This window comes from Zymoseptoria tritici, chromosome 4 (genome assembly GCF_000219625.1).
Source record: "Zymoseptoria tritici IPO323 chromosome 4, whole genome shotgun sequence".
NCBI classification, from domain to species: Eukaryota; Fungi; Ascomycota; class Dothideomycetes; order Mycosphaerellales; family Mycosphaerellaceae; genus Zymoseptoria; species Zymoseptoria tritici.
In genome coordinates, this window is record NC_018215.1 from 672955 (window position 1) to 1596978 (window position 924024).

General features: G+C 51.8%; 257 protein-coding genes across 257 annotated transcripts; 125 read left to right on the forward strand and 132 right to left on the reverse strand.

The window, feature by feature from the left end:
• Positions 1 to 1443: 1443 nt before the first annotated feature.
• On the reverse strand, positions 1444 to 2967 carry MYCGRDRAFT_92363 (uncharacterized protein; the record flags this gene model as incomplete). Its single annotated transcript, XM_003853485.1, has 1 exon — positions 1444 to 2967. The coding sequence occupies one exon, from the start codon at positions 2965 to 2967 to the stop codon at positions 1444 to 1446; it is 1524 nt and encodes a 507-aa protein (XP_003853533.1).
• Positions 2968 to 3607: 640 nt separating this feature from the next.
• MYCGRDRAFT_92364 (uncharacterized protein) lies at positions 3608 to 4738 on the reverse strand (the record flags this gene model as incomplete). The annotated part of the gene is made up of 1 exon (XM_003853484.1): positions 3608 to 4738. One exon carries the CDS (start codon positions 4736 to 4738, stop codon positions 3608 to 3610), a length of 1131 nt encoding a protein of 376 aa, XP_003853532.1.
• Positions 4739 to 5706: 968 nt separating this feature from the next.
• MYCGRDRAFT_92365 (uncharacterized protein) lies at positions 5707 to 6084 on the reverse strand (the record flags this gene model as incomplete). The annotated part of the gene is made up of 2 exons (XM_003853483.1): positions 5707 to 5865; positions 5923 to 6084. 2 exons carry the CDS (start codon positions 6082 to 6084, stop codon positions 5707 to 5709), a joined length of 321 nt encoding a protein of 106 aa, XP_003853531.1.
• Positions 6085 to 31531: 25447 nt separating this feature from the next.
• Positions 31532 to 34360, reverse strand: MYCGRDRAFT_70800 (uncharacterized protein; the record flags this gene model as incomplete). Its single annotated transcript, XM_003853482.1, has 1 exon — positions 31532 to 34360. The coding sequence occupies one exon, from the start codon at positions 33790 to 33792 to the stop codon at positions 31732 to 31734; it is 2061 nt and encodes a 686-aa protein (XP_003853530.1).
• Positions 34361 to 34810: 450 nt separating this feature from the next.
• MYCGRDRAFT_40213 (uncharacterized protein) lies at positions 34811 to 36592 on the forward strand (the record flags this gene model as incomplete). Its single annotated transcript, XM_003852833.1, has 3 exons — positions 34811 to 36073; positions 36131 to 36439; positions 36482 to 36592. 3 exons carry the CDS (start codon positions 34811 to 34813, stop codon positions 36590 to 36592), a joined length of 1683 nt encoding a protein of 560 aa, XP_003852881.1.
• Positions 36593 to 38003: 1411 nt separating this feature from the next.
• Positions 38004 to 41133, forward strand: MYCGRDRAFT_92368 (uncharacterized protein; the record flags this gene model as incomplete). Its single annotated transcript, XM_003852834.1, has 4 exons — positions 38004 to 38930; positions 39036 to 39827; positions 39944 to 40261; positions 40786 to 41133. The coding sequence occupies 4 exons, from the start codon at positions 38004 to 38006 to the stop codon at positions 41131 to 41133; spliced, it is 2385 nt and encodes a 794-aa protein (XP_003852882.1).
• Positions 41134 to 41681: 548 nt separating this feature from the next.
• Positions 41682 to 42883, reverse strand: MYCGRDRAFT_92369 (uncharacterized protein; the record flags this gene model as incomplete). Its single annotated transcript, XM_003853481.1, has 3 exons — positions 41682 to 42069; positions 42125 to 42588; positions 42650 to 42883. 3 exons carry the CDS (start codon positions 42881 to 42883, stop codon positions 41682 to 41684), a joined length of 1086 nt encoding a protein of 361 aa, XP_003853529.1.
• Positions 42884 to 43607: 724 nt separating this feature from the next.
• On the forward strand, positions 43608 to 45728 carry MYCGRDRAFT_41032 (uncharacterized protein; the record flags this gene model as incomplete). Its single annotated transcript, XM_003852835.1, has 7 exons — positions 43608 to 44347; positions 44401 to 44540; positions 44585 to 44835; positions 44886 to 45012; positions 45070 to 45234; positions 45293 to 45448; positions 45499 to 45728. The coding sequence occupies 7 exons, from the start codon at positions 43608 to 43610 to the stop codon at positions 45726 to 45728; spliced, it is 1809 nt and encodes a 602-aa protein (XP_003852883.1).
• A 1142-nt stretch (positions 45729 to 46870) lies between these two features.
• On the forward strand, positions 46871 to 48678 carry FAE4 (putative ferulic acid Esterase/Feruloyl esterase precursor; the record flags this gene model as incomplete). The annotated part of the gene is made up of 1 exon (XM_003852836.1): positions 46871 to 48678. One exon carries the CDS (start codon positions 46999 to 47001, stop codon positions 48676 to 48678), a length of 1680 nt encoding a protein of 559 aa, XP_003852884.1.
• A 246-nt stretch (positions 48679 to 48924) lies between these two features.
• On the reverse strand, positions 48925 to 49749 carry MYCGRDRAFT_92372 (uncharacterized protein; the record flags this gene model as incomplete). The annotated part of the gene is made up of 2 exons (XM_003853480.1): positions 48925 to 49676; positions 49728 to 49749. The coding sequence occupies 2 exons, from the start codon at positions 49747 to 49749 to the stop codon at positions 48925 to 48927; spliced, it is 774 nt and encodes a 257-aa protein (XP_003853528.1).
• A 1886-nt stretch (positions 49750 to 51635) lies between these two features.
• MYCGRDRAFT_108995 (uncharacterized protein) lies at positions 51636 to 53750 on the reverse strand (the record flags this gene model as incomplete). The annotated part of the gene is made up of 2 exons (XM_003853479.1): positions 51636 to 52483; positions 52825 to 53750. The coding sequence occupies 2 exons, from the start codon at positions 53714 to 53716 to the stop codon at positions 51636 to 51638; spliced, it is 1740 nt and encodes a 579-aa protein (XP_003853527.1).
• A 334-nt stretch (positions 53751 to 54084) lies between these two features.
• On the forward strand, positions 54085 to 54978 carry MYCGRDRAFT_104063 (uncharacterized protein; the record flags this gene model as incomplete). Its single annotated transcript, XM_003852837.1, has 3 exons — positions 54085 to 54113; positions 54175 to 54284; positions 54340 to 54978. 3 exons carry the CDS (start codon positions 54101 to 54103, stop codon positions 54730 to 54732), a joined length of 516 nt encoding a protein of 171 aa, XP_003852885.1.
• A 603-nt stretch (positions 54979 to 55581) lies between these two features.
• Positions 55582 to 57358, forward strand: MYCGRDRAFT_70812 (uncharacterized protein; the record flags this gene model as incomplete). Its single annotated transcript, XM_003852838.1, has 3 exons — positions 55582 to 55829; positions 56038 to 56236; positions 56288 to 57358. 3 exons carry the CDS (start codon positions 55582 to 55584, stop codon positions 57356 to 57358), a joined length of 1518 nt encoding a protein of 505 aa, XP_003852886.1.
• A 267-nt stretch (positions 57359 to 57625) lies between these two features.
• Positions 57626 to 59092, reverse strand: MYCGRDRAFT_57709 (uncharacterized protein; the record flags this gene model as incomplete). The annotated part of the gene is made up of 2 exons (XM_003853478.1): positions 57626 to 58956; positions 59020 to 59092. Coding segments are annotated over 2 exons (1398 nt in total), but the record flags the coding sequence as incomplete, so codon positions are not given.
• Positions 59093 to 59446: 354 nt separating this feature from the next.
• On the reverse strand, positions 59447 to 60924 carry MYCGRDRAFT_108999 (uncharacterized protein; the record flags this gene model as incomplete). The annotated part of the gene is made up of 4 exons (XM_003853477.1): positions 59447 to 59993; positions 60048 to 60120; positions 60175 to 60607; positions 60662 to 60924. 4 exons carry the CDS (start codon positions 60881 to 60883, stop codon positions 59447 to 59449), a joined length of 1275 nt encoding a protein of 424 aa, XP_003853525.1.
• A 787-nt stretch (positions 60925 to 61711) lies between these two features.
• On the reverse strand, positions 61712 to 62636 carry MYCGRDRAFT_109000 (uncharacterized protein; the record flags this gene model as incomplete). Its single annotated transcript, XM_003853476.1, has 3 exons — positions 61712 to 62018; positions 62106 to 62365; positions 62445 to 62636. The coding sequence occupies 3 exons, from the start codon at positions 62625 to 62627 to the stop codon at positions 61712 to 61714; spliced, it is 750 nt and encodes a 249-aa protein (XP_003853524.1).
• Positions 62637 to 63821: 1185 nt separating this feature from the next.
• On the forward strand, positions 63822 to 65519 carry MYCGRDRAFT_109001 (uncharacterized protein; the record flags this gene model as incomplete). Its single annotated transcript, XM_003852839.1, has 2 exons — positions 63822 to 64083; positions 64174 to 65519. The coding sequence occupies 2 exons, from the start codon at positions 63822 to 63824 to the stop codon at positions 65517 to 65519; spliced, it is 1608 nt and encodes a 535-aa protein (XP_003852887.1).
• Positions 65520 to 66129: 610 nt separating this feature from the next.
• CYP-27 (putative P450 monooxygenase) lies at positions 66130 to 67830 on the forward strand (the record flags this gene model as incomplete). Its single annotated transcript, XM_003852840.1, has 3 exons — positions 66130 to 66558; positions 66611 to 66638; positions 66692 to 67830. 3 exons carry the CDS (start codon positions 66178 to 66180, stop codon positions 67828 to 67830), a joined length of 1548 nt encoding a protein of 515 aa, XP_003852888.1.
• Positions 67831 to 68960: 1130 nt separating this feature from the next.
• Positions 68961 to 72968, reverse strand: MYCGRDRAFT_109003 (uncharacterized protein; the record flags this gene model as incomplete). The annotated part of the gene is made up of 1 exon (XM_003853475.1): positions 68961 to 72968. The coding sequence occupies one exon, from the start codon at positions 72966 to 72968 to the stop codon at positions 68961 to 68963; it is 4008 nt and encodes a 1335-aa protein (XP_003853523.1).
• A 1163-nt stretch (positions 72969 to 74131) lies between these two features.
• On the forward strand, positions 74132 to 75526 carry MYCGRDRAFT_92382 (uncharacterized protein; the record flags this gene model as incomplete). The annotated part of the gene is made up of 3 exons (XM_003852841.1): positions 74132 to 74236; positions 74290 to 74331; positions 74690 to 75526. 3 exons carry the CDS (start codon positions 74132 to 74134, stop codon positions 75524 to 75526), a joined length of 984 nt encoding a protein of 327 aa, XP_003852889.1.
• A 3265-nt stretch (positions 75527 to 78791) lies between these two features.
• On the forward strand, positions 78792 to 80582 carry MYCGRDRAFT_40740 (uncharacterized protein; the record flags this gene model as incomplete). Its single annotated transcript, XM_003852842.1, has 1 exon — positions 78792 to 80582. One exon carries the CDS (start codon positions 78792 to 78794, stop codon positions 80580 to 80582), a length of 1791 nt encoding a protein of 596 aa, XP_003852890.1.
• A 2348-nt stretch (positions 80583 to 82930) lies between these two features.
• MYCGRDRAFT_92384 (uncharacterized protein) lies at positions 82931 to 84950 on the reverse strand (the record flags this gene model as incomplete). Its single annotated transcript, XM_003853474.1, has 5 exons — positions 82931 to 83506; positions 83559 to 83620; positions 83679 to 84072; positions 84125 to 84180; positions 84248 to 84950. The coding sequence occupies 5 exons, from the start codon at positions 84948 to 84950 to the stop codon at positions 82931 to 82933; spliced, it is 1791 nt and encodes a 596-aa protein (XP_003853522.1).
• A 693-nt stretch (positions 84951 to 85643) lies between these two features.
• On the forward strand, positions 85644 to 86716 carry MYCGRDRAFT_92385 (uncharacterized protein; the record flags this gene model as incomplete). The annotated part of the gene is made up of 2 exons (XM_003852843.1): positions 85644 to 86070; positions 86130 to 86716. 2 exons carry the CDS (start codon positions 85644 to 85646, stop codon positions 86714 to 86716), a joined length of 1014 nt encoding a protein of 337 aa, XP_003852891.1.
• A 504-nt stretch (positions 86717 to 87220) lies between these two features.
• MYCGRDRAFT_109004 (uncharacterized protein) lies at positions 87221 to 89238 on the forward strand (the record flags this gene model as incomplete). The annotated part of the gene is made up of 4 exons (XM_003852844.1): positions 87221 to 87786; positions 87839 to 88142; positions 88212 to 88866; positions 89138 to 89238. The coding sequence occupies 4 exons, from the start codon at positions 87302 to 87304 to the stop codon at positions 89236 to 89238; spliced, it is 1545 nt and encodes a 514-aa protein (XP_003852892.1).
• Positions 89239 to 89361: 123 nt separating this feature from the next.
• Positions 89362 to 90636, reverse strand: MYCGRDRAFT_70825 (uncharacterized protein; the record flags this gene model as incomplete). The annotated part of the gene is made up of 3 exons (XM_003853473.1): positions 89362 to 89509; positions 89565 to 90440; positions 90548 to 90636. The coding sequence occupies 3 exons, from the start codon at positions 90613 to 90615 to the stop codon at positions 89362 to 89364; spliced, it is 1092 nt and encodes a 363-aa protein (XP_003853521.1).
• A 3994-nt stretch (positions 90637 to 94630) lies between these two features.
• MYCGRDRAFT_40040 (uncharacterized protein) lies at positions 94631 to 96181 on the forward strand (the record flags this gene model as incomplete). The annotated part of the gene is made up of 1 exon (XM_003852845.1): positions 94631 to 96181. A coding segment is annotated over one exon (1551 nt), but the record flags the coding sequence as incomplete, so codon positions are not given.
• Positions 96182 to 97799: 1618 nt separating this feature from the next.
• PEP-S10.3 (secreted carboxypeptidase-like protein) lies at positions 97800 to 99949 on the forward strand (the record flags this gene model as incomplete). The annotated part of the gene is made up of 4 exons (XM_003852846.1): positions 97800 to 98020; positions 98083 to 98357; positions 98412 to 98827; positions 98893 to 99949. The coding sequence occupies 4 exons, from the start codon at positions 97840 to 97842 to the stop codon at positions 99947 to 99949; spliced, it is 1929 nt and encodes a 642-aa protein (XP_003852894.1).
• Positions 99950 to 100064: 115 nt separating this feature from the next.
• On the reverse strand, positions 100065 to 101358 carry MYCGRDRAFT_99841 (uncharacterized protein; the record flags this gene model as incomplete). The annotated part of the gene is made up of 2 exons (XM_003853472.1): positions 100065 to 100841; positions 100895 to 101358. 2 exons carry the CDS (start codon positions 101042 to 101044, stop codon positions 100065 to 100067), a joined length of 927 nt encoding a protein of 308 aa, XP_003853520.1.
• Positions 101359 to 101694: 336 nt separating this feature from the next.
• Positions 101695 to 102308, forward strand: MYCGRDRAFT_85593 (uncharacterized protein; the record flags this gene model as incomplete). Its single annotated transcript, XM_003852847.1, has 4 exons — positions 101695 to 101710; positions 101771 to 101977; positions 102031 to 102131; positions 102246 to 102308. 4 exons carry the CDS (start codon positions 101695 to 101697, stop codon positions 102306 to 102308), a joined length of 387 nt encoding a protein of 128 aa, XP_003852895.1.
• Positions 102309 to 112667: 10359 nt separating this feature from the next.
• Positions 112668 to 117017, reverse strand: MYCGRDRAFT_109009 (uncharacterized protein; the record flags this gene model as incomplete). Its single annotated transcript, XM_003853471.1, has 2 exons — positions 112668 to 113288; positions 113346 to 117017. 2 exons carry the CDS (start codon positions 117015 to 117017, stop codon positions 112668 to 112670), a joined length of 4293 nt encoding a protein of 1430 aa, XP_003853519.1.
• Positions 117018 to 117865: 848 nt separating this feature from the next.
• Positions 117866 to 118924, forward strand: MYCGRDRAFT_70836 (uncharacterized protein; the record flags this gene model as incomplete). Its single annotated transcript, XM_003852848.1, has 3 exons — positions 117866 to 118165; positions 118249 to 118470; positions 118526 to 118924. The coding sequence occupies 2 exons, from the start codon at positions 118348 to 118350 to the stop codon at positions 118922 to 118924; spliced, it is 522 nt and encodes a 173-aa protein (XP_003852896.1).
• Positions 118925 to 119619: 695 nt separating this feature from the next.
• Positions 119620 to 120782, forward strand: MYCGRDRAFT_109011 (uncharacterized protein; the record flags this gene model as incomplete). Its single annotated transcript, XM_003852849.1, has 2 exons — positions 119620 to 120144; positions 120305 to 120782. The coding sequence occupies 2 exons, from the start codon at positions 119620 to 119622 to the stop codon at positions 120689 to 120691; spliced, it is 912 nt and encodes a 303-aa protein (XP_003852897.1).
• A 916-nt stretch (positions 120783 to 121698) lies between these two features.
• On the forward strand, positions 121699 to 122818 carry MYCGRDRAFT_104068 (uncharacterized protein; the record flags this gene model as incomplete). The annotated part of the gene is given in 3 exon segments (XM_003852850.1): positions 121699 to 122102; positions 122154 to 122543; positions 122560 to 122818. 2 exon segments carry the CDS (start codon positions 121799 to 121801, stop codon positions 122462 to 122464), a joined length of 615 nt encoding a protein of 204 aa, XP_003852898.1.
• Positions 122819 to 123069: 251 nt separating this feature from the next.
• MYCGRDRAFT_57734 (guanine nucleotide-binding protein subunit beta-like protein) lies at positions 123070 to 124517 on the forward strand (the record flags this gene model as incomplete). The annotated part of the gene is made up of 3 exons (XM_003852851.1): positions 123070 to 123193; positions 123250 to 123694; positions 123888 to 124517. The coding sequence occupies 3 exons, from the start codon at positions 123114 to 123116 to the stop codon at positions 124311 to 124313; spliced, it is 951 nt and encodes a 316-aa protein (XP_003852899.1).
• Positions 124518 to 125652: 1135 nt separating this feature from the next.
• Positions 125653 to 125922, forward strand: MYCGRDRAFT_31129 (uncharacterized protein; the record flags this gene model as incomplete). The annotated part of the gene is made up of 1 exon (XM_003852852.1): positions 125653 to 125922. A coding segment is annotated over one exon (270 nt), but the record flags the coding sequence as incomplete, so codon positions are not given.
• A 3654-nt stretch (positions 125923 to 129576) lies between these two features.
• Positions 129577 to 130731, reverse strand: MYCGRDRAFT_24183 (uncharacterized protein; the record flags this gene model as incomplete). The annotated part of the gene is made up of 1 exon (XM_003853470.1): positions 129577 to 130731. A coding segment is annotated over one exon (1155 nt), but the record flags the coding sequence as incomplete, so codon positions are not given.
• A 458-nt stretch (positions 130732 to 131189) lies between these two features.
• MYCGRDRAFT_40793 (uncharacterized protein) lies at positions 131190 to 132905 on the reverse strand (the record flags this gene model as incomplete). The annotated part of the gene is made up of 2 exons (XM_003853469.1): positions 131190 to 131309; positions 131364 to 132905. 2 exons carry the CDS (start codon positions 132903 to 132905, stop codon positions 131190 to 131192), a joined length of 1662 nt encoding a protein of 553 aa, XP_003853517.1.
• Positions 132906 to 138775: 5870 nt separating this feature from the next.
• On the reverse strand, positions 138776 to 139653 carry MYCGRDRAFT_40713 (uncharacterized protein; the record flags this gene model as incomplete). Its single annotated transcript, XM_003853468.1, has 3 exons — positions 138776 to 139014; positions 139070 to 139160; positions 139213 to 139653. 3 exons carry the CDS (start codon positions 139651 to 139653, stop codon positions 138776 to 138778), a joined length of 771 nt encoding a protein of 256 aa, XP_003853516.1.
• Positions 139654 to 140815: 1162 nt separating this feature from the next.
• Positions 140816 to 142173, forward strand: MYCGRDRAFT_85597 (uncharacterized protein; the record flags this gene model as incomplete). The annotated part of the gene is made up of 4 exons (XM_003852853.1): positions 140816 to 140866; positions 140928 to 140995; positions 141137 to 142009; positions 142071 to 142173. The coding sequence occupies 4 exons, from the start codon at positions 140816 to 140818 to the stop codon at positions 142171 to 142173; spliced, it is 1095 nt and encodes a 364-aa protein (XP_003852901.1).
• Positions 142174 to 142625: 452 nt separating this feature from the next.
• Positions 142626 to 145283, forward strand: MYCGRDRAFT_85598 (uncharacterized protein; the record flags this gene model as incomplete). The annotated part of the gene is made up of 3 exons (XM_003852854.1): positions 142626 to 142646; positions 142708 to 145134; positions 145203 to 145283. The coding sequence occupies 3 exons, from the start codon at positions 142626 to 142628 to the stop codon at positions 145281 to 145283; spliced, it is 2529 nt and encodes an 842-aa protein (XP_003852902.1).
• Positions 145284 to 145817: 534 nt separating this feature from the next.
• On the reverse strand, positions 145818 to 146662 carry MYCGRDRAFT_104074 (uncharacterized protein; the record flags this gene model as incomplete). The annotated part of the gene is made up of 5 exons (XM_003853467.1): positions 145818 to 146045; positions 146172 to 146241; positions 146307 to 146328; positions 146448 to 146535; positions 146596 to 146662. 5 exons carry the CDS (start codon positions 146624 to 146626, stop codon positions 145855 to 145857), a joined length of 402 nt encoding a protein of 133 aa, XP_003853515.1.
• A 310-nt stretch (positions 146663 to 146972) lies between these two features.
• On the reverse strand, positions 146973 to 147979 carry MYCGRDRAFT_80351 (dynein light chain DYN2; the record flags this gene model as incomplete). The annotated part of the gene is made up of 7 exons (XM_003853466.1): positions 146973 to 147331; positions 147397 to 147466; positions 147529 to 147555; positions 147607 to 147641; positions 147694 to 147727; positions 147792 to 147814; positions 147871 to 147979. 7 exons carry the CDS (start codon positions 147926 to 147928, stop codon positions 147267 to 147269), a joined length of 312 nt encoding a protein of 103 aa, XP_003853514.1.
• A 187-nt stretch (positions 147980 to 148166) lies between these two features.
• Positions 148167 to 150867, forward strand: MYCGRDRAFT_85600 (uncharacterized protein; the record flags this gene model as incomplete). Its single annotated transcript, XM_003852855.1, has 4 exons — positions 148167 to 148771; positions 148834 to 148835; positions 148966 to 149183; positions 149380 to 150867. The coding sequence occupies 4 exons, from the start codon at positions 148167 to 148169 to the stop codon at positions 150865 to 150867; spliced, it is 2313 nt and encodes a 770-aa protein (XP_003852903.1).
• A 798-nt stretch (positions 150868 to 151665) lies between these two features.
• On the forward strand, positions 151666 to 153920 carry MYCGRDRAFT_92404 (Tec1-like protein; the record flags this gene model as incomplete). The annotated part of the gene is made up of 2 exons (XM_003852856.1): positions 151666 to 152113; positions 152170 to 153920. The coding sequence occupies 2 exons, from the start codon at positions 151666 to 151668 to the stop codon at positions 153918 to 153920; spliced, it is 2199 nt and encodes a 732-aa protein (XP_003852904.1).
• Positions 153921 to 154208: 288 nt separating this feature from the next.
• On the reverse strand, positions 154209 to 155719 carry MYCGRDRAFT_92405 (uncharacterized protein; the record flags this gene model as incomplete). The annotated part of the gene is made up of 2 exons (XM_003853465.1): positions 154209 to 154712; positions 155129 to 155719. The coding sequence occupies 2 exons, from the start codon at positions 155717 to 155719 to the stop codon at positions 154209 to 154211; spliced, it is 1095 nt and encodes a 364-aa protein (XP_003853513.1).
• A 273-nt stretch (positions 155720 to 155992) lies between these two features.
• MYCGRDRAFT_109018 (uncharacterized protein) lies at positions 155993 to 158310 on the reverse strand (the record flags this gene model as incomplete). Its single annotated transcript, XM_003853464.1, has 1 exon — positions 155993 to 158310. One exon carries the CDS (start codon positions 158278 to 158280, stop codon positions 156064 to 156066), a length of 2217 nt encoding a protein of 738 aa, XP_003853512.1.
• Positions 158311 to 159243: 933 nt separating this feature from the next.
• On the forward strand, positions 159244 to 160389 carry MYCGRDRAFT_92407 (uncharacterized protein; the record flags this gene model as incomplete). The annotated part of the gene is made up of 5 exons (XM_003852857.1): positions 159244 to 159280; positions 159541 to 159564; positions 159623 to 159681; positions 159967 to 160233; positions 160297 to 160389. The coding sequence occupies 5 exons, from the start codon at positions 159244 to 159246 to the stop codon at positions 160387 to 160389; spliced, it is 480 nt and encodes a 159-aa protein (XP_003852905.1).
• A 2669-nt stretch (positions 160390 to 163058) lies between these two features.
• Positions 163059 to 163663, forward strand: MYCGRDRAFT_104080 (uncharacterized protein; the record flags this gene model as incomplete). The annotated part of the gene is made up of 1 exon (XM_003852858.1): positions 163059 to 163663. One exon carries the CDS (start codon positions 163166 to 163168, stop codon positions 163367 to 163369), a length of 204 nt encoding a protein of 67 aa, XP_003852906.1.
• Positions 163664 to 165931: 2268 nt separating this feature from the next.
• On the reverse strand, positions 165932 to 167448 carry MYCGRDRAFT_109019 (uncharacterized protein; the record flags this gene model as incomplete). The annotated part of the gene is made up of 3 exons (XM_003853463.1): positions 165932 to 166721; positions 166773 to 167023; positions 167082 to 167448. 3 exons carry the CDS (start codon positions 167127 to 167129, stop codon positions 165932 to 165934), a joined length of 1089 nt encoding a protein of 362 aa, XP_003853511.1.
• A 268-nt stretch (positions 167449 to 167716) lies between these two features.
• Positions 167717 to 168425, forward strand: MYCGRDRAFT_109020 (uncharacterized protein; the record flags this gene model as incomplete). The annotated part of the gene is made up of 2 exons (XM_003852859.1): positions 167717 to 167786; positions 167841 to 168425. The coding sequence occupies 2 exons, from the start codon at positions 167733 to 167735 to the stop codon at positions 168423 to 168425; spliced, it is 639 nt and encodes a 212-aa protein (XP_003852907.1).
• An 806-nt stretch (positions 168426 to 169231) lies between these two features.
• On the reverse strand, positions 169232 to 171008 carry MYCGRDRAFT_21681 (uncharacterized protein; the record flags this gene model as incomplete). Its single annotated transcript, XM_003853462.1, has 2 exons — positions 169232 to 170280; positions 170345 to 171008. Coding segments are annotated over 2 exons (1713 nt in total), but the record flags the coding sequence as incomplete, so codon positions are not given.
• Positions 171009 to 171905: 897 nt separating this feature from the next.
• On the reverse strand, positions 171906 to 173134 carry MYCGRDRAFT_104082 (uncharacterized protein; the record flags this gene model as incomplete). The annotated part of the gene is made up of 3 exons (XM_003853461.1): positions 171906 to 172190; positions 172273 to 172346; positions 172484 to 173134. 3 exons carry the CDS (start codon positions 172784 to 172786, stop codon positions 172154 to 172156), a joined length of 414 nt encoding a protein of 137 aa, XP_003853509.1.
• A 433-nt stretch (positions 173135 to 173567) lies between these two features.
• On the reverse strand, positions 173568 to 173999 carry MYCGRDRAFT_104086 (uncharacterized protein; the record flags this gene model as incomplete). Its single annotated transcript, XM_003853460.1, has 1 exon — positions 173568 to 173999. One exon carries the CDS (start codon positions 173888 to 173890, stop codon positions 173573 to 173575), a length of 318 nt encoding a protein of 105 aa, XP_003853508.1.
• Positions 174000 to 174159: 160 nt separating this feature from the next.
• MYCGRDRAFT_109022 (uncharacterized protein) lies at positions 174160 to 175341 on the reverse strand (the record flags this gene model as incomplete). Its single annotated transcript, XM_003853459.1, has 2 exons — positions 174160 to 174571; positions 174634 to 175341. The coding sequence occupies 2 exons, from the start codon at positions 175026 to 175028 to the stop codon at positions 174160 to 174162; spliced, it is 807 nt and encodes a 268-aa protein (XP_003853507.1).
• A 934-nt stretch (positions 175342 to 176275) lies between these two features.
• Positions 176276 to 178180, forward strand: MYCGRDRAFT_92412 (uncharacterized protein; the record flags this gene model as incomplete). The annotated part of the gene is made up of 2 exons (XM_003852860.1): positions 176276 to 176318; positions 176370 to 178180. The coding sequence occupies 2 exons, from the start codon at positions 176276 to 176278 to the stop codon at positions 178178 to 178180; spliced, it is 1854 nt and encodes a 617-aa protein (XP_003852908.1).
• A 1866-nt stretch (positions 178181 to 180046) lies between these two features.
• Positions 180047 to 180490, reverse strand: MYCGRDRAFT_39970 (uncharacterized protein; the record flags this gene model as incomplete). Its single annotated transcript, XM_003853458.1, has 2 exons — positions 180047 to 180289; positions 180374 to 180490. Coding segments are annotated over 2 exons (360 nt in total), but the record flags the coding sequence as incomplete, so codon positions are not given.
• Positions 180491 to 181436: 946 nt separating this feature from the next.
• On the reverse strand, positions 181437 to 184625 carry MYCGRDRAFT_10165 (uncharacterized protein; the record flags this gene model as incomplete). The annotated part of the gene is made up of 1 exon (XM_003853457.1): positions 181437 to 184625. A coding segment is annotated over one exon (3189 nt), but the record flags the coding sequence as incomplete, so codon positions are not given.
• A 4068-nt stretch (positions 184626 to 188693) lies between these two features.
• MYCGRDRAFT_40062 (uncharacterized protein) lies at positions 188694 to 189142 on the reverse strand (the record flags this gene model as incomplete). The annotated part of the gene is made up of 2 exons (XM_003853456.1): positions 188694 to 188897; positions 188993 to 189142. 2 exons carry the CDS (start codon positions 189140 to 189142, stop codon positions 188694 to 188696), a joined length of 354 nt encoding a protein of 117 aa, XP_003853504.1.
• A 694-nt stretch (positions 189143 to 189836) lies between these two features.
• MYCGRDRAFT_92416 (uncharacterized protein) lies at positions 189837 to 193429 on the reverse strand (the record flags this gene model as incomplete). The annotated part of the gene is made up of 5 exons (XM_003853455.1): positions 189837 to 191438; positions 191491 to 191691; positions 191752 to 192117; positions 192175 to 192792; positions 193406 to 193429. 5 exons carry the CDS (start codon positions 193427 to 193429, stop codon positions 189837 to 189839), a joined length of 2811 nt encoding a protein of 936 aa, XP_003853503.1.
• Positions 193430 to 195008: 1579 nt separating this feature from the next.
• Positions 195009 to 196950, forward strand: MYCGRDRAFT_92417 (uncharacterized protein; the record flags this gene model as incomplete). Its single annotated transcript, XM_003852861.1, has 5 exons — positions 195009 to 195044; positions 195536 to 195649; positions 196104 to 196188; positions 196241 to 196458; positions 196519 to 196950. 5 exons carry the CDS (start codon positions 195009 to 195011, stop codon positions 196948 to 196950), a joined length of 885 nt encoding a protein of 294 aa, XP_003852909.1.
• Positions 196951 to 197916: 966 nt separating this feature from the next.
• MYCGRDRAFT_40691 (uncharacterized protein) lies at positions 197917 to 199307 on the reverse strand (the record flags this gene model as incomplete). Its single annotated transcript, XM_003853454.1, has 2 exons — positions 197917 to 198100; positions 198160 to 199307. 2 exons carry the CDS (start codon positions 199305 to 199307, stop codon positions 197917 to 197919), a joined length of 1332 nt encoding a protein of 443 aa, XP_003853502.1.
• Positions 199308 to 200759: 1452 nt separating this feature from the next.
• MYCGRDRAFT_70871 (uncharacterized protein) lies at positions 200760 to 201991 on the forward strand (the record flags this gene model as incomplete). Its single annotated transcript, XM_003852862.1, has 4 exons — positions 200760 to 200831; positions 200896 to 201112; positions 201175 to 201366; positions 201423 to 201991. 4 exons carry the CDS (start codon positions 200787 to 200789, stop codon positions 201989 to 201991), a joined length of 1023 nt encoding a protein of 340 aa, XP_003852910.1.
• A 461-nt stretch (positions 201992 to 202452) lies between these two features.
• On the forward strand, positions 202453 to 204473 carry MYCGRDRAFT_85608 (uncharacterized protein; the record flags this gene model as incomplete). Its single annotated transcript, XM_003852863.1, has 3 exons — positions 202453 to 203186; positions 203249 to 203404; positions 203486 to 204473. 3 exons carry the CDS (start codon positions 202453 to 202455, stop codon positions 204471 to 204473), a joined length of 1878 nt encoding a protein of 625 aa, XP_003852911.1.
• A 451-nt stretch (positions 204474 to 204924) lies between these two features.
• Positions 204925 to 205584, forward strand: MYCGRDRAFT_70873 (uncharacterized protein; the record flags this gene model as incomplete). Its single annotated transcript, XM_003852864.1, has 3 exons — positions 204925 to 205091; positions 205158 to 205232; positions 205291 to 205584. 3 exons carry the CDS (start codon positions 204970 to 204972, stop codon positions 205457 to 205459), a joined length of 366 nt encoding a protein of 121 aa, XP_003852912.1.
• Positions 205585 to 205839: 255 nt separating this feature from the next.
• Positions 205840 to 208146, reverse strand: MYCGRDRAFT_92420 (uncharacterized protein; the record flags this gene model as incomplete). Its single annotated transcript, XM_003853453.1, has 1 exon — positions 205840 to 208146. The coding sequence occupies one exon, from the start codon at positions 208144 to 208146 to the stop codon at positions 205840 to 205842; it is 2307 nt and encodes a 768-aa protein (XP_003853501.1).
• A 319-nt stretch (positions 208147 to 208465) lies between these two features.
• On the reverse strand, positions 208466 to 209308 carry MYCGRDRAFT_41022 (uncharacterized protein; the record flags this gene model as incomplete). Its single annotated transcript, XM_003853452.1, has 1 exon — positions 208466 to 209308. The coding sequence occupies one exon, from the start codon at positions 209306 to 209308 to the stop codon at positions 208466 to 208468; it is 843 nt and encodes a 280-aa protein (XP_003853500.1).
• Positions 209309 to 209732: 424 nt separating this feature from the next.
• Positions 209733 to 212013, forward strand: MYCGRDRAFT_104090 (uncharacterized protein; the record flags this gene model as incomplete). Its single annotated transcript, XM_003852865.1, has 1 exon — positions 209733 to 212013. The coding sequence occupies one exon, from the start codon at positions 209906 to 209908 to the stop codon at positions 211757 to 211759; it is 1854 nt and encodes a 617-aa protein (XP_003852913.1).
• A 197-nt stretch (positions 212014 to 212210) lies between these two features.
• Positions 212211 to 213614, reverse strand: MYCGRDRAFT_99852 (uncharacterized protein; the record flags this gene model as incomplete). Its single annotated transcript, XM_003853451.1, has 2 exons — positions 212211 to 212890; positions 212987 to 213614. 2 exons carry the CDS (start codon positions 213519 to 213521, stop codon positions 212211 to 212213), a joined length of 1215 nt encoding a protein of 404 aa, XP_003853499.1.
• A 327-nt stretch (positions 213615 to 213941) lies between these two features.
• MYCGRDRAFT_109027 (uncharacterized protein) lies at positions 213942 to 217137 on the forward strand (the record flags this gene model as incomplete). Its single annotated transcript, XM_003852866.1, has 2 exons — positions 213942 to 216588; positions 216980 to 217137. The coding sequence occupies 2 exons, from the start codon at positions 213942 to 213944 to the stop codon at positions 217135 to 217137; spliced, it is 2805 nt and encodes a 934-aa protein (XP_003852914.1).
• A 1617-nt stretch (positions 217138 to 218754) lies between these two features.
• Positions 218755 to 222707, reverse strand: MYCGRDRAFT_99853 (DNA-directed RNA polymerase II subunit RPB2; the record flags this gene model as incomplete). Its single annotated transcript, XM_003853450.1, has 2 exons — positions 218755 to 220292; positions 220364 to 222707. The coding sequence occupies 2 exons, from the start codon at positions 222705 to 222707 to the stop codon at positions 218941 to 218943; spliced, it is 3696 nt and encodes a 1231-aa protein (XP_003853498.1).
• A 519-nt stretch (positions 222708 to 223226) lies between these two features.
• MYCGRDRAFT_57777 (uncharacterized protein) lies at positions 223227 to 225399 on the forward strand (the record flags this gene model as incomplete). The annotated part of the gene is made up of 1 exon (XM_003852867.1): positions 223227 to 225399. A coding segment is annotated over one exon (2094 nt), but the record flags the coding sequence as incomplete, so codon positions are not given.
• A 1740-nt stretch (positions 225400 to 227139) lies between these two features.
• On the forward strand, positions 227140 to 229503 carry MYCGRDRAFT_70886 (uncharacterized protein; the record flags this gene model as incomplete). Its single annotated transcript, XM_003852868.1, has 8 exons — positions 227140 to 227341; positions 227398 to 228034; positions 228087 to 228467; positions 228519 to 228676; positions 228726 to 228996; positions 229052 to 229111; positions 229172 to 229264; positions 229319 to 229503. 8 exons carry the CDS (start codon positions 227201 to 227203, stop codon positions 229501 to 229503), a joined length of 1926 nt encoding a protein of 641 aa, XP_003852916.1.
• A 433-nt stretch (positions 229504 to 229936) lies between these two features.
• MYCGRDRAFT_109031 (secreted small alanine-rich-protein) lies at positions 229937 to 230525 on the reverse strand (the record flags this gene model as incomplete). The annotated part of the gene is made up of 2 exons (XM_003853449.1): positions 229937 to 230416; positions 230472 to 230525. The coding sequence occupies 2 exons, from the start codon at positions 230523 to 230525 to the stop codon at positions 229937 to 229939; spliced, it is 534 nt and encodes a 177-aa protein (XP_003853497.1).
• A 2379-nt stretch (positions 230526 to 232904) lies between these two features.
• Positions 232905 to 234672, reverse strand: MYCGRDRAFT_40363 (uncharacterized protein; the record flags this gene model as incomplete). The annotated part of the gene is made up of 3 exons (XM_003853448.1): positions 232905 to 234149; positions 234283 to 234329; positions 234411 to 234672. The coding sequence occupies 3 exons, from the start codon at positions 234670 to 234672 to the stop codon at positions 232905 to 232907; spliced, it is 1554 nt and encodes a 517-aa protein (XP_003853496.1).
• Positions 234673 to 236753: 2081 nt separating this feature from the next.
• Positions 236754 to 239479, forward strand: MgBGL9 (putative beta-glucosidase; the record flags this gene model as incomplete). The annotated part of the gene is made up of 9 exons (XM_003852869.1): positions 236754 to 237213; positions 237263 to 237439; positions 237496 to 237635; positions 237695 to 237896; positions 237944 to 238337; positions 238386 to 238422; positions 238480 to 238704; positions 238763 to 238928; positions 238995 to 239479. Coding segments are annotated over 9 exons (2286 nt in total), but the record flags the coding sequence as incomplete, so codon positions are not given.
• Positions 239480 to 241478: 1999 nt separating this feature from the next.
• Positions 241479 to 242672, forward strand: MYCGRDRAFT_104094 (uncharacterized protein; the record flags this gene model as incomplete). Its single annotated transcript, XM_003852870.1, has 3 exons — positions 241479 to 241751; positions 241805 to 242291; positions 242345 to 242672. The coding sequence occupies 3 exons, from the start codon at positions 241532 to 241534 to the stop codon at positions 242553 to 242555; spliced, it is 918 nt and encodes a 305-aa protein (XP_003852918.1).
• MYCGRDRAFT_70899 (uncharacterized protein) lies at positions 242673 to 243937 on the reverse strand (the record flags this gene model as incomplete). Its single annotated transcript, XM_003853447.1, has 2 exons — positions 242673 to 243080; positions 243159 to 243937. 2 exons carry the CDS (start codon positions 243935 to 243937, stop codon positions 242798 to 242800), a joined length of 1062 nt encoding a protein of 353 aa, XP_003853495.1.
• Positions 243938 to 244228: 291 nt separating this feature from the next.
• Positions 244229 to 244567, reverse strand: MYCGRDRAFT_41306 (uncharacterized protein; the record flags this gene model as incomplete). Its single annotated transcript, XM_003853446.1, has 1 exon — positions 244229 to 244567. A coding segment is annotated over one exon (339 nt), but the record flags the coding sequence as incomplete, so codon positions are not given.
• Positions 244568 to 249068: 4501 nt separating this feature from the next.
• On the forward strand, positions 249069 to 250189 carry MYCGRDRAFT_92432 (uncharacterized protein; the record flags this gene model as incomplete). Its single annotated transcript, XM_003852871.1, has 2 exons — positions 249069 to 249307; positions 249427 to 250189. 2 exons carry the CDS (start codon positions 249069 to 249071, stop codon positions 250187 to 250189), a joined length of 1002 nt encoding a protein of 333 aa, XP_003852919.1.
• Positions 250190 to 250606: 417 nt separating this feature from the next.
• MYCGRDRAFT_40933 (uncharacterized protein) lies at positions 250607 to 251408 on the forward strand (the record flags this gene model as incomplete). Its single annotated transcript, XM_003852872.1, has 2 exons — positions 250607 to 250964; positions 251020 to 251408. 2 exons carry the CDS (start codon positions 250607 to 250609, stop codon positions 251406 to 251408), a joined length of 747 nt encoding a protein of 248 aa, XP_003852920.1.
• A 75-nt stretch (positions 251409 to 251483) lies between these two features.
• On the reverse strand, positions 251484 to 252597 carry MYCGRDRAFT_104097 (uncharacterized protein; the record flags this gene model as incomplete). The annotated part of the gene is made up of 2 exons (XM_003853445.1): positions 251484 to 252183; positions 252282 to 252597. The coding sequence occupies 2 exons, from the start codon at positions 252383 to 252385 to the stop codon at positions 251520 to 251522; spliced, it is 768 nt and encodes a 255-aa protein (XP_003853493.1).
• Positions 252598 to 253001: 404 nt separating this feature from the next.
• Positions 253002 to 253492, forward strand: MYCGRDRAFT_39964 (uncharacterized protein; the record flags this gene model as incomplete). The annotated part of the gene is made up of 2 exons (XM_003852873.1): positions 253002 to 253221; positions 253338 to 253492. The coding sequence occupies 2 exons, from the start codon at positions 253002 to 253004 to the stop codon at positions 253490 to 253492; spliced, it is 375 nt and encodes a 124-aa protein (XP_003852921.1).
• Positions 253493 to 253949: 457 nt separating this feature from the next.
• MYCGRDRAFT_18718 (uncharacterized protein) lies at positions 253950 to 254533 on the reverse strand (the record flags this gene model as incomplete). Its single annotated transcript, XM_003853444.1, has 2 exons — positions 253950 to 254153; positions 254324 to 254533. Coding segments are annotated over 2 exons (414 nt in total), but the record flags the coding sequence as incomplete, so codon positions are not given.
• A 2439-nt stretch (positions 254534 to 256972) lies between these two features.
• Positions 256973 to 260645, forward strand: MYCGRDRAFT_92436 (uncharacterized protein; the record flags this gene model as incomplete). Its single annotated transcript, XM_003852874.1, has 7 exons — positions 256973 to 257054; positions 257163 to 258025; positions 258170 to 258388; positions 258590 to 258749; positions 258810 to 258832; positions 259099 to 260531; positions 260624 to 260645. 7 exons carry the CDS (start codon positions 256973 to 256975, stop codon positions 260643 to 260645), a joined length of 2802 nt encoding a protein of 933 aa, XP_003852922.1.
• A 56-nt stretch (positions 260646 to 260701) lies between these two features.
• On the forward strand, positions 260702 to 261153 carry MYCGRDRAFT_104099 (uncharacterized protein; the record flags this gene model as incomplete). The annotated part of the gene is made up of 1 exon (XM_003852875.1): positions 260702 to 261153. One exon carries the CDS (start codon positions 260915 to 260917, stop codon positions 261098 to 261100), a length of 186 nt encoding a protein of 61 aa, XP_003852923.1.
• Positions 261154 to 263593: 2440 nt separating this feature from the next.
• Positions 263594 to 266219, forward strand: MYCGRDRAFT_40386 (putative dehydropantoate reductase; the record flags this gene model as incomplete). Its single annotated transcript, XM_003852876.1, has 5 exons — positions 263594 to 263630; positions 263764 to 263884; positions 263938 to 263978; positions 264035 to 264467; positions 264524 to 266219. 5 exons carry the CDS (start codon positions 263594 to 263596, stop codon positions 266217 to 266219), a joined length of 2328 nt encoding a protein of 775 aa, XP_003852924.1.
• A 1245-nt stretch (positions 266220 to 267464) lies between these two features.
• MYCGRDRAFT_40947 (uncharacterized protein) lies at positions 267465 to 268370 on the forward strand (the record flags this gene model as incomplete). The annotated part of the gene is made up of 3 exons (XM_003852877.1): positions 267465 to 267919; positions 267980 to 268141; positions 268208 to 268370. The coding sequence occupies 3 exons, from the start codon at positions 267465 to 267467 to the stop codon at positions 268368 to 268370; spliced, it is 780 nt and encodes a 259-aa protein (XP_003852925.1).
• A 26848-nt stretch (positions 268371 to 295218) lies between these two features.
• Positions 295219 to 295524, reverse strand: MYCGRDRAFT_92439 (uncharacterized protein; the record flags this gene model as incomplete). Its single annotated transcript, XM_003853443.1, has 1 exon — positions 295219 to 295524. The coding sequence occupies one exon, from the start codon at positions 295522 to 295524 to the stop codon at positions 295219 to 295221; it is 306 nt and encodes a 101-aa protein (XP_003853491.1).
• An 18393-nt stretch (positions 295525 to 313917) lies between these two features.
• Positions 313918 to 314600, forward strand: MYCGRDRAFT_92440 (uncharacterized protein; the record flags this gene model as incomplete). The annotated part of the gene is made up of 2 exons (XM_003852878.1): positions 313918 to 314388; positions 314583 to 314600. The coding sequence occupies 2 exons, from the start codon at positions 313918 to 313920 to the stop codon at positions 314598 to 314600; spliced, it is 489 nt and encodes a 162-aa protein (XP_003852926.1).
• Positions 314601 to 315002: 402 nt separating this feature from the next.
• Positions 315003 to 315941, reverse strand: MYCGRDRAFT_39904 (uncharacterized protein; the record flags this gene model as incomplete). Its single annotated transcript, XM_003853442.1, has 3 exons — positions 315003 to 315550; positions 315611 to 315821; positions 315888 to 315941. Coding segments are annotated over 3 exons (813 nt in total), but the record flags the coding sequence as incomplete, so codon positions are not given.
• A 531-nt stretch (positions 315942 to 316472) lies between these two features.
• MYCGRDRAFT_70912 (uncharacterized protein) lies at positions 316473 to 317055 on the reverse strand (the record flags this gene model as incomplete). The annotated part of the gene is made up of 2 exons (XM_003853441.1): positions 316473 to 316587; positions 316637 to 317055. 2 exons carry the CDS (start codon positions 317053 to 317055, stop codon positions 316473 to 316475), a joined length of 534 nt encoding a protein of 177 aa, XP_003853489.1.
• Positions 317056 to 317724: 669 nt separating this feature from the next.
• Positions 317725 to 319229, forward strand: MYCGRDRAFT_92442 (uncharacterized protein; the record flags this gene model as incomplete). The annotated part of the gene is made up of 3 exons (XM_003852879.1): positions 317725 to 318092; positions 318143 to 318741; positions 319138 to 319229. The coding sequence occupies 3 exons, from the start codon at positions 317725 to 317727 to the stop codon at positions 319227 to 319229; spliced, it is 1059 nt and encodes a 352-aa protein (XP_003852927.1).
• A 1191-nt stretch (positions 319230 to 320420) lies between these two features.
• Positions 320421 to 322181, reverse strand: MYCGRDRAFT_70915 (uncharacterized protein; the record flags this gene model as incomplete). Its single annotated transcript, XM_003853440.1, has 4 exons — positions 320421 to 321170; positions 321227 to 321379; positions 321442 to 321913; positions 321997 to 322181. The coding sequence occupies 4 exons, from the start codon at positions 322173 to 322175 to the stop codon at positions 320421 to 320423; spliced, it is 1554 nt and encodes a 517-aa protein (XP_003853488.1).
• Positions 322182 to 323889: 1708 nt separating this feature from the next.
• MYCGRDRAFT_92444 (uncharacterized protein) lies at positions 323890 to 327761 on the forward strand (the record flags this gene model as incomplete). Its single annotated transcript, XM_003852880.1, has 6 exons — positions 323890 to 323908; positions 323998 to 324417; positions 324559 to 324609; positions 324679 to 325450; positions 326011 to 326702; positions 327010 to 327761. The coding sequence occupies 6 exons, from the start codon at positions 323890 to 323892 to the stop codon at positions 327759 to 327761; spliced, it is 2706 nt and encodes a 901-aa protein (XP_003852928.1).
• Positions 327762 to 333759: 5998 nt separating this feature from the next.
• Positions 333760 to 335008, forward strand: MYCGRDRAFT_92445 (uncharacterized protein; the record flags this gene model as incomplete). Its single annotated transcript, XM_003852881.1, has 2 exons — positions 333760 to 333796; positions 334116 to 335008. The coding sequence occupies 2 exons, from the start codon at positions 333760 to 333762 to the stop codon at positions 335006 to 335008; spliced, it is 930 nt and encodes a 309-aa protein (XP_003852929.1).
• Positions 335009 to 335935: 927 nt separating this feature from the next.
• MYCGRDRAFT_109040 (uncharacterized protein) lies at positions 335936 to 338188 on the forward strand (the record flags this gene model as incomplete). Its single annotated transcript, XM_003852882.1, has 2 exons — positions 335936 to 335982; positions 336259 to 338188. 2 exons carry the CDS (start codon positions 335936 to 335938, stop codon positions 338186 to 338188), a joined length of 1977 nt encoding a protein of 658 aa, XP_003852930.1.
• Positions 338189 to 338581: 393 nt separating this feature from the next.
• Positions 338582 to 341155, reverse strand: MgPP2AregA (MgPP2AregA, protein phosphatase 2A regulatory alpha sub-unit; the record flags this gene model as incomplete). The annotated part of the gene is made up of 7 exons (XM_003853439.1): positions 338582 to 338935; positions 338989 to 339572; positions 339628 to 340234; positions 340287 to 340438; positions 340497 to 340602; positions 340670 to 340872; positions 341073 to 341155. 6 exons carry the CDS (start codon positions 340730 to 340732, stop codon positions 338582 to 338584), a joined length of 1866 nt encoding a protein of 621 aa, XP_003853487.1.
• Positions 341156 to 341317: 162 nt separating this feature from the next.
• On the forward strand, positions 341318 to 343377 carry MYCGRDRAFT_99865 (phenylalanine--tRNA ligase subunit beta; the record flags this gene model as incomplete). The annotated part of the gene is made up of 2 exons (XM_003852883.1): positions 341318 to 343153; positions 343211 to 343377. The coding sequence occupies 2 exons, from the start codon at positions 341521 to 341523 to the stop codon at positions 343375 to 343377; spliced, it is 1800 nt and encodes a 599-aa protein (XP_003852931.1).
• A 687-nt stretch (positions 343378 to 344064) lies between these two features.
• Positions 344065 to 345104, forward strand: MYCGRDRAFT_70925 (uncharacterized protein; the record flags this gene model as incomplete). Its single annotated transcript, XM_003852884.1, has 6 exons — positions 344065 to 344101; positions 344205 to 344280; positions 344401 to 344438; positions 344492 to 344606; positions 344657 to 344838; positions 344896 to 345104. The coding sequence occupies 6 exons, from the start codon at positions 344065 to 344067 to the stop codon at positions 345030 to 345032; spliced, it is 585 nt and encodes a 194-aa protein (XP_003852932.1).
• A 1140-nt stretch (positions 345105 to 346244) lies between these two features.
• MYCGRDRAFT_70929 (uncharacterized protein) lies at positions 346245 to 348494 on the forward strand (the record flags this gene model as incomplete). The annotated part of the gene is made up of 1 exon (XM_003852885.1): positions 346245 to 348494. One exon carries the CDS (start codon positions 346773 to 346775, stop codon positions 348492 to 348494), a length of 1722 nt encoding a protein of 573 aa, XP_003852933.1.
• A 647-nt stretch (positions 348495 to 349141) lies between these two features.
• Positions 349142 to 349759, reverse strand: MYCGRDRAFT_40192 (uncharacterized protein; the record flags this gene model as incomplete). Its single annotated transcript, XM_003853438.1, has 1 exon — positions 349142 to 349759. The coding sequence occupies one exon, from the start codon at positions 349757 to 349759 to the stop codon at positions 349142 to 349144; it is 618 nt and encodes a 205-aa protein (XP_003853486.1).
• A 5834-nt stretch (positions 349760 to 355593) lies between these two features.
• Positions 355594 to 356664, forward strand: MYCGRDRAFT_41284 (uncharacterized protein; the record flags this gene model as incomplete). The annotated part of the gene is made up of 1 exon (XM_003852886.1): positions 355594 to 356664. The coding sequence occupies one exon, from the start codon at positions 355594 to 355596 to the stop codon at positions 356662 to 356664; it is 1071 nt and encodes a 356-aa protein (XP_003852934.1).
• Positions 356665 to 356704: 40 nt separating this feature from the next.
• On the reverse strand, positions 356705 to 357267 carry MYCGRDRAFT_40907 (uncharacterized protein; the record flags this gene model as incomplete). The annotated part of the gene is made up of 3 exons (XM_003853437.1): positions 356705 to 356764; positions 356834 to 357033; positions 357102 to 357267. 3 exons carry the CDS (start codon positions 357265 to 357267, stop codon positions 356705 to 356707), a joined length of 426 nt encoding a protein of 141 aa, XP_003853485.1.
• A 683-nt stretch (positions 357268 to 357950) lies between these two features.
• On the reverse strand, positions 357951 to 359930 carry MYCGRDRAFT_41155 (uncharacterized protein; the record flags this gene model as incomplete). Its single annotated transcript, XM_003853436.1, has 4 exons — positions 357951 to 358058; positions 358110 to 359176; positions 359258 to 359690; positions 359718 to 359930. The coding sequence occupies 4 exons, from the start codon at positions 359928 to 359930 to the stop codon at positions 357951 to 357953; spliced, it is 1821 nt and encodes a 606-aa protein (XP_003853484.1).
• A 1234-nt stretch (positions 359931 to 361164) lies between these two features.
• MYCGRDRAFT_57829 (uncharacterized protein) lies at positions 361165 to 362932 on the reverse strand (the record flags this gene model as incomplete). Its single annotated transcript, XM_003853435.1, has 2 exons — positions 361165 to 361530; positions 361586 to 362932. Coding segments are annotated over 2 exons (1668 nt in total), but the record flags the coding sequence as incomplete, so codon positions are not given.
• A 183-nt stretch (positions 362933 to 363115) lies between these two features.
• On the reverse strand, positions 363116 to 363928 carry MYCGRDRAFT_104107 (uncharacterized protein; the record flags this gene model as incomplete). Its single annotated transcript, XM_003853434.1, has 2 exons — positions 363116 to 363423; positions 363740 to 363928. Coding segments are annotated over 2 exons (495 nt in total), but the record flags the coding sequence as incomplete, so codon positions are not given.
• A 1329-nt stretch (positions 363929 to 365257) lies between these two features.
• On the reverse strand, positions 365258 to 366475 carry CTNS (Cystinosin; the record flags this gene model as incomplete). The annotated part of the gene is made up of 5 exons (XM_003853433.1): positions 365258 to 365436; positions 365498 to 365595; positions 365652 to 365749; positions 365802 to 366267; positions 366317 to 366475. The coding sequence occupies 5 exons, from the start codon at positions 366361 to 366363 to the stop codon at positions 365258 to 365260; spliced, it is 888 nt and encodes a 295-aa protein (XP_003853481.1).
• A 442-nt stretch (positions 366476 to 366917) lies between these two features.
• On the forward strand, positions 366918 to 370466 carry MYCGRDRAFT_40869 (uncharacterized protein; the record flags this gene model as incomplete). Its single annotated transcript, XM_003852887.1, has 2 exons — positions 366918 to 369367; positions 369425 to 370466. The coding sequence occupies 2 exons, from the start codon at positions 366918 to 366920 to the stop codon at positions 370464 to 370466; spliced, it is 3492 nt and encodes a 1163-aa protein (XP_003852935.1).
• Positions 370467 to 370737: 271 nt separating this feature from the next.
• Positions 370738 to 371670, reverse strand: MYCGRDRAFT_70943 (uncharacterized protein; the record flags this gene model as incomplete). Its single annotated transcript, XM_003853432.1, has 1 exon — positions 370738 to 371670. One exon carries the CDS (start codon positions 371668 to 371670, stop codon positions 370738 to 370740), a length of 933 nt encoding a protein of 310 aa, XP_003853480.1.
• A 1678-nt stretch (positions 371671 to 373348) lies between these two features.
• On the forward strand, positions 373349 to 374254 carry MYCGRDRAFT_92458 (uncharacterized protein; the record flags this gene model as incomplete). Its single annotated transcript, XM_003852888.1, has 1 exon — positions 373349 to 374254. One exon carries the CDS (start codon positions 373349 to 373351, stop codon positions 374252 to 374254), a length of 906 nt encoding a protein of 301 aa, XP_003852936.1.
• A 203-nt stretch (positions 374255 to 374457) lies between these two features.
• MYCGRDRAFT_70944 (uncharacterized protein) lies at positions 374458 to 376783 on the reverse strand (the record flags this gene model as incomplete). Its single annotated transcript, XM_003853431.1, has 2 exons — positions 374458 to 376370; positions 376490 to 376783. The coding sequence occupies one exon, from the start codon at positions 376366 to 376368 to the stop codon at positions 374791 to 374793; it is 1578 nt and encodes a 525-aa protein (XP_003853479.1).
• A 208-nt stretch (positions 376784 to 376991) lies between these two features.
• Positions 376992 to 377684, forward strand: MYCGRDRAFT_109048 (uncharacterized protein; the record flags this gene model as incomplete). The annotated part of the gene is made up of 3 exons (XM_003852889.1): positions 376992 to 377005; positions 377065 to 377366; positions 377438 to 377684. 3 exons carry the CDS (start codon positions 376992 to 376994, stop codon positions 377512 to 377514), a joined length of 393 nt encoding a protein of 130 aa, XP_003852937.1.
• Positions 377685 to 384071: 6387 nt separating this feature from the next.
• MYCGRDRAFT_109049 (uncharacterized protein) lies at positions 384072 to 385493 on the reverse strand (the record flags this gene model as incomplete). Its single annotated transcript, XM_003853430.1, has 1 exon — positions 384072 to 385493. One exon carries the CDS (start codon positions 385491 to 385493, stop codon positions 384072 to 384074), a length of 1422 nt encoding a protein of 473 aa, XP_003853478.1.
• Positions 385494 to 386677: 1184 nt separating this feature from the next.
• MYCGRDRAFT_70947 (uncharacterized protein) lies at positions 386678 to 387601 on the reverse strand (the record flags this gene model as incomplete). The annotated part of the gene is made up of 3 exons (XM_003853429.1): positions 386678 to 387214; positions 387271 to 387432; positions 387488 to 387601. 3 exons carry the CDS (start codon positions 387579 to 387581, stop codon positions 386877 to 386879), a joined length of 594 nt encoding a protein of 197 aa, XP_003853477.1.
• Positions 387602 to 387961: 360 nt separating this feature from the next.
• On the reverse strand, positions 387962 to 391075 carry MYCGRDRAFT_109051 (uncharacterized protein; the record flags this gene model as incomplete). Its single annotated transcript, XM_003853428.1, has 12 exons — positions 387962 to 388467; positions 388526 to 388720; positions 388848 to 388971; positions 389025 to 389157; positions 389210 to 389310; positions 389440 to 389722; positions 389906 to 390001; positions 390093 to 390122; positions 390222 to 390353; positions 390582 to 390604; positions 390710 to 390732; positions 390943 to 391075. 12 exons carry the CDS (start codon positions 391073 to 391075, stop codon positions 388145 to 388147), a joined length of 1596 nt encoding a protein of 531 aa, XP_003853476.1.
• Positions 391076 to 391800: 725 nt separating this feature from the next.
• MYCGRDRAFT_109052 (uncharacterized protein) lies at positions 391801 to 394245 on the forward strand (the record flags this gene model as incomplete). Its single annotated transcript, XM_003852890.1, has 7 exons — positions 391801 to 392035; positions 392089 to 392132; positions 392188 to 392569; positions 392627 to 393141; positions 393194 to 393705; positions 393759 to 393776; positions 394170 to 394245. 7 exons carry the CDS (start codon positions 391912 to 391914, stop codon positions 394243 to 394245), a joined length of 1671 nt encoding a protein of 556 aa, XP_003852938.1.
• An 813-nt stretch (positions 394246 to 395058) lies between these two features.
• MYCGRDRAFT_39862 (uncharacterized protein) lies at positions 395059 to 396019 on the forward strand (the record flags this gene model as incomplete). Its single annotated transcript, XM_003852891.1, has 3 exons — positions 395059 to 395380; positions 395446 to 395492; positions 395546 to 396019. 3 exons carry the CDS (start codon positions 395059 to 395061, stop codon positions 396017 to 396019), a joined length of 843 nt encoding a protein of 280 aa, XP_003852939.1.
• A 3734-nt stretch (positions 396020 to 399753) lies between these two features.
• MYCGRDRAFT_104112 (uncharacterized protein) lies at positions 399754 to 401333 on the reverse strand (the record flags this gene model as incomplete). Its single annotated transcript, XM_003853427.1, has 2 exons — positions 399754 to 401004; positions 401058 to 401333. The coding sequence occupies 2 exons, from the start codon at positions 401162 to 401164 to the stop codon at positions 399780 to 399782; spliced, it is 1332 nt and encodes a 443-aa protein (XP_003853475.1).
• Positions 401334 to 401816: 483 nt separating this feature from the next.
• Positions 401817 to 403265, reverse strand: SWDA2401 (COMPASS, Set1C complex protein; the record flags this gene model as incomplete). The annotated part of the gene is made up of 1 exon (XM_003853426.1): positions 401817 to 403265. One exon carries the CDS (start codon positions 403263 to 403265, stop codon positions 401817 to 401819), a length of 1449 nt encoding a protein of 482 aa, XP_003853474.1.
• Positions 403266 to 404149: 884 nt separating this feature from the next.
• MYCGRDRAFT_99873 (DNA-directed RNA polymerase II subunit RPB1) lies at positions 404150 to 410046 on the forward strand (the record flags this gene model as incomplete). Its single annotated transcript, XM_003852892.1, has 4 exons — positions 404150 to 404429; positions 404492 to 404562; positions 404634 to 409576; positions 409629 to 410046. The coding sequence occupies 4 exons, from the start codon at positions 404150 to 404152 to the stop codon at positions 409654 to 409656; spliced, it is 5322 nt and encodes a 1773-aa protein (XP_003852940.1).
• A 610-nt stretch (positions 410047 to 410656) lies between these two features.
• MYCGRDRAFT_70961 (uncharacterized protein) lies at positions 410657 to 411505 on the forward strand (the record flags this gene model as incomplete). Its single annotated transcript, XM_003852893.1, has 1 exon — positions 410657 to 411505. The coding sequence occupies one exon, from the start codon at positions 410657 to 410659 to the stop codon at positions 411503 to 411505; it is 849 nt and encodes a 282-aa protein (XP_003852941.1).
• Positions 411506 to 413364: 1859 nt separating this feature from the next.
• Positions 413365 to 416983, reverse strand: MYCGRDRAFT_109057 (uncharacterized protein; the record flags this gene model as incomplete). The annotated part of the gene is made up of 2 exons (XM_003853425.1): positions 413365 to 416743; positions 416799 to 416983. The coding sequence occupies 2 exons, from the start codon at positions 416981 to 416983 to the stop codon at positions 413365 to 413367; spliced, it is 3564 nt and encodes a 1187-aa protein (XP_003853473.1).
• Positions 416984 to 418215: 1232 nt separating this feature from the next.
• MYCGRDRAFT_41117 (uncharacterized protein) lies at positions 418216 to 420969 on the forward strand (the record flags this gene model as incomplete). The annotated part of the gene is made up of 3 exons (XM_003852894.1): positions 418216 to 418609; positions 418652 to 420363; positions 420568 to 420969. 3 exons carry the CDS (start codon positions 418216 to 418218, stop codon positions 420967 to 420969), a joined length of 2508 nt encoding a protein of 835 aa, XP_003852942.1.
• Positions 420970 to 443249: 22280 nt separating this feature from the next.
• Positions 443250 to 443576, reverse strand: MYCGRDRAFT_92472 (uncharacterized protein; the record flags this gene model as incomplete). The annotated part of the gene is made up of 1 exon (XM_003853424.1): positions 443250 to 443576. One exon carries the CDS (start codon positions 443574 to 443576, stop codon positions 443250 to 443252), a length of 327 nt encoding a protein of 108 aa, XP_003853472.1.
• Positions 443577 to 444354: 778 nt separating this feature from the next.
• Positions 444355 to 444711, reverse strand: MYCGRDRAFT_92473 (uncharacterized protein; the record flags this gene model as incomplete). The annotated part of the gene is made up of 1 exon (XM_003853423.1): positions 444355 to 444711. The coding sequence occupies one exon, from the start codon at positions 444709 to 444711 to the stop codon at positions 444355 to 444357; it is 357 nt and encodes a 118-aa protein (XP_003853471.1).
• Positions 444712 to 445331: 620 nt separating this feature from the next.
• Positions 445332 to 446723, reverse strand: MYCGRDRAFT_104114 (uncharacterized protein; the record flags this gene model as incomplete). Its single annotated transcript, XM_003853422.1, has 2 exons — positions 445332 to 446370; positions 446444 to 446723. The coding sequence occupies 2 exons, from the start codon at positions 446649 to 446651 to the stop codon at positions 446075 to 446077; spliced, it is 504 nt and encodes a 167-aa protein (XP_003853470.1).
• A 3007-nt stretch (positions 446724 to 449730) lies between these two features.
• On the reverse strand, positions 449731 to 450899 carry MYCGRDRAFT_41112 (uncharacterized protein; the record flags this gene model as incomplete). Its single annotated transcript, XM_003853421.1, has 2 exons — positions 449731 to 450666; positions 450762 to 450899. 2 exons carry the CDS (start codon positions 450897 to 450899, stop codon positions 449731 to 449733), a joined length of 1074 nt encoding a protein of 357 aa, XP_003853469.1.
• A 243-nt stretch (positions 450900 to 451142) lies between these two features.
• MYCGRDRAFT_70969 (uncharacterized protein) lies at positions 451143 to 452370 on the forward strand (the record flags this gene model as incomplete). Its single annotated transcript, XM_003852895.1, has 3 exons — positions 451143 to 451280; positions 451341 to 451782; positions 451875 to 452370. The coding sequence occupies 3 exons, from the start codon at positions 451249 to 451251 to the stop codon at positions 451992 to 451994; spliced, it is 594 nt and encodes a 197-aa protein (XP_003852943.1).
• Positions 452371 to 453307: 937 nt separating this feature from the next.
• On the forward strand, positions 453308 to 454921 carry MYCGRDRAFT_109061 (uncharacterized protein; the record flags this gene model as incomplete). The annotated part of the gene is made up of 3 exons (XM_003852896.1): positions 453308 to 454462; positions 454522 to 454756; positions 454907 to 454921. Coding segments are annotated over 3 exons (834 nt in total), but the record flags the coding sequence as incomplete, so codon positions are not given.
• A 1208-nt stretch (positions 454922 to 456129) lies between these two features.
• Positions 456130 to 456952, forward strand: MYCGRDRAFT_104117 (uncharacterized protein; the record flags this gene model as incomplete). The annotated part of the gene is made up of 1 exon (XM_003852897.1): positions 456130 to 456952. One exon carries the CDS (start codon positions 456487 to 456489, stop codon positions 456919 to 456921), a length of 435 nt encoding a protein of 144 aa, XP_003852945.1.
• Positions 456953 to 457769: 817 nt separating this feature from the next.
• MYCGRDRAFT_41318 (uncharacterized protein) lies at positions 457770 to 458623 on the reverse strand (the record flags this gene model as incomplete). The annotated part of the gene is made up of 2 exons (XM_003853420.1): positions 457770 to 458431; positions 458503 to 458623. 2 exons carry the CDS (start codon positions 458621 to 458623, stop codon positions 457770 to 457772), a joined length of 783 nt encoding a protein of 260 aa, XP_003853468.1.
• Positions 458624 to 459019: 396 nt separating this feature from the next.
• MYCGRDRAFT_70971 (uncharacterized protein) lies at positions 459020 to 460633 on the reverse strand (the record flags this gene model as incomplete). Its single annotated transcript, XM_003853419.1, has 1 exon — positions 459020 to 460633. The coding sequence occupies one exon, from the start codon at positions 460538 to 460540 to the stop codon at positions 459020 to 459022; it is 1521 nt and encodes a 506-aa protein (XP_003853467.1).
• A 582-nt stretch (positions 460634 to 461215) lies between these two features.
• Positions 461216 to 463179, forward strand: MgBGL3 (putative beta-glucosidase; the record flags this gene model as incomplete). The annotated part of the gene is made up of 5 exons (XM_003852898.1): positions 461216 to 461331; positions 461384 to 462168; positions 462362 to 462755; positions 462827 to 462904; positions 463035 to 463179. The coding sequence occupies 5 exons, from the start codon at positions 461264 to 461266 to the stop codon at positions 463177 to 463179; spliced, it is 1470 nt and encodes a 489-aa protein (XP_003852946.1).
• Positions 463180 to 466847: 3668 nt separating this feature from the next.
• MYCGRDRAFT_41050 (uncharacterized protein) lies at positions 466848 to 467282 on the forward strand (the record flags this gene model as incomplete). The annotated part of the gene is made up of 1 exon (XM_003852899.1): positions 466848 to 467282. One exon carries the CDS (start codon positions 466848 to 466850, stop codon positions 467280 to 467282), a length of 435 nt encoding a protein of 144 aa, XP_003852947.1.
• A 2388-nt stretch (positions 467283 to 469670) lies between these two features.
• Positions 469671 to 471129, reverse strand: MYCGRDRAFT_70976 (uncharacterized protein; the record flags this gene model as incomplete). The annotated part of the gene is made up of 4 exons (XM_003853418.1): positions 469671 to 470107; positions 470163 to 470289; positions 470344 to 470742; positions 470796 to 471129. The coding sequence occupies 4 exons, from the start codon at positions 470946 to 470948 to the stop codon at positions 469671 to 469673; spliced, it is 1116 nt and encodes a 371-aa protein (XP_003853466.1).
• Positions 471130 to 472121: 992 nt separating this feature from the next.
• Positions 472122 to 472588, forward strand: MYCGRDRAFT_104118 (uncharacterized protein; the record flags this gene model as incomplete). Its single annotated transcript, XM_003852900.1, has 1 exon — positions 472122 to 472588. One exon carries the CDS (start codon positions 472251 to 472253, stop codon positions 472578 to 472580), a length of 330 nt encoding a protein of 109 aa, XP_003852948.1.
• A 550-nt stretch (positions 472589 to 473138) lies between these two features.
• MYCGRDRAFT_70980 (uncharacterized protein) lies at positions 473139 to 474495 on the reverse strand (the record flags this gene model as incomplete). The annotated part of the gene is made up of 2 exons (XM_003853417.1): positions 473139 to 474160; positions 474252 to 474495. 2 exons carry the CDS (start codon positions 474337 to 474339, stop codon positions 473139 to 473141), a joined length of 1110 nt encoding a protein of 369 aa, XP_003853465.1.
• Positions 474496 to 474747: 252 nt separating this feature from the next.
• On the reverse strand, positions 474748 to 475603 carry MYCGRDRAFT_99880 (uncharacterized protein; the record flags this gene model as incomplete). Its single annotated transcript, XM_003853416.1, has 3 exons — positions 474748 to 475167; positions 475224 to 475460; positions 475514 to 475603. 3 exons carry the CDS (start codon positions 475601 to 475603, stop codon positions 474748 to 474750), a joined length of 747 nt encoding a protein of 248 aa, XP_003853464.1.
• Positions 475604 to 475765: 162 nt separating this feature from the next.
• Positions 475766 to 478157, forward strand: MYCGRDRAFT_70984 (uncharacterized protein; the record flags this gene model as incomplete). The annotated part of the gene is made up of 1 exon (XM_003852901.1): positions 475766 to 478157. One exon carries the CDS (start codon positions 475766 to 475768, stop codon positions 478022 to 478024), a length of 2259 nt encoding a protein of 752 aa, XP_003852949.1.
• Positions 478158 to 478642: 485 nt separating this feature from the next.
• Positions 478643 to 479545, forward strand: MYCGRDRAFT_92485 (uncharacterized protein; the record flags this gene model as incomplete). Its single annotated transcript, XM_003852902.1, has 1 exon — positions 478643 to 479545. One exon carries the CDS (start codon positions 478643 to 478645, stop codon positions 479543 to 479545), a length of 903 nt encoding a protein of 300 aa, XP_003852950.1.
• A 663-nt stretch (positions 479546 to 480208) lies between these two features.
• Positions 480209 to 482297, reverse strand: MYCGRDRAFT_70987 (putative FRE ferric reductase-like transmembrane component; the record flags this gene model as incomplete). The annotated part of the gene is made up of 2 exons (XM_003853415.1): positions 480209 to 480590; positions 480747 to 482297. The coding sequence occupies 2 exons, from the start codon at positions 482295 to 482297 to the stop codon at positions 480240 to 480242; spliced, it is 1902 nt and encodes a 633-aa protein (XP_003853463.1).
• Positions 482298 to 492645: 10348 nt separating this feature from the next.
• Positions 492646 to 494281, reverse strand: MYCGRDRAFT_57881 (uncharacterized protein; the record flags this gene model as incomplete). Its single annotated transcript, XM_003853414.1, has 3 exons — positions 492646 to 493578; positions 493692 to 494011; positions 494073 to 494281. The coding sequence occupies 3 exons, from the start codon at positions 494239 to 494241 to the stop codon at positions 492724 to 492726; spliced, it is 1344 nt and encodes a 447-aa protein (XP_003853462.1).
• A 721-nt stretch (positions 494282 to 495002) lies between these two features.
• MYCGRDRAFT_70993 (uncharacterized protein) lies at positions 495003 to 497623 on the reverse strand (the record flags this gene model as incomplete). The annotated part of the gene is made up of 8 exons (XM_003853413.1): positions 495003 to 495226; positions 495287 to 496283; positions 496337 to 496608; positions 496660 to 496761; positions 496810 to 496913; positions 496962 to 497058; positions 497082 to 497296; positions 497352 to 497623. 8 exons carry the CDS (start codon positions 497420 to 497422, stop codon positions 495003 to 495005), a joined length of 2082 nt encoding a protein of 693 aa, XP_003853461.1.
• Positions 497624 to 498488: 865 nt separating this feature from the next.
• Positions 498489 to 499748, forward strand: MgXDH1 (putative xylitol dehydrogenase; the record flags this gene model as incomplete). Its single annotated transcript, XM_003852903.1, has 2 exons — positions 498489 to 498608; positions 498699 to 499748. 2 exons carry the CDS (start codon positions 498597 to 498599, stop codon positions 499746 to 499748), a joined length of 1062 nt encoding a protein of 353 aa, XP_003852951.1.
• Positions 499749 to 500297: 549 nt separating this feature from the next.
• MYCGRDRAFT_92489 (uncharacterized protein) lies at positions 500298 to 501682 on the reverse strand (the record flags this gene model as incomplete). Its single annotated transcript, XM_003853412.1, has 2 exons — positions 500298 to 501581; positions 501650 to 501682. 2 exons carry the CDS (start codon positions 501680 to 501682, stop codon positions 500298 to 500300), a joined length of 1317 nt encoding a protein of 438 aa, XP_003853460.1.
• Positions 501683 to 502373: 691 nt separating this feature from the next.
• On the forward strand, positions 502374 to 504043 carry MYCGRDRAFT_41120 (uncharacterized protein; the record flags this gene model as incomplete). Its single annotated transcript, XM_003852904.1, has 3 exons — positions 502374 to 502469; positions 502535 to 503435; positions 503529 to 504043. 3 exons carry the CDS (start codon positions 502374 to 502376, stop codon positions 504041 to 504043), a joined length of 1512 nt encoding a protein of 503 aa, XP_003852952.1.
• Positions 504044 to 505312: 1269 nt separating this feature from the next.
• On the reverse strand, positions 505313 to 506128 carry MYCGRDRAFT_104122 (uncharacterized protein; the record flags this gene model as incomplete). Its single annotated transcript, XM_003853411.1, has 5 exons — positions 505313 to 505456; positions 505515 to 505573; positions 505620 to 505834; positions 505897 to 505906; positions 505959 to 506128. The coding sequence occupies 5 exons, from the start codon at positions 506045 to 506047 to the stop codon at positions 505329 to 505331; spliced, it is 501 nt and encodes a 166-aa protein (XP_003853459.1).
• Positions 506129 to 506319: 191 nt separating this feature from the next.
• On the reverse strand, positions 506320 to 507296 carry MYCGRDRAFT_71002 (uncharacterized protein; the record flags this gene model as incomplete). The annotated part of the gene is made up of 1 exon (XM_003853410.1): positions 506320 to 507296. The coding sequence occupies one exon, from the start codon at positions 507229 to 507231 to the stop codon at positions 506320 to 506322; it is 912 nt and encodes a 303-aa protein (XP_003853458.1).
• A 190-nt stretch (positions 507297 to 507486) lies between these two features.
• MYCGRDRAFT_80402 (uncharacterized protein) lies at positions 507487 to 508159 on the forward strand (the record flags this gene model as incomplete). Its single annotated transcript, XM_003852905.1, has 1 exon — positions 507487 to 508159. The coding sequence occupies one exon, from the start codon at positions 507505 to 507507 to the stop codon at positions 507946 to 507948; it is 444 nt and encodes a 147-aa protein (XP_003852953.1).
• Positions 508160 to 508540: 381 nt separating this feature from the next.
• Positions 508541 to 510640, reverse strand: MYCGRDRAFT_92493 (uncharacterized protein; the record flags this gene model as incomplete). The annotated part of the gene is made up of 4 exons (XM_003853409.1): positions 508541 to 508741; positions 508929 to 509861; positions 509912 to 510265; positions 510332 to 510640. 4 exons carry the CDS (start codon positions 510638 to 510640, stop codon positions 508541 to 508543), a joined length of 1797 nt encoding a protein of 598 aa, XP_003853457.1.
• Positions 510641 to 511109: 469 nt separating this feature from the next.
• MYCGRDRAFT_71005 (uncharacterized protein) lies at positions 511110 to 512183 on the forward strand (the record flags this gene model as incomplete). Its single annotated transcript, XM_003852906.1, has 3 exons — positions 511110 to 511312; positions 511378 to 511450; positions 511517 to 512183. The coding sequence occupies 3 exons, from the start codon at positions 511223 to 511225 to the stop codon at positions 511852 to 511854; spliced, it is 501 nt and encodes a 166-aa protein (XP_003852954.1).
• Positions 512184 to 512262: 79 nt separating this feature from the next.
• MYCGRDRAFT_40901 (uncharacterized protein) lies at positions 512263 to 514603 on the reverse strand (the record flags this gene model as incomplete). The annotated part of the gene is made up of 2 exons (XM_003853408.1): positions 512263 to 514325; positions 514387 to 514603. 2 exons carry the CDS (start codon positions 514601 to 514603, stop codon positions 512263 to 512265), a joined length of 2280 nt encoding a protein of 759 aa, XP_003853456.1.
• A 202-nt stretch (positions 514604 to 514805) lies between these two features.
• MYCGRDRAFT_109073 (uncharacterized protein) lies at positions 514806 to 520379 on the forward strand (the record flags this gene model as incomplete). The annotated part of the gene is made up of 2 exons (XM_003852907.1): positions 514806 to 515500; positions 516179 to 520379. 2 exons carry the CDS (start codon positions 514806 to 514808, stop codon positions 520377 to 520379), a joined length of 4896 nt encoding a protein of 1631 aa, XP_003852955.1.
• Positions 520380 to 520653: 274 nt separating this feature from the next.
• Positions 520654 to 521674, reverse strand: MYCGRDRAFT_104128 (uncharacterized protein; the record flags this gene model as incomplete). The annotated part of the gene is made up of 3 exons (XM_003853407.1): positions 520654 to 521074; positions 521186 to 521312; positions 521456 to 521674. 3 exons carry the CDS (start codon positions 521566 to 521568, stop codon positions 520910 to 520912), a joined length of 405 nt encoding a protein of 134 aa, XP_003853455.1.
• A 929-nt stretch (positions 521675 to 522603) lies between these two features.
• Positions 522604 to 524672, reverse strand: MgSte20 (p21-activated protein kinase; the record flags this gene model as incomplete). Its single annotated transcript, XM_003853406.1, has 3 exons — positions 522604 to 522705; positions 522757 to 524427; positions 524487 to 524672. The coding sequence occupies 3 exons, from the start codon at positions 524670 to 524672 to the stop codon at positions 522604 to 522606; spliced, it is 1959 nt and encodes a 652-aa protein (XP_003853454.1).
• Positions 524673 to 526672: 2000 nt separating this feature from the next.
• MYCGRDRAFT_40642 (uncharacterized protein) lies at positions 526673 to 528737 on the reverse strand (the record flags this gene model as incomplete). Its single annotated transcript, XM_003853405.1, has 3 exons — positions 526673 to 527169; positions 527275 to 527685; positions 527738 to 528737. Coding segments are annotated over 3 exons (1908 nt in total), but the record flags the coding sequence as incomplete, so codon positions are not given.
• Positions 528738 to 529329: 592 nt separating this feature from the next.
• Positions 529330 to 532410, reverse strand: MYCGRDRAFT_71018 (uncharacterized protein; the record flags this gene model as incomplete). The annotated part of the gene is made up of 2 exons (XM_003853404.1): positions 529330 to 529842; positions 531691 to 532410. 2 exons carry the CDS (start codon positions 532408 to 532410, stop codon positions 529330 to 529332), a joined length of 1233 nt encoding a protein of 410 aa, XP_003853452.1.
• Positions 532411 to 532646: 236 nt separating this feature from the next.
• Positions 532647 to 533893, forward strand: MYCGRDRAFT_41304 (uncharacterized protein; the record flags this gene model as incomplete). The annotated part of the gene is made up of 2 exons (XM_003852908.1): positions 532647 to 532889; positions 532943 to 533893. The coding sequence occupies 2 exons, from the start codon at positions 532647 to 532649 to the stop codon at positions 533891 to 533893; spliced, it is 1194 nt and encodes a 397-aa protein (XP_003852956.1).
• Positions 533894 to 534001: 108 nt separating this feature from the next.
• Positions 534002 to 535279, reverse strand: MYCGRDRAFT_109076 (uncharacterized protein; the record flags this gene model as incomplete). The annotated part of the gene is made up of 1 exon (XM_003853403.1): positions 534002 to 535279. The coding sequence occupies one exon, from the start codon at positions 535277 to 535279 to the stop codon at positions 534002 to 534004; it is 1278 nt and encodes a 425-aa protein (XP_003853451.1).
• A 448-nt stretch (positions 535280 to 535727) lies between these two features.
• On the forward strand, positions 535728 to 538991 carry MYCGRDRAFT_85666 (SNF2 family DNA-dependent ATPase domain-containing protein; the record flags this gene model as incomplete). The annotated part of the gene is made up of 9 exons (XM_003852909.1): positions 535728 to 535893; positions 535975 to 536181; positions 536231 to 536335; positions 536412 to 536570; positions 536631 to 537918; positions 537978 to 538090; positions 538149 to 538635; positions 538688 to 538787; positions 538866 to 538991. 9 exons carry the CDS (start codon positions 535728 to 535730, stop codon positions 538989 to 538991), a joined length of 2751 nt encoding a protein of 916 aa, XP_003852957.1.
• Positions 538992 to 540643: 1652 nt separating this feature from the next.
• MYCGRDRAFT_57911 (uncharacterized protein) lies at positions 540644 to 542264 on the forward strand (the record flags this gene model as incomplete). The annotated part of the gene is made up of 2 exons (XM_003852910.1): positions 540644 to 541114; positions 541175 to 542264. Coding segments are annotated over 2 exons (1170 nt in total), but the record flags the coding sequence as incomplete, so codon positions are not given.
• Positions 542265 to 543288: 1024 nt separating this feature from the next.
• MYCGRDRAFT_41259 (uncharacterized protein) lies at positions 543289 to 544209 on the forward strand (the record flags this gene model as incomplete). The annotated part of the gene is made up of 2 exons (XM_003852911.1): positions 543289 to 543511; positions 543569 to 544209. The coding sequence occupies 2 exons, from the start codon at positions 543289 to 543291 to the stop codon at positions 544207 to 544209; spliced, it is 864 nt and encodes a 287-aa protein (XP_003852959.1).
• A 105-nt stretch (positions 544210 to 544314) lies between these two features.
• MYCGRDRAFT_109078 (uncharacterized protein) lies at positions 544315 to 546534 on the reverse strand (the record flags this gene model as incomplete). The annotated part of the gene is made up of 1 exon (XM_003853402.1): positions 544315 to 546534. The coding sequence occupies one exon, from the start codon at positions 546532 to 546534 to the stop codon at positions 544315 to 544317; it is 2220 nt and encodes a 739-aa protein (XP_003853450.1).
• Positions 546535 to 546979: 445 nt separating this feature from the next.
• Positions 546980 to 549350, reverse strand: MYCGRDRAFT_57915 (uncharacterized protein; the record flags this gene model as incomplete). Its single annotated transcript, XM_003853401.1, has 1 exon — positions 546980 to 549350. One exon carries the CDS (start codon positions 549206 to 549208, stop codon positions 547073 to 547075), a length of 2136 nt encoding a protein of 711 aa, XP_003853449.1.
• Positions 549351 to 552774: 3424 nt separating this feature from the next.
• On the forward strand, positions 552775 to 555237 carry MYCGRDRAFT_85668 (uncharacterized protein; the record flags this gene model as incomplete). The annotated part of the gene is made up of 1 exon (XM_003852912.1): positions 552775 to 555237. One exon carries the CDS (start codon positions 552775 to 552777, stop codon positions 555235 to 555237), a length of 2463 nt encoding a protein of 820 aa, XP_003852960.1.
• Positions 555238 to 555502: 265 nt separating this feature from the next.
• Positions 555503 to 556751, reverse strand: MYCGRDRAFT_57921 (uncharacterized protein; the record flags this gene model as incomplete). Its single annotated transcript, XM_003853400.1, has 2 exons — positions 555503 to 555863; positions 555937 to 556751. Coding segments are annotated over 2 exons (1038 nt in total), but the record flags the coding sequence as incomplete, so codon positions are not given.
• Positions 556752 to 557879: 1128 nt separating this feature from the next.
• Positions 557880 to 559111, reverse strand: MYCGRDRAFT_57922 (uncharacterized protein; the record flags this gene model as incomplete). The annotated part of the gene is made up of 3 exons (XM_003853399.1): positions 557880 to 558362; positions 558456 to 558577; positions 558686 to 559111. Coding segments are annotated over 3 exons (927 nt in total), but the record flags the coding sequence as incomplete, so codon positions are not given.
• A 364-nt stretch (positions 559112 to 559475) lies between these two features.
• On the reverse strand, positions 559476 to 561090 carry MYCGRDRAFT_71033 (uncharacterized protein; the record flags this gene model as incomplete). Its single annotated transcript, XM_003853398.1, has 3 exons — positions 559476 to 560111; positions 560163 to 560920; positions 561009 to 561090. 2 exons carry the CDS (start codon positions 560910 to 560912, stop codon positions 559476 to 559478), a joined length of 1386 nt encoding a protein of 461 aa, XP_003853446.1.
• Positions 561091 to 562747: 1657 nt separating this feature from the next.
• Positions 562748 to 564333, forward strand: MYCGRDRAFT_92510 (uncharacterized protein; the record flags this gene model as incomplete). The annotated part of the gene is made up of 2 exons (XM_003852913.1): positions 562748 to 563806; positions 563857 to 564333. 2 exons carry the CDS (start codon positions 562748 to 562750, stop codon positions 564331 to 564333), a joined length of 1536 nt encoding a protein of 511 aa, XP_003852961.1.
• Positions 564334 to 565115: 782 nt separating this feature from the next.
• On the forward strand, positions 565116 to 569260 carry MgSCP160 (RNA-binding G protein effector of mating response pathway; the record flags this gene model as incomplete). Its single annotated transcript, XM_003852914.1, has 4 exons — positions 565116 to 565442; positions 565551 to 565802; positions 565852 to 568090; positions 568144 to 569260. 4 exons carry the CDS (start codon positions 565134 to 565136, stop codon positions 569103 to 569105), a joined length of 3762 nt encoding a protein of 1253 aa, XP_003852962.1.
• Positions 569261 to 569672: 412 nt separating this feature from the next.
• MYCGRDRAFT_92512 (uncharacterized protein) lies at positions 569673 to 570797 on the reverse strand (the record flags this gene model as incomplete). Its single annotated transcript, XM_003853397.1, has 1 exon — positions 569673 to 570797. One exon carries the CDS (start codon positions 570795 to 570797, stop codon positions 569673 to 569675), a length of 1125 nt encoding a protein of 374 aa, XP_003853445.1.
• Positions 570798 to 571042: 245 nt separating this feature from the next.
• MYCGRDRAFT_57932 (uncharacterized protein) lies at positions 571043 to 574186 on the reverse strand (the record flags this gene model as incomplete). Its single annotated transcript, XM_003853396.1, has 2 exons — positions 571043 to 571633; positions 571919 to 574186. 2 exons carry the CDS (start codon positions 574184 to 574186, stop codon positions 571097 to 571099), a joined length of 2805 nt encoding a protein of 934 aa, XP_003853444.1.
• A 7141-nt stretch (positions 574187 to 581327) lies between these two features.
• Positions 581328 to 582718, forward strand: MYCGRDRAFT_41058 (uncharacterized protein; the record flags this gene model as incomplete). Its single annotated transcript, XM_003852915.1, has 3 exons — positions 581328 to 581559; positions 581616 to 582023; positions 582078 to 582718. The coding sequence occupies 3 exons, from the start codon at positions 581328 to 581330 to the stop codon at positions 582716 to 582718; spliced, it is 1281 nt and encodes a 426-aa protein (XP_003852963.1).
• A 706-nt stretch (positions 582719 to 583424) lies between these two features.
• Positions 583425 to 584612, forward strand: CDC2 (cell division control protein 2 serine/threonine protein kinase; the record flags this gene model as incomplete). The annotated part of the gene is made up of 3 exons (XM_003852916.1): positions 583425 to 583524; positions 583581 to 583944; positions 584001 to 584612. The coding sequence occupies 3 exons, from the start codon at positions 583514 to 583516 to the stop codon at positions 584610 to 584612; spliced, it is 987 nt and encodes a 328-aa protein (XP_003852964.1).
• Positions 584613 to 585033: 421 nt separating this feature from the next.
• MYCGRDRAFT_71048 (uncharacterized protein) lies at positions 585034 to 586199 on the reverse strand (the record flags this gene model as incomplete). Its single annotated transcript, XM_003853395.1, has 4 exons — positions 585034 to 585408; positions 585466 to 585795; positions 585861 to 586099; positions 586155 to 586199. 4 exons carry the CDS (start codon positions 586156 to 586158, stop codon positions 585034 to 585036), a joined length of 948 nt encoding a protein of 315 aa, XP_003853443.1.
• A 407-nt stretch (positions 586200 to 586606) lies between these two features.
• On the reverse strand, positions 586607 to 591778 carry MYCGRDRAFT_92517 (uncharacterized protein; the record flags this gene model as incomplete). Its single annotated transcript, XM_003853394.1, has 1 exon — positions 586607 to 591778. The coding sequence occupies one exon, from the start codon at positions 591776 to 591778 to the stop codon at positions 586607 to 586609; it is 5172 nt and encodes a 1723-aa protein (XP_003853442.1).
• Positions 591779 to 592172: 394 nt separating this feature from the next.
• Positions 592173 to 593692, forward strand: MYCGRDRAFT_85675 (uncharacterized protein; the record flags this gene model as incomplete). The annotated part of the gene is made up of 3 exons (XM_003852917.1): positions 592173 to 592259; positions 592346 to 592390; positions 592442 to 593692. 3 exons carry the CDS (start codon positions 592173 to 592175, stop codon positions 593690 to 593692), a joined length of 1383 nt encoding a protein of 460 aa, XP_003852965.1.
• A 3317-nt stretch (positions 593693 to 597009) lies between these two features.
• Positions 597010 to 597882, forward strand: MYCGRDRAFT_92520 (uncharacterized protein; the record flags this gene model as incomplete). Its single annotated transcript, XM_003852918.1, has 1 exon — positions 597010 to 597882. One exon carries the CDS (start codon positions 597010 to 597012, stop codon positions 597880 to 597882), a length of 873 nt encoding a protein of 290 aa, XP_003852966.1.
• A 523-nt stretch (positions 597883 to 598405) lies between these two features.
• FLP (putative FLP FmtA-like protein, betalactamase) lies at positions 598406 to 600391 on the forward strand (the record flags this gene model as incomplete). Its single annotated transcript, XM_003852919.1, has 4 exons — positions 598406 to 598993; positions 599037 to 599303; positions 599365 to 599589; positions 599662 to 600391. The coding sequence occupies 4 exons, from the start codon at positions 598406 to 598408 to the stop codon at positions 600301 to 600303; spliced, it is 1722 nt and encodes a 573-aa protein (XP_003852967.1).
• Positions 600392 to 600452: 61 nt separating this feature from the next.
• On the reverse strand, positions 600453 to 601215 carry MYCGRDRAFT_80419 (uncharacterized protein; the record flags this gene model as incomplete). The annotated part of the gene is made up of 1 exon (XM_003853393.1): positions 600453 to 601215. The coding sequence occupies one exon, from the start codon at positions 601074 to 601076 to the stop codon at positions 600561 to 600563; it is 516 nt and encodes a 171-aa protein (XP_003853441.1).
• A 621-nt stretch (positions 601216 to 601836) lies between these two features.
• Positions 601837 to 602488, forward strand: MYCGRDRAFT_104142 (uncharacterized protein; the record flags this gene model as incomplete). The annotated part of the gene is made up of 1 exon (XM_003852920.1): positions 601837 to 602488. The coding sequence occupies one exon, from the start codon at positions 601872 to 601874 to the stop codon at positions 602082 to 602084; it is 213 nt and encodes a 70-aa protein (XP_003852968.1).
• Positions 602489 to 602915: 427 nt separating this feature from the next.
• On the reverse strand, positions 602916 to 604991 carry MYCGRDRAFT_109091 (lysine--tRNA ligase; the record flags this gene model as incomplete). The annotated part of the gene is made up of 3 exons (XM_003853392.1): positions 602916 to 602932; positions 603019 to 604606; positions 604692 to 604991. The coding sequence occupies 3 exons, from the start codon at positions 604962 to 604964 to the stop codon at positions 602916 to 602918; spliced, it is 1878 nt and encodes a 625-aa protein (XP_003853440.1).
• A 4754-nt stretch (positions 604992 to 609745) lies between these two features.
• On the reverse strand, positions 609746 to 611776 carry MYCGRDRAFT_71056 (uncharacterized protein; the record flags this gene model as incomplete). The annotated part of the gene is made up of 2 exons (XM_003853391.1): positions 609746 to 611293; positions 611438 to 611776. The coding sequence occupies 2 exons, from the start codon at positions 611768 to 611770 to the stop codon at positions 609746 to 609748; spliced, it is 1881 nt and encodes a 626-aa protein (XP_003853439.1).
• Positions 611777 to 618399: 6623 nt separating this feature from the next.
• Positions 618400 to 619954, reverse strand: MYCGRDRAFT_99904 (uncharacterized protein; the record flags this gene model as incomplete). Its single annotated transcript, XM_003853390.1, has 4 exons — positions 618400 to 619014; positions 619072 to 619477; positions 619529 to 619683; positions 619793 to 619954. The coding sequence occupies 4 exons, from the start codon at positions 619808 to 619810 to the stop codon at positions 618400 to 618402; spliced, it is 1194 nt and encodes a 397-aa protein (XP_003853438.1).
• Positions 619955 to 621293: 1339 nt separating this feature from the next.
• On the forward strand, positions 621294 to 621767 carry MYCGRDRAFT_40712 (uncharacterized protein; the record flags this gene model as incomplete). Its single annotated transcript, XM_003852921.1, has 1 exon — positions 621294 to 621767. A coding segment is annotated over one exon (474 nt), but the record flags the coding sequence as incomplete, so codon positions are not given.
• A 693-nt stretch (positions 621768 to 622460) lies between these two features.
• Positions 622461 to 624346, forward strand: MYCGRDRAFT_71062 (uncharacterized protein; the record flags this gene model as incomplete). Its single annotated transcript, XM_003852922.1, has 1 exon — positions 622461 to 624346. One exon carries the CDS (start codon positions 622539 to 622541, stop codon positions 624255 to 624257), a length of 1719 nt encoding a protein of 572 aa, XP_003852970.1.
• A 295-nt stretch (positions 624347 to 624641) lies between these two features.
• Positions 624642 to 625561, forward strand: MYCGRDRAFT_41407 (uncharacterized protein; the record flags this gene model as incomplete). The annotated part of the gene is made up of 3 exons (XM_003852923.1): positions 624642 to 624812; positions 624865 to 624954; positions 625010 to 625561. 3 exons carry the CDS (start codon positions 624642 to 624644, stop codon positions 625559 to 625561), a joined length of 813 nt encoding a protein of 270 aa, XP_003852971.1.
• A 247-nt stretch (positions 625562 to 625808) lies between these two features.
• MYCGRDRAFT_109095 (uncharacterized protein) lies at positions 625809 to 627840 on the reverse strand (the record flags this gene model as incomplete). Its single annotated transcript, XM_003853389.1, has 1 exon — positions 625809 to 627840. One exon carries the CDS (start codon positions 627795 to 627797, stop codon positions 625809 to 625811), a length of 1989 nt encoding a protein of 662 aa, XP_003853437.1.
• Positions 627841 to 628282: 442 nt separating this feature from the next.
• On the reverse strand, positions 628283 to 629927 carry MYCGRDRAFT_71065 (uncharacterized protein; the record flags this gene model as incomplete). Its single annotated transcript, XM_003853388.1, has 2 exons — positions 628283 to 628888; positions 628949 to 629927. The coding sequence occupies 2 exons, from the start codon at positions 629900 to 629902 to the stop codon at positions 628283 to 628285; spliced, it is 1560 nt and encodes a 519-aa protein (XP_003853436.1).
• A 190-nt stretch (positions 629928 to 630117) lies between these two features.
• Positions 630118 to 630681, forward strand: MYCGRDRAFT_104143 (uncharacterized protein; the record flags this gene model as incomplete). Its single annotated transcript, XM_003852924.1, has 1 exon — positions 630118 to 630681. A coding segment is annotated over one exon (522 nt), but the record flags the coding sequence as incomplete, so codon positions are not given.
• A 489-nt stretch (positions 630682 to 631170) lies between these two features.
• On the reverse strand, positions 631171 to 632749 carry MYCGRDRAFT_71071 (uncharacterized protein; the record flags this gene model as incomplete). Its single annotated transcript, XM_003853387.1, has 5 exons — positions 631171 to 631277; positions 631329 to 631410; positions 631466 to 631767; positions 631817 to 632419; positions 632476 to 632749. 5 exons carry the CDS (start codon positions 632747 to 632749, stop codon positions 631192 to 631194), a joined length of 1347 nt encoding a protein of 448 aa, XP_003853435.1.
• Positions 632750 to 633407: 658 nt separating this feature from the next.
• On the reverse strand, positions 633408 to 635409 carry MYCGRDRAFT_41337 (uncharacterized protein; the record flags this gene model as incomplete). Its single annotated transcript, XM_003853386.1, has 8 exons — positions 633408 to 633473; positions 633530 to 633684; positions 633744 to 633783; positions 633898 to 634002; positions 634049 to 634684; positions 634739 to 634784; positions 634835 to 635037; positions 635239 to 635409. Coding segments are annotated over 8 exons (1422 nt in total), but the record flags the coding sequence as incomplete, so codon positions are not given.
• A 537-nt stretch (positions 635410 to 635946) lies between these two features.
• Positions 635947 to 637287, forward strand: MYCGRDRAFT_40961 (uncharacterized protein; the record flags this gene model as incomplete). The annotated part of the gene is made up of 3 exons (XM_003852925.1): positions 635947 to 636536; positions 636594 to 636991; positions 637031 to 637287. The coding sequence occupies 3 exons, from the start codon at positions 635947 to 635949 to the stop codon at positions 637285 to 637287; spliced, it is 1245 nt and encodes a 414-aa protein (XP_003852973.1).
• Positions 637288 to 637545: 258 nt separating this feature from the next.
• MYCGRDRAFT_109098 (uncharacterized protein) lies at positions 637546 to 639901 on the forward strand (the record flags this gene model as incomplete). The annotated part of the gene is made up of 6 exons (XM_003852926.1): positions 637546 to 637595; positions 637646 to 637938; positions 637997 to 638102; positions 638155 to 638213; positions 638279 to 638394; positions 638782 to 639901. 6 exons carry the CDS (start codon positions 637580 to 637582, stop codon positions 639899 to 639901), a joined length of 1710 nt encoding a protein of 569 aa, XP_003852974.1.
• Positions 639902 to 641106: 1205 nt separating this feature from the next.
• Positions 641107 to 641813, forward strand: MYCGRDRAFT_41315 (uncharacterized protein; the record flags this gene model as incomplete). The annotated part of the gene is made up of 3 exons (XM_003852927.1): positions 641107 to 641397; positions 641458 to 641546; positions 641606 to 641813. 3 exons carry the CDS (start codon positions 641107 to 641109, stop codon positions 641811 to 641813), a joined length of 588 nt encoding a protein of 195 aa, XP_003852975.1.
• Positions 641814 to 642289: 476 nt separating this feature from the next.
• Positions 642290 to 643923, reverse strand: MYCGRDRAFT_71081 (uncharacterized protein; the record flags this gene model as incomplete). Its single annotated transcript, XM_003853385.1, has 2 exons — positions 642290 to 642613; positions 642669 to 643923. The coding sequence occupies 2 exons, from the start codon at positions 643620 to 643622 to the stop codon at positions 642290 to 642292; spliced, it is 1278 nt and encodes a 425-aa protein (XP_003853433.1).
• A 1069-nt stretch (positions 643924 to 644992) lies between these two features.
• CYP-36 (putative P450 monooxygenase) lies at positions 644993 to 646850 on the forward strand (the record flags this gene model as incomplete). Its single annotated transcript, XM_003852928.1, has 2 exons — positions 644993 to 645230; positions 645283 to 646850. The coding sequence occupies 2 exons, from the start codon at positions 644993 to 644995 to the stop codon at positions 646848 to 646850; spliced, it is 1806 nt and encodes a 601-aa protein (XP_003852976.1).
• A 452-nt stretch (positions 646851 to 647302) lies between these two features.
• On the forward strand, positions 647303 to 648151 carry MYCGRDRAFT_85689 (uncharacterized protein; the record flags this gene model as incomplete). The annotated part of the gene is made up of 3 exons (XM_003852929.1): positions 647303 to 647730; positions 647783 to 647950; positions 648004 to 648151. The coding sequence occupies 3 exons, from the start codon at positions 647303 to 647305 to the stop codon at positions 648149 to 648151; spliced, it is 744 nt and encodes a 247-aa protein (XP_003852977.1).
• Positions 648152 to 649538: 1387 nt separating this feature from the next.
• Positions 649539 to 650549, reverse strand: MYCGRDRAFT_22400 (uncharacterized protein; the record flags this gene model as incomplete). Its single annotated transcript, XM_003853384.1, has 1 exon — positions 649539 to 650549. A coding segment is annotated over one exon (1011 nt), but the record flags the coding sequence as incomplete, so codon positions are not given.
• Positions 650550 to 651068: 519 nt separating this feature from the next.
• MYCGRDRAFT_104147 (uncharacterized protein) lies at positions 651069 to 653940 on the reverse strand (the record flags this gene model as incomplete). The annotated part of the gene is made up of 1 exon (XM_003853383.1): positions 651069 to 653940. One exon carries the CDS (start codon positions 653918 to 653920, stop codon positions 651254 to 651256), a length of 2667 nt encoding a protein of 888 aa, XP_003853431.1.
• Positions 653941 to 654939: 999 nt separating this feature from the next.
• MYCGRDRAFT_109102 (uncharacterized protein) lies at positions 654940 to 657142 on the forward strand (the record flags this gene model as incomplete). The annotated part of the gene is made up of 2 exons (XM_003852930.1): positions 654940 to 656648; positions 657051 to 657142. 2 exons carry the CDS (start codon positions 654968 to 654970, stop codon positions 657140 to 657142), a joined length of 1773 nt encoding a protein of 590 aa, XP_003852978.1.
• Positions 657143 to 657694: 552 nt separating this feature from the next.
• On the reverse strand, positions 657695 to 658989 carry MYCGRDRAFT_71099 (chitinase glycoside hydrolase family 18; the record flags this gene model as incomplete). The annotated part of the gene is made up of 3 exons (XM_003853382.1): positions 657695 to 658195; positions 658246 to 658501; positions 658568 to 658989. The coding sequence occupies 3 exons, from the start codon at positions 658987 to 658989 to the stop codon at positions 657695 to 657697; spliced, it is 1179 nt and encodes a 392-aa protein (XP_003853430.1).
• Positions 658990 to 682702: 23713 nt separating this feature from the next.
• MYCGRDRAFT_92539 (uncharacterized protein) lies at positions 682703 to 684520 on the forward strand (the record flags this gene model as incomplete). The annotated part of the gene is made up of 2 exons (XM_003852931.1): positions 682703 to 682795; positions 682865 to 684520. 2 exons carry the CDS (start codon positions 682703 to 682705, stop codon positions 684518 to 684520), a joined length of 1749 nt encoding a protein of 582 aa, XP_003852979.1.
• Positions 684521 to 690396: 5876 nt separating this feature from the next.
• Positions 690397 to 692316, reverse strand: MYCGRDRAFT_71103 (uncharacterized protein; the record flags this gene model as incomplete). The annotated part of the gene is made up of 9 exons (XM_003853381.1): positions 690397 to 691197; positions 691247 to 691284; positions 691346 to 691494; positions 691550 to 691759; positions 691819 to 691892; positions 691947 to 692009; positions 692067 to 692080; positions 692137 to 692242; positions 692294 to 692316. The coding sequence occupies 9 exons, from the start codon at positions 692294 to 692296 to the stop codon at positions 690397 to 690399; spliced, it is 1458 nt and encodes a 485-aa protein (XP_003853429.1).
• Positions 692317 to 692628: 312 nt separating this feature from the next.
• Positions 692629 to 696043, reverse strand: MYCGRDRAFT_99912 (SNF2 family DNA-dependent ATPase domain-containing protein; the record flags this gene model as incomplete). Its single annotated transcript, XM_003853380.1, has 2 exons — positions 692629 to 693564; positions 693760 to 696043. The coding sequence occupies 2 exons, from the start codon at positions 696041 to 696043 to the stop codon at positions 692852 to 692854; spliced, it is 2997 nt and encodes a 998-aa protein (XP_003853428.1).
• A 588-nt stretch (positions 696044 to 696631) lies between these two features.
• MYCGRDRAFT_99913 (uncharacterized protein) lies at positions 696632 to 698687 on the forward strand (the record flags this gene model as incomplete). Its single annotated transcript, XM_003852932.1, has 3 exons — positions 696632 to 697184; positions 697244 to 697386; positions 697441 to 698687. 3 exons carry the CDS (start codon positions 696991 to 696993, stop codon positions 698685 to 698687), a joined length of 1584 nt encoding a protein of 527 aa, XP_003852980.1.
• A 1666-nt stretch (positions 698688 to 700353) lies between these two features.
• Positions 700354 to 701990, forward strand: MYCGRDRAFT_39937 (uncharacterized protein; the record flags this gene model as incomplete). The annotated part of the gene is made up of 3 exons (XM_003852933.1): positions 700354 to 700989; positions 701043 to 701657; positions 701706 to 701990. The coding sequence occupies 3 exons, from the start codon at positions 700354 to 700356 to the stop codon at positions 701988 to 701990; spliced, it is 1536 nt and encodes a 511-aa protein (XP_003852981.1).
• Positions 701991 to 702120: 130 nt separating this feature from the next.
• Positions 702121 to 705078, reverse strand: MYCGRDRAFT_92543 (uncharacterized protein; the record flags this gene model as incomplete). Its single annotated transcript, XM_003853379.1, has 3 exons — positions 702121 to 704525; positions 704631 to 704751; positions 705058 to 705078. 3 exons carry the CDS (start codon positions 705076 to 705078, stop codon positions 702121 to 702123), a joined length of 2547 nt encoding a protein of 848 aa, XP_003853427.1.
• Positions 705079 to 705392: 314 nt separating this feature from the next.
• MYCGRDRAFT_71110 (uncharacterized protein) lies at positions 705393 to 709063 on the forward strand (the record flags this gene model as incomplete). Its single annotated transcript, XM_003852934.1, has 2 exons — positions 705393 to 706240; positions 708825 to 709063. 2 exons carry the CDS (start codon positions 705565 to 705567, stop codon positions 709061 to 709063), a joined length of 915 nt encoding a protein of 304 aa, XP_003852982.1.
• Positions 709064 to 709821: 758 nt separating this feature from the next.
• On the reverse strand, positions 709822 to 713449 carry MYCGRDRAFT_92546 (uncharacterized protein; the record flags this gene model as incomplete). The annotated part of the gene is made up of 4 exons (XM_003853378.1): positions 709822 to 709918; positions 710029 to 711667; positions 711833 to 712179; positions 712254 to 713449. The coding sequence occupies 4 exons, from the start codon at positions 713447 to 713449 to the stop codon at positions 709822 to 709824; spliced, it is 3279 nt and encodes a 1092-aa protein (XP_003853426.1).
• Positions 713450 to 715024: 1575 nt separating this feature from the next.
• On the reverse strand, positions 715025 to 715789 carry MYCGRDRAFT_92547 (uncharacterized protein; the record flags this gene model as incomplete). The annotated part of the gene is made up of 1 exon (XM_003853377.1): positions 715025 to 715789. One exon carries the CDS (start codon positions 715787 to 715789, stop codon positions 715025 to 715027), a length of 765 nt encoding a protein of 254 aa, XP_003853425.1.
• Positions 715790 to 718665: 2876 nt separating this feature from the next.
• MYCGRDRAFT_71113 (uncharacterized protein) lies at positions 718666 to 719765 on the forward strand (the record flags this gene model as incomplete). Its single annotated transcript, XM_003852935.1, has 2 exons — positions 718666 to 718715; positions 718785 to 719765. 2 exons carry the CDS (start codon positions 718683 to 718685, stop codon positions 719763 to 719765), a joined length of 1014 nt encoding a protein of 337 aa, XP_003852983.1.
• A 244-nt stretch (positions 719766 to 720009) lies between these two features.
• On the reverse strand, positions 720010 to 721458 carry MYCGRDRAFT_40891 (uncharacterized protein; the record flags this gene model as incomplete). The annotated part of the gene is made up of 2 exons (XM_003853376.1): positions 720010 to 720183; positions 720283 to 721458. Coding segments are annotated over 2 exons (1350 nt in total), but the record flags the coding sequence as incomplete, so codon positions are not given.
• Positions 721459 to 722533: 1075 nt separating this feature from the next.
• Positions 722534 to 723329, forward strand: MYCGRDRAFT_109107 (uncharacterized protein; the record flags this gene model as incomplete). Its single annotated transcript, XM_003852936.1, has 1 exon — positions 722534 to 723329. The coding sequence occupies one exon, from the start codon at positions 722534 to 722536 to the stop codon at positions 723098 to 723100; it is 567 nt and encodes a 188-aa protein (XP_003852984.1).
• A 928-nt stretch (positions 723330 to 724257) lies between these two features.
• On the forward strand, positions 724258 to 726279 carry MYCGRDRAFT_92551 (uncharacterized protein; the record flags this gene model as incomplete). The annotated part of the gene is made up of 3 exons (XM_003852937.1): positions 724258 to 724430; positions 724727 to 724781; positions 724894 to 726279. The coding sequence occupies 3 exons, from the start codon at positions 724258 to 724260 to the stop codon at positions 726277 to 726279; spliced, it is 1614 nt and encodes a 537-aa protein (XP_003852985.1).
• A 1706-nt stretch (positions 726280 to 727985) lies between these two features.
• Positions 727986 to 728638, forward strand: MYCGRDRAFT_104149 (uncharacterized protein; the record flags this gene model as incomplete). Its single annotated transcript, XM_003852938.1, has 1 exon — positions 727986 to 728638. One exon carries the CDS (start codon positions 728156 to 728158, stop codon positions 728540 to 728542), a length of 387 nt encoding a protein of 128 aa, XP_003852986.1.
• A 1913-nt stretch (positions 728639 to 730551) lies between these two features.
• MYCGRDRAFT_99917 (secreted small proline-rich-protein) lies at positions 730552 to 732362 on the reverse strand (the record flags this gene model as incomplete). The annotated part of the gene is made up of 5 exons (XM_003853375.1): positions 730552 to 730922; positions 730977 to 731132; positions 731187 to 731285; positions 731338 to 732296; positions 732345 to 732362. 4 exons carry the CDS (start codon positions 731916 to 731918, stop codon positions 730826 to 730828), a joined length of 933 nt encoding a protein of 310 aa, XP_003853423.1.
• Positions 732363 to 734234: 1872 nt separating this feature from the next.
• On the forward strand, positions 734235 to 735456 carry MYCGRDRAFT_85700 (replication factor C subunit 5; the record flags this gene model as incomplete). Its single annotated transcript, XM_003852939.1, has 4 exons — positions 734235 to 734944; positions 734995 to 735163; positions 735213 to 735367; positions 735417 to 735456. 4 exons carry the CDS (start codon positions 734235 to 734237, stop codon positions 735454 to 735456), a joined length of 1074 nt encoding a protein of 357 aa, XP_003852987.1.
• A 3210-nt stretch (positions 735457 to 738666) lies between these two features.
• MYCGRDRAFT_71117 (MFS putative major facilitator superfamily transporter) lies at positions 738667 to 740759 on the reverse strand (the record flags this gene model as incomplete). The annotated part of the gene is made up of 11 exons (XM_003853374.1): positions 738667 to 738777; positions 738835 to 738896; positions 738950 to 739088; positions 739140 to 739183; positions 739232 to 739274; positions 739371 to 739626; positions 739682 to 739816; positions 739870 to 739992; positions 740044 to 740311; positions 740365 to 740662; positions 740733 to 740759. 11 exons carry the CDS (start codon positions 740757 to 740759, stop codon positions 738667 to 738669), a joined length of 1506 nt encoding a protein of 501 aa, XP_003853422.1.
• A 666-nt stretch (positions 740760 to 741425) lies between these two features.
• Positions 741426 to 743091, forward strand: MgABFA2 (putative alpha-L-Arabinofuranosidase; the record flags this gene model as incomplete). Its single annotated transcript, XM_003852940.1, has 4 exons — positions 741426 to 741849; positions 741899 to 741913; positions 741966 to 742095; positions 742152 to 743091. The coding sequence occupies 4 exons, from the start codon at positions 741426 to 741428 to the stop codon at positions 743089 to 743091; spliced, it is 1509 nt and encodes a 502-aa protein (XP_003852988.1).
• A 149-nt stretch (positions 743092 to 743240) lies between these two features.
• On the forward strand, positions 743241 to 744398 carry MYCGRDRAFT_104155 (40S ribosomal protein S6; the record flags this gene model as incomplete). The annotated part of the gene is made up of 3 exons (XM_003852941.1): positions 743241 to 743772; positions 743873 to 744046; positions 744102 to 744398. The coding sequence occupies 3 exons, from the start codon at positions 743317 to 743319 to the stop codon at positions 744195 to 744197; spliced, it is 726 nt and encodes a 241-aa protein (XP_003852989.1).
• A 275-nt stretch (positions 744399 to 744673) lies between these two features.
• Positions 744674 to 745872, forward strand: PRS4 (phosphoribosyl diphosphate synthase; the record flags this gene model as incomplete). Its single annotated transcript, XM_003852942.1, has 3 exons — positions 744674 to 744744; positions 744810 to 745629; positions 745680 to 745872. The coding sequence occupies 3 exons, from the start codon at positions 744674 to 744676 to the stop codon at positions 745752 to 745754; spliced, it is 966 nt and encodes a 321-aa protein (XP_003852990.1).
• On the reverse strand, positions 745868 to 747799 carry MYCGRDRAFT_109111 (glucose-methanol-choline oxidoreductase; the record flags this gene model as incomplete). The annotated part of the gene is made up of 1 exon (XM_003853373.1): positions 745868 to 747799. One exon carries the CDS (start codon positions 747797 to 747799, stop codon positions 745868 to 745870), a length of 1932 nt encoding a protein of 643 aa, XP_003853421.1.
• A 1494-nt stretch (positions 747800 to 749293) lies between these two features.
• On the reverse strand, positions 749294 to 751792 carry MYCGRDRAFT_109112 (uncharacterized protein; the record flags this gene model as incomplete). Its single annotated transcript, XM_003853372.1, has 1 exon — positions 749294 to 751792. The coding sequence occupies one exon, from the start codon at positions 751790 to 751792 to the stop codon at positions 749543 to 749545; it is 2250 nt and encodes a 749-aa protein (XP_003853420.1).
• A 7983-nt stretch (positions 751793 to 759775) lies between these two features.
• Positions 759776 to 762612, forward strand: MgSte11 (uncharacterized protein; the record flags this gene model as incomplete). The annotated part of the gene is made up of 2 exons (XM_003852943.1): positions 759776 to 760162; positions 760423 to 762612. The coding sequence occupies 2 exons, from the start codon at positions 759776 to 759778 to the stop codon at positions 762610 to 762612; spliced, it is 2577 nt and encodes an 858-aa protein (XP_003852991.1).
• A 1448-nt stretch (positions 762613 to 764060) lies between these two features.
• Positions 764061 to 765514, reverse strand: MYCGRDRAFT_104160 (uncharacterized protein; the record flags this gene model as incomplete). The annotated part of the gene is made up of 2 exons (XM_003853371.1): positions 764061 to 765243; positions 765296 to 765514. Coding segments are annotated over 2 exons (1401 nt in total), but the record flags the coding sequence as incomplete, so codon positions are not given.
• Positions 765515 to 766039: 525 nt separating this feature from the next.
• MYCGRDRAFT_92562 (uncharacterized protein) lies at positions 766040 to 767982 on the forward strand (the record flags this gene model as incomplete). Its single annotated transcript, XM_003852944.1, has 2 exons — positions 766040 to 766497; positions 766554 to 767982. The coding sequence occupies 2 exons, from the start codon at positions 766040 to 766042 to the stop codon at positions 767980 to 767982; spliced, it is 1887 nt and encodes a 628-aa protein (XP_003852992.1).
• A 532-nt stretch (positions 767983 to 768514) lies between these two features.
• MYCGRDRAFT_109115 (uncharacterized protein) lies at positions 768515 to 770184 on the reverse strand (the record flags this gene model as incomplete). Its single annotated transcript, XM_003853370.1, has 1 exon — positions 768515 to 770184. The coding sequence occupies one exon, from the start codon at positions 770066 to 770068 to the stop codon at positions 768515 to 768517; it is 1554 nt and encodes a 517-aa protein (XP_003853418.1).
• Positions 770185 to 771518: 1334 nt separating this feature from the next.
• Positions 771519 to 772679, reverse strand: MYCGRDRAFT_25082 (uncharacterized protein; the record flags this gene model as incomplete). Its single annotated transcript, XM_003853369.1, has 1 exon — positions 771519 to 772679. A coding segment is annotated over one exon (1161 nt), but the record flags the coding sequence as incomplete, so codon positions are not given.
• Positions 772680 to 773092: 413 nt separating this feature from the next.
• On the forward strand, positions 773093 to 775281 carry MYCGRDRAFT_71139 (uncharacterized protein; the record flags this gene model as incomplete). The annotated part of the gene is made up of 2 exons (XM_003852945.1): positions 773093 to 774715; positions 774770 to 775281. The coding sequence occupies 2 exons, from the start codon at positions 773155 to 773157 to the stop codon at positions 775279 to 775281; spliced, it is 2073 nt and encodes a 690-aa protein (XP_003852993.1).
• Positions 775282 to 775512: 231 nt separating this feature from the next.
• MYCGRDRAFT_71140 (uncharacterized protein) lies at positions 775513 to 776301 on the reverse strand (the record flags this gene model as incomplete). Its single annotated transcript, XM_003853368.1, has 1 exon — positions 775513 to 776301. One exon carries the CDS (start codon positions 776299 to 776301, stop codon positions 775513 to 775515), a length of 789 nt encoding a protein of 262 aa, XP_003853416.1.
• A 7555-nt stretch (positions 776302 to 783856) lies between these two features.
• MYCGRDRAFT_71143 (uncharacterized protein) lies at positions 783857 to 786071 on the forward strand (the record flags this gene model as incomplete). Its single annotated transcript, XM_003852946.1, has 6 exons — positions 783857 to 784350; positions 784420 to 784563; positions 784620 to 784779; positions 784835 to 784948; positions 784999 to 785686; positions 785813 to 786071. The coding sequence occupies 6 exons, from the start codon at positions 784069 to 784071 to the stop codon at positions 786069 to 786071; spliced, it is 1647 nt and encodes a 548-aa protein (XP_003852994.1).
• A 752-nt stretch (positions 786072 to 786823) lies between these two features.
• MYCGRDRAFT_71147 (uncharacterized protein) lies at positions 786824 to 788736 on the reverse strand (the record flags this gene model as incomplete). The annotated part of the gene is made up of 4 exons (XM_003853367.1): positions 786824 to 787143; positions 787201 to 788382; positions 788440 to 788496; positions 788555 to 788736. 4 exons carry the CDS (start codon positions 788621 to 788623, stop codon positions 787117 to 787119), a joined length of 1335 nt encoding a protein of 444 aa, XP_003853415.1.
• Positions 788737 to 789693: 957 nt separating this feature from the next.
• MYCGRDRAFT_80452 (uncharacterized protein) lies at positions 789694 to 790387 on the forward strand (the record flags this gene model as incomplete). Its single annotated transcript, XM_003852947.1, is given in 4 exon segments — positions 789694 to 789914; positions 789941 to 790279; positions 790309 to 790355; positions 790370 to 790387. A coding segment is annotated over 1 exon segment (339 nt), but the record flags the coding sequence as incomplete, so codon positions are not given.
• An 897-nt stretch (positions 790388 to 791284) lies between these two features.
• MYCGRDRAFT_99929 (uncharacterized protein) lies at positions 791285 to 792574 on the reverse strand (the record flags this gene model as incomplete). Its single annotated transcript, XM_003853366.1, has 3 exons — positions 791285 to 791453; positions 791720 to 791741; positions 791812 to 792574. The coding sequence occupies 3 exons, from the start codon at positions 792485 to 792487 to the stop codon at positions 791285 to 791287; spliced, it is 867 nt and encodes a 288-aa protein (XP_003853414.1).
• Positions 792575 to 792997: 423 nt separating this feature from the next.
• PEP-S8 (secreted peptidase S8, subtilisin-related protease) lies at positions 792998 to 794215 on the forward strand (the record flags this gene model as incomplete). Its single annotated transcript, XM_003852948.1, has 1 exon — positions 792998 to 794215. The coding sequence occupies one exon, from the start codon at positions 793139 to 793141 to the stop codon at positions 794213 to 794215; it is 1077 nt and encodes a 358-aa protein (XP_003852996.1).
• Positions 794216 to 797357: 3142 nt separating this feature from the next.
• MYCGRDRAFT_104169 (uncharacterized protein) lies at positions 797358 to 798891 on the reverse strand (the record flags this gene model as incomplete). Its single annotated transcript, XM_003853365.1, is given in 3 exon segments — positions 797358 to 797874; positions 797893 to 798378; positions 798438 to 798891. Coding segments are annotated over 3 exon segments (1317 nt in total), but the record flags the coding sequence as incomplete, so codon positions are not given.
• Positions 798892 to 799108: 217 nt separating this feature from the next.
• On the forward strand, positions 799109 to 800252 carry MYCGRDRAFT_85715 (isocitrate dehydrogenase (NAD+); the record flags this gene model as incomplete). The annotated part of the gene is made up of 2 exons (XM_003852949.1): positions 799109 to 799347; positions 799409 to 800252. The coding sequence occupies 2 exons, from the start codon at positions 799109 to 799111 to the stop codon at positions 800250 to 800252; spliced, it is 1083 nt and encodes a 360-aa protein (XP_003852997.1).
• Positions 800253 to 800986: 734 nt separating this feature from the next.
• MYCGRDRAFT_85716 (uncharacterized protein) lies at positions 800987 to 802132 on the reverse strand (the record flags this gene model as incomplete). Its single annotated transcript, XM_003853364.1, has 1 exon — positions 800987 to 802132. The coding sequence occupies one exon, from the start codon at positions 802130 to 802132 to the stop codon at positions 800987 to 800989; it is 1146 nt and encodes a 381-aa protein (XP_003853412.1).
• A 392-nt stretch (positions 802133 to 802524) lies between these two features.
• On the reverse strand, positions 802525 to 804352 carry MYCGRDRAFT_41169 (uncharacterized protein; the record flags this gene model as incomplete). Its single annotated transcript, XM_003853363.1, has 4 exons — positions 802525 to 802551; positions 802619 to 802717; positions 802774 to 802958; positions 803026 to 804352. 4 exons carry the CDS (start codon positions 804350 to 804352, stop codon positions 802525 to 802527), a joined length of 1638 nt encoding a protein of 545 aa, XP_003853411.1.
• Positions 804353 to 805258: 906 nt separating this feature from the next.
• Positions 805259 to 805867, forward strand: MYCGRDRAFT_85717 (uncharacterized protein; the record flags this gene model as incomplete). Its single annotated transcript, XM_003852950.1, has 1 exon — positions 805259 to 805867. One exon carries the CDS (start codon positions 805259 to 805261, stop codon positions 805865 to 805867), a length of 609 nt encoding a protein of 202 aa, XP_003852998.1.
• A 766-nt stretch (positions 805868 to 806633) lies between these two features.
• MYCGRDRAFT_58046 (uncharacterized protein) lies at positions 806634 to 808463 on the reverse strand (the record flags this gene model as incomplete). The annotated part of the gene is made up of 4 exons (XM_003853362.1): positions 806634 to 807183; positions 807231 to 807458; positions 807510 to 808241; positions 808342 to 808463. Coding segments are annotated over 3 exons (1392 nt in total), but the record flags the coding sequence as incomplete, so codon positions are not given.
• Positions 808464 to 808761: 298 nt separating this feature from the next.
• On the forward strand, positions 808762 to 812802 carry CPC2403 (condensin complex component SMC1; the record flags this gene model as incomplete). The annotated part of the gene is made up of 1 exon (XM_003852951.1): positions 808762 to 812802. One exon carries the CDS (start codon positions 808762 to 808764, stop codon positions 812800 to 812802), a length of 4041 nt encoding a protein of 1346 aa, XP_003852999.1.
• Positions 812803 to 813657: 855 nt separating this feature from the next.
• On the forward strand, positions 813658 to 817691 carry MYCGRDRAFT_71165 (uncharacterized protein; the record flags this gene model as incomplete). The annotated part of the gene is made up of 8 exons (XM_003852952.1): positions 813658 to 813945; positions 814003 to 814167; positions 814223 to 814331; positions 814388 to 814823; positions 814874 to 815030; positions 815091 to 815446; positions 815499 to 815831; positions 815879 to 817691. 8 exons carry the CDS (start codon positions 813658 to 813660, stop codon positions 817689 to 817691), a joined length of 3657 nt encoding a protein of 1218 aa, XP_003853000.1.
• Positions 817692 to 821777: 4086 nt separating this feature from the next.
• MYCGRDRAFT_109128 (uncharacterized protein) lies at positions 821778 to 823300 on the forward strand (the record flags this gene model as incomplete). Its single annotated transcript, XM_003852953.1, has 3 exons — positions 821778 to 822095; positions 822155 to 822477; positions 822581 to 823300. The coding sequence occupies 3 exons, from the start codon at positions 822078 to 822080 to the stop codon at positions 823035 to 823037; spliced, it is 798 nt and encodes a 265-aa protein (XP_003853001.1).
• Positions 823301 to 823467: 167 nt separating this feature from the next.
• MYCGRDRAFT_92578 (uncharacterized protein) lies at positions 823468 to 826812 on the reverse strand (the record flags this gene model as incomplete). The annotated part of the gene is made up of 1 exon (XM_003853361.1): positions 823468 to 826812. One exon carries the CDS (start codon positions 826810 to 826812, stop codon positions 823468 to 823470), a length of 3345 nt encoding a protein of 1114 aa, XP_003853409.1.
• A 457-nt stretch (positions 826813 to 827269) lies between these two features.
• On the forward strand, positions 827270 to 828635 carry MYCGRDRAFT_85720 (uncharacterized protein; the record flags this gene model as incomplete). Its single annotated transcript, XM_003852954.1, has 2 exons — positions 827270 to 828483; positions 828587 to 828635. The coding sequence occupies 2 exons, from the start codon at positions 827270 to 827272 to the stop codon at positions 828633 to 828635; spliced, it is 1263 nt and encodes a 420-aa protein (XP_003853002.1).
• A 1814-nt stretch (positions 828636 to 830449) lies between these two features.
• MYCGRDRAFT_92580 (uncharacterized protein) lies at positions 830450 to 830956 on the reverse strand (the record flags this gene model as incomplete). Its single annotated transcript, XM_003853360.1, has 1 exon — positions 830450 to 830956. One exon carries the CDS (start codon positions 830954 to 830956, stop codon positions 830450 to 830452), a length of 507 nt encoding a protein of 168 aa, XP_003853408.1.
• Positions 830957 to 831235: 279 nt separating this feature from the next.
• On the reverse strand, positions 831236 to 831813 carry MYCGRDRAFT_80455 (uncharacterized protein; the record flags this gene model as incomplete). Its single annotated transcript, XM_003853359.1, has 1 exon — positions 831236 to 831813. One exon carries the CDS (start codon positions 831770 to 831772, stop codon positions 831473 to 831475), a length of 300 nt encoding a protein of 99 aa, XP_003853407.1.
• A 498-nt stretch (positions 831814 to 832311) lies between these two features.
• MYCGRDRAFT_40830 (uncharacterized protein) lies at positions 832312 to 833295 on the reverse strand (the record flags this gene model as incomplete). The annotated part of the gene is made up of 1 exon (XM_003853358.1): positions 832312 to 833295. One exon carries the CDS (start codon positions 833293 to 833295, stop codon positions 832312 to 832314), a length of 984 nt encoding a protein of 327 aa, XP_003853406.1.
• A 638-nt stretch (positions 833296 to 833933) lies between these two features.
• On the forward strand, positions 833934 to 835218 carry MYCGRDRAFT_40222 (uncharacterized protein; the record flags this gene model as incomplete). Its single annotated transcript, XM_003852955.1, has 4 exons — positions 833934 to 834192; positions 834236 to 834331; positions 834395 to 834678; positions 834871 to 835218. 4 exons carry the CDS (start codon positions 833934 to 833936, stop codon positions 835216 to 835218), a joined length of 987 nt encoding a protein of 328 aa, XP_003853003.1.
• Positions 835219 to 835411: 193 nt separating this feature from the next.
• MYCGRDRAFT_109129 (uncharacterized protein) lies at positions 835412 to 836340 on the reverse strand (the record flags this gene model as incomplete). Its single annotated transcript, XM_003853357.1, has 5 exons — positions 835412 to 835531; positions 835638 to 835894; positions 835955 to 836059; positions 836166 to 836187; positions 836255 to 836340. The coding sequence occupies 5 exons, from the start codon at positions 836276 to 836278 to the stop codon at positions 835412 to 835414; spliced, it is 528 nt and encodes a 175-aa protein (XP_003853405.1).
• Positions 836341 to 837029: 689 nt separating this feature from the next.
• On the reverse strand, positions 837030 to 837639 carry MYCGRDRAFT_104171 (uncharacterized protein; the record flags this gene model as incomplete). Its single annotated transcript, XM_003853356.1, has 1 exon — positions 837030 to 837639. The coding sequence occupies one exon, from the start codon at positions 837285 to 837287 to the stop codon at positions 837129 to 837131; it is 159 nt and encodes a 52-aa protein (XP_003853404.1).
• Positions 837640 to 837909: 270 nt separating this feature from the next.
• Positions 837910 to 839073, reverse strand: MYCGRDRAFT_92583 (uncharacterized protein; the record flags this gene model as incomplete). Its single annotated transcript, XM_003853355.1, has 1 exon — positions 837910 to 839073. One exon carries the CDS (start codon positions 839071 to 839073, stop codon positions 837910 to 837912), a length of 1164 nt encoding a protein of 387 aa, XP_003853403.1.
• Positions 839074 to 844200: 5127 nt separating this feature from the next.
• MYCGRDRAFT_41234 (uncharacterized protein) lies at positions 844201 to 845998 on the forward strand (the record flags this gene model as incomplete). Its single annotated transcript, XM_003852956.1, has 2 exons — positions 844201 to 844582; positions 844644 to 845998. 2 exons carry the CDS (start codon positions 844201 to 844203, stop codon positions 845996 to 845998), a joined length of 1737 nt encoding a protein of 578 aa, XP_003853004.1.
• A 1964-nt stretch (positions 845999 to 847962) lies between these two features.
• Positions 847963 to 849025, reverse strand: MYCGRDRAFT_40170 (uncharacterized protein; the record flags this gene model as incomplete). Its single annotated transcript, XM_003853354.1, has 3 exons — positions 847963 to 848396; positions 848456 to 848915; positions 848972 to 849025. The coding sequence occupies 3 exons, from the start codon at positions 849023 to 849025 to the stop codon at positions 847963 to 847965; spliced, it is 948 nt and encodes a 315-aa protein (XP_003853402.1).
• Positions 849026 to 849955: 930 nt separating this feature from the next.
• MYCGRDRAFT_92586 (uncharacterized protein) lies at positions 849956 to 851839 on the forward strand (the record flags this gene model as incomplete). The annotated part of the gene is made up of 1 exon (XM_003852957.1): positions 849956 to 851839. The coding sequence occupies one exon, from the start codon at positions 849956 to 849958 to the stop codon at positions 851837 to 851839; it is 1884 nt and encodes a 627-aa protein (XP_003853005.1).
• Positions 851840 to 924024: the final 72185 nt, after the last annotated feature.

Sequence of the window (924024 nt, forward strand, 5' to 3'; positions counted from 1 at the left end):
GTGGGAAAAGAATGGGTCTCGGCATGCTGGCATCGGTGTCGCTGGTGTAGGTATCGAAAGGTCGTCTGTCCTTTGTCGCAGCTTGCATATCTATTATTGACTTCTCGCCACCTTTGTATGGGACCTGTGATCAGATGGGAGATTGATGAGGTGTAGAACAACAAAGGCACAAAATTTGAGCTGAATGACAATGAACATGAAAGAGAATTATTTTACCGCTGTCTCTCTGCAGGGAGAGAGATCCGTCCAAGCATTCGCAAGTGGACTCGCACAGCGTCGCACTCTTCCCTGTAAGTACGAACCACTCCTTGCGAAGTGAGTCTGAACAAGATCGTTGTGTCGAAAACCCGCACTTCGTATCAATCTGGCACCGAGTAGGCTCTTCCTGCGCTTGACACACCGAGTGCATGTGAATCCGTCCGCTCGCTTGCCGTCACCGCCAGCCTTCTTTCCGCTGGCACGGTGCCAGAAGGACGACGCTCATTGCCCGGCAGAAGGTCCGGGTCTGTACAATGTGATAGTGAGTTGCGCCGACTCAGATTCCCAGCGGTAGCCGAGCACGTCTCGTTCAATGAGTGCATTGATCAGTGGCTTCGCGGCTTGTAGCTTCTCGTACGTCATGCTCTCAATGACAAAGGTCTCCTGTATCTCCTATGTCGTGTAAGCCGAGCTTGAAGCCTTGAATTGTTCGAGAGATATTAACACACTTCCAAGGCCTCGGAGCCTTCGTCAGTAGCATGAGCATCGGTATCAGGCATCCTGTGTAGTATGGAGCGTGAATGTCGATGGACGGATGAGAGCGTGATCAGTGTTGGGTCTTGAGCTTGGGATCATGCCGAGCAGGAGGAGGAGGAGGATGCGAAACGGCGGCGACAGGTCCGCCCGGCTTAGTCACGCTGTGTTAGCGCCATCGTAGGCAAGGAGGTGTACCTTCCATTAGGTCTACCAACTTTCTACCTTTACTACCTCACCTTCCGATCGCTGCTATCGTGCGTATTACATACTTTTCTTGGATCGGATCACACGAGATGGCGATGAAGATTCGCTTGACCAGCACCTCGCCGCTCTCGACAGATATCCGTGTCTTCCTCGGTGTCGATGGCTTCTCTTCTAACACGTGGAGCTGTTTCTAGCGACAGACATCGGAGAACGTGCTGTTCATGAAGAGAGACGCACAAAGAACCACGATACCACCAAGGAACAGGCGAGCAAGGGAGCCTACAGAATGACACGGCCAGAGGGCTGATTTGAGAGACTCCACGGGTCATGGATCTGTACCACTTATTGCGCTCACGACAAAGGCCACGTAATGAGTGGCAACGGAGGCCTCGCGCCATTTTGCTATTTCTACCTGGCCTCTGAGTCGTGAGTGCTCGATGTCGCAATGCCAATTGTCCAGGTTATATTCATGGAGCACTTCGATATTCCATAAGCAATGGCATGTTAAACCAACTTCACGCCGCCGTCCTCTGAGTCGGAATCCGAGATCTCCGCTTCCCAGTCCTCCGCATCGTTAGAGCTGTCGCTCGAGTACTCTGGTGCAGCGTATGAGACTTTGAAGGCTTTCTGCTCAGTTCGAGGTTCCTCGGGCTTGTGAGAAGCGGCGTCGAGATCAGCCGGAACATCGAGCATATCATCGCCCGACTCGCCAGTAGACCTCCTTCCCGGAATTTCCCGCTCGTTGCTCGCGAGGGGAGGAAGTCGGAACTCCCCGTTGCCATCAAGTGGTCGAGCTTGTGCGAACACAAGATCCGTGTGACTCTCCGTGCGTACTCGCATCGCATCCAGGCTGTTCGATTCCAGGCCGGCCTTTGGGCCGGATTCCAGCCGTGCCACATGGGAGGTTGCCTGCCGCGTAAGGTAGCGTTTCTTGTCGTTCGCCTGGACATCCATCAACCTCTTGCGATTCTCCGCGCAGCTTCTCACCGCCTCTTCGACTCTGATAACCTCCTTGCCAGCTTCTTCCTTGAGCGGCACTCCGTACTTGCCGACTCCCAAATCTTTCAAAATCACTGAAATATCATGGACCTCCTTCAATATCTCTTCGGCTTCCCCGGCAACCCACAAAGCTCCGAGCGCATATCCCCAGTCGGTTGTACCACCATTGAGATAGTCCGCTACATGCATCAGACCAGCAATCAGGTCCATCACCTTTTCTCGACCCTCCACCGTCTGCAGTTGGAGATTGAATTCCCTGCTGCACCGACCAAAGATATCGTGCCATGTCTGCAGTTGGAGCCATGTCTTGTGGACTATCTCTGCGACTAGTTTGCGGTTTCCGCCGGGAGAGGCGTCAAAAGGTGACTTCGTGTCCATTGCAGAAGCGCGTGGATCCCACGATTTGCTGGATCCGAACGCAAAATTCTGCTCTGATTTTGTCTTTGCGTGCGTGGAAGCGAGGTTGTTCGCTTGGTTGGTGCCGAAGAAGCACAATCGTGGTTCTGAACTGCTGGCTGCGAGTGGCACGGAGACTTGATTGGCCCCGAAGATGAAGGGCTGCTGAACTACGAACGGCGTTGGAGACATGCCAGACGATTGATGCGGAAGGTGATCCCGCTGGACTGGAGTCGTCGCTCGGCGCTCAGTCAAATGAGGGGGAACGTCCAGCACCGACTGCATGGAGGGCAGAGGCTTGCTAAGCTGCGCCGGCTTGAGTGGATCCGGTCGGAGTGACGTGGAACTTCCTGTGCAATCTTCAGGAACGATAGTGGCAGCAGCAGCAGGGCCTTTGAAATCCGCTGCGATGGGAAAGGCTTCGAAGACTACTGGGATCGCCTTATCATTGTCTTCTGGTCCGCGTATGGGCGTCTCGTCTGCGCACGATGGAAGATCCTCGTTCGACACAGCCGGCGAAGTCGTGCGCACCGTCATCTTTGGCTTGAAGCGGAGTTTTGCTTCGCTGCGCACGGAGTCGCGCTCGCGAATGGTGTGGTAGGTCGCCGTTGTCTTCTTTCTGGCAGCCGCCATGGTTCAAGTCTGGCGCAGTCGCAGCGTAGTCGGAGCCTTGCGATGGGGATGGAAAGCGTTGAAGGCAAGAACTTGAAAGGGGGGCAGACAAGCCTGGCAAGTGCGCTAAATAGCTAGCGTGGACTCAGACGACGTGAATGACAACATTCACTTGTGCGGACACGACGGCGCCAGTTCCCGGTCCTTGGCACACACTGAATGCTACTGGATACTACTGGATGCTACTGGATGCTGGATACTCATGGCAGTTCGCCTGAAATACGTCTTCCTCTCTAGCCACGACAACTTGGCAAATCATGCCGCGAAAGGGCCATACAAGCGATATTGGATGAGAGCATGAGAAATGACTGCAAGAGAATAACTGGAATTTTCGTTACTTGGTTTGTGCACTCAAGGTCATTCAAGATGCGGATCCAAGGTGACTTCAGACTGTTCCGTCCTGTATGCGGTCTCTTCGTTCATTACCTCGCTGCAGACCTCCCGGCCGCTTTACGCTCGAAATTAAATCGCTCAAAACGCCAAATGCATGTACAACACTCAACTGCGCTCCGCCTATGCCAAAGTAACGCCGCCATCTTCTGAGTCCGAGTTCCATCCGGAGTCCACTTCAGCCTCGAGAGCTGCGTGATGGCCTGCGGACTCATCCTCGGCAGCGTCGGTCATGGCCTTCATTTGCAGCGCATGCCGGCACTTCGCTCTGGGTGGTGGTTTCTCCCTCTGCCTTCTCTGTCTGCGATGCGCCGACGCTGGACTGTTCGCTGAGGCTGACGGCAATGACGTCGACTTTCGATTCGGTCGCCTCAAAGTCAGTCGTGTCCTGCCGCTCCTGCGTAGGAGGCAGATTTTCAGACTCCATCTCCACGGCCACTGTCTTCGTGCCAACAATCTGTGCCCGTTCGCCCTTATCATCGCCCTTCTTCACCACACTTCTGCACTCCATGAACCGCTTAAACACCTTCTCGATCCTCCACAATTCCCTCCCAACTCCATCCTTGAATCGCAATCCATGGTATCCGAGCCCCAAGACTCGCAACGAATCCCACACCGGTTCAGTCTTCTCCAATATCTGGCGCACCTCGATCTTGTTCCACAGCATACCCAGGGTGAGTTCCTGCGCGGAGATGCCGGTCTCCATGAAGTCTGCGACGACTCGTAATTGTTCGACGAGGACCTCGACACGCTTCCAGAAAGTTGGCTTGGACAGGCGGAGCTGAAATTCCGAGGGCTTCAAGCTGAATGTTGAGTTCCAGGACTGCAGCTGCGAGCACGACGTCTGAATCTTGTCTTCGACGAAGGAGCGGGCTTCGGTGATGGAGAGGACCTCGGACGGATGGTGTGGAGATGAGAGATGAGTGAATGGCAGTGTTGGCTTGATCGCAGCTGCTTTCTCTGCGAAGACGAATGCTCGTTGAAGGGGAAGCTGAGGACGTCGAATCGATGAAGAGAGAGGCGTGGGTGCGACGGAAAGGAGCGCATCGAGTAGCGGCTGGACTGCGAAGCGGGACTGGTCTTCGATATGAAGAAGTCCAACTTGCGCTGCTGGTTCATGGACGATCTGTTGAAGCGCAAGAAGACGGTCGTTCCACGAATCCGCGTATTCGTCGTGCCGAATCGACTTGCGCGGATTCGTCTTGTGTATAGGACGCATACGGGAACTCTTTGCGCCGGCCGTGTGCGACACAGTGTTGATCGTGGACCCGAACGTGTACTGAACGCGCGGAGGCTCCTGGAAATCGCCTGACGCCTGAGCTTTCTCGATGTGTTCCGCCATGTTTTGAAATTCGGCGCAAGGTTGTCGATGGATTGCGGTGAAAAAGAAAGTCCAAGAAGAGAATCAAGAAGTGTAGCAAACGACACTGGAAAGCCGCGCCAGCACTAGCGTCGAAGTGACGTGAATTCGAACATTCACTTTCGCCGTTCACCTGGCGACGTGAGACTTGCATGCAGTGAGCTGAGCGGCGACACATACCGATTTCTTGACGACAAAGGCAAGGTCTCAGCCCACGGCGTACTGCAACTCAGATTTCGGTTTCACGCCAACGCTCGGAACGCTGGGGCGATCTTGGAACCCACACTCGAACCCGCTCAGCGCATGGGTGACAGGATGGCCAGAATGGGTTGTGTGACGGAGAGGCGCTTCGTGTTTGCTTTGATACGTTTTGCTGGGCTTGCATGTGTCTCGCCGAGGTGGTTTCGTGATGGATGAGCGGTACCAATCTGCTTGTACGCAGTAACTAACGCAGCTGACCGGCATAGGAGCGAGACCGGCAAAGGAGCCCGAACTCCCGCTCGCCTCTCGCCTGTTATTAGTCTCTCTTACGACTTTGTTGCCCTTGTGTGCTTGCGAGATTACTACGAGGTACTCGAAAGGCGTAGCGCGGGAGGGAGGGGCTGGCCAGCAGGCTCCTTCGCCGGTCGCGCTCCTATGCCGGTCAGCTGCGTTAGGCAGTATGGACATTGTTGCTATGACAAACGGTCTTGAAGTATTTGAAAACGATACTCGAATTGTCGCATTACCCTTTGTTTGCTCGCTTCACACAAGCGGAACCCCGACGCCTGTTCAAAATCACCCGACGTAAAACTACTTCCATCAAGCCGGAGGGCTTTCTTTCATCGAGGACAAAGAGGAGAAGAGAGTAAAGCGATTCCCGTATCCCGTCACACTCCGCTTCCATCCACTTCGCGCCTTGCTCAAGTGCAGACTTTGCAATACCAAACCATGCGCCTTAGCCAGATGGATCAGTTTGGATTAGCAATGCAGGCCCAGAACCCATCGTCGATTTGTGGGTTCGTATTGCTGTCATAGTGGCAGTAAAGTGGACCATCCCGTAGGGACTGATCATAGCGCTGGGAGTAATCGTGGGTGCAGTGCTGAGCGTTCCGTTTGGGGCTGTAGCACTGAGAGGAATATCAGCATTCGTCCCGCGAGGGCTGAGGGATGAAGTTGGTCCTTACGCATGCCCACAAGGATTGAGTCTCTTTCCCAGACCGGGCGTTGATGGTGGTAGGGCATAGAGCCGGGTCGGGGTTGCCAGTAGTTGTTCTTTCGTGATAAGGCAAACAACAGATCGCAGACACACTGCTCAGCAGTGAAGAGATGATGAGTAGTCCGAGCATCGTGGGCTGTTGAAACTTCGAAGGCGACTGGAGAGCGCGAGGGTTGCGAAGACAGTAATCAAGGTGGATTGCCAGATCTCTTTGACAGTTGGAGACGAGTTGGTGCAGGGCTTGACCTTCGATCTTCCGTGAAGAGCTGGTTGTAGACGATGAAGAGGAATCTTCGGACAAGGGGAAAGTGGTTGCAGGGCGTTGGTCGTGCACCCTACGATGTGGAAGACAAGTCACACTCAGGCTGATGAGATGCAAAGTGAGATCTACGTTTGAAGAGGCAGTCGTGGTTTATATGTGCTAGAAGTGATGCCGGCGCTGTGCACGGTCCACGCTGTGCACGCTCGAATTCGTAACACGTTACAATCTATGAAAACAATCAAACTTCCACGAATTAATATACTACAACTATAGCTCTAATGGACGACGCGTTAGACGAGCTAAGAGCGGCGAAGGTGAAGAATATTGCAGAAATCGCGACGAGGCATAGCGTCCACCGTAGCACGTTATCGAGGCAGTACCGTAAGGTTAACGATTCGAGAGCTCGACGCGACGAGAACAACATAATTCTCTTACACTAACAAGAACGCACCCTTGTAGGCTATATCGACACACTTATACGCAGAGGCATTCTACCGACTCCGGCAATAGTTCGCACGTTCGCTAAAGACATATTAAAGCACCTACCGAGCCGGCAATAGATCTCTGCCTTCGTCGGTAGACACGCTAATATTAATTCTAAATACCTCAATCTACTTAACAAGAACCGTAAGCAGGCAGACTCTATGCATTAGTATTAGTCCTATTACGACCTGCTAGAAGAGAAGCTAAAGAAGTACAATATTAAGACGTACAATACCTACAACATAGACGAGAAGGGCTTTATAGTTAGCATACTTTAAAAGAGCCGGAGGATCTTTACAAAGGAGTACTAGATAAGCAAGGCATTTATTAGACATATGCAGGATAGCAACTGCGAGTAGATAACATTACTAGCATATATCTGTGCTAATAGCTCGTTCCTTCTACCGTATCTTATTTATAAGGCAGAGACAGGCAATATCTAGTCCTTATAGCTTTAAGACTTCGAGGACATTTACGAGGCCTTCTTTACGTCCTTACCGAACGGCTGGACTAACAACAACCTTAGCTTGCACTAGATGAAGAAGGTATTCGAGCCGCTAATAAGAGAGAAGGCTAGTAGAGGTTACAGACTGCTAATTATTAATAGCTATAGCTCTTATGTTAACATGCCGTTCCTTAACTTCTGCGTATAGCACCGGATCCTCGTAGCTGTGTTTCTACCGCACTTAATACACCGGCTCTAGCCTCTTAATGTTAGTCTCTTTAGCCCTTTAGCTACCTACTATAGCATTAACCTCTCGAAGGAAATCTTTTACTTAGAAGGTCGCTCTACTACTAGCAAGCGTGATTTCTGGCGTCTGTTTTAGCTAGCTTTTTAGAAGGCGTTTACTATTACTAACATCTACAAGGCCTTTAAGAAGACAGGCTTGTTACTACTCGATTCTACCGTAGTGTTAAAGGCGTTTAAAGTTAAGAGCAAGGATAATAAGGGCAAGAAGAGCAACAAGAGCAAGGGCAACAAGAGCGAGGGTAACAAGAGCGAGCACGAGAGCAATAAGGACACTAGCAAGAGCAGACCGAGCATATCTAACACTACAACCTCCGTAATCTCTTTAAGCAATTAGCGACAGCTTAGGGCCCTTGTAAAGGACGTGGTTATCGAGGCAGTTAAGGACATAGATAAGAGAAGAATACAGAAGCTTAACAACACGATCCTTTACCTACAGACTAAGAATTAGCTCCTTAAGAGCCGGTGCTATGGCCTTACTAAATCCTTTAAGAATAAGAAGAAGAAACGACAGCGTAGCAAGCCTCTGCTTACAATCCCCTCCGGTTTAGCAGCTTAATTCTATTTACTAGCTAAACTAAAGGCTAGTATAGCTAAACTCGCTAAAAAGGAGCAATTAAAGGCTACTAAGAAGCAGCAGAAGGAAGCTAATGCGATTAAGAAGAAGGTAGATAAGCAACTAAGAGCTAAACAGCGGATATAAGCTAAGGTAGACAGGCAGGCTAAAGCGGTGCAGAAGAAGGCTAAGAAGGCTTTATTACTAGAGACGAAGAAGGCTAATTTATAGCTAAATACCGACCTTAGAGCCTCTGCTCGCATAGCCTCGCTAGCTAAGCGCTGCAGAAGGAAGGTAGTAGATAAACCGGTATTAATTGTAGTGTTAAAGGTGCCCTTACTGCGGAGGAAGGGTGCTAAGGCAGCTAAATCCTCTTAGCCTCTAACACGCATAACATTAAGGCAGAAGTTACAAGCTGCTTAGAGCTGATAGATATAATTAATGCGATAAATTTGAGCTATTAAACACCTTATTGTAACCACTAGTTGTAAAGATATTAGCCATTAAAGAGGTGTAAGAAATAAAGCCATACTCTCGTGTGGAGCGTGCACAGCGTGGACCGTGCACAGCGCCGGCATCACTTCTATAGCTTCAGGTGAGACTTGCAAAAGTTCATATGCCGACATGAGCGTGCGCGTTCTTGTGCAGGGACCAGACAGGGAACATTCTTGAGTCGGATTCCATTCAGCGGTGATTACCACCCTTCTTCCAATCGCAACAACGAGCGGTTTGCCATGGGGGTTTGCTTCATCGATGGGTAACGGAAATGTCCGTGCATGATAGTGACAAGGGAGGCGCCAGAGTTGGACAGGCCGTTCCAATCGCTGATGACCTTGATGGCATATGCACAGACGGTGGGTGCTTGCAAAGTTGCAATACGAATATACCTTGGATCTTAGTATAAGCGTCTGTAAGGTCGACGTACGACTTGAAGCGCCTAACTTGACCAGGCCAATCACTCTTCGTCGCTATTACGTCCAAATGCCCAAAACTAGCTATTGCTCGATGTTTGTTCGCAACGGCGCATCTCCAGCTCGCTTGTAAGTACCAGATTGCGGTCCCTACTCGCCGGACGGGGCCAACTCCTAGCACAGTCACCTCGCGGTCCTCACCAGTGCGATGGTGACCCATTTGAACCATGTCACATCCAAGGTGCCCTTGATGTGCGGGTTTAGAGCCTGCTAAAAGCCTTGCAAGCGCTGGAAGGTCCGAACCTGGTATCCCCCTTGTTGTTACAACGCACATGCGAGACCAAACCCATGGCAATGCCCTTGAAATAGCGACTGAGAGCGGTTTACCACCATCGGCGCTGCTACTTGACTCTACGTCCACCCTCTAGCACGCTTACAAGCAGCCAGCGAGCACGAACCCTACAAACCAAGATCCAGAAAGCAGTGGCCCAATGATGAGCACATCTCCGCCGTTGTCGAGCCAATGCGAGTCCTCGCGCGGACTGCCGACATAGTCACATGTGTATATAGCACATAGGTGTGTACATCGTTTTTCTACCGCGAAGATTTGCCGTCGTGTCACGCCATTCATGATTCGCGACAACTAGAACTATTGGCGGATTCGAACACGGCTTGATTTGGTGTGGCCTTGTCCAGTCACTCTGCCGATCCCGCTCATCAGAGTGAACATTCCAATTTGACAGTTTGATCGCAGAATAAAAGTCTCCCAGGCGGGCCTCTTACTTCGCTACATCCTACGTCTGGTCTGCCTCCGAAAGCATAGTCTAGCATATGCCCCTTCGTCCGAAAGAATAGGATATACTCACCCCAGAAACGACGCTATTGCTGCGAACATAGGCGAGGATGCTCACGAGGAAATAGAACATATTTATCGTCTTATTTCCTGTCCGAATCGACACAAGGTGGTTAGCGTGGTAATTAAACCTCCGGTCTATAAATAGCGTGAACTTACCTTATTTGACGCTTAACCTCGTATAGTAATCCGGTGCGGTAATCTAGTAACACCTCTAACTACGCTAGTCGGACAACTAACTAGCTCGTTAGCGCCGTAATAGGAATAGTAGATATTGTTGCCGCTAGAGCCGGAAGGTTATATATATATCGTATCGTTTACGCGTTACGTTAGCGTTCTCGTACACCCTTACTAATACTAACACTAGTACTACTATATACTCGTAATATAATTAGTTCGGCCCTTAAGCGGCTTACTATAGCGACTCGTTATTATAAGGGTAGCGGACGACACTACTATTACCCCCCTTAGTCTACTACGGCGACGTCCTTATCGGCAACATGTTTACCGGCTCGAGCCCTTTAGAGCGGCGTTAGTAAGGGTAGTAATACTATGCCTTCGAGTAGTAGCGCGCCTTCGAGTAGTAGCGCGCCTTCGAGTAATAGCGGCAATAGTAAGGATATCGCTACGAGTAGCTACGGCCGAGCTATTATAAACACTATTAAGTCTAGTATGTACTATTGCGCTATAAGGAGCATAATAGCGTTGTAACACTAGTAGGGCCTACGATTCGTATAGACTCGAGTCTATTACTATAGCCGCGACACTAATACTAGCCTATCGCTTACCGGCTAGTCGTAGAGCTAGTCGTAGTGCCGGTTAAAGGAAGCTCGGCTAAGCTAGTAGTACTTATGTCGGATAATTCCTAGGTAATAATAACGCTAGATCCGAGGTAGAAGTAGGAGGTAGAGGTAATAGATACGAGCAATCCGGACGAGGAAGATAATAGTAATAGATTGCTAGTTAAAATGCCGAAGATTAGTTAACGTAAAGCGGTGCTTAAGAAGCTAGAGTAGTAGCGTATTAACTATACGTACAATAAGTAGATTATAGTATAGTAGACGATCTTTAATTATATAGAAGCTGCTATTAAAGAGACTACTATTGCTAAGTTCTTTAAGACTATTAAGCTAGCTCTTATACGGTAGACTAATCCGCCGTATAAGACTAAAGTTTTATAAAGAACGGTGCTTAGTAACGCTACTTATAAGGGCTAGGTCCGAGAGTATAAGGATCTTATAAAGCGCTATATTATCGGCACTAGTAGGCTAGAGTCTTAGGCTTACTAGTTTTGTAGCTAGTAGATCGAGCTTATAAAGCGACGGAAGGAGTATTAGGACCGGAAGTCGAAGAGCGAATAGTAGCTAAAGGAGGAAGACGAGCGTAAGGAGCGTTACCGGACGCGGTCGTTAAAGAGGGCTCGCGATTAAGTAGATAGTGGGGATAAGGCCGGCGAGGCTAAGGATAGTAAGGATCGTAAGAAGTCTACTAAGGTTTAGTTAATACCGGACAGTCGCCCTAGAGGCAAACGTAAGTTAGTAAAGAAGGCTAAAGAAGAAGACCGTCGAATCCGAGCTAATACTACTACCGCTATTAACAGCGTAAACGCGTAGATAGCTAAGGGTCGTAAGGCTAATACTAAGGTACAGAAGAACATAATAGAGGTGCTAAATAGGCTCGTAACGATACCGGCGAACGACGCCGCTATTAAGGGCTTATCGAAGAAGGTAGATGTATTAATAGAAGTAGTAAGTAAGCTCGTTAAGAAGGAAGTAAGGTAAGGTACGCGGTTACTTAATTTGTAAGCAATATTAGTCGAGTGTTGCTAGAGATTTAGACGTTATAGTAGTTTTTTAGCTATTACGAGGAGGAGTTCGGAAATCTAGCGTTTAAAAACACCTTTACTAAAATTTATAGTATAGCTACTAAAAACAGCGCTAAGAACTTAAACTTTGGACTTACCGACTCCTTTACGTAACTCGAATATAATTAAACATAAAAAAGTGCAATATATTGTTCTTTACCTATCCTTTTAGACCCCTAAACGTACTAAAAGTCGAATATTCCTTTCTACCGCGGAGAACCTCCTTTTTTAATATAATAACGACGATACTACTACCCCTTCTACCGCCCCTTCTACCGCCGCCCTTAGTCCTATCGATATACACCGAGGTAATCTTTAAGAGACGGAGGTACGTACATAAACGTAGCCTAATATACGCTCTTAGCTCCGTCCTCGTATCTTATATATTAGATATAGTTCTACAATAACATCGATACTAAGCGGTAGGCTAAGTAAGGCTAGTACTCGCTTCTAATATTAGAGCCCTTATTTACGTATCCGAAGAGCTTCTAATTCGTACTAAAAGTATACTCTACGTATATCCGAGCCTACGAGTATAGGAAGTTAGCGCGCTACTAATTGCGACTTAGATAGATATAACTACCTACTACTACTGCCTATAGCTCGATAATAGTATAACAACTACGGTATGTACTATTACTATATATATATATCTCGCCTTCCGCTCGGCCCTCGAACAACCTCCTTAACCTCCTTTCTACGCTAGAATCTACGAACATCTAGAAGTTATTCTTAGGCCTAAGGAACGGCTAAGAGGCATACATAATTAGACTATCCGGTGCTACTATTACTTAGAACTTCTCGCTATAGTCCTTATAATAGCTAGTATAACACTCCCTCTATCGCTAATAGTTACTAGGCCGTACGAAGTCGAAGAACGTACTATCGATAAAGGCCTATACGTCCTTAAACCCTATATCTCTATAATACTGCTTATACCTCTTTAGCGTAGCGATGTTACGTAGCGGCGGCTACTACTCTAGCATCTTACCGAATATTTCTAATAATAGCTCTACCGTACTATTAAAGACTTAAGATATCTACGAATAAGCACGACCTATAGATAGGGCAGTATATCGAGTAGGAAACGCTATTCGAGCTAACATAAGATATAGAGCTTACTCTAGCTCTATAATATATCTATATAATCTAGAGCTAACAAAACGTAGGCGTTTATAGCTAAGGAGCAATAGTACTAGTCTACGTAGTTCTGCCTTCGACAGCCTTATCTCGATGTAGATATTATCGTCCTTAATAGCGTCTATCGTCTAGTAGAAATAGCTATACTTATATATCTTCCTTTTACTATATACCCTTACGCTACGCTATACTCTTACGAGTACTAATGCCTTATTCTTAGCCGCTCTTATTATAGCTAGCATAGTCTATAACAACCTCCTTCTACGAGCCCTCGCGCGAGCCTTATATATCTATATCTATAACACTATAACCGTAATAGCTAGCCGACGTCGATTATCTATAGATCTAGTAAATTTACGACTCTACGAGCGATAACGCGAGCGACAACATAACCTTAAGGACGACGCGACGAATATACGCTACTACCGGCATTACTATATCGAGCAAGCGTAAACGACAACTAAGGTAATAAACAAGGTTAACGACTAATAGTAAGCCGGCACCCCCTTAAGCATAAACTCTACCTTTAAGAGCGTACGAGCTATAAATATAGTGTTAGAATCGGAGCGATAAATATATTCTAATATATAGTAGGCTCGTACTATCTCTACCTCGCTATCCTAGCCTATTTACGTACACAAAATAAGGTATTCCTCCCGCTCGAGGCCTATCTAGCCCGTCTCGTATATACCCGGAAATAGCGTTAGAAAATCTTCTACTAATGTCCGTAGCGCGATTACCGCGACAAGGTGCTACTTTAATTTAATGTTAATGTTATCTATAGATTCTATAGAGCCTATCTTTACTTTCTTACTTTGTTATCGAAAGTCTCTCGTCTGTCCGAAACTATAAGCTTATATACCTTATCCTAGGAGGAAAGAACGAGGACACGGACATCTTAACCGGGTCTAAGGATTAATAAGCCGGTACGCTACGCTACGAGAGAACTAATTCTATCCTAGACATCCCTCCCCCTAAGCCGGTCGCGAGACTGTCTACTCTAATATTCCTTTAAATCTTATACGGTAGTCCGGTATAAAGCCGAGTAACCTTAGAAGGCGGCTGTTCCTTATTAGTCCCTAACTTTTACTAAGCGACTAGGGCGCGAGTAGAAGGAGAGATATAATAGCTATACCGTTCTAGTACAACGCTATTAGATAGCGCTACTATTCTAGTATATAGCGTATTAGTATATCGGAGTAGCTACCCGTTTTGTAGGCTTAGGGGGATTCCGAGTATTATAGGTAAATAATACATATACGAGAGTTTAGAGTCTATGTTAGATATAGTAAGTTCGATAAGGAAGTAGCCTAAAACCTCGCGGTAAGCGCAGAAAAGGATGTAGGCTACTAAGACAAAGTACGGGGTTGCGCTACGTATTATAGAAAGGGCGCTAGTTCCTTATAATACCCCCCTCCTCTCGGTACGCGGAAGTCGTCGGCAACCGACATAAAAGTAGCGGACTATTTACCCTCCTCCTTAGACCTACTATAATCGTCTAATTAGCTAAAATTTACTCCTATTATCCGCTCTTTTCCTAGTATTATCGTATGTCCGGGCGAAAACTATCGGATCCCAATATAATAAGCCCGCTACACTTTACTTTATCTCTTTACCTTTCTAGTATTATCGAGAAAGTAATAATATACGGAAAATACGCCCTTAGAGCCTAGGGCTATATATAAATACCCTGCCCCCCCCTCTTTTCTACTACTAGTATTACTAAATCGTTAAGGTAAGTTTTTAACCTAAAGGTTAAGGGTTCGAGTCCTTCGCTTTTATCTAGGACCCCGGTGCTTTTCTAACGGAGTCGTAGATAATGTCTATTTTCGGTAATAATAACAATCCTTAGAACAACAACCCGGGTCCCGCCCTTACCTTCCCGCTAGCTACTAATAACCCGCCGGCGCCCGCCCCCGCTCCTTCTCTAGCGGCTCCCGCTTAGAACTAGCCGCGTGCTGTTATCTATTACGAGCTATACGCTAAAAGCGGAATCGACTACGTCCTACCGGTAGTATAAAATGTATCCTACCTATTTTCCGCCGGACCCTGCTAATAAACCTAGATAGGCCGATCTCGCGCGTATAGGAGCTGTTACTCTAAGCGTAAGAATTACGCTAAACTATAAGTTATAACCGGGCTCCGCTCGAAAGTCGCTACTAACCGACTAGTCCTTAATTCGCCTATATCGCCTACGCCCTTTAGACCCGCGTAGGAACTTAGTAGGTAGCGTAAGTATTGCCGGCCTCCGCTCGAAACCTATCAGCTAATTAGACTATAGTAATAATGCTTATAATAGTTTAGGTACTACTCTTAAGGCTTAGAAAGCCCTAAAGCTACTATAGGTAGTAGGTTTACTCTCTACGTAGGCCGGCGACGAGGAACACCTGTACGCGGTGCCGGCTACGAACCTGCGATACTATCGCAGAGCTAAGTTTCCTCCGGAGGATTGGAGAGGCCGTCGATCCCTCTTCCCTTACAACAACAACACGACCTAGAGGCACGCCTCCCCTCGAAAACACAAGCTACAGAACAATAGCACGATTCGAACGAATAGCTCTCTACGCTACGAACAAGAAGAAGAAGAAGAAGAAGAAGAGGCAGTCTACTCTGTCCTATACGCGCACCTCCTCGAAATCCGAATCGAAATCGCATATCCCTTCTCTAGTAGAGACGTCGTTGCCCTCGAAAGGAAGTATACATGCACTTTAAAGAGCTAGAACTCGGTAGAATCTACAACTCTGCGATTAACCTGCGTAGCTGTATACGTTTAGAAGCGGCATACAGTTCTACAAAGGCATATTAAGGACAAGAGAAGACAGCGAGTTAGACAGCTGCTGCTGCTTTTGCACTGCTTTTGCATTCAAATTTGCAGCGTGCGTGCGAAGCGGAAGGATCCGCTGAAAATTCTGCAAAAAGCTTGGCGCGAAAATTCTGCAGCCCTAGGCTGCAATACTCGTTTGATTTCCTTTGTCTTGCGCTGTTTTAAAGTCCTTCGGCAGATTCTGCTTGTAGGTCCTGCCTTAGGTACGGGGTTTCCCCTAAGGTCAAAGAATACCAAAGAATCTAATTGTAACTAGATCTACTGCTTTGCCTTTAGGGCAAAGCCGTCCTACATAGTCTTAGACTCCAAAAGGACGTAAATGGAACAAACAAACAAACAAACAAACAATACTCTCTACGTAGGTTCTCTTATTATCTCCGATTAAGAAGCCCCGCTAACCGCTCGAAATAGTCCGGTAGCCTCGGAGATTACTCGTTCTATAGAGGAGGTTGTTGCGTAGTAAGGACAAACGTAAGTACTTCGCCGGTCTCCGTTCGGTACAACCCGCTAACTGCTTATTAGTCCTAGTAGCATTCCTACTACTCTCGTATTAGGTAGGCGTCGCTCCTCGTAGATAGCTACTTCCGCTCGTTCTTAGTCGGTTCCCGGTATAGAATATAGTAGTGCGATTGCTACTCTAAAAAGCAATTTATAAAATAAAAATTCTTACGTAACCTCTCGTTCTCCTCGTATATCTAGTTACTTCTTTTCGGTAACTGCTCTCTTTTTCCTCTTCTTAATACACTTCTCTTTTAGCCTATTATTAACTTTAGCATTTCTAAATTTTTGCTCGAAGTTATCTATAGCGATAGTGTCCGCTAGGTTATTTAAGGGCTCCTACGTTAGATCGTAGTAGCCGGTCTATTTAACTAGGACCTCCCTTCCCCCTCCTCTATTCTTTAGTACTATCCTTGTATATAGTAGTTCTTTTACATCCTATTCCTCGTACGACTTAATTAGTACTAGATCCGGCTAGTAATCGTCGGAGACCTAGCCTAGGAGAGGGTCGTCGCTCGCTAGTCTTAGTAGATCTAAATAGAAGACCGGATAAATATTGCCAGGGATCCTAGCTAAACGGATAGAAACCGGCGACAAGACCTTATTAACCGTATACTTCGCATTCTTATAATCTAGGCTTTCCTTAGGGCGATTAGTACGATAATTCCTTAAATCTAGCTATACCTTGTCGCCCTTCCGGTATATTAGCGCCGCGGTGCGCTTCCTATTAGCGGCCTCCTCCTACTTTTAAGTAGCGTCCGCTATACTTACCTAGTACAGGTCTATAATTCCCTTTATTTTCTCTACGAACTTCGAGGCTCTCTAGGCTACGGCTAGCATAGAGGGCTCCTCGCTATCCGGCTCTAAGGGTATAGGAGACGGGGCTTCGTATCCGTAAACTACGAAGAAGGGGCTTATTCCTAACCCCGAATAGTAACGGGCGTTTAGCGCTAATTAGGCCGTAGAGAGCTAGCGTTTCTAGTCGGACTACTCGTAATTAATATAGTTCCTTAGATAGGCTTAGACGTCCTAGTTTAGTTTCTCTAGGCCTCCGTCGGTTTAAGGGTAGTAAGCTAAGCTTAGTCGCTGCTATACTCCGACTAACCGGTAGAGTGTTTTCTAGAATGTGCTCGTCTAGTTCGTCCCCCTATCGCTCGTAATCGCGCTTAGTAGCCTATAATATCTTACCTAGTAGTCTAGGAAGGTCGGCGACGAGGAACACCTGTACGTGGTGCCGGCTACGAACCTGCGACGATACCGTCGTTGCAGAGCTAAGTTTCCTCCGGAGGATTAGAGAGGCCGTTAATCCCTCTTCCCTTACAACAATAACAACATAACCTAGAGGTACGCCTCCTATCGAAATACAAGCTATAACAGAACAACGGTACGATTCGAACAAACAGCCTACTACGCTACGAACGAGAAGAAGAAAGAAGCAGTCTACTCTGCCCTATACGCGCACCTCCTCGAAATCCGAATCGAAATCGCATATCCCTTCTCTAGAGACTTCGTCGCCCTTAAAGGAAGCATACATGCACTTTAAAGAGCTAGAACTCGGTAGAATCTACAACTCTACAATTAACCTGCGTAGCTATATGCGCTAGAAGGCGGCATATAGTTCTACAAAGGCATATTAAGGACAAGAGAAGGCAGCGAGTTAGATAGCTGCTTTTGCAGTACTTTTGCACGGCATTTTGCACTGCTTTTGCACTGTATTTCGAATTTCGAATTTGTAGCGTGCGTGCGAAGCGGAAGGATCTGCTAAAAATTCTGCAAAAAGCTTAGCGCGAAAAATCTGCAGCCCCGGCTGTAGACAACGAAGCTTAGCGCGAAAAATCTGCAGCCCCGGCTGCAGACAACGACACTCGTTTGATTTCCTTTGTCTTACGCTGTTTTAAAGTCCTTCGGCAGATTCTGCTTGTAGGTCCTACCTTAGGTACGGGGTTTCCCCTAAGGTTAAAGAATACTAAAAGAATTTAATTGTAAATAGATCTACTGCCTTGCTTGCAAGGCCGTCCTATATAGTCTTGGACTCCGAAAGGACGTAAATGGAACAAACAAACAAACAAACAATAGTAGTCTAGGAATCTCTCGGCGTACTCCTCCGCTTTTATACTAGGCATCGCCTCTAAAACGACGGACTTACTTAAACGGTCTTTAATAACCTATAGGTAATAGTTCCCCTTAGACTTAGGGAGGTCGGTTATAAAATCTATAGAGATCTCCTAGAAGAAGCGATCGGGAACCGGCAGAGGGCGTAGGAGTCCGTGTTTATGCTCTCTCTATACCTTGTTCCTTCCGTAGTAATCGTAGTTTCTTAAAAACCTCCTAATATAACGTAACTATAGGGGCTAGTAGAAGTTTCTCCCTAGTATAAAGGCCGTAGAGTCCCGCCCGGGGTAGCCGTAGACTAGGGAGTTATGTACGGACTAAATAATCTTAGTGCGGAGTTTATCGTTTTATAGAATCTTAGTATCCGCCGACTTATATTCGGCCTCCGACGTAACCGCCGCTCTAGGAACCTATAACCTGCCGCAATGCCTTAAGCGGCCCTTCTCGTCGATGCTACAATCCCTAATCTAGATTTTGTTATAGGCTAGGCCTAAGGCATAAACTCGGCTGTGCCGAGTCTTTAAAAGTAGGGCGCGGGTCGGCGACGAGGAACACCTGTACGTGGTGCCGGCTACGAACCTGCGACGATACCGTCGTTGTAGAGCCAAGTTTCCTCCGGAGGATTGGAGAGGCCGTTAATCCCTCTTCCCTTATAACAACAACAACATAACCTAGAGGTACGCCTCCTATCGAAATACAAGCTATAACAGAACAACGGCACGATTCGAACGAACAGCCTACTACGCTACGAACGAGAAGAAGAAAGAAGCAGTCTACTCTGCCCTATACGCGTACCTCCTCGAAATCCGAATCGAAATCGCATGTCCCTTCTCTAGAGACTTCGTCGCCCTCGAAGGAAGTATATATGCACTTTAAAGAGCTAGAACTCGGTAGAATCTACAACTCTACGATTAACCTACGTAGCTATATACGCTAGAAGGCGGCATATAGTTCTACAAAGGCATATTAAGGATAAGAGAAGGCAGCGAGTTAGACAGCTGCTTTTATAGTGCTTTTGCACGGCATTTTGTACTGCTTTTGTACTGCATTTCGAATTTCGAATTTGCAGCGTACGTACGAAGCGGAAGGATCCGCTAAAAATTCTACAAAAAGCTTAGCGCGAAAAATCTGCAGCCCCGGCTGTAGACAACGAAGCTTAGCGCGAAAAATCTACAGCCCCGGCTGCAGACAACGACACTCGTTTAATTTCCTTTGTCTTACGCTGTTTTAAAGTCCTTCGGCAGATTCTGCTTATAGGTCCTGCCTTAGGCACGGGGTTTCCCCTAAGGTCAAAGAATACTAAAAGAATTTAATTGTAAATAGATCTACTGCCTTGCTTGCAAGGCCGTCCTACATAGTCTTAGACTCTGAAAGGACGTAAATGGAACAAACAAACAAACAAACAAACAAAAGTAGGGCGCGGTCTAAGAACTCCGTTCTTAGATTCTAGTCTTTTAGCTTCCTTTTAGCCTAGTAGTAAAGCGCCCTACCCTAGAACCTAAAGGTCGCCGGTTCGAGCCGGAGCTTTCCGGCCGGACCCTAACATAATCTAAGAACTATAAGGGTCGTGGCTTGCACTACGGCTTATACGGATGCGATACGGTCGCATCGCGTAGGGGCTACTTTTAAAGCCCTCTCGAGTCTCTAATCCGTGCGCCCGGAAAGGACGCACGTATACCCCCTCGCCGGTGCCTATTAATAGGAGGGAGGGGGGTAGAGAGGGGGGGTAATGTTATAGGCTAGGCCTAAGGCATAAACTCGGCTGTGCCGAGTCTTCAAAAGTAGGGCGCGGTCTAAGAACTCCGTTCTTAGATTCTAGTCTTTTAGCTTCCTTTTGGCCTAGTAGTAAAGCGCCCTACCCTAGAACCTAAAGGTCGCCGGTTCGAGCCGGAGCTTTCCGGCCGGACCCTAACAGATTTTAACCTTTAGATCTAGTAGAATAGCCCGGGATCCGTCCTCGACGGCGCGGATTACTATCTAATACTAGGTGTCCTTTTTTAAAGTCGGACCCTATAGTTTATTTAACTCGCTGTCCTAAAAGGGTCCCGCTATAGCCGCGTCCTTACTATCGGAATTCGGCTCTAAAGCTACTAGCTATATTAGTATAGCTTATAGGTAGTAGAGTTAGATAGACGTAGCCGATAGGTTGTTAGCTACTACCTCCCTTTCCCCTCTAGCCGCCGGCTAATCCGGGGCTAGATTAGGTTCTAGGAACCTCCTAAACCGTAATATCTTGTCGTCCTCGCCTAGAGTGTCCTACTCCCTACGAGAAAGTGCGTCCGGCATAATCGCTTCGGTCCCCGGTCGGTATACGAGTTTAAACTAGAACAAAGTAATAATTTTAAACTATCGAATCTGCCTCTTACTTAGCTACCTCTTTGTTATAAAGTACTCTAGGTTCTTATAGTCCGTCTAAATAGTAAAGGGACTATACGTCTTTAGCTCGGGTGCCTAGAATCTTAGGTAGGACACTACTGCTAACATCTCCTTATCGTAAATGTTGTAGTTAATCTCGGCCTTATTAAGCTTCCGTAAAAAGAAGCCTACTAGCTTTAGGACCCTATTCGCTTCCTATAGGAGCGCGCCTCTAATCGCGAACCCGCTATAATCCGTCTCTAGGAACGTAGGAAGCCCCGGGTCCTAGTATATAAGTACTAGAGCCCTATAATACTTCCCCTTTAACCTCTCGAATACCTCCTCTTTAGGCTCTTCCTAGGAGAACGGCGTTCCCTTCCTAGTAAGCGCGGTTAAGGGAGCGGCGATCTTAGAGTAGTTAGGGATAAATATCCTATAGTAGTTAGTAAAACCTAGGAACCTTTAAACCTCCTTCTACGTTCGTAGTGCCTTCTAGTCTTCTACTACTTAAATCTTCTTAGGGTCGGGTCCTACACCTTTTCCGTTAGTATAAACGATAAACCCTAGGTACTTAACGGTCTTCTATACGAAAGCGTACTTTCCTAGGTCTAGGTATAGGCCCCTATCCTAAAGGGCCTGGAGGACTATACGAACCTTCTAGTAGTAATCCTCGAGCATACTATCGGAGTAGATAATTACATTATTACTATATACTAATGTAAAGTCGTCTAGATATTCCCGTAACAAATTGTTAATAAACCGCTAGAAAGTAGCTAGTGCCCCGGACAGACCGAACAGGCATACTAACTACTCGAACAGACTAAATCTAGTGCGGAAGGCTGTCTTATACTCTTCGCCGGCCGCTATACGAATGTAATAGAAGGCGGCTATAACGTCGACCTTCGTAAGCTATCGTAAGCCTATAAGGTTCCTTAGGGTCTCCGGAACTAATAGGAGTAGGTACCTATTATACTTCGTTAGGGCGTTTAGCGCTCGATAGTTATAGTAGAAACGTAGTCCCCCTCCCGGTTTACAAGCGAAAAGTACTAGTGCTACAGCCTCCGAGGAACTTAGCCGGATATATCCCTTCTATAGTAGGGCATCGATAACTTTTCTTAGGACTAGGAGTTCGTCCTTAGATATGCTATATAAGGGGCCCTAAGGCAATTAGGGTAGTAAACTATCGGAATTCGGCTAGAGAGTGATCTTATAGTCTAGATCCCCTCTATAAGGAGCAAGCTTATCGGCCTCCCGCGTCCTAAATAACGGTAGTATATCGTAAAGCTCCGGGGGGAGCCTACTCTTAAGCTACTTATCTATTAAGGGCTCCTTTACTTCTAAGGACTTCTAGATATCCTAAACTGTCGCTATAGCGAGGGTTATAAACCTCTTAGTATCCTAAAGGGTCTTCTTAACGTCCTTAACTAAAGCTATAGTAGCCGCTATAAAGCTACCGGAGTCCTTAATCCCCTCGTAGTTCCTCCCTTCCTCTACCTATTTATTAGCGATACTATAGTAGAACTAGTGTTCCTCTAGTATAGTCCGGATCCTATTATGCGCCTTCTAGGGGTTCCTAAGGATTAGAGGAAAGGCTAAGTTAGGTACGACGTAAGTATATACTAACTAGGTATATCCGCTTACTCCTATCCGGAACGCGACGACTCCCTTAATCTACGAGTTACGTATAGACGTAGTAGCGCCCTTAACGCCTCTCTTCTTATCGCTAACTAAGCTAAGCCCGAGGCCTTTAGCTAGGTCTCCGTTAATAGTAGCGTAGTATTAACATCCTTCGTCGATTAGGGCAAAGGTCCCGAAGGTTTCTTCTAGGACTACGTCGCTATAGATTAGGGTACCGTTTATCTTACTCTTAAACGCCTCCTAGCCTACTATCGTTACTACGGCTATACCGTTTCCTACCCTAGCACTTTAGGAAGGAGTTAGTCTTTTCCCGTCTCTACGGAATCCGACTCCTCTTTATCGTCCTCTAGAACTAGTCCCGCGCAGACTGCGTTTATTCTAGTAGGTAGCGTTACTACGGCGTAGGGACATTCGCGTATGCGGTGTCCGTCCGCTCTATAGCGGAAGTAGAGTCTCTTCTATCGGCGTCGCTCTCTTTCTACGTCGTCGACCTACTTTACTCTCTACTTCCCTCTAGCGTAACTATTCCGACTTCCTTAGCTTCTTAAGCGATTCCCGCTCGTCTAGGCCGGGGTTATAATAGTATCTCTATCGGCATCTACCTATACTCTTAAGGTACTCCTACCCTAAGAGCGCGCGGTTACTAGTATAGAAGAAACGGTGTCCTTATTCTTCTCTTTCTATTTTTTGTTAGTAGCCTTAAACTAGTTAGTAGCCTCTAGATTAGTTATTACCTACTTAACCTCCTTTATATAGTCGTTATAGTCCTTAATGTTTATAATAGAGGTAGTATATATCTTTGCGGGGTTCGAAAAGGTATATTTTAGGTATCTAATCTAGACCTCGTCTTTCTAGCTCGCTCCGCCGGTACTAAGTAGGAGATCGTTAAATCTTAGCTAGTAGTCGTGCTATAGCTAACTAAGTTTATGCCGGAGGTTTATAAGCTCTTCTAGTACGTTTAAGGCCTCTCTACTATCGCCGAAGACCTCTTCGAGTCGCGTAAAGAAAGCCTTAGGGTCCTATACTTCGTTCGCTCCTCCCGACTCTTAGAAATAACGTATACGAGATCTCTCCTTATAAGGGAGGGTATCGTAGATAGCGTCCTAGTAGTACGGGTCGGGGAGCGTTAGTTTAAGGCCGGTACGCACTCGAAAAGAGCTTCTTAGCCGTAGTAGATAGTCTCGGAAAGTACTCGACTTCCCGTCCTAGGCTGCCGGCTTCTAACCCTTAGGGCCCGAGGGTTTTAAGTCGTCGCCTATAGCCGGTCGACCGGAGATCGCCTAAGTTAGTGCTCGAATTAGGTGTTAGGATTGCCTCGTGATAAGGCAGGGAAAGACTGAAGTAGGGAAGTATCGAACAATAGGTTTCAGAATGTAACGACTCGATTCGTTAAAGGAGGGAATAGAGGAGGAGAGCCTCCTTCGCTATATACATAGCTACTGCTAGGTTCTATTCCCCTATCCTTTACTTCTCTCGTTATAAGCGGGATCGTCTGTCCCTTTATAGCCCTTCGATCCTTATCGTTAGGCATTAAGAGGCAAGCTAGATCGGACTGCCTTAATCCGTACGCTGTTGCGCTCTTCGCAACTAGGATAGCTCGTTGTTGTGTTCTTCGAAACTAGGTTAGCCCAGCTTAGGGGAGATAAGGCCAGACTGCGCTTACGTAAGGGGATCCTTACATTGCCCCCCTCCCCCCGGTGCAACTAACCTTAGTTGCGTACGCGAATCTTTAGCAGCGTTTAGCTGCAGGTTTAATTTACCAACTGCTAACGTTGCTAGGCTAGCTGCTTAGTATCCCGATTAGGAAATAAAAGTAGGTCCCTCGCGCATATACTACTCTTTCTCGCCCTCGAATTCTTCTCTTCTTACAAACACCTACTAAAAGTAAATACTAGCAGCTAGCTCTAGAACAGTCTAGATTAGCGCTAGATTAGCTAATATTGCGACTAGACTAGCATAATGTCCGGCGCACTCTACCATCTTCGCGACAAGTACTACAAGAAAGTCCGAGCTGGCAGGTAGAATAAGAATCCGTGCTCGTTATGCCTCTCTAGCGTTAAGGAGGGCTAGGACCTGTCTAAGATCTGCTAGATTATAGCAGAGAAGCCCCTACCTAGCAACATCCTAGCTAAGTATTCCGGATGCCTAACTAGCAAGAATGCGGACTGTCTTTAGGTAGGTCGGTTTAGTTAATTCTAGCGTGTTCTATCGCTAACTATCCTACTTAGATGCCGGTCGACTAGGAGCCCGCCTAGAAAGCTATTAAGCAGGATATTAACACCGTCTACGGCCGTACTACCTAGTCTAAGGCTAAGAAGGAAGACTTGCTAGATCGTGTTCTGTGTTTTACGGGCTCTATAGAGGCGTAAGTGTCCCTTTCTAGCGTGTTCTGGACTAGCAGCTAATTAGGATAGTTAAACAGGAAGTTAGATAGCAGTTTCCGTAGCGAGGACGGTCTCTCCTAGCACCCTAGCACTGCTACCTAGGAGGATACTAGACAGAAGGTGCCTAAGAGGGACCGCTCGGCTAGTGCGATCTTAGCGAAGGCTGTATGTACTATCCCTAGCTTAATCTAGCCCTTACTAACATTCTTTGTAGCAGTCTAGTAGCACCCCTAGCAAGAAGCGCCGCTTAATAGACGTGCGCGGCCGCAAGTCGGACTATAAGCGTGCTAAAGAGGCCGAGGATCGCCTAATCGCGGTTAGTACTGCCTTAGAGGCGTTTAACCGTATTGTTATAAGCGACTAGGCTCTAAAGAAGGGATAGTTGCGCAAGATGGTCTTTCTAATAACCGCTAAGGACCGTAGTAAGGTAGAGGACCCGAACTAGGGCGACTCCGACTTTAATTAAGCTATTCTAGACTAGAATAGCGGGCGTAGGTCTTCCGGGGCTAGGGGTATAACAGATAACGTCGACATAGCATATTAAGACTATAGCGGGGCCTAGATAGTTGTTAAATAGCGCAGAGTTAGTTAACTTAGACCAGATTAGACTAGAATAGAGCCGATTCCGCCCTTCGAATTTTCAAATTTAAGTAATTTTGTCTAAGTCCCTTAGAAATCCTCGGGATTTTTCTTACATCTTCCTACGCCTTTTTAGCTCCTTCTAGCCTATCTTGCGGCGGAATGCTCTTATTGCCGCCGGGCTTATGTTATATCTAGGCTCCTAGGAGTTCTCGTGCTCCCCGAAGCCCTTCTACTTAATTAGGTAACTAAAGTTATGTAGGTCGTCCTCTTTTTTATCTAAGATGTCTTCTACCTCCTATTCGTCCCTATCCCCTACGTCGTACCGCTTTATTTTGTCCTATTTGCGGCTAGAGTAGTCCAGGATAGACTTCTTAAGGAGCGAGACGTAGAAGGTAGGGTAGATACTTAGCGAGCTAGGAAGGTTAAGTATGTATGTTACGTAGTTAACTATTGCCTTAACCTTATATAGTCCGATATACTTATAGTCGAGCTTAGGTAACGGCCGTATAGACTTAATGTTCTTTGTGTTTAGGTAGACTTCGTTACCTACGTTAAAGGAGACGTCCTTCCTATACTTGTTCGCCTACTTAGCTATCTGTTTCTTTGTCTTAGCTAGTCTTTCGCGCATCTTCTTCTAGTTAGTAATTATCTGCTCTACGAGTTAGACAGCCTTTAGCGCCTCGCTATCTTTCTAGCGCATTCTAGGCTAGTAGGACCTTCGTAGGTCCCTCGTTGTGTATACTTAGAACGGCGTTAGCCCGGTTGCCGTATGTATACTATTATTGTAGGCGAATTCCGCTATCGATAGTAGAGAGGCCTAGTTGTCCTGCTTATAGTTGCAGTACGTCTGTAAATACTGCTCTAGTATCTGGTTCTACCTTTCCGTCTAACTATCCGTCTACGGATAGAACGCCGTACTTAGCTTCCGGCGTACCCCGAGGCAGTAGCAAAAGGTGCTCTAGAATTTAGAGGTAAGGATTAGCCCGCGGTCGGACGTAATCGTAGCCGGCTGGCTATAGAGGCGGACAACCTCTCTTATTATAAGTTTAGCGAGGTTAGCTAACGTAATCGTTTTCCGGCATAGCATGTAATAGACTATCTTAGTGCAGCGGTCTACTACTACTAGTATGCAGTTATAAGACTAGCTTAGGAACTTGCTCGGCGGGAGGTTAGTAATAAAATCTAGCGTAATGTCGGCCTAGGGAGTTAGCGAGGGGGGTTCGGGGTGCAGCAGGCCGTACGGTTTGTACCTTCGTAGCTTCGCTCTTTCGCACGCCTAGCAGGTCCTTACGAACTCCTTAACATACTTCCGCATCCTAGGCTAGTAGAAACTACGCTAAAGCAACTCTAGGGTCCTTATAAAGCTAAAATGTCCGGAGAGGGGGTCGTCGTAGCATTCCTAGAGTAGCTAGAGCCTTATAGCGCCTTCTAGCACGTATGCCTTGCTATTTATATACGCAACGCCCTCTTCTAGGGACTACCTCTCCGCCTAGAAGGCAGGCTCGGCGACAGCCTTCTCCTAGACTATCCTCTTATAGGTAGGGTCCTTACTAAGGGCTCTCTTAAGCCGCTCTAGAAGGTTCGGGGTCCTTACTACTGCCCCGACGTACTAGACTAGGCTATCCTGCCCTGTCGGCGGTGCAAATACCTTTCGGAAGAGGCGGACGCTAGCGTCTGCTTCCTCCTCGGTAGCCTATCGGCCCGAATGCGACTCCTTAGTAAGGTCTAGTCTCCTGCTAAGTGCGTCGGCGGCGCTATTCGCCTTACCTAGCCTATACGTAGTCCTAAAATCGATCTGCGACAGCTATTTAGCCTATCTAACTTGCCTCCTCGAGAGGGTCTTCGTCGTTATAAGGGTCTAAAGGTTCGTATAGTCGGTTAGCAACTCTACTTAGTAGCGGGCGCCCTCGAGGTAGTGCCTAAAGTGTTTAAAGGAGTCTACTATAGCAAGGAGCTCGCTATCTTCTGTTCTGTAGTTCCTTTCTGCCGCAATTATCTTCCTTAAGAAGTAGGCGACTAGGAACTACTACAGTTTGCCCCCCTCGTTATAAGGCTAGGATAGGATGCCCGATATTGCTTCCCCCGATACGTTAGTCTCTACCCGACAGGGGAGCTCTAGGTTATAGTAGCGCAGAACGGGCTCTTCTGCGAACTTGCGGCGTAGCTTATAGAAGGACTAGATCGCCCTGTCGTCTAATTCGAGATAAGTACGCTCTCTTCGGCGCTAGTTCGCCGACTTCTTGCCTTTAGTATAGCGGTTTAGGGCGGCCGCTAGCCGCGAGAAGCCCTTAATAAAGCGTCGGTAGTAGTTAGCAAAACTAATAAAGACCCTTATATTATAGATAGACGTAGGGACTAGCTACTCCTAGACCGATTTAATGCGTTCTAGGTCGATCCGCAGCCTATCCTAGGTAACTACGTAGCCTAGGTATTCGACCTAGCTTTTGTAGAACTCGCATTTAGCTAGGTTAGCGTATAGCTTATACCGTCGCAGCCGTTCTAAGACCTGTCGGACATAATCCTTATGCTCTTTAAGCGTTCTAGAGTAAATCAGGATGTCGTTAAGGTATACAACGCAGAAGACATTAACTAGTCCTACTAGGACGCTATTAATAAAGTTCTAGAACACTGCCGGGGCATTGCAAAGCCCGAATAGCATTACTATGTATTTAAAATGGCCGTACCTAGTCCGGAATGCCGTCTTCTACTCGTCGCCTTCCCTAATACGCACCCGATAGTACGCATAGTGTAGGTCGACCTTAGTAAAGTACCTAGTACCGGCTAGCTAGTCGAGGGACTCGCTAATAAGAGGTAGACCCCCCCTATTCTTAACTATTACCGCGTTTAGACCATAGTAGTCGATATATAGGCGGAGGGTACTATCCTTCTTCCGTACGAAGAGGACTAGAGCGCTAGCCGACGACGTCGACCGCCTAATAAACCTGTTCTTCAGGTGTTCAGGTAGCTAGGTCCGTATAGCCGCTATCTCTACCTCGGATAGGGCGTACATCGGACTAAAGGGGACCTTTCCTCCTTCTACTAGCTCGATCTTTAGATTATATAGACCGTAGGGAGCTAACTTGCCTACGAGTTCCTCCGAGAAGACATCCGCGAAGTTAGAGTAGGCGCTCGGAACACCCCCCTAACCCGGACTAGCTTCTTCCGACGCGTCCTAGATCGTTATAACATAAAGTGCCGCATTTACTTCGCTAAGGCACTCCCTGTAGAACCTCTCTAGCCTAACGACGGCTATCGCCTGTCGTTTTCGGGGCTTCGTTCTCTAGTTAACCCTTTTTAGGGTGAAATCTATGTTTAGATTGTATTTCTCGAGCTAAGGCATCCCTAAGACGACCTTATAGCTATAGATGCGCCCTACTCTAAAGGTGTCGACGCATCCGTACATTCGTCCTAAGTCGTCCCGGGCCTTATATAAGCTCCGCGTTTCGCTAAGGACCTAAAGGCTTTGCCTGTTTAGCGTCTTATACGCGACCCTAGCGGGCGGCTCCTAGATAACCTAGTCTATATCCTTTGCTAATAAGGAGTTACAGAAGTTATCCTACGCGCCGCTGTCGATTAGTCCCGCAACCGTTCTAGTCCTCCCTAGACTATTTAAGGTTAGCGTAACTTCGATAAGGCGCCTACGCTTATAGCAGCGCCGACCCGGCTCCGCCATCCTACGCTGCTCCTTAGTATAGAGAACCTAGCCTACTAAGACAGTAGCGTCTACTTAGGGGGCGCCTCTTTTTCCGAGTCCTTCTAGAGGGAAGGGTTAGGGTAATCGCGCTTAATATGCCTAACCTAGCGGCAACTGTAGCAAGTAGCCTTAGATAGGCCCCTCTAGTCCGATCTGTCCTCCGACTTAGACTTCTTAGAGTCCTAGTCGTCGATACTGTTACTTCTGCGTCTCTTTCGGTTGCCCTTGCCTCTTCTACGGCCTGGGTTGTCCCTTAACTCCTACTTCTAACCCTTAATAATCCTGTAGGTTTTATTAACCCTCTCTTAGGCCTTAATAAGCGTAGTAGCCGGAGCCGGGTAGTTAGAGAGGCAGGAACGGTAGTTCTATAGTAAGGAGGCCTTAAAGTTAAGGATCTTGCGCCCCTCGTTCTCTTCTTCTAACTCCTTCTAAAGGATCTTTAGCTCTTCGAGGAGCTAGTTAGGGGTACGGTCTCTAAGGGAGGCCTTCCGCAATTGTTCGTAGGCCTTCTCGCGGCGTTCCGCCTTTGTCCCTATAGAGTTAAGCATAACTCCCTTTATTATAGTCTAGGTTAGCGTAGTCTAGCTATCGAGCTAATCTACGTAGCGCTCCTAGTAGTCTTACTAGAGCTTACCTATATAGTCGGCGGCGTAGTCGACCTTTCGGTCCTCCCGGTTAGAGAATCTATAGTATCTACGGAAGTTGCGTTCTACTGCGCGGAGCTAGTCTTCGTAATTAGTACAGGTCTTCCCTTCGAATATAGGTAGTTCCTTAGACTTAGGGAGGCTGTCCTTGTTCTTGTCGAAATAGTCTGTTTCTGCGAAGAGTTTAGTAAGTTTCTCCCTCCTTAGGGTAATTAGGCTATATAAGGCTAGTTCGCTCCGGAGTTCCTTAATCTTTTGCTAGAGTTCGAGGAATTCGTATTCCGCCTAGGCTTCCTAGTTCCGTTTCTTACGGGTTAGTGCGTCCCCTTAAACTAGGTTAGCCTAAGTAGTCGAGTCGGTGCCTTCCTAGGTCGTTCCGGCATCGTCTACGGTTTCCGCGATAGAGGTAGCGCTTAGCTAGCGGGCGGCGGCGTCCGCGTCGGATTTAGCGGCTAGTATAGCACCCTACTAGCGAGCGGAGGTGTCGGAAGGAGATTCCTCGCGTCTGCGAGTAGCCTTAGGTGCTATATCGATCGGGGGTTCGATACCGTAGTACGTAAGTTTAAACGAATCGCGTATTAGGATTGCCTCGTAATAAGGCAGGGAAAGACTAAAGTAGGGAAGTATCGAACAATAGGTTTTAGAATATAACGACTTAATTCGTTAAAGGAGGGAATAGAGGAGGAGAGCCTCCTTCGCTATATATATAGCTACTACTAGGTTCTATTCCCCTATCCTTTACTTCTCTTGTTATAAGCGGGATCGTCTGTCCCTTCGTAGCCCTTCGATCCTTATCGTTAGGCATTAAGAGGCAAGCTAGATCAGACTACCTTAATCCGTATGCTGTTGCGCTCTTCGCAACTAGGATAGCTCGTTGTTATGTTCTTCGAAACCAGGTTGGCCCAGCTTAGGGGAGATGAGGCCAGACTGCGCTCACGTGAGGGGATCCTCACATTAGGTCGTTTATAGAAGGGGCCGCTAGATCTACTAGGGCTCCTCTAGTCTCGGCTACCGGCTACGGTATATTCCGCTCGGCTTCCGCCCGATTAATAGCGTTCCGCTAATATTCTAGCTCTACCTATATTATATATTAACGCGTATATAGTTACTAGAGGAACGTTTATAGATCGGGTGCACTCGGCTCCTCCGGATTAACGTTACTAGATCCTAAAGGATTTACGCCGTTGTCCGTTATATCGTTTATAGTAGGAGTTATATCGAGTAGATCGAACTTAATATTACGGGTAAATAATATATATACGAGAGTTTAGAGTCTATATTAGATATAGCAAGTTCGATAAGGAAGTAGCCTAAAACCTCGCGGTAAGCGTAGAAAAGGATGTAGGCTACTAAGACAAAGTACGGGGTTACGCTACGTATTATAGAAAGGGCGCTAGTCCCTTACACCGAGACGCAATTAGCTAGCATCCTAGTAAGTAGGCCGTTAACCTATAAGTAAGGTTAAACGGTAACTACTCCGATGTACTAATACGCTATAGTGCTAGTATATAGTGCCCGTTAAATCCTAGCCCTTATAGGTACCTGTCTCTACTGGATAAGTGCTTAAAGGGATAGCCTCGATGTTATATTCGATAAAACTTCCTACGGTAACTGCGGCAATTTCTTAAACGCTAAGTCCGCGTAGAGAGAGTTCCCTTGTGCAGCACCCGTCGTCGTACGATGCGGTTCCTGAGCGCTGCACTAGCGCTGACTAGCGTCAAACCTTGAGATTTCTTACAAGCATCCATCTATCCATCCCATTGCAAACTGCTCGGGTGGGTCCAGATACCTACTAGGGGTCCCCTGCTCCGGTCGACTATATGTTGCTCACACTGAAAAATTGCTTAAATCCGAGGGAGATCGCTTCCGCTAACCGTAGGCAGGGATCCTCGGCTTTTTACCGGAATCACCGCTTGAGAGGCAATGGGATGGATCTGACACCGGCAGCGGACACCGGCATCTACCCAGCAAACCCACGTTTCACCCACGCGGAGTTGAGTTCACGCAACAGAAAAAGGAAGAAACGGGGTTTCTTCTCGGAAGTCCCTCATCAAAAAGGGTTCTGTTGGTTTTTATCCAAAAAAGGGTTATGTACAGCCTTTCACCTCTTCATCCAACAAAAGTACAAGATGCAATCGTACACAGACAATCCATCGCCAAGTCGTCACGGTCGTAAAAAAAAAGGTTCAATCCTCCTCATCTCCTCATCCCTTCCTTCTATCAGGAATTCTACCACCTCGGCCCACCGGTAGCAGCTCTAGGCCCACCGCCCTGCGGTGGCTCGGGCCTCCTTATCGAACCCGGTCCCACCGGTCCATGATACGGCCTCTCCTGCCCTTGAGGACCACCCTGAGCCGGCAGCGGCGGTAGTAGCGGAGAAGGCTGCTGCCACGTTTGCCAATTCGTCTGCTGCGGTTGATTCGTAGTATACGCGAATTGTGGCGGCGGCGCGGTGGCGGATCGCATGGTCGGTGCTATACTGCTCGCATACGTGCTGGATGGGGCGTTGGTGTGGTATGAAGGCGGTGGGAGGACGCTGGTCATGGAAGGGTTGGCGCTGGGGTTGAAGGCGTGGTAGCCTCCTGCGACGGGATTCGTGACGGATCGGCTTGGTGCGGGAGGGTAGGTTGCGGTGGGAACGGTGTGGACAGGGGAGATTCGCATTTCGTATTGCTGATCGGGAGGTGGACCGGCGGTGGCGCTGCGTTCGGGAAGAGCGCGGCGGGCGAATTGTTGTGGGTGGATGTCTGCGGTGGCAGCGCGGGATGGCATGCCGGGTGGACCTCCAGGCGTGGGACGGGTGAAGTTGGGATTGTACGCGGCTTGGGGCGGAGCGCGAGGATAGCCGGGTTGTGGTGGGAGTGGCTGTTGAATCTGCTCAAAGCTGAAGCCTGTGTTGGAACGCTGAGGAGGCATTCTCGGACCAGGTCCTGGAGGTCCGCCTGGAAGGCCGCCTGGTCGATAGGATCGCTGAGAGTTTAATGTGCTTTGCGACTCGGACCTCATGTGAGGGAGGGGAGGTAGTGGACCGTCATAGTGGTTGTAGTCATTATCTGCGAATCCAGTATTCGACATCAGCGGCGCATTACTCGCGTAGCTGGGAGCAGCTGATGCAACAGAGCCTTGAGTCTCCGTTCGCAAGACGGGACGTCGAGGTACGTTTCCGACATTGGGTAATGTAGGCTGACGTGTGACTGCGTCGTTGCTGGTTGACGGACGTGATGTGTATGGCGGGAGGGTGGTCTCGGTATTCTGTCGTGAGATGCCATAGAAGTCCGGAACCTTGTCGGTGGATTTGCTAGACGGCGTTCGACCAATCTCGGGAAGAGTCGGCTGGCGCTTGAAAGATGACAGACTCGGTGGGGGAGGAAGCTCGCCATTCTTCTGGCGTCTCTGCTCTGCTTTTTGCTCAGCTTTCCGAGCTTCTCGTTCCTCCTCTTCAATCGCGGCCTTGACTTTGTGCTCCACAACCTTAGCCAGTCGCCTGTCAACCTTGCGCTTGCAGTAGACACTTAATCTACCATCGCGAGATGGAATATAGTGCCAGAGGAAGACGAGGTAGAGAATGACCGAGATGATGAGACTCAGCGCGGAGAACACCCAAATGACAAGCGTGAACAACATGGCAAAGTAGATGCAGGCTTGCAATTTGTCTCTCTCAGCGAGGACGCCAATGTTGAGCCAGAATTGCTCAAAGGAGGAGTGATCGGTTGCGTGCTTGACGGCAATGTCGGATTGCAGGACAGCCCACAAGGTCAGAGCATTCACGACTTGGCGTGGTCCTTCGGCGAGGATGACTCGGATGGAAGTTTTGAAGGAGAAGTAGACGAAGAGGGCGACGTAATCAGCGCCTTTCTTGCTCTTGGCCAGTGCGGAGAAGACGAGGAATCGCTTCCAACCTTGACTTCGCATGGATTGGAGATCGACTGCTAGCGGGTCCAGGAAGCTCTCGGCGACTCCTCCTCGGCGGATAACTCGAATCGCACGGATCCATTCGTAGAAGCACAGCACCCAGGAGATGATAATGCACACGGCAAAGATCCATTTGGAGTACTTGAAGGGTACCTTGGGCTTGACCTGGGAACTCCAGTTGTCATAGGCGAGGAGCTGCACGGCGGTAAAGGTATCGACAACGTAGACAGCCACGCCGACGATGGCCAGAAACCATAGCCATCCGTAGGCGAAATATGTCCAAGCTGATGTGCAGCGGAAGTCGGAGAGGGTGATGAAGTCCCATTTCTGAGACTCGTCTCGTGGACCTTTCTCACGGTCGGACGAACAGCAGCCCATGGTTGTGATGTGTATGGTGGGGTATCGTGGTGTGTCTGTTGTATTCGCTCAGTCCAGCGGAGCGAATGTGGAATTGAACTGTCGCAACTGCGATCTGGTCGCGTTTTTGTGGTCTGTCCGGCAGACGGGTTTTCTTCCGATTGTGTGAATACTTTTCGTGAATAGCGATCGCAGAAAGCGAGCGGTAAAGAGCGTGGGTGAATTGATCTCAAGCGAGGGAGCGGCTGGGAGGCATGTGGCGCATAGTCGTATCTAACGGCCAAAGTCGACCACCAAATATTCCCTCTTGTTTCTGCTTCCTTTGTGACGTCGGCTTCTCTTTCTTCCTGTCGAGGACAATGTGCGGAGGCACAAAGAGGTATGAGGATAGAATCGGAGGGTCGGACAAAGAGGGAGATGTCGGCGCTTCGAGGGAGTCGGATCCAAGGGAGGGAGGTAGTACGGCAGCGAGGCGTGAGGGGTGAAATGCGACAATGAGCGTGGTTTGAGCCTAGGATTGTGGCGACATGAATCAACGAGTGGGCGGGACCTGCAAGCCCGCGTGAGTGTGAGATGTCTGCGACAATGGGCGCGCGCTTAAAGAGTGAATGGATGTCTCTGTTGGTAACACCACGCGGAGGAGGGGAACACCGAACACTGGACTGGACCACCCGTTCAGACGCCGTTTCGTTTCACATTGGCCAGCCCGGATCTTGCCGCCGAACCTCATCAACGGCCATCACATCACATGGAGAGAGAGATCAACGACACAACCTAACTCCTATTGCGACATTGACGAGACTGACACGGCAAATCGACGGAGATGGTGAATCCTTCCCATCAATCTCGGTCATAGCGTTGTGTTTCAGTGAATGCACATGACATGCTTGGACCATTTTACCTTTATGCAAGCACTGCCCACCTCGACTTATGTCTCCCGGCCACAAGTCTTTGTATCCACGACCGACTTCCCAATCTGGACAATCTCAAATTTTGAACAAAACCATCTCCTTCACGGGTGGTGCTGTCGATTGTCAATATGTCTGAAGAAAGCGCTCCGGTCTTGTCCACGCCCGCGGACTACATTCTCGAGCCAGTAACAGCCGCGGGACCCACCAGTAGAGATGCATTATCAGAAGAACAGCTCCATCTGCAGTACGAGATCCGACGGACAATAGATGAGATTCGCCAAGGAAGATGGAGGAAGATCGCGCTGCAATTTCCGGATGACATGCTGAGGGACGCTCCGAGAGTGTTTGAAGCCCTGCGGGACGGTCTGGAACAGTCAAGGAAAGAGCCAATATCGAACCAAGACGTCGAGCATTCCACACAGCACGCCACAGTGGAAGCATCATCCGAAGTCCCCATCGACAACCCTGAAGAAACCATCTGCATCCTCGCCGACACTTCCTACGGATCCTGCTGCGTCGATGAAGTCGCCGCCGAACATTGCGATGCCGAGGTCGTTGTCCACTACGGTCGCTCCTGTCTCTCGCCCACCGCTCGCTTACCCGTCATCTACATCTTTACCTCTGCTCCCCTGGACCTACCATCTGTCATCACATCCTTCGAAGCAACATATCCAGACAAAGCGGAGAAAGTCTGCCTCATGGCCGACATCCCTTACGCCAAGCACTTACCAATCCTGCACTCCTCCCTCCTCTCTTCAGGCTACACCAATCTCTTCCTAACAGAAGTCGTCCACGACCCATCATCTCTCATTCCGAATCGGACAGTCCCGCCAGAGGCCCTTTCCGACCAATTCGCATTGAAGGCCTACTCCATCTTCCACATCTCTACACCACCCACCTCCCTCCTCCTCATTCTCACATCCCGCATCGCCGCCATGCACATATACCCCACTGCCACCACCTCACCTACAACGACCGCCCTCGCTCCATCGAATTACACCACACCCCTTCTGCGCCGGCGCTACGCCCTCTGCACTCGTCTCTCCACGGCCTCCATCTTCGGCATCCTGATCAACACACTCAGCGTATCATCTTACCTGCTCGCCCTGAAGCATTGCCAAGACCTCATCACCGCGGCAGGGAAGAAGTCCTATGTCTTTGTCGTGGGCAAGTTGAATCCTGCGAAACTGGCAAATTTCGCAGAGGTGGATGGATGGGTGGTCGTGGGTTGCTGGGAGAGTAGTCTGGTCGAAGGAGATGGGTGGTATAAGCCGGTCATTACGCCTTTTGAGTTGGAAATTGCTCTGCAAAGCGACGACGAGAGGAGATGGGGTGGAGAGTGGGTGGGTGATTGGAGGGGATTGCTGAAGGATGGGAAGAGGGAGGATGGTGTGGATGACGGAGATGAAAATGGCGTGGCTGTGACTGGTAATGCAGCATCTGACGAGCAAGAAAGCCTTCGAACAATCGACGACGCCGACCAAGAAATCCAAGACGACTCCGACTCCGAACCACCAGCCTTCGACCTCCGCACAGGCCGCTACGTCTCCACTTCCCGTCCAATGGGTCGACCCACCACCAGCAAGCCTTCGAACCCAATCAATGCCTCCATCACAAACACGACAAAGCCCTCCACAGATCTCACCATCCGCGCGAAAGAAACTCACCTCACGACCATCGGTTCCCGTCCCTCACCTGGCGCCGCGTATCTCAATTCGAAGCGTACATGGCAGGGTTTGGGAAGTGACTTTTCGGCTGTGGAGAGGGATGGAAGCAGTGGTGGCGCGGGCGGGGTGGAGTATGAACGGGATGAAGAGGGGAGGATTCGAGGGGCGGAGATGGAGAGTGGGAGGGAGGGGGTTGCGAAGGGGTATAGAAGTCATGTTGGGAAGGAGGGCGGCGGGAGTTGATTGTATGGAGGACTGTTCAGTCCACCCGCAACAGCCATCGAGCCGCGATTTGAGCTGAACGCCCATTTGCATGGCAATTGACGTGTGTGGTCGACGTGGATGTTGCTTCCCTCATGCCTGAAGCCAGAATTGCTTAGTCATGCAGTGGGTCTTCCATACGACTCGCCCACAAATCGACGACTCGCGTTGGCCTCCACTTGCTGAACAGTCGATGCTATTATTTCGCAGAGGTCGGTGTTGTCCTGGATCCTCTGGGTGTTCCGCCATCTTCAGCGTGAGAGGCATGGACGTCTTGCCGCGGCAAACACTCAAGATGCCAATACGATTCGCGAGCCGTCGGACCCGGGCACTGAAGCAGCCAATGCAAAGGTCTGCGAACGCATGCAGCTGCCAACTCTTCGCTACCTTTACGGGCCTTGATCATGCTCCCTACGACTGAAAAGACATTTCGCGTCCGCCGCTCACCAAGTGGACGCACGCTGAGTTTCACTAAAGCCGCGCTTCGCGATGTGCATCTCCGAGCTTGACGATATCCTGCTTCGGGTGCAGTCGCCTATCTGCAGTAGTCCGTCCTGTAAGCTGTCATGCAGGATGACAGTCCCTACGCGCTGACCACCTGCTTCGAAGGCCGCATCAATTCTTGATCTGAGTTTTGCGATTTCGTAGCTCGGACACTACTTTGGCTCATTCGTCGGCGCATGCGATTGAATGGACGGCAGCCCGCATCTACCTGATGTCCAAGAACCGGCACGGAAATGTGCCTACTGCAGCTTGACGCCGAAGGCGGTCTCCACTTGACCAAGCACGACCACGACCAGGAACTTGCACCATACTCACCTGGGGCGCAGATAACGAAGAGCTCACATGCCAGGAGGTGTCATCGGAAGCCGCGAAGAGCAAGGCTGGATTTGCCAAGGTCCGCTTCTGTGGCGAACAGGCGAAGAAAGATGGGCTCGAATACTTTTGGGTTGATTCCTGCTGCATTGACAAGACCAACGGACCGGAACTCTCCGAGGCCATTACGTCCGTGTTCGGATGCTACCAAAAGGCCACCAAGTGCTACGTCTATCTGCAGGACGTGCCTTCCCGCAAGCGTGACAATTGTGGTGAAAGCGCCAGCAACTGGGGAGCCGCATTCTGCAGTAGCCGCTGGTTCACCCGGGGCTGGACATTACAAGAGATGATCGCTCCACAATCTGTCCAGTTCTTCTCACGCCATCAGGACCTGCTTGACGACAAATCTTCCTTGGAGGCCGAGATTCAAACCGCGACAGACATACCGAAGACAGCTTTTCAGGGTGCTCGGTTGGCCCAATTTGAGCCCAGCGAGAGGTGACGGTGGGTTGCGAAGCGCCAAATGAAGAGAACTGAGGATAAGGCGTACTTTATGATGGGAATGTTCGGCTTCTACATGCCACCGAACTACGGCGAAGCGGAGTATGCATTCCATCGACTGCAAAAAGAGGTCGGGTCTTCGTGGACTCTTCATATCGTAGATGAACGCCGTCAGAAGCAAGTGAAGCTACACCGTGCAAAGCTGCTGAAGTCTCTGCACTACGAGCAGATGAACTCCAGACTTGAGAATATCAGAGACGCTCAGAGGAAGACATGCGAATGGCTGCTGGGACATTCTTCCTTCACAGCCTGGACTCAGGCTCATACGCAATCGGATCGGCAATTTTTGCTCTGGCTTAGTGGGAAGCCAGGAGCAGGTAAGTCTACGTTGATCAAATACGCTTACGCTCATGCGAAGAGAGCCGAGGCGGAGAACGAAATCTTGGTAGCGTTCTTCTTCCATGCTCGAGGCACTGAGCTGGAAAAGAGCGTCGTTGGGATGTATCGCGCTGTGCTGCACCAGATTTTCGAAGCAGCTCCCGATCTCCAACACCTTCTGGACAATATGGTTGAGCGCACGGAACTCACATGGCCACTTGACCGGCTGCAACGCCTCTTGTGGGCTCTTGTAGATAGCCTCGGAAGTCGACGTCTGAGATGCTTTGTCGACGCACTAGACGAATGCGACGAAGAATCCATCCGAGATATGGTGAACTTCTTGGACGAGCTTGCCCAAGAATCAGAACGACTTTACATTTGCTTTGCCAGTCGCCATTACCCAACCATCAGCATCCGTGGCCGGCGCAAGATGATTCTGGAGGATGCGACGGGGCATGGCAGGGACTTGGAAATGTACGTTCAGAGACGGCTCGAGGTTGGCGACGGACAGCCAGCGGACAATATCCGTAGGCAGCTGTTGAAAAAGGCGAACGGCGTCTTCATGTGGGTCGTTCTGGTTGTCAAGATCCTCAATAAAGAATATTCTGGAGGTCGAATCTTCGCGGTACAAAGCCGACTTTAAGCAATACCCGCGGAGCTCAGCGAGGTCTTCACGGATATACTGCACAGGGATAAGACCAATATGAATGAGCTGCTGCTAAGCATGCAGTGGGTACTCTACGCCGCGCGACCACTGCGTGTTGAAGAGTATTACTTCGCAATCATCAATGGTCTTCGAATGGAGGATCGAGAGGCCGAGAGTCTTGGACCCTGCGAACCGGGCGAAGTCACGATCGATGATATGAAGCGCTTCGTAACCAGTTCTTCCAAAGGCCTTGTTGAGACTGCAGGATCAGAGCCAGAAACTGTCCAGTTCATCCACGAATCAGTCCGCGACTTCTTATGCAAGTTTGGGAGTCTGGGCGATCTTTGGCCTGAGGCTGGCGATCAGTTGGCGAAATCCTCAGGGCATGATCGACTCAAAGATTGCTGTCACAAGTATCTGATTACAAGCTACCAATATCCTTGGTTCCGACAATGGCCTAACAGAACGAACGAGGCTGAGCTCTTGCGGTCACAGTTCCCGTTCCTCGAATATGCGACCCAATGCATCCTGCTTCACGCCGATAAAGCCGCAGTGACAATCGAACAGCGGACATTTTTAAGCAAACTTGCGCTCAGTGATTGGATCCACGCTTCAGACGCAGTGAAGCGAGATGGCGGCTTGCGCCACGGCGAAAATGCGTCTCTGCTTTCCTATCGCGCGCAGCGAAATCTGGATCATCTACTCACAGACATCAATCATACAGACCCATGGCAGCATTTTCCACAAGAAAGATACCAGTATGCTCCGTTGGTCGCCTTTGCGTACGGATGTCGAGAAGCCCTGCAAGCTCTGATGCCAGATGTGGAAGCTCAAGTCATGAGGATATGTCGACAAGCCCGAACTTCGGCAGAGCAGGTAGCTACCGCGAGTCCGTACGCTCTCTCCAACAACACCACAATTCTCTTGTCTGGGCCGCTGAGACCGATCTGGCACTATACGAATACTGCTGGACGGGCTCATCTCACTTCCAGGCTGGAAATGCGACGTCCCTACTACGAAGCCTCGAAGATTCTGCGGATTTCCTCCTGATGGCCTGGGACAACGGACCGACACATGTCTTCCACAGAATTTGCGCGAAGATACTCGATGCTGCGGGCGACTATCTTTCAGCACTCGCCATCGTTTTGCTCTTCGCAGCGGCGAGATGTCATATGCCCGATGCAATCCCCATCCTCTTCGAGCAGCATCGATTCGAACGGCGCGCTCACGACAGCCGCTGGAGCTCTCGACTGCAAGAAGTACAAGTATTATGGTCATGGATTTGTGCACCTTTGCTCAAGACGTCGTTCGTATGATGCTGCAGTATTTTTATCGTGGCGACCGAACAAGTGCGATGCAGATGCTGCTGAAACGGTATATCCTTCTTGTGAGACGATACTTTTCGACGCCCTTGCGACGGCCGTGCGGCATGGCGAACGGAGGGACTACCTGATTTGAGTCCAACTCCACGGCTCGCTTCCTACTGCGCATGACTCTGTACCTACTTGTCCGCTGCTGGCATTCTAGACAACCGAATATGGAGTCGTGCCAAGTCTCCTGGCCACATCCTCAAACGTTCTTTCTCCGAGATTCGATGCGGAATTGTTGTTACAAGCGTTCTTGGGAGTCCTTTGGAGGGCGGAAGGATCTCACGGCATCGAGTACGCTCTGCCCGGAGTCTAGGCGGGCAAGGATGTCGGCTGAACTCCGGCATGCTCTGCAGCACCTGCACAACCTCGAATCCCTGAGGGGAGGCGACAGGGATCGCAGATCCGCTGATGACAGGGTTCGAGCCTGAAGAGCACTGCTTGAAGCTCCCTGCGCATCTGACCAGTCGTATCTGCTCGTCCGCTGCGATCTTTCTGCTCAACCTCAGCGGACGGCCTCTCTGCGGCAGTTCAAGCGACCAGCCGCCTTTGAACACGCCTCATGGACAGTCACGGAGCTGACTCTGGGTCTCTGTACAGCCGCAGCGGGGAAGAATGCGGGGTTGAAGGCGGCGGGGAAGATGCAGGATGGGGTGATGGCGGTTCGAGGAGGAAGCGGCAGCGTCGGTTCACGGCCTCTGAGCGAGCACGACATCGGGTCATTGAGAAGGAACGGCGTGAGGCTTTTGGTGCTCATCTTCTGGTACGCTGACCAGCGTCAACGTGCTCTCCACAGCCCATTACACGATTGCTGACACTAACGCTGACGCTAGGAATTGGCCCAGCTCATACCAGCGCTGCGCGACACCAAGCAAAGCCTTCTGTCGAAGCATGTTATCGTTCAAGAAAGTATCAAACACCACCGAACCCAGCAAGAGGCGTTCAGACTGGCAGAGAGGAAGCTCCTGGCTGTCACAGCGGAGCGCGATGCATTGCTTCTGCAAATGCGCATATTTGGTATGGAGCATGTATCTGGGACAAGGAATCACGACACTTCACACGTATTGCAAGAAGCAGGACCGACGTCCATTACACAACGGCCGAACACAATATGCAGAACTCTGGAGCCTCTGGAGGCGACGGCGCAGGTTCCTGTCCCGCCTGCGCCGGAGCTGTTCTTGCATCAGACCCCGCAAATTCCCCCGGTCAATTTGATGCCTATTGTCGACATGGCCGCCGGTGGAAATCCAATGACTGGTCTCGGTGAAATCGAGGACAACACGGATCTTGATGTCTACATTCGACAAGCTATAGCAGATAGCATGCCATACTACATGCCACCTCCTTGAACCCGCAGCGCAAGCTATACCTCCGCGAATGCCTTCTCGATCTTCGCCTTGCTCTCCATCAGCCCGCCAGTGAACAGCTCCAGCGCATCCTTCAGCCTCTTGGTCGTCACTGGGTCAGCTTCGATAGCTTTCCTCAGCTCTTCGCCATTGTTGGCCAGATAGTCAGTCTCAGTGCTGGCTACCTTCGCACCAGGAGCCAAAGGGTCGACTTTCGAAACATCCTTCAAACGATCCGACGTCTGGTAGTTGGCATACATGTGCGCTGGCTTGGGCTTGCCTTCGCCAGGCTGCTTGGACCCATCGTACTGAAGACCAGCGAGCTCGTCCAGAACCTCCGGCGAGATGGTCGCGCTGTGGCAGCCGTGTTCTCCAGCTGCCATGGCTTCTTTCGCATTGATGAAGCTATGCCATTGTCAGCAAAAGGCTTCAGACCAGACCATGTCATCCTCCGACTCACCTCGCCTGCTTGAGCAGAGGCTGCTCCTTTCCAGTCTCCCGATACAGCCGCGCATACGTCTCCAAGATCTGCAGCGTCCTGGCGGACATGGTATGCTGCGTAGCTGGATCCTCCACATTCGGCCACAGGGTACGATCGTCGTGCGCTTTGACCTCGTTGAAGTACGGGCTGATGTAAAGGCACTCTGCTTGACTCGCAGCGATGGCTTGCGGGAGACTGAACAGCGCTGTGCCAAGCGTGCGAATGCCTTCTTGCTTCAAGATTGGACAGGCGTTGAGTGCTGGGCCGGTGCTTGGAATCTTGATGCAGTATCTGTCCTGAGAAATCCCCACTCTGGCGAACTCTTTGGCGTACGCACGAGCTGAGTCGAGGACTGCTTGCAAGTCATATGCCTCATTGGGGTAGACTTGGAGCAGGACACGGCCTTTGATGTTTTCGATGTTGTTCTTGCACATTTCGACCGCCTGGGATATATCGTCAGCTTGTGGTGTCACTCGGTTCGGGATCGGAATGAATCTTGCTCACAATGCGAGTGTACGCCGCTTTCCATCCCTCCGACTTGAGCTCCTTGCACACTTTTGAGAACATCTCCTTGTTCTCCGGATGCGACATTTGGATGTTGACCCAAAGGTTGTTGCTGGTCATGTCATTCGGAACGATCGAGAGGTTTTTGGAGTACGTGGGATCCATCCAGTCGACGTCGACGTTGAGCTGTTCCTCCAGCTTCTCAAGCCAGGTTTGGGAGGTTGGGTGAGGCATGATGATCTCTGGTGGGTATTGAAAAAGGCAAGTTGAATGGCGGACTTCCAAATTGTGGGAAGGCTGAGGTTATAGCAATTCTTGAATGCAGCGCTGAGACAATGGCTCGGCTAACTTGCTTTCCTCAACGCTTGCGTTGGAGCTGGCCTGTACAGGAAGCTGAGCTACCCTGTGCAGGAGTTCGGCAGTCTGTACAGGGAGAGTGACTTCCCCAGTTTCCTGCGCAGGTCCGAAGCATGGCGATCGGGCCATATGATCTGCTCGGAACCAATGATGGGCTGGCTCCACCTGAACGCTTCCCGTAATAGCCACAGTGGAAGAGGGGAAGACGTGGTGGCAGTGCCGGAGTACAGCTCTCCGCTTCCGATTTTGCAAGAAGTTTGTGGAGACCCCAGGATATACCAAGTTTACCCCAGTCATCCCCGCATCGTCCTGTACAGGTCGATGCATGGGCATCCAGGCAGGAACTGGGCGGACATCAGGATGGCCACGCGATCATCTGATCATTTCTCTAGCCGTAGCCGTCATTGGCCGTCCGAGATGGATTTGCTTCATGCTTGTTCCTGGGCGCTGACCGGAATCGGTTCCAGTACCAATGCAATTTGGAAGACCTCGTGTCTGTGTTGGATGAGCGTACTACTTAAGTCATGCCTTCCTCATGCCTCGTTGGCACAAGCCACGGACTGCCAGACAGTGAGATCAAGCCTTTCTCTTTACCATCATGATGGACAGCGGCTCCATCCACAAGTCGCCTCACAACGATGTCAAGTTCGACACCAGTCCTGAACACGTGGAGCGCCAGGACTCCTTGGACGCCAAACCCTACAACGATGCCACCATCCGCAATCCTCTCGCGCATCTAGCGAAGGACCAGCTCGAACAACAGGTATCCCAGTTCTGCGCAACATATGGATTCCAGGAACGATTGGACCTTTTCCAGAAAGCTGCTTTGGTTGCTCAACGTCCGGAGCACTTCGAGGAGATTCCGGAGCTCTCGGAAGAGGATAAATATGTTCTTCGCCGAGAAGTTACCCATCGATGGCATCTTCCATGGCGCCTGTACATGTGCATCGGCATCGTCTCGCTTGGGTCGGCCATCCAGGGATGGGACAATACCGGAGCGAATGGAGCCAACCTCTCCTTTCCCGAGGAATTCGGCATCGCCCACAAGTCATGGTTGATCGGGACCATCAATGCGGCTCCGACAATCTTCGGGCTTGCGAGCGCCTGGGCAGCCGACCCTATCAACAATCTGCTGGGTCGTCGCGGAACCATATTCCTGACCAATCTTTTCGTCGTCTTCCCTGTTCTAGCGCAGGCTTTCACACAGAACTGGCAAGGTCTGATGATTTGTCGTCTCTTCATGGGACTCGGAATGGGAGTCAAGATCTCGACGATACCGGTGTACACTGCAGAGGTGGCGCCTGCCATCATTCGAGGTGGTTTGGTGACGAGCTTTCAACTGTTGGTGATCCTTCAATATTGGTATACGGGACTCTGCTGACTTCATCCCGTAGCTGGGTCGCCTTGGGCATCCTCGTCGGCTTCAGCTCGAACTTGTGCTTCAAGGATATCGGCAAGAACGCATGGCGCTTCCAGCTCGCTGCAGCTTTTGCACCCGCAGTACCAATGCTGTTCATCATTTGGCTTTGTCCAGGTATGAGATGTGATCTCGGAATGCGTGTCACTGCTGACCATGAGCAGAATCTCCTCGTTGGTACTTGAAAAAGAACAAGTACCAAAAGGCCTTCGAATCCTTCTGCCGACTTCGCAACACCGAACTCCAAGCCGCTCGTGAGCTCTACTTCGCACACGTCCAGATCATGGAAGAGAAAGAGGTCTTTACGGGCAAGACGTTCTTCAACCGGGCTTGGGAGTTGTTCTCCATCCCTCGTCTGCGCAGAGCGACAATAGCATCAGCATGGATCGTCATCAGTCAGCAGTTCTCTGGCGTAAGTAGTCCTGATCGCCGTCGTTGTTCCTTGCAGCTGACGAATGACAGATCAACATCATGGCGTTCTACTCCTCCACCATCTTCTCCGCGGCAGGCTACAGCAAAGATGCTTCGTTGTGGGGTTCGTGGGGCTTCGGGTTGGTGACGTTGGTTTTCGCCTTGCCGGCTGTTTATAGTGAGCACATTATCAGCATCGTAGCTGAAATTCGATTGACTGACCTTTGCACTCTAGCCATGGACACCTTCGGTCGACGCAACCTTCTCCTGCTCACATTTCCCAACATGGCCATGTGTTTGCTCGGCGCTGGTCTCTGCTTCCTCTTGCCGGTTGGCGACAGTGCCCGTGTGCCACTCATTGCCTTCTTCCTCTATCTTTTCTCTGCACTTTATGGACCGGGTGAGGGAATCGTGCTCATTTATGTGTTGAGAAAGCCAACTGACTGTCCGCCTTCCAGGCATTGGCCCGATCCCGTCCATCTACTTCTCCGAAGCCTTCCCACTCTCCCATCGAGAGATCGGCGCTGCTTTCACCATCTGCGTCAACAATGCCATGGGCAGTGCACTGGGTTTGACGTTTCCCTCGCTTCTTGATGCGATTACTCCTACCGGTGGTAAGAGATTCCGTATTCCGTACCATTGATGCACACTAACGCGATGACAGCATTCGGCTTTTACGCCGGTCTGAATATGGTCGCATTCGTCGTCATCTTCTTTGTCGTCAGAGAGACCAAGCAACTTACCCTCGAGGAACTTGACGATGTGTTCAGCGTTTCGACAGCGAGACATGCATCGTACCAAGTTCGTGTCTGGCTGCCCTGGTGGATCAAGCGGTGGATCTTCTGGCAGCGGAAAGCCGTCCTTGAGCCGCTCTATCGTCGGGAAACAATCTAGGTTCTGTCGTTCAATGGAGTGCTACCGCTTTCAGCAGTGTTTTCAGGTCTTCGGCAGTTGTGTGACGACATTGCTGTATGCCCAGTTTAGCTTGGCAGAGGCACAGAAAGGATACTCCTCCATCCAGCATCACCTCCAGTAAATCGAACACCCATGCAAGGTCTGGAGCACAAATGCGACTCCTGCTGATAGGCACTGCAATAGAACAAGGATGTCCTCGGAGTATTTTTCGACGCAGCCTCGAAGACTCCTCTGCCGCACAAGCCAAAGTCCCTGAAAGTTCCTGGTTCCTGGCCATGTTAATGCGAAGGGTCCTATTCTTGGCCGACATTGAGGAGGATAAACCGAAGCGACCGAGGAAGGTGGCTATGCAGATTGGCTACCGAGCCAGGTACGCACGTATGAGTGACACCGTGCCGCATTGGTGGAACTCCGGATCCAAGAGCAGTTCGGTGGCCAATGGCACGTGTAGGCGATGTATACACGAGCATGACCAGCCTTGTGATACCGTTGGATGCATGTACAATTCCCAGAACCAGCCAGACTCCGGAGTAATGAGGCCTATGCTGTTCCAGCCTCGCGCAATCTGTAGGTAGACACCTCTTCGACTGGGATCTTGAAGAGTTTTGTACGACAGTGATCCACTATTGTACTCCAATGTATGCACTCACTGCAGGAACCCGCCCACTGAAAATTCTTCGCTTGCGGTGCTCTGCATGAAGAATTTCAGCTTCAGATTGAGTGTTTATGCAACGAACAGGAAAGAGCAGAGCAAGGAAGCCAGTGGCTTCCTCCACTCCACATCGGTCAGTACACACCATTCTTTCCTTCTTTTCCAACTCACAAAGAAACATCGTCCGGCGTAATGCGTTTCTCAATCCTTCTCGCGGCCATTTCCACGCTTCTCGGCCTTGCAGCGGCGGCGACAAGGGACCCCAGCAATCGGCGCCAACTCCCAGCCGACGAGAACTTCGAGCGCACTTCGACCAATCTGCAGCCCAATGTGGAAATCGGCGGGCTGGGGCCGATCATTGCCAGCCTGATTGATTCTATCTTTGCTCCTGCCTTGACGACTCCTTCGAGGAGTACGAGAAGTACTTCTACATCGACGGCCTCCTCTTCTGCCACGCCCGTTCGCATCACCACCACCATCACACAGTCGTTTTCTGCTTCGAGGTCAACCAGTCGCTCTTCTACTGCATCCTCCTTATCAACGACTGTCTCAACATCTCCATCGACCACGACCTCTTCGACTTCCACACGCTCTCAAATGGGATCCTTTCCATCCACACCGGTTCCATCGGTGCCGCCGAATTCCACAATGACTTGCGCAAGTCTTTGCTCTACACTCACATTTCCTCCGGACCTCGCCACCGATCTGGTGTCTTGCGTTCCATACGCAGCAAACTCAACGATAACGATTGAGGGCGGCCAGAGAGATGCAACATGCGGTACCACAGTCACACCGTCCGTTGATATCTGCCGAGTCGTGTTGAATGTCATTACGAGCAGTGAGTCGCAAACGTACATGGAAGTCTGGCTACCCGATGGCGAGACCGAATGGAATGGGCGCACCATGAGCACCGACAATGGTGGTGTCAACGGATGCGTCAAGTTTGTCGACATGAACTACGCTGTAGGCTTGGGATTTGCTGCCATCGGAGACAACGCTGGCCACAATGGATCGTCCTTTGATGGAAGCTGGTTCGCGGAGTCGAACGAGCTCATCCTCGATTGGGTTTACCGAGCACGCCATGCTTCTGTACAAGCCGGAAAGTCCATCGTGCAACAGTTCTACTCGGTACCCGCTGCGTACTCCTACTACATCGGATGCTCCGCTGGTGGTGCTCAAGGTCTCAAGTCTGCGCAGGTCTATCCTAATGACTTCGATGGCATTATATCTGGATCTGCTGCCGCCGACTTCAACCATCTGCAAGCCTGGTCTGGTCGCTTCGTTCAATTGACTGGCCTCAACACTACCGATCCAAAATTCCTCACCCAGGCAAACTGGATCACTGTTCAGGCCGCCATACTCGACCAGTGCGATGAGTCCATTGATGGTGTCGCCGATGGTATTCTTGAGGATCCAACGCAATGCGCCTTCGACTCTTCCGTGCTCTCTTGCACCAATAACGCAACCCTTTCCGGCTGCTTGACCGACACACAAGTCAACACCGTCAACGAAGTCTTCACAGCACTCTACGACACTGCCGGCGACCTTCTCTTCCCTGGCCTCCTCTACGGCTCCCAAGTTGACGCCTTCCGCCTCGGTCAGCTGTCCGGCTCTATCCAAGGAATTTCCAGCGACTGGTACAGACTTGCTGTCCTCAAAGATCCATCCTGGAACCCTCTCGACATGGACCAAGCCGACTACGCCCTTGCCGACTCTCAAGACCGCGAGCACGGTGGAGTCTCTGGATGGTCAGGCGACCTCTCGCAGTTCAACGCCGCTGGCGGGAAGCTTCTGATGTTCCACGGCATGGCCGACCCGCTTGTCGCTGCGTCCAACTCGCAACGCTACTACCTCAAGGTCGCCCAGACCATGGGTCTCGACAGTCCTCAGATGGATGACTTCCTGCGTTTCTTCCGCATTTCCGGCATGGCACATTGCGGTGTGGGAGGTATCTCTGGCGCGGGAGCCTGGATGTTCGGACAGAACAAGATCGCGAGTGCAGCATCGACGAATATCATCACTGAGCTGCAGAACTGGGTGGAGAATGATTCGGCGCCGGACACCTTGACTGGCACCAAATTTTGGTGGGATACACCAAGTTTGGGCATTCAATTCGAGAGGAGGCATTGCAGGTTCCCGTACCGCACAACGTTTGTCGGAGGTGGAGCGGATCCCAATTCACTGGACAGCTGGAGCTGTGTGAAGATTGATGATTGGCAGGAGTGCGCTGTCGGTGCGACGCCGAGGTTGTGCAATGCTGATGGGTCGTTCAAGTGAGGGAACAGTAATGGGAAGAGGCGTCGCCGAAGAGTGACGGAGGAAACAGATGGGAGAACAGCTGAGGTTCCTGTCCAAGTGTGCCTGCGGGCCAAGGGATACGAATATCATATACTTACATACAGACATACATAGAGACGGCAGAGATATCAGTGCTCAATAATTTAATGACATGACAGAATCGCAACTTTTCTCTCACGCTCCGTCAATTCTCGCCATTGTCATGCTCCGCTCAGTTCAAAGCCTTCACCATGGACCACGAGCTTTGTGCTGACCCTTTGGTACGTACGACACCATCTGCGAGAGCTGCACTCGCTTAGCTGTCTCCTGCTCGACCATGTCTTTCCACGCCACATTCAGCCGAGCCACGTACGTCTCCCGAAGACGAGGAAGAACACGCACATCATCAGCGCAATACTGCAGAGCTTCGACGTCAAGCGGTCGAGCGGCGAAGACATGAACGCCTTGCCCAGATCTGGTCGCATCGAACCTCGACGCCATCTTGCTCTTGAGTCCCTTCCACTTGGTGACTTCGCATGGGCTCAGCCCTGCGTCACGCTCGATGCACTTGCCAAGACCGGCTACGTAGGCTCGAAAGGTCCCACCGCGGCCGTAGTCGACTCGAGAGGCATTCTCCATGAGTTGAATGTCTTCGATGCCAGCTAGGGTAATGCCGAAGAGGAAGAACAATGCGTTGGAGTCGTTGCGGACATCAAAGAAGACTTTCGTGGTGCGATAATCCTCCAGGACGGACTTGAAGGTTGTGCCGTTGCGAGTCGGTGTGTGGAATGCGGAATTTCCAAGGCTCTGGATGTCGATGATGTAGACGTGGTTGAGTGGATGTACGAGTACGGAGATGATCGTGAGAGTGCCGTCTTTGCAGAGATTGTCGCCTTCCAGGTCGAGGTAGAGGGCTGGTGGATCGGTGGATAGATTGGTCAGGCTGTCCAGAAAGCTCACGAGCGCTGCCTCCGTGTCGACGAGAGTGTAGCCATCTGCTGAGGGGAATCGTTAGCTTTGTGTCAATCGTTCGGACGGAGGAGACCTACAGCCTGTTTCTGTATAATTCATGATGCGAAACGAGCTGAGACTCCTGGTAGATCGAGAGGATATCGCAGTGTCGCTCTTCGAATGAGACGGTAGGGAAGAGAAGCTGAGAGTTCCAGAAGGACTAGACCGACTTGAAAGATACACTGGCCATAGAAACGGCAACCGGAGAATAGACATCTGCGACGCCGATTGCACGACTGGCTTCGTCCACAGCGGTGAACGCGTCGCTGCATGCATCTCATATGCTTCCGGCCGGGCAATTCCAGCCTCCCGTCTTGAGTCGATTTTTGTGCACCACACTGTTTGATTGTCACCAGCGGTCAATGGCCGTCCTGGACAATGTGATAGCAAGCGAGAACAAGCCCGTGGTATGTGACAGGGCGATAGGATCCGCTCTGTATGCTACTTGTCATCGCAACTGCAATCATGGCGGAAGCGTGCAGTATGCATCACAATTGTTTGCAAGCGGTGAGCAGAAGCGCGATTCCAACCAGGATTGCGTTCAGAATGCATCAGGCGAATAGCATGGTCGGAGTGCGATGAGCTGGTCTGGATGGATCACTGTCCAGAAAGGTTGGTGTCCGATGTGTTGGGCATGTCAGTCAGCGTCCAGTATTCAAAGTCTTGACTGAAAGATTCATGGGGCGGCAGACGCTTCCAATCGACTCGCTCTTCTCCGGTGCGATAGTATGTAACGGCCGTGCTGGAGTCTACATCCACCCGGGCTCTGGTCCAGTCTCTCTAGCTATTGATGCAGCGATATGCGTGGTATGAAAAAGCTGAAGAGCTTAGACAGGAATAGTCGGGGAAGCCTCGGCAGAATAGCTGGATAGTATATTAACGCCGTCAGTCGCACCGTCTCCAACCAATCATCGGTTCCTTAGCGTGAGTCAGATCCTACGATCTTCCACTCCTCAGAATCACATCCTAACAAACTCCCAGTCAGTTGGTTAGAGCGTGGTGCTAATAACGCCAAGGTCGAGGGTTCGACCCCCTTAGGGGTATGTACAGACATGCACATACACCTACATTCACTGTACTAACCATCGTACAGACCATTGGGTTCGAAAGACTTCTTTTTTGCATTTCTGGGCCAGGGCTTGGGCGATGGCGAGCTGACAACACACGCTGTCTGTTGTAGCAACCTCCAGGCGTCTTTGCAATGGCTTCGACCGCCGTCGAGTTGTTGTTTTGCTCGAGGAAGCGTTGGAAGACATTTGGAGGCGTTAGTAGACGAAAAGGTCGAGTCGGGTAGATTTCGAGCGAAGTGAAGGTCGAACGGTATCTGCGCTGTCCAGAGAGCTCGGAGAGATCGACAGGATGCTATCAGTTGTATCCGCAATATTGTCCAGGTCCAGCGGGAATATAAAAGAGACCGAGGCGTCTCGCTGGACAATTCGCGATCCGAATCTGGTACGATTTTTAGCGTTTCTTCGGCTGACAAGAGGCGAGAGTGTCGATGTCGGCGGATCCAGTGTTGTATATATTGCTGCCATGAGCTCGGGGATCAAAGCGTCGAATTCTGTGTTCCTGTACCATTTGAAGCCTTGTGTATTTGATGTTCGTCCATAGTAAGTGCGGTAAAGGAGGAGGTGAGGTTGCGAAGTCTTATCATTGGCTCGGCTAGAAGCGCGCTAGCTTATGTTCGCAGATTGTGAGGGTTCGACCCCCTTAGGGGTATCCAGCTTCGCACTCATCGAATGAAATGTGACGGTCATTGCGAAGGTTAGTGGAAATGCCAGATTGAGTGTCAGAACTAGCTTCATTATCATCATCTTGTGAAACTCAACAGTACGGCAGCAACCTGGAATGAAACATTCTCCTCTCTTCCCGCCCATGTCGAAGCTCTGCCTTCGGCGAACACTCATCCTATTGGAACATCTGCTTCCGCCAATCAAGCCCTCAACCTATCCCGTCTCGACCTTGACCTCGCCCCTACCCTTCGAGCACTCGTAATGCTTTTTCGGCAACTCGATCGTCAAAAGCCCAGCCTGCAGCTTCGCCTTCAATTTCCCCATTTCGACATCCACATCGAAGTGAATCTCTCTCCGGAACGACCCGATACGCCGCTCTTCAACCGGAAGACGTGGGTAGATAGAATACACGCCTGCCTGCGTGCCGTCTCGGTCGTGAATGTGCGCCTGAGAGCGGTGGAGGGCATTCTTGTCTTCGCCCACTGCCTTTGCCAGACCTGTCTTTGCCGGCATCCGGTGCAAGTCGCCATTCAGCACATCCGACTGATCGTCAGGAACTCTCTGCTCTTGCATTTCATTCTCGCCGTCATCGACTTTCTCCCAGCTCCTCTTCGTCTCGCCACTCACAACCAGGAATCTCCAATTCTCCCACTGGAGCTTGATGCTCGACGGATCGTTGACTCCCGGAACTTCAATATCGATGCGGTACAAGTCTTCGGTGTCCAGAATGTCCATGTCGGCATAGTTGGGATGAGCTTTGGGATCCGCGTTGCGGCGAGCCAGAACGCCGAGGAATGAGTTGTGCTGGTGGAGACGGTCGTGAGGATGGTCGACCACTAGGGTCGGAGGAGCGTAGTTGTAGACGAGGGCCATTGCGTGGTCAGTGTTGATGATGTTGTATTTTGTGTGTCGAGCGATCAATCTGAGTGCGAGGTGCTTCGTTTGCGTTGCTTTGTATATTGACTGAAGGAAGAGACCAACGAGGAGTGATGACGGCCATTTATATCCGGCATCTTCTTCCATCGGTGAACTCTCCGACCTGGTGAGACTTGTCGGCACACCTGAGCCAGCCAAGACGCTGACAGCCAAGAACCAACTTCAGAGTGCTCGCAAGGTACGATGTCAGCAGAGAAGACGACATATCGCACCATGTATGGCGGGATCTGCAGGCAGTGTCTGGCAATCTACCGACAGAGGACGAATCATCGACAGCACGTGCTGCATGGCTGGACGCAAAGAAGGTTTAGAAGTGCTGACAGTGCTTCGCGGAGCAAGCTCCACACACTATGCGGCGCGCGTTGCTTGGTGTGATGTCGGAGAGATGTGCGATGTAGCGATGGTATTGATCGTTTGAAAAAAAGAAGCTCGCGTTGCACGCAAGATCATGTCGCTTTACCTTTACCTTTGCCATTGTAGGCAGGCTCAGATTGCGATGCCTTTGCAATTTCTGTCTCCTCCTCGTCATCTTCCGAATCGTCCTCATCTTCATCGTCCCAGCCAAAGAACGTCCTGCCAGCATGCGCCGAGCCCTCAGCGGCTACATTCTCGCTCGAACCAGAGCTCTCACCACCATCGTCTTCTTCCTCGTCACTGCCTTCTTCCACATCCTCTGAACTCTCACTGCCTGTCCTTCCTTCGTTCTGCAGCTCACGCATAGCCTTCAAGACGGCCTCCCGGGTCTTCTCCTCAGCCAACTCTTTGCTTTCAACGTACTCTGCATTCAGCCTACCGCTGTTCGCTCCTGCTTTGCCACTTCGAATCTCTTCCTCCTTCCGCTCTGCTGCCTCGACCACGGCTTCCCATCTCTTCTTCCGCTCATCCTTCTCCCGCTTTTCCATCTCGGGCTTGATCGCGAGGTACTCCGCCAGCCTCTTGGCCTCGTCCACGGTTCGCAGTCGTCGGCCGTCCAGATTTCTGTTGGATCCATTAGGGTTCTGGTTGCGGTCGCGGTTCTTACGACTGCTCATGCGACCACCAGCCGCACGAAGCTGGGAGCCGAAACCGCCCTTGCCACCACATAGTCTGCGGCTGAGGCGGAGGGAGAGCAAGTTGTCGTCGGATGAGCTGAGAAGCGTAGTGATCGGTGCATCGTTTGAGGGCGAGAGTTGCTTGTTGGAGACCGTGCTGATTATCAGTGAGTCGTCCAGATCTGGCAGACGGTCCAGTACTGAGGTGTAGACATCGCCGATAGAGGAGGATGCCTTTGTGGGCAGCGAGAGTGTCCGTGGGAGTCCGAGACCAGCGAAAGTCGCCAAGAGCACGTTGATCGTGCGATCGGAGTGAGTGTCGGCCATGGCGTGTAAATTCGTGTGTAGGAGTCGAGTGATGGTAGTTGTGTTATTGGTAGGTATAGTCGTGTGTGGGGCACAGAAGTGATCGTCAAGTTGAGTCAATTTGTTCTTGCCTCAGGCATCAACTTTCATAGACGAGAACCTGATAATACAACGTGCATGAGTTATCCACGACGAACAATGTTAGAGAGTCCTCTGTCTCCGAATGCCGCTCAGATCCATGCTTTTCAGCGAGACTTGTCCGATTCGTACCTGCTACACAACGTGCGCATTGAAGTTCGTGCCAAGGCCTGGAGCGGAAGGCCCCACCCACGAGCACATGGATAATTTGGTCGAACTTCAAATTGTTTGACGAACTTCACACCTCGACAATCAACAACCGCAAAGATGCTGATCCCAAGTACGTGTGGAATCTGCGCATGGCGGTGACAGAGAAGACAATAAACTAACAATCTCTTCAGAGGCCGACCGCAAGCTCATCCACGAGTACCTCTTCCGCGAGGGTGTTCTCGTTGCGAAGAAGGACTTCAACCAGCCAAAGCACGGCGAGATTGACACCAAGAACCTCTTCGTACGCGATCACCAGCTCCTCGACCCTACCGCCCGCTTCTAACATCCTCCTGCAGGTCATCAAGGCTTGCCAGTCCCTCACCTCGCGCGGCTACCTCAAGACCCAGTTCTCCTGGCAATGGTACTACTACACCCTCACTCCCGAGGGTCTCGACTACCTCCGCGAGTGGCTCCACCTCCCCGCCGAGATCGTTCCGCAAACCCACGTCAAGCAGCAGCGCTCGCACGCGCCTCCCCGTGGCATGCTCGGAGCCGATGGCGAGCGTGAGCGCCGTCCAGGTGGCCGTGGTGGTCCCCGTGGTGATCGCGAGGGTGGATACCGCCGCCGCGAGTTTGGCGACAACAAGGAGGGTGGATCCGGTGCTCCCGGCAGCTTCAACCCAGAGTTCCGTGGCGAGCAGCGCGGTGGTTTCGGTCGTGGTCGTGGTGCTCCACCAGCTTCGTCCTAGGAAGACAGCGGCTGGGGTACGGCGGATACCAACACCGGAGCTGACGCTGGAGGCGCGAAGTCGTGGGAGGAGAACACCACCCAGGCTGAGGCGGCGCCTGCTGCTGGTTCGTGGTAAACAAGTTCGAAGTGGCTACAAGGCCTGCACATCATGAGGATGCATAGCGGCAAAGAGATTCTGATTAGGCATTGGACTCGGCTCAACTCCTTATAAGCAAGAAAAACCAGTCCGCCTGGGCGTTCATTGCGCACTGTCTCACCTTTTCATGTTCTCATGTGGATGTCCTCCGTTGGGCCGCTATTCTCCCGGCCTGACCAGAAACTGACATCCAATCGTAAGAGTCTCCCGATTCTAGTCGTAGAAGGAGACTGTTGCGGCCTGTCTCGAGTTCAGACTCCAAGTGAAGGATAGGTTCTCCATATTCGGACCTTGTCCCTGGTGCGTCTTGATGGACTGCTTACGGCAAGGTCTGAACTCCTTCAAAGCCGCTATATATCCGCTCATGCTTCGTAAACTCCTCCATGCACGAGTCTGGCCGCAACACATAAGGAAGAAGACATCTTGCTCTCATTGACCTTATCAACGCCTCTTCGGCCGGCTTAGTCTAGACGTTATACTCCACACCTTTGGACGCCCGAGGCACAGGATAAGCTCTCTCGATGTTGTCGCAGTGAAGCTGAGAATCATACTTCGACACTCGTAGTCTGATCTACAGCATCTTCAATTCATGCACCTGAGAGACCTCCGCTGCGCCCATCGACGACTGTTTCTATTGCGGTCCTGAGTCGTCGTTCGGTTGCATTCGTGAGCACGGACGCTTGGCGCGGACCACTTCTCGAAAAAAACGCCATGTCGACCTTTGTTCTCACACGACACGCATTCACTTCAGCGATACGCCAATCACACCTGCCTCCAGCAGCATCGATATCTTTACGCACAACATGGCAGCGCAGGACATTCTCGCGCACGTCGTGGCTGGCCATCGCCGTGGCGGAGATGGCTGAGAAAGACTTCTCTTCGCTGCGGGTCAACCAGGAAAGATTGATGAACGACATCCACTCGACATCAGAATGGGGCAAAGGAGAGCGATGGGGAAGGTGAGAATTCCTGCTTTCATCCGTTCCTTCCGCATCAACCGTCGAAATGATGATATGCCAATATGCAATTCGTCTTAACCCATCAAAGGTCTTGATGATTTACCAAACCAATACTAAGAACAGCCAACTGATCACGACGTGACAATTTTCACCATGCACAAATGAGAGATATAATGAGAGAACTGGCTGACTCGATTTCCTCCAATAGTGGCGATACAGAGATCGGCATGTCTCGTCTGTCTCTGTCAGACACTGACAAGCAAGCCCGTGACTGGTTTGCGGAGACCACACAAGCTCTGGGATGCAAAGTGCATACGGACGCCATGGGCAATCAATTCGCTGTCCGTCCAGGGCTCAAAGAAGGACCTCCCACATACGCTGGCTCACATTTGGACACTCAGCCTTCGGTAGGTTGTATACCCTGCTGTCTGCACTTCGCAGTCTGACAGACCTTGCAGGGTGGCCGCTACGATGGCATTCTCGGAGTATGTGCTGGAGTCGAACTTCTCAAAGTCTTGAACGACAACTGGGTCGAGACGAACTATCCCGTGGGTATTGTGAACTGGACCAATGAAGAGGGCGCGCGTTTTCCCATGTCGATGATGTCCTCTGGCGTGTGGGCCGAGTCAATACCACTTGAAAAGGCACATAACCTCAAATCCGTGATCCCGGCCAACGATACTGCGACCGTAAAATCCGAGCTCGAACGCATTGGCTACCTGGGCTCTACACCCGCCAGCTACAAGTCTACTCCAATGGCTGCTCACTTTGAACTCCACATCGAACAAGGTCCAATACTCGAAGCCGAAGATCGCCGTATTGGAGTGGTCAAAGGCGTGCAGGCCTACAAATGGTTCACCCTCACCGTTCATGGCCGCGACGCGCACACCGGTGCCACAAGCTTCCAACATCGCGCCGACTCCCTCCTTACCGCCTCTAAACTTATCCTCGCCTCTCACCGTATTGCCCACCGCTACAAAGCTCTCGCATCCACAGGAATCTTGACCCTCAAACCCGGGTCCACCAATACTGTCCCAGGCTTCGTCCAGTTCAGCCTGGACATCCGCGCCCCGCGCAACGAGACCGTCGAGCAAGTCGAGCAAGAATGCCGCGTGGCGTTCGACCAAATCGCAGCAGGCGCAGATGCCGAAGGCGTAAACACCGGCTGCGCCATCTCCGAACGCGAATGCACCGTCGAATGGCAAACCGACTTCGAGAACCCAGCGACCTACTTCCACGACGACTGCATCGCCTGCGTCCGCAAAGCCGGCGCAGACCTCTGCGGCGACGACAAAGTCAAAGGGCTGAATCTCGGGAAATGGGGCAAGTTCATGACGAGTGGTGCGGGCCACGACTCTGTGTACACGAACAAGCACTGTCCGACATGTATGATTTTTGTGCCGTGTCGGGATGGTGTGAGCCATAATCCGGCGGAGTACTCGAGTCCCGAACAGTGTGCGGATGGCGCGAATGTGTTACTGGGAGCGGTGGTGAGGTATGATAAGCTGAGGGGAGAGAAGGCGAGGTGACGGTCAGGGTGGGCTTGGTACTGGAGGGATTTCGGGAAGAGGATGGCGTTTGCACTGCATAGATAACCAGTATCGCTTGGGAAGAGTTTGGCGTGCTTCTCCCATTGCTCAGACCAGATTCTCGGAATATCAACCCACGTCACAAACGATCCCGACATTGATCGTCGTTCCAATTTTAGGGATGAATACAGCTGCGTCTCCACGGTCTCAACTCCTGAACAGCATCAAACCTTCCTCTTCCAACACATCATCATCCCTCTCAACCTCCTCCTCACCCAATCCCACCCTCTGCCCAAACAGACTTCCAAACAACTCCTCCGCCTGCCTTTGACCCCATCTCCCCCGATCCTCCGGCGCCATGAAATTCTGCAGCTTCTCGTGCACCGTATACCTCAGCTTCCGTCCTTTACTCGCTTTGGTATCCACATTCTTCTTCGTCTTCGCTTCTTTCCGCACTTGATACCCGACATCGATGGCGCTGGCTGTGATGCTGTCAGCAGACTTTTGCTCTAGCAGCTCTTTCAGCAGAACGGAATAGAAGTCTGCGTCATCGTAGATTTTCGCGTCCGAGGAGAGGGATTGGGAGAGTTGAAGGGGCGCGCAGGAGCGCGGTTGTTGGGTTCGGGAGAGGAGTCGAGTAGGGTTCGAGAGGTGGGAATTCAGAACGTCGATGATGGTGGTTTGCGTGGAGGTTTGGGTTGTCAGACGGGAGGAGGAAGTTTGAACTGTTGGGCCTTGGGATTTCAGGGACCACTTCTGGAGGACAGCGTTGCGGTGCGGGAGGGAAGTAGATTCTTGGGTGGTGAGGTGGTCGAGGAGAGTCGAGGTCGGTGTAGAGGAGGTAAAGTGAGTTCGCTTGCGCTTCTTGCTCGGTGCACGAGCTGAGAGGAGGTCCTCGCGGAAGGTGTTGAGGGAGTTCCATAGGTTGAAGGCGGCGATTTCGGCTCCGAGCAGGGCGTCGTTCGCTTCCGACTTTTCCTCCTGGATCTGTTCAGCTGGGAGCCCGACGAGGGTATTCGTTGCGATGAGCGACTTCTGTAGCTTCATGCGGGCGTTGAGGAGCGAGTCGAATGCCGTTCGCTGCTTCTTGACTGCGCGACCCTTCTCAGCGTCCTCTTTGCTGGCTTGCGAAATTGATGCAGTCACAGATCGTTTCATGTCGTCGCCCATCGCCTTTGAGAGCTCCTTCTTCAGCTTCGAATCTTCTCTGTTGATGGCCTCTTCCTCCTCCCCATCCACATCACTCATCTCCGTGTCCGAGGTGCCATTCCCGACATCATCTTCGTCTTCCTCGCTGCCCTCTTCACTGCCCTCCTCTTCCTGTCCAAATCCATCCTCGCTATCCTCCTCCTCATCCTCGCTTCCCAATCTCTCCAATATATCATCATCATCCTCGCTCTCCAAAGCATCCCTTCCGACCTTTCTTCCAACATATGCTGGTCCCAGTGCGACCTCCTTCGGTTTCCTCAATTTACTCTTTCCCACTGCAACGTAATGTTCCCTGGCCGCCTCCTCGTCGTCATCTTCGTCGCTCAGGTCAGCATCGTCGTTATGGCTAGAGTCGTCCGCGGGTACATCATCTGCTTCAGGATCGAAGTCTAGACGCAAGGATCGTTAGCAGAGTTCGTCGTACGGTAGAAGGTGTTGCATGGAGACCTCACCCTTTCCGCCGGTCTCAACGAGGGCCTCAAATTCGGCAGCACGATTACGACCTCGATTGGGTGCCATGGTTAGGTATTGCGTAGATGCAGTCGGAGAATGCACTGGACGAAGTTGGGCGATGCTGAAGCTCGCGTGAGTGAACTTTTTCGATCGGCCGAAAATCGTGGCTTAACTCCGTTGTGGCGTCGCGAAGTGTGGCTGCAAGATATGGAGGGAAATATCGACGGCGACACTGCACTTCCTTTCGTTTGAGGGGTAAGTGACAATTGGAAGGCTTTTCAACATGATGTGCGGTCCCGTTTGACATTGCAATGTTTGCGGAGCCATATGGTCGCGGCGTGGTGAGTTCCTGAAGATTTCCCAATATATTCCGTCTGCACTGTCTAGCTATATCGCGCGCCTGGCTCCTTTTCTTCCCAGCATCAACTAAGCCTCCCCAATCAACTCCGGAATCTTCGTAGCAGGCGTTACATTGTCCGCACTAGCTCCGCGTCCTCCGAAACCCCATCGTATCTGGTTCGGCATCTGCACCTTGACATCCAAGTCGTCCGCCCACTGGAAAACCAATCCCGGGTTCTTCTGGAACGCCCTGCCAACGATGATCAGATCTAGACCATCCTTCTCCAATAGATCGTTCGCCAACTTCGCGCTATCGATGGATCCGACCGAGCTGACGGCCATGTTATGTCCCACGGCCTTCTTCGCTTCGATAGCGAACGGAGCTTGGTAAGCGGGCTTGCTGTGAGGATGTTGCTTGGGGTGGTTGCCTCCAGAAGAGACGTCGAGGAGATCGACGCCGTGCTCGGCCAGGATTGGCGCAAGCTTCGCGGTGTCTGCGGAAGTCCATGACTCCTTGATGTCGCTCTCCTCGAGCCAATCGGTGCCGGAGATACGGAGGAAGAGAGGCATGTCTTTGGGAATGATGCTGCGGACAAGGTCCACGACTTCGATTGTCAGACGAGTGCGGTTTTCCCTACACTACATTAGTCGTTGTAGTCACTTGAGGTTGGTAGACCTGTGCACTTACCAGCTTCCGCCGTATTTGTCGGTCCTGGTGTTGCTCACAGGCGAGATGAATTCGTGGAGGAGGTATCCGTGAGCTACATGATAATTCGTTAGCATTGCCACACTGCAAGTCAATCAGTCAGACTTACCATTGTGAATCTCAATAACATCAAATCCAGCCTTCAACGCCCGCTTGACTGCCTCACCGAACGCCTTCTTGAAAGCCTCGATGTCATCCAACGACATCTCCTTTGGAACAGCATGCTTCTCGTTCCACGGAATCGCACTGGGCGCCCAGACATCCTGTGGCCATCCGTTGACGTCCTCACCAGCAACATCGCCGCCGCTCAACCACGGTGCTACAGTGCTCGCTTTGCGGCCCGCATGCGCCAATTGAATCATGATTTTCTGATTCTGGGAGTGGGCAAACTCGACGACCTTGGCAAGAGGCTCGATCTGAGAGTCTTGCCAGATGCCAACGTCTTCAGGCGTGATGCGACCTTGAGGAGTCACGGCTGTGGCTTCAACGCAAGTGAGTCCGGGACCGCGTTGGATGATGCCGCCCATGTGGGTGTGATGCCACTGCAGAGGATGTTAGCCTAGAGTCTTTGAGCTATTGGGAAACGCTGGACAAACCATTGTGTAGTGTCCGTCGGGAGCAGAGTACTGGCAGAGCGGGCTCAACATAATACGGTTCTGGAGGGTAAGACCTCGGATCTTGAGGGGCCGGAAGAGCTTGGGAACAGCATCTTTCTTTCCGTCCTCTACCAAGGCGGTGCCGGCTGGAGGATCTTGAAGGGGAGTAAAGTATGGAGTGTTCGGTGCTGGACGGTTCACTAGATGAGCCGGAGTAGACATTGCGGATGTTGTATGTGGTGTGGTTTTGATAGTGACTTCTAGTATGGCAGCAGATGGTCGAGGATTCAAGTTTCGTATAGTAACAATCGTAGGAAAGAACGAAGGGCGGCACTTGGAACTTTATAGAAACATTCAACGCAGCTCTGCTCGGGTCCGTCATATGCCAATGGGCTTGCCTTACCTGAAGAAGACGCCTTACTAATGCTGTCCGTTGTACCCGTTTACACGCTTAGAACAGTGAGACAACTTTTCTCGAAGCTCAGTATACGTCATGCCTTATCCTTCCGCTTTCCTGAAGGAATGCAAGCACTCTTCACACGGACAACATGGTTTTCTTCGAGTGTTCGAGCGATTGCGCTGTCATTCATGGGTTGGCGAGCTCTATGATCGGCGTTTCCATGGAGTTCGCACGGCGAAAGTGGAAATGGTCGGGCGGCAGCAAGGCGGATGAGGTGGATGGAAACGTTCAATGCTGACCGAGCATGAGCTGGACCCTGTCTGTACATTCGCAGTAAACTCGGCATTCGACATTAAGACAACTCCTACCTAGTTTGGAGGTAAATCTCAGTGTCAACATGTCGCCCAAAGTTGGTATGCCGAGTCGTGCACAAAGCAGGAGCTCAGACATCCGTCGATGCACTCATCGAGCTGACGGACATTATCGCACACGGTCGATATTCCGAGATGCTTCGGATATGCGGCGACCTGAAGGAGCATCCATGTCTTCCATTTGGTCATATATCGTCGTGAGAGTATCCCAAGTCTTCACGAATGCGAGATCAATGCCCAGCACTGATTCGCAACCCATACGGCGAAGCGTTTCGTCCTTCAGAACTTCCCAGCACCCGCAGCACCACCACCACCATGGTATCCCGTCTCGTATTGGAACTGGCCCTCGGGCATGGTATATAATGGTCTCGCCGCATCCGGTACATTATCACCATACGGGCCCATCGAAGGTCTCGGCTCTTCCCATTCCGAACTCTCTCGTGGGAGCCTGCTGTCCCGCGAGAACGGAGCCGCTGCCCCTACCAACTGACGTTTGTTTTCCATGTCGTGAAGACGGTAGACGCCACGTCGGGTTTGGTTGCGGTGTACGTAGATGTCGAGGATGAACGCGGCGAGAGTGGAAAGGCTAGAAAGATATCTTGTCAGCAAAGTGCTCGCTGGGTATGGTGACCTTTTCTCCAGCAGAAGGGCATAAGATGCGTGGTGTACTCACAACCCGATCAGAGTGAACGTGAACAACGCCTTGTATATTCTGCACACCATTATTCCCATATCTTCAGTCCAATGCTCGACGTCACACGCATTGGCCAGGGTCGGGCTCATGAACCATGTCAACAGACTCCAGCTGAGCGTCCATAGAATGAGGAGAAAGCCATTGAGCGCGAGGTTGAGGCGCGGGTTTAGGCCGATGCAGCAGTGCAGCACAATGGTAAAGATCAAAGCGAGGATCGAGAAGAACGAGGCAGATGTGAGCTGTGTTCACGGGGGCGGTCAGCTTTATATTCTGGAGTGAAGGAGTCTCCAGCTGCCTAGGACCGCTAGATGTCCTTACCCAGATGAATGTCCACGGTACGGCGTAGTCCTCTCTTCTCAAATTGTAAATGTAATAGCACATGACCGCACCAACGACCAAGCTCGCCAGTAGCTGAGCTGAGCGGAGGCCATGGAACGGCAGTCGTGGGTAATGCGAAGGAGCGGTTTTCGCTTTCCGGTTGAAGATCTGGGTGGACCGCATCGTTCCGTGTTGACGAAGAGAGAAAGGAGATGACTGGTTGTCTTGTGGTGCTCGACAAGTGAGTTCAGCGGAGGGGATGGTCACACTGCTCAATCGGTGTAACGCTCAACGCCGGCGTTGCGCAAGGGATGGACAGACGAGGCTGAATTGCTACAATTCTGGAGCAAAAGAAGGAGAGGGCCAGGAAGCGAGAGTTGGCGTTGTTTGGTCTCGTATTCCATGGACAGGCGACCCATGTCCGGGGGCCCATTCGCGGGTGATCTTCGCATTGCATTTTGATGGTTCAGCCTCGTGGATGAAGCTCCATCCGATCGTCACAACCTTGTTAGCGGTGTTACAGATGCACAACAACACGGCATGAGACGGGACCACACGAACACATCCGCACGACCATTTGATGCGTCTTCCGATGGAACCTTCGATGCGGTTCATGGTCAAGAAGACGACATCTCGCGAACTCACGGAGAAAACATGATCAGGACGAGATGCTATTTTCCTAAGCCGATCATCACGACAGTCACTGGCCACGAGCCCACGAGTGTCCATCATGCCACAGCTTCCAGAAGGCAGATCCCAGCACCATGAGTTGGGTCCGACCAAACCTCACCTCAAACCAGTCTGCCACTGATGAGGCGACTACATCTAGACCGCCTGGCTGCCAAGGGCATATGCTAGAGTGGACAGCCAACTATCAGGCTGAAGCGGAGCCTGCAGAGCGAGGAGCGTGGCGCCGCCCAAGAGGCTGAGTGCAAGTACCCGGGTACTTGCTGCTGTGCATATGCGCGACAGCCATCTGGATTGACAGCCACCGGTGATAGACACTTGTCCCGTCAATATAGAATTTACCCTCTCAAGACGCGCGCTCTGCTCCACTCTCACACAGGCACCTTCCACGATCTTCGAACACTGGAGCATGCGACTATGTCTCTGGATTTCGAGCTCAGGGCTGCTTTGGACAGAGTCCATGCATACCTGGCGAACAACGCTCACACAATCGAGAGTCTTGAGTTACCGGTAAACTCATCTTCAGACGGATTCCAACACGCACCGCTTCGGTCGTCCGACGAGCTACGACTTGTCACCATTGAGCAAGACCTAGTCGACGGCCTGGTTTCCTGCCACCTTTCGCGAGAGGATATAAAAAGCGAGTACGCCGCCATCTCTTACGCATGGGGAGAAGATGATCGCGTCAGAATGATTTATCTCGATGGCAAGCCATTTGTCGTTCGCTTCAATTGCGAAATGCTCCTGCGCGCGCTGCGGTCTCAAGATCTACGGTACCAATTCTGGATCGATGCTTTGTGTATCGATCAAACCAACGTGCTCGAACGGAACGGTCATGCAATGCAGATGCAAGAAATATACCACGGAGCTCAGACGACGCTAGTCTATCTCGGCGAGCACGACTCGGACTCCGCAAACATCCTGCAGTCTAGGACGGCATCATCGCGTTCTGGTACGAGATCACATACGCGTTCCTGCCAATCTTTTGACTCGAATCTTAGGAGGCTGGACATCGAATCCTCGGATCTGTGTGCGTCAATAGATACTGGGCTCGGCAATGTTCACTCCTCTGTTTACAGGCGTGGGCGTCATGATGGCACCGCACTGAAGTACACTCAAGAGATCAACGCCATCTTCATGGGAAAGTTTCAGACTCGGCCCTGGTTCCATCGGCTATGGATGGTCCAAGAAGTCCTTTGGCCTGCCAACGTTGAATTCTTCTTGTCGAGCGAGTCCTGCGAGTGTTTCAATACCTGCGACAATTTCTTTCCCATGGAGAGCATTTTTCGCATCTGGATCGGTTTCGTACGGCAAGGCGATCATCAAGACGATGTCGTGGGTATCAGCAGCAGTAGCACCGACAATGCCAGGAGTGTTGTCAAGCCGGAAGTACCAGCCGTGATCGAATTTATCAAACGGCGGCGTACACGCTCTTCGACTAGCCACGGGAAAACGGGACGAATGCAGCTCCCTCTGTGGCAAGTTTTTGCTACCCTCGAAGCGACCCGCGACTTCCAGTGTACTGATCCGAGGGATAAGATTTTTGCGATCGGGTCTTCATTTGCGAAACCGATACCCGAATTACTACGACCAAGCTACGAGAAGTCCGTAATCCAGACATACTCCGATGCTATGTTTTTCATGATTAACTATATGACTTCGGAAGCCATCATGGCTGCTGGAACATCACAGCAACGCCAGACTGGCGACAGCCATGGTATCCTGCCAAGCTGGGTCATCGATTGGCGCGAGCCACGATACACTTCCGAAGTGGACATTCAGAACTGGCACGCGGGCTACTCGGAAGGGCACAAGCAAATTGTCGCTCATCGTGAGGACAACGTGCTGATCATGAGAGGACTCCTAGTTGAAGTAGTCCAGGCCCTGGCCGGCGAAGTTCCGATGATCGCGGACACTTCGGAGCTCCGAAGACTCAGGCGACTTCAAGAAGCAGGAGACCAACCCGCCAGCATCTATTGCCTGCTCATTAACGGTGACCTCGGTGTGGAGCGGGCGTCTTTCCTGGCTGCCCTGTGCACGGAAGGTACTATCCAGGGCACGGCGACCCCGGATCCCACTCAGACGCGGCAGGACACCGATCATCTTACGACCATCGCCGCACAGTGCAACAATCGTCGACTCTTACACCTTTCCAACGGCAATCTGGCCATCGGACCCGAAGGCACGCAAGCAGGAGATTGTGTTTGCGTGTTTCTGGGCGTTGAGACGCCGATGCTGATTCGACCGCTCGATGACCATTCGTGGCAATTGATCGGACAGTGCTTTGTTGCGGGAGTCATGCATGGCGAGGCCATTGAGAGGGTGGACTGGGAGACCGTTCAAGATCCTGTGCCGAAGTCGCCTTTGTGGGACTTCCGACTAGTGTGAACATTGCAGGATGCTTCATGTAGAGTCCCCTTATCGTACGTATGAGAAGATGGTGATGCCTCCGCAATGTCCGACAGGGCGAAGGGACGAAGGAATGAGGCAAGGAAACTTTGCTCGAATCTTGGTTTTCCTTATGGATTAGTTGAAAGGGTCGGCTTCAGACGGAGGACGTTGTACTTGGGCAGGTCGAGGGAATGTTGAAAATGGCTGGTTGGTCAACCAAGGAACGATCATGCTGCACACTATCGAGTTATGCCCATCTGATGCAGCGTACGGAGTGGAGTCCGGCCGCTCGTTATCGGGTGTTCGTGCGGGACATTTTGCAATCCCACCAGCACGTCCTGTCCCATAGACACCCAATCAAGACAAATTCGCTGTTAGGCTTCGCATACAATTGTCTGTCGTCGACATCGTGTCAGCATGCTCCGTCAGAGTCGCGGATGATGGGCGGACCGCTCTCACGTGCCTTTTGTGGAGAAGCCACCTCAGGCGGCACGCTCATCCAGCCACAACCGTAGAGGGGCAGCATCTGGACCACGCCGTGTGTACATCTACAATCCTTTCGCGTTGATTACGATAGCACATAAGCAGTGAGCGCCGCTTCCAACGCCTCCGTCTCTTTTTTTATTCTCGTCTTTTGCCTGCAATTTCTGCCATCATGGCCGACCTCACCAAGCTTTCCGCAACAGCCCAGCTCGCCACTGGCATAGCATGTCTCTACATCTTCTACCTCCTCACAACAACAACATCGATATGGCTCCGCCGACGCTCCTACAAGCGCTCGAAAGGCGTCATGCCGGCGGTTCGCATTCCGGCCAAAGACCCGATCATGGGAATGGACTTGTTCCTCCGCAACATCCGAGCCCTGAAGGACCATACGCTTCTCGAGCTGGGAATGGCGAGATTCGCAAACCTCAAAGCAAATACCATCCGTGGATTAGGTCTCGGTCGGGAGATCCATGGGACGATTGAGCCGGAGAATCTGAAGACGATTCAAGCGGTTGATTTCAAGAAGTGGGGTTTGGGAACCGGACGGAAGGTATGTGTTCGCAGAGGTCGACAGTGACGATCATTGCTAACTCGTACGCCAGACGGGTTTCCATCCGCTTCTTGGGCAAGGTGGGTTAGGATGAAACTTGACCTCCATGTCACCAGTCTAACCTCCATCAAAGGCATCTTCACATCCGACGGCCCAGACTGGCAGCACTCTCGCGACATGCTCCGTCCCAACTTCGTACGCTCCCAGATCGGCGACACTGAAACTTTCGAGAAACACATTTCCCATCTCATCGCCGCGATTCCCAAAGATGGCACCACAGTCAACTTATCTGATCTCTTCTTCCGCCTGACCATCGACTCCGCCACCGAGTTCCTCTTCGGTGAGAGCACCGAGTCTCTGACCAAAGACAGCACGGACGGCTTCGCCGAAGCCTTCAACAACGGCCAGGACTTCATCGCCAATAAAGCCCGCTGGGGTAAATGGGCACGCTTTGCGCCAAAGAACAAGCGCTTCGAAGCGGATCGTAAATTCGTGCACGACTTTGTGGACTACTACGTTGACAAAGGCCTGGCCAAGCGTGCTCAACTTCTCACCGAAGACAAGAAACCTCAACGCTACGTCTTCATCGACGAGTTGGTGCGGCAAACGACCGACCGCGTCCGCATCCGCAGCGAACTCCTCAACATCCTCCTTGCCGGCCGCGACACCACTGCCTCCCTCCTCACCAACGTCTGGTTCATCCTCTCCAAGCGTCCCGACATATGGGCAAAACTGCAATCGGAAGTCGGGCAACTGAACGGTGTCCGGCCCACATTCGAACAGTTGAAAGACCTCAAGTACCTCCAATCCATCCTCTCCGAGTCCCTGCGTCTGCACCCGGTCGTCCCTCTCAACAGCCGCGAAGCCCAATGCGACACAACCCTCCCTGTGGGGGGCGGACCATCCGGTCTGGCACCAATCTTCATTCCCAAAGGAGGCATCGTCTCCTGGAACGTCTACGCCATGCATCGCCGCAAGGACATATACGGACCCGACGCGGAAGACTTCACGCCCGAGCGATGGCTCGACGATCCTGAGACGGGTAAGAAAGGCTTAAGACCGGGTTGGGGATATCTTCCGTTCAATGGCGGGCCGCGGGTGTGTCTGGGGCAGCAATTCGCGTTGACGGAGGCGAGTTATGCGACGGTCAGATTGTGTCAGGCGTTCAGTGGGATTGAGAGCAGGGATCCGGAGGAGTGGAAGGAGTTTTTGATGTTGACTTGTGTGTCGTTGAATGGAGCGAAGGTCAAATTGACGCCGAGGGAGGGTTGATTCATCAAAGGTCGTACAGGTAATGGATCAGACGCATGAAGTCTTATCCGCGCTTCTGAAAAATGTTACTGGCAATCCCAAGCAGTGCAGATATGACGAGATCGCCGACACCGTCCGAAAGAGAGGGCGTCGATTGAGTTGGCGGCGTAAACACGACTTCCCGTGTGCAGAATACAGTCTGAAAGCTAAATGATTTGAAAACGGGAAATGAATCATTTCTTGCTTGTCTCCTGCGACTCTTAGACAGCTACACCGTCATCTCGGGAAACTGCTTGATGCCGCTGGTGATCTAGTTGCTGGAAATCGACGCTAATGGATAGCATGCAGCGTTTATTAGGCGCATCGGTCACCCTCATGGTTTCCCACTTGGACGTCAGACTAGGCCCTGGGCCCTCACGTGCGGCTTGAACCGTCGATCGCAGGCCAGGATTGACATGCGAATGGGCGTGCCGGGGTGAGTCGCGTGATAGGATGACAATAGGTAATATCTTACACTTCCAAAAGATCTCTGCCCCACTTTTCCCATACTCACACTCTTCTCCAACCGACCGAGAACAAACCCACGAACACAAAAAATTCACACGAACCATGCAGCACCTCCTACACCTTTCCGCCATGCTCTTGATGACCTCGTCCGCCATCGCAGTTCTCGTAAGTTCTCCGCCTACGACATCTCTCGCACGTCCGCAAACATCTGACCCACCGTGTCGACTAGTTCTGCGAGGTTGCGGACAAAGGAGACCCGGATCATGGTATCGGGCCAAACTACCCCAATGGATGGTGCTGGACGGGCGAGGACGAGCACGGCAATCCAACGCCAAAGACGAGTTGCGGAGATGTACGTGAAAGCGCAGCCGTTAACGCCACGCTGTCCATCCCGTGTTCTTGCCTGAACTGACATCTTTTGTTTCCGTGCAGTGGGGCCCCTGCAACGATGCTGGACATTGGTGCACGATCGACGGCGAGAACGACGAGGCGAAGTGCGATTGAACGGATCTGTATCGCGCGGTCCCACTCTTTCTGTCGGGATCGATACCACTCTTTGATGTCCGCTCTGGGTACGTTGAAGACGGGTAGACATGAGAGAGCGAGATTAGATGACTGTCGACCAACATTATACTCTACAATGCTCAAAATCCAAAACTATCCAACAACGAATTCGCATCCGGCTCCTTGAATTGCGTCGGTGGTGGTTTCGGCTTCTCGCTTACAGGTTTTGCTGCGGCCTCTTTCTTTGCCCTGAGTTTCTTAAGCAGTTCAGCCGCCTTTGCTTGTCGGTCGTTGGCATCGCTAGATGCGGCGTTGATTTCGGCTGGAGGCGTAGGACCAGCGAAGCTGTCCAGCAGCGAGGGTGGCTCTTGTGGAGTGGATGCACTGTCGTCGTCTTGCGCGGTCCCGATGCCAGCCGCCTGACCGACGCTATTGGCGCTGGACTGTTGCTCCGCTTCTTTCCGGAACTCCCAAGTGCTAACAAGATTCAGGGCAAGCAGCCACTGACCCATACGCCGAAGGATCCTGGCAGCTCTGAGCACAGCACTGTACTCATATGGCGACGCTACTTTGCGCAAGGTGCGGTAAAGCAATACCGTATTCGGATCGTCTTGCTGCCATGTTTTCGGGCCGTCCAGCGGCATGATAAGTGACTCTGCCGCCTGGTCTCTTTCGAGCAAGACTTCATGACACCAGCTCAACAGCCATCTATTGCCGTCCTTCTTCGCTTGTGGCATGATTCGATCTTCCAGCAGAGTTCTGAGTACAGGCGAGCCGTCGCCGCAATATAGACGTGCCACAGCAACCGCAAAAGCGGGATCCTCGCATTGTCCCGCGAGAATGCTGACGGCACTGGCTGCATCGTCTGCCAGCAGGAAGAAGGCAGCCGAATAATGGAAACGTCGCTTCCCCATCAACGCGTACGCATTCTTCCTGGCCGCCGTGCGTGCCTCGGGTTGAGCAAAGTCCTTCTTCAAGAAATTCATCGTCGACTTCTGCTCCCGATGCCATGTCGCAATGCGCCACAACGCTATCAAGGTAGCCTTCTTGTGAAGTGCGAGGAAGTAGATCGAAGCGTTGACCGGGTCGGGAGGTTGCTCGGAACGATAGGCAGACTGAGCGATCTGCTCGAAGATCTGCTCCAGAGCTGTACGGTCGGAAAGCCAGGCTGTAATTCCAAGGCGGCGTGCAGCAGGCCAAGTGATCTTGTTGTCCAGGTGCAGCAGTAAGATGTCAAGAAGAGCCTGCTGCGTAGTGCTGTGGTAGGCGAAGGCAACTTCGCGCCATGGCATGTTGGGCACGAATTGTGATTGAACTGCGCCGTTGGTCTGTCCTGCATCTGCGGATCCGTTCCTTGTGTCCTCTTGGTTGTAGAGCAGTTGCAATTTCCAGTTGAACAGATAACGTAGTGCGTTCTTGTCCAGAGTCCCAACGTGCTGATTCATATCTGCAACAGCGTCTATGACATGACCTAGCCGCCGCTGCTCTACAGTCGAGAGTGCAGGAAGATTCTTGCTGTCCAATTGCTCCTTCAGATCGGAGACTGTATCCTCGCCGAGGACTTGATGCTGCCTAGACGATTCTCGCATGTGACGTGTAAGCGGCTCATCCAGTGTCGAGTCGAGCTCTTCGTCAGGACCCCAGAACTTCAGCTTTTGCGACAGCTTTTCCAAGATCGAGGCGACAACACCAAGGTGGCCCTGCTGGACAAGGCGAGACAGTAGGCTAGGGTGCCAAGCGGGGAGAGCACTTTGCATCTGCGTTGCGACGTGTGCCAGACTGGAATTCTTCGCCAATGACTGATCGAGAACATGAGCTTCTTGAATTCCGATACTTAAGTTCGATATCTCGATCTCGGAGCTCGCGATGAAGACGCCGTTCCCAGCGGCGGCCGCGAGACTGCCGTTCGGACGCCACGCCATAGCTGAGACGTCGAGCCCAGTGCCTTCGATGGAGATCGTCTTGACTGAGATCCAAGTCGGCACTTCGGAGCTTGAGTGCTCATACCTTCCTTGAACCAGGACGTCTATGGTAGTACCATATCCGACTGCAAGATAGTTCTGACCAGAATCGGAGCTGAAAGCTTCAAGTCCAATCACATCCCTGTTCAGCACTTGGTTGTGCTCAATGTAGCCATCGTTGAGATGCACGATCGTCAGTGTGTTCGCGCTGTTGGAGACAATGGCAGCAAATTCGGTGCTCGCGGCGAATAGTGATGGGCCTTCGATGCCTGTCTCGAAGGTTGCCAAAGACACCAATTGTCCTTCGGAAGATAGCTTATCGACCACGATACGTCCACTCTTCCCAATGATGGTGATGCAGGTACTATCGAGCTCGCGCACTGAAGATACTGGCACTGCGAACAGGACGTCGGACCAGCCATGTCGCCCCGAGGTTGAGATAGTATCAATGCTTATAGCCGCGTTTAGCAGTGACTGCGCATCTTGCGAGACGATCTTCCACCGAATGACCTGTTGACCGTCGTCCTGGACGAAGACGCCTTCGCTGCGATCATCAGTGCTTACGCTGACATGTACTCTTCCCTTTCGCTCCATCGTGCAGGCTGTCTTCGCGACTAATTCACCGCTCGGTGCATGCGCGAGAAACTCGGATGCGGTGACCACGAGTAGCAGACCCTTTGAGGCGAGAACAGCCACAGTCCGGACATCCGAAGTTGTTGTGACCGACTGTTCCCAGCGGAGCGGCAAATCTCTATCTTCATTCCACATTGAGATGTCGCCGGACGACCATGATATGATGCCGGTTGGAGATGACCGGACATCCGCTATCGCGTTGTTGTGACCCGACCAGACGCCTCCGGGTGACAGTCTATCGTGGCCAGAGGCGGACGAAGAGAAGAAGTCTTCAACCTTGCCTTTCCACCATGTAATTTCTCCATTTGATACCAGACTGTGCGTCAGCAGATGGATCTCATCGTCCTGGAACCAAGTGCCACACGTAGCAGGACTACCACCCGGGAGCGTCATTTGAAGTTGTTCAGAGTGGGCAATGTGGAATGCTTGTGGCGTAATCGGTGTCTCGGACCTACGTCTGTGGCCGATGCTCTCTAGTCCCCATGCTGACATCCTTCCTTGTCCGTCGAAAGTCACAACCACATCCGCCTCGTGCGATATCATCTCTTTCAAAAGCTCTTTAGAATGGTTCACCTTCCCTTGCTGAGGCACACCGATGGCTGCGTTGACGGCAGTAGTGAAATCGTCCGACGGGATCATGACCGCGTACCTCGCAGGCTTGGGTCTATCATCGTCAAAGCCGCGACTGGTCAAGGTCGGTGAGTTTGGTATTGCGGCGACCAGATCTATCGTTGTGTGTAGAACCAGAATATCCAGGTCGTGGGACCCTCCAGTGCGCCATACCCGCAGTACAGCGTCCGTAGCAATGGTATACAGAACTTCCGGTCCATCATCGTGTCTGCCGCTGATACCACTCCCTCGTCTTTCCTCTGCATTGGCGTTAAGCGGACGCCATTGGAAATGGGTTACTGTCCCACCGTGTGGAAGATATGTGTGGTCGAACAGTCCTTCTTCAAATGATAGCCGCCGCCAGATTTTGACCAGTCTGTCGCAGCGCGCGCAAGTAGCGATTATCGACGAGCTTGGACTGAAGGCTGCCTGGCAGATAGGTGATGCTACAGCTTTCGACCACAACGGAGCTCGCTGCTCTGCTGTTTCGTCTACAATCCCGACCGGCGAGGCGGTCCGAGAGGACACCAGCGTAGAGAAAAGAGACAGCGCTTTGCTGCCTCCTACGAGCACCTCACCCTCATTGCCCCAGCTCACGCAGAGCGCCTTATCTTCCGCATCCGGTCTTACAAGGTAGAGCGTTTTGTCCCACCAGACTTTGTCCCAGCCTTCTGCCACAGGCTCCAGTACCCAAACATGACTTTTGCCAGCTACCGCAAGCTTCCCAGTCTTGCCGTCCGCTTCCACAGCTAGTAGTTGATGATCGAAGGATATCGCATGATTGAGGTTCGTGGGCGATGACAGCACGTTGAGCTGCGAGCCGGAGATATAGGCGACATAGCGCTTGAAGCGGAAGGTGAAGGTCGTGAATGACTGTAGAGAAGGAGAGGGCGATCCGGGTAGGACTTGTGTGAAGGCAGTGGGCCCGTGGGAGCTCGAAGGCATGGCGGCGCGTGTTATCGTACAGAGGTTCGCATTGTACTCGAGTATCGTGGAATGGGGAGATCGAGGAAATGTGACAAGCAGTAGAGAGGTATCTCGTTCCGGTCCAGACAGGCTACTTCGATGTCGAGAGCGGGCAATAGTCGTATGGATTCAATGAAGCTGTGAGTGTCAGGTACGATGACATGACTTCACGTGTCAATGTTTCATCAAAGCGTCGGAGTCGGCTCCGGCTGCAATAGCGTTCCACTCAACGCCGACATCACCTCTCCTCTCCTTTCCACCGACCTACCTACTTGAGATCCAAATATGACCCATCGTCTTCTGTGCGCATCTCAGCATTGCATTTCGTTTCGTGTTCACACAGCATTGCTATCGGCGCGACCTCCAGCATGCAGCATCATACCATCCTCTTCTCGTATGATTATTCCGCTCTTTTTCCTGTCGTCTGCCGTCGTTGAAATGCACAGAGGATAGGATGGTGACTCGGCTGGAGAGTGCAAGATTTGACGATGGATACCTGCCAACTACGGTGGCCAATAACGGAAGGCCACCTTACAGACACTCGACAATGGCGATGCACATGATGCAACATTCCTCTTGAGACCACCCGTACACCGGAGAGCGAAGTCTTGAATGCGCTGACATCCTGGTACAGCTATGCTTGAAGTGCAAAAAGAAACCAAGTTGAACTCACGACTCCATTCACCACGCCAACACCCAAATCCACCTCTGAAAAAAGTGCAAAAGAAAAACCCCTTTCTCAATGCCGAAGCAGAGATAATCGAAGGACAAAGAAACCCATTTACCCAATATACGGCACCGCCCCCCTCAAGGTTTGGCTGGTTTGCTATTGACTAATGCAACAAATCCCCACCGTTATGCGAATCCTCCGCTGTTCCTGGCCAAGTCGCCATATCACCCCATCACATAGAAAATGTTTACCAGCGCTCTCGACAGTTGACCCGCGCTTCTAACGCTGTACGGCTGAGACAGTATAAGTACTGGCTCTAGGGATTGTGCTGAGAGTGAGCGGGTTGGCGGGGTATATGTATCTTTGTTTGAGGAGGGAGGGCGGGATGACGTACTGGTCGGTGAGGACGGCGGATGAGAAGCCCGGGTCTTAGAACAGTTTTCTGGGTTGGAGTCGACAGTCTGGCCCTTTGATGTGGTTCACAGCGGTCTCTACGTTACAGCGCGCATTCACCTCACACCATGAGAAGAGGAAGGTTCGAGATAAGCTAGGCGATTGGAGTTTGCTGCAATACCGGGTAAGTGAGCCGTCAGGAACGCACTGGACGCAGTGAATTGCTCAATCTCTCAGTCTCGCTTCCGTTTCTTTCGCGCAAGACCATATCTTCTTAAGGTATGCAAGTATTCGTTTCTTGAGCTTTCCTCGGGCTCCTCTTTGCGCATCGAACACATCCGGCTGCAGTCCGACTTACATCTTGCATTTGAGACCGTTTTGGTGGAAAGCCATTTGAAGCGAGGTGCAATATGCAGGTAAGTATCGCTCTTTAATCGCTGTCCAGAAGCTCTACCAAGCGCCATGCACCGTCTCTCGTTTTGGCCCGTCCATTTGATCGGTAACGCCCTATCGCAGACTGCCGCCTCGGGGCAAGACATCGTTCAAGCAGCTGCCGTGCAAACGAAGTCGGCAAATACAGCTCCAAGCTTCCACCTTCATCATTCTGATCCGTTGATCTAACCATATCAACCAATAGTCCATCTTACCGCCAGCGATGTCCTTTACCTTCATTCGCAAGCAAGTACAAGCTAAACTGAAGAAGTCTCTTTACCACCCATGCCAGATCCGGGACTTCATGGAAATGCGCTGGACTCTCTTGCTGCTCATCACTCTTTTCCGCACCATGGCCGCCGAACGCGTTACAGATAAAGATACATGGGTCCGCAGGATCCTCGAGACCGCTGGAACAGAAGCTACCGATGGTGCAGTGCGAGTACGAACTGGACGAATCGTCGCCGACATCGTCGCCACCAGCCAGTGGGGGTTGCAGAGGACGACAAGCACCGAGCTTCACGACGTGGACCTCACGATCGACGCCATCTTCGCTGGAGTCGTGCAGTGGACCCGCGAAGTCAACCGCCTTCTCGACCAAAAAGTCTCCCTCGCCGACCAAAAGAAATACAATGTCGAAGAAGCATGCTCATCCAGTGAAGAGGAGGAAGAGTCCGACAATGAACCGATCGAGAACTACGAGCCATCCGACAAGGAAAATCAGTCACCCACCTCGAACAACAGCAACAGTCCTCACTCCCGAAACAAGAATAAGAACAGCAAAGACAAGAAGACTCCCAACATCTGCTACTGGACCCGCGAAGAGACTATCGCTTTGCTGAAGCAGTACCGCGACGCTCCACTCGATGTACACGGCAGACCAGCAACTCACCAGCAAGTTGCGGACTGGCACAACGAGGATTGGTTTCCAGATGGGGCGCACAAACGGACGAAGGTGGCGTTACAGCAGCAATTGAAGGCGTTGGTGAGGAGTGATCGGACGCTTATTCCGGCAAAGATCAAGGAGTTGGAGGACGAATAGGGGTAGAGGCATAGTGAGAAGGTGGACGATACAGATGAAGAGCGGGCCTCTAGACCGCGGCAAGAGATCAGATGTTGAGAGTGGCGAAGACGATATCATTCATGTCGGCGACAAACACTCCAGCAGACAGACGAGCTAGGGAACCAAGTTCGTGTTCTCGCGTACTCCACATTGAAGTACTTCATGGCTTCCTTCGTAGCTCATGACCCGACAGCTTCCTGTTCCAGAGCTTCCACCCAACAATGCCGCTCTTGTCGTCCTTAACATGACTCTTCCGGCCCGCACGAGCAGTTGGCGGTCCCGTCGACTTCGTTTGGGCCGCACTCATTGCCGTGCACTGGATCGCAAGCTTGAGACTGCCGAACAATTGGTCAGAGTGATTCCAAGATCGAGTCGAGCAGGCGAGGGGAGGAACTGTGACCGACCTGGCTACAAATGTAGAAGACCTCGTTGTCCTGGTTCGACGGGATCCGAGCGGCCTTTCTGCTGAAGCAACAGCCGAAATCTTCGGGACAGTATCTCCAAGCTGGGCTGTTGGGATCGGCGGCTACAGTTTTCTCCATGTCTGTGCGCATTTTATGGCCGTTCTTGACGCAGATCTGGACTCGCCAGTTGATTAGGCTACGGCGCGGAGAGCGATTGGGTGGTGGTTGTTACGTACGAAGTCGGCGATGGAGCTGCCGATCAGCACAGCGAAGACTGGAGCGAAACGCATTTGTGTGGCGGAAGCTGCGCGAGGAGAGGTTCAGGGGCACTGCAAAGACGTCGAAGGAGGAAGAAGAAGAAGATGTGGACGAGCGAAGAGATCGCGGTCGTAGTGATACAGTATGCCAGCTACATCCGTGCACGATCCGCGAGGATGGGGTTATCAAAATGAAAACTTGCCTTCCGCATTCTTCCGACTCAGGGGTGTATCCTGGACGTCCTACCGCTCTACAGCCTGTGGACTGCATACACAATGGCCTGCAAACATGGGCCTTTGTCGAATCAGAAGCGTCTCACCCAGGCGAGATCATGTAAACTTTGCATCAATTACCTTGTCCGAGATGACAATAGAATGGTCCCAAAGTGTAAACCAGAGCTAATTCTTGCTTTTGGTCCAGGAGTTGTACGATGGCCATTTCTGCTACGGATGACGATCGCAGCTCACGCCCCCTCAGGCAGGGATCATAACTGCATCGATCAGAAGAGAATAAAAGTCCAAGACATCAACGCTGCGACCGAAGGACTGGCCGCCCGAAGCATTTTGAGACCTCGCTCATCGGTATGTCCAATGGAAATATCCGCAATATTACAGTGGTACTTTGAACCGGTAAATAGAGTTCAGAGCTGCACAGCGGACGATGCCTTTTGATCCCTGAGCATGCCCTTGTGCGACCAATCCAATGGGATTGCACACGCTGTATCGCTGCATCAAGTCACTGAAATGATTGGGATTTGTCGGTCGAGCGTACGGTCGACTGCGCTCTTCAGTACCTCAACCTTTGGAAGCATCCCAGGTACTGCGTTTTGCCATGACGGAGGATCTCAGCAAAGGCAGCATCGATGGAACTGGACCGACCTCACGTCCACTGCGCTGGTCTCTCCATCCTCAGCTGCGAGAGCCTTGATTTTGGGTGATGTCCATGTCGGCGTGTCCCAAGACGTCGTAGATGTCTGAAATGTAGCGTGATATATCGATACAAGGAAACACTGGAAGGATGGAGATGTTGGTGAATGGTTTGAGTCGAAGAAGGGAGTAATAAAGTCAAGCACAACAGGCCGTGAAAAGGTAAGGAGGATTCTGGCTTGGCACTCTTCCCCGCAAGTCGGAGATTGTCGTGGTCTTCCTGTGGGCAGGACATCTACCCACTGCGACTTCACCACTTTCTCACGGTCATCGCGAATCAGATGGAGACTGGCAACCCTGCTGCTCGGCCGAACTCTTTCTCACTGCTGGAGCCTGGCCTTCCACCGGCAGCACTTCTCTCGGCCAAAAACTCTCAACTCCGGACGCGAACGGTTGATGGAGCAACAAACCAGCACAGGATCGCAAAGACATGCAGACTGAGGGGCGGGCTTACCGTAGCGGATCAAGCACTCCATAAATGCGCCCGAAACTTGTCGCCAGTGCATGATTCTCAAGCAAAGCTCTCAACCTTTGCGACAGGCATGGACCGCAAATTGACGATCCTGGTGTTTCACGCAGACCCATAGCACGCACTCAATCGCAGGAGCGTTTGGCGGTAATGTCGGCGTCCAGCTGGAGTCCGCATACCCAGAGTGAAGCGTGCTTCGTGGACCGACCAGCACAGAAGCTTGCCGGAAAGTAAACAGCGATCAGTTGACCTCCATGAAGGGACGGATCTTGCACGCAATCCTTATCTCTTGGGATGAGGAAGTCTGCTCAGTCATCTGATTCGCACAAGGACAGCCCATACATGCCCGTCACAGCGACGAACAGGAGCAAAAAGTGACATCAGGCCTCCGCCGTCCGGAGTCCATTCCGCAGCGCCGAAGCAAAAGTGAGCCCTACTGACTGAAAGACTCCACTTACAGCGTGAGTCGTTCCCGGACCGCGTCTGGACCTCGGTGAGCCGCAATCTATTTCAACGGACGAGACCGATGAGACGACCGCATGTCGCGAGGTGGTTCGAGCCGCTCAGCTTGTGGGTTTGTGCATGCGACAACGAGCACATCTTGACGCTCACACGACATCACTTCCCACGACGAACCTCGCCGGCCTTGGACGAAGTGAAGAGAAATACACTTTCCGACGTTCCGGTTCTCACTGTGGATTGGTGGCAATAGAGCTCCGCTACGCGCCGAGCCGTGCGAATGGATCGTCATTGTCTGCCGGCTTGCAAATCCCGAAGAAACTCCTCCGAACCCTCGGACGACCATTTGCACGCTACAGTGCAAGGCATCTCAAGGTCTTTTCGTCAGCTTCGTTGCGTGACGTTTTTCGGCTATCAAGCGATGATAGAGAAACAGTCGTTTCGTCACTCGATGGCCCACGGCCGTATACTCGTCAAGAGCATCCGGATTTCCCCTCGCACAGCTCACGGCGTCTTCTCGCTGCTTTCGGTGCCTTCACGGCGATAATATGGACGGCTCTGCTCTGGTCCACCATGAGATCATCCTCAACGCCATCCACTACGATAATAGTATCGTCAATTTTGAAAAACTATGCATCGCGTGGAGCACAAAAGGTAAGGTTTAGACCCTCTTTCTTGCCATCTTTCAATCATCCATTCTACCAACCATCTCTATCATTCATTCCACCATGTCGGAAGGAGGCCCCTCAAGAGCGAACAGCTTCTGGAGTAAGACTACAGCCGCTGCAGGACCATCAAGAGCTCCCAGCTTCTGGAGCAAGGCCACACCTGGACCATCTCGTAACAACAGCATCTGGAGCACTTCCGACAGCATAGTACCAACCAGGAATAACAGCACACACGCTCGAACCGAGAAATCAGCATACGTCCCACCAAACGATACACCTGAAGCGAGAGCGGAAACACAACAAGAGAAAGTCGACTTCGGTCTGGGCCGAATTGTGGGAGGAAGATTTATCGAGGGCAACAAGGAGGCAGTCTTGCACAGTGATCATGGACCCATGACGGAGGTCGACATCGACATGCCTCTCACACTCACTGAGGTCGTTCAAAAGGATGACAACGAATATATTGTCCTGTCGTTTGCCAAAGGAGATCCTGTCAATCCTTTCAACTGGTCTCCGTGGTACAAGGCCAGTGTCACAACGATGCTCAACCTGATGACTCTGTTCATTGGACTCGCGACCACGTCGTATTCAAGCGGCATTACGAAAATGACTGCTGAATTCGGTGTTTCAAATATCATGGGACAGCTCGGTCTTTTCCTCTTCAACATCGTCTGCGCAATTGCACCGTTGATCCTTGCTCCATTCTGCGAGCTGGTAGGACGCCGAGTGGTCTATGCCGGTGCCTACCTCTGCTTCTCCCTCTGCTTCATCGGACTCGCCCTCGGCCAGAACATCGGCACTATCCTCGTTCTCCGTGCTCTCCTCGGCCTTTTCGGTTGTGTCGGAACGATTCTCGTTGGTGGCACATTCGATGACATGTACCTACCGCGTCAACGCAGTCACCCCATGGCCGCGTTCAGCTGTATCGCCATCTTCGGCACAGTCGCCGCTCCAATCTACGCAGGCTTCATCGACCAAGCCATCGGATGGAGGTGGGTCCAAGGCATTCAAGGAATCGCCAACATTCCGCTCCTCATCTGCATCTTCGTCTTCTTTCCCGAGACACGAGGCGGCGCAAAACTTCATCAGCGCGCGATGCAACTGCGCAAAACCACGGGCGACGAACGTTACGTCGCAGCCGACGACATCGAGACTCCCGGCGTGAAAGAGATGCTCAAAGCCTCCTCCGTTAAAGCCATACGCATGCTCGTCACTGAACCGGTGGTCTTCTCATTCGGCTTGTGGATCGGCTTCTGCTGGTTCGTCGTCTTCCTTTTCCTGTCCGTCATCCCGATCACCTTCCAGGAGAAGCGAGGCTGGAGCGAAGGAGTCTCTGGTCTGCCCTACATCAGCTTAGCGATCGGCACGGTCCTCGGCTGGGCGGCGCATCACTTGCAAATGCGAAAGTACGAGAAAATCATGGAAGATCCAGACCGCAAAGCTACGCCTGAAGACCGGCTGTACGGAGCCATGTTCGGCGCAATCTGGTTCCCGATCGGATTGTTCATGTACAGCTTCACACAGTATGGCTATCTTCCTTGGATCGCGCCGACGATCAGCTTGGCGCCGATTGCATTCGGAATCTTCTTTGTATTCGAGAGTACATATTCGTACACGGCGGACTGTTATGGCGAGAGCTCGTCGTCTGCGATTGCTGGACAGGGCTTGATCAGGAATGCGCTTGGTGCGGTGTCGCCGCTGTTCGCGAGTCAATTCTTCCATGGGTTGGGAAGTCAGTGGGCGGGTTTATTGTTGGCTTTGTTGGGCTCTTTGCTGAGCATGAATGCGTTTGTGATGTTCAAGTTTGGTCCGAAGTTGAGGGCGAAGAGCAAGCGAGCGATCAGATATTGAACGGACTTGGAATGCGAACGTTGCTGTAGCATGTGTTGATGATGTCGATACGATGACTACTCTCTCTCGTGTTCGACGCCTATTACCACCTCCTCGGTGTATGACAGTTAGCGAGTTCGCGGCGTACGCTCGCTCACAGTACTTGAGGGTAATAGGGGATGTTCGCTGCGGGATTGCTCGGGTCAATGCGCATTTATTGGACGGCCATCAGCATTGGTCCCGCTGCTCGGTCAAGTTTGTCTTTCGCCGTGAATCTCCGAGGCTTGCAGTAGATCTATACTCTCAAGCTGTACGCATGGACTCGCTTATAGGTACATGGTGGGGAGGTGACACAGTGCTGGAACAAACACCCAAGAGGGAAGTATACTTCGACGTCCGGTACTGCCGACTCCCCTAGAACGGTGAGTAGAACGTAGCTTCGACGCCGGGAAACTAGAGGCGTTCGATCGCCCTGTCAGCTGAAAGGCAATGTATCCTTGACGCCACCGATATGTCTGACCATTCACGACTTCCGGTCAGCCGACCCGGCAGGCTCGTGAATGCATAACAGCTAGCAACGCCAGCGAATGCTGGGATATACCGCGCAGCCGGTACGTATGTCAAGGCAATGCACTGCATGTCGAAGCGAAGCGGCCTCTTGGTCGCTAGTCATATAAGCACATCTCCACTTCCAGACCGACTCGGCTCGCAACGACAATTCATCGCGACCAATTATAGCCATGCCGGACCGAGCGAGGAAGACCTATCGTGATCCCGACATCAGGGAGGTGATAGTGCCCATACCGATGTGCATCGAGCTGGGATGCCCGAATGACGCTGCCAAAACGCAGGCTAGGTTCTGTCAGGACCGTCGGTGGACCAGATAAGCCAAAGGAGCGTGCCTTGATGCTGACGAAACTCACACAGACCAATGCTCCGCGGACAAGTGCCTTCGTCCGGCACAAAAGGGACCCGGCGGGTCAGATCGATGTGCGAAGCATATGCTGTGCGCCCACAGTCAATGCCCAGAAGAGTTGACCCATGGAATGGAGAGCATAAAGAACTTCAGCTTCTATTGCCGCAATCATCGATGCTCCGAGAAGCCCTGCACGGATTTCGGTGCGAACGAAATATCGAAAGCCAAAAGAATGTGCCAGAAGCATTTTGAACAATGGCGGTGCTCGGAAGTAGAGCCTGCGCAATGTCCAGACCCACGAGATGACCACAATCCTGAGCTTCCATTCTGCCGGAAGCACGCATCTTGTCAGACAGATTTGCGAGAAAAGGGAAAAGTGGGACAAGAAAAGGAGACCGGATGGAAGATATTGTGCAGATCACACTTGCCTTCGCAAAGGCTGCAGCACGGAGGTCCATTGCCCCTTTACCTCCTGCGAGAAACACACCTGCCAAGGACATATGAACAAAGAGAAGCCGGACGAACGATGCAAGTTGCCCACAATTCCATTTACGGATTGTCACGTACCCGAGTGGCTGTGTTTCTGTGCAGTCCACATCTGCCAGATCGCGCTCAGATTTGAAAGAAAATGTGAGAGCTTCAACGAAAATAGAGCTTACTGTAAAGAGCATCGCTGCTCGTTTGTGGACGAGGAGTGCGACCGCCCGCGACTGCAGAATCCTGGAGGCAGTCCTGAGTCGCTGTGCAGCCATCATCTTCTCGAGGCTCGAGATCAAAGGCAGGCGGTCGAGGAATCCTTGAAGAAGGAGGAAGAGATAAGACCGCAAGGCGCGTCATTGAGGGTGCCGGGCTTCTTTTCGGGAAGCTGACAGATGAACGGAGATCCAGCTCCTTCGCCGAGCCGGGCTTTGTATGCAGCTTAAAGCTGGCATTGACGGAACCTTGACGATATCCAAGCTAAGCATTGAAGGAAAAGTGTCGGGGAATGAGATTTCATAATGGAAAGGGTTCATCGTCTCGGAGTTGTCTTTCTGCCCTGTTAATGTGGCCAGCACGCCGAAGTAAATCCACAGGCGTCCAGTTGACGAAGATGATTCCGCAATCTCGATGCTCTTGAGATCGTCTTGTTCCCCATGACTGGCACAGAAGCAGTTGTAATGGTCATTGGAAGAAGAAGGAAGAGGAAGATGGCCCGTGAAGTCGAAAGGAGAGAGACCAGCTGAGCACTCGCACAAACAAGTCGTGGACGACATTGGCCATATATTTTCTACACGCGCCCCTGTTCTCTCCAGTCGCGCGAGGTTCGCGTGGCTTCGACCCACCTCACTTCCAACATCGGACTCAGCATGGACACAGTCTCGAGGATACCTCATATTACTGCCCATGAGTATCTTCAAGATATCCGCGTCAAGAAGAACGATGTCGTGCAAACACGCATGCGAGGCGATCCCGCTCATTCTTCCTCCTCCATATCATCTGAGTCGTCCAGATCATCTTCTTCGTCCTCCAGTAACGGGGCGATGCCAGCTGCCATTCCGATCTGATACTTGTCCGGCAGTATCTCCAACTTGAACCAATCGGCCGAAATTGGAGCTCCCGCGCGAGAAGCCTTGATATACTGCGCCATCGCTGCCGGCAACCAGTCAATCGCATTGATCAGCGCGGTACGTAGTTGCGTTGACGACGGCCGCTTGCGCGGATCCCAGACCAAGCCACTCATGATGATTCCGAGGAGGGTGGGAGTGTAGGTCATCATCGTCCGTTGGCTCGTTGTCCAGGGGGCCTCTCCCGGCAAGAACTTCGGCTGACGGTTTATCTCATCATGCCCGACCAGCTCGAACATCAAGGCGCAGATGGCGTACACATTCGTACAGTCCGACATCTTGTGTTCGTCCATCGGCTCACCAGTCACGCTATTCACAAACGGCACTTGCTCAGGGGCCAGAAAAGGTGCGGTACCGGAGCCGAGGTAGAACTTCGGGTTGAGTGGGTCTTGTGCGTCGGTCTCAAACGCGAGTCCAAAGTCCGCCTGTCGATCGTCAGCTGTCGGTAGGAAATGTATCTGCAGAGACAAGGCTTACCATCTTTGGCACGGGATAGTGACGCCAGCTACTGTCTTGGCAAGAGTCCATGAACACATTGCCTAGGAGAAAGCGTCAGTGTGTGCTAGCAGCTTACTGTCTTGCCAAACCCCTACTGACTTGGTTTAATATCTCGATGAACAATCTGCCGCCATCCTGGTGCAGGCGGACCATCAATCGAGCCCTGCTGCATGACTATGCAGCTTTCTACCATTCGTAGCATTACCATCCAAAGGAAAGGCTCAGGATATGATCGCTGCGTGGAGTAATAGTCCGATAGCTTTAACAGGTCTCCCTGAGCGCAGAACTCGACGTAAATGCTCACGAAGAGGTTCTTGTGGTCTTGACGCCAAGTGCGAATGGCTGGGAAATGTTCATTCGCTGCGCGCCAGCATTTCTGTTGCAAGTGCGCCTCCAGAGGCAATCGCGCATCGATGTCGCTCGGATTCCCGTGCCAGTATTTTGACGACAGCCAAGTTGCACTATCCATGTAGCTATTCTTCTTCACAATTCTCTGTGTTGGATGATCAGCAGAATCCCAAGCGAATCCAGAAGTGCGGCCATACATCGTGAACGATATCGTTCTCATCGACCTGTACCCATATGCCGGCCTGAGACAGACCTTTGATTGCGGAGAGTGAAAGTCAGCGGACGTCCCAAGGGTGGCGAGAGAATATCATTTCAATTACCTCCGTTGAACAAGTCCATTAGTTTCCACCGGAGACTGGCTTCAGGAAGCTGATCGGCGTAAAGGCGCTCATATCGGAAACCATCCCGAAGAGCTGCCTTATCGGCTTCCTCTTTCTGCCAACGTTGGACGAACTTGCTGGCAGGAATTTTGCGGCCGACAGGGTCTCTTCGCGCTTCCATACCAGCAATTTCTTGTTCGAACCATGTCTTCTGTCGTTGTAGGATATGCACCTGATTCAAGGTCCACGCATGCGAGGCGGGATGCATTCCTATACGATATGTGTTCCGCTCGGAGATATCGAACATGTCGATCAGCGTCTGCGCAGCGAGTTTTGCAGCATTGACGCAATTTTTAGCCAAATCCTGGTAACGGTCGACGATTTGATGATCGACTGCGGGCTCGGCCAGCTGGCTTGCGACGGAGTTCTTGAACGTGGTCCATATCCTCTGATTGTCTTCATAATGCGCTTGAGCCGCATTCCACCGCTCAATGGCGGTCACAATCTGATTTCGATAGTCGACTGTCAAGCTGTAGAACTCGTTGTTCAGGTCGACTCCATTGACGGCTGCGACAGTTAGCGAAGGCCAACATGTGAATGGAAAGCACTGACCCTGACCCGCATGGCCGCCTCGTGCATATGTTTCGAAGTCAGTGAAGGTATAGAACGCTCCAGCTTGGTTATCGAGAGCGAGTCCTGCCATGCTGATTGACTGAGTTGGTGATTTTGAGTCGTAGATTGTTCCTTCTTCCGTCAAGCAATTCTAAAGACCCTGTAAAGCTTCAATGGTGTAGACAGTGTATCTCGAGGCTCCGCATCCGGTACTCGGCTTCGCCTGCTCATCTTTGTTACCTTCGAGACTATACTCTTACGTCTTGTTTAGAATAAAGGCATTAGAACAAAGGCAGTAATCCGTGAACTGGTCAGGAACGCCGGGACAAAGACATTTTCAACTTCGCAAATCGGCCGAAAGCGCAGCATAGCACGACCCAGGACGCTTCATTCCAGAGTAGCTCTGTTCAACAACAGCATATTGCTTGGTCTCGTGCTCATCGTGGTGGCGGCCTGAAGGATTGTTCCAGAAAGAGCTGGTCGCATACATCAGGACACTTGCGAACATCCCATTATCTGATGTGCTGCTCTTCATTGAGCGAACAAGTGGTGCCGATGTCAGTGCGGGTGTGAAGGAAGTGGTTTGGTTGACGATCGTGTCCGGGCTGAGGTGGAATCGCCGGCCCCCAAACAATGACTAAGCCGTCAGGCTCGCTTGCCAGGTGAGGTGCATTGCAGATGTGCCTCACCGTCACTTGCCGTCAACAAAAACGGATACCTAGATGTCCAGTGGTCTACGTCCGCAAGACACGTCCGTGTTTGAGCTGTCGTCACATGCGCCATCATGGAAGATGTGCCGTCGTACCGCTCGCAGCCAGCGCTGATACCTATGGTCGACTTCGAAATGGCGAACCCCTACACACCTCCACCATCAAGACTCCAGACCTTGCGACTCGAAGACAACAGCGGCATTCATGCCAGTAACTTCCATGTAGCATGTCAAGAAAAGGGCCTCACTCCACACTTCACGTTTCGTGAGCCTGCTCAGGGCGCTTTCATCATAACGTTGAGCATTGACGGTCAGAAGCTCGATGAGCTTGGACCGTATGCTTCAAAGAAGGATGCCAAAGAGGCCATCTGCAAATTGTGTGTGGCCAGACTTGGAGCGTTTGACAATCGTAAGAAGCGCAAGAGCGTCAGTCCGGAGACGGACGCTTTCGCTATGGTGCCCGCAACCTTGAACGAGGAGAACTGGACCAGCACTCTCCTTGGTGAGTCTGATGAGCTTATTCTCTTTCAAGGGCCTTCTGAACAACACTAATCGATACAGAATACTGTCAGGGCAATAAACTCCCGCAAGCCACCTACACTGAGAGCTGTACGCATCCGAGCCGCGGACCACATTTCTGCACAGTGCGGTTTCCGGGCAGTCCTATCACGCCATTCGGCTCGACTACCCTCGGATTCAAGAACAAGAAGGATGCCAAAAAAGCTGCATCGATGGATGCTGTCCTTTGGCTGCGCGGTCAAGGCAAACTCGAGGAAATTGGCAACGACCAAAGCATGACCTTGGACGGCACCGCAGATCCCGCAAACCCGCTTCCTACTTTTCACGATGCCATGGATGTGAATAGCTGCGGTATTGCGCCGCAAGGATCGATTGGGAAGCAAGTTCAAGACTTGTGCTTAGCATTGGGCTTCAGCCAGCCGGAGTTCGAGATCGAACCCCTTGCTGGAGCCTTCTGCAACTTGCACGCGCGATTCCTGCCGAGGGACGTGGCGCGCGAACCAAGACTCGCTGGGCCGATTGCGCCAGTAACCAATGTCTTTGGAAAGAGGGTAGCGAAAGAAGAGTGTTGGAGGGAGCTGTTGAAGATTCTGGAGGCTATTCGGAGGAGCCGGATGCATGCCGGTTGACGCTGCGTTCAATCGCGCAGCGCATACCCTCGTCAAGACTCGGATCGAGCGCCAAAACTGGCGAAAGAAGACCTGTTCCTTTGGGAGTGCACTCTCGATCGGGAGCACGCTGGATCGGTCGAAGCAAGTCTTGTCAGACCGGGCGAACGGCCGGTATACACACATACATCTTCGATGGTAGACTGGCGACAATTTGGCAGCGATACGCGCAAGCAACCTTGAGAAGAGTTGGACATTTTGGGAATGAATGAGCCTACGAATGCATTGTGTGGCATATGAACTAGAATAATTGAATGATAATTATGAGGGTATGGTGACCACTGCACTGAAATCACTCATCATCATACCTTCCGATCTTCTTAGACATTTATCGAAAACCCGGATATCCACGGCACGGAATATCCGTCCCATGACTAAATACAGCCCGGTATCCGACTCCTCCTTCCTTCGGCTACACCGCATTGCTCGACTGCGCCTCGAAGTGCCAACAACATGGCTTGCATCTCCCCTTTGCTCGTTCGACAATAACACATATTTCACCCGCCGTTGCAGCATTTTACCGAGCAAGGCTCCCCATATCGCGCCATGTCCGGCCCTTCATTGCCCCGTATCAACACCACGAATACCAGCGGCGAGATCACAGAATCCAGCGGCGACGAACACTTCTCCTCGGCCTCCGAAGGTTCGCCCAATCCAAAACGCCTCAGCAACGATGGCTCCCTGTCGCCAATTCCTATCACTCGTGTCGAGCGCGTAGACGATACAGCTGCCCACGGCGAGGTTCCAGGTACTCCTGCCTACGCGATGCGGACGCAAGACGCAGTGCCCGACGAGGTGGAGGTGGTTCCGGAAGGCCAACGGCCGCGGTCTGGAACTCAGAGTAGATCTCGGTCACACTCCGCGGTCTCTGCTAGCAGCCGGCCGGAGACTCCTGGCGGCTCGCAGATACCCAAGACCGTGGTAGAAAGAGTCGACGACAAGCCTGCGTACGGCGAGGTTGATGGGACACTGGCGAAAGAGATGCGGAGGGAGGATGCTGAGCCGGATGAGATGAGGACACTCGACGGTAGGTGAGTTGAATTGGTAACATTGCGTGTGAAGAGGTGCTGACACATTATGCAGCAGTCAACGAGCGCCTGGAGACTCGCAAATAGAGCAAGATCCGGAAGACCAGCAGGCATGGTTTCGATCAATGTGGGAGGGCAAAGCAGTCACTGAACAGCCCGCACCGACACCAGACGATGCTTCGAATGATGCCGACCAAGATGACGACGATGATTTCGGAGACGACTTTGACGAATTTGCAGAGGAGGCAGAGGACGATGACTTTGGAGATTTTGATGAAGCAACTCCTTCTGCGGAGGCTGCTCCTCCGTCAGTACCAGAGCCTCAAAGCGTTTCAACACAAAACATACTTGCAGGACTTGTAAGTAGCTGTTTAACGAATCTTTTGACATTCAACCCCGTACAGTTCATTCATACTAACGTCCTGAAGCCTCCCATCGACTTCTCGTCACAAATGTCCGCTTCAGATCTCGAAGGCACCATCACACCCTACCTAGACATGATCTTTCCAGACACCGAACCGCCGCCCGCAAATCTACCTCCTCTCGACATGGCGAACAGCTCTCCATTCCTCTCAGAGCGCTCTCTTTCCTTGTGGCAACAATTGGTATCTCCACCACCAATGCAGCCACCGAACTGGACCCGCAGCAGGATCCGACGACTATTCTTGGTATCCCTTGGAGTGCCAGTAGATCTCGACGAGATTCTGCCACCGTCGAAACAGAAACGCCTTGTGTTACCGAACATTAATCTGGTCTCTCCGCGCGCATCAACAACAGCACTGGACCGCATCAAGCAAGGAGGCGCTAACGACTCCTCGACCTCTGTTGATTCGAAAACCGGAGCGCCGAAACGCTCAAAACGTCAAGGGAATACCAGGGGTATACAACCTCCGCCGGACTTCGATGCCAATGCTGCTGTGTTGATCTGTCGTACGACTGACGAGGCATTGCACGGATTCGATGACGATGAGCTGAAAGCGCATCTCTCGACGCTTGAAGACTTGAATCGGAGGTCCAGTAGTGTGCTGGAATACTGGCTGCAAAGGAAAGACGAAGGGCTGAAGGAGAAGGAGGCTCTTGAAGGTGTGATTGAGAACCTAGTAGGATTTGTGAAAGGCAGAAGAGGGAAGTGAGGGAGCTTTGGGCCAGAGATGTGAGATTGTCGAGGAGTGTTCGCGGCTTGCAAAGCGGCACAGCATCGGAGACCCTTTGTTCAAAACTGACATAGCTCATACTAGGCAGCACTTGAGCCTGCTCTCCACCGAAATCTCTGCTTCACGCTTCACTCTGCCGATTCTGTAGTCGCCCTGAGTCCTCGCACACACTTGACACAACCATGAGCTGCTTCCTGCAGTCAAGTCCGCACGAGATCACACTCCGCATACCGAATTGGCACGAGAAGCGACGATGCTGCCGTTGGCGCGAACAGCCAACGGGTCGCGATATCGGTATTGAGACATCTCCTGGCTCCTGACGCCACGGAAATGAGGTTGTGGCCACAGCACTTCTCTGCCTTCCACGGTAGATTACAAAGAGTGCTCGAAGTAATCCAATCGATAGTCGCAATGTTCTCAGCAATCAAATCTTCGCTTGCTTCACTGGACGAATCACAAACCCCAGTCGTGGGAAGTGAATCCGCGTCTCGACAGTGGGCTGATTCTCGAGCGGTAGAGGCTTGATGACGACCTCCTCAGGCGAGAGCGCTACGAGCGTTCCTATCGTCGGACTAGAGTGTATTAATATTTAAACGCATTCGCAATCGCATCAGGTCCGCAACTCACTCGTCTCTTCCAGTATCATCCGGAGCCACTGACACCAATGCACCATCCACGAGTCCACACTTCGCATCGAGCTCATCATGTGTAGCTCTTGGCGTAGGCAGCAACATCGACTTCTTGCCCAATGTCGGGGACTTCTTCATCTGCTCAAGCACACTCTCAAACGAAGTCGTTCCGTCCTCTACGACAGGCAATCCTTCAAAGTATCGTTGGACCTTGTGATACCACGCCCATACACCTGGGTAACGCTTCGCATTGAAGACCGGTGTTGCACCTTCCATCTCGGTGTCAGGAGCACCTCCTGCCGTCAAATTCGCCACGAGGCGACCGGATGAGATCTCATTGCCCCAGAGAAGTTGGTAGTACACCGATACGTCGGCAAAGGACGGCGTTCTCGTCGAGAAGACCCAAGGCCCGTTAGTATCAGCGAACAACGGCTCCAACATCGACAACTGCATATCAAGTCGTGACAAGTTCTCAGGCAGTTTCCTCTCCAATTTGTCCGGGTCCAGCTTGTGCCCGATCAATTGCGCTCGATCAGTACCAAACGAACTCCGCCAGATACTCGCCGGCATCAATCCGCACGTTACACGGAACAACGGTCGATCCGTCCAGTATGATGCAAACCCTCGGATCAGAGGCCTGTAATTTCTGCCATCTTGTGAGGTAGGGTAGAGTGTTCTGTAGCCCTCGGCTTCCGGGAAGAAGTGCTCCAGAGCTTCACAAATGAGAGAGGTGTCACAGTAGATTTCTCGACCGATTGCCAGGACGGGGATCTTGCGATAGGTCAGGTGGAAGTTGTCCCGTAGTAGTGGTCGCGGCATCATGCTGGGGACTGTGACGAAAGTGTAGGGAATTTGCTTGAGCCGGAGGACGTGCCTAGGAACGGTCAGCAGTGGTCTGGACTCAAATGGTATAAGGGCAGTCTGAGATTCGCGAGCATAGCCCACGAGACAATCTCGGACAGCTGCAGGCACTCGACTTACCTTAGTTTGATAGTGAATGTTGAAGATTCGTAGCCAAACAAGGCTACTATCGGGGCAGACATGTTCATTGAAGTGTAGATCGCTGTGTTGTTCGAAAAAGGACGAATGTCAGCAACAGTTGTAAGGTAGTTGATCTGCTTCCCTCGGTCTAGATGTGAACTTTGCGGAGCCCCACCCAAACCGCCGCACGCCCGTGAACGACAGTCATTTCTCGGGCATCCTTGGTGCTTTCAGACCATCATAAAAGGAATCGAAAGTTGAAAGGAGCAGACAGAAATGCAGATGAAAGATCTTGCAACGCTATGAAAATGAACATCGTAAAGTTGGCGCAGAGTGGTATCGTAAGGCAATGAAACATCATCGAACAGTTCGCTTCGTAGCATCAAAGGAAAAGTTGCAGCTCGTCAGTCGGCCATTGGTCGTCTTGAGCATTCACGCCATTGCAGACTTGTTCTCCATCATGGATCTTCCACCTCGAATCCCAGCACATCGTTGCTCATCACTGCACAACCCAGCGCAGCAACCACAAACTCGCAATCGATAGGCCCCTCTCTATCAGCCTTCGGCGACACTTTGAATGCGTTCTCAGTTCCATGTCGGGGGTCTTTCGGAGTGGACCCTCTCATTTCCATCGCCAGGTCATCACCAAGCAATTCCACTTCCCCATTGTGCATAGCTTCCAGCACGGAATCATCGACCAGGACTTGCAGGAAGGAGAACACGACGTATGCGTGATCGGCAGTGAACTTCCATTCGTAGTCGGAGACGCTGATTTGCATCGTGTCGATGAGCCGCGCAAGGTTCTCGGGCAGAGGACCTGCATTGGGTATCAGGGAGTCTGTTCGTTGCGAGAGAAGGGAGTTCATCATGCGATGAAGCGTGCGCATATGTGCCATGGTCCACGGATGACGGTTCGAGAGGACGCCGTATCGATTGCGGATGTGCGCGCGCAGGTCGTGATTGAACATTGTTCTTTCTTCATCGAATGTGTGAATCGTGCTGAAAGTGACATCCTGCGCATTGACTGGCAGCTGGTAGTCGCTCGCTACGATCGATGTCGGCCCGGTAGGCCGCACAATGGCAGACCAGATTGTACTTGTGAGGCGTGATAGGAATCCAGGCTGGAATGTAGATTCTTTCGGAGGGCTCGTGTACGATGGTGTCCCGAACGCAATCGAAAAAGGCCGCTTCAACGACAGAAGAGAAGATGTGTCATTGAAGTTGACGGGAATCTTCTGGGGCGAGTCGTGGTTCAGGCGCTCTTCGTAACTGCGAAAGCCCTCGGCCGTTCCATTCGTTTCGTTTGAATATCCTGTCGAATCCTGTGCATAATAGGAATTGTGCAGCGTGCTGGATCGATCAGCGCCTCTAGACCAGCCGCGATGGCTCGCGGCGTTGTCACCTGCCGTACGCGATGCTTGTTGTAAATGAGAAGCTCCACTGCTACGTCGCATCTCTTGGAGCAGCTGCTGTTGGTCGCTCGCCTTGCTCGTAAAGCTATCTGTGAAGTCATTCGCTGTTTCCGCATGTAAACGAGGCTTGGAATGATGTGGGGCTCGAGTTGAGAACACTGGCATTGGTATCGCGCGATCCGAAGTGGCGGCATCGCTCCCGGGAGTATAAGTTTGCTTCGGCTTGGTACTTCTGAAGGGATTGGTCATGCCTCTGGTCTTGTCCTGTGAGGCTGGGCTGAGCTTCGCGACGCTGCCGGACGATTGACCATGATTCATGCCAGGCCTCGCTTCTGCTTCTCGAGCATGATCGGTCCCACTTTCTTGGAGCGCATCACGTCCACGCGGCTGATCCTTTGCCTTTGCAGGACTGCTGGCGCCATTGAGATTGAGCAGTTCCGTCAGATCCATGGTCTGTTTCCGAGCGGGTCTCCTGCGGGCTCGATTGTGCATGAGAGGCCGACTATTCTCCAAGGAGCGACCTGTGTTATCACGATTGTCGTGGTTGCTAGCGCCGTCCGAGTCAGGAGTATTGCTGTCCTCATCAGCGGACGAATGCGCTTCGCCAACTTCCTCCATATCCACGTGGTATCGAGTCGCTTCGGCGTCCGGCTGGGTGAGTTCACTTTGAGGGTCCGGCGCTTGCTGATTGTCGTAATCATCCTCAATCCCGTCTCCGCTGTCTCCATCCGTGCTAGGTGGTGTCAACACCCCGCCGCTGCCCTCTGTCGAATGCCTGCGAGATCCAGCATCTTGCGGCTCATGCGCAGGCGAGTCTATGTAAGAGAAGTCATTGCCTGACGATCTTCGCCAGGTCCGCGGGATCTTACCTCGCGCTGGTCGAAGCGGTTGGTCCGCGAAGAGATCTTCAAACTTTTCCGAGCGCTCATTCTGTCGTTCCGTTGGACCTTTAACTTGCGGTTCCTTCTGGACTTCAAACGACCGTGAAGCTTCGTCATGCCAGAGATCGGCCCCGTCTTGCTCAGAAGCGACGTCTGTATTGTCGTGTTGATTCTCGATGTCGGACGGTTCCTCATCCTCGGATTGGTCAACTTGTTGCCTGAGCCCGCTGAGCCCACGATGGGAGACTTCGGTCGGCTCAAGTTGCTGGGATGTGAGTTGTGCAGACGGCGTGGGGCTCTTCGTCTTTTCCATGCGACCCGCAATTGACACGGAGGTCACGCCTTGCCTCGATCTCGCATTCCCTGCGACAGCTCGTAGACCAGAAGTTTTGGCTTTTGGTGGCGACGATACCATTTGAGAGACGCTTGCGGTTGATTTGTCACCTTCAAATATGGCCGGCAAAATGCTCGAGATACTGGTATCTTTGGCAGTCTGTAGAGTATCCACAGAGATCATGCTGAAGTCTTCGTTGCGCGAGAGTGTCGCATCGCCGGGTACACCGTCGTGCATTCTGGGATCGGAGTCGTAGCCAACAGCGTCCTGCAGAGCCATGTCCAGTTCCTCCCGCGCCATACTAAGACGCTCGGAGCGCAGGGCCGGTGCGGACTGTGCGTTGAGAATTCCGATTCTACCGGAAGACCGCCGAGATCGGGATGGTCGAGAACGCACTGCTGGCACTGGAGGCGGCGGCATCACAGCATCGTCAAATTGTGGCTCTGGCACAGGCTCAAGATCCGTTTCCTCAGCAGGCTGCGCTTCCGGCTGTGGTTTTTGTCGCGTGGTTCGTCCTCGACGAATCGGTGTTCCCTTACGCTTCTTCAACACTCGGGGAGTGTCGGAAACTGTGTCTTCTCCTCCCTCGCCACGAATCATTGCCGAAAGCGCGCGCTTCACCGGACTGCCTGATCTTCTGCTGTCATCCAAAGGAATCGTCAAGGTCCTTGTTTTCTTCGACGGGCTTTTCTTCGCTGGACTCCTCTTCGATGGACTGCGACTGTTCTCGCGGGGCTCGGCCTCAACTGTAACTCGGATGCGCCAGGGACTCGTGTTGCCGGCTTGTGGAGTGTCCATTACTACTGACTTCGACCGTGATGTCCTTGTGCGATCTGATCTTCGAGGAGTCGGTCTACGAATATCGTTGGATTTGCGCGCGGATCGATTGCCTAGGGGCGAAGACGGCAGAGTGATTGGGTCAGGTGAAGTGTCCCTGCTGTCATCGGACATGTTGATATCCGCATCTGAGTCCATTTCTCTTTCTGTCCGGTGAATCACGTCGCGTGCGGCGAGCGCGACTGTCTCCGTTGTCCGCCGGAGCTGCTGCGTCGTAGGAGATGGTCATGGGGTCCAGTGTCGACCCATGTACGTCGTAGGTTAGACTCTGTTCGCGCGCATATTCTGATCGTGCACAGCGAGAAGGACGTCGTCTTCGCGGTAGTGGAGGGGTTTCGCGATTTTGAGTTCGGCACGCGTAAGGCAGGCACGCGGCGTTGTCATGGTAAAGTAGCGCGGTTTTTCGCATGTGCCGAAGGCAAAGACGACGACATTCACTTTTGCTTCCAACATGTGAAGTAGGGCCAGGCAGAGTGCTGAAGAGGATATCTTGGACTCAACATGTATACAATACGACCTTGAAGAGCACGCCTTGAGGTTCTTGGACAGCCATGGGTATCTCGGGGTAAGAGAATACCCTTTGAATGACATCTGTATACATGACTGACATTAGAACAGTATCTTCAAAGAGCTCGGCCCAGGTCAGCGCATCTCTCTCGTCAAACTCGCCGCCGATCATTACGCCGCCCACGACCGACCTTTCCGCCTTGCGATCGATATCTCCATCTGGCTCTTCCAAATCCAAGCTGGCAAAGGCGGCTCGAATCCAGCGCTCCGTACCTTTTACTATCGCCTCCTGCGCCTCCTGACGCACAACATCCATCCGTTGTTCGTCTTCGATGGCCCGAATAAGCCCACGTTCAAGCGGAACAAGAAAGTTGGTGGACCAGGAGTGCGAGTCGCTAGTGTTCCTGAGTTTCTTGCAAAGCAGCTGCTCAAACAATTCGGGTTCCCTTGGCATGTGGCACCCGGCGAGGCTGAGGCGGAGTGTGCTTTGTTGCAGCGAGAAGGAATCGTGGATGCCGTTCTGAGTGAGGACGTTGACACTTTGATGTTTGGCTCGGGTGTGACATTGAAGAGTTGGACCGCAGAGAGCAGTCAGAAGACTCCGACACACGTCACAGTCTACCGTGCTGAGGAGACAACAGCGAGAAGCGGTTTGGATACGCAGGGAATGATTTTGGTTGCTTTGATGAGTGGTGGAGACTATATCGTGGAGGGCATTCCCGGATGTGGACCAAAGGTGGCGTGCGACGCTGCAAGAGCTGGCTTTGGCAAGGAACTTTGCGATTTGGCAGCGAGGAAAGATGCGATGGGGTTGCGAGCATGGCGGGAGCGACTGCAACACGAGATCAAGACGAATGAGTCGAAACTCTTTTCGCGAAAGAACTCAAAGCTCGTAATCCCCGAGGACTTCCCAAATCGAGAGGTGCTGGGCTACTACACGCATCCATGCGTATCCACCGCTGACAAGCTGGCAAAGTTGAAGGACAGTTTAGCATGGGACCAGGACATCGATTTCGCGGCACTGCGGGGATTCACTGCCGATGCATTCGATTGGAGATGTCTGGGCGGAGCGAAGAAATTCATTCGTAATCTGGCACCTGCCATGCTTGTGCGGCAACTGAGGCTACGCTCCGACGAACCCACCCCATTTGAGACGGAGACTCAGGAAGCGCAAGAAAGGAGTCTAATCAGCGCCATACACGGCAAACGTAACCATGCGACCACAGATGGAGAGCTAGAGTATCGCGTGTCCTTCATCCCGCAGAATTTCGTGCCCATCGACCTCAGCACTGAAGATCCAGATGACGATTTCGTTCCGGCCGGCGGTGCCGAAGAGCAGAGCGAAACGGAAAATGACTGGGCGGCTCTTCCTGATAGCACTCAGCCTGTTGAAGAGGACGAGGAAGAGCCGTCCTCGCCCACGAAGAAGCGCAGCTTCAAGCCCTACTTTCCGGACCAACCTGAGAAATTGTGGATGCTCCGGACGTTCCTTAAAGTGGGCTGCCCGCTGCTCGTTGAGGTCTATGAGAATCCTCCACGAGATGCGAAGTCTTTCTTCAAGGCGAGGCGACAAGCAAAAGAAGCAGGCAAAGGAGATAGCTCCCAACCAAAGAAGAAGACGACGAGAAAGAAGAAGACAGCCGACATGCCTGCAAATGCTCTGTTGGCCTTCACATCGGTCGTCAAGTCTTCACAAGGAGCGCTCACGAGTTCGCAAAGCTCACAGGGCAGAGAACCGCTGAAGGCTATGACTACCGCCAACAGGACTATTCCGCCGTCCAAAACGAGCGGACCCTCAGTCATCGAGCTCGATGATGACGACACTACGGAGGCGCCGGCTTTCAAACGTCCCAGCACGAGCCTCTTTCAAGTGCCGTCATCCAGCATCGGTGCCCGTTCCACAGCAAGTGATGAGGAGGAGGATGAGGCAACTCCGCGACCGAATATCAAGAAGAGCGTTCCCAAGAGAAAGCCTGATACCCGCCCCGTTGCGACCCAACAACCATCTGAAGCATCAGCAGATGTTTCGAGAACACCGCAACGCCGTAAGAGGCCTGCGCCAAGTCTCCAGTCATCTCCTGCAGCAAGCCAAAGGACCATCAATTCGTACTTCTCACCATCTCCTCTGCGAAGCGCGCCGAGGATCTCAATGCGAGATCAATTGGCAGATGTTGTGAATTTGATCTCTTCGCCTGCAGCAGTGCCAAATTTTCCTTCGCAAGCCAGAACACCCACGCCTTCTACGCAAAGAGTCGCAGCGGACGACTACGACCTTGTTACCCTGCCGGAATCTGTTACTCGGAGGCGGCAGAGAGGTCCGCTGAAGCGAGCGAAGACGTCCCCTGCTATCTTCGTAGCTGATGATGAGCTGGACGCGGATTTACACCTGGACAGCCTTCCTCTCGAGAGATCCTTCTCTTCGACAGACTTGGGCAATGTGCTAAGTACACAAATCGTGGAGACCCTAGATCTGGCCGGCAACTCATCACCGGTGGTGAGTCGAACCAGATATACGGAGACTCCAGTCCTGGGCACGGCAACGAGACCGCCATCCAGGACAGAGCCATTACAAAGTAGTCGCTCCGTCGCCACGATGAGACAGCCCGGCAAACAAAGCAGAAGTGCTGCTGAGCGACAAACGCCGCCAGCTTCGACTACGTCCAAGACTATTGATAAAAAGCTATCAGCCATCCGTCGCTCTCCCCGCCAGGTTGCACAGCAAGAACAAATCAAACGACGAATCAAGCTACGCCAGAGTCTGCAGGGCGCATGGACAGAGGTCGAAGCGGAGACTATGGATCTGTCGGGCATCACGCCTCCTGCGAATGTGAGGCAAGGTCGTGGCAATGCGCGAGGATGGAGGAAAAGTGGCGTGGAGATTTTGGATCTCACTGGAGCTTGAAGTCTTGAAGCATTGTGATGAGCGTTTCGTTGGATCAGACAAGATGCAGACACGAATTTATGATAATGATGCTCGTGAAACAAGCGATGTGACAGTGTTGCTATCTTTCGCTCGCGTTGCTCTTCGTCATGAGCATTCACTTCTCTTCCGTTTGAGCTCTCACAATTTGAGCTCTCACAATTTGAGCTCTCACGATTTGAATCGACGACCATGCCACCTATGTCCTTGCTCTTGCTATATAGTTAGGTTGCGGAGTGGTGGGAGAAAGCCCGGAGTTCGGAATTGACGAACTCCGCTCGATCCCTCGACACACTATCAAAACTGGGAGCATCCCAATTCCCAGTGTCTCCGTCGCATATCTTCTCCTCCATTGCTTGGCTTTTGCTTGACCAGCATTCGAAGGCTTGTCGTCTGCAGCAATGGTACTGTCACTCTCTGGAGCATTGGTCCTGCTCCTCTCAGCAGGTCTGACAGACGCCCAATTTCCACCCACCCCGGAAGGCGTCACGACCATCAAGAGCAAACATCACAATGGCATCAAAGTGTCGTACAAGGAGCCTGGCATCTGCGAAACTACTCCAGGCGTAAAGAGCTATGCCGGTAAGCGCAACTCCATGCAGTCGAAAAGTCCTATCAACGCTGAGATGCCGTCTCCCATCAAGGCTATGTTCATCTACCAAAAGATGCTCTCAACGAGACACACGAGCACAATGGCTATCCCATCAACACCTTCTATTGGTTCTTCGAATCTCGCAAAGACCCCGCCAATGCACCTCTTGCCATCTGGCTGAACGGTGGACCTGGCGGAAGCTCTCTTCTAGGCGCTCTCGCAGAGAACGGACCCTGCTTCGTGGCCAACGACTCCAAGACCACCTATCTCAATCCCTACTCATGGAACAATGAAGCCAATCTGTTGTTCATTGATCAGCCCGTTCAGGTGCGTGTCGAAGTGCGTCTCATATCGGCTCATGATTACTCATATGAACGATAGGTCGGCTATTCTTACGATGTGCTCACGAATGTTACCGTCGATCTCGCGGCAATGTCCGCCGAAGAACAGGGAATTCATCACGCGGACTTCTCAAACGGCGTGCCGAAGCAGAACAACACGTTCCTTGTGGGAACTAGTTCGAGTCAAGATCAGCGTAGCACTGCCAACAGTACTCAGCATGCTGCCACAGCCCTCTGGCATTTCGCTCAGACCTGGTTCGAGGAGTTCCCGGCGTACAAGCCGAATGATGGGGGCATCTCATTGTTTACCGAATCATATGGTGGACATTATGGACCAGGCTTTATGGACTACTTCGCTAGACGCAACGTTGAGATCGAGAAAGGAAAGCTTGATGGCCACGTCCTGAAGCTGAGTACACTTGGAATCATCAACGGCTGTATTGACGCTCCGGATATGTAAGTCAAAGGTGTTTCGACTGCCATGTGAGGCTATTTGTACGGCACTGACCTTCCCTTGACAGGATCGAAACGGAGATCATCTTCTCATACAACAACACCTACGGCGTGGAGGCCATCTCCAAGAAAGAATACGAGAAAAGCATGCATGACTTCCACAAGCCGGGCGGAGCGAAGGATCTGATCGAAAAGTGTCGCGAAATGGAGCGAAAGACTGATCCGCACGACCATGGTGACGTCGCTGAGACGAACAAATTCTGTTCCCACGCAGCGGACTACGCGGAGAGTATCGCCGACGATGTTTTCGTCAATGCCAGTCGTGCTGGGCGGTTTGATGTCACCCATGATGCGAAGGATCCGTTCCCTCCACCGTACATGTTCGGATGGCTCAATCAGCATGAGACGCAGAAGGCGTTTGGAGTGCCAGTCAACCACTCATGGTCATCGCCCACTGTCGGCGAGGCCTTCCATAAGACCGGTGACTTGGTGAAAGGCAACCAATTGAAGCAGATCAGCTATCTGCTCGAGCACGGTGTCAGCGTTGCGCTGATGTATGGTGACCGAGACTTTGCCTGCAACTGGATTGGCGGCGAGCGATACTCGAAGAACATCCCTTGGACCCATCAAGACCAGTTCAAAGACGCCGGCTACACACCACTTCTCGGCTCCTCTCCCTACACGGAGTCGAGTGGACTTACGAGGCAGTTCGGTAACTTGTCGTTCACGCGAGTCTACCAAGCCGGCCACATGATACCATCCTACCAACCCGAAGCAGCCTACAACATCTTCATGCGCGCTCTCACAGGTCGCGATATCGCGACGGGTGCTGTGGACCTCAATAGCTACGCATCTTCTCACTCTGAGCAGTATAGCACCAAAGGCCCATCGGACACTTGGTGGATGAAGAACGACGTTCTTCCACAGCAGCCGCATGAGTGCTATATCTTGGATGTTGCATCGCGTTGCACGGACGAGGAAGCTGAGTGGATCAAGGATGGAACGGCTATCGTTAAGGATTGGATCTTGGTAGGGAGGAATGAAAGCGCTGCTGTGGAAATGGGCCAGAAGTTTCAAGATTTGCCGCTCATTGGCGGGCAGCATCCGCTCTTGGGAGACTGGTGATTGATGAATGTCCGTCGCATCGACAAGTATTTGGATGAGGTAATTGGTCGACAAGAATAGAGTGCGTAGACCGCATAGGTAACCACTGCTGAAGAAAATAATTAATATTCATGAGCTATTGATATGCTTTGCCACCGACACTCGCATCGAATGCCATCAGATCTTTCAGCCCGCAGGTCTCGAACAGTGCGCCCGGACCCATCTTCTGTTCTGCAGGCGGCTTTCCTGTCGTCTTCAAACTCTCCAGCGCCTGCCTCAAAGCGGGCACGACAGCTTCCATCCCAATGCATGGCCAGATGACGATCCTGAAGCCCAACCTGTTCGCCTCCTCATTACTGACGAGCGGCGTCCGTCCTCCCTGGACCATGTTCAACAGCACCGGAATCTTAGGCAGCCTGTCGATGACTTGCTTGCTCTCCTCTTCTGACTGAATCGCCTCGAAGAATAACGCATCCACTCCAATCTCCGCCGCCATCTTCAACCTCTCGATCGCTTCCTCGAAACCGCCGTTACCTTCCGTGTCCTTCCCAGCCCTCGCGTCTGTCCTGGCGATGATGACGATGTCGTCCCTCCCTTCATCTCTCGCTTTACACGCCGCTCGAAGTCGATTGTAATACACCTCACGACTCACAAGAAGCTTCCCCGACAAATGCCCGCATCGCTTCTCCTGGACTTGGTCCTCGATATGCAGCGCCGCGACGCCGGCACGGGCGTAGCTTTGAACTGTGCGGGCGACATTGATCGGTCCCCCGTAACCAGTATCTGCATCTGCGATCACGGGGACCGACGGGTTGATGGAAGCGATCATGGAGGCGTTGGAGAGCATTTCCGGGAAAGAGGCAATTCCCAGGTCTGCCATTCCGAGTTTGGACATGCTGGTGCCAGCACCGGTCTGGTCCGACTGGCTTAGTTGAAGATTGCGAGTGAGAGAGGAATGCATCGTACCATATACAAGCAATCGAAACCTGCTGCAAGGGCAAGCCGAGCGCTGATGCCATCGTATACTCCTGGAGCCACGACTGTGCGAGAAGGATCTGAGAGCATCTCTCTGAGACGGACCACGCCCGCGACAGGCTTTTGGGATTGGCCGTTCATGTTGCCTCGTATCGGATGTGACTGATAAATCTGGGGCGGCCAGGAGGACTGACAGAGGACGATTCGATTTTTGTTCTGAGGACTCTTGAAATAATCGAGCCGGCTATCGATGGCCAGAGATGTCAAGATATAGAAGAGGAACAGGACATGGGATTTACGAGACGACTTGGCGGCGTATCTTGCTGTAACTTATGCTCGAGAGTCTCGCCGATGCCGGACGCTGCTGGTCCACAGGATGATGTAGCTCTTATGCTCGCTAGAGGCCGTGGCGATCTCGTCTCGACAGACACCTACCCTGGTCATATCAGTCCACCGTCTCCAAAGCTTCATCAAAGTGATGTGCATCAGAGAACATTCACGCCAATTTGGAGGCAATGGCTTCTCAATGCAGCCTCAGGCATCGGACCATTTTGCGGCATGTTCCGTCTTCACATGCCTTCACATGACGACGGTGCTGCAAGGAGCCGAGGCAACTCGTTCACGTATAGCAGCGTGACTGGAGGAGTGCCTCGAGGTCATAAGCATAGCGTATTCTAGAACTACATCATCTTCAATCTTCTCCGAGTTTTATATTGGTCCTACTTCACCTGTTCACAATACCGTCGAGCACGCAAGCTTCCACAAGACTCCAATCCACCACAATTGCAAACATGGGACTCAAGGACGGTGAGCAACGAACTCCCTCACAGTGATCGCGTGCACCCAGCTGACTGGCTTCACTCTCAGACTCCTGGCCATCATCCGCGGCCTTTGATGCCATCTCAGACGCTCTCAACTCCGACAAAGAACGCAAGGATGCCGTGAAGCAGGGTGGCGCCGTCTTCGCTTTCAACCTCAAGAACGCACAGGGTCAGGAGCAGGCATGGCACATTGATTTGAAGGAGACTGGCAAGGTCGGCAAGGGCGCCGCGCCAGAGGGCAAGAAGGCGGATGGTAAGATGCTTGGACGGATACGATCCAGCGGGACGGATGCTGACATGCTGCAGTCACCCTCAACCTCACCGATGCGAGCTTCCAGCAGCTCATCGATGGCAAGGCCAACGCACAGAAGCTGTTCATGAGCGGCAAGCTGAAGGTCAAGGGCAATGTAAGTGGGACGCCGAGAGAGAGCGGAATGCATGCACGGCGGTAGTCTGCATTGCCGACTCTTCGTTCCTGTCAGGTCCCATGCCATGTCGCTAACAGCATCGCTCCATCGCAGGTCATGAAGGCTACCAAGCTCGACCCAATCCTGAAGAAGGCGCAGAACAAGGCCAAGATCTGAGGAATTTGTGGATATGTATGTTAGAGGACAACTTGAATGAAAGGAAATTACACGAACCTGGCCGGAACGACGACTTAGTGCTGCTGGAAGCATCCAGAGTTGATTGCAAATCCCTTCGCACGCGGAGCTTGCCAATATGACGGGAAGCTTTCCTGATGCAATCGCCTGTCCACGTCCCGGTGTTCCATGGGACCATGAGCTGGGTCAGGGCTTGTGCGAATCGTCCCTTTGTGCGCCCTCACATACGCTTCGTCGTTTGGCATGGCTGCTACTCCTCTCATCGTCAGAGTCTAATTTCTCTGCTTCTCGTCTCGACTAGGTATGCAGTGGAGCGTCATTTTACGTGACAAAGATGCGTCGCGTATGTTGGACATAAGTGTTGGCTCAGTCCCAGGTATAAAATATTGAACCACTCGTTGATCTCGCCCGCTGGACTGCATCACGACGGGCCCAAGCGTTCGGCTCAAAAGACGGGAACTTTGCACTTCATCACGTCAAACGCCCATCTTCACGAACAATAATAATTTGCCCACGAAAGTACCGCATCCCAAGAGCAGCGCGAGCATACTCTTGCAACGATCAGAATCGCATTTCAGATACACGTCAGCGAACGACTCTTCACGAACCACGAGACACGAAACACGAAACTCTCACCCGCAAATCCATAGCTCCTCCAGTGTCGCCAGCCGCAAACAACTCCGACGCGCAACGAACACACCAACGACGCGCGCAACCTCGTGCGCGGCGGTAGTATGAGCAAGCGCGGTGCCGGCGCGGGTTTTGGAGGTGGTGAAGAGCGCTACGGCGGAGAATCAGCCATGGACGTGAACGACAAACCGATGCAGGCCACGCAGGCCCAGATGGCCAGAAGAAAGTAAGCGCACGACCACTTCACGACTGCAAACAAAACATCTGCTGACTGATACAGAATCGCGGCCGCGAAGAAAACCGGACGGCCCGGTGCGAGTCGAGGAGCGTCTCCATTCACTCCCGCACCAGCTATCAACGCAAACACACCCGGCATGTTTGGCAACCCGATGCATCAACCTCAGGCGCAATTCAGCAGCAGCGTTGTCGACGGCTTCAACTTCGGGCAGAACAACCAGCAAGAGCAACAGAACGGAGGTTCACCGGCACCCTTCCAATTTCAGGGAGCTCCCACACAGCAGAACGGCAACAATCCGTTCGCACAGCAGAACACACAACAGAACACGCAGCAGAATAGCTTCGGATCCACTTTCAACTCGACCGCCCCACAATCACAGCAAAACGGCTTTGGTCCACCTGCAGGACTTTTCAGCCAGCCAGCCTCTGCAAATACCTCATCCTTCCAATTCTCCGCGAGCCAACCAAACGGGACGCCAGCTACAGCCACCACGAGCACGTTCGGTAGCTTCGGACAAAAGCCGGCAGAGAGCACGCAGAGCTCACAGAACAGCGCTTTCACGTTCGGCGCGCAGCAGCAAGAGAAGCAGAATTCGCAAACCACTGTGTTTGGAGGCTTCGGACAAACACAACAAGCTATGGAGAAAGCAAGCACCCCATCGTTCGCGTTCGGTCAGCAGGCGCAGACGAACGGTGACAACAAGGAGAGCACTCCATCGTTCGGTGGCTTCGGCCAGTCTCAAGCGGCGCCCGAGAAGGCGAGCACTCCTTCTTTCGGCGGTTTCGGTCAGTCACAGAAAGAGCCAGAGAATGCGACTACGTCAACGTTTGGCGGATTCGGCCAGTCGCAGAAGGCGCCGGAGAAAGCGAGCACACCATCTTTCGGTGCCTTCGGACAAACAGCGCCGACAAATGGCGCAAATGCAGCGACTCCGTCGCTGCCTAGTTTTGGCCAGTCGACAGCAGAGCCGGAGAAGAAGAGCAATCCGTTCAGCAATTTCGGACAGAAGCAGCAGGAGGAGAACGTCAAGAAGCCGAATCCATTCGCCAATTTCGGTCAGAAGTCGACGACGGAGGCCGTCGACAAGCCTCTCTTCGGAGCGTCTCAATCTGCGCAAGAGACTCCAAAAGCCACCACGAGCACAATGTTCGGCGCTTCTTCTCAGCCAAGCCAAACGAACGGAACCAGCAAAGGTCTGTTCGGTGCCAGCGTTGCGCCGCCGGCGTCGAGTAATACAGGCGGTGGGAGCATCTTTGACAGCATACCGAAGAAGCCATCGTCCAACTTTGTCTTCAGCTCTGCAGACCCGTCGCAGGTGTATCGTGAAGAGGACGACGAAGATGCAGAAGAGACAGCTGAGTCTCAGAAGGAGTTGAAGAATCCATTCGCGCAGCTCGGCAAAGCGCAGGCGACGCCAAAGCCCAGCTTGTTTGCTGGACTCAGTCAGCCGCAGCAGAACGGAGACAAATCTCATGAGACACCAAAGACCCTGTTCGGTGGTCTTGGCGCATCACACGCCGGTCAGTCGACGCCGTCATTCGGAGTCGCGCAGGCGGGACAGCAAACACCCAAGCCGGCAACACTCGGTGGACCTTTGTTCGGGTCGAGTACCGCCCAGGCGAACACGATCATGGAAACGCCCAGCGACAAACCTCAGCAGAGCTTGTTCGCGTCTGCACCTAGCGCGGTCGAGGACGCTTCATCGACATCACAGACACCCGCAGTCAAGCCTCGATCGCTGGCTGACCGTATGGACGATCCAAATGAGGCGTCGAGGAAGCTCGGTCGTCATGTGTCATTCGACAAGGCGAGCGATGCTCCAGAAGCGGCGGCTGCAACAACAGCAAGTCCATCGACCGCCAGACCGCTGTTTGGACAATCCAACTCTTCCGCCTCAGCACCTGCGCCTCCCACTTTCCAGCCACAGACTGCCGTTCCCAGACCGACCTCTCCACTGAAGAACATGTTCACTCAGTCTCCCGCTCCCACTCCTGTGCAGAACAACACTTCAACATCAGCACCGCCACCATCTGCGACATCATTTGAACAGCCACAGCCGTTGACACCCGCTCAGCAAGTCAGCATGAAGCGTTTAAACAACATGCTGCTGAACCATCTCAAGAACGCGGACATCAAGAAAGACTGGTCAAGTGTCTTTGACTTTGCTATCGGCGCGTCTGCGAGCATTCGAGGCGTGCCTCGGAATCAAGGCAACCCAGGGTCCGGCGCACCGCAAACAAGAAAGCGGTCGTCTGAAGAGAACCAGTTCGAGCCATCGCAGCCGGCCACGGAGAAGCGTCTCAAGCTCAATGGTCAGGCTACCCCAATCACGTCAAGCGGGCCTCCGAATCTATTCCCGGCTCAACATTTGAGTGCACCCAATGCCGGTGCGCCGAGCTTCGGCAATGCCGCACCTGCACTGAACGGTTTACAGACGCCACAGGCTGCTGCGAGCAACATGTTTGCGAAACCGCCAGCCACTGCACCGCAAGCTAGGAAGCGAGTGTTCGAAGAGGACGATGATGAGCCAGCCCAGCCTGCCACTGAGAAGCGCGCAAAGCCGAATGAGCCTTCGTATCCAAAGCTGCCGGACACTGCCAGTAAGACTGCCAAGTTGTTCCAAGCTACGCTCGAGAATTCCAACACGCCATCCGCGAAGAGCAGTGGATTCAATCCTTCCACTTCACTATCATCCGCAGCATCACCTGCAAAGTCCGCAGCAACACCTCAGGCGTCGCAGACACCTGCTGCTGCTCCGAAGGCTGCAGGATCCGTGCCCAGTGGTGGATTCACACCGAGCGGCGGATTCAAGCCGAGTGGCGGCTTTGCCCCTACCTTCACTTCAGCAGCTTCAGGAGGTGGCGGTTTCCTGTCATCCTTCGGTGCGAAGGCGAAGAAGACCGAAGACGAGGAGCGCAAGAAGCGTATGGACGAAGACTACGACAGCGATGACGAGACCAAGGAGCAATGGGAGGAGCGTGATCGCAAGGAACAAGAAGCCAAGCGACAGAAGATCATGGACGCTGCCAAAGCTTCGACCGGCTTCAAATTACCTGCCACAGCCAGTGCTACCAGTGCTGTCGCTGCGTCTACCGCGCCCGTTGCAGCGGAGAAGTCTCAGGGTTCTGGAGATAACACCTGGAAGCCCGAAACACCCATCAAATTCGGTGGATTCAATGCCACTGCTTCCACTACACCAGCAGTCCCGCCGCCATCTGGAGGTTCATTCCTCTTTGGCAAGTCCTCTACAAGCAGCTCGCTCGCACCGCCGCCAAGCACTCCTCTGTTCGGCCAGAAGTCGACCGAGAATTCTCGCGGCACGACGCCAGGAGTCACCACCGATGGAGAGGCGTCCAACGCCACCACTGGCGAGGACAAGAACGATGGTGCGGAGCCGGTCGAGGATGCAAGCGATCGCAAGGGTGAGGATCTCGGGGGACTTTTGCCAGAAGAGAAGCAGGACAACGAAGTCCTCGCTGAGCTGGAGAACGTGAAGACCTCCAAGCTGGAGGAGACCGACACCGTGGACCCCAAGACGGGAAAGAAGACGAAGGCCTGGATCCGCAAAGCATCTGGACGCATGTTCATCCTCAAGAACAAAGCAACGGGTAAGACCCGCGTCCTCGCCAAAGCGCCTCAAGGCCAGCCACTTCTCAACTACGTCGTGTTGGATGGGATGAAAGCCACCATTGGGGGTACGAAAAAGACGCAAGTCATGACCGGCTTCCACGATCACATTCATGTCAGCCCGCCGGCGTTTGGTCAATTTGCGATTGTGACTTCGAAGGCGGAGGATGCGCAAACTCTTGTGCGATTCTTGACGGAAGCTTCGTAGTGAGGAATGGTGATGGATTTCATGGAAGAGAAGAGAATAGCCTAGACTCCCTGCCCGAAAGGACGGGTTGAGTTGGCATTATTGGAAAAGAATAGCTTTGACGCACCGCCCGTAAGGATGGGTTGAGTTGGCTGGATTGGAAGATGACGGTTTTTGACTCCCCGCCCGCAAGGGAGGGTTGAGTTGGCTATTCTCAGCTGGGATGGAATCGATGGATACCTGTGAAGAGTTTGAGTGCTTTTTGATTGTTGCATTGCGAAAGGCGTTTGGGAACCGTGCTAATCGCACGAGGATCGTGCACAAGGGCGTGGCTTGAAGGAAGCAGGAGCGGGAGTTTTGATTTGCAGCGAGCATGGAGAACAGGATAGATTTGCTCACCCAGTGATGAATGCAAGTGTACATTGAGAGCTTTAGCAGTACCCGAATATGGAGACTGATTTGTTTTTCAAGCCATGTCTGTCCTCAACGGTGCTCGTGTGATGGAAAAACGTAGCCTCTGTCAATATGTACTACTCTGGTGGTCTCGCGAGACCTATCGGCATGTTCCCACGCTTCACGCTCGAAGTCGTCCAAGACATCCAAATCGCAGTTCTTCTTTTTACCCGCAACTCGCTCTGCCATGCTCATGAATGCGTCGGCACATCCTCCTCTTGATTCGAAGCTCTTCATACTCACTCATACAATACTATGAAACGCAGTCTCTTTCGTCCAGAGTACCTGCTCTGCATCACCTCGTTTTCCCATCCTTACAATCCCATACCTCACACCCAAGCCAACTCACCTCATCAGAACATATCTCCGTGCGCATCAATCGCCACTCCTTCGTTGACCTGTGTCCTCTCCTTCTCATTCTTGACCACGCCAACCTTCGGCTCGCACTGCAAACCCATCGGCCGCCCAGCGTCTAGCCTCCCCAACCCTTGACCCAGCGTGGTACTCACGATCCGATCACTGTTCCTCCACGACGGCAATTCTCGCGATCCCGTGCGGCGGTGTACACTTGGACCGCGGGAAATGTCGGACAGCGTCGGCGAGCTGCCACATCGACTTTCGTTCTCCTCTTGCTCCGAGACGGGTTGGTGATCTTGTTGGTTGCTTGGTTGAGGCGTGGCGCTGTTGGGTTGGGTGAAGGTGAAAAAGAGTTGAGAGATGTGGTTTTCGTTCTCGATCGGCGAGTGAGTGTGCGAGGATGGAGGATCGCGTGTAGAGGAGCTCTTCGACGAGGATGAGGACGAGGACGAGGAGTTCGAGGGTCGGCGGCTCTCGAATTGCTCTGTTGGCTCTGTGATACGGGCTGTGCTTGCATTGGGATCTGCCGGTGTTGGTTTCCGTGGCATGTTTGCGATCGGGGGTTGGTGCGTTCGCGAAGGTGGAGGTACTGTGATGGCATGGAATCGGGCTTTGTCGGTGTCCTCTAGCTCCAACGCGTTCTTCTTGTCGTTCAAGGCATACGGTCTGAGATTGTTTGTCCCAGCCACCTCGATGCCGTTTTCGACTTCGCCGCTGCCGAGTCGCTGTATGCCATGGCGACCTCGATATCCGAACGCGCAGCTCTGGATTCTGGGCCGAGGTGGAGGATCGTTGCGGGTGTTCTCTCGTCCCATCTTTCTCCTGCGATGCTCCGTGCGGTATATGAAGGCTCCGAGGGCGCCGAAGACGAGGACTGAGGGGACTGCAACGCCGACGATGAGGCCCACAGAGCTTGCCATTGAAGATGTATTGTCGCCGTGTTAGCCGAGCGATTTATAGACGCAATGCACGCGCTCAGGAGGGTTGAAGACCCGGTGGGTCCTCGTGAGTGAAGTCAATCTCCTGGCTCGTGGTGCGTTGAAAGCCAACCGTTTGCGAATTCAATGTGTCTCGAGCATGTCGAAGAAGATGGAAAGCCGCTTCCCCTGAGTCCAAGATGACAGAAAGAAAGACATGGTCGTAAGCAGCGATACCTGGGGACGGCACCGACGCGGCGGCGAGTGTTCGTCTGACAGTGTAGGTCTGGGCCCGTGTCGTTGATTGTCTACAGTTCCTACTGAGCAAGCTTCATGCTGTGAATGAACTGGAAATAGAGCCTGTCATCCCAACAGGTTCGCAGCAAGTCTGGCTCGCGCGCAATGGAACCGTGACTGATCAAAGCGAGAAGGGATTGCCCTGATGTGTCGGACCAACCCAATGGCGTGATTTAGGAGAGCCTTGAGCGAAACAAGGCTGTAGCATGGTAAGTCCCTGTCGGAAATCCGAACTCTAGTTGCAACCGGTCTTTTGCCGGTGAGATCGAAGGGACGGACCTTCGGAACCACACTTTGATCATGCGTGTTTTCTGGAGTTGCGTCCTTGTCTGTCGTGTCGCTTGGCCGTGATTGACGTCTCGTCCGGATCTGCACGTGTTCCATCTCGAGGCTGGAGATTCTGATCAGGTCTCCTTCAATGTGAAAATCCGGAGCAGATAGAAGTTGCAGCACCGATAATCTTTGATTTGCAAGGATGTCGGAGCCACTTCATGGTTGTTTTCTTTCCACGAATCAACCTGGTCAGGGATTCCCCAGCTCTGAATTTGACACCTCTGAATCGACCACAAGGTCTGACCCAACAGACCCCATGTCTCTACGACACCGGATGAGCATTGCAACCATGTCGGAGGTTTCATGCGGAACGGGATGTAAATCTGTAGCACTCACGACGTAGCTACGGAGCCCTCATTCAGGTCTCCTGCCACCTTTCTATACGGGGTCGCGGTGCCAGTCGCAAGCAGTCGCTCCCACTGTCGGTGGCTCCTGGCACAACACATCGAAGTCTCGGGACTGTGACATGCACTCGTGATCGTAAGTATTTTCGCGCGAGGTTTTCAAGGGACCCCGCAATGGAACTTGACGAGCCACGACGCATTCGTCGAAAGCATTCATCGAGGGCGATGTACGGGAGCCGAAGAGATCGCCGTCATCTCTTTCATCAAGGAAGACATTGGGTCGCCGTGGTATGAGTACATGAGGATCGAGATGGTCAGAAGCGGGAGTGGAAGGGAGAAGAGAAGGAAGGAAGCGAAGTCAAGTTGGAAGTTTCCCTTTCAACGTCACCTCTTGGCACTCCGCTGAGTCGGAGGCGAGTCCTCGACGACTATCAACCGAATCAATGCTACGCCACTTCTGCTCCGCTGTCTATCGAGTCCGTCCGCAGACAAGCCGGCGCCGATTAAGTCCCGGTCTGGACTATCACTGATAGTCTGCAGTCAAGTTTCGGCCGAGAGGAGTTCGTTTCGCTCTCGCTGCTGCTCACCGATTCGCTATGTTTTCAACGAACACAGCCACAGGATCGACCTATTGGGGAGGTCGAAGCGATGGACGGACAAGGGAGGAAGAAAAGAGGAGCTCTACTTGACCGTCGCTCGCGGTATTGCATTGGCATCTCCAGCTGCCAGAAGACGAAGTTCCCGTTTCCAGGTGCCATCGCCCTCAAGCCAAAGCCCGAATGATGAGCTTCATGTCCAGTCGGCGGAAGAGGCTTGGCTGTTTACAAGCCATACGACCAATGCTAGCCCAAGCAGAGAATCCGCCGCACACAAGCTCCTTTCATTTGTTTCAGTCCTCTCGCGAACGAACCTGACCGCCGAGCCGCTTGAGTCCTGCAACGGACGTACCAGATAGCATTCTGGTAGCAAGACCGACGCTACCAAGTTTTTCCTCCTTATGTTGCCATACCTATATAGGTCGGGCCTTTGCAGTCTCCCAATGTCTTTTCGTTCCATACCCTCCTCGCCAGATCTATTGCCTTCTCTTGTTATCCCACAACCCACTGAACATGAAGCTCTACGCATACGCAGTCATCGCCGTCACCCTCGCCCTTGGCGTCGCCGGTCAGGCGGAGGAAGATCCCAGTGGTCAGTTAGTGGGACGTCAGCGGCAGTGTCAAAACATCGATGGAGGTATATCTTGTTCCATGTCCTCCGAATCTATGCATGCTGACTTTGACGGCAGGCGATTGCCGATTCCAAAGATGTTGCGGCCCTCGAAATTGCGTGGATGCCTTCTGTCGCCGTTTGTCACTCTCTTCGCGCAAACTTACGGGCTGTTCTAACCAGACTCTAGATCAGTGCGGGAGTGGTGGAAGTTGGTGCCCTGCTGGCCTCACGTGCAGGAACCAAGGTGCCGGATGGCAATGCTACAGTGAGTGACAATCCTTTTGCTCGCTTTTCCAAGCGGTACTGACAGTCTGCAGTCACGTAGCGGCCATCGACTGAAGCCAGGAGTTCGACCCGTGCCTCCGTTCGACCACGGCGCGCACGGCGGTACTTGGTCATGCTCCTGTGAGGATCATCTTGTCGTGGCGCGTGCTTCAGAGTTATGCTGATGTGATATCACTATAGATTGAAAACGGCGACCGGTCGATACGCGGACTGAACACCCATCGATCTGTCCTGGCAATCCTGGCTCGCTAGGCACCCTCTACCCATCCTTGCAATCCATTCACGGTAAGGCATCCTCGCTATGGTTGCACCTTACGGGCCAAAAGCATGATTTTCTCCTCTCCACGCTTCGCAGCCGGAGCATTCAAGGAGACGGTAGTCATATCAATAGTTGTAATGGAAGTTTCAATACCACAAGGCGTGTGTACATCTTGTCAAAGCCTCGTATCGATTTTGCCCGACCTAAAGCACCGACTCACTACCGATCGCCAGCAATCCGAAAGTGCACATCGATAGAGAATCTCCATTGTCAGCCTACCTACCCTTGGACTCTGAAAAAACGTTCGGTCGCTCGCATTCTTGCCAGATTGAAACTCGTGAGTTGAAGCGCATCCAGCTGACGATGCGACCCTCATCGATCGACATGATGGCCAGCAGCAAATAAACAAGCAAAACACCCAGCATCCCTTTATGCTGCAATCTCGTGTCCAGCAAACCAGCAACCCCGGGACGACCCGCGCAAAACAAACAGCTACAAACATCCCCCCTCCAACCAATCAAGTAGAACCTCCCATTTGGCCGCTTCGTAAGAAATCGGGCTTGTAGTAATATAACGAGGTGGAAATCGGTTTTCTGGACTCGTGAGTTTCTTTTGCTGTTTCGTTCGTCGGGAAATTGGAAAAGGAGGTTTCTTTTTTTGGCCTGAGGATTCCGGTAAGAGTTCTGGTCTCTGCAACTGTATGTTCTCCTGAATGCCCTTTGATTCACCCAGCAGCCTCCTGCAAGGGCAACCAACGCTGCTGCGGCGCCCTTGACTGCCGTGTAGACAAAGGCTCCGAAGTCTGTGTCCAGATCTGCGAGAGAGGCGAAAAGTGGTGCTCGGACGATCTGGTGTGCTTCGTCGACACAAACAGGGGTACTCAATGCGTCAGTAAGACGCCCTCCTCACTGTGCCGCTATTGAGAAGGCATGCTGACTTCTCGTTGGAACCATGATAGTGTTGGCTCATTTCCTATCGCAGGATCGACCAAGATCCTTCAGGCGAAGATTCGTTCTCAGGCCAAAGCGCTCGTTCGGTGCTGCTATATATCAAGTAGTCAATGGGTATAATTCTTTCATCACTAATTCGTCAATTCATGTTCCATCCCTCTTTGAACCGATGCAAATTGTCCAAATGCCTGTGCAAACACACTCACCACCGCCCACGAGCCAGAATGTCGTTCAATCGCGAACGTCTTGCCGACCTCATTCCCGAATCGTCCCATAAACCCTCCCCAACGCTCCCCTCCCCGGGCCCGCTTGCCCACTCCTTCCCTGCCCGCCAGCACCACCCGCACTGGCCCCATCACCTCTCTTGCTAGCCTGCAAACTCTGCCTGACAATGGCCTCCGCCGCCGCCGCAGCCGCCAACCTCTCCTTTTGCCTGCTGCGATCTCTCAAATACCTCTCCGCCTCCGGTCTCATGCGCAAAATTCTCAACAGCATGTCGTCGTTCGGGTCGGCCTGCGCCTCTTTCCTCTTCTCCTCTTTGACCTTTTTGATCGTGCCCAAGTTCCGGCTTTGGAAAATACTCTTACTTCGTCGCGCGGTGCCTAGACCACCGCCTAGGCCAGGAGCGATGCCTGCCATGCCGCCGAGGTGGGCGGGTGCCGAGAGGCGATTCAGGCGGGCTGCGGTTCCCTGTTGGCGGGCGGCAGTAGCAGACGCCATTGCTTCGGAGGTGCGGATGAGGTTGTCGGTCGACTCGAAATAGAAGAAATTGAGGTTCTGCAGGTCGTGGTATTTGGGAGATTTGAGAATATCCTGAGGGACGCCGTCCGCAACGCCGGCTTCGGGATCAAAAGCCAGGAAGAAATCGAAGAGTATCTGTCATCTGATTAGCGTTTCCTGCAACAACGTTTGAAAGCATCTTTCTGCACTCACCTGTAGCCATCGATAAACGACATCGACCTCACTCGTCGTCAATGGTCGCTGAGCGCTCAGCTTGTCGCTTAACGGTGGCACCAGCAATCCCTCAATCGTTACGAGGACTTCCTTCCACAGCCTCGTCATAACCAAGATCATCGCGCTGTCCGTCAGCGTCTGCTTCAGAATTGCAAAGTTATCGTCAAAGTACTGCAGCAGCGGTTTCAGCGCATTGGTGGCCGACTCTGCGATATTGGCACCGGCGCCGGAAGGTGCAGCACTCGTCGGCACAGCGACGCTCATAGGACGCCCAGAGACCTTGGAGAAGTAGCCACGCATTGAATTAAGAGTAACGCCAGCTACGGCACCTGCGGTAGACGTCGTTGTCAGAGCGCGTAGAGTCCGGCGTGATAGACATTGTTGGATGTATGCGGAAAGCTTATCGGTGATCTTGCGAGTCATGTCTCGTTCTGTGCGCTTCAATGTGCGGAAGGCTTTCCCGAAGTAGAACTGGATGTCGTCTCTTTCTCCTTCCATCGTGACGCGGACCAACACACGACCTTGGGAGTCCAGATCCAGCCAGTACTCGCGCGGTAGGTAGTCATTGAAATGATTGGGGTCCAGTTTCAAGCTTGTGCGGCCCAGACAATCGTGGTCGCCGAGTGTATCCCAGTCCCATACTGTAGCGATGATATTCAGAGGGCCGGTAGTCAGAATGTCGACTGTCTCGTCCCAGCGAGGGTTGAGTGACTGATAGACAGTACGGGTCTTTGCCAATCGCTTCTGGTATTCATCCCCAAGAACAACGTACGGATCGCTCAGTCCGTTCATGTCTCCAGCTTTGAGATCCTCAGCCTCAATGATCTTGATCGTGAACATGAACTTGTTGACTTGACCGCGCTTTCGAACATTGGGAGGCGGTGGAGGGTCGTACTTCTGAATGGCCGCCACACATGCATCGACATTCATCTCTTGCTCGAGCTTGTCCAACTGGAGCGTTGCATATTCAATGTTGTTGATCTTGACAAAGCTCTCCGGCCAAAATTGAAATGGTTCGATTTTGGGACCTTGACCTCCCGTGGCCCAGACATCGCGTGCAACGGCGAGCCACTTTTCCTTTTGTGTTTGCTGCGCACGAGCTTCTTGCTCGGGTGTCTGACGATCCATTTCTTTCGTGAACTTTGCCTCCAACAGCTCACAGTATTTGGCAACGCCCTTGCCAATCGACTTGCTAATGGCAGTCATAAACTTGGCATACTGCAAGTCATCGTCCCAACTCAGCTGAATGATCTGGTCAATGCTTTGGTTGAAGATTCGATAGACGTCCACAGCACTTTGAGAGTGTCGCTCGTCATCGCTCGGAGGCTCGCCGCGTTGAATGGCCGAAGCGTCTTGTCGGACTTGGAATTCATCATGGGCAACAGCACCCTCGACCCAATCGAGCAGTTTATTGTCCGTCATCTTGATCCATCGCCAGACAAAGTCTTGCAAGAGGCCTTCAATGTGGAAGCCGAATGCGCGGCCCGGCAAAGCTTGTGCGTAAACTGTACGGATGTCGACGAGCTCTTTGTATAACTCGAATCCATCCTGCACAGGAACTTCCTCGCCGCGACTCCTACACAGTTCCATGATTCTTCCCACAAGCTCTTTGGCATCGCTGGCGAATGATGGAAGAATCTCCTCTACCAACACGGTCAATGGCTGGACGCCCATGATACTCGGATTTTTCCGATATCGCTTCTGGACTTTCTGACACAGTCCAGTCACAGCCTGTCCCAGTTTGATCACGTTGAAGAACTCCCAGGACGCAGAGTCGTCCGGAACGTGTGTGGCAAGGAGGTCATGGTACTTCTCCCGTGCTTTCTCCTTGAGCCGGTCACTCATCATCTGCGCAAAGGCATCGAGGTCTTCCTCATTCTTCCAAAATGATGGATCTTCATAGACGATCTTGTCGAGCGCATACATGACTTCTCCAATACTTGGTGGCTTGTTCTCGTAGCAGTGTTGGAAGACTTCGAACAGCTCCCGTCGGAACGCATCGTGCAGGCTGGACAAAATAGTCTGCATGGCAGAAAAATCCACGAGCGTCCATTTGTGTCGATCATACAATCCAGCTTGTATTAGTAGTGTGGCCGACTTGTTGTTGTTCTTCTTGGGTTCTGGGGTCGCCTCCCTGACGAATTCGAATGCAGCTTCCACTGTCGAGAGCGGGATCTCTGAGCTTTGGTACTTTTCCCGAATGACATCGAGGAATAGTACCATGCGGCTGAAACTTGGTACCCGCCACCGAAGAGCAATCTCGTTTAGTAGTTCAGCAGACTGCGATGATATGAGCTTCATCGCCGGCGGATCTTCGGCGTCAGCAGGTTGCTGCAGGTCCTCATCTTCAAGATCATGAGTCAAAGTCGCCTTCAGTACCGCACGGAAGTACAAGCGGACTTCTGGAGGCATAAAGGTGAAGTCGGTCTGACTGGCATCTACTGAACCAGTTCCGGAGTCCCTTGGCGAGGCGTCATCCAGATTCAAGCCGCTCATATCAATCGCCTGGTCAGCCATATATGCCGACTGGTTTTCACTAGCCGGATGGCGTCCACTGTCATTCTGCGACAGCGTAGGAGTGTGATATGACGCTGCATTGGCACCTGATGATGCTTTGGCTAGAGAAGGATCGGACTGAATCAATGCAAGCATCATCTGACTGAGCTCGCTGATCTCGGTCTTCCGCCACAGCTCGTAAGATTCGTCAATGTCAAAGTCGTCCGATGAAAGGGTCACTCGATCGTTGAGCATCATGTGAGTCTGATAGAGCTTGAGATCCTTCAGGGCCTCCTTTTCAGTCCATTCCTCTCTATGCGCGTTGATGTCGTTCTGTGCTTGCATCGTAGGCTGTGCAAAGATGCGGCAGACTCGGATCACCAGAGGCATATCTTTGACATCGTACGATCGAGGCACTTCAACTTCGACGCTCGTACCTCCTTGGCCACCATTCCGTTGGCTTGAATCGGCGAGGTCCGAGTCGTGTTGCAACAGCTTCGTCTCCAAAGACTTCAGCCGAGTTGTCAGTTCCGGTCGATCCCTCGTCCAATCATTATGGGCCAAAGTACTGCTGATCAACCGTACGAAAAGGGCGACATGGCGGTCCACCATCAACTTCCACCCGTCGTCATCCGCGGTCTTGCCCTTTTGCAGCTCACTTGTAGCCTTGGAGAAGAAAATCAACAGCAGGTCTTCCACCTTTCGATCTTTCTCCATGTTCTTGCGAAACGTCGGATTCTTGAACTCGTTCAAGAACGTCGCAAATGTCCGCTTGATCAATGCATCTTTGTATTCCGGCATCTTCTCTTGTCCAACCAACACACCAGTAATTCGCTTGTCCAATGCAGCCATGAATCCACTCGGAAATTTCGTGCTCTTATGATCTCGGATGTGACTGAAGTCCTTGACCATGTCGTTGATCGAGGTCGACGAGCGCTGAATCGGCTTGGAGATATTGGCGACATGCTGTACTCGCTTCTGGCGTGGTTGGAGGAGGTAGTGGAGGTAGGCGACCCTCAGGGCGTAGATATAGGCCTCCTGTCCACTAATTTGGGAGCGCTTGGCTTGGGAGATATTGCGCCGCATCGTCTCGCGGGCGGATTGTGGGTGATTGCGACGGCTAGCCGCCGACGACCGCCCCGAAGACCGCTCCATGTTGTCTGAGAGAACGGCGAGCAGTAGGAGGGGCGGTTTTGTGGGTTGGGAGAAGATGCGGCAACTGGGGCCTTTGCTGGAGGTGTCCGCGGAGGAGGTGGAGTCGTCTCACGCCATGTAAGATGTCTAAAAAGCAGAGTGCAGTCTGCACGAATCGTAGCGCTTGCCTTGCTTGACTCGCGATGTCTCTCTCTGTGCGGCAAGAGTGGTATGCTGGCTGCCCTCACGGCGGGTGCGGACGATGGAGCGATGCGAAACTCTGGCTGTGTTGAACAACAGCGGATCGTGATTCGTGTGAGGTTGTAGGGAACACGCAGTCAATGCTGAGAGAGAGAATCTCGGGTTGTCGTGGTGTTGAAGAAAAGCAAAAGATGCACGGCCTTGTGGTCAACAACTTCGACCTCAAAGTCTCCGAACCGCTCTTCCTCTCACAATAAGGTAGGGCTGACTTGTTAGCGCATCGTATCGCCTGTTGGCCTGCGTCATTCAAGAGGATCCAAATTTGGACATCACTGCATTTTCCACAAGAAGGGCAAGACTGTGTTATACACATGTCGGATGACTTGAGCCAGCGAGCTCCATCAGCTGCCATATTGTCACATGAGACTTCATTCGGATGATTAATAAGGTATCAATCAAGCACAACGACTCAGTCATCAATATGCCCAAAGTGATGCATGGATTGAGAATAGGTTGTTCCGATCACTGTTGGGCTGCGGGGGCACAGTCGAGGGGTGCCAGTTCACTCGGCCCGACGGCGGTTCGTAGCGCCCGCTCAAGTCCACTTTCACATGCCAATTGTCCCGACTTTCCGACTTCACATTTCCCAACTACACCTCAGCAATGGCATCTCAGACCTCCTCTACTTACACATTCCACGACATGCCGCATCGCGGGGAGACTCTCAGATGAGTCAAGCCAAGGCTTTGACCACGATTCACCATTAAAACACTCGAAGCTCGAGCTCCGCGCATACATTACCCTCTGGTTCTGGACCCCTCAACACGGATGCTCGTTTCCACGACGCCAAACTGTGCGCACACGCCGTGAGCCTTGACTTGAAAGAACACACTGTTGCCAATTTGCTCGACTGCCGAGATCAGAACCGAGGACGAGCCAGTAAGATTCATCGCCAGTCACTAATTCGAGTACGCCTCGACCTCGACATTCTCGGCGCGAAGTGACGAGTAATACGTGCCGAGCCCAGAGGACCCCACGCTGACTGATCCAGCCAGATAATTCCCAACTTCGAAACAAAACACATCTCGTTTGCACCGAAGCTTGCAAACGAACTTCCACCTACCTGCACCACCACCCTCACCCGACCACAATGAATGCCGGCTTAAACGACATTCACAACATTATAGCCCAAGACAGAGCGCGCCTCCGCACAAGCAGTCAATCGGCCGATCAGTCGCCATCCCACCAGCCTCCCTCGCCCGACATCAACAAGGTACTGCGCAAACGAGTCCACCTTCACCAGCTCTTTCCTTACTGACCGTGGCTAGCGTCCAACCTCCGCCGATAAGGCCAAATCAAGCAAAATGCCTGGTTCTCCCCATTCACCCACCAACCAGGCCAAGGCTCGTCTCACCAACGAGCAGAAGAAGAAGAACCACATTGAGTCGGAGAAGAAGCGCCGCGACGCCATCCGCGCCGGCTTCGACCGCCTCGCCGACGTGGTCCCCGGCATGCAGGGTCAAGGGCGCAGTGAGGCCGTCGTGCTCCAGCACACGGTCGCTTACATGAAGGGCATGATCGAGAAGCGCAAGGCCATCGACGCAGAGGCCATCAAGAAAGGCTGGAACGAGTCTCAAACTCTCGAGGTCTACCTCCAGGCCGAGCGCGAGGTCCGCGCCCGCGAGCAGGAATTCGAGGCCGCCAAGGCGAGGCAGCAGGGGAGGTAAAAGCGCGCTTCACAGATGAGAGCGCACACTTTGTGTGCACACTTTGACGGGATGCACTTTGAAAGGGACACGACACACTTGCGCACGGCTTGTTATTTCAGCGATTGGCTTTTGTTTTGGCTCGACTCGACTTTGGTGGCATTTGGCCTTACCAAAACTTATGAGCGACACACGTGCCGAAGAGCTGAACACTTTGCAAGCCGGCAAGCGCGCGAGACCCATGAAGACGAGGAGAACAGCACTTTGCAAGACGATTGAGAAGGATTGAGAAAATTTTGGCCACCCACACTGTTGGACCACTTGTTGAGGACGAGATACCCGAATGGACTACTTGCGCTACCACCGTCTCATCCTCCTGCCGTCTTGCACCGTCGTCTTGTCCGTCACTCGAGTTTGCCATCATACCAGATCCTGATGAGAGTCAGTCACCAGCCAAGGTCAGGCGACTTTCTTTGTTTGCGGTTCCTCATCACAGGACCGGCCACGTTGGAATGATTGTAAGACATCATTCCCCGAAACCGGCACGACAAAAGAAGAAGAACAAAGGACATCACCGTCCACCAATAAATCGACGCACCTCACATAATGCAAATGGATCATATAATGCAAGTCTCTCACATGCAAAGCAGATTCATCAGAAGCGCACCGCTACACTCGCGCGTCAATTTCAAAACACGCGCGACTTCGCAACAACAATGGCGACACCCCTGACCTACCTCCCCTCTTTTCTAACCCCCGCCACCCGCTCCGACATAGTCGACGCATACGCCTGGAAATCCTACTACCTCTCCCGCGCACACCTTCTCCCAGCAACCACCATTCAAGAACCTCATGTAGTCAGCGGAGAGGACGAGGATAATTGGCTCGACCGCGAACGAGCCACCACCAGACTCGCGGAGCAGATTGAAGCATATCTCATTGGTCTTGCTACTGAGGGTGCAGTGCCGGTTGAGCATTCGCCAGAGGTGATAGAGCCGATATGGACTACGAGAAGTCCGGTCAGGGAGGAGACCTTGGTTGAAAGGGCGCAGAGGCTGAGAAGAGAAGAGGTGGAGAACAGGAATGGTAGAGAGGAGAAGAAGGGGGAGAAGAACGAAAGGACATCATGGCCCACAAGGCCAGACGAAGGACCGAATGGAGGTGGAAGATTGCAGCGTCACCATTTCGAAATGGATTGGGTGAAAGATGGTGAGATGTTCTTCGCCAGGGGTATGCAGTCGGTTCGTATATCGCTAACAGTCGTGTTCAGAATCCGGATCTAGATCTCATCGACCAGGATCTCACGCCACTTGGCCCATGGCGGATCTCCTGACTTCCCTTCCGCCTTCTCCGGCGCGTCCTCCTTCCTCGCAATTCGTCTCTTCAACCCAACCCTTTCAGACGTCAAACCCTGGAGTTGCCACTGCTCAAACTGTGCACTGGCCGGTATTGCCCAAAACCTCGCCTCCACCAATACAACTCGTTCCTCGCAACCCCTACTCCACATTCGACTCCACGCTCGAAGCCCGGAACCTAATAGGCGAGCACACCGCGCGTAAGATGCAAGCCGAGCGGGATCAGCAGCAACTCGAAGCCACGATGCCGCATCAAGAGGCGAAGGAAAGAGCAAGGCGGGAATTCGAAGAAGCACAAGACCAGGCGGACATGGGGTTCCAGTTGGATTATGGGCTCGCATTGCAAGAGTGGGAGAAGGCGCATCCAGCGTGGAGTATGGGCAAGGGGAAGGGCAGAGCTGCGACCGTCGAGGACGAGGATGAGGAATTGTGATGCAGACGGGAGTCCAGGTCAAATGACCTAGGGTGGGACGAAGCTTCTGCCCTGCCCGATGATGATAGCCTGCTCGAGAACGACAAGAACGGCTGAGTCGCTCGAAGCTTGCATTCTTTCGCGCAGCATTCCTTGGTACCGCAGACCTGCTGGCTGTCAACCGAGTTTCTTTGACGATGCCGGCTTCAGCTTGACGGTCTGCCTCTGCTTCAGCCGCTGCGTCGCCGTCGTAGCCACGGGATCGTCGTCATCGTCGTCCAGTAGTTCCAGAACCTGGAATTCAGCATCGCCAGGTTTGTCGGCGATACGCCTTCGCTTGTTCTTCGTGCCAGCTCCAGTCGCAGCTTCGTTCGCAATCTGCTGCTGTTGCTGTAGTTTCTGCTGGTCGGACCACCTCTGGAGAATAGCGTCTTCTTCGGGGTTGTCCATGGAGTGGTAAGAGGCGTGGTGGCCGCAGCCGTCGCATTCAAAACTCGTTGCAGCCTGGTGAGATTGTTAGTCTGGCGGGGATTGCAAGTCCATCAGGGGGATGTTTTGGCTTACCTTGACGGGATGCAGCATGAATCGGAGGCATGGGCATGTTGAGAGATAGCCAGGTTTGTGGTTGCAGCGGCCTCGAGGAGGCGTGTAGGACATCGCTGACCAGACGCTGTTTTCGGGGGCGTAGTTGGCCATGGTTGGATCCTGTTGTGCTGTACAATTTTCGTGCGAATTTGAAGTTCCTGACAAGAGATACAAGAAGAGAGTGTGTTTGTAGTCTTACTGTACGAGTTACAGGATGTGGTTCAGTTGTGTTGATTTCTCCAAAAGTGCCCAAACACTGCACAGATCCATGGATGGCACGTTGATGACGGAAGGACGGGGCGACGTGAAGTGAATTTGGCTTTTTTTGGAGGCAGTCGCGAATGCACGTGATCACTAATCAAGATCCGAATCCGAGATCCCGGTCTTGAGCTTCGATGGTCTGTCTGCGGCTTTCGTCCTTCTTCGACAACCGCTCGCATTGCAGAGACACACTTCAACAATCCCGACCTCGCAACCCACGCACACGACGACCTTCGAAGTTCGATACGCGTATAAATCACACTCCTTTCGACCTTTGCGACTATGCCGAAATTCTTCTGCGACTACTGCGATGTCTACCTCACCCACGACTCGATGAGCGTCCGGAAAGCCCACAACAGCGGCCGAAATCATTTGCGTAACGTCGTGGACTACTATCAACAAATCGGACACGAGAAGGCACAAGCAGTAATAGACGGAATCACAAGCAGTTATGCTGCGGAAGGACAGAGTGTACCCATTGCGCCTGGCATGAACTTCGGTGCGCCTGGGCAAGGTCCTCCAGGATTTGGTCCTCCAAATGGCATGCCGCCGGGTTTCCCACCAATGCCAGGTGCTATGCCGCCAGGTATGAATATCATCCAGTCTGGCGATTTGAGACGGCACTGACGAGTCACAGGTATGCCGCCTATGCCACCAGGCTTCCCAGGCCTCATGCCAGGCGGACGAGGCATGCCTCCTCTCCCGCCAGGTTTCAATCCACCTCCTGGAGGCTTCCCGGCAGGCTTCAATCCCCCTCCCGGCATGCCAGCATTCCCACCGGGCGGCGGTCCAGGTCCTGCAGGATCACCACCAGGCAACATGCCCTTCGCACCTCCTGGCTTCCCTCCGAATATGCCACCGGGATTTTCCATGCCTGGCGGACCGAGTCCTGGGCCGGGAGGACATCAGCCGCCGCCTATGAGATACGGTGGACCGCCTGGGCAGTGATCAGAGAGCGATCTAACGGGGTCTTTTTTAGAGATGGGTCGCAGTGAATGCACAATCGCGATTCGGCTGCAAAACTGCGCTCTTCGATGCTGACACAAGAGTCTTCACCGCGAGTCAGTCGATGAGTACTGGGAATGTCTTTGCTATATTCCTCAAGAAGACGCGGCCGTTCGCGATTCTCAGGCGGGATCGCATGTTTCGACATGCAGTATTTCAGTCTGCGGTCTATGCGCGTGTGAAAGAGTCAAAACACACGGGCGAGTCTCGACCGGTGTGAAGCACGAGGAGGGAAGTGGAGCAAGGTATATGACGGGAACGCAGTCAAACGAAAGATGGAATACGCGTTCGTGGGTGATGATGAAGACGTAGAGATCCAGCTTGGATAGACGGATTCCCCCCATATAGACCTTAGACATGAATTCAGTCATTTTGAGGTCTTTCAAGACGCATTCGGAGCTGTCCCATCAATTGTCCTCTCCAAGCTTGAAGCGATCTGCACATGCAAGCGAAGATCTCGGCATTCCCGCGGGGACTACGGGCTGGCCCGCTTCGCACTCTCAAATTCCTCGACGACGGAGCTCGAACATTTCAACATTTCCATCGACTTCTCGACCACCGAACCTCACCCTACACACCATTCACCGCAATCATGGCTGAGCAACTCGTACTCCGCGGTACCCTTGAGGGCCACTCCGGCTGGGTCACCAGCTTGGCTACCTCGCTCGAGAAGTGAGAAACAGCCATTGAAAGAGCATTGAAGAGCAACACACTAACAGGCATACCAGCCCCAACATGCTCCTGTCCGGATCTCGTGACAAGACCTTGATCATCTGGAACCTCACCCGCGATGACACCAGCTACGGCTTCGCAAAGCGGTCCCTCCACGGACACTCTCACATTGTCTCCGACTGTGTGATCTCCTCCGACGGTGCCTACGCTCTCTCCTCGTCCTGGGACAAGACCCTGCGCCTGTGGGAGCTCTCCACCGGTCAGACCACCCGTCGTTTCGTCGGACACACCAACGATGTTCTCTCCGTCTCCTTCTCGGCCGACAACCGCCAGATCGTCTCCGGCTCGCGTGACCGCACCATCAAGCTCTGGAACACCCTCGGTGACTGCAAGTACACCATCACCGACAAGGGCCACACTGAGTGGGTCTCGTGCGTGCGCTTCTCGCCAAACCCTCAGAACCCAGTCATCGTCTCCGCTGGTTGGGACAAGTTCGTCAAGGTGAGCATAATCCTACATCCCTCTTGCGCCCCTTCACATGATGCTACACATTTAAAAAGTATTTGCTACTTTAGAGCTGCCATCTACGGCTATGAAACTACAACTTGCCTTCACCGGCGCACTGATTTTAACTTCGCGCGCTCGTTCATTCGATCAGCACAACGATTTAAGGACCTTGACTGACTCAATCCAGGTCTGGGAACTCTCCACCTGCCGCCTTCAGACCGACCACACCGGCCACACCGGTTACATCAACACCGTCACCATCTCCCCAGATGGCTCACTCTGCGCTTCCGGTGGCAAGGACGGTACCACCATGCTTTGGGATCTCAACGAGTCCAAGCACCTCTACTCTCTCAGCGCCGGTGACGAGATCCACGCCCTTGTCTTCTCGCCCAACCGCTACTGGTTGTGCGCTGCCACCGCCAAGGAGATTGTCATCTTCGATCTTGAGAAGAAGAGCAAGGTTGACGAGCTCCGCCCTGAGTTCCTCGAGGCCGGCGGCAAGGCCCGTGACCCAGAGTGTGTTTCCCTCGCCTGGTCCGCCGACGGCCAGACCCTGTTCGCTGGATACACCGACAACAAGATCCGCGCTTGGGGTGTCATGTCTCGCGCTTAGACGTCTTCGAAAGAGGATGGGAGTGCGGAGTATGAAGGGAGGCAGGAGTTGGAAAACGGCACGATGATGTCTCGATACGAGGATCGCTGGCACTGTCTTCACGAGCTGCAGTGGGAGTATGAGCCAGTCGAGATCCGATGAAAGGTCGAAGCGGTGCACGTGCCAAGTAGCGCATAGAAAAGTCAATGAATTGTTCTGTTCACCAAGAGATCCATTGTTTGTGCCATCCTTCGATTCCTGGTCTTGCTTGTCTTGGATTCCGCTGATCAGATCCCGTCTCAACGGCAAGGGTGTAATCGGCAGTCTACGAGACGTGATAGAAGGAGCTCTCGTAGATGTGTTCGCTGGAGCGCCTTTGTCACCTGTCGACCCGTATGCACTCTTCGCATTAGACAGGACAGGACAGGTGATATAGCAGACACGGTACAGGTCAACCTGCAGGACACGGTTAGGTAACTTCTAGCAGTATACCTCGATAGCAAGTACAAGTCACTTCAACAACGGAACCTTGTTGGAACATATTCACAAGCTGTTCCGTAAATTCAGCATACAAGCTAGAGGTAATCGACTTTGTTGACGTTCAGAGGCCTTGCCAAAGTACTTAGGTTCTCCGTCTTGGTGCGACCTTCCTCTACCTCCTAATCAAAGTTGCCCACGCGCCGAGGTCGTCAAGCGCCATGATTGGTCGAGCATCCTGGGCTTATTGAAAACATCGGCGCATCCCCGCCTCCTCGATTTCGTCTTCGTCCTCCATTTTCGAGTTCCCTCTCGGCTTGAAATTCTCCATCAACACTCGGTCACGTCCTGTCAATTTCGCGAAAATGTCCTCCAGAATTGACCCGCAACTTCAAGACTTTGATTTACAGAATACACCGCAACACATCATGCCAGCTCCTCTGGCTCATGCCCACTCCGGCGATATCGTTCAAATCGCCGTCTCGCGGCAGGCGTTCGTACACACAAGAAACGCGGTATGCACTCGATGTTCCCTTTGCGACAGCAGTCGCGTTGATCTAGCAAAGCTTCACATGCTAGATCAATACAATGACGCGTCGCAAAGCTCATAGCAACAACCCTACTGACACGCGCGCAGCTGAACAATGCGTTTATGAGCCTCAGCTCTGCAATCGACCGCGCCGTCAAAGCATATGCCGACCATACCGAAGTCGTTCTCGCCGGCGACGGCTCTCTGGACGTCAGCAGCCTACTCCAGCCCTTCAACTCCATCAACCAATTTGCACAGCAATTTCCACCAGCCTTCCTCGGACAGTATGGCGCGCCTGTCGAGTCCGCGGCGCCCGTCGCACCCATGTCCGCGGACGGCGTCAAACAACCCAAGCAGAAGCGCCAATACAAGCAGCGCGACATGAATGCGCCGAAGCGCCCATTGACCGCCTACTTCCGCTACCTGCGCGAACAGCGACCGATCCTCACCAGGGAAATGGCGGAGAACCCGGACACCGAAGGTACCAAGGCTGGCGACATCAGCAAGCTTGCCACCGAGCGGTGGAAGGCTTTGACGGATGCTGAGCGTGAGCCATACAAACAGGCATACCAGAAGGAACTGCTGAAGTATGAGACGGACACCAAGGCATACAAGGAGTCGCTCAAGGCGGACGGTCTGAAACCGGCCGACGATGATGCCGAGGGTGAGGAGGACGAATTCGAGGATGCTGTGGCCGCGCCTCCCGTGGTAGCTAGAGTCGACGATAGCACCGATTCGGGCTCCAGTAGCAGCGACGACGACAGCGACGAGGAGAGCGAAAGCGAGGAAGAGGCCCCAGTGAAGGCACCAAGTCCACCACCGAAGAAGAAAGTCAAGTCCGCCGGACCCAAGAAGATTACCGCCGGCCCAGACCCTACTCCCGCCCAGCAGCCACAGATGTTCAGCAGCATGAACCCGCCTCAGCCTTCCACCGCTCCTGTCGAGTCTGCTAAGAAGCGCAAAGCAGCTGCTGACGGCGACGAGGGATCCACCAAGAAGAAGCGCGGCCGTCCTACCAAGGCTGACAAAGCGGCTTCCGACGCGGCGGCTGCCGCAGCACAGCTCAACGGCGAGGCCGCAACGCCTGGCGCTGAGAAGAAGGCTAAGAAGGAGAAGAAGCGGAAGAGTGAGGCTGCTGCATGACCGTTGTTCAATGACAGTCCAATGCCAGTTCCTAGGAACAGGTTATCTGACGGTGTGAAGAGGGAGGGTGAGAGCCGTCGACGCAGTGGAGTCTACACGATGAGTTTTGGTACGGACGATTGAGCGCGGCGTTCATCTTGAAGTGTGTTGCGTTGTCGAGTCCCATTGCTGGCGGTCCTTCGAGACGAATTTGTAAAGCGTTCGGTACTGATACAGAGCTTTCTTGGCTCATGCCAAAAGCTAGTGCGGAGCGAGGACGCAGTGAGGGCGCGATCAAGTTCATATGACAGCTGACCGACACATGAAGAGCACATGTGAAGTTGAAAGAAACGCCTTCACAAGACGGTCTGTACTTTTGCTCTTACCGTTACTTCATCTGCTTCGTTTCCTCTTCTGCTGAACCAACAACACCACCCACATCTTCAACTATCATCGCCTCAATTACACAACACACACCGCTTGACCAGCATCTCTTCTCGCAATATCCTCTCGAAACTCTCCCCCAAACACTTTGCGCTCACAAGACCATGGACGCCTCCAATTCTGCCCAGGCGGCAGAGCTCAAGACATCCGGCACCATCAGCACTATCTCACAAGACGTTTCTACGGCCACGGCTCCGGCTTCACAGGATAGAACACAGACTCAGCCGCTCTCTGTGGTACTCGAAGCACGTTCGACCGTGACTGTGTCGAAGGAGAACAAGGGCTCATCGGATCAGACCTTTCGCCTCATGGACCTTCCGCCTGAAGTGAGAACTCACATCTACTCCCTCGCTTTCATCGCGAACATCAAGCACGTCAACGGTATTGACCACGGCGCCCACGATTGCAACACTAAATGCTACTGGACTTACTGGTCTCGCACGCGTAGCGAGCGCGAGATCAAGATGTTTGAGCAGAAGACCAAGAGCCTCACCGCCTTCCGTCTCCATCCGCTTACGCAAGTCTCGAGGCAATTGCGCGTCGAGACTCTCCCGGTCTTCTTTGGCGAGACCAACTTCGAGATCTGCCTGTATTCGAATTTCGAGGACCGCGCTCGAGCCAGACGCGGCGACAGTCTGAGAACTCCCCCGGCTCAGCTCAAAAAGATTGGAATTCTGGGCATGAGGGCTGAGGTCAAGACGAGGCTACGCAGCTTCAAGTCGGCCGCTTTTTTCCAAGATGTCACATTCAAAGTGGCCTCGAGGGATGCCGGCCGTACGCTTGTGTACGTCAGGATCGAATGTCTGGGTCGCATTGGCCTTCAGATTAGCAGCTGGGACGGTCCGGGCATGTGGAGCCTTGGACCAAATTACTTCGGTAGGGAGGGTGTGGACGCAACAGTCGAGGCTCTCAAGCATGCCGCGGAGGGCATCGCTAAGAAAGCGCTCTTCAGGGGGTTCACGCTTAGAGACGTGGAGGAAATGGCAAGGACCTTCCGTTTCAAGGATGGATGAGCTAGGGCCGAAGAAGGCAATCATAGACCCAGCGATGGCAATTTGCTTGCTTCACACGACTACGGATGAAGAGCGAATGGAAGACAAGGAGCGCAAGTCGGTCCGCTCGTCCCTATATAATCTTGCCCCAAAATTCAATAGAGGACAGCAAATGTTCATTCACCCACCAATTCCTACTAAGGCCATGATCACATGTCACTCTTGAAAGGAAACCCAACATGGACTCAATCTTCCATTGTCCGAGCTCAGCATTCAATGTCACCCATACTTTTTGATCATTGCAGCCGTACTCGGCATGGACTCTGGCGTGCACGCTGATATGTGCCGGTCGTTACAGTCGAAATTACAACTCGGTATGCACGCGTGTTCGCCTGTATGCGAAGCCGCCTGTGTGCGAAGTAAGAGGTGAAACAACAGTAGCTTGTTAACCAGACCGGCGAGAGGCAGGACGGCACGATAAGGAGAGGAGTGGAACCAACGCATTTGTAGCGGCGACGGAGTCCATTCGGTCAAAGGGTAACTCGCTGGCTTTGCCCGATCGCTTCTTCGATCAAATCCCACGAGATTGAATCCTTACATGCAGAAAAGGTGGAAGTCCGGTAGCTTCTTTGCTCAGGCCATTCCTCGGAGGCAAAGAGTCTGCCACACCCGTCGACCGACTGTCAGTGCCGTCAACTTCGCCTAATGACCAAACTTCGCTCAATAGCGCTGTGTTCATTTCGTCAGTATAACGAGTCTTGGCCAAGAGAATCGACGTAACCTATGTCCCGGCCAACAAGAGCTACGCAAGGCAGCCGAAGTCTACCGGACAAGATGAAGGGCGTCGTGTCCTCGAGACCACCAGGACTGACACAGTTCGGGCGATTCAAGGCATCAATCGTCGTCCGATTAGAACCACACCATCCTTCCCAAACGCGGATGGTACGGACAGGAAACAGGCTTCGATGGCTTGGCGCTCAAAGACCTCGAGGATCTGGTGAGAGGCTTCCGCTTCACGAGTGACTGACTGGAGGACTCAAGAGCTTGCTGATGGAAGGTGCCATCCGGGCGGGAGTGAGAGCCGGTGTGTTGGTATTGCGCAGCGACAGAGAGATGGGCCCTTTGCGGACGCAGCTGGTGACTGGAGGATGCCGCAGGTGACCTTGTGGAGCTCCACGTGAACGAGTATCTACCCAGTCAGCAGGACAATGGGAGTACCTTACTTTTGCAGGAGAGGAGACTCCGGTAGAATGCCCCGGTGCAGCTGAATCCACTGTACTCATCGACTCAACTTCCCATTCGACCTGCGTCCGCTGGGGAGAATTCCGAAGTCCTTCATAGAGATTCTCCTCGGCTTAGCCTGACCCTGGAGGTAGGACACAATGGCCCGTGGCCGAGATCACTTGTTCAAGAAGACCACCTCCCCAAACCTCCCACTCCTCAACCTCTCCAGCACCTTCTTCTCGCTGACATGCATCTCCGCACAAATCTGATCCATCGGATGACATCCATCCAAATAGAACCTCAACAGCTCATCCTCTTCACTCCTCGACTTCTCCGTACTCCGATAGCTCCTACCCATACTCGACGGCGGCGGACCATTCGGTGGCGTCATCCAGCCGCTCGTGAGCGCCGCTTTACGATACGCTCGATCGCACTCGCGCATTGCGTCGTCGCCGGAACGGGGCTTGGAGTGACTGCTGCCGCTGAGACGTTTCCCCGAGGCTGGGGCAGGAGTCGATCCAGGGAGGGGCTCGAGGGCGAGCGCGTATTTGTGGAGACGTTGGACGAAGCCCTTGATTACGCCGAAGGTGATGAAGCGGCGGATGTCAATGTGGGCGAGTTCGTCTTGGTGTGTGAGGCAGAAGTCGGCCAGTTGAATGCCGCGGTGGAGGGAGCTGTAGAGCTCGACCAGACTTTCGCGTGTTGGGCCGGGAATGCTCACGTCGCTGATGCTATGTCGATCGTTGGTTTCTACTACCTCTGGCTCCTGTGGGATCGTGACATATCGTCGACATTCGTCCTGTAGATCCAGATCTTGAACGAAAGCGCTCAGGTCGCGCGTGCAGGTGTATATCGCCTGGAAATGAAAGATGTCTAGCACCATGGCTCTACCATGCAAGACCAGCTCTTTGACCGCCCGCTTGACCAGCTTGACTTCCACATCTGCCAGCTCGGCGATCTTCTGCACATGCCGTATACCGTCAATATACATGTGTATCCGCTGTAGCGTAAGGTCCCACGTCCACTCCTCCCGACTCGGCAGAGACCTGATCAACAGCGGAACGTCCCAAGTATTCACTTTCGGCGGCGCCGACCTCTGGAACTCCAATCTCAGATTCAGCGTCTGCGAACTGTTGACCTGTATACACGTCTCACCATACGCGTTCAGATCCTCCAATATCCTCTCCAGCAAGGTATAGATACTCCCCACATCGGCAGGATAGCCTGCCTCGCCCGCCAATTTGAGTCCTTTCAAATCCTCCTCAATCTGCAACACGCAGTCCTCCGTCTCGATCGCCATAAGAAATCTCGCCGTCTTCCTCACGATGGATTCCCACGGATGTGCGTCTTCCTCTTCGGGTAGCACGAAGCAGATGTTGAACGTGAAGCGATTTCGGTCGTACTCGGCATCTTCGAGGGAGATTGGGAAAGCGAGGACGCGGTGGCCGGCGGTGCAGATGGAGAGAGATTGGTTGCAGAGGTCGTAGGGCGGGATGATGTAGGAGGATATATCGGCCCAGTTGATGAGTGGACGGCAAGGAGAACCAGGAGGGGATATGATCGAGCCGGCGGGATACTGGTGGATTACGGAGGGACCGCGTTCGGGGTGGAAACGGGCGTAGAAGATGGCTTCGAGCATGCTTTGAGGTACAAGACCGAATGGCCTGTATCAGCTGAGAGTCTGGTCACATCGTTGGCATTGTCGCGGTGATGGATCTTGAGAAAGTGAGGTGAATTGAAGTAGCTTTCTGATGTCCAAGCTGATTGGCAGATTGAGAACGGGCACCAAGGGGAGAGCTCAAATAAAGATTAAGAACATTTATCCTTATGTCTTAAGGTTATCTATAACGATTCAAGAGATATAAGGTTATATATAAGAATGTCTTGCACAGGAGAAGTCCCCGATCATGGAAAGAGAATGACAAGTGAAGCCACAGACATGCGTGCAAAGCGTTGTTTTCGTGTACGACACGATTGACGTTACGCCCTACTGCAGCCGTTCGACTTGCTCGACTGCAACGAGCAGCCTTGGTCGTCCCTTCTCGTGCTGACATCCTTCTTGCATCGCATCTTGAGCCGTTTTGTCTTGTACTGTTCATCTTCTTCCACTCACATCTTCACCTCCACTGGCGGGCTGATCTCCATAATGTCGATACCCTTTGCCAGCTCGCTCTTACTCGGCATCCTGCCTCTCCGCATGAGCTCTGCACTTTGTGTCATGTATGGATCCTAAGGAACGTCAGTAAGGGTATGGCTTGCCTCGCACAAGTAACAAAAACTCACCTTCGCCATGCTCGCAACAGCGTGCACCTCCTCACCCTTCGTGTAGTACGCAACGAAGCTCTGCTTGCCCTCGCTGGTATCAGTGTTACCCTGAATGATGACATCGTCGAAACCATCAGGGGTGTGACCGCAGTAGCGGAGTTGAGCGCCCACTGCAGACCAGAAGACTGGGATAAATGCCTTGGGCTTCGATCCAGGGCTGTTGATGGACCGGGCCACGCTACGTCCAGCATTCTGTGCCACGTTCCAGTGCTCGATGCGAACGGGCTTGCCGTTACCACCTGGTCCGTGGTACGGGTAGGTCGCGATATCACCAATGGCGAATACATCCTTCAGGCCCTTGATGGCAAAAGACTCGTCGACTGAGATTGAGCCATCCTTCTCAAGGTTGACAGAGCTGTTGTCCTTGAGGTAGTCGGTCGCCGGTCGGACACCAACACCCTCGACGACCAAGTCCGCTTCAAGTTTGGTTCCATCCTTGAGCGACACCGATCCGATCTTTCCAGCTGTGCTGCCTGCCTCGCCCTTCTCGACCGAAGCTCCCATGTAGAATTTCACACCATTCTTCTCCAACAGCTCGCGGAAGATCTTGCCGACCTTCTTGCCCATGACACGCTCCATTGGCTCATCCTCCATGCCGATGATCGAGACTTGGTGCTTCTTACCAGCGAGAGCGTTGCCGACCTCCATGCCGATGAAAGACGAGCCGATGACGACCACCTTCTTGCCACCATCTTCGCCGGCAGCGCCGAGAATCGACTGCACGTCTGAGATGAAGCGGAGAGGGAACACATTTTTGAGGTCACCCTTCAGTCCCTCCAATGGCAGGAGTCTCGGTGTACCACCCGAAGCCAAGATCAGCTTGGTGTAGCTGTACTCCTTGCCATCCTTGCTCTTCACCTTCTTACCGTCAAAGTCGATCGATGTCACCGTCCCGTTGACCATGTCAACATTGCCCTCCTTGTAGAACTCCGGACTCCGCAGAGCAACTTTGGAAGCATCGTTCATCAACGCCTTGGAAAGCTTCGTGCGATCGATAGCCATGTGTTCCTCGTCCGCAATGCATGTGATCTTGCCAGTGAAGCCACCCGACCTCAATCCTTCAATCGCACCCGTGGCACCACTTCCACGTCCCACCACAACGACTTGCTCCGAACCCTTTGTCGACCCGCACTTGATGTTGAGTGTCCTCCTGTTCGCCTTGATCGTCGCCTCGTCACCCTTGATGTACACGGCTCCATCCTTTTGCACGATCTCAAACTTCGCCAGCGGGTCAATAGCCGGTGCGTCCTCAATATCTCCAGTCTTGACACTGAAGCAAGCTCCGTGCCACGGGCATGTCAGACGTCCATCTCCTGTCAACACACCCTTTGACAGTGGAGCACCGTAATGTGTACATTTCGCACTCAGAGCGTGAACTTCATCTTGAACCTTGGCCAGCAGCACTTTGCCATCCTCGACGCCTTCGACTTCGACTTCTTGCGTTTGACCGTTCTTGAGATCGATGCTCGTCAGGCCCTTGAGCTTGAACTCGGTAGCCATGGTGCGGATCGTGGAGGAGAATGCTCTTCGTTGGGCGAATGCGGCTGTTTGATACCAGGTCGAGGATGTACGGAGGGATGAGGTGAACAGTCGTTGGAAAGGCATGTAAGACAAAGCGGAAGGAGGCGGTCAGGTTGACCGGGAAGAACACGAGCGATAATCGGGTTTACAGCGGAGTGGCATTGCCGTATTGATTTAGTATTGACAGCTACAGTGATAGCGTAATGTCCTGATCATCCATTGGACAGAGACGTCATTATTGGTGCTATAGCTGGTCGGGACTCAGCTCCGTTGCTTTGCTGACGCAGGCGTTCTCTCATTGGCTCGTAGCGAGACATGTACCCCACTTTCACATGCGCAATCAGTATTCACTTGCATAGATCTACAAAGTAGTAGGCGCAGAGTGTTGGCACGCAAGATGATACAGTGCTTCAGCCTGATCTCCTTCTGCTTGAGCAGCAGCGACTGCATTCTGGAATCTGCATTGCATTCTCAGTTGAAGGCAGTCCACTGCAGTCCTCATATAATTCGTGAAAAGCATTCATAACTCATTGAACTTTTGCCTCGACTCTTTGTCTCCTTTGCGTAGCTCGTACGATTGGTGCTTTGCGCACTGCTCCTCGCTTTGCTTCCGTGGATTTTTCTTCTTTGCTCTCTCTGGATTGAACCTGAGTAGCATGCTGCTTCGCGCTTTGTTCGGAGCATTCTCTCCAATCCTCCTGTTCCCAAACTCCTTTCAATCCTCTCAATCTCAACTGAGTGCCGATGTGAAGACGTCTCAACTGCCCTCAATCAAAACCATGATCCTCCATTCCCTCAACGCCCAAACTCCTCGTCACCCAACTCCTCAACACCCAATCACCATTTAATTCTTCCCAATCTCACCGACTCAACTTCGTCGCCAGCACAATAGCAATGACCAAAATCGCATAGCCCACCAGACTCAGCGGGAAATAAACACACAACGCCAGTCTCTTCTCCTCACTTCCCATCGTTAGAATCCTACCCGAAGTCTTTCTTCTGATCCACCAATCGAACCCGCCCAGTGCAAATGCAAGCGCTGTGAGCGGGAGAATCGTACTCAGCAACGCGCAAGTCTCCGAGATGCTCTTCTGCTCGTTGCGCGCGACGTTGTCAAACGGCACCAATGTGGGCTGACGACGAGGCACATGCGAACCACTGGGAAACTCAGTCCAATTTGGTTCGCGCTCGATGAGTTCGGCGTTAGTGTACGCGCGGCCAGGGGAGCGACGGGTGGCGTTCATATCTCTGATCAGGCGGAGTGGCTGCAACTCAATCTGAGATTCGATAGCGGGTCGAGGCGCCACGCGGTCGACGCGGGTGGTGCTGCGGAATTGGAGAGGGATTCTGGTCGTGGTGGTGGGACCGCGGGTCGGGGTGGGAAGGCCGAGCGCGGAGGCTGCGGCGGTATCTGACGGTGTAGGGAGGTTCAAGGCTCGAGCTGTTGGATTGGGGTCGTTTGGGTACCAGCCGTTGTGATCGCGGTCTTCAAGCGAGTCGACGTCGCGGATAGTGATGAACGTGCCATTGCTCTCGCTGAATTCGAGATTGCTTCTCATGGCAGGTCGAGCCGGGGACACAAGTCCGCGTCGAGAGGAAAAGGAGCCGTCGAAAGAGTCATTCTCGGTGAGGCTGCGATGATATCCGTTCGGTCTCTTGGAGTTGCGGAAAGGCCTGTAGAACTCTTGGTCGGGGTCTGGTTTGTCCATGCGCAACAGCTTGCGGACCTTCGAGAAGCTACTCTTGCTTGTTGTGTTTTGGATGGCAATCTCACACAGACGTTCAGAAGCTTCGCGGATGATGGTATGATCTTGTTGACGGAGTTCCTCCAATCTGTACATGTCCGCAATCTGTGTCTCCTTGTCTACTCGCATGTGATCTGGCCTCAGATGGACGCCGCGGTCCTCGAAGAAGACCTTGTCTTGCAAAATTCGCATCGCTTCTCGAACCTCATAGCGGATGCTGGGATCGCCTTTCTCGACACGGCTACGATTGAAGTCGTCGATCAGCTCCTGCCTGGTGAAGAAGCCTCGTGGAGATTGCACCTCTGGTTCGGCGGGTTGTGCTTCATCGTGGCTCAGGCGAATCGTGCTTCCGTTAGTGCTGGTATTGGCGTAGCTGGAACCATCGTCCTCGGAGTCTTCCGCTTCGGTCTGCCACACGCTGCCGTTTTCTGTGGCTGGGTAGACGCTGGAGGAGCGAAACATGTGCGGAGCGGACATTGTTGCGAGTCCGGCAGCGGTGTGAAAATCGTCGCTGGGGCTGTTCACAAGGCGAGGATGCTGGTGGTATGCATGTGATTGCGGGTTTGGTGCCATGCGAGGTTTCTGTGCTGCCCGTCGCTGCATCTCCGGGGTGATCATGAGCAGCTGGTTGGTCTCGCCGTACGTCTGTTCGCTGGTTGGGAGCTCGCTGCTGCGAGAGATGCGCCTGCCACCATATACTGGCGGTGGTACTGTCGGGAGAAGTGCGGTAATTCCGTAGTATGATGTACGGAAGGGTGTGCTGGCTGGGACTGGCGTGTAGAAGCCGAAGTCCCCTTCCTCGCCAGCACACCCCCCGTATCCCAGACCGCGCTCGATCTCCTCGATACTCGGCGACTCCGACTGCTGGGGCGGCAGCGATTGCCGGGTATGGTCGTACTTATTGAGGAGCGACCGCATTGCTGCGTCGGTCTCCTCGGAACTGTGAAGTAATGTATCTGGTAAGTGAATTCTTTAAACGGGTAGGGTGAGCTTTTTCAACATACGCCGGAACCGCCACCACCCCATCGTCTGTGGCCGCCGCAGCCACGCGCTCCCGCCCAAGGATCCCGTCGATCGACCGGAGTTCGACAATGTTGCCATTGTCGCTCACGGTCAAGTCGAACGGGTCCGAGAAGCGAGGCACAGCTGTGAGAAATAGTTAGCAGAAATCACACGCATACAGGAGCTTCAAACTCACACTGCGGCTGCCCTCTCTCTTCGACCACGTCTCCAGCACCCGACGACCGACCAAGCGAAGGGAGGCGGCGGAAGGGGTTTGTCCCGACCCTCCGCAGCGGAGAGTGCTGCTGCTGGAGGGCCGGAGACTTGCCCTTTCCTTCCCGGATGCCGGCCGGGCTTGACGAGCCATGCTCAACTTGGTTGGCAGAGCGGCTGTACACGACTGGAGAAGGCCTCGCGGGCTCGTTGTGCACGCCCAGGATGTTACGTCGGGCGGTATCGGCATCGTCGTAAAGGGTGCGGAGGGATTTTGAGTTCTCGCTTGGGACTCTTGGCGACGACTGCGATGGCTCTCCGGTGAGATGATTGTACGACATACTGGATCTCTGTGATTCGGTATTCTCGTTGTAGTAGTCGTCCAGCAGGCCGTCGATTTCTCCCGGCGTCTCGATGTCTTGTCTTTGGAGCAGAAAAGATGCGTGTGGGTTGATGAGGTCGAATGATGCGCCGCGGTAGAGTAGAGTCGCTGACGGCGATGTGGGTGAGCGTTCTACAAAGCAAAGTCAGCGCATATAAAGCTTTGCGTGAGGTGCTGAAGTTACTTGCCAGTCGCGCGTGTCCAATTATCCAGTCCAGGTGGAGCTGGGAATTCAAACTTCGAGAGAGAATAGATCGAAGTTGCCGTTGGATCTTTCTCAAGCTGACGAGTTGCGCTGCTAGAAGCACTGAAGCTGTGAAAGCCGCCTCTGCTCTTGATGTCGACTTCTTCAAAGCGTACTGATCGCTCGGCTCTTCCGGTCGGATATGCGTGCGTCCAGTCTTCCGCTCGCTGATTTTGCTGCTCAGGTGAAGCTCCCAGATCCTCCTCTATGCCCACAGATTCCTCCGCGATGCCACCTTGCTCTTCAGAAACATCAAACACCGCCGCGTAGACCTCCCATAAACCTCCGTCTAAACTACCGCTGTTGCTGCTTGCCGCTTGCCGCGGGAACCGCTTTGCCTTTTTGAGGCTGTCAAACTTACGTTTTGTCCGGAGCGGCTCCTTGAGCGCGGTCCTCTCGTCAATCCTCCGCTGCACGAAGTGCGTGTCGTCTCGGAGAATGGGCGTATGTGTGGGTGTGGACTGCAGGGTGGTGACAGTCGAGGACAAAGAAGGTGATGCAGGATAGGTGCGCGCGATGGGTGTCGTTGGTGGATGTGGATGGAAACGAGGCGGCAAGTCGCGTTGAGAAAACGAGTGAAGTGAAGGCGGCAAATTCGAGCTTGGCGCCCACTGAAAGTCGCCCTGCTGTGGACTCGCGGAGAGGTCTGCGATGGAGGGTTTCCGCCGTACTTTCTTGTACTCGAGCTCAGGAGAGTGTGAAAGAAGTGGTGAATGTTGCCATTTATGGTAATCGTGAAGACTCAAATGAGGTGATTCCTGGTGCGGTAGAGACGCTGCGCTTTTCGAAGACCTCAACAGAATCGTGGCGGGGCGATCAAACGCTGCATCGACCTGCGCGGGGGGCGGAACGTTGCCGGTCATGATGGCGTTGGGGTGGAATCGATCCGGTCCTAGCCGAGCACCTTGTTTTCTTTGAGAGCTTCGGTCGGCACAAGTCGAGCGATCAAAAGGGCGACATTCTCAGTTGGCCGGTTGTTGAATAATGTTTCTGTCGTTGCTGGATGTTTCAGACAGTCTCCAAGACTAAGCGCGGGAGCGTGACGATGAAGCGGGCTGTTAGAAGCCTTGATACCGAGCGAGGATGTCAGGCGATAAGCGTGGTGGGTTCTTTTCACCTGAGCCAGCGTGTGCGCGCTGAATGCATCGATGAAGCCGACTGTTCTGGGCGACGCATCGTGAGTCTGTGCCTTTCAATTCTCAATTGATCGATTTCCGCTCACCTCTTGCTCTCCCACTGATATCACCGATAGACACAAGCCGACTTTCCAAGCGTCAAGACCAATTCCCAAAAGCTCGGCCTTTTGCCCAACGCCCACCTCCAAGTGCTGGAATCCAAATGGTCCGACCCGATGGTAGATATTCGCCTGAGAAGCATTCTGGAGAGGAGGCAATGTTCACTCGCTGAAAAGAGAAGGCATTCGAGGAAGGGGAGTAAGGAAGGAATGAAGCCAAAGCGAAGGAGAGCGTCGGTTTGTCAGTGAAGGTACATGACCTCCGAAAGGAAAGACGAAAGGACACTTCACAGGCGTAGTGCGATGCTCAAAGCAGAAGGAACAGACCTGAGGTGAGAAGATGAGGTGAGGTGAGGTGAGCCACCACGCCATGTGCCTGCCCAAAAAAGCGTGCACATCTCGCACCACACACTAGGAAAGCGCAAAATCATCGCATCCATCATCGCCTACACCCACCTGACGACGACTATTGGTCGTCCGGCCTATTCGCGGTGCGTGAAAAGAGTGGACGAAGCAGCGTGGCAGCGCAAGAGAGAAGAGGTGAAGTCTGCTCTCCGATTTGCTGACGACTTTCACGGGCGCACGAGCCACCCGACCGGGTCCACGTTGTCGGCAGCCAACCACTTCTTCCATCAGCCTGCCGACATGAATGTACACGTCTTACCTATTGACAAGTGCCACGGACGACGCATCCACCTTGTGCTCTACCTGAAGCTGGCGTGATGCTATTCTGTGGGTGTCTTTGGTGCTAGAAATGCGGATGGAAGCCTATCAGACGGGTGAGGATTCGTTTCGCCTCACTTGACAAGGTTCGAGGACACCTTCTTGGGTTGAAATACGAGGATGACTACCGATCCATCCTGACCGGTCCATGAAGGAACACCACTTGAATGCCTGCGACTCTTCTGACTGGATCAGAACATGTTTGCTACAGACTGTTCCTGCGGCCGATTCGTGCTCGGCCTGCGTAAGCATGCCTCCAGCAGATCACATGCACAACACAATGCCGTGCATGCGCCGCTCCTAGGATCACACAATTCCCGAAGCATTCACACCCCTCACAATGCCATAACTCACGCCTGCCGCCACTGCCCCAACAACCAACGTCTGCACTGCGCTCCACCCTGCATCCCGTTGTGTGGTGCCGGTGACCCTCGCTTTGACGTATCCGAATGCGATCAGAATAACGACTGTGATGCCAATGGAGGTGAACAGCGCGTGGTTGACGGTATGCATGGCGAAGTAAGGTATCATGGGCAGGAGGCCGCCTGTGAATGGACGTCAGCGACTGGTGAGGGTGAAAGTTACTGTGTGAGTTGGTACCGAGAAAGTAGGAAATTCCCATCACTAGGCCTTCGATGCAGGCCATCTTCGCATCGGGCTTGGAGAGCTGGAGGCTAAAGTCCATCATGAACTACACGCCATTCGTATCAGTAGGTATTCCTTTGGCCATGGCGTTACCTCACCTTCACCCAAGTCTCCTCATCCCCTTTCAATCCCTCCACCACTCCTCTCGTCCTCTCCCTGCCGATCCCATACCTCTCAAAGATGCCAAACACTTGCTCTTCTTCCACTTCAGGTTTCTCCCTCAATCCTCTCCGCTGTCTGTTCTCCTCGACAGCATAGTGTTTCCTCTCCGTCACAGCCGCAAGGTACGCTCCAAGCCCCATGGAGATCGATCCGGCGAAGAGCTCGGCCAGACCGCCTAGCACGACGATCTTGGAATTACCCAAGGCGGAGAGGCCAGCTGTCAGAGCGAAGGGCACGGTGAGCCCGTCGGCGAAGCCGATAATGCTGTCGCGGATTAGAAGGCCGTTGTGGGCATTGTTGCGGGAGGAGGTCGGTTTGGAGGATGCCGCTTGCTCGATACTGGACGGGGTTGAGTATGATTGAGACAGAGTCTTCATATCGATGGGAGGGAGGTCGAATGGAGGAAAACTCGGGAGTGAGTAGGGATCCATCTTCTACGGGTGGTTGTTTCGCTGGCGACGAACAGGTACAGCAGAGGTCAGTGAAGAAGGGGAGGAACAGAGCACGCGGACTAATGAGCATGCAAGTGTCATGCAGTCCGCGATCAGTGTGCGGACCAGATACACAGATGTTCGGATCTGATACACCGAAACAAACGACCACCGCTGCTTTTACACTGCTCGGACAGCGAAGCAACGTGTTTGCCAAATAGCTGTAAGTCCGACATGGCACAGGTGGTGGGATGGTCATACTTCCGTGCCAGGGAATCGACCTGGTGTGGAGCACGCTGAGTTAGAGCGGTGCTGCAGTACTTGATCGTTAACTGCCAGCTGAGAGACTTGAGATTATGAGAGCGACCGTAAGCTTTATCGACTCAAACTTGATAGGATCAAAGGAAGAGCGAATCGGCGAAGTCATGCACACTGTTCACTTCTCGTGGACTCCAACAGCACTTGTGGTCTCCTCGAAGGTCGCTCAGTTTGCTGTACACCTCAGTGAAGCACCGTTCTGGAGCACTGTTCTGAAGCACCCAAACTCATCGACATCAGCGCCGACTGTCGTTGTGCACTTTGAAATGTAGAAGATCCTTTGGGCTTGGTTTACGTCGTGCTGTGCGGAGGGAATCGTGTCGTGCTTCTCGTATTCTCCGGATGGTCGCATCTATTCTTCTTTTGCGACGACTGTATACCGGTCGTCAAGGCTTCTTGAACACGCGAGCCCGGGCGAGTTTCACCACCTTGCTCAAGCGGCAAGTAGTTGAAAAGAGAGAGTATAGGCCTGGTAACAACGAGTCGCGATGTGCAGTGTGCAATGTTATTTTGGTGCATCGACCTTGCATCCCGTATCGAACGTCCCGTTGGCTGGAAGAACAAGGCTCGGCAGCCGCCGATTGGACAGCATCGCGGTTTAAGCGGAGATTTGACCATGATCTCCTTGGCTTGGCTAACAACGACAACCGCAGGGCTTGTCCTCTCTCACCACATCTCAGCGACCACGACGACCGATCGACCTCACCTCACCCCCTCCACCTCCGGCAACTCCGCCTGGACCACCGCGACAATGGAGTCGCGCACACCCACGCCCGAGCCGGGGCTTCGAATGAGACTGCCGAATTTATGGGAGGTCTTGAGCCGGAGGACATTGGCACCGGTGAGTGCTGCGCGGTCACCCTCGTCTGCCGGGCGCATTGGCTGATTTCACGGTGTTACAGGTCGATCTCTTCTCCTTCTACATTTATATGCGCGATGTTCAGCGCAGCGTGGACTATCTTGACTTTTGGTGAGTGTTCCCGGCTGATTGGTCGCAAGCGGTGGAGTGGTGGCAGCATTGGAGGCAGGCATTGCGATACAGTATCTGGCATTGGCGGATAACACACCATGAGCGTCGTGCACGTCGACACATACTGATCTCCTCAATAAGGCTCGATGTCTCTCAACACATGTCACTCTGTCGCCACTACGTCCGCGAACTCCGCCGATCCGTCCTCGTATCCACGCCCGACCTCGAAAAAAGCGGCTCGAAACGATCATCACAAATCCTGGACAATTACAATAATGATCGTCGATCCTCCGAGCAAGGACCCAGCGGTCTATACACCGATGCAAAAGAGCGACAGACACCAGATCAACGCCTCTCTGCGTTTCTACGGAATGACAATGGAAGTCACCACAGTCCCCAGCACAGCCAGGGCAGCACCAACCATTCGGAACACGCACCAGGCGCTGAACATCAGCCGCGACCCAGCTTCATGACCAACAACTCTGGTTCTCCCAATGTCAACCACAGCAACAGCAGTCCGCAGAATACCGTCGCCCGAGCAGATATTCGCGCATCGGCGGAGAAGATCCTCTACACATTCCTTCTTCCTGGCGCCGAACGAGAGATCATCCTTCCCCAAGGCATTCTCAACGACATCACCAATAGCATTGAGACGGAGGGAAGAGACGATCCAGAGGTCTTTGACGCAGCTAAGGACTATGTTTTTCAGGCCATGGAACGCGATGCCTTTCCCGGGTTTCTGCGAGCAAAGGCACTGGGCAATATTGTGCAGCCCTCTGTCATGCTGCGCTTGATCATCGGACTGGTCTCATTCTTCGGAGCACTATGGGCAGCGTTCGTTCTCATCTTCCTCGACAAAAACAGGGCGACGCGATGCTGGCTCATCCTCCCTTTCACGGTTGGGATCTACTTTCTGGGATCCCATCAGTACATGCTGGACCCAATCCTGGCGCTGCTCGGCTACAGCGAGTACACGTTTATGAACTTTGCACGCATCAAGGAGCCGTTTGTGAGGTGAGTCCATCTGATGCAGCCATTATCACGACGAAGAAGTACGTACTGACAACTCTCATAGGAAACTTCTCAACAAGCGCGCACTGATGTGTCTGGCAGGGATGCTAATACTGGACGTGGCAATACTCTGCCTGTTCATCTTTGTCCCCGGAAAGCGACTATGACAATTTTGTATTGATTCAGCGAATGGCGTTTTTTTGGGTATGACCAACACGGCCGACAGAACCGACCGGCAGACTGCCTCTGGCTCTCTTTATTTATGTCTAGGAGGATGTATCGTCCACAACGTACTTGTGTTGTATGAAGAAGAGATTTCTCTCTGTACACAGCAACGGTCTTCTGCTTCATCTCTTGCACTGCCGATTATCTCTGCTATCTCCACTATCAGCTGATTTTCAGCAGGCATTTCTTCCTTCACTACCGCATTCAGCCTTGTCCTCGAAGATTGTGGATCGAGGATCGGCTCCGTGGCTTGCATGGCTGACTTGCCCCGCTATGTCTCCGAAACCACCTGCACCTACAGCATCAGCAGCTCCCCACTTCATCAAGCTTGAACCATTCGTCTCACGTAACAGTTTCCATGCAACTGCAACACTGCACGTAGCCGTCAACAAACATGCAGTTGGCCCCGAAAGAGGTATCTGCAGATTCTCAGACGTACAAGAACTCCACCACTGACTGTTTCTTCCCGACAATAGATCGATAAGCTCCTGATCACCCAAACCGGCTTCCTTGCTCAACGCCGTCTCGCTCGCGGCGTCCGCCTCAATCACACCGAAGCCCTCGCCCTGATCGCCAGCGTCATTCAAGAACTCATTTGCGATGGCAATCATACGGTTGCGGACCTCATGTCGCTCGGCACGACGCTGCTGGGCCGTCGACATGTGCTGCCCAGCGTCCCGCACACGCTGTCCGAGATGATGGTCGAAGGGACATTTGTCAACGGCACATATCTGGTCACGATTCACAATCCCATTGCGACGGATGAAGGGAATTTGGAAAGAGCGTTGTATGGGAGTTTCTTGCCTGTACCGGATCAGGACAAGTTCCCGTGGCCGCCCGTGGAGGGCTTGGAGGCCTGGGAAGAGGAGAAGATGCCGGGTGCTGTGGTTGCTGTGAAAGGGGATAGAGGACGGATTAAGCTGAGCGAGGGGAGGAAGAGGATCAAGCTGAAGGTGACGAGTAAAGGCGACCGACCCATTCAGGTTGGAAGCCATTATCACTTCATCGAAACGAATCCGAAGCTGGAGTTTGATCGGCTCAAGGCGAGGGGTATGAGATTGGACATCGCGGCAGGGACAAGTATACGGTTCGAGCCAGGAGACAGCAGGACTGTGACGCTGGTCGAGATTGCAGGCAATCAGGTTATAAGGGGTGGGAATGACCTTGCGCCAGGGCATATTCATGATGCGAGTATCACAGATGACATCCTGCAGAGGTTACAGGCTGGTGGATTCTTGCACGTTGAGCAAAATCCCATGGCGGATCAGGCGCTGGAGCCGTTCAGCATGGACCGCGAGAGCTACATTTCCATGTTTGGGCCAACGGTTGGCGACAAGATTAGGCTGGGCCCGACAGATCTGTGGATTCAGATCGAGCATGACATGACGGATCACGGCGATGAGTGCACGTTTGGTGGAGGAAAGACGATTCGTGATGGTATGGGCCAGGCTTCGGGTCGTGCTGACAGCGAATGCTTGGATACGGTCATTACCAACGCGGTGATCGTCGACTGGAGTGGCATATACAAAGCCGATATCGGTATCAAGAATGGACTCATCGCTGGTATCGGGAAGGCTGGCAATCCAGACGTGATGGCGAACGTCGACCCAAACATGATTGTTGGCGTTGCTACAGATGTGATTGCCGGCGAGCACAAGATCGTCACAGCAGGAGGATTCGACTCGCACATTCACCTCATATGTCCACAGCAAGCGTACGAAGCGATCGCAAGTGGTATCACGACATTCCTTGGAGGGGGCACGGGACCAAGCACAAGCACAAATGCTACCACTTGTACCCCAAGCACAAACATGATCAAGTGGATGCTGCAAGCGTGCGACGAACTTCCGATGAATATCGGCATCACAGGCAAAGGCAACGACGCTGACCCCAAAGGTCTCCGAGAGCAAGCCGAAGCAGGCGTCTGCGGTCTGAAACTCCACGAAGACTGGGGAACGACTCCTAAAGCCATCGATACCTGCCTGACCGTGTGCGACGAGCACGACATACAATGCCTGATTCATACCGATACGCTCAACGAATCTGGCTTTGTCGAAACCACCGTGGCCTCATTTAAAGACCGCACCATCCACACCTACCATACCGAAGGAGCCGGTGGCGGCCACGCTCCGGACATCATCTCCGTCGTCGAACACAATAATGTGCTCCCCTCATCAACCAATCCTACTCGGCCTTTTACGAACAACACTCTCGATGAACATCTCGACATGCTTATGGTCTGCCACCATCTTTCCCGCAACATTCCCGAAGACGTGGCGTTTGCTGAATCAAGAATCCGCGCCGAGACCATCGCAGCCGAAGATGTTTTACACGACCTCGGCGCCATCAGCATGATGTCCTCGGACTCCCAAGCCATGGGTCGCTGCGGCGAGGTCATCCTCCGCACCTGGAACACGGCACACAAGAACAAAGTGCAGCGCGGGTTCCTTCCCGAGGACCAGGGTACTGGCGTGGACAACTTCCGCGTGAAGCGATACATCAGCAAATACACCATCAACCCGTCTATCACGCAGGGCATGGGCCACCTCATCGGCAGTGTGGAGGTCGGTAAGCTCGCGGACTTGGTGCTTTGGAATCCTGCCAATTTCGGCGCCAAACCCGCACAAGTCGTCAAGGGTGGGATGATCTCGTGGAGTCAGATGGGGGATCCGAACGCGAGTATTCCGACTGTGGAGCCGGTGATTATGAGACCTATGTTTGGCGCTATGAACCCGAATAGGAGCGTGATGTGGGTGAGTAAGGCGAGCGTGGAGAATGGAAAGGTGGAGGGATATGGGTTGAAAAAGAGGATTGAGGCTGTAAAGGGATGTAGGAGAATAGGGAAGAAGGATATGAAGTGGAATGATGCTATGCCGAGGATGAAGGTGGATCCTGAGAGATATGTGAGTCCTTTCGCTGCGAGGAGCGCGATTGTATTCAAGGATGTGATTGCTGACGACTTGTTTGACAGACCGTGGAGGCAGATGGTATGGTTTGCAAGGCTGAGCCGGCGGATACGTTACCGTTGTCGCAGGCTTATTTTATGTACTGAGACTTATTGTCTGTCGTTGACGGATGTTGTAATGTCTTCACGCGCATCGAGAGCGGTACCCTGTTGTCTTCCTCGTACGCCACGCTCATTCCGAGGGTAGTGGTTTTCGCTATTTCAGGCACTTCAAGCACTTCACCAAACCGCTTGCACCATGGTCGTAAGAGGGCATCGTCAGTGATGACCACGAGACTCAGGACATTGCTCAAATCGCTGCTCAGAGCGGACCTCGCCAAAGACTTGACGTGGCGTCCAACTTTGAAAGGCAGAGATCATGCTCAATCATCTTGAGTTCACGCCTTCCCGCATCCCAGGCTAGGTTCGATAACACAAGTAGCTCGTACCCGACCGACGCATTGCGGTCATGCAACGCATCCGTATGATAGCGGACAGCAGAAACGGCGCCGTGCTTCTCACACTTGTATGCAAAATTCCAACTTCGTAGGAGACCCATAATTATCCACTGCCGCTATGCTGTACGCCAAACCTGGTATCTCTGAATGCACAATCCGAACGGCAAAGCTCTTTCTCTCGAATCCAACAACACCTGACGCCCATACCCATATCTTCCCTCCTACTTGTACTGCGGCACCTGTCCCGCCGGTGGTTGATACTGTGTCTGCGCTCCTCCCTGCCCTGGCTGTCCCCAGCCCTGCGGCGGCTGATTCTGTAGCGGTATCTGTCCCTCCTGTTGCTTTGGCGGCGCACCTGGTGCTCCTCCTCCTCCGTCCATTTGCTGTTGTACGTCCGGTCTGTACTTGATATCTGCAGAAACGAAGGATTCAAGTCAGCCGTAGTCCAGACGATCAGGGTCTGATGCAGAACAAGACCTGCTGAGGCTCTTGTGGAACGGTCTCGGGTTCTTGAGGCCTTGTGAGCGTTAGTACTGACCTTGCTTGAAGTGGCAGATGTGGCAGCCGACGGCGTGCCATGGTTTGAGGCTGAACGGTATGAGGGGGACCTGAAAGGGAAGCAGGAAAGTCAGTGCATGATGTGGTATGGCTGTCGCACGGAGGTGTTGCTCACGAAACAGAATGTAAACCATTCCCTAGAGGAGAGGATGTGGTTAGCTTGAGGCTGATGGCCGTGAAGGACATTGATGGCCGCAGAGAACTAGCTGGAGCCTCCGAGCCAGGGCAGCGCGCGAGTACAACATCTTGAGCTTACCATCGCTTGACGACTTTCCCGCTCCAATTACCGCAATTCTGACATTGGACTGTGATGTTCTCGTAGCCGGCTAAGAGTGATTCGAACGCTGGTCGAGGAGGTCAGCTAGCTGTTGGTTCCCACCGGTCCGCTGACGTCGCATTCATACTATGTGTTCCGCATGTGAAGATGAATGCCATGTTGCTGAAGTGTGCTTGTTATATCCTGCCGCCGTGGTCTCTGTGTCGTTGCAGTGATGTTGGAGTGATGTCGATCTATTGTGAAGTCCGCCTTTGTCCATTGCGCGGCGCGAGAGCTTGGAAGTTGCTGGGCAAACGCGCCTTTGCGCCACGTTCGACATCGTTCGTGGCGCAGCTCGCATGACATCTCTTTCACATGGCAAGCACTGTAGATCGCACGTATACCAATGGAATGAAACGAGCTCACGTTGGCATGACGGAGGACGATAATATCTCAATGACGAACGATTCCGATTTCTAGCCATTGATGTCACGAAAACAGTGCACGGCGCAGAAAGTCTATTGGATGTGAGGCTCATTTAGTTCCGACTATTGCCAAACGGGTAAATGATTCCGGCTTTGCTCGCTTTGATACCATAGGCAGCATCACTGATGACCGCGAGCGCAAATCCATGATGTTCAAAATGAAGCGTGCGCTGAGATCGTAGGCGTAAACGTTGACGACTGAGCAGAATGGATCGAAACGCTCGCAGAAACGGAGGCCTTTAAATGGCGGCTGAAATTTGTTCTTGTAGTCTGCGTTTGCAAGGTGTCTTGTATTGCGAGGCTGAACTCGTCGTAGTCGTCGTCGTCGACTTCTCTACTGGGTCTTGAAAAGCAGAATGGCGCAGTGTCCCAAGTAGAAGTAGATGAAGTGCTTCGTCTCTGTGGTGATGGTCAGTATGCAAAACCGGCTGTCTCGAGGAGTCGAGATAGAGACATAGGCGTACCGTGAGTGACGAAGCTGCCGAAGTTGCGGCCGACAATGCAGTGCCATGTGGCTCCCTTGCGCTCATCGAACTGTAGCTGTGGTCAGGTTTCGCGGCCGACATGTGATTTCATGTCCGTTCGGCTAGACGTACAGTCTTCTTGATGTGGTGCGCAATTTCCTGAACACAGGTCAGCGAAGTGTTCATGCGCTTACGGTCAGGACGCCTCACCTTCTCGATCGAGTACTTGTCCATGGCCTCCTGAGCTGATGCGTATGTTAGATCTGCCGGGATTGCCCAACCCCCTGACTGACTCACCAACTTCGATCGCTTCATTCTGCATGTCGTCGCTCTGTGCAGATTGGTGTTAGTGGCACGCATGGTCGACCAGTGGAAGGCAATGATGGAGCAAATACCATATCCACAGACTTGATTTGAGCTGTAGTATGGTCAGCCACGCAGCGAAGCAATTATTGGCATGTGCGAATATCATACCCTCAAGCTTGTCCTGCTTCTGGTCGAGACCATCGTGGGTGTTTTGATTGCCAGACATTGCGAAAGTCCTCCAGACGACTGATGTATCGGGTCGTGGTGTTTATTGCGGATGCTGCGAGTGCGCAAAGGAGTCGAGGCGGGTGGGGTGCCGTTTGTGTCGGTGTTGTTGGTTCGGCCGTGAGAGCCCACCAGAAAGCTTGTCTGCTTTTGAGTTTCGGAAGTCTCCTCTCTTCGACAGCAAATTTCTGGACATTCCAAGAAGCTGCTTCACACATTCGACATCCTCATCGCCAGCCATGGAATCCTCACGCATATTTGTGAAAGGACTGCCTCCCACATTCACCGAGGCGGAGTTCCGAAAGCACTTCTCACAAGCCGATCGTGAGGTGACGGATGCAAAGATCTTCCCGAATAGAAGAATCGGCTATGTGGGTTACAAAACGCCCGAAGACGCTCAAAAGGCCGTGAAGTATTTTAACAGGACTTTCGTCCGCATGAGCCGTATCGGAGTGGAACTGGCACGACCGATCGAAGAGTCGAAGAGCGTCCGAGGCGGAGCACCAACAGCGCGACGCGATGTGGTTGCTCAGGAAGCCGCCAACAACGAGAACAACCTCAAGCGCAAGCGAGAGAGCAACGTGCCGGAGAAAGAGAAGGACCCCAAGTTGCAGGAGTTCCTAGACGTGTACAAGCCGAAGAGCAAGAAGAATGCATGGGAGTCGGAGAAGTTGCCCGTGCCGGCCGTGGAAACGGAAATGTCAGAGGCAAAGGATGTGACCGTAGTGGCGGATGCACCCAGCGACAACGAATACGAGACTGTTCCGAAGAAGGCGAAAAAGAGCAAGCAGGAGCACGCCGTAACAGAAACCTCCGATGGCGCACCCCAAGAAGAGGTCGCGCGGTCGCCAGAGGTCTCTGTCGATATAGAGATGAACACAGATCAGGCTGAACCAGCTTCTACAGCGGTGTCTGATGCTGACTGGGCGAGATCTCGCACAAGCAGACTTCTCGGCTTACTGGACGACGATGAAGAAGAGACTGCGGCCGCAAAGCCTAGTGCTGACTCTGACGAAGCTGACGACGACGATGCCACAGTACCTGTACGAACCTCGAAGCCAGATGACCAAGTTACGAACCCCGAAATATCCATACCGACTCCACCCATGGATGACAATGAAGCGCAGGAAGCGTCGGGCGATGTAGAGATCGAAGCCGTACGCTCGAGCATGCGGCTGTTCGTACGAAATCTTCCCTTCAACGTGCAGAAGGAAGACCTGCAGGCGGAGTTTGCTTCATACGGCAACTTGGAAGAGGTAAGCTGATCTTCGACTTTTTCAACCACTTTTGTTTATAGGATGAACCCTGATAGGGACAACTTATGCTACGGCATTTGATGAGAACCAGGGACTGTATTTTAGTAGATGCTTGTCTTTTCTGATAAACGACATACCAGCTTTGCTTGTGCTCGCGATCATCGAATTGGAATACATCGCTGACATGCCAACACAGGTGCACGTTCCTTTGGACCCGAAGACTGGCGCAGGGAAAGGATTCGGCTATATCCAATTCAGCAATCCGGATTCCGCTGAGCAGGCTTTTGTCGATCGAGATGGTCAGACATTCCAGGGTCGGCTATTACACGTCCTCCCTGGCTCGGCCAAGCGAGAGAACAAATTGGACGACTTCGAATTGTCAAAGCTTCCACTGAAGAAGCAGCAGCAGATCAAGCGAAAGCGTGAGGCTGCAACCTCGACATTCAATTGGAACGCACTGTACATGAACGCCGATGCGGTGGTATCTAGTGTCGCTGATAAGCTAGGCTTGTCGAAGTCAGAGGTCCTGGACCCGACCAGCAGTGATGCCGCCATTAAGCAAGCTCACGCAGAAACCCACATCATCCAGGAGACAAAATCTTTCTTCAAGCAGCAAGGTGTCGATTTGGATTCGTTCAAGCGAAGTCAGCGCGGAGACACGGCAATACTTGTAAAGAATATTCCATCTGACTGCAGTCGTGACGAGCTCAAGCGTTTGTTCGAGGAGCAAGGAGATGTAAAGAAATTCCTCATGCCGCCTGCGGGAACTATTGCCATCGTGGAATTCCTCAACGCGGCGCAATGCAAGGCTGCGTTCGCCGCGCTTGCTTACCGAAAGGTGAAGAGTTCGGTACTCTTCCTCGAAAAGGCACCCAAGGATGTCTTCGCTGGCAAACCCATTGGCGATGGCGTGTCACAGGCCCAGGATGGAGTCAGCAAGGTATCTACTTCGGACTTGAAGGATCCTGATCAGACAGTTGCCGAGACTGGCGGTACGGCCACACTGTTCGTCCGTAACCTGAATTTCTCCACCAACAACGCTGTCTTGACGGAGACCTTCAAACCACTTGATGGATTCTTGTCTGCGCGAGTCAAGACAAGGACCGATCCTAAACGACCAGGAGAGATCCTCAGCATGGGATTTGGCTTTCTCGAGTTCGCCAGTGCCAGGCAAGCACAGGCTGCATTGTCAGTCATGGACGGCTACTCACTCGAGGGTCACAAGCTGCAAATACGGGCAAGCCACAAAGGCGCCGACGCGGCCGAGGAGCGAAAGAAAGCAGACGCTGCGAAGAAAGCCGCTGGGCGAGGGACCAAGCTTCTCATCAAAAACCTGCCGTTTGAAGCCACCAAAAAGGATGTTCGCGCTCTGTTTGGTGCTTACGGGCAATTGCGCAGTGTCCGCGTGCCAAAGAAGATGAACAGTGCCGCTCGTGGATTTGCATTCGCAGACTTCACAACTGTCAAGGAGGCACAGAGCGCCATGGAAGCTCTCCGCGACACGCATTTGCTCGGACGCCGTCTCGTCATCGACTTCGCTTCTGAGGATCCTGAAGACGCCGAAGCCGAGATCGAGAAGATGCAGCAAAAGGTCGGAGCACAGGTCAACAAGGTCGCTCTGCAGAAGCTCACAAGTGGCGGACGCAAGAAGTTCACCACCCAGGCCGAGGACGACGATGCTTAGACAGCAGCACAGATCAAAATGTCACGCCGCCCTCACTACCTTGCACCTCATCATCACGTCACGTGAACGATGCACCCACACAATCGGTCTATTCTCACCCCTTGCTTCCTTCGATGCAACCTGTATGCAACCTTAAGCTGCCGAGACGCGAATCTGGAACGCTTGCAGATCTCAAGGCATCAGGAACCGACCCAGAAACTTATATCGGGGTTGCTGTGCCTTTAACCCTCAAGGCGCGAGTCGTGACAATGTGCTTACATTCCATCGCAGGCTACATTCTTTCTCGACTGAATGTCTCAATTGGAAGATTAACGCCACGCCAAGGCAGAACAATATCCCTTCCCTTGACCACTGATCACGTCCATCGTAACGTCAGCAGCAGTGCCCTTGCACTCACTTTGATGAGGCCGCCCTGTCGGTCTAGGCTATTCTGTCACTCCAAGATGGTGCATGCAATCGGCACGCCTGCCGGACCACCATCTAGCAGTGCTTGCGCAGGCACGACCGAGATTGCATGCGCCGCTCCTGGGTTCCTCATGGCGACACAAGGCTAAGTCAGCGTTCACACTCTTCCTGTCTCGATGGCAAGATTGCAGCCTATGTATATACCCTCATGTTGCAAGCAGCAACGGCGTGTTGTGCTGACGCTCATTCTTCATTTCACTCATTCATCGCTGGCAGACCTAACTTTATACACTCATTCTTTACATTTCGTCTCAACGAATCAAGAGGAACACTCTGCATTCTTTTCGAAGCATTCTTTCTTTACGTGCCTCCTCGAGTACACGGGTCGCCTTCATGATGATTCAGCCAACTCGAGTCTTGCCCTCCAATGCCTCTCCTCTGCGTGACGCTGATAGTCTTCATGGCCCGAGGGTGTTGCAAGAACACTCTGGCAATCGCCAATACCACAACTACTCATACACTGAGCATTCACAACCGAAATATCCTCCGAGCCTGTCGACGGAGAACAGCTACATCGGACATCAGCCACTACATCACGAAGCTCACTATTACCAACAACACCCCGCACAACGCTACCATGGTGGAAGTAGACGGTCCCGGCCTCCCACGCGCGAAGAGCAGGATGCATGGATGCGAAAGTGTCTCAAGGAGGCGGACGTCCTCTACGCACGCTTCAGGGCTTCCGATGGCTACGCGAAATATCGTCAGCGTCAACAGAGGGAAGAGAAGCCGGGCACGGAACAGAAATGGCCAGAGCACCTCGAGGTAGCTTTCTTCCAAGGTACGTCCAACAGCAGATCACATATCGGTATGACCCATAGCTGACAGTTCTATCAGCGTTGGCCATCTTCCCACCTATGGGTCGCAACAAGCAAAGCCACAGAGACAAGCTACGAGGCCGCAATGAACTAATCTCAGACTACATCTACCAAGAGACACGAGTTTTACGCACCCGCAAGCAAGTCTCCAGTCATATTCAGGTCTTGAAGCCATTCACCAGAGGTGATCCGGCCATCACGAAGTACTTTGTAAAACAAAGAGGCCACGGCGATCACTACGGTGGCAGCAGATCGTCTCACGTCGATCGAAGGCACACTTCAAGATACCCAGTCAATGCACCGCCTCACGACATGTGCAACGGTCGGTTTCCGATGCCGCGGGTCGACACACGAGACTGGTCCAGCTCTCACATCCCGCTCGGGACATTTGAGCCCTTGAGCTTTGAGATGTTCGTTCAGCAGAAGTTCGTGCAGGACCACGACAAACCGGACATTGTGAAACGTCTACACACGTATACCGCATCGACCCATCATCCGTGTCTGGCAGATGAGCACTTCAGAGACTGGCCCACTCTGGGCTATACATACCCACAGCTCGCCAAGATGCATGCGAGGCGGCCGTTGAATTGCAACCTCGTTGCTGCGCAAGCGTCGATTGCGCTGACGACTGACACCTGGAAGGACCAGGAAAACGTCGAGCTGGGAATATCGTTCTCGTGTCGAGGTCAGCAACTACCAGCAGGTGCGGCGGTCACTTGCCTGAATCGGTTCTACAAGGACGGCATCTGCTTCAGCGACAGCGGTGTACCCGATGATGTCGTGCTCCATGAAACCGAGCATGGGCAAGTAGAGGCCCAGGTCAAGTTTGGCAGCCAATTTTGGGCCAGCAGTCTTGCCAGTCTAGCCAATCGTTTGCGCCACGGCACAGATCCGATGACAGGCATTTCCAACACCCGGGAAGAAGTTCGACGACTGGTCGACGGCATCACAGCGACTCAAGAGATCGTTGCCCACACCGACCATGGAGCTGAGACTTTACTGGTGATCTTCTGGAAATTCAGACTCTCTAGCGGAGTGCAAGGACAAGCGTCCTGGCACAGGCTTCAACTATCCTCAACGCCAGGTGTACATTGCGACGAGTACTCACAAGATCACACCCTCGACTCCTTCGCGTCCACGCTCCCATACGATGACCCCTCCAACTCTCATCATGTCCATCCTGCCCTCCAGTCACCTTTCGAATATGACCAAGACAGCAGTTCCGGCGGCTCCGCCCTCACCTCAGCCACCTGGCCCATCTCCTTCTCCGATACCCTTGAGACAGCTCCCCCCAGCGCCGTCGACTTCTCCACCGACAACAGTCTCGACTTCACCGGCGGCAACATCAACGTCTCGTACGGCGATACGAACTTCGACTTCAGTAACTTCGATAGCTCGGCCTTCAATCTCGATGCCACAACGTCGTTCGTGACGGAATCGATGATCGATCCTTTCTCGCAGCATGACTACTCGACACAGTACTGCGATAGCTACGCACCGTCGTACGATACTTCGCAGCCAATCAGTGCGGGCGATGCCAGTTTTGCGATGACGGCGATCGACTCTCTGTCGCAGAATGTTTTCGAGGGCTTCGGCGAGCCTTACAATCAGGATGCTCATGATGCGCAAGCATATGGAGGCGCTGGACAGGATGTCATTAAGGAGGAAGACCCGCTGGCGGCGCTGGCGGACGCTTCGTACATGGTCAGTGGAGTACTGACGCAGGAGGATCGTCAGACGCATGAATGTGTTGAGAGGTTACGGGAGTGATTGTTGAGAGGTTCCGGGAGTGATTGGCTTATTCGCTGTACTCGCTGCGACTGGTACACACCCGTAGCCGAAGATGCATCAGCGCGGATCTAAGGCAGCGAAGAGGATATCTGAGTACTGGCAAGGAAAAGAAAGCAAGGTAATGACCGATTAATGTGATAACGAGTATCTTCATGAACCAACACTGAAAGTGCATTCGCTTCCACTCTCACCGCCAGTCACCAGCTTCCTTGTCGTCTTTGCACCTTTCGCGCTTCCGAACGCGACGCTTGCAATGACTGTCGTGCCTCAGTCATCCACAAGAAATCGTGCGCAATTGACAATTTTCATCTGCAGTCGAGGTCTGTACCCCCCAGGTTCCCGCCATTCTCTCCGACGATTTGGTGCTGCGAACACCTCGCGTTTCGAACCCATCTTCCACCAGTCGAAAAAGGCCATCTTCGGGTCGAGTTCAACCTGATGCTCGTGGCCGGTATTCAAGCCGGTCAGAGGATGCTCCGTATTCTTGCTAGAGTCCGCGTGGTACACAGTAAAGTCGACCTCGTAAGGTGTCGAGTACATGCCGTTGATTGGTATTTCCCTGATGCTGGGATCGAAAATGTCGAGCCAGTTGGGTTGGGATGAGGGTGCATGGGTGATCGATGACCTTGACTGCGTCCCGGTAAGAATGTCGGTGAATGTCAATCCCTGTCCGAGCAGGGCCCCGACTGTAGAATGGATGGCAGTGCCGTAGGTGCTGACAGTCACAGGTATGACACTTTGAACGAGCAGTCGTAGTTTGATCGAGAAAGGCTATTTCCCAGACATTGACAGGACGTCATTGCTCAGGCAGACCTGGACAAGGACTTTGGGCGGCTCTGCAGGCGATGCTTCGTTGAGGGTCATTGGCTGGGTACGGCGCTGCTGCAGGACCGTGAGAGCCAATTCCGGGGATCGGGGTCCTGCGGCTCAAAAGGAGGTGAGTGCATTGCTGCGAGAGTACGATATGTCGGAAGGCTATCGGAGCGTGGCGGTTTCTGCAATGAGATATATCGTGCTAATTTGCGTGATGAAGGGTGTGTCGACAGGCGTGATTTTATGTCAAAGGATGATGAGAGAAGTCGTGACTGTATGTAGATTTTTCAGGTTGCCATGGAGCGTGTAGGTGCTCCTGCTCAAGCAGGAAAGGCCGCGGCTGCAGTGAGCAGAACCGTCACTGCCTATCCCACCACCTTGAATGTAGCCTTGTTGACCAACACCATGCGAAGCTTCGGAACATCTTCGTCGAGATGCCGCCCTCTCCTTTCATTTGGGGCCGCAGAAACTTGAGCTTTGCTGCCCATCATCCACCATGAAATCTCATCCTTGGGGCCGAGGCCAATCTGGTATTCATGGCCGGTCTGCATTGCATCGTTGTTGCCTGTGGTGAAGCTGACCTCATACGGTCGGTCACCGGAGACTTTGGTCGGTATTTCAGCCACACATTCATTGGAAGCTTCCAGGTGGCCTGAGACGTGATACTGGATATCCCTGACTGGCAGTGGAGCCTTCATTTGGGTCCGAGAGTCGGTGAAGGTGAAGCCTTCGTAATGCTTGGTGGGAAAACTCCGCCAGAGGATGGTATGGAAGACATCAACTGTCACTGGTCTATCACCGTCTACGACAGCTTGAAGTGTGATCGAGAATGAGGCAGGCTCAGATTTCGACATGACGTCGCTGCTGGTGATGACGGTGACGAGGATTCTTGGCGGTACGTCCGGTGGTGTCTCGTCGTAAGGTCCCTGTTGCAGACCGAAGTAGTCTTGGATGAATTGCAACATGTCGTGCGCCGAGTGTCGTTGTGATGTGTCGTAGTTTCGAGGTGGAAGTTGTCGCAAGAGATTGTCCTCTGAGAAGTCTTGATCTTGTTTTACACTGTTCTGGCACCCCGTCAGGCTGCAGTGAATGAGGTTTCGTCATCGTGCTTGAGTGTCACGAGTGAATAAGTGCACTTTCATGTGATCGACTCTCAATCGTGCCTGCTGCGAACCCTTGGAATCACACTTCACAACTTACGCCCACCTGGATGGACAAGCTATCTTGCATTGTCAGATACCAGTACCGTTCCGGCTATATAGCCAGGCAAAGTAACTGTTCTCGAGCGTTACGTAGCCCGGCAGCGCCATCACGCCACCTCGACCACACCCTCGCCACGCTGCAGTAGCTTGACATCCATCAGCTCCGACCAGAGCACATTCTTCTCACCCTCGTCATCTTCGTTGAACCCTTCCATCTCAAATTTCTCATAGAGGCGATTGCCATCCTCATCGTACTGGGTAGCTTTGCGCTGCTGCGGGAGCAGTAGCCTCCAGCTTCCATCGATCTCGTCTTTGCTGTCCACCTTGGCTCTCTGCGACAGCATTTGCGGTGCCCACGATGTTGCTGCTGAACATGCCATTTCCGTGTAGATGATGTAGTCACCCACGGCCGCATCAGACTCTGCAAGAGACTCGAGCGTCGAAGTGTCCTCCGGCAAGGGCGGAAAGCCATCACTCTCCTCCTCATCGCCGTCAAGAAGTGCACCTTCCTCCCAGTATTCGTCATCCTCGAGCTCCTCTTCCTCATCATCATAGTTCAGCGCGTCCCCGCCACCGTCCTGATTGTACTTGTCATACGTCTCAACGAAGTCCTCGCCACCATCGTTCCTCTTCCTCTTCTTACTGCGCTTGCCAGCATTGTAAAGCGCGCTATTCCTCGTCCTCTTCTTAGCATACTGCGGGTCCCACCTCTGCTCAAATGGGAATGGCGGTGCCGAAAGGACTACGCCTTCGTCCACGCACTCTACGGCGGATATAGTGACCTTCTCTTGCCATGCGTCCGGCTCCACGTCCTCCTCAGCGGGAGTCTCGACGAGCGTAGGCAAGATGGGTGGAACGACGACCTTTGTATGACGGGCGGCGAGCTTCTCTTTTAGAGCGTCTTTTTCGGCTTGAGTCTTGGGCGTGCGGACGCCGAGGGAGCCGAACACCAGGCGATTGGAAGCAGCGAGATTGATTCGGGCGCGTGGGGAGGTTGGAGCGGGTTTCCTGTCGTGCTTTCTTGAGAACTTGGACGTTGCTTTATTCTGAGTGATCGGTTCGGGACTAGTCGGTAGGTCTTCTGGTCTTTCGTCTTCCGGTCCTTCCCATATTTCTCCCTCTTCCACTCTGGTTGGAGGTTGTTCTTCCACTGCTGTGGCCAGATCCACCCTCAGCTGATCATTCGGGCTGTCGACATCGACTCCGCCACCGGCAATGTCGATAAGCAGTTGTTGCCTCTTCCGCTCGAGCATCTCGTTGTTCAAAGCTCTGTCAGCAATTAGCTTACTGGGCATGGGGTTTATTTTCAGCCAGGCATCCATGTCGTCAAAACTGGCATTTCCTGGTAAACATCCCGCTTCCTTGAGGTAATTGAGTCGTTTCGCTTCGCGCCGCCGCACGTTTCGAGCCCGGGTCCGTTTACCTCCTTCGTGAGGCAGTGACTTTTGTTTCCCGTTGTTAGCCGATGGCGCTGAGGGAAGAGACTCCGCGAATGCGGACAGCGGTTTGACTGGCACACTGCTGGATGCATCGTGTGAGGAGTCGTCACTTGATGAGTCGTCGCTAGAGCTTTCGCTGGAGCTGGAGCTGGAGCTGTCATTGTCGCTGTCGCTGTCGCTGTCTTCTTCTGACGAACCCTCGCTGAGGTCTTCTGCTGTGTCCCCTGTCGCATTCGCTCCGAATCTTGCATCGCCCTCCCCGTCATCATGCTCCTCGTCATCTCCGCTGTCTCCGATCTCATCTTCTGCACTTTTCCTCATGGATGCAGAAACAGCATCTTCCGCGACCGCCCGTCCATCCAGCGATCCGTCTTCGTCCTCGAAATCGCCGTCTTCTTCATCGTCATCGTCCCCGTCGTCATCATCTCCACTATCAACATCCTCGAACCGCACCAGCGCATTGTCCTCCGATCCACTGTCCAGCTTCTGCCTCTTCCTTGGCGGGATGTTGATATCCGGACGAACAACCCTCTTCAACAACGGCCTCCCGAAAGCTACCCCATCAATCAGATGTCTGCCATCACCACTGATCTGGTCTCTCCCTGTAATCGTTCTCGCTCTCTTCTCCTTGAACAGCAATGGCCTGATGACCACCTCATCATCCTTTTCAAACGCATCGCCCACCTCGCAGTAGTGTTGGGCTTCGTAGCCGCCTAGACTGACGGCGTAGTCTTCGAATCCCCAGGTATTGCCCTCCAGCGGAAAACGCTCGTTCACTCGTTCCATGAATTGTGCAATCGTTTCGCTGAGCTGTGTTTCGCTAAAGGTCCAAAGAATGGCGACGGGAGGAAGCTCGTTGCGCTCGATGCGCAGGCGGATTCGCATATTGATGGAGATCGCTCCGCACAGGGAAGAGCTCGCGCGTTCGAGGTGGATGACGTTCGATTACATTGGATTGTCTGAATAATCGAAGGAAATAAAAGTCATAGCTGTGGAGCTGGAGTGAGGTCCGAAGCGGGCCAGACCGTGAATCTAGCGTCGTACGATCATCACATGAGAGATGCTCTTCACACTAGCCACATGCAGAGTGAATCTCTCGTTGTCGCAAAAGCCTGCCATGTTGCAGCTCGTCCGCGCAATACTCATTGAAGTACCCGAACAGACCGTACACGCGGACGTCAGAAGTTGTTCATAACAAGCGCGCTCCGCGTCTCTCACACTTAGCTCAAATTTGATCACAGGCTGACCGGGATCTCGCCAATTCATTGCCCGGACATCACCACAAATCACACAGTCACGACACGAGGCACCTCGTGAGAACAGCTGTGCCTGTGAAAGCCAGGCTGTGCTCCATGACCATGTCATCGGATGCAAGGATGCAAGCATTTTCCTGACACCGTGGACCTGATGACGGTGACGCGGACGTTGGCGGAAGTCTCTTCCCGTCACGCCTGTACATCGGATACTGGGGTCAGTGGAAGGTGAGTCTGACCATGATTGAACCTTTTTGAGCCACGCGGGCACCAACCGGGCAAACCAGACGCCCGTCCATGAGTGCAACTAATCGCGACAGTCAGTTCTCCGTGCGGAGGTTGCACAGCGGCCGCTTCTGATCAGCTCGCCAAACACGACTGCTAAACGGGTTGAGATCCCAAAGGCGTGCGGCCGGAACACTACCGATGGCGAGAAATGAGAAAATGACAACAAAAGCCATACTCAACATACGGTTCCGTCGGAATGAGGATGATCGTCCACAATCATTCCTTTAAACCCGCTCGATCAGTGGAGATTGGGACAAGCCAGGGAAGCCTTTCGACGGGCGATGTCTCGCAGCACTATCGGAACAGCATGGCCCTCACGCATTTCTCCTTCCACTGCGGTCCTCGTATGTCGATGAGACTTAGGCATTTACATGCGGTAATCGTCGGCCTGGGTAATCGTCGGCCTGAGTTCTCGCGGCTTTCCATCCGAATCAGCGCTCTGGCTTCGCAAGGATACCCACCAAGCTACGAACCTGATTTCAGGACTCCGCAGACACAGCAAGCGGAAGCATCCGACTGCGCTCCACCTGAGTCTCTCGCAAGTCAGGGGCGTCTACAAGCATCGATTTTCTTTTTGTCCTGTGGACAAGCATCCCAATCTCAGACGGATTTGAGGCAGTCAGCGCTCGTAAGTATCAACCTGCTGTGAAACCGTGCGGACCAGACCGACTGCTCTGTCTGCTTAGTGATTACAAGTCTGCGGATCTATGTCGGCGCAGTCCTGCTGGCGCAGGGAGCAGACACCGTATGTACAGGCTCAAGGAGATGTCTAGGGGAGCATTGGTCAAGTTTGAGAGGTTTCCATTCCGACGCGCTCGCTTGATACCGTCGGCACATGAGCTCAGTCTGAGCTTTAGCTGGCTAGATGAGCCTCGAGCTCTCACGCCGACAGGACTGACGATCGAGAAGTAAGGATAAGAGCCGGTCTCTCCCCGCATCCTGCTTCGTCCTTTGCCTTGCATACCGCATTGTGCAGACTTCTACACCCTCAATTCCACATCCACCCTTGGACATCCACTGATCTTGTTAGCTACTGGAGTTCATATTCGATCGACTCCGGCTTCATATCTACGAAACTCCATACCCACTGGAGTGCATCGACCCACTTCATATCGACTCGGCTTCATATCGAATCCACCACTTCATCCTCGAAACAATGCAGCTCACCAAGTCACTTCTCATTGCTGCCGCAACAATGCTGGGAGCCGTCACCGCAAACACACATATGCACTGCGCAGATTGTTCACTGGCAGCCGGCATCTGTAACTACGCAGGAGGCACCAAAGCTATCAACGGTGTGAGTCTTTTGTACTACTCTGACGCATGGTTCCGAGCCGTCGCTGACTTCTGCCCGACTTAGGACGACTGCTGCGTTCCGGACTGGGGTGTGGACAAATACTACGCCAATTGCGGGCGTTATTGCGGTGGTGCGCACTCTCTTGGAGCTTGTTAAATCTGACGAGGTCGCAAGGGCGTGCGACCGTAGCACTACCAACGGAGATGAGGGAAACAGAGGACGATGGGATGGGAAGGTAATGCAGGCATACGGTGAACGTCCTCAAGATGCGCGAACCTGACAGCCCTTCGACTTGTCTGTCGTCGTGTGAGCTTGCAGGATGGATTGTTGGTTCGAACTCTCGTAAAAGCGAATGAATCCTTTCACTCGCAACATCTTTTGTCAATTATCATTCCGCTCCGCTGGACATGCTGCCCGTCACCGGTTCTTTTACTCAATTTTGGTTTCCATCCGGATATACCATGGCAGAAAAGAGGTCTGACGTGCTCCAACGCCTCGTCCTGGGTACCCCTGCTACTGTGACTTCGCGAAGCGTCGTCGTTGTCTAGCGCTCCTCTGATCGGTCGGAACAAAGAACAAGGCATGCAGACTATTCATGCGAACAGAAACCGCCTTGTCATGCGCAGATATCGACTGTGTGGCCAGCTCATATGGGCGAAGAGTCAGTTGTCGTGTCCGAGGACTGGCCAGTGATTCTCTTTTATCAACAGGGAAGGCTTGTGCTCATCTAAGTATAGCACTCTTCCGTGCGGAGTGCCGCCGTGACTGCGGCAAATATTTAGTGCCGCAGGCGTTGGTAGTGTTTGTGATCCTCCCGATGCTCGCTTCTGCACCGCTCGTAAACACACAAACCAACCACGGCCGTTCACCTCCCTCTCACATCATCTCGCAGCTCGACAGCATCCAACATGAAGCTCTTCTTCCTCACCATTGGTCTCTTTCTCGCCACGGCATTGGCCGCGCCCACAGCAGACCCAGCCAGGACACCGGATCAGCCACCACCAGGAGGGAGACTCATCAAACCATTCACTTGCGCGCCGGGCGTTCCCTACTACAACCTCTGCGACCGCGGCTCAAAGCAAGTCAGGTGTACCGTTACTTGTGAGAGCCAAGGGCCGAACAGGGACTATTGGTATGGTCACTGTAGCGGAGGGTCACCAAAGTCAGTCCGCATGCCAGTCCCTTTCTCATCCAGCGAAATGCTCACCTCATTCCAGCTACTGTGTTTGAAGAGTTGGGTCGTTTCTTGGGCTCGGATGTGGATGGGATTCGTGTGAGATGTGTCTGATGGCACAACGTATTGTTCCTGATCGAGTATAAAAGAGCATTTCATAGAAAATCCATCCGAGAGAGAGCAGTGCGATCCAGCACTGTGACCTCATGATCTCCCTATAATGCCTCTATACTCCCATGCGAATGGATGCTATCGTCGTTGAAGAAGCAACCTGACATGATTCGGGAAATCCATCGATCGACCTGACTCAGGTGACAGAAAACGATGACACCTCGTTCAGTCGACATCAAGTCATCGCCGCCTCAAGGAAGCCCTAACGCCGCAGATGCACTTACCATCGAAGTGAAGCGGTAACACGGCCTCATCACAATGCAGCTGGAGTGAATTGTCATTGGCCGTCTCATGCAGGTGAAGGATGGGAAACGCCAGCGCCAGGTCTGGGCTCTCTGGACTCACAGCTTGCGATGGCCAGACTCTTGGTAGCGAGCAGGCCTCGCCTGACATTGCTTTGGGCCAGAATGCGGCAGCTACGCTGCAAGTTCGAATCCTGCATGTTGCCTTCAGGCGAATGCTACATGCTGTTCACGGGACCAGGTATTGTATATAGATGTCGCAATCTCCTCTCTTCGGCCGGATCTCTAATCCTGCTCGTTGCTCCGGAGTGCGATCGTCACGAAGCTTCCTTTTCGACTGCATCAGGACTCGAGACGATTCGGGCGTGCGACGCCCCGAGTACTGACTAGACCCGCTCCACCATTCGACATGTCTGAAAATGTGGCGTCTCTTCACGGAACGGGACCTTATACATGCCGTGTCTGTCAATCTAGCTTCGCTGTTGAGCAGACTTTTACCCGGCACTACGACACTGCACACCGAGGAATGAATTTACGATGCAATCACTGCGGAAATCGCTTTACACGCAAAGACATCCTCAGCCGGCACATACAGACTCAGCACAAGGCTGCTCACGCAACCATCTCTTGCGGCCTATGTGGTAAGCAGGTGCGGCCGAGGTCAGTCCCTGCCCATTTGGCCAGCGATAGTTGCAAGAGATCGAGGAGCAATACCGACATCGACATCGACATCGACGTGCTGGCCGTTGCGCGTGGATGGAACTTCGATCTGGACGAACTCGATGGCATGTTTTCTGGAGACATCTTCGTCAGTAACGGGCCGACTACGAATATTAGCACACCACCGCTCTCCAGACAACGACAGGCAAAGTACATGCCAACACCAAACTATCTCCCCGCCGTGGCCGATCCCGTTCTCCTGAGCGCCTGGCTCTTCATCAAGCTTAAGCCATGGGGATCAGCTCACCGTTGGGCCGACCCAGATCCACTCCGGCTCGCAACGACTCCACTCCGGGCCTTCTCAAAGCCTTCTGTGGATATTTTAGAACTCCGAGCGCTTGTCTTCAGGACTCTACGGAAAGCTTTGACAACACCGAATACATTGGACCGAGATCCGTATTTCCCGGACGCTCTGATCATGCTGGTCCTATTTACCTGTCAGACTGAAGGCTGGGCCGCCGCCATACCACACGGCGAACCTCTTCTTTGGCTTGCTGAAAGATACCTGAAAGGCATTGGGTCGCGAGAATGTTACAAATCCACCATTGCGGGCGATGCTTTCGGCACCGTGTTGAGTCGATATGTGAAGAACAAGTACGCCGAGCCTCTTCAACGTGTGTTTACCATGGCTCAAAGGGTCATGCGGCAGACTGTCATCGATCTGATAGACGGGCCTTTTGAACATTTTCAAGTGCCCGTGTGGCGCAGGCCATATCTTTTACGGGATGAAGATTGGTTCGTAAATTACGAAGACCAATTGCGGCCTATCATACATCTTGCAGACTCGATTCCGGACAACATTGAGAGAGTGAGCGCGGTCAGGGCATAGCCGAATTCTAGTCGCTTCCTCTCCCGAGCCGTGTTGCTTCGGCGAATGTCAATCTTCGGAACATTAGCCTCAGTAAATGGGCTGGTTGAAAGCCATGGATGATCGAAAGACTGGACAGCATGAAGTTGAATGAGTAGAACAGCGACGATGAACAGCCAAAACATGATGTCTCTAGAATCTGCGAATGCGACTTTGCTTATGTTTCGACCCTCACGAAAGATAGAGGTGGGATGCTACGGTGGCGCAGTAGGCATTCCAACACAAACGAGATCGACGTGGTCTGACAGTTACAACAAACGACTATGCTGTGGTCGAGATGGTGTTCTTGAAGCGACAGCGTTGATCGCACCCCTCGCCAAGAAGTCCTTGCGATAGCGAGCCGAGATCGTAAAGTTCTATGAGTAGATGTGACTCTTGTCTTGTGTGCAGGAACAGCGATATCGCTCGTTGTCGGAAACTATGTACAGGAATTCCCCTGAAGTGTCTCCTCAACCAGCCGATGCCATGTTCTGAATCAAACGTCTTCGACCCCAGAAATGTCGCAAGGTTTCCATATCAATCGCCCTGTCCGAGTGGACATGCGCTTCACAAAAGAAACCGCGAACCATGTTAGACTCCAGACATGTCGCAAGATTCCAGTATCGATCGCCGCGTCCGAGTGGACATCCTCGCCGTATATGGAAATGGTGAGAGCCCGTACTGGCGGTATGGGTCTAGTTCTGACCACACCATTTCTGGTCACCACCCTCGGTGAAGGGTTTGCCATTCGAGTCCACAGGCGGTGGTGTGAACACGAGCGTGTCTCCGTAATATGGGTACCAATCGTCGCATCCTGTACCACCTGAACGGAGGGTCGGAAGGGTCAGCAAAGTTTCAGAATTGGGACGGATGTCAAGACGGACAGTATGAGTTCGATCCTGGTTTGCACTGTCAAAGGGCGGTAGGTCAGTATACGAAAGTCTCAATCTGTCTAGTTCGACACTGCGGCATGACACTGACAAGATAGACCGGGTTGACTCCGCATTGAGTGAAACGACCAGAGTAGTATTTGCAGCATTGATGTTCTGTGTATATTGGACAACCCGGATTTGGGAATGCCGCCTCTGGAACAGCCACGACAGTCGGTATGACCGCCATAGTAAGAAGCAGAATGTTGGTCAGGGCGAGGCTTGGCGGAGACATGGTGTGGATGTGGTGTGTTTCGGTCGGTGTAGAAAGGCGAGGAATGAGGCGTGTCTCGGTCGGAACGGAAAGGTATTGGGTTCAGGGTTGTCAGGACGGTTGAAGGCAAAGGAGACAAGGTCGATCGTTGCAAAGGCCACAGCTGTGAGTTATATCATTCGAGCTGCCCCCTCGCAGGAAAAAGCTTTCTGATGTCATAAGGTGCAACTTGCAGGTAGAACGGAAGTGGCCTCTAATAATAAAAACAAGCTACTTGTCAGACCAGGTTGGAGACCTGGGTTGGTCGGCCAGTTGATACGGATCCTTCAGAACATGGCCGGAGCAGCAGGGATCTCGTACCTGTCTCCACCCGCCGAGTTCTCGAAGAGATATGAGCTGTCCTCGCAAGTTCGGGCTCCTTATTACTCACTTTCCCCGTTGTTTATTATACTCGTCACCTCGCAAAGGCTCACAACTTCGACTCGCTTGTCTGTAGACGATTTGGGCTGCCAAAGTTTGGCTGAGTAGTCGGCGTTAGGGTAGGTTCAGTTAGAGAGGGTGGGCTCGGGGATGTGACGAGGACCTCGTATCGACTTGCTGGGAACTGTTGACCGCGTCATGCCAGGCAGAGGCTGAGTAACTCTTCGCAAGGAAGCGAACAACCAGGATGGAAATACCCCTGCTTTGCAGATCTCCACAGCCGGCTCCGATGGATCTGCCGTGGAGGACTCCGCAGCCCGCGAAAAAGGGGCGACAATTGAGTCGTTGATCGTCAGCGATGTTCCTGTATGCTAAGCGTAGGCATTTCCACCTCTGTAGACATTGATCGATATGCGGCTGAACCCCCTGGCACGAAAGCAAGAATTAGTGCCCGTCCCCTGAGGGTGATCCCGACGTTTCCGCGCCGATGTAAGCTCGAGGAACTGACGACAATTGCCCGGAAGACGTGTGTAGGGGGCATCTCGGTGACGGACACGAATTCCTGTATGCACCACAGGAGCTGTACTGAGGGTCGCAAATGTCGGCACGTATCCTTGGTCTAAGGAAAGAGGCTGTAGTGGTACATACAGGCTGTGACCTGCATCCAGGATTGGGGTTTCTGATCGATGTCCCATCCAAAGTCCAGAGCTCAGAGAATATTGACGGATTCCCGGCTGTGAGCGTCGATCCCGAATGCGGGACACGCCGTCGGAGTGCATCGGAGCAGACACCACATTTGCCGGCTCAGGTGGTCGCGCAAACCCAGGTCTGACTAGCTCAGTCTTCCCAAGACATGACCTTTGAACCCAGGCCAGCTTTGAACGCGGAACTGCCATGCGTTCATCCACTGTTGGAAGCTCGCCAAACTCGAACGCCTCCATCTTCCTGCTTCTTGCTCATCCAGTCTTCCCAGCATGCCTCTCACCGCTCGCCAACAGCAGGTCTTTCGCCACCGGGATCCCTTCCCTCCGCTCTCCTCCTCTCCAACACTCTCGCCATCGCCGCCCTCACCTCGGGATCATTTCGCACCGTATTGACTTTCAACCAATCCACCAACCCCTCTTTCAACTCTCCAACCGAAGCTTCATCATTTCCAAACGGAATCACTTCCATCGCAATCAATCGTGAGAGCTCCGTGTCCACCGCAGCAGCCACCGCTTCGATTCGCTGGATCTGCTGCATCGACACAACAGCTGGGTCCTCCATGCCTGGACTTGCGCTTTGGAGAAGAGGTCCTAGCTGGGACATGGCGATGAAGAACGTGACTGCGATTTTTCGTAGGAGGATGATCATCTGAAACGGGAGGTAGGGCGGTCTCAGACCCGTTGTGATGAGGAAAGGGTTGATGAATTTCTCCAGGAGGACGGGAAAATGAGGGCGCGTGATGGTGTACATCTCCACGACGAAAAGCGTTCCCATGACGAAGTATCGCCAGAACATGCCGTTGTTCAAGTAGCCCATCAACCCGAGCACGATGAGCGCGATGGCGGAAGTCGCGTAGTAGACGGAGAGTTGCTGCAGGCCATGGTACACGTAGTCGGGAAGTGTCTTGCAGGACTGCCAGCGGAGGATGTCAGGGCCGAAACGGTCGTAGGCAAATCGTTTGGCTGGATCGACTAGAGTGTCGCGAGCGGCTTTTAGGCGGACATAGATGGCTTCGATGGAGGCCTTGTCTGAGCCGGTGGCCTTGTCGGGGTGGAATTGAACGGTGCTGGTGAGTGTCAATCGTGTGATGTGTGATGAGGTCAAGGCAAGGACTTACAGGCGACGGAAGCGGGATTGCAGAGACCGATCGTCGACGTTGTGCGGTACGCCGAGTAGTTGGTAAAAGTCGCCTTGTTGGCGTAATTGGTAATCGGCTTCGTAGACTGTGTACAGCAGGTAGAGGATGATCACGGCGACGTGTATCCGCCTTCGATCGCGAATGTAGCGCTGCGAGCCAGGAGCGGGTTTGGGGTCACCGGCTCGAATGAATATCGAGTAGGCGGCTGTTTGTGCATAACCTGTGACCAGCTGTAAAGGGAGAGTCAGTACAGGCGAATCATTGTCTGGGCAATCGTTAGAGACTCACATTTGGCAGGAAGTACCAGCCTCCGAGTGAGACCAATTGGCTGGCCATGTTGACGAACGACCAGTTTTCCCAAGGGCTATCGCTGCATGTCAAAAGGCAGTGAGTAAGGTTCTCCTGTGGTCTGGCCTGGCTTCCAGTGATCGAAAATCCCTTGCAGTGCTTCGCCAAGATCGAGATACCGACTGATTTAAGTGATCGACCGGACAGTACGGCGCAGGGGGCTTTGAATTGTCCTTGATAATTCGGCTGCAATGTGCAGATCCCTAGGTTCGCAGGATGAAGGCAAGGTTGCGGCGCAAGTGGTGTATGCGATCGTCCCAGGGGATCGGTGCGACGATCGCGTATCTTTCCAAGACTGCAAGGACTTGTCTTTTCCCAGCAGTGCGGTACTTTGCAACGGAGAGGTCTGAAATTGGGTGTAGTCTGATGAGGTGAGGTCTCGATATCGCTCGCTTGACACTTGTTTGCTTCGTTCGAAAGTCTAGCGTACCGCGGCTTTGTGCATCGAATATTGACTGACAAAAATCTCGTTCGGGCCACTTCTTATGGCCCGCCGATCTATCAGCTGCCAATGACTTTTTCGAGATTCACTTCACTTTTTGGACTTTCCTAATCCGTCGACATCGTCCTCGCGACGCACCACTCTCCAATATGGGCATTCCGCAAGCGTCTGCTAGTCGCAAGGAATCGACAAAAACTCAAAAGGTACCTCATGAAGCACCACAGAAACCTCTGAGCAAATCTGACATATCCCTCTAGAAACACAAGTCCTCCAAATCTTCGACAACCGCCAAACCAACCTCCACCTCGCCCTTCACCACCCTCACAGCATCCCTCTACGTCTCTCTATCCCCGTGCGCCAACGCTTTTCCGCTCGAAGGCCTCTGCGCCGAACACCTCTCCCCGCACCTCATGACCTACCACTCCTCCTTCAACGGCGTGGTGTTATCCTACTCCAACCCACGAATCTCCTCCTCACCCGAAGACCACCGACCCCAGGCAAAGACGGAAAAAGTGCTCGCGAGATCCATCGACGAATACGCCGTCACATTTCTTTGGCTCACCGCCGACTTCCTTGTCTTCCGGCCGGAACGAGGGAGTTTGCTGGATGGCTTTGTCAATTTGCAGAGCGAGAGTATGCTCGGATTGTTGTGTTACAATTATTTCAACGTGGCGATTGCGAGGGAAGGATTGCCGGAGGGGTGGAACTGGGATGGGGAGAGCTGGAACGATGCGGAAGGAAATCCAGTGGGAGAGGGGAGGAAAGTGAAATGCAAGGTTGAGGACTTCGTGGCGAGTGGAGGGGAGGGATTGTCGATTAGTGCGACGCTTGTGGATGGGTGAAAGAACTGGGAAACGAAGCGCAGCAAATTCTCCAAGCATTTCTTGAAAGAGCGAGGGACGAGGCCATCGTGGGAACAGGTCCAGAGAGCTTATGTGAATAACTGGGCTGAGAAGAGATACCGTCCGCTGGAGGCTATTTGCGGGAGACATCTCACGTTGAATCCGAGCGAGCGGCCGAATGGAAGCAGGAGCGAATTGTTCAGGAATGTGGCAGCCGGTATGGACGCATCGGACATCTTTAGCCTTGTCCGGCACCGTCAGGAAAATCGCATATCAAGAGTCAAAGGAGGGCGATTTGGCTGACATGAAGCCGCGACGATCAAACGCCAGCGTCTGGCGCCAGCGGAGGTGATGCTACCTCGGATCACGGTACCTAGGATGGACTACCGTTGTCTGGATAGCATGGCAGTGGAAGAGAAACAGGCTCGTGCGATGATCAGAGACGAGGAAGACAGATGCTCATCTTGCGAGACATGGTGAAATCGGAATCAAGGAATGTGAGAGCGCAATATCTGCGAGTCTCCGCGCCCACGAATGAATAGTAAGGTAGCGCAATTCGAATGAGAGCTGCGATAGCGTTGGGCTTCAACCCGTCTCGTCCTCATTCATCATGTCCGTCTGAACGTTTCTCCTTGCCGTCGTCTGATCCTCCATGCATGATCGTCCTTCTATCTCCACTGGAGTCGAATATGAATGATTTGCTTCGCCCATGACCCATCATCTACAAGGTCGAGCTCATCCTCCCATATCTACACACCCTTGTGCCATCCAGCGGACTGTCTTTCGACCCATCCTCACTACCCCTCCAGAAAATCCTTCTTGACATCCACCAACGCCGCCGCTCCCCCACCCGCACTCCTCCCACTAGTCTCCTCCAACAATGCCTCCGTCTGCGCGCACACCTTCTCCAGCGCCGCGCTCGACGGCTTGCCCAAACTCACCAGAATCGCACCATTCACACCCTCGCCTACGGACGCTCGTCGGGTCGTGTCGAATAAGTATCCGACGGGAGATGCCTCCCAATCGACATAAGCGAGACAGGCGAACATGTCCTCGAGGAGTTTCCGGACGTGCAATCTGCGATCCTCCCCAAACTCGCCTTGGAGTTCCTGACCGTACTCCACCGCCGCTTGCAGAAGCTGGTCGGAGGATTGTGGTGGGCATTTGGAGGGGAGGGATTGCGAGCTCGCCATATCCACGTCCAAGTCTCTGTCTGGTTGGGACATGGATGTCTCACGATGGAGTTGGGAGTCGAGCTCCATCTGCTCGTCCCTTTCCTGCTCCTCTTCCACCGCCTCATCATCTCCTGCCTGCACAGATCCTCCTCCCGGGCAGACCCTCATCATCTCCACAAACTTCTGACACCGCAATCGGAAATACACATCTCCGTTTCTGTCGTCTTCGAAAAGCCTCGGATAATACGTGCTCGTGTACTTCAGCGCGCGATCGATATCACCGTCGAGGATACTTCTTCGGATTTTCTGCCTCCTCACCGCGTGGATGTCCTCCTCGTCTTCCTCGTTGTCAAAGTTGACTCCCTTCGATGCTTGTAGACCAGCGTTCCGCTTTCGGACATCCCGCGCAAAAGCCGAAGCAGTCTCAACATAGCCCTCATGAGCCAGGTATTGTCCGATCAGATTCTGTATCAGGGTACTTTCGTCGTCGGGTGGATGGAGAGAGGTAACGTCTGTACTTCGAACGGAGTCCAGCACAGTCCTCCTATCCGAAGCGACTAACCGGTCAATATCAAACACAAATGGCGTCCGGCCGAAGTTCACTCGTAAATGCTCCCCGGGTTTCTTCATGCCGACGCTCGGATACAGTCGCTCCTGACGGATGTTGTGGAACGCCGTGCCTGGTCACACATCATTACATTAGCCATGCCAACCACCTCATTACCGTCATGTCATGCGACTCACCCAGAAAATTTCCGTTCTTTGTGAAGAACGCGCTGTTCGTCCGGAAATTCACTCCACAGCCCACAACATCCTGACTAGCAAAACCAGGTCCATACGCCTTGCCACTCGCATTGCCCGCGAAGACGTACCCATCGTCTCCGTGATATGCCCAGCTCTCCGTTTCCCACCCCGGTAGTCTCGATAACATCGCCTTTTTCGTGGAGAACCCAATTCCAATCAACCCATCCTTCCCTCGCGAGAGGATGGTCACCTCAAAGTAGTATATGCCAACTTCTTTCGGTATGGGATAGTCGGATCGGACTGAGGCCGCTTCGTCAGATTGTTTGATGACGCCGGAGAAGCGTACTTCTGAAGCAGAAGGGCCGAGGATGTCGAGGCCGGTGGGTTTCTCGGCAGGGGACCAGGCAGAGGGGAGAGGCGGGAGGCGGGTGGAGTCGAGGTGGGGTGGGGGGAGGCGTTCGATAATGTCCTGGACTACTGCGCGGTGTGATGAGTGAGATTTGTGGAGGTTGGCGATACTGGGACTTGTGGATAATGAGGGTACTGTTGTATGTGCTGCGGTGTTGTTGTTCCGGGCGTACTCTTGCAGTTCGGCGAGATGTTGTTCGTGAGCTTGTCGAAGGCGCTGGACATGCCGTGAGGATTTGAGATATGATGGTGTGAAGAAGACGGAATGCTCGTCATGCTGCGTCGATGCTATGGAGTTGTATCGTGCGGAGTCGACCGCCCAAGCGTTGCTGCTGCCAGGTCGCCGTGCTGTTGCGGGGGATTGTTCATTGCTGTGTGAATACGTCTGCGCCATGTCGTCCTCGTCGAGGTCGGTCCGATCGGTGCGCGATCGTTGTTGTGCCCATTCGATCCAAGTCGCCATCGTGTTGTCCGCGATGTTGGGCCGGCCGGCGGCAACGGTGGCGTATGATGGTCTGCGAGTCGCTCGGTAGGTGGTGGATGGAGGATGTGGTGGATTGTTGCTCGAATCGGGATAAGGATTGCTCATTGGAGTTGGCGAGAGAGTGGTGCGGTTGCTTGCAGGTCAGTCCTGTTGGAGGATTGGGTGCGGTGTGAAGGTGGAAGTGTATTGATGGACGAGGTATGCGCCTATCGGAGGTGAAGTGCAGGTGCAGTCGGCAAGCTGTAAGGTAAGGTAGGTTTGGCGGAGAGCTGTTTGCTGCATCTAGCAGAACATCATCCTCACAAGATTTCCTCGTCCACACTTGAAGCAAACATGTTTACCGTGCCAGGCCTTGGTCCAGAGGACATCTTATCATCAAGTGAGAGAGACGAGACAAGAGAGCAATGACTTGGACGAATAATGACCAGCTTGACGTGAAGCTAAGGTATCCCCGCCATCGCAATGACTACGAACATGGATCCATTTAATAAGAACCTTATGGTGTCGGCAGGTTTTAGGGCGAAATGGTATCAATGAGGGAAATACGACCATAGTACTCGGGTTCCGGTATCCTGCGGTCGATGGGCTGCAAAAGCGCGTGGTAGTCGCAAGACGAACAACAAGACGACTGATCAACGAGATGAGGACGACATGGTACCAAGACATTGCACAGACAGACAACGGTCAAATTGCTTGCTATCTGATGCCTCTCCCAGGGCTAGTCTTCTACAACAACTTCCCACGCAGCAACCGGGCAATCGAAAGCAAGTGACAAGGAAGCCTTCGGAAGCAAGCAAGAAAGAAACCCATCAAGTCCATGTCGCGGCTCACTCCCTCCAATTCACCAATCGTGGAGATCCACCCCGGAGACTCTTCCATATGCTTCCCATCGTCTCGGTCGATGTTCGTTGTAGCGGCTAGCGGTCTTGGCAGTGGAAGCCCTTCCTTTTGTTTCTGTTTGGACAACAAGATGTTAATGATCAAGCTTGGGTCGTGAAAACACGCCAGAACAGTGGATCCGATAGTGGAGGCGTACCCGTAACATTCGCCCGCCTCGAACGGGCGGCCACACCCATTGATGTCGCAGCAGACCTTGCTACAGGGCACGCCCTAGAACAGAAAGGTGGAAGAGTCAGCGCAAGCTCGGGGACGCGGAAGGACGAAAGGTAGACCAAGACCTGCTGAGATGATAGCTCGAGAGACATCTCGGACCACTGCAGGCCTTTCCGCTCTTCGGTTCTTCTTACCTGCTTACTGCAGCCACCAACGAATGTGCAGACGGTCCCGCTCGCCGCGTAGGCAGCCGACATGGTCATGGCGACGAGGATGAGGAAACGCATTGTTGTCGGCCGGGAGTGGTGTTGGTTGTTGTTGTTGTTGTCGTAGTAAAGAGAGAGATCTCGGAGAGATGCTGGAGTGGCTGAGAGACCGGAGACTGCGAGGAGTGTTTGAAAGACCAGAGGACCTGTCGTTGTTGTTGTTGTTGCTTGAGGAGGACTTGAAGAAGAGGAGGAAGTAGAAGAAGAAGCAGAGTCCGGATCAGCAGACATATATGGTATCAGAGCGATGCCATTTCACACCACTCCGTGCTTGTCAAGACCACTCTCGTTTCGTGCTTCTCACACCGCTCCGTGCGTCTCCGCACTATCGAAAGTTTGTCCCTCTCCTGCTTGCGACGGGGATTTGGATGACACGAGTTCTTCCCAAAGGTTCCCATCGACCCTTGACTTGCTCACGACTACCTAGGATACGGTATTGATCAGTGATTTTGGAGTCGTCAAAGGTGATCGCAATCCGTACCAAGATCTCACGCATGTCTGCGCAAATCGATATCTTCTTCGATATCCAGATGTCTCTCGCACAATAGGATACGACAGTGTTAGACCGCAAGACGACTCGTCTGCGCCTGGTCGCGATGAAGCCGGGGGTTCTGCTGACACGAGTCTTCCCACCATTGTTGCAACTTGCATCTCTGACTCTGGCTCTCGAGGTCGTCCCTGTCCGTCGCCCGGACCGAGGACGTGGATTGGAAATCGATTCCATCGATGATGGATGTGATTGCATCCCTCACCCTGACCTTGAGCTCGTCCATCTACAACCTTGGATGCTGCATACAGGAATGGCGCGGACGGTCGACAAAGTCTATCTACCTTGCTTGAGCACATTTTGGCAGTTGATTGAGAGATCGCATTGGCGCGGAAAGGCCGGTTGCTTTTGGTCCAGGTGTTGTACAAGGGATCACACAGATGGTAAATCCATCCCATCATCCCACAGACTGACGACCAACGCCGTGAGGTCCCGCGTACAGGGCAGTCTGCTGCGGGAGCCTCCACGCATCATGCCATGATGCGAATCATGCGATGCTGTTGCCACAGCTCGTGCGTCTCTCCCTTCCCGAGGATCGACATCGATCTTGCAATCGGTGTGTGTGAACCGATGACCGGGTAACGTCTCCGACCGAGTCTCTCACGCGGTGGAGCTTCGCCGGCAATTGAAAGTTGAGCGCTCGCACTTCCGTCGGTTCCTCGAGCTGGGCGCAGTTGACGCAACCATGTTCCGGGAGAATGGAGAACGTCATCGTGAACTTGACGAACAGGAAGACTGCACTGGAAAAGGATAAAACATGACAAGTCGTTTTGTCTGCAATGTTTCATGCTTTGTATCGTATCTCCGCAGCCTTCTGTTGTTCACCCCGCAAGACAATTCGCAAGACAATCCATCTACGTCTTGCTCTTGAGCGCATCTCCTGCAATTCGATGATACGCCTGTTCTGTGATCCAGTCGTTGCCCAAAACGCCTCGCTAGTGATGATCAAAATCCCAAAAGTCCGGCAAACCCTCGTAGTAGTACAGCGCAATGGAGCGCACATCGGTCTTGCAGTCGACAGACCCGCTCGATTTCATCCCGGCCTGTTGATCGCTGGCTAAGCAGCCACAATCGGCGCCGGCGAGCTCTCCATTCCATTCACCATCGTCGTATCCCCATCCGCCAGACTTCTCTCCCTCTCACTCCCCACATTACTACTCTCACCCACAGGCTTGACCTCGCTCGATCCTCCACTATCACTCTTCACATCCCCCGCAAACCCCTGTTCTCTTGGCGGCGCCTTCCACGCCGACATCACACTCCACGTGGTACCGGTGAAGGACTTGAGCGAGAGGCCTTTGCGTTCCCACTTGCGACAGGGTTTGCCGGTGCGGTCGAGGGCGCGGAGACCGGCGTTGATGGCGCCTGTGTTGGCTTTGGGACCGAGTTTGTGGGCGGGAACGGCGCCGGCGGGGCGGGTGGGAGCGGTGCCGTCCTGGGCGGCGTTGCGGTCGATTGTGCCGTCGGCGCTGGGGGGAGAGAGAAGGTTAGTGAGGTGGTCAAGCGATGTATTGAGATTGATAGTACTTACAGTCTTGCTTTCTTCTTGGGTCCTGGACGACCTCGTTCTCTCATCGGCGCGTTCGGGTCGATGGAGGGTGGTGCGCGTTTTCGACCAGATGGTGCGGCACCTCCTCGCTTTCTCCGGCCGTCGACCTTGGCTGGTGGAGCGAGAGAGTTGCCATCAGTGGCATCAGGCCCTGGCACGGGTGTGGCATTCGACTCGGATGACTTTTCGGCACTTTCAGGGAGTTGTATCGACGGCGATGCTTCGCCTTTGATAGTTGGTGCTGCCGATGGTGATGCTTCTGATGATGAGTCTGATGGGAAATTCGAGAGGACCTTGGGCGATATCTTAAGTCTGACGATCCGACTCTTTTCTCCCGGCTTGAGCACCTTGGTGGTAGTCTGTTTCGTGGCAGCCATGGTTGACAATTTTCGCGTCGGTGTTGACGTCGATGGGTATATTCGCGATGTTGTGCTGAGGATGTGGGTGCCGCTCGGTCGAAGTGGTTGGTGGTGGACGTTGTACTTTGCGCCCGTGCCTTGGCCCACGTTTCGGTGGTGTGGTCGGCGAGGCTCAATCCGGTGATGAGCGTGGCGGTGATGTCGTTTCAATGGACGTCGTCGTTATGGTGGGTGGATGGGATTGTGATGAGAGTGTTGTGCAGGAAATGAAGAAAGGAGAGGGAAGAAGAAAGTGATGCGTCGCCTGGCGGCGGCACGCCAAAGCTGATTCTCCCGATCTCATCCCAAGGTAACTTCCAGTCGCTGAGAGTTCTGAGATTCTGGGGGGTGATCGTTCGTCTTGCTTTGCCCTGGGCTGTGTTCCAACAGCTGCCTTTCCGTCTTCCCGCTTCTCGCTTAAACCATATACACATATATCCGAAATGCCTCCTGCATAACATCTTCTCATGTAACACATCTATATTGTAATCAATATAGTCTTTGATCGACAGAAGCGACAACGCACTGGAATTCGTTCAAGAATTGTTCGATGTTGGTAGCCGTAGACGCATACTTTCCTTGGTCGATTCGATACAAGAAACCTACAGCTCTCATGTATGCCTCAGGCAAACATTGAAGAAAGCCGAGCAACTTCCGTGATCCGTAGACTTCCTACTGACCGAGAGCATCGCCAGGAACCGGAATCGACCCATCACCATTCATCAGCCACGGACAGTTCTGGTCTGGACCCATCAGGAGAAAGACAGTCTGCGCTCGTTCACAGGTGGCATGTCTCGGACCACTATCGGCGACCTTGAAAGACTTCAATCATGATACCATGAACTCTGCTGGAAGGACAATACCTGATCTTCCTTGACCTGCACTGCATCACTGCAATGAACGCAACGGCCTTGCGGAGTGGATCCCAGCTCTTCAATGATCGAGCGAGATTATCTAGAACTGGAGTAGCTTGAACTGGGCGAACGAGCTACAATCGAAGTTGGCTACATCGTTGTAGCATCCGTGCCAGGAGTCAGACCTATCTCGCTGCTTTTTCAGACTCATTCCAAGTTTCGTGAGAAGGTCTGGTGAGCACTTCTTGCTTTAGTGCATATCCACAAGCGACTGTGCCGTCTCTGCAAGCACATCCCAAGCTCACGTCCATGCACCGCGCAAGACCAATCCTCGGCACGTTCGTGATCATGCCACTTGCTAAGCAAAACAACATGGACCGTCTTCCAGACGAAGTGATTGTTCAAATCATATCATGTACGCCGAGTCAAACTGCTCTCTTCTTGGATCACCTCTAACAATTTCCAGTCCTCGACATCATCGACATCGTCAACCTGCAACGAACATCCTCTCGATACCTCGCCCTGGCCCGCGACAACGCCATTTGGAAATTGATATGCTTCGACCATTCGAGATCGGAAGCCCTCCGTCGTCGGCAACACCAACTCCAAATCCAAGATCCTCGCCTCGCCGAACTACGCAATACATGGGCAGCATTGCCAGGACCCAACCCTACAGCCTGGGATGTCTCCCAACTCGTCGGCAGCGAACAACCACGCGCAGCAGTGGATCCAGATGCTGAGGCTCGTGTATTGAGGACTAGAGCACTCGCGAATTGGGAACCAGGCTACCCTACTGAGAGACTCGATTACTACGACGAGTTCATCGCGAGACACGCACCGGTCAACATAGGCTGGCTGAACCTCCCAGGCACCAAGGATGACTTCAAAGAGGCGACCGGTCTGGCGGTACTTCACGACCCAGCATCAACGCACGCCGTGTCGCCTCTCTCCGACGGATCGATCTCAGTATTTGACCTCTCCGCCCGAACCACACACCATCCCAACGGCGGCGGCGGCAGACTACTCGCCCACAGCGCACCCGGTCTGCTCACTGGCCTACCTCTCACCGCCGCAGCGGAACATCACCACGCAATCATGACCTCGACCGGCGCAGTAGAAAGCGTCTCCATCAACTCCTCATCTCGAAGAGGATTTTTCGCCGTTCAGCAGCATCTTCACGAAGTCGACCTCACCACACTCCAACTCGTGTCATCGAAAGAGTATTCCTTTCCCATCACCGCTTTATCGTCCGTCTCTGATGACATGCCCTTGGTTGTCGGAACGAGTAACACCCTCCATCTCTACGATGCACGAGATCCGACATATCTTCCGCCACCCTCCTCTGGCGAACTAATCGGCGGTCGCATCTCTTCTCACGCGATGCTTGAAGAACCAGGTCCACTCTCAATCCTTCATACATCTTCCGATGAAATCTACGTCTCCGGCCGCTTCAAATCACTCCTATCCTACGACCTCCGCTCCTTCCCTCGTCTCCGCGGAACAATCTTCACCGGCGCGCCGATCGCCTGCCTCGCCTCTCTACCATACCCCTTCATCCCACGTAGTTTAGACCTGCTCCGTAACCCCGGCACCTCCATCGCCGCTTTACAATCCGCCCGCGCTGCACCGGGCACGACACTGATGGCTGCCGGCTCATATAAAGGCAAAGGCTCGCTCGAACTATATGGCCTGCCCAGCATCCAAACCTATCAAAATCGCCAAACCGCCTCCTCCTCCAAACTCTTCTCCGTCGCACCCCACGGCGGCAGAATCGTCTTCTCCGACGGCGACGGAAACCTCAAATGGGTGGAGCGGGACGCAGTCTCCTCCATCCGCACATTCAACATCAATGACGCACTTGCCGGCTCCTCATCCACCACTACTCAGTCCGACCGCTCAACGCCAAGAGGAATATGGAACTCCACCGCCGCCCAAGCGCCAGGACAAGGCGACATCGTACAGAAAATCCTTCCCTTCAACCCACCCTCCACCTCACCTTCACATTCCGATCGTCCCGACACAGCTCAACAGAATCTCCTGCTTTACACCGGCGACGGTCGACTCGGTGTTCTCGGCTTCGGCGCCGAAGGAAGGAATCCTTTAGGTGAAGATCTCTGGCATGACGCGGTGGAGGAGCAAGTCAGCACGGAGCAGAGAGCCCGAGAAGATGCGGAGCGATCGTTCGGCGAGACGATGAGACGGGCGTTGGAGAGGAGCGCGGAGGAAGTGAGATTCGTCAGAGGGTTGGGAATGGGATATGGTGGTCCTTTGCGGTAGTTGTTGGAAGGTCCAGGAACTTCCATCAGGGGAAATCTTCGGGATGATCGATGAAAGCGTGGAAGTCTCTACCCGGCAAGGCGAAGTGATCGATCTCCGGCGTGAAAGATACACTCGCATACCCCTTGATCAAATGCATGAAATAACAGTCCGTCGCTTGGGTCGTCAGGTACCTCTCGCGAAAAGTGGCGAGGTGATTGGAAATGATGCGTTGCGCTTCGTCCGGGTGGGAGAGGTAGTATTCCACTTTCTGCGACAAGTCTGAGAAGTCATCCCTCACAGGCACATAATTCTGCTCCGCCCCCTCCGATCTCAGCAGATGGTAGTAATGCGTCGTGTACGTCAAATTATGAATGAACACCAGACTGTCGCATGCCAAAAGGTGTGTCAATCGTCCGGAATAGCTGAATCCTTCGGTGTGGATCGTCATGGCGTAGGCGCACATATCTGGCATGGAGATGTGGTTTTCGCTGGATGAAGGGGAGGTATAGGTTACGTCCGCCCAGTCCTTCCCTTTGGTAATATTCACCAATGCAGAGCGGATGGTTGGGTTCGTCCACTGTGTGCCGCGCCAGACGACTTGCGGGATCTTCTCCTCAAACGGCCAATCGTGCTCTCTCGCCCTCTGCCGCATATCATCGAACTTCCCAATCGAGGCTGTAGCCCAAAAGTCGAAATTCGGAATCACCCACACCCGTGCAAACGTCTCGGCGGACAGATACCGTTCGTAGCGCAGTATCTCTCCTTCCGACTCCGCCGTGCGATTGAAGTGCACATCACGGTACGGGCGGGCGAACGTCCAAAAGGAATGCGTTCCGTCTTCCGTGGGCGGGTAGGAAATATCCTGCAACACAATCGCCGTTTCGATGGTCGGCAGCACTTCGTCGGTGGACTGTAAAGCGCGGTGGAGGAGATGGAGGACGCCGAGTGCTCGTTCGCGGAAGACGGGGTCGCGGACGGCGTTGCGGGACTCGAGGACGCGGAGGTGGTTGTTGTGGACGAGGACGCGGAGGGCGCCGCCGTCGAGGGGACCGGTGGGGTGCCAGGAGATGGAGGCGTCGGTTGGGGTGAGGGTGTGGTTTTTTGTGGTTTTCCAGAGATGGATGGAGCGGTCGATTTCGTGGTAGAGGGAGGGGAAGGAGGTGAGGCAGTGGGTTGTTATTTCGAGTGGTTGGGTTAATGGAGATGGAGGGGAGCTCACGGCGGTGTCGTCGCGGGAGAACCAATAGATCACGAGGAGGGCGTGGATGGCGAGCACGGTGAGGAAGAAGGAGCTTCGTCGAGGCCATGGCCATCTAGACATTTGTCGTTCTGATGTGCAGACGTTTGGAGGTGGAGAGAATCCGTCGAAGAACAACGTTGTCGCATCTCCCCCTTGCTTCGGCGACGTGTCTCGGCAACGTATCGCTACATTGGTCAATTTGCCACATCGTATGCTTTGGCTCGTCGAGTGCTGCCATCACGAGAAGGACTCCTCCTCGCTCACCACTCGGCGTACCGACGCCGGCTTCGATCCGGCGCAGAGCTTTCCCACCTACATAACCCCCATACCATCCACCGTTCCCTGAACGCAGAAATGCGGGGGTTTTTCTTCTTGTTGATTTGAGGGGGAGAGGACGATAGGGGTGGTGGTGTGTCTGGCTTTTGCCCGACATGTAGTCCTGGGGTGGACATTCGATCACGATGACACGATCAATCAAGCAAGCATTGAAAAACAATCGATGTTCCTCCTGCGATCATTCAGTAAAACCATTCCGATTGTCAATTTGCAATACACACGCCCCTTCACAAACCAGACTCACACAGCCAATACCCGAAAACGAGTCTCCGCATGCTCCGTCCAGTCTCACCACTTCCCTCGCTCACTCATTCGGCATCCTTTGCAAAAGCCTTCAAATCCTCCAAATTGATCTTCCCCAACGCCTTCTCATTCGTCGCCTTCAACCACACCTTGGGAACAATCTTGTCCCCATCCTTCTCGCGCCCTCTCGCTTCGAATGCTTCCAACCATCGTGAGGCGCAGAGACACCATTTGCAGCCTGCTTTCATGCCTGGGATGACGCGCAGGTCGTTGCCTTGAGCCGCGGAGAAAGTGAGGAACTCTTCCGTCTGAAAAGCAGTCAGTAGGTGGTAGCGTTGTAACACGTGTGAATTGATGAATGATTTGTGCGAAGTGGTAGAATGTATACGTACGACTTCGGCGGCAACGGCGTGGTTTCCAAAGTCGGACGATGGGACTTCGCAGTATCCATTACGGAGGAAGCCGGTCATGGGAGAAGTGGAGTGGAGGGAAAGAGGTTGTTTGAACACTACAGCATCCGCTGATCAGTACGTTGAACCTCAATGTATACGTATTGATATTCGTGGCGAACCATTGAGTGACTTGGACATATTGGCGGTATCGACTTGTTGGCTCTGTTGGGTGTAGGCGATGATTACTGCGATGATGGTGATGGCGAGGACGGAGATGAGTTGAGTCTTGGTGAAGAAACTCGATGGCATTGATTTGTTGGGGATGAAGAGGGCGATGGTGGTCGTGAGCAGGGAGGTCAAGAAGGAGCTCAGGGAGAGCTCGAGGATGCTCGATATGCGTGACGTCATGAATACAAGGACAATGAGAGATCGAGGTGAGGCACGAGGTGAGGCACCAGAAGGACAACATCTGCTAAGTACACATAGAGCAGCAAAGCAGAGAAAGACATAAACGGCAATCTACCAGGAACAACGACAACTCAGCAGTGAGCGTCTTTGACTGATTATATATTGTCTCGCTCCTTCTCGCATTTTGCAAAGGCCGTCAACTTCATATCTCATTACACAATGGGTATCCTCTACGTATCAACCTACTGGACGCTCTGGTATCGTATCCATCCTATAACTTCGACGGTCCAGCCTGGTTCTCCTTCAGACTCGCCTCCAAAGCCTTCTTCAAGTCCTCGTCCTCGTCCCCATCGCCAGACGAACTACCAGCCTTCTGCTGCCGACTTCGCTCCTCCAACAGACTCTGCTTCTTGATATACTCCAACACAATCTCCTCCTCAGTCTTCTCCTGCTGCGTCTTCTCTCCCTTCCCAGCATTAGTTTGCCGTTCAAAGTCCGCTTGCGTGGTACCCGCCAAATGTCCAGGGTCATAGGCCGGCGGCCCCGCGGAGGAAGAACCCGCACCAGCAATATCCCGATCCTCCATTGCAAGCGTCTGCTCCGATATTATGGACGCCCGTCCAATGTCAGAGTCACTATCCTCTCCCGTCCACCCTCGCTGCTCCTTCAGACTCGCCGCTAATGCACGTTCGAGCTCAGCACCATACTCCCTCCTCTCCTCGCGATGTTTCGCGGCATCAGCTTCACTTTCCTGCATCGCGCGCTGCATATCTTCGTCATGTGCCGGTGGAGGAGGATGGCTGCGTTGGACATCCGCCATACTGGCGCGAATCGCAGCTTCAACTTCTGCGTCTTTTGCCGCGTCGCCGGTGGAAGTCTCGCGGACGGAAATGCGGATCGCTTCTTCCAGCGCGAGTTGGTCGGCGACCTCAGGATCGACCTCCTGACTCTCTTGTTGACGGCGGGTGGATCCATCTTGACCTTGAGTGTTGCTGGAGGAGCTGCTCTTCTTCTTCGGCATCCGTCCGTCCAACCACGCTTCCTTCTTGCGCATCTGTTCCGCCAAGATATCCCTCACCAACTCGTCTGGATTCCTCTTCTTCTTCAAATCCTTATGCAGCACGTTCCACCTCATCACTACGTCCGCACGCTCTTCCGGGCTAGCATGTGAATACTCATCGAATCCTTGCGCCGTCCGCGCGGCGATGATGTAGTTGTTTACACTCGAGCCGAAGTTTTTCTGCAATTCCTTGTACACGCCTTTCATTGTGTAGCCGGGAATGCCGAAGATGGCAGCGCCGGGTTTCAGCATGATGCCTCCAATACCCTTGCCGATGCCTTTGACGAAACCTGCAGCGCCGCCTTCCGAGGCGCCTTTCATCGGCTGTGTGACAAGACCGGTAATTCCGTCGTACATGCCGAACCCGAACTCCTTCGTGGCAGCACGGATTCCGGACTTCAGATCGGTGACCTTGTCCTGCTTGCGAACTGTTTCGTCACCGTAGAGTTTGGGAGCATTGTGAAAACCGCGGGCGAGGTTCATGGTGAAGTCCATGGGAGACTTGAAACCTGCGCCGACGATGCGGTTGACGCCTTTCGAGGTGTCGGTGGCGGTTTGGAGGAGATTGCCGCCGGCGGCAGAGAAGGAACTCGTTTTCTTCGGCTTGGCCTTATCGCCAGCCGGTCCCTGCTGAGAGCCGGGCGAGAGTGGGCCAGCATTCAGCTTGGCTAGAGAGTCCTGGAGGTTAAAGCTGGATCCCGTCCGAGACGCAGGCGGCGAGGCGACTTGCTCGCCGCTGAGGACTGTGGAGCCACTTGCAGATCGTGGCGGCATAGAAGGAGTGGGTGTTTCACTTTTATCGTCTGATGAGAGTGTGGACCTCGACTTCAGCGACTGGTCAGAACTCTCAGCGCCCTCGGTCATCTTGCCTTCAGCTTTGCTCTTCTTCGCGGCATCAGGGTGAATCTTTAGCGCCTTCAACGTCTCAATGGGAAAGTCCGCAACTCCCAGCATCATCGAACTCATAGTTCCGACTACTGCAGTTGCGCCACCAGTGATGGGGTCCCACGGTCCATCGTCAGCTTCGTACTCTCGAGCGCGGAAGAGCTTGAGGTCGTTGAAGTCGAGTAGACCTTCTTGCGCGAGCGTGCACGCTGCCATGGCACTGAGCCGAGCTTGTGTACGTTTGATACGCCAGACCGCGGGTCTCGAAGGTGCCAGACTGCAGCGCATCTTGTCCACATCCAGGAACTGATGAAAGCTTTGAGCGCCGAGATCGCTTCCTTTCTCAGTCGCAATGCTGGCCGCTAACTCATGTGCACGTTCTTGACTCTGAGGCTCAAGACAAACCTTGATGCCATCTGCCAGTTTGTCCGCAGTGAGCTCCTTGTTCGGTATAGGATCTGGTCCAGCTCCAGCTCTAGCGACCATCGATCCCCAGAACATCTGATCTCCGAAGAACGGAACCACCAATGTCGGTCGTCCAGCTGTGATGCCAGCGGCAGTTGTTCCAGCTCCGCCGTGATGCACAACACATGAGACGTGCTTGAACAACCAGTCATGTGGCACATTTCCCAACATGAAAACATCGTCGGGCTTCCCAAGTTCGTCAGCACCTACGCCTCCCCAGCCTTTGGACACTAACGCTCTCTGTCCACTCTTTCGCACCGCCTCAAAGATGAGCTTGGTCATTTCCGTTGGGTTGTCAAGCACAATCGAACCGAATCCGATATAGACAGGAGGATCGCCTGCATCGAGGAAAGCCTTGAGATCAGGCTCTGGCGTATAGTTCGTCGCGAGATCCAAGAAGAAGAATCCCGAGATATTGATATTCGCACCCCAATCCTTGGGCTTCGCAATCAATGCCGGAGACCAGCAGTACGTGTGCGGAATCTTCAACCTCTGCAACATGCCGGGTGCTTTCAGCATGGCGATATCGTCCAGTCCAAGACTCCGCTGACGGAAGCGGTTGATGATGTCGCCCAGACCTTGCCACGTAAGCATTTCGATCAGCGCGTAGGATATGTAATTCGTGAGGTTCGTGTCGGCGTTGGAGGACTGGATGTTTGCGAGAGGGTGTGGGAATGCTTGCGTCGGTGAGTATGGCATGGTGAACATGATATGCAGCGGAATTCCCAGCTTCTCGGCAATGTGGATGTGTGCAAAGCTAGGCGGGTTGGCGATCAAGCAGTCTGCGACAAAGGGTTTCTGAAGGTAGTCGTCTCCCTCTGCGCTCCAGTCCTCGACCGTCTTATCGGTGGCCTCCACACCGGTGCCATCTCCCGTCTCAAAGCAAGACCGCCAGCAGCCCTGCAGGTATTCGCCCACCTCTTTCCGTCTCATGCCAATGTCTCCGCCGCGGAGGGCATTGAAATCCGGCATAAGACCTGGGTTCTTGACCATAAACGCCATCAGCGCCTGCGGGTCACCTCCAATGCTAAAGAACTCGAGGTCGTTCTCAATCACAAAGTCCTTGAAATTCGGGTGTGTTGCCAACCTGACGCGGTGTCCGTATGTCTCTTTCAGCACCTTTCCCAACGCCACAAATGGTTGCACATCTCCTCTTGATCCAACCACTTGAATGACCACATTCATTGGTGGAGGTGGTGGTACTCCATCTGCTCCTCCCAGGGATGGAGGGATGTATGCTGGAGGGGGCGCCTCTTCGTCCGCAGCGGCCTGTTGCAATTGCTTGAGACTGGGCACGAGTAATTGTGATAGTCGGCGGTCGGCCTGATTGATTCGAATATTGACACGTCCATCTTCTGCCACTGTTGCTTTGGTATCGAATCCATCTTGGGTTTGCGTTATGGTGCCGAACTCTTCGCCGTAAGCAGGTGGTGGAACGTCTGGGATGGCCTCGTCGATTTGTGCTGATGGTGTGGCTACGTCGTGGCCTCCGTATCGTCCTTCGGCGGAGGTAGAGTCGTCGCCGGTGTTGTTGATAGCTGCGGTTGCTTGATCAAGCATCACCTGTGGGACCGGATGCTGCTCACTTCCTCCAGATTGTGGAGCTGACTCTTTCGGTGGAGCCATACTGACGGTGTACCTTTTCGAACCGAGGAAAGCGAGAGAATCGAGTTGGTATGTCCGGAAGAGAGGGCGTATGCCGGAGATGCAGTTCGAGGAGAGGGAGAAGTTTGATGGTTAAGTCGAGTTGGCAGAGGGGGCGGAGTAGAGAGTGTTTCGAGATTGAATGAAGCTGCCTACCATTGTCGACGGTAGAATATGGTACGCGTCTCGAGGTGGAGTTTGCTACTCGCGTAACAGTGAATACGACCGTAACTCACTCATCTCCTCCTACGACATCGTGTATAAACAAGATTCCAAGCTTGGTGGTGTTGCTGGGCGGTCTAGCGAAGGAGGTCAGGTCGCGCCTCACTCACGTCATGGTGCACAGCCACGCGAGAATACGATGAATACGATCGTTCCTGTGAACATTCACTTCACGAATATGCAACCGAGCTAGTCTTGTGTTATTTCATCGAAACCTTTGAGCCTCGAGGAGCGCTCGCGTCGCAATACTCATACCCTATCTCATTGTCGAGCCACATACGCCCATTTCACAGCCTACTGAACGGAATGAGCACTCTCTCATCCGGCTTCGTATCTTACTTGACGGCGGTAAAACAGTCGTGAAGATCTTGCATTGAAAGTACTTCTAGCGTCGAGGTGCTCCTCGCCCGCTGCCTTGTCTCATGCTCGGACTTCAAACCAAGCGCATCAAATCCAAAGCATTCCACCAAATCGGGATCATATCGATCTCATTGTTAGCCATGGATTCCCCTTGTGTCGGAAAGGTTCCTCTACTGCGAGAGGCTGTGCGCCGCTCACATTTCACCAGGCCAGTTCTCGTCTCTTCGATCGTCTTGCTGTCCTGCCAACCGCCGAGCACCTAGACCGGGTTGTCGTCACCTCCGCCCTCATCATCCGATGGCGACTCAGGCGCCGGTCCACGAAGCGGTCCAGGACGAGGCAAATCGAGAGTCCCCCAGGCGGACCCATTGGTGTACTGAGATCCGTTAGCGTTCCGCTGAGCCTGAGCAAGCTGCGGTGGCATCGCAATGAACGTGGAAGCCGTGGCAGCGGGGACGTAACGAGGGATCCGGGAGACATGCCCGGTCGGAGTAGCATCGGAGTCGGTGGAACGGCGGTAATGCGCTCGAGTGGAGTCCTGTGGCGGCGCATCGGAGAGATCGGCGTCGTCGTCGCCCGTGAGATCGACGAGGCCATTGTTTGGCTGCGTGTTGTGGTTCGCGAACGTGTAGCTTGAGGGCAGCGACGATCTGTGTTGACGCTGATGTTGGCGATCGCGACGATGACCATGCTGAGGAGGAGGAGGACGACGCTGCAGACGCTGGGAGCTCAAATCCTGTAGAAGGCCATTGCCGTGGAGAGTGTGTTCCTCGGACTGAGCATCGCCAAGCTTTCCATGACTGCCAGGGGGTGAAGCATCATAAGATGAAAGGGTCTGTGAGCCTCCACTGTATGGTGAGGATGAAGAGTCATGACTGGTCGGGAAAGTTCCGGTCACGGCGCTGTCAATGGGAGGGCCTCGGCTGCGGGCAGCATCCACCTCCACTTTCAACGCCATCTCCGTGCGACGACGGATCTCAGATGCGAGCCCGAGGGAGCGAATGGGGTCGCCTGCTCGCTGAGAAGCATCCATACCTGGTATGCTACCCAGCTTTCGACCGGTGTTCTTGCAATCGAAGTCGAACGTCTCACTCCTCGTGCTGCGAGGAGGAGAATCGCTGAGGCAGCTCGATGGAGCGTATGCACTCTTCCGGGTGACCTTGGTATCCGAACTCTTCTTCTTGGTCTCGAAGCCCTCCATCAAAGCAGTCTGCATGTCAAGACCGTCCTCATCGTCGTCCTCGTCCTCGTCCTCATCGAACCTCTTTGCGCGCTTGTCCATTCCACCAGACAGGTTCTGGCTTGAGAATGAGCGCCCGTGCTTGTTGGAGTCTGTATCATCATCAAAGTTGGACGCCGGATCAGTCTCATCATACATGTCCTCCTCGTTCATGTCTGCGAGCTTCTGGCCCTTTCCACCCCACTTCAGGCTGCAGATGTATTCGTACAGCTCAGTCCTCAGGACTTCTGCTTGGAATTCGAGGCCGTCACGGGGACCAAGGGTCCCTCCCAGCTGCTTACTCTGCATGCTGTGTTTGAGGTCCTCGACGAATTTGACCAAGGCCGGATGCGTCTTGACTTTGCTTGGGAGGTTGATGGAGACGTTGTGAACGTGTGTAAGGATGGCGAACGGCTGAAGCGCAAGCTCGACATCGGTGACGTTGTTGATACTGGTGCTGCGTGGCTTGTCCTGTTGTACTTGTTAGCAGCTGTCAAAGGTTGCGCTAGAGCTGCATTCATCGACTTACCGATTCTGGATCCCACCACCAGTGTTCACAGCGCATGATACCACGGCGGTTTTTTTGGGCCTGCGCATGTCCCTCGGGCTGAGAGGCGAAGTTGATGGTGAGTGACACAACTCTGCCGTCCTTGCCTCCACGCTCGAGCATGCGAGCGAGGGCATAGTTCATGTAGTATGTATTGAGAGCGGCGTGGCGAGCTTTCTCGGTGGCCGGGAAGATGGTGATCTCAATCTTCTTGAGCTTGTGAATGTCAAACTCAGATCCATCATCGAAGCGGGCGAAGCGGTCGTCTCCGTTGCCAGCGTTCTCCTTGTATTGAAGTGGCTGGCGACCCGAGTCGAGAAACTCGATGCCGCCGGTGGTGATGCCCTCGTGCACGTGGATGGCGAAGATGCGCTCCGCATAGACGCAGGAGGTCATCTCATCCTTGACTTGTCGGTTGAGGCAAAGCAGATTGCTGGTCTTGTTGTGCTTGGGCTTGCGCGTCAGATCTCTCTTGACCTTATCACCTTCCTGGCAGACTGGCTGGATGACGACGTCCTTGGCCGGTAACAACTCAGCGAAGATGGCGCGGCGCAGCTCGTGAGAAATCTGCTTGAGAAGAGGGCATTTTCCGAAACGTGGCGGAATGGACGCTGGATGGACAAAGATGGTCGGGGTGTAGATCTGGAGACGAGGCGCAGTGCGCTCGTAGATGAGTTCGCAGATGTTGTCGATGACATCTTCGACGAGTTGCATGTTTCCTTGTTCGCGTCCGCTCAGAATTAGCAGAACGCGCTTCATCCCCTCCGCCTTGAGGTTTCTTCGTTGAAGAAAAGGGATGCTGGTCGTCTGCTGTGGCAGCAGCGCTGACGCGAAAGCGTGAAACATGATCGCGCGCTGATATGGCGTGTTCTCGAGTTGGATGTGTTGAGATTGTGGTACGGTGAGGAAAGTTGGAGAGCTAGAATGAGCTAGCTTTTAACAGAGCGAGAAGAAAAAGGGAGCGGCCGCGATCACATGCCTGAGGTTCACCTTCGAACGGGACTTCACGCGGCAAGAACGATGGAACAGCGTGCAATGCTTTCTCGAATTGTGTCTCAATCGCAGTCGTTCAAGGAAGAGCAATGTGGTGTATGCACGAGCGGTGAAACGAGAATCAGTACTTACGAACGGTGCTTGTTGCGTGACACTGCATATGCTGCAGGGTGCCATAAGCGCTGGCATATGCAACAGCTCCATGTGGAGCATTCGAGATGTGAGATATGACCTACAAAGATGAGAAGCCGATACAAATCATAGACAGGCACTGAGTTCAACAAGCATCATGGCTTACAGTTTTCATTTGATCATATCCTCGTGTCTCGCCAGACAGCTCCCTGAGCGGCATGTTCTCTGCCATTCCAGCCTGCACGCACGTCATGCGGCAGTGTACATTTTGTCTTGTCATCACAGTTCCAGTGATGCGGCGTTATTCCTCCATGTTATCGCTCTTCCCTTAGTGAGCAACCGAGCCACCCTGGCTGATGTTCTTCACGCCGTCACGACCAGCGCTCTATGAGGTATCGTCAGAGATGTCACGAATGTTGTCACGAATATGTTGTCCACTCACTCCAGTCTCGACGATCGAGCCCTTCTCCAAGATCTGCTTGACCACCTCATCGTCATTGCTCGTGCCAAACTCGCTCTCGAGAGAACCCTTCGAGGCGCCGTCCAAGATGCCCTGGTTACCGTGTCTATGAAGGAGAGGTATTGTCAGCTCCAAGCTCTTGATCTCCATGTCTTCCTGACCGCTGTTGTATAGCTCGGGGCAAGCTCCGATGCTCTTGACGGTATCACTCACCCTCCTGTGACAAAGACCTTGAAGCTGCTGACGACCTGCGCCAATGGCACGCTGCTGTCCTTCTTCCAGTCTTTCACGGCCTGCACCGAGTCGACGATCACGATGAAGTCGTCGTTGTTGCCCTTGTAGTGGACCTTGACTTCGGAAGCGTTGCCCTTCATGATGGATGGTGTACGTGGGGTATGTTGTTGTTTGGTTGGTGTTGGTCGGAGTTCGATTGAAGCTTGAGAGGTGTTTTTCTGCGTTCAATGTTGGATTGTGGTATTGTTCAAAGGAAGGAGGATTCAACAGTCGATGGATTTTGTAGCTGTCTGATGTCTCGTAATCGATCGCGTGCCTGGGACAGCTCCGTGGAGCTCCCTGAGGCAGTTGATGTCACGGCACGACGTCATTGGGCTGCAGGGGAAACGGCTCGAAATCCTTCAAGGTTGGCGTTTCAGCTGAAAGTGATCCCTTTCCAGTTGTTCCATCGCCGTGTACCATATGGATGAACGATCTGCTTGTGCACATACACAACTCGTGGCATTGAGACTGCGAGATAAGGTACAACAGAATTGACGTGGACACGAAAGAAGCTGCTATGTCAAGGCTCCAAGCACAGCCCACAGAGCGCTGTCATTCAACTGTGTCCAACAAGACAAGGAACACACCCCAGCAACACCTAAACATCCGTCATGGCTCCACACGATTCGTCCGTAATCCACGACATTCCGGCGTATCCAGCACCTCTTCCAAGAAGATACCCTGCTCTCCAAAGCGTCTCGTCCAAGGGAAGACAATGCCCTTTCCAATCGTCTTCTCCAAGCAACATACTGACCTTCCCCAACTCATTCGCATCCAAAGGCCCTGAATCTCCTATCTCTCCTGTCCAAACAGCCGTAACAATCGACTCTTGCTCTTCCTCGGCGCCTTCCCCGCAACAGCACCATTACTCGCCTCACCAACACCCATCCCCATCTCCAAACTCTCATCCTTAACATGCAACATCGCCGGCGTCCTAGCCCTCTCCTGCACAACACTATACACCGGCGTACCCGTTCTCTTTTCTTCCCTCCTCTTCAGCTGGATCGGTGAAGGACCCGGCCTCGCCTGATCATCCACCACATCCTTCACGCTCTGTGCCCTTCTCAATCCCGACTGCTTGTTCTCATTCCCCAGCAACGGCGTGAACGGCCTTTCCATCGTCATCGTAAACGTTCTCAACGCCGACCTCTTCCTCTTATCCTTCGACGGACGTCCAATCTCAAAGTCCGCCGGTAAAAACGCATCCGGCGCCGTGTGAAAGTCGATCAGTGGCGGTCTCGACTGTCTGGAACTCATCGAGCTTCCCTCGCGTCCACTCTCACCTCGATTGCGCGGTGGCGGCATATCTTCCTTTCGCCAGGAACTCATGCTCGTGTAGCTTCCCGTGCGTTTCGAAGAGGAGAAGTTGCTCGTGATGCTCGCCATGCTGAATTTCCGAATGACATGGTTGGCTCCAGCTCGAATTGGGTCGGAGCGGCGGACCATGCCTGGATAAGGCAGCAAATCTCGAGACCAGACGTCTGAGAGGATGGTCTCAAGGCGATGACGGTCTGCACGGCGTGGTGCGAGGGTCTGTACATGGCTAGGAGTGGCCACAGATTGCGAGCGTGGAATTTGGAAGGAGCCCTGAGAGGAATTGTCCATCACTTCCTTCACAGCTTGCGTGTTCTTGATGATGACTTGGTTCAAGTCCGCCGTAGGACCGATTGTCGCTGCTCGCTGGACGGACATGCGTCGCACAAAACTGCCCGGTTTGCCAAATGCTTTGCCGATGCTCTTCATGTCTGCCGTGAGAGGTGACTGCAGTTCGAAGACATTCGCCTTTCCTTCAGCGACAGCCGCAATCTGAGTTTCGATGCCACTGGCGATGTGTGTTCGCCAGACTTCAGACTCCACCGCTGAACAAGCCGTGAAGATGAGTTCATACATCCTCGCACCCTGTTCGAAGACTACCTTCCACGCATGCGGAGCAGTGTGGCACTGTAGCCCCTTCGCATTATCCGTCTCTTCGATCGTTGCATTGGCCAATGTGATGCTCACCAAAATGCTGTATTTCGACTGATCTTCATCGCAAGAAGCCAGGAGAAGACACGACTCGAACAGGACGCAGATTACATAGGCACCTTTGATGCGGTCCCGACTGCGGTAGGCAATGTACAACGATCCGCAGAGCGAGACCCGACCGAGGAGTTGTAGGAAGATTGAGCGTGGGACTTGACTGGAAAATGTGAGGCGGTCACCGATGAGCCAGGTCATTTCCAGTGCTCGTGCGCGGGCTGGATTTTCCTTTGCGGCATTCATGCGGTGGCAGACAGAGTTCAGTTTGAGTCGAAGTTCTTCGATTTCGGCGTGTGATATCGGGTCATCGCACGCGGGTGTGAGTTTGTGAAGGTCGCTGAAAAGGAGCTCGTACCTTGGAAGGCGTTGGATGGGCTGCGAGTTTGTTTCAGCATGACCACATCTCTTACTCGTTGGAGTTCCTCACCTTGATCAACAAATCCTTGACCGTCATCGCCCTCTTCCGGTTCGCCTCCCTCGTCCTCATGGGATTGACGTGCGCCGATATGGCCTCGATGGCTTTATCAAAGTCCGCCCATCCCGAAATCGCTCGTTGTGTATCGTCGACGTCACGCTGGATCAAATCATAGTTGGCGCCGTAGTCCTCGTAGGCCGCGAATCGTAACATCTGTGGTACACGTTTTGGTTCAGCACTCTTTGTTCGTCGATCACTTCATCATCATCCTACGTTGTCCGAAAACGCTTTCGCCACCGCGGCGATCGTCTGTGGGCTGCACCGCAACACGACCTGTGCATCATCAGACGAAGATCGACTGATGTTCAAAGACCGCCGTCCCTGCCGGATTGTAGCAAGCGTCGATCGATTCGGTGTCGTTCTTTGAGGGACCGCGTCCATGCTGTGCCATCGATTGTGGGCTCGTAATGGTAAAGGTAGGCGGGCAATGGTTTGGTCGTACTCGGCGAAAGGCACGATTCGATGGAGACAGCCGAGAATGTCGTCGTGCAAATGTAGAATGTCGGCGATGGTGCGCTGGGTAGAGGTGCGGGCGAAGCTTGTTGCTGTTGGTTGATGGGCGAGGATGGTGAAGTATGCCTGCGAACAACCGGCATTGTCAGCTTTGGTAATCAGCGAGAGGCTCAGTATACGCACATTAGACAAAGCCTTCACATCCGCGACATAACTCTCCTCCGTCCTGATCAGCTCTTCAAGTTTCTCCCTTCTTTTTCGAGCTCGTTGTTTTGCCGCTTCATCGATGATAGACCGTCGACTTTCTATCGAGAGTCGTATCTCGGACCCGGAGACGATGCTGCTCCGCTGATGGCCTCGTCTGAAGCGAGTCGTGCGCCGGGACAATGTTGCCATGCTTGCGCTGGCGAGGGTGGCTGTCGCAGATCGTACTGCGGTAACGAAGCGGACGGAAGAACCTTGAGAGTCGGAGTGATAATGTCGGCCGGGACTGAGGTATTGTTGTCCTGGTGATGCGGCTCGAGTGTCAAAGTCGTCCAAAGTCCATCGTTCTTTTCGCGGTGAGAGAAGTTGAGGATGATTATGTCGTTTTCTGCGCAGTTTGCTGACCCATCTGCTGAATGCTGGAGGCTGCTGATGTTGTGATTCGGATGCTGGACCGGCAATGTCGACCATCGGTGTCGCCTGGCCTTCGCGGTGGAAGTGTGGATCGAAGTCGTCCTCAAGCTCGTGCTCGGCAATATCGTTCAGCTCTTCCTCCGATTCGGATCCAGCTGAGAGCTCCACAGGTACTTGACATGTCTGTATGGGCGACGGTATGAGTTCATCGTCGCCTTCAATGACATCTCCCAGCCTCGCTTCTGTTTGCTCAGAGCCAGGAACTGAGTCTAGTCGTATCCTGCCACTGAACGCACTCGCAGAGCTAGTCCTCCTCGAACCGGTGGCAGTTGCTTCAGTCCCGCTTCTTTCGATCGGAGCTCTTAATCTGCCACTGTATCCCAAACTCATCGACGAGCTGGAATGCGGCGCGGGTGGTGTCGGGCCTGGAGAGCTCGCATGTCGACGAAAGGGTCGTGAAGGGATGGCCCAGGATCCGACGGAGGACAGAGAGCTGGTAGATATGCTGCGAAGTCGTCTGTGCTGTACCGTACGGCTGGATCCAAGACTGGCGATGGGAGAACATGATCGGTTGGAGGATGGGTGATCAACGAGAGGATTGAGAAGAGTACTGCTGGCGGCTAAAGAGAGGATGTACGAAGACATTACTTTGGCGGTACTGCGGACTCATGAAAAGGAGTACGGGTGGGCTAAGGGGTATACTGGTAAGAGTGTTGTGAACGAGATAAGATGACCAAAAGAAGAGAAAGGAGGGATGTAAGATGAGAAAGTGCTGCTGGAATCGAGATGTACTTACCGCCTCCTCGGTGTCAATGGACATATCTGGTCATATTTAGCATATCGGCGGAGCAGGGACGATAGGGCGTCATTCTGCTTGATCTTGAGCATTCCGTTGTGTCTCTTCCTCCCAGGCTGTGAAGTAGATTTCACAGCGATATTCGTCTTGGTCACGAAGCTTTCGAGCATTCATTCTTATGCAAAAAGTTCATTCAGCACTGAGGTGAGGTAGTCAAGAATCGTCACGGACTGAGATGCATCCATTGTTCATGTCACAGCATTGGTGGTTGATGATGGAAGAGAGAAGGTTGCGATGCCGACGGTAGGGTTAGGGTTTGGGCAGCGAGCGTTGGAGAACGATTCGTGGGCCACGTGGATCTGCAAGGATTGCGCCTCAACGGCAGGACCCGCATTTCACAAACGGCTCAAATGCGACGACATGTCATTCTTCTCGTCACTGTCTTTTCGATATCATTTTGGAAATGGTCGCGGAGACTATATTATTCCGCCGTGCGTCGATGTGTCCCTTCAGGAGCGCCAAGCAAGACTTTTCGGCCTCCCTCACACCTTTCCGGCACCGGCCATGACCGAGAAACGGAGGAGAACAAGAAAATGCAGAGGAGAGGTACAAGACATACGAAAGAGTTGCAGATAGAGGAATGGATATCGACCACCAGCTTTGCACGATGATAAAGGTATCGGGAACACTCGAGGAACGCCGTTGCGCGACTCGGCATGCCGTGTTCGGGCCGGCATTGCAAGAATCTACGATCCGCTTGAAGTGCACACAAAAGATCGAACTGAGTCTCAAGTGCTATGACTGTGGTATCTGAATGCCATGTATCATTGCAACGGGATGGAAATCATTTGTAGCCTTCAAGTAGTGCTGTGTATTCGCGGATGCCTTCTGCCACAGTTCAACACCTGTGCACTAAGCCTCAGTGCCATTGCCAGCCGAATCTGGATGACTGCGATCGGTGGCCTTGGACTTGTATATCGCTTGCGTCCGGAAGCCTGCGAATTTCTGATCATTGCAGGATACCGATCTCCGATCTGTGCTGGACCGTGCCGCGAGAGCGTGCCATTCCCAATCAGGATCCCCCGAGGCTCCGATGGCCTCGAACACTTGAGATGTAGGCTCGAGGAGATCACTCGTCCAGAACGATATCGTGGTCTTCGAGTTTCTCTGGCTGCGAGGCGTCTCTGCTTCCTCAATATGCTTCCCGGTCGAAGGTGTTCTGGCATGCTCTCGCCGGATCTGTGATCGGTCGCCTGCGTCCGTGGATTTTGACGGTTGCTTTCCAGGTTAAACTGGATATGGATGCTTTCCACTGGGAGTGGCCGGTCTCCATAGCATTCTCCCACTCTGCAGAACAGTGGCTCGCATCTCGTCAGTATGCGTCAGTACACAGTGCCTAGAGATCCGCGTCCAAAACAAAATCTTTGTTTACCCTTCCTCCATCTTTCCTTCCTCAACATCCACAACACACAATATCAGTGAGTATCACTACAGCACTCCAAATCACTTCCTCGATCACATGCTAATGACCCTCACAGAGCTAAGTTTATCAAATTGACCAAATCCACAAAAAGCGAACTATACTTACCAGAGGTGAAGGAAGATGTTCTTCTTTTCGAAGAAGAAGGTGTTGTCGGTGGTGAGTTTCAACTTCCTTTTGCTCATCGTTCTTTCTTCTCTCGGACAACCATGCCCATGAGGTCCATCTCATGCTTTCAAAACCACACACTGGCTGCGAGTCGGAGTTTCGCTTTTGTCACCACCGCTGTTCACTATGGACTGTGCCTTCGACCTTCACTCCACACCGCTGAGCACCACCTCATGCATTCAACATCTCACCTTGCCTGCGAGTCAAGCATCCGCTGTCTTCCACCTGCTTCCGAAGGCCGTCCAAACTCCCCGCGAATGGTCTCCAACCCAAGCACACCAAATCATCTCTTGCTCTCGAGACAAACACCGCTCTTCTCCGGCATCGCTTCCGCTCTCCGTTCACAAACCATGCCAATTGGATCCATCTCATACACATGGACTCGTTTCTTGTTTCAGAGTCACATTTCGCGTTTACACCAACCTGCTTCCGCTTTTCTTTCACATACCATGCCAATGAACCACAGGCTGACAGTTCAATAGAGGGTGACGGTGAAGAGGGTGTGGCGGAGGGTGAGGGAGGTGTTCGGGTGGAGGGACACGCGGAGGGAGGAGGTGTTCGTGGTACACCAGCTCAACCGGGTGTACCGCGTGAAGGTGAGCAGTGATTCTGATTATTAAGGGGAACATGGTCACCCGACCAGGACGTTCGAGACCTTCACCGAAACCCGGGATCCAGACCGCGACGATCAGCGAGGACGTCTGAGCCATCGGCTGCCGAATACAATCGACACTGAACTCGACATCCCAGCGGCGGAGCGGCGACACACCCATCTCGACCATGGAACGATATTTTGAGCCATCGACTGCCGAATACAATCGACACCGAACTCGACTTCCGACATGCACACTTGGGGGATTCAGGACCCTTGGAGTTGACTCACATCCACCACTTTCGCTCAGTTCCCCTTGATAATCAGATTCACATTTCCTTTCCCCTTGTTTTTTCCTTTTTGTTTGAGCTTGCTTACTTCACAGGATCGATGCCTGAGGCATCAGAGAGGGCTTGGCGTTTGTTTGTTTCTTCACCTAGAGATCTCCTCGAGCTTAGCTCGAGCTTCGCCATCACCACCACGCCGATCGAGTTGGCCACATGCCCACAAGCGGCCTTGAATTTCTGGAAGCACAAGAGAGTGGTATGTGGTCTTCCAGCTTCATCACTCCCAACCAACGCTAACTTCCGATCAGAACACCACCTCAGCATGTCCGCCGTCAAGCGCAAGAGAGCAGAGATTGCCACCAACCGACTCAGCAAGCCATTCCGGTCACCCCTCGGCACAGGAAGAAAGACATCATCAGCCACCACCACCTCATTGGACGTCACCATTCGCAAGACCAAGAACGACATCGACACACTCAAGCAAGCACATGCACTCTCAACATCATCCACAGACGCAGATCTGGAGGTACGTTCCGCAGTGACAGAGACATCTTCGACACCTGCTGATCACCATACTTCACTTTAGGCCCTCATCGACAAATGGCGCCTTGCCTCACAGGCCATCGCGGAGGAGCTATTCGGGACGGTGAAGGAAAAGGTATGCAGGATGGGAGGAGTGGCAGCATGGAGGGAGGCGGAACGGTCGAAGCGAGATAGGATGAAGGACTGGGGTGCGGAGGATGCCGTTCAAGATGACGATGATGCCGACTGCGAATTCGACGAGGAGGGAGAGGAGCTACCGGAGGACGAGCAGGAGTACAGGAAGGCCATGAAGCGACAGGCAAGGGAAGAAATGCAGGCAGCAGCAGATCCACCAGACGAACCACCACCAGAAGAGGCTGCCGCCGAGGATGTCATTCAGGAGGAAGATAGTTTTACGATGGGAACGATGCTGCGATCGATGCGGGTGGAGCTGGACTTGATTGGATGGGATGCGGAGGGAGAGAGATGGGTATAAGGCGTTATTGGGAGTTTCAAGGCGTTCGTAGTTGTTCAATTTCAGATTGAAGCAACAACATCTTCTTCCGCCTCAAATGTTCTTCTTGTGACATCTGAATGTGCGAAGAAATGCTGTTGAACCCTCGCAAACGTCGACTTGGCTTGCACGTCTGGCTCGCCCTCCATGTGAGCCACAGCAACAAAGGCCAGCAGCACAGCATGCTTCGATACCTTGGAAAACGGTCTGAGCGCCGAAAAGCCGCCTCGCAAACATCGCAACCAATCGTACCTACGACTTTCGCTTTGTTAGTTCAGTCGATTCAGAGGCGAAGGTGATACAAATCGCCTTTCAATCGCATATTGCAATGTGAAGATACTTCACTTCGGGTTCGCAGCCAAATGCGATCATCGGAAGATGGCCTTGACCAAGCAAATGGACTCCACCCAGGCCAAAGGACAACTCTGACTTTCGCCGGGTCCTTTCATTCGCTGGCAAGGCGGCTCGTGGTGACGTGAAACGCTCGATCAGCGTGGTGGTGATGATGAAATTAGGAGCTCGAAGCTCTGAACCATGGCATGATGGTGTTGATGAAGTTCGAGCTAAGCTCGAGGAACTCTGTAGGCAAAAATGGCGTGGTGGTGTTGACGGCCGCCTGGGTGCGAAGGGACTTCCGACGAGTACCGATGTGGGTATCCATTACCACTCCATTTGCAGCAGGAGAGGTCGACGGCGAGCTTCAGTCCTTTCGGGAGCAGAGGCGGGCATGACGGACAATCCAGACAGTACTGCGATTGCGGAGGTGCTTCAGACATGGCCTTCGTCGCGCAAGGCAGGCGCCTGAGCATATATTCTGCAAATAAGGCATCAGCGTCTTGTGTCTGAGACAACGAGCATCGCTCAACATCCTAGAAGGGGAAAGAGTCGGTGAGTTGCACATAGATGGTGTGTCATTTCGTGAAATTGGTGAGAGGTCAAATACCACACTCATAGCTTCGCACCACCCTCCTTTTCCAATTTTGCAATTGCCCTTTGGTAATTCTTGACCAATTGTCGGATTGCAAGATCCAGCATGACATCCTCCGATCCACCAGGGATTCGAGCGCCCATGACGTCTCGGTAAATGTGCGCCACAAGCTCGCCCTGGCCGGTCTCCGTGAATCCATTTCCTCTGTAAATCGGAGTCAGCACATTCGTTCCTCCATCACCTTTGACCACCACTTGACTTACCCATGCAATAACACGCCACACTGCGCACACTCGTTCAGTACCATACCCGCCTTCGCCTTCACCAATGCCGTCAATCCTCCCAGTCTGGTATCCGCCTCGGCCTTGGGCAAGTGCTTCATCTGCCATAGGAATTCGTTCACCCAGCTCTGCAAAGTCTCCAGCTCAGCCAGCGCTCTCGCCAACCGATTCCTAACCACCGGCTGCTCGATCAGCGCCTTGCCGAACGCCTCGCGCTTCATGACATATGCCATTGTCGTGCTCAGCGCTACTCGAGCCTGGCGTGTGGTACCAATTGCAATCAGGAGTCGCTCATGGTTGAAGTTGGTCATGACATAGAACATTCCCTTGCCCTCTTCACCGATCAGATTCTCCACAGGCACCTTCAAGTCTTCAATGTCGATGAATGTCGTGCCACCAGTCTTGCTACCTGTGACAGTCAAGCGTCGCATCTCCACGCCGGGCGTGTTCTTGAGTGGCACGATGAGCAGACTCAAGCCTCCAGCGCCCTTGCCGCCTGTTCGCACCGTCATCGTGGTGTAGTCACTCCAGATGCCATTTGTGATCCACTTCTTCGTGCCGTTGACGATGTAGTGCTTCCCATCCTTGCTCTTGACCGCAGTCGTCTCCACATTCGCGACATCGCTACCAGCGCTAGGCTCGGTGATCGCAATGCATGTCCTCTTCTTGCCCGTCAAGAAGTCTGGCAACCACTTCTCTTTCAGCTTCTGCGAACCAAACTTGATGATCGGAGGGATTGCGTATGAGAAGCCTGCATTCAGACCTGAAGCTGGCCCGCCGAGCCCGGATCGGTTCATCTCGTCGACGTAGATGCCAGTGTGGATGTAGTCCCAGTCTTCGATAGGTGTGCCGAGGATGTGCTTGATTCCAGCCGCGTGCAGCTCTTTTACCGGTAGTGGTGCAGGAAGGTTGGGTACCAGCATGTTGTCCTTGTTGAACTTGTCGAAGAGGTCCTCTGGCAGTGTGCCTGCGTTCTCCCACTCCATGCAGTTGGGGAGGAAGTTCTTCTCGAACCATGCTCGGCATGCCTTCTGGAACTTGAGGTGCTTCTCTTCGTAAAATGGAGACGGAAGGCCGAGGAGGTAGGGAGGGTCCGAGAAGGGGATCTGGGTGAGCGGGTCCTGCGACATCTTGAAGTTGTGTATGTTGTGTTGTAGAGGCGGGTATTGGTTAGAGGAAGTGGGAAGGCGAGGGCAGGAGGAAAGAGAGTATTGAAGCAGATGACTTGACCTTAGTGCTGACGATCTTGTCCTTTGGATCCGAGGGTCTGCTATACGAACATCGTGTCTTTCGTGGCGATGTGGTGAAGTTCGCGGGAATACGAGTTGTAGAGCCGCGGCAATATCGAGCTATCGATAATCCGGGGTCAAAGCCGAGCCGGCGACTCAGCAAAGCCATGTCAGCCGCCGATGCCGAAGTTCGGGGACAAGTCACAGTACTTTGACTTTGGCGAGGTACATCAAGTCGCAGATTGGAGATTGAGAGGCATTTTTTGATAGGTCAGCCACATACCTCGTATAATTGACTGAAGAACGAGACCCGGGGTTTCGGACTCGCATTCTTGTCAAAGGCTGAACGTGCGCTTCTGATACGCTCGGACTGCTCCGAAGCTAGAATATGTGCTCGGTTTGCGCCATGATGCCGGCCTTCGATCATTTCATAAGACAAGGTTCGCTTGTCGAGAGATCCTTACCACATGTCGCCCCCACCCAGGCATGCGCAACTCTATGCCGTCTACTTGCCCTCCGCCTCAGCAGGCAATAGCTTGTGATGCCTGCGACGTGCGCGGTGAAGCCGAAGAGTCAACGCGACCGTCGAAACTTCCCCAGGATGATGGAAGCATGGGCGAAGCTTTGTGACGCTTAAGAAATGCCCGCTAGCCAAGAAATGGGAGGAGATAGCAGCCGCGGATAAATGCTGAGGCAGACTGAGCTCCTGTAAATGCACCTTTCCAGCAATGCTTCGATCGAGGATGACGGCCCAGGCTGGACTGCACTGGGCCAGGTGCGGCTGTTCTTTGCCATGGCGAAGTCGAGACAATGACTGGCGGTCATTGCGTTTTCCAAAGATCAGGACGCTGGAGGACGGTGCGATTTTGATCGGCTAGATCAGCCCCTGGACCTTGTGCAGCGTGAGTCCTTGCATCCGACGTTTCTTTCGAGATGCGATTCGAGCTTCGTCGGACTGGTCACATCCCATGCATTTCTCTGGTAGGGTCGAGGAATCTTCACTTGCAGAGAATATATCGTTCTCATTCAGCCATGTTCTGATATGCGTAAAATGCGCCGTGGTCGGCCCATTTCTGAGACATCGGCGGGCAAGGAAGAAGTGGTCGACACAGCGGGGATGGCGAAGGTCTCCTTTCATGAGGATGTCATCAGACACCCCTCCCGACCAGCATTAGAGGCGAAAACATCGCAATGAGTGAATTATAGGTAGAATGTAGATGTGCGATAAAGATGTGAGCTGTGAAGTTCAAGTTGTCTCTTAGCGCGATCGATCGATGTCGTCAGAGCCAGGATGTTCCGCCGCGAGCTGCTTTTTGTTGACCATTGAACTCGTGAGCTTCACCTCTCATACTCCTCTCTTCATACACCTTCTCGTCCATCATGTTCTCCTCTAGACTATTCAGACCGGCGCAGCAGCTGTCAAACGTGAGTGACAAGCAAGCTTGACGAATCTCATGCCTCCACGAATGAAGCTGATTTGTGGCAACAGCACGTTCGTCGATACGCATCCGAAGCACCCAAGAGCGGCGGCGGCAACCCGATCCTCTACGCTGTTGGCGGTGTCGCTGCCCTAGGTGCTGGCGCCTTCGCACTCTCAGGACAGAAGAAAGACCCGGTTGCTGTTGCGAAAGAGCTTACGGAGCCGAAGAGAGAAAATGTGCCGCCTCATATGGGAGGTCCGCCTGACAAGGTTTTCATTGGAGGAGGTCAGTCACATCAAAGAGAAGCAAGTTTTAGAAAGGACACAAAAGATGCTAATGCATCGCAGACCAGGGCTTCATCTCCTTGACACTGGACTCGACCGAGAAGATCAACCACAACACGAATAAATTCCGCTTCAAGTTCGAGAACCCGGACGCCGTCAGTGGTCTCACGATTGCGAGCGCTCTCGTTACCAAGCACAAGGCCGAGGGCGATGAGAAGCCAACAATTCGACCATACACCCCAACCAGCGATGAAGGTGAGCCTCATAGGAACTTGTTCGAGCGTGGGACTGGCGGACTAACCGATGGGCAGACGAGAAGGGCTACATGGATTTGATCGTCAAGAAGTACGAGGGAGGCAAGATGTCAGAGCACCTTCACTCGATGGAGCCCGGTCAAAAGCTGGAGATGAAGGGCCCGATCCCGAAATACCAATGGCAAGCCAACAAGCACAACCACATCGCCCTCCTCGCAGGAGGCACCGGTATTACGCCCATGTGGCAACTCGCCCGCCAGATCTTCAAGGACCCCAACGACAAGACGAAAGTTACGCTTGTGTTCGGCAACATAACAGAAGAGGACATCCTGTTGAAGAAGGAATTCGACGACCTTGAGAAGCAATACCCGGAACGATTCCGCGCATTCTATGTTCTGGACAAGCCTTCAAAGAACTGGGAGGGCGGCAAAGGCTTCATCTCGAAGGAGCTGTTGCAAAAGACAATCCCACAACCGGATGAGGAGAACGTCAAGGTGTTTGTCTGCGGTCCTCCTGGTTTGGTCAAGGCTATCTCTGGACCTAAGAAGAGCCCGGCAGACCAAGGCGACCTCGCTGGAACGTTGAAGGAAATGGGTTACAGCAAGGACCAGGTTTTCAAGTTTTAAACGACTTGATTGTACATGATGATCCACGCATGAACACGACAGCATTGTACAATACGATAGAGCTTTACACGATCTACCAGCCGCAAAGCTACTCGCATCCATCTGTATGGTCCACTCCATGTCCTGTGGATCACCCATCATCGGAACGGCGTAAAGTGGTCGTGGAGCTGTCTCCGCCAAACACCCGAGACATATGGAGCCGATTAGCCGACGCCTCTCTACATGTCGATGGACGTCATGACAAAACATTCCTTCAGCGTCCCACCCGACTTCGCAACTCGACCAAAGAAGTGCTCCAACGCGAGCATTTTCGTGTATTTTGTGGCTCTTTGAGCGGAGCTGCTCAACCGCAGGTAAGTTACGCGTGGCGTCTATCTATTACTGTTCCACCACGCGATGGATCTCTTCTCTGCTTCATTCTCGTTCCTCTCTTCTGTCGTTTCCACAGTCAGCTATGCGAGATGCAATCATTCCTCCAATACCGCAGATTTCGATCCGCGGTCGAGGCACAGCTGGAGCGGGATCGTGGTAAAGAGTCGGCCTTGGGGAGATCTGGGACACAAGAAAGTCATTCCCCGGCTTCTTCGAGTGAAAGCAAACAGGACCTGGATGAAGATGTTGAGCGGAAGGGACACACAGAGCGGGACACCGGATTGACCCCATCGAGATACAAGCCGAATCCAGACACAGCCAATGTCAATGAGAAGGATACACACGACGAGTCCGCCTCACAGCCACGGCAAGAACCAAGAGAGGAACCCGAGCATGCCGACGAGGAAGAGGAAGATGACGAAGACGATGACTTTGAACTCACACAAGCCGGCCGAACACTCTCCCGCACGACCACTCAGCAATCAGGAGGCACCGCACTCGGCCAAGTCCTCTCTGGCATCGAAGTACGCAAACTTTCCACACGGGACGGAGGGGAAGGAAACGTGTTCGTGGTCGGCTACGAAGGGCCTGATGACCCGAACGATCCGCATAACTGGCCAACGTCAAGGCGAATCATGTACACGGCGATCATAGCGGGCATTGGCGCGGTTGTCGGGTTTGCGAGTTCGATTACGAGTTCGGCATTGCCGCAGGCGAGTGCAGAATTTGGCGTGAGCAACGTCTTCGAGAGTGCGGCGACGGGATTGTATTTGTGTGGGTTTGGGCTAGGAGCGTTGTTCGCTGGACCCGTGTCGGAGACGGTGTGGGTTCTTGCCCTTGCTAAAGATGTGTATGGAAGGATAATTGGACTGACCAAGTGGGTAGTGGTCGAAATCCGGTTTACATCGGAACGATGGTACCGTTCATGATCTTCGTCATGGCGTCCGCTCTTGCGCCGAACATCGGTGCACAATTGGCATTTCGATTCCTGGCGGGAATGTTCGGCTCGACGCCTTTGACTTGTGCTGGAGGTAGTGTGAGGTAGGGTTGCTCTCGTCGACCGTCACAGACCGTGCTAACAACATTCGATGTCTAGTGACCTCTGGTCTCCCATCGAACGAGTCTTCGCCTTTCCCGTCTTCGCCAACGCCGCCTTCTCCGGGCCGCTTTTGGGACCGATTATCGGGGGTTTCATCGCCGAATCCTCCGCTGTCTCATGGAGATTCGTCGAATGGACAACACTCATGTTCTCCGGAGTCATCTTCACCCTCGTCTTCTTCTTCTCCCCGAAACCTACCCTCAAACGCTTCTGAAATGGAAAGCCGAACACCTACGCACCATTACCGGCGACGAACGCTACTGTGCCGCCGTCGAGATCCGCCAGGAGTCGCTGGCTGTGCGGCTGAAGAGGGCGCTGTACCGCCCATTCTTGCCCACGGCACGGGAGCCGATCATCATTCTGTTCGCGCTGTACTTGACGGTGATCTACATCATCTTCTTTACCTTCCTCAACGGCTATACTTACATCTTCGACGACAACTATAACCTCTCGCATGGGATCGGCGGATTATGCTTCGTCGGCATCATCATTGGACTGTTCTCTGCCTCGGCTCTGGTTCCCTTGATCTACAAGTGGGCCAAGCGAGATCTGCCCAAAATCCGCGCTGAAGGCGGCGAGCGTCTGCCTCCCGAATTTCGTTTGTGGTACTCAATGCTCGGTGGATCCTTCGCACTGCCAATAAGTCTCTTCTGGATGGGCTGGACCGCTCGCCCAGACATTCCCATCTGGTCTCCTCTCGCAGCATCCGTCCTTTGCGGCTACGGGATCCTCACGATCTTCATCACAATCTACCAGTACCCCATAGACGCCTACGAAACATTTGCCGCATCCGCGCTAGTCTCGATCACAGTGATTCGATATGTGGTTTCAGGCGGGTTCGCCGTGATTGGAGTACCTTGGTATGAGAACATCGGGGCGGCGTATGTGTTGACGATATTGGGCGCAGTCAGTGCGGTGTTGTCTCCAGTGCCGTTCTTGTTTTGGAGGTATGGGCCGTGGATCAGGAGTAAGAGCAAGTATGCGATTGGACCGGATGTGGCGAAGGAGTAGCATCGAGCGGGAGGCATTTAATTTCTCACTGCAGGCTGTGCATGAGTACATGCCCTTCTCATTGAAGCATGCCGACCAAGGAAGTCGAATCGCACCTGTACGCTTGACATTCCGTCATGCTAGGAGCTGTACGCTCGACAGACAGGCCTTCTTTCGTATCTCCACCCGAGAAGTGAGCCTAACATAAGCCCTGCTATATCAGTCAAAAGCCCTTCGCGAGTGGGTGCTTGATGCAGTGTTCTCTCATATGATAACTTATATATGAATGTTGAAGTGAAGTCGAGAAGTGAAGCCCTTCCATGTCACTCTCACTCACAGTAGCTCCAGAAACGGCCCGACTGCGGTCGGTCTTGCAACTCCACCTCATGCAAGCAAGCATCCAGACTGACGCCACTACTTCTTCAACAACATCTTGCTGAAAACATTCAACCCTTCAAATCACCTTGCAACCTGAACAATCGCCCACTCATCACCTACAACAACAACCACCGCCAAAATGGTCTACACCCTCGTCGTGCACCTCTACGCCAAAGACGACGCCGAAGCCATCAAGAAGCTATCGGCGAAACTCCAGGAAGCCAGTCAGGTTTATTCCAAAGACAAAGAGACACTCGGATGGTACACTTTCCCTCATCTTCATCACCTTAAAAGTCAACACGAATGCTAACAAGAAGCGCGATGCAGGTTCGTCATGCAAGACCACAAAGATCCCCGAGCCTTCACCATCGTCGAGCGCTACGCTCACGAGAGCAGTCAAAAGTACGTTCCTCACCTCTCACTCTCACGTTCAGCTGAAAAATGCTGACAGCGACATTAGATACCACCTCGAAAACCCCTACTGGCAAACCTTTGACAAATACGTGATCCCGCTGCTGGACCGCGAGATGGATTTGCGGAGATTGAACGAACTCGACACGAGTGAGGAGGTTAAGGTTGAGACGGATGAGAGTATGTGGGCGAGTGTGAAGAAGCATCAGACTTACTAGCTCGGAAAGTACAGGCGGGAAGGTCGATTGGCTGAGTGACTTTCACGGATTGAGAGACCGGCCACTTTACGAATGGTTGAGCGGAAGGTCACTGAAGCAAAAGCGATATGGTGCTTAGACATACTTGATTTGTGAGGTGGCGCTTTTGACCGATCGTAGCATAACGAACAGTCATGCTTGAATTTGCTTCGTTCACGAAACCGTTTCAGCAACCATGTTTTGAACATTCGAGCGCGTCACACGCAGAGCAACGGGCCAGGCGGCATGGCGCCACTTTGCTCCGCTCATCAGGCTTACGCCCTTCCGGATTTTACAGTACACACATAGCAAGACTACTTGCATGCTCGTCGCTTTGCGCCCTTGCCCTCCTTCATCGCGCTTCAAACCACAACAAACCTCATCCCCACCACAAGCTCATCCTCGTCGAATATACCTGGCCTCGACTTGGTGGTCTGGCGCTGCATGCCCGGTCCAGCATAGGTAAGCACGCTGCCCCGACACAGCTCGGGCGGCTGAAAGGCAGCGAGAGCTTCTTCGCCTGTGCCTTCGTCGGGCGAGGGTTTCGGAGCGGGCGTAGAGGCCGCGCGGCTTCTAGCCTTTGACTTTCTCTTAGGGCTGATACTCGTGGGCTGTGGAGTCTCGCCGAGCAGCGATTCTTGCTCGAGAGGCGTCATTGTCGCTTCGTCCTGAGCTGGGTTACCTTCAGATAATTGGCTTTGCTCCTCTTTCTGTGGCGTAGCTAAGATGCTCGGAGTCCGTCCCAGTGCTTCAGTATCGCAGTCGCTTGGCTTCTTCTTCTCAAGGCTCGGCCCAGAGTCCTGTGGCACCAGCTTGCCTAACACTGGCGGCGGCGCCATCACGGGCGGAGACAAAGCAGTCTTCTTCGTAGGCTGGCGATGCGCTGAGAGGGAAGAGACTCGACTTGCAAGACGTCCATCTGGCGTCGCACCTTGATCAATCAACATGTGCATCCGCTGCTGGGCCTCCATAGCGATTGGATCGTCCTCAACGTCCTGCATGGAGACATGTTCATCTTGATGGACCCTGCTGTCCTTCCTAGCCCTCTTACGAGGAGGCTCAGCCTTGACAGGAGACGCTGGTGCATCACTGCTGCTGATTGCTTCCAAGACCTCAGCAATGGCGACTTCCTGATTCTCCACGCTCATCTTGCGAATATCATTCAACCGCTCGGTGATGGTCTTGCACATGGATGGTTTTCCACGCTTGCTGTGCCACTGCCTCGCCAGGGACATCTTGTCTGGCGGAATGCCGAGCTTGTCGGCGAATATCTGGATCTTCGACTTGGGCTGTGCATCTGCGACTTGGAGTGATTCGTCGACGGGCTCCTGAACAGGTGGTACAGTGTTATCTTCAACGACGGCACTGCGGGTTCGCCGTGCCAATGGTATGGCAGGCGAAGTGGATGGCGGGATTTGGGCGAGATGCTCGCTCGACAACTCAGACGTGTCGGCGACTTGACTGGCTGTTGGTAAAGCATTGAAGGAGACTGGTGCGGACATGTTTTCAGAGCTCGAAACCGTCGTGGCAGTGGTGGAGTGATCTGGCAGCTGTGTGTCCACAAACGGATCATCCTCCGGCTCATTGATGTCTTCAAGTGTCCCAGCACCATACTTTGTGGAGAGCATTGCACGAGGGCTTGTCAGATAGCCGTGTATAGGCCCTTGTTTAGAGCCTTTGCCAGTCGTGATGATGACATCGAGAACGCCCAGATTGGCGCAGTCCTTCAATCGATCGGGCAGAGCGAGACTCGACAACGAAGAGAGGTATTGCGCGGTGGGCGAAAGCTGGTCCCGCTTGTCGACGCCCCTGGTCTTCACGTGGTCCACCAGGAGCGCGCTGATGCCGGCCCACCGCTGCGCTGCTGTAAGATCACTGCTTTCGCCCTGACCGAGCGCTTGATAGATCCACGGCTTGGCAATTTGTTTGTGTATCCTCGTGCCAGAAAACTTGTGCTTGTGATCGGTCCCTGAACGTTGATAGTTGATGAAGTGTGAGTCGGCCAGCTGGCCGTTAAGGAACAGCTCGATCTTCATGTCCGGAAAGCGCATATCACCACGCTTCCTGTTGATTTTCTGTGGAAACGATTTCCTGCATGTTTGCACTTCGAGGACAAGCGCCTGAGGCGTAGAGAGCTGGTGAAGTGGGAGACCTTCGATTCGATTACTTGCAAAGGACTCGGACGACTCTCGGCCGGTGCCGTGCGCAGCGAGTGATGGGGCGACCTTCGAAGGCGTACCGCGGCGAGATGGTGCTAGCATGGTGGACCTTGCTTCAGTCGAAGGCGTAGCAGCCAGAGAAGTCAGTGGAGAGTCTGTCATATTCATCGAGGATCCTTCCTTGCGCAGATTTGGTGGCGCGAATGCTGGTAGACCAGACGACTCCCTGGTCTCGTCTCTTGTCACCCTCGGTCGACTGTGCTCGCTCGCCTCGACCACGAAGCACGGCAGATTTTCATCTTCTCCAATGAACTGCATCACACCTGTCTCGCTACCATCGCTGCCGATCGGACGCTCGCGCAACGGCTTGCCAGCAGCGAACACCTGCTCGATGCGCTTCCCCTCTCTGTTGAGTGCGCCGGGTCTTGTGTCGACTGTCTTGGTGACAGAGGTTTCGAGGTCGGCTAGGGAAAGTGTCGCTGTGACACCGCATGCGCTGTAGGTCGGCATTGTGCTTCGTTGTCATCGGCCGGAGTTTTCATCGGAAGATGCGCATCTTTTGCTTATTGTGTGATTGAATTTGTCGGGACGAATTCATGACGCGAAGGGAGGCGCACTTTTGACCCCACTCAACGGGAAGAGCGTCTTTCCCGAAGCAGCAGGAACGACTTCGATATGTCTTGGCGTTGACTGCGCTTGACGTGGTGTCTCAATGAAGCGAGACACCATGGCAATGTCTGGACAGCCCGAAGCAGCACAACGCGATGTCTGCCAGAGGCTAGATTCACTAGAGCTCTCCGGAGAAACAGCTTGCGACTGTACCAACGTATCAACTCCCCGACCCACCACCCCATGCCCTACTCTCTGTAATGATCCCGATGTTTGGCTGCTCCAGACTGTCACCCAGCTCTACCACCGTCTTATCATAGACCCTCGCAATCTGCATGTCGAAGCTGTCGTCTTCCTCCTCATCCACATCGTCTTCTCCTCCCTCGAGGACCAGCTCCCCGTCCGTATCCGTGTCCATTCTGTCCGCATCCATATCCTCCTTGTCCTCCACCTCGAACTCGCCCTTCTTGAACGCCTCAACAATATTGACCCTCGTCCTCTCTACTAGACTCCTTATCCTGACCTTCTCCGTCCCACTGACGCCTCTAATTCCCTCAAACCCAGGCAACCTTTCCCCTGTCTCAACATCCCTTCCCTGCAATAGACTCGCAAATGCATGGTCGAGCTTCCCCAACGTACGAAACAGACTCCTCGGCGTAGGCGGCATAGCCTGCACCACATTCCCGACCAACAACGCTATGCTGATCAAATATGGGACCTGCAACGACATCGTACCGCTCACCCACACCACGCCAATGAGCTCATCAAAGTCGCGACATGCCTCTTTCATGGTTGCGTAGCCTCGTACGTCGCCCCAAGCGTCGGCTTTCTCGCGGTCAATGTCGGACAGGAAGGCGGTGGAGGGTGTCGTACGTTTGGCGAACCGGCGTTGAATGTGTAGGAGTTTTTGGTCAACGTAGCGGATGAAGGTGCCTTCTTTTGTGCCGCCGGGTCGAAGAGGCGAGTCCCGTGGGTGGGGGAGCGTCGCGGAGGTGGTCGTGGAGGCTATGGATGAGGCGGGAGGAGAGAGAATGAAGTCGCCGCTCGGTTGGTGGGCATACATCGTGACTTTAGATGGCAGAGTGTGCCAGGCGTGAGAGACGAGAGACTTGAGAGTGGCTGTCACTGCATTGACGAGGTGAAGCTGCTCACGCAGAGCTTGGCACTAGCATGTGATGAGAAGAGTCAAGTGAATACGTGCAACCTACCGAGCCAACATGTTTGGTACACATTCGTATCATCTATCGGTGTAGACTGGAAGCAGTTGAGTGGGTAGCCATGTCATATTCTCAAGAGTCTCTCTGCACACGAGGTTGATCGTCTTCAGAAGCCGGCCGGAAGTAGGTCCGCGAGCACTGTCTTCCATGTGCCGACGTAGAAGTCTCGCTGCATATCCTGGCTTTGCTTAGCGTGGTTGCTATGCCGTGCCTGAGATCAAAACACCAGACTTTCGAACATTTCCATCCTCTTCTCTTCCTCACCTCTACCACACCTCAATACTCTCCCACACGCTCTCAAGCTCTCACCAGCTTCAAGCCTTTCGGCTTCCCAAATCCATCAAACGGCATACTGCAAAATATTCGCGATCATACTAACCGGACCTCTTAACTGAGTCCTCCACAGCGTCAAATCGACAAACCACCAAACATTCCCAGCGGATATGGCAACTGCATCAGTATTCACCCCCATCAAACAACGCCGTGATGGCATCTTCTCCACCCGCCTCGCCGGTGGCCGTGCTGCCCTCACTCCCTCTCCGCAGACGCCCAAGGTCCAGGCCGTCGCAGAGGTCGGAGAGAGCATCCACCATGGCAACGTCAACTTGATCTCCCGCTTCTCCCGTTCCGTGTCCAAGACGAACGTCCGAGACTCGCCCAAGTCCAACATCGCCGCCCGTCAGCCACTGTCGCCTCGCCGCCTCGACAACACCGCGAGCGACTTCACCCTCTCTGGCACCGGCGCCCGCCCAAGCACCGCGACATCAGCCAAGAACACCCCTTCGCGTGCTCGATCTGGACGATCTGGCTCAACTCACCGCACTCCCAAGCGCAGCCAGGGCAAGATCAACTACACCGCCGCTGACCGCTTCATCCCCAACCGGGATGCCAGCGAGGCCATCTCCTCCTCGGGCGCTGCCGTCAAGCTCGACAACGAACGCACACCTGGACGTCGTCCCAAGTCAAGCGCAGGTCAAGAAAGCTCTGCCACGCTTGCCGCCAACATCTCCAGCTCGTTCGACCTCGGCCGCCCACAATCCTCTTCCGATGCTACGGCATCGCTTTCTCTCGACGGCCTCAACCTGAACGACGATGAGGATGACGAGCCAAAGACAAAGCAGAGCCCAAACACCATTGCTTACCAGCAGTCGGTCGCTGAAGCCTGCGGTGTTAGCATGAAGCAGCGCATTCTTGCGTTCAAGCCTGCGGCACCAGAGTCGTCCCGTCCTATCGACCTTCGCTCTCAATACAACCGTCCTCTCAAGCCCACCGCCGCCTCCGCCTCGGCATCTCGCCGCCGTGTCCTCACCGCGCCTGAGCGCGTTCTTGACGCTCCAGGTCTTGTGGACGACTACTACCTCAACCTTCTCGACTGGTCTTCCGGCAACCAGGTCGCCATCGGCCTCGAGCGCAACGTCTACGTCTGGTCGGCCGAGTCCGGCTCCGTTTCCAGCCTGCTCGAGTGCCCAGCCGACACATACATCGCCTCCGTCAAGTGGAGCGGTGATGGTGCGTATGTCGCTGCCGGTCTCGGCACAGGTGAAGTTCAAATCTGGGACGTCGAGGACGGCACCAAGCTCCGCTCCATGTTCGGTCACGACACCCGCGTCAGCGCTATGGGCTGGAACAAGCACATCCTCTCCACCGGCGCCCGCTCCGGCCTCGTCTACAACCACGACGTCCGCATCGCTCAGCACAAGGTCGCCGAGCTCGTGTCCCACACCTCGGAGGTCTGCGGTCTTGAGTGGCGCGCCGACGGAGCCCAGCTCGCGACCGGCGGTAACGACAACCTCGTCACCATCTGGGACGCCCGCGCCCTCAATGCTCCCAAGTTCCAAAAGACCAACCACCACGCCGCCGTCAAGGCCATCGCCTGGTGCCCATGGCAATCCAACCTCCTCGCTACTGGAGGAGGTTCCCACGACCGCCACATCCACTTCTGGAACACCACCTCCGGCGCACGCGTCAACAGCATCGACACCGGCAGCCAAGTCACCTCTCTTCGATGGAGCAACACCTACAAGGAGCTCGTCTCATCGTCCGGCTTCCCTGACAACTCGCTCTCCATCTGGAGCTACCCTACCCTCGTCAAGAACATCGAGATCCCAGCCCACGAGTCTCGTGTCCTGCACTCGGCGCTCTCGCCTGATGGTCAGATGCTCGCTACTGCGGCTGCGGACGAGTCTCTCAAGTTCTGGAAGGTGTTTGAGAAGAAGCCTGGTCAGGGCAGCTTGATCGGTGGCACCTCTGGTTCTTCTGCCAAGGCTAGCTTGACCAAGGCTACTACCATTCGCTAAAGGAGTTCTGGCACAGTTCTTGCTTTGAGCTTTGCATACTTGGAGATGATGACATGGATGGATGAGATCATGTTCGCTTGCATGCGATGATGAGTGCGCGGACAAATGTGTCGGATCAGTGCTTGGAAATTTTCGTTTTGGCTCGGCCGTGTCGTTGTTCAATTTTCTTTCGGACTCGCGGAAGGTCATAGTTGAGAGAAGGCGGTTTCTTTGCTTGTAGTTCACTTGGAAATGGAACTATACAATCACACTCGTTTATCACTCACCTGTCCTCCTCCTCTTCTTCATTCATTGGAGCAACGTCTCACTCTAAGCTACCACGGCAATTGTCCACAGAGATGTTGTTGTAGTGTTATGATATCAAAGTCATGTTTCATAGGAATACTTTGTTCTCATAATTCATTCCATCATAACCCATCCATCCTGCCCCCTCCCACTCTCTCCATCCTACTCAAATATACACCCTCTTCGCCTCCCTCGGATGACACTCCTGCGGACAATACGGACACTTCATCCTCGCTTTGCCCTTACTATGCGCCTCCAAACTCTCCCTCGCAATGACATGTCCACATGGCAACATCATCGGCGGATTCGCATCCGTGCCTTGCTCTTTACTCACGGGACACACGAAAATCTGATGGAACGCAAATCCATCCGGCAAGGGGGTTTCCACGGGTAATTCGTTGACGCTCGTCCATTGTCCTCGACTGGCTTCTAGCACGCGTTCGACTTTGGTGAGGATGGGGAGGGCGATTCCACCGGCTGTGACGGCTGTGTAGAGTGGTGAGAGGGAGGAGAGGCCGAGAAGACCGCAGAATTCCCGGGTGAAGGATTCCGAGGCGGAGGTGTAGAGGGATGGGGTCTGGAAGAAGGTCGTGTAGGGTGAGGTTTGGAGAGAGGGGGAGAAGGCGAGGGAGCCGAGGAGGAGGGATGTTTCGTGGCGGTAGCGGGTGGAAAAGGCGGGAAAGGTGGTGCGGGCGTATTCGAGGGCGCGGAGGGGGCCGGAGAATGGGTCATCTGGAGAGGTGGTTTGGGGAGAAGTGTAGAGTTCGACGAATTTGAGGCGGGAGAGCTCGAATTCGAGGTTGGAGCCGCGGTGTTCGAGGGCGGAGGAGTTTTGAGCGGCCCAGGCTATGGCGGGGGAGAGATCGTGGTGGTTGCGGAGGGCGTCGAGGATGTGGTACATTTCGGCGAATTTGGTTTGCAGGCCTGTTGGGGAGTTGGGACTGCCGACGAGTTGTTCGATGCCGTCTTCGGGTGGGAGTTGTTGTTGTGAGTCTGGCATTTCTTCGTCTGTGCCTTCTGCTGTGCCTTCTGCTGTGCCTTCCATTTGTGTGTCTCCATCTACTACGCCTGATCTCACAGGGTTCTCTTGCACCTCTCGGACGAAGGTCTTAGCAACGTCGAATTTCCCTTCCCTCAATAAATGCATAGCAATAGCTCGATTGATGAGCTGCGGCTGGCTGGCGAGCGCATCGTTCGAAGCTGTGGGTAGAACAGCGTTCTTGAACTTGTTGTCCAGCGCCTTCCGATAGGCGTTCAGGCCCTTGTTGACTTCTTTCAGATCGTCCTCCAGGTTCGTGAAGGACTGTTTCACGGGTTTTTGAAGCTTGGCCAGGTGCAGAGGCGCCATGTCGGGATTGTCGGCAACGGCATCGCGGGCATTTTGGAGGAGGTCGATGAGCTTCTGGACGTCTGTGATGGCGGCGGAGAGGTTGCCCTTCTTCTCCTGCTGCTCGTGGGCGGCGATGAGGGCGTCCATGGTGAAATGTTGTGTTATGAGTCTGAGAATTCGGTCATGTCGAGTTCACGCGCTTCGGTATGGTGTGGATCGTGATCGGTGGATCGTGGTGGAGCAATCAATGGTCGTGACCGAACCGAGAGAGAGAGAATGAGAGATGCAGTCGTGAGGTCGAAGTTGTGGCTTTGTTTAGCCACGTGCGAGTGGCTGAATGAACCATGGATCACGTCTCCCTCGACCACAACTCCAGAGCACGCTACAGACATCGACATGAACAACGAATGACAAGAGTCGAAATTTAAATCAGATCACGAGGAGAATACCAGAGACTCCAGAGCGGCTGAACTTGAATACCACGATACAAGTCGCAAGTCCAGTATGACGAGGAAATGGTCCGGGACGACATGAGTCCATGAGCAATCTCACCCGGAGACTTCCATCATGGCAAGCAGAGCCTCTCTCGACCTGCCGAGAACTCGACAGCAGCCGCATGCTATTCAGACAACGCATCTCGGCCTCTCCCAATCGTCTCTGAACAATCCTCCCGGATCCCCGTCAACATCGCATCCGCGGGACCCAAACTTGGACAGCAACCTCGAACAGGATCGAAGTGTACCTGAAGCCAAGGCGGACCATCAAAGATTCGTTCTGACAGACTCTGTGGCTTTTCGCTATCTTCAGGACGATCCTGCGATCAAAGTTCTCGCCAATAGACGAGAGCTGCGCGGATACGAATGCTATATTGTCGAGCAATGGACCACTTCCCGCTCACATCCGACCTTTGTCCTGACCACATATACCGGAGATCCTAAGCATGTGGTCATTGCGGGAGTCATCAGCGTACCCACAGACGAGAAGAGCTGGTCTCCGAGATTGCGGGTCTACTTCAAGGCACTCAATCAGTATCACGCCAGACGGCAAGAGACGCCACTTGGAATCTTGATGGTCACAAATTTGGCCGGCTTCCCATCATCCTTGACTGTGTTACCTGTGCCTGATGGAGATGTCTCAAAACATCGCTATGATTTCTTCCTCAGCGAGAATCTGAAACGGCTCGGCTGTTCAGGCAGAGTGGGCTTGTCATTATCTCAACCAGCGGCTTCGACCATCGCCAAGTTTCATCAACTTTACCGAACGAGCGACCGTAACGAGGCACATCAGGCGGTCGTCGAATTGGTCACACTATGTCAGAGCGCCTTGTCCCTCTTCGACAAGCTCGAGATCGACTATGCCGATGGTTTGCTATGCGATGTGACGGAACGGGCCATCAACGATTGGTGGGTGGATATGGGAAGCGAGCAGTACAACGTCGAACCACATGATGGTATACTGGGTCCGACTACAGTGGCGGGTCTTTTGGGGCTGCTAATGGGAGCCCGCAATCGCCTTCACGCGGTCAATGCACCTGTGACGAAAGATCCGTTCGATGTGGATGCCATGAAGCGTGGGATTGGCGCTTTTCAGAAACAGCAGCGGATACCACGGACCCGACGACTAGATCGAAGAACGCTGAATCAACTCCAGAAGGTCACACAGAAAGCAGCGGACAAGGAGCGATGGGCTGTTCCAAAAGCGGTGAAATCAACTGTCGCCGAGTTGAGCGGCAAAGGCGGCGAGATGGTAATGGATGCAGTAGGACGACGCGATCGGGCATCCATTGCTGAAATCGAGACTGTCGATATCGACCGCTTCGCGCAGCTTGTCTACGGTGATCGTTGCAAATGGTTGTGGCACGGCAAAGCTATCAAAAAGTCAAAGACTGGCGACAAACACCCACGCAGTCCTGATAAAGACCAAGAAGCTCCACACCTCAACAAAGATCTGGTTTTCAAGTCAGATGAACACGGCGGTTTCACGTGGACATCCGGCCGGAAGAGCACAGTCGATGGAGCAGCGCCACAAAAGCGCGAGCAGGAACGTCATAGCGATGATGTCTCTCGAACCCCTGGTACTCCCGGCGAGGATGGCACCGAGACGGACAATGACGCACCGAAGCAATCTCTGATCAAACGAGCAACAGGCCTCCGCCATGATGCAAAGAGCGGGCTCGGTAAAGTCAAGGAGGCGGTTGGGCTTCGCGGCCACAAAGCTAAGACTTCAACCGACGAGAACATTGCAGTGTCTCCAGTCAATGCCGGAAAGCGACCATCAATCGCAAGGGCATATACTACCCCTGTAAGCAGTCCTAGTAGTCCTCAGGCACAATCGAGGAGGGAGTTTGATGCTCCAGTTCCTGCGGCGGTCGAACAGACGAACAGACTCAGTCGGGCGATCGGCAGGAAGCGAACTATCACAAACGAGTCCATCCCTCAGATTTCTATACATACGAGTACATCCGCCGAGAGCTTACCGACCGCCACACCCGCGGAAAAGCAGCACCAAACTGGATTGGTCGACCAGAAGCAGGGCACCGATCAGAATTCGAACACAACAACGTCACTCACCAACGTACCCTCAACCTCAAAGACTGTATACCATGGCGTCGATCTAGACGCTACTCTCCCTACAGGTCCAGAAACCGAGCTCCCGACCACAAACCTGCTACGCCGCACGCTCTCCTCTAGCGCAGTCCACTCATCAGACCCCACCGCAGTGAACCCTTCCATTCACCCTCGCAACCTCTCCTTCTCGCTCGCTTCCTCCAGCGTCCTTAGCTGGCCCACCCTTGACGACTCCGACTCCGAAGATCCAATCTCCTCCCTCCCCGCTCAACTCGCCAGCGAAATATACCTCGCCAAAGAAGCCATCCTACTCCGCTCCGCCATCACAGAACTGCACTCCACCACCGCAACCTGGACGTTCTCACAAATCTCCGCCCTTGACGCCATTCTCGTCAAGTCGACTTCCGACCAGGAGGTTCTAGATGCACTCTACGAGCCGCACCTCCACTCCGTGCGAGAGTGGCAGACGCAGTCGGAAGGTCTGATGAGGAGTGAGAAGGAGAGATTTGAGGAGGCGGGGAAGGAGGTGGAGACTTTGGCGGCGAAGTTGGAGTATGAGATTGCAGGATTGAGAGGGAGGGTGGAAGATGTCAAGGTTGGGGTGGGAGATTTTGAGAAAGGAGTCAGGAGGGTGGAGGAACGGGTTGGTGAGTTGGAGAAGATGGGAGAGAAGGAAGTGGGGTGGTGTAATGTGATGTGATGTAAGCATAAGTCCATCGTAATGGAGAGGGGATGGACGTCTTGGTGGATTGTTCAATCTGAAAGCCATATGAGGACACCTTTTCGACCCGAGAACATCGCCGGAGAAGTTTGTCGAATGAGCTCCAAACCGATTCGATAGCCGATGCTTCATCGACGCCCTTCACACCAGATCCGGCACCGTCTGCTCGCCCGCCCTCACCCAAGCCCATCAACGAACCCCCTTTCCCAAGCAACCGGCAGCCCACCACGTACAGAGACTGCACCACCTTCCACGAGCCTCTGCACTGCCCTTTCCCATCACTCGTTCACACGTTGCACTCCTGACAGACTATCAAGTCAGTTCACGCAATCAAATCAGCCAGCACACTACCGTCGACTTACGCCATCCCTTCCACAAGTACCACGAACGGGATTACCATTGCCGTCGGGACACGAGCACGAATGCTCCAGGTGCTTTTTGCAAATGGTGGACCTTAGGCAGGTCGCCGGAATAGAGAAGGCCAGCGAGGGAAGCGATTAGGAGATGATTAAAATGCATGTTTGCCGTTTGACCGGAGAGTTGTTTGGACTGATGAGTGGCGTGGAAGATGTCTGCTCCGGCTCGTGTGTGCTTGGCTCGTTGTGTTGACTTTGTCTGCTCCGATTGTGTATAGCTTGTTGCTTCAACTTTGTTGCGAGGAGGGAAAGTATCTCAAGCGATGGTGTTCGCTCTTCTATGTTCTCATTGGTATGTCGATGAGACGAGCGGAAGCGACCTGTGGACACGTCACGTTGGAGTCTCTTCCACTTGTTCAGAGGTATCTTCAGGCCTCATCGATCGGTTCGATTAATGACGAAGTGGCCTTGGGATCCCAGACCCGGACCAGGACGGACAGCATCACAGGCTGCGTCCTGCATATGAGGGTAGCATTTAGCGTCGTAGAGTCCTTCCTGACTGGAGATTGTTGGTGTACGGTGCATTCAAACAAAGATTCGCTTGGAGGAAGTTCAAATTGACACCAGAAACGACAGCTCATTACATTCAATATCCACACTAGAAGCGTTCCTCACATGATCTCATCTCGTTCGATCTGAAAGCCACAATGAGAACACCCTCTCCACTGGGGAGAACTGCATTCCGGAACATCGTAACACCCAGAAAAGCCAGATAAAGCGAATTCAAGCCATTCACTTTAACATGTCGGAATTTGGTGCTCGTCTTCGCTGAACTATCCCGAGGTGACTTGTATAAGCTGATCGACCACTGTATCCTGCGAGCCCGATACTGCATGATGATGACGGGAGCTCGACTCGGAGAGTGGTCGTGGAGCGAGAGCCTGCTGCCGTAAGATTGATCCAATTCAAGGCCCGCCTACCGCCTACCCTACGCGACGGGAAAGCTTCATGTCGGGAAAGACAGGTGCATGGTAACTTCAGGTTGTCAAGAAGTCATGAGACTTAGCGCTTACTGGAGAACCCCTATCGTCTCCATGTTTGTCGCCAGTCGTGTATTGGTCCGGAGGTGCCCAAGAGCTATTCGACGCCTGAGGTCGAATCTTGCTTTACGACCGGAGGGCCGTGCCTCGGGCTTGTTGGCACAGCACATCACTTTGCAATCGCAGTAAAGGATTCTGTAGACGCCGCAGCGAGACGAAGCTGTCAGACTCGTCCCACTCGTTCGAAGGGGCATTGACCATGGACATCGCTGTATCGCTGTCGAGCAAGGACCATGTCGATGAGGCCACCAGGTGCTGGCTGGCAAGTGCGCCGGACTGGGATCTGTTCTCGAGGCCATTGCGAGGGGGCCGTGGGCAGCGCCATTTGTCATTGATTACGATCAAGGTGTATACGAGCACAACAATGTTCATGGCCTGATCTCAGTGATCACGACATTTGTTGTCGTCGTTGTCTTTGTTGGCGGTGTTGCAGGACAGCCAATGCTGCCCTCACTGCCCTCATTCCACTGGTATCCCCTCGTTCTCGTGAGCACTCGAGTCCTGCTTCTGTCCTTTTTTAAAACACGTCCTGCCGTGATACCTGCTCTCGTTCGTAAGCTGTTTCGCTTGCTACACGTACGGCCAACAAGGCGTTCTGCTCGTGTACGGGCTACAGTACGTGACGCAGGACATCTTCGACACTGGCCATGCTGGATCCGGTGGTACAAGTCCTACGTATTGTTACAGGCCCGGCGCAGAAGCGGGATGAATGACACCACCAACGCCAGCTGCAACTGATCTGCTCGCTTTCTGGAGGCCACAGTCTCCCCGACACCACGCAATGCAAACCCATTTCCCTCCACAAACATGCCACAAGTCCTTCTACCGAATGCTAACCCCACTCCTCGTCGTGAACATCCTCGTCGCCACATTCATCGCCGCCAACTCCTGGAACAGCAATTTCGCTGCATACGGAATGATGATCTGCGCAATCTTCGTCTTGTTCTTGCATGGACGACATTCAAACTGCTGTTTCTTGATACTCGCAATGGGCGTCATGAGACCACACAGCTCACAGATGTGCACGCGAAAGGCATCCGACACGTCCAGGAGTCGCTCCTTGAGGAAGGCGCTGGCGCCATGGGCGATCATGCAATCGCGCTCCATCTCTCCGAAACGCAGGCCACCGTCTCTCGCGCGACCTTCCACAGGTTGTCGGGTCAGGATCTGTAGCGGTCCACGGGCACGAGCGTGGATTTTGTCGTCGACCATGTGGCGTAGACGTTGGTAGTATGTCGGACCGAGGAAGACCTGCGCATTCAATTTCTTGCCGGTGTGGCCATTGTACATGACTTCGAATCCACGCTGTTGGAAGCCGTTGGACTTCAGGATCTCAGAGATGGAGGTGACAGTGACTTCGGTGAAAGGTGTGGCGTCACCTTCTTGGCCTTGGAGGGCGCCGACCTTGGAGAGGAGACACTCGATCAAATGGGCGATTGTCATACGGGAGGGAATGGCGTGGGGATTGATGATGATGTCGGGTGTGAGACCATCTGCGGAGAAAGGCATGTCTTCTTGGCGGTAGGTGATACCGATGGTACCCTTTTGTCCGTGACGAGAGGCGAACTTGTCTCCGATTTGTGGCACTTTCGTGACTCGTGTTCGGACCTTGACGAATCGCAGACCTTCGGTGTTGGTTGTGAGAAGTACTTGGTCGACCACACCGTTCTCAGTCGATCTCAAGGGTGTGCTGACATCGCGCTTGACGTGGAGTTTCGTTCTCTGTCCGAGCTCCTCGGCATCTGGAGGCATAGGCGCGGTCTTTCCGATAAGGATGTCAGTACCGGATACACGAGCACCAGGACTGATGATGCCGTCTTCGTCTAGCTTGTCGTATGTGCCGTGTTGCATGCGCATGGTATCCGATCGGGTGGGCTTCTCGAAGGACTCGACCACACTCATGCCCACGCGCTTCTCCTGGTCCATGTACGCGCGGTAGAACAGCGATCTGAAGAGACCACGATCGATACTGCTTTGGTTCATGATCACGGAATCTTCCTGGTTGTAACCGGAGTAGCAAGCAATCGCCACAATGGCATTCTGGCCGGCGGGCAAGTCTCGAAACTTTAAGAACTCCATACTTCGTGTGGTTGCAAGAGGTTTTTGTGGATAGTAGAGGACATTTGCCATGGTATCCATTCGTACGTTGTAGTTTGTCAACGTGACACCCATGGCTTGCTTTCCCATGGCGGACTGTTCGATTGATTAGCTGAAGCTCATATTTGGGGGCAGATAGGCGCGATACTTGCCTGATACGTGTTGCGAGGACTCTGGTTGTGATCTGGGAAGGGGATGATGCTGGCACAAATGCCCAGAATCATCGCAGGATGAATCTCGCAATGTGTGTATGTCCGGACTTGTGGGTTCGGTTTCGGCTTGATCCGTCGATGCGGGTCGACCTTGAGTTCCTCGACGGCCATGCCATTGCGCATGACTCTGTGCTCTTCAAGATCCTCAGGCGTCATGATGATCATGGCGACTTCTTCTTCCTCAGCGTCAAGGTACTCGACCACTCCGCTGGTGACCAGACCCTTCCAACCGAAGAGCTGCTGCTCGCGATCTTCTTCACTAACGCCTTCAAGCGAGGCGAGAAGTTCTTGATCTTGGTGAAGTCTCTCAACATGATCTTGTTTCAGCATAAGAGTGCCCGGCTCCAATGATTTGGGGTTGTTGTCCACCACGAAAAGAGGCCGGCAGACACGTCCAGCGTCTGTGAAGACTCGAATTTCGCGCTCGCGCACGTCTCGAATGATGGTGACTTCGAAACTGAGAAGACCCTTTCGTCGGAGTTGCCGTAAAGTCTCTGTGAGCTGTCCGGCACTTTTGTGTACACCCACCCAGGTACCGTTCAGGAAGACCTTGGTCGCATCCTTGACCTGGTTCGGATCGTGTTCCTCGAGAAGGTCCATTCCACGTTGCCGCATGAAGTCAACGATAGGCTCGCCGGGCGTTCCAACGGTTACATAGCACATCAGAGACAAGTTCTTTACCAGACCACAAGCTTGTCCTTCGGGCGTTTCGGCCGGGCAGACGAGACCCCAGTGAGTGTTGTGCAGTTGTCTCGGCTTCGCAATCTTGCCGTCACGACCGATGGGGGTGTTCGTTCGCCGCAAATGACTCAAGGTCGAGGCGTAGGTGTATCTGTTCAGCACTTGACTCACACCAGCTTTTGCGCTTGCGGCCTTCTTTTGGTCACCCCAATTTCCAGTCGCCAGGCAGTATCGCAAACCCGATGTGATGATATTTGTCTTGACCGCGAGCGCAATGTTGAAGTCCTTACCAGTCTCCACGCATCGGTGGAGGTACTGCCTCATGTCCTTCACCAACTGTTGGAACTTCAAACGGAAAACCTGCGCCATCAAAGGTCCTGCCAAATCGAGACGCTTCTTTCCGAAATGATCACGATCGTCTTCCTCAGTCCGTCCAAGCGCACACTGAAGCATGCGATTGACCATGTATCCCAGGAAGAACGCCTTCTTCGTCTCACTGCCCTCTTCTTGCGAGATGTGAGGCAAGAACTCCTTTTGCATGATATCTCGTGCGTATCGGATACGGCGATCCTTGGTGCCCTGCTGCTGTCCACGTCTTCCAATATGATCCAGCGCGACGTCATGGTCCTGAATCACGAATGCCTCTTCCAAACAAGGCTTGAGCTTCTCTCGCATTTGTGTATCCTCCTCTGGACAGATATGTGCCAGGATATCCTCGTCGGAAACTACACCCATCGCACGGAAAACAATAGCGATGGGCACATCGGCCCTGATGTATGGGAGGGAGACTTTAATGGTCTGTCCAGAATGCTGAGCTGCCACTGCTTGATTGCAGAGCTTGACCTGCATCGAGCTGATCAAGCGTGTTCCTCGCTCGACGGCACTTCGCAGCTCCGCCACAACCGGTGTGTTTGTGCCCTTCTTTCGGAAAACCTGAACGATGTTTGCAGCACTCCGCTCTTGTGCGATCAACACCTTCTCACTACCGTTGATGATGAAATATCCTCCCTGATCGAATGGGCATTCTTGGAAAGCATAAAGCTCTGCTTCGCTTCGATTCCTCAATGCGCAGATCTTCGACTTCAGCATGACTGGCAGCTTTCCAATGAAGACTTGATCGATAGCCTGCTTGGGATTGTCGGGGTCTTCCTCCCAGACCGTCTCCACTGTGCCGTCCCAGTTCGGTGGCGCTACCCACATGCCCTGATCCTCGTCGTAGTGTCCACCCAGTGCTCTTTCTCGCGCCAGTTGTGTTGTCTTCTCCAGCTTGATGAACATGGGTGATGAATAAGTCAAATTCCGTAGACGAGCCTCGTGAGGGTGCATGGCCCTCGTGCTACCGTCGCCCTCGGTCATGGCTGCTTGGCTGACCGTAAGAGTCCCGAGCTTGATACTCGAGCGCTTCTTCACGATCGGCATACCGCTTTCTTCGTCCAGTCCAGCCAGGTTCTGATCAATCACAATCGCTGGCTGGTCGTCCACGATCTGCTGCATTGTCGTGCTAGCGAATTCATCGAACGAGTCCAATTGCTGGGAGACCAGACCCTTTTCATCGAAGAAAGAGTGGATAACCGTCCAGCAATCCTCGGCCGTGATCATGGTGCTGTCGTCCCACGTGCCTTCCTCCTCCGCCATCATCGCATCTCCACCGAAGTCGCCCATCTTTCACTGCTGAGCCCCTGTCAAAGCGGCCTGATTGGCAATGTCCGTCTGCTTTCGCTCTGCCAATTCCAGAATTCGGCGGTGCTAGGGGCGCGACAACAACCCGTGGCGGAGGCGCGCTGCGCAAGGGCGCACTGGATGGACGGGCCTTGTGGAACTCGCGCGGTGGTAATCGGTCAAAGGAGTGACGGCGGCGTATCGGCTCAGTGGTGCAGGAGAAATGCGGTGTTGTGATCGGGTTGCTGGCTCGACACAGCAGATGGATGAAGCGGCTCAAAGAGCGCAACGCGAACAACCACAAGTTGGTCCCGAAGATTGCGGCAGCCCCCGGAAATAAAGTGGTGGGATGCTCAAAGAGGCAACTTAAGCGAGCCTTCACGGTTCGACGTCAGACATGTGACAAAACAGCCGGTTGCTCTTCACTCCCAATTGCTTGACAACCACCAACAAATCTTCAATTCTCGACACCCGCTGTCATGAGACAACATTCGACGACACATCACGACCGCATCTGATGCTACCGCCCGATTGATGCATGGCCCGCTCGTCCAATTCCCATCGACTTGCACCCTCCACCCACTTCTCCACCACGATGGCTTCTACACCTGCTGCCTCGTCAAGCGCAGCTCGTTTGTCGACCGCCTCGAATAACACCTACGTAGTCTCCCGCTCGCCAACCAAGAACAGTCGACGCCGTACCGCCGAACCATACCTACCGAAAATCATCACAACAGTCGGCCAGCGACCAGCGTGCTTGGTCAATGCCTCTGTCACCTACGTCGGCAATGATTTGATCTACGCCTTTGGTGGATTTGACCAGTACACGGATGAGGTCTACAATCATGTCCTGAAGCTGAATCTCTCTGCACGACAGTGGAGTTTGGTGGACAATTACGGCGACATTCCTGGGGTACGCATGGGACACACCTCATGTTTGTGGCAGGGAGAGAAGTTGTTGGTATATGGTGGTGAGAACGAGCATCGCAGTCACTTGTCAGATGTTGTCATCTTCGACATCAAGACCGCGCATTGGACACAACCAGACATCAACGGGCCAGTCCCGAGAGGTCGCGCGAGACATTCGGCAGTCATTCATGATGATAAGCTGTTTATCTGTGGTGGGATGAGCGGTCCGGACAACGGCGTGCTGGACGACATCTGCTACCTCGATCTCAAGACATGGACGTGGAGTCGGACTTGGCGGTTTGTCCCTCGGTTCGACCATTCGAGCTGGGTATGGGGAGGCAAGATCTGGGTCAGCGGTGGAATGGGCGAGGATATGGATCGGACAAGCGAGATCTGGTGGTTGGACTTTAGAGGCTCGCCTGCCTTCGAAGCCGGGCCGACTTATGGGATCGCTGGCTCCGAAGACGCGAGGCCAATGAATGAGCGTTATGCGAACATGCAATACGCAGCTCCGAACACTTCCTCGGGCACGAACGCATATACCGCCAACACCGGTGTGCAGTCAAATTCGGCCACGCAAATCCAACGTGCACCTCCCGTCGCTCCAGGCGCAATCAGCTCCGTCAAATTCATATCCTCGCCAAACCTTCCGATGCAGAATGTCGGAACACACTTCCATGTTTTCTCCAGCGGATGCATGCTCGACTTTGTTACTCCCGCGACTAACATGCCGTTGGAGACATCACTTTCAGCACTCGATCTGGACTCCCTTCGTTGGCAGAAGTTGGCAGACGGCAAGGATCTATTTAGTCCCACATACCGCTGGCACTACTGCTGTCTCAATCAGGACGGCACTCATGCATGGCTTTTGGGTTGTCCGCGAGAGGTGAGAAATGGCGCAAATGGCGACACCGAAGAATACCTCTCAGACGTCCTTCCGATCGACATGCGCAAGTTTGGCCTACTCGGGAACAAGATGAGCCAGGAAGCTCGCAACGAGCAGAAGATACCCACATCCGACACGAACGCTACCTCACATCTCTCGGCCATCGGTGCAGATCTGGCGAAAACTTTCAACCAACCACCCGAGTCGAATTCCGGCACCGACTTCACCGTCACAGCTCTACGCGACGACTCCTACGACATGGAGTCCATATCCGGCGACGATGACGCTCTGTCACCCACGCTTACCTCATCTCCCGACAACAGCAACACCTCCTCTCCAATCCACGTGCACCGCCTCATCCTCAGTGCGCGCTGGCCACACTTCTCCCGCCTGTACAACGCGCAGATGTCCGAATTCCACACCCGCCGCATGCATATTCCCGAACCATATCCCGCCGTTAAGGCTTTCCTCTATTACCTTTACACCGACTCCATCTCATCTCCTCCTGCCGAAAGCAACGCCGTTTCCGGTCCAACACTTGAAGATGTCGCTAACATGCTCGTCATGTCCAACATCTACGACATGCCCCGCTTGCGACACTTGTGCGTCAATCGTCTGGTGCGGGATCTCGACGTCCAGCACGCTGCTCTCATCTTCGACCGCGCAAACACCGCACAAGAAGATTGGTTGAAGCGTCGGGCGGCGAGCTTCTGTATGACGCATTGGGGTCGAGTGGTGAGGACGGATGGATTCAGACAGTTGAAGAGGAGTGCCATGCTGGAACTGTGTGAGGGTGTTGATGCGGAGGGCCGCGTGGTTGGTGGCGATGAGCTGGAGGCTGTGGGAGGACTTGGAGGTGCGAGGCTAGGATCAGGGATGGGAGTGTTGTGGGGCAACGGCAGGAAGAGAGGACGGCTGGGCAGTTTGAGTGGCACAACTGTCGACGGAGAAGACGGGGACGTGGAGGTTGATGGAGACGGAGATGATGAGGGCATGGAGTTGTCTTAGCTCTTGAAGGATTGGCGCAGACGATGAATTGGTGGCTGGCATTATGGTTGACTTTGGGATGGAGCATCGCCTGCTCTGTTCGGCCGGTTGGGTGAAGCATGGGTATCATAGCGAAGGCGCACGGAGTTCTACGAGATCAAGGCATAGCATAGTCTACAACGAATGGACTTCAGACCACAGTGTCCAGCCAAGCTCAGCATCACTCGTTGCCATAGAGTTTCATAGTCCAGCAAGGGTGCCTCACATCAATCCCGTATCGGAATTCCGCCGAATCTCTACGTCGGTGTCTCAATGGAGATGCGATTTCTGAAGGCGACGATGGGTCTTTTCATCTTCTCATTAGATATATCCTCTCATGATACTTACATATATAAAATTGAAGTCAGGCTAGATTGTGCTGTACCTGCGGCAGACTCCAAAACAGCCGACACTTCCTGGTCCGTGGTCCTTGTCAAAGCAGGCACGCAGACAATTTCGACTTCCACTTCACCTCCTTCAACACGCCGCATTGCTATCGAAATGCTGATCAAGATACCTCGTCAGTCATCCCCTGGCTCGAGCACGGAAATTTGCGGCGAGTCGAGCACCACAGTGTATGCGAGACACGACGAAGAGGTTCTGCGATGTTGCTGGGACGGTCTAAACATGCTCGAAGGATTCGGACCACGATCAAAATGCGATCGCACTTGCATCGCTCGCCAGTCTTATGTCTGCGATCGCGAGAGGCCGGATTGACGATGACCGGTGAGGCGATCCATCCTGGTGTCGCGTGCGAGGCCGCTCATCCTTCGAATTCTGACTGCCGCCGGCCTCAAAATGGACTCGCCTGTTCTATCGACAAAACACGCGTAGCAGTTTGCGTTGGAAGGACCTCTTGGCTACAATACGCAGCAATTGGATCATGCTGGACCCAGATCGATTTCCAGACCGATTTTTACCTGTACAGCTCGTCGTCGATGAACGCTGCGGCTGAGAAAGTGTGTGAGCAGCACTGCAGCCGCTCATGGGACTGGCCAATGGTTCAGCCTGAATAATGACCAAGCGATGCGGGCAACGGCGTACACCTCACGGCGTTGTCCGCTGACCACCAAACGCCGCTCTTGGCGCCATAGAGGGAGCATGCTGGTGCCGATCTAGCCATCAAGGGTCTTGCGCCTTGCGATCCAACACGACGGCGACGTTTCATTTCGGCGCACTCCGCGGCCACTTTCTCGTGCAAGTCCAAGCGCAGACTATGGTTGAACCCTACGCAATGCAGCAGGTAGGGCCTAGGGCAGCTTTGACTATGTTGACTATTTCCGCTGCCATTGCATTCCTGAGTGGTTCTTACTGACGACCGCTCAGATCTTTCGCAGTGGGCGCAAGACCACAATGGAAGCAGAACCGCCTCTCGCGTCATGAAAGCGAATTCATTGGCTTCTACTCCGCAGAGTCTACACGACCACATGCGCGAAAAGCGGGTCCAAAGGGCGGAGACTCCACAGCTTGAACCCCACATACCTCAATTTTGGCTCAGCTCAAGGCCCTTTATAACCCAAGAGTCCGCCGCATTTCTCTTGTTGACCCTTGGCACCTTCTTACCTCTTCTTGTCACGCGTGCTAAGCTGCGAGAAGCGCAACACCAAGCACGATGGCCGAGAAAATCAACGACGTCAACCAACATGTTGACCACAATTCCGACTCGAACGACGAGAAGAGCGGTCACTATGGCCACGATCAGCCAGAACGCCGGGCATCTGTCGCGCTGAACATTGTCGAGAATCCGCTGAAGGTGAGACTGCTGAACCTTGGCGCTTGCGACTAGAATACTGACTCTCATCTGTACAGCGCGGTACCTCCGAACAGACTGCGGCCAAGGCCCGCGAGTTTTGCCAAATGGCCGGCATGCCCGAGCACGCCGATTTGTTTGGGAAAGCAGCACTCGTCGCACGCGATCCCGACGCTTTCGAAGCACTGCCAGGGCTGAGCGAGGAGGAGCGGGCGGCCCTCATATACGAGAGAGATCACAAATGGCATGGACCCAAGATGCTCTGGTACTCGATTGGACTGTGCGCTATCGGAGCTGCCACTCAGGGTTGGGATCAGACTGGGTCAAACGGAGCCAACCTGAGCTTTCCTACGGAGTTCGGCATAGACAGCAACAGGGGAAAGGATGTTTGGATTGTTGGTGCCATCAACTCCATCATCTTCTTGACTGCCGGTCTGATCGGTGCCTTCATTGTCGATCCTCTGAACAAATACCTCGGACGAAGGGGTGAGATCTTTCTCACTGCCGCTTGCTTGACCGCGACCCCGATCGGATCTGGCTTCGCTCAGTCGTGGCAAGGGCTTTTCGCTGCACGTTTCGTCATGGGTATTGGAATCGGTGCGAAGAACGCCACTGTCCCGATCTATTCTGCTGAGATGGCGCCCGCCCGTGTTCGTGGAGCTCTTGTCATGTTTTGGCAGCTCTGGGTCGTCGCTGGTAAGACGAATATTTCTCCGGCACTGACACAATCGGTCTAAACATCTCGCAGGTATCTTCCTCGGTTTCTGCGCCAATGTTATCGTCAAGGATGTTCCCAGAATCGCATGGCGCTTGCAGCTGGGTTCCGCCTTCATCCCATCTCTGATTCTCATGATCGGCATTTACTTCTGTCCGGAGTCTCCTCGTTGGCTAATGAAGCAAGGCAAGCTCGCCAAGGGCTTCCAGTCCATGGCTAAACTTCGCGCGCATCCGATTATAGGTGCACGAGATTTCTACTATTCCTATGTTCTTTATCAGGAGGAGCTGGCCATTTCCGGCGACTCGACATACTTCACTCGTCTGCGGGACTGTTTCACTGTCCCTAGAATCAGGCGATCGAACTACGGCGCTTCGACAGTCATGCTTGCGCAGCAGATGTGCGGAATCAACAGTGGGTCCTTCTTAGTCTCCAGGCGTTCAGTATCGAGCTAACTTTTGGCAGTCATTTCTTTCTACAGTTCGACTATCTTCACGGAGGCCGGTTTCACCAGTGACCAAGCACTCTACGCATCGCTGGGCTACGGCGCAATCCAGGTCGTAGCAACAATTCCGACCCTCTTCCTCATTGACACCAAAGGTCGACGAACACTGACATTGGCTGTACGTTTGGCAAACTCGGATTTCTTGATATTTACTGACACCCAGGCAGACCTTCCCTTTCATGTGCATCTTCTTGCTCGCGGCAGGACTCGCAACACTCAAAGAGGTTCCAACCGAAGTCATCGACGGAGTGACAGTGGCACTCGACAAAGGACAAGCGTCGCGGGCCGTGGCTCCGATTGTGCTGTTCATCTATTTATTCACAATTGCCTACTCGCTCGGAGAAGGTCCAGTGGCCTTCCAGTACTCCGCTGAGGTTTTCCCGACCATCCACCGTGAGCAGGGCATGGCTTTCGCTGTGTGCATCAACAACACCTTTGGTAAGAGTCGCTCTGGACGTCAGCAGAGTTTGAAAGCTGACATGTGTGGCTACAGCTGGTGTTCTCAGTTTGACATTCCCCGCTATGGTCGAGAAGATGGGTCAGGTCGGAGCCTGTAAGTGATGACCGCACGACCTCGGCAACGAGTTATAACCAAGCTAATCTTTTTCTTTAGTCGGCTTCTATGCCGGTCTCAATCTGATTGCTTGGGGCATGATCTTCTGCTTCGTAAGAGAGACGAAGCAACTGACCTTGGAGGAAATCGACCGTAAGACGACATCATCGAGCCGTTCATCGTTCACATCGCTAATGAACATAACAGAGGTGTTCTCCATCCCGACCAAGGAATTCCTGGCGTACGAGACCAAGACGTGGCTCCCATACTTCATGCGACGCCACGTTCTTCGCAAGAACATCGAGAAGCCAGCGCCGCTTATCGAGTGGGCTGAGAAGTCCCCTGCTGGTTCCGATCCTCATCAGGCATACTCCACGAGCAAGTCGGTCTAGAGGCCGCCGCATTGAACTGTTTGGGATGAAGAATGATTTCGATTCCATATCCGGCTCGACTTTGCAGCCTCGCAGATGAAGGTAGCATGTTGATAGCAGGATACGCAATTACAGTAGCGCAGTCGCTCCTTCACTAATTGAAGCGTTCATTCTTCTCAGCGGGCCAGTACCAGAGTTCAACCAATGATCTCGACTGACTGCGAATGAACAACACCGTGTTGCAATCTGGCTTCCACATTGACCAAAGTTGTATGAGCACTCCTCCGACCATAAGCTTCACCTCACGGCCGCGCGAATGCCCACAACGAGGACTCCACGTTCTGACACGATTATCTCCGCATCTAATACAAAACAGTTCAAATGACCCAAGCCATACTGTCCACGGGTATCATTCTCGCCTTATCCGTTCCTGTCCACTAACCTGGAACTCTCGCTACACAGCAAGCAACAGGGCCCCGACAGCTACCACCGCTCCCAGCGCAAGGCCCGGCGTGGCCATCGCTGCCGGGGCCGCGCCGGCCATGACCGTATTCTGCGCCGCACTCGATCCTCCCGTCGCAGCGGCGACTTTCGCCCGATAGTCGTCATCCCTCAGCGAAACCGTAGTCGCACAGCCACCAACGGGAAGTATGGGATTCAACGTCGGAATACCGGGAGTATCGAGCGCGTTCGTCAACATCGATTGCAACTCCTGAACGGGGATGGGGGCTGGTGTTGCAGCCGCAACTGAGGTCGAGCAGGAGATGCCGCAGTAGGCGAAGGCTGCTAGGCCGTAGAATTGACCTGGACAGCAGTACACATTGTCGAGATAGGTTGTTGAGGTTCCACTGGAAGGACAGCCGGTGACGGCGGCGGCCGTGGACGACTCGCCGTTGTTGTTGCCGTTCTTGGGCAGCTTGGGGCGGCGTTTGGCCTTCACGTAGTCAGAGTTGAGGTTCGCTGTTTGAATGGGAAGGTTTGGGACGTACTGAGACTGTCGTGGCGAGGATGGCGATCGAGAGGAGGTTGAAGATTGGTGCCATTGTGGATAACGTTCTTGCGATCAAGTCGCCAAATGATCGTCTGCTCTTGCTTTGGCTAAGGTCTTAGATGTGCTGCGTCCCATTGAGAGAGTGGTTCAGTACTTGTGTGTATGACGGGATGGGGCGTTTGTACATGTCGTCGACCATGGTTGGAGGCTTGATTGTATGCTTTTGTTCAGACTTGGCTCGATCACTGCGCCATGCATGTCACTGCTATTGCCAGAAACATCGCCCCGGCCGTCATCGCTGGACGCCTTACCAGGTGATCGACGTTCCATCAACACACAGACACGCGATACTCGCATGTTTGGAGGGCGCAAGACTTAGGGTTGCCGATTTTGATAGACCCGTGCTGATCTGGGGACCTTTTTATTCTTGCCTTTAACGCAATGGATCCGTTGTGCACGGCCATGCATCCACGCACGGCCAACACATTCAAGGAACGCTTGCCAATCACGTTCGCTTCTTGTCTTGGTGGTTGCTGCTCGTCGTTGGTGAAGATCGACACTTTCGTCACCGCCACAACGTCGTCAAGCTGGCGCCATCACGAGAGTAGTCCTTTGGGCCGTGCCATTGGTCGTTCATTCGTTGTTCGGAATGTAGCCAAGGTGACAACTTGTCGTAAGACATCACCGGCATACCATATGTGGAGGAAACACTGCCGATCCGATGGCTTCGGATTGCCTCCTTGCGGTGAATCGAGTATTGGTCTTGACGATCATCGCCAACTTTGGGCTTCTTTCGGATGGATTTGGACGAAGTTCTGCTCGATACCTTCTGCTCTGTCAATGCAGAACTCTGAGGTTTGCCAAACTTAGCGCCGCGATCATTGCATGAGCCAAAACCTCAATCGCCTGGCAGCGAAGCAAAAGCAGAAGCAAGTAGCGATAAAGAACGATCGAGGGATTTGCAGTCACGGACACTCACTGTCCTCAAGAGACTTTTTGCAGCATCAGACTGCGGCAATATCAAGTGCACTGTTTTCTGGTTGTACTCTAGGAGCGAAGAAGGAAAACTTCGACCGTCGGCTCAGAAGTAGCAATCGCATTCCTTCCACCTTCAAACAGCAAGCAACAGGCCTCCAGCAGCGACCAAACCGGATAGTAGCGGCCCAGGTGTTGCCATCGCCGGTGCCGCAACCCTCGAACCACCCGTCGCCGCCGCCACTTTAGCTTTGTACTGCCCATCAGTCACCATCACCATGCTCACACACGCCGGCGCTGCCGTTCCAGTCGAAGTCGGCGCCGAGGTCGAGCATGTGATGCTGCAGTATGCGCTCGCTGCGGTGTTGTATAATTGCCCTGGACAGCAATACGTATCCCCGCTGTAAGAGGTGGAGGCTTGACTGGTGGGACAAGTGCTGCGCCGCGATGAAGTGTTGGACTTCTTCAAGTTGGAGCCATCATTGTTTTGGACCTTGGGAACTTTTGGACGTTAGGCCTAGAGAAGGTCAGGACAAGGTGCGATGAGCTGGATCAGAGGGCAGAGAGCATACTGCCAATACTGTTGAAATCATGAGGAGCGTGACGATGGTGAGGTAGGATGCTGGTGCCATCTCAAGGAAAGGGACGTCGAAGTCGTCGTTCTGTTGTTTGCTTGATATTGCTTCGGTGTTGTGTCGGTCGGATGCCCTTCTTGAGACGTCGTTGGAGCAGAGCAGGTTTTTGTATTCTCAGACGTGGTCACATGGCTGCTTTTTGACTGCTGTGCCATGCATTGCTGTTCCTATCAAAGATGCACTGCCCTGATTGTGGCCCACCATGATCGTCGTTTGATCGACAGCCCGCTGCTGTGCGCCGCCAGCACTTAGGCTCGCGAATTGCTGGCTGTTGTGTGGCGCCAGCCAAGATTCCATGCCTAGCTCGACAGCACGAGCATGTCGCGTATCTTTCTTCCCTTCAGTTTTCTCCCCTTCAGTTTCCTTCCCTACAGTCTTTTTCCTCCAGTTTTCTCCCCTTCGCTTTTCTTCTCTTCAGTCTTCTTTCCTTCTCTAACTTCGCATTACGCTATAGCATACCAATAACAGCTAAAGCATACCGCTGCGAAGTAAGAAGCAGAGGCTCCAACACTAGAAGCATGCTCATCGGCTCATGCAAGAGCTTTGAAGAGATGCAGGACGACCGGAAAGATGCTGGCCAGAAATTGCGTCGAGTTCGTGCTCCTGTTCTCGTCCGTGGCTGCATATGTGTCCTGGAACGGAGGCGCAGATGTGCGAAGAGCTCTAAAATGGACACCTTCAGTCGAATGCGTTCGGCAATGGCTCATCTACTTCCACGGAAGTTGCTCAGTGTGCGTAATGCGGAACTCGTGTTCAGACAGTCTGTACCACATATAGGCTGGCAGCAATAGTTGATCAATCTTGGTGCAATATCTTGATCTTCAAGAAGAAGTTGAAGCATTTCGTCCAGGGTTCCGGTTCTTCTTCCACCGAATAGGAGCCACTAACATCGCACTGAGAGACAGACCAGCAGCAATGCCAATAGCAATCTCCACCATAGCGTAGCCCGCATAAAGCGCAGACGGGTCCTTGAAAGAGTCCAGACTGGCTTTTTCAGTCTTGTTCTTCTGATTGATCACGTCGTTGGCGTTGTGCAAGCCTTCAATCAAGCTCCCCGAAACCGCAAAGCTCCCCGGAACGAGAATAAAAATTCCCGGATGCATGACGACGACTGCCAGACCACGTGCAAACCTGGAGTAGATGCTCGATAGGACGCCGACCGTTAGCGCTCCCAATGCTGTCGGGAAGGCCTGTACGGTTGGAAAGCGTTTCCCGGAAAAGTGACTGACGAGCCACCCAGCCATTGTTATACAGAGCATCGCAGGCATTTGCTTCCATTTCGCTTGGCCGATGATCACATAGCAGAGCGTGAATGGAAGAACGAATATGATCTGCCACCAGAAGGGCCAGGGATGGCGACATTTGGTATCGGAGGTAGCAGCCGGATCGAAGGCGCCATAGACCGTGATGCCGACGATGAAGCCGAAAGCGAGGAACAGGGTGTAGATGATTCCATAGACAAGTCGCACGGCACCTGGGAGCATCATCTTCGACTGTAGCTCAAGAGCACTGCTCGCGATCGTGAAACCAGGAAGGATCATCACCACAGAAGATTGAGCGATCGCGGAAAAGCAGAAGTTGTGCCCCTCCTCGCCCCATGTGAAGGACCCGAGAGCGCGGGCGGTAAAGGAGATCAGGATGGCTGAGCTCATCTCGAGGACGCATCCTAGCGAGGACTTCGTTGCAACGAGCAGGTCAAGAAGGCCTACGAGACAGCCCAGGAGGAAGATTATGGGCAAGTCGATAGGGCGAGCATCGTAACCCACCGGTCCGATGCATGCTGAGGCCAGTCCATACATCAGGACCCGTAACCAGCGTGAATGCTGCTCTTCCCGTGCGAACAACTTCTCGAGCAAAGCTGTGCCCTCCTTGGCTCCGGTCTTCCGATGGATGACATTCTTGTATATGCGATGCGTGTCACTGAGCTTGGCCAAGTTGAGATCTTGCGCGCATGTGACGATCTGGACGTCAAAGGAGCGCCTGGATGGGACACCAACATCGCTGTCGTCAAAGGCTATGATCATGCAATTGGGCAGGTAAAAGGCTTGTATGTGAAGGTCGAGCGCCTAAAACAGAAGGACGGAAGGGTCAGCAGTGGTTCGGACAAAAATGGTATAATGGTCAGGCTGAGACCCGCTAGCATAGCCCGAGAGACAATCTCGGGATAGCTGCAGGCCTTCTGCCCTTTGGTTATCTCACATCTGCTGTTCTTCTCATGTATGTCTCCAAACGATGCGTCGGTGCGCCTTCAAAAGTCTAGAGTCAGCAGATGTCTGCCATGTTCATGGGAGGAGGAAGGCTCTCTGCCTTCCATATTTGGGCCTCACCATAATTGATCAGTGCCCGGCAAGCTTGGAGCATGTAGGTTTGGCGCTCAATCAGGCTGCTTTCTGAGCCCCATTCGACGGCCGGTGGCTGGTCTGATTCATCTTGGGTACGTTTTTCGCTCTTCAAGATGGATGGCAAAGGCGCCTGCTTTTTCAGCTCTGCCTTGATAGTGCGTGCTCTGGGACGCAGTGGGCGCGCTTTGGTCAATCTACCGTGGTCGGTTACGCTGGCTGGGCTGACCGGGTCTTCGTTCGATGACATGTCCGCTCCGTTGATACTGCAGCATAGATGAGATGAGCTTTTGTTGATGCAGGACTTGTACCATAGCACTTCATGTAGATGGCAGGCCAGCATGCATAGATGCCAGCCTGCCGTAGTCCATGAAACACTTGCTAGTCGTCCTCCCGGTAATAACGAGATTCATCTTGTCAAACGATTGTAAGGGAGTCAGGCGCTCGAGTGGGTCAGAGTGTGGAAGAAGTTCAAACTGGGTGCGAAGGACAAGGGGCACTTCATCGCGGCCCCAGCTCCGGCGGGTGAAACTCGGGCCGCCACTGCCGATGAAGAAGGATCAATTCGTTCGCATTGGTCTTGACGTCGACCTCCCGGAGATGCATCAACAAGTTCATCACCGAAGGAGTCTCTTCTCACAGACAGGACGAGGCATCCTGGATCACGCATTGACATTCCCTAGGACTCAAACACCACGTCAAATCAAGGAGGTCGTTGATGCCGATCACAGAGCCCCACCGGCAGCACGATCAACCCCTTGAGCTTACGAACTGCGGAAAGGAAACCTTTGCAGTGGTCATGGACGAACTGCAAGACAAAGGGTTGAACGCTGTGACTCTCGATCTCGGCCGCGGCGGCATGGTCGCCGATTTGCAAAACGGGCAGGGCCGTTTCGTGCTAAATTCGATGCACTGCCGGTTTCAACACAGTGCCGGTTTCAACGCACTGCCGATTCCAGAGCGCTGCCGATCTAGATGCATCGCCGGTCTGCGAAGATACTGATCTACCACATGCGGCATGCAAAGGAGTAGTTGCTTTGCACGGACATGCCATTCACGATGGACGTGTTGAGACTGGTCTTCGAAGCACTCGGCCGAGGGAGAAGGCAGTGTCGCGAAAGCCATGATTGCCGACGATATCTGGACTCGTTCCGTTTCTGGACATCACACTCATACTCGGTCGCCAAGTCCTGTCACTACGAGCAAGCGTGATAGGAGCGGCATCCGGCGTGACAATGAACAGTGCCGACAGCATTAATATCGCCCGTTTCGGAACATGTCTCCATTCGTCCATGCGAAACCGGAGCTCACATCCGATGGTCACGGCGGCGAGCACGGCCATGAATCTGCAGATAGTTGTCTCGGGACATGGATCCTCAGAATCATCAGTTCTTACAGCTGCAGTCGTGCCTGCTGGAGGCTCGCATCGCACCATTGTCGTGCATCATTGCTGACGACACGCCACTCTCGCACTCGTTCTCGGGAGTTCCTCCGCGATTGCTTGCAACAATCACCTGTCGGGCATGTAACATGAACAGCGATAGCAAGGCTGCCCTGGCCAGTGAGGCAAGACTTGGTCGAGTTGGCGCGGCAGAACCCATTGATGACAGATGATGAGAATGAGAACATTACGTGAGCAAGATCTGCAAGATCCCTCAAGCTTTCATGGACATGGATCATCGTTGGCCAGGTCACTTGGAAGTGTGCTCCTTCCCAATTAGGGAAAAAGCCAAGTCTCTGACAGCGATGGTCCATTGCTAGGAGATCTCGACAATCGGCACATCTCGCCATCAGATGTCCCGAGGGAGCGCACCCTACATGTTTGCCATCATCGATTCGAATTGCTTTTCCTGCCTCATCATCGGACTCCGGACTTTTATCCGGACTTTACTGGGTACCCCGCCATGTTATGCCCAAATCATGTGGTTGTCCAATATCATGCAATGCAGCATCCCCTCCTTCAAGAATATTGATTCTGCTGAAGGAAGAAGAAGAAGAGTCGCCAGTTCCGACAAGTCAAGCGATGGTTACTTGCATTCAAGAATAAGTATCGCTACTCCGCTATGTCTTCACTTTCGCTACTCTCCACTGTGTTACTACTGTACTTCGGACAGTACTACATCAGTTCTACATACAAGGATGGTCTACTCACCACAAAAGCTTCTTTGTGCTACCTTTCTGCTTGGCGTCTATTTTACCCATGGCCAAGAAGTCCCCGGTCCAGCATGGAACGAAGCTGACTACCAAACCAGTCCGGATGGATTCCCTTTACGTTAGTCTGAATCGAATATTTCCATCGAATTTGCTCGACAGCTGACCGTCAACATAGCCAATGCAACCGGCTCTGGTTGGGATGAAGCTTTCGCAAAGGCTTCCGTATTCGTGTCGCGGCTTACTCTGGAAGAAAAGGCTACCCTAGTCACTGGCACTGGCGGACCATGCGTTGGAAACATCGGCAGTGTGCCTCGTCTAGGCTTCAATGGAATGTGCCTCCAAGACGGCCCGCTCGCCATCCGAGTCGCCGACTATGCTTCCGTCTTCCCAGCTGGTCTCACTGTTGCCGCGTCGTGGGACCGCAAGCTTGCCTACCAAAGAGGTCAAAACCTCGGAGATGAATTCAAGAATAAAGGAGCCCATGTCATGTTGGGACCAGTTGCAGGGCCGCTCGGACGATCTGCGTACGGCGGAAGGAACTGGGAAGGATTCTCTCCTGATCCTCATCTGACTGCGGTCATGTTCGAGGAGACCATTCTCGGTGCCCAAGATAGGGGAGTTCAGGCTTGTGCGAAGCGTGAGTTGTTCAGGTTGGTGAGGCGATATCGACGAGCTGACCAATACAGACTACATTGGCAACGAGCAGGAAGTGCAACGAAATCCCGGCAACAACGACAACGGAGAACGGATCGAAGCCGTGTCGTCGAACATCGATGATCGTACGATGCATGAGCTTTACCTTTATCCATTTGCGAACGCGATACGTGCAGGCGCTGCTTCGATCATGTGCTCCTACCAGCGAGGTATGGCCCGGCTTGAATCGGACAAGGCGGGCGAAACTGACGATGAATCCCAACAGTCAACGGATCGTATGGCTGTCAAAACAGCAAGACCCTGAACGGTCTTCTGAAGGACGAATTAGGTTTCCAAGGCTACGTCGTCTCAGACTGGGGAGGAACCCACTCTGGATACCAAGCCATCAACGCCGGACAAGACATGGTACTTCGCTTGATTGCGTTTGCAGAAGAACTCTTGCAGGAGAATGCTGACATGCTCAGGACATGCCAGGCTCCCTTGGCGGAAGTCCCGGCGCCTCCTTTTTCGGCGGCAACATAACCATCAACGTCCAAAACGGCAGTCTCTCCATCGAACGACTCGACGACCAGGTCCGAAGGATCATGACTCCCTACTTCCATCTCAAGCAGGACACGGACTACCCACCCATCGATGGCAGCTCGCCTGCGCTGAACAATCGGAACCGTGAGCAAATTCCGCATAGACAATAGTCCCCTCCTGACATCCTCCAGCATCGTCATTCAACTACACCTTCACGTTCGGCCCTGCGGACGTCGACGTCCGCGAAAATCACGCAGACCACATACGCGAGCTCGGCGCGGCGGGGATCGTTCTGCTCAAGAACGTCAACAACACACTTCCTCTCCAGAAGCCAAAGAACATCGGCGTGTTCGGCAACGATGCAGGCGATCTAACCGACGGTCTCTACTCAGCAGGCAACCGAGACCTAGGTAACGTCGGCTACGACTTCGGCGTGCTACCTGTTGGAGGCGGATCCGGCACCGGTCGTCTCACGTATGTTATCTCACCGCTGGAGGCGATCAAAACCCGCGCTGCAGAGCAAGGGAACAAGCCGTTGGTGCAGTATGTGCTTAACAACACACTTGTGAATTTGTCGAGAGGATTGTATGTGTGCACAATTTTCATCCGCTGATCGAAACTGACTATGAGCAGCAACATTCTCTTCCCACGTCCACCAGAAGTATGCATGGTGAGTATTTCAAGGGTAGAAGGTTGTTGTTCTAGCATCCTAATCTGCAAATACTAGGTATTCCTCAAGACCTGGGCCACCGAAGGTGATGACCGGACTTCGCTGCTTGTCGACTGGAACGGCACCGCGCTAGTCAACACGGTCGCTTCGCAGTGCTCAAATACGATTGTTGTCACGAATAGTGGTGGACTGAACGTCCTGCCCTTTGCGGACCATCCGAATGTGACGGCGATCCTGGCGGCTCATTATGGTGGTGAGCAGCAGGGTAATTCGATTGTGGATGTGAGTTTTGCCAAATGGAAGATGTCCGACCAGTCCGAATTTACTGATGATTATATAGGTCCTCTGGGGCGACGTCAATCCCAGCGGCCGCCTGCCATACACCGTCGCCAAGAACGAGAGCGACTACGACTTCGCCGCCATTACCAACTCCACCGCTCTGCTCAACTCCTCCGACCCGAACGCCTGGCAATCCGACTTCAAAGAGAGACTTTTGATCGACTACCGTAAGCCTTTGCCGTCAATCCCTTTACCCTAAATCCCTTTACAGCCTCCGTAACTGACACGCCAAGGCTGGTTCGACTACTTCAACACCACAGTCCAATACGAATTCGGCTTCGGCCTGAGCTACACCACCTTCTCCCTCGCCGATCTCGCCATCACTGCGCTCAGCACTTCAGCAGTACCCTCAACTCCACCCGCTCACTCTATCGCTCCAGGCGGTAACCCTGCGCTATGGCAAGCCCTATTTCGTGTAACCACAACTGTTACCAACACTGGCTCGGTACCCGGCGCCACCGTTCCCCAGCTATATTTAGCTCTGCCAGGCCCACCGAACGACGATATCACGCCAGTGAGAGTCCTGAAGGGCTTCGAGAAAGTGTTCCTACAGCCGGGAGAGAGCCAAGAGGTATGTTTCGACTTGGCCAGGAGGGATCTATCGTACTGGGACGTGGTTACCCAGGACTGGAGAATCGCGGAGAGAAGTATTGGAGTCGAGGTGGGGTTCTCGAGTCGGGATGTTAAGCTGAATGGGGAGTTGCAGCCGCTGGCGTAGACGGTGGTCAAGCTGCTTGAAATCGCAGTGTTGAAAAGTAGGCTCCAGAAGTTCCACGTCTCTTCGCGTCGCGATAGCCACGTCCGCGCTTATTACCAAAAATTCTCAGAATACGATGGCTATGGTCCATACATCTGCCCTGCATTTGTAGCGCGGCGGTGTAAAGCTTCAGATCCAGGAAACATATCGTTCCCGCAACAGCACTGCTAGACGCCGTGTGGCGGGTTCGTAGCGGATAGTGGCCAGTGCAAGGATCCGGTGGGAGAATGAGGCTGAGGAATTTACCGTCCAGCATAGCCTTGCGGTGGGTGGTGTTCGCTTTACACGCATCATGGCGTATGCGGATCCAGGGTTCCGTCCGTGGAAGTCTGGCCTGTTCCATGTGCGACTTCATGGCGGAGCCCAAGACAATGAAGCCTCATGTTGCGCTCATCTCGGACTTGACATCATTGTTCCTACCAAGTGCACGCTCCACTGCTCCTGGGGAAGCACCCTCGATCGCCTCCAGTATGAAATCATCCCAAGGCCCGACCCACCATCTCGCCCGGAACCTTGACACTAAATTTGCATAGTTCACCAGTACAACCATAGCATCCGGCTTCCGCTGTCGAATCTGCTCCCGGAACTCATCTGAGCACACGGCCGGTAGCAATGCAATGCCTCTGACGTCCTGCCGCTCAACGTCGAATCTCGTCCAAGCTGCGATCAGGATGCCAACGGCCGCCGAACAGGTCTCGTCCAGCTGGAGTGAGCCCAACGCTCTCGATAGTTCGGTCTCCTGCTCGGGCACGAATGGCGAGGGTTTGTTCCTTTCTGGACTCATCGTCTCGATGAGCTGTCCGTTCGTGGGATCATTGTGCATTTGCCATAGCGCTTTCGGCCCACGCATCAGCGCGAAGACATCTAGAATGTCGTCTAGTGAAGGTTTCGTGGTTGCTGAGTGAGCTGAGCTGAACGCGAGGATGATGAGCATGAGTGAGAAGATGAAGGCGGCGTTCCCGTCGGCTGAGTCCTCGCTTGCGAGCTGTACGCGGAATAGCATGATGCCGGCTTGTTGATGTTGCAGACCTCGGGCACGGTACATTGTGGCGTGGGTGATGTCACCACTGGCAGTATATTGACATGCCAACTCCAACGCCGATAGTGCAAGCATGCCATGTTGCAAGATCACGCCCGAGGGAAGCTGTGCCTTGGCGGGTACGATGCCTTGCCATACGTGAGCGCCGCCGTCGCTCGGAAAGAGGTGTAAGGACGTGACGGTGGAGTAGTGATGCATCAACGCCAGATCCAGTCCGTCGAATGAATGGCTTGAGGGCACTGCTGGCGCCGCGAATGATGAGCCATTCGAGCTATTCCCTGGCGGTGTCGTGGACGAGGCATCTCCGCCAGGAAATCGACATTCCTCCTTTCGTCGCCTGCAGTTCTTGCATTCCGGTCTAGCCTCGTCGCACTTTACGCTGCAGGAGATTCAGCTTCAGGGTCGCTTTCCTTTGGTCTCGAAGGGAGAGAAGTAAGCTTACTGCCTGGCCTTGCAAGCAAAACATCCCGTGGTCGTCTTCCCATGAAAGCGACGAGTCGGCATGCTCGTATTACTAACAAGCGTATGAAACGATGATCATGTAGTCGTGGCAAGCACGTGAGACCTCACGATGTACGAGGCGAATGGAGACGGGAGTGTAGATCTTCACATGTCCGGTGGGGAGAGGACACCACTCACCGGCCAGACGTAAGCGAAACGCCTTGACCACCAAGGGGAATCCTTCCTCGTGAGCTAAACTCTATTTGGTCTTTCACGAGGTAGAACGAACCTTCCCAACGCCAAGCACTTTTCTTTCGCTTTCACTGACAAAAGTTTGGCTCGGTTGGCTCATAATCCGTCAGAGGATGCCAACGCCACCGCGTAGTCACCGCGTAGACGACATCGCCTGAGAGGCTCCATAATAATCCTACAGAACGCCATGGACGCCAAAACTTGCGGCTGGTCCGACTGTGAGTTGGAACCTTACTCCTACATACCTCCTGAAGTGTCGACGAGTAATAACGGCGGTAACGATGTCATTCAGACAATGCAAAGAAGTCTCGCCGCAATGTCCGGTTGAGGCGACAACCTACGGATACTACCCGGTCCTGAGTGGGAACATCGCCTTGCTCGTGGTATTCGCCATCACTTTCTTCGTCCAGCTTTTCCTAGGCATCCGAGCAAGATTACCGGCATTCACATCCGTGGTAGCGATAGGATGCATGGGAGAAGCAATAGGTTATGGAGGCAGACGTACGTATATTGAATCATCTCCTTCCCTTCGACACGACTCTGACGAAGCACAGTAATGCTGAATGAGAACCCCTGGGACGACACGGGATTCAGAATTCAAATCGTCTGCCTCATTCTCTCGCCCTCCTTCCTCGCAGCAGGCATCTACCTCACGCTCAAGCACATCGTGCTCACTCTCGGGCCGGAGTGCTCCCGCCTCAAACCTCGCCTGTACACCTGGATTTTCATCTCCTGCGACGCTTTCAGTATCATCCTGCAGGCTGCTGGAGGAGGTGTGGCCGCTTCGGCATCCGCTGATCTGGTCAATATTGGAAACAGAATCATTATTGCTGGTATTGCATTCCAGGTCGCGACGATGTTCATCTGCATGTGTCTAGCCCTTGACTTTGCGCTACGACTTGGCAAGAAAGCGAAGTTGTCGAAGGCGAATGGTGCGAGGCTTGAGAGGGTACAGACGTATGCTACGAAGCCGGCGTTTTACTTCTACCTCTCGCTTTCTGGATTGGCGTTCCTGACGATATTCATTCGGAGTGTTTACCGGTATGTCGACTTTGTTGGTTTCCAGTCGCAATATTGACTGACAGTCCTCGCAGCCTACCAGAAATGGCCGGTGGATGGGGAAATCCCTTGATGCAGAGAGAAAAGGAATTCCTCGTCCTCGATGGAGCAATGGTCGCGATCGCAGCCGTCGCCATGTCCATTGCGCATCCAGGCATCTTCTTCCCAGAAATGAAGACAAAGCGTCCGGTGTCTCCAACGAGCTCAAGTTCCGACGAGGAGAAGGCCGCCCAAGACGCGCCGTGAGCTCGACGGATAGAGAGTTTCCAGTGCAAGCAGGCACACGATGTATATGACGACAGATTCGAGCGTACAGGATAAGGAGCTACAGACGAGCGAACAGAAGAACTGAGGTTTGGGAGTAATGCGAACGTACCAAATAGATACAGACGGAGGCTTTTGCAGCGTCAGAGCGATACAAGTCTAATAAGAGCAGATCTGAATCATCTCTCGATCAGCACAATTCAGTCCTCCGCACAGCCCGCGTCTCAGGACGACACCACCACCGGCACCTCGTCCTTCACCTTCACCTCCGCCTTCTCGCAGACGAACAAATGCATTGGACTGAAGATGCCTTCCTTTCCGCCATCCCGGCACGAGTACACGCACATCGACACAGTCTCGAGCGCCTGCATGCGCGATGGATGCAGCAAATGCATCGCATTCATCACCTTGGCGAGATACCAGATGCACTTGAACGGCTTCTCGCCCATTCTCCAGGCCATGAATCGATCACGCATTGTCGTGGCGTGCTTGCCGTCGAGAGCCCACCTGAAGACACAGGAAGTCAGAACACATGTACTTCTCCCAGCCATCAAGCATGGGAAGGAACGACGAAGGAAGACTCACCACCACGGTATAGGATTCGCCTTCGCAGTCGCACGATCCTCCTCCATCACCATCCTAAACCCCGCACCCTCCAACTTCTCCACATGACTCCCCACCGTCGTCATAAACGGCACAGCACCACCCTTCTCAATCTCCGACCGAATCTTCCGATGCTTCTCATTCTCCCCATCATACTTGTCCGTAATCACCCAGTCCAAAAACCCCAATTTGCCTCCTGGCTTCAACACCCTCCACACCTCACTATACGCCTTCTCCACATCCGGAGCACAGCACAGCGCCTCAATCGAGTACGCCCGATCAAACGTCTCGTCTGCAAACGGGAGATCCACGAAGTTTCCCTGCACCATGTGGCACTGGTCGCTTAGGCCGTCTTCAGCGTTATACAGATTGCTCCGCTCTACGTGCATACCGTTGATCGACACGCCGGTGATGTGCGCGCCAGTGAAAGCGGCAATCTCCCTCGCGGGCCCGCCGACGCCGCAGCCCAAGTCGAGGACTTTCATGCCCGCCCGGATGTCTGTCACCATCGCGAGATGGTGGTCGTGTCGAGCCTGGGCGGTTTCCCAGGACTCCCGCGGTTGGTAGCCGCAGAAGTGGAATTTGTCGCCCCAGCCGCCTTGGTAGTGGTCTGTGATGAAGTCGTAGTAGAGGTCGTTGAGTTCGGCGGCGTCGGCGTTGCGCGTTGCGCGTTCGGCGTCGGTGACGTTGGCGAGGTTTTCGTCGCCGCCCCAGGTGGATTTGTAGCGGGCGCCGCTATTGGGTGGGGGTTTGGCAGCCATGATGGATGGATGTTGTAGTGGTGAGAGGATGTCGATGTGAAGATCTGGAGGTGCAGCTTTAGGCCGATCTGGTAAAGACGGATATGGCTCGCTGCGTCCCATTGTTCGAGCCCGGACGTTTGGTGTTGGTATTGTTCGTTGGGCTTAGCATTGTTCCTGCCTGATCTGGTAATTCGCGCAAGGGATGCACAGGTTTGCCAAAGATCATTGGTCGGTGAGGAATTGGCATTGGAATCGACTTGATCTCCTCCAAGACTCAGCCATCCAAGAACGCAGCATATACCTCCCACCTCACTGCAACCAAGCCCACTTCACCTCCACCCTCCCTCTATCAACACTCGCCAACCCCTTGAACACATCCTCCGTAACGTCCAAATCCGTCGGATCACACCCCGTACACCGATCCACGACCCTCAAATCCACGCTCCTTTGCTGCCCTCGATCTTGATCGAATACCGTCGCGCGGAGCATTTTCCCACACAGCGGATTCGAATTCGAGTTCCCACCTTTGCTCGAACTGGAACCCGCTTTATCGAAGAGAATCTGTGACACCGCGACGATTTTGTCGCCGTTCTTGTTCGTTTCGCCGCAGGCGCCGAGGCCGGTGGCGAAGTAGGTGATTTCGCCGGTGAAGGTCTCGTGGTTCGAAGGCAGGGGGAGGTTTTTGTATCTGGTTCAGGTCGGTGGTCAGTTGGGAGGAAGCCGTGTCGCAGGATGTTCGAATACGTACGAAGACCCGCTCGACAGACCTGCTGCGAGACCGATGATCAAGACGAGCAACGCTAGCAATGCGACACCCAATGCGATGAGAAACGCTTTGCGACTGAGATGCACGTATTTGCGATGTGGCGGCATGACGCTGTCCAACTTCGCGCTCGCCATGGCTCTCTTCGAGCCACCACGCGGCGGCAAGGCATTGTGTGTGACGTTTCCATTCAATCCTCCTGCTGCTGCGACGTGCTCCCACTCTGGCAATTGCGTCTCTTTCGCGAATGTCTCCTTGTTGGCGCCCATTGTATCGTGTTGTGTATACGTCGGGAGGCGTGGTTCGCGTGGTGCTGTCGTCGTCGGCTCGGGCGATGGCTTGAATTGAGAGAGAGGAGGAAGAGGAGACAGCACTTATCTTGACGGCGTGACGTAGAGCATGTTATTGATAGATCAGAGAGAGTCTCGTCTTGAAACCCATTGAGAGGCGCCGAGTGGACGCGGTCCAATTACAGGACGGGCGCGAAGAGACCAAATGGGAAGGTGCACCTGGTTGGAAGTCAAACTTTGATTCTTTGCCAAGACATGTCGCTAGTTCTATTGCCAGGGTCATCCTTCTTCTCAGTGCCGTCTATTCAAACATCTTTGCGCTCGGTCGCAGCCGAACGCTGTACGGCATTATCAGAGGGTGCAACTCAATCCTATCACCTCTCGCAGTGTATACCATGTCATGTCATGTCGGTGGTATGATGCTGATGAACCTGTGCTATCAACTTGGTTAAAAGTCGGAACGATCTAGGCGGAATTCGATGGGTAGGCGTTCCGATATTCAACCAAGTTGCTTGCCTGTAATGGACGTGTAGCTCAAAAGTACGGTATTGATGAATCTGTGCTGGGCACGAGATCAAGTTGCATTCCTCTTCACCTCCTTTGTCCGTTTCGACCTCATCTCCCGAATCCGAAGTCGACCTCACCTCCTGAAGCCCAGCGCCCAGGCCACAATACTCGGTCTCTTGATCGCGCAATACATGCTGTCCATATTTCGACTCGAATACTCGAAGGTGCGTCGTGACCGTTAATATGCTTTTGCGTAACATAAATTGTGCGATCGGCGAAGCGACCGCAGTGCTCTCCCAGTAGCGTCCCAATTTCCGCGTAGAAATTTAGTTCCACTCACGAGGACATAAGCATAGTAGTCTGTGGGTGAATAGAGGCCGTCTTCGCATGCACTGCCGCCATCGAGCGGTTTGAAAAGATGCCTTTCACTTCGCTGGTCACACAGGCCAAATAGACTTCGGCTAGTGCTTTCACACAGCCCGGCCCCCATCCAGAGAATCGTAAACCATGGCGACCCTGCAACACAGCACACTGTGTAGACATCAGAGCGAGAGGAGGAGTAGCTTCCTGATCGATTGAATCGAACGTCGTGACGTTGTAGCAAGTCCTGCGAGTCGGTAAAACCGCGGAAGCCCTTGGCTTCGATCAAATTTTACGCAAACCCCACTTATTCTGGACCTCGGATCCAAAAGAATGGTCTCTGTAATTGTTCTACGGAGGCAGAAGAACAGAATTGGAAGCCTGCAATAAAGGAGATTCACTCCACAACTTCCGAAAGCGTCAAAATCAACCAAATAGGAAGGCACGTACTTGGAAAGGTCATATTTCAGTCAAAAATGATGCCAAAAAGGGCAAAAATGACCGACGCAGGGCTCGAACCTGCAGCCTCTTGATGTTCTAATCGAGGTTCGAATCGTAGTCAAGCACTCTACCATTGAGCCAGCCGGCCGGGACTTTTATCGCTCGAAAGCCAGAATAGCTGGTGAACGGTTAGCGGTGAGTATTAAACTCAAATATAGATCTTCAATTACTGTGTACAGCTCTTCCGCTTGAGTACTACTCCAATAACGGATAGTTCTGAAGGACTACATCGAGCACAGAACCATAGCGACTTGATCGGAAAAAACTTGGAGTCGATCGTATATCGTCAGCTAACCGGGAATCCTTTACATTCTAGCCCAGTACAGTCGCTCCAGGCATGCTATTAATCCAGAGGAATGTCGAGCTTGTTCCTCGTGACTACTACGCCATGAAGCGGATCACACCGCGATTGACGGAATATCCCTTGCTTCATCGCGGGTTGAGCAGACCTGTGATTAGAGGCCTCTCCTGATCATGGCTGTATTCGATGCAAAGTAGATGTAGTTGATACCCGTAGGCCCCAATAAGTCTGGTCACAAGGCCATCGTCCTCAAGGGAGGAGGCTATGCCTTCGCCAAAACGCCACAGAACCGCGTATTATCGCTTTCCATTCGATCCGACTAGCAGCCAAACCTGAGGCCGCTCTGCCCTAGGTATGCTACGGCAGGATCAGCACGCCAAGCGATACTTTCGCATTCGCTTCCGACCAAAAGTGGTAAGTGAATGACTCTAGCGTCTGGGCAGTATCGCTTCGTTCGCTGAATTGCCATAGCCCCACTATGAGTCGGAGTCAGTCTGTTGAAGGTCTCGTCTAGACGACAGCTCGTTCGCTTCGATGCCACAGCCTCATTCTTGACATGGAAGCGATCAGTCGAAGATCATGTCTTGACGATCGAGCAAGTGGGATATAAAATGGGCTGCGTTGCCCACCGAAGGAGGATAAAAGCCCCATCCAACATTATCATCAGCAGAGCAGTAGCACTCGATCCGCTCAAGCAACTCTTTCTTCCAAGCTCGCAACCAATCCAACAGCACGACAACATGCGTTTCACTCTTGGCTGTCTCATCCTCGGAGCCTCCCTCACCCTCGCCGCGGAGCGCAAACAACCGACGTCCAAGTCGGCTACAACACCATCAAAGCCAGAACTCTTCCAGGCTCGAACCTTTTCCTCCGTCAATATGAGTCCTGCGACATTGGGTACACGGAGTGTGGTCGAGCCTGCATGCTGATCTCCAGCGAATGCTGCGTCAGCTCGGGAGGCATGGGATCTTGTCCAATCGGCTACTACTGCGACGGAACCGGTGCTGAAGCCGGCTGCTGCGAGAGGGGTAAGATTTGCAGCGGTCTATCTGACGAATGCACCGATCGCTCGAAGCGTTGCGGCGATGGTTGTATTCCTGAGAGCGAGACTTGCGACGAGTCTGCCTCTCCCACTTCAATCGGGACCTCAAGCGGCTCGTCGCCCACGTCGACATCTAGTGGCGGCACGACATCCGGAGGCGGATCGGTCTTGGGCTGCGACGTGGGCGAGGAGGAATGTGACACGGGTTGTATGCCCGTTGGCGCTCAATGCTGCTCGAATTCTGGGCTTGGAAATTACTGTGAGGCCGGATATGTCTGCGTTGGAAGCACTCGATGTCGTCGAGGCAGTGGAACCAACTTCACCTATTCGCGGACGATCTCTTCTTCAATCGTGGCTTCCACTACCACTCCGAGCGGGATCACTGCTACATCGATGCCAACGAGCGAAGGAACGTCTTCTCCTTCGCTTTCTCCTTCTGGAGGAGGTAGCAGCCAAGGCCCGGAAACTTCCCCTGGTTCTACCGCCTCGGGAGTCTACGTGCCTGGCGCTCTCGTCGGAGTGGCTCTTCTTGGTGCAGTGCTTGTCGCCATGGGCTTTTGAGAGCATGGGCCCATGTCCACGTCCATAGCAAATATCGGATTGCTGGGGCTTGACCGTACGCAGGCGAATGTGGACGCAATTGGTGGAGACATGCCCTGTGCGATGTATTTAGTACATACCTGATTTATCAATCTCTCATTCGACAGCAGCGAAGGACGCTCGATGCGCTCACAAGCCTGCTGAGCCTCAACCATCGCCAAGAACGAGGCTTGCTTGTCAGAAAGCTGATGCGGTGCGAGGCATAGCAGGTCATTCTCGAATGTTTTTGCAAGGCGGATCGTGATCGGACAAGGTCTCGAAATTCGGACGGCCGGCGTCGTGCCCTTCTGCTGGTGATGCGAAGGCCAAACGCGATCATCGTTGCCGAATTCTTCGACTAGAGCGAGCCCAGGACGTAGCAAGCCTAGCGAACCGAAGAACCTGACCGTATGATCGCATCGTCCTCAGACTGATACGAAGTCCTGGCAAGCTGTTCGCAGGACTACAGCACTGCCGATCGATGATGCGAAACCGCAGACGGGGGGTGTGGAAGAAGAAGTGCTTGCGGCTTGCGAGAGACCACAGCCTCCCGCCAAGGCATCGGTGGCTGCTGCCCAGCAACTCTATTCCATGTTCTCCAGTGAAAGGCTTTTGTCGATCAGCCATGTGGTTATTTTGGATCAGGGCAGGTGATGTCTCGTTTTTGATGATCTGGGTAGATCAGATATGTGGCTGGTGGGATGTCGACCGCACTTCTCGTCAGTTGGCTTCTCCAGTGCTGTCCTTTAGACACCGTAGCATTGTTTTCACCTACACCAGTATCAGCCCTTTCAATGTGAACAGCCATGTCGCGCACCAGCACAGCGAGTACACCAACGGACAGGCTCGACTTTGTCGGATACAAAGCCATCACTGATCTCGCCGACGACAGCCTCACATATGTCACTTGCTCGCCGGGGTCAACGTTCGCAACATCCAGTACCTACCACGACTGCTGCGGTACGGTCGGAGTCTGCTCCATTCCAACAACATGCATCTCAGATCGCTTAGCCACCTTGCTTTACGAAGGCTCGTCCTCTAGATGGTGGGTCAACCCAGTCAAGCCCCAAACTCTCCAACATCCCTGCCACGCCAGCGCTCAAGCCGCTCATTGCTCATCTCATTTTCCCCGGGACCGCTGACAACCATATTTCTTTCCACCAGTGGCCTCTTTGGCAAGTGTCAGGCCGCGACACTCTTCCCCAGCTCGGGCGCGGCAAATAGCGACGCACTGACCCGGTACTTTTGCCTGCACGAGACCGAAGTCTGGGGCTACCCTACTATGGTCCGCGCTGATCCGGCGCGCAAAGCAAAACCAAACGCACCCACTGATACTCGACCACCGAAGAACGACACCATGGGGAAGAACGACGACAAGAAGCTAGAGGGCAAAGCCTGGATCGCGGGAGCTGTACTCGGACCTCTGGCCTTTCTCGCGCTCGTAGTGCTGGGATACATGTTCCTGGCGAAACGTCGTCGCAAGCAGGCCGCGGCGGCGGCTGAGCCCGATACGACAGCCAAAGGCGAATTCTACAACAAAGTCGACTCCAACGACCATGACGGCGGTGAGAAAGCATTGCCCGAGACTCCGACCACCGTGGACGCCGCTCCGAAGTACGCCAGTCCAGTGACGAGCGTTGAGCTGGAAAACATCCAAAGTCCGATTTCCGAGCTGGATGAAAAGTCCGGTCCAATGCCTGAGCTCGCAAATTCGGAGCGTGCTCGTCCTGTCTATGAGCTGGAGGCGCCGAATAGGACTCAGGCCGCACCGGAGACGCCGAATGGAAATCAGGCCACTCTGGAGACGCCGACGATTCTGGACAGATCCGCAGTCTCACCCATGACGCCGACAATCCCAGATGGAGCGGAAGCGGCGAAGAAGACAGACGAGCCTTCCCTCGACGAGGCGAAAAGGGAAAGCAAATGAGGTCTGGCGGAGATGTTGCTCAGGTTGTCCGCAACGACTGGAGGGCTGGGAGAGGTCAGGCGGTGGATCTGGAGGGTTGAGATCGGAGACGAGTAGTAGGATATTTTTCGAGAGACTGTTTGTGGTTAATTTGGATGGTGGAAAGTTTTGGAGGTGCCGGGCGAGGCCAGGCTCGATCGTAACATCCATGTCAATACTGATACCCAGAATATATGGCGGACAGCATCAAGCATGTACATATCCTCAGCCGTGAACTGATGTTCACATGTCAACGAAGACCAAGCGACAGAGTGACGGGACAAACAATTTCGTGTAGCAAATCAAATGTGCACGGACCTCCGCCACCGAACACCTCCCAACATATACCACGAAAAATGAGCATCAAACATCGCCACGACATGCTCAAAATTGTTCAGAATGGCTGACTCGGGTACTACTTCCTTTTCGAAAGACTCGCTAAATTCCCACCTCATCCCCAACCTCCCTCCTTCAATGTACTACATCCCCTCATTCATCACTCCCTCGGAAGAACAATCTCTCCTTCAAAAGATTCCCTCAAATCGGTGGGTCCAACTCTCCAATCGCCGACTGCAAGCCCATCCCGTACGTCTCACGGCGAACAACACCCTGCTCGCATCCTCTCCTCTTCCGAATTGGCTTGTGAATCCGGTGGTCGAGAGAATTCATGCCCTCGGCGTGTTTGACGATGCAAAGGGGGTGAATCATTGTTTGGTGAATGAGTATGAACCGGGACAGGGGATTATGGCGCATGAAGGTGAGTCCTTCGCACGTTCGATGTCAATTGATCCGAGCTGATATGTGTAATGCAGATGGACCAGCTTACCACCCCGTCGTAGCGACGGTCAGTCTAGGCGGTAGCACAGTTCTCGACATCACTCCGAAACCGCAGTCCGACTCCTCATTTTGCCAAAACGATGAAGCAGGCGATGAGACACCTCCTCGGACTTATCGCATTTTTCAAGAACCTCGCTCGTTGCTGCTGACGACTTCAACCGCTTACACGTCTACGCTTCATGGGATAGCAGAGGTGTCGAGTGATGAAGACTTGAATGCGAGTTCCGTGGCGAATTGGGATCTACTTGGTCAGAAACCTGAGGGCGGAAGTAGGGAGCGAACTACGAGGGTGAGTCTCACCTTTCGAGAGGTGTTGAAGGTGGCGAAGGTGGGTGGGAAGTTGTTTGGCAAGACCAGAGGTTGAACGTGACGCTATTTGCGTTGGATCACTACATGAGTCCTGGCATTGCGAGGATCTCCTTCCGACACAACTATTTCGAGACGACAAGCACATCCTTCCACCGGCGACTCTGGATCACTTCCTCTCCGCAAACCTCTGCTTGGCAAAGTCCCAGTTCACAACACTCCAGAAAGCCTTGATGTAATCGGGCCTCCGGTTCTGGTACTTGAGATAGTACGCATGCTCCCAGACGTCCAGCGCGACGATCGGGTAGCCCTTGGCACCGGAGACGGCCTCACCCATCAACGGACTATCCTGGTTGGCAGTGGTGACAATCTTGAGAGTACCCTGCTGATCCACCAACCACGCCCATCCCGAGCCGAAAACCGTGGTCGCGGCCTTCTCGAATTGCGACTTGAAGTCCTCGACGCTGCCAAAGTCCTTCTTGATGGCCTCCTCCAGCTCGCCGTCGAGAGTGGTGTTAAGCTTGAGGTTCTTCCAGAAGAAGGAGTGGTTGGAGTGGCCGCCGGCATTGTTGCGGACGCCGGTCTTCTTCTCCGCGGGCACTTGGTCGAGTTTGGTGACGATGTCGTTGACGTCGGCGGTGGCAAGCTCGTGGTCTTTGAGGAGGTTGTTCAGGTTGTTGACGTAGGTTTGGTGGTGTTTAGAGTAGTGGATCTCCATGGTTTCCTTGTCGAAGTGTGGCTCGAGAGCGTCGTAGCTGTAGCCCAGCTGGGGGAGGGTGAAGGGCATGGTTGCGGTGGTGGTGGTGTTATCGGAGATAGAAGAGGCACTGAAGCTGAGCGGTCCGTCAGTAATCATGCGAAGCAGGCCTACATGCTACGCCAGGCTAGTGCGGCTGAGGAACACGACAAGGCCAGGTCTTTCTTCACTCACCTCTGCTGAAGGGACTGAAGACGTGTCTGAGCAGAGTTGACCATCCAGTTGCCAGTGTCGGAGAAGAAGGCGAGAGCGAAAGTGGTGAGGTTGGAGAGTTGCATGATGACAGCGATGGTGCAAGTGCAAGTGGGGTCGACTAGGACATCAAGGTGAAAGTTGAGCGCGAATGAGGCAGTTTTCGGATAATGGATGAGATGAAGTCGGGCTTCGTTCCTGCAGGATCGGTACTCGGTCGGAAAGGAAGGGCGGCGGAAGAAACCCGGATCGACTGCCCGAGAGGCGACTGACTGATGTCAATGGAAAGGAGTGTGTTTGATGGAAGATGGTCTTGTGTTGACACTGGAGGAAACATGAGATGACAACTTTTCGCGCGCACGCGCCAGCGGACAAGGATCACCTCGAGGCCAGCATCGTGGTCGATACGACGAGCGGAGGACTACCTAGGTAGGTAGTTATGGCGGGCATCATTGGTCTTGAGAACATCTCGGAGAATTACAACTTATTCGAGGATCAGAGCATTGATCAATTGGCCAGATGGGCATGTTCGTCTTTTGGGATACATTCAATCGATGGTGAAGTCGGCATTTGGAATTTTACGTAGCAGCCTTGTGAAAAGCTGCGTAAGACACGCATCAAGCTCTCCTCCAACACCACCTCCACTCATATCAGCACTTCAATCAACCACCGACCTTCACAAGCCTTTTCCCACCATACGATATGGCGCCCAAAGGCAAAGGCGGAGACAAGTCCAAGTCCAAAGACAAGGACGCATCCGCAGGAGCTGACAAGGGCAAAGTGAAAGGCGCTCAAACGATCAACGTCCGTCACATCTTGTGCGAGAAGCACGCTAAGAAGGAAGAAGCGCTGGCAAAGTTGAACGATGGAGGGAAGTTTGATGATGTTGCGAGGGAGTTTTCGGAGGACAAGGCGAGGGCGGGTGAGTGGACTTTATCTTGTGTCGTTTGTTGTCTTGTTCATTCCTGTACATCTGTGCTCTATATTGCATCTATGTACCGATACTTGCTAGGGGTATATGCTGATTGACATTCATAGGCGGCGCTCTCGGATGGAAGACAAGAGGTAATCTTCTCCCGGAATTTGAGAACGTAGCCTTTGAGCTCGCGGCTTCGACGACGGCCAAACCGGTCTGGGGAGAGGCGAAGACGAGTGAAGGCTACCATATCATTATGGTCGAGGGGAGAAAGTGAGACAGTGAGGCACTGAATGCTGAGCTTGGACTTGTGGTCAACTCATTGCGATGTCTTGGACCATGCTGAAAGGGTGATCAAGCAGCCTTCGACCTAGCAGGTTGGAAGTGCGAATGACAACCAGCGGCTGCGTGAAAGGACGAACGAACATGTTCTACGCCCAAACTGATTCATGCGGGTCGGCACCACGCAGCTTCGTGGCAGGAGAAGTGGAGAATGGAAAGTTGTAAATGAACTCTCCCATATATTTGCACGCCACTTGAGGGTATGTCGCCGTGAGGCTGATCCTGATCTTATGAACTCCTGAACCCAAACTCCCTGTAACCACAGAATGTCGAAAACCTTCCATAACGACTCTTTTCTCTCACCGGATGGTACCAACGACGTATAATCTCCTCGATCATGTCCTCTGATCCAGTCCATACGGCTCGCCAGGCTATCCTGTGCAAGTTCACCCCATCCTCCTCCCCAAACCCTCTACCCTCGCTCTGAACCCTCTCACGATATCCCTGATCCTCTTGATCTTCTCAAACTCCAATTCCAACTCATCAATATTCTTCAAAATCGCTCGAAATCGAGCAATCTCTGCGTCGGCCATTTGGATCGCATTGCCGGCTCGGTCGTATTGTGCGGTCGTTGCACGTTCGGTGGCGGTGTTGAGCTGATGGACGTTCGTCAGAGAGATGCTGTGTGGGGACCTGTAGTCGCATTGCCAAATGTCGAGCTGTCTTGACGACGGTACAGTGTCTTGCTGTGTGCAACCATGCCTGTTTCATGCTCTTGACTGCGACCTCGTCCGTTCCAACCAAAGAAGAGATTCTCCAAACTCACCTGCTCCAACCTCCCTTGAATCGCCCTCATTACCGCATCAAAATGCCTCGCCAACAACCCCAAGCTCCCCGGATCCAAAAGCAGTCTCCCCTGACTGCTCGCCTGACTCCCCGCGGGACTCCTCGCCTGCGCGTGCGCGAGTTGTTGGTGTTGGCGAAGCGTCGCGACGTCCGAAGGGGAGAGTCCAAGGCGGTTGTCGGGAATGGAGGAAGGCGGGGTTGCGCCTGTGGACGCGGGCGGAGAGCGGGGATCCGTTGTCGCGCTGCGGTGGTGGGAGGGTTGCGGTGGCATGGCGCCTCGGAGGAGGCGCGAGGCCTGGCTGGGGAGGTTTATTCATGTCCGAGCGAATGGGACATTGTTGAGAGGCGAGGTAGACAGGAGGGTTGGTCGTTGTGGCGGTCGTGGTGGCGGTCGTGGTGGTCGTGGTGGTCAGCCAGCTTCGGAGGTGTCGACACCAGTGGAAAGAAGGGAAGGATGAGAGGAGAATAGAAGAGGAAGAGGAGAAGATGTAGAGCGCGCCGACTCGTTTACCTTGTAGTAGTGGTTTCGGAAGCAATCAAGAGAAGACAACAGATCGCATTGAGGTCGAGGTCAGAGATGTGAGCATGGTCTTCCCATGCAGGTCACACAGATGCTCTGGTGCTCCAAAGCATCCCGGCCAGGCACACTCCCGCTCCGCCAGCCTTCGTGGAGGGTGTGAGTTTGGCGACGATTTTGGTGAAAGGTCATCACACGGACGAGAAAGGGAGCCTCCGAGCCGCGACTCTGACCATCATTCGACCATCGACCTTGCCGCGCGCTACCGCGTGGGTTGGTTCCGTGGCGCGCTGGGAGAACTCTATATCCGACAAGGTACGACCTCATATCATGACAGCCATCGGTGCACTGTCGTACGCGAGGCCACCAACCCTCTTCCCAGACCTTGAGGACCCTCCCTCCATCTGTTCCAGGATCTTGAATCATCTCCAGGAGTCGGCAGTGATGCCGCTGGGAAGGAACTTCCGCGAAAGTCAATTGAGCACGCATTGCAGCCTTTGCGACTCGACACTTCGGCTTTCGGACACGATATCCGCTGCGTCGGAGTCGAGTGTCCAGTGCTTGAGTCGGAGGGCTGTGTTGTACGGCGAGTTGACTTGACTTCACCTCGCAGGTATGCCCTAAATGCTCTCACAATTTTCACAGAGTTCCCAGGCCTCGAGACCGAACGATCTTGGAAGGCAGTTCCATATGCTTGGTCTGCTGAAGAATGACTCCCGCTATTCACGATTTCGTCAAACAGGACTACCTCAAGCAGAGTCCCATCGTCGAAGTAACATGCCACGAACAGTATACGTACGCTTATGTCGCATGGCCTGCCACTTACACGCATCCTTCTTCGGATGGCCCTCTATCGCACCCGTGACGGTACCTGGACGACTGTTTGAAATGGCCTGCGCCTTAAGCACACGCCTATCGTGCATGCCGTCGTATCTTGGCGGTCTGACTGTATGGTATGTCCTCAGCTACTGCCTATACGCCTATTAGCAAGTCTGCTTGACTCACCTGCACGTCTTCTTAGATACCCTGCTCCCGTACCCGAATCCTTACCTTTACGACTATCTCAGATGGCCTGCCGACTTACCAACAGGCCTATTCGGCATGTCCACCTCTTGTACTGGTACGACTATCTTGCAGGTGTTCCTGAACGGCCGAGACGACTGCATAGCATGTCCTGCCAACGTACCTACACAAAGGTAACGTACTTGCACGCCTATTTGGCATGTCCTGTTACCGTATCTGTACGACTGTTCAGGATGCCATGTCAGCCACTTGGTCCGGCCATTCAGCATGTCCTGACACCTGTCTGTACGCACAGTCTCGACAAAGTCAAGCGAGTATGACTCTTCGTCCAAGACTGCTTCAAGCAGGACCACATGAAGACATGAAGCCGAAAGGAGAGTTGGACGCTCATCGTTTAAGCGCACCTTGAAATTCCCAGTCGGGACAGATGCAGACCTCACCACTCTCCTGTGCGTAAAGTGAACGGCACAGTCCTAAACCAGTCACTCTTTTCCGCATCTTTCACGTTCTCATGTAGGTCACCGCAGTCTTGACGCACGGTGTTTGGAGAACAGATATAAGCTTCCAGCTTTCTCTGCTACCTTTCCTTCTTCAAGCCGTGCCATCTGGCCGGTGATAACAACATACCCTTTTCAATACTTCTGCAGCTTTGCTGTGCCCTCTCCCTCTCCTTTCCTTTCTCTCTTGGACCTCCGCAGACGACCTTCCAACCTCGACCTGCACGAGGAACGTACTTTGGCATCCATCCAACACTTCTCGGCGCAAACGCAGTCCAGCTCGGTTCATACCAAAAACGAGCGCACGCGCTCGCGGCTGCGAGCCTGTTACCGTGCGCGGACATTTATGTGAGGGGCAAACAATATAGCTCAAGACAGCCAATTCACTGACACGAGCCGCGCAGCAAAGTCACCGGGCGCAGCCTGCGCGCGCACACCTCTGTGTCCATCAACATCGCTTTAGTTCGCAACCTTATGCACCGGCTTCCCTCTCCGCCCTCAGCCACTCCAAGATATGGCTTATTTCAATCCCGCCCTTGGCGCCTTAATGCGCTACAAAATGACGCATGAAGAGATAGACCGCATCCTCAAGATGACACCGGAGGAGATCAGCACATACGACAGGGAGCTCGCCACAAGTCGCGGTGGTGTACCTCTTCTTAATCTCGTCGTTCGTAAGCCCTCTTCGCCTCCACCAGTCCCAACCGTTCGTCAGATCCGGGATGCCGCAAGAACGCACACCTACGACCGTGTCAAGCTCGTACAACTTGATCGCTTTATAGGAAAGAATGATCCCAACAAAGCACTCCTACAGGATGTGGGACTTTCGATCTGCGCCGTCAATCATCCCTCCGACTCGGACATCTTCCCGCCTCCTGACTACCAGGGCACTGTAAGCCTGCGCTGCTGTCTGGTCAACCTCGCCACGGGCCCAGGAATCAAGGTCACAGTCAGAATCAACCGTGGTGGCGCAGAAAGTATCGCCCAGTCCCACTACGCATCGGTCACCTTCTACTGCGGCGAGCTTTTCAATCCCGAGCGGCCAGGTGGTAACAAGAATTACCACGGCATCTTGCCAGACACTCTCGAGATTGAGCAAAACGACAACGGTTCGGAACCACAGACAATCATCTCTTTCGAGTCGGAAGGTGCCGTTGCTGCGAATGTCAATCCTCCCACGGCGATCTTTGGCAGTCTTCTGGACCTGGCCGAGGACGAGAAATGCGGCATCGCCTGGCTCACTGGTCATGCTCAGCGCACTACTCGAGCTCGGGTCAAGATCTTCTGTACTCGTCTGAACTACAAGCTCGACAAATTCGCGTCCGTATCGTCAGATCCTCTGTCGGACTTCATCAACTCGCTCGCGGGCAACGCTCCGGAGGGGATACCAGAGCTGCGCTCTGCAAGAGAGAAGCACTTCTACCCGTACAAACGCTCCGGTATTACGCGAATCATGATCGAACGTTCCTCCGCGCTCTTGCGAACAGTTATCGTCAACAAGAAGCCTGAGTTTCCGTTCATTGCCATGCCCAGATATGTCCGTTGCCCCGATTCGGATGCGGCCCAGGTGATTTTCGCTTATGGCTTGATTAACGAACTTGAGGAGGTGAAGTTCGCATTCGAGTCGATCTCCCACGATGAGCACGTCTGTAGCGTCATACACGTACCGGGATGTCAGAGCTACTCAGTCTTTGTGTGCCTGTAACTTGTTGCGCCGTCGACAATCAAGCTGAGCGACAACGAGCATATCGACTTTGCAATTCCACTCGGCTCTATTGTCGCCGTGCAGATCGAGACTGGTGGTGATGCGAGTGCAGTCGAGGTTCACGGAGCCATCGTCAAGAACGAGCTAGGCATCATCAATACCGATCTCATGGTTCTCGTGACTGGTAGCAACGCTTCCAGCTTGTTCAGAAGTGCCGACCACCACAATGCGAAAGTCAGCCAATACTGCTGTCACATCTCTCCACAGGTCAAGGAGACGGCTCTGATCACGCAGATCGATGCTGTACGTAACGCCTACGACCACTCTTCGAGAGGTAGCTTGGCATCCTCCCTTCATTGAATGCTCATGTATGACGGCACATCAAGACCTCGTGATACGAGCAACCCCTGGCGCGAAGCAAGAAGTCTCTTCGAAGAGTACGCTTCCTCCTTCCCGTGGAGGCCCTCTCGAAGTCAGGCTATCGAAGGCTCCTACAAACTTCAGGCTCGCGCACAGATCGTCCTTGGTCCAAGCGGTTCCGGGAAGACAACAATGCAGGTGAAGAAAGGCTTGATCCTTACCCGTCTCCCGCACTACAAGGTCGTTTCCCTCAGCGAGAGCAATGCTGTCGCCGACGACACGCTGGACCAAATCCTCGAAGCAGGTCCCAAGACCAAGCAGCTGCCACTTCGGGCCTGCAGCCGTATGCTATAATTCACTCAAGATCATGATTCTGACGCTCGTGCGGTACGAATGCCAGGATCCTTTCTGGAGCAAGATCTGGCGACATACGACTTCTTGGAAACCAAGACGGCCACTCGCAGTGCCAAACACTTCGACCGACAAGATTGCTCGATTCAGGCTCATTGCCTGAGATTGTTGCAATCGAAGACCGAGGTGTTTTGCACGATCGTGTATGGTAAAGATGACAACGGCAAACCAAGGGTTCACCGCGACTATCCCGACGCAATCGAAATGGTCAAGTACATAGAGGTTGCACAACACCCATCCAGCGGAATGGCATCTTTGGCATGTTCCTCTCGAACTATTGGTCCGACTCCAAGATCGCTCTTGCGAGGTACGCGAACGATAGCATCCGCGCGGCGGTGCTTCAAGATGCCCGGATCCTCATCACCACTAATCAGAATTGCGCTGACCGAGACATCCGGAAATACTTCGCATCCTCCGCTGGTGACAAAGTGTTCATAGAGTCAGACGAGTGTTTTGCCGCCACGGAGCACTGCTCCCTAATCCCCATCGCCACGACTGCCTTTGCACGCAACATCGTTTCGATCGTGTACTACGGCAATGAAACACAGATGGGACCCATTCCGCTTAGAACAACCCGCTTGCTTGGCAAGGACGAGAAAAGATCCAACGAGTTCCATGCTCAGCTCCAGTGCTCGCTCGTTGAACGCATGATCAAGTCTGGCTTTCCAGTGCACCGTATCGACTACCAAGGCCGCTGTCATCCGATCTTGTTCGAGCCGGTGAGCTCGTACTACTTCCAAGGCAAAATCGACAGTCCGGACCCTAAGGACCAGCGCTTCGCACTCTCCGCGGAGTATCACAAGCAGTTACGTGCTGTACTCAAGCTGCCAATCGACAAGAAGCTGTCGGACGAGCAGGAGCGTATGGTCCACGTCAAAGTACGTGGCAAGCAGCCGTGCCAGAAAGTCGCAGGTGGATCTCGTGGCAACTATTCCAGCTTCCACTACATTGTCACGACAATGCTGCCGGCCTTCGACAAGATTCTTGGCGACGACATGCACGACATGCTCCTCGTCGTCACTCCCTACGCCCGTCAAGCCGATATGTGGACCGAGTGGTGTTCCCAGCAGATCCGAGCCAAACTCCGCACTCGTAAGCAGCTCCCTCGCATCACAACCGTCGACTCCTCCGAGACCGCCGAACATGTGATCGTAGACTTGGTCATCGACGGAGAGCATCGTAAACAACTTGGCCATCTCAAAGACAACAGGCAATTCCACAACCTCGCGACTCGAGCCAAGTCGACAATGTGGCAAATCATGTCGGATGACACTGGAGAAGAGCGCTACCTACCTTCCGTAAGGTCCAAGCCTGCTCCCACTTTCGTCGACGACAACGGCAATTTCGACAAGAGCAAGAAGGCGTTCTGGTTCTTCATCAACTGGTACACCCGGCACAAATGCATCTGGCACTTGGACAATAACGAGTCGTTCGACTTTTTCAATGCTCCGCGCGATCTCATGTTGTCAGTGGAGCGGGATGCGCTTGATCGATTCCAAGCTGTCAAGGAACAGGTTCCAACCGCTGTCAGCGAGCTCGTCCCTGGCGACCTCACTGCGGCACAGACCAAGCAGCTTCGCGGAATTGCGATAGAGATTGCAGATGAGCAGTGGCAAGCCGAGCATCTGGGGGAGAAGTCAGCCTACGAGTTGTGGAAGGCCACGGTCATTAGGCCGTGAGTTGGTGAGCAGAGCAAGCCTTTCGCATGGCAATTACTGTCCGTAGCATGCTGATCATACACGGTGATCTGATCTGACAGCGGCTCAGGCTGAGTCAAGCGGCGTTGTGACTTGTGGTGGTGTGTGCGGTCGATACTCTGCAAGAGGTCCTTTGCCGGCATGGCGTCTCTGGATAAACGCGATCATCTTATTGCTTCGCGTCCGGCGACTGCACGAGTCTTGCCGCTCGTGCGACGAAGGCGCTAGGGTAGGAGTTTCGCTCGTTTGGTGATGGCGGAGGGTCTCGAACGAGTGGGCGATGGAGTCTGTCTTGAGGAGAAGTCATCTCCGCCCCCAAGAAAGGAGGCGATATGGTTTGTTGGCAAAGGTTCCGTAGCGTATGCGAGTCGCGACAGCGCGTGCGTGCCCGGTTCGGAAACAAAAACGTGGCAGTCGGCTTAAAAACGCCACAGAGTCAACCGTTCCTCATCTCTTGCGCAGAAAGGAATTTGACACATGTGCGGATCTGACTCGACGTAGCTATAGCACTCCGCAGTGTATCGCCCCTATTCTGTCGACGGTCTGAACTGCTTCTTGGTTGGACGTTAAGTCGATGCGCGGTAAGATTGAGGTATGACGGTATTCGGACGTTGATGCTTGTCATCTTGTCCCGGCGTCTCAACAGGCACCAAGTGCGAAAGCTTACAGGCGAGTGCCATGCTAGGGTTCCCGGCGCTTTTCGCTTGGCCATTGCTCGCGGAGGAGAATCCGAATACCTCCCCTGGCGAATGCTTCACTAATCGACATCATCCGCGTAATCCGGAGGGTATCATGTCCAATAATGACGGCTTGGCGATGAACCCGGAGAGTTTGTTCTTTGTCAGGGCAAATAATGCATTCCTTGTGGGCAATGGGGCCAAATGTTTGCAAGCCGAAGTGTTTCAGAAACAGCCGGCACACCGCGATTCGACACTTTTCCGTCCTTGCATCCCTTGATTTACCATCCTCGTGGCACTGGCGTGGAGGACCTGACCGCCCCATGTGGTGCGACTCGAAACCTGCCCGCCGCTGTCACATTGTACACACGCCTTCTGTGCTTCCAGCGATTCTCACGCTCTTGAGGTCATGGTAAATGACCTGCAAGCGAGCTCCAAGTGCGTCGCAAGAAGGATTCTGGTGAGTCTTCAGACCTGAATGGAGCTATTTTCGATGGCCCTCAACGCGGTTCATGGACGCTGCATGCAGGCAGGAGAACGACTGCAGAGATCTGCAATGGGCAAGAAGCGAATCATGGACGAGTCCAGCTGGGCAAGCCATCCCTGGACCAGGACTCGAAGGGGCGATGTTCTGTGATGGGGCGGCTGGAGGTCGGCAAGATGGAGTTCTATTGCTGACAGGATTCATATCCCGGACGCGCGAGCAGAGACGACCCTCGAACGACGACGACGACCGACGGTGAAATATTAATGTCTGATAAGGCACGCCAATCCTTCACCTGTTCCTGGTTGGCCAAGCTCCGAAGTCAAGCACGCCACACCCAAGCGGGAGAGAAACGGTCCGCTTGTGATTTAGAGTTCGCATAAAAATCACAGATCCCATCCGTTTTGTAACCCATCCGGGGTGTGGCGCGGCGAACATGTGGTGAAATTTAATGTCCTTGTGAAAGAAGGCTCCTTTGGCTTGCCGTCGTGCGCCCCGTCGTCGTGTCTAGATAGTCGGAGAGGCGTTCGATCTCTCGAATGCATTGAAAGTCTCACAGTCTCAGCCTCGTCATCGTCGCTTGAGCCTTGAATGCTGACGACTCCCGCGCTGGCGGAGACCAGGACCGGGATACAAATTTACCTGAGCGTTGGCGACCACCGCTGCGACTTGCAAGCCACCTGGTCTGGCCGAGCATGGATGCATTGAACGACGTACATCGTCATGTGCGTGTTGAGGAGACACGCCGGATGCTGTTTCTGGATGCACAGTGCTTGCATGTCGTATCCGCTCTCGCAGCACAAAGATATGCCATGGGCGTGTGGTGACGGACGCGGTGATCTGTGAGGCGTGTGTTGTTCGCAGCGGACAGTTTCAGACCTCAAGAATGCAGATTTCGGTATTGGACCACAGTACTACACTACACAGCCACTACATATGCATCGGTATCGTGGAGGCCAAGACCGGAGGTATCGCATGGTGACGCGGGAAATGGGCGTAGACGTATGCCGATGTGAGTCCTGCATAATCTTTCGAGGGCGTCGGATGCGGCAAATGCGTACGTGATAGAAATACAGTGGGAATCGAATGACTTCGGTATTTGGCAGGAAACCGGACGTCCAAGGTGCCGTTCGATGACCATTCCGCAATGGTTCCATCCCGTACCTACATCCATTTCCCAAATCTCCGAGCATTGTCGCAAGAACACTCGATATGTGTCGCAGCAATCGTGATCCAGTAGTTGCAGCATTTGTGTGATCTCGTGGGAAGCACCTTCGCTTCCCTGGCATCGCCGCGTATACCTTATGTACCAGCACTGCCATTTGCAGTCCTCGCCAATGATCCAAATCCCTTGTGAGAGAGGAGAGTGCGGACTGCGGAAGTTGGAACCAGGACGGTGGTGCGTTTCTGCGCAATCCACCTGCCGCAGCGCTAGTGCACAGTGGTGTGCCTACAGTCTGAGCCTACCCAAACCTTGCTCGGAACGCCCGCTCGCCCACGCTTGCTGGCTTTGCTGTTTCTGGGCGCTGCCTTCGCCAACCTTCACTACCACCACCACCCAACATACTCCTCCTCCCTCTCTCCCGCGCTGCCACCAACTCCGTCGACATCGACACGGCCGCCGGTTGCATCTTGTTCTCGGTATTGTTCGCATACCACCACGCTCGTTACCGTTACCCCTTCGCCGCCTTGTCCGACCGGAGCATCCACGAGCCACAGCGACGCTCTCCGCAGGATTTTGTTGCGCTTTCTAGCCCGTGACGCGGCCGACACCCAAGCACCTTCGTACCGCTCGGCAACGCACCGACATCGATCTTCTACCTCCTCGATACCGCCGGAACAGCACTGTTGCTGCTGCAGCAGGCGATAATACACCACCATGCCTCCGTCCACGCCGCGGCTGCGCGTTCTCTCAGGTGCGTTCCGCCTTGCCTACCGCCAGCCATTGCTTGCCCCCAACGCCAATGCACATTGCGCCCGCGCACCTGCCACGATAGCAAAATGACGGACACGTTGATACAAGAGCACAAGCTGACAGACAACATCTAGTTGGCGGCAACGCGGTCTCTGCCTTTCTTTCCTGGCGCCTATCAGCAACACAGGCGTGCGATGTCACACTCGTGTGGAAGAATGGCTTCGAGCAGGTCCACCAATACGGCATCTCCTTTCGGTATGCTGATAACATTGATTTTCCACCTGAAGACACCGCTGACATCTTTTTAGATCCGACAAGTTTGGCAATGAAAGGTTCAAGCCGCGACATGGTACGTCGTCCTGACTTGAGATACCTTCTTCGCCCTCCAAGCTGACATGTCAACAGTGGTGAGATCTCCTGAAGAGGCTGCCGGCGCCTCGCGAGCTTCCTTCGACTACGTTGTCCTCTGCGTCAAGGCCCTTCCCGATGTCTACGATCTGGCCTCGGTCATCGAGTCCGTTGTCACACCACAGCACACCTGCATCCTCGTCAACACCACACATACCATCGGCATCGAGTCGTATCTCGAGCAAAGATTTCCTACAAACGTGGTGTTATCCCTGGTGTCGGGCGTACAAATCACACAGCTTGGACCGAGCGAGTTTGAGCACAAGGGATCCACGGATTTGTGGGTGGGCGCGGCAAACAAGAATCCGGCGATTCCGGTATCAATACAGAATGACATGGCCGAGGCGCTTTCAATGACACTCCGATCTGGCCAAGTGGACTGCGATGTGACGAGCAATGTTCGACAACAGCAGTATGAAAGAATGATAGGGTGAGCCACAACACTTCTTCCTCACTACTATTGGCACCTGCTAACTCACATCACAGACCTATTGCGTTCTATCCCTCCAGTGTACTATTCGAGACGCCGGTCCACGCGGAGCTCTTGGAAAAGGTCGGAGTTCGTGCTTTGATCACCGCCGTCATGGACGAGATTATCAGCATTGCAAAAGCACAAGGATGCGAATTTCCGTCCGACTTCCGGGAACAGACCATGGAGAAGATGATTCTGCCCTCAGAATCTAATAATATTATGTATCAGGACTTCATGGCGAGAAGGCCCATGGAAGTGGAGACATACTTGGGATCACCCATCAAGCTGGCACAGGAGATGGGCTTGCAAGTCCCTCGGATCGAGACACTTTACACCATTCTTCACAACTTGAACATTGCCAACCAGAGCCGACCTCGGCCAACGGCGGAGGCTTCACCAGTCGCACAGCCGACACCAAGAATGTCCTCCCTCCCAGCGAACGACGGCGCTCGCGGACCACCGCCAATGAATGGCCACATGAACGGACAGCCACAGATGCGCAACGGCATGCGAGGAGGTATGCGTGCACCATCTTCAGCCGGCGGACCACCTCCACCTGGCATGCGACGTGGACCACCATCGATGAGCAACTTTCCTCCACGCATGAATGGCAATGGATACGGCCCACCTCGTGGACACCCGCAGCAGATGGCACGCCGCCCTTCGTTCGAAAACAACGACCTCGAGGAGTTCAGCCATCTCATGCTGTACGACAACCTGCCGGAAGGAGAGAATGGTGGGTACGACCCAGGACCAGGCTCGTCCGCCGGTGACCTAGGGATGAGGGAACGTGAGCTTGCTCTGCGTCAGAAAGAGCTGGCTTTGCGTGAGCGCGAATATCACATGCGCCGTGGTGGCGGCCCAAGACAATCAATGGCACCACAGTCAGTGCGAGGCGGATACGACGACGATGATGATATGGATGGCGAGGAATTTTTCGATCCCATGGCGGCCGGGAATGTGCCAGGCGCCGTTGCGGACAACATTGACATGATGAGCGTCACATCCCGGCGAACTAGGAAGGCGCCGAGCGCGAGTCAACTTCGAACGAATCCAGAGATGGGAGGTCCTCCAGGCCAGAACGTGCGTCACGGCCGCAATCCATTGCCGATGAGACGACCTGGCAATAAACATCGAGCCAGCACCGCATTGATGAACGACATGCCAGCTTTGCGGGAAGAGCTGATGAACAATCCGCTCATGGGTTATTCGTCCGATCGCTATGGCAATGTCGATCGCATGAACATGGGCCACGAATCAAGAGCCAACTCACTGACCGCAGAACGGTTGAACGAGCTCGGAGGTCCACCCAATGGGTTTCCATCGCACATGGCCAGGCGTGGCAGCCAGTCGCCGGGCAACCCGCTCGGCCCAGGAACGGGCAGACCGGCCGGTCCACCAAATGGATATGGCGCACCAGGCCGTCCCAATGGTCGACCAAGTCCGCCTGCGATGAGACAACCTGTTCCGAGGCACCCACCTGGCCACGGCAATGCAGTCGCGCCGCAGCACATTGAGCAGCAAACTGGGGTGAGCACCCTCTACCCACCCAAAAGCGGTCCTCCCAATCAAGTGCGCAGTCTGACAGGTTCCGCGAGTGCCAGCGCGGGGAGTGGTGATAGCAATCGATCAGCACCCATCGACTCCGAACCTTCGGCACACAGCTCCAGCAGCAGTCTCGGACCCAGACCTCCCATCGGGGTGCGATAGAAGAGCACCGAGGACATGATGCGACTTGCATGGAGGCTGGGCTGAAGATGCAAGTGGCCAGCCAGGACATGTTCGAACAACACTCCGCACATTCAAGGCGTCATTCATCCCGACGATATCCTCCATCCTCATTCACATCTCCACGCGGAACGACCTCACCGCGCACGCTCACGACGAATGCTCCACACTCTCTTTCACGACACACGGGCGAACACGTTCGAGCAGACGTACTATAGACGGCGATTCTTCTTCTTCGCAGCGAAAACTAATCGTACATATCGGGCATCTGGGACAACGGGCGCACAGATAGTCGACAAAATTAATACTAGCATTACGGCGTATGGATGCGAGGAGACTGGTCCGGTTGGCCGTGCCTCGCTGCAACGAAAGCATTCTTCTTTGTGGATGGGAGTTGAGAGAGATGTGGGCAAGACATGGTGACTGGCGTCTCGTGCAACGACCTCATGCGATTGGGAGCAATGCAATGGCACTTGCATATTGGCGGGTCGACGCGTTGGATCGAACAGCGAGGACGAGAGGTGCAGTGGCGCGTACAAGCAGTGTATCGGTACTGTCTGCATAGTGCTGCTCAACCTTCTGCGGTGAGACAAGACACAACATGTCGTCGTTTGTCGCGAATGGCCAGGGGTTTCTTCTTTTGTTGAGGTAAAAGGACAAGCGTGCATCTGGATTTTGCAAGGACGGAAGGAGAGAGCATGTGCCGACAGCAGAGAATAGCGTTACGTCGAAGATATACACGATTCAGCCTCTGAGTGCGTCTTTTCTATATCGATACCAAGCAGTCGTCTGGTCTCCTATTTTGATGGCATTCGTGTGGCCTCTTTTCCCGCTCGACTTTCACGTGAAGGCGGTGGGTTCGGCGAGCACTCCGCGTTTTGCACTCACCCTCTCACCTCGACTGGAATGCTGCCAATCCTGCTGCCGCTTCGTCGGCCCGGCAGACTTCCTGTCTATCTGCGTCGCATGCTTCTCCGAAGTAGTCCTCGCATGGCTGGAATACGGATGTGAACGGAAGACCTGCTGTGACGTCGACTGATCCGCTCCGTCATGCTCCAAACTTCCAAAGACGAGAAAGGTAATACAAACTACACTTTACCTGTCTTCCATCCTTACGCTGTCATTAGGTACCACTCCTTCCCATTCACATCTTCAGCTGTACTGCGCGCGTTCCACCCTCCTACGCTCTCTCCATACCGCCCTCACATCCTTCGGAGCTTCACCATAATGACCACACCCCGCGTCTTCATCGTCCGCCACGGCGAAACCGAATGGTCCCTCTCTGGCCGACACACCGGCACCTCCGACATTCCCTTGACCTCCAATGGCGAGAAGCGAATCCACGCCACCGGCCGCGCGCTGGTGGGACCTGACCGTCTCATCGTGCCCTCGAACCTCGCACATATATACGTCTCACCGCGGAAACGAGCGCAGCGGACCTTGGAGTTGCTCGGATTGGGATTGAAAGAGGAGGATTGTCCGTGGGAAAGGCACGGAGGGGTTGAAGAGGAGGGACAGGGCGAGAGAGGTCAAGTGAAGGCGAAGGTGGAGGTCACGGAGAGGATTGCGGAGTGGGATTATGGCGAGTATGAGGGTGTGACGAGTAAGGAGATTCAAAGGAAGAGGAGGGAAAAGGGCGAGAGGGAGTGGGATATATGGAGGGATGGGTGTCCGGGTGGAGAGTGAGTGGCACTACTGGTACTGGGAGAGGGCGAGGATGGGCAAGACTGACGGATGTGTAGGTCTCCACAACAAATCACGGAGCGACTGGATGCGTTGATCAAGGACATTCGAGAGCGATTCCACGCGCACGCGATTGGCAAACCGAAGGGCTCGGTCAAGGAGCCGTTCGATGTCTTGATCGTGGCGCATGGACATATCTTGAGAGCGTTTGCAGGGAGGTGGTATGTTCTCCTCGACGGGTTCCATTGGTCTCAACGTGGATGAAGATGTGCTGACCTGCAAGATAGGGTCGGAAAGGACATTGCAGAGAACCCGAGTCTGATTCTCGAAGCTGGAGGCGTTGGCACGCTGTCGTACGAACACCATAATCTCGACGAGCCGGCGATCTTATTGGGTGGAGCGTTCATGTCGGACATTGTCGAAAACGCGGAGGAGCCCGGCAAATCATGAAGGAGAGAGAGCAGATCGAGCATCAGATACCACAAGAAAACGCCGTTCGATTGATGTTTCACGCACAGTACTCAGCAGACAGACGCGGCAACGACTTCGTCCAGCAACGACATCGTCCAGCAACGACATCGTCGAGCATCCTCACATCTTTCAGCCATCGCATCCTCCAACAACCAGGGTGGTGAACAATCAATCGACCCATCCCCGAAGGGGTTGGATTGATAGATTGACGCTATGGCCAGGATTGATTAATAGACTAATTTAATCACTATGGTGAGGATTGATTAATGCTATCGCATTAATTAATCCGGTAGATTGATAGATTAGTAATCGATTAGTAGATTAGTAATTAATCCGGTGGATTAAGGATGGATTAGCCGGTGTAAGGGCTAGCCTACTACAGGCACCGCCGGAGGCTAGCGCGCCGTAGGCGGAGCGATTTTAAAGGATTAGTTAATCGATATAGCTAAGGATTAGTTAATCCGAGTAGTTTAAGGGTGTTGTTAGCGTTAGTAAGGGTAGTATTGTTATAAAGGTATAGGTTAGGATTAATTCGAGGAATTCGAAGGAGTTATAAACCTAAGCGTAAACCCTAATTGCGGAGCCTTACGAATCCTACTATTTCTATTAGTCGGGGAGTAGCCGAAACGCGGGGACTCCGCGTATATACTAGCGCAGAGCCGCATATTAGCTCTAAACTAGTCCGCTCTAACATTATATACTTCTTAATACTAGATTTCTCTACTAAGAAATCTATATACTATAATTTATAAGGGCGCTTTACTAAGATCTCGAATAGCGCTTTCCTATAAAAAAAGAATAAGTATTATCGGGTATATAGTTATAGAGTTATCGAAGCTAGAAATATCGTAAGGTTTTAAGATTAAGAATTAGACTTTTAGCTATAGTAATCTCTCGATATTTAATAACTCAATAGCTATAATACTAACATTATTCTTAAAACTTACTATATCGACATAATTTTTAATTTATATTTAAGCGTAGATCTCGCGCTTTCTAATAAACTACTCCTCGTTATATTAGTATATTAGGATTATATTTAAATAGTTACCGTAATATATTAACGATGCTAGCGTCGGAGATGCTAAGCCGTACCGTTAAACTCTAATTCTCGAGCCTTATTCCTTATACTTTACTATTAACAACACTACTACTATGTTACGCCCTCCTTTATCTTACGCGCTATTACTAAACGTATCGCCGTTCCTATAGTATATCCTCGACTCCGAAGCGGCCGATACCGAGAGCGCCCTTACCGCGTCTATCGCTCCCTTAGAACTACCGATCCCTACCGAGTTTTAACGTACGAACGACTACCTTAGTTACATAGCTTAAGTACTAGCTACTATACCGATCCGTAGCTATAAGGGCCTCGATCTTATACGGCCGTCGCTTTATAGCTTTACTATCGCTATATCTTCCCTTAATAAGGACTCCTAGGTATAGTAGTATAGCTATCGGCTTAATAAGATAGACAATAAGGGCAAGACGGTAGAGTAGTAGCTCTATAGGACTTACTATTAGAAGAGATCTAGTATACTACATAAGTATTAGACGAGATCTTAGACGAGTAGTGCTAGTAATTATCTAAAGATAGTGTACTAGCTTAATAAACACGGAGTAATAATAGTAGAAGTACTATAATCCCTAAGGAAGCGTAAGGTAACAGACATGTTTAGACTACCTCTCGAGACTAACTATATTACTATTAGTCGTATTGTAGCTACGTTTAATGCTAGTTACTTTAAGGCTATACTTCTTTAATAGATTATCTTCTGCTCGATCCCCTTCCGTAAGGTTAATAACCTTAAGTTTAGAGACATACTTATCTACCTTAATCTAATAGTTAAAAGAACGCTACTAGATTATACGACTATAAGCCGGTAGCTACATAAGGCATATAGTAGTTTCCTCGGTGTTATAACTAAGCTGCTCGTAATAGCGCTTAGCCTTATTTACTTCTTAATAGATATATAGACGTCCTCGAATAGTATTGCTCTTAATAGCCTTATAGCGCACTTTATTAATAACACTAGTAAGCTCTAGAACTTCGTCCTTAGCCTACCTATATACTATAGCTCTTATAGCGGCGTTAATATCGCTAAAACTACTATTGCAATTATATACTAATTCTCTATTCCTTACTACCGGATCGGCTACTTCTATAGTAACAAAATAAGCAACAACGATACGTACATAGCTACTCTTATAGCGGAGTTTAGCTATAGCTTCGACCCTATTAAAAGGAGACTACGCTACGTTAGTTATATCTTTAACCTTATTGCGAAGGCTTGTATAGTCGGTTATAAGGACGATAACGCTATAGAAGTAGAGCTTAATTAGGACGGTAAGAAGGCATTCGAGATGTTGCTAATATAGCGTAAGAAGGGCTCTGTTAGTAAGCTCTATAACATTATTATATACGTCCTTATCTCGCCGTAGCGTAAGGAGATCCTCGCTTATTTGTAGCTGCCCTCCGACGTAGATAACTACACTGTTATAAAGACGATATATAAGCTTATTCGCGACAACGACATACGCTAGAACAGCTTATATGCTATAATCGAGCGTATAATTAAGCTACGTAATCCCCTTAATGTATTTGTACTACAGATCGTAAACAAGTAGTACTCGTACGAGGTTAGTAAACGTATACTAAATATCGACACTTCTACTAACTCCTTCTTATAGACATCCTACAACTATAAGTATAGCTATAAGCCGGTTAATAAACGCCCTCTAAAGCGCTAGCGACTAACGATCCTTAATAACCGCCTTACGTACGAGGATTAGTAGGTGTTAGTGTAATATATAAAGATCTTAAAGCCTCTCGCTTAGGCTACACTACGCCTTTAAGGACAGGTCGGTCGACATAGTTAGATTTAGCTAGTGTTGCTAACGCTTAAGAAGCTACTTAGTTACTTCGAGGACATAATGTGAGGATCCCCTCACGTGAGCGCAGTCTGGCCTCATCTCCCCTAAGCTGGGCCAACCTGGTTTCGAAGAACATAACAACGAGCTATCCTAGTTACGAAGAGCGCAACAGCGTACGGATTAAGGCAGTCCGATCTAGCTTGCCTCTTAATGCCTAACGATAAGGATCGAAGGGCCACGAAGGGACAGACGATCCTGCTTATAACAAGAGAAGTAAAGGATAGGGGAATAGAACCTAGCAGTAGCTATGTATATAGCGAAGAAGGCTCTCCTCCTCTATTCCCTCCTTTAACGAATCGAGTCGTTACATTCTAAAACCTATTGTTCGATACTTCCCTACTTTAGTCTCTCCCTGCCTTATTACAAGGCAATCCTAACACGCGATTCGTTTAAACTTACGTACTACGGTATCGAACCCCCGATCGACATAGCACCTAAGGCTACTTGCAGACGCGAGGAATCTCCTTCCGACACCTCCGCTCGCTAGCAGGGTGCTATACTAGCCGCTAAGTCCGACGCGGACGCCGCCGCCCGCTAGCTAAGCGCTACCTCTATCGCGGAAACTATAGACGATGCCGGAACGACCTAGGAAGGCACCGACTCGACTACCTAGGCTAACCTAGTTTAAGGGGACGTACTAACCCGTAAGAAACGGAACTAGGAAGCCTAGGCAGAATACGAATTCCTCGAACTCTAGCAAAAGATTAAGGAACTCCGGAGCGAACTAGCCTTATATAGCCTAATTACCCTAAGGAGGGAGAAACTTGCTAAACTCTTCGCAGAAACAGACTATTTCGACAAGAACAAGGACAGCCTCCCTAAGTCTAAGGAACTACCCGTATTCGAAGGGAAGACCTGTACCAATTACGAAGACTAGCTCCGCGCGGTAGAACGCAACTTCCGCAGATACTATAGATTCTCTAACCGGGAGGACCGGAAGGTCGACTACGCTACTAACTATATAGGCAAGCTCTAGCAAGACTACTAGGAGCGCTACGTAGATTAGCTCGACGGCTAGACTACGCTAACCTAGACTATAATAAAAGGAGTTATGCTTAACTCTATAGGGACAGAGGCGGAACGCTGCGAGAAGGCCTACGAACAATTGCGGAAGGCCTCCTTCGGAGACCGCACCCCCGACTAGCTCCTCGAAGAGCTAAAGATCCTTTAGAAGGAGTTAGAAGAAGAGAACGAGGGGCGTAAGATCCTTAACTTTAAGGCCTCCTTACTATAGAACTACTACTCCCGCCTCTCTAACTACCTAGCTCCGGCTACTACGCTTATTAAGGCCTAAGAGAGGGTTAACAAAACCTACAGGATTATCGAGGGTCAGAAGCAGGAGTTAAGGGACAACCCGGGCCGTAGAAGAGGCAAGGGCAACCGAAAGAGACGTAGAAGCAATAGTATCGACGACTAGGACTCTAAGAAGTCTAAGTCGGAGGACAGATCGGACTAGAGGGGCCTATCTAAGGCTACTTACTACGGTTGCTACTAGGTCGGGCATATTAAGCGCAATTGCCCTAACCCTTCCCTCTAGAAGGACTCGGAAAAAGAGGCGCCCCCTAAGTAGACGCTGCTGTCTTAGTAAGCTAGGTTCTCTATACTAAGGAGCAGCGCAGGATAGCGGAGCCGGGTCGGCGCCGCTATAAGCGTAGGCGCCTTATCGAAGTTACGCTAACCTTAAATAGTCTAGGGAGGACCAGAACGGTCGCGGGACTAATCGACAGCGGCGCGCAGGATAACTTCTATAACTCCTTGTTAGTAAAGGACATAGACTAGGTTATCTAGGAGCCGCCCGCTAGGGTCGCGTATAAGACGCTAAACGGGCAAAGCCTTTAGGTCCTTAGCGAAACGCGGAGCTTATATAAGGCCCGGGACGACTTAGGACGAATGTACGGATACGTCGACACCTTTAGAGTAGGGCGCATCTATAGCTATAAGGTCGTCTTAGAGATGCCTTAGCTCGAGAAATACAATCTAAACGTAGATTTTACCTTAAAAAGGGTTAACTAGAGAACAAAGCCCCGAAAACGACAGGCGATAGCTGTCGTTAGGCTAGAGAGGTTCTACAGGGAGTGCCTTAGCGAAGTAAACGCGGCACTTTATGTTATAACGATCTAGGACGCGTCGGAAGAAGCTAGTCCGGGTTAGGGGGGCGTTCCGAGTGCCTACTTTAACTTCGCGGATGTCTTCTCGGAGGAACTTGTAGGCGAGTTAGCTCCCTACAGTCTATATAATCTAAAGATCGAGCTAGTAGAAGGAGGAAAGGTCCCCTTTAGTCCGATATATGCCCTGTCCGAGGCAGAGATAGAGGCTATGCGGACCTAGCTACCCGAACACCTAAAGAACGGGTTTATTAGGCGGTCGACGTCGTCGGCTAGCGCTCTAGTCCTCTTCGTACGGAAGAAGGATAATACCCTCCGCCTGTGTGTCGACTACCGTAGTCTAAACGCGGTAATAGTTAAGAACAGGGGGGGTCTACCTCTTATTAGCGAGTCCCTCGACTAGCTAGCCGGTGCTAGGTACTTTACCAAGGTCGACCTGCGCTATGCGTACTATTAGGTGCGTATTAGGGAAGGCGACGAGTAGAAGACGGCATTCCGGACTAGGTACGGCTATTTTAAATATACAGTAATGCTATTCGGGCTTTGTAATGCCCCGGCAGTGTTCTAGAACTTTATTAATAGCGTCCTAGTAGGACTAGTTAATATCTTCTGCGTTATATACCTTAACGACATCCTAATTTACTCTAGAACGCTTAAAGAGCACGAGGATTACGTCCGGCAGGTCTTAGAACGGCTGCGACGGCACAAGCTGTACGCTAACCTAGCTAAATGCGAGTTCTACAAAAGCTAGGTCGAATACCTAGGCTACGTAGTTACCTAGGATAGGCTGCGGATCGACCTAGAACGTATTAAATCGGTCTAGGAGTAGCTAGTCCCTACGTCTATCTATAACATAAGGGTCTTTATTAGTTTTGCTAACTACTACCGACGCTTTATTAAGGGCTTCTTGCGGCTAGCGGCCGCCCTAAACCGCTATACTAAAGGCAAGAAGGCGGCGAACTAGCGCCGAAGAGAGCGTGCTTATCTCGAATTAGACGACAGGGCGATCTAGTCCTTCTATAAGCTACGCCGCAAGTTCGCAGAAGAGCCCGTTCTGCGCTACTATAACCTAGAGCTCCCCTATTAGGTAGAGACCGACGTATTAGGGAAAGTAATATCGGGCATCCTATCCTAGCCTTATAACAAGGGGGGCAAACTGCAGTAGTTCCTGGTCGCCTACTTCTTAAGGAAGATAATTACGGCAGAAAGGAACTACGGAACAGAAGATAGCGAGCTCCTTGCTATAGTAGACTCCTTTAAACACTTTAGGCACTACCTCGAGGGCGCCCGCTACTAAGTAGAGTTACTAACCGACTATGCGAACCTTTAGACCCTTATAACGACGAAGACCCTCTTAAGGAGGCAAGTCAGATAGGCTAAATAGCTATCGCAGATCGATTTTAGGACTACGTATAGGCCGGGTAAGGCGAATAGCGCCGCCGACGCACTTAGTAGGAGACTAGACCTTATTAAGGAGTCGCATTCGGGCCGATAGGCTACTAAGGAGGAAGCAGACGCTAGTATCCGCCTCTTCCGAAAGGTATTTGCACTGCCGATAGGGCAGGATAGCCTAGTCCGGTACGTTAGGGCAGCAGTAAGGACCCCGAACCTTCTAGAGCGGCTTAAGAAAGCCCTTAGTAAGGACCCTACCTATAAGAGGATAGTTTAGGAGAAGGCTGTCGCCGAGCCTGCTTTCTAGGCGGAGAAGTAGTCCCTAGAAGAGGGCGTTGCGTATATAAATAGCAAGGCATACGTGCTAGAAGGCGCTATAAGGCTCTAGCTACTCTAGGAATGCTACGACGACCCCCTCTCCGGACATTTCGGCTTTGTAAGGACCCTAGAGTTGCTTTAGCATAGTTTCTACTAGCCTAGGATGCGGAAGTATGTTAAGGAGTTCGTAAGGACCTGCTAGGCATACGAAAGAGCGAAGCTACGAAAGCATAAACTGTACGGCCTGCTACACCCCGAACCCCCCTTGCTAACTCCCTAGGCCGACGTTACACTAGATTTTATTACTAACCTCCCGCCGAGTAAGTTCCTAAGCTAGTCTTACGACTGCATACTAGTAGTAGTAGACCGCTGCACTAAGATAGTTTATTACGTACTATGCCGGAAAACGATTACGTTAGCTAACCTCGCTAAACTTATAATAAGAGAGGTTATCCGCCTCTATAGCTAGCCGGCTACGATTACGTCCGACCGCGGGCTAATCTTTACCTCTAAATTCTAGAGCACCTTCTGCTACTGCCTTAGGGTACGCCGGAAGCTAAGTACGGCGTTCTATCCGTAGACAGATAGTTAGACGGAAAGGTAGAACCAGATACTAGAGCAGTATTTACGGACGTACTGTAACTATAAGTAGGACAACTAGGCCTCTCTGCTGTCGACGGCGGAATTCGCCTATAATAATAGTATATATACGGCAACCGGGCTAACGCCGTTCCAAGTATATATAACGAGGGACCTACGAAGGTCCTACTAGCCTAGAATGCGCTAGAAAGATAGCGAGGCGCTAAAGGCTGTCTAACTCGCGGAGCAGATAATTACTAACTAGAAGAAGATGCGCGAAAGACTAGCTAAGACGAAGAAACAGATAGCTAAGTAGGCGAACAAGTATAGGAAGGACGTCTCCTTTAACGTAGGTAACGAAGTCTACCTAAATACGAAGAATATTAAGTCTATGCGGCCGTTACCTAAGCTCGACTATAAGTATATCGGACTATATAAGGTTAAGGCAATAGTTAACTACGTAACATACACACTCGACCTCCCTAGCTCGCTAAGTATCTACCCTACCTTCTACGTCTTGCTCCTTAAGAAGTCTATCCTGGACTACTCTAGCCGCAAATAGGACAAAATAAAGCAGTACGACGTAGGGGACGGGGACGAATAGGAGGTAGAAGACATCTTAGATAAAAAAGAGGACGACCTACACAACTTTAGTTACCTAATTAAGTAGAAGGGCTTCGGGGAGCACGAGAACTCCTAGGAGCCTAGATATAATATAAGCCCGGCGGTAATAAGAGTATTCCGCTACAAGATAGGCTAGAAGGAGCTAAAAAGGCGTAGGAAGATATAAGAAAAATCCCGAGGGTTTCTAAGGGACTTAGACAAAATTACTTAAATTTAAAAATTCGAAGGGCGGAATCGGCTTTATTCTAGTCTAATCTAGTCTAAGTTAACTAACTCTGCGCTATTTAACAACTATCTAGGCCCCGCTATAGTCTTAATATGCTATGTCGACGTTATCTGTTATACCCCTAGTCCCGGAAGACCTACGCCCGCTATTCTAGTCTAGAATAGCTTAATTAAAGTCGGAGTCGCCCTAGTTCGGGTCCTCTACTTTACTATAGTCCTTAGCAGTCGTCGGAAAGACTATCTTGCGCAACTATCTCTTCTTTAGAGCCTAGTCGCTTATAACAATGCAGTTAAACATGTCACATCTGCCTCCGCCGAATACCGACAATCGGCATCTAATCCCCTGCCTCAGCAGCATATGCACCCCTACTAGGGCCTTTTAAGCTCGTTTAAGCTAGATTGCGCCTGTAGTATAAGGATACGTAGAATCTCCTCCTTCCGAGAGAGTATCGAATCGAGTCTGTTCTAAAGTGATTTATACTGCTACTCTATTCTTAACTGCACCTTTTACATACGATTCGATCTACCCTATAGTACGACGAATTACTTCCGAGATAGCTTCGTCTCGTCCCGGCCTATTAGGGAGCAAGAGCACCCGTCGCCGTGCGAACGAACCCGCTAACGACCCGGAGACTATAGAAACCTCTACCTAGACTGCCGTTAGCGACGACGAAGACGCCGAAGGCGGGCCTAAAAACCTAGAAGAACCTATCGGGCACTAGGATGCCGCTAACGAGGGCGAAGAAGAACCAGAGAACCCTCTATAGGAAGAAGACACCCTACCTAAGGGAGAAGAAGACGACATTAATAAACAAATCCGCAAGGAAGAGGCCGCTACCGCTAGACAGGAGCGCCTCCTCTAGCTTAGCCTTCTCTAAGCACGTAATAAGGCTATAAGGGACCGCATCGCCTAGGTATAGAACGGATCTATCCCTACTGTCCTGCCCGATGCCCTAGTTCGGCTATCTATCCCTAAGAACGCGCTCCTAAAGGCCCGGAATCCCTACATCTTCGAGGGAAAGAACCGCGCCGACTAGGAATAGTAGCAGGAAGACATTAACCGAGCAATTAACCGGGCTAGCATAGCTACCGACGAAGAAAAGATAGAATTCGCTAAAGAATAGATAGCGAGACCCTAAAAGCAGCACTAGAAGCGCTACCTTCTCGACAAGGCACCTATTCGGCTAATATAGAGCGATATGCAGCTCGTAATGCTAGATTCTATAGGTACAAAAGACGAACGTACTTAAAGAGCTATAGACAACATTAAAGAGGCTAAATAAGGCGACAGGACCCTAACCGGGCTAATAAACTACCTAAAAGAATAGTAAGATAAGATCGGTTGCACCGACATTCCTAGGATAATCTATAAATTTAAGGAAGCTCTTACCCCGGCAGTTAGAAACAGGCTCGAACAGGGCTAAGTTACCCTTACGACCCTCGTAGATGCGGAGGAACGAGCTAATATATCGTACCGACAGATATAGGAATTTAACAAAAAGCGCTTAGTAAAGACTTCCGTCGACGAGACTAACAGAAGGCGCCTAAACAAAAACAACAAGCCCCCGAGTAGGCCGAGAAGGGCTAAAACCCCCCCGAAGGCGGCTAATAAGGAGAAGTTGGCTACCGCCTACTAGACATATAGCAAAGAGGGCCACCGGCGCTAGGAATGCCCTAACAAGGACTAGTCGGGAAAAGGGAGAGCCCGCAGTAGATCTCCTCTAATCGCTGCGGGTTAAGTCTAGTACTTAGAGGCCTAAAGAAAGGCTGCCGAGCTAGGAGGAATCCCCCGAACTACAGGGGAAGGGCTAATACGCCTTAAAGTAGAGATGCAGGGTCCTAATAGGACTAAGACACTCCGAGCACTGCTCGATTGCGGAGCGCAAAGCAACTTTATAGACAACATAGTAGCTAAAGAGCTAGGCCTAAGCCCCGAGTTAGGGCAAACGGCCTAATACGTAGCACTAAACGGCTAGAGGATAGCTATTTAGGAAGAATGCCGCGTCCTGTTTAAAGTAACGGACACTTAAGGACACACAAGAGGATATGTAGAAACCTTTGCAGTCGGAAGAATCTACGGGTTCTAACTAGTCCTCGGTATGCCCTAGCTAGAACGATAGAACCCGAGGGTAAACTTTATCCGCAAAAGCATTACCTAGAAGGGGACGAAAGGCAGACAATAGAGGCCGGTCAGGCTCGTCTTACCTAAAGAGTTCTAGAAGGACGCTTCTAGCATCCCTTCGGGGCGCGTTTAGGCCCTTGCCGCTTAACGCACAGACGACGCGCTAAAAGAACCGGAACTTCTAAGCGAATTCTCGGATTTCGCGGACGTTTTCGCAGAAGGAAACGAGTCCCTTCTCCCCGAGACAGGGCCGAATAAGCTTAGTATCGACCTCGAAGAAGGCAAGGAGGCCCTGTACGGCCTATTATACAACCTCTCTATAACAGAACTAGAGACTCTGCGCAACTACCTCGCCGACAGCCTAGAGAAGGGGTAGATCCGCCCCTCGACCTCCCTAGCGGGGGCAGGCATCCTCTTTGTAAAGAAAAAGGACGGTAGCCTACGTCTGTGCGTCGACTACAGGGCCCTTAATGCCGTTACTATTAAGAATAGACACGCCCTGCCCCTCGTCTAGGAATCTCTGGACTAGTTAGCGCCGGCAAAGTTCTTTACAAAGCTAGATATACGAGACGCGTACTATCGCATCCGAATTAAGGAGAGTAACTAGTAGAAAACTACCTTTCGGACGAGGTATAGCTACTTTAAGTACACTATAGTCCCGTTTAGGCTAACTAATGCCCTAGCAGTGTTCTAAGGATACATAAACTACGCCCTCCGGGGCCTGCTAGACTACTATGTTATAGTATACCTCGACGATATCTTAATATACTTACAAGACGCCGAAAGCTACAAGAAACACGTTAGGATAGTCCTCGAGAGACTTAGAAGACACCGACTCTTTGCTAAACTGTTAAAATGCGAGTTCTTTAAGCGGCAAGTCGGCTACCTTAGGTTCGTAGTAACCCTAAAAGGGGTCGAAATAGAGGCAGAAAGGATCTAAGCTATCGCTAACTAGCCCCTTCCGGCCTTAGTTAGGGACATTCGCATCTTTATCGGATTTGCGAACTACTACTGCTAGTTTATTAAGGGATTCTCCCGCATAGCTAGCCTACTAAACCGCTTGACAGAAAGAGGCCTAAATAGTGCTAAAGGAGGATACCGACAGAGAAAGGAGGAATTAGTTCCCCTCGAGCTCTTACCTAACGTAGTACAAGCATTCTAGCAGTTAAAGACTAGGTTTATTAAAGCGCCTATCTTGCGGCATTTCGACCTAAAACTGCCTATCCGCGTCGCAATAGATGCCTCTAGGTTCGCTATCGGGGCAGTACTATCCTAACCGCATAAAACAGAGGGCAAAATGCACTAGCACCCGGTAGCCTTCTTCTCTAGCAAGATAAACGCAGCCGAAAGGAACTATAACACACACGATTAAGAGCTTCTCGCTATAGTCGAGGCCTTTAAGCACTAGAGACACTACGTTAAGGGCGCTTCGCACCAAATTAAGGTCTTAACAGACTATTACAACCTAAAATGGTTTATAACAACTAAGCAACTGAGCCGAAGATAGGCAAGATAGGCAGAGCAGCTGTTAAACGTCGACTTCCGCATAACGTACAACCCGGGGTCGCTTAATGCCGCCGCGGACGGAGTAAGCAGACGCCTAGACTTAGAAGATAGGGACTACTCGGGACGGTAGATTAACGAAAGCGACAGTGCTCCTGCATTAGACACCCTTCGGCACTAACTAGGTCTGTCTAAGGGAATAACGGCCGAATCTAGCCCTATTCGGTCTATAATAGCAGTTACAACCTACTATCTACAGCTCGCTAGGACCTACTACAGCAAAACGTACATAATAGCGAGCACTCTAATAGAAGAATTATCAGACTCCCCGCTAATTAATATAATACGCGAAAGCCTAAAACATAACCCTATAGCATCGACAGTCGAACTAGCTATAAATAACCCGGATCTGCCGGAATAGACCTAAAGGTAGGCTATACAGGGCGAATTCCTCTTCTACGAACAGAAACTGTACGTGCCTGCGGGCCTAGTATGCCTAGCAGCTCTCCGCTAGTGCTATAACGATCCCCTGGCTAGCTACTTTAGTTTTAAACGGACCCTAGAGCTGTTGCAACAGTCGTTCTACTGGCTAAACATAAGAAAATACGTTAAGGACTACGTAAACAGCTGCTAGACATGCGACAGGGCGAAGCTACGGCGATATAGCCTATATAGAGAACTCCACACGGAAGCTCTACTAAACGGGCCCTAGGAGGACCTAACATTAGATTTTATTACCGATCTGCCCCTAAGTACGTTTATAAGGCACACATACGACTTAATCCTCGTTGTTATAGACAGGTGGTCTAAAATAGCCTACTACATTCCCGTACGGAAGGACATTAACGCCGAAACCCTCGCGGAGGTCTTCTTAAGAGAAATCTTCTGCCTTTACGGAACTCCTAAGTTAATTACGTCCGACAGAGGACTAATCCTTATATCTAAGTTCTGGAGCACGCTTTGCTACTACCTTAGGGTCCGAAGGGGCCTAAGCACTATATATTACCCCCAAACGGACGGTTAGACGGAACGTTAGAACCAAACGCTAGAGCAATACCTACGAGTGTACTACAACTACGAACAGGACGACTAGGCACAAATGCTGTTAGTAGCCGAATTCTCTTACAACGATAGCGTTTATGCGACAACAGGGGTAATACTATTCTAAGCATGTAACGTTCGCGATCTAATTGCCGCTAGATAGCCCGACCTGCCCTAATTAGAGGGCAAAGCTCCTAGTGCGGCGGAAATAGCGCACAGAGTAATCGGCCTGCAGAAAACGCTATATAAAAGACTAGCTGCGTTACAGGAGAGACACGCACGATACTACAATGCTCGCAAAACAGCGAAAACATACAAGGTTGGCGACCGTATGTACCTCTCTACTTGGTATTTAAAGTCTATCCGGCCGTCGGAAAAGCTCGATTATAAGTATGTCGGCCTATATAGGATTAAGCGAGTCGTAAACGACGTCGCGTACACGCTAGAACTGCTAGAAACGATAAACATCCATCCTACATTCTACATCTCCCTGCTGGAGGAGGAAAAACCTGCCAAAATCACTAAATAGGCCTAGAATAGCCTAAAGGAGATCCGATTAGAGGAACCCGACATTTACGTAGTAGACAAGATCCTAAAGCGTAAGAAACAACACGGCAGATGGATGTACAGGATCGCGTAGAAGGGCTGGCCCGCGTCTGAAAACACTTGGGAACCTGCGACTTACATTAGCCCTACTGCGATAAGAGCATTTAATAGAAGCACGGGAGGTACTAAGGGCGGTAGACTAGCACGATAGATATACAAACGCGTTATTAGTTACTATTAAGGCCCAAAAGACACTAGTTAACACTACACTAACTCCTTAGTCCGGTTCTTAGTTACCTAAAAATTTTCTCTACCTTAGAAGAATTTTAATCTAATAAAATCCTAGGGGGGGAAATTAAGGGCCAAACGGGCCCCTAAGGACGACATTATTACACAACGAGAGACAATCGAGCATAGTAAAGTTATTTTGATTCTATCTAATCTATAAGTCGCTAAGTCGCAGCAAAAAGAAACAACCCGGGCGTTACCGCGCCTATTAGTCCTAAAACGAGCCTAAAAAAGGCTAAAAGAGACAAAAGAAACACGAAAAAGCGCTTACATGCTTATTCCTTAGGCTTAAGGTCCCTAGAGAGGTCGTACTCGGTCGGACGGAGCACTCCCTCTATAACGGAGGCCTTCGAGCCCTTCTTAGCGCCCGCACGGGTATAGACAGTGTCTAGAGCGGCCGAAAGGGCCCGAACGCGATGCCTTAGGCGGTCCTCGGTAGATCCTTAGGCCAGAATAAGTCGCTTACGGGGGGTGTTAGGCACGTCTTTACCCTGTTAGGGTTAGTAGGGCACTTTTAGGCAAGAAGGGACCTAAATACTTACAAGCTCCCTCTTTCGCTTTATAGCCTCCTTAGCGAGCAACTTCTCGCGCTTTCCAAGCACAAGCGGTCCCGTCTAGTCGAATTCGGCCTTGCCTTAGTGCAGATAGAGGCCGTTAACACCGGTAAAGGAGTTAAAGCGCCTAAAAGGGGGTTAACGGAGCTAAACAGACCCGAACTAACTACACATACCCCTTAATGCGCACGTAGACCGCCTTGTAGGCCGAACAAGCCGCCGCAGCTATCGCTCCGGTACTATCGGCGGCAATAGCGGCCCTGCGGAGCTTATTAGCCCTCGTAATGTCGCCTTTAACTAGTTCCGGCATCTTTTGACTACATTAGCCCCCGAAAGCCCCCTTTTGACCCTATATGTATATACCTAGAAACAATCGCGGTTAGAGCAATTGTAACACTTTAGGTAATATTCTTCCTTATTATTAGTTGCCTACTTGTCCGGCGATTCGCGCGCAAAGAGGCAGAACTAGGCTAAATCGGCCTTGTTTAAGGGCTTGTTAAGGCAGTTAACGCACAGATTGCCCTTAAAGATACTATTAGCGGCGAATTGCTTGCGTTAGGTCGCGATAGAGGCGGGTTGCGTTATAATAGGCTCGTTCGGTCGCGGATAGGGTCGTTTGGTAAGAATAGCGGTTTTTCGATAAAATTCGAGGTCGTCCGGTAGAAAATAGGGCTAGAGGAGAACTAAACGCTACGTTAGCACTATACAGGCTACAAATGCCCCTTAGGGGGGCACTTTTGGACCTGTTTGGCTATCGGATAGGATTAAGTTACACTTACTAAGTCTGCACAAGGTTGTTAAAGAAGAGAAGAACTCGAGGGATCCGAGCCTAGGTTTTAAAGCCGCAGTAGACCCTAATTAAGGCCTTAGGCTATTAAACTTGGTAAACACCAAAAAGAATTTACTCGAGGTAAAACCGTTCAGAGCGCGACGCTCTGCGCAAGGAGGGGGGCTATGTTATATCTACCTCCGCCGAATACCGACAATCGGCATCTGATCCCCTACCTTAGCGGCATATGCACCCCTACTAGGGCCTTTTAAGCTCGTTTGAGCCAGATTGCGCCTGTAGTATAAGGATACGTAGAATCTCCTCCTTCCGAGAGAGTATCGAATCGAGTCTGTTCTGAAGTGATTTATACTGCTACTCTATTCTTAACTGCACCTTTTACAAAACACCTCTAAGGCAGTGCTAACCGCGATTAGGCGATCCTCGGCCTCCTTAGTACGCTTACGGTCCGACTTGCGGCCGCGTACGTCTATTAAGCGGCGCTTCTTGCTAGGGGTGCTACTAGACTGCTACAAAGAATGTTAGTAAGGGCTAGATTAAGCTAGGGATAGTATATATAGCCTTCGCTAAGATCGCACTAGCCGAGCAGTCCCTCTTAGGCACCTTCTGTCTAGTATCCTCCTAGGTAGTAGTACTAGGGTGCTAGGAGAGACCGTCCTCGCTACGGAAACTGCTATCTAACTTCCTGTTTAACTATCCTAATTAGCTGCTAGTCTAGAACACGCTAGAAAGGGACACTTACGCCTCTATAGAGCCTGTAAAATATAGAACACGATCTAGCAAGTCTTCCTTCTTAGCCTTAGACTAGGTAGTGCGGCCGTAGACGGTATCGATATCCTGCTTAATAGCTTTCTAGGCGGGCTCCTAGTCGACCGGCATCTAAGTAGGACAGTTAGCGATAGAACACGCTAGAATTAACTAAACCGACCTACCTAAAGATAGTCCGCATTCTTGCTAGTTAGGCATCCGGAACACTTAGCCAGGATATTACTGGGTAGGGGCTTCTCTGCCGCAATCTAGCAGATCTTAGACAGGTCCTAGCCCTCCTTAACGCTAGAGAGGCATAACGAGTACGGATTCTCGTTCTACCTACTAGCTCGGACTTTCTTGTAGTACTTGTCGCGAAGATAGTAGAGTGCGCCGGACATTATGCTAGTCTAGTCGCAATGTTAGCTAATCTGGCGCTAATCTAGACTGTTCTAGAGCTAGCTGCTAGTACTTACTTTTAGTAGGTGTTAGAGACACCTCGAGAGGGAATGTAGGCTTGCACCGAAAACAAATAGTTGTAGAATGTAACGAGTCGATTCGATAAGGAAGGGAATGGACAAGAGCGTCCCCCGAGGCTATATACCCGCCCTTCGTGTTGCTAAATGCGTCCCTCCGCCTAGACTAGGCACCGGTCGCAGTCTAACGTCCGCTCGGGGGCTATCGTACGCCCGTAAGGTTTGTCCCTCTACAGGATGTCCTAGTCTAGGCTAGATAAGATAGCACCGGTAATCTGCAGTGCTAGGATAGTCCAGGTTAGGACAGGTAGGGGGCGTTATCGTAAGGGTGTCCTTACATTGCCCCCCTCCCCTCTCTGCAACTAACCTTAGTTGCGGTGGAAAATTCACAAGCTGTTAGCTGCTAGATGTCCTAATCTAGAAGGATTTGCGGGTCCGTAGCGTCGCTATATTAATTTAATTCTTCTTCTAAACTTTCTCTCTTCTTTACTAACTACTAAAAAGTAAGTAATCTAGGGTAGTGCTAGTATAGTCTAGTTTGGGTCTAGCAAGGCTAATATTAGCGCAGACATACTATGTCTTCCGCCGCCGCGGCCCTCGTGCGCAACGATTACGCTAAAAAGGTCCGCAACGGGGCTTTTAACTACAATCCGTGCTTTAATTGCATTAAAGACGTTAAGCTAAACAAAGACTTAACTAAACTGTGCTAGTTAGCGTTAGAGAAGCCCATTAAGGGCATTACTGCTAAGTGCGCCGGCTGTCTAGACGACAGAAATGCCGACTGCTTCTAGGTAGGATATTTCTAGACTGTTCTGGAGTCTTCTGGATCCAGGCTAACCCTAAATAGCTCCCTCCGGCCCGTAAGGACGAGTAGGACACTATTAATGCCTAGATTTAAGCAGAGTACGCTAATCCGGTAGTAAACGCGGACAATAGGAAGAAGTTAAGGAGCAAGGTGCTCCTGTTTGCTAGTTCGATTAAGTTGTATATGCCGTTCTGGCTTATTTTGGACTAGTATGCTAACAGTTGGCGCCTTAGGGAGCTTAGAAACAGCGTTCGCGGCCCGGAGGGTCTCACTTTGCACTAGGGTACCCGCGCGTAGGACACGACAGGTTAAAAGGTTAAGAAGCAGGACAAGTCGGCCGCTGCTTATATAGAGAAGGCCGTGAGTGTACCGTTCTAGCGCATTTTAGGCTATGCTAACGCCAGGATGTAGGAGCAGGCTGCTACCGGGACCCCGAGGGCTAAGAGAAGCCGCCTAATTAATCTAAAGGGCGCTATTACGGTCCAGTCGTTAACAGACAAGCTTAACAAGTACAAGACTGCCTTGCATCGCAATAGCAGGGCCCTAGAGAGGTTTAATTCGTACGCTAGGGGTACGGGAAAGACTAATAGGGAGGCGTTAAAGGCTTTAGTAAGCACTACGGCCGCTTAGGAGCGTAGAGAGGACGCTTCGGACAAGGATAGCGATAATTAAGCCGGTTTAGTCTAGTTAGCTCTAGCAGTGTGCAGGGTATAACAGATAACGCTATTACGCAGAGTAATAAGGCCCTTTTAAGTTATAATAGCGTAGAATAGCTTAACGTAGGCCAGAATAGTCCAGAATAGAAAGCCTTAACGCCTAAATGAAATCCCTAGAATTATTAAAAATGTTAAAGTCTAATGTTATAAAGGAAAAAGGATTGAAAAATTGACTAAGGGGGTTAGCGTTTTTTCTAGAATTTACCGCGCGCAGTTGGTCCTTCCTAGCCTATTCTGCGCTAGTAGGCCCGCATTGCTGCCGGGCTAATGTTAACTGCTGCTTCCTAGGAGTTCTCGGACTAGTTGTAATCTTTCTACTTAATAAGGTACTCCCGATTGTTCAGTTCGTCTATACGTTCGGCTAGAATAGCCTCGACTTCGTATTCGTTGTCCTCTCCTGCGTCGTATCGCATTATCCTGTCCTGTTTGCGACTAAACTAGTCCGGGATAGATAGTTCTAGCAGAGAAACATAGAAGGTTAGATAGATCTTTAGTAAGTCTAGTAGATCGAGCATGTATGCGACGCGGTTAATAACCGCTTTTACCTTATAAGGTCTAATGTATTTGTAATCGAGCTTCGCCGAAGGTCTTAATAATCTAATGTTGCGTATATTAAGGTAGACTTCATCTCCGACGTTAAAGGAGATGTCCTTCCTATGCTCGTTCGCCTACTTAGCTATTTGCTTCTTTGTTTTAGCCAGTCTAACCCGCAGTTTCTTCTAGTTGGAGATAACGCGGTCTGCAAGTTGTGCGGCGAACGGGGCTTCTCGTCCATTCTAGCGTAGTCTGGGCTAGTAGCACCGCCGAGGGTCCCGTGTCGTGTACGCCTAGAATAGCGTAACCCCTGTTGCGGAGTGTACGCTGTTATTATACGAGAATTCCGCAGTAGAGAGTAGGGAGGCCTAGTTGTCCTGTTCGTAGTTGCAGTATATACGAAGATACTGCTCTAGCGTCTGGTTTTGGCGCTCTATCTGCCCGTCCGTTTAAGGGTAGAACGCTGTGCTTAGTTTTCGGCGTATGCTAAGGCAGAAGCAGAACGTGCTCTAGAATTTTAAGGTTAGGATAGGCCCTCGATCCGACGTAATCGTAGCTAGTACGCTATAGAGTCGTACGACTTCCCTTATAAACACCTCTGCGAGCTCTGCTGCGGTAATCGTCTTCTTGCATAGCGCATAATAGACTATTTTAGTGCATCTATCTACGATTACTAGGATTAAGTCGTAAGCCTAGCCTAGAAGCATGCTAGGTAGCAGGTCTGTTATAAAGTCTAGCGTTACATCCTCCTATAGTATAAGCGATAATAGCTCTACGTGTAGCAATCCGTAAGGTTTGTGCCGCCGTAGCTTTAACCTGCTGCACGCTTAACATATTCGTATGTAGTCCTTAACGTATTTCCTTATTTTAGGCTAGTAGAAGCTCCTTTGCAGAAGTTCGAGTGTTCGAGAGAAGCCGAAGTGCCCTGCTATAGGGTCGTCGTAGCATTCCTAAAGCAGTTAGAGTCTTATACTTCCTTTAGGTACGTAGGCCTTGCCGTCTATATACGCGACTCTATCTTCGTTAGTCTATCGATCTGCCTAGAAAGCAGGTTCCGCTTAGTCCTTCTCCTCGTTAATCCTGTTAAAGGTTAGATCTTTTAAGAGGGCGCGTTTTAGGCGCGTTTTCAGGTCTAGGGCGTCCTTTACTACCCCTACGTACCTTACTAGTCTATTATAGTCTAGATGCGGTTGGAATGCCGTCTAGAAGAGCCGCAAGCTTGCAGACGACTCTTCGTCTATAGCCTACCGTCCAGAGTAGTCCTTATCCGTTAGGTCGGGCCTTCTACTTAGTATATCCGCCGCCCTATTAGCCTTGCCGGGTCTATAGATAGTCCTAAAGTCGATCTGCGATAACTACTCGGCCTACCTAACCTACCGCCTGGACAAGGTCTTGGTCGTTATAAGAGTTTGTAGGTTTATATAATCCGTTAGTAGTTCGACCTAGTATCGAGCCCCCTCTAGGTATTATCTAAAGTGCTTAAAGGAGTCTACGACTACTAACAGCTTAGCGTCTTCCGTAACGTAGTTCCGTTCTGCCGCAATTATCTTTCGTAAGAAGTATAATACAGGGAACTACTACGTTTTGCCGTAGTCTTCGTATAGTTAGCTTAGGATGCCCGAGATTGCCTCGCCTAAGGCGTCGGTTTCTACCCTATAGGGCAGTTCTAGGTTAAAATAGCGTAGGATAGGGGCTTCCGAGAACTTTTTCCGCAATTCGTCGAAGGAAAGCATAGCTTGCTCGTCGAGCTCTAAGTATGCTCGTTCCTTCTTGCGTTAGTTTACTACCTTTTTCCCCTCCGTGTAGCGGTTAAGTGCCGTAGCGAGGCGTAAGAAGCCCTTAATAAAGCGCCTATAGTAGTTCGCGAAGCCGATAAAGACCCTAATGTTATATATTAACTAGGGAAGTAGCTACTCCTAGACCGATCTGACCTGCTCTAGGTCGATCTCTAGCCTATTACGTATAATAACGTACCCGAGGTAGTCGACGCGGTCCTTATAGAAATCGTACTTAGATAAGTTAGCGTACAGCTTGTATTTCCGAAGGCGCTCTAGCACTTCCCGGACGTAGCCCTCGTGCTCCTCTACCGTTTTAGAGTATATAAGGATGTCGTCGAGGTAAACGACGCAGAACACGTCGATTAACCCTACTAGCACGCTATTAATAAAGTTTTGGAACACCGCGGGGGCATTGTAGAGCCCGAAGGGTATTACGGTATATTCGAAATAGCCGTATCTGGTCCGGAAGGCTGTCTTCTACTCGTCGCCTTCCCGGATACGGACACGGTAGTACGCGTAGCGGAGGTCTATCTTCGTAAAGTACCTAGCGCTAGCTAGCTAGTCTATTAACTCGGAAATTAAGGGAAGACCCCCCCTGTTCTTTACCGTAACCGCATTTAGGCCGCGGTAGTCGATATAGAGGCAGAGTATGTTATCCTTTTTCCTCGCGAAGAGGATTAGCGCGCCCGCCAAGGACGTCGAGCGGCGAATAAAGCTACTCTTTAGATGTTTAGGGAGCTACTTGCGTATCGTATCTATCTCCGCCTCCGATAGAGCGTACATAGGGCTAAACGGGACCTTTGCTCCTTTAACTAGGTCGATCCTAAGATCGTGCGGTCTATATAGTGCTAACTTGCTAGCTAACTCCTCCGAAAAGACGTCGGAGAAGTTAGAGTACGCTGTTAGGACGCTATTCTGGTCTAGTTCGAGTCTATCCTCGACCTCTTAGATCGACATAACGTAAAGAGCTGCCTCGACTTTACTAAGACACTCCCGGTAGAACCTGTCCGGGGACACTACTGCTATTACTTGCTGCTTTCGAGGTTTCTGCCTCTAGAAGACCTTCTTTAGAGCGAAGTTAATACCCGGGTTATACTTCTCGAGCTAGGGCATGCCGAGCACGACTTCGAAACTGTAGATGCGTCCTACCTTAAACGTATCTACGCACCCCTACGCCTTGCTAGAGGTGTCTATAGCCTTGTAGGAGTTTCTCGTTTCTTTAAAGACCTATAGGCTCTAGCTATTTAGAGTTAGGTACTTTGTCTAGGTAGATAGCTCGGAAACTGTCTACCCTATTTCCTTTACTAGTATAGAATCGTAGAAGTTGTCCTGGGCGCCGCTATTAATTAGGCCCCGGACCCTTCTAGACTCCCCTAGGCTGTTTAGCGTTAACTCGACGCTAATTAGGCGCCCTTGCTAGGCGCGGCGCTTTCCTAGCTTAGCCGAGCGCCGCTAGTCCTTATTATAGAGGACTTAGCCTACCTAAGCAATAGCGTCTACTTAGGGGGCGTCTCTTTCCCCGAATCCTTCTACAGGTGCTAGTTAGTGCAGTCGTAGCGGATATGCCCGACCTGTTAGCATCCGTAGTACGTAGCCTTAGAGGGGGCCTTCGGGTTCTGTTCGCTATTGCTAGTCCTTACCTTCTTACCGTCCGGAGTAGCAGAGCTGTCGCTAGGGCGCTTCTTCGCCTGCTTAGCGGTCCTTTTAGTAGCCTACCTCTTACGAGCCTCTTATTTAGAGCCCTCGTTAGCACGGTAGGCCTTCTTAGCCCTCTCCTCGGCGTCTACTAGGTTTAGTAGGGTAGTAGGGTAGTTCGAGAGGCGGTTGCGAAGGGTCTATAAAAGGGCGCTATAGAACCTAAGGATCTTCTTACTATCGTCCCTTTTATCGAGCTCCTTCTAGAGTGTCTTTAGCTCCTTAAGGAGTTCTTCCGGCGTGCGGTTACCTAGGGTAACCTTTTTTAGCTTCTCGTAGGCCTTCTCGCGCTGTTCGGTCTCTGTGCCTATCGAGTTAAGTATAACCTCCTTTATTATAGACTAGGTTAGCTTAGAATGGTCGTTAAGGCCGTCGACGTAGCGTTCCTAGTAGTCTTGCTAGAGCTTTCCTATATAGTCGGTAGCAAAGTCGACCTTGTAGTCTTCGCGTTTAGCAAATCCTTCGTATTGTCTAAAGGCTCTTTCGAGGGCTCGGACCTAGTTGTCGTAGCTCGTACGCGACTTGCCTTCGAAGACTAGTAGCTCCTTTAACTTAGGAAGGTTATCCCTCGTCTTAGTATGCTAGTTAGGTTTAGAGAAAAGATAGCGGAGGGTAGCCGTCCTTAGGTTCCCTTCTAGCGTAGGATAGTCTAGTTCGGAACGGAGTTCCTTAATCTTCTGCTAAAGGGTTAAGAACTCGAAGGTAGCGCGGGCGACTTCGTTGTCGTGCTCCTAGGTAGCCCTTTCTTCTAAGGTCTCTCCCGAGCTAGGCTAGTTAAGAAGGTTAACATCCTATAGCTAACTAGCAGGCGTAGCCGATAGCTCTATAGAGGAAGCGCTCGCCTACTATCGGGCGGAGGTGTTAGGAAGGGAATCGTCCTAACGACGGGTAACCTTTAGAGCTATGTCGGTAGTTTTCGGTATAGTTGTACGGTTGTTTTTAATCGAATCGAATATTAGAGACACCTCGAGAGGGAATGTAGGCTTACACCGAAAACAAATAGTTATAGAATGTAACGAGTCGATTCGATAAAGAAGGGAATAGACAAGAGCGTCCCCTAAGGCTATATACCCGCCCTTCGTGTTGCCAAATGCGTCCCTCCGCCTAGACCAGGCACCGGTCGTAGTCTAACGTCTGCTCGGGGGCTATTGTGCGCCTGTAAGGTTCGTCCCTCTACAGGATGTCCTAGTCTAGGCTAGATAAGATAGCACCGGTAATCTGTAGTGCCAGGATGGTCCAGGTTAGGACAGGTAGGGGGCGTCATCGTGAGGGTGTCCTTACAGTAGGTGTTTATAAGAAGAGAAGAATTCGAGGGCGAGAAAGAGTAGTATATGCGCGAGGGACCTACTTTTATTTCCTAATCGGGACACCGAGCAGCTGGCCTAGCAACGTTAGCAGTTAGTAAATTAAACCTGCAGCTGAACGCTGCTAAAGATTCGCGCACGCAACTAAGGTTAGTTGCACCGGGGGGAGGGGGGCAATGTAAGGATCCCCTTACGTAAGCGTAGTCTGGCCTTATCTCCCCTAAGCTAGGCCAACCTGGTTTCGAAGAACACAACAACGAGCTATCCTAGTTACGAAGAGCGTAATAGCGTACGGATTAAGGCAGTCCGATCTAGCTTGCCTCTTAATGCCTAACGATAAGGATCGAAGGGCTACGAAGGGACAGACGATCCCGCTTATAACGAGAGAAGTAAAGGATAGGGGAATAGAACCTAGCAGTAGCTGTGTATATAGCGAAGGAGGCTCTCCTCCTCTATTCCCTCCTTTAACGAATCGAGTCGTTACATTCTGAAACCTATTGTTCGATACTTCCCTACTTCAGTCTCTCCCTGCCTTATCACGAGGCAATCCTAACACATAAAGCGGCTATATAGCGTCGACAACGCTAAGGCGGTAATAGAGTAGTATTCTTATATACCTAAGCTAAACTAAGAGTTCTACTTCCGCTAGAATATTAACCTCGCGTAGAAGAAGCTAGATGCTTACTACACCCTTATAGACATAACACCTATCTACGTCGCGGTAGTAGTGCTTTATCTACGCTATAACATAGGCTAGCTTATAAAGAAGTAGAGTGCGAAGAAGGACTAGATCGTTAACGCGAAGGTAGAATTAAAGGCGTTATAGACTTACTACTCGTAGTAGCTAAGCAAGTTTAGTAACAACGTAGACGATAGTAGCGACATTACACCCTCTTAATTAGCCTCGTAACTATAACGTACACGTAGTCTACGCTATTACCGAGTGCTCGATAAAGACGAGCCGGACGACTTCGATATAGGTAATAGTAGTAACGAGGTACGTACAAAGGAGAAACGACTAGCGGTAATAGTAGATAAGCAATAGTCGCTTTATACCGCTATAGAGTATAACTACTATGTCGGCAACGTATATGCGTAGTAGTAGAAGAAGCGCTTTAAATAGCCTTAATTAATAGCTATAGCGCTAGACGTGCTTACTACGCCGCCTATAAGTAACGAGCTAGAGCGGCTATTTAGTAAGACTAGCCTTATAGTTATAAGCTACCGCAACCGCCTTAAAGAAGATACTATATCGACAACCGCTTTACTATATAGCTAGACTCGTAAGGGCGTAATATTATAGTAAGACTTTAAGCCGGAGGTAATACTACTAGACGACGATAGCGACGGCGACGGCGACGGCGACATAGCCGAATAAACGCTTATAACACCCTTACTAAGAGCCGCACTAACAACACCCTTACTAAGAGCCTTATAACACCCTTACTAAGAGCCGCACTAATAACACCCTTACTAACAACACCCTTACTAACACCCTTACTAAGAGCCTTACTATAAGCCTTACTAAGAGCCGTACTAACAATACCTCTACTACCCTTACTACTATAAACATTACCGGCTAAGTTATAAAAACTAAAGGAGTTTCTAGCCTTCTTATTAGCCGACTGTTTAATAGTAGATTCGTCGTTTCTAGCTCCTATGCGAGTCGTTTGCGCGAGTAAGAGATGTACGGCGGCGCGCTCGAATCTACCGCCGAGCGGTAGTAACGGAGGTCTCGAATCTATGTTGTATATAGCTATATCCTTTAATCTAGCTATATCCTTTAATCTATTAATCCACTACTAATCTACTAATCTATCTACTAACACTATTAATCTATTAATCCCCTTAATCTATTACTATAGCTAAGATTAATTAATTGTAACCCCTGCAATGCAGAGCGACAGCGAGGATTAATTAATAGATTAACCAATTCGATAGATTGGTCAATCGGCCGATTGATTGTTCACCACCCTGCCAACAACGTCCGACCAACTCTCGCTCTCCCCTCTCTCGGCCACGTCTCTAGGACGATGGTGGCTGGTCCTGCCGTGGTTTCACGTTTTCGCAGAGCGCTTGCTTGTGTGCCGTAAACTGAGTCTTCTTATCCAAGTTGCAGGGCTTGCCCGTCAGGACGCATGGCGAATTCTGCAGAAGCCGTTAGCAGATTGCTTTCCCAATCATGCATGCAGCGGCACATACGGCGGCGCAGCCCACGAGTTCCTTCTGGCTTCCTCCCGGAGTGAAGTTGCAGGCGCCGTGAGGATACAATCCCGGCTTCGCCTTCCCGGTGAAGGGGTCGACAGTCACTATCCCCTTCTCACAGATCTAAGTATCGTTTGTCGTCAGTGATAAGATTGGGACGAGAGAGGTGAGGGCAGCAGGAGGAATTGACTTACGCCATCGGCAAAGGCGGTCGAGACCATGGCAAGGACAACGGCAGTGAGCTGAGAGATCTGCATGATTCTACGTCGTATTCTTGGTGTTTCGTGGTTTGAGAAAGGAAGAAGGGATCGGCGGGTAAAAAGTGCAGATTGGCCGGTCCATATAGCCATGCTTACACCATGACCAACACAACAATCGTTCGATCGAAGGGAACTGGCGGGGAAATTCTTGCGACCCCTGGACCAAAAGCAAGAAGTAGTACCCACCCCATGAGTATTCCCGAGCCAATACGACCTCGCAATTCTGTCGATACCTGCCCGGAAACAGTGAAAAGGTTGTCGATTGAGTTTTTCGCGTAAGCACTGCTTCCTGCACGGTGCAGGTCTTTGGTAGCCTAGGATACAGAGCCCTTGTCGGCACTTTCGTCGATTGACCGCCTCGAAACCTCGGCGTGTCTTCGCAAGGATAGCAGAAAACCACGGCACGCACATCTTCCACCAAGGCCAACCTGCCCGAGCTCAATCTCTTCGAACCAAGACTTCAAGACGGTCCAAAGAGATTGATTGAGACCCCTGCGGAAACTACTGCACCACTGACTTACAAGGAGGCCAAACATAGTGCATGGGTGTAAGCATTGATTGTCACTGCTCGCGTACGAGGTACAGCCTCTCTCTCTTGAACCAGAGGCTTGTTTGTGCGTAAGACAGCCATGCCTTTTAGAGGCATGGTTTCCGGGAATATGCTGGAAAGCCTCCGACTGCCACTTGCCCCATTCCAGCTTCATACTTTCGTGAGCCATCCGACGATGAGGTCAAGACTGTATTTTGCATATAAGGATCGCGCTTACGATGGAACAATCAATCGATTGCCCTCTTAATGCGGAGATGGAAGATTTCGCGGGCCTGAGTCGATTCGAGGTCATGGGACAGGTCCGGTGATCGGACTCAAGGAACGACAACTAACCCTTGCTCTGACAGACAAGGCTACCGTGTAAGGTCACAAGGTGTATGATCCAGAACCGGTGGCCATTTCAGTGTTGATAGTCGGTCACCAAATAAAGTCAGAAGTGCAAGTAAGACTGGCAAAAAATGCCAATCCTCTCGAAGGGAAGAGCATCGAAGATTAGTCTCCCTTTGAGAGACTAGAAGTCGTCGATCGACTGAATCCACGGGTCTGACAACAACTGGTCAGTCGTCGGCCGAGTCGAAGGATCGTAATGTAGATACCTCCTTAGAAATGATAGCGCCTGCCTTGTCTCCAGAGGACTCGTCTCCTTTGGCCTTCGTTGCATAAACTCTTCTCCAGAGTGAATCCCATACGTGGCTTGTGCGGAGGATTGACCGGACCATCCTCGACGTTTGAACGGCCCTTACTTCATGTCTCCATCTAAACATCGTGATCCACGGCTCCATCGTGCGAATATCGAGGACGGTATTGGTCCGAGAGTGTTTGCAATCTGAAGGAGATGGTCGTCGTCGATCTGATCGTCGAGGTCGATGGGGAGTGGGAACACGGAGAACAAATTGTCGCCGGTCAAGATCTCGAAAGCCAGGCAGCCAAAGCTCCACACGTCAATGTGATGGTCGAATGCACTCTTTAGGATGACCTCGGGAGCGCGTAATGCGATGGGAATGACGGTATCCTCGGGGAGCTCGCCGAATGGAAACGCTGCCATCGTCAGCTTTGCCTAATATGTGCATATAGGGCATGCATACCGGCTCCGAGATCTGCGAGCTTGATCTTGACCTCTACAGAGTGATCTGCAAATTCCGTGAGAGGACATTCTTTGTATTAAACTTTAGGTCGACTAGCGTCCGAGGTCCTTTGATTCTTAACGGTCGCCGTGTCGTTCCTCGATTCAGGCGACATAATCTGCTTTCGGAGCTGCTTTGTGTCCACCATCGCGAGGAGGTTGCCAGGATCTATATCGCAATACGCAATACGATGCTGGTAGTGCAGACCTAGCAATGACTGCTTGACAATGGTACGCTGTATCGTAGGGCATGAAGCGGCTTGAACTGGAGCGCACTCTGAACAGCGAGGTCATGTCCGGTCCCATGGGCTCGAAGACCAAGCAAGCGTGTTCACCATTTGAATCGGCGTGCTGGAAACTGTCAAGCATGGGGTCCTTGATTGGCAACTCCAGGCTTGACTTGAGTAGGACTCCATGCATACGTAGCTCTCTGTCAAGTGGTCGCGAGTTGGAGCGGCAGACCCTGATGGCAGTGGACATTGCGGCTCTTGCCCATGGTTAGTCAAAGCAGAGGCAGCGTAGAATGGAAGAGCTCTCACCTGCGATCCCAAGTCAGCCATACAGTGGCAAACGCTCCATGTCCCAGCTGCCGAACGACGATGTAGCGCCTGTGCAGCGTATCGCCCCAGTGAACTGGGTGCAGTCCTCCACTATGGGATTGCTCGATTCGTTCGGCATGGAGTGACAGTTACGAAGAGTCGTCCGTCATGTCGCAGAAACGCTTGGCTGAAAGGGCCGGCGATATGGCTCAGCGGAATCTGCTTGCGGTCTGTTCTCTGTGATAGGAAATGGGATTGGGCCATCGCTGTGGTCTGGCATTCGGGCTTGCAGTGCGCTTCAAGTCAGGTGCCATGGTACGATAGCGCCCCGTTCGTGAGTTTCCCTCACTACGTCGATTTCGTGATTCTGGCCTTTGGCGATATCGCTATATATCAACACACCACTATGCTGGTGTTACACTGTTGCCATGGTCGTCGTCGTCGTCGTCGTCGTCGTCGCCAAGACGCTCTCGCACTACTATTAATCTTACCCCCTTACGCCCTTACGCCCTTAGCGATATATACACTACTATCGATCTTACGCCCTTAGCGTATATACACACGAACTCGCCGCCGCCCTTACGCTATCTTACTACTAATCTTACCGCGATCTCGCTATGCTACGCCTACCGCCGAATTACGACTACCTACGTAAGGAGATTAAGGTTCTTCTTTAAGTCTTAGGCCTAACCTATAACGCCGTCCGAGCATAGATAAAAGAGTAGAAGGGCGTAGATATATCGCATACTACGTTCGAGCGTATAATCGCTACTTAGGGGATTATAACGAGACTACGTAAAGCTAATCTTAATGCCTATAATAAGGAGCGGCTAAGGGCTCGGATTAAGGAGCTGTTCTAGGAATTAGACAAGGACGATGCTACATACTATAAGATCCTTACTATTAATAGCTTTGCTCTCTTAAAGTAGTAGTTCGTAGAGCTAAGGAAGAGTATAGGATTGTATAGGAGGATTCTAAAGGATAACTAGCTATCCTATAATAAGATTATTAAGAGCATGTTAGTCGGAGTAATTAAGGGTAGAGCGCTAGAAGATTACGGATACCGCAACCTCGTAAGGGAGATGCGGAACGAGTTTAAGCTAATCGGAAGGTTCGTAATTTTAGCTATCTTAGTGCTTATCTTAGTGCTAACTGCTATATATAGGAACCAGATCTTTAAGATCGCCTATCGGATGAACTTAGCGCTATTCGATATACGCCGCATTAGTAAGCGAGTAAAGGTCCGCTCTTATCTTCTAAAGGCTAAGGGACTAAACTATATATAGTCGGTAGATGCCTATTGCAAGCTTAAACTCTTTAGCATTTAGATCTATTGCTGCATTAACGTGTATTTACAGAAGATTATATAGGCGTACGTTAGCACTATAGCTAAGACGAAGTTCTCGGTCTTTAGCTAGTATCTCGGTGCAGTAGATTAGCTCGGGTTTACTCTATAGGTAAGCCCTGTATCTATTAATCTCGGTAGACGTCTCGGTAGACGTCTCGGTAGACATCTCGGTATATAGGCTAACTTATATACACAGATCCTATAAGCTAACTATAGTGTAGAGACTCTAATAATAGCCGACGCCTACCTTTGCTTCCGTAAGAACTAAGAGGGCTATTAACTCTGTTTTAATAAAGCCTTTTAGTATACAACTAGCAAGGGTAATAACACTATTAAGCGTTTCTAGGGTCTTAGTATATTAGCAGCGTTTAACTAGTAGCGTAACCTCTTTATTAAGCTCCGCAACAACTGTCTATATAACGAGGATTAGCGGGCTAACCGTGTAGCCTTCCTCGCTATATACGTGCTAATTATGCGATATATAGTTTGGCTATTCGTTAGCAGCTACAACTAACACTGCATTCGCAAGTACCCTAAGATTACTAGCTATATTACCGGTATTCCGAACACACTCTACGCATATCTAGAGTTAAAGGGGACCGAGAACTATAGTATCTATATTAATACTGCTTATCCTAAGATCCGACAAATAGTCCAAAATAAGGACGAATTCGGTGCGTATGCTATTAGCTAGGATCGCCGCTAAGATCTACCTAAGATCGTACATGCCGCGTTACACTAGCGCTAATATACTAATTAATTTATGTAGACCTTATATTATATCTTCCCCTAGCTACGATGCATTAGGTTAATTATACGCTTGTTAAAGGCGGCTTCCCTACTAAATTAGATAGTCGTAAGTAGGCTACTAATAGCGAGAAGCTCTATGTTATTGCATATCTCTACCTCCGCGCTATAGCCGCTGCTTACCTCGCCGCCGGTAGTAAGCTAGTAGAGTTTTAGAGGCCTGTATAGGGCGCTAGCCTATAGCTAAGAGATCGCATAAGGGAGGTATTTGTAGCGAATAGCTTCCCTCTATAAGATACAGAGTAGATTATACTAAGATCGCGAGATAACAGGCCCTTAAATAAAAACTCTACTCTCTCGTACCCTCTATCGTCTGCACCCTTACCCTTTATTTTCTCTGTATCCTGCACTATTTACACCTCTAACTACTTATACCTCTAACTATCTACCTCTAACTATCTATATACTCGAATAAATATCTAACAGCTCCGAACTATAGCTCCTAGACTATTTACTAAGTTCTGCACTAACGGCGGGGCCCTTTACGATGTCGGACTTACCGAGAACTGTAGCAACTGCGGCTGCGACCCCCTAACGACCGAGATCGCTACTAAGATTACTACGCCGGTAAGAGATATTAGCGCTTATAAGGGCTATAACGTCTTCTATTCCGGTTGTGCTAATACCGTCCGACAGAGCACTTCTAAGAAGCACACTCGCCCTACTAATGCCGGCACTCGCGCTCTATTGCTTAGGTATGCCGCTTAAGCTGGAGCCGCCGCTCTTGCTATAGCCGGCAATAGTATACTACGATCTTCTAGTCCGGCTCTACCTCTAGCCTTAACTACTAAGCAGCAAGGTAATAAGCTACAAGAGCCTATCGTATAGGAGGTTAGCCTCGCGTATACTATATATACGGTCGAAGTAGATACTATAACTACGGTATATACCTACACCCCTCGGAAGGAGCCCTTCGAGTAGACTAGCTAAGGCGTTATTACTAAGATAAACTCTAATCTTAGTGCCCTCTCGGCGAACATAAGAAAGGGCTACCTGCTTAAATACCTCCTTAAGGAGAGTAAGTATGCTTGTAAGCGTATCGAACGCAACGCCTACTACGACTGCTTCCTTATTATGAAATATAATAGCTTAAATTAGCCTATCCGGCCTAGCGATAAGAGCACTATATTGTAGGATCTCTACTGGATGCTAGCGCCCTTCTACCCTAATACTATAGTTAAGCTCGTTAAAGCTACTGTATATATTACGCTACTTATGAACGAACAGTATACCTGCAATCGCCGTAGAGGTTATCTTAATAAGATAGCTAAGAACAAGGCCTACTAGAAGTTTATAGGAAGCAGCAAATCCTAAAGACAAGCCGACCTTAATAAGAAGCGCGCTGCTAAGCTAGCTTACAAAGCGACTAAGGACGCTCTTAGAGCCGATCTTAATAAGGATCTTACTAAGACCGCCGCCGGCACCTCCGCCGGCACCTCCGCGGGCAAGGGGAAGGGCAAGGGCAAGGACACTAGCAATCTATAGAACGCTGCGTTTGCCGCAGCCCTTGCTCTTAAGACTAACGACGATAATCTTAGCGATGATCCTAACGCTGATCTCGATGCCGCGATCGCTAAATCCCTAAAGGTTAAGGCCGAGCCTACTACCGGTCCCTCGAGGGCTAGTAAGCGAGCTACTAGTTCAGAGCTTCCGCAGCTATCCTTACTAGTAAGACATAACGACTCTATTATTATCCTTAACGACGTTAACGCCCCGTCTAGCTCGCACGATATAATAGCAGAGGCTAAGGCAGCTATTACTAGAAGAGAGAAGGAGAAGGCGGCCGAATCTAGCTTAGTAGCGCTACTACCGTCGCTACTACCGTCGCTACTACCGCCGCCGCTAGCACAGACGCTAGTTAAGGCAATAGCTATAGCATCTTTAACGTCCTCCGGAGCAGTTAATATAACAGCGACTCTACGATCTTCGTTAACTAAGCCGAAGAAGAAGAAGGATAGTATCTACGACCGTGTCCGTAAGCTATTAGCCGCTCTAAACCTTACGCTATTATAAGAGCGCTCTAAGATACCGAACATGCCTATTAAGTAGGAGCCGGAGGTAAAGATAGAGTTATCTATAGACGAGCCTATCGTCGGTAAGTCTACGGTCGACGAGCCTGCTGCTACCGCTGTAGAGGAGCATGTCGATAAGCCTATCGTTAATAAGCCTGTCGTTAATAAGCCGGTCGTTAATAAGTCGGTAGAGTAGGAGAGTAATAGACCGAGACGCAGTAGTAGGAAGAGGATTGCGTCGGAGAAGAAGAGGGCTAAGAGCGAATCTTAGTATAATCTTAGTACGTTTCTCGGTGTAGTATATAGCAAGGGCAGTATATATAAAGGAAGCAGACACAATAGAAGCATATATAGAGGAAACTTAGGTATTATTTAGCAGCTCGAGAGCCGATCTTACTGTATCTTAGTGCGTTTCTTACCTATTTGCCCTCTAACTTCGCCAAACGCCGCTTAATCGCAGCATCCTTCTCCTCTAACGCCTCTCTTACTGTCGTTAATTCCTCCTAGTTCAGTTTATAGCTAGCTAGCAAGTCTATATGCTGCTCTTTAAGGAGTTTAATCTTACCTACAAGTCCCTTAATCTTAGCGCTATAGCTACCTTTAAGGAGTTCGATCTTACTTAGTAGTGCCTTGCCCTTGTTCTCCAGCTCTAAATTCGCATCCGTTAACAGCTTAATATCTCCCTCTATTGCTGCTACCTTCGCTTCGAACTCTTCTATTATTTCTCTAAATAATATACTACTAGCAGTATTAGGCTCTGCTCCCTTATTAACTAGCTTGCTAGCACCGCAGTTAGCCTTGCTACGGCTAAAGCAATATCCGCAAGTCGTCTTGTGCGTCACAATGTCCTTATATGCGCGACATACGTAGCCTACTCGCTTGTAGAGTCTGTACTCGGTAAACGCCGGCAATCCTAAAACAGGATAATTAGCTAAGATCGTACTAGGATATACTAAGATCTCCTAGATTAAACTTACCTTCGTCCGTCTCCTATACTCGACCTATATAATTATAGCGGTTAAGCGTCTGACGACCGCTTCGACGTATAGCGGCGTCTGCTAATTACGCTTTAGTAAGAGCTTCGGTCTATGCCTTAACGCTAATATACTACGGAGCGAACTAATCTATTATAGTCGGTATGCGGAAGGCTTAGAGATCTATAGGTAGCGATAAGGTTACTAGCGGCGGTATTAGAGTTAGAGGGTCGCTATTAGACGGAGGATTATTAATATCTCGCATTAGTATATCGTCGCGCTTAATCGGTAGGCCTTACGATTCGAGCCTAGCTTTTTTAACAGCTTCGCCTTATAGTATGTTCTAAGTAGTAAAGGCTATTATATTATAAGCGAGAGCGAGAGTAGTAGAGATTAGTAGTAGTAGTAGTAATGTTAGTATTCGAGAGAGAGAGAAACGACCGCGGAAGGGGATATTTAAACCTACTAAACGCCCTTATTAGCATTATACGCACTTATATGTAATTGTTAGCTCTTAGCGTAATCTAAGTAACCGGCTAACAATAGGTAGTAATATATACAACAATAGGAGCGTTTATTAAGGGAGTAAAGTCATTTGAGCCCTATACGTAACTATTAAAATCACGAAATCGACGTAGTAAGGGAAACTAACGTATAGTACACCATCGTACTCGGCGCAGTATGTCACTGGGCCCGACCGGAGTTCGCGTTAAGCTAAAGGGCCGCCGACGGTACAATTCCATCAACTGCTGCACCACAATTGTGACCACGTCGAAGCTGTTTCTTCGCATCTCGCACGGTCGGACTCCATGTCAAAGTTTGGAAACTTGAAGACAGGACCATATATACAGAGCGAAAGAATGCGATGCATGGGTCATCGGTCGGGAGAAGCTGAATTCCAGGTTGCGGATGCCTTTTCGAACCGATGAATTATGTGAACTCAGGCTTGAGACGTCCAAGTCCTTGGGCTTGTGGTTCCATGTCACGGAAGAATCTGAATGAGACCGAGTGTTTGACCCAAATACGTTGTCACTTGGAGGAGGTGGAGCAAGAGGAAGAGACCTGCAGGTGAGTATAGGATAGTATACCATACGTTAGTTTCCCTTACTACGTCGATTTCGTGATTTTAATAGTCACGTGTAGGGCTTAAATAACTTCACTCCCTTAATAAACGCTCCTATTGTTGTATATATTACTACCTATTGTTAGCCGGTTACTAAGATTACGCTAAGAGCTAATAATTATATATAAGTGCGTATAATACTAATAAAGGCGTTTAGTAGGTTTAAATATCCCCTTCCGCGGTCGTTTCTCTCTCTCTCGAACACTAACATTACTACTATTACTACTAATCTCTGCCGCTCTCGCTCTCGCTTATAATATAATAGCCTTTACTACTTAGAACATATTATAAGGCGAAGCTATTAAAAAAGCTAGGCTCGAATCGTAAGGCCTGCCGATCGAGCGCGACGATATACTAATATAAGATGTTAATAATCCTCCGTCTAATAGCGACCCTCTAACTCTAACACCGCCGTTAGTAACCTTATCGCTACCTATAGATCTCTAAGCCTTCTATATGCCGACTATAATAGATTAGTTTGCTCCGTAGTATATTAGCGTTAAGGCATAGACCAAAGCTCTTACTAAGGCGCAATTAGTAGACGCCGCTATACGTCGAAGCGGTCGTTAGACGCTTAACCGCTACAATTATATAGGTCGAGTGTAGGAGACGGACGAAGGTAAGTTTAAGCTAGGAGATCTCGGCGTTTCTTAGTATAATCCTAGCTAATTATCCTATTTTAGGAGTGCTAGCGTCTACCGAGTGCAGACTCTACAAGAAAGGAGGCTACATATGTCGCGCATATAAGGACATTATAACGCATAAGACGACCTACGGATATTACTTTAGCTATAGTAAGGCTAACTACAGTACTAGCAAGCTATTAGATAGAGATTCTGCTATTAAGGATGCTACTAGAGGTAGATAGTTTAGAGGAATAATAGAAAAACTCGAGGCGAAGGTAGTAATAATAGAGGGAGATATTAAGCTGTTAACGGATACGAATTTAGAGCTAGAGAACAAGGGCAAGGCACTACTAAGTAAGATCGAACTCCTTAAAGGTAGCTATAGCGCTAAGATTAAGGGACTCGTAACATCGACATCCGCACTTCCATTGCACACCCAATATTAACCCGATTATCACCAAACACGCACTATTCGAAAGCCCTTATTAAGGCCGTTCTAACGAACCCGCATTTACCCCGCTGCCCTTAAAACCTACGCCGCTATTAGAGTTTAAAGATTTACCTTATTGCCCCCTTTAGGGTGCAAATTTGGACCCTAAACTCCGGGATTTGGCCCCTACCTCCGAAACCTTATTCCGACCTTACCTCCCCTACACTCGAAATATTCCCTATTTAGGGCATTGCATAAGGAAGGTTTACAACCTGTACTATAACACTTTAACACACTACAATACAACTAATACGCCGCCGATTCGGACGCCGTGTAGCCTGTTTAAAAGCCCTCGACGAGAGCTTTTATTCTAGCTATTAAACGCCTGATTTAGTCGAATTTTAAAAGAGCTAAAGGCTAAACAAGAGTAGTGTTCCTAGGATACACAAACATATATATACACTTAGTTCTCTCTATACTAGAGTTACCTGTTGTCCTACGCCGCCGAGAGAGGAAGCTAAAGGAGTAGTATAATTTAGTAAGGACGAATTTGCACCTCTAGGGATTAGAGTAGTAGTACTAGCTATATAGCTAGATACTCTATATAGAGTATAGGCCTACCTTTCCTTAGAGACAAAGGTTATCCCAAACCTACTACAGCTACCCGTAGAACGCCTCTAAAGCCTACTATAAAGACGTACGTTGCTATAGGCTAGAGTACTTCCTAGAAGTAGAGGTATATTTATATATCTCTTCTCTCCTCTTTAAAGTATACCTTCTCCTATACTCCTACTTTATATAGTAGGGAGAAGAGTGCCCTAGTATCGCAAGTAGGCTAGGACCCGAACGCGATTAGAAATAGAGACGAACAAGTAGCCCTCTCGGCGTAAGACTACTAAGCCTCTTTTTAAATAACAAACAATAATAATAAGACAATGTCTACCGAGACGGAAATAATAGACGCAAGTATAGCCCTTTAGACTCTAAAAGCTACGGCTAGAGGGAACGAGGAAGTTACGTTTAAGTCTCTTAAAACCCTGCCGTTGCTAAAGGAACTACTAAAAAGAACCGGCATTCCTTTCCTACCTAGGAAAAGGCAAAACCCCTTCGAATTTAGTAGCTTCCCGACTCGTAGCCCTTTTCTCGGAAAGAGACAAACACTCTTTCGCATACCTACGAACAAGAAGATCTTATAAGCCCGATAGCTACTAGTCGAAGCGGTAGGGGATCTAGGCGGGATTCTAGAAGAACAAACCCGGGTTCTCGACCTTCTCGAAGTCTTTCGGCACTTTACCGAGCATATAGACTTTAAGATAACGTCCTAAATCCTCGCAAAGTAAGTCTCGAACCTAGAAACGACAACAAAGAAACTAGTAATATAAGCGAAGAAGCCTACTTTCGTAGACGTTATTAAGGGAGATAGCGGATCCGCTACCTCTACCTCTACCTCCTCGACAACAAAGATAATATAATAATAATAATAATAATAACAATAGTAGACGACTATCTCCTAGAGGGCTAGCAAGCCGAAAGAATAAGCAGAACCGATGCCTCTTATCTTTATACTAAAGGATAAAGAGAAGGAACTCGACTAGATCGCAACCCGAGACAAAATTAACGACGCTCTTAAAGGCGAAGACTAAGAGCTAGCTGTCCTTATAATAAAGAAATTAGTTTAGGGTAATATTGTCCTAAACTTTGTAATAGAGAAAGCCCGCTAACGAACGATCGATAGCCTTACTAAGGTTACCGATATCGTAGGCGAGGCACAGGTAATAGAGGACTCTCTCTAGCATAAGGTCGTAGTTTATAGCGTCTCGACCGCGAACTTTAATACGCCGACAGGCCTATAGGACATTTAACAAGAAATTAAGATCTTTAATAAAGGTCTTAAACTCGCAGGCACCCCGATTTAGCTAACAAACGAAGAGAGAAGAAGGACTCTTACTAGGGCGACAGTTCTAGTAGGTTTTGCTACCGAGGAGGAGGCAAAAAGGGCTATTTAAAACCGTCTATACGTAGGCGCGGATAGCCTAAGAGTCGAGAAGGCGAAGGATCGTATATAACAGAAAGGAAGGCCCCTAGAACGTTCTATATGTTAGAACACTCTCTACGGATTTTCTACGTTAATCTTAACTAATCTATCGAGGCTATAGAGTCTACCTTAGACGTCGCGGTTAAGCAGAAAGCCGACCTTCTACTAGTCTAGGAACCGTAGACTATAGAAGACCCGATAATAGGCTATAAAGAGACAAGATCTATCGCACACCGGGATTATAACTAGCTATTCCTAACAACTACGGATTCGACGATCCGGCTAAGAACAATACTATATATTAGCATAAGACTTAACGTTAATATCTCTCCTATTTTATTAGACGATAGCGACATACTTTCCTTTGTTATTTTAGACAAGAAGGGTAATAAGATCTAGATAGTTAATCTCTATAATAAGAAGGACTTTCGGGATACCGAGAACCTATAAAACCGACGAACAATAGAGAGAAGCCTCTACTCTTTACGTAACACGTTCCTTCTAAATACTCTACTAGTAGGAGACTTTAACCTTAGATACCCGTCCTAGGATCCGAGGGGAAAGGATACTACTAGTGCCCGCGAATTTATAGAGTAGATAGAAGACTAGGGCTTTACTCTATATAATACGATAGGTGTCGGGACCTTCTATAGGCCGTACCTAAACGTAGAGTCGGTCCTAGACCTTACGTTTATAAGAGGATCCTTATCTACGAAAGAAATCGACTAGAGAACGATTCCGACAGGCTTAGACTATAAGGCTATATCTATAGACCTTATTAGCGCGTAAGATCGAGCCTAATAGAAGAAAGTAGTTCTAGATATAGCTTCCGCGGATTAGAAACTGTTTATAGATCTCCTAATAAGTAAGGCGACGTCTATTAACTATACGAACTCCCTCGACGATATCGTAGACTCCTTTACCTCGTGTATTACCGAATCGATGCGGGGAGCAATCCTAGAGAAAGTAGTACACGCCTACGCAAAACCTTAGTAGAATAGAGAGCTACGTACGCTACGCCGTATAATGTCTAGAACATATAGACAGACCTTTACCTACGGACGTACGCCGACGCTAGACGAGAAAGAGGCGTATACGAAAGCGAGAAACGAGTACTTCTAAGCTATTAAAATAGCTAAGAAGAACTACTAGAACGCTTTCCTCGAAAAAGAAGACTCGAAATCTATCTTTAAAGCTATATCCTATACTAGGAATAGCAGCCGAAGACAGATACCTATAATAAATAACGAAGATTCTTTCGAAGGGAAATGTAAGGCCTTCTCCGAAGCCTTATTTCCGCGCCCTCCTGCCGAGGAACCTCTACCTAGCCGTTAGGAAGCGTATACAGCCGGGGATTAGGGCTAGACTACGCTAACCGAAGAGGAACTCGCTGCCGCCTATAGTACGAAGATAGTAAAAGGAAAAACGCCGGGCCTAGACGATATTACGCAAGCTATTATTAGTAAAGCGTACAGCGCTATTCCTATTACCTTTCTATGTATATATAGTAGGCTACTTAACGAAGGATACTACCCCCGATGCTGGAAAGTTGCGATAGGCGTAGTTCTAGCAAAGCCGGGAAAACTAGACTATTCGGTCCCTAAGGCCTACTAAGTTATCTCTCTCCTAAACTGTCTCGGTAAGATTAGCAAGAGAATACTCGCAAAACGCCTAGGGATTATCGCAGAGACGAAGCCCCTTCTATACGACTCGTAGTTAGGAGGGCGAAAGAAGAAATCGGCTATTAATATAGTACTTCTCTTAACAAACGAAATCGAGGAGAATCGAAGAAAGAAAAAGAAGACTTCGGTTATCTTCCTTAATATAAGAGGAGCATACGACTACGTTATAAAGAACCGACTGTTAAGAATAATAATCTAGTTAAAGCTTCCGCATAGCCTTATATATTAGGTTTAGTTGTTTATAAGTAATAGACGCCTACGAATAGCATTCGACGGACAGATATAGGAATTTTAGGACGTAGAGATCGGCGTTCCGCAAGGTAGCCCGATGTCTCCTATCCTCTTTCTTATCTATACGCGCGACATATTCTTCTCGCTATAAGGAGTTACTCCTAGTTCCTACGTCGACGATATTAAACTATCTACCTCGTCTACGTCCCTTAAGAAGAACTCTAAGGTACTAGAACGTAAGGCAAGAAGGCTAATAGACCTAAGAAAGAAGAACTTAATTACTTTTAACCTAGCAAAGACAGACCTAGTATACTTCTTAAAAGGGAAAGGGTCCGATTGCCTAGTAATTCTTCTAAACGGCGATATTGTTTGCCCGGCAAAGAAAGCGATAAGATAGCTTAGGATTTAGCTAGACGCCGGTCTTACCTTTAAGGAGCATATTATAATAAGATCGGCATAAGCATAAGCAGCATTCTATCGATTAGAAAGACTAGCAAATACCGAATACGGTCTATCTTCTATATCGTTAAGAAAGATCTACCTAGCCTACGTTACTATAATAGTAGACTACGGGGCCCCGGTTTAGTAGCGGTCGAAAAAGAGTATAAAACCTCTAGTATCTCTATAAAGTAAAGCTTATAGAAAGATCCTAGGCGTTTTCCGTACTGCCCTAAACGTCCTGTCCGAAGTAGAGTTAAATCTCTTCCCCCCGGATCTACGCCTAGAGAGACAGTTAATTTTATACTCTCTACGCGTAGCAAAGCTACCCGAAAACTACCCTATAAGACTCGCTATCTAAAGCGCGCCTTCGGATACGCGAGAAGTCCGATACGAAGACTCGAAAGAGATACTTCCGCAAAAATAATAGAGAACATAGATATAACTACTCTGTTATCGACTCCGATAATACAAGTATTTCGTAGAATACGAGAGGGCTAACTACGCAAAAGACGATCTCTTTAGCATCTGGAAAACCTAATACGAAATAGTAAGATAACGGGAGATTAATAAGGTACCTAGGAATACAAATAGCTACCTTAGTCGATTTCTATAGAGCTCGCTAGGAAAACATAGAATAGGAGGAAGACGCGCTTTAACTAGCGCCTTCTATACTATCCTATTAGGACACGGATACCTAAAGTCCTATCTCTATCGCTTTAGACACGTAACGACGCTAGACTGCCCTTACGGACGACGAGAAATAGTAGAACACCTTGTATATAGCTGCCCTATCTACAATATATTTAGGCTACTACCGCTACGACAAGTATAATCTTTACTAGAAATAGTAGAAGATAAGGAACTCCGGAAATACCTTACTACCTTTCTCTCGGATATAAAGATTGCTTCTAGGTCCTAGCACCTAGTAAGAGGCGAAGACGAGACCGTCTAGCCTACACTCCTTTTACTTTTCCTTATTTGTCTTTCTTTAAAGTCCTTCGATACTAGCTTGCTACTATCCTAGGTACGGGTCTTTCCCTAAGGTTAAGAGATACGAGAGAACAACGATTGTACATAGATAGACTGCTATCGCGAGACAGCCGTCCTACATAGTCATAGACTCCTATAGGACGTAAATGGAACAAACAAACAAACAAACAAACAAACAATAAGGGACTCGTAAGTAAGATTAAACTCCTTAAAGATTAGCAGATAGATTTATTAGCGAGCTATAAGCTAAACTAAGAGGAGTTAGTAATAACGAGAGAGGCGTTAGAGGAGAAAGATGCTACGATCGAGCGGCGTTTAGCGAAGTTAGAGGGCAAATAGGTAAGAAACGCGCTAAGACATAGTAAGATTCGCTCTCGAGCTACTAAATAATACCTAAGTTTCCTCTATATATACTCCTTGTATGTCTGCTGCTATATACTACACTAAGAAACGCTATAAGATAATACTAAGATTCGCTCTTAGCCCTCTTCTTCTCCGACGCAATCCTCTTCCTGCTACTATGTCTCGGTCTATTGCTCTCCTACTCTACCGACTTATTAACGACTGGCTTATTAACGATAGGCTTATTAACGACAGGCTTATCGATATGCTCCTCTATAGCGGCAGCGGCAGGCTCGTTAACCGTAGACTTACCGACGATAGGCTCGTCTATAGATAACTCTATCTTTACCTCCGGCTCCTACTTAATAGGCGTATTCGGTATCTTAGAGCGCTCTTATAATAGCGTAAGGTTTAGAGCGGCTAATAGCTTGCGGATATAGTCGTAGATGCTATCCTTCTTCTTCTTCGGCTTAGTTAACGAAGATCGTAGAGTCGCTGTCGTATTAACTGCTCCGGAGGACGTTAAAGATGCTATAGCTATTACCTTAACTAGCGTCTGTGCTAGCGGCGGCGGTAGTAGCGACGGTAGTAGCGCTACTAAGCTAGATTCGGCCGCCTTCTCCTTCTCTCTTCTAGCAACAGCTGCCTTAGCCTCTACTATTATATCTTGCGAGCTAGATAGGGCGTTAACGTCGTTAAGGATAATAATAGAGTCGTTATTTCTTACTAGTAAGGATAGCTAAGGAAGCTCTAAACTAGTAGCTCGCTTACTAGCCCTTAAGGGACCGGTAGTAGGCTCGACCTTAACCTTTAGGGATTTAGCGATCGCGGCATCGAGATTAGCGTTAGGATTATCGCTAAGATTATCGTCGTTAGTCTTAATAGCAAGGGCTACGGCAAACGCAGCGTCCTATAGATTGTTAGTGTCCTTGCCCTTAGCCTTAGCCGCGGAGGTGCCGGCGGCGGTCTTAGTAAGATCCTTATTAAGATCGGCTCTAAGAGCGTCCTTAGTCGCCTTATAAGCTAGCTTAGTAGCGCGCTTCTTATTAAGGTCGGCTTATCTCTAGGACTTGCTACTTCCTATAAACTTCCGGTAGGCCTCGTTCTCGGCTATCTTATTAAGATAACCTCTACAGCGGTTGCGGGTGTACTGTTCGTTTATAAGCAGCGTAATATATATAGTAGCTTTAACGAGCTTAACTATAGTATTAGGGTAGAAGGGCGCTAGCATCCGGTAGAGATCCTACGATATAGTACTCTTGTCGCTAGGCCTAATAGGCTAATTTAAGCTGTTGTATTTTATAGTAAGGAAGCAGTCGTAGTAGGCGTTGCGTTCGACACGCTTACGAGCATGCTCGCTCTCCTTAAGGAGGTATTTAAGTAGGTAACCCTTCCTTAAGTTCGCTAAGAGGGCACTAAGATTAGAGTTTATCTCCGTAACAACGCCTTAGCTAGTCTACTCGAAGGGCTCCTTCCGAGGGCTGTAGGTATACACCGCCGTTATAGTATCTACCTTAGCCGTATATATAGTATACGCGAAGCTAACCTCCTATACGATAGGCTCTTACGGCTTGTTGCCTTACTTAGTAGTTAAGGCTAGAGGTAGAGCCGGACTAGAAGATCGTAGTATACTATTACCGGCTATAGCAAGAGCGGCGGCTCTAGCTTAAGCGGCATACTTAAGTAATAGAGCGCGAGTGCCGGCATTAGTAGGGCGAGTATGCTTCTTAGAGGTGCTCTGTCGAACAGTATTAGTACGACCGGAGTAGAAGACGTTATAGCCGTTGTGTACGCTAGTGCTAGGGTTTCTTACCGGCGCGGCCTCGATCTTAGTAGCAATCTCGGTCGTTAGGGGATCGCAGCCGTAGTTGCTACAGTTCTCGGTAAGTCCGATATTATAAAGGGCTCCGCCGTTAGTACAGAACTTAGTAAATAGTCTAGGAGCTATAGTTAAGCTGTTAAATGTTTGTTCGAGTATGTAGATAGTTAGAGGTAGATAGTTAGAGGTGTAAATAGTGCAGGATATAGAGAAAACAGAGGGTAAGGGTACAGACGATAGAGGGTGCGAGAGAGCAGAGTTTTTATTTAAGGGCCTGTTATCTCGTAATCTTAGCATAATCTATACTATTTCTTATAGAGGGAAGCTATTCGCTACAAATACCTCCCTTATACGATCTCTTAGCTATAGGCTAGCGCCCTGTATAGGCCTCTAAAACTCTACTAGCTTACTACCGGTAGCGAGGTAAGTAGCGGCTATAGCGCGGAGGTAGAGATATATAATAATATAGAGCTTCTCGCTATTAGTAGCCTACTTACGGCTATCTAGTTTAGTAAGGAAGCCGCCGTTAACAAGCGTATAATTAACCTAATACATTATAGCTAGTAGAAGATATAATATAAGGTCTGTATAAATAGATTAGCATATTAGCGCTAGTATAACGCGACATGCGCGATCTTAGGTAGATCCTAGCGGCGATTCTAGCTAATAGTATACGCACCGAATTCGTCCTTGTTTTAGACTATTTGTTAAATCTTAGGATAAGCGGTATTAAGGTAGATGCTATAGTTCTCGGTGCCCTTTAACTCTAGATAGGCGTATAGTATATTCGGAATACCGGTAACATAGCTAGTAATCTTAGGGTACTTGCGAATGCGGTGTCGGTTGTAGCTACTAACAAATAGCTAGACTATGTATCGCATAATTAGTACGTATATAGCGAGGAAGGCCATACGGTTAGCCCGCTAATCCTCGTTATATAGACGGTTGTTGCGGAGCTTAATAAAGAGGTTACGCTACTAGTTAAACGCCGCTAATGCACTAAGGCCCTAGAAACGCTTAATAGTGTTATTGCCCTTACTAGTTATATACTAAAAGGCTTTGTTAAAACAGAGTTAATAGCCCTCTTAATTCTTATAGAAGCAAAGGTAAGCGTCGGCTATTATTAGAGTCTCTACGCTATAGTTAGCTCGCAGGATCTATGTATACAAGTTAGCCTGTACACCGAGATGTCTACCGAGACGTCTACCGAGATAAATAGATACAGGGCTTACCTATAGAGTAAACCCGAGCTAATCTACTATACCGAGATACTAGCTAAAGACCGAGAACTTCGTCTTAGCTATAGTGCCGACGTACGCCTATATAATCTTCCGTAAATATACGTTAATGTAGTAATAGATCTAAATACCGAAGAGCTTAAGCTTGTAATAGGCATCTACCGACTATATATAGTTTAGTCCCTTAGCCTTTAGAAGATAAGAGCGGACCTTTACTCGCTTACTAATGCGGCGTACATCGAAAGGCGCTAAGTTTATCCGGTAGGCGATTTTAAAGATCTAGTTCCTATATATAGCGGTTAGTACTAGGATTAGCACTAAGATAGCTAGTATTACAAACCTTCTAATTAGCTTAAACTCGTTTCGCATCTTCCTTACGAGGTTGCGGTATCCGTAATCTTCTAGCGCTCTACCCTTAATTACTCCGACTAATACGCTCTTAATAATCTTATTATAGGATAGCTAGTTATCCTTTAGAATCCTCCTATATAATCCTATGCTCTTCCTTAGCTCTACGAACTACTACTTCGAGAGAGCAAAGCTATTAATAGTAAGGATCTTATAGTATATAGCATCGTCCTTATCTAATTCCTAGAATAGCTCCTTAATCCGAGCCCTTAGCCGCTCCTTATTATAGGCACTAAGATTAGCTCTACATAGTCTTATTATAATCCCCTAAGTAGCGATTATATGCTCGAACGTAGTATACGATATATCTACGCCCTTCTACTCTTTTATCTATGCTCGGACGGCGTTGTAGGTTAGGCCTAAGACTTAAAGAAGAACCTTAATCTCCTTACGTAGGTAGTCGTAATTCGGCGGTAGGCGTAGTATAGTAAGATCGCGGTAAGATTAGTAGTAAGATAGCGTAAGGGCGGCGGCGAGTTCGTGTGTATATACGCTAAGGGCGTAAGATCGATAGTAGTGTATATATCGCTAAGGGCGTAAGGGCGTAAGGGCGTAAGATTAATAGTAGTGCGAGAGCGTCTTAGCGACGACGACGACGACTATAGCAATAGTGTAACACTAGCATAGTAGTATGTTAATATACAGCGATACAGCGATATCGTCAAAGGCCAGAATCACGAAATCGAGGTAGTGAGGGAAACTCACGAACGGGGCGCTATCATAGGTACGAAGCCATACAGTAGTATATCGTGCCTCATAAAGTCCTTCGATACTAGCTTGCTACTATCCTAGGCACGGGTCTTTCCCTAAGGTTAAGAGATACGAGAGAACAACGATTGTACATAGATAGACTGCTGTCGCGAGACAGCCGTCCTACATAGTCATAGACTCCTACAGGACGTAAATGGAACAAACAAACAAACAAACAAACAATATCGTGCCTCAGGCATCAACAAATATCAACTCAGATCTCATTGTCGAAGCACCTCGACCTCCATGCTCCTCCTCAAACTGCACGTTTCAAGCCACTGGGGTGCAACTTGTGCAGTGTAATAAACTGAGCGGGACTAAGCTACCTACGCAGGCAAAGACATAAGTCTATACCATCGGATGAAAGATCAGGCGAAGCCATATCTTATCTTCAACCACTCTTCGACTACACCTCATTCATCCTCTACCATCACAAAACAACAAGACACAGTCTCCTACATTTTCCACCCTCTGATCCTTCAACAACCACTTCCTCCCTTCCACTTACCGCACGCCAACAATGTCCGGCCTCAACGGCCTCAACAAATCCTCCCCCTCCTCCATCATAATCGGCGCCTGCCAATCCCAACTCTTCCCCGTCCACACCCCCTCCCAACTCGCCTCCGCCGTCCAACACGTCGTCTCCCTCGTCTCAAAAGCCCGCCGCGCATACCCCCTCATGGACCTCATCGTCTTCCCCGAATACTGCATCCACGGCCTCAGCATGTCCACCTCCCCTTCCATCCTCTGCACCCTCGACGGACCCGAGGTCTTACAGTTCCAACAAGCCTGCATCGCCAACACCATCTGGGGTTGCTTCAGCATCATGGAACCCAACCCTTTACTCCCCTCCGCGCCGTGGAACACGGGCCTCGTCATCAATCCCGCGGGAGAGGTGGTGAATTACTACCGCAAACTCCATCCCTGGACGCCCGTCGAACCGTGGTACCCGGGCAACCGAGGCGTTCCCGTCTTCACCGGCCCCAATGGCGTGAGAATGGCGCACGTCATCTGCCACGACGGACAGTTCCCCGAAGTGGCGCGGGAGTGCGCTTACCAAGGCGCGGAAGTCATGTTGCGCACGGCGGGGTATACCTCCCCGATCCAAGACTCCTGGGAGATTTCGAATCGTAGCAACGCGTTTAGTAATCTCATGTGGACGGCGAGTGTATGTCTGAGTGGAAGCGATGGGACGTGGGATAGTATGGGCCAGGCGATGTTCGTGGGGCCCGAGGGGGATGTGCGGGTCCGGGGAAATGGCCGGGTGGATGAGATTTTCGCGTGTGAGGTGGACGCGCGGGAGGTGAGGGAGAAGAGGGAGGCGTGGGGGGTGGAGAATAATCTGTTTCAGTTGGGGCATCGCGGGTATGCGGCGGTGAAGGGCGGGGCGCGGGATTGTCCGTATACGTACATGCGGGACTTGGTCAAGGGGGAGTATAAGCAGGACGGCGAGGAGAGGGTGAAGATCAGGGATGGGACGGGGTGTGGGATCGCCGCGCCGGAGAGGGAGTATGAAGTTGATTGAAAGTAATGATGATGATCATGATTCACGAACTGGGTGGAAGCCCTCGTCGCTGCCTCTCCTCTTCCGTCAAGACGAATTGCTCACGCCTTGGTGATCTCAACCACAACCGGCCCAGCCAAGATTTGATCCTCGCTCAAATGCGTCGCATCCCCACAGTTGGACAGACGCAGATAGTTCAGACCGGCGACACCCTCCGGAATGGTAATGCTGTAGTCCATCCCATTGCCCATCCTCGTCAGTTCCGCGTTCACAGGCCCGCCTGCAGATGCAAACGACGCGAACAACGGCGCATTCGAGCCGGTGACTGGAGCGAGAACATACCCGGGCGTGGAGACGGTAATTTTCGACCCGACAGTCACTGGACCCGTGGACGTGAGGACGAGTTTGGGGTACGCACGCACCGGGAAGGTGGGGTTGTCGGACGGGCAAGAGACGATGAAGGGCGAGGCGAGGGTGAAGACTTCGTTGGGGGTGAGGGGAATTTCCTGGGGTTGCGGGAAGGGGAGTTGTTTGAGAGAGGAGCGGATGTAGGAGGAGTGCCGGGCTTCGATGGAGAGGACGGAGCCGGCGGCGAGGAGGTAGGCTTTTGAGGCGATTTGAGGGGCTGCGCCGAGGTAGGCCGATGTGCCTGTGTGGATCGGAGGTTAGTGTGTGGCATGTGGGGAGCGTTAGGGCGGTGGGAGCGTACCGACGCCCTCGAGGATGGAGGCCGTGGCGACGAAGGATTCCACGGAGGTGACGCCAAAGGCGTAGGTGCACTCTTTGACGGCTTGAACGCCTGCAGCTGTGATGCCGGCAGTGAGGAAGTTGACGTGGATGGTCTCGTCGGAGGAGATTTCTTGCAGGTAGCGGTAGAAGGTGGCGTCGAAGCCGGCGGCGGCGAATTGGGCTTGGGTGAACTGGAGAGGGGAGAAGAGTCAGCGGACGATTGCTGGCGATGTTGTGCCTCTCGATGGATGACTTACGTTGGCGAGACCTTCGCGGTAGAATTTATCCTCGAGGTGTTCGAGCGTCAAAGCTGGCGGATGTCAGATTTGGAGAGGGTGGACTGTCTCGTGCAGTCACCGACCATAGTTGAGGATGTCGACTGGAGTATACGGTCAGCTTGTGTAGCAATGTCCTGTCATCATACTGTTCGCCTTACCATCATTGAACTGCGCAAGCGACTGTCTCTTCTCCAAGGCGCTCTTGAAAGGAACGGCCTGAGTGAGCCCAACGGCGGCCAACAGAAGGGCAACAGAAATCATCTTGAAAGGACTGACTAAACGAGTGACTGTGGTGAGGCGAGTAACTGAGAATAGAAATACGACCAAGCTTTCTGGTGCTGAGGGGAAGACTTAGCTGTTGTGCTTGGATGCGACAAGAGCGCTGCTTTTGAAGAAAGTCGTTCTAGACCGCGTCCTGTCAACAAGCCGATATCGTGGGGAATTGGCACGAGCGTGGAATGAATCTGGAAGATCTAGATTGCCCAGGAATGCGCTCAAAATGTCGTGAATTTCGCAGAAGAATGCACAATCTATACTGTCATTACAAATTCTGGAACAAGTCGTTCAGTGATGCTCGACGTCAATCATGGTGTAGCGTCCGACCATCAATTCGCCGACGAAGAGTCCTGCCAGTGCTGACATGAAGTATCCGACATTCAGCGTCATGACTGCCAGCATACTGTGAGAAGGTCAGCGTGGTTCAGGTTTACAATAAGCGGCATTCTCACAGAAAGTATCCAACAGCAGCCTGTAGCGTGAAGATACACGCTCGCGGCAGATCAGTGCTCAATCTCCACGGCGTGCCCTGCATCGCATGTCGAGTCCTCTGCACAACGCGCACTCTCTCGTTGATTCCTCGGGTGGTCAGAGTCGCCTCGTCGTTCTTCTCGGCGGGAGAATCTCTCTCTGCTTCGGGCTCGCCTGCCACCATCACGTATCGTCGCTTGACGGCTTTGTCGTGCCAGGCGGCTTCCAGCTTGCCTCGGTAGGCCAAGAGCATTCTGCTGATGATGCCGAGGACGACGATGAAGATGCATGTGGCGGCGTAAGCTCCGGCGGTGGTCGGTGTCCAGGCGGAGGAGTAGAGTGGGGTGGAGTGGTCGGTGGTGAAGACCATGGACATGCTCATATGGCCCATGCCGTCCATTTTGAAGGTGTTGATGTTGTGTTATCGTGAGAGGAGCAAGGTAGTCGAAGCGAGGATGTTTCTATTAATTGCTCTTTCTCCCTCCATCCCCCGTCAACCTTCCTCTCCTGCCAAACCTTGTCGCGCCCGGGATGGCTTGGGCGTGGATACTTGCTCATCACGTGATATGATGAGTAATAAGCGATGTTGATGTCGATTGGGCTTGAGGTGGGCTTCCACAACTTCGACTTCACTGCATCTCCTTCACAGCAATATAACGATGGCTTGTAGCATGGTATGCAGTGAGGTAGTTGCGAGCACGCAGTCGCCAGTGTTCCCGTCGGGGGAAGCTACGCTGTGAACCTGCTCGAGAGGTGGACACCGAGACCGACTATACCATAGGATCCGTCGAGGAGACGTTGCGACGACGATCATGTAGGTACAGTCGTCCATGCAGGTGGGTTTGTGTGAATTCCGGTCATGGAGAGACTGCAAGTACAATGTCGTCGACGACGTTGGAGAAGCCGCGTCGAGTCCCGCATTGGTCTCGCGACTGCCTTCTCGATAGACCATGTGCATCAAGCAGGAACATCGGCGTCGACGTTCACCTACTCCCACAGGTAAGCGATCGAGTTCAAGAACACCATACTGCACCGCACTCTGCAACGACGGAACACAGCCAACACCAACATGCCGAGCAAGCGTCGCCCACACCACCGCCGACTGTCCTGGCAGCCCGACCAAAACCCACTCACCATTCGCATCGGCAGCAGACGAAGTTCGCGAAAATACCACCAGATCCAAGTCGCCGGTGCGAAAGATGCTGGTCGCTTCGCTCGTCTCGTCGGTGATCAAGTGCGAGCTCATCCTAGAGACCCTCTCGTCATCTCCATTAATGGCTTTCAGCCTTGGCTCGGCCATGTCATCCACTCTTGTATCGAGGACTACTGGTCGGACATCTCAGAGCTCGACCGTTCGGTACAATTTGGCAGTACAATGCAATTCCCGGAGAAGGCGAGCAAGCGTGGGAAGTGGATCCCTTGGACATTCATCGTGGAGTACGTGTGCTTCGAGAGCCTGTCCAGTATGCTTCTGACCTCTTCCACAGCCACATGAATGTACCTCAAGTCTACTACTGGTCCGTTGGTATGACACCTCCAAAATGGGAGGAACGAGACCCGACCATCGACAGCTTCCGTTTTCGTACTGGAGTCTGGTTCTGTGGCCGTGGAGCATGCGTGCTTGATCGAGAAGTTTCCGTGACCATCGTCTTCACCCTACCAAATGCCGTCAGCGAACACGTCGTCACAGAACTCATGTTCGACTATCTCTGGCGTGATGAAGACTTTGATCAACCACGAGAGGACGAAGAAGGCATCTGCTGGACATTTTCAAGACTGTACTACCTCATCACGGACTGGCAGAATATTTTGGGAGAGGTCCTGGCCAGACTAGGAGAGGCGGAAGCTAATAGTCATGGGCGACATCTTCCTGTCAAAACTCGCACGAGGCGTATGCACATGGAAGTGGATCGCATCTACGAAATGAAGAAGTTTCTCCGCTTCCACATGAGAGCGTTCAGCAAGCTGCAGAAATTGAAGCTCGATGTGCCGAAGGATGAGCAGCAAGACCCGTTGTGGGACGACATGGACGATGCGATTGAGGATCTTGAGCAGTTCGACTCCACGCTCGACGGGCTGAAAGATCGTGAGTCTGGACCCTTCGACATCCCGAGACATGCGCTGACCTCTTCCAGGCTTCAACAATCTCATCGAACTCGAATTCAACATCACCAACGCCGTCCAATCCGAAAACTCCGGCTTCCTCTCCGCGGTTGCAACCCTCTTCCTCCCAGTCTCCTTCCTCGCCTCCCTCTTCGGCATCACCACCATCACGTGGCCGGCCAGCTACTACCTCTGGGCGGTCATTCCAGTGTTCCTCGTCAGCGTAGCTTTCACCACCATCTTCCCCTGGGCGAAAAGGAGGATGAATCAGATCTTGTATCCGAACGAAGATCGAAGATTGAGACTCAGACCGGATCAGTTCACGATGCTGGGCAATGAGTTGCCGGACAATGTCAACGCTGGCAATCTGGTCGGTCAGGGCAGGATTCGGACGGGTGGTTCGCGGTCGAGATCGTTGTCGAGAAGAAGGTCTTTGGGATTGAGCAGGTCGCGCTCGAGGATGAGGAGTGAGAAGAGTGGGTACTGATTCCATTCGTCGTATGTACGGATGATCACGATCTTCGATGTTCGTGAGAAAAGAGAGCGTGGATTCGTCTGATTGAAAGCATGAAAAGTCGGGCTATGAAGTACCCTCTTGGAGTGCGAAGCTCGAACGATGTTCACACTTTCAGTGTATAGATGGTCGTAGCACATACTACCGCCCACTCCAAGTCAAAGTGAGCTCGAAGACCTCAACGAAAGGCTGTGTCTGTACGGTACGGTAGTCTCTGCGGCTGAACCATTCCATGTCGACCTTTATTGCTAACTTGACCTTTTACCGGGCAGTCATCCAGCCATTGAATCGCGTTTCGTAATGCTCCCCACTCCACCAACACAAAATTGCATCCGCCAAGGGCGGAGTCCAATACTTCCAAGCAACGACGGGCATAATGTTGAGTGCTGTGAGAGGTGGCGAAGAGGGAGAGGGCTACATTGTGTTGCCGCGAGATGGATGTGTTTGGAGGGAGAGATGATGTCCGACGAACTTGTTGCCATCGTCGTACGAGCGAAGGTCCTACGCAGTACGATTAGCTATGTCGTGGCAAGCTTTTTGGACATCGGTATCAAATGCTGAGAGAAAGTGCATCGGTGTCTCGATCATCGATGACTGTCAATTGTCCAGTGACCAGTGACAAGCGACAAGTGACAAGCGACAAGTGAAAATCGACAAGTGACAGGCGACAAGTGACAAGCCGCCAGCAGGTCGCGAATCGCCACATGCAGCATCGCGACACCCACCGAAGCGACGCTCCTTCCTGTTTGGGTGTCATCCATCCCGCATCCCACACCACGCGGCCTCGGACACTTCGCCGCGGATAAAGTGCAGGAACGAGCTCCGCAAACGAGTGGGGTTCGTCTACGTACATGAGCTCGATCCTTCGACCCAGACAAAGAGAACGACATTGACGTTTCGGAAGAAGACGTCGCTTCCTCATGGTCCTTTGCAAGATCAAAAGGTGTCTTTTCCATATAGTACAGAATTGTACCAACACCACCGCCATGCCGAAAAGTGGTTCCCTCCGTCTCTATCGTATCAAATTTCAAAGTCCCATGATTTTGCGCCGTCTAATGCCGCGCCATGCAAGAAAGGTGTGCTCAAAATTCCCAACGCCGGGAAATGTATTTAAATCCATCCACAACCCCATCTCGGTTGCCAACAAGCTAGTGAAGTCCAGACTCGCCCGTCTTGGCCATGTGGTTCTGACAAGCCAGCATCATCTTCGCCTGATCCGTGACCTGCTGTAATTTGCTCAACACATCTTTGTTGCCGTCCAGGAATCCCAGAATCAGGTATTCAATCTTCGTCTCCTCGCAGAAGTCTTTTACGAGCGCTTGTAGTCTGCGGAGGTTGTGACGTGGAACGCGCGGGAAGAGGTGGTGCACGGCTTGGAATTGTAGTCCGCCGTGGATGAAGTCCAACCACTCCGGACAGGCGACATCCATCGTCGTCCGCAACTGGCGTTGAGCGAACGCTTCACTTGGTCCCAGGTCGGAGGTGCTGGTTCCCCAGTGCGAAAGGGTGATCTGCACGTGCAGCGGCATGGTGATGAGGTGGCTGACGAGCAGGAACACGGCGCGGTACCACCAAGTTGGGATATTGCGGTAGAGCAGCACGTAGAAGTAGAGGGTGATGTAGCAGCAAATGGCGGCGATTTCGGTCGGGCGGGTCCAGGCTGCGCTGCCTTTCGTGATGGTGCGTCGGGAGATGAGGTGAGTCCAGGAGAGGAAGTAGAGGTTGAAGCGCGCGACGGCCATGATGGGATAGTAGGTGTACTTTTGGTATTGGACAGCGAAGTCGGCGGCGGCGTCCCAGATGAAGGGAAAGCGGTTGTAGTAGGAGGATTTGATCGAGGTGAAGAAGGCGGGTGAGGTGGAAAAGAGGGGCACGTTTTGGATGTCCGGGTCGTGAACCTGTGAGATGTTGGTTAGATGGTGACGGATGTAGCATGAAGAGCTATGGAGCATACTGGATCGTTGGTCACGAAATGATGGACATTGTGCGATGACTTCCACCAACCGATCGATAGACCGGAGCAGAAGTTGCCAATGAAGATTCCAATCAAGGAGTCGACCACAAAGTTGTGTGTGATACCGCGGTGGCCTGCATCGTGGGCGGTGAACTGTTCAGTGTTCGAATCAGCTAAACGCTCCGTGTGGCCACAGTTCTTCTTTAGGAACATACCATGATTTGGTGCCACCAGAGACCCAAGAAGCAAGCGGAGACGGTGTAGTACTCCATCTTCAGGAAGAAGATGAAGAGCGCAAACAATGTGCAATACCGCGCCATCTCCTTGCCATACTCGATGTAACGACAGTCGTAGTATCCCTCATCGAGCACACGCTGGTGAAGTGCGCGGAACCTGAGAGTGATATTGCGTTGTGTCGCGGCATCCAGCGAGGGGTATTTGGCAACATCGGCCGCAATCTCCTTCTCGATCTCATTCGTTGTGTAGGTCCCAGGCGTCATGTCCACCATCGATGCCTCACTCAATATCTCCGAGCCCTTGGTCGTTGCATACGATTCTTTCGATTCCTTGTCTGCGCATTTCCTGAACTCTCCGCCTTGGATCGGCGGCACAAAGTTCTCCCAATCACCTTCGACTCGGCCGATGCGGAACTTGCTCATGCGCTTGAGGGTCGGTATGGAGTGGGATCTGAACAGGCACACACCCGTCAGCGATTGAAACGATACACCAGCCGTTGCGCAGCGGATCCGGAGCGCGAGGGTGAAACAAACATGCTGAGCTCATCTGTTGCGTCTCTGCCAACCATGTGCTGAATGACCAGCCGACCACCGGGGTGAATCTGCTGCCATGCGTTGAGGCGGAGGACATCGTTCTGATAGATGACGAGAGTTTCGCCATTGGCGATGAGGCCTTCGATCTCTCGACGGGAGAATATGCGTCGTTCGGCCATGGTGAATTATGGCGGATCGAACAAGAAAGAAACGTTGCAGCGGCGCAAAGGTGGTGTACGCTGAAAGAAGTGACCGACATTCAAAGAAGGGGTCCAAAGGCCCCTGTACATCTGAGGCTGCTTGCATTGTGCCTGTTTGCGAGGTGTTGTAGGCCGTGCTCAAGGACAGGTCGCCGACCCGACCGCTGTACGCGAAGCGAACACGCCCAATGAAGTCGCTCCGGGATGCTTGGCGAACGCCATCTTACCCTTGCGACAACCTGGGAACTGTTGGTCGGAGACACCAGGCTTGCACGGACGTAATTAGTACGAGATGCTGAGAAGGGTGTCGTATCGTGGAGTCAAAACGTACCTACGATCTGCGCCAGAGATCGGAGGAATGTCGTTCGGAATTCACTCCGAACCCACTAAAGGCCCAGCCCCAGGTCACGCGAAATTGTGGCGGAGTCTTTTCTTTGGCTGGACCTGCACACTGGTCGTATGCAGTGCGCGTCGCATGATCTGTATCGCGATGCGGTAAAAGACTCAACCTCCAGTCAGATTCGGCTCGTTTTCGGCCCGCATTACTCCAGGGGTCCGCGAATTGCTACCAGGTGTATGCGTCGATGCGGCGAGCGCCAGAGTCGGGTTGTAGATCGAAGCCTTCTAGCGGCACACAAACCCCACGTGTCTGTTTGATGCACCGTTGAGCTGCTTGTCATCCATGAAAGAGCTTCTGGAGATTGCCGACGGTACACCCAGCCTGCCCTGCGCAGGATGCCAAAGCTGTTCATCTTGCCCTAAAGCCAGTAGTGGCCACGCGCTGGAGATCACTATAGATCGCATGGGAGGCGAACCAGGCGTGGCCATTAATGCGGCCAGAAGAGGTCATCCGGTGTGGATTGGGTCTTGAGAGGCACAGTCGAATGGAATTCAACGTGTGAAGTCCACGCGCCCGACGGCCGGCAATTGAACAGTGGGGGAGCTCCGCGATGCACCTCGGTGTCCGCCGACGATCAGCTCAGTAGCGTCAGAGCCGACGAATGCCGCTCGAGAGGGCTGAAGCGGCCGGTCCTCGTCCCTGAGAACGACCAGGGCAGCATTGAAATGAGATGACAGGCGAAGAAGGAGAAGAAGTGAGGTAGGTGAACGGTTTAAAGTTGACACACGAATAGAGTTCTTACTGCTGCCTTCTTGGCAGGGTGGTATGCTTGGTAATGGTCAGGGCACGTTGACGTATATTGGCTGATTGTGGACAAGAAGCTGGGAGCAACCTTGCGGCGATGTGAGGCCGATCGATAGTCTGCCCCTGCTCCTTTGGTGAGGTGACGTTGAAAGCTGCTTGAATCGCGGAACTGATGAAGCTGAGATGACTCGGCAAAGAGGTCGACAAGATCGTTTTCATTCTCCTTCAGCAAGCCGATCGGATCCGACTGTCGATGGAGACTCCGTATCCAAGGCATGGCGCGTGACGAGCCGTGAAGCCTTCTCGAGCGCCTTATCAACCCAAGGGTATGGTCGAATCTGCCAACACAATCCTTGCACCATATCGACAAATTGGCAATACAGCCCGCAGGAAGCTGTCTTTCAGTAGTCGGGCGATCGGCATGCATGGGTGTACGCGCGCTGGCGGCTGCGGCTGAGCCTGCGTGCAGCAGCGTCCAGGACTTCAGCCGCACGGAGAAGAGTGATACCATCACACTTTCACCATTCTTCACGCTCTCCTTGAGCAAAGATGGCGGACGATAAGATCGGTGAGCTCCGGCAGGAGGCGCGGAAGCGATGTGTCGAAAATTGTGGCAAGGAAATTAAAGACCTACCGATGCCGACCACCACCGCAGAGCTCCTCAAGTCCGTCGAGAATCAGAACCGCGACTACAAGCATTTTCGAGGGAAGTCGACCACTCTCTTAAAGTGCTGAAGGCCGTAGTGACGCCCACCGAACTTGTTGGCAATCTGGCCGCTGGAGCCGCCTCTGCCGTGTTCCCTCCAAGCAGCATGTGCTTCGGTGCGGTCATGTACCTCATCGGTGCTGCTGGAGGCGACTCCGCTTCTCTGGATGCTATCGCAGAGCTATTGGACGTGCTCAAGGATATCACCGTACGCCTGGCAGTGTACAACCAGGAAGACCTTTCCCGAGAGCTTCAGTATAAGCTTGCTGAGATCCTGACCACCGTCAGTGAGGTCTTTGCTCGGTCCACAAAGGTCGTCAAGGAAGGCGTTCTCCACAGGATGAAGGCATTTGGCAAGAATTTGCTGTTGGGTAATGACAGCACTATTCAGGATATGGCACACCAGCGAACGAAGCTCAGATATTCATATGGGAGATTTTGTGATGACCTGACGTAGTTCGTACGACGCATCATCCATGGAATCTGCTGACCTTCCTGCCATATGCTTCTAGGTTTGATGACCCGACTCGAGAAGCTCACATCGAGCGAAGACCGTCTAGTCGGTGCGGAGAAACTTGTGCAGGCAAAGCGGACTGGACGCAACGTCGAGGCTGTGTAGATGACGCTGACAGAGACCACCATTCATCTGCAGGAGATGAGCCTCACGCAGAATCAGATGGCCCACGGAGTTGGACAAATCCTCAATGCTCTAGAGGACACTAAGGGTAAGGTGAAGCAAGAACATGATGTGAAATACATGGAGACTATCAACCGAGTCTTGAAGCCATCAGTGTCGCCGCAGGAACGATTTGATGAAATCCGACGCGAGCACATTGAGCACTCGGGTGACTGGATCTGCTCAGAGGAGGCCTTTACGGCCCGGGTAACTGGCCAGGCTCCCATTCTCTGGATTTCTGGCATGTCTGGAAGTGGCAAATCTTTCCTCACATACACCATGATCGACCACATAAAGACGAAGTTTGCTGATGAAGAGGGCTCCGCAGGTCGTACTTCGGTCGGATTTACTTTCTTCAGAGACAATAAGGATCAGACCCGCTCATTCGAACAAGCACCGCGCGATGTTGCCTTTCAGCTCGCACAGACGGATGAATCATATGCGAAACACATATGCGAGTGTGTGTATAATGAAAGTGATGTCGCTACTATCCGTAGCGCCTGGCAACGCTTGTTTGTAGACTTCTTCTTGGAAAGCGATCAAACCGACAGCTCAGCATTCATTCTGTTTGATGGCATGGATGAGGCCTCTCCGGAAGGGCGCGAGACCTTTTTGGAGCTCCTCAAAGACGTAGAAATTGCAGGAACTTCCTCACGCTTGCGAGTTGGGATGCTTGGTCACCCACAAATCCTGGATGACATCGCTGATATCCTGGAGCAGCAGGTACCGTGAGTGGAGTGGTAGCCATCACTCGTGCCTGAACACCGCGGCTGATACACTTTGTCTTCATGCGTCTAAGCATATCGAGGTCAGCTCCGAGAAGAATGGTCAGGACATTGCCCAATCTTCCGAAGCCAGCATGTCCAAATCAAGAACGCTCAAACAGCTGTCCCAGAATTTGAAGGATGAGATAAAACAGACGCTAACAGAAAAGGGCAATGAAATGTTCATGTGGGCTCGATTGATGATCTCGGAGCTTTCCGAAACGAGTCGGGCTTCTACTATCAGAGATGCTCTCAACAGTGCACCAAAGGGCCTTACGGCGATGCTCCGGCACGTTTTACTCGGAATCCCGCTGCCATCAAAGATCCGCAAGATGCAGAGGATCTCAACGATATGCTCATGTGGGTCACACTCGCGAAGAGGCCCCTATCGCTTGACGAGCTCGACGCTATGCTCCGCCTGAAATATCTAGACGGCGAAGGCGTCCTCAATCTCGAGGGCAAGTTACTCATACAATTTGCCAACGTTTTCACCCTGACCCGCGAGGATACCTTGACGACTGCAGATTTGCAAGCTCAAAGAAAATCCACACAGGAGAAGAGGATGAAGACGCTATAGCGGGCGCGAACGTCGACGAAGAGGACGGTCTGGACGATGTGGAGAACGATACGGAGTTCAGCTCAAATCCTGCTACCACTTCAGTCGGCTTTGTACACCCATCAATCTCTGACTTCTTCAAAGATCGTAAGCAAGGCAAAATCAATGCTGGGGTAGACGCACCGGCGATTGGCGTCCATGTGGAAGAGGCGGCGCTATCGACCACGAAAACGTGTCTCGATCTCGAGGATGCGCTCCTGGACCGGATGGACCAAGCGGTGAGCCTGCGGCCATACGCGGAGCATTTAGAAGATCTTGACCAGACTCGGATTGATGAAACGAACAAGATCGAGATTGGCTCCACCCTTGTGAAGATCCTGCGAGACGATGAGATTATCTCAACGTGGAGTAGAGAGCGAGATTGCCTTTGGTTTCGTCCCACTACTGCCTCCCGCATTCTACCGTGGGTGCTTGAATCCAGTGTATTGGCTAAGATTCCGGATGACACAGCGACGTGGTTGAAGTCAAGCGAGATCAGCCCTATAGAACTCTTCGAGCTCGCCGTGCGCTTTTCTGCAACTCGTTGGCTGGAGCCTGGAGGGGAGAACTGGAACATCAAGGCTGTATCGAGAGATGTTGCGGTGTACCTGCAAATGAAGAGTACGGTTGCATTCCCTGCTTCATCGAAACATCTCCACTAACCAACCAGCTCCAGACGGTGCGGTAATAGAGGAGGAGCCAGATTTGAGCCAGGAGCAGATCATCGCAGGCGCCGAATGAGCAGGCTTTGAGCAAACTGCCGACTCCCATCGCTTCCTCGCAGACACCCTTCGCATGAACGGCCACTTCGATGCGGCACTTGAATATTTCCAAAAAGGCTCTGGAAATCAATCCCCAATCATGGCTGGCGCAGTCCGGAATTGCGACCATATACCGAGCACAAGGTAAGATTATGGACTGCATCAAGATGAGCGAAGACGTGCTCAGCAAGCGGGAATCGAGAACGAAAAGGCTGGGAAGGATAAACGAACGCAACTAAGCGGGGTGTACGTGGACTTAGCCGAGTGTTTTCAGGAGTTGGCCGCCTCGATCGACCACCTGGACGGGCAGAACCTGCCGAAGGCGGACCTCGTGAATTTCGTCAAGATCAAACCAAATATTTCTCAGTACTACCTCGAGGCTTTCGCGTCAACATCTGCCAACGGCGACCAGGAATGCGACTGCGACTACATCGCAAACTCCGTGAGAGAGCTACATTTTCTCGCCAACTTTGGAGTCCATGTCGCAGATGCGGACGGACTGGGTGCGGAGCAGCAAAGCAATGACCGGGAAACTCGCTTTGGACTACGTCCTCCACTGGCCTATATGCAGACGACCATGAACATCTTGGTCGAAGCGGCCAAGGTCCCCGTGGACAATGGTCACACAGTCCTGATATCTTGCCTCACAGTATTTGACACGCCGGACGAGGACTTCTTCAAGTGCATTGCAGAGGCTTCCAAAGCCGCTGATCGGATGAATTGGCTAGAAGGTGTGTACCGCGAAGCGATTGTCGCCGCCACACGGGGCCGCGAACACGTTGCGGCCGCAGGATTGCACCTATGTCTTGCTGAGTTGTACGTGAGCTTCAGCAACGAGCCTGACAAAGCCATTTGCATCTGGGAGCTCAGCGGCACGGAGGGGTTGGACTCGATTAAGCTGGAGACCATGATCGTCTGACTCCGTCAGTGGGCTCTGAATCGGCTCGCAAAGTACTGTCTTCGCGCTTTGCTGGCAGATGAAGGTCAGGCTGGGCTACTCGTTTCTGAAATGGAGTAAGTCGTTGCCTGGAGACGAAGACTGCCTTCCAAGGATATGGCGAGCTATCTTGCGTTCTGGTACCGTACTCGCGGCCGTGTCGACGAAGCCCAGCAGCTGGTCCGGCCCAATGTCAAAGATTCGGTGTTGCTCTTCTCGGATGACGACCCAACAAATGATCAATCAGTGCTCTTCATGGTGTGGTTACCGGTGGAGGTAGGGCTCTCACCACCACCACCAACAGCCGGTAAATCACTCACCAACTGCACCAAATGGTGACCATTACCGGATTAGGAAGGAGCTCAAAAAATAAGGCCCAAACGCCTCAAATTAATGGTGTATCTGCTGGTGTATTTGCTAGTGTTATATCGTCAATTTTCTTATGCTCTTGAACGGCTCTTAATAAACCAATAGTGCCCTTCTTCGTATATTCATATTGCACCACCTCTTAATCCTTATTAAATGCCATTGTTCCTTATGTTGGTGGTCCGTACCAGCTTCTTAAACAGTTGCACGCCTCGATAATATCCTCTTGCAGACAAGAACGGCGGTATCCAACAAGATCCCTACCAGCTAAGAAGGCTCGTTCGTCCTCATCACTCATAATTGGAATAGCCAGTGTGTCAAACGCCATACGAGCGAGCTCTGGCTCTGTGTAGCGGCGTTCAAACCAGTATTAAAGGAGGTCGAGGGGCTCGGTTAGTGTGTCTTGTATGCAGTCGGTGGAGATGTAGTTATCGAGGGGATCAACGCGTGCGAAGGGGGTGTTGAGTTTACGTCGTTTGAAGTCGCGGAGGTGTTCGTAAAGGTCGTCGCTCTCGAGAGCGCGTGCGGTAGAAGGAGCGGTGGAAGGAGCGGTAGAAGGAGCGGTAGAAGGGCGGTAGTCACTAATCCAAAGGTCAATAACAAGCTCTCGAACCTGCTTAATATAGCCCTATTGTTCAGCGGTGCCATGAAGCCAAATATCCTCGAACCAGCCCATCTTCAATGTCGGATTAAGGACGACGGCAGCATACACTATTAGCATCTTATCAGCGAGTTTCCAATACTTCTCAGCCTTCAGCCATACGTAGTCACAGCAAGCTAAGAGGTAGCTAAACTGCTCATCCACCAGGGCTTCTTCTTTGAATTCAGCTAAGAACTTAGAGGTGTAGTCCAGCGTGAACTACAGAGTTGGATACCACTCGAAGAGGTGCTTCCTGTTGCCCTAAGTAGTCATTGTAGTAAGTTCGAAGACGTAGAGGGCGTTGTAAAGTCGGTCAATCTACTACCAATCATTCGCGGTAAGGGTGTTGTCTCGGACGGTGCGGTCGGTTCGGAAGAGCCTGCAGAACTCTATAAGGCGTTCCCTTACACTCCACGCTCGGCCGAGCATGTAGTAGAAGGAGTTCCAGCGTGTGGAGTTGTCTTGGATGAGCTGTGAGGGTGTAGTTAGTTAAAGGAAGAAGGTGTATACACATCTTAAAGTTAGTATTCTTGGCGGGGGTTGCGGCTCTGCGGGGACGGCCGAAATTCTGACGGCTGCTCCCTAGCGTGTAGGGGAGCCAATCAGAGCAGCCGCTAACGAATTTCGGCCGTTCCCGCACAGCTCGAGCTCCACTAGCGTCAAATCTCGAGATTCTCAAAACTTCCAAGGTTGGATTCACTTACCTTCAAATCATTAAACATCACCGCCGCACCACTACACCGAACCTCCATAAACGACTCCATCCTCTGCGTCGACGCCCTTATCCACCGGATGATGTTGTAGAGCTTTCCAATCGCTCCGCGGTCACGCCAGAACGTCTCCACCGCCTCGAGAGCACCCTTCTCGACCTGCCGCTCCAATTCCTTCATCACTTTACCACTGCCCTTGCCGAGCAACATAGCCTTAGCAATAAGGTTGTTAATGTAGCCAAGGCACCGGAGCCGCTTGCCCTTGCGCCATTTGGCGGTACGGTTTAGATACAGGTGCTTCAGGACCGCATCGATAGCAGGGTCGTTGTTGGAGCCATTGTCGGCCATAAAGTATCCGGTACGTTTCTCAATGCTATATTCCTTAATAACCTCCAACAGCAGCACAGAGATATTAACACCAGTGTGCTCGCCACGAATCCTTCTGAACGCCAGTCTCTCGGTCCTCCTTTTACCGCCCTTGTCGACGAAGTGAGCGGATACACTAAACATCGCATATCCATTTGGACTCGTCCAGCCGTCGAACGAGATATGCACATTGCTCAGTGCTTCCTTTAACTCCAACCTTAACGCCTCCTTCCGAGCCTGATACTCAGCCATCACCCACCTCCGAATCGTCGAAGAAGCGCGAGGAAGATAGCCTGCGAGGCCCTTGTTCATGAAGGATACAAGAGCTCGGAAGTACTCGTTTTCGAGCATGTGGAAGGCGATATGGCAATACACAATCCAACGCACAAGGAGGTGCTTAAAGCGGTCCAGACTGTTGCTCGTTACCACCGACACTATGGAGGTAACCAGGCCCTTGTAAGCTTCCTTCTTCACTTGACACCCATCCTTATCGACGCCATAAGTCTTCAGAAGGTGTGTTAAGGGGCCTTGATTGCCATTAAGCACCGGCAACACCTGCTTCCTTCTCTCGCTCTCACAGAGGTAGCAATAGTAGTGCGATTCACCGGTCACTAGATGCACCAGCTGCTCGCCATGGTTCCATATCTCGCTCTTGCGCTTCCGGAGGCTCTTGCTACTTGCGAACTCAATCCAACGCATGTATTTCACGCCATTAATAGCCAAGTGGTCAGGCAATAAGGGCTTGTCGAAGAGGGGGTTTGAGGGATTAAGGACGATAGCATCCGTAGTGCCGGTGGAGGTAATTAGCCATTAGAAGGGCATAGTTTTGGTGCATCAAGAGGTGATAAATGAGGTGGTAAATAAGGGCAATGGCAAGGGCTGGTATACAACAACAACGCGTGAAAAGGAGGTTTACGGCTTGGCCGTATATCCATTAATCCTATTGGTTCGGAGCCATTTCCGCTGGTTACCGGTATACACGTGAATCCTCACCACCACCACCAACAGACGAGAAATCGCTCACCATACCAACCGGTAACCGCACCAACCACCACCATTAACCAAATCCACCAGACCATGAAGAGCACTGTGATCAATCGGCCATCTTCGACAGCAGCAGAGTTTTCCTTGCACTTGGCAACACGGACAGGTTCTTGGCCACGATGTATGCCCTCCGGGAGTATCTGCATGGGACTGCCATACTCGAAGGCGACCGGAAAATAAAGACAGCTTACGTGAGCTCAAAGCTCACACAGCAGGACGAGGATGGTGCCGAGATAATCCCATTCGCGGACCCGCGCGAAGATGACATCGACGAAGAACTAGCCGGCGGATGTTGCGATGGACCTTGTGGAGAGGCTCTCTCCCGATGGGACGGTATGATGTGCTGCTTGATTTGCGGCGACTTTTGCGAGCGTCGTGGATGCCGGGAGGCGTTGCTGGCATTTGAAATTGCTGTCAAGTCGTGCAATACTTCTCACGAAGCCATGATCGTGTCAGTGCTGAAGACCAGATTCGAGAAAGGCGAGACGCTGTTGGGAGACAAAGTCATCACGTTGGAGGAGTGGAAAGCTGGGCTGAAGAAGGAAAGGGGCTTGTGAGGTTGAGAATCTCTTGCAATGAAATGTTCTTGGGCGTCAAAACCGAGGAGACAGCGAGGTTTGTCAGTCCGCTTTGGTATGTCCTCGCATATTGCCTGCACGGCCGTCTCGTGTATCCTGCTACCTCTGCTGGGTGAGCTGTCCCCACAACTTCGTCCGACCGTCATGTTGTCGTTGGTGTATGTCTTCTTGTGGAACAAAATAGAACTCGTCCCTGTGCACCATCATGCCCCCGTCCAGCGGTGATCTCCTCTCCTCTGACACTTCTCCCACCGACAGCTCTCTTGAGATGTGTAGCAGACTTTCAGCCAGTCCCGGGAAGACATTTCCCCAGACATCCGGACTTCACGGGATCGCGACCCAAGTGATCTGGCGCAGTGGGTGGTTGGCAAGTACACACGCTTGGTACTCCGTCTACGTTTGTCTTGGTGTGCCAGTATCCGTTGGTGACTGGTATGTACTTCTCCTTCCACTGGAAACTTGATCAGTCTTTCTCCAGAAGTGTTGATTCGGAAAGTTGTACCGTCATCGACGTATGACAGCAATGGCATAGTCTTGGAACGTCAGCTGTGTTAAGGAACTGGAATTCGAATGCGGATCGAAGCCTGCGGACGGATCCCGAGAAGGAGCTCACTCCGTACCGAGCTGCGGACTTGCTGATTGTGAGACTTACGTGCAACCTGTTCCATACTTGAGCGCGAGCGCGAGGACCGAGTGGAGAGCGATAGCGAAGATGTATCGCATTTTGACGAGACAGGTAGGAAGCTGATTGTTGCGGCACGTGGTAATGGCGGAGGGCGCGCTGAGCAATGAGGAAAAGCCGCAAAAGCGAGGAATAGCTCCGAATATATGCCTGCCGTCTAGGTCTCCTGGATACTGACGCGGTCTTGCAATCCCTGACTGTCAGCAGCGTATAAGAATACACCGCGTGTTGTCACATCGAAGTGGACAGCTGTTCAAAAAGGCGGTCCCTTGTCGAAATGGCTTAAATTAGAGCATTTGAGGTTCCGCGTTAATCTCGGATGCGCTGACTTATGTTTTCTCGCAGAATGCTTGCGAGTTTTGGTTGTCGTTTTGCTCGCTCGTTTTGACTGACCCCTTTACACGAGGCACGTTACCCGATTACTAGATGTAGGCTGCCTAGGGCGCCGCGATAGAAAGTGCTCGTTTCTGCGGACAAGGTACGGTAGGCCTTCGAAGGAGGGCGGGGATTTAGCTCGGGGTCCATGTCCAGCGCGGCGAGGGGTCCCTGTCCGAAATCAAGACATGTACAACTCAATCCTGCGATCGCTATTTCCGGTGTAGATCGATGGGCGTGCTCTTCTGTCGAGCGACCAAATCTGTCATCACGTCGACTCATGTCATGGGAAAGAGGAAGTCAAACAGGCAACACAAGTTCAAGGTGGAGGTGGAGTTGCATTGGGTCTTGGCGTCGCTCGGTACTTCACTTCACTTCACAGGAAGGTCTCCTCTATCATCGACTACATCGTCAATTCCTCACCCTTCCGTCCGGACGCGATGTCTCTTGTTGATTACTCTTGACCCAGAACGACTCTCAGCCATCAGGATGGCTCCAAACGGCGCGATGCAAGGCTGGCGATCCAAACTAAAGACGCCTCTCTGAGCCAAGTACTTAAACATAATTTATCGCTGGTCCCGCGACTTTCGTCACACCACAAACGCGTCGAATATCCGTTCGCGACTATTGCCGTGAAGCTTGATCACGCCGATTACGTTCGCTGCGAGGTTGAAAGATGCCACGAGGGCCGTTCGCACGAGAACGTGAAGAGCTTCGAGATCTAGTGATGTGGATATACTCTTTGTCGAACAGCAAGCTGGAGACATTGACTGAGCAACACGGCTATGAGCTGAAGAGTGATGGTGGCTGCCCTGCCTGGCCCACAGTTCGCAGAGATAGCATCAGAGAGACAGGCGATACGTCGGGGCTGCTCTCGATACCTTCATCTGCCACCATGGTCACGGACTCTACTGCCGCCAGTGTAGAACTCATCCACATAAGAGGAAGCATGGCGTTCTTGCGACTTGAGAGGCGTGTTGGCGGACACAAGCGAGTGAATGCTCTCCACTTCGCCGTCTCTCAGTCAATGATGCCCGCTTCTAGAACTGACATAAAAGTGAACTGTTTCAATATGGCAATATGCCTATTGTAAAGGCGAGAACGCGAGTGGAGAGTGAATGCGTCGATATGAGGGATTGTAGTCAACATCTTGCGACATCCTTCGCCGACTGCTCTCGACAACACCGACCCGCAGCCAAGCAACTGGTCATCGCGCGAGATGGCTAACCGCGACCGTCTTTTCGGAGAAGAGCAATGTGAGTACATTCATCCCGTTTCCCAGTACTTCGCCCTCTCTTCCTTTCCCTTCCTTTGCGCCGCGGCAGCAGTGAGGCAGATCGACGAAGTAGCTTCAGAAGGTCGGCGGTGAGGCGACTTGACAAGACGCAACCTTTCTCGTATCGCCGAAACAGGCGAGTTGCTCTCCGCTAAGCTGCAGACTTTCATTCGCGGACGACAGACTTGGTGAGCTGGGAGTATGGCGCTTCCGCAGAAGAGAACAGAAGTATCTCCAGACGAAAATTCACTAACAACAGATTTCCTTCTCCTCTGGTGAACTGTCCTTACATCAAATAGTCATCCAACTCCAGCCAGACGAGCTCTCCGGCCGGGCGTGGCCAAAACCAAGCCAATCGACGAGCAAACGCATCGACAAGATCCGGCCGCAGCGCAGAGACGAATTTCTCAACGAGCTAGCGTTTGTGCCACCACCACCACCAACAACAACGCGCAAAATGTCGGGCAAGCGGGGTGACGACCCTCTTCGCCAGTACGGCGGCGAGACCGATGGGAGATATCCCAAATTCACCCCAACTACAACAGCACGTGCGCCGCCCGAGAACGAGTTCGCCGAATGGCGCACAAGAATGACGCCGCCTGCTCCCAGAGATCCGCCTGTAGACTACATCAACCCTCGACCCGCAATCAGGCAACGGTATGTGTCGGCCGGAGGCACGGCAAAGCTGTCCGACCGCGCAGAGATCGAGGCTCCTGTCACCGCAGCACCTACGAGCTTTACCAGCTCTCCGCCTCGCCATTCAATGTCCGACTTTTTCCCTTCGCAATCGACCGCCGACCCTCCGAGCTCCCCAATTGCTCATCCACTCTCCGCCGTCTTCCCAATACGACCAGAGAGCACCAGCATCAGACAACGCTACGTCTCAGCCGGCGGCACAATACCGCTAGCAGACAGACCAGAAGTCGAGCCGCCCACTGTCCCACCATCAATACTACAAGAAGATGTCCTCGTACCGTCGATGAGACTGAGTTCTGCAGACGATGAACGCACTCGCAATGACAGTTTCGTGGCATCAAGAACCAGCAAGGACACCAGACCGCCGCAGACTCCGGACAACAAGAATGAGTCTGAAAACAAACGGAACCGAGACCGCACGCGGAGTTCGGCCAGCGCAAGGCTGAGCAAGCTGAAGCGATGGTTTTCGAGCAGTTCTGGGCCGGCTGAAGATTGAGGTGAGTGAAGAGAAACGGGTTACGAAGAGAGAAGCATGCGCTGGCGGCCCTTGGGACGAAGCAAATGCAGAGGGGCAGGAGTCACGAAAAAAGGGTAGAAAATTCTTCACAGGATATCATAGACATGACGATTCACGACAACGCACTCACGTAGCCACGAAGTTGAGAGAACCCTCTCAAGACAGGAGTGGGCACGGGCAGGACAGAGACGATGGACAGGCAGGAACAAAAATTACGTCGATTGGAGGAAGGAACAGGATGTTGTCACAAGCAAAATTGGGTTGGACAACAATCAAGACTGAAAGCAGACAGAAGCTTCCATCTTGATACACGCAATGCAATGAAAGCTGAGATTGTCTCTCTTACTGTTACAGTCGCGATTCCATGGACGTGATGCCGCAACTTGTTGAGTAAGGAAGGTCTTTCTGCCGCGGAAACGTGTGAGCAGCCGAGATAGGTGTGACTCGACGTCTCGGTGAAGGTCGCGCATTTGACTGCGCCTTCAGGTTTGCGGGTGTGAGACGGTGAAGCGATGAATTGAGCAATTGAGTCGGAGAGAGAGAATGTTTCATTGACCTGACCTGCGGCTCGTATCTGACGGCCGTGCCTCATTCTTGTCATATGATTTCTCCTTCTTGTGAATGATATCCCTCGCAATTCAAAATTTGGGTCAGAGATGCCTTTCTTCGCGTCCGTTTAAGTAACAAGAAGGGTGTGCCGAACGCAGAGATCACGCTGCTACCCACCGCACCGAAACCCGATGCCCTTGAGCCCGGTGAAGGGAGAGCGGAGGAGACGGTGGACGGCGGGAGACAGAACTCATCTGATACACTCTAGGCTTTCATCATCTGCGAGAAGAGATTAGTATGGCAATGGAACTTGACGTCGAAGCACAATAACCCACATTTTTTTGAAAGGAGAGATTCATGAAGAAGGCAGAGGTCTGTTGCGGTGGTGAAAGCTCTGAAATAGTGTCAGTTGTGGATTCGCGCTAAGTGGCCTTAGTCAGCATACGGGGATCCATGTCTTCAATGACTTCGAGATATGCTTGGTCGATGAAGAACAGTCTTTTCTCATCACATGTTTGCAAGAGATCAGACATCAAAGTCTTGATGCTGTTGCGGAGTTGCTGTCGGTCCAAGACTGCACGGTTATTGTCAACATGGCAAACACGCTCCTTCCTTACTGCTAGCCGGCGATGCTGGGTCCCTCCCGTTGCTCAGCTTCAAACAAGAAATCGATCCTACAGCTCCGACAATGCCTTCAAGCAATCAATACTACCGGAAGCTCTGGAGGATTACAAGAAAGCGCTAAACTTTCCCGCCGCAACTTGCACATTCAAAGCATTGAACGAAGATGTATCTCAATTGCTTGACACACAAGTCGTGCTCCATGGATATATTGGGACACGTCGAGATGCTTCGAAGAACCTCACGTTTGCGGAGCTGCATGATATGCACCTTCGGTCGACTGTTCAACTCGTTTCCACTGCCTCAGAGGCTCAAGGGGAAGGTGAAACACCACACCGCACGCTTCGGGACGTAGCAGAGCATACGCCGGTTGCCATATCTGGAATCGTAAAGGCAAGGAAGGCACCGAAGAAAAGCAGTGATCCCTTGGATGCTGGTCGAATTCTGATCACAAGCTGCGAGGTCAAGATCGAACAGATCACGCCACTGAACACATTTCCGAAGTCAATCATCATGGAAGCAGACACAGTCTTCCCACCAGAGCATCGCCATCTCCAAATTCGGAATGAGAGGAGTCTACGCGAGGCACTCCTTTTTCGAAGCAATATCACTCGCACGATTCGAGACGAGCTCTGCGATCAGCATGGCTTCGCCGAGATTGAAACACCACTTCTGTTCAAGTCTACACCAGAGGGCGCTCGAGAATTCTTGGTTCCGACTCGGACGCCTGGGTTAGCTTATGCTCTACCCCAAAGTCCACAGCAGTACAAACAGATCCTCATGGGCAGCGGCATCCCACGATACATGCAGATTGCCAGATGCTTCCGGGATGAAGATCTTCGAGCGGACAGACAGCCCGAGTTCACCCAAGTCGATCTGGAAATGGCGTTTGCGAGCAGCGAGGATGTGATGGCAGTGATAGAGTCCGTTATCAGAAGACTTTGGCGGGAGCACCTCGATATTCCGGATTTGCCCACCAAGTTTGATCGAATGACTTACGACGATGCGATGGCGAAGTACGGCTCCGACAAACCGGATTTACGACTTGGCTCAGAAATGCATCGGATCGAATACATGCTTCCCGTATCCCTCGTCCGCACAATCGGTCCACTTTCCGATCCAGCAGTCGAAGTCCTCAAGATTCCCATCTCCGAAGACCCAAGAGAAACCCGTGACTTCGTCACCGCCTTCATGGACGCCCCAGAAGCGCAACCCTTCATCAATAATCCTCACGGTCAACCGGGCATTTTCATCTACGACTCCCGCAAACCTCTGTCTGGTATTCATCCTTTCGGCTTCGAAGCAGCCGAATACCTCGAAGAAACTCTCTCCCTTGAAGACGGCGACCTCATCGTCCTGCAAGCCCGGCCCAATATTCCTCCCACCGGCGGCTCCACTCCACTCGGCAATTTACGCCTCGCCCTGCACAAAGCCGCCATGAAAGCATCCCTCCTCCCAGCTCCTACCGGCTTCGCCTTCACCTGGATCACCAGCTTCCCACTCTTCACTCCATCCTCCACTTCCGCCTCCGAACCCGGCCAAGGCGGATCCGCCGGCCTCTCTGCAACTCATCACCCCTTCACCGCGCCACTCTCCGCCGAAGACCTCGCCCTGCTCCCTTCCGATCCCCTCTCAGCAAAAGCCGCCCACTACGATCTCGTGCTCAACGGCGTCGAGCTCGGCGGCGGGTCTCAGCGCATCCAGAACGCGGCCGTGCAAGAGTACATAATGCGGGACATCCTGCAGATGAGCGACGAGCGGGTGGAAGATTTCCGGCACTTGTTGGATGTGCTGCGGGCAGGGTGTCCGCCGCACGCGGGGATTGCGTTGGGGTTGGACCGTCTGGTGGCGGTCATGTTGGGTCGGGAGTCGGTAAGGGATGTGATTGCTTTCCCAAAGAGTGGCAGAGGGGAGGATTTGTTGGTCAAGAGTCCTACGAGGTTGACGGAGGGGCAGTTGGCGACTTATCATCTCAAGTTGAAGGAGTGAGATATTTCGACAACGCGCAATGTGTATGATAGTGTAGAAAACGAGCGGGACCAGGCGTCTTTGCTGAGAAGACCACTGAAGGTTAGCTGACAATGCGGTGCTGATCCATAAAACCGAAGCATGATATCATTTGATTGGTATCTTTTCGTATTAGCGCATCGTTGCTCCAACAAGCGCAATGTAACCTGACACGCAACAGATCATGCCTCGCGTCTTTTCCGAAGATGCGTGGCACCATCTCCTGCTGTTCCTGGCATCCTAGCACGAGGGCCATTTCCCTGTCCCACAGACTGGTTGATATACCACAATCAATGTAGCCATCTATGAAGCGATCTCGATGCTCAATTCGTCCATTTGCCATGTGTTCCATTTCGGCACCGCGGCCACGACCACCTAAGTCTCCATGGCGTTGTCTTGGGTATCCGTCCACGCTTTGCTCGCTGTCGTCGCAAAATACCTGACATCGACATCATCGTCCTGCATGAGCTTCTCGAGCGGTGGCATGACTTCGTCGCGAATAAGCTGTGCTCCGCGTTCGCTTCCTGGAAACGTCGAAGAGGATTCCTTCTCTAACGCGGCGATCGTGGAGGTCTCATCGTCGGGTAGGCGTTTGAGAATGTCGACAAGCACGGCGTATGACTTGGCAACGTTGAAGCGAATGTTGGGGATTGGGTCGGCGACAAGCTGCGCCAGAATGGGGAGAACGGATTGGGCGATGACGGGTAGAGAGAGGGCAGGAGCGAGGATCTGGATCATTGTTAGCGAGAAGAGCGGTGATTATGGATGATGGTCCAACTCACCGATACGGCGAAGCAGGTTGTCATGCGGTAGAGGTAGTTGGGATGTTCGGCCATGGCTGCGACCTTCGGAACAATGGCTTCGCTTGCCCACTTGACACCAAAGACCTCAGTGAGCTTCTTGAGGTTCTGTGTGCTGGCTTCACGGATGCTGAAGACCGTGTCTCCGAGCCAAGACATGCAGAGACTGCTGAGCTTCTCGTCGAAGAACTCCACACCCAGCTGGGAGGCCAGAAGAGGCACGTACTGTATGATAGCAAGTCTGACGCGCCACTGCTTGTCCTCTGCGAGCTGGACAATGGCCGGTAACAGTGATTGAGAGAGGAGCTCAATGCCAATAACATTGTTGACCTGCTCGAGTTTCGAGATGATGTTTAGGCGGACGTCCGGGAAGTCGTCCTTGAGCATCTGGAGGAGCATAGGAAGGAGATGCTCCGTCGTCTCCTGCTTGCCGAGAATTGGAGCCAGACCACTAATCTGGTTTCCGAACGCGGCGCGAACATGCTGCGAGGAGTCCGTAACGAGGTCTTCCACGGCAGGCATAATCTCGCTGAGGAGTGCCTGGCGGTCGACAAGTTGGCAGAAACCTACAAAAGTCAGCAATACACTCCTGCACGGATTCTGCGCATGCCATGGACTCACCGGGTATTTGTCCAGCAATCGCACTGCGAACCTCTGCTTCCGTGTCTTTCAAAAGCTTGACAAAGGCTGGCACCAAATCGCGTGCAATCACTTCATCGTCAACTGCCTTTGCGACCTTCTCAAATCTGTCTGCCACCATGTATCGCACTCTCCAACTCTTGTCCTCGAACAGGCTGCGGAGCGCAGCGAGCAAGACACCATGGCTAGATTGTTGCTCTTTTGGCACCGCTTCGGCGATCGCGATCAGGACCTCCACGGTGAGCAGACGCACGCTATCTTGATCGTCTCCAGCGAGATGTTGGAAAAGAGGGATCATGTCCTCAATGACAATGGCTGCCGGCATGCTCTTCACAAATTTCGCGAGGTTGTTGGCGGCCTGTCTGCGGACCATTGGGGTATCATCGTGAACGAGCTGAGAGAATTGCTGGCGGAGACCTTCTTGTGACTGAGCGGTTGCATGCTGGTATGGTGTGTTGTACAGCCCGGTGGCTGAGATCTTCGAGGTGAACCAATCGGCTTTTGACAGGCGAATTGTCAATGGAATGAAGTACTGCTCGACCTGCTGCTGGGAAAGCTGGTCACAGATTTTGTTGAGAGACTCGACGGCCTGAAATGGTCAGCTGCGATGCCTCTTTCGAAGACGCTGTAAAAGAATATACCTTGTCGCGAACCAATGGCTCTTCGATGGTTGCCAAATTCTCCAAGGGAGAAAGGAGCACGTGTCCGTACTCAGGACCGCCAACGTACTCGACAAAATTCCCCAGCTCGTCTCCGAGAGCAGTCAAGACCTCATCCTCATCTTCCACGGACTCTGCGGTGTGTGTTAGCTCCTGCTCATCTCTCTCAAGGCAACACGAGTCATGGCGCACCATCAAGAAAGGGAATCAATTCGTCTCTGGTTCGCTCTGGGCCCAGCGCGAGGGCGATCGTTGACAGTCGGCGGATGGCGTTCAATCGTAAAAGGACATCATCGTGCTGTCGAGGTGTGTCAATGTCCGCTCCGAAAATATGTGTGAATCCTCCCTTCAGGGCGCATGCATACCTTCAGCTCATCTATGAGGACGGCAATGGGGTACAACTCGTCATTCTGACCCTGCTCGTCCATGTTTGCTCTATTGTCGTCGGTCGTGAGGCGGGTAAGGAACGGATGGCCCGATGGCAGGCCCTCGATGGGATGTGTGGCCGGTGAACTTGCGGCGTCGCAATACGAGTGTGATTGATCGCTGGGTGGGGGGAGGTCGCAGGCTAATCGCGGAACATGTGTCAGCGATGCTATACCGACGAATTGTCACGGGCACAAGTGGTCTGTGGCAGTGTATGCGGCGCGGGTGGGGGTCCGTTCTGTGTATGGGACAAGGTTTACAGCGCGGTACCTGCAGCGGAGCAAGGCATCACGGTCGCCTGTGTCCATCTGAGGGCACACGTGATCTGGCAAAGATACTCACCCAGATGCTGAAGTCGATTTCGGTGGAGCGGAATGCGTTCGTCGTGTTGGCGAGGGTGAAAGAGGCCGGTATGTGTGGTGTTGTTGGGCGATGATGTTGTAAAGCCCGAGCCAAATCTGGCTGAAGCTGTTCGGTTTCTGTGGAGCTGCAAGTACGGCGGACCATAGCGTGAACAATGAAACAACCTCAAAAGATTTGGACTTCAGAGTCACGGCGACAGACGGCACAACGCAACAGCTACCACTGGAACTAACCAACGGATACTCGACTTGAGGATCCAACTGGCTCTCTGCTTACAGATCCGCCCGTCCAGCAATATTCTGAAGCAGAAGTGCGATCACCGAGGCGACTATTCAAGAAAGTCATCCCACAAGAGAAGAGAACGTCGGAGAGGTGTCGAAGGGACAGCCATATCGAGCGCGTTGTGAGGCACAACACACGAGCAAATATGCCGACCATTGCGGTGGATAAGGAGGACCTATATAAGGCATTGGGCAAGGAATACACCAAGGATGAGTTCGATGAGCTGTGCTTCGAGTTCGGCATTGAGCTTGACGAGGACACCTCCGAGCACAAGCGACCGATCGTAGATGGCGTGGAGGAGCGACCTCAATTGAAGATTGAGATTCCTGCCAATCGCTATGATATGCTTTGCTTCGAGGGAATCGCCATGAACCTCAATGTCTTCTTGGGACGTCAAGAAATGCCAAAGTTCCGTCTGGCAGCACCACCCTCAGGCGAGCTTCAGACGGTGACCATTCAAGAGAGCACATCGAAAATACGGCCATACTTCTCCTGTGCTATCTTGCGTAATATCAAGTTCGACAAAGCACGCTACGATTCGTTCATCGCCCTCCAAGACAAGCTCCACGCAAACTTGGCTCGGCAGCGAACACTCGTCTCGATCGGCACTCACGATCTGGACACGATCGAGGGTCCATTCTCGTACGAGGCTCTTGCGCCAGAGGAGATCAGCTTTGCACCCCTCAACCAGACAAAGGTCATGAACGGCAAGGAGATGATGGAGTTCTACGAGAAGGACAAGCACCTCTCACGCTTCCTGCACATCATCCGCGACTCACCCGTATACCCCATCATCTACGACAAGAACCGGACAGTACTCTCCCTACCACCCATCATCAACAGCAACCATTCCAAGATCACTCTCGACACGAAGAACGTGTTCATCGACATAACAGCGACAGACAAGACAAAACTGGAAATTGTCAATAATATTATCGTATCCATGTTCTCGCAATATTGTGCGGAGCCCTTCACCATTGAGCCAGTCAAGATCATCTCAGCTCACAATGGAGAATCTCGAGACACACCGGACCTGACACCTCGCGCCACGCAAGCCTCTTCCAGCTTCATCAACTCCGTCTGCGGCCTGACCGAGTCACGAGAGAATCTGTGCGAGCTCCTCAAGAAGATGGGTCATTCCGCAAAGCCTTCCACGACCGACTCCGATGTGCTCGATATCGACATCCCGGTAACCCGCGCCGACATTCTCCACCAAGCAGACATCATGGAAGATGCTGCAGTGGCCTACGGCTTCAACAACCTCCCCCAAAACTTCCCTAGTACCTCCGGCTCAACCGCAGCCGCTCTTCCAATCAACAAGCTTGGCGACATTGTCCGTCAAGAGTCCGCCATGGCCGGCTGGAGCGAAGTCATGCCCTTGATCCTCTGCAGCCACGACGAAAACTATGCCTGGTTAAATCAACCCGACGATAAGCTCGCCGTGCGTCTGGCAAACCCCAAGACCGCAGAGTACCAAATCGTGCGGACCTCCTTGATCCCTGGCCTACTAAAGACGATCCGAGAGAATCGTCGTCACGCAGTGCCAATGAAGATCTTCGAGGTCGCGGATGTGTGTTATCAGGACAAGAGTTTGGAGCGTCGCAGTCGGAACGAGCGGCATTTCGCCGCGGCGTGGTACGGCAAGAGCAGTGGTTTCGAGCAGGTGCATGGATTGATGGACCGCATCATGCTTATGCTACGGGCGAAGTTCATTGAGAAAGCGGAGGATCGGGAGAAGGTGACGCATAAGCAGAGGTACTGGATTGAGGAGGTTGAGAGTGAGTTGCCTGCATTTCGAGCTGTGTCGGGAAGATTATTGCTGACCATACTGAAAGATTCAACTTACCTCGCTGGCCACGCCGCTGCCATCATGCTGTCCCTCGACGGTGGTGCACCCGCGCGCATCGGCACCTTTGGCATTCTGCATCCGACTGTGCTGAAGCACTTCGACCTTCCATTCCCAACGTCCACACTTGAGATCAACCTCGAAGTGTTCCTGTAGATATACAGCCGTGCGAATAGAGGCGACTAGCACGGTCAAAAGTATAGCGACGTGAATTCAAGTCAAGATACCCCTCCCCGTATCAATCAGGAATGCAGTGACAGCAAACGCATTCGACGTACGCATGGTGCTCATGTCAGTTGCTTGATCCGGCCAACAAGGTGCAACTTGAAATGTCGTTTCCCATCCATCAATGTGAAGCACTTCTGAGCCGGCCGAAGTCGGCTGAGGGGCTGTTTCCGACCGTGCATGCGTCGGGTGACTCTAGAACTACCGCAATCACGCGTCCACCTCCGTAGCTATGGCATCAGCTCTGTATCTTCATTAAGGTGTCTATCTCATTCATCCTGCTCTTCCTATTCACTCCATCTGCGACACAAACTTGCCACATCGTGTCCTCGCGATCCATCTTCGATCCAAGCCTCTTGCCAAACAACCGGTTCACCACCCACACCTGTAACTACCCCACCTAGCCATCACACCGCACCCGCTCCAAGCCCGAGACAAAGCGCATCACTGTCGAAGAGCCTCTCATACTGCCTCTTCTGCCAGCAGTACTACCTTCGAGCTCGTCGAATACGATCATTCAGCCATATCAGAAAGAATTGCCTTCGTGGGAACCAAGCGGAATCGAACACACGCAGGGAGCACACTCAGAAAGCGCATACTCGGGGAGCAGACGGCAAGATGAGTAGTCCAAAGAGGAGAATCGAGACAGATGTATGTGGACAACGGAACTTTGGAACCGAACAATGTGGCTAACCTGTCTACCATTGGAAGGTCATGAAGATGTGAGATATTCAGGAGCTTTGCGGTATGAGGGGCAGGGAGTCTGACTACTGATAGGCTCATGAGTGACTACGAGGTGACTCTGGTCAATGACAACAGTACGCTTCACCATCCGTTGTCCTGCCGATCCTACTCGCGCGAACTGTTGCACTGACTGACCTGTCTCGACAGTGTCCGTCAAAGCCACGCTGCGTACAAGCTCAAGCCTCGGATAATCAACTGACCTTCTTGCAGGCAAGAGTTCTATGTAAGATTCAAGGGGCCAACGGAGAGTGAGTGCGCTTGGAAATCGCATCAGCCATGACTCCAGCTGACCCAAGAAAAGCTCCATTCGAAGGAGGACTCTGGAAAATCCACGTCGAACTACCCGACCAATATCCCTACAAGAGCCCAAGCATCGGTTTCGTGAACCGCATCTTCCACCCCAACATTGACGAGTTGTACGTTCCTATGCCGCAGACGATGACAGGCGACTGACATCCGTTCGCAGATCCGGCAGCGTATGTCTCGACGTGATCAACCAGACCTGGTCACCCATGTACGACATGGTCAACATCTTCGAAGTCTTCCTACCGCAACTCTTACGATATCCCAACCCGACCGATCCATTGAATGGCGAGGCGGCTGCGTTGATGATGAGGGAGCCGAAGGGCTATGAGGCGAAGGTCAAGGGTTGGTGATGTGTTGAAGAGTTCTGTCCTGGAGTACTGGGCTGACGGAAGGGACCAGAATACGTGACCAAATACGCATCGAAGGATGCAGCCGACGACGCTGGCGGCGACTCGAACGATAGCGACGAAATGAGTAGCGTTGGCAGCTACGACGATGACGACGAAGAGCCTGCGGGCACGATGGATGAGGTCTGAGTGCCGGCTCGCTCGACTGCAATACGGCACACTTCCCCAAGCAAGGCGCTTTTCGAGGATGGAGTCAGGGCGTTTGTCATGGGTTTCGAAGGAGGAATTGGTTAGTCTCACGAAGGCAGGAAAGGAATGGACTACAAATACGGCGCGGGCGAATTTAGAGGAGCTGGGAACTCTCCATATCGATAAGAAGCTCATCTCATGATGGCAAGCGGTTCAACTCTTGCCAGGCGAGCTTTGACTGTCCTGATTCCTGAATAAGGGAGGGAGCTCTTTCGACGTGCGCTGCGCTCATATCCGGAATAGGATCCCATTTGCTGCCTTGTTCTGAGACAACTTACCTGTGCTGACGAACACAGAGCTCTTTGGTGGCGTTTTGTCTCGGCGAAGAGAGACAGCCGGTGTGTTCTGTGGTTGTTCTCGCGAGGGACGGCGTGAGCGGATGAGCATTATTGTGTTTCATAGACGTCCATGTCGGGGGTCAGTCGGTGGTGTCAAGGGCGGGACGTCTCGGATAAGGTTGGAGAGTGGTGCTTCTAGAAATATTTTCTCGGGCCTCTCGGCGCAGCTGGAGCTGTTTTTTTTTCTCGGTACGGGCGTGCTTATTCGTCGGCCATCGCCGCATTTCGCGAGAGGCTTGATCTGACCACGTGGGAAAGGATCGTTAGCCGTTCGCGGTTACCTCGTATGCCATTGAGCGGCAGGACGGGTGGTAATCACGTTCGTCTGTTTTTTCGAAGCGCCGGTCGTCATTTCAATGCTACGTCGCCTTCCGAGTTCCGCTGGCAATTTTGATGCTTCGGACTGCAGCATTGGATATGCGTGCTGGCCATGGAGTGTCTTGGAGCTCGGAACTTGTGAACCGCAAGGAGATGGTCCTCAGGTCCCAATTTGCAACGAAGGGCGGATCCGAGTGCAGGCGAGAGGACGGTGTGAGAGCATCGTTCCGGGCGCCATGGCGTTCTAGCGTGTGACCATCAGGCAATAATGCGGATACTTCTTAGCAAACAATGGACATACGACTGTATGGCAGCGAGCAAGGAGCAATGTTCAACCTTTGTCATTCAGATAAGGAGGATGTGAGAGGAAATTGAAACACGAGAGCGCAAGTCGGACGGGACACTCGCATCAGTCAGTCTGAGGAGTCTACGGCGTCGATCTCACCTCACTCACTTCACCCAAAAAACCTAATTAATGCCTACCATTCCTACATCCCTCCCTCGTAATTTCTTCCTTGCTCGCCTTCGTCACCACCACCTCCTCCTCGTCCACACCCCCTCCCGGTCCTTTGGCGATCCTAACCCGGTCATCTGCACGAACCCGAACGAACGTCATCCTGTCACACACCGCAGCCGCAACCTCACCTCCGCACGTGGAAGCTGCTTTCCTGGCGGTGCTCCTCCGCATACCATTCCACATTGCAGCCATTGTGCAACGGTATACACGATCGCACTGCACCGCACTGCCGACCACGTTTGCGTGAAACGAGCCCTTGTTGCACGTGGCGCCTTGGACCCACCACGACACCACGTTCGCCGGCATCGAGTGCGCGCGCTCCGCGAGCACCTCGCACAGCGCCCTCATAAGCAGCACAGGAATCCCACGCACCTGGTCACACACGGAGTCTTTCACAACGACGGGAGACTGCTGGCCGCCGATCCCTCACGCTCGCGGCCACGACGCACCATGCAGTGATAGTCCGATCTGGTCTGCATCCTCTGCCTTTCACTTCGGTCACCAGAAATGGGAAACTCCAACTCCAACATCGTCTTGACGGATGAGGTCAACCTCAATCACTTTCGACTGTTGCGAGTGGTGGGAAAAGGCGCCTTTGGAAAAGTCAGAATCGTGGAACGCAAGGACACAGGCTTGACGTTTGCGCTGAAATATATCAGGAAAGATGAGGTGGTACGGTCGGAGAGCGTGCGCAACATTATACGCGAGCGGAGGATGCTGGAACACTTGAACCACCCTTTCTTGTGCAATCTTCGCTACAGCTTTCAGGATATGGAATATCTGTACATCGTCGTGGATCTGATGAACGGTGGAGACCTCCGATTTCACATTTCGCGCAAGACCTTTACAGAAGAGGCTGTCCGTTTCTGGATTGCTGAACTCGGATGCGCACTGCGATATATTCACAAGCAAGGCATTGTACATCGAGATGTCAAACCGGACAATGTTCTTCTGGATTCGGAAGGTCATGTCCATTTAGCAGACTTCAATGTTGCTTCTGACCTCACACCTGGAAAGCCGCTCACCAGCAAGTCTGGCACACTGGCCTATCTGGCTCCTGAAGTTTACAGCGGTCGAGGCTACTATTCTGAACCAGACTGGTGGTCACTCGGTGTTCTTTTCTACGAATGCATCTACAACAAGCGACCGTTCGAGGCGAACCATCATGATGCACTCGCCGCCTCCATTGTCAAGGCCGATCCACCGTTTCCCGTCACATCGCCTGCTGTTTCCATGCCTTGCCTTCATGCCATCAGCTCATTACTAGAAAAGAACAAGAGCCTGCGAATAGGAGCTGCCAGCTGGGAGTCATTCACTGACAATCCTTTCTTCAGAGACATCAATTTTGACGCCCTGGAGAGGAAGGAGTACGAGCCGGTGTTCTGTCCTTCAAGCGAGAAGACGAACTTCGATGCGACGTATGATCTGGAAGAGCTATTACTGGAGGAAGCACCACTTGAAGCTCGAGCGCGAAGACAGAAACCGCGAGCTGAATTGAGAGAAGACGCAACACAGCAGGAGATCAGAGCGGATGAGCTTCATCGGATGATCGAAACCATGTTTGAGCCATTCAACTATACAATTCTACCACACGATCGAGACCCGGTACCGGCCGTGGCCCGGGACGCCGACCCAAGGTCGAAAAGACGTGCGACGAAAAGTGAAAAGAGCTCGCCCAAACAAGCGAGCAATCGTGCAAGACCACAGACAGCAAATCAAAGGTCGATTCCGATCTCGGGCTCCGCGACACCTGGCAGCGCCACTTACACCAGATCATCAACACAATCTCCCTCAGGCTCGCCGCCATTACATGCCACGACACTCGACTTCCCAGCTGCACCCACAACCACTGGTATGAACGAATTATTCCTACCTAACGAACGTTCAGAACTCAAAGAGCTACCTCGGAACTTCACCGCTGCGCCTCCAGTGACCGGATCGGGATCGGCGAATGCACCGCGGCCGCGAGGGTCCACTCGAAGTGTCTCGATGGCTGGAGGCGTGCAAGTGGTGCTCGACGAGCAAGGCAGCTGGACGAGTATGGCGAATCAGAGTCAAAGCTTAGTCGCGCAGCCTCAGGATGAGCAGCGGCGGACGGAGCGACCTTCGGGTATGTTGGGATTCTTGAGCAGAAAGAAAGGAAGAGATCGGAGTCCGAAGGCGATGAAGGAGAAGGAAAGAGGAGTTTTGGGTAAAGAGGGCGCGCGGGTGGTGATTAGCCATGGTTGAGCACACAGAGCGTGAGGTGCGACGCACTATGAAGCACGCATATTATTCTGCGGCATGGACGACATGCGCGAGGCGAATCGCTCTGCTGAAGAACTCTCCTCACCGCGGCCGCGAGATCCAGGAGCTGGCCATTGGCCTGCGAGCTCGATGCTGCGTCGCCCTCCCGCCTGACTACAGGCCGGCGACAAAGTACGAACATCTTACTCCGCACGACGGATACAATGCTGAACGAACACGACGAGGGATGTAAGATAGGGCATCATTGGGCATCGAGACGGGCTAGGATCAAGCATACGACCGGGATGGATGGAAGCATACCGGCGGCTATGACATCAATGCATGAGGTGGGGTGGGACGGCAACGAGTGCGGCAGTGAACGACAATTGCGCGATGTTGTCGGGAACAATGTTCACACTGGGAGGTCCTGCTGCGATGAAAGGGCGAGCGATACCATATCTGTAATACACGAATGTTCGAAAGCACCCCCTCGCTCGCTCCTCATCCTCATCTTCCGGAGCCGCGTCGTTCTGACAATTACACAGAGAGCCACAAATCGTTGTTCATCCAAGGATGATCTGTCGGCCAAAACCCAATCCTCCGTTCGAGCATACGGTAGTCGACTTCAGCTTGATGGTATTCGCATCATCTCAGATCGGAACGTGATGTCTCAAGATCGTTTCAATCCGCTGCCCGATATCGGTCAACGCCGCTGGCACAAGAACATACTGGATCCCTCTTGCCTCAAAAAGCTGCTTGAAGGCCTCATCAAAACGAAGCCATTCCGTCAAGTTTGGGGGCACCAGCCGGACTCCATCGTCTTTCAACCAGCTGCAGCCCGACTCACACAGGACGACCAAGCCATGCTTCATCTTCGCCTCGAGCGCCTTCCAGTGAGAAGAGGCCAACAGCTTTTCCGCGGCGTCCACGCCAACGTAAAGCTGCGCGAATACTATGGGATCCAGGCCCGACCGGTCGGAGATGTACCATGAGCTGAATTCGTTGCCTTCGATTTCCTGTTCGACTTGGTACTGAGCATGGAGAATGGCTTCCTGGAGTGTGAAGCACTTCTCAGGAGAATTTGGTATATCGTCCCTGCTGATATGGAGAGTTTCCAGTAGTCGTCGTGCGACTTCGCTGATGTATGTCGGCCGACTGAAGGTGCACGCATCTTTTGTGATCGCGTAGTGATCCTGCAAGGCGCGAAGAATCGTTGTTTTGCCGGTGCATGGCGCACCGACGATGTAAATGTTTCTCGGCGGTGGCATTGTTAATGCGAATGAGTAGGAGACATCGTGAAGAGTAAGACGAAGCGTTTGAGCAGGCGACAAAGTACAATGCGTGACTTGTGTCACATCACAGGCTGGGCACCAGGGATTGGATATTGAAATGCATCATACATGCATATATCTGCAAGGCTAGCAAACCGCTGACCGAGAAGCACAAACGAAAAAACATCTGGACACCTCGACTCACCATCGTACAGAAGGCGACGGACAGACTGTGCTGAGACCTCGTTCATGGCAGGCCTTCAAACCTTCAAGCGGTGTCTACAAGACGCTTTCGACCTCAAAGACGCTGCGTGGGAATACACGGTCCCAAATTTGCCCGCACCAAACACCCTGGATAGTGCCGGCAAGGTGAAGGTGATCAGCTTCGTGTCTACGAGGGACAAACAAGATGCATCTCTCCGACTCGAGACACCTGCTTCGAACAGAATCGTTCGAAATGAGCCTGCTCACAAGCTTCTTCTATTGTCATTCGCCGACTTCAAGCTCCGGCTCCCATTGTCGCCAGGCGACCAAGATGTCAGATTTGCAACGGCGAGAGAGTCAGCTGGCTACATCGCCAAGCTGCTGAAGACAGGAGTCGTCCTCAACGGCGTACAATACCACTTTTTCGGCCACAGCAATAGCCAGACGAAGTCTCGTTCCTGCTACATGTACGCCAGCTCAAAGGATGATCTTGCGAGGAAGGTCGAAGCCCTGGGCGATTTCTCGAGGCTCAAGACAGCGGCTAAGAAGGCGAAACGAATTGGTCTGCTGTTCTCCAGTGCGGAAGTGGCGCTTGAACTCAAGCCTCAGCGTTGCGAGGATATTGACGACATCTCGCGGAAGGACTATACCTTCACGGATGGATGCGGACGCATCGCCAAGGATTTTGCAAAAGAAGTTGCGCGGAAGAGAAACATTGTCTTTCGGAATGTGCGATACCTGCCTGCTGTGTACCAGATACGATACCGGGGCTACAAAGGTGTACTTACTTTGAGCCCAGAGCTGCGTGGGAAGATCCAGGTACAGTTCAGAAGCTCGATGCGGAAGTTCACCGATGCCAACGATCTTTCATTCTCGGTGGTGGACTACTCAAAGGTGCGTATATCTTGCTGCAGACTATGGTGCTGTGTGAAGCTGATGGTCTAGTAGCCTTATGCTTTCGGATATCTCAACGATGAGATTGTCCTACTCCTTCACGCGCTCGGCATATCGACGGAAGCCCTGTTGCGAAAGCAGGAAGCCGCCTTCAAACTACTGCGAGGTGCATTGAACGGAAATGCACAAACGGCTTTCCAATTCCTGACGTATCAGAACGAAATGGCACTGGCCGAGAAGCTGCTGATGAGCGGAATAGACAGCGTTCAAGCTTCGATACGCAAGCTTGTTAACGCCGAGCTGGAAAAGATGATCAACAAAAGAGACGAGCAGAGATGCCGGATCGCTATCAGAGACTCTAGGCTACTGTTCGGAATTTGTGATCCATCCGGCACAAGCGATGGCCATGGCAAGCTACGCGAGGGAACATGTTTCGTCAGAATCACCGATCACGAGAGCGGCCAGGCAAGGACGATCGTCAATACAGAGGTTCTGGTCACTCGCAATCCATGTTTGCATCCCGGAGACCTTCAAAAGTTCGAAGTCGTGGATATACCAAGTTGGACGCACCTCACGGACTGCATCGTGTTTCCTACTACGGGCAAGAGACCCAGCGCAGATCTCATGTCCGGCGGAGACCTAGACGGCGACAAGTTCTTCGTCACGTGGGATCCGGAGATCATTCCTCGTACGGTGGCTCAGCCAGCAGCGTATCCGGGAGGCCAAGAGCGGATCGAGTTTGGAGAGATCGACGGAGACAGCAGGGCGGAGTTCTTCGCTCAGTACAGCAATGCTTCACTGGGCAGGGTCAAGAATCTGTACCTCAAGTGGGCTAGACTTGGAAGCCCGCTGAGTTCTGAGTGCCAGCAGCTCAATCGTTTGTTCTCGCAATGCGTGGATGGCAATCGCATCCAAGTCCCCTCAAATCTCGAGGATCCACCGGAACCAGCAAAAGACGGTCCGACGTTCGTCCTTGATCTGCTGCACGAAGATGCAGTTCGGCAAGCGGGCACATTGATAGATGCGAAGACCTCTCTCGAAAACGTCTCGGGCGATCTGCTAGACTTCATCTCAAGCCGCGAAGACTTTGCTTTGTCGGAGTTCGAGCTCATCCAGCTGGTCTTCAAGAGGTGTAACGAAGAGCGCCTCAGCTTTTCTGAGTACACTCCATACTTCAACTACGCTGCTCTAAGCGATGAGCAACGACTGTGGCTGCTGGATATACTACCACAAGAAAAGCATCTACCCGGTCTTGTCCGCAATGGCTTGCTACAATCAGACCTTGTCCATCCTCAAGAGCTGGTCAATTTCAAGCTGGACGACCACCGTCTGCATTGGAAACAAGTCTTCAGCTCGTCATCGGATCGCATGGGACAGTTCATGGGCACCGCCGGCCGTGTTCTAGAGAACTTTCATAAGAAGCTCATCGTCATCCAAGCGGACGAACGCCTTGTTCTGATGATATACGTACCGGAGAAAATCCCCAAAGCCAGCGAAGTTGAGGTCTCAGACTCTGTCCGAGTCTTTGCACTGCCTCGCAGCGCGGGATCGGACTCAGCGCACTACCGTGTCACAGCAACAAAGTCTACTTCGAGGCTGTTCCACGACGATGGCGTCTTCCAGCTGTACGAACAGAAGCGGGGGAACACGTTCGTCTACTTACAGAGAGGTCCACAAAACTTGACAAAAATGACCGACATCGGCAGCAAAGGCGATAGACGGAGAAAACACGAGGAGACCCTCCTTGCGGGAGAGAATTACGACTGCCGAGCAAGTGTTGCCTTAAACAAGATCAGTGAGCCGATCAGACTTCATGTGGGCCGTATGATCCGTGCCGGTATACAGGCAGCAGAGGTCTACGTTATCAGCAATCGTGATGTGGAGTCTTTGCGATTCCTCGACGCTTGGCTGCGTTATGTGGACACACAGGAAGAGCTGCCATTGTTTGCCTCACCCCCCAAGGAGTATACTGCGCCTTCTCTGGAAACCGAGCCGCGAGACCAGGTGCCACCTATCGTTTGCAGCGTCGTCTGGGACAATCATCTCCACGCGCTCAAGTCTATGGTGGATCCTGGCCATGTTCGACTGGCGCTTCATTTGCTGAACCGCACGGGAGAGAAAACACGACTCCATATGGCCTACGCCGAGTTGCTTCGCTACGCTCACGAGGCGAATGCCGCAATAGATGCCTTGGAGCTCACACGTCTTCTGCTGAATGTTCTACTGGAGTACCATTTCCTGGCTCGACTGTTCCTCGAGTCGGAAGTGTGGATGGAGCGGAAGGCTTCGCTCGCCGATGAGGCATTGCAAGTCTTCCCACAGGTATTGTCTGAGCTTGCGCTGGACGCAAATCGCCTTCAGTTGTTCGTCATAGCGCCCGTCAAGCTCATTCTGCGGGAGCTGCACCAGATCTCGTTGCAGCAGCTCGTAGATCTCGTCGAGCTGATCGCCCTTGCTGTGGGACAGCCCGATGTCGCTCTGGATCTGCTACTCGAATGTATACAGCCTGAGTTATCGAGATTGCTGGCTGGATCACCACTGGAAATACATCAAATCACTAATCATCTGATGGGAATTGCGCTGGACCATATCGACGAGGCTAGTAGCGATAGCAAGATGTCTCAGCATAACTTGGAGCTGCATCCGGATGGGCGACACGACGGATTCGAGGTCGTCAAGACCACACTTCGGATCGACATTCCAGAAGGGCCACCGAAAGCAGGCGATCATGTGCGATTCGTCGCTTCTGGACCGCCTAGAAATGCTCCCGTGGAAAGACCGTATACCATGGATGCCGTGGTGATTACCTCCGATCAGGGTTCTGCGTCATTTCGGTGCATCGGCCACACTCCACCATACCTCGAAGATTGCTCGTGGAAATTCAGAAACTGTGGTTCATTCGCGACCAGCAAGGCTATGCTCGATGCGACCAAATCCTTCTACGGCACCAAACGAGACTGCTGCGGTCTATACTACCATTTGGTCGGAGAACCAGGGCCGATCACCGTCGATCTGCCAAATGACCCAATTGAACGTGCCATCGATGTCGAAACAAAAAATCTCAACGACAGTCAGAGGAGGGCACTCCATGCGGCACTACAATGTCCACTGGCGTTCCTGTGGGGTCCGCCAGGCACAGGAAAGACGTCTACCATCGTGGCAATACTCAAGACCATGCTCGCGACCTTCCCAAAGTCTCGATTCCTGATCACCGCACCCACCCACAATGCAGTAGACAACACGCTACAGCGATTCATCGCTGAGGGTGGTGCGAAGCTGGTCGAGCCACTGCGGGTCGCGACCGATATGCGCAAAGTTGCATCTCAGCTCCGTTCTTACACTTGCGACGCCATGGTCGGTAAAGACCTGTCAGAAAGCCATGCCGGACGCCGTGCGGCTCAGAAACGAGTGAAGGCAAGTCGACTCATCTTCACAACTTGCGTTGGCTCTGCTCTTGGCCTGCTGCGAAACGAGAAGTTCGACATCGTTCTTGTCGATGAAGCTTCTCAGCAGACGGAACCTGAGACTTTGATCCCGCTGACCAAAGGATGTAAGCGGGCGATCTTGGTCGGCGACCATGTACAACTCCGAGCAACGGTACAGAAGCACGCTGTCGTAACAGGATTCGACATCTCGTTGTTCGAGCGACATTACGAGCTGCCAGAGACACCGGGAACCGCCAAAGTCATGCTCGACACGCAGTATAGGATGCACCCAGACATTTGCAGTTTTAGCTCCGAGGCATTCTACCAAGGTAAGCTGAAGTCCGCACCGAGCATGGCCAGCATCGCGCCGCCCACCTCTCGCTTTCCGTTCCCCAAAACAAGCAGCAGGAAAGTGTTCGTCCAATGCAGTACGACCGAAGACCTCGGGCATCAATCGAAAGCAAATCAGGGCCAGGTCAAGCTCTGTCAGACCATCTGCGGCCTTTTGTCAGACAGCACCATTCCAGCCAGCGGCAAGTCCGTCAAGCCAGAAATCGTGATGCTCACGCCATACACCCGACAACGAGAAGAGTTGAAAGCCGCGATTCCTGCGCACGAGGTGTCCAGTATCGATGGGTTCCAGGGACGTGAAGCTGATATCATTGTCTTCGTGACAGTTCGATGCAACGAGCATTACGACATTGGCTTCTTGAAAGATATGAGACGCTTGAATGTGGCTATGACAAGAGCGAAAGCCAGTGTCATTGTCATTGGCGATCGGAAGACGCTGTCGGGGCAAAGTTCTGCTGATGCCGATGTTGAGAGTAAGGCTGTCTGGAAGAGACTGTTGGACTCGTGCGTTGAAGTGGCATTGCCTGAGGGGGTCTCCGGATGAGGGTTAGGAATAGTCAGAGAACGAGTGCCGCTTCGAGGCGAATGAGCGTGATCGAGCTCTTTGTTTCGTCAGTCATCGGTTGAGCCAGAAACAATGCTCGCTACGTATGTGACGCCCTCTCTCCGTTCTCACATCATAGTCGTCGACGACAGAGAAGAAGAGTCGGTTTGAGTCAGGTCCAGCTGTGAAGTGCCGACATTTCGGCGCCGAAACAGCTCTCGCTCGGTTTAGCCGAGGAATGAAGTCCTCCTTCATCCAAGCTCCCGTGTACGCAGTACAATGCTTCACAGCCCACACTTCCGACTTCATTCTCTGCAAACAACAATGGATCGGAGTCATCGCCCAAGAGCATCTGTCCGACCTGCCATCAACTGCCACAGCGCCACGTTCGCCCATCAGCGTCACCCACCATGATGTCTCGCGCCGCGATCAGAAGGTCAATACCAAGAGCAACACTACAAACACCCACCTACCTCTCTCCACACACATCCTCACTCCTCGCCTCAACAAGACCTGCCGCAGCACTGCAATATGCCCACGGCTCGCCCTCAACCTTTCGGCACTCCTCCCATTCCCCTATCGGCGCCTCCTCCACCACATCCACCCGCAAAAAAATCACCCTCCAAACCCTCCAAGCCATGTACACCCGTCACGAACCCATAACCATGATCACCGCCCACGACTTTCCCTCCGCACACGTCGCCGAGCACGCGGGAATGGACATGATCCTAGTCGGCGACAGTCTAGCCATGGTGGCTCTGGGACTGGACGACACGAGCAGCGTCTTGTTGGAAGAGATGATCCTACACTGCCGCAGCGTATCTCGGGGAGCGAAAGCGCCGTTCATAGTCGGCGACTTGCCAATGGGGAGTTATGAGGTGTCGCCGGAGCAGGCGTTGCAGTCGGCGATACGGATGGTGAAGGAGGGGAGGGTGCAGGGCGTGAAACTGGAGGGTGGAGTGGAAATGGCGGAGCAGATTCGGAAGATTGTGGGCGCGGGGATTCCGGTGTTGGCGCATGTGGGACTGACGCCGCAAAAGCAGAATTCGCTGGGCGGATTCCGGGTGCAGGGCAAGTCGGTCGTGGGCGCGTTGAAATTGTTGGAGGACGCGAGGGCGGTGCAGGAGGCGGGTGCGTTTGGAGTGGTGGTTGAGGCGGTGCCGGAGAAGGTGGCTACGGTTGTGACGGAACAGTTGAGGATTCCGACGATAGGGATTGGTGCGGGGAATGGATGTTCGGGTCAGGTGTTGGTGCAGGTGGATATGGCTGGGTACTTTCCCCCGGGAAGAAAGATTCCCAAGTTTGTGAAGAAGTTTGGCGATATGTGGGGAGAGGCCAGTCGTGCGTTGGAGGCGTACAAGTCGGAGGTCAAGGATCGGAGTTATCCTGCGCCGGAGCACACATATCCCATGCCGAAGGAAGACCTAGCAGAGTTCGAACGGCTGGTCCGGACGAGCGAGGAGAACTCCGGAGCTCGTAGTTAGCCATATACCATATAGTTCGAGAAGCTCGCCCTTCCCAAGATCATCCAAACGCCTGCGTGACGCTGTAAGAAACCACAAGCTCATCTCCAGTCTTGAAGCACTGCATCCATACAGGTCAGCAAACCAGCACCACACACACTCTCCCCTCATGAAAGCACACAAGACTTACCCTCCACAAATTCCCCACTCCCTCATCCAACCCCGGCGCAAACACCGAATTGACATAACAAAACACCGACTCGTGATCTTTGACTCCCAACTTCTTCCTCAGAAATCTCACGATATACTCGAACCGCTGATTGCTCGAGCACTTGAATCGCGGCTGTTTCAATTGCGGTGTATTCGGGAGTGGAGAGAGCCGGATCGTTACTACATTTCATCATCATCATCATCAGCGTGTTCACTCTTCGAGGTGTCAGAGGGTCTGCGGTGGCTACCTTTGGCTTGCTCGAGTTCACCGGCTGTTTCGAGGGCTTGATGGGCGTCTTTCGGGAGATGCTCGAGGACGACGGACGCGGCCATGGTGAGAGGGAGGTCGGCGGCGCCGGGGTCTTCTTCCGCTGGAGCGTCGGGCGAGTCGGAGATGGGAGGTGAGGTCGACATGTTTTGAATGGTGTTGAGCTGCGGGCTGAGTAGTCTCGGACAATTGTGCGTTCGAGTTTGATCGATCGTCTATGTTGGTTCATTTGAGATTGAGCAGTTCGGTGGTTGTGAGAAGTGTTGTTGAAAGTGAGGTGCAGAAGGAAAGTGGCTTCACGAGCCAGCCGTGCATGCACGAGCACGAGATCTGGGTACCGTAGCATCGTGATCGTGATACCTTGACAACTCATTGACGACTTCTGACGGGACAGTAGCAATTATCAAATTATAATTCAAGCCTTTCCATGCAGCTACATGTGATATGGATAATCTGCTCTCCAATCGAGCCTTCCAAAAATGCTTTCCTCTCCCATCACCCACCCACCAGGACCGCCGTGGTCATATGCCGTACAACTAAGCTGTAATGAACAGAGCCTCCCATACAAAAGCTCGTGAGCTCGCGCCGACCATGGGACTGATACAATGCTCCCGTCCTCTAATAACGACCTCTGAAAGCACCCAAGAATGCTTTTACCTTCCAATACTGTCGTAACATATTCCAGTACGATGCGATGCAGATGTGTCCTGACCAGAGAGCATGAACGCGAAGCGCCAAAAGCGGCAAGATGCTGGTGATGGTTATGATGTCGTAACGATGCCGAGATCCAATGGCGGATCAAAAGGGTATAAGTGTATCGAAGTTTCGATCAGCGGATCTTCTTGTGAGGACGCTTTAGCTGTCCGAGAAGGGCATCAAGGTCCTTCCAGTTCTCGTCCGACAGGGCGAATTTGCGGTGTTTGCGTGTAAGTACGTGCTGCTGGTTGTCAGTAAAGCTTTCGACCTCGTATGCGATTACAAGACTCACATCATCAAAGTCCTCGTACTTGTCGCGACAATTCTCGCAATAACCAGGCTTCGCCTCCCTCTCCACCGTCTTCCTTCTCTTCGGCGCGGCGCTCTTTGCCTTTGGTCGATGATCGTCAGCATCGTCATCCTCGTGGACGACGCCCAGAGTCTCCTGCGCCCGTCTCTTCGCTGCGCGTGGTGGTGGTGCTTGGTCGTCGTTGATGGCAGCACGAACATCGTTCACATACGAGGATGGATTCGATGCAAACACTTTTCGCTTGAGCAGAGACACTTCCTTGGTGTCACCCACACGACGATTCAGACCCGGAGCCGTGGACGATATGGCAGCCGAAGAGATGGCTTGTGATCGAATGGCCGATGTCACGTTGGAGTGCTGCATTCCAGATGCGACCGGCTCTCCGCCAACCATGCGTGGAAGACCGCGAAGATTGGCTTGGGTACTACCGAAGAGTGGTGGCATGAGGTCAGCGGATGATTGCCGCATAGAGGGTGCTGGGCGAGGTGGTTGTGTCGCATTGGACTGTCCCGTGCGTGTGGGCTGAGCGATCTTGCGCGGCGACCGTCGAAGGTTGCCTTCGTGCTCAGGTAATTGCTGCGATGGAGCAATACTGGTCCCAGCTCTGGTCTTTCGCGATGCAAGGTCAGCAGCTTCGCGGTCACGTTCCTGTTGCTGCATCTTCTTGGTGTAAGGAATGTCTTCCACGAAGGGGCATCGACCAGGCGCTGAAAGCCGCAACTGCGGCCATTTGCCAGTCACGTCCTTCGCGGTCGCCTTCGGGTAGTCTCGCACCATGACTGGCTTGGTCTTTTCGTCCATGTCGTGAATATATACGTAGATGCCACGGAGTGTAACCATGTCTTGGGTGGTGACATTCATATCACGATCCGCAGGACCATTGACCTTTTCGTGGCGAAGAAGCTGCTCGAGGTTGGCATCTGGTGCTTGCTTAGCAGCGGGCTGATAGCGTGTCTCATGGTGTTTCTCGGAAGGGTCGAGGTCAAGGATCGTGCTGACGACCCGATGCAACTTTTCGAGTGCCCAAATCTTGATCCCGAGGGACCGTGCTTTGGTGAGAATGTCGACGGAATGAGGTTGTGTCCGACGCACATCGCCGCTCGGATGAGGCACCGGTGCAACAGACTGACCTCGTCGTTGGACAAAGGTATCCAGCACACTCGTAGTGCGGCGTTGATCTTGCGTGAGTGATGTTGATTGCGAAGTCCTGGATTGTGTCGTCTCGAGTTTGACTTCATCGTCTGGACTCGTATGGGCGCTTTCGGCTGGTATAGTACGCGTTGTGATAACGTGAGTGACGGCCTTGGAGAAGAACTTCTCCTCTCGTGCTCCCAGATATGAGATGTTGCGCATGGACTTCTGGCGAACATCGTCGGACACGCTGTCGAAGTAGAAGACAAAGCTGGGGAACTGGCGCTTGTAGTGTCTCTGCCATTGTCGGATGGATTCCAGATTGTCCTGCTTGTGTGCACGCTCCGCTGACGTTAGTTTCTTCTCACGGACGGCCGCAAGCTTCTTCTCGAAGGCTGTGGGTTGTGACCGGGCAAGACGTTTTCCAAAGGGCTCCTCGGGCTTATCCTGAAGCACGACGGCGACACCACTTCTCCTCCGCGGGTCTGTATTCTCATCCCCTTCATCGTATGACTCGACGACTTGCTTCTTGTTCGGTGGCTGTCCATGTGCTTCGCGCTGGTCGCCAGCTTGTGCTCGCGTGCGCTTGTTGCTGCCGGCTGTAGCGAGGGTATGAAAAGGCGAATTGATGGCGTTTGGCACATTGGCGAGAGGTTGTCTCCTGCTCGCCATGGTTGCGGTCGACACGTATATACGTGGTCTGGGTGCCGGTGGTGGTGGCTCCGAGAGAGTGAGGTGTGTATTATTGCTGCTTCGACTTCGACACACCCGACACGCCTGCTGGTTGGTGGGGCAGCCGCGACGCGCTCAAAGCTTCAGGTCCTCCGTGCGAAAGCTACGCGACGAGCATAGTGGTGGAAAGGACGGAGCGGGAGAAAGCGCAAGGAACCGGGCGCAAAAGAACGACGAGAGGACAACGACGAGGAAGATGCAGTCAGACGCAGTGAGTGCGCGGAGATGTAGAGTAGAGTAGTGGTCGGGATGGTTCAAGCATTGGGCGTGGTCCGGGTGGTTGGACGGGCTTTGCAGCGGAGACTGAGAGTCGGGAGTGTTTATTGCGGCCCGCCTGCGCACTTACCAGCCTCACAACAACATCACATCTCCCTCGGAAGGCTGGTGCACTAACGATTGTTATGACTTGGATCTCTGCAGGATGGCTGAACAATAAATTCACTTGTGTTGTGTTGTTTCGATCTTCACGATCGCCGTAGTACTGTCACAATACGGCTTCTTCAAAGACACCTCGAGTGATGGCGATACTGCACACAGTCGTCAAACCGACACTGGAATCATGTTCGATTGACGTTGCTGACCTTCAAGAGACTTTTAGCTGGCATACGACGGCCATGGGTTGCGAGGTCCTGCCGTGGCTCGTCCGTGAACAGCTATGTCCGACAGTACTATGTGCAACAGCACCATGGTCATACTTGACACCCGTGTAAGCATTCTAGCAGGTTTTCATGCTGCACAGTATCGGAAATAGGAATGAATGCTTCTCGAAGAAGAAAATTAAGTATCATTATGCAGTCGATCGCCAAACGCAAATCGCCAGTTGAGGCTTCGAGCACTTCCAACACGCTCAACGCCCTGCTAATGCTAACATTCCAGTTTCATCGGTCACATCTCTTTATACTCGGGTTCCATTACCACCCTCCTCCAACCCCCTCTTCATGATATCCTACAAGTTGAAAGAGAACTCGCTTTCACTCGATGGCCCAGCCGGCGTCTTCGCACCCGCACGACTTGCTGCCCGACTCGCTGCCCGATCGCTCGAAGGCTGCTGTCGTGGCGATTCCTTTGCACCACGCATCTCCGACTGGCTCTTCGCCCCTGCCCGATCATGGTCCACCTGAAGATCAGCAAGGTGCTTTCGCTCCCTCGCCGCCGTGGCATCCCATTCCTTACCGCCAATGTTAGTAGAGACCGGAGGAGCCTGCTTGGTGCGACGAGCCGAGCTGCCGTCCGAAAGAGCGCTGTCATCGTCGACGAGAACGACCATCCAGACACCGACGGCGCCCGAGTGACCGATCAATGGCGTGCAGTGAATCCAGCGTGGACGACCTTCGCCTTCACCATTCTCGTCGGGTCGAGTCAGCCATCGGATCTTGGCGGTGACGCCCTGACCTTCGGCGAGTGCGTCGACGAGGTTGGCCCGGACACGGGCGCTGCCGCCGATGCGGTTGATGAAAGGGGATTGGAGGATTCCTGGAACGCGGAGAGAGGGCGAAGTGAACAGGATGCGAAGGGATGGTGCAGGTCGCAGCAAGAGGTACTATTGTTCCGCCAGTCAGTATCTGGTCCGCTGCACTCATGAGATTCAAGCTTACATTTTGATAGACGCCTGAAAGCTTGCCACTAACTAGCTCTTTCGCAGAGAGTGATTGGTTGACAGCGTGGTTCCGCCTCCGCTCATCGAGTGAGTCCTCCGATGGATTCTTGAGCAGTAAACGCGGTCGACCTCCACGTTCGTTCACTAGGTCTTCGTCGTCGACGTACTCCTTGTGCATTCGGCCACCATACTTGCGCACTGTGTTCAGCTCGGAGCCATTGAACATTTCGCTGAGTTCCTGAAACTCGTCCTTGTGCCGGGATTCAACATCTTCCGCGGAATTCTGCGGATTTTGCTCCTTTTCTACCAGTCTGGTCAAAGCTTCCAGTCCACTGCAGTCTCGGAGAAGGCCTGAAACATCCACCTGTGCACCAATGTTGTAGCGAACGACTCCTCGGCTGTCCATCAGGGGTGCGATCATTAGCAGGTTGATGAAAGGGCTGCCATCGCGCCGATAATTGACAAAGACTTCAGTATGTTCCTTGCCAGCGGCACAAGCCATCGCAAGTCTCCGCACCGAATTCGGATTCGTTCTCGGTCCTTGCAGGAAGCGACAATTCCGGCCGATGGCATAGTTCATGCCGTATTGAGTCGTGCGCGCAAACTCCTCCGATGCGAAGATGATGGGATTGTCGGTTCGACTTGGATCGGTCAGGCAGAAAACCTCTGCGAGTCCTTCGCTGGCTTCTCGCAAGTGTGGTGCCAAGGTGCCAGTAATGCGTCGCTGAGCGCTCACGCTGACCATGTGAGTCCAGGTGTGAGCCACAAAGGCTGGAAGATCTTCTTGCACGAGAACGGCAAAGGCACGCTTGGCCTTCTCCTGCAGAATCGTGTTCTTGGTGGGCTTCGATGACTGCTCCGTGAAATCGTGGCCTTTGATGCCCGCCAATGATTCGGCGATGGCATTTGCGTATGATATTGCGCGCAACGCCTTCGTGGCATCCAGATAGTAGATGAGTAGCGGTACGCTTTGAGGTCGATGCGAATTCAAGAAGCCAGTAAACTTGAGCAAGAGCTTAGGGTCCTCAAAAATGGTCTTCAGGTGATCGGCACTGAATAGCTGTTCTGCCCGTTTCTCCAGCGCGTATACTCCGGTCTCGTCGGCAGATTGAGGAGGCGACACAAGATCCCAGGAAGAAGGGTCATCTTCCAAAACGGGCTCCAGCATGTCGGCACAATCAGGTCCACGCGATTGCAACGGCGCAAGAGTCGAGATGGAAGTCGCCATAGTGTCCACCGAGTTGAACGACGCTCCGCTGCTTCTAGCACTCGGATCGTACACGCTGTGGTTGTCCGTCATCGTCGGCGACGATGGCGTGGAAACGGAAGTCTCATAACGGACAGGAGATCGCGCACGGTTGATGGGTAGCGGGCGTCCAGCTTTGCGCAGGTGGCCGGTGCTGGTGCTAATATATCAAAGTCAGCAGGGTTTGGGACTTAGCTCCACGCCATGGCAGAAACCATGGCGTGGTTCATGCAGCTGTACCTTGTCCGAAGCTTGTGCGAGCGCCAATTGCCGAACTCAGCGGGTGCCGCAGCAGACTGGCTGGTATCGTCATTGCCCGAAGGAAATGCGAATGCATCCGATCCGGATGAACTCCCGCTGCTCCGTTGCTGCTTGAGGACAATGCCAGTGGATAGGACTGTGTCTCGTCGCTGATGGTTGTAACGATCGAGAAAGTCATGACTTCGCCCGTCGTTCACGACGTCGTTTGTTCCGCTGGGCGAGTGTATTGCGGTATCAAAGCTGTTGATCTTGCTTCGCTCTCTTCTGATCACTGGTCGTCCGTCTGAGCCAATACTGTCGCGATGAGGCATAGATGATGGGTTCGGGTACTGTTCATGTTGATTGTCGTCAGCGCTGCGAAATGCCTTGAAGCCGACTTCGCGCAAGGCCTGCTTCCATTGTGCCATTGCGAGATGTTTTGCGGCGAATGTTGTGTGTGAGAAGGTGCAAAGAGGGTAGGAGCATGATCTGAACCGGCAAGTAGGTGCGGCGTAGCAGTCGCTGCGTGATGCTGAAACCAGAAGCTGGCTTGCCTCCGTCGACCGCCATATGGAACATGCATATTCGCCGCCAGTGATTCCGTGGTTCAAGGCAATGCACTGCAATATAGGTGGAATAAGGCGATATGAGGGAATGTATACTGACCAAGCGATACACGGGATTCGGCGCCATGTTCTCGTCTGAAACACGTCGGAGGGATTTGCGTCGTACAGATTGCGTCGAATCGTGTTTCGAGGAGACGCTGGAGTTGCTCCAACGGGATTTGTGCGATGCGACCAAGATGAATGGTCTTAAAGAAGCGTCAGCAGCATCATGATCGCGTGAGACCGACATGGATGGTGGAGCGATTCGGTAACGGGCAGGGTATTCTTGGGATCGGGCAAGTGAAAAAGCGACATGAACGACCAGTATATACTCCACCATGCCACCTGCAGTGCACAAAGTGACAAGGCCCTAGCAGTTCATCACCTGCATGAGTAGGAACTAGTGCTGTCGCCGCCTGGGCCTCCCTGCACTATGCATTTGAGGCCCTGCCATTGTTTGCGCCTGGCTGAGATGACAAGGTCCGGGCGTCGAGGGCTTTCAATCAGGCTTTCAATCATTGCGGGTGATGATCGCGATGCAGGAACGAAGCATCTCCAATCGCCGTTGGCCTGAGGAGTACCGTGCAGGAGTAGCGTTCCCTGCCACGGCCCGATCACCACGAGTCACGGATCGGGCTGCCGAATGAAAGCCTCTCAAGGCCAGTGTTTCAAAACTTGTAATTGACTTCAGAGACTTGTTGATGTTGTTGAGAGAGTTTTCAATATTGGGAGAAGCTCATCAAAAATTGCACGAGATCAGCGATTCGAAGGTCCTTGTACTCGGGGATTGAAATTGTTCTCGAAGTCACGCTTTCATGGTTGTTCTCACACTAGCGAAAGATGACCCCTGGCCGTGGCCGAGCTACTTCGGTCTCTCCACAACTGCAGGGTGACATTCTTGGTGCTCTGGGCAGGGCCGGAATCAGAAAACTGATCGAACCTGTACGAGGCATCTTCGCGATGTCATTCTCACTCATCATGCCATACATCCCAGTACAAGTCACGCTGCTTCGAAGATCAGTAGCACCGCCTTTGGCGGTATCCTTGCAGCGGCATTCAAATAGAAGCACGTGCAGACGCTGCCGCGGGTTGCTCACAAGCTGGTCCGGGATTTGAGCGTGCGTGAACGCAGGTCCCGCGCACGACTTCTGATTCGTGCAAAATGTGGCTCCTCGCGAAGTTGGACTGCAGGCATTCACAGAGCTCCAGCAACAGTCATTGGCGGGTCGCAATAGATCCTTGATGTACGGCTACACAGGTCAAAGACATTTTGCGATGCGACACGCGGACGATAAGCCATAGCGTAAGCTACTCCGACGACCAAACAGCCGTAAGCTACATCAATATCCACATAATTCTCGACATGTTACAAACTGACTTGTCGTTTCCCGCGGGCTCGGCAAATAATAACGCAATGCGATGGTGGCTCGGCAGCGTGAAGATGCTTGCCAGTGATCTCCTCACAATGATGACTGTGCTTACGTATCCGTAGCTTTGGGTCTACCGAGCATGGGGATCGTGGGATCGCGAGCATGGCGAACACAAAGGCCTGCGATAGCTGTGTGACGGTCGATCTTCATTATTGCCCTGCAGACATCAGCGGCTGCCTGTCATCTTGCGCGTCAATCGACGAGTCAATCGAAGCCTCCTTGCGCAAAACGTGTTCCTCCACTGGACCGTATAGACAGTAGTGCTGCACTATGAATATCGTATCGAATAGAAGAGACATGTTTGCGAGACCAAGCTTCAGAGGATTACCTACGTGAAGTTTTGTTAGCAGCTCAATGCGCCTCCAGCGATCGAAGTCTAAAGCACATACCACTGAGGCCTGTCCAGTCGGCCTGCAACGATGAGTCGATTACGAGCTGCACGAGCGAGAGAACACCGCCAGTGAGGTCCATGAGCTGTTGCACAATGCTTGATGGGTGGTCAGCCGTACGCACCCATACATGTGACATATGACATCGTCTTACCTCCAACCCAAAGTCGATTTCCGTCGAAAGTTCTCCACGACCTGTGGTATGTACTTGAAGACTGTCAACAACAGCTTCACGTATTGCATGGAATAGATCTGTTGAACGTCAACGTGACCCTCCGTGTGCTTGTACGAACGAAGAACAAACCACATCGAGCCAGACCCATGTTCTTGCGTCAGAACTGCTGCTGCCGTTCCCGGAAGCAATGACGATCGCGGTGATTGTCGTCAACCCGAGCAAGGAACCCCAGATGAGGCCCAGAGTGATCATGTTGGCCCTTCGCTTGACTCCAGATTGTCGTTCCCATCCCCAGAGCCGCGGCCAGTATTGAGAGTACGTAATGAAACTCATGGTAAGACCGAACAGTCCAAAGACCAGATCGTTGAACCGCACCGTGGGCTCAGGAGATAGGCTGTGCCTCTCAGCGTACTGCTTCCGAATGACTGGAGAATACAGGAATAGGGTCGTGCTGAGTGAGTAGCAAGAGAAGCCGAAAATGTTCAGAAGAGGGAAATCCGGCATGGAGCCTTGCGTTGTCTTTCTTCGGTAGTTAAGGAGTGGCTGCGGGATGAAGGACAGTGTCCAAGCTGTAAAGTACACCCAGCCGCAGAGCCTGTTGGCAATTAGTAGCGGCTAGGCAGCTTGAAAGCATGATTTCGCACCATGATATGGCTCTCGCAAACTGCTCAGTACTAGCTGAGATGGCCATGGCGATCGAGGAATGAAGCCTGCCCTGTGTAATGAATCACTGAAGAGGATCATTAATGCTTCAAGGCAAGTAGTGACCGCTGCCCATGACCGACTGGAAGACTGTTACGAATTATTGCTCATATCAGTGCAGATTATGGAGGACAACGTCGTCTTTGGTATAAATGAATCCATCGACTTGCATCATTGCAGAAGTGAGTTGCGAGCTCCACTAAATAAAGATCTCTTTAGTCATCGCCGCTAGCCGGACGAGGCTACCTCCATTATCCGAAACCCGACCGCATCGCAGGGCAAGGCCGAGCGAGAGTGGGCGCGGCCGTGAGGTTGGACACGCGCATCGCGAAGTCGTGAATTCCATCGTAGCAGCACGTCAACACGAAAGTTCCATCGGAGATCACATTCATCACAGCTTCCGGCTGCAATCAAATGTGTCTCGCACGCAATTGCTCCAAGACATGCGCCAAAGCCGCTCAGCCCTGAACACGTAGCTGCACAGGAGACCCCTCCGCCAGCGACCACCCACCTACGAGTTCGAGCACTCCCACTACGGCCAGCATGGCTTCTCCGCGCCGCAACCCTCGTGTCACGCCAGGACGCCCTCTACGTGCACTTGCGTCCATCGAACCTGCGACCGAACCACCCAACAAGCGACGCAAGTTCATGCCCGGTGGCCTGGGAGGTGGTGGCAGGCACCGTGAAGTTGTGGACGTCACTGAGTTACATGAGATTTCGAGCGTACCGCAGACTGCACCACGTGCGAGACCGCGGAGAGAGGTTACGAACAACACTGAGAACGCTCTCGCCGCGCAAGAGGGAGAGACACCGAATGTGACCCGTTCAGCGATGCAGACCAGACCTCGACGCGAGAGACCGGAGAGATATGTGCCACAGCCTGCTACGCCGCGTCCACGCTACAGTAATGCTGCAGCTGCCGCCGCGGCGAGTCAGATGAGCGATGGGTATAAACCACGTGAAGAGCGCAGCTGGGAGGACTTTCACCCGGATCTCGAGATTGAAACTGGCATGTTTGTGTTCACGGCGGATGAGGTGGACGGCAGGACAAGTAAGAATGATCCTAGATTGCAAAAGCTGAACATCCGCGGTCTGGATGGGAAACCAATCGTCAATGGAGATGGAGAAGTGAAAGATGCGACACCAGAAGCTCCACCACAAGCTGAGGCAGCGCCGGCAAATACCACACCCGTGAAGCGGAAGCCAGGAAGGCCACCACGGAGGCCGGAGGCTATGCTCAATGGCTTGGGCTCACCACCTGCTCCACGCATCGTGCCGTTGCCTACGCACAACCCAAAGGAGAGGCTGAACCTTCCAAAGCCCTCGTTCCGACAGCACAACCACTTTCTGCAGTATGAGGAAGATCAGAAGGAGAACAAGCTGAACTACGTCGATCGGACCATGGCGCACATCGGTTATCAAGAGAGTGACCGCTACGAACTGCCGCCGAGAGTGTTGGTGCGCTTGTCGGAAGGCCAGCAAGTCGAAGACGAGGCCGAGGTCGCGCTGAGATTGGAGAGTGATGGTCCTAATGACATCGTCCAATCAACGGCAGTCGTCGGCAGGGTGGAGTACGACATGGACGAGCAGGATGTTGCTTGGCTGGATGACATCAACGAGCAACGTAAGGCCGACAACGTCGAGGCCATCAAGCCTGCGATATTCGAAATCACCATGACTCAGATCGAAAAGGAATATCATGCTCTCGAGAAGCGCATACCGAAGCCACAACCTCGACATGCGCAGATCACCCGACCACGATCAAGCTCTCAGGCGGCCGTTAATGGCGACCCCAATCCACCGGGCGATGAGCCAGATAGCAAATGCTCTATCTGCGACGATGGTGATTGTGAGAATGCCAATGCGATCATCTTCTGCGACGGCTGCGACTTGGCAGTTCACCAAGAATGTTATGGCGTGCCATTCATACCGGAAGGTCAGTGGTTTTGTCGCAAGTGCAAGGAGATTGGCCGCGGAACTCCGACCTGCATCTTTTGTCCCAACGTCGACGGCGCTTTCAAGCAGACCAGCACCTTAAGATGGAGCCATCTGTTATGTGCAATTTGGATTCCAGAGGTCACTATAGCAAATATGACCTTCATGGAGCCGATCACAGATGTGGATAAGGTCCCTAAGAGCAGGTGGAAACTCAGCTGCTATATTTGCAACCAGAAGATGGGCGCATGCATTCAGTGCGGCAACAAGGCTTGCTATCAAGCATTCCATGTCACATGCGCACGACGGGCGAAGTTGTTTCTCAAGATGAAATCACAGCATCACGGAGGTATCGACACGACCGCACTCAAAGCATTCTGCGATCGGCACGTTCCTCAAGACTGGCGGCGCATCCATGACACCGACAACGCGATCATCGAAGCCAAGCGCTGGTACAGACACGCGATGAAGGATCGCAAGTGGGCCGACAGTCAGAGTGCCGCCCTTGAACTCGGGGCTCCTCCTCAGCCTGATGGTGGTCTTGCCGGCGATACGCTAGGGTCTGAGGATACCATTGCGGTGACCAAGCGGCGTCGCAATCAGCCGCAGAAAGTCAGTTGGCGTCTTCCGTCCGGTGCTCCAGTGGTGCCTGGCGTCGTCTATAACACAGTGGAGGCCAGTCTTGCGCGCTTCACTATTCGTCGGAGGAAGGACTTTGTCGAGAAGGCTTGCAAGTATTGGACGCTGAAGAGAGAGGCTCGTCGTGGTGCTGCTTTGCTGAAGAGACTGCAACTTCAACTGGAGAGCTTCTCGAGTATGGAGATTACTCGTCGAAACTTCGCAGGTATGGGAGCTGCTGGCGGACCAAAGCTTCAGCGCCGCCTCGAATTTGCAGAAATGCTGCAAAAGGACATGAGCCATCTCACGGAGTTGACGGCCCAGACGCGAAAGCGTGAAGAGCTGCGACTGAAAGAGATTGAGCTGCTCTCTGATCTGGTCAACACTGTCTATTTCCCGATCCCGCCACTGCTCTGGCCGATCCTGCGCAAAGCACAAAAGTGAGTTGCCCTTCAGTATCCCGACTTCCATTTCACCCTATACTGACTCAGCTCCAGACTCGACGAAAAGACTCGCAACTTCCGCCCAGGATTCGAGATGCTTGCCGAGCGTCTCCGCGTACGTTTCTACACGTCCGTCTCAGACTTTTCTCGCGATCTTTCTCGCATTTTCAGCCAAGCCCTGGGCGAAGATCTCGACGACACTGCGGAGCCCGACATGAACGCGATCCACAGCCGTCTCCAAATGGTGCAGCCTGGGACAGCCGAGCACTTGCAATTGTCTCAAGAGCAAAAGGAGCTCAAGAAGCTGGCCAAGCGAATTGTCAAAGCTGTGAAGGAGCCATTGGAAGACGCAACCAGAAAGGAAGCCGAGCTACGAGGTCGCGAGATGGAAGAAGAGATTCGAAAGCTGGACTCTATGGGCATGTTCGCTTCCGCAGCGAAGGCACTGCAAGCAGAAGGCGACGAGGACACGGAAACGCAGGTCGCGCTTAGGCGTCGGTCTGGCTCTGATGCTTCCGCTGCCGCAGGTGCGTCTCCGGAGATCAAGGCCTACGGTGATATCGAAATGCGTGATGCTGACGATCATCCGGACAAAGAAGCCATTCGTCTCAACCTCACCTCTCAGGAAGACACAATCGCGATTCATAACAGCAAGCATACGCCTGCTTCATACGCATCCTCGACATCCGATCAAGCACCCAAGAAGCCAACAGAGCCGATTTCGCCTCCAATTTCGAGGTCCTCGTCTCACCCTAGCGCTGTAGCGGCATCTGGCAGTGGCGAATCGAGCAACAATGCGGGCGAACCTCACGACGTGTTCGCGCATGGAGGCGTGCCATGGTATGTGAAGACCTTCGATCCAGTGGGCACTACCATCCATGATGAACAATACTCGGGCCCACAGGTTCTGAGAGACATGTCCGAGCCCCTGTCAGACATGGACGAAGACGAGCTCACGGAACTTGGAACTGGCGCGGAGAACACGCCCAATGGCAAGCCGCCTCCTACAAGTGCCGAGCACACTGCACCGCCAACTTCTGTGAAGAAGTCGGCTGCCAAGAAGAAGAGAGGCAAGAGGGCGCAATGGTCGCGATAGCTTGACGTGGCGTTGATGGCGATGGGTTGTATGATTACCTTCTGGTGCGATGCGGCATGAGACTTGGCTTGTATGTGCAGAGTTTGCAGGCAGGATTTGGAGGAACTCACGCTGTGCTAGTGGGCATGAATAGGGGCTGCTTTGGCCTTGCCTGTTTGTCAGCCTAATGCTCAACCACCCTCGCTCTCGATCGGCATTGCAAAGCTTCTTGCGTCTGTTCGTCATGTGGTATTATGTATCGCCTGGTCAAACTCCCTGTCCCCATCCGCACTCATAGCTTCGCCTTCCCACTCTCCAAGCTCCCACTTCTCTCTTTGACCCACTTCGCAACATCGTTCGCAAAAGTGATTTTGTCCTCTCCCGGCTCCATGTCTAGATTATGATACCACCCCTCGTATGCTCGAAACTCTTTGTCCTCCACTTTACACGCCTCAAACCACTTCCTTCCAACTGTATAACTCACAACCTTATCCGCCGTTCCGAAGCCAATGAACAATCTCGTCTTGCCGCCCTCTCCCACCCCATCTTTCACTACCACTTTGCCCGTCTCCAAGTCCCCGCCTCTATCCAGTGCACCTGCTAAGCCTTCCAATGTGCCGGTATCGTGACAATGCTCGTCTTCATGCCAAATCTTGCAAACCTCCTCATCCCGCGAGAGTTTCGACGCATCCACTTTGTTGACCATTTGCCTGTGCGGGAAGAGCTTACCCACGAGTCGTCCAACCGCCACGGTAATAAAGCTCGGCCGCGTATCTTCATGCACCGCAATCCACGGCGCCGAAGCAATAAACCCTCGTATCTTCCTCTTTGTCTCCGCCGGTCCCATCGCAGCGTAGTACAAACACTCCCCTCCACCCATACTATGTCCCATCAAAAACAGCGGAATGTCACTCTCCTCCGCCGGCAGACTCTCCACGAACGAAGTGATGTCCTCCATGACTTGTGACGTAGGACCTGACAGGCCTTTTTCTTTCGGGGTGTGCACGCTGCGACCCCAGCCGCGTTGATCGAAGGCGTAGACTTTGATGGCGTGCGTGGAGGCGAGGTATTGGAAGAATTGGGCATGTTGGTGGGCGTGGTCGGAGAAACCGTGGAGGTGGATTAGACGGGCGATCGGTGGGGTGGAGGAGGGTGGGGTGTAGGTTAGGGTGTAGAGGGAGTGGCCGTCGGGAGTGGTGAAGGTTCCGGAGGTAGATGTTGCCATGGCTGTGGAAGAGGAGCTGGGAGTGAGGGTGTTGGAGAGAGGGTGTTGTTAGGGTGAGGTCAGAGGTGGTTGAAGGTGAAGCCCTTCTCGAGCTCAAAGGGCGATCATGTGAAAGCCTCGGCATGGATTCGTGTCCGGGACTTCAAGACGGAATCTTTCCCTGTACAATACTACAACACTGCGCCATCTTCTGTTCTGGAATGTCATACTCTCATACCACTGTACTATCTGATCTTCCTTGGTCCTGATGAAGCGTTTCGCATGCGATTTGCTCAAGCCGCAGTCGTTTTCACACTTGCAATCTCAAGACAAGGACCCAAGAGGAGTGGCGCCGGAGCCTGTCACGGTTCAGCGAGAAAGAGTTCATTTTTCCTCTCATCGACAAGCATCACGGCGACTGCGACAATAGGAAGATCTTCGAATCCGGACTCCTGACCGTCTACACGCCGAGGTGTCCAGGACGACAAATGGCAACCATACCTCCGTGCTACATGATTTATTGATGGAGAAATTGGCAATGGAAAAAGCGGGAGGACATGGGTTCCTGTCATGAAAGCTGTCCTAGTATCTCGCGCGATGTTTGGAGATTCGGGAGTGCTGTGTTTCCTGCAGTTCGTGGCGTGTCCACACCTCGCAGCCTCACATTCTACCAGAAAGATAGCACTTCGTCGAACTCGGCGTTGATGGTCTGGAGGGAGAGCATTGTGACGACTTGCATGCCACTTTCAGACATACGGACCTGAACTAGGTAGTGGTCAGGCTGCATCAAACCTCGTCTTGCTATGCCACTGATTCGCAAAGGGAAGGACGAGTCGCACTCGCATCTGGCTCGCTTCGTGGCATCTGGAATCCTCCCCACATGGAGACTGGCGTTTTCCGTCTGTAAACCTCGCCTTTTCCAAGCGAGGCGGAGCGAACATGCGGCACACCTCGCTGCTGGCCTCGAGGTCTAGAACCCTGCTACCCCTTTAGCTCTGAACTCTCTGTGCGACGCCTTTTTCGGGACTAGCCTCGAAGCCAAATCCTATTGCACTTCAATCCTCTTCGTCTTCTTCTTTCCCAACCTACACGAACATCGCACTTGGTCAGCAGAGCTTCGTCGAGTGAGCTTGTGCACGTCTCGTTATGCTGATAGCGGAGTGGAAAGGTAACCTTGCGCAGCTCATTCGCTACCCTTCGGCCTCGCCGAAAGCTTCACAGCACTCTATGGTCCTAGCGCGCATGCGCACGCTTACACTTCTACGCTTGTAGCGCACCACGTGCCGCCTGAGCTCGTTCGGTGCCCTGGAGATCTTCCCTCTGCACTTCATGTCGCAAGAAAGAGAACCGAGTAAAGCGTCGTCTGTTCTCCGAAGACATGTCACGCGATGCAGCTTGCGGGACGAACTTTCCAATATGATAATGACCACGCCAGGACTCGTCGAAGCCGCTGGTATCATCGTCAGTACCTCCACGTTGCAAAGGGCGGGCCAGGAGAGCAGAGAGAAGAGTCAATCTGGTGGCTTGAACAGACCCACACAGCACCAGCACCAGCACCGCGGACTCCGGGCGTCGAGTCTCGACTCGTGTTCTTCTCATTGTACAAACAAGTTCTACTCCTCGCCGCGGAGTTTTTGTCGCTTTCTCTCCAATTCCCTTCTTCCCCCTCTGCCAAGACTGCACCGCTATGCACCATACAATGCTGTCCAAGACCATCCTTCTTCCACTGGCGGCGCTCCTGAGTGTGGTCTCATCCTCACCAGACTACCAATGCAGACCTGCTCGGCTTGGAAAGTATGCTCCAATTGCCAACAACATTCCCTCTTACCAGTGGTGCTCTGCATATTTGGACGGCAACCCTGCTCGCGGTCACTCGTCCGACCCTCACTTGCTGTGCGATCTTCAACGGGATAACAAGGCCGTCAAGCAACACGTCTGCACGTGCATTGTTAAGGGACACAAGCAGATAACAACGAAATGCACCACACCAGTCAAGGCTACGACGACCAAGTGTATCACGTCTTCTACTACTCGCACCACCACTCGAAGCACGACCCAGGGCACGACCCGCAGCGCCACTCCATCTACGTCTCGAACCACCATGCCAAGCACAACTGCCTCTACCTCCACGACGACCGCCTCTGCCTCCACGACGACTGCATCTGCCTCCACGACGACTGCATCTAACTTCACGACCATCTCCACGACTGCCTCCACCACGGCGACGACGACTCCAACGCCAACAACAACTACAACCACAACTAGTACAACAAGCAGCAGCAGTGCGCCTCCACCCCGTCAGACATACTGTACCGGGAACCAAGCCATGTACTGCGGCAATAGTGGTAACGTCGAAGGAGGCTGCTTTTGCGCCATCACCGCCTACGGTGATCCAAGCGCCGTCTGCTTTGCGGCCTCCTCATGCACCAGCTGCAACTCCGACGCCGATTGTGGCGTCGGGCGTCGCTGCTTAGCCGACGCGTCGGGCAACTGTGGAGATCCGAGCGGAACCTTTTGCGCGAGCACTACGGATGGTTGTGATGACAGTCCGCCGGCGGCGAAGGCGAAGAGGGAGTTGGAAGATGTTTTCGCGGAGGCGGCATGAATTGCGGGTCGTTGTGATGATTCCAGAGGATGGGATGAAACTGACCATGGTTCGTGCCGGAGAGCTGCTCAGCTGATGGACGGGAGGTGCGACGCAAGATTGCAGAGACTGAGAGAGTGTGGCGTTTGGAAGTGCGCGTAGAGACCCGACGTGGACAGGGATCGTTTGTCTCGTTTCATCGGCGATGAGAGCCAGCGAGACAGCAAAGGCTACCTGCATGTCTATTTGGCATCAATACTACGCTACCTGTACGACTATCCAGCATGTCCTGCCAGCTGATCTGTATGCCTATTCAGCATCTCTGCCAACTTCATTACACGCCTATCAAACACCTCGAGTGTCTTCCATATACGTCCACGACTGCCAAGCGTCTCATTCATGTGATCACCCAGGAAGCTGTGCAATCGTGGACGATTTTTTGTAACTGGGATACCTGTCCTCGTCTGTGGACATCCTGTGCGTATATACGCCTCGGCAGCCCCATCAATGTCCATGGTCACTTTTCTCACCCACCATTCCTTTCCCAAAAGCGTTACTCATCCCACAAGCGGCTGCGATCCCTGCGGCAGCTTCACCTTGAACAACAATGCCTGGTTGTCCAAGTTGTACCCGCTGGCATCCGCATACTTGAACTCTCCACCCTTCAGATATCCATCCTGCGTAATGAAGTCGTTGTCCGAGAAGGACAGCAGGTAATACTCGTCCGCATCATCCTTGCGTCCGAAACCATAACCAGGCTGTGCGTTCACAGGCACGAGAGCCAGAGATTCCCATTTCTCGTTGAGCAGACCGTCACTTTGAGCTCCACCGTTCCTCACGCCGAATCGGTTGAGCTGCGAGTTGACATTGAAGTCCAACCAGCTGCAGTACGCCGCAGCTGTGGTATTGCTGTTCAGCACACCAGCTGACGTGGCCACCTGGCAGCCCTGGCAGTCCGACTTGCCAGCCACGTTGGTCGCACCAGAAATGTCAAAGACGTCGACGTGGCGGTACTGGCTGGTTGTGCTGGCCCCCTGGCCACGTCCAGCATTAGAGTCACGGGCCAGGACGAGGAATTGAGTTGGCGAGATGTAGTGGATTTCGGATTGGCGTGCGACGTCATTGTTACCGAAGCGCGCAAGAGGGACGACGTACTCGGCCTCCAGCTTGGCGACGGCGAAAGGGTTGGAGATGTCGTAGACGAGGAAACGGGCGTTGCGGGAAGTCTTCTTCTTGGAGCCACCGTCTTGAATGAGAGCGGATTGGGCGAGAGCGTAGAGCTTCGTACCGGATGGGTTTGTCGTTAGGCCTTCGAGACCTTGGTTGTTGGCGCGCCCAGTTGTAGGATCGACTGGGTTGGGTACAAGAGCAGGGTCGTAGCGAGGTGGGTTGTCGGAGCTGTAGGATACGGAACCATTGCGAATGGGCGTGAAGGCCGGTGGTGGACGGATAGCGCGGATCATGCGTCCGGTCGGAGAGAATTGGTAGACGAAGTCACCGTACTCGTCGGATACCCAGAACGTGCCGCCACGGCCGAGAACGAGACCTTCAGCGTCGATTACAACTCTGCTACCTCCTGATCCAGAGCCGCCAAAACCGTCGCCTGTGTAGTTCGCAGAGGGAAGCTCGCCACATTCCGGAAAATTGAGGTATGGTCCGGTCAGACCGCCATCGAGACCGACTGTTGGCTGGCCACGAGGGTCTGTTAGGAGGATGGTGTCCAGGTAGGTAAACTCGATGTTCGGCCGGCTTGGATTTTGAGAGGAAGAAGAAGGAGAAGGAGTGAATGAAACCAAATGCTTCTGGATGCGTGATTGGTAATTGAGCGTGCCCTCCGTGTTCCAGCCTCTGTCGGGGAGACTGTAAAGTAGTCCCTTATAAGTCTTGCCAACTTTGACCCAGGAAAGGCGGTCGATAGCAATGGATGAGCCGATGCCACCGATTGTGTCGCCGAATTTGTCGCGAGCATTGCCGGGAATGAACCCGTAGCCCGCGAGTTCCTCGTAGACGTATGTCTGGCCGTTGCAGGTTGTTGTATTGACGGCAGAAGTGCTGTTGGATTGTGCGATCGAGAATTGAGAGAAGGAGAGGACGGACAGAGGCACTGTGGCCAGGAAGGACTTGGTGAAACGCATGTCTATTGCTGAGGTCAGATCTCAAGTCTTGCCTCTGGCAAAAGAACGAACGAGAACGTGGTGGTTGATGTAAGGATTTAGACTCCTTGCTGAGCCTTCTTTATATGACCCTGGTCCCTACCTGTCAATTCTCTAGCTCACATCGGTAGAGCATCTACGCAACGCCATCAACGTGGGAGTCTCCGAGGATCTGGTCGTCTTTGCGTGGAATAGATGGAGAAGAGTGGGAAGAGGTGAGGTCGGCTGAAGCATATTGAACGATCGGCGGGGTCTGGGGCTGCCACGAGGAGGAAGCCAGCGCTGTGATTTGATGGGCATTTGATGGACGATCATCGCGTGGAGCTCGGCGCTGCATCAAATCGTCTAGTGACATCCGCTGTGACGGCGATTGGTAACGAGACAAGCCCAGAAGTTGGGAGAGTGCGTGTTGCGTGTTGCGTGTTGCTTGGGTTGGAAGTCGAGAGAAAGAGGAAGGTGGAATCTTCAAGCCGACTTCGGGTTGCTCGGGTTGTTCGGATCGGATTGGAGCTTGGTGAAGCTTCCGGAGTGGCCTCCGCCCTCGACCTCATCCGTGAGCTCTACGTGAAGCACACACCTACATATCCAGACCAAGACCACTCATTATGTCCCAGTCAAAGTAAGCACGCCCTCAACAAAGCCCATTTCTCGCACGACCAAGATCTAACCCCCTCCCAGCGTCTGGACTCAACGCTCCAAACCCTCCTCGGCCTCCGCATCCCGCACCCCTCAAAACCGCTCCTCCACCGCCTCTCCCATCCAACCCGAAACATCTCGACAAGAGAACAGCGGTAGCAATGGCAGTCGACCTTCCGTGAACAATGCATGGGGTCAGCGCGGTACAGGAGGCGGAGAAGCACACAGCTCGTCGGGAAGTGGATTCAATGCGAACGAGGTGAAAGCGTTCCTAAGCAGGGAGCCTGCGCCGGAGGCCTACGCGGGTGCGAAGACGAGTGGGGCCGCGGCTTGGGGATCGAAGGGTAGGTCCCACGTCTTGGAGTGGATGGAGGACGTGACGGGGAGTGGGCTCGCGGACTGACGAGGTGTGCAGCGAATGCAATGGCGAACGGACAGCCGTTTTTGGGACAGTTGGCAAAGCAGATCGCGGCTGTCGAGGGTGGTGGTTGAAGTGTCGCGGATGAAGTGTGGAAAGTGAGAAGTGAGAGAGAGAGAGCGGAATTGCCATCACGAAGGAATGCACAGAGGAGAACTACGGACTGCAAACGAAGAAGCCGTATACCGCAGGATAACGAAGTCAATGACAACGCAGATCACAAATCGCTGTTAGGACGCTACTGAGCACTGCCGGATGGGAGTCGAGCTCTTCGCAAACAATACGCCCTCAGAACATACGTGGAAAAGCTAACGCAGCGTTTCGTCCCTCGTCACAGCGATCCAAGCCGAAGACCACAATTGCCTCACATTACTCTCCGTCGGATTGACACCAGCAGACGGCGGCAAATCTCCTGTCGAGACTCGTTAGTCAGAGACCTCCATGCCTCCTCATCAACAAAGGGAAGCAGGAACTCACCCCAGGGCTCAAACACAAACTCCCCATCCTGGTACAACCAACTCCACACGTCACTGTTGATACGGTATTCGCTTCATTCGCCTCAGTGTTGTACCACAACGAGGTGATTGTAACCACAAGAGCCTTACCCGCTCCAATGACACCTCCCTCGAATACCGGGGACTAGAAATGTTCAGGCAAGACATCACGGCAGAATTGATCACGTAAGGTGAATATGAGTTTGATCCGTCAACGCTTTCCTTGTTCAGTGACCCATAATGACAGACAGTAGAACCTCCCTCCTCCAACAGGCTCTCCTCAAACGGAACACAAAGTGGAATGATGACAGCAACGGGGTGACATGGATGAGGTTGGTGAATGGGCAGGGCGGGTTGGGTGCAGGTGCAACCCTGGATGGCGAGAGTTCGTATTGACCTCTGCTTTCGTCGCGCTGTTGGGAATTCGAAGCACCTGGACGTGGGATGTCGGTGTTGAAGATGTGTGGCGTAGTTTCGAGACAAGCGGTTTGACCCTTTATCGTGCTGAGGGCGGCACGAAGTTGGTGGAGGATCAGGATCGCGATGGCTGGATGCCCATGGCGACGCATGGCTCTTTAGCACCACGCGAGGCCTCCGCCGTTCCAATCCGGCGTGCCTAAATGCAAAGCGCATAAGGTCAGCAGAGGCTCCGGATACACTACAGTGACGACATTGGGAGGGTCCAATCTTTGATAGCATGCTCTGGACAGTCTCCTGCTTTCTGGTTTACTCACAGGCATGGGGAAATGGTTCGAGGTTGCACGGATGTTGCTTCAAGACAGAGTCAGCTTGGAACAATGACAATAGGTATGCTGTAGGACTGGTCACGTACCCAATCACAAGGCTGGATCCGGCTGTCGTCTTTGCCAGCAACATGGCCAGTGCCGACACATGCCCCGTCAGGAAATTTGCCATCCGGACCTAAATCCTGGTTGATTCCAGTACAGGTCTGAAGGGAGATTAGTCAGAGATCAACAGACCGATGAATGAAGGAGTACTTGCGTAACAGGGGTCGTCTTCGGTACAGTCGTTGCCGAGGGAAGTCGAAACCACTGCGAGAATGATAGAGAGCCGAGAGATCTGCATGGTCGTCGATGTAATCCGGAGCGTTAGGTCGTTTCTGAGTGCTTGGTCGTTCTTGGGTGTTTGGTCGTGTCGGGATTGAAGAAGGAAAAGGTCGAGCGAAGGAGGATGCGGCGATACATGTACCCTGATCCGGACCTGATATAACAGTCCCTATTTGGAGAGACCAAGTGTCACGATTGCCTGCCCAGTGGCGCGACATGGCTGCCGCAAGGGCCTAACGTGCAGTCTCGATTCTACCGGCTCGCTCGGACAAGGGAAGACCCGAGTAGTCCTAGTGATCCGTATCTACCATGGCTGGGATTCCCAATATGTACACAACCTGTGTCTTGCACACAGGAATATTGCGGACGGTCGACAAAGTCTATCTACCTGGCTTGAGCACATTTCAGCAGTTGTTCGAGAGATCGCATTGGCGCGGAGAGGCCGGCGACACGCCTAAGGGCCTATGCACTACGTCTTGCTTTGTATCTGATCCTAATCATGAAGCAGTTTCTGGCCATGCTGACATCTCCGAGCCAACGCAGTGTCCAGAGTGAGCCGATACCTGCTCATCAAAGTGGCCCTCGATTGAGTGGTCGAGGTAAGCACTGCTTTTCCCTCTGCGATCTGCAGCATACATTGTGCATGTCCGAGGCTCCAAGGCGAGCATGAGCGGCCAGTCCTGGAAAGCTGGTCGCCGACCTATCCGAGCCAACGGCAGCTCGAAAAGTCTTCCAATACTGTTAGCTCGATACCCGAACAGGTCCGCTTTGTTGTTGCAAAGACGTTTGCAATTCACATCAACTTGCCCACATCATCAGGCATTCCCGAGCCGATATGAGCTTGAGAATCAGCCGATTCCTGCGCCTCGAACTGGGGCATCGATTGAGTTTCCGGCCATAAGCGCTACTCCTGTGTGCAGGACACCGGCTGTACCTTGTTGAGGGTTGAGGGGATTCCACGTCATCATAATCCGTGAAGATGATGATGAGAAACCCTACCGGATATCCCTGCCGCCGCTGGGGGTTTGGTCCTGGATAGGTCTTCCGCCCTGTGGCATCGACCGTCCGATCATGACCACAGCTGTTCAAATCGAGAGCAGGCAACCTTCCTCCCTCCTAGGCCATCACCGTTCGCTTCGCAAGGCCATTCCGATCCAAGTTACCGTTCTACCAGGACAGGACTTGCAAACCGAGCGAGCATGGCCAACCTGGGGAACTTTCTTCAAAAACCTCCTCGAGCAGCGTCCGCAGCCTCCACAGCTCCTTCGCATACCCCATTCCTTTCGGGAGATTCTCGACCGACCTTCGCGGCCATGGGTGTTGATGTAAAATCGGAAGGATTGACGGATGATGAGTGGATCGATTGAAGGAGGAAGTAGGGCGCATGTCAGGTGACTGAAGCCTCAGGCACCAACTCAAAGGATGGGAGCTGTTCATCAGCCGCTGATGATTATTCTATCCGCTGGACAATGCCGACGATGGCGCCCCATCAACTATGTACGCACGATCTACTGTACGCGGTCTGCTCTGAGACAAGAACCTGGCAAAGAGAGGCTCCGTGCCTTCCATTGCTGTAGCATCATCCTGTCGATCGCGCTGCGTGGCACGTCAGTCAGAAACTTACAGCATGCCTCCTGAATTCCACTCAAACTACACCGCATATGTCGAACTCTGGTGGCCTGCTGCGTCAGAGCATGGGGACTCCCCTTCGAGGGCGATGGAGGAGCCACAACAGCAATGACACGCTCGTTTTCCGGTTCGCACTGGACCGTCGAAGTCATCGAGGTTCAAGGTGAGTGGTGCGGGTTGAGCGGAGCCTTGGAGGTAGTCCCTGTCGTGGAATCTGGCGGATACGATACGAAGTACGGATTGCGTCGATCGCTGTCCGTGCTGCTGTATCCCCTGTCGTTGCATCACGTCGGACGCTTATTATGACTGCAGGGCGGTCCCTAAAGTGGTGCTCGGTGGAAATGACACTGCCACGGTTCCTTCTGCGCGGCAGACTTCCTGCAGTAAAGGGGCTGCAAAGGGGATAGTGCGTGCATACATATATGCAGAAACTTGTCAAGCCTACCTTAGGCACATTCGACCACAGGTACACGAGAACTCAACATCCCAATCATTTATGTTCCCAAGGACGGGTCCATTTCCGTGGACTTCCGCAAGGAGGGCCACTTGCAGGCCTGCCTCGAATGGACTTTACCGGAGAATCCATACAGGAATAATGCTTACTGTCGGAAACTCAATTAATTCCCTTTGCGGGCAGGTCTCGACAAAACTCGAGCTCCAATCCATGCTTTGCGGACAGGACCAGACTCTGGACCAAAAGCATGAAGTACTGCCCGACCCGACCGTCGACGGAGTACGCCCGAGCTAATGCGACCTCGCGAAACTGTCGATACCTGTTCTCAAAATGGTGTCGATTGAGTTTTTAGCGTAAGCACTGCTTCATGTATGCGGCCCACAGCTTGTACTGTATACTTCCTTGACAACAAGCCTTGTCCCTCGTTCTGGGCTCGGCTACTGAGCACTAGGATCCGCCAACATGGGTCAGCTCAAGCATCGACATCCGCGCATATTGAGCGCCCTGGCGACGTCGAGCATCAACGTTCAGTTTTGAAGGGAACGAGAGATAAGACCTGCGTTCACGCCTGAACATTCCGCTCCCATTCTGCTGCCAACAATTCCGAAACTTCCTCGAGGTCAGAGCTAGCAGCAAGATCATCTTCAACAACAAAAAAGTCATCGATATCCACGCCACATCGACAATAATGCAGATATTCCGGCTCTCCATCATCCTCGCACTTACTTCTACGGTCGCAGCATTCTTCGCAAGTCTCTCCACTTCGCCACGCGAGGATACTTTCGCGAACTAACACCGTCCAGCAATGCGTGAAGTGCGACCCTCATGCCGCCGGCGACTGTCAAGCGAACCCTTGGGGCACCTGTTCAGGAAATGCTCCGGAAGATACTGGCTACTGGTCCTGCATCCAAGTACGTTATTCCCTTTCTTCATTCATCACAGGAGCGACACCTGCTTGTGTTCCTTCGACTGACTTCGCCTCTCTCGAAGGACAAGCCTTGCTACACGCCTGACTTCAATGATTTACACGATTGCACACCGCATTATGGTGATCCTGGTCAACATGCGGATTGCACTTAGCACTTATTTGCGCCCAGGGATCTGACGGTGCGGAAGGCCGAACACGCCTGCAGAGTCGGACAGGAGCATTGTGCACGCAAGAAACGGATGAAGGGGCTGCGAAGGAGACATGGGCTGCAATCGTGTGGGCAACAGGGCAAGGACGGAATTCCCGACTGTTGCGCGAACGGATTCGGACTAGCTATTCGTTGTACGCTGCGAGCATTCTGAAAGCTAGATGCTCTTTGTGAGGAAGACCGATCTTGACGGATATCGATCCCTACTGCGCAACACCGCGGAAGCGCAAGCAAGGATGAGTCGGATTTCGGGATGTTGCAGGCATCCGGTGATCGCGAGCTGCTCCTCTCCAGCCGGTGTATCCAGCTCAGCGATCGATCATTGAAGCACAGCCTGCTCAGCTGCGAGCCAACTTGTAAGAAGAGACCAGAGCGCTCTGTCTCGCGTCGTCATGCCGCCGGCTTCCGATCGCTGGCTTTGGCCTGGTCAATTGAATGACGCCGCGTGTCATACGGCCTTGCCATATGAGACCTTCCTTCTTCCCCTCAAACTCGCATCCTCACGGCCTCCTTCCACATCACGTGAAGATCCTCAAACCCAAGCATCACTACCACCAACGAGCCAACAACAACAACAAGCTCTCGACCATAGCAATGCAGCTCTTCACCGCCGCCGTCTTCCTCTCAATGCTGTCCGGCGCCCTAGCAGACTCAGTAGGTCCTCACTGACTCTCGTCTTTGCCGACTTCGCTAAGGATCCATCCCGCAGGGAACGACATCATACTGCCAGGCTCCCGATGCAAACTACAAGTACGGCCTGTGCATTGTCACACAGCCTGGTGTAGCTTCTGGAGGTGTGGCATGCGTCGAGGTACGTAGACATCGTTTGAGTACATGTTGTTGCCACGAGAGGATTGCTGCTGACTCCTTGTGCTTCTCGAAGGCCGCGCCCTGCGAATTCCCCAATGATCCGTCAAAGGGGTGCACGGTCCACAAGGACGGCAACGGTGCAGACTGCCCACACAATCCGCGAAGAGTGTAGATTGGGCGGAGTCGTTCTCTGGGAACGTCCTCAATAACGACTTATCCCACACGCTTCGACTCCCCAACAGCACGACGACGAAAGATCCCTTGCACTTGCACTTGCACTTGCACTTGCACACTGCCCACCCTACCCACCCTGCCCGTTCACCACCCAGGTTGTCAGCGTTGCTGTTATCGACCGCTATGAGTTTTCGTCCGAGTGTGCACTTTGGTTGGACATGGTGATTCCCGATGGAGGAGGAGGAGGAGGAGGAGGAGGAGGAGGAGGAGGAGGAGTTGCAGTTGGAGTCGAAGGAGATTGTGCCGTCCATGTGTCGCCTGGACCTTTACCTTAGCTGCCGCGCCCTCATGTGTCACCGAATCAGGAATACGTTCACACACCACTAAATTCATGTTCGTCTCATCAATCGTGCCGTGGAGTTTTGTCTTCGCTGTATTGTTCTGTCATGAAATCTGTTGACGGGGTTAAAGTTATGTGAAGTGGGGAGATGCAAGCTCGCGCCCCTTTCTACGACCAACAGAACGTGAGCGTGAGGATGTCATCTTGAAGTCGAAATCGTTCAATATAAGTTGAAGTCGTTCAATGTACTCAACATCGCGGCGTGCGCGGAGAAGCTTGTTCGCTTCCAGGGGGTATGTACAACATTTACAAGACACAATCATCAACGCTTGCAAGTCAGCCATATGCTATGGGGCCGACCAGAAACCAAGAAACTCCTCGCTGATGCCGCTCGCAATGGTTCAAATCATCTCCTGCCCAAGTCGTTGATGTCGTTGTCGCATTCCAGGTTGGTAGTCCAGGAATGCGAAGTTGCCAACAATCGGGCACTTTGCTCCCCTTCTTCCTATTCCTCAGAGTCTCATTCATCACCACCCCAACGTCCCTAGTACAGCCTTCACCTCCGTCTCCTTGACCGTGCTGAAGTTCAGTGACCGGACCTGGCTGCCTTTCCTCAGCCTCGCGATTCCCGCGGTGACCTTCCAGCTCTCACTTTCAGCCAGGACAAAGAAGTACTTCTTCTTATCCACATCCCTCGTACACGCCCGGAAGAGATGCAGTCCATTCTTCGCGCTTCCATCTTCGACCAAGTTCAGCGCCCAAGCTTTGACATCCCATTCTCGCTGTCCGACCTCTCGGACATCGTCGTCGATGAAGAGGCCTCCAGTCTCGATGCGAAGGATCAGACCGTCGGTTACTGGACCTTGGCCGGAGACGAGTTGAGACAGAGGACGGAGGGGTGACTTGTCGCTGAAGAGATACACGGCTTTGATCTGGATCTTGTTTGGGTTGGTGGTCGAGTACGGTCCACGATGAGAGGGCGGCGGTGTTGTCCGTGCCGTGCTTTGACTCGGAGCGTAGCTGCTCTCGCTCACGCCGGAGACGGACGATGCACATGACTTGTACGTGGAGGTCTTGGACGGCGAGGAGGCTTTCTTCGGGGTGTCGTACGGTCGGTAAGAGTATGCGTCCTCTGTCCCGGTTTGTGATCTCGCAGTCGGCTGTTGAGCCTGAGCCTGAGCCTGAGCCTGAGCTTGAGCTTGAGCTTGAGCTTGAGCTTGAGCTTGAGCTTTTGCCTTCTCCTCCCGCTCGCGCTTGATGCGCTCTCGTGCCTCGCGCTCTCGTGTTTCCTTTTCTCTTGCGCGCGCCTGCTCCCATTTTTCGATCTCCGCCTTGGCCTTTGCCGCGCGTTCTGCTTCCTCGCGCACCTTTTGCGCCTCTTCTCGCTTCTTCTTCAGCTCTTCTGCTCGCTTCCGTTCCTCCTCTCGCTTCTTTGTCTCTTCCCGAGCCTTTTCCCACCCACTTGCGGCGGGTGACGGTCGCGGAGGCGGAGGTTGCGATGACTGCGGCGGCGGAGGTTGTGATGACTGCGGCGGCGGAGGTTGTGATGACTGCGGCGGCGGAGGTTGCGATGACTGCGGCGGCGGAGGTTGTGATGACTGCGGCGGCGGACGTGGAGGTGATTGCGGCGGCGGTTGTGGCGGTGTCTGAGGTGGCGGCCGTGGTGGTGATGAATATGTGTTTCCGTGGGGGCCTGTCGAGTGTCGATTTTGTTGCGAGTAGCTTGCGCCAGCAGATCCACCCCCGGACGGCGGCGGCGGTCCTGCTTTCCACTCTGCCTGCATGCGTCCAACCGCCCACGCGCCAATTCCAACGGCCACCAACAGCCCGACCGTACCGAATCCATTCGCCAACGCCAACGCCGCGCAGTACTTGACCAGCGGCGAGAAAGTGTTGTATAGGTAGACCACGATGAACGTGCAACAACAGCCGGCGATGAACGAATTCATGTGTGGTGCGAGCGACGGCAAGTATACGAAACCGCTGCCGGCCGAGTGTGGTGGTATGATGAATATGTCGTAATTGCCATCTGGAAGGTTGTTCGACGAAGAGCGTGGTTGTTGGTATTCGCCATGAGGTGGCGGGGGTGGTGGTGCTTCAGCTGAAGCCATCCTGCCACTTATAGCGCGAAGCCAACTTTGTGTTGTTGTTTTGTTGAGTCGCGGGCGGCCGAGACCGCTATAGGTCGAGGATCGTGGTGTATACAATCATGCGCCGGTCTTGTATAGTACAAGGCATGTGAAGAGTTGTATTCGTTCGAGGGTTACTGAAGCTTTGTGCTCGGGCCAGTCGTTCGGACGTCGGTATGGTTGTCAAGGTGGGTTTTAGCAGCGGACAAAACGCAAAAGTTCAATTCCCTAAGAGCATCTCAATCCTCGACTCCGCAAAACGCCTGGAATTCTTCGAAAAGTCGACCGTTTCGTGAAGAACGGTTTCCAGCGCACGGGAAGCGCTGGACGGGTGTAATAAATGCCAACGGCCCGCAGCTGCAGGCTTGCGAGACGGTTCTCGTGTTTCGTGGGTAGGTTCGCACAAACGGCGAGGATGACAAGGATGTGCCGCTCGGGAGTTGAAGGTGAACGGATGATTCAATGCACAAGGAAATCGAGTGTCATGAAGACAGAAGAAAGAAGGATGTTGCCTGGAAGATGATTCTCTGTCTCTCCTTTAGAGCCAATGAGGCCCCTGCTGCAGTGCTAACGAATAAGACCAATGCGACCCTGTCCACGATGCTTCATTTGCTGACTTCCAATGCGCGGACATGTCGCCGCTTCCTTTGACTGGGTCTGATCAGATCGTTCTCGTTCATCGGAAGACTCTGCTTGGTGCGTTTGCTCACCGCCGTGCAGATGGACTGCCACGTTGTGCCAGCATCCCTGGGTGTTTTGCAGCGTTCGGCACTTTGCCCGCAGCGATAATAGCGCTAAGAGCCCATAGCAACCGGCAGCGCGGTCAGATGATGTCAAGCGTGATGTGCCGGGGCTGGGGAGGCTGGGAGTCGATTCTTCCTTTGCGTTCACACAGTATCTTCTCCTAGCAAGTGCTCACCGTGGGAACATCAGCCGACATTGTTGGGCAGCAGTGGAGTGAGGTCATGCCATCGCGGATCGCCGAGACATGTTGCAACGCTCATCAGCTCCAACGCTTGTGAAGCCGTTGCTGATCTTTCTACCGTACCAACCTGAGATTGTGAGATCTGCTACCGTTCGAACCATTCTCTATTCGTACAATGCTACGGCTCTGCCTAATGCTATCGCATCCAGTGTCCAGTAGCCGTCATTGGAGATGAGATGACACTCGCAGACACACCACCCTTTACGCACTCCTCGACCCTACATGCGATTCGCACCCGATCCGAATTTGAGCGTCGCCGGCACCACATCCGTACGATCCACAGCCGCCCAGACCGCAGTCACAGCGCTGATACCCGCGATCACGGCTCGTCCGAGGTTGATCGTAGCCCACTGGTCGACCAGACCGTGCGTGGTCTCCTCCTTTGCGACACTGGCTTCAGCGCTGGCGTCGGTGAGTGAGGCTTTGGCGAGAGACTGAGCTTTGGCTTCGAGCTTCTGGTTGACGGGTTCGAAGAGGAAGATGCTGTATGGGATGAGGGAGAGGAGCAGGCCGGAAGAGGTAGCGTAGAGGATGGATGTCTTGGTCCAGGCATGATCTGGGATACTGCTGTTAGTGTTTGAGGAACGGAATAGTCCTGGCGAAACCTCGTACCTCTGTAGGCGATGTAGGAGAATACACCCGAGCTGAAGATTGCCACGGCTGGCGCGAGCCACTTATCGGCGTCGAATTGCTTCTTCCACTGGCGCGCGAGAAGTGGAGCCGGTGCTTCGAGCAGAGCTGGCGTGGTCGCGAAGCTGGCATTGAATGCTTTGCCTGGGTGAAGTGTCAGAGATGCCGAATTCGGCGCAACGGCGCAGTGGAGACTAACCTGCGAAGAACGCTGTGCTGGTGAGTCCAAGCACTTGAGCAACGCGCAATGGCGTGCCCAAGTTGTCGGTGTAAAAGGCGCCGAATTGAGCCATTTCGTCGGTAAGCTTGGAGTTCGGTTCGATTTTGATGGAAGTGATGTTGATGTTGACGATAGCTTGAGCAAAGGTGGTGGTTTTCTGAACGTGAGGTTGATGTTACCTCAAAAGCGACGTTGGGAAGCTCCTTGCTTCGTGTGTCAGGTTTGGTGATGCAGGCTGACGCAAGGTGTTTGTCGCGACTTCCCCATATATTCTGCCCTGTTTCTTCACTTTGGCAGGGATCTACTTCACCTTTTGCATGTGAAAGTCGCAATGTAGAATACGAAGTGACGGCTTTGCGCTGTGTGGCGACGTCCTCCTGATTGACCTGCACATTCGGAGTCTAGCCAGAAGACCTGTCATCTCTCCAGCTGCACGTGATATCGTGCCCTCTCCACGACGGACACATCTACTAGCTATGTCCATTGTGAAGCATGCTTACCCCACAAGGAGGTGGTCGTAGGTGCGTTGCATACATATCCAACCCTCAACCCAGGCCAATCCGAAGCCACCACGAAAGCGAGGGTATCCAAATGCCTCCCGCTCAAAACAAAAAGCTATCCAACAAGAACGCTCACTCAAATGCTCTCCACCCGATACGACGTCTCCTGATGGATGATCATCCGATCTGAGTCATCACTCCTTCTCATGCTCAATGATGCCAGGCCGCCCGTTGCGCCGTTCTTCTTCTTCTGTTTCGCACCCTCTCCGCTCACGTTGACGCGATATTCGAGCCACTCGGGCCGGAGACGTGCGGGCCGTGTTGTGCCATCGTTTCCCGGCTCAGAGTCGAGGCGTGAGCCGGACTTGTTATTCAGGGATTGCAATTGGACGCTGGTGTGGTGTGATCGCTGCTCGGAGCCGGAGACCGTGGTGGTGTTGCCGTACATGGTCATCAGGCCTGGGTCAGGGAGTCAGCTGTGCTCGGCAGGTGGTGGACGGAGAAGGTGGACACTCACCTCTTGACATGAACGCCCACAAGAAGGTCCGCAAGCAGGGGAAAGAAGCTGAAATGATCGAGAACGCCAGCAGGACCTCCTCCCATACGACCGCGTTGACAATCCCGATGCTGTTGCGTCCGCCGCGGAGAAACTGGAAGTAAGTGACCGTGACAGCGATGCTGAAGCCCAGTACAATTAATCTGAAGATGTAGACTATAACAAAATGGGAAGGCTTAGCAGTCATTCGGAATCAGGGTATGAGGGCAGACTGATGCCTGCTGGCATAGCCCGAGAGACAATCTCGGACGGCCACAGGCCTCCTGCCCTTCGCTCGTCTTACCCAGCACGACAATGCGCTTTTTGGATGCTCTCAGCTGATTCTTGCTAATGAACCAGACGGGCATGGCAAGGACGAATATCTCGCTGAGGCCGTCCAGGATGGTGATGATAGCCCATCGGACTTCCTACATTTGGGGTCAGTGGCATTCGCGGGGAGAAAGCCTCGGGCTGCACGGACATTCGCATCGCATACTGCGTTGACCCTGGCGATGAGAGCCTCCTCGGGTCTGCATCCCGCCGAGCTGAGGAGCACTCCTGCAATTCCGTAAAGAATTGTTATTGCGTAGGCTACTCCGAAGATGATGTTCTCCCTGCGAGGCGATGTCAACGATTGTCCAATTTGAAGGCAGTGAATCGACGCACTTGTGAATGTCTCCGGCAAAGATTCGGCGGGTAAAGATGAGAATGCTGAGCTTGGAGAGGCAGTGAGATACGAAGAAAGGTACTCTGGCGGCAAAGTATAACTGTCATCATGTTAGACGTGCGTTCTGCCGGCAAATGTCCCCTGCCAAAACATCAACACGATCCCTGAGAAAGGATTGGTATCCATGCAGCTCGACCAGGACAATACAAAAGGTACAATCCTCGCTTACCCGGGCTGCAGTCTTCATCGCAGAATCACTCAGAGCGAGCTCGGATACACCCAATCCATGGCTGAGCGACGTAAACAGCAATCCCCAGTGCAGAAACGCTGTGACATAACTGCCTCCCAGTACCAGATCATCCCACCAGAGAAGGCCCCATTTTCCAGTCACTCGCGCCGCCAGACATAGCAAGCTGTATATCAAGGCCAGGAATCCCGTTACCCAAAGCCAGGCGCGGTGGTCGGTATCTGTCGTGGGCACGAATCCGGCGCCGTCAATCATGATCGCCCGGCTGTCGGCTCGCGAGAGAACATGGACCTGTGGAGGCGAGGAGTAATATGTATGTATGCAGTAATAATAATGACGAGAAACGGGCCAGCAGAGTGGAGGTCGGAACGCAGGCGAGATGGAGGATTCGTCCGGCAGTTGAAGCACGAAAAGAGGTCCCACCCGCCGAGGGACTAGAAGTTCCTACCCGCGAAGGAAGACGGCGTGCTTGACTGATAAGGTGCAGCGCTGGACGCAGGACTCGAGATTCGCAGCCAGCGTGCAGATGTCAATGAAAGCATAACTTGAAAATGTGTCGTATTGCTCCGCGTGTCTGCTGTGCCACTTCTCTGCCCAACGCAGGTCGCTCGCATATGAACACGACTCAAACTCACCTTTCTGCATGTTGATCGACGCCGGACGATCTGGATTTGAGAGAGGCAGTAGCGGCCTCGGGCTACCAGGCCTGGCACAAGCCGAAAGAACGTTGGGGGCATCCGGTTGCGCCTAGTCGCGAGACACACCCAATCATGGCGGAGTGGTCCGCACGATTAGATGCGGGAGGTTGCGTGATTGAGGGACATAGGGGCGGAGAATCTATGGTATCTTCACGGAGTGATGTTGAACACTGAACACGCGTCGTCAGGGAAGAAGTCCTATCGGAGATAGTTTTCTTATTGCAAGGTCAACCCGGTAAAGGTTTCGCTGATCAAGGGAAGAGGGCCGAAGCTGAAGGCTGCACCTGATGAACGCCGCAGAAGCAATCGTCCTTCAATCTGGCCATTGTGCATTTTCAGCTCCCAATATGACTCTATTCACGCCTCGATGGTGTTATAAGTTGCATTCCTACCCATAGCATGGCGGCTATTCGGCCATTGACACACCTTCCGACTGGCAATTGGCCGGTCTGCTCTGGGTGTTGTGAGCTATTGCGAGCATGCGGACTGTCGCGGTGATCTCGCTCAACGCGTCGATGCTATACAAATGCACTTGCACCACCTGGAACGCGCACCGTGGTGAGCTTTTGCGTCCTGCCTGCGCATACAAAGCATCTTCTCTCAGTCCAATTGCTGCAGGCCTCCCTGGTCTTCGATTTCAAGCCTTGCATTCGGACCCGCTTCCCATTCCTTCTCGAAAAGCCTAACGAGACCTCACGACTAGCCAGTCTGGGTGTAGACCGCGGCAGGGACCAGAAGCGGTCACAGGCCGTGAACCTGCCTGAGGACTTTCGTTCGTCGCACGAACAAATAACGACAGATGGCTGTCGCTTCGGCACACTGCAGTCGTGAGTGTGGAAGGTCTGCACATGTGCCTCTGCCGCAACTCCGCGAAGCAACCCAGGCTGTCGAACACTGGACGAAGCATCGCATCTCCACATTGTGGCGTCATTGTACTTGGATGCGGACCAGGGACTGATCGACCCGGTCCAGACGGCCGAATCTTCCGTGCCAGCCCAGCCCAGCTGGTTTCGTTCATGAGTCGCTGACTACAGCTTGGTATGTCTGGATGGCTGACGCACTATGGTTCACATATACGTCGTAGAATGGTGGTATCGTTGACGAGCACAGTACCGCGACATCGCTTAAAGTGGGACTGCTATCCTCGGCATCGGAAGCGATAAGGTATTTACGGCGCAATGGCAAACCTCCGGCAGAGCTGCGGACGAGCTTGACAGCCCCACGGTCCCCGTCTGTCGATCACGACGTCCGGCGTTGAGAACCAACAAGAGCGGAGCTCAGCCGAGGAGAACCGTCGCAGATTTATGGGAGCAGAAATCCTTCGGCGATCTCGTAAAATCGTGCTGCAAGAGCTTCGAGTGCAGTAGTTGGTCGCTGGTCTGCGTGCTAGAAGAGCAATGACAACCGGACTCGCTCTTCGCCGACGCCGAACGTTCCTCCCATCTCCACTCACCAATAGGAGGTCTCTGCTATCGATCTGCTGCAACGTGGAAAGCCTGCTCATCATCTGCGAGTGAGAGCGTGCACCACGCGTGGTAAGAGCGTTAAGTGGGTCTCTCTCCCGCGAGGAAGGTCGCTTCGTGCACTTCGGTCACCTCTGATGAACATCACTTGTGCAGTCCATTAATAAGACCTCGCCATCGTCGTTTTGCCCCTAGCTCGGCAGCGGTTCGGCACATTCTTATCTTTTCTTTTTACCTTGGACTGCTGTTGAGACCTCGTCGTCGCGGGCGCGCAAACAGCAACAGCAATCAGGATGGAGACTGCACAGATGGACCAGTTCGGCAAGGAGCAGATAGTCGACTCTCGCGACGTGGACGCCGATAGCGATCTCGTAAATCAGGAGCAGCTTCCGGGCAGAAATTATGATCCGATGCATGGTGAGGATGTCGATGGCATGTCTTGATATATCGCATCTAACACATCAGTGCAGACAACCGTGACATGAGACGGTTGGGCAAGAAGCAGGAACTCAAGGTCAGTCTTACGTCCGCAGAAGTAGACGCCATCTCAACATGCTAACATCAAACAGCGTCGGTTCAGATTCTTCTCCATCGTCGGATATGTCATTGTGCTGGGATTGACCTGGGAGTTCACTCTTACCACCAGTATCTTCTCCCTGGCCAACGGAGGGACAGCCGGTGCCATCTGGCTCACCCTTGTCGTCACTTGCGGCATGTTTTTCGTCATGTTGTCCATGGCCGAGCTCGCTTCGATGGCTCCCACGTCCGGAGGACAATACCACTGGGTATCCGAATTCGCACCACCACATCTGCAGAAGCCTCTCAGTTATGCCGTCGGATGGCTGTGTGCGCTCGGTTGGCAAGGTGCCATGCCTACGGTGGCATACGTGGGTGCTCAGCAGGTTCTGGCACTCATCAGTGTTTGCGATCAGAGCTTCGTGATCAAAGGATGTAAGTCTGCTTAACCACTGAAGCACTCGATCGCATGACATGCTAACAATAAACCAGGGCACGGTGCGCTCTTGACCATTGCATACGTGCTTGCTGCTATCTCCTTCAACACCTTTGCCATTGGAAAGCTCCCCGTCCTCGAAGGTCTTGCCGTCGTCGTTCACATCTTTGGCTTCTTCGCCTTCATTGTCATCATGTGGACCATGGGACCCCGCGAGCCCGCCGGCGTTGTTTTCACGACCTTCGCAGATGACAACGGATGGGGCTCATTGGGTCTGGCAACGCTCATCGGAATGATTGGTCCTACTACGACATATCTCGGAGCCGATAGCGCGGTTCATTTGGCTGAGGAGTTGAAGGATGCTTCATACATTCTGCCCCGAGCCATCTTCACTGCTTCGATCATCAACTACTGTCTCGGATTGATCACTATCATCACGTTCATGTTCGCCATCGATGACCTGCCTGCGCTACTGGACTCCAAGACCGGTCAGCCTTGGGCACAGCTCATCTGGAATATTACGGGATCCAAAGCTGCTACCATTGTTCTCATCCTCGTCATGATGGTCATGGTATGTAGAAGGCGACCGCATACTTGTCGCCATATCGCTAACCACTTTCTAGTACTTCTTCTGCGCCGTGAACCAGGTCACCACTAGCTCTCGTCAAGTCTGGTCTTTCGCTCGTGACAAGGGCCTTCCTTTCCACCAATTCCTCTCCCACGTGCGACCGAACAGCGGCGTCCCGGCCAACGCAGTATACGTCACACTGGCCTGGACATCTCTGATCGCCTTGATCATCATCGGCTCCACGACCGCTTTCAACATCATTCTTTCAGTCTCAGCGACTGGCCTCTTCACGAGTTACTTCACAGTCATCGCAACCGTCATCGGCAAGCGTCTGCGCAAAGAGAAATTCCCAGCTTCCAAGTTCAGCCTGGGTAGATGGGGTCTGCCGGTCAATGTTATCGCATGCTGCTTCTTGGTGGTTGCATACCTGTTCTTGTTCTTCCCCGCTGTTCCCAGCCCGGACGCAGCGAGTATGAACTGGGCAATCTTGGTCTATGGCGTTGTCGTGTGCTTCGCGTTCGGATACTATTTCGTTCGTGGACGCCACGAGTATGACGGTCCTGTTGAGTATGTCATACCACATCCTCCAAGACCTCGAGCTTTACTGACATCGTTAACAGATACGTTCGCAAAGATATGTAAGCCACTGGCTGGTTCACGATAGACACTGCTAAAATCCCAATCTCAACGACTACGTTCGCTCAAAGACTTCGTCCTTCCACGTGCCTACGCTTCACTCAAACAATCTGATCTTGAATATTCTGCGGCGAAGGCCTGGTATTGGCAAACGACTCCCGCGCATCCAAGCCTTTCCAGTACTCCTTCAGCTTCGGATGCTTTGTCTTCCACGCATGATCTGGCCAGCGAACGCTCATATATCCCAGGACTGAGCCCGCTGCAATATCGGCCAGAGTCAACGAATCCCCGATGAGATACTGGCCGTTGCCCTGGTCGAGCCTACATGTCCGACTTGATTAGCACGGGACGGGGTGAGTGCGAGCGCGTCGCAAAGAATTGTACTCACCATGTAGCCAGGGCTTGGAGTCCGCCGTCGACTTTGCGCATCTGCCTATACTTGAGATGAGCACTTCATCTCCTAGCCTCTGAGTGCATCGATGTTCTACCTTGCTTTCCACGGCTCACTTTGTTTGCCTTCCCCTCGCATCTTCTCGAAGAAGCTCAGCACAAGCGCATCACAAATGCCTGGACACCAGTCAGCAAGTGCCATGCTGTTAGCTCGCAAGCTGCAACGAACCATCAGCTACGACCTCGACCTGCTTGGCGAACAGCCTGTCATCGACGTCCTTAGGCAGCATGGGCGGGTCGGGATGTTTCTAGACGTGCGAACTCATCTCAGCTAGTATTGCAATGGACTATTGTGAGTTATCATACAGCTTCGAGCCATTCCAAGATAAAGTGACTTTCGTAGACAGCTTTACCATCCTGGCCGATCAACACTGGCAACTTTTCCAGCGGGTTGTATTGAGGCGTCTCGGTCGTCGAGTCCCAGGGCACTTCCGTCTTCAGCTCGAATGGAATGCCTTTCTCCTGCAGGGTGATTCGCACCTTGCGGGCGTATGGAGAGGGAGTGGCTGAGATGAGAGTGTAGGACATGGTGTCCTGTGGTGATCTGGTCTTGTTCGGGTTCTGAACGTTCTACGCCTCCGCGATGAACAGAAACATCACGAGTATATGGCCTCTTTCACTTCAAGAGAGAAGCTGAAGCTCTCCAGCTCCATTCGCCCGTTTTGCCGACACATCTGCGATGACCGAGGAGTGGCTTTCGTTGGTGGGAGCTTTTTGGGAGTGAGGTCCAGATCCCCCGCAACGCCTCATCCATGGATGTCTTCACAAGCGCCACACAACTCATGCAAGGGATGATCGACCGTCCATTACGAAGCTGCCCATGCGACCTCGACAATGTCATTGACGGACCTAATCTCCGTCGTTCCTCTCGACGGCGAGGAGGAAGAGGCGGAAGACATTTTCGCTTTCGCCGCGGGCCTCATATTTCCAGGTGATACACGAATTGTGCACGGCGACGAGCGCAGCGTAATCGTATACCGAAGCCAACGATTCGGCGACATTGAACTGCGAAACGCGGATCCTCAAAGCGAAGACGAACGGCGACTGTACGCACACTACCTGTGGAATGCCGGACTCAAGATGGCGGAGCTCATCAGCTCAGAAGTGGATGCGAGGTGGAGTGTGAAGGGACACCGAGTGTTGGAGTTGGGAGCAGGTGTGGAATGAGTGATCGACACCATGAACACCAAAAGAGCTAGCTAAGGATGATTGTGGTAACAGGAGTTGGACTGACTGGCATCGTGGCCTGTCTCGCAGGGGCACAAGAGGTTCGTGGCACATCTACGATCTCGCGTAATGACAACTATTGACGACTCAGCAGGTCGTCATCTCAGACTACCCGGCTACGGCCCTCATCGAGAACATCGAGCGCAACACAAAGAAGGCAATCCCGCCGGAGTTTTCGTCGAAGTACAGCGTCCAAGGCTACGAGTGGGGAGACTGCGCCTCATCGTTTGCGACGAGCAACAGGCACTCGTTCTCGCGTATCGTGGCCGCTGACTGCTATTGGATGCCCAACGAGCACAAGAATTTGGTGACTTCGATGCTTCACTTGCTCGATGACTCCTTCGAGGCACGGGTCCTGGCGATTGCTGGATTTCACACAGGTCGTGCAAACCTCGCTGGGTTCTTCGACGAGGCAGAAGAGCAGGGATTGGAGGTTGAGGAGATTGTTGAAGAGGACGTGGCTGGTGTGAGGCGGGACTGGGCGAGAGAGAGGGATGGTGGGATTGAAAATCAAGTTGAGAGGAAGAGGTGGCTTGTTATCGCCGTGTTGAAGAGGCGATCAAGCTGAATCGTGCGATGCAATGTGGCAGTATCGATCATGGCAGCCGGCGATTGACCCGGGTGCTCACGATTCCGTCTCACAATGTCCTGGTGTTGTGCTTCGGTTGCCATTGACAGTGTGTCACGAACATATGTCGCACGGCTAATTGTTTGCTTCGGGCCTTCCGTTTGACTCAGTTTCCGCGGGATGAGATGGGCCTGGCAGTTTGGAATCCCAGCTGCAAGGCGCAGCTGCAATGATATGTACATGGACGCAGTCCTGGTCTCGACCTCATTCCCAGCATCCACGCCGAACTTATTGCAATGATTTCGCCCGCCGTCAAAAGAGCTCGCCAATGCGAGATCCTCGCTCACAAGCTTTACGGGCAGTGTGAGACTCTCGAGCGTGGACGCTGAACAATCATGACTGACCGTGCTAGGCCAAACCCCACGAAGCTCCGGCAGCGTTCTGAAAAGCAGTCTCAGGAGACTCCGAAACACCTTGGGAGAGATTGACGAGGCTCTCGACGACAGTCCGCGACCACATCACGAATTCAAAACTCTCGACGAAGGCTTGGTGAAATGCAAGGATATCCTCCAAGCGCTGAACGGCGCGTTGAATCCGAAGAAAAGCGTCGCTCCCTCCGTGGATCTGGAACAGGTATCTGGCTTCAAGTCAGATCTCGAGTACACATGCCAGGACCTTATCTTGATGTTTGACGAGCTTATCGGTTGCGATGAAGCCCAATTCGAGAAGGAAGAATTGAAGACAGTGCCGGATGTCGGCATCCTTGACTCGACTACTCTGGCTCCGGCAAATCCTCACGCGACCGTGAAGACAGCGCCTCCCCATCTGGGCAAACCCGCCAACTGTGGCCAGCCACTTGATCCGGGAGCGGAATCGACGAAGCACGTCAACAGGTCCGCTGGAAACCAACAGCATACCACCTCAGGCCAAGTTCGTGATGATCTGGTCGCAGCCCAAACGCCAACGAAACTTCCCAAGTCGTCCGCAAAGACCACCAATGAGCACTCACCAGTGGCAGCAGACGCCAACACAACGCTCAATTCACAACACCGGGATCTCATGGTTGCAGAACTACAGCAGAGGATTGTGCTGAGACGCCAGCTTGCAGTGTTGAGCAAATCCGACGAGGAGTGCTTGACATCCAGTCTAGCAGATGCTGATCGCATTGAAGCTTACGCAGCATCGGGTGCTCAAATTGGAGATAACCAAGCAGATGAGCCGCCTCAATCCAGTAGCACCGTCAGAGTTGATCAAAGCGCAAACGACCAACAGATCAGAACCAAGGCATGCAGCCTCTCAGTGCCTCTCGAGCGACCTCCGCGGCCTGCCTCACGTCCAATTCACAAACCACCGCCGCCTGCACGGCGACCACCGCCACCTCCTGCGAAAAGGCGAACCCCTCCGCCGCCACCGCAGCCCAAGCCAACCACAAAAATCGCTCCAATCAAGACCTACATGATCGCAAACGTGGCCGAGCAGCCCTCGCCTTCTGATAGCGACTCGTCGTCGGAAGATCTCTACAGCTCATCGCCTCCGGAGACGATTAGACTTCTGGCACAAAAGCCAAGTTCGACCACCTTGACAGACCGCGGTCCCCTCGAATCGATCAGCGAGGTCCCTCTCACGCATGCAACGAAAGCTCAAAGACATCGTAGCAGTGACCTGGTCCTCAGAGTTGAGTTCGGAGGACCACTGGATATTAATCTCGACCTCGATCTTGACCTTGAAGCTGGCCGCACACTGACAGCCGACGAGTTCCTCGCGTCTTCCCGAAAAGTATCCAGCCCGCAATGTGTGTCACTGCCCATCACCGCAAGCCAAAGATGCAAGGCACCTTCAACAGCGTGCACACCACGCGTCCCAATCAAGACTCCGCCCACGAAAAACAGGAAGCCGCTCAAACTCTGTGCGCCTCCAATAACACCACTTCCTAAAGAACCGCCTGCGATTCCGCCACGTCCAACGGCATCGTCAAGGTCACATATACCATCGCGTTTCTATGCCGCAGCCTGCATCGATACGACGCCTGAGCACACTTTGCCGGCCGATTGCCCAGCGATCAGAGCTCGCGAGACCAAGGAGTTCTTCATCCCTTCGCCGCGTGCTACTTCCTCGACCAGACCCACTGTACAGCGAGCCACATGTAACGGCCAGGTGACAGAAGCGTCCGTGTCCAAGAATACGGCCCTGCACGGCTACTACGCGCCCAACACAACCGACACAACTTATCACCATGACCTCGAAGCCGAACGCATTCAGCACATTGTCTACTTCTGGAACCACCGCCTTTGGGACTTAGCGGAGAACTATCTTGAAGCTTGGTTGGAAGTCCTACATGGCAAGTCAGTCCAAGATCTACGTGCCCGACGCGTAAAGCATCTCGTCGCAGTCTGCGCCAGTCTCAGGGGCGAATGGGACCTCGCTGAGATCAGATTCATCGCATGTCTAAGGAGACCGATCCTGGATTTGAAGCAACTCGACGACGGCGACTGTGCAGCTGCGTATTGGCTTGGCGATTTGTACGCTTTGCAGAACCGGAGAGTCGAGGCGGCTGTCTCGTATGGCATCGCGAAGAAGAGCTCTCTGGCGAGGTCTAGTGGATTAGTCTTTGGCTGCACCGTTGCGGCTGAACAGACTGCTGTCCTGACTGGGCTGCCGGACGATGATGCTCGACTTTTATTGGCGTCTGGCAAGAATCCTCAACCTGCTGTTAACGTCAACGAATGTGTCTGTGTTTTGCATGCTTCCGTCATGTCTTCGGAAGTCGCCCGTCGCTGTTTCGAAGATGCTCAACGGAGATGTGTTCACGGCAGAGCAGCATCGTTCGAACAAGACCGTACTCGCAGCGATCACATCAACGACGCCCATCATTTGGGCAGGATCTTCGCAAAGCCAAACCACAATGTTCTGCAGCTCACCCAGACATCTTTCGAGCCGTCCTCGCCCTGGCCGTTACCATACGACCCACTTTTCGTCATGGCAAATGTGCAGCACGGACGGCTCTTTGACACCGAGAATAACCTGCTATCATTTTACCGCAATGTCGAGACCGAGCCAAAGCTACCGCGACAGCTACGAATACGCCGAGTCGACTCCCTGGCTTCACCAGACCTGCTCGAGCTGATCGAGACTGTCAGGGAGTGCTTGAAAGAGTTGGAAATGGAGCACTCTGTAAGTGGTTGCAGAAGCCAACAGAATACGCAACACGCCAGCCAGATATGCGTACTAACTCTTTCTAGGAGACCATTACAACCCAAGCCGCGGGCTTCCACGTCCGCTACACTCTAATCACCCACCGCATTGCAACGACCCATTATTTCTCCCTGGGCCTGTTCAAGCACACTCTACGTTCCGGGTACGGCGTCAAAGTTCTCGCAGGCAGCGAGATGTGCAGTGCAAGACTGGTAAGCATGGAGCTTGAAGGTTCAAAGGGTGTGAGGGACGGGGAGGCGAGGATGGTGCGGAAGATTGTGATGGGGAGTTTGAATGTTGTTCTGAAAGCGAGGAATAGATTAGCTAGGGAGGGTGTGATTTCTCAGGGTCTGTCTATTCAGCGATGTGAAGCGTAGGATATGATGAGCTCGAGTATGGGGATTGTGTCTGCAATCTCAGCAAAATGAAATTCACCTCCGCCGGCGCATGGAAGGTGTACGTCTAATGAGATGCTGGCAACTCTTCAATTCGTCCTAGATGACTAGTCTTCAACATATCGAACGCTTCAAAACGCCATAGCAAGCAAAGCCAAGTCCTCCCCACGACCTTATGTCGTGTACTGCTTCTGCAACAGCTTCGCAATCGTCGTCAGCTGGATATTCGACGTTCCCTCATAAATCTGACCAATCTTCGAATCACGCCAGTACTTCTCCGCGAGGCCCTCTCTCACGAATCCCATACCACCCATCCACTCAATTGCCTGGCCAGAAACTCTGCCCGCAACATTGGAGGCTTGCAGCTTAGCCATAGCCGCATCCATGACAAAGTCCTGACCCGCCTCCTTCTTGCGTGCGGCGTTATAGACGAGCGCACGAGCGCCTTGGATGTCGACCCACGCCTGCGCGAGCTGATGCTGCATGCCCTGGAACTCACCGACCAGCTGGCCGAATTGCTTGCGGTCGTTCCAGACGTACTTGGCGGCGTTTTCGAAGGCGCCGAGGGCGAGACCGGTCATTTGGGCGGCGATACCGATACGACCCTCGTTGAGCAGACCGATGGCGTACTTGTAGCCGTCTCCCTCCTTGCCGAGCAGGTCGCCCTTTGCCACTTTGCAGTCGTCGAAGTTGATAACGCAGGTCGACGATGCCTTGATTCCGAGCTTCTTCTCCTTCTTCGCGATTGTGAGGCCCGGGTTTGCTTTGTCAACGACGAAAGCTGTGACACCCTTGTAGCCCTTGGATGGGTCCAGGTTGGCGAACACGATGAAGAATCCTGCTTCCATGGAGTTGGTGATCCACATCTTGCTGCCGTTGATCGTGTAGCCGTCCGCGGTCTTCTCGGCCTTAGTCTTCATTGCGAAGGCGTCGGAACCGGATGCCGGCTCGGACAAGCAGAATGATCCCACGGTGTTGGTGGCGAGTGCCGGTAGCCACTTCTTCTTGAGGTCTTCGGATGCCCACTTGATGATCGCAGTGTTGACAAGTGTGTTATGCACGTCACACAGGACGCTGACACTAGGGTCTACTCTTGCCAATTCCTCAATTCCCACGATAGCAGATGTGAAGTTCATGCCCGCGCCACCGTATTTCTCGGGGATTTCGACGCCCATGAGACCCTGCTCGAACAGCTGCTCCACAATCGCCGGGTCCATCTTCTCCGCCTCGTCCATTTCGCGTACTTTCGGAAGGATCACATCGTTGGCGAACTTGTTGACGGTCTCGGCCATGGCGGCTTCGGTCTCGCTGAGGTGGAAGATCGGCGTGGGTTGGAGGGCGTCGAGGTCCATGGGTGTGGCATTTCTTCGTTGAGGCGTAGAGGTTAAACATCGCGACCTAAGGAGTGGTCAGATCAAGAAGTGCTGTGTGGCGAGAGTGTGCTTCCTTACGTTGCTGGAGTTGATCGGACCAATGCTGCTCGGCTCAGAGTCGTTCGAGATACGGTTGATGCTGCCGCGCGAGCGAGCGGACGAAGAGTTCGTGTGACAGATGCCATGGTGAGGTATGTGTAAAGGCAGTCAGGAGTGAGAATGTCCAGATCTCACACGTACCGATTCTAGCCGAGTTTAATTTGTGGAGTTGCTCGATGTACGGGGAAATAGAAGAATATCGTGATGGCAGAATGACAGCAAGAGTCACGCATTGAATAGGGCTTTGAGGTGTCGGTCTTTCACATTTGCTCTTTGTTATTCGCTTCGCTATGATGCTGCCACTTCGCAGAATCTACCGTTGTTCTACATGCAGAAGTTGCCGTAACCTGGTCAACGGGCTCGGATCCTTCTCGGAATCGTTCGGAGGCGACATCGTGCCCCAGACTATTGACTCCCTTCGCTCTCGCTTCCACTTCTTCGAACACGAGACAATTGCACGGTCGTCTGTTCCGGCCGATGCGATGCCAAAACTCGTACCTGCGTCAAGCCAAATCGATTGCCCGCGTCGATGTTCGTCTTCGGCTAGAAGACATTGGCTTTCTTCCCCACCGAGACGACATGGTGCAGTGCTCCCCATGTTGTGCCGGATTGGGAGATCTGCAGCGTCCTCCTTGTGCTCGGCCGATCGTGCCCCTCGAGAGGGGCGGTCTGTAAGATTGAGGATAGAAGATGCACTTGAGCCAGTCAAGACATGCTTCTTTCCACATCCGGATGGTCTCAATCTCCACGTCGTCGCTTCGTACCAACATGACCGTTCGTCTCAATCTCGCCTTCGATATCGTCCTCTTCGTCTCCAAAGTCCATATCATCCGCTTGAGCAGTGCTTTTCCTCCGATACTGCCCTGTGCCGATCGCCACGATCTCATCCTCACTATCCGACTCGCCCATGTCCAGCAAGACAGGCATGCGGAATTCCTCGCCATCTTTAGCATCTCCTCCTTTGGCCAGTCGGCCCTCTCTCTCCAGCTGCAGCGCATCCACAGTGAGGACATCGACCTCCTCGTCCTCCTGGTCCAGTCGGCGTTTCTGCAGCTCAGTGATGTCGTGAATGTCGAATTCGTCTTCCTTCTCGATGTATTCCTCGTTCTCTTCCACTTCCACGAAATCAGGTGCCAACGCCGACCATCGCTGAGGGGTATTGATCGACCAGAGGTATATTTTCCCACTCTCAACCCCAGTCGCCGCCACAAATGGGCGAGTTGGATGCCACTCCACTGCACCTAGCTCTTCTCTCGGCCCTTCCAGAATCTTGACCAACGATCCATGACCTCGCTCCCAGATGTAGATGTCGTGATTCATCAAGGTCGACGCCATAACATAGTCGGCGTTGCTACTGAAGGCGACGTGATTCCATGACAGACGATTGACGACATCCTGAAACTTATGCTCGACTTCCAGATGAATGTCATCGTCCTGCAGTTTCGGGTTCGAGAGATCAGGCAGTTTGATCGTGCGGATGATTGTGTCGGATGCGTTAACGAGCAGGTCGCGGCCACTGCCACTCAACCGAATCAAGAGAATTGGTTTGCTGCAGAGTCGCGTGCTGTAGACTGTTTGCTGCGTCGTCGTGCTGATCACGTTCAACCAGCCCTTGGTCGTACCAGTGATGATGTGCGAGCCAGTAGGTGTAAAGGCTGCGACTGTTGTAAAGTGCTTCGCGTCGGCCTTCTCGCCGCTCTCCTCGTGTGGTGCACGCTTGGGCAAATTGGGTAGAGCCATCTGCTTGACGTTCGCGGCGTTCGTGAAGTCGGCCAGCACTGGCCTGTACTCATACAATGCGGCCACGCACATTTTGAAGTTTGACGGATGTAGCTCCGCAATGTACACCGGCGCACCCAGATTGATGGTCCGCAACCGACTGCCATCGTTGAGATCCCATAGTATGACCTTCCAATCTACGCTGCTACTGAGCAGATATCGGCCGCTCTTCTCCCATGACAGCGACTGTACTGTGCGTCCAGCTGTGTGACCTCTCAATTTACGCGCGACTCCGTTCGTTTCGAGGTCAAAGATCGCGATCGTTCCTTTGGCCGTACCGGAAGCGAGCAGGTCACCGCGGTGGGAGAACCGCATGCATACTGCCTGACCGGAAGACCGCAGTCGCGCGGTCAGAGTCTCGGGTATGTCCTGTGCGAGGAGGATCGGATCCGCTAGAGGGAGATTCATGCGTGCGGTTCGAAGTCGCGCCTGTAGAGGTGAGTCATCTGTGAATGCAATCGAGTGCTGTCACAGAAGTTCAGTCACAAGCAATAAGCGAGTGAGAGGTGGGCTCTCTTGTTCAAGTGCGGCTTGCTCTCACTGCATTCCTGACTTCGATGTTTGGTACAGTGAGCGGTCAACGACACGTGCACGTCGACAATCAGTCTTGCAGGCACCGAGTCAACCCTGTAATGACAGTGTCGCGAAGGAGGATTGAAGTCAGTCGAGGACAATCATTCGAGAAACAGACTTCCGGGGTTTGGCTGCGAGTAATTCCGCATCCTTGTTAGCTCCCGTCTGTCCCCGTCTGGCTTGGCACGGCAGGCGCGATCTTTGTAGCCGGCTTCGTCGACGCCGCTCCAACAAAAACATCACCGTCACATTCGACGTCAACCCATCGAATATCGCCCGGATCGCCGCGATATCGCCAGTATCACTCGACAACAATACGGGGAGACTCATTTGTTCGCGCTCAACTCGCCGGCGGGCCTGCGAATTGCGACAGAGCCATCCACGGCGCGCCACCTCAATACACCCATCATTACCGGCAGCAGCGCACCACGCGCATTCACTCCATCGACGGACATCACATACACGATCGAGCAGTCATAATAGGGTCACGAGAGGAGGATCTGAGGGTGCAAGGCGCGAAAGCGGCCTTCACTAAGGTTCGGCGCTGGTGACAGGGGACGCGGTGGTCAGTGAATAGCAAGAGCGTTGGGAAGTGAAGCGACGCTCGTGAATACAGAGATTGCCATCACAAGGCATCGCGAGACTTTTCCTGCGCAGTCCTCGACTTTGAAGAGCTTCAGAACATCCACTTCATTGGATTCCACAACCCGGCCGCAATTATGGCTACCTTCGCCCACTCGCAGGCGCCGCTGCGTACCGTGCAGGAAATCCAGTTTGGTCTTTTCTCGCCCGAAGAAATCAAGAATATGAGTGTCTGTCACATCGAGTATCCTGAAACAATGGACGAGCAGCGCAATCGGCCGCGCGAGAAGGGTCTGAATGATCCGAAGCTCGGCACCATTGACCGGAACACCATGTGCGCTACTTGCGGTGAAAGCCAGCAAGAGTGTCCTGGTCATTTCGGCCACATCGAGCTGGCGGCTCCGGTCTTCCACGTCGGTGAGTCGACCCACGATGGCGCGTGCTTCTCATCTATCAAATCTAACATGTCACGTGACTAGGTTTCATTACCAAGATCAAGAAGATCCTCGAATCGGTGTGCAACAACTGCGGAAAGCTCCTGGAAGATGAAGTAAGTAGAGGTTGATGTTTCGCGCGGTAAGTCTTGCATTTCTCATTACAGTGCTTACAAACCTTTTGCAGCGCAATCCTCAGTTTGCGCAGGCCGTGAAGATTCGGGACCCGAAGCGAAGATTCGAGCAAATCGCAAAGCTGTGCAAGTCAAAGATGGATTGCGCCATGGACGAGCCCGCTGATGCGAACGACGGCTTCGGTGAAGACCCCAAGAAGCCCAAGATTGCTGGTCACGGAGGCTGCGGCAATGTTCAGCCGACCATCCGAAAGGTTCAGCTGACGTTGACCGCGAGTACGAAGGTTGCAAAGTCCGAGGACGGCAACGAGGAGGGCGGCGTGGAGAAAAAGACCATCACCCCTCAGGTTGCCCTCGACCTCTTCAAAAAACTTCGCGAGGAGGATCTGCATCGTCTGGGTCTGAATGTCGACTACGCTCGACCGGAGTGGATGATCATGACAGTCCTGCCCGTTCCTCCCCCGGCTGTGCGCCCGAGTATCTCGGTTGATGGCACAAGCCAGGGTATGCGTTCAGAAGACGACTTGACATACAAGTTGTCTGACATCATTCGCGCAAACTCCAACGTCCGACGTTGTGAGCAGGAGGGCTTGCCAGCACACGTTCGCGAGGAGTTTTTCGGTCTACTCCAATACCACGTTGCCACCTATATGGACAACGACATCGCTGGGCTGCCTCGGTCGATTCAAAAGAGTGGGCGCCCTCTCAAGGCGATTCGCGCACGCCTGAAGTCCAAGGAGGGGCGTCTTCGAGGTAACTTGATGGGCAAGCGTGTGGACTTTTCTGCTCGAACCGTGATCACCGGTGACCCCAACCTAGATCTCGATCAAGTTGGAGTGCCTAGGTCGACCGCTCGAGTCTTGACCTTTCCGGAGCGCGTCACAGTCTACAACATCCACAAGATGCAAGAACTTGTTCGCAATGGACCGGACCAGCACCCCGGGGCTAAGCACGTCATCCGCGAGGATGGCTCTCGTATCGACTTGCGATACCACAAGCGTGCGGGTGAGATTCAGCTCCAGCTCGGCTGGATTGTCGAGCGACACATCGTTGATGGAGATTACATCATCTTCAATCGACAGCCGTCGCTGCACAAGGAGTCCATGATGGGTCATCGAGTCAAGGTCATGCCTTACTCCACCTTCCGCATGAATCTCTCAGTCACATCGCCATACAACGCCGACTTTGACGGTGACGAGATGAACTTGCACGTGCCCCAAGGACACGAGACCCGCGCGGAGGTCGCCAATCTCTGCGCCGTGCCACACAACATCGTCTCTCCGCAGAAGAACGGACCTCTGATGGGTATTGTGCAAGATACCATGGCTGGCTGCTGGATGATGACGAAGAAAGATGTCATGATCGACTACCAAGAGCTGATGAACATTCTGCTATGGGTGCCTTCGTGGGATGGTGTAGTTCCGCCTCCCGCCATCATCAAGCCACAGCCTCGATGGACTGGCAAGCAAGTGGCATCGCTCTTCTTCCCCCCTGGTCTCAACTACTTCATGCCCGCATCCAAGAACGACGACAACCCGCACGAGGAGAAGAAGGAGATTCTCGTCCAGAATGGCGAGATCATGTGGGGCCGAATCTGGAAGCAGGTGGTTGGTGCTTCGCAGAGTGGTGTTGTTCACTACATCTTCAACGATCGCGGTCCCGAGGCAGCGGTCGAGTTCTTCAGCGGGTGCCAGCGCATTGTCTGCCACTGGATGCTTCATCACGGCTTCAGTGTAGGCATCGGTGACACCATCCCGGATGATCACATGGTGGGCGAGATCGAAGGCGCCATTGTCGAAGAGAAGCTTCAAGTCGACAAATACGTGGAACAGGTGCAGTCAGACGCCATGGAGACACTGCCTGGTATGACAATCCGCGAGACTTTCGAGTCGCAGACCAAGGCTGCCCTCGACAATGCTCGAAACAAGGCTGGTGACGCAGCTTTCGCCCTGATGAAGTCGTGCAACAATGTCGGAGTCATGGTCAACTCGGGCTCCAAGGGTTCCAGCACGAACGTCTCCCAGATGACCGCCGCAGTGGGACAGCAGTCTCTCGAGGGCAAGCGATTGCCGTTCGGCTTCAAATACCGTGTGTTGCCCCATTTTCCAAAGGACGATTACTCGCCGGCATCACGAGGATTTGTCGAGAATTCTTATCTTCGTGGCCTCACCCCCCAGGAGTTCTTCTTCCACGCCATGGGTGGTCGAGAAGGTCTGATTGATACCGCTGTCAAGACTGCCGAGACTGGATACATTCAGCGTCGTCTTGTCAAGGCGCTGGAGGAGATCATGATCAAGTACGATGGCACCGTTCGAAACTCGCTCGGCGACATCCTGCAATTCACGTACGGAGAAGACGGTCTCGATGCGACATACATCGAGTCCCAGCACATCAACACGATCGCCTCCTCGCACGGGCAGTTTGATCGCAAGTACAAAATCGACGTCATCAGCCAGAACAAGGAATTCGCGCTGACTCCTGCCAACCTGGAAATGGCTGCCGAGCTCATTGGCGATGTCGAAATCCAGCAGCTGTTCGACCAAGAGTACGAGGCCATCAGCAATGACAGGCAGAAGATTCGAAATGGTCTTGACGATCCTGAAGAGAAGCGCTACTTGCCACTGAACATCAATCGTATGATTCAGAACGCGCGGAATAAGTTCAAGATCAACGATAACAGCAAGAGCGACCTTGACCCACGGGAGACCATTCCCAAGATTCAAGCCTTGCTCGACCGCCTCATCGTCATTCGCGGTGACGACTCCTTGTCTCAGGAGGCAGACATGAACGCCACACTTTTGTGCAAGGCCATGTTCCGCTCTCGCTTGGCATTCAAGCGTCTGGTCAAGGAAGATAAGCTCAACAAGCTTGCGCTTGACAATGTCCTTGGCGATCTTGAGAACAGATTCCTGCGTGCTCTTGTCAACCCTGGTGAGATGGTGGGTGTTCTCGCAGCTCAGTCGATTGGCGAACCCGCTACGCAAATGACGCTCAACACTTTCCATTTGGCTGGTGTGACTGCAAAGACTACAACCAAGGGTGTGCCTCGTCTCAAAGAAATTCTCAACGTTGCCGAGAACATCAAGACGCCCAACATGAAAGTGTTCCAGGATCCAGCGCACGGTCTCACGCAGGAAGGAGCCAAGAATCTTCGGTCCATGATCGAGCACACCAGTCTGCGCAACGTCACGGACGTCACTGAGATCTACTATGATCCAGTCATCGAAGACACTGTCATTCAAGCTGACCACGACATGGTTGAGTCGTACTTTATCATTCCGGAAGAGAGCGAGCGGCCTGAATTGCAGAGCAAGTGGTTGCTCCGTATTGTGCTTGGTCGTCGCCAGCTTCTCGATAAGGGCTTGACTGTGACCAATGTGGCCGACAAGATCAAGGAGGTTTTCGGCGGAGATGTTGCGGTCATCTTCTCCGATGACAACGCCGATGAGCAAGTCATCCGTGTTCGCATGATCACTGGCGGACGCGACAAGGAGAATGAGTCCGAAGAGGAGCAAGAAGACACCCTCAAGCGCCTTGAGGGACACATGCTGGACACTGTCGTGCTTCGTGGAGTGTCCGGCGTCAAGCGTGCTTTCGTCTCGAACGAAGCGAGAATGATCACAATCGAAGATGGCTCGCTTGTCAAGAGCAACAGCGTCGAGGCATGCAAGGAGTGGCTCCTCGACACTGATGGTGTGAACCTCAAGGACGTCTTGGCAGTTGAGGGCGTTGATTCCACCCGCACGACTTGCAATCACTTCCAGACCATCATGAAGGTGTTTGGTATTGAGGGTGTTCGGGCATCGTTGATCAAGGAGTTCAAGGATGTGCTGACCAACGACGGTTCCTACGTCAACCACCGCCACATGGCCATCCTCTGTGATGTGATGTGTGCGCGAGGAGAGCTGATGGCTGTCACTCGACATGGTATCAACCGTGCCGACACTGGCGCGCTGATGCGTTGTTCTTTCGAAGAGACTGTCGAGATCTTGTTTGACGCTGCCTCATCTGGCGAGCTCGACGACTGCCGCGGTGTGTCCGAGAACATCATTCTGGGACAACTTGCGCCCAGCGGTACTGGAGAATTCGACATGCTCCTCGACACGGAGATGCTCAAGTCAGTCGCACCAACTCAGCGTGCTATGCATTCTGGTATCGGTGTCGGTGCTGGCTCTCCCGAGGGCGCCATGACGCCTTACGACATCGGCTCGCCTTTGGCAGACGGCGGTTACGCAGGTCCTGACTACGGAGCCAGCTTCTCACCTATCATCAACCCTGGTCAGGACGAGGGTGGTGGCCTCACTGCTTACGGCGGCGGCTTCGATGGTGGTATGAGCCCGTACCGCGGCGGCATGAGCCCTGGCTATGCTCCCACGAGTCCGTTCAACAGTGGAGGCTTTTCGCCCACTTCGCCTGCCTATGGCTACTCTCCCACCTCTCCTGGCATGGCTGGATACTCGCCGACCTCTCCTGGCCAAGGCATGACCAGCCCGGCGTATCAAGTCACATCTCCCCAGTTCTCACCCGCGAGCCCAGCCTATACGCCAACATCACCGACGTATTCGCCCACATCGCCAGCATACAGCGGTGGCAGCAAGATTTCTCCCACATCGCCATCCTACTCACCGACATCGCCGTCGTACTCCCCAACCTCTCCCTCATACTCTCCTACATCACCCAACTACAGCCCGACCTCACCTGCGCATGCCCCTGGCAGCGCTACCTCTCCGAAGTACTCCCCAACTTCACCGACGTACAGTCCGACGTCACCCGCATACAGCCCGACGTCGCCGACTTACTCGCCGACAAGTCCGAAGTATGGTAGCGGTGTTGGCGCGAGCGGTGCCTCGCCGACTTCGCCGACATACAGCCCAACATCGCCGGTGTACAGCCCGACCAGCCCTGCTCAGAATGGGTACTCACCAACCTCGCCCGGGCAGAAGCAGAGCCCGACGAGCCCGCAGTACAGCCCAACCAGCCCGCAATACTCTCCGAAGTGAGTACATTGGTCTTGTAGGCTTAATCTACACATACTGACGCGAACACAGCTCGCCGCAAGATAACTCAGGATCGTGAACGGCTCGGAGAGAATTTTGATTCGCACATGGAAGAGCACCCAGCACCCACGCGACTCGGAAGGCGTTCTCTTCGCTGAGCCCACGTTTGCACCGATGATCGATGGATTGTACTGGACACGCCTCTTTACACTTTTTATCACCCTGTACAACAACGAACTTCGAAAGCGTCTGGTTTCATGGAGCATACGGATCGGCGTTCAATTGCTTTTGGTTTGCAATTATTAGATTTTGCGCGTCTCGGAATAGACAATGAGCTGCGAATGAGCGAGAAAATACCACATCCCCACAACAAAAAAGAAGATCCGAAGGGGACGGGTGGGCGGAGAACTTCGATGAAGCGATGATTTGGCGGTCTTTCGTTTCGCGGGAAGAAAGATCGGAGTGGAATGACGCCTTACAGAATGGAATTCTCTCTTTTCTGCTTTTTGGGCCGTGGTGTGCTTAGGACTGCGTTCCTCAGGGAGATGGACGCCAGTAGAGGCATTGGTGGATGATATCTGGATGCTTGTGAAGGAGGGAGAGAGGAGAGAGGAGAGAGCGATCAGAATGAATACGAAGTCGAATATCGTCGTCGTGTTTAGATAATCTGAAAATGCAAATGCGGCCTCGACGCTGCTGGTTTGCAATCACTGTCTGCTCGATCATGTTATTCTCCAAAAGTGATGTGTTGTGAGTGTGAACCATTGATGATTGCAGGTGAGAAATTTCGATCTCGAAATTTTGAACTTCGACCTCACTCCTCACTTCATGCTCGTCCTTGAAGCCGAACAATTTGTGAAACCAACACCATCTTCTCGCAAGACCTCCCAACAATCGAGGATCTTGTGCTCTTGGTGGTACTGCAAATCAAGATTGACAAGCACAAGCGAAAGACTATGATGAAAACGTGAAGTCTCCTCCGCCAAAATTCAATACCCAGCTTGAATGTCCATACCAGGAGAAGACCAGCACTGCCAACAAAGCATCCATCTTCCCAGAGTCCCCTCCCGCCTCCCAAGATGGCCAACACCGAGTTCGGCTACGTCCGCGCCTTCGAACAACCCGATGCCCTCCCTCTCTCCAACTGGCTAGTAATCCGCATCGACGGCCGGGGCTTCAGCAAACTCTGCAAGAAATACGCCTTTACCAAACCCAACGACCTCCGCGCCTTGCATCTCATGAACGCCGCGGCGACCCAAGTCGTCAAATCCTTCGTCGACATTGTTCTCGCATACGGACAGTCGGACGAGTACTCCTTCGTGTTCCACGAGTCGTGCACTCTCTTCGAACGGCGGGCGGCGAAATTGGCGACCTCGGTGGCGACGATGTTCACGGCGGAGTATTGTATGTTGTGGGGAGAGTTCTTCCCGCCGGAAGTGAAGTTGGAACGGCCGTGGCCGACGTTTGATGGACGATGCGTGGCGTATCCGAAACGGAAGATTTTGCGGGACTACTTGAGTTGGAGGCAGGCGGATTGTCATATCAACAATTTGTATAATACGGTGTTTTGGGCGTTGGTGGAGCAAGGTGGGTTGAGTGGGACGCAGGCGGAGTTGGAGTTGAAGGGCACGGTGAGTGGAGATAAGAATGAGATTTTGTGGAAGAGGTTTGGGATTAATTACAATGCTGAGGAGGAGATTTTCCGCAAGGGGAGCGTGGTGTATCGGGCGTTTGATGAGGTGGATGAAAAGGGAGGGGAGGGTGGGAAGAAGGGGGATCCGAATAGTCGGAGTCAGGTTGAGAAGGAGAAGAAGAAGAGGGCGAAGGCGAGGGTTGTGGTGGAACATGTTGATATTATTGGGGATGGGTTTTGGGAGAAGAGGCCGTATATCCTAGCGGCGAAGAGAGGGGAGGACTATGATGAGTGAGAAGCAGAGGCTCATTGGTTCCTTTGCGTTGGGAGTGACGGCTACTGCTATGAACACAAGCGCCGCACAACCTTCAGCCTGGCTACAGCCATCTCCATCGACCTTGAGCAAGTGTGTGTGTCTGGCTCTCCCACAAAGACGCTTCCACGACGCAGTCTTTGGATTATCGACAGACATCCCGACGTGCATCAGCAGAAGCAGATCACACGACTGCCGCCAACATGCCGCAAAACATCCCACCTCCGAGTCCTCCACCACGCAACCCTCAGGACGACCGGGACATGTTGACCAAACTCATCACCCACCACCTCCCAAACTCATCACCCACCACCTCCCAAACTCATCACCTCCCCCAAAACAACCACAAATCCAACCAACACAAACGTCCTCACCACGCTCTCACTTCTCGCTCCTCGGCCAGGTCCATCTTCTTTCGCTTCACCACAGCCAGAGTCTCCGCCCTGCTCTGCCGACTCACTCGACATCCCTCTCGCATACCAATCCAAACCACAAATCACGCCCGTCACGATCGCCACTCTCGCGAAGTCGACGAGCGCTGCGAACCATAGCGTTGGACCCGATGTGTTGGCGAGGAACCAGACTGATGCGAGGAGAGGCAGGAAAGGGAGTGCGGTGGGTGAAGTGAGGTGTGAGTGCGTTGTTGTTGGGTAGTGTTGATCGTGCTTGGAAGGCTTATTGGTTGTGCCGAAGGATCGTGAGGGTGGTCGTTGTTGTTGCGGAGAGAGGAGTTGGTATGCTGCTTGACGCGCGAGTTGAGAGCGTGAAGGAGTGGAATAGAGTTTTTCCGTCGTCGTGGTCGTCGTGGTCGCCGTGGTCGTCGCCATGATGTTTCTTCCGGTTTGTGGCCGATGTGTGAACTCGGGAAGAGACTGGCGCTCGTTATGTGCTGCTCCTAGCTTGTGGCTTGTGACTCAACAGCGCAAGCAGTGGTATGGCGATGAGTTCGTCGTTATGGAGCTGGATTATTCTTCCTCGGAGACGGTGAATGATCGTGCGTGTTATGTGTTTGCGACAGAAGCTCGTAGAGAAAGACGACCAAGATCGACAGACAGCAAACGCCAACAGTGGAGACGGTTCGAGAGAGCTCTCGACTCACACCCTGCATGTATGTGCAGCATGCAAACGCACGTGCGGTGGAGAAGAAGTACTTATATACAGACGAACTCCATGCCCATACCGAGCCGCATCACCCTCGGCGAATCAGCGAGTGTTCGTTGTGTTGGGATATAACAGACATGTTGAACACTTGGAAAAAGGGCTGTGCTATGCATACAACAGATCAATTGCGATTGAATGCTACCTTACTGAATGTTCGCCGTGACTATGTCTGTCGCTTCTTCTGAAAGTACTCGGACTGCTCGGTCAGACATGGCAGGGTTGATCCATCCATCTCCAGTCCCCCTCCATGTGGAACAAGCAAGCAGCACTAGTCAACCATGAGATATCAGCTTATTCCCTTGTAAATCTGTAGATCGAATGAGAAGAGCGACAACGCATTCCTGCAGCACCAGCACCATTGCGCATGAACGGAAAACCACGACAACGAACGAGAGTCATCTCAGCGAGAGGTTCGAAAGAGCGGGGAGCTGCATCTGACTTGCATGTATACATGCACCTCGCATGCATGTATCCGGAACAGTGTGGAGCAACGTCCACGTCTGTGCTCTTTCACATGCGTTCCCGCCGCTACCGCTGCTGGCATGTGACAATGAAGATTCATTCTAGGCATGCCTGAGGACTTGGACGGGACAGGCCCTCCGTCGCACTGTAACGATTGATCACTACACATCCATAGGCCGTCAGATATACACAACGCCACCACCACCAGCTATCCACACTTACTCCCTCTCCTCCCTCTCCTCGTCCCCAGTAACGCCCTCCTCACTAGTCGTGACGCTCACCGCACTAGCCCCCTTCTTCGAGCTCCCTCCTCCAAATTTCAACACATTGCCCCACCCCCTAACACTCCCTCTCTTCCCCTCTCCACCACCACTTTCCTTCAAATTCCCGCTACTGCTGCCCAAACCCGCAGAATCATCGAAACCCGCTTCTTCACCCGGCGTACTCAACCCGGGAGATCCGGGCAAGTCCCGCACAGAGGTGTCAAGACGACTCCGCTCGCGCTTAAAAGTCGGCAGCGTGAATTTACCTCCGGCCGAACTCTTCCTCGTGAGTTTCTGCATGAAACTTTCTTTGCTGGTAGAGGAGCCGAGCATGGGGCTAGGCTGGGCGCTTCCTGTTCCTCGTCCACCTTCCGCTCCCGGCGTGGCGATGTCGGACATACTCCCACTCACCGTCCTCGCGAGGTCGTACGAGTTACGACCTGATTCGGCGATGGAAGACGCAGTGGTGACCGAGTAGGTGTCTCGTGTATCCCGCGACTTGCGGGATGTTGTGGGCGAGACATCATGCTCGGCGACATCAGTATGATTCTCGAGGTGTTGATGAGAAGACGATGAAGCGATGGTCGAGGGCGCGGAGTCCTTGGACCGCAAGCGCATGCTGGAGAAGAAGGACTTGAAATCTTTCGCGTTAGGATTGAGCTTCGCGTCGGGAGAGGCGGTGGAGTCGTCTTCATCAGCAGCGATGGCGGAGGTGGACGATGTGGATGGGAGGACGGCGGGCGCTTTTCCGGCTTTCTTCGATCCGGGAGGAGGCTTACTTCCTATCGGACCGAGGTGCCGGGCCCGGTCGCGAGAGTCGTGCATGTCCGAGTCTTCGTCTTCCATGATGTCTGCGGGAGGGCCGGAGTTGCCGTATTGCTGCGATGGGCGACGGGAAGGGTGGCGGGAGCCGAAGATGCGGGACTGCTGGCCGACGGGGATATTCCAATTTGTCGCGCCGAATGCGAGAGGGCTGCTTCTTGCGCCTCCACTCGCTGCGTCCGCAGACGGCCAAGTGTCGACGCCCCAGCGACTGCTATCGAAGGAAGGGCGAGGGAGCTCACTGGAGTGGGTGGACCCAGGTCTGGGAGAGGCAGGTCTACGTCCCAGGCCGGTGAAGGTACTCGGCCAGCCATCACCACCACTTTTTTCCTTGCTAAAGATGCCAAACGCTCGACTTCTAAGCGATGCGCCGGCTCCAGATCGAGGTTGTGATGGTCCTTCAATGGGTCCTTCGCTGGGGTAGGAGCCGCTGGCGAGGGTGCCTGAAATACTACTGTTGCGTTTCCTACTAGCGGATTCGAGACCAGGGATGCCTCCGTCTTGACGTGGCATGGAGTGGCTCTGCGCCTTACCCAGAGCCAGGCCATCATCGGCGTCGGAGACATTTTTAGCTCGTTGCTTGATCCCGAACATGCCACTGAATCGACTACCCGTTGAGACCATGCCGCTGCCACTAGCAGCGCGGTTCGATCGTGTCGAACGGACAGACCTCCGATCGGCGTCGATGAGGTGCTCTGGAGATCCCATGTGGAGGTTGAGTTGACTGGAGAGGGGACTGGCGAGAATGCTCTGGGCTCGACTACTCCTTCCAGATTGCGGCGAGGTAGGATATGGGTCCTGCATCACTTGATTGGACATTCCAGGAAGAGACCCAAGACCAGGAAGCGGCGTGATAAATCTGTCGTTATCTCCTTCGCCGAACAGATCAGCTGGGAGGAGATCTGCTCCGGCTCCAGGACTCATCAAGGCGCCTCCTGTCAGCCTATCTCGATCTTCATCTGACATGGTCATTCCGTCCGTAGGCTGGCTGATGGTCATCCCGTTGTGGATGTTGAGGAATGCTGCGCCAGGGAAGGCAGTGCTCGTCAAGCTCGGACCGAAAGCACCACTGCTAAGAGGAAAGTTGGTAAGACGAGGACTGTCCGATGAGCTGTGTCCGCTTTGTGCTCGACGACTCCTCTGGCTGTCACCACGTCGGATTTGGCGGTCTTGCGTGGTCGGTGGAGAGGTGTACTGCGTGGCTTCCTCCTGCCTGCGCTTAGCCTGCAGAGTCTGGAGGTAGTTCTGCTGCTCCGCATACAAGCGTTTGGCCTGCTCCAGCTTTTGCACGGTCATGCCGTATTGCTGTTGCATCAACAGCACTTGTCCGTCCCACATTCTTTGAGCTTCGGCGTCCTGTTGCAATTGCTGCACCAAATTCGTCTCTGGTTCGGCACTATTCGGGGAGCCATTCTTCATAGCACGCTCCATCTTCTTGATCTCGGTACTCTTCTCCCTGACCTCATCATCCAACGCCTTGACCAGAGCAGCCTCGTCGGCTTGGCGGACCCGCAACTTCTCCTTCTCCTGCTCTGCCTCCTCCAAATGACTGGCTTTTTCTTGTCGAATGCGTTCGACATCCGCCTTCATCTCCTCGGTCTCGCGCTGCCAGCGAATGATATCGTCCTTCAATTTCTGTCGATCCTGCTTCTTCTGCTGGAGGATCCGCTCGTGTTTCGATCGCTCATTCTGTGCAGCAGTGTTCTGTCTTTCCAAAGTGTTGACCTCTCTCTTCAAATTCCGGCTCGCCTTTTCCTTTTCCGCCGCTTCCGTCCTCAGCTCATCCCGTTCCTTGATCAGCTCTTCTTTCTGATTGACCTCCTCCTCCTCTTCCTCCCGAGCTTGCTTCTCTGCTTCATCGGTCTCCTTGCGAATGGCATCGAGTCTTTCCGTCAACTGCTGAATGGTCTCTGCTCCTTCAGGCGCCTCGGTCTCCTCGGCCGAAGATTCCCGCCTGTCCACTTGCATTGCCGATGAATGACGGCTCGCGTTCAAGCTTCTTCTTTGGCCAGAGCTGACTTCTCTCGACATGGGCACGGCATCAGGAGCAGCGGGTGCAATGTCCTTCAGTCCACGATAGGGCCTCACTCGCGGGACGGGTTCGTGGGCAGTATCATGATCGGTGTCCTGCCCATCGGGAGCGGCGACATAGAAGTCACCCGAATCGGCCGGCTTCGTGCGGAAGCGGATCGGTTCACTTTTGGAGCTGAATTCGATATTGTTGACTAGGGATACCCTCACGACGTAGAAACAGCCCGGGCGAAGACCTGTGATTGTCGCAGCCGACTCGTGTACAGGAAGTGTATCAATAATCACGGCGCCGTTCAGGTGTATCTCGTATTTCAAAGACGTCTTATGCTTTTGTTTCTCCGGGAGAGACCAATGAATCATGGCACCGTCTGCCTTGACACTCGCGAGGTCGATGAGGGGAGCTGGCGGGATGTCGAAACCGAGGAGAGCAGCGAGTTCCTGGAGCGGCGTGCTCATGACCTGATAGGCGCGATAGAACAGCCTGCACAGCATTCGTCAGAGAGTGCAAGGCTGCAACAAGAAGTGTCAAGACATACCATGACATGGCCACGAAGACGATGACGGGCTTGAAGTAGAAGGCCAAGGGCAGGCCAAAGGTTTGCAACATGGTGAGAGCGTGGGAGAAGTAGACATTGTCTATGGGAACCTCGCTGGCGATTTGATCGGCTCTGGCGAAGAGTTGGGGAAAGCGAGGTCGTGAAGGCGGTCTGGGGACGGTCATGGCGGGTGGAGTAGCAGCCGCATCGAGATGGCGGGGATGATGCTGTGAGAGCGAGGGCGGGCGTTTGAGGGTAGTGGATATCTAGCGATTGATCGTGTATCGTGGATCCATGGTAGAGAAGGCAGTCGTCGGTGGAGGAGTGTGGAACTAATAAAGAATAGGACTTGGATGTCTGGTTTTGCGGACTTCTGCAGTGAAAAGAGCGGAAGCTTTCGCAAGCTCCCGCGCGCCACAGGAGAAGAAGCAGCCTCACCCCACATTTTCACCCAGCGGTGCAGAACATGTGCCGAATGGATAGACCGAGACAGACTTCCACCTGCGATATACAATGAGACCTCCAGCTTGATGGCAGCCGACTTCGACTTGAAACGATGGTTGTATGAACATCGAGATGATCCATGGATGTCCAGCTCGAAATTGATGGAGGTCGTCAAATATTGATGCTCTTCGTTGATCATTCCAACCTTTTCCGAGGACCACTGGACCTCCAACGCTCTTCAAAGTCACGGTCTAGAGAGAGTCATGGCTTCTCATCTTCAGACTCGTCTATAGGAATCACGCTCTTGAACAATCCGAGGCACATGCTCTTCAAGACTACCTACAAGCCACCCCTGCCAGCATCTCGATCATCACCCGCGTAGGGCTGAGAGCTCTCTTGTTCAGCCGGGCATCTTCCCTCCCAATCCGTTCACACCTGACGACTCTTCTCGGTCCTTGCAATCACATGGACCGTTGATGTTTCTTCGTAGTCTTCCTGTGCTTCCGTCGTCTTCATGTTCACAACTCATCATCAGCAACATTGTCCCAACACCTTTGTTCATATTCGGCAGGTCGTATACCTCTTCAGCTAGCGTCGGCCGTAAATGACGTTGGCCTGGCGCATCTGATGACCTTCTGAAGAGGATCCCGAATCCCGATGCGCGTGGGAGAAACAAGACTTCACACCGCGAGACCCGAACATCTCCCTTTCTCACCGACGACATCATCCGAGCTCTCCCTCCACCACCTCGACTGAATTCACGTCTCTCGCTCACCGTCTTTGCCCGGACCTGTACCACATCCTCCATCATCGTCGACCCCACCAATCCTCTCGTTGCTTGCGCGTTCGGCTCGGCTTTTAAGCAACAACAATCACTTGACATTCGGTGCACGAGATACACTCGAATTGAGTACAACCTACACCAAGACGGTCTTGTCTCCGTCCTCCGCCTATCGAAACCACCTCCCTCACAATGCAATACGTACGAGCCGTCTCCGGAGCCGTATCTTCGACCTGGAATAGCATCAACCCAGCGACCCTCTCCGGCGCCATCGATGTCGTTGTCGTTGAACAAGCGGATGGCTCCCTCGCCTGCTCACCTTTTCACATCCGCTTTGGCAAGTTCAGCTTACTACGACCACACGAGAAAAAGGTCGAGTTCCGCGTCAATGGAGAAAAGAAGGACTTTCCGATGAAGCTGGGAGAAGGAGGAGAGGCATTCTTCGTCTTTGAGACACAAGATAGCGTGCCGGAAGCATTACAAACGAGTCCGCCCGTGTCGCCCGTATCGAGCCCGGAGATGAAAGCGAGTCCACCGCAAACGCCAGCATTGCAAGAACCGGATCCATTCGATCTGGAGTCTTCGAGTCTACCTCAAGATGGTCTGCGGCAACCTCCCAAAGGACGAGAACGGAGTACTACCGATGCGAGGTCACAGCGCGCACCAAGCCTTGCTCGGAGAGCGCAGAGTGATCTAGGCGAAGAGTTGACACCCATTTCGAGCTCTCCTCCTGGAACCTCTCAACGGCGTCTCTCTGGAGACTTTACACGGTTCGAAGGTCTACAGGCTCCTCCACTGGATCGACAGATTTCCGACTCGGCGATACCTGCAGCGAGAGCAGCGATCGAGAATTCTCTCGAAACCAGCGAGCTCATATTTTCCGCGAATTCGGAACGAGCTCCTTCACCTCTGCCAATTGAGACGGATCGGCCAAGTAGTGCAGTATCAGCAGAACAAGAAGAGGCAAGAGCACGAGCAATGGCGTTATCAAAAAAGCTGTGGACATCCAACATCAGCAATCAAGTCACAGAAGCTGGCGATCTCATGCTGGACATGACGAGCTACAAGAGTGGAAATATGGAGGCTCTGCAGGCAGAGGGTATTGCGAGACAGTTACTATCACAAGAGTTGGATGGGCCGTATGATATCGGTGCTCTGATCGGTGCGGACGAGAAGGGCAACATCTGGATCTACAGCAGTGAGGAAGCAAAGGAGGCAGCGAATAAACGAGCTGCAGCAGCAGCAGGACTGGGCTCGTTCAACCCAGCCGCCTACGCATCCGCCGACGCCCTCTCCGACCCAGGCTACCACAGCGATGATGCCCGCAGTAACGATTCCAAGCCCGACTACATCAACAACCACAACCATACTCACGCGCGACGCGACTCCGATAGTGCCGTAGGAATGGGCTCACAACCCTCATCTCCAGGAGGCGCTGGCGATCCAAACAAAAACTACGCCAAAACTCTCCGCCTCACCTCTGACCAGCTCAAGACCATGAACCTTCAACCCGGCGGCAACAGCATGTCCTTCACCGTCAACCGCGCGACCTGCACCGCCAATCTATGGTACTGGCACCACGACGTCCCCATCGTCATTTCCGACATTGATGGCACCATCACCAAATCTGACGTTCTAGGCCACGTCCTCAACACACTCGGCCGCGACTGGACGCACTCCGGTGTGGCGAAGCTCTACACCGAAATCGCCTCCAATGGCTACAACTTCCTCTACCTCACCTCCCGCTCCGTCGGTCAAGCGGACACCACCCGCGCGTACCTCAACGGCGTCGTACAGGAAGGCTTCCGCCTCCCTAAAGGCCCCGTCATCCTCTCTCCAGACCGCACCATCGCCGCCCTCCGCCGAGAAGTCTACCTTCGCAAACCCGAAATCTTCAAAATGGCCTGTCTGCGTGACATCATGGCGCTCTTCTCCGGCCACGGCGGCGCACAAAACGTGACTGACACAGCCGTCGAAGCAGGCTTGAAATCCCTCCAATCGAAAGGCGGAGGTGGTGGAGGAAAAGCCCACTCCTCCTCTCCTTTCTACGCCGGCTTCGGCAACCGCCTGACTGACGCCTTGAGCTATCGATCCGTCAACATCCCGAGCATCCGCATCTTCACCATTAACTCCAACTCGGAAATCTCACTCGACTTGCTAAGCTTGAATAATTACAAAACCGCCTACTCCACCATGCGCGAAATCGTCGACCACTACTTTCCTCCCGTCGGACTTCTCGTCAAAGGTGGAGGGGAAGAATATACTGACTTCAATTACTGGCGCGAACGACCGCTGGATGTTTGGGACTTCACCGACTCGGAATCAGAAGACGAGGACCCCGTGATTGAAAAGGCGGCGCTGGGGTTGCAGAATGTTCCCAGCGCTGGAGGAGCGGGTAGCGTTTTGAGTGAGGATGAGGGCATGACGGAAAGTCTATACCTCGACGCGGAGGGCGGGCGGGGCAGGTTCAGTCTCGACCAGAGCGTCGCGGGGGAGAGCATGTTGGAGACGGAAGGGGAGTATGAGGACATGGAGAATTCGGAGTTGGTGGAGAGCGAATACGGATATGATGAGGAGGGGCAGAGTCAGTACGAAGAGGAGGATGTGTATGCGGCGGGGGATGAGGAGGAAGGGTATGAAGTCGGCGAAGAGGGAAGGGAGGAGACGAGTGTTGGTGGGGTGGACGGTGCGGGGGAGGTAGTGCCCCCGCCGAGACCGCAGACGCCGGATATGAATCTCAGTCCGCACGCGAGTGCGAGGAGGTTGTTGGCTGAGGCGGAGAGGACGCCGCGGATGGGAGATGAGAGGAGGAGGAGGAGGGATAGTAGTGATGACGGGGTGGAAGGGGGTGTGAGTTCACGAAGGACGGAGGATAGTGCGAGTGGACTTGAACTTACGAGTCTGAAGGAGGGTGCTGGAGGAAGAAAGACGGGGTGGAAGAAATAGATGAGGCTGGAGTATATCGATACAGAGACGGGGCGTTCTGAGACTTAGCGTAGCGTTGCATTGAAGATGAATGAGAAAGAGAACGATTGTCGTCAAGGGCACCGAGTGTCATCGAGCCTTTTTGATCCGACCACGTCGAAAGTCTGGAAGCGATTGCCCATTCCTTCAACGCGGACGGTCGGGAGGCAGAGGGATAATGATGAGAAAAGACGGCAAAGATTAGATTTCCTTGCGCACGCTCTTGATGGGGCCTTGAGCTGGTTCGAGAAGGGTGCGTTGGTCGACGTTTGGAGCGCTCTCGTTTCCCTCTCCTTGATGCGGGACACGGACTGGACACGAACATCATGCGATGCGATGAGACGACTCTGCGGATGGGACGCGGGACGCTTCGACGACATTCGATGGGTCAATTTGAACATATATCTATCCAGCAGAGGATGTATTCGCAGGCGTCAGCTACCCTGGGTGCTTGCGGGTGATCTGGCTCCCATCATCATCGGCGATGGGCGGTATCTGAGCTTGTCGAAGTGGAGGCTGGATCCAGTCGTCGTATCATGAGACGCATTTCCACTTCATGAAGACAAGTCCACTCGGAGAGTATCCGGCTGCACAGTGAAGGCATGTTGCTGGGAGCTTTGACCGACGGATGGTGCCAAGGTCTTTCTGATCCTGACGGTGTCGTTGGAGCTGTTCGCGTCTCGAAGGAGCCGCAGAGAAGGCATATCACAGCACTGCCGTTTGGTTCTGGCGAGAGAAGCCTGTCGACTCCCGCACACCACACGTCAGCTCGAACCTTTCTCTCCCGCGCTTTGCGAGGCGACTCTGTGGGCTTCGGCGAGAGACTGGCGGTGCGAGATGTCGTCGACGTGGGGATTTGGGCCCGGCCCCGATGAGCCAGCTGTCGTGTCTTTCGTATCATGAGATGGGTTAGCGCGGGGAGGGTGGTTCGTCGTACGATTGTCACATCAAGCTCGGCAGTGTATCACATGCTGTCAGCGAGGCGGACAGATGAGTGGTGAGAGGACCGAACAAGGAATGCTGCGCCGACAGAACCCGCGACAATGCCAATGCACGTTTCGAGGCAATGCTGAGACCTCTCCGAAGACAGCGTCCATGTTCCGTCAGTGGACGCTTCTAATCATTTACGCAGGAGACGTCCTCTTTTTTGGCAATTGCACGGGCCAGAGCACACAGTGGTCACCCCCTGAGAGGTTCGACAGGCATCTGCAGGTTCCCGGTCGGGCAAGGGAACCGACGAGATGACCTTCTCAGGACACCCCTGACTCACCCACCCCTCGAACCCCAGGATTATTTCACTTCAAGTCCCTCATATCCCCCGTTGTTAATCATAGCCTCACTCATTTTTATTCATAGCCTCAGCTAGTCACGTGCACGGGACTCGAATCCACGCGTGTCGCGTTTCTTACCTGTTTTTGCAGTAATCTTAGACGCGTTTTGATCGCTGTCCTATGCCCTCGTCGTCGCCGTAGTATACTATGCCTCCTATTGTTTCTGCTGTATCCGGCTCTACTACTACCGCTATAGCTAGCTCTACCGCCGCGCCGCCGTCTACCTACGAACGCGCGTTTCTTAATAAGGATAAGGATAAGGATAAGGATAATAGTAATATGCCGTAGGAGGAGTTCGACATACTAGAGCTATAGGAGAAGGAAGAGGTATTAAAGGAGCGCGAGATGCGCGGTGTCTATAAGGAAATTAGTTAGCGGAAGGATATCGATAAGGGTAGTAATGTTAAAGAAGCTAGCGCCGGTAGTGTTATTATTTCTAAGAGCGTTACCGCCGCCGGTAGTATTATTGTTTCTTAGAGCGTTACCGCCGCGCGGATTTAGGTCGATAAGAGCGCCTTCTTAATCGGCGGTAGTAGTTACCGCGCATCTTATTTTAATGCTATTGCTCCGCTAGTCGTCGAAGGGCTCCGATTCCCTTTATAGGAAGCTACTAAAGTATAGCTCTATAACTATACTAAGGAGACTAGCTAGGAGGCTGTTTATTCGAAGGGGCCGGATAAGAAGGGCGGTGTTGTTATTAGTTAGAGGTAGATCTATACGAAGGGTGTTAGTAACGCTAATATAGTTAAGAGAAGGGTAGGACTCGATGCCGCTAGTATTACTATTATGCGCGAGTCGTCCTCGAAGAAGACTAGCTATACTATATCGGTAATAGTGTCGAAGGTTAATAGGAAGTTAGCTAGCTCTAAGTAGAAGATATCCCTTAGTCGCCTTCTAGTCTACAACTACGCTAGTAGTAAGGCTATCGGACTACTACTATATCGCCGCAAAGGTCGAGGAGCTAAGATGCTCGAGTTTCTCGCTAACATACGTAAGGCTAGTATATCCGCGAAGGAGTGCCGTTACTAATATAAGAAGTAGTTCGGCGGTAACTCTATAACTCTATAGCTAACTCGCGACGTTTATAACGCATAGTATGTGTCACAGGGTGCAGCCCTGTTCCTGCTCTTAGTACATTTAGTTATGCTTTGTTAGCGTTTACGAGCAGTCCTCGTCGGTCTTCTACCTTCGACTTCGGACTCTCGTTCCTTCTTTCTTAGTTATAGACACTTTACAATCTTACGTTCGCATTACGTTCCTAAGTCCCGTGTTATAAGTGTCTGTCGCTTTAAACTACCCTAACTATCGATAAGTTCGCATAGCTACCGTAGTCCGATTCTATAAGGACTGCCTCTCGAAGGCTTATAAGGACCACGGACTAAAGACAAGGACAACGAGACTGCGCAACGCCGCCTTACCTCTAATAACACGGGTAAGGATTAAGAGACTGTAAGCGCAGACTCTATATAAGGTAAGGACATCTCTCTTCTTTTAGAGTAAGATTCTCGTAAACTCCGCATTTTTCGTAACAAGACTCCGACCTCTTTAGAACACGAACTACAGACTACAGCAATTAACGACCTTTAGGTTAGCCCTATATAGAAAGCTTCTCTTCTTGCGCAGACTAAGAAACCTCGGAATCGACAAGGCGCACGTTTACGTAGCAGCAAGTTACGCGTTAGAATAGCTCCGAACACTTAGAACACTTAGAGCAGCTTTACCTCTGCGTTCTAGAGCTAACCGGCAACAGAACCTAGCTAGCCGAACACGATAGCGGGTAACGACAGCTTCTTCGAGGACGAATCCGATCGCTAGTTAAGCGCTCGACTCGCCTCCGCCTCCTAATAGAACAAACCCTCTTAGGTTCGAACCCTGGATAAAGAGCAGGGATTAGACACTAAACAAGAACAAGAACGCACGAGCGAGGAATATAAAGGCGCAATCGACCTGTCGGATCTTATTCTACTTGTTAAGACCGGCACTAGTACTTAGACGGTCTAGAAGTATCCTAAGGATTACTTCTAGATTAAGGACTCTTAGGACCTCGTTACTAAGGTTAAGGCATACCCGGAGCGCTTCTATACGGTGCTCTATCGCGTACGTAAGTGGCTTAATTAGATAAAGACGGTAATTAATACCTATAAACAGGACGTAGTTGCGCATTAGAAGGAGAAGACGGACTTTAAGAGCGCGGAGGCTAGGTACATCGTACGCCTAGGCAGGGCTAAGCAGAAGCGCGAAGAGGCACTTCGCTTTATTAAAGGACTCGACAAGGAGGTCGCTAACTAGAAGAGCAAGTTTTCCTCTACGTCTAATAACCTCGAGATAGTTTAGGACGAGGTAATAGATTTAAAAGCGGACATTGCCGGCCTAAACGATAAGATCGAGTTTATAGTTAACTACTTTAAGGCCAACGGTAGAACTAAGGAGGACTAGATAAGGGCTACTACAAAGACGCCTAATCTTCGTAACCGCTTCGCGAAGTCTAAGGGACGCAACACCTCTACATCTAAGGGCCCTACTCTTAAGGACGACACTTCGGAATTCGCTAAGGAGTTCGACGATAATAAACTCGCTCGTATAATGCGCCGTACGTAGAACGAAAGCACTTAGAACGTAAATAAGGGCGCTTAGAACGCTCGCGGTCCGAACACTTACGCTACTCTAACTCCGACTACTCCGATCTTTAACAACACTCGCACGGAGGACTACCGCGGTCGTACTCGCACTTAAGGACTCTCCTACGCCGCGATCGTCGCCCGTTCGCGCTCTGTCTCTATTAACGTTTAGGATACCTCCCGCCCCGCCCCTCCGGCGGCGCGCGCGGAGAAGATTATATTTTATCTCCTAGATAAGTAGACAGGTAATTCGGAGAAGGATACGGCTTCTTTCGCTAAGTAGACTACTAAGGTAGGCAATTACTTCCGCTATAAGGCTTACTACTACTAGAACGATCGACACATAGTAGACACCGCTATTAACCAGACTAGTGGACGCGCATAGACTAAACTCTAACCGTAGATTAAGGCAGGGGGATTTACTACCGTTGCTAACGTTCTCGAGGCCCTAACCGTATTTTACGGCAAGCACTATAAATCTAAGGCAATGTAGAACAAGTTCTATGCTCTTAAGATAAAGCCCGGTTCTAAGCTCGATAACTTCCTTAGCGACTTCGAGGAGTGTAAGTACTACGTAGCCCTGCAGCCCGCGTAGGAGGTCTACTACCTAAAGCGCATAATTGCGAAGACTCGATACGCGAAGTACTTAATTAGTTAGCACTACACCGATGTGGACTACCTTGCCGCCTCTCTGCGCATAATCGAATTAGATCTAGAAGCTACTAAGCTCGCCGGAGGATACGCCGGCGGCAACAATGTAGGTAATAGCACGAATACTAACGCTAACGCTAACGCCAATAGCGGTAATAACAACACCGCTTCGAACGCCTCCGCGGCTCGCGGCGCCGCCCTAGCACGCTCGCTCCTTAAGAGCATAAACTACGGTCTGAACAAGGGCTACGACTAGGCTAAGGCTAACCGTACCTATAAGCCTATAACCTAAGCGGACATAGACAAGCTCCTCTCCTACAATAGCTGCTTCGTTTGCCGCTCTACTAAGCACTAGCGCAACAATCCCTTCTGCCTAATATTTAAGTATAAGAAGGAACGCCGCGTTAACTAGAACGCTACTACTATCGGTAAGTAGCTACCCTCCGAGCTAGATGCTAAGCTGGCGGGAAATAGAGAAGCCCGCATCTAGATAGCTTAGATACGGGTGCCTTACAACTAGTGCTACTAAGACCGCCGGATCCGTCGCTACCGACGGGTTTTACTACGTACAGACGACCTACACCGACGGGTATTACTATGTATCGACTACCTATACCTCCGAGCCTAAACTAGCGTACACGTCGCATAATCGAGAAGTTCATAGGGAAGCTATATGCACCCTTAGAGCCCGAGGAACTTCCTCGCGCGCTACCTTTACCGTTTTACTGCACTTCTGCTATTAAAATAGACCGTATTCCCGCTAAGCTAGCGAATAATGCGGTGCGCCTTACCGCGACCGGCATTAAATGCCCTGTAGAGATCTCTAATTACGTTGTCCTCGACGGTGTCGTTAGCAATTAGAAGGTTCGCGTTTACCTTAACAACGGCGCCGATGCCTACTACATTAGCCGTTCCTTCGCCGCTAGGCTATAGACTTCGCCGCTGCCTCGCCCTATTCTAGTAGCGTACGCGGATAGCAGTGCTGGACGATTAATCACAGACTAGACGAGCATAGAGCTGTTACTCGGCCGCTACATAGAAGAACTCCCCTACTTCGTTACTAACCTTAAGTATAATGTCGTACTTAGGGGCCCTTAGCTCCGCAAGCATAACCCTATTATTAATTAGGATGCCTGTACTATTAGCTTTAAGCGCCTATGCTATTAGTCGCACTACTAGGCCAATTCCGCTAGCTAGCTCCTCGGAGCCCCTATTGTTTTATACGAACGCTGCCTACCGCCCGCTTCCGTTTCGATCTATACTACGACTATTAGGGAGGCATACGACGATATGCTAAACGGCAAGGAAGGATACTTCGTTTAGGAATGCGCTCCTAGCAAGGAATTTTAGACCTACGATAAGGCCGACCGGGCTCTACGCTTATGTCGCTTAAGTCTAGCTAACTTCGAGAAATATATGCGCGGGAAGCTAGATAAGGACTACATATAGGATATGCCTAGCGAGTTCGCTAATTTTAAGGACCTCTTTAACCGCAAGGCCGCTAAATCATTACCGAATTTACTCCCGCCGCACCGCGCCGACGGTAACCTACCTATCGACTTTATGCCTAGTGCAAAGATTCCGTTTCGGAAGCCCTACCCTATAGGCGAATAAGAGCTCCGCGTCGTTCGGAAACATATCGAGGACCTTATTACTAAGGGGGTTATCCAGGAGAGCAACTCGCTATACTTATCGCCCGTCCTGCTCGTTAAGAAAGGTAATAGCGGCATCCGCGTTTGCGTAGACTACCGCGCTATTAACGCTATTACTATTAAGAATCGCTATCTACTACCTTATATTCGTAAGACTCTACTTCGGATAGGGAAGGCTAAGATCTTCTCGGTCCTCGACATCGTCGCTACTTTTAACCGCCTCCGCATCCGCGAAGGTAATAAGTAGAAAACGGCATTTACTAGCCGCTATAGAACCTACGAATACCTCGTCGTGCTGTTCGGTCTTACTAATGCGCCTAGTTAATTCTAGGCATACATTAACCGCACTCTCGGCGCTTGTCTCGATAACTTTGTTTCTACTTAGATCGATAATCTAATTATCTATAGCGAGAACTATACGGACTACGTTCGTTACGTCCGCGAGGTGCTCCGGCGCCTTCGAGACGCTAACCTGCCGCTAGACATTAACAAGTGCAAGTTCTTTATTAACGAGGTAGTCTACCTCGGCATTATTATTACGGACAACGGGTTAAAGATAGATCCTCGCAAGGTCGCCGCGATTACCGGGTAGGAGACTCCCCGTTGCCTTAAGGACGTTTAGGCCTTCCTTAGGCTAGCTAACTTCTATAGACGCTTTATCCGCGGGTACTCCGACATCGCTCGACTACTAACTACTCTGTCGAAAGGACAGGCTAACGCTACTCGCTAGCGCGACCGGCCGTCCTTTTAGTAGGATAAGGAGTATCAAAAGTCCTTTAACCTCTTAAAAACAGCGTTTACGACTGCGCTAATCCTTGCGTACTACAACCCGGAGAAATTATACGTTATAGAGTACGACTTATCGGACACCGTATTAGCCGGGGTGCTGTTATAATACGGAGATAGAGACGACGCTATGCTACATCCGATTGCTTTCTTTAGCCGTAAGATGTTACCGGCGGAATGCAACTACGAGATCTATAACAAGGAGCTTATAGCTATCGTTAAGGCTTTCGAGGAGTAGCGCCCTAAATTAGTCGCTAGCAACACTAGAGTTCTGTCGGACTACCGTAGCCTTAAGCACTTTATAACGACAAAACAACTAAACAGACGGCAAGTACGCTAGGCTAAATTCCTCGCAGAATTTAACTTTTAGATCGAATATAGAGCTAGTAAGCTTAACGGTAAGGTCGACAGTTTAACTCGACGATCTTAAGATATAGATTCTATGGCCGACCGCGCTAACCGGACTACTATATTAATTAAGGAACATTAGCTCTCACCGGAGCTCTCGGCGATGCGCTAGCGTCAGGCTACTATCCGCCTTCTCGCTAAGGACGAGTTACTAGACGATTAGATTATTAGAGCATACGAGGCTAATAAATTAGCTATAGCTATTAAGACAGTAGTTACGGAGGGTTACGACAGGCTTCTACCGTAATTAAACAAGACCGCACGTGTCTCTCTTAGAGACTGTGCCGTTATACATCCTTTTATTATAGTTAAGGGCCGAACGTACGTTCTAGCCGATACAGACCTCCGAACGGATGTACTCTATTACTACTACGATGCTCCGCTTGCCGGCTACCCCGGTAGAGACCGCACCTACGACCTTATTACGCGCAACTACTTCTAGCTAGGAATGTATAACGACTACGAGGCATATACTCGGAATTGCTACACTTACAATAGGGTTAAGTTATCTCGGGAAGCTTACTAAGGGCAACTAAGACAGCTGCCCGTCCCTACGGCGTTATACGAGTGCATCGCTCTTAACTACGTCGTCCACCTGCCTAACAGCGAGCTCGACGGTATAGTATATAACAACATCTTAGTTGTTACGGATCGCCTTACTAAGAGGCGCTATCTAATTCCGGTTAAGGATCTTACGCTACAGACTACCGCGGAGGCAGTTCTCCGACACTGTAAAGGGTGCAGTTAAGAATAGAGTAGCAGTATAAATCACTTTAGAACAGACTCGATTCGATACTCTCTCGGAAGGAGGAGATTCTACGTATCCTTATAATACAGGCGCAATCTAGCTTAAACGAGCTTAAAAGGCCTTAGTAGGGGTGCATATACCGCTAAGGCAGGGGATTAGATGCCGATTGTCGGTATTCGGCGGAGGCAGATATAATATAGCCCCCCTCCTTGCGCAGAGCGTCGCGCTCTAAACGGTTTTACCTCGAGTAAATTCTTTTTAGTGTTTGCTAAGTTTAATAGCCTAAGGCCTTAATCGGGGTCTACTATAGCTTTAAAACCTAGGCTCGGATCCCTCGAATTCTTCTCTTCTTTAACAACCTTATACAGACTTAGTAAGTATAACTTAACCCTATCCGATAGCTAAATAAGTCTAAAAGTGCCCCCTTAAGGGGCATTTGTAGCCTGTATAGTACTAACATAGCATTTAGTTCCCTTCTAGCCCTATCTTCTACCGGACGACCGCGAATTTTATCGAAAAACCGCTATTCTTACTAAACGACCCTATCCGCGACCGAACGAGCCCGTTATAGCGCAACCCGCCTTTATCGCGACCTAACGCAAGCAATTCGCCGCTAACGGCATCTTTAAGGGCAATCCGTATGTTAACTGCCTTAGCAAGCCCTTAAATAAGGCCAATTTGGCCTAGTTCTACCTCTTTGCGCGCGAATCGCCGGACAAGTAGGCAACTAATAATAAGGACGAATATTACCTAAAGTGTTACAATTGCTCTAACCGCGATTGTTTCTAGGTATATATACGGGGTTAAAAGGGGGCTTTCGGGGGCTAATGTAGTTAAAAGATGCCGGAACTAGTTAAAGGCGACGTTACGAGGGCTAATGCGCTCCGTAAGGCCGCTATTGCCGCCGATAGTACTAAAGCGATAGCTACGGCGGCTTGTTCGGCCTACAAGGCGATCTACGTACGCATTTAGGGGTATGTGTAGTTAGTTTAGGTCTGTTTAGCTCCGTTAACCCCCTTTTAGGCGCTTTAACTCCTTTACTAGTATTAACGGCCTCTATCTGCACTAAGGCAAGGACGAATTCGACTAGAAGGGACCGCTTATGCTTAAAAAGCGCGAGAAGTTGCTTGCTAAGGAGGCTATAAAGCGAAAGAGGGAGCTTATAAGTATTTAGGTCCCTTCTTGCCTAAAAGTGCTCTACTAACCCTAATAGGGTAAAGAAGTGCCCGACACCCCCCGTAAGCGACTTATTCTAGCCTAAGGATCTACCGAGGACTGCCTAAGGCGTCGCGTTTAGGCCCTTTCGGCCGCTCTAGATACCGTCTATACCCGTACGGGCGCTAAGAAGGGCTCGAAGGCCTCTGTTATAGAGGGAGTGCTCCGTCCGACTAAGTACGACCTCTCTAGGGACCTCGAGCCTAAGGAATAAGTATATAAGCGCTTTTTTGTGTTTCTTTTGTCTCTTTTGGCCTCTTTTAGGCCTATTTTAGGACTAATAGGCGCGGTAACGCCCGGGTTATTTCTTTTTACTACGACTTAGCGACTTATAGATTAGATAGAATTAAAATAACTTTACTGTGCTCGATTATCTCTCGTTATGTAATAATGTCGTCCTTAGGGGCCCGTTTGGCCCCTACTTTCCCCCCCTAGGATTTTACTAGATTCGTAAAATTCTTCTAAGGTAGAGAAAATTTTTAGGTAACTAGGAACTAGACTAAGGAGTTTATGTAGTATTAACTAGTGTCTTTTAGGCCTTAATAGTAACTAATAACGCGTTTGTATATCTATCGTGCTAGTCTACCGCCCTTAGTACCCCCCGTGCTTCTATTAAATGCTCTTATCGCAGTAGGGCTAATATAAGTCGTAGGTTCCTAAGTGTTTTTAGACGCGGGCTAGCCCTTCTACGCGATCCTGTATATCTATCTACCGTATTGTTTCTTACGCTTTAGGATCTTGTCTACTACGTAAACGTCGGGTTCCTCTAATCGGATCTCCTTTAGGCTATTCTAGGCCCGTTCGGTAATTTTAGTAGGTTTTTCCTCCTCTAGCAGGGAGATATAGAACATAGGATAGATGTTTATCGTTTCCGGCAGTTCTAGCGTATACGCGACGTCGTTTACGACTCGCTTAATCCTATATAGGCCGACATACTTATAATCGAGCTTTTCCGATAGCCGGATAGACTTTAAATATCGAGTAGAGAGGTATATACGGTTGCTAACCTTATATGTTTTCGCAGTTTTGCGAGCATTATAGTATTGTGCGTATCTCTCCTATAACGCAGCTAGTCTTTTATGCAGCGTTTTCTATAGGCCGATTACTCTATACGCTATTTCCGCCGCACTAGGAGCTTTGCCCTCTAATTAGGGCAGGTCGGGCTATCTAGCGGCAATTAGATCGCGAACGTTATATGCTTAGAATAGTGTTACCCCTGTTATCGCATAAACGCTATCGTTGTAAGAGAATTCGGCTACCGATAGTATCTATACCTAGTCGTCCTGTTCGTAGTTGTAGTACACTCGCAGGTATTGCTTTAGCGTTTGGTTCTAACGCTCCGTCTAGCCGTCCGTTTAGGGGTAATATGTAGTACTTAGGCCCCTTTAGACCCTAAGGTAGTAGCAAAGCATGCTCTAGAACTTAGATATAAGGATTAGTCCTCTATCGGACGTAATTAACTTAGGAGTTCCGTAAAGGCGGAAGATTTCTCTTAGGAAGACCTCCGCGAGGATTTCGGCATTAATGTCTTTCTATACGGGAATATAGTAGGCTATTTTAGACTACCTGTCTATATCGACGAGGATTAAGTCGTATATATGCCCTATAAACGTACTTAAGGGCAGATCGGTAATAAAATCTAATATTAGGTCCTCTTAGGGCCCGTTTAGTAGAGTTTCCGCATAGAGTTCTCTATATAGGCTATATCGCCGTAGCTTCGCCCTATCGTATGTCTAGTAGCTGTTTACGTAGTCCTTAATATATTTTCTTATGTCTAGCTAGTAGAACGACTATTGCAACAGCTCTAAGGTCCGTTTAAAACTAAAGTAGCTAGCTAGGGGATCGTTATAGTATTAGCGGAGCGCTGCTAGGCGTACTAGGCCCGTAGGCACGTACAGTTTCTGTTCGTAGAAGAGGAATTCGCCTTATATAGCCTACCTTTAGGTCTATTCCGGCGGATTCGGGTTATTTATAGCTAGTTCGACTGTCGATGCTATAGGGTTATGTTTTAGGCTTTCGCGTATTATATTAATTAGCGGGGAGTCTAATAATTCTTCTATTAGAGTGCTCGCTATTATATACGTTTTGCTGTAGTAGGTCCTAGCGAGCTGCAGATAGTAGGTTATAACTGCTATTATAGACCGAACGGGGCTAGATTTGGCCGTTATTCCCTTAGACAGACCTAGTTAGTGCCGAAGGGTATCTAATGTAGGAGCACTGTCGCTTTCGTTAATCTACCGTCCCAAGTAGTCCCTATCTTCTAGGTCTAGGCGTCTGCTTACTCCGTCCGCGGCGGCATTAAGCGACCCCGGGTTGTACTTTATACAGAAGTCGACGTTTAACAGCTACTCTGCCTATCTTGCTTATCTTCGGCTTAGTTGCTTAGTTGTTATAAACTATTTTAGGTTATAATAGTCTGTTAAGACCTTAATTTAGTACGAAGCGCCCTTAACGTAGTGTCTCTAGTACTTAAAGGCCTCGACTATAGCGAGAAGCTCTTAATTGTATATGTTATAGTTCCTTTCGGCCGCGTTTATCTTACTAGAGAAGAAGGCTACTAGGTGCTAGTATATTTTACCCTCCGTTTTATACGGTTAGGACAGTACTACCCCGACGGCGAACCTAGAGGCATCTATTGCGACGCGGATAGGCAGTTTTAGGTCGAAATGCCGTAAGATAGGCGCTTTAATAAACCTAGTCTTTAACTGCTAGAATGCTTGCACTGCGTTAGGTAGGAGTTCGAGGGGAACTAATTCCTCTTTTCTCTGTCGGTATCCGCCTTTAGCACTATTTAGGCCTCTTTCTATTAAGCGGTTTAGTAGGCTAGCTATGCGGGAGAATCCCTTAATAAACTAGCGGTAGTAGTTTACAAATCTAATAAAGATACGAATGTCCCTAACTAAGGCCGGAAGGGGCTAGTTAGTAATAGCTTAGATCCTTTCTGCCTCTATTTCGACCCCTTTTAGAGTTACTACAAACCTAAGGTAGCCGACTTGCCGCTTAAAGAACTCGCACTTTAACAGTTTAGCAAAGAGTCGGTGTCTTCTAAGTCTCTCGAGGACTATCCTAATGTATTTCTTATAGCTTTCGGCGTCTTGTAAGTATATTAAGATATCGTCGAGGTATACTATAATATAGTAGTCTAGCAGGCCCCGGAGGGTGTAGTTTATATATCCTTAGAACACTACTAGGGCATTAGTTAGCCTAAACGGGACTATAGTGTACTTAAAGTAGCTATACCTCGTCCGAAAAGTAGTTTTCTACTAGTCGCTCTTCTTAATTCGGATGCGATAGTACGCGTCTCGTATATCTAGCTTTGTAAAGAACTTTGCCGGCGCTAACTAGTCTAGCGATTCCTAGACGAGGGGCAGGGCGTATCTATTCTTAATAGTAACGGCATTAAGGGCCCTATAGTCGACGCATAGACGTAGGCTACCGTCCTTTTTCTTTATAAAGAGGATGCCTACCCCCGCTAGGGAGGTCGAGGGGCGGATCTACCCCTTCTCTAGGCTGTCGGCGAGGTAGTTGCGTAGAGTCTCTAGTTCTATTATAGAGAGGTTGTATAATAGGCTGTACGGGGCCTCCTTACCTTCTTCGAGGTCGATACTAAGCTTATTCGGCCCCGTCTCGGGGAGAAGGGACTCGTTTCCTTCTACGAAAACGTCCGCGAAATCCGAGAATTCGCTTAGAAGTTCCGGTTCTTTTAGCGCGTTATCTATATATTAAGCGGTAAGGGCCTAAACGCGCCCCGAAGGAATGCTGGAGGCGTCCTTCTAGAACTCTTTAGGTAAGACGAGCCTAACCGGCCTCTATTATCTGCCCTTCGTCCCCTTCTAGGTAACGCTTTTGCGGATAAAGTTTACCCTCGGGTTCTATCGTTCTAGCTAGGGCATACCGAGGACTAGTTAGAACCCGTAGATTCTTCCGACTACGAAGGTTTCTACATATCCTCTTATATGTCCTTAAGTGTCCGTTACTTTAAACAGGACGCGGCATTCTCCCTAAATAGCTATCCTCTAGCCGTTTAGTACTACGTATTAGGCCGTTTGCCCTAACTCGGGGCTTAGGCCTAGCTCTTTAGCTACTATATTGTCTATAAAGTTGCTTTGCGCTCTATAATCGAGTAGTACTTAGAGTGTCTTAGTCCTATTAGGACCCTACATCTCTACTTTAAGGCGTATTAGCCCTTCCCCTATAGTTCGGGTAATTCCTCCTAGCTCGGCAGCCTTTCTTTAGGCCTCTAAGTACTAGACTTAACCCGCAGCGGTTAGAGGAGATCTACTATAGGCTCTCCCTTTTCCCGACTAGTCCTTGTTAGGGCATTCCTAGCGCCGGTAGCCCTCTTTACTATATGTCTAGTAGGCGGTAGCCGACTTCTCCTTATTAGCCGCCTTCGGGGGGGTTTTAGCCCTTCTCAGCCTACTCGGGGGCTTGTTATTTTTGTTTAGGCGCCTTCTGTTAGTTTCGTCGACGGAAGTCTTCGCTAAGTGTTTTTTGTTAAATTCCTATATCTATTAGTACGATATATTAGCTCGTTCCTCTGTATCTATAAGGGTTGTAAGGGTAACTTAGCCCTATTCGAGCTTATTTCTAACCGCCGGAGTAAGAGCTCCCTTAAATTTATAGATTATCCTAGGAATGTCGGTACAACCGATCTTATCCTACTATTCTTTTAGATAGTTTATTAGCCTAGTTAGGGTCCTGTCGCCCTATTTAGCCTTTTTAATATTGTCTATAGCTCTTTAGGTGCGTTTATCTTTTGTACCTATAGAATCTAGTATTATAAGCTACATATCGCTCTATATTAGCTAAATAGGTGCCTTATCGAGAAGGTAGCGCTTCTAGTACTGCTTTTAGGGTCTCGCTATCTATTCTTTAGCGAATTCTATCTTTTCTTCGTCGGTAGCTATGCTAACCCGGTTAATTGCTCGGTTAATGTCTTCCTACTACTATTCCTAGTCGGCGCGGTTCTTTCCCTCGAAGATATAGGGATTCCGGGCCTTTAGGAGCGCGTTCCTAGGGATAGATAGCCGAACTAGGGCATCGGGTAGGATAGTAGGGATAGATCCGTTCTATACCTAGGCAATGCGGTCCCTTATAGCCTTGTTACGTGCCTAGAGAAGGCTAAGCTAGAGGAGGCGCTCCTGTCTAGCAGTAGCGGCCTCTTCCTTACGGATTTGTTTATTAATATCGTCTTCTTCTCCCTTAGGTAGAGTGTCTTCTTCCTATAGAGGGTTCTCTAGTTCTTCTTCGCCCTTGTTAGCAGCATCCTAGTACCTAATAGGTTCTTCCGGGTTTTTAGGCCCGCCTTCGGCGTCTTCGTCGTCGCTAATAGTAGTCTAAGTAGGGGTTTCTATAGTCTCCGGGTCGTTAGCGGGTTCGTTCGTACGGCGACGGGTGCTCTTACTTCCTAATAGGCCGGGACGAGACGAAGCTATCTCGGAAGTAATTCGTCGTACTATAGGGAGGATCGAATCGTATATAAAGGGTGTAGTTAAGAATAGAGTAGTAGTATAAATTACTTTAGAACAGACTCGATTCGATACTCTCTCGGAAGGAGGAGATTCTATATATCCTTATAATACAGGCGTAATCTAGCTTAAACGAGCTTAAAAGGCCTTAGTAGGGGTGCATATGCCGCTAAGGCAGGGGATTAGATGCCGATTGTCGGTATTCGGCGGAGGTAGATGTGACAGACACGTTGTTAGCTAACAAGGAATGTTTACTAAAGCAACGTCTAACCGAGGGTTATAGTTCCTCGACCCTTTCTACCGCCGCCTAAGCGAGCTTCTCGGAGTTCGCTAGCACTTTTTAACGGCATAGCACCCGTAGACTAACGGACAATCGGAGAACTCTAATTAGTAGATAGAGACCTACCTACGCATATACGTTAACTTCGAATAGGACGACTAGGCTTAATAGCTATAGACGGCGGAGTTCGCTCTAAACAACGCTAAATTATCGGCAACTAGTATATTACCGTTTTTCGCGACTCTCGGACGGAATCCTAAAATCTAGGTTCGGCACGTAACCGCTAAGCCTTAGCCGTCTTCCGCATAGCGCGTTTCTTAAGCGAGTACCGACGAATTTGCGCATAAACTTAAACAAGTTATTTAACATTGCAAGGACAGCATCGCCTACATATAAGGACTGTACGACCGTAACGATTAGCGGGCCGTCGCCTGCACGTATCGCGTAGGTAACAGGGTCTAGTTAGACACGCGCAACATTCGCATACGACGAGTAGCGAAGAAACTAGCCGACAAGAAGGCTAGCCTATTTACGATTAAGGAAGTCCTGTTTACTAACGTTTATAAGCTTAATCTCGGACCTAACGCACGAATCTACGACGTGTTCTATACTAACCTCCTTCGCCCTATCGCCGATAATCCTTTCGGCAACTAGCACCGCGACTACACCGCCCTACTACCTAACTTAATTGATAGCATTAAAGAGTAGGAGGTAGACGAGGTCGTGTCCTTACGAGTTAAGGGCAGATAGAAAAACTTGTACTATATACTACGCTAGAAGGGAGGGGAGTTAACTAAGGTCTTTAAGCCCGAGGATTTAGAGAATTGCGCGGATCTAATCGTAGACTTTCACTAGCTGCATCTATTAGCACTACGACCGCTTAGATACATACTACCGCCTAGATAGCAACCTCTCGACACGGACATAAACGGACTTATATATACGGTCGGCCTGTAGCCCGCTGTCGGTTAGACGGTCGATAAAACTTGAAATGGTCGCGTTGCGCTTCGACTCGGCTCGTGTAGTAGTAATGCAACCGCTAGGTCGTTGTGCAACCCTATTAATAGCCTTCGCTCCTACTCTGTTAAAAATCACAACGTTAGTATTGCGCGACTACTACTCGGACTTCTTGCTCTGCTCTTAGTTAGTTAGTTCCCGCTTTAGTTCACTACTTTACCGCTCTGCTTTCTGCTTTTATGCGTCGACTAGAGTTTACGACGCTGTTTTAACGAGGGGATATGTTATAGGGTGCAGCCCTGTTCCTACTCTTAGTACATTTGGTTATGCTTTGTTAGCGTTCACGAGCAGTCCTCGTCGGTCTTCTACCTTCGACTTCGGACTCTCGTTCCTTCTTTCTTAGTTACAGACACTTTACAATCTTACGTTCGTATTACGTTCCTAAGTCCCGTGTTAGTATGCCCTCCGATTAAAGTAGCTAGATAGCCTTACGCTAGTTAAGAGGGTATTAAAAACGCTAGAAGATAAGGGCTACTAGCATAGTAAGCCTCTAAAGGATCGTGCTAACAACCTCCGAGGATTAGCATAGTGCTATCTACAACTGCTACAGATCTTTAAGGATAATAGCGACGTATAGCTTATAGACTGCACATATAAGACGCAACGATATAGCATCCCCCTTATAGTAGTAGTTATTCGTACACGCACCGGCATCTACCTACCTATGCTCTACGTCCTTATGCCGGACGAGACTAAGGAGGGCTTTATATAGGCATAGCAGTAGATTAAACAGTGTCTAGAAGAGCATAGTATCGATAAGCTATTATGTATAATATACGACCGTAACCGGCAGATGTAGAAGTTATTTAAAGCGGTGTTTCCTAGAGTGCGACACCGGCTCTATATGTAGCATATAAACGTCGCTATTAAGAGCAACGCTAATGCGAAGTTTAGTATTAATGTAGTACCTAGAGTCCTTAGTAAGAAGGCGACGACTATACGCAAGAAGGTTACTAAACAATAGCTTAAAGGATATAGAGCCTGCCTTAATACTACAATACTAGCTAAATTCGAATTATAGTGCGACGTCTATAAGGCTAGCGCTAAGCTGCCCCTTATAGACTCCTTTACAGATAAGGAGACGCTATTAATACCGGCTAAGAAGGCAATATAGCTCTACCTCTGCAACTCGTATCTACTAATATAGTAGTAGAAGGAAGAGAAGGGGTTCTACGTAAAGGCGTAGACTAAGAGTATATGCAGTTATAGCATTATAACAACCTTACCGTATAAGGGTATATACGGCGGTCTAAAGGCATAGCTTAAGTCGGCACGCAAGGACATTTTTAGCTTCTTTAACACTATAGAGCCCTATTACGAGCACCTTATCGATCGATATAAGGCGTCGCTTACAAAGGCTAAGGGCCTTACATCTACTTAGTTTAGAGGCAAGCCCTTCTAGCATAGAGTAGTAAACGTAGTATATAAGGAAGTACTAAAGATAACCGCTTAGTAGATTATAAAGTAGAAGTAGCATAAGAAGATAGATAAGCTACCGCTATGCACTTACACCTTTAGGGCTAAGACCGGCATACCTTGTTTATACGAGCTAGGGCTATATCTTAAAGGGTAGGCTAATAACTAGCCGCTTACGCTAGACTACACTATATTCGAGAAGGCGTAGATCCTTCCGAGTAGCCGGCTACTACCTAAGATTACGGCGACGACGATATACGACCCCCTTATGCGTACTAACAAGCGCAAGCTCGAGTAGCAACAATAAGGCTTATAGCGTCTTAAGCGTAAGATAACTAGACCGGAACGGCTTACGTAACAGACTAAGGACGAGGCTATAGCACTACATAACCGCCGCTACAATAAGGAGCCTAGCAATCTATTATAGCGACTACTACTAAGCTAACGACTCGGCTGTAACTATAGTAGTAAGGGCGGCTGCAATCCTTAGAAGCGGTAGTGTAGCTACGTAAAGGCTAGTACGTAATGTATAGAGTACTGCTATAGTAATAGACCGTATAGCAACAAGCTAGCGGTAGTACTAAATAAGGATCTTATAGCTAAACGAGTAGCGGCGGCGGTAAGGTCTTAACTAGCCGCAACACTTATAGCACCGCCGTAGCTAGCGAGAAGTCCGACACGAGGACTCGAGAGAGATACTTCCGCAAAAACGACAGAGAACACAGATACAACTACTCTGTTATCGACTCCGACAATACAAGCATTTCGTAGAACACGAGAGGGCTAACTACGCAAAAGACGATCTCTTTAGCGTCTGGAAAACCCGATACGAAATAGCAAGACAACGGGAGATTAACAAGGTACCTAAGAATACAAATAGCTACCTTAGTCGATTTCCATAGAGCTCGCTAGGAAAACATAGGATAGGAGGAAGACGCGCTTTAACTAGTGCCTTCTATACTATCCTATTAGGACACGGATACCTAAAGTCCTATCTCTATCGCTTTAGACACGTAACGACGCCAGACTGCCTTTGCGGACGACGAGAAACAGTAGAACACCTCGTATGTAGCTGCCCTATCTACGATGTATTTAGGCTACTACCGCTACGACAAGCACAATCTCTACTAGAAATAGTAGAAGATAAGGAACTCCGGAAACACCTCACTACCTTTCTCTCGGATACAAAGATTGCTTCTAGGTCCTAGCACCTAGCAAGAGGCGAAGACGAGACCGTCTAGCCTACACTCCTTTTACTTTTCCTTATCTGTCTTTCTTTAAAGTCCTTCGATACTAGCTGGCTACTATCCTAGGCACGGGTCTTTCCCTAAGGTCAAGAGATACGAGAGAACAACGATTGTACATAGATAGACTACTGTCGCGAGACAGCCGTCCTACATAGTCATAGACTCCTACAGGACGTAAATGGAACAAACAAAACAAACAAACCGCCGTAGCTATATTACTACGGCTATAGCTATAGCTAATAACACTAGCCTTAGAGCTAGTAGATGCCGCCGCCCTCTAGCTAACGACTCTACTACTACTAGCTCTAATAACATAGGACTTAGCAGCACAATCCTTACTAATATTAGTAGTAGAACGCGCCTTAGTAGCCTATTTAATAGGAGCTACCGGACCTCTAGCTATAGCGTTTACTATAGCCGCGAGCTTTTTAACGTATAAACTACCTCTACTACTACGACCCCTTTAGTTAGCAAAACTAAAGGAGTTTCTCGCGCTCTTATTAGCTTACCGAGAATTACCGAATATACCGGCAATCGACAGATCTTACTATAAGAGTAGCCGTTTGCGTAAGTAAGAGATCTACGTAGGCGTTCTAAGGACTTTCTAGCATAGATTTTCCTTCTACTACCTCTACTACTATAACTACACTACATATATATATATTAATTATACGAGCTTTATCGCACGATGCTATCCTGTTATATACACTATATTTTATTACGTTTACTGTTGTAGTTATGGTGTTGTTAACGTCGAGGGCAAAGTAAGGATCTTAGTAGAATTCTGACGTTACCACCTTAGCTGAGGCTATAAATAAAAATAAGTGAGGCTATAATTAACAACGGGGCTTATATTATGGAGTGATAGTAAAATCACCGACACGAGCCAGGACAAGGGGCGTGTTACTAAAATGGGCGGTTCTTAGAATGAGGCAGATCCGGATAGCTCGTATTTAAAGTCCGTAGAAGTAGGGTAGACGTCGGTCGGATTTCTCTGAGTCCCTTCGAATTCGTTATTTTTGAACATACGAGAACTCTGCACATTTTGTCCGGGAAAACGGAGAGAGGCTCTGTTCGTATAGACAGATAAGAATGCTCTGCATATGTTTTAGGAAAGTGTTTCTATCGCATTGTTTATACAGAACGATTGCAAAGGACACACAAATTAGGTTGCGGGCATTCCCGCGGCTACAAATTGCGATTCTTAGTAATCTGGATCTGCCTCATTCTAAGAATCGCCCCAAAATGTGAGGGCCAAATCTATTCATCGGCCGAGATCTCAGCGTCACAGTGTGCTCTCTTGGTCACACATGGACAAAGACATTCTACAATATAGCCATGGAATGGGCCAGCCGGACGTACCGACTTTCAAAAAGCACAGAGGACGAGAACCTAGTGTCTGTCGCCCTTGGAGACAATAGCATTGTGATGACGGCATCGATTCATCGGGACGTCTCCCCCTGATGAGCGTCCCAAGACGACAGGGAGCAAGTGAGATGACATCCAAGGTCGCTCCTGATGAGCCCTCAACCCACTGCTCACCAATGTATCGCGGTCGACGAAGCAGTTGTGAGCGTGCATCTAAACAGCAAAATCTCATGTCTAATCGTTCTCTCCTTTCTCTGTTCCAACGATTCGATGAGACATCCATCCCACGAGAAAAGGAAAACAGATCGTCGTCGTCGCCGCCGTTGTGCGCAAAAGAGATCGCCCGATCTGGAGGTGTCAGACGTCGAACCATCTGACCGACTGGGATCGTGGTGTTTTCACAGACCCCGGACCGGAGGTCATACGATGGGACTTCACAACTCCCATTCGACAAGGAGTCGACGAAATGACTGCCCAGGGCGCCCCTGATGAATCCTCAAACCTGTTGGTCACCTCGCCGATGGAAGACGAAGTAGTCAGTCGTGTATATGAGTAGCATCTCCCACTTCCCATCTTTGTTCTTCTTTCTGCTTCCTTCAACAACAAGTGACCCTCACTCCAGCAAGCAAACACTCAAACTTGCAACATCTTTGTCGTTGACTCTCGCACCTTCAGCTACACCCACGATCCCTCGCGACACCGTCACTTCAACACTTGTCTCCGGCCCAGTCCTCGCTCCCAGCAACAAACATGCAGTTCACCACTTTCGTCGCCCTCGCCCTCGCCACCGCCACCGCAGTGATGGCCTTCGACGGGCAGTGCGCTGGGAAGAAGATCGGTGATGGTTGCACCCCGTATGTGTGCACCGGCCCGGGCAGACCTCCAGGGTCGTGCGCCTACCCGCACTCCTGTCAAATGTGCGTATACTCCCGTCGCACGATATGATGAGTCTCGCCCTTTGTACTGACAACTCCCAAGCAACGGCAAAGGGTCGGTCGTGTGCCAGTAGGCTGCTCCCAGGAGAGCTGCCTCGGGTCGACTTCTGGTCGGAAGACTTTCGCCCTCTGGACATCGCCCTCGGGATGGCATCGGACAGTGGTGGAGGGTGAGACAAGCTTACTGGATGCGTGGTGGGAACAGGATCATTCATGGGGCTTTTGATCTGGGCTTGGTGTTTTGAGACGGTTGCGACGGCGGAGGTAATGTGAAAGGAGGAGAGAAAAGAGGTGAAGTGAGATGGATTGAATTACCCTTCTTGAAGCAGTCTTGACTTTGTGTGCCGGTTCACGTCTGCCATGCGAACAAGTTTGGCGAGGAGTACGGAGCAGTCTTGAGTGCCTCGTATCGATTTGTTCTCTTCGACTTCCTGGTGTCTTCGCTTTGTTTGCCCCATCCTTTGCCATAGTGTGGAACTTTACTCCAAGAGCAACCGCCCCACCAGCGATGACCACTGCCAGGGCACATGCGACGGCAGCAGCAATGTGGTATGGCAAATGCTGGGTGAACGCATAGTAAGTTGATTTGGAATACTCTTGGCTGTCCATCTTCGGGAAGCGCTGACTCGATACTCCTTTTGCAGCCTGAGCGTCGGCTACACTTATTGGTAGACGGGATCGGGCGGACGAAAGTACGATGCACCAGCCTGTCATAGGGCTGTCAGCTGTGAACTTTTTAGCGCAGTAGGGAAGCTTAGGGAGGAGAGAGGTAAAGTCAAGTCAGCCTGCCAGGAATGTCATCTTAAAGGGGACCTCATATTTGGCGGGAGCATTTCTCATATTTGGCGGGAGGCCCCACTAAAATCCAACAATCGTCACCGAAACGACTATTTCGACAACGACGATAGCATGTTAGCCCTGCGGACCGCCTCGAGTGCTCGCGCGCATCGGAGGGCAAGCCTCCTGCGCTCGCACGTCGGCTCCTTGCTTTTTAACATAGTTGCGTAGGCCTTTGCAACGTATTTAGCATCCAAGTCAAAACAGCGATTCTGCCAGAGTAAATTTGTATATGTCGCCCGCCAAATACGAGAAAGCCTCCCGCCAAATATGAGGTCCCTCTTAAAGAGTCTCGGTGCTCACCAGAGCCATGGCGGCGGCGAGGATAGCAAGGAATTGGAGTAACATTCTCGGTTGTCGAAATGCAAGTCTGTCGGATTTGTTATCGGGAGGTGGATTCGGATACGAGGTAGCCGGGCATACTTGAGCTTTGCAGCGGTGGTGATGAGCAGGCAAGTAGCGGTCGTATGTCTCAGACGCGAGCGCGGTGAGGTTGCGAGAGATTAGATGAAAGGAAGAGGCGGAGATGCGGAACAGGAACTCCTCTGTTTGAGTACGGATGTGAGGGAGAAATATCGACAAAGCATGCCAGAAGCCCATCCTCTTCATCCTGGCTGATGAGGACCCCATGATTATGCTCCACACCATACAAGCAACGGTGTTCACTGTCAAAACGCCAATCGACGCCCTGTTCAAGCAAGAATCGACCGGGTTCCCGAGGTCATGTTGGCGCGGCAATGCTCATGGCGCGGACGCTGAATTCCTGTTTGCACGTGGGCGGCTGAAGTGTAGGGCTTCAATCAAGCTCACCACTACTCTGCCATCCGTCCTTAGGTACTTCAGTCACCCAAGCCGCGGTGGAGCGCCTCACTCCGGTCGTTCGTGGTGCTCCTCTCCTTCTTGATCTTCCTTCTCTTCAAACCTGTTCCGCAGAACTTCTCGTGAGAATTGCTGGCCATTCTCGTCGTCATCGATTCCTCGACTGTCTTTGCTGCTTTTCCTCCTTCATCATGTAGGTCTTCGCTGCAGCCTCTCTCGTCAAACAGTCTCGTTCGTCTCCACGTCAAACAGTCTCATTCGCCTCCACGTCAAAACGTGTACTGCCCTTCTCCAGCTCGCCTGCTTCTGTCTCCAATTCACCTTCTTTCTTCTTTTCAGACGATGCCATCACCTCCCTCGTCGAACATTCCCTCTCCTCTCTTTCCCGACGAGCCTTCCTATCCGCACATGACGGCGGCAACCAACCCGACTTCCTCCACTCCGCATTTGGAAAAATCCCACTCGCCCAAATCAAGGCGAAAATGTGGAACATGAACATCACGACGACGAACACCAGCGTGGCGAAATCCCAGAACTCAGCGTCCTCGCCCTTGCGAAAGTGGCGGATTCAGGTGAGCATGGCTTCGCGATGGCATGGCCACGTGTCCCGCCTCCCGGTAAGCTCTTCCATCTGCGCGCAGGTATTTGGCACGAATTGTGGGAATAGTGTCAGCTCCGTTCCGTTGGTGTAGGGAATAGGTACACGGAGGCCGGAGTGCATGAGGAAGTTGACGAAGAACGTGATTATGTAGAATATCGTTGGCTCAGTTCTCAGAAGGATACGTGTGAGGCGCGAGTTCATATCGTTGTAGACAATGAGGATGATTGGGAGGATGATTGAGAGGATGCCGCTGAGTATGTATTGCCAATTCCAGACTTGGAAGAGGATGTAAGCGGGCCAGGTGGTTAGGAGAGTTGATTGCATCTCTGGTATATCGGTGACGGTCCTGATTGAAGAGTAGTCGTCGGTGGGTCCGAGGCAGCGATGATCGAGTGGTCAACGGCAGATTGAGGAATGTTGGAGTTGTCGGAGTTCGCAAAAATCCGGTAAAGGAGTACACATGTGTGAAGGTCGCCTTTTAATGGCAGGCCGAGAATTGACTTTTATCTTGGTATACTTAGGTAGCAGTGCAATGAGCTGTGTGCCATGGTAAGCTTGTGTAGGACCAATGGCATTGATGATAGTATGACGGCCTGCGTACCATACTGGACCTGATGAGTAAGGTTCCAGATGTACAACCCAGCGATCGAGGGCAGAAGAGAGCAAACCATGCCGTCGATCAAATGGGCCGACAGCGGGAGTGACCTGGTCCAATGGCCACCGGAATGTTGTGATTGTAAACGAATGGCAAAACATGGTGGCAGATAGTCGGTAGGCGAATGGATGCAGCAAGCCTTCGACCATTCCACCAGCAGTACAGCAGTGAAAGTCGGGGTCTGTACGAGGCAGTTCGTAGGTCTGACTTCGGAAGGTGCGGTCTGCGGCAGACTATGGTCGCCCTGTACCCAAGGAAACTTGGTACTCCCGTTTGCGAATCCTGCGGCGATGGATAGAAGGAGGGCGGAAACAGGTGGTTGATAAGGAGAGTGCACAGCCATCGCCGAATCCACGTTTGCGGAAGCAGTATTCGAAGCCCGAACGCAAACTGGACCTAAGCGAGTGAGATAGGTTTTGATGGATCCCTGGTATACATGACCCAGGCAAGCGAGCGTCAAGGTTGGAACTCTCAACCTGGCGACGCGTTGCGGCGTTGTCCTGCTTCATCTAGCTCAAGAAGTTGACCTTCTTGTATTGGCGATTTGGCCGGAAAAATCTTCTCGCTCCCCTCGGTGATCTGCATATAACAAGGAGTCCTGCCCCGTTAATGTCTTTGGAACTGAGCCTGCTTCCTCTAGAGAAGCGACTGACACATGCGAGCGGACCGACTCGCCAAGATCGACCGGCAGCGCGTTGTTGCCAGCCAGGTGTGAATGCAACGTCCGGCACCTTCTCGATTCACCAAGATCCACCACAGCGACGAGCTTCTGCCAATCGCGAGCCACTGGCCAGCCACACGCGGGAGGGCATGCCGACATAGATGCAACCCAGACCTTTGCATGCAGCTCGCCCTCCTCAACGAGTGTGAACGCTCAAGTGTGTTTCCACCGTCCCGCCTTTTGAGCGCTGCTCTCGAAAACCTGTATATGCCAACGCCATGCCTCGTCTCGTCTTTACAACCCGTCCACCCGTCTTGAGAAACGCCGCGCTATGTCAAATCCCACTATCCGTTGTCCTATCTCTTCAATCCTTACTCTTTCCTATCCTTCGGCTTAACCTGCCGCCCTGTCTCCAACGCCTTCAACTCCTCCGTCTTCCTTTCCTTCCTCCACCACTCCTTCCAAAACTTCTCGTCCTCAGCCCTCTTCCGTTCCTTCTCTTCCCTCTGCCCTTTGCGCTCCTCAATCGTATTAAACCACTCTTCTCTCGCGGCGTCGTGTTCGGCTTGTGTGGCGTGTTGCAGCATGCAGGCGTTCATGGCTTTTTGGGAGGAGCGGCAGGAGAAGGTGGCGGTGAAGGTGTGGGCTGTGCAGCAGGATGCGAAGTCTGAGGTCGTAAGGTGTCAGTTGTGGCTGTTGAAGACGAGAACGAGCATGAGAGGATGGGAGGAAGTGCATACCACGGACTTCATCTGCACACTTCATCCGGACTCGTTTGAAGTATAACTCTCTGACTTGTGATTCTTGGCTGGCGGAGAGAGGGAGAGGTGATCGTTTCGGATTAGGTTGTGAAGGCGTCGCTGCGTTTGTGCCAGGAGGTGATAATGTCGTTGACGATTGTGATGCTTGTGTCGGTGGTGATGATGATGAGGCCATTATTGCGGCCATTGACTTTTGGTCGTGGACAAGGCGGGCGGTGTTCGTGAAGCTGTCCCGGGCGATGAGTACTGCGAGATGTCTGCGGTCCGTGAATGAGGTGTCAAGGCGTAGAGTTGCGTTTGAACTTTCGGAGAGCTTGGAGATGGAGGTGTCGTCGATTGGGATTTGGGGGCCAGAAATCGCTCTGCGCTTGAGTGCCGATGAGGGTCTGGACTTCTCTTTCATCGAGCATTCGCAATAAAATGTCCAGCGCGCACATCAAACAACACCGGAAGCTATGAATATGTCCGTTGCGCGCAGACCACATCGATCATGGCTATTGACAATGTACGGACAACACGCTCAGCGGAACGCTAAGAAAGACAAGCAAAGCATTGACAACACATATTCTACAACAACCCCCCAATCCCTCCCATTCCAATCTTCTGTTCCAGTTCTCGTCCAGCAACCTACATTGCCCTCCCCATCTCCACCATCTCCTCCTTCACAGCTTCAACCCTCCCCTCTGATCCTCCGGCTGCACGAGGCGGACTCTCCCTCGTCCGATAGCTAGGCGGCCCTCTACTCATCCACCCTCCCTCCCCAATCGCCTCTGCATACGTCGGACTAGGCAACCTCTCCTCTTCAATTCCCGCATCAAGTCTAGATCCCGTCGGCGAAGGCGCCCAATGAAGCAAATCTGGGTCGGCACGAACGGAGGTACGGTAGTGGCCATATGCTGGTGGAGGAGGAGGAGCTAGGATGTTCTTGTCTGCGAGCTGATTTGATGGAGCAGGAACAGTGGGTAGATGTGTTGGCGGGAGGATGTCGTTTTCGTGGAGGTCAGATGAGGACGAGAGTGTGTGCACCTGAATCGGCGCCGGCGGGATGAAATGTCGTCCTGAAGTATTTCGGACTCTGACGGGGATGTTGATACAGGATCTTGATTCGATATGTCCACTTTCGGTAGCGATGGCGTTGCGAGAAATGCTACTCGATGGGTTCCCTCGAGGATGGGAATGAGAGTGACCAGGTCGATGACGCCGGAAAGCGTGGCCGGAGATGTCGCTTCTGGAGACGAGATCGAAGCTTGGTCTGGAGGTGGCGCGTCGCTTGCGGGTGCCGATGCAGAGCCGTAGAGCGGTGTGGGCGAAGAGGATGACGGCGAGAATAATACCAAGAACGAAGAGGACGTGGAAGGTCGTCGTTATTCCGGTGGCTGTTGTGGCGATTGAGATGTCTACGAATGTTAGCAATGTTGCTCGCGCTGATATCGTTTTGGGGCCGCGTATGACCGAGAATGGACCGACTTACAAGTGGCAACGAGCGCTCCCAAAAGCAGGGCCGCAAGTACGCAAAGCAGGACTCTCGAACACGCCGCCTTCTTCGCTGTCCGCCTGCCACGATGGCTTTGCTTCTGCGATCTCCTCGACCCACTTCCCGAACGCTGCTGCTGGTGAGCCTTCTGCTGGGAAAGAGATTCCACGGACAGGTCGCTGAGATCAGGGTGATTCAGCGCTGCCACTGCTCGTCCATTGAAGAGGGTCGATTGATAATGAGTAGATCCATTTGCCTGGCCAGCGGTTTGGTATGTAGCCGCGGGAGGCGGGATCTCGAGCGGACTGCTTGTGTAATGCGTCGGCGTAGAGACTGAACTCAACGGACCTGGCTGAATTTGAGCGGGTGGAGAGGTCGGTATGACAATCGGGGAGAAAGCTCCAGGTCGATTGCGTCCGGTCACTGGCCGAGCGGGCGTGGTCGGCGAACTGGCAACCGACCCAAAGACGGAAGTTCGCAGAAGGTTCCGGACGTTGTCTTGAACGCGAGAGAGGCGCGAGGGTCGTTCGTCTTGAATGATGCCGGCTTCTAGGGCGCTCGTGTCCGGAAGTGGAGAGGTGGGCATGGCGGCCAGTGTGGTGACGGAGTCCTTGTTGTGGTGGAAGAGAGGGAAAACTGTGACCATTGCCGGAGAGTGCAGCAAATGAGAAGAAGAGAATATGTACAGCAACGGAAGTAACCAATGTCGGCGGAAACGGACGCTCTTCCCTCGCACTAAATCTCCTCGTGCATGCCACCGACGCGTGAAAGAAAGGAAAGAAGGAAGGAAGGAGCTGAACGGAAATGAAGTGTCCAAGTGAACAAGACGCAAGGAAATGCCGGAGGTCATATCAATCGACATGTTCCATCCGGCAAGTGACTTCCACCTTGCCTACAGTACCTGTCGCATACTCGCAGCCAGCCGAAGCCTCGCCCTCCATCTGTCGCACAACCTCGACATGCCATCCGTCGAGCCATGCATCCTAGACTCAGCATACGTCCACTCCGTCCTCAAACATCTGCTTCAGCATCTAGCCAAGGAGAAGTATCAGTGGCCATGTTTCATCTGCATTGTGTAGATTTGCAGCAACTCTCGCAGCGAAAGAATTCCGTCCACCTATGCTGATATTCAAATCTGAAACGCCTTTCACCGAACTGCAGATTCGACGCTACTATCCGCGCTAGCGTCCCTCCGATTACTTCTCAGCCAATCATTCGCGCTGGGCACGGTTGATGTGAGAGAAGATGTGGGAGTACAAGAATCAGACGAGGAAACCATTGGTAGGAGAACCATCTGACAAGTTATCGGGGAACGGAGATCTGGAAGGTGATTGGGGAAGTTTCAGATATTGCCTCCTTCTCCGAGCCACGTGACGTCGATTACCAGTGTCGACCTCACTTCTATTACCTTAGCTTCCATCCACCTACCTTCCTGCACACATGGAGTGAGGTAGGGAGGTATGTATTCAATGTACATAGTGCTGGTATCTCGAATATGTCTGGAACAACGGCGACGGTGGGCATGTCCGATTGCTGCCATGTGGTTGACCGGGTTGGTTGGGTTGGAAAGTATCGGAGCAGAGCGTGCAAGCTTGCGTCCAGATGTTGAACCACTTCCACTGCAAGTGGGTAAGTCCCTGCTTCAAGGAGTAGCGAGACCGCTTCCTCGCAAACGTGGCGCGGAGCGCCATTTGCTGAGCCTCTTCGTTTACTGCAATGCTTTTCGCTGGCCAACGGATCCTCGCATCGGGTAAGATTTCGAGTCGTCAACAGATTTTCCGTTTCACCACATCTACCGCGGCAGCTCTCCCAGCAACAACGACCGATCCGTACTAGCACTCAGCACCATCGACCCATCCGGTGATATCCTCACATCATTCACCGTCCCCTTATGCCCAGGCAACTTATGTAGCATCTTGCCCGTCTTACTCTCCCAAACCGTCGCGCTTCCATCTCCACCTCCCGCAGCTATCCTCTTCCCCTCCGCGTCCCAACTCGCCCTTACCAAATTCTTCTCCAACCCCACATTCGCTCCATCAAACACCCTCACCCCTCGCTCCTTCGGCGCAAACGGCCGCACATCCCACGTCCGCACCGTCGAGTCGAGGGCGTAACTCAACAATTCTTGACCGTCGGGCGACACGGCGAGGGAAGTGATGGTGTCCACGTGCCCGGTCAAGGTATATTGGACTTTCTTCATCCGCAGATCCCACACTTGGATGTCGTTGTCTATACTTCCCGAGTAGCACTCGTTCCCTGCTTCTGACAGCGCGATTGCGGTCACCGGGTATTGCGTCTCGATGTATTCAATCGCGGCTTTGGCGCGAGGGTCCCAGATTGATATACTTCCGTCGTCGCTTCCGCTGACGAGAAACTCCTCGCCGCGACGGGACACGTCGAGGCAGTTGATCACCTCTTCATGTCCGACGTGTTTCCGTATCCGCTCGCCTGTTTCCACGTTGAAGGATGCGACTGTTTTATCGGCGGAGGCGGAATAGATGACTTGACTGTCGCGCGACCAGTGCAGGTCGAGGATGGCGGATTTGTGGCCTGAGAGGAGGCCGTAGTTGGCGCAGTCACCGGTTGTGTTCCAGAGAAGGATCGACCGGTCCATGCTACCGGAGGCGATATGTGCACCGTCCGGGGAGAAGCGGCCGCAGAAGACTTCGGCCGTGTGCCCTGTGAGTTGCATGACGGGAGATTGTAGGTTAGATGCATTAGAGTAGGACTGTTGGTTGTGGTATGGTTAGTCTTCATGTTCCCTTCTTCATAATGCTGCTTTAGCTCTGCTCCCTCGCGACAGAGATGGAGTATTCTGCTTACCCCTTGTATGAGTGCGCTGCTGCCGCCATTGGTCCTTGTCAATGCGCCGCCATTGAGGTCTGCATCTGATTTCTGTCTCTTGACCATTTGTGTGCTCCCTCCAAAGGACGAAGACGCCGCTCGCTTTTCGCCGGACATTGTGGGAGTAGATTCGAGTAGTCGGATTGGGATTCGTGTGGTTCGGCGTCCAGGATGTCTCCGTTTCTGTGCTCAATGCGATGTGGTCGAGGTGTTTCTCCAATTCTTCCCAAGCTTGAACTTTGAAGAGAGCTCCACCAAAAATCCGCGGCCCGCAGTCGCGCATCGCATCGTGCGTTGAACTCCACCAAAGCAAGGACGTTGATCGCACTCCACTTCTTTGCTCTTCCTCAGACCACAAGAACATCACCGCCACCTCGATTATCCCGCAAGTCAGGTCATCAGCAGAAGGCATGAGGTGAAGTCGACACCATCCGCGTCTTCAATCCCGAAGCGCTGAACCCTCATCATGACTTCCAAGGCAGCCCGTCTGGGTGAAGAGTGAGAGCTCCTCCCACCACTTGCTCGCTCAAGTCCACAGCTAATCAGTCCACCTCCAAGAGTATGGAAAACCCGCGTCGAGAAAATCTCCTCCGAAGTCGTCACCCTCACCTACGGCACCATCGTCGCCCAACTCTGCCGCGACCTCCTCCTCCCCACCTCCTCCACACAAACCGACTACGCCGCCGTGAACGCCGAACTCGACCGCATGGGCTACAACATGGGACTCCGCCTCATCGAGGACTTCCTCGCCAAGTCCAACACCGGAGCATGCGCGAATTTGAGGGACACGGCAGAGATGATTGCGAAGGTCGGGTTCAAGATCTTCTTGAATATCACGCCGACGGTCACGGGTTGGACGCAGGATGGGAAGGGATTTGGACTTGTGTTTGAGGAGAATCCGTTGGGGGATTTTGTGGAGTTGCCGGACGATGGGAGGGCGCAGGGGGAGTTGTGGTATAGTAATGTGCTGTGTGGGGTTGTGAGGGGTTGTTTGGAGATGGTGAGTTTGCTTGCAATGGTATATTCCGGGAATGGACTGGAAGGAGAGGGTCTCGGGAGTCGTGAGGATGTTGTGCTGACGATGATGGACAGATTCAAATGCAGGTCGAGGCGAAGTTTGTGAGTGATGTGTTGAGAGGAGATGATACGACGGAGATGAGGATCACGTTGTTACGATACATCGAGGATGAGATGCCGCCGGACGATGAGTGATAGGGAAATATGCTCTACAGCAACGACGAATTCGACGGCCTTGGAAACATTCTCGTCAGTTGGCTGCATCGATTCCGCCGATCAAAGGCCACATCGATACTGGGTTGCTTCAAGGCGTTGCGGAAGAGCTAAGGAGCATCACGATCATGGCCGGCCTCCATCACTGTCCACATGAGCTCTCAGTGCCGAATGGAGCACATTAGTCCACGAACTTCAAATGCTCTGGAAAGTCGGTCGATCATTCCTGGTGCCGAGTCGAGAATGATTTCTTACCTCAAGCGCGATGCTTCAGAACATTTGAGCATGCGAAAACAAAGTCCATCAACACTTGTCACCAAGCACCGGGCGGCGCAAGAGAGCATGTTTTGATGGTGGGACAGATAGTCAGGCACAAAGATGTCGGCATGACTCGACTTGACACGAACGATGCCGGAAGCTGGGGTGACAAGTAACGGTGTACCTCGAATGAAGATGGCGATCACCGCGAAGGAGCAGGACTTGTGGTGATGTTTGCGAAGACACACTTAGAAGTCATTCACGTTGATGAGCAGATAGTCGAGCCTAGGAGAAGTCGGCGAACTACAAAAGCATAGCTTGTCCATGCATGAAATAAACCTTCGCGGCACATGGTTCTTAAGCTCCGAGCCAACCTGAAGCAAGCAAAGCACATTGACGGACCCACGCCACTGATCGAACTCGTCCAACACGACAGAATAATTACAATGACAAGACGGGAGCGTAACACGCACTTCGGACTTAGCAACCTATCAGCATCCCGGCTGGCGATCATGTGGTCGATGTAGGAGCGGTCTGTCGGTGCCAAGCTTCTGGCCAGCTCACACGGCAGTATAACGTGAGGTAAGGCTGAAGCTTTCCAACCTGGGGAGGCGGTGTCGGGGTTTGAAGGAGTGCGGATGAGGATAGGAGAGCATGAATATCATAATACTACATCGAATACTAAGGTAGACTGTGCACTGAGAGAGAGGCGAGAGAAGCGGCGGTACGTATCATTGGATACCTTACGACCATTATCGTTGATGTAGGAGTACGGTACGGGGCCTATTGAATTTCCAGGTTGTTGTATCGGCCGATAGAATACCAGATGGGAGAGGACACGCCGTGGGATTATTGAGCATCTCTGGCGATAGGCCATCCCTGATGAGTAATTTCGATGGTGCATAGTCATCAACATTGACCCATACCAATATACACACTCCTCACATTGACGACGACGCGCGAATGGTTGACGTGAAGGAAATTGTCGACAATCTCATCATTTTCTCCGTCCGAAGTTCGAGGTGCAGAGCCGCCCCCAGCCCAGGTGATTTTCGAACCCGACGCTAAAACCCGCCCGCTCTTTGGGTGCTGCACCGTCCGACTGCTCTCGCGGAAGATCCTCCACCATCACCTCACCTTCTCACTACCCGACCGACCACTGCTGCTCCCGGCGCTGATCCAGAGTCGCAGAAGAGGGCACTTCAACTTCTCTTTATTCCATATTCACTTACTCCTCCCTCGATACCACGACCTCCTTCACGCTCACGCTGCACAACGCGACCGAGTCTGGCCGTCCCATCCAAGCCGACCGACCGACCGGCGAGAGTTTCATCACCGCCGTGTCCCAACCACCAACCTCTTTCTCCTGCACCAGCACCGCCGACGGCACTCTCAGCGCACCGCCGCACCACGCCAGCGTACTCCTTCGCGAACATTTCGTACAATACACGCTCCGCGACACCACCCACCTTCACCTCATCTTTGCGCGACCGAGTCCACTTTCGCGTCCGCCCCGCCTCTTACACCCCTACAAGTGGTTGCGCTACGTAGCGCAACCCGGGACACGTCTCGACTCCCACTGTACATCATTCAAGACTCCCCCGCAGCATGAGCCAGCAACATCAGATGGCCATGGGCGGCATGGGAGGGCCCGTCGGAGGAGGTTCCGCCCAGCCCGCCAACGCCGGCACGCCCACCAATTCTGCCAATGTCTACTCCGCCGACGCAGTGATCAAGAAACTCAACACATCCATCTACGAGTACCTCCTCTGTAATGGCCACTACGAGGTCGCCCGCGCCTTCCACAAGGACCTTCCCATCGAAGAGAGCGTCAAGCAGTCGCCGAGCCAGCGGAACAACCAAGCAAATGGCGCCGATGGGAACATGGACATGGACAGCAAAGAACACGTCAACATTTCCAAGCGGCCATCGGATCTGCCCGCTCCACATACCATGTCTGGAGAAGACGGTCCGTTTCTGCAAGACTGGTGGTGTCAATTTTGGGAGTTATATCATGGCAATCGCCAGCGAGGCAAGCCGACCGTATTAAACTACGTCGGTCAGCAGCGAGTCGCGCAAAAGGCTCGCACGGCACTGCTCGTGGATCCCAACGCGATGCAACGCGGGTACAGCATGATGAACAACGGCATGCCCGGGGGAGATATGAGACAAGCCGTGTTGAAGAATGGAATGTGAGTGGACTGAATGAGTGGAGACTTTGACGGCGATACATATTGACACCTCAATCCAGGAACGCACAGCAGCAACAACTCCAACAGATGAAGCTGAGACAAGCTCAGGGTCAGGGTAATCCCATGCAGGGCAACCCAATGGAGCGTCAAGGTTCACAGATGGATCAGCGTGGATCGGGCTCACCAAACAACGGTGACGCCCCATCGCCGAAGCGTCAGAGGCTCGACGGCAACATGCAGCAAAATCCGCAAGCACGACCCGGCCAACCCGGTCAAGGGCAAGGCGGCAATCCGGTGGGTTCCCCATTCAACCCTCCACCCTCTATCGAATCCCTCCCCGCATATACCCTTCAACTGCTCCGCGAGAAGAACCTCGATCCTAGCATCATGTCCCACGAGCAACTCCTTAGCCTGTCCGCACAACCTACTAACATTCAAGTAAAGTCGATGGAGGTGTATTCGCAGTCCATTCAACAGCAAATGCAGGCCGCTATGCAAAAGACGGGTTCTAACGGCAACAAGGGAATGTCTCAGAATCCTCAACTCGGCCCCGGCGGCGCCGCGCACTCGAGCCCGATGAGCCAGCAAGGCATGGACGGCAACTCCTCGGAGTTCTACGCTCAGCAGCAGCGTATGGCCATGCCGCAGAACGGCGTTCCTGGCGCAGCACCTGGTCAGCAAGGCGCCAACAATGGCAATCACGCTCTGCAGGATTACCAGATGCAATTGATGCTCCTTGAACAGCAGAATAAGAAGAGGCTGTTGATGGCTCGACAAGAGCAGGAAACTCTGGCGCATCCTTCTGGCGGACCTCCCGGCGGACCACAAAATGGCGTGCAGTACGCTCCTGGCATGTCTCCTCAAGGTGGCAGAGATGGCCAGCCACCGCAGAATCCCAACGACATGCAGCGCGGTACTCCGAATATGAAGAAGGCAGACATGTCCCCGAACGGTGGCGATATGACTGGCCGTGGCTCCCCGGCACCAAACATGATGGACCCCAGCGCGATGAACCCGGCCATGCGACAACAGCTGATGATGCCAAATGGACAGATGATGCGGCCGCCATCTTCTCACCCAGCTTTGCAGGGCATGACGCCACAACAGCAGATGGAGATGATGCAGCGCGGCGCTCTGATGCAGAACGGCGGGTGGCAGGGTCAACAACCACCTCCGGGAATGATGCAAGGTCAAGGTCAACCTGGTCCCGGTGGCCAGCCCGGCCAACAACCGAACATGACTCCACGACAGGGAAACATGCCTCCTCCGCCTGCTCCTCCTGCTGCAACAGGTGGAACGGGACCGAGCAGTCCTGCGCAGCAGCCACAGCCTCCGACGCCGGTTCAAGCGAACAAAGCCAAGCCTGGTGGGAAGAAGGACAACAAGAAGGTGAGTCTGAAGATCGCATTTGTGAATGTACATGAACTAACGTGTCGTCCAGGGCAACAACAAGAAAGGCCCAGCAGCCGCTGCATCCAACGACACCACCGATCAGCCTCCCACACCGACTCCACCTCCGCCAGTCACGCCAAACAACGCCGCCTCCTTCAACCAAAATAAATCTCTGCAAATGCCCAACGGCGGAAACCAACCCGGTGGAGGTCCAAACCAGCAGCAACCCCACCCCAACGCACACAATGTCCAGCAGCAACAACAGCAGCAGCAACAGCAAAATCAGCAAAACCAAGACATGGGCGTCGGCGCGCCATTCGGCGATCTCGGCGGCGATAGCCAGTTCAGCAATATGGATTTCGCGGCGCTGGACTCGGGCGATGTACTGGACAATTTCGACTTTGACAGTTTCTTGAACAACAATGACGAGGGCGGCTTGGGCTTTGATGCGAACTTCGCGTTCGGAGATTCAATCGAGACGGATATTTAGGAGATTTCTGTTGATGAGTGGTCGAATCATGCTTTTGATGATGGGTGGGAGATGGATGGGCAGCGAGTTTGAGAGTGTTGACATGCCTTTTTTGTCCATCGAGTGAAGGCAGCGTCGCTATACTGCGACATCCACGGACCGCATGCACACGCCAACACTGCGGTACACGACGAGGACTTGCATCCTCACGCCAACATCGCGCCACGCCGCCATCAAATACCACATCCGCTACAAGCGCATCGCATCCTCCAATTGGACTGGACTCATATCGTGCCCTGCATGCTGCACCGCAACGCAGGCCGGGCACGACTGGTCGAGCTCCACGCTTGCACACATTAGGAGATGTGCACCTCCCAGTTCCATCCTGCAGTCCGGAGGCCCTCCTCGCCATTACCGCGTCGATCACGATGCACACGTCCTCTGCCGGACGAAGGATGCCGATTTGTCTCCTACGCCTTTGAATACAGCCGCTCGCCCCGCTCCGTGGGGTACTTTCTTTTTTCCACTGTATGTTTTATCTCTATACCCCGAACCCACAAATCTCGAATGGGAAACGAAAGAGTTTCTTTGTACTTAATCTCTGCTTTATTCGCGGATTGCTGGATGATGGCGTTCTTGTTTTGAGAGAGCCGCGGAGGACAACGAGGACCATTCGTTCACCTGCCTGATCGGATCGGTAAGGGACGCCGTGAGGATTGGCGTTCGGCGCATTGGATCTGTGACTACGGACACGGATGGAGACGGAGGGAGAAGGACGAAGGAGCGAGAAAAGAATTGCGCTGCGTTTACGCTATCATTTTGCTTTTATCGTCGTCTTCGAACGACGTGGGATTCAGCTGCAGGGAAGGGGGCACATGTTGTTGGCTTGGGCGAGGATCGGTAGCTTCGAATCGACTCTGGTATGAATATGGGTATAGGAAATATATTTGTTTTGACCTCTGCGCGTGTGGTTCCCCCCTTTCCCCATCGTTCCATCGCCTCGCTGTCTGTTGGTCTCGTGGGTTGTCTGCTTGGTGGGCGAGGGGTTCCTTTCAACGTTCACGGGCACTCGGGTGACGGTCTCGGTCTCTCTTACTGCGGCTGTTCAGTGCTCCTGACCGAACGTGCCAGCTTATGAACCCGTCTTGCTACTGCAGGGTAGGAAAGAGGGACATGCTTCTTGTGCTCGACGAGCTCTACGTTAAACCGGTGGTCTTACTCTACTTGGCTGGATGTCTGGCGTGAACTACGATGTCACAGCTCGGTATGACACACGACGGGTACAAATACTGGCAAGCCACAGTCTAGACACCAGACAGACGAAGGACTGAACCTCGCTTAGACTAATTTTCTACAAGACTCGTCATGATTCCATAAATCGTACCGTAAAACGCTAAATCAAATCTCAACTCTTCGCTCATCTTCTCGATCGCCCACCACACACCCTCACGAATCAACCCTCTGCCTCTTCGCCACACTCCCTCTCAACTCCGGCGAGTCCGGCATCTCCTCATCATCACCGCCGGCCATCCCATCAATCTCCGTCACCTCCCACCTCACGCTCATCGTACCGTCCCGCGAAGTATGCCCGCCCACCTGCCTTTTGATCCGTCCGAAACGGCTGTGCTCGACGAGTTCTTCAAAGTAGGGGATTCCGCGACTCGTCATGCGGTGCGGTGGGCGGGTGGACGTAGTCCTGGGAACCATTGCGTCTGGCTCTTCTTCGGCGGGGGTTCTGTCCGTTCCTTCTGTTTCGTAGGCTGAACTGTCGTCCGAACTGCTGTCGGGGAGGATTCCGAGTTCTTCCAACCGTTCTAGGCTCTCGTCTTCCAGAGATCCCAGGGTGACGTCCAACCAATCCTCACTTCCTCCTGCTCGGTCCTTGATCTGCGTTCCTCCCTCTTCCCAAGCCGTCAAGTGCGTCCCGCAAAATCCGCAAAATTGTCTCCGCACCGGCGGATCGGTAATCTTCCTCGATGAAGCGGGCGTGTGGAAAGTGCGTTTTATCGCCGAGTGGGACTCATCGGGAAAGAGCGCGTGCGTCGTGCTGTGGTAGTGGGCGAGGGGAACGCGGAGCCAGGCTGTTATGGGAGTTGCTTGGGTGCGGCCTGGCGTTCAAGGAATCATCAGTGTTGAGCAGGCAAGTATCGTTTCTCAGCAGTCTCGACAGAACGCTTACGGTAGGATGTGCTGTTGTCGAAGAAGACTTGTGGAAGAGGGGAAGAGGTGCGGTTGACGAGAATGGTGTATTGGTTTCGTTGGCAGGCGCAGGAGCCGAAGAGGTGATTCGTTTCGGACATTGTGCAAGTCGCAGTGGAGATGTTATGAAGAAAGAGGGAGTGGATGATTGGCTTTGTTTTTGTTGTGGGTGAGGTCGCAATGGTGGAAGTCGCAGAGAGGTCCGAGAGCTTTGGAGCTTTCGACGGCCTTACGTCATCGTTCATGTTTTGACGACGACGGCGATGTCGGAGATTCGACGGCAGAATTGATGGAACATTCGATCGATGTTTGTAGTACTCGGCAGCTACAATCCGCAGCAAGAACATTGTCCATGCACATCATGCTCAATTTTCATTCACTCAAAGTGTACGCTAAGGTACCACGCTAAGCAACAGGAATCGCTTCTTACGGAAGTCTCGTCGAAGTTCGAAACGCTAAATGACCGATATACGCTATACAATCCTCACCAGGCAACACTAGAATCCAAGAATCTCATTCGCCCTCGCCATCACCTTCTTCTGACCAACCGTAAGCCCACTCTCATTTCCATCCCAAGCCTTCAGCCCGAAAGCCTGCATCCCACGATCCGGATTGACTTTCCTCACATCTTCCAAGCCCGGTCGTCCTACATGCTGCGACTCTCCAATCCCGCCTCCAAAGTCCGGACATGGCGTGCCGTTCAAAAACGCTTCTCTCTGCCTCACCACAAACGCAGCATTCGACTCCGTCAACGGACACGCAGGAATATACAAAACGCTGCTGTCCGACTTGCCGGCGTGGACTTTGTCGACCGCGTGGATAGTATCGCAATGCCAGCTAACGTAGTCACCCGGGTTGACGCGAGGCATGTGTACCATTGAACTGGGTAGGTTGAGGTGCGGGTGGAGTTGTGCGTTGAGTTCTTGTCCGTGGCCGTACGAGGCGCCTTGCAGCCAGGAGGTCTGGGTGGCGTCCAGCGTCCAATTGTTCGGGGCTAGAAAGGCTTCTTCGTAGGTCTCGGATGTTGGGTCTTGAGCTAGTTTCTTGGGCGAGAAGAATGGTCGCAGTAGGTAGTATGCTGTGGCACGGCTGAGGAGTGGGTTCACCAGTAGCGTTCCTTCGTATGGACCGGTCGTGCTCAATGACAGCCAGCCCTGATACATGCGGAACATGCTGCATGCACCAACGCCTTGGTAAAGATCCGACACGACGGGTATTCTGCAGCTCGACTCCCACGGATCATAGTTCTCCCAGTTTCCTTTCCAGATCTCCTCGTACACCTTGCCTCGCCCGTAGCCATCCGGCTCCCATCTCTCGCACGATCCACCGTCAACATGTGGTCCCAACGCAAACTTGGCATCTCCCGGCATGCGCATTCGTAGGCGATCAGCGTAGATCATCGGGTGGCTGGACGAAATTAGAGCGTTAGGATCCCTTGAGTGCCAGAACTCCATCAAAAAGCGCTGGGCTTTGATCAGATTCGGATTTGAGCGGGCTTTGATTTGTGCGGGAGACCAGTACAACTCGTAGACTTGCGGATTGTCTGCAGGAAAAGCTTTGGTGTGCGGATTCGCTTCGAGGTAGGCTCTCAATTCGTTTTTCAGTCCCAGCGCATCTTGCTGAGGTATAATATTGCGAATAACAGCAACGCCTCGCTTCTTGTGTTCTGCTCGAAACTCCGGTGAAGCGTGGTCAATGTCCTGGAAGTCGATCTCTGGGATGATCCGAGATCCTTGCTCTGCTATCAGAGGTATCTCCTCCCGAAGAGAAGCTAGCAGGCGGTTCCAGGAATCGTATAGGGCCTCTTCGTGGCCAGCAATGAGTTGAGCTTTGAGGTCTGCGAACCGTGGCTCGAGCGGCACGAATTGCTGGCCGGAAAGCGAAGCAAACGCATCGGAGATGTCACCTTCACGCTTCTGTACTGCTGCCGTTCCAGCATTTCGGATGATGTATGGGGGAGTGAGGCGCTTCGAGGCGCGAATGCCCGCTCGTACGCTGGGAGTCAGCAGAGATGCCATGGTTGTTGAGAGGAGCGAAAAACCGGGAATGAGATGGTAGTGGACTATCACTTGACCTTCGTGGGTATTGTTGATACTTATCCACTGCTCGAGGAATCTCACTCTGCCCATATGCCGGCAGTCGCCGCCATGATGTTGGTTGGCCGCTTCGAAGAAGTCGAGGTTGGTGAGGTGAGGCGAGCGGCAGAGCCCAAACAAGTAGCGATGCCGCCGCCAAGATGGCGGCTTTCCCGATTGAGAGCGGAATACGCGGAATCTCGAGAGCCGTCTTGAGCTTTGACAGAACGTCGACACAAGATAGTGGACATGTATCTCTCTGGCAAGTCGACTGAACGGACTCCTCTTATGCAAGATCGAGCAGTTCTTTCTCTCCACTGCCGGTATAACTGATCATCATCTCTTGTGGCGTCAACCTCTCTCTCCGGCTATACGCGCCGAATTGCCGACTGCTGTATGGTACAGCCTATATAGGCTGCAGCTGTCAACACCGGCTCAATGCAGACCTGCCGGGGTCGCGTACGCTGCTTAACGAAACGTCATGTCGACCTTACTGCGGTGAGACTTGCACCGTGTCGGCTCAGTGTTGAGGTGGCAGAGATATATAGGCTGTCGGTCTGTGTGCTGGGTGCCATTGACTGGACCAACTGATTTTGTCGAAGACAGGTCGAAAAAGGAATTTCCGTTTCAGCAAGCTTCCTCTCTTGATTCCGACTTTCCGGCACGATGACTTCTCCTCCTCAGACTGAGCTTCGTCTGCCAAAAGATTTTCTCTGGGGCTATGCCACGGCGAGGTGAGTGGAACGAACAACAACAGCCTATTGAGCACACTGACCGAACGACCAGCTACCAGATCGAGGGCGGTACCAAAGAAGGCGGCCGTGGTCCCAGCATCTGGGATGAGTTTTGCAGCAGACCGGGAAAAATCGCCGACGGCTCGAATGGCGATGTTGCGTGCGACTCTTACCATCGCTACAAAGAAGATGTGGCTCTGCTCAAGCAGCTTGGAGCCAAAGCATATCGTTTCAGCATTTCTTGGTCTCGAGTGATTCCGCTCGGAGGTCGCAATGATCCTGTCAACGAGGAAGGCCTGAAATACTACCAAGCTCTAGTGGAAGAATTGGTTGCGAACAACATCACTCCGATGGTGACGCTCTTCCACTGGGATCTTCCGCAAGCTCTGTACGAACGATATGGAGGTTTCCTGAACAAGGAGGAGTATGTCCAGGACTTTGAGCACTACTCCAGACTCATGTTCAAGACCCTGGGGTCTCAGGTCAAGTATTGGATCACCTACAACGAACCCTGGTGCACCTCCATCCTGGGCTACTCGACCGGTTTCTTCGCTCCAGGCCATACGTCGGATCGGACCAAGTCTTCCATCGGCGACAGCAGCACGGAACCCTGGATCGTGGGGCATCACATCCTCATCGCTCACGCCGCCGCAGTCAAGATCTACCGGGAAGAGTTCCAATCCAGCCAGCAGGGTGTCATTGGCATCACGTTGAATGGCGACTGGGTGGAGCCCTGGGACCCTGCTGACTCGAAAGATGTTGAAGCTTGCCAGAGAAAGCTGGAGTTCTCAATCGGGTGGTTTGCAGACCCGATCTACCACGGCGACTATCCTGCAAGTAAGCGAACTCGTTTCACTCTTCACTCTTCTTCTTCTCCCCGTCAACCACTGCATGTCGTGCATGGCATGGCACGGCATAGCATATGCACTGCATCGGCAGCACGTTAGCGAACAGCTGCAGCAAGCACTCAAAAGACTCATATACCCTGTCCACAACCATGAGATATAACTCACCACCCCTCGACTTACAGGCATGCGAAACCAGCTCGGCGCCCGCCTCCCCGCTTTCACCCCCGCCGAGCGGGACCTGATCCAGGGGAGCAACGACATCTACGGCATGAACCACTACACGGCCGACTACGTGCGTTGCAATGACCAGGATGTCCCGGCCGCCGCGGATGACTTTGGAGGTCACCTCAGCACTTCCAAAACCAACAAAGCCGGCGACAGCATCGGGCCGGAAACTCAAAGTTTCTGGTTGCGGCCGCATGCGGTTGGGTTTAGGAAACTGTTGGGGTGGATTAGTGAGAGGTATGGACGGCCGGTGATATATGTGACGGAAAATGGGACGAGTGTGAAAGGCGAGAATGATTTGAGCGTCGAGGAGATTTTGGAGGACGAATTCCGGGCGGAATACTTTCGTGGGTAGGTTCCTCTTCTGATCAGTCGTTGAAGTGACGTGGTTGATGGATCTAACGTGCATTGCTTCCGGACAGGTACATCACGGAGATGGCCAAGGCTGTTGCGATTGACGGGGTAGATGTCAGGGGATACATGGCGTGGTCGCTCATGGAGTGAGTTTGTTTCCGCTACCCTGCCTTCGTTCTGCTGTCCCTTTCCCGCTAGACACTTCGTGTGTTTGAGTGGGAATGGTGGAGAGGAGGAAGGGTTCTAGACGTGCTTGGCTGACATCGGGTCCTGCAGTAATTTCGAGTGGAGCGAAGGGTATGAGACGAGGTTCGGCGTGACGTTTGTGGATTATGCCGGCGGCCAGAAACGCTTTCCGAAGAAGAGCGCTCGAGTCATTGGGAAGTTGTTCTCTTCGCTCTGTCGAGACTCTCGAGAGTGAGTTAGCTTCATAGCAGCGAGGGTTTGATGAGATGCGCCGGGAGATTAATGTTCATGTTCTGGGCTGGCCGGATGTAGATATGACCGGCAGCGGCGTGATTGTGACTGATATGACCCGAGATTAGCGTTGTGAGTGGAAGAATGATGGGTCGGAGCGATCCCTTCCCACTAGTCTGGTGATATCTGCCGGTGCCTGTCTGTGGTTGTGCGTATATGTCCAGATGTACAGATGTACAGATGTATCGTCGTACTTTCCAATGCACATCTGTCTGAAGCTCGGATCGCATGCGGCTTGCGGAGAGAAGGCGGCGATGATGCTCGTGCTCCGATAGTGTGGTTGCTGGTTGTTACAGGCCTTCTGATATGGATGGATCAAGGCTTGGGGAAGTTCGGAACGGAGATCGATGTTCCTTGTTCCATGTAATAGTGGTGGCCAGGACATGATAGCGATCGTGGATGGTCGTGCGTTTATCTTTGTGATGAGCTGGAGCTTCGATCAAAATAGCTGTGATAACGAAACGATCTTCAGAGAATTATGATGCAAGATGGTGAACTCAGTCTTTGCGAAAGAAAGAGACGTACTCGGCGTCATTCGTGTAATCGCCTCTTCGCAGACCATCGGAGAGTTCGTTTCAGGTTCGTCTCGAAACCTCTCAGACGGATGTCTACGAGCTGCATACATGCCCAACCGTTATGCGCTAGCACAATGCGTGGTAATCCGTGGCTGTCATCAGCTATACCGATGCAGGTTGGCGAGGAATCGGACGGCTCGATTGGGTGCTGAAACAATAGAATGTAGAACCAACCACGATCGTGCCGTGGTTCTATGACCTTGCAGCTATATGTGAGACTGTGAGTGAAGCGGACGGACAAACATTGAGTAAACTTTGACGAAATGCCGCCTTGAAGGACTTGCATGTCGTGGAGCATCCGACCGCAATGCCGTGGCAGTCTGTCGGAGCTTGCATTCCGCTCATGCACCTGCATTGCAAGCTGACTTGGTCGTGTACACCTCGTTGAGTCCGCAAGAATCGACTCTTGTCGCGGTATCCAGAGAGCGGTAGGCGATATACGACACGCGAGTATGCTTGCCGAACAATACGGATCGTGATCGGCCGACAAAGAAACATTAGCTGCCTCGGTTTGAAACATGGTCCTCCCTGTCGGTACTCTTGAAGACGGACTCATCTGTGGACTCGGATTGCCGGGTTCGCATGCATATCCTTCGTGCAAGAGTATTTGACATCTTGACTCCCATTACATGCCAAAAAGGCAGGTGCACAAGTTGTAGCGCGTAGCAGTGCGCCATTGATGTCGCGAGGCGTTCGGTTATGAGGGAATGCGGTGCCGGTCGAGCCCCATCACGTTCGGCCGCGAAATTTGATCAGGCTCGAGGGAAGGTCTAGCCTCTCAGCTGCAAGATGGTGAGCTTAAAGTTTTGGGGGCGGAAATCGATTGCTTTGGTCATATTGACGAGTGGAGAACAGCTGCCCGCCATCTTCTAGGCAGCTCGTATCACGCACATGGCGTCCGAACATGGCGTCCAGAGGGCAGACACGGTCCGATGTCAGATCCGCGTGACGAAGCGTGGCGTTCGCGGTATAAGAGCACCGCTTCTGCTTGGAACGACATATAGATCGTGCCTCGATGTGGTTGTTGTTGTCGAGAGAAGAACCCCTGTATAGTCTGTGCAGAGAAGGCACCGGGCACTCGGCGCCGCCTAAGGATTAGCTCATCACACGGAAGAGGCTACCTCCTAGCTGGGTATGGGGCGATCCGGGTGGTGGTGAAACGATCGTGATACTCGCGAGGAGATCCAGGATGTGATGTAATGCAAGACAATGACTCGCGGGCGGAGAAGCCGGAGAAGAGGAAAAGCAACAAGTGGAATCTCGTGGGCACGGCTGGTCGTAGCGTCCCGGAGACTAGCGTGGCCAGGCGCACAGCGGCGCGGAAGCTACCTGGTACCTTAGATCTCGGTACAAATCATCAAATGCCCTGGGAAGTGAGATCTCATCAATTCTCGGCGAGGTCCAGCCGAAAGCGGGTCCCCACCGAAAAACGTCGCAGCATTTGCCATTGGTCCTTCTCCACCCCGCCTCCACACTCCCACATCATGCCGCGGCAGTGCACGAAAGAGGCCATATCTTCGGACGAGCGCGGCCGTCCCATCAGGGTGAATATCAGTACCGAGAGAATGGATCGCATAAAGGACGACGTACGGGCAAGTCCTAGAGCATCACAACTCATCGCCGAGCCAACAGCGATCCGATCGCTGCTCATATGCCACCATACGCCGCTTTTGGCGCGGGCTGGGCCTCTCGGACCACGGGGAGACGGGCAAACCTAGAAGCAAGGCCAGGCCGAGGATTCACAAATTGACGTCGAGAATTGGACCCCTCTCTCTTGCCTTTCCCCTCCTACTCTGGCTCTGCCAACGCTGGATCGTGGCTCTGATGTCGTCTCCGTCAGCCTCTTGCTGACATTTATTGTCTCACCCCAAGCAAGCCTCGGGTCCTTGCGTCCAGCCGGCACACCCTCGCTCCACACCGTGATCTGCACTCCAGATCTCAACGGGTCCGGATTGTTGGCAGTTGCAAGGTTACCAGGAAAGTCGCCGGTATTGCAGCTGCCACTTCGCATGGGAGAGCTGTTGGGAAGGGGTGAGGTCCTCTTAACAATCCTCGACTATAGCCTGGTTGTTCTCACGAGTAAGTGGTCAGCGTTGTTCCTGGCGATCCGGAATTTGGAGGCTGTGGTGTTTTGTGGTGGCTACCTGTCACCATTGAGGCGCTCCCAATCGGTATAAGCTCTCGTTTCTGCAGCGATGTGCCCTGCCGGCGCCGCCACAGACATCCTTGTCATTCGACGATCCGCGCAGCTCCCGGGAGTATTGTTCCCAAACGCTTATCCCAGCACATAAGCTGACTTTCGTCTGGGATTCGGTCTACGGGTCTAGATTTAGGCTCCATTAGCGCCACCGACGTTGAAACGCAGCGAGAACCTTCATCTTCGCCGGCGCATTTCACAGACTGGTGAGTGGGAGCGGCAGGCGTGAAGGGATAGGCCTGTGCGCGTACCTGCGCTCCGTGCTCCCGGCGAGCTATGCCGCCTGCACGAGCACATGCAGGCGGCAAGGATGTTGGGCTTCGACCGGCTCGAGCTGTGACCGCATCGATGAATCCCCGGTCCCTACCGTACCCGCCTGGCCATTGCGCACCACTGTCGCAACTAAGGCTATAGTCATACGCTATTAGGAGCAGCATCTCACTCAACTCCCGCCCGTTGGTGTTATTGCCTCTCTTTTCTGTTAATACTCCACACCACCGCGCCGCAAAACTCCAATGCTTCTTGGAAGGTTCATAAACCCCTTCGATGCTGGACTGAACACACATATACTCCATCCGTGAACTCCTCGTCTGGTCTTCCTGACTTCCAAAACATCCAAGCTCCATCATATCCACTGCCGGACCAACCGCACGGCCATCATCACCAGCCGTGATCGATTCATCCCTCGACCTCAAACTACCCATACATCATCAATTGATACGCCATTGCATTGAGACCGTTGTCTCCCCGTCGCTACCATCAATGACGTGCGTTATTTCCACCGGACCTTGGCACCATTTCAACGACCACGTTCCATGGTCACCGATGAACTCCGACACGATGGGCCATCCTGCCTTTGACTCCAAGCCACACTCCCAAGGATACGTTTCCGCAGGCTCCGACACCCGGAAGTCATCCTCCAGCGGTGGGAAGAAGCGCGCCTCCCGCGCAGGAACCAGGAGCGTGACTACCTTGTCCGCTGCTCAGCTGGAGCGTAAGCGTGCCAATGATCGGGAAGCCCAGCGAGCCATTCGCCAAAGGACCAAGGACCACATTGACCACTTGGAACGTAGTATGAATGACCTCCGTGGTACCCAGGAAGCCCATGAAAAGATTGCACACATCGCCCAACAACGGAATCGTGAACTGGAAGACGAGAACGCCTACTTGCGAAGCAAGCTTCAAGAGGCCGGCGTTCCTGTCAACCTTCCACCACCTTCTGAAGGTGAGTCAGTGGCAGAGATGAACAGCAGAACAAATGTACTGACTTTATGAACTCAGCTCAACGACAATCCGAAGCAGTACTTCTACCCTTGCCTTCAGTATCGCCTTTGCAACGCCAAAGTCCGCACTCCACACCGAGCACTCACTCCATGACAACACAATCATCCAACTCCCGCCATGGATCATGGCAACACCAAGTCTCAGGATTCGGACCCAATGCCAGCGCTCCAATGACCATGCCAGGTGCCGTATCAGTTGCAAGCGCACCGAATGTGACAGCCTGGAGATCAGAGCATCCCATGCCAGACCCGATGAGCGCGACCTCTTCATCGTCATACGCACCGAACGATCGAGTCGAGTGGCCGGCCAACGGCGCACCGTACCAATACGTAAACCAAGACCCATCAAGATCACAGCAATACGACTCTGCTCCTCTTCCACACCACCAAGGCTATCAGCAGGCACCCGTCCAGCATTACGCCAACGGGTCTGCTCAGCAGCAACCTTATACTCAAATGGGCGGACAAACGGAGTTCCCAAGCATCTCAGTGTCCTCCAGTCCGACCACCTACCAAGTGCAGGCACAACCCACCTTCAATCAACCACCAAACTTCCAGGTCGCTCCCATGCAGGTCCCAGCAGGTGCAAGCGAGTACAGCTCTCCCCACGGCCATATGCAGCCCCCGCCTCTTCCGAACGCCTCTTATCCTGGTCACGCCGAACAGCAGCAGCAGACATATGGAGCACAACAGTACCGCGACGAGACTGCCAACCGATCCTACTCGCTCTCGCAGTACCCCACTGCTTAAGCGACGCCAAACCTGCATCTGGTCCTTGGATCCGTTCGCACTTGGGGCCGTTGAGCAATCAAGCATCGTGCCGCGGTAGTGACAGTCCGCCGCTACGCAGCTAGTTGCTTATGGACCTCTGGCTTTCGTATTACCTCGCCGCAAACGCGCAAACCACGAACAGAAGTCTGGCGTACCACATGCCGTTAGCGGTCGACGGCGAACAGTGTTCCCAGGATCGGAAAGATGTCGTCCGACGGGAACCATGCACACCAACCAACAGCTCGAACTCGAACAAAGGACGACCCGGTAAAGCCAGGTACGGACCGCGCAATCATCTGGGAGGATCGGCCGGCCGCCTCGCCGAACTCAAATCTCATCGAGCGAAGCTCAGAGGACAACGCAACTTGCCGGACCGCCTATCCGTGCCGCCAATATTTCTCGGGAGGTTGCATGCACGCTTCTTTGCTGCATGAACTCATCCCCATGATGATCAACGATGTATGATATGATATTTTATTTTGGGACAAGGAGTCGAAGTTTTTCTTATTCCTCGGAGTTCGGATTGTCGGAAAAGCACGGGAAGCAAGAGATGTACCAACAACAGATGGACCTTCACAGGTATTGATTTGTACTATTAGACATGTTAGCAAAACTCGACGGCAACACAGTGTATCAACATGATCTTCAGCTGCATTTTCACTGTCTGTTCAGCTCATCATCATTACAGTTCAGCAGAGCGGCAGCAGGCTCAAAGGCACAGCTCCACCTCCAAACTCGAGCTCTTCATGTGCAAAGCCGACCAGATGCAACCGGCACCGGCACTAGCAGCACGGTAGAGCCCTACCGAAAGTGCGCAGCTCTTCCGCTCACAGATTGTACCAGTGGAATGACGTCGACACTAGTGTAACGCGGCAAAAGCTTCGACTTGGGACGATGAGAATGCGAGCCGCCATCGACCACCTTCTCGAAGCAGTAAGTGTGCAGGAAGAAGGCACCGTCGTAAAGAATTCCACGAGATTGACCGCAGTTTCGTAGATGACAACCGTTCAACCTCGCCATCGGCTTTGCGTGAAAGCGGGATAGATGATCTGCCTCCAGTGACCATACACAGTCGTCGCTCTTCAGACTTCACTTGGCACCATCATCTCTCGCAACGCACTAGGACTCGCCTCCGAAGACTGATGGACCGAACTGCTTTAGCTCGACCCTTCTGCCAACGCGGGAGCGATGCAAGAAATTGATGATGAGAGCGGCAGACTTCGGGCCCTCGGGGTGTGCTCCGGACGAGTGGAGTTTGAAGTTGAGTTCGATGGTAGTTCTAGCCCGGCACCGGCAGGACAAGGTAATCTCGTACCGAACGACTGGCTTCTCTTTAGGCGTTGCGCAAGAGTTCTCCAAAATGGGGATGGCGTAAGTCGAACCCGGGAGATTTTTCGGAGTGATAATATCATTTCAGTGATAACATCATTTCGCTTGCGGTGATGAGGTCTACGAGAGTACTGCATACGAGGGGCGTGAGCTGGCCTGTTGGGAAGGTGGCTCGTGGATCTGAAGGGGCACTGAAGGGGCATTGGTTCGAGCCAAACACATTTCAAGGAGAATTTACAGATCCATTTCCAAATATTGATGCATTTCACTATCATTCCCGTCAATGTGCTTCAACAGCCGTCTGCGAATTCACCGCAGCTTTGCTTTGCTCCCGCGCCTGCTCCGCTCTCAGCTCGCTCAACAATTCCGGATACCACCTCTCTCCAACATCTTGGTGCGACTTGATCCTATTCATCAACGTCGCCTCGCCGAGATGATTCCATCTGCCCTTCACAAATGTGAATTCGACATCATCTCTCCGACCCCCGCCCTGCGCCGCGAGGATCTCCTGGCGTAGCGCTTTGACCGACTCGGGAACGTCCATGGACTCGAATTTGGCGTCGTACGACACGCCTTGGAAGAATGGAATGGAGAAGCGTGCGCCGCTGCCTGGCGAGGGTGACTGCACGCGGTGAGTAGTGCTGGCGCAAACGCCGCCTGTGAGGGCTTCAAGGCCTTGGCCGATGGCTACTACAAGCGTGCCGCGGATAGGTGGGCCTGAGGAATGGGTGAGTTAGTGACTCGAATATGAGCGAAGATGAAGTCTACTCACAATCGATCCACTCGCCTTGCGTGTTCTGTGCTTGTAGACCGCGATGGTCAGTGGCTTGGAGAAGGTAGGACGTGAGCATCGAGTCCTTGTGAGGACCGACTCCTTGTCCGGCTCCGGAGCCATTGTCCTGCCAGGCGTTAGGATGGCTCTGTGCAATTTCCTGACCGCGGAGAGTGCTTACCGGATACTTCACAATCTTGAGCTTGTGTTGCTGGTCTCGATCGAAAAAGTTGTCGAAGGCATTGGAGGGCAAGCCCAGGCTTTCTGCGATCAAGCTGGTGAAGGTGATGCTCACTTCGCCCATCTTTGCCATATAATCCTCGAAGATGGGCCGGAAGTCGGGTAGGATCTTGTCGTTCGGCCATTGATTCGGAGCCAGTAAGTTGTGATACAGCGGGTCCTGTTCACCAGGCACAGGATGCGGTGTGCTCAGATCGAGTTGCTCTCGCCAGTCTGCGTTTTTGGCAGTTATTTCGTTGCCCAATCGACTGTAGCCCAAGAAGCTGGGGGCATTCTTCATCTCGATGGCGAGCTTCTCCTGCTCCGGCAGGTCGAAGAAACGGATTCCTTCTTGACAGACCTGCGATATGATCAGGTCTTGCTCGGACGTTGTCTGCTTGTGCTAACACATACCCGATCGTAGACATCTTGATCGATGCCAACATTCTTGATGTACAAGAACCCGACGTTGAGCAGAGCGTCTCGCAGTTTCTTCAAGAATACAGGCTTCGTTGCCACCTCATTCGCCTCCGACAGGTCCAAGATGGGAATCTCCTTGAATGCCATGTCGATGTCTTGCTTACCCCACCTCGACTCTCACCCCCACAGGCTCTCTTCTCCACGGAACTCTCTATGAGGAAACCGAATGAATAGCAAACACGGCTGCAATGCCAGACGCTTTCACGAAGCTCACAAGACACAATACTGCGAAGAGAAACAATTCCATGGTCCTCAGTAAGGTCTGGTTGCGTCGGCTTCGTTTGCTTGCTTCCGTGGGGCAAAGGCTGATACCATAGCGGGGTAGAAGTACCTCATTTTCCCATCTTATCAAGAGGTGAAGTCATCTCCAATCTCCAACCTCTTCCGTCATGTGATCCCGTGCGACAACACTTCACGACATCAGACCGCCGAGTATGAGGCGAACAAAGGCGAGGCGAATTCACCGTGCTCCGCCTGGATGACGGCAATGTGCTGTACACCGCACTCTTTGACCAGCTTCTCCCGGTTCAAAGGCCGATCCCTTCAACCCCACTTCCCACCACTCCGCGCGTCCAAATCCTACGAGCATGGATACCTTGTCTTGAGAAGCACCTTCACTCCGAAAACCACCCATGGACTTGGCGAGATACAGTCACAATTCGATATTCCGGTCCGCGACTCCTCCCGACTACGTACCATCGCCCGAGACCATTATTCCCGATCACGCTCCGTGTCATTCCGCTCTCGACTTACCCAGAGACCCCTCCTTCACCTGGAGAGCCTTTTCTCGAAACGCCTCCGAGTCGCACCATGCCAGGCACGAACCTCTGTCTCGGCATACGAGCAGCACCTAAGCGACACGTTTCGGTTGAGCGACGAGAAGTGTCACAACACCTGACTCTTGTTACTCTGGGGAACTGGGGAAAATTCCCGCACGCGGCACCACCAGTTTGTGAAGACAATAAAGGCTATCACGTATACGCTTAGGGTATCAGATATAAGCAGGCATGGTTGTTCTCCCTTGGCTGCGTCCTGCAGATGCCATCAGGCGAAAACCTTCCCAGCTTGCCGGACGCCAACGCTCAGCCACCTGGTTGTATGCCTTGATTTATTCCAGGGGTTGTTGTGATATCGCACATGCATAAAAGCAGCAAGGGTTTCTCAACGCATGGTCGGAGCTATTGTTTTGGGTGACTTCCTATTCTGGACGCTTCCGCTGTGCGTCGACAACCTCAACGGTCTGGACTTCCGACATGGAGAAGATCAGGATCGGAGGGAAGTATTGCGGCACTCCTCGTGAAGTCCTCGCTGCTGTATGCCGTGCGGCTTCTCGAGCGCCGCAAACTTGGTACTCAAGCACGGGATTTAGCCGGCACGGTAGTCAGCACGATGCTCTCCGTCGCCGTCGTGCACCACGTCCTCACTGTCCTCATCATCATCCTCATACCCACCCTGGTACTCAAGCACGTCAGCCAAGGTAGGCTTGAACATGCCATCAATTTCATCCATCAGTGCGTTCGCTCTCAGCTCGTCCGCTTTTTGGACGACTTCGTCCGCTTGCTTCGCCTTTGCTTCACTTTCAAGTATATCCTCTTCGTCACTCCAGGTCTAACTGCCAGTGCGCGTGCGGGCAATGTCACGAGCGTCTTGATATTCCTCATCTGGATTTTCCTCTTCTGCCTCTTCATCTGCTCGATTTTGTCCATCACGTTCTCCTGACTCCTTGTGGATATCTCCTGCTGTGTCTTTTCGCTTGTCCGCCTTCTCGGTAGCAGTCTTGTTCTTGCTTGTTGCAGACAGGCTCAATGGCTGACCTACTGCGGCGAGGAACCGCTGTCGGAGGCTACTATCATGCAGTAAGCCCTGGAGAGTGGCCAGCCATGTTGTAGTTGTAAGACCTGTGTCATCGAGGCGTGGTAATTTGCCCTGAACAAACGCTACAACGCTTCGAAGAAAATGCGCGTATGCGTTGCCTCCTTCATCTGATTGCTCCGGTGATTCACGTGTGCCGCGGGATGGTGTTGTGGGCATGGTGCACTCCTTCCTCGCTGGCAAAGTGATTCTGTCGATGGCTCGCAATGAGGCCTGGCGACGCGGACGATGGACTCCGACTGCATCAGGATAGCAGGAAGCGATCATGGTCAACAATTGTCTGTTCGTAGTGAATGTCTCAGTGAACGTCGTCTTCGATGTTCGACTTGTCTCATCTACTCTGTGAAGTGTCTATTATCTATTCGGCAGCGTTTGCATAAAGCGAATCATACCAGCTACGCATCATCATCGCCAGCGCCAAACACTCCACCAGCACCGCACTTCGGACAACTCCTCGCCATTTCCTGTTGACCAGTCGTCGAAGCCAACCTCTTCCCCTTCCTCTGCGATAGTCAAGCCCAGATCTTGCATTCTATCTCGAAAATCTTGCCTTTCGGGTGAGTAGGTGTCTCGAAGAGGCATCTCTATCACCACTCTTGCGCTCTCGCCACGACTGAGATGGTGGTCAATTGCTTGGACCAGCCACCGAGGGTGGTCTGAACTGTAAATCGGGTCTGCGGCGAGGATGAGCGGGAACAGATGCTGATCGCCATTCAGCGTGTCGTTCAAGTGGAATGCTCCGGGATCTGTCCAGTCCAATACAGCAGCATCTACACTCGCGCCGTGCATGTCGAGTACAGCAGTATTCGCAGTAGCGTTGCGCTGCAGGTTAGGAACTATCTCAGGCAAGTCCGTGAGCACAACGTGTCTCTGCAAGATAACAGCAGTAGCCAGACCGACGAGTCCAGTGCCAGCGCCAAGCTCCAACATGGGTACAGTATCCGACAAAGAGGGAAGCGTATCTCGTAGAATCGCCATTCGTTTGGCCAGCAAATAAGAAGAGGCCCATGTCTTCAATCCCAAATTGTCTTCTGTCAGGGAGGGCTCATGCAGTACGATGTCGACGCCCTCATCAACATTGTCCGGCGACATTGGAATGAAAAAGCCGCGTTGCATGTCTCCCATGGCAGATCTGCCCGCGCGCTCTGTCAGCCGCTGAGAAGCGGCCTCCCAAATGCGCTCCTTTGTGTCGTCATCCTCGATCCATGCGAGACGACTTGAAATGATCTTCGTCAGGTAACCCGGCACGCCCTCGGGATTGACCTTTCGACTTCTGCGAAGTGGCGTGGAAGCACCGCTAAGGGGCGTGCGAGGGGTACCGCTGCGAGGTGTCGCCTCCCAGGAAGGTGGCTCGCTTGACAAATCGTTCAACACGGACAGTAGGGACTTCGAGGATGGCTTGGTGTGAATTTGCGGGAGGTCAAGCACTGCATTAACGAGCTGTCAGCTGCATGACCTAGTCGAGGTGTGCATGCGGCGGCGCGACCTCTGGACACAGCCACCGGAAATTTTACGTACCATCAATGATCTCCTGTTGGGCATCCAATCCTAGATCGCTCGCAGTTATGGTCACGGGAACCATTCCATCGGTCCTTTCGGCCGCCATCGCTCCAGCTTTCTTTTCATGCTCATGCACGGGGTATGTAGCTACCTAGTCTGCGGACCGAAATCGAGATGCGAGGAACGCACGGACCAATCAACCACGTCGGACCCGGGACTAGCTGCATTGAGAGATGCCGCCATCGGGCTTCAATGCAGCTCAGCGATGCCTTGCAGAAGCGTTCATGCGGTTGTATCTTCTCCCGCTCAAGCTGCAGACTCCAAGCTCCTAAGGACCGCTTGGTGCGGTGTAATTCGAGCGACAGCGGGGAGATACTTTCCGAACAGGGCTCTGTAGACTTTTACAGAACCATGCCTAATGCTCAACTCCCAACTTGCAGCGCAACTTTCTCCGCCCAAGTTTCGCTCCGTTGGCCGGGTTCGTTCGATCTAAGCGGGGGAGCAGAGGTGCCTCTCAATCGAGGATCGACTTGAACCCTTCGTAAGCCGCGTTCAGGTCGAATTGCAGCTCCCTCGCTTGCTCTGGACTAAGATCCTCGGCCGCGCGCATCTGGTTCAAGGTAATCAACCACTGGACGATCTTGCCCTTATTCTCAAAGTCGCGGTCCGTGACCTTGTTCACAGCCTGGATCGTGTCGACCAAGATCGGATGTAGTGTGTCCTTGGACAGGATGTTCATTCGTATTGCATCGAACAGCGTGATGAAGTTCTCCGACGCGGACACGATAGCTGAAGCGTTGGCAGCCCCTGGACCATTCCCAGATCCATAAGAGTTGCTGTTCCGATTCATCTGTGAGCCCGTACGGTTAGGTGCGGTCTCAATGGTTGCTGGCAGGCCAATCTTCAATCGCTCCGTTGCTTTTGGTACATCGAGCTTCGCGTTTCGTTAGTTGTGTTCCATGCGCTGCTTTGATCCCGTATTCAACATACATTCCATTCTGCCTTAAAGCGATCCAAGTCGCCGAACGCAGCGTGAACATGATCATCCGCCAAGTTGCTCTTGTACTGTCGCAGTAATCGATCGCATGTCTCCGTGTACTCCGACTCTTTTATACTGTCTCTCAAATACGCCTTTTCCAGTGCCTCCAAAGTGACAATGATGCTGTAAATTTCGGCGAGTGATTCGTAGAGATCTCGTTCAGCTGCTGTGTCGGCAAGCTTCACTTCCTGTGGGCGAGCTTAGCAGGCTTCCATGGAGCGGGAGAGCTTCGAAAGCATACTTCGTCGAGATTGATGGTTGCAGTGAGATTGCTGGAGGGCGTATAGCTGTATGGAGTCGGCGCGTAAGCCAATTGCTGTTGCGCATACATGTTTGTGTGAGCGAGTCGATGTCATCCTCGTGGAGCTGTCGCATGGTGAGGATCGTCAGAGGCCGGCGAAACTTCGGGCCCTGATTTGAAGGTCGAGGAAACTTTTGTGACTTTTGCCAATCGCTGCCATTTTCTTCATCTTCAATACACAACACCTCCGAAATGGCGCAAAAGAAGTCCACGAAGAAGTTCGAGCGCGAGCATCTGAAGGACACACTCGAACGCCGTAAAGGTCTCAAGAAAACGAAGCAGCAGCAACAACTCAAGGCGAAGAAAAAGTCTCGACGAGCAGAAGAGGAAGGGAAAGATGGGAAGGATGCGGATAATGATGCGGTTGCAGCCAGCGCTGGGAGGCAAGAAGCCGCAAGCAAGATCAAGGATATGAGCATGGATGATTTCTTCCAGGGCGGCTTCGATGTGCCAGAGCTATCGGGCAAGAAGGGAAGCAAGAGGAAGCGGGTCGAGGTTCAAGAGGAGGAAGATGATTCAGCGTCGGATGTGTCTTTCGAACAAGAACCTGTTGCCGCCGGTAGCGATACGGACTCGGACTCTGGCAGCGATGAAGGAGACTTCAAGGAACAGCTGGATGCTTTGGCAGAGAAGGACCCGGAACTTCACAAGATGCTGCGAAAGGACGAGCCGGAATTGTTTGACGACCTGGACGATTTGCAAATCAGTGGAGACGAGAGCGACGAACCGCAGCGCAAGAAGCAGAGACAGGACGATTCGGACGATGAGATGGGAGGCTCTGGCAAGATTGAATTGGACAAAGCTACCATCAAGAAGTGGTCAAAGAGTCTGACTGAACAACATTCTCTCCGCGCTGCAAAAGAGGTTGTTATTGCCTTCCGATCTGCCGCGCAGGTGTCTTCGGCCGAAGCAGAGGAGAAGGACTTCAAATACTCTGTCTCGAATCCGGAAGTCTACCATCTGTTGCTCACCACAGCATTGAAGCAAATCCCGGACATCTTCGAGCATCACCTCCCGGTACAGGAAACCAAAGGCGGAAAGGTACACGTGCCCACCGAGTCGAAAAAGTTCAAGTCGCTTGCGCCTCTGCTGAGGTCTCAAGTTTCAGGGATCTTGCATCTTCTCGACCATCTGTCGGATCCGGCGACTTTACGATTGACATTGGCCTCTACTCTCCCACTTCTGCCATACTTGCTGTCGTTCAAGAAGCTCGTCCGCGATGTTGCAAAGGCGGTCACAGGAGTCTGGTCATCATCCTCAAATACAGAGAGCGCTCGTATCGCAGCCTTCCTCGTCATGCGGAAATTGGTCGTGATAGGCGATGCAAGCATTCGTGAGAACGCGTTCAAAGCTATCTACCAAGCGCTGGTCAAGAGCAGTCGCAACACCACTGGCCACACGATGCCGGGAGTGAACTTGATGAAGAACTCGGCTGCAGAACTTTGGGGCATCCCTGGAGGCGACGGCGGAGTAGCGTATACTACTGCTTTCTCGTTCATCCGCAGTCTGGCGATCCATTTGCGTGGCAGCATTACCAACAACTCAGGTGAGAGCTACAAGACGATCTACAACTGGCAATACGTTCACAGTCTGGACTTCTGGAGCAGAGTGTTGGCGGCACATTGTACGGAGCCCACATCGCCTCTGCGACCACTCATCTACCCGTTGGTCCAGGTCACTCTCGGAGCACTGCGACTCATCCCGACTGCCACCTACTTCCCTCTGCGTTTCCAGCTCGTCCGCTCGCTCCTCCGTATAAGTCTGGCGACCGGAACGTACATTCCTCTTGCTGCGCCATTGTACGAAGTCTTCAACAGCGCCGAGATGAGAAGAGCACCCAAGCCTGGCACCCTGAAGCCTCTCGACTTCAGCGTCGCCATTCGCGCGCCCAAGTCCTACCTCCGCACACGTGTCTACCAGGATGGCGTCGCTGAGCAAGCTCAGGAACTCCTTTCAGAGTTCTTCGTGCTCTGGGCGAAGAACATCGCTTTCCCAGAGCTCGCACTTCCCGTAGTGGTGATGCTGAAGCGCTGGCTGAAGGAGGTCAACCAGCGTGGCGCAGCAAAGGGAGGCAACAAGAACCAAAAGGTCAACACTATGATGCAATTGTTGGTTCAGAAGCTCGAGGCGAATTCGCGTTGGATCGAGGAGAGAAGAGCGAAGGTCGAGTTTGCGCCGAACGATCGCAGAGGCGTGGAGAAGTTCTTAGCGGAGACTTCGTGGGACAAGACGCCTCTCGGTGCGTATGTGGTTGGCCAGAGGAAGACGAGAGAAGAGAAGGCAAGGATAGTTGAGGAGAGCCGAAAGGAGGAGGAGAGGAGGAGGCAGAAGGAAAAAGACACTCGAGGTGGAGATCAGGTGGATGAGGACGAATCTGAGAGCGAGGAGGAAGACGAGGACGAGATGGAGATTGACGGCGAGGACGGCAACGAGGAAGATGAGAGCGAGTAAGCTGTGATCACATGCGAATACAGGTTCCGACTCGGCCATCCAAGCTCTAGCACTGTCACTTTCGCGCGTTCTTTGCAGTCGCCATTGCACGGACCATGCAAGCTCATGTGTTAATATAACCTCGTCGAGTGTGCCAGACTTGACCTCTCACCTCGAACAAACACATTCCACCACCGAATCGACTCCTTCAACAACCACCCACCACGACTTCGAACATTATCTGACCGACCTGCACAGCCACATTCGCGTACCGCTACATCACTGAGACCGGCTCGCTGACTTACCTGCACCCACTGAATAACGGTACAGCTGCCGTAGTGTTACGACGATAAAGGCCGGCACGGTTATTGAAAACTACTTGGAGTCACGAGTACGAATGGCTGGACAGCCTCACTTTGGTCTCGGTCTAACTTTACATTCCCAGGCAAACTCATCGTCGGTCCGTAGGAGCGTGGAAGTCGTCAGCTGTCAACGTGCGACGCGCCTTGACTCGCTTCTGATTCGAGTTCCTCTTCAAGTACCCAAGGTCCTCGACAATTTGTGACAAGTCAGTCCTCGGCCTCTTCGCGGAACAAGACAATACATCCCGCCCCTCAAACAACCTACGCATCAACCAACATGGCCGACTCAAACGAGGCCAGCTTCACGAGCCAGCGTGCTCGCCTGCTCAATCGGGTCAACGCGAACGCCAGAGCCGTCATGGAAGGACTGTGGGACAACATCAAGAAGCCGTATAAGCCAACCAGTCCTCCTGCTCGACCAGATGACGAAGAATGGAAGACTTTGGTGAGCCTGCAGGACAAATTCGTCCGTTGGGTTGCCGAACGCCGTGCGTGCAAGACGCGCGAAGCAAAAGAAGAGCTGAGCTACAAGATCATCATGGAATGTCGCGAGGACTTTCCAAAGATCGCGTCCAGAGAGTTTGAAGAGCCCGATCTGCCCGATTCGATGAAGCCGCGTGATCCTGCACCAACGCCTACTCCTGAGCCAGAAGAGTCAGCCCAGCCGCAAGCTCCGACACTGCCAGTCGCAGACCCGTTCGTTGCAGCGCCAGCAATCCGAGCCCCTGGCGCCCAAACATCACGGCTCTCAAATTCAGCTCAGCCAGGACAACTGAACCGAGCACAATCGAGCCTCTTCCCGGCTACCCCGACTCCTCAAAACAACTCCCCAGCCCGCGCCCATCGATCTGGCCCGATCATCTTAGACGACGACGAAGAAGATGGTATCAAGCGAGAGCGGGACGACGACTACGATCCCACCCTGTCTCCCCCACCTCCATCGGACGCTGGGCCGACCCCAGGACCGACTGTCGGGCCAAAGGACGCTTCCAAGCCGAAGCGAAAGCGCCAGCGGATCGAAGATTTTGCCATGCTAGTCAGATCTGAGGATCCGGCGGACCTGAGATATTTGAGGAAACGCATCGTCAACAAGCATGAGGCGCAGCTCATGCAGATCGATCATCAGCTGGAGAAGCTGGGTGCGAGGGTTGAAGGCGGAAACGAGGGAGGTGGTGCTTGAGAACGAGATGCAGTCTATAAAATGCCTGCCGTGGCGGTCGACAGCGCACCTTGCTTGCACATGCATCTCGGAACTGGGCAAGGCCGCGCACCAAAAGTCTTTGAGGTCAGGGAAGTTGGACCTGAGGCAGGTCGAGATCGCATGTTTTGCTATGGAGCGCAATCGACGATTTGGTTTCGTTCTTCTGATTGGGTTCGCTCGTGCTGGATCGCACGACAAAAGCTGAGCCTTCAGACTTGGACGTTGGGAGGTGTTCTGATAAATGGCTCAAAGTTCCAGCGGAAGGCTTGACATGGTTTTGGTTTTGGGCATTGAGCATCGGGCGTTTTCGTCGGGCGTCGAAAACGCCACGAACGCAGCGCAGCGTCTTCGATTCCGATATTGCGTGGGATCGGAAGCATAAGTGCATTAGTCTTTTCGATTTGAGAACGCCATGATTGGGCGCACTTCTTGCTTTCACCGTCTTGCTTTGCGCTGTGCGTGCTTCAAGGTCAACTTTTCGTCGCGACGGGCGATCGAAATTCGGTCTCAATGCACCGCGACGGAGCTTCAGGGCCAGATAGCACACCAAAAAGTTGTTTAAAATATATTCAAACTCGCGGTGACTGTGCGTGGCCCGTTATCTCGTTTGTAAACATCGTGACTGGACGTCGTGATCATAATCATGTACATGTACTGTATGTGTCTGCTGTCGCTAACTGAAGCTCTCAACATGCAAGTAACACCCCTGAGCAGCCGACCCATCAGCTCTCCTGCCCCCTTTATGCACAGCGCGCTCGTCTGACAGTCCAACGACCGTATTCCTCACCTCCTTACTCAGGCCAATAGGTCCACAAACCGCCAATCCACTCTCGCCCTCGGCACCGTCCAGTACATCCGTGATGATATCTCGTATGTCCGGTCGACCGGAGTAGAACGTTGCACAAGGAAGTACGGGCATTCGCCGACCCGTGGGTCGTGGTGAAGTACGGAGTCGGGCGTAGGAGTTTGAGGATGAGGATGACGATGAAGATTGGACAGTCTTCTCCTCAGCGATTGCAGTCTTCTTCTCCGACGTGCTAATGACTGTCTCGGCGGGTCTAATGGCGTCAACGTCATCATCCTCATCGTCGACCAGCACGCAACAGCAAGGCCCTTGCGACTTGTCGCACGCACAGCCGCATTCTTTCGGATCATTCCCCGCTTCGGTAAATTGCTCCACGCAGGTGACATGTACGCTGATTTCGACTTCGATCCCAGCGGCGTGCAATTTCTCGTATGCTGCAGAGATTTCGTCCGAGACCCATGTCGCCCAGGAGCTGTCTTTGACGCACCACACGAAATGGACACGGCGGACCGGGAGACGTTTATCGGTATTGCTCACGCGATCGGCAAGGTCGTTGAGCAGGGACAGAGTGAATGTCACGCCGGTCGATCCGGCTAGCAGACAGATAGAGTCGAAAGCTGCAAAGTCGGATTGCGAGCCACCGTAGGGTCCGTCGAGGAGGGCGAGGTGAGTTTCGACCACCTGTGCGTTTTGGCCCGATGTGGATTCCTCTTTTGAGTGTGGGAGGAGAGCAGTCTCGGATGTGTTGGCGCCTAACATGATACGGCGAGTGAAGCCCTTGTGGCTCTTGAGGATGAAGACTAGGTCTCCGTTGTGGGACCGCGGTGTCGAAAGCATTGTGGCAGGGTGACTTTGCATCATGCCGAACTTGGGAAGGGAAATCAAAACGTGTGATCCAGCACGCCAGTTCTTGATGGCCTTGTTCGAGAGTCGAATCTTGGTGACACCGCCGGTCATCTGCACGATCGTAGCACGGCTTGCTCGAGCATTCGTCCAGATATATTGAAGCGATCGGAAGGCCCTGTCCAAAACGTAAATGCCGATCGGAATGAAGATGTAGATCCTGCTTCCGTAGGCAGTGCTGGGCAGATGGAAGACGACAGCGATCACAAAGCCGAAGAACGATAATACATGCTGCACCACGAAGAATTCGTACGACCAGTAGCGGACGGGCGCAAGAGTGCTCAAGTTCATCCAAAGCAGAATCGCGAAGGCAGCGATTCCTGTCGTTGGGCAGTCGTCGGTGGTCCATTCCAATTGAGTGAGGCCAAACTTCTGCCATCCGTAGGATTGGTATCCAAAATGGAGAATAGCCATGAGGAGCATGATCCTGGATGACCAGCGGTGGAGCACATTTAATCTCTCATAAGATGCGCCGGTAAGCATCCCGATCACATTGTTCTTGTTGATCAGCAAGACCAGAAGCGGCATCTGTGCTACGGCCAACCATCCCGCGCGAACACCTAATGCCTGCCAGTGTCGAGCGCCAGGAGTATTGTTATCGACAAACTCGAGGGCCAGCACAAACGCCCCATACGACAGCAGCAGCAGGATCGTCCCAAGCGGCGGAACCTTGAACCACAGAAATCTGCCCGTAGGCGTGAATTGAAGGTAAGTCACCTCCCTCGCAGTCGCAGTCAACGTCGCAAACCATCTCGAAAACACACTCCTCGGTCTCGCAGGTTCCTGTCGTCTCCGCGCCGCCTGTCGTAACCGGCTCTGCAGCGTGAGCCATCGTAGGAAATTGAGCAGGGTGGCCAGTGCGATGATCGTAACGACGCCGTACCAGAATTTCTTCGCGTAGTCATTTCCGATAACTTTGAGGTCGTCGTCGTTGAGAAGTTGTTCGAGAAAGTCGGCGGCTTGAGTAGAATTCGAGAAGTCCACGCCGTCGGGCGAAAGGATGGGCGTTGAAGAGTTGTCCATGCCCATGTCCATGTCACCCATGCTGTCGCCCATGTCCATGTCGGAGTGGCCCATGCCGGAGTGATCCATCTTCCTGGTCGAGTGCCCTGCGCGCGGATCGTGGTCGTTCTCGTCCCTTGCAAACAACCAGATTCGATCTCAGAAGTGGCGTGCCGCGTGCGCACTGAGTTGCGACCCGGGTGGAATCGGCTATTGTCGTCCTGATCGAGCCCAGCAAAATCCAGCACACATGTTGGCCCAGTGCAGTCAGATCTCGGTGGTCAGTGTCGCGAAATGTTGAGAGAGTGACGAGAAGGATGGAGAGAGAGAGATTTGGGCAATACTTGGGCCTGGATCGAATGAGCAAGTATCCACAACGCGATCTGAAGCCAGCGGGAAGGCCCGAGCCCTGACGCCACTGCTTAGTAAGGCCCCCGACATGAAGATCCATATGTTGTGGATCATCAGACTGACCATTAGTGAAGTGCACGTAACTAGTGCTAAGGCATTCCTATACACAGATAGCTAAAGTAAGAATCTTATACTTAAGATTCTCTCTGCACGATAATATATACCTGCTAATTAGAGGTCTTCTTCTACTTAGCTTAAGTCTAATTATAATAGGTTATAAGCCCGGCGTAACTACTGCACACTTAAGGAAGAATTGTCTATTCTAAGTGCAGCTACTAGAACCTTACTATACACTATTTAGACAGTTAACTAGCGAGCCGAGAAAGAGCTAGTTACAATAACAGCCGTAATGCAGGCTAATAAGTTTAAGACTACAAAGGAGAATAAAGTCCTAAGAAAGGGAAGCAACTTCTTAGACTAGTTAAGGATGCTTAAAGCAGCCCTTATAAATAAGGAGGTATTAGGCTATGTCTTTTATAACATTCCCTAATACCCTGCCTAACTAAAGCTAGGAATTAAAGTTAGATATCCCTCTCTACTAACTAAGGAGAGTACTGCTTTATCCTCCTAGGCTCTAACTCCTTCTTAAAAAGAAGGAGGGGACACTCTAGTAATAGAACCTATTCTAACTAGTAGACTAAGACTAACTCCTCTCTAAGTCTAGCATAAGTATAACCTAATTGCATACGGGATTATTAGCAAAAGGATTAACTAATCTCTAAGGCCTAACTTTAGGGATATAGAGAAGACAGCTAAGGAACTATATAATACTATTGCAGCTACCTATAGGCCTGTTGTAACTATAAACATTTATAATAGCCTAAGGATTCTTAGAATTAGCAATATTAAGATCTAAGGAACAAACACTTAGAAGTACTATAAGGACTTCTAGAAGTAGTATTATAAGTACATCTCTATAATAGAATAATACTCTAGGTCTAAGAACATTCTAGTCTTAAAGCTTACCTTTAGTAATAAGCAGATTAGGCTATTCTTTATCTAGGGCCTCTACTATCTAGAATACCTAAGAAGCTAGAGACAATCCTATTATATTAAGAATATAACTCTTAAAGAGCTAATTACCTTACTAATTAAGGAACCTCCTCTATAGATATAGAGAATAATAGGAGGATTTAGGGGTACTACAGTAAATAATAATTAGTGTACTAAGTGTACCTATTATATCTATATAAATAATAATAATAAAGTCTTGTATTGCTAATCTATCCCTCTATGTAACTATGTACAGGGCAAGCAGCCTTCCCTAAATTTTACTAAGGGCAAAAAGCTATAGGCATAAAAACCCTCCTAATCTCTCTCTGCTTGTGTCTCCCAGGACTATTAGTAGACACCTTTCATTTTAGGTTCCTCTTTTAGACTCTAGAAGGATCTGTTATCCTATCCTCTTACTAGGTTGTGTACCTAGGCTCCCTTAGCCCTCTCCTCTCGTTCCTACTCCTCCTTAGCTAGTAGGAACTAGTCTAGGACTTCTTCCCTAATTATCTACTTTGCAATTGCCCTAAGACCCTTCTTTATTAACATTATGCTTTTCTAGTTAGATGTACCTAGCTACTAGAATGTTCTGTCTCTCCCCTAGAGGAGAGGGCAGAACATTACTATATGCTTTACTGTCTAAGCCTAACTTCTATAGCTATATTCTAGTGTCTTCCCTAGGACTCTTCTCTTTGTTAGGTAGGCATTAAATCTAATATGCTTAGTCCTTATCTATGTAGCAATTGTGCTCTATGCTCTTGTCTAGTTCTAATATAGAGACCTTCCTTTTCCTCTATTTGTCTATGCTGTAGGTAACCTCCTATTGCTATATTGTCTCTTCTTTCTAACTTCTGCCTCCTATCTTGCTTTCTATCTCTCCTAAATAAAGGATCTATTTAAGGGTATTCTATCTTGGTTTCCCCCCTCCTGTTAGAATTTTTCTAGGAGTCTTTCCTATATAGTTTCGTAGGGTGCCCTCTAGTTTCTTCGATGTCCTTGTCTTCTCTAGGCCCCCTGTTCCTAATTTAAGAGTGCCTAACTTGCTACCTTTATGTACCTCCCTACATCTCGCCTATCCTCCTTCCTTGCCTAGTTTAAAGCTAGTTGCTATACATATAGATTAAAGGGTAGTATCTCTGCCTCTTGTTAGAGTACTCCTAGTAGGACACTCTTGTATGCTCTAGTAATCCTTCTTAGGGCAGCATTTTAGACTGCTTTAAGTTCTTTTGTCTAGCTTTTAGATCCCTTTTAAACCCCTTCTACCTTTGCCTACACTTTATAGCTAAAGGCTATTGCTAGCCTTATAACTACAGTGTAGATATGCCTAGCCTTCTAGAAGGATGCTCCCTAGGTTGATTAGCTAAGCCTATATAGGGAGTTCATGTATAACTCTGCTTTCTCTACAACTTTCCTAATATAGGGTTTCTATATAAGTTTAGTGTCTATTTACACTCTAAGAAGCCTAAGGTTAGGAACGGGTTTGCTATTAAATCCTTAGATGTTAACTGTAGCTTGTAGGTTGTGTTTCCTTCTTAACCTTATAAAGTAGATTAGCATATACTTTTGTAGGGACTAGACTGCTCTATAAGTCTTTGCCTATTCTGCACATTTTTTATAGGCTCTCTTAAGTTTTCTGCAGTTCTCCTCTATACTTTTTCTAAAGGCTAGAATGTTTGTATTATCTACAAAGCCTATTGCTAATACTCCTGTTTCTTTAATTAGAGGAAGTAGGGTTCTTACAAAGTACAGGAAGAGGATAGGTAACATTATTAATCCTTAGGGGATTCCTGTATACTAGGGCCTTAGTGTGTTAAGGTAGTTCCCTAGCCTAAGGCATGTTGTCCTATCCTAAAGGAAGGATTCCACAAAGGCTACTAGGTTTAGCTGTATTTAGCACATTCTTAGGTAGTAGATCAGTCTTAGGTGTAAAACATTTAGGAAGGCCGCTAAGATGTCCAAACACAGCATTAAGGCTACATTCCCTAGGCCTTTTCCCTAGATAGAGTAGACCTATTTAGTTACTAGCTCTAGTACTAATATTGTTAACCTTTTTAGTCTTCCTCCTATCTAGTTTAGTAGGAACAGGTTTCTTTCCTTAGCAGCCCTGCTAAGCCTTGTCGCTATAAGGGCCTCTAGGACTTTAGAGATTGTATTTAACAGGGCGATTAGTTTGTAGGCTCCTGCCTTTAAGTAGTCTAGTTTCTAGGGCTTCTTAAGGACTACTATTATAGATTCCTTAAAGGGCCTAGGGAGGTATCCTTGTACTATGCAGGCTTGCAGGAATAGTTGTAGGAGGTCTGCTAGCTCTTTCTTTGTCTTCTTTAGGAATAGGTTTAGGATCTGATCTGGTCCTGGTGCCTTGTTTAGTACAAGCCTCTGGATTGTAGCTAGGATTTCTCCCTAGGTAATTGTATAGTCTATAGGGATTAGGGCTAGTATAGATCCTATTATGTCTATAAGGTCTACCTCTGTCGGCTAAGGGAAGAACTCCTCTACAAGGGCCTTAGCCTTCCTAGATATTATTGTCTAGAGGAGTCTAGCCTTGTTCTTAATGCCTAGGAACTAGGGAAGAGAGGGTCCTTTGTTTGCCCTTTCTCTTGCCTACCTTACAAACTTCTATATCTTGCTCTAATCCTTTAAGATCTCTATAACTGTTTTCCTCTAAGCTAGGTTCCCGCTCCTTTTAATGTGCCTCTTCTTTGCATATGTAGTTCTAAGTGCAAGTAGGTGGTTTAGGAGGGATTTGTTCTCCCTCTAGGCTCTCCTAGCCTTCCTCGCTCTCTTAACTAGCCTAGTGCTTTCCTGGTCCTAACTTATCTTTACGTATAGTAAGGGTCGGGCTTATAGTACTAGCTCCTGAACTAGCTGCTAGATTGTCCTCTAAAGCTAGAGTGCTTATTAGTCTAGACTCTGCTTTCCCTCTGTAGGTAGCTGTTTAGCCTCTCCCTTTGCTTCTAGGATCTTAGATCTAATTTGTTCCTATAGTGCCTTCTTCTACTGTAGCCTTTTCTAGTTCTCTTGCTCTATAATGCCTTAGGTAAAGAGTAATGTCTAGATTAGAAGGTAGTCTAACCCTGTTTCTAGTTTAGTACAGGTCCTACATTGTGTTATCTAGTCCTAGATTTCCTTTATCCTAAAGACTAAGTTAAGGGTTTAAATGCTTAGTCCTCTCTCCTATGTTGTTGTACCTAGTTCTAGGAGGAGCTGCATATTAGCCTGTTCTACCGTCTTAATTAGGTAGTCTACAGCCTAGTGCTAGTTTGTTGCTATTTGTGCTCCCTACTTCTAATAATGCAGATTAAAGTCCCTAACTAGGATGTGCTAGTTTTCCTTTGTATCCTAGAGAGCCTTCCTAACCTCCTAGAGGGTACCTAGGTCTCTGCCTGTTATTAGGCTACTTGGGTTGTAGCAGTTTAAGATATGGAGTTTTAGCTCTATCTAGAGGAGGGTAATCCTAATTAGGTCCTTACAAATTAGCTAGGCTTCCTAGGTTTCTAGCTGCAGTTCCTTTAATACATATGTAACAACTCTTAGTGTCTCTCCTTCTGGAACTACTGTGTAGTATCCTAGGTATTGCTTAACATTCCCTCTAGTAGAGGTGTTTACCTATAGTTCCTAGATTGCAACAATGTGGTGGGTTCTTAGGTTTATTTGTTGCATAAATAGGGTTTAGATCTAGTTACTACTCTTGTTTGTGTTGTACTGTAGGATGTTAAGTTCCTTTGGTGTGTTATTTATCCTGTGTTAGGAAGAAGTAGTCCTTAATGTCGCTCTCTCCTATTTCTAGGTCCTCCTATCCGGGGTCCTAGGCTTAGTCCTGCTGCTGCATTCCTGCTTATACCTAGGGTGCTTGTTAGTAGCCCTCCTGTGTAGAGCTCCTTAGCATTATGTTAATCTTGTTAGCCTAGCCTTGTCCTACTTTTAGGATAGCTCTTAGTCTCCCTACTAGATTCCTAATCTAGTTGCCTTTAGTTTGCTTACTGTCGATAGGGCTAGCCCTTCTTTTCCTTGTGTTTGTTAGTTGCACTATTATCTAACTCTCCTCCGGCTAGGTTTAGGAGGGTTTCCTATACAATCCCTAGGCTATAATGCTCCTAAACTGCCTTGCCTTTAAGATTGCTGCTTGCTTAAATTTGCAGGTTGCTAACTAAGATAGGTGCTCCCTCTAGCAGTTGCTATACCTTGCTTTAGTCTCCTTGCATATATCTGTTCTGTAGTTTCCTAAGCACTTTCTACAGGTTTGTATGCCTCTATAGTGCTTTGCAATATGTCTAAACTGTCTATAGTTAAGGCATTATGTTAGTCTCTAGTATAGGTAGAACTCTTTTGCAACTAGAATGTTCCCTTAGAGAACTAGTCCCTTAGTAATAATTTCCTTTGCCTGTGCTATGTTCTAGACATTTAGGATTAAGGAAGAGAAGTCCTTGCCTTCCCTTCCCTTTTTGCTTTTTAGCTATCCTGCTCTAAGGACTTTTAGGTGTAAGTAGAGTCTTCTATTCTCCTCCTTAATTTAAGTGTTTGTTCTCTAACTCTTAGTATTAATAGTCTAAATCTTAATACTATATACTAGTACTTAGAAGAGCTGCACTATAGCTTTAGTACTAGGGTATTTGTCCTAGGCCTACTTAAGGTCCCTTTCTAGCCTTTCCTAGGAGCTCTAGCTGTAGGTAAAAACCCTAATGTCTCTGCTTTCTAGCTTCTTTACTGCTAGCACTACTAGGTCTTTTAACTCCCTAACAATCTCTATACTTATCTTCTTCTAGATCTCTTCTCTTTCTATTAGGTTTTAGATCTTAAGGAGGAAGTAGTAGCTTTAGGGTAGGGCTAGCTTTGTATACACCTAGCTAGATATCTGTTATTTAGGGAGGGCTGCAGCTTATGCCCAGGTCTTTAGCTAGGTAGCCTAGATAGTCTTCTAGATTTCCTAGACTCTTTAGATAACTATCTGCCCTTAGAGAGTGTGCAGGAGGGTAGTTTGTGCCCTCTAGAGGAGGGAGAGGAGGAGAGACTTTAGGGTTTCCTCCTGTAGGGAGGATAGGACCTTTGCTACTTTACTAGTTAGTTTTTGCATGTCCTTATTAATTTCTAACTGTATTTGTAGCTCCTTAAGGTGCTGCTAATAGCCTTTTAGGCCTTTTAAGTAGTTTAGGGTAGTTAGGGGGGCTTAGGAAGGCGGAGGATAGTCCCCTCCTCCTTCCTTTACTCCCTGACCTCCCTAAATGTTTTGCCTCCTCTAAGGGTAAACTGCTGCGTGTTAAGAGGCCTAGAGGCCTCTCTGTTCGTGTAGTGGCTGCGTTGGCATGATTCCTTTCTATGTTCCTATATAGTATAATACCTGCTGCCCTAGACTTCTAGGGGGAGAGTTTTTTGCAACTAATATAACCTATTATTACAGAACAGGAAGTCTATACTATTTACACTAAGGATTAAGATTAGGGCTAGGATGCCTAAGGGCAAGATGCCTAACCTCTTACTACTTCTTATCTTTAAGAAGTAGAGAACATATTTAATACTATATAGAGAGAGAGAAACTAAGCCTCCCTTTTAATATCTTAGGGGGAGCAAATATTAGGTTAGGATATACAGTCCTAGGATAACTAATATAAGTAGTCTAAACCTAATTAGCTAGAGGCTACTAAGTATAAAGAAGCCTCCTAGCTAGCTTAGAGGGAGCATATTTCTAAGGAAACAGGAAGTCCTAAGGGATTCTAAGGAAGTCCTAAGGGATTCTAGGAGCAGGCTAATACCTTATTAATATAGCTATAATATTAAGTATTAGCAGAGAATTGCCCTAAAAGGGAAGACCTCTAAGATTATACTATAACTCCCTTTCTAGATATTTATATTATAGGAAAGAGGAAAGTAGGGAGAAGCCCTAAGAGACCTAAGAAATTAGGTAATAAAGCAAGTCCTAAAAGCTTAGGCACATTTAGACTTTTAAGAAGTAGAAGATTAGTTATAAGAAAAGACTATAGCAAGATCTAGAAGATAGGACTTAAAGTAACAAATCCTAATCTGTCTAATCCTAAGACAGTTAAGGAAGCTCTCTCTAGATCTAACTATAAGGAATAGGAGAAAGCTATTATTAAGGAAGCTAAGTTACTTAAGTCTACAGGATGCCTTAAATAGAAACTTATTAGCACCCTCCTTAAGGGGAGAGTCCCTCTTATAGGGAAATAGGTCTTTAAGATTAAGATGCTCCTAGATAGAACTATAGAGAAGTATAAGGCTAGATAGATAGCTAGGGGATTTACATAAAGGAAGGGACTTAACTATATTAATACCTTTGCTCCTACCCTAAGAGCTGCAATAGGGAGAATACTTCTGTCCCTCTTAGTTAACTTTAGCTAGAAGAGGAGATAAGTTAATATTAAGACTACATTCCTAAATCTAAACCTAGATAAGCAGATCTTTATTAAGCTACTAGAGGGAGCTTATCTCTTTAAGAAAGATGCCTACAAGTATATTATATATATTAAGAAAGGACTATATAGGCTTAAGCAGGTAGCTGCTCTCTAGTACTACGATACTATAGATACTCTTTAAAAGCTTAGTCTAACAAGAACTGTTAGTAATACTTGCCTCTTTTAAGGGAAAGGCATCCTTATTCTCCTTTATATAGATAACTTCTAGATCTTTAGATAGTTAGACTATAAGATTAACAAGCTAATTAAGGGATTAGAGCAGAAGTATATAATTAAGGTTATTAATACTAATGTCTTTCTTAGACTTTACCTAAAGGAAGGGAAAGATAGCTCTATATCTGTCTCTTAGGAACACTATTCTAGAGACAAACTTTAAGGATATAGTCTTAGTAATGCAAAGAGTGTTAAGTACCCCCTTAACACCCTTCTTAAACCCCTTTAGGATAAGGGAACAAAGGAGGACTATAATCTCTTTAATAAGATTATTAGGGAACTACAACATCTGTTAAACTATACTAGACTAGATATTAGTTTTGCTATTAACTACTATGCAAAGTTCCTTTAGAACCTAGGACCTTTATATATTTAGGTAGCTAAACATATTTAGAGATATGTTGCAGGCATAATTAACAAGTGCCTTATATATAGGAAAACTAAGAAGCAAATTTAGATTAAAGCATTCTTAGACTCTAACTTTGCTAGTAATCCTAGTATATCTAGGTCTACCTTAGGAATGCTCTTTAAAATTGCAGGAGGCCTAGTTATTTAGAGATCTTAACTGCAAAAAGAAGTAGTGCTATCTAGCACTAAGGTAGAGTACCTCTCTCTTACTAAGGCAACAAGAGAAGTAAATTAGGTAAGGAATCTTATTAATAAGCTCTAGCCCTTTACCTAGGCTAAAAGCATCTCTACTATCCTTATTAAAGTAGACAATTAATTAGCTATTAGCCTTGTAGAAAACTATGCTAACTCTAAAAGATTAAGATATATCTCTCTTAGGAACTATTACTACAGAGAGTAATATAACAAGGGGAGTATTAAGGTAGAGTTTGTAAGGACAGATATGCAGCTTGCAGACTATCTAACAAAACTAAAATCCCTAAACACTATCCTCTAATATATAGATCTATAAATCTAGCAAAAAGATACTTATATGTCTATATTAGGCAGCTAACATAGATATATAAGAGAGGCTAATATAGGAATTAAACCTGTAACCTTCTAATTTGTAGTTAGAAATTATACTACTAGACTAACTAGCCCTTAATAAGAAGAGGGAAATTACTCTTAAATTTATACCTTAATACCTGCATTCCTACCTAAGAAGGATTCCCTCCCTAGAATTACACTATTTTATTTGTTACAAAACTAAGAAGTATAATACTTAGAACACTTATTTTATTCTTATCTATATAAAGGAAAGGAGGTAACTACATACCTTTACAAAAGTATCTAAGAAACTATAAGAAAAACACCTAGCTAAAAGAAGACTTTTTTATAAAAACCTAAAAGCATTAGAGTATGTCCTAGAACCTGCAGCCTGCCCCTCTAGACTACTACTAAAAGACTAAGCTAATTCCCCTAGAATCTTAACTTAAAGCCTAGGAGAATATTAGTTTCTATTAGGGAAGAAGGGATTTTAAGGAGAATATATACAGGATGCTATACTACTAACTACTGCTTTATCTCTGCCTTATTAGAGCTTAATATTTAGCTAAGAGGAGTTTAGTTATAGTATAATACAAATTCCTAAGGATTAGGAGTTGTTAGACTAGGGTAGTTTTCTACTAGGAAGGCCTACTCCCTTAGGTTATATAGCTCCTCTATTACTATATTAATAAGGTCTGTAGTAAGGAGATCCTTATTAAGCTTAGCTATAAACCTATTAAAGTAAGCTATAAAAGAGAAGGGACCCTAAGCCCTAATATTTACTCTGTTATAGTATCTATTTATCTCTCCTCTAATAAGTTAATATATAGTCTAATATACTACAGAACTATCTTTATAGATCTATAGGAGATCTCTACTACTAATAGCTCTTGCTTTATCGATAACTTGCTAGAAGGTTTTCCTAGGGACGGAGAAAGCTGCTCTTCTTCTAGAAGCTATAGCTAGTAATATAGATTATATTATTAATAGCTATAAGGGATAGATAATAGATTAGCTAATAAATTAGCTAAATAGATAAGAAGTATAGATTATAAAGTAGAGGAATAAAAAAGCTAGAAGAAGATGCTTTTTAACAAGCTAAAGCCGAGCATTAGTTACGTAGTAGGTAAATACCTGCTATATTTAGGTAACAGATAGCTCGTAATAATACAGCTGCCGATAGGGGAGTGTTATAGATTATTAGACTAACTATTAGTAAAGTGCACATAACTAGTGCTAAGGCATTCCTATATACAGATAGCTAAAGTAAGAATCTCATACTTAAGATTCTCTCTGCACGACAATATATACCTGCTAATCAGAGGTCTTCTTCCACTTAGCTTAAGTCCAATCACAACACTATGGATGTGAAGTGAACTGTGCGTGGACTTCGTCTATCATGCGTTCATTTCATTATCGAGGCTATCTCTACTGACCTCTGAGAAAACCATCTCTCATCATCCTCCCACTCAATATCTCGTCAGCGCCGGACTTCCAGCGCAAGGCGGCGCCGAGAACTTCGTCTCAACATACACCTTCTGCATGCCATCCTCCTTCTTATCGAACTTGTAGTACACCTTGGCCATATCGTCCATGCTGACACGGTGCGTCACCATCTTCAATGGATCAATCTCGCCCTTTTGGATCCTCTTCAACAGGTCCTCCCAGTAGTAGTGCACCGGCGCTTGGCCATTGCCGATGAATCGAATGCCTCGCTCCATGATGCTACCGATGTTGAAGTTGTTGGTGTAGCCGACGTACACACCCGTGATTCCGACTCGGCCGTAGTTCTTCACGGACTCGATCATTTCGTTCAGAATCTCCGACGTATCCGTCTCCAATCCGGCGGCGAGTTGCACAGCATGGAACCATCCCTTGGGGTACTCGCCAGCCACGCACTCGAGCGCGACATCAGGCCCATGACCGCCGCACATCTCCTTGAGTTTTGTGACCACGGCTTTCGTGCCCTTGAGCTCTGAGAAGTCGACCGTCTCGCATTTCGGGTACTGCTTCTTGACGTAATCCAGTCTCCAGTTGCAGTCGATGACAATGACCCGGCTAGCACCGTTGATCCAGGCAAAGTCGGCTGCCATTTGGCCGATTGGACCGGCGCCCCAGACAGCTACGACATCGCCCTCCTTGACGCCGGTATCAACGACGCAGTTCCAGCTTGTTGAGACGACGTCGGAGAGGAAGAGACCCTTTTCGTCGGGAACATCGTCGGGGAGCTTCAAGAGGTTGACGTCGCCGTAGGGTACGCGAGTGTACTCTGCTTGGCCGCCGGCGAATCCACCTGTGAAATGGCTGTACCCGAACATACCGGCCTAAATAGTGAAGAGTAAGGTCAGACGAGGTTTTGCAGCAGATGAGATATGGCGTAGGCTGTGAGACAACGCTGGACCGGACTGCCAGCCTCATTATTCGACGAAGAGCTTACCGTGTTACCACCATACATCCCATGCTCAATCGTATTGCTATTCGTCTTCTCACACTGAGACGACAGCTTCTTCTTGCAATACATGCAATCTCCACATGCGATCTGGAAAGAAGCCACCACACGATCGCCCTTCTTCAGACCAGTGACAGCGGAACCCATCTCGTCGACGATGCCGCAGAATTCGTGGCCCAGAATGTCACCTTTGCGCATTTCCACGACTGTGCCGTGAAGGAGATGAAGATCGGAGCCGCAGACTGTGCTGCCAGTGACCTTGACGATAACATCGCGGTCTTCAACGACGATGGGACGAGGGACGGTGGCTGGCGAAATCGTTATTAGCGGGGTGTATTTGGAGGTTTGTAGGTGAACGGATTGCCATACCAACTTCAACACTGTTCTTCCCCTGCCAGACAAGAGCTTGCATGGTCTCAGTTGGGTGGCCATATTTCGCACGGTCCTGGCCTGGGTTCGTGATATCCTGTTCAGTCGTCGCATTATCGCGATGTCCGAGCAGCTTTTCCGCCTGGTAAGCAGCTTGTGAGAGAGCCATGATTGTGATGTGAGTTGGGCAGTGGTTGGTGTTGATGAAGAAGAAGAAGAGAAATGCTTCGAGGAATTGGAAGCTGCTGCTCTCGCTTCTTACCTTCCAAGCATTGTTTGGTGATCGTACCCGCAATTCCGTCGTCTTTCACGCATCAACACCACTTTTCTAATCCCCACGTCATGATGAGGCAACCACGACGAACAACGGAGTCCGCATCCCAGTAGCGATCCTCCAAGGTTCGTTCACACCTCGCGTTATCATGCTTCGTTGGTTGTCCTCGACTGGTCGCATGGTGGTTCAGATGTATGACGCTGCTGCGATGGACACCGCGTCGTTGTCGCTCGCTTCAATGCACGGAGTGGAGAGGAGTGCTGATGGAGGGGCATGGAGGGGCAGGCTCGTGCGACGTCGGCATATCGAGTGGGTGTCTGCAGCGACCTGCCGACTCTTCTATGCCGCTATTCATGAATCGTGTTGGTGAGATTTGACGCAGGTCGGCGGAGTGATGTGAAGTTCTTTCCCATGTGGCGAGCGGGGTGGACTCCGATAGCATCGATGCGGCTGAACCTTGTTGGTGGACGGAGTGAGTGGAAGCATTCAGGCATTCCAGGTCAGGCATTCGAGATGGTGGATTTGGTACAGACAAAAGACTGGAGGGAACCGAGACGGTCTATATGCCAGATATTGGACATCAAGGTCATGCACCGGGTATCCCTCTTATCTAACAATTATCGTCTCACGCCTCGACCGCACCCAGCGCAAGCTATTCATCTCACCTCCACCTCCGGCGACGGACCACTCTTCTCTCCTCCTTCGCTCTTCTCCTCCTCCTCGCTCTGAACAACACTCGGCCGACCATGATGCACAGCCGGTCTACCCCTCCCCGTGACATCCAAGAAAATCGACTTGCACGTCCTCGCACTCGTCCGTCGGCCTTCCCACAGTGGATAGACTCCCACACACATCGCCGAGCAGAACAGCCAGAGGATACCTAAAGACCATAGTCAGTACTTGATCTTGTGGGCGAATCATGGAACTCGACATGACTTACCAACCGCCACCCAACCCGTAAAGAATTTCTTGCTGAAAATGTATCCGCTGCCGTACAGCGGCATCGGCCACAGCACAAGCAGGATGAGCGTCATGGCAACCGTCAGCGTCCTCGCAATCTTCGCCGCGCGCTGGAGTTTCCTCTGCTCCGCTTCTTCCTCTTGCACACTCCGACTCGTCTGTCCAGGAACCAGCTCAACATCCACATCCGCGTCTGCCACGAGATCCGAGTCGTCGCCTTTGCGGATCGCTTTCATGGACATCCAGTCGTACTTCTGCGTCTTGAAGGCAAGCGTGAGGACTGGGATGAAGATGACTGGAGCCAGTAGCGAGACTACATTGCCGGCCAACATGGGGTTGTTGGACCCAGTCGACGCAACGGAGAGATCGCCGTACTGCGACTTGGCAGTCACCAGCCATGCGATAAGAGAGCAGCACAGTGCGAGCGGAGGAGCGAATGTAGCGGCCGCCCAAGACTGGCGGGACCACAGCAGCGTCAATGAAGCTGGCAAGACCGCGCCGGATATGATGACTCCCATGAGGAGGTAGAGGTAGCCCATGGAGATGCCAGCGTAATGCAGACCCGTGCTGAATGCCGCCATGCAAGTCGCATAGACGACGCAGGACGTGTGAGACATGTAGATCAACTTCTTCCCGGAAGCGGCAGGGTTGATGTACGTGGCGTAGATGTCGTAGGTCCAGATGGACGACACGGCGATGAGTTCGGCGGACATGGCGGATGTGACGGCCATGAAGATCAACAGGAGAGTGGCGATGGCGCCTCCTTTGCCGAGGAGCGCGACGGCAGCATCGGGGAGGACAAGACCGGCGGAGACATCGGCCGGGTCCATGCGGTTGGGATAGGATGGGAAGACGGGATTGTTCTCAAGGGCCAGCGCGGAGAGGCCCATGGTCGTAGCGCAGAGCCAAGGAATGGCAAACCAGGATAGACCACCAGCAATGTATCCAGGGAGGGCGTGGACTGGGGAGGCAGCGATCTGGACTCAAGGTTAGCGGATGATCTCCTTTGGTCTGAGATTCGGGTACTCACAGCCTTGTTGTAGTAACCATTGTCCATGAAAACGGTGCCGAAGTTGCCTACGATGTTGATGACAAAGAAGATAGCGCCCTCCTTGCTCCTCATGGTCAGATAGCTGCCGCCCGCGTTGCCCTCGACTGGGTGGCGCTCAGAGGCAGCGACCAGGGCATCGTAGACAGCACCTGGACTGCCAAGGATGTTGTTCGTAGCGTACGCCGTGAACGCGAAGATGAAGATGATGACCAGGATGACAACGGTGTGAACGTAGTCGGTCAAGAAGGTAGCTAAGTTTGGTCAGTCGTGAGTCAACCATGGCAAACGTGGAATGGGCGAACCCTTAATTCCTCCAAACATGGTGTAGAGCACCACACCGATTGGCAGCAAGAAGCAGGCGGCGGCTGTTGGCACGCCGCATAGAGAGGTGACCACAGCGGAGCCTAGGTCATATCAGCTTTGTTCACACGAGTTGTCAAGGATAGACCAACCTCCAGTCAGCAGCATAGCCGTTACCAGAATGTTGGTCATAAGTCCAAAGACGATGTACACGCCATGAGTAACAGCTCCATATCTCGCTCGAATGACTTCCAAGCTACAAAACGTCAACTCTTCCCTCCCACTCGATCTGCAAACAACTTACAAAGTATGAGCATTTGGTGCCTTTCGCTTCAACTCGATCGCCAACGTGGCAAACAAAATCACCTGCACCGTCGCTCCACTCGCATACCAAAATGGACCTGAGACAGTTGGAAATGATAACCGACAACAGGAGATGAAATGAACTTGCCTGAGACGCCGTAGTTGTACGCCACGCTGGAGCTCTGCAATAGAGTGGCCGCCCAGGTCCAGGAAGACACGACGGCGGAAGAGACAAGACCGGACTTCACGGTTCGTCCGGCGGTGCTGAAGACTTCGGAAGTTTGGAGTTCGTTGTTGTAGCGTTTGAGGACGAAGGTCGTCAGCATCATGCCGAAGCTGGGAGTCCATTGTTAGGTCTGACCGGAGGCTGTGAAGTTCAAGGTGAGCTCACGCGAAGAGGAACCCGAGGCCAACGACGATGCCATAGCCCGTAGCCTGGCTGAGGGGAGGAGCGTTCGCCATGGTTGCTTGAGATTGATCAAGCACAACGATCGATCTGTGAACCGGCTCGTTGGGACTTTGAGCTCAAGACACGCGGAGACGAGAAGGAGAAGGAGAAAAAGGAAACCGCATGTCCTCAGCACATGCAGTCATATATATCCTGGCATATACAATCGCCGTACCTCAAAGTATGAATTAGTGGCCACTGGCCAGCAATGCGGTTCCACCGCCATTCCTTATTTGGCGAAGATTGTCCTATCGTGCAGGGACAATTGCAGCACAGTTCGTGCGATATGGCCCGGTGTGATTCGACAATTGACTGGCGGCGATAGGGATGGTCGCGAGATCGCAGGCTTGTATCTATGCCATGCCGTCCAGGTCTCACTTCCGAGAACCAGCGACAGGGACCGGGAAGCTCCAGCCGCAGCGGCACGGATATCCAAGCCCAGACCCATGGCGATAAAGCTCGAAGAGGGCTTTGCACATGCGTGGTTGTTACTCGATAGAAATGTGTTTGGCTGGCTGGCTGGTCGTCGATAAGAAGCTCAAAGATCTGCCGGGGTTGATACAGATAAGAGATGGGGTCGCCGACTCGCACTGATTGTGGGCGAATGAACTGGCGAGTTCAGGGCTTGAGACAACGCGGAGGGGCAGGAAGGAGGATTGCGGACATGTGCGATAGGAATCGAACGGAGACACCAAAAGGAAGACAGCCTGGACGCGTTGGGCTTGACCTGCTTGACTGTGCTTCGTCGCTGACATTGCCTCGGTGGAAATGTCGATTCCATGAGTACAAACCGTCGCGCTTCGCCCATGCTCTCACGATTTCGCGTATACTCGAGCTTACCACTGATGCCGCAGTCATGCTGTTGAACAGTGACTGCAGTCGTCGAGATGGACGTCACGAGGAGCTCGCCTCTTTTGATGAAGTGGAGGAGCCGACATGGGCGAGGGTAAACAGACCGGCTAAATCGAGGCGGACCCTTTTCCAATGGAGGATTTCTGGAGCTCTTTGCCTGCAGTCGTCACTTCCACCACCAACGCGGCTCCACCACACATTTCCGCTGAGTAGACAATTCTGGCTGAAAGGAAAAGGCGACGTCTTCAAAGCTAAGTGACAGTTCATCTCTCTCCAAGAAGTCTCTCCTTCACATCCACCATCACCAAACTCTCACACTCACAAACCACCGCCAACATGGGTAAAGAGGTACGTCCACAGCTCGCAAAACAACCCACAACTCGTCCATCAAGGTCTAGCAACCACGAGGGAAAACAAACCACTAAATCAACACTTCAGAACCTCTCCTTCGTCCTCCAAAAAGCCAACGAAGTCACCTTTGAAGACCGTCCCGTACCCACCCTCAAAAGCCCACACGATGTCCTCGTCGCCGTCAAATTCACCGGAATCTGCGGAAGCGATGTCCACTACTGGGTTCACGGCTCCATCGGGCACTTCGTCGTCAAGTCGCCCATGGTCCTCGGACATGAATCCTCGGGAATCATCTCTGCGGTCGGCGACAGCGTAACCTCATTGAAGGTCGGAGACAGAGTGGCTATGGAACCCGGTGTGCCCTGCCGGCGCTGCGTACGGTGTAAAGAGGGGAAATACAATCTGTGTCCGGACATGGCGTTCGCAGCGACGCCGCCGTTCGACGGGACGCTGGCGAAGTACTACTCCCTGCCGGAGGATTTCTGCTACAAACTCCCCGAACACGTCAGCCTGGAAGAGGGCGCCTTGGTCGAGCCATTGGGCGTGGCGGTACACATCGTTCGACAAGCTGGTGTGTTCCCGGGAGCCTCGATCGTGGTTTACGGCGCCGGACCGGTAGGGTTGCTCTGCTGTGCCGTGGCCAAGGCATTCGGCGCGACGAAAGTCGTAGCAGTGGACATCAACGAGGACCGGCTGAAATTCGCATCCACCTACGCGGCAACACATACCTTCGTATCGAAACGAGAAGCACCACAAGAAGCCGCCGCGAGGATCAAGAGCGAATGCGACCTGGGAAGCGGCGCGGACATCATCATCGACGCATCGGGCGCCGAACCCGCGATCCAAACGGCCATCCACGCGGTGCGGATTGGAGGGACGTACGTGCAGGGCGGGATGGGCAAGGACGAGATCACGTTTCCCATCACGGCGATGTGTACGAAGGAGTTGAATGTCAAGGGGAGTTTTAGGTATGGGAGTGGGGATTATAAGCTTGCGGTGGAGTTGATCAGTACGGGACAAGTGGATGTGAAGAAGCTGATCTCCGGGACGGTGAAGTTTGAGGATGCGGAGCAGGCGTTTGCGGATGTGAAGGCGGCGAAGGGGATTAAGACGCTGATCGAGGGACCGAGGGATTAGATGTGGGGTTTGAAAAATGTGAGAGACAGGCAAAAGCGGGAGTTCAAGCGAAAGGTCATGCATGCGTCTTGGTATTCATGTCTCGTGGAGCATGTTGATCGTAAAATGCTGCTTTTCCCAGAAAAAGCGGAAGATGGAAGTCAAAAACGCCCACCAAAAAAACACCCAGAATCGTTCCTCTCTTCAGGCCCTTCGTCGGACGCACAACGTCAGGCTCGAATGGCAGAGTTGTTTGATCCTTAAGCCTCAGTGAAAAGAACGCACGTCCTTCTCCCTGTTCTCGCTGTACTCATCTCTCACGCATTCGTTCTCATTGCCGCATCAAAACCAGCAAGTCCTCTTTCCGCTCTCAACCTCTCTCTCTCTCTCTCCTCATTCACTCCCCCTCACCATCCACCAACCTCCTCGCCAAAGCCTCCATCATCCTCGCCCCTTGGCTCGTAACTTCCGCCTGCAGTCTCGCCTGCTCCGCCGCTTGGCGAGCTCTCTCGGCGGCGATGTCCGCGTTTCGAGCGGCGGTGGTGGAGGTCAGGAGCATCTAAGCCTGCGTCAGCGTGAAGAAAGGTAGGAGATGGGTGATGAGGTGGGAAGACGGACATTTGCGAACCGCAAGATTCTCGCTCGGTGGGGTCCGATGGTGTGGGTGTGTGCTGCGCGCGTGAGGGCTGAGATGAGGCCGAGGGCGGCGGGCATGTTGGTGTCTCTCTGTGCCGGCGCCGTGGTGGTGGGCACTGCTCGGGTGGACTGGGGTGTAGGCAGGTTGGGGGAGGGTGTGCGTGGAGGCGAGCGGGCGGGACGGGGTGGTGGGATGCGGGATTTCTGCCGGGTTGGTGGGGAGGTGGTGGCTGGACGAGGCGGTGGGGTCGAAGGGGTGGGGATGCGGCTGCGGGGTTTGGGTAGGGCGGATTTGAGGAGCGATTGCAGTTTGGTGAAGGGGTTGCGGGTGTGATGGCGAGCGGGAGCTGGCTTTGCTCTGGACGTAGCTGGCTTGCGGGCGGTGGTGGTGGGAATGCGGGCTCGTGGGATGTCGGCTGGTATGGCGCTCTCCGTCATGTCCAAGCCGGTGCTTCGTCTGTTGCGGATCTTGGTGGCTCTGTCGCTGATGTCGGGCGGAGAGCTGCGAGTCTTGATCTCTTGTGCTCGGCGGGGAAGTGATCCTGCCGCACGGGTTGGTATGCCCATACGAGCATTTTGAACACTTCCGGGGAGCTTGGGAGAAGCAGGTCCACCTTCGAGCAGCTGCAACGTTCTCTCACGTTGGCTCCGTCGGACGCTCTCCAGGCTAGCGGAGTCGCTTGTGCTACTGTCCTCGAGGCGGGGAGCAGGGAGCCTCGCATGGAGATCGAAGCCTTGAGGATGTCCGATCTCCGCGGGCGTGGTGACTTCCTCCTCGTCGTCTGAGCTTCGGCCCCACGTCCCGTCGGGCGAGCTGGTGACGCTCCGCTCAGCACGACGACCGGGAGGGATGCTGACGAGACTCGCTTTCCCAGATCGGAGGATTGGGACTCGCGAGATTGTGCTTGAGTGCCTCACAGGCAGACGGCTCGTTCGAGAGGATGGGGGCGACTTGATGGCTCTGGTGGACGAGTTCAGAGACGGAGAGGGCGAGAGGGACGGCGACAAGTTGCGGCGGGCGGGCTGCTGAAGAAGGGAGTTAGCTCGGTGACGCTCCTCGATTCTGATGCGGTATCGCTCTGGCATGGTGGCGGTGGTTGTGCGACTAGTGTGGCAGCTGGCGGCGGAGGCAATGGTGTGTCGTGAAGGAGTGATGGTGAGGTCGGAGAGTTCGAAGAGGGAGACTCGAGCAACAGCTCTGTATGGTAGAAACGCTTGCTATTGTCATGAAACGGTGTGCAGAGTGAATGCTTGACGAGTGAATGGGAAGAACAGAGGCAACTCACAGGCATCGGGACTCGAGAACGGACCGAGGCCATTGCAGAAACGAAGATACAATAAGAGAATCGCGGATAATGCTATCGGATAAGAGAGATGGAAGGGCATATCAGAGAGAATGGAATGATCGCCCTTACTCCCTTTCTTTGAGCTCGGCCGCGGGCATTTTGTTTGGTGCACAAACATGGGGGCCACGCGAGATGGAACGGTCAAGTGCAGATGAGACTGGCTTCATCTCCGAAACTCCTGCGTCTTTCCTTTGCTGTAAAATCATGCTGTGTGTTACCGTGCATTCATGTGGCGTTCAATGAGGTCTCGATGTCGAGGGAAGTCGTCATTGTTCATGATCTCGTCGTGGAGTGCCTTGACGGAGAGATGAGGCTTGGAATGCCATCGTCGCCGTCGTTTGCCATCAGATCTGGCGTATTTTCATCACTCCGCGCCATTCAGGGAGCACACAGATCGCTTCACTCCCTCGGTGCACGCAAAAGTGAGATGTTGATGTCGATGTTGTTGCGGTGAGAAGAGTGAAGTCGATCGAGTGTCAAGTTTCAACCAGAGCACTAGCACTAGCAGGGGGCTCCACAGCGGACGGCCGCAGCCTCCCGAAGCGCCTGAACCTTGCAACGTCTAAATTTCGAGACGACTTCGATTCGAACGTTTCCTTTCCATCGATCTTGATCCCATTCTTCGACCACACCTCGGTTTGTATTGCACGGAGCATCACCGACAATGACTCCGGAATACAAGGCCCAAAAGGAAGCTGCCGTCTCCTTCCTCGGCGGAGGCGGCATCTGGGAGATCAACCATGTCACCCTGGTAGCGCCCGTACGACCCTCCAATCCTCCATCCCACGAAACAAACGCGAACATTCTTCTAATGAGACCATGCAGGCGGCCGCCTTTCTGTGGGCCATGTTGCAAACCCGACAAGGCTATTTCAAGGTCTACACTATTCCCGCCGCCTTCTCGGATTTCCTCATACAATGTTGTGCCATCTTGTACGCCATTACTGTCTACTCTTCCGCGCCGCAGATGCTCAATGGTTTGATGCTGCTGCCCGCCATTGCCGCATTTCTGCAGCCTGCTCCAGAGGTCGTGGCGGAGGCGAAATTCCCGCCGAAGAATGACGAAGACGCAAAGGCGCAGAATGTCAAGGACGACAAGGATCCTCTGCCCGTCAAGCCGTTCATCACGACGTATCGAGGAGCCATGATGATCATCACGTGTGCTAGTATCCTAGCTGTCGACTTTCCCGTCTTTCCTCGAAGATTCGCCAAGACGGAATCATTTGGCACTTCTCTCATGGACCTCGGAGTCGGCTCATTCGTCTTCGCGGCCGGCGTGGTAGCTGCCCGACAACAGCTGAAGGAACAGCATCAAGTCATGAAAGGTTTCACAGCTAGAATGATGTCTGCCATGCGCCACTCCCTTCCCCTGGTCATCCTCGGCTTCGTTCGCCTCTGGTCCGTCAAATCCCTCGAGTACGCCGAACACGTCAGCGAGTACGGCGTTCACTGGAACTTCTTCTTCACTCTTGCCCTGCTCTCCCCGACCGTTGCCCTCATCCAGCCCGTCCTCCGCTGGGTCCCATCCTACAACATCTTCGCCTTCGCCATGGCCATCTGCTACGAGATTGCCCTCTACTGTGTTCCTGACCTCAAGGCCTACATCATCCTCTCCGCCCGGCATGAAGGCGACTGGCTGTCGCAAAACCGCGAGGGTGTCTTCTCTTTCATCGGGTACCTCTGCATCTTCATTGCCGGCATGGGAACCGGTCTCAACATCCTACCTCGTGACCCTGACCCCGAAGATCCCGTCGTGGAAGAGAGAGACACCATGGACGAAGACGCCGACTGGCTCGCCTCAGTCCTCGATGCCTCCAAAGCGGACACCGAACAGCCGGCCGCCCCACCCCGCGTCTCACAAAAAATGGGCAAACCCGAACTCCCTAAACGCACTCTCCCCCGCCTCGCATTCTGGACCGCCCTCTGGTTCGTCTTCTCCACATGGGCGATGTGGACCTATGGGCCCCGCCTCTTCGTCTCCCGCCGCATGGCAAATCTCGCCTACGTCTGCTGGGTATGCACGTTCAACACCGCGCAGCTCTGCGCATTCGCGGGCATCGAGGCGGTAATGTTTCCAAATATCTACAAGGGCAAGAATCGCGCGGAGGAGAAGAAGCGGGTTGCGTATGCTACGAGTCGGGTCATGCGAGCGTTCAATCGGAATGGGTTGGCGGTTTTCTTGCTGGCTAATCTGCTTACTGGAGCAGTAAACTTGAGCATGGATACGTTGCATATGGGTGATGTAGGTGCCATGATTGTGTTGACGAGCTACATGGGTGTCCTCACCGCGGTGGCGCTGGCATTGGACATTTACGACATCTCGATCAAGCTCTGATCGACGAGCAACGTTGAAGTCGGACGACAGTATGTATAGAATAGCGGAATTGTATAGATTATCCGCAAACGCTACTGCTCACATTCTCTCTTCCCTTTAGATCAGATCAGCGCTATGGCTGCCGCGACGACGGCCACCAAGACCAGCGAAGCCAGCCAGTGCGCTCTGCTTCTCAGTGGGACTGCGCCTGCGATGAGCCCGTCCGCGTCCCTCCCGGCACTAGCGGTCGCGTCGATGAAGCCATCACCGTTTCCTTGGCGAGTCGTGGTGCCTGTCGAAGTCGAAGTCGACGTCCCAGACTCTCCTACTACGTCTGTGACGCTCGTTGTGAAAATCACGCTCGTTGCGGAAGTCACGCTCGTTGTGGAGACGGTACTGCTGACCAGATTCGGCGGAAGAACGGCAGCGACAGTCGTGGCGTACACGACGCACGCTCCGGCGAAATTCTGGCATGCACCAGCATCTCCGGTGGTGAGGGTCGTGATGGGCGTAGAGATGCCTGGGCTGGGTAGGGCGGCAGCCAGAACTGGAAGGAGGATTGGGAGGGCGATGTAGATCATGGTCGAGGAATCTGAGTTGTGGTATTGATGATGGATGTCTTGTCGTGGTGGTGTGGTGTTAAGACGTGGTTGAATGATGCCTACGCTGCGAGGGAAGAGCTCGCTGTATACCTGCGTTTGGTGGCTTCATTCAATGCTGCGTTTTGAGTGTTTGCTCAGGTAGGCGCAAGACCGATGTCGATCACCATGGCATGATACGATCTTGCTTAGGAAAATCGCAAATTTTACATTCATGAGCAATCATCTAATGCCTTGGTCAGAAAGCGGGTTCGTCCCATATTCGTTCTCAAGTCCAGTGCCGGATACGGAAAGAAGTTCTTACTGCTTCACCGGCAGCGACTTTGTCATCTCGTCGTCGAAACGTTGACCATGATGAAGATGAAGAGCGTTACAAGGCTCGCAGCCTGCGTCGTCGCAAGATGCAACTCTTGCCGACGCAGTGAAATTGCTATCACTCTTCGACAACCATATGGCATCTCTTGATCATGCTTCTTCCCCGACTTCTGCAAGCGCACTATGCTCCGAAGCCTTGCACATTACTCAGCTTGTCGCGGTTCGCCCACGTGATTGAGACAAGTTCGTCGTCCTTCTCAAGACTTGCGAGACCTCCTTCAACAGGCGATGATAATAGGTCGGAAGAAGAATCGATGGTTGTTTGAACATGACGTGCACGCACCGACCCCTTTACGTTCCGCTTGTCCCAAATCACGCCACAAGCTGGCTCATCAGATCTTGGACTTCGTCGATGGATCCTGTTCACTGCCCTTGAGCAACTTCTCGACTTCTTTCCTGATGTACGCTGGAATCCCTTCTCCGGTGGGTTTATTGGTCTTCCGGAGTACCCAGATCTGAACTATTGGCAGGAACGCGATCAGCACACGACACGCTCGCCGGAGAAAGGATGTCCTTACTGAAACCGCCGACGGCTTTGACCTGTTCCTCGCCCTCCTGAAAGACACCGACTTCGTACCTGAACCGATCAGTGTGAGTGACTCTCGAGTCTCGAGCAATCTTACATTAAGCTACTCGTGCCGAGTTTGACGACTCGCAGACCAACGTTGATCATGCCTGGGTAATGAGCAGAGCCAAAGTAGTCGCAATATGAGCTGCCGACCAGCCCAATGTGTTCAGATGCCGACGTGCTGTAGCCGCACTTTGTGATGAGGTACTCGTTGATGATGGAGTCGATCAGAACGCCGTAGACGGGGTTGTTGAGGTGATGGAACATATCCTTCAGACTGCTCAGCTCTGCTATGGCTTGCTACCTAAGGTATCGTTCGAAATGCTGCTTACATTGTCTGACCTGTCAATCTTTCAGTAAAACGCAAGTCTAGAAGCATTGGAGAGGCACGAACCATCTCGACCGGTAATCGAGGGTGTAAGGGTAGTCGGACCGGCGGCGTTGCTTCTTTGAAGCCAGATCAAGTCCAAGAGGTTCCGCCATTGCCACTGTTGAAGCACTCTAGACGAGAGCACCTGATCAGATACGATGCAAAGGGATACGGATGGTGCAGTTGCAGTCGATTTGGTCGACAACCTGGACTGCCTTTAATCCCCGAAAGGCAGATTCATTGAAGCCGAGGTCTTTTACGATCGGCGTATTACACAGTACGATTCGAAGTAGGCTCCATACTAGGTAAATATCCTTTCCGCGCAGCTCTACTCTTTCCTAGAGATACCAGCAACGAGACAATTGCGGCGAAATTCTCATTCGGATCAGCGATATCTCGAGTGACAGCATAGCGATCGCAGATGCTGATCGGCCCAGTCCGCAACTGTCTGTGTATTCATGCCTTGCTTCTCGTTGAAAGATGCAGCCTTCGACCAGCTTACTCCAACGCCTTCTCCGAACACAACACGATAGTTCCTCATGCTGTCATTCGGATCTTCCGTCAGCTCTTGCTTCAAGTCCGACACCGATTTGAGCTGGCGCGTCACTTTCTTCCCCGTGCTCTGCTCGACGACATCTGCAAGCCGTTGCATCGAGATCGTGTCGCCAGAAACATATACGACCCCTGCCAGGTCGGGGTGAGCAAGGGCAATCTCAGCAGTGATCTTGCCGATGTCTTCGGGACTTGTCACTGTGATCTCGTTCTCCCAGCTGCCGATGGCAGTCACAGTGTCTCGTTCCGCGGACACAAGGCCGAAGGACGGCTCGAACAAGAAGCTGATGAACATCCCAGTCGAGATTATGGCATGACGCGTCGAAGACTGCCCTCGCAAAAGCTCTCGCACGTCTAGCTGGCTGTTGAACAAGTCTTGCGAGCTGTTTCGTCCGATCACATCGTAGTCGATACCAAATTGCCATGGAAAGTAGCGTTTCACGCCAGCTGCGAGGACTGCTTTTGCGATCTTGATTTGTGTCGAGGGTGGAAGATACATTCCAGTGCAGCAGATGAGGGTATGGTATGGCTCGAAGCTGACGGCGAGTTGTTCTTCTGTATCGTCTTCGACATTTCCGTATACCGCCTTGACATTCCATTGTCGAAGCTGCTCTAGCTGCTCGGGCTTCTTCGACCTGAGCAATACAGCGATCTTCGTTTCGCGTCGTGCTGGATGAGTCGCCAAAGATTTGACGACTTCCACGCCTAGCTCGCCGAGGCCGAGCACAAGGACAGAGTCTGGCATCGTGCGTTGTCTGCTGATGTATCTTGAAGCAAGTCAGAAGCTGACCAGCTCGCCTTTGTACGCATTCCTCCGCGCTCTGTTCGTTGACAAACACAAGGTGGGTCAGAAGTGGTATATCCGACAAACTCTGCCGGCAAGTGCGATCTACAACGAGAGCGACCGCACTTGCTCCTCTTACCCCGCCGAGCCATATATATACATCAAAGCAGCTGGGCATTGGAAAGGATATCCTCCCGCTCACCACTTACCAACGGCCTCAAACCCACTAGCAGGATGATTGTGATTCACCACCTCGGCATCTCCCAAGCGGAGCGCATCATCTGGCTCTGCGAAGAGCTCTCCATGCCATATGAGATCGTAAACCACACCCGAGACCCAGTCACATCTCCACAAAGTCTCAAGAGCGTGCCAGGCAATGGACTCGGAAAGTCGCCCTTCGTCCACGACACCGAGACCGGCGTCAACTTGTCCGAATCTCTGGCTATCAGCGACTACATCATCTACAAGTACGCCGGCGGAAAACTGGCACTCAAAGCCAATGACCCGCATTTCGCCGATTACCTTTACTGGTACCACTTCTCCAACTCGACCATGCAAGCAAACTTCGTCACCTCCATGTTCGTCAATAACAGCGGCCTCGCACCCGACCACCCGATGCAGCACTTCGCCGATCAAAGACTGGAAGCGGGACAAAGAGAACAAATGGCTTGCGGGTGAAGATTTCACGGCAGCAGACGTCATGAGCGTGTTCTCCGTGACGACGCAGCGGTACTTTGGACCGCAGGTCAGCTTAGCTCCGTATCAGGGCATTCTGCGGTGGTTAAAGGATTGCTCGGAACGGCCGGCGTATCAGCAAGCGATGCAGAAGGGAGATCCAAAGATGAAGCTATTGTTGGGGGCGGAGCCACCTGCGCAGTCGTTGTTGGCGGTCGGCGGTGTGACTAGCGATATCTGGAAGAAGTGAGAGTGCATCTGAGCGAGAATTGAAACCCGACAGCCTGTTCCAGGCGCTGCATGGCGGTTCTGTTTAGCTGGCTTCATGTATGCTGAATAGACGTAATCATATGCTCATGCTGTGGTACTCATTTCCGTGCCTTAGCTTTCCTCAAGCTTCCAAAATCGAAATCGTCGCTACCAGCACTGGAGCTCTTCGCGATCTGTTTCAGACTGTCCTTTGCTGTGACGCTTGATTTCCTGTTGTTCTTCGCTTCTCCTCCGAATAGTGATGCATCATTGGCGGTCGTTCGTGGTTGTGCAAAAGTCCCGGTCCCTGAGCCCTGGCCGAGCATAAAGGAGTATGGACTCTCTTCTAGCGGAGGTCGAGCAGATGAGGGTCTGGGTGGAGTGACTGCTCGCTCTTGTGGCTGCGTGGTACTGGCCACGGGCGCGGCTTGCTCGGGAGGAATGGTCTTGGTTTCTGGGTTGGTTTCGTCTGATGGCTCGAGAAAATCGTCGAAGCTGTCTGGGTCGGCAAGAGTGGCTGCAGCGTTGGAGGGACTTGTTGGGGACACTGGATTGGCCGCAGTCGGCGTTGATGTGCGTGCAATGTTTTCCGCGGTCGCCAGTTTCTCCTGTTGCTCAGACTCGCCGATGGACGACACGTCCTGCGATGCGTCCGTCCCAACACTGGCAGACTTCGGCTCCTCATCGGGAAGTGACAAGCTTGGCTGATCGAGGTAGACCTGTACAAACTGTACCTTGGCAATGGCAGTGCTTAGCTTTTCCAGCTTGTCTTGGTTCCCATCACCATGCTCCATCTTCTCGTTCTCGGTTTCTGCCTTGTCGTTCTCGGTCACTCGTCGCTGGTAGTCCCACAGCTCGTTTACTGCACTAGCCAGCAAATCTGAAAGCTGCTTATTACGAGCCTCCATATTGTTGATCTTCTCCAACATTTGATCGGTTCCCGGTCGTTTTGGAACAGACGACGGTGGCGTCTGACTTTCTCGAATCTCTTGCGCCTTCTTCTGAACTTCTTCAACCGCGGATCGTACTGCTTTCCCAATTCCGAGTTGCTCTCCTTTCGCGAATATGTTCTTTGCCGTACTTTGCAGGACAGATTCGATATGTCGCGATTGCCGATTCGTACGGGTTGGAGAAAGCGTGTTCCGGCTGCGAATGGCATTGATGCCAGAGAAGGTTGTGATGTTCCGCTGTAAAGCAGGAGGCGTGGTAGGTCGATCGGGTCGGAGTAGTGGTCGCCCGGTATATTTCAAGACCAGGTAGCTACCTCCTTCAGTAGTCATATGAGATTGAAGGTACAACGCATCAAGCCCAAGTGATTGTGCAGGCGCATTCTTTTCTTGCTCCGGATACTTCAAAAGCAAGCCGAGAGCAGTGTTGTAGTCGGCGTCGAGCAGTTGCCATCGTATCCGCAGAAGCATTGCCAAACAAACATGATCGACAAGCTCGAGCGAAGTGTCCTCGGCGAAAATGACATCCCACAAGGTAAGGACAGCCTCGAAGTCGAATTCTCGGCCGAACAAGAGTCTTATCCATCTGATCAGGAAGACCTGCGGCACGATGTCCAAGGAATCCAAATGCTTCATGAGCTCCGGGTCGACCTGCGGCAGAAGCTCGTTGAAGATGTGATAGCTTCGTGAAGCTATTGACACTGGGCCTTCCGAGAGGTACTGCTTCACTTAGCACAAGTTTTCATTTCCGTCTGCAGATTTGAACTCACAAATGTCTTGGCACTCTGCATTACTTGTCCGAAGATTGCGAAGGCGTCGTGCTCGATGTAGTCGGCGTCGAATATGGTCTTGATGGTGGCGTCTTCGCCCAAAGTTCTGCTCTCGACCCCGACATCGATCGCTTCGCTTTCTACTACCCAGACAATCGGCGCCGCAATTTCGTGCATTCCTTGTCGATACCCAACATCTTGGTTCAGCTTGCAGAAAATGAATAGAATGTCCAAAAGGATTCGCTGTGTTTCCGGCTGGCGAAAGTATGGGTTGTCAGGCATGCACCGTTCGACATCTTGCAGGATCTCGGCGCGCAGCTCTTCGTCTTTCTGCACCTGCGACCACGGCGATGCCTTTCAACTTTTAGCTGTGGTCAGACAATGAAAGATGGTCGGCGGCAACACCAGGATCAGCCTCACCTCAGACTCCTGACTCAGCGGATCCTGGCCTCCACCCACGTCGTCAGGGTTGTCGATGAATCGGAAAAAGTGGCTTCGCAGGGAGTTGTAGGCTGAACGAGACGACGTGAGAGTGCGCTGCCATTCTGCGACATCCAGCGAATCGAACAGTAAGAAAGCTTTCCATGAGGCGGAACGGAAACCAGCTGAACCGCCTGCGTTTAGTGAGTGAAGGCCATACTCTAATCGAACGCCGTCTTTGAGCTCGCGGAGAGTTTTGTGTTTCTGTAGTTCTTGCCAGCTCGCCCGAGCATGGTCAAGACTGCGCATAATGCGTGGCCAGATGCGAGCTATAGCAGTGCTGCAACTCGTGGTGATGTTGTTACAATCTGGGATGTCCTTGTGATAGCAACTTGGAACGTGTGGTTGGTTTAGTCCGAGCCGAGAAAGCTTTAACCTCATTGAAATGTTCGTCTGTTATCTGCTCGGCATCTGTTCGAGCACGAACAACCGGAACATCTTCTCTCGATGCGACTCGAATGACAAGCAGATCTAACGTTACTACGGCTTCGCCTGAAGCAAGCATCCTCATTGAGACGTCGACAAATGCAGAGTTCAAGAACGAGCCAGTTCGATCGTTGATAATGCTGGTCCGATATCGTCAGGGCTACAGACGCCCCCCTTGGCCGGAACTTCGGCCAGTCTCGGGGCGGGAAAGCTTCCATCATCGAAAGTCAACCTCAAGTCAAATTCTTGCGACGTCGAACAAAGCATCCCCATCAACCCAACGACACTCGACTCGCCATCCATCTATCACTCGTCCACCGCTCGCTATCGAAGATCGACGTGTACCTCCTACGAATTTGGGATCGCCACCACGACGTCGGCCGCATTTGATACACAACTTTCGCGATGGCGGAGCAAGGCCATGGACTAGATCATTCACGAGACCCATGCCCATGGGTCGCGCTGTCTGATTTCGGAGGAGCATTTTGCATGGGAGTGCGTAATATACGGAACAACAAGAGAGGATGATGCGACGGATAAACTAACACAAACCTGCGCAGGCAATCGGAGGAGCAGTATGGCACGGTGTAAAAGGTTTCCGAAACAGTCCCTACGGCGAAAGACGGATAGGAGGTATGCGCAGAACACCACCGTCGCAAATGCTGGAAGACGTCGACTAACGATCCTGCTCCATCTCAGCCCTCACAGCAATCAAAGCCCGCGCACCGGTTCTCGGCGGCAACTTCGGCGTCTGGGGCGGCATGTTCAGCACATTTGACTGCGCAGTAAAAGGCGTACGAAAAAAGGAGGATCCCTGGAACGCCATCATCGCGGGATTCTTCACGGGAGGAGCGCTGGCGGTGCGCGGCGGTCCCCGAGCGATTCGCAACGGTGCGATCGGGTGTGCAATTTTGTTGGCGGTCATCGAGGGTGTGGGCATTGGATTCCAGAGGATGATGGCCGAGAACACAAGACTGGAGCTTCCACCGCCGCCTCCGAGTAGTGCGGGCAGTGAAGGACAATTGGCGGCTGCTTGACTGCCTGTTACGGGGTTGGCGGCGAGGAGTCTGGAGCTGGCGGAGCTGGGGTTGACGGGAGCGTAAAGAATATAGAGGGACAGCATCCGGCGAGATGAATTTCTGACTGGAAGAGACGACATGGCGATTTGACAGCATGAGCGGCGGATGTGGAGGTCTTTCCAGGCCCGGACACCGATGAAGGGATCGAATACACTACACTCTACCCTGTTCCGAAGATGATGCAGCGCCGCAGATCGCGTCGAGCGCTCTATTTGACGAGGCTCTGGCCTCTGCTCCTGCAAGATTCGGCTGTAAAAGTACAATGTAAATACAATATCATCGAAAGATCGGAAGGACCGTGATGACACGAGGGATGTGGCTGTGGAAGCTTGTCGAGCTTTACTATTCATGCTAGCATCGCGAGCTCTAGAGTCCTCTGAACGTATTGCCAGATGCACTTCTCCTCTCCTTGCCCCTCCCGACCTTCCTCCCGTTATCCTCTCCTCCACCATCAGAGCGATCTCTCGGTCTGCCCTTCCCTTGCGAGGACTTCGCTGGTGCGAACGTAACAGTCTTCTCACCAAAAGGCTTCTCCCCAGCAGGCATGCCACCCGTACTCCTCGCGCGATTTGGCAAGGAAGACGCCAGGTCACCAAATGATTTGTCTCTCCGATCCTGAGGCTTCTTCGGTCCACGAGTCGAAGAAGACACGCGCATGGTCGGTCCCGATTGACCCTGACGTTGCTCCTTTGACTTCTTCCCAGACCTCTTGTATGACGTCGAGCCGATGCGTCCTTTCGAGTCATTGAACTCTTCAGGATTCCGCTGTCGTTGGCGGGAGACAGCGTCTCGGCTGGCATCTTCGTCGTCGTCGTCGCTGTCGGCAGAGTCGTCGCTGTTGCGCTTGCGGTCGTCCAGGAGCTCTTCTTCGACTGCAGTGAGGCCGGTCTTCTTGGCTGCCACCACGGGAGCGGATGATGGGTTGTGCATGGCGAACTCTCGGCTGGTTTCGTCGATCTCGAAGTCCTCGTCGTCGAAGATGCCCGCAAAACGGTCGTCCACAAGTCCCTTGGATTCTGCCTTTGGCGCTGCCTCTGCTGCCTCGTCCTGTGCCCCGGCTTCTTCGATCTGCGGTTCGTCGCCGCCTTGCCGTAGCACACGCTGTGCTTTCCGGCGTTCGTTGGCCTCTTCTCTTGCTGCCAGTGCTTCCGCATACCTGCGATTGACCTTGACGGCAACCTTCTTGGTTCCGCGAATTCTGCTCTCCCTCTCCTTGTCGATCTTCGCCTGTATGCTCTTCTGCCGTTGCTCCTGCGCCAGGTCCGGATTCGTGAGTAACCGTGCTTGTTCATACAGTTTCTGTGCAACAAAGTATCCATGCATGTATGGGCGGAGCAGATTCGTGGTGCCTACCAAATGGTCCAGGCTCAACTCGCGAAGCTGCTTCATGTCCAAGAATTTGTAGTTGTCGTAAACTTCTCCAGCGCCAGTGCCGGAAGACTTGAAGGCATTCGGATCGTCCGCATCCTCGGCCATTTCTTCCACCAGATTGTCCAAGAATGCGCACCACTTGGGCGCCGGGCCCAGCTGTGGGATAAAGAACGCATGCTGTTGTCGGCCCTCATTTGCAGTGAGGAGCATACCACTATCCGGCACCCACTCTACATGATTAAGGTCCACTGCTGGTTCCACGCCACTCCAGTAATCGCCAGAAGTGCTATCCCAAATCTTGATGCCTTTCTTATCTGCGCTGAGAAGCTTCCCAGAAGCTAATGGCGAGTCCAAATATGCCAAATTTTTGATCGGATAGTCGTAACCTTGTTGCTTCTCGAGCAGAGGTACCGGTGATCGCATGTCGTACGTTCGCACCACTCCGTTTGTGTTGCCGGTGGCGAAGTTCAATCCAGAATTGTGGAAATCCAGAGCGGTGATCTCAGGCCTGCTATCCAGATCCATCTCGGCGGCTGAAACAGCAGGACCCAAGACGCTCACTCGGTTCCTCGATCGCTGGTCCCAAAACTCGACTGTCCCAATGGATGTGCCAAATGCCAAAAGACCATGACTTTCCTCGGCGATTGCAGCACAATTGACAGCTCCGGCATTGATCCCTCCTTGTAACGCTCCACCACCGAAAGAGGTCATATCATCGCCACCTACATCCACCTCATATCCTCGCATGAACCGACCCACTTCCAGATTCAACCGAAACACCTCTCCATTGCCATCCGAGTTCACACCCACTGCCGGAATCAGCGCTTCTGCATTACGACGGTTGTACTTCAGATCTCTTCCATATCGCGGTATTCGTGTGCTGTAGTGAAGACCGCCAGGTGTGTGGAATTCGAGGAAGCGGTCGGATTGGAGATGTAGTGATTTGCTATAGTCGTCGGAGAGGAGAATGAATGTTTCATTCAGACAATTCGTATGTCGAGCGTAGGAGAGCGAGAGATGTGGTAGGTAATGTGTGTGGATCTGCGGTTTGTATGTGCCTATGTCGCAACTGTCAGCTATCAGCGTGAAGTACGACAGCTGCTACATAACGATACTGACCTGTACTCATCACCCACTCGCCATCAGCACTGACGCGCACGCAGGAACTGGCCTCCTCGAACTCGAAGTCTTGAAGAAGTTCCACTCGATTCGCATACTCGGTGTCGTTCTTCAGCGATCGCTTTCGTTTTCGTGCGAGCCATTCTGGTAAAGGCCTTGCTGTTGAGGAACCAGCGATTGTGTACACCGGCACAGCACTCTGATTTGTTAGCTTCATAATTGCAGCGGCGCAAGTGTCGTGGACAAGCAGAGAAGTCCGATGCCCACTGTAACTTTTTTTGATGGTCGGCGATAGCGGAGACAGGTCCGTCGACCGTTGCCGATCCTGAACTCTATCTCCTGTGGTTCTCTCTTTCCTTGTCTCTGTTCCTCTCCGTCTCTCCACACCACACCCAACCCTGATCAAGTCGTGTATCAACATGACGGCCCCGTTCAAGAGGTCTCGCCCGATGCGTGTCCTAGCTTTGGGCATGTCACGGACCGGAACGCAGAGCGTGTCCAACGCATTATCGCAACTGGGCTATGACCGAGTTTATCACGGCCACGATATGGGAGATGATGCTGCATCAGTCTATACGTGGCGCGATCTATGGCGGCGGAAGCAGCAACATGGCAGCGCTCGCATTACCTCACAGGACTTCGACCAGGTTCTTGGGGTTTGCGAAGCCGTCACAGACGCACCCTCAGTGCTTTTCTGGTCTGAATTGATGGACGCATATCCAGATGCAACGATTGTGCTCGTTATTCGGGACACAGAGAAATGGTATGGAAGCTTTTCCAGCGTGTGCATCGATCCATACTGCAGCAAGCGAAGTCGTCTGGTTCAGTCGGGCGTCCGCTTGAGACTGTTCCCCTACAATGTTCTGGCGTTTCTACCGGAAATGTTCATGGGCTACTTCCAGGCCAAGACTGAAGAGCAATTCCGGAGCAACGCTCGTGTGATCTACGAGCAGCACAACGCTAGCATTGTTGCGAGAGCGGAGAACGAAGGACGACCGCTCTTGCAGATGAGGTTGGAAGACGGCTATGAGCCCCTGTGCAAGTTTCTTGACAAGAGTGTCCCCGATGCTGCATTCCCGCGTGGCAACGATGCTGCTTCTTTGCGAAGCAAAACGTACTACGGCTATACACTCATATCGTCGCTGGTTGTGTTGTCGTTCCTCGGATGCTGCCTGGTTCCGGTAGCCTGCTACAAGGTTCTGACAATGCTGTGGAGCAAAGATTGACAGAGGAGACCGACCATATTTGGGCATAGATCCCGGGATTACGACGGATGGCATCGTAGCGAAAGCTTTTGTCATCGTAAATGTGCTTGATTCGTAGGGTGACCAGAACCTATGAGGCGTCTGCATTGAGAATTGTACATTTTCTTTTTCACCATCGTCATGTCGTAGGAATCGTCCAGGTCGGATGCCCTGATGTCGTTTCGGCATGCTTGCGGAGTCAGGTCCGCAGTCTAGACAGCTAGCAGTGCTGGCTACCCTTGAGCTACCACGCCTCGCCTATCGACTTCGCCTTCCTTCGCCTTCACCTTCTTGCAGTCGCAAAATTAGGGACTTGGCTAGAGGTGCGGCCGTCCGGTCCTGCATTCCAACACAACACCGATCCACACATCAGCGTCTCCATGATCATCGCCTCAACCTCCCATGGCACCGACTGGCCGCGACTTTACCACCTAGACGTGCCTTGAGAGCACCGACCACATCTGGCAGAGCATGGACTTTTTGAAATCTTGCACCACGAACATACATGTGGTGGAAGATCTCGCAGAAACTGCTCTCCTACTTTACAGGCTACGCGATGAACGAGCTGGAAGCACGCAAAAGCCGAAAGAGGCACGAAAGGCTGTATCACATCTGCGGAGAGAGAAAGTGTTATGCGCCATCGTGGAGCAGGACATATACATATTTGGCGATGTGAATCCCGAACATACTTTGGAATTGGAGAACACATATGATTTGGTGGAGGAAGGGACCGTATGCTCTCAGGATGAGACCATATCAGTGGACACGAAGGACATATTTCTGGACGCGGTAGAGCACGCGATTGCGTTCAGTCTTGCGGTGGACCCAGCAATCACCTATGTCGCGCCTTGGACATGGCTCTACCACGATTCGGAGGCTGAGAATGGCTCCGACGCCGACTCAGGCTCGATCATCAAGATGTACGCAGAGTATACGCCCACCGCAGCTCTGTTGCTCGTTCCGGAAATATTGCCGGCATCATGGCTACCTATTGGTCACGCTGATGCACAGGTCGGATCACACATCATCCTCGCGCCCCGCGGAATCCCGGCCAGACGCATTGCGGAAGCGAGGAGGAGAGTGTCACCGGACAACGCTTGGAAGGCCAAGGTATCAGAAGTCCTGCAATTAGATGCAATTCAAACTGACGATGATACCGTATGGATCTCTGTCGAACTCCAGGACTCCGCTGGACTGTGTTGTCTTTGGCCCGCGGAGCTATGTTTGGCGCCTTTCACCGCGACAAACCTGGACTTCTGTGCGACGACTAGGCAAAGCGACTGGCGGCGTTGGCTTGTGGGTCTCGAGGAGGAAGATGCTTTCCGAAATCCACTTGCAGTCGCAGAAGAATGGTTCAAGGGTGCAGGTGAACGCGAACAGGCTGTTCAGAACGCAGTGAAAGCTTCTACGGGCGACCCTCATTCATCTCAGAACCTTGTTTCTACAGCTGCGAACGACGAGGAGGCCATGACTTCGCCGCCGTTCATGCAACGAGCTCTCGACCAGCAAACTGCGGTCAGCGGAATATACCCCACGCCGCCAGACGGAATGGCTCAAGCGCCGCAAACGGCTCAGATAAATTTAGGTGCCACGCCTTCTGTTGCTCACACCGATAACACCATGTCCGGAGTGGAGATGACGTCAAACACCAATGACCATGCTCAGTCCAATGGCAGCGACCCGGATCAATCTCTGGACCGGGAAGACTTTGAGCTCAACCAAGAGGACCTCTTCGGCGATAACTCAGGCGGTGTTGAATTTGGAGAGGATGCTGTTGATGATGCGGACTTCAATTTCTTCGACGAGCCGGACGATGAGCCTGAGCAAGGCACTGTGGCGAGCACGGAAATGGATGACGAATCAACACATGAGCATGAACTGGATCCGGTAATAGCTCAGGATACAGTCACTGAGTCACAGGCGGCATTGGACGACATACCAGCCGCTACTGCCGTGGACTCGGCCGTTTCAGAAAATCTGACGTTGCCAACATGTAATGATATAGCAGGCGACGTCATTCTTGCTGTTGGCAGCGACGACTCTCGATTTGCAACCCATACGTCGGAACCCGAGAAGGCCTTGAGCCCGTTTGGAATCAGAGAAAGACTTCTGCCTCCTCCTGTCCCGGCGAGTCTAGCGAACACTGATTCCAAAGACTCCGCAAAATATCGCAAGCATAGCACATTTGCGCCAATAGTCTTCAAGGATAGTTTCAATCTCGGTCCTAAGTACGCCGACACGAGACTCGAAGACGATGAGGCGCAACGCCCAATAGTCAAGTCCAAAGTCCCCAACATCAATTTGCCGCCGGTCAAGAAGAAGTCTAGGTTACTGAGGCAGAAGGCCGACATGGAGTACAGGATGACAGATCCGAACAGCGAGAGCGAGGAGGACTCGTACGAGTCCGCATCCAGCGATAGTGACGATGAGCTACCACCGAAGCTACCTTGGGACACAAGAAAAAGAAAGAGGCCTTCTGACGATGACCGGTTGCAGCCTCTTGCGAGCTCCATGGAAAGGATGTTGTCCGATGATGATCCAGGCGATGACTCTGAGGCGACTGAATCTCAGCATGACGCGGACACAATGCTTGAGAAGTGCCTCCCTCGAGCTTCGAGCGGTGGTATATCCGTGTCATTCAAAAACCCTTTCGACAACTACTCGGGTTGCGGGCCGAAGAACGCGTCGGGCGAAGAATCTGGAGATTCTATCCGGAATGTCGAAGAGTTGTTCAGCCTTCGCAAAGAGGACTTGATCTACGTAGCTCAAATCGTCCATGAGCAAGCGATGTCGATGTCAAGGTCAAGTGTTGCCGAGCAAGATCTGTTCTCCAACGGCGGTCCTGACCCGGAAAAGGCCCAGTGCGGCCGAATGTCCATCGCAAAGGCTGTGGAATCCGTCTTCCCAGACTTTGAAATTTGCGACCTTGTTCAACTCGCTGCAACCAGAGATCAGGCTCCACGACTGACCGTGCCAGTGAAAACACCACAGGGACAACCTCGTATGCCGCAGCGTTCAGACAGCCAGATCGTTCTTGGACCGGACTACTTCCCTCTCCCGTCACCGTATGTGCGGATACAGCGCGGCGCGGATGATTGGGAGATGACGTCTACCTGTCTGTCCTTCTGGGAGACTCTTGGTCTAGGTCCCACCAACGGACCCAAAAACGTACGAGCGTTTTGTGTATTCCCATTCAACGAAGATCTGCAACATCTGGTCGAACAATTCATGGGAGACTTGGGCACGTCTTACGAGAACTGTAAGCTTGGCTCGTACGTACATCTTCGAAATGTCTCCGATGCGTCACTGGACAGTTTTGAAGATGGCATGGCTCCGGTGGAAGTGAACGAGGAGGGGGACTCTGTCGAGGGCCTTTTGAAAGCATATGCGACTACTTGCGCCGAGCTAGGAAAGGTTCTGTCGACTATTGGACACGAAGAAAGCGATCGGACAATCGTGGTCTACATGTTGAACCCGTTCTCTGGCCGCCAAGCTCTACAGCATCTATGCGCGTGCTTCTGGGTGCTGTTCAAAGCGTATCGAGACAACGTCCCAAAAGCACTCAGGAATCAGTGCGGCAGTGATATTGTCCTGCAAGTGCTGCCCATGAAGCTCGTGGCATCTTTCGATGAGCTCGTGATGCCAGAAGCAAAGGAAATGGCGTTGCTGGCTCGCGAGGTATACGATCGGTGTCCACCATCGTCCTCTCATAATTCAGAAACGCTGTCAGCTTTGCCGATTCTTGCTGCGCCGTCAGTAGAGTTGGCCAACGCAGCACCGAAGCGGATCGCTTTTCAGCTCGCAGCCGAGCCGCCCAGTGACTTACTCCATGAAGGGTCTATCCTCCACCTTGCCTACGCTTGCAGCCAGGATGGACATTGGCTGACTGTAGCCTGGATCGATAACACCGGTCAGCATCAATCGACTGCATCGTTCTGCCTGCGCGGCAAGACATTCAGCGAAGTCGCAGAGGATGTCTGGGGCCGTACCCGCGAAATCCTCGCAGCACGACAAGTCACCTGGCGAGTCTTCATTGTCACGCCTGACGCCATGGATACTTCCCTTTCACAGTGCTGGCGCTCCATCACGTCTCGCCGCAGACCACATCCACTCTGCGTCACCCTTCTTTCCGTGCAACTCGACCCAATCCTTCATCTCTCCCCTCCCGCTCCTCCATCAGACACTCAAATCACATGGCCAACCGCCGACGGTGGCTTCCTTACTCCCGCATCCACTCCTCAAGCCGGCAACCTCACCAGCTCCCCCAACCCTGGCGGAGACTCGACCGCGCCTCCAACTCCAGCACCCAGCGAAACAATGACCGCTGCCTCCATCGCCGAAAACGACCCAGACGCCTACCTCACCGACCTCACCGACGAAACCTGGGGCGTGCTCCTCTCCCCCAAACTTGCGCCCTTCGCCTCTTCCTTTCCCGGCCAAGCCAACGGCGCGCTCTTCCGTCGGGGCGACCCTTCGCCCGGGGAGGCATTGCCCTCTCTCGGCGTGAGCGTGCATTGGACGATTCAAGTCAAACCTTCGGGCGGCGTGGATGATGGGAGTGTCAAGCAGGCGGAGCTGACGTGTAGGGAGGTGTTGAAGATGTATCGCGGTTTGAGCGTGTTGACCAAGGCGAGGGGGTTGGACGGTGGGAGGAGAGGAACGGAGTGGGTGACGCCGGTCCATGTTGCTATGGTCGTTAGAGGCGTGGAGGGGTTGGAGGGTTTCTTGGAGAAGGGTGGTGAGACGTGATTGGATATATGAGATGGGAGACGAGATGTCCGAGTCGATTTAATGTGAATAGGAATCATGATCTTGGGACATACCAGCAGGTTCCGACTCCGATAGTTCTCATTTCCAGCGGCACATCGATGTTTGACCGATGCAACAATTCTCAAGGATGCACGTGAACTTGACCTTGCCATGCTCAGTGATGAACGATGCAAGCGTATCTGGCCCAGCACGCTCCAGATGGGAAATCTCCCGAAAAGTGAACCAGACGCCGTGAAATGATTGAGATGCTTGAATCTCGCATTGCTCATCTAAAGCATCTCTGCGAGAGACATGAAGATATACCTGCGATGATCGCCCATCCACACCTTCTGCTCGCTATGATCGCAAAACCCAGCATCTCCAACTCCAAAATACGTGTTCTCCCTATAGCAACATCTTCTCCTTCGACTCCATGACTTATGCATCTGTACACTCCTCCTCACACACTCTCTTCTCCGCACTAACACATCCTCACCCACCACGCATCTCTTGCCCCATCTTCTCCGCATCTACTTCTTCTCACTCGACTGCAAGTACTGGAACGCGAAAAACGCCACCGCGGCGCCCACCAGCACGATGGCGTAGACGCCCGCTCCCAGACCTCCAGCGTCGGTCGTCGACTTGCGCGCATCGGCGACTTGTTGGGCGGCGGACTTGGGCTTTGGGTCGCCCTCCTATAATTTCACACCGTATCGTCAGTTTCACATCCTTTCTCACCGTTGTGTCCGCCACGTAGCATCGCCTGAGTGCAGGCTTGTAGGTGTAGTGGCATATGTAAAGCTTACCACTCTCTTCAAGTTTCCAACCAGCAGTCCGTCCAAAATCTCGCGCGCCTCGTCGCTGTGTCCGACATCCTCGAAGGCTTCCGTGGCGTCTTGGCCGCCGACGTCGAGCATGACTTCCTCTCCACCTCTGTATATCGCCGTCATGGTCAGCAAGTCTTCAAGATTGTCCGTGCATTGTACAGGTGGCCGAAATGTTGGGATTTCGCCTGAGAGCTCGTAGGTGTGGTTGAGGGCGCGTGTCGGGTGATGGTGGGAGTGGGAGAGACGTACGGGTGCTCGTCGACGAAGGAGCTGGCGTCGTAGACTTTGTCGTGGACCACCATGTAGAGGTCCTTTTTGGTGGTGTGCTCGGACACATCGGAATAGGTGAACTCCTTCGACATGATCGCGGTTTTAGGGGGTGGTCGTAGACGGCGAGCAGCTCTGTGGTGGTTTCAAGAGTCGTATGCGATGTCGTCGGTGGGTGTCGGTGGGGGGTGAGAGAATGTCGGTGGAGTCGTAGGAGAAGAAGAGAGTGAGCTGGCCGGGATTGTGGACTCGGAAGTTCAGGTCGATAAGTGCTCCGGTGAGGTGCTTCAAGGCTTCGCTGATTGGCTGTCTCGGGTTCTCGCTCGCTGGAGAGTCGGATTCGGCAAGGTTGTACGGGATGGGAAATGGATTGGGAGGGGGGGGTATCTGGTCGCTGGTCGCTTGAGTCTACTACTTCTGCCTTGCCTATCCTGTACATTGGCCTACTGCTGATATGGCGGTCGGGACATGGAAGAAATCGCCATTCTTGGGCAAGTGTGTATCTATGGCGGCGGAATTCCGCATTGTTTCCACGGTTCACTGCTCGGAACTCTCACTCGACTTCACGTAAAACGATCTGAGGTATGCATGCTCAACATTCGGTTGCTTCAGAACTTCTTCTCCCTGTGCAGACACCTATGCGCAAGCGAGGACAGCAAAGCCACCACCGGTTCCTCTTCTGAGAGGTAGAGCGTCCCAACCATTGCTTTCAGATCTTCCTGAGTCTTGAGAGCACTCCTTTCGAGCTTCGACTCCTACCGTCCCATCCATGCGTTGTTTCCTTCCTCCGGCCATGCTATGCCATGCACAGCACTCCGTCTGTATGTCTCAAATCCATCATGAGGATTCCAGGCTCTGTATCATCGATGCCTACAAAAATGCTCGGCTCAAAAGTCATGGGTCGCGTTTCCTTTTCCTCAACAACTGCCTATCTTTTCTCTCCATATCCAAATCGCCGCAGATCTGCGAATTCTCTATCCGAGATCTTTCTTTCATCTGGTATGAATCTGAGATGTCATCCGTCCACAAAACCCACCTTGGCGCCGCGCTTCGTCTATACATGCGCCTCCATAACGTCTTCTAGAGCATTTCTTTGATTGAGGTTTCCTGATGCGTCCGAATCGATGCTCTCAGTTCCCCTTGTTTTTCCGCTCTTCAATTCTAGCAAGGCGAGCTGCTTTGACGAGCGGTGCGAGAGTGGCCAGCGGCTCAGCGGTCTGGATGAACGCGTGCTGTGGAGAAGTCAGTCGTCCGTCATCAAGCACAAGTGCAATTAAACTCACCTTCAACAAATCATGCGCCGACGCTCTCTTCTCCGGGTCGACCTTCAGCGCAAACGCCAGAAAGTCTCGGAACACAGGCGTCAAATTGTGCTCTTCCTTGATTGCGGGCGTTCCATTCGTGGCGATCAAGTAGAGCGCGCGCAGTGGCGATTCGGTCAGATAAGGAGGCTCACCCTCAATCATCTCGATCGCCATGATACCCAAGGACCAGATGTCGATTTTTCGTCCGTACTCTTTTCGCGTCACAACTTCCGGAGCCATCCAGTAGGGTGTTCCGACCATGGTCGTGCGCTTCATGTGCGACTCATTGATCTGTGCACAGAAGCCAAAATCGGTCAATTTGATGCTGCCTTCCATCGATAGCAGGATGTTGTCCGATTTGATGTCGCGGTGAATCACGCCTTTCGAGTGCAGGAATTGCAGTCCGTGGAGTGTCTCGCGGCAGACGGCCGATATTTGTCCCTCGGACATCATGTTGAATGTGACAACATCCGTCAAGCTGCCACCCTCCATGTACTCCATCACCACCCAAAGGTCGCCCTTGACGAGGAAGCTGTCCATGAAGTTGACCACATTCTTATGCTTGCTGTCCTTCATGACCAGAATCTCGTTGATGATCAGATCCTTCTTCGGTTGTTGTTCCAGATTCATCTGCTTGATCGCTACACACTTGTTGGTGCCCAACTCGTAGGCCGTGTAGACACCTCCTGAAGCGCCCTGTCCGATCTTGATCAGGTTACGATACTTTTTCGTCGGGTCTGCTGCGTTGCAAATGTTCTGAAGCCGTGTGACAACCTCTGCATTGGTGATTGATTGGCGAGGTCGCTGTCTGGGTCGCGGTGCTGGTCCCAATCGAGGATCCACTGCTGCGGGATGCGGCACTTGTCGAGATTCGTTCAGAGGTGGGAGGTTCGTGATCGGCGGCTGGAATCCAGGATTTGGTTGTTGCCTCTGGGATTGCGACCTCTCTAGTGTCGTCTGCTTCATCTGCTGCTGAGCAGCTTTCATAGCCTGCTCCTGCTGGTGTTGATATTGCTGTGGCGACGATACGGGAGCTTGAGGTTGATATTGCTGTGATGGTCCAGTGTTTGCGCGACTGCGCGACTGTGGCGAATTTGAGTTGGACGAGACATCATTGATCGTAGGAGGCGCGTATCTCACTGCAGGCAGTCCATCATCAGTTCGCGGATACTCACGTTGAGCATTTGGAGCGGGCGGTGCAGCTCTTTGCGGTACGAGGCTCGCTGATTGACTTCCTGGCGGTTTCGGCGCTGGTCGCAAGGGCAGCATGCCACCGTTGGACTGGGAAACGGCACGAGAAGGAGGCATGCCAAGACCCTGGCTCATACCACCCGGTACTGGTGGCGGCGCTCTGGGGTTTTCGAAGCTTTCTTGGCCATTCTTAGGGAATCGCGGACTAGCCGGTGGGCTTCCAATATACCCGCCAGGACTGGCGCCGTTCTGATTATATCCTTGAGGACCCAGCGACTGTGGGCTATCATGCGGATGTGCATTGTCGAATTTGTGATATGTGTAGTCATCGCTCCCTGTGTCTCCAGCGTTCTCGTTGAAGAATGTCACAACGTCGATGATAGCCTGTGGGTTCTTCCTCTGCTCCTGCTCGGTGATGCCATTGGCTTGCAGTGTTCTCTGCCACTCTTTGGGTAGACCCTATTCCATCATCAGCAATTCGTCCTTGATATGCTCATCAATATATCATCACTACTCACCGTGAACTCTCCAGTCTCCTGATCATAGCCAACATGCGTCACATGCACAGGGTTCTCCGGAGCTGAGATTGTTGGCTTCCGCGGCGCACCAACGAGATTATTCATGAAGCTCGAAAATCCACTCTTCTTCTTCCCACTCTTGCTATCCTTGGCCTCATCGCTGTATCTCTGTCGCGGACTCCGCATACCGCTGGGCTCCGCCCGCGGTGCTGTGAGATCGTCCATCCGCCGCCCTGTCGCCGCCAAGCTCTGTGACAGGCTCGCGGCGGGACTGGCGGCTGCAGAGTTTTGCGAGGAGCCGTATGCGTAGGGTTTGTTGGGAATCTGTGCCGGCTGCTGGAAAGCGGGATGGGGTGGTTGCGCGGCAGGCGGTTGCAATGAGCTGAAATCGGTTTGGTATGGGACGGCGTTGATGTTGTTGAGCACAGCTGCGGAGTCGAAGCGCTGGCCCAGTAGATCAGTCGAGGTCTTGTGGTTCAAGGACCAGCGTGACTGTGGTGCCGTCGGTCGATGTCCTTCGAAGGAGCGGTTGGATCGCGAGGCGGCGTATGTGTCGGGCTGCTGATGAACAATGGCGGAGCTGGGCTGTGAATCGGCGTGGTGGTACGGAGCTGTCGGCGTGACCGAGATGGAGGGGCGTGGGGCGGTGGTCTCGGCGGAGGCGGCGGTGGCGGAGAAGTGGCCGGGATTGTGATGTGGAGAGCGAGAGTTGCCTTTCTTGAGAGGCATTCTGGAGGTTGTTTGTCGTCGCGCGCAGTGGAGAGTAAGGTTCCCGTCTCAGTGCCAAGAACGGCTGGCTGTGAACTGAGGGGCGCGGAAAGGGAAGTCGAAGGAAGCTCACACGAACGAACAAGCACAGGACAATCGATTCGACGAAATGGCAGAAATCCGAGCGCGCAAGGAAGGGTTTCCGAGGTGACCACTGCGCACACTCTGCGCTGTGGCCTCTGATCGAGCCGTGGACGTGATACCGTTCTTGGAACGACACAACATCCTGGTTCCGGTTACAGGAGCCCCACCCTATCAGTGAGTGGTGACTTGTCCTGCACGATATCGACCGAGACGACGAGCACGGCACACGGCGAACACGCTACGAGACGGTGCACATGTGTCGCGACCATGGACTTTGACCACTTTGAGACCAACTGGCGATCACCTGGATGGAATGCTTCAATATACTCGACACCGAGGACGGCCCATAGGAGAACAATGCCCGTGACTCGAATTGCGCGCAGAAAGCGGGTGGGAATCACAGATCGAGCTCCGATCGGTCAGTCTATGTGCACGATAGCAGAAATCGTTACGCATTACAACCAAGAACAAATGCTTTCCAAAGCCAAGTCAACAATGAACCACCAGTTTTCCTCTTCAGTACCCCACTCCTCACAGAACGACACAGTGTCACGGCATGGAATTGTCAATCTGGCCGGAAAACAGCACATTGCAGACCAGGATCCCCCGGCTTCCCACTCCAGCGCTGTGTTCGCCCAAGCCGTCCTTCCCCGTAGCAAGGCCCAAACGCCGGCAGACGATGCGATATGCGAGGGAGTATGACAGCGCAACGCTTTTGCATCCCTCTACCGACTCCGCTGGTCGTGGTTATTGTCAACGCAGGTCCCGTAGCCGAAGACAGGTTCTGACTGCATAATCTCTTCCCTTGCCACGCGTCGAACCAGACTGCCGAAGTTGCTCTGCCGTCGCCTCCACAACTCGCATCAGAAGTCCACAATTTCACATTGCAGCAGCCATCCGCCCGTGACACGCTGTCGACAGCTCACGCTTCCACCGTTCAGCGCCACGATGCGCTCCGGCTTCCAGAGTTCAGCCCAGTATGCATGTCTAAACGCCGTGAGCAGACACTGCATTCGTGGACTTGTCACATGTAGATTGTCTACCGAGGGTTGCCGAATAAGATGCACTCCATCGTTGAACACAGACCTGAAGATCTTGCGCACGTGAGGCTGGACGATCCCAACCGCAGGCTCAACGTCTGCAGACTGTCATGAAGATAGGGTCCTGGTGACATCGACACTGGTGTTGAGGATGGATGCTCACTTGTGTTTCTGGTCATTACTGTATCACCACTGACAGATCTCAATGGAGCAGGCGATGACGTTGCACTATCATTATACTACATAACATACGTCGCTAGTATAGTCCTGCTCATACTTCGGCGTCGATGAGTCTCAGCGGTAAAAGTCTCCCGGATCACCATCGTTCCCAGCCGAGGGCGTCGCCTGCTGTTGCGGCTGATAGGGCTGATAAGCCTGATACGGCGCACTTCCCGCCGATGGCATACCAGGCGCTGATGGCACACCCGGTGGCGGCGCGCTGGGCTGTTGTGGCGGCGCATGCTGGCCATCTGGCTGTGCGGAGTACATACTCGTGGGCGATTCGAAACTTTGCGTTCGTTGTCGGTGTGGCATGGTGTGCTCGGCAGGCTGTTGCTGTAGCTGTGGAGGGGCGTGTTGGGGTTGCGGTGGTGGCGCTTGCTGTGCTTGGACTGGCGGTGCTTGTTGAGACTGGACGTACGCATTGTAGGCTTGGTCTTGACCTGGCGGCTGCTGGGCGTGTGCAGAGGGATATGAGTGCCTGTTGTCGGTGGGAGACTCATAGCCGCTGGTAGCGAGCTCTTGCGGGTTACCACTGTTGAGGGTGTGAATGCTGTTCGGTCGAATCTGTCCTTGAAAGGCTTGCGCAGCGTTGTATGGATCGCTAGGTCCACGGCCAGGAGCATCATGTGGGCTAGGCTTGCGTCGGATCTCGTTGCCAGTTGGTGGCGCCATACCGCCCGGAAGGAAGTGGAACGGAGCAGGGCCGTTCTGTGTGGGTGGCGGTCCATTTTGCTGCGGGTACGGAGCTGCGAAGGGAGGGCTCGGACCTGATGCATCCGCTGGTGGCGGTGAGAAGTAACGTTGCGTGTCTTGCTGCGGTGGCATACGCTGCTGATGTTGCTGGCCGAAGGGCTGGGGTGTCTGATATCCTTGTGAAGGAGGCGGGCCCTGCTGATAAGGCTGTGATGCTGGCTGCTGTGGGCCTCCGTATGGAGTCGGGTGTTGTGGTGGGTAGTGCTGTGGTTGTCGAGCCCGAATGGGATATTGCTGCTGCTGATACTGAGGCTGAGACATGGACGATTCCAGCAGTGCTTCGTAATCTCGCCGCGCCTTGATGAACTTTTCGTTCAGCTGTGTGAAGTCGTCTGACAGCTTGTTAGCAAGTGCAATCTACAAGAACGCCAGACTTGAACTTACCCTTCTTTTGCGAATACCTGGCTATTAGCTCAATGAGCTTTGGCCGGATGCTCAGAGTGCGCTGATACAATTCGCTGATCTCTTCCTCCTCGCGCTCGCCTCGCCGTCCGCCGGCCTCGCCGCCGACGCTGAGCAACGCCAACAGCTTCTCCACATTCTTGACCTCGCCGAATACCTCCGACTCCATCTGCGCATCGCGCTCCATCTCGTCTTTTGTGGGGTCCTGTAGCTTCTCAACGTAGTTGAGCGGGAAGATACCAGTCTGTCCGCGCAAGCTGCCCTTCCACCAGTCCTTGTAAACCGATTCCAACACAGCGATGATATCGTTCTTGCGGAAAGCCAGCTCGCCCGCCTCGGTTGGTGTGAAGTCGTACAGAGCACGCACCCTGCTGACAGTCGCAGCTGTCGTCCCCTGTGGTTGTGCAGGTTGCGACTGAGCTGCTTGCTGCTGTTGCGGCTGCTGCTGAACATTGCTCGTGCCAGCATCGCTCGCTCCTTTGTCCTTGATACTCAATGCCAAAGCCAACTGAAGCTCTTCGTCCTCTTTCCTCCTGTCATCGCTGCTGATCTCTTTCTTCACTGGCTTACTCGGCGGTAGCAAACTTGGTTGCTGCATCCTCAGCTTCCCGTATGCCTGCTCCATGATGCCCAAGTCTGGCGACGACCGAAACTCCTCCGTCCAGGCACCCATCCTCTCCATCACCTTCTGTTTGACCTGCGCATGAGTATTGCGATCGGCGGCGAGTCGGAGTAGCGCATCCGTGAAGGCCTTCGAAGCGAGTTCGCGGTGTAGAGGAGCTCCGCAGTTTTGCGACAAGGCATTCGCCAGCTCAAGGGTATATAGTTGAACATTGGCGTTGCGATGTGCTAAGCGTTTGATGATGGAGGCTACGGCCTGGGACGGTCCAGAGGAGTCGGCAGATACTCGATCGCATACATCGAGAATGAACTCCCAGTTCTCGCTCGTGAGGTTCTCGTCGGTCGCTTTGACGACTGTGTCGAAAGTCAGTAATGCTGCCTGGAGCCTTGCGCGGCCTCGAGGTTCAAGACCATTGACTTGCCTGCCTCGTCAAGCGGACTTGCTTGCGTGCGAAACATCCTGGTACAATACGCTCTCAAGGTTTGATTGCTGGATGTCAAGAGCAAAAGAAGGTGTGTAGGAACTACGCTTGGTCGAAGTTCAGGTCTAAGTGAAGGCACATGTGACGCTGTCTGGGATGCTTCTTAGCCCCGCGAGGTGGCGTCGTAGACCCAACTCTAAAAGTTTAAATATTTGGAGGCCTCGACTGGGACCTCACTCGCCAACGGCGATGAAGAGGCAATCAACTGGTCTGGCACGGTGAATCATATAGCAGAGCCGCAGGCGGTCCTTGCCATTGGCAAGATTTATCCATCATTCGCAGAACTCCCACGACGCCGGCCTACGAGAACGATGAACATGGATTGTGGAGCCGCAGAGGTGTTTACCCATGTCCTGCTGCGCCATGAACTGACGTTGCATACACGCACCGACGACGATGCGTCTTACTTCGGAGCAGACTTCCGCTCGATGATCGCTCCAAATGATTGACGCGTACCAGATCAGCTTTTTCCTACACTTCTCGCCAGTCCGCAAGAAACTTCAGCCTCGCCTTACACTCGTCCCAACCATGCTTCGCCTCGAGTCGACGTATTGCTGCAGCGTCTCCTCCTTCCACAGCCCGGTCCTCACGCTCACTCCAAATGCCCGACACATCATGCGGTAAGCCTGTGCCGCCTTTTTCGCCGAGCAGAACCAGCTCTGCCAAGTCAGGGCGCATCGATGTGCACAGCATCGCACGCATACTGGCCTCGTTGTTGTAGCCACGAACCTCCTGCGTTGCAATCCATTCGTCGAGTTTGTCAGCGATCTGCTCAGGATCGCCGGTCAGAGCTTGAGACTCGACGGTCCTGCCTGGTCTAACTTTGTGTTTCGTTGCTGGCTTTGCTGGGATTTGAGAGTCCTCAGAGGAGTCGTCGTCAAGATCATCGTCGTCGTCCGAAAGTGGGAGCGCAACGTTCAGGTCGGCATACTGCGTCTGAGCATCAAGAATGTCCTGTGTATCCAACGGACGGCTCGAAGTGGCCTTCATTCCTTCAGCTGGCACTTTTGCGTATTCTTCATCGTCAAAAATGTCAGACGCAGAGGGCGATGGAATCTCAAGATCAAGCTCTTGAGACCCGAAGTCGACAATTTCCTGCGTCTCGAGAGCATGTCCCCTTCTTTGCGGCGTTTCGTGACCCTGCTGAAGTGGCTTGGTGGCGCTAGAGCTTTGATAAGGGGAGCTGAGAACGGCAGAAGATAGCGAAATGACTTCAGGGTTGAGGTATCTCTCGTCCCTGTCGTGATGCTCTGTCGAGCGCGCCGGGGGTCCATCTTGTTCTCCCTCCACTGATGAGGTGAAAGTGAATCCACCGTCAGGCTCCGGAATTCTGAGATCGATCTCATCTTCGTTATCAGGATATGTCTGTTGTAGGGTCTGATCACCATCTTCTTCGTCTTCAGCCATGTCATCGTCAGATCGCTCGCCGTCAGCGAATGTGTACTCGTGGAGTAGCGCCGAAGCCGAGACACCTTTACTGGGCTGCTTTTCGTCATCCTGTGAGTCGAGCAGCGCCGCATCCATCGAAGGCCATCCTCTTACTGATACTGATGGAATAGAGGCTTCATTATCCGGTCCAAGAATCGCGCCGTTCGTAGTCTTGTGCATGATCGGATCCTGACCAGATGATTGTTCGATTTGCGACTGCAACTGCCGGGTGCTGCTGTCCTCATGACGGTCCGCCTGGCGTTGCGACGAAGCCCACGGCAGAGAGTCGTTACTAGACTCGTCGTCATCCCGTTCCTCCGATAGAGGCACGGGCGGAAACCCCTGGAGCGGGTCTGCGGTTTGTAAGCGCAGCGGTGTATCAGTCGGGCCCTGTCTCACAGCGGCGTCTCTTGTCTTCGCCTTGTCGAATGGGCTCGTCAAGGATGCAATAGCCTCTTTACCCATCGCTGCTTGTATGTAGGATATGAAGTCGCTTTGATCGACCATAGGATCATCTTCCGGCAGGTCGACTCCTCGAACTAGCTTCTGCTTGTGCTGAGCTTCTTGGCTCGCTAGATTGGCCTCTGTCAGTGCATCTCCACGCCGTTGAGAGGCTTCATCGTCGAAATCCCCATCTTCCTCGATGAACGAGTCCTCGCCATCCTCGTTGACAGTCCCACCTATCGACTTCGATGGTGTTTCGCGTGCATGCGCCGTCGCTCGATCCGCCTCGGCCTGCAGCTGGGCCGCTGCTTCACGATTCGCATCTGATGTGATGAGTTGAGAGCTGGATGGAGCTTCATGATCATCTACATCTAGCATATGCGCCCGCACAGAGGCCTGCAGGGACCGTAACCCTGGGACATTGTCGAACGCCTCTCGCAGGTCAGCATCAACGGTCCGCGCTACTCTCGATTGTGTTGAAGCCGGCGCTCCTCGAGACCTGTCCTTCATGACCATCTTCGCAGAGAATGACTTTTGAGATGCCGCTCTACTTGCATTGCTCCCACGCCGCGGATGGACGGGACTACGTTTCCGCTTCATGCCACTCTGGCCTGTGGGCTGCCCGGGCGGAGAAGTCATTGCGTCTGAGGCCTGTCCGTCGCCTGAAATATCTCCTTGTTGCTCGATTTCTTCGGCTGCCTCATTGCGGTCGGAACGCTCGGATTCTTGATCATTATCTTCGTCATTGCGAGGAGCGTCCTGCTCTAATTCGGATAACACATTGCCGAAATTCATTTTGAGCCGCTCTCTAATGTAGACAGGCCGGACTTCAGTCTCGTAGAACTCCTGCCATTCCTCCGCTGTGTGATGCCGGAATTCATCCTCCTGGGCAAAGTGTTTCCATGCTGTCTTGTAAAATTTGTGAGGAACTGTTTCCAAGTGTTCGGCTTCAGCCATCACTGTGTCGAAGTCTGCTTGCTCGAAGACAGGCCCAGACCTCCCGGCGACTTGCTTTTCCGGAGAGGCTGTGACCTTTCGACGCTTTGGCGAGGGTCGAGGCGTCGTTTCCCGTGCCGACCTGCCATTGGATATCTGATCGTTATCTGGCGCAGTAGGTGGACTGGGCGGCGCATTGGCAGCTACCATGACGCCCGCAGGCGGTTTTCCCAGGAGCTTCTTGACGTATCGGTCTCGCCATGACTGCCATGTATGCCGTGGGTTGACGGCTTCCAATCGTTTGTACACGTCGTTTCCTTTGCTTGCTTCTCCGTTCGCCTTTGCCGTTTCCACCCATCGCCATAAGATCTTGTCATCCGCCGCCGAGAAAGGAGTCCTGAAAGACTTCCCTGGTATCACTGATCCTGCTTCCCGCGCTGTTCCGACTTGAGGTCCTGCGGGGTGTTCCAAGGGATCTGGAAGTGCGCCTTTGCGGATTGCTTGCTCGACAAATGTGTAGGAAAGACTGCCGGCGGGTGCATCTTTGCGCGCATGGTCGGCGATGACATAGTCGGCATTCGTTTCGAGCTTCACGATGCGACCTGCATTGCTCTCGATGTCCGCGATCAGATGTGAGCGAGCGGGGAGTCGCTGGACCAGGAAGAAGCTCTTGCCCTCGAGTAGCCGGCCGACCGCAGGACTACCACCTGCGCCATTCGTTACGAGGACTGGGGCGTCCGCCATGGTGTAGTTGAGGTGTTGTTGTCGTGTCGCATGGATTCGATGTTGCGATAGAGGTGGGGATCTTCGAAGCTCGGACTGGGGAGACGCGATCCGCATGAACTTTGACCAGGAACACGCGTCTTCCTAGGTAGGCCTGCATCGCACTTCACCTTCTTCTATCACCAGCATCACATTGAAACATCGTCGTGGTCCGCCATCCCAGTACCGACAGCATCGTCCAGGAGAATGCACTCAACATGGGCGCCCTTCGCAACATCGTCATCGCGGTTCTCGCCATATCCTTTCTGACATTTGTGGCTCTATTTGGACGCCTGCCTGCTCTGAGGAAGACACCCATCGGCTGGCTCCAACGGCTATTATGCCTGCACATACCCAGTGGGTTGAGGAGTGCCGATCGGAGCCTGACCGGAGGACGAGTCACAAGGAAGAGCAAGCGACTTGGGCAATATCTGTTCTACGAGAAGAATCCGATTGTCCTGGTAGGCGGCTTGTGTTGACTTGCAAAGACATCACCCAGCTAAGTAAGTCTCAGATCATATTTCTTTTCATCCTCACTGGAAGCGCTTTTCTTTTCTTGTACAACACGACACATCTCTTGACGAGAAGCCAACTTCTACCGGTCCCAGTCCTGGTTGGCATGCCATACATCTTCACATACCTCTCGGTCACCGGCCGAGCTCACTACATCAGCAAAGCAAATCTCAACGCCCGCATGCTCGACTATCCATATGACAACGCTCTGTTCCGACCGAACAACCACTGTCCGACTTGCGACATTGTTAAGCCAGCACGATCCAAACACTGCAGTCTCTGCGGTACCTGCGTGGCCAAGTGTGATCATCACTGTCCTTGGGTCAACAACTGTCTGGGCCGTGGGAACTACCGCTACTTTCTTGCACTGCTGCTGTCACTCGGCATGGTCCAAATCTACGGCGCTCATCTCAGCTGGCAGCTGGTGAAGAAGTACGTCGTCATCGACCCATCGAACCCGCTGTTCTCTCGCGCTCGGATGACCAATCTAGGCCATGCGTTCGTGATCGCCGTCAATCGCGGCGGTATATCCGTGTCTGGAGTGGGGCTCCTCGCTGCTTCTACCGCATCACTGCCTCTTGGTCTGCTCGCCTACCACTTGTATCTGATCTGGGCTGGCATGACAACAAACGAGTCTCAGAAATGGTCCGACTGGAAGGAGGACATAAGCGATGGCTGTGTCTTCAAGACGCGACTCGCTGATCTTAGGAGGCACTACCAGCTGAAGAATGATGGCAAGTACAATCCTGCTATGACGGACTTCGAGAGCGCCTCCGACAGGAATATTTGGTGGCCGGTCAATAGTGACCAGGTGCTGGTGCGGACTGATGATGGAAGGCCACCCATAGGACAGGATATGCTTTGGACGCGGATCTGGAGTCTGGACGAGGTCGACAATATCTACGATCTTGGTGGCTGGCAGAATTTTGTAGAGGTGTTCAGAGGCAACTGAAAGAAGCAGCGTCCAAGTGTTGTCGTAGCAAGCATTATCCAGCCCACCGCAAGAAGACACATTCGCTACAGGTCAAAGACTTGAGCCGTCATCGAGGTGTCCATGATTTCAGTCGAAGCTAATCTTCTTACCCGAAAAGACCACCGGAACGGCCTTCTTCTCCTTCGCCTTCTTCGCAGCCTCCCAACTGGGATGCAGCGGTCCAGTATCGTCGCGCTCCTTCGGCTTCTTGGCCTCTCCTTTCCTGGGTCCGAGAGGCTGCGCGTTGGCCGCGTTTGCAAATCGATGCGGTTTCTCATCTCTGCCTCCCACCGCACCTCGCTTCGCATCCCAGCCTTGATTCCGATCTTGTGTCTTCACATGCTTAGCTTTGGTGCCAAATTTCTTCTCCCAGATGGCCTGTCGAGCGCGTTGGCCACGGCGATTCTTCTTCGGTGCAATGTCTAGATCGTCGTCAAGATCGGATCCGCTGCCCGATATATAGCCTCCCATACTGAGAGACGGGATGAAAGCAGACTTTTTGATTGCTGTTGTTGCTGCTTTCTTGGGTTTTGCTTTCTCTATCTCTCCCTCCGAGTCGGTTCGTGACGATGCGTCGTCGAGGGACAGATCGGCTGCAGGATCGTATTTGTTGGTCGAAGTCGGCTTTCGTGATAGTCCTTCCTCAGCCAGCATACGCTCAAGTTCTTCAACGTCGGACGTCTCTGCCATGTTACTCTCATCGTCAGAGGATGCCAGACGGCCACGGTAATCATCCATCTCAACGTCCGAGTGCTCATCGCTCTCTGCCATAGCCTCGATATCGTCCTCCTCCTGTGTATCTACCGCGGCAGCTTTGACTTCCGCTTTCTCGCCTGCCGCTACATTCTCATAGTCCTTCGCTCTTAACCTCTTCTTCTTCGCCGGAGCGGCAACCTCGTCCACAATCCCAAATACAGCCTTTACCCTTGTCATAGCAGGTGCGAACACCTCCTTCACCGGATTTGAGTTGCACAGTCGGGCGTTCACGTTCAAAGATGGAGCGTCGGAGGGTAAGGGTTTCGGCTTGCTGATTTCCACAGGCAGTTCCAGACATGTCGCTACAGCCTTTATTTTCAGGAGCGATTTGGCCAGATGATGCTGCGCAGCAGTTGTTACGTCCAACGTCTTCAGTGCAGCCACTTCTGCGTCTATTCTCTCCACATCTTTGTCATCCTTCTGCGCCGCAGCATTCTTCCTTCGTCGGCCTAGCTTTTGTCGCTCGAATCCTCTGGCTGTTTTGAACGCTTTCGCAAGTTGCTCGGAGCTTTCGTTGAAGGCACCGACTATTTGTCGCAGTTTCCTGTAGTCTTTGTAAATCTTCACAGCGCCGCTTTCCGGCTCGTCGTCCCGTTTTCGTTTCGACATGGCTGATGTCGCATCGGCGAAGACAAGACAAGATGGTCGAGAGCGCAAGTTTGAATTCGCTCGGCCACTCCCGCATCTTCGGAAGTCTAAAACGCCAATCGATAAGATATTCTGCCGGAAGGGCTCAAGGACAAGTCCTGGAGGTATGAAACTGTCTTCTGGCTAGTTGTGGTCGTTCAAAGACTGTCCATAGAATTGATATTCTTTTGCTTCTCGTGCAAGTGCAACGGTGGGCTGCAAAACGACTACTCATTGTAAGTCATTGCTCTCCGGGAAAGAGCCACGTGCTGGCGCGGCAAGAACGTGTGAGTGGTGTGACATCACCCTTGTCAGGCGCGTTCAGCTGTCGATGGTCAAAGTTCCTTTCCATCAGCAAACAGTTTCCCTTCGCTCCGTGTCTTTCCCCTGATATGGCACCATTGCACGAACGAAGTCACAACAATAACTTATGGCGCCATCAAGCACAAACAACGACAAGCGAAAACGGGTGGACGTCGACCTGACTGGCAACGACGACGAGCAGACATCCTCGCGTAAGGCACCAAGAACTGCAGCCCCTAGCAGCCAAATCAGCCGCAGCCAACGGCCATTTGCAGCCGCTGGCAGCAGCACCAGTGCTTATTCGAGGCTGAGCAGCAGTGCTCCGACTCGACATGTTGCTCCATGGAGCTCATACAATGGCACTCATCCCGAAGCCGAGAGAGAGGCATGGCTGGCGAACGATATCGAAGACGATATTGACGAAGTCATTGGTTCATCACAGGACGATGCAGCGGGCAGCGATCGACTACAACTTTATGGCGATCTTTCCATCAAGATCGTTGGCTGCCAGTACTATCGCGGCAATGCAAACCCTGGCGAACACATCCTGATGCGCCGCGAGCCCGGCAATCCGTATGACAGTAAGCGACCTCCAGTGTGGGCCGCTTCAACAGACTAACGATACTCCAGCAAATGCCATCAGAATTGACAACGTCTCTGGGCATCAAATTGGTCACATCCCGCGCAAGACGGCAGAAAAGCTCAGCAAGTACATCGACAATCGATGGCTGCGTTGTGAAGGCCAGCTTGCAGGCGTCAAAAGCACATTCGACTGCCCTTTGACAGTGCACTTGTTCGGTGAGCCATGCAGATTCTTCGTTGATGGCCGATGGAGTGCTTGTTCGTTTGGCTGACAGAGAGACAGGACCGGACCCGACCTCCGATGAGGGTAAGACCCTTGTCGAAAAGATGAAGGTTGACAAGCTGCCCATCAAAGCCATCACCGATGCCGAGAAGGCTGAGAAACAGCGTGCGAAGGCAGCTCAGGAAGCCGAGAAGAATCGACTCAAAGAAGCACGTCGAGCTGCAGCAGCAGGAGGTGGTTCCGGGAGCGCTTCGAAGGGGGGCCAACCGACCTATGCCAATGGCCATATCCCTAATGGCACCCAAGAACAACAGATGGCAGAGATTCTCGAGGCCTCTGCGCGAATCGATCCGCGCGGAGTGGCGGTCACACAGCAGATGGGCATGAACGAAGACGATCTCAAAAACATGCCACTTGCTTCGCAACCCAAGGGCATAAAGACATCGATGCTACCATATCAGCTGCAAGCGTTGCGTTGGCTTCTCGATCACGAAACTCCAGTACTTCCCGGCCCTGGTACAGACGAATCTGTGCAGCTATGGACTCGCTCAAACGGTGGCTATACCAACCTTGCTTCCAACTTCACAACCAGTCAAGCACCACCACTTGCTTCCGGTGGGATCCTCGCTGACGACATGGGTCTGGGCAAGACGCTTGAGATGATATCTCTCATCGTTGCTGATGCTGAGAAGTTCGGCAGAGGCACGACACTCGTCGTGGCACCGCTGAGCGTCATGTCCAATTGGACGACACAGATCGACGCTCATGTGAAGCAAAGCAGCAAAATGAGTTGCTATACGTATCACGGCACAGGACGAGTGGACAGCATGGCGGCGGAAGACTTCGCAAATTACGATGTGGTTCTCACGACATACCAAACGTTGGCCAGTGACTTCATGCCACGAGGCAAGGGTTCAAAGCAGCCGGAGAACAAGCTCCGCGAGAAAGGCCTCTACAGCATGGAGTGGCGGCGTGTCATTCTTGACGAAGGTCACATTGTCCGCAACCCACAAACGAAAGGCGCTGGTGCTGTCAACAACCTCACGTCCCGTTCTCGATGGGTACTGACCGGCACACCCATTGTCAATTCACTGCGAGATCTGTTCTCTCTCTTACGGTTCGTCGGTATCACGGGCGGTCTCAACCAGCTGGATGTGTTCAACGCTGTGCTCGTCCGACCGTTGAGTAATGGAGGTGCAAAGTCTGAGGACGCCTCTATTCTGCTGCAAGCCGTCATGCGAGCCTTCACTCTACGCCGACGCAAAGACATGGCGTTTATCGACCTTCGACTGCCGAAATTGGAGGAGTTTGTCCATCGTCTCGACTTCACAGAGAAGGAACAGACGCGATACGACGCTTTCCGTGATGAAGCCAAGGGTCTCATGATGAAGTACGAGCAGAACGCTGCTGCTGGCGCGAAGACAACAGCCACATACAATCACGTCCTGGAAGTTCTTCTCCGAATGAGACAGTGTTGTAATCACTGGGGTCTCTGTAAGGAGCGAGTTAGTCGGTGAGTGTGGCCCGGTGATGTGATATGATGACGAGGTGATGTTGTGCTGACGATTCTAGCTTGCTCGCACAACTGGAGAAGCAAGCCGTGGTTGACCTCAATCCTGAGAACACGAAAGCTCTGCGTGACATCCTTCAGGTCCAGATCGAGTCAGCTGAGGAGTGCGCCATATGTGAGTACCGCGTCGAAGTCAATCCGCCGGTGCTTTGCTGACAGGTACCCTCCAACAGGTCTCGAGACTCTTCACGAGCCTGTCATCACAGCATGCGGTCACAGCTTCGGGAAGGACTGCATCGTTCGCGTCATTGAGGGCCAACACAAGTGTCCCATGTGTCGAGCTGAACTGAAAGACGAGTCTTGCTTGGTGAAGCCAGCAACGGAGACAGGAGACGAAAAAGCCGACGACGAAGTCGATCTACACCAAAGCTCCAGCAAGCTCGAGGGCATCGTCAAGATTTTGCAGGCCACCAAGACGGACAAGACGATCGTTTTCTCTCAGTGGACCAGCTTCCTTGACATTGTCAGCGCTAGACTAGACAAGGACGGGGTAAAGTACTGCCGACTTGACGGCACGATGAATGTGGCCAAGCGAGATGAAGCCATCGAGGCTCTTAACAGCGATCCGAAGACAACAGTCATGCTGGCTTCACTTGCCGCATGCTCTGTTGGCCTGAACCTCACGGCGGCGTCGAACGTGATCTTATCAGACACGTGGTGGTATGTGTTGGTCATGCTCACGATTCACGGGCTTCGGCTAACTCTCTTACAGGGCCCCAGCTATTGAAGATCAAGCCGTTGACAGAGTGCACCGTCTCGGCCAGAAGAAGGAAACGAAGGTGTTCCGACTGGTCATGGAGGGGAGCATTGAGGTATGACATCTTCGGCTCTTCGCTCGTGACAAGCAACCATACAGTGGAGCAGAATGTCCAGCTAATAGCACCGCACAGGAGGAAACCATCCGAATCCAGACTGATAAGCGGAAGCTCATGGCTCTCGCTTTCTCGGAGAAGTCGAACAAGAGAGCAGCGCCAAAGACCAGCCGCATCGCCGACATCCAACGGCTACTGGCTTGATTGAGGAAGTCCTAGCCGCCAGCGCTAGGTTCCACACCGCACCATCACGACATCCCATAGCATCGAGCCATGACTGGCTTGCGTACGTCAACTCAAAAGTTTGTAGATCTCTTCTCAAGCACGAAGGAGGAAGGCCAGACTCGCGCCTCGGAAGTGCAGCATGTGAGTAAGACGGCAATCGTGGCTGTCGCAGAGCCGCTCGTGGTGGTATACTGGTATGGGATCAAGCCAGTTGATCTGCTAGCAAGTGGACCGCGCGGCAATGATGATCGAGTGCAGATCTCTGAACTAGAGACTTCGCTCCAGCGGTGTAGGTAGTGCGAAGTATGTCTGTGTATGAGTTGGTATTACACATAATTCTTCGACTTGAGAGAGGGGTTCTTCACACGATCTCCATCATGCACGGGCCGTCATCGCTGATTTCGTCAGTTATTCAGACGAAGCTTAAAACAACGACAAGCAATCGAAGCTTGATCCGACAGCACACCTTGATCAAGACAAAGTGTACGCGTGGCGTGCAAGGCCAGAGGAAACAAGAATCTGGACTTCACATGTCTCGCTCGCATGAGTCGAGCCCCTCTGCAAAAGAGTGGGTGGCTCTGCCGTCTGCACATGATGTCGATCATTGGCCGGCTAGTTCGGCTTGCGGCAGTGTAGAGGAACCAGATCTGCCGGGCCGCGGTGACGAAGGATTTGCGCCCAAGATGGTGCACCTGTGCACGATCGGATTGGAAGATGTGATTTGCATTTGATGTTTTTGGTATGTGGGGTTTTGTGAATGATGAGATGGTCAAACTCATGTGTTGTGACGAGGGTGGTGAGTCCGGGATGCGGCGATCCGAGGCGGTTGATCTCGCACTTTTCGTGCATTTGTGCTTTGCTGTGTGCTGGCTGGCTTTATTAGTGGACTCCGGCAGAGCGGCGTGTTTTGTTTAGCATGTGATCGAAGCGGTACCTCCAGTGAGTGCACAGCCTCGACACTAAGGTCCGTCAAATTGCAGGATCCTGCACACTTGCAACGGCAAAGGGAGAGGAAACGGACGTCGCTCCTGATCGGTCTTTGCTCGACGGTGACCAGACTCCAAGAGATTTTACAATACGAGAAGATGACCTGCGGTCAGCACGGCAGAACAATGGGTGTAAGGGACACCGTGGCGCAGTGCAGGGTGGTGATGGAATCCGATGCCGTTGCGGTCGTAGTGGTAACGAGTCCCGGAGATGTGCTAGGGTGGTACTTGGAGACGTACTTCTTTCTGATGGGCGAGGGCGAGAACTACTACTGGAACTTCCAGAAGGTTAATTTTCGTTGTTCACACGACGGACGGGAAGATTTCCTTTGGTAGTTCTAACCTCGTAAAGACCTTGGGTGGGTGGGATGTGGGATCGGTATATCTCTAGTCTTTGAGCTTCCACCCATTCGAGTTAAGATTGGTGGGAGCTGTTATCGAAAACACTCTATACTGTCCACAAGTAGCAACCAGACCGGTAGTTCTATGCTCGAGGATATCATGCCGGTCCCTTGGTCGAAGTTTGGTGGGGCGTATTTTCCCATGCAACTCTGCCCTGCCCTGCCTACCCGCCGTTCGCCCTCTTCCACTAAAGTACTCTCCCTTTGACATCTCTTTCTCCCCCGAACCCAAACCCTTTCTCATGTCTACCACAATTTGCCGATTTTGAGTCTGTTCAGATCTTCCGTTAGCCACGGCGACCTTACGGTCAGGCCTGTAGCGCTGCGTTTCGAGTTGTCCGCTCTTCCAGGTTCCTTCCCTTCTCCATCGCGAGTGAATCCTCGACCGCGCCATGGACGATTGAACAACACTTCCCTTGTGAGCATCCTTAACCCTGACCGACCTGCCTTCTGGCCGGCCTTCTGGAACAGACCCCTTCCTGACCACCCTGGCTGGCGTACCGGACTATATCATTCTGCACCGGCACTTGAGCACAACCAACTACTCGGGGCTTGAGAGACAAAGCTCCCGCTCAAAAGTCGCGCAAACTTCACTTTGTCCCTCTCCGCACGTGCCCACTTGCAATCTCCGGAATGGTTATCAAGGAAGACGGCACCAAATGGGCATGCCAATCATGCCTCAAAGGTCACCGTGTGAGTGGTTGCACTCATACTGGTAAGACGGCCGCGTCAACACTCACCCACCGCGTTCTGTACTGACCGTGTCTCTTCCCAGACCGCGAACTCACCCTGGTTCCGAAGAAGGGAAGGCCGGTCACTCAATGCCACCACTGTCGTCTCGAACGAAAGAAGCGATCTGCTCATGTAAAGTGCGATTGTGGTGAAGTCGAAAAGCCTCACCACCCGAAAGAGAAATGCATACACTTGCGTGAGGCCGAGGAGCGAGCCAAGGCTGGATTCCACGACGACCACCATGAAGAAAAGGACCCGGCACATTTGGCCGCTGTTGCAGAAGAGCAGGGTTGCTGCTGCCATCATGGAGGCAAATGTACATGTTCATTTCTCAAGCGGGAGCCCGGTATCGACGATGGATCTACTCCTCCACATGGTCCAGCCGTGCCCAAACCACGACTCGACAGTACCCGATCCGATGGCTCCATCACTGTCTTTGCCAATGGACATCACAAGCCAGTTCATCGAAAGAACTTCGCGGCCCATGAATGCGGCATGCCTTACAAGATGCCCGCTGCCAGGCACAACTCCGATCAAAGCGTGGCGAGTGCGGCTACCCGGTCTGTGGATAGTCTCGCCCTGAACAACAATCTGGGATACGCCAATTACCAGGCCAATGTGCCATATCAATCCGAACCGATACGATCTCACTCGGGCGAGAATTCACCCATGCGACCGCATCGAGCCACATTATCTTCCATGGACTTTTCTGACCTCAGAAATATACAGCCCAGTAACAGCATCGACACGACAGTCAACGACTCGACGGCATTTCCACAATTTGGTCCTACGTCTAGCATTGCAGAAAGCTCTTACGATCCATGGTCTGCCTTTCCTTCGGACTCGAGCATTCACGCCAACGGCAATACTTTCGGCGCTTGGCCAAGTGTGTTTGAGAACGGCAGTATTGCTCAGCCAGCGTTGACGGCTGCATCATCGGGAACACAGTCCGAGGTCGATGAGATTCCCAACATGGACGACTTCTACGGCGCATCCATGCAGATGCCCATCATCCAAGAGGACGCGAACGTTCAACCCGGATTCGTCGACGACTCCAACATCAACCGTCGTAGTCTGCCGCCCGGCTTCTTTGGCAATGTGGACTTCAGCATGCCATCAGGACTGAACATGATTGAAGCTCCTGCTGGCAACGCCATGGAGTCTGGAAGTGGGAAATCGAACTCTGGAGACACTGTCATGGGTTTTATCGACCCCTGGCAATCCCCTAGGTCGCCTTCAGCTGCGACCATGGCACCGCGGTCAGCCATGAGTCCCTCTGGCAGACCTCAATCCCAGTCCGTTGGCCCAAGCAGCGCACCAGCCGAGGATCTCATCCGGCAACTCTTCCCGGACATCGACGCCGGCAGTCCGTTGTTTAGCATGGGCAACAGTCCCAGCGCAGGCGACCTGGCGCCGTTTAAAAGAGGCGGCGGGCTGTCCTACACATCTGCGCCCATCGATTCAAGTGCAATGGACAGCATGTCAGCCTACGCGCCACAGTCGTGGAACGACGGCTCGTTGAGTGTGCCAAACGATGAGTTTCCCAGCTTCAACATGGATCAAAATTTTGCCAGCACAGAGTTTGGGAACGGCTGGCAGTATCAGTAACGAATGCATATATCATAGGTCTCACGTCGTCTCGTGGCTGAGAGAGTAGGCATCAGCATAACGGCCGCAAATACGGAAGAGCAGTATCATATCGAGGTGTGAGCGACTTTTGTTGGGCTCATCGGGAGATGATTTGCATGGGAGCGATTTCGGCCGGTAGGCAATGGAACGACAGTGAACAGACGCACACTTTGAGCTTGCATGCTTTGTTCTCCGGAGACTGAAACGTCGTGATATCAGTGTTGCTACAGGGTGTTGAAGTTGACATGTTGCATCGTGAGCTTGTAAATGTGCTGTCTTTGAGGATAAAAGACATCAACTTCGCAACTTGTCCATCTTTCAACGCCAACTCGGGTCTTTTAGCTATCGCAAGTGTTCCACACTTGTATATATATATACCAGTACGCGTGTCGAGTCACTTGGCGGCAAAGACATCTCTTGGACACAACATCCCGGTTCGAAGCTGGACGTCATCTCCCAAAATCTTGAGGACGTACGATCCGGAAGGTTTCACGACATACAGCATACTATTCGCACGAAGCATCGACCATGGGACTCCTCACGAACCTCACAAACCTCAAGGACAAGGTCGAGGCCGCAAGGCACTCTGCTGCTGCTCCCTCACCTCCATCCGCAGCCCAACCACAAACTCAGCCCAGCTCCTCTTCCAAACCATGTTCCAAGAGAGGTCTATGTTGGCCTCTAGAGAACAACAACAACAACGATCAAGTCTCCGCCTTCACCCGCCCAGGCACAAAAGTCTCATGGCTATGTACATCTCTCCCAATCCACCACCTCCATCTACACACCGCCTGACCCTCCCTCGCAGACAACTGGTCCCCCAACCCAACCACCTGTTCCCTCGAATGGGTCCCCATGTCCTGGAACACCGCAGACATGTCCTCCCTCCCAGGCAAAGTCGCCCACCAATCCGCCAGTCACCTCCTCGCCTTCAACGAGCCCGAACTCCCCGACCAATCCAACATCTCCGTCTCCTCCGCCGCCGCGGCATGGCTCGAACACATCGAACCCATCCGACGCACTGGCGTCCGCTGCGGCAGTCCAGGCATCTCTTCCGCAGGCCACGCCGTGAAATGGTTGCAGGACTTCGTATCCGCCATCCGACAGGGCGGTTCAGATGTGGACTTTTGGGCTATCCACTGGTACGGTGTTGATCTGGGCGGGTTTTACGACTACATCTGGTCGACGCATCATCAACTCGGACCGGAGAAACCGGTCTGGATCACCGAGTTTGCGGCGACGAATTGGAATGAGAGTGAGCCACTGCCCCGAGAGCATGTAGAGAATTTCGCGAGGGAGAGTTTTAAGTATGTTGACACGTTGGATTGGGTGGAGCGGTATTGTTGGTTTGGACCGATGAGGAACACGGGGACGGTGGGGAAGTGGGCGAGGATGTATGATGATGAGGGCAAATTGACGGCGCTGGGGAAGGCGTATAGAGATGAGTGATGATCTAAGGTATGATTAATCTAAACGGGATGATAGTTTGCACGACTGGAGCAATGCGTAGCTCATTCTGATTCCGAGTTTCTTGATAATCTATCCACGACAGATCTATGTGTTCCTCAAAAACACCCCTTGGCCCAGACTCGTCAGATACCCATACCTCGTCAACATGGTCGGATCGAATTGGCCCTCCTCTCCGTGAGAACTACTACCCACCGCCGCATCCGCCAACCCTAGTAAGCCTCCATCACCACCGAATTGCAACATTTTATCCCTCTTCTTCTTGACCAACTCCCTCACTGCTCCGTCCCAGCCTTCACTCTCTAGCTTGCCCGCCAGGCCTCGACCTTCGCCGAGACATTGCGCCAATTGATCGAGTCCTTTCATCGCTTCACTCCTCGTCTTCGGTACGTCGCAGAGTTCACAAAGTGTCATGGCTGCGAGAGCGCCAAAGTGGTGGTTCAGCGGCGTGACAGGAGTCAGCCGGCTGTTGAGCACTGTTGCGACTTTGACGGCGTGACCAACGAGTTCTGAGGGCTCGGTGGTCGGACTGAGTCGCTTGATGAGAAGGTGGCAGTGGTGGTAGCTCATGTGTACCAGATTGAGGGATCCCCAGACTGATTCGACGGACTCGCGGAATCGATCGATTTCGCCGGCGAGCGTGAGGTTGAGGAGAGAGGAAGCAGGATTGGAAGGAGCCATGACATCTGTCGTTGGAGTTTTGGTTGTGGTGAGAATGGCTGCGAGATGGCCAATGATGAAGGAGAGGCGGGCGAGGTGGTAAGTCGATTCACCAAGCAGGATTTGATCTTCCGGGAGGAGGACCACACTGTTTTCGGGGAGTTTGAGGAGGTCCGCGGTGGAAGAGGCGTGCCAGCGGTCGAGAATGAAGAGCACCCACCAGACTCTTCTCGCTAGTCGATCCTCGGAATCGCGGTCGCCTTCCATTACGGAAGTGCTCGTCGATCGGATCGTGTTGATCTCTAGTTGGCCGGCGACACCAGCTGCTCGCCCGAGCCATTCGGCACGACTAGGACCAGCTTGGCCTCGGATCGTTGCAGGACCGTGATTGTCGCTCTCTAGAGCCATGAGCAGGAGTGTTTGAAGATATACAAGATTCGTTGAGTTCGTGTGACTGCTGGGATTGTCGAAGGGATATTTGGCGAGTAGTTCGGCGGTACGCTTCAAGGCCTGGTGGTAGCCTGCATTGGTTTGTAAGGTCGAAGTCGGAAACGTTCGCATCAGGCAGTCCAACGCGGCGAGGAATGCCTCTCGTAACGATGCGGGACATTCAGCTAGCCGCTGTCGTAGGCGATTTTTATTGTTCGCGAGCAGAGGGAATGTCTGATGTATGATCCGGTAGTACTCGTCAATCACCGCCTCGTCCCAGTCAAAGTTCGTGATCGTCGTGCTGTTCTCCGCTTCAAAGGCCATGCCAACTGTATCGTGTCGGTTCTCACTCCCTGACAACCGCCAGAAGGGCTGGACATTATGCTGCTGGTGTGTCGGTCCTGGTGTTTGCATATGCGGCGCGTACATGTGCTGCTGCGGCGGCGGCGCATTGCCCACATTTGAATATATCGCCTGCTGTCCTGGATGTAACCCTTCCGCGACCTCATGCGTTCGCTTATCACCTATTCGTGGATCCGGCATGATACGAGGATCATGTGTATACGCTTGAAGTCCCTCCGCCATCGCCTGTTGCACTTGCTGTATCTCGTACCGATGCTGCTGTTCCAGATGTGGAGGTTGCACCTGCTGTTCGAGGGAGTTTAGACGTTCTGCCAGCTCTTTGATGTAGCCCTTGCTCGGTCCTCGCTTCATCGGCTGTCGACTGAATGTGCACTTCGCTGCCGTCCGAGCACAGTTGTTACATGGCATGCTCGGCACTTCATCGACCGCGTCACATCGTATCTTCTTCCGTCTGCACTCATCACAAGCCCGACTGACTTTCGTTCGCTGCTTGCTCTTGTCCGGCGGTGGAGGCCCAGCATCGGCCGTGCCGTTCGCTTGTGCATATGCGACGGAACCGTGAGGGACTTGTGAGGAGGACGCTGCACCGGGAGGAGGATATGGTAATTGTCCTGGCACTGAGCCAAAATTGCCAAAGCTGCCCATTACGTCCAGATGTGCCTGCATTTGTGAATCTTCCGACATTCTTCTGTTCGTATTGTCGTCGCCAGGACCGGGCGACTGGGTGTTCCTGCCATTCTGCTGTGGTGTGCGGGATTCGAGGCTTTGTTGTTGGAGATGCTGGTAGAAGGGATGATTGTTCGATGCGGCGGAGGGCGACGGGTACGCTTCCGATTGTTGGTCAGACGCGGACATGCCGAGGATATTCAGCTGTTCGGTGGTATTCTGGATCTCGTTTCGAACGCCATGCAGCGACGTGGTTGTTGTTGTTGTCGAGCACCTCGGTGGGGTGAAGGTGGGAGTGTATAGCTGCCCGCACTGCAGCCATCTGCCCCGGCTCTGCTTGCCTCGCTCGGCTTCGTTCTGGTCCCTCCAGGCGCGATCGTCATCCTACACGACGACATCTTTCTATGGTTCGCCTGGAACTGAGGACATTTGATGAGGACACCTTTTGGTCGATCATAAGAGAAGGACGATATGGAAGTCTGTTCACGGACAAGCGATTGTTTGGCGTTCGGCGATAAATTTCTCCGGTCATGGAAGAGGCCTCAGGTGAATAGTGGCTCGAGTCAAGACAAACATACTACTCCATGAACATGTTATGTACTGCTACTCACACTAGATCGCTGGAGCAGGGTTTCAATATTATCGATTGTGATCGCTGTGAAGGGACGACCAACACTTCGCACCCGCGAAATGCACTTCAATTTGAGTATCTATTGGTCACTCCATACTACAGCTCGATCAAACTCTCCTCCTTCACCTGCGGCGCATGTTGCGGCGCGGTAGGGAAGCTCTCCTGGCCATATCCGCCATGAGCGGCCGGAGCTTGCGGCCATTGCTGGGCGGGCTGGGCAGCGGACTGGTGTTGAGCTTGCTGGGGGTAATACTGCTGCTGTTGGACCTGTTTCGGCGGTGGTGCCTGCTGGTGGTGTTGAGGTGCTTGTTGCTGGGGGTAGTGTTGCTGAGTGGGTAATTGTTGGTAAAGCTCGGGACTTGGAGGCGCTTGTTGAGAGGCATTTGGAGGCTGCTGCTGTTGCTCGCCGTAGTAGAAGCTGGCTGCTGGGTCCGCTGAGGGTGAGGCGAGTGGTGGGTTTGATGTTTGCGAGGCGTGGCTTGGTGCATATTGAGACGATCGTTGCGAATATTGATGGTTGGAATGCTGGCGTTGAAGTGGAGGTTGATGATCTGGTTGATTTTGCGGAGGATATTGCGATGGTGCTTGCTGTGGAGGGTATCCTGGCTGCTGTTGTGAATAGTATGATGCTTCAGGTGGTGGTGCACCATATGAGGAGACTCGCTTGTCGAATGAAGGGTACGGTGCTTGAGGCTGTTGGTAGCCGCCGTACGGCGCCTGTTGTTGTGGAGAAGCATAGCCATCCATGGGTGGCGCATTACCGCTGTAATAGCTCTCCACGCCTCCAGGACCATCTGGCGCGGCGGAGGGTATATTAGGGTACATGTTCGATCGCGATTGAGCACCATATCGACTCGAGGTATATGCGCTTGCCATTCTGTCCTCCAGCATTCGGTCGTAGTAGCGAACGACTGTCGCCAGCTTCGAGTGCAAGTCCAGCAATGTGTCATGCTTGCTCATCGTTTCGCCGTATGTCCTGGCCAACTTTGGTCGGAGCGTACCGATACTCTCGTAGAGCTCCTGGATCTGCGGTTCGCGTAAGATCGTTCCCGGTGGTTGATGCTGAAGTCGATCGACTAATGTGGAGAATAGATTGATGTTCTCCGCCTCCACCGGAGTCAGCTCAAATTGGTTGTTCGGCCTGAATTGCGCAGCTGGTGCAGCTTGTGTCGACGATGATTGCTCCCGAAGCTCCTTTGCATATCGATTCTTCTGTGTCTCCATATCCTGCAAGCTGGCAGCAATTGCAGCCTTGAGATCTGCATCTTCTTCCTCTTCTGCCGCCTTCTTGGGTGCACTTCGACTGCTGCCGTTCGTCTGAGGTTTAGGAGTTGAAAGCTGCGACTGGGGGACATAGCCAGCACGAGAGTGTCCTTTGTTCTCTTCCAAGCTCATCTCCAGCGCCCTCTTCAAATCTGCATCGAAGCTGTCCTCTGTAACCCGTGCTCCTCTGGGCTGCATCCGATCCGTCGAGGCATTCGCTCCTTGCCATAGTGACCGCTTGCTTGCCGACGGACTTTGAGGTCCTTGGCTACTTCGATTTTTCTCCGTCAGCCTTGCGTGGCAGCCATCGTCCACTCTCACCGGCTGCATGATGCCCAGGTGCGGTAATGGTATCGACTTGGTCGAGCATGTTCCGCAGAACACGTTCCCACAATTCCGGCAATGATGTTTTCGATTCGTGAATGTGAAGCGCTCTCGACAGCGCATGCAAATATCGCTGTCGGCCCATTCAGGCGGCGCAGACGAGTCGAACATGCTGCTGGCGACCTCTTGCTTGGGTGGGAACCGAAAGCCTTCGTGCTGAAGTGTACGATAGGTTTCCGAGATGTATACCATACTTTCTCGTCCTTGTGCAGCGGAAGCCCAGTTTTGTATGAGTTCGAGGATTTTCTGTTTGACGTCGTGGTTGGGCTCAGCCGGACCTGATGCCTTGAGGAGGCTCGTCAAGTTGTCGATGAACTCTCTGCTCGCAATCTCGACCATGAAATGTGATCCTCCATTCTTGACACAAGTATCCGTCAGGTTCAATGTGGCGAGCTGCACATTCGGGTTCTTGTTGCCTATTCGTCGTTTCAGGCTGCGCATGGCCTCTTTTGGTTGCACTGTCTTGCTGCGAATGATATCGCTGATTTCGAGGTTCAAGGCGATATCTTCCAGGGAACTTGAGGTCGCCCTCTCGATTTGAGCATCGAGCTCTGCATTGCCCGCGCCCCCGAACCACGATGCCATCGGTGGTGAGCTTCAGGTGGGACTGGGTGGTCCAGAGCCGCTGTCGTTCGTTCGTTGCCTTGAATAGGACTATTGGTGGCGGGGAGAGGAAATCGCAACGCCGGAAAATGTGATCGATCGTATGATAGGTGGTCGGACGGCGTATCGGAGGATCGTGAAAGTGAAAGAGAGAAGTTGTTGGATGAATATTGAGAGAGAGCCTTTGGAGGGTCTTGGGAGCTTGGGGTTCTGGAGAGAGTGGCATGTGTAGAAGGGGGGCCCATGCTGTGCACGGATCACGTTATGCAACGTTCTTACGAGAGCATGGCTTTATTTACTACACCTCTTTAATAGCTAATATCTTCACAACTAGTAGTCACAATAAGGTGTTTGATAGCTCAAATTCATCGCATTAATTATATCTATCAGCTCTAAGCAGCTTGTAACTTCTGCCTTAATGTTATGCGTGTTAGAGGCTAAGAGGATTTAGCTGCCTTAGCACCCTTCCTCCGCAGTAAGGGCACCTTTAACACTACAATTAACACCGGTTTATCTACTGCCTTCCTTCTGCAGCGCTTAGCTAGCTGTGCTATGCGAGCAGAGGCTCTAAGGTCGGTATTTAGCTGTAAATTAGCCTTCTTCGTCTCTAGCAATAAAGCCTTCTTAGCCTTCTTCTGCGCTCTGTCGGCTATAGCTTATATCCGCTGTTTAGCTCTTAGTTGTTTATCTACCTTCTTTAATATAGCATTAGCTTCCTTCTTCTTCTTCTCGGCGACCTTCTTAGCCTCCTTAGTAGCTAACAGCTCCTTACTAGCTTGTAGTTTGGCCGGTAAATAGAACTAAGCAGCTTAGCTATAAGGTATAGCTATTAATAGCTTATTACGAGCACGCTTCTACTTCTTAGCCTTTAGTAATTTACGCAAGCTATAGCTCTCGCTCTTAAGGAGCTAGCACTAAGTTTAAAGGTGTAGGAGGGTGTTATTTAGCTTCTAAATCTTCCTCTTATCCGCGTCCTTAACTGCCTTAATTACTACGTCCTTTACTAGGGCTCTAATCTGCCGCTAGTTGCTTAAGGATATTACAGAGGTGTTAGTGCCTGCTGTATCCGGTCTAGCTATTGTCGGTCTGCTAGTGTTAGCACTAGTGTTAGCCTCCTTAAAGCTGTTTAGCACGACTAATAGATCGAGTAGATACAAGCTAGTCTTCTTAAAGCCAGAAGCGATGTTAGCTAGTGTAAAGGCGTTATTATAGGCCGGCTAGAATAACCTAAAGAAGTTACGCTTCGTAACCGCTAACAAGCCCTTAGAGCAGTAAAGGAATCGTAATAGTTCTGTACTATAGTAGCTAGCTAACGCGGCGAAGAGACTAACATCTAGAGGTTAAAGGCGGTATGTTAAATAAGGTAGAAACACAGCTACGAGGATGCGGTAGTTAATACAGTACTGTAGGAATGCTATGTTCACGTGTAATCTATAGCCGTTAATAACAAGCAACCTATAGCCTCTGCTAGCCTTCTGCTTTAACAGAGGCTCGAATACCTTCTTTAGCTAGTGTAATCTAAGGTTGTTATTAGTCTAGCTATTCGGTAAAGATACGAAGAACGTATAGTGCTCGTTGTTAAAGTCCTGTACCTATAAGGACTAGATGTTGCCGGTTACTGCTTTATATATTAATACCGGTAGCAGTAAGGTGCTATTAGCACAGATTACTGCAATAAGTGTTATCTACTTACGACTGCTATCTTAGATATTGCTAATAAACCGCCCTAAGTTCTTATACTCCTTCGTAAACACACGCTTTAACTTCTAAAGCATACCGATTAAGAAGCCCTTCTCGTCTATATTGTAGATGTTCTAGGGCTTAATATTATACTGCTCTGTCTTGCTAGTAATAAGGTCGTAGTATGCCTTGTATTGCCTTGCAGAGTCTGCCTTCTTGCGGTTCTTGTTAAGGGGATTAAGATATCTCGAATCGATCTCTTGCTAGTATCTCTTTACGAATCGTAGCACCTAGTAGCGGCTTAGACGGACCTTTGCGATGTCGTATACGAAGGTAAGAACTATATTAGGCGTCGGTAGTATGCCTCTACGTGTAAGGGTGTCGATATAGGCTACAAGGGTACGTTCTTATTAGTGTAAGAGAATAGAGTTATTCTCGTCGCGTCGAGCTTAAGATTCGGTTAGTCCTTTGTAACGGCGCTATAACGTCGTTCTGTGCACATTATGCTCCGTAGCAATTTCCTGAATTTTCTTTCTATTACTCTCTTTTAGCTTCTTTAACGCAGCATTAATTAGAGCTATAGTTGTTGCGCATTAATTCGTGGAAGTTGTGATAAAATCGTGGATTCGACGTTCTCAGAATTCGAGATGTTGCATTACGTAATCCGTGCATAGCATGGGCCCCCCTTCTAAGCGACCACGTCATGCTGCGGTGCTCGGAGAGATTCATGTGCGCGGTCAAGTCAACAATTGATCCCGACAAATAATACCAGACCTCACTTCATCCGACTCACTCGACGACTGCCGCACTCACGATCGAATCTTGGAACCCCTCTGGACGATAGCGTTCACACGATAGACACCAAATCGCACTCCTGCGCCTCCCACTACGCCCACTACCCTCCCCCCGAGCGACAAAGCCCAACCTCGAGTATTTGACTGCCTGCTTGGTCACACTGTATCCGCCACGCCAGGTCCACGACAACTACGTTCGCCCGATCTTGAGTCCTACCTCGCGACAGACGAACTACGCCGACACCATTGCCGACAACTCCGCCCTCACGACATGCAGCGTCGTTCCGCCCCACCACGACCTGCGACATGAGCGCTGCCGGGCCTCTTCCGTCTCCCTCTTCCGCCTCAAATCCACAGAATGGAGCCTCGCGGTCACATCCTACGAATGGAGGAGAGCGGGTGTTTGCTCACGTCAAGGATCTCCAAGAGGATGCTCTGACGGACTTCTCGCCTAGCCAGTCGATAGGACAACTACTGGACCGCGCGGAGAGGGCATTAAAACAAGCAAAGTCTTCGATCGATTTTCGAAGACCAGATCATGCATTTACGGAGTACCTTCGAGCATATGAGATTACCGTTGAGGTGATTCCAAGACACCGGGACTACATTCACTTCGTGCACGACCAACATGGCGAGCAAAAGTTGCAAGTGCTGCAGCGGAGGATCTCTGCCATGGCGGACCAATTTCAGTCAATCAAAAAGATCATCATTAACAACAACAGCCGATTTGGGGTGCTACCGCGCGGTCAACACAACCGCAGTGCTTCGGAGAATGGACTGACTCCATCCGGGTCGCAAAAGGTCAAACCTTCGGTTTCGCCCAAGCCCGAAGCACTCCATGCCCGAGCAGCATCGTCGCTGGGACAAGTAACGAAATCATCGTTCACAGGACCCAACGAGGCACTCGCCGATCGTTTCGCCAAATTGCGTGGACTCGGACCCGACAATAATCGACCAGGCTCCAGAAACTCGATCTCATCACTACAAAATCAGCCGCTACCAAGTCCTCTAGCTGGACAATATGTTGGAAAACCGGACTTGCTATTCTCATCGAGGCTGTATGGTCCTCGCGGCATGCCAGAGAACGGCAATGGCCCATCACGACCCACCAAGCTCCCGCTTGATACCGATCTCGCCCTTTCCATGCCGAAGCCACCGAGTCCGACGTACAGTCCAGCGCGCAATATGCAGACGACGGGGAATATTGCTCCGCCTCGTCACAGCGCAAGGAGTTTAGCAGGGTCCGGCAGTCGAAAGTCGTCCTTGGGTCCACTGTCATCTGCATCGTCGGTGGCTCCCAACAGTACTGTCGATTATTACGGAAGTTCCCAAACAAATGGAAACTCTTCTCCGTCACTCGCGCGGAAGAACTCTGTTCATATGCCCAAGGACACCGAGATCAGCGCACAAATGCTGTACGATTATTTACCTCGTTTTGAGGTCTTGCTGATCGACTTTCGCCCGCGGGAGGACTTCGACCAGGGACACATCTACACTCGCAACGTCATCTGCATTGAGCCTTTGACGGTGCGCCAGGGCATGAGCGCTGAGGAATTGTCTGAAGGACTCATATTGTCACCGGAGGAGGAAGTGGATCTTTTCAATCGTCGAGATTCCTTCGACGTCGTGGTCTACTATGACGCCGACACTCGATCCGACGACTTCCTAGCTCGACCGCGGACGGATAGAGAGCAACGGCTCAAGTGGTTGCATGAAGCCTTGGACGAATTCAATCAGGATAGGCCTCTGCAACGACGACCAAGTTTGCTCATTGGCGGTATCGAAGCTTGGGCTGATCTTCTAGGTAACCAAGCATTGGTGGCGTCAAACACAAAAGCGAGGACTGGTCCAGCGCGATCGCTTGTCCGCCGACCTGCGGCGAGGGATGGACCGATGAAAGTTCAAAAGCGCCGCTTACGAGACTACAATCCGCTGGATCCGGAGGAGGAACGTACTTGGCGAGCTCGTGCGAAGAGTGAGAGTGTAAAAGAAAACCCGGTTCTGGCTACAGATGGAGGTGAGGATGAAGAGGATGTGGTCCAAGACGAGGATGGCGCATCCTTGCCAAAGTATCCCACGATTGAAGATTTCAACTCACGGTTCCCCGACGCTGGAACTCTCGGACAACAGTACTATAACGGAAGACCGGCTCGCCCACCCCCAGAAGCGCCCAACAATGTGCCAAGATACCCATCAGCACCGCCACCTTCGCAGTTCCCTCCGGCACCTGCTCGTCCGGCACCTGCAGCGCCTCGAATGAGCTACACTGGTGTTAGCGATCGGGCAGTCTCTCAGAACACTCCAGCACCGAGAACCTCCAGCCAGCTTGTGCCTTATATCTCTCCGAAGTATCTGTCGGCGAATCTACGCATACCCAAGACTGGCCTGAAGAACTTCGGCAGCACTTGCTACATGAATGCCACCCTCCAAGCCTTGTCTGCGACCATACCTCTTACGATCCTTGTAATGGACGATGGATACAAGAACATGGTCCAGAAGGAGAATTGGAAAGGCAGCCGCGGTCTCCTGCCCGAAATGTATAGCAATGTGGTCCGCGAGCTCTGGAGGGGAAATGTCGATTTCATCAAACCGACCACTTTCTTCAATTTCTGCGGCCGCCTCAACAGCACCTTCAAAGACCCCAGTCAACAGGAAGACACGCAAGAATTCTTCTCCTTTGTCGTCGACTGTCTACACGAGGACTTTAACGCCCACTGGGCCAAACCTCCTCTCCGCGAGCTCACCCCAGCCGAAGAAGCTACACGAGAACGCATGCCGCGCCTCTTGGTCGCCAAAACCGAATGGGACCGCTACACGCACCGCGAGAACTCCTTCCTCACCTCCATCTTCTACGGTCAACAATCCTCCCGCGTGCGCTGCACCGTCTGCAACGCCACCTCGACCCAATACGATCCCTGGGCACTCCTCCAAGTCGAGATCCCGGAAGCCCGCGAAGCACAACTGCAAGACTGTCTGCGCAACCACTTCGGCGACGAACTCCTCGACGCCGACAATCAATGGACCTGCACAAACTGCAAAGTACCCCGCCGCGCCACGAAGAAACTCACCATCACCCGCGCCCCACCTTTCCTGGTCATCGGCCTCAAACGCTTCAAAACCCACCCTCGAACCGGCGAACAGCGCAAAATCCACACCAACGTGCGCTTCCCGCTCGAAGGCCTCGATATGGGAGAATTTATCCTTCCTCCTCCTTCGCTGCAGGAAGCGGAGATTATCGTCTCCCAACACGGCGGACGGGAAGCGTTGAAGACGGACCCCGCGTTGACGCCGCCGTATATCTATGATGCGTATGCAGTGGTGAGACATCAGGGCGATACGACGCGGAGTGGGCATTATACGGCCGCGGTGAGGGATCGGGCGAGGGGATGTTGGCGGTTTTTTAATGATACTGTTTCGAATGATTTTCGACCGGAAGGGTTGGGAAGGGATAAGGCGCTGGATAATGAGGGGGCGTATTTGGTGTTTTGGCAGAGGAGGGGCTTGGGTGGGACGGGAGGTGGTGGGGAGAAGATGTGAGTTGGAGAGGAAGTCATGGATGGATGAGAACAACATTTACGTTTGTGCATATGTGCGAGGAGCAGTGCGGTGGTATAGCGTTTTGAGCGTTTCGCATGATTGACGAAAGAGGGACAGCGTTGCGTTTTGGACGAAGCATCTGGAGATACCATGACATATATGAGAATCGTTACCATTTACACCTCATGACTCCTCAAGTCCTCGTATTCTATCTCAGACACCTCACCTACGCCTTCTGAACATTCAACCTCCCGGCCTGCGCCGCAATCCAATCTTTCGCCCTCGTGCCCTCCTCCTCCTCGTCCCCCGCAACCGGCACGCCCTCGCCCCTCAACGTCTTGAGTCGACACTCATCGACCGGCCGTACAAAGTACACGATACTATACCGCGGAAATTTGCCTTGCTCGCCGGGAGCGGGAATCACGCGATGACGACCGGAGCACAGCACACCGTTGGTGAATTTCACCGCTGCGTCGCCGAGGTTGATGATGGCGCAGTTGGGACTGGGTTTGACCCAGAGCCAGGTGCCGTCTGCGGTGTTGTCGTCGAATTGGAGATTGCCGACGGTGCGGTTGGGTGCGGAGTAGAGTTGGAGGCCGCCAAGCCAGTTCATTAGGATTGTTATGCTGGTGGTCTGTTAGCATCGATCGAGGTTACCCTGCCAGGGCCATAGCTTCAGATGGCGTGAGGTCAACGTACGTCCCAAAATCCGTGTGACTCGGCGTCTGGATCTCCGGCATCTCCGCCTCCTTCCTCGGCGGTCCCCTCGTCATCCTCACATGATCTCCCGCCCACTCCTCCAGTCGATGCCTGGACCGAATCTCCTCCAAATCAATCCCCAACTTGTTCGCCAACACATCTACAATCTTCAATCCCACCTCATGCGCCGCCGTGGAATACCGCTTGAACACATCCCGATTCTCCAACACGGGCTTCGGCCACGACCGCGTCATCTCCCCTTCCGGCACAATCATCTCGTTCTTCGCGACGTTGAAAAACTCCGCCGTGTCCGGCGTGTGGTTCTTGTCGACTTGCGTCTGGCCGACTTTCTTGTAGCCGAAGAGGTCTTTGCCCGTGATGGCGTACTTGGACTTTTCTTCAATGGGGAGTTGGAAAATTTGGGATGCGATGCGGGCAATGGAGAGGGAGTCTTGGGTGAGAGTGGAGCCGAGGGGACCGGAGTCGGAGAGGTCGAGGTAGAAGAAGCCCCAGTCTTTGCAGGCGGCGAAGGTGGCTTCTTGGGCGGAGGGGTCGTTGGCGAGGAGGGCGCGGAGGGAGATGGTTTGGAGGTCGAGGGTGGGGAAGTCGGGGGAGGAGGGGAAGGGAGGGTAAGAAGAGGGATCGAACTCGGAGGGGGAGGATTCTTTGTGAGGCATGGTGGTGTTGGAGGGAGGTTTGAGATTGTAGGAAGGAGATTTGCTTGAGAAAGCAGTCTGTCCAGTGTGGAGGAAAGTGGATGGAGAGGAAGAGGAAGGAGCAAGTGGCACGCAGGTCTGTGATATGAGTGCGGTGAGGTCCACGAGTCAAGTGGGTCCGTCAAGTGCCGAGAGGAATCAGAGGATCAGAGCGGAAGCGGTGGTATGCCCGACGATGGTAATAAGGAGCGGTCCGACAAGGTACGCAAGGAAGGTGAGGTCAGTCTGGTGAGTAATGATCGATTGCGGGGAAGCGGATCGATTCCACACCCTGAGAAGAGGACCCTTGGTGGGGTAGCATTCCGTTTCCGTCCATTGCAAAAACCATCGGCCTCCATTCCGCTCTATCTATATACCGTTAGCTGGATGCCATTTGGCCTCCTGTATTCCACGCGTACCCAAACGATACCATGCTCAATCCCTCGCCGGTACCTGCCCCTTATACAACCTCGTCTGCCCATACCGATCATCCCTCAACACATCCCCAGCCCTCTTCCCATTCCCATTCAAGTTCCCCCCCAATCCACTCCTCGGACTCGCGAACTTCCCTCCTTCTCCATTCCTCCTCCTCGCCACCGCACTATTCTCTCCACTCCCCGTCCCACTGCCATTCTGATGCTCATACCCCTCCTCCACCTCCCCATTCGCATCCTCATCATCCTGCGGACTCGCCAAACTGTCCTCCGCGCTCATCACCACCCCCGGCTCCGGCGGCGTCTCGTACGATACGCTGTTACTCGGCGTGTCCTCATCCCTGGGCTGGTATTCATTCCAGCCGCCCCGATGTCTGGGTATCGGGCCTCCCACGCCCAACACAGCGCCTTGCATGATAATATCTCCGGTAATACTCGAGCCCTTGGGGTTAGCTTCACGTGGCACTGAAGGCGCTCCGGCGGCTGTTGGGGGTGCGCTGGCTGGAGAGGTAGGTCTCTGTGACGCGGAGTTTCGGCTAGATGTACGTGGGATTGCGCGGATGGTTTGCCGCCATTTGGAGATGAGGGTTTCGGCGTCGTAGTTTGCTTCTGTGACTTCTGATTTGGAGGCTGCGGTGGTTTTGTCCACCTCGCGCATGACGTTTGCAGGCACAAATGTGCTAGTCGGCGGGCGCATGAGGTATTCTCGCGGCAACTGACAGCGGGATAAGCGGTCGAATTCGGCTTCGAGGTGGTTGATCCGTTGTTGTGATTTCTCCAACTCGAGGCGTTGGGCTTTGAGACTTTCTTGACTGCGAGTATAGGATCGCAAGACCTCCAGCGTCCAGGCCGAAGATCGTTCGCTCGGTACGAGAGTCTGCCAGTGTTCCCATGCGCCGGAGAGGTGAGCATGATGCTTAAATGCAATGCTATCGGAGATATTGTCCGAGGCCTGGCGTTCCGTAATGCGCAAATTGAGGAAACGGTTCATAGTTTCGTATTGTCTCTGACCCGGGGGCTCGAGCGTCCAGGATTCGGCGGACGGAAACGGAGTCGGCGTGAAGAGGGTGCCTGGCGGAGGCAGGATAGCCAGACAGAGGCCTGGGAAAGACAGCGAGTAGAAGTCAAAGTCATCGTAAAGATTCTTCGGCTTGACGGCCTTTTTCGCGGCTTCCAAATTGCCCAATACTTCCCTCAACGCCATCTCAGCCGCTCGCCCAAGCTCCGCTGCTTCTTGCAGTTTCAGCATACTCTCGCTCTCGTACTCCGGGCGTTGTATCCTATTGCCGCCCGCGTCCTGTCGCATCTCACTGATGCGCTGAGTCTGCCCGCTCCCTGTCGCTGCTGCCGTCGCTGCAGCCGCCGCCACGCCATTCACCCACCGCGGCACGAGCGGTGGTCGAGGAGGTCCGTTCTCCATCGCGCGTGGTGGGAGGTCGTTGATGACACCTGTAGCTTGCCATGCTGCCTTGTTGGTGATGCATGCCCGGCCGGTACTGGGCTCGCTAGCGGCTTTCTCTTCATCCTCTGCGATAGAAGGTGTCGGAGACGGCGTCGGTGTGGGTTCTCGCGTCCTCGTCTCTGCTCTGTCTCCTCTGGCCATACCTCTCAGTCCTCCACTCGGTGTCGCACTGAAGCTCTCCCTGCTGCCTCTCTGCTCGCTCCCATTCCCACCTTTTGTACCCGACTTGACTTGCCGTCTTGTGATCCCACCTCTTAGCTTCCTGATCTCTTCGACATCGTGTACGCCATCTGCTGGTTTTGGGTTCTTCGGTCGGATGTACAAGTCTAGATGCCGGCCGAGGCTGGAGGATGTGAAAGACTGGTTGCAGAAGGGACATTGCCGGTCCTTGACGGGTGCCGCTTTGGACGCGCTTTGGGACATTTGTGTCGAGTCGAGAGGTGTTGAGGTCCCAGTGCCTGGGGCATCTTCGTCGTTCATGGTGGTAGAGGGGCGTTGTGAGGTCGATAAGTGATCATGCTCAAACGGACGCCTCCTCGAACTTGCCGTTCTTTCAGGAAGGTGTCATTTTACCTGTTTAGTCAACCGGATGCTCGTGCAAGTAGCTGGGATGCGCAATGGGTCGGCTACGTGAACCGGCAGAGTCCCTGAACAAAAAGAAACCCTGTCGTGATGGACGGAAGGTCTGGAAGCTCCGAACTTCCGATCGGCGGACGGCTGGAGTTGCCTCGTTTTGCTACAACGGCACATGGATCTAGAGAGCGAGACCGGATACGAGTTGGACGACTCAGAGGGTCAAGATCAAGGATGGAATGGGTTCAAATTTGCTCCTTATGGCTATCAAGCAGAATGCTAGGCTAGGTATCTCAATCACGCTTGTTCATTATTACTGCCACTTCAAAAGGCATGCTCCCCCGTCACCTCGTCACCAGATTTCAGACCAGCTCTCTAGGAGGTCTTCTCCAGCGGAGCAGCGCTCTCTGTTGTGGTCGCCTGCCCTGGAACAACAGTTCCCGTTTGCTGGCCTGCAACCGGAGACGCCGCTGTAGCCTCAGGATAGGTTGCAGAGGTCTGGCGAGGCTCGATCGGGCTGGCGGGAGTACTCGAAGGCAAGTCATTCGTCGCCTGGCCAGCAACACCAGCGATAACACCGTGCCACTTCAGAGCATCTTCCGGAGTGTGCGCCTTGAAAGCGAATTCGTGGGCTCTGGAGAGCTTGGACATGGCGCCCCCGCTGGCATCCTTTCCACGTACGTTGAATTTGACGCCATCCACGGCGCCGATCATGCAGTCGGGCAGGTACAAGCTGTTCTCGGGAGTGGGATCCTTGGCGAAGTCGTCGTCGGTCTTGAACTCGTGGAGGTACTTGGAAGGAGTGACGGCGTAGAAGCCGGCCTCGTACTTCTTGAGCAGACCGCTCTTGCGCTCGAGGGATCCGGCGATGAGAGGGCGGGTGGATCGGTGGTCCTGGTTAGCGAAGCCGATGCTCTCGATTGTGCGCTTGCCCGCGCTCGGGTCGACGAGTACATTGGCGTGCCTCTTGACGAAGCTGTTCCACTCGAAGTCGACTGGGATACGTTGGGCCTACAGGAGTTAGTCTTTGCTTGACAAGGAGAGGGCATGTGCAAAACTTACATTGGCAGTAACATCGCCGTACATGGTACGCGTCTGCTCCGCCTGGCTGCTCAATACCTGGTTGAGCTGCGTAATTCCTTGTTGGATAGTCTGAATCACATGCGACTCGAATTGGGCAAAGTTGTTTTGCACCGAGATGATATCATCCCGGCTGTTGTTCTCCTCCAACACCTGCTTGTTCAGGCGGTGGTAGACTTGGCGCTGAAGAATGTATGGGTCCTCGGACGCCTTAATTGTGTGGCTCGAAGTCTCAGATGCGGCAGCATGCTGGCCGAGGAGCTCGATGTGCTTCTGCGAGGCGTTGCGAGCCTTGTCCACAGTCTTGGACTGCTTTCCAACACCCTTGTCGAGCTCCTTTGTCTTGTTTTTGATCTCAGTGTGCAGACGATGGAAGATTGGCAGAACGGATCCCTTGAGCGTCTTGGCTGTCTCGTGGTGGCTGTTCTGGAGTCCTTGGGTGTTGGTGCGGACGTTGTCGAAGAGTCCAGCAATACCGCCCAAACTCTGATCGAAGTGGTGTCCTTCCTTCAACGGGCTGTTCACCGTCTTGAGGACCTTCTCATAGTCCTTGGAAGTGGAGTTATGGAGCTTCTCGGTTGCCTCGACGTAGTCCTCTAGGTAGGCGGTCGCGTGCTTCCAAGCTGACAGGCGCTCGTGGAAGAGCTTGCTGGTCTCGCTGGTGTCGTCGTCGGGGATCGCATCGTTGGAAGAGCCGGTGGCAGTGCGTACGGGCATTGGTTGGCCGCTCATATTGGGCGCTGTAAACGATGGTCAGTCCTCGATCGATCTCACGGTGGGTTCAACCGGGTAGAATCCCTGTCGTGCGGAGCAGGTGGATCGACGTACTATGTGTTACTGTGGTGTGCGATGGAGTACAGGAAAGTGTTGTCGCAAGTGGTTTGAATGGTCGTGTTATCTGTTGGAATATATCAACGTGGTGGAGACAGGAAATGTGTTGTTCACGTCGTGCTATATACATTTATCCTCATGCCGTTTCCTCCGTGCACTTTTAGCCTGCTCCAAGGAGGATATGACGTCGTTCGCACCTTCCACCGCAACAAAGAGATCGGACGACTCGGAATCCCGGAACCTGGCCTGTCCTTTACCTGGTAAGGTAAGTCCGGCAAGGGTCTTTCTGCTCAGCCACAGCGATCTTGTCGCTCTAGACCGCAATCGCCAATGAAAAAGCCTCCGTCTGAAGTCATATGTCGAACCCGTTTCCCTTCATTTGCTTCAAGGGGCTCGAAAACCTGGACATGCAGAATTGATACTGCTGGCACTGTCAATGACGATGTCGATGGAAACCGAAAACGAAGACGACGAGAAATGTGACTGCTTTCATCATTGCCATCTACTAGTAGCTAATACTACGAATGCCTCATAGTTCCAGCAGTCTGGTCGCCTCATGATTGAAGAGCAGCAAGGAAGATGATCTGTGGGATTCCTCCTGTCTCCACGCCAGCCCGATGGCGTCGAATCTGTCTCTCCACTGCTCGGCTTGGGTGAGATCACTGTTGAAGTCATCAGTGGCAAGACTGGAGCAATAATGTCAATACCAGCCCAGGATCTGCCTGTCAATAGATTCGATAGTGGCCTGAAACTTGGTGAGATCTTGGAGCAAAGCAAGCTGTATCGGATATTGTCATGTCCCGTCCCTGCTCGAGCACGAGGACTTTCCAGATCGAGTCTCCCGTAACGCCGCTGCATCTCGTTTCCGTGTGGGGGGAACGTGTCCTCGACGAGCATAGGTATCGTACGCGCAAAAATGGATTGGATGAGAGAGGATCGATCGCATATCTGTCTCATCCTTCACGATGGAAGATAAGGGGTCATGCGACAAACTTTCATCGGCTGAAATCAGTGCCAAATGACGGTTTATCGAACGTCGGATTTCGTGAACACAAGCTCGTGGATTGTCGTCGTGTTTAACGCCAGCTAAGCTCGCGTTGTCGAACGGCCAAATTCGCCTGGATATAGACTCGAAGTAATAGCTTCTTGTCAGGTCCAAAGCTCAGCTCGGCTTTCTTAAATAGGCAACGAGACAGCGTCAGTTCAGATGGACCTTTTTGCCGCAGTTGCTTTCATCTAGCCTAACAAGATCCACGCCAAGCGTCCACATTAGCTAAAGTGAGAGCTGTCTCAGCGCATATGATAGCACGTTTTCGACCTGAAATCCAGCCCGGAAATGTTTATCGCATGACACCTAAGCTTCTGTCGATGAAGCGGGGCGGAAGCCGTTGCGGCAAACACTGCATGAGCTCCGACGATTTGGACAGCAGAAGCATGCCCGTATCAGACCTCACCTCGACAGCGGTTCGTCCATCGACCTTATCTCAATATCGATAGGTGAGGTCCGATTGTCTCCCGTCCTCAAGCAGGACTACAGGATGCTAGCCAAGTCTCAAAGGTTGGTGGGGGCTCCAGTTTACTATGCGTCACTACTATCTACTGGTTCGACCAACCCCACCTCGAAAAGCAACCTAATCTCTCCGAAGAGCCTCCTGCTGCGCCCGAGTCCTCATCCTGTGAGAGCTACATATTCCACCTCGACCGCTGCTTCGACTTCGAATCGCCCATCACCCATCATGTCTGTCGCCGGAGTCCTGTCCTCGGTCCCCCTGCCGACTTTTGTCCAGAAGCGCCTCTTCACCCAGAACACACCGGCAAACCGGAGCTTGGGTATCGACAATATCAATCCTCACGTGAAAGAGGCGAAATATGCTGTTCGTGGCGAACTAGCGATCAAGAGCGAGGAGTACCGGGCTCAGCTCGCAAAGGGCGAAGGCAAAGATCTCCCATTCGACTCGGTCATCAGCGCGAACATCGGAAACCCGCAACAACTCGACCAAAAGCCAATCACTTTTTTCCGACAGGTCGCAAGTCTGGTCGAGAATCCTCTCCTGCTTGAGCACGAAGATGTGTTGAAGAATAGCCTGGGTTACAACAGCGACGCCATCCAGCGTGCGCAAAAGCTGCTGAAGGATGTCAAGAGCGTCGGCGCATACTCACAATCGCAAGGAGCACCTGGCATTCGACAGAGCGTGGCAGAATTCATCGAGAGACGAGATGGGTTCCCCGCAGATCCAGCGAATATCTACCTGTGTGGAGGTGCCAGCGCTGGTGTCAACGCTCTTATGACCGTCATCTGCTCTTCGCCACAGACTGGCATCCTCGTCCCGATTCCACAGTACCCTCTCTATACCGCCACATTGAGCTTGCTCAACGCCCAGGTCGTGCCATACTATCTCGAGGAGGAGTCGAATTGGAGCACCAACGTCGACGGTATGCGTACGGCTTTGAAGGAGGCGCAGGCCAAGGGCATCGATGTTCGCGCAGTGGTTGTGATCAACCCAGGTAATCCTACTGGAGGATCGCTGGAGTCGAGTAACATCAAGTCTGTCATCGAGCTTGCGGCCGAAGAAAAGCTTGTGGTGCTCGCCGACGAGGTCTACCAGACGAACGTGTTCGAGGGCGAGTTCAACAGCTTTAAGAAGTGCTTGCGCGAACTGCAGAAGAGTGAGAAGAACAAGGAGGGCAAATTTGACAACATCGAGATGGCGAGCTTGCACAGCATCAGCAAGGGTATGGTCGGCGAATGTGGACACCGAGGAGGTTACTACGAGATGGTTGGGTTCGACGAGAAGGTGAGACTGGAAGCAGCCTATCTCAGCGAGATGATACTAACTCGATCCAGGTTGTCGAACAAGTCTACAAATTCGTCAGCATCATGCTCTGCCCGCCAGTCATCGGCCAATGCCTTGTCGAGCTCATGGTCAACCCGCCCAAAGAAGGCGAACCCTCCTACGCTCAGTACCGCAAAGAATACGACACGACCTTCAACAACCTCAAGGAGCGTGCCAACGCTCTATACCACGCTTTCAAGGAAATGGAAGGTGTCGAGTGCCAGGAACCACAGGGTAGCATGTACCTCTACCCGACCATCAAGTTGCCACAGAAGGCGATCGAGGCGGCCAAGGAGGCGGGCAAGAGTGCCGATGAGTTTTACTGTTTGAGACTGCTGGATGCCACGGGTGTGTGTATCGTTCCGGGTGCTGGGTTCGGACAGAAGGAGGGCACTTTGCATTTCAGGACGACATTCCTGGCGCCGGGCACGGATTGGGTGAAGAGGATTACGAAGTTCCACGCGGAGTTCTTGGAGAAGTACAGATGAGGAGGAGTATGATCACGAGGGAAACTTGGGTCCATTGGTAATCGGCGGCGTATGGAACGATTGCATAGACTCGTATCGGCGAACGATTTGGACATAGGATGGGCAATGCATGGGAATCAAGAGCGACTTTGTATCAAGACTTGGCCTTGCTTCGGAGGATCGACTTTCCACGACACGTGTCGAAGTTCCACGCATGTGAATGAAGCCACGGTGGCTTGAACTAACTTCTACGATCTTCCGTATACGTGGGGGTCTATTGTTCTTTCTGACCAGCAAACTGCGACAGAATCGTATGCTATGAGGTAGAGGCAATACTGCTCGTGCTGTCGGTTGAACAATTCCTACGCATCGCTATAATCACAAGACAATCAATATGCCACGAGCAGACGTGCATGAACAGATTCGCTGACATAAGAAAATGTGCGTGAACAACCTGAACCATTGCCAGGGCACATGCTACGAACCACCAACCAAACCCTGGGAGCTTGGACCCGCCATATTCTCGAGTCTCGACCTCGACTTTCTTTGACTTTCTTACCTCACCTCCACCTCTTTAATCCTCCATCACTCACACAAACTCGCCAGTGGTCACACAACACCGCTGCACGCTCCCGTTATCCACCACATCCACGATCTCACCCCGCCGATCCCGTATGAACTGCCTTTAGACGAATCACCAATCCCACTCCTGTCTTCCCGGCACTTCGATTGCTTTCTTCCTCCGGATTCCTGAAACCATGGCTACCGATACCAATGTTGGCAGCTCCAGCGCCGACGGCCTCTCCGCTGCCGAGCGTCTGATGCAAAAGCACGCTTCTGAAGAGACGCACAACCCCACCGTGGAGGAGGTGCCCGACGAGGACCTCGTGGCCCACCCGCCGCCCTCTGACATTCCCGCGGAGTCTGCTCCGGCTTCTGATGCGACACTGTCGAGCAAGGCTGCAGGCAAGCAGCCGATGCGTGAGCAGCCTGCCGCTCCGAAAAAGCCGGCTCTTGATACCCAGTCTGAGGAGTTGTTCCCTGCTCTGGGCGCCTCCAAGGCTCCGGCCAATGCTGCTCCGAGCATGTGGTCGAAGAAACCCGCTGCCGTGGGCAAGGCTGCCAACGGCGTGCCCAATGGCAACACCAATGGATCGGCTGCGACTTCTCGTGCGTCTTCCCGTGCATCCGCTCCCGTGTCTGGAATCGTCACACCTGGCTCTGGTGCTCCGTCACAGCGTGGCCCAACTCCACAGATGTCTCTCCCGGGTCGCTACTCTGAGCAGATCCAGCTCCACCCCTCGATGATGACTCCAAGAAATCAGCTGAAGAAGCCGGTGGCTGAGGTTCTGCGTGATATCAACAAGCGATCCAAGGCTACTATCGAAATGAAGTCTGGACCTGGCGGTGTCATTGTGTTCGAGGGCTCTGGTCCTGTGGACGCTGTTCGCATCGCTTTGAAGGAGGTCGCGAACCAGCTTTGTGCTAAGGTGAGAGTGTGTCCAACGATTAAATTCGAGCTCGATTAACAATTTCTAGCAAAACCTCAAGGTGCCCATCCCAATGAGCGTCCGTGGCAAGATCGTCGGCAAGCAGGGTGCTACTATCCAGGCCATTTCCAAGAAGACTGGTGCCAAGATCAATATTTCGAAGCAAGAGGCGGCAGAAATTCTCGAGGACGATGATATGGATGCGACAATCGATGTTCAGATCGAGGGAGACCCGTTTGCTGTTCAGATGGCGAAGCAGGACATCGAGAAGATCGTCAACGAGCACACATCCACGGCCAGTACTCGTTTGAAGCACATTCCCGCGGAGTACTACCCATTCTTGAACCAGCAGCTTGCTGGCTCCCAGGTCGGACAAAATGCGAAGATGCAGATCCCACAATACACCAACTGGCGCCAGCAGGCACCGGCTCAGAACCCAGCATCGTTTGCCCCCCAGGCTGGGCTTCCCATCTCGCTCTCCGGTGATCGCCAGGCTGTTGCAGAGCTCCGAGCGGAGATTGACCGCCAGGTCCAGCAATTGCAAAGGCAACTCATGCTTGAGCAAATGGCAGTCGAGCGTGGAAGACACCAGTTCATCTTCGGCAACAAGGGCACTTCGCTCAACGAGTTCGTCAAGGACACTGGCTGCTCTGTGATCTTGCCTCCGGACGACGACGAATCCGAAACCCTCTACATCGTTGGACCCTCTGATCGCATCGAGGAGGCCAAGGAACGGATCATGGATTTGGCGTCGAGCATGACCATGGCCAGCGCGGACATCTCCCGTCAATTTGCCAACGCCCCACGAGGCGCTCAGAACCACGCTCGTGATGTCACTCGCTACTTGCAGCAGCGCAAGGCTATTCAAGACATTGAGCGTGCGCACAACGCTAGCATCGTTCCCGACACTACGGGCGCGTGGAACATATACGCTCCGGACAACAAGACCGCCATGAAAGCTCGTGCCGACATCATGAGTCTGGTCGGAGGTCACCCACCAAGCCGATTCCAGCCTGTTGATGTCGATCCGTTCTATCACGCTCACATTCGCGAGCAGGCTGCCCGACAGATCCGCGACGACTATGGTGTTCGTGTCGTCATTCCCGACGAGTTTGACGAGTCGCCGATTCTCCTTGTCTACGAAGACCGCTCAGCATCGCCTGACTACCAGCTCCCAAGACAACCACCACAGCAGTCCGAGGTGCAGGCGTTCCAGCAGGCTCTTCAGCAAGCCCAGAAGCACATCCTCGGAATGCTGAGTGGTAACGCGGAGATCACCTCGCGCGAGGTTGAGGCTCCCGTGAAGTTCCACGACAAGATCCGTCGCCACGTTGACCGTCACCACCAGTCGTTGGGCGAGGGACAGATCCCGACTCAAGTCAGCTTCGGTGGTCCTCGTCAAGCCGCGCAAAGACGCAACCCAGGTCCGACCGTCAGTCTGCGCGGACCTCAGGACTCAGTCGACACGCTGATGCAAAGTCTGCTGGCCTTCATCGAGCAGGAGAAGCAGGATGAACTTGAGCGTGGCTTCACATTGACATTCGACTTCCCGCAACAACATGCAAACCATCTCATCGGACGCAAGGGCGAGAACATCAACCGTCTCCGCGAGGAGTTCGATGTCGACATTCAGCTGAACGACGGAAAGTGCGAGATCAAAGGTCCCGAGGCTAAAGCCAATGCTTGCAAGAAGCACATTTTGGAGATGGCGAAAAAGCTTGAAGACGAGACCACTCACCACCTCAACGTGCCAGCCCAATATCACAGGGAGCTGATCGGAGCACAAGGCGCCCAGGTCAACCGTCTGCAGGACCGCTACAACGTCCGCGTAAACTTCCCTCGCAACAAGCAGGGCAACGATGACGATGGCGATGAGGGCGGCTCGCGCCGCAAGGACCAGCAGCAGCCAAACGAGGTTATCATCAAGGGTCCCAGCAGGGGCGCCGATCAATGTCGCGACGAGCTTCTGAGCCTGCTCCAGTACGTCAAGGACAACTCACACACTGCTACCGTGTCCGTCGCACAAAATCAGCTGCCGTCATTGATCGGATCTGGAGGCAAGGAGATGGAGGCTCTGCGTCTCGAGACTGGCGCGCAGGTCGATGTTCCCAGCGCCCGTGATGCTGCTAGCGAGAACGGACGTGCAGAGATCAAGATCAAGGGCTCGAAGAAGGCCGTTGAAGATGCCAAGAAGATGATCGAGGAGAAAGCCAAAGTGTTTGACAACACCATCACTCGGAATCTCGAGGTTGAACGAAAGCACCACCGCCTCATCATCGGATCTGGGGGTAAGTCTGATATTGAACTGAAGCATTGTGTTGCTGTACTAATATAGTCACAGGCTCGAACCTGCGAAACATCATCCTCCAAGCTGGTGGCCCAGAGGAGCAGCGCCTTCACAACCGCATGATCCGCTTCCCCAAGACTGACGTCGAGGGCAACACCATTCGCGTGGAGGGTCAGAAGTCTGTCGTCGACAAGATCTGCTCTGCCATCGAAGCCCTTGTCAAGGACCAAGAGTCGCAGACCACTGAGAACATCGAAGTCAAGCCAGAGAAGCACCGTCTACTCATTGGCCGAGGAGGCGAGACTCGCCGTAACCTCGAGCAGCAATTCGGCGTCCAGATCAACGTCCCTCGCCAGACCGACACCGGCCCAAATCGTTCTCAGGTGCGGATCCAGGGTCAGGCCGAGAACGTCGAGAAGGCCAAGGCACACATCATCGAGCTCACCAAGGACCTCGAGGGCGAGACCGTCTCCATTCCCCGCCGCTTCCACCACGTCATCGCGGATAACGGGCAATTCTTCCGCCGTCTGCGCAACGACCACAAAGTCACCGTCGACCACGACGGCCAGCGCCCTCCACCAAAGACGACCGCTCCCACCCCAACCCGCGCCAACGGCGGCTCTATGCCTCTCATCACCGACGAGCCCGGCTCTAGCAGCCACTCCTGGGAATCGCACGATCTCAACTCCTCCACCGAAGAAGGCGACATCCCCTGGACTCTCTCCGGTGCCAGCCCTGAAGCCGTCGCTGGCGCGCGCGCCAAGCTTGAGAAGGCACTGGAGGAGGCCCAAAGGCAGGACACCATCGGCTTCCTCATCCTTCCGGACCCGCGTGCGTACCGACACGTCATCGGACCGGGCGGCAGTGAAATCAACCGCATTCGCAAGAAGACGGGCACGAAGATTCAGGTTCCACGGGATCAGCAGTCGGGCGAGGCGATTGAGATTGTGGGATCGAAGGCTGGGGTTGAGGAGGCGAGGGATGTGATTTTGGAGATTGTGCAGAATAATGCTTAGTGCAGAGGGAGAGTCGCATGTGGAGGTCGAATAAGATAATTGGATCGAGATAGTGTTGTTGCTGTTCCTGCCGCGAAAAAGGCGTGTAGATCAGATGTATCTTTAGATTGAGTGGACGTTTTAAAAGCGAAGAATGAGAATATTGTTTACTGTCACCGTCACTTGCAGTTGTCAAAAGCCACGAGTTGTGAATGAGTTTGTCATGCTTCGTTGATATCATACTTGATTGTTTGCAGCTTCCTTGCTTCTGCTGTGAATACTTCCGCCCATCTTCTGCTGCTGCTGTCTACTCTTGAAGCAGTCCGGTGGCCGCGTCCTCTTTGACCATGCTAAACTTGCTCGTACGTAACTCTTGCCATTTCGAAGCGTACTCGAAATTGATTGATGCGCGGAAAGTAATCGAAGAGGACAAAAGGACGTGCGCCTGCTATAATCAACTTGTGACTCTTCTCTGTCAGTGCCAGAGCTAGATCCAGCCAAATCTCCCAGCCTGGAGGATGCACTATCCCATGTCCGTACCCGACCTTTTGCTCAAAGCAACCACGTTCCGGAAGACTCCTTGAATCTCTAGTATCTCCGCTCCCTCCTCTGCTTGTAGACCTCCGTCCTCGGCTTCCTCACCGGGAACTCTCTAGGGTGACGGGCATGATCCGGAAACACCTTCGCACCACGACGAAAGCCACGTTGCCCACGAAGCGGCTTGCTCGCCCTGTGCGCGGCGTAGTTCTCCTCGCGCTGTTTGTGCCACAGCTCGACCTCTGCGCGAATTTCACGCTCCGGAACGGTAGTGCACATACCGAGGACGCTGTCGAGAATGGTGCGGCCCTTGAGGATGGCAGAGGTGGAACGGAAAGTGTCCATCTCTGGGTTGCTGATGTCGAATTTGGAGTCGTGGGTGATGTCGATGATTTCGATGCCGGAGGCTTCGGTGAGGTCGATCACCTCAGGCTTAGTGTTCGTCTTCGACCACGCTCGTAGTGCTTTCTGATCGTCCATGTCTCGGTTTTGAAGTGAGAGAAAGAATCCGAGAACTTGATTCGCGACTTTGCAGGTACTTACATCCTTCGCCACAAAGGCAGAGGCAATTTTTGCTGCCAGTGCAATCTTCGTGCGGCTGAGCGACCACTTGCGACCTGGATCGTAGTAGAGTTGCTGCAACAACCTCAGCTCGAGGTTGAAGCCTGAACCGGACCGCATGCCAGCCGCTTGCTCGATCGAAGGATACAACTTGTACAGTCCGTTGCTGATCAGAGCATCGAAGCTCGCGGTACGGGAGTCGCCCTTCACGACCACGCTGTCCATTGTCACGAACTCGGCGAGCCCGCGAGGTGTGCCATCTCTGTCTTTCTTGAGGGCAAGGCCTAGCCTTGCCGCGAAGGAAGCGACGGATTCGAATTGCAGAAGTCCGCCAGCTGGCGTACGAGAGGCTTTGACGTCGAGAAAAGCGATGCGGATATTGATTTCGCCTGCCGCTTGTCGCTTGTGGGCGAGTTGGAGCGCGAGGTGCAGTGAGATAGTCCAGAAGATGTAGGGGTTGTGCGGAGCAATTAGCTTGCCGGAGAGTGCGATGATGAGCTGCGCTTCGAGGGTCATGCCTGGTGCTGGACCGAAGATTGCAGAGGCGGGCTTGAACTCGAAGCGGTCGTTGAAGCCATTGGACTGATCTGAGTAGACTCGGAACAGGTACGCCATGATAGCGGAGGGGACCGATATTTGTTAGAGGTGATGCAAAGGCGTTCGTCGGTGAGCAATGAGAAGAAAAAGGTCAGATACTTGTACCGTTCGTGGTGAGGTAGCAGCGTCATGATATCTTCTTCACATGCATGCTTTAGCAGCTGAAAAGCGGCTGGAATTCACCTTGCCTCTCAGTTCTGGGGTGATGAAGCACCAAGAGCGGCGGCATCAGCGTGATCGCGGTGAAATGGCACATGCGTGAGCAAGGTGAATAGTTCAGTAGTCCAATAGGCGTGTTTTGTTGCTACTATCACATGTCAGTCGCTTTCCAACCAGTCAGGCTCAAGTTCGTCGTCTTCGGAATCACGAGATGGCAGAGAGTCTGCGTCGCTGCGACTGGCTGCTGCCTCATTGGCATTTTCATCCATAGCTTCGTCATTGTTCCTGCCGTTCAGAGCGACTTGAGCACCATGTCTCTTCTCCGCTGGCCGTGAACTGCTGGCTGGAGGCGCTATGCGTGAGGAACCCGCGGATGAGAGACCTCCCAAGGTCTCGGACACACCATTGTCGTTGATACCGTCAGCGTCGGCGTCTTCTTCTACAATAAATCCCCCGCCCTGACCATCCTCAAACGCGTGGTCAAAATTCGCATTGGTCGAGTGCGAGCTCTTCTGATTGCCCACGTCGGCATCCGGAAGGAAACCGCCGGTTGATCTCTGCTCGTCGTTGCCGTCAATAATGAACCCACCGCGTTGCCCGTCCTCGTCTTCTACGGGTCCAGTATGGTCCGCAGAAGCGGTTTCATCCTCGTGCGTAGAACCGGCCGCGTCGGGTAGGAAACCACCACCTAAATCCTGATTTCCAGTTTCCTCGGCGAAAAACCCTCCTTGCTGGTCGTCGTCATGTTCCGAGGTATGTTTTGCTGATCTTTCACCGTAGCCAGTCGGCTCAGTGTCGTGGTCAGTAACAAGGCTTCTGTCGTCTTCGCTGTCTTCATCGACGACCCTGCGCTTCTGTCGTGCAGCTTTGGGCTTTGCATTCAGTTCCCCCATTGAAAATTGCCCAGCAGTGGGCAAGACATCATCTTCAGCGGCCCCTAGAAAGAACCCTCCAGGCTGGCTATCACGGTCATCCATCACCCCATCAACGTTGACATCGTCAAGCTCTTCCTCGTCATCATTCTTCCCATCACCGTACGCACTGACTCGCTCTGCAATCCGCAGACCCACCAAGAAGCGTTTCCACTGCTGCAAAGCCATCAGACTGCGCGCACGAGACTCCTCTTCTACTTGAGCATCCTCGAAGCCATCAATTACTGCCTGCACAGCATCGGCGAACTGCTGAGCCACGATGATGCCTTCCACGATGGCTGTGCCATGGCGACCCTTGAATTGGAATCCGGTCACAGCCTCAGCATAGTCTACCTTGAGCAGCCGAGCGGCGTCTTTGGCCAAGCGATGGCGAACGTGTGCGCCTCCATACGGTACCATGGATGGGACGTATATGTCGAGGTTTCCATACGCATTCCTCGGTACTCTGCCTCTTTCGACAGGCGGTGGAACATACAGCTGCGTTTGATGCGGCGCGTAGAGAGCTGTAGTACTCGCAGGTCCGTCGCCATTAAGATCATCAATGTCGACTGAGCGTTGTCGTCTGGACCGTGCAGCAACATGCTTCAGAGGCTGCTCGCCTTCTTTGACTTCCCGACCACAGCGGTACCATTTGTCAGCGCTCTTGCAACTCAGCAGATCTTGTCTTCGATACACGGACTCCATTCTCGGCTTTGCAGCAGTTCCAGCGTTCACTTTCCCAACCTCGCGCATGGGATAGATCACCTCGTTGCGTTTCAAGTGTCGTTCCAGAGCGTAGTATGGATGGTCCTTGAAATCCAGTACATTGGCAGGCATACCTTCGCGGGCCTCCTTCTGTGCTAACTCGGCATCCTCGACCTGATCTCTATCGAGCAGTCCACCCCGTCGGCGAAAGATGCGCATAGCCTTTTTGAACCACTTTGCGCCTTCATGCGACGACTCCACTCGAAATCGGCGAGTCTTTGCATTGTATGCCTTGGCATAGCGTTTCGTCACATCGCGAGCAACGCCGGTATCTTCAACAGCAATGGCGTACGTAAGTTGGTTCAAGTCGTAGGAAGATGGTGGTTCCAGCTTGAAGGCTTTGTTGACGGTGTGAGTGACGATTGGATCCACGGGTAGCCACTTCTGCTGCGCCTTGTTGAATGCTTCAACCCAGTATACTGGGTATGAAAGCTTCTGCACCGGCTTCTCCCGTTTTGTCACTGGCGCTGCGTCCGACTTTGAAGCAAACGCAGGCCTTCCCAGCCGCCTCCGCACAGATGGGATCTTGCCTCTGCTTCCAGACCCTTTCACGGCAATATCTTCGGGATCGCTAGCAGACTGATCGGTGTTCGATGCCGTCGCAAACACTCGCTGCCTGACGGGTTTTCGTGGCGTCGCACCTTTGGGTACACTGCCGAAAGGCAGTGGCTGGAGCGAGCAGACTAGTCGAGTTTGAACTCCGACCGCACGAAGCAAAGCACAGAAGAGCTGATTGCCGGTGTCTTGAGAACCCTCCATAGCTTTGGCAGCTCGTATGAAATCAGATCTGTCCATGGGCTCGGCATATTCCCCCACGATATCAGCATCTTCTTCCACAATCCAATGTGACTTGCTGAGTCCTTGAGCAGTCACCCGAAATTCTGCTGTGAAAGAATCAATGGCCTGCTGAAGTCCGTCCACGAATGATCTGTTGCGCTGGAATTGAGAGAATTCCGCCTTAGGGTTCAGGTATGATATGGTCTTGGAAGTGAGTAGAGGACGTAGATGACGTTGTACGACGGCGTTGTTGCACCATGCGTTGAGATATTTGATGTGTCCTAGAAGACAAAGGACGTGTAGCTTGTGAACTATCAGTCGCTGAGCTTTTTCAGCAAATGTCGCAGGCTTCCTCCGGTTCGTTTGGCGCGATCGCTTTGAGATGTCCTCTGGCTTGATGGAGATGGCGAGGTCTTCGATGCCGTCTGCTTCGGAAGAGCTGGAGTACTTCTCTGCCTGGCTGAGGTCGACATCTTCGAACTGAAAGTCACTGACCTCAGATTCGGAGGAATCCTCGACAGTCTGCGGGTGCTTGGCATGGCTTGCTTCACTCCTGGGCTTGCTCACGACCTCGTTCTTTGCGGTCTTCGGCGCTTGCTTGGGACTCTTCTCCTGCGCGATCCTTCGTCTCTTCGTGGGCGGACTGACGTCGTCTGGGAAGCTCTCAACGTCAGCCTCGGCCAGCATGGACTGGAACACATCGGGAATGTCGTTATGACCTCCACGGGAGCGCGCGGATCGTCGAGGCGGAACAGCTTTGGGCCGATCTCTGCCTTTCCCTCTACTCGGGGCCATGGCTGAGCATATCGTTGATTGCTGATGTGTCTCAGTGAGGTGTTGATCAGCAATCGCACGGAAGCAACTCTTCCCAGCGCATGATGACGTCGGAGCTTTGTGAGGCTCGGCGGTCGGCTCAGCAGTACCGAAACGGGCCGTCCCTAGCCTCAACTCAAATCATAGCACGTCTCCACTCTCCAGCACGTTCGGGCTGTCGCCCCTAAGCTCTGTGCTCTGCAACAACGATTCAGCTCCATCCCAGCAACCACACCGATCGTCGAGTGGACCCCACGGAATCGTAACCTTCACCATCAGGATTCGCGCATAGCCCGCCAGATGATATCGCTGTGCGAGTGACCTCACGCAGATACTCAACAAGACTCGCCTCGGATGCAGGCACGCGGATCTTCGCGCAGCGCACGGGCATCGAGCCTCACACGAAGACAAGGACATTCGCGAGATCAGAAGCCGCAGCTATGTGCTCGCCCTGTGCAGAGCGCTATACATCGGGACGTTCTTCACGTAGGAGCAATTCCCTGGAGCGGAGCATGTGGCGAGACTCATTCGTGAGCTCTGAATCCATTCGACTCTCGCCTGGCTCATTGAAAGGTGAAATTGCTAAGGTCCTCTATTATGGACGGATACCTTGCGCATCAGGCGCCCTGCTCCTTCTCCCGGATCATCCTCTACGCGCATGGATTCGCCGTTCAACGCAATGAACGTGAATCATGCTCAAGGGAAGATCTTTCACCCATGGACTGAGCATCTTATAGATGCAAGCCCTGCAGGTCAGGATACAGCCATCTCTTCCCAATCGCACTGGACTGATGCATGCAGAATCTCATCAATACTTGCCATACCGCGCCCTGGACCCTGCTTGGACGGGAGACGACAGGGATGATAATCTTGGCTCGCATGTGTGCACTACGCGCGCACAGCACGTTGTCTGCTAATTTGCCTATCAATTTTACCCTGCATCTTTGCTACCTGTCCCAATGGGGATCTTCCCTCTCCTCGAAGCTGTAGCCCGGTAAAGGATTGGTTGACTTCGACCAACCGCAGAATGAAGGTTTCATAATGTCGCTTTCAGCCGTGCCAGCAAACACGACATGACTCTGTTGTTTGTTGAGGACACTTTTACGACCAAGACGCAGGTGACGATGCCTCGCGTACATCGGGGCCAAAGATCATTCGTCGCCGCGGGCGCGCTTCACATGTGTAGGGATGGGCGCCCACAATCCACACTATGGCCATACACGTGTATACCTACGCGGACGGTGTGTACTAAAGAATTGGTAGTAACCGTCTATAAGGGTAATAACTTACGCGTTACCTGTATTAGCATAGTATATCGCTGCATTATCGGTCCTTCTTATTGCCGCCGTTTAAAACGACGCTTCTACTGCACCTCTTATTATTTGTAACTGCTCTTACTACTCTTAAAGTCGACTAATCGAATTATAGTGTTTATAAGGCTCTAAATAGCTCGTAAGGTCTGTATTCGATAGAGCTATAACGGTAGTAATAACAGTATAATAGAAGGGTTGCTAGATCGTATATAGAAGGAGGCAGTCTCGGTAGAGTCGTTGTTAGTAATTAAAAGGATAGTAAGTCGCTGCTGCAATATTAAGTTAATTACTACTTCTTTATACCTCTAATTACTCTTAAACCTTCTATTTAATGCCTAACTAACGACGACGCTCTACAAAGAGGCGTATAAGGACTAAGGATAGCTACTAGCTTAAAGTTACTCGCGGCGTTCTTAAGGAGGGCAAGCGACACCCTAATGTCGTCTATATCTACTACAAGGACGAGTAGACTTCGAATAAACGAGGGCGTGTTATTAAGTATCTAAGAAGGTGTCCGTAGCTTCCGGAGCATCTATAGAAGTAGTATTAGTCGGAGCGAGTACTAGTTAATAAGGACGCTACTATAACTAGTTTCGAGACCGCGCCTTTAACTTTAAGCCCTTTACGCTACTGTTAGCGAGGTATGCTCTAGTATGCTAATGCTATAGATAAGAAGGAGTCTAAGGCTGCTATTAATAACTGCGGTTAGTAGATCTTTAGCGCCGGTCTACTATTAAGCACTGTAGAAGATCCTAGGTTTCTAAGGTTTTATAAGCGTCTACGTCCTTCCTTTACGCCGCCGTCGCGCAGAGCTCTTACCGGCACGATACTACTACGCTAGTACACCGCTATAAAGGCTACGATCGATAAAGCGATCCGGCGTAGTAACAACGTTACGTTAGTAACAGATAGATAGTCGAATCCGCGTAGTAAAGTAATTGTTAACTATCTCGTAGTAAGTTAATTAGTTAGTTTAGTATCGAAAATAAAGCCTACTAACTAACGTTTGTAGGTTACCTCTCGAGCGCTATATTTCCTTAGCTCCGTAGCTACGAAACTCGACTGCTATACCGGCGAGTATCTCGCTAACGGTCTCTTAGATGTAATCTAAGAATATCCTAGAAAAGTAGTTACGTTGTGCACTAATAATACCTTAAATATAAGGTCTATACGCTCGAGAGTATGTTAGACTTTCTTTAATGCTAAGTTACTTCTAATTCCGGTTTAGCGCTACTTAAATCCGGGGGCGGAAGGGGCGGCACGCTCTATCGATAAGCTATTAACTAATTAACTAACGCGCTAGTAGGTCGTAAGGCTACATCCTTAAATCGTTAGAATTAGCTACTATTCTTACAACTTTAACAACCTTATGCTCGACATTTATAAGGACGACGACATTACACTAGTATTCTACGGCATTAAGGAGGTAGCTAAGTACTTTAAGAATTATCCCTTCGTAGTTAAGACCCTCCGGCACATCGCTAATAGCCTAATTACTACCTTCTAGCTACCTAGCAAAACGCGCTAGTAGGGCAGACTAAACTACGCAAAAGCTATTAATAATAACCGCCGTTACCTTTAGACCCTTACTAACAACATAGATAAGTACAAGGCTATGCTGCTTAGACCTAGAGCCTTACTAGATGCACGAGAAGCGTAGCAGCGTATCTTTACTATCCTCGAGCAGCCGACCTTTTAGTCGGATTTAAAGAGCTACCTTAAACTAATAACACCCTTCCTTATAGTTACACTCGCATTAGAGACAGACCGGCTATCGCTCTTACGCGTCTACGGCTACTAGAAGATGCTCTTTAATATATTATTTAACACTAGCCTTATTAGTTAAGCTGTTATTAATAGTAAGCTCGAGCACCGATATAGATAGGCCTACTATCCCCTTATAGTTGTAGCCTACCTCGTAGACCCCTTAGTCCGTAACTATAAGGACTACCGCTTTATCCTTATTAATAACGAGACCCTCGACAGTCTGCGGCTATAGATCTACTAGTATTGCTACGACATCCTTACTATCGACAAGACCGCTAAGTTTAAGACGTTAGGGACTAATAAACGCATAGCTCTAACTAATAAACTAATAGTAGAGGTAGTAGCCGGCCTTACGCTTCTTTGCTTAAAGTAGGGACTATTTAGTAATAGGATAACCTAGCAGGCACACTACTAAATAACTCCCGTATAATAGTAGCAGAACTTCTTTTAAGACAGCTATCTAGCTCTAACAGCTCTCGCGCTGTTAGCACTATCTATTGCACTAACGACCGGCACCGCCGAGCGCAATTAGTTAGCCTATAGCTTTATTTATAACCTCCGCCGCAATAAGCTTACCTACGCTACCGTTAAGATACTTATGTATTTGTATTAGAACCTCCGTATATAACGTAAGCTTGCTTACAGCTCTAAGGGACTCGAAGACGACGAGGGGGACTAGTTTAATAGCCCTAAGGCTATTATTAATAGCGTATTTATATAGGACATTAGTAACGAGGCTTAAGGTAGAAGGAAGTGTAGAGGTTTATAACGTAGTAGATTGTATATACGTAACTAACTATTCCCCTTTAGGTTATCCTTCCTTACAACTACTATAGACTCTATAGTAGAATCTATAGTGTATATATACACTTTCCTTGGTCGGCGACGAGGAACACCTGTACGTGGTGCCGGCTACGAACCTGCGACGATACCGTCGTTGCAGAGCCAAGTTTCCTCCGGAGGATTGGAGAGGCCGTCGATCCCTCTTCCCTTACAACAACAACACGACCTAGAGGTACGCCTCCTATTGAAACACAAGCTACAGAACAACACGATTCGAACGCCTCTACGCTACAAACGCTACAAACAAGAAGAAGAAGAAGAGGCAGTCCACTCTGTCCTATACGCGCACCTCCTCGAAATCCGAATCGAAATCGCATGTCCCTTCTCTAGTAGAGACGTCGTTGCCCTCGAAAGGAAGCATACATGCACTTCAAAGAGCTAGAACAGTTAGTGGAATCTATAACTCTACGATTAACCTACGTAGCAGTATACGTTTAGAAGCGGCATACAGTTCCACAAAGGCATATTGAGGATAAGAGAAGGCAGCGAGTTGGACAGCTGCTTCTGCTTTTGTACTGCTTTTGCATAGCATTTTGCACTACTTTTGTACGGCATTTTGCACTGCTTTTGCACGGCATTTTGCACTGCTTTTGCACGGCATTTTGCACTGCTTCTGCACTGCATTTCGAATTTGCAGCGTGCGTGCGTGCGAAGCGGAAGGATCCGCTGAAAATTCTGCAAAAGCTTGGCGCGAAAATTCTGCAGCCCCGGCTGCACGACACTCGTTGGATTTCCTTTGTTTTGCGCTGCTTTTAAAGTCCTTCGGTAGATTCTGCTTTGCAGACTCTACCTTAGGCACGGGGTTTTCCCCTAAGGTTAAAGAATACCGAAAGAATTTGATTGTAAATAGATCTACTGCCTTGCGCGCAAGGCCGTCCTACATAGTCTTAGACTCCGAAAGGACGTAAATGGAACAAACAAACAAACAAACAAACAAACAATACACTTTCCTTACATCCGCGGTAGAAGAACATCCCTATATATATGCGCTACGCAGATCGGCAACCTATAGAGAACGGCCTAAGATTTGTAGCGGGTCTACTACGATAATATACGTCCGACGTATATATCGACTATCGGAGTTAAGGTCCGTTTATAGCTTCCGCGAGCTAAACACGATAACTATAGAGGGCCTTACGGATACTAATCGCGATTTATCTACATCTACTAAGTTATCGAGTCCCTTACTATTAGTATAAAGTAGAGAGGCAATCTTGTTTGTTTGTTTGTTTGTTTGTTTGTTCCATTTACGTCCTTTCGGAGTCTAAGACTATATAGGACGGCTTTGCTATAAAGGCAAAGCAGTAGATCTAGTTACAATTAGATTTTTCGGTATTCTTTAACCTTAGGGGAGACCCCGTACCTAAGGCAATGCTAAAGGACTTTAAACAAATGCGAGACAAAGGAAATCAAACGAGTGTTGCAGCCTAAGGCTGCAGAATTTTCGCGCTAAGCTTTTGTAGAATTTTTAGCGGATCCTTCCGCTTCGCACATACGCTGCAAATTCGAATGCAAAAGCAGTGCAAAATGCCGTGCAAAAGCAGTGCAAAATGCCGTACAAAAGCAGCTGTCTAACTCGCTGCCTTCTCTTGTCCTTAATACGCCTTTGTAGAACTATATGTCGCTTCTAAACGCATACAGCTACGCAGGTTAATCGCAGAGTTGTAGATTCTACCGACTGTTCTAGCTCTTTAAAGTGCTTCGGTTCGGATTTCGAGGAGGTGCGCGTATAGGGCAGAGTAGACTGCTTCTTTCTTCTTCTCGTTCGTAGCGTAGAGGGCTATTCGTTCGAATCGTGCTATTGTTCTGTTGTAGCTCGTGTTTCGAGGCGGATTTCGAGAAGGATTTCGGGCGGATTCGAGAGGTTTTCGAGGAGGTTTCTTCTAGACTGTCTTAGTTTCCCTTCTAAGGAAGGTACTTACGACGGCCACCGCGTGAAGGTGCAGTCTGTTCGGCCGTCGAGAGGCAATCTTGTATATATATGTAGCTATCTAAACAGGGTCTACATACTGTCCTTAGCTTCGGACTCTTTATATAATACTTATGTCTACAACCGTAGGAGAACTAATCTATTACTCGTAGACTAAGTCGCTATTAATATCTCTATGTACGTCGCTAGCAACTCCTCTCGCGCGAACTTACGTAGACGCATCGTACTATAACAAACATGCTATATATAATATCTAGGTGCTTATTTATCGTAGCTCTTACCGTTTAGCATCGTTAACGAAGCGTTATATCGGTATAAGAAAGTTTAAGCGGCTAAGGCTAGCGTCTCTTATATAGGTACGTTTAAGCATAATCGACCTTAGTCTTAGTGCCTTAGTCTACGCCTAGTTAGCGCGGATTCGACGCCTACTGTTCGTGGTCTAAGGGTCCGAACGCCGAATTTAGGAGATAGAGCGTAGCATTAGTATAGAATTTATACCTTAATAAAGCGTAGTATCGTTTCGGCCCTAAATACGAGAACGTAACAACGAAACTAGTTATTAAAAATCCGGCACTATAACTTTGTAGAGCCGAGTCTTACGATTCGAACGGTATATTAATTATTTAAATCCGACGTTAAACGAAAGCTATAATAGAGCTCGCGCAAATTCTTCGGAATTCTAATTTATTAGGCGAAAAATAGGAAAATGCGAGCTCTATTAGGGCACGCAAAACACACTTAAATTTTCTATGCGATACGCCGTTCGAATCGTAAGACTCGGCTCTACAAAGTTATAGTGCCGGATTTTTAAAAAAGGTCGTTGTTATTGCGCTGTCGCGTGCTGCACTGTATCTGCCAAAAGCCGCTCTTACGCCCTCAGACCCTCTTAGGCGAGGCGCTCGAAGAGGTTAGTGCTCGCCAAGAGGGTCTGTGCTTCTGAGACTAGATCGACCTGCAGCTAATACCGATTCAGCCATTACACTGCAAAGCATAACCTTCTGACGATCTCTTCATTCAACGATTCGGACATTCGACGAATCTACGCCCGGTGAGTGCGCATATTCCTACTTCGAAAGGAGGATTGCACATCTATCGACGATTATGAGTGGCGGCGCTGCCGGAACAACACAGTACGCAGCACTGTCGTAGGGGAACACGCAGGTTGTGAATATATAAAGGTAGGCAGATGTGCTCTCCTGCCCTAAAATCATTCTCACCATCACCCTTCTCCTTCCCTCCCGGAATTACTCCCCTCCATCTTCCACTCACAATGAAGACCGTATTCTCGGGGTTGGCTCTGCCTACCTTGGCTCTGGCACTCCCCCAAATATTGTCAGGTGCGAATTCGGGACAGAAGCTTGGTCTGCCCACGGTTGGCGGTCTCCTGAACGATGTATCCGGACTTCTTGGTTCCGTTGCATCATCGATCAACCCCGACAACAAGCGACCAGAGCCAGGTTACGAGTTCATTGCACCCGGTCCAAACGACAGCAGAGGTCCTTGTGAGTTCACGCATCGATGTTCAGCATCAACAGCTGGTGACTAACCGTCATGTTAGGCCCTGGCTTAAACCTCCTCGCCAACTATGGCTACTTGCCCCGTAACGGCCACGTCACGTCTAGCCAGGTTATCGAGGCTGTTGCACGCGGCTTCAACATGGGAGCGGACCTCGCAACGGTTCTCGCTGTGTTCGCTGTTCTGTCTGATGGCGATATCGAGACCCAGTCGTGGTGGCTGGGTGCAGGCCCGAACATCGTCGGCGGCCTGAACCGTCACTCCACCGTCGAGGCCGACATCTCTCCCAACAAAGAGGATTTCTACAATGGCTGCGGTGACAACCATCACATTTCTTCTCGCATCTTCAAGCAAAACGTGGAGTTTGTCAAGCAAGATCCAAACAAGGAGTTCAGCTACGATGTCATGCGACGACAGTACAGCGCCAATGCCGCCTTCTCGAAGCAATACAGTAAGCACTCCCCGCTATACATCCAGCATGGAATTGTCTCTAACAATTTAGTAGACCCATACCTTTACTACTTTCCATTCCCGTCAATTGTGTCGGTTGTGGCGTTCAATTTCTACCCCGAATACTTCTCCAACGGCACATACGGAGCAGGCGGAGTCGCCAACTACGAGTCCATCTCCAGCATTGTTGGCGCCAAGTATGACAAGAAGACAGGCGACTACGAATACGTCCCCGAGAGGTGGCCCGAGAACTGGTACCGCCGCGCCACCCCCTACGGTGCCGTCGAGGCCCTGACCGATGGCTTCACTCGCATCTACCCTGCCAACCCTGTGGCCATGGCCTTCGGGCAGATTGGAACCCCCAACCTCAATGCCACCACCCTACTCTGCAACGCGTTTCAGGGTCTCAACTCAATCACTCCTCTGGCCATTGCAGGTCAAAGCCGTGCTGCGCAAGCTAGCCTCACTTGGGCGCTTGGAAAGCTCATTGATGTCGGTCTTGATGGCACCACCCTCGGATGTCCAAAGACCACGATCAGCCAGAACTTCTACCCTGACGGCAAGGGTGGTCCGCTGCAGCCACCACCAGTTCAGACCAAGAACAATGGCAACAACGTCTACAACAAGGTGTACCACCGCACCGCGCCCAAGCAACCGATCTGTGACATTACCGCGCCCGCAGCGCCTGCATATTAAGATGGAACCACGAGATTGCGCCGAAGCAGCCCGTGTGCATAAGAGGTGGTGTGCAAGAGGTGGTTGTGCAAAAGGTGGTCTGATGATAAGATGATATGATCATGTTCTACGAGGTCGACAACTCTGGGTGAAGATTAATTGGCTCGTGTCAATGATCATGCCCATGTGCCTGCTTGAATTTTTCTAATGCGTGGATCGAGTGGCTTATCGCTCTGGGACCTGTGTGATAGATGTACATCTTACGAGCAATGAACATGATGACCTTGATCTGACTTTTACTGCAACACCTACGTGAGCATTGCTTTGCTAACTTGATTGCCTCCACCGTACGCTTGATAAGACGCTTCGCTCATTGTCTATACGATTTCCTGCACAAGCGACTTGTCATGATCACAGAGCCAACTAGCTAAGTCAATTGACTCTTCGTTTTGTCGATCCGTGATCCGTAATCAAGCGAGATCTTGAGTGGCCCGAGCAAACATTGGACTTGCCATTGTTGCGCCAATACAAGATCTCCTTCCTGCCCGGCATCTCCGAATGGATCCATGTCCAAAATGACGAAGTGATGGTAGAGGGTTTTCGTGTCAGACACGCGTCAATTTAAAGTGAAGTGAAGTGAAATCTGGCGCGCCACGCCACGTGCGGTGGGGTTCGCGAAGCAAAGATCCCGGTCTTGTTTGGTCAACAAAGTCCAATTCTCCTGCCAAACAACCTGACTCTTCTCTTCTTGTGCATGGACTCTTCGAAAATCTCTTCTAAATAACCATTCTCTCCAAAAGCACAGCGTCGCCCAGCATGGAGAACTAGTAAGTCGCTGAAGAGCGCCCGGCGGGACAAATACTGACATACGACCCCTCTACAGCCAGAAGATGGAAAAGGTCGGCGAGGGCACCTACGGAGTCGTCTACAAAGCGCGCGACCTCAGCACACCGGAGAATCGCATCGTCGCGCTGAAGAAGATCCGTCTCGAAGCGGAGGATGAAGGCGTTCCATCCACGGCCATTCGCGAGATCAGTCTGCTCAAGGAGATGCAACATCCGAATGTACTGCGCCTGCTCAACATCGTTCACGCCGACGGCCACAAGCTATACCTCGTCATGGAGTTTCTCGATCTGGATTTGAAAAAGTACATGGAGTCGCTGCCGGTGAGCCAGGGTGGTCGCGGCAAGCCGTTGCCGGAGGGTGTGTTGGAGGCCACAGGACATCTTGGGTTGGGAGCACAAATGGTATGATTGCGCAGTGGGAGAGCTGCGGGCATAACACACTTACTGACGACCAACAGGTCCGCAAATTCACCCTGCAGCTCCTCCAAGGCATCCGCTACTGCCACTCCCACCGCGTCCTCCACCGCGATCTCAAACCCCAAAACCTCCTCATCGACCGCGACGGCAACCTCAAAATCGGCGACTTCGGTCTCGCTCGCGCTTTCGGCGTTCCTCTCCGCACATACACCCACGAAGTCGTTACGCTGTGGTATCGCGCCCCGGAAATTCTGCTCGGAGGTCGGCAATACAGCACAGGCGTGGACATGTGGTCGATTGGGTGCATCTTCGCAGAGATGGCGACTCGCAAACCTCTGTTCCCTGGCGACTCGGAAATCGACGAGATTTTCAAGATCTTCCGCATCCTGGGTACACCGAACGAGCAGGACTGGCCAGGCGTTACGTCGTTCCCTGATTTCAAGTCGTCCTTCCCCAAGTGGGAGCGCAAGCAAGATGAGGAGATGGTCAATGCGGAGGGTGTCAAGATATTGGGCGATGAGGGTCTGATTCTGCTAGAGAGCTTGCTGGTATTCGATCCGGCCGGACGTATGAGCGCAAAGCAGGCGGTGCATCATCCATACTTTGACAACAACAATGGGCAGTTTGTGCTGGGGCCGCATGGGTACCAATGAAGGAACGAGATGGGAGAGGTGAACGTGGAATGAGCTTCATGGCGGATCGAAAGACATCAGAGACTGGGCGGGATTCAAGAGTCTGTTTCATACCATCTCCTCTGTTAGGTTACGGGCCGTCTGGATGATGGCAATGACTTGGGCAAACGGTCAAGAAAGGCGTTATAGGGTGCAAAGCAGGGCTATGGTATGCCGCGCCCACAACGGAGGCGAAAGGCACGGGAGTTTGGATGCGAATTGCTTCCTTGAGTTCAGATCACGCGATCAACAGAATAATCACTGCAAATTTTCCGTCTACCTCCCGTGCCTTCTCATCCAATGCGCTTTTTGCTCGTAAATCTATCATTGACCCAGTGCATGACACTCGTAATTCATCCCAATCTATCCCTTATCACAGCACCGCCTTTTCGTCCGACGGTAGTCAATACGCCTTCAGAATCTGGCCCGCCTCGAACGTGTCACCAGACTCCAGCTTCTGCCATCCATCGACAGTGCCCACCTCCACGCACACCATCGTCTTGTAGCCATCTTTCGGTTCGAAGTCGCTCATACCCTTCGACTTCTCGATCCAGGGGTTCCACACAACCGTGTCGGCGAGGTTGTCGCGGATGACGTCGAGGTGCGGCTTGCCGTCTTCCACCACGGAGGTGGTGTCCTGCTTGATTCCCTTGTAAACGCGGTCGACTTCGCCGGCAATGGAGATGTTGGCCGGGGACTGCTTGTGTTCGGTGGCATTGAGCATCTTGTCGATGTAGGTTTCACTTCCGAGGCCGGTGATTTGAGTGCGTGTGATGTCCTGATCGCCTGTTAGCTCATTGCACAGACTTGCGCTCCGAGGATGTACGGCACTCACGTTGATCAAAAAGTACGAGTGCAGTAAGAACTGAAACTCGAAGCTCTCCTTGCCCGAGTTGCTCACGTTCAACATCGTCTGCAGTCTCCCATCCTTGGACAGCGTGACGCTGTACACGAGTGCGAACTCATACGGCCATGCCTTCTTGTGCTCCTCGCTGAGGTTGTTGTGTGATAGACCGAAGTCGAGCTTGACACTGTCGTCGCCGCCCTTGGCCAGAGAGCCGGACTCGGAGGAGGACTTGCCCAGGTACTCCCAGGTCGAGTTGCGAGCGAAGCCATGTTGAGGGAGAGCGCTTGTAGCGTGGTCTTTCGGTGGAGGTCCGAATGCCTGTTGTCATTATCAGTTATGTCGCTCCGGCTGTCTTCGTCTCTTGCCATTGTCACGTCACATACTGGGAATACCACTGGTATTCCACCTCTCACTGGCTTGCTGCCATCCAGCTTCGCGGCGGTGCTGAGCCAAAGCCTCTCTTTCCCATTGGTCTTCCAGCTGATGACCGATGCACCGTAGAGAAGGACCTCGACAGAGTCGCCGGTTGGTAGTACAGCGACCACTCTACCCTTGTCGGCGTGTACAGAGGGTTGAGGACCGGTCGTCGAGGGCGAAAGGGCGGAGGGCTTGTTTGGACGATCTGATGATGAAGTCAATTGAATGCTAATGGTGTATCGTTTCTAAGGGGCACTCACCCATGATTGCGATATGTTCTCGTTTGTAAGTAAGGAGGAGACAGGATGAATTGTGTGTTGATAACAATGGCACGACCTGAGACATGATGTAAGGGAGAGAGCTGGGGAGCTTTCACAGCTTGGCCCCCACTTTGAATGGAAACCTGGAAGGTCTTTGAACGGGGCAGCCAATTGCCATCAATATTTGACGCGAATGCAACCCTGACTTTCAATGTCACTGGCCTAGACTTGACCTCACCTCCATACACTTTGGAGCACCGTCTCCGGCCAATGAATGGCCACCGCTGCACTGGGTCGCGGCCTCACTCACACGAGCAGGGTCAATCGATATTATTCCAACAGTCCTATACATTCATGCTAAACCTGAGCTCAAGCCATGTTTTACATACAATGTTCTCTTCCACTCTGCAGAAATGAGCAATCAAGCAATGGAGTCCTCTCACGAAACCAGCTCAAGTATCTCGACCACGCCTCTCTGCCTCAAAGATCTCCTTTCGAATCTCATACAGCACATCGTCGAACTCCCACTCATCCTCCGGCTTGCCAATGATCATCTTCTTGCAATCTGCCAACACACCTCGCAGACGGCCAAGGATACTGGCTGGCTGTACGACTTTCTTACTACGTACGGCCGCCGAGTGCTCCTGCGTAAGCTGCTTCTCTGGACTGGCGGCCTCGTGGTCGCTGTCCTCGTCGGGCTGTTGCACTGGTTGAGATTGGCTTTGCGAATCGCTGGAGCGAGTTCGAAGTGCTGATGCTTCTCCCTGCGATTGTCGGCCTGCTTTCGACTTGCGCTTCTTACGCGACTTGCCGGGAGCAGGGGTTTCCTCCACACGGCTGATGCTGGAGTCGACCGGTTCGTCGACGCTGCCTGAGCTCATAGCCGAAGCTCGTCGCTTAACACCCGACACAGACTCCGCTTCGACAGTCTTCGACGATTCTTTGCTCTCGGCCTTCCTCGCCTTCTTGGTCCGTTTGCTTTGAGAGGGCTGGGCATCTTCAGGACCCTTCTTGTTTGCGGAACTCTGCCTGTTCATTGTGACAACCACTTGGGGAGAGTATGGCTTGGTCTTCTTCTCGGGACTCGGCTGCGGAGACCGCACCACTTGGCTACTTGCGACAACGATTTCATCCTCGATATCGTCGTCGTTGTCAGCTTCCTGATTTCGGCTTAAAAGACCAGTCCAGAATGACTTGAATGGCGACTGTTTCTGTTTCTTTGCCGAAGAAGCCTTCTCGGCACTGCGCTTCCGTTTTTTGCTCTCCCCGTGACTTTGTGGAGTGCTCGCACTGACAACGTCGGGTGTGTTATCTTCGGAGCGTTGAATCATGGAGTCTTCGATTCTGGACGGAGTCGGCGGGGTATTCTTCGGGCTTTCGAAAGAGCGGGCAGGCTCAGACGCCTCCTCGGTGGCCTTTTCGGGAGAGCTTTCCACAACAGTAGTCTCGTCGACTGCAGCTGCAGCTTCTCGTCGAAGTTGATCCGCTGGCAGCGCTGTGTCGGATGGCAAATCCGAGCCTAAGACCGCAGCTGAGGTTTCTGAGGCCGAATCTGCATGGCCGGATATCTCGTTGTCACCCTCCTCCTCTACAGCTTCTACCTGCTCCACGACACGCGTTTGGACCCGTGGTCTGCTATCATCGTCTCGTGGAGGCGACGAAGGGGGGTCACAGTCCGTGTCATAGGCGTCTTCGTCATCATCGTCGACCTGCGCGTTGGCATCGACGACTGCAGTAGCGCGAGGAGTGGGAGATGAGGGAAGATCGTCGCTCATTGGATTCGCGTCCGCTGGCCCTGTCGGCGTCCCTTCGTTATTCTCGTTCTCTGCGTGCGGAAGGCCGGAAGTGAAGTTCAATTTCTTCGCAATGTTCTTGCGTGCAGCACTGGACTTCATGGCAGGACTGGATGACATTCCTGGAAACATTTGCGCGTCGCCACGCTGCCTCTCTTTGACCTCCTTTTGATGTTCCGTCAAGACCTGAGATTCTTCGCTGTTGTACGAGACGGGCGAAGAGTCGATGGGAGCGAACTGAATCTGAGAATCGTCATGGCGAAGTTTGGGAGCGGCCTTCGCCTTGGCGGGTGTTGATCGGGTGGAAGAGCCTCCCAACACCGCCGCGGCATCGTATGGAAGTCCATGCACGGCGAGATGCTGCTTGATCAAGAAGTTCTCAGGAGACTGATTTCGGATCAGACGAGGGGTGGAGCGAGGTGCCGGCGAAAACTCGAAGCGAGATGTCGGAACGCTTGCTGACTGCGATTCCGCGAACACCGGGAGCGATGCTACCTCCGAATCAGCCTGCTCTTGTGGGAGACCAGGGAGAGAGAGATCCGCTTGGAGACTCCTGGCACGGAGAACAGCCACCAGATTAGGAGGATATTCCAAAGCTGTTCCATTACCGAAGGACGAGTTCCAAAAGAGTATCGAGTTGTTGACAATAACTTTGCTCGGGCTGGACAACGCAGAGACCATCAGTTGGTCGACTGCTTTTAGGAGCGCACTGTCTTGCTTCGGCATGCTCTTCAATAGCAATGCCACCTCCGACCACAGCCGGTCAACGCGATGAGCAGCGGCAGCGTTGGATGCAGCTCCAGTGATTGGATAGACTAATCGCTGCGCATCCGCAATCCACACAGAAAGTCCATTCTTTACGTTGGAGAGAGCCGAAGACAAGATTTGCGTGGGACAGCGCCGCAGGAATTTGGTGAGCGCGGTGAGGGCATCGTCCCAAAGCTTCGACGAAGCTCCAGATGCAGTGCCAGCCTCACGGTAAGCTCGTGCCAGGATCCGGTCCACTGCCTTATATACGCAATCAAATGGGTCAAGCGAGCTGTTTTTTGAGGGTTCGAGACTCACGACCCACAGTACCTTTCGGCTCGTCTCAAGCTCTTGTCGACTATGCGGCCAGACGCCATGATCCAAGAGGCCCGCCGCAATGTGCAACAGTGTCGGCACAGGCAGATCGTCGAGTGTCTGGATCAAAGACTTGGCCAGCGGCTCCATCACACCCAAGGCCACGCCTCCATTCCCTGCGTGATGCTTGGCTGATCTGCAAGCGGCCTCGAGAAGCTCACGAGCCCTTGCTAAGCAGTCGGAGGTCGCGTCCGTGAGGGCCAGTCCGTCGGAAAGTATGTTGAGCGAAGTGCGAAGCGTCAGCCCCAGAACGCTGGTATCGTGGCTGGTGCACGACGCTGGAGGGTTGTCGAGTACTGCGATAGCTCTGTCCGCGACGCCTTGCCAGACAATGCTGGCGACACGATCTGAGGCGCCAACGCGTTGCAAGGCTGCGCAGAATCGCATCGATCGATGGAGCAAACCTAGCGTGGAAGCGGAAGAGCTCTTTGCTGTCGAGAAAAGATGCAAAAACCAGGCCACAAAGTCATCGTAGAAGGGGCCCATCTGGAACGCGATCGGAGGTTGATAGTAAAGTGCGTACAAGAATGCGAAGGGCGCGTGAGCGGATACAGCGTGCTTCGAGCTGCGATGTGATGGTGTTGGTGCGGCCTCTAGCTCATCCGCGCTCGTCCTGGAAAGTATGTCGTCTCCGAAATGGCCAACGCCTATAGATGTCACCGCGCTCTCGAGCAGTAGGCGGTACCGCGCAACCCATACGAAGTCTTCCATATTCTGTTGATCCTTGGTCGTGGAGTTCCAGATGCGCCGGAAGAAGTTGACCAGTTGTGCAATTGCCTCCTTCAGTTCGTTGGATGCTTTGACTTCTTGACTTCCTGCCTCGGTCACTGCTTGCAACATGAGACGCCATGTATCATCGACCAGCTCGTTGCTTTGCGCGGGCGACCACATGCCTGCAATGATCATTGGCTCCAGTACTTTGATGATCTTCCCAAGGCGGGATCGTATCCATCGAGGGTCAAGCCTTGGAAGATTTGCCGGCGTGATGGCATCGGGCTCCATGGCAGCATTGATGTTCCAGACGCCAGTCCTGCTCTGAAGAAGTCCGTGGAGTACGCGACAGGCGTTGAGCTGCCCTCGGCTGCCAGCTTTGATCATCTTTGTTAGTATTGGTCCGACATAGAGATCCCAGGCCGGATCCAATTCCTCGTGCGACAGTGCTGGCCGTAGTGCATAGTGGAGCAAGTTGCAGTAGCTGTCTAGAGCAAATTGGCGCAGGTACTGAGCAGTCTTGTCGTTCCCGCGCTTCTCCAGCCCGACCACAATGGGCACGGTCAACATGGACCGCATTGTCTCCGTGGTGGACGAGTCAGGCATGACTGAGAACACCAACTTGTTCCAAGCCATGTTTGCCTGATGCTTGACTGCCATGTCGCCCGAGTTCAGACACTTTTGCAAAGTCAACAACCAAGATCTGAACTTCGGCCATTTGTCGATTGGTTTCCGCTTGCAACGAAAAAACATGATAACTGCTGACCAGATCCGAGGTACTAACGAAGCCAGCTCTTTGTCGCCACACATTTGCATCAGTCGCAGGTTGACGAAGTCTCCATAACTTCGGCCATCCTCCATCTCTTTCTCGCAAATCTCATGCAGGATCTTGGTTGCCTGCTGGTTTGTTCCCAGGGAAAGAGATGCTTGCGCGCATGCCTCGATCGCTCGAGCGCGTACATCCTTCACACTGCTCATCATACCATGGAACATGTGCTCGATCCAGTCCCGCATCCGGTTCAGCATCGTGCTCGGTGCCTTCTCGATGAGTCTCTGGAATATGATGAGACGTCCGGCGATTGCAGTATTGCCCGAGCATCGGGTCTCAACTGTTTGCAGTGCGGTGACGAGCTTATCCACCCTCGAGGCATTCAGCGTGCTCAGGTTGTATCGCTGTTGGCAGAGAATGAAGAGATGGCTCTTCACAATTGACTTGGGCATTTCCGGCTGCTCCAGGACGAAGATCGATCGGTCGATGATGAAGGCCCGGAAGTCATCGTCTAATGCCTCTGCCACCTCCACATTATGCAAGAGAGCGCATGCGAGCTGCAAAGACTGAGTGACCATGTGCGAGTCAAGTTTACCGGTGGAGTCCTTCCAAGCCATGTCTCTGGTCATGAATTGCATCAGAAGCTGGATCTTCTCCACGATGGCCTGGGGCTCTGGAACGCCGTCATATGTTCTCAAGGCTCCATTGAGCGCCAGATACGCGTCCCGTCGCCCATCACGCGAAGAACCTTCCAGGAGTCTGATGATTGACTGAAGCATTGCGCGGAAGCTGCCAGGAACCTGAGGAGAAAAGACGCTAATCTTGCTTTCGAGGTCGTCCGGAGTTAGAGGCAGAAGCTCGTTCGAAGGCTTCAGAATCGACTTCAGCGGTTTGGCAGCACGGATCAGTGACAGCTGTCGTGGAAAGTGAGGTCTCGGAGAGCCAGTGTGCGCTGTTTGGGAGTGGTACGTTGGATGAGGTGAGAAGTCGACCTTTTTCACTGCAGTCGAGCCTCGAAGCTGTGAAGATGTCGGTGATGATCTCGGTGGCGGCGTATCGGTAGAAGAGCTCTTCAATTTGGTGCTGGAGGCGTCAACGTCCGGCTCTTGATGGCCTTCTTCGAGGAATCGCAAGGCATCATCAACGTCGGTGGAAACGTCTCTCGGTGGTGTCGGCGGCCGGGCGGACATGGAAGAGAAGACGGAGGACGAAGTGACCGGCGACGACATGTTTCCTGCGTCCAGGGCAGAAGATGGCAATCAAGACAGCGCAATCATATCGAGCAAGGTCCTCTACAACGCCTGCTGCTGGAAGTGGTGCAGGACGGAGGTGGCAGAAGGGACGATGGACGAAGAATCGAGGGTCCGCTAACGTCGCGTGAAGCGCGGATCGGGAAGACGCGTCTCGTGATTAATTGGAGGTTGGCAAGAGCGAGCAGCGTGGGTGCCTCAGGCATCAACTGGAGACCCATCGAATAACTGCCGAAGCAAGACCCCATTAGAACACATCAACCTCTCAGAGAAGACCCATCCGATACGCTGATTCCGGGCCTCACGAGATCACGCAACCTGTTCAGTCGCTCCAGGTTTTCCATTCGCATGACCGCGGTCATGCAACGCCAGAATGGAGGCACCGCTGGCACCGCAGAAGTGGACCGATTGCTGCTCGAACTTGAGAAGAACCTCGAAGGCGCGAAGCTCTCTTTGCAACGTGAGATGTCTCACTTTGTTCACTCTTGTCCTTGCTGATGACATGTACAGAACAGCAAGACCTGTTGAGTCAACTGAAGGTCCTAGGCCGTATTGCAGACAACGCCAGCCCAATCTTCACAAAGCGGGCAAGTTAGTTATGTCACAGAAACGCCTCGAGCGAATACTCATCGCATCTTCTAGGGTATTACCGTACTTTCAAAATATGGTCTTGATCGAGACGATGCTCCAGACACATCTCGCGAAGCTCTGCGATGCCTAGCAAACGCCTTTTACCTCAACGAGCCGTGCCGTCAAACGTTCGTCGATCTTGGATATGCACCAAAAGCTGCGGAAAGGCTCAAAGTCGACAACCGAGACGACGAATTCCTCGTCGCACGAATGCTGTTCCTCCTGACATATAAAACGAAAATCGACTTTGGCGCCCTCATCAATCAACATCAGCTTGCGGAAAGCATAAATCAACATATCGCCAGACACGCCAAGCGCTTCTCGAAACCAGAGCGTACGAGCTCTGCCACCTCACCGATGCATGATATGTCGATGACTGAGACTTTGAAACTGTTGTACAACATTATACACCACTACCCTGACCAGGGCTCGAGGTTCTTGCCATCGATCGAGCCTTTGATCAACATCATCTTGTATTTCCCTTTACAAGAACAACCTCTTCAGCCCCCGATCACATCCGCTCTAAATGCGTTGGGAAAATTGGATCTTCAAGCCACGGAACCTGGAGCGAAAGTGGAGCAAGAGTCGAGTGTGAGTCCTTTGTTCCCACAATCTGACCCGAAGTCCGTGATCGAGCGCTTGACTTTCATCCTGGACGGCGCCATCCGGCATCAAGCCGAGAAGGACATTGATGAGGCTGCAGCAACCTTGTGTGCTTTGTTGATACTAGGGTATGAGCTTGGAACACAGGAGACAAAATCATGGATGCAACAACTTCTTCTTCCAACCAGCGAAGATCGCGAGAGGCCACTCGGACAAGGCAACACGCTGGCCTCTCGTCTGCTGCGACTTTCATGCTCGCCAGTCCTGCCGAGGCTACGCATTGTTATCTCAAGCTTGCTGTTTGAGCTCAGCGACAAGGACCCTGACAGGTTCATCAAGAACATCGGCTACGGCTTTGCATCAGGCTTCCTCACGAGTAAGAACATCCAGATACCACGCACTGCTATGGATTCCGGCAGCACAGAAAGTGACGGCGTTACGGGAACTGGGTTCGACATCAATCCCGTTACCGGTCAGCGACTGAGCGCAGAGAGAGCGAATGCACCAAAAGTCAAAGAAATGACGGATGAGGAAAAGGAGCGCGAGGCTGAGAAGCTCTTCGTTCTCTTCGAACGACTCAAGGCGACCGGTGTCATGAACGTGCAGAATCCTGTGGAGCAGGCTATCCAAGAAGGAAGATTTGAGGAACTGGATGACTGAACTCACTGGACACGAGATCATTGAGTATTTGAATATTCATACTTGGACTACACTTTCCCATATTTACCTTGGAGTCAAGGATATACACACATTGTGTCGTCCACAGGCGCATCTCATGTCTGATCTATGCTCTTCCGGAATCCTGGGGAAAGCTGCGCAGTGCCTCCCATTTGCGGATTCGACGCTTTTCTGGACCTTCGGCAACCATGCTGCGGCTATCACACAGCCCAATGGACTCCGCACGCCATTCGTCGGTCACACTTGCTCCAGCGCTGTAGGAAAACTTCTGTACCTTCGATGAAGCCATGGTTGAAAGCGGCTGATGCAATCTCGGCCTCCTGATTCTCGACCGTCTGCGCCGATGGGACTTCCCTCTCAGAATTGTCACCGGGCAGTGCCTCGACCCAGTTCTGTATTGGAACACGATCAACGAAACCTGCGATCTCTGCCTCCTGACTGAGACGATACCCATTATCGGCGTAATCGAGGAAGCCAGACTCGAGGTCATCGTCGCGCGCAAGTCGTAGCGTCATTTCCGCAATCACATTCAGGTCAATGAAAGCATGAAGGAGATCCGATCCCAGCTCGGCGCGGATGTCAGAAAGATTTGCGCACGACTCTTCCCACTGCTGCTCCAGTCCCTCCATCTCTGCTTCGATCTTGGATCTTGCTTTCCAGGAGACGGCTAGCCTGGCCCGTAAGGCCCTGACCTCTGGCTCCGGCAGACGGTTGTCTTTTGGACGGGTTGTTCCATCGAGGTGATAGTCGTCGTCATGGATTTGGCTATGGAGTGCTTGCAGTCTCTTGTCAAGCGCTCGAAGTCGGATTCGAGTGTGAAGCGCTTGATGCTCTTCTTTTTGGAGGACTAGCAGCTTTTCAGCGAGAAGGCCGGCTTGGTCTCGAGAAATCACCACTCCCTTTCCTCTGAGGCGCGGTGACCGTCTCCAAAGCTTGTGGCTCCTTCTCTCCGGCCGGCTTTTGGTGAGTCTCATGGGTTTCTGCTCGGCGGTGGCGGCTTTGCTATGAGTAGAGGCGAAGTTCTTCGCGACGGCAAAGCTCTTCTTAATTGTCTGGAGCGCGGCTCCCGCAGCGGCTCTGCAACAGTTCATTGCGAGGCGGACGATTAGCTCGACGGAGTCTCAGGTCTCTGTCACGAGCTGGCAATGCGCAATGATTGTGGGCTTGGTAAGTTCTGTTATGTCAAACAGAATGGACCGAAACATTGGACTGACGAAATTTTCCAGAACCATGTTCCGTTTTCTGAGCCTCTCGAACAAAGCTCAGGCTATACCACAGGATGTGTCGTGCACGCTTTGTCTATGGACACGTGAATGCCATGATATTCATCAACCTTGTGTTCGATGCAAGGCATCGATAACAACTTTCTGGACTGGACGATCACGAGAATACGACGGTCTGATACATGATATCGACGGTATATGGCATAAATTCTGCTATGGACGAAAGAACGGCAAGCAGGCAAACAACTCCACGGTGTGCACCGCATCCTCCTCAGTATATTTCTGACCCTCAGACTTGGCTTCCAGAGAAGCGCTAGGTCTCTGTCCAAGCCCCTGGGACCGCAACGATGCCTCCCACTTCATGATTCGACGCCGCTCAGGACCTTCCGCCACCATGCTCCGGCTATCGCACATCTCAATAGACTCCGCATCCCAGTCCTCGATGGTGCCGGCTGCCTCACCCTCGATCTGGTCTTCGATCTCAATCTCATGCGACGAGACTGTCTCAATCCAATTCGCTATTCGAACGTGGTCGACTGGACCTGCATCATCCTTTGCCTCGCTCAGACGATAGCCGTCATCCGGATAGTCCAGGAATCCGGATTCGAGTTCGGCATCTCGTAAGTCGAGCCCGGCAGCTAAGGCAGCATCTTTGGCCTGATAGTATTCCTCTTCTGCTTTGGCAAACTCCTGCGTGAGGCGTCGAGTCTCGTTGAAATGGCGGAGATACATCTCCTGGACATCCTCGACCTCTTCTCCGGCTTCAAGCTTTCGCTGATGCCGAGCTTCCTCCTCCTCGAACTTGTTGAATCGAGCTTCGAACGCCTGGTCTGCTTTGTCGGCTGCGGTCGCCGCGTTCCCGAAAGCGACTCTGGCCCAGAATTGCTGGTGGTCCTTCTCCTTTTCTCGGAGTCGCTCAGGGTAATCTTCCTCATGGTCTGAATTTTCGGAACGTGACTCTGGTCCAGAAGCCGCGTCTGAACAGTCCGTCCCGAGGTCCGGAGTCGACAAGCAGACTCCTAGGCTCACCGTGCCCTCTGGTAGACCTTCTCCTTTCGTCGGCGGGGCCGTGGTTTTGATCATCCCTTGTTCAACCAGACTATCTCCAAGGAGCTGGCACAGCTCTGCTCTCAGAGGTTTGAGATCTTCATCGAGGAGCTCTATCTCATACATCACATCTACCTGCTTGGCGTCGAATTCCTTCCTCTTCCGGATGATCTTTTTTATCTTTTTCGAACTCAACTCCTCCGCCATCGTCTTGGCTTCGGCATTACGAGTCTGCTCAAGCTGGTCGTGCGTTTCAAGATAGGCATCCCACAATTGCGAGTTTCCCTCTCGCAGAGCAGTGAGCCGTCTATCCAATAGATCGCGTTCACGTTCGTGTGAGCGAATCGTCTCCGTCAGCTCCTTGATGCGGCCGAGCTGCTCTCCGAAGATGTAGAATTTGCTGGCCTTGGATGTCTTGCTCCTCGGATGGCAGACTCGCTTCATAATACGCTTGCATCGAGCGACTTGCGCTCGTCCGCATTGCGCCATTGCGCCCCTCAGTGTCTGATCGACCATGTTCAAAATTTGCTGGATATTATATTGCGGAGGCGATCTGTCTTGCGGCAAGGTTCTGGAGAAGACAAAATGCGAGCACGGAGAAGTGCTCGCTTTAATGTTTGTGGCTCTTTGTTCACGACACCCAAGAACAAACGACTTCTGCTCACAATGTCGAGGTGTGGTCTTTGTCTTGAAGAGTGGAAAAGAAGAAGCTGCTGCTTCTCATTTGCAGCGTCGAGTGACGCACGGCACACGGCGCACGGCACACAACACCTTGAGACAGATCTCACCCTTCAGATCACTACTGCTCCAGGCTTGGACATGCTCCGAGGCGGTGACTGGGATGAATCAGACCGTTCCATTCACCCACGTCGAGGACTGCACGAGACACTCGACACTCGACGCATTATGGCCAATCTCATACCTTAACACTTGATTTGATCTGCTACCCTCCTCGCACTTGAAAATGTACTGTTCAAAAGCACATACCTGCAGCCAGGGATCCAGAACTTCCCGAAGTCCAACAACAACATGAGCAAATCCAAGCGAAGCGGCAAGCCACCTCCGGGCGCAAGGGACTCCCAAGCGCGTTGGTTTGGCGGGATCAAGGCGAAATGGCACGGTTCTCGGGTTGAAGAGGCCGCTTTCGAAGAGCAGGAAGAGATAACGAGTGCACGCGATGCTAGCAATGCGGATTATGGTCATGACAGCAATGTCCAAGTTTCGACAGCGTTGGCCACTGCCATCGACAAGTTAGCGCATCCATTCTCTGATCTGAGATTCGATGCCGAGACCGCTGAACAGAGCAATCGTGCGTCCAGCAACTTCTCGCGCCCCACACAGAGCAACTTCATTGTCAAGGAAAACGGCAAGACGGCTAAAACTCGAGGGACTAAGTTTCGTGGGGCTGAGATCCGGCGCGGAATGCTCAAGGTAAAACTCAAGCAGGGTGCCATCATCCGGCATTTTGAACTCGAGGCATGTACCGATCCTACCGCAGTCGCCGATGGTGTCGAAATATTCGATGGACCACAGGAGAGCGGCCTTCGCTTCTACCGCAAACTGAGATACTTCATCGTCACAGGCGTTTACGAACAGCACTGGACTGAGGTGCCCATCTACACCTACCGCAATCGAGGGCTCGAGGGAAAACCAGAGGGGTTGAAGGCCGAACACGTCAGCATTCGTGCTTCGAACATTGAGAAGAAGACCTTCAACTCCCAGAGTAGACACCCGCATCTGAAGGTCGCGGTTTGGAACGGTGGTGCGCCCCAGTTGAAGCCAAGTTCTGTTGTCCATTTCACCAAAGACAAATCCTCGCATGCGGAAACACAGATTGAGATCTTGGGCAGTATCGATGCTTCGTCGCTGGACCGGCTGCAGAACCTCTGCAAGGAGTTCTAAAGCTAGACCGATCTAGCAGTTGCAAATTGAGCAGTGTCCATTCAACCAATGGTGGCTGAGGAGGATTGTGAAGCTGATGAAAGCGGAAAGATGTTGCAATTTTGGAAGTGGTCCAAATGTTCGAACACTGGGCGACAGCAATGGGAAATGGGGATGTGGGACTGTCTTACGATGATGTGTAGAGATGATGGCTCGTGCTTCGCACCGGCGGTCATTGGACTCCTATCAATATGATAGTCTGTGAATGAATGAATGAATGAATTATGAAACCACAAGATCCTTAACACTGAGCTGGCTTGTCAAACACATGTCATCCAGTCCAACCGAATTGCTTGATCCAACCAGTCTAGGCGAACCTCCTAGACACCGTAGACACTACGGACGGGGGCAATAAGCCACCTCAATTTTAAGGTTTGACTCAAGCCGCGTGAAGTGAATCCTTCTGAACCCGAGCTCCGTAGACCCCTGCTCAATCTTCAGCTCACCACTCTTCCGTCTTTCCTTCGCTCATGACACGCGCACCATGTTCTCAACCACATTCCCGCTGCTGGCTTGCATTCTACCCATCGCTGCTGCAACCTGCTACGAACCATCGCCAGCGTTTCCGGTCCCCAGCTGGAATAAGGAGGACCTGAAGTCAGATTTTCCGCTTATCGAGGCCAGTCTGCGAGACATACTTGATCAAGAGAACTACGAATCGTCATCGTTCTCTGTCGAAGTGACATCCAGCACCGAGACCTTGTGGAGTGCTTTCCACACGGCCAAAGTGCTCAATGAAACACGGCCAGGTGATCAGAATGTCAGTTCTTCGAGCCTGTACAGGATAGCTTCGATTACAAAGACGTTCACGACTCTCGCAATTCTGCATCAACACAATGCCGGGAACTTGAGTCTTGACGACCCTGTGATCAAGTACATCCCCGAGCTCGACTCCTCAGACTTCACTATACCATGGAAAGACATAACGATCCGCAGTATGGCCAGTCAGCTCTCTGGCGTCCCTCGAGAATTTGGTCAGAGCGATCTTTTGAACCTTGCAGAAGATGCACTTAAACTCGGTCTACCACCAGCGTCTAAGGAGTCTCTGCCTCCTTGTGACGAATATGTAAGAGTGACACCGTGATCCAGGGGTAACGGCAGCTGAAGTAACACAGAACAACTACAAGCCATGCGGCCGCGCAGATCTACTGAAGCGACTCAAATCTGCGAAGCCGCTTTTCGCGCCGAATCAAAAGTCGACATATTCGAATGTTAACTTCGATCTGCTGGGCCTCGTGATCGAACAAGTCACTGGGATGCCCTACGAAGAGTACATCGTCGAGGCAATCTTGGAGCCCCTTGATATGGTTTCTAGCTCCTTTGAGAAGCCATCGGACAAGCATGCAGTCCTTCCGGTCGTTCCAGGAACTGGTAATTATTGGGTGAGTTCCAGTCAATCGCTCAAGGCACGATCTGGAGCTTCTAGTTGACCATACAATTTAGGACATCGACGAAGGAGTTCAAAACCCTACCGGCGGGTTGTATTCGTGTAGCTCCGACATGAGCAAGTTTGTCCGCTATATTTTGACCCACTTCAATACTCTGGCCACTGGTGTCAACTGGCTCATGCCTGGGAGCTGGGCCACGGGCATGAACAGCTTCTACGGCACGCCGTTTGAAATATTTCGTTCCGATCGCGTACTCAAAGATAGTCGTCGACCTATCACGGTACGAATTACAAGCTAGTCGTAGCCAGTCTCTCTGAACAGATCACGAGAACTGACAAATCACCTCTTCCAGTTCGTAACAAAGTCAGGCGGGCTTCCGGGCTACTTTACCCGGATCATCATCCTCGAAGAGTTCAATCTCGGCATCACAATCCTCGTCGGTGGCAATCCGAAGCTCCTCGACAAGATCAACGAGCTCGTCACCGTCAGCGTCGTCCAAGCAGCCGAAGCCGCGATCTGGTCCAGTCTCGCTCAAAGCCACACGGGCAGCTTCACGGCCGTCGATCCCTCTCTCAACTCCTCCCTCACTCTGACAGCATCGCCCTCGAAAGGCCTGCAATTGACGGCGGCAATATCAAACAGCACAGACATCCTTAACGGCGTCCTATCAGGGAATGATGACGACTTTGGCTCTTCCGCTCCATGGCACGTCCAGCTCGTGCCGACGCTGTTGTACAAGAACGAAACGACACAGCAAGGCGAGATTTGGAGAATGTTGATCGTTCATGAGCGGGTGGAGGATGAAAAGGCGAAGCCTGTCTGGGACGATCAGTGTGTCACTGATGTGGACCAGATCAGCTATGCGGGTCTACCGATCAATGAAATTGTTTTCTGGTTAGAGGACGGATTGGTTGAGTTACCTGCTTGGAAGGTTACGATGAAGTTGGTCGAGGAGAAGGACGACGAGGGCAAGGAGTACACGTTTGACTTGTAAAAATGGGCGACAGCCTGCAGCAGGACAGCACGCCTGGGCTATGAGAAACTTTCAGTCAAGCCAAACGAGAGACACACAAGCAAGAGGCAAACGAACCAGACTGGAAAGTTTTGGCACGACTGAGATGCATTACCATCATGACTTCATGTTTCATTCTTCATCTGTAAAGCCCTGCTATATAGGCACATGATTCCAACGTCATTCGCTCAAGCGCTCACATGCAAATCTGACCAAATCCACCGAAATCTCAACCATGTTCATGCATTCCCTTTGAAGAGCGACCGGAACATTGACGGTTCCTTCGAAGCTTTCGTCTTCTTCGTCTTACTCGTCTTGCTTGTAGATCCACTCGCCTCACTCCGCGACTTCTTTTTGCGATGCTTCTTCTCCTTCGGCTTAAGGTCCGCCTCTGTGATCTTTCCCTCCTCAATCAATGTCCGCGTCGCGCCAGGGGTGACAAAATTGCCCTCGACGCTGGTTCCGACCGAGCTTGCAGCCTGCTCGTCCGCGATACCACGACGCCACATTTCGATTCGATCAAGTTCGCGCAGCTCGTCCATCTCCTCGGTCGGACTTTCCGGGATCGCAACACCATCCTCAAGCAACTTCTTCTCATCCCTTGCTTTGATCTTCTTGATGATCTTGTAGCCGCCGAAGGCGATGATCGTGACGCCGACGCCGACACCAGCAGCGATGGCGAATTGCGGACTCGCGAGCAGAGCGAGTATAGCGGGAAAGGCGCTCTTCATCGCCATGATGGCGCCGGGACTCATTTTGGCGACGAGATTGGAGATTTCGGCAAGAGTCAGAGCAACGGCTGCGAGAGCTTCAGGGTTCTTCTGGAGGTTCTCGATTGTAGCTGTTGCAGAATGCTGTACGCAATTTGCTTCATCAAGAAGGCGTTGCAATGCAGACATTTTTGTTCGGAGCTCCACGTCCTCATCACCCTTTCTGGCGGGAAGAGGCGGCGGTAGTTCGCCATACGCAAGATCCATGTCGATGTCATCGGCGCTGGCGCTCCGCGCGGAGCCTTTGACTCGCTTGTGGTGCAGCTGCATGCCATCAGTATGTCTCCGCGTGAGCTCATGCATACGTGGATCTTCTTCGCCGAGGGACACAGTAGAGCCTTGTCGCAGTGGTGAAGGGCCGAGTGAGTCATGCCTGACCAGTCCATCGTTGGCGTAGAAGCTGTCCGATACGCCGCGCTCGACCGGCGGTCGTTGCCTGCCACGGCTGGGAACAGGCTTTCTCCTTGTCGAACGTCCACTGTCACTGCCTCTCCTGGAGCCATGTTTCGAACTCGTATCGCTCTTGTCGTCTTCAATTGTCATGACACGAAGTGCCTTCTGTGCCTTCAGCTCGTCCTCTTCTAGATCCTGCTTCGCCTTCCTGTTGGCCTTGATCTCTGCCTTCTTCTCGGCATAAGCGCTCTTGGCCTCCTTGAAGACATTGACGATATGTTTGGAGGTTCCGACAACCTTTCCTGATTTGTTGACGATCGTGATCGTCTGGCCTATGGCGACCATGGTTCGATGCTGTTGTTGTAGGTGCAGCTTTTAAACCTCAATATGTATCCGTGTGACTTGACCAGCAAGTTGCCGTTTGTTGCAATCGTGAATGCTGAATGCGCTAGGAATATGACTGCTCGTCGTGATGTATGGGTATGTACAAGCTCCGTTGCGACGAGGTCGATCGAGTGTTGGCAGATAGCCAAGTCTTTGTTGGCGGCGGAACAAAGGGCGGGAATAGTCTGCTTGTCCGTACACACAATGGAGCTTTGATGTCTCGTTCGGCCAATTTTGAAAGCACCTAGAGCGCCAGAAGTAGATGTATGACGGGATCCAGAGGCCTGCTTCCCGCTTCGAATGTGAAGGCGAGTGACAGCGGGCGGAAGCGGAGGACGAATGCGTTTGCGTCGACGTGTCCGGGAACTATTGCGGCGATATTGCTGTCGCTTGCAGATTGCTGGGGTTCGGACGTCGAGGACGAATGACCGTCCTGTTGCGATGCGATTCGTTCGGCGTCTTGGGCGGTAAGAGAAGGGCTCAGGCAGTGATGCGCATATGGTTGTTGTCTCGTCAGGCTCTTCGTCGGTTCCGTGTGGTGTCAAATCTTTTCAGAGACCTGGACATGCATGAGGCATATAGTCCAGGCCTGACGTTGGTGGCCATCGCCATGGCTAGTAGCTTGGAGCTGCGACAGGCGGTAAGAGTGCATGGCTATCGCAGCTGAGTTGGCGTTCTGAGTGGTGGTTTCGACGCCACATCCGAGGCGCAGAGTGGCTGTGCAAACGATTGAGACCGAGAACGATGAGGGTGAAACGTTGATTTTGGTGTCGAAAGACGTTACTGGACGAAGTCATGCTGCATGAGTCGCGAGGCAGGAGTGATGGGTGACAAGTACGGTGCACAGATTGAGCGAGAAGAGTTAAAACTAGTCCGGTGTGACGGTGATGATCGTTGTCGACTTGGACAGGAGTGATTCGAGGGACACTTTGTTCATTTTGGTCGCGATCAGTCATGCTACAAGACCTGCCGATGGACAGCTTTCTGCACTCTTTGCTGGATATATAGCTTCGCTGTCGACCATTCCAGGTCATCCATCTCTCGTGCTCATGCCTTTTGCCGTCCTGGTATTCGATCAGTCATCTATTTGTGTGCTGTTGTCCTTCGTTAGCAAGCCTGAAATAATTCATAGGATATGAGTATCACTTACGAATGCCCTCTTCAGGCATCGGCTCAACACCAGTAACTTCAGCAGCCTTGGGCTTCGGCGCAAGATCCTGATCCTTCATGAACGGAAAGGTCAACACTTCCTTGATGCTGTAGTTGTTGGTCAAGAACATGGTCATGCGGTCAATGCCCATTCCCCATCCACCAGTAGGTGGGAGGCCGTATTCCATCGCGGTCAAGAAGCCCTGATCCAGCGGTTGCGCCTCCGCATCACCTTGCGCCTTCTGTCTTGCCTGCTCTTCGAAGCGCAGACGCTGATCGAATGGATCGTTCAACTCAGTGTAAGCGTTAACAATCTCCTTCTTGCAGACGAAAGCCTCGAACCGCTCGCACAGACCGGTGTTTGTGCGGTGGTACTTGGCCAGGGGACTCATCATCTGCGGGTGACCTGTGATGAAGGTCGGGTTGATGCACTTCTCCTCGATGAACTCGCCGACGAGCTTGTCAATCATGCGAGCGTTCGTTAAAGGGGGTGTGCACTCCACGTTGACCTTCTTCAAGATGCGGCGCAAGAATTGGTTGGTCTCGTCAGTGTGCAGCTGGTCGCCCGGTGGGAACTTCTCTCCGCAGGCCTCCTCCAATGCGGGCATCATCTCCACACGCTTCCATGGCTTGGCCCAGTTGACATCGTAGACCTCGCCAGTCTGAGTGGTGAATTTAGTCTGCAGACCGCCAGTGACCTCCGTGACCATGGCCTCCACAAGCTCCTCAGTACGGTCCATGACGTCGTAGACATCAGCAAACGCCTCGTAGTACTCGCAGGTAGTGAATTCGGGGTTGTGCGTGAGATCGATGCCTTCGTTGCGGAACTGCCTGCCAATCTCGTATACCTTGTGAATGCCTCCAATAACAAGTTGCTTGAGCGGCAGCTCAGTGGCGATTCGAAGAGCCAAAGTCATCTTCAAGTCGTTGTGCTCGGTGTAGAAGGGCTCCGCGGTGGCACCACCAGCCGACTTGAGCAGGATAGGAGTCTCCACCTCGTAGAAACCATTGTTGTCAAAGTAGTTGCGGATGAATTTGACAATGTTCGACCGTGCCTTGAACGTCTGGACAGTGCTCTTATTCATGATCAAATCCAAGTGACGATTGCGGTATCGCTCCTCCAAGTCCTTGAAACCATAGTGCTCGGAGGGAATCTGGTGTAGGCAAGGTGCGAGCAGAACCACGTTCTGAGCGAAAATGGACAGCTCACCTGGGTTGTCCTCTCTCTTCGGGTTCGTCCGTCCTGGGTAGCCAGTAACTCCGATGATGTCTCCTCTTCTCAGGATCTCGTGCTGATCGGCGAACGGGACCTCACTTGTGTTTTCGAAGTTCTGAGCCATGATTTGAATTTCTGCGCCATTGACCGAGACCTCGTAGAAACGAAGATTGTCTCCAGCAACGCGAATGTTGTAGATCCGGCATCCGATGCTCATCACCTTCTCCTTGATAAATTCGCCCTTCTTGAGGTGTCCGAACTCCTTCTCGAAGTTCGCCAGGTCATACGTAACATGGAACTTGTGCGGGTAGGGGTTTGGGCTGTTCGTCTCCTTCATGCGCTTGACCGCGCGAGAGCGGATCTCGAAGTATTGCTGAGCCATGACATGTCAGTGAAGAGCTCCAATACTTCGCTCGCGTCCTTTTGTGGGTGCAATCCACTGCAGCCTTTTGACTCACATTCGGGTTCAGTTTGGCCTCATCCTCCTCGGCGCTGCCAGCCTTACGCTTGGCTTGTGGCGGTGGTTGTCTGGTAGCCTCCTTCTCCGCCTTCTTCACATCCTTCTCGCGCTGCTTCTGCCTTTTCTTGAACTCCGACTTGGAGACCTTCTCGCCGGTCACTTCGTCCAGTACGAGGTTCGGGGCCGGCTCGGATGTCGTGAGTTGCGACACCTTCTCTGCCACATTGTTGACAGCATCCTTGACGGTGTCGGCCACTTGCTCGGCCGCCATGTTGAGGTTTGTTGGTTGGTGAGGTACGGGCGAGGAGGAGTGGTGGGTTGTTCGAGGTAAATATTTATTGGATTTATGACTGTCCAATGGTGGGGGAAGATTTCCAGCCCCACGAACTCAGACATGACGGGAATGGGACCAAGAACTTCTTTTGGAACATGCGACATACGGTACTCTATTATACTGAATGCAAATATGTGCAATTCGGGTATGACATTAAAAACAAAGAATCTCACCAACGAATCGCATTGACGGCTGTTGCATTGCATTGCATACGAGCGTCGCTCCCATATATTCGAGTTCCATTTCCCACCTCATTCCATCCACCCATGCCCTCTTCTTATGTCCGTAGACACGGAGCAATTTGCAAAGGGTATCACGAAAGACTAGCAGCTATCACAAGCTGCTTCCACGAATGAACGTCAAGGATGTCCCATCCTATCTTTGAAAATCTTCTCGAACCACGCTGTCAAAGGCAGGGCATCCTATGCCTCCCCATCCTAGGAGGTACATCCTTCTGCTTGGTTGTGCCCTGTATACTCCCCGCAAAGATCACAGTCAAGGACGCTGGCCGTACAGCTTATCCGCAAGAGCCTGAAAGTCGGTGGCAGCATTCTTGTCTGAATCGAGGATCAGTCTCAGGTTACGAAGCTGTTCTTCAGTCAAAGTGACTGCCTCTCGGAAGATCATCTGGACGGTGGGCGCGAACTGCATGTCGCCCAGTATGCGCTCAACCAAAGGATCGGAGTGACGCTGTTGCACTGGCGGCGGCGGACCATAGGGGTTCGGCGGGAAAGCGTTGGCCTGCGGTGCACCGTATCCAGTCGCATTCGGCGGCGAGAACGTCGGATTTTGGCCGTTCAGCGGAGATCCTGACGGGCCTCCTAAGCTCTGACGCACATGCGGCGGGAATTGGCCGTTGGGCTGCATCTGAACTGGTGTCTCTTGTACAGGCACAGGGCTATCTGACGTGCGCGCGACGATCAAGGTCGCCAGGAGCAATCTGTCTTCGATTGGCTGCTTGATACTGCAGTGCTCGAGCATCTCCACATGGGATGGAAGCTTACCGCCAACCTCAATCGGAATGATGTACAAGTCCTTGACCATGGGCGGCTTGTCCTTTTCAATGACGGCGTAGCGCTGGCGACTGTTGAAGTAGTCGAAAACTTCGTTGAAAGCCGCAGCATTGTCATATGGCTTGAGCGACAGCACAGTCACGTCGCTGCTTGAGCTCCATCGGAGACCGCACAGATAATCCTCTGCCTTTTTGATCTGGAGTCGACCATCGATGGATAATTTGTTCGGAAGAAGGCTATTCCATGATACTGTGGGTGCGAGGTCGCGACCAGCAACGAAACGTGCATTCACAGTCGGCGCGGATTCTTCAGTGTTTTGCACGAGCTTACCGCGCCACACGATTGTATCCTCTCCAGTAGTCTCGACTGGTGCGTAGTCGTCGTTGTCCTGGAGCATGCGATCCACGTCCGGATCGTCCATGGCTCCGTTTTGCGTTGAGCTTTGGCGGCGAGCTGGCGCCTGCATTGGTCGCGGCGCAGAGGGTGTGCTGCCTACTGTCGGCGACTGCGCTGAAGTCTTCGCCCAGATACTGCCCATGTCGAATTGCTGGCTTGATGGGCGACGGTCGCCGGACGGGTCCTGTGATTTGCTTACGTCGACGCTGAGTGGTCGTTGGAGAGTTTGCACGGGCGAGCCACTGTTGGTGAAACTGCCACTTCTCTCATGTGACACGCTTGGTTTCTGCGCGGCTGCCTGGATATCCTGAGTTGGCTCCGCGCTTCTGGTCTCGTCCTCGATCAGTCTGTAGCCTTTGTGATCCTGGGCATATCGGGGGCCTTCTTCGACGATGGCCACGGCTTGGCGGTCAAGAACCTCCTTTAGCTCCGCGCGCTCGCGCTGCAACTCTTCGCTGGCCATGTCACTCGTGCTCATGAGCGCGAGCTCGTTTGCGCTCAGCGATCCGTTGATCAGCCGCTCAAGCAATGTCTTGTTCTGGACCAAGTTTGCACGAATAGCCATGAACTGGGTCCTGTAATCAGGCTGGCCAACACCGTGCACCATGTCGAGCTCGTACTCGATTCTCGTCGCGAGCTGATCGCCCAAGGCTTGAGCAGTCTGGCCATTCGGAATCTTGTAACCCGCCTTCGACTTCGCCTCTAGGTCTTTCACGATGACGGTCGAGATCCCTTGCGCGACGCCCTGTCGATTCTTTGGCAATTGGTCGATGCTGACGAGTGCCATTGCAGTGTCTGGCACGGCTTTCGCTGGAGACACAGAAGACTTGCGGCGTTTGTCCTGTCTGCTAGTGCGAGACGGCTTCGCGTCGGCCGCTGCCAGGTCCGTCGTCGCAGCGGGCTCTTCCACAGGCTCCTCGCGCTTGCGCTTGTTGCTCGACTCCTGGCGGCCATTGGACGCGACTTGAGGGACAGGGACAGGTTCTGCGACCTCAGGCTTCTTCTCCTCCTCCTGCTCTTCTTGTGGTGCTGCTTCCTGGACAGGTGGGATATCCTTTTTGAGCCATGCTGGTTTGCCGTCTTCACCTGCTCTTCCCTTGCTCTTGCGGCTCTTGCTCATTTTCTTCTCGTTCAAGTATATCTTGTTGCGCGTCTCCCATATCTTCTCTCCTCGCGCAATCGCGTCAATCGTCTCTTGGTGCTCCTCGGGCCGGCACTCCTCACAGAAGTAATGCTCAGGTATGTCGTCTTGATCGTCCGGAATGCCCATGCAGATATTGTGCTGCCACACGGAGCAGGCGTCGCATCCAATGAACGCGCGCTTATCCTTTGGGTTTGTGTTGCCGCAGATGCAGCGAATCTCATCATCCTCATCTTCTTCTTCTTCGGCTGGGTCGGGTTCGGCAGACTTCTTAGTCGACTTGGTCTTCGAGCCCTTTGTGGGCTTCGGCTGAGGCGCAGGCGAGGACGAGGCGTTCTTATGCTGCCCCTTCGTGGCCCGACCAGATCTCCGAGGCTCATCTGTTGGAATGTTAGCAAGGTGTGCTTGCGGCGCGTGGGTGATGTGGTGCGGCTTCAACGCGTCTGCGCGATTGCCGTCCACATTGAAGGGAGCATGCTTACCTGACATGTTGGCGGTAGAGGTCGTGGCGCGGAATATGGCAGCAGAGTACACAACGAGTTCAAGCGCTCTCTTAGTACTTCACGCAGGATCTAGATATACGCAGCTCCACTCAGGCGCAGCGCAGGTCTGCTGATGGCAGGGAGAAGCTGCAATACAAGCTTGCGGTATAAGAAGAACACCAAGCTGATATGGACGAAGTGATATGTCTGTGTAAAGAAGAGACGACTGCTTCGAGTGTCTAAAGCTCCTTTGCGCCGGGCAGTGGCGGTCAAGCAGCACTCGTCAGTCGCTAAAGCTGCTGGTCGTTCCGAAATGAGCGATGAGCAACGAAGAAATGCGCAGTCCACAGAGACGCGCAATACTCGCTGTCGCTCTTCGTCCACCGAGAGACAACAAAAACAAAGCTGCCGCGCCGGTCACGCGAGAGGTTTGACGCCTGCGGTTATGTGTTTTTCGAAATCGCCGAGCTCTTGCGACTCGGGTCGTTGCGATATCAGGTCGGGAGGACGTGGCGATGTGGTTGGTGAGGGAGGTTGGTTGTGAGGTTGTGGTCGTGAGGATGCTCGTGAGTCGTCGCGGCATTTGTCTTCCATGCTCTGTGCTCAAGTTCTCCGCTCGGACGACACGATGAGTAATCTCGTCAGCACGTGGACGGCCAAAAGTCCCGTCGCTCACTTCGTGACAGAACGCTTCGTAAGGTACCTGTCTGTAAGCTAGGTAGGTAGCTTCACTTCCCGAAATCGACATCTGCACCAGACCAACATCATGGGGGACGTACGGTCAATGCTTCGACAGCAGCGTGAAGCGCGACGAATCACACATCCCCACGCATCCTACACCACGGACGGGAAGCTGTTGTGCAATCTTTGTGAACAGTTGATCAAAAGTGAAGCGACATGGTCGGGACATCTCCACAGCACCGGACATACGCTTTGGCAGAGCAGGGCGCAGGACGCTGCTGTAACGAAAGCTACGAATGGAGGCAACAAGAAGCGCAAGGCACAGGACAGTCCGGGATTAGACGAACGGAAGAAAGCGAAGTCTGTGACCTTCTCTGCTGGAGTTGAAGAAGAAGAAGAAGATGGCGAGGACAGCATTGCCGGACCTCTTCAAGCACCTGCAGAGTCAATATCCGGTTTGCCATCGAATGGACGAATAGAACAGGCGAACACCGAGGAGCAGGAGGATCCAGCAGAGATGGCAGCGTTCGAGCGCGAACTGGCAGAAATGGAAGCTAGTATGGCCGCGGAGAAAGCTGCAAAGGAAGCTGAACATACCATATCTGCTCCGCCAATGACTGCGGAAGAAGTCGCAGCACAAGCGAGAGAGGAGCAGAGTACACAGCGAGGAAAACGGGATGCGGAGCTGGAGGCCGAAAAGGAAGATGCTGTTAGGATGTTGGAGGATGAGTTTGATGAGATGGAAGGGCTGGAGGCAAGAGCTCGGACATTGCGCGAACGACGCGAAGCGCTGAGACGAGGGAGGGATGCTGCTACGGAACCTACGCCTGATGCATCGGATAGCACAAGTCTACCTATAGCGACAAGCGTTGCCGACGACGATCCAGGTGAAATTGACGATGATGAAGAAGATGACGAGGACGACGTCTGGAACTTCGGTGGAAATTGAGAGGAAAATGACTTGTGAGCATATCATTGCTGCTAGATGGTCGGTCGATACCAAGTCTACCAAATGCGCTTCGAAGCCATCACATACCGATCCACATGATCGAGCTTCATCTCATTGCTCGCGGCTCGGGCCTGTGCCTCGCTCTCCTTCTTTCTCAACTTTTCCAAACCCTCCGGATCGTCTTCGTAAATCCATCTCCGCTTATCCTCATTCACCTCCACTGTTCCCCAGCCACCGACTCGCCGGCCATGGGTGTCAACGCTTTCTCGCTCGCGCTCCTTCATGCCGTTATACCTACCTCGCGCATACGACAGTAGCGCCATACCAAGGACCAACTTGAGCGCAAGCATGATAAGGTAGACCGCAAGGAAGACGATCACCATTGTAGCCAGCGCAATGAAGTCGTCGATGTTCCAAGATGCGATCGATGATGGACCGCCACTGTTTCCTGCGCCAAAGGACGATCGCCCGAGTGCTCTGCGGAAGACCTGGTCGATATGTTGCAGCGCAGCAGTGGTCACTGGTGTCGAAGCAGGAGGCTCGGCGATGGACGTGCCGGCCGACGGGATAGGGACAGGCATATGCGTGGCAAGAAACATGTGATATGTCTGCATGCAAGCTCGGATGAAGAGGCAGCTCAGTGGCAGCACCGGCAGGCCAAGTCGCTTGGTCAAGTTCTGGTCTGAAAATGCATGAGAGTAGTAGTCCTTGGCAAGTACGTCCAGAAATCGGCCGTAGATGTTGGGCTTGATGTTGTTGAACTTGTTGATATAGGCATGCTTGCACCAGTCGACCAGCGCCTCGCTTCCCAGTACAATGAGGAATGGTCCGAGGACTTCACCAGTCCACTTGGGGAAGATTGTGAAGGCCTTTGGGATGACGAAGCCTGATACGAGAGGTATTCCAGTTCCATTGCTCGAAAAGGCATCCATAGGACTGCCGCCGCCGCCGAGGGCGCTTGTAATGCTGATGCTAAGACCACCAACTTCGACGATATTTCGCAGCGCGATTATGAGCAGCATCAGCCAAAGTTGAAAACGTTCGACAACGTCCGCGCAGGTAATTTGGAAAAGATTCTCCTTTTCGAACTTCTTGAACACGGTGCCTTTGATCTCGACGAACTGGTTGCTCATCAGCAAGGTCAGGAGCGCATTTGAGTACGAGTTGACCGCAACGTTCAATGTCACAACCTGGTAGAAGAAGGCCGTAGCGTGGACCACGTTGTATATCAGTGCCACCAGAAACATTCCGAGGGGACGCAAGACCTTGCTACGTCCGTCTGTGTCGCGCTCGAGAGTCTCCTTTGAGAACAGGCACTCCAGGATGTCTTGCCCAATTGCTGAAAGCAGTCGATCGAACACCTCAATGACATTGTAAATGACATACAGTTTGATGGCGGCCTGTCCTCTGATAGAGTGATACATACGACTGGCATCGAACCACATCAGGATCACGCAGCTGCAGATGATGAGCAGACCCTGCAAGAGATCCGCCTTATGATTTGGTAGTAGTCCAGAAGGACTCGACTGGCTGCGTCGGTGTCGGAAGCCGGATCTTTGCTTTTTGGTCGTGGGTGATGGTGGCACTACTGATACATGCCCAGGCTTGCCAGAGGATCCGGCATGGGTATCTGCTGTAGGTCGCCTGTGCTTTTCTCCCTCCGCAACGATGGGGTCTGATAGACGCCGGCTGTTTGAACCGGATGTAATTCGCTGGCGTTGCCATATGCGGCCCAGTCCACCGTACACGAAGCTCGCCAGGTCACGCACCTCCTGTGCCATAGCCATGCCCGCCCACCGCGCGAAAATCACAACCGCCTTGAGAAACCGCAGAGGTAGGATGGTGAACGTATAAAGCCACGCGTCGAGACATGCGATCGTGCCAAAGCACAACACCTGTTCAAGACTCGGTGGGAGCAGCAGAAAGTTGAGCAGACGCTCAAACTTGATTCTGGAAGACTCGTATGTGTAGTCGGCATTGCGCGAGCGATGAATGTAAAGCGCAGAAGGTCGATCAGAAGACAACTCAAGATGTAAATACGTGGGGAGTGATAGAGGAGGGATCGGAAGCATCGATGGCATGGGCGATGGGTGACTAGGGGAAGACTTGAAAGGGCCACTCGGTCTTCTGGTCTTGTCGTCGTCGATTCTCAGAGGCGGGAGCTGGTGTTTACCCTTGCTAGACTTCAAGGAAGATCGCGTCTGTTGTTCCACTGGGTTTGAGTTGGATCGAGCCGACGCACGCGGTCGTATGATTGTGGAAGGAGTCGCCGCCAGACTGGGCTCGCTCTCCAAGAAGGGTGATGGCGGATGTGATCGATCGGGCTCGAATGGAGCATCCAACGTAAGAGACCCGGCATTGTCGTCTGGGTCCAAGATTGCGTCATCGAGTCCTCTTAATCCATCCAGGGGCCTAAGAGGTAGCGATTCCGGTGAAGTAGTCAACTCGTGAATCTGCGTGCCGGACAGCTTGAGCGCCCTCGTTTCGCTGCTTCGTCTTCTGTCTCGTTCACGCTCGTTTCCATTGTCTTGTTTCGCTTTACTCGTCACCTGCTGGCGATTGAGGTCTGGTTTATCGCGGTCCGCAGACAGAAGCGGGAAGGTCTGTGAGCCATTGCCATGCTCGCTGATCGGCGACAGAGCGGGAGTAATTAGTTGTCCATTCTGTTCGTTGACGTCTTTCTTCTCAAGAGCTCTCTCAATGGAAGGACTGGGAGAAGGGCTCATCATTCATGACCAGCAGCGCGCACATGCTTTTGCGTTGATGTCGAATATGAGGCGAGGTCTGGTTGAAGATGTGTACAGGTCGACCCAATTGATCAAGGGAACCATGGCTCGAATAGAGTTCTGGCGTCGCGTACTCCCGTCCTTCCCCTGTCGCGTGTCGAGATCAAGGAAGGAAGGACTTCGGCGACGAAAGTCGCAATTGACTGCAACATGGATATCTAGCAGAACGAGAACGCTTCAAGCGCACCGCTGTTCTACTGAGAAAGCTCGAGAAACTTCTGTCGAAGCAGTACAATGGATAAGAAGCCCAGCAGGACGACAAGCGACGATGCGAAGAGACAAGCCGCGACTTCATCCCGCTTGAGCTCTACGGCAACGAAACCCACGGCCAGCAGTGCGCTGTCGTCTCGCACAAATGGTACGACCATAACGAAGCCTCCGACACGGCCGCTATCTTCCTCTGTTCGCAAGCCGACCACTACGAAATCGACCGAAGATGTCACGAAAGAGGAGAACCGACCGGTGCGTACACCGACGACTGCCACCCTGAGCTCTCGAACGACACGGCCAGATTCGAGCGCAGAGAAGAAAAAGAAGACAACGTTGGGAAGTAGTGCGACCACGTCCGCTCCGCCCAAGCGACCTTCGACACTCTCGTCACGAGCCAGTGCCACGAGTTCGACCCGCTCCTCGACACCTACAAAAGCTCGCACGGCAATGAGTACAGCATCAGCCACTAAGATGGTACCATCAAAGACTGCTGCGCCTGCGTCGAAGTCCAGCAGCGAAGTCCCACCTAAAAGTCCTTCCGTCCGCAGCGCAGCGAGTACCACCCGCCCTGTCTCAAGGGACACAATTCCCGAAGAGGCGGAGACAACAGCCAGCGTGCCCACACTCGATCCGCCATTTTCTCCTGCGACGCCCCGCAAGCTGGAGATCAGATCAAAGCCGGCGACTCCTACCTTGAGGACAAAGGCTTCTTCCGATGCAGAGAACGAGATCAGGAAGCAGGCCAATTTCAAACATGCTCGAGCGCAATCTGAGCAGACTGTACGGCCATCGACGGCCCCAAGCAAGGAATCTAAAGAGCAAGAGCAGAGCATGCGGGAGATGGAAGTCATGCAAAGCTTTCTGCGCGAGAGCATGGCCCGGGATACGTTGGCGGAAGAGGTTGAGGACTTGAAATCAGAGATCAAGAAGCTCGAACGTCAGAACAAGCAGCTCAAAGAAGCGGCTCAATCGTCTTCCCCTGGGAAGGCTGCCCAAGGCGCGAAAGTGGATGAGGAGGCCATCTCGGATCGCTTGCGCCAGGCGCACGAATCCCTCGTAGCATCTTTGAAGGCAGAGCACGAGCAGAGTGTGACGTCCTTGAAGTTTTCACATTCAGGCGAGATATCGCGGTTGGAGACAGAGCTTGAGAGTTTCCGCAATCGATCCTCCCGGCTAGAGGGGGTTGAAACGAAGATCGAGGCTGTAGAGGAGGCGCTGAAAGATACCAAGAACAGGGCAACCATGAATGAGGAAGAGCTTCAACAAGAGCTCGAAGAAGAGAAAGCTCACCGCGATCAGCTCGCCACTGTCGTCAAAGATCTGCGGGAAGAAATCGACCGATGTCAGGTCAAGCTTGATGAGGATGCCAAGGCGCAAGTCAAAGAAAAGGAGGAAGCCGATAAGACGCAGCAACAAATTCTAGAGGAGTTCGAAGCAGAGCGCCAGCGCAGTGACGAGGTTCTTGCACAAACGAAGAAGACAGTGGAGCAGCTTCAGAATGATTTGGTCGCAGCAGAAGAGCGCAACAAGGCCAATACGGCGATTTCAGAAGATCTTGCAAACACAAAAAAGACAGTGGAGCAACTCCAGAAGGATTTAGCTGAGGCAGAGGAGCGCCATAGAGCCAATGCCGCCACGTCGGAAGATCTTGCAGCCACGCTCCGTGCGGACGCTGAACGAATGCGCAAAGAGTTGCATTCTGAGAAAGAGCGCAGTGTCACTCACTCGGAAACGCAGGCTAAACAGGCAGAAGAGACCGACGTTGTGGTCAGCAAACTTCGTGAGGAACTCCGAGACCTCACTCAGCTGCGCGAAGCCGAACGTGCTGCGCACACGGAGTCGGATGCCAAAATGCAGCAGGTAATCAAGGATCTTCGCGATGAGGTCAGTGAATCTTACATGGCCAGAGATGGTGAGCAGAGCAACATCGACAACGTCACAGAGGAGATGCAAAAGACCATAGACAGTCTTCAATCACAAATCCAGAAGCTCCAACAGGATGGCACTGATGGACAAGCTGTTATTCAAGATCTTCAGACTCAGCTCCGAGACTTTCAGCAAGCCAAGGAGGACGCGGCAAAGCAGCATAAAGAGGCGCACACTGGTTTCGAGACAACCATTGAAGAACTTCAGGACAGCGCCCGGCGTCTCGAGGAGACACACGCCGCTGCGTTGGCAGAGAAGGACAAGAATTCGCAATCGACCAGCGCAGTTGTCGAAGATTTGCAGACAAAGGTGTCCACTTTGCAGCAAAAAGTGGAGGACGAGAGGACGTCGAAGGATGAGAGCACGAGTAGGCTTGAAGGCATCATAGAGTCGCTGAAATTGGAAGCCCAAGCTAGAAAAGATATTTCGGAGCAGCAGGCACAAGCCAAGGAAATCGAGAACCGTGAGTTGAGCAAGGTGGTACAAGAGCTTCAAGACAAGATTCGAAAAGCAGGAGAAGATGCCGAAACGGATACTAGCAATGCCAGCAAGATCACAGAAAGCTTGCAGAACGAGATGCAGGCTCTTCAGCACAAGTTGCAGGATGAGCAGGACTCCTGTGAGCGGGTCCTGCGGGAGAAGGACACCCTGCAAGAGAGTTACGAGAAGCTCAAAAAAGAAAAGGTCGAATTGGAAGCAGTTCATGAAACCATCACGAAACAGCATGACGACCTGAACAGCACTCATGGGACCCTTGTGGCCCAAGCGCAAGAGCTGCAATCTGGTCAGGCTGAGCACAAGCAACTAATCACTGCACAAGAGTCTCGCATTGAGGAAATGCAAACTTCGCTGGACGACGCGGGAAAGGCGAAAGTGGCCGCTGAGGAGGCGAGGTCAGAGGCTCGAAAGGAAACGGAAGGTCTTCACAGTGTTCTCGAAACGTTCACCAAAGATTCCGAGGAGAAGTTATTGCGCCACAGCGAAGCAATCGACAAGCTGAGGCAGGAGATGCAAGAGAGCCATGAAGCAGAAATTCTTACCCTCAAGAATGCCCACGCGGCAGAAGTCGCAGCTCTCAAAGAGAAGATTTTCACCAACGACGCTTCCTCCGTCGAGGACCTGCAGAAGAAACTCGAACATGCTCTGGAAGGAAAGCAAGATGCCGAGCGGAAGCTGGGTGAGATCACCATGCAGCACAATCGCGAGCTCGAGGAAGAAGAACAGAAGCACGAAGACATGTATAAAGATCTTCAAGTGAGCTATACGCAGCTCAAAGCGAACCAGCAAAAGGGGATCAGCGAGGAATCCGCCAAGGTCGAATCTGCAGTCCGACTGGAATTGCAGAACACAATTGCAGAGCTCAAGACCGAGCACGAGAAGGCCGTCGCTGCTCTCCACGATGAGCACGCTCGCTCCACAAATGAGCTTCTGGAACAGCACGCCTCTCAGGTCAAAGAGCTCGAAGGATCAGTCGCAGCACGCGCAAGGGCTGTGATCCTCGAAAACGAGCAAGCGCACGTAGCGGAGATCGCCTCACTTAAGTTGAAGAATGTCAAGGCCCAAGAGGATGCGATCGCGGCCTTGAAGGTTGAACACTCCAAAACGCTCGAGGAGACGACTCACACGTTAAGTGGGGAGTATGCCAGGACGCTCGAGGAGACGATCGATGCACTGAACAGCGAGCATTCCAGGACGCTAGAAGAGGCGATCGATGCGTTGAAAAGCGAACATGCTAGGACGCTCGAAGAGAAGATCAACGCATTGAACGGCGAGCATGCTACGACGCTGGAACAGAAGATCAAGGCATTGAACGACGAGCATGCCAGGACGCTCGAAGAGACGACGTCCAGAATGGAAATTGAGAACGGAAAAGCTCTGGAAGAAGCTATAGCAGCTGAGAAAGCTCGAGCACTATCCCAGACGCAGCCTTTGCTAGCAACCCAGCAAGTGGACGAAGAATCTCCAGTACATCCAGAGGCCGTCACAGAAGACAGCCCATCGATCTTCTCGCATCCAAAGAACGACGGGCCCTCCACGAAGAAAGGCCTCTCTCACATATTTGTCTCTCAAACCGCGGATAGTGACAATGCTATCGAGGACCCTTTCCGAACACCTTCAAATTTCGACTCGGACGTAGACGACAGTCACTCCCCAACTCAAGCTCATCGTAGAGGCGGTCCGCGCGCTGGTTCGGACGATAACAAGCTCCAGCAGGACAACGACAATCTGGCCGTCGCCCTCAAGGCCGCGCAAGATGAACTTGCCTCACTCAAATACTTTGGGGTCACACCATCCCAGATTGCGGGCGTGTCCGATGTCCCAGCGTCCCCACGCCCGCAATCAGAGACAACAGGTGATTGGTCAACATCAGATCACGACGGCTCAAGTACATCTGTCGAAGACGCTGGCGTTTCCGCAAGTCAAATGACTCTGGAGGGTACCCTCGAAAGCATCCGCATGCAAACGGAACAACTTCTCGAAATCAACGACGACTTCATGGCCGAGCAACAGAGGTGGAGCAGCCGACTTGCGATGCGCAGTCAGACGAATGTACAAAGGAGCTCGCCGCTTAGGGCTGTCTCATAGCGTGTTGACAGCGACTGTCCCATGCCTCCTGGAGGCTTGTTTACGGGGGCATTGGATATGACTGCATGGCTAGAAACGTAATGGGTAGGGAGGTGGCAAAGGTGGCTGTCGTATGAACAGCACCGCGCACGAGCGGGGTGTACAATCAGTATAGGATGATAATGTTACGAAAGAGATGGACGTGCGGAGAGAAGAAGTAGGCCTTTGACTGAACCTTATTTCATCGTTGAGATACCCATAGAAACGCATTCTTCTACACATTGCTTCCTGAATCTGCAAGACTCCATCATCGCTGCGAAGGTAACGTAATGTCGCGGCTGGAGTGCGTTTGCGTGCCTCATCAAAGCGTTTTGACAGCCGCCCACCGCCCGCCTATCGTTCGCGAAAAACTTGCCCTCGGATTTGGTCCCGGCCTGACTTTACATCACAGACTATCAACATGTTGTCAGCATTCTGTCGCGGTCACACGCCTCGCAAGGCCGCAACCCGGGCTACTGACACAGGGAATGATGCAGCATTGACAATCGTCGCCACACCAGCATGGCAACTTGACGGGAGGCCTTGCAATAGCTCCTTTCGTTACTGATGGACCGGAAGAGCCGGAGGTCGCGGAAGTGGTGGATGGAGGCATGCTGGGCGGAGGTCGGTTGGATGTGGCGTTGGCTTTTCCTTCGCGGAGGGGCTTTCTTAGGCGTTCGAGGGTCCGAATCCGAGCTCAAGCTATTGTGTGTGTGCGAATGGGATCGAGGTCTGGTAGCTGGATTTGTCGTGCGAGGTTCGATATGTCGTGTCGGTGAATGAGAAGAAGAAGTCACTTGTCGGTTGGGTGGCTGAGGTTGGAAACGTCAGCAGCAAGCTAGTGCCAACTTGCACGTGCCTCGTCTCGTGCACTGCCTCACATATTACTTGGACGTTGTCGTTGGATCTGGCAGTAGCTACGTCGGGATGAATGGTGGCAAATCGATGAGCAGAACTCGTTGTGACATGTAGAGCTTTTCAGAGAAGTAGAACATGCGTTTCGTGCACCTGTTTTTGCCGCACAAAAATGACGACAGGGCATCTAGCTACAGCTTTGTTGGTATGCTAATAATGCTTGACGTGAACAACACCTGGTGAATGCGTCTATATCCTTCAATCCATCTTGAGCTAGAGCGCTTCATTCAACGAATGTACTCTTCTCAATGGAAAGGAATGCGCATCTATCAGACTTCCTTCCATGTCATGCCAGGTCTTTCGTTAAAAGGTGTCTGAACCTGATTGGAGTCACCGAACGGATCATCGTCATCTTCATCCTCCTCAACCGGAGCCTTCGATCGACTCGGAGAAGACACTTGCGGCGGCGGAGGCATAGGAATCGATGGCGGAGCCGGCCGAGGTGGCTTTGGAGGAGCTGCCTCATTCAACGAGAGGCCGGCCAGCTGATGTTGCGTCTCCGAGGTCACGCCCTTGCTCGAACTTGATCCCTGGTCAGGCGCAGCCTCCCATGCATCACTATCGCTGTCGTCGCTGATACTTCGGTCCATGATGTGGTAGGCAGTAAGAGCGTCCACTAACTCATCATTAGCGTTGACCAGACTACCGATCCATTCGTCCGATTCCACGTGTGCGATGAAGTAGAGGATCTTTCGCCGCAAAGATTTACACGCATCGACTCTGCGGATAATCTCAGAATTCTCGGATACTCGTTCTGTCTCGCGATTGATGAGTTGCAGTCCGTTCATAAGGTTTGTGGTTGCGATGGAAGTTTTGGCAATGGCATTGGTCATATTGTCCTTTTCTTTCGAGAGGTTAAAAGGTTTGCCGGTCGCATGACTGCTCTTTTTCTCCTTGAAGAGCTTGTGCGAGAAACCAGATGAGGATGGGGTAAGGGTTACCGGTCTCGAGGCAGGACCAGGAGCCTGCGCCTTCGAATTTGATCTCGATCGATTCTTCGGCTCGGCGAAGGGAGATTCGTTGTCGGCATCCGGATCGGCGGTTGAGGTGTCCCGAAGAACCTTTTCACGTGCAGCTGCCGGCCTCTTTGTTTTTGGGAACTCTTTGTACAGATTGGCGATGCGTTCCAGTCCAGCAGTCTTCTGGTAGTTATTGGCCCACTGGACGAACAAGACCTTGCACTTCTGGCGGACTACCGGATCGACCATGTCATCCCGAGCCATCAAGCGTAGTCGCTCGAGCAGAGGCTCATCGGCGAAAGTCTTCTGGAAGCGTCCTCCAGCGTTTTGGATTAGACCATCGAGGACCACGAGAGCTCGAATTTGACGATGCGCACTGCCGTATTTTCTGCTTCCGGTCAATACCGAATGTCGACTGCATCATCGCAGGACGGCTTACAGCTTCTTGCGAAGCGCCCTGGCTGCTTCTGTCGGACCTGAGGCCTGAATCCGGACGACTTCGACGAGCTCGAAGATGCCAGTCCAGTCATCCTCTTCGTATTGCTCGCTGGTCAGACGATCGATTTGTACAGTCACAGCCGTGTATGGCTTCTTCTGCAGTCGACCATTAGTCACAGTCATGACGATGAACAAATGCTATGACTCGGTAAAGAACAGTTTCATAATCGCTTCTTCGAGCGCCATAGACACAAGATACACTTACTGACGAGCTGTTGAACATGGCTGTCAAGAGGTCGAGCTATGGCCGTGACCAGCAACGATCCCCGATGTCGGTCTGATGGGTAGCGAGCTATTGTAGTAGACTCGACTGGGCGTTTCTCCGGATATCTCTTTGTAATCGGGGGCAGATATGACCGGTGGTAACGATATCGACAATTCGGTGCACAGAAGTTGCAGTGTTTTGTATGTAGCAAAGAAGAGGTCGAAGTCCAAGCTGCATGGTGGCTGAGGTGTGCACGAGGCTGGCTCCTACTGCGAGCTTGCTCCGAGCCGAAGATCTGCCGCTCGCAGCATTCACTCTTTTGACCTTGTTCGCTCACCTCAACGACATCGACCACTTTATCATCGAACATCCATCGAATTCATCTTGAACATGACTTACACATCAACAGCAGTGACTTGAGACATTCAATCGAGTACTGATCTCCCCAGTCGAGCATTGGGCCACCGTCTATCGTCTTTCCGTCATGGCTGGATTCACAGCCATAAATAATGGTCTCAGACCAGGACCTGCAGCAATACCGCCCAAGAATGCTCTAGTCAACAGTGAATCGGCTGAGAGCGAAAATACTCCGACTACAATCGCCTCTCAGTATCTCGGACGTACAAATAACGAAGTAGCAGTACCGGCGAAACCTCCTGCCAGGAAGACAAGGTCGCAAGGCAAGAAGCGGTCTTCCAACGAACGCGACTCTCGAACTCCGAAGCGTCAACGTACAAGCAGTGTCAAAGATTGTCTGGCTGTCACGAAGGCTGGTGCTGCGCCAAAGAGTGATCGGCCAGCACCTCTCAAGCCGAATCAAAAGAAGAAGCGAACCTCCAGCAAGCCTACCCCGAGCTCAACTAAAGTAAGTACCATCACAGCCGAGTCAGAAGCGACTGCCGCGAAGCCCATATCTATCTACGCCCCATCAACTTCAATGGACGCACTCGATTCAACATCGATAGCCACGTCCTACGGTTTTGTCAAGGCCAACGGAGGTTCGGGCATTCTCTATCAAGGACCCTCATCGACCGCCTCGTTCTCAAGCGGCGTGGAGAATGCAATGCCGCTGTGGGATACACATGGGACAAGCCGTCGACGTGAAGCTCCGTCGAGTTCCGCGCAACGTGGGTCACCGTCCTTCGATCACGCCAGCGACACGTCACAATTCCAGCCGGCTCATCTCATCGGCCACGACGAAGCTATTGTTCAGCCTGGAGAGTTCTACGTGAGCGACGAAGAGTTCGGCGATATTGAGTCTGCGGCACTCGAAGAACTCGCGGACGCTATCGAAGAGACCACCATCGTCACGCCTGCAACTCCTAACAAGCGAGAACGAAAGCTCAATATGCGAGATGTCGAAGAAAATGATGACTACGGCGGTGCTCTCATGTCTTTCACTGATCGACAAATACTGGGTAGGTGAGGGAGATGGCCATCGTGCGGCTCACATACTAACACAGAAGCAGACAATCTCAAGAAAGTTGCCGAGACTACAGTCAAACCCATTGTCCGAGAACCTTTTCCAAATGCTATTCTGGATCGATCACCTGTCCACGGTGCGTCGAAAAGTGTCGTTCTTCGCACGTGTTTCCGCGTTGGTGAAGCGATATCAGCCGGTTGTCAAAGCGTTCGCACTGGCAATAACACAATCATTGAGCTGTACGCTCGCGTGACATCCTCGTGGCGTGAACCAGCGCCAGGGCGCAAGCAACATTTCGTCTTCAAGGATCTGTACCACGACAGGCAACCTCATCTCGAAGGAACATTTGAGCTTTGGGGACAAGCGCCGCTGTGGGACCTTGACAGCAAACCCTTACTTTTGGCGGACACACAAGGTACGATGTGCCGAGTGATCGCCAGGATGAGACGTGACGGACAGAAGTGGCGCCTGGAAGTGTTGAGCATATGGGAAGCGAGCTGGGAAGACATCGATTTCGTCGCGGGTATTTATGCCGGGAGTGTTCAGAAGTGATCGAGCCTGCTTTCCATGCAGAAAATGTTCGGAGGAGATTGGGGGCGTCAGTGTGTGCAAGTATTTCAGGAGGGTATTCCAGTCTCGTATTCATACCGCTCAAGCAAAGTGTCGGAGGCATCTCTAGCCGACGGTTGGTGGGGCACTCTCGTCACGCTGTCTTACCTCACGTTGGCGCGCTCCGCGTGACGTTCTGATTGGTGTTGAGGATGAGATGATTCCTCGTGCGATTCAATGCTGAGAGCAGAGTCTCGTTCGTACATGTTCAGACATTGAAAACTCCCACTTCTCAACTCTTACACTGCTACCACACAGCATATGGCCATGTCGTTCTGACCGTGTCTTTGTTCGACCTCCACTATCAAGCCTTGGCGTAATACAGCTAGCTACCTCTCAAGGAGAGAAGCGATCCGCCTGGCCTGTCTGTCCGGAGGGCAAATGTTACAATCGTTGTTGTAAATCATGGCAGGCCTCGTAGAGCCCATTGCACGACCATCTTCGACGCCAGGGAAGGCACATCGCAGCTTTTCCGACCCGCCTTCAAATGGCCCCAACGGGCCTCTCGCGCCATCGCCTACCTTTCGAGAACGACTCGGCAGTCGAGACGACCATGCCATTCCCACGACACCGCGACCCATTCGACGACCCGATCTCCTCTCGCGGGGATTGACCCTCCAACTCCCTCCGCCACGTGTGACCGAAGCCGTTCCTGCCAACACGCCGTTCGCCGTTCCGCTTTCACCAAAGCAAGTCGACTCGCACACGACGTTCATGCAGACACCGAGTCTGTCGCACTCGCCCGCCACCAGCCTACCGAGACACTCACGTGGACTGGACTTTTCAAGAGCGAGCACCAACCTGCACCACTCCACGATCCCCGTGCAAAGCAGTCCGGGATCTTCTCCGATCATCACTCAGAAGGCAGTGCCAATACCGGGGCGGAGGCTGTCGGTGAACAGCATGGCTCTCGACTCGCCGGTTCTCAATGGACACAGCGCGCCGTGGTCTGCATTCAACCCCGACAGAGGACAAATGAGCAGTTCGATGGGCAGCGTGAATATGCTGGGTTCTGGAAGTGACGAGAGCAGCGACAGTGACGAAGATGCTAGCATGGGCGGAGACGACAACGAAGATCCGATGTTCACCACGCCACAAGTTCACAAGCTGCAGAATCCTCATGCAGCAGCCACGCCATTCAATCCTCAAGCAACACCTACGGCTGCCGCGAGCACGGTTTGGGGCAGCGGAGCTCATTTCTCACCTGCACAGACTTCTCTCATGAAGACGATGAGACGATCAAGCAGGGTACACAAGACTGGACGAAGAAGCAGGAAGAGCTCAAGCAGTGCTAGCGGTAGCGGATACAGTTCTGTGGCTTCTCCACGGAATGTTTCTCCCCCGCCCATGCGGAGCATCGAGTCAGCTGCTAACGGCGGCTACTTCTCGTGGACGAATGCGGCGCGGAGTAGACGGGAGAGCTTGGCTATGGGTACGGATGGACTTCACTTGTCTAGCGGGAATGACAGCGGAGACGAGGCAGCACCGACAGCGCCATCGACTCCAGGCGTGATCAGGCGAGTGGTCACCAGGCGGCAAAATCTTCTACCAAAGACGAAAGGCTTCGCACGCATCCGCGCTGCACTGGCCGAGGAAGCTGCTCCCGTTGACAGCGAAGTGAGACGAGAGGCCGAGACGATCCGACAGGTGCGAGAGAGGGATAGCAGCGTCGGTCCTTTTGATTTGGAGCCTCCACAAAGTATGACTGCCCAATCTTCTCCAAATCTTTTGCCTGCGGTCCCCGAATCTGCCCAAGAAGACTTCGGATTGGAGCTCGACGGCGACGCAGGACCGAAAGCAGTTCCTCCGGGAACCAATTTCGCCGCACATGCGAGTCGTAATAGTGGAGGACTGGACTACTGGAACCGGTTCGATCCGTCCATGCGCACGCCGCCTCCGAATGGTACCCCAGGATTCCTGCGACAAAGCAGCAGCATCATGTCGGATGGCACAATGGACTCGCCGATGGGTGACTTCACACAGTGGCGGCGCCCGCGAGCTCGGTCATCTGCTTCAGACGCATCCGAAGCCTTTGTGCCATCTGCAGCCACACCCATGCCTGCGGGTGTGAACGACGACATGCACTTGAAGAAGTTCAAGCGCCGTCGCGAAGACGACTTTGATATCGCAACGATCAAGCGACGCGCAGTATCTCCGGGAATGAGCGCGCAGAACAGTCCAATACTCACCAACTCGCCCTCGCAACGAGATTCGACTGGGTGGGGCATGCCTCCAGAACGAAAGGATAGGACGGGCACACCTTCGATGAGCGACGGTCCAATGCCTAGCTCACAGCCTCACCAGCAGACGCGGCCGGGAAGCTCGTTGAGTATGCCTTCGGGGAGTGGGAGTCTGGTCAGTCAGGGGAAGAAGCTGGGGTTGCAGCCCATGGCTGATACGAATGATGGCTTGATGAAAATGAGCATTGAATGAGCTCAGGACAGACGGGACGGCATTGTATTTAGCGAAGGCGCTCAGGTGTTCTACAGTCATACTCGAATATCAGAAGTGAAGAATTGAAACTATTTGTCGCCGTTATTGTCCTGACCTGGTTGCGATGTTGTACGAAAATGAGTTATCGTCCTGCGCCACGGTCCCGCCGACTGTTGCGGGGTCACCGAAGCGACTTCAAGCTGAACCACACCACCATAGTCCAACCGCTTCACTTGACAACAACAGCACAATGGGATCCAAAGAGGCGACTATCGCCTCATTCATCGAAGCGGCGCCGCCAGGAGAGGTTGGCACAAATACACTGCTTTCGCGCGGAACACAACACTGACAGGACCTAGCTCATCAACGTAGTCAATGGTATTCATGCCCAAGCACCTACGAATCGGCCGAAGCAATAAATGCTTACACCGTCAATCAGACATCAAGACATTAGCGAGCAACCAACCGAACCTCCTCAACTCCCTCGAACCGGCGTTCAAGAGATACAATGAAGAGCAGTACACAACGGTCAAGCTACCGGGAAGCAGCGAAGCAGTAAGAGACGCGCACAAGATGGGCTGAAGACAACATGGCTGACAATGGTCAGACGATCATAAGCCAGTACAACTCATTAGGCGACGGCCGATACTTCGACACAGCCAGCCAGACCTCATTCGCCGTCGACCATGCCACGCAGGTACGGCCACTCATCCACCACCATCCCGTCCTTCACCCAGCTCACCAAATCACAGCAAGCCTCGGACACACAACAACACCCTCTCGAATCCCAACACGCCGATCTCATCCGCTCCCTCCTGAAATCCTTCTCCACCGCCTCCGCCGAACACTTTCCCTCCTCCTCCATCGGCGTCTACCCCATCTCCTCCGACTCCGCGATCGCCCTCGCCCTCGTAGCCAACAAATACTCCCCGAAAAACATGTGGAACGGCCGCTGGCGCAGTACATACACCTTCACCCCATCATCCAGCACGCTCAGCGGGACCGTCAAAGCAGACGTGCACTACTACGAAGACGGCAACGTGCGCATGTCGACGAGCAAGAAGTTGGAATTGAGCGTTGGGTCGTCGGGTGGGAGTGCGGAGGGCGTGGTGAGGGAGATTGCGAAAGCGGAGAACAAATTCCAGGAGGAGCTGAATCGGGCTTTTGGGACATTGGCTGAGGGGAGTTTCAAGAGCTTGAGGAGGCAGTTGCCGGTCACGAGGCAGAAGATTGAGTGGGAGAAGTTGGGGAGTTATAGGGTAGGTGTTGAGGTGTTGATTGTATTTGGGGTTTGCGTATACTGACTTTTCTCTTGCAGGTTGGACAGGACATTGGTGGTGGTCGCTCGAAATGATTGGAGTTGCAAACAGTCGAACGGGCCCAGTCAAAGAAGTCACAGCAACTGAAAGTCGCAGACGGTGCATGATGCTTGATGCAGGATCGTTGCATGTTCTAGGAATGCTACGGAGATATGACCAGCTGTCGATAGAGGATGATCTATCGCAAAGGCATCCAAGACTTTCCACCATCGAGACAATACCCACCCTCTTCTCACGACTTGATCCTCGCAGCCCGAAATCTGCTGACCTTCTTCATCTTCCCGTCCCTCTCTTCCATCAACTCGCCCTCCGCATCGTCCTCGTCGGGCGTACCCTTAAATCCACCTTGCTGACGAATGATATCGTTGCGACGGCGGTAGTACTCAGCAGCGAGTTCGCGCCGCTGCATGACTTCATCCGGCTCGTCTTCTGACGGCGCTGCGACTCGCCGGCTAGGCGTCGGGCGCTCCATGAGTTTTTCCGCCATGATCATGCCCGCGGGACCGGTGGGAAGTTCCTCGTAATCTGTTTCAACCTCGCGGGCTTTCTTGAACCGAGATGTCTTGGCCGGAGTTGGCGCTGAGGGCAGTGTTGGTTGACGGGTAGTGGAACGCTCAGCGACAGCACCGACGATAGGCGCGGCGTTCTCTGCGCCAGCTTGGGTCTTCTGCGCCTTGAGCGCGGGTGACTCGGGCTGCGCGACGTCCAGATCATCGGCGAAGCTAACGCGCTTCTTGCTGCCGCTTGATTTCTTCTCGCTGTCGGAGCTGAGGTCGGATGTTGAATTTCTCTTCTCGCGAATCACAAGTCGTCGAATATCCTCAGGGTTGATTTCAGGATCCAGAGCATTGACATCCTCCGGCGCGGGTGCGGGCCCAAGATTGCCGATGAGTCTGCTCTCAAGCTCTTTCATCTGCTTGTGGTAATCGTCGTCGATGACACGCTTCTTGGTTCGGCCGAATTCGTCCTCATCCTCGTCGTCAGAGTCAGAGTGTCCGCTTGTGTATGGTGTGTCCTCGTCCTGGTATTCCGAAGATGCGTGGTCTGACGTCGACACCATGTCCTCCTCGTCCAGCTCGTAGTCATCGGGCTCGAGCTCCATCTCCGCTACCACATGGCCGACTTCGTTGAGATGGTAGTCCAGCATTTCGCGACGTAGTCTGGCGTCTTCCTCCGATTCGTTTTCGGGAATCACGATTTCCGTTGATTCCAATTTTCCCTCCTCATCGAGCAAAGCGACTTTCTCACCGGGCTTGAAGTACTGTCGCAAGGCCTTTTGCATGTCGGCTTTGAGATCATCGTCAGGCGCGACAGTCTTGGCAGGCTCAGCGGGGATCTCCTCAATTTGCGGTGAAAAGGAGACAGATCTCGAATCTGGTGGCGGCGCAGACGGCATGACGGCGACCTTCTCCGCGAACGACACGCTTTTCCTGCCATCTTCTGACTCTTGACGGATAAGAGCTGGCGCAGGCTTCGTGTCTGCGGTGAACGAAACACTCTTCTTACGGATGGATGGTCCATCAGAGCCGGCCTCGTCGACGTAAGCGTGTTTGGCTTCGCCGTTCGGCATTTCTCGCGAAGTAGCATTCACAATGGCGGATGGAAGATTTGTTGCGCCGGTCTTCGTGGCTTTGTCGTTGTCTTCATCGTCCTCGGGCTCGCTCTCTACTGCTGATGAGAGATGGTTGAGTTCGCTATCTGACAGTCCGGCTTTTCGTAGAGCATCGACCAGCTTCGTCGTGGCGGCTTCGGGTTGCGACAAGGAGCTGGAGACGACATTTCCATCTTCGTCCAATTCCTCGTGGATTTCCGTCAGTGGCAAACCAGACTTCGCGCTGTCTCGATTCGCAGCAGAATATGCCGCGAAATCCAACTCCTCCAGTTTGGCTTCCGCATTAAAGAATTGACGTTGCACAGTTTCGATGTTCTTCTGCACGTATTCCTGACGCCGTGACACCATGCCGACGATCTGTGGACAAGTGCGAGGTGAATCGGTGTTCAGTCCAGCTAAATCGCGAATCTCCTTTTCGTTGACAAGTTCGCCGCTGTAGGATTTGCTGATGCTGATGAGGTCCAGTTCTTCGGGCTTCGCTTCCTGGATTTCTTCTTTGAAGCCCTCATACTCGGCCTCCCATGTTTGCCAGACCTTCAAGCTTTTACGCAGGTTTTGAAGTGTTTGTTCGAGAGCCTGACGTTGCTGTTCAAGCCTGAGGAGATCCATGATGAATGAGGGCGTTTGTGGTGTCGATGGTGGTTGTGGTCAAGGATGCGAGTGATTCATGACGACGAAGTGTCGTGCACGCAGGAAGAACACAGGCGGGAAGGTTCAAAAGGTCGTCCGGCGAACCGGACCCACAAATTAAAGCCCCAAAGCTTCTTCGGCCGAGCACAAATTGTCACGTGAAAGTGACAGTCAAGTCACACGAGTGGACAGGATGAGCAATCGAACATGTGTTCGGACGTGTTCATTCTATACTGTAGCTGTCGTTTGCTTGGGCCGCTATGCTCCCTGTCTAGACTGACCACGTGTATCTTCTTGCCCAAATGCAACTAAGAAAATGAAGCCTGCCATGACTTTTACCGCTCATTGGAAGTCAACCAGGTCGCTTGCATAACAAATATCCCGCTAGCAAAAGCACAGCACTGCTGCCAACGCATGCTCCACCCATGCCATGATGCTACACTGACCACAGCGCGAACCAGCCACTACTGCAGGAGATGGTCCCTGAAGTGCTTTTGGAAGTTGCCTCTCCGGTTATTCCCCCATTGGTAGTCGGCTTCGGCTTTGCGCTGCTGCTTCTGTAGACGTTTCTCAAGCGCCTTGACCTCACGCTTCTTTGCTTCGCTGACACCAATCATACCCATACCGCCGTCGGCCCGGCTGACAACCTGGCGGCCACGTCCGTTGCGCTCCGTCTCTTCTTCCGCATCCTCATCGTCAGAGTGATGACGGCCCTGCTCGATCATGCGCTGTTGTTGGCGCTCTTCGGCGGATGGGTAGTTGCGGAGATTCTGTCGGTAGTATTGCTTCAGACTGCGGTGACCAGCAGTACGTCCCGACGGAAGATGCAGCTCGTAGTCGTCGTGGTATGCTGCACGAGATCCTTGATGCGCATGGGAATGGAAGCCGTCGCTGTTCTTGTGCGGTCGTGGGTCGGCGTGCGAATGATGTCTGTGAAGTCCGAGTTGCGCGTACTTGTGGTCCTTGTCAATCGGCACGGAGGTGATCTCGTCTGTGGGTACAGAGGAGAGGGAACTCGCATCACTCTCCCAGCCTTCGTCGTCTCCATCCATCTCCACATCTTCTCCATTCTCGTTTTGCACAGTCGTCTTGGCTGCTCTCTTTGCCCCAAGACTCACTCCTCCGGGTACATCCTCGTCCTCCTCACTCTCATCATCGGAATACGTTGAGCTGAAGTCGTAGAACTCACCAATGTCCATCTGCTCGTCTTCGGTAGCATATGCAATCATGCAATGTCCTCGATCGCGCATATGAGTTTGTACGCCAGTGTCCGTGTGCATCTGCTTGTGGCAGTACAAGCACTGGTGTAGGACGATGACGGTTTCGCTGAGGTAATTGATGAGGCCGGCCAGGTCGACGAGGTATTCCTGCTCGGGAATGAAGCATCCGTGCTGTCGCGACATGTGGTTGACGTTGAGATCCATGGTTGGCGAAAGGTAGTTGCAGAACAAACATTGCTTGACGTCGGCTTTGTGCTCGTAGTCGTCGTCATCCTCTGCGGCGTCTCCGTTTGCAACACCTTGATTGCTCTGCGACGCGGTTGAGGGAGCTGAATTCTGTGGCCGTGCCGCTGGTGCAAGAGTCTCTTCGATCTTGGTCTGCTTGACAGCCTCCACGACCTCGTCGAAATCCTCCTCCGCCGCGGGATCCGTCTCGGTCACTGTGCTTGCAGTCTCCATTGTCTCGCCCAACGTGAACGTAGAGTCTGCCATACTCTCAGTCTCGGCTCCATCCATACCGCGATATCTTGCCACAAAGAGCTTGTGCTTCTGGCTCCCCAAATGGTTGACGTATGCGCCTTCACTGTAGTATGTCTTGTCGCATGGCTCACATCTCTTTTCGAAGCTCGCTCGGGCAGCAGTCGCAGCAGCAGAGGCCTTGTTCGCAAGAACCTTCTCGGCGAATACCTCCGAAGTGAGCGGTGGGAGAGAGGCGACACGACGCTTCAGGTTGTATCGGTGCCAGTCACTCTGCATATGCGTTCGTTGCAGGTCTCCGGACTTGAACGCGACCTGGCAGGTGTTGCAGGTGAAGGGATGGGCTGATCCCTGCTGTCCAGCAGATGTCTGTACAAGAGTCGCCATGTTGGAATACGTCGAAATGTTGTGATGCAGAGGTAGTTGTTGGTCATCTTCACGAAGGCGTACGGACAGAGAAATTCCTTAATCATGCAAGTGGCGGCTGACTCAAACAGGCATGGCGTCATGGTACGTTTGAACGGAGCTCAGCCCGAAACTCAAAGAAGGCCCGCGTTTCAAGATGTGAATGTGTAACATCTTCACACTCGACTAAACAACGACAACACTTCTTGCATGGGCGAGGCATCGTAGCAGTCAGCGCCATGCAAGGCTTCAACCGCTATGTGCCACCCGAGCTGGAAGGGACCACAAGTGGCAACGCCTTACACAAGCGACGAGCTCCAGGAACACTCCGAAATGGCCTACAGACCGTTCGCTTCGAGATGCCATACGCTGTCTGGTGCCACACATGTAAGCCTCACGCCATCATAGGGCAGGGCGTACGCTTCAACGCGGAGAAGAAGAAAGTTGGCCACTACCACTCGACTCCGATCTGGTGTTTTCGCATGAAGCACACCGCGTGCAGTGGGATCATCGAAATCAGGACGGACCCTAAGAATACAGCTTATGTGGTCACTGAGGGAGGCAAAGCCAGAGACTACGGAGATTCCGAAGACCGTGTGAGAGAAGGCGAGAATGGAGTACCAATTTTGACCCCCGAGGAGCGGGAGCAGCGGCGAGAGGATGCATTTGCAAACCTCGAGGGCAAAGCAGCAGAGAAAGCTCTGGTAAAGGATAATACTAAACGGATCGAAGAGCTATATGAAGCGCGAGATCGGGACTGGGATGACCCATGGCGGGCCAACCGGCGGGCACGAGAAAGCTTTCGCCACGACCGGAAAGTGTTGAAGCGGGAGGCAGAAGCAGATGAGGCCATCAAGACTCGCATTGGAACCGAGATGGAACTTTTACCGGAGAACGACTCCGACCGACTACGCGCAAAGCTGATAGGGTTCGGAAAAAGTGGCTCTGGTAGTGAAGGAAATGATGCTAGCAACAAAGCAGGTTTTGGCACTCCCAGGCCGAAGACAGCATCCTCAAAAACTGCGAAATCGGCGCGAGAGGCTCGCAAGGAAGCTTTGAGGCGCCAACTGGTCTCAAATACTCGGGCAGCGTTGAACCCATTCGGCGACTAAAACAGGATATCGGCGCATGATCTCCGATAATTGAAGCAGAATACTGGACATCGCAACACTCCCACGCGGCAGACCAATCACGGCGGAGTCATACTGCATATAGTATCGCAGCTCTGACTTCTTTGACCGTTCTCCCTCTCACGATGACCACGAAATCTCTCAGCTGGCCTTCGCATTGTTCCCACCCATGGTGACGGTCAGCTTGGCGGGCGAGAAGCTAAATATGGCACCTTCTTGTGGTTTACCTGGCGCAGGAGTCAGTACTGGCTCTCAAACTCGCAACGCGACTTTCATACCTCCATCGGGAGTCACATCATCGTAGGGGAAAGCATAGCCCAGACCGTCGACATTTACTGCATGGACGATCCTCGAGTAATGCTACAAAACCCGTCAGCTGCATTGCTTCGTTGGCGACGGGTGAAGGCTGCCTCACATTGGTCGTGGCATCCTGATAGTACTGGTTTGGATTGGTTCCGTTCGGCGCCTGGTCCGATAGGAGCAGGGTACTCCGATTGAAGGCCGCGGCCAGCCGTGGAATGATAGCGTTCGTCTGGCTGTTGCCACCCGTCGCGAACGGACCTGTGGAATTGCCAAAGATGTCCGCGCTGGTCGGCTTCTTGAAGCTACCTCCCGCGCCGAAATTCAGAGCGCCAGAGGCATCAACTTGGCCGCGAACTTCGCCAAAAGAGGCTTGGGTGTCAACGGTCAAGGCTTTAGACGAGTATTGACTGTACACTACATATATGTCAGTCGGTCGTCCTCACATTCCAAGCTTGAAAATCACCTCGATTGACGTAGTCCGTCCAGTATGTGGAGAACCAATCCGGATTCAACGTGATACCAGAATTCGGACTCAGCGCCCGCAGATCTTGCCCGTTCTTCTGCACAATCAGCGAACTCCAACGTCTACCATCCTTAGCGGTCTGAGCTCGGAGGTTCTTGCAGACTGTCGCCAATCCGTCGCTCTTCATGCCCCCCACATGCTTGCTGGATCCATCAGTGTCCTGCAAAGTGAGTGCAACGGGGACGCCGCTGACGAAGTCGACGTAAGAGATGTTGATAAAGACCTGCGCTGAATTGAAAGTGAATTCGCAGAAGCCAAATTGGACATTATAATTCGGGTCCGATGGGTTGAAGACCGATGGCTCGACCAGGCCTGGGCCGGTATTGAGTTTGAATGTCAGCGGCGCACCCACGGAGAACCAGATTCGGCCACCGGCAAGTCGAGGTATGGTCGCGTTGATTGTGTTGCCGGGAGCGCCCAGAGAGATGGCGACGTTGGTACTGAGAGATGCTCCCGTCGCGGAAGGGCTGGACGGGTAGTACGGCGTCCTCGCGTCTGCTTGGAGGAGGAAGAGGGCATTGTTGTTGTCGATTGCTTGACCAGCTGTCGTTTATCAGCGCTGTGGCATGTGTTTTCTGGGTATGATTGGAGTGATATACTTATGTAGGCAAACACCTGGCTCGAGTTCGATTGGTTCACAAGCGCTACTTGCAAAGTGCCACTGGTAGTAGCTGCCTGAACAGCAGGTGCTGTCGCACGATTCTGCGTGAGTATAGGCTGCTGTTGTTGGAGATTTTGCTGAGCCGGAGCTGTAGTAGGAGGGGTGTTCTCGGTCGTTCGCGCAGTTGGTGATTCTTTCGAAATGGTTGTGTTTGGCTGCTTGCCGGATCTTCTCTTGATCAGGCTCCGGATTCTATCTTTCAAAGATGCCATCGCAAGGAAGGAATAGGTACAATAGGCGATATGATGCTTACTCAGAGCCGGATAAGGCAAGTATGAAGGACGAAGAGGTAGAATACGATTCTCAAGTCAAAGGAACGATTCAATACTTAACCCGAGGTGAGGCACAACGCTGTTGGAAACACTTGCCCGTCCACGCCAGTCCAACTTCGCGATCGACATCGCGAAGTATGTTTCCTGACAACTGGTTTCGCTTTGAAGCGTGCGTGTTTCGTCGCTCATTCGTCGCCAGTAATACAGAGGTGGCTGCTGCTCGAAGCTCAAGATTCGCCGAAGAAGCGACAGGATGTTCATATGATGCAAGCTAACGACCCTCCTGCATTCAAACAAGTATCCGTGTAGCAGTTCGAGTGCAGAGTGACCATAATATGCATGTCCCGCACAAGTGTTCGTGAAGAATTGCAACAGGCATGACAACAGCTTAAGCCCGACAATCTCAATACTAGAGTTAAGAGAAGCTAAGACATAGCACTCGTGCAGTGACAATGACTGTGTACCTCGCGCGTGGCCATCCCGATCGTTCGCTTACGAACAGCGGCTTTGTGCGATTCAGAATTGGTCTCACAATCAGCCGAAGCTGCAGCCCGACTGCGAACACCATGCACCACTGTTTTTACAGCACTGTCGGTGCTCACTTCTTTGCCGGCACGTTCATGTTCACATGGATCGTCTTCGGTTGGAGGTAGTTCTTCAGGCCCTGAGACATGCAAGTGGTCAGCAGCTATAGAGCATGGCGGGTCTGAAGAAGCTCACCTCGATTCCGGACTCCCTCCCATATCCAGACTGCTTGAAGCCACCAAACGGCGTCTGCGGAGAGGTTGCGAACGCTGAGTTGATACCCACGGTACCGGCCTCGAGTTTGCTTGCAATCCGAAGAGCACGAGCAATGTCGGATGTGTAGATGGTTGCTGGAGGAAGCAAGTCAGCTGTGTGACGTCTCTAGCCTAGGGAGTCTTTTTTGACTCACAGCCAAGCCCGTAGGATGTGTTGTTGGCCATCTCGATAGCCTGGAAAGCAAAGTGTATAAGGTCAGCGGATGTCGTAGACAGTGTGGAGTGGACGAAGGCCCGGCGTCCGAGATAGTCTCGGACTTTGAAGCCTTCTGCACTTCGATTTCTTACCTCGTCTTCGGTCTTGAAGGTCTTGATGCTGATTGCGGGACCAAAGATTTCGTCTGTATAGACCTTGCTGTTTAGATCCGGATTGAGGAAGATCGTTGGCGTGACCTGTGTCATTAGCCAAACGCACGTCGAAAATGGGTTGCAAACGTACAAATGTGCCCTTGTCACCCTTGCGCTCGCCACCAACAAGGACTTGAACGCCCTCTTGTTTGGCGCCATCGAGGAAGCTCATGACCCGCTCGAATTGCTTCTTGTCGGCGAGTGGTCCGAACGCCGTCTCTTCCAGGTTTGGATCTCCCATCAGCTTCGCCGCATTCTCGAATGCAGTCTTGACGGCTTCGATGAACTTGGGAGCAATGTTCTCCTGGACAAGGACACGGCTCGCGGCAAAACAGATCTGTCCCGAGTTTCGTAGGAATGAAGTTGAGCTGTGCTCCACGGCATTGTCCAAGTCGGCATCGTCGAAAATCAAAGCTGGCGACTTCCCACCCAGCTCGAGAGAGACGTGCTTGAGGTTGCTCTTGGCTGCAGCGGCCATGACTGCTCGTCCAGCGACCGAGGATCCTGTGAAAGCAATCTTGTCAATCTTCATGTGGCTTGCTAGCAAGGAGCCAGTCGGGCCAGCTCCGGTGATGATGTTGATCACGCCAGGAGGGAACCCAGCCTCATTGATTAAGTTTCCATAGGCGGCGAGAGAAAGAGGCGACTTCTCCGACGACTTCAAGATGAACGTGTTGCCAGTAGCCATCGCGGGAGCCATTTTCCACGCAGCCAATACATGGCTGCCCTTCGAGATGTTAGCATAACGAGTTTAGAAGCGTCTCAGATCCATCCCACTCACATTCCAAGCACAAATGCCGGCACAGACCCCGAGCGGTTCATAAGATCTACAGCATTTTAGCAGAGGCAGGCCGACGTGAGAGAGGTATGGACTGACACGATCTTGTATGTTCCGTCCTCGTCCGGAGGATAACTCTCACCCGCGACTTTACCAGCGTAGCCAGCATAGTACCGCCAAAGAGCAATTGGACCCAAGATGAACTTCTTCGCCACGGAGATGGGCTGACCCATTGCCGCACTTTCAAGTTTGGCCAACTTCTCAATATTCGCCTCCAACAGATCGGCGAACTTCAGCATGATCTAGAACGGTGGAAAAAAGGATCAGTGATCGCTCGAAAGGTGCAAGAGCCGGCTTAGACCTGCCAGCATGCCTCCGTAGTCCCACTCAGACTTCATTCCCTCTCAGTGGCCGAGAGTGTGCAGTGTGAGCAGGAGAACGGAGGTAGCCCGAGATTGTGTCTCTCGGACCGCTGCAGACCTTCTGCCCTTGGGACTCCTTACGGCAGCTCTCTTATGACCAGCAGTATCTCTCCAGGCTGGGAACGCAGCTCTGGCGGCGGCAACGCAGCTGTCAACATCCTGCTCCGAGGCAACTTGAACCTTGTCCGTGACGAGACTGTCATCGTTCGGCGAGAAGATAGAAAGCGTCTCGCCGCTCGATGATGGCACGTACTAGGTCGCGTGAGTCCATCCATGTTCGGCACTGTAGCATTGGAATAGCTCTCACCTGGCCGTTGATGAACAGATTGGCTTCGTAAGACATTGTGCTGGTAGATGAATGCGAATTGTTCCTGTGAAGTTCTTCGGGCTTCTTCAGTCTTGACGAGAAACCGTATGCGATGGTAGTCCCTCAAACGTAAGAGAACATCGCTTTAATAGATAGCCAAGGTACTTCGGTTGACACGATATGAACCCCGCTTCTGCCAGAGCGGAGGCTTTGCAGGCTGCTCTGACGCGGTCGACGATCTCTTCGGCCATAGCTACGAGTCTCATTTGCGTGGACTGGCCTGAACCTGCGAGAGCCTTTGCGTTGGCGATTACTCCGTGTGCGACCACCGAAATCTGCTTAGTTGATGGAATCTCGTGCAAAGGGTGCTCGTAGGTGAGGTCCCGGGTAAAAGTATCTCCGGTGCTCAAGGAACCGAATCCTTGTCCTCGTCAACAGAACGATCGTCTCTTCTTACCATACCATCATCGACAGCCATTTCAATGGAGTTGCTCAAATCAAGCCGGATCGAGCCCAGACTGATTCTCCATGGTGGTGCCGGCAACATCACGCCAGACAACCTCCCACCACAGGCGCAAAAGGAGTATCGCGAAGCTTTGTTCGGGATCCTGAGGAAGGCCAATGCGAAGCTGCTCTCTGGTGCTTCGGCCCTCGACGTTGCAACGTATGCGGTATCCTTGCTAGAGCTCAATCCGCTTTTCAATGCCGGCCATGGAGCGGTGTATACTCGAGAGGGCAGGCATGAGCTCGAAGCGTCAGTCATGGTGAGCAAAGGCTACAACAAAAGAGGTGTCGGAGTGATGCGTGTTACAAAGGCGAAGAGTCCGATCAAGCTTGCAAGGGAAATGCTCATCAAGGGCCAGCTGCCGGATGGTGGTGGAGCCCAGGGACATTGTCAGCTTGCCGGAGAGATGTGTGATCAGTTGGCAGAAGAGTGGGGCCTTGAGCTAGTGAAGCCGAGCTACTTCTGGGTTCGTAAGAGATGGGATGAGCACCGTAGAGGACTGGGCCTTGCTCACGACGATGAGACATATGAGAGAATGAAAAGAGAGGTGGACGGGAAATCCACTGCGTCTGATGCCGCTGTACAAGCACCTGTGGCCTTTACTGAAGACGGTGTAAGTGTTAGTGACATTCACTGGGATGGTAAGGAATATCTTCCGCAAGGCACAGTGGGAGCAGTGGCTCTGGACAGCACGGGAGCTATCTGCTGCGCGACGTCCACAGGAGGGATCACAAACAAGCTGCCTGGGAGAATAGGAGATACACCTACGTTGGGAGCGGGTTTCTTCGCAGAGCAATGGGACGTTCCAAAGGATCCTCCGGCCTTGATCTCTCCGGCGCCGCTGTTTCAAATGAGTGCATTGCTGAGCGACTGCCTGCCGAGTATTGCACCTCGCCTGAGCGCTGCGTCTCCTCCTTCCTTGAATCCACAAATAGGATACCGAGCTGTAGGTATGTCTGGCACTGGCAACGGTGACAGTTTCTTGAGGATTGCAGCCGTTCGCACGGCCGCGGCAATGGCACGTTTTGCAACGCATTCAGCCGCTCCGTTCTCTGGTCGAGCACACAGCAGCGGAGTGACTTTACAGCAAGCAGTCACGGCGATTGCCGGGCCGCATGGCGAGCTACAGCGCTCTGCTGGTGATCGTTGGCACAAGACCGGCGAGGGCGAAGGCGGTATTATTGGCTTGGAGCTAGACGCAAATGGACAAGGGCATGTCGTCTTTGATCATAACTGTGGAGGCATGTTCAGGGCATTCTTAGACGACGTTGGCCAGGAGCAGTTCGGCGTTTTTCATCCGAAGTCTGGCATTCCATGATACTGCCCCGGAGGATATGTAATATGTATACCAGAAAATCGGCATGCAGTCCTTTCGCCGGTCCATTTTCTGCGAGCCCCGCACATCTGCGTTGATGACAGTGGCATACATTCCCAGCACGTGGAAATGCTTCTTATGGTGAGAGCGCGCTGGCGGCTGATCTTTTAAATGCGGATCTAGCTCCGCGTGGCTTCGGCTGCCTGCGATGTCTCCGATGCGAACAAGACAAACGAAGGCAACATTCTCACGATGAACACCTCAACACCGCTCAACGATCTGTGCTGTGTCAAATATGTCCGGCTACGAAGGTATTGCCACTGCTGTGGATCACTGTTGGAAAACATGCTAACGCCTACAGTTGAACACAACATCCCCGCGGACCAACGACAAGAGCCCGTTCGACGTCGGCCTGATCTGGGCACATTCTTCAGCACCCTCGATCTCGTAGACACGTCTGGATCTCGCCAACCACAAAATTCGAATGCCCTACCTCTGCCACAGGATGTTAGCGCAGCGTTCAGAACATTGGCCAATGCCTTCGAGATGATGAGAACAGGAGGAGCTACGCAAGACGATGGAAACTCCGAGCTGTTGGGAAACCTGGTGCAGAGTCTGATGGATAGTGCTGAGCATCCTCCTACGGAAGTAGAGGTACGGCACTGCAAGTTTGGACACAAACAAGAGCATCGATGTGCTGACGCCCAGACAGGGTGTATCGGACGAGTTCATTGCGCAGTTAGAACGGATACCAAAAAAGCAGCTGGAGCGAAAGCCCGATCAGAGCTGTCCAATTTGCGCCAATCCGTTCCTCGAAGGTACGTCTGGAGATGCACTTGCGAAATGCTGGCAAATGCTGACGAATCGCAGACCCGCACCCACTCGTCGTGCGATTGCCGTGCCACAAGGACCATATCTTCGATTTGGAGGTATGTTCTGACTACATTGTAGACTGGTCTACGACTTTTGTGGTCCCTTGCTGACTTTCTCCCAGTGCATTTCTCCGTGGCTGAAGCTCAATCCAACTTGCCCCATGGATCGTCAAGTCTTGCTCAAAAAGAAAGAGCCTCCGGTCGTGGTAGAAGACGATGAGGAAGAGTTCGATGATATGTACTCATGAGGCATTCAGAATGTGTATATTCAGAATGTGTACACAGGGCTAAGCACGGTGTATAGTGTTGTACAACAACGTAGGCATGGTTTGCGAGCTTAGCACAGCAAACGACGGGTAACTCCAGGTGGTATTACATGGTGGTCGAAGACAGCAGCTCACCTTTGTAGAAAGCTGTTGCCAAACATAGCCGTCTGAACATGATTCCATATTCAATCTCCCAAACCTCATGACTCGGCACTCCCGTGCCAATGTTTAACATTGTGGCCATGTCGCGCTTCTCGCTCTCCGTATCGAATTGTACTTTCGGATTTGCACAAAGCTAAAGTTATCTCGCCTTTTCCACCTCACACACCCGCATGCATTTCGCATGCATCGGATAACAGGATGGGAAAGTCTTCCAAAGACAAGCGAGATGCCTACTATCGATTGGCAAAAGAACAAGGCTGGCGTGCCCGGTCCGCCTTCAAACTGCTCCAACTTGATGAAGAATTCAATCTCTTCGAAGGGGTTACGAGAGTCGTAGATCTTTGCGCGGCACCTGGAAGCTGGTCACAGGTTCTGTCGAGGATATTGATCAAAGGAGAGATGATTGGGCGTGCGGCCTGGGAAGACAAGCGCTATCGGGAGATTTTGCGTCTTCGCGAGGTTGATCCAGCATCGACTTCGGGCGAGATCGATACACCACCGAGTGCCAAACCTAGACAGGACGTGAAGATTGTTGCGATTGACCTGCAGCCGATGTCGCCTCTAGAGGGAATCACCTGCTTGAAAGCCGACATCACGCATCCATCTACCATTCCACTCCTGCTCAAAGCCCTGGACCCGGACTACGACGCCTCTCTTGCCACGACTGAAGCGTCTCACCCTGTCGATCTGGTGCTTTCAGACGGTGCGCCGGATGTGACCGGACTTCACGACTTGGACATTTACGTCCAATCTCAGCTCTTGTGGGCGGCGCTGAACCTCGCGTTGTGCGTGCTCAAGCCCGGCGGCAAGTTTGTGGCCAAGATCTTCCGCGGCAAGGATGTCGACATACTGTACGCACAGCTGAAGACAGTGTTTGAAGGTGTCACAGTCTCAAAGCCAAGGAGTAGTCGGGCAAGTAGTGTTGAGGCCTTCATCGTCTGCACGAATTTTCGCCCGCCGAAGGGCTTCACGGCCAGCTTGCAAGATCCGATGGGCGCGACGCAGCCCATGCAGTCCAAATTGGCGTCGTCACTTGAGCCTTTTGAAAGCCCACGGCGGTACCGAGAGGACGGCGTGACCGAGCTCTTCTTGGATACTGCGGACGACAACGTAGCCAAGAACAGATGGATTGCGCCGTTCTTGGCCTGTGGAGATCTGAGCGCTTTTGATGCCGATGCGAGTCACAAATTGCCTGAGGGACACGTGAGTCTGGATCCAGTGCAACCGCCCACTGCTCCACCTTATCGGTTGGCGCTCGAGGAGCGGAAGAAGATGGGCGGAGCATACGGCAAGACGAAGCTTGGCGAAACAAAATGAGGTGGCAAAGTTCGGCCGGGGTTTTGCATGTTGACGCCAATGAGCACGACGCAGTGGAACAGACATGGCAGATTCTGGACGAATACTGCCCAGCCAGGTTTCAACGTCAGTTGCCGGACTTCTGGTAACGCTTCGCGCGCCTTTCAGGAGATTCTTCGTGCACGTGCGTGTTCAAAATCTCGTGGCGAGCTGGTTCGATCAACCCGTTGACCTTGCAGGCAAGATTTGGATGTTCTGGTCTGTGATCATTTGCAGTCACGGTAAGTCCACTTCCTGAATGGGCCCTCTGGACAGAATATTTTTGGCCTTGCCAGCACAGTCGGCCGAGCCAGCGACTGGTCGTGGTCCAATCCAAAACAGGCAAATCTGGATCTCGTACGCATGAGCGGTCGAATATATGCGAAAACTCAAGCGAGAGCCGGGTTCGCATCAGCTTTCGACGCCACCCGGGCCGTCTTCATAACCGAGCAGCAGGTCTGGTTTCGTACTCATTGCGTTCCATATTTTGGGGAGCCGGTCTCACTCTGATATCTTGGCACGCCACTCCGGGCTGACGACATCGACTCAATTTCTCAATTTCCCCGAGGAAACCAAGGGAGAGATCAGATACCTTAGCTGAGTTAAAGCAGAGCCTACACTCGAACCTATTACGCTTTGGCCGATTTGTCGTCGTGGACTGGACTTGCACGAGCCATCACACAAGATTGTCAAGCACGTTGGCCGAGGTGCTTGACGCTGTGAAGCACTTCATGCAGTACAACCTTATCCTAGCCGAAGGATTATGCCATCTCTCCGGGGGACTTCAGATCCTGAATATACTAATTCGCCTTCTCACGATTGGAACGAGGCATGACCGATGACCCAAAATTAGCCCCAAAGTGTCTTCATCCATGCACACTCCCAATATCGAATGCATGATGATGACCACTCCATAGAGCTGAGACTCATCATCCGCATGCCAGTTTGGTGACCGGAAATTGCATTGTCTATGCCATGCACGCGCAAGGGTGGACACACTGCTGGCATGCGGAGAACGTGAAGGCGCAAGGGCGTTGGACAATGTTATAAAGTCCTTGGACCCGGAGCAAGTAGCTAGCTCTGCCTTGTAAGCACTGCATCACTCGAGCCATCTCCGTTGACACAGCATACTACAAATCCATTTTTCTCGGCTTCCGACTCTCCGCAACTTTACACCAACACCAACCATGCGCTCCTTCACGGCTTTGCTGGCCTCCAGCTCCCTTTGCGCTGTTCTCGCGCTCGCTGCTCCCGAAGGAAGTGTCCGACGATGGGGCACTGTCAAGCGTTCGAGTGAGAAGGTCGTTCGTAATGATGGTTGCATGACAGAAGAGCAGGCCCAGCAGGTCGCCGACAATTTCAAGGAGCTGATCGCCGCCTACTCTGACGAACTTGCCAACGCGGTCCTCACCGAGGACTTTGTCGACTACTCTGACAGTGTCATCGAGCTCATCAACAACGGATGTCCAAACTCGCCCGTGGTGGTATGTGTAGCACAATTATGATGACATTGAATCGTCAGCTAACTTCGACCACAGCTCGGGACTGCCACCTTCTCCAGCCGAGCGGACTTTGAAGCCGGCCAGAGCGCTCAGCCTCCGATCCCGTTCGAGCAGTTGAACATCTGGTGAGTGACCCTCCGATCCGGTCCACCTCGTCGGCAGTTGACTAATGCTTCACGCTCAGGCACACCTGCGACGCCGTCACTCTGCGCTGGAAGTCCGCTGGGCCCGGTCAGGAGCCGCAGCAAGTCACCGGCATCATCGTGATGGAGACTGAGTGTGGCGGTGATGGTACTCGACTCATCAACACCGTCTACTCCGAGTTCAACAGTGGTGCCTGGATGGCCAATCTCGGAATCTTCACGCCTACCAACTGCTCTGCACCTGCTTGATGGAACAGTCGATGGCCCATCTGCTTGTCTGTTGCGTCCTCTTCACTATTCTCTGCTTCTGTTCAGTACCTTTGACCTTGTCCCGAGAGGATCGTCATGTCAAATCCTCTCCCGGCAGGCCATTTCACTGTTTTGAGAAATCCTTGTGTGTGAATTTGTAGCATCATCAATCAAAGCGCCATGTACTGAATCCCACGCTTGTCTATTATGCTCATTATCTAGCGGGGACGTTGGAAGCCTTCCGCTCGCCAATGTAATGCCCGTCGGTGACCGTCTCTGAGCGCTTGGGCGTCAAGATATCCTCAGTTTTGTCATCCTGCTGCGTTTTCTGCATGCGCCACCCGGTTTGTGCTGGAGCGTTGATGACTCGTCTGGATTGATATAGAGCATATCGAGATGCTATGCAGCAGAGAGAAGAGTTTCCCACAGCGCCAATCTGAACGCTTATCGATTCATGTCTGCATATGGCATTACCATCAATCGTATCCAATATCAGTCGTCGTAACATCTTCAATGAAGTGCGCCTCGCGGTAGTTCTTGGTGAACCACAAGTACCACGGCACAACAAACGTCTTGATGGTGTGCCCAAGCCAGCCTGCATCAGAGACAGTCTTCACAACATTCTTCGACTCTTCAAACGCAGTATCGATCCTCTTCCTTCGGAGATTCTCGTATGCGTTAAATGCCTCCTTCATGGTGTTGGGCTTCCCTTTTTCGATCCAGCGGGTGAGGCAGCGGGAGAAGAGGACGGTGTCTTCGAAGACGATGCCGGTGCTTTCGCCTTGTGGCGGCATGGCGTGCTGGGAAAATAGAGTCAGCTCCAGTGGGTTGAATCGAGACAGTGCCTGGACTCACTGCGGCATCTCCAAGCAGCATCACTCGGTCCGTTGACCACTTTCCTCCATTAGTCAGAGTGAAGACCGGCCAGAGGAAGAAGTCCTTGGCGTTCTCGATCAGTGGCCTGATACAAGGTATCTTCGCATCGCCGAATCGCTCCAACAACTGCGCTCGAGTCTTCTCAGCGTCTGCTCCGACAGACTTCCAGCCATCTCGAGATCCGATGTCCTCCACCTGCATCAATGCGCCGACGTACACCGAGTCTGCCTCGGGGGAATGGAAGCTGGTCAGTAGCATTCCACGGCGAGCGAAATTGATGGCGGTACATTCAAAGTGAACTTCGAAGTCCTTCGCGATCGGAGAGAAGCCGAAAGCGTTAGAGACACCGGAGTAGGTCGCTTTACGTTCTGGCTCGACATGTTTCAGCCTGGTCACGGAGTGAATGCCATCACAGCCCATCAGAAGGTCTCCAGTAGCTGACTCGCCGTTCTCGAAATGGATGGTGACCTCGTCTGCGGTCTCATCGATCTTGACTGTTCGGGTGCCACAAGTGATGCTGATGTTCTCGTGCTGCTCCACGGCGGCAATCACTCCTTTCAATGCCTCTCCTCTGGTGATGCGGAGTGCTTTGTAGGGAGGATTGCCAATCCCATCACCATCTGGTCCGCGAAAACTGGTTTCTGCCAGCTTTCCGGAGTGTGCATCGAATACTTCCAGAAAGTCGATGTCGCGCCCGTAGTTGTTTTTGCGGATGATCGGTAGAGCACCAAGATGATCCAGCATGCGAAGCGCGTTTGGGGTCAGGTTCACGGCACCTCCGATCGTGGCCAACTCCGGACGGATTTCGAATATTCTGATCCGGGGAACGCTGCCTTCCGGGGCGAATTTGGTCAAAGCTAAGGCGGTGGTAAGTCCGGAAATACCGCCGCCAAGAATGAGCACATTCAGTCCTGCTTCCGAAGCTGGCGCCATGGCGAAATGATGGTGAGCAAGCGATAGGAAGGTCAAGAAAAAGTAAGAGGAAAGCAGCTTCGCAGTCCGCAACAAGCGAGTGTTATGTATCGGGTTCCTAATTCTCCGGCTTCCTTATCCTACTGACATCCTGTGCCATGAAGAACAGACTCCACCTTTAATGGCGAGACACACCGAGTGATCGGGACCGGAACGGACATGGGGCTTTGATGTTCACCTCGGTCGAAGGACGATCTCCGCTGCGAACTGCACGGGATTCGTGAGTGTAAAGTGTGCAGGGATGGTGCTCATGTTGGCCAAAGTTGAACAACATCTGTGGGATCTCAGGTTGTGAGAAGTGGTGATCTGGCAGGAGGCTGACCATGTGAAGTCCGAAAATGCCTGTCTGGCGCTAAAAGTTGGCTGAACTATATCTCAATCGGGTCTAGTCGAGGTTAAAAATACCTCTCTCACTTTCCGGACCACGGAGCCGTTTCTACATTGACACGCATTCCTGCCTGCCGCCGTCTCTGGACTATCGACTGGGCTCAAATCACTGCAATTCGCGTAGCGCGTTAATGAAACTGTCGCACCAATGGGACTCGCTCAGTCCGCGCTGTATGGCGTTGCACATGTAGCGATCTTCCAGCACGATCACGGAGACCGACAACGCGGTCCTCAGGACTCGGCAAGATTGCTCCACTGGATTTACGCCAAGCAGGGTGTCTTGGGCGCACTGTACCTACCCGCGTGCCTTGCCGCGAGCAATGATCATAGCTCGAAGTGCGTGGGAGTCGCATCGAAATCTCTCGGGCACCACAACAGCGATGAGAGGAACGGGATAGGAACCGATGCTCGGCTTGGCATGGCGTTGCACATCTTCCTTGCTGCTGAGGTTGTACAGCCTTGAGATCCGACGGTACCTTTGAGGAAATGCCACATCTATGATCGTCACATTTGCTTGGCCATGGACCCACTCGACTGAACGAGCAATGCGGAGTAACACATGGCGGACATACCAACATTTGGACACAAATGGTCCTCTTCGGACTTATTGGAATGCTGAAAACGCAAATCGACCATTACTTGCCTCTCAACTTACCATCGTGTTGGTCAGCCTACAGAAGCTAGCTACTGTTAACTTAGCTGAACTGCCAGGCTGCGCCCAGCATGCCGCAGGTGCCAGTCGAAGCCATGGCACCACCGGAATCTGTGTCGGCTCCCCAAATTCCCACGCGGTCAGCATGACTGCAACACCAAGAATTTATTTCCAGGACCATGCATGCCACATGCTGATCGTCCCTGCCGGAATACGCGAGGTAGGTATATGTCCCGTCCGCTGTTTCTCAGTCCTTGCCGCACTTCTTCCAGCAGCAATTGACCCCACCGCCATGTCTCAAGTCGTCCAAGCCGCTCAGGAGCCCTCGCGCTATGCGTTTGAGCAATCGATTGATAATGCCACAGTGTTGGAGCCAGTGAGCGTCGACACGCCTATTCCAGCGGACTTTTCCATACTCAATTCGAAAGCTGTCCTTGGATTCTCACTTCTGGTCATCATTCTTGTTACCCGCCTGTTCGGACAGAAGAAGAAATTGCCGGCTGGTGCGAAACCGCTTCCCAAGCTGCCAGGTAGGTCCATCGACAAGAGCCATGACCGACCTCCGCTAACGATAGCCACTAGGCATTCCGTGGATTGGTCGTTTCTGGGGCATCCCAATCTCTGGAGCAGAGGCAGCATGGCACTTCGGCGACTTCCACAAGTCGTATGGCCCAATCTACGAGTGGCTCACGTTCGGAGTGACTCACATCTGGATCGAAAATGACAAGATTGCCCGAGACCTTCTTGTCCATCGCGGAAAGCTTTATGGTGACCGACACGAACTTCCAGCAGCTGTCGGAGTGAAAGGTGGCTCGGAGATTCTGCCACTCATGGGGATCGGCGAGAACTTCTGGCGACACAAGAACTTCATTCACACCATCATGAGACATTCATCTCAAGCCGGCTTCTGGGATGCACCTGTGACGGAGAACAAACACACTCTTCGACGTCTGCTCGACTCTCCTGATACATGGTCGGAAAGTATCATCACCCATTGCGCTCGCGTGGTCGCCACGATCGCCTGGGGTGATCCAAAGCACGGCACCAAGCTTCTCACCGTCGTACCTCAGCTTCTCAAAGCCGTATCACCAGAAGGACCACTTCCCAACCTTTTGCCATTCCTCATGCATCTTCCGGCCGCCATCTCTCCATTCAAGAAAGCCGAAGCCGAACGAAAGCGGATCATGCAGGAGGCATTTTACGAGGCACAGCAGGATGTCATGGCTCGGATGAAGGCAGGTACTGCAGGGCAGTCATGGTCAAGAATCTGGCTGGAGAACGAGAAGGGTATGGAGAAGAGCAAGCTGGATCAACACGAGGCAGCACATGCTGTTGGCACAAACTCCTTCGTCGCCATCGCCACCATCGGCTCACCACTTCACTCGTTCTTCACAGCCATCTGCCACTACCCGTCGTGGTTGCCTCGCATCCAGGAAGAAGTCGACCGCGTTTGTGGAGATCGACTGCCAACCATGAAAGACATTCCAAACTTGCCTGTCGTCCGCGCAGTCTGCAAAGAGACTCTCCGCTGGCGCCAACCAACACCTCTTGGTGTGCCGCACATCACCACCGAGGACGATGTCTACGACGGCTACTTCATTCCCAAGGGCGCCATGGTCCACGCCAACCACTATCTGATCAGCCGAGAGGAGGCCACATACCCTGAAGGCAATGAGTGGCGACCCGAACGCTGGCTCGAGCCTTCGTGGCCGACCTACAAGGAGCCACTCACCGAGTATCCTACTCTCCGCGGCGATCCTGGTTTCGGCTATGGCACTCGCTCATGCCCAGGAACCGATCTCGTCATGACCGAGCTGTACACCCTCATCGCATCTCTGGTGTGGGCGTTCGATATCAAGCGCAAGGAGGGCCGCGCAGGCTACGACAACCCTGTTCCCTGGTACGAGACAAATCCATTTGTCATCACCATGGCCAAGCCGTTTCCCTGCAATATCACGGTCCGCAGCGAAGAGAAGAGGCGGTTCATCCAGAATGGCTGCCCAGATGGTGGCTTCCTGGTGAGGAACCCGAAGGAAGAGGACCTCAACCGATGGGATGTCTTCCGCGGAGATGGCAAGCCATTTGAGTGGGCTGGACTGACTGCTCCTCTGTCGAACTTCAACACGCGGTCGTACTCTCAGGGTGTGTAAGCCAGGCGGTTATGAACAGCTATGACTGGCGTAATGAGCTCGATGACTTCTGTCTTTGCATGTCGGAGCGAATGGGATAGATCTGTGGGTTCCAGGCAGGGCGGCGTTTTCCGAGATCACACCAAGTGTCGCTCGAACTGTATGTAGTCACTCTGAAGTTTTGTTGCATCACTTTGAATTTACTTGTTGATCGTGCTGTTGTGAGCAAAATCACACATTCATCCAATTTAGCCGGCGTCGAGCCGTAAAATGATGTGCTTCATGGTGACGTATCAATTATTGATGGAAATGCTTCGAACAATTACAAAGCACTTACAAATCCAAGGCATCCATTGATGCGCCTCTGAAAGGAAACTGGAACTCAACACACTTCTTCGAATATATATCACCCACAGGATTCTGCCGAAGGGTTCACTAACAAAACTCTCATCAAACCAATCAAGGCCGTCAACATGGCCGACAAAACCCTCGTCCTCATCACTGGCGCGAATCAAGGACTAGGCTACTACGCCGTTCAACAACTATCCGCAACAAACAAATATCACATTCTCCTCGGATCAAGAGATGTGAAGAAAGCCGAAGCCGCAATTTCCACCCTCAAAGACGATGCCTCCGCCGGTGCACGACCCGAAAATGTCTCTCCGATTCAGATCGACGTATCAGACGACTCTTCCATCGCAGCGGCAGCAGACAAGGTCAAGTCTGACTATGGCTACCTTGACGTTATCATGCTCAATGCCGGTGTGGCCACGGCGGAGGGGTCCTTGAGAGAGCAGTATCAAAAGATGTATGACACGAACCTGTTCGGCGCGGCGGTGACGCTGGACACGTTCCTTCCACTTCTCAAGAAGTCAAAGGCGCCGGATGGGAAGCGGATTGCGTTCACATCCTCGGGTCTTTCGAGTTTGAAGTGGGCATGGTAAGTTTTCGAGGACTTGTACTTGTGTACGCATGTTTTTGACAATTCTTAGGGACCGAGAAGACAACTACTCGGCGGAAATGTACCCAATCTACCGAAGCACGAAGACGGCCATGTCGATGATCATGTTGCACTATGCGAAGCTTCTGGAGAAGGAAGGTTTCGTTGTGGGAGCGAGCGAGTGAGCCAATCTGTCTTCTATCATTTGGGAGCGCACGCTGACGTCTAATTAAGTCCTGGATACTGTGCTACGAACCTCAACAACAATTCCGGTTTCAAGGACCCGAGAGAAGGCGCGAAAGAACTCATCAAGGTCGCCACCGCGCCAAAGAAGGATGTGCATGCGAAGGTTGTTGGAGACGAGGGAGCGGAGCCGTGGTGAACAATATCACCATCGTTGATCAGTGCCACCAACGGCTGGTCGGGAACCTCGCCGGCCGCGTTGGAATCTGTGCATCGGGGACGGGAAAATTCTGAAATTGACGTAGGTGTCCATTGTCGCTCAGTGCTGTTGTGCCCCCAACACAGCCTGATCGCTATCTGCGTTCGAGCCCATCTCTGCACCTCTGGGGTTCGCTCGGTTTCTTTGCCCTGGCATTCGCCCTTGAAGTGCTGGATTACGGCGTTTCTTCTGCCGCCAGCCGACCCACGTGCCAATAGCAGCAAATACCACATAAAGCATCACAAGCGGAACTTGTATCACTACAGCAAGGAGCACAACGTATGAGAACATCTGGCAAGTGTTCGTAAACCAGTCTGGATTGTTTTCATCAGGCTCACCAGACATGGAGGCCGGTACCGCTAGCGCCACTTGCATCTCAGGTCAGTTCCCGATATCTGGAAGAACTGGACCGGCTGTTTCGACAAGTTGTTCCGCCTGATCGACTCTTTCCTCGCGTCGTGTCGGTCTTTGAGAAGCGCAGAGGCATGTTCTTCGTCCGTACCGTTGGCCAGGAGTCAGCTTCACTGTCAGGATACCGAGCTGAATCCTTGGACACGAATCATTCTCAGCTTGTCAAATTCAGTAGGAGAGACGATCCGAACCATCAGAAATTGCTGGCTGCTATCAAATATTGCGCTGAACAGGATATGGGGAAGGGTCTGGCTGCGCCGAAGAGGGATAGATGTACATGCAAGAAAAGAATTCCACAAAGTGTGTTGTTGGTGATGAGGGTGCCCAAAAATAGTGAGCACGATCTTAGCCATTTGTCGGCAATTTGTCCGCACGATGAAAAGACCACCAATTCTCCTGAACACGCAAAAACGCCAATGTTTCCACATTTAATAGGCACCGTATTGCTCATCTCGAGAGTCTATGTTCAGCAGCCCACACATACTCACTCTGCTTCAATGTATCAAACACAGCTGCGTTTTTTTGTACAAGGGCCCGAAGCCGAGCAGAGACACTTCATCGTAGTTGCTATACACCGCTAGAAATCTAGAGAGTAAAACGCCGTCGCTATGCCTTTCAAGTCCAGAGATCTTTGTACAGACTCCCAGTAGAATTAGAGCCGAGCTGAGTAGGGTAGTTGTTTGCGATAAGACCTCAAATCTTGCAATCACTTGGTAGGCTCTTGCGTGGTGATCGTTCCCTTTGCCATCGCCTTCAGTCGCTCTTCTTGCGCGCTCTTCCACAGCTTCAACTGATCCGCACGTTTGATTCCAGCAACAGCGTCGGCAAGTGGCTGATCGACCTTGTCACTAGTAACAATCGGCGTCTCAATCTCCCTCCAGCTCCCTCTCGCACTTCGATTCCTCTCCTTATTGAGCCCACCGCCACCCCACATGGACAACCGCTGCACCTTACGCAGCTTCCTCAATCCATAAATACACGCCACAACCGCAAGAATCGTCGAAGCAATGGACACGCCCGCGAAACCAAACGCCGTCTCCTCGATAAAGTTCTCCAAATTCATACCGTAAAGCGCAGCGATGAACATACCAGCACTTATGCCCAGCGTGCCGATGCTGAACTTGAGGTCCAACAGCATGAGACTATTCCTATTGGCGTCGAGGATGGCGCGCACAATCTCCTCCGTGTTACGGATCGCGCTGACCAGGTTGGAGGACACCTGCACGATCTCGTCGGCCACTTTGTGATACGATTCCAGCAGCAGCTCGACTTCTTCGTGGTTCTCGTCTTCGCGTTCTGTGCCTTGAGCTTTTTCGGTGAGGTACATGGCGGCCAGGTCGTCGTCGGCCTCGAGCAGGTCCTCAATCGCATCGCGCACGAGGCGGGCTTTCTGTTCGAACGTGCCCAGTTTCTTGGAGAAGATGAGGAGGTGTCGTAGTCGGTGTCGATCGATGTCTTCCTCCAACTCGCGCAAGACTCGGACCACGGGCTCCCGTACTCCTTCGAACTCGGTCTCGAGCCCCTGTGTGACGCTCAGGAGAATTGCTTCCAGCGCGCGGAACTCGTAAGGTAGATTTCCGGTTGCAGCAATGCCCTGTCGCTGCCGCAGTTTGCCTTCGAGATCGTACATGAACGAGCTTTGAGCGACCGAATCGGTCGAGCCGTAGGCATCGAACACGAGTACGCGGTTGTGTTTGATCAGGCATCGCAGATGAAGCAGATTGATCAATATCGCCGTTTGCCGTACGAAAATATGCGGCAACACACTACTGTCGATCTTGCGCAAGTCTCGTGGTAGGAGGGAGTATTTCTGGATCAACTCGCTCTTTCGAAACTCTCCATTCACCAGCACGACGCTGCCATTCTCGTCGAACTCGGTGCATCTTAGCTTCAGCTCATGGCTCGGCTTGATTGTTCTGCCCAGGCCAGCACTGTCGTCGAGAAACCCGGGGAGAGATGGGAGGTCATCGGATCGTAGGTTCTGTGCGGTTCGATGGGGCCGTAGTTTCCGCCAGAAGCCATCTCGCAGGGGAGTCGCATTGCTGTAGTGACGAGCGTGGGATTCGGTAGGTATTCTGTCATGATTTGTAGATGTGAATGATGGTATGGATGTGAGAGCACGACATGATCGTGGTTGGCGTAGTCGAGGATGCGATCTCACGGCGCATGGCGTTGCATTCGGCGCCCGAAGCTCGAGCTGAGATCGTAGGAATCGGAGTAATGTAGGTGAGGGCGCAGGAAGGCCATGCAGGGCATTCATGGCTTAGGACAATACATCATATACTTTGGTAGGAAGAATGGCGACGAAATCTTTCCGTTGACTTGTCCGGGATGGAACTTTGGAAGGTCTTGCACGCGCCAGACGACGTCACCTCCAACTTTTCTTATCGATGGCTTTCAACATCACGATTGGCGATTTGTATATTGAAGACTCTCAATGCGACATGTATGGAAACAACTTTGAACAGCATCCAGCTCGCCTGTGAAGGCCAACGAACTAGGACCAGATCTATCAACTCCCGAACACTCGCCACGCACACAGCTAAAACGCTCATTTTGAAACAGCAGTGGACAAGACCATCACGCCTTGCCTCCTCGCCTCCGCAACGACTATACTACACAGACCCGAGTCTACTCCAACGGGATGCCCTCGTACTCTGCGTACCCAAGCGCCAAGTTCATGTTCTGCAAGCATTGTGTCGCAGCACCCTTGAGCAGGTTATCGATGGTGACGTTGATCACCGCCCTCTTCCCGCTAGAGTGCACAGCGAATCCTCCAATCTCCACTCCGTGCTTTCCAGCAATATTCTTGACCATGGGTGACTCGCCGGTGATCCTGATCAGCTTCTCCTTATCGTAACGGTCTTGGAACAATTGGCGCACGTCTCGGCTGGCCATCTTGTCCTTCAATGGAAGCGAGATGGTATGGTGGATGCCAGCGAACCAGACTGCGACGTGAGGGATAAAGGCGACCTCGGTTCCGAGCTGGTTGGAGATTTCCTTCTCGTGAATGTGATCCGTGAGTGAGTAGGCGATGAGGTTGTCTGTGAGAACCTTGACGTCGTTCTTGGGCGACGGCTTGGTACCTGCGCCGGAGTAACCAGACACGCCGAACACGGTAGGAGCAGACGCGAGGAAGGGGACGAGCGGGGAGATCCCGAGCTGCGCACCGGTAGCATAGCATCCGGGATTGCTAATGCGGGTGGCGCTCGCGATCTTGCTTCGTTGGACGAGCTCTGGCAGACCGTACGTCCACTTCGAGTCGAACCGATAGTCGGCTGACAGATCCACAATGACGGCTTCCTTGTGGCCGGACTCTTCGATAGCATCGACGTATGGCTTGCAAACACCGTTAGGCAGAGCCATGACCCAGCAATCGATCTCCTTCTTCTCTGCCATTCTACGAACATCATCTGGCGACAAGCTCTCGTAGATGATTTCCTTCTTCTCATAGCCCTTGAGCTTCTTACCGGCAAGCTCGCGTGATGAGACGTGGCAGAGGTCCATGTTGGGGTGTCGGTTCAAAAGGTCGATAAGAGCTTGTCCAGTGTAGCCGCGGGCTCCGATCAGGGCAACCTTGGCAGGGTAGTCCTTCTCCCGGTTCTTGATGCCGAGAGGTGGGTTGGGGTTTGTGGTGGTGTAGTTCCGGGTCCGGGCAGGGACACCGAAGCGAGAACGGTTCATCGGTCGGGCATTTGTGCTGAAGCCTCGCGACTGCTGCGCACCACGACCTCCAAGCTCTGCCGCACGTGCACGAATTCGAGTGGCAGCAGCTGCGGCGCGGTGCAGCTGAGATTCGAGGTTTATGTCACCAAACATCTGGCGACCGTGTTGAACAAATTCCGACATGAGTTCACGGACCTCATCTGGGCTCTCGATGCCGTACCAGAACAACACTTCACCTTGACGGGCGATCGAACCGTCGGCCTTCTCGCTGAACCATGTCAGGTTCTCATCGTCTTGCTTGACAGTCCACGCGAGCTTGGGGAAGTCGCGCTTCAGGTTTTGGAAGACGTTGTCGGCAATGTTGGACAGCCATGCGGACCGTGTCATGGTCAATGTAGCGAGGTGGCCAAGTGCGGTGGAGCCCTCTTGAGGTGGAAGAACAATGGCCAGTGCCTCCATACTCTCGTCGTAATAAGCCCGAAAAGGCCGCGACTCCAGGATCTCAAGGTAGCCGTCGACCACATTGGCAGCATCGAGGCCTTCCCGCTCGCGAACGAGAGTCTCCTTCAACTTGTCCAGGTTGCCAAACTCCTTCAGAGAGGAGGCTTGCAGCAGCTTGGTCCCGCGGCGGATCAAGGTGCCAGCTCCAGAATGGGTGAAAAGCTCGCGTTCTAAGCTCTCGGGGTGAATGATGGCCACGCTCGAGCTGCGAGGGAGATCGTCCAGCAATGTCTTGATGTCCCGAATCTTGCTGCGAGTGCCGTGAATGACCCAAGGCATCTTCATATACGCATCGTATTCCTCGTCCAAGTTGATAGCCTCGATCAATTTGCCAGTCTCCTTGTTGTGAAGACCACCCTTCTCAGACAGGTATACAATCTTCAACGGCACGAGTTCTTTGGCAAGCTCAGCCGCAGCCTTGTCAGCGTTGACATTGAGGACCTGCCCATCCTCGCTCTCGGCCATGCATGTCAGGACGGGGATGTAGCCGTCAGCAATGGCAGCCCTCACGCCCTCAGCATTGACTTGATTGACCTCGCCCACGAATTGGTAGGTGTCCTTATCCTTGTATTCTGCCATGAGGACACCGGAGGTGATTGGGCGGGCGCGAACTCCCCATGACTCCAATGCCTCCACCAGCTTCAAGTTCTCCTGTAAGAAGAGCTTGCGAGCAATTCCCAAAGTCTTTCCATCTGTGATTCGAATTCCCTCACTGTATTGTGGCTCCACGCCGGCTTTTTGGAGCAGATCGTTCAGCTGTGGGCCTCCACCGTGAATGATGACCGGGTACAGGCCCATCTGGTTGAGGTTGCGGAGCGAGGCACATAGCACATCGATGTAATCGGTCAGAATGGCACCGCCGACCTTGATCACCGCGAATTGCTGCGAGGAGACGGAGGTGAATTGGGCGAGGTATTGCTGCACTTCTCGTTTGGAGCCGATATTGTTGAGGACATTGATCACGGCGGATCGGGCGGAGCTTTCGTTCTGAGCGCGTGTGGTGGCATATTGGCGGCGTAGGCACGGCGTGGCCGTCACGGTCTGTTTGAGGAGGACATGGCGGCGCTGGCGGGCCAGATTTCGCAGCGGCCGAGCGATGGACTGCATGTTGATCGAGGGGCAGCGTATCATGCGGCAGAAAAGAGAGAAACGACGGAAAAGTGGTGGTTGGAGGTGGAATCGCAGGGTGAAGTCGAGTTCTAGCGATGTCGGTGGAGGTTTGGGGGTGATGTGGAGTCACAGCCCACCCACGTCTAGTTCTACTGTAGCAGGGGAAACGTGAGCTGATAAGGAATTTTCTCCCTCCATTCAATGCTCGAGCTGGACGGTGGATAGCATGACAGCGCAATGAGTTGATACCGAATGCTAAATGCGATTTCGCCTACACAGTAGCCCACCGCCCTCACACTGCGTTCAAACACATTCATACCGCCGTCAGATACGGTCACACTGGAACTGCCGCTTTCGATCGGTGCCAGCCGATATCTCGCACGCCTTCCAGTGCAGTCATAGTCGTCCGAAGTTCCGCCCGAACATGCAATCCCTTTCAATCCAGGTCAACGTTGGCAGACGAACAGCACGTCCAAGGCCTCGAAAGCTGGAACCGTGAAGGTGCTCATCGATGGCGGGGTCAGCACTTCTCCACCGGTGCCGTAAGACGAGGCACACGAGGTCAGGCAGGCAACCACTGTCGTTGCCATGCCTATGTCGTTTGCTGCGCTGAAGGCCATCTAGCCTGGTAAAGACTGATGAGAAAGGTATTCGCGAGCGACAAGTGTGAAATAGAGAGCCGCCAAGGACGATTGACAGGTCTCCCTGTTCCTCCTGTCTGTTTTCTGCATCCCACTACTTAGATGAACACAACGACACCTTTCAGGCTGGTTCGGTAGCACGGCGCTCTTCCACTTCTCGACATGCCAGCGACTGCGGTCATCACGTTCGTGAAGCGGTAAGGACTAGAATGCGGCATCTTCGCGCTCCGGGAGCTGCTCTGGACAAATCGCTCATCAATAGTGATATAGATGCCTGAGGCGTACTAGCGGACTACGGGCCGGCCATGTCAGCTCCCGCGCGCTACTACAAAGGAAGTTTCTCCATTTGGGAAGCCAGGGCCCACTTCAACAAATAACACCCATCAACCAACCTCTTTCCATACAACCATCTTCGACCACCGACAAGATGGATCCATCCCAGCTGGGCGCACAAAATGCGCAACCATGGAGCAGTATGAAAGGCAAATTGAACGACTCTCTGCTCCGTGGACTAGAAACGATGCGCTACGAATTCATGTCGCCAGTCCAACAAAAAGTCCTGACCGAATTGCCATCTTTCAACGCCGACTGTCTGGTCCAAGCAAAAACAGGAACTGGAAAGACCATCGCTTTCTTGGCTCCTTCGATACACTCCCTTCTCAAGCAGCAAAATGTGCCCAGAGGACAGGTCGCCATTCTCATCATGTCACCCACCCGTGAACTTGCGCTCCAGATCGCCGCGGAATGTGAGGCCCTGACCACTCAACTCCAGCCGCGAATGGAGGTTCACACGGCGTACGGCGGTACCAGCAAGGAACGCGATCTGAAGAAATTCATGTCCGGAGATCCCAAAGTTGTGGTCGCAACACCCGGTCGTTTGAATGATTATCTGTCAGATGACAATGTTGCGCACAAATTCTCCAACATTCGCACTTTGATCCTGGATGAGGCCGATCAGATGCTCGAAGCCGGTTTCCTCATCGCCATCACCGACATTCTCAGACGCTTGCCGCCCAAGACAACGGGATGGCAGGGAATGTGCTTCAGCGCAACAATGCCGAAGAAGATCGAGGGCGTTCTACCCAAGGTCCTGAAGGCGGGCTACACCCACTTGTCCACGATCGATCCAAACGAAACTCCAACCATCGACAAGGTCCAGCAGCACAGCGTCGTCGTGCCATCACCAGGCGATGTGTACACCGCTTTGTGGGCCATGCTTCAGAAGGAGTACGAAGCAAGTCCAACTAATTACAAGGTCATTGTCTTCGGAACGACCGCCAACGGTGTCGCTCTGATGAACTCGCTCTTCTCCAACCTCCTCGCGGGAAACAATGCCATTAAAGTGTTCCAACTCCAGTCTCGCCTCTCCCAAGCTGCGCGTACGCGCACAACAAACGAATTCAAAGTTGCAACCGCTGGAATCATGTTTGCCAGCGATGTCATCGGCAGAGGTATGGACTTCCCCAACGTGAGCCTGGTCATTCAAGTTGGTCTCCCCTCCAGCGGCGACCAGTACGTCCACCGCGTTGGTCGTACCGCCCGCGCAGGCAACGAAGGCCGCGCCATCATCCTCCTAACTCAGCGCGAGAGTTTCTTCCTCCGAGTCAACCGGCAGCTGCCCATCACACCATACCCCAACGACCTCACAGCGACTGCTGCTTCGCAAGCACAAGCTGTCGAGGGCGCTTTCAACCAAGTCGACGAGATCACCAAGTCAAAGGCGTACCAAGCATGGCTCGGATTCCACAAGACTTTCACGAAGCAATTGCAGCTCAGCAATGATGGATTGGTTGCAGAGGCCAATGCGTATGCTGAGGCGATGGGATGCCCGGAGCCGCCTATGATCGACAAGATGGTTGTTGGTAAGATGGGTCTCAAGGGTGTGAATGGGTTGAACGTCGGCCATATTGAGCGTACTGGGGGTGGTCGTCGTGGTGGTGGAGGTGGCGGTGGGGGTCGAGGTGGTGGTGGCGGCGGAGGAGGGCGAATTGAGAAGACTGGCAGTGGTGGAGGTGGCGAGCGCGAAGGTCGGGGAGGTGGGCGTGGTGGTGGCGGTGGCCGAGGTGGAGGCAGAGGCAGAGGTCGCGGTGGACGAGGTGGCGGAAGAGGTCAGTGAGAGTCTGAATCGAAGGCTCTGGAGCACACAGGAGAAGAGAAGCTGCGACTCTCATCAAGCGCAGAATCCTCCCAGAAACAGGCCACCGTTTTGTGACTTGAACATGGCGCCGATAGGAGTGGTCGAAGCCCATGGACAGGTTCATGGCAGTATCAGAGGACGCGTTCGCATTTATGAGATATCACGCAGGATGTCGCGTAGACTACGCGCTATAGATGATAGACTTGAAGAACGCTCCCAGTGGTGTTCTAGATAGATAGACACATGCAAAAGACTAATGACAGATCATGTCTTCCAAGCCGACCTTCTGTCATTCAAGCGAGCCTTCGACGGGCAATGATCCGATTCTGACAGCAGCTTCATTACTTTGCACTTTTGCTGACCACCAGTCCAGCGTACATCAACGCACCACCGCGCTCTGCCGACGTTCCTACTCACCTGATTGACGGCGTGCACGAGGCAAAAGTCCGGGACGACGATGGATAGAAGGAGACAGCAAGCATGGAGTTCAACATACACACAGATTTGACGGACAAAAAGGAGACGAGAGCGGATGATTGGAAGCATTCAGTATACTGAAGATGGCAAAAAAGCGACTCGTTCACACACGATTCGATCGACCCTCGAACCCCATGCCTCCGGCTGTTACACGGGCACCAACTAGCACACCTCCTCCTCTCATCAATCAACGCCGATGACAACGAACGCAGGCTCGGGCAATGGCAAGACTGCCTTTGTGACTGCTTCCGCACAAGGGCAAGGCTTACGTCCCGACCGTCCACGACGAGTCTGCCACAGACGTCCGCGAGAGGTCAGGCTGGTCTCTGATAGGACGATGATTGGGAGATTATTGTCTTACATGTTGATTCGCGAAGGCTGGGAGGAGCCGGTGTTCGGTCGTCAATGGGACATGGGTCGTGTTTAGGGAACAGGGGCGCAGGCTTTCATGGCAGACTCACTATGTCGGCACAAGGCGACTGCATTGCGCAAAGTTGCATTCCGACTGTGAATTGTTATTGTATGTCAAAATCGAGCTTCTCAATCCTGAAACAGCAATCCCGCTGCGTACTCTACGTTCCCGCCAGTCGAGTTCAACGCAGCAACGGCCTGCTGCTCATTGAATCCCAAATCCTTGAGCGTCGCTATACTCTCCGCCGGAAAATTGTGCGCTGGCTGCGGTAGCTGAGCAGGTCCCGGTTGCCCGTACGGTCTGAACGGGACCTGCTGCTGTGGCGGCGGAGGATGCACAATCGGCGCTCCCATCACATCTCCCATGTTCTTCACCCACTCCCATGGCTTCTCATTACCTCCTGGCAAAGCGTTGAAGTACTCCCATCCCATCACACCGCCGAAGTTGGGATATTTCTGCCGCAGAGCTTGGAGGACAGGTCGTTGACGTGGCCATTCGACGTGGCCGGCGCCGTTGGCCGGGTTGGTGATGAGGCCCATTACGACTTTTGAGGGATTCCAGCCGACGCTGATGATGGCATCGTACCAGCTTGTTGTGCCTGCGTCGCCCCAGCCGCAGTAGAATTGTGTCTGCTTGATTGTCAGAGTAAGTTGGAGCGAAGCTCATATTCTCCACTTACGTTATACCATGCGATCTCATGTCCTCGCATTTGTTCCAGTTGTCTATATTCGAACGCTGGGCCAGAGAGATGCGGTTGGTTAGGTAATAAACCGGTGGCGACCGGCGCGAGTGTGATGATGAAGTCGCTGCCAAAGTCTGCTCGGAGCCGATCTATGAGACGGATAGTTCCCGGGAGAGAAGTAGGTTCTTCGATGTCAAGATCGAGTCCATTGAGTCCGTGTTTGCGGATCATGTCTCGCAGAGGAATGTAGTACCTATGGTAAAACTGTCCATCAGCGAGACGTTCTGCATGCTGACGGAAACGTGGTGCCCTGCCTTACGATTCAAAGCGCGCAACATCTTCGCCATCTAATCGGCCGAAAGATCCTTGCGCAGCGCCACCGAGCAGTCCCATACATTTCACACCACTTGCTTGAAGCCAGGCCACCTCGCCCCACAGCGTGTTGAAGCGTTCATGATCTGGCGGATGATCATTGAGAGTAATGTTACCGGCTGGGTCATTGAGGTGAATCGCGGCAATGATCACATGCGTGACTCCTGTGTTATTGCTGATCAAAGGCAGCAGGGACACTGGCGGACCATCATTCGGTTGATGATGTGTTTGGTGATAGACCACTACTCTTCCCGCAGAAGCTGGCGTGCGATTCTTATCGCGGTGGCCGGACAGTCGTTCTGAGTGAGCAATCACGGAGGAAGTTGCCTCGCGAACGAGCTCGGTGAGCTTATGGCGGTGGCTACCCATCGAGGTTACTGCTCCGTAGCGGTCAGTGGTCCGGACTGCATGAATGAGGGGTTCGGAACGGAGCGTTGTGTACACACCCTAGGCAACCTTGACAACAGAGAGCATGTATAATACCGACGTGATGTGAGATCCATGATTGTTGATGCCTGAGGCAAGAATCAAAGCCGCAAGCAAGCGATTTTAATTGCAGTCAATTGTTGTAGGTATTTCATTTGAGGAACATCAGCTAGCGTGGTCAATCTATCAGCCAATCAGCTCCTGCTCGGCCCTCCGTCCCTCCAGGTTTCTTCTCGACTTCCTTGCAACAACATCTCATAACAGATCTCGCATATGTCAAAGTATTTGACACACGTGGATCGGGGCAGCGGGAGAAGGTTCGAAGGAAGTACCGCGACGGCACGGAGCAGGTCTGCCGGCAGTCCTCGAGGTGTCTGACGATTCGAGCCGTGTTACTGCCCAATTCTTGACTCGCATTGTTTGAAAATGTGATTGCAGAGCTGAAGCATGGACCGAACGCAGACGGCAATGCGATTCGAGATCCGACAGATGAGCGATGTGCACGCCGCGACGATCCTCGATCCTCACGGGTGGAAGGAGGACCGTCGGGAGTGGAGATAGGACGCAGCGAAGGATTCTGTCTCTACCAAACATCGTCGGAGACACCGGCTTTGCTGCGAGCTGCGAATCCGAAGTGCTCCTTGTGGAGCGGCCAACCGACACGACCGATGACATCAAACGACGAAGACCGCTTCTCTGCGCAGGTCGCGTGAGGCTGAGAAGACAGCGTGGGATGTACGGAATCCGCTGCGCGGCGTCGTATACAGTGGGCAGCAACGCCGGCGTGACCGATATGACACGTTCCATCAGTCTTCAACGGCGACGTCCTCCACACCCCACACTCCGCACTCCACTCTTCATGAATCTCTTTGGTCTCATGAATCTCATGCGGCCCACGGCTCGGCTGGGACATAGAAGAGGTTCACGACTCAGGTCAGCATGTCAAACGCAAGAGAACCTGTCGATCTTTGATCGCCCAAGTCGCCCTGCGTGACAGCCAACCATGAAACACCCGCGCCGCCCGCTCTCCGTGTTCGTCGTTGGGCTTTCATCATCCATCATCGCGATCATCATCTTCGCCATGGGGTTCGCGGTCTGGAACGCCAGATCGCGAAAGGAGAGAAGTCCGCTGCAGGAGTGCCGATCTCCACTCGTGTGGGTCCGTCGGGCCTGCCTCCCCAAATTGCGAACATGAGATATTCAGGCTAAATTCGAAGAATGAACGCCCTGCGTTCCGAGGCGGTGGAAGGATTGCGCCCCGTTACGAGACAGTCAAGTGTGGCTGAAGATCGGGCGCCTGTTTCGGTCAAGACATGTTGTTGACAAGTCTTACTACTGACACGATATCACGATCAAGAGAATGCCGATGCGAACCGCCGCCCTACACTGAGCGTGTATTCGAGTTGCAGCATTGCCAGGTAGGATGCCAGCACAACATGACACCCAGGCAGTGCAGAGGCACGTGGCTGCTTGTGTACTAGGGAGTAGGCCATCGAGGCTCCGAGCAATCCTGAACCAGTAACGATGGCGACGGCGATGCTGCGCAGTGTTGCTCGTGCAGTCGCTCAAGCGTGCCTAGCAACACGCCATCAGCTTTCGCCTTGTCCTTCACTGGCAGTACTTGCCCAAACCTAGGCCGCTTGGATGTCAGGGCGAGAACGGGATTGTGACGAGTGAAGGAACAGGCACGGTCGTTCCTTGCATGATCCTCGGGCAGTGACCAGCTCAGGCAGTCCTCCGGAATACCTACGAGCGTGCCGGGAGGGAAGGACAGAAGGTTTGGTTGATCGATTGAGAGACTTGAGGAAGAAAATCGATAGAGGGCGATGAGATCTTGTTCCAACCGAGATCGCCAGACGATTTTTCTGCATTTGGAGAGAGATGTTCCGGATGATACAGCGCTGTAATTCGAAGCTCTCACTCTTCCCAGCCAGCCAGAGCTCAAGGAAGGTCATCCCGCAGGTTTTGCAAACAGATGGGATCGATCAGGACGAACCCAGACGGAGTCCCCAGATGGCCCCCAGCTCCCAGGCACTGAGAAGTATCAGGCTGACCTGAAGCCAGCACTAGAGAATGAGATAGTCCAGACCCCAGGCACTGGAGAAAACGAGGCTGATCCAAACTTTGAATCCGGAAAGGCGCACCTTGCCCGCTTCGGGAAGAGATTGAGCACGTACTCTTCGATAAGACACTGCTTGTTCCTCCTCGAGACACATACTCACGCATACCGTACAATTGACTCTGTGTTCTACCAACTTTTGGCATCAACAATGTCGCATCTGGGAGGGCCTCGCCTTTCCCGGATTGGTATGTGGCGCGAAAGACAGGTCGGGCAATCCCTAGATTGAGGGTGGGAAAGTAAGTGACGCTTCCTGTCTGCTTGCCGATCATCCCGCTGATGTGATTCAGCGTTTACGTTGTCGAAGGAGGAATGATGTTTGCGCGTCTACGATTAGCGAGATGTGCGGTTCGGTGGAGAGCATTCCATCAGCTACTTTGAAGTCGTCACGACATGGCAAGCAATGCAGCTTTTCATTGCAAAACCTGTTAAACTTGACGTCCAACTCATCAAGTGAAGTGATCCAGGCCCGATGCTATCTGACATCCTGCACGTCCTCCGGCAAACTGACATTGCTGCGCCTCACCTGCGCCACAGCTGCGATGCAATGCGATGCGCTGGCAGTCATCTGCGCAACATTCCCAGTGGTAGCATCGCATCGCATCGCATCGCAGCCTCGCAGCCTCGCAACGATCCCCGCCCGTCCGACTTCCCTCTTCCGGACGGGTCACATGCAGCAGTGACGGGGAAAGACAGGGATACGTGCAGAAGGGCCCGAAACCGCGGAGCTTCACACCCACTTGTTTGGGAGCAACTCGAGTGTGTGGTGGCACAAAGAGTGGCGGGTAAGAGACGTTTTCTTCCCCTTTGTGGTGGTTCGGCTGACGCCGTTTGTTTGTCGTGTTACGCGAGGATGGATGGGGGAGGGCGGAAGTGTGGAGATGGATGGGGAAGCGTGGGAGAATGCGGAGATGGTTTGGGATTGAAATTGGGGTTCTTGCAGATGACCTTTGTTGTGAGGAGGTCGGGGAAAGGGCATGCGTGTCAGATGTTCAGGTCCGTTGACTACCGGACCGGACCTGGCACGGCACTTTCAGCAAAGGGATGCTCGAAGTGCCGTGCTGGAAGAATGAGGCAGGATACGTACTGTACATTCGATGCCAGAAAGCCTGGGTCCAGAACAGGTATCGTCTCGTCGTCATCGACTATTCCTGCTCTTCACTAATTTGACAGCTGCTTGATGCGAACGAGACGAACGGGTAGATGCATCTCGTCGAAACCAGGACCGGCACTGCCCTGCTTCTCCAACCGTCTGCCGTGTCGCAAAGGGTCGCTGTTGTGCTTGCCTTTACCAATCTATTCCCAGGCACTTTCCGAGCTCACATGAGCAGTAAGGATAAGAAGTGCCGGGCAAGTCCGACGCTTCGCGCTGACTGATTGATAGGACGGCATATGCGAAGCGACACGAGCACGATGTAAGATGCGGAGATCTCCCAGATTACTCAAAGGCTGAGCGGAGCTGATGCGCTGAACTGAGCAGATGACCGATTCTGCTGCGTTGTCAAACCATATCCCGGGAACCAGGGCGCAGCGCAAGTCATCTGCCAGCTTCGGCGACGCATCGGACTGGGATGTTCGCGTAGCAAGCGACAGCGACTATTTCGGAAGGTGGCTATCGTATGTTGCTGATATCTGCGGAGGGATGAATGTTGGAAGTAGAGTACTCACCTCTTCTCGTTGGTCGAATCTGGGCAGTCAGGAGATTGGCATGTCTGCTGCTCTGCGTCCTTCGGTGCAACTGTCCAACAGCGAATGGGCTACAGTGTGGTTGCACTTGTGCGATACATTTCCTCAGTGTTCTTCACATGATGCCGTATTGGCGTTTGTTGATGGCGGATTAGACAGCATGCGCGCGCGAAGCGGCATATGTGACGTCCAAACAGAGACCACATTCGTCGGCTTGCTCGCTCAATTGGTCTGATGGCTCCTGTCCTCTTCTCCTCTGTCAGCCGTGGACCGTTGACGATGATGATTGTGGCTGTGACGTTGCGCGTCCTGTAGCCGCCCGTGGGAAGACGTCAATCCGAGACAAAAGCGATGTGTTGTCCATCATTCATCAACTTTCCGGCGCGGTCGAATCGCACACCGGGCAGTGGCAGTGTCTCATCCGTTGGCAGTCATCCGGAATTCATCGCTGATGCAGGTCGACCTATCAATCGAAATTGGAAGAAGGGATAACATTCATGTTGGTTGAACGTGGGCGTTTGACATGGTGTGATGCACATGTTGTTCGTCGTGCTGTCCATGCGACGCCTCATCAGCGCCTCCCTCGTGGGGTTTTCGTGGTCGTAATGGTGGCAACAATGTGGTCTCGCCATTTTCATCTTCATGTCGATGTGGAGTCTTCATGTGTAAGTTTTCCTCCATGCGGTCGAAATAAACAAATTACTTCTCAACGCTGTCAATGTAGGACCGAGCAATTTCGCCATTCCGGAAGCGGGAATCCGGAGGCACAAGACTGAATTTCACCGAGCCGAACAATGTCCGTAAGGTAGGTTTGTAGATGTCTGGCAGGGATGAGGAAACGGTCATGTGGTCTGGACTCTGGATTGAAGAAGGGATGGAAAATGCTATTGGAAGTCGGAGGATAACACTGCCTCCTTCTTTGGCTGGGGCCGGGTAAACATGTGGACAGAATGTGGTTCAGCAATGGATGTAAGGCGGATGGTTGGTTACATCGGCCATCTGTGATCCCTTCTTGTCTCTCCACGCTGATCCTGCGCGACGCTAACGAAAACAGCGGCTAATGAACATGCTTCAAATGGTAGCATAAGGCCTTGTTTACTTCCTGGTCATTATCGCTATAATAGTGATAATAGTAATAGTTAGTTTCATAGTGTCTTAATAATAGTGTATGTTGTTTACCCCTCGGATAATGTATATAATAGTGCTATACTATCTAGAGTTAGTCGGCTTAGCGGTGCGGTATAGCTCGTGTCGCTATCGTGTCGTATATCGCGTTCTTCTATATATTATTAGTCTATATATTACCGCTGTTAGCTACTATTATATCGCCCTCGATTTACCTAACCGCCCTTCTACTACCGATACTATACTACCGAAATATAGCGCTACAAAGGCTTTAAAACAGAAGTTTAAGTAGCTAAAGGAGATAGTTAAAGAGCTCTTTAATATATACCGTGTGCTTAAAGATAAGGGCAAGATAATAGAGGCGTACGGCTTTAGATAGTCGGATGTCTTATGTAAGGGTCTGAACCGAAGTTGCTTATAAAGGGCCAGATCCGAATGTATGAAATTCTAAAGCTACCGAAAAGAAGATCTATCTAGAACAACGGAACGTCGAGTATAAGCTGTGTGTGCGCGTAGCGTCGCTTGGCGCATATGTGGCCTTCCAGTCGGCCGAAAGGAAGCTTGTTCCCAATTCGGCCTAGTGGATTTCTGAACCGGCGTTCGTCCGTTAGGCGTTGGCCTAGGCATCGGCACAGCCGATGCAGCCTCAGGCACCAGCCTCTGACAATACCCCCCCCCCCCCCCCCCCCCCCCATCCCCACCCCTAATCGCAAAACCGGTGTAACCATTAAATCCGTCTTAAAATTCCACCCTATTCCTGTCCTGGAAATCCAGCTCCGTTACCTCCTAACCTGCTAATCTTATGCTCCGCAGCTTATAAAAAGCCGGAGGTAAAGGGTCTATTCTACTTAGCTATTTAACCTCTAGGAAATTGTTAGGTATATATTTTTTAGGAATCTGCATATGCTTAGATTTATACGTTCTTAAGACGCCTTATACAACCTACTAGTCGATAACGTCTAGGCCGATAACGAAGCGGCTAACAGACATAGTAGCCTAACGGCTAGCTATTTAGGGCGCGTACAGAAGCAGTTCGGCTAACCCTGTATACTAGTAGGGTTATGCTCTATATATTACTATATGCGCTATTGCGACATATAGGTCCTCTATTCTATAATGCTCCTCTTAAACTTGTAGGTTTCGCCCGATCGGGAAGTTGCAGACTTCTAAGTACTTATACCGCGTTAATACAGTTTACTATAAGTTCAAGAGGGGGAAGACTTAAATCTTTTGCGAGATTCTTATCTTTTGTCGAAGGAAGAGGGTCGAGTCTAGCACACCGCAAGCGCGGTGTCGTAGTTTTATATCGTACGATAGATAAACAGGTATCTAGTAGTCGTATCTAGTATCCGGTAAAGGTAAGGGCCCGTAACAAAGAACCGGACTAAGGAGTCTAACGTCGCGTAGTTTAAGGTTATATAGGACCGTCTGCTATATTCGCGTCGCCGTAGAGCGTTTCGAAACGCTCGAGAGCTACTATATCCTTAAACTCGCGCAAAGGTTCCTAAGTAGGTCGGTCGTAACCTACCTACTTAATAAGAGCCTCTCGGCGATAGCCGCGGCCGACGCGCCTTATACGATAGCGCAGAAGAGCCTCTACACTATATTCTTCGTCTCCCGTATCGTTAAGAATCGCGGTAGGCTGCGAATCCGTAACGACCTAGGACGGAAGCGCATCGTTATATACTAATTGTAAGAGCGACGTATAAAACCTCGGATAAATACTACGAGGAACATCGAGCTCGACGAAGTAGGGTATACTCTCGAAAGTACGGACAACTATATACTTCGCGTAAATCTAGTCGAGCTTCTTTGTAGGCCGGTCCGTCTTAATGTTCCGAAGTAAGAGCCAGACCTTGTCCCCGACCTTATACTTAGTAGCGACGTTCCGGGACCGGTTCGCATAGTACTCCTACTACTACTAGGCTACGGCTATTACTAAAGCGGCGAACTCGCGAGCCTGTTATAGCTTAGTAACGATATGCGTACCTTCCTCGCAAGGGTTCCGAGGCGACTCGATAGTGTCGGAAATAGTCTCGATTGTACGCGGGTAGTACCTATATATAAGGAAGAAGGGAGAGACCTGCGTCGTAGAGGGTACGCGCGAATCTAAGGCGATCTGTACGAGCGAGAGCTACTTGCCCTAATCGCCTTAATTATAGCTAACGAATGCCCGCAAGTAGGTCTTAACTTCCTAGTTTCGTCGTTCGGTAGAACCGTCAGTCTCCGGGTAGTACGTAGTAGATAGTCGCCAAATAATACCTAACCGCTTATATACTTCTTTCTAGAGGGCGTTTACGAATTAAACACCTCGATCCGACGTAATACTAGTAGGTAGCTAGTATATGCTAATATAGCGTTCGATAAGGAGCTCTACGACGCCCTTAGCGTCGAACTAGCCGGGAGGGACTTGTAAGAGCATAGTGCCTTTCCCGAGGCGATCCGTAATAATAAGGAGGGTAGTAGCGCCGTCCTCCTCGTTAGGCGCTAGGTCTATAACAAAGTCTATTAATATCTCCGTCCAAATACACTCCGGGATTAGTAAGGGACGTAATAGCCTACGTCGCTTCTCTCTCCAGATAGTATTTGTTTTTGTTTGTTTGTTCCATTTACGTCCTTTCGGAGTCCAAGACTATGTAGGACGGCCTTGCGCGCAAGGCAGTAGATCTATTTACAATCAAATTCTTTCGGTATTCTTTGACCTTAGGGGAAAACCCCGTGCCTAAGGTAGAATCTGCAAAGCAGAATCTACCGAAGGACTTCAAAAGCAGCGCAAAACAAAGGAAATCCAACGAGTGTCGTACAGCCGGGGCTGCAGAATTTTCGCGCCAAGCTTTTTGCAGAATTTTCAGCGGATCCTTCCGCTTCGCACGCACACTGCAAATTCGAATGCAAAACCAGTGCAAAATGCCGTGCAAAAGCAGTGCAAAATGCCGTGCAAAAGTAGTGCACAATGCCGTACAAAAGTAGCTGTCTAACCCGCTGCCTTCTCTTGTCCTTAATACGCCTTTGTAGAACTATATGCCGCTTCCAAACGCATATAGCTACGCAGGTTGATCGCAGAGTTGTGGATTCCACCGACTGTTCCAGCTCTTTAAAGTGCTTCGGTTCGGATTTCGAGGAGGTGCGCGTATAGGGCAGAGTGGACTGCTTCGTATAAGGCAGAGTGGACTGCTTCTCCTTCTTCTTCTTCTTCTTGTTTGTAGCGTAGAGGGCTGTTCGTTCGAATCGTGCCGTTGTTCTGTTGTAGCTTGTGTTTCGATAGGAGGCGTACCTCCAGGTCGTGTTATTGTTATAAGGGAAGAGGGATCGACGGCCTCTCCAATCCTTCGGAGGAAACTTGGCTCTGCAACGACGGTATCGTCGCAGGTTCGTAGCCGGCACCACGTACAGGTGTTCCTCGTCGCCGACCTCTCCAGATAGTAGTCTGCCTATACGTAGCACAGTTTCGTACGAACTTACGTACTTCGGCGTTTATTCCCGGCTAGAAGAACTGTCGAGATAGAAAGTCGATAGTAGCATCGCGTCCGGCATATCTACCGAGGACCGAGTCGTGCGTCGTTTAGATAACTCTTGTTATTAGCAGTTTAAAGAGAGGTAGCCAGATCCGTTCTCGAAAGCGAAGTAGGCCGTCCTATATATCGCATTCCCCGATAGAGAGCTTAAGGTTAAGATCTATAGGGAACGCCTATTAACCTTATTCGACGGCCTCGAGTACGCGTAAGTAACTATTTCCGCATAGTAGCGAAAAAGCGTCTGTCTAAAGCTACGATAACTCGGTATCGTCTAGGAAGGGAGAAGTAGGCGTAGATAGCTCGGCGGGGAAGGCCTTTAGGCTAGAGTCGAGTAAGATTCCCTCTCGACTACGTAGCCTATCGTCAGATTCGTCTCGCGGCATATCCTACTCCCGTCGAGATAACGCATCCGGGACAGTAGCTTGTTTTCTAGGGCGATAAACTAACAACATACGGAAGGGCGCGAGGAACTCGCTCTATCGGATTTAGCGTTCGTTAAGAGACTTCTTAATAAAGAAAGGCTCGAGGTTCTTGTAATCTATAAGGACCTCGAATTCGTACTTTAGTCCGCGTAGTTCCGAATTCTATTCCTTTAAACACTTAACGATAGCTAAGAGTTCTTTGTCGTAGATGTTGTAGTTAATCTCGGCAATAGCGTGTCGCTACGAGAAGAACGCTACCGGTCGCTAAGTCTATAGTGCCGTATCGAATTAATGTAGTACACCGCCCGTCGCCTAGCCCGAAGAGTCGGGCTCGACTCGCGTCTTCCTGTCCGGGTCGTAGCTCGCTAGGACAGGCCCGTAGATAAAAGCGTCCTTAATATCCTCAAAAGCCTTGTCCTATTCGTCTCCCTAACGAAAGCCTATTGTCTTCTTTATAAGATTAGTAAGAGGGCGAACGAGATTGCTATACTTGCGGATAAACATCCTATAGTAATTAGCGAACCCGAGGAACGAGCGGACTCCGCGAACAGTTAGGGGTCTATCCTAGTCCCGGATAGCCTATACCTTCGCGGGGTCTATTTATACGCCGATACCTACTTCGACGATATATCCTAGGTACTTTGTAGTACGAGTCTCGAACTCGTACTTCGATATATCTAGGACAAGCTCGCTATCCTCGATGCGTTATAAAACCTTCGTTACCTTCTCCTAGTAGTCGGCAAGGGTACTAGAAGAGAAGATAAGGATGTCGTCGATATAGGCTGTACAAAAGTTGTCGAGTAAGTCGCGTAGGATCTAGTTTAGATACCGTTAGAAGGTAGCTGGCGTACTAGTAAGACGAAAGGGGCAAACGTTCTACTCGAACAAGCCGTAGCGGGTACGGAAAGCAGTCTTCTATTCCTTACCTTTAGCAATACGGATCCGATAAAATGCGGTAGAGACGTCGAGCTTCGTAAGCTACTTAGCTTTACTAAGAGACGTAAGCGTCTCTTGGATAAGCAGGAGCGGAAAACGGTCCTTTAAGGTAATAGCGTTTAGTCTATAGTAGTCGACACAGAAACAAAGGCCGCCGCCGGGTTTCTTAGCGAAAAGAACTAGCGTAGCGGTAGGGGACTTACTATACCGAATATAGCCCTTCTCGAGGAGCGAGTATAGTTCCTTCCGGAGGACTAAAAGCTCGTCCCGGGTTATATTGTAGAGAGGGCCCTAGGGAGGTTCGCTAGGTTTCCTGTTGCTATTAGTAGTAAGTAGGATCTCGTAGTTAAATCCGGGTCGATACGGAGGTAGCTGCTCTCCTTCCCGGATAAAGGTATGTATCTGGGGGCGGTAGTGTTCGGGAAGCTTCTCGACAATGTCCTTACGAGTAAGGGCTTTCTTTATACGTAACGCCTTCTTAATATCTTCGAGGAAGGCGGCAAAGATAGTAATATCTCGTTTCCGAGATAACTAAGCGAGGTATCTAAAGGCAGCTCTACTAACGGCCTTAGCCTTCGTAGAACCTATCGGCCGTGTCTTATAAGGTATCGAAAAACCGTCGAGAAGGAACTTAAGACGGTTCGTCGACTCGATAACTTGTGCACTCTCGTAAAAGAGATAGGGCCTTCCGAGAATAAGGTCCTCTTATAGGTCGGGTACAGCGTAAGCAAACGCTGTAGACTTGTGCCTACCGATATTAAGAGAGAACTTAGTAACAAAAGAGATTCCCTTCTTCTACGAGGGGGATCCTTACGCGCTAATAACCTTTCGTCTCGGAATAGGAATCTGCAGGAGCCGGAGTCTCTTAGCCAACTGTTCATTTATTAGATAATACGATTAGCTGCCGTTGTCGATAAGAGAGAATTAAAGTGCGTTATCGTTAATAATAGCGGAAGTATAGAAAAGAGATCGTTCTATTTTTATATCTTAAAAGATATTCTACTCTGCTTCTGCTTGTATCTAACTCTGCCTCTGCGGACGACTTGTCGTAGAGGCTACTCGTTTTCCGAAACCGAGTCGTTATCTTCTTCTAGAAAGACTTCCTATATCTCGCGCTCGGCCTTACTAACTATAGCTTATATAGCGTTTAGGTTTCGGGCGGCAAGATAGGTATAGTCGGCAATAAGGTGCCCTTTTATCCCGCAACGGAGACAAAGGCCTTGTTCCCTTCGAGCCTGTATTATCTCTCTCGTAACCTACTTTACTCTCTTCTTATTGCTTAACTCGACTCGGTTAGATCGAGTCGGTTCCTAATCTATTTCATCTTTCGATTCTCGCGGCAGGGTCGCCTGTAACCCTATCGATAGTAGGGTCGCCCGTAACCCTATCGATAGTAGGGTCGCCCGTAACCCTGTTAATAGTAGGGTCGCCTAGGGAGCGGAGGGTCTAGACATGTTCGACCGAAAACGAAGGTTTGCAAGCAATCCGCCGATAGTAAGAAGGTTTCTCGTAAAGGTTAAGTACTTGTCCAGCGGGTTTAAGGCAAACGGGAGCAATGCCTTACGCATCTCTTCGTTAAGAGAGTTCTCGAGAAGGGTAATCTAAATACCTTCGAGCTTCGGGTCCGATTCCGTATCCGGCGAGAGGGTCTCGGCTATTCCCGTATTAGCAAGAACTACCTCGAATCGAGGTAGGTAGGTCGCGATAGGTTCGTTATTACCCTATTATATCCTTAAGAGGGTTTATAGCACTCGTCGTTACTAGTTTGTGTCGCTATAGATACTGTTTAGGTACTCGAGGAAATTATTTGCGTTACCTTACCCGAGTCGGAGAGCGTTCTCGATAGTTGTTCTTGCTATTCTCGCCGCACTCTCTTCGAGCCTACTTATTAAGTAGAGGAATTAGTCGAAGTCCCTACTAATAGCTACTTTGTCGATAGCGAGCTTCGATAAGGCAGCGAGGTGCTAGTCTTCCTATTCTAATCTTTTGCTGCTAAAGGTCTGTAGTGTCGGGAGACGCTCTTTTAGGCGTCTCGGTGCATAGTCGTCGTTCGTATTTGTTATATTCGTCGTGTTTGTGTCCGTCGTTGTTGTTTTAATTATTTCCGGGGCGAGTCTAGAGCTACTCGCTTCCGGCGTCCGTTATACTAGTTGTTTTCTAGCTTGTTTAAGACGTGTCTCGAGTTCGCGTTGTGCTGCCTCGAGTTCGTATCGTGCTGTCTCGAGTTCGCGTTATACGAGCTCGTTAGCTCGATGTCGTTCGTTATATATAGCTTCGGTCTCTATAATAGCAGCGCGATATTCGTTTCGAATCCGCTCTATCTCTATAGCGAGCTGCGCCTAAAGTTCAGGCGGTATTTCCGTCGAGGGATCTATTCGATAGCGAGCTTTAGAAAATGTAAGGGTCTAAACTGAAGTTGCTTACAAAGGGCTAGATCCGAATATATAAAATTCTAAAGCTACCGAAAAGAAGATCTATTTAGAACAACGGAATGTTAAGTATAAGCTGTATGTGCGCGTAGCGTCGCTTAGCGCATACGTAGCCTTCTAGTCGGCCGAAAGGAAGCTTGTTCCCAATTCGGCCTAGTAGATTTCTAAACCGGCGTTCGTCCGTTGGGCGTTAGCCTAGGCATCGGCACAGCCGATGCAGCCTCAGGCACCAGCTGTTAGAAGCACCTCGAGAGGGAATGTAGGCTTGCACCGAAAACAAATGGTTGTAGAATATAACGAGTCGATTCGATAAGGAAGGGAATAGACAAGAGCGTCCCCTAAGGCTATGTACCCGCCCTTCGTGTTGCTAAATGCGTCCCTCCGCCTAGACTAGGCACTGGTCGTAGTCTAACGTCCGCTCGGGGGCTATCGTACGCCTGTAAGGTTCGTCCCTCTACAGGATGTCCTAGTCTAGGCTAGATAAGATAGCACTAGTAATCTATAGTGCTAGGATAGTCTAGGTTAGGACAGGTAGGGAGCGTTATCGTAAGGGTGTCCTTACATTGCCCCCCTCCCCTCTCTGCAACTAACCTTAGTTGCGGTAGAAAATTTACAAGCTATTAGCTGCCAGATGTCCTAATCTAGAAGGATTTGCGGGTCCGTAGCGTCGCTATATTAATTTAATTCTTCTTCTAAACTTTCTCTCTTCTTTACTAACTACTAAAAAGTAAGTAATCTAGGGTAGTGCTAGTATAGTCTAGTTTGGGTCTAGCAAGGCTAACATTAGCGCAGATACACTATGTCTTCCGCCGCCGCGGCCCTCGTACGCAACGATTACGCTAAAAAGGTCCGGAACGGGGCTTTTAACTACAATCCGTGCTTTAATTGCATTAAAGACGTTAAGCTAAATAAAGACTTAACTAAACTATACTAGTTAGCGTTAGAGAAGCCTATTAAGGGCATTACTACTAAATGCGCCGGCTGTCTAGACGACAGAAATGCCGATTGCTTCTAGGTAGGATATTTCTGGACTGTTCTAGAGTCTTCTAGATCTAGGCTAACCCTAAATAGCTCCCTCCGGCCCGTAAGGACGAGTAGGACACTATTAATACCTAGATTTAAGCAGAGTACGCTAATCCGGTAGTAAACGCGGACAACAGGAAGAAGTTAAGGAGCAAGGTGCTCCTATTTGCTAGTTCGATTAAGTTGTATATGCCGTTCTAGCTTATTTTGGACTAGTATGCTAACAGTTAGCGCCTTAGGGAGCTTAGAAACAGCGTTCGCGGCCCGGAGGGTCTTACTTTGCACTAGGGTACCTGCGAGTAGGACACGACGGGTTAAAAGGTTAAGAAGCGGGACAGGTCGGCCGCTGCTTATATAGAGAAGGCCGTAAGTGTACCGTTCTAGCGCATTTTAGGCTATGCTAACGCTAGGATGTAGGAGCAGGCTGCTGCCGGGACCCCGAGGGCTAAGAGAAGCCGCCTAATTAATCTAAAGGGCGCTATTACGGTCTAGTCGTTAATAGACAAGCTTAACAAGTACAAGACTGCCTTGCATCGCAACAGTAAGGCCCTAAAGAGGTTTAATTCGTACGCTAGGGGTACGGGAAAGACTAACAGGGAGGCGTTAAAGGCTTTAGTAAGCACTACGGCCGCTTAGGAGCGTAGAGAGGACGCTTCGGACAAGGATAGCGATAATTAAGCCGGTTTAGTCTAGTTAGCTCTAGCAGTATGCAGGGTATAACAGATAACGCCATTACGCAGAGTAATAGGGCCCTTTTAAGTTATAATAGCGCAGAATAGCTTAACGTAGGCCAGAATAGTCTAGAATAGAAAGCCTTAACGCCTAAATAAAATCCCTAGAATTATTAAAAATGTTAAAGTCTAATGTCACAAAGCAAAAAGGATTGAAAAATTAACTAAGGGGGTTAGCGTTTTTTCTAGAATTTACCGCGCGCAGTCGGTCCTTTCTAGCCTATTCTGCGCCGGTAGGCCCGTATTACTGCCGGGCTAATGTTAACTGCTGCTTCCTAGGAGTTCTCGGACTAGTCGTAGTCTTTCTACTTAATAAGGTACTCCCGATTGTTTAGTTCGTCTACACGTTCGGCTAGAATAGCCTCGACTTCGTATTTATTATCCTCTCCTACGTCGTATCGCATTATCCTGTCCTGTTTACGACTAAACTAGTCCGGGATAGATAGTTCTAGCAGAGAAATATAGAACGTTAGGTAGATCTTTAGTAAGTCTAGTAGATCGAGCGTATATGCGACGCAGTTAATAACCGCTTTTACCTTATAAGGTCTAATATATTTATAATCGAGCTTCGCCGAAGGTCTTAATAACCTAATGTTACGTGTGTTAAGGTAGACTTCGTCTCCGACGTTAAAGGAGATGTCCTTCCTATACTCGTTCGCCTACTTAGCTATTTGCTTCTTTGTTTTAGCCAGTCTAACCCGCAGTTTCTTCTAGTTAGAGATAACGCGGTCCGCAAGTTGTACGGCGAACGGGGCTTCTCGTCCATCCTAGCGTAGTCTAGGCTAGTAGCACCGCCGAGGGTCCTATGTCGTGTACGCCTAGAATAGCGTAACCCCTATTGCGGAGTGTACGCTGTTATTATACGAGAATTCCGCGGTAGAAAGTAGGGAGGCCTAGTTGTCCTGTTTATAGTTGTAGTATATGCGAAGATACTACTCTAGCGTCTGGTTTTAGCGCTCTGTTTGCCTGTCTATTTAAGGGTGGAACGCTATGCTTAGTTTCTAGCGTATGCTAAGGCAGAAATAGAACGTGCTCTAGAATTTTAAGGTTAGGATAGGCCCTCGATCTAACGTAATCGTAGCTAGTGCGCTATAGAGTCGTACGACTTCCCTTATAAACACCTCTACGAGCTCTGCTGCGGTAATCGTCTTCTTGCATAGCGCATAATAGACTATTTTAATGCATCTGTCTACGATTACTAGGATTAAGTCGTAAGCCTGGCCTAGAAGCATGCTAGGTAGTAGGTCCGTTATAAAGTCTAGCGTCACATCCTCCTATAGTATAAGCGATAGTAGCTCTGCGTGCAGCAATCTGTAAGGTTTGTGCCGCCGTAGCTTTGCCCTGCTGTACGCTTAATACGTTCGTATATAGTCCTTAACGTATTTCCTTATTTTAGGCTAGTAGAAACTCCTTTGTAGAAGTTCGAGTGTTCGAGAGAAGCCGAAGTGCCCTACTATAGGGTCGTCGTAGCATTCCTAAAGCAGTTAGAGTCTTATACTTCCTTTAGGTACGTAGGCCTTGCCGTCTATATATACGACTCTATCCTCGTTAGTCTATCGATCTGCCTAGAAAGCAGGTTCCGCTTAGTCCTTTTCCTCGTTAATCCTGTTAAAGGTCGGATCTTTTAAGAGGGCGCGTTTTAGGCGCGTTTTCAGGTCTGGGGCGTCCTTTACTGCCCCTACGTGCCTTACTAGTCTATTATAGTCTAGATGCGGTTAGAATGCTGTCTAGAGGAGCCGCAAGCTTGCAGACGACTCTTCGTCTATAGCCTACTATCTAGAGTAGTCCTTATCTGTAAGGTCGGGCCTTCTACTTAGTATATCCGCCGCCCTATTAGCCTTTCCGGGTCTGTAAATAGTCCTAAAGTCGATCTGCGACAACTACTCGGCCTATCTAACCTGCCGCCTAGACAAGGTCTTAGTCGTTATAAGAGTTTGCAGGTTTGTATAATCCGTTAGTAGTTCGACCTAGTATTAAGCCCCCTCTAGGTATTGTCTAAAGTGCTTAAAGGAGTCTACGACTGCTAATAGCTTAGCGTCTTCCGTAACGTAGTTCCGTTCTGCCGCGATTATCTTTCGTAAGAAGTATAATACAGGGAACTACTACGTCTTACTATAGTCTTCGTATAGTTAGCTTAGGATGCCTAAGATTGCCTCGCCTAAGGCGTCGGTTTCTACCCTATAGGGCAGTTCTAGGTTAAAATAGCGTAGGATAGGAGCTTCTAAGAACCTTTTCCGCAATTCGTTAAAGGAAAGTACAGCTTACTCGTCGAGCTCTAAGTATGCTCGTTCCTTCTTGCGTTAGTTTACTGCCTTTTTCCCCTCCGTGTAGCGGTTAAGTGCCGCAGCGAGGCGTAAGAAACCCTTAATAAAGCGCCTATAGTAGTTCGCGAAGCCGATAAAGACCCTAATGTTATATATTAACTAGGGAAGTAGTCACTCCTGGACCGATCTAACCCGTTCTAGGTCGATCTCTAGCCTATTATGTGTAATAACGTACCCAAGGTAGTCGACGCGGTCCTTATAGAAATCGCACTTAGACAGGTTAGCGTACAACTTGTGTTTCCGGAGGCGCTCTAGTACCTCCCAGACGTAGCCCTCGTACTCCTTTACCGTTTTAGAGTATATAAGGATGTCGTCGAGGTAAACGACGCAGAACACGTTAATTAGCCCTACTAATACGCTATTAATAAAGTTTTAGAACACCGCGGGGGCATTGTAGAGCCCGAAGGGCATTACGGTGTATTCGAAATAGCCGTATCTAGTCCGGAAGGCTGTCTTCTACTCGTTGCCTTCCCGGATATAGACACGGTAGTACGCGTAGCGGAGGTCTATCTTCGTAAAGTACCTAGCGCTAGCTAGCTAGTCTATTAACTCGGAAATTAAGGGAAGACCCCCCCTATTCTTTACTATAACCGTATTTAGGCCGCGGTAGTCGACACAGAGGCGGAGTATATTGTCCTTTTTCCTCGCGAAGAGGATTAGCGCGCCCGCCGAGGATGTCGAGCGGCGAATAAAGCTACTCTTTAGATATTTAGGGAGCTGCTTGCGCATTGCATCTATCTCTGCCTCCGATAGAGTGTACATAGGGCTAAATAGGACCCTTGCTCCCTTAACTAGGTCGATCCTAAGATCGTGCAGTCTATACGGTGCTAACTTGCTAGCTAACTCCTCCGAAAAGACGTCGGAGAAGTTAGAGTACGCTATTAGGACACTATTCTAGTCTAGTTCGAGTCTATCCTCGACCTCTTAGATCGACATAACATAAAGAGCTGCCTCGACCTTACCGAGACACTCCCGGTAGAACCTGTCCGGGGATACTACTACTATTGCTTAATGCTTTTAAGGTTTCTGCCTCTAGAAGACCTTCTTTAGAGCAAAGTTAATACCCGGGTTGTACTTCTCGAGCTAGGGTATACTAAGCACGACTTCGAAACTGTAGATACGTCCTACCTTAAACGTGTCTACGCACCCCTGCGCTTTACTAGAGGTGTCTATAGCCTTATAGGAGTTTCTCGTTTCTCTAAAGACCTACAGGCTCTAGCTATTTAGAGTTAGGTACTTTATCTAGGTAGATAGCTCGGAAACTATCTACCCTATTTCCTTTGCTAGTATAGAATCGCAGAAGTTGTCCTAGGCGCTGCTATTAATTAGGCCCCGGACCTTTCTAGACTCCCCTAGGCCGTTTAGCGTTAACTCGACGCTAATTAGGCGCCCTTACTAGGCGCGGCGCTTTCCTAGCTTAGCCGAGCGCCGCTAATCCTTATTATAGAGGACTTAGCCTACCTAAGCAACAGCGTCTACTTAGGGGGCGTCTCTTTCCCCGAATCCTTCTATAGGTGCTAGTTAGTGCAGTCGTAGCGGATATGCCCGACCTGTTAGCATCTGTAGCATATAGCCTTAAAGGGGGCCTTCGGGTTCTGTTCGCTATTGCTAGTCCTTGCCTTCTTGCCGTCCGGAGCAGTAGAGCCGTTGCTAGGGCGCTTCTTCGCCTGCTTAGCGGACCTTTTAGCAGCCTGCCTCTTACGAGCCTCCTATTTAGAGCCCTCGTTAGCATAGTAGGCCTTTTTAGCCCTCTCCTCGGCGTCTACTAGGTTTAGTAGGGCGGTAGGGTAGTTCGAGAGGCGGTTGCGAAGGGTCTATAGAAGGGCGCTATAGAACCTAAGGATCTTCTTGCTATCGTCCCTTTTATCGAGCTCCTTCTAAAGTGTCTTTAGCTCCTCGAGGAGTTCTTCTAGCGTGCGGTTACCTAGGATAATCTTTTTTAGCTTCTCGTAGGCCTTCTCGCGCTATTTAGTCTCTGTGCCTATCGAGTTAAGTATAACCTCCTTTATTATAGACTAGGTTAGCTTAGACTAGTTATTAAGGCCGTCGACGTAGCGTTCCTAGTAGTCTTGCTAGAGCTTTCCTATATAGTCGGTAGTAAAGTCGACCTTGCGGTCTTCGCGTTCGGCGAATCCTTCGTATTGTCTAAAGGCTCTTTCGAAGGCTCGGACCTAGTCGTCGTAGCTCGTACGCGACTTGCCCTCGAAGACTAGTAGCTCCTTTAACTTAGGGAGGTTATTCCTCGTTTTAGTATGCTAGTCGGGTTCGGAGAAGAGGTAGCGGAGGGTAGCTGTCCTTAGGTTCCCTTCTAGCGTAGGATAGTCTAGTTCGGCACGGAGTTCCTTAATCTTCTGCTAAAGGGTTAAGAACTCGAAGGTAGCGTAGGCGACTTCGTTATCGTGCTCCCGGGTAGCCCTTTCTTCCGTAGTCTCTCCCGAGCTAGGCTAGTTAAGAAGGTTAACGTCCTGTAGCTAACTAGCAGGCGTAGCCGATAGCTCCGTAGAGGAAGCGCTCGCCTACTATTAGGCGGAGGTGTTAGGAAGGGAATCGTCCTAACGACGGGTAACCTTTAGAGCTATGTCGGTAGTTTTCGGTATAGTTATACGGTTGTTTTTAATCGAATCGAATGTTAGAAGCACCTCGAGAGGGAATGTAGGCTTGTACCGAAAACAAATAGTTGTAGAATGTAACGAGTCGATTCGATAAGGAAGGGAATAGACAAGAGCGTCCCCCGAGGCTATGTACCCGCCCTTCGTGTTACTAAATACGTCCCTCCGCCTAGACTAGGCACCGGTCGCAGTCTAACGTCCGCTCGGGGGCTATCGTGCGCCTGTGAGGTTCGTCCCTCTACAGGATGTCCTAGTCTAAGCTAGATAAGATAGCACCGGTAATCTGTAGTGCTAGGATAGTCCAGGTTGGGACAGGTAGGGGGCGTTATCGTGAGGGTGTCCTCACACCAGCCTCTGACATCTTAGAGCTTACGACGCGGTTGTCTAAGGATAATAAGTATAGCGTAACGGTTACTACGAAGTAGACCGAGAATAAGATCGGTAATAGTAAGAAGTAGTAGAAGGTATATACTAACTATCTGTCTTATATTAGCGGCTAGAGCTCTCTAATTAATAGTCTACTACGGTTAATAAAAGAGAAGGAAGACGAGCACTATACTAAGTACTCGTACTATAAGAAGTTCCGGTCGAAGCTACCGCTCTACGTAGAGTAATACGAGTATATATAGGCTAACAACTTAGCGACTAGCAATAAGGCTATAGAGCTAGATAAGCTTATAAGGGATATACCGCCGCCTAGGGAACTTAAGGACGAGGAATCCGCGGAGCCGGTAGACGACGATAAGGTTAAAGAGATAGATAATAGGCCTACGAAACGATAGACTCCTATACCTAAAACTCCGTTAGTAAGTTCGAGTAGGACTAAGGAGCTACGGCGTATTTACGAGAGGGTAATGTCCTTAATAGATAGTCCGGACTTCGACATTAAGAGCTAAGTATTAATAGTATCCTCTACGTCGTAGCGACGTACTATAGAAGTATATAGTATATCGAGGACTCGTATACTAGTAGCTCCGTAGTCGGCGTTAACTTAGGCGGTTATAAAATGCTAGGAGTATAAGGCGTTTAAGAAGCTGTCGGATAAGGATAGGTTCTTATTTATTAAGAAGGTGTTACTAGCGAGTAAGAACGTAGAGCTCGTTACCGGTATAGCTAGTAATTTCCTCGAGTATTAGGTAAAGTAGAAGGTTAAGGCCGAGAAGGATCTTATGCTACCGCCGCCGCCGCCGCCGCCGCGGCGCGGTAAGACGCCTCTTCTATATCTACTTCCTTAATAGTAGCCGCTTCTAAGTCCGCTTCCTTATTATTATTAGTAGCTTCTATCTCTTACGCTAAGCGGTTAGCTAGTATCGGGGCTCGTAGGGGATTATCCGTCGTAGTCGAGTTAGTAGAATCCGTCGTAGTATTCGTAGGCGTCGTCGTAGGGCGGTTATTAATATCGGTAAAGGTAGAAGGGTTAAGAAACGGTATAGAATTAAGGTTAGAGCTAAAGCTCGAATTTAGACGTACGGTCTAAGAGGGTAACTAATTAAGGGGTAGAGGAGCGGTCGGGAGGCTATATACGGCAAAATATATATAAAAGTCCTAGTATAGTATATACTATTAATTTTAGTAGAGGTGTTTTAATATTTTAGTAGGGAAATTTCCTAATTAGGTAGGAGCTAATAAGGGGCAACATCGAGAGGTATTAGAATCTAGCACTTTCTCCCGACACTTCCTCCCTTAAACCGTATAACTAATTAAGAAGTTATCTAATTCTTCGAGTTTACGTTTCCTTATACCTTCTACCTTTATTACTTAACTCTATAATTAATTGTCGCCTTATACTACTCCTATATAGTAGTCGTAATATCGTTACGTAGTTGCACTATCGCCGTATCTTATACTCCCTTAGGAACTCTATTACTAGCCTTATTACGACTAAGGAAGCCGATATTAATATTCGCCGGTCTCTAGTTCTAACCCTTAGAGTTTAACGACTAGCTATTAGTATATATAAAGTTATATAATACGTAGTAGTAGACGACAAAGCGAGCATTTATACGGATACTATAGCCCTTATTAGCGCCGTTCGTAAGGCACTTCTAGCGTAGCTTATTAATACTAAAGATACGCTTAATATAGTTACGGTATTACGCGTAACGGAGGTTAAATAGCTCTTCCTTTATACGCGGCTTCTACTACGTAGCCTCGAACTTACGTAAGTAATAGCGAGTCTTCGGATATAGTACTAGTATACGGCGATTCTTCTTAGAGTAACCTCCGTCTACGAGGTAGTACTTACTAGCCGGTACCTTAAAGCCCTTCTTCGAGGTAGTATTAAGGACTAATATGTCGTTTACTAATCCCTTATAGCCTAGTAACATATATACGAACCGTATATAAAAGTCGTAGACTACTAGTACATTCTGCGATATACTAGCCTTACGATTACGGTAGTTATTAGTATTAATACTACGTACCTTAATAGGTACGTATAAGCCGTCTAGCGCTCCGAGATAGTCCTTAAAGAACGGCTAGAACTTCGAGTCGTCTAGCTTATCTTATCGTACGTCCGGCTCTATTAGTACTTATATATATTCCTTAGCTATCTCGTAGAGTAGCTTACTAATCTTCTTAATATAGATATAGAACCCCCTCGTAGAGTACTAGAAGATCTACCGTAATACCTCGAATAAGGTATTATAAGCGATATAATATAGAAACACTATAACCTGCTCTATAGGACTAACCTTCTTACTAGTAAGTCCCCTATCCTTAAGAGCCCTTATTAACTTCTATAACACCTCCTTCCTTAGCTATATATTTATCCTCGTATACTTCTTAGGTCTATATAGGATATCGTAGTATATGCGAGCGCCTCTAAAGCGATCCGTTATCGTCGTCCTTACGCCTAGTAGACGGTATCGTAGCCCTAGTATTACTCGTAACCTCCGCGGACGACTCTACGCCCTCTCGAGCTCTTACGATAATGCCGACTCGAACGCCTCTTCTACTACCCCTTCGAACGCCGCTTCTAGCTCTACTTCGACTAATATCGCCGCTATAGCGCTATAAGATATATAGTAGCAACGTAGGGTAGAGGTTACGATAACGCGACTAAGAACGTGTAGACTAGCGCTATTATTTATACGAATAAGTAACTCGAAGATACTTATTTAAGCGATCGACTATTAACGTCCGTATTCGGTAATCCGATGGCTAACACAACTATAGAACGATAATAGAGCTATAGTTGCCCTAACTATAGTAAACGACTATATTATTAGCTATTATCCTAGTTATATTATTACTATTATTACATTAATAGTGGCGAGGTAAACAAGGCCTAAGTACTTATAAGGCGGTGCCCAACAGTAAGAATACTTCGTATACGAAATAGTCCTCGTCTAATAATGGTAACGAAGAAGACGGTCTCTTGGATCGTCTTGTCCTTTCAAATGCCGAGAAACGAAGCATGCGCCTCTGTCACATGATGAATGATGTATACGCCACACACCAAGCCCCCACGCGCGTCGCATTCGAATCCCAGGCATACCCACCCAGAGGTGCCGAGGTGACCGGCGTTTGCTGTCAACCCCCGGAGTGTGGAGTTCTGTCACATTCACAGGCCGGCGTTTTTTGGAACGATCGATCGCAGAATCACAGATGGATCAAACGGTGCCTTGTAGGGCACAGTCCACGACACACGTCGCGAATTTGCCAGCGATTCAAGTTGTCGTTGTGATCAGGTTTGGCGATTGGCGATGACACGAAACACGACTGGCTGGCCATGGCCATGGCGGTCGCGGACTGCGGAGACTAGGTTCGAGACACGTGCATCCGCATCGCAGCCACCGGTCGGCATCGCAAAGTCGGTCAAGGTCCGGACAGAACCAGGACATCCATGGACAGGACAGGGCCAGATCCGGCGGTGGAGGGGAACAGGGATGGCTCGGGTGGTGAGAAGGGGGGAACAGCGGGAGAGGGAGCGATCGTGTCTTGACTCCTCGTCGGCGGTGCATGGCCCCTGCCGGTCAAACCAATCCGAAGCGATGCAAATGCGACGTGTGACTGTGGCCTATGCGCGGGCGGACTTGAGCCGTGGGACTAGTGAGAGTGGAGTCAGGTCGACTTACCGTGTTCCTTGGGTACGAAAGTAGAGTTGCATGCACCCGAGCAGGCGCCGGAACGATCTGCCAGACTGCCATCCCGCATCGGATGTTTGGGGAGGGAGGTGCTGGATGCTTGGTGCTTGAGCTGAGACCAGGAGGCTAGTCTTGTTACTAGTTCTAGAGCTGAGAGGCATATTACCCATGAGCCTGCCCTCCCACCATCTTGTGAATGTGATCCGCCGTGCTGCTCCGACCGTCTGGTACGCAACGTGCTGCTGTTTCCCTACACCGACATCCATCCATCCATCCATCCATCTTGCCATCCACCCACCGGCCAATTCATACCGCCAAACGACTCTTCTTTCCATCCCCCTAACATACGACCGCAACGCTATTCTCGACGCTCAGCTCCGATTTGCATTCTTCCGGGTCTTTCTTCATGTGCGAGGCGAATAGCCGGTGTACCTTTGTACTGATTGAAAGGTTGTTCCTCCTCCGCGAGCACCTGACGCAATCGGTCACGATCGGGACCGCCGAAAGCTGCTTTCAGCCAGAGATCTCGTCCACCCGGAAGTACCCCCAATAATAATACCGTACTGCCGACCACTACCACTCTTCGTCCTCCTCGTGGTCTTTCCCTCCTCCTCCTCGCGCTCCTCCTCTCCACCCCACCGTCGCCGCCATGCCGTTTCGACCCGAACACTCGTTATTACGAGTCGAGGTGCCGGCGTTGCACACCATCGACACACGCTCGGTCGAGAACCTCTTTGGCATGGTGCGTACTCTAACCTACCGCGGCGCATATTGCGATCAATGCAACATATACACTGACATCGCAATGCAGTGGTCGCTCTTCTCCAAAACATCACACGCCATGGAAGACGGCAAGCGTCTCGAAAATCTCAGCTGGCGACTCTGGAATCGCGAAACGTTCTGCTGCGCGCCCGCATCGACATCCTCCGCCCCTCACGCCGCACCTTCCTCCTCCTCCTCGATCCGCCGTTCTCTCCCATCCCGAACACGACACTCCACACTAGTGGCAACGACGACACGCGGCGAGGAGAATGTTCCCGCGCTATCCTCGAGCCTGGATTCCGCATCGTCGGAAGAGGAATTTGAAACGTCATCACCCGTTGCCCCTCGCATCAACCACTCCGCCGACGCCGATATCACCGCCGAATGTGGTCGAAGTCGTGGCAATGAGAAACACATTACTCCGATAGACCTCGAAAAGATTGTCATCTCAATCAAGGAGACAAAACAACTGGAGCCGATCGAGCTACCAATGCCTCCGTCAATGTCCGCGTCGGAACCAACCACATTCACATCACAACTTCACGAGCCCACGCCGTCACCATCCACCGAATCCACACAAGATCTTACCCCGCAAAACCTGACCTCGTCGCAAGTGCTGGAATCATCTGCTTCGACCGTCGGTACGCACGGGTCACAGGACTCGGAAGCTTCTCAATCATCACAGGTGGTTGGCTCACAGGAGAGCTCCTCCACTGAGATGAGTTCACATAGCATCGTTCGAGGATTCACTCCAGGTGGCGCGCCTTCATCATATCGCTCACAGACCACCCTTGCTACGCAACCGACTCCCATCTTGAAGACTTCATCACAATATCGGCAACAGCCACCTAAGAGGAAGGGCCCGATGTTCACTATTGGCACTTCTTCTGGTGAGGATGAGAGCTCGTTGGATAGTCACATGCACCGCAGCAACCTGTCGGAGAGTCTACGACAATCAGGCAGTCTAACCAGCACTGGGAGCAAGAAGAAGGCCTCGTTCAAGGATGAGGTCGCCGTGGCCCGACCTGCACAGTACAGCTCGGTATTTGGTTCTGACGATGAGGATGAAGATGGTGTTTCTGAAAGTGCCATTGACGACGACGACGACTCGTCTGACTGGGAGGACTCTGACGATGCGCAATCAGGACCGTCATCAGTGAACGGAGAGGGACTCTTCCAACGTGTGGACTCTCGACCGAACCTCACCTCTCGAAGATCACTTCTCACCACTCTCATGCACGAACCCGACCGGGCAAGAGCACTCGCCAACGCCGCGTCTCGATCGACCCCTGCTCTTCGACGATCACGAACATCCACTCCGAATGGTCCCTCCGTCGCAACATCACCCGAACCGAGCTCCCACCTGCAAATCCCTGGCCACCAACAAACCCGTCCGCAACCCATCATCATGACCACCTCCAATACCCATCAACAAATGGCCCTCTCTCCGAAAACCACCCGCCGGAATATGCTCTCGACCGAATTGACCGAGTCTCTCCGGAAGAATCTCATCTGGGAGCGCCAGCACCGTAGTACGGGCAACCTCGCCGCGATGAAACGTCGCCATACGTCGAATGATGTGAAGAACCTCAAGCAACATCCCGAGCCTGGCCCCGTACTCAGCCACAAGGAAGGCGCAACGAAGAAGTTCACCAACGACTACTTCCACGCCGGCCTGGGCGAGTATCACGCAAAGGGGTGGTGATCGCATCTACAATCTCCGGTGCACATCCCACGCCGGAGACTCTTTTGATTTTGAACAGTCCTGCGGTTTAGCGATTTGATTTTTTGAAATTTCTGCGACCTCAGCGAAAAATGGAGAGAGGACTCGAGGTGTCCCTCAGAGGAGCGACATCAATGCGCTGCCTTTTATTGCTTTTACTTTTACTTCCAATGATACCAGCATCGGCACAGATTTTACATATGCGAATTCTCTGGAGAAGGCAGAGATGGAAGGCAACGCCGCGGAAAAGTCTGGTGCTTTCCGCGATGGCGATGGCAGATGGAGATCGGGTCGCGAAACGGGTGTAATACCATCATCGATATGGGTGTACCATTACTGCTGCTGCTGGCTATGGATGGGAAGAGAGCATGGCGAATGCACCTCCTGGATGTCAGATAGGGCAGAATGGAAGTGGGTAGATGTATCCCGCGGGATGGAAATACGGTCCAGCGACCTGTAATGCACACACACAGATTCACATCTGACATTCAACCACCTCCTGTCTACTGTCTATGGCGTGCGACTACTGAGCTCGAAGCTTACAACAACGATGATCAGGCAGCAACACCTCTCACGCGCATATGTTATCAGATGGACAATGCATGCACGATGCAGGATGAGCAAGAAGTCATCTGAAAGGTACAAAGCAGGACGCGCGCATGTATCATCAGCGTCAACAACAAAAAAGCTTGTGCTACAGGTACAAGTACACCTCATCAGGATATCCGTGAGGGAGTAGTGAGATTGAACATGTGACGACGCTCGCTGCACAGCACAGCACTGGACTTCATCCGCTGACCGCTCTTCCGGGATGAGAACTGTAATGCTTAGAACATGCAGGATGGTGCAGGATATCTGCATGGAGTGTGGCGGTTGAGAAGCAAGAACCAGGCGGGCGGCTTGCAGGGTGCATACATCCATCTACAGAGTGCAGACTCTCTTGCAGCTGTACATGTATACATCTCAAAAGTCGTCGCGTCGTCCTACTGCAGTGTGTATTCGGAGGTGTACGAGAAGCTTTTCGTCTGGCTGCAGGCTCAACTGCCGCGCGACGCGACCGGCTGGAACTTTAGATCTACGTGATGGAATCCTCCACCTGTTCTTCTCCACTTCTTCCTTCGTTCTACGCAACGCGATTCTGCTCTCCTACTTCCGTACGAGGTTGACACCACAAGTTCGAATGTCCAACTGCCCGGCCAACCGACGTTCAGCTGATAAGACCGAGAACGTTGCGCTCGCCCCCGCGGTTCAGAGCCGAGCATCAAAAGCGGGACCCGCTTCTTCAAGCCTTCGACCGAGAGAAGTCAGAAACATCATGGCGGTGGTTCGTCCGACTTCACCCGATCAGGGATCCAGAATTTGGAGGAGGGCGCGAGTGATCGACCGAGCTACAACTGGTGGCAGAAACTCTCTCCCCGCGTCGTGAGTTGCTTGATTTCCGGGTCGGCGTTTTGGTCTCTGTCTCTTCGATCACATGCCCGGGGTTTCATACCGCGGTGATCATCAGCAGCTCTGGAACGTCGGCGCGGTGGTGGTGAGGCGCTGGCTTCTTCGAGGTCGACGATCAGACGGAAGGACTTCCGCATCGACCATTCGATCCCTCATCGACTCTGGAGATGCGAGATCTTGGGGCTTGCTCGACGGAATGCGTTTCTCCAGATTCCCATGCCTTTATCTGCGGCGATGGTCGACTCGCATTCGCCAGAAATCTGGGGGTGTATTCACTGCTTTGGGCATGGTGCAGGTGTCATTAGACTTTGCAGAAGGTGAGTGAATGTCTTGGACCGAACCCTTGGTCGTCGGTGGACTTCTTGAATGTCTTGGACATCACGGTGGTGGCACCACCCTGCTCGCGAGGGCCTCTAGGGTTCATCTTCGTCGCTTGGCTTTTCCTAGACAGCAGTGTCTCGCTTGATGGGCTATCTCGGTCAATGGAAGTGAGTTGTAGAGACGGCACAGTCGAAAGATACGATGCCGTGGAAGCATTCCGAAGACTTGAGAGAGCGGAAGTCACTCACACGCCTCACATCGATTCGTCAGGAGTCATTCCTCCCGGATTCTTCTTGAGGGTTCTTTGCTTCTGCCTTCAGCTCTCGCTGGTCTTCAGAGGCGCATATAACATGACCGAGAACGAGCAACGCGAAGTCGATTCTTCCACGTGCTGATGGGCGCTTTCAACATGAGCCGCAAATACGGTGCGACCTCCATCTCCTTGACGGCAACTCCAAAAGCTTCCAACCACTTGATCGACAGCACCAAGCTCCAACAACATCCACGATATCTGCGAGATCCCGATCCTGGGGAACCGCGCCATTCGAGACGCTAATTCCTAGGACCAAGATCATCCGTCGGCTATATGGAGTAATGCCTATAGGCCGCCAGCCAACAACACCTGCTGACTTCAACTACGATGTCTACGTCACTTGGTTGCGAGGACAGTCAATCAGGTGCTTCAATGCGGCAACTCCGCTGTGGTTGTTTTCGAACATTTGCCATTGGCGTCATCGGTTCAGAGCGATTACCGCTTTTGGAAGGCAAGACGAAACGACGGCAGATGTTCATGCACGTAGCCGAGAAGGACTGAACGTGGAACAGTTCGAAGTCAACTTGGACGTCATCCTCGTCGGAAGAGGTGTCCGGCGTTTCATGCTCAACTCGGCCACATGGAAGAGTCGTCTCTGCCGGCTGTCATGGCTGTTTCGCTTGAAGTTTGAGATTCGTGGTTGGTTGGCTTGACTCGTCGGGCTGTCACGGCAGCTTGGGAACGTCTTCACTATCGACAATATCGAACATATCAAGCGGATCGGAGATTCTGCTTCGAATGCAAAGTCAAGATATCGTTGAGCGGTGTTCTACGAAAGCTAATCGCATCGAATAGCATCCTTCACGGGTTCGGTCGTAAGCGAGTGTGACAGCTAGCCTTCGATCAGCTCCTACTCGTCAATTTCGAAGACACTCACTGCAACCATGTGACACGAGATCGGAGATCCAAATGAGGACCACGCTACGCAAACCCGTTTCGTCCCTGCCAGCTGCCTCAGATCGTGTCAAAGCCGGCATCTTGATCCTGGTTGACATAGATGACACGAAATGGAGCAACGATGGAGCCAGCAAGTCCACGCATTTGGGGCAACGAGCTTGTTCTGACGGTAGTCACGGAAATTCCAGAACCGTGCCGGACACGACACGCCCGATTCGACGACTCCGGGCCTCCGGTCGGCGGGCCTCCGGTCGGCGATTGAGTTTGATGAGTTCATCTCTGCCATGATACGACGACTCTGTCAAAACATCGTGCATGGGGTGTGAGAGAGCTTCGAATCTCATGTGTCGTCCGAAGATCTGCTCAAAAAGTTCACAGTAGAGAGCCGCTGCATCTTCCAAGTACAGCCTCTGCTCATCGCCTTCTCCCTTGCAGCCTCAGCCTCAACACCCCGTACCGTCGGTGGAGTCTCTTGAACCATTCCGGTCTGCTAACGGCCAGGATCACAAGGGTCCAATATTGCTCGTGATCTCTCCGCCTCTCCGCAACACTCCTGCTCATCAGCTATTTTACACAGCTTTTGCCTGCACAGCTGTTCCTGGGTGTTTGCGATCCTCTCGGACGTCGCATCTTGTGCCCACGCCGCACCGGCACTTCATCAAATCTTACCAGGCCATCGCTGGCGGCAATTTCGCCATGCCACCATTCATCCCAGCCCTCGTGGTCTCAAGGATCCCTCCCCAGTCTGTCCCAACTTTCCAGACCGTAGCCGCGGCCCGAGTATCCCCCGCAAGACGAACAGATGACCGGTTCAATTCCCCATGCTCCCGGAATCTCAGATGATCGAGGACGGCGCACTTTCTTCGGAGTCACTGTCGAAAGGGTCCATATCCAGTGAACTGCCCGGCCAGTGGTGAAGGTGAGTGTTGGGGAATACGCCAGGAGGCGTTGACTGTCAACTCGGTCTTTGAGCAGAGCTCTTTAGACAAAGATCGCGTCTCAGGCCGACCAAGACATCAGTCCTACCTTGCAGCGCCGATGAGTCCTGCGAACCTTGTCTGTGAACTCCAATGCTCCCGTTCGATGCAAGCACACAGCCACTGCACGTTTACAAGGAGGTTCGGACTTGTCTGGGCCCGCTCAACGTAGGAGCAGGCACCTTGGTCAACCTGCGGTTGCATTCACAGAACTTCTCCGACCGACAGGAACGCTCGAGTCTTCACTTCGAGATGTAGGGCAGGATTGCTACGGTAGCGGGAGGCATCCTGCCATGAATTGTTTCCAAGGAAAGTTCTCTTTGCCCAAAGTGATCATGTCAACTAAGTGTATCATGAGTTGGTCCGGCGAAGTTCTCGTCAACATGGTCAAGCTTGATACCGCGCAGCACAAGCGGTATGGAGTCGACCTGTGGAAGTGATTGAGTCCGTCTTGCAGAGGCATGTAGCAAAGGAGTGCGTTCTTCTCTTCTCTTCTCTTCGTCACCCAGTCGAGTCGTTGCAATCTGGACGCATTCGTTTTCGATGCAAGCCTGCTTCACTCTTGAATACCTCCAAACGTCGCTCTTCGAACCATGTCGAGTTGTGTTTGAGGCTTAGAAATTGCTGAACACTGGCCATCCGTAGACGAGGAGACAAGGGCGAATGAGCGAGGGCACGGCATGTTGCCCATGAGCATCTCGCCGTGTTGTCCCGACCGGTCGCGTCCCAGCCATGCTTCTCGGGCGATGCTAGTGGGGCTGTGAAGTCGTGAATTGGGCATGTGACTGTGTAGAGGTACGTACCAAAGTACACATTCATGTCCTCTTTAGTCTTACTGCGCCACAGCGCCAGCCGGACATTCCCCGACGCACACACGAAGCGACTCCCCTCCCGTCCCGTCATGATGGAGTTGATCAACTGACCTGTAGAATCCAAGTGTAAGCGGCCTCTTGATTGTCTGCGTGACTTGTCCAATTCTTCTGGCCAAGATGAGGGGAAGACAGGGATCGGTGGTCCAGGTACGCAGTGTCGATGGAGATCGAATGCTTAGGGACTGCATTGTTTGTCTGCATGTCTGAAGAACGAGTGTTTTCCGGGAAGTGGGAAGCATACCCCGAGAAGTCCCATGCTTCTTCCAACTGGGCGAATCCGCGCTTCGCTGTAACTCTCGATGAAATATTCCGATTGTTCCAGCATCGATGCGATGCACTTCCAAGCAGCGGAATCTTCCTCTCTTCGAAGCTGTGGCTGTGCATGTCGGCAACCCGCGTCCATCGAGAAGAGGCAAGCCGGTCGGCGACTGACGGGCCTGGGAGCAGCAAGGATGTCGCTCCTCTGCATCGGTTCGAAGGCTTGTTTTGAGACGATGATGTCGTGCAGGAGGTTTGAAGCTACCTTATGGAGAGAACTCCGCGAGATGACGATGCTGTTGACTCAACGAAGCATTCTTTCGCATCACGTGCATGGGCAGAATTGCTGCTTTCGGACGACTATGCCGATGACGTTGTCTGCGATGTCGATGAGGACATACTGCAGACAAGACGAGATGTTCGAGTAGTGATCCGCGTAACGAGACTCACTCGATTGGACCGAGAAGCTGACAAGCAGAAACGAAATTGCCCAGGACCAATGCCTGATGAGCAGCGCATACAAAGGTGTAATGCTATATGTATACGTTACTCTGGTCGATGTATGGTAACACTCATAATCATCGCCCAGTCGGGTGATATCGTCTTCCATGGTCTGGAACGAAAAGAATGATACAGCAGTAGGATCGAGGTCCAATTGTACGTCTGTACTCGATTGGCCGGTACAGGAAAACGGAGCAGGCCCTTCCATCTCATCACCCGACCTTCGCTTTTTCGGTGACCTCCTGCGCTTGATTGTATTCGTCGCTCTCCTCATCCAACGAAATCGCAGCGGCGACCTTTGTTTTTGTGTCGAGCTAGACTTCGGTCAGCATGCGCGGATGCAGAAGAAATGGAAGGCGAGTCACATACCCATTGAACAGAGAAGCCACTCGCGACGAAGAAGGCACAGGCAATAATCATCGCGATGGAGCCCTTTTGCCAGTATGGCACGTCGGTGGCCGGGTACATTACGATACCCCAGAAGGTATACAGCAGGAGTCCACCCATGGACATGGCGTAGAGGATGACGGAGCGAACGGCATCATCGCCAGCGCGCTGGCAGATGGTGCTTGCCCAGCCGTACATAGTCGGATTGACCATATAGGACGTGCCGCTAAGGTAGAAGGCGGTCATGACACCGGCGTCAGACATGTTGCGTTGGAGGAGGATGACGGCAACGACGAATTGCAGGGCAGCAGAGAGTATTACGATGGGGATGCGTTTGTTCGTGGAGTCGATAAACCAGCCGGCGAGGATCTGCGAGACGATGGCCACGCCTTGTATGCCAAGGGGATAGCTGTTGATTGCGGTCTGGTTGAAGCGTGACTTGTTGTATTTCAGCCAGAGGAGGTAGAGGCCTTGGAAAGCGAACGCTTCGAGCATGGATGCGAAGATTGACAAGCCGACGAGAAGGTAGATGTGAGGTTGTTTGAGGACTCGGCCGAGGAGGGAACGCCACTCGATCTTGTGCGTATCTTTCTTCTTCGGTGGCAGTCGTCCAATGGCGAATTTAATTTCGTCGTCGGAGAAGTATGTTACCGTCGTTGTCTCAGGTAAGTCGGGAAAGAAAAGCTGATTGATGTTAGATCTCGCTAAGAGATGAAGACGAGGTTCTACTCACGAATCCGAAAACAGCGACCGGCATGGCCATCAAACCATCTAGCGAAGTCGTCAGCAGTCATACCATCTCTTTGCAGGACTCACTCGGATCTCGACTCACTGATGATGAATACCCATTGCCATCCTTTCAGACCAGCGTTCGAGTGAAGAGACTTGTTCATAGCAGTCATCATGATTCCAGCAAACATACTACCGATCTGTCCAACGGCCGTGAAGATGGCCGCGCGTTTGGCGATCTCGGAAGGTTTGCTGTCGAATATCAATTCCCAGGGCTCTTTTCGAGAGGAGAAGAAGTCAAACTTACTACCATGAGCCCATAACATACATCGAGCCGCTGTACACCACGGCTTCACTTGCGCCTTGAAGGAACCGAACGGCGCACAGTTGCGAGTATGTCTTGCATGCTGCCGAACACATCGTAATGCCCGACCAAAGGACCAGATTCAGTGGCAGCCATATCCGCATCGGGACCTTTTGGATGATCAAGCTATGAGGAATCTGGGCGACAACAGATCTGATTCGAAGTTTGTGTCAATTCTCTCCTCTTCTGAATGAAAGCGATCTTCCACATACCCTGCCGTAAACATGGAGAGCAGAATGCTGTACTGGTTCTTCTCCAGGTTGAGATCTTCTTTCATGCCAGACACCTGTTCTTCCGATCAGAAGATCTTCCTTGACAGGTAGCGTTCTCCATCTCTCACATATGCATTGGGAAAAGCCGCTCGATCGAGGTAGTTGAAAAAGTAACAGAGACAGCAATAGACCTGGCAGCGGACGTCAGACCGAAAACTTCACCGCCTGGAGTGTCATGGTTTTCTGACCATGATGAACAGGTCTATTCAAATCGTTAGTCGGATCCAAATATCATGGTTGAAGGGGCCCCGACCATACCCAGCTTGAACACAAACTTCCGCTCGAGTTTGTCCATTTTTCGTAATGCTCGCGGCCGGGCACGAATCAAAGAAGCGGCGGCAAAGAAACGCGACACCGTGAAAGGCTGAAAGAAGGATTAGATAGTTCTCAGAGACACATAGCAAGGAACGTTGACCATCTTATCTGATTCGGCTCCGCGCCTGCCTCCGCTCCCTTTCTGGTATTTGCCGCCGACATCGAGGCATGTCGTGGGATATAGTGGAAATCTGCTCACTGCAAGGGTTGGGATGATGTGACTGGATGAGACTGCTGGGATGACGGCGGGCGTGGGATTGCTGGAGGTGGGAAAAAGTGTACTTAGTCAGCTCCAGCGAATAGTTCTAGAACGCAGTTGTAGGACGGATCCGTGGTCAAACAGAACGACGATGCACGAGCGCCTGCGAACGCACGGGTTGGAGTCGCTACTAGATCGGTGCGAGAAGCGAGTAAAGTGGGACGGCATGGCGACCGGGCTTCTTGTCCGAGCAGCGCCGTTTGAGGCCAAGTGTTGTATGTGCAACGCCCTGTCTCATTGAAGCGGATCATCGTCAACCACCATGATGGACATCGACAGTCGCATGCTCGGCCCGATGGTGTCCAACCCGCGTGTATCTAGTCTACTACAATGGGCCAGGGCCCTCTCATAATCTTGCATCCAAGTTGTCAACACCCACTTCACTCGTCTTCTCCCACTCTACCACCTCCTCCCGTAAACATCATGTTCGGTGTGCATCCTGGGCGCAGGCTTCTTCGCTGCCGGTTGACGAGGCGCACTCGTACCCCCACCTCCATACACTCCGGTGTTCTTCACCGGACTGCTCACTCTGTTCGAGTCCAAGAGTCTCTGATCTCCACCAAATCTCTCATGATACCTTCGATCCTCTGCGCTATGCTCCCCATGCTCTGCATCGCGCTTGAAGAGACCCAGAATATCCTGCATAGACAATTTGCCCATGCCCTTCCCGCCTTCGATCGCCGCGTTGGCGAGTTCGCGTTTCTTCTCTTGTAGTTCAAGGATACGCTCTTCGACGCTGTTGCGGATTTTCAAGCGGAAGACTCTGACATCGATGGTTTGATTCAGACGGTGCACGCGGTCGATCGCTTGTTCTTCGACGAAGGGGTTCCAGAATGGCTCGACAATGACGACGCGGGAGGCAGCTGTCAAATTGAGGCCGAGACTGCCGCACTTGAGCGAGCAGAGCAGGATGCGAGTTTTAGCGTCGGATCTTAGGGAGTTGAGGGATTGTTCGCGGGCGTCCGGACGCATGCTGCCGTCGTAGCGCACGAATCGCATATTGGTAGCCTTGAGGTGGGGTTCGATCAGGTCGAGCATGGTGGTGAATTGCGAGAAAACAATCACTTTGTGATCGGGAGTCTCCTTGTGTAGAATGCGGAGGAGTTGGCGAACTTTGGTGGAGGGTGCGTGTTTGGCGGACTTGGTGTGTCCAAGTCCGGAGAGGAGATTGCCCTTGGTCGGCTTTGAATCTGAATCGGATGGCGAGTCGTCGGAGTCTGATGCCTCGTCATCGTCATCGTCTTCTTCATCAGTGGGAGCGTCCTCGTCAGTGTCAATGATGGCTTTCTTCCCTCGCCCATTCGCACGAGGTGGCGAGTCCTCAATGTCAGAAGTGTCGTCCTCACTTCTGTCCGAGTCGATAGTGTTGAGACTCTCACCACCGCCATCGGCGTCTTCATCATCAGTACCGCCAGCTTGACCCAAGTCAACGTTACTCTCGGGCTCGTTCGCGATCCACTCGCCGGTACCTTCCTCCTCATCATCGCTGTCGTCGATGATCTTGCGGTTGCGGACTCGGCGAGGCTCATGCTTGATCTCAGACTTCTTCTGCTCCTTGATTGTCTTCTTCGACTTTTTCTCCTTCTTGGGCTTCTTCATCGCTGCAATGTCCTCTTCACATTCGGTACATCGCACAGCTCCACCCTTGGCCTCACTATCCGACATCCTGACCTGGCAGACATCACAGTTCTTAGCCTGCACAGTTACTCCTCCCATCAGGGCAGTCAAAGCATCCATCTCATCAACCTCGCCAGATCTGGAGGTCTGCTGAGACACTGGCATACCAGTCGTCATGGCGTCCTTGTCCTTAGTCATGGCCATCTCAATGAGCTGCGGATGATCGCACATCTGTCTCAACCTGAGCAGCAGCACAAGCGCGCCCATGTAGTCCGTCTTTTTCCCATCGTGCATCATGTCCTGCATGCGACGATCTGCCCGATCCTCCATTCGATCGTAGAATTCCTTCTCCTCTGCGTCGAAGTCGCATTCGATCGTCAGAACTTCACGCTTGACAATCTGCATACCGCCGTTGTTCTCCCCGCCCTTTCCACCGAAGTTGAGAGCACCATCCAGTTTGAGAATATCCTTGGTCCTGCGCTTCATGAAGGCCTTGAGGAAGATTTGTAGACGGCGCATGGCAAGCCCACCGCGACCGCTCTTCATGGGCGTGGTAATGGCGTCCTTCCAAGCTGGCAGCTCGCAGTAAGGCTTTATGCGAAGGAAGCGGATCAACGATTGCAGTTCGTCGAGATTGTTCTGGAGAGGCGTCCCGGTCAGACACCATCTGTAGTAGCCTTCCAACGCGTAGCACGCTTGTGTAGACTTGGCGTTGCGGTTCTTGATACTGTGCGCCTCATCGAGCATGATTCGATACCAGTTCACTCCAAAACAGCCAATCCTGCTACCGCCCGTCACTGTCATGTTCGATCCGGCGTGCTCTGATGTGAGAGTCTGAAAGGTGGTGATCACCACATCGTACTTCTTCAGCTCCGCGCTGGACTTGGTGCGGCTTGGTCCATGATGTACAAGTACCTTGAGCGCGTGGCTCCGCGTGACTTTGGACTTGATCTCCGCCTCCCATTGCTTGATCAGTGCGAGAGGGGCAACGACAAGTGTGCCTTTGCCGATCTCTTTGCCAGGTAACTTCTGCTTCTTGTGCTCTGGCTTCGCATCTGGCGCCGGCCGCGGATTTGTGAGGATCAATGCAACCGACTGCACAGTCTTACCCAGACCCATGTCGTCCGCGAGGATGCCACCATTTGGCAGGACCCCTTTTGTCTTTCGCACTCCAATCTCCTTGTCAATCATCCAAGATACACCATCCACCTGATGAGGTAGTAGCTTGACGGTCATGCCATCGACAGTGCCGTCCTCCTCCTCCTCCTCTTCGCCATCCTCTTCGGCCGCCTCTTCTGTCTGCTTGACACTCAACGCCGCGAGCTTATCAGCGAGGCTGTTTGTCTCCTTCTCCTGCTTGTCCACCTTCTTGACGCGTCGCCGAAGTCGGGTCCTACCCTTGTCGTCTTCATCATCAAAGGCACCCTCGAGCAGGTTTTTGATGTTTTCGCTTGCTTGATTCGCATCAACATACATGTATGGGTCTTGTGCGCCGAACGTCCCCGTGTTCGCTCGAATTCCCGCATCTGGCTCGAAATGCTCTGCATCGCTGTCGTCGTCCGCCTTGGTCAAGTCAACGACATTCCGAGGAGGGACGAAGGCCTGATATTGCGGACCGGGATTCATGGAAGAGAAAGTCGGCTTCGCAGGAGGATGAATGGTCTTGAGTGCCGCATTTGAAGGTCTCGATATTTCGGTGAAGTCTGGATCGGAGGTTCGGCTGGGTTGCAGCTTCATGGACCCGAGCGCTGCGGCCAAAGAGGTGGACTGTGAAGGCTGGCCTGGTGGTCGAAATTCGCTTGACCTCTGTCCTACCCGCTGCGCACTCGCTGCTGGCTGTTGTTGCTTCGGCTTCGGTCTGGGGATGAATATGCTGGCAGGCGATTTCTTTGTGGGATGGGGTTGCGGGTTTCGTAGAGGGTTTCGCAGCGGACTGGCCGTGCCAAACTCGACCTTATCGTCTTCAGATGCCATCGCGTCGTTCGGCTTGCGTATCGTAGGTGATTGTGATTGAACTTTGGCGGAGATGCTTTGAGGTGACGATTGTCAGTGTCACATGCTCGCCTGTCTTTCCAAGGTATGCCCTACTTTGCCAACGGCGCTCGCTCTACCTCGCGCTTCTGCGGAGATAGATACTGTCCGGAGGACGTCCTACTAGGACTTCTCTCGCGTACCATCTCTTTTGGGGAGTACTGCGCTTGTTCCTCCAGCCAGTTGTCTACTGGGGTATCCTTGACTTCGCTATGGTAGGAAGGCTTCGTTGGCGAAGCGAGAGTGTTGACTGGCCGGAAGCCGGGACGCCGAGTGGGAGGTCGTGATGAATCCAGTTCGGACGGATTGTTGTTGGATTTAGGATGGAGTTGGTGCTTGGTGGTGAGAGAGAATGATTCACGTTCGTTCGTCGTTTGTTGATTTGTTGACGTCGTCAAGGGTCGATCAGGCAGGGGCCTTTTGGCCCTTTCTTGGCTTGGCGAAAGACCTTCAACTTCACGCGTTCACTTTACTTGTCAGAGGACACTCACGGCACTCATGCTTCGAGCTAAAAGCACAAGACCGCGACGTACTGCACAGTATATGGCGCTCCCAGTGGACCTCGGACGGGCGTCGCTATATCGACAGACCGCGAGCGATGTGATGTCCACCGCAGACCGTTATACACGCGCCAGTTGTTGAGATGGACGACAGCGCGACTGAATAGATCCTGGGGCACGGCAACAGTCATCTATTGGAGATAAAGGCGGCCATGGTAATGTGCGGCCTGGCCTATCACTCTCGCCGACGATCAGCCGTGGAGCATCAGACGATCGGGCTCAAAGCATGAATGCCCAACAGCTGAAATAACCTCCAAGTTTTGATCTACCACTCAAGGCACTGCCGCTCATTTGCTCAAGTCCGGAACTCGCTACGTCCGCTTCAGCAAAATGCCGCCAAAGGTCAATATCGATCAGGGCACTTATACCGGCCGAGTCCTGGAAAGCACCAACCACCCCAATCCTATCGAGGCTTTCCTGGGAGTGAGGTATGCCCAGCCACCCGTGGGAAACTTGCGATTCGCCAGACCAGTCGCTCTCCCTCCAAGTGACTCCATATTCCAAGCCAGCGACTATGGATGTCGGTGAGTCCTCGTGCGTTCCAGATCAAATCGCATGGCAGAGGGCTGAACATAAGATGCAGTGCTCCTTCTCAGCAGTTCGTAGCCGTGGAAGGAGCTCCCGTCTTGGAAGAAAGCGAAGATTGTTTGACAGCGAACATTTTCCGCTGGCGAGGGACCAGGAGCGATGCTGCATTACCCATCATGGTCTATTTTCACGGTGGCGGTATGCTCGCTTTCATCGTGGTCTGATATCCTCTTCTAACGGCGGCGATTTCAGCATACAACCGTGGTACGGCCTCAATGCACGACACAGCCTCCATGCTGTCTCATTCAGCTGCGCCCTTTCTAGCAATATCTTTCAACTATCGGCTAGGTGCTCTCGGGTTCTTGAATTGTTCATTCACAGCCGAGAAAGGACTCCTGAATGTCGGACTTCACGATCAAGTCATGCTTTTGGAGTGGGTGCAAGCCAACGCCGCCGCTTTTGGTGGTGACCCCAAGGCCGTTACTTTGATTGGCTTATCCGCAGGTGCACATTCGATCGGCCACCATATCCTCAACATCAACGAGAAGCGTGAATTGTTTCATCGAGCAGTCTTTGAGTCCGGCGCAGCCACTTCTCGCGCTACGCACAGGCCGGACTCCAAGCTGCATGAAGCACAATTCGCAAAGTTTCTGTCGTGCCTTGGCTTGGCTCCGAAGTCTCCTAATCTACTAGCAGACCTTCGTGCTATTCCTATCGAGAGGATGGTTGCAGCACAGAATGCCGTCTTTGGACAGTACAATCCGAGTATCCGATGGGCGTGGCAACCAGTCATTGACAACGACGTCCTCTCGAGGGTCCCGCTGGAAGGATGGCGAAGCGGAAGATACCATGACATCCCGATCTTGACCGGATTCAATCACAACGAAGGAGCGAGGTATGTGCCTCGCATGATGGGGACTTCTCAGCAGTTTCGATCGTTCTTCAAGGAGTTGTTACCACAACTCTCGGATCAGCAGCTTGATCGGCTTGAAGATTTATATCCAGATCCTGAACAGTACCCTGAGCATGCGGACAAGAGAGATCTCAGAGCACTTGATATCGGCGCACAGTACGCACGCATCGAGAAAGCTTACGGCCACTATGCCTACGTCGCTCCGGTCAGACAAACAGCACATCTACACAAGGCGGAGACATGGCTATACCATTGGGCGCTGAAAGGTGATGTAGTCCTTGGAGCAAACCATGCCGATCAGATGTGGTACGAAATGATGGCGCCTGCTCGCAGAAATGTCTCTCATACGCATGAAGCGATTGCAAATGCCTTTCACGGCGCTGTGACCAGATTCATCGTTCATGGAGATCCTGGCGTTGATTGGAGACCATTTGGAGCCGAGCGAGAGACGATGGTATTCGGTCGACGCAACGATGAGGCAATTGGCGGGAAGGAGAAGGGTGAGGTCAAGGTGCTGGAGAAAGATACGTGGGGTGTAGAGGAGTGCAAATTCTGGTGGGAGGTGAAGGAGTTGGGCGATCTCTGAGGCGGGAAAGAGGAGATGAATTTCAGTGTACTGACAACCCCACAGATCGTGTGCGACTTAATCAACAGATGCTACCCTTGAGATGGCCGGAACGCCAATGTATCCCACCACTCGTTGTCGCAAAATTGCCAAACTCGACCTCCGTTTACTTGTGCCATCCAAAAACCAAGCACTGATGCGTCCGTTCGGGGATGTGTTGCCAGAAGATGCGAGCGTACTTGTGTTGGCGGGCTTGCAGTAGGTCAGCAACATGGTCCGAGTTCAACAATTCATGATTGGGAGGTGCATGATACCTTTCCATGTCGACGAGATCACCTGCAGAGGTACACGTCATTCTTATAAAAACAGCCTCCAGCTTTGTGGTTGTTCGCACCACAGCAGTCGTCGCAGTCACCGGAATCTGGGTGGTGTCCCGATTTGGTGCACGCCAACACAGTTGCGGCGCACATCATGATCGCGAAGATGAAACGCATGGCGAATGGTTTCTCGGAGGAGTGTTGAGGAGTTTTTCTTGTAGTGCTTGGAGGCTTGGGATGATCTTGTCGTGGTAGCAAGATGAATAGTGTTGCATGTAAGTAGAAACAATGTCCTAGGACGGACGCACACACATATAGATGCGATTCCCCCCGAGTCGATCTGACGTGGCAGGAGTTTGACTGGGCAAGGATGTGGATGTCTTGAGACCGTGTGCAATTTGATTGGCGATCGCAGGGATTTCGAAAATACGAGACGTCGACTTTTGGATACCGAAGATGAACAAGCTTGTCGGTGAGACGCTCCCACGACATCCCGAGGACGTTCGTCTTGAGACCGTGTGCAATTTGATCGGCGATCGCAGGGACTTCAAGAATACGAGACGTCGATCTTTGGTCACCCAAGATGAACAAACATGATCGATGGAGAGGCTCCCAGAACATCCCGGGGACGTGCGCTCTCCGGAAAGCGCACGGATCCCGAAGACATGAAGTACCAAAGTTGGATCTTCCACATTCCTGGAAGTGGCAGCACAGGAACCCTTGTTCTGTTTGAAGACTGCACCGGAAAATATGGAAGACCACTTCACCAAATTCTGCATAGCCGTGAGGCGGTGCTGCTCTTTAGACCGCTTTTCACCGGGTTCAAAGTCTCCGGTGCTGCCGCACAAACCAGGGCCTCCATTCGCGCAATGGTATCATGACATACCCAAGCACATCGTATCATACATCGTATGCCGAATGTCGCAAGCCCGCCGTTGACCAACACGAACCTCCTATCAGCAGGCCCACAATATCGCCAGTGGTATCTCCAACTTCCCAAATAGGAAGTTTAGGCGACCCACCTCGTGGCAACGACACCTCATGCAGAGGAAGTCAATCGCCGTGATCACAGCATCATTGTGCACGACTTGCGATAAGACATTGTCGCTGCTCATAGTATGATAGGCTGTGCAAGTCGCACATCAATCCTTTGCGGAGAATGTTGTGTGGACAGCTTGAAGACATCTGCCGCCGGGTAAGTGGCAAGTCATGTTAGTGGAAGATCTATAACCCGCATTCAGTGTGCTTTGGTTTTTATACTCTTAGTTCCTCGGTGCGCTCGATGCCATTCCCGATACTAACCATTCCTCCGAACGCACGTCTCTCGAGGTCCATTGCTAGACTCGACCACGCGCTCTCGATTCCTCGTCATGGCCGCAAGCCCCATCAAGGAGAAGAGCTTCTCTCCCACGACTTCCACTTCCCAGCAAGACATCGAAGCCGGCGAGTTCAAAGACATTCACAATGCCGACGCCGACGCAGCGCTGGAGTTTCTCCGCCATGAAGGTGCCGTCAGACCAATGACCGCCGAGGATGAGAAGCGACTCGTTCGAAAGATCGACTGGATGATTGTGCCTCTGATGTGGTGCTGCTATTGCCTGCAGTACCTTGACAAGACTTTGATCAACTACGCCAATGTCATGGGCTTGTCCGAGGATACTGGTATGACCAAGGATCAATTCAGCAATCTGGCTCTCATCTTCTACGTCTCGTACCTGGTGCTCGAGTTCCCTCATGGATATGGCATGCAAAAGCTGCCGACAGCGAAGTACCTGGGAACCATGGTATTCCTGTGGGGTGTTGTCGTGACAGTCACAAGCGCCTGCACGAGCTACGGAGCGCTAGTCGCTACTAGAGTGTTGCTGGGCGTGTTCGAGAGTGCCGTGGCACCATCGCTGATTCTCATCACCGGGATGTGGTACAAGCGGCACGAGCAACCTCCACGAGTCGGGTTGTGGTATCTTGGAGTTGGGACCGGGACTATCATTGGAAGTCTGATATCGTTCGTGAGTACAGTCGTGTGCTCGACACAGACAAAGTCGCTGACTGTTTCGTGCAGGGATTTCAACATGTTGAGAGCAAGGCGCTATATAGCTGGCAGATCATGTTCCTTCTCGTCGGTCTGATCACTTGCACGGTCGGCGTCCTTGTCTTCTTCCTACTGCCAGACAACCCAATGAGCAGCCGACTCACCCACGAAGAGAAGGTCTGGGCTGTTGAACGCTTGAGGGAGAATCAAACCGGCATCGAAAACAAGCACATCAAACCGACACAAATCCTGGAGTGCTTCGCCGACCCACAGACCTGGCTTTTGAGTCTGATTACCATCCTCAGCAATGTCCCAAACGGAGCCGTCAGCAGTTTCCAGGCCACGATCATCAAGAGCTTCGGCTATACGTCAAAGCAGACGGCGTTGCTTTCCATTCCTTCCGGTGCTATTTCAATCATAGCGATATTGGGCTCGACTTTCCTGGCAGGCCGATACAATCAACGAGGAATCCAGGTCTGCGCTCTACTCATCCCTGGTATCCTAGGAGGATGTCTGATGGCATTTGTTCCAGAAGACAACAAGGCTGGCAAGCTCATAGGCAATTATCTAACGAACACAATCGGTGCTAGTCTACCGTTGCTGTATTCGTGGGTGTCGGCGAACTATGCTGGGCATACGAAAAAGGTGCATGATTGTCCCACAAGACACAACGCTTTTGCTGATCAATCTCAGGTGACCATGAACGCCATCCTCCTCATGTCTTTCTGCTTGGGAAACATCATCGGGCCTCTGACATTCACCGGAGAATCTGCTCCTGGTTACGTACCTGCCAAGATCACGATCATCGTCACTTGCGCTGCCGCCGTTTGTGTCGCCATCATACTTACGTTGTACTATGGTAGGGAGAATACAAGAAGAGACCGAGTTGCAGCTGAGGGCGGAAACGAACACAAGGACAATGTCGAGTTCGCTGATGTCACGGATCGGAAGAACAAAGAGTTTAGATATCGATTGTGAAGTGGAACAGACTACGAGAATGATACTTGTGGAGCAGATGTTTCACATTATTAGACTGACTGGAACTGAGCGTTCAAGTCTCGACGACTATTGTTACAGACACACAGGATCGGATGACCATAGAGTTCTATCAAAAGAACCCTCCATTCTTACCAGGAACTCTGCCATCTTTCGACTTGGCCGAACTTGTCTCTCCTCCCCTCATCTCCACCTCCATATCCCTCCAAACCTTCTGCGCCGGGTCCATCTCATCTCTCCGCTCCCTCCAGTACCTTGACTCGATCGTCGTCTCATTGACTCTCGTCTGCACCTTAACACTCCGATGCTTGGCGTGCTCGCGAATGTCCACGATCGGCGAGTTGTCGTCTGCATCGAATGGTTCATCTAGACGAAGGCGAAGCGCCTCGATCTCATCGCTAGTTGAGTCGGACGGGTGAGGTGGGGTAGGTTGCATCGGCTCGGTCGGGGGGACGTCCCTGTGCAGTCGATTCTCAGCCAAAGCGCGGTCGATAGCCGGCTGAAGTCTGTAGGTGACGGGAAAGGTGAAGAAGTAGTCCTTACCCGGTTTGAGCTTGAGTGGGGGTGGAGGAGCTTTGCGCGTCTTCTTTGGAGCAATGGTGAACTGAGCGGGCGATCCGGGCCAGGAAGTCGGAGATGCGCTCGGCGTGTCCGGAAACGTGAATCCCGTGTGAACTGAACCGTGTTGAGATTGCGCGTCGACTTGTCGTTCTGGTCGGTAGAACGCCTTCGATGCTTCCATTGTCTGCACGCGATGTAGTGCTTCGTTGACCGGCTTTCGCTGCAGCCTCATCTGTCTCCGAAGCATTTCCTGTCGCGGAGACGGAGGCATGGACTTGAAGACGTTGATCGGAAGCATATTGGAGAATTGACTGTCGATCGAATCACGGCGCTCAACGTCGAACTCGCTGTCTTTGGAATCTTGACGAGACGGGATACGGAGAGGGACCGGCTTGCGGGTGAGGTTGTTGAAGTGGGCAGGAATGCGAGCGGGCGATGGAGGCAGCACTGCGGTGTCTGCTGCCGATTGTTTGCTGCTCTCCGGCGAGACATATGTCGCAAAGTCCTCCCACACAGTACCCCGATCAGGATGTCCAACTTGGCGCTTAGCTAAAGGAGCGTTGGGGTTTGATGTGAGAGCTTTGCCATTGAGACGCTCAAATGCATCTTTGCGAGCCTGATCCTTTGCCAAAGCCTCCTGTCGGGAGATGATGTGCATATCCGGGTGCGCTTTACCAGTCTGCAGGCTGACATTGCGCTGGAGCTGTGTGAATTGTTGATCACCATGCTGGATGATCAGTGGCTTCGGCGAGGGAAACGGACGATGAGACTGATTCGGAATGTCATCTTTGGCCACAAGCTTTTCCATCACCTTCTCGGCTTTTTTGACCCAGCGTTTGATGTTGTGACCGGAAGAACGCTGCGAGTTTGCGATCGACTCCCCGCGGAGGTCATCTTTCTGCTCACTCGTCAACGGCCGCATAGTGTGGTAGAAGTCTGCTGGATGCATCGGTGGAGATTCATCATATGCCATGGCAACCTGAGGGGCGGTGGTGGGTCTGGACTGGGTAACATCCTGATCCTCTTGCCGAACGAGCCCATCATCGCTGGGCACGATGGAGAACGACCTATTCGTTGATGACATAGTCTGAGGTCCTGTTAGCGCTTCGGCGTCATCGGTGTAAGCCATTGCTTCACGGTTGGCTCTACGTACAGCAGACGAACGAGTCAGAGGGTGTGGTTGCAACTCGGACAGATACATGTTGTGCAATGCATCGAAGTCGTCCGGCGACTGGTGGCGGAAGTCGGTCACCTCGGGCTCCATGCTGAACGGCGAGATCTGCATGTCGGTGACACACTTTGAGCAGTGACAAAAGGTCTGGTGTTTGCTTGGAGTGCTCATCGTGATGGTCTGCGCTTGTTCTGTCTCGATCGAATCTTCCTTGATGCAGAGCTTGTTTGGAGATTCAATAGCCGGTATCGAAGTCAAAAAGCTGTGCAGGAAGAGTGATGAGACGAAGGAAGCGAATTTTCGTGAGTATGGTGACTGCTTGAATGTATGCGCTGAGGGAAGATCCGTTTCTTTGTGGTTTGTGTCGTAGAAAGTGACAAGGTCATTGTGAATGCTTTGTTGCGGCGGACAAGCAGGGCTGTGTGAGTGAGTGGAAGAATGCCTTTGTGCGAGAAGACGGGAGCTGCATAATGAGCACATCGCTGAGACACCAGCACGACGCTGCTGAAGTTGCGTCTTGGTGGAAGAGGCCGTGGCGAGTGTTCTGAGACATGTACTGTAGTGTTGTATCTGGGAGTCGGCAAATGGTAACGTAATTCGTGGAAGCCGCAAGACTGGGCCAGGTTTCCGCAGAGTGAATGAACGCATTCCCGATGCGGCCTGCGTTTGCAGGCCCGCGGGTGAATCGCCGAACAGTTGAGCGTCCTCATTGGGAGCATCCTCATTGGTCGACTCCGTAACTTCCCAATTAGGAAATATTTCTGACTCGGCCACAAAACTTTGACCTGTGCAATAGCAGTCGGGCAGCGACAGCTAGACTGTCAAAGCTGAGGCAAGAAGAATGAAGAAAGATCCTGAATTCGAATCAGGGCTTGCTTCGTTTCTCGCACGATCCAAGGGTTCTCGAAGAAAGAAGTAAATCCTTCCTTCATCCCAGATGATCATGGATAGAGAAGAGCCGTCGTACTTGACCAATCGTTCAGTGTAGGGTTTGATGAAGCGGCACGAATGCTTGGGAATAAGTAAGTATCAAGTAGTCGGTCGATCTTGCGAAATAAGGCCGACAGACCGTGATAGGCTCATGCCTATTTCTTCATTCGGATTGCCGGTGCTGACTTGTCCATTCTTGTTGTGTTCCGGCCTAGTGGACCACTGAATACTACCAAATAGTGCCGTTCCGTACGACACGCTTCACTCAAGCTTGGAGATTGTCATGATGGCACGGGCTCTGGAGATAGGGCCTCAAGAGAAGACGACTATTTTGGCGATGATCGAAACGAGTCTACCTCATGTCGTCATTATGTCTTCCTGACTTACACAGCGCCAAAATATGTTCATGCTGCATTTAACAACGCTCTTTGACCGTTCGTCGGATTGCTTGATGGACAACCGACGAGAAAGGAGGAGCAGGCCATGGCATGAACTGTAGGCATGGAACTTGTAACTTCTCCACTCTCGGATCTGTGGATCGCATCGTCGATGCACCAGCTCATTGTCTGCTCGGTGGTGAACGTTCGTTGCTGGTGAAGGCGTGAGGTCGTCTCCTGCGGTCAGATCTCAATCCCGGTATCCCAGGGGTTTTGCATGCGCCCCACCAGAACAAGCGTCATTGCTTCCACGCGGGCTTCCATCGCCGTCCATCAACCACTTCACTTTGTTTGTACCTCTGCATGTGATCCACGTCTCTTTACCTCTTCACACCACTTCACCACATCGGCCAGCTGTACCAGAGGAACGTCCAGCTGAACAGCACCCTCGAGCAGTGCTACGTCTCCCCAACTCCATCAACGACACCGTTCACCATCATCACACCTCACTCCCATCATGGCCGACGACAACACCGCCACGACGGCGGACGATAGCGAGCAGCAAATCACCTTCAACGTGAAATCCTCCGCCGACGCCAAATACGTCGTCACAGTCTCCGCCGCCATCACTGTCGGCGACCTCAAGCAGAAACTCTCCACCTCCGAATACGCCGACCTTCCACCCGAGCGGCAACGATTGATCTACAGCGGAAGAGTGTTGAAGGATGCGGATACTGTTGGCAGCTGCAAGATCAAGGATGGAAACACCGTACACCTCGTCAAAGGAGCGGAGAGCAATCAACGTCAGAACCCTGCGAACCAAGGTGGAGCCGCAGCGATACCCTCAGCACCTGGTCAGCCTGCTTCCAACGTGCCGACCAACATCGCCGCTGGGTCTGGAACTGGTAATCCACTCGCACAACTGACTGGCGCACGATACGCCGGCTTCCACGGCTTGCCCGGCGCGGATACATTCGGCGCAGATGGCGGCATGGGAGCACCACCTAATCCAGATCAAATGTTGCGAATGCTGGACGATCCGAACTTCGCCCAGCAAATGAACGAGGCGATGAACAACCCTGCAGTGTTGGATATGCTACGGAATAATCCGATGATCAGGAACAACCCCATGGCTCGCGCGGCGATTGAGAATCCAGAGATGCGACGGATGATGATGGATCCAAATGTGCTGCGTATGCAGATGAATATGCAGCGGGCGATGGGCGGAGCTGGTGCTGGTGGTGACGCTGCATTCCCAATGCCAGGTCAGACGGACACGACGGAGGGAGGGAATGGCGGTGCTGCACAGGGTGGTCAGGGAGCAAATCCGGCAACAGGAGCTGCACCGAGCAATCCATTCGCGGCGCTGTTCCCAGGTGCTGAAGGTGCTGGAACGATGGGTGCCGGAGCTGGAGCTGGAGCTGGAGCTGCACCGGACTGGGGCAGCCTGTTCGGCGGTGGTTTTCCAGGTGCCGGTGCGGGAGCGGGAGCAGGAGCTGGTGCAGGTACAGGTGCAGGTACCGGCGCTGGAGCAGCACCGGCAGGCCAGCAAAACCCATTCTCAGCCATGACACAACAACTCATGCAGAATCCCGAAATGATGCAGCAAATGATGCAAGCAATGGGAGGAGGCGCAGGAGGTGAAGGTGGAATGGGCGGCATGGGAGGTTTCAATCCAGGCATGTTTGGAATGCCAACCGAGCCGGCCGCACCGGCCGACAACAGACCTCCGGAGGAGCGATACGAGTCACAACTACGACAGCTGAACGACATGGGATTCTACGAGTTCGACCGCAACGTGCAAGCGTTGAGGAGGAGTGGAGGGAGTGTGCAGGGAGCGATCGAGTATCTCCTGCAGAATCTTTGAGGGACTTAGCGTATACCGACAGTACACCCATTGCCCTGTCCGCTTTTTACGGCGTACAGGGCCAACGCAGGCAAGATACGGATATCCGAGGAGATTAATCCAACGACGACACCTTCAGTGGCATCGGCTGATAGCCGTCCGCTATCAAGAGGAGAACGTCACCAACAGTGGGCATATCACAAGGACAGCATTCCCGAGGTGACTCTACCTAGTGACCATCTTTCACTCTTCCTCCCGCCATGACGTGCCGAATATGAGACATTTCATTATCCTCGTTCATTGTCATGGAGGAAATCTTTGTGTTCTCTTTCTTTACACACCTCATCACGCTTTGTTAAAACCAGATCACGGCCAGCGCCACCTAGGATCAGACAAAGCGACAATGTAGAGCTCTCTCGAGGATATCGTCTTTGACGGTCTGCATACCATCACGAAGTCGAATGCTCGATGTCTTCTCAAATCTTTCAATTTTCTTCGCTGTTCATTTTTTCGAATATCACATTCACTTACCGACCAGACATTGTCTGAGACATTCATCTCACATTACGTCCGACAATACGCAAGACACACAATCGAGCAAGTGAATAGCTGCAGGCCAGCCTTCTCAACGACCAAGACCTGCATCTATCTAAGAGCTCTCAGCCCGATCCTCACACATCCCGAGACACTGAACAATCATGCCTGGAACCGACTACACTGTTGCCTCAGTGGAAGCCCTTCGCGGCGTCTCCGACTATCCAACTCGACCCACTCGTGCAAGTGTCGCAGCTACTGACTTTGCTGTCTCGCCCAAGCTTGTCGAGAAGCCCAAGATGGGCTTGAAACGATCCACTGGGGCGAGGAGGAGTGTGCGATTCGCGGCCTCCCCGCCCACGCTGAGTAGTGCCAAGTTCACACCAACAGCTGGCTCGAGAGCAGAATCCTGGGACGATCCGATGATCACACCGAGAGCGACAACGCCGCCGAAGAGTGGAGTGGAACTGCTAATGCCGTCGAGATACTCGCCTCCTTCGAGCAGCGATTCCGGGTCCACGATCAGCGAGAGTTCTTCGCAAGAGAGCCGCTATGTTTCAAAGCCGGTGCGGGTTGTGGAGATGCAGTATACTCTGCCTACGTTGGAGGCGGGCGCAGAGAAACGGCCTGTCTTTGTCGACTCGCCAGTATCGGGTCACAAGAGAAATGCCAGCAGTCTGTCCTCCCGGCGAGGTGTGCCGGAGGACTCGTTCGAATTGTTCTTCACCCCGATTGATGTGACAAAGTCGCAGATCTGCCTGTCCAGTCCGACGTTACCACTATCGCAGGCAGCCAGTCTGGTTGACAGCGATGAGGAAGAGGACTGCTTGACCCCGAGGCCGGATCTCTCGCGTCCAGCTAGTGCGATATTCGTGGGAAATAACGCTAGACCCAAGCCAAATGTGTCAGTCGACCTCACATTGAGCCAACTCGATAGCTTGACCGTTACACTGGCCAAGTCGACATTGATCCAACGACACGTTCGAAAACACTGGTGGGATGAAGAGGACATTCCCGAGGATGATACCATCTACTCCCTCAACTCCGTCTCGACGTCCTTCCTGCTCAGCTCGACCGCAATCCCCGCACCACTCTTCTCGATGCCCAACACCTCCATCTCAATACCTTCACCATCAGCTACATCCTCCCTACCACCATCCCGACCCTTGCCCACGCCTCCATCTTCCACGAAATCCACTGGGCCTCAACAAACCAACATCGCCCTCACCGACCCGAAGATCCACGGCTCCCCAATCCGCTACATCTCCCCTTCCTACCGCCTGAACAATATTCCACTCCCGCTCGGCTCCGCCACCTTTCTCAATGTACCCCACGATACCGACGTGGAATGCACTCTCCGTGTCGAGCAACCCAACAACAACCACGGTCGCTGCAAGATTCTTCTCCAGACCATCAACCAGACCGTCGAGAAGCACTCTGGAAAACAAATCTACCTCCTCGCCGTCGACATCGATGTCACAGACATCTTCCTCCGCGCCACCCTCGCCGAACTTGCCTCTTCCGCAGGCGTCGGGGTCGGCGACATCGCTCTACCGTCTCCCACATCTCCAACACCTGCACCCCTCCCCACCATCGGCTCCAGCGCGAGTGTAGACTGGCTCGCGGTGGCAGATAGCTTACTCTCGACCTCCGAATCCGACGCCATCGTCTCTGATGCTTCGCACAGAATGGCAAAACTAACACCCGACGACTGCACGATGCAAACCCTCGCCCTCATGTCCGCGTTGGAAAGACTGAAAGATCAACACGCGGACTTCCTCATCATCGCACCTTCGACGATTAAACATCGGAATGGTGCGCCGACGGGGATCTGCGTGCCGTGGTTGAGTCAACGCTTATGGAGGGATTGGTTTGGAAAGGAGGAGAAGAGAGATAAGAGATTCGAGGGAACGAGGAGGGCCTTTGAGGAGGATGTTATAGAGAGCGTGGCGAAGAGATGTGCGAAGCGTCAGTCGGGCAGGGAGGAGATGAAGGTGAGGTGGGGAAAGGAGGAGCTGGTCGTGGGTGCGGCGAGGTTGATCGGGAATGGAGGGGAGGATGTCTGGGTTGCGTTTGTGAGAGGGGAGTTTGGCGTGTTGATGTAGAGTTGGAAGAAATGTTAGTACGCGAATGTCACAGATCTGGATGTGCACTTTAGCATGGTCTCCGCCTTCAAGTACTGTATGACCTTGCGTGGAGCTTAAGCAACCCCCTTTTTCGGCACGTCAGTATTCGTTATTGTTGACCATCCCGACTACTCATGTTCGCGTGCAAGTTCGTTCTGTTAGGCTGGGACATAAGTCACGAGAGGGAGTTTCCTTCTGGAGAAGGCATGGCTTGCCGGAAAGGTCATTGGGTTTGCCGCAAAGGTTGTCGGGTTTGCCGCAAAGGTTGTTAGCTTTCCTCAAAGCAAGTGGCAGACATTCGACCTTTACCATAGCCCAGCAATTGCGCCTGTCTGAACACCAAAGCATGATCATTCTCTCTTAGTCTAGGAACCTAGCAGCTACGAGTCCGTCAACCACATCAAGCCCAAGCGCACTCGCCTCGCTCCTCTCACATGCTCACGACGACGGTGTGTCCCTCACAAACGAGGCACACCCGTTCTTCTCCATGTAGTCCAGATACCACGTGAACGCCTTGTCTTTCACCCAAGCCTTGCCAAACACATCCTTCAAATAGCTCCCTTCGTCCTTGACGCCCATGATATGCCAGGTCGCCTTGAAGCCACGAGTCTCCATACCACACACGCGGTGCTTCTCCTTCAGGAATCCGATGTCCGCAGTGGATGTGCCATCGATGACCAAGTCGATGACGACGAAAGGCGCCTCGCGGCCAACGAAGGAGTCCACTGTTGCAACTTGGGGAAAGTCGTCTTCTGTCCGATCGGAGGTCTCTACCGCTTGTAGAATCATGGCCTTGTAGGCGCAGGACTGCTGTCGGTAGGGAGTAAGTAGGGCGACCATGGTCTTGGTTTGCTTGCCGAAGAGTCGGTGGAACAAAGGGAAAACAGTCCGGAAGACATAGTCGGCGGTCGTGGGGTTACTTCTGGAATTGGAATCGGCTCGCGTGCAGACGGCGCCTTTGATCTTGAGGAGAACCATTCGCTTTTGGAGCTCTGAGAAGACTGTCTTGGCGTCAAGGTCGCGCAGCTGGAGAAGTGCTTGTTGGTAGCCATCTGGGAGGGCGAACCGGAGATCATCGTCAGGGAGAGACTCCATGCGGCCTCGGTAGAAGCATTCGTTGGCAGGCGCAAATACTGCACTGTGCATTCGGGCTTGGTGGCGAAGTTCATCAGGTTCGAGACCTGCCTTGATCAGGCGAGCCAGGAGGGAGAATTGCATTTGGCTAGCGAACTCGTTGAACGCGGGCACACCAATAGTCGGTGGGCCGGAAGCACCGAATGCGATAGGGCTGGCTTGCTCTGGATCACTGTACATGACGACCGATACGATTCTGTCAGCCCAGAGCGGAATCGTGAGCGGGATGAGCATGTTCGGTTCGGAGATGTCAAATGCTTCGTCGACTTCCACCCAGACCTCGCGCTTGTCATCTGCGAAATAGTTGCTGACTTCGTCGGATGCGCTATTGTGCATTGTGCAGAGCAGTACCGAAGCTCTTCGAAGAATGTGCATTTGAAGGAACTTCAGGGCTTGTCGAACGAGGTCAAGTCGAGGCGGCGACCAGTGCGTGCTGTCGGTCAGAGGATGAAGCTGCAGTTCTGAGAGGAAGTCTTTGAGGTAAGCCACCATGTCGATTCGGTTGTCAATGTAGTCGGAGTGGCTGACAGCGGGCCTACCGGAAGACGTCCTGCCTTGAGTGAATTGGGCGAAGACCTTTGTGCCAGCAGCAATCAGGTCTAGAATGTGAGCCTCAACGGTCCACATATCGCTGGCTTGCCGCTTTCGCTGGTGTTCTGCCTGCTTGGAGCGAAGATTGGCAGACAAATTGAGTCCTTCGGGTCCATCGGCGTGCTTGGAGGTCTTGGGAGCCTCCTGTCCCGGTCTCATGCTTGACGTCGAATGCTGACGAGCCAGCTCAGCCGGCGAGAGCCCTTTTGCGTGAGCACGCACAGGCTTCGCCAAGTACTTCGGCCAGTAGCGGGCCAAGACGTCCATCAAATTGTCTACGACCGGGTTGCGCTCGCTGGTGAGGAAAACACACTGGCCGGCACGCGCGAGGACGATGATCTTCATGACTAGTAGCAATGTCTTGCCAGTGCCCGATGGCCCTGTAATCGCTTGAAACCCGTTGGCAAGTTTGCGAGATCCATGGATTGACTTAAGCTGGGAGATGTGCCATGGCTGAGAGTCCAAAAGCGTCTTGAAAGCGTTGCTGTTGAGCTTTTGCCATGGATCCGTGAAGTTTGGTGATCGCCCGTCAGAGAGTAAGGCGGGGAGCAGACGATCTGTGTGGTTCCGTTCCTCGCCGTAGGAGTACGCCATGTAGATTGCTCGTAGCGGAAGGTTGAGTCGAATCCTGGCCAACTCCACTTCGATCGAGCAGGAGAATCGCCTGGGCGCATGCATGTCCTCTGGTGAGCGATATGTCGATTGTTGGTTGCTGAGTTTCCATGCCCCTGGCGCTGGGACCAGCACAACGACATCGCACTGTGTCATGCCCATATCGTTGTCGACCGTGAAGCCTGAGACTGTGACCGGGTACATGTCGAAGGGGGTCCTGATCGAGACTTTGATGTTCGTGTGTGGCGGCAACTTCAGCTGACCATCATCCTGGCTAGCTGGACCAGTGCTGGGAGGCACGGATAGCTTGATGCCGAGCAGAGCAACAGCTGGGCGATCTTCGAAGAAAAGGACACTGCACACATGTCGACTGTTTGTAAGAGCTCGACCCGAGCTCTGTAGATGTTGAAGTCGTTGGTGAAACCGTGTCCAAGCATGACTTGTGCGATTCTTGCATCTGGAAAGCGAAAGACTCTTGGAAAGGCGACGAAAGGCGCAAACGGTTGTGTCTGGACTACTTTAGCCCGGGACAGCACGTGTTCGGATGAAGTGCGGCCGATGCTTCTGTAAGGCCAGAGATGTGCTCGGGTAACTGCTGGCCAAGATCGGTCGGCGAGCTTCTTTGAATGCTCTATGAATGAAAGAAGCTGCTGTTGTGCCTTGGCAGTCATTGGTCCTTCTCCAAACGGTATGCAGTGTAATTCGACGGCGATGGTCTCGGATGCATTTGAAGCATACTTGGCAATGGACGCTAGAAGCGATTTCTCCGCCACGTCCAGAGCGTGAGCGCCGCTCGCCGGGAAGTGCTCGCTTGGTGGCTTGAGACTGTAGCCCACAGCACCCTGGGATTGAAAGGAGAGAATGCATCCTCGGCTGGGGTCCGTAGATTCAATGAGGTCCACTTTGAAAGTTCTGGGCATGATGCAGTGGTACAGTCTGTCATCGGAACGGCGTTCGTGGTTCTCCAGTTCTCCGAAGAAGAACACAACATCCGAAGAGTGGGAGATTGGCTTGTCTGTGCCTGAGGTGGATCGGTATAGTGTCACCCTGAGCTTGACGCCTGGACCGTGCTCCATGTTGGTCAAGGAAATCTGACTATGAGGAGTAAAGCGATCTTGAAAGGACTCGGCGACTGGAGTTGGAGGACTTGGCTCATGGACAATCTTCAATTTGGCATGCCCAACGTCTTGGATGATCTTCTCTTTTCTTGTGCCTGGCGGATCAAGCTGGACAAGATTGACAGAAGCATAATCGAGGGCCTTGCTGGTACGAACATCGTCGACCGTAGGAAATGATCTTGTCTCGACAGGTCTACGTATCCAAATTCCCAGCACATTGACGAGTCCCTGCCTTCGAGAGACTTCATCGTTCTCAGCTTGTGCTTGCTCCACAGTCATGTTGCTTTGAGCCTCGAGCTCTGCTTCTGTGAAGTCGACAAAGCCATCGTCGTTGTCTGAAAGGCCGACAGTATCAGAAAGATCGTTGTCGCCAAATTCCGCCTTTTGTATTGTATCGAGCTGTGCTTCGACCGGAATGTGGTGATCTGATGGGGCAGACATCTTGCAGATTTGGCCTGACACCGGTATGTCCTTGGTATCTTGGCGTCGAAGCTATATCGTCGTCCGGAGAAATGTAGCTTGAAAACGGAATCGGTGGGACGGGCTGGCGGGATGGTGTTGCTCCGGGCGCGCAGCAATCACTATCGTCGTGATCCCCAGCGGTGAAGGAAGGAGGGAGAGTGGCAAGACGTGATGTCGAGTTGCGCGGACGGTGTGTCGTGGCTGCGAGAGCGAGCCGTTCGGAACTCCCAATGGTGAAGGAGGAAAGTTGGCAAGATTGGATATCGACTCGCGCAGAAGGTGTATCATGCACGGAAGAGCAAAAAGTTCGGAACTCTCGGTGGTGAAGGAGAAAGGATGGCAAGATGTGATATCGATTTGCGCGGACGCTGCGTCGTGAGGGAGAGCGCAAGGACCAAAAAAAAGTCTCGATATCCACCCGTAGCCGGACAGAGCCGCGCAGATGAATCCTGATCTAGCGGGCTCTGAGATGTCGTAGTCGTGGCCAATAAAGGGGACAAACGGGTTGTCGCTGGAGAGGGCGGTCCAGTAGAGAAGTATTGGAAGGGGAGAGTGGTATGATGAAGGTTGATTTGAAAAAAAGAAGCTTGAAGACTCCGATGATAATTGACCCGTTGGTGTGCGCGGTGAAGAAGGAAAAGAAAGAAGCTTGAAGACTCCGATGATAATTGACCCGTTGGTGTGCGCGGTGAAGAAGGAAAAGAAGAAAAGAGTCAGACAACGAAAATTGAAGAGATATGTGCGCTGCGACGGGAGCGTCCGCTGCTGCGTTTGCAACCCGAATGACGACGCGCCGAACGAGTGGCATGACGGGATCTTCCCGGTGAGGGAGTCCGCTTCACTCGCTGCGCGGGGCACGAGGTGAAGTCGGTGATATGTTCGAGGTGAGCTGACGTGCTACCTTGAATGTAACGGCCCAGACTCGCGCCTCGATAGGCGAGGAGCTCATGACAAGCAGATCATACGCCTGCACGACTGGTGAGAATAGCGTTGCTTGTTAGGAAGTCAAGTACTTTTTGAGAGGCTCTGAACTTATTGAGAGGCCCTGGACTCATTGAGAAGACCTGAACTTTGCAAAGGGCATGTTGAAGGGCGCGTCAGCCGGCCGTCGACATTGTTGTAAGGTGTTCTACCTTTGCCGCAAATACTGTGACCTTTTCGGAACGGTCCAGAGGGCATGTGATAGGGCAACTGAACAGGGCCATTGCCTTTCCGGCAAAGATGGCCGCTTTCCCGCAAAGGAGGTGCCGTTCCGGTGAAGGTAATTGCCTTTCCGAAAAGATGCCTGTCTTTCCCGTAAAGGCCTCAGCCTTGTCGCAAAGCATACCACATGGCACTGGGAGATGTCTTGTCGACCACTGCGCTGAGTCGTGCGAACCCTTCCCATGCTCCTCGCCATGCGCAGTCTTGCTATGCAGAGCGCCACACAGTGCTGGCAATGCTTCTGTGGGGTACTGCTGGCCAGTCGTGAGACTGAGCGATTGCTCGGTCCAACGTTCTCCGGAGGAAGGTATTCTACCATCACTGGTGTCCACGTTCTTTCGTGTCAACTCTTCAGCCCCTCCCTTCCTCCCAAATCTCCCTCAAAGTCCTCCTCCTCCCCTCCCCTTCCTTTTCATTTTCCCTCTCCCTCCTCGCCACCTTCCACAAGCGATCCTCTTTCCTCCAATCCACACAGCTCAACCCCTTCACCGGCACGATCTTCACCAACTCTTGCTGCGGCGCGCCCGTGGTATCCAGGTTGAAGTTTCCATAGTACGGTCCCGTGTTGATGTGGTCGCGGAAGTGGTTGCGAGCGGGGGAGGCGATGATTTGGTAGATTCGAGAGGAAGGAGGGATGGGGTGGAGGGGTTGGGGCGGTTCGAAGGGGGTTTGTTGACGAGATGGAGGAGGCGTGGGAAGGTAGGTGCGGGTGGAGTAGGAGCGAGTGTTGAGGGGGAGGCCGAAGGGACCTGTTCGAGGTGCGGGGGCTTCAGATTGCGTATGTGATGTTGTGGGTTGTGGAGGTTGTGAAGCGGCTGCTGGTGTTGAGTTTGCGGGCGTGGGTGATGAAGCTGCTTCTCCTGTCGGCGCGGCATCGAGACGGAAACGTATTGGACATGTCTTGAGACACTTGTGAGCGTCTTGCTCGTTCTTGAAGATGACGAGGGCTGCTTCCGGGTGAGAGAGGACGTCGTATTTGAGGTTGCGAAAGTATTCGACTTCACCGAACTCGGAGATCAGACGGAGGATTTCGCGGGACTCGCCAAGATTGGTGGGACGGGGATGGGTGCGGAGATGGAGAGCGCGATTGGCGATGGGGCGCGTTATGGAGGCCATGACTGTGGGAGGTATTAACTGCAGGTAGAGTGAAGTGAAGTTGATGAGAGCTTCATGTGTGAGGTGAAGTTGTGAAGCATGTGAAAGTGAAGGCGATTGGCCGAGTTGGTGCGGAAGCTAACGGCTGCACATACCAAGAGGCCGCGAGCTGGAGTCGTGATGCCGGATTCCCGGGATGAAAAGGATTGGGGATCGAAGCACACAAGGAAGGACGAAATGCGTGATCAAGTCGAGCGAATGAGTATTATGCCGAATGCACAGCGTCAAGAAAGCATTGCTTGCTTGTCTCCTGCAACGAGTCCACCTTGGTTGGCTACAACAACTTCATACAGTCCACTCGTCCATCGCATGTTGATTCCATGTTTCTCCAACTCGGCCTCACCCAGAAGAATGAACACAATAAATACCTCCCCTGCCAAGAGCACTTCGAAGATCCAACCACGTAAGAGCTCTCTTCAGGCAGATGTCAGATTGTGGCCGAGACGGAAGACTGCACGAGGCAGATCTTTCATCCGGCGATGCGAAAGTCCAAGAGTTTAAACGGACACAGGTCCCGATCCTGGGCCAAACTCCATGGAAGTTCTCGTCGGGGGGTGAACTCGATGAACTCGCTGCCACTTCTTCTTGCTCCCTCAACAAACGAGTGATGTACTACCTAGTCAGTGGTGTATTCTACTAGTCAGCGTACCGATGTCGATGACCTGTGCGCGGCAATATATGCCTCATGCCGTGTGTCATTCAGGGGAGGGAAACAGTTCATCTTCACACGAGAGAGACAGAGAGAGAGAGAGAGAGAGAGATGGATGGACTCCCGTCGGGTCTCGTCGGTCTAATCATTCTAGAAGGCAACAAGCGCCGAGTCTGTTTCTTCAGCACGCCCGGGATGTGGACCCGTTGATTGGTGGATCCGCAAAGTGACGCAGGGCCACCACGATCGGTTCTTCTCTTCCGATCTTGCAGAAGGAGATGATGAGAGACTGAGCCGGGTCTGAAGGTCTGAAGAGACGAAATGCTGCAGACCATAGGACATTGGATGTCGTCGGAAGAACAGGAGACATACGGTAGTTCTACACTCCTTTCAGCGACTCAGTCGTCATCTTTTCCATTGGCAATCTAGAAGCATATAATAAAAGTCGTTCGCTCGGCCCAACTTTCTCGTCTCGACCAAACGGCGGTCCTTCTCCTGCAAGCCCGAATCCAATCCAATCCAATCCAATCCAATCCAGCCCTACGCCGCAAAAGCAAAAGCAAAAACCCATCCGACTTCCTCCATCCTCCATTATTCCGCTCCATCCTCTCATTCGCTTGCTGTCTTTCACCTTGAATCCTCCACCCTCCCGTCTCTTCCACCTTTGCGACTTCTCGAGCATCGACATTTCACTCTCTCGTCCTCCCGAGATCCTTCCGCATCCGTGTCTTGACCTCTTCACTTCTACCACGACTGGACCATCCAGCTCCGATCCTTGCCCATCACCCCTGGCCATCTCCAACAACTCTCGCCTCACCTGACAAACCTCGAGGAACATCAAAAACGAAGTTCGACATTGCTTTTACTTCCTCCACCGGACCAAGAACAATCATGTTCTCCCCCACCTTCACCTTTGACGCTCCCACCCGCTCTTCCTCCCTCACCTCAACCACAACCCGCTCCTCATCCCGTTCCGTCTCGCCCTGCTCCTCCCGCCCGGACCAAATATATACCGTCACCGACTTGGCCGCCTCCTTCCAAAACTCCAAACTCCTCCGTCGAGACGCACAGATCTGCTACGACTCCTGCGATGCGTACGCCAACACCGCAGATGACGATGCGGCCTGGGCTATCCCTTCCATGGAGGAGGATGAGGATGAGGATGTGGTGAATGTACCAGTCCTCTCGTGGGCAAAGTCGAGGTCGCGGACTGGCACTGCTACGACGGAGAGGGCCAACTCTCCCACTTCCCGCCGCAATCAACGACAAGTCTCCACTCGACGACTGTGTAGTTCCGCCACGCATCGCAGGGATATTGAAGCGTTGGTGAAGAGGATGGTGGAGAGGGAGGAGCAGTGTGCCATTTCCTCTGCGGCGTGCTCTTCGGCGAACGAGGTCGAGGAGACGACTGGAGTGAATGGCATGGCGGAGAGTGACGAGGGCTATGACAGTGAGGTGTCACTCAGGAGAGTCGTCACTTCTGCTACTGATGACGGAGGGATGAGGAGGGTGATTTCCGCAAGTACGGAAGTAAGGAGAGCGTCGGAGATGAGGGTGAATGGTGCATGTGTGAGTAAGGCTGTGAGATTTCGGAGGGAGGGGAGGGTGAAGAGGTGATTGTGGTGGACCGAATTGCCAGGAGGAATGGTTACTATTTGCTTTGCGATTTAGCGCGGCGTTGAGCGGTGAAGGGCTCGGTTTCTCTGCCACGACAGGCGGAAGAGAAGTTGTTCGACACAGCGAGACGACGATATACCCCAGCATTGAAGACATAGAGAGACAATGACAGAGACCAAGTACAGCAGCATGTCCGCAATGGACAGACAAATCCGCCAGGTTCTGAAATGTAACTCGTTCCACCGGAAGACTGCCTCGCACTTCACGTCTGGACCTCTTCTGTCTATCAATCTACAAGCACAGAGATTACGATGATGTCGTGTCACAGGTTCATTGTTGCAATGGGAAGCATTGACAGAAGAGCACGATTCGTCTCATACATGTCAACGAAGCGGAAGATCGTTTCTCCGATGCCAGCGAGGAGCCTCGGCTGTAGAGCCATACCAGGGTTTGTCTTCGGATATGCGGTGGATGAACAACGAACTCTGGATCTTCAACATCCTTCTCCATACTCTGTGCTTCAGTCTCACGTTCCATTGAACCTTCACACCCTCTCCCGCTATCCCCACCCATCACTCCAACCACAATATGCGTGCCATCCAAGTCAAAGAATACGTCCAGGTACCCCCCCCAACCCTCGCACCACCACACCTCCCACCTCACCTCTCTAACATCCCCACTCTCACACAGGGCCCCCGCGACCTAACCGTAACCACCCTCCCCGACCCCACCCCCTCCCCGGACCAATACCTCATCTCCGTCCGCGCCTGCGCCGCCAACTTCTTCGACCTCCTCCAAATCCGCGGCAAATACCAACACCAACCTCCCCTCCCCTGGGTCGCCGGCGCCGAATTCAGCGGCGTCATCCTCTCCACCCCCAAGAATGCTTCCAACAATTCGAGGTTCAAAGTCGGAGACAACGTCTTCGGCTCCGGACAAGGTGGCTATGCGTATAAAGTCTGCGCTGCCGAGTCGCAGTTGCAACCCATGCCGAGTGGGTGGAATTTCGCGGACAGTGCCGGGTTGTTTGTGACGATGCCGACGAGTTATGCGGCGTTGGTGGATCGTGCGAATATCAAAAAGGGGGACTGGGTGCTGGTACACGCCGCGGCGGGAGGAGTGGGACTGGCAGCTGTGCAGATCGCCAAAGCGTTCGGAGCAACCGTCATCGCAACAGCGGGTACAAAGGAGAAGTTGGAAGTCGCGAAACGTTTCGGTGCGGATTACGGCGTGGACTACCGACGAGACGACTGGCCGGCGCAAGTCCAAGCTCTCACGCCGAAGAAGCGCGGCGTGGACATCGTCTACGACCCCGTGGGACTCATCGAGAAGTCGACCAAGTGCATCGCGTGGAACGGCCGGCTCATCGTCGTGGGATTCGCGGGCGGGCCGATCGAGAAGATGGCCACCAATCGGATTCTGTTGAAGAACATCGCCGTGACGGGACTGCATTGGGGCGCGTATGCGAAGTTTCAGCCCGAGAGGATCCCCGAGGTGTGGGTGGAGTTGTTGCGGTTGATGGAGGAGAAGAGGATTGTCGCGACGAATTATTCGGATAAGAGGTATAGTGGGTTGGAGTCGGTGCCGGAGGCGTTGGAGAGTTTGGGATCGAGAGGGACGTGGGGGAAGGTGGTGATTGATTTGCCGGAGGTGAAGGAGAGTAAGTTGTAGTAGACGAGGGAATGAGCTGGAAATATGTGTCGAGGTGTGAAATGACGAGGCAATTTCATATCTATGCTACTTGCAAGATTTTGTCCAGAACAATAACAGCGAGAAATTATTCCTTGCTTCTGTGAGGGAATACCCAGTCGTTCTGCTTTGATCATCGAAACAGCGCTACTTCACCTCGAGAACGAGAAGTCGTCCAGCTCGAAGGCGTGCTGGGTCAGAACAACTCTCTTCAAGTCGAGGTCCCCTAGGCAGATCTCGCCCTCATCTCATCGATCATCGTGATAATCTGCTGACAATCCCGCCAGATCCTCTCACGGTTCCTCAGTCCGGGAAGAGAGCCGCTATGTTTCCTCAGCGACGCATAAAGCTTGAACCAGTTCGTCTCGAAACGGGGAAGCGAAATTGGGGTGATGTGGTCCTCGTCGTTCCCATTGCCCGCGGCAGCGGTAGCGAGAGCATCCGGGTCGCTCGCAGTACTGTGCTGACCCGTCGCGATCTTGTCCTCCTCACGAGAGACTATATCGCCGCTCTCATTCAGCTTGCGGGCAGCTTTGTCGATGACGGCCTTTGTCCACTGCGAGTATTGCGGGAGCGCGGCTAAAGTCTCCTGATCGGCCTCCCAGATCCAGGGGTAGTCTCTGCGAACAAGCGGATAGAAAAAGGAAATGGGGATATGTGTGAAAGCTCGTGAGGCTTCCCGAACAGCGGCGATGGAAGCGTTGGGGAGCTCAGTGAGGATGTTTTGAAGCAACTCGGCAGGGAGCGTCGAGAAGGGATCAAGTATAGTCTTCTGCTGCTGATCGGCCGTTGTTTCGGGAAGGGTCCTCGATGGGAATGCGCTGCCCGCCGGGTCGAAGTGTTCAGAGGTCTCCGTCGCATCCTGAAGCATCTTCACCAGTCCGGCATCTTTCAACGGATCGGTGATCAAGAATTCTGATCCCCGCCCATGGTCCCACCACTGTTGATCGCACTCCCACACGGCCACTGACCTTTCCACCTTTTCCACTTCGTCCCGCTCCCACCACTCTCCCACGCCATCCACGTCCACCTTTCCCTTTTGATGAAATACAGCGCGCTGATAAACCTCCATGCACCATGGATGGAACGCCATGCCAATATTGTCGATGCCAGGCTGCCAGAAGCCCGCGTCGTTCACTTGCTTCACGCCGTGGCGGATGGGCGCCCAGTCTTTGCTGGGACCCATCATGGGTTCGACGATGAGAGCGTTCAGGCCGCTCAGCGTCCAGGCCGAAGTTCCTTCCCAAGCCTCGTCGTCGGGCTCGGGAGTCCAAGCCGGAGTAATGTACCCTTCGAAGTCGATATCACCGCCGATGGGCTTACGAAGAAGACATTGGGCCGTCCTCACACACTGTACAGCAGAAGCGCTTACAGTATGACCGTTGTAGGCGTTGGTATTCCTACATCCTGGCCCTGCAACATGCTCTAAGAAAAGTTCGGCTTTGAGGTAGGAGTAGACAATGCCTGACCGATCGGCCTCAGAGGGCAAGAATTCGTCAGGGGCTTTGCCGCGTTTGACAAAGCAACATCCTTCGCCGCACTTGTCGCCAGGCTGAACGTTATCGTCGACGAAGTCGGTACCCTCGTAGTTCCAGGCGTGGGAGCGAGGCTCGTGACGGGTGCGCAGGCGCGCGATGCTGAAGCTCACGCCGCAGAGGACGCAGTGGAGCTGAGTGGCAGGTGTTAGCTTCCGTGGTAGGACATTGTGAAGGAAGATCGAGACATACTTCGGTGTATCCTCCCATTTGAGCGTTGGCCAAGGTAGCCTGCTTGGTGAAGATTGATGGTCTGGTGAAGGTCGCCCGTGGAGATCGTAGCTAGAGTTCTTCAGCGCAACAATGTCGACTGGCGATTTTCATGCCAGATGAGACAATGCCTGCTGATCTTGACAGTCGAAATGGAGGACAGAAGGAACAGGTAACGGCGAGGACAATGATGAAGTCGGAAATGATGCTCAGCCTGGGTTGAGTTGGTGATCAGAGCTGTGACGTTCTGTTGAAAGTCGTCGGAGGGATTGTGCTGATGCCAAGACCTTCCCGAAATGGAAGGCACGAACGGGCGATTGGCATGTGACAGCGTCGAGCGATGTAACGCGCAGTGGTGTGAATTGCAGGCTAAGGCGGGAGTGTGCTTCCCTTGGTGTTCCCTTGGTGTTTTTGCGACTCACCCTGGTGTGATCGCAATGCCGTGTGCGCACTTCTTCAGAGCAAGAGACGAGCTGCGCTTAGGCTCTGGCTTGCGGCCTGCGCGCGCATGTGACACAACGGCTAGGGCCGCTGTGGGCCGCGTCGGAAGTCATGGAGCTTCTTCGTGATTGTTCCTCGACTTTTTCTCTTGCGGAATCCTACAACGCAACCATTTCAGTGGTTTCAGAGTTAACCACAACATCCGACACGCACAACATGCCAACGACACGTGAACAGCAAGCATCCTGGGAGGCCCGCTCGACTTACTTGCCCCCAAGCTTGAGGAAAGCCAAGACTGCAGCGGCGGCAGAAGGATGCGAGTCGACCCCCGCCGCTCCGAAGACGAGGTGAATTTTTCGCAATGCGCCTTCGCTCGAAGTCTGACAATCTCGCAGTGATGCGCCAGACGCACTTCAGGCCACTCATCAAATGGCGCCCAAGGACCATAGCTCAATCCATCGTCGGCAGGAGTCCAGCACTATCCCGGAGTTTCATAGCCATCGATCAAATTCGGATGAAGCACATGTTCAACGCCTCAAACAACGACTCCGACGTCTTGAAGACATGTTGTACACCCGCGATCCGAAGGACAAACCCCTGGTTCTGCTGAAGTCCGCGTGGAAAGCGGCAGAGCAGGAGCCTTTCGAGAAGCTGTTAAAGACGACCAAGGGAGATGTCGATGTGCAGGAGGGTATGTCCCGTCTAGACCTTACTCCGGAAACCTCGCGCAGCGCCGACGCGCGGTCGGAGCAAATGGAGTTCTACTTGGGAGCCAAAGCCAAGGAGGCAGATCAGATGATGCAGGAAATCGGAGTGGTGCTGAAGGAGAAGGACGAGGAGTTGCTCTACAGCGAGACGAAGCTGGTGGAGAAGGACAAGCAGTTGTCCGAAAAGGAGACGAAGCTGGCGGAGAAGGACAAGCAGTTGTCCGACAGCCAGAAGAAGTTGGCGGCGGTGGAGATGCAGTACCGCGAGTGTCTGACGGAGTGCGAAGAAATCGTGGATGTCTGTGATCAGGACCGCGCAGAGTGCGAGAGATTGCTAGGAGAGAAGGATGAGATGGTGCGTGGACTTCAGGCGGAGTTGGACCAGGCTCGCAGTGGCAAGGGTGGTGTCGAGAATGCTTCCTGAGCTTGGTGATGGACGGAATCCTCGGGCAACGTGACAAGAAGATCAGCGCAGTCGGGCTTTCATGAGAGGAACCACTTAGCGATCAAATTCAGAGCTTCACAGCCATGTGTCCTCTGGAGTGACGGTGTTTATCGGGTGAAGTCCCGGCAGAGCAAACTTCTGGAGTTGTGAGCCAGGTCCTGGACTTGGCCGAGATTCGAAGAGCCAGCATGAGAAAGACGGCTGTACATCGCCGTTGCTGCGATGACTGAAGCTGTCGCTCGTAGACATCGGAATTCGTCTTTTGTGTCTTGCAAGCCGCCTGTCGTCGAGATTGTAAAGCCGGCACCGACGATAGATATTTGGCCAACGGCCAAATGTCGTGACGCTATTCCTCTACATTACCAACTTTGCTTGAACCTCAACGGGGACACGACACGTCGTCAGTCGTCTTCCTGAGACTGCTATGAATCACCTGCCCGGCTCCGAGAGAAGCTCACGCCGGGAAAGCTGAGCAGGAACGCTGTTGTCTCCTTGTCTTACTCATGACGGCACTCCTTTGCAGCCGATTCTGGCATCATACTCTCGATGGTCACTCCACTACCATGCTGACTGCCACCAACCTGGTACCATCGCCTCCTGGTCAACGATGGAAATCCCAGCGTTGAAGATGATCCTGACGAAGACACTACACGCGCCAACCACGAGCAGTCTCTAGCAGACCAGAAGAAAGCTGTCGAACACGCTCGGGCTCCTGCGAACGCAACGAGATAACATCCAAGAACAAGCACGAACAACGACTACGCCGAAGTCAAGCTTGTGCATCTTATGCTTCCCGTCAACGAGAAGCTGTCGAATGAACCAATGATTCAGGCTATCACTCATCGCAATTGACAGGCCGTTCTGCGTTCCAGGAAAAGTCTGCACCATACAGGCTTTATCCCTGGGCATCTCGATAATCAACGACAAGCTATATGACAGCATCACCGGAGATCAGCTTGCTGCTGATGAATCGGCAGGAAAGCCTAGTTGACGTGTGATGGGAAGCATGCCTGAATCCCGACCTCGGCGACACGAGATCTGCCTTTTACCCTAGTCTTGCAAACGTCGGGTTGGTCGGGCATGGTCCTGCCGTCAGGCTCGATGTCAAGATATACCGATTCATCCTCGGAACCAAGATGCTTTACGAGCACCATTCAAGATTCCACCATTCCTTTCTTCCTCTCGCTTCCGGTCAATCACAGGCGCCGATGGAGCCGCGAGATGTTCCGCAAATGCTGGTATCCGCATCATGCGCCTACTCTTTTATCTCGAATCTCAATTGGGCATGCAACAAGACGCGGCTGAATGCGTCAGCTCGATACTTTAAGCGCTCCGATTCTCAAGCGTTCAAGGTTGTCAATGCTATCCTATCAGAACATGCATGCTTCTTCAACGCCAACACCACGTCACTGACCAATTCGAAATTGACGAGGTGACCCTGGAGTATCAGCTGATCACCCTGATCCTATCGGACGGCCAGCCAACATGGTTGAATACCTCGAGGAATACCCCGACGAAGCTCGAGACCATCCCCTTGGCGAGAAATCCGGCGTTGGCGCCGATGAGCAGAAGTACTGGTCCGACGACCGACTGATCCTTGACCAGCAAGCTATGGACTTCCTGCGTGCCCACGTCCTCCGAAGAGGCCACGTTATCCTGTGTACGGCCAACAACTCTGCCTCAAAGGAGATCCGCCAGAACTTTGCTTCCCGCAACAAGAAAGCCAAGGTCTACGTTGAAGTTGATGAAGCCTTCACCGTGACTGAAGCCAGCCTCCTCATCGTGTTTACCAAGGGCAATTGGGTCGGGCGAATCGTCATGATCTCTCTCTCTACGGCGACATCAAACAACTGAAAATCACCGCACTTAGCGCTGTCCACTCGTGCGATGGCAACAGCCCTGCGTTCAACGAGTTCGGACCTCAGTACCGCTTCGGATTGTTTGCTCGCCTGATCCGCGCGGGTCTCAAGCGGTGGGATCCCGAGTTCCAATCACGCATGCATCCAGCTTGCTTCAAACTCCCCAACATCTGGTTTTACGGTGGTAGTGTCTCATCTCTTCCTCCTAACCACGCCTCGTTCGAGCTGCCAGCCGCCTACGTCGCAGGCTTGTGCGAGCTTCGTCACCTCGGACCAAACGACAAGGCCCTCACCGAGACCCAAAAGCGAATGCCGCTCATCACCCTCAAGGGCGACTCTTGCGTCAAGGCAAAAATGGTGTCCTCGAAGGGCAATTTCCTCACCGCATCGTACATCTTCAACACAATCATTCCCATGCTCAAGAACATCAAGAAGATGGTCACTCTCATCACGCCATACAAGATGCAGCACACGCTCTACAAGTCCATGATGTTCAAGGAGTGCATGGCCAACGGACGCACTGACGATGAGTATCCTCGATTTGCTACCTTTGACTCCTCGATTGGCCGCGAAGCTCCCTTCGTCATCGTTGATATGGTCATTCACGGACTCGCTCCTCGCGACGTCGGTTTCTTGAAAGAAGACGACCGTGCATGCATCATGATCACACGGGGGAAGGTTGCCACCATTTTCGTCATGGCCGAGAAGGGCGAGGACCGCCACCCTTGGCCCGAGCTTCCGCCAAACGATGACTCGGACGCGGATGGTCAGAGCAATGTCGAGACTGGATGGGGTGACAGCTCGAGCGATCCTGCTGTGGATTCCTCTTGGGATGCCCCCACCGTAGCAGCCGCAGATGACCAGTTCAAGGTCGATTCCTTCACGCCTGATACTACCGATCAGACTACCAACAAGCCCGAGACCTTCAAGGAGGGAGCCTCCGCGCCTGAAGCTCGCACGAATCGCATCAAGTTTAGCATCGATGGTGTCTGGAGAACTGAGAACGCCATCACCTTCGCTGTCAACTGGCTCAACTCCGAGGACACTGCCTGTGAAGGCGAAATTCCCATCGGCTTCAATTACCTCGATGCTCCGCGCTCCATCTGGCAAGACGTCGAGGCGGCCCTCGTGCGTCTTCATGAGAAGCAGGACCGCAAGGACCCGAACGGCGTCGACGCACGTGATCCCCACACGATCGACCTGAGCGAGTCGCAGAAGGCCGAGGTTTTTCGAGAGATCGCCGTCATGCGACTCAAAATTGCAGCCTTAAGAAGATGCAAAGGGCGGGGAGAAGCGTGACGAGGAGGAGGCCGCAGAGGAGGCAAAGCCCGTTGCCGCTGTGAATGACTTATGGACTTGTGACCGCGCCAGCGACAATAGCAGCCTATAACAGCGTGGTCACGGCAGTAACATGGACCGACATCGCGATTATCATGTAAAGGTAAGTCGGTATGATAAGTGAAGTCAACTCAGCAGGACAAGTACTGGCAGCTTAGCGGGACAGGTACATGCAAGTTGGCAGAACGGGAACAAGCAACTTGGTCGGACCTCTTTCCAGGGTACGCACGTACGTGCACAAGCACATCACAGGTCAGTTCCCAGTACGTCTTTGTGATCTGGCTGAACACCTTGTCAGAGCGTTGCGCTAACTTGGCAGGACACCTTGATAAAACAGGTAAGAAAGGATACAAGTCCATCGGCAAGTCGCAACGGGCTTTCGATCGTACGAATACCTTTTTTGTTCTAGACATCGCAAGGTTTGTCTCGCCACGGCTTTCACATGCAAATTCGAAGATGGTCGTGGCATTGTTCACGACACATCTAGGGGTTAAGGACTTGCGCTCTTACTAAATACCTCCAGAAGGTGAGTGAGATATGAGTCCAATTGAGCTCGCTCTTGTCGATCCGAGCTCCCGCCATCGCACTTCGTCATCTTTCGCTCTGGCGCGCGCAGGTCGCAAACGCAACAGTGGACGTTCCTGTTGCAGCGCACATGTCTTCGTATCTTCGGTTTTTCCCTCTGTGCTCTTTTCTTTCTTTCTTCTTCACCGCGCATACCAACGGGTCTATTGCCTAGCAACTTTCTCTATCATGCTGCTCTCCTCATTACACATCCTCGCGCCCAAACCTTCGCCCAGACCTCTCCCTACCACTGACGACCGTTTGTCCCCTTCTCTGGGCTCGACTACGACAAATTCGAAGCTTCTGCTTTTTCACCACGGTTGAAACGGCGCTGGCTCGTGACAGACTTTTCATGCCGAGCTGGTCCCCATGCACCACGTCGGCATGTGATTGCGCGGGACGACAATTTGAGCCACATGCACTTCAGACTGCTGTTTCACCTTCAATTCACCTCACAGCACGATCACATGCAATTCTGTGCCACGCCACAGTTTGCTGCGCACATCTCATGCGACTCTCATTTTCATCCTTGTCGAACTCGACACTAACGCCAACCACACCTCGAATAGAATCGGGGGCTCATACCTAAGCGCTCCAATGCTCAAGCCATCAAGGTTGTCAATGCTACCCTATCTGAACATGCATGCTTCAACGATACCACTATCGTCATTGACTAATTCGAAAGCGACGAGGTATCTTCTGAATTAGCAGCTCATCCCCCTGAGTTCATCAGCACGCAGACCGACAATAGTTGCATATTTCAAGAATCTTCTCGATGAAGCTCGAGACCATTCCCTCGGCGAGAGTCGGCGCCGATAAGCAGAAGTACCAGTTTGGCGACCGATTGAAGCTTGCCTAGCAAGCAGACCGTCGAGCGCCCTGGTGTCTCACTGCGATGCAACCCGAACCACAGATGGCACATCGATTGCCTGCATCTCGTTCAGGAAGACCTTTACGATCCCTTGAATCGTCCACGCTGTCCGACCTGCCGAGTACATTTCTCCAGATTATTTCCAGGATTCCCACCAGCCACTTCGCCCCTCAATTCGGAACTCACCCAAGCTGAAGCGCAGAACGCCGAGGCATCCCAACGGGCTCGACAAGAAGAAGAACGGTTCCTCGTGCTTGAGCGTCACCATGCGCTGAACCATCTAACCCCTCCGAGACCCAACAACGATATCAACAATCCACCTACTGCAGCCGAAGCCACTCAGCGAGTACCAGCGACTACGCCGCGAGGACAAGATTGTTACGCTCGATCCAGCCGCCCACGATGAGCAGTTCGCTCGTCGTCGAGATGAGAAGCAACGCCCCTTCCACCGACAGATGGCAAACCAGAAATCGCATCAACACCACGAGTGCTACCAAGGACATCGAACATACTCGCGTCCTGTGCCTCAAATATCGCGAGACCAGCGCGAGCGGCATGCCCGAGATGTGCACTTCGTACTACATCTACTTCACTCAAAGCGACAAGACCGACGACATTGGCAGCGCATGGTGCCGCATCGGCAATCCCGCGCCGAATCGTTCGGCCAGAACTCATCGGCCATTTCTCAAGTTCCAAGGAGCCCAGCCGGATTGGAACGTGTACGTGGAGAAGGCAGGCTTGCCCGATGGCTGTCAGGTTGAGTATCTTTGTGAGGATATACTCCGTTGATGCGCAAGCTCTCGTCGATGTACTATGAAGACATGGAGCCGGCCGACTACGCCAAATTTGAAGCTTCTGCGGCTTGACCACAGTTAGAGCAGCACTGTCTCCTAGAAAAGTCAAGCAGACACTACCCAGCCCTTTTTGAGCTCGTCGAGTATTTGCGCACGTCCGTTCTGCAGACATTTAAAACGCATGTGGCCGACAATCCCGATGTGGTCCCAGCGGCTTCGGGGCCTCAGCTCTCCACCGTGACTTATGTCTTCGACATTGTCGGATCCAGTGTTACCATTCCGGCCCAGCATTGGCGTTCCCAGCGGCAAGATGCTTTCTTCGCCGCTAATCCTTCTTTTGTCACATTTCACCACGCGAGTGCACGTGCGAACTCCACGCTACATCCTACCACCGGCGGTCGACCCATGCAGAAGGCATGCAAAGTTTCACGGCCTAGCTTTATCGGGAATGAGGCGATGCGCTCTCTGTTGAACATCGACGTGTTCTTCCGCTCGTGTTTGCTCTCCGAGACGCCACTCAAACTCTGGGGCATCGATCAGACGATCTTCGACACGAACGACGTTCCGAGCGACAGCCGCCTCCTCGAACGCCACGGAGCCTACTGGGAAGTCGGTCTCGACAACCGGGACACCGAGAGCAAGGAATCCCCGCATCCCGTCCTCACCATCTTCCTCTGGTATCCAGAACACGGTCGCTTCGAGACTTGGTCAGCCAACGCCAGCATAGTCACCAAGATTGGCTTCGGACTGATCTAGCCATGGTTGCTGCGTCCACAGTGTGCAACGAACCTTGGGACCTGCTTGACGGGCCCCCACCACACTTCGTATCTTCGGAGCATATGGTCAACGAGGAACAGGCCATGGTCATATCCACGACGCGGAAGGACAGAGACACCAACAATGACAGGGCAATGATTGCCCAGGCCGGATTCCACACGTGCGAGCATGGTGAGCACTGCTGCTGTCCGATCTGCATCATTGGCGCGTCTGCCATGGCCAATATGGATCGCAAAATCCACACCACTCTCGCCAAGAAGGACCACGCCGCCGAGTGCGAGCTCACCTGTCCTGCTGCCAGAATTTCCGGGCGCTCCTGCAACTTCGACGCTGTTAGACGTCCAGTCCGAGACGATCACCAGGCTGTGCTGTCGACGATTGACACGGTCCTGAAAGGCGGGACACTCGCCTTTTGCTCAATGCCAGGCTGCGGTCAGGAAGTCACAGGCAATCCTTCCACTCGACTCGAAGCGCTCAGCAAGGAACACAAGGCGAGGCACCTGATGCATCTCGAGGATGTGCATGGCCTCGATCCGACTCGCCTCGACTCGCTACCCTCTTGAGCAGAAAGCCACAACCTGGATGAGACTCATCCAATGCAGCTTGCACCACCATATTCATAACATTATGTCAGGCCACAGGGCCGTATCGCTACCACAAGCACGCCCATCGGTTGATATTTGTATGGTTTTCGGAGGTGGAGTTGGAGGGAAATGCGCTCTCGGCATGACATTCTCGGGCACCGGATTGGACTGACATTGATATGGTAATGAGGAGGGGAGGTGGTTGAATGACGTGCAGACAGGTGATGCTTTTGTACCTACCTTACTAGTGGAAGAATACACAAGATCATCATAATCCACCTCACTGTCTTATTGTATGGCCCCTCAATGCTTGAGCTCTTTATCCGTGAAGCGCTCAGAAGAAGTCCAAAGTGAAAGAAGGTGCCAGGCTACCACGCGAGTCTGCTCACACACCAGCTCGAGAGAACTTCAACGAGACTAAGAGGCCATGAGCATGATGCTGTCAGAACCAACGTTTGACTCCAGCGTCGTGAGGGTGACTTTGAACCAATCGAGTCGCTAGGCGTCCACGAGGACCTCGGTTTTGAGCATCGTGCTGTCCTAAGCAGACTCATATGACCAAACGATGAACTCATGCTTACCGACGATTGATACAAGAAGAAGAGGACAAGTCAGAAAAAGATGAGGAAGAGAGTCGAAAGTTGCACAGAAATCAAGTATCAGAAAATCCACATTCGTTTTGTATTAAGAGAGCTCTGTAGTAACAGTAGAGCGAGGAAAGAGTACATCAAGATCATCTGTCGGCTTCGCCGCAACCCCGACCATGTTCATTATTGTCCCCAAGCCAGGACCCTGTCCTCCAAGTTGGCGCCGAAACTGGATATCGTGCGCCGGCCCGAATGCAAGGTCATAGCCGTACTGTGTGTTTGGCTGATGCTGATCAGGGATGACCAGACATGTCGCTCAGGCGAAACCGCTTAAAGGAAGAAAGCGGCCATGGCTCCGAGACCGGCGATGAGGCCGGCGGCCGAGAGGGAAGAGGCGGCGCCGGTGTATGCCTGAGGAGGCGAGACACTGGATGTTTGTTAGTAAATAGTTCTGGAGGACATGTGTACGGACAATACTTACGGGGACTTGGTGCCGTTGCCAGCAGCGCCGTTGTTGCCAGACTTGTATGGGATCGGGCTAGCAGTGCCGTTGGAAGCAGCGCCGGGAGCTGGGTAAGATGCAGGTCCGGATGGAGATGCACCAGCACCGTTGGCTGGGTTCTGGATTTGGCCGTCGCTGGAAATTCGTTAGCATGAGCTGCAAAAGAGTGATTGATGATTGAAGTCTTACTTGATCTGCTGGATGGGCGAGTTAGGAGCTGGGCTGGCCGGAGCTGGGGCAGCTGGGCCGTTGTTGGCTGGGCCGGCTGGGTTCTGAATCTGGCCATCGCTTTGGGCATGTTAGCAATTGATCTATGGATTGGAATGACTGAGAGACGCACTTGATCTGTTGGATGGGCGAAGCGGGAGCAGGGGCAGCGGGCATTGGGCTGCCGGGAGCCTGAGGAGCTGGGGCCTGAGGAGCGGGGGCCTGAGGAGCGGGGGCCTGAGGAGCGGGGGCCTGAGGAGCCGCTGGGGGCGCAGCGGGCATGCCTGGAGCGGGAGCAGATGGGGCTGGCTTAGATTGGCCCTGGCTGGCGGATGGGCAGACGTAGACAGTCTTGGCCTCTTCGGTGGAAGATGGGTGTGGGACTGGCATTGCCTCGCTCTTGGTAGGCTGAACGACAACGATGGTCGAAGCCTCCTCGGAAGAGGAATAGTACACAACTGGGTGAGTCTCCACGGACTTGCTAGACTCGGCAGTCTTGGTCACGTAAGTCTGAGCCTCGGTGGTGGACGCAGCAGAGGTGTAGTAAACCGGCGGGTGCTCAACGGAAGAAGTCGCTGGGTGGGTAGGCTTAGCCTCCTCGGTGGACGAGGAAGAAGACACCTCGTAGCTTGGAGGAGCAGCGTAGGCTGGGGCGTATGCCGGGCTGGCGACAGCGGAGGCCACGAGGGCAGCGGCGACGAGTTGGTACTGCATTTTGATGGTGTGGATTGGTTTTCTGATTGAAAAAAAAAGAGGTTGGCGTAAAAAGTTCTTGAAAAAGAGTGGCAAGATTGAGCGTTGATTAACGAAAGGACGACCGGAGTCAAAGAAGCTGCTGTGGGAAGTTGATGGAGTTGTTGGATGAGGAGAGAAGAACAGCAAGGGAAGGAGCAGAAGGTGTTTATATCGCTGTTGCGATTCATGTGACGACGGGACTAGGCGAGATTGCACGACTCTTAGCAGACATTCAGAGTTCTGCTAATGGCCATCGCTGTGAGATTGGATTGAGCATGGGCCTGCAGATCAGTCCGAGGGCGGCTCTGTCGCATAGTCGCACTCGCAGTGAGATGGGGTTTGGCATCGGAGAGGACGCTGTTTGTTGTTGTGAACGTGCGACGTTGAAATCAGGCGTTGCCTTACCTTAGAGATCCATCCAACGTCTGATGCACAGTTACCATGCGGAACCGCAATGCTCTCTCCCCGGAGAACAGACGTTCGCCGCAGACTGCGAGGGCAACTGAAGCCGCCGTGAAGGAGTCGTCCGAGGGGAGCGGAGTCCGCAGATCAGGGGAAAATATGCCAAGGTGGGCTAGTCGGGTCCGGACGCCACGATTCTCCACAGACTCTCTCCGAACGGGTATAGCAATCCAAACGGGCGTGGGCAGCTCGCCAATCACATCTCGTCGTCCTTCTGATTTGTTCCGAACACGGCAAAGAGGGATATCGATATCCCATAGCGGTTGCTTGATCATCGCACAAGCATATTACTCGTTGTTCCCGATATCCACAGTGCAAAGACGCGCTGGGCGGCTGCATGGGAGGTATAGAATCGTGTCTGTGCCCTGTTTCGGTTCGCAAGTTCGCAGGCGTTCTTCAATACCCAGCATGCCACTTTGCCGGTCTGATATCGCATGTTCTTCTGGGGTAAGACGACGTACCTGTCGGTGATAATGGCCGCTTCCAAGTTTTCAAGTGGTAATAATGACCCAATTCGACTGGGTCCTCTCTCGTGGCAAATGAAGCGCTACTCCTGATGAGCAGAATTCCAGCGCGTGCAAATCACGATCCAGCATCCAACGGCGGCTATGGCTGAAGTCTGGACTCTTTGGTGGGGTCAACACTCAGACGAGCAATAATATCGATCACTGTGCAAAGCGCCTCGGTGATCATGAAATCGCGTATTCAGAGCGCGTTCCCGCGTGCTCTCATGGCAGAGCTCCGCGTGCCAACATTTCTTCGCATGTGAGGCGGACTGGTGTCCGCGATCATGGCACAGTGACGAGCTGACTCGGCTTGTTTAGGTTGTTTCATCGTGAAAGCATGCTGGATGAGATGCGGGAGTTTTCGATAGGAGGTATGATTGAGTCAACCTCACCTTGGAATCACCTGGCCGCCACCATTTCAACTTCTCGAGAAGAGGTGCATCCATCACGATCGAGCACTCGGGTTGGGATCATTATTAGTTCTTTCCATCGCAGTTTTCACTTGTGAAATGCCGCAGGTGCAGCCGGTGTTCCACAATGACCCAACGGCGCCGTCTCTCCAACGTTTGCATCGTGCCCGATCTCGCAGACGTGAAAAGAGGCATTTGTCCGGAGTCCGCGGGTGCACAGATACTACACGATCCCTGTAGGTGTTACGACCAGGGCGAGGCATACCTCGACTTCACATGCTGCACAAGAAGTATTCGCAGATACATCGGGCGAGACTGCAGCCTGGAGATGAGAGGCTGATGCAAGCAGCCGTCGACGAGAGCTTCCGTCCTCGTTCCGCTGTCGCATGTGTCTCTCCTCACTCTCGCTTGCTGCCAGACATGGCTTGCTCGCGGCGCTGCGCTCGGTTGCGCTTGGCTGCAAGGGTCGGAAGCATTATTTGCGCACACCTTTGCCTGAAGTGGTCAAACGAGTATTCGACGATGCGGCAATGTGTAGCGAGCGGATGTCATTGCAGAACGGCAGGGGTGCATAATGAGGCCGCGAGAGGGAGGCATATTGACTGCTGCGTCTCAGTACAAGGAGGTAGTTTCTTCCACGCATGTGTCGGCTGCGCGCTTCAAATCTATATTGGCGCAAGACATTAGCAACAGCAGCGTGAAAGAGTCCAGAGCATCGTCTTCAAGGACACAGTGCTCCAAGTCATGGTGAACAAAGTCGTCTGTATAATAGTTCTATAGACTTGTCGCGAAACTCGCTCGCACGGAGCTGAGTCCGTTGCGCGTGGAACGCGTTACGTCGAATTCCGGCCACTTTCACTGTCCATCATCAACGACTTCATCACTTCGAGGAACAACCCACTGCCAGACCACCAGCTATGGCGCTCCTCGTAGACAAACACCGTCCACGGACATTGGACTCCCTCTCGTACCATCCCGAACTCTCAGACCGACTGCGAGCTCTGGCGGCCAGCGGCGACTTTCCCCATCTCCTCATCTATGGCCCTTCCGGAGCAGGCAAGAAGACACGCATTTCGGCCACCCTACGAGCTCTCTACGGTCCAGGAGTCGAGAAAATCAAGATCGACAGTCGCGTGTTCCAGACGACCAGCAATCGCAAGCTCGAATTCAACATCGTCTCATCAAACTACCACCTCGAAATCACTCCCTCAGATGTCGGCAACTACGATCGTGTTGTCATTCAGGATCTGCTCAAAGAGGTGGCACAGACACAGCAGGTGGATGCAGCAGCGAAACAACGCTTCAAGGTCGTCCTCATCAACGAGGCGGACCACTTGACTCGAGATGCTCAGGCGGCGCTGAGGCGAACAATGGAGAAATACAGCCCCAATTTGCGATTGATCCTGGTCGCGAACAGTACAAGTAATATCATTGCTCCTATTCGTTCGCGATGTCTGTTGGTCAGAGTGTCCGCCCCTTCAGAGGAGGAGATTTGCAAAGTGCTGGCAAAGGTGGGCAAGGATGAGCGATACCAGGCATGCGAGACGCTGGAGAAGAGAATCGCCCGGGACAGCAAGCGGAATTTGAGGAGAGCGTTGCTCATGTTCGAAGCGGTGCATGCACAGAAGTGAGTGTCCACACAGGACGAGAAGTCTACGCTTTGCTGATGTGTGACAGTGAGACCGTCAACGACAAGACATCGATCCCGCCGCCAGATTGGGAGGCTCTGATCGAAGTCATCGCGAAGGAGATCATAGAAGAGCGTTCACCTGCTCGCATTCTGCAGGTCCGCGCGAAGCTATACGATCTGCTCACCCACTGCATCCCGGCCACGACAATCCTCAAGGTGAGAGTTCCTCAAGCGATGCTCTTGAAGTTGGCTAACGACAGGTCAGACTCTCACATTCAAGCTCATGCCCAAGCTCGACGACACCATGAAGGCCGAGATTATCAAATGGAGCGCTTTCTACGAGCATCGAATCCGCATGGGATCAAAGGTGATCTTTCATCTCGAAGCATTCGTCGCCAAATTCATGCGAATCTACGAAGGGTGAGTGGATGAAGCCCAAGTCGTACGTAACAAAGCTGATGTTCCACAGATCTCTCCTTGGTATGGACCTCGACGACTTCGATGATTGAGCTCTGTAAAGGAGCGAAGACATTCTACGATACCTCATACTTTCACATGCTCGGCGATTAGCGCGGCGTTACCGTATCACATTTGAGTGGGCTTTCATTGCATCATCGCAGCTCAAGCTGCAGGCGCGAACAACGTTGAACTTCGACCCAATGCGCGACCTCAACCTCTACACAAATCCAAAAACAGTCCTCTACAACCACGCAACAATTCCCACTTACCACAACAATCAGCCCATAATCATGTCTTCCGGCCTGATGAACACCGAGAAGGGCGGCGAGCAGACACAGTACGATTCGCAATCAGAAGTCACACCTTGGTACAATCTAACTTGCGAAATAGATACGAGAGCATCACCACGGAGATAGAGCCACACAAGAAGTCGGGCGGTCAGCTAGGCGAGACAGAAACCACCACAGACCCTTCCAAGACCGACGAAGCGGCCGCACGACGCGCCGAGCGAGGCGAGAAGACCGCCGAGAACATGCGATACGGACAGGCAATCAGCGAACAAGGTGTCGGAGGCTTCACAACTGGACAAAGCGGTGATGCGACGCAGGGTGGCTACGGACAGGTCAAAGATAAGGCGGAGGATGACGCGACTGGTCGAAAGGCCGCTGGATATGGTGGGAAGCAGGATGCCGACCCAGAGATTGGTGCATGAGGACAGTGAAAAGCAGGACAGGGGTAGCACGGGACACTTGACAGCATGCGTGCAACCATCGAGGCATGCAATAAAATGGAATGAGTTTCTCGAGCAACGCGGTCACGACTCACGAGAACTCCACTCTTCGAGCAGATACATGCCTTAGCCTCCAGCACTGCGATGGGCAACGCTCGGCCTGGATTGAAATCCATATTCATTTGCCGGACCAGGTCGAGCCATCGCATTGCTCACTGAAGACCTCAGGGTCTCGAATCTTTCACATAGGTCTAGCGTCCGGCGTAACGGATCCGGAGCCCCCATTCATATGCAGAGACATCGAAGCTGGGTTTTCGCCACAAGCAAAAGGCGGCCAGTCTTGCCTTTCCGAGGGAGCCGCGAGACGCAGTCTGTCTGGCCGCCGTTGTGGAGTCCAGACGTAGTCTCTCGATTCGATGAAGGAGGTACGTCAAGCTCGTCACTAGAAGTCGCACGTTTGCTGTGATTTTCATGCACACTTGGTATGAGTTGTGACGCAGAAAGTGCGTTGCAAGACGTGCAGTCCGTGAGGGAATGACAACTCTGTGATGCGGCATGGAGATGATTCACGAAAGAGAGAGCACGCAAACACAGCGGAGGACTGAATAATATGCATCGACCATGCTGACGAAGTACACAGGTCACCTTTTCCGGTCTCCACGTCCCCTCATCGCTCCCGTTGCCCTCCATACCAGCCAAGATATTCCCTGCAACTGCCTCCTCCGGGATCTATCATCTGAAAAACGCCTTCTGCCATCCACCCATTCTCCCCAGCCTTACAATTCAATTTCTCCTCTCAGCCCGAGATTATGGTCCTCCCGCGTCCCAGATGCCTTGCCTTGCGAATATGGGCTAACCTCCTCTGACCGGGGGGTCCGGCATACATTGCCAGGTATTGCGAGAACGACCGTATGGGACGTAGGTACACGTTTGGCCTTGGTATGGACAGAGACCATCGTGCTCCTTGGCACACCATTTGTCGGCCGGAACTGCAGGCTGTGTCCCGGCTATTGAATGTTAGCAATGCTCGGGGAATTCATGCCGCGGACGACCTACGATCTCGTGGATAACACCAGTTTCCGCCGTTGGGATTCACCATACACTTCAATCCCTTCTCCGTACAGCAGGGAGTCTTTCCATCAGCAGTGCATGGTGCTATTCAACAATTTAGTAAATAGTCTCCGACGAAGGACAATGGAACATACCGAATTTGGACCGACACCACGGACGATCCCCGCCGAGCGCGAGGCCAGAAAGGAGGCCGAAGGCGAGGAGGACTTGGCAGGAGCCCTTCATTTCGAGTCGTCGGATCGTGGCTCGAGGATGACTTCACCGTCGACGGTCAATTTCTTGTTGGGAGTGGAGTGAGGTCGACGGCGCCGAGGATTCGAGCTGGAGCGGGAGCTCGACTGATGCAGCACTGAGGCTAAAGAGCAGGCAGACGTAAGGGCGGACTGATTTCGAAGAACCAGAGGCTCGTTGGACTCGCTGACGTTGAAGCGAAGGAGGATGGAGCCGAGCAAACGCAGATGAGAAACGATGAAGACGCAGGGGCAATACGCAGTTTATGTACTTGAGGCCCAGGTCAACTCCCATGTTGGACGACCCGAAGTATAGGCACTCCGGACTCGGATCCATTCTTCGATCCGTTGACCTGCTTTGCGTGTGACTTGTGAATGCATTGCAAAGGCCGCATATCCCTATCTGCCGAGAACTTGGCGTCCAGGTCAGCTGCCATGTTAGACCACCGAAGTCCCGGCAGAGCGGACTCGGATCCGTTCTTCGATCCATTGCCCGTGTGCATTGGAAACGCATTGCAAGGCCGGCTATGACTATCTGCGAGGTTTGACTCCGGATGACCTTCGTTATAGACGGCAAGCTGACTACAGTGCCTGTCCTGCATACAAGGAGCAGCACTAGCTTTCGGAGACCTTGTCGCTGCCTTCTTTCTGCCTTGTTCAGCCAAGTCGACGAGATTGATACGGATTCGCCGGTGTTACCATCAAGTGGCGGATGTATGCTTGCTGTTGGTCCAGAGTCTGTACACAACCATGTGAGACCCGCTCTTGCACTCGGATACCTGCTCCTTCCGGGGTTCCGAAGCGCCTGAGGAGGAGGTAGGGCTATCCTGGGCTTGTTGAACGCAACGCATCCTTCGGTACTTCGGTAGGACCGAGGCAGAATACGTCGGGCGTACAAGGGGTTCACGGGTCTGCGACCGGCAGTCGGTCGTTACTTGTTCTACAAGCTTCACACCTTGCGTCGGAGTCACAGGGCTGTGCATCTCCATCCTCACTACAGTATTTGCCCCGCGCTTATCCCGCACATGCGACCGGCATATCCCCAGCGGTCGTCTCGCCGTTTTCGGATGCCATCCACCGCGTAACTAATGACGGGTGTTCACTGTCTCCGAGAGGATTTTCATACAGTGTACCGGACGCTGATACTCCGGACTCATCACGCACTCGCTGCACAGCACGATACAGGCGCCTCTTATTCGAGACACATTCCCAATCCTGGCGCGAGAAACCTACTCCTCATGGCCAGCAGCATGCTGCTTGTACTCTGCTTCCATCACGCGGTTCTCGAGATCGAGACGATTGAACTCGCGTGTGTCCATTGTTGGGATAAAGATCGGGGCCTGTTGCTAGCAATCAGCACCAATAGCTTCACATCGGACTGAGAGAGCTTGACTTACGTTTGTGAACAAATAGTTCATCTCTTCGAGTGGGCGCTTCGCAGTCTCTGGCTGAATGGCCCCTAGATTGAGTATGAATACGTTTTCTTGATATCTTTGGGAGGGAAGAGCTTACAGAAAAACAGAGCATTGGTGAAGTTGCACACCACGAACACGATGTAAAACTTATATCCGATGCTCTCGAGCGCGATGGGTGTGACCTGGCCGATCATCGTGTTGAATGCGAAGCTGGTCATGGTTGCGATTGAGACTCCCTGGGACAGAGTCAGTGTGTGGCTCAAAGAGAGCTACACTACATCACTGACCTTCGATCGAGTCCTAGTATCGAATATCTCCGCCGGCACGATCCCTACAACAGGTCAGCCCTATCCAGTCATTCAAATCCAGGAACACCTACAGGATAGAGGGCCGTTGGTAGCTGAGAAGCTGAAGTTATAAGCCTGAGATCGGTCAGTATGCTAGAGCAAAGGCAACGAAAGACTGAGATGCGGCATTCCTCGGACCATGCTGCTGGCCTCTCAGCCCTCACGACTTACCCAAGTAACGACGATGAACCCCCACGACGCAGCCTGATTGTTTGAAGCTCCAGGAGGGAACTGAGCCAGCAAGATGGTGGCGATGATGAACGTCAAGCAGTTTCCAAGGTTCCCTCCGATCATCGCCCATCGTCGCCCGGTCCAGTCGATGAAGAGGATACAGCAGAACTGGGCGATCAGGGCGATGATTGAGGATATACCTTGATATTGGAGTGTTTTCGAGCCGGGTATACCAATCTGACGGAAGATCTCAGGGCTGGGAATCGATGAGCAGACGATCGAGCATACTCGGCGGCAGCACCCAGACTCACGAGTAATACTGGATTGCGGACACGCCAGTCATCTGCACGGAGGCCTGGATCGAGCAGGCAAGGAACAATCGACGGAACGACGATTTGTTGGTGAACAGCTCCGTGTACGACTTGGCTTCATGTTCATGTTCGAAGCTGTCACGGCGAACGGTCAGCTCATCCTTGCCTCTGCACGATGCTCGACTTACGTTATCATGTCCTGGATCTGATTGAATTGAGATCTCACCCAGGTGTCGTTCTCATCTCCGTGAGCATGGAGCTTTGCAAGTGTTCGAAGGCCTTCGTCGGCCTTGCCGTGGTCGATGAGCCAGCTGCGAAATATCAGCTCGAGTTCCATGGCTGGCGGAATACATGCTGCTTACCGAGGCGATTCGGGGAAGAACATGATGAGTAGAGCGAGGAATCCAGCCGGGATGATCTGGATCCCAAGACTCACACGCCATTGATTGCTGCTCGAGGCGGGAATATACGTATATGTTGCATACGATACCCAACTGGCGACCAAAGCGCCCACTCCGAGCATAAACTGCTGCAACGCGGTGACTCGCCCTCGAATGTCCGGATGCGCCAACTCAGCTTGATACAGAGGAACGATCATGACAAGGAAGCCAACACCGATTCCAGCGATCGCTGCCCACCTCGTCAGTGGCCATTCGGACTTTCGACGAAGAGGATGCACATACCACGTCCAGCATACAAATAGCTCAACGCCTGAGCTCCTGTCTGCAAAGCACCGCCTAGAAGGAAGATCACCGCACCAAGGAGAATAGTCTTCTTACGACCGAGAAAGTCTCCACAAGGTCCTGCGAACATGGCTCCGAAGAAGGCTCCTCCGGTGAAGACGGATACTACTGCCCCTACTTCTGCTTTCGTCGGTTGGAATGTGGACTTGAAGTTCTCGGAGTCAACAGCTCCAGCAATGACACCGAGATCATAGCCGTACAATAGCGAGCCTAACGAGGCGAAGACGCTGACTAGGAACTGAAGGTTAGGTGTCAGTGAATGCTGACGATAACACACTGCGTTTTCGATCTGGTCTATCTGCGCTTACCTGATACCATTTTGGTGGGAGGGCCATGTTGTACGCTAATGTTGCTGATGAGCTGATAATATGGTGAGTGCGATCTCTCGCTCCGCGCGAAGTGCCGGAGCACGCGACTTTTATACCATGCAGAGGAGTCGTCGAAGCGATATACCATTGTGTGGCGCATCGTGCCCTTATGCCTCGGAAGGATTTCCTCCACTTTGCTTGCAGTTGCTAATGCCCAGCCCTCACCTTTAACCGAAAGTCATGGTCTCAGAGTTGCTCAGAGCGATTCTGTGCTGGGACACATCGTTCAGAGGAAAGCCTCGACTTGCTGCATATACTCAGCAGCAGAAGCCCTTCTTCAAGACGACCCCAGCACTGCACTTTCAGTGCTCGCACTACCTGCTCCATATTCTTGACTTATTATGCTCAACACCAGACGTGGAGGAGGAAGCCGGTGAGCGGTCAGCCGGGTAAATGTGCAAGTCTCGGCGCCTCAAGCGAGAAGTGAAGCTTAAAAGATCTCCCACGAACCAGGAGGGCCATGTCTTCTTGTGGCTTCCATTGTCACTCCACACTCCGCAGTGGAGCCGAGCTGAGAGGAGCAATACTGTGGGTACAGGAAGTTCAGCGATCTGTAGCGTATTCGCTTTCATCAACAGTCCGAGGACTGTACGCTTCGTTCGCACCTGGAGTTCAATCAGCAGTCCGTCCGCAATGACAACTTTCACAGAGCTGGAGGTTGGCCAGCAAGCCAGCATATCAATCTTTTCCAAACACAAGCTCAGCAAAATCAACGACAACATCTATGGCGGCTTCACGGAGCACATGGGACGTTGTATCTACGGTGGCATTTACGATCCCGAGAATCCCAACAAACATCTCATCGACGAGAATGGATTCCGAAAGGATGTGATCGAAGCAATGCAGGAGCTGAATGTGCCCGTCGTGAGGTATCCAGGAGGCAATTTCGTGGCCACTTATCATTGGCTTGATGGCGTTGGACCCAGAGAAAAGAGGCCGAAACGTCCTGAGCTTGCTTGGCTGGGTGTTGAGAGCAATCAATTCGGGACGGATGAGTTTATGCAATGGTGCAAGGTCGTGGGCACGGAGCCGTATCTTGCTCTCAACTTTGGGACAGGTAGGGCAGTCTTTCCGGCCGAATGGATGCGTTCATTGACAAGTAACAGGCACACTGGATGAGGGTATGTTGAACCGAGCGTCTTGAAGACGAAGTCCGAAATTGACCCACGGCAGCTCTCGCATGGTTGGAGTACTGCAACTCAAAGCAGGACACCTACTATGCAAGCTTGCGAAGACAGCATGGCCACTCTGAACCATACAACGTCAAGTATTGGGCGCTCGGCAACGAGTGCTGGGGTCCTTGGTAAGAGCTGCACTGGATTGGCTTCTGTTCGAATCCGAGACCTGACGGAATCCCAGGCAAGTCGAGCAAATGACCAAGGAAGACTACGCAAAGAAGGCATACCAGTGGGCGAAAGCATTGAAGATGCTTGATCCATCCATCGTGTTGATCTTGTGCGGCGAGACGGGTCATTCCGGCTGGGACTACCATGTCCTTAAAGAGTGCTTGAAGCTTGACCAGCATGCACTTGGTGGAAGCAATACTGCAAGCCTGATCGACATGCAGTCGATCCACATCTACACAGCTTCGGAGGATCCAGTCAAGAATGCGTTAGCTCCACGATCGGCCGAACGAGCGATAGAGATTTCCGGCTCACTGATTGACCTGGCACGTATCGAGAACAATGTGCCGGCTTCGGTCCCGCGCCAAACGATCTGCTTCGACGAGTGGAATGTATGGGATCCGGTACGAGCCCCGGGGGAGCTGGGTGGAGAGGAGAACTACACGCACTCGGACGCTCTGGCTGTGGCGATATGGCTGAATGTGTTCATCCGGCAGAGCAAGTACGTGGGGATGGCCAATATCGCGCAGAGCGTGAATGTCATCTCGCCTCTGATGACGACCCAGGGTGGGCTCCGGAAACAGACGACTTGGTGGCCGTTGTTGCTATTCTGTAAATACATGAGAGGCACCTTCATTGCGGCTCATGTCAGCTGCTCCGCTTATGAGGGTGAAACGGAGCCGAAGTGGATGAGAGCAGCCTGCGACACACCGTGGCTGGATGTGTCCGCTGCGCAGAGCGATGACGGCTGGATGAGCATGGTCGTGGTCAATGTGCATTTGGAGGAGAGTTTTGAGGTTGAGCTGGATGGCATCTCGCAGGTATCCGGTGAGGCTGTTCAAGTCCACAGCATTACGCAGGGTACTGTCGGAATCGATGAGCGTGACTGGGACGGCCAAGGCAATTTCTCGTTTCCAAAGTCGAGCATTACCATGCTGCGATGGAAGGTTGCATAATGTATGCTAGGAATCATCGAGGTAGATGCCCTGTCAACAAACCGAAATCCATACGAGTTCTCTCGGTCACGTGCAAGCCGCATATTTTCGGGGCTCCTTCCATCCTTGGCGCACTCCAGCCAAATTTCGCTTTCGCTCGACCTCAATTCTTTGACCTCCAAGCCAGCTGACCATCACCACCACCAAACTAACGCCGCAGCACATTCTTGACAGCACCGAGTCAAGATGAAGCTCAACATCTCCTTCCCGGCCAACGGCACCCAAAAGCTCATCGACATCGAAGATGAGAAGAAGCTGCGCGTCTTCATGGACCGCCGCATGGGTCACGAGGTTCCCGGCGACAGCGTTGGCGACGAGTTCAAGGGCTACGTCTTCCGCATCACCGGCGGCAACGACAAGCAGGGCTTCCCGATGAAGCAGGGTGTCATGCACCCAACCCGTGTTCGCCTCCTCCTCGCCGACGGCCACAGCTGCTACCGCCCACGACGAACTGGCGAGAGAAAGAGGAAGTCGGTCCGTGGTTGCATCGTCGCGATGGACTTGTCCGTCCTGGCTTTGGCCATTGTGAAGCAGGGAGACGCAGACATCCCAGGTCTGACGGATACTGTACACCCCAAGCGTTTGGGTCCAAAGCGTGCGAGCAAGATCCGCCGCTTCTTCGGTCTCAGCAAGGAAGACGATGTGAGTTCCCTCTCTTACGAGGCTCTATTCCTCTTCGCCAACCCACCTCTCGGTGCTGGTTGAGTCTGAGACCTACAATTACTGACGTGTCGTAATGCAGGTCCGCAAGTTTGTCATCCGTCGTGAGGTCCAGCCCAAGGAGGGCAAGGAGGGCGCGAAGCCATACACCAAGGCTCCTCGCATTCAGCGTCTCGTCACTCCTCAGCGTCTCCAGCACAAGCGCCACCGCATCGCACTCAAGCGCCGCCAGGCCGAGAAGGTCAAGGAGGCTGCCGTAAGTTGCGCCATGCTTCATCTCACAATCATCAACTTGCTGACAAGCAATACAGAACGAGTACGCCCAGGTTCTTCACAAGCGCGTCAACGAGGAGAAGTCCAAGCAGGCCGAGCTCCGCAAGAGACGTGCGTCCAGCATGCGCAAGTAGACGTGGCATTCTGTCAGACGATCACGGCGCAAGGAGGCGGGATATGCATGGTCGGGCATTGGCGAGTCTTCACAGTTATCATGATCCGATAGCGTCCAGCTCGGACACTACAGTGGTAGAAGGCGTTGGCGTCAGAGTCTGGAATTGGAGCAGGCCAATGCGCCGCTCCTAAGATACCACCAAAAATCGTTTCCCGGCATGCTCAATTTGTCCCATTCTCGTTCGCCACATGCTTTCGCATCATCTCTCTTGCCCTTGCCGGTCTACCGTGAAGCCACACTCCCTCTCCCTCAATCCATCATCAGCTCGTGTACAACACCATTTAAATTTTGGGACTTCAACGCCAAGGACCCCGCTAGCGGGCATACCAAAGTTCAAGCTTCCCGAACCACATCTCGAAGACTTTCTTATTCTCACCATGTCCCGGTCACTCCATTCTTTCGCACTGCATACCCGCACAGTGTCGTCGCGCAGTCATGGCGACCAACTCGATCAAGCTCCTGACTGGCAACAGTCACGGGCAGCTCGCGAAACTGGTGGCTGATCGGTGCGCAGAATCTTTTGGTCCGCATGTGAAAGTCCGCAGCGCCTGAGCTAATCGCCATACGACAGACTCGGGATCGAGCTGGCCAAGATCATGGTCCTACAGTACTCCAACAACGAATCGAGCATCTCCATCGGCGAGTCCGTCCGTGACGAGGATGTCTTCATCATCCAATCGACCGAGCCCGGCAACATCAACGACCATGTCATGGAACTCCTCATCCTGATCAACGCCTGCCGGACTGCCTCAGCGCGCCGTATCACAGCTGTGCTGCCGAACTTTCCCTACGCGAGACAAGACAAGAAGGATAAGAGTAGAGCTCCTATTACGGCCAAGCTCATGGCAAATATGCTGCAGACGGCGGGTTGCAACCACGTTATTACAATGGACCTGCACGCAAGTCAGATTCAGGGGTTCTTCAATGTGCCGGTAGACAACCTCTACGCTGAGCCGTCCACTCTGCGTTGGATCAGGGAGAACCTGCCAGTCAAGGACTGCGTCATTGTGTCTCCAGATGCGGGTGGAGCAAAAAGAGCGACCAGCATCGCAGATGGACTAGACCTTGGATTTGCGCTCATCCACAAGGAGCGTTCGAAACCCGGTGAGGTTTCACGCATGACGCTCGTGGGTGATGTGAAGGGACGGATTGCGATCATCGTGGACGACATGGCCGATACTTGTGGCACTTTGGTCAAAGCCGCCGATGTTGTGATGGAGAATGGCGCCAGTGAGGCGATCGCGATAGTGACACATGGAATCCTTAGCGGTAACGCTATCGAGAAGTTGAATGGGAGCAAGCTCACGAAGCTGGTCGCGACCAACACGGTGCCGCATGAGGAGAAGAAGAAGTTGTGTGACAGGATCGAGACGATAGACATCAGCCCCACAGTGAGTAGTGGTAGCATTTACACCACGACGCTCATGCTGACAGATCACAGCTCGCGGAAGCATGTCGCCGGACCCACAATGGCGAAAGTGTATCATTCCTCTTCAAGCACGCACCGGTGGACTAAAGACGAAGCGACATCAGTAACATTTTGGGCTCACGGCGTTCGGGAAAGCACGCGAGGCGTGCCTATAGCAGCATGGGCTGACAAGTCACTGCATTTGAACAATTATTGAGGTTTCAAGATCCGCCTTTCTGCTTTCGACAATTTGACGGTGGTCCCGTATCACAGACATCCCCTTCCGAATTCCTTGCTTTGATCAAGTCGGCGGCCTTCTCCGCGATTGCATACACTGTGCCGCACAAATGTGTTGCTGGAATCATCGGCATGATCGATACGTCCACCACACTCAGCCTCTCCACTCCATAAACCAGAAGTTCGGGACTGACGACACCACCCAGCGCCAACGGCATCATCGGATTTGAGCACGAAGGGTGCGAGAACGACGGAGACAGGAGTCTCTGCTGAAATTGCTTCAGAATATCCTCGGTGCTGACATATCCCGGGCCCGGTATCGTCTCGCTCGCGCCCAACGATTGCATGCTCGGAGTCTGATAGAACTTCCGCGTGTAATTGAGCATCGCGACGGTGATGATGCCGTCCATCGGGTTCGCCAGCGTATTGTAGTCCACCTGCGGACCCAGGAGAGGATCAGACATGTTGAGGACGATGGTACCTCTCGAGAGCGGTTTCTGAAAGGCATTCGCTACCATCTTCCCGCCGTTGAACGTCATTTCGTACACTGCACTCTTGGTACCACCAAGTCTGTCGACGAGGATTGCGTGCTGCGCTGCGTATCCAATCCTTGATGTGAAGTCGTAGGAGTCGGGTAGGTATCGCGATGGATCCTGTGCCGCGATCTGCGCGACGATTTCGTCTACGTCTGGGCTGATTGTGCGCAGGCTCAGGAATGCGGCGTTGTTCCCGTGCGGCTGTATGAGTGGACCACTACGCGACTTGTCGTACTCATCTCTTGCTTCTCGGAAGAACGTGGTGTTGGACTGGAGGAGTCCTGGGCTAGGATAGGTGTCGTTGAGGAGGTCCCAGTACATGTACAAAGCAGGATGGTCTTGGAAGTTCGTCCCTACGCCTGGAAGATCTTCGATGACTTCGATGCCCGCCGCTTCCAGCATGCCTCGTGGACCGATACCAGATTTATGGAGCAAGTTCGTGGAGAAAACTGGTCCAGCCGCCATGATCACCTCTTTTCTAGCGCTCGCCTTGTAGGTCTTGCTGTCCAAGAGACTGGTCATGGTGATGCCGACCGCAGTCTTGCCTTTAAAGTTCACTTTCTCGACTCGCGTCTGGGTCAAAAGATGCAAGTTCGACCTGTCCGCAATGGGATCGTAGTACCCTGTTTTGGCGCTCGATCGAGTCTGCGTAGTCGGATCCTGGCTGCTCGGCACCCACATGACACCCAATCCGGAACCATCATTTCCTTCCTCAGGAAAGCGAATGTCGTCGCCCATCTCGCGCCACGCCTGCAGGAAAGTCGGTAGTTCGGGCCATTGGAAAGGCGGTATACTGGAATGGATGGGACCGGATTGTCCCCAGCAGGACTCATCCCAGGTATAGTTGTACATCTCCGCGATCTCTGGAGAGGGTACGGACCAATTCGTCGACTTGATGAAGTAAGGCAACAGGTCATCGAAGCCCCAGCCTGGGTTACCCAGTTGCTCCCATGCGTCGTAGTCCGCCGCGCTTGCGCGATCGAAGAACATTCCATTGATGACGCTGCCGCCTCCTACTGTAGCTGCTGCAGCGACAAAGTATGGTGTGTTGGAGAGGTGCTTCAAGGGCATCGAAGTCACCGGAGCCAGGTCATGGAAGCTGTTCACATTGGTCGTGTACGGCAGCAGCACGCGCTCTCCATTGTCAATCTGTCCCATTTCCACCACCAGAACCGAGACGTGTGCATGTGCGGTGAGGCGGTTCGCTACTGTCAGTCCGGATGTCCCGCCGCCGACGATGATGTAGTCGTATGTGGTGTTGATGTCCCGAGGGTGTTGGACATGTGAAATTCCACCCTTCGGAGGCGATTTGTCCGCGGCCAACGTTGCGACAGCAAGCGGCAGCGAAAGCAGTGATGCTAACAGCGAGTGCACTGCCATGGTCACTGTCGAGCGCAATGGCTGAAGGGCCGGAAACGATTGTGTGTGGTGGACTGTGGAGTCGAGATGCGTTCAGATCTCATCACCTCCGCCAGTGCCAGCAGATTATCAAGCGCAGAGCGAGTTCGAAAGTGGACAGGCCCCCACGGAGATTGGAATGGTTGGTGTCAGCATCGCGAGGTGCGGTGTTAACCAGGGCTGTGGGAACGAGTCCACCCTGGGGACATCCTTGCAATCGAATTTGAAATAACCGCCGGGATGTGTAGAAGGAGACTTTGACTCGCAAGGACACAACAGCGAAGATCAAGCACCTGCCGGCAGATGGCCTGAGTAGATATCCAAGTGATTCAATTCGACTCATCGGCTTGAGCATACCGTCGTTCTCATTATTGTCGTTGAAACCCACATCGTTCCTCTTCCGGTTTTCTAACCAACGTCAGCCGGCATTTTGCACAGGGTGCCCACGCCGAGTAACACCACTCGATCATCCCTGTTTGCCACGAATGAGCCTTACTTTTAACTTTTCCCCAAGCATCAACCCAGCATCACAACGGGAAATGATAAATACCGAGAACGCGGTGGCTAAATACCGAACTCCATGTTAGCGCATACGCCGACGGAAGGGGGGGCAGAGTTCGGTATTTAGCCACTGCGTTCTCGGTATTTATCATTTCCCCATCACAACGCGGGCAAGACAGATTTGTGGTGGACATTCAGATGAACTCCAATACATGCCAAATTGGGTGTGTCGCGTCACTACTTCGCCTTTGTTGAGCATCGGTCTTCCTCGTGCGACGACGAAATCCTTCGCCGCGTGGCAGTTCCTTGCCAGTTGAGAGTCAGTGAATGCCTCGGTCACGAGGAGATCCATGTCGTCCACGCGGTCGAAGCATGTTTGACTTTTCTTACCCATGTTAACGGGGTGTCAGCTCATTTTCGCTTAAGGAGAGTTTGCGAATTTGTGACTTTGAAGAGTCCAGACTCCGGAACGCTGACATCCGTCGTGCTGGACATGGACCTGGAACTATGCCGTCGAGGGGATTCGAGCTGATTGTGTGGCCGTAGAGTAAAAGTAGGAAGACGGACATGCCAGGATAACGTCGTCACCATGTCTGTATATCCACAAAGATAATACTGTACATGCAAAACAATAGAAGCTCAGGGGTATCTCTAAACAATTCGCTCGCCCGCTCAGAAACGAATGATGTGCATGATCGTAGGAAAAGAGAGAGAGAAGAACGCAGGATAACGCAGGAACCGAATGGCAGCGTGCAGGCAATCGATCAATCAAGAAGAGCAGTCATCGTAGGGCACAAGCCCATGTCCACCACCACTGTACTAGAGTCGTGTAAATCATCGTCAAAATTCAGCGTCCAATGGAAATCATTTCTGCTCAGACCGATTGCCAAGACTTGACCGCGCATGCCGTTCACGCCTCGCGCGCTCGGTGCTGCTGCTTCGATCAGAGCTGTTCTTCCGCAGTGGAGAGGGCGGATAAAGCCCGGTAAATGACATTGGCGGAGTCTGGCTTCCTCCCGACAGGATCCCGCCTCGAAAGCTTAGCGGAGGCGTGGAAGTTCTGCTGCCGGTCGGAGGATGACTCTCGCCGCTGTGTCTTCTCGCAAAAGCGGGAGCCAAGAAGCGAGCTGGCAACGGGCTGTACATGCCGCCAGCAATGTCGTCGCCGCTATTTTGACGAGACGAAGGAGCAAGACTGCCACTCCCCGAGCTTTCGCGGCCTCTCTAGTGCCCCGAAGCGCCGTACATTGGACCATTGCCTGCGTAACTTCCGTAGCCATCAGAGCCTCCTCCCCCAGGCGCCATGGAACCAGAGCCAGGAGGCATGCTCTGGTACCAGCTTCGTCGTCGTTCGCCTTCCTGCGCGCTTCCGCTATTCCTATGTGGAAAGTTGCCGTTGGGTGGTGGTGGACCTCCTGATGCGTATGCTGAGTCGTAGCCGGATGGATTTGGTGGCGGATTATTGCGTGGAGGGATCGGACGACTATTGCTGTATTCGTCCTCAGTGGCACTCGCGTGCCTGTCTGCTGGGCGACGAACATTGTGTGGACGAGCAACGTCATCGTCCAAGTCCTCAGTGAAGCGATCGCGAGCGCCAAATGACGTTCCATAGAGATTAGAGGCATACTGCGAAGGTGGAATAGCCCCGACGTCTATGGGATCGCTACGAGCGAATCCGCCACGTGGTGGCGAACGTCGAGAACTCTTTCCTCCAGCGCCCGAATGTGCACCAATAGACATTCTATGGCTCCTGGTGGACGACGGAATACTGCTATATTCCGTCGGGAGGGCAGAGGATGCAGGATTGTTGGCGCGCGAGGAACGACTGCCGCTCGCTTCCGGTCTGTATTGGCTGGTTGCTGGTCGATTGTAGTCTCGCGAGTCTCGCTCATCGCCGGCTTCATATTTCTTGCCCATACCCTCCTTCCCAAAGTATGGCTTTCGCTCGCGCTCGATTGGAACGGCCGGTGGGCTGATATCCTCGTCGTCGAACGCATTTGACTGCTGCGACGCCTGCGAGTACGGATTGCGCTCCCGTTCGACGAAGAGGCTTTGCAAAGGCGGAACCGGAGGAGGTGGCGGCATGGCAAATGCACCTCTTTGAAGCGGGACGTGGACCGGCTCGTGATTGAGACTGGAGATCAGCCTTTGCTCTGCCTGAACATTTGGCTGTCGTGGCAGGAGTCTTCTGGGCAACTCCTTTGGAAATCGTTCAGACTTGTCATCAGCGTTTGAGATTGGCATGTTTTGGACTGCTTTCGCCAATCGCTCGAACTCCGTGTCTGGGTGCGCTTGAATCACGCATGTCATGAATGCTTCGAAGCCGACGGGAGTCAAGCCAGGAGTGCTAGGCGGCTCCTGAGGTTGTTGCTGGACCAGATGATGCTGGCAAAGCATTTTCCGATACATAATGGAAATTGACGCAGATGAGAGCTTGCCTCCAAAAATGACATCCCACGGGTAATACTCCTTGGCAGTCTTTGTCTCGTTCAAGAACTGGAGCATCTTCGGAGGCGTCACCACAAGACTTCCTTTCGGTTCGTAGTCTTCTATCAAGTGTTTGGCCAAACCCCTCAAGAATTGGCCTAACCGTTTAGTCGGAGATCCAGTACCGTCAAACAGTGGCTGCCAGATTTTCTCCAGCGTGGTGGTCTCCTCATCCTCGGGAACCGAGGCCGGGCGCTGAGTTCTCTGTGATGCATCGTTGAAATATGCAGCCGCCTCTCTTACTCGAGCTGTTGCATCTGCTCCACTGTCTCTCCGCCGTGATTGCGACTTGTTCGTATGTAATGCGGGCTCTCCCGTGCTCGTTGAGCCAATGGTCTTGCTTCTGCGTGGTGGCGCTCCCACATGCGAAGCCCGAGGTGTCTCCTTGCTACTCTGAGTACTTTGCTGACTTTCTCTGCTCTCCTCGCTCTCCCAGCTCCGTCTACTGTAGTTGCTACCAGCATCAGACGGCGCGCGTTCGTTCGAGGGTCCTAGACCAGCATCGCGATCATGTAATGGTGAAGGCGGAGTGAACCTGGGAGGAAAGGAGTCGGTCGAGTGCTGCATTGGCGAGCTTTGCGATGGCGATCGCAGAGGGACGTCGATCGGAAATATGGCAGGTGATGGAGGTATGGCGATGTTGGACGACTGTAGCGTCTTGATCACCTGCTCTGTGACCTGCTCGGTGAGTCGCTTCATAAACGCCGGATCGAGCTCATTCGCGGTCGACGAGTTGTCGAACGCGGTATTGACAACATCTTTAATTGGTTGTTGCGGTTGGTGGACAACGGGACGTGAGTTGGCTCGTGATCGAGTGCCTCGCGGCTGAGCTCGCGCAGAAGCATCGTCATTTGATCGAGATGGTGAGCGTGAAGCCGCCGGTCGCGAGTTGGGCGCGATGAAAGGCTCTTGAAAGTCCTGGACAGTCGGCGGCGGCGGGTGTGAATTGACTGGCGTGCCAGACGATGAAGTCGAGTGGTCTCCCATATTGGCGGGCTCAGGAGGACTAGGATGTGCAACACTAGCGTACAGTCCGCAGCGTGCAAGATGTAGAGTGCTGGCGACCCAAGATTGAGGTTAGACTTGGTCCAGGGCGACGGTCATGGCGTTACTGGAAGCCGGGCGAGGCACAGCACTCGAGACTCGTCCTTGGAGTCGGTGGTCGCTAGGTTGTCGGAAGTGAAGAGCAGTGGTCAGCGAGAGGGAGATTGTCAGAAAAGTGGTACGCTCGGTGAATGGTCTTGTAGTAACGATAGCAGGTCGAAGGGGCGTAGGGAAGTACTGATTGCAAGCCACGCAGCCTTGTGCGAGCGGGCGATTAGCAGGATATCGGTATCGCACGTCGCAGCGATCCCATCTTCCGGTGTCGAACCCTCACACCGGAAGGAGACGACTTCACGAGGGGAGTACACGCGATGCCTTCTTTCGTTTGCGTACAGTTGTTGCGCATGCAGTCGCAGCTGTGAGTGCAGGTGGGAGGTGGAGTAAGTAGGTGTGCAGCCGACGTCACCATTAGAGCTTTTTTGCAGGGCCTTGCTGTATACACTGCCAGGCCACGCAACCACCGGATTCGGAAGGTTACGTGTATGTTGTAAGTGAATTAATCCGGTAAAGCGTGAAAACGCGTATGGTCTGTGCAATATCTCTTGGCCGTGTCGCTCTGGTGTTTACGCTCTTACTTACTGTAAGGGTCTAAACCGAAGTTGCGCACAAAGGTCCAGATTGTTTGTTTGTTTGTTTGTTTGTTCCATTTACGTCCTTTCGGAGTCTAAGACTATGTAGGACGGCTTTGCTATAAAGGCAAAGCAGTAGATCTAGTTACAATTAGATTTTTCGGTATTCTTTAACCTTAGGGGAGACCCCGTGCCTAAGGCAATGCTAAAGGACTTTAAACAAATGCGAGACAAAGGAAATTAAACGAGTATTGCAGCCTAAGGCTGCAGAATTTTCGCGCTAAGCTTTTGTAGAATTTTTAGCGGATCCTTCCGCTTCGTATATACGCTACGAATTCGAAAGAGATGTAGCGTAAGGCGATGTAGCGTAAAGGCGCAAAAAGCAGCTATCTAACTCGCTGCCTTCTCTTGTCCTTAATATGCCTTTGTAGAACTATATGCCGCCTTCTAGCGTATATAGCTACGCAGGTTAATCGCAGAGTTGTAGATTCTACCGAGTTTTAGCTCTTTAAAGTGTATATATGCTTCCTTCGAGGGCGACGAAGTCTCTAGAGAAGGGATATGCGATTTCGATTCGGATTTTAAGGAGGTGCGCGTATAGGGCAGAGTAGACTGCTTCTTTCTTCTTCTTGTTCGTAGTGTAGAGGGCTATTCGTTCGAATCGTGCTATTATTCTGTTGTAGCTCGTATTTCGAGGCGGATTTCGAGAAGGATTTCGGGCGGATTCGAGAGGTTTTCGAGGAGGTTTCTTCCAGACTATCTTAGTTTCCCTTCTAAGGAAGGTACTTACGACGGCCACCGCGTAAAGGTGCAGTCTGTTCGGCCGTCACAAAGGTCCAGATCCGAATATATGAAATTCTAAAGCTACCGAAAAGAAGATCTATCTAGAACAACGGAACGTCGAGTATAAGCTATGTATGCGCGTAGCGTCGCTTGGCGCATACGTAGCCTTCCAGTCGGCCGAAAGGAAGCTTGTTCCCGATTCGGCCTAGTGGATTTCTGAACCGGCGTTCGTCCGTTAGGCGTTAGCCCAGGCATCGGCACAGCCGATGCAGCCTTAGGCACCAGCCTCTGACACTTACCTTATTATATGCCCTTAGACCGCTTCCTATACTCTTATAATAGATAATTCGATTAAGCTCGAGCTCGCGGTATTAGTAATCGTATTAGTAGCCTAGTACGGGCTATATAAGCCGCCGAAGTAGAAGAAGGAAGATTCGTATTACGAGTTTATCGACTAGTCGCTCTATAGAAGGCCGGATAGCTAGTATCGGAAGTATACGCGGTAAGTAGTAGTAGTAGTAGTAGAAGAAGGAAGAAGGAAGCTAAGCGTTAGAAGTTAAAGGTCACCGTCACCGCCGCTAACTAACAATTAACACCTTAGGTTTTTAAAGGATAAAATCGAAGAACTCGCTATTACCTTCGATATTAATATAATAACCTTCTATTATCGTTACTAAGCACTACCTAAGATAGCTCTTGCTCTTGTCCTTTAGCGCCTATTATATCTATACCGGTAGGAGGATGCTACGGAGAAGTTTAGCCGTAGTAAATTATAGTGCTCTATTATTTTTATAGATACTATCGACTACCTCGTAAGGCGGTATAGTACTATTATCGAATAGTATCTACGCCTCCGTAGCTACCGGAGGCTCTATTACTTCGCGACTATAATTAGAGACGCTAGCGCCGAGGGCATAATATAGGGGTTCGTAGATAGTTACTTTTAAGGCTTCGTAAGGCCCGGTAGAAACTAAAGGAAGTAGTATTTAGGCTATAAGAAGGCATACAGCTACAAATACTAGGCTATTGTTATACCGGATAGTCTCGTATCTAGCCTTATTAGCCCCTTTAACGGTAGTAAGAACGACTAGTTTATATATCGATACTCCGGCGTTAACTAATGACTTCGAAGACTCTTCTATAACCGTATACTGCTCTATCTATACGGAGATCCTACATACTTTAGTAGCTTTAGAGTTATAGCGCTATACGCTTATTTACTTAGTCGCTACTACCTTACGCTAGAGTAGAAGCGCTTTAATAAGAATCTCTCTAGTCTACGGATTAGCGTCGAATACGCCTTTAGTAATACTACTTATAAGTAGGCCTACAACACGTTCTATAAGTAGCTTATGCTTAGTAAGTAAGCCGTTAGTTAGTTCTTTATAGTAGCCGTGTTGCTTACTAACTACTATACGTACATAAAGGGGCATAATTAAACGAGTAAGAAATATATAATTCGGCTACCGAATCTTTACGAGTACCTCTATTAGCTATACCCTAACGACGACGTAACGAGCGATAACTCCGAATAAGCGTTTTAGTAGTAATCCTTACCAAATCCGAGCACTAGCTACATCTTCTACGACGTCCGGTAATAGTACGAGAAGACTAAACGCCTCGAAGACTTCGAAGTTAGTATTCTTAGTAAGCGCGGCTATACCCGAAATTCCTTAAATTTTACCGCTATCTATTACTACGTATTAACAACACTATATGTTTACTATATTTCTACTTCCTTTGTAATTTTTAGAGCCGTTAGTAATTAGTAAAAAAAAAACGAGGTAAATCGGTGTAGAGACCGTCGCGTTGTTAATTATCTAGATATCGAAGCTTAACTCGACGCTAGACCCTCGAATTCGTCCGACTCCCCTTACTTTAAAAATTAACTAACTACTACTACGACTAATAACCCTACGAACATACACCGCGACGTATATCTAAGGTAAGGAGGTTCGAGCGTAATACTTAGAGTATAACATATCGTAAGATTAGCTAAATCGGCCGACAACTCGCCGAATAGTAGCTATAAAGGATATATAACATTTTTAGCCGAGAAACTAGCCTAGATCGAAGTTATCTAATAGATCGTATCTAGCTTACGGCCGTATTACCGAGTCGCGTACTACGCTAACTAGTTTAGTAAGCTTCTTATTTGTCTCTTTAGACGACTCTTATAGTTGTACGATGCCCTTAGCTAATATCTCGAACGCTAAGGAGCTAGTAGCGTTAATAGCGCGGTTATCGTTTATAGACCTTATAAACGACGTTATCTCGCCTTAAAACGTCGTCTCGTCCGCTAGCGCCTTACGCTTCTTCTTAGCTCGCGCTAATATAGTCGTAGACGACGAGGGGACCGGTATTAAAGTATTAGACGGTATTAAGGATAATCGTCGACTACTCGGTATAGTAGCGGTAGGCGTACGTTATTAAGGATATAGTAGTAGTAGTATAGAGTCGCCGTCGTTATTAAAGCGCTCGTCCTTACTAAAGTCCTTAGGCTTACCGATAGCATTAGTATTACTACCGCTCTCGGACTTACTACTAGCTTCTATACGCTACCGGTAACTCTTCTTCCCTTATCGTTATAACATGTCCGCTCTAGCTAGTTATAAAGTAGCCTACTCGTTATTAGTAACCTTTATAGCCGCCGTACGAGTAGCCTTAGGCCGGCGACGAGGAACACCTGTACGCGGTGCCGGCTACGAACCTGCGATACTATCGCAGAGCCAAGTTTCCTCAGGAGGTCAGGAGGATTGGAGAGGCCGTTGATCCCTCTTCCCTTACAACAACAACAACACGACCTGGAGGTACGCCTCCTATCGAAATACAAGCCACAACAGAACAACGGCACGATTCGAACGAACAGCCCCTACGTTACGAACGAGAAGAAGCAGTCCACTCTGCCCTATACGCGCACCTCCTCGAAATCCGAATCGAAATCGCATGTCCCTTCTCTGGTAGAGACGTCGTTGCCCTCGAAAGGAAGCATACATGCACTTCAAAGAGCTGGAACTCGGTGGAATCCACAACTCTGCGATTAACCTGCGTAGCTGTATACGTTTGGAAGCGGCATACAGTTCCACAAAGGCATATTAAGGACAAGAGAAGACAGCGAGTTGGACAGCTGCTTTTGCACTGCTTTTGCACTGCATTTCGAATTTGCAGCGTGCGTGCGAAGCGGAAGGATCCGCTGAAAATTCTGCAAAAAGCTTGGCGCGAAAATTCTGCAGCCCCGGCTGTAGACTTCTGCAGCCCCGGCTGTAGACTTCTGCAGCCCCGGCTGCAGACAACGACACTCGTTTGATTTCCTTTGTCTTGCGCTGTTTTGAAGTCCTTCGGCAGATTCTGCTTGCAGGTCCTGCCTTAGGCACGGGGTTTCCCCTAAGGTCAAAGAATACTGAAAGAATTTGATTGTAAATAGATCTACTGCCTTGCTTGCAAGGCCGTCCTACATAGTCTTGGACTCCTAAAGGACGTAAATGGAACAAACAAACAAAACAAACAAACAAACGAGTAGCCTTAGCTACCGCTTAAGCGCCCTTAAACTTAAGCTATTCCCTTATTACTAACGATATACCGGTCTCGTCTTCCTTACTAGTACTAGTACTAGCGGCCTTAAACTTTATAGTCTACCGCTCCTTAAGCTTCTTTAACACCTTCTATAGACTACCGTAGTCGACGCTAGTCTACTATAGAAACTATACCGTAAGGACTAGCTAAAAGCTATCGCTATAATACTCCTTAACCCTTATAGCTATCCTTATTAATATAAGCTCTTACTCCTCGGTTAAGCCCTTCTTCGAGACCTTCTTTACCGGCGGCTAGCTACTACTAAGGTTACTATAGGCTCCGGCGTCGGCGGCGGCGGTCGCTTAAGCTCTCGTTCGCTAGCTCTAGCTCTACTTACGGCGTAGTAGTAGTAGTACCGGCGTCTATAAAGGGTCCGGTAAGGGCGGCGGCATCGTCTGTTTAATTAATCGCTTAATAACTATACTACCGACCTTATATAGAGCCCTTAACTACGTAAGCTCCTTCTCGAGTGCCTCTTACCGCTATCGGTAAGTAGCCTCGCGAGCGGCGAGCTCTACTAGTAGTGTCGGCGATCCCTAGCCCTTATATAGTGTCGTAGACTACGAGGCTCTTATACGAGGATTAATACTCTATACGGACTACATTTTAGTAGTATTGCTATATAAAGACTAGTAAGAGCGGTAAACGACGAGAGAACGCGCCCTCGCGTATATAAGAGCGTATCGTCCGGTTTACTAATATACTAAACTAAATAGGCAACAACTAAGCTATTTATAGCTACTAGCAGTGTGAGAATAGGCCGCTCTACCGGTGGAGCGGCCAATTCACCGACACTGCCAGTCCTTCCTATTTGAGACCTCACGTAACAGCCGCTATACCCTTCTTGGACGCTTGCGTGGCCTGGCAGTGTATACAGCAAGGCCCTGCAAAAAAGCTCTATTCCGACTATCGAAATGTCCGGACCGGAAATCTGTCCCCGGACGATCGTCGCGCCACGAGATGACATTGACAGCCTAGTGAGATGCTCTACCTCCTAGCGGACGATTCTCCGGCGGCAATTCACCAGCAGGCAACGACGGAAAGCTTGACGACCGACTGCAGTACCTAAACGACATGGCGATCCTAGTCATGGATTGTTTTCCTACCTCTCAGCGACACCGCCAGTCTTGAAGGGAAGATCCCGGGTGGAATACGAATTGTCTGATATATTCAAAGACGGGCAACCAGAAAGCCAGGTTTCATCCCTCTAGCAAGCAAGCTTTTCTTGCGTACACGAGGTCGAGCTGTCTTCGCTACGGATCAATGTTCGCTTCCAACCGGTATCGCTACGCCCCATCCACACCACCCTGAATGCATGTGGAGCTGATGGGAAGATGCGGCTCTGTGAGCTCGCGACCGGTCTGGGAAGGGAGGGGTTGATGCGGAAAATGGACCTCACCTGGACGACTCAAATGCCTCATCGAGGCCAAGCTCTGTTTTGAGTGGAAACCGATTCTGGTATTCAATGCGCGGCATAACAAGGCGCAACACCAGGTCGCGGGCGTTGCAATCGTGCATAAGCGGTGGCAAGAGTTGTCGGCGGTGAGTCGGCAGGCTGTCCTCGGCGGCATTGATGCGAGGAGCGAACGAGGTCTTGTCATTCGGGGTTCACACAAGTGGCTCGTCTTGAGCAAGGATGTCGTTCCTGCCATGTTATACTCTTGACTTCTGCCCGGACGAAACTCGCCCTCACCCGCTCCATTCGACGCCGTTGCACATGACATGACTTTCGTTCCACACGGCTTTGTGCCGCCGTGGGAGTCGACACCACCACAAGGAGAGTGTGGAGCGACGAAAGGGAAAGGCTCATGGCGAATATGGTAAGACGAAACACAGGGCTGAGATATTGACATGTTGATTGGACCCGGGACCGATGGATCAACCGCCACGCTGGCCCATGACAGTTTCATGAGCGCATCCCGTGGTGCAAGCGTCGTTGATAAGCTGGCAGACGTCCCTTGTTGTGACTGCATATTCTGTTTCATCAAAGCCTCGCTGAGGTCCTGCGTCTTGGGCCAGGTCAAGGGACCGTGACCTTGTCATGTGTCTCGGTGTAAAGTGTAGCATAGGACGGGAAGAAGTATTGCTGTACTGTCGTCGGAAGAATCGGTGAAAGATGCAACGACGGGACGGGTGGACGTGAAACGGCTAAGAGGGCGCTAGGGACAGACAGCGCGCCCTCGTCCGGCTGGAGGTCAGTTTGACTTTCACTCTGACTTTTGGGGCGTCACAATATTGCCGAGACGAGACGGGAGAGAGGAGAGAGAAGGGCAGAGACTCGCCATCGCCATCCAGCGTGCGTGTGTGTGCGTGCGTTGTAAATCATCTCGACTCGTTGCTCCGTCTCTCTCAACCCGCACTGCTGGCCCATTGATTTTCACCGCCAGAGACCCGCGAGACCTGCCCTGTCGTGTATCAGCAACCGCGGCGCCCTCTCCACGCTCGCGCATATAACTGGACACCAGCGTTTCAGCACCGCTCCAAGACTCCAAACCTCCATCCTCCACGCCTCTGCCATCTTTCCGACCTCCGCGACGCCAACCGAAGCGCAACGTGTACGCTGAGACCGCCTCCATTGTCACCAGAATATCTATCCGTCGCTTTCCTCGCGTCTGGACCCTCAAAGGCTCTTTGTCACCTTTGTCACCCCCGGCTCCTACAACTTGAAGCTCCATACACGTCTCACCCTGCGAGCAAACAGTGCCGCAGACACGCGCGAGCCTTGATCCGGCGCGAGGCAGTCAGTTGGCAGGACCGACCGACCGACCACCGAAACACTCAAGACGCCCGCAACAGAGCATGGCTGCGAACATGTCAATTTGTTGATCGAAACGACTCCGAACTTCCAGCCTCCTTATACTCCCGATCCTTTGTGCCGGCGGACATTCACTCGACCGGCCGTCCATTGTCACGACCGAACCGCCGACCGCCTCACCTCGTCATGACGACTCTCGCCGCTCGCTCGCCCTACCCGGCTCCCACGCTCTCGAGCAGCATAATGTATCGCCAACCCAACGCCGCCGTCAATACACACTTTACGAGTCCGACAGAATCCGAATTCTCAGAATCACACAGAGATGGAAGAGATTCCGTTATGGAGTGGGATGAGGGCCGTGTTGTCGAATGGCTGCGGAGCTTCAACTGTGGTCAATATGCGGAGACATTTCGAAAGAACAACATAAATGGGCAGATTCTCCTAGAAATGAACGACGAGCGGTTGATGGAAATTGGTATCAAGAAGATTGGGCCCAAAAAGCTTCTCAGAAGAAGGATTGATATTCTCCGGAAAGAGCTATTACAGAAATCAAGCAGAAGCTTCATGAACAGAGTAAGTTGCCGCACATGTCGAGGACAATGCACACCCTAACACATATATCACAGCTAAATCTAGCGGCACTCGATGGGAACCTTCCGCAATACACACCCCCCTCCTCCGGCTCGCCTAGGCCACTTCACTCCGCACGGTCAGGCACCACGTCACGCGCAGACAAGCGAATGTCCAGGCAGATCAATGGTGCAGACATGGCATACGCCGCTCATCTAGGAGCGAAGACGAATTCCCGGCCAAGCTCACCCTTGATCGACCAGGAAAACAGGACAGCACGGGTGCAGCGACATGGAGCGCCGAGTCCGATGAAAGACAACAGCACATCACTTCCTACATCGAGGTTGGCGAATCCAAGGAATACAAATATGGACACTCCGCAGACTGCACGCTTCATCCACAACGTGAAGCCATCATCGTCTTTTGACAACCTCAACGCCTCAGGGAGCGCGCTACCCAGTGGCAAGCCGTGGATAAAGGTCATCTTCGAGAACGGTCGATACTCCGTCATCAACATTGAAGGCTTTCGGACCGCCGAAGACATCATTCGCAGTACCCTTAAAAAGGGCACGTTGAATGAGAACCACTTCCGGTCGTACTGCTTTTACGTACTGGACGGGACCGACCCTAGTCCGGCGTTCTGTCGCAGAATAGGAGAAGCGGAACTCTGCAAGCTTTGCAATGACAGTGTCAGGAGCGAGCGTGGCCGTTTGATTCTGCGCAAGATTCATGCAGGAGAGCCAGATGGCGAACAACTACTGGCTGCAGCGCGCATCGCTGCGCAGCAACTTCCGGAACCTCCAGCTATTGAAGTACAGCAGCCTGGAAAACCGAAGACCCATCAGAAGATCGAGAAGCTCACCGGAGAACCACTGGCGGCTGTCAGTTATCCCATGAGTCCCGCCAGTGCCGCGGAACGTAAGGACTACTTCAAAGAAGCCAGCGGTAAAGTACAGCGAGCTGTCAGCACGGCGTCTTCACGTGCCCGGAAACTGAAGGACTTTTACGGCGCCCGGCCACCTACAGAGTTCATCACACAAGATCTGCAGTCTTACTTTCCAGAGGTGGCGCGAGAAGAAATGGATCGCACCGTCCGCATGTCGATCAGACGAAGCAAGAGACTGAGTCGTGCTGTGAGAACACTCAGCATGGCAAGCAACTTCAGCATTGCCGACAGTCTCAAGGACGCTCCGCCATTGCCCACCATCGCGGACGGATGGCTCAAGGATGCAGGTTCGGCTCACAGATCAGGACTGCGCCCACTCAGCGTCGTTCGCATTGGAAGGACCGACTCACATCGAGAATCCGACACTAGTAGCATGCTGCAACCTCTAGATGAAGAGTTGCCATCGGAGCCGAACAGGAAGAGCTATGTGTCTTTCGGTGGAGACAGCGGCTCAGATACGACCGCCAGCATCGCCCCTACAGACGAGGGGCACACCGTTCTACCTTCGTACCTCCAAAACCAGGGTCACAGCCCCACTACGACAGAGGGCGGAGGCGATAGCCTAAACTCGCGCTTATCGCGCTTCATTGCGGAGGATGGTGAAGAGTCGGATGAAGAACTCATCCAGCATCTGGAAGCGAACAGTTGGGACGACTTGAAGTACATGAAAGGCGCCATGATAGGCCAGGGCTCTTTCGGTACCGTCTTCCTGGCACTCCACGCCGTCACCGCCGAATTGATGGCCGTCAAGCAAGTCGAAATGCCCTCCAACAGCGGCTCCACCATGGACGCGCGAAAGAACAACATGATCGAGGCCCTCAAGCACGAAATCACCCTCCTTCGTGACCTCAAACACACCAATATTGTGCAATATCTCGGGTCCAACAGCGACGACCAACATCTCAACATTTTCCTCGAGTATATCGCTGGCGGGTCTGTTGCGACTATGCTCGTCAACTACGGCTCTCTCCCCGAAGGCCTTATCTCGAACTTCGTCCGCCAGATCTTGCAGGGACTGAACTACCTCCACTCCAAAGACATCATCCATCGCGACATCAAAGGTGCCAACATCCTCGTCGACAACAAAGGCACCGTCAAAATCTCCGATTTCGGTATCTCCAAACGCGTTGAAGCGTCCACCCTCCTGAACCCGGGTCCACACAAACGCGGCGGTCCGCGCGTCTCACTCCAAGGCTCCGTCTTTTGGATGGCGCCCGAAGTCGTGCGCCAGACAGCATACACAAAGAAGGCCGACATCTGGAGTTTGGGCTGTCTGATCGTGGAAATGTTCACCGGAAGCCATCCGCATCCGAACTGCACTCAATTGCAAGCCATCTTCAAGATCGGCGGCAGTGGGAGCAATGCGGACAATGCACGGCCTGACATGCCCGAGATTGCGAGCGAGGAGGCGAAGGCTTTCTTGAAGAGGACATTTGAGATTGAGCATGAGAAGAGGCCGAGCGCGGAGGAGTTGTCTGGGTTTGAATTTGTCAACCCGAAGACATGAGGAGCGGCGAGACATCGAAGAGATGTGAAACCGCCAACAGGCAGGCGGAGAATGACACCAGATAAGAGGATTTGACTGATGTACGGGACTTTGTATGACAACTGCGATGAGAATTTTGAATGTAGGGCGGAATACCTGGATGGATAGCATGGCTGATGGTTGATGGTTGATGTGGGCGGCAATGAGACGAAATCAAATACAGAGATATCTCCTGTACTTCTACTTCTACTACTACTTCTTCACCACCACTACTCAGACTACATCGTCATCACCATATGAACATGCTTCACGACCTTCCGATCAGTACCGTCGTACCTCCATGCTTCCGCTCAAAACTACACCGTCCAAGCCAATCGAGCGAAACATGTATCATGAAAGTTGCGCGGGAAGTTCGGGAGTTGTGCATTAGGACCGTTTCTTCCAAGACCTTGTCGGCAATATGTCTCTCCGCCGTCGTGTGGAATGCACCGTACGAGGTGGTCCTGAAGGGGTTGGAGTGTTGCAGTTTGAGCGGAAGGATGGATGGACGTAGCTGTCATCCAAGCAGGTGGGCTTGCCTCGCACCGGTGTTCGACCTGCTTTTGTCTGCAAGACATGACGGGCGATGAGCAATGGATCAAGCTGGGAGTCAAGGCTGGGTCAACGGCTGGGTCAAAGCGAACATGGGATAGCGCCGGATGGACCCGAGCCAATGGCTTGCGCGTGAAGTCTGAATATCTTGCATGTGAATTTCGCGAGGTTCTCCTTTCTTCTGACTCCTCATTACACACCTCAGGTTTCAACATGGCGAGAGAGCAAAAACATGACTTTCCTTAGCGCTAGCCTAGCCCGAGCCAATCAGAGACCTTGTGAAGTCATGTATCCTCAAGGTGAAAATATCCCTCCCGCGATCAGAGTCTCCCTTTCTCCTAACTCCTGAGCGGAGTTCAACTTCGCGAGAGAGACATGAGTTAGCGTTGGAGTTTAGCGAGCCAATGCGATAGACCTTCATCCATGTGGTACCATACGCTCCGTGATACCGCTCAAAGTGCACCGCGCGAACTGGTCCTCGGTGGCTTGCAGTGTGCGTCTGAGCAGGAGAGTGGAGGCGTTTAATCGCTATACCTCACGTTGCGTTGTCGGTCAAAAGTGGTTGATCGTGACGCGCAAGAGACCAGACCCGGACGTATCGCTCGGCAATCAAAGAGCTTTGCAGATTCTGTAGATCAAAATGTCTGTCAACGTCCACGGTTCGGCAAACATCTGCGCATCTCAACCAGTCTTCGCCTTCTTCCTGTCCCTCAGACTCTTCAATTGGTTGATCGCCGACAACACAAGTGGCACAGCCATCGGTCCCAGTAACGGCACATATACCGCTACCTTGTGCTCCTCTGGGAAGTACACCTGCCCAACCATACTCGGCTCGAAAAATGCCTTTTCGACCTCCGTCTCTGCAATACGCGCATTCTCCAATGCACTTTGAAAGTTTCCTTGTTGCAAGTCCTGGCAGGCTCGATCGAGTCGGGTGAGGGTCTCGTCGACGGACTTGGCGACTGAGGTGGGGATCTCGATTGATGTGAGCTTCAGCGTGAGTCTAGATAGTGCTCCGAGGGTGGAGGAGGCAGAGAGGATGAGAGCTGTTGCGCGCTCGCGGGCCAAGCTGGAGATGCGAAGAGATAAGGATGGTGGCGATGGAGGTACGCCGAGCAGCGAGGCGAGCTGATCGGCAAAGACGAGCATATCTGGGCGCAAGTCTTCAAGGGTGAGCTTAGTTGTGTTTTGGCCGGGAGGAGGATTATGGATTTGTACTGCACCCCATTGCGGGATTATCCAGCTTGTACCGTCATTCTCGGCAATGAGAAGAGGTGCCTTATCCGCAGATGGGTGATACAGGACAAAGTTGATGGTAGGACCGGAACCGATGCCGGGACTTAGAGGCCACTCAGCAGCATTGACGAAGCCAGTGAGGTCGCTGTAGTGGAGCGACCATCGATTCCTGTCTTCGTCGAATACAGGACCGGAGATTGATGGACTGAACGCCGCGTAGAGCTGGACTTGAGTGTCGATGGTGAATTTACTGACCGATGAAAGTGGATTCAGAAGTGGCTGGATGTACTCCTTTAACGCCTGGTCAATCTCCCACGCTGATGGGGAAGCACCCGGTGTGAACAAGGAGAAGGTCAGGTGGTATGAGGAAGCGGGTTTGAAGGCTCTCGTGGTCCTACCATCAAGCTTCTGCTTCTTCTCGACGCTGAGTTGCATCGCTTGGCGTCCGCCAGAGAAAGGAGTTCCATCGAGTAAATGGGACAACGCGGCGCTCTCGTCCTCGAACACCTCGAAAATCTGTCCGGCGAGGAAAAGCGCTGTATTCTGCAAATCCTCTGGTGTTTGCAGTTGGTGACTGACGTCTAGGACCGGTTCCCATGATCTTAGTGTGGCCTTGGCTGGTGAATTGGCAGAGGAGCTATCCAGTTGCACAGTGAGTGCACTGTTAGTTGAAACTGTGCCCGTCACAACATTAAACTTATGCAAGGAGAATCGATCCTCGGCGTTCAGCAAAGTCTCGAGTCTCGTCGCCAAGTCTGATGCCTGTCCAGATGGAACATTCGATGTCTTCAATTCGATGTTCAATGGATATTGCAATTGGCAAGCCTGCAATCCGTCAATTTCCAGTCTCGTTAAGTTCTTGAGGCAGAGTACCTACATTTCCTTCTGCCCATGCGTTCATAGACTCCAGCGGTAACGACGAGCGCTGTATGGATGTGGTCCAGGTCCAGTGGGGCAATCCCAAGCACACCACAACGAACCAAAAAGCTCCGATGATGAGGCGTCGATTCCACACCGCCGACGGTCGGTCAGGAGGCGCCGTTGGTGGTCCAGCCACTGCTTGGGGCTCGTTTTCCGCCATGGTAGTCGTCGTCATGAATGCGAGGCCATGTTTTGATGAACGTTGAGATGAAACAGGAGGGTCTGAATGGAAGGTAGGAGGTTAAGGTAGTTGTTCGCAGCCGTGGTCTTAGTAAGCATTTTGCGGGAGCATCCGGAGGAGCCAGACACGTTGGTCGATTTCGAAAGCTCTCGCTTTCCTGACGCGTCTTGCAACAAACGAATGTGAGACAGCCGACAAAGCGTGAGTGTGAGCTGCAGCAGTATGCCCAATAGCTGTGCATCCGAAGCATCCGCTGCCAGAACAGTATAGCAAGCTCTGCGTGGCTCTCGTAAGTATCACGAGCCATTTCACATGTCTCGAAACCACGATGCGGATGAGGGAATTCACCAGAGGACCGGCATCATTCAGCTATCTCCTGTTTGCATTGATGCCGCCAATCACCAACACCCCTTCCTCCATCTGCTGTTTTTCCTTCTTCGACTACTTCCTGCCTTCTTGCATCGCCACTTCTACACCTCTACAAAACCTTCCATCAATCACATCCTCGCCATCAACAACATGACAGAGCCGCACTGGAGAGTCGCGTGGCTCATGAAGCAACTCGGCGGACGAGAGAATCTGCCGCCCAAGCTGACATCACCTGCAGAAGAAGAAGCGCCGCCGTCGAATAAACCTACAAACTACGACTCCGAGGAGGAAGAGAGGAAGAATCTGCCCAAGATTGACACTCCGGCGGCTGTTGTGGAGATTCAAAACGCAAGACTTCAGCAGCTGAAAGACTCAGCGACAGCTTCAGCACCGAATCCAAGAGCATCAGCGGCATCCATGTCAGACTTCGGCTTCGAATCAGTTGCATTCGACGAGCGCAAGGGACAGCCAGCACCTCTCGGCATCAGCTTTGCACCGTTTGCCGCCGTCGCCAAGTACTGCTACACCTTTGTACCACCCAAGTGGTTGCAGCCATTCGCAACCGAGTTCTTCGACAACGAGAAGATTTACACGCGCGATTGGGACCTGTGCGTATCACAGTTATCACCTGACAGCACATGCCAGAACGCTAACCATTCACCAGCTACTACATCAACTCCGAGTATTGTGGCGTCCTCACCTTCGTTCCGGAATACCAACTGCAGGCTCTTCTCGCTTCAATCAATACGAAGTTTCCAGAAGCCAAGATCAAAATCACCGACCGCAATCGCGAATCCGGTCTGATCATCGACTTCGAAGATCTTCCTCAACATCTCCGACCACGCTGGCTAGGCCGTTGCTCGTCACGATCCAAGTTCCGAGCCTGGACTGATCAGCTCCAGATGGAGCCTGCTTCGACCATCCCCACAGGGGACCGCAGCGTGGAGGCTTTCAAGGCGAAGATGGACCTCGCGGCGCAGAGCGCGAAATCGAAGAAAAAGGCGCAAAAGGCAAAGACGTTTCAACATGTCATCGTGCAGAGACAGGATATGGTGCGTCAGACTCTCAGAGCACAGCGTTACCTCGGATTGCTGCCCGAGAGTGACGACTCTCTTATGCCTGACATCGCCTCTCTCACAATGGCCAGTGCTATCGATGCCAACGTGCCCGCGCCACATCCCTTCGACAGCGAACCCATCTTCATCGCCATCGATCTCGAAGCCTGGGAGATGGCACCACGCATGATTACCGAAATCGGTATTGCAACCCTCGACACCCGCGATCTCAAAGGCATCCCACCAGGCGATGTAGCCCAGAACTGGCATCAATTCATTCGCGGGCGCCACTTCCTCGTGAAGGAATACACCGGATACGTGAACCATCAATTCGTCCAAGGCTGTCCCAACAGCTTCGAATTTGGCGAGAGCGAAGTCATCAGCAAAGACCACATTCCCTCTTACCTCACCAGCTGTTTCCACCAACCATTCAGCCATCCCAACCCGCCCGAAGACGTCTCCGAAGAGCCACGCAACATCGTCGTTGTCGGCCACGATCTCGCCCAGGATATCAACTACTGCCACCAAATCGGTTTCTCGGTCCTCAATCGGAGCAGCATCATCGATACCGCGGACACGGTCAGCTTATACCGCGCCTTCACCAAAGATCCAAACGCTCGCTCATTGGGTACGATTCTTTATGACTTCGACCTCACTGGATGGCACCTGCACAACGCCGGCAACGATGCAGCGTACACCCTGCAGGCGATGTTGGCGATTTGCGTGAGGTCCGCGATGGGGCGGACATCGGTCGAAGAGGAGAGGATCAAGACTGAGGAGCTGGAGAAGAAGAAAGTGGACGAGAAGGTGGAGGAGGCGAAGGTGAGAGTCAAGGAGGATATGACTGGGTGGGATTCGAGCGATGGTGACGACGGCGGGGTGGCTCTGCCTCCCAACGAGAAAGACTTTGAGCTTGGTGCACAGCGCGGTGTTGGAGGAGGTGGTCGAGGTGGGCGTGGCGGTCGCGGAGGCTATGGAGGTCGTGGTGGAGGTGGAGGCGGACTGTACACTTCTGGCGGTGCGCCGTTGGATGTTTGAGCAAGCGTGTAATTCCCGCACGCGCCCTCGGCGACGATGTGCTTTGATGTTGCGTTGGACGAGACGAGGATCTGTTTTGCAGTGTCATACTACCAAAAGCGAAGTCAGTGCTCCCACGTTTAGCCAAAAGCAAGCTGTGTTAAGTAGGCCAACAGGTAAGTTACCAAAATTGCCAAAGAGCCGTACATGGCGAGTGACGAGGACAGTAAAACACATGTACAGACACGTTACCAGAACTGTCAAATAGCCGTTCCCGGCGAGCATCCGGGATGGTCAAATAGTCGTACAGGTAGGTTATTAGAACTGCCAGATAGCCGTACATGGCGAGCGACTGGGACGGTTCAGAAGTCGGACTGGTAAGTTACCAGAACTGCTAAATAGTCATTGATGGCGAGTGTGACGAGGATAGCCCGACGATCGTACAGTCTGGTGCAGCAGATGGGGATGGCGAGTGTCTTGCAAGCCACTCGGATCTGCCAGTACACAGGGTCCTCCTCTCTCACCTTCACATCCCACCACTCTCTAACTCTCCTCATCCTCCTCTGTCTCCATGCACGGGACATCTCCTCACAACCCATCGCTCCCAAAACTTCCTCTTCGAATTCTCCACCTGCACGCCATTATCCTCCAATTCCTCCGCGCTATCTAGTCGACCCTCTCCAGCACACGTGCACCATGGCGTAGTCGTTGCGATGGGCGAGTCCAGCGGAGGAAATTCCATCTCATTCGCATTGGGACCGTGTTCCTCATCAGAGTCGGAGTGAGCATCGTCAGAAGACGAGTCGCTACCCAATGCTTCGTCCTCATCTCCACCATCGCTCTCATCCGCGACCTCGTCTTCCTCCTCCGTGGAATCACTATCACTGACCAACAAGTCCTCTGGTACTTCTGTACCGCCTTGCATCCCGCCTTGCTGTGTGTGCCAAAATTCCGCGTAGCCGATCCGTCTGAGACTGACCCACCGTAACTCTGGCACTTGCTCCCTCAACACCGGCAGCACATTTTTCCATCGACTTCCCGCTTTCAACTGCACATCTCGCAACCTCAGGCCTTTGAGTTTGGTTTTGTGTCGCTGCACCAGCGCGATGATCTCCTCTTCATCCAGCTCCCACGCTTGAACGCCGAACGCTTGGAGATTGGGCCACACGACGTTGTGAAATACTGTTTCGAGGGACAGGGTAAGAGGACGATGGGACGGGAATCCCACGTGTATGGCACGCATATTGCGAGCGCGGAAGAAGACTGCTCTGAAGAGGGGAGATAGTTCGAGGATCTTCTCATCGAGCGCTTCTGGATCGTCGAAGTGGAGGGTCAGACATTCGAGACGTTCAGCGAGAGCGGGGATGGCGTCCGGACCATTGACTTGGAGGAAGAGCGCGGAGGAGGGACTGAGCATGGGTAAAGAGAAGCGTGACCAAGGGATGTTGCGGGCGGCGAGGAGGGCGCTGCCGATGGTCTGGGAGGCGTGTGAGCAGGCTGTTGTCCAGTCGAGGGAGAGGTCGGAGGCATGGTGCCGGAGGTAGTCGAGGAGTTTGTGATCTTCTGGATCGGCGACACGGAGAAGTTGGATCACTTTCAGGCCAGTAAAAGAGGCGATTGCGAGTTTGAGAATGCGGACGTCTTCTCTCTGGGAGCAGATGGAGACTTGCTCCCTGGCTTTACGATGGAGGTTTTGGAGGTCTGAGGATTGGAAGCCGCATCGCCGGAGTTCGTCTTCGAGTTGGCTGAGTTGTGTCGTGCCGCCTCTGTAGAAGTAAGGTACGAGGTAAGTAAATCTTTTCACATGCCGCGCTAGGTGCTTCCATTGTGCAAGCTGTTCCAACTTCTGTAGACCAGTGCTCGAGAATCGACAAGCGACACGACCGAATAAGCGATCCGCGGCAATCTCAGCGAATCTTTTTGAGGCGCATCTGAAGTTTCCAATGTCGGCTATTGATACCCGTGAGGGATCCGGTGGTCGATCGAAGCTCTCAACGCTTAGGAATGCTCTCCGGTCAATGTCGTTTCCTGTATCATGTTGCGGCTCGATGTAGTCCAGAACCTTGCCGATGATTTCAACTGGGAGCTCTCTTACTCGTGTCGACATATCGAAGCAGGCGCGGGTGCTTGGTGCCAGGTCTCTGTCACATGGCTGCAGGATGGAGCTCTCTTTGTGGCATGGTGATCGGACAATGCTGTACAGAGGGAAAGGGTTGACAAGCTGCTCGGTAGCTCCTTGATTCGGTGACTTGAGCGATGTCGAATATGAGAAGAGGAAGGAAAGCAGACCTACCGGAAACAGGCACTGAGCTCGGATACAGACCATCTTTCAGGAAACCCTAGCCTGCGTCACGGCAGCAGTAAGCGATTCCTCGGAGTGGTGCAACTCAAGCAGCCAACAACAGGTACGTCAATAGTCTCAATCAGTGTCGCCAATGGGACGCGTTCCTACTACCCTGCTGCAGGTCACGTTACGAAGTCTTCATGTGAGGTGAGCGGTCCGGCACGCTACGCGGGGGGAGTCCATGTGGATGTGGTGTTGCGGTATCCCAACAACTTGCATATTTCTCCCTCAGTCCGCGCTGTCATCTTTCTCTTCGATGCCTGACCCCAGCTGCAAAGGTGCGCTGGCAGTATGCGAGACGTGATCGGGCGAATCGGGGATCGGTGGTGATCCGAGGTACATTGTGCTAGCGACTTAGCCTGCATTGCCGTGCAGTGCTTTCGGTGGAGTTTGCATCAATGTGCTTCGTGGGCGCTTCCTGCGGCTTGAACGTAATATCGCGTGCGGTCTTCGAAGTCGAGATTCAACGCTCTGGTCAGCACTGTGCCTGCTCTGTGTGGAGGTCGAGCGTGGGTACGGGCAGTGTTTCAGCCAAACAGTGCTGCAGGCTGTGATCTGTCATCACTCTGTACAGACCACTTGGCCCAGTCCTGCGCGCTGCTCGCATGGACAACAAGGTCGCATGCACCTTTCACCGGCCAGGTTTCTGAGAGAGTGCTCCATGCTGCGAATAATGCATGTCATCGCAGCTCACGAGAGCGGTGTGTCCCAGGCGACAGACATGAGGTTGGGAGATCCCCGGCTCTGGTACGTTTCGTAGTTTTTGAAGTTTTCGTAGTTTTCGTACTTTCCAGCAGCATTGACATGGGCAGGTCTTCACATGGATCAGAGGGAAGGATGTTCTGGAGGAAAAGTAGAAGGTTGGAAGTAATGACTCCCGGTCGTTCCAGCCCACGACTTTATTTCTACAGACTTGGAGCGCCAACATGCCGCGCGATAGTCGTGGCGTGACGGGCCTGACTTGCAAGGAAGCATGGAGACAGAACGCTCATACCAAACAAACTAATTCGTTCGCGTAGGCCCATAATTTCTGTCTTTTTGACGGCGATTCTCGGCGGGAGGGAAGTGCCAGGCGAAACCGTCTTCCGCATAGTGGCATCTCTTGAAGCTCCCAAGTGAAGCGGCTCATCTTTCAGACCAACCGCTGGACGTTGCTCAGCTCGCTCAAGTTACTCATAATCTATCACAGCTTCTCTCCTGCCTTCCTTGCCAGCTTCTCCCTAATCGCCGTACTGCTGATCTTGCTATCGAATCCCTCCTTCACCCCTTCTCCGCCAGACTCGTCCTCGGCATCCAACACATCCACCTCGAACACATCTAGCTCCCTCCAACTCTGCTCCTTGCGTTTGTCGTTGACGGCCTGTCCACCGGACCGCGTCTCGGCACTGATGACCAGTGCAGATATCTGCTCTTCTGTTATCGTCGGTCCGAACGGATCTTGGATCTCAGTACACTTGACGATCAGGCCGTTGGGGTAGTGGACATCGACGGACTTTCCGTTCGCGACTGGGTCGTCGCGTATGCTCACGTGACGATGGCCAGTCGACGAGGCGGGCGACGAGAAGTCGATGAGGGCGTTGAAGAATGTGGCCACGGCTCGTTGTCGGTCTGGCCAGCTTTCGACGAGAGTGGCGTGTTTCTTGTTGACGAGTAGTGTGTCGCCAGTGATTCCTATGACTGCGCTTCGTTCTTCCGATGCCTTGCGCTCGTCAACGAGGAAGATTGTCATCGTGATGAGAAGCTTGTGGCCGATGTGAAGATGGTCCCAGGTTCCGCCAACCGCGACATCGTAGTGCAACTCGTGGTTTCGAGATCCTTGCCCTGAGGTGACAGATGCTTTGCCAGAGTTCCGCGAGTTTGAGACTGGACCACTGGGAACACGTTCAAGGTCGTCCGTGCTGCCCTTCGCCGTCACGAATTGCCTGACCATTTTCTCACCTTCATCGGATTCGACGCCAAATGCAAATTGCCATGTTCTCCCAGACTTTGCCAGGCTCGCTAGGTCGACGATTGGTCCATATGGCGTTGAAATTGGTGGCTCCTCATCGCCTTCGGACGACCATGCCACAAGCAACACTCTGACATCAACGCCATCCGCATCCTCGATGTTGATATTTTCTTGCGCGGCAGTCACGGTGATCAGCTTGTACACCGCCGCGAGGAGAGTTTGCGTCTGTGCGTACAGGCTGGTCCGCGATTTGTTACGGTATCCGACCAGGTGTGGACAGGCTAGAGCGATTTCTAGAACAGCAGCTTTCTCGGACTCGGCAGAGTGGAGGGCGACCTCTTTGAGCACCTCGCTGATTGTTTCGCTGAAAGCCGCCTTCAACGTTGCAGCTGTTGCCGATTCTGGCGCTGGTGGTAAGAGAAGTAGAAATCGAGGAGGCTCTCCTGATGTTGTCTGTTCAAGCGACATGGTGTACGACCTTGTTGATGGTCTTAGCTCGACTCCTGTCTGCTGACAGAGACCGGGGATAGAGGTATCGTGATGTTTTCGTGCTGGCGTATAATAGACAGGCTTCGTCGTTCATCGTCTTCGCTCCTGTCGTCGAGATTCTTGGTGCCCGTATGCAATGTTGACGCAAAGTGGTTGTGGTGGTTGCTGGTGAGGCTAGTCTGATCAAAGGCCGAGGACCGAAACAGTGGACGTCTCCAAGATGGAGCTCCCGACAAGCTGGACGAGAGCTCCCGAGTCACGAGGTTGGGCGGCTTCACTGACAACGGGCTTGTTCTCCTTGTCCAAATACATTTTCAATCCGACGTCGGTACGAAAGACCACTGCCAATCACGGTCGTGGCTCGTGGAGAGCACACAGTGTGTCCGTCATACTGACCAAGCCCGCCGACACGATGCCATTTCATTCCCGCACCAAGTCCCAGCACCAGTCCCACGATCTTTCCGCCGGATTTCTGTCAGCCACTGGCGCATTGAGCGCGGTAGGATCGCCAAACGTACCGCGAATAACGGGCAGTCACACGTCCGACAACTATTCTTCTTACGACTCTCGACGCTTCACCAACGAGGATGCCGTGATGGACTCCTCATCGCAGGCAGGCCGATCCCAGGACCCCTCCACGCCCATGTCCGCACCGACGTCCACGGCTCCCGACCAGCAACAGCAGTATAGCACACCGCGTCGCCAATACCAGCCAAATTACCACGAAGCTCCGCCTTCTACTGGATCTGGGCCGTCATTCAACGTCCATCCGAGCACGCCGCAACATTCTTCGCAGTCGGCGGGCATTGTGCCTTCGCACTCGCACTCCTCCTCGCGCAGTGGGCTGCCTGGCGTACTGCAACCTGGCGGCTCCTCGCGACCTACTTCCTCATACACCGCCCCGACAACTATTCCCACCATGTCACAACAGCCTCTGCCGTCCAACGCGCAGCACTACGCCCAGGCCTCGTCACAACCTCCTTCCCGCAGCAATACACTTCACAGTCACTCCCGCAGTGCGTCAGGACTCGACGGCGCCCAAAAATACATACCCTTCAATCAGACACCCTCTCAAACACCAAATGCGTCAAATCCAAAAGCATACAACCTTTCCAATGCGCAGACTCCCTCTGCGGGGCCCTCGCACAGCCCGCTGAATCTCACAGATATTCGATCACGAGCGATCTCCGATGCGAATGAAGGTCCTCAGGGGACGGCTTTCTTTAGTTATTCAGACCAGCCGATGAACTCGAACTACCTCGCGCCTTTTCCGACGTACGCATTCGACTGGTGTAAATGGCCGGTGGGCGGCGGCAATGGAGCTGGGAAGATGGCAGTAGGAAGCTATCTGGAGGATCCACACAATTTCATCCAGATCTTGGACACACACATCACTCCGCAAGAGACGACAGCACCAGGGCAGGCGCCATACGGTTTGGAATATACAAAGGTTGCAGAAGCTACATGTGCCTACCCTGTGACGAGGATATTGTGGGAGCCTCCGAGCTCGCAAAAGCAGAGTACGGATCTGCTGGCGACGAGTGGAGACCACTTGCGATTATGGAGTCTGCCGCAGTCAGCGGCGACGCACATAACGAGCAACATCAATCGAAGCGCATCGGCGAATCTGCGCGAGCCAGCACCACAAAAGCTGCAGCCGTTGGCTCTGCTGTCAAACAGCAAGACTCCAGAGCACACGGCACCTCTCACATCCCTGGACTGGAACACGTTGTCGCCGAAGTTGATTATCACCTCATCCATCGATACGACGTGCACGATCTGGGATATCCCGACTTTGACCGCGAAGACACAACTGATTGCTCACGATAAGGAGGTCTTTGACGTACGATTTTGCGCTGGGTCGGTAGATGTCTTCGTATCATGCGGAGCAGATGGAAGCGTGAGGATGTTTGACCTACGAAGTCTCGAGCACTCGACTATCATTTACGAGCCCGCGGACAAGTCCGACAAATGTGAGTCGATAGCCGGACAGCACACTGCACCACGAGTGACTGACATTTCTCCAGCATCCTCTCCAACGTCTTCATCACCCTCGAAATCCACCGCTCAAACACTCTCTCCAGCACCACCGCTCCTTCGCCTTGCCGCGTCTCCACACGACGCCCACCTCTTGGCGACCTTCGCCTCCGACAGCAACATAATTCGCATTCTCGACGTACGACAGCCTGGTACCGCACTCCTCGAACTGCGCGGCCACCAGGGTAACCTCAACAGTATCGAATGGAATCCCAGTCGACGCGGTATGCTCGCGTCCGGTGGAGATGACAGTTTGGTGCTCGTCTGGGATCTGTTGAACGCGCAGAACCAGACTGTTGTACCTCCTGCGCCTGCCAATGGAGCCGGAAATGCGGGTGCGACTGCTGCCGCTGAAACGCAGGGCAAGGGACCTTTCGCGAAGTGGAGGTGCGAGTATGAGGTCGCGAATATTTCGTGGGCGCCACAGAGTAGTCTGACGCAGCAGGGTGGCGACTGGCTGGGCGTCTGCGCGGGGAGAGGAGTTTGGGGTGTGAAGTTGTAGTTGGTAGACAGGATTGCGGAAGAGGATGGAGGACCCGTGAGTGGGCATTCTTCTCAGCGATGCATTCATGACGGCACAGCGCGGCGTTCGTTGGTATAAGGTCGATTCAAGACATTCATGCAGAGAGGAAATGAAGCACGAAGGCACTCGCTCTCCCTGCTCAACGGCGGGTTGCCAAACAAGTTCGGGATCATGCTCTCTGCTCCCTTTGATTGAACACAGGCAGGACCTTCAATGTCCACTCGCCAACATCCCTCCGTCCACCCTCAGCACCGCTCCGCTAACATAGCTCGCCTCATCACTCAACAGGAACGCGACAACCTTCGCAACTTCCTCGGCCTCACTCAATCGCCCCAATGGAGTTCGAGCAACCAACAGTCTCATATGCTCGACCGCTTGGGCGGTCAATGGCGTAGCCACCGCACCAGGACAGATCGTGTTGACGCGCACGCCCGCCGCGCCATACTCCTTCGCCGCCGTCGCGCCGAGGGAATTGATGCCGCCCTTCGCCGCACTATACAGCCCAACGCCGGGTTCGGGGGCTAGCCCAGCGATGGAACTCATGTTCACGATTGAACCCCCACGGCCGCCATTCTTGTTGCTCATGTGTCGAAGCTGGGCGCGCAGACAATTGTAGACACCGCGCAGGTGGGTGTCGATGACGGTGTCGAAGTCGGCGTCGGTTTTCTGTCCGAGTGGGACGGGATACTCGGCTACTCCGGCGATGTTGGCGGCGCCGTTGATTTGTCCGAAGTCGTTGACGGTGGAGGAGATCCAGGTCTCGACTTGAGTAGAGGAGGTCACGTCTACGACTGTGGTTGTGAGTCTTTGCTCGGAGCCGGGCTCGATTGGGATTTTGGCGAGGGTGGTTTCCAGCTCCTTCAAGCCGGCTGCGTTGATGTCGCCGGCGGCGATGGAAGCGCCACGGTTGTAGAGCAGTATCGTGGTAGCTAGGCCTATTCCCGATGCTGCTCCGGTGAGCGCGATGACCTTGCCGGCGAAGGGCTTTACTTGAGACATTTTTGCTTTGAAAGAAACGAGACGGCGCGGGATGAGACCACGACTGGCCAGTTCTACTGCAGCTGCTTCATATGTTCCGTCATAGAGCCTGCTGGGCTCCGACACATCCGAGAATGCTGTTTACGGCAATCGGATGCTGCTTAGTTCCGTTGCTGGCGGATCTGTATGCGTTGGTCTGCTGCAAGGTGCAGTTTTGCAGGACTGGTTCTATCATGGCGCACGATGAATGTGGTGGCTAGACGGTTCGCCGTGAACGAGCATAGGAGGGTTGTTCGATGGCTTGACCAGATGCTGGATTAATTTACCCCATGTCCTTGTCTGCGAGCCTGACCTGGTGGGAAGCATGGGCTCGGACCTCTGCAATTTGCACACGCTCTTCCTCTTCTTTCTGTTCCTCGACCTCTTCTTTCCCCACACTTACCACGACAGATCCCCTCCAACGAAGATGAAGCTCCACCTCTTTACGTTCCTTGCAATCGCCTTCACTCTTGGTGTAAGCGGCCGTCTAGTGTCACTAGACTGCATCCGCGGGACCGGCTGTACGTGTTCTCCAGCTTCCATTTCCCGACCCTGCTAGGTCGACCAACTTGCTTACCACTCCAAACAGCATACTGCGCTCCCCACGGAATGGGTCGATGCTGTGGCCAACTTAGGTGCATCGATGGCATAAACCAGTGCCGGCATCGCTGCCAGGATGGAGGGCAGTATTGCGAGAAGAAAGGGGATATATGCGGTTTCGTCAACAACAAACTCCAATGCAAAGGTAGGCTTACACTCTTGTCGCGGGTCACTTGAACGAGGTGGGCCGACTGTACCAGCACCATACGGATGTCCGGGATGCTGAAAGTGCGTCCCGCTGTGCACCTGGCTTGCGTCGACGATTCTACGATCGACCGGCCACCTACAGTCTGGCTGTGGATTCGCATTTCTTGGGTCTGGATTGGGCGTTGCAATGGTTCGGGGGCAAGGATATCGATGCGATGAATAATGATACAAGCCATATGTGTTGTGGATCATCAGACTAACCATCAGTGAAGTGCACGTGACTAGTGCCAAGGCATTCCTACATACAGATAGCTGAAGTAAGAATCTCACACTTAAGATTCTCTCTGTATAACAATATATACCTACTAATTAGAGGTCTTCTTCCACTTAGCTTAAGTCCAATCACAACAGGTTATAAGCCCGGCGTAACTACTACACACTTAAGGAAGAATTGTCTGTTCTAAGCGCAGCTACTAGAACCTTACTATACACTGTTCAGACAGTTAACTAGCGAGCTAAGAAAGAGCTAGTTACAACAACAGCCGCAATGCAGGCTAATAAGTTCAAGACTGCGAAGGAGAATAAAGTCCTAAGAAAGGGAAGCAACTTCTTAGACTGGTTAAGGATGCTTAAAGCAGCCCTTATAGACAAGGAGGTGTTAGGCTATGTCTTTTACGACATTCCCTAGTGCCCTGCCTAACCAAAGCTAGGAATTAAAGTCAGATATCCCTCTCTACTAACTAAGGAGAGTACTGCTTTATCCTCCTAGGCTCTAACTCCTTCCTAAAAAGAAGGAGGGGACACTCTAGTAACAGAACCTATTCTAACTAGTAGACTAAGACTAACTCCTCTCCAAGTCTAGCACAAGCATAACCTAATTATATACGGGATTGTTAGCAAAAGGATTAACTAATCTCTAAGGCCTAACTTTGGGGATATAGAGAAGACAGCTAAGGAACTGTATAATACTATTGCAGCTACCTACAGGCCTGTTGTAACTATAAACATTTATAACAGCCTAAGGATTCTTAGAATTAGCAATATTAAGATCTAAGGAACAAACACTTAGAAGTACTATAAGGACTTCTAGAAGTGGCATTACAAGTACATCTCTGTAACAGAACAATACTCTAGGTCTAAGAGCATTCTAGTCTTAAAGCTCACTTTTAGTAATAAGCAGATCAGGCTGTTCTTTATCTAGGGCCTCTACTATCTAGAATACCTAAGAAGCTAGAGACAATCCTATTACATTAAGAACACAACTCTTAAAGAGCTAATTACCTTATTAATTAAGGAACCTCCTCTATAGACATAGAGGACAGCAGGAGGATTTAGGGGTGCTACAGTAGATAATAATTAGTGTACTAAGTGTACCTATTATATCCACACAAATGCAGACTACTTTAAGAAGCACCCTAACAAGGCCCTAAAGTCCTAGGTATATAGAGGAAAAGGAGGATCTAATAAGGACAAGAAGAAGTCCTAAGACAAGAGCAAGAGACATAACAAGAAGGGAGGAAAGGGTGCTGCAGCAATTAAGCCTATCTCCTCTTCTAATGCAGGCTTAGGCTCTAATTTAGACAGCTCATTTACAGGAGCAGCAATTGCTGCCGCTGGAATACAAAGGAGTAACACTATTATCTAGGATTCTAGTATATTATACTACTTCTTTAATAACAAGTCCTAGTTCTTAGACCTTAAACCCCTAGAAACCCTAATTAGGTTCTCTTAAGCTATTAGACAAAGCATAGTTACATACTTAGGAAGTGTAAGGATTATAATAAAGTACAAGGGGAATAAGTTAAATATTACCTTACAAGATGTATTGTACTCTCCTAACTCTAATTATAACCTTATCTTAGCAGAGACTCTCTAGCTAAAGTGCAAGGTCTACCTAGACAGGCTATCTTTATATATTCTAAGGAATAATAAGAAGATAGGCAAGGTTTAGTCTACTTATAATGTTCTAATCCTCTAGAATGCAACTGTCTCTCTCCCTAAGGGGAGTACTAAAGTTGCTTCTACAACTAATAGGAATATGTCCTATCTAGCCTTTGCTATGCCTAAGGCTAACATAATAAGATAGCACTAGAGACTAGGCTATATAGGGAACAAGATTCTTAGTGCAACAAAGGCTTAAGTCTAAGGACTTAAGCAGATTAATATATCTACACTTAAGCACTATAAGCTATATAAGCTTGCAAGGTTATAGAGAGTAGTGTTAAGAACTCTAAGACTAACACCTTAATCCTTATTAGATAAGGTCTATATTAACATTATAGGACTAATCTTTCTACTAGACATCTTTAGATACAAGTACATCCTTATAATTACTAATGCAAAGTTAAGAAGGAGATAGGCTATCTTCTGTAAGCTTAAATTACAAGCTGCACAAATTATTAAGAAATAGACTACTAAGACATTTAACTAGTACAAAAAGATAGTTAAGATCTAGTTCTTAGATAGAGGAGGAGAGTTTAATAATAATAATCTAATTACATTTGCAGAGAATAAGGGACTAAGATGGGATTTCTTAGCTCCCTATACTCCTAAGCAGAATAGAATTACAGAATTATCTAACAAGGTTATCCTTAATAAGGCAAGAGCAATAATAATTAACTCTAGCCTACCTCTCCCTCTCTAGAGTTTTGCAGTTGCACATATAATCTTCCTTACTAACAGGCTAGTATGCCTATTAACTAACAAGATTCCTCTTTAGGAATTTAATTAAGATCTTAATACTGGAACTCTACATATTAATCTAATAAAGGTTAGGAGATTTGGATACAGAGCATATCTATATAATTAGGGGAGACCTAATTTATAGAAGTTCTATCCTAGAGCAGAGAAATACTAGAATCTAGGATTCTAAGAGAACACTTTAACTAACTATATAGTTTAGAAGTTTGAACTATCTACCCTTACTAGGTTTCAGCACAAGATTGTAACCTCTCCTTATGTAACATATAATAAGGATAAGGTATATAGTATAATACCTACTGCCCTAGACTTCTAGGAGGAGAGTTTCCTACAACTAATGCAACCTATTGCCACAGAATAGGAAGTCCATACTATCTACACTAAGGATTAAGATTAGGGCCAGGATGCCTAAGGGCAAGATGCCTAACCTCTTACTACTTCTTATCTTTAAGAAGTAGAGAACATGTTTAATACTATACAGAGAGAGAGAAACCAAGCCTCCCTTTTAACATCTTAGGGGGAGCAAACATTAGGTTAGGACATACAGTCCTAGGATGACTAACACAAGCAGTCTAAGCCTGATTAGCTAGAGGCTACTAAGCATAAAGAAGCCTCCTAGCTAGCTTAGGGGGAGCATGTTTCTAAGGAAATAGGAAGTCCTAAGGGATTCTAAGGAAGTCCTAAGGGATTCCAGGAGCAGGCTAATGCCTTATCAACATAGCTACAACATTAAGCATTAGCAGAGGATTGCCCTAAAAGGGAAGACCTCCAAGATTATACTATAACTCCCTTCCTAGACATTTATGTTACAGGAAAGAGGAAAGTAGGGAGAAGCCCTAAGAGACCTAAGAAATTAGGCAATAAAGCAAGTCCTAAAAGCTCAGGCATATTCAGACTCTTAAGAAGTAGAAGATTAGTTATAAGAAAAGACTACAGCAAGATCTAGAAGATAGGACTTAAAGCAACAAATCCTAATCTGTCTAATCCTAAGACAGTTAAGGAAGCTCTCTCTAGATCTAACTACAAGGAATAGGAGAAAGCTATTATTAAGGAAGCTAAGTCACTTAAGTCCACAGGATGCCTTAAATGGAAACTCGTTAGCACCCTCCCTAAGGGGAGAGTCCCTCTTACAGGGAAATAGGTCTTTAAGATTAAGGTACTCCTAGATAGAACTGTAGAGAAGTACAAGGCTAGATAGACAGCTAGGGGATTTACATAAAGGAAGGGACTTAACTATGTTAATACCTTTGCTCCTACCCTAAGAGCTGCAACAGGGAGAATACTTCTATCCCTCTTAGTTAACTTTAGCTAGAAGAGGAGACAAGTTAATGTTAAGACTACATTCCTAAATCCAAACCTAGATAAGCAGATCTTTATTAAGCTACTAGAGGGAGCTTATCTCTTTAAGAAAGATGCCCACAAGTATATTATACATGTTAAGAAAGGACTGTATAGGCTTAAGCAGGCAGCTGCTCTCTAGCACTACGATGCTATAGACACTCTCTAAAAGCTTAGTCTATTAAGAACTGTTAGTAATGCTTGCCTCTTTTAAGGGAAAGGCATCCTTGTTCTCCTTTATGTAGATAACTTCTAGATCTTTAGATAGTTAGACTATAAGATTAACAAGCTAATTAAGGGATTAGAGCAGAAGTACACAATTAAGGTTGTTAATACTAATGTCTTTCTTGGACTTTACCTAAAGGAAGGGAAAGATAGCTCTATGTCTATCTCTTAGGAACACTATTCTAGAGACAAACTTTAAGGACATAGTCTCAGCAATGCAAAGAGTGTTAAGTACCCCCTTAACACCCTCCTTAAACCCCTCTAGGATAAGGGAACAAAGGAGGACTATAATCTCTTTAACAAGATTATTAGGGAACTGCAACATCTATTAAACTATACTAGACTAGACATTAGTTTTGCTATTAACTACTATGCAAGGTTCCTTTAGAACCTAGGACCTTTGCATGTTTAGGTAGCTAAACACATCTGGAGATATGTTGCAGGCACAATTAACAAGTGCCTTATATATAGGAAAACTAAGGAGCAAATTCAGATTAAAGCATTCTTAGACTCTAACTTTGCTAGTAATCCTAGCACATCCAGGTCTACCTTAGGAATGCTCTTTAAAATTGTAGGAGGCCTAGTTGTCTAGAGATCTTAACTACAGAAAGAAGTAGTGCTATCTAGCACTAAGGCAGAGTACCTCTCTCTTACTAAGGCAATAAGAAAAGTGAATTAGGTAAGGAATCTTATTAATAAGCTCTAGCCCTTTACCTAGGCTAAAAGCATTTCTACTATCCTTATCAAAGTAGACAATTAATTAGCTATTAGCCTTATAGAAAACTATGCTAACTCCAAAAGATTAAGACATATCTCTCTTAGGAACTATTACTGTAGAGAGCAACATAACAAGGGGAGTATTAAGGTAGAGTTTGTAAGGACAGATATGCAGCTTACAGACTGTCTAACAAAACTAAAATCCCTAAACACTATCCTCTAATATAAGCATCTACCAAAAAGAGCATCTCGTGCGAGCATAAGAGGAACACATCCTAACATAGTCGCACGAAATAAGAGGCTGATATAGGAATTGAACCTATAACCTTCTGATTTGTAGTTAGAAATTATACTACTAGACTAACTAGCCCTTAATAAGAAGAGGGAAATTGCTCTTAAATTTATGCCTTAGTACCTGCATTCCTACCTAAGAAGGATTCCCTCCCTAGAATTATACTATTTTATTTGTTACAAAACTAAGAAGTATAATACTTAGAATACTTATTTTATTCTTATCTATACAAAGGAAAGGAGGCAACTACACACCTCTACAAAAGCATCTAAGAAACTATAAGAAAAATACCTAGCTAAAGGAAAACTTTTCTATAAAAACCCAAAAGCATTAGAGCATGTCCTAGAACCTGTAGCCTGCCCCCCTAGAACTACTACTAAAAGACTAAGCTAATTCCCCTAGAATCTTAACTTAAAGCCTAGGAGAATGTTAGTTTCTATTAGGGAAGAAGGGATTTTAAGGAGAACATACATAGGATGCTATGCTACTAACTACTGCTTTATCTCTACCTTGTTAGAGCTTAATATTTGGCTAAGAGGAGTCTAGTTATAGCATAACACAAATCCCTAAGGATTAGGAGTTGTTAGACTAAGGTAGTTTTCTACTAGGAAGGCCTACTCCCTTAGGTTGTACAGCTCCTCTATTACTATGTTAATAAGGTCTGTAGTAAGGAGATCCTTATTAAGCTTAGCTATGAAATTATTAAAGCAAGCTACAAAAGAGAAGGGACCCTAAGCCCTAACATTCACTCTATTGTAGTATCTATTTATCTCTTCTCTAATAAGTTAATGCATAGTCTAATATACTACAGAACTATCTTTGTAGATCTACAGGAGATCTCTACTGCTAACAGCTCTTGCTTTATCGATAACTTGCTAGAAGGTTTTCCTAGGGACAGAGAAAGCTACTCTTCTTCTAGAAGCTATAGCTAGTAATGTGGATTATGTTATTAATAGCTATAAGGGATAGATAATAGATTAGCTAATAAGTTAGCTAAATAGATAAGAGGTGTAGATTGTAAAGTGGAGGAATGAAAAAGCTAGAAGAAGATGCTTTTTAACAAGCTAAAGCCGAGCATTAGCTACGTAGTAGGTAAATACCTGCTATATTTAGGTAACAGACAGCTCGTAATAATATAGCTGCTAATAGGGGAGTGTTGTGGATTATTAGACTAACTATTAGTGAAGTGCACGTAACTAGTGCTAAGGCATTCCCACACACAGATAGCTAAAGTGAGAATCTCACACTTAAGATTCTCTCTATATAACAATATATACCTGCTAATCAGAGGTCTTCTTCCACTCAGCTTGAGTCCAATTACAACAATATGGACGTCACGGCCTACGCGCCGTCATCGGCGAAAGAGCTTCAACCCCTCACACAACGCCCGACCCACCCGCAACAAACTCGACCCAAACGGGAAGGTGGTTGCTGGCACTATCACTGGGTGATGGACTCTTACGATGAGCCAATTAATCGTCTCTCGATCAAGACTTTGGCAAGACTGTTTGATCAATTTCCTTCCTCTCCATATCCCACCAACCTCGTCGGCGAAGAAGTACGTTCCGCGGGGAGTGCTCATCGATAATTCGCATTTGCACTTCTTCGATCGTCATCAACAAACGGTACATTGATTCCCGGATTTACATCGCATTCGCGCTGTTGTCCTCTGCAACTCTTACATCTGCCAACCATCCTCGACTGCGACCTCCATCTGCGATTGACTAAAAATGACCGACTGGAAGGCTGCCGGCCAGGCCAAAGCCAAATCTCTCCTCGATCTCATTCCGTCCGAATGGCGGATCTCCTCGATCCCCTCTGCCGAACAGCAACGCGATGTGACTGGGGATTACATCCAGCAATATCTCAGTCAGTCTGAGATCAAGATCACAGAAACCGATGCCGTGGACATCGTGCAGAAGACTTCAAGTGGAGAGTGGAAAGCGGAAGAGGTCGCAAAGGCGTTTTGCCATCGTGCAGCGGTCGCGCATCAGTTGACTAGCTGCCTGCATGTGAGTTTTCGCATGGAGCGTAAGCTGCCTTGCTCGACTAGTCAAGCTGACTCGATTCCGGCAATGTAGGAGATCTTCTTCGATGCGGCCATTGAGGATGCAAAGAAGCTGGATCAGTTTTTTCGGGAGAACAAGAAGCCTATAGGACCATTGCATGGACTGCCAGTCTCGCTCAAGGATCAATTTCACGTGAAGGATGTCGAGACAAGTATGGTAAATATGCCTCGAAAGCTCTTGTCAAAGTCATCAGCCTGACCAGTCCGCGATAGGGATACGTCGGATGGCTTGGAACGTTCGAGGGCAAGAAAGGCACAGGTAAAGAGAAGAAGTTCGAGTCAGAGATGGTCAAAGAGTTGAGAGCATTGGGAGCTACACTGTATGTGAAGACCAGTGTTCCGCATACATTGATGTGTGGCGAGACCATCAACAGTAAGTTCGAGGCCGGAATGATCCACGGCGGACATTGCTAACTTCGTTAAACCAGACATCATCGGCTACACGCAGAATCCGAAGAACCGCAATCTGTCCAGCGGCGGCAGTTCTGGTGGCGAAGGAGCTTTGATCGGTGCTCGAGGAAGTGTCGTTGGCTTTGGCACGGGTAAGTTTCTCCCTCATGGCTTCTACCCTCTTGGTCTGACCATATGATAGACATCGGCGGCTCCATCCGCATTCCCGCTGCCTTCAACGGCCTCTATGGCATTCGGCCGTCAACCGGCCGTCTCCCATACGAAGGCATGGCAAACAGTATGGACGGCCAAAACAGCATCCTGTCCGTTGTGGGCCCCCTCGCAACCACCGCCTCCGGCCTCCGTCTCGTCACAGAAGCTCTACTCTCCACCCAACCCTGGCTCCACGACCCTCTAGTCCACGAGATCCCCTGGCGTTCGGAAGCCAGCAAGCTCCCAGAAAAGCTGTCCTTCGCCGTCCTGCGCCACGACGGATCATGCGCTCCCATGCCACCCGTCTCCCGTGCCATCGAAATCGCAGTCAAAGCAATGCAAGACCTCGGCCACGAAGTCATCGAGTGGAAACCCGACCCACCCCACGCGGAGCTCACCAAGATCTGCGTCACCTGCTGGGGTTTCGACGGAGGCGCCGACTGCCGACATGCATTCGAATTGTCGGGAGAGCCGAGCGCACCGCAGGTCATTGTCGACCAATCTGAGCAGGCCAATGCTTCGGATATCATGGCTGCGAATGTGACGAAAAGAGAGTTGCAGAAGCGGTATATGGAATACTGGAATTCCACCGCGAAGCTGGCGAAGACGGGACGACCGGTCGATGCCATCATCTGTCCGCTGGCACCTTTTCCGGCTGCCAGACCGGAGGGATTCCTGTAAGAAAATTTAAGGGCAGAAGGCCTGCAGCTGTCCGAGGTTGTCTCTCGGGCTATGCTAGCGGGTCTCTGTCTGTCTTCACGCCCTGTGTCCGACCCATTGCTAACCTTTCTGCCCTTCTGTAGGTACTACGGCTACAGCGTCTTCGTCAATGTGCTGGACTACACGAGTGTAGTGGTGCCAGTCACGAATGTGGACAAGAAGGTGGACGTGAAGAGGACGGACTACACACCTGTTAACGAGACAGATCGGAAGGTGCAGGAAAATTATGATCCGGAGATCTTTGATGGCGCTCACGTCTCCATCCAGTTGGTGGGTAGGCGACTGCAGGAGGAGAAGATGATTGCCCTGGCGGACTACGTGGGCAAGGCTCTGCACGGCTGAACGTCTAGGGAACAGACGAGAGCATGTAGCATCTGATGCAGCACGTCGAGTGTGTTCAGCAACGAGGCACGACCAACAAGGCGACATGCTGAGAACTGTGTTCGCCAGGTGAAGATTTCGTTATGCGTGAACTCATGGTATGATCCGTGTTGTCCTTACGTGGCTGTAACTATCGCGACATCAGAAACAGGCGAATGCAAGGTTGGTGCAGGTTCTGCATGAGACTGAGGATTCAGTGCTCGCCTCCTCGACGGCGTGCATTGTCTCCCATACCACCGCAGTCCGGGACATGCTCGTCCTCCGCGGAAGGTATAACCGAGTCTGTACACGCGTACCTCCGTCGACGACATGTACAATTCAAGGTTGAAACAAAGATGTGAGACAGGCTTGGTAGGCACAAGCCGTGCAGGGTCTGAGTTTCCGTGGCGTTTGGAAAGGCGTTGGGCTGATGTCTCGAGTGTACCAAGGCATGAGGTTAGACGACGAAGCTTTTGAGCTCTTGCGGAGGTGGAAGTCTAGCCGCGCCACGACTGCACGCACAACCACGATGGCTTGATAATCGACCATGCATGTTCTGGACTTTGTGGTTGGTGAGGCGTTTTTATGGACGAGATTGTGGATTTTTGCGAGACATGGGGTTTTGAGGCGTACGTGTACAATATACGTATGCTGTCTGATCACGTCAATGGCTTCATGTAGGCAATGTCGACAGCTGCTGTTCTTCATAAATGATTCAATGATGTATAGTGATTTGGCAAGATTGCAAGAATAGCCTATCTTCCGAGGAAGCGGCGGTTTTGAGTACAACGGGAAGCGATTGTATGCCCTTCGTTGGCCCATTGCCTGCAAGTGGGTCTGAGCAAGAGTGCGAGGAAGACTGTCAAACAAACCTTCTTTGTGGACTGTTCAGGCAAGAAACGAGAGAGCTCCAGAAAGCGGTCGAGTTTTGTCTGTTTCGTCTTGCGAATTTTCTTCTCTTCTATGTGACTTGTGAACGACTTTTGCATGTTCCAGATATTCCGTCCATGATGGAAAAACGGCCTCTTTACATGATAACCTCGTTGGCGACATCCTGCAATTCTGGTTAGCAAATTGATCCCAGTAGAAAAGCGATAACGACGGCACTCACCCTCTTCAACTCCTTATACGGCAAGCACACACAGTTCTGCACCCGTACTTCATCCGCCACCGCACACTCCTTGCCCAAGATCGTTATGCTCTGCACCTTAACTCCGTTCTTCACCACGCTCGTGCTGTGTTCCCTGACCGGCGTAGGCGTACCCTCGACTCTTGCCCAAGCTCCCACTCTGCTGTTCCATCCGATGATTGAGTACAACACACACGCATCGTGGCGAATCTCTGCATCCTCCAGAACGATAGACTCCTTTATGCGGACTCCCGCTCCGATCACAGCGCGAGGACCGACAGATACGTTCGGACCGAGCTTGGCGGTGGGGTCGACTTGCGCGGAAGGATGAATGAATACGGGTGGCAGAATGTTAGCGGAAGGCTTGGCGAGCTCGTCTGATTGCTGCTGGAACGCCTTCATCAGGTAGAGAGCGTTGGCGGGCACTGCGGAGCCTGCAGTCTTGATTTGGCGCCAGAAGTCCTTGGTCTCGAGGACATAGAATTGACGGCTGTCAGCCAAATCGGAGAGAATGTCCTGTTCCAAACGGATGACTTCGTTCTTGGTGTTGTCGTCATCATCGTCACCGGTTGCAGGGGTGTATTGGGCGTCGAGGTTGTCGGAAGATGGGTATGACAGCAGACGAGGTCGGTCGGCGCGGCGTTTGATGGCCGACTTGATGGAGGGGAAGATGGATTCCGTGGAAAAGAGGTAGACGCCGCAGTTGATCAGGTTGGAAATGTGGGATTCTGGCTTCTCGACGTAGTGCAACACGCGCTTAGTATGAGCATCGCTGACGATGCAGCCGAAGTTGGTAGCCGCATCGTTGGATACGCGGGTGCCGAGGATGATGGCTTCTGCGTCCTTCTCCTCGAACAGGCGGAGCATTTGCTCGAGCGGGAAGGAGCAGCACACATCGGCGTTGAGCACGAAGAAGCGATCCGGTCGGCCTTTGAGGATAGCATCGCGGAAGTGGTAGAGTCCACCGGCGGTTCCCAGCGCTTGGTACTCGCGGAGGTACTTGATGCTGATATGAGGGTGGGTACGAGAGCAGTCTTTGATGAAATCCCGGAAGACAGACTCGTCGTAGTAGCCCACGATGAAGACCTCGCGAATCTCAGGTACGCGAGTGATGGCGGCGAAGCAGTGCTCGATGATAGGGTGACCCGCGACTTCGAAGAGAGGCTAGGAACACGATCAATGGTTGTTCATGTAGAATGGTATGTTCTTGGTGCAGTATACCTTGGGCAGATCCAGCGAAAGTGGACGGAATCGTGTGCCTCGCGAAGGACCACCGACCTGTCATCTGTTCAGCTCGTTGTCCACATATTTCATCTCATCGCTTGTCTTTCTGTACCAAAATGACGGCTTTGGTCACTGATCCTCCTCCTGTCTTTCCACGCGTAGGAATTTGCAACGTGGCCATGGTGTGTTCGGCTTGGAGGGTATTTCGAAGGGCCGAAGCGGAGGGAGAGAAAGATGCGGAGGGCTGAATGAAGCTATACGCGGGACAATGGTGAGCTCGGTCGAGAGGGGGGATCCTGGTATGGTTCGTGTGCGGTGTAGGTAAAGTTGTCGCGTTCGCCGCAAGAACTTCGGTGCTCCGCGTCCAAGGGGTCTGTCATGTGCAGATTCGCAGAAACCCCACCAGCGATCGCAGTGCGGATTCGCGGAGCTATACCCGTCCCAAGTGTTCTCTCTCGCTCTCCGCCGAACATCCATCTTCTCTTCTTCTTCCATCACAACAAACACAACAATGTCAACACTTGTCTTCATCCGAGAATTCTTTGTCGAGGACATGGCTCTCAGCGCCACGTCGAGGTACACGTCGATGAAGTCGTAACACGCGGACGCAGTGCTCCCTCGAACCTGAACTGCCTGATCGACCGCGTTGGACTTGACCTCGCCGGCGTGAGCATTGCATTCAAGGACAGGGAGGACTGACGATTCGGTGGCAGGAGTGCGGCATTGCAAGATTCACGACATTGTGCTCTCCGCAGAATGCTGCGCCGCCATCTCCTAACCGAGCGCCGCCAAATTATTTCATGCATGCATTCCAACAGTTAAAGTCATTTTCCCTTTTACCTCGTATCCTTTTCGTCCTTTTTCAAGCAAATATCGGTTTTCCTTGGTGCGGTAAGATATACGTTGAGCAAATGACAATCCGCCTCAATCACGCCTTACAGCGGGACACCTTGGCATAGGAATGTTGCACAACATCGAAAGCTGGACGACACTTCGCAGACTTTACACATGCACTACAGGCTCTGGACTCGACACTTCTCAGGCGCACTGCGGACGCGTGCACGACCATCATACCTGCGCATGATTGGCGCCCACTTCATACCACGTACACCATGCATTCTTTCAAAACATATTTGTTCGCAGCAGCGCTCGTCGTCAGCTCCACCGCGCACTCTCGCTCGCTTCCTTCTGCGCTCATCAACAATGGCCATGAGGCCCAACACCAGATCTTTCTGCCATCCACGGAATCTCGGAAACTCAATGACAACGACAATATCGCTACTCAACCATACGTCTGCCACACTACCTTCCCCCCCTCCGCGTCCTGGCTCCCCTTCGAAACACTCTGGTCCGTCAATGCTGAACAACTTCTCTCCTCCAACGGTGGAGACACCTACATTACACACTACATCCAGTCCGCCCTTCTCTCGACCGGCTTCATCTACCGACTCGACCCGCGCCTCCTGCTCGCTTCAATGATGGAACCAAAGCCTCCGCACCATGCGCTTGTCCCGCTGATGGAGGAGAGTGCGTGTGTGGAATCATGCAAGTGCCTCATGGCGGAAGCTTCAACGAGAAGGATGCCGAGAAGTCGGTGAATTGTATGATAGGGGCTGGAGGGGATGCGCTTATGCACGCGATGAAGACGGAGGGGTTAAAGTCGGATGCATTGCTGCTGGCAGGAAAGAGCAGGATGAGAGATGTGCTTAGGAGGTTTGAGAAGGTCGTGGGCAAGGTAAAGGGAAAGGGAGAGGAAATGGGGCGATTTGAGATGGATTTGGTGAATCGGTTGATGTGGTGGAATGGGAGAGGGAAAGGATTCGACGGGTGTTTGTGAATGAGGTTAGATTTCGTGAATGAGGTTGGATTGGAAACCGGTGCTCTCTCGTGTCGTGGCAGTGTTTTTGATTAACCTTCATTGCTAAGGTAGACTCGTTCTTGGCCGTGTAGTGCTTACAAGTCGTCAGAATCATCGCGGGCCAATGCCCAGTTCACGATCGCTCACAATTTTTCCAAGTTCGTCACTCTCACAATGCCATTCGCTCGGTCCATTCATCGCGATCGCTGTCCATGCAGCCGCTCGTTTTCGCCTTCGTCATACCACCAACCCATTTCCACAGTGCGCTCGCTCATTGCGGAAGCGATATGAAAAGGAGGCTGGCATTAGCCCAACATCCACGTCTGCCACGAGCCCTCCACGAGGCGACCCGAAGAATCACGAAAGCTCCGATGGAAATATTTCACGGGTGGCAGACTTGCATACGGCATGCCCGACGACCGTTGCACTAATGCCGCAACGCAGCGCTTTTTCATCCACACAACGCCCGACCCAAACTTCTCCAACATCACCTTTCCGGGTTTTCGTTGGCGGTTGCCGAGGAGGATGGAAAGTTGGCAACGGCAATTCGAACCGTTTGCGGCAATGTGCTTCTATCTCCTACGCCGGCTATGCAGGATGGGAATAGCACATCGGGCGCGGAGGTGATGATCGCTGCTCCGGAACCTGGTCGAGACACAGGACGTGACGTCGGCGTGCTGCTGTAGTGCCGTTGTAGCCTGTAGTCACTTCACCACTGGCTGAAAAGTGATTGATCGATGGCTTCGGATACTTTGCCTGTGCTTCCTAATTCTTTTCTCATCTTTGGCTCTATGCTGCCGACTCATACTGGCGTCTGCCGGCGCTCTTTTACTCCCTCTCTCGAGACTTCTAGAGGCAGTTGCGGAACGCTCTTGCCGACTGCTCTGTGGCGGCGTTTGAAGGCGCTGTATGACCTCCTACCTCTCCCACCGCGCATTAAGACGATTGCCTATCCTGGCGTGTTGTCCGGCACCCCTTGGTGGCCTAGTCAAGGTCATCTCCTGGAGCGCCGACATGCGCCTCCTTCTTGGCTGCCTCTGCCGGCTCGACTTGCTTTGCAGCTTTGTCGTCCTTCGGAAGAAGGGTGAAGACGACGACGAAGAGCGGCTCGTCGGTGGCGCGGTTTTTGAGCACGTATCTGATGGAGTGCGAACTTTTGTGTTAGCGAAATTAGTGAATGTCGTCCGGCGATTTACAAAAGATAATCGAGGGATACATGTGAAGTGATGGAGTAAGGCATGAGGGCATATAGGGGCATAAAGGAGCTTAGTGTCAGAATCTCGATCCGAGGTCACGTACCGAAGTGGCTGTAAGAAGGACGGTTAGCAAAGTCCACAAGGTAGCGGGAAATATCGCCAGCTTACCTGTCCGTCCCAGTAGGATATGATAGGTATGGTAATGCCCGGTAGTAAGCTGAACCCAGGCAATCTCAGCGCAAAGTCTAGACAGCCACGGCGTCAGCGGAATTCTCGCGGAGTCGAAACCTCACTTCCTTGAATGTTTGATCTTACCGTTGAAGTCCAGATATGGGTTGAAGAAATCGTTGGAATACTCCCGTCCCTTTTCAAACGTAAAGTCTTTCAAATGCTGCTCGGTCAAAAAGAACTTTTGTCTTGCGGGTCCTTGATCTGGGATTTTCTGCGCGGCTCGCACTTCCTTTCCATCTCCATCTGCGCCTTCTTCAAACACCAAGACATCCTCATTCGCTCGCTTCTCCTCCACTTTCTCCTGCTCACCGTCGTCTCTAGGACCAATCCGTAATGTGTTGATGGAGCTCAGGAGCGGTCCGTATAAGTACGGCTCGTCCGCCTGAACGTCTCCATACAATCCCGGATCGATGAACCATGTGGCAATCTTGAACGCTTGGTTGAAGCCTGGCGGTAGCTTGTCGCGAATCGGATGGTCAAAGTCATTTCCGAAGACTACATCATGGCCATTCAGATCTTTCTTTGGCGTGAAAGTGAAGGCGAGCGAGTAGAGATCATGAGTATGCTTGGAATCGGAGAAATATGGAGAAGTCTTGGGCGCGCTTTGTGGAAGTCCGCGATAATTCTGAACACGTATGCGTAGAGATGCGGTGAGATGCTCGGAGGTGATATTGGTGGCCTCTTCCGAGTTCACGGAGATGGGACTCTGATCGGTATAGTTGGGTCCAGCCGTGACGGATAGTATGTAGTTGTCCGCCATGGTGTCGATAGACTGGTATCTCCTTGTTCGCGCGCGACGTACTTATTCTCCTAGCGTCTTGATTTGAGATTTGGAGACTTCCGGGGGGTGTTCTGCGGCGTGATGCTGTGGGTTGGGAGGCGTCCGATCTCGAGAAGTCTGTCGGTTTAGATCCATCGCACTCCAAAATTACGTCATGGCTGAAGTCGACGATAAGCTCTTATCAGCGATATCACGTGCTCGTTCGGCTCCGAAGCTAGGCTAGACCAGCCTTGGCGACGCCCAGGTGGCTGCACTTCTGCTGCAAGGACAGGCTTCACTTCCTCTCCGTTTTCTCCTTCCTCCAACTTCACCTCGGCATCAAGGTCGACTCCGGGTCGACATGCTTCGAATCTAGTGAAATGCACGCGCAATGTACACAGGCTGTCAAGCCGAGTACGTAGTTGAACTTGCAGCGCATCGATCTGCTAGCAAGGCATGGCAATTGTTGCGCGGAGATGGATCGCGAGGACTACCACCCTCGAGCTCGACGACAGTCACCCGAAGTATATAACCTCCGACTATGCCACAGGTCAGCAACATCCATCATCCACATTCAATCAGCATTTCACATCTCCAAGCCTCCTAAACATCTTCCTCCCGCATCTTCCTCCCCCCTCCACCTCTCTCAACATGCAGACCTTCTCCCTTCTTCTGGCTGCCCTGCCGGCAGTGCTCGCCCTTCCCTCAATCGACAAGAGGCAAACAGCCAACACCATTCCAGGCTCATGGATTGCTCAAGTCAATAACGATGCCGTTCTCTCCAAAGTGCTCGGAACTGTCAAGACCATGACCGGCATCAAGCCCACGCTGCAGTACGACATGGGCTCATTCAAGGGTTTCGCCTTCGATGCTCCCGAAACTGTGGTCGACATGCTCTCTGCCATCGGCGCTCTCAAGCACGTTGAGCCCGATACCATGATGTCCATCAACATGCCCATCGCCGAGGCCACCGAGGAGCCCGCCTACCTTCAAGATCGCGCCATGGTCACCCAATCCAACGCTGCATGGGGCCTGGCTCGTATTTCAAACAAGAAAAACGGCACTACCAACTACAACTACGACAACTCGGCTGGAGCCAACGTCGTGGCCTACATGATTGACTCCGGTATCAACGCCAACCACACCTTATTCGAGGGCCGTGCCACCCAGGGGCCTACATTCGTTGACGGCGAGGACGGCAATGACAACAACGGACATGGAAGCCACACCGCGGGGACTGTCGGCTCCTCCAACTACGGAGTCGCCAAGAAGGCCACTCTGATTGGAGTGAAGGTCCTCAACGTGAACGGCACCGGCAAAACATCAATCACAGTGAAGGGCATCGAGTGGGCCGTGAACGACGCCAAAGCCAAGGGCATCACTGGCAAATGTGTCATGTCCATCTCCATCGGCGGCAACGCCAATGATGCCGCCAACAGTGCCGTCAAAGCCGCCACCGATGCTGGCATCTTCGTCGCTGTCTCAGCGGGTAACAACAACGTAGACGCAAGCCAGCAATCTCCCGCCTCTGCGCCTTCCGCCTGCACCGTCGGCGCGACCGACACGACCGACACCAAAGCCAGCTTCTCCAACTACGGCTCGATGGTCGACATCTGGGCTCCTGGTGTCAGCATCAAGTCTCTCTGGAAGGGCTCCAACACAGCCGTCATGACCGCCTCCGGACCAGCCAGGCGACTCCTCACGTTGCTGGATTGGCCGCGTACTTGATCGGCCAGGGCGTCAGACTTTCGCCTACGGACATGTGCCAGAAGATTAAGGACATGTCGCAGAAGAATCTTATCAAGGGACTTGACGCCAACAGCGTCAACTACCTCGCCTACAACGGCAACGGCCTTTAGAGGAGTTCGATGATGACGATGCGATTGTGGGATGGTTCATGATGGGAAGCAAAATGACTGAATATGTCATGACTTTATGATTTTGTAAATGACTTTACTGCAGCGCGGCGTTTTCGGGCATGGAGGGAACCTATCGAGAGATACCCTTAGGGAACTCGACATGGCAGGATTAGCGATGGCGTTATAGCATAGAGCGACAGCGAGGAGGAATGAATCCAAACAAACTTCGAACAATTCGATCCCTCATACTTCCCATGAGCATCACCTTTGGATATAGTCCAACCATTTTCGATAGAGAAACTCGTACGAATTCAACAAACCGCAGCGCATAGCTTCTCCCACATTCGCTTGCCGCAGCGCATAGCTTCTCCCACATTCGCTTGGAGTGTGCAGGCGGAGCAGGAGTACGAAAGTACCGTCTTCAGCGTAGCACACGAACGATAGCAGAACCATCGCGCCGGAATGCAGCTTCACCGGCATCGCACGGTTCACACCCAATTGATCTGCAACTCTCGCCTCGACCTACTCGATTTCATGCACGATACGAGACCGGCATTTGTGCAATATCCATGGCGCTGGGAACAGGCATAAATACGAGGATCACCAAGCTTTAACGATCGACAGGATCGACAGGTCGGTGCACAAATTTGGCAGTCGCAATGATATTGGTTACCACTGACCACTCCATTGCATTGTCATGCGGGCCTGAATTCTTGTGTAGAAAGCATAGCAGCGAGCGCAGTGGAATACTGGATCGAACCGCACATGTCGTGCGGAAAGTTCCCTCGTGAGCTGAGACGCCTGTCCTCGCTGCACAGAAGTTCACACCACGGATGGGCAATCGTGGACTGGCGACGTGGTGCGATACCGAAGGCTGTATGGTCATTGAGAGCTGCTCCAATCCTAGTGTAGCGTCACTACTCTTCTTCTGCGGGCGGAGAGCGAGGGATAGAGGTAGAAAGGCAAAATGCCTGCTGTGATATTTGTGCTGCTTAGTAACATGAAAGCTAAGATGCCTCACCTCACCCTCACAGTGTGTGTCGTCTGATCCCAGCGGTATCCTGGTTCCATCACTGCACCTCCACACCAGTCAATCAAACCTTTGCCATGCCACTGATAACCGCACAAGCGGTAAGATGAACGCTGCAGAAGCCTGCGAGGTCCTCAAGCCGAGGCGTGAGGGCCAAAGTAGAGGGACAGCCAGAGGAAGAGCTTCGAAGACATGAGCATCGCGCGAAAGATTGAAAGAAGTCCACATGCGCAGGAACTTGACCAAGATGTGGAAATAAGAAACGCACCAATTTTCATGAGGAAACATCCATCTCCGGAGTCCCGCTCAGAATGCGGTGCACGACTTGCACCTCTTGAAAATTGCAAGCCAGTGATGGAGGATGAAAGAACACGGAGTCGAGAGGGACGCAAAGCCAGCGGAAGGAAGAACGGGAGATTCTGCACGGTATCACATGTGGTGTGCTGTTATGCCCGCCGCATGCTTTCCATTGCCGCTGCAGGCTGTCCAAGACTTCCTGCTGCATGCTACCGGTCCTGCCTATCGTAGAGTCGATGGTGCACGATAAGATCGGCGGAGAGGAGACCGACGTTCGCTGGCTCTGTGTGCCCCCTTCTTCGGCATGGGATGCAGAACACGCTGTGGTGGATGTCGATGCTCACTTAATGTGGCTGTCTGCGCAGAGACGACCGCGTGCAGTCGACTTCCGCTCCCGCCCGCCGCGCTCCGCCCAGCCCGCCGACCACCCCACTATGACCTTTATGGACCCCCATTTTCCGAGCGTTCTCAAGACTTCCGCGGTTCAGAACTTGCGTTAATGGCCGAATGGTTACAGCGAGAAGATGGATCGTTCAATACCCGCGGAAGCGCTGATCAAATGAAACCAGCCCTGTTAAACCATAAGCTCTCCCCCCGAGCTGTTTCATGGGTGCGTACTCGCATGTTAAATGTGTTTCTTTGTCCCCACTGGGTCTACCCCGGGGTGTTTCTTTTGCTCGGCTTCGTTCGCTCTTCTGTTTGTTTTCTTTTTGGGATCGACTAGCGCACAATAGTGGTGATGCTTCTGAGTCTTTTGGACGGACAGACAAAGCTGCTGCCTCTCCTTTTTGCACACAATGTAGGATGTGAGGAGGACTTGGCCTTGGTCTGTCTGTGTTGGGATCTCGGAGCTTCGAGTCACCGAGTGAAAAGCGAGTCTGGGAGATTTCGCGAACCGAATCATTGACTTCAGAACTCATTCAGTCTCTTTTACGCTATAGCCTCCCAACAAGCAGCACGCAAGGTGAAGCTACAACTTTACCAAACGGATTGACCCATAGCTAAATTCGAAACACCATCATCCAGCTTCACAGCTTCACCTTCAAATCCTTCGCCAACTCATCATCCCGTGCTCCAACCTTCCTCAGCACTCCACCAAAGAACTCCTCCAATCGCTCTCTCACCTCCTCTCCTTTTAACGGCCACACACCACAAACATACTGATCTGGCCTCACGACAATCACACACCCGTCCCTACTGATTCCCCTCGCTCTGTAGATATCGCCAAAGCCCCATCCGTAACTCTCCTCATCCGTGAACGCCTTTTCATAATCCTGCAATCCCAACTTGCCCTTGTGCGGAAACAAAAGCGACGGCAGTTCTGTAATCGCAAAAGTTTTCCGAGACTGCTGCAATACCGCCCGCACATCGAAGACGGAGTCCGCGTCCGCTCCCATCGAGGTGTACTGCGGGATGAAGATCTTTTCCAACCATGTACTCAATTCGGCAACGGGAGAATTTGGGTCGGTGGCGGGCGTTGTGTCGCCGAAGATTATTATGCGCCATCGTCCATCCGCGTCCATGACATGGCCCAGTTGCACAGGTTTCGCATCCGCCACCCGCAGCACGGAGCGGGAGTGAAATCTCGTTCCGATTTGGAACCCGCTCGCGAGGTGTTGATGCGCGGTATCGGCGGAGGTGATGGGGTTGGGAGGGTAGTGCGTTGCAAGGCCCGCCATGAATCGGCCTTGTTCTTCAAAGTAAGCTTGGAAGTCGGCAGGGTCGACGGTGTTGCCGTCGGAGTCCTTGGCGGCTTGCTTATCCGAGGTGGGTTTCGCGGCGAACATTCGACTCATCTTCGTGTCGAGTTCGATCAATAGCTCGGCGATGGCGTGGCGTTCTTCGGTGTAGGTGTGGAGGAGTTTGGGAGGAGATTGACCACGTAGTACGGAGGCGAGCTTCCATCCTAGGTTGAAGGAGTCGTTCATCGATACGTTCATGCCTTGGCCTGCTTTGGCTGAGTGTGTGTGGCATGCGTCGCCGGTGATGAAGACCCGAGGGTCTCGATCTTCTCGTTCGGCTTTTGGTACGTCGTCGAAGTGATCTGTCAGTCGTTGGCCGACTTCGTACACCGACCAATGAGCGATTTCTCTGACATCGAATGTGAAAGGGTGGAAGATCTGCTTCGCTTGGTTGACGAGGGCCTCTTTTGTGATTTTCTTGTCGGCCACTCGTTCGTGTTGCTCTAGCTTCTGGAGTTGAATATAGTAGCGAACGAGATATCCGCCTTCCCGAGGGATCAGAACGATGCTCCCCGCCGAAGCGGAGTGGATGGCTGTCTTGAGTCGCACGTCCGGAAAGTCGGTCACTACGAGAGCGTCCAGGACGCCCCAGACTTGATTCTGGCTGTCGCCTTTGAGTTGTAGTCCGAGGGACTTGCGAACTAGAGAGCGTGCGCCGTCACAGCCGACGACATATCTCGCGCGGACAGTCTCCGTCTGTCCGGCGCGGGCAGTGTCGGTGCGTTCCAGCACGACCTTGACTGAATCGGATGGTGCAGCGGGAAGTTCGAGAGAGTGCAGCTTGCGGCTATAGCTTGGTTCAAGACGAGTTGGAGTGGACTTCATGGCCTGAAGCCAAAAGTCTTGCATGCGGGCTTGATTGAGGATAACGTGTGGCATCTCGCTGAGGTTCTCTTCGGTGTCGCGGATCCTGCCACTTCGTTTGAGACCCTTGGCATCTTCAGTGGGAGACCAGAATGTGGTCTGGTGGAATTCGGACTCATCAGCGGTATGCATCATCACAGGCGGTTGATGGCACTCACCTCGTTCACCCAATACGCCTCCTTCAACACTTTCTCTACGAATCCAAATGCCTGGAAGATCTCCAGCGTTCGACATTGCAGACCATCTGCGTTCCCTACTAGAAGAGGACCATGTTGTGCTTCGACGATCCTCGTAGTAATCTCCGGGAATCGTGCAAGTTGTGCTCCGAGCAGCTGACCAGCAGGACCAGCTCCCACAATCAAGACATCGACTTCTGCAGGCAAGCTAGTTTGGAAGTCTGGCTCCTCGGTCCCTTCAAACTGATGATCGAGAGGGTTGCCAGCACCCTTGACGCCGTTCAGATGGAATTGCATGTTGGAGTAGAGGAGGTTATCGCTGGTCTGAGGGAAGCGAGAAGTGAACAAGACATGTATCTATCCCGTCTATCGTGGAGGCATCATCAGTCTGAGTCCTAATAGTATATCAATGCCGAAACAGATGCCGGCAGATGATACCGACGCTCCCGAGTGATATTCAATCCGCAGCATGGATGTGCGTGGCGAAGTTGGAGTCGTGACGACGTCGATCGACGTCGAGTCAGTCTAACAAGGGAGCGATCTCGGCTCGGCATCTCATTGAATTTCGGCCGTCGAAGCGCGAGCTCTCCCGACTTCGCTTCAACTTTCTAGGAATTGTGTCGACTGCATAAACATTCAACACAAAACACACAATGGCAGCCTCCAAGACCCTCCGGATCGGCCTCATTGCAGGCGATGGTATCGGCCGCGAGGTCATTCCCGCTGGCCGTCGTCTGCTCGAAGCTCTCCCAGCATCGCTCGGACTGAAGTTCTCCTTTGTCGACCTGGACGCTGGTTTCGAGACATTCAAGCAGACGGGCGTGGCATTGCCGGACAAGACCGTCGAGACACTGAAGAAGGAGTGCGATGGAGCTCTCTTCGGTGCCGTGAGGTAGAGATCCATCCACCTCCCAGAACCTCCTCAATGCCATGCTGACACGGAACGACAACAGCTCCCCCACAACCCCAACCAAAGGCTACTCCTCCCCTATCGTCGCCCTCCGCAAAAAACTCGACCTCTACGCCAACGTCCGACCCGTGAAATCCGTCGCTCCCTCCGCCGCCTTCCCCGACCCCATCGACCTCGTCATCGTACGCGAAAACACCGAGGACCTATACGTCAAAGAGGAGAAGACGTACGACACGCCTCAAGGCAAAGTCGCCGAGGCGATCAAGCGGATTTCTGAACGGGCATCGTCCCGTATTGCCACAATGGCGGGAGAGATTGCGTTGCGGAGGCAGAAAATTCGGCAGTCGACGGGCGTGGACGGGAAGAGTATGGTAACCATCACGCACAAGTCGAATGTGCTGTCGCAGACGGATGGATTGTTTCGACAAGTCGCCCGCCGCGCGTTGGAGGAGAAGAGGTTCGTTGACGGAGGTGTCGTGATCGATGAGCAAATCGTCGACTCAATGGTGTATAAACTCTTCCGCGAACCGTCTACGTACGATGTCATCGTCGCTCCCAACCTTTACGGCGACATCCTCTCCGACGGTGCGGCCGCTTTGGTTGGTTCGCTCGGTCTCGTGCCCTCTGCGAATGTGGGAGATGGTTTCGCGATCGGCGAGCCGTGCCACGGTTCCGCGCCGGATATTCAGGGCAAGGGCATCGCGAATCCGATCGCGACGTTGAGGAGCGTGGCGTTGATGTTGGAGTTCTTGGAGCAGGAAGAGGCCGCGGCGGTGATCTACAAGGCTGTGGATGCAAATTTGTTGGAAGGCAAGTTGTTGTCACCGGATATGGGAGGCAGCGCGAAGACGGAGGAGGTGTTGCAGGATATCATTCGGAGGTTGTAGATGCATGGAGGAGGATGGCAAGATCGTGTGGGACTGTAAAATGGGAGTTCTGATAAAGGACGATAGACTGTAAATGTTTACACCGACTGCACATCTGCATCATCTGCACTTTTTGCATATTGAGCTTGCCTGTGGACAGGTCTTATCTCCCACCGTGAGACGTCCCTTCCACGCCTCGAGCGCTTCTCCAGCAGAGAGCCTTCACTGGTCCCGCACGAGCTACAAAGAAGTCACAGCATCTCCTTCCATCCGTGGTCGCAGCAGCGCCCTTGACAGTCGGAGCCATCCACCGTAAAGTCTCTATCCTCCATTCCTCATGTGCGATCCAACACGTATCGCCGCACTTGATCTTCCCGATGAAGGGATTCTTGTTCTTTGGCCAGCAGCCGCCGTATAGCCCAAGCTCAGGTTTCCTCCGGCAGAGGCAGTTGAAGCAATTGTGCTAGGTTCCGTATGCAGGATTACAGTCTTGTACCTACAATGGCTTGATACCCAATCTGGCCTATCCCAGCCCAGTCGTTCAACAGCGTACAGATCGAGTACGGCGGTGAGAGCAAAGGAATAGAGTCGTCCGTGGTATGGAAACGCAATGTGCGGACGACGATGACTGCATATGAACGCACCTCGGCGATGCTGGCAATGGCGTTTGGGTCCATTGTAGGGACGTCGATTCGATTCCGGCCGTGTCCAGTCCATCATTCAATTCTCTTGCCAGGCCGCCAAAGCCTGCGCTCTCATCGACTCTGGGCCTCCGCACGTCCCAAACACCCCTCCAAAACCTTCCACATCTTCTCGCCATCCACCCCTCTCGGCACCCTTACCCCTTCCTCCCCCTGGCCCAATTTCCGCACCACAGTCCTCCCACACTGACTCCCTCCATTCCTGACATGACTTTCCGCTCCATGTTCTCCCTCGGTGACCACGCTCACTTCAAATCTCTCCTCCTCTCCTTCCGCTGTTCCGGTCGTGGTGTAAAATAGTAGTCCGGGTAGCAGCGCCGCAACAGCCAACGGATCATGAAGAGGAGGTCCAGCCGTAAGCCCGAAAACTTCGGCGTACGTCTTCGCGAAAAAGGTCAAGATCTCCAGGAACAACTTTCTCGTATTCGACGGCCCGCTCGCTCCTTCCTCTCCAACAGCTTTCCCGTCTGGCTCCGGATTTCGATCGAAGCCATGTACCAATCCTTCCTGTACTTCCTTCGTAGCAAGAAATTGATGCGTCAGATCCAGCGTCACCAAGGTCGTCTTCTTCGCCAATATGGGATTCGAGAATACCGCTGCCGCGGACTCGGGATCAATGTAAATATTGAACTCCGCCCAGCGTGTCCAATTCCCAAATCTCTGATCCTCACTCTCACCCTTGACGGTACCCATCGGCGCGTCTGTGAAGCCGTCACCCACAGCGCCACCCATGATCGACAAGCCCGCGATGTGGTCCACCAAGTCCGGGTGGATGGCGAAGAGTAGGGCGATGTTCGTGAGACAGCCCGTGGCGACGATCCAGGCTGCTCCCTTTGGCTGGACCATTAGCGCCGTGTACATCGCCTCGACAGCGGGAACATCCGTCTTCGCATCAACAGCTGGTGCGGGGAGAAGGGTGGTGCCATCTAACCCCGATTCGCCGTGTATATCGGCCGCGCTGGCTTCGGCTCTGCAGAAAGGTTTGCTGGCGCCGGGGTAGACGGGGATATCGGTGCGATGAAGAGCCGTGAGGATGGACAGCGTATTGGATGTCGTGTGAGAGAGAGGGGCGTTGCCGTAGACTGTTGAGCAGCCGAGGAGGTATAGTACGGGGTTGTGGGCTGCAAGGAGGAGGGCGAAAGCGTCGTCATGCCCGGTGTCGAGGTCGAGCCAGAGGGGTATGGGTGTGGGCGAAGTCATTGGTTTGAGATGGTGTTTTCCCGTTGGATTTTCGGTAGCGTTTTGCGGGCTGGACCTTTGGAGCAGTGAGGTCTACAAGTCCGTCGGAGTCGCAGTGTGCGATCGATGAAGTTTGCTCTGACCTCCGCTTGTGTTTGTGTCGGTCTTCCGTGTTTTGTTTGTGTTTCCTGCCCGAAGAGGTGAGGTTGTGAAGAAAACCAAACTCCGAAATTCGGGCTCGGCTCAAAGATCGGGCGAACAAGTGGCGGTGGGCAACTCTGTAACCATTCTCAAACATCAACTCCAGTCAAATTGATATTGCTTGAAGGAGAAGGGTTGTAAGAAGCATTGGTATTCATACAGGGTATCAAAATCCAAACGCTGAACTGTACTGTACAGCCAAAGATCCGCTTCTAGATCAACACGTAAAGCGCACACAACTGGGAGCATAAGGTTAGCGATCATTTCTCCCGTCCACTAGGTCCAAGTAGGTATTTTCAAACTCACCAAAGCCAAACCAGTAATCATACAGGTCCAAAACATGACATTCATCAGCAACGCATGGCTTCTCACGAATGGTAGTCGCTGAATTGCAACGATGGGCATCTAAAGTACTGTCAGCCCGGTCTCCACATCGAAACCACACAGCTTCAACAACTCACCTGCAACATCAACATCACAAACCCATATCCGCGAAACTTCCTCGTGATACAGCCCATGACCAATTCGTGCGCCAGAGCGGAAATCAAGAACGTGATGCCCGTGGACACTGGTCGCGACCATCCAACACCGCGGCTGGCAGCGTAAACGTGTCGACGGAAGAAGTTGTGGACGGGAATGTTCCATTCTAGAGATTATACTGTCAGTATCATTTCCTTCACGTCAATCATGAGGAATGAATTGGCTGTACTCACCTCGACTGAACTCCAACCAATCCAGCGAATTCCACCAATCCGAGTAGAATCTCCTGTCCGCAAATGCCGTGATCTCCGCGAACGCACCAAGGACATACTCGAAAATGACGAGGAACACCAGCAAGAAGATGAGCATGAATGGGAACAACAGCCAGCTCACCGTCTCCGCGAAGATCAGTGCACTATCAATCCACGTCCCGCTCGCCAGCAATCTCGCGTGGCTATCGTCCAACACGGGCAAGACGTGTTCTTCCGCCAGAATAGTGATGAGCGACACACATCCGAACACGGCGAGTATTTTCCAGAACAATTCCAGGTAGGAGCGCTGTACCATGCGGGGGTATTCTAATTCGTAGCAGAGCGTAGGGCAGAGGAGGTAGTCCGCGAAGTTGCGCAGAGTGAGATTCTGAGGGTAGGTGACATTACCCATGGGAGAGGTGAGTTCTGCAGCGAGGTCATCGCGGAGCTGGATGATGGGAGATATGTTCTCTGGAGGATCTTCATCCTCGTCGTCGTGCTGCTGAACCTCGGGTTTGAGCTCCATGAGGAATTCGCGAGCGGACGGGTAGCGAAATGCGGCGTTGGTAGGTGTCATGGGTCCAATGGGCAGATCGAGAAGATTGAGACGGTAAAGGGTGTTGGCGAGGTGTCCGTTGTAGAAAGCGTAGGAGTGCATTTTCATGAACAGACAGAGGGTGTGCAGCGTGAAGAAGACTTGAGCGGTCCAGGTCCAGTCGCGGATGAAGGGGTAGCTGATCCACGTCCAAAGCCATGCGGCTTGGTAAATGCTTTGGATGATGATCCCTCCGCTCCGCCAGCGGAACAGAACGTTGTCGCTGTTCTTGAAGAGAACGTGGAGCGGAAGACTGAGAGCGGTGCTAACGCACATCAGGATGTCCACCACAAATAGCTCTTCGATGTTCTCCGTGAACAACGGCCACTGCCGGAAGCTCAGCAACACTCCACTCTCTCTAATGTTCCGCAGCATCGTGGTGACTACCATGATAGCCAGTCCAACCCAGAATAAAACGAAAAAGCCTCGGAAGTTGGTGTAGGTCGACCTGGGGTCAAAGTACGACACCCTGTGTTCGTACTCGACTGTGGGAAACATCCTACTCTTATCCTTCGTCTTTCGTCGATTTGCCTGGCGTGCGGCCGAAGTCGCTTTGACGGAGGGGAGGGCATCGTCGGGAGGTGCAGGTGTGTTTCTTCCGCTGGCTGACTCGGAGCTGATGCCTGATCGTTCATGTTTGAGGTCTTCAAGTAGGGCGTTGACGGGTTTGCGAGCGCGCGGTGCGTGGACGCCGTTGGGCGCACCGTTCGACATGATGTTGGTGCTAACGAGATGATGTTGTCGGAAACGGGAGAGATGGTCAGCGCATGCCAGTATTCAGTGAAGAATGAATGGAGATGTAGCAGAAGAACCGCGGCCGAAACAGCCTACGACATTTCAGAGCTCAGCTCAGCTCTGGGACGCGGATCGCTCTCGTGAAGTTCGGCATGACGTCTGTTGATCAGGAACAGGGCAAAGCGAGAAGTCCCGAGTCTCCGATCATGGCACACGGCATCGTCGGGTAACGACAAGCAAGATCAGACGATCAGGACTGATCATCACGGACAAAGTCATACTTATGGTCCCTTGGAAGGAAGTTTGTGGAGGGAGAGGTCAGCACTGGCGACATTCTTGCTTGGATCCTAGCAAGCCACCACGAATGATAAACCTGGTCAGCACGGCTGCTTCGGCTAGGAATAACCACGAGTGCCACGGACGGAGTGCAGGATGAGCCGCAGCCCGGAGCTGGACCTGCGTTGTGTTCTTGATGACGGTCATGATGAGCCAGAGGTAAGTACAGGTACACTCAGACGGCCCATCGGTCATCAGCCCGCGGAGCAGGATAGAGCGTTCTCGCTTCGTGCCATCTGTCGCCTCTAGTACGGACGACGCTTAAACGCCCTTGTCGTAGGGGGCGCTGAAGCTGCACTCACTGAATATGCTCACGACGAGACGAGTACGTTAGAAGACTGAGGTGAGTACTTGATGTAGATTCATACGGCGCATCATCGTCATTGAGCATATCCCCAATCTAGTAAGCGCCATGGTCCAAGCGCCAGTCTATTTACCTCTAACCACTCTAGGTCCGTCGCGTCAACTTCAACTCCGCCATTCGACTACCTGAACACTCCACCACCACGATTACTACCACCCACCACAGCAATGGCCTCCGACGAACCCATGCCCTCACGCTCCCCCTCGCCGGCAGCTCCTCCTCCTATCCCCACCACCCCGGGCCCTCGCGCCACGGCCCTTCAAAAACTCTACACCGATGCCATAGCACACATCCTCAAAACCTGCTCCCACGCCAACTTCGCCTCCTGCTTCCCCACGCCCGCCGCCACCGTACCGGGCTCCATCAAACTGCTGCACGAAAACTTCACCACCAAATTGGGCGAGTCGATGCGGAAAGAATTCGAATCCGTGCTCGCGGAGAGGGACGTAATACCCGCGTTGAATGAGCTGGACCGCGTGGTTGAGGATGCGAGGAGGCGCAAGGCACAGGCTGAACAGGAGAATGGACGCGCAGAGAGACCGGTTCCAGCGCATACATTACCGCCGAGGACGTTGTATATTTCAAGGCTAGCGCCGACGTTGAAGACGTACGCGGCGCAGGTTCAAGCGCGACAGGTGGAGTTGAGTGGGGAGAACGTGGAGCTGATGGAGAGGGTGAAGAGGCAGCGGGAGGAGATGAGGAGGTTGGTGGAGGGATTGGAAGGGGTCGTGAGGGATTTGAACGGGAGTGTGGAGGTGCTGGGTGGGCTGGAGGGAAATCGCGACGGGTCGTAGGGGCTGAGGTCATGAGCCGAGAGCTGAGAGCGGAGGATGGGAAAGAAGGTGACGTTCAAGCGGCCGACGAGGATTTGAGGGGTGTTTTTGGATGTCGCGGAAGCTGGAGTTGGCGTCTTGTTGTTTACTGGCGTTAATGGACCAGGGATGTATTGCAGCGACCATTTGTGCATAGTTGGCGTCATGGAAAGAGATGCAGGTGTAGATACCCAGGCCGCGTGGAGGCCAAGCAGTACCTTTGACGTGAGCGCGAGAACGAGATTGGATTGCCATACCATGATTCTAAGCAAATTTGACATTACTGTTCGGAGGGCTCCACATCGGTCATCTCTTCGGCCAGAATCGACCAAAAGCAGACCCGCAAGCAAAGGGTGTTCGAGGCGTCGCAAACCAGCCCTGCCTGTTCCTCAATGTTCCCGAATTCAACATCTGTACATCTGAAGCCCGTTCCAGTCTATGCCCTACCAAAACATCGCGCTCTTCACTCGTCCTTCTTTTGTCCATTCGTCTTCTCCACCAAAGGCGGCGCACTCAACACTTCCACAGTCTGCTTCAACTCCGACCCCGGCGTCGCAGCATCTAACGCAGGAATTGCATCGATCGACTTCCCTCTCTGATGCAACCCATCCTGTGACACCTCACTCTGCTGCGCCGCAGGTCCCAAATCTAGCGTCGTCGTGGCCGCCTCAGTCGGACTGGCACCCGTCGGACCCGTCGGACTGGTCATCGGACTGCCAATATCCGACAAGCCGCTCTGGCCATTGAGCTCCGGACTCTTGCTCATCTTGGCCACTTCCTCCTTGAGCTTATTCAGTTCCTTCTCCATCCTCCTGCCAAAGACGTCAATGTAAAACGTCGCGCCGTTCCAGCTCGCCCAGGAGAGACATGTGATGAGGAAACCAGCGGAGGCCCATCGATACCAGAACCAAATCGGGCAGGGCAGCATGGTGAGTAGCGCGTAGCAGTATTGGATGCACATGAAGATGGGCTCTTGTAAGCGATCTGGGAAGCCGAGGACGAATTTACCGAGGAAGTTTCCGCGGTATGAGCGTCGGAGCCAGGTGAATGATGTGGGACGGCCAGCGGCGATTTTAGATCGCTTGCGGACGGTTATCATGAAGTGGTAGGAGAGTTGCCAAACGGCGTAGGGTAGGGTGGCCCAGATGATCATGTCGCCGAGGGAGTAGTGTTCGGGAGCGCCTGGCGCGGAGAATTTGATGGTGTGAATTGCTGGGAAGCGGTCGAGTTGCATTTGTTTGGGGATGAGGTGGATGAGGACGTGGAGAGTTGCGCAGGGCATGATGTGGATGAAGAGGCTGGGTATGTCAGCGAGGTTTAGAGAAATGGACTTAGAGATACTCACGTTGTGGTCTTGTCGAGACTGTGAAACACAAGGCTGTTCCTCCACATTACAATAGCGATAGCGTTGTTGCCGAATGCTAGGCAATATGTACTGATGAGCAGTCGTTTTGATTGTGGGAAGAACCAGATTGATGATATCAGCAGCATGTTGACGAAATAGCAGAGATCCGCGAGGAAGTAGTGAAATCCGATCTTGTGGTAATTGAACCATCGTAGAGGCACAAAGTAGCTGTGAACTGGTCAGTGTTCGTCCAACTCATCCTCTCTCAGCGAAACTCACATCAGCTGCACGGTATACCAATAATGGAAGTACTCCGGGAAAGCACCCATAAGGTATGCCGAGATGAAGATGTTCAACACTGCCGTCACGAAAGACACCTTCTCCATCAGCGATACCGTCTTTGCATCGTTCCAACGCTTGTTCAGTCGGTCCACCGATGTCCGCATCCGCTTGCGGTATTTCTGTAATTGCTCATCTGGGGCAATAGGCACTCTCTTCCTCCACTCGTCTACGACAACGTTCTTGCTGGACATGGCTCTTGTCGCGAGTCTCTGTCTTTGCCGGCGTAGCTTCTCTGCGTTCTCATGAACCACGTTCTGCATCTTCTCCAATCGTTGCGGTAGTGCCAGGTTCTCCAGGATATCGAACATGGTCAAGCGGTCCACCGGAGGGTAGTCGCCTCCTCCAAAAGTGTCAAAACTGCTGTATCCTCCATCGGAACCATTACTATTTGTCCTCGTGAGGCCGGGTGTGCCTGGCGTGCTCATCCCACTGTATGATCCACCTCCGGCAGAGAGGTAATCGTTTGCTTCACCTGGTGGCTGCAGTCCACCAGCCGGCGTCTTCAACTCCTCCTCCTTGGCCGCCGCCATTTGATCTAGTTCGCCAGTCATCGACGTGTGAGGTTGCTTTTTCGGTATCGCGTCGATATCGTCCAGTCGCGCAAATGCTTCGATCTCTTCTTCGGGGATGAGCTCCAGGTAGCTGCTTCGATGGCCAGGAAAGTAAGGTCTGCGGATTTGTTGTTGATAAGTGACTGGCATAGTCGCATTTGAGACAAGGGAGCTCGTGACGGATCACGCAAATGTCCCATGGGATGTTGAGTGCTTACAAGAGTGTGGACACACCGATGGTTCTCTCTCTCTGTTGAAGATCTAGCCACTAGGGTAAGGTAGCTATCGGCGCATGGAGTTCGGTCCCACGATTTACAGCAGGGAGATGCGGACGACTAGTGCAGTGCGTTCATCAGCATAGCAGTCTGGTAGTCAGGTCGCCGTGTGATGGTACTGCAGGACAAAACGCGTGCCTTGGGGACAACAGCGAATCAAGCAAAGTGATCGCAGCACGACGTCAGAGCTTCAAGAACGGGACCAGGGACATTTCCATCTTCCCCAGATTCCAGGTTTGTTGATGCCTCAATTCCTGCCTGATTCCTCACGCGATCGAACGCGTCGTTCGTTCTTTCCCTCGCACGTCTTCTCAAGATCTCGAACAAACACCACTTCCGTTCACAACGACAATATCCGATAAGATGGGCAAACTCCTCGCGCTGGAGTTGTTCAACTTCAAGTCGTACAAAGGCCATCATGTCATGCAATTTGGCGACAGCTATTTCACTTCCATCATCGGGCCCAATGGATCAGGCAAATCGAATTCCATGGACGCCATCTCCTTCGTGCTGGGCATTAAATCGTCGCATCTTCGATCCACCCATCTGAAGGATTTGGTATACCGCGGACGAGTGTTGAAGCACGCCAAGATCAACGCAGACGGTACAGCGACGGAAGATGCACCAAACGGCGATGCCGAGCCGGGCGCGTCGGACGATGAGGAGGTCTCGACACAGACCAGCACACAGCGGAACGACCCACAGACCGCATGGGTGATGGCTGTATATGAAGACGACGCGGGTGAGGAGCAGAGATGGAAGCGAAGCATCACCGCCACCGGGACGTCTGAATACCGCATCAACAATCGATCTGTCAGCGCAAAGATGTACAATGAAGCTCTCGAGGCCGAGAACATCCTCATCAAGGCGCGAAACTTTCTCGTCTTCCAAGGAGATGTCGAAGCTATTGCGTCGCAATCACCAAAGGACCTCACACGTCTCATCGAGCAGATCAGCGGTTCGCTGGATTACAAAGCAGACTATGAGAAGCTCAAGGTGGAGAAAGAGAAGGCGGATGAAGATCAAGGATACAAGCTTCAGCAGCGTCGCGGCATCAACGGCGAGATCAAGCAATATCAGCAGCAAAAGGAGGAGCTCGACAGATATGAGCAGACACGAGACGAGAAGGATGAGGCGGTCGTTACGCATGTCCTGTGGAAGTTGTTCCACTTCCAGCGTACCATCGAGGACAGTACGGCTGAGATCCAGAAGCACCAAGCAGAGTTAAAGGAGTTCCGGCGTAATGTGCAGAAGTTCCAAGACCGGCTGGAGGCGGCGAAATCTGAGCAAGCCAAGTCCGGCCGCGAGGTGAACAAATGTGAGCGGAGCATCAAGCACAAGGAGAAGGAGGTCGAAGCCAAGGAGAATGCACTGGTACCCATCGATGAGAAGTTGACCATACATAATGCAAACGTGCAGAGGCAGCAGGCACGCACATCCGGGATTGAAAAGGAACGCCAGGAGCTTCAGAAATCTTACGACAAGATGAAGAAGGACATGAGTGCTGTAGAAACCGCGCAAAGTCGATGGGAGAAGGAGTGGAAGGCACAGCAGCAACAAGCTGGGCGGGCATTGAGCGATGCAGATCGCAAGGAGTACGACCGTCTCAAGCTCGAAGTCTTCAAGCGATCAGGGAATGATCAAAGCAAAATCCAGACCATCACCCGCGAACTGAACAGCGATGAACAGACCGTCAACTCGCTCAAGTCTCAGGTTGACAGCACTGAGGCACTCAAGGCGGATCTGGAAAAGCAGGTTCAGACCTTGCAACAGCGGAGAGCTGAGCTCGCAGCAACAGCGAAAGCGACCGGAAAGGAATTTGAGCAAAAGAAGGTCGCCATCAACGCCTTGATCAGTGACCGCGACCGCTCAGACCAGAGAAGACGGGAGTTGGACGAGAAGCTACATGCCGTACTTCTCAAGCTGCAAGAAGCTCAAGGCCAGCAACAGGAATCCCGAAAAGAGGCCAATCAACGGGAGATGATCTCACAGTTGAAGCGCATCTACCCCGGCGTTCGTGGCCAGCTCGGCCTCCTCTGTCATCCAAAGCAGAAGAAGTACGAGACCGCAGTTGCCACCATCCTTGGCCGACACTACGACTCCGTGGTCGTCGATTCAGAAAAGACCGCACGAGAGTGCATTCAATACCTCAAGGATCAACGCTCAGGACAGGCCACATTCATTCCACTCGACACCATCATCCACAAGCAGCCAAATGCCAATCTCCGCGGCATGCACCAAGGCATGCGACTGGGTATTGATACCATCGACTTTGACACCAACCTCGAGCGAGCAATGGGCTTCGCGTGTGGCAACGCAATTGTTACAGACACGATTACCATTGCCAAGAATCTCATCTTCCAACGAAACGTCGATGCCAAGGCTGTCACTCTCGATGGCACTGTCATCCACAAGGGAGGAAACATGACGGGTGGCGCAAGTCTATCAGACAAGAAGCGTAGGTTCGAAGACGCCGAAGTCGACAGCTGGCGCACCCTTGCCGAGAACTACAAGGCCGACATTGAGGCGCTACCAAAGGGACACAGGAAGCAAGCCGAAGAAGAACAGCTTCGGTCAGAGCTTATCGGTCTGGAAGCCAAGCGGACCTACCATCAAGACGAGATTAAAGCTTTGGATCGCAACATCGAGAGCAAGTCGAAAGAGTTGCAGCATATCAAGTCTCAGCTCGCCGACGTCCGGCCCAAGTACGAGAAGCAAGCTCGTGGTGTTGAGAGTCTGCGTCAATCTTTGGAAGAGCACACGGACGCGGCTGCGGAAGTCGAGGACGAAGTCTTCGCTGCATTCTGCCAGCGACTGGGGTACAGCGACGTCCGTGACTACGAGAAGCAGCAAGGTGCATACGAGCAGGAGAATCGAGAAAAGACGCAGGAGTTCAAGAAACAGCTGTCTCGTCTGTCGAATCAAGTCGAGCTTGAGAAGCAGCGACTGCAGCAATGCGATAACCGGATCAAGGCTACCAAAGATGCAAGCAAACGCGACGAGGATCAAGTGGCCTCCTTGCAGGCGGAGCGGGAAGAGATTGGCGGAGAGCTTGACGAGCTCAACGCAGAAATCGACCTATTGCGAGAACAGCTTGAGGAGTTCAAGAAGGAGTACGACTCGCGCGGCGAGGTTGTTCAGGAAGCGAGACGAGAACTGCAGAAGCGCAGTAAGAGCGAGGAGAAGACACTCAGAGATATCTCAGCGCTCGAAGCGGATGTGCAAAAGGCCGCCACAGCACGATACGGCGTTCTGCGAACATGCAAAGTCGAGAACGTCTCGCTTCCACTGGAACGCGGCAGTCGCAAGATCGATGCGCTCCCGCTTGAAGACGCCATGCTCGAAGCTGACGATGAGGACGCCATGGACGTCGACGAGGAGGATGGCACCTCCGCCCTCTCTCGCGTTAAAGACTATGGCATTCATGTCGACTTCGCCAATCTCGACGACGACCTCCAGGACGACCCGTCCGAAGAATGCGAAGCCAACCTTTCCGAACGCATCAACACTCTGCAATCCTCTCTCGACAAGATGGCCCCCAATATGCGCTCCGCCGACCGCCTTGACGCAACCTCCGCCCGGCTCCAGGCGACAGAAGAAGAATTCAACGAAGCGCGCAAATCCGCCAAATCCGCCACCAAAGCCTTTGACGACATCCGCCAGAAACGTATGGATCTGTTCAACAAAGCCTTCACTCACATCTCCGAGCAGATCGGTCCCGTCTACCGCGAACTCACCAAGACACCGTCCTTCCCACTTGGCGGCTCTGCTTCCCTAGACGTCGAGGATGAGGATGAACCCTACCTATCCGGCGTCAAGTACCACGCCATGCCTCCTCTCAAACGCTTCCGTGATATGGAGCACCTCTCCGGAGGAGAAAAGACCATGGCCGCGTTGGCGCTGCTGTTTGCCGTGCACACGTACGCACCGAGTCCGTTCTTTGTCCTGGACGAGGTGGACGCGGCGCTGGATCATGCGAACACGACGCAGTTGGCGCAGTACGTCCGAGAACATGCTGGACCGGGCATGCAATTTGTGGTGATCAGTTTGAAGACCGGTTTGTTCCAAAACAGTGAGACCCTGGTGGGTGTCATGAGGGATCAAGCGATCAACAGCTCGAGGGCGCTGACGTTGGATGTAAGCATCATCTTGAAGTATTGTCGTAGTGGAGAAGATTTACTGACGAACATCACAGCTACGGAAATACCAGGCCGTATGAGATGGATGAGAACCGGGAAGCTAACGATGGAGAGGACCTTTCGGCGTTATGTTCGATTTCATGACGCATTTTTGCGATGGATTCATGGGAAATGCAAAAGCGAGGTTATGCCCGCAAGCTGCGAGTCAAGTCTGTTTTATGCTGCAATACCACTCTGGCCAGCAAGTGGACAGCGCGTGTATTAGCGTCGAATCAGAGTGTTCACGAGATCTTGTTGCGAAGACATGTGCACCACTTTCTCACAGGCCAAACGGACCAGCCGACGCGGCCTTTGAGGGTTGCTTCCCGAGGGACAAGATTGGTCGAACAGCGAGGCCTAGCTGTGCGACTGTTCTGTATGTCTTGCTAACCTACCCATACGACTACATTGTATGTACTGCGACTCTCATACGTACGCCTACACATGCGAATTGTCCCACTAATTCGACTCCAAGAAGTGGCGCCTCGATCATGAGACCTCCACTTAGCGACCTTCGCTCACCCCGCCCGCCTCAAATAACGATCTCGAATCGACCACACTGCATTTGTGCTTCTAGGCAAGTCAGCCAATCTCTCTTACAACATGTTTAGACCCTGCAGTGAGAGCTATGTGAAACGCCATCGCCTACGCGGGGTCGCCGATGGAGATCAGGCCATGGCTTGCATATATGGCTTGAGGCTTGCCTTAACCTCATCATATCATCGACTCCATCGCTCACATTCTGTGACTAGCTGATACGCGCATAATAGCGTATGGTCCCATCATCAACACGCCAATGGGATCGTTCCCGATGACGGTCAGCTCGTTTTGCAGGGCAACATATCGCGAGCAATGCCTGGAAGAGGCGTTGCGCTCAGCTGCAGATTGCTCTGGCTACATGATGAGGAATCAGGCCAGAACGCTCTACAGACATGATCAGGAGATATTCGTTATGCAGCCACATCAACGTGGACACGTACGGCTGAAAATTCTGTCCACGAAGGGAAGATATAAGGCAAAGCTCATCTCCGTTATGGGACCTTCTTCTCTCTTCGTTCATTAATCCCAAGTTTAACAAAAAATGCCCAATCCATTGACCGAGCATCCTCTGTTTGCCGGCGCCGCCGGTCTCGGAGCCATTGCAGCAGCAGCCAGTCTCTGGTCCCAGAAGCCGCCCTCACCAGAAGTCTCCACGACCGAGAAGTACAGGCCTGGCGATGATTACACGGACAATGCCCACCTCGCGGTGGACGTCGTCAAGGAGCTACGAAAAGCTGGAGTGCACTCGACGTTTCACGATATCAAGACGCTGTTGACCTTTGCGTTCACGGCTGCGACGCACCAGCCGGTGGATGATCGCGAGCTGATGGTAAGCCTTTGGGGAGCACAGTCCAAGCTAGAGGTCGGCGAGATTGACTTTATATAGATGGAGAAAGTGATTGCCGTGGTCACCAAGCTGCCTCAGAACTCAAAGGCTCGACGTAAGTTGACTGGCATTCTGATCACTGGTCTCTGGAACAGCCTCGATCATCCGCCTCTCACTTTCCAGGGCCCTGAGTACCAGTATCGTAGAGCAGACGGTAGCTACAATGTATGTGACTGCCTTTCCCGCACTCTTTGGTGCTTGTGCTAACATAAGCCTTCAGAATATCCTTAATCCACAGCTCGGTGCAGCCAAAACTCCGTACGCGAAATCGATCCGAACAGAGCAGAAGCTGAACGCTGCGAGGCCCGATCCTGGCGTTCTATTCGACTGTATGTGGCCCACAATGAACTATCACACTGGAATCCCCCAGCTAATAATGGCCCAGCGTTGATGGCCCGTGACGACTCTCAATACGAAGAGAATCCCGCTGGCCTTTCGTCTATGCTCTTCTACCACGCAACCATCATCACGCACGACATCTTCCGTTCAAGTCACACCAACCCAAACATTTCCGACACATCCTCCTATCTGGACCTGGCCTCACTCTACGGCAATAGCGTGGCAGACCAAAAGAAAATTCGAGCCTTCGAAGGCGGCAAGCTGTTGCCCGACACCTACTTCGAGGAACGTCTGCTCGCTCAGCCACCGGGAGTCAACGTCATGCTGGTCTTGTACAGTCGATACCACAACTTCGTAGCAGACATGTTGTCGAAGATCAACGAAGGCGGGCGGTTCAACTTGAAGCCTGTGCCTGCTGATGCTGAAGACCCAAAGATGGCGGCCAAGGCTCAGGATGAGGACTTGTTCCAGACTGCCAGGCTGTAGGTACGCTCCGTTCTCGTGAGACATGCAAGCTAATCGTTCTTGCTAGTGTGGTCAATGGCCTCTACATCAACGTCTGTCTTCACGACTATCTGCGTGCTCTGACGAATACTCACCACTCTGATTCTACCTGGACGCTCGATCCGAGAGTGGAGATCCCAGGCTCTGCGCTCAAGTCTGAGACCGCAAGAGGCATTGGCAACCAGGTATCTGAATCGATCACATGGTCGCCTCCATGCACCGCGCTGACAGTGCCTCTACCATAGGTCTCGACCGAGTTCAATCTCATGTATCGGTTCCACAGCGTCATTTCACAGAAAGACGAAAAATGGTTCGAGGAGTTCTTCGCCAAAGAGTCCAAATTGAAGAAGCCTCTCTCGGAATGTACTCCTCGCGAGGTCCTCATCGCGCTACAGAAGTTTGAAGGCACCATTGACGAAGACCCAAGCAAGCGAACTTTTGCAGGACTGCAGAGAGGCGCTGATGGGAAGTTCGCCGATGCTGATCTTGCCCGCGTGCTCAAGGAGTGCATGGACGATACTGCGGGCAGATTTGGTCCGCGTCATGTGCCCAAGTCGCTACGGGCTATTGAGATGATGGGCATCAACCGAGCTCGACAATGGTAAGCAACCTTCCTGGTCCACATCTTCCGCAGCCACTGACACCATGGCCAGGAACACGGCATCGCTGAACGAGTTCCGCAAGTTCTTCGGTCTCAAGCCTCACGAGACCTTCGAAGACATCAACCCGGATCCCGAAATTGTCAACACTCTTCGCGGCTTCTATGGACATCCAGACTTGGTCGAGGCGTATCCTGCGATGTGGCTCGAAGATGGAAAGCCAAGGATGGATCCAGGCCAAGGCGCCTGTGTGCCATATACAGTCGGAAGAGCCATCTTCTCCGATGCCGTCACTCTCGTACGCTCGGACAGATATTATACCATTGACTACACCGCTGCCTCATTGACCAACTGGGGCTTTACTGAAGTCCAGCAGGATCTGTCGACGTGAGTTTCCTATCAACCTCCTTCCATCGATATACTAACTCTCGCAGCATGGGAGGATCAATGATGTACAAGCTCATCCAGCGCGGCCTACCAGGCTGGTTCGCCTTCAACTCAGTCGCCGTAATGCAGCCCTTCTTCTCCAAGAAGATGAACGCTCAAATCGCAACCGAGCTCGGCACGATCGGAGACTTCACACAGGACGATCCCAAAACCCCTCCAAAGCCCAAGATCGTGACCAAAGCAAGCACAGCACGCAAGATCCTGACGGACTCCACCAACTTTGTCGTGCCATGGGGCAAGGCGTACAGAGATCTCAACGACGGGCATGACTATTCGCACTTCATGTTGTCGGGTGATGCACCAGCGAACGTCGAGCAGAAGAAGCTGATGCACAGCTTGCTATTCAAGTCGCCTGACTTCAAGAAGTTGGTTTCCGAAACGACCTTCCGCATCGCCGACAAGCACATCAAAGCGGAGATGTTCAGCATGGGCAAGGACTTCCTCGACGGCAAGCCAAAGTTCGAAGTCGACCTGGTCCGTGATGTTGCCATCCCTACCCTGGCGGAGTTGCTGTCGGACATCTTCTGCTTGGGCATCAAGACCGATGAGAATCCCATCGGCACGTATAATGCCGCCGGCCTCACGAGGGATCTGCTCGCTCTCCGTACTTGGGGATTCGCCAACTTCGACCCGGCCCAGGCGTGGAGGCGCCGGCGTGAAGCTCGCGAAGCTGCAGACCGGCTACGCACTCGCGTCGTGGCACATCTGAAGCTCGTCACCGGCAGCAGCGACGGCGGTCTGGTCTCGAAAGCGATCGGGTATCTGACCGGATCTTCCGCAGATCATCCACCCAAGGCCAACAGCCTTCGCTGGCACGGAATCAACACGGCGAGACAACTCCTCGCCGCTGGCAACTCCTACTCCAAAACCGCCGAGATCCTCTTCCTCTCTGCTCTCGGCGGCATCGGCAGTCCAATCTCTCAATTCACCGAGTCGTACTACTGGCTTACTCAATCCTCTTCCACTGGCCATGCCGCCGCGATCCAATCACTCGTATCTTCCAACGCGCCTGATCTCAACGATAAGCTGGAGAAATACATCCTTGAAGCCGAACGCATGACCTCGCTCGGCCGGGTCGCCCGCGTCGTCAAGTCGCCCGTCACCGTCGATGGAGTCTCCTACTCCCCCAGCGACGCCGTAATCCTCCTCATGGGCGTCAATGGAGCCGCCATGGACTCCGACTTGCACTCCAATCCATCAACCTTCGACCTCACTCGCCCTCGACGCAACTACCTCAACGGCGGCTACGGCTCACACGAGTGTCTCGGCCGCGAAATTAGCCTCTCCTTCTCCACCGCCCTCCTCCACGCCGCGACAGGCCTGCAACTCATGACCTGGGCTCCCGGCACCGGCGTCCTCCGTCCCATCTCCGCGCACAATAACCGCTTCTACCTCTCCGAAGACGGCGCGCACCTGACCTCCGATCCGACGACGTTAAAGTGTCATTTCCGTGCTTACACGCATGATCGCGGGGCGTTCCTGCCTCTCCCTCCGATTCCGAAAGAGATCATGCCGCCGAGTGAAGGCAAGGTGGAGAGAGGATTGAGGCCGTCGGATATTGCGGAGGAGAAGAAGTACCTGATTGAGACGGGGAGTACGTACACGAAAGAGGAGATTGAGGTGTCGTATTCGGCGAATGCGCCGCCGGGAGCGATTGTATTCGCAGGCGGAGATGGAGGGATTCAAAAGGCTGTTCGGAAGGAGTTCGTGAGGATGAATACGAAGATCAACCGGGAGGAGAAGAGGGAGGAGGGCAAGACGGATTTTGGTCATGGGCATTATCATCATCATCATAATTAGTTTGTAGTCTGGTGTTTGAGAAATGGCGCTGTGTTCATCGGACTTGTGCGTCCTCCGGCGTCCGATACGCCTCGTCCCACAATTCTTCGGGGAAGAGGCCATGGCAATCGTCGCAGCGCGCACAATTGTTGCAGCCACGAGTCGTCCATTGCCGGGAGAAGACATCGAAGACCTGATCTTCAAGATTCATGTTTCGCCGCGGACTCGACCGCAAAGCCATCGGATTCGGCGGCGTGAGGAGAAAGATGTCGCGATGGATCAGAGGTTTGACATTGGTTCTGGTCCTGACGTCGACGCCGCGTTCTATGCCGGCCTTGATCGCTTTTTGGAGCCAGAGATGGGTTTTGGGGGCAACGGGTAAGCCGTCATCTTGCCATAGTACACAAGGATCAATGTATATGGCCTTCATGTTCGGCCAGGTGTATTCGTCCTCGGAGATCGCAACTGGTTGACGGGCGCGTCTGTTGTAGTTTTCCACCTCTCTGGTGAGTAGAACTTCGCCCTCCACGTGGTCAGCTAGCCGACGAGCAAAGTCTCTTTCGTACATCTCTTCGAATTTCAGTCTCTCCTCTTCAAATATCTCTGCCGCTTCGTAGATATTCTTGCAGCTAATCATGGCTGCGAGACCTTCGTTATACCACTTGGCCATCTCGTCGGGTGGAATCTCCCCGCATAGATCATCGAAATTTTCGGTGATGATGAGAACCTCCATCGGTCTCGGAAAACAGGGAATGACGAATTGGGGTGCCAAGCTCTCAATAACAGATGCACGACTGACGCCTTGAACGCCATTCGTTTGGATCCAAATATCGCGGTCACCGGTATCAAAGATGATGTCCTCGATCGTTGTTGAGATTTGTCGTAGACCACTCTTACTGTCAGTCGGATAGTACCCGTCGAGCTCTTCCAGGCGATAGTATGACGAATTCGAGAATTAGGGAGCGTAGAGCATCACACTCTGGAATTGCGGGATGATGTCCTGCGCGTGCCCGATGGTGCTCTCTACGTCCAGTAGTGAACTGGAACGGAGGGCAACGTGGGTCAACTGCGAGGATGGTCAGCCTAGGAGACAACATCTGGACTGTTCAACGGACCTCGTTCTTGCAGGCCTTCATGGTGCGCATCCTGGATCCGGGATCGTTGTGAGAGATTTCATCCAGAAAGATTCGACGCACTGGAGAGCAACCCTCCACGAACTTGTTGTACTCATGTTCAACGGGAAAGTCGCAGTTCTCGTCGATCGCTCGAAAGTAAATCGAGTCAAGGCCTGGTAAATTGAGTAATCTCGCAAAGACCACTGCGTGGTATTTGTCGTCCCGTCTCTCTTCTCCGTCTAGCCAAGTACAGGATTCGACGCCGATTGCAATGCTTCTGAGTGTCTCCAAACCGGCCGGCCAGAGAACCTTTGCTTGATTGCTATAGTACCAGATGATTAGACATAGCCATGCTAGGCTGCTATTGCCAACAGGATCTCAATTTTGTGGTCGGCGTGGGACAAAGGACCCGCGAATGTACTTGACGCTGTCAAGCCTCGGGCAGAGGAGGAGGATGAGCAATTTCATGAATCCGTGATCGCCTTCGGTAATTCCATCTCTCGTGCTCTCACGCATCCCACTTCCCATGTGATAGTTGCGCACGTGAGGCTCCGCAACAGAGAGTAGCCTCAACCTCACCTTGAGGCTCCACATCATGATATCGCTCCCGGTCTCCCTCTCCCTCACGCATCAACTTGAGAGGCCTCCAGTCCTCCCACTTCGCTCGACTAGTCCACCACATGTGGGAGAGATCAGCACAATCTCCTTTCAAGTGCAGTGCCTCGTTGCATACTCCACCTCGCGAACATGCCACGCCACAATCGGGTCTGCAATGACCGCTCTCAGCAACTCTGGTACACTCGACGGCAACACGTCGGAGGAGACTCTGGCCTGATGATGTGCTCGATGGTGACGCCTGAGAATGTCCCGAAGAGAGGCCTTGAGGTGACTACACGTGCAAGCGAAGTCAAGGTGGGAGGATGGCGGCATGAACTCTGCGACGCGGCAGACGAGCTCCACGGGGAGGGAGAGGAGGTCTGTCATGATGGAAGGTCGCTGATATGGACTGCGGCGAAGGCGTGAGTTGTGTATCAGGCCCAAAGATTTTGTGCGATACGATGGTCGTGAGGAGTGAAGCTGAAGCAGAAAATATACCCCGCCATATCAAACCTTGTTACCTCCAGCTCTGCCTTGGTACAGATGCTAAACGGTATATTCATCAACGAACAATTTTCCTCAGAGATACTCAGCGCTCATTGCTTGCATCATACTGCTCCAGGGCTCCGGGTCCTCATATTCATTTCAACGTGTCCGTGCTGATGATGACAGGCGTGTCGGCACATCATTGATAACACACCATGATATGCACGGCATCAGCTCGACCCACGACTCGTGTCCGACCCCGGGGAGCGACCCCTTCGCAATTCTACCGCCACTTGGCATTCGCAGTCTGGAGCGCCCGATCGCCGGTATCGAAAGCGAGCTTGCGGGAAGCTGGGAGAATCGAGCACTGCGAAGGACCAAGAGTCACCGCCACGTACACACTCGTGGCACATAGTGGTCAAGCTCGAGGGCGGGACAGTGACTGCAAAACAGATGGTCTGCGTGGTCGATGAGACGTCAGCAAAATGAGACAATTATCGCCTCGATGATGGGGTGGCACAATGCTCCGACGGTTCGCATGAAAGCCAGCGCACGAAAACCTCGCCAGAACGCCTCGCTAGAACGCCTCGCTTACCATCCAGACGCAAGGCACAGAGTGACAGTCTATGACACCTGCAATCACTCCTCCATGCAGCCGTCCTGTCTGCTTTCGCCATGTGCAGAAATAATGTGGTTGAGATTCTTCTTGGTGAAGTCGACATGGCTTCAGGTGACCATTGGTGGGTCCACCCTTCGGAGACGATCCGAAGAAGGAAGCTACGTCGACGCCGTTGAAGACAGCCGAAGTCTGGTACGGTATGGCGTGTGGCGTCGTCGGCGATTGCCATTTCTGTCGACGTCAAACGGCTGGATCGCAGTGGAGGGGAGTGTGTACATCAACTGATTTATAGCCTGTCGAACGAGATGACGGCTGTCTTCAATACAAGACCACGAGGAACTGTCGTCCATGCATCCATCGAGAGATGTCGCCAGCGACCACGGTCCTTGTCCTTTGTGACGGGCAATGGACAAGGTTTGTACCTGCATTCGGGCAGCGGACGATCTAACGCGAAAGCTTATACAACCCCGTGTCAGGCAATTTTGAGAAACGGCTTTGGCTTTTCAACCGGACATGTCCTTTTGCATGACCATACATCAGACCAGAGACGCTTCAGGATCAAGCCTGTTGTCTATTGTTCCGACCCGACCGACGGAGATTTTGCCCCACGTCCGAAGGCGACGGAAACAGATGCGTGGTACAAGAACTTTCCTCATGTGTCCAGGGGTCGTCTGCGCGTTAGCTCGGCGACGCTACAAAGTATAAACCTGTTACGTCGGGGCTTGGGGAGGAGGTGATAGTTCTAGAGTGTGCTGAGAGATGCATCGCGCGTCGACCATCCGTGTCGGAGTGGGTAGAGTGCTGGAACATGGGGGTGCCGCTCTGGTTCGGGTCGGCCCTGTTTGTGCGCTGTTCGACCAGGGGTGCATGCATTGATTGTATGAGATATTGACTTGGTGCAACATTGGCGGAGTGGGAGCTGGTTCGAGCGAGATTGCTCGTGGGATCCGGCGCATTGGGAGACGCTGTGTTCGGGATGAGGAAGAAGAAGATTGTTCCGAGCATAGAATGAGTATATGGAGGGGCCAATAACAACAGACAATGGTGTGTACTGTATATGCATCAATCCAAGCCTGCGATACAAGATACCTGAGCGAACTAGTGGCCGGGATGTGCGATTAGTGTGAAGCCACCAGCGCGCGCCATCTGAACGGGGATCGCTAGTCAAACGACCAAAGGCAGATGGTCGTCGAGTGGAGAGTGCACCTTCTCGCCTTTCCTGCTTCAAGCCGCTTCTTCATTCTTGGCCTGTTCTTGCCTGTTCTCTTGCCTGCACTTCTCTTCCCTTTCTCCTGCGTGTGAGCCGTCTTCTTCGACCGGATGCCAGCAGTGCGAGCTGTGCCAGACCACTGTGCCGCACCACTCCATCCACCCCCACAGTGATCAACGACCACATCCATTCTTTGAACGAACCTTCCACTTCACCTGCTCTTTCTCCGTCGCTCCTCCTCCCGCACTGCCGAATCGCTGCTGTTTCACCACTCTCAACGACATCCATCCGATACACGATTCCTTCCTTCGCACCGCAGCGAGAGGCTTGTCCTCTGCGACCATCTGCGGTGTCGCATTGCACTTTGATCATCGCCCAGCATGATGGATCCTTCACCGGTCAGTCGACGGACTGCCGATCCTCTCAGACTGAACATGAACTGACACCTCCATGACAGAGCCTTCCACAACGTATGTCAGCGCTATACCAATACCACAATGCTCCCGAAGTCGCACCCGCACATGGTCTCGAATACGACGACAATGTATATCCCTCCTCCGACAAGTACCCAGTGCTTCGCGAATCACCCGCCTCAGCGCATGACAGATACAATCGACATGCCTTTGACAATGACAACCGACCGCCGCGCATCATTTTTGGAATGAAGATCAAGACTTTTCTGGTCGTAGCTGCGATTATGATTCTCATCGTGGTTGGTGCCGCAGTAGGAGGAGCAGTAGGCGGGAAACAACTACGAGACCAGCACGAGGCGGACATGTTGTAAGTTGCATTGCCATCCCACCAAATCGGTCCTCTCGAAGCAAGGGCTACAAACCTCTTCACAAACATCCCATTGTCCAGACCTCACACTGACCTCTCACAGCAACAACGCAACTTCACCCTCTCGCCCTTCGACCGCCTCCGCCTCCTCAACCTACAACGCCCCAGTCCCGACCTACGAACCCCTCTCCGACTGTCCGGACTCCGACAACACCCTCTACACCTCCTCCTTCGCCCACATCTCCGACACCTCCACCCTCACCACCTCCTCCAACACCTCGCACGCCTCCGCAGGCCTCTCCTTCACAAAACACTGCGCGCTCTCCAACCCCATCACCGACAAAGCGAAACTCACCTCCGCTTTCGTCTACTCCTTCTCCGACTGCGTCGAAGTCTGCGCGGCGTACAATTATTGGGCGGATTCGAGCGAGTGTTCCGTGGCGGTGTATCAGAGCAATGCGACGAGGCCGGCGAATTGTTGGATCGGGAAGATTCCCGAGTTGAAGGCGAGTAGTTTAAAGCCGAAGGATGGGATTGATGTGGCGACTTTGGAGGAGTGAGAGAACGAAGGAAATGGTTTGGATTTTCTTTGGGTAGCGCACTGCGATGACGAGCGGGGCGTTGGGATTTTTTTCTTGGATCTTGGTCGATGGTGCTGATGAGATGGATGTGACTGGACGAGAGAAGCTTTCATGATGGAGAATAGGAGATGCTTCCACGATCGAGGAAGAAAGGAGCTTCCAGAGTTTAATTCGGGAAGAGAACGCCAAAGGACGAAGATATGGGGCAGCCACGCCTATGAACAGAACAGGCAGAAGAGATCGACACAGACAGTCTTGAAGAAGACCAGGGCGGCGTAGGGCGGTAGTACTCCTCTATAATGCCATCCCAAACAGCGGATGTTGAAAGGATCAACAGCATTTTAGTCAAGGGGCGGTTCCTCGTGTAATACACTTCAGCTTACTTGATCAGTCACACGAGTTCCAACTCTCAAACCCGCCAAATTTCCATTCCCACGCCAAACACAAGGACTCCATCCACATCTCCATCCTTCTTGCTCCCAGCTCTCAATCCCTCCACGCCCGCACAGTCTGCTACGGCCGAGAAGCGACTTCCTACAAACCGCACATCCACGCCATCGACGCCTTCTTTCGAGATGTCCACTTTCACGCGCCAGAGTTTGAGACGTTGGTCGAGACTCGTCGTGCAGATCACCAATTCCTCCTTAGCGGGACTATGCATTGAAGTCGATTCGCTGAGAACACTCTTGTGTGATAGCACAACTAGTCCCGTTATCGCCGCGGCGTGCGCATTCGGTACGAGCAGCGTGCGCAATCCCGCTTCTGATCGAGAGCCCGTGTCGGAGATTTGAAGGCGGGTGATGCCGAGAGCGTTGTCGTCGCCGGTGGAGAGGAGGAGTGTTGTGCCGTCGGGTAGAGGGAGGGCGGTCAGGGAGAGGATGGAGTTCTGGTGCGCTTTGTGGCGTTGATGCCACTTGAATTCTGACTCTGCTGGGGTGGACAGAAGAGCGTCGGTGGAGGCAGGCGCAGACCAGATTGCGAGGTAGCCGTCTGTACTGGCTGTTATGAGTGGTGCTGGATTGTGGTCTCCGTTCGAAGGAACAGCGCCGGAAGCTGGGGGTGGTGATAGAACTTGCGTCAGACAGGATGTCAGGTAAGAGCCTTGCGATAGGAGTGCCCAGTTTCGGTCGTGGTAAGACCAGGTGCGAAGCATCGAGTCGGAATACGTCATCGTGATGTGGAAGGTCGGCGACTCGACTGGTGTATCAGTAGTAGGATGAGCCGAAAAGTGCGTGATGCGAAGGTCAGAGCGGCCGCTGTTGGGGTGTGCAGACTGGCAGACCACTCCTATCCCGAGCTCAGGGACACCAAGAGCGATCTTCCAAACGTAGAACTCTTCGAATCCGCCGCTGGAGAAGAGGTGGAGCCCGTCTGGTGACCATTGCAGATGCTGGATTCCGGTATTATGCTTCTGCAAGGTGTGTAAGGTCTGAAAGCCTTGCCGCTTGTTATACGTACTGAGCTTGATGTTGGTATCCTCCGCTCCAGTAGCAATAAGCTGTTGGCTAGCCCGCGATACTGCCACCGCCTTGATCTCTCTTCCATGACCACCAGCATTGAGTGTCTGGAAGGGCAACTCGATTTGTGATTTCCAGTAAAGCTTGCTAGCTTTGATCCAGAAGAATGTCCCGCCATTTTCGAGGGGCTGAAAGGCCCATGTGCGATGCGCGCCGCCGCACTCAACGGTCATGACTTCTTGTTGGGAAGTGATGTCGAAGACGACGAATTGTTTGCTGCGGAAGCCCCAGAGCCAGATGTGGCCAGCGGGAGAGTGACCGATGCCTTCGATGTTGGGTCCAAAGGGTAGAGATAGCTGGTGGACGAGTTGTGTTTGTAGCTTCTCGACTGGTGACTGGAAAGCGTGTGCAGCGTACGTGCCGTCGCGGCCTGTGGAGAAGAGGACGTGTCGAGAATTGACCGAGCTGCCTGCGAATTTGAGGCTTGTGACAGCTTCTTTGCCGTGGACTGAGGTGAGAAGCGAGGTGTGTGTGATCGGGACAGCACCAGTCGTCGAGCTAACATCAAACATCGCAATAGAGCCGTTTCTTGAGCCTAAGACCACGACACTTGCAAGGCCTAGTGTAGTCCGCGCGTAACTTGTCACAACAAAATTCTCCGGCAACGCCAGCTCAATTTGCCGGGTGACGGTGTCGCTCTGATCATCAGTCACGACTGCGACTGAATTAGACAGTAGTGTACAGAGCAGTGCCGAGTCGGAGTTGACTTGTGTGACCAGAAGACCGATCCACTCGGGAGACTGATCAAGATGCTCCGCGTGCTCAGAATCGGCAAACAAGGAAGCAATTTTGCGCCCCGTCGAGAGAATCTTGGTGATCCGGCCAGTTCTGTGAACATATGAATACACGTCACCTTGGTTTCCAGCTGCAAAACCATAGCCTGGCACGCTGGCCATGGTTGAATATCCTCGAAGGCCGTCAATGGTCGAGGACACTTCCTTGGAGTCAAGCTGAACACCACCATGAGACTGTAGCGTGACGAGCCTGCCGCTGTCAGTTGTTGCTAGAATACTATTGTGTGAGAGGAAGGCAAAGGTCCTGAAGCTGTCAGACTCTTGGCCGCATAGCAAAAGCTTGCGATCGACTTCAGAAGGACGATCTGCTCGTCGAAGTTTTGGCCATGACCGGATCGCGATCGAGCCGTCCGCTCCTCCTGTGGCGATACGGAGTGAGGGATCGATGGTCACTGACCAGATGTTCTTCCCGGTGTGGGACTTTTGCATGTGAGTCTGCCTCAAGACGTAAGGGTACTGTTCAATAGAGGGTCTGGTCGGCTCTGGCGTCCAGAAAATACAGCTTGCGTCCTCGCCGAATGAAACAATGGATAATTCGTCAATGCCAGCAGGCGCGGACCTCTTATTCGTCTCGTCAAGTAAGAAACGAGCAGTCCAGATCCTGGAACCATGACCCATGGCCTTGGCGAGGCACTGCGGAGCATGCTCATCTCCATCTCGATGCGAACCGAAGCCGGTCTCACGTTGCCCTTCAGCCAGCGTCGAGCTGTTCGGAGAAAGATCGGATATGTCCCACAGCCGGATTGTGCGATCGTCGCTACAGCTAGCAAGCACATGCATTCTTCCCTCAAAGGTGGAAGCAACAGCTTTCGACGAGATCTGGACTCCGAACACAGAACCATCGTGTGCTGAGAAGGTGTAATGTGTTTCATGCTTGACGGACAATATTCCACCGTCCTCTGTCAGATTACACGACCACACTATGACATCTCCGAAAGCGGTCCCAGACGCAATGAGACACTCGTCTGCACTTAGCCATGTAACATCTGCAGCGTAGAGAATGCAATTGGAGCCAGGCACAAGGAGATCGAGCTTAATGTCGAGAGCGTCATCCAGTGTCCCGATGCTCAGCGAATTGTGGGCCGTCACGATGGCAATCTTCGGTGCCTTCTCTGCTTGGACAGGAGCAAAGGCTGCGTCCAAGATCCAGTCGTCGTCTTCCTTCAGCGGACCCAAGTCCAGTTCAAGAGTGGTCCCTGATAATCGGGCCCTGAGCTGGCGAAGAAGACGACCGCCCCAGACTATAACTTGAGAATCCTCTCCTCTTTCGTTGCTAACAACAATTCCATGGACAGCCTGGCCATCGAAGACCTCAACCTTCGCTAGCAGAATCTTCTTCTTGACATCGTAAGCCTTGATGAAGGTTCCTTCTCCGGCGAGAAGCACATATTGATGCCAGAATCCGAGCGCTGTCACCGGGACGCGGTGATGCTCATGTTGCATGTGGAAGATCGCCAGGACGAGAAAGATGGAAAGTGTCAACGACGACGTCGAAATTCCTTTAACATGTGATCGCGGATCCCTGCCGCGTCGGTCTCAGCTCCGTGTGGAGGAGCTCCACCTTGTCAAATGTCAACATACCATACAAAGACAATCTAACACCTACGCCAGCTGCCTGCGATTACACGACAATCTAGTCCAGGCTCGAGTGTCGACACTTTATTGATAGATATGGATTCGTCGCGTTCGGAGACCCACCCACGCGACCTCTGAGACAACCACGCGACCAGTCGATCACACGACTGCCTTCCACAAGACATCGCTTGTGACAATCGCATCGGTCGACAAGATGGCTTCGAGCAAGTCTTGGTTATCGGCAACCTCGCCTAGAGAAGACCGGTATATATCAAATTCCAACCACGAACTCCCTCGTTGGCGAAGTCCATCACCATTAGCATCCATGATTCCACCACCAATCGTGCAGAGTGTCTATGCGCCAGCTCGAAGTACGATCGCAGAGTCGGCCGTGCTGGAGAAGACGTCTCCGTTCGATGACAGGCAAGAGCAGTTACAAGCGGATCTACAGTTCTTGTTGGACGCTCAAGCAGATGGGTTGATTCGAGGCTTGGAGGGTGGAGGAGCGGACGAGCGAAGCTCAGCTGGCAGCACAACCCCGACAATGCACAGCGCGAAGAGCGCGTCCGGGACGAGTCGTAGGCCACCTCGTCGTCAGCCTGGACTTCGAAGCGCGCGAAAGGGTATATATCGAAGCATACTCGCGCTGGCCGCGTTGAAAGACGAGGAGCTACGGGACGTGGACAGGAGTATACAAGGAAGTGAGAAGACGCTGGCGCAAATCAATGCTTGGGAACAGAAGCGTGAGGGTCTACGCGAGGCCTCGCATCATGTCGACGACAGTGAAGAGACGATTCGAGTGCAACGATTGCGGACAGAAGCGGATGCGGTGCAAGCGGAGATCAACAAGGTCGAATTGCAGCTCATGGAAATGAAGACGAGACATCGCAAGCTAATAAGACAGGCGGCGGCGATCGAAAACTCTGTTCAGGCAAAGATGGCATCGTACACGTCTAGTCTGCAGATGCTAGAGGAGGATATACAGAAGTTCTTGAGCTTTAAGCCAGTGGACAGCACTTCACCGTCGAGATCGCGAGATGGAAGTCAATCAGTCTGGCAGCTTCCTCCGAAGCGAAGAAACCTTGAAATGGCTAAAGAATACTGGACTGAACAGCACAAAGTGGTGGAGCTCCAACGGAAACAGACCGAGTTTGAGAAATCTGCCTTGGTCGAAGGAGCAGCAATGTGGGAAGAGACTGTCTCTGAGATTACCGCTTTTGAAAAGCGCTTGAGATCGGAGATGTCAACTTTGACGCCGGACTCTCCATCGGCTTGGGAGGATCCACCGTCAACCACTGCACCGGAGAGACTTAAGGACATTCTCGAGCAGATCGATACCGTCACCGAATTATTGCAAGACAAGCTCAAGACTGCGGACGAACGTGGCTGGAAGCTGTTGGTGGTTGCGATAGGCGCGGAATTGGATGCATTGATCAAGGGCAAAGAGATACTCGTAGAAGTATTGGAAGCTAGCGGAGGTGGCCATCACAGCGAGAAAGAGTCCCAGGAGCATCTTGGAAACGCAAACGCGGCGGCCAGGTCAGCTGGCGAGACGATGCGCGAGCTCGATATGAGTTTGGCAACTGCTCGTGCTCATTCTGGGAACGTTTCCGATGCGGACGATGACCATCCGGATCCTGAGCTGCTCTTCTCGAAGCATGAAGACACAGATGCTGAGGAATAGGCAGTGATGGAGATAGCTCCTCCTGGATATCCACATTGGGCCTGGTCGCGCCTCGCGAATTCCAAGAAGAGCCTCATTGACCGGTACACTCGATTCAGGTCCTGTTGAGTTGCCCGCACTGAATCATGAGGCGTCCTTTGGCCGCCAGGCAAGGTGTGGTTCGTGCTTTCATGGCGAGTATACCACGAGGTACTGTTGATCATCTCTCCGCTTCCTGGAAATCTTTCGCGCTACCAGAGTTCACCAAGGTCGTCCTCCGCGCTCCGAATCACTTGAAGGACAATGATCCTGCTTCCGTCCTTAGATGGGCAAAGGGCTTCGACATCCAACACCATCTCATTTCTCAGCAACCCACTCCGCCAGTCTTGCTCTGTGTAACTTTTCGCGATCCGGAGTGGGTGAGAAATACGAGCCGCGAGCCGAGATCAAGTCATCGCTGTCTCCATCGGCGAACCAGAAATCCTCGCTTTGGACAGCATCGCCCAGCTTTTGCAGACTGAATTGCTCCCACTTCTTCTCAAAGAATTGGATGTTCTTGAAGATGCGTTCTTTTTCTCCCTTCCACATCGCTGGTATCCACGGATCCGTGCGCATGTCGAACTTTTTTCCAGCAGCCTCGTTGATGGTGTCTTCCACCAGAAACTTCACCGTCGGCGAGATTGCCAAATACACGCCTTGCTGACCGCACATCCTTGCCATGCGCTGCCAGCGAGTGCAACAGCGGTCTGGAGTTTCCACTTCAAGAACGACGACATTTTCCACATCCGCGACCACCATCTCGTCGTCGTCGTTGGGCGATGTGATGACGATGCGAACTTCGGAACCTGGGTGACTCCACTTCTCCAAGAAAGCGATGCGAGCCTCTGCGGTTGTGGTCTGGTCGATTCTTCGGACCAGGGTATTGAATAGATCTGGGCCGACCAATTGATTGCCGAAAAGATGTTCGAACTGCTTGAATAATTCTTCACATCCTTCCTGATCTCGGAGTATGATCACTGTCTTGGGATAACGGGCCTGGTTGTAGTAGCCGGTGCGGACCTGGAGCTCCGCAAAGAGTTTGGCCATGAGTTCCATCAAAACACGCGATGGGCAACCAGTCTGTCGTATGTTGACGGCAACGTTGGGTCGGTCCATGCGAGGTGAGGCCGCAGAGTTTCTGAAGTAGTTCGGCTGATCTTGCTGCAGACTGACGATATCGTAGACAGGTTGGGCACGGTATGGAACACAAGTCGCTTTGTGACGTTTCCAGGCTTTCTTCTGGCAGATCTTGGAGCAGTAGCGGTGAAACATGCATCTTTTGCAAGTCAATGTTCCCGTAACAGTGCAGCCTACCTGATCGCATGCATGGCGTGCGCTCTCGGGGATGTTCCAGTAGTTGGATTTTTGGACGCAGCTTATCGGATTGAGATCAAACTCGAACCTCAACCTACTGCTGGCCATGATGATGTATCGATGTGAGCAGGAGGCGGATGAGGAATTTGAAGATTCGGAGCAGCAAGGAAGCCTCAAAAGGCAACGATCAGGAGGAAAAATTCGGAAGCAAACAGCGGAGAAGCATCGACTCTTCGGCGGAACCTTCTGTGCAGCAAACGGAGCAACATGTTTGACGTTGTGCGCTTGACAGAAGAAAGGAAAAGTGTCCAAATAGGTAAGAGTGAATGAGATCGAATGTAGGTCGACACTACAGACCTGACGAGCATTCGGTCGCGCAATGTTAACCTTCAAGCTAGCCCCGATGATTCATACTCCTTCTACAGGTGTGCGCATCGAAGCTGCGCCATCAACACGGAATTCGACCGTCCCAATCGTCCAGAGGAGCTTTCATACACCCTTCTCCAACTGCGCATCGACCTCTTCCTGCACCTCCGCGTCCCTCTGCTTCTGCGCCTGTTCCGCCATCGCCATCTGAATATCCGTCTGCAACTGCTGAAAGATACCATTCAAGCCCTGCAGCTGAACCAACACATGCTCCGCCCTCTTCTTCAGCTCATTGAGTCCAATTCCCATCTCCGGCATGTAGCCCACCTGCAGCTCCCTCACCAACTCCACCACCTTCTTTACCGCCGCAACAGCATTCTCCTGGCGCAACGCCAATTCCTGACACAACCAGTCCGCGTAGTTTCCATTGGTGATGAAGCCCATGAGAATGTCGTGGATTGCGGACGCATCTTTCGCGGCGAACTCGCATTGCAAATGAAGGTCAAGCGCGGAACTGCTGAGGTGTGGGTCTTCGAGATCCCAATCGTCGGTAAGAGTGTCAAGGATGTCGAGCTCGTGGACGCTGTTGGTGCAGGCGATGCGGCCGCGGGTGAGTGTGCGCAGCGCCATGAATGAGGACCGAGCTGAGTTGTGAAGGATAACCTGTTGGCTATGGGTGTGAGCTGTGCCGAGCATGTTAGCCGATGTGAGGACGCGAAGGGAGTGAGAGACGTACCAAGCCTGTGTAGTGTGGACCGGTGATTGTGCGCAGTTTCTGATAGCTTGTGTGTCAAGCTCAGAACAACCTGTTGCTCTCGGTGTTGTTTGTTGTTGTGAAGGCGCACAACAAATCAGCTTGTCCGCGACAACGAGTCTCGCTTGTGCTACCTGCTCCGTTTGCTCATAAATGGCGGTATCTCGGCTCGAGACTATCTCCAGCAGGTGCCTATGAAAGAAGCCGTACATCGCCGTGTTCTTGCATGTGCCTTCGGCTCGTTTGCCTTTTTTTCCTGTGGAGCACCCATTCCCGTGTTCATGTCCGCAAACAGCAAATGAGGATGCACTCAAGGATAGGCAAAGCGCTTTCTCCTCAATTCTGAAAAACGCCATCCGTACCTCACTTCACCACCCTCCCTCAATCTCAACTCAACTCAACTCAACCTTCGTGATGTACTGGCCCGGAACCACCACAAGCCCCACGTATCGCTTCTTCATGTCCACCTTCACATTTCCAGGAGCACCAGATCTCTCGTGCCTCTCCGCGGCGAGCTTGATGTCGGACTCAGATGGCTGTCGATACTCATGCGTCATGGCCAGGATGATATTTCGCTCATTGTCGGTGCACTTCATCTGACCCACGAACATGCGGCCATCGGACGTATGGAGGTGAAGAGTCCGATTCAAAAGATTTGAGAGGTATTCAGTGGCTTCTGCTTCGGTGGTCATTGTGATAGTGATGGGCCGGAGCGAGTGCCGCGGGTGCTTTTTCTCGTAGGTGAAAATGGTTTGAAGTTGGCTTCTCGCGCAAATGATGAGTGATCCGGATCGAGATTTCTGAGCGATCTCGAAGACCATGTATTGCTTTTCCGAGTCTCTCGTGATGGATTTTAGCTTTGATGGATTGTTGTAGTGGACAGCTACCTAAGGTAGGTTGAAAGAATGCCTCGAAGTGAGGTCGCTGCGGGTGATGCCGCTCCACAGTCCATCGTGTAGACCTATCGATCTGGGTCGAATACATCCATGAGTCTTGATCTTGACATTGCTTTGCCGCTTTGCAAAGTCTTCGGTTCGGTTTGATCAGGATCAATAGTAGCAAGAAACGCCGCTCTCGAGGTTGTGCAAAGTAGTAGTACGGCCATATGGGCGTAAGCTTACAGATTACGGCTACGTAGGCGTGCAAGGAAGCGCATAGGTAAAATAGCAAGACGACCAAATAGGCGTACATATTAGCGGACAGGTACTATAACTGGACGGCCGTATAGAGATCAGATGACTGTCTCTCCAGCAGTGACCGCCGCCTCCTGTCCCAACCGCTCGTCTATCGCCAGCTTATTCTCCTTGCTCTGCTGCACAAGCAATTCCAACCGTTTGACGAACAACTGCCCCAACTCGGACCCATTCCCAAGTATGCGCGCACTCGCTTCCAGAAACCGCGCGCGAAATATCTCCCAAATATCCTGATCAGCCTGCACCTCGCTGCCCGGCCGCGGCCAGTATGGATCGTTCCTCATGTACGCCGCCGCCGCTTGTTCAATACCTTGCACGTCAAGCGTCATCATTTTGACGCAATCAAAGTCCAACACCCAGAGCGAATGTCGTCCCAGGACCTCCGAGTCGAAATCTCCTCCACCTGAGCGCCCGGGAGCAAGCACAAACTCGATGTCGTTCGCATCCATTCTGGCTTTCCAATACATGACAGCCAGACCTTCGGCCATAGTTCGGGCATAGTCCTGTACTGGAAGGTTGATAGACTCCATCTGGTTGACGCAGAGGGGCTTATTGCGGAGTGTGAAGAACTTGCTTGGGGTCGCTCGATAGGTGCGTCGTCCGAGGTACGGGCGGACGAGACAGTCTTCGTCTTGTCGGCTTTTTCTCACGGCCTCTCTGGTATTTTCAGCGCAGAAGAGGTCGATGAGCTTCTCTCGAGCTTCGAGCGGAAGTGGTGGGATGCGTTCCGTAACGAGGGTGTGTGTATGCTCATAGCCTGCTGGGAATGACTCGGCACGCCAGTACCACCAATCAGTGTCTTCCTTGTGGAAGAGGCCGTGGTGCTGCGGGATAAGGACTCGAGTCGCCAGTCCCAGGTAGTTCCGAGCGGTGTGCAAGTTTGGCAGAAGACGTGTGTGGATTACGGAGTCGGTCGTCACGGATCGATAGGGACCTCCGTCTTCGCGCTTCATGACGAGCGAGGGGATGTCGGGATCTACCCATACGCTGCCGCAGAATCCTTTTCCGATCTGTCTCATCATGGGTGGGGCCATTTTGTGCTGTTATGTGTGACGTGAAGTGATTGCAGTTGCTGAAACTCGTGGTGGAATGCGAGTTTATAAGTGATGAAGGTGCGAATCTATGAGAGGCGCCTTACTCATACGTTCCTTACTCATACCTACCTTACCAGGCAAAGAGGAAGGAAATCTGGTAGTGTGCCATAAACATTGAACGCGAGCAAACCTTGGGACTCTGGGTGGATGACTCAGACCTTCGATGGACAGTCGAGTGCATTGCTGTGAGGGCGAGATGTAAGTGAGGGAGAGCGAGAGTCTGTCACTCGCGCACAGGATGATGAAAGTGAAAATAGTGATGAAGGGAGCAGCATGTAGTCGTGGAAGGGAGTGAAGTCTTGAAGCGGAGAAAGTTGGAAGGATGGAGCGCTGCGCCTGAGAAGGAGGCAACCTGAAGCTAGCAGCGAGGATCTGAGCTGGAGACAGCCCTGTGAGCTACCTTTAGCTTTCTGAGGATCGCCAGACCATCAATCAACCATATATTACAGACAGCACATGTGTATATCTGCCATTGCCACAGCTCGGAGTCACCAGCATATGCTGAAAGATGCCGATGCGCGGATTTGATCATGGGCTCTGCTCCCCTCTCAGCTCGATCGACCACGATGGAGCCTGCATACACCTTCACACTGCCATCCATCCACGATGACATTGCTCTATCCGTCCGGCTTTACCATCCGAAGAACCTCAGCCATGTCATTATGGACATCAAAGAGCCTCGATTGGCACTGAAAGGAGCGGTCATTGCACATCCGTACGCACCCTTCGGAGGCTGCCAAGATGATCATGTTGTGCTCGCAGTAACGCACTGCCTCCTGAAACAAGGCTACATCGTCGTGACATTCGACTTCAGGCAAGTTTTACGTGTGCTTCCACATCTCGAATGTCATTGACGTGGTTGATAGAGGTGCCGGTGACTCGGCAGGTAAGACAAGCTGGACTGGAAGTCCGGAAGTGGGCGACTACACCTCAGCGATCGGGCTGCTCGTGTACTACCTGCACAGTCTGAGCATTCCTTTGGCACCGGACACGCTGTCTGCAGCCGTAAACAGGTCTTCCGCCGCAGCGGATGCTCAAGAGCTCGATAAGCCTTCATCGAAGCTTCAAGTCATTCTAGCAGGCTACTCCTACGGTTCTCTCATCTTAGCGCGACTTCCGCACATGTCGCACATCATCGAGACTTTCGAGTCCGCCGAGAAGGGGACTTCTGCGTCCGAAATATATTTACGAGCCCGCACACTGGCCAGACGGACCAGGCAAAGCCTACTGGAACCCTCACCTCCGTCAACGCCTCGCGGGCGTAGACTGAATTCAGAATCATCCCCACGCTCACGACCTCAGACCTCACAAGTCACTGTGGGCGGTGAAGAGACCGATCCTTCTAACCGAAGACGAAGCCAGGACTCGCGGCGGTCATTTGACATTGTGCGTGAAGTACCACAACGCATCAGGACACGCATGCACAGTCGTAACGCGAGCGGATCTTTGACCAAACAAAGTGAGAGTGACGTCGTCGAGTCATCGAACGACACGGCTCCCAAGGTTAACGTCAGCTATCTCATGATCTCGCCGGTGCTATTCCCAATGACGACCACGCTGCTCTCCCCAGGGTTGGCCTTTCCCACGGCCAAAGCCGGCAACACAGGCTCCGGATTCTTGTCAATGGAGTACTCCAGCATGGTCCTATTTGGCTCCTTGGACCATTTCACATCAGCCAAGAAGCTGAAGCAATGGGTTGAGAGGCTGTCAACGACATCCTCCGGGCGTTTGCAGTGGGAGTGCTTTCAAGGTGTTGATCACTTCTGGAGAGGAGATGGAGTGTTGGATGAGGTGCAGGCGAGGATCAAGACTTGGACATCGTCTTCCACGGAACAGTCTCTGCAGACGTGACGTTCTTTGGAGGAACTCGTGGACAAATCTACGAGAAAGCTTGAGCCGAATCCGCGAGTGAAATCCCTCGACTCGTGATTTATAACGCTCGGTGATCTTTCCCAGCTTCCACATTCGACTTCGTCATATGCTCCATGGCGACGTATCTAAGCTCAGCCCGTCTTCTCTCGTCCAGTTCCCGAATTGACAGCTTCTACGCCGTCTTCCCCACCTTCCTCCCAGCAGCAACAACATCCCTCTTCCCATCGAAATCCGACCTGAGCGCCACGATTCCCACCGCAATCAACGCCAAATTACCCCAGACTCCAATGCTCTGTTTGAAAAGTCAGCCACGACCAGACCAAGATTAGTAGTCCCAGCCCGAGTCTCATTTCCAACTCGAGCAGCACACATCTAGGCTAAGATTCGAAGAGACTCACCATCGCAACAGTCCAATGCGTCGGCTTCACCCAGTGCGTATACGCTCCCGCACACGTCGCGGCATGATGCAGCAGCGTCACGAAGATGATGGCTCTCGCATACGGAGACTTCGGGCGGGTGGTGTCGGAGGGGGGAGGGACCAGAGCGGAGGTGGTGTAAGATGATGGCAGGGGCACGGCGTCGGAGATGATGAGTAGGATGAAGGAGAGGGCGAGGAGACAGTAGGCGTCGGTGCGGGTGGTGTAGAGTTCGAGGTCTGAGCGTTGGGTATCAGCGAGTGTCTTCGGTCTCGATGGTCAGGGAGGGGATCATGTACCGTTGGGGTCGACGAAGCCTTGCGATGGGGGTCGGAACCAGCCGCAGACTGTTGCTGGGTCGATTACTCGTACGATGCCGCGGAGGAAGTACCAGAAGCTCGTGCCTGTGCGTTGTCTTTCAGCATGCTTTCATTGTTCGCAATGTAGAACAAGGCCATGAGATGCTGCGGTGCGTGGTTGAAGCCTGGGACAGTGCTGGAGAAGACGTACTGAAGACGTAGATGTGAAACGGCTGTTGAGAAGCTGTCAGCTGTCATTCCTTTCTAGAACACTGTCAATGAAGCATGGTATTCGCTCACGTTGATCAAATCGCTCAAAGCCATTTTGTCGAAGGCTAGGCTCGTCGTTCCGAAGCTATTGGCTTTATTGGACAGCGTCGAAACGTTTGTATGAAACAGCTACTTCAGATCGAGCTCGTGAGGTATACCGTGTAGAAGAGTGTAGAAAGAAACCTGCTCACATTGAGAGTGAAGTGATGTCCGGAGCTTCCTGAAGCTCAATCGTCGGTGTTGCGTCATACCACAGCTCACAGCTCACCATGCCCAGGCCTGTGCTATTGTTGGCACCAAAGTCCGAGCATGTGCGAAGATCAGTGATGCGTGGGTGAGCCTGTGAGTGTGAGGGAATTCCAGGTCACTCCACATGGCTTGCAGCGTCAGGACAGGGAACAAGTGAGAATGCATCCGCTGAAGACCGGGTCGAAAGATAAGGCCTCGCCTTGAGGATAGCATCACGATCGAGCTGCGGAAGGAGAGGTGGGATAGGCGCGTGAGGGAGGTCGGCGAGTAGAGTATCTCAACTCGGACTCATTAAAAGGCTTGATTCTTTCGAATATGTACAAGTCAAAGTACTGGCCGTGAGCCAGAGTATGCAGCACCATGGGCGGAGGCGTGGACCAAATCAATGGGACGCCTACGTCGGAACTGCCTTGCTCCTCCTCCTCCTCCTCCTCATGTTCAAGCCGCCAGCAGCCAAATCACACCCCAAAGTAGAATCTGAATTCCTGAGAGCACTACTCCATCGAGCTTCGAGCGCAAAGAGGCCATCGAGGTCTCTTCCGCGAGCTACAAGATTGTCATCGCTTGCTCCAGGCTTTCAATTCCGTGTGGGCGCGTTTCGCCATTCTCTCCAGGTCGGCGCAAGATCATCATGCCGTGACTTTCGTCTCCGACTCTATGACTGCCCGCCGACCCAAAAGTAGGAGTTACCCAAGAAATCCACTAGTCGACCTCTCCCGATCCTGCTCCTGTCTCCTCCCTCCGTCCACCGTCCTCTTGCCTCTGTCGAAAATCGGAACGCCGGGAACTTCAAGCGCCACCCAAATCGTTCCATTGTTCAACAAAGTCACTTGACCGTCCACCTGTGGATCCAACCCCCAATATCCATATCTTTTCGTTCATCCGGGTTCATCGCCGGGAAAGTAGTACTAGTATGCAAAATCCAGAAAAGTCGTCGTCACCCGTGTCAATCCAGGTCCTCTGTGTATCCGGATCAGCACTTGATCGGTAGAGGCTGGTGCCCAGTGTCGTCCTCCGTTCTGTATTATCCAGAGATTATTCGTTTTGGTTTGCAAGAGGGAAGTGATGTGGGCAGGTCAAGTCTGCCCTGTAATGAAATGCGTGTCGCGTAAATAAGAAATGTCCGAAGTCGTTGGTGGTTGAAAATTGTGTCCAACGGCTGTGCTGCACGGCTGTGCTGTTGTTGATGCTGATGATGCTGTTATTGATGATGACGATGTCGCCGACGTTGTTGATGATGATGATGTCGATGGTGATTAAGCTGTTGAAAGAGCCAGAAAGGGGAACGCCACCCATGTCAATCCATGTCTTCGATGTCAGCACTTGATGCGAAGACTGGTGCCCAGTGTCGTCCATGGTAGAGGGAAGGATAGAGCCAATGTAGTGGCTCGGTGATTAAGATGTTCTTGAAAGGAAGCTCGGAATGTGTGAGATGCTCACATGCTTCCCAAGCTGAGAAGCGCTGCCACAGCAGCTTGCTCTTCTGGCGTCTGGACTGAGCGCGCACCGCCATAGTCCACTTTTCGGAAGTTGGCGCCGTTCGGAACCGAGGCTGACTGGAACGATCGACTTTGTGATATAGTTGGTCGCTGCCAGCTCTTCGATGCCCAGGGTCCGTTGTACGGGATACTGCCGACACGGATGTTCTGCCGAGGAGTCACGTTGGAAGTGGACATTGAAGCCTTCCGCAACGCTTCGATACCAACGGCAGCCCAATCTTCGTCGTCGGTATCCTCGTTCAACTCTTCTGACGAGGAGTCAGAGGAATCGCCGTCCAGAGACATGTTATCAGCGGCGTCTTCCACCGGATCCATATCCATGTCGAGTTCGTCCTCCTCGCGGATGCTAGATGCGGTCCAACTACCACCAGAATAGCCTTCTCGGTACTTCTGATTCATATGCTGAGCGTGCATGTGGATTGCTGAATCACTGTGCGACATGGCGTAGCTGCCCTGCTCACTGCGTGGAGGCGACAGGTTGCCCTCGTTGAAGGAGCCGATGGCGGAATCACGAGAAGACCCCTTGATGTGCGCATCCCATCGTCCCCAGCCAGTCTTGGAGAAAACGACATCTCCGTTGGGTCCACCTCCAGCAGGGTTGCCGAGCGCCGCGACCACAATCCTGCGAGCCTTGGCCGGTGCGATGCGCGAGAAGCCAGGTACTGTTTGGCATAGCTCGCCCATCACATAGCGGATGGGTCGTGGCCCGTTACCGAGCATGATGCCCGGCAGGTGCTGCTTAGCCAGCATGCTCGGGGTGATGGTCACCGCGTTGTCCAGATCAGACAAGGCACCGAGGCTGAGAGGCATGCCGGTCGACGACGGCTGGATGTTGTCCAAATCCGGCGAGTATTCGCCAGCAGAATCCTCCATCTCCGTATCTTGACTCATGTTGTTCGGCGGTGGCGAGAACGCCGCAGCACGGGTGCGCTGGGCTTGAAGCTGAGGAGAGATGGAGCTCGGCGGAGTGAGCAAGGCGTTGGCGGCCTTTTCGAAGTTGGCAGTGCCGGAGTAGTCGGCGGCGGTGCTGCGTGCATTCGGAATGGCGACGGAGGAGGTCTGCACGGCAAGCGCCTGTGCGATCGAGGAGAGTTGGGCCATGATAACGGGAGAGGAGACCGGATAGCTTCCCTATAAAGAGCGCGTATGAGTCAGCGGCCGTGTAGATGAAGGAGGCGATGATGAGTCGACGCGGTGGCGGCGGCGAGGCGAGGAACGACGCCGGCCAGACAAAGGTCTGTCAGATCGTTGTCGAAGTCGATGCGACGTACTTGACTAGGCAAGAAAGCCGATGAGAGAACACGGGCGCGTGCTGTCCGAGGACGTGTGGTGGAAGTGTTGCGAGGTAAGGCCGATGACGGACGTGCGAGGCGTTGCGATGCGACGAGCTCGATCAACGACGGAGATGGTCGCTGAACAAGAAGACGCGTGCGTTTGGCGGAGTGCTTGTCGGTCAATTGTGTGCTTGGTGCTGTGGTGAGAGGTGTTATCGTTGTTGTTGGTCAGGGCAGGGAGGAGGAGGACGGAAGGCGGTCGTCGCGGTACTTCTGGATGGAGAGAGTGACTCGACTCGCATCCATCCACCCATCCCATCCCATCCGCACGCCAACCGAGTCCGTGTGCTGGATCGTGGCGCAAGTCCGAGTGTGTTCGCCTGTCCGACGCTAATTGGCCAGGCTCACCCCGGTCACTATTGTGAGTGAACGTGCGCCCTTTACTGGATGACCAACTCACTAACTACTTCGCCGTCTGTTCCACCTTGTCGTCATTATCGTGTGAAGAAACTGGACTTGGTCTCGCACTCCAAGCGGTGAATAGCGACGGGATATCGTCGTCTTTCTCGTGTGGAAACGGCCTCAGATGGATCCAGCCTGTCTCAGCCCGCGCCGTGCTTATCGACATCTCGGCCGCATTTGGCAACCGAAGCCTTACAGCCCCAAGTGAAGATAACGCGACGACATCCCCTCATGCGGAGAACAAGAGACATCCCACCTTGTAACCGCGAATGCCGCCGACAACTCCGCCGGCAGAGAGCTCTGGTGCATGCAAACCCCTCATCTGCAGGGAGAGCGATCTCCAAAAGCGCCGAAGCCGGTCTCACTACTAGAGAAGCTCGAGCTCCAAGATCCAAGCCTCCAAAGGTACAAGAGTACAAGTAGTAAGCTCATCTCGACCTACAACAGCTTCACGTGTCCCGTTCCAGGCCTGACAATCATGCGCCGGGAGCGCGCGGCAACGTGCAAATAATCACCATTTCATCAGAACCATGGAAACCTCCATAATTACAGTCGCAGGTGATCGCACTGCTACTAAAATCAGCGTCATCGACGCGAATCAAGAAACCATGTGATCAAAGCCTCACACTTGAGCTTCTACAAGGTCGATGCCAGCTTCCACGCCTTTCATGACGCCAATTCCGGAACGGCCGACTCTTCCCTCGATGCGTTCCTTGCCCTTCATCAACACGTCAGCCACGTCTCGGCCAACTTCTCGAGACACTCGCCCGAATCGGCGACGAGATGCCTGCCACAAACGTGGTAGCCACAAGAGCCAAGATTTCGACACAAATCGGGGACTCTTTCGTGACAGTCGTGCGAAAGCTGTCGCTTCGCAAATCAGAGCACTTCTCGAACGCGTGGACGTGATGATTCACTCACAAGAAGTCTTACCAAGATCTAGCCCCGCTAAACACTAAGACTAGTCTGCGGAGAACGTTTCGGCACCGTGTCGATATCCGACACGCGTGGCCGAGATATCAGACCCGAATGGCTGATCACGCTCAGGGAGTCTCCGCCTGACGTTCCGCCAGATAGAGATGAGCAAGCATGCGAAATTCATTGTGCGCGAGTTCGCGACTGATGAAGCAACATATTGAAGCAACGTGTTCAAGCTGTATGGGTTCTGTCGCTGCCCGCTTTTCGATCGAGGCTTATGCGTTTTCGTCATCGTCAGGGATGAACGTGCTGTGAAATCGACCGCGAGCGATTACGAGCAATGCAGTGTCAACACTCAACAGTGTCACATCATCGTGAAGAGATAGCCATCTTTGCTGTTGAGATGTGTGCTTGCGTATTCCATTTTATCAGGCGAGGTCAGGGACGAAAGACTGGACAGTTGGCAGTCCAGGTTGAATTTCAGCACATCTGCTGGTCTTTGTGTATCGATAAGCGTTGCAGTAGAGAGCGGTTCGTGGGGCGGGTAAGTGCACAGGCGAGTTATTATTTGCTATCAAGAGTACCTGACCATACCTCCATCCTTCCGCTCAAACTGCAACACTCCAAACCAAACCAATCAGGTCCACCTCGTGCGGTGCAAGTAATACGGCAGCGTAGAGACACATTGCCGACAAGACCGTAAGAGCAACGTTCCTGGTGCACATCTCCCCGATTTTCCGCGCAACTTCCACCATACAGGCATCGCTCGGTTGGCTTTGATGGTGCATTTTGAGCGGAAGCACGGAGGTATTGGAGTGCATCAAGTCGATGGCGTCGGAGAAGACGTCGCCAGATAGAAGTGGTGCTCACGCTATGCACGGATCACGTAATGCAACGTTCTCGAATTCTTAGAACGTTAACAACTATAACATTCACCAAACTTCTACGAATTAATGTGCAACAACTATAGCTCTAATTAACAAGGCGTTAGACGAGCTAATAGAGAACAATAGAAAGAATATTTAGTAAATTGTAGATAAACATATAGTGCACCGGACGACGTTATAGCGCCGCTCTAAAAAGCTAACTAATTTAGCGAGGATACGTAATAAGAATAACTTAATTCTTTTACACTAATAAGAACGTACCCTCGTATAATATATTAACACCCTTATACGTAAAGGCATTCTACCGACACCTACTATACTTAGATCCTTCGTCTACGACATTATAAAGGTCTATCTAAGCTACTACTAGGTCCTACGATTCGTACGTTAATATAAGGATTAGATCGATTTACGATACCTTAATCTACTAGATAAGAGTAGGAAGAAGGTAGACTCTATAAGGCAATATAAGGCATACTACAACTATAATAGCATTGCTAAGGCTTAAGTAAGGATTATTAGATCCGTACTATGTAAGGTTAGTCTCTAGTCTCGTAACTGTAGGAATAACTAATGCTTAGCGCAGCCTACACGTATACCTTACGAAGGGCTCGCGTCTATATACTAAATTCTATAAGAATTAGTCTTACCTTTTATCTACGGATACTAGGCGTTCTATATATTACTATATACCCTTTTACCTTTACAACAACCTATTAAAGAGCAAGATTAAGTAGTATAATATAGAGCTATATAATACGTATAATATAGACGAGAAGGGCTTTATAATTAGGGTCCTTTAGAAGATACGGAGAGTCTTCTCGAAGTAGAAACATACCTTAGGTCGGCTTATTAGCAATATCTAAGATAGTAGTCGTAAATAGATAACCTTAGTAGCATTAATCTATACTAATAGCACCTTACTGCCGCCGGCATTAATATATAAGGCTATAACTAGTAATATCTAATCCTTATAGCTATAGGACTTCGACGTAGACGAGTACTATACATTCTTTATATCCTTACTAAACGGCTAGACCGATAACAACCTTAGGCTCTACTAGCTTACGAAGGTATTCGAGCTATTTACGAGGTATAAGGCTAGCAACAGAGGGTATAGGTTACTAGTAATTAATAGCTATAGCTTATACGTAAACATAGCGTTCCTTTAGTATTACCTTAACTATCGGATATTCGTAGTAGTTTATCTACCTTATTTAACAAACCGCCTATAGCCTCTTAATGTTAGTCTCTTTAGTATATTAGCTAGCTACTACTCCTTAGAGCTATTACGGTTTATATATTACTCTAAAGGGCTCTTAGCGGTTATAAAGCGTAACTTCTTCCGGTTATTTTAGCTAGCCTATAAGAAGGCATTTATACTAGCTAATATAGCCTCTAGCTTTTATAAGATAGGCCTATATCTACTAGATCTATTGCTTATACTATCGAAGTTTAAGAAGCCTTTAAAGGCTAATAAGGGTACTAACACGAGTAACGAGAGCGGCTCCGGTTTATCTAGACTATATATAGCCGATATAGAGACTTCCGTTATCTCTACGAGTAATTAGTAACATATTAGGGCCCTTCTAAAGGACGTTATTTAAGAGGCAGTTAAGGGCTTAAATAAGACAGAGTTTTAGAAGCTAAGCAATACTGTTCTTAACCTCTAAACCGAGAATTACCTCCATAGGAGCGAGAATAATAGCCTCCGGTAATACTTTAAGTATAAGAAGTAGAAACGATAACGTAGTAAGCTATTACTATCGATTCCTTATAACTAAGCTACTTAGTTCTATTTACTAGCTAAACTATAAGCTAGTAAGGCATTGCTCGCTTAGAAGGAGGCTAAGAAGGTCGCTAAAAAGTAGCGTAAGGAAGATAATACTATTACGAAGAAGGTAGAACAACAATTAAGAGCTAAATAGCGGATATAAGCTATAGCAGACCGATAGTATAAAGCGGCTTAAAGGGCTAGATAGAAGGCTATATAGAGGGAGACTAAACAGGCTAATTTATAGCTAAATACTAACCTCTAAGCCTCTACTCGTAAAGTAAGCCGTCTACTACTACGAGTAAGATAGCCTAAAGCGTAGGTAGTAGCTAAAAAGTAGCTAATCGTCGTATTAAAGGTGCCCTTATACCGGAGGGGGGGTGCATAGACAGCTAAATCCTCCTAGCCTCTAATACGTATAACATTAAGGCAACGACTTTAAGCTGCTTAGAGCTAATAGATATAATTAATACGATAAATTTAAGCTATTAAATACCTAGTTGTAACTACTAGTTGTAAAGATATTAGCTATTAAAGTAGTGTAGTAAATAAAGCTATGCTCTTGTGAGAACGTTGCATTACGTAATCCGTGCATAGCGTGAGCACCACTTCTATAAGCTCGAGTCTAAAAATAGGATCCTGGGGATCTTAGCTTTTTGTTACCCATTTCAGGCACAAGCACACCTGGCCTCAATCCATGAATGAGATGAGGCGATCCTAGATACGACATGTCGTGACTTTGGCATGACAAGATCACACTTTCGAAGCCCTTGGCCAGACAATGCGTCGCGTAGAGGCCGTGGCTCAATCAGCCGGACCTCGTCGCATCTAGTGGAGAAAGGATCTCGTCGAACGCTTGGAAGCCCACGAAGATTGCCCGTCTGATTGCAGCCTCTGCTCCAGATCCATCACAATGTGGAAGCTCGTCGACTTGACAGACGAGCAAAAGCACCTGCGCCGCCAGAAGCTCGATGCCTACGGCCAACTCGCACAATTCTCCGCTCTCGTTCCTCTTCTGGTTGTCCTGCTCTTCTCTCTCGTCACATACTCGAAGCGGAAGTTCTGGTCGGATAATGACATCCTTGAGCCGCCTAGCTCGCCATATATCAAGCATGGACGAACGGGCTTGAGAGCGAAGGCACGTACGGTTGAGATCTCATGGAGGAGGTTCGTGTGGTGGTGTGGAGGTGAGGTAAGGGTCGGTCGATGGGCAATGGGGAGGAAGGGAGATGTGCTGGGTGGAGTGGCTTGGGGTCTTTGGTTGGCCTACTTGTCTGTTGTCGAGACGGGCGATGGTGGGTGCACCTCTTCAGTATATGTCTTGGTGAAATGTATCAAAACGCTGACTTTTTCCAGACTACTTTCACCTCACAAAACGTCTTGGCGCCATCGCCGGCTCTCAACTTCCATTACAATACCTCCTGGCCATGAAGACGCCCTACTCTCCCATGACCTCCATCTTCCGTCTCCGTCCATCCGGTCTGCTCGACATCCACCAAACCCTCGGCCGCCTCATCGCCATCTTCATGTACGCCCACGCCGCTCTATACCTCAACTTCTACATCCAATCTTCGATCTTGCTCTCCAAGCTCACCCAATTCTACATCGTCTGCGGCGTCCTCGGCGTCCTGTCTTTCACCGCTATCAACATCACTTCCATGACCACATTCCGGACCTACAGCTACAGGCTGTTCTACACAATCCACGTCATCTGCGCTTCAGCTCTACTACCGTTGTTGTACTTCCACGTTCATCACATCCGGATTTACCTCTACGAAACTCTGGCCATCTACCTCTTCTCAAATGCAACTCGTTTCTTCGCGACGAAGACATATCACAACGCCACGATCCGTCTCCTTCCAGGCACGACTTTGCTGGACATCTCAATCCCTCTTCCAGCCAGCGGCAAGGAAAAGTCCACCTGGCAGCCCGCTCAACACGCCTACCTCTCTTTGTCGGGCTATCCTCTCCTCCGAAACATCCGCTCCAATCCATTCACGAACGCCAGTTTACCTGCCTCAGACTCCAGACTACATTTCCTCGCCCGCGTACTCTCCGGTCGAACGGCACGGCTTGCAGCTCAAGCTTCCACCGGCTCGTCCATGTCCGTGTCTATAGAAGGACCCTACGGCACGTCCAGTCATGCGGATGAGCTGCTGCGATGTGGAAGAGTGCTGTTCGTTGCAGGCGGCGTGGGTGCTACGTTTGTGGTGCCGCTGTATCGCCAGCTATTGGGCGATTTGAGTCCTTCGCCGGGAAGTGAGAGGCGACAGAAGGTGAAGTTTCTGTGGGTGGCGAAGAAGAGAGAGGAAGTGCTGTGGGCGATGGAAGAAGGAGGAAAGGGATTTGTGGAAAGGTTGCAAGTGTATGTTACTGGACCAGGGATGACCGTCGATGCTGGTGCAAGGGAAGAGGCTCAGTTTGTGGTTGGTGGCGAAGAAGGAGAGGATGGAATAGAAATGGAGGAGAAAAGGAATCTGTTGGAAGAACAGGATGTGGATGGAAAGGATGCAGAGGGATTATACGTCAGCTCAGGCAGGCCAGACTTGAGGAAGGAAGTCGAGGAATTGTTCTCGCATGGTAGCGAAGAGAGGGTTGCCGTGGTGGTATGTGGTCCGAAGAGTCTGGCGAGGAGTCTGCGGGATCGTGTATCTCCTTATGTGCACAAAGGGAGATATGTAATGTTCTGGGAGGAATCATTCGGAGTATGAGGAGCAACTCAATGTGTTCTCCGCAGGGTCATTCGTGTGTGATCAGAATTGGCACATCGTACTCTGGCTCTCGATGAACATTTCCTCTTTACTCTGCCGTAATGCCTCGGTACCTCGCTAACCTTCATGAACCCAACCTGCAAAGGTCATAAATTAGACAGTGTGCAATACACGAGAACTTCGACATCAACCCAGCCTCGTTTCCTCCCGACTGCCAACCCTCCGCTTCAAACTTCGAATCGCGGTATTGAAGCTCTTCATCAATGGATTCGATTGAGACTCATACTCGACATCCGTCGACCGCGAGACTTTTGTCGAATTCCAGTCCCGTGCATCAAGCGCATTGATACCTCTCTCTGGTACTTGACACGCCCGTGGCGCCTCAGTCTCTTCGTCTCTCCCCACCTTGATCTCAGGCAGCGGCTTGTCCAACTTCATCATAGGCGAACGCATCGGCAATCTGCTCTTCCTCAACGTCGGTGCAGCTGACAGATTTCCAAGGACTGGTGACTCCGGTCGCGGGACGTTCTTCTTGACAGGCGAGGGATGGGCCTCGCGGTCAGGACGAGTCTTGACTGGCGAGAAACGCATGCGAGGAGGGAGAGATAGAGGGTGCATGGCTTTGGCGTTGGGGCCGAAATCTGGCTGGCGGGGCGCTGCGTATTCTCGTCGTGGGACTGGAGGCGAGAGCGTCTGTGGAGTCATCGGGCTAACGGGCGATGGGTCTCGACGGTCGGGAGACGTGGACATGATGTCGTCGATGTCCTTTACCCCTGATGGTAGCGTGATACCAAGCTCGCGGAGTTGGTCTAGGAGATGAATCAGTGACGGCGTCGACTGATGGCGGCTTAATCAGACATACTCCCGGTGCGAAAGTTGTACTTGAACGTCGCATACGGCTGGTCGATGGGATCAAGCAGAGCGTAGGTGTACATCCGCTTCGGCTCGCCTTTTCTCATGCGGCCGGAGGTGGCGATACTGGAAGGTCCTCGTCAATGACATCGTTCTTGCCCGCATAATGATAGTCTTAGTGTCCAACGCACCTGAAGCCATTCTCCTTCTCATCCCCGCTCATCTTGAATTTCTCGTACTTGGGAGGCTCCCTCTTTCTCGCGCGACTGCGGTATACTCTCAACTCGAAGCTGCCACTCCTTCTCGCTCCGACATCCGTAGTTGGGAAGAAGAAGGCTCTCTTCTCAAGCACCTGTCTGCCCTGGAAGTCTTGACCGCCATCGTACACACCGAACGCCAGTCGTCCCTGGAAGTCATTTTCCTCTCCAACACCCCAGCTCAGCAGACACTGACCACGGACAAAGAGCTTGAAGTAGTAGAAAGAGACGTGTCCATCTGGAACAGGGCATGCGTAGTGTATCCAGAACCTGAGTGAAGGGCGGAGTGGTCAGCGAAGTTTTGGAAGCCTTGTTCGGTCAGGAGCTGATCAGACATCCTGATAGCAAGCTGAGGGAGTCTTCCGCCTCACTTCACTTACTGCGAGCCAGGATAGATAGGCACATAGACGGTGCTTATGCGAGGCGGTTTCGGGGTGCTGGGAGAATCCTTGGGTGGTGCGCTTGAGGACCCGTCTGTCGGTGGCTGTAGGCGGCGAGGCGGGGTTTCGAATATCGAGGGCGGCGCGACGAATTCGGGTATTGTGAGGGCATCGTACTGCGATTTGAGAAAGATCGAAAAGCCTTTGATGAAAGGTCAGCCGGACATTGACAATTGAAAGCGCAGACTGAGACTGGGCGCAACTCGAAAAACAGACCCGAGGCGAGCTGCGGGGCTTCTTTCGATCAAAGGACTTACCACGGTATTTCGGCATGGCTCGAATGCGTCTTTTGCTAATGTCGGTGTTTGTCCTCAAGAATGTCGTGGGCAGGCGCGACGCGGTCGTTGCGCTCACACCAAACACGTGGCTTGGCGCTGCGTGGGAGCATTGAAATGTTATCCACAACAACTCACAGTCAATACAGCCCGGGTATCATCCTGGCTCTTCCTTTGACAGTCTCTGTGCCAAACTTGACCGCGTACCACTTCCTCGTGCCATTGGCAGTAACACCCAAATTCACCGCCACAAAGACCAGCGCAGAGACCAATGTCCAATTCAGCCACTCTCCTTCAGGCGCCGCCAGTATGGACAGTGACAAGTATATCAGGCACTCGGCGAAGTAGTGCGGTGTGAGCGACAAGTTGAAGACTGGATGCTCTGGCAGCCTGTATTCAATCTTCATCTCGCCCTTTGCTGTCCTTCGGGGTTTCTTCAGGGACGCAAGATAGGCGTGACAGTCGTGCTGCACACCGGATGCGAGGATGAAGATCAGAATGCCGATGCAAGTTCGGATGCTTGGCCCCTTGATGGTGAGGTCTTTCGTTGAGAAGCTGTGCGCTTGCAGTGCTGCTGTGGGTCCGTCAGTGCTCGTCAGCGTGAGACGGGGTGAAGAAACATAGGTAACCCACCAGATCCTTCCACCCAGACTGCAACGCTGGTAGCCACGTAAAAGAGGAGGCCCAACGCCCAATGACCAATCCACATCTTCGACTTCGAGGGAGCCGACAGGACGAGGCACTCATACAGCCTGCGACTACCTTGGATGAACATCATAAGCCAAATCACAGCAACTTGCTCGAAACTCATCGTACATTGTCGATGTGCTAGGTGTTGGGCCACTGTACGGAATGCCGGCCCTTGGAACACGACCTCTGACGCCCAGAAGAGCGAAAGCGAGACAGAGACGGCATAGAATGAAGTGAACCAGCTGTGCGGCACACAGATCTTAGCAGCAATGTCTAGCAATGCATGAAAAGCATGCCAGCTCTTAGACTGCGCTTCTGGAGCCTCAGTCTTGGCCTTCGCCGCGCGAGGACCATATGCCAAAAATCGAGTGCGCAAAGGAGGTATAGAAGATATCAACAATACCTACAGACCATCAGCCATCCTAGCAGTCTGCAACTCTTTATCTGAATGGCGCTCACCAGCAATGCAGCACTGAGGTATATCGCACGCAATAGTAGCACCGCATCTAGCATCGTGATCGCAGTGTATGCGCGTCACCGGTTGTATGTCGAACACGACCTTGCAGCGCCTGGACCTGAACTCCTCACGACTGGATGCCCTGTTTTTCCCTCGCTCTTGAGATACGACGTCTAGCGACCCTCGGTAAGGCGCGTCCAGTACTGTTGTGTGCTGCTATTCTCGCGACGATGACAGAGGCTTCTCTTGGTAGTGCTCCAACGGGACGGTATAGTTCGAGACACCGGTCGACAATGGCGATTCGGACTGTTCGCACAAGCGAGGCGTTTCAAGATTCTGCAGATGATCGCTGTTCTCACGGCGTTACACACGTTTACACGGAAAGTAATCACAGATGGTTTGCAGATGAAGTTGTGAAGTGATTTTGAGTTTCCCCACATCTCAGGCGCAGGGATTCGCGACGTCTTTATCGATCTGCTTTCACATGCTGCATTCCCTCATCACTTCCGCTCTTTGACCGCGACATCACTCACCACCCATCCCACGACCGCGCTGGACCGCTGCCACCGACCCTTCTACGCGACAGCGATGCCACGATAACAACTAACATCATGTCGCACAGTCTATCCTCCCTCCTAAATCCCCCGCAGGATGCCGAGTCCACCTCAGCGGCTCCAACGCGTGGGGACTCGCTACCTCCTGCTCATTCATCGCCCAACCAGAACGACCCATCTTCCGGTTCGAGGCGATTAAGCCAACAGCAGACTCAGCACCAGCACGTGTACTCGCAGTCGACAGATCAGGAGGCAGCGCAAGCATTGGCTTCACTATCGCAAAGTCCAGCACCACCTCCAACACAGTGGCATGGATATAATGCCGACCAGTCGGCTGGCGATGCGCAGCAGTCTGGCGACAGACGGCCCAGTGGATATGGAGATCCTATGCAGCTACCACCACCTTCTACGAACGGAGCACCGGCGCGCAGGATGAGCTCACCTACCCTCGGCCAAAATCGCGTCGCATCTCGTTCACCTGAGCAGCAGCGTGTATCAATCGTATCGCCTGAGGGTCAGTCAGACCTCACTTTGCCGCCACTTCGGGGCCTTGCGCCGCCGGCAGATCACATGTCAGGATCAGGACCTTCACATGCGGAGTCGAGGCCTGTGGATGAGGATCGAGGCTCATCACCAGCGATCATAAAAGAAGAAGCTGCACTCACACCACAACCATCTTCACCAGTTGATGCTCGTCGACCTGAAATGGAACAACATACCTCCAAGGCAGTGTCTTCCCTGAAGAACGAACATGGCCTGCGCACGCAGTCTCCTTTGCGAGAATCTTCAGTTCCAGTGCCAACGACCGAAATCGCGTCAGCAGAACTGCCGCCGGCAGCCTCGAAGAAACGACCTGCGCCGAAGAACAAGAAAGGGACTGCTACTACAATGAAGAAGGCGCCACCTTCGAAAAGGCGCAAAGTCGAGGTCAAGCGGTCAGTGACACCATCTTCGCGACCCTCCAAAGTCTCCGGCGGCGTGAAGAGCAATAGCCACAAAGGGACACCAGCGAATTCGTCTCCAGCGCCCTCCGCGCAGTCCAACTCGGAAGAGCAGTACGACGACGATGACGATGAAGACGGTGATGAGCGGGACACCGACTTGTATTGCATTTGTCGGAAGACGGATAACGGCTCATTCATGATCGGCTGCGACGGAACATGCGACGACTGGTATCACGGCAAATGCGTCGGCATAGCAGATCGGGACAAGACTCTGATCGAGAAATACATTTGTCCAATCTGCACACAGGCTGGCATTGGTCGGACTGCTTGGAAACGCATGTGTCGACGAGGTGGCTGCCGAAAGGCTGCGCTTGTAGGGAAGACGAAGCTTGGTGGTCACGGAAGCAAGTACTGCTCTGAGGAATGTGGCCTGCTATACTTTCGCGACATGGTCGCCCGCACCCGCGGAAACGAGGAGGGCTCAAGTTCTCGTTCTGCTCGAAAGAAGGGGAGCGTGGACAACGGAGAAGACGATTTAGGCTCTCGTGGTGGACCGCTTGCTGCAGGTGAAGTCAAGGCGCTTCTGGACGTATCTACCACCGCAGACGAGTTCCGGAAGCTTGGCGATGGGGTATTGAGTCCTCCAGCAACGCCGAACGGCAATGATCAGACTGAGAAGAGCAGTGCATTCACGGAGACGGAGGAGACGGCTCTTCAACGAATTCAAGGGGACAAGGAAGAGGCGAGAAGGAGACATGTCTTGTTGAAAGATCGAATGCGGTTCGTCACGCTAGTGAAGCAAAATGCTAGCCGCCTGGCTACGGCGAAGGAGCTAAAGCCAAAGGACTTCTGCGGATACGACTCGCGTTTGGAGTGGACAGAGGAAATGTTTCAAAAGTGGAGGACTAGCGCTACTGGTCAAGCTGTATTCGAGCAGGACACGCTCGCGGTGGACGTCAAAACCGAGAACGGAGACGCCGTGATGGAAGACCAAACCTTGGCAGCCGAGATCTGTGACCGCAAAAAGTGCGCGAGACATTTTGAATGGGCAAAGTTGGCGATTGACGACTTGCGCTTCGGGATGAATGACAATGGCGATCGTATGCGCGCGCTTGATCGTGAGGAAAAGGAGATTCGAGAGAGAGCGATTCTGAGAGGGAAGGCTGGATTGGGTCTGAGCGGGGAAGGGAGTGTCGAGATGCATGAAGTCGGGCTGATTGCACCAGGGACGGGGAGCGCTGACAAGGTGGCTGTCGGGGCTGAAGTCGGTCAGGCTGCATCTCCTCTCCCGCCGACGCCGCCGACGACGAATGGCGTTACGGACCTGCTTCCGATGGATGCTGTCGAGCCCATCGGCGAGGATGTGGCTTGAGAAGTGGACGGTCTGGTCTAGGCGACATTGAATGTTTTCGATTGAGACACGGCCTGCAATTTGGCGAGAGAAATGGAACTCTATCTATCCAGCATGTCACGTATTTGCCGCGATAACGACACTGTCGACTAGGTAGGTCCTGCACAAACGGTGCTCGTCGAATGCGGTATTGGACCTCCGCTCTTGTCCTCGAATTACAGAGTCAAAGCCAATCGAGCGAAACCTGCACGGCCAAAGTTCGGGAGTAAGGTAGGTATCCGTGGTACGACAATCTCATATGCCTTTCCACGATGTATCTTGCTGTTATCGCTTCAATCGCACCGGACAAAGTGCACCTGTGTGGCTCAGCAGAGTATGCAGTTCAAGTGGAGCACGAAGGTAGCATGAGGCAGATATGCACACATGCTGACCATGGTTTTGGTGAGCATAGATCCGGTGCCTCAAGCCGACGTCAGAAGTCGCTTACGTTAGAACAATAACCTTACACCAGAACAATAACCTCACACCGCCAGAACAATAAAAGGATCTCGGAGGAGCGCCTGAGTAGGAGGTAGACCATCAACCCATGTTGCAGACGTAAGATAGAAGGGGGGCCTATGCTGTGCACGGATCACGTTATGCAACGTTCTTACGAGAGCATAGCTTTATTGCAAGCACTACTTTAACAGTAATTATTATTACAACTACGAGTCTAATAAATATGCTATATAGCTTAAAATGATCGTATTAATTATATTTATTAGCCCTAAGCAGCTTAAAGTCGCTACCTTAATATTATACGTATTAGAGGCTAGGAGGATTTAGCTACCTATGCAGCCCCCCTCTACAACGAGGGCACCTTTAATACTACAATTAATACCGGTTTATCTACTGCCTTCCTTCTGTAGCGCTTAGCTAGCTGTGCTATGCGAGTAGAGGCTCTAAGGTCGGTATTTAGCTATAACTTAGCCTTCTTCGTCTCTAGTAACGAAGCCTTCTTAGCCTTCTTCTACGCTACTTTAGCTACCCTGTCGGCTATAGCTTATATCCGCTGTTTAGCTCTTAATTGTTTATCTACCTTCTTTAATATAGCATTAGCCTCCTTCTTCTTCTTTTTAGCGACCTTCTTAGCCTCCTTAGTAGCTAATAGCTCCTTACTAGCTTATAGTTTAGCCGGTAAATAGAATTAAGCAGCTTAGCTATAAGGTATAGCTATTAATAGCTTGCTACGAGTACGCTTCTGCTTCTTAGCCTTTAGTAATTTACGTAAGCTATAGCTCTCGCTCTTAAGGAGCTAGTATTAAGTTTAGAGGTATAGGAGGGTGTTATTTAGCTTCTAAATGTTCCTCTTGTTAGCGTCCTTAACTGCCTTAATTACTACGTCCTTTATAAGGGCTCTAATCTGCCGCTAGTTGCTTAAGGATATTATAGAGGTCTTAGTACCTACTATATCCGGTCTAGCTATTGTCGGTCTGCTATTAGTACTAGTGTTAGGCTCCTTAAAGCTCTTTAGTACGACTAATAGATCGAGTAGATATAAGCTAGTCTTCTTAAAGCTAGAAGCGATATTAGCTAGTATAAACGCGTTATTATAGGCCGGCTAGAACAACCTAAAGAAGTTACGCTTCGTAACCGCTAACAAGCCCTTAGAGCACTAAAGGAATCGTAATAGTTCTAAGCTATAGTAGCTAGCTAATGCCGCGAAGAGACTAATATCTAGAGGTTAAAGGCGGTATGTTAAATAAGGTAGAAACATAGCTACGAGGATGCGGTAGTTAATATAGTATTGTAGGAATGCTATGTTTACGTATAATCTATAGCCGTTAATAATAAGCAACCTATAGCCTCTACTAGCCTTCTACTTTAATAGAGGCTCGAATACCTTCTTTAGCTAGTGCAATCTAAGATTGTTATTAGTCTAGCTATTCGGTAAAGATGCGAAGAACGTATAGTGCTCGTTATTAAAGTCCTATACCTATAAGGACTAGATATTACCGGTAACTGCCTTATATATTAATGCCGGTAGTAGTAAGGTCCTATTAGTACAGATTACTATAATAAGTATTATCTACTTACGACTACTATCTTAGATATTACTAATAAACCGGCCTAAGTTCTTATGCTCCTTCGTAAATATACGCTTTAACTTCTAAAGCATGCCGATTAAGAAGCCCTTCTCGTCTATATTGTAGATATTCTAGGGCTTAATGTTGTACTACTCTGTCTTGCTTATAATAAGGTCGTAGTATGCCTTATATTACCTTATAGAGTCTACCTTCTTACGGTTCTTGTCGAGGGGATTAAGGTATTTAGAATCGATCTCCTTCTAGTGTCTCTTTACGAATCGTAGCACCTAGTAGCGGCTTAGAAGGACCTTTACGATGTCGAATACGAAGGTGCGAACTATATTAGGTGTTAGTAGTATACCTCTACGTATAAGGGTGTCGATATAGGCTAAAAGGGTACGTTCTTGTTAGTATAAGAGAATAGAGTTATTCTCGTCGCGTCGAGCTTAAGATTCGGTTAGTCCTTTATAACGGCGCTATAACGTAGTTCTATACACTTTGTGCCTCGTAGCAATTTCCTAAATTTTCTTTCTATCGTTCTCTTTTAGCTCCTTTAACGTAGCATCGATTAGAGCTATAGTTGTTGCGCATTAATTCGTAGAAGTTTTATTAAAATTATAGATTCGACGTTCTTAGAATTCGAGATGTTGCATTACGTAATCTGTGTATAGCATAGGCCCCCCTTCTACGTAAAAATAGTCGTACGATCTCTAGAGATTATACGTTTCCCTCTAGCCTATAGATACATAGATTAATTTATTAATTATCTTATGAATTATGCTAAACGTCTAGATATAGCGCGCTTATCGTTCGATGTAATAACCTATAGCATAAAAGATTAGAATATCTATTAGTAAAGGCGAACAAAGATAAGACAGTCGTAGGTAGTCTAGACTATAACCGTACGTATAAGGACACCCTTACGATAACGTCTCCTACCTGTCCTAACCTAGACTATCCTAGCACTACAGATTACTAGTGCTATCTTATCTAGCCTAGACTAGGACATCCTATAGAGGGACGAACCTTACGGGCGTACGACGGCCCCCGAGCGGACGTTAGACTACGACCGGTGCCTAGTCTAGGCGGAGGGACGTATTTAGTAATACGAAGGGCGAGTACATAGCCTCGAGGGACGCTCTCGTCTATTCCCTTCCTTATCGAATCGACTCGTTATATTCTATAACTATTTGTTTTCGGTATAAGCCTATATTCCCTCTTAAGGTACTTCTAATATTCGATTCGATTAAAAACAACCGTATAACTATACTAAAAACTACCGACATAGCTCTAAAGGTTACCCGTTGTTAGGACGATTCCCTTCCTAACACCTCCGCCCGATAGTAGGCGAGCGCTTCCTCTACGGAGCTATTAGCTACGCCTACTAGTTAGCTATAGGACGTTAACCTTCTTAACTAGCCTAGCTCGGGAGAGACCGCGGAAGAAAGGGCTACCCGGGAGTACGATAACGAAGTCGCCTACGCTACCTTCGAGTTCTTAACCCTTTAATAGAAGATTAAGGAACTCCGTTCCGAACTAGACTATCCTACGCTAGAAGGGAACCTAAGGACGGCTACCCTCCGCTACCTTTTCTCTAAACCTAACTAGTATACTAAGATAAAGGATAACCTCCCTAAGTTAAAGGAGCTACTAGTCTTCGAGGGCAAGTCGTATACGAGCTATAACGACTAGGTCCGAGCCCTCGAAAGAGCCTTTAGACGATATAAAGGATTCGCCGAACGCGAAGACCGTAAGGTCGACTTTACTACCGACTATATAGGAAAGCTCTAGCAAGACTACTAGGAACGCTACGTCGACGGCCTTAACGACTATTCTAAGCTAACCTAGTCTATAATAAAGGAGGTTATACTTAACTCGATAGGCATAGAGACCGAATAGCGCGAGAAGGCCTATAAGAAGCTAAAAAAGATTACCCTAGGTAATCGTACGCCGGAAGAACTCCTCGAGGAGCTAAAGACACTCTAGAAGGAGCTCGATAAAAAGGACGATAGTAAGAAGATCCTTAGGTTCTATAGCGCCCTTCTATAGACCCTTCGTAACCGCCTCTCGAACTACCCTACTACCCTACTAAACCTAGTAGACGCCGAGGAGAGGGCTAAAAAGGCCTACCGTACTAACAAGGGCTCTAAATAAGAGGCTCGTAAGAGGTAGGTAGCTAAAAGGGCCGCTAAGTAGGCGAAGAAGCGCCCTAGCGATAGCTCTACTACTCCGGACGGTAAGAAGGTAAAGACTAGCGATAGCGAACAGAACCCGAAGGCCCCCTCTAAGGCTACGTACTACGGATACTAATAGGTCGGGCATATTCGCCGCGACTATACTAACTAGCACCTATAGAAGGATTCGGGGAAAAAGACGCCCCCTAAGTAGACGCTATTACTTAGGTAGGCTAAGTCCTCTATAATAAGGATTAGTAGCGCTCGGCTAAGCTAGGAAAGCGCCGCGCCTAGCAAGGGCGCCTAATTAGCGTCGAGTTAACGCTAAACAGCCTAGGGGAGTCTAGAAAGGTCCGGGGCCTAATTAATAGCGGCGCCTAGGATAACTTCTACGATTCTATACTAGCAAAGGAAATAGGATAGATAGTTTCCGAGCTATCTACCTAGACAAAGTACCTAACTCTAAATAGCTAGAGCCTATAGGTCTTTAGAGAAACGAGAAACTCCTATAAGGCTATAGACACCTCTAGTAAGGCGTAGGGGTATATAGATACGTTTAAGGTAGGACGTATCTATAGTTTCGAAGTCGTGCTCGGTATGCCCTAGCTCGAGAAGTATAACCCGGGTATTAACTTCGCTCTAAAGAAGGTCTTCTAGAGGCAGAAACCTTAAAAGCGGCAAGCGATAGCGGTAGTATCCCCGAATAGGTTCTACTAGGAGTATCTCGGTAAAGTCGAGGTAGCTCTTTACGTTATGTCGATCTAAGAAGTCGAGGATAGACTCGAACTAGACTAGAATAGCGTCCTAACGGCGTACTCTAACTTCCCTAACGTCTTTTCGGAGGAGTTAGCTAGCGAGTTAGTACTATATAGACCGTACGATCTTAGGATCGACCTAGTTAAGGGAGCAAAGGTCCTATTTAGCCCTATATACGCTCTGTCGGAGGTAGAGATAGATATAATGCGTAAGCAGCTCCCTAAATATCTAAAGAGTAGCTTTATTCGCCGCTCGACGTCCTTAGCGGGCGCGCTAATCCTCTTCGCGAGGAAAAAGGACAACATACTCCGCCTCTATATCGACTACCGCGGCCTAAATGCAGTTATAGTAAAGAACAGGGGGGGTCTTCCTCTAATTTCCGAGTTAATAGACTAGCTAGCTAGCGCTAGGTACTTTACGAAGATAGACCTCTACTACGCGTACTACCGTGTCCGTATCCGGGAAGGCGACAAGTAGAAGACAGCCTTCCGGACTAGATACGGCTATTTCGAATACACCGTAATGCCCTTCGGGCTCTATAATGCCCCTGCGGTGTTCCAAAACTTTATTAATAGCGTATTAGTAGGGCTAATCGACGTGTTCTACGTCGTTTACCTCGACGACATCCTTATATACTCTAAAACGGTAGAGGAGTACGAGGGCTACGTCCGGGAGGTACTAGAGCGCCTCCGGAAACATAAGTTGTACGCTAACCTATCTAAGTGCGATTTCTATAAGGACCGCGTCGACTACCTCGGGTACGTTATTATACGTAATAGGCTAGAGATCGACCTAGAACGGGTTAGATCGGTCTAGGAGTAACTACTTCCCTAGTTAATATATAATATTAGGGTCTTTATCGGCTTTGCGAACTACTATAGGCGCTTTATTAAGGGTTTCTTACGCCTCGCTACGGTACTTAACCGCTATACGGAGGGGAAAAAGGTAGTAAACTAACGTAAGAAGGAACGAGCATACTTAGAGCTCGACAAGCAAGCTATACTTTCTTTTAACGAATTGCGGAAAAGGTTCTCGGAAGCTCCTATCCTACGCTATTTTAACCTAGAACTGCCCTATAGGGTAGAAACCGACGCCTTAGGCGAGGCAATCTCGGGCATCCTAAGCTAACTATACGAAGACTACGGCAAGACGTAGTAGTTCCCTATATTATACTTCTTACGAAAGATAATCGCGGTAGAACGGAACTACGTTACGGAAGACGCTAAGCTATTAGTAGTCGTAGACTCCTTTAAGTACTTTAGACAATACCTAGAGGGGGCTCGACACTAGGTCGAACTACTAACGGATTATGCAAACCTACAAACTCTTATAACGACTAAGACCTTATCTAGGCGGTAGGTTAGATAGGCCGAGTAGTTGTCGCAGATTGACTTTAGGACTATTTATAGACCCGGTAAGGCTAATAGGGCAGCGGATGTACTAAGTAGAAGGCCTAACCTAATAGACAAGGACTACTCTAGACGGTAGGCTATAGACGAAGAGTCGTCTACAAGCTTATAGCTCTTCTAGATAGCATTCTAACCGCATCTAGATTATAATAGACTAGTAAGGCACGTAAGGGTAGTAAAGGACGCCCTAGACCTAAAAACGCGCCTAAAACGCGCCTTCTTAAAAGATCCGACCTTTAATAGGATTAACAAGGAGAAGGACTAAGCGGAACCTACTTTCTAGGTAGATCGATAGACTAACGAGGATAGAGTCGCGTACATAGACGGTAAGGCCTACGTACCTAAAGGAAGCATAAGACTTTAACTACTTTAGGAATACTACGACGACCCTATAGTAGGGCACTTCGGCTTCTCTTAAACTCTCGAACTTCTACAAAGGAGTTTCTACTAGCCTAAAATAAGGAAATACGTTAAGGACTATATACGAACGTATTAAGCGTATAGTAGGGCAAAGCTACGGCGGCACAAACCTTACGGATTGCTACACGTAGAGCTATTATTACTTATACTATAGGAGGATATAACGCTAGACTTTATAACGGACCTACTACCTAGCATGCTTCTAGGCCAGGCTTACGACTTAATCCTAGTAATCGTAGACAGATATACTAAAATAGTCTATTATGCGCTATATAAGAAGACGATTACCGTAGTAGAGCTCGTAGAAGTATTTATAAGGGAAGTCGTACGACTCTATAGTATACTAGCTACGATTACGTCGGATCGAGGGCCTATCCTAACCTTAAAATTCTAGAGCACGTTCTGTTTCTGCCTTAGTATACGCCGAAAACTAAGCATAGCGTTCTACCCTTAAATAGACAGGCAAACAGAGCGCTAAAACTAGACGCTAGAGTAGTATCTACGCACATACTACAACTATAAACAGGATAACTAGGCCTCCCTACTTTCTACTACGGAATTCTCGTATAATAATAGCGTACACTCCGCAACAGGGGTTACGCTATTCTAGGCGTATACGATATAGGACCCTCGGCGGTACTACTAGCCTAGACTACGCTAGGATAGACGAGAAGCCCTGTTCGCTGCATAACTTACGGACCGCGTTATCTCTAACTAGAAGAAACTGCGGGTTAGACTAGCTAAAACAAAGAAGCAAATAGCTAAGTAGGCGAACGAGCATAGGAAGGACATCTCCTTTAACGTCGGAGACGAAGTCTACCTTAATATACGTAACATTAGGTTATTAAGACCTTCGGCAAAGCTCGATTATAAATACATTAGACCTTATAAGGTAAAAGCAGTTATTAACCGCGTCGCATACACGCTCGATCTACTAGACTTACTAAAGATTTACCTAACCTTCTATGTTTCTCTACTAGAACTATCTATCCCGGACTAGTTTAGTCGCAAATAGGATAGGATAATGCGATATAACGTAGGAGAGGATAACGAATACGAAGTCGAGGCTATTCTAGCCGAACGTATAGACGAACTAAACAATTAGGAGTACCTTATTAAGTAGAAAGATTACAACTAGTCCGAGAACTCTTAGGAAGTAGTAGTTAATATTAGCCCGGTAGCAATGCGGGCCTACTAGCGTAGAATAGGCTAGAAAGGACTAACTACGCGCGGTAAATTCTAGAAAAAACGCTAACCCCCTTAGTTAATTTTTTAATCCTTTTTCCTTTATAACATTAGACTTTAATATTTTTAATAATTCTAGGGATTTTATTTAGGCGTTAAGGTTTTCTATTCTGGACTATTCTAGCCTACGTTAAGCTATTCTGCGCTATTATAACTTAAAAGGGCCCTATTACTCTACGTAATAGCGTTATCTATTATACCCTGCATACTACTAGAGCTAACTAGACTAAACCGGCTTAATTATCGCTATCTTCGTCCGAAGCGTCCTCTCTACGCTCCTAAGCGGCCGTAGTACGCACTAAAGCCTTTAACGCCTCCCTATTAGTCTTTCCCGTACCCCTAGCGTACGTATTAAACCTCTCTAGGGCCTTACTATTGCGATGCAAGGTAGTCTTATACTTATTAAGCTTTTCTATTAACGACTAGACCGTAATAGCGCCCTTTAGATTAATTAGGCGGCTTCTCTTAGACCTCGGGGTCCCGGTAGCAGCCTACTCCTACATCCTAGCGTTAGTATAGTCTAAAATACGCTAGAACGGTATACTTACGGCCTTCTCTATATAAGTAGCAGCCGACCTGTCCCGCTTCTTAACCTTTTAACCCGACGTGTCCTACTCGCCGGTACCCTAGTGCAAAGTAAGACCCTCCGGGCCGCGAACGCTGTTTCTAAGCTCCCTAAGGCGCTAACAGTTAGCATACTAGTCTAAAATAAGCTAGAACGGTATATACAACTTAATCGAACTAGCAAACAGGAGCACCTTGCTCCTTAACTTCTTCTTGTTGTCCGCGTTCGCTACCGGATTAGCGTACTCTGCTTAAATCTAGGCATTAATAGTATCCTACTCGTCCTTACGGGCCGGAGGGAGCTATTTAAGGTTAGCCTAGATCTAAAAGACTCTAGAATAGTCTAGAAATATCCTACCTAGAAACAATCGGCGTTTCTGTCGTCTAGATAGCCGGCGCATTTAGCAGTAATACCCTTAATAGGCTTCTCTAACGCTAACTAGCATAGTTTAGTTAAGTCTTTGTTCTGCTTAATGTCTTTAATGCAATTAAAGCACGGATTATAGTTAAAAGTCCCGTTGCGGACCTTTCTAGCGTAATCGTTGCGTACGAGGGCCGCGGCGGCGGAAGACATAGTGTGTCTGCGCTAATGTTAGCCTTGCTAGACCTAAACTAGACTATACTAGTACTACCCTAGATTACTTACTTTTAGTAGTTAGTAAAGAAGAGAGAAAGTTTAGAAGAAGAATTAAATTAATATAGCGACGCTATAGACCCGCAAATCCTTCTAGATTAGGACATCTAGCAGCTAATAGCTTATAAATTTTCTACCGCAACTAAGGTTAGTTATAGAGAGGGGAGGGGGGCAATATAAGGACACCCTTACGATAACGTCTCCTACCTGTCCTAACCTAGACTATCCTAGCACTACAGATTACCGGTGCTATCTTATCTAGCCTAGACTAGGACATCCTATAGAGGGACGAACCTTACGGGCGTACGACGGCCCCCGAGCGGACGTTAGACTACGACCGGTACCTAGTCTAGGCGGAGGGACGCATTTAGTAATACGAAGGGCGAGTACATAGCCTCGGGGGACGCTCTCGTCTATTCCCTTCCTTATCGAATCGACTCGTTATATTCTACAACTATTTGTTTTCGGTGCAAGCCTACATTCCCTCTTAAGGTGCTTCTAACAGTACGTCTACTATAGCACCTAGACTAAAAGTAAGAAGTAGCGTATAGCCTATTAGGCATACTACCGGCCTTTCTACGCTAATGCAATCTCTTAAGCGACTATCGAAATATGCTCGAGTAGGGTATAGTTAAGCGGCAGCGCCGGTAATAGTTTACGCTATTATAAGAGCATTAGTGTTAATTAAGTAGTGCAATGTAGGGGTAAACTTTAAGATTAAGAAAAACTATATGTTTCTTAAGGTTATCGACCTAAAGACTATATAGACGCCGTAATTCTAAATACCTAAAAGGGGTTAGTGTCTTATCGCTAATATCCTATAATATTATATAGGACACTAACTACGTAATTAAGCTATTAGAGTTAATATCCCTAGTCTTACCCTATTTTATAAGTTAACGCTAGTAGATTAATATACCCCCGAGATCCGTTTATATTATACTAAACGATCTTAACGCTCGCTCTCCTCGCTATTAGAGTCGTCGTCCGGACCTTCGATTTCGGGGTCCTTCTTTAGTAATACCTTAACGTCCTCCTCGGGTAGTAGAATATTAATAAGCGCTAGGGCGGCGGCTTAACGACGGCGTTAAAGTTTAAGAGATTCTAGCTCGAACTCGCCGGATCCGCTAGCTATAGCGTTAAAGACGGCGGCTCCTTAGCCTCTTCTACGTTAGTTCCCCGCTATCGCGGTTATAGCGTCCTCCTCGGCGTAGGCGTCTCTTATTATCCGGTCGGGAGTAGTAACGTTACTCGATCGAGGTCCTTTAGGTAGAGGTAAGGGAGCGACCTTCCTAGCGTTACGGTTTATCTTTCTAGTCTTCGATTACTTAGACTTAGTATTAACGCCTATTACGTTTTCGTCTTCGTCCTTATCTTAGCGTTTACGTTTCGTGGGCTTCTCGACCTTAACGGTAACGGCCTTAGTAGGTTACTTCTTTACTAGTACCTTCTTCTTAGTCGGCTTAGGTATAGGTATAAGCTCCTTCTCCTCTTCGTCGGAAGAGTCGTTAATAGGCTAATTGCGTTATAGGCGAGCTAGTAGTCCGGAGTAGTACGGAGTAAGGTAGTTTTCTAGATCGTTATCTCCTTTAGACTCTTCGTTAAGGGCGTCTAGGGCAGCCTAAGCGACCTGTCTCTTCTTTTTACGTTCCTTAGAGGCCTTAGACTTACGATTATGTTCTTTTACTATCTAGCGTATAGTCTTAATATCTAGGATCCGGTTGTTTCTAGCATCGGCTTTAGGCTTATTTAGGGTTTAGTCGTCCTAGGTCGGTATAGCGTAGGCGCGAGCATAGTTTTTTAACATCGTAGACGTAGCGATAGGGTCGATACTTTTAATAGTTTAATCCTTTCCTTCGCCCTTAAAGGTATAGAGGGCCTCTAGGTCCTTAAGAATCTAAAGAAGTCTAGGGTAGTAGATAGTAACTCCGCTCTTTATATCGTTAAAGATACGTTTAAGCTAAGTAAGAATGTCGATATATAGGACGTTAATAATAAAGGGAGCTAACGGGTAAAGTTTTGCTAAAGATAGCGCCTTAAACTCCTTTATACGGTCGATCGAGTTAAGGAGGGTAAGTAGGATAGACTTTAACTACCTCTTAGGCTTTAACTTGTTTTCCGTAGTATCGCGTTAGAGTACTCCGTCTTCTCCTTTATTCTACCGGAACGCCTAATCCTTCGTTACGCTAAAGTTAGTAAACTGCCTAAATTCTCTAGAGAAGTCGTCGAATGTATCTTAGTAAGTCTTAATAATCTTATCGGTAATTTTAGTTATTTGTCTAGAAGAGTTATAGGCCTTTTAGCACTCTACTACCTACTAGTTGTACGTAGGGTCTTAGGAGTACGAGTTAATTTCTTCGTTAGGGTCTACTAAGGTTAGTTCTAACGACGTAAAGTCTCTATTATAAAGGTTCTACGTAAGGGGCTATAGTTAAAGTTACCCTTTCTAGTCTTCTTCGTAGGGATAGGGTCGACTTCGGATCTATCCTACAACTCCTTCTTAATGTTAGCGGCTTCGGACTCGGCCTCTTTAGTAGCTTTACGTTATTTCTCTACCTTCTTCTCTACTTTCCGGATAGCTAATTCTCTCGCCTTTACGTCCTAGTATACTATTACGTCCTCCTCGGTTATAGGAGCATTTAACTTAATCTTTATTTCGTACAACTAAATAGCTTTAAGGTCCCTAGCTTATTAGGCCTAAAAGGCCTTATCTAATTGTCCGGTAACTAGTTTAGCTTAATAAAGTATTACTACGTAACTCTTAAACTTCTTCTTCTCGAGGATAACCGTTTCTTAAGAAGGAGCGTTGTCCTTATTTAGGACTTTAGCTCTAGCTGCCGTAGTATCCTTCTACGTATTCCCGTCGTTTTAGACTTATACGCTTTAATCCGGCATCTATACATTGCTCGAGTTTTAGACTTATACGCCTTAATCTAGCATCTACGCATCGCTCGCTACGCGCTAATTAAGGTAACGGTAAGGGAACATGTCGTCTTAATCGCTTAGTAGATCTTCGGTAGCTATTAATTCGGCGTTAACTATAGCTTCGGCTACTACGTCGATCGCGTCCTCTTCCCTTATTTAAAGTTACGCGCCCTACTAATTGTCCTAAACGTTATCTTACGTACGAGCGGCTACGGCCTTAGCGGCAACTTAGCGTAGCTGTTCTAGAGAGAATAGATTAATAGGAGTGTCGACGCGCGCGTTCGGGTCGTTAGCGTTAATACTAGACTAGTTGTCGCCTATCGTAGAGGTAGTTTTCGAGTAGTTTCTCGACTTCTTAGTTAATTTAGGGACGTTTTCGAGTGCGTTAAAGTCTAGAAGTAGTGCCTCGTTCTCGGGGTTAAGGTTGCGCCTATTTCTAGTATTTACTATCGCGATAGTGCTACTATATAATATTAACACCTCTACTAATACAAAATAAGGTAGTTAAAGAAAAGAAGAGAAAGTAGAAGTATAAACGGAAAAGATATAAGCTCTAAGAATAAGTATAGACTAGTGCTAAGGAATGCGTTACGGGTTTAGAAGTACGCGTAGTTCGGTATATAATAGCTATTTAGGCCTTTAGCAGCTACTCATTTTAGTTTAGCGCAAAAAGTAAAGTAAATTCGGCTTTAAAAGGGTAATCCGGTCGTTAGATTCCTAGATATATACGTCCTAGACTACTTGTTAAGGTAGTAAACGTAATAATTTAAGTCCGTATATAATGTATATATAAGGCTATATAACGGCTTATAATCGTTGTATAGACTTCTTCTTTATAGTAGAGTTAAGCTAGGCGTTTGCCTGCCCCTTACCCCCGAGATCTAGTAGGGAGGTTTTACTATTAGCGTAGTCCTTACCCCCTAGATCCGGTAGTATTAATATCCGGAGCTAGTTTAGAAACGCGCGATGCCGTTGTACTAATAGTAGCTTTGTTATACCGTCCGCCGGCATTAAGGTAGTCTTTACCTATTCGACTTTAAGGTCTCCGGCTTAGTACCTTTCGCGCAGCTAGCATTGTTATATATCTATATACCTTATCTTCGTATCTAGCTTTTAGCCTTATGCCGTAACGACTCGAATAGTTTGTTTGTTATTATATAATAATCTGCCCTTACTATTAAGGCTAAGGTCTATATACTTAAATACTCTTTCCTACTAGATTATTTCCGTTCCAGCATAGCTTAGCGTATATAGCTCTAATTCCGTTAATAATTTAGTAACTATAGTCTGTTTCGTAGACTTCTAGTCGACAATTCCTCTAAATAGGAAGAAAACTATACCCTCTAAGCTTCTTCGCGTCTCTAGATCGTCCACGAAAGAGGCATCCGAGGCTCCGAAGAACTCTAGTAGTTATAATAGGTATATTAGCCTACTGTCGTCTTTGCTATACTAAACGCTTAATTAAGAGCTCTATAGTAGATATCTAATATAGTAATCTACTACTTTTAAATAGTACTCGGCTAGATTTACTAGATAACGTACTAGTAATAATACTATAAAGGTAATATCCGGTCTTATATAGGATGCTACGAAGTTAAGCGATCTAACTTTAGACTACATCTCCTTAATTATATAGGGTTTTGCCTTCTCGTTCGCCGGTTCTTAATTAAAGTTTACTAGTAGAGGTATATCTGCCCTCTTTTCCGTTAATAAGATGTTGTATCTTCCGGCTACCTTCTTAATATAGGTTTCTTAGTTAAGCTACATGTCCCTAGTCTCTCTGTTCCGGATAATCTTAATTCTATAGAAGTAGTCGATAGGTCCTATAACCCTTATCTCGTATTTAGCTATAAGCCTCTTCTATATATCTTCGGCGTAAGCTACAAAAAAAAAAAAAAAAATCATGCCAACGCAGCCACCACACGAACAGAGAGGCCTCCAGGCCTCTCAACACGCAGCAGTCTACCCTTAGAGGAGGCAAAACATTTAGGGAGGTTAGGGAGTGAAGGAAGGAGGAGGGGACTATCCTCCGCCTTCCCAAGCCCCCCTAACTACCCTAAACTACTTAAAAGGCCCAAAAGGCTATTAGCAGCACCTTAAGGAGCTGCAAATACAGTCAGAAATCAACAAGGACATGCAAAAACTAACTAATGAAGTAGCAAAGGTCCTATCCTCCCCCTAGGAGGAAACCCTAAAGTCTCTCCTCCTCTCCCTCCTCTAGAGGGCACAAACTACCCTCCTGCACACTCTCTAAGGGCAGACAGTTATCTAGAGAGTCTAGGAAATCTAGAAGACCATCCAGGCTACCTAGCCAAAGACCTAGGCACAAGCTGCAGCCCTCCCTAAACAACAGACATCTAGCTAGGTATACATAAAGCTGGCCCCGCCCTAAAGCTACTACTTCCTCCTTAAGATCTAGAACCTAGCAGAAAGAGAAGAGATCCAGAAGAAGACAAGCATAGAGATTGTTAGGGAGTTAAAAGACCTAGCAGTGCTAGCAGTAAAGAAGCTAGAAAGCGGAGACATTAGGGTTTTTACCTACAGCTAGAGCTCCTAGGAAAGGCTAGAAAGGGACCTTAAGTAGGCCTAGGACAAATACCCTAGTGCTAAAGCTATGGTGCAGCTCTTCTAAGTGCTAGTACATAGTGTTAAGATCTAGACTATTAATACTAAGAGTTAGGGAACAAACACTTAAATTAAGGAGGAGAATAGAAGACTCTACTCACACCTAAAAGTCCTTAGAGTAGGATAGCTAAAAAGCAAAAAGGGAAGGGAAGGCAAGGACTTCTCTTCCTTAATCCTAAATGTCCAGAACACAGCATAGGCAAAGGAAATCGTTGTTAAGGGACTAGTTCTCTAAGGGAACATTCTAGTTGCAGAAGAGTTCTACCTACACTAGAGACTAACACAATGCCTTAACTATAGACAGTTTGGACATATTACAAAGCACTGTAGAGGCACACAAACCTGTAGAAAGTGCTTAGGAAACTACAGAACAGACACATGCAAGGAGACTAAAGCAAGGTATAGCAACTGCTAGAGGGAGCACCTATCTTAGTTAGCAACCTACAAATTCAAGCAAGCGGTAATCTTGAAGGCAAGGCAGTTTAGGAGCATTATAGCCTAGGGATTGTGTGGGAAACCCTCCTAAACCCAGCCGGAGGAGAGTTGGACAATAGTGCAACTAACAAACATAAGGAAAAGAAGGGCTAGCCCTATCGACAGTAAGCAAACTAAAGGCAACCAGATTAGGAATCTAGCAGGGAGACCAAGAGCTATCCTAAGAGTAGGACAAAGCTAGGCTAACAAGATTAACACAATGCTAAGGAGCTCTACACAGGAGGGCTACTAACAAGCACCCTAGGTACAAGCAGGAAAGCAGCAGCAGGACTAAGCCTAGGACCCCGGACAGGAGGACCTAGAAATAGGAGAGAGCGACATTAAGGACCACTTCTTCCTAACACAGGATAAATAACACACTAAAGGAACTTAACATCCTACAGTACAACACAAACAAGAGTAGCAACTAGATCCAAACCCCATTTATGTAACAAATGAACCTAAGAACCTACTACATTGTTGCAATCCAGGAACTATAGGTAAACACCTCCACTAGAGGGAATGTTAAGCAATACCTAGGATACTACATAGTAGTTCTAGAAGGAGAGATACCAAGAGTTGTTACATATGTATTAAAGGAACTGCAGCCAGAAACCTAGGAAGCCTGGCCAATTTGTAAGGACCTAATTAGGATTACCCTCCTCTAGACAGAGCCAAAACTCCACATCTTAAACTGCTACAACCTAAGTAGCCTAATAACAGGCAGAGACCTAGGTACCCTCTAGGAAGTTAGGAAGGCTCTCTAGGACATAAAGGAAAACCAGCACATCCTAGTTGGGGACTTTAATCTGCATTATTAGAAGTAGGGAGCACAAACAGCAACAAACTAGCACTGGGCTGCAGACTACCTAATTAAGACGGTAGAACAGGCTAATATACAGCTCCTCCTAGAACTAGGTACAACAACATAGGAGAGAGGACTAAGCATTCAAACCCTTAACTTGGTCTTTAGGACAAAGGAAATCCAGGACCAGATAACACAATGCAGGACCTACACTAAACTAGAAACAGGGTTAGACCACCTTCTAATCTAGACATTACTCTTTACCTAAGGCATTATAGAGCAAGAGAACCAGAAAAGGCCACAGTAGAAGAAGGCACTATAGAAACAAATTAGAACTAAGATCCTAGAAGCAAAGGGAGAGGCTAAATAGCTACCTACAGAGGGAAAGCAGAGCCTAGACTAATAGGCACTCTAGCTTTAGAGGACAATCTAGCAGCTGGTTAAGGAGCTAGTACCACAAGCCCGACCCTTACTATACGCAAAGATAAGTTAGGACCAGGAAAGCACCAGGCTGGTTAAGAGAGCGAGGAAGGCTAGGAGAGCCTAGAGGGAGAACAAATCCCTCCTAAACTACCTACTTGCACTTGGAACTGCATATGCAAAGAAGAGGCATATTAAAAGGAGCGGGAACCTAGCTTAGAGGAAAACAGTTACAGAGATCTTAAAGGATTAGAGCAAGATATAGAAGTTTGCAAGGTAGGCAAGAGAAAGGGCAAACAAAGGACCCTCTCTTCCCTAGTTCCTAGGCATTAAGAACAAGGCTAGACTCCTCTAGATAATAATATCTAGGAAGGCTAAGGCCCTTATAGAGGAGTTCTTCCCTTAGCCGACAGAGGTAGACCTTATAGACATAACAGGATCTATACTAGCCCTAATCCCTATAGACTGTACAATTACCTAAGGAGAAATCCTAGCTACAATCTAGAGGCTTGCACTAAACAAGGCACTAGGACTAGATCAGATCCCAAACCTATTCCTAAAGAAGACAAAGAAAGAGCTAGCAGACCTCCTACAACTATTCCTACAAGCCTACATAGTACAAGGATACCTCCCTAGGCCCTTTAAGGAATCTACAACAGTAGTCCTTAAGAAGCCCCAGAAACCAGACTACTTAAAGGCAGGAGCCTACAGACCAATCGCCCTGTTAAATATAATCTCTAAAGTCCTAGAGGCCCTTATAGCGACAAGGCTTAGTAGGGCCGCTAAGGAAAGAAACCTGTTCCTACTAAACCAGATAGGAGGAAGACTAAAAAGGTTAACAACATCAGCACTAGAGCTAGTAACTAAACAGGTCTACTCTATCTAGGGAAAAGGCCTAGGGAATGTAGCCTTAATACTGTATTTAGACATCTTAGCGGCCTTCCCAAATGTTTCACACCCAAGACTGATCTACTACCTAAGAATGTGCTAAATACAGCTAAACCTAGTAGCCTTTGTAGAATCCTTCCTTTAGGACAGGACAACATGTCTTAGGCTAGGGAACTACCTTAACATACTAAGGCCCTAGCATATAGGAATCCCCTAAGGATTAACAATGTTACCTATCCTCTTCCTGTACTTTGCAAGAACCCTACTTCCTCTAATTAAAGAAATAGGAGTATTAGCAATAGGCTTTGTAGATAATACAAACATTCTAGCCTTTAGAAAAAGCATAGAGGAGAACTGTAGAAAACTTAAGAGAGCCTATAAAAAATGTGCAGAATAGGCAAAGACTTATAGAGCAGTCTGGTCCCTATAAAAGTACATGCTAATCCACTTTACAAGGTTAAGAAGGAAACATAACCTACAAGCTACAGTTAACATCTAAGGATTTAATAGCAAACCCGTTCCTAACCTTAGGCTTCTTAGAGTGCAAATAGACACTAAACTTATATAGAAACCCTACATTAGGAAAGTTGCAGAGAAAGCAGAGTTATATATGAACTCCCTGTATAGGCTTAGCTAATCAACCTGGGGAGCATCCTTCTAGAAGGCTAGGCACATCTACACTATAGTTATAAGGCTAGCAATAGCCTTTAGCTATAAAGTGTAGGCAAAGGTAGAAGGGGTTTAGAAGGGATCTAAAAGCTAGACAAAAGAGCTTAAAGCAGTCTAAAATGCTGCCCTAAGAAGGATTACTAGAGCATACAAGAGTGTCCTACTAGGAGTACTCTAACAAGAGGCAGAGATACTACCCTTTAATCTATATATGCAGCAACTAGCTTTAAACTAGGCAAGGAAGGAGGATGGGCGAGATGTAGGGAGGTACACAAAGGCAGCAAGTTAGGCACTCTTAAATTAGGAACAGGGGGCCTAGAGAAGACAAGGACATCGAAGAAACTAGAAGGCACCCTACGAAACTGTATAGGAAAGACTCCTAGAAAAATTCTAACAGGAGGGGGGAAACTAAGATAGAATACCCCTAAACAGATCCTTTATTCAGGAGAGATAGAAAGCAAGATAGGAGGCAGAAGTTAGAAAGAAGAGACAATATAGCAATAGGAGGTTACCTACAGTATAGACAAATAGAGGAAAAGGAAGGTCTCTACATTAGAACTAGACAAGAGCATAGAGCACAATTGCTACACAGATAAGGACTAAGCACATTAGATTTAATGCCTACCTAACAAAGAGAAGAGTCCTAGGGAAGACACTAGAATATAGCTGTGGAAGTTAGGCTTAGACAGTAAAGCATATAGTAATGTTCTGCCCTCTCCTCTAGGGGAGAGACAGAACATTCTAGCAGCTAGGTACATCTAACTAGAAAAGCATAATGTTAACAAAGAAGGGTCTTGGGGCAATTGCAAAGTAGATAATTAGGGAAGAAGTCCTAGACTAGTTCCTACTAGCTAAGGAGGAGTAGGAACGAGAGGAGAGGGCTAAGGGAGCCTAGGTACACAACCTAGTAAGAGGATAGGATAACAGATCCTTCTAGAGTCTAAAAGAGGAACCTAAAATGAAAGGTGTCTACTAATAGTCCTAGGAGACACAAGTAGAGAGAGATTAGGAGGGTTTTTATGCCTATGGCTTTTTGCCCTTAGTAAAATTTAGGGAAGGCTGCTTGCCCTATACATAGTTACATAGAGGGATAGATCAGCAATACAAGACTTTATTATTATTATTATATCTTCGGCGTAAACTCTATAAATACGATAAAATGCTAACATAATATTATCTACGAAGAAGAAGATTATAACTTTTCTATTAGTATATAGGTAGTTAACGACTTATCGAAGTCTAAGCTCTTCTATACCTTCGCTTAGATCTCCCTACTATAATACTAGGGACTCCTTAAACCCGTATAGGGCGCGAACATACTTTAATAGCTTGTTCGGGTCTCGAAAACCGTCTAGGGGTTATAGGTAGATTAGCGTCGGTAACTCGGAGTTTAGAAAGGCGTTTACTACGTCTATCTATACTATCTCGAGGTCGAAGTATACTATAATTACTATTAACAACCTAAATAGCCTTACTACGAGGGTAGCAGCGTATGTATTAAGTTCGGTTAATTATAAATTACCTCTTATATAGATTCGAGCCTTAAACTTCTCTAAGTGCCCTTTTAAGTCTTACTTATATTTAAATACCTATATTAATAGGACGGTAGGGTTGTTTTCCGCTTAACTTTTAGGGATCTAATAGAACGTTCTAGTATCTAAGGCCTTTTAGAATTTAGCTCTTACTACTTTCTTAAACTCCTCTAAGTACTTATATATAATAAGATCTTTCTAGCGTTTTAGTTCTAGCGGTAAATCTCCGATAAGGACCGGCGTATCTTTTACGGATGCTCCTTCTTCTATAACCGCCTTTATCGTAGTAATAGCGAAGACTCTTAATATCGTCGTATACGTCGCGAACATTCCCGTAGTATTAAATAAGGTTATTTCGCTAAAGTTAAAGTCTATAACCTCGGCGTCGAAGCTTAGAGGTAACTAGTAATCGATTATTCTCTACCGTTAAGCCGATAACGTCGGTTTATCTAGCTTATCGTCCGGATCTATTTGTTCCGGTCCGCGCTTCTAAGCTTAATTAAAAGGGAAGAGTTAATTGTCTGTATACTTAATGCCTTAGACACCGATAAACGTTTCTACGATGTCCTCTCGTATCTCTTTAGGTCGGTTATAGGGGATTGTATATTTAATATTACTATCGTCCTAAATTAGAGTACCTCTTCGGAAGGATTCCGGAATTTCGACCTTTTTACCTTATCTAGCGATATAGCTTATATACATAGCCTCTTATAGGTTATAAATTTAATGTACTTCTATAGCGTAGTCTAGTTCGACATTAATCGTAAGATTAAGTAGCACTACTATGTTTAGATCGAAGTCGTAGAGTCCTTCGTACTTTATCTTCTTATTAAATACTACATCTCTAGTCCTAATTACTCTATCTAGGCTTAGGATCTAGATCCGAAAGATGTTATATCCCTCGAAGCCGACTAGGTATCCGATTCTTGCTCGCTCTATTATCTTCTCCCTTTTAGGGACGTCTTTTAGATTAGTTTTATATATATACGCTCTCGACCCGAACTTATAGATATAGGCGATATCTAGTTTTTAGTTTGTCGCCTTTTCCTATAGAGATTTGTAGCCTAATACTTACGTTAGGGCCCTATTTATAATATATGCTACTATTACGTAGGCTTTATTCTAGAGATCCTTTAGGAGCTTTAATTCGATAATTAGTGTCCTTACTATCTCGACGATAACGCCGCCGGCTCGTTCTACTAGGTCCTATACTTAGGCCCCCGCTACTTAGCTAGTATCTACGTATCCGTATCTAAGGATACCGCCGAGAAGATTCTTCACCGGATTCTGTAGTAGATTCTTTATATAAGTAGCCGTCTAGTATCTAAGGTAGACTATAAATAAGCTCTGTTAGCGTACTAAGGATATAGCTCGTATCGTCGACGCGAGGGCTCTACGTTATTATATACCCTTATTCTTACTCTTACTCCTACTCTTGCCGCGCTATAGCTAATACCGAGTTCGATTCGATCGCTATATTCGTCGCTATCGCCGCCGCTGCCGCCGTAACAGCCGTACTACCTCTTATTAGGGGTCCTATAAAGAAGGAGCGATAGTACCGGCTACTAGGAGTGCCGACTATATTACTAGATCCGAAGAAGGGTTAGAAGGAGGCTCGAATGTCTCTATATAGTATAGACGACTACTGCTATAGCGAGACGCGTTTAAAGTAGCCAGTACTATCGGCATTAATTAATAAGATTAACGTAAGAGGTAGATTAATAGAGCGAGATCCGAAGGTACGAGTAGAAGAGTAGGTCGTAATCTTCCTCGATTACGTAGCGTACAACCTCTCGAAGAAGTCGCTAAGAAACAAGTATTAGCATTTACCGCTTACGTTTATACAGATTATTAACTATATAAGTATAGCGCTCTATCGTATAGGGAAGGACTTTATAAAGTTACTACGCCCTTAGGGCACGCTCTATAATAAGCTAAAGGATCGGAAGTTTCGTCGCTTTAAGGACATGCTCGGAGCTATCGATAGCACCTATATCTACGCCGCGATTACTAAGGAGCATTAGAGCGCGTAGAGGTGTCGGAAGAACTTTATTATATAGAATGTAATAGCTACGTATAACCTTAACTGCCGCTTCCTATATACGTTAGTTAGATTCGAAGGGTTAGCGAACGACGGAACAGTGCTTAACGGTACATACCGTAATAGTTTCGTAGTGCCGGAGGGTCGCTATTATCTCGTAGATAGTAGGTACTTAGTAATAGACCGAAGGATCCTCGTACCTTATTAGAAGACGCGATACTATCTACGTAAGTAGGCGGTTACTAAGATAAGGCCGGCTACTAAAGAGGAGTTGTTTAATCTGCGCTACGCGTAGCTAAGGAACTATATTAAGCGCATCTTTAGTATCGTAAAGAAGCGCTTCGAGGTTATTGCCTACGGACCGAGAGCTAATACTAGTTTCCTACGGCAGAAGCGTATAGTTATAGCCTATTTTGTCCTTTACAACTTTATCCTAGATTATAGCGCGTAGCCTCTTTCTCTCGAGCCCTATCTCCTTCGTAACGAGACCGGTATAATCGGCAATCTAGAGGGTCGAACAGCGGACGACGAGGACGATAAATAGGATAATAAATAGCTAGCGTTTCGTAATCGGTTAGCGGAAGAGATATAGTTAGATTACGAGGAGAATCTTAAGTAGGAAGGAAGATTAGTCGCGGTAAAGCTAGAAGTTAATAAAGAAAGCTAATTAATTATATTGTATTTTAAAGAGAGATCGTGTAACAGCCTTAGCGCCAAAAACGGCTAAAACCTTACTAAAAACAGCCTTAAAAGTTATGTGCGCTATAAACGAATCTCTAGTAAAAATACATCTTCTACGTCGCTTTTCTACGGGGTAATTAAGGGGCCTTACGGTAGAGGACGAGCTAGGAGTAGACGATACGGCTGCATACTGCCCCTTATTTTTAAAGCCCGCTCCTTCCTAATTAGGTAAGAAAATAGCTAAAATCTAACAACACCCTTACTAAAATCGATAGTATGTACTATGCTAGGACTTTTGTACGTATTTTAAGGTATTTCTACGCCCGCGTAGTTCTCTATTAAGAGGCAGTAGTCGATGCTTAGTTACGTACTAGATTAAATCTTCTACTAGTATCCTCGATCCTTCTACCTTTAACAAACCCTCTACTAACGCTATACTACTAACTACTACTAACTATACTACTACTAGTATAGCTATGCTAATAATTTATAGACTACGGAGTTATTAGTATTATTCGCTGCTGCCGCCGAGCCCTTATCTACGCTAACTAAAGGCCTACAAACCTCTTAAATTAAGCCGGTTTTAAGAGCATTCTAGCGGCGATATTAGCTATATAATCTACTCTATATAGATCCGACAACACCTCGCACTTCTCCTCGAACGCCGCCTCCTTTAGGAACTCCTCGTCTATTATCCTCTTACTAATTAACTCCGTTACTAATTTAGGCGCACGCTCGACGACTAGTAGAGGAAGTATAGCCTACGCTGCCCGCGCTTCTATGCTTCTCGTAAGGGCGGTAAGGCTCTTAGCGAACGGCTTTATTCTAGTACTAATTGTCTTCTTATGCAGACGCTCCTTAGGATCTACCGCGCGGTGCATACGCTTCTTCGCCTTCTTGTTTACGATAGTAGCCTCCTTCGTAGCCTTATAAGCCTTCTTATACCGCTTCGCTAATACGAACTGCCGCTTAGTCTCTAACAACTTATCGAGGTTATAGTCCGTCGCTAGCCCCTTATCCTTATCCTTATCCTAATCGTCCGACGATACGTCTACTATCGCCGCATCCCTAAGAGTATCCGTAGTCTCTACTAGCTCGCTAGTCGTAACATCCTTACCGATAAGCTCCTTAAACTACTCCTTAAATTAAGGGAGTTTATCGGAAATGAACTTAGTATACTCTAGATAATTTAAGTAGTGCGCTTCCTTAATATCCGGCTTAGCGCGAGGTAGAATGCTATTCTATCTACTAATATAGTTTGTATAGATTATCTACTACTTCCACTTCCCCTTAAGCTTCTGCTACTTGCTCTTTAATAACTTACCCTTAAACCTAATCTTAAAGTAATTAGTTATAATGCCGGCTACTTTATTAAGGGTTTAAATAGTATAGTTCTTACTATCGGTCTATACGCTCTTACGCTCTTTAAACAACTCTAGTATAAACTTAATCTAATAATCCTTATATAGCACTAGCTTAGGGTATTCGTCTTATTGCGCCTTCTTCGCCGCCGCCGCCGCCTTCTTCGCCTTCTTCGCCGCCTTAACCGGATTATCCTTCTTCTTCGTAGTAGCCCTCTTACGCTTCTTCTACGCTAATAGACCTAGTATTAGTAGTGCTATAGTTAGAGGTGTTAGCGTAATTAGTAGGGTCTTAATAAACGAGCTAGATATATACGAATATAAGAGCTAGTACTATATAACAACGATACGATCTACGACGCGTAAACGCGCTCCCGGCTAAACAACGCGATCCGCGAGATTACTACTAAGGTTTAGTAGTAGAAAGGTAAATAAGGGTGCACGGACGGGTATAAGATTACCTCGCGAGGAGGTCGGACAGATTCTCTAGTATCTTCGTATACACCTGCCCCTTATAGTAATCCGATACACTTCTTAGGATACTAGATACTTAATAGCGGATACTTATACTAAAAGCGTATCCTTAAGTAGCCGCCGCGTATACTAGAGCTAACGACGACAGGATCTCGGATACTCGATAGAATCTACGTAGATACTAGTATAAGTAGCGGGGGCCTTACGTATACGGCGCTAAGGGTTTCTATATTACTAATCCCTTACGGAGTGCTAATTAGAACGTTAATCCGTATTTAGGGTCTGCGTCCGATCTAAGGGCGAATATTTTACGACCTATACTCTTTATAAAGGTCTATAGTTCCTCGAAGCATCGTACTAGGCTTATTTAATTAGCGCTCGGCATCGTCTAAACGAAGTATAGGTATGTCGTTAAATCTACGGCGTAAAATATATATTTATCTCTATTCTTCGCTATGTTAAATTCTACGATATCGGCCGTAACGTCGGAAAAAGGTACTAGCATCCTAATTTTGACCGGTTTTCTTCGAGAAACGATTCTTTTCGACTTACCCTAGGCGCATAAGTAGCATTTATTTATTTTAGGGGCCGCATCTCTATCTTTTAGATACTCTACGCCTTTAGCGGCGCGATAGAGTTCTAATATACGATTACCCCTAATATAGCCTATAACTCGGTACTATTAGGCCTAAGATAGGACTCTAGGTCGTCTTATAGCTTTACTATCTGTCGCGAAAGCGACGAACTATTAACGATTAGCTAGTTAATCCTTCTTTAACGCTATCTCGACACTAAGGGGTTAACTGTCCTCGTTAAGGGGCTAGTTAATAATCTTAATTCTTACTCTCGGCGTAGTTAATATGTTTAGGTATAGTAGGCCGCTATATTACTTAATCTTCGTAACGACTGCTCCGGCTTTATCTATCTAGTTATCGGTTCTCTTGTCTAAGAAGAGGCCGAAGTCTCTACATAGCCTAGTCGATACGATATTAACGTAAAATCCGGGTATATATAGGACGTCCCTTAGTAATAGCGTAATTAGCTTACCTAAGGGCGACGGGAACTATACTTTTGCCGTTCCTCTTATAGTAGCCTTTATCTACTAGTTCTAGGCGTAAATCGATACGTTATATAGTATATTAACGACCTTAAAACCCGCTACGGTTAGATTGTTTATAATATAAACGTTCGAGCTACTATCTAGAAGCTAGCGATTCTTTTCGTCGTACGCTTCGGTCGACATTACTCTAAATTGTATTATAGCTCTAATAGCGTAACTACTATACTACGTTTTCGGTTCGTTAGAGACGATTGTTCTACTTAAACTAGGTGTTCCGGACCTAGTCTATTCCTTCGGTATCTTAGTAATCTTATAGTAATCCTTTAGTTTTATAGTAATAGGGTCTCTAAACTTTATCTATTAGAGGTACTTAGCCCTATCCTACTTTAGGACATTCCGGTAGTAGTCGAGGAACTTCTTATCGTCCTTTGTTATATTAGCTTTATCGGGTCGAAGACGATAGTTAACGATAGGGCAATCCCTAGGTTTTATATACGCTTAATTGCTATCTTTTCCTATATATAGTCGACAGGTCCTATCTTTATTATTAGGTCTGTTTACTCTACTTTAATTACCTAAATTAGTCGTTACGTTAAACTTTATATAACCTGTTCCGGTAATTTAAGTCTCTTCCGACCTAAACGTAGCGTTTATACGGAACTACTTAGCTAAGTTGTATCTCTACAAAGTAAAGCTTGTAGAAAGATCCTAGGCGTTTTCCGTACCGCCCTAAACGTCCTGTCCGAAGTAGAGTTAAATCTCTTCCCCCCGGATCTACGCCTAGAGAGATAGTTAATTTTATACTCTCTACGTATAGTAAAGCTACCCGAAAACTACCCCGTAAGACTCGCTATCTAAAGCGCGCCTTCGGATACGCGAGAAGTCCGATACGAGGACTCGAGAGAGATACTTCCGTAAAAACGATAGAGAATATAGATATAACTACTCTATTATCGACTCCGATAATATAAGCATTTCGTAGAACACGAGAGGGCTAACTACGCAAAAGACGATCTCTTTAGCGTCTAGAAAACCCGATACGAAATAGTAAGACAACGGGAGATTAATAAGGTACCTAGGAATATAAATAGCTACCTTAGTCGATTTCTATAGAGCTCGCTAGGAAAATATAGAATAGGAGGAAGACGCGCTTTAACTAGTGCCTTCTATACTATCCTATTAGGACACGGATACCTAAAGTCCTATCTCTATCGCTTTAAACACGTAACGACGCTAGACTGCCCTTGCGGACGACGAGAAACAGCAGAACACCTCGTATGTAGCTGCCCTATCTACGATGTACTTAGGCTACTACCGCTACGACAAGCACAATCTCTACTAGAAATAGTAGAAGATAAGGAACTCCGGAAACACCTTACTACCTTTCTCTCGGATACAAAGATTGCTTCTAGGTCCTAGCACCTAGCAAGAGGCGAAGACGAGACCGTCTAGCCTACACTCCTTTTACCTTTCCTTATTTGTCTTTCTTTAAAGTCCTTCGATACTAGCTAGCTACTATCCTAGGCACGGGTCTTTCCCTAAGGTTAAGAGATACGAGAGAACAACGATTGTACATAGATAGACTGCTGTCGCGAGACAGCCGTCCTATATAGTCATAGACTCCTACAGGACGTAAATGGAACAAACAAACAAACAAACAAACTTAGCTAAGTTACTAGGATCTCTATTAATAAACGTAGTTACGTCGTAAACATATTAACTAAGGTTATTCTTACTTACTAACAGTCTTCCTATTATAACATTAATCTTGTCTTCTACTATTCGTACGAAGTCGTCTTTAAGGATGCTAGCGGCCGGATAGTGTCCTCTAATTATCTTCTTTTTAAGCTTAATCTACTTATGTAGGTACATAAGGATGTTTAACGACTTAGGTCTAGACAATAGGTCGTTATATTGCTTAGAAAGCATCCTTCTTCTCGTTACGTCGTCTGGCGCAAATGTCTTAGTTACGAAGTCTATCTAGCTTACTAGTGTCCTAGACTAATCGTTAAGGTCGTCTAGGTACGTTAACGGAATAGTCCGGCTAAAGTATTTCTTAAAATCTTCCTTCTTCTTCCTAAACGTCTCGTAGACGATAGACTCTCTAGTATAGTTCTTTATTTTAGAATCGAAGATAGCCTTATTTTGCTACTACTTTATAAAGTTTTAGCTTTCTAGAAGTTAGGTGTCCGTAAGGCCTAAATCCGTCTTATTCGGCGTATTTAGGGCCTTTAGTTCTAGAGTCCGGTCTACGGCTATACCGTCTATAACCGTTAGGGTTGTCTCTCGTATATATTACTATATATAGTTGTTAATCGCCGCCGACTTAGTGTTTAGGTACTATTCGTCGTACTTAGTTTAATCGGTACAAACGATTTCTCGACGCTTTAGTCCTATTACGGTTAGAAAACCTAACGAGTCTAGCTTAAGACCTTCTATTATTGCTTATTAATGCGAATTTGTCTTTAATCTTATTGTTTAAGTCGAAACCGGGCTTATAACTATTAATTAAGTAGTATAATATAGGGGTGAACTTTAAGATTAAGAAAAACTATATGTTTCTTAAGGTTATCGACCTAAAGACTATATAGACGCCGTAATTCTAAATACCTAAAAGGGGTTAGTGTCTTATCGCTAATATCCTATAATATTATATAGGACACTAACTACGTAATTAAGCTATTAGAGTTAATATCCCTAGTCTTACCCTGTTTTATAAGTTAACGCTAGTAGATTAATAATTAGTATAGGTTAGGTTAGCTTACGGGCTAAACCCTTAAGGGTGTTTTAACTTCTATGTCGTAGACTAGGACTCCTCCTTATAAGACTATAGACTAGCTCGTACATACGCGAGATACTATAGCCTAATCTAGGTAGACATTAACGTTTTGTATAGATAAGATTAGTTCGGGAGCATTATAGGAGGCGGAGACTAATTTATACTTTAGCGACACCTTCTATATACTTAGTCTCCTATTACTTCCGCCGCTAATATATTCGATTACTATTACGGATCCCCGGATACTTAGCACTCCGGCTCCTATATACCTTTACCGATAGCTCTATAGTTTTATAAACTAGCTTTTATATACTTAACTTTCCGGACCCTAGGTTTTCCTTATTAATTAGTAGCTAAGAAGCTTAAAGATCCCGAGACTTATTAGGACGAACGATTACCCGCTTAAACTATCGAGAATTACGCCCTCCGATACGGTCGTATTCCGCTCGACGTATACTTTTACGCTTACGCTCGCCTAGATTGCGACGACCGTAACCTATACCCGAGTACAACTATAAGAGAACGATATAAGGCCCTCCGATATTAGACGCTTCCGTAAGGCTAGCCTAGAACAGGCCTTACCGCCGTAAGTTAGCCGCTCGAGCACGACCTAACCGATCCTCGGGCCTCCTTCCCTAAGTCCGAGTGTTTACCTAGTCTAGACTACCTACCTATAGCTACCCGGACTTACTATTGTAGCTACCCTACGCCTACCCGACGAAATTATATACCTAGGATATAGCTTCCGCTACTTTGTTAGCTAGCCGAACAGGTTAAGGGTTATTATAAAGAGATACTCGGAGCTCCCTACCCTTATATACGAGTTAATACGCCGGCTACTAGCACTAGAGGTATACTACCTAGAAGACGCCGTGCTCCCCGACAATATATACTTATTAGGATTTCTAAACGATTAGATCGTAGACAAGTCCTTAGTAATATAGGCCGCGAAGACCCTCTTAATAGCCCTAAGAAACGCTAATATAGTAGTTCCGGCTAACTCGTAGAGCCCGTCTAGTAGCGAGACTAGTACAGACATAGTAATACGACAACTACCGCTATAGTAGGATTAACTACGCTAGACTACCCTCGCCGGTATTCCTATAGCGGACTTTAGACTACGCCTACGTGCTCGACTAGTAACGATTATAGAACGTAGAGCCTAAGTAGGCCTATTAAGACTACCTCGTTAGACGATCGTACTAAGACAGGACCTACTAGCTTCGCCGGCTCTCTCGTATACGCTATCGTAGCCTACCTCGCCGGCCTCGTATAGACGGACCTAGAGCGAACCTTTCTAGTAGCCGCCTACGTTAGAGCGCGCTTCCTACTCGACCGAATCCTCGTCGACCTTCGAATCGCCCGCTAGTTCGCCGCTCGAGTAAGCCCGGTAAGTCTACCCTTTTACTAAACCTAAAGATCTAGTACCGAACATCCCGTCGCCTCGTAGGCTAACTCTAGAGCCTTTGTCGCCCGAGATAGCTATAAACCTACTACGGGTAGCGGAAGACGTAAAGAACAACTAGTAAGGCGGGATCTAGCGTAAGTATACGCCGCGAGGTAACTAGCTACCCGTAGTTCTAGTAGTCGTAGACTAGTAGCGTTTCTAAGACTAGTAGGAACGCCGCTAGTAGCGTCGCCGAGACGATGTTCCTCCGCCGTAGCGACCGAACTATACTAAACTAGTAAACCTCGACGAGGGAGTACTACTAGCCGAGCAACTAGCCTAGCTTAATGCTAATTAGCTAAGGGACCTTATTACGCGTTTATATACTAATTAACAATATTCGTAGCCGGCCGCCTAACCGCTAGTATAGCCGCGCCGCGGAGTAGAGTAGATCGAAGACGAAGTATACCTAGAGCGTTAACTCGTATAAGGAAGAGCTCGTCGTCTAGCTACCGTAGGATTTAGAGAGCTAGTAATGTCCGGTAGCCTCTCCGGAGAGCTACGCTAATCCCGACATACTCGCCCGGTAGATAGTTACTACCCTAGCTCGCATCGCGATTTAAATAGTAACTCCTCGCCCTATAATCGTAGACGTAAGAAGGACTACCGTAAGAGGACCTTACGTAAGAAGGATCGGCGTAGGTTACCTAGTTTATTAAGCTCTTCGAGCGATTCGGAGTCCTCGTTATCCGAGGACGACTTCGTCTACGATAGCTACTCTTCTCGGCGTAGCCGTTCTCGCTACCGCGATCGTTACGATTACCGTTACCGCGAGCGGTTAGTCTCTTACGACGCTAAGTAGAAGATCCGCAACTTCGATCCGAAGGACATTAGTTTCTTTAACCCCTACCTAAAGGCCGAAGAGGGCGAACTAGATAATATAATCGAGTAGGGCGGGAAGTGTTTCTTCCGCTCTATCTAGCTATTTATCGACTCCGCGAGGGACTACGCGGAGACTAGCTCGGCTATACTAGTACGCCGATACCTAAGCCGTTATCTTAAGGGCGAAGCCTTAGTTTAGTTTATACATTACCTAGATAGGAACACCCGCGAATAGGTACGCTACGGAAAACGTATCGACCGGTAGGAGAAGCTTCTTTCGAAGAAGTACCGTATATTAGTTACCGATGCTTAGGAGCGTATTAACTACGAGAAGTTCGATAAGGAAGACGTCCGCGCGAATAGGCTAGTATAGTCCTTTGTAATAAACGTAGTCCGCTAGAGTAGGGAAGCCGTAGTACTAGACCTTTAAGCCTAGTTAACGTAAGCCTAGCTCCGCCTAGACCCGGACTTCTAGAATATAGTTAAGAAACCCTTAAGCCGAACCTCGATTAATAAGTTTATTCGTAGGCTAGATAACTACATCGACGCTTAGAAGCGTATATACTAGAAGAGTAAGTACCCCTAGAAGGACAACTCTAGCCGAGGGTAGCGAAGTAGTAATCGCGATCGAGATAGCACCCGCCGTTTAGATTACGGTAACCGTAACGCTAACTCGTACGGACGGTCGTACTACGACAACCCCCGAGCGGACACTTCTAACTAAGAGAAGAAGTCCGCGCTAAGAGAGTCCGATTTAGCTAACCGGCGTAACTACCGTCGCCGAAATAACCGTCTAAAGGATAACTACCGCCGGGACGATCGACTACTTAGCCGCGACGAATGCCGGGTATACCGAAAGGTTAGTTACTACGCTCGCTACTACCCGGACCGCCCTAAGAACTACTACGCGGAAGAAGGATCGTCTAGTAAGTTAGAGCGGGACGCCTACCGCCGTCGACGATCTAGATCGAGGTTACGCTCCCCTAAACCTAATATAGCCGATAACCTTTTTAACGACGTAGTATACTACGGAGACGAGTTCGACACTCCGGTAAACAACTACTAAGAGATCGTAGACTATTTCGTAGAGGTGTCTCCCCCTACCCCGTTTACCTTTATTAACTATGCTAAGAGCGTTACTAGGTATGTCCTAGCGGCTTCTCTCTCGCTAATTATATACTCCGGAGGCAGTACCTAATACAAATACTATTCGTACAACGAGACCTTCCTATCTAAGAATAACCTATACGAGTATCGTAGAGAGCGCTACCCTAGGTTAGAGCTAGGTCCGTCGAGGTCGGCGGACGAGCCGCTCCGCGTAGTACATTCTAAAGTTAATAGTACTAGTAAGGGTAGTTTCGTATTCCGGAGCTACTATTACTTAAGAGTGCCCGTAAGACTTAGCGTTAATTAATAGGATTACCCGGTTTACCTAGATACCGGTACGACGGTATTATTAATCGATAGTAACTAGCTTCGCGGTTACTTACCGAACATTAAGATCTATAAGCTAGCGACGCCCTTCTAGGTTCGTAGGATCGGCGAGTCGCTCTATACGGAGTACGTTAACCTAGAGTTCTAGATGCTAGCTACTATTCGAGGCGAGCGAGTACTTACTCGGATAAAGTACGAGATGTATCTAACTAGCGGACTACGTACTAAGATGCTTATCGCTATAGATATTATCGGACCGGAAGAGATAAGAATCGACATTCCGCGTAAGCTCGTAACGATTAGCGCCTACTAGGGAGCCCTTACGCCTCTCTTAATTAAGCGCCGAGACGACGTAAAATACCGATTAGGTATAGCATCCGTAGACGACCTTACCGTACTAGCATATACCGTTACCTACCTTCCGATTAACGTAGCGACCGAGTAGCTAAAGGATAGGGATTTCGAGTTTATCCCTAACTCGTAAGTGCCTACTAAGTTGTCCGTATACGCCTATATAGTAGACGCTACTACGGATTTCGTATTAGTAAGAAACGATACCGACTAAGAGATCTACGTTCTAGGAGGCACTAGACTAGGCTAACTCTATAAGTGCGAGATCGAGGGGTGCTACGTAGCTAATCTAGTCGACTATAGTCTAGTAGTACTACTACTCCGACTATTTAAGATAGACCCTTCCTTAGAGAAGAAGCTCCCGAATAGAGTTACCGTATACGGCCTAAACAGCTTCTAAGCTAAGGTAGAGAAGCTAGTGCATTAGTACTAGGAAGTCTAGATTAACCGTAATAGTATCGTCGACGTACTAGAATCGGAGTATATAAGAATACCTCTTCGGCCGGATACCTATACTATAAAGATCTCGTCGAAGCCCTATCCGGCGAGCGCCCCCGATAAGGTAGTTATAGATAAGACCCTCGATAAGCTACGAGACAGCACTATTACTAAGCTCGAGCGGTCTACCTAGCCTATAGTTTTTATATCCCCGGTATTCGTCGTCTAGAAGGATGTCTTCGTAGATAAGAAACTAGTACGAGTAGGACATATAGTAGTTAACGTCCGAGGTCTAAACTACGCGGCCCTTAAGGATAGCTACCCCCTACTACTCTAGGCAGATATAATCGCGTAGCTCTAGGGTTGCACCTATATTACGGTTATCGACGCTATAGCTTTCTTCTACTAGTAGTTAGTAGCTAAGGAAGACCGCGAGAAGTTTACGATTAATATACACCGTAGATAGGAGCACCTAAACGTAGCTATAATAGGATACTCCGGCTCGGTTTAGTATGTTTAGCGTTAACTAGACCGTATCCTCCTAGACTTCCGTAAGTTCTACCGAGCTTATATTAACGACATCGTAATCTTCTTACGATCCGAGGACGAGCATCTCCGGCACCTCGAGATAGTGTTCGCTAAGCTAGAGTTAGTTAATGTTACCCTAAACCTATATAAGACCTTCCTTAGGTTTCCTTCCGCGACTTTACTAGGCTAGAAGGTTAGCGGTTTAGGCTATACTACCTACGAGGGAAAGGTTGCCGTAATTGTTAACCTTAAGTTCCCTACTACTTTAAAGGAGCTCGAATTAACCCTAAGGCGACCCTAATCTAACCCTCCTAGCTAGTAAAGTAGTGCGCTTTCTATATGCCGACATCTAGGTCGTAATGTATCTAAGTAAGGCTCTCTTAGATACTAAAAAACGCTACCTAGCAACCGAGCTAGAAGTCGCAGGCTTAGTTTAGGTGCTCCGCAAGACCCGACACATAGTCTAGGCAACTCGTAAGGAAGTGTATATATTCTCTAACTACATCGCCGCCTTAGGATTAGTAACCTAGTACTCCCTAACTACGACTTCTTCGACCGATCGCCTTAATTTGCGCTTAGTAAGGGTAGCCTAGTACATCTCCTAATACCGCCTTACTATCCTATATCGTCCTAGGAAGTTACATACTATCCTAGATGCCCTTAGCCGACTAGTCGACGAGATAAGTCTACCGGACCCTTAGTAGGACGAGCTAGATACGTACGTATACGAAGATACTAGTCCTATAGAGATAGTAGACGACCCGGTAGTGTTTTATACGATCTTAGTAGAGCTCTCCGACGATTTTAAGCGTCGTCTTAAAGCCGGTTACTAAGACAATGTAGGCTAGAAGAAGCGTCTTAACTAGCTAGAGCGTATAATCGAGGTAGCTCCGGCGCTAGATAATAAAAACGCTAGCACTACTAGCGAGCTAGAGTCTAGTCTACTTAACCTACGTTTCTTCCTCCGAGAGGGGTTAATCTACTTCTTAGATAAGAAGGACGGCCGCGAGCGCCTATACATTCTACCCGCCTTATATAAGGAAGTCTTCTATATAGTATACAATTAGTATTACTACGCTAGTTTCTACCGAGCGTACGCTAACGTATATGCTAGCTTTTATATCCGTAGCCTCTCTAGAGAGCTTCGCCGGTATATCGAGTAGTGCCCTCCTTACTATAATACGCAAACGTTACGAGATAGGCCGCTAGGTAAGCTAGCTCTAATATATACGTTGCTAATCCCCTAGTACGTAGCAACTACGGACTAGGTTAAGGGCTTACTAGTAACATAGGAAGGTTTCGACGGCTTTCTAGCCGAGACTTATAAGTTCTCTAAGGACATCCTTCTAATACCGGTTAAGTCTACCTAGAGTGCTCGTAAGTAGGGTTATAACTACCTACTCGCGTATGTTAAGACCGAGCGTAACCTTCCGGCAATCCTTATCGGCGACAGGGACCTAATCTAGTTATCCGACTTCTTTAAAGGGGTCTTCGAGAAAATCGGTACCTAGTTTCTCGCGACTACCGTATACTACCCGTAAGTAGACGGCTAGTCCGAACGTACTAACTAGATAGTCGAGATAGCTATCCGGTTCTACCTAACTTATAATCTAGGCTCGTAATAGACTAAGGCCTTACTATATATATAGGCTTAGCTTAATAACGCGAAGAACGCTTCTACGGGTAAAGTGCCTAAGGTAATAATCTAGGGATTCCGCTCTAACTTAGATGCTCTTAATCTACTAGTAGAGCTACCGACCTAAGACTACGTCGACCTTCGATAGGAAGTACGCGATTAGGCTTATAACGCTCTCGCGTAGGCGGCCGCCGCGATAAAGGACCGTTACGACGCATCCTATAACCCGGTTTTCTTCCGAGTAGGCTAGAAGGTAATGCTTAAGCTCTATAAGGGGTACAAGATCCCGGGCTACACTAACCGTAAGTTCTCCTACTAGCGCACCGGTCCCTTTACGATTAAACGCTGCATTAGTAGTCTCGTATACGAGCTCGAGTTACTACTAACTATAAAGATCTACCCCGTAATCTTAGTAGCTTAGCTCTCGAAGTATCTACTTAGAGAAGACCCTTTCTACCGCGAGCTAACGAGACTAGGGCTAGTCTAGATGTAAGAGGAAGACTTAGATCTAGAGAACCCTTACTACGAGGTCGAGCGCCTACTCGGGAAGCGTGTCTACCGTAGTAAGACTTAATATCTAGTTAAGTAGTTAGGCTACCCCGATAATAAGAACATATAGTACGATCTAGACGACCTAAGCGACTCTCTAGAATACGTCTACGAGTACGACAGAACTTACCTAGAACTACTACTAGTCCTTAGACGCTAAGCTCGTCGCCGTATAGTAGTAGAGCAAACCGAGGATCGCGAGATTATATATACGAGGCGTCGTTAGCGGCATTAAGCCGACTAACTTGCCGACGCTAAGATCTAGAATACACTTACTTAGGCATTAACTTTTCTCTACTAAGCTAGAGCGCATTCTCCTTATTATTGTTTTAATAAACCGCTATTTACTTCTAGCGCATTTACTAACGAAGCGCACATACGCTATATAAGCTTTACTAGTTTATCTTCCCTTCTAGAACATCCTACCGCGCTAGACTACTATATCCGAATTCCTACGTAAGTACCTAGACTTACGTATACCGAGATAGCCCGGAAGTAGTCGAAGGACCGATATATAGCGAACGCCTAGCGCCTACTAACGAAGGCCGAGTTAGATAAGGCTAAGGGTAAGGGTAGCTAGGAAGGAAATACGAGCACCGCGGGCGATAAGCCGGACAACAATAGCCTCGACGGCCTCGGTTTAGAGAGTAACAACGCCGGCTCCCTAGAAGACAGTACTAGTATATTTGTCTAGTAGCCCTCGCCGTAGCGCGCGTAGGAACCTACCTAATATACCCGAAACCGTACGCCGCTAGTTACGACTAAGACTACCTAAGAACTCTAGCTTAGTAGCTTAGCGCTTATTAAAAAGAAGAAGACGGGGGATAACGAGAACTAGGAGAAGCAAAAGGATATAGAAAAGAACTAAGATAACACTACCGTAGATTAGCTTAGCGACGAAGACCTAAAGGCGCTCTACTAACCGATCCGCGATCTAGAGTCGCTACGCCGTTAGAAGCTAAGCGCGTATAGCGTCCTAATCGCGTTTAAAGGCTATACCCTAGTCGTATACAATAGCCCTATTACTTAGGAGGCTAGGCAGACTTTGTCTAATACCTTCGGCTTACTACCGGACTACTTTAGCATTATCTACGTCGGTGTATTCCGAATAGTTAACAATAGCACCCTTATCGTACTACCTACCGCCTACGACCTACGGTAATTTAAGGCTACCGGCGAATAGCTACTAATAGCTATTTAGGGCAACGACTATATTATTATCTTTAATTACCTCGCCGGATTAGAGGTCCTAAAGGAGACAGTCCGCTAAATCCTTTTCGATACCTACTACTTTACTCTAGAGGTAGTTAGCGGCTTGTTCGACGTAGTTGCCTTAATTAGGTAGGCCTCGCTAATAACCTTATACCTACGCGCCGCTACCTCGGTAGCACCCTCTATTATACTAATAGCTACACCGGAGGACCTTCCCGGATACTCGGCTAACTATAAGTACATAGCGGAGGACTTAGTATACTAGAAGTTAGTAGTAGAGGACCCCGCCGAGTAGGGTAAGGAATACCGCTACATACCTTCTACGAAATTCTAGGCGTACTCGCGATACGACCCTCGGCGCACCGCGGTCGTCGACTACGGAGAAGCTTCCTATATAATCCGTACGTCCGATAACTACTAGGAGACCTATACTAGCTAGGGTAACGAGAAGATAAGGTTCGAGCCCCTCTACGAACTCGTAGACGGTGCATACGTTATAAAGGCTAAGCCTAAGTAAGCGTCTTCTCTACTGTCCGAGTAGCTACGCGAACTACTACCCCGCATTAACGTCGCGAAAGAGTTTATTCTAGCCTACGACGCCCTTATAGCCCTCCGAAAGGACCCTACTAAGAATATAGCGACCGTAGTTAAGGTAATGCAGTACTACGGCGATAGGGCTACCCTAGACAACGTCCGCAACCTATTTATCTATTAGAAAGGACTTATATATATGTAGCTACTAGCTTAAGGTATTCCGAGGCTTAGGCTACGCGGAGAAGAGCCTACTAAAGCCGATACGGAAGTGTATCGCTACCTAGAGTTACTATATAGCGACCCTCGCGCGTTTATCCGAAACGAGGCGAAGAAGGTCTTACCTTATTTTAAGTAAGTCTTTAACGAGACTACCGACATTACCCGCGATAACTTAGTAGACTAGACTATCTACTAGGAAGGTTTTATAGAGCTAGTTAAGGAGACGGCACGGGCGCTAAGCTCGTCGCTAGAGACTTTACCGCTACCCCTACCGGAGTTACTATCTTCTAGTAAAGCACTATCCGGTAAAGCGCCTTCTAGAAAAGCGCCTAGCAAAGCGCTATCTAGCAAAGCATCCTCGCTAGCTCGTAACACCGGATAGCTAATATTCCGTACTTCTAGACGTAGTAACTAGTAGAAGTATAGTATAATCCTAGAGGAGGCTATCGACAAGTTCTATATCGCTATCCGTCCGCTACTAGCTATAGGTAGTATACTACCTATAGGCACTAAACTAGAGGACGTTATAATCGGGATAATAACTAAACTTATAGACCTTAGAGAGGTTACTCCGGAGGTCCTTAAGACGAACTACCCGAAGGAGTTTAGCTCTAGAGGGTACATCCCGGCAAACCGTCGACTATTTAGTAGGGCGTACGAGGAGCGCGGAGACGACGCTCGTATATACTTCGGTAAGTAGAGTAGAATAATCGTACTAATAGGCGAGGACGTAGCGGAGAAGATCGATCTAGGATGTACTACCCGCGACGACGTAAACAACCTACTATAGTTAATACTATCGAAGGATATAAACGGTAAGAACTTTACGTTAACTACGGCGTATACTAAGGAGGGACAGAAGACGGCACGTAACGGTCTATAGGTGCCGCGTCTAACCCTAACGGACAAGGTCTTCTCCGGCGCGGCCGAATACATACTACTAACGGAAGTAGACTAGGATACGATAACTCCCTCGGTAATAAAGGAGGTCTAATCTATAGTAGACGATAATACTATTACTACGGAGGACCGTAGCGCGCTCTAGTATATACTCGACACCTACTCCTAGCTAACGAATACCGAGGTGCCCTACCGATTAAAGCGCTTAATAGTTAAGAACGAGGGCGCTGCGGACGCACCGCCGTACCTCTTTCTAGCGGCTACACTATTAAAGGCTTACTAGGAGCTACTTTATAAGGCTATACTAAACATTTATATGTTTCGGCTAAGATATAATAATCTTACGCTCGAGTAGAAGGCCCGTCTAGAGCTAACCTTACCGCCTAACCGCCGCGCCGCTAACCCTAGGCCGTAGACCTCCCTATCTAGTCCGTAGACCGGCACTACTTATACTACCGCTTATCCTCCGCGCATCGATCCCTAGACCGCTTATCCTCCGTACATCGATCCCTAGACGTCGCTAGCTTAAGTTAAGACCCCCGCGATCCTACTACCTCTACTAGCGGATTCTATACTAGCACGCTAGGCTGCCGCGATGCGGATCCTACCGGGAGCGATCCTACTAGGAACGCTAAAACTACCTACGTATATAAGGTTTGTAGGAATACGCCTACCGAGTACGTAACCTATCCTTAGCCTAACTATACTAGCTTAGCTCGGCATAATAGGGTAGGCCCGCGTAGTTGTCTAGGGCTAAGGAGCGTTGTTGTAGCTTAAAGCATCCTTAGAAATAGTTATAGACTACGGAAGCTAGTTAGCTATAGACCTTACTAACGCCGGTATAGAGGTGCCGAATGTTCTTAGGTACCGTATATCTTTGTTGCCGACTATAGATCTCTAGCGGGAGTTTGCCGCGATAGTAAACGTAGTCCGGACCCGTAAGGGCATCTAAGTGCTAGCTAACGCTCTCGGTTAATTAATCCGCTATATAGACACCTACGCCTCCGGCGTTATCGAACAGCTCTCTATATCCTCGTAGACCCTACTTAATAATAGCATTACGGTTACGGACAGCACTAACCCGGACCTATCTATTACTAACCTAAGCGGCTTACCTAATATTAACCTAGGCGGCCTAGCTATTACTAACCCTAGCGGCCCTAACATTATTATTAACCCGGGCGGCACCGATATTCCGACCTCTACTACCTACGTTAATAGTAGCCTACTACCGGTATTCGACCTAACCGGTCTAAGTAAGCGTAAGCGTACCGACTCGGTCGTAACCGGTATAGCTACGCTAATAGGTAAGTAGGAGAGTATAGAGACTATGCTAGCTATACTAGCCTCTTCTAGCGGCACTAGCCGCCGCTCTAAGCGTAAGAAGCTAGACGAGGCTACCTAGCCTATTAAGGGCGAGGAACACTAGGAGTAAGGAAAGGATAGGTAGGAATAAGGAGCGAGTTGTTTTTTTTTTTAATAGAGTTATATTTAGCGCGTTTTGTTTCTAAGGAGGGGGGGTAATGTTACGGATCCCCGGATGCTTAGTACTCTAGCTCCGGTATACCTTTACCGATAGCTCTATAGTTTCATAAACTAGCTTTTATATACTTAACTTTCCGGACCCTAGGTTTCCCTTATTAATTACGCTACTCTTTATCTATAAGTTTAATGCTAACTACTTCTGCTTCTCTAGGTATGCATTTAACGACGATATTACGCCCCTTATAATATATAACGTCTTATTTCCTAGCGGTAGTATGCTTAGTCGGGTCTAGGACTATAGACGAGCTAACCGTAAGAATCCTTTAATAGTAATTATGCTAGAAACATAGTCGCGGTCTAATATACTCTTAGAGGTATAATATTGCGGCAATGTTATACCCCTAGGACGTTAATACGAGCCTTACAGACCCTTACTAATAGTTCGATAGGCGGTAACTATAGTATACGCCCTATAGCGCGGACAGGACGCGTCTTTGCTATAGTACGTCCCTTACGCGTAGGGATTTTTAGGATTATATAGGCCTTTTAATAAAATTTATGTCCGATCTATAAACGGAACGGGCATATCGAGTAAGGCTATGTTTACTTCGCCCTTATTAATCGATTAATAACTATAAGTCGATAAGTCGATAAGTCGTAGTTAATAAGGCTCGGTTAATAAGGTTCTATGTTTACCTATAATTAATTAGTTGCTCGTTAATCCGCTCTATACCTTCCTTAGTTAGTTACCTTAGCATAAGGTTACCTCGCGTTATCGTCGTCGTCGTAGTAGTAGTGTTGTTAATAATAATTCTTCTACTATCGATTCTACTACCGTCGATTCTACTACCGTCGATTCTACTACCGTCGATTCTACTATCGTCGATTCTACTACCGTCGTCTACCGCCTACTATACTACGTAAGCGAGCTGCCTCCGAGCCGGCGGACGACGAGAAAGAGAAGAAGTTTAACTAGCTAAAGGAGATAATTAAGGAGCTGTTTAATGCCGCTATCGTTCTTAAAGACGACGGTAAGATAACTAAGGCGTATAGCTTTAAAAAGACGGATGTTAAGGACATTAGAGCGGCACTAAATAAGGAGCATCGCGTAGTAATATTCGCTTAGCTAAATAGAGGCTTGTCGTTTAAATAAGTGTCTAATAAGCTAGGTAATAGTAAGACCTAGTAGAAGGCGTATATAGCTTATTTAAGTTATATTAGTAGTTAGAGCGGTCCGGTTAATAGCGTACTACGGTCGTCGAAGGAGGTAGAAGATAAGCATTATAATGCGAACCCTCGCTATCGTCGCTTCCGGAAGAATCTTCCGCTCTACGCGAGGCAATACGAGTACCTATATAGCGACAATCTAGCGACTAGTAACGAGGCTTTTAAGCCGGACGAGCTTAGAGGTAATACACCGGTGCCTAAAGAAGACTAGCTACTAAGTAACGATAGTAGTAGGGATATAGAAGGGGACAACGATGTCGAAGAGGTAGCCTCTCGCTCGGTAAAGCGGCTAAAGGGCGGTAGTAGTAGTGCTTCGTCGCCGGCTCCTATAACACTATTAGCTTCGAAACGTATCTACCGGAAGAAGGAGCCGCCGTCTAATAATGTCGATAGCGAGAGCTAGGCATTAGTAACCTCCGTAGCGGCTATAGCGTTAAAGAGGGTAGTAGACTCTTATAGTGTTACTCGGACGCGCGTACCGTAGGCTCCTTAATCGGTATTAACGTAGTCGATTCTAAAGTGCTATAAATCGGCTACGTTTAAGAAGCTAAAGGATAAGGATCGCTTCTTGTTTATTAAGAAGATCCTTCCGCTAGATAAGAACGCCGAGACCGTTATAGGGTTGTCTAGTGCCGGTAATACCTTCTTTAAATACTAGATTAAATAGAAGGTAAAGTAAGAGAAGGAAGCTATATTGCCTCTACCGCCGGTTGTTTAGCGTACGCCTACACCTCTTAATCTACCTCTTTATAATTATTAGCCGCCGCACTACTACTAACTACTATCGATATCGGAGGGTTATAGCTAGTAGTAGCCGTATTCGTCGTAGGTAGATTACTAGCACTAGTAGTCGTAGTCGTAGTCGTAGTATTAATAAGCGGTAGTCGGTAGTAATTAGTAACAGAGGTAGTGTTTAGTAATAGAGGTAGAAAAGGAGGCGGTTTTTAAGAAGCGGGGTAATCCGAGGTAGTAAAGTTCGGAGTAGGATAGCTATATACCTAATAGGATGTACAAAAGTCCTAGTATAGTAATTTTAGTAAGGATTAGAGTAATTTATTACCTAATTAGGAAGGTATAGTACTTTAGAATCTTAGAGCGTATTAGATCTGCCCGTGCCTTCCTCCTCTCTAATACCTCCGAATACTAACTAATTACCGTACTATACGTTTTTCGAGCTACCTTTACTACCTCCTTTACTACCTCCTTTACTACCTTATTTACTACCTTATTCTTCTACGCGGTAATCGACAGTTAGCTTATATTGCTCCTACATTGCCTCCGCTATCCGGTTACGTAGTAGCACTATCGCCGCGTTCTACTCCTTCTTACTCGACGGCTCGTTCTCGCCCTTATACTTCTCGAAGCCGATATCGATATCGCGATTCTACTACGATACGTCCGCATCTAGAGACTAGCTATTCGCATATATAAAGTTGTAGATAACGTAGTAGCATACTACGAACCGCGAGTTTATACGGACACTATAGCCCTTATTAGGGCCCTTATCGAGACAACGCTAGCGTAGCTTATTAATACTAAAGATCCGTTCTATATAGTTACGGAACTACGTATAGCGTAGATTAAAGAGCTCCTCTTTAGTGCGAGGCTTCTACTTCGCGGCCTTAAACTTACGGAGGTAATATCGTATTTTCTAATAAGGTACTAGTACGCGGCGATTCTTCTTCGAATAACTACCGTCTACGAGGTAGTACCTACTAGCCGGCACCTTAAGGCCCTTCTTTAACGCCGCATTAAGAACGGTAATGTCGTTCGCTAATCCTTTATAGCCTAGCAACATATATACTATTGTAGGGCAAATAGTGCTAAATATAGTTTACGGTATAGCGTAGTTTTAGGTCTTAGCGATATATAGTAGTCGGATTCTTCCTTTTTTTAAGGATCTAACAACAATATTACTAGTCGTCGGTAGCACTTAATACACTTTATAGCTACTACTTATTTCTTAATATAATTCTACGCTCGATACCGCGCCCTTAAGGCACTTATATACTTACCTCTTAGTGCCTTAGGTTAGTAGTAGTCGATTCTACCTACTACATTTTCTAGTAGACGATGTAAAACTCTTTACGGCTCCTTTATACGAAGGAAAGGGCATGCTCGGTAAGTGTATAAGTCGTCTATATTACATATAATAGTTATAGAAAAACTCGGATCTACGGACGTACCCCTTAAGGACTCGGATATATAGTACTAAGAAAGATACGCGGCATATAGAAGCTTTACTCGTACCGAAGACGGTAGTCGTATACTCGTTCGTACTATAGGCTATTAATAGGGCGAAGTAGAAGCACTTAAATTAAGGAAACCTAAGCGCATACCGAATCTATAGCATAGCTTATATAAGGTTACTAGAAACATAGCACATTTAAGAATACTAGGCGCATAGTTACTCGTATTATAGCTTATTTAAGGCTTAAGGAAACCTAAACGTATACCCGCTCGTAGTATAGTTTATATAAGGCTTATAGTTTACCTCTGCTCTAAAGACGGCGTATATATACCCGCTCGTACTATAGTGCGCTAATATAGAGTACGAGGTAATCTCTTAATGTTTAAGGTTACGGTTACTAAACGTATAGTCGCTCGAATTATAGTTTATTTAAAGTTAAGGCTTAAGGACACCTCTAATTTAAAGACGGTGCATATATACCTGCTCGTACTATAGTACATTACTATAAATTATAAGGTGTAGACGGACGTATGCTCGTACGTAGTATAGTCTACTCGAGATTAAGGAATTAAGGAAACCTAAATACGTACCGAATCTATAGTACGGTTTATATATTGTTACTATTACTAGAAAACCTAAATAGATGTCTACTCGTAGCGTAGTTTATGTACGGCTTAAGAATTATAGGAATTACGGATTAATAGTATACCTCGAATGTAATAATAAGTAGTAGGGATGTATAAACAAGCGTACTACTCGGGTGTGCAATAGTATAAGGATACCGTACTATCTAGTATAAGAGTAATTCTTGCCCCTTCGATCCGCCTACGGCGGCTACCTATTTAACCCTCGAGAGATAGATACGAGTCGGTGCGGAATAGGTACGGTACGCCTACGACTCGCTACGCGACATCTAACTCGCACCTATATATATATACCGTAACGATACCGTAGGGACTTCGTAACGACCTTTAGGTCCCTACGGTCCGCCTACGCTTAGCCTTAGCGCCTTTCATACACGCCTCCCCCTTATGCTAATATCCTTAGCAGCAGAGGTTATAGCTATCCGCATGCGCATCCTTACGCTCTATAGTTCTAACTCTTATAGTATTTATTTTTTATTCCTCTCGGATCCCTTACGATCCGCTACCGTTTACGTGCCTTTAGTTATCTCGGTTTTAGTCGTTGCGGAGCGTCTACGTAGTAACGGTCGCTAGGCGTAGCCCCGCGTTGTTATTCCGAATTTTTATTAATACTCTAGTTAATCCTCGGCGGAACGCCCGCGAATTTATACCTTAAATATTTTCCTTACGAACGACTTTTTCTCGATAGGACATCGTCTTTCTATACCGCATTCGTAACCGAACCGCAACCGATCTACAACTAATATTACTAACTAACATTATTACCCGTACGTAAGCGTGCCGTACGCCTCTATAGCTATAGGCTACTAGAAGGGCGCTATAGCGGACTTCGTATATCTAACGGATCTGCTAGAAGAAGCCGTCTATAAGTAGAGCGTAGACGATATAGCTCCGGACGCTCCTACTACCTAGATCGATTATTATAGGTGCGCAAAGTCTATTACGGTTAGTAGGGAATATAATAAGCCGCTAAACAAGGCTTATAAGTTTTACAACTCTAACAACTATAAAGGTTGCTATTAGGTACGTATGCGCTTCGCTATAATTTGTTAACTTTAGCTAACTATATTGTAGGTGCTCGGCGGTATGTAGGGTAGAGTTAATAAGATCTATTCCCTCTTTAATATCTACCGCGAGGAAATTAACCGTATCCGTCGCGAGATAGAGGAAGAGAACATCCCCCTAGATAACTTAGAGGAGTGTGTCCGCGAGGATAACGTAGCTTTTACAGCCGGCCTTAACCTGTCTCTAGCTACAAAGACGTATAACTCTAAGATCTAGTAGATAGAGGCGAATGCGTCTCGCTAGGGACACTAGTTGTTTAGCCTAACTTTAAAACCTCGCTCTAATATAGAGGCTACTCTCCTCGCTAACGAGGCTACTACGCGCCTTAATAGTATATACGCCTCGTAGGTAGCTAGCATGTTTTCTTCTAGCGCGTCGCGCGTATATTGTCCCGTAACTATACCGTAACGACCTTTTACTAACTTTTCGATTTCTTTAGACTCCCCGCTCTAACGGAGTAATCGAACTATATCTCGCTATACGCCCCTTTGCCTCTAACGAACAGGGTGCTATTACCTTTAGCTCCGGCCCTACCGATATACGTCTCCTATCTAACCGTAAGGCCCCTAGCACCCCTTCGACCCGCGTTAACGACCGTAGCGTATCTAGCGTAACCGCGGCTACTAGTAGCGACTCGGAGGATAAGGGCGATAGAGACTATAATAAGGACGCTAGCTTAAGTAAGGTTTCCGACACCGAGGAGTCGTCTAAGGACGAAGAAGAGGAAGACGTTATATACTCCCCTACGGTCCGCCGTAGTCGCCGTCGCGGCTCTTCTAATAACGGTAGGGCTTCTAGTAGCTACGTACTAAAGAGCAAGTCGCCTCGTAAGGGCGGTAGTACTCTCCGCCTCGCGAAGGAGAAGCGTACGAAAGTAGCGCGTAAGGCGGCTCGCTAGGAGTAGCGTGCCCGTTATAATAAGTAGCGCCGTACTATCCGCTCGGCTAATAAGCGTAACCGCTCTCGTAGTAGAGGTGTTTCTGTTCCTACTACGTAAGGTAGCCGCACCGGTGCCGCCGGCGACGACTTTATTCGTAACTACTCTATTAACCGCATTACCTTCGATAAGAACACCCTTCTAGGTAGCCCGAAGGGTACTCCTACTCGCGATAACCGTAGTCGCTAGCCTCTCGCTAAGATCGATCCCGTAATAATAAGTAGCGCTCTTCCTAACTCGGTAACTAAGTAGGACCGTCTTCGCCGCTAGATCGCCGACAACTAAGCTAAAGCTCTACGCCTCGATTAATAGCTTACGGAGCGCACCTAAGAGGACCTCGATCGTAAGGCTAGAATATTTAATAGTACCGCCGGTGGCCGTCCCGCTACTCTATTTAACGCTAGCTCGGCTAATCTACCTCTAAACCTTACTACGCCTACGGCTCGCACTAACTCTACATTAACTCCCTAATCTGCTCGTCTTACCCTCCTTCGCGAGCGCTAGCGTATCCGCGAGGAGCAAGTCTAAGAGGCTCGCTAGCGTAAGATTAAGCGTACCGCTATAATCTAGCGCGAGCGCGACTAGCGCTAAGTACGAGAGGAGCAGGCCTATATAGCGGAGGAGGAGTCCCGCGAGATTACCTATACTACTATCGCTAATGTAGTTCTTCGTATTAAGGCTAACCGCAACGCCCCCGCAGGCACTCCGCTAAGTAGCAACTATATCCTCGGAGGTCTTTAGACTCCTAGGACTCGTAGCGACCCGACGGCGGTAAACCCTAACCTACTACCTTGCTCCGTTCGAGAGGAGGTGTACCTTTAGTTCCCTACTAATCCTAACTACCGTAATTAAATTATATAGGCTTGTCTAGCGGATTACCTAGAGGATCTAGTGCGTAAGAACGACGCTCTATAAAGAGTAGATCTCCGCACCGACTCCGCACCTATCTCGCAACGACTTATTATCGTAACTACAACTCGTAGTTACTACTATAATAACTTCTCTTCTTTAATATAGCGCATTTTCCGGGCGCGGGTAATTAGTTAGATTAGAGTCTCGAATGCGATACGTATAGGACGATACCGATTCGGTAGTTCGACAATACTAATATATTTAATCGTAATCTATGTTTTCCTAGTCTTTCGCCGTAACTTCGTAGTAACTTCCTATTCTTATAACAGCTCGTCTATATATTTAAAGTTATCGGCGGTTTGCTATATATTACAAGTCTTATTATAGTCTTTCTATCTTAATCGATACTACACCTCGCCGCCGCGAGTCCGCTAGTCTACGATTCTTTTAACCTCGTATATCTCGTTGCTATCCGTAGTAACGTCCGGTAGCTTAACATTCTTTAGCTCGAAGCTAGGTCTAATATAGTACGGTTGTAGCAGTAAGATATAGAAGACGTTATAGATCTACTATAACGAAGGCAGCACTAGGCGGTACGCCTACGCCTTCTCTCTAATTACATCGTCTACTCGGAAAGGTCCTACGAATCTAGGTAATAGCTTCCGGCTTAGCTTCTTTAACTTTAGATTTTTCGCACTTAGTAATACTAAGTCGCCCCTACGGAACGTATAGTTACGATGCTTCTTATCGTACGCTCTTTGCTAGTACTTCTAAGAGTTCTTAAGCTTCTTCGCAGCCGATTCGCGTACGCTTTATATCTCCTTAAACCGCTCGATTGCTACCGGCGCCTCCCTTTTATAATAAACGGCCTCGTTTATATCGTTCTATCGCGGATTCTCTCTATATACTAGGAAAAAAGGTGTTTTCCTAGTACTTAAATAGTCCGAGTTGTTATAAGCGAATTTAGCGTATAGTAACAACTTAGCCTAGTTATTCTGTTTCTTATTATAGAATGCTCTTAGGAATCCTTCTAGCGTCTAGTTCTAACGCTTAGTTTAACTATCCGTTTACGGATAGTACGCGGTACTTAGTCTTCTTCTTATCTAGTATTAAAAACATAGCTCTATCTAAAATATAGATGTAAAGAGTATACTACGGTCGGATATAATACCTTTAGGGAAACTAAACTTAGACGCTACTCGATCTATAAATACTTTAGCGAAGTCTAAAGCTTTCTAAGTTTCTTTTCCTAGAATATATAATACTATCTTTAATCGTCTGTCTACGATTATAAGTATAGAATCGAATATATTATCGTTACGCTTCGACGGCGGCAACTTTACAATAAAATCTAGGGTAATTTCTTCCTAATTCTTTCCTAGAATTAGTAGGCTAGACAATTTGCCTAAGGGTAACAATCTCGGAGCCTTTATTCGTTAGTAGACATTATATATCTTTACGAAGTGCTTAACATCCGCGTCTAGTTCGGGCTAGTATAAGGACCTCGTAATAAGCTTAATAGTCTTGTTAGGGCCGAAATGTCCTATAAGCTTAGAGTCGTAGTAAACCGCTATAACTTCGTTTCTTACGGCCGGTTTATTCGGTATATATAACTTACCGTACCTACGGAGCAAGTTATCGTCTCCTAAGCTCTATACTTAACTCCCGCGCTTCTTTCGACTCTCTATCTATACCTCTTCGCTAGATCTCTATCGCTTAATAAAGTCGTCGCGATCCTATAGCGAAGATACTAGCTCGAGGAAAGGTTTTAAATCTTCCGAAGATGCGGTTACGCTAGTAAGTAGGACTTTTGCTATATAGCGTAGCACGATCTATATACATTTAGAAGTGCTAGCGACGGGGGATTTTATAAAGACTACGTCGCTTTAGTCCGGGAGGTCGTTGCGATCTCCCTACGGTATATTACCGTAATCGGGTCCCTAATCCTTTTTAGTTACGATTCTAGCGAACGTAACCCTTACGCTCTAACTTACTAACTTTAGCTTGTTCTATAGAGTTAGAAGTAGTTCGTTTATAGCCGAATTTTTAGTCTAGTAATCCGGTCTGCGAGATAGTCTATCTACTAGGTTCGATTTCCCTACTTAATAGAAAATCTCGAAGTCGAATAAGCCTAGGTATAGTACGTACCGCGCTTGCCTCGTATTTAACTTCTAGATAGTCTAAATGCCTTTTAGATTGTTATAGTCCGTATAAACCTAGACCGGGTTTTCCGAACTACTAAAATAGTGCCTCTATACCTTAAAGTAGTGTACTATTGCTAACAACTCCTAATCGTACGTCTAGTAGTTGCGCTCCGTAGGCTATATCTTTCGAGACGTAAACGCAACGGGGTGCTATTTACTATCTAGATGCAGCTGCGATATAATACCTAAGATACTAAAGTTAGAGGCATCCGTTTCTAGCTTAATCTTTAGTTTCGGATCGAAGTGCCTAAGAACGATATCGCTAGTAAACACCTCCTTTAGCCTTCTAAAAGCCGCGTTAGCTTCGCTACCCTATACGAACTCCTTATCTTTCTAGAGCAGGTCGGTAATCGGGCTACTAATCTTTACAAATCCTAATATAAAGCGTCGGTAGAAGTTTACAAAACCTAGGAAGACCTAAACGTCGTAGACGCTATTCGGTTACGGCTATTCCTAGATCGTTGCGATCTTTTTAGGGTCGGTAGTTATACCTTTAGTCGTAATACGGAACCCTAAATACGAAACCTCCTATACCGCGAAGGTACACTTCTTAAGGTTAACGTACAATTCTACGATACGCAAGCGGTCTAGGACCTTACGGACCGTAGCCTAATAGTCTTCGATGTCCTTACTATAGGTATAAATTAATATGTCGTCGAGGTATACTATATAAAGGTTATCGAGAAGGCCCGCTAGGGTACGGTTAATATAGGCCTAGAATGTAGCCGGAGCATTAGTTAAGCTAAAGGGCATAACCTTATACTTATAATAGCTATACCGCGTACGGAACGTAGTCTTCTATTTATCGCCCTTACGAATGCGGATACGATAATAGGCTTCCTTAAGATCGAGGGTAGTAAAGAACTTCGCACCTATTAGGCGATCTAAGGTTTTATTAATTAAAGGTAGAGGGCATCTGTCTTTAACGGTAATAGAGTTAAGTGCTCGGTAGTCGACGTATAAACGTAGCTCGCCGCCCTTCTTTAGAACAAAGATAACTAGTGTACCCGTAGGGCTAATACTATATTATATACGACCCGAGGCTAACTCCTTCTCTAGGTAATCCTAAAGGATACCTAACTCTTTCTCCGAGAGATTATATAGGGAGCTATATAGTAGTTCCCGGCCCTCGACTAGGTTAATAGTATAGTCGGTAGCTCGATGCGTTAGTAACGTAGAAGCGGAGTTAGAGTTAAATACGTCGGTATAGTCTAAGAGAGCCGTAGGGATTTTAACTACCTTTACTTCAGCTAAGCCGATAGTGTATACGAGGCGTATAGATCCCGTAGGCGTTACTATAATCTACCCGACGACGATAAGCGGAGTCTTATCGTTCCTTAACTCCTTCTTTAATCTTTTATACGAGATCCTACTAATAGTTTCGGTCCCTAGACTCTATCGCTAGGTTCCCGTACCGACCTAGATATTAATTCCTTTCGTCGTTATAGTATATTGTCTAAAGAGGATCTCTAGTCTATCCTTGTCTACCCTATACATAAGTATAGTATGTTCTTTAATAATACTATTGTCGTCTATTATCCGAATAGGAACATTATACGCGCTATAACAGGTTATGCTTTAATCTTAAAGCTAAACTAGAGATAGGAGTTCGGCCTCGACCGTTGCGAGGTCGTAGCGAACTATAAACTTCTAGTCGATTAGGGTAATTTGCGACCCTATATTAAACGTAGCGGAGACTATGCGATGTCCCTACGACAATATAATATCGAACTATCGAGTAATAACCTGTCTAGCTTCGATAGGCCGTACTAATTTCGGCTTCGTTATACTTTATACGGTTGCGACGAAGCCTATCCTTTTCCTAAACTAATTAGAGCTCGGTTTAGATTTCTACCTCCCTATCCTTTCTAGGGACAGGTAGTTAAGACATAACTAGCCTTTCCGCATGTCTAGCAGCTAATAGTAGAGGATAAATCGGTAGGGCGCGAAGGGAGATTAGAGCCTCCTCTAAAGCCTCTACGATTTCCTCTACTACGATTATTACCGTTGCCTCTCTAGCCTCCTCTACGGTAATTCCTATTAGAGTTTCGGCCCTAGCTGTTACTTCTTAGCTTACGACTACAAGGCGCTAGCGTCTTAGAAGGTTCTAGAGGTCTCTAACTAGTGCTCGTAGAGGGAGCTTTTGTATCCTTAATGTTCTTCTCTATGCGAGACGCGAGGTCTATAAGCTCTATACGAGTAGTTAGTATTATATTGTAATCTATAATCTTAATGCGAATATCCTTACGAAGTCGCATATAAAACATATATAACAACTATTCCTCCGAAGGCAATAGTAGAAGCTAAGCTTCGATGCTTTCTAAGTATATAAGGAACGAGCGCGCGGACTAATCCTTGCCTTATACCGCGACGCGATGCTTCTTAAAGGACTCGAGCTTATGAGCGTCCGGATCGTCTAGTAGGTTGTTAAGGAATTCTATAAATCCTACCTAAGTTACTACGGTACGTAGGTTAGGGTTATTAGCCTACTAGCTATACTAGCGTTCTCTCGGATTATAAGAGTAAGCTAGGTATTATATAGACTATATAACCTTCTAAGAATTACTACGGAACGACTACGGTGCATTAGTAAATATAAGCTCGTATTCGAAGCGCTAGTTACGTAGCTCCTTTACGCTCTTACCCTTAAGGTCGAAAGGCTTCTTAATATTAATCTTAGCTCTTCTAACTCCGGCAAACTCTTTATCGGACCGCACCCTTTTATATCCGGTTACGCGACCGTAGGCGATATCGTCCGCTAGGTTCTTATTAAGTTCCTTTATCTTTCTAAGCTTTTTCCGAAGGAAAGCTTTAGTAAGAGCCTCTTCCGCGGCGACGGTAGCCTAGAGATCGACTATTTTGTCGATTTCGGTATTGTCGTCTTCGTTTCCCTCGGCGGGATCCGCCGGCGGAGTAGTTGCGTACTCTTCCGTAGAGAGTATCGAGGTAATATTGTTACCTTCCTCTTAGTCGGCAATAAGGTTATCTTAGTCGTTATTAACGACTTCCTTAATACGACCCGCATCGGTAGTAGCTTCGGTAGCGATGCCCTATTTATCGGGCATAGCGCTACTTATAAGTAGCTCGTCTCTTCCTATAGCGACCCTAGTAGTTCGCTTAGGTAGCATCCTCGGACTATTACCCTTATAGTAAAGGTTAAGGAAGAATTACTATATAATAATAAGTAGTAGGGATATATAAATAAGCGTACTACTCGGGTATATAATAGTATAAGGATACCGTACTATCTAGTGCAAGAGTAATTCTTGCCCCTTCGATCCGCCTACGGCGGCTACCTATTTAACCCTTAAGAGATAGATACGAGTCGGTGCGGAATAGGTACGGTACGCCTACGACTCGCTACGCGACATCTAACTCGCACCCGTATATGTACACCGCAACGATACTATAGGGACTTCGTAACGACCTTTAGGTCCCTACGGTCCGCCTACGCTTAGCCTTAGCGCCTTTTACATCGAAGATACGAAGAAACTAGATAAAATCTAACTAGAATTACTAGATACCTAGAGCGTAGGCATACTAAAAACCCTAAAAACTAGATACCTTACGATCGATATAATACTTCTTCTCTAAGGAACCGGCGACTATAATCGTCGATTCCTATATTCCTCCGACACTTTCCGGCGATCGCTTATTGCTATACATTTTACTAGTAAGATTACTCCTCGATCTACAATACCTCGTTTGCTATTAAGGATCGAGTAGTCTAAGGGCCTAACTTAGTAAGGATATCGCTATTTAGAGCCGGCTCTTAATATTACGGTTTATAGATTACCCTCCGAGTAGGGAACGTACCGACTATATTAAAGAATCTTATAGAACCGAGCATTCGTACTTAAATACCTCCTTATATATGCCCGACATTTCGAGGAATTATCGCCTTCTATACTAATTAGTTAACGATACCTTAGCTCCCTTATTTCGTAGTTTATACCCCCCCTTTTATTTTAAACCTTACCGATACTAATTGCTATATCTTTAGGCAACACTAACGACCCTACTAAGGCTACGGCTTCTTCTACTGCTCGTACTAAAGCTAGCCCTTCCTTAAGTAAGAATAGCTCGGAGTCTTCTTAAGGTACTAATCCGACTATACCTAGCTAAGACGGTCTAGATTCGACTAAGCTTACTAAAGGGACTAGCCCTAACTAGGTTATACGTAAACTAAAGAGCGACGTTACACTCTCGGACTCTACCGATAGGCTAGAGGTTACCTTTAAGAGTAGTAATATAGCCGACTATATATATAAGCCTATAGCCGCCGGAAGACGTAATACTATAGTACTATTCGTTCGTCTTACCCCTTTAATACTAATGCCCGGAAGTACCGACGCTCCCCTCTTTAACGGTACCGATATAACTACCTTCTTCGAGAATGTCGAAGACCTCTTTAACTACGACCTATCTAAACTACCGGATCGTAAAAAGATCCGTAAGACTATTAAGTACTATGTCCCTACGCTACGTTCGTAGTTTAAGTTATTCGACGCCTTTATTAATAGCGACTAGTCTACGTTTAAAATAGAGGCCCTTCTTACTTAGCGCTAGTTTAACTCTACGGCTAGAACTAAGGACCGGTCGTTTCTCGAACAGCTAGTAGCTCGACAATCTAGTCGTTACGAGACTACTAGTAATGAGGAGCTTCTTATATTCTATAGACACTTTAAAGCGATTGCTAGATGTCTATAACTAAACTAGCTCGATAATATCTCTTGTATAAAGATGTTCTTTAAGGGACTCCTAGCCCGAGTTTCTCGCTCTATTTATAGTCGCCTCGGTATTAACCTCCGTAATCCTACTACGTATACTAACTTTAGTACTATCTATAAGGCAGTTTTTACTAAGATTAAGGGTAAAGCTAGATTTAAGGAACTTAGCGGCGATGTAGGAGATAGCGTTGCGGCTAGTCTTGTTAGGGCATAAGAAATATAGAAGCCGGTACTAATAGTAGAGCGTAGCTCGCATTCCCTATTTAGTCTATAGCGGTAATAAGAGCATAAACCGAGTGCCGCGATTAATAAGCTTAATCGACGTATACGGGATCTTAAGATCTTTCGATCTTAGACTTAGTCTATATAGTAGCCTTAAGTGCCCGTAAATCCTCCGATTAACGTACCTACTTACCGCGCCCCTATAGAAGACCCTAGTTTCTAGAGTTATATATATGCGAACGCTAGTTTACTACCCCCTTAGCTTAGCCCTCTAGCACCCCGTCGTAATAGTATAGGAAGTGCTAGCGCGAATAGGTATAGAAGTAGTAGAGCCGGAACCAACCGTAACGAACTTATACGCTAAGGTCGGTGCCTTAACTATAGAATACCTAGTTATATAGCCCGTAACTACTATTTTATAAACTTCCCTCTTAACTAGGGTTAGGCGCACTAAGATGCTACCTACTACTAGTATACTAGAAAACCCGGTAATCCGAATAAGAGACTACTATAATTCCGAGGGATTAATTAGTAGCCGAGACTCTAGCTAATGCTACCGAAGCTAGAAGACGTATATAATATAAGGATTCCTTAGCTAGTAGCCTTTAACTTCCCTACCGTAGAGAGATCTTAGAGCTCTTATAATATAAGCTAGATTAGCGGTCCGATTACTAGTGCTCGTAAACTCGGCTAGAAGCCTATTAGAACACTTAAGTATAGTCGCCCTTCTAAGCTAGATCCGGATGCGGTTTCTTTAGCACCCCCGGTGCCCGCGCCTACGACTAGCTCTAATATAACCCCGGTTAGTAGCCGCTAAGGACAGACTTCGAGCTCCTGCTTTAATAACATCCTCTATATTAAAGAAGATAGGTGCCCTATTCTAGTGCCGGTTTATAATACCGAGGTTCCGGTAAATGCCGCGGTAGTTCCTAAGAAGGCGAATCTAGTAGTCGGTAGTATCTTAAACTAATATAATAAAAACTACCGCGTACTAAAAGAGCGAGTTATCGTAGACTAGTCTACGGCTAAGATTAAGACCCTAAAGTCTTATACCGTAGATATAGTTCGTTCTTAGTCTATACTACCTACTAATAGCTAAACGATCTAAGGAACGAACTCGCTATTATCCGTTCGCTTCTTAGAACCGCTAGTAGAATCTATTAAGCGAGATTCTTAGCGCTAACTAGCTACTAAAGACTATATAGAAGACGTAGACTCGGATGCCGAAGTTAGGCTAGTAAACCCTCTAAAGGAGCTAGCTAAGAAGAGAAGGACCCCTTCTAAAACTTAGCGAGTAGACAACTATATCCGCGACAGGTTAGATAGTAACGAAGTGCTAGTTAAGCGGATATAGAAGGCTCCGGTATCCCTTCTATTTAGCGAGCTTCTTAGACTCTCTAAGTTAATATCGTAGAAGCTCTTCGGGCGTATATAAAACACTCCGGTATTTGTAGATAAGCTAAGAGGCGGGCCGGTAGGTCTACTACTATCCGATAACGTAGTAAAACTAAACTCCGTTTAAGGGGATAATAAGGTCGAAGAGATACTAAGGAATAGCTTTACTATAGAAGTCCGCTCCGGTATACTATAATTTATAACGATAGCGTTTCGAGCCGACCTTATAGAAGAAGGTATAATACCTCTTTCCGACCTATACGAGGATCTAGCTAAAGCCCAGTTTATATTTAACGACTACGATTATATAACTATACCGTCGCTAAGAGTCTCGGCTATAATCGGCGATTTTAATTATAAAGAGCCTACCGCGGTAATTAATAAGGGCTCCGAGTCTTATATTATATCTACCGCGGTAGCTCGCCGTACCGGCGTCCCGATCGGTATAGGAATTAAAGTCTTAATAAAGACGGCTTCTAGTATTCTACCTTTCCTTAGCCTATCTACTAGTATACGGGTATTAGTTTACGGTATTACGGTTTACGTTCCCTTCTTAGTTATAGACTCGGATGTACCGACTCTTCTTAGGCGACCGTAGTGTCGTTAGGTCCGCCTAACTTTAACTAACTACGATAATAGATCTTAGTAGGGTACGATTACGGCTATAAACGGTCGTAGGATTAATTTTATTAGAGTTTAACTATACGGTCTAACGCACCGAGTCCTTATACCTACTAGTACTTCGGGAAAAGCCGAGTTAAGCTACTAACTACCTCCTCGCTACTTAGTAGTCTATTAGAGGTCCTACTTCGAGCGATCTAGTATATGTTTCCGGAAGAGTTAAGTATAAAAAGGACTTCGAGTCGAGAATCCGCATTTAGTAGATAAGGTCGAAATAAAGCGGGCTGTCCTAAAACTTCGGCCGCTCCCGAAAATCTTAGCGCCTCGGGTTACCCCTAGGGTTAGGCCGGGGAAACTTCGGAAGAAAACTTAGCGAATTTACTTATCCCTGAAACTAGCTAATATCGCGATATTTAACCTTACCTTATATCGATACTAAGCCCTAGCTCCCTTCTATTCGAACTTAATAGTATCGATAATAAATATAATAAGCTACTCGAGCTCGCGGCTACTACTTACTACCTCTGCTACTACGAAGAAAGAAAGAGATCGCTATACGGGGGGAGGAATTCGTAGTTTTCCGAATTTTCCGTCGACTACTATATACTATATAAGAGGAAAGCGGACAAAGTTAAGCTAGTAGAAGCTTTAGTTTATAATACGAAGAGCGTTACTAATAAGGTAGGGAATTAGAAAGAAGCTAGCCTTAAGTTCGAAGTATCTTTACCGCGGTCGGATCGCTAGTAGGATAATAAATACCTAATTTAGAAGTTCTCTAAGCTTAAGAGGGGGACGAGATTAATACCGGAAAGAATTAAGATACTAAATATTAGGATAGAGCTATTTAATAAAGAGCGTAAGCTTTTTATAGAATGCCTATATAATAGGGAGGCTATACTTTCCTTCGATTTCTCTAAATACGGCTGCCTTAAACCCTCGGTCGTACTACTATAACGAATACGAACTATACCTTATATTCCCTAGTAATTAAAGGACTTCTATATTACTTATAGCCTTCGAGATATAGCATCTAAGATAATTAAGAAGCGACTAGATCGCGGAACCCTCGAACCCTACTATAGAGTATATAAGAATCCTTAGTTCTTAGTTAGTAAGAAGGATCTTAACAAGAAAGGACAAAAGTAGTACCGGCTTATTAATACAGTAATAGAAATTAACCGAGTTACTCTTAAAGACGTATATATGCCCCTAGACACTAATAGATTTTCTATAGACTTTACGGGCCTTTAAGTTATAATACTAATTAACCTTTTCTCTAGCTACGACTAAATCCTACTAGACGAACGAGACCGAGATTTAACTAGATTCGATACGCCGATCGGCTACTTCCGCTAGACTAGCATTCTAATAGGAGCTACGAACTCGGTAGCATAGTTTTAGCAAATTATATGCCGAGTTCTTAAGGATTATATGTTCTACGCGGCTCGACCGTATCTAGATAATGTTAGTATTAAAGGCCCTCGGTCTCGGTATAACAATAAAGAGGCTAAACCTAGCATTCGTCGATTCGTACTCGAGTATATTTAGAACCTTAACGGGGTTCTTACGGACATAGAAAGAGTAGGGCTAACTATTAATCTAAGTAAGACATTCTAGTTCTCGACTAGTATAAACATTATTAGCTACGTCTACGACTCGGCTAGTCGCTACCCGGATACCGCTAAGGTTATTAAGATTACTAAGTAGGGACTACCTATAGATACTACCGAAGCCCGCTTATTTATTAGAGTTATAGTATATTTCCGAATCTAGATTCCGGACTTCGCTATTCTGTCTCGCCCTATCTACGTAGTAGCTAAGCCGGGTAGTATCTTTATCTAGACGCCGCTCGAATAGTATACGATAGATTAGCTTAAGGAGGCACTTATTATAGCACCGGCCCTTATTACGATTAATTACGTTAACGGAGGGACTATAATCGTAGTAGTAGATATATCTAGTCTTAGCTAGGGAGTAGTACTTATATAGGTAGTAAAGGGCAACGACTACTATAAGTATCCGGTTCGATTTAAAAGTAGTTTATAGACTAAGGAAGAAGCTAAATACGATACTAGTAAGCGAGAGTGTCGTAGTATACTCTATGCTCTTAAGAAGCTTAAAGTATATATATTTAGTGTTTACTTCGTACTAGAAGTAGATGCGAACACGCTAGTTTACTAACTTAATATGCCGGCGAACGATCTTCCGACCTTAGTTATAGCTCGATAGATTACTTAGATTCGGCTCTTCGACTTTATAGTTAGGTATATGCCTAGCCGAAAGTATAGCGCCGCTAATAGCCTTTTACGGAAACCTTAGACTCCGTCTAATGCCGCGGATAAGGAACATAATATAGACCCGGATAATATAATTAACCGTAACTTCTTTTAGGTATAGGTGCATGCCGGTAATACTAATATTAAGGACATTATAGAAGGCGAGCTATCCGAATTCTACTAGAAGATTACGTACTACCTAGCTATACTTTTACGACCGCCCTTAGTAGATCTAACGGAGTTCTATGCCCTTAAGAAGAAGTTAAGGCGGTATCTTATTCGCGATAGGATTCTGTACCGCTAAAAGCGTATTAATACGCTACTAGCTCGAGTAATCGACAATAAGGATAAGCGTAAGACTATACTTTTATACTACGATAATTTCCCGGATGCTAGTTACCGCGGTCGCGAAGTAGTGTTCTATAAGCTCTCTAGTAGGTACTTCTAGAAGGGTATATATAAGGACGTATTACGATATATTAAAGGGTGCCTATAGTGCAACCTACGTAGTACGGGTAACTACGCGAATGCTCTACTATATATACCTAATCCGGAGCCTAGTACGATCTAGGCGATTAATACTATAAATGTCGACTTAACTATAAGCATTATTATAGTAAGAGAGCTAGTTAGCGGCTTCCCGGAGGCGCGCATTATAAACAAAAGTAAGCTTATTAGTACTAACAGTATTAGCTCTACTATAATTGCTAGCTTTATATACGAGATGCTCTTTTATAGGTATAGTATTATAAAATTAATCCGGCTTAATAGTAGCTATAAAAACTTCGGTAAGGTGCTTACTCTACTCGTATAAATAGACGTACGACTTAGTCGCGTATCGCCCTATTACCCTTAAGGAAATAGAATAGTAGAGCGAGGGCACCCGAATATACTCGATATTCTTACTAAGTATACGAACGGAACTATAAAAGGATAGCGCTAGTATTTCTATACCGCGCTATAGGCTAATCGATCTACTGTTCGAAGAACTACCGGCTATATACCTTCTAAACTCTAGTATTCCTTTAATATTATCCTTCTAGTAGAGCTTAAGTTTTAGACTTAGAATACTACGGCTTAGAACAACATTCGTATAGAAGAAGATCTTATCGCCCTACGTACCGAGTAGATCCTTATAAGGGAAATAGATATTAAGGAAGCCTACCTTCGTAGCCTATAGCTTCGAGAGCTTACTAAGGAATACTAGGATAATACCTATAATACCGACGACATACTAATCCCTCTTAGTACTACTATTCTTATACGCCGCGGAGAAAGAAAGTTAACTACGGAAAAGCTATCGTTCCGATAGAAGGGACTATATCGCATATACTTATACCTAGAAGCTACGTCGACGTATAAGATTAAGGAATTTACTAGCGCCGTTCTTACTACGACCTTTCTACGCCGAATGCTCCGCCCTATGCCTAAGTAGGATTCTATACGCGTATTGCTACTAGAAGTCGGATCTACTATACCTCTAGAGGACAAGCTTAAAGAAGGGTATAATCTAAGCGACGAAGACGATAGTCTACTACCGTCCCTATAGGTACGACTACCTAACCTAGCCTTACTAGACGTATCGTAGTACGAGCGCTTCGTATAATAGCCTTTAGGGGGGGGGAAGAGCACGCGGCGTTATTTGCTCGACCTCGTTATTTATATCTATACTAAGTATACTAATATAGATCGCCTAAAGTAGTAAAGTAAGCTCTTTTCGCCTATAACATCGCCGTCCCCGCCGCTAATTATCGCTACTAGAACACTACTATTAATTGTAAGGCGTAGTAAGGAAGAAGAGGAGAAAGAATAGTAAGTAGTAAGGCCTTTTAGGGGCTTAGCTACGCTTCCGGAACAATTATAAGCGCTTTTCTAACAATTAGAAGCGATTTACCTCTAATAGAAGGTTTATAAACATCTAGAATTTACTAACAAGTATTATAGCGACTAGTATTATTATATCGCGGCTACTGCCGCCGTCCCCGCTACCCCGTCCCGGTATTGCCCCGGGCTACCCCCGGGGGTAATCGAGGGAAAATAGCCGCATTAAGGTAGTAACTAGCACTAGCTCGACCGTCTAGAAATAGCGAACTATTAAACTAACTACGCTCTTTAATGTACGCACTAAAGCGCAACTACTCGTACTTAACATCGACACTTATAGTAGGTATATATTAACTACTACTTTCCGCCTTAATCGGGAGTAGCCGGCTAGCCTTATTTTCTCCTACCGGTAGTTCTTATACATTTTCTCGAGTTACTTTTTACGACTATAACCCCCTTATTAACATCCTCGTTTACTACCCCCCTTTATAACCGGTATCGATAGCCGACTCGACTTTATAAGCGCTTACGCTTATACTATAAGGCGCGCTACTTACCCCTATCTAATATAACGGTAATACCTTTAGTAGTATTAATAAAATTCGTGCCTACGTAGCAAACTTCGATAAGGAAGAAGCACTCTAGTTCTACGTAGACATAGCTAAGAAGCTTAAGGCTCTCGGCGTAGCTATAAAGGTAACTACTAATAATATGCGTATACTGTTCGATAAGGAGCTAGCGGTCTACTACCTAGTCGAGGTTAATCGCTTTAATCTGCTCGATAGTAAAGTTAAGAACTACTCCGCTAATCTTTAAGTTTCTCGCGACTCGGTAAAGCGTAACGACTAGTATCGCCGTACGTTAAGTATAAACCTTTAAATTAAGGATGCCCCGAGCATAGTCGCATATCCGTACTTTATAATTAACAAAGTGCGCTCTAACGACTTTAATAAGTATATAAGCGTACTTATTAACTCCTCGAAGAAAGTAGAGTAAACAATTAATGCTCTTACTTATACTATAATTACTAATATTAGTAAAACCCGTACTACCCGTATAACCGAAATTACCGTTAGCGATATTAAGCTAGTAGTTTAGAATATTAAGAACGATCCGGACACTACTATGCGCGTAATTACGCGCTCGGAATTAGAAGAATTAGAAAAGGCTATTAATAACCGTAGTAATAAGATAAAGGCGAACCTACTCTTCTACTCTTAATACCGTATTAATATATAAGGTGCGCTTATTAGATTCTACCCTACTACCGCCCTTACTATCGACTACCCTAAGAGCCCGGTTAATAGCCCTAAGCCTACTCGTACTTTATTACCTAACCTCGGCCGTACGCGCTCTAGCGCTAAATTTACGAATAAGTTCGATACTAGCGCGGTACGATAAGTTAAGGAAGACGAGCTCTTAGCCGAGGCCCTTTAAGATATCGATAACTAAGAAGTACGTCCTCTTAGTAAGGATGCGGCGAGTGCTCGGCCGACTATACGGCTACGCGTAGGTGCCTATACTACTACTACTACTACGCTTATAGCTACGCGCGGCGACAACGCCGAGGAAGATAATACGGATAATACTAGCAACGACGACTTTAAGGATAAGCTAGGTCGTCGCAACCGCGGTATTAAGACTACGGCTATAAAGGCTAGAATTAAGGATAGCTATATATACTTCCGCCCGAATACATTCGTAACTACTAACCTTTCGGATAGCACTGTTCGGAAAGCCGCCTTAAAGGCGGTTATTAAGAAAATTAAGAAGCTTACTCGCCTTAAGGACAAGGCTACAATTACCGTAGCTACTCGTACTAAAGTTAATACAGTTATAGCTCTTACTACTACCTACCTAAGCGACGGTTACTGTTTGTTTGTTTGTTTGTTTGTTCCATTTACGTCCTATAGGAGTCTATAACTATGTAGGACGGCTGTCTCGCGACAGCAGTCTATCTATGTACAATCGTTGTTCTCTTGTATCTCTTAACCTTAGGGAAAGACCTGTGCCTAGGATAGTAGCAAGCTAGTATCGAAGGACTTTAAAGAAAGACAAATAAGGAAAAGTAAAAAGAGTATAGGCTAGACAGTCTCGTCTTCGCCTCTTACTAGGTGCTAGGACCTAGAAGCAATCTTTGTATCCGAGAGAAAGGTAGTAAGGTATTTCCGGAGTTCCTTATCTTCTACTATTTCTAATAGAGATTGTGCTTATCGCAGCGGTAGTAGCCTAAATACATCGTAGATAGGGCAGCTACATACGAGGTGTTCTGCTATTTCTCGTCGTCCGCAAGGGCAGTCTAGCGTCGTTACGTGTTTAAAGCGATAGAGATAGGACTTTAGGTATCCGTATCCTAATAGGATAGTATAGAAGGCACTAGTTAAAGCGCGTCTTCCTCCTATTCTATGTTTTCCTAGCGAGCTCTATAGAAATCGACTAAGGTAGCTATTTGTATTCCTAGGTACCTTATTAATCTCCCGTTGTCTTACTATTTCGTATTAGGTTTTCTAAACGCTAAAGAGATCGTCTTTTGCGTAGTTAGCCCTCTCGTGTTCTACGAAATGCTTATATTGTCGGAGTCGATAATAGAGTAGTTATATCTATATTCTCTATCGTTTTTGCGGAAGTATCTCTCTTAAGTCCTTATATTAGACTTCTCGCGTATCCGAAGGCGCGCTTTAGATAGCGAGTCTTATAGGGTAGTTTTCGGGTAGCTTTGCTATACGTAGAGAGTATAAAATTAACTATCTCTCTAAGCGTAGATCCGGGGGGAAGAGATTTGACTCTACTTCGGACAGGACGTTTAGGGCGGTACGGAAAACGCCTAGGATCTTTCTATAAGCTTTACTTTATAAAGATACTAGAGGTTTTATACTCTTTTTCGACTGCTACTAAACTAAAACCCCGTAGTCTACTATTATAGTAACGTAGGCTAGGTAGATCTTTCTTAACGATATAGAAGATAGACTACGTTCGGTATTTGCTAGTCTTTCTAATTAATAGAATGCCGCTTGTGCTTATGCCGATCTTATTATAATATGCTCCTTAAAGGTAAGACCGGCGTCTAGCTAAATCCTAAGCTACCTTATCGCTTTCTTTGCCGGGCGAATAATATCGCTATTTAGAAGAATTACCGGGCAATCGGACCTTTTCCCTTTTAAGAAGTGTACTAGGTCTATCTTTGCTAGGTCGAAAGCAATCGAGTTCTTCTTTCCTAGGTCTATTAGCCTTCTTACCTTACGTTCTAGTACCTTAGAGTTCTTCTTAAGGGACGTAGACGAGGTAGATAGTCTAATATCGTCGACATAGGAACTAGGAGTAACTCCTTATAGCAAGAAGAATATGTCGCGCGTATAGATAAGAAAGAGGATAGGAGATATCGGGCTACCTTACGGAACGCCGATCTCTACGTCCTAGAATTCCTATATCTGTCCGTCGAATACTATTCGTAAGCGTCTATTGCTTATAAACAACTAAACCTAATGTATAAGGCTATATAGAAGCCTTAACTAGATTATTATTCTTAATAGTCGGTTCTTTGTAATATAGTCGTATGCTCCTTTTATATCGAGGAAGATAACTAAAGTCTTCTTTTTCTTTCTTCGATTCTCCTCGATTTCGTTTGTTAAGAGAAGTACTATATCGATAGCCGATTTCTTTTTTCGCCCTCCTAACTGCAAGTTATATAGAAGGGGCTTCGTCTCTACGATAATCCTTAGGCGTTTTGCGAGTATTCTCTCGCTAATCTTACTAAGATAGTTTAGGAGAGAGATAACTCGGTAGGCCTTAGGGACCGAATAGTCTAGTTTTCCCGGCTTTGCTAGAACTACGCCTGTCGCAACTTTCTAGCATTGGGGGTAGTGTCCTTTGTCGAGTAGCCTACTGTATATACGTAGAAAGGTAATAGGAATAGCGCCGTACGCTTTACTAATAATAGCTTATGTAATACCGTCTAGGCCCGGCGTTTTTCCTTTTACTATCTTCGTACTATAGGCGGTAGTAAGTTCCTCTTCGGTTAGCGTAGTCCAGCCCTAATCCCTAGCTATATACGCTTCCTAATAGCTAGGTAGAGGTTCCTCGGTAGGAGGGCGCGGAAATAAGGCTTCGGAGAAGGCCTTACATTTCCCCTCGAAAGAATCTTCGTTGTTTATCGTAAGTATCTGTCTTCGGCTGCTATTCCTAGTATAGGATATAGCTTTAAAGATAGATTTCGAGTCTTCTTTTTCGAGGAAAGCGTTCTAGTAGTTCTTCTTAGCTGTTTTAATAGCTTAGAAGTACTCGTTTCTCGCTTTCGTATACGCCTCTTTCTCGTCTAGCGTCGGCGTACGTCTATAGGTAAAGGTCTGTCTATATGTTCTAGATATTATACGGCGTAGTATACGTAGCTCTCTATTCTACTAAGGTTTTGCGTAGGCGTATACTACTTTCTCTAGGATTGCTCCCCGCATCGATTTAGTAATATACGAGGTAAAGGAGTCTACGATGTCGTTAAGGGAGTTCGTATAGTTAATAGACGTTACCTTACTTATTAGGAGATCTGTAAACAGTTCCTAATCCGCGGAAGCTATATCTAGAACTACTTTCTTCTATTAGGCTCGATCTTGCGCGCTAATAAGGTCTATAGATATAGCGTTATAGTCTAAGCCTATCGGAATTGTTCTCTAGTCGATTTCTTTCGTAGATAAGGATCCTCTTATAAACGTAAGGTCTAGGACCGACTCTACGTCTAGGTGCGGCCTATAGAAGGTCCCGACACCTATCGTATTATATAGAGTAAAGCCCTAGTCTTCTATCTACTCTATAAATTCGCGGGCACTAGTAGTATCCTTTCCCTTTAGATCCTAGGACGGGTATCTAAGGTTAAAGTCTCCTACTAGTAGAGTATTTAGAAGGAACGTGTTACGTAGAGGGTAGAGGCTTCTCTCTATTATTCGTCGGTTTTGCGGGTTCTTAGTATCCCGAAGGTCCTTCTCGTTATAGAGATTAACTATCTAGATCTTGTTGCCCTTTTTGTCTAAAATAACAAAGGAAAGTATGTCGCTATCGTCTAATAAAATAGGAGAGATATTAACGTTAAGTCTTATACTAATATATAGTATTGTTCTTAGCCGGATCGTCGAATCCGTAGTCGTTAGGAATAGCTAGTTATAATCCTAGTATGCAATAGATCTTGTCTCTTTGTAGCCTATTATCGGGTCTTCTATAGTCTACGGTTCTTAGACTAGTAGAAGGTCGGCTTTCTGCTTAACCGCGACGTCTAAGGTAGACTCTATAGCCTCGATAGATTAGTTAAGATTAACGTAGAAAATCCGTAGAGAGTATTCTAATATATAGAACGTTCTAGGGGCCTCCCTTTCTATTATATACGATCCTTCGCCTTCTCGACTCTTAGGCTGTCTACGCCTACGTATAGACGGTTTTAAATAGCCCTTTTTGCCTCCTCCTCGGTAGCAAAACCTACTAGAACTGTCGCCCTAGTAAGAGTCCTTCTTCTCTCTTTGTTTGTTAGCTAAATCGGAGTGCCTGCGAGTTTAAGACCTCTATTAAAGGTCTTAATTTCTTGTTAGATGTCCTATAGGCCTGTTAGCGTGTTAAAGTTAGCAGTCGAGACGCCGTAGACTACGACCTTATGCTAGAGAGAGTCCTCTATTACCTATGCCTCGCCTACGATATTAGTAACCTTAGTAAGGCTATTAATCGTTCGTTAGCGGGCTTTCTCTGTTGCAAAGTTTAGGATAATATTACCCCGAACTAATTTCTTTATCGCAAGGACAGCTAGCTCTTAGTCTTCGCCTTTAAGAGCGTCGTTAATTTTGTCTCGGGTTGCGATCTAGTTAAGTTCCTTCTCTTTATCCTTTAGTATAAGGATAAAAGGCATTAGTTCTGCTTATTCTTTCGGCTTGCTAGCCCTCCGGGAGACGGTCGTCTACTATTGTTATTATTATTATTATTATTATATTATCTTTGTTGTCGAGGAGGTAGAGGTAGAGGTAGCGGATCCGCTATCTCCCTTAATAACATCTGCGAAAGTAGGCTTCTTCGCCTATACTACTAGTTTCTTTATTATCGTTTTTAGGTTCGAGACTTGCTTTACGAGGATTTAGGATGTTATCCTAAAGTTTATATGCTTAGTAAAGTGCCGAAAGACTTCGAGAAGGTTAAGAACCCGGGTTTGTTCTTCTAGAATCCTGCCTAGATCCCCTGCTACTTCGACTAGTAGCTATCGGGCTTGTAGGATCTTCTCGTTCGCAGGCGTATAAGAGAGTGTTTATTTCTTTCCGAGAGAAGGGCTACAAGTTAGGGAGCTACTAAATTCGAAGGGGTTTTACCTTTTCCTAGGTAGGAAAGGAATACTAGTTCTTTTTAGTAATTCCTTCGGCAACGATAGGGTTTTAAGAGACTTAAACGTAACTTCCTCGTCCCCTCTAGCTGTAGCTTTTAGAGTCTAAGGGGCTAAGCTTATATCTGTTATTTCCGTCTTAGTAGACATTATCTTATTATTATTGTTTGTTGTTTAAAAAGAGGCTTAGTAGTCTTATGCCGAGAGGGCTACTTGTTTGTCTTTATTTCTAATCGCGTTCGGGTCCTAGCCTACTTACGATACTAGGGTACTCTTCTCCCTACTATACAAAGTAGGAGTATAGAAGAAGGTATACTTTAAAGAGGAGAGAAGAGATATATAAATATACCTCTACTTCTAGGAAGTACTCTAGCCTATAGTAATATACGTCTTTATAATAGGCTTTAAAGGCGTTCTACAGGTAGCCGTAGTAGGTTCGGGATAACCTTTATCTTTAGGGAAAGGTAGGCCTATACTCTATATAAAGTATCTAGCTATATAGCTAGTACTACTACTCTTATCCTTAGAGGTGCAAATTCGTCCTTACTAAACTATACTACTCCTTTAGCTTCCTCTCTCGGCGGCGTAAGACAATAGGTAACTCTAGTGTAGAGAGAACTAAGTATATATATATATTTGTGTATCCTAGGAATACTACTCTTATTTAGCCTTTAGCTCTTTTAAAATTCGACTTAATTAGGCGTTTAATAGCTAGAATAAAAGCTCTCGTCGAGGGCTTTTAAACGGGCTACACGGCGTCCGAATCGGCGGCGTATTAGTTATGTTATAGTATATTAAAGTGTTGTAGTACAGGTTGTAAACCTTCCTTATGCAATACCCTAAATAGGGAATCTTTCGAGTATAAGGGAGGTAAGGTCGGAATAAGGTTTCGGAGGTAGGGGCTAAATCCCGGAGTTTAGGGTTAAAATTTGCACCCTAAAGGGGGCAACAAGGTAAATCTTTGAACTCTAGTAGCGGCGTAGGTTTTAAGGGCAGCGGGGTAAATGCGGGTTCGTTAGAACGGCCTTGAAAAGGGCTTTCGAATAGTGCGTGTTTAGTAATAATCGGGTCAATATTGGGTGTGCAATGGAAGTGCGGATGTCGATGTGTGTAGCGACGGTTACTATATCTACTTCGTATATTAGTATTAGCTTCTTAGAAAGGCTAGATATTACGTTAACGTACTTAGCTACGACACCGCTATATAGCGTATTATCGACTACGTAAATAATACCGGTAATCGTATTGCGGCTTTCTTATTAACTAATAAAGCCTACGCTAATATTAAGAAGTTTGCTCGGTCCCCTTATCCCCGCGACTCCTACCTTATATACTATAAGATCCCTAACAAATTAGTGTTCGAGGTTTCTATAATAAACGACGATTTCTCTATAGCCGCTAAAGCTATACTACCCGGAGTCTACGATTAGTTCTAGCTAGACGGCACGATCGCTATTAACATCTTCGGCTAGTAGAAGAACTTCGACCTTCTATATATCTTTAAGAGCGAGTTTAAGATGTATTACTATTATTTCCTTATACCTCCCGGTACTAACGATATTAGCTAGTTACGTAACTACTTCTACTCGCTAATATAGTAGAGTATGCGCTAAGACCTAATATACTACGCATTATACTACCTTCTCCGACTAGATAAGGCAATAAACCTCTACTTATACCCGTACTACGCTAAGCTTACGCTTCCGGGGGCGTTTACTACTTTTAAGTATATAGATTATAACCCTATCGATATGCTCGAGGGCAATAAGTTAATAGTAATAATAATTTAAGGTTTAGTTTCCCTTACCGATAAAGATAAGGAGAACTATACCCTAATTATCCCCGGTATGTACCTATACTAGAAGAAGTAGTATACTAATATAGAGGAGCGTACATAGGTACTTATCGACTCTAAAGTTGCTAAGGGTACGGATAAGGAGGCTACTACGAAGGATGCTCGCTTTAAGCTTAGTCTACGTAATATAATAGTTCTAATAATTACCGATAAGATAATTACTACGGAGGATCTTTAGGAATTTAAGACTAACTAGTATCTTTAGCTAGTAAAGGCCGGTGTTGCTCGTATCTCTTATCTACTACTTCTATATAGATCTACTAGACTAGTAACTAAGCTACGTATAACTACTCTACTATAGTTTGTCGCCGGAAAACCCGGTAGTACTATTAAGAATGCCTTAGCTAGTACCGTCGCCGAGCTTACCTATTCCTACTCCGTACGTATACCTAGCTTTAAGACTCCGTCCGGCAAGCCTAATAACTACGGTATACCGACTACGCCCTTCCTTACCTCGGTAGTTATCCGTACGTAGAGTACTCTATTAAACGCTATTCTCGGTACTACTACCTACCTCGATACCGGTATTAAGGCTAACTAAGATGCCCTCTTCTCTAAGTCTAAGTTCTACTATAAGGAGTACGTTACTAAGACTCGCGCTATATTAGTCGCTCGCGTCTTCCTTACTATAGCCGACTACATCTGTCCGTAAGAGTAAGAAGCCTTTAGATTTAATAATAGCTACTTCGGCGGTAGTAAGTACGAGAAGGTAAGCGTAAGCGATGCGGAGCGTACTAAGCGTATAGCTATACTAGCTAGGAATAAGAGCAAGCTATAGGTTAAGGAAATAGCCTAGGAAATTAACGACCGTAATAATAGCAAGGGTTTAAAGGTAACTATTAATACTAAGGGCAACATAGTCGAGGAGAGTAAGGCTCGCAACCCCTTAGCTAAGACTAATACTAAGGATCTACCTGTTTTTAGTACCTCCGGTCGCGTTGCCGACGGATACGCGCCGACTATAGAGCAGGTTTACTAGTAATACCTATAGTTCGGTAGTAAGGAAGAGGACTAGCTCGCTAAGAACTAGCTTAATAAGCTAGATCTTCGTAACGACGACATTAAGGAACTTAGTCGCTATTAAGTAGTGCTTATTATATCTATAGTATAGATATATAATAAGTAGGGGAGGAAAATGTTATAGGGCAAATAGTACTAAATATAGTTTACGGTATAGCGTAGTTTTAGGTCTTAGCGATATATAGTAGTCGGATTCTTCCTTTTTTTAAGGATCTAACAACAACATTACTAGTCGTCGGTAGCACTTAATGCACTTTATAGCTACTACTTATTTCTTAATATAATTCTACGCTCAATACCGCGCCCTTAAGGCACTTGTGCACTTACCTCTTAGTGCCTTAGGTTAGTAGTAGTCGATTCTACCTACTATAATACGAATCGTATATAGAAGTTATAGACTACTAGTACGTTCTAAGAGACTCTAGCCTTCCGGTTACGGTAGTTGTTAGCATTAGTACTAAGGACCTTCTAAATCGGAACGTACGAGCTATCTAGTATACTAAGGTAGTCCTTAAAGAAGGGTATAAACTTATCGTCGTTTAGTAGGTAGTATAGAAGGTCCGGCACTATTAGCACCTCTACGTATTTACTAGCTATTTAATAGAGCAGCTTACTAATCTTCTTAATATAGCGATAGAAGCCGTTAATAGAATACTAGAAGATCTACCTTAAGAGACGATAAGGGCTATTATAAGTAATATAATAAAGAAATATAACAACCTACTCTTTAGGCCTTACCTCTACGCCGGTAAGTCCTTAGTTTTTAAGAGCCCTTATTAGCTTCTATAACACCTTCTTATTTAGGCGTATTACGTCCTTAGCTATAGTACTATAAAGGACGTCTTAGATTATTCGAGGGCCTCTAAATCGATCGGTTAATATAGTACGAATGCCTAGCAGACGATATCGCTCGTAAACTAGCCGTTCTACTATCCTCGGAGGCAATAACGCATTATTTAGCTCTTAAAGAATCGCTCCGTCTACTACCTCTTTAATTATCTTATCTACCGCTGTCTCTACCGCCGCCTCTACCGCCGCCTCCGATTCTACCGCTATATCCGGATCTATAGACGAGAACGCGATATTGCTACGATACGTACATAGCGCGCTAACGACCTTATTAATCTCGAGATTAATAAGGTCGAGTGCGCTTATTCGAAGGATCGACGATTAATCGCTTAAAGAAGGAATCCGATGGCTATCTACGATAATCAGGTTAATCAGACTAATTAATCTGATTATGGTAGTGAACAGCAATTGCCCTCTAATTAATCTACCTGATTAATCCGACTTATGGTCATTAATCGATTAATGAGGGCGAAGTAAACATGGCCTAAGAACCTGACCGCCTTTGAATCAAGGTCCACTGTCACATCGGCTGTTATTACCACTTGGACTATTACACAGGTGCCTGGACGACTGAGAAGAAGAAATGTCTGGACGGAATTCGAAATCGCCGGCCGTGCCGTCCTGAGCCGTGGGCAATACCGCTGAACGAGGCGACTTCAAGTCATACCACATGCCACATCTGGTTAAAATTTCGAACCGTAAGCGCTACTTCTGTACGCACGGAACTGTGCCCTCGGTGCAACGCCTCGTCGATAATTGACGCTTTTGATTTCCGTAATTGACGCTTTTGCCAGTCACGTGCACGCACCGAATTTCACCAAGATCCTCACTTTGCCCTCGACGTTAACAACACTACAACTACAACAGTGAACGCAATAAAACATAGTGCATGTAACAGGAGAGCATCGTGCGATGAAGCTCGTATAATTAATATGTGAATATATAGTGTGGTGTTAGTGCAAGAGGTAGTGGAAGGAAACCTAAGGCTAGAAAGTCCTTAGAACGCCGGCGTAGATCTTGGACTTCGCTAAACGACTCGCAGGATTCTTAAATATCACAATAAGCATATATTTAGTAAATCTCGGTAAGCCAATTAGAGCCCTAAGAACTCCCTTCAGTTTTAATAACTAAGGCTGCTAGTTTATGCGTTGAAAAGGGCGTAGTTAAAGGCTCCGCGGTGGATATAGGTCTGGCGGCTTAGGCTATTGCTAGTTAGGGAGCTAAGAGCGATTCTACTACTGTTCTTAGTAAGGCTAATGCTAAGGATGCCTATGGTAGTATAGTTGTTGCTGCTATTGTTGTATAGACGGCGGAGGCATGCTGTATTAACCGGACGGTAGTAGCATTATCTAAGAGCCCTACTGCTAGTGATATTGCGGCTAAGGCTGGCGGTAGTGTTGTTGTTGTTACAATAATGCTACAAGGTCTGCCCTTACCGTCGCCGCTACGCGTTAAGCGAAGAGTTCTTTATCTAGCACCGGCGCTAGCTTGTTGCTACATAGTCTACCGCCATAGCAATGCTCCGTGCATTGTGCACTAGTCTTGACACAGCGGTAGAGTCGCTTCTAAGGGTTGCAGCCTGTCGTGTATCTATAACCGAGTCGTTGCGAGGCGGTCGGCTAAGGCAGTCTTAATAAAGGATCGCTAGGCTCCTCGTTGCGGCGGTTAATAGACGTTTGCGGTAGTCTAAGCAGCGACATTGCTTCTCGGTCTGCTTACTAAGTAAGTCGTTCAGGCCCTGTTAATTTACGTGTATTGCTGCTAATAGCATGCTGCATCTACGCCGCCTTGCGCTTGTTCGTTCGCATAATAGGGTCGTAAAGGACTGCCTGCTCTAGCGGTAGCTAGCTATTTGGCACAAGCCATGCCGTGTCGAATTTAATGTGCGTCAGCTTAACGACTGTACTAAAGGGGCTACTATTGATATATGGCCTAAGCTCGTGCGAGCAAGCGCAGCTATGTTGTTGTCTAAAGTCACCGGTGCACACCGGTACGTTCTTAGGCTTCATTTTCTTATGCTGCTTGTATAGCTGGATCTACTAAATAATTAATTTAAGGGCGTCCTTATGCACTACCTTCCGCACCCTCCGCTAGAAGGGGTTCGTTCTAAACGGATTAGACGACGTCTGTTGCACCTTTGTAAGTGAATGTCTGTAGCGGTCGAGCTAGTGCTCGTAATAGGGCTCTATAGTGTTAAAGAAGCTAAAGAGGTCCTTGCGTGCAGACCGGAGCTACGCCTTTAAGCAGCTATGCGAGCCCTTACATAGTAAGGTTGTTGTGATGCCATATGTCCGGTAACCCTTCGTCTACGCCTTTACGTAGTACTTCTTATGTAGCTACTATTGCTCGACGAGATACACGTTGTAGAGGTAGAGCCATATCCCCTTCTTAGCTAGT